This window comes from Myodes glareolus, chromosome 20, assembly GCF_982192425.1.
Source record: "Myodes glareolus chromosome 20, mMyoGla1.1, whole genome shotgun sequence".
NCBI classification, from domain to species: domain Eukaryota; kingdom Metazoa; phylum Chordata; class Mammalia; order Rodentia; family Cricetidae; genus Myodes; species Myodes glareolus.
The window spans coordinates 58,326,527-59,479,959 of NC_142045.1; the positions used below are offsets into that span (position 1 = coordinate 58,326,527).

General features: G+C 36.8%; 1 protein-coding gene across 2 annotated transcripts; it reads left to right on the forward strand.

Moving 5' to 3' along the window:
* The first annotated feature begins 53,053 nt into the window (after positions 1 to 53,053).
* Positions 53,054 to 964,914, forward strand: Naaladl2 (N-acetylated alpha-linked acidic dipeptidase like 2). Of its 2 annotated transcripts, none has more exons than XM_087899634.1 (14): positions 53,054 to 53,111; positions 301,013 to 301,514; positions 415,268 to 415,541; positions 434,318 to 434,437; positions 481,275 to 481,425; positions 604,110 to 604,253; positions 622,428 to 622,520; positions 624,806 to 625,011; positions 628,140 to 628,259; positions 717,870 to 718,016; positions 784,737 to 784,832; positions 887,571 to 887,664; positions 909,707 to 909,905; positions 957,769 to 964,914. In XM_087899634.1, exons 2-14 carry the CDS (start codon positions 301,021 to 301,023, stop codon positions 957,965 to 957,967), a joined length of 2,337 nt encoding a protein of 778 aa, XP_087755760.1. In that variant the 5' UTR covers positions 53,054 to 53,111; positions 301,013 to 301,020; the 3' UTR covers positions 957,968 to 964,914. The 2 variants fall into 2 exon arrangements, with proteins under 2 accessions (XP_087755760.1, XP_087755759.1); XM_087899633.1 differs by lacking the exon at positions 53,054 to 53,111 and adding an exon at positions 109,220 to 109,467.
* The last annotated feature ends 188,519 nt before the right edge of the window (positions 964,915 to 1,153,433 follow it).

The following is a 1,153,433-nucleotide window of genomic DNA, read 5'->3' on the forward strand; positions in this document are numbered from 1 at the left end:
GTAACTTCAATGACTCTTACAGCTAGGGGCGCTTCAAGCTTCCACAACCAAGACCAAAGATATTTAATAGTCTCAATGATCCTTACATGGTCTGCATAGCCAGGGACTCTCCAGAGCTCCCATAGTCAGGACCAGAGGTAGCTAATAGTCCAAAGATCGCTATACTATTTGTATGACAAGTCAGAGCCTTCTCTAGGCCCTGGCGCTAATACAAGTAGCCTATCTCTAGAGCCCATGTTCTTGGAAGAAATGGCATGCACCCTGGGTCAAATCTCGATGTAGTTGTGCTTTCTTGTGTACTGGGGATTGTGTTGCAGCATGAAAACCTTTTTCCTAATTATGCTGTGTTTAAATCTGTTTGCAATGAAACCCCTGCGATCAGATGCTTTCGAAGTCCTGATCCTATTGAATGAAAGCAATCTGAACTGAGTTTTTTTCCCTCTCTAGTCTTCATGCTTCACTTCCCTGCCTGATCCCTCACAGATGCCTCATGTGGCGCCCCTCAGTCAGTAATCTACTTTAGAGAGCACCAGAGGAGCATTAGAGGGAAGATAAGACATGATGGTACTCCATGAGTAAAGAGATAAAATATCTGAAGGAGATTTAACAAAATTCCTGGGGAGTAGAGAAAACCATTGATTTCCACCTTTGTGGATGGTCTTTAAAGGGAGAAGGGCAGTCCATGAGTGACTGAGTCCTTACTGGTAGCATGGTTTGCAGCTTCATGACACAGAAGAATGCAGGTGTATTGACATTTTTATCAGCCACTGGCTCAAGACCACCACAGCTCACAGAAAGGGCCAAATGGATCTTCTCCTGGAGCTAGCCTTATTTTCAAAATACCCTTACTTAAAAAAAGGTAGACAACTTTAAATTTTAAGTCCTTTTTTATTTTAATAATGCTTTCTCTTTCATTGAAACAAATCTTCCCCACAGTGTGATATTTTCTACCTTCTCAATGTGACAGCTTGATTTAGTGAAAGAAAACGCCATCTATTGGCATCCCTATCCTACACTTCCTCATCATTAGTAATTAATCTAAAACACACAGCAATATCATAGGGCAGAGTAGAAGTTCAGTGAGCATTCTCTTTCCCGTCTCTTGTGTTTGCGGGACCAGTCAGCAAACCTGCTGCAGTGGTTGAAGACCGGTGGAGCCAAGACAGCAGTCGAGCAATGCTCAGGTGAAGTTCATGCCTCCCGAAGGGAAGCTTCTGGCTCAGACGACAGATGACCCCTTGGCCAGCTTGTAATCATCCAAGAAGTAGCAGGATGTGTGTTCAGTAGACGCCACTGTTTCTGGTCCAAGTGTAACCACTGAGATGTTCCTGCACTTCTAAACACCTCAGCATCCTGCTACACATGAACGTCCAGTCTGTGTAAAATGGAGCTGGCGATTTAGGCTCAGTCAGAGCCTGATGAAGCACAGCTTCCTTTATCGTAGTTTTAGAGAAGCAAATTTAAAGTTTTCAGTGAGATTCATTATTTGTTTTCTGCTAGGTTTTTTATTTTAATTTTTTTAAATTTCATTTTACATTCCACCCACAATTCTCTGCCCCTCTCCTCCAGCTCCATGCCTCCCTCCAGTCCATCCACCATCCTGTCTTCCCAATGGGTAAGGGCTTCCATGGAAAGTCAACAAAGTCTGGCACATTAAGTTGGGGCAGGACCAAGCCCCCCCCCACCCCACACACACATTAAGTCTGTGCACAGCATCCCACCACAGGGAATGGGCTCCAATAAGCTGGCTCATGCACCAGGGATCGAGCCTGGTCCTATTGCCAGGTGCCTCACAGATAGTCCAAGCTCTATCACCATCTCCTGCATATGGAGGGCCTAGTTCAGTCCCATGGAGGCTCCACAGCTTTCAGCCTGGAGTTCGCGAGATTTACAGGCTTGGTTCAGCTGTCTCTGTAGATTTCTCCATCATGATCTTGACCTCCCTCCTCACTCTCTTCATTTGGATTCTTGGAGTTTGGCCTGGCTCTTGGTTGTGGATCTCTTCATCGAATTGTGTCAGTTACTGGATGAAGACTCCATGGTGGTCGTTAGGGTATTCACCAATTTGATTATAGGAGAAGGACAATTCGGGCTCCCTACGCTGTTGCTAGGAGTCTTAGCTGGGGTCATCCTTGTGGATTCTTGGGAATTTCCCTAGCACCATGTGGGTTTCTCACTAACCCCATAATGGTTCCCTCTGTCAAGATCTCTCTTTCATTGCTCTCCTCTCTGTCCCTCTCCCCACTTGACCATCCTGTTCCCTCATGTTCTCATCTTCCATTCCCTTCTCTTTACCTCCCCTCCTTACCTCCAGTTTACCCAGGGAGATCTCATCTAATTCCCATTACCTGGGTGATCCATGTGTCCGTCTTAGGGTCTTACTTGTTACGTAGCTTTTCTGGAGCTGTGGATTATGGTCTGTTTATCCTTTTCTTTCCATCTAATATCCACTTATGACTGGGTACACACCATGTTTGTCTTTCTGAGTTTGGGTTATCTCACGCAGGATGAATTTTCTAGTTCCATCCATTTACCTGAAAATTTCATGTTGTCATTGTTTTTGCAACTAATATTCCAGTGTATAAATGTACCATACCTTTCTTTTTAATCCATTCTTCAGTTGGGAGGATTCTAGGTTATTTCCTGGTTCTGGTTATTACAAATAATGTTGCTATGAACATTGTTGAGCAAGTGTTCTTGTACTATGATTGAGTATCCTTTGGATATATACACAGGAGTGGTATTGCTGAGTCTTGAGGTAGACTGATTTCCAGTTTTCTGAGAAACAGGCATACTGATTTCCAAAGTAGCTATACAAGTTTGCAATTCCACCAACAGTGGAGGGGTGATCCTGACTCCACATCCTCTCCAATGCATGTTGTCCTCAATACTTTTGTTATTATCCAATCTGACAGGTGTAAGATGTGGTATCTGAGTTATTTTGATCTGAATTTTCCTGATGATTAAGGAGGTTGAGCAATTCTATAAATGTCTTTCAGTCGTTTGAGATTCTTCTACTGAGAATTCTCTAGCTCTATACTCCATTTTTTAAATCGAATTACTTTGTTTTGTGAATTCTAGTTTCTTGAGTTCTTTATATATTTTGGAGATCAGCCCTCTGTCAGACAGGGGATTGGTAAAGATCACCATTCTTTAGACTATTATTTTGTCGTATTTACCTTGTATATTGCCTTACAGAAGCTTCTCAGTTCCAGGAGGTTCCATTAATTGATTGTTGCTCTTGGTGTCTGTGCTACTGGTGCTATATTTAGGAAGTGGTCTCCTGTGCCAAATTCTACAAGGTTTTATCAAGATTGTTTTCTTATTGAGCAAAGACTTTATAAAGGGTCTGAGAAAAAGATGAATGCAAATCTATATGCCAGCGAATCATCCACACAGCTAGGACTGAACTCATATCTTTTCCTTTTGCTAGTATGAAGAACACAATTTGTTTCTCCTGAAATCTAGTATTAACTAGAAAAATCTGTTTTACATTTATGCTATCACAAGTATTGTTCTGCGTGGAAGCTGTTTGCACTCAGTGCTGTGCGGTTAACTTCAATTTCAATGGTTTATCTGGAATGAATTGAGGTTTGTAAGAGGCTGTTCTTAGAGGATGGAAGCTCACATATTCTTCACAGCTCACATGGAAAACCCAGATGCACATTCACTTGCTAGTAGGATACAGAAGTCTCGTTTCATACCCACATGGGTTTAACACAGTATGCCTCCCTGTCAATGTGTAGGAATCATATACGGCTATGTTTGAGTTTTATCTTTTTTTTGACAACTGTATGTTTATTTATTTATTTATTTATTTATTTCTCAAAGTTTATTAAAATACAAAAGTCTCCATTTCCGCCCCTCCTCCCAACACCCTCCCACTCCCCCCACTCCCTCCCCTCCTCCCTCTCCATCCCCGAGAGCAGTCAGGGTCTCCCACTCTGTGGGTAGTTCAAGCTCCTCCCCCCTCCCTCCAGGTCCAGGAAGGTGAGCATTCAAACAGACTGGATTCCAGAAATCCAGTATATGCAGAGGAAACAAGTCCCAGTGTCATTGTCAATGGCTTTTCAGAAAGAATCCGGGCCAGCCACATTCAGAGAATCCGGCCTCATTCAGAGAATCTGGCAGGATCACGTGCTCACTCAGTCCCAGTCACTGGCCTTGGTGAACTCTCATTAGATCAGTCCCCTTGTATCAGAGGGTGATCGCACCCCTCGCGGTCCTGATTTCCTTTTTCATGTTCTTCCTCCCTCTGCTCCCCATTTGGACCTTGGGGGGCTCAGTCCGGTGCTCCAACGTGGGTCTCCGTCTGTATCGCCATCCATCGTCGGATGAAGGTTCCCTCTGATCTTGCCTTCCTTGCTCACGTTCTCTTTCCTTCTGCTTCTCATTTGGACCTAGGGAGTTAAGTCCAGTGTTCCAATGTGGGTCTCCGTCTCCATCTCCATCCATCGCCAGATGAAGGATCTATGGTGATATGCGTAAAATGTTTTAGGGTAGCTCTTAGGGGAAAGGGGAACACAATAGGTAGAAGCAAAATTATGTGTCTCCATACACTTTTGTTGTTTCCTTTATATGTATGTCAAACACATGAGTATAGTATAGATGCCTCTTTTCCTAAAGGTCAAAGGTCAGCACCAGGTTTCTTCCACAGTCACTCTCCACCTTGCTCAATGAGATGGAGAACTGGCCGACTAGCCCCATGCATCCTCGTGTCCCCACCTCACAAATGATACATTTATAAATGCAGGCCATTACTGACTTTTTTACATGGTGCTGAGAGTCAGACTCATGTATTAATGCTTGTACACTTTACTGACTGAATCCTGTTCTTTTTTATTTTTATTTGTAGTATGAGGCGAGCAGGCTGCATCCTGCCACCCAGCTAGCTTAACCTTGAAATATCCACATAAAAATTGTATTAATTAAATTACTTCCTGGCCCATTATTTCTAGCCCCTTATTGGCTAACTCTCGCATCTTGATCTAATCCATTTCTAATAATGTACCACATTCTCTTCATCCATATTTCAGTTGGGGAACATCTAGGTTGTTTGCAGCTATTACAAACAGTGCTGCCATGAACACAGCTGAACAAATGTCCTTGTGGTATGAGTGTGCATCTTTTGGGTGTATACCCAAAAGTGGTATTGCTGGATCTTGAGGTAGATTGATTCCCAATTATTGGAGAAGCTGGAATACTGATCTCCAAAGTGTCTGTAAAGTTTGCACTCCCAACAGCAAAGGAGGAGTGTTCTCCTTACTCTACATCCTCTCCAGCATAAGTGTGTTTTTGATGTAAGTCATTCTAACAGGTGTAGAATGGAATCTCAGAGTCAGATTGACTTTACATTTCCCTGATGGCTAAGCATGTTGATCAATTCCTTAAGTTTCTTTTGGCCAGTTAAGCTTCATCTGTTGAGAATTCTCTGTTTAGGTCTGTAACCCATTTCCCAGGAGAGCCCAATAATCCTGTACAAGAAAGGAATCTCTGGAAGCTTCACCATCCCTGACTTCAAGCTTTACTATAGAGCTATAGTAATGGAAACATCTTGATATTGGCATAAAAATAGACAGATTGATCAGGAGAATCAAATTGAAGACACTGACATTAATCCACATACCTATGAACACCTGATTTTTGTCAAAGAAGCAAAAATTATACAATCGAAAAAAAAGTATTTTCATTAAATGGTGTTGGTATAACTGGATGTTGATGTGTAGAAGAATGCAAATAGACCCATATCTATCTCAATGCACAAAACTCAAGTCCAAATGGATCAAAGACCTCAACATAAAGCCAGCCATACTGAACCTTATAAACGATATAGTGGGAAGTAGCCTTGAACGCATGGGCACAGTAGACCATTTTCTAAATATAAAAACAGTAACAGTTTTTAAATATAAAAACTGAGAGCAACAATTAATAAATGGGGCCTCATAAAAGTGAAAAGCTTTGTAAGGCAAATAACACAGTCAACAAGACAAAATTGCAGCCTACAGGATGGGAACAGTTCTTTACCAACCCCACTTCGGACATAGGACGAATGTCCAAAATATACAAAGAACTCAAGAAACTAGGTATCAAAATACCAAATAATCCAATCTAAATCCTATTTTTTAATAAAAAAATTGTAGTTGCTTAGAAACATTCAGAATGTCAACAAAACAGCTGCAGTTTCTTTTTCAACTACAGAGTGGTATTCAGTTAACAGAACAACAATTATCTTCGTATAAGCTGTATCAGGAACAACTGAAGATAAAAAGAAAGAAAATAAAAAAAACCCTACCATCCACATATATAACTTATTTGTGCTGTGCACCAACAAGAACCTGCTTTCAATTTCCATACCAATTTACAACCACCAGACTGTACCAGGTAAGGGTAGTGGCTATTGAAAATACCAGGACAGGACTATCTAAAGACACGTTTGGTAGTGTGTTAACTATACAAAAAAGACACTGCGCAGTTTAAAAATAAATCTTACTCAGCCTTACATTTCAATTTTTTCTTTAAAAGGGGTGAGTTGTGTACGTGGGAGTTTAAATGCTTTTTTGACAAGGAAAAATCTGCGGTAGAACCAACTTATTCATCATCATCATCTAAATCCTATTCTTAAGTGAGTAAATATCTTTTTCTTATGTTTTTATGTTTTAAATTATATTATAATTACATTATTTCTTTCTTCCTTTCCCTCCCTTTAAGCCCTTTCATGGTCTCTTTATTTCATTAATTGTGTGTTACTTCATTAATTATTAATTTCATTAATAACCTGAGTACATACAAGTAATACTATACAGAATGTTCTCATGACTGTATTTCTCTTTCTGTATAGTGTTATTTCTATGTATCCTTTCAGGACTTATCATATGGGATTGGATAACCAGTTGTTGTACTCTTTTCTGGGGAAGATTGTTTCTCTCCCTCTCAGCACTCAGTACTTGCCTGAAGTTCTTTGTGTAGAGTTGAGGCCTTGTGGGCTCTCCCTGTCCACTTGAGCATGTCTCTTTTTATTGTCCTTGTTTAGGCAGTCGTGTTGCTGAGCCTTTGTGGGTGCAGCTTCTGACACTGCCAGGAGCCCATCTCACAGCAGTGCCCCAGTCCTCTAATTTTTACCAATCTGTCCACCCCCTCTTCCTGTTTTGTAGATATATCCACTGGGATCGGGCTCCACAAGTCTCCATTTTGACTGGTGGTGTTTTTCTCTGATAGTCTCCCTCTCTTGTAAAGATAAGCTTCCTTGCTGCACAACTCTCCCCTCCCCCTTGAGTTTGCCCTTTTCTCTGCGGGGTCCTTAGACCCCCAAGAGTCTTGTTCCTGTGCTGAGGACAACCTTTCAGACTGAACCTTCATCTGGCAATGGATGGAGATATAGACAGAGACCCACATAGGAGCCCTGGACTGAGCTCACAAGGTCCAAATGAGGAGGGAGAACATGAGCAAGGAAGTCAGGACCATGTGTCCACCCACTGAGACGGTGGGACTAATCTAATGGGAGCTCACCAAGGCCAGCTGGACTGGGAGTGATGGAGCATGTGATCAAAATGGACACTCTGAATGTGGCTGGCAGTGAAGGCTGACTGAGAAGCCAAGGACAATGGCACTGGGTTTTGAATCTACTACATGGACTGACTTTGTGGGAGCCTGGTTTGTTTGGATGCTCACCTTTATAGACCTGGATGGAGGGGGCAGGGAACCCTGACTGCTCTTAGGACTAGAGAGGAAGGGGGAGGTGCGAAGGGGGACGGAAAAGGGAGGCGGGGAGGAGGTGGAAATTCTTAATAAATAAAAAAATAAATAAATAAAAAGATAAGCTTCCTTGATCTGTGGATATATAGACAAATATTTTATATGTAGTCAGGAATTGTGCTGGGTGGTTCTAAATTCATCTTTAAGGTCAAGGACTCCACTGACCTTGAGTGGTTGCCTGAGTTTCCAGGATCAGGCATGGTTTGCCCCTAGTGGAACAGGCCCTTACTCCAATTAACTAGATGTTGGTTACTACCAAGTTACAAGTGTACTATTGTTCACTTAGGACTATCATGCCAGTGTGGTCATTGCAGGTACATAAAGAATCATAGCTTGGAGGGTGATAGGTTGCTTTCCCTTTCCTGGAAAATTCTCAAAAACTGAAAAATGAATTTGCTGTATGAGCCAGCTCTGTGATGCATTGGCACAGTCCCCCAAAACGACTCAACATCCTGCTCCACAGATACTCAGGCGTGCTCATTGGTGCTGCAATCATCATTGCTAGGAAATGGAAACAACCTAAATTTCCTTCATCTGATGAATGGGTAGTGAAAGTACAATATACATATTCTTTGTAATTTTATTCATCTATGAAAAAAATGAAAATGAAGCTAGCAGAGATCATATTACTTGAAGTAACTCAGACCAAGAAAGACATATGTCACATATTCTGTCTCATGGGAGGTGCCTAATTCAAATCTGTAAGTAGGGGCAAGGAAGGAGATGAAACATGGAAGAAGAAAAGAGGCTGAAATAACAGGTAGGATGTCTGAAAAGACGACAAAGAATCATACTTTAGCTATCTATCTGAAAACATCTATCATACACATATAGTGGAAATGAAACTTCCTCATCTGGGCTGATAATGTTCCTCCCAAAAGACAAAGGCCATCTAAAGACACCCTTCAGAGCCAAAGTGAGAAGCCATCTTTTGAACTTTGGTTAGGGTTGTCACGAGCATTCAAAAACATTAAAAACTGTTGCTATTGCTCATGGTTGTTCCCCAGTAGATGGAAGACAGTCAGTTTTGCTGAAGACACCATGCACTTCAAATGCAGGACCAGGAGGCCTCTGAGTGGGAACTACCAAGAAGCCATCTTCCTAAGGACTAGCTTTCATGGTACCATAGAAATATTATCTTTAATAAATCTGTCTTCCTAAACAAGTTTAGAGCACTATAAACCAAACAAAGAAGGATATTTCTTATTCTGGGTTATAAAATCCAAATATTTTAAAATAAAAAATAAAATTCATAGTTATAACTTTCTCTAATATTTTGCATTATATAGGACATTATGTATTCATCTCATTTAGCCCTCCTAATCCCCTGTGAAGTACATAAAGCATGTAGTGATTTTTGTCTGCAAGGACCATCCTCTATAGCCCTTACCATCCTCCATAACTCTCACCGTTCTCCATAGGTCTCACCATTCTCTATAGGTCTCACCATCCCCCATAGGTCTCACCATTCTCCATAGGTCTCATCATCCCCCATAGGTCTCACTATCCCCCATAGGTCTCACCATTCTCCATAGGTCTTACCATTCCCCAAAGGTCTCACCATCCCCCATAGGTCTCACCATCCCCCATAGGTCTCACCATTCTCCATAGGTCTTACCATCCCCCATAGTTCTCGCCATCCCCCATAGGTCTCACCATTCTCCATAGGTCTCACCACCCTCCATAGGTCTCACCATCCCCTATAGGTCTCACCACCCTCCATAGGTCTCACCATCCCCCATAGGTCTCACCATCCCCCATAAGTCTCACCATCCCCCATAGGTCTCACCATCCCCCATAGGCCTCACCATCCCCCATAGGTCTCACCATTCTCCATAGGTCTCACCATCCCCCATAGGCCTCACCATCCCCCATAGGTCTTACCATCCCACTTAGGTCTCACCATCCCCCATAGGTCTCACCATTCTCCATAGGTCTCACCACCCTCCATAGGTCTCACCATTCCCCATAGGTTTCACCATTCTGAGCCCCCATCTCTGTGCTGCAGGGTGTGTTTCTGCCACTGGCCATCTCTCATCTGCTTTGTGACGAAGTATTTCCATGAAAAATCTGCAGTACTAATTTGTACTAAATATAAAAATACAGGTGAACTTTTTAAGCCAATGGTGAAGTTTTCAGATAGGCCAATATTGCATATATTGTTGGATTCCTTCACAGAGAGAAAGGATTCACTCATACAGTGGGGTATGTAAGCTCTGACTATGGCTCACACAGATGAGTGAGTCACAGACTGAGTGATATGCTTTCATTTGGTTTTAGCTTTCTTTGTGGTGGAGAATTTAATTCCTCATCTGAAATAGTATTACTCAGAACAGCATGGTTTTGTCAGAAAGACAGCTATCTCTCCACAGCTGGGTGATGCTACCTGGCCTGTGACAGGCATTGCTGTTTTTGTTGCTTCTGCACACATGATTAGGAAGTAACTATCCTGGAATCTGAGTATTGCTGGAGCTGAAGAGGTGTGTACAAGAGCATTCATGGCTGCTTGGAAAGACATGTTCCTCTGTCATGACAAGCAGAACAACACACATTTGTTCTGCATTCTCTTCTGTTGTCCTAGTAATATAGTTTTCTTTTCAACATTTTCTTGTTGGGAATATTCATGTATTTGAATGGCAAGGAAAAGCAAGCCGGCCAATTTTCATCACCTTGGGGAACAGTAAAATCTTATCTTAAAAATAGTGCATTGTATCTACAGGAATATGTCTGCACATTGAAAAAAACAGGGAATACTGTTGAGTTTTTCTATTTATTTATTTAGAAAAAGAAAACAATGTGCCCGAGGAGACAATCATTCTGTACATACACTCTTCTTTACTTGGGGTCTCATCTATAGCGATAATGAGCTAATTTAAATGACTTGGTTTCACTTATTCTGTAAGTGAATGTACTTCTTTCTCACTCAAATAATATCTGACATTCAACATAAAAATTAAAAAATGCACCTTCTATGATAATATTTACAATGAAAATAATAGTGAGGCACATATTCTAATAAAAATAATTTGTAAGTCAGTATTTTATAAATAGAACATTTGTGTGTGTGTGTGTGTGTGTGTGTGTGTGTGTGTGTGTGTAGTGTGGAAAATGGCAGAGAAAGCACTGTTAGAAGGAGAGAGAATCCAATCATGAATGAAATGAGGAAAGACTGGTCCAGGGTATGGTTCAGGAGAAAGACTTTATTATAGATATGAGAGACAGTACACAGCTGAGGCATCTGGAAGGGTCCAGGCTAAACTGGGCCATGAGAAGAGACAGAGGGAGAAAGGGAGAGCGAGAAAAGCAGAGAGAGAGAGGAGGGGGACCAAGACAGCCAACAGAGAATTTATAAGACTCAGAAGTTAGTGGAGGGGAATGAAGCCCTTGAGCTACAAGGGTTTAGGGTAGGAGACCAGCTGAGAAGAACTAAGGGGGAGCCACACTGAATGAGCCTAGAGGCCTGGGTGTGCTTTGGTATGCAAATAGGCAGACATAATTAGCCATTTGTGCTGAGTTTCTTTGGAATTTGACAAATTACATAGTTAAAAAAATAATCTAAAACCCATCATTAGAAGCATTTGAAACAAAATGCTCTGCTGAAAATGCTCAGGTGCTAAAGATCTTTCCTTTGTATTTACCCAGTATTTAAATATTGAGTGTTCATTCTTTGGTGACCAGAGCAATACTGCCTGCTTATAGGGTCATTTTTTCTCATCTTTTTTAATTCAGATTTCTAATTGATTGTCTTTCTGCAATTTCATGCGCACATCATCACCCCCTGCCTTTTTTGGTTAAATGACCCCATGAAATGAAGCTTCCATCTGTGATACTTATAAAAGTGTGGCTTTGGATTTTTAGTTTTCTCCCTTATAAATACCTGGAAACTGAAGAGAAGAAAGTAGACAACCTAGAACCATGTAAATATCTTTACAATACTGCAGATAATATGTCACAAACAACCATGTAGTCATTCTCTATTCACTTATGGTCATTAAGCAAGACCTGATATGATCCCAGTTCAGTTTATCTTTCTTTTGAGCCAAATTTTAATGCTTGGTATGATAAGTACACATGAAATAAACATTGTTAAAACATGCAAATCAGGTAACTGCTCTTATAGCAACCTACCAATTAGTCACTAATAAATGCAATTATCTGGATCTGCAGCTAATTTGTGGTAAGGAAAATATGTTTTTGTTAAAAGTGAAAATAGTCTACAAGTCTGACTTAGTAGTCAGTTTTGCTTAATATAGTGAACCTTAATTCTCAGGCGAACTCTACTTTAGCCATTGCCACAGTTTTGGATTTTGATGGTCAAACACAAACAGGGCCACATGCTCGTCTTCCATACACAGAAGGCTCAGACGTTGGGCTGCGTAGTGGATCTGAGAACACATAAGCTGCTTTGTGCTACCACTATGTCCTAACAGTCTAAACCTTACATTTCCTTATTTGTAACATGAAATCTTAGAGTATTTGTAAAAAAATTATGTAACATAAGTCAAATAACACATGAATCAATTTCGCCATAATATTCTTCCTCTTTACAAACCAATTCACAAACTTTGAGATAGAATTTACTAATTTGTCTAATGTCACACAGTGGTAGTAATGATTCACACTTGAATTTGGTTCAGCATTCTTACAGTATACATGTTACCAATACTGGGATAATCTTAATGGCATTCCTTTAAATATAAGATTATCATGACATTTTAAAATCTTCCTTGATAATCATGCTTCCTCATTAAAATACCGTCTATAAGTTTATATTTAGCATATAGATTGTGTAGTGCTCTGTTCTTGACTCTGCTTCCTTCAGCAAATCCTACCAGCATGCATCACCATAACCAACCAGCAAAGTTTCAGCACGTCTATCTCTGGCAGAGGCTCTATGGTTCTCTCCAACTTTGCCCTTCTTTTAGCCTAGCTTTCTCTGCCTACCTAAGTTCTGCCTTGCTATAGGTACAAAGCAGTTTCTTAATTAATCAATGGTAATCACAGCATACAGAAGAAAATCCCACATCAGGATTGTGACAATGAAGCTTCTTGATCCCCAGACCAACTGTTGAAGACATTGTACAGTGAATCGATAACGACAACTTTGTCCCTGTTTGGATTTCCAATAACTGGAGACATATTTGATGCTATTGTAAAACATCTTGCTAAAATATTAGTCTGATCTATGATATGATGTCATAAAATTAAATGTTCAAAATTATCTACAGATTTGACTGTATCATGAATATGCTGTTGAATTTACATTTCTAATTCTGTTCAGAGGGGTACATGAATATCTTGATTAATGGCATGAAATCTTGGGGTTTTATGCACCAAGGCAAATTATTAAAAGAGAGAACTGTAGAAGTGGCGTTCCTCACAGACCCTTTCCTGACTGCAGCAGAGGAGCGCAGTGCAATGTTCTGGTGTTAATGGGGTAGAAAGTGAAGAATATCCATGAAATGTTGGCCACAATGGTTGTAGGATCAACATAGGCTGAAATTGAATTTGTAAAGGTCTATGCATCAGCTGTTTTTTTTTTCTTGCTTCTGATTGAAAAATAAAACAGAAAATGTTAAAAATCCACAAGAGTTTGAGAAGCATGGTCCTTTAAGATGCTTGGGAACTAAGATTAATTCATCAATGCCCCTTCCCTTGTATCTTACGTGAGGAAACTGAGACTAAAATAGAGGATATGGGTAATGGAGTCTTAGTCGTTTGACCCAGCATGCTCTTGTGTACCATTGTATTTAAGGGGTTCAAAGTCAAGCTGGAGTAATTACTGTGGAATAAGGACTGGTCTGGGCCGCTCTTTCTCCTCTTCCCTAATTCTTATCAAAACCATTCTGAGCCTTCATTGTTTACCCAGTGTTGCGCCTTAGGGAGAATTACAAGACCCAAGACAGTCTGAACCTATGCAGTGCTTGTGTCACTGTGTGCAGCTTCCTTTGGGGAGTCTAGAAGTAAAGCAAAGAAGTCACGTGTTACAGCTGTTAGAAGGTCAAAATGGGAATCTAAGAAAGCCACACTTCAGAAACATTGGTCATTAATAAAATTAGCTGCTAGTGTCCTTTAGATTATGTGGAAATAAGAACTGCGGCTGAAGTAGTGGTTTGAGAAATAGAGGAAAATAATAATACCATTGCTTAAAAGGAAGCAGCAGACTTTAAATGGTATAAATCCCTATCTCTCTTTTCCTCTTCCATCCCCTCCCCCCCTCACACACACACACTCTATAATATATATAATATATTTTTAATATATATATTCATATGTGATAGAGAGATAGGGTCTTTCCATGGAACTGCAGTTGGCCTCACCAGTCTCCTACCTCAGCCTTCCAAGTGGTGGCATTACAGATGTGTACCACCATACCCATCTAGCTAAATTACATCTAAGGACAAAAATGGGAAATTTATTTGTGTGTTGAAGTTTAACCTGATGCAAACAGAGGCCCATTTTTTCATGGAGAACTTGGAAGTTATACATGTACAGATGAATTCTTATTGCCTTTGTTTCTGTTCCTCTCTGTTTATTTCACAGCATGGAAATAATAGAAAAGAGAATTTAATGACCAGGAAAATAAAACCAAACCAAGTCATTTTAATGTGGACTCCGTAAGACACACATACATGCATGGCAGGGGGGCCGGGAGGGGTGATCATTCACATTTATTTCTGAAGCTCCAAAATTTTAGATTCTACGGCAGATGGAATGGTTATTTATGTAGCTAAAATGAGAACAGCATTAATTTTGTGAAGTACTTGAACTCATAGTGTCATCTTAGCCTGGTTAGAAGAAGTTTCATTAACAACAGTGCGGGAAAATGCTGAGTTTTGTACTCTGAGGTGTTGCCGAACCAATCATAGCTCCTCTCTTACTCTGTTGCCCTGTGCACTCTCCGTCTCACCCCTGTTCACCCACACAGTATCAGAAAATAGAGTTCCTGTTGGTATGAAATGCCCAGAAAGTCGCCTGCTTCAATGCAACAATAGAAAGGGAAAGGAAGACAAGAGCAAGTGCCCATTGCCCGTGTCACTTCTCCGGGCTAACTGATGACAAGGCTGCTTAAGTTCACCGTCTTTCAGGGTTATGGTTATTTATTTCTGAATGCAATGTTTAGGACATCTCTGCAGACAGCTTGGGATTTTACCGTCTTCAGCAGCACGCCATCTTGACAAAATGATTACAGAAGATATTTTTTACATTATTTTCCATTACTTGAATTTTCACACCATACAACACCTGCTGCTGGAGAGGAACGTGATATCCTCACCTCATAGTGGTGACAGCGAGGCAGGCAGAGGAAGAGAAAGCCTCCAGCCCGATTGTACACCCAGCTGTAGGATTTACAGCTGGCAGCAATGTTGGTGACCAGACACAAAATCCAGGAAAACAACCTTACTTTCATTATGGGAGTCTTCCTCAGAACCACATGGGATGTACACCTCTCAGCTTTTTGAAAGGTTCTAGAGTTTTCTCAAACTATCAGACTTAGAATGTGTTGAAGGTAAAGACTTAAGGGAGTTTATTCCCCCTTCCCTAAGAACAGTTGTGTGTCACCTTCTTTCTCACTTCAGGCCTATGTTGGTAGTCAGTGTGTAATTCATTTGGGATTTTTCCATCTGTGGACGGATCCAGCTGTATCCAGCCCTAAAGTTGCTGCTGTTCAGGCTTTTTTTACAACTGCAAACATTGTTGATCTCCACCTAGCTCCAGATCTCCTTGAATCATCTCTTTCTCTACTGGTGTTTAAACTCTTATAAAGTGAAAGTCAGAAATGCCACAGAGAGCAGCAAGGAGTGAGGGAGCCATGTGTGCATTTATTGAAAATGAGCAAAGATATGGATTCATCTCTAATTTATTTCTAATTTAACGTGAATAGGCATCTTCTTCCAGGTAGTCTTAATAAGCTATATTCAACTTAGGACACTACTAGTGTGTCTATTATTGTCGTATTTTTTATACTTCAGAAATACTCAATAAGCTGAGTTCTCCTTTACAACCATGTGTTTACTATTTATTAAATATCTGCTTTTCAATAGATTTGGTGTTATGGTTTAAGTAAAACACTGCAAGTCACTGAATGGTGGCCATGGTCAGTGGGTCCCAAAACTGCGGCTAGCTACAAAAGCAGTCTGGTCCCAGACAGGGAGCCCCAAGCGGCCTGCAGGCCAAGAGGGCCAATGGGTCCTAGGCAGGGAGTCACGTGGTGGGTAAGCAACTGAGATGAATAGGCACACCATGCAGAGAGAGATTGGATATTTATTTAGTGGATTATGGAAGAGAAGGCGAGAGGGAGGGTGAAGGGAGAAGAGCAGAGAGAGAAAGGCAGAGGGGGGAGGGGAGAAGTGGGGAGAAGGGAGAGAAGCAGATGCTGCTGCATTGAGAGAAAGACAGAAAGGAAGAGAGCTCAGGCCAGAAGCAGAAGGAAGATCCGCCTGCCTCAGTGGATGGGGGAGGGAGTGGGTAGGGCTTGTCTCTTAAAGGGTCAGTACAGACCACTACATTCCATTTCTTTTTTATAATAAAAACCCTGGAGATTAGGCACAACAGGTTAAAGGAATTGGAGTGGCAGATTCTCAAGACTGCTTCCTGCTTATTTGTGGGTGTCGTCTGGGGGGAACCTGAGAAAGCTGGGTGCTGGTCACATCCTGGGGTAGCTGGGCTCCTTGTTCCTGTCTGGTGTTTGTGGTATGGGAATGTCTGGTTTCTCTTACACCTGTTTAAGGTATTGGCAGAACAGAGGACAAAGTTAAATTTAGAAAAAATGTTTTAGGAACAGGGAATTGAGAGGGGGTATTTCTGACCTGTTTAAGGTGGATCCTTCAATTCAGCTCCCTCTAACTTACAAGAATCTTTTGGCTTTATGAAAACATAAGTTTTAAACAGCAACATATTTATATCAGAATGACTGTGACGTAATTTTTTTGCACAATGAAAAGTATTTTTAAGACTATGAAAGTCAGCATAAGAGAGAAATTTGATAACTTGTTCTCACACCTTTATAACTTACAGGTACACACCTTAATAACTTATATTTGTATTTTGCTGAAATTTGTTTGGTGAGATTATCCTTTTAAACTGATAAAATTTCTCAGTTGTTAAACTGTATCCGAGGTCTTTGAGAAGGATAAAATTTTATTTAAGTTATTGATTTAAAAAAACGAGAGAGAACGTACTTGGTTGGTCCCGAGCAGTGCTCCTCAGGGTCCTCCATGGTTTTTGCCTCTTGCTGTTTAGTTCACGGCCTGCCAGGCTGCAGAAGATCCTGTGGGCTAAGAAATCTGTAGGAAGACAAGCCTACCTTGACCTGAGCAGCTAGGCTGTCGATTCCAGCAATTCTGTCCACTGTTTGGTGATCTTCAATTTAGATGAAAGACAGTTTTGCCCAGTGGTCAGCACTTGGCAGTTGAAGCAAATTGTGGATGGACGTTGTTCTGTGCCCATTTGCCTTCTGTCTTCTTTGGTGGAAATAGATTGCTGCTGCTAGAAGCCAACCTGTCTCATTTTGTTATGAAAAGTTTCTTTTTTTTTTTAATGATTAAGCTTTTAAATGCCATATTCCCCAGATCTCTGAGCAGAAGAAGGCTCAGATAAGTTATAACTACAGAATAAAATCTGCCTGGAGAGCTTAGTCTGAGCTTGACTGTACTGACTCTCAACTTAACAGGTAAGATTTACACTCGTAAAAGGACAGAAGGAAAAACTGCTTGCAATAGAAGGTTAACAGCAGAACTGACAATAGTGGTATATCTTGTAAGAGACTTAAAGGTACATACCAGTTTAACACATGAGATTTATTGTTTTGTAGTTTGGAACGAGATAGACATAGGTGCATTTAAGTTACATGTATGCACACACACACACACACACACACACACACACACACACACACAGAGTGAACAGGAATTGGGGGAAGTGAATGCTCTTGGTGGGCCCAACCAAAGGCATGCCACTGTGCAAAACACACACGTATCAGAGTGAAAACTGGGGAACCAAGCAGGGAATACCTCAGTAAAAATGGTGGGATATGGTCACCTGACCTGACTCTCAGTTAAGATGGCAGAAAAGTCACCTGACCTGGCTCTCAGTTAAAATGGTGGTAAGGTCATCTGACCTCATTCAAAATGGCAGTGGACACATGTTGTATGGAAGGGAGACATAGAGGCATGATCCGCCCTGTTGCCATGCCACAAGCTGCCATGGGGAGCAAAGTTGGAATTGAAAACAGCTGCCTCGTGGATTCGACCAATTTTGTCTGTAGTGGTGACAGGGACAGTTTGAGAAAAAGCAGAGCCAGTGGAACACCAGTGGAGTGAGGGTTTATACCATAGCTGAAAACTTAAAAACCCGTGAAAACAGCGAACAAACATTGCAGGGCCTATAGAAGGATGTTTCCTCTCCACAGGTAGAGTGTTAGAACCTGATTAGCTCTGTCTGTGTGACTCGGAAGCCAGAGAGGCTGGAGGCTGCTCTGAGTGGTCTCTCACAGCAGAGACCACTGACAAGTGGTTCAAAAGAAAAGAAAAGAAAAAGGGAGAAAGAAAAATACTCTTTACACTAGGAACTCTGGGACCCTAGTGAAATACACCACACAGAGTGTGCAGTGCTAGCACGGGAGGACTGATCCCAGGTCATCTGGTGACATTTTCAGCTATGGACAGCAAAGGGATCAACTGTGCCGTGAAGACTGTGGTTGGGGCCTGGAAGGGGAGAACTCACTACCAAAGCTGCTGATGTGCCTAGAGGTCGACATTCAGGCAGATGGAACACATGGTTGTTGTGTAAAACATACCCAGTTCCAGCTCCCGACCCCAGGAGAGGAATGGGAGAGCCTCCCGAGTCTCAGGCACCAAAGTTATGGTTTAAGTAAAATGCTACAGTTCCCTGAGGGGTGCAGGGACAGAAACGCTGCAGGTCCCTGAGTGGTGGCCATGGGCAGCAGGCCATGAGACCATGATAGGCCACAAAGGCAACCTGGTCCCAAGCAGGGATCCCCCAAGAATTCCATGGGCCATGAAGGCCATTGGGCCCTAGTCAGGGAGCAACATGGCAGGTAAGAGACTGAGATGGATAGGTAAACCAAGAAGAGTGAGGTTGGATATTTATTTAGTGGGTTATGGAAGGAAAGCAAAAATAGAGGGAAAGGGAGAAGAGCAGAGAGAGAGAGAGGCAGAGAGAAAGGGGAAGGGGAGAAGTAGGGAGAAGGGAGAGAGGCAGAAGCTGTCTCTTCAAGAGAGAGACAGAAAGGAAGAGAGCTCAGGCTGGAAGCAGAAGGAAGATCTGCCTGCCTTGGTGGACAGGGGAGAGAGTAGGTGCGGCTTGTCTCTTAAAGGGACATGACAGTCCATTACACTTGGTTCTTGGCATGCATCAGGGAATCTGTCTCCCGAAAGTTTATACTCAAGCAGGAGTTACATGTCATTAAATACTACCACAGAACAAGAAGAAATCTTCCCACTGCCTGGGGCTTAGCAGAACATACATCTACAGCTGTATATTATTATGCACTGCACAAATCCTGGAACAGCAAACAGTGAGTCACCTTTGTGTAGTTGTTTTTGGTGCATGCTAGAATGGTGTGCTGGAAACCTCAGCATCATCTGGTATGGGCAAATCAGCATCTTAGTGCTAACAAACTGTACTGTGCTGTGTGCAGTGCCCATTAGTGCTGATGAGATGAACTCTTGACAGTCAGAAGCCACTGTTGCTGCAATGCCCAGGGAAGTGTTGTGCATCTGTGGATGGATGTGGCTAGTCTGTCACAGGTTGGCAATTAAAGCCAGGACAGACTCAGAAGATTCTGAGTCTGAAACACTTCTGGTTCAAAACATTCCTGATAAAAGATATCATAGGATCCAGCCATGACAAGCTCAATAAAAGCCTGGGTCTTCGTAGTTTACCCTGAGGCAATACCTGGTTGCAAAAAAGACCATAAACTTTGACTACCCAGGGACCACACAGGAACAGACCATCCAAAGGAAATTCCTAACGTTTCAACCATTGTAGATAGGATCATCTGCTAGCACACACCCTGGTAATGTAACTTTTCTGTTTTTTTTTTTTTTTCCCCTTAAATAGTGCCCTCTAGAAGGGCCGAGTACCTCCTCTCACTGCTGTGCTGACCTGGGCTCTGTTGGATTGTAACACTCACACAATAAATCTTGCTTTTGCATTTCAGTGAGTCAGTCTCCCTCATGGTCTTTTGGGTTCCCCACGGACTGTACATAACAATACCAACCAGCAAGACCTCTAAATGAGTCAGTGACATTAAATGCTCATGTGTCAATATTAGCAAACAATTCCCCAAACAAGATGGAGGTAGACAAAACTTTTCAGAGTTCACAGAAACAGTTATTGGGAAGTTATATTTTCTTTAGTGGTGAGGTTCTATTGTGCAAGACTGGAGAGATAGCTCTTCAGGGAGAGCACTGGATGCTTTTGCATAGAACCTAAATTTATTTCCTTTTCCCACATGGTGTCTTGTAACCATCTTTAACTCTAGTTCAAGGGCACTTGATGCCCTCTCTTGTCTTTTGGGTACCAAACATGCAGATGGTGCACAGACATATAGACAAAATATTCATAAACATTAACCTATTTTTAAAATAATTTGTTGTGCTTTCTTTGAGTTGTAGGATTATAAACTGCATTGGTGGATGATATATTTGTTGATAGTGATTTTACTTTGAAAAATACATTATTTTAGAAACAAGAATATGATTTTCAGTGCTTTCCAATGTCCTTAGACAGCAGTAGTACAGTTTAATGGTTAAGAGATGGGCTTTCAAGTGAAATAGAGTCCCATTTGAACTTGCACATAGCCATGTAACACTAGTTATTGCTGATGACTTTGACAAGCAGCATTCACCTTGACCTCATTCTTTCAATTTTAAAATAGAAATATTAACCCATAATAGATGAACAGTGCTTGAATTAAGTCATATAAAATTAGAAATTTTCTTCAGAGTATCTTCCAAATACAGTGCTCAATCAATTATTCCTTTACTATTATTTATCTATAGATACAGCAGTGATCTTCAGAACTAATCCTATTCATTCATAAAACAAAATGGGCAGATTATCACATTTTTGTCCATGATATGAGAACAATAAGAATATGGTAAAATGTTTGAAAGAAAATGATAGTTGATCAAAAATAATATGATCCCTTCATTAGGAAGTGATAATTCCTAGCCCTCTATTTCTTTTATTAAAGAAATAATTAATAAAATAATTAATAAAATGCATTTTATATAATATAAATATAAGTTAGAGTCAAGTATTTTATCACATTGATATGAGGCTATGACACTGAAGCTTTAAGTATGTTCTCACTGCATTCAGTGTTAGGTAACAATTTGGTCAGTATGTTTTTCCCAGAGCCTTTTATATTAAAAAATGAGACATATTCTAAATTATTAATATTTCCTTGATTTCATTAAAATTTTCCCAGAAGTTGTCTTATCTTCCTTTTTTTATTGTTGTTAAATCTGAGGTTTAATCGTTGATGTGATTTTGTGCTTATTGTAAAATAAATAAATATAAGTATATGAAATATCTAATGATCACTCTGACTCTTTTGAGTAAGGTTGGGGAAAGAATATTATCACATTACTTCAACATACATAATTTCTTTATGGCTTTGCTTGGTTGTGATAGCTTTAATGTTGATTCTATGATTTCAAATGTGTTTAACCTGCAGCTACAGCACAGCCTTCAGACAGTGCCAAGTGTCAAGTCATCAGGTGCTGATAGGTTGTTTTCTTGTTCATCTCACTGTGTTATAAAGATTCGGACATGTTTTAGTATGGAACAACTGAGAAAAATAGACTTTTTTGTTCTGTTTCCAATTCTTGAATGAGGCTGAGGCTAAATGCATACAGAAGCTATTTTTATAAAATTTTATTATTCGCATAAGTATTATTGCATTTTCTTAACATTCTTCACATTTTTCAGTGGGTAAATGTCTAGATTTATTAAAAATCAATCAGTTGTATTTTAATATAAAATATTTACTAAAATATTTTGCTTTTCCTTCATTATACTTTTACATTCATATTTTATAGCCTAATTTGAATTCTGATATGCACAACTAATAAAGAAAATTACTTGAAAAGACAACTTGTAAATATCTAAACTCTCAGTTTTCTCTACTATTACATTTCTTTTTCCAAAAGGCTTTAAGTAGTCCCCTTTGAGGCTAACTATATTTTCTCTAAATTCTCATCTTTCATTCTTATTTTATTATGTCCTTAAAATTATTTTGAATTTTAGTAGTCTTTATCCAAGATATTCAATTCCTAAGCCCAGTTGTCTATTATCCTTTGGAGACTATTATTTTCAGGTGTGTCACTTTTGTGTATGTGTATTTGTTTAATTCAGTGAAACTGTGTTACTGTGCCTGTCTAAAATACCTCATGGTCCTATTACAGAGATGAATGGCCAATAGTAAGTCAGGAGCCAGGATAGGTGGAGTCAGTAGACAGAGAGTATAAATAGAAGGAGAAATCTGACAAGAAAAAGGAGCAAGATAATGATAAGAGGAGGACATCAGGGGCCAGCCACCCAGCCATTTATGGAGTAAGAAGAATAGAAAGGTATGCAGAAACAAAGCAAGATAAAAAAAAATAAATAAAAAATAAAAAATAAAAAACAAGAAACAAAGGTAGTCCGAATAATTTAAGAAAAGTTGGAATGAAGCAAGCCAAGCTAAGGCCAGGCATTCATAACTAACAATAAATCTCCATGTGTGATTTATTTGGCAACTGGTTAGTGGGTCCCCCAAAATGTCAAAAGAGTAAAATATGCCACAACAATTATCCCTTACTATAGAAGCTAAAACATTTTATTTTTTCCAGTAATTTTGATGTTTTATCACGGTATAAGCTTTTTATAAATTTCCAATATAAAATATTAACTAGAATCTTCAGAAAACATATCAGTGGTTGTCTTCACTGCTGTTTCATATTGAAAATGAGAAGTGAGTTGTTTTATCTTTTGCCTGCATATGTATTTAGCCAAATCAGAGTTCACAGTCACACACAGAAACATAGGACTGTATCTAGAAATTGACAAGTGATGTTCGTCTCTGGGTAATGTTACCACTCTGTCTAAAATAAAGGCGAAGGAAACCTGATAGCAGCCTTTGTCTGCACCCACACTGCTGCCAGTTTGGAATGCGATCCAACAGGTGATGAAGGACGCAGTTGTGGTCCAGACTGCCCACTCAGTGTGCAAGGAGAGGAACATGGGCTGAAAGGCTGGAAAGTGGGAAACCCTGCTTACTGCTTGGCATATTCTGTGGCTTTTCATCAGTGGGTAGGTAGAATCAGTAATATTTTAAAGATTACTTTATTAAATTTGTTAGTAAAACTTCAATTCAAAATGTTTACACAATTCAGCAAGTATTTTATATTAAGGAATGCTTGAGTTATAATATTTAATGAATAGTTTTCATTTCAATTGTTTACAAGTACTTTAAATTGTTTCTCACATAGTTTTGATACTCACTTTGCCAAGGTATATTTAAAATCGTAATCTTTATGTTAAAATGTTATAATATGATTACATTTCTGTCTGAACCTGTCTAACTTAGAATGAATTTATAACTTATGTAGTTTGAATTATTGGATTTCTTCATGTTCAGATAACTTAATGTTTAATCCTGATGTTTTGGTCAATGATAAGCTAAATATATTTGCACATTAATTGCTCTGTGGTCATTAAAGAGATAAAACAGCAAATAAAACCCTTGCTCTCTAGTAGAGGAAATATATGCATATATATATATATATATATATATATATATATATATGCACACATGTACACACAAAAGTTAGAACTTTCCCAATGTGGTAAGAAAACCTTCACTTCTATCTGAAGAGTTAAGAAAGAGCTAAACCTTGAAGTATAGAGCATGGGTTTCTCCTGAGTGAAAATTAATGTTCAGTCTAACATACAGCAAAGTGCTAGGGACATGGTTATTACTGAGTGTATTAGAGAAGAAATTGACGCACGTATGTGTGATGATGTGCAAGATCAAAGCTGGTTTAGAGTGCAGAGAGACACTGTTTCTAATAATGCCCAGGAGGCAGAGGGTAGCTGAGAAAGGGTGATGTAATGCCTAGAGATCAACTGAAAGACATGGATGCTAAACAGATCATAGAATTGTTATGTTTGAAAAAGGTACAGCTCTCTCATTCTGCACAGAACCTAGAAGAGTTACACTTGGTGGTAGAAGAACTATATCACTATCTCACTACTTCTAAAGATACCAACAAGGGTAGTACAAAACAAGAGTGACTGAGGTTGTAAGAAGTTTAGAGAGAATCAATTTGATGGAAGTTCTATGAGAAGTGGAAATTTGCAGAGGTATTTCAAAGGTATAAATATGTTCTCATTCCAACCAAGAGGAATAGACACATAAGGGAAAGATAATTTATGCATGAACACACCCAGATAATGCATATTCATAATTGAAAAAGGTGATCAGGTGTTGCTTTGTTGACAGACACTAAGACAACCCTTTTATACTTCAGAAGTTTGGAGCTTGGAGTTGGTCCCAGCATCTTTTAGTTTTATAATTATGATAAAAGTTTATGCACACTTTTTGAACTATTGGCTATTATCAAGTTTCCAAAACACAGTAATAAATTAGATTAATTCCATTTGCTTGAAATCTTTACTCATTTTTTCTGTATTACTTTCATGTCATTGAGTTTTGTTGCTCTGCTGTTTCTAATTTATCACTTAGAGAATGAAAATATGTATTCATGTTTTTTCAAGAATAATTTATCACTACATTAAAGAAATAGAAATGTATTATCCTCCTGATTTTCATTGCAGTTTTCTTTTGAATATTTGCAGATTCAAATTAAGTAGAGAGCATGTTAATTAGTGTGCAGATTTTTTAAACTGTCTATAATAGGAAGCTAATTGGTGTTTTCCTTAAAGAACAAATTTAGAGAAATGTGATTTGAAAGCTTAGGGCTGTTAATCACACTGATCCAAGTAGAAGAGACCATTGATTGAGTAAATAAGCATTTTGATTGTTTAACTGCCAGCTTTATTCTGAGAGAATGGAATTAACTGGTAGTAATACCTGCAAGACTTAACCCATGAGAATTCTGATCAGATCTGAATTCCTGTGTTTTCCCAATGTAGGTACATGCTGACACAAAGTGGGCTATGCAGTTTAGATTAAACTGGGAACATTGGGGGAAAATGCATGAAAATAACTGTAAACAAATCTTGGAGTAAGTATGATTTAAAATAGAAAAGTGCTAAAAGACATTCTGACAGATGTTTGGGGAAATCAAGGTGTATTCTGTTTATTATGAAAATAACTGTGAAAGGAGTGAAAATAGTTGGAAATAAAAGGAAAGTGTCTGGGCAGAGTTGAATGGTCAGCAGTGTTTTTATTTATGGAGGAACTGATAAGATAGAAATGCTGTAGATGGGTGGGTAGGATAGCTACAGGTTTAAGAGTATGCTTACTAAATGCAGTGTTGAGACCCCAGGGAGGCTTGCGAGCTGCTCATAAATGAATGTGAGTGCAGCAGTGCAAGAAGCTAAGATGGACAGAGATTGATTGGTCCTTGAGGGTCAGCTGACAATAGAGAGTGAGAGACTCTGAAGTAGTCTTAGGGCTGGTTAGAGAAGAAACATACTCTGGGCAGAAAATCTTGTTTGCACACACGGAAGGAGGTTTCCAACTTATACTAGATAATTAGTAAATAGAAACTACATTCAGCATCAGTGAACAAATTTTACCATAGAACGCAACCGAAGTACCTTACTGGGAGTTCTGCAAGAACTAAGTTTGAGATTGCTTCCCATGAATCCAGAGAAAAGTGCTCAGAATACAGCTTCCCCAACTTTTGACTATTTGTGTAGCTGAAAAGGACTCAGACAAACAGTGAGCTTTTCATTGGCGGTCTGAGTGCACACACTAACATAAAACCGTGCTAGGTGTTGTGAATTCTTTCCAACTGCTACTTACAATTTTACTTGTAAGAAGTTGAGCGATTAAATTAGGGCCTATTTCAAATAACTAATATGTCTAGATTTAGGTGTTAAATGTGGGAGAAACTATGGAAGATGGACTAGGACAAAACTTTCTAGTCAATATTTGTAAAGAATTTAGAAGGCCAAATGTTTCAATTGAAAATCAGTTTTTGAAATTCATCTGTGAGCTTGCCCCACATTAAGGAAATGCTTCTAGTGATGGGAACTGAAAGATAATTGGAATGTGTGATGGATACAGATATCTCTTAACAGGGACAATTTGAAATTCTCTTTATCCATTTTCATTGCCCCTGTGCCAACAAATTTTTATGCTTGTTTGATGAATAAAGGCAGTAAAGATAATTTATTTTCTTTTTGGGGTTGAATTTAGCAGATTCTCAAAAGAGCCCTTTTCTCCCTGCCCCCCCCCCCAAATATCACTCACTGTCCCATCTCCTCCATTCCAAACTCTAAATCTAGAGCATGGCATCTTACTGTCACTTTGACCTGCAGCTGGCCTTCCTATATAAAATTACAGGCAGTAGAAACAAAGCCAGGCACAATCCATGACACCAATGTGGACCATTGCCAGTTCTGCATTTATTTTCTTTCAGAATTAGATTGTCCCCCTTGGATCCCCTTTCTTCACTTCTTTGATAAACTTAGAAGCAAGGCTGATAGCTGCCTAAATTGATATCTAACTGGGGAGACAAATATCTGAATCAAAATTTTTAAGGGCAAATCACAATCTGTCAGTATAGTAGTCATATGACAGTTGCGGTTTTCAGGATAAAGCAGCCCTTTTTATGGTAACCACATAATTCTCAGAAAGTTTATGGCTTGAGGAGCCAGATTCTTCATAGAGATTACAGTGGAGGAGGCAGGCCAATCAGTTGTTGCAGGGCCGGCCTTTCCTCCTCTTCAGGCACGTCTGTTCTATTTTCAGTGGCTCCTCTTACTTTGCTTTAAGTATGGGATACACAGCATCTTTGGCTAGCCTATTCTTAAAGGAAGGTCCAGGTAGCATGCTGCTGTATATGCTTACCTATACCCTGACTACCCTAAGGGAGTAGAAACAAGCGATAAGGGAGGAGCATACTCTCAGATTTTCTTGTCTTTTTGCTTCAGCATCCTCTCAAGATAAACCATTTGAGTACCAGTAGAAGCAGTTTGCTTTGTTAATGGGTTGAGAAATGACAGCTTTCAGTGACAGATGGACAGGTGCCTTCCATGTTTAATCTGTTTAATTATTTTAAAACAGCAAAATAGATTTCAAATGCCTTAATAGTTTCACACATGTAAATTTATTAACACAAGATATTCATGCACTGCTTCTGAGTTTTGTTTCCAGTTGTTGTGGATCTAGGAAGGCTACTACCACATCCACTTGTAGAGCATTTTTCTTCCTATTCCATCACAGTCAGTGTTCTAGTGCTGTGAAGAGACACCATCACCATGGCAACTCTTAGTAAAGAAAGCAGTTAACTGGATTAAAGTTCCGAAGGTTTAGTTCATTATCATCATCACAGGAAGTACGGCAGCATATAGGCAGACACAGTGCTGGAGAGAGAGCTGGGAGATCGACATCTGGATTGGCAAGAAGCAGGAAGAGAGAGAGACTCGTCAGGCCTGGCTTGGACATTTGAATCCCTGAAGTCTACCTCCAGTGACATACTTCTTTCAAAGCCACCCCTGGCCCAACAAAGCCACAGCTCCTAACATCAATTCCTAAACATTCAAATAATGAGCCTACAGGAACCACTGTTATTCAAACCACGGAAACCCTCATATCCATTAGCAATCATCATTATTGCTTCTCTCCCCTATTCTCTGGCAGCCATTTCTCTGCTTTCTATCACCAAAGATGCATCTGTTCCAGACATTTCAGAAAATGGACTAACAGTACAATATTTTATTACAAAATATATTTGTTTCACTTGGCACGGGTTAGCAATGTTTAGCTAGAATATAGCATATAGAGTAGTTCATTAGTTTTAATGTTATAAATAATATTATTAATAGATCATAAAAACTATGTGAGATTTTTTTTTCACGAAAAAAAATGCATCTTTTTAAAAGACTGTTGGTAAACTTTTGATAAATACCCAAGAAAAGAAAATGATATAAGTAGGAGATGAGGCCACAGTGCAGTTTCCCAATAGGAATCTTAGAGTAAGGCTGCTCTGTGGCAGGGTAGGCGAGCATCTTGCACAGCTGCCTTCTTTGCCCAGTAGTTGGGAGGGGCTATTCTGAGAGTAAGGGGACTCCTGAGAGGAGTCCTGAGATAGAAAAAGATGTAAGATTTATCTCTCAACCAATCACATTCCTGGGGACCCTGTACTCTTTCTTTAAGAAATGATCCAAATATGTAATTTCTGTAGATAAGTTTCTTGTTAAAATGCCCACCTATTAGAAATGTTTCAGACATTTGCTCATACAATTAAGAGTTCTGAATCTCATGCATATTCATCAGCTGTCTCCTTTCCCTTGGTAGCTTTCGAAGATAGAGCATTCCACTTTTTTCTATTGGGTCAAATATTATCTAATAAGAACCACTGCACACAGGAGAGCTCAGTAGCTGCTGATAACTAACAGACCTAGCTAAGATTTACAAATATTGCTTTTGGGAATTCTGTGTCTCCTCTTCTAGAAACTACTAAGACATTCTTAGTATTGCAAAGATCATAAGGAAATGGCCTAGAGCTACTGGGTGACTTCCCAATGATGTCACAATCAGGGTAGTGACAGCAAAGTGAAAACCACCATTGCCTAACATTGACAGCAGAGTTAAATTCTCTGCGTTAAAAATATGCATGCATTTTATAGCCTAACAAAGGTACAGATGGTGTATTAAAAAACGATTTATAAAATACTTTTCCACTTAGTGTCTTTTTTCTCTGTTCTGACACATAAAGTGACAAAAGTATAAATAAGCCCAGATTTTAAGCTCCTAAACCGACGAGCAAATTGAAACTCACTCAAAGCACATTTCTGAAGGTGCTAGTGGGTCAGTGACTCTGAGCTGTGACATTGGGTAGAGCTGAGCAATGCTGCACATGTAGTGTTGTAGAAAACTGTGGCATTCAATTGAATTATTCCTTATGTCCTGGCGAGAACACATTTTAGTTGGGGTTTCTACTGCTGTGATAAAACACCAAGACCAAAAGCTAGATGGGAAGGGAAGGGTTTATTTGTCCCACACTTCTACATCGTATTCCATTATCGAAGGAGTCAGGACAGGAACTCAAACAGGTTAGGAACCCAAAGCGGATGCAGTGACCATGAACTAGTACTGGTTACTACCATTTTTCCCTCTGGTTTGCTAGGCCTTCTTTCTTATAGCACACAGGACCAGCTAGCTGTCCAGGGATGTCACCACCCAAAATGGACTATACCCTCCCCCATCAATCACTAATTAAGAAAATGCTTCACAGCCTGATCTTCTGAAGTAATCTTCTCAAGATTCCTTTCACATGACTCTGGATTGGGTCAAGTTGATATAAAACTAACTAGCATGGAGGTGTCAGAATGTCACAAATGTCTCTCAAATTTCAGAAAATTGAAGAAATGAAATCATAGAGGAGGGTTCCTCACTGAGGGCATCATCCTCTCTATATAGAACTTTGTAACTCAGCTGTTTCTGCAGTGTTATCTTGTTGACATAGGTTTCTGTCCTGCTTGGTCCTTCAGCCATTCAGTCTCAAGAAACACACAGAGGCTTGCATTAATAATAAACCTGTTGGCCTAGCAGCTCAGACTTCTTATTAACTCTTACATCCTACATTAATCCATAATTCTTGTCTGTGTCAGCCATGTGGCTTGGTATCTTTTATCAGTGGGGCATTCATATCTTGCTTCTTCTGTGTATGGGTGACAACTGCAGACTCAGCCTTTTCTCTTCCCAGAATTCTCTTGCTCTGGTCGCCCTGCCTATACTTCTTGCCTGGCTACTGGCCAATCAGAATTTTATTAAAATATACAAGGGAAAATTTTTACAGAGTACAAAACATGTTCCCACAGCATTAGCTTCTCTTCCTCCTTCCCCAGCCTTCCACTGTTAGCAAGACTTTGCATATGATCCTCATTTTCAGAGTTCAATCTTATTCCATCTATTTTCTTATTCAAAGGTGCCAGATGACTATACAAAAAAAATCAAACCAATTTTAGACAGAAGGCAATTTTTAAATAGTACATCTAGCTAGCTGCTAGTGTTAATGGGGACAAATTCACATAGCTTTGAAAATTATTTGCTACTGATATCTCAAAGCTATAATAATCACACCAACAGAAATCCTAACTGTATTTTTCAGTGTTCACTGAATATACACTGCCATCATTCTAGATATTATACTCTAAGATATTCTATATTCTTTAAGGGCTCAAAGGGAATTTGAATATGGTTTTTGGTGGAAGTCTAAGAAAGATTAAATTAGTTTACCAGAAGACTATGATCTTTCTTAAAAATGGCACTCCTCATTCTGCACTGTATTATAAGGTATATCATATCACTTAGCTATAGGAAGAACCTAGCATTCCATCCTGAGTTATAATGACAGAGAATAGTCACATTTCAGCCATGTCTGAAAAAGGAAGAGCAAGATTATTTTTCCCAACATTAAAAGTTTCAGTTAATTTTACCTGCAATTACTGGGATTAATCTCTTGCATGTTCAGAATGGGATGTGTGAACTTAATAAATAAAATATGCAGTTCTCATCCTTGGACGTGTGAATGTATGTCTGCTAGGGCTAAGGAGAATGCTTTCTTGTATTAGATGGGCATTCAGACCAAACTTCTCAAGTGGTATCTTCAACCTCTGAGTTTCATTGCCCAGCTTTAGTAATAGTTTTTATTGAAAACAGTAAAGATGAGGAATAAGAAAAATTTCCACAGGAGCTATTTCTGCCCTCAGTGTCGGGGTGATTTGAAACAACAAGCTGATGATGAGGATGGAATTTGAGGCAACTTAAAGGATGGGGTAAGATTAAGTCATTATGAAGGAAACAGATGGTGAAGGAGTGGGAAACCGAATTAGCAAACAGGTGAAGAGACAAACACTTGATGTGTTCAGGAGGAATAGCATAGAACACCCAGATGGCAGTCATTGTTGAATATAGTGGGATGGTGGAGACGGGCCTGGCATGTACAATGGAGACCAGTGCGGTGACAGGCTTTAGCAAACAGAGACTGTACAGGTGTGTCTGAGCTGAATGCTTCTCTCATTTATTGCTGGACATTTACTGTATAGCCATGAATTTATCCATTATTTAACACAAGACTGTATATGTCAAAAGGCATACATTAAAACTTGACATTTACGTGAGCCTTAGCTGCCTGTCAGGAAGTCGGGATGTACATATCCATTGTTTCTTTCTTTTCTGTTCAACATGCAAGTGGTTTGCTTTTCTTCAAGCTCCAGCAGCACTAGATCAAAAGCTGGGTTCAAGTAGCAAATGGATGAGCCAGAGAAGAACATTGATCTTCCTGGAGTCCAAATCCAAATTTGAATTAAGCATGCTGTCTGAGAGAAACACAGAGGAGGAATGCATGCAAAAGTCACTTGTCTCTGTGTGTGTGTGTGTGTGTGTGTGTGTGTATGTGTGTGTGTGTGTTTTAATATTTATGATCTAGTTTACTTTGACTATCATGATGACTTTTGCACGCTTGACTGATATATGATAAAATTTTAGTATTTACACTGACACCAAAGGATAGAAAAATAGGTTTGGTGAAATATCTGAATGAAGGCCTATATTTATTGAATAAAGATGTAAGCATTAGGAATATTTTAAATATATATGTAATAGTTTTTAATTTAAGCAATGAGATGAATAGTGTATACTGTGTTGATGATAAGATTTTGCTCCTCTTGGCTCACTTTCTTCTTTTCTTGGATGACATTCACATTTATGTTTTCATATAAAGATGGCCAAACACAGTGTTGTCCCTAGCAGAGAGCTCAGGAAATGCTAGGTACTGGTATTGTTGAATGAATGACTGCTTACTGATTTAGGATTAGCCTTAATCTCATATTATTTCTTTCCAATTTTCTTTACTCTAATTAAGAAATTTTAGAATTGATTGACTGAATGATTTGAAGACAAGCTCTCGTATAACCAAGGAAAGTTTGAAACTTAGTGTGTAGTTGAAGATGACCTTTAACTTTTGGTTCTCCTGCCAGGCTTCTGAATCCTGGGATTACAAGGTAGAGCAGAAATGTACCTGTTTGCGAGATAGGAGGGATTAAACTCAAATTATTATATGCTAGGTAAGTAATTAATAACTGAACAGCATCTCTAGTTCCCAAAAATTTAGAATTGTTTTTAAGTTAGGTTTGAGTCCCCTAAAAAAAGTACCACAGTATTGTTTTAATTATTTAATTATCATCTAATATGAAATGAGTGATTTAAGAGCAATGAACTTCTTTCCTCATTTAATAATTTTAAATCATACTTATAGCAATAGTATTCTATGCCTCATAGAGAAATTGTATTGATTAATGTGAGTTAAGCAATCACAAAACAGTACAAAGCTCCATACCCCCAAGGGAAAACTACATCGCGGAAATGTACACCATTGACATCAGTTATTTTTATTTGAGGATCACAGAAAGCACTATTGAAACTCACCAGGGTGTGACTGGAACTAATTGAGTAATGTTTACACGGCACCAGAAAGTGGGGAAAACTCACTTCCCTTGCTATTTAAAGTGTGTCTCAGAGGTTAAAAGACTGCAGGTGTTTACTGCTTATATCGATTGCTCATATAAACTGCTGCTTTATGATCCTCTTTGTACACCACACACCAGACTACCCTGCCTCTGTGTTTCTCTGTGGTTCTATGCATCCTCGAGCACAGTAGCCTTCTGCTGGACCTTTGCAAAGTGGAAGAATCTGCAAGCTGCATGTGTGTTGGGAACACTAAGGACAGGTCATTATGTAAAATAAGCACAGTAAGTTTTAGTATTGTTTCCAGTTTTCCTTTATCAATATAGTAGGCTTTTTTGTGTTCTTTCTATAGGATTCTCTGTAGAATTATGTTCTATCAGAAGGTCATGGTGCCATGTTGGTCCTGTAAGTCTATCCGCTGAACTGTAAGGGTTGCCAATAAGATGCAGGTTGTGAGAAAATAAAGACTATAGCCATGTTGATTTCCTGGTATAGTTATTTAATTTTTATGGTATTTGAAAGCTTTGCCATGACATCTAAATATTTAAATTTTTTTGAAGGGGTCCAAATGTGAAGTTTTGCTTTAAAACTTATGAGAGTACCCTATTTCTTAGCTCTGTTCCCCCTTCATTATCTCTTTATCACTGTATTTCAAGTGGATCCCAGCAGGACATTATCCTTTTCCTGATTTAATGCATACTACCCAGTTGGTGATTGTGTCCAGCACAGGCATTACATGATCAACTGTGTTATCTTTATTCCTACATCTAGTTAGTTAGCTGGTACCATAAGGCCCCAACCCTGTCCAGAATACTATTCAATTAGCATCATGCTGCTGTCTGATCATTTTTGCATGATACCTCTCGTAGCAAAAAGCTCTGTAAAACAAGAAAATGATACCTTACAGCTACAAGGGAAGGATGAGTATAGATTTGACGTCTCCTATCAGAACTTTCTTCATCCCCTAAAAATAAATAGATTGAGATTGTTTTGTTTACTATGCCATTTAAGAAATACTTTATTTTCCTTTTTTGGGCTATGTTTTGTTGATAATAGCTAAAAATTTAGGAAATGATAAGACTAGGAAAAATCATATATAAAATTGAATCGTAAATTACCAAAGATCTCAGAAAATTAAGTATGATGTATGAGTGCCCGGGGAGGTGTCTCTGACAAGTAAGGGGACCTGAGTTAGTTTCCCAGCACCCACATAAAATGTCAGTCTCACAGACATAACTGTACCACCAACAGTAGGAAGCACTAGAGCAGAGACAGATGGAACTGGAGTTTATTAACCACACATTCTAACAACTTGATAAACTGTTTCCAATGAAAGACCCTCAAAAAGGAAGACACTCAATATCAACATTTTTCCTCCAGATACTTATGCCAGGTATATATCCACTTGTATTCGTGCATTCGCACACATGCAACTGTGTATTATACTACATCCTTAAACCCACAAAAAATTAAAAGGTAGACATGGTTCTGAAGGTTCAATAAAATACCGCTACAATAATAATAACAAGATGAAACTACCAGTGCTTTTCTGCTCCAGTCCACCCATAATAAATGATTTGCATTTTCAGAGTGATCGTCGCATTTGAATTCTTGAGATATGAAGTTTTTAGTTTTGTTATTCCTTCTTCCAAACTGACAAAATATTTCACAAGTGAGGAAAACATTAAAAGTGCAATGAAAACACAGTGCCCAAGATTGCATAAATGCATCTTGTTTTATTTATGTTTCTGGGTGTTTTAAAACCAAATTATTGGGTTTATTTTTTGTTTTGACAGAGGCATGCTAAAGAATGGGACCTAATGATTGTTTCATGGTTCTATTCAATAGAGTTGGCACGGGGAAGCCATGGGCTGGCAGGCAGTGCCAGAACAATGCTGATCATGTGTGTTTTGCCCCCTTGGTCAGACAAGACTTATTCAATCCCTTCTGGAGCCATATTACAGAAACTTGTAAACAGGTGCCCATCCTTTAAAACTAGATGAACTATGGCACATCTGTGTTCTTACCAAAGCAATTTTTTGCCTGATTAGTTTACCATAAACTGATTTATATTCATTTAAACTAGCAAAACTCTTTATAATTTTCTATTTTTAACTCGGATTTTTACTTTATTCCTAATGTGTTTGTGTGTGTAAGTTATGTGGGAGGGACTTAATAGTGCACATAAACATATTTTGTGTGCACGTGGAGGCCAGACGTTGATATCAGACATTGTTTTTACTCATTCTCAACTGCATTTACTGAAGTGGAGACTCTTGCTTAACCTGGAGTACATGAATTTGGCTTGCCAATTTGTCCCTGCAGCTCCTGTGTCTCCATTCAAGTACGTGGTTTACAGGTGGGCCACCATGGTGGGCTAGCATTTTTGTGGGCATTGGAGGTCTAAACTCATGTCAAGCACTTTATCCACTAAACCATATCTCTAACCCAGCTAGGCAGAAATAAGTATACATATGAACAAACATGAAGCTTTTATGTTGTGCTAGCAGAAGGCACAAGAAGATACATTGGTATAACTCAGTTTTTATTTGAGGAGACTGTGTCTGTTTTTATATTTCTCTTTCTCAGGCCACTATCAATGTTTACATAAACATATTTACTCATGATGCAGTAACTATAAACCACATACACCAGTGGTAAACAGAGTTAGAGAGAAGATCATTTTTTATTTGATAAATGAAAGATGTGAATGTGAATCTAGAAATCACAGAAGCCATAGGTAAAGTCAGTAACAAGGAAAAGAAAAAAAGAAATCTAAAATTATCAGGAAATTTGAACAAATGTAGGAGCAGTCATTATACTGAAGGTGTCATATGGAGAATGATATACCAAAGGACATGAATTCCACATGATCAAGTGGAGATGTTTTATTCAAACGAATTATAGGAGGCAGGTAGATCCGTGTGCTCATAGACAGACAATAGTAAACAAGGTTGTCTCTTCAAAGAGAGATTTGTTACCTGTTTTCTGGCCAGAAGGCTGGGAGAAGACGTGGTTAATAGCCTGGTGACCTTTGTGCTGTCTGAGAACCCAGGCCACACCAGATCCTCCCCCAGACATATGTCTTGAAATAAATGGAGAGAGAAATATTAATAAGAAATAGGGGACAAATCATCTAGGCTTCAAAAATCCAGTGATCAGCCTACATGTTGATATATTGTATGGAAATTGCAACTTTATATACTTTATAATAACTTTGATACTTTCTCTAAGTATTTGTCTTCACCAGAATTGAAAACTTGAACAAAGTTGGGTGTGTGCGTGCTGAAGATGCAGCTAAGTCAGCCAGAATCTACTTCAGAGCGGCGGCATCTGACATGTGATAGCAGAGTGGAGAAAAGAAAAGATATTTGTCTTTCTCTCTTAAGACATAAAACGTCCAAAAAAATAAGTTTAGGGTTATTTTACTAATTTCTTGAGAAAGAATTCAGAACAGGTAATGGTTGGTAGAAAGACTCTTCCCTCAACATCTTGTGGAAAGGATATTTCAAATTTCTGAAAGCTTATTCAGAACCATGGGAGTATCAATAGATAAACTCTCTCCAAATATAATGATGCTCTGAGCTCTGAACCTAGTCACTCAAAATGAATTTAGGGAGAACAGTTTCTTCCCCATACAGGAGAGGAACAAGACAAGTGAGTTTGTACAGTTATTTTGTTAGTAATGTGTGTTTGTGATGCCAAACATAGACCTCCAGTCTGTCCAGTAAGGATTTCAACACAGGAGAAAATACCTGAAAAAGTCAATGTAGGGGCTATGTGTTTTGTTTCAGGCCACATTAATGTAGCTTCACTATTTCTGGGTCTGTAGTAAGAAATAAGATCATGGCCAGGAGCAAGGATAGGTATGACCCCATAGTGGCCCCATAGTGACTCCATAGTGGCTTAGAGGCTGAAGGAGAGAGAAATGAGCGTGTAAGAGGGAGGGGTTGCTTCTAGTCATCGAAGTCATTCTTCTGCCTCTCACACTGTGCACCATCTTCTAATAGTGTATTTAGCCATAAATTTTCCCTGGCCTGAGCCACTGACGCAGCTAAAGACCTTGTTCTCAAGACACTTCCCCAGAGTCTGAACTCTGATCATCACTACTTCAGTATCAGGCCTGCATCTCACAAACATTTGGTATATATTTCAGCTTGAAATCATAGCAGACTTCCTCGTCATTTTCAGAGTATTCTGAGGAATATAGGAAGCAAAAATGAGTAGAACAATGATTGAGATTAAATCAACTCTCCAAGCCCACCACAGAAAGGAGTAAGATCTCCTTCAATGGTGTTCATAAAAGCAAGCTTTGCAGGTGAGCTAAGTCTTAAATAGAGAGATTGTAATGGGTCGTTAAAGTGGATATCTGCTTGGAGTGATTGTGTCTTCTGTTGAGAACATCATTGCCATTATAAGATCGGTTTTTATTAATCAACATATGCTCACTTGTAGTATTAACAGTCAGTAATCTATGGACAGAAACCCCAGAATTAAGATCAAAACTGATTCTTTGGAGGAAATCATGTATGACAGATGCACTTCATCAACTGATTTAGTTTCTTGCCTTTGTCTCCACTACATATTTTATGTTTTATAAATATTTTTATTTAAAAGAATTTTTTTTGATTTTACATAACAGCCACAGCTCCCCCTCTCTCCTTTCCTCCTGCTCACCCCTCTACATTACCCTCACCTAACCCGCCATCCACTCCTCAGGAAGGGTGTTCACAGGGAGTCAACAAAGTCTGGCATATCAAGTTGAGGCAGGACAAGTCCCCCCACCTTTCATCAGGGCTGAGCAAGATATCCCTTCATAGGGAATGGTCTCCAAATTGTCAGCTCATGCACTAGGAATACATCCTGGTCCCACTGCCAGTCTGCCCAAGCCACAGAACAATCACACACTAAATGTGCCTAGTTCAATCCTATGCAGGTTCCCTAGCTATCAGACCAGTGTCAGTGAGCTCCCACTAGCTCAGATCAGCTGTCTCTGTGGATTTCCCCATCATGATCTTGACACCTTTGCTTATATAATCTTTCCTCTGTTTCTCCAACTGGACTCTGGGAGCTTGGCCCAGTGTTTAGCTGTAGATCTCTGCATCAGCTTCCATCAATTACTGGAAGAAGGTTCTGTGATGACAATTAAGGTAGTCATCATTATACTTACAGGGTAGGGTCAGTTCAGTATTACTTAGGGTCTTAATTGGGGTCATCCTTGTACATTCCTGGGAATAACTAGTTTCTTGCAAGTTCCATAATGGCTCCCTCTATCAAGATATTTCTTTGTTCTCCCTCTCTGTCCCGCCCCCATCATGTTTCTTCTTGTTCTTCTCCTCTCTCTCTTTAGACTTCCTCTTCCCCTACCTCTCCCCACTCTCCCAATTTACTCAGGAGATGTTATCTATTTCCACTTCCCAGGGAAATCCATGCTTGTCTCTCTTTGGGTCGTCCATGTTTCCTAGCTTCTCAGGAGCCTGGTTTTCCTTTTCTTTATGTCTAATTATCATCTATGAGCGAGTATATACTGTGTTTGTCTTTCTGAGTCTAGGTTACCTCACTCAACATGGTTTGTTCTAGTTCCATCCATTTGCCTGCAAATTTCAAGATATCATTTTTTTTTACCACTAAATAATACTACATTGTGTAAATGTACCACATTTTCTTTATCCATTCTTCAGTTAGGGGTCATTTAGGTTATTTTCAGGTTCTGACTATTATGAATAATGCTGCTATGAACATAGTTGAACAAATATCCTTGTGGTATGAATGTGCATCCTTTGGGTACATGTCCAAAACTCCTAAGGTAGATTGAATCCCAATTTTCTGAGAAACTGTCACACTGATTTTCAATGTGGCTGTAAAAATTTGCATTCCCACCAGCAGTACAAAAGTGTTTCGCTTACTCCACATCCTCTCCAGTGTAAGTGTGTTTTTGATGTTAGCCATTCTGACAGGTGTAAGATGGCATCTCAGAGTTGTTTTGATTTGTATTTCACTGATGGTTAAGAATGTTGAGCATTTACTTAACTGTATTTGGGTCATTTGTGCTTTTTCAGTTAAGAAGTCTCTGTTGAGATCTGTAACCCACTTTTTTTTAATTTTATTTATTTATTTATTTTTATTAAAAACTTCAACCTCTTCCCCGTCTCTCTTTTCCCTCCCCCTTCCCACCTTCCCCTCCCCACCTCCCCCTACTTCTCTAGTCTTAAGAGCAGTCAGGGTTTCCTGCCCCGCGGGTAGTCCTAGGTCCTCCCCCATCCATACAGATCTTTAAAGGTGAACAGCCAAACAAACCAGGCTCCCACAAAGTTAGACCATGCAGCAGAATTAAATCCCAATGCCATTGTCCTCGGCTTCTCAGTCAGCCTTCATTGCCCGCCACGTTCAGAGTGTCCATTTTGATCACATGCTCCATCGCTCCCAGTTCAGCTGGCCTTGGTGAGCTCCCATTAGATCAGTCCCACCAACTCAGTGGGTGGGTGTAACCCTCGTGGTCCTGACTTCCTTGCTCACGTTTTCCCTCCTTCTGCTCCTCATTAGGACCTAGGGAGCTTAGTCCAGTGCTTCAATGTGGGACTCTGTCTCTATCTCCATCCATCGCCAGATGAAGGTTCTATGGTGATATGCAAAATATTCATCAGTATGGTTATGGGATGAGGCCAGTTCATGCACCCTCTCCTCTGCTGCCCAGGGATCAATCTCTCCTTGGACCTGGGACCTCCTCTAGAATCAAGTCTCTTACAAACCCTAAAATGGCTCCCTTCATTGAGATATTTACTTCCCTGCTCCCATAACCATCCTTCCTCCATCCCACCCATCCCATTCCCCCAAACTATCCCGAATCCTCCCTTTCTTACCTTTCTCTACCCAACTCTCCTTACATGCACCCACACCCCCCACGGCCCACCCCCGTGCTCCCAAGTTTGCTGGCAATCTTATCTACTTCCAATATCCAAGGGGATAACTATATGATTTTCTTCAGGTTCACTTTCTTATTTAGCTTCTCTAGGATCACGAATTATAGGCTCAAAGACTTTTAATTATGGCTAGAATTCACTTATGAGTGAATACATATCATATTCCTCTTTTTGGGACTGGGTTACCTCACTCAGTAAAGCGTTTTCTATTTCCATCCATTTGCATGCAAAATTCAAGATGTCATCGTTTTTTACCGCTGAGTAAAACTCTAATGTATATATGTTCCATACCTTCTTTAACCATTCTTCTATTGAGGGGCACCTAGGTTGTTTCCAGGTTCTGGCTATTACAAATAGTGCTGCTATGAACATAGTTGAACAAATGCTTTTGTAGTATGATAGGGCATCTCTTTTTTTTTATGAAGCTACAGTTACCCTGATACCGAAACCACACAAAGACACAACCAAGAAAGAGAATTACAGGCCAATCTCACTCATGAACATCAATGCAAAAATTCTCAGTAAAATCCTGGCAAACCGAATCCAAGAACACATTAGAAAAATTATCCATTATGATCAAGTAAGCTTCAACCCAGAGATGCAGGGCTTGTTCAACATACGCAGATCTATCAATGTAATCCATCATATAAATAAACTGACAGAAAAAAAAACCTTATGATCATTTCATTGGATGCTGAAAAAGCATTTGACAAAATTCAACACCCATTTATGATAAAGGTGTTGGAGCGAATGGGGATACAAGGATCATACCTAACTATAATAAAAGCCATTTACAGCAAGCCGACAGCTAACATCAAATTGAATGGAGAGAAACTCAAAGCCATTCCACAAAACTCAGGAACATGACAAGGCTGTTCACTCTCTCCATACCTCTTCAATATAGCGCGTGAAGTTCTAGCAATAGCAATAAGACAACATAAGGGGATCAAGGGGATTCGAATTGGAAAGGAAGAAGTTAAACTTTCATTATATGTAGATGATATGACAATGTACATAAGCGACTTCAAAAACTCTACCAAAGAACTCTTACAGCTGATAAACACCTTTAGTAATGTGGCAGGATACAAGATAAACTCCAAAAAATCAGTTGCCCTCCTATACACACAGGTTAAAGAAGCAGAGAGGAAAATCAGAGAAACATCACCTTTCATGATAGCCACAAATAGCATAAAATATCTTGTGGTAACTCTAACCAAGGAAGTGAAATACCTATTTTACAAGAACTTTAAGTTATTGAAGAAAGAAATTGAGGAGGATACCAGATAATGGAAAGATCTCCCTTGCTGTTGGATTGGGAGGATCAACATAGTAAAAATGGCAATTCTACCAAAATCAATCTATAGATTCAATGCAATCTCCATCAAAATCCCATCAAATTTCTTCACAGACCTTGAGAGAACGATAATCAACTTTATATGGAAAAACAAAAAACCCAGGATAGTCAAAACAATCTTATACAATAAAGGAACTTCTGGAGGTATTACCATCCCTGACTTCAAACTCTATTACAGAGCTACAGTATTGAAAACAACTTGGTATTGGCATAAGAACAGAGAAGTTGACCTATGGAATTGAATAGAAGACCCAGATATTAACCCACAAACTTATGAACACCTGATTTTTGACAAGGGAGCTAAATGTATACAATGGAAGAAGGAAAGCATCTTTAACAAATGGTGCTGGCATAACTGGATGTCAACCTGTAGAAGAATGAAAGTAGATCCATATCTATTACCATGCACAAAACTCAAGTCCAAATGGATTAAAGACCTCAATATTAATCTGACCACATTGAACCTGATAGAAGAGAAAGTGGGAAGTAGTCTACAAGACATGGGCACAGGAGACCACTTCCTAGGTAGAACCCCAGTAGCACAGACAATAAGAGAAACTATGAATAAATAGGACCTCCTGAAACTGAGAAGCTTTTGTAAAGCAAAGGACACTGTCACTAAGACAAAAAGGCTGCCTTCTGACTGGGAGAAGATCTTCACCAACCCCTCATCAGACAAAGGTCTGATCTCCAAAATATACAAAGAACTCAAGAAACTAGACACTAAAACTCTAATGAACCCAATTAAAAAATGGGGTACTGAACTTAACAGAGAATTCTCAACAGAAGAACTTCAAATGGCCAAAAGACACTTAAGGTCATGCTCAACCTCCTTAGCGATCAGGGAAATGCAAATCAAAACAACTTTCCGATACCATCTTACACCTGTCAGAATAGCTAAAGTCAAAAACACCAATGATAGCCTATGCTGGAGAGGATGTGGAGTGAGGGGAACACTCATCCATTGTTGGTGGGAATGCAAACTTGTGCAGCCACTGTGGAAATCAGTGTGGCGGTTTCTCAGGAAACTGGGAGTCAACCTGTAACCCATTTTTAAATTGGATTATTTGGTATTCTGATGCCTAGTTTCTTGAATTCTTTATATATTTTGGAGATCAGCTCTCTCCCAGATCTGGTGTTGGTAAAGATCTTTTCCATTTCTGTAGGCTGAAGTTTGGTCTTGTTGACCATTTCCTTTGTTATAGAAGCTTCTCAGTTTCAGGAGGTCCCATTTATTAACTGTTGCTCTCAGTGTCTTCATTGCTGGTTGATGCCATTGCATTTAAGGATGCTTCCCTCTTTCTTTTCTTTCAAGTTCAATGTAGCTAGAATTATGTTGAGGTCTTTGATATATTTAGACTTGAGTTTTGTTCATGGTGATAGACATGGATCTATTTGCATTCTTTTACTTGTCAACATCGGTTAAGCCAGCACTGTTTGTTGAAGATGCTCTTTTTCCATTGTACAATTTTGGCTTTCTTGTTAAAAATCATGTGTTCATAGGTGAGTAGGGTTATGTCAGGGTCTTCAACTCTGTTTGATTGATCCACATGTCTATTTTTATGCCAATACCAAGATGTTTTTATTACTATTCCTCTATACTAAAGCTTGAACTCAGGGATGGTGGTGCCTCTGGAAGTTCTTTTATTGGACAGGATTGTTTTGGCTATCCTGATTTGTTTTGTTTTTCCATGTGAAGTTGAGTATTATTCTGTCAAATTCTGTGAATAATTGTGATAGAATTTTGATGAGGACTGCATTGAATTTGTAGATTGCTTTAGGTAAGATTGCAATTTTTACTATGCTGCTCTTACCTATCCAAGAGCATGGGAGATTTTTTCATTTTCTGAAACCTTCCTCAATTTTTTTTCATGAGATTTAAAGTTCTTTTCATACAGGTCATTCATTGTTTGGTTAGTGTTACCCAAAGATATTTTATGGTATTTATGGCTATTGTAAAGAATGATGTTTCTATGATTTCTTTTAAGCTGATTTTTCATTTGTGTATTAGAGGGCACTGATGTTTTGAGTTAATCTTGTATCCCAGCTGAAGGTATTTAATAGTTGTAGAAGTTTGCTGGTAGGAATTTTGGGATCACTTATGGATACTATCCTATCATCTTCAAATAGCAAAAATTTGACTTCTTCATTTCCAATTTTGTGTCCATATGATCTTTTTGTAGTCTTACTGCTCTAGCAAGACATACCATTACTATATTGAATAGATATGGAGAAAGTAGACAGCCTTGTCTTGTTCCTAATTTTAGTGTAATCACTTTGAGTTTCTCTCCATTTAGTTTGATGTTGGCAGTCAGATTGCTGTATATTGCCTTTATTATGTTTAGATATGCTCCTTGTATCCCTGATCTCTCCAAGACCTTTATCATGAAAGGGTGTTTGTTTTTGTCAAAGGTTTTTTTGTGTGTGTGTGTGTGTGTGTGTGTGTGTGTGTGTGTGTGTGTCTAGTAAGGTAATCATGTGATTTTTTTCCCTTTAGTTTGCTTTCATGATGGATTAAATTGACAGATTTTCATGTGTTTACCACCCTTGCTTCTCTGGAGTGAAGGCTACTTGATCATGTTGGATGATTTTTTTTATGTGTCCTTGAATTCAGTTTGCCAGTATTTTATTGAATATTTTTACATCAATATTCTTGAGAAAGATTGGTCTGTAATTCTTCTTCTTTGTTTCATCTTTATGGGATTTGGTAATCAGCGTGACTGTAGCCTCATAAAAAAGGTCTGACAATTTTCTGTCTCTTTCTATTGTGCGGAAAAATTTGAGGAGTATTAGTTAGTAACTCTTCTTTGAAATTTTACTAGAATTCTATGCTGAAGCCAACTGACCCTGGAAATTTTTTCTTTTTTTCTTTTCTTTTTATTTTTCTTTCTTTTATTTTTTATTATTCGAGGGGGTGGGTGGGAGACTTTTGATGACTGTTTCTATTTCCTTTGGAGTTATAGGCTTATTTAAGTTATATGGTCTTGGTTTAATTTCGATAAGTCGTACCTATCCAGAAAATTGTCCATTTCATTTATGTTTTCCAGTTTTATGGAATACAGGTTTTTGAAGCATGTCCTAATGATTCTCTGGATTTCCTCAGTGTCTGTTGTTGTGGCCCCCTTTTCTTTTCTAATTTTGTTAATTTGGATATTCTCTCTCTGGTTTGTTTGGATAAGGGTTTGTCTATCTTAATTGATTTTCTCATAGAACTAAATATTTGTTTTATTAATTCTGAATATTGTTTTCTTTGTTTCTATTTTATTGATTTCATATCAGTTTGATTATTTCCTGACATCTACTCCTCTTGGTTGAGTTTGCTTCTTTTTTTCTCCAGAACTTTCATGTGTGTATTTAAGTTGCTAGTATAAGATTTCTCCGGGAACTTTATGTAGGCACTTAGTGCATTGAACTTTCCTCTTTTTTTTTTTATTTTATTTTTTTTTATTTATTTTTTTTGTTCTTTTTTTTAAAGTAAATTTTATTAAATTATAAAAGTTTCCATTTCTGCCCCTCTTCCCAACACCCTCCCACTCCCCCCACTCCCTCTCCTCCTCCCTCTTCATCCCTTAGGGCAGTCAGGGTTTCCTGCCCTGTGGGAAGTTCAAGTTCCTCCCCCCTTCCTCCAGGTCCAGGAAGGTGAGTATCCAAACAGACTGGATCCCCAAAATCCAGTATATGCAGAGGAAACAAGTCCCAGTGTCATAGTCAATGGTTTTTCAGAAAGACTCTGGGCCAGCCACATTCAGAGAATCCGGCCACATTCAGAGAATCTGGTTAGATCACGTCCTCGTTCAGTCCCAGTCCAACTGGCCTTGGTAAACTCTTATTAGATCCGTTCCCTTGTATCAGTGGGTGATAGCATCCCTTGCAGTCCTGATTTCCTTTTTCATGTTGTTCCTCCTTCTGCTCCTCATTTGGACCTTGGGGGGCTCAGTCTGGTGCTCCAATGTGGGTCTCCGTCTGTATCGCCATCCTTTGCCAGATGAAGGATCTATGGTGATAAGCAAAATATACATCAGTATGGTTATGGGCCACGGCCGGTTCAGGCACCCTCTCCTCTGTCCAGAGAACAATCTGGGGGATCTCTCCTTGGACCTGGGATCCCATATATAATCAAGTCTCCTGTAAACCCTAAAATGACTCCCTTAGTTGAAATATATTCTTCCCTGATCCCATATTCATCCTTCCTCCCTCCCCCCCCATCCCAGGCCACCTAGCTTTCCCCATTCCTCCCCTACTCCCTTCTCTCTATCCCTCTCCCCTTCCATCAACCCTCCCCCCCCCCCCATGCACCCGAGGTTACCTGGGACTCTTGTCTATTTCCTACCTCCTGGCGGATAGCTAAATAATCTTCATCAGGTTCGTCTTCTTATTTAGCTTCTCTAGGATCATGAATAATAGGCTCAAAGACCTTTAATTATGGTTAGAATCCACTTATGAGTGAATACATACCGTGTTCCTCTTTTTGGGTTTGGCTTACCTCACTCAGTAAAGCGTTTTCTGTTTTCATGCATTTGCATGCAAAATTCAAGATGTCATTGTTTTTTACCGCTGAGTAAAACTCTAATGTGTATATGTTCCACACCTTTTTTAACCATTCTTCTATTGAGGGGCACCTAGGTTGTTTCCAGGTTCTGGCTATTACAAATAGTGCTGCTATGAACATAGTAGAACAAATGCTTTTGTAGTATGTTAGGGAATCTCTAGGGTATATTCCCAAGAGTGGAATTGCTGGGTCCTGAGGGAGGTTGACTCCCAGTTTCCTGAGAAACCGCCACACTGATTTCCACAGTGGCTGCACGAGTTTGCATTCCCACCAACAATGGATGAGAGTTCCCCTTACCCCATATCCTCTCCAGCATAGGCTATCGTTGGTGTTTTTGACTTTAGCTATTCTGACAGGTGTAAGATGGTGTCTCAAAGTGGTTTTGATTTGCATTTCCCTGATCGCTAAGGAGGTTGAGCATGACCTTAAGTGTCTTCTGGCCATTCGAAGTTCATCTGTTGTGAATTCTCTGTTAAGTTCAGTACCCTATTTTTTAATTGGGTTAATTAGAGTTTTAGTGTCTAGTTTCTTGAGTTCTTTGTATATTTTGGAGATCAGACCTTTGTCTGATGAGGGGTTGGTGAAGATCTTCTCCCAGTCAGAAGGCAGCCTTTTTGTCTTAGTGACAGTGTCCTTTGCTTTACAAAAGCTTCTCAGTTTCAGTAGATCCCATTTATTCATTGTTCCTCTTATTGTCTGTGCTACTGGGGTCCTACTTAGGAAGAGGCCTCCTGTGCCTATATCTTGTAGACTACTTCCCACTTTCTCTTCTATCAGGTTCAAAGTGGACGGATTAATGTTGATGTCTTTAATCCATTTGGACTTGATTTTTGTGCATGGTGATAGATATGGATCTACTTTCATTTTTTTACAGGTTGACATCCAGTTATGCCAGCACCATTTGTTAAAGATGCTTTCCTTCTTCCATTGTATACATTTAGCTCCCTTGTCGAAAATTAGGTGTTCATAAGTTTGTGGGTTAATATCTGGGTCTTCTATTCGATTCCATAGGTCGACTTCTCTGTTCTTATGCCAATACCAAGCTGTTTTCAATACTGTAGCTCTATAATAGAGTTTGAAGTCAGGGATGGTAATGCCTCCAGAAGTTCTTTTATTGTATAAGATTGTTTTGGCTATCCTGTGTTTTTTGTTTTGCCATATAAACTTGATTATTGTTCTCTCAAGGTCTGTGAAGAAGTTTGATGGGATTTTGATGGAGATTGCATTGAATCTATAGATTGCTTTTGGGAGAATTGCCATTTTTACTATGTTGATTCTCCCAATCCAAGAGCAGGGGAGGTCTTTCCATTTTCTGGTATCCTCCTCAATTTCTTTCTTCAAAGACTTAAAGTTCTTGTGAAATAGGTCTTTCACTTCCTTGGTTAGAGTAACCCCAAGATATTTTATGCTATTTGTAGCTATCATGAAAGGTGATGTTTCTCTGATTTCCCTCTCTGCTTCTTTATCCTTTGTGTATAGGAGTGCCACTGATTTTTTGGAGTTGATCTTGTATCCTGCCACGTTACTAAAGGTGTTTATCAGCTGTAAGAGTTCTTTGGTAGAGTTTTTGGGGTCACTTATGTAAACTATCATGTCGTCAGCAAATAACGAAAGTTTAACTTCATCCTTTCCAATACGAATCCCCTTGATCTCCTTATGTTGTCTTATTGCTATTGCTAGAACTTCAAGCACTATATTGAAGAGGTATGGAGAGAGTGGACAGCCTTGTCGCGTTCCTGATTTTAGTGGAAAGGCTTTGAGTTTCTCTCCATTCAGTTTGATGTTAGCTGTCGGTTTGCTGTATATTTCTTTTATTATATTTAGGTATGATCCTTGTATCCCCAGTCTCTCCAACACCTTTATCATAAATGGGTGTTGAATTTTGTCAAATGCTTTTTCAGCATCTATTGAGATGATCATATGGTTTTTTTTCTTTCAGTTTATTTATATGATGGATTACATTGATAGATTTGCGTATGTTGAACCAGCCCTGAATCTCTGGAATGAAGCCAACTTGATCATAATGGATAATTTTTCTAATGTGTTCTTGGATTCGGTTTGTCAGTATTTTATTGAGAATTTTCGAGTCGATGTTCATGAGTGAGATTGGCCTGTAATTCTCTTTCTTGGTTGTGTCTTTGTGTGGTTTTGGTATTAGGGTAACTGTAGCTTCATAAAAGGAGTTAGGCAATGACTCTTCTGTTTCTATATTGTGGAATACGTTAAGGAGTATAGGTATTAGCTCTTCCTGGAAGTTCTGGTAGAATTCTGCATTGAAACCATCTGGTCCTGGGCTTTTTTTGGTAGGGAGATTTTTGATAACAGCTTCTAATTCTTCGCGACTAATAGGTCTATTTAGATTGTTCACCTGTTCTTGGTTAAACTTTGGTATATGGTACTTATCTAAAAAAATGTCCATTTCTTTTACGTTTTCCAACTTTGTGGCATATAAACTTTCATAGTAAGATATAATGATTCTCTGAATTTCCTCTGTATCTGTGGTTATGTCCCCCTTTTCATTTCTGATCTTATTAATTTGCATGTTCTCTCTCTGCCGTTTGATTAATTTGGATAGGGGTTTGTCAATCTTGTTGATTTTCTCCAAGAACCAGCTTTTTGATTCATTGATTCTTTGGATTGTTTTCTCTGTTTCTATTTTGTTGATTTCAGCCCTCAGTTTGATTATTTCCAGTCTTCTAGACCTCCTGGGTGAATCAGCTTATTTTTTTTTCTAGATCTTTCAAGTGTGCTGTTAAGTCTCCAATGTGTGCTTTCTCCACTTTCTTTAATTGGGCACTTAGTGCTATGAACTTTCCTCTTAGCACTGCTTTCATAGTGTCCCATAGGTTTGAGTATGTTGTGTCTTTGTTTTCATTCAATTCAAGGAAGAGTTTAATTTCTTTCTTTATTTCTTCCTTGACCCAGGGGTGATTTAGTAGTTGACTGTTCAGCTTCCATGAGTTTGTTGGCTTCCTGCGGGAAGTATTGTTGTTGAATTCTAATTTTAGTCCATGGTGATCTGACAAGACACAGGTAGTTACTAATATTTTTTTGTATCTGTGGAAGTTTGCTTTGTTACCAAGTATGTGGTCAATTTTCGAGAAGGTTCCATGAGCTGCAGAGAAAAAGGTATATTCTTTCCTATTTGGGTGGAGTGTTCTATAGATGTCTGTTAAGTCCATTTGGTTCAATACCTCCAATAAATCTCTCAATTCTCTGTTTGGTTTCTGTCTGATTGACCTGTCCATTGGTGAGAGAGGAGTGTTGAAGTCTCCTACTATTAGTGTGTGTGGTTTGATGACTGCCTTGAGTTCTAGAAGAGTTTCTTTTACATATGTGGGTGCCTTTATATTAGGAGCATAGATATTCAGGATTGAGACTTCTTCCTGATGAATTGTTCCAGTTATGAGTATGAAATGTCCATCTCCATTTCTTCTGATTGACTTTAGTTTGAAGTCGATTTTGTTAGATATTAGAATGACCACACCCGCTTGTTTCTTAGGTCCATTTGCTTGGAAAACCTTTTCCCAACCCTTTACTCTGAGTAGGTGTCTGTCTTTGTGGTTGAGGTGTGTTTCTTGTAAACAGCAGAATGTTGGATCCTGTTTTCGTATCCAATCTCTAAGTCTGTGTCTCTTTATAGGTGAATTGAGTCCATTGATATTAAGTGATATTAATGACCAGTGGTTGTTGACTCCGATCATTTTTTTTTTTTTTAGGTAGTAGAGTGTATGTGTTTTTCTTCTTTGATTTGTGCTTGTGAATGATTGCTAGATGTTCGAGTTATTGTAAGCCGTGTTGGGAATGTTGGATTCCTTCAGCAGTGATTTTCCTTCTAATATTCTCTGTAAGGCTGGATTAGTAGCTACGTATTGTTTAAATTTGTTTTTATCCTGGAATATTTTGTTTTCTCCGTTGATAGTGAACAATAGCTTGGCTGGGTATAGAAGTCTGGGTTTACATCCATGGTCTCTTAGTTTCTGCAGTACCTCTATCCAGGATCTTCTGGCTTTCATGGTTCCCATAGAGAAATCTGGTGTAAGCCTGATAGGTTTACCTTTATAAGTTACTTGACCTTTTTCCTTTGCAGCTCTTAAAATTTTTTCTTTAATATGTATGTTTTGTGTTTTGATTATTATATGGCGAGGGGATGTTTTTTTCTGATCCAGTCTATTGGGTGTTCTGTATGCTTCTTGAACCTTCATAGGAATATCGTTCTTTAGGTTGGGAAAGTTTTCTTCTATAATTTTGTTGAATATATTTTCTGGGCCTTTGATCTGCAGTTCTTCTCCTTCTTCAATCCCTATTATTCTTAGATTTGGTTTTTTTATTGTGTCCCAGATTTCCTGAATGTTTTGTGTAGAGAATTTGTTGGATTTGCCATTTTCTTTGACCAGAGCATTTATTTTCTCTATGGTATCTTCAGAATCTGAGATTCGTTCTTCTATCTCTTGTATTCTATTGGTTATGCTTGATTCTGTAGTCTCCGTTCGTTTACCTAGGTTTTCCATATCCAGCCAGTTCTCTGTTTGTGTTTTCTTCATTGCCTCCATTTCAGTTTTCAATTCTTGGACTGTTTCCTTTACTTGTTTGATAGTTTTTTCTTGGTTTCTCAGGGTCTCATTCACGGATTTATTTATTTCTTCAAACTTTTTGTTATATTTCTCATCTAATTCTATACTCATTTCTTCAAACTTTTTGTTATATTTCTCATCCAATTCTTTAAGGGAGTTATTCATATCCTGTTTAAGGGACTCTATTGCTTTCATAATGACACTTTTTTCCACTTCTTCTGGGTTAAGGTGTTCAAATCCTTCTATTGTAGGGTCCTTGGGATCTTGTGTTTTCATGTTGTTTTTCAGATTGTTGGATGAGGTCCTGCCTTGGCGTCTGCCCATCTCTTACTTCAAATGTTCTCTATTGGAACTTCTGTTACCGGGTCAGGTTCCCTTCTTGGGCAGGGTCTTCACTGACAAAATGCCCACCTTTCCTCAGGCAGGCTATTGAAGCACAGGCACTCCCTCTTTCCGGGATGTGCTTACAATGCAGGCCCAGTGTGCAAGGCAGCTGAGCTGGGGAAATTTTATGGCCCCAGGGGGAAGGGAGAAATATAGGAATTCGTACCTGGATGGGAGCTGGGATGGCAGGTGGGAGTGGGTAGCCAGCACTGCAGGGCGACCTGGGTGTCTATGGGGTCGAGGAACGCCCAAGCTCCTCCTCACCGGGACCCTGCCCCGGTCCGAAGGAAACTCACCCCTCAGATGGCCCTCTGCTAGAAGTCAGGGCCCCTGCTGGTCAGGAATGTGGCTGAGCTGGCTCCTGGTCCACCTGTCCTCAGGGAGGCCTTTAAGACCCAGCAGCTGCCTCCAGCCAGGATGCGCCTGCAGCCCAGGCCCAGCTAGCAAGGCAGCTGAGCTGGGGAAATTGTATGGCCCCAGGGAGAAGGGAGAAATATAGGAATACGTGCCTGGATGGGAGCTGGGAAGGCAGGCGGGAGGGGGTAGCCAGCACTGCAGGGCGACCTGGGCTTCTATGGGGTCAGGGAACGCCCAAGCTCCTCCTCACCGGGACCCTGCCCTGGCCTGAAGGAAACTCACCCCTCTGATGGCCCTCTGCTAGAAGTCAGGGCCCCTGCTGGTCAGGAATGTGGCTGAGCTGGCCCCTGGTCCACCTGTCCTCAGGGAGGCCTTTAAGACCCAGCAACTGCCTCCAGCCGGGATGCGCCTGCAGCCCAGGCCCAGCTCCTGAACCTTCCTCTTAAAATTCTTTTCATAATGTCCCATAAGTTTCAATATGTTGTGCCTTCATTTGCATTGAATACTAGGAAATCTTTAATTTTGTTATTTCTTCCTTGACTCAGCAGTGATTCAGTTGAGCGTTTTTCCATGAGATTGTAGGGTTTCTGTATTTTTGTGTTGTTGTTGAGTTCTAACTTTAAGCCGTAAGATACAGGGATTTATTCCAATTTTTTTTTTGTGTCTGTGAAGATTTGCTTTATGATCAAGTATGTGGTCAATTTTAGAGACATTTCCATGAGCTGCTGAGAAGGTATATTCTTTTGTATTTGGGTGGAATGTTTTATAGATGTCTGTTAAACCCATTTGAGTCATAATATCTGTTAATTCCCTTATTTCTCTGATAAGCCTTTGTCTGGCAGACCTGTCCATTGGTGGGTGTGGGATATTGAAGTCTCCCTCTATTAGTGTGTGGAATTCGATATGTACTTTAAGCTTTTGTAATATTTCTGTTACAAATGTGGGTGTCATTGTATTTGCGGCACAAATGTTCAGAATTGAGACTTCATGTTGAAGGATTTGTCCTATGATGAACATGAAATGTCCTTTTCTATCTCTTTTTATTAATTATAGTTTAAAATATATTTTGTTAGGTATTAAGATAGCCACACCAGCTTGTTTCTTAGGTCCATTTGATTGTCAAATATTCTCTCAACACTTTACTATGTGCTAATGTTTATCTTTGAAGTTTAGGTATATTTCTTGTATGCAGAAGAAGGATGAGTTCTGTTTTCATATCCATTCTGATAGCTTGTGTCTTTTCATAGACAACTTGAGTCCATTAATACTAAGGGATATTAATGGCCAGTAATTGTTAATTCCTATTATTTTCTGGTTTTGTTGTTGGTGGTGGTGGTAGTATGTTTGTGTTTCCCTTCTTGGGATTTGCTGGTGTGAGATTATCTATTGTATGTGAGTTTGTGGGTATAGCTACCTTCCTGGGTTGAAGCTTTCCTTTTAGTACTTTCTGTAGGACTATATTTGTGGTTAGGTATTGTTGAAATATGGTTTTATCATGGAATATCTTGTTTTCTCCATCTATGATGCTTTGCTGAGTATAGTAGTCTGTGTCTGCAACACATCTGTTTAGGACTTCTGGCCTTCAGAGTCTCCATTGAGAAATCAGGTGTAATTCTGATAAGCCTGCCTTTATATGTTTCTTTCTCCTTTCCAGCTCTTAGTATTCTTTCTTTATTCTGTAGGTTTAGTGTTTTTATGATTATGATGATTATATGGTGAAGGAACTTCTTTTTATTTTTTGGTCCTGTCTATTTGGTGTTCTGTAAGCTTCTCTTACCTTCATAGACATTGGGAGAGTTTTCCTCTATGATTTTGTTAAATATATATTCTCTGTATCTTTGAGCTATAGTTCTCCTTTTTCTAATCCTCACCATTCTTAGGTTTGCTCTTTTTATGATGTTCTTGATTTACTCAATGTTTTGTGTTAAGAATTTGTTGAATTTGACATTTTCTTTGACTGAGGAATCTATTTCATTTATTGTATGTTCAATACCTGAAATTCTGTCTATCATTTCTTGTATTCTCTTGGTTATACTTGCAGCTGTGGTTCCTGTTCATTTACCCAGATTTTCCATTTCCAGAAATCAATCAGTTTGTGTTTTATTTATTGACTCTAATTCAATTTTCAAGTCTTGAACTGTTTCCTTCACCTGTTTGTTTATTTTTGTTTCTCGCCTTTCCTGACTTTCTTTAAATGATTTATTGAAATCTCCCAATTCTTATTTGTCTTTTCTTAAAAGTTTATTTTTTCATTTCCTCTTTAATGTCTCTTTCATCTTCATAAAGTTATTTCTGAGGTCTCTTTCTTCTGTTTCATGTGTGTTTGGAAGTTCAGGTCTTGTTACTTTAGAACCGGTAGGTTCTGACCGTGCCATATTGTTCTTTCTGCTACTGAATGTATTCTGAACTGCCTTCTTCCAATCTGGGTTTTGGTAATTATAGGTACAGGTATTGATTTTTTTTCTGATTGTTGCAGGTGAAGCCTGTGCCTCCAGGTGACCTCTGATGCCACTGAGACAGGTGGTGGAGTGACCTTACCAAGGTACTCTTGCATGCTGACTGGCAGTTTGGCCTCTTCCTCCAATCAGTGCCGGTTGTGACAGTGCTTCTGGTGGTCTCTGATGTGGTTGGGGATGGTGACTGGGCAGTCTCGTCCTGCTTTTCATGCAGGTGGGGCTGTGCCTCTGGGGTCCTCTGATGCAGCTGGGGATGTTAGTGGAGCAGCCTTGCCACAGGAGACTTGTCTTTTGCCAGGCTGCTGGAACTGGGAAGGGTTGGGGAGGGGCACAGGAAGTGCCTCCAACCCAGGGCCAAGTAAATGCAGCTCTCCAGCCTGGAAAGCCAGCATTCCGCTTTCCCTCCAGTCACTGAATGTGGGGACTCTGCCTCCTGGGGCCTCCGACACAGCTAGGGATGGCAGGAAAGTGGTCGGACCACAAGAGACTTGCCTGCTGATCAGTTGCTGGGGCAATGATGTGTGACAGAGTGAACATGGTAACTCTTATAAAAGAAAATCTTTAATTGGGACTGGATTATAGTTTCAGAGTTTTAAACCATTATCGTCACGGCAGATGGCATGCGGGCTGGCACGGTGCTGGAGAAAGAGCTGAAGGCTGCAGGAAGCAAGGAGAAACTGTGTTGAACCTCTGAGACCTCAGAGCCTATCCCCCCAGTGACCTACTTTCTCAGGAGAGGGAACACCTTCCATGACAAGGCCATGCCTCTCAATAGTGTACTTCCTATGAGCCAAGAATTCAAACAGATAAATTTAAGGGGCCGTACCTATTTAAACCATCACAGTTACTTAATAAACATTTTATATAGTGCTTTAAGTTTTTTCCATAAAAAATTCCCACAGAGTGAAGTAAATACCCTTTCCAGACTTGGGATCCTATAACTCTGCCTTAGGCTGCATTCTCCATTCTTCTCTGCCCTTTACTTCATAACTGCTATGATTTTATAGTTTATGTTCTCCAAGATTCCTATACTGAAACCAATCCCTAATGTGATGCTGTTGGGAAAAGCAGGCTTGGGGACAACCCTGAAAGCTCTAGTGCATGAACTCAGTGATATTATAAATGTGGACCCAGACTTTTCTTTTTACTGAGACTGTAAAGACACAGAAAAAAGGAGCAATCTGTGTGTTAAGAAACTAATCAGACCACACTGGCTCTTCAGGGGCTGTAACCTAGGTCTTCCCAGGCTGTTGAATTTAGGGAAACATTTCTATTTTCTGTAAGTCAACCAATTTCTGTTGTATTAAAAATTCCCAAAGTGTCTTAGACAACAATGTTTGCAACAATCTCCAGAGTTTACCATTATTATAGCATTGCTATGACCAAATACTATAGCTGAATTTAGGCATAAATGTTTTGAATCTATCTTAAATTTCTTTAAATATTATGAATATTTAAAATCTTATGTATCTAATTTATATCCTTTAACAATTAAAAAAACATTGAAGAGTAAGCTTGATTTGCAAACTCCATAGAGAACAAAAATCTTTGTTCTGTTCATTGTAATATCTTGTGCCTTACACACAGAAAGTAATAAATACTTGTTGACTGAATGACATGCAGCGACTTTTTATGTCTGTATTTCTATGGCAGGTCACATAAATTCTTTATTCATTACCCCAGATACTACATTTAAACTAGTTAAGGCCACACAATTTGTTGCCTATCAATCTATTTTGTCATGGTCATTCTCTTGGCCACTGTCTAATGTCAATGCCAAAGGAAAAGAAAAAGACTCTCTACCAATATTCATATGTCTGTTGTTTATAATGGATTTTTGATTTATCACTTTATGTTTCTGCGATATGATTCTTATGTACTCTGCTCAGATAGATGGTTGATTTTCCATCTTATATTGCAATTCTCTTGCCTCATGTTTGACCCATTTTTTGTCACATTGGTATGTGAAGGGAGCACCGCCACTTGTAACCACTGTACTCCTGTCTCATTTAACAATTCCACCTGAACTGTGACTATGAATGCAATATATGTCTGTATATCATTCAACTTTTATCCTTAATAATTCTTCTATTATCTTCTCTTTTTCTCGCTTCTTAATTTTTCATAAAGAAATCTGGGACTAGTGAGACAGCTCAGTTGTTACAGGAGGCTGCTTATTGTCCTGGCTATCTTACACCCAAAATAATCCAAAATAATCATACAGAAATTGTATTAATTAAATCACTGCTGGCCATTAGTTCTAACTTCTTATTGGCTATTTCTCACATCTGGATTTAACCCATTTTTGTTAATCCGTATATTACCATGTGACAGTGGCCTACTGGGAGAGATTTGGCATGTCTGTCTCTGTCAGCTCCATGGCGGCTCTTCTTCTGCCCTTCTTCCCAGCACTCAGTGGGTAATGCTGCTTTACCAAGCTAAACAAGATAACAACCTGAGCTCAACCCCTGAGATCAACATGGAGGAGAGAGCCACTTCCCAGATATTGATCTCTTCCCTCCATGTGAATTTTGTGGAATGTCTGCATGTTCCCTGATACTAAATAAAAATCTATAAAAGCAAGCTGACTTCATCTATTTTGCAATTCTGTTTCTCAATAACTTCTTCCACAGTCTTCCCCAGGACTAGAATGGCATTATGCTATAGATTTATGTGACACCCCAAACCATTTGTTTTTATCTGACCACATTCTTCTTGTTAACAATTTAAACTATGAGAGTTGGAAACCGTCAAGCATGGGGGTGTTGCATGTATATCAACCTACCAATGGAACAGAGACAGGAGGATTGTCACTAGCTTTAAATTCATAGCTGTGAGATGGAAAGCCAGTATTCTTTCATGGGATGACACTGGGTCTATCAATGGCCATGGCAGGAAGGATGAATGCCCAGGAGCAGTTGCCCAACATAAATTGTTCTCCATGTTTTAGAGGCTTTTTGTTTTTGTTTTTGTTTTACAAGAAAGAAGATAAAGTTTGGTAGATAGCGAGGGTCCAGGGTTCTAGGAGGGGTTGGGAGCTGGGAAATAATGCTGAGCGAGGTACCCATCCACACGGCATAGACTCCAAAAAGTCAGTTCATGCACTAGAGATAAATTCTGATCCCACTGCTGGTAGTCCCACAAGTCCCCAACCACACAACTGTTATCCATATTCAGAGGGCCTAGTTCAGTCCTATGCAGTTTCATCCACTGTCAGTCTGGAGTCAGTGAGCTCAGGTCAGTTATTTCTGCAGATTTTCCCATTGTGGTCTTGATTCCTTTGCTCATATCGCTTCTCCCTTTCTTTGACTGGATGCTGGAAGCCAGGCCCAGTAGTTAACTGTGGATCTCTCCACCTGCTTCCATCAGTTACTGGATGAAAGCTCAATGATGACAATTATGCTAGTCATCAATGTGCATACAGGAGAAGGCCTGTTCAGGTCCCTTCTCCATTGTTCCTTAGGGTCTTAGCTGGGGTCATCATTGTGGATTCCTGGGAATTTTCCTACTTCCAGGTTTCTCACTAATGGCTCCCTCTATCAAGATAGCTCCTTTCTTGTTTTCCCTCTTTGTTCTTTTCCCAACTCATCCATCCAGTTTCCTTTAGTTCTCCTCTCCCTCCTTTTCTTCCCTTCACTCTCCCCTCTCAATTTTCTCAGGAGAACTTGTCTATTTCCCCATACTAGTGAAATCCATGTATATTTCTCTTAAGGTACTCATTGTTACCTATCGTCTCTGGGGTTGTGGACTATAGGCTGGTTATCCATTGCTTTATGTCTAATATCCATTTGCGAGTGAGTACATATCATGCTTGTTTTATTGGATTACCTCACTCAGGATGGCTTTTTCTAGTTCCATACATTTGCCTGTAAATTTCAAGATATCACTGTTTTCTACGACTGAGTGGTTAGTAATTCATTGTGTAAATGTACCACATTTTCTTTTTCCATTCTTCAGTTGTGGGCTATTTAGGTTCTTTCCTGGTTCTGCCTATTAAAAATAATGCTTCTATGAGCATAGTTGAACAAATGTCCTTGTGGTATGAGCGTGCATCCTTTAGGTATCTGCCCAAGAGTGGTATTGCTGGGTCTTAGGAAGAATAGTTCCCAGTTTTCTGAGATACTACATGCTGATTTCCAAAGTGACTTTACAAGTTTGCAATCACACCAGCAATACAGAAGTGTTCTCCTTCCTCCATATCCTATCCAGCATAAGCTGTTCTCAGTGTTTTTGATCTTATTCACTCCGACATTTGTAAGATGGTATCTCAGAGTTGTTTGATTTACATTTCACTAAAGATGTTGAGCAAAGTGTCTTTTGGCCATTTGTGTTTCCTCTATTAAGAATTCTCTGTTGAGATCTGTACCCCCCTTTTTTAATTGAGTCATTTGGTAATTTGATGTCGAGTTTCTTGAGTTCTTTATATATTTTGAAGATGATTCCTCTCTCAGATGTGTGGTTGGTGAGGAACTTTCCCCATTCTGTTTTGTGTTGTTTTTACTATCTCCTTTGCCTTACAAAAGCTACTCAGTTTCAGGAAGTCCCATTTATTAATTGTTGCTCTCAGTATATCTGTGCTACTGCTGTTATATTTAGGAAGTAGTCTCCTGTGCCAATGCATTTAAGGCTACTTGCCACTTTCTCTTTTATGAGGTTCAGTGTGGATATTGAGGACTTTGATCCGTTTTGACTTGTGTTTGATGAAGATAGATATGGATCTATTTACATTCTTCTACATGTCAACATCCAGTTATTCTAGCACCATTTGTTGAAGATTCTTTTTTTCCCATTATATAATTTTAGTTTCTTTGTTAAAAGTCAGGCATTTGTAGGTATGCGGATTAATATAAAAGTCTTCAATTTGATTCCCTTGGTCCACCTGTCTGTTTTTATGCCAATACCAAGCTGTTTTCATTACTATAGCTCTATAGTATAGTTTAAAGTCAGGGGTGGTGATGTTTCTGGAAGATTCTTTATTGTTCAGGATTATTGTAGGCTATCCTGGGCTCTTTGTTTTTCCATATGATGCTGAATATTGTTCTTTTGAGGTCTCTGAAGAATTGTGTTGAAATTTTGTTGGGCATTGCATTGAATCTGTAGATTATTTCTCATAAAATTGCAAATATTCCTATGTTAATCCTTCCTATCCAAGAGCATGAGAGATCTTTCAATTTTCTGATATCTTCTTCAATTTCTTCAAAGTGTTAAAGTTATTGTCATACAGGCCTTTCACTTGTTTGATTAGAGTTATTCCAAGATATTTTATGTTGTATGTGACTATTATGAAAGGTGATGTTTCTCTGATTTCTTTCTCAGCACATTTATCATCTGCATAGAGGAGGGTCACTGATTTTTTTTATAGTAAATCTTGTATCCTGCCACATTACTGAAGAAGTGTATCAGTTGTGGGAGTTCCCTGGTAGAATTGTTGGGGTCACTTATGTTATATGACATCAGCAGCAAATAGCAAAGTTTAACTTCTTCCTTTGTAATTTGTATCCCCTTGATCTCCTTTTGTTGTCTTATTGCTCTAGTTAGAACTTAAAGTACCTTATTGAATAGATATGAAGAAAGCCTTGCTTATTTATGATTTTACTTAAATTGCTTTGAGTATCTCTGATTCAGTTTGGTTTTGGCTGTTGGCTTGCTATATATATAGTGTTTATTATATTTAGATATATTTTTTATAACCGTAATCTCCTCAAGACCTTTATCATGAAGTGGTGTTGGATTTTCTTAGGGCTTTTTTGGCATCTAGTGAAATGTTTATGTATTTTTTTCTTTCAGTTTATAGTGGAATACATTGACAGATATTCGTATGTTGAACTATCCATGCATCTCTGAAATGAAGCCTACTTGATTATGGTAGATGATTTTTCTGATGTGTTCTTGGAATACATTTGGAAATATTTTATTGAATACTTTTGCATAAATGTTCATGAGGGAGATTGGTCTGTAATTCTATTTCTTAGTTGGATCTTTGTGTGGTTTGGGTAGCAGGGTAGCAATAGCATCGTATAAAGAGTTTGACAATGTTCTTTCTGTTTCTTTTGTATGGACCAATTTGAGGAGCATTGGCAGTACCTCTTCTTTGAAATTCTGGTAGAATTCTGTACTGAAACCATCTGACCCTGGCTTGGTTTTGGTTTGAAGACTTCTGATGACTGCTTCTATTTACTTAGGGGTTATAGGTCTATTTAAATTGTTTATCTGGTTTTGATTTAATTTGGTATGTGGTACTTATCCAGAAAATTTTCCATTTCCTTTAGATTTTCAAATTTTGTGAAATACAAGTTTTTGCAGTGTGACCTAATGACTCTCTTGATTTCCTCCATGTCTGTTGTTTTGTTATCCTTTTCATTTCTAATTCTGTTCATTTGAATGTTGTCTTTCTACCTTTTGGTTAGTTTGGATAAAGGTTTGGCTATCTTGTTGGTTTTCTTGAATAACAAACTCTCTGTCTCACTGATTCTTTGCATTGTATTCTTTGTTTCTATTTTATTGATTTCAGTCCCAATTTGATTATGTCCTGGTGTCTACTCCTCCTGGGTGAATTTGTTTCTTTTCGTCTTAGAGCTTACAAGTGTGCTGTTAAGTTGCTAGTGTGAGACTTACCAACTTTCTTTATGTAGGCACTGAGTGCTATGAACTTTCCTTTTAGCACTGCTTGCATAGTGTTCCATAAGTTTGGGCATTTTATGCATTCATTTTTATTGAATTCTAGGAAGTCTTTAACTTCTTTCTTTATTTCTTCCTTGACGCATGAGTTATACAGTTGAACATTGTTCAATTTCTATGAATTTGTGGTCTTTCTGCAATTAGTGTTATTGAATTCTAACTTTAGGCCATGGTGATCCCACAAGATAAGGAGGTTATTCTAATATTTTTTATCTGTTGAGGTTTGCTCTGTTACTGAGTATGTGGGCTATTTTAGAGAAGGTTCCATGAGATGCTGAGAAGAAGGTATATTCTTTTGTGTTTGAGTAAAATGTGTTTTATAGATATTTGTTAAGACCATTTGAGTCATAACATCTGTTTGTTCCTTTATTTCTGTTTTAAGTTTCTGTCTGGCAGTCCAGTCCAGTGGTGGGAGTGGGGTGTTGAAGTCTCCCATTATCTATGTGCGGGGTTTGATGTGGGATTTAAGCTTTAATAATGTTTCTGTTACAAATGTGGGTGTCTTTGTATTTGATGCATAGATGCTCAGACTTGAGACTTCATCTTGATGGATTTTTCCTGTGAAGAACATGGAATGTTCTTCTCCCTCTCTTTTGATTAATTTTTGCTTTAAGTCTATTTTGTTAGATATCAAGATACTATATCATATGTTTCTTAAGTCCATTTGATTGGAAAAAATCTTTTCCCAATCCTTTACTTTGAGGTAATATTTTTCTTTGAAGTTGAGGTGTATTTTTTTGTATGCAACAAAAGGGTGAATCCTATTTCCAAATCAATTCTTTAAGCCTTTGTCTTTTCTAGTCAAACTGAGGCCATTGATATCAAGAGATAATAATGACCAGTGATTGTTAGTCCGGTTACATTTTTCTTTTGTTGTTATTGGTAGTACTGTGTGTGTATTTTCCTTAAGATTTTCTGGCATGGGATTATTTATTACCTGTATTTATGTGTGTGTATCTAACTTCCTTGGGTTGGACTTTTTCTTCTAGTAATTTCTGTATGGTTGGATTTGTTGTTAGGCGTTGTTTAAATCTGTTTTTGTCATGAAATATCTTGTTTTCTCCATCTGTGATGATTGAAAGCTTTGCTGGGTATAGTAGTGTGGGCTGATATATGTGGTCTCTTAGTGTATGCCATACATCTGTCCAGGACCTTCTGGTTCTCTGTGTTACTTGGTAATTTTCCTTTACAGCTTCTAGTAGTCTTTCTTTTTTCTGTAGGTTTAGTGTTTTAAATATTATACGGCAAGGAGACTTTTATTCTTGGTCCAGTCTATTTTGTGTTATCTAAGCGTTTGCATTTTCATAAATATGTCCTTCTTTAGGTTAGAAAGTTTTCTTCTATTATTTGGTTAAATACATTTTTTCTGTGTTTGAGCTGGACTTCTCCTTCTTATATCCCTATTTTTCATAGGTTTGGTCTTTTCATGGTGTCCCAGATTTCCTGAATATTTTGTATTAGGAATTTGTTGCATATAACATTCTCTTTGACTGATGAATTTATTTCCTCTATTGTATATTAAACACCCGAGATTCTCTCTTCCATCTCTTGTATTCTGTTGGTTATGCTTGCATTTGTAGTTTCTGATCATTTGCCAAGATTTTCTGCTTCCTGAATCCCCTGTTTGTGTTTTCTTTATTGCCTCTATTTCAATTTTCAATGCTTGGACTGTTTCCTTCACCTGTTTGCTTGCTTTTTTTAAAAAAAAACTTTCTTTAAGGGATTTGTTGATTCCTTCTAATTTTTCGTTTGTCTTTTTCTCCACTTATTAGGAAAGTTTTCATTTCTTTTTACGGGTCTCTACCATCTTCATAAAGTTATTTTTAAGAAGTTTTTATCTGATACACCTGCGTTGGGATGTTCATGTCTTGCTGTTGTAGAACCACTAGTGTCTGGTGTTGCCATATTGTTCTTTCATGTTTTTGAATGTATTCTCATAGTGTTGTCTACCCATCTCCCCCTCCAGTCAGTGTAGGTGGGGCCTGTGCTTCAGCAGCTTTCTCTTCCTCCATTTGGTGCAGATGGGGTCTGTGGTTTAGGTGGCCATTCTTCATACAAGTACAGTTGGGGCCTGTGGCTCTACTGATTGCTCCTCCATGTTCATGAGTCGGGGTGGGGCTTGCAATCTGAAGCCTAGAGAGCAGAGCAGTCAACCCTGCCCTGACCTCCTCAATGTGCAGGTGGAGCCACAGCTCCAGTGGAGGATGATGAAGTGGCAGATGGTTGTGGGTATGGTAATTCTGCTGCAGGTCTCTGGGGTTTCAATGCATGGGGGTGGTGCTCAGAATGTGCCACCTCGGGGCTAGGACCCAGAAAGCAGGTCATTCAGCCAGGAGTCCAAATATTTACCTCCTGTTGATGCAGGCAGGGCCAGGGCTCCTGTGGGGCATCTTTGGGGGATGTGGAGAAGCTGCTGCCAAATCACTGGGACTTCCGTGGTTGGTGCTGGGGCCGGATATTCTATTGGGTTAGGGCCTAGGTAGCAGGACCCCTTTCATCTGGGAACCTAAGCACTCAAGTCCTCCAGGTACAGGCAGGTCTGCAACTCAAGCGGTCTCTGATGTAGTGGGGGATGGTTGGGGGGTTCGGAAGGTTTTGACCAAGTCTCTGGGGCTTCAGTGTTTGGGGCTGGGTCTCAGGTGCCACTGGAGGCTAGGGCCTAGAGAGCTTGGCTGTCCACCTGGGAGCCCAAACACTCTCCTCCTTCAGGTTCAGGCCGGGCCACAGCTCCAGGTGTAGGTGGGAGCACGACTCCATCAAATAAAATATTTTTTTTAATTGAAATATCATATCCTTCCTTTCTCGTCCTCTCTTTCATCCCTCACATCTTGCCTCATTCCTTCTCAAATTCATGGACTCTTTTTAATTATTAGTCTTACACACACACATTTACAGAAAGAGATATATGCATAAACACAATCTGCTAAGTGAATTAAGTGTTGTTTGTTTGTATATTTAAGATTTTAGAGGTGATCATTTGATATTAGATAACAGTTAGGTACTGATTCATGGGCATATTAATTCTCCCTCTCTCAGAAATCTTTAATTATGTATAGATCTTCACCTATAATATACACTGTGGAATTACTCCATTCATGTTAAGATGTCAACTGGTATTGTAATTATCCCAGTCTTATTTAGCAGTCATATGATTTGTCATGAGTCCTATCAGGAGACACAATCTTGTAGTAGATGCATAGGTTTTCTGGTAATCTTTCCACTTCTTTTCTGCAATGTTTCCCAAATTGTAAATATAGGAATTGTACTGTAGATATGTCAGTTTGGGCTGCTTCTGTTTGTCTCCACTTCTAACCACTTACAGTTTTCTGTGGCAGTCTCTCTCCATCTCTGCTTCTTTCATGAGGATGATAGCTATTTATCCACACATTTCACAATGTATTCTTATATTATAGCTGAAAATTCCTTTATATGTATATATATATATATATATATATAATATATTCATTATCTGTTCATCAGCTGAAGGTTACTTAAGTGCTTCCAATTCCTAGCTACTGCAAGCAGAGTGGCAATTGACCTTGATGAGTAATATCAGTATTATGCTTTTGACTAAAGATCTGAGTTACTTTTTATGAGATAAAAATGGTCACGCTCTTCATAATAAACATATCATGAGTTTTTATCAGTAAAACTATTGTACCTCAAGATGTTTACAGATAAATAATATCTTTAAATATGTAAGCATATAATTCATTGTGGTGGGATATGGTTTTAGAAAACTGTTTTTCTGTCTTTGTATGAATTGCCTTCATGAACTAAAACCATGTATTTGGATTGATTTGTAACTTATATTATAAATGCTATATGATTATTCGAGTTATTCAATTAATATTCTTTAATCATATGATTACATATGATATATCATGTGTATATATATGTGTAACTGAAATGGTGTTTGTTTTTTATTAACATGGTTTCCTAAAGACTAAGATATCAGTCATAGTATATAAGCTTAACCTAGAATTGGATTACTTCAGATCACTTGATACTGTCCAATTATGGCATATCCTATTGTTTATTTTGAACCAAAAATAATTATCTTACAAGAGATATTACACAGTAGGCACCATAAATAGTGTGTGGAAAACTTTTTAGATAAAAGATGTCATCATACAATTGGTAGTTCTGGGTACTTTTAATGTGTAAGATATACCTTAAAAGCCTTTGTCTATTTCACAAAATAGTCTTCCTATAAATTTAGCAAATTTTGACATAATTAAAGAAATATTACAAATTATGTTAAATAAATTTTTGCTTTAGTTATTTCACTCATAAAGTAAGCTCTGTGCGAATACCCATGCCATCTAAGAATCTTCAGTTGTTTTAAGAAAAAAGATTTATATTACTTTTCAAAGGATCTTCCCAGTTAAGACACAAGAATATAAACAATCTAAGAAAAGGTTTTTATGTTAGTGTAGATGGGATTTGATTTGTGTGGGCTAGAAGACACTTGAATTCATAATGCTATTGCTTTAATATGCAAAGAAATTATTTTGTTTAAAAAGATTTTCTTTTTAAAAGAAAGAATAAAGCTGAGAAATATTTAATGTCTAACATAAATTACATTATTGCAACTAAAGCTGCTGAACAACCTAAGAAATGGGAAGAGTCCAAGCTCTTAAGAAACAAGACCTCTGCTTCGCAATAGTTGATTCATTTTCTACCTTTCTAAGGACAGTATATAAAAATCTCTGATTTCACAAGACATTTAAATATGTTGAATAGGTTCTTCTCAGGAAGTGACTTCCTTCTGTCCAATGAGAGTTCTCAATCACTTAAAATAACTAACTTTTTGCTTCATTAATTTCTTCCTTTAGAGGTATTGATATTAGGAGTGTTACCTCTAGGAATCCAATCCAGCATTTGATTTCAACCTCACGTTTTAGCATCTGTGATGTGAGATTCCCCTTTATACGTTGTGAACACCATTGGTTAATAAAGAAACTGTCTTGGGCCTGCGTAGGGAATAGAGGTAGACAGATAAAACTGAGCTGAATGCTGCGATAAAGCAGGTAGAGTAAGAGGAAGAAGCCATGGAGCTGCTGCCAGAGACAAACATGCTGAAACTTTGCTGGTAGGTCACAACCTCATGGTGATACACAAATTAAGGGACATGAGTTAAATTAAAATGTAAGAGTTAGCTAATAAGAAGCTAGAGCTAATGGGACAAGCAATAATTTAAATAATACAGTTTCTATCTGATTATTTCAGTTCTGGATGACTGGGAAAAACAAGCCCTCCTTGCAACACATCTGTATTTAATTCTATTAATGAAGGGTGGAGTTGGGAGACAGAGAGTAATTAAAGGATAAAAAATAAAATGAGTGATTTTTACAGACCTGGATGATCATTTTCTAGGGACTAAGAATACCTTTTTTTTTTCTGGAATCATACCCTTGCTACGCTTACCTCAGTTTACCATAGTCTTGGTAGAGACTAAAATATATTAGATATTATCCATTCCTATGGGAGCATACTACAAAAATTATAATTTTACTTTAAAGTATTTTTTCAGTGTGTGTTTGCTTGTGTGTATGTATATAAGATGTGTGTATATTTATGTATATGTGTGGAATCAGTAGCCAGACTATCATAGAAGGTTTCTTGCTCAGTCACTCTCTACTTTATATCTTTATTGAAAATACTTTTTTGTACAATAGTTTCTATCATGGCTTTCCCTTCCCAAGTCTTCGAAGATCCTTCCTACCATCTCCCCACCAATTTAGCTTCATACTTTTCCTTTGATCTCTATTTGAAAAACAAATACAAAAACAAAAATCCAACAAAACAAAGCAAAGAAAAAATAGAAAAAATAATAACAAAGAGCAAGTATAATAAACACACATATAAAGATTGAAAATCATTGTATACCAGAAGACCAGGAAGACAAAAACAGCCCAAACAAAGCAATATGAGACATGAAGTACACAAAAATATCATTGAGTTGTGTGTGTGTTGACCATCTGCGGCTGAGCTTGGGGTCTGCCCTTGTACATGGTTACTATACACAGTGAGACTGCACTGGAGAAAATTAATCTTTCCTTTGTACGTGAATGTCAGTTGAAGATAGCTCCTGGGTTCAAGATGGTCCCTCATGTGTGTGGGAACTTGGGACTCACACACAGCAATAACTTTTACCTACAAATTCATCTTCTGACCATTTCATTATTTATTTTGCACAAAAGTGTAGTGAGTTGTTGAGAAATAAACCATTTTCAATATCTGAATGTCTGTGTACTAAATTTAAATTACTTGTGTTTAAAGCTGTTTTTTTTTTCCTCCATTTGCCATACAAATTTAGAAAACTAAACTTTTGATCTCTGGAAGCCACATTTTTCTTGTTAATTTTTCTTATATCATGGAAAAGTTAACAATGAACTCACAGAAGAAAAATGTGCCATAGTTCTTATATTGTTATGCTGCAGTGATTTTGATTAGAATGGCCTTTATAGACTTACAAATTTAAATACTTCCCCTTGTCTCCCCCATACATATACCAGTGAGTTGATGGAACTGTTTAGGAAGGGTTAAGAGGTGTGGCCTTCGTGAAGGAGGTGTGTCACTAGGAGTGACTGTGGTTTAAGATTCATTTCACTCCGAGTTCCTGCTCTGCCTTTAGCTGTGGGGGAGATGTGAGCTCTCGACCACGCTCAGCACCAGGCCTGTTGCTGTAGTGCTCCTGCCATGATGCTGATGGACTCTAGCCATCTGCTCCCAAATTAAATGCTTTCTTTTATATTTTGCCTTTGTCATAATGTTTTCACAACAATCAAAAAGTAACTGACACAACTATAGCATTTTAAAATGTTATATATTAGTATTTAGCTAACCAAAATATTCGAAGTACACTTTAATGGGTTTTAACAACAGTTTAAGAGGTCACTAAAAGTGTTGCACTTCTGCTTTGACATTTCTAATTTTGCTAATGGGTTGTGATGAGTGTTATAAAATAGACATGCAAATTCCTATATTTGGCACCAGTGAAATATTTCATCTACTGTGGTTAAAAATATTTCAGTTGACATTCCAAAGATGATATCAGGCTTCTCTCAAATTTCTTCTTGTAAATTTTCAGTTTTATGGTTTGAAGTAATACACAGTAAACACATTATATTGTTTTAAAGAAGACTCATGTATTCATTCATTGTATGCAGAGCAGATTCTCAATTTTTCACGTGCCAGCTTTGGTGTAAGTTACCATGATATACACCATTCTCTCTGCCTCCACTCACAGTTAATGAATAATTGTTGCTTCTCCTCTTGGCATAAACCTTTGTCAAGTGTTGAGGATGAAAAGCAAACACAAGCTACATGTCTTCTCCTCATGGTTTTCAGTAGAGTGTAGAGACAAACATTGAATAAGTAGCCTTATCCATGAGGCTTGAGGATAAGAAAAGTTAAAATTAATTAAATGATAAGAAATGCAGGAAAAAAAGGTTAAATTGATTATCATTCATTACTTCTATCAATCTCTAAAATTATCTTTAATTAATATTTATGAGTTCAGAATTACAAATACTTCACAATGGTTTCTCTCTTGTGTGAATTCTATTCATACATGGGTGTGTCTCTCTATGTATGTGTGGGAGTGTAAGAGTAGTATCAGAGAATTATTAAGAGGAATAGGAAGTCCTCCCTCCTTCTGCTCCTCATTTGGACCTAGGGAGCTCAGTCCAGTGCTCCATTGTGGGTCTCTGTCTCTATCTCCATCCATTGTCAGATGAAGGTTCTATGGTGATATGCAAGATATTCATCAGTGTGGCCATAGGACAAGGCCAGTTCAGGCACCCTCTCCTCTGCTGCCCAAGGAACAATCTGGGGACCTCTCCTTGGACACCTGGGAACCCCTCTAGAGTCAAGTCTCTTGCAAACCTTAAAATGGCTCCCTTAATTTAGATATATACTTCCCTGCTCCCACATCCACCCCTCCTTCCTCCCAACTATCCCATTCCCTCAAGCTCTCCCCATCCTCCCCTTCTCCCTTCTCTCTCTCCATCTCCCCTTACCCCCACCTCACCCCACCCTCGTGCTCCAAACCCCTGCCTGGCAATTTTGTCAACTTTCAATATCCAGGAGAATAACTATATATTTTTCTTTAGGTTCACCTTCTTATTTAGCTTCTCTAGGATCACGAATTATAGGCTCAATGTTCTTTATTTATGGCTAGAATCCACTTATGAGTGAGTACATACCATATTCCTCTTTTTGAGTCTAGGTTACCTCACTCAATAAAGTGTTTTCTATTTCCATCCATTTGCATGCAAAATTCAAGATGTCATTGTTTTTTACTGCTGAGTAGAACTCTAAAGTGTCTATGTGCCACATCTTCTTTTTCCATTCTTCTATTGAGGGGCACCTAGTCAGGACCATGAGGGGTGTGTTCACCCACAGAGATGGTGGGACAGATCTAATGGGAGATCACCAAGGCCAGTTGGAATGGGAGAATGTGATCAAACTGGACTCTCTGAATGTGGCTGACAGTGGAGGCTGACTGAGAAGCCAAGGACATTGGCGCTAGGCTTTGATTCTACTGTATGGACAGGCTTTGTGGGAGCCTTGTCTATTTGGATGCTCACCTTTCTGAACCTGGGGGGAGCAGGGAGGACCTTGGACTTCCCATAGCGTAGGGAACCCTGACTGCTATTTGGCCTGGAGAAGGACAGGGAGGCGGGGGGGGAGGAGAGGGAAGGGAAGTGGGAGGAGGGGAGGAGGTGGAAATTTTTAATAAAAATAATTAAAAAATAGAGGAATAGAAAGGAATGGGAAGATGACAGGGATAAGAGTGGAACACAAGGATGTGAATGAGTGAATGTGATCGTATTTCGATTGTCATTGTCTTTAGTGGACACATAAAACTCATTGTCTTTAGTGGACACATAAAATAGGCTCAAGAAGGGTTGAACAGACTGGAGAGATAGATCAGCAGATGAGAGTTCTTGATGCTCTTGCAAAGGTTCTGAGCTCTGTTCCTAGTACCCTTCTTTAGATACTAATACCACCCTGATTCAGTTTCTGGGGGATCACATGTCATCTTCTGTCCTTTACAGGTACCTGCATGCACATGTGCATATACCCAGAAACATACACACAAATACACACACATTCACACTCACACAGACACACACATACACACAAATACACACACATTCACATTCACACAGACACACACATGCAAAGTTTAAAATGTTATTTAAAAGGGATCAAGATGAAAATTTGTTTTATAATTATAATATTTTAAAAATTTAATGTTAAAATGTTTATGATAGTGTGCACAGAGGATTTTTAAATATAATTATTTTCCTGAAATACTTACTTTTATAAAATGTGAATCTCTAAAATATTTATATAATTTAAACCTTAAGATTTTTTTGATCATGTGATTTGACCTGCAATCTAAATTCTCTTAATAGCACAGATTTCGATCCTTCCTGTTTCTCTTTCCTGCCTGAATATTAGAGAATAGACGGCAAACAAATGAGTGCTCCTGTTTTAAGGTTGTGCTGAGCATCAGTCTTTTTTTGCTTCCTTTAAGGACAAAGGTCACAGAAGGCTCGCTGTCATTGGTTGGAATGAAAACATTACTGTTGTCATGAATGAAAACATAAACTCTTTATGTATTCTTCATTTTATAGTATTAAGTTGTGATACCTGTAGAAGTTTTTTTAGTTTAATATTTCAGGGATTGCTATTTATCAGCTTGAGTCTGCTTTTTAAAGTTCCCATGTGCTTAATTTAAATTTGACTCATTAATGTTTCTTAAGAATTTTGTTAAAAAATTGTAATCTGTACTGAAAAACAGATACCACTTCCTAGTTGAGGCTAGTGAAATATCCCATTGAATCGTTCTTTTTTAATTGATAAGTGCTAGAGGTGCTCTGCTCAGCGTTCTGTCCAGAGATGCTGTCTCTGGGCAGCACTCAAAGACAGTGGGTGGGGCAGCGAGTCTTGAGAGATGTGGAAAATGTGCGATGTGAAAATCATGCTTCCCTATCTCACAGAGAGCAAACCTGAGACTCCTCAGCTGTGCAGATCATAATAACTCATGTGAAATTTGAGTAACAGATTACAGGAGACTGAGTTTCCACTGCATTTAATTGACTTTGAAGATCATTCTGTGTTGAATTAATTTTTCTGAAATTTTATTTAATCTTTTGTATGCAAAGATTTTTCCACTGGTTTGGCCATTGTAATTCATGTATTTCTTTTTTTCTGTGTTGTGATTTCTGCATGCATTTTGGTAGGTAGTCTATGATCAGAGCAGATTACTGAGTCTTTATGGTCATCTGGTAAACAAGTCAGAGTAAATTCTCCGTGATGGATTACCAAACACACAGCATGATCAAGAGACTTAACATAATCCCAAAGCAATGTGACAGAACTTGAAGTTGAACACAAGCATTCCAAACCCTGAATGTAAATGCAATCACTTATTAAGCATGGGATTATATATGTTAGTGCTCATCCTTGAAAGAATTTGAAATTTTGTTAGTTCATGTGCTAGCATTTTATGAAGTGGTAGTTTAATTGGTCAAGAATGTATCTCTTACTTCAGCAATTTTCTACTTTACACTTTTTCCAGCACGAATACCAACACACTTAATGCCTGATATATTTATTCAACTTCTGCTTCTATATAAGAGAAGGAAGGAAAAACCACACCAAACAGAACAAAATGCTGCTGACTTCCCTGGCCAGGGCTGCACATGTTAGTAGGTTTCAGTTCATTCACAGTGCACTGAACAGTGTCCAACTGAAGCATATGGATATTAGCCATTCAATTTTATCTGATACAGCATTTACTCAATGCAAAATTTAATTTGCGTTAAAATATTCTTTTTCTATTTGTGCTATTTTCCCTGTACATATTTTTCTTTTGTAATTTGCTTGTTTGACACATAGCCACACTAATAGCTTCAGCAAGACTTTCTCCTAAGAATGTGTAGTTTGCAAGTATATGCAAATTGCTCAAATGCTGGAAGCAGAAATGAACAGAACAGGCTTGAATAATAAATATTTAATTTGTTTCTCATACTGTTTTGCATGTTGCTTTTATAGCAGGCATTGTTTTCATTTCTTTTTCGATGTAATTGTGTTTACTAAGATTTGAAGCATTCACAAAAGGATACATTCTCTTTAACATAGCTACAAACCTATGCAGTCTTAAAAGAAAGCAACACATTCGTTCATTACCTTTACTCTCATTTTGTGTGTGTGCGATTGCACACATCTGCTTGCTCAGTGGCATAAGCTACAGATAACTAGTAACATGCTCAAATGAAGCTACTACTTGGTTTACAATATTTTATCCACTACATATAACTTTTTTTTCAATGCTTATAATGTCACAAATCCAAATAAACACAATATGATATGCATGAAAAATTTGAAGAGTTTGAGAATTTTGTCACTTTGTCAGAGGCAAATTGTTAATTTGATATTTTGAGTATCTTAAGTACTAAGAAAACATACCCACACATTGAAATTCTTACATACCAATATTATTTTTCATGAGCAATTTAATTTTGAAGAGTCAACATTTAGGAAATAGCATAGTGGAAAATAAATTCTTTCTTCATTATGTAAAAATTAGAGTGTAAAAATGCCATTAAGCGAAACCACACACAGGCAATTAAGCACTTACAGTGCCATATACAACAGTTCAGCTTTCGGAGTGGCCTGGGTAAAAGCAGATGACAAAGCAAGGAGGAAAAAGGTGCAAGTGTCATCCTACCTTTAAGTGTAATCTAAAATGCAATCGAAAAGCTGAAGCTAATGACTCACACCTGCAATCCCAGAACACCTGAGGCAAAGGAGGGTATCCGTGAGTTTTAGATCAGACCCTAGCATTCAGTGCGTTTACAGTGGTTCCAGTAAGAACTTTATCCAACAGCTAAGACTGCTGCGATAGTGGAGCGCGTGTCTGAAGGGCCTTCCCCTATAATCAGATTACTGACTACCCCAGTTGTCAGCACAGAACCTGCATCCTGTAAATTATGGAAGCAGAGGCAGCAACCAACGGCCAAGCACTGGGCTAAGCTCTTGGAGTTCAGTTGAAGAGAGGGAGGAGGGGTCACATGAACAAGGGTGTCAAGAGCACGATGGGGAAAACCACACAGACAACTGACCCGAGCTAATGGGAGCTCAGGGACTTTGGACTTAGGGAACCTTCATGGGTCCAAACTAGACCCTCTGAATGTGGGTGACAGCTATGTGGCTTGATGTGTTGGGGGAGGAGGAGGAAGCTCCTATCCCAGGAGCACAAAAGGGGTTTTTGGAGCCCATTCCCTATGATGGAATACCTTACTGAGCCTTGGGGGGTAGGGCGGAGCTTGGTCTTCCCTCAAGTTGGTATGCCATTTCTTGTTGACTCCTTAAAGAAGGCCTTACTCTCTCTGAAAAGTGGATGGGAAATGGGAAGGGGAGGGAGGGGGAACTGGGGTTGGTATGTAAAAAGAAAAGCAAATAGATCCTTCATCTGGCGATGGATGGAGATAGAGACAGAGACCCACACTGGAACACTGGACTGAGCTCCCAAGGTCCAAATGAGGAGCAGAAGGAGGGAGAACATAGGCAAGGAAGTCAGGACCACGAGGGGTGGGTCGTGATCCCCACCCCACCCCACCCACTGAGACGGTGGGACTGATCTAATGGGAGCTCACCAAGGCCAGGTGGACTGGGAGTGATGGAGCATGTGATCAAACTGGACACTCTGAATGTGGCTGGCAATGAAGGCTGACTGAGAAGCCAAGGACAATGGCACTGGGTTTTGATTCTACTGCATGGACTGGCCTTGTGGGAGCCTGGTTTGTCTGGATGCTCACCTATATAGACCTGGATGGAGGGGAAGGACCTTGGACTTCCCGCGGGGCAGGGAACCCTGACTGCTCTTAGTACTAGAGAGGGAGGGGGAGGCGGGGAGGGGGGAGGGAAAAAGGAGGCGGGGAGGAGGTAGAAATCGTTAATAAATAAATTAATAAGTAAATAAATAGAAGAAAAAAATATGAAAAAACCCACAATTTAAATTCCAGAGTCATCCTGCATAGAGAAACATATGACTAATATCATATTGATATTTGTGCATCATGGAACTGATAAAAAAAATGCCAAATAACTTATTAAAATAATTTGCCTATAGTTCAGTGATAAAGCAGTTGTATTTTGTATAACTTCAGGGCAAAGCTGTAATAACATAGTTCCCCGGTTCAGTTTCCAGCATCACACACGTACACATCAGTGGACTTTTTCCTATATTTAATAATCATAGTAACATAAGTATGGTGAAATATCCAGGGGAAATAACATGATCCATATGTCCATGCCTTTATTATTCAAAGTTTTGTTTTCTTAGTAGAATGTTTCCTGAGTGCAGAATTAACTCTGTTTAATTGAAGTTCAAAGGCAGGATTTATTTAGGACAGATCTTTTATGATCAGTATTCTAAACTTGTGTCTATATTTAAATGACAATTGCCATATATGTATAAGTCTCTGTGTTGCTGTAATCCATCCGAATATTGAAATCTTCACCTTGCATGATTCAAAATAGTTTTTGTAAATCATTTTTAAATGAACAATTTTTTGAGCCCCAGATTTCTGTGAAGTTTTCTCATAGATATTACCCATTTATTCAAATTACCTTGATTTATTTGTCTTCTTTGAACATTTACCTAATGGGACTCAGTAATTTTTACTGTCATGATCAACAGTAAATAGGTTTTACATAACTAAGTTACAGAAAGCTGAAATGAAGCAGCTAAGAAGTGAGGGTGGGACACCTTGTTGCAGCACACAGTCAGGACAGGTCTATTAGGGATGTATATACCCAGACTTCATTTACTGGGGAGAAAATCTCAGAGCATGTATTTCTTTTTGGCTTTGGAAATAATGAATTTTGAACTACTGATATGATGGTGAGATGGCTCAGTAGCTCAGGTGCTTTGTTTGTTACTGAGCCTAAGGATCTGTGGCCTTCTGGGGCGGAAGGAGAGAACGCAATGGCCCAAGTTGTTCTCTGGCTTGCATGTGCTTATCACAGCACACTATACACAATAAATCATAAGCAAATAAAAATGCAAAAAAATACTATAGCAATCATTTTTAGTAGGGAGAGCATGTTGCTTCCTGAGAACATAACAGGTGATTGAAGACAATAACTGAGTCCAGTGTATTGAGCTGACAGCAGTGGCGGCAGCATGCGAACCAACTTGTCCGAGTCACCGCCATCACTTCATGTGACTCCAGTGAATATCCACCCTTGCACAGAGGCTGAGTATTTATTTATACAAGGGAGAAGGCATCCAGATGTTTTTATAATAAGTGGTTCTCATCACTTTGGGGGGCAACATTGTGTGTAAGAGGACACATTTATACAAAATATCAAAGAGCTATTGGGGACTGGTTTTAACCTAAAGACTAATAATATTTGAATTAGGTGACATTTGCTGAGTTTGCTTACTTACTGTATAATTTTTTACTTCTCTGAAATAGATGTTAGTCTGACCAAATAACATTAACAGTTTTAGATGTCTTAAATTTTCTCAAAGTCTAATTATAAAAAGCATTCAAAATATCAATCTCTAATTCAGTTTCACGGTTTCATATGTCTCTTTAATGGATAGTCTGGGTTTAACATGTGGAGTTGCTTCACATCCTGACCACATTAGACAAGTGAAACTAGAGACATTTCTAATAAATGTTTAATGATTATGTAGAGGGATTGGATCTGAAGAGCTACCAAGAACTTTGTGACTAGGTTTTCAAGACAGGAAGAATAGGAAGTATATATTGTGATCAGATTTGCCATTGGAATTCTCTGATGTTATTTGCTGTAGGAAACAATAATGAAGCAACCAAAGGGCATATAAAAAGTTCCCCAAACCACAAAAGTATGTATGAGTTTCTCCAAGGGATGCCCAACACTGATTTGAATTTGTGTGTCTTTTCAATCTCTTGGTCCAGTGTAGTTGAATCTCAAGCCCAGAATGAAACTTAACAGGATAATAGTATTTCATCCACTGTTAATCATAGAATGATATGTCTTATGTGTTAAAAATATGCTTTAGATTATCACAAATAATTATTTAAAGTATGCTACTATCACAAAACTTTAAGAGGATGGTTTCAAATACCATATATGTGTGTGTGTATGCTGTGTGTGTATGCTTATGAAATCTATCCACACAGTTTGTCCACAACATTAGAAACTGTATACTTTAATCACCTGTGGAAGAGGCAGAGGAAGGATCATAGGAGCCAAAGGAGTCAAGGACACCATGAGAATACGGTCCACGGAATCAACTAACGGGCTCATAAGGGCTCACAGAGATGAAGCAGCAATCACTAAGCCTGCATGGGTCTGTGCTAGGTCCTCAGCATGCCTGCTGTGATTGCTTAGCTTAGGGTTTTGTGGGACTTCTAACAGTGGAAGTTCAGGCATTTCTGAATCTTTTGCCTGCTTTCTGGACCCTTTATTTCCTCTTGAGTTCTGTCGCCAAACCTTTATATGACGTGTTTGGGACTGATCTTATTGTATCTTGTGCCTTATTTTGATTGATGTCCCTGGCATGCCTATGGTCTACTCATTGTTCTAGGTGGAGAAGGGGTGGCTGTGGGTTGCTGTGTCTGTTCCCATCAGTTGCTGTAGAAAGCCTCTCTAATGACCATTGGACTAGGCATTGATCTATGAGTAAAGCAGAACATCATTAGGAATTGTTTAGAAATTGTTTCATTGACATTTTCCTTTCTTTTGGGCAGTAGTGTTTGGTTCTACCCTTGGTACCTGGACCATCCATTATTTGGATCCTGGCATCCAGACAGTGTCAGACATGGGCTCCTTATCAGTGGCTTGGGCCTCAGATTTGACCAGCCATGAGTTAGCCACTTCCACAAGTTCTGAGACATCATTGTCCCAGCACATCTTGCAGGCAGAACAGGTAGAAGGTTTGTGACTGGATTGGTATCCCAGTCCCACCGCTGGATGCCTTGGCTACAGAAGACAGCAGGTTCAGGCTTTGCATCCTCTTTAGGAGTCCTTGCCAGGGTCACCCTCATAGTTTCCAAGAAGTTTCCATGCACTAGGTTTCCACATTGTTCCCCAAATGCACCCCTCAATTCCACTTATCTCTCCATGTACTCTCTCTTTTTGTCCTTCTCTATCCTACCCAGTCCCTCCTGTCCCTATATCTACATTCCAAAGTCCACTTGCATAATCTATTATATTTCTCCTTTCCATGTGTTCCTCCTAGAGCCCTCCTTGTTGCTTAGCCTCTCTGAGTCTGTGGATTATAGTGTGATTATCCTTAACAACTAATATCCACTTATAAGTGAATACTTATCCTCTTTGTCTTTCTGGGTCTGGATTGCCTCACTCATGATGATTTCTTCTAGTTTCATCCATTTTGCCTGCAAATTATATGATGTCATTCCTAACAGCTGAGTAATACTCCATTGTGTAAATGTATCACATTTTTTTATTCATTCTTAAGTTAAGAAACATTCGGTTTATTTTCAGTTTCTGTCTATTATGAATAAAACCACTCTGAACATAGTTGAGCAAATGTCACTGTGGTATGATGGAGCATCTTTTGGGTGTATGTCCAAGAGTGATATAGCTAGGTCTTGATGTACTTTGATTCCCAATTTTCTGAGTAACCACCATATTGATTTCTGGAGTGGCTGTACAAGTTGGCATGCTCACCAGCAATGGAAAAGTGTTCCCCTTGCCGTGTATGACTGCCAGCATGAGCTGTCACTTGTGTATTGGTCTTAGTATCTGACAGGATACTGTCAGGAGTACCCACGAAACATCAAACCAAAAGCCATAGCGTATTTGAGAGAGCCTAGTACAAACCCTTACAGGCTCCCTGATTGCCACTCCTGTCTCTGTGAGCCCCTATGAGTCCTGCAAAAAGAGAGAGGATGAATAGTGGGAGCCCAAGGCGTCAAGGCCCTTGGAGAGTAAGGCCTGCAGAGGCAACTTACTCTTTAGAGCAGTTTGTTTCTTCTGTGGTGTCCTCGAGAGAAAACTAAGTTTTCATCTGCAAGTGGTTATCTGTTGAAGACGGCATCAGAGTTAGGGATGGGCATGTGTCCATTTTTCCTTTCAGCTCTCAGACCCCATCCGGTGAAGGCCTGTGCAGGCTCTATGCATGTTGCTTCAGTTTCTGAGTTTATATGTTCTTTGATCCTGTTGAGTTAGAGGACCTTGACTTATTGGTATCCTTGTACCCTTCTGACTCTTACACTCTTCCTGCCTACTCTTCTACAAGGCTGCCTGGGCTCTGAATGAAGGAATTTGATGGAGACATCCCATTTATTGCAGAGTGTTCCAAGATCTCTCATTCTTTGCATAACGTCTGGCTGTGCGTCTCTGTATTTGTTACCATCTGTTGTAGAATGAAGCTTCACTGGTGATGGCTGAGCAAGGCACTGATCTATGAGTTTGATTGATTCTGATCTATGAGCAGAATGCCATTAATAGTCATTTAATAGTTACATTTTAAAAAGCAGTATTTGGTTTTACCCCAGGTCCCTTGACTATCTAGTGTCAGGTCACCCAAGCAGTGTTGGGTCTGTGTTCTAGATTGTGGAGTAGGCCTTAAGTAAAATTAAAGCTTTGTCCTGTCTCTCTGTCCACCACATGTGTTCTAGGACTCAAATTCAGCTTGTCAGCCTTCAGCGACACCTTTATCTGTTGAACCTCTTACTGGCTGCATCTTGGAAGCTGTGGAATAAATAGATATAGAGAAAATGTGTATATGTCTTTAAATCTGAATTATTATTGAGAAATTTGAGGCTTAGACTCATCAGAATCATGCAATTCTTGCCAGACTGCCTCGCACACAAATACTAGCCATGGACTAGCCTGTATTAAATTCATGAATATATCCTGTATTGCCTGCTTTCTTAATGGACCTTGCCAATTCTTTGCTTGTTCAAACAACATACTGCTCTCAGCCAGGACTTCAGATATTTTAGAATGAGTCCACAATTAGCAGTGCAGTTACGTGTACCTTAACAACAAGCTGATGGTCTTCACTAACTTAGTACAGATTCTGTGTTGGAACTTTTCCCAAATTTCTCATATCTGAAAAGAAAAGCATCATGAAAAAGAAAAATGTTGTGGCAATATTTTGTTGTGTTTTGTACTATATATTTTTACTGCAGAAAAGTACTAGGAATTAAGAAATCTAACTTCAGCTTCTTTGCTTTGGTTGGAGTGATATGGAGTATTTGAATGTCAATCATGTCTAAAAGGAAGGGGAACAAATTGAGTCACTGGATTACCCACAAGAATAAATCAAATGACAAAATCAGTCACAATGTTAATAATGACTTTGAATTACTAAATTATTTGTTTTTACAAAACAGCTAAAAAAAACCCTTCAAATACTTCACATGAAAATATGGTATGATCTTTGTCAAATACCCTTTAAAGCAGAAATTGAAGGATGTGCTTAATAATAATAATAGTAAATAAATACTTTGCAAAAGAGGATTAAAATAGTTTATCATCCCCTGTAGAGTAATTCATTTAAGGCTAAAGCTTTTAGCCTCTTATACACATACAGTTTACCAGCTTGTCATTTTCTTTCTTTTTGATTATGGACATGTATTTTAATACATTTATAATAAGAAAAATTTTAAAAAATGGGTAGAGTGCACCTGGGACACAAGTAACTCTACCCAGTTAGCAGCCTACTGATGAAAGATCACAACCCAAAAACAATGGCTGCTATTCTTTATTGTGGACTCCACTATTATTTAAAATAATACATGTTGAAGGAGCAATGATTAATATACTACAAGCTCCGAAGGTAAAGTGGACAGTAAGAAACCAAAAATGAGAGCCATAAGGAAAAGCAAATTCTAAATTCAAAACTAAATTCTAAGGATAAAAATCATAAATGAAAAGAGATCTTTATTTATTGTTATTATTTTGTGTATGTTATTTTCTGACTAGCATTTGACAATTCTTTTCTAGCTCTTGAACAAAGCTGATATTTTAAAAACAGAATTACCAGAAAAGATGTTTCTCTTCAGATTGTGCTATGTACATGTTCGTTGCCAATAATGAAAGCACTTCTCTGAATTTCTACACTCACTTTATTCCACAGAAAATTCAAGCTGCGTTTTAGTCTTGGCAAAACAGTGCCATTGGCTTTCTTCATCTAATAGCTGCTTGGGATTAGCCATTGATTTGTCTGCTGTCAGTCCAAGCATGCATGCTCTGAATGAATGCAGCCGATTGACTCAGTCATCCATCTTTATCCAACAATGCCCTTTAAAAGGCCAAGAGCACCGAAGTTGTTTAATAAAACTCTCTTCGATTGATTTTCATTTTTGCAGATAAGAATGGAAGGACAGGTACAATTCCCAGGGGCTGCACTCACTCACTCCTGCAGCAGAGCTAGGAGCCCTTATGCAGGTATTGTCTAGAGGGGAACTGATTAACTTAATACAGGGTTCACTTTTTGCTGCCACAGAGATGAGTGAAATACCTACCCCTTTGTGGGACCTAGCCTTAACTGTCTTACGTTTAGATGAACTGTCTTTGAAGCATGAGGATTTTTAACATTTAGACATTTGGAGTGTGTATGTGTGTGTATGTGTGTGTGTGTGTGAGTGGGGTGGGTGGCTGTGCGTGTATCACATGCATGAGTGTGAAGGTCAGAGAACAGTTTGTGGTAAGAATTTTGCCCTCCCACCATGTGGGTGTATGGGCTAGAACTCAGGTCATTAGGATTGGCAGCAACTGCTTTTTCCCACTGAGCCATGAGCCTGGTCCTGTATATGTTATGTTTAAAAACTCTGTGTTGCATTGCATTTGTTGTTTAATTTATTTCAATATGAAATCATTTGGTTTATATAGAACATCAAGAAGAAACTATTGCACCAGGAAGCTATGTCACCTTTGCCCTGTGGCTTGTGACATTTGCTCACGTGTCCTGCATGTCACCCTGTCTTTGCCCTGCAGTTTCCCTGCCCCATTTAAAGGAGCTCCGGTGAGATTATTCACATGTTTCTGCTTTAAGATTGTCTGACAGGATGAAGGCGGAGATGCAGATATTTACATCAGTAATACAAAATGTAGGGAATGCCTTGGTTCATGGAATAGAACAAAGAGTTCCACAATCCTCTAAGATCTGGCTGAAATCCGTGAGGTCACTTTAGGGTAAATAAAGGCCCTGTATAAGCTCTTGGTTCTCTTTTCCTCACTGCAAACAGGTCAGTTCATTTTCCTCATCTATTTTTTTTCATTTACTATTTCACTTCATCAATATTTAGGCATTTATTTGATAATTATATGTTAAGTTTTTTTAATTGAAAGAAATTTACACCGTTTTCCCCTGACCTTTCTGTTCTCCAACCTTTCCCAACAACCCTCCCTTGAACTTCCTCCAGGCTCCCAACTCTCAAGTTGATAACCTCTTCTTCTTTGATTATAATTATTACATATATATGTATACATGTATATATCTGTACAGATAAATAGGGAGATAGACAGAAAGACAGAAAATCATCAGTCTAATTTTGTTGGTGGTGAGTGTGTGGTTTCAAGGCTGATTTCTCTGTGCTGGACTACCAGTGAGTAGACTCATCCCTGCGCGAGACTAATTCTCCACACAACAGCCAATAACTACCTGTAGTTCTTTGTGTATAGGTGGAAACCCCATTAAATACTCACCCTTCCATGTTAGCATGCCCGTTGATATTATTGTTGCTCTGGTCTTGTTTATGAAACCATTTCTAGAAGAGATTATTCCATAACATAACATTGAACCTATTTGGGCTCTTTTAATCTTTCTGTACTTCTTCTGTGATGTTCCCTGAGCCCTAATCCCCTGACCCGAAAGCCTCTTTTCTGTGATTTAGCTTTCATGGTTCTTGAAAATACCAGGTGCTAAGAGCCGGAATCAACTCAACAGGACTGCCCAGCAGCAATACCTATGGACCACGACAATTACCAGTATGGCAAGATACATGGAAAGGTTGTGGGGTTCAGTCAACAGCAAGGAAACAGGACCTGGTGCAAAATCCTAGATTCCTGGAACTCATGACATCATGGACCTTAGAGCAGAACCGACAAGGGCCACTTTTTTAGTCCAGCATTGTCCCTTACTTCATCCTAACCTTATCTTTAAGTTTGCAAATTGTACATCTTTGTAGCAAGTTTTTTACGAGACAAAGCTACGAAATTCTTTCCCATCCCTTATGCACAAAGCTGTAAACCCCTACGCTATACAGAAGACCGTACGATGAAGATATGATATTATTATGAGATTTATGAAGGTTAATTTGCAACTCTCACGTGAAGAGTCCCAGTTTTCCATTTATTTTTAAAAATAGAAAAAATGACTAGGTATTTGACCTAAATCAGCTAAAACAAGTTTACTCCATCCTAACTTCCCTTTCTATAATTTCCTCCCTTTGGAGTTACCGTAGAGACTGGGCCCACTCTAGTTTTGTGCAATCTCTGGTGGGAGTAAAATTAAATTGGGCTTAATATGTATGTTTATGCCGCTCAGTATCATCTCGTGTATTTTTAAACTATTTAATATATTTTGATATATAGTCATGCCTTCAGAAAATTGTTAGCATTCCTTTTGTGATCATGATATGTGCGCGAGAGACTTGTCCATTATAGGATCACATGCTAAACTGTCTCACCGGAGAAGTGATGGAGATTTTACTGTGTGGAATTAGAAGCTACTTCATTAAAATATGTCAGGTCAGATTATCATATTAAGTGAGATCTTTTCTAGCCAATTTTCTTGTCTCTATAATGAGCCAAGCAGTGGGTCAGATATAACCATAATCACACCACTCATTTGCTTTCATGTTCATTGGAATTGTGCAAACTACAATCCATACATCTGTGCTTGCAAGTGTGTGAAACTGTAACAATAAACAAAATACTGAGCGTGCCTGCAAGTGAAAGAAATAGACTAACTAGAGGTTTTCCTGAATTTTATAATAGTCCCAGCATTATAGATGACATTTCAACTATGAGTTGTGAAAGCAAAAATAAAAACTTTTATGCTATTAATAAAACACAAAGTTCGATTGTGTAGAAAGCTTTAACTTTTTGTGTGGTTTCAGTAGTCAATATTATAAATTCATTGTCATGAAAATTACAAGACGGTACAGAAATGCGCAGCCAGAACTGTGCGGGAAAGGTGAGCTTTAAAGGTGTGCTGTGACGTACCCTTAGGATTGATGGGCTATTAGAGAATTCCTGATTTGTAAAACATCTGGTAGAAGTTGGCCTTTGAAAAACCTGTCATCTATTCTCCTTCCATTGCCTTTCAGGATCAGTTTCTATCTGTAATTTTGCATTGTTTTCAGAGAACTCCTTCTCTCACAACTGAATGACTCTCAGCCATGGGCAGCTCCAGCGCTACAACCTCTGTGGCCCTAGCATTCAGTAACAGTGGCAGTGTCTTTTCTCTTCTCCCTTAGGGAAATCGTTAGGCCGGTACCAGTGGTGGCTCTCCTGACTGTTCTTCTCTAGGTTAAATCCTCAGCAGCTTTCCAGAATGGTTCTGCTACTCAGATTTCCCATCAACCACTAGATTCTGGTGCTCTTCCTCATTAATGAAATTTATTATTTGACAATTTCATGCATGTGTGCAGTCCATTCTGTTTACTCTAATTCAACCCTTTTATGTTTTTTTTTTACCCTTGTCAAACCCCCCTCCACCATTCAGTTCCCGTTCCCATAATTCCTGTATTTTTGTTTTTATTGTGACCTATTGAGTCTTCTTACTAGATCCATGTACATGGCTATGGATGTGGACATACCAACTGGGGCCTGGTGAACTCACAAGTGGGTAACTAATTGAGAACAATGACCCCTTCACACCATCTGTCTGTCTGCCCGTCCATTCATCCATCCGTCCATCCATTTAAACTAGTAGTTCCCACAAGGCGGTGAGGACCAGGGAGTTCCCCTCCCGTCTTTGTCAAGGACATTGGACATTAGCTAAGACTTCTACTCTTATAGACAGGGGCGCATAAAAGTTAGATGTTGGTGAAGTAGAGCAATACCAGTGAATATTGACCTTAAACTAACATAGGTTAGCAACTCAGAATCTTGCTTACTAATCCTATTTGGTAGTATTTTGCACTCAGTTTAGAAGTCAATACCTATCTAAATTCAGATTATAACACCTGGATTGAGCTTCAGTGGTATAATAGGGAAAAAATGCTTAGTACTTGACACGCAGTAATCAATATTATAATAATAGCTATTACTTTTATTTAACAGTGTTTAAAAAGAAACACAATCTTGCTTCTCCACTTTTCAAGGAAACTGGACAAAGTTTAATTACAGCTTTTAAACCCATGAGGTTTCTCCTTTCTCTAAGGATGAAAACATGTTTTTCCCGGATGAGCTGATCAGATTGAGTAGATGAACCTTTAGTTTGAAAGCAAGGTTGGCGAGGCCTGAAGGAGTTAGAGGCAATCACACAGGCATGCCTTACCCCAGGACTTGGAAAGTGTATGGGAGAACTTCTGATGCTTCTCAGAACCTTCTGTGCTAGATCCTGGGCAGAGATACAGTCATCCTGGAGGAAGATAAAAACAGGAGACATTGTGGAGGCACATTTTTTGGTCATGAAATAATTAGTTAGATGGGGAATCATCAAGAGCTTCACTTCTGGCCAGATCTCTTTTAGTCATTTCCTATTTAACAAATTAACAGAGCAGTCAAAGAGAGCATTAGGAAGGATGGCAGGTGTTTAGAGAAGGACTGACAAATGGGATCTTCAATTGGGAACATGAGAAAGTCGTGGTTAAAAATGATACAGTCATAGAGACAAAGGTAATCAAAGGTAATATCAAATGACATTCAAATGACCTGGGAAGTTCCCATTGCCTGGAGGTTTCATAATAAGTAATATACAGGCTAGGATAACAAAAATAGGGGCGTGATTTTACAAATAGAGTGCATATATAGCTATGTATGCACACGCACATGAGAGAGAGAGAGAGAGAGAGAGAGAGAGAGAGAGAGAGAGAGAGAGAGGAAGAGGGAGCAAAAAGAACATATTGAGAGCAAGACTCAAACTGGAGAGACAAAAAGGGCAGTGATCTTGACTAGCTATTAAAAACTCTTGCATTCAAAAATACATTGGTTTTGCCTGGTGAAAATATACTAGCTCAATTCTCTTCTGCAGCATAACTACAAATCTGGGGCTATGGGAAACCTCATATTTTAAAATTTCCAGTTAGTATAAAAAGCACCAAAGCACCACGTTCTGGGTCAGATGTAGAGTTTATGAGCTCATAGGAGAGGCAGATATTTGTAACCTCTCCTAGAAGAGTGTAGCTAAGTCACAGAGGACAGAGGATGACAATGAACAACAGCTCAGAAGAACGACTGTGACTGAGCTGGGTTTGAATGATTTGTCAAATGCTGTGTGTGGTGGTTGGTTTTCTGTGGTGTGTGTAAGTAGGTATCACTCTACTCTATACTGCTGCTCTCTCAGTCAACCGTGCCCTCAGGAGGACTTGATGAAAGCAATTTCTGTTACAGTTGCTAATTGTATGGAAACAGTTAATGTAGGTTTAAATGTGGATGCATAGTTTTGTAAGAATTTACTGCTGTCAAATTCATGTATCTTAAAAGCCAGGTTTGACCTTCCACAGTTTAGATTTACTTTCTATTTTTAAACCCAAAATGCAAATTATTTTACAAAATAAATAAAGAAAAATGAGCTTTTCGTTTCTTTCATTGTGAGACCCTAATTAAAATGTTCCATTTGAAGGATTTTTGTCAGCTCAAATTCTTGTTAAATAAATGTTTTATAGCCTTCACTGGAGCATTCGGCTGCAGTATTCCTAGAGGGTAAATTTGCAAAAGACCACCGATCTCATATATATGGCTGCATATCTTAAAGTACAGATTGCTCCATGAAAATTTTAATGCATGAAAATCCACTCGTCAACAAATTTTATATCTAACACTTTAGGAAAATGAAGTACATTAACACTGGCAGCATATTGGGACTAGAGAGATGGCTCAGTGGTTAAGAACACTAATTGCTTTTCCTAAGGACGCTGGTTCTATTCCCATCATCCTTATGGTGGCTCATAACCATGTGGAACTACGGCCCCAAGAGAGTCAATCCTCTGTTCAGACTTCAGCTACTGCACACATGTGGCACAAGGACGTACAGACAGGCAAAACACTCATGCACTCAAAATTAAAAAGTAAAATTGGGAAAATAATAACAGAAAAAGAATATTAACATCATCCTGAAGCAAGAGACTTCTTCTCTACTGTCCCCCGTACTCACAGAGCCCGATCCTCACAGAGCCCACCTTTGATTTCCTTATTCAAGCTCATGGAAAACTAAGATTAATTTGAGCAATTGCCATAATATGAGCTTAGATTCTGTTTCATTTTTATGAAGCAATCAATTCATAACATAATCGATGAGTTAGGTTAACTCTTCCATTTTTAACCATTTCAGTGATCTTTAGGAACTAGGGTAGCTTGATAGCTGTGATCGTACTAATTTAAATGCATCATCTGAGACAAGTTGTGTTTTACAATGGGATTTATGCCTTATGCAATATTGTGACCATAGTAGCACATAATTTTATTGACTTGTGTCATTTGTGTTTTACATTAAAATTATGATAGAAAAGCAGAGCACAGAATTTAATGATCCAATTTAAATATTAGTCAATAAAAATTATTTTTGAATTTATTTTTAATAATTCACAAAAGAAGACTTTCAGTGCTTATATATGAATCTTAAAGGGTCTTTTACAAAACTTCTGAGAAATATCATTTTACTATCATAAGTTTGCAAAATCTGCAGTAAACATCAACTTTCCAATGTGGGAGAGGGTAGGTGTGGTTATCTCACTGATAACATGTTCTGGACACACACACGCACTTGTGAGTATTTGCAAATCTCCACAGCAGGCATCACAGTCCGGATTTGTACCACACAGGGAAAAGGATGGGGTGAGCTCCGTTTACTTCTCATGCTCTGACACTGACAATGTGTTATACGAATCAGGAATGTGGGTGAACTCACAAAGCAAATGCTGCTAGTAGCCAGGGCTGCTGGGAGATTTGAGCATGAAACCCAAATAGCAGGCATGCAGCCCTGCTCTGTTGTGGTAAGCAAGCTGTTCTCCCGAATGGATAAAGGAAGACATCAGAAATTATTCAGCTTATTTGACACATTTAATTCATTACTAAAGATATGTTGATTAACAATTTCTATTAACTTTGTAATGCAATTTCATTGTTAGCAATACTTAGATAAATGGAACACAAGTTAAAAATCTTATGTTGTCTCAATTCTCATTGTTTAATTTTAATTTAATTGTAACTTTATTCACATTGCCTTTATTTCTATCTCAGGAAAGGTCCAAGTTCATTTCTACCCACAAGTCTTCTTAGTTAATCAGGGTTTTTCAGAGCAATACAACCATGTATATCTATATAGATATGGTGTGTGTATATATAGGGTTATATATGTGTCCGTGTGTGTGTATCCATATACATATATGTGTCCATATATAGATAAGCCTCTCTATAGGTGTCTTTTCCTGGTAAGGCAGCCTCTCCTGCTCCAAGCTTGACTCAGTTGCCTGTAGTATTTTGTGTAGGGTTGAGACTTCAGGCTTTCATCCATTCAGTTCAAAATGTATGTTGGTGTGTGTGTCATCCTCATCCAGCTCACATTTGATAAGTCATATTGTTGAGATTTTGTGGGCAGTTTTATGTTATTTGGAGACACAATCTCATAGAAAACTACCTGACTCCCTGCCTCTTCTCTTTCTGTCTTCTTTTCAGTGTTCTTTGGCTGTAGGTGCCTGAGTGTTTCATAGATGTGTCCACTGGGACGGGACTGCACAAGGCTCCAGTTTGATTTCTCCATCTGTTGTGCAAAGAATTTTCCCTGATGAGGAATGTAGACACATGTGTCAGTGGATATTGGACCAAATGTGTATAGACTGTTAGGGATTGTATTGATTTAGTAAATTAGTGGGTGTAGATTCTCCTCCAAAATCCACGAGGTCACTAATAATTAGCGAGGTTTCCAGTACCAAGCTTGCTCTCTAACCTGTTGGGAGGAACTTAAGTTTATTTGGAGGGCTTTTCTGTCAAGGTATGCATGTCTGTACTGCACCTCTTAGGGTTACTGTGCCATGCTGATCTTTGATGTTTTATGGGAGTCATAGCTGGGTAGGGCTCTTCATTGCCTCCCTCCTTTGCAAGCTTGCATGCCATATTCAGCTACTATGGAAGGGAGTTTTCAAGAATGGTTGGGGCACTCAGGTCAGTTCCAGCTCAGGGTTTTCTAGACCTTGTTTCCGAGAGCATAGTCTCTTTAGCAGTAGAAACTTGCTTCCACTCCACAAGGGTAAGCTCAAAAATCATCAACAGATTGTACTTGGGGAAAGTCTCATAGATATTTCTGGGCAACAACTCAAAATAAGTCCTCTCCTATCTGTTATTGGTGTTTTTGTTAGGCAGCCTTCAGTCCTTAGAGGGAACACCATCAACCAAGATGAGAAAAGTTCATTAAGACTATGTATGTACATTTCTGCATTGAATTAAGTACATTACAGAGGTTTTGTTGTTTTGAGTTAATAGTATGATTCCCTGTGGCTCTTCCAACCACCCACATTATTATGACCAGTACCCCATTTCTTCTCCTATGTTTACTTTCCCTTCCCTTCCCTTCCCTTCCCTTCCCTTCCCTTCCCTTCCCTTCCCTTCCCTTCCCTTCCCTTCCCTTCCCTTCCCTTCCCTTCCCTTGTCATGCCTAAGAAGTCCCCCTTTCCCATTAATTCTATCTGGTCATTTTTACTCTGCAATTCCATTTACTCTCCTCCCACCTTCTTCTGTATTTATCTTTCTATGTCCTCTAAGAAGTCCCCATTTCCCTTTTTCCCAATCAGGCCACTCAAATTCTTTGAACACTTTTGGACACCTTGTTATTCTTCCATGTGTCATCCAGCACTCTTCCTACATATTCCTACTGCCATTAACACTCATGGATTATTGCTTTATTTTCATTGGTTTTCAACGAGAACACCACCTCCAGGAGAGCAGACTGCATATTTATTCAGACTGTACATTCAGCACCTAAGATGGGAATGGTGGAGCTAAATGGTCCAGGTTTACCAAGATCTTGACTGATTGCTTTGACTGCTTGTGCCATCAAGTACAAGACTGCAAAGAAGTCTCCATGTGTTACCTGTAAAATGGCGATGCTGGAACAATGATTGTGTATATTGTACTGCATATAATAAGACTCTTTAAAATGCTAACAAGCTGATAGCATGACATTTAGTGTATAAGTTATCAAAGACATGAATGAATAAATGACAATAGATCATTGGTGTCAGAAAAACTGAGGTTTACATTTCACTTTCACCTTTAAAAATTCCTTAACATTTTGAAACTCATTTTCTCAGTGTATAAAACAATATGTATTTGCAGATTGTTTTATTAAGAAAAAATGGCATGTGTAATATTCTCAAAGAACTAATTTTTAAAAATGTAAAGATACAACAAAAAGAAATGCTGCTGCCTGAAGTAATAGTGAAATGATTTGTTTCAGAATTCCTTTTGTTGGAAAACAGTCCCTGTGGCCTGGACAAAAGTCACAGCTCATTGTTCTCAGAGACCCTTGTAGGGTCACCTGTGTGGACCTACTATTGGGATCACAGCCTTGTCATTACAACCTTTTGCTTTACAAATGACACACGTGATGTAAATCAATTCTGAGTTAAACTAAGCAATTAATGAGAGCATATTTATTAGAACCAGCTGAATGAGCAGGAATTATTCATGGTACGTCTACAAACTAAATTTATTTGCTTTTGCTTTGCCCTTTAAACTGCATGCATTCAGTGTCTCTGGTTGAGAAGTGGGGCACATGTCAGACTTACCTTTCTTGTCCAGGGGAGAGGAGTCTCCTGGTTTCCTAAGTCAGAAGTTAACTTCAGTTAGTCACCTGTGGTGTTGAGCTAAGATCTCCTGCTGGAATGCATTGCCCCAAAATGTGAGCATTCTAACAGTAGGAGTCCACCCCGAGTCCCACTGTGCTGAGGTCCTGATGTCAGCAGCACTGCACTGTGGTCTTTTCCATATGTTCCAGGAGGACCTCTTCTTCTTCTTCTTTTTTTTTAACTTTAGTGACTATTCACTTTGGGTGACTTGTCATGTCTTGTTCTGTCTTCAAAACAAACACCAAGGGATCCAACCTTTTTTCCTACCCTCTGAATCCAGTCTGTTCCTTGATTTCTAGGAATGTGCACTATTAGATCAGCTAAGTAGTATCTGCAAGGTAATCCCCAATTTCCAGGTCATATTCCTAATTACCTGAATTCAATCAGTAAACTGAATTCCCCTTTGTCGTGTACTAGAAATCATCTCACCGCCTTCAGCACATCATACTGTCTCCTGTGTCTGGCTTAACTTTAAAAATTTACTGAGATTTTTCTAAACATTTAACTGTGTCAGGAACAAGCAAAGACTATTTATTTTTGCCTTCCATTGTTTGTAAATGAATTTTTGCATTAAGAAACTTTCATATGCTCCCATTGAAGTCTCTGACCCCTAACTTCAAAGTGCTGGTCAGCTTCTTCAGCAAATGCTCCATGACTTTTATCAAAACTAACCAGGTCTGGCAGGGCAAGTGATCTGGGAATAGCACGTCAGGCCCACCAACCCTTTTCTTAGGAAGGTAATTGTTGCATCACCAAAAAATGTCTCCACTGCGTATGCAAATTTCTAGATATTCTTATACATAAGAATAAGTCAATCATTTATGAAATCCAAAGACTGATGGTAATTTTAATAAGGCATGAATATTCTGAACACATTTTTCTCTTTCTTTCCTTTTTGTTTTCTGTGACATATTCTCATATAATCCAAGGTGGCTTTAAACTCACTGTGTAGTTGAACCAGGTACAAACTCATTATTTTTCCTGTCTTCACTTCACAAGTAAGACTTCTACCTACAAGTCAAGCTCTCTCTTCATTCATTATATCTATCTATTCTTACAAGTTACTTGCATCGAAATAATTACCTTCTAGTCTGTGTTCTTAAGATAAAGACAGATATACCCACAACTTTTGTATTTATGTGTGATATTCTGAGCATTACTTTGGGAACCAAAGTTGATGTTGCATGCATATGAGTCTAATGGAAAATAGTCTATGTACTGACCTATATGGGGGGAAATGTTGGGGATGTATCGCAGTGGTCTAGAGTTTAGTTAACACACACAATGTCCTAAGCTCAGACCTCAGCACTGTCCAACAACATTAATATATATACATGTATTATTTATGTGTGTATATATAGTGATATGTATGTCATGTACTTATGAATGTGTCACACATGTATATGTATGTATATTTCTCCAATATTTAGATTTGTACATAAGGTGAGGGCACTGTGATACAGAAAAACAACTTAATATTCTGTATATCACTATGCTTTCTAATTGGAATAGAACAAAACCAAAGATCATCAAATAGTCTCTATTTCCCAAAATTTTGCCCTGTTCAGACCCTGAACAGCCATGTTAAAGTCTCACTTCAACCATGCAAGGTGATTCAGTAATTATCTCTATCTTAAAGAAAATTAAGATGAGCCAACCTGCGGATGACCACAATGGGAGGAGTAATGGGAAAGAACTGAGATCACATTGCCAGTTGTGAAGCACATAAAATAGTTCTCACAACAAGAATAGCAAAGAAACTTTATGGAGTAAACCAAGCTTCAAAATAAATGCTTTATCTGTGTCTGCTCTCTCCTTCTCTCAATTTCCTCACAGCTCATGTATTGTAATTTCATCCTGGGCATCAGTGAGACTAGCATTATTTGTTGTATGAAGTCTACATTTCTCTGTCGACATTTTTAAACTCCCTTTCACATGAAGATGATATTTGTTTACTCTATCAAGACTGAGAAATGTCAAGTTTATTTTCCTATTCTGCCAGGTCTCTAGAGAGCACCTGCTTTTTCTCCGGTGGCTCCTTCTGCGCTTGCTGCCACTGCTGAAACGCAGGTGTCCTACCACTCTGCCTTTTCAACCCAAATCTGCTAAATCAGCATGCTCAACGGGGGAGTTCTATTATTCTTTGTAAAAATACAGCTTCATGAAAATCATACTGTGGCGTATCTGCTAAATAACATTTATTTATCCTTTTCTTTTACATCCCACTGCAGAACATGAAAGTCTACAGCTTTGTAATTATAGTGCAGTTTCCTTTTATTCAATTCTTCCTAAAATTTGCATCACTTGCTCTTCTTATCGATTGAATTTATGACTTATATATACAAATTTCTCCTTTATTCTAGTTTATTTTCCAATAACAAAACTTAAGAATCCTTTTATAAAGGTTGAAGTCATGAGTCATAAAAATATCACACAAATATCCTTTGATATTTTTCAGAGAATTTTTAAGGATTTGTTGTCTAATTTTTCCAGAGTAATATAAAATAATCAGTAATCATAACTAGTGCAGCTTTTTTCTGAAAACAATAAATAAATATTTCATATAAATTATGAAAATAATGGATAACTTGGAAGTATCAAACACGAGGAGAGATGCAAGGCAGAAACTACATAATCACCAACATCCAACAGTCTGAAAATGTAGAGCGAGCATTTAAATTATTTTTTTATTTTTTTTTTTTTTGTAATTTTATTAAATTATAAAAGTTTCCATTTCCGCCCCTCCTCCCACCACCCTGCCACTTACCCCACTCCCTCTCCTCCTCCCTCTCCATCCCTAAGAGCAGTCAGGGTTTCCTGCCCAGTGGGAAGTTCAAGTTCCTCCCCCCTCCCTCCAGATCCAGGAAGGTGAGTGTCCAGACGGACTGGATCCGCAAAATCCAGTATATGCAGAGGAAACAAGTCCCAGTGCCATTGTCAATGGCTTTTCAGAAAGACTCCAGGCCAGCCACATTCAGAGAATCCGGCCACATTCAGAGAATCTGGTTGGATTGCGTCCTCGTTCAGTCCCAGTCCAACTGGCCTTGGTAAACTCTCATTAGATCCGTCCCCTTGTATCAGTGGGTGATCACATCCCTCACAGTCCTTATTTCCTTTTTCATTTTCTTCCTCCTTCTGCTCCTCATATGGACCTTGGGGGGCTCAGTCCGGTGCTCCAATGTGGGTCTCCATCTGTATCGCCATCCATCGTGGGATGAAGGTTCTCTCTGATCTTGCCGTCTTTGCTCACGTTCTCTTTCCTTCTGCTTCTCGTTTGGACCTAGGGAATTAAGTTCAGTAATACGATGTGGGTCTCTGTCTCTATCTCCAATCATCGCCAGATGAAGGTTCTATGGTGATAAGCAAAATATTCATCAGTATGGTTATGGGCCTAGGACGTTTCAGGCACCCTCTCTTCTGTCCAGAGAACAATCTGGGGATCTCCTTGGACCTGTGATCCCATTTATAATCAAGTCTCCTGTAAACCCTAAGATGACTCCCTTAGTTGAAATATATTCTTCCCTGATCTCATATCCATCCTTCCTCCCTCCCCCCATCCCAGTCCACCTAGCTTTCCCCATTCCTCCCCTACTCCCTTCTCTCTAACCCTCTCCCCTTCCAACAACCATTCCACCCACCCAAACTCTATTACAGAGCAACAGTATTGAAAACAGCTTGGTATTGGCATAACAACAGAGAAGTCGACCTATGGAATCGAATAGAACACCCGGGTATTAACCCACAAACGTATGAACACCTGATATTTGACAAGGGAGCTAAAGGTATACAATGGAAGAAGGAAAGCATCTTTAACAAATGGTGCTGGCATAACTGGATGTCAACCTGTAGAAGAATGAAAATAGATCCATATCTATCACCATGCACAAAACTCAGGTCCAAATGGATTAAAGACATCAACATTAATCCGACCACTTTGAACCTGATAGAAGAGAAAGTGGGAAGTAGTCTACAAGATATAGGCACAGGAGACCAGTTCCTAAATTATTTTTTAATCTAAAATTTTTATTTGTTTGATAATTTCTTCATTACCTTCTTTCCTTTCCACTTACTCCCATTTACCTCACAACTTCATCTCAAATTCGTGATTTCTTCTTCTCTAATTATTAGTTATACAGAGACACATCACCGACATTGTCATCATCATCATCATTATTGTCAACATCATCATTGGAATGTGTTAGCCTTTTTCTTCTAAGTCAATAAATTGTTCTGCATAAACAGGAAGAGATGACACCATTTTGTCAGTACTTTTGTATTTAGACAACACTTGATCTAGATGGCCGCTGGTTCCATTAAACATGTTTTGCAGGTCCTGCTTCTTACAAACTAAAGGCTCCTGGCAAGCTTGTGTCAAACAAGCTCATTGATCCTGTTTTCCTAACATCAAGTGCTTATTTCCTCACTCTAACTCTCCTTTTGTTAATCATCACAGTCTTTAAACTTCTAAATTATTTTAGTTAGTTTTGTTTATTAATCTTTGATGTTGTTATTGCCATTGACTTGAACACCTTGACCTATGATCATGCCACACAGTGAATGTAATCAGTCAATGCTGGTAGAATTCTGAAACATTCCTTTTTCTTCTTCTCCTTAGATATCTTTTCATGGGAGACATGATAATATGGAAATTATATAATTTCATAATTGCTTGTACAAGTTCCACTGACTGTCCACACAGTTCTCACTTTAGGCTCTTGCTTCCTTATCTCCCTTCATGTTTTCCTTTTCTTTTATCCTTCCTGTATCCCTCCCTCCCTTCATTTAATTTCATTTACATTATTTGGTTCAGACTGGCCTTTACCTTATAATCTTTCTATCTTTTAGCTTCATAGATGCTGACATTACAGTTGTGTGGTACCATGTCCAATTTGTGGCTCTTATTTTAAACTAAAAGCTAAACTTGATTCAGCTTTGTGAAGAAGCCATATTGAAAACAGAAATAGGACTGGCACCATGGCCTCTTGAGTCTGATAGTTGACCAGTTAATGAATGCAAAGAAGTATTCTTGAAGGGACATAAAAGTGCTCTTCTAATGATAACACACAAGTTAAGATGAATATAACATATCCTTATTAATGATATTAAGAATTGCTAGCACTCTGGATTAAAATATAAAATCTAGTGATAGCCTCCTCTGTGAAACCAAAGGTTAATCAAAAGGAAACCTATACTTTCTTGAATTTTATAAGGACTGAGAATGATGAGGGAGGAGACTTCAGAAAAATCATATGACACTAGATGTCTCCATGGGAAACCATGTTCAGAAGATGAATGCCAAAATGAAGAGATGAGTTGTTGTAACAGCAGAAGTCCTTCATTCTGCCACGAGGGATTTCCATTCAGAATTATTTTAGTTTTTTGGATTTTCTTTTATAGCATCACTTAAGTTTTAATGAAGCTTTGACTCCATATGTGAATGGTTTTGGGTTTCAGGTTAGTTGGAGCAACTGGTTAGCTCCTGATAGGTGGGACTTTCTGGAGTGGGTAATTCTGGATACCAGGAAAAAAGACATGGGATCTTGGATGGACCTGTGGGACAGAGGCATTTGGGGTCTCTGAATAGAGGAAGGCTAAGAGTTGGAGATCACTCTATGGCTCTCCAGCTTTGTGAGTAATCTTGGGGGCATCATTTCTGACAAGCAACAGGAAGACCTTTGGGAGTTCTGTTGTAGGGAGGACCTGCTTGTTCATCCTGGTGGCCCAGCTAGCTTAGACCCGAAATAACCACACAGAAATTGTATTACTTAAAACACTGCTTGACCCATTAGCTCTAGATTCTTATTGGCTAACTCTTACATAAATTTAGCCCATTTCTATTAATCTGTGTATATTGCCATGAGACAGTGGCTTACCGGCAAGATTCTAATCCGTGTCCATCACAGGCAGAGGATCCATGGCATTTCTCTGACTCTGCTTTCTTCCTCCCAGAATTCAGTTCTGTCATCTCTGATTATCTGGTCAAAGCAGTTTCTTTTTTCATTAACCAATAAAAGCAACACACAAACAGAAGGAACTCCTACACCAGAGTTCTGCCTGAGGCTGAGGGAGAAATTTCATACAGGTGAGACAGATGTAAGTTTCACTTGTAGGCAGTTATTGCAGCATTCAGAAGTTTTTACAATGATGATGTGTGGAGGTGGCTATACTAAATGACTCTTTTGAATGTAGACAAAACAATCTAATCTTTGAAAACAATGTCTTCCAGAATTTTCATAGCTAGAGAACATAAATCAGTTACTTTTAAAAGACTGAAGGGACCTCCAAGGCTCCTATTAAGGGATAAGACAGTTAATGACATTAAGTAGAGACCAGTGCTTATTTATCATTGTGGAAAAATCACAGTGCCACTAAGGATTACTCTAAATCTACTTGACTGTCCTCTAACAATGGAGCAGGGAATCTTACAACATACCTGCTTCCAGCATAGCTTGTAAAGCCTTCCAGTCTTCTGCTGAGAGGGAACTTGTTATAAATTATCACCTGGGTGCTCTGATTAGGACATAAGAAAATATTAATACTCTTTTCACATCTGCTGGCATATTATCAGTTTTGAAACTTGTGGGTCAAGAAACAATGCTTATACTTATGTTTTATTAAGAAAAATATTTAAGGGTTTGGAGGAGATGACTCAGTTAACAGAGCTTTATAAATGTAGGTTTGACACGCTTGAGTTTAGATACCCAATGCCTATATAAGTCAGGCATGATGGCACATATCTAGAACCCTATGGCTAAAGGAGTGGAAACAGAAAGATCTCTGGACCTTCCTGACCACTGTAGTTGAATTCAACAACTACAGTTTCAATCAGAAACAGTATCTCAAAAGTTAAAGTGGTATGAAACTGAGGGAAACATCCATTGTCAATCTCTGATCTCCAGATGTACCTGCACTCAAGTTCACCTTGCATTTATTATCATGTACATGAACACATTTACATAAATCCACATGAACACACACAAAGATCATAATGCACACACACACACATACATAAACACATGATGTTGATGTCCTTCTGTATATGTGTTGCTCTTATTGGTCAATGAAAAAAGTTGTTTGGGACTATGTAGGGCAGAATATAGATAGGCTGGAAAAGATATGTAGAGAGAGTAGGTGTAGTCAAGGAGCTGTCTTCTGGCTGCAGAAGGGGAACTCGTCAGACCCTTAGTCACCTTACTTGTAGGCCACAACCTTGTGGCAATAAATAGATTGATAAAACTAGTTTAATTTAAGATGTAAGAGCAAGCTAGGAATACATGAAAGTCACTGGCCAAACAGTGTTGTAATTAATATAGTTTTCTGTGATTACTTGTGATAGGAAATGAGTGAGCAGTGTCCTACTACTACTACTACTCACACACACACACATGCACAAATGCACAAACATTCACACACACACACATACACATGCACACACACATACATATAGTGGGAAAAGTATATTTCAGTCATATATGGTAGCACATGTGTGTAGTAATAACACTTTGGAAATAAAAGGTGTTCAGAAATTCAAGGGGGTAAGCTTCAGCAACACCATGAGTTTATAGCCAGCCTGTAGTATTGATACTCAATTCATAATTAGAAGCAATTAGTAGGGAACAATGCAGAGGTATGGAAGGAGCAGATATGTACTATAAACTTGCTTTAATAACATGCTAGTTGATGTAACTGCAAACATGGATAGAGTGATGTGGGAATCAGAGGAAGATATCAGAATCAATTCTATATTCATAGCACACTATACACCACAAAAGAGACTGCTAATCAACAAAAACCCAGCATGATAACTCTGTAAATTAAAACAAAAAAGACTAGATATATATATAATATATATAGAATACATATTAGAGCTGTCATGATCCACTCTGTGCACTTATTTACATCATCTATTGTCTATAATATATGTTTTTATGGACCATCACAAGTAAAGAAAAAAGAGGGAAGAAGAGAAAATATTTTAATTTAAAAATGAATAGCAAAAATATATTAAGAATTTGGTGAATATTATAAACATATAGGTCTAAGAAGCTTATCAAACTCCAAGTGTAATGCACTTAAATAAAATATACCAGCTCAAGTCACAATGACATTAGTTAAAACATGTGACACACAAAATAAATAGATACAGAAAGGGGATTTTATTGACTTCCAGAAGATTAAAGATAAGAAATATCAAAAATTATCAGAAAATAATCCAGATGGCAAGAGAACAATATATAAAATAAAGCAGGGGGTTGAGGAAGATGGGAAACTAGGGGAAAGGAAGGAAGAATAGCAAGCAGAATAGAAACTGTTTTGTGCAGGGAAAGGGTCTTTCAACAGTGAGCGCTAAATAAACACTTTTGCAGACAAGCAATGCTGAGAATTCTGTTTCAGCAGGCAGGAACAAGAAGGAATACTCAAGGGCACTTTTGAAGCAGCAGGAAAGCTAAACTTGCATCCACACAAAGGAAGAAGCAGTGGAAAATAATGAACATTCTTTAAATATAAGAAATGTTTCTCTCCATTTGAATGTACTTAAAATATAACCAACTACTTAAAGCAAGAATAATGGCAGCATATTTTGTGGCATTACAGCATATGTTTCAGTAAATGTGTGCTATCGGTATCACGCAGGACAGAAGCAGGGAGAGCTGCACAATTCTCCAAATTAGGTACATGTGAAATTATATGTTATTTGAAGCTACTTCACATTACCTTAATGTTAAATAGTTTAAGCTAGAAGAACTGAAAAAGGGGGAGTGTTGTTGCTTGTTTTTTTATTATTTTTCTTTACTTGTTACTCTTTTGGGTCTTTCGGGGGCCCACCACCCTACTCCCAAATAGACACACGGAGGCTTATTATTACTTATGCATGTCTTACCTTAGCTTAGCTTTTTTCTAGCCAAATTTTCTTAAATAAATTATCCCACCTTTTGTGTCTAGGATTTTACCTTTTATTACTTCTGTATATATTACTTTCACTCTTACTCTGTGGCTGACTGTGTGGCTGTGCCCTTGTTTTCTCCCAATTCTCTTACTCCTTGTTCTTCTTGTTCTCCTCCTTTATATACTCTCTGCATGCCAACCCTGCCTGTCCTTTCTCCTGCCTCACTATTGGCCGTTCAGCTCTTTATTAGGCCATCAGGTGTTTTAGACAAGCAAAGAATCACAGGCTCACAGAGTTAAACAAACGCAGCATAAAAGAATACAACACATCTTCAGATAATTAACAAATATTCCAGAGCATAAAGAAATGTAATGCATCTTAAAGTAATATTCTACAATAGGGCAGAAAATGAAATTAAGAGATTGAGAAACAGAAGCAATGCTGGTTATAAAGAAAAATGTGGAAATAAAATTGAATACTAAAATTAATTTTTAAAATGAGACAATACAATTTTAAAAGGAAAATTGTAACAACATATAGAAATTAAAGTATAGCTAAGTCCAATAAATGATTTTAACTACATTCATGAAGTCCAAACATAAGCAGAAATAAAAAAAAACTTATAGGTAATATTAAGAATAAAGGATTCTGTCCTGTGGCCTATTTAAAGGAAAGGAGATTGAAATATAAAATTAAACTAGACATAAATATTCATCAATTAAAATATTAATATGCTTGGTCAAACAGATACTCACCAGGATATTAAGAAGAGCAAATTGAGCTGGGCACACATAGACTCCAGGCCTCTGAATGCTCTTCTGTCCTCGGATTCATCCACACCTTCTTTTAGACTCCTACCTCCTCCCTGAAGTTTGCTGTTGTAATATTTCTAATTATATATTCATGTATAATTTTCTATAATCTATGTTCTTCCCTATCTTTGACTTGCCTGTAATCCTGCCTATGAGAAAAATATGGTATATTCATATTTATTATCAGTCACATCACTTAGTGTGATAGATGATGATTTACAGTTTCTTTTTCCTGTTAATGAACTCATTTTCTTCTTGCTTACAGCCAAATATACACAACTCGACGTGGATAGATCACATTTTTCTCAGACAGTCACCTAAAGATGGGTGCATTTCTAGTTCCTAACTTGCTTATTGTGACTAGTGTTGTAGTAAGCTAAAAAAGGTGTGCTGACCTTTTTTCCTTTTAGAATAAGCAAAAGAGGACATCCTCACTGATTTCTGTTATATGTTTACATTGTCTCCAGCAGCATGGGACAGATACTCAATATTCACATTCTCACTGTGTTTGTTGTCATTTGGCTTATTTGAAGAAAGTTATCTTGATGATGATGAGATATACCCACAACGTGGTTTTAATTTGGTTTTCTCTGATAGCTAAACATGTTGAACCTTTTCACTTTTCTTATTGATTATTACATTCCCTTTTTAAAATTGTTTGATTTATATTCTCATTTTTTGATTGGATAATTTGAAGATTTTGGCTACCAAAGCCTCACTGGGTGGGATTCACTGGGATATGTTTTCAGATTTCAGAAGAACTGTGCCCACTTCAGTGAGCGACATCCCAGTTAGTTCTGATAGACGGTAGGGTTTCTGTTACAACAGGGAACCAAGTCAACAATGGTATAGGGCACAGAAAGAGGAATAATGAATCACTAGAAAAGCTGGGGAGGATAACGGACTATTATACACAATGTAATGCATTAAAATGGTATTCATCTATAATTTATCTCTAGTAGATGCATGCAGTATAGAGTCCCCAAGTAATCTGAACACTTTTCAAGTCATTCTTGTAACATTTTCATAAAGAAAGGATGGTACCATTGTCTTATTCACTTTGTAGACCCCAACTCTTTATAAAAACAAAACTGAACGTTCATGTGTCAAGTATTGCAATTTCCTGAGCTTTATGATCCTCTCCAGGAAAAAAATGCTAATTTTAATAGCATTAATAGGGAAAAAATATAGTAAGCTTTTATTTAAAATTGTTTCCTTTCATGTTTACAGATATGTATCTCTGTGTAGCCGAAGATTCCTGAATTTAGTTGTTGACATTGTTAAATGGGTCATATTTAGCTAAGATTTGAAACACAAATGTAGCAGTTCTAATGTGCTTGTTTAGTAGTAAATACTTGGTAATGTATTTTGTACGTTTACACTGTGACTGGGATAAAATCTCGAGAGACTTGGTTATTAGAAGTCCAGGCTAGGGAATGTTTTAGTGATAAAGCCTGGGTGAATACACACAGAAGCATCACCTGGTTAACCTTTCCTCAACAGGTATAAAATCCAGATGAAATAGAAAAATTGGGGCAAATTATAACTGTTGTTAGAAGTGCTATGCTAGTATGCTCTATCTCATCGCTTCCCTAGTAAGTTCTCAAAGCAACTGGAAATGAGAGGAAAGCTTGGCTTCTTTATTTCGGGTCAGTCACCTGTGTTGCTTTCCAGGAATGACTAAAATTCCAGGTATCTGGCCTTTGCTCCTTCAAAGCTGAGGGCAAGGGATAAGAACAAGAACACATCTTCTATCAACTTTTGCAAAGTCCAGTTCCACATTCCCAAATGGTGCCCCAAAGTCTCCAATCTTCTCCTAAACCTTCAGTCATCTTGTCTTCCAGTACTTGCAGAGCCTCAGTGGCAGACCACTCTTCCTGAGATGACCTCAGACAGGAGCATTGTTTCACCTGAGCCAGGTCATCTCCTCCAAGTGATAGCACCTTGTCTAGGGTGTATATATATATATATATATATATATATATATTCTTTCTTCTTTATTCATTCATTCATTCATATTTACTTATTTATTTTTTTGTCTAGAGTATCTTCAAAGATTGCAGCGATCAGCTAGGCCACAGTTAGACCAAACCTTGTTAAAGATACCTACCCTGCCCCAGGTTTCTCTCTGACCAAACCCAAAGCTCATGCCCGTACTCCAAAGATTGTCTAAATATTTACTTTGTCTTTGTCTTTGCTTGCTCTGATTTGTGCCGGCTACTGCTGTATTGAGATCCTAAGTCTCACCTCTGGCCAAGGACTCTGGATACACAGTGATAACTGGAATTGACTAACTCATCTAAAATAATTAAGATTTTATATTAAAAGCCAATTTCTATAAAAACAAAAGGTTTAAAAATCTTGTGCAAGGTGTGTGATCTCAAAATTACCATCAATTAGAGAGTAAGAACTTTTTAAAAATAATTTTAGTAACTTAAATTGCCTCCGAGTTCTCAATGCATCTTGCATTTTCATCTTTGATTAAAAAAATAGCTGTTTTATTTAGTGGTGATGTAAGTAATTTAATCTCAGTTAGTTTACTAACACCATCATGAAATTCAAAATATATTATTTTTAAACTGATCACCAATGTTGAGTAATTAGTTTCTGAGGTTTTTTAGAAAATTTAAGGTTGTTAACTGTTCTCTTGAACCAAGGAATTGGTAATATAGAGGACACCATAAAAAGATAAGCTGGAATACTAAAAACATTCTCAATTCAGTATCTCCCATAAATGTATTCTTAATTTCATTATTATGCTTTAATAGGAAGAAAATATGCAGTAAAATTATCACTTATTTACTCATCAACATTTATTAAACAGTTATGACTCTGGAAAATCTAAATCCAGCAGGTAAGAAATGTTCTAACTATATGTTCTAGCCTGAAAACAAGAAAGCTGGACCGTAGGTAGCCAAGACTAATATTTAGAATGATATTTTAAAGTTAATTGATATGTTGAGATATAGGAAAGCTGAAGACTTTAGAAGACAAGGGCTTGATAGAGCCGTTAAATTCAACCTCGAGTTTCTATCTTCATTTCTACATTTATTCATTCTCCAAATTGCTAAGATGCCACTGGCACCTCATTGCCCAAGGTGATGGGGTGCGTTATTTTCAGCATCCTCTTAGGAGTTTGTTTTCCTCTCCCAGGCACCTCCCCATTGAGTCTCCCATCCTGAAAATCCCATCCAGAGTATTGCTCCCTTTATGTCTTTTCTTGCTCTTTCCCCATTTGGTAAATCTGGTCTCTGTAGGAAAAACAGCAGCCATTTCACTTTAAAAGGAAATCTATTTTAAGTAACAGCAGCTTGGGGAAAGTGTGCAGACTTTAATCCTTCCTCCTCTTTTCTTGAACAATGCTAGTTGGCATGCAGTCAGCAGGAAAGTGAACCTGGAGCTTTCAGAGAAACATTCTCAGCAGAAAGTCGTGGCCCATTATGATGGGAACAAAGGCAATTCCCTTGGAATCATTTTCTAGGAAAGCATGTTATAGCACTGTGACTTTATTGCAAAAGAAGGAATGGCAAAAGAAGAAAAATAGAGTGAGGAAAATGAAAAAGGGAATATAAAGTAAAAAGAAAACAACACTCAGATAGATAGGAAATAATAAAGTATTTCTCTGTTTCTCACAATTGAAGTGTTATTTTGACAACCTACTTTTGGTCGCATTTGTTGGTTTGACCACACCATTCAGTGTTTATTTTAACAAGCTATTGCTATTACTGTGTTTCCTTTGGATATGCCCATCTATTTAATATGTTAAGAGGAGAGAAATGCTTCCAGAGCATGAGAAATCTGCTTCTCATTCGGCGTCATTTCCTTAAGGGTTAGCCATCAGTGGTGGTTAAGAAAACCCTCATTTCTGAGCAGCTCTTTAATGGTGTCTTCATTTAGTTAGTGCCATCTGAAATAGCTGTGTCACAGTTGGCAGTCACAGCTGGCTGTCTTCTTGGTGTTTAGCTTCTTGTTTGTTCTGGGTTTTGGTTATATCTTTTTAAAAAGTCACATAGAAAAACTGTCTCCATATTTTGGTGTTGCTGTTGAGCATGTATGTTCGTTGTTGATTTCTATATGTCTTAAAGTTTCCAAATTGATGCCGGTTGTTTAATCTAGCACGTGGGAGGCAGGCAGGTATCTGTGAGTTCAAGGCCAGTCTAACAAGAGTTAGTTTCTAGACAGGCTCCAAAGCTACACAGAAACCCTGTCTCCAAAACAAAGACAAAAACAAAGAAACAAACAAAGTTTCCAAATTGATAACATCATCATCCTAGGTTGTCATTGGGATATTGTATATCCCTTTCCTAATGCTTCTCAGCTTAGTGTTTTGGGAAATGTTTTCTGGTTTTGAATAAGCAGTGTCCACACATAGATGTGTGTGTGTGTGTGTATGTGTGCGTGTGCGTGTGCGTGTGTGTGTGTGTGTGTGTGTGTATACCTTCAATTTCAATTACATTTACTTTCAAAGCATTAAGTAGACATTTACGTTTCACTCTCTTATAAAGCGTCTGTGTAGGGGGAGCAAGGCATAATATAACTTGTCCCTTCCAAACAGTAGTTTTATGTTGCTTGCTCAAATTAAGTTTTCCACTGTCATTATATTTTTAAGGCTGGGACATTTAGCAAGGGGATGTTATTTTGAAAGATATTTAAGTACATATTTCTTGAGATTTTTATACAACTAGTGTATATTACTATGTACTGTGATTATAGGATGTATTTAATGTCTAGTTATTGAGTTCTTCCATTATGTGAATATAGGATGTGATTCCCAGAAGAAAGTCCTAATGCATTGCAGTAGCACACCAAGCTGGCAGTGTTGTGTTTCTATTATTACTAAAGGCTTCCCACGGAAAACGGTCCTGGTGTGTGTGTGTGTGTGTGTCTGTGTGTCTGTGTGTGTGTGTGTAGTTTTCAGCTTCTCATATTTAGCTAATGTATAAAGGATGGATGATGAGAATGACACTATTCTCCATACCATTAATTCTGATGTAATCAGTTTCCTTCGTATGAATGTTCCTACCAATGAGTCCCTATTTCTGTTCATCTTCTTTAGGTCACAGAATACAATGATTGTAGTTGGTTGTTTTGTTTTGTTTATTTGTTTGCTTGTTTTTAATCCTCTTTGGAGGCCAGCCACCCAGCACACAAATAAATAGCCCGAGACCTTTTCTTACTTATGCATGTCTAGCCTTAGTCTGGTTTGTTTCTAACCAGCCTTTCTAAATTAACTTCTTTCTCTTTATATTTTGTATCTGGACTTTTCACCTGTCTCTAGTCGATAAGTCTTTCTTCCCTTCTTACTCTATGGCTGGCTGTGTGGCTAGGTAGTTGGTCACTGGCATCCTCCTCTCCTTCTTTTCTTTCCAGCCTATATTTCTCCTATTTTTTCTCTCTGCCTGGCAGTCTTGCCTATCCCTTTCCTGCCTAGCTATTGGCTGTTCAGCTCTTTATTAGACTAATCAAGTGTTTAAAGCAGCAAGGAAACATCTTTACAGAGTTAAACAAATGCAATATAAAAGAATGCAACATATCTTTGCATCATTAAACAAATGTTCCACAGCATAAACAAATGTAACACATCTTAAGATAATATTCCACAACAAATTACTATATGTAGATCGTGTGGGCAGAGCAAAGGATGAATAAAAAATTTGAGTCTAGGTGACTAGGCACATGGAAACACCCCAATACGCCTTAGTGTGAGGCGATGTTAGGCACTTCTCATCCGCTACTGTCTGTTTGCTAGGCTGTTCATTCACATTTATTCCGGAAGGATTCATATAATTACTTAGCACTTATATAGAACAGACAAAGCAAACTAGCATCTATTTTATGACAGTGGTGTGTGTGTATGTGTGTGCATGTGTGTGTATGTGTACATGTGTGTGAATATCAGATGTAAACTATTCAGGAGTCAGTTTTCTCCTTCTACTGTGAGTTCCAGATATCCAATATGCAAATGACGTCATTAGGCCCAGCTGGAAATTGTGCCATCTTATTGGGCCCCAACATGAAAAAAAAAGATTTTAATTACAAACACCTAACAAAAAGTTCAACTTCCATGAAAAACAAACAAAAAAACTTTATTCAAGAAAGATAGATGATGAAATATTTGGTTTTAAGTGGTGCCCTGACTTCTTTTAAAGTGACAGTAGTGGAATTTATTCTTTGAACATTTCCCACGTGTACATAATCAATTCTGATCCAGTAGCTCCCACCTACTCTCATCTCACCCTCTATGCCATCTCTTGCCATCATACCTTCGAGTATTGTGTTGGGGTTTGCTGGATTTAATCAGTGTTATCGGTGTCACCAAGAGCTGGCACTCAGCCGATGGAGCCTGCTGGGTACACAGCCAAAAATAAAGGCTGCCCCTCCTTTATTATCAGTTAGTAGCTATGATTCAGCAGACGGCTAGAGTCCTAACTGATGAATGACAGTTGAAAGGGCCAGCTTACTTAGACCCATTGCAGGCAGCGAGGGCTGCTTAGGACCATAGCAGCAGCACTGGGGTCATAGTCAGCAGAGGACATACCACAGCCCTATTCCTCATCCTCTGGCTCTTCTGTTCTTTCTGCTCCTTCTTCTACAATCTTTAAATTTCAATATTTTTATACTGTTGATGGATTTATTTTGACAAATAAAGAAAAACAGAAATTAAAGACATTTTAATCCAGATAATTTTTTATATTATTAATTTCCAACATTTGAAAATGTTTGTAACATTTTCGGTAATTGTAAAGACTTTAAGAAACAGCATGAGCCAGGTGGTGGTGGCACACACCTTTAATCCCAGCACTTGAGAGGTAGAGGCAGGTGGATCTCAGCCAGCCTGGTCTACAAGAGCTAATTCCAGAACAGGCACCAAAGCTGCACAGAGAAACCCTGTCTTGAAAAACAAAACAAAACAAAACAAAACAAAAAAGAAGAAACAGCAAGATCTGAAATTAGCCTGTCATCATATTTGACACTTAAATATTAACTCGTGTAATTATTCCAATGGACTGTTCCTCCATCCCTTCATAGGCGACAACAGAGGGAAACAGCTTAAGCAACTGGAGTAGCCCTAGACAGTAGCGTTATCTGTTTGCTTTAATATTTGTGAAACAAATACTTCAGGACATATAACTCGAAGAAGAGCATGCTTCTCAGTCCTTGGATGGACAGCCAACACTTCATCCTCATGACTGAGGGTAGACTCTTCCTGGCTCTTTAGGCGTTTGTCAAATCTGATCTAATCCCTGGATCACATACTTTGTTCTGTTGTAATTTAGGCTCAAAAGATTCTTGATTCAAGGGTTCTAATCATTTTCTCTCCCTTCCTCTCCATAACATTCAAATTTATCTCTTTTATTCTGTATTGATGAAATCATTTATTCTCTATTGACAAAATTGGTAGGTATATTGAATTATCAGGTTCATATAACATTTGACATAGCTGGTGTCTTACATCCCATGACTCACTTGAGAATTTTCACATTCTAACATATGCCTTCCTTCAAAATCAGAGCCAGAAACACAGGTGCTCCCGTATTTGACTTCATGCTAGTTTATCCTGTAACACTGATTTCTCCAGTATGAGTAGTCGGAATGCAACATAAGAGTGATTCTATTCTTTTTTTCCAACTTTTTGGATTTCATTTTGGGATTAAAGGATGTGGTTAGACACTTTCATTTAACTTTGGCATCTAAATTTTACAGTTATGAAACTAACTAAATTTCATAACTAAATTTCTACAGTTATGAAAAATTGTGCAGAGCACATTGATTCAGAGCATTTCAAGAGTAAGAAAATTTTCTTGAAAGTTTTTATAATTGTCAGTTTTCTTTGGCTTCAAACGAAGCTTAGAGGCAATTTCTACAGCGCTTGATGAAGGCATGCTAAGTGTGTGCAGAGCAGGTATGCAATGTTAAAAGTATGTGTGACAATGCAGTGTGACAAGGATGAAAGAGACCCTTAGCATCAGGAAAGGATGTGTAGGGTGTCACAAAGCGGAGACTCCAGAAAAATTTTTGCCAATAAGTTACTCAGGTAAACAGTAGATAAATGCATTTTCTAGGCTTGTAGAAAACATTTTGATTATTCAAAATCAAACCAGGTCCTATTGAGATGACTCAGTATCTGCCATGTGAGCATGAACATCCTAGCCAGATCTCCAGAACCTGCATACAGAGGTGAGCTCTGCCTTCACCTGTAACCCAGCAAGGTGGTGGCAGAGACAGGACAAGCTCTCTGCCCCAATCAGAGTCTCTACTTCAAAAAATATGCCAGAAATTTATTGGACAAGATACTTTCTTGCCTACACACACACAAGAACATGCAAAATATACACGTGTGTCTAGGAACATGTCCACATATATCACTTGCAGCAACAGCAGTCATTTCCCTGATAAAAAGTTTTTCATGATTGTGCAAAGCTGTGAAAGAGATAATGCTTCTCTGTCACTGAACATGTATTTTTGGTATTTTGTAGTGTCAGATATGATTTTTATGCTATTATCTCAGGTCAGTAACAAGAACAGAATGTAGAACTGTATTCTTTCTCTGTAACCCACTTCATGCTGTAAAACACACATAATGGTACTCTGTCCTATTACTGACTCATGGAGCACTAATGTCAATCAATGCATTTCCAACATTGTTAAAAAGACTGAAGATTAGAATTCATGTTGTTCCCATGACCATGAAATCAGACTATGATTAGTGCAGTATTCTCCTGGTAAACATTCAATTTCAGTCTGTTTTGGTAAAGTTTGTAGCGTGGTATATAAGGTAAGACATGCCGCTGTTCTCAGCAGGAATGCTATGCTCAGGAGCACACCCAAGCCTGGATGGCTAGAACCAGAGGCCCTGGCTTTCCCTTATGAGTCATTATATATGGTAAAGTCAATACGGAACATTGAAATATGGGGCTGGAGAGAAGGCCCAGCTGTGTAGACAATCTACTGCTCTGGAAGAGGAGCAGAATTTGGTTTCTAGTGCCCACTACAGATGGCTCACAACAGCCTAAAACTCCAGTTGCAGGGTATCTGAAATGTCTGGTCTATGTAGACACATTCATGTGCTCACACGCAAAAGCACATACATGCATATATACATACATGCATACATACACATAATATCAATGAAATAAATCTTCAAAAAGAAACACTGTGTGAGTTTGAGGCCATTCTGGTCTACAGAGTTATTTCCAGGACAAGTCGGTCTGTTACACAGAGAAAACCTGTTTTTAAAAAGAAAGACTGAATTCTGACAAATATTGTGTTTCTGTTACTTTTTAAAATAAATTTCTCATCACTACTGTTGCTTATATAGACTGGTTATAAACTCAGACTTTGCCTTAAGCTTGTAAACAGTGAACAGATTACTTGTAAATGCAAAAGAGATTTTAAAGGAAGAAACCGAGTCATATGTATCTATATTCTTGTTTTTCTGGTGAAAGCCAACAGCCAAAGAACTCAAGAGGGGTAAATAAATCTTTGTAATTTTATCAAAATTTTTTTCTGTCATTTACAAATTGTAAATTTAAAGATAAAATTCTAGTTTATGGCTCATCTTCGTGCTTATGTTTCCTTGAGGTACACCAGTTACTGTCAGATAATACTATTATTTTTCCCATTATATTTTTGTATTTTTTCCTATGATATATTTTTTTGTGTTTTTCTATTATAAAAATACATGAATATCAGCAATCTATGCAAATAAGAACTGGATCTTTAAGACTAAAAGAACTAGCTTTCTTTTTTCAACATTTGACAATATAACTTTTGATGACCTGGAACTTGCTACATGGACCAGGCTGGCTTTAAACTCACAGAGACCTATCTGCCTCTGCCATCCCAGTGCTGGGATTGAAGGTACAAATCATCATAATTACTCAGTCTGAAATGATTTATTTAAATCTCCCTGTTAAGTTGTGTATAGTGATGCATAGCTGAAATCCCAGAACTTGGGAGAAAGAACAAGAAATGCGCCAAGTTCAGGTTGGTTGGGCTACACAGAGGATAATCACGTCTTCCTTTTTTTTTTTTTTTTTTTTTTTTTTTTTTTTTTTTTGCTTTTTTTAGTTTGTTTGCTGTTTGTTGTTTGTTTGTTTGATTGTTTGGGATAGGGTTTCTCTGTAGCTTTGAAGCCTGTCCTGGAACTCACCCTGTAGACCAGGTTGGTCTCAAACTCACTGATATCCACCTGCCTTTGCCTTTCAGCCCACAGTACAGGAATTAAAGGCTTGCGCCACCACCTGTTGGCTAGTGTAACCATTTCTTAAGTGAATAAAAATAATGAATAAATATTTAGCATAACTGATGTCAGATGGCAGGTAGTGATTCTCTCTACCTAGGAGAGAGAGAGAGAGAGAGAGAGAGAGAGAGAGAGAGAGAGAGAGAGAGAGGAAAAAACCAGGAGAAAGAGGGAAAGAAAGAGGAAAGAGTCCCTCATTTTATTATCCACCATTTTGTATTTACTGGGATCACACATTATTTGTAATCTTGACATTAGCTTCCTGATGTAGATATTACTCGATTTTATGTCCTAACTCAACTGTACAACACAGATTCTGATGCAGTTCTTTCCCCTATTACACAATAGATACTGCTTAAAGTGCTTACATTTTTATTATATGTCTCTAAGAAAAACAGAGAAAGAACACTAAACAGAAATCAAAAAAAAAAAAAAAAAAGACAGAACAGAAACATTGCCTCTGAAACATGCCATGTTGATAATACTGCCAACACTCAGGGAAACAGTCAATATCCAAACTGGAACAAAGCCATGTGTTGTGAAGCAGTTTAGTAACAGGACTTTGGAAGAAAGCATGTGAGCTCACTTCATAGTAAAACAGGTCCTGCAAGGCCAGGTAACTCAGGAAGCCGAATGGTAATTATTCACAGAAGAAAGCCGGTAGTGTACTGTTACAATACTACTGTAGCAAGTCAGAAGGTCACAAGGCTTGCAAGGTAGCTGACACAACCCGAAACTGCTGGGCCCCTGTACAAAGAAAGAATAAAATGGGAGAGAAGGAAGCTGGTTTTTCTAACTTGTCTATGCAAGGTAAGTGCCAACAGCCTTTGAAATGTTCTCAGTCAGAAACTTCAGCAGTGTTAGCTCTGTGCGTGCGTGTTTCCGCGCGCATGTGCTTCCTCGCATGCTGCCACCGCTGAGTTTTGAGGTATTTTCGGGTTGGGGAGAGAGGTGGGAATGTTACTAATGTGGAAGATGGGTATTGTCGTCGCCGCGCTCACTCCTTTAACAATAGTAGAAAGTAGATAATGCCTGATAATCCCTGTGAAGCTGGAGACTTGGTGCATTGGGCTGCAGTGGGTTTTCAGGGGTGCTCTCCCCAGCACTGGCAGAATAGTTACTTTTGTGTGCACACGTGGATGTTTTGTTTGTAATCAGGCACTGTCATCGCTATCACTTAGGTTTACAAGTTAAGTGTCCTTGTAATCAATGTAACTCCACTCTTTAGAAGAAGGAAAGCAGTCTCGGAGGGCCAGCTTATCAGCTGGAGGAGTGGTTTATTTTACAGGTCTTACTTCATCAGATACCTTTGCCCTTTGAAGGGTTTGCTTTATTGACTTTGACTAGAGTAGGCAGCCAGGCTTAATTGTTGGAAACACAGGGTGGCTCACACATTTCCTTATTTGTATGTATGTATGTATGTATGTATGTATCTATCTATCTATGTTTGTATGTATTGTGTGTGTGAAGCTCTTTTCTCAGAAAGTAAATCAATAAATATTCTCCTAGTATGTTTTGCAATGTTTTATTATTCTACTCTGGAAAATTACTTACTAGCTTTATAAAATAAAATTTTCATCAGGAAATATTTTTTAAATGTATTTGATAATTGCTTTTGGTTTATGTTATTCCTCTGAAATTATAAAAAAAACTTTGTCACCAAAAAATTGTAAAATATTGAACTGTTTATTCAAATGAATTCATCAAATGGCCAGGGTGGTGGTGCAGCCTTTAATCCCAGCACTCAGGAGACAGAGGCAGGTGGATCTCTGTGAGTTCGAGGCCAGCCTGGGCTACAGAGAGAGTTCTAGGACAAGGATAGCCAGGGCTATACAGAAAAACCTTGCCTCAGAAAATAAGATAGATGTACATCTGTGAAATATAGCATAGTTGTGAGCAAAAACCAGATGCTTTAGGACAGTTTGGTAACCAAAGTCGATCATCCAATCACAGATGAAGCCTTTGGCTACTTCATCTTCACAATAGTTGCTATAAAATTGCCGAATCTTATTTTTAAATCTCCATTTCTTGTCTAAAATACCTTTTGGAAAACTGTGGGAAATTCTATTATTAAAAAAAATCCTCTTAATTATAATTAATAAAAAATATGTGATGAATCTAATAAAATTAAAAGGCTCATTTGCCAAAAAGTTTCATTTACAATGATTATGTGAATAATTAATTTGAATTAATTTTAACTTTAAGTAGTAGAATGCCTTGGAAAAGTATGAGAGAGGCACCTAGAACATTGTAATTGTAAGAACATTTCATAAATTGATTCTCTGAAGAAAATGTATATATGACTGCTGGCGTCTGATAGTCCCTTGTAGGTTATGCTGGTGCAGGCCACAGTTGAAGATAAATGTAAGAGGAAACAAACCTCTCCCACAGAGTGACCATCTCAGTGTGTGGAGAGAGCATCCTCGTGTCTGCGTCCTAGCATGGGAATGGGGGCTGCTTGCTGCTGTCCCCTTTTTTCTCACGCTTTCATGCTGTGTTTCTGACAGTCTTTCCCCTTCCCCTGTTATACGTATACAGGCTGTTCAGAGGTCACCTTGGCAGGTCTACCCAGTTCAGACCTGCGGTTTTTGGAGTGTTGGCATGCTGTCATTTCAGTCTGTGTCACATTAAAATAAACAGAAACTATTGAGAGATTTGGGGAAACAAAGGAAGTCAGTGGTTTTACACAATTTCTAGATTATTTATAATATAAAGAAAATTAATGTCAGGTCCATGTCTCTTTTTATTTATGTGTATAAAGATAAGGTGTTTTGATAAGTTCGCTTACTACCTAAACAATCAATACAACCCAAAATCTTCCTTTATATAATATACTAATATTGCTGTGTTGTCAATTTCCTACCCAGTCCTATATCTGAAACTGGATTTCAAAAATGATCAAAATGAATGAAATAAAGTATTTTAAAAGATTGATTTTGTCTTTTACTTAACAGCATATATTTTTAAGACTATTCTGAGCTGGTCAGGGTGACTCACATTTGTAACCCTAGCCCTAGGGAGATGAGGTAGGAGGTGTGCCAAGAGTTTACACTAGCCAGTACTACAAAGTGCGTACCGAGATAGCCTAAGTTATGGTGTGACACCCAGTTTCAAAAGAAAGAAAGAGAACAAAAGAAGGAAAAATTAAAACTCTGAAGTTACTTGAAAATGGGTGTTTTTTAAAATTTGAAATACTATGTTCAGATATTGTTCTTCATACATGAACTACTATGTTCAGATATTGTTCTTCATACATGAAATTCTTAGCTGAAGGACAAATGTTTGTCTTTGGGAATCTTATTTACTTATTACTGGAGCCTTTCATGTGCCTTTCAGCAATGATTTTCTAAAGATGTTTATGCAGACATTTGATATGCTGGGCCATCTCTAGGCAGAAATTGGGGGGCATTATGTTATAAATATATGGCCAAAATGTGTTGGTCATAATGTATCTGTGACAGAAGACAGCCCCTGTTGGGAGGTATCAGTGTCATGAGCTTTCTGCTCTCTTGCATAGGTTCATACAGCTCTAGGCAAGGCAGACGTGAACAGTTGCTGTTCTGTTGCCCTTCTACATTCTGCCATGAGAAGATGCAGCAAGAACTTCCCTGGCAGATGCTGACAGATCATGGACTTTCTATTCTTCAGAATTCTGAAAGTAAAATGGCGCTGATTACAAATTCCCAGCCTATCTCATTTTATTAGGGCAGCACAAAGTAGCCTGTGTCAAGGGTTAGCCATAGATATAGCAGAGTCTTCATTTTGCTGGTATTGTGTGTGTATGTGTATATATATAAAATAGTACTGATATATATATATATATATTACTTTATATATATGCACAAAATAGTATATCTATAAAATAATGTGTATATAGTACACATATGTGTGTGCATACATACATATATACCACATGTTCAAATCATATACATACATATATCTATCACATGTAAAATCACATACATACACATTTGACATAGTCAAGCACCTGGTTGTACATGTTCTTCTTACTGAAGCTCAGGCACTATTGATCTCTCGTAGTTCAACAGCATGGAATACTGGACTTTCATATATCAACAGCATGGGAAACTGGTCTTTTATAGTTAAGTTAATCTATTTCTATGTCCAGTTTAATATAAAAGGATTTTAATTATGTTTCCAAAAAGGAAAAGCAATTTCTTTTGAGTCTCCATGTCAGAGTGACTAGACAGAGAATTTAAAATAAGAATTTTTTGATAGAAGTTCATCATATTTCCAGGTTCAAGTGTGACTTGCGTAGGTTAAGACAAAGTACCCACTATGAATAGCATACATAAATAGTGGGTCATAAAGAACAGGCATGTGCTCTCTACGCCTTGCCACTTGCTGAGGAAGGGAAAAACCAATTCTAGCACATTGTGCATAACCCTGTAGGTCTGCCCGTTGCTCTGCAGTGCAGGTAGGAGCCATTTTTCAGGTGACTGGACAAGGTGCAGCTCCCTTCCCGAGTCCCTGAAAGCTGTTGTAGTCCAGGATTCCCTGTTATCTTTTCCTCCATGGGTGACTTAGAATTTCTGCCTCTCCACATATCTTGCTACCAAGAAAACTTCAAGAAAAACTGTGAAGAAGACAAAGGATGTGTGATCACCAAGTTTCTGGGCCTCTCTTGATCACGCCTTCCTCTGAACTCAGCCCTTGTAAACTTCTTTCTTTCCTAAGTTGTTTCTCAGGCTTTATCCTTAGGTAGACGTTTCCAAGTCTCCCTTTAAAGGGCACAGCATGTTAATTCACCCCAGAGATGGCTGAGTAAAACATTGCCTAGTTTTGAGCACACACAATGTCTTCAAGACACATCAAGAGCAATATCTGTGCCCTTCTACAGATACTGATTTCACCAGTTCCTCGCTTCGCAGCAGTGTGGGTCCTGTGGAAGTTTGGGGTACCAGTTCTCCTCCCTGCCTCAGTTCCTTCTTGTTCTGTAGTTCTAGGAAACAATTATTTACAGTCTACAAAAGCATTGGGATCAGCAGGGAAGAAAAGACAAGCCAAAACACTGTTCTGAGTCAGGAGGAATTGGCTAGGCCCTATGGAAGACAGTGCAGCTCTGGCGAGCAGACAGCAGGAGTGGTTGCCAGCACACTAGAGGAGAATTGGCTTGCAGGGGAAAGCCAAAAGTGCTATGGAACTCTAACACTGTCAGGCAAGGGAGAACTGGGAAGACACAGAGTTCCATGTATGTGCTGTGTGGAGTAGGAGACAGAAACCCCATGAAACTGAGAAAAAGTGTCCTTGTTTTCCCAGAAACTTTACCAGAATCACAGTCTCCATTGTATACAACCAGAGCCTGTAATTTTATTGATGAATTCCAGCATTATTTTCTAGAGCTGTTTATTTTCTAAATCCATAATGAAAGCCAATTTTCGGAGTATTTTCAATGGTGACACATTGTAGACTTTGTGTTTATGATCTGGAAAATAATGTATTGGACTCAGGCTATGATGGGACTGGACCTCCCAGTCTTGGCTTTCTGCGAAACCACATGGCATTTAAGCACAGCCACTTCTAAGACCTTGAGTTAAACATCCCTTCCCATGAGAAGTCCTCTGAAAGCCACAGAGAGCTTCTCCTGGAGTGCTCTAAGAAACAAAGCTGTTTCTTTCTGACTAGTAAGAGAAAAACAAAGAAGTCTAGGAAGAGAGATAGGTGCCCCGGTGTCTGCGGCTGGAGGTGCAGCCTCAGGGTAGCAGGGCTGCATTCTCTGACCTGCTGAACTGGTTTGGTGTGCATACTTACTGTGTGTGCTGGGAACTATCTCTGCATTCACCATTGCAGTGAGTGCCTAGAAAGATTTCTAAAGCCACAAAGACTTTCCAGTTGGTTGTTGCAGAATTTGAACAACGGTTTAAGTTAAGACAGGTGCAGAGAACTTACCTTTAACCTACATGACAAGGGCTCCTCCTGCTCTTAAGGATAGATGAAGACAGGGAGATGATACCTACCTTAGTAGGTAACTAATAGGTAGACTTGAACATTGAAAAGTAGACATATTAGGAGTTGGAATGTTTTACTGATTTAGCAGAGTTCTTTGGAGTTGAAATTTTTCTGCAGCATCGTAGACATTCTCCTGACTTGAGAACAGAAACGAACACGTTTGGAGAAAGTGAAAGGACTGAAAATGCCAAGCGTAAAATTCCACAAGTATCTGAGTTAAATAAGCCCGCTCCCAGGCAGGAGCATGTGAGAAAGCACCATCAGGGTATTCTGAGCAACAAGGCATAGATTCCTGGGGAAGGGAAATCAGATTAGGGAATGACATTTGAAGTGTAATACAAGAAATAATGAAATCAGTGCTCCTGAGCTGGGGCGCTGTCTTCACATTCCTTCGTCTTTCTGAGTGGAAATAGAATCTGAACCTTATTTGAAATAGATTGACAAGCAATATGTTAAATGGAACATGAGGTAAAATGGGTTAATAATATGGTACTTAGTTAAAACCTGGTGCTGAGGGAAAAGCCATTTTCTCAAATGCTTTACAATGCATTGTTCCTGGACTTTTAGCTTCTACAAAAAACAGAGTATCCCTTGGACTGAATGATACTTTGTGGCACTAAAAGAGTTTTAAAAGGAAGTATCTTCTTTCCATTAAAGTCACTACAAGAAGAAAATGTGCTGTATACATATACTACACCATCATCATTTAACTATTATTGTCAATAATAATGCAATTAAAGTTTTCATGTGTTCAAAAGGATTTCTCTGTCTTTGAATCCGCTTCCCTTTCTTTCAGGAGTGGAACAAAGAATGCAGTATTAATCTGATGATTATATGTGTATAAGCACCATATAATTATTACATTCTCTTCTATTCTTTGGATTTTGGAAAGAGTTTAAACACATTTAAATAATTGAGTAGGTAAGCCACCCTTCAATTTTTTTTTTCGGTTTTTTTGGAAGGATTATTAACTAAACATGTTGTTGGCTTATTATTAGAAAGTATTACACCTGGTTTACAAGTAAAGGGAAAATGGGCAACTGACAAGTCTGCAAAGGAAAAGTCATTAGGATGAAAACATAGCCGGGCGTTGGACTGCACTTGAACCCCTGAGCTTCTAATCTCTCTTCAGGAAAAGAATGTGTAAACAGTTTTATTTGACAGGGCTATTTGGTTGCTCTGCTGATAGATACGTTTAATCATCCCCACAGCTAAATGCTTTACAAGTTGCTTTCATAAAAGCTTTAGTAATTTATATGGAAAACCAGGGCAGCCCTCCCCTCTGACATGCTGATCTGCGGAGTTCAGGCTCTATTACACCCCTGTACAAATGAGTGTAATTTAAAGAACATGCATAAAATCTTATCTGCTGAAACATTGCAGAAGAAAAATGTAATCAAGAGTGAATGTACCGCAATAGGCATGCAAATGTGAGTGTCCACTTTAAAATAACACAGTCAGCTTTGCTGTGTGAATTGGAATCCGAGAAATGATTAAGCTCTTGACGTTTATCTATGTGGTTTCTTTGTTTTATCAAAATAATAAAAAAGAATTCCTTTGAAAAAAAGAGCATGAGACACTGAAAAGCCTGAGGAGCCACTCTATTTAATTTTCCTCTTGTTTATGTATCAGCAATGCAACCACAGACAAGTTTCTTCTTCCACTAAGTACTGAATGTTGAAAAATTCTTCTTCATATCCACATTTCTTGGGGCCTCTGCAGTGAAGGGTTGCTCTTAGCCATGGAGGTGAAATCTGCCTCCTCTCTTGATGATCCTAGGTATTTCATACCACAAACAGTTATCTAAGAAACTGTAGATCAATATAATGTTTTGATATTGAAATAGCGGTTTTAATTGGCTCCGGAATTTTAAAATTGGAATTAATGGAAAGAAAAAAGTTTGTTTTCTTTTTAAACCGTATCTCCATATGTTTCCTTCTCTCTTTTCCACTTATTGCAAACAAAGAAGATAACACCAACTAATTTTGTCACAGACTACAAGAAAACCTATCTATGCACTGGGGAGGTCGACGATAGGAGAGTCGATACTTGCTGTCACCACAACAGGACTTAAATCTGTATATAAAATGCATGTTAGAACATTTCAGACAACTACTGCTATGGAATGTACCAATGTTTCCAGAGAGCCACAGTTTCTCGGCCAGACAGTAAATGGCAGGATATGGGCCTGACTAAGAGAAGCATTTGTTAGACAACACCGAGCATTTTTCTTCAAATAGCTATCCAGAAACAGGAAAGTACCATGTAACACTTATCAGAATCCTGTGTTCCAAACCACAGTGAATGCTCTTCCCATATATTTATTCAAAAAAATTCAGATAATTTTCAAATACATTCTAAACATGGAAATAAAAAGAAAGTATAACAAGTCAAATGATAAATTGCAAATACAGACTTGGTCTTGGGGTGTGACTCAGAATTTGCCTATTTACCACTCATGAATAAGAACACTGATTTGATTTTAAGCAATGAAGAACAAAATAAGCATTTGGATAACTTAACTCTTTGTATCTCACAGAATTTGAGAAGATAAAAAGCAATCTCTTAGCTATTAGAAGCAGACTAGCGCTTGAGTGGTGCTTTCTGCTGGAGTTCTGGGTTGATTGAAAGTCGTCTGCACACGTGTTGGGGAGGGTGGGTAAAGGGCAGAGAACTTTGGGGGTGGCTTGCAGCGCATTGGCCTATGACCTGCAGATATAGTGAGGTGCCGCTGCCGCCTCAGAGTATTTATTGTCCATATGAAAAATTTTAGCCTGGAATAAAAGAAGAAAATTTGATAGGACTAATGCTGTATTCACTCCCTAAGGATTATATTTTTCTTCTGTTCAGTTTTTTATTTTACCTATACAGATTTCTTTGGGAAAACATCTTTTTTACAGATCAGAATTTTTTACTTTGCATATACAAAAACAAAAATCTTGTTTGTATATGTAAAATTCAGTAGCTAATAAATTGCTTTTATCCAAGTACTGTGATGAGATTTCGTGTCCATCTGTAGTAATACTAAGATATAGGTCACAAAATATTGTAGTTAAAAAATGTTCTTTATATGAAATATGCTTTGGCATAAGAGTATAATCTCATAAAAAGTTGAAAGAACTAGTTTGTGTGCCCCTTAGGACAGAAATTAAATGTGAGTCTCACAACTGTCTTAGCCTTCTCTCATCTTCAAAAGAAAAAAAAAAGCCAACAAGCTGACTAATTCCATGCTGACACCTATTTGTACTGGTTGTGCCGTCAGAAACTTCTGCTTTTCTTATTGCCATTGGGTTCCCAGGTGGTGCTCAGGACACAATGACAAAGAGCCCAAGCTAAAGCTGCCAGCCTCTGTTCCACTGTGTGATATTGTTTCTCTTAATGTTTCACCATGAGACATTTTCTTTTCATGTAAATTTGCTCACTGTATATATTTTTTAACATTAAACTTTTATCCTGTGATGAAAGACCATATCTGGCATGTTTATTGTAGTCTTCTTTTGCCTAGAGCCATCTCCAACACTGTTTTTAACAAAGAACACATCCAATATGCTTAGAGAAAATCCAACATAAAATCCATAGTGTTAGTTCTACGATTTACATTTATTCAAACATGAAAATTAGTTGAGCATAAAGTAGCAGCACTTATCATGATCAATAAAAATGTAAGTCTTAATTAAAATGCCATTGAGAAATAAACACCGTCTTAAAATTGAAAGAGCCTGCTTTCGAAGACGAATATGTGGCGTAGTGTGTTTGATTCCAGGGAATTTGCAGTAGTTATTTGTAATTCAAGGTTGGATAATCTATTCATTCCCTTTGTGTAGTCTTCCTCTACCGTGGTACTGGGTGGGGTTACCAGCATAAGCGGTCACTGTAAGTGGGAAAAACAAGATGAATGAATGACTCTGAGAAGAAAATTTAGTCCATAGACAAACTGATAGAGAATCAAATGTCTTCAAGTGCACAAACAGAAAGCTGAGGTGTTGGTGTTGCCAGTTGGTCATACAACTAAGAGAAGATTTATGAGTTGCCCAGGGTAGGTATGGTTATCTGGAAAAATGTCATAACTTTACCTTTGAATACAGCACATTTCAGGCAACTGTGAGGCATTGAAGCACTAGTCAATATTTGTTATGATCTATTGTACACAATTGGATAGCCAGATACAAAAAAACTGATTCTACTTTTGACAAATCATTAGTTTTCTGGAAAATGTATTTATATAATTATTTATTTGTGTATATCAGCCACATGTTCCTCATTAAGATGAGGATCAATTTGCAGTACTTGACACACGACTGTATTCCTCTGTCATCACGACCAGTCTCACCATCATTATTTTAATTTTAAAATTTGTCTTCAGCATCTCATTGTAATGAAGAGCTGAATCCATGTTACAATCATTGGAATGTAAAGGAAACTGTGCTTGAAAGAAAGCTGAAATCAGATGAAATTTTTGCTTGTATTGAATGCAGAAAGAGGAAAATAGTATAAACTCAAATGTTTCTGTTTTTGACAAAGAGCGTAGTATTTTTAACAGATTCAGAGATGGAGGATGAGAATACAATTTAGAAAAGAGAAACACAAGGTGACCACTTCAAATAAGAGCATTTCATTGATGGGATCTATCCTGGTGCAGATGGTAGGATTTAAATTGTGATGATGGGGCAAGGATGAGGATGGGTTTAAAGTGTTGACTGTTTTGATGGCAGAGATTTCACTATTGGCAGGAGTGAGTCACACTGTGTGATTTCAGAATAAGTAGATGAGAGGATGTGAGATGGCCAGTGTTTGAGCAAAAGTGAGAGGATTTGAGATGGGGTCAGAGGTGAAAGAAAAGATTCGTGTGTCAGAGTTCTTAGGGAAATGCATAGTAGGGGTTTCTATATGAACAGATGAAAATATAAAATTGCAGGTTTGATTTGGTGGGAGATGAGTGGTTCAAGTTTAGAATTAATGCAGGTCATGAGACAGACTATAATGTGAAACTCACTGCAGACTTGCTGCAGAAGGAGACCCATCTGCAGAGGCGAACTTAAGGCACTTAGAAGTCGCATAATAGATCCCTGGAAACTAAGTACAGTCAGAGACTAGGAACAAAGAAGGCAGTTATAGCAACAGGAGACTGCTGGTATGTTATGGGAAAACTGAATTTCAAGGACAACCAGAATCAAAGGGGGTATGCTTTGAAAAACCTCCACTCTTGCAGGAATGTGCTTTTCTTTCTTTCTGAATGCCTCTTTCTCCTGACCTTCATGCTTAAATATCTTTAATGAATTATCTTTAATAACACTCAAATTCTGGTTAGATAATAAACACAAGGGGTATCTCAGAGGCAGAAGAGGACATGACCTGTACAGTAGCATTCCATTGCAATTCTTTTAATGTTTGCTATGGGAGATAAAATTCAGTGATGGAGACAGTACCACCACTGAGTGACATTCCCATCACAACAGTAAGGTAAGGCAGGAGGTGCATGAAATGCAAGTTTTCTCAAATTATAGTGTAGAGTGGGAAGGCGAACAGCCACCGAATGGTCTGTGTCCTCTATCCTAGTAGTCAATGAGTTTCTGCAGCTCAAGAGTCTTGGTGGGATCCACATGGGATGTTGACTCCAAGCAGGATTATTACGAGGATTGTTCAGCTGCAATTGCAATGAAGGATCCAAGAGATAGTCTCTGAATGTGTAAGAGTAATGAGACAAAATTTACACTCTGTTCATACACTCTATGAATCTCTGTTTCATAGAGATGAACATTTGTTTGTGTGTGTGTGTCAGAGATATATGCCTGCTATTGATTTCTCTGCATGTGCACCTACATATTACTATGCTGGAACCTAACTAGAAAAGAAAATGCATTTATACAAATCCATCTGCATTTGTGAAAACATTGGATTCTCTCTTCTTCCCTGGTAATAAATTTTTATAGCAACATGCCATTTGTGAAGCATTGCAATTGCAATCAAATGGACTATCTACTACATACTATTCAGAATGAGATTGACAAATTTTGGAATTTTTAATGCTGAGGGCCACTTCCATTTGACTCTGCCTGAAGGAAAGAAAATAAGGTGGAATCAGTATTGATCTGTTCGCAGGTTTTAAGATTTTTCAGTAAATGTTAGCTAATGTCAGATTGGTGTCTTTCCATTATTTCATCACTAATAATGAAAACATCACACAATAGAACACAATTACACTGCACAGAATGCTGTGTGCTGCCGATAGGACCAGGTAGTGGGGATTTGTAGGCCTGTAGAAGCATTTGCAGAGTCCACCAGTAAAGCCTTGATCAAGATGATCTTTAGGCTTTCACACCTGCACAAAGGCTGGCAAGTAGACTGAACTGTCCATTAGGAGGAAGACCACATCATCCCCATTCCTTTCAGACATGACTGAGATCCAAAGCAAGAAGACGGAATAAGATTCCATACATCATTGTTGATAAGAAATGGTAGCTAGTGGGAGATCTTTCTTCTCTTGTATGAGCCCTGTGTGGGGAGCTCAGCTTTTAGCAAACAGTTCCAGTGCTGCATGTCCTGGATGTTATTCTCTAGTGCCTCAGTCTGACAGGCTTTTAAAGAACCACCAACAGGAACATGTGCCTTGCTTGGTCAGGTGGCCCGATGAATGTGCACACTGAAACCCTCTTAGATTTCACGAGAAGTAGCAGGTGAATGACTAGTGCTGTCATGACCTTTGTTGGCCCCAGCTATTTCATATTGCTGAGGACAGGAATGCAAGAGAGTGGGCCATCTCCTATCCAGAATGGAGGAGAATTTTGATGATGTTCCTTGTGGACATATCACCCCCACTGCTTTGGTCTGGCTCTGATTCTGATGGATTAGGTTTTATGGGGCATGATTGGGTACTTCAGTGATAGGTGTTTCTCTCTGCATACAATTCCAGCACCCTGATTTCCAAACCAGCTGGAACAAAACAGCATGCAGATGGAAAAGATGCGTATAGTGTAGAGAAGCATCTCTCACAGACCGCAGATGGGTTGAGAAAGTAGATGGTGCCGAGGAAGGCGGGTGAGAGGTTCTGGGTTTCAGGGTTGACCAGGAGACTCTATAGAGCACACTTGGTCCTAAGGAGTCCTATTAACAGGAGAGCCTACATATGGAGATGATAGTGGCAGCAGCAGCAATGAGGTCCTTGATAGCTCATTGTCTTGAATTCCACCTCCTGAAGACTGCTTGAGTTTTGAGGTATTTATTTTAGCCTGGCCATAAACTCATTGTGTAACTCAGGCAGCCCTGAAGTATGATTCTCCTGCCTCAGCTTCCAGGATGATTGGAATCACAGGTGTGTACCACTAGGCCTATTAAGGTAACAAATTTTAAACATATTCAGCCTCTGTACTGATGTGTTTTCTGTAGCATCTGCTCTGGGGTGTCTTAGAGTAACCTGAATGACTTACAGTTTTAATCTTAACAGCCACCTTCTAGAAAATCTACTGTGATTATGAAGTCATACCTAGTCACATAATCTGATGTGTAGGAACTTGAGAACTTCCATGACAGAATTTTCTTTTGTCTTCTACCATGCTGCCATTATACTGTATTGGAAAGTGATTCTATACTGCATTGTATTTTTTGCAAGTTTTCTCCTACAATGACAAACAAGAAAGGGGAAGAACTCAGGAAGCTTCCAGGTTTCTGAGTTTGCTATTGCTTAACAAGTTTATCAATCTTGACTTTCCAAGAATAAAATAAGTTTATTCCTAGTTGATGTAGGTGGCAGCAGGAATGCAGCCCGCTGCTCCATCTACACTTAGTGCCCTTCAGCCCCCTACCTCTTTTCTGCAAGTGATATAGTCTTACTTTCTCTAGACACTACCCATGTACTTCCCTCTTCTTTCTGAGGATTACATTTTTGCTTACCTAGTGAGATGAAGACTTCAACAAAGGCAGAATTTGTATGTTTTGAGGAAATGATAAACATAAATTAAATTTTAATATGTAACCTACAAATAAAAATATAAAAAGAAAATTAAAAAAACCAAAACTTTAATTGAATACCACTAATGGAAAAAGCTATAATTCAGTGAAGATGTAGTTTTGTTTGCCTCTTGATCACTATAGTTTCCTGGTGTACTATTAGTATAATTATTAAATGACCCAGTAGAGGAGGAAATCATAACACTCTAGGGAAGTATTACAAATATTTGACAGTTACCCACATGGAAAAATTAACAGCTACTAGATCTTGCTAATAGAAAGAATGTGGTTTTGAACAGTCCATTCTGTAGGTGATACGGCTGCATTCTCAGGGCTCCCTAGAGCAGTCACTGTGCAAACATCCTGATTCCACTTGTCCATCTCCATTCACCACCTTAAGTTATTTCCATCACACAGACATTCTTTGCATTTTCATTAGAGGTGATAAAGCCCTGCAGAAGTAATTTGAAGTGAATGTGTTCCACTAAATTCAAGAATATTTTGACCGTTAGCCTTCACTTTGAATTTTAGGTGACCATATGCAATTATTAAACAGTACAGATTTATCTTTACTAACTATACCTGGAAGAGGTTTTTAGACAATGGAAGTTCTGCTGATGTGAATTTTCTACCTTGTGTTTCTAACTTAATAAATTGCATGTAAAGTACATAAACTTCTTTATATTATCCATAAACATAGTAAAACATGTTCCATCAGATAACATTGACTCAGTCAATAATTCTAGGCTTCGCCTTAGGGTTTGAAGAGAAAAGTATTCCTGCTACACATTTTAATTATGCTATAAACTTTGGGAAATAGCTATTGATCTTCAGCATCTTGTGTCAAAAGTGGTTTTTTGTTGTTGTTGCTGTTGTTCTAGAGCCGGGGAAAATTTGTACATAGGCTCAAAATGAAGAATTCCAAAGGAATCAAAGATAAAGTAGACACAATAAACACTTGGTTGTTGTATTTCAGCAACAGAAATGTTTTTTGACTTAAAAATATCATCTGAACATCTTTCTGCAGACTAGATACACATTTGAGTTAAGAGGTATGTTACCTTGACAGGTTTGGTGGTTCATGCCTGTGATCCCAATTATCCTGGAAAGTGAGACAGGAGAATTATAGCTCAGGAGTTGTCTGAGCTACACAGTGAGTGCAAGGACAGGCTAAAAGACCTAGTGAGACTTTTTATCAAAGCTAAATATTCAGCAAAATCTGGGATATTGCTCAGTGGTACTTGTTTATACAACATAACACAGCCCTGGGGCCAATCCTCAGTTCCATAAGAAACAAAATAAAGCCAAAAGAAACATGCATCTTGTTTTATAAAAAAGTTGTCTAGTTGTATTTTTGATGATCTTTTGATCATCTTTTATTTTAGAAATAAAAAGACTTAAGAAGAAAATAACTTTTAAAATATATTTATGTACTTCTAGTCCTTTTTGGTTCTCTCTCACTCTTTCTGTTCACACCCTTCCTTCTTGTTCTCCTTCTTCCTCTATTAAATGTAGTCCAGGCCGGCATCTAACTCACAACCCAAAAGCTAAGATTTGAAGTGTAACAAACCATGCCCACCTCATGACATAAACATCTCTTAAAACTGTATGAAATACAATGGACTTTTGGACTGTATTTTAGAAGTGAATATTCCATGTTTTTCATCCTCAACGCATTACATTTTTTTGCTATGCTTAAGCAGAAAGTCACCTGCAAAGATAATGATTATGATTATGAATGACAACAAGCATAGCATAGCCAGTACTAGCTGAACTTTTATTAAAGATGGAGATTACTATAAGCAGTAGTATATGGCATGATTTAACAGTTACAACCATTGTGTGAGTAGGACCCTTTTATTCCCCCTTCCACAATAGGCTTTGTTAGGCAATGTAGGCATTAAATGTAGTCAGGCCTTAAACCCACATCTGTCTTTCATACATTCATGTTCTTCATCATTAAGTATAGGATCCTTTTGCTGGCATTTCAGGAAATGGAAACTAAAGTTAGAACATTTCATTAAAGTAGGTTCATATTTAAATTTAATGGTACTAAATGAATTTGATATTGGGTCAGTTAGTGTTTCATTCCTTTGACAGAATATCTGTAATAATCGGTTTATGCTGGTTTATTCCAGTTCGCAGTTGTCTATGTCTCAGCCCATTGTCTGTAGATCTGGGATAAAGGAGTTCTTCCAGGTGGGGATGACTGTGGGAATAAATTGTCACCTGGTGACTATCAGGAAATAAAGAGACAAAGAAGAGAACCAAGTGTACACCTTTTTTCAGGGATGGAGTTTGAGAAAGAATTTTTCTATGCAACGGAGGCTGACTTCAGCCTGTAGTCCTTCTACTTCAGCTTTGTGTGTGTTAGGATTGTAAACATGCTGCATACCCAGCCTTCGACTGTCAATCAGCTTTTGCTGGAACTTTTCCATATATAATAGATGCATTATACAAAAAGATTTTCTTCAGGCATTTTTGCACATTGTAATATATAAATGAAATTTTAAAACTTAAATTTTTGTTTCAGTCTTCAACATCTACATGTTAGCAAAGATTGTCTTCTAACTGTATTGTAACTTTCTCCATTGGTGTGTGTGTGTGTGTGTGTGTGTGTGTGTGTGTGTGTGTGTGTGTTACTTTATAAAACAAAGTGGACCTTTGCCACTTTTATGATTTGAACAGGGAGTAGTCATGGGACCTAAGTATTATATTAAAATGTATACTTTTAAAAGTAGGATAGTCTAGTAAGCATCGGATACTGGTTCTTGGAATTTAACTGACCATTCTAAGTTTTAATATTGTATTTATTTACCCTGTTTGGGAAAAGAAACCTTTAAACAGAGTAAGTAAAATCTGCTTCATCCTCTGACCAAATAAATGGAGAGAATATTCAGGATAAGACTTCCCTTGAGCAAAAATGTATTGATGTAGCCAGAACTTCTGAGGGATGTCAAGTATCAACTCATCATACATTCCCAGTTAACAGTGGACAGAGTAAAGTCTACTTTTCTGAGCAGGCATAAGTCATATTTCCAGACCACTGGTTGCCGTAGACTTGTAATGACAGCTACAGATTTTGTATAAAATAATAGATGGCTAAATGTTGCTTTTATTTAATCTCTATACATATGCACCCATGTAGTCAAGATTATGTGCCCACTCAGCATACTGAACATGGGCACATTTGATAGTTGTTAGCCACACTTTACCAGAAATGGTTCTGGAGAAAGTACCAGGATTCCATAATTGTTTTGCTTCTACATGAAGACTACGCATCAACCCCTCTCTACTCCTCTCTCTACTATTGATACTTCATGTGTCCAGTTAAAATACTTGCATAGTCGGCAGGAAGGTAGCATGGGGTTTCCTGGATCTTCTGCCTGCCAAAATGACAGGTTGCATTGCAGCCGGTGCATAGTAAAGCAACTAAGAATGTTCAGTGGGACAAAACACATGTGATACCAGTACAGGTGTTTTAGAGAATGACATGTTATGGAAAGATTTGGCCTCAAGAGATGGTATTGAGGTTCTGGGTGTAAGGGCAATCTATACATGTGTAAAAGCATTATTAGGGTGAACACTTAAGTTAGAAAAATAACCTTGGCAGACAATGTGCATAAACAAAGGACTTTGCAACACAGTTTTTAAAAATACTTTTAATATTTTACAAGTGTCCTATTTCTATCAGTAGAAGCAAGGAGCAGCTGTCTTGGATGATGTGATCTTTCCTGACAACTGGACATCTTATTCAACTGCCAGGAGGGCAGTAATGACTGACTTGTTGAAATTCACAATTGAGAAAAAAAATTCCAGCATCATCCAGTGTATTTTAAGAACACTTTTAGTCTTTAGGGCCAACCTACTTTCTGTAAAATGCCTAACCTAGAAGGTAACAAAATAAATTCAGTATAAATGCAATGCATTGGTCTGAAACTTTCAGGTTTGTTAATCATCCAATTGAAAGAAGTAAATTATGGTTTCTAAATAAAATATTTGCTTGCTACATATGAATTCTATTATTTGAGTAGAAGTACAGAGAAATATTGGCTTCCAGATACCATTCAGAGAATGAAGACTTGTATATTCATGTATATTTAATTAGAGATAAGGCATATATAATTCATTGTATTTTCAGAGTAATTTATAATCCCAGTATCAATAAGATTATTTCAAAATTTCTTATATTCAAAATTGTATAATTCACAATTTTTGTATGAATTTTAAAGAATTCACAATTCTTTATATATTTTTGTTAATGTTTATTAACATATTTTGCAGAGACACAGGCATATTATTTTATTAAAAATACCTGTATTTCCATTTTTAATAAAAGATTTAAATTTCTTGCTGTAATATTTTACTAAAGACTTTTGAACATTTTTGTCAGCATTTAAAAATAGAATCCAATCAAAGTCATATCTTACTGGTGGGGACTAAATTGTTATTTTCCCATTTTTTACTTACATAGATCATTAATACTGAAAGTGAAAGAGATACCTATATACACATATAGGGAAAAATATTCCTAGGAAAAATAAAAATATTCAGTTTGGGGATGATAGCTTAGTCAGAAAAGTACTTGCCCTGAAAATATGAGGACTTGAGTTGATTCCCCAACACTTTTTAAATTCCTAAGGGGATGCTTGTAATTCCAGGGCTGGGGATGAGAAAACAGAAGGGCCCTGTAGTTCAGTGACCAATAAGCTCTGCCTGTGCTGTGAGGTCCAGGGCAGTGAGAAACAGTCTCCATCAACAGAGTAAACAGACATTGAGAAATGACACTGGAGATTAACTTCTCATCTCACATGTATGCCCATACAGGTGCCCATGCACCATCCTACACACATGCACAAAGGTGCACACAATCACAAATAATACTAATCTGCTTATATAAAATAAATTACATGGATAATTAACCTAAGATTGAACAATAGAGAAATACTGGCTTCCTTGAAGGAAATAAAATGTATATGTTGAGAATTGTGTGAAAATGTAGTATATAAGAAAATTAAATTTAATCATGCAAAATGTATAACACAAACATATTTTAAGTTATTCTCCTCAAAAAATGTTAAATTTTTTTTCTTTCTATGAACTAGGATAAGGCTTCCTCTCCTATTCTGTGGCTCTGTTAGAAAAAGCAATAAAACAATGAGGCAGTAAGAACTTGAAGTTGAAGGTTTAAGGTTGAAGTTAAAGGTTTAATTGGTTTTTGCTCTGTCTCTTGTTTCCTGCACTTCTTTTATTTCCCTACTAACCACTCTCTACCCCCATTTGCTGTTCTTCATTGTAATTCATTGCCACAAATAATGTTAAATTTCTTCTCAGTGAACTAACCTAACATGTGCAATGATGGATTTATAGTACAAATGGGAAGGAATTTTTTTGTGTGTGTGTGAGATCTCACTTGCACTTTCTTCTTTAAAATCACTATATAGAGGCAGCCATCAGGATTCTTGGGTGGCTAAGGTTTTAGTCTTTGATTCCTGTGAGAATATTTCCATTCACCGGGCCTTCTCTGGAACACCGTAGACTGAGAATCAATACACTGGGTTTCTGATACATTGTTATCTTCGGTTATATTGTGTTTTACAAGCAATCTTCTGTGAGAGGAGGGCAATGGAAGATGCTTTGGACAAGAGGCCTCTTAGGAACTGCCTTAGTTAACTTGGGCTACTATATCCAACTCCCATAGTTGGTGCTTTAAGTCATAGGTATCTGTTATTCATAGGTCTGAGAAAACCACCCTCAAGGCACTGGCAGAATAAGATCATGGGGGAGGCTCTGTTTCTGATTTGACAATGGCACCTTGCTGAGTCCTTACAGTGTGGATTAAATTTTTTTTCTACCTTACTCTTCCTATAAGTGTTCCACAATCCTTCATATCAAAACCTAATTACCCACAGAGACTCTCCCTCCAAAGACTGCCAACCTAGCTTAGCCGGTTAACAATGATTCAAGCTTTAAAACAACATTTGATGCACTTGTAGTAGATAGATTTTACTCTTTCTCTGTTATCAGTGCTGGAAGCATCATTCAGAGAAGATCCCTCTGTATCCCAAAAAGCCCTGACAACAATACAAAGACATCATTTTGAGTACATTTATTTTGGACTTCTAGTACAGCTCAGATTTTATTTTTTATGTTTATTAGACTATTATTTTTACTTAGTATTATAAGTACATTGTTTCCAAAATAAGCAATAACTTTTAGAGTTTAAGTATTCAAACATATGTGATACAGATAAAGGAGGAGCCACTAAAGGGGAATATTGTGAAGAAGCTGTTGAGATCTACAGCCGGAAGCTACAAATGGAATTTTAGCTGAGTGTAAACTTTTGCATAATTTAAGAACAGCATGGTTTGTCCTCATAAGAAAAAATGGAAAAGTTTGCTCTTCAAATGAATTTCTTGTGAGTAAATATAGTATAGCACAATTGGAACTACCAATCGTTAGACAAAAGAGGACTCTCATGTATTTAGCTGTATTGCTATTTTATGTAACTTCTGAAACTAGTGCCCAAGTTTTAAATAACAGCTTTATGGACAAACGGATGTCGTGGCCTGACTTTAAGAACCCAGAATGACACACTGGATCCACCAAAGCTGGTCTAGTGTCTAATTTTAAAATGACATTACAACTAAGTCATAAATAACACCCTAACAATATCTTTAAAAATAAATCTATATAAAAGACTTCAAAGTAAAGTTATAATTACATAATTAAATGTCATAAAATTACCACATAGAACATTACTGATTAGAAAGGTATAACTCAGTTGAAAGGTTTGTGTTATTAATGTAATTTTCTTCTTGCAAATACTTTTCTCCATATTTGTAAGTTCTCATAATCTGGATTTGGAAACCCAAAGAATCATTCTTTGAGAATATTTATGTCCTATTTAGATAATTGTACTAAAATTTCTTGAGTTTTAGGATATTACTCTGGAAACCCCCAAACACTACAAAAGCCTCCATTTTAGAGGTTCAGGTTTTATTATTCTTTTCTTACCAAATACTTTTCTTTTGGTAGTCACTTTGTATTTCTTTTGTTAATGTGACTTTGAGATTATGTATAATAAATCTACTTTATTAAAGAGCACCTTGTCTGTAGACAATTCTAATTGCAAAGATAAGGAAACTCCATTTGGTTTGCTCTTAATCTTGTCAAAAACAGGCTCCCGAGGTAATCCCTCTTTTCCCTAGTTCACACAAGCTGTCCTCTAGTCTAAAATCTAAAAGAACCAATTTCTTGTTTCCAATGACCTTGTCTTTTAACACATCCACACTTTAATAGCTATTGGGTTATGATGGCTCTTTTAGTATTCAGTATTTCTTATTCATTTCTTACTCAGGTATATGTATCTTTCATAATTTTGAAATGTGATTTATTTTCTTATCCGTAAGGTTTTTTGAATTTTATTGAATTTCATATAATGTAGTATTATACTTTGTACAAATAATTTCTTCAAGAGAATCATAAAATTTACATTCAGAATTATCTGGGGGTCCCCCACACTCAAACAAAACAAAAAAAACCCAGAGTCCCATTTATCTTACTCCTATCTGTAACAAAACTGCTTGAAAGTATTGTTTTGGCTTAGTTCTTTCTATTCCATCCTAAGTCCATTTTCTTCAGGATTCACTCTGGTCGTTCACCTATATTGTGGTTCTCAGGGATTACAGCTCCATTCACGTACCTAAATTTTCAATGCGGACCCATCCACAGCAGTTGGCAGCGCTGAACAAGCCTTCCTTTTTCCTCCCTTGGCTGGTGGTTCTGAACTTGGTCCTTTTGCCTACACATCGCTGCTCTGTCCTTGTCAAAGTGTTTGTTATTTCAGCTTCTCATGCATACTTTCTAGTGTTACAGCGCCTTAGGGTCAGCTCTTGGTCATGTCTCCTTTCTCCAGCCTCCTCAGTGATCTCTTGGAGGCATTACACTAATTTCCCTCATCATTCCATTTTCATTCCTGATCTACCTTAGGCAAAAGAAGGACTCACGGTCTATATGTAACAATGTCCAAAGTTTGCTATACTTCCTACAACAATTAAATTCTCTGGAGTTCCATATTTCAAACAGACAAATGTTTCCCCCAAGGTTTATATTTACCCAGTGGGGAAATATTCTGCTCCAGCGTCATCCATATTTTGACTTCCTCTCAGCACTTCCACCAAGGTCACCCCTATCACCTCCTTCCTGTTGATGGGCTTCTAGCTGGTTACTCTGTTCCTATTCTTTCCCTTCGAGCTTGTATTCAGTGCATACTGCAGACATTCTAGAAGATCCCTGATGTAATACAAATCTTTCAACTATCTTTTTCAACCAGCTCTTCCTCCCTCTACCTACATTATTCTTTCCACGGGTGTATAACCACTTGGAGGAGCTCCTTTACTTTCTGAAAAATCATGCTTGCGTGCCAAATGTCTTTGTTAGACATATTAATTTTCTTATTACTGTTGTAACAAAAACTACAAATTTGACCTGATTCGAATAACAGACATTTATTCTTTCTCAATTCTGGACCCCAAATTCTGAAATCGAGGATATGATGTGTTTGGGTTCTTAGGAAAGCTGTAAATGAGAATGTATTATACACCTTCTCTACTAGAGTATGGTGACTTCTGGAAATCTCTATTGCATTTAGGCCTAGAACCTTGAATCTTGGTCCTTGTCTTTCCATAGACTTTTCCTCTCCATAGCAGAATCTTATCTCAATTTTGCCTCATCATTTGTGTTCTAAAGATTTCTTTTTAAATAATTTAGTGAAAAGCACCATATTAGGATCTCCCAACTATTCCAAGATCCTTCCCGTTTCTTACACACCCCACTTCATTCTTTTCTTCTTCTTTTCTCTCTCATCAAAAAAGAAAGATACATAAAAAATAATCAAACCATCATTCAAGGTGAAAATCAAACAACCTAAAGAGAGAAAAAAAGGGAGAGAGATAGAATGAAACAAAACAGGTACATCCCTCCTGACCCCCCCTCAAAAAAATAAGGGAATAGAAACAAAGTTGCAAACATGGCATTGGCATCTTATTTGAGCTGGCCAACCACATGCTGGGCATGGAACTTGCCTTGGACTGATACTCCAGTGTAACACTCCTCTGAGAAAAATTCATTTTCCCCTCTGCAGCAGTCACTTGTAAGTAGCTTAGGGACAGGACATCGTGTTCTCTTCCACATCTCTTTTAATAGTATCTTATATTGGATTAAAGTTTCACCTCAAATCCAAGATGAGCTTACTCTTAAGATCCTTAAATGTGAAGATTTGTTATAGGTAGCACATAAATGCACCTTTGGAGGTGGCAGAGCTGTTGAGAATATATTTTGCCTGACACTCACCTTGTGTTTGCCAGGGTAGTCTCCATTGTCCACTAAATGCTAAATCCACCCCCATTTTGTTAAATGATAGAGAGTTTAATCTTTTCACTTGGGAATTTAGAGTATTTTGCATTTTGATAATGATTATATCTCTGAAGATCAGGATATTTTATCAAACCTCAGTGTTTTGGTAAAAGGCTCACACCATAAACAAATCACAGATAAAGAAAGGCATCATTCATATGAAGGTATCAGTATGCCTCCATAATTCGTGCAAAATTTACAAGCAACTTTAAAACACATGTTTTCTTAATTAATCATTTACCTTTTTTGTTGTATCTGTGGCTCACTGTTTTAATAGATGGGGCGCTGTTCAGTTTTGTACCTATGAGGGTAGAGTTGTCATTTTACTAGCTAGCAAACATGTTCAGAGAATCATTTCTGCTTTACAAAATCTATTACTGGTAGCCTCATGAATGTTCTCCAGACATCAAATACAAAGAAGGTAATTTTCAAGAGAGTGCCACACAACATTCAGATTTTCCCTTATGTCTCATTTTAGATTCCTGTGTTGAGGAGAAGATACCCAGTTAATGAGGAATTGTAGAGGAAATAACTGAATTATGTAATGATTTTTATTTATCTTGAATGAGCTGTTTTAGTCATGAAACCCACATCACTTTTTTATTGTTTTTGAAATTAATTTGACCAAGAATCATTTTGCACTGTATTTAACATGATATAGGCCATATAGCAATCTATATAGAAACCATATTATTCTACTTATATTCGAATAAAATATTGGAATTTTTAAACCTCATAGTGTTACCCTAAGTCTCATAATATATAAAGTCTTCCATTTTGTTCATGTGGAAGCTCCGTAATAAAAACAAAACCCTGAAAATATGCGAAGAACTTTATAAAGTGGTGAGGTAACTGACATGGTAGCAACGTAAAGCTTTCAGCACGGTGTCCTTTAAGAATTATTAAAAAGAAAATAATGGCTTACTTTGAGTCTTATGTATCAAAGATCTGTGATGCTGAGAAAAGGAAGGAGAACCGAGGATGATTCTTTTGTTAATGCTGTCTGGTGAAATTACCACTTTCTTCCTCCTCTGGATTGTAAAATTTGATATCCATTAGAAAGCTGCATTTGTTACTTAAATATATATCAGATGGACTGTTTAGAAAAGGAAAAAGTTTCTAAATAATGTTGACAGCAGTCAAAATAAGTGGCAGAAATTTACCCTGTTTTTCCAAATATGAGCTTCAATTGCTCTCCGACCGACCCTGATAGACACCCATGTTCTTTCCTTGTGTTTTGTTAGTTCATTGCTTATTGCCCATTGGCCAGCCCTCTTTCTTTTACATGTATGCCAACAGATAAGTCACCATCTATATAATTAACAGAGCAACACAGAGAGATATTTGAGCCATTCCTCCACTCTCGCTTATCACTTAACATCTTGGTTCTGGTGCTGCAGCCTACATCAGTAGTTCCTGTTCCCTGACATTCTCCCTGAGTTCTCCACAGCATGATTTCCACCTCTACTGTTATTTTGATGATTGCTTGGGAAATGTCACAGATTGAATATTAGACATCTGTTGCAGACAGCCATTTTACTATTTGAATGCTGTGAAACACAGAAGAGTATATGATTAATAAAGCGTGATCGTGAAAATCTTTGAGTTTTGTGATCCAGGGTCATTATCACTTAATTAAATGCTAAGAGGTATCTTTCTCTTTAGAGTCTCCCTCCCTTTCTTCTTCCCTCCCTCTCCTCCTCCTTTTCTGTGTGTGTGTACATGAATCAAATTTATGGTTGAATGTCTAACTGAAGGTCACAATGAGAAAATACAGGTAAAGAACAAGAGGCCATGAGTTTGAAAGAAGGCAAGGGATGAGGTACCTCAGAGGGCTTTGAGGGAGAAAAAGGAAAAGGAAATGATGTAGTGGTATTATAATCTCAAAATATTTTAAATGGAGCACAAAACAAAATAGGAACTTGTTTATTATTAATAATAGAAAGCTGTGAGGTGTCATAGTTAGAAATTATATTGTTGTAAGCCAAAACAACATTGAGAGGACATGGTTTACTGTGGCTTACAAGTCCACATCACGATACATCAGCTGAGGAAGTTAGGCAGGAACTGAAGGTGAATACTTGGGGCCAGGAACTGATGCAAAAGCTATGGAGGAATGCTGCTTATTGGCATGCTTCTTACGGCTTGCTTGACCTTCTTTTACATAGTATCCAGGACCACCGGCTCAAAGTTGGCATTGCTTACAGTGAGCTGGGCTATCCACACATCAGTCATCCATCAAGAAATGCTCCAGAGGCTCGTCCACAGGCCAAGCTGGTGGGACATTTTCTCAACTGAAGTTTACTCTTCCAAAATGGCTCTAGCACATGTCAACTTGACTTAAAACTATCCAGCACACACCCGAGAAGTGGTGGTGCACACCTTTAATACAACACACAGGAGGCAGAGGCAGGTGGATCTCTGTGAGTTTGAGGCCAGCCTGGTCTACAAGAGCTAGTTCCAGGACAGGCCCCAAAGCTACAAAGAAGGCCTGCCCCCCCCAAAAAAAGCCAGCACACAAGTTTATTGGTTAATACAGTGATCCTGAGTTCAAGTTGCAGACTTTTCCTGCACTTAGAGTCTTTTCAACACTTTCAACCCGCATCTTTCAAAGCTGCTCCTCGGCTAATTTTGTTGTAACCAATGCTTCCGTTTCACATACGAGGCATGATGGACTTGCTTCCTTTATAATGTAATCTAATCCTGTTCTCTGAGTATTTGTATTCTGTACTTATGTTGTTCTATTGTCTAGTGGTAACCAGCATAAGTACATAATTATATGCTTTGTTTTGCTGGTAACAGATTTCAAGATGCACTATTATTATGGTGCTGTTTGAATTATATTTATTAAATCAGCATAAACATATAACTTAAGCTGAATTATTTGCCTGGTTTACTGTGATCCACAAGTTATGACAGTCATGTCATCTTGAAAATGTTATGTGATATTAAAACCACTGGATTCTTTCAGCTCAGACTTGACTTCAAAATCCTTATAATTTTTCCCTATGGTTCATTAGGCACTATTCAAGCTAGGTATATCCTTTAGCATCATATGAAACACCTGCATAGCAATTTCAATACAGTTTAGAATTCTCACAGTAGATGGTGGCCCAGTTGATACCTTCTGTTAAATTCCAAACCCCATCCCTCTGTGCATAAGCGGCTATCACTCCAACATAAACTTAATAAAATGTGTCTTTTAAAAAGTTCAGGGTATTTATATTGCAAAGTTAGAATCCATTGCAATGTTCGTTTACTTTGGATTTTCATAGGTAACCCAAACATAGTTTAAAGCATGTTAGTATATTAGGTGAGAAGGTTGTCGCAATCATGTTATTTTATAATCTCTTTTAACTAGGGCTTTCTTTCTTTCTTCTTTGGGGCTGTAAATATAAACAAACCAAAGCATGTGTGAACTAAACCCATATTCCTGTAACCATGGGTTTTGTCCTCTCCCGATGGCCGTCACTCCTGTGATTGCCCAGGTGCAATGTTGTCCTGTGTGGACTCTTGTGTCTCTCCCACTTCTGCCTTGTCTCACTGCTTCTTGTGAATAGAAAGGGTCAAATGAACATCTGTGGGGATTTGTGGGAGTTCTATGATAACAAGAATGGTTAAAATGATTTTTTTTTCTGGGTTAGCAAAACAACTGTGAACGAGTTTTAGAATAGGTGTCCCAGGAGGCTGGGGATGCATATGTCAGCCTGTGATTTTCCACTTAATGCTTCTGAAGAGAAGTAGATCTATATGGAGGTTACTGTAGCATGGATTTCTGCCATGGTTTGTGTTGTAAGTGAGCCTCAGTCATGGTTTGAGATACCATCATTGGGGTCAATCTAGATCCTGCCTATAACCATTATGACAGTGAAATATTATGGGTAGTATGTGTGCTTGCTAAACACATTTTATAAAAACAAACAAAAAAAAAACCTAACTTACTTTCTATTTATTTGAAGCTATGGAACATTTAGAAGTATCTGAAACTGAACAGCTTTGAAATGGAGACTCTAAAAGCCTTCATTTAAAGAGTGGTTGCAAATAACAAGGTGTTTTACATAAAATAAATTGTATCTAAGGAATAAGGAAATGACGATGACACTAATGCTTTGGAAGTGGTCATGATGTAGTGACAAAGTCTTGTCAGTAATGTTAGCATGAAAGATGTTATAAGAAAGCGACACTGTGATGAAAAAGATGAAAAATAAGCATTGTTAATAATACCAGAGCACAGAAAACAAAAAAGAATGTGAGAATGAGCATGCGTGCCTTGAGCGGTGGCTGAAAGGTGCGGAGCAGTTGTCACCAATGCAGAGAATGGGTGTTTGATTCCTAGCACTATATAGGTCAGCCCACAGCAGCTTGTAACTCCAGCTACAGGAAAGAGAGCACCCTCTCTGGTTTTTGCAGGCACCCACAGGAACACACAGGCACACATGACTGAGATTTAAGTAAATCTTTTACCAAATGGAGTTGTGATGGAGTAAAGGTGGAGAAAAGGGAAGAAGGAAGGCAGCGAATGAATGATTGGTTGCCCTTTGGGGCTGAAACTAATGACTGGGGATGGATTAGTCAAGAAAATAGCAAAGCATAGTTGGAAATATTAGCTATCACAGGCCATTGTGAGAATATACACAGTCTTGAGGTAGTATTTGTTCATGTTCTGCTGAGCTGACTGTGTGTGGTTATGCATTAACTAGCTCAATCTTCATCTTGCTTCTGTGAATTATTAAGCAAGCCTGAGATAAGAGATTCACTTACAGCTTGATACCTTCACTTTTTGAAAGTACACAGAAAGCCACGATGTACTTTCTGCCTCAGCAGTAAGAGTGCGTGAGCTCGGTCAGTCCCCAGCTCCACGGGATAGACGGTGACAACTGACCCCTGCGAGCTTTCCTTTGACCCTGGCGCGTGCACAGTGACGTGCGCTGTCACCTACAAAATAAGAAACCAAATGAACAAATAGATAAGTAAAAAGTTTCAGTGGTGTTTTGCAGTCATTGCTTAGTTAATGTTATGTCAATGGAATAAAGAGTTATCAATAAGAAAGTAATTTATTACATTATTATAAGAAAATGCTCCTTTTAAATATTATTTAACTAAAAGAAAAGTACTTTCTAGAAACCAGGGATGTTATGTATTTATGCTAACACCATCAATGATTCTACTCAGAAAAGCAAGGAGAGTTTCCAAACAAGTAATGGGTTAATACTACAGAGTTCCACTAGTTGGGAAAACTTATTGATACTAACATTCTAATGACAAATAATTTTGCCGATTAAATGCAAACTAAGGCTGCAACTAATGTTAAAGCTATAAAGATATACCTTACAAAGGAAAAGATGCAAATTGGGATGCTCATTATTACTATTAATAATAAAAATATTTTAAAGTTTTGTAGAAAGCAGGATATAAAAAAGAATTGAATCAATTGTGCTGGAAAAAAAGGGTTAAAAGTAGGATTATTTTCCATCAAACATATTTTCCCTAGAAAACACATGATCGTGAAAAAAAACTCAAGGAAAAAAGAAAAGAAAATTTAAGCCATTTATATATTCTTGAAATACATATATGCTAAAAAAAACTTTTTAAAACCAAACAGAAGAGCTAGTAACTGAGAAGTAAAGCAGTAAGTTACATGTAAATGTTTTAATACAATTTTATACTCATATTTTTTATTCTATTTTACTCAGGAGGTATTGGTCAGCCCTAGAACAATGTGCACAGGAACAACAAATACACTCAGCAGAGGCTCTTGTTTACAAATGAATTAAAAAAGATGAACAGATTTCAAAGTGGCTTTCCAACTGATATCAAAAACAGTAATTAATGTCACTTGCTAAAGTTGGCCAGCTATTTTCACAAAAAGATCCTAACTTAAATGTGATAGTTTTATTAGTAACATAATTATTTATAAATCAGGGAAATATTTAATGTAATATAAAGGTTACATTTCATGTGTGGTTATATGTGTTGAATATTCTACAAAGAAATCAAAATAAGAACTAATTTTCCATTGGGATGGTTGTGTCTCACACTTTAAATTTCAGCATTCACGAGGCAGAGACAGGCCTGAGTTTGAGGCCAGCCTGATCTACAGAGCTGGCTCCACGACAGCCAGGACTATACAGAGAAATTATGTATCAAACCAACCCAAAAAGCTTTTAAAAATGTAATTTTGCCTTGGGTTACTTATAGTGATAGTGAGGAAATGTTTAATTTTTCATTGTATCTTTTAATGTATTCTGATTTATTTTAACCTTGATTATATCTTATTATGGAAATCATCTAAAGTTAAAATAAATGGACTTTATAAAGTGGAACTGTCTCTGAAGAAGTAGCTTTTATACTTAACTATTGCATGTGTGTGTCCACTCTGTGGTTTCTGAGGGTTGGCAAAGTCATTAGGTTTAGCAGCAGATGACTCTATGTGCTGAACCAGTTTGACAGCCCTTAAAAACTTCCTAAATCCAAAAGTAATGCAAGAAACCATAAACAAATTTGCCCTGGCTCAAAACTGTTTGAATTGTGAGATTTGTAAAACAGACAAAACCTTTTAGTGAATGAGATTAAAAACTTAATATTTAATAGCAGTCAATATTCTACCAAGTAATTCACATTGAGACAGTGACGATGAAGAGATATTTGAGAGAAAGCAGCCCGTTCTCCAGCTGGAACCATGGGGGCCATGCCAGAGAAGAAATACAAGGTTCCTAATTGATGAAGTGCATATAAACGATGTTTGCTCATAAGATCTTTTGAAGGCAAGGGGAAGCTTACCCATGAAAAAAATTAATCTTCATCTAAAGGAACAAAGTCATATGGACAGGACAGAGATCAAATGACTAGCATGCCCTAAACATTGGCAGCTTCTCGTTACTGAAGAACACAAACTGACATTCTAACTGAGAATCAGAGATAGCAGTAGTGTGTGCCCATAGATTTACAAGGTATTTTAATGTCTTCTCTTGTGTCAGATATTCAACTGTGTCTTGGTTAACGTCAACATGGTCTCAACTAGCATGTAGAGGGATGTGGAACTGTACTGCATGGGGCAATCTGTTCAGTTAAAAAGCAGCGAGTACTTGTCATATTGAAATAAACACACACACACACACACACACACACACACCACAGGAGCAGGTAGAGAACACACTGGGAATAGAATACTGCTGTATCTCTTCCCAGATAGCTGTCAAATTAATACAAATTGTGACAGCAAAAAGTGTCACTTTTCATATTTTTAAAGAGATCAAAAATAATAAACTCAAATGCTAGCCAGAAAAGGTAAGTGTGTCTGTAAAATACAGCCAGGACAATCCTTTGCTAGCAATTTGCAAATCCGCTGACATTACACTTTTGTTCTTTTCCACTCAGTGTTCTATTTCTTGGAATTTTACTTCATGTTCCTAAAGTTTGTGAAATGAATATGTGTTCATTGCTTTAGATGAGACTGAGAAATGATTTAATTGATGGCTAAATCAGAAATCGTTCACACTTTACTAACTGGAATATAAATTGGTTATTAAAATGACTAGTCAGTTTCTGGAGAGATAGCCCAGGGTTAAGAGTAATTGCTGCTCTTGCCAAGGGCCAATTTTCAGTTCCCAGCACAATCGTGGCAGCAAACAATCTTCCAGAACGCCAGTGCAGGGTATCTGATGCTCTCTTCTCGATGCTGATGAGGGCTCCAGCTTCACCTTCTGTTTGTAAACACTTCTACACGTAAAATAAACAAATCTTCGAAGTACCAATTAAAGGTAAAATGTCTAGTAAGTAAATAGGTATATGTACACATTCCTATGAACATGAATATACATGTATATGATTGTGTTAAATGAAAACTTATATATTAAAGTAGGATATGTATCTTATACTCACAATACAGAAAATATTTATGATGAAAATGTCTAGTAGAATAAATTAGAAAGTATGCCATTGTGTATTCAAAATATAATTTAGCAATGATTTCTAGTTTTTTATTCTTCCAAAAATATTGTTGGCATATTATTTTCAAACTTTTAAATGAAATTAATATGGAATGAAATACTATACTGTGGTCACATGTGTTTAATTATTAATTCTTGAGTGAATCCAAGTTACCACATTAAGAATTGGTTTAATGAAAGCTGAGAGGCTTAGATGTGGAGGACAATTTAGTTAGAACAACACTGAAGTCAGTCTTTTGATTTGACAAGAGACATGGGAATTACATGCTGTACTTTTGCATGGTGGAGAAATGTCACTCAGCAAACTTTATGTTACCAACTTATTAAGAACCTAAAACAGGTTATTCTTATCAAGATTTAAAAACGTTTTTTATGGTTGCCAGAGATCCAGATTCCTCCATTTATAACATCAAAAAATTGTATGCCTTAATTAGTTTGTCATTCTTGGACCAGACATTATAATCTGTGCAGGTAAGCACCAGGGCATAACTATACTTTGACACCTTCCTAGCAATCCTGGATTATTTAACTAACCATGTGAAGGACCACTAAAGCCAAAGTCAGAAAGAAGGTGCTGTAAATCTAAACCATCTCAGTACACTTTATAGATTGCAAATATTTAAGCGGAGGAGATTATCACACACTTTCTCAACTAAAGACGGGAAGACAGAAGTGTCGCTCTCTTTAAAAATTGATAAGGCTATTTCTATAGCATCTCCCAGCAGGAACTTCCATTGCCTTTAGTGGGGTGTCCCAGACTCCTTACAGCTTGGGGCAATGATTCATTCAGCTTAAAAAGTTACCTCATCACATTCGTTTTTCAATACATTTTCGCTAGATTAGGAATGGTTCACATTTTTTCTTCTGCTGTATGTGAATTAAGAGTAGTTTTGGTATATTTGAATTTTAGTTCTGTCAAAATCTGCACCTGTCCTATGGGACTGCTCTGCGGGAGTCACGCAGCTGTTGTAGTAAGTCCTTCCGCAGCAGCTTCCTATTCCCAATGACCTATTCTTAACTAATCCAGTGGTAATTATTCTCTATTTTCAACAGATATAAACCATAATTGTGGATATTCCAAACTGACTGCACCTTCAGTTCTGATCGTTCTAGAATTCTGTGTTAAATGATTCAAATTATACAGATCTATATCTCTGACAATACCAATACCTTTATAATGACTGTCTATATTCTGTGCTATTTAATTTCATGTCAGAATACTGCTTGATACCATTATAGTCAATTAGTGACATATTACTTTCAGGGAATAATAGTTGTTATGAAGCACTTCTTTTCAGGTTCTTCCTGCTTTAAAAAAGTTAAAAAAAATAACTCACATAAATACTGGTGACAGGAACGTCTATGCAAACCTTCCTATGTAACAAAGTAGATGAATGGGGGTGGGGCCAGCTAGTGGAGTGTTGGGGAGTATGTTCAGAGTGTCTGGTATATTTGTATGAAAATGTCTTTAGTAACACTGTATTATAAAAAGAATATATACGGAGTGTTGTAAGTGAGAATTCCATGCTTTCTGTGATGCATATTTGAAATTAATTGGTCTGTGCATTGTGAAATAGAACCTCACACTAAGGACGAGATTTGTGAGTAAACTTTTTCACAGAAATGAAAAATCCACAGAACTATGACAGACACACCTTTAATATACCAATATGTGAAATTTAAAAGAGTAAAGCTTTTAGTTTTATTTCTGGTTATTTTTTATTACTATGATATTTATTTTTAAGAGCAAATCAACTCAGCCCTATATTTTACATTCTAAGCATCTGCCGCCTGAGACTGATTTGTGGGAGGGCTGTGCTAAATGTAGGAGTGCCTGAGGGAGTGGGGTCAGTTACCCATTTCTCCAAATGCTTGAAGAAGATCGATGCTGAGGCTCCAAATAAGGATACGAGGTTTTCGGATCTGACTAATCAGAAGTATTTAGGATGTTTATTATAATTTTAGTAAAGAAAAACAAGTGCACAATCTTATGCCAGTCACTCAGAGATTTGATATAGTACAACTGAAATGCACCTGAGGAATTACTTCTGAACACACATTGTGTTATAAAGCTTAGAAACACACTGACATACCAGTTTTCATTCTTCTTAATATTTTGTCACATTAATCACCTAGAAAGTAATGTTATGTCTGTGCTCATTCATTCAGATAGCATAACCCTGAATGACACTTTATGAATACTGTATACAATAACTGCTCAGGAAATTGTAAACTATATCTCTTAATGATCTTATATCCAAATACATATGAAAACCATAAAAACATGGATGAATGAATTTCTCACTTTTTCATATGAAGAATAGTTATGCACTTACTGCCATTCAAATTTGACCATAGCATTGTAAAAGGCAACCTGTAAAATTGAATGAACAGTCCCTGTTCTTTATAATATAACTACTCCATTAGCCTAGCCTGAACATGCTAGGTTTCTTCTATGAGAACATAAAGTAAGAAAATGTCACTTCTCTGACGAAGGTATAAAACTGTCTGCCATCTGAGTGTTCTCTGTCTCTTGCCCTACCTGAGGCAGTACCCTGCCAACAACTGCTCTCTGGGGAGGTCTGTCGTCAAAGAAGGGAGAACAGTCTCCTCTGAACAGATAGTGAAGGATGATAGCCTAATTCCAACAAGTGACAAAGCACTGAACGTTGCACAGAACATGTGGTTAGCTGGCAATAGATACACTTAGCCCTGCCTCATGAAAGACCACACTTCTCAGTAATACTCCAGCGACCATCTCATGACAGGTATATGGTAGGAAATCCTGCCTAAGCCTGGCCTCCAGTGTAATATGTAGTCAATGAGTGTTCAAGATATAGAGTCAGTTCTTTATATACCATTGGATAAAATGACAGACACTAATCCAGAAGGAATCACCTAGGCTTAGATTCTAGAACCATAGCTTAGTTTCCATGTGAGCATATCTCTGAAATAATTTTATTTAAATTGTCACTGGTGTTACTATAAACTACTTCATTTTTATGAAATAAGAATATTGCTACTAGTGGGAAAAATTCTCACCCAATACACTTTATGCTTATCGAGACAGCATCAGCCAGGCGGTGGTGGTACATGCCTTAATACCAGCACTTGGGATGCAGAGGAGACAGATCTCTGAGCTCGAGACCAGCTTGGTCTACAAAGCTAGTTCCAGGACAGACTCCAGAGCTGAAGAGAAACTCTATCTCAGAAAAAAAAAGAAGCAATACACTGATAGCTACTAACATTAATCCGAGTCACAATTGCAAACACATTTATAGTTGCTGTGGAACTCATCCCCCTTTCCCTCATTTAAATCAGAATTACCTTCCTAGTCCTTAGCCACCACAGAGCACCAGCACCTGAAGAGATGGGAGTGTTCTAGAGTGCAGCACGTCTGTCTGGTGTCACAGAAAGCTTGGAACTAAAAAGGAGAAGAAACTTAGCTTCAAAGGAACAAACACTTGAACTGAAACGGGGACAGTTTTCTGTGCTTCTTTGAGCATAAACCCACTAAACAGCGAAAGGGATGTAAGAAAGCGTTGAGAGATGGAATGCATCCAGCTTTGGGCTTGAATATTGTTGTGTACACCTGGCAATTACAGAATGTCCATTTGTAATAGTCTTTGAAAAACTTCAAATTTCTCTCTCTATGAATATAACTTACATGTATTACATATAATAAATATATTTGCTTGTATATAAAGAAATGATTCTAAATAATTATACATATAAACATTGAGGTTTTGATACAAACTTATGTAAAAGACAATGTTACCTGGATATTTCTCACTAGTAGACAACCTTTGCTGAGTCTATAGTGTCTAATATTTGTGTTATGCTGCCAGCCTTCAGGAGCAAATCATTAATGCTATTAAAAAACCACAGTGATAGAATTTTATTATGCATGGATTATGCAGATTTGTTTTTAAGTTAATAAAATCGAAAGAAGATTGAAAAAGAGTCAGCACAGTTTCCTGACAAAATACCAAATCTTTAATAGTTGGCTATCTTAAGATGTGGTAAATTGTTTTATATGTCAGTGCTGTTACAAATGAATACTTAATGAAATAATGTGTTTGATATATTTTTTGAAATATCAACCACTTTCCAGCATTAATCAATTTCTATTTTTACATTAGTTATCTTTTTTAAAATGATAGAACTCAGTTGGAAGGGGCTGGCCTGAAACAAGATAATTCCTTCTATTCTTTCCACCATTTCAGCAGTGATCACCTCCCCTGTTGACTTTATGTCAGTGTACAATGGGTTCTGGAGTGTATCGTCACTGTACTTGGTGCCAGTACATAAATCCCAGGGAGCTGGTTATCCCCTCGCTGTGCGCTCTTAGGGGAAGCACTCTCGTCTCTTGTGTGTGTTAAATGTCTTCTCATACCACAAGGATATGAGATACAAGAATAGAATAGGTCCTCCGTGGGAAGTGGCACTCAGGAATCCTGCACAGGACGCAGATTTTAGACTGGCCAGTGTCTTTAACATAACATGTCAGTGCTCCCTGACCTGTCAATCAGTCACAGTGCCACAGAAACTGTGGCTACAAAAAGTAGTATTTTCAAATAAGCCCCGGAGTGCTAGTTGAGAGTGGGTGGACTTTAGGTCATCTTTGCAGATGAACCTAAAGGAGCAAAGGGAATGGGTAGCACTCTTAGTCAGCTCTCGTTAGACAACAGAAAAGAAGTCTCCTTTCCAAGCAGTATGCGAGGCTGACTTGGATGGCGTTTGTCTCCTGTCCTAAGCTGAGTGGAGCTTCCCACTGCTACATTGCTTTCATTCATTCACCTGTTGTCACTCACTGCTTGTTAGAAACAAAATTAGAGAAATGAACAAGAACATGTTTTTTTTTGTTTGTTTTGGTTTGGTTTGGTTTTTTTGTGTGTGTGTTTTCCCCTAACAATCAATTCATGAAGCTGTGGCAGTATCCTCGCTCCTCAAAATATTAATGCAAGTGAAGGTATTGGTGTTTAGATGAAGTCAAGTATCAAAGTGGCTACAGAATGATCTCGAGCAGTGGAGAATCCGCAGGACATTCACGGCGAGCCCGTTTGGTTGAAATAGCGAATGTCTTTATCTTACTCTACAGGGACTCCTGGGCCTCACTGTTCCACTCGTCTGACTGAATTCAGACTAGTCATGCGTGTAGCTATATACGTGTAGCCATATGACATCAGTCATCATTGAAAAAATACTGTTAGTAAAATAGGCCTTCATGGAATGTGAGATCACGTAACAGATGTTGTGATGGGGCGTGTCCCTCCTTTCTTGTTTTCTTGGAGGAATGAATTCAGTCTAGAGACACGGACAATTTGAACAGACATTACTTAGCAAAGCAACAGCAGAAGAACTAATCAAAGAGAGACTGGAGTGAGATGTCCCAGGGTGGAGAACAGCATAGCGGGGCCTGTGTTGTGGATTCCAAATAAATTTTAAGAACATTTATGAAGTGACAAATTCATGAGTTAATGTGACATAATTCCTATCTCAATTCATGGTGGACTGGATACCCTTATGAAGGTATTTCTGCCAGTGATCACCATATAAAGGGGAAATTCTAAAACTCCTGGGCAAATGATATAATGATGCTGAGTCTTTTGAGAATGAATATTGTCCATGACCTTTCTCTTGCCATGACAAAACACTATGGCCAAGAAAATGTAGAAAAGAAAGTATTTACTTTTTACTTGAGATTTCCAGAGTTAGAGTTTATAATCATCTCAGTGGGGATGACAGCATGCAGTCAGGCATGGCATTTAAACAATAGCTGAGAACTTACACCTTGGTCTTCAATCGTGAAGCAGAGAGAGCGGCTTCATGGTGGGCCTAGAAACCTGTCTGTGGTGGCACACCTCTTACACAAAGGCCACACACCCTATATTCCCAAGCAACTCTATCAGCTGAGGACCAAGTGTTCAAATATATGAGTGTAGGGAGCCATTATTATTCACACCGCCAAATGGACCCTTTGTTTGTACATGTGTGTGGTTGAATACACAGATACCTTGGGTTACGGGCATAGTTGGAACAGCCTATCTGCAGCTTCATGGATGTTTAACTGCACAGGGGTTTGACCACTCTCTGAAGATGTAGCTACCAAATTGTAGCCCCATCTTCTCTTTGTTCCTTCGTATCTAGATCTTTGTGCAGGGAAGGTCTGAAGTGGGCTTCCATCAGCATTGGTTGGATCACTTTTAGAAAGTAGTCTTAAGATGTAGCCTCTCGTTTCTGGGAAAAAGGATTTGGCAGCACCTCAGGGGTGCCAACGAGAGCTTGCCGAAAGCTGCTTCCATTTGTTTTTCGTGAAGCTCAGTTGTCTTCTGCTCCACACACCTCCATTTCTCATGTCTGTGCTTAGCTCTACCTCTGTAGCACGCCTTCTCACCCTGACTTTCCTTTCTCCGTAATTATCTGTGGAACATTTAAAAGAGCTTTTGAGATAGATAAATTAAAATGCTGTTCTTATGAAAAATTATTTAAAACAACCCATACAAACATCTTTGTTATTCTTATTTAACAGAAATATTTTTAAAATATTTACTTTTTGACTGTTGGGGGTGTGTGCATGCCACAGGCAAGTGCCACCCGCTGCACCATCTCACAGGCCTGGGGATTTTGAAGATTATGAAATTATGCAGACTTTCTTATGGAGTGGTTTGGAGCAAAGATTATAGTGTACTTTTAGTTGTTATTGTTTTATTTTTCTGAGGAAGGATGTCCTGTAGCTTTAGATATCCTCAAATTCACTGAGAACCTGAATCTGGCCTTAAGGTCTGGGTCATCTAGTCTCCCGTGCAAGTGCTAGGATTATAAACTTCAGCGGCAAGTTTGTTTCAAATACTTGGTCATATTACTTTCGGGTCTCAAGCTTTGAATAAATTTATCTCTCTCAAATTTGAGTTACTCTTTTTTATAAATTGAACCAATAATGGAGTAAATGACGCACATGTTTTGTTTGTCTAGAAAAGAACATAGTTCAAACACAGTAAATAGCATCTTGGTTATTTTAATTTTTAAATTCACTGGCAGAGGACGCGCTATTTTGAAAGTCATATGGTTCATGTCTTTTCACTGAGTAAGTAAAGTTAAAATTTTCCACTGTAAATAGACTGAATTCCAAGTGGGAGTAATGACCACCCACACATGATGCTAACATAGTCACAAAGCACAGTGCGTTATACCACAGCAGAAGTAAAGAGCTAGTATTTTATTTTATTAAATTAATCTGAGATTTTCATCCGGAAGTAAAGGATTGTTTTAAAAGTGGTTTTTAGAAGCTTTATTTTTTTTTACTTTATAAAATCTTCTAATAAAATGTTATTGAAAAAGTCAAAACTGTTGGAAAAAGTTTGCACACTAAAATAAAATCGATTGAAAATTAGTAGCCTAGATTATTTCAAAAGTATCAGCATTTTATCATATTATTCTATTTTGTACATGTGATTTCTTTTCAAATAATTTTTCCTCGCTATGTTATGTGAAGGATTTCCATTCACCATTAATGTTGAGTAATTTCCTCACTACTTGTCATATTTGGTGACATAAGTAAGGGAGATTACTTTGGGCTCCAAGTCTGAAGGATACAGTCCATCCTGGAAGGGAAACTTCGTGGCTTGAGTGGAAAGGGGCTGGGCACAGAGGTGCAAAGAGGAATGTTAGTGTCTATGTTTAGTTTACCCAAAACACACAGACTTGATTTCAGTCCTGAGCCATAGCCCAAAGGCTGTTGGAGCTCACATTCAGGATGGATGATCTTTTCTCCTAAGATAAACCTCTCTGGAGATGTTTCTTGGCCACACTTCAAAGTGTGTCACCAAGGTCATTTAAAAACCAGTCGAGTTGATAATTGAGATTTGCATTACGCCACGGCTTTATGAAGGTAATTTCGGTGGCAATCATGGCACTGAAGGACATCTGAAAAGAGGGCTTTGATCATTCTTACTGCCGGGACTCTGGTGGTCAGTGAAGAAAAGAAAACAGTTGATGAGTTTGATACAGTGATGGGTATGGCCGTTTCTGATTTAGACACAGCAAGCAATGAGTTCCACATATGCAGGTGAGGGTCCCTGTGTAGGCCCACAGTGTGTCTAGGAGAACGCTGCTGTCGGTAGATACCACTGGAGGGTGAGGGTCCTCTCTGTTCAGTTCACATCAGCCACATCGATAGCTTTGAAAGAAACATTGCTCAGCAAAGTCAAGTTTAATGGCCTTTTATACTTTGAAATGTATGACACCCATTTGTTCTTCTTTTTGTTTTGTTGTTTTCGTTTTGTCTAGAAAAGGAGACAATGAATATAAATATTCAGAGCCAAATCTAGTCTAGGTCTTCAGTGTAAAATCCATGGGGTAAGGGCAGTGAATGCTTTCAGAGGATTGACTAGCAGTGTGTCTGGGCACACTGTCCTGGTAGCAGTTGCATCTTGCTCATCTTCCTGTTTTCAAGGCTTTGACATCATCAGGAACAAGCCATGGCTGAGGGTGCTTTATACAGGAAAAAGAAAACAACACACACACACACACACACACACACACACACACACATACACACACAGAGACAGAGACAGAGAGACAGAGAGAGACAGAGAGAGACAGAGAGCCAAGTGTACAGCCATAGTTCTGAAGTCCAGAGACTTGTGAAGCTGAAACAGAATGATCACATTTACTTTGCCTTAAAATTATGAGCTAAAGCCATAGGCAATGGTTTAAAATTGAAAAACTAGAACCAGATGAACCTCCCCTTGGAAACTAATGAAAATTGTATACAGTATTTAAAACAAGGACTAGCAAAACCTTGGGCAGTGGGTGAGAGAGATCTCCTAGATATGGAAACTGAAGAAGAGAGAGGAGCACTCATCTGGTCTTCCCTGGAGAGAGCCTCTGGTCCATGATGAGAGAAGGCTTAGCAGAGCAGAGATGCCCCGACTACTGGGAGACTTTGATGGGATTAACAGAAGCCAAGGTCATCACAGTTTAAACTCTTTTGTTGTTAAACTATTTCAATTTGGGGTTCAGCCATTTTTAGAAGGAAAAGACCTTACTTTTCTCTCTTGTTTTTGTTTTGTTTTGTTTCCTATTCATTTCCCTTATTCCGCATTCCGTTTTAAAGGCAGCCATACTTCAGGTGCTGAAGTCCCATGTGAGTGCCTGACAAGGGCGCTTTATGATGTGGCCCGGAAATGTTGGCTGCAAGTACCTCAGCCTTGAAAGGGATTTTTTCAATTAAATTGTTAAGATGTGTTTTTAACGTAGTACTTTCTGAAAAATCTATTCTCCTGCAGACAGGCTTACAGCTATCTTCCATTAGGGCTGGAAATTGACTTTTTAGCCACTGACACTTGACAGGGTGTTTATTTTCCTGTTACAACAATTGCCAATTGCCCCACCAATCTCTCTTCTCCCGGAAATAATGAAGGTCAGCTGCGATGAACCACACTCTCTGGAGCTTCTCTGACTATTTCTTTGCTTTCATATTTCGAGTTGGCAATTCTCTCATTTTCCTTAACGGGAAAAAAAAAAATTACAGGCACTCAGTGCTTCAGAAGAGCTCCCAAGGTGGGCAGAACAAAGAGAGAGGAGAGAGAGGTCTGCCCGTTGTTCGCAACCTGTCAGGCAAAACCAGCATTTGACCAGGTGGAATTGCAGTCAACACAGGCACACTTCTGTATTTTATTACGATTATTATTTCAAAAAGCTCTTCAGTTTCCAGATAAAATATAACCTTGCAGTTGCTAAGGCAACATTTTTTTCCTTCTTAGGAACAGTGGAAAAAAATTAAGTAAAAACGAACAATCCCCCAAAACTTCCATAAATTATTGATACATATATGTCCTAAGATAATTATAACTAAATATTTTACTAGAATCCATGTACCTGCACAGTTCATGGGCAGGTTCATCGGAAGCACAGCTGCCAGTCCCTTCTCTTTCTTTAGCAATCTAAAGCGAATAAGTGAAATGATATTGACCCCATTTTTTTTTTTTTTAAAAAAAAAAGAAAGTTGCAGCTTTTCTTGCTCTTGTTACTTTTCTGTACCTTGCTGACTATCAGCTTTCCTAATTGTCTTAGATATAGTGAAATACGGAAAGGCCGATTGCGGGTGATGGTCTGCCTCTTGCTTGTACTAGCTTAGAAGCACACATTGATTGCTTTCTGGTGTAGTTGTTCCGTGATGCTTCTTTCCGCTGTGTTTTCATTCATTTCTTGTCACTGTATGGTAGGATTATTCATGAAAGTACTTGGAATTTAGAAATGGTTGGGACAGTCTTTCTATTTTCTTTCAGAATATCCCAATAAAGTCTGATGCAAAAATATGCTAATATCTATGACATGTCATTGTTTCTAAGATGTGGATATCAACATTTTACATATCATTTATTAATTTTCTCACGCTATACAACTCTGGCAGGACTGGTAATAATTATTTCAACTAGGCTGGACACAAATTTGTGGTACTTTTCCTGCCTCAACCTCTTGAGTAGTGAGATCACAGCTATGCCTTGTGAGTCTATAGTGTCCGCTCTCATTCAAATCACCACAGGACAATATCTTGCTCTAAGGGGCTATATTCAGACCATTTTAGTACAATAAAGATAAAAATAAAAATCATATCAACTGCTTAAAAATTAAATTGTATTATACAGTATTTTAGTGAATCAAAGAAAAATATTATCAGAACTTTGGTTCAATCACATTATACTCTTATGACTATTGCCTTTTCTATATGTGACATACTGTAAACATTTTACAACAAATATTTAAATTTGAAAAGCAAAGGGCCTTGTGACTAGAGACCTGACTCAGCAGTAAGAACACTTACTCCTCTTCCACTGGGCCCCTGTCTGGTGCCCAGCAGAGCAGGTGGCCTATAAACACCTGGATTTTGATTTTATTTTTCTGGCCTCTACAGGCACCCACATATACACAGCATTCTCTCACAGAGTCACACAGACAGACACAGAGACAGCCCAGAAGATGCACAGACACACAGAAGCACACTAAAATAAATAAGTAAATTCTAAACAATAAGTGGGTCTTGTGATCAATGACAGGCTAAGAGGCTATATGGAGAGGTTGCTGAGAAAGAAGCAGGGAAGCAAGGAGTGGGAACAGAAGAATGGGGGAGAAGAAATGCAAAATAAATGTATAGTGTCTTATGCATAGCATTTTGTATATTTCTTGGTGTCGAGTTCTATTTAACGTGTTCAGGGTTGTTTCAGGCTCTTGGTTGCCTTGGTCTACCTGTGCTGGGGAAGCCACCCTGGTCCACTTGGGACAGAGAACGGTTTCAGGCAATAGTTTTCATTTGAAACCTTTGTTGTATGGTGAAATCACTTTTAGAATTTAATTATATTTCAGCAATTAATGTAATTCTATAAGGGGAGCAAAGAAGATTGAATTTTTACATAGTCCTCTTCAAAGAAAGTTTATTTCTGTATTCTTCAGATCTTCTTTACTTATAATTCTCTACTTAGTCCTGAATTTCACCAGGAACCTGATGATGAAATAAATTAAAATATCAAAGGCAAAAAAAACCAAGAAAAAAACATTTGCATCATGCTCCCTGTGGCTAAAATACATTATACAATTCATGGAAAAGGGATGAGTAAAATGCTAAGTCACAGGCACAGTTCAGCGAAGCTGAATGAAGACTTGAAAGCACATGAGCACATGGTAAACTACGTCGTTCATATTGTGGAAGATTTCATTTCACTGACATGGTCTAGAGAAAAAAAATCCTCTGGTCTTCTTTTTAGGTACTCCAGAGTACTGTGATCTGTTTAGGTAAAGAAAAGATACAACAGGACCCTGGTTACAGACAGACCATATAATTACCTTCTTACTTCCAATTTTTTGTGACTTGAACTCTTTCCTATATCAAATATGATGAACTATTTGAGACCTATAAATTATGGTGTAATTTTAAAAAAGCAGTTGCATTCAGCCACACTAGCACTTCTTTCAGGTCTAGTACTCTTACAGGGAAGATAAAATGTAAAATAAAGCTGAGTGTGCTAGCTCATTCTTCTAAATCCAGTGCTGTGGATGGCTGAATATAGGGTTAAGGGATAGGGGTGAACCTTGTATGGTAGAAACTCTTCCAAAACATTGTTTGTTTGCTTTTAAAGCATCTACTGCTATCTGAAAATAAGTGTGTTTGTTTCCAACAGTTTTCCAAAATGAAGATTTTTTTTTTTTTACCAGGAACCCCCAAAGATTAAGTGATATCTCATTTTGTGTATTTCAAACCTGAGGAGGGGGCGGAGAGACGGCAGGGCAGTCAAGAGTATGTGTTCCTCTCACAGAAGACCAAGTCCAGTGCGGAGCCCTGATGGCTAGAACTTTAGGTTCAGAGGCTGCAAGGCCTCTACTGCGCAGTCACTAACACTCACTTATGTGAACATATTTAAACACATATACACATACACAAGCGCACACACACAATTAAAAAGGAATCCTTAATGTTTAGTGGAAAACATTAGCATTAAATTCTTATATACGTATTTTATAGTGTAAATTTATATTAAATACTTATAAGGAAGGGATATAGGATATTAAATATTAAGAGCCATATTTTATTAGTTTATTTAAAGAAACAGTCATTTTTAATTTTACATACAAATCCAAGTTCCCTCTCCCTTTCCTCCTCACACTCCCACTCCCCCACACTTTCCTCCCTCCCCATCACCCATTTACTCCTCAGAGAAGGTTAGGCCTCCCATGGGTAGTCAACAAACTCTGTCACATCACTTGGGGCAGGATCAAGGACCTCCCGCTGTATCTAGGCTTAGCAAGGTATCCCCCCCCCCATAGAGAATGGGCTTCAAAAAGGCAGTTCATGCACTAGAGATAAACACTGGCTCCACTGCCAGTGGCCTCGCAAACTGCAGGTTCCCTAGCTGTCAGTCTAGAGTCAGTTGCCCTCCCACTAACTCAGGTCATCTGTTTCTGTGGGTATTCCCATCATGGTCTTCATCCCTTTGCCCAGATTGTTGCTCCTCCCTCTCTTTAACTAGACTTTGGGAGCTCAGCCCAGTGCTTCACTGTGGCTCTCTGTACCTATTTCCATCAGTTGCTGGATGAAGGTTCTAGGATCAACAATTAAGGTTGTCATCAATCTGACTACCGGGCAAGGCCAGTTCAGGCACCCTCTCTACTATTGCTTAGGGTCTTAACTGGGGTTATCGTTGTCGAATCCTGGGAATTTTCATGGTGCCAGGAAAATATAACCAAATATAAGAAATGTTTCTTTAACCAAAACAATGTGTAGGAAGTGATTATGAAAATAGATTGCTCTGCTTTAATTAGATGTAATAATTTTGTAAGTTGAATTAAGGGAAGGATTCAGGCTGCCTAAAGAAGCAAGAATAAGAGCACATTAGACTTGTAAGGTAGGACTTCCTATTAGAAGACAAATGTATGGGATCCAGGATTGGCTACTTTTCCTTATTTTCCCAGGTGCTTAGCTAGTCAAAATAAGAGGATTTCAAATTTGAGTGCAATCTAACAAAATGATTACATAAATATTAAGTCAGGTGAATGTATAATTACAATTCTATGCTTAATTTTGGGAAAAATATGGCATATTTGTTAACTTTTAAGTGCTTCAGTTTCACTTTTCCCCAAATAGAAAATGACAACAAATAATCGCCACAGAGAAGCCCTTGTTGGAAGGCTATTTTAATGTGATAAATCTTAGCCACCCCAAGAGACTGCGCCTATCAGCCCAAGACCAGGGCGTTTACTCTGCATCTGCAGCCGGTAACACAACTCCACTGTTCAGTTTTAGTTGATTCTCCTTAAATAGGATCCGATGTTTCACTAGCTGGTATTAAGTCTGAAGTGATTCATTTTCTCTTAAGAGAGCAATCGTTCTTTTACAAGTGATTACTCACGGTCTCTTAAGAAAGCAAAGATACTCTCTTACATCATTAGTCTTCATTCTCACAAATGGGTTCTCAGAACTGGTGTGATAGCAACTCCGATGTTTTCCTTATTTATCAGATGAAGTCATAAAACTAAGTCAGGTTCAGGAGAGAAGACACAGTACCTGATGGTGGAAAAAGAAAGGGGTAAAGGATCGTGGCAGGTTTTGTAATATGCTAAAACCCTATCTATTAGCTAATGTTGGCTGTATTGGTTCCTTTTTCCAATTCTATGGCAAAATGGCTGTCAGAAACAACTTAAGTTGTTGGTGTACAAAAGAGTTCCACAATAGCCCAAAATGAAGTATAACAAAGGTCTATTTATTTGGGAATAAACTTACAGTAAGGGTAGCAAATCTGCATTTCTCTGCATGTCCTGGGAACTGGAACCAAATCCAGTAGCAAAGAGAGTCTCACACACTTTTTATCTGCATTAGAGTGCATAAGATCACACCCAAAGTAGACTAGTATCTTAAAGGCTATTGGCTGAAGGAGTTCCTACAGCATTAAGGTAAATGAGTTAATTTTGAGTAACTGTACAAAAAAGAGCACAGTGCATCACATCAAGGGAAACATGGTGGCAGGACTGGGTGTCTATTCTTGTGACAGGTTCATCCAGCAAGCATAGATTCGTGAATGCTGATGCTTACAGCACTTCCTGGTTTCTCCCTTTTGTTCAATCTGGCACAAGACCCTGGAGTATAAATGCCCACTTCCAGAACAGATTTACCCTACTCAATAAACAACTCTAGAAAACACCCAGATTGACAAATCCATAGACGTGTTTCCATGGTGATTGCAAATCCCCAGTCAATTTGAGAATGAAGATGAACCACCATCTCTGTCTGCAAGAATATGTGGCAAGAAAATTATGTGTTCATTAAGGCTGATTAGCTTGATTGATTTAAAAGTAAGTTATTTAATTCTTATAAAGTATTCTTATTTTGTATTTTCTTTTCCTGTTACAGAATTTTATATAATTACTCGCTTTACAGTTTAGCAAGGTTTTTAAAAACTACTAAAATTAGCCAGACTAAAATATTTTTTTAAAAAACTGAAATAATAAATGTAGCAGCATTTTATTTTTATAATAAATAATGTAGTCATCTATAAGGAAATGGAATAAGAAAATCATCAGGCCAAGAACAGAAATGTTTGTTCACTGATGGATCTTATACTTAGTATGTATGTGTTTGAAGAGAAGCAGGATTAGAATATTTTCTTTAACTTTTAGAACAAGTACAGTAAATACAAATTTTATTTCTAAGCTCAATTCTAGGACCCAAAGAGATACCTGAATGAATTCTCATATAGAGCCACCCTCTATATGCAAAGTTCACACACAACCCACTTATATTTAATGCCTTTCTACTTCAACAAAGCATGCATATCTAAATACAGCCAAAAGTTATACGGTGGATATGGGGTTAAACAAGAGATTAGAATGAATTTCTATTATCTTCATTACAATTTAAGAGACAGGAACCTGGTTCATAACATGATTTTAGTGACTTTACAATGCTCTTTGGTTTTTCCTTTTGTCAATCTGGCGTCTCCTTGGAATATCTGAACTGTAAAAATCACTACTTTGGTTCCATTTACGAATAAAGCCATGGCTACCTAAATGCAATGTGATTCTTAACTCACAGAGGTATCATGTGGAAAATCTGAACAAAATGGGAAATTCCTGCTCCTAGTGGGCCGTGATCCAGAGCAGTGCAGTGTCAAAATTGTGAATGGTTTTATTTTAGAAATTGTCTATAGATGGCAGTGGACCATGAGTAACCCAATCCAGAGGAAGATAAATTACAGAGAAATATTTCTGGGGATGAAAGGGGGTTAGAAAAATGATGTTCTAAGACCTGCGAGAGTTTCACTTGCCGTATAGTTTCTTACTACATCTAAAAGTGCATCATTTATCCATATCCTCTTCTCAAATAAAGAGATAAAAATCATTCAAACTGTACAGAAATGTTCTTTTAGTCTTTAGCTAAGCTCAGAAATATAGAATAAAAGTACTATATTCTGATGCACATTTTGATATCTTTAAGATTTTGTGAGCGTGGCATTGAAGATATAGAATTTAAAACTTCAGTTTATGCACATTTTCAGAAGTTTGCCAGTGCTGAGTGCCATGCTCTATGTGCCTGCAAGATGATTCTTAGAGAGCATGCTGGCGTGACATTTGTAAATCACAGGGGCTGTGCGTGACATAGAAGTGTGGGCCTTCATTGTGAAAGCAGCAGAAAATGGAGAAACGCACATGAAGTCTCACTTCGGAGTGCTCGGAGGTCTACAACACAGTGTCTGTATTGAGTACAGAGAAATACCCTGAATTATTACATTGGCTAACTACAGCCATCACCTCAGTTTTCTTAATGTATTTTTATAGGTGATTGGATCAAATGCGATGAAAGAATATAAAGTTAGGAAAGGTAAGTGAGGATTTGACAGTGTGAGGCAGAGTATGCTGGGTGTAGGAAGTCGTTCAGCTTGCTGTGCTCTTTGACAGGAAGGAAGATCTCACACAGAGCGTGGGGCATTTTCCGAGCTTGTTATGATCTCATGGCTTGTTGAAGTTTAAATGATCTAATCCTTTTTTGTCTTTCATTATTTGAAGTTTGTCAAATTCCATTAATTAGCTTTGGAAATCTAGGACAATTCCTGCTTCTCATATGTACACAGTATGACAACTATTTCCTTTATGTCGTGATTGACTCTTTACTAAGAATTTTACTTAATAAAGAATGTGCTATTAACAAACATAAATAGCCAAGACCAATGATAATCTCATTGTTATCAACTTTTAATATTTAATATAAAATTATAATATGCAAGTTATAATATTAATTGCTTATTATAAAATATGATTTTAAAAGTGAGAGGTGCGATATGACAGGGTGCAGGTATGCAGCTCAGATCTGTTGTGTAGGTTCTGCCTCCACCTTTATATGACTTATGCCATCACACTCAAGTTGCCAGGTTTCTGAGTTGCACTAAGATTGTTATGGAATATTACTTGAACTATATAAATATATATTGCATTTGTTAATGTTGTGGAGTATTGCTATAACTGTGTACAGATCTGTTGCATTTGTTTCACTTTGCCTGCTAAGGCACCTGTTTGGTATAACAAAAAGCTGAATGACCAATAGCTAGGCAGTAGAGGCATAGGCAGGGCTGGCAGACAGTGAGGATAAGCAGAAGGGAGAATCTAGGTGGAGAGAGAAGACAAGGGGGAAGAGAGAAAGGGGGGGATGCCTAGGGCCACCCAGCCAGGCTGCTCCAGACAGCCAGATATGGAGGAAGCAGAGAAGTAGGGCATACAGAATGAAAGGAAGGAAAAATCCCTGAGGCAAAATGGAGCTGAAGAGAAACAGGTTAAAATAAGTTATAAGTGAGACCAGCCTAAACTAAGGCTGGGCATTCATAATTGATAATATGTCTCCTTGTCATGAGTTGGGGCTGACGGTCAGAGGAAGCCAGCCGCATTCATTGGACCCTGTTTCATTTTATACACAGAGCCCTGGAAGTGTAGAAAACATCTGGTACAAAATGGTATTTTTTTCTTGGAACAGAGTGGAAGATTCTTGCAAGTTTTTATTTAAAGAAAGGGTATGACCAACAGAACAACCAGATCCTCTGTTGTGAAGGGCCACAGACTGAACAGATCTCTAGTTCCTGAAATAAGGGGACTTCTACAGAACGCTGGTTTCTTATGAGCTTTTCTTAGAACTCAGGCAGACCTTTGTGGTTTCAAAATCAGACAATGAGATACTGTCTAAAAGAAGTTTAGACTTCTTCTCTCACATAGAGATGATGGCGTATCTTCAAACAACTCAAATGCGTTTATATTTTTAGTAGATGACCCATTGCTGGCAAATGTTTACTATGGATGGGCTTTTATATTTGTAGGCTTTTAAGCATGTATACTAATATCAGGGCTTCACAATTTATCGGAAAATTTGAGGACGTGCAATTTTGCAATGGCAGCCCCTGATGGAAGCCTGTGTGGAGGCTGAGGGCATCGCTTTCTCCACAGTAGGACATCCCGTTGCTTTCTCCCCAGGAGTTGCAGCATTACCAGTTAGGGTAGACTAGCAGCACATCATTAGCCAGGCACAAAGACACTGCTGAGGCTGAACTGGACGCATTCTCTGTAGGACTGAGCACAGCAGTGTCTTATCATCCCATCATGACAGCAGGGCAGTGGCGCAGAACTGTCTTGGCTAATGCCCTTTATTTGCAAACAGAATATTTATGTTAGTTCATCTTGTCTCATTTCGTCTGTCCAGCAGCAGGTGGTATCAGAAAGATATATGGTGCAGAGGTGATCAAAAGAGAAATTAAATCTATATTGGAATTAGTCACTGGGCTTCTTAGGTATTGATAGTTGGGCTCTCTTTAGATTCGCACCTAGATGTCCCATTGACAGAAAAATGGCATAGAGTTTCTGGTTTACAGTACTTTGTGAATTTTATGTAAACTTTAGCATTACATGAAATTGCTGAGTTTTAACTTTGAGGCAATGACTTACAGTAACATATTTCAAGATCACTGTTATTTTTAAAATTTAATAAGGATGATTTTTCTAATTAATAAAATTATTTCTTTTTGAACTGGGAGTTCCTTGTCTAAGTTAGCTGGATAATCATGCTTTCCTCCCTAGTTAATATAGATATATTTTACCTTTTGAACCGCTGAGAGAAGAAGTGATTTTTTTCCTTTGCTTCTAGATCTAGATACTCTTTGTTAAATGAATCTCAGGTTACTGCTGGGGATACCTTTATGACCTCGGGCACACTCAGTTACTACACTCTTTGGAAATGGTGAACTTTTTCTCTGAATTTTACATGTTGACAAAAATGTACACAGATTTTAAAGAGTTATGTTTGTGTTTTATCTTATGTATGTGTATTCATACATGTTTGGATGTCCATGGAGGTCAGGATGGGCATAGAATACCCTGGAGCTTGACTATTACACAGGATTAAGCTGCAGAACCTGGGCTTTGGGGAAGTCCCTTATGCCCTCCTGAAGAAGTCTTAACTGCTGAGCAGTTTGTCCAGCCCCAGAATTCATAGACTTTAGGTCAGCGGAGGTACCCTTTTCAAAGCTTCCTCAGAAGTTTTTTTCTTTGGATAAATATGATGGTTAAATTTTAGGAAAATAAAATTTAAAACTATAACAGTTTATTTAAAATTTGATTACTGATTTCACCTTTATAGAGGTGTCCTTTCACATGAAATAGAAAAGGTGATGTTGATGCATTAAAAAAAAATCTCTCTCACTTTTAAAGAGAAAGAACATCTACATTCTATGAAGATATTTGCTTTCCGTGGCAGAACAGAGAACAGAAAAACAGAGCATTCATTCTGGTCAGCACATTTAGTGAACAATATTTGAGTTGGAGAACTGGATATAACTGGATACTTACAGCTCTTTGAAGGCTCTCTAGTCTTGTGTGCACATATTTAATATCTTTACATACTGCAGTATGGAACTTTCACAGCTATTCTGAGCTGTGGCTTCCTGATTCTTGAAACTGTGATAAATATACACATCAAAGATCACACAGCAATGGACTAGCTTAGCATCGTTTCTGGCTCTGATTTCCCGTTCACAGCTGTGTATGTAGTCCTAGCCCTACCTCTCTCAACAGTACTGCTGCTACTAACAAGAATCTCTGCCCCACTCTTACTACCTGATGAGATTTATTCACTTTTTCTTATTCCTGTGTGAAAACAATACATTTCAAAGCTAATTGCTTATTATTTTTAATTCATCTATTCATTTAACATTCTGGCCACAGCCTCCCTCACATCCTTCCCTTTCCGCCCTTCCTCCTCTATCTGCCCACCTCCCACTATGGCTCCCACCCTCTAATTCTCTCCTCTTCTTTCTCCATCCAGGAAAGGCTAGGTCTTTCATGAGTACGAATAAAACACGGCACATCAAGTTGCAGTAAGACTAAGCACCTCCTCATGATTAAGGTTGGGTCATGAGACCCAGCATGAGAAGTGGGGTACGAAAAGCCAACAAAAGAGTCACTGACAGCCCCTTTTTCTCTGATAGAATTCCCACAAGAAGACTGCAAGGCTGTCACATTTACGCAAAGGGCTTAGGGAGCCTCCCTATGGTGGCCTAGACCCCTCTGGCTCCTACATTCCTTTCTCCACCTTCTCCTCAAGATTCCTGAACTCTACCTAATGTTTGGGTATGAGGCTCTGCTTCCCCCTTGATCAGTCGCTAAATGAAGCCTCCCTGATAACAGCTGGGCCAGGCACCAATCTGATCCTAGGTGACAGTCAGTTCAGGTTATCCACGATCGCCATGAGTCTAAACTGGGGTCCTCCTGTAGACTCCTGGGAGATTCCCCTGCTCAAGGCTCTCACCCAACTCAGAAATGTGTCCCCAGAAGCCCCCCTCAGCTCTTTCCCCTTCTGTGGTCCCCCAACCTGATAGCTCAGGTCCCCATCTTCCCCTGCCCTCAGTTCACTCACAAAACCTCTTCTATTTTCCCTCCCTATGGAGATTTGAATCTGTCCCTTGCTTTTCCAAATATCCTCGCATATGTAAGATTCTGAGTACAGGATAGCAAGTAGATTTGTTTCTACTCTCTCTCTCTCTCTCTCTCTCTCTCTCTCTCTCTCTCTCTCTCTCTCTCTCTCCATCCCTCCTTTCCTCTTTTCCTTCCTTCTTTCCTTTCATATATATATATATATATATATATATATATATATATATATATATATTATTTTTTTGAGACAAGATTATTTCTCTATATAACGAACTAGGTTGGCCTCGAATCCCCACAGGTCTACCTTCCTCTGACTCCTGAGGGCTGAGATTAAAGGCATATGCTACCACTACTTGGCTGTTTTCAGTTTCTTCTTTAGTAATAATAAATGCCGTGACCATAAATTCTTAAGTATTATTCTGTTGAATTCATGCTATCATAGGTTTAATCCTTAAAAGTACTAAGTACACCCATATGGTACACATCTTAGTTAGGCAGGAGATAGATACTGTTTTATCATAAGCATATCTTCCTTGTCCAGGAAAATATAATGCTATCCAGTAGACAAATTTAAATAATGCAGATTAATTTGGAGAGAATATTTTTATAGAGGAAACAGACGTTATTGTCTATGATTCTGATAATTTTCCCTCCCATTCTTTATAGTGGTGAGTGACGAAATCTCCCTACTGTGTTCTCTATGCACAGTGCAAGAAACAGGTAGTGCTTTAGATGACTGTTGTGAATGCAGTATTCTGCCTAGAATACAAAGAGGTTTTGCTTTTCCATTTCACTCGTTCAACTTCACATATTTCTCAAGCTGAAGAGATCTGCATATTCAAAAGTCCTCCTGTAACATTAACTTGAAGCTGCTGTCTACATGAAGGTCAGAAAATGAGCTGTTCTTTTTCTTGCTTAATGTTGTGGTTGAACAAACTACCTTGCCGTGGCCAGGCTCCAAGTCTGCATTAACGAGGTACTATCATGTAGTTTCCAGAGTGTTCCTCAGAGCTGTTATAAGTCATTGACAGATGCCTCAAACTTTCAAAAGTTCCTAATAAAATTCTGCTTTATGATGTTTTTGACACAACTGTTACCAGTGAAGAAGAAAATAAAAACAGACCTCAGTGACATTCTGAGTCCACACCATCAGTGGCATCATTCATCTCGGGCTCAGCATTCTCTCCTTTTAAGCACCACAGTTGATGAGTGATGGTGGACATGATCGCTGGAAGTAACACTCGGAGAAGTTGCTCTAAAAAAACAACAAACACATCCTGGTCTACAAAGTGAGTCCCAGGATAGCTGGGTCTACGTAGAGAAAACCTGTTTCTAAAAACAAAACAATACAAGGATAAAAAATAACCAACCAACCAGCCAAACAACAACAAAAACAACAACCAAAAATAAAACATTCAAGAGCTTGTTTGGAAGTCCTAGCAGGGGAGTGTGCCTCCTCTTTTATCAAGGACCAGGCCTCCTCTATTCAGCGAAGCTTGTCTGATCAACTGTGCAGCTGAGAGCAATGTACATGGGGGCGGGGTAAGAAGGGGACCCGACCTAGCCAGCCTGATCCGTCAAGTCAACCCTGGAAATCAATGGGATGCCAGCTGGTACAGCCACTTATGTTTTGTTGCTCGCTCTTAGGAACCAGTTCTTTTTGACCGAGGAGAGACAGAAAGGGAGTGGAACTGAATGGCAGGGGAGGCAGGGAGGAATGAGGAGATCCAGAGGGAGGGAAAGCTCAAATCAGGACATATTAGTGTATCAAAAGAAGTCTGTTTTCAATACCTTGATAACTTCATACACATGTCTACTGAAGTTTGGTAATTTAAACTCCTGTATTCTCCACTACTCCTGCAGAAATTTTCTTCCCAAATAGCACCCTTCTGTGTAATGAATGTCCTTTGTAAGGATGATCCACTGAGTCTAAGTTTGTTGGCTTGAACATTGGTGGGGGTGCTTACTAGAATGTGGGTAACTTACTAGTGGCTCCGCTACTAAAGAAAAGTGTCCCTCCACACAGCACACATTAATTCCCATGGGTCCTGACTGAGTGGGGTGACCACATGAGCCATCATCTCCCCTTGCATGATGAAATGGTGACAGGTCCATTCCTGAGGAGACTGCACACTGTGTGTTCTTTCTCATAGGTGAATTCTAGCCCCAAATATTTAGACTTATGTGTCTTGATTAAAACTTTTATAGCTTATATAATATACAGATTCATGTTTGTGACTTCAAAATTTTGGAGTTTTCATATACTGTCAACTTTTAAGTTTATTTAATGAATAACTTTTTTCATATTTTTTTACTGATCTTTGCTTTTTTCTCTGCTCCCCTCCCTTACTCTCCCTTCCTCTTCAACCATACCCAAACACTCCCATGCTCCCAATTTACTCAGGAGATCTTGTCTTTTTCTACTCCCATGTAGATTAGATTTTACAAAGGACATTAGAGAGATGTATTCTCTCTTAGTGTCCTTGTTATTGTCTAAGTTCTCTGGGATTGTGATTTGTAAGCTGATTTTCTTTGTTTTATGTTTAAAATCCACTTATAAGTTAGTACATATGATAACTGTCTTTCTGTGTCTGGGTTACATCACTCAAAATAATGTTTTCTAACTCCACCCATTTTTCTGCATTTCAAAGATGTCTTACTTTTTTCTGCTGTGTAGTACTCCATTGTGTAAATGTACCACATTTTCCTTATCCATTCTTTGGTTGAGGGGCTATTTCATTGATTCCAGATTTTGGCTATGATAAACAATGCTGTTATGAACATAGTTGAGTACATGTCTTTGTGGCATGATTGAAGATACTTTGAATATATACCCAAAAGTGGTATTACTGGGTCTTGAGGAAGATTGTTTCCTAAGTTTCTGAGAAATCACCACACAGACATCCAAAGGAACTGTTTCAGCTTGCATACCCACCAGCAATGCAGAAGTGTTCCCTTTTCCCCACAACCACTCCAGCATAAGTTGTCATCAATGTTTTTTTTTTTAATTTTGACCATTTTTACAGGTGTAAGATGGAATCTCAGAGCTGTTTTGATTTGCATTATCTGATGACTAAGGATGTTGAACATTTCCATAAGTGTCTTTCAGCCATTTTATATTCCTCTGTTGAGAGTTCTGTGTTTAGGTCTGTACTCCATTTTTTTTTTAAATTGGATTTTGTGTTCCTTTCATGACCATTTTCTTGAGTTCTTTGTATATTTTGGAGATCAGACCTTTGATGTGGGGTTAGTGAAGCTCTTTTCCCATTCTGTAGGCAGTCTTTTTGTCTTGTTGATCATGTCCTTTGCTTTACAGAAGCTTTTCAGTTTTAGGAGGTCCCATTTATTAATTGTTTCTCTCAGTGTCTGTGCTGCTGAGGTTATATTTAGGAAGTGGTCTCCTGTGCCAATGTGTACAAGTGTACTTTCCACTTTCTTTTCTATAAGGTTTTGTGTGGCTAGCTTTAATCAGTTTCTTCTAATATGCAAATTAGTTAATGAGATGATAATTTGCAATTTATGTTAGTGATAATATTACACAGGTCTCAAGATTTATTACCACTTCTTATACTTTTCTGTGTCTTTTTTTCTCTTTTATTTATTTTTTGAAATGTATGACTTTTGAGAAGCCCTAGAGATTGGACATAGTCCTTGTTAATAAACAAGCGTGCCACTCTGAGCTGTCCCTCTAGCTCCATGTACTTTCTGTTTTGAAACATGGTTGCATTAAATTCTTTTACGATAGCCATGAAGTTCCTTGTAACTCCTGTGACAGGACTTCTGATCCTTTGGCCATGACCTCTGGAGTAGTTGGAACTAGAGGACCATCTCACTAGCCCCAGAATTCTTATGTGTTTTCTACATAAGATTAACAGGATCTGGAACCATTGATGTGTCTAGCACACTTTACTGAAAGTGCATAGGTATTTGGAATCATTGCCGTGGTATTGTTGCTTTCTGCTTCTGCATTTCTTTCACATAAGGGTGAGAGGAAAGCGATTATTCATTTTGCAAAAACAGCATATAGAAAATCAACATTGCATAACAAATGTTATTATGATGAATGGCTTATTTTGTCAGGAAAGCATCGTTCTCATGGTTAAAAATCTAATTAATACATTGGTAACAGATATCTATTAAATCCATAATGAGTGTTCACCTGTCACAACTTCAGGGGACTGACTGAGAAAGTCAGAGTGAGGCACCCTGTCTACAGGGTTTCCATTGTGTTGGGGTGCTGTAGTGACCCCGACTGTGCTTTTGAATGTCTCTCCACTCCAGGAGGAAAATTTAAAGGGATTTGCTTTGTTATTCTAGATGTGTACTGAAGATTTTTATTCCATAGTGATCATCTGTATGCGAAATGAAGATGTGTGTGTGTGTGCATGTATGTGTGTGCATGTATGTGTGTGTGCATGTGTGTGTGTGTGTGTGTGTGTGTGTGTGTATGTGTGTCTGTGTGTACCAGAAGGCATGAGCTCTACCTCAGACATAATTTCTCGGGAGCTGTACTTACTATCTTTTAAGACATGGTGTCTCCCCAGGACCCAGAACTCACTAATTTTATCTACCTGACTCTAATTCTCCAGGACTAGGTTTCCTACCTAGTCTGAATTCTTGTGCGAGTTCTGGGACCACACTGACTTTATCATACCTTTGTGGAAGGTATTTTGCCAACTTAGCAATAACCTCAAGCCCTGTAAAGTGATCTTGATCTGTTTAGATCTGGCTCTGTTTAGGTCTGTCACTACAAGTGGAATGCTTTCTTAGGAAAGTCTTTGTGTCGTTTCTTTTATTTAATGTCCCTTTGATTCAAATGTAAGTCAAAAAAAATCAATTTGGTAGTGAAATGCCCTTGGTTACTCCAATGCATACTCCTAGATATCAGTTAATGAAGCAGAACCTGAACCACAGTTCTGAGGTAGCATTCCCTCCCAAAGAAAATACAAACTATTATAGTAGTTCATTTTTACTCATGTGGAACTCATTCCATGTCTCATAGTGGGTTCCTGAAAACTTATAACACCAGCCCCAATAAAAAATATGTATTTTCTGAATAGACATACCACATATAATGCTTAACAGACAAATTAAACACAGTTAAAGTATTAGTGACAATTAAAAGTAATAAAGCAGAATAATTATAACTGCATACATTAATAAAATTATAGAAAACTTATAAATTACTTTTTTCAGGAAACTACAAATTGCTTATATTCAGGCCACATTTAATTATGAGTAAATAAAATCATGAACAGCAGAAAGTGACAATGGGGAAGTACCGCTTAGGGGATTGTTCTAACCACACTTTAGTCAAGTTCCATATGATCTTAAACCAAAAGTTCAATAATTTTTGTTTTATACTTTGTTATGATTTTATTTAATATTATTTCCAAAATCATATTAATGATTCTGTGAGACGAGCACTAATGATTAGTGACATGACAAAAGGAAGAGAGGTCTCGCAACTGTGGTCCATGAGCAAGGTCAGTGCTACTTCTAATGTTTGGAAATCATCGTTTATGGAGATGCAGTCATATTCATTGCCATTTAATATCTGTTGGACTGGAGCAAAGTGTTTGCAAAGCAACACAAAGGAAACATATTGGTCCTGATGGAAATATTCTCTACCCTGACATAGCGAAGACACCGTGGGTGTTCATACTATGCACAACCGGTCAAACTATTTATACTCTTTAGATATAGGCAATGTCGTGTGTTTCATGTATTCTACTCCCAACTGAAATTTGATAAAAGATATTGAAATAAACATCATGTCTTGGAGAACTTAGTAATAAAAAGTACGCCCAAACATTTATCATTCGATTGGACAGATGTGCAGTTATTCTGACAAATTGCCATTAAAACGGTGTCACTCATGGACATGACACTTCCAATGTCTTTATCGATGTCAGATCTCAGCACACTGAGAAGCCTTTCAGCAGCCGCATCCCACTCAGCGCTTACTGAGCATCAGTGCCCCAGACAAGCTAAAGGAAAACTAAGGTAGAGCTTTTCTCCTATTGCATAACACAACATGACGAGAGTCAGCTTTCTAAGAGCACAGAAGATAGGGTATGGGAAAGATTCAGCGACAAAGGTCCTGCCAGCAACTAACCCGTGTACATGTACATGTCCACTGTGCGTGGAGGCCTGGTGATCATTCCAGCATTCAGAAAGCAGAGCCAGGGGATCCCTAGAGCAAGTGGCTAGCACAGTTTGCTATTTTGATGAGCTCTGGTTTAAATTGAAGCCCCTACCTCAGTGAATAAGGTAGAGTTGATTGAGAAATCTTTTCTAAGTCTTCCTCAAGCGTCCACATGTAGGTACATATGCAAGTATGTCCACATATATCCATACATATGTGCACATCATACACATGTACATTTAAAAAACTACAAGAATTAAAGGGAGCACATAGAAACTGCTGTGTTTTTTCAATGATAGTAATTTAAGCTTTTCAGTCGTTAGAGGAATTGAGGATAGCAAGGACTTCTCAAAGAATCAGGCTGGTTTTCAAATCCACTCCTTTTATTTGCTTCCTCCAAAAGGTGTATGCAGGTTAGGAAGCTGCAGAAAACTAGGAGTTTAAAAAAAATGATAAAATGATCATTCTCTTCATGCAGCTGTTTGTATCCTTCTCTTAGAAATGTAGCCATTCAATAAATATGTGTGAGCTGAAATAAAGAGTCTAAAAGTCTGAGTTGCAAAGTTGCTAAGCAACTGGCCAGAATATTCGTGACTCTTGCTGCTCTCCTGCTGGCTTATGGTCTGTATGAAGACTGGATTAAAATCACTCACTTATATGAGAACTATTTAATTAAAAAGTGCTAAACTAGTATTCTAGGAGCTATTTCTAATATTCCATAGTAATTTCTCTTTGTATAAATATTGTAATTTTAAAATTATCTCTATACCAAAGACAAGTATTTGCTCTATATAGATATATTCTGTCCCGTATAAAAGAGAAACATGCAAACATCTGTCTCTATATGTATATACATATATATGTATTACATGTGTTCTACATGTCTAACGTATAAACACAGATATATATGCATTTATATATTCATTTAATTTATTCATTCATTATAATATATTTACTGAATAGATATTAATTTCCTTAGTAATAGAGTATAATATAAAGTAAAAGCGTTTTGTAACATTTAGAGTTCTGCAAAGCAGATACCTGGAAAGGTCATTCAATCTAACCACAGTAGGTATTGATATATGTCTCTTTTTCTCCATTTGTAAAATAAGTTAAGGCAGGTTAATGAGAATCCACATTCCAGGCTCTGAATAAAAGCCTTTTCTGCTGTCATTATATTTAATCACTTCTAAAATATCCCAGAGGTTAATGCTGGCCCTTACACTGCACAGGTAATGAAACTGGGATTGTAAAGACCACCTTAACTGGGGGCTTCACAGGTAATGAAGCTGGGATTGTAAAGACCACCTTAACTGGGGGCTTCACAGGTAATGAAACTGGGATTATAAAGACCACCTTAACTGGGACCTTCACAGGTAATGAAACTGGGATTGTAAAGACCACCTTAACTGGGGACTTCACAGGTAATGAAGCTGGGATTGTAAAGACCACCTTAACTGGGGGCTTCACAGGTAATGAAACAGGGATTGTAAAGACCACCTTAACTGGGGCCTTCACAGGTAATGAAACTGGGATTGTAAAGACCACCTTAACTGGGGCCTTCACAGGTAATGTAACTGGGATTGTAAAGACCACCTTAACTGGGGGCTTCACAGGTAATGAAACTGGGATTGTAAAGACCACCTTAACTGGGGCCTTCACAGGTAATGAAACTGGGATTGTAAAGACCACCTTAACTGGGGACTTCACAGGGAATGAAGCTGGGATTGTAAAGACCACCTTAACTGGGGGCTTCACAGGTAATGAAACAGGGATTGTAAAGACCACCTTAACTGGGGCCTTCACAGGTAATGAAGCTGGGATTGTAAAGACCACCTTAACTGGGGCCTTCACAGGTAATGAAACAGGGATTGTAAAGACCACCTTAACTGGGGGCTTCACAGGTAATGAAGCTGGGATTGTAAAGACCACCTTATTGGGCACCTCACTCAGCACTGTCTGTTGCTTCACTGTCATTAATGTTATCTGAGGTTTGATCATCATATAGAATTAGAAACCTGAATCTCCGAAACTTAGAGTTCTAGGCTTTCTCAGTGGTGGAAAATGTCTGTAGCATACAAGAGGTCCTCGAAGCAAATGACTGATAAAGCAAGAGAGAAGAGCATGGAGAAGGAATAAGAGAGAGCAAGAGAGGAAGACCAAGAGAGGCAGAGACAGAGAGGAGCAGGGACCCTAAAAATCAAAAGTCCAAACTGCTAGGATTTATGGATTCTTGTGAGTTATCCAATGAAATCCTTCAGTGAAATTCATAGATGGGAAAGTGGATGTGGCCTGTATCTGCAGGTTATTATTGACAAACCCTGTAGTGAGGAGGCAAGCAGGCCTGCTTTTCGTCCCGCCCGGCTCCCACATGACTAGCTTTACACCGGAAATAACAACACACAAATTGTATCCATTTAAACACTGCCTGGCCCATTAGCTCTAGCCTCTTACTGGCTAACTCTCACATCTTGATTAACCCATTTCTATTAATGTGTGTAGCACCATGAGGTGGTGGCTTACTGAGAAGATTCTAACCTACGTCCATCTTGTGCTGGAGCTCATGGCGTCTGCCTGCCTCTGCTTTCTTTCTCCCACAATTCTGTTCTGTCTTCCCCACCTACCTATGTTCTGACCTATCAGGCCAAGCAGTTTTCTTTATTAATTAACCAATGAAAACAACAGATAGATAGAAGACCCTCCTACATCAAAACCCTGTCTTTTATTCTTCAAATTTGTAGTTAATGGGGATGTAGATTTATATTAACTGGAAGAATGAAGTTAGAAACCTCTAATAGAGGGCTTCCCCTTCCTCTCAAGTTATTTTTCACAGTGAGGTAGAAAACATGAGCATCAGATACATATTTTCTGGCTAAATTCTGTATATGATTTTTCTAATACATCTTCATGCCAAGAATTTGAATTTATTCGTTTTTTTCTGTTTAGTTTGTTTTTTGGAGACAGAGTTTCTCTGTGTAATAGGCCTGGCTCTTCTGGAACTCACTGTATAGACCAAGTTGGTCTCAAACTCACAGAGACCTGCTTGCCCCTCCCTCACTGATTGCTGGGATGAAAGGTGTGCTCTACTGCTCCCACTTTGAATTCTTAAATATTCTTTGGTTAGCATTTTCAATGGAATATTATGTTGTTGTTATTGTTGTTTGTTTGTGTTTTCTAGTTTCTATTAATAGATGTGTGACCTAGCTTAATTAAAATTTGTGGCAAAATTTTAGCAATAAACCCTGTGGAAGCAGATTGTCCTTCCTGGATTTGGATCCTGATTCTCTGTGCCTCTGGGCAAGATGTTATATCAATGCTTCACCTTCCCTTGTCTGTTGAGTAGGGATCACCGGCCTCCTAAGGTGGTTGTTGTGAGGATAAAAACCAGACAGATTTAAAAGACTTAAGGCTGCTCACAGTGCAGTAAGGAATGTTTCTGCTTTTATCACCATTTTTACTGATCTTTGGCAATTTGTAAGTGCAGTTTTGTACCTCTGTTGGACAAACTAAAAAATAGATCATGTGGCTGACTCGGTGTTTAAGAACACTTGTTGCTTTGGCAGAATTCAATTATTTGAACGCACATGACACTTCACAACCATCTATAACTCCAGTCCTAGGGGATCCCTAATGCCATTTACTGACTAGCAGGAGAACCAGGCATACACATACCTACCTACACATACTTACTTGTAAGCAAAATACTTATGTATATGAGTTAAAGTAAATTATTATAAAATAAGAAAAATTGAAGATAGGATTAGACCAGTGCCTCAGTGGGTCCCACCAGGAGTGCTACTCTTCCAGAGGAACAGAATTCAGGTTCCTGCACCCATACCACATAATTATAGCTAATTCCAATTCTAGGGATCCAACCTTCTTTTCTGGCTTCTTTGGAATACATAGCAAAAGACACATGTGTAGATAAATAAAATGAATCTGTAAAAACATACTGAGGGAGAAGGAAGTATACAAGAGCAAGCTAGAGGAAAAGGGAGGAGCTGAGTAGGTAGAAGGTGATTTGGGTGGACCACAAAGCTCCCAGGTGTGTGCAGAGGTCTCTTCCTGCTCTCCTCCACTTGCCATACAGTGAAAACTTAGTTTGCTCTTCCAGTCTTCTACCTGTTCTTATTGAGCATGTGCATGGATATTCCATTTATAAGTATATTTACTACTGCAACTTAGGGACTTAAAAAAGGCCATTTACTTGGAATAATAAAAATAAGCATTCAAAAATTGGTACTCTAGACTCAACTCATCCCTAACCCTAACCTCCATTCAAAGTGATAACAATTTGATAATCTTGATATAAAACTGTGCTTAAATGGGGTAATTGCCTTTTGCTTGGTGAAAGCATTATTATTGTCTAGAGTACATTTGTCTTCAGAAGGGTCAAATGTATAATTTTCCTGCCAAGTGATGCTGATTATTCTATATTGTAGTTATTCTGACCAGGGTATAGGTTAAAAGCAACTTTGAACATTGTCTTCTTTCAATTGCAACACAGGTGCTTTAAAGAAAATCCTTAAAGGCATTTCCATGTTAAGTTAGCTCAGCCTTTGCAAGGGAGAATTTGCAAGGCTTTCTGAAAAGTACAGCCGAAGATTGCTTTTTTATGGTTTCACTTGGAGCAAATTTATGGACATAATCTGAATAGGAACAATTTCTAAGATTAACAATGTCCTCCTTAAATGCTGACCGTGGTTAGGAATGGTCATATTAAAATCTGAATTTTCAAAAATTACTAAGAGCTTCTCTTCCAAGGGCAGATATAAGCAGCGTGTAGTACTCTGATGAGAGTATGATGTTAATGGTCTCTATCTATGCTTATATTAGTCCTGAAAAATGTCCATGGGAATATTGAAAAAGTCTTGTATTTATTTTTTTTGTTCTTTTAGCTGTAAAATGTTTTTGTGGCACTAACATTTTAGAGGAGTAGGGATGATACATATATGTTAATATAGATGTATGCACAAATATGTTATTCACATATACTGTTGATATATGCATATATATATATGTATGTTCTGTAAGTCCTATAGTTATTATTTTAAAGATTTATGCTATCTTATTTTCCAATATCAAAGATATTATATTTTTGGACACTTACTTCTGTTTTAGAAAATAAATTCAGTATATATCAATATAGATGAAAATATATTATAAAATGCCATTTTTCATTTTATTAATTTAGGTATCTACGATACTGATATATAATACTGAAATGCTGTTGGGTTTAGCCACCTAAAGCCTTAACTAAATTTAATTATTTTAAAAACAAGACAACAATTATTGTATAGTACCCAAGGGCTATTTTTGGAGTATGTTTGTACATATACATGTTTGCTCAATCCCATGTTTAATTATAACTTTTCAAATTAAAATTAAATTTGTCAAGCATCACTGGAAACAATATTGCAAAATATTAATATCTTTCTTTATTGAGGTAATTGCAATCACTGCAGTTACACACACACACACACACACACAGTTTTTACTTTAAATGGAGTAAGACGTAGTTTATTCTGAAGCTATTTTGAGTGACCATGACCCGGAAACACAGACATAGGCTACCTAAAATTCCGCGATCAATTGTGGAAATGAAATCTTATGGTCTTATAGAACAAAGAAAGTCATAAATCAACATAATTTTGAAATGCACTGGAACATACATCCAAGAGATGGTTAGAGCTGGAAGGGGGAGACATTCCTATGATCCTAAGATATTATCTAGTAACGATCTTAGCTTTGGGGTTCTGGAAGCTAGTACTTTGCTACGTCTAGAGATTTCAAAATGTTTTTATCTACGAGTAACTGTTAAGTCTGGAGAGTAGCCCCAGCTCCTGGCATACATCCCAGTGATGGCCTGGGAGTTGCATTAGTCTGGACTACAAATCCCAGCTTGGTCAGGACCATTCCCATGGGGTATTTAAGCGGACACATGTGGTTCTGGGTTTGCATGTGCTCCCCACTCTCCTGTCTCCCCGCCATGTGGCTGGCCACCTGAGAGCACCATATTTAATAAAACAATGGGCATTTTAATTTGGTTTGATCTGACCTAATTGGATTTCGATTTTTTTCCTAACAGTAAGAGGATTTTTGTTGTGACACAGAATTGAGCATATGGTGATTAGCCTTGGAACATACAACATTCTAATCTTTTTACTTTACTGAAATTCAAATATTTCAGTCAGTTTTTGCAAACATAGGTTCTTTCTGGTATTCACATAGTTAAGTAATATTCAAGTGGATTGATTATAAGGAACAAAATGATACCATTTTCAGGCATAGTTTCTTTGGATGGTGAAGAGTGGCGATGGCTTTTCTTTCTTTCCTGCCTGATGTCTGGGGTCTCTTTGAAGAGGACCTGGGTTATTTTAAGGCATCCATTCTGGGTGTGCTAGTTGCTGTATTTATCTACCCTTCTTCCTATTAGATGCTGCAACAAAACATTATATCCTGGGCTCATTAGAATTTACTTCCTACAATTCTGGAGAAGAAAAAGTTTAAATCTAAGTCATTCAGTGTCTGCTAAGGGCTCATACTTCAGAAGCAGCTGTTTTACTAAGCTAACCTGCATGAAGCAAGGACAAAAGGGTCTCTTGCAGATGGCCCATTTATACTGTCATTATTACTAGGTACTCTACTCTATGGCCTAATCATCCCAAAAGTCTGGCTTCCTAGTACCTTTACCTTGGGCAAAAGGACTTTGGCCTATGAATAACAATGGTGGGGATCATAAATTTTCAGGTTTGCAGCTCCAGTTGTCCCCAGCGAGCAATCTGGACTTCTCCTTGCCTGTTGTTTAACTAACTTTAAAAGTCATATAATATAAATTCAGCCATATTACAAGCTTCCCAATTTCAAGAGGTAAGGATGGTTATTGTTGGTATCACCTCTTATTAAGTGCAAAGTCACAAGTTGCATTCCAAGATGATGCGAATGAGAAATGTCCATACAAATGGCATAATGAGCAAATATTTCCTCTTAATATATCCTACACTGAGCACGGTTAGCTCCGCCTCTGCTTTAGAGTTTGGACTAAGATCCTACCTAGACTGTAAACAGGTAACAGCATACTGTACCCTTCAGAGTGGACTGTTAGTCAGATCGAAACGGAGGGCGTAGACAAATGATGAGTGTTCCTCCCTTTAGGATTTGGGCTAAAGATAAAATAAATAAATAAAGTCACCCTTAGCAACAGCAGCTGAACATTTCTGAGAACTGTATGTCTTCACTTTTTCTCAGAAATATGAAACAGCAGTACTGATGGAGCTAAGTCCAGCACAGGACTCCTGGGCTCCCTCTTGTCACCTGGTTTTGAGAAGCATTTCCTAAAATGTTAGCCATATATTGTAATATCAGACTTTTGAAAGAAAAGAAGTCTCCAATAAATAGGCAGCAGATTAAACCTAACTTTGGGCTGTTTCATATGGTCTATTTCCAAGAATGTTTAATTTTTTTTAATTTTTAAAGGTTAAAAACATAATACAACACAGGCAAAAACAACAAAATAAAAGTAGCAAAAATATTCTGCAGAGATGAGCTAATATAAAATGTTTGCTGCTTGACACCTTATAGGGGTAATGTGATGAGCCCTTCCATCTCTCATACTTAATCAGATTACAGCCTCAGCTGACACAAGACTTACAGACCTGGATCCAGAAGTGGGAAAGGAGTTGTTGGGATTCTGCCTCTTTATGAAGTTCCCTGAAAGTTGTTACCGTATTTAAAACATCTTGAGAAGCACAAACTTTGATTGTTCCCAGAAAGGTGTGAACTTGCTAGAGTCAGATCATTTAGCCAATGAACTAAATTTCAGTTTTATAAATTGCTATACAAATTGTGTATATGCCTTTTCCACAGTGGGTTTTGTTTCGTTATTATGAAGAAAGACTAGGTAAGAAAGTTAAAGACTGTTCTTCCAAACCAAGATCTAAGTTAAGAGCCTTTCTAAGTTTCAGCCTTAAAGTTTTTGATATTACTTTGGGTTGTTAGTAGTTTTCATACAATCTAAAAAGCCATTTCAAGTTCATAATAATTTTATAAAGTAATTACTTCAAACAGAAGAATGTGTATAACTTTGCTTTTATGTGTCAAACAAAACAAAACCTAAAGCCAAATTATTATGTCACAGAGAGTACATTATATCCAGTTGTTCAAACTCTCCACAGACTTGAATGACTTCCTGTTATTTATTCTTGAATACTCAGTACCGAAGAGCTAGTAAACACCAAGTAAATATTTGTTTCATGAATAAATTGATATCTCCTTCCATGACTCTTATAACATCAAGAATTCTGACCTAATTCACACTCTTCAGGCTGCAACTGAAATCACATATTGTTGTCCTCCATTTGAGACAGGAATTGCATGAGATAGATGTCCCCCTCTCCCCCGTACTATCATAGGAGTAATTGAATGAAGAACAAAGTCAATAATATTTGTTCCTGAGTACTGAGTTCAGAATGAACTCTCACTGCAATGCTTTTACTTGGAAACACCTATCACTAGAGACGAGGGCACAGCCATGATTTCTTGTGGAGAAAGCAGACATGTGTTGTTAATGGAGGGGAGATTTAACTGAAGCACCTTGATATGCTAAACGGGACAATTACAAGTCTCCCAGAGCATTGCATCCCCAATCTACTCAATTTAACAGTCTGAACTGAAACCCTTGCTGTTCCTTTAGCCAAGAGAGCATGATTACTGTTTGCACCAAGGGTTTTTATCTACATATCCATGTGAAGAACTAACTATGCTGGCTTAGGTGATGGATGCAAAAATTGTCACTGCATTATTAGCATAGTCCAAGTTTACACTTGTAATTGAACTGATAATATTCTACCCTTGCACTGCCCTTCTCTTCCACTCTCAATGTATCCTAACCACCATGAGGATGGTAAATTATGCATCATATGAGTGGTGAGCCATCTCCTTAAGGGAGATTAACAATGGGAAGTCATTGGAGTAGGAAGCAATATTCATTGAAGTTGTTAAATACATTTTCATATTTAATTCTTATGATAGCTCTGTGGGAAGCTACTATTATTATAATGATCTCAGTTTTACAGAAGAACATGAAGAAAAAAATCCACAAATGTGTAAAAGTGGGGTGCTTCATAAATAAAAGGGGCAAAATTAATTAAATGGATTCTTGCTTTGAAGCTTACAATGCCAGATTTATGCTACTTTGTCTCCTGAATAAAAACACTGTAGCACAGGTAGAAACATGCAAATTTATAGGTACTTAGAACGCACACCTATATGTGATTTCCGTCCTTCCTCCTATCTGGCATAGTTCCTAGCAGTACATATAACCAATAATGTAGTAGCGTGCTGTGTGATAGTCCTTAGTATTTTGATGGAAATTGATACAAAACAACATGAAGAAGTTTGGCTGGGTGATCAGAGTAGGAAGATGCAGGCATGCATGCATAACATAAACTGATGAAGAGTGTGCATTTCCCAGGGTCTCAACATGAGGGATTTCAACTAGGAAATGGGCCATGTATCTACCGTGTTCTAGGCTGTGTGGTGACTTTGCCTTTGAGCATGCTCTGACAGCCTACTCATGATGCTGCACATGTGCTCAGTGCTCTGCATTTCATCAGAGAGAAGTAGAATCACTCGCTTTCTAATTACTTCTTCATTTTTTCTTTACCAACACCGGTTACACAGAAAAACACACCCAATATCTCTCTGTCTCTCCCTCAGGTGGTGCTAGTGAGGTTTCACGAAATTAAAATATGTAAACTAAATAAATCACAAGCCTTTTACTTGTCTGTGTGTAGAAAAAAAATCTGGATAAATTTTAATGTCAACAGTCTCAAGACTCTTGATGTGGCCTTGGTGTTCTCTGATGAGAAGTTTGACTTCATGACTAACAGTCCCTTTATCTGAGGTGGTCTTCGCAACTCTTTCTTCCCATGCAGTAAAAAGCTTAAGTTTAACGTCCCAGTGAGAAACATGGACTACTGATTGGAGAACAAATAAGAGCGCAGGAGAATGTGGCTTATCCTAAGAGGAAATGTTGAGAACTCAGGATTACTGCTAATTCCAGAACCCTGAATTCAATCCCTGGAACCCAGGAGGAAAAAAAAAGAGAACTAACTTCTATGATTTGTCCTTTGACCTCTACACACTCACATACAGGAATGTAATAATAACTTTTACAAAATTACTATATATCTCTATTTTTCCTTTGAAGCTAGATTGGAGGTTCTATGACAATACGGCCTGAGTAGGAATGTGTGTGGATCCATTGCTAGAGATCCAGCGTGGGGCATGCAGGCTCATGGATACGCTCTTCCCTCCACTGAAATACACTTTATTATACTCAGTAAATAATCCTCTGAGAAAAATTTAAGTATATGAAAATCAGGTCCAAGAGCACAGCTGAAGTATTCTGACGATATGGGCATGGAGAGAAAGGCAGTGTAATGTGAATGGGAAATCCGATGCCCCTAATGACCTGCCATTAGCCTTCTGTCACCACAGCCCCTGTTGGCTGAAGAGACATAACTGGCGAGGTTCATAAAGCCTTATATACATAATTAGAAGTTCCCTTTCGTGAGCGATAGGGTTAGCACCTTCTGGAAAGCTCATAGAATTGGCAGTTTCAAATGTGTTTGGGGAACTCTTCTGAAATTCCTGTATCTATTAAGTAAAATACTTTAGTTGTCTCTTTAAAATTGCTTCTTATAAAAATACTTAATGAATCTAAATGTAATCAAAATTTGTTCCCTTTATGAAATGCACTTGGCAACCCTTTTCACTTGATTAAAAAAATATGGGACCACAGCTGACAAATTACCTTGAGTCTTTATATACTGTACTTTGGATATTTAAATTTTATTTCAATTTTAGTTTTTGAGAATTCTATATGCCAATACACTAGCATTGTCTTTACATCATTTATGTCACTTCCTCTCCCTCACCACCTCCTCCCAAGTACCCTATCTTATGACCTTTTCATGTAGAAATTATTTATGGGTTTATCTGTATATACAGATGTGTGTGTGTATGTGTGTGTGTGTGTGTGTGTGTGTGTGTAAATTTACATGTACATACTATCTACTGATTTACCATATTTGTACATTTTTAGGGCTGAGAAATTGGAATGGGATGATCTATCAGGCAACTCACCCCTGGAGAAAGCAAATTTTCCATTTCTACTTGTGGCTCTCCATCACAGGATTGTGAAATTTTCCCCACCTGTTTTGGAAGGTCAGCTACTATGGTCTTGTGCGGATCGCTTACAGGCAGCCATGTCATGAGAGCTCATGAGTCCAGCTACCCCACTGTGTCCAGCAGACACTAGAAGCTGCCCAGTCCTCTGTCTCTTCGTTCCTACCCTTGATCCTTTCTGCCACCATCCCTGAACTGGACGGGTTTTTAGAGGTGTTTCAGTTGAAGCTGGACACGAAGAGGTCAATTATTCTCTCCATTTTGATCGGTTGTGTACCTCTAGCAGTCTCTGCTGCAGAATGAAGCATCTTTGATGAGGGGAAGAAAGCCATTTATCTATGGCTATAAAAATAATGATTTAGAAGGTAGTTAGATTAAGTTTGAAAAATGATAGTAGTAGGATGGTTCTCCTTTAGTGTTTGGGACTCTCTAGCTATGGATTCTTGGCTAGATTTCAGATATCACACATGGGTGCTCTCTTGTTGAACAGGTTTAAGTCCAATTATACAGCTGTGATAATCCCAAGTTATAAATTCCTAAGGTGTAAGTGCAGCCTATACCTAGGAATAGCTTCTTTGACTGTTGTTTGTTGTGGTTCCGAGACTTCCCATCTCAATCGGACTCTTAATCACTTTTGTTCCTTGGCAGCATGCATATAATCTTCCAACAAAATGGACCTGGACCTTAGGGAATTGCCTTCAACATGAATATAGCTTGATTTCTCCAGGCTCTATGAATGGAGTGTGTGGTATCTTCAGCATTAGGCTCTTCCTCATGTGTTCTGCCAGGCAGCTAACAGCAATGGCAGTGGCTGGAGAGGCTATTTTTTCACTGTCCATGTAACTGCACCTGAAATTATCTAAAACCCAAGAGCTGGGTACACCTGTGAAGAGAAAGATGTGCTATTATTTCATTTCCCAACATCAATAATGCATCAATTTATGCCACAGAAATGATAGTAAAATTGGTGATAAAATGTCCCTTCATGACAATAGTAGTGGGGAGAATAATAAATAATAATAACTAATAAATAGCAGATATCGCTAATAATAAATAATAATAATATTAAATAAATAATAGAAGTAGAGAACGTTGAATCTCATTGATGAGAGGCGAATGATTTAACCCTGAGCACCATTGCATGGCCTCAATGGACAACTTCACCATCTACCTTTGTTTCAAACAGCATCAGATAAAAGAAGGAAAGACCACAAAGAGTGAAGGAATGCAGTCTGTTCTGCTTCTTATTATTGGCCTCCGGGCCTGGGTGTGAGGCAAGGAGTGGACGGGTCGTGCTATTCATGTGAAATTTGGTAAGAACAGGGATTCTGATGCTAAAGGAGGCGACTCATTTTGAAAATTATGTTCAAGGTAGCATTCAGGACTGGAAAAGGAAGGGCACTGGAAAAATTGCAAATGGTGAAGTCATTTTTTGACTATATTTGTGGACTCCATATTCCCAGTGGTCTGTTTATCAGTGTAGTATTTGGTTCTTTGATTTATTTTTAAGTGTTTAAATGAATAATATATTAACTTTTAAGAGGTGACAGATTAGTAAATTTATTTTACTGACTTTGTGGAAGAATAAGGATTTTAAAGACTGAATAAAGCCTGCTTTGAAAATCAGTGCGTCTGCAGTTGATCAAAGTGGGAGAATGAGTCAGACATGATGGCCAGGACTTTGTTTCTGTATAATTAATTCACGTGCTGACTCGCAAACCTGTGCTAACCTTGGCAAGCTTCTGTCTCCCTCCTTTTCCAACGCAGTCTGCTAACAAAGCTTTTCTTAAGGCATTCTCCCCTCTACAGGTACGCCCTGTCCTGTACATCGCCTTTTGCAGGGCATCTTTCCATATAGCACAGCTCACCCTACCCTTACTCCAGCCATAGTACCTGTGCTCTTGCTGCAACCTTGTGTTAAGTCTGGACTCCTTCCAAAGGTTCTTTAATGCTTTATTATAATTGTTTATTCACACTTTGTCTAATCACTTCCTGAACTCCTTGAAGGACCTGAATAATTTTATATTTGTCTTTCTAAAAGTTAATACTGTGCTTAGAATATACGAAATGATTAGTTGACATTTACTAAAAGAAATTAATGAATGTATTCAAACAGCATCTTTTAACCCATGTTGAGAATGAATCACGTAGGTCTCTGAATTATCAGCTGCCACTCAGAGACTACAATACCAATGCTTTGATATTTAAAGACTCTATTACCTTATTAGTTATTTAAATTACAGTGGAGTGCTTTATTTATTGATGCCATGTTTAGATCAAATCTGTTAATACCTCGTTTTACTTTTCCTCAGCAAATCTTTTATTTAGCAATGTTACTAATTTCTCTATTTCTTTTGTCTCTGCTTCCCTTTCTGTTCTTGCATTGTAAGTGGAATGATGCATTTGTTTAATCTAGGATAAATTTTAAACCTTGATGGGTTCTGTCAGTGGGTAGACTACTTACATTCAATCAGTGAGAAGTTGGGAAAGATTATCTTCTACCATCATAGTAAATTTAATTATTTCTGTTGTTGCTTATAGATAATATGATTATTTATATTTGGTTTGTTTTATGAGGTATCTGTAAGCACTTAGCAGTGCAATCAATTGTTTATGCAATAACTATTTTTCAAAAAGTAATTATTTCCAAAGTGCCAGTGTGTGTTCTTGAAATATAACACAGTCTCCTATTGGGGTTTTAATGCTGGGAAAAAAATTAGTCAAATTGAAGAAATAGTGTAATAAACATTGTGGACATCTGTTCTTGAAGAAATTGTGACAATGCTTGCTTAATCATTGTCCCCTGGTCCTGTTCTTAGAGACATTTCAATCCTGAAAACTTCAGTGTGTAGAAACCAGGCCAACAATCCATTGATTTGGCAGTGGCATATGTGTTTGTTGGGCCCTGTTAGGCACTTATCCGGCATGTGATGTTATTGTGAAGCCATCTGATAGTTATTCTCAAGACCGTGTAGCAGTATAAACTACATGAAAATAGATATTGTACAGACATTAAATTTATGTAAGTTCAGATCCTAATCTTTGAGCTCATCATTGTCTAGGCAAAGCAGATTCTTTTGTGCCATCTTACTACCTGATGTATGCAACCTCAGGAGATGCACTACAAATGATTGTTTCAAAGAATTCCATCACAGAGGGACATTCCTGTAGTGATTCCACACACTCTTAACTGATCTCTGAATGTGGTACTGTAGAAGCCCTTCTGCCAGGAGACTCACGAAGGTTGCTTACAAGGGTACCCAAGTGTGCAGTGTGACCACACTAAATGAAAAGCTGAGCAAACAAAGGTTCCAAGAGTCCATCTTCTCTTTGCGGAGGTGTAGCTACTGCATGGAAGTGGTAAGTGATTCTCTGCAGAAAGTGAAGCTACACAAGCACTTAACTGAAATTACATGCTCAGTCATCATTTTCCAGAAGGCGAATCATTAGAAATAAGGGTTTAATTGAATGCAAGTCTGAAGATCACATCCTCTGGTTAGTTCATTTTATTTTGTTGTTGTGATCATTATTGCTGTGTGTGTGTGTGTGCGTGTGTGTGTGTGTGTGTGTGTGTGTGATATAGGAATGTATACCACGGTGTGTGTATGGAGGTCAAAGAACAACTTCATAAACTGAGTTGTCACCTACCCACTTTTCAGGAATGCCGTGGTTTAAAGTCAGGTCACCCATCAGGCTTCCTCTACAATCTACCCATCTGACAGTTATATTAAAATGCAAACTTAAGCTTACTGGAACTGTTCCATGCTACTTTATGACTCAATATTTATTGATTTTTGCTAAAGGCTAATAGTCCCTAAATGTTGCTGCTCATTGTAAGTGATTTACTTAGCCAGTCAGCAGTAGGTGTTAATTCTGTTTATGAAGGTGGGAATCTGAAGCAATACAGACCAGCTCCTGCAGTCAGACTAACTATGTCCTTCATGATTCATTGTAACATAGGTGTGTCTACAAGATGGAAATGCAGTGAGTTGGACACACTCCCATGCTATGATTATATTGTTGACTTTCCATTAACTGCCTCCTTGTTCCAGCTATCAGGTTCCTAATCTAGAAAACCGGAAAAAATTGCGAAAGTCATTTCTATCTCCCTGTAACTGAGGATTCGCAGAAACAGTTCCATCAGTAATTAGTAACTTATTCACGATTTTCTTTCTTTTGTTTTGTATTTTGTTCGAGACAGGTTTTCCCTGTGTAACAGTCCTAGCTGCCCTGGAACTAGTTCCTGTAGACCAGGCCTCGAACTCACAGAGATTCACCTGTCTTTGCTCCCTAGTGCTGGAATTAGTCATGTGCCACCGATTCCCGACTGATTCATGATTTTTTTGAGAAAATTGTTAGACTTTATATTTTATGTATTGAATGTGTCAGTATGAATAAATTTTTGTGAAGGTATCTTAGGTACCATTTAATCAAGAAATTTCAACTTATATTTAATATGACTAACAAGCAATGAGTTTTCAGTGTGTGATTTAATTTATTACCAAAATTTGTGAATAATCATAAAAATATACTAATATGGATTATTGCTTAATATCGAAGAATAGATTTCTGTGCGTATATTCTGATCATGGTTTTTCTTTTCCCAGCTTCTCTAAGATCACCCTACTTCCCCACTTGCAACCCTCATACCCATTTTCCACTCTCCAGAAATCAACCAACCAAGCAGCAGCAACAACAAAACAGGATAAACACACTGTACTTATAGATACATTTATAATATTATATAATTAGTGAATAGATTAAGAAGAGTAATCTTTCACAATGTTAAGAAATCAAAGACTATTTTAGTCTAAAGGTTACTGTTTGAAAATATTGAACAGATTCTTCGTGGTTATCAGTAGTACAAGATGCTGCATATTTCTCCAAAGAACTTGACAGTAAGCCTGCCTTACAAAGGAATCAAATCCTCTGCATCAGCCCACCACTTCATGAGTGTTTAGCTTTATAAGTAAGGATTGCATCTCTTTCAGCGGTGCATCAAGTGTGTTGGCAAAGTATAGAGGGAGATGCAATGTGTAATTAGCTGATAAATCCATTAAAGGTATGAGAACATATTCTCAGTTCCTTAAAGTCACTGGCATCTACAGTGGACCGCTATAGAAGATAGTGAAATCATATGCTAATTAACAAAGAAAAGATAATTTTGAAGACGATAAAAATGAATATACAGGTAAAATGTAGTCATTATGTATGGGCGGGTCCTAACAGATGAGGATAAATCAGTAGTCAAGAGGAATGAGTGAGTTATAATAGAAAATGTAATAGATAATGTAAAATTGCAAGGCCTCTTCATGTGGGGCATTTAACAACCAATTCAGTGTTTTCTAATATTAGGTATTCTATTTCCTTGGACTCCAATTCTAAAACCATCCATCTGAATGACTTGTCTCCATGCATTATCACCTAAGTGATATAGAATCATCAGAGAGGAAGTAGCCTTGATTGAGAAACTATCTCCAAAAGTTCAGGCTATAGGCAAACCTGTAAGACATTTTAATAATTAGTGATTGATGAAGGAGGGGACTGGTAGTTCTGAGTTCTATAAGAAGCTGTGCAAACCATGGTGAGCAAACCCATAAGTAACACCGCTCCATGGCCTCTGCATTAGTTCCTGTCTCCAGGTTACTACCCTGTTTAAATTCCTAGCCTGGCTTCCTTTGATGATGACCTGTGATGTGGAAGCATAAGCCAAATAAACTCTCCCCCAACTTGATTTTTGGCTATGATGTTTCATTACAGTAATAGAAGTCCTAACTAATTCACCTTTCTGTTTCAAAAGAATTTAGTACATATAACTGAAACAAAATTATATCACCTTTTTCCCGCTTTCCTACCTCCCTTGTACCTAGGCCTACTCCCAACTCCCTTGAAGAACTCCAACCCCCCTATCAAATTCTCAAATAGCATTCTTTATCTTTAATAATTATATCTTTGATTATTATATTACATATGTATATGGATATACAAATATATGTAGATACAACTTGTTAAGTCCATTTTATTGTGTATGTATATATACAGTATATATAATTTCAAAACTGATGCTACTGCAGTGGACAATCAACAAAGAAATTTATCCTAGAAGAGCTTTAAAAGTCTCCAGTTTATAGTAAGCTGAAGAAGGTTTACTATTGTGTCTAACTTAAAATTGGGAAGTCTCACAGGGAAGAAGCATGCGGAGTAGAAGAGAACCAAACCTTTGGAACAGAGACGTTAAGAAGAAGTAGGATGCTCTTGCTGAAAAGTTTGAAAACTTTGTTGAGAATGGACCCTCACTTTGCACAGATAGGTGGTTTTAGATGTTAAACCTGAACCTGAAACCTGTTTGCTTGGTTACAGAAAAAGCTGATACTCAATATTCAATGTTTTGATAAAGTGAACATTATATTATAGCTGAGTAAACTAGAAAACTTATTAGCCTTTCTTGAATTAATACATTCTCTCCGTATAATTCTAATGATGCTCATGAAACATATTGGGTTTGAATCAATGAACATATTGGGAATATTTATGCAACTTAAACTTCAGCAGAGAATCCAGGTGGATCATTTTCAAGAATAATCGATGAGTAATCATATTTATAGAGTTAGCATAAAAACTTTAGTAAACTTACACTATATTTGAAAAAGTATATAATTATTTGCATCAAGGGTATTAATATGAAGAACATGTGAAATTTAGAGTCGTATTAGCCTTATTAGAGTAGGAAAAAGAGGGACATTAGAAATACTTGAGAAATTGCAATAGAAGAATTTTTAACTTTGCCGTATTGGTCTTTAAGTAGCTACACCATTTGGGTGAGGTGTACCGTATCTCTGATGTCTCCCTGGACTTCCTTATCATAATTATTTGATTGCCTTGACGCCTCTCCTCCAACACGATGCTTTCAAACTTTATGTGGTGTTATGATAATTAGTTTTGTGTCTGTCTCTGGTATGATCTTGTAAGTAGAAAAAATTAAACCTATTTATCTTAGTATCATAGTATTTAAATAGCTCTTAAGGCACATGAGATATCCAACAAATGTCAGTCAACATAAAAATGTATGTCGAAAGAATCTTTGGAAAAGATAGTAGTCTAAAACCTTGATTAAGATAGTAATGCCATTAGAAGCTAACGAGATTGTTAGATATCTACAAAGACAATAACATTTGGATGTTACTTAATAATATCTCTTAAGTTTTAAGTGAAATATGAAGATAATTTATTGCATTCATAACAGTGCATTGTACTTAAAGGTTAAAGCTATCAAAATATACACAAGTATGGAATAAAGTATCAAAAGTGTTTTTCTTATTTTATATACTATTATATCATTTGAAAAAAAAACAACTTAGATATTTAATGAGACTTAAAATGATTATTTGCATCCTCATTGTATTTCAAATCGTTTGCCTCACTCTTCATAGACATTCATACAAATGTCTAGCATAATTATTATATTTCTGCACTATTTTATACATATAATGATTATAATGTAAAATGTTTTTGCTTATATAACTTACATTTTAGTGGCAGGGCACACATAATGAAAATACTCAGAGAATCGAGAATTTTTGTTCAGTCATGCTAATAGACTAATCAATATTATGCTGATTTTGACAAGAAAGTGTGAGAGATCAGAACTGGATAAAAATATATAGCATATTGAATAATAATTATATATGTACATATATATAAGTATATATATAAGTATGAATTTATACACACACATCCTGGTATTAAATGAGAAAAAAACACTCATTGAGAGTATGTAAACAAAGCAGATAGGACAGCAGAGGCTAGAACCACAGATATGTCAATATTTAAAAATTTAATAGAGACAGATAATTCATGAATGGGATGAGTGAGCGGATGATATCAAGTAGCCTGAATAGAAAGTGCATTTCAATAAGAAGAAAGTCGTTGCTTGCATCTAATGCTATGAGAGATAAGGTTGCAAAGAGGAACAAAACAGAACAAAAGCTTAACAAGGTGACAATGTATATGACTCATACATTCCTCCTGCCAACTCTATGAATAGCTGTAACACAAAGTTTAATTGTAATTGTATACACACTTCTTAGGCCAGACTCTTCCCATGTCTTTCAGTTTCTAAGCAATTAAAACATAAGCAACATCTTATTGGAGCGATGATTGAAACTATCTAATGACTGTCATTAGAAAAGAAAATAGGAGGTGCGCGTTTAGAAAATACCCATGAATGTCAGGATTGGTAGCTCTTTGTTCCTTTATAAACTTGGCTGATGGTAAACTTAAAACACTTTCCAATGCTTGTTTCCTGGCTTGGTTTCACAGCAGCAGCAAGTAAGATGCATTTATTTGGAGGCTTGCGTGTGGGCCTAAAAGATGCTGTTGGCAGGATGCCACGATTTCTTGCACCAATCCCTTTCCACAGTGCCAGTCTGAACAATGCAGACTTTCCATCGAGTAAGAAATTAAGAGCTGATGGGAGAGACTGTAAAACTTTCTATGACCTATTCTCTGAAGGTCAGCTGGCAGATGGTCTGCACTGCATAGTGTTCAGCAAAGAAGTGTCACAAGGGTGTTCCTACAGAAAGCAAGGCTGTATCTTGTGAAGTTCATGCCAAGAAGTGTGTAAATTAACCATATGTTACCATGTCAGTGGACAAAGAGTGATGTTTCTAAGTATATGATTTGGTAATTTTCTTCAGAGAAGAGTCGCAGGAAGTTGAGAAGTTAACCAAAAGATATTTTGTTATGAAGTGATAACATTAAGGCATATTTTAGTGTAATAAGAATGGAAACTTGGCATAAAGGAGAGAAAAGGTCAGCCTCTTCAAAGGCATAAGATAAGTTTGGTCTGGAGAAGGGCCCACTGCAAGGGAAGAGCTGGAAGATGCGGTCACAGAAATCACAAGGCAGAGCACAGTGAGAGGGAGATTTTATGGTGTGAAGATGGGGCAATTGCTCTGAACATAACTTATTTTCCCTGAGACGCATTAGGTGAGGACAGTAATTTAGGATAAAGAGAATAGGGGCTAGCTAAGGATTGGCACTAGGGATTTGAGGAGAGAGGAAACGAAATATAAGCATTAATGTCAAGAGAACAGAAATAAATTTCCTGTAAAATTTATAGTATGATTGTCTGGCTTTTGTGAGTGCCCATTTAAGAGTCTAGATCATTTGATCATAAGCGTAAGTGAGACCACTCAGCACAGTTGCGGGTCATAACTCCCTTCGCCTGGACCATAATTACCAGGTGCCTGGGCTATTACAGTCCTTAGCTAGCTAATTTTTCTTCCCTGGATTTTTCCTGTTAGTGCTGCATCAATGTCCCTTAAAACACTTTTAACATAAATTAAATTTTGGGCCAGAAAATATTTATTGTGTCCTCTTGGTCTCAAAGACCACATCCTTAGATATATGCCCCCAAGCCTGTAATATGACCTTAACTGGTTTCTTCAGTCATGGGGAACAAAGAAATTCTTCCATGAGGCAGTCATATAACCTACTGTATACTTTGTGTTTGAGAATACTCCCCAGGACACTTATTTGTAACCTCATTAAGCAAGGGCGTTGGAAGATTTTGGAGGACTACAGGGAAGCTGGTGTAGAGAAAAGGGATGGCAGTCTCAAAGCTTTCACGGTGCATGAGTCCTAGCAGAGGACCCTGGGAGAGATGAGGAAGATAATCAGAAGGAAGGACAAATTTAGAGAGACAGACTTAAAGTAACAAGCAAGCAATTCCCTTACTTGATATAAGAGTTATGTGAAAAAGAATGAAAAAGAAAAGCAGTAGAGGGAGGCAACAATGCGGTCAAATTCTATGCATGTTAATTTTGAGATGTCCAGGTGAACATGAATAAGTTAATGTCTCACTTTTTCCAAAGTTTATTTATACAAATTGTTTTAGAAAATGAAGATTGATGGCCATTCCTATTCATTTCTATTGAAATAATAAATTGAGATATCATCATAATTTAAAAGAATGTATACAGACATACACACATATAATTTTATATATATCATAATATATGTAAATATATAATTTAAGATATATATATATATATCATAAGAATATTGGGATCAGTAAAAAAGACACCAAGGAAGGTAGGAGGAGAAATAAAGTAGTAATTAGTAAAGTAGTAGCAAAAAGAAATTGCTAAGTTTGATAATATTTATATTATCAAAGACTATGGACAAGAAAAAACAGGCATTCTGGTATTTTCAACTATTAACATTACTGTAAAGGAAGCTCAAGGACCATTTTATTAGATTTTGAAAAAAAACATGACAGTCAAGATGTATATCCCAACAGGTGTTTGAAGGATGGAATTTTAGGCAATGAAGAGAGAAATTGAAGCCCTTTGAGTTGGGGTCTAGGGAACGCGGAAGGCTCAGTAAGGAGATCAGCAAGGCACTGCAGGGGGAAAGTGATGGAAGTTAGAGAAAGCTGAGAAAGTACAGTGTGTCCAGGAAAGCTTTCTTAGGCTTTGGACTGGGATCTGAAGAAGAAACAGAAACAAGGTAAAGAAAGTTGCTTTTGGCTTTAGAACTTAGAAAGCTGGCAAACTCATCTGGGCTCCATGAGGAAAGCTCCTTAAATGGTTGCATGGAGTGGGGTTTCTCATGAGAATAACTGTATTATCTCATTAGGTGATGTGGGGAGTTCTCACGTGGTCGAAATGACAGGATTGCCCTTATAAACTCTTAAAGAAGGAGAGGGTAGTGTATGAGAATGTCAGGTCTCTACCCAGGGGCAGAGAAGATTCCATTATTTTTATCAGAAGCAAGTACTTTTCACTTAGTAGAACTGGAAAAAGCTCAGCCCTGATAGTTCCACCCAAAGTTTACCATGAAGGTCATCTAAGACTATTAATCCCTATAACATTCCCCCTCAATAATTAAGACCCTAAAATTAAATTAGCATTTGGGCAAACGTGGGGCATAAAAGGGAAGGGATCTCCATCATTGCTGACTTTCAGGTCTTGGAAGGTAATCAAGGGGACATATCAATTGCAGCAGGACCATCAGAGTGTGGCGTGACTATTAACAGGAGATAACATCAGGACAGCCATTTAGGCCAATGGTTAATGGTGTGACTACTAAGGTTATAGTAGACATACCCATTTTGACAATGGAAATCCAGTTCTAAGTGTTGGTCATGCCATCAAGTATAGCTTTCTAGGCATGTAATTCTCATTTCTGCAAGAAGACAGATAACAAGAAACCTGAACTTATTCCTGTCCTCAGACCAGAGGAGTACCAAAGACATTTTTTCACTTCTGGGCAAGGATGAGAATTAGAATTGCTTTATTTGGGGTTCCTGACCATTTTATATGAAATAAAATGAATAATATGGAGGAAGATTAAGTTTAATGACAGTAAATCAAATAGCTATGTCATAGATTTCAAAAATAAATAAGGAAGAACTCCATTTTGAGTTTTTCTTAAACGTATGTGTGGTCTTGCAGACTCTAATTACACTGCCACTCTCTCAATATGTACCAGGATTTCACTTCTTCCATAATTTTTCTGGTTCTTTGGCTTGTTTAGACAAAGGGGATAGACAGATAGTATGATATTTCAGAAATTCTAAAGAGCGTTATCAAGATATTAGGAATTTGTTTTGGTTTTCTTGACTTCTATAAAGCACACTCTGAGGAAACCTTGACTTTTTAAGGGAGAGACCATGTTGAGAGCAACCCTTTAGGCAGCCTGTTTAAGACAGTAGAGTAAGGCTCACATGAATGTTATAGCATTAAAGTGATGATTGCTCCATCAGGGACCTCGGGCGAGTCCAGCAGTGCAATCTCCATTCTTAGAAGAGTACAAATAGCTGAGACTTTGTCCTATTGTGTATTACTATGCATAAACTATTTAATTATACCATTCTAGTTTGTTGAGAATTGGTGTGTTTACTCAAACGTGCAAAAGTCAGAAATAATTCATTACTCCTGGAATTACCGTTCTTTGCATTCTCACCACCGCCGAGGACAATAAGAGTTAACCATGTCGAACACAACAATTGTGAGGAACAGTCCCGACTGATTTTCAATATTCCCTCATGTCTTAAAACACTGTGCTCTATCTTCAATTATCTGCTCAGTCTACAGATGAGACTGCCTAGGCCTAGAAGGGTTTATTAACCTATTCAGGGACACACATCCAATAAATTGTTCAAATATGGAACACAGATTGAACTAGCTAAACAGGTGTTTTTTCCAACTAACTTTTGAAGCCCTTTATTTCCAAATTTAATTAACAAGCATGCCATACACTTGAAATTTACAGTTGTGAGTGTTTGATAAAATATATTTGTACCATAACACCTCTTTAAAAAATTATAGCAAGAACATTATTATTGAACACATTTCATTTATTTACTTGTGTGCATATGTGCATGTGGGGTACATGCATAAGCAGGCTCCAGTATGATTATGGAGTGCACATAGAGATGAGAAGAGAACTTCTGCAAGGTTCCACCAGTTGGGTCATAGGGTAGGAACCCAGTCTTGAGCTGTCTTGTTGCCTTCTTTGAAGGTTTTCTTTATGCCAAGCTGTGTTTCTCACATAATCCTTATATGGTAGTTACACCTCTACTTTTATGCATCTAGATAGCAAATAATTTGCCATGGACCTACAATGACAATTTGATAAGACTCAGACTCTAACACAAATCTTTCTATTATGTTACTGCTGGTGATAATTATTAGACTGATATTTAGTTTTAATTTAATTTTTAGTTTCATTTAATTTTTAGATTCCTGACTCTTAATCCCAGGATGAATTGTGGGCAGTTCTCATCTCAAGTGACTTTGTTCCCTACAATCTATTCCTGGCCTCCCACATATTCTTTACATATTACCAAGGTCTGTCTCTATGTCATTCTTCCTTCTTTTCTAACTCCCCTTTTTCCATGTTCTTAACTAAATGTAGGTGATAGGGATGTTGATCTCATGCCATTTTAAAACAATAGCCAACGTGCAAAGATTGTCACAGGACAAACTTTCAGTAAATATTAGTGAGTTAACTTATGATTTCTATGATTCTGGTTGATACGAAGTTACACTTTGAACCTTAGATTTTTCATAACCAAGATCCCGTTGTCTAAACAAGAACACAATAAGTAATGTTTGAGATGTACTCACTCTTTTGGGTCGTAAAAGTTATTATAACATGGGATTATACCTCATAGAAAGTCTTTCTTGGTGCCTAGGGAAATGTCCCTGGTATCTCTTTTATTTGTGTTATCAAAGAGCAAACCTTAAGCCACTGTAATAAAGAATGAAGAACTCAATATAGTGGTTTCCATGTACAGCTATCACTAGCAGAAGATGTAAAATAGATTATAACACGAAAGAGAGCATTTTAATCCCCCACAGTTTGAAGATTGTGCTACATAAAACTGAGGCTTTGGAAAGCAGCTTACACATCTCATATTAAAAAAAGAAACTCTGATATTAAACTAATTAAAATAATCTTAGTATTCTGATACGGGAGAATTGTCTGTATTCTGTCAATCATTTTAATAAAACGCTGATTGGCCAGGCAGGCAATATAGGCGGGAAAGCCAGACAGGAAGTAGGGGTGGAGCAAAGAGACTGGGAGTATTCTGGAAGCAGAGCTCCCTCAGCACTCCTGCACAGACCACCAGAGAAGCAACATGTAACCTGCCCAGCTGAAAAAGGTACCAAGCCATATGGCTAACATAGATCGGAATAATGGGTTAAGATAAGTCATAAGAACTAATAAGTAGCCTGACCTAATGAGCCAATCAGTTTATAATCTTATGGAGTCCTGTGTGTAATTTCTCTTTGGGATTTGCCGGCTGTTGGGGTACCGGGCGGGACGGAAACCCCAACAAGCCGGCCCGTCATGTTACAAATGGCGCCAACGTGTGGACAACTGTATCCACATAAAGCCTGAGACAGTTTGGGAAGTAATTCTAGAACAAAATGACAGCATTGCACGTGGTTTCTTGGTAGCAGCAATTTCTCGGGTCTGCTCTGCTTGCTAGAGGCAAGCAAATGCTCTCATCTAAGAGAGGCTTCCTGACTCGGCTTTAGCTGCAAAACCTTGCAGCTCTTTTAGGAGGTCCTGCCATGAAACACTTAAACGGTGTTGGTGAAAAGCTGAATGCATGCTTCTCAGGGTTTTAGCCGTAACAGGAAAAGAGCTGTGCTGTTTTAAAATGCCGGTTTTCTGGGCTGTCCTGCCAGGGCAAACCTTGACTCTTTTAGGCAGGCAGTCCGACTGAGTGTGGTCTATGAGCAGAATGTTGCAGTTTGCTTGCTGGCAAGGACCTTGAAACGCCATAGAGTTGTGGCAGTGAACAGAGCTCTGGCTGGTACCTCAGCCATGATGCTGGAAAGCTAAATAACGGGCTAGGTCTAACCGTCAAAGCCATGGTTTTAGACTCATGTGGTCAGAAAAAAGAGAGAGAGATACAGTAAAGAGAGGTTCAAAGACGAAGAAAACCTCTAAATGGTTTACTAAGTGTTAAAAATATATGCAGGCTAAAGGTTAAAGTTCTTAGGGTAAAAGAAGAAAGAAAGTAGTTGGGTGTGGTGGTACACACCTTTAATCCCAACACAAGGGAGGCAGAGGTAGATTGACCTCTGTGACCTCTAGGTGTGGTAGTACACGCCTTTAATCCCAATGCCTGGGAGGCAGAGACAGATCTCTGTGAGTTTAAGGTATGGCAGCACTTGCCTTTAATCCCAGCACTTGGGAGGCAGAGACAAGTGGATCTCTGTGAGTTCAAGGACAGCCTGGTCTACAGAGTTATTCCAGGACAAAGATATACAGAGAACCAGTCTCAAAAAGTAAAAGTAAAAATAAAAGAAGTAGAGGTTAAAATAAAGCTACATAAAGATGGAAAATACACAGAGAATCTTGATACTGTATGCTATTATGCTCTCTTTGAATTGTTTGAATGCTGAGGAAGGAGCAACAGCTGCTAAAGGACTGTTGTTTATAGATACTGCTGAACTAACCCAAGATAGGTATTTTGAAAATACCTTGGCTTCAAAAATGAAGTCAAAAGGTTTGTTACTTTGGAGAAGAGATTTTGCTATTGTTTCCACAGAAAATGAGAGGTTGTGGATTCATTCTGAGTTAAGAAAAATCCAGTATGATCAAGGAAGGCCACCTGAGAAATCTCCAACAGGAACAGATGGCCCAGATGTCTGAGTTCTACATCCAGAACAGATTCAAGACTGCTGCCTGAGATGATCAAGACTCACAGGATACTCCAGTCAGGACTTGATGATAATTCTAAATTTTCTTTAGGTCCCCATAAGATTATCAGCGCCCACAACCAGCAGGAAGTAGCCTGAAATACTACGCCCACATTCCCAACAAATGGACTATGGGTATTTTCCTTTGTTTAAAAAAAAAAAAGAGGGAAATGATACGGGAGAATTGTCTGTATTCTGTCAATCATTTTAATAAAACGCTGATTGGCCAGGCAGGCAATATAGGCGGGAAAGCCAGACAGGAAGTAGGGGTGGAGCAAAGAGACTGGGAGTATTCTGGAAGCAGAGCTCCCTCAGCACTCCTGCACAGACCACCAGAGAAGCAACATGTAACCTGCCCAGCTGAAAAAGGTACCAAGCCATATGGCTAACATAGATCGGAATAATGGGTTAAGATAAGTCATAAGAACTAATAAGTAGCCTGACCTAATGAGCCAATCAGTTTATAATCTTATGGAGTCCTGTGTGTAATTTCTCTTTGGGATTTGCCGGCTGTTGGGGTACCGGGCGGGACGGAAACCCCAACAAGCCGGCCCGTCATGTTACAGTATTCTTTTTATTTATTTCATAGCTTGGAAATCTTTCTAAAAATACTATTTAAATAAATAGCAAAGACTTGTGTTTTCAGTTTGTTACTTATAATGATTACAAAGATGAATATTTTTTCTTTGAGAGAGATAACACTTGAGATGACTTAGAACCAGGTAGAGTCAAAATGTGACTGATTTCATTGCTTAGCTTTATGTAGGGACATTAACATACATAAAGCCAATCATAAGGCCACATTTTAATGCACTTAGAAGTAATTATTTCAAATAAATACATAAATGTGAAAATATAATCTATGTAAATCTATGTAAATGGGAGGTTATAGTGAATTAGTATATAGCATTACTGAGTAAATTGCTCAGGGTTTCATTAAATAGAAAAGACTAAAGACTTGGGTTAGCAAGAAAAAGCTCCGTTGCTCTGATTCAGCTGCTTTAGGTTGTTAATCTGGTCCAAGATGATCAATTTCTCGTTCATCATAATAATTAGGAGTAGATTTACTGAGCATTAGTGTAATTTTCAATCATGCTAATAGTTGTGCAATCCTCTCCTCATTAATATAAATGAGGTAAATTAGATCCGTGACATTATAAAGGAGCCAGAGAAACTGCGGGAACTTTCCTGGGTCCTCCCTAATCTCCATTAATTTAATTGTGATATGTTGTTGCTTGATTCTTATTTTCACTCTCTTTATTTTCCATTGCTAATGGTTCCTTATACTTGTTAATGAGTGTACTAACCTCTTAATTTAAGAGACTGCTGTGTTGTAGTCTAAATCATATATACTTAATCTTGTCTCATTGCCTTTAACCCTTTCTCAAATATTCAGTCAATGCCATTTATGGAGCAGTCACCCATGAGATTGAAAATTAGATATCTCAGCACAGTTACCCCCAAACCCAAAAGAAAAGAGAAACGAAAGGCATCCCTTGCCTACCAGTTTGCAGTCCAGAAGCATTGTGAGTCACACTAGTGTAATTAAAGATGTGAGATACTCAAGCAGTTTCAAACTTAACACTGCTTTTTTATGGTATCCTTAAAACTTTTATTTATATCCTCCAGATGTCAAAATAAATTCACTTTTCTATATTTTATAGTTTAGTTTTTTAAAAAAAATGCCTGTCCTGGAAACACTGCCTAAATTATGTCTTCCCTGAACAGCGTTTGTCTAAGTTGTTTCATAGTCCATAACAAACGTTGGTCAACACTGATTTTATGGCTATTTACTTTCTCCACTATAGTTTATAAGAAATGTAAAATGAATCAAAACTGTGTTCACAGATTTTATCTAGTGGGTTACTATGTTAAACTGTCAGATCAATAGATGAACTGTGACCTTTGCCCATGTCTTACACACATATATTTTTTAAAATAATTTCTAAATTTTCTTCCACACACAACATTTTAAAAGTTTACAATAATACTTTTTTATTTTTTGAATCATTAGATAAAAAGAAAAATTCAATATTCCCAAGGGGGGAGGAATAACTGGGATTTTATTAGTATTGCTAACCATCTCAACACTTACAGTGTGTGCTAATTCTTTTCTAGAGTTTAATTAACAACAACTAAAATGAAAATTAAAGACTTTCCAATGTTTTTATACTGGGTGGTGTTTCTCAGTTTTATACTTTCATGTGCATTAAGACAGTTATTATCCATACTTTCTAAATTAGTAAATCCAGATGTGTCACAGGGACATTGGCGTCTGGCTAAATCATCGCTCTGGCATTAGCAGTCATTTACCAATATTTAACACGCCTCAGCCTGCCTAGGCTTCTTCACAGCAACATAAAGATTATGACAGAAGACTGGTGAAAATTACAAAGAAAATACATGATGAGCAACATATTCCAAAATATAGCCAAGCATTAGCACACTCAAAATATGTGGATTAGCAGGAGGTAGCCGCTAGGCCATCAGCTCTGTGACAAACAGCAACCACAGTAACAGCATTCCAAAGAATACTGGGGCTTCCTCAAGATGTCCCTATCCATAAAAAGAAACAGCAATGCAAATTTTCTGTTTCCTCTATGTATTCATTAACCTACATCCCTTGCATTTCTACATCCCATAAATAGCAGCGTCACAGCCCCCCCTCTCCTTGCTCCTTCATCTGTTTTTGTGTGAAGCCTGCATTCCCTCCTTTCTTCTAATAGGTTCTCAAAAGGACACTACCTCTTCACTTTCCAGTTACTGTCTTAACCGCCTTAAGCTGGGTGGCCATTGCCTGCTAGTTTGGTGATTTTTTTTTTTCTTATTGCTGAGATCAAGTATTTCAACAGGAGCAGCTTAAGGGAGAAAAAAAAGTTTTGTTTTTTTTTTTTCTTAAAATTGAGGGGATGTCATCTGGCATGGCAGAGAGGACATGGTGGTCCAACCAGTAGTTTGTACTGTGTCTTAGGCTGGAGGCACAGAGAGGTAAGTGTTTATATCAGCTGGTTTCTTAGTTTTTCTTCTTTTCTTCTGGTTTTGATCCCTGTTTCTGTTGTCTTACCACCTTTGGTAATCTGAATAAGAATCACCCCCCCCCCCCTTAGGCTCATACATTTAAATGCTTGATCAGCAGGGAGTAGCACTTTTTGAAAGGATTTGGAGATGTGGTCTTGTTGAAGGAAGTGTGTCACTGGGGGTGGGCCCAGTTCTCTCTCTTCCTGTGGCCTAAGGATCAGGATGATCTCAACTTCTGCTTCAGTGCCATGCCTATAGTTGTGCTCTCTGCTTTGAAAATCTACTAACCTCTGAAGGCGCAAGCAAACCCCAATACAATGTTTTTTTTTTTTTTGTAAGAATTATCTGTGTAATGAATGGTGTCTCTTCACAGCAATAGAACAGTGACTAAGATGCCACCACCTTCAGAGTGAGTCTTCTGATCTCAGTTAAATCTCTCTGAAAACTCCCCCGCAGATGATGGCCCAAGGTACCTATTATACCATTCTATACTGAGTCTAGGAGACAGTTCCTGAGTGACGGAATGGAAGCTGGCAAATCTACACAGATAAACTGTTCTCAATAATCTAGTCATTTTGGCCAGTTGCTCCAATTCAATATACTGTAGTCCTACACTGTCACATATGCACAATGTACCTCTTTGGCCAACTCAACTTTGGCATCTATTGAATTCTAAGTCTTTGGTTTTCCTTTCCACACGAGAGATATCTTATCACAAATAAAAATACTGTTACAGATCTATATGCATTCCTTTTATTGATCTTTTGTATACCAACTCAATTCTCACACCCAACCAAAAAGCTCAAAAGACAAGGGGAAAAATTTGTCCTCATAAAAAATGAATGAGAAGGCTACTTATTGCAAGTCCAGAGAATAAGTAGTCATAGTCAAGAAGTCCCCTGCTACAGATAGATATCCTATCCAATTGGATGATTTATTTTCACAATGATAAATAGATTTGAACAAATAATATCTTTGAAGATGACTGCATTTGTCAGAATAAAACTTCTAAAGTCAGATCAAAAGAAAGTCAGTTAAACAGAAAGCATAGATTGTAGATTCCATGAACAATCAACTCAGCTCTGTGATTTAATATTTGCATAACCATCATAAACAGCTTTTAAGTTATATTCTTGTGTAGGTTGCCTATCTCTACTACTAAAGCTGAGCTACATCAGCATCTTCATCCTAATGTGAGCTCCTTGGGAGACTGTAGTGCCCCCACTCCACTTTCTCCTGTTTGCAGCTCAGTTTCATTCACAGGTCTCATGTTTGTGATGCTGGATAGAAACAGTCCAGACTAGGAAGCTAAAACTTATTATTTTATGTCTATTAAACCTACCATTATTTTTTTTGAATTAATGTTGAATGGATTTGCTTACTAGCAATGTCGTAAGAAGATGTTTCACACTGGAAGGTTTCAATAGTATTAAAAATAGGAGAGATGGAACAGAGGTTAAAAGTGATTATTGTTCTTTCAGAACTCTGGTCTGGTATGTCATAATTGCCTATCCAGTTCCAGGAAACTGATGCTCTGCTTTGGTCCTGAAATGTACCTCCTCATATACTCAGCACATACACACACACACACACACACACACACAGGAATATATAAATGTATATATATTTAAATTTGTTATGTATATTTCACATATTTATAATACACAATTATGTATTAGATAATTTATGGGTATATATAATATATAATAAACATGTGGTTTATTTATATGTGATATTTATAATATATACCCATTGGAGGTTAGAAGTTTGAGATAACTCAGTTATTATGTTTATTTTTCCTGAGGCCCCTCTCATTCTTTGAGGATTACCCCCATTTCTAGGCCCACAGGCTGGCTCGGCTTAACATTTGCCGCTTTAGTCTCTCTTTATTTTATAGGAAGACACTAGTGTATAGGATGAGGACACGTCTATTATCTTATTTATCTATTTTATAGGAAGACACTAGTGTATAGGATGAGAACACGTCTATTATCTTATTTATCTATTTTATAGGAAGACACTAGTGTATAGGATGAGGACACGTCTATTATCTTATTTAGCTTCAAATCCCATTAAAGTACCTACCTCCAAATGCAATTCATACACAAATGTTCCCTAAATTTTATTGCTTAAATATAGAAATTTAGGTTCTGTTCATAAGGGAAACTTGTTGAATGAATGGTTTGGGCTGTCTTTTCCTGGATACAGCAAACTCTTTAACCTCTATTTCTTTAGCTTTTTTGTAGTTCAGTATTTTGAATATTTGATTTTTTTTTTAAATTAGAAAGTCCTAAATATCTTTAGGGGGACATTATAGCTCCTGTCTCTTTCACAAATAAATTTTAAGTAAGTAATTATTTGATAAAAAAATCTATTTTCATTATTACTTATCATTTCTCTCTATTTTATGTGCATTTCACCATAAAAAGAACAACTGTTTTGTTTTTATTTTAGAATATGTAATAATGGTTAAGATTAAAGTACTGAAGTGGAAACAGTACAGTTTTACCAATCTTACTAAAACTAAGATCATGATTTCATTTCAGTGAGTTTCATGTGTTACATCATTTTTGTAGTGTGTTTTTTAACATTATTATCCTTACTCCAATTGACATTCCTTATTAAGATATAGACTTTAGAACTCTTTTAATTTTATGTCAGTAGCAAAATTGTTGGTTTGTTAAATTAAAATCTCTCTCTTTTTCTTAGTTGAAAACTTTTTTTTTTCTGATTTAAATTGTCACTTTGAACATCAGAAAACAAAAGGTGCATTATATATGGAGAAGAAGCCGACACTCTCTGGAAATTCTCTGCGGTGATTTACTGAGTGACACATTTAGAAAATGATGAAGTTAAGGAGCTATAAGTATTAAGATACATTTGACTTGCCATTTGCCTAATTTGCTAGAGAGATTTTCAGAGATTTCTCAAATTGACTGAGTCACACTGGAAAGAAAACATGTGGGACAGTTTTTTATTGTGGTGGTGGTGGTGGTTTTTATTGCTATTGTATTTTTAAATATAAGCTGTTTGCGTAGCATTACCTTAAGAGAATGCCTAGGGCCACAGTACATCTAGTGGTTTATATTTCCATCACTCATATGTACAAAGATAGGATTATTGCTGAAATAGCTTTACATGGTTGCACACAGCAACTTACTGCTATGTATGTTAGCTTGTAGTAATGGCTACATGAACAGGTTCTAAATGTCTTACCTCTGGCAGTATGGTATTTTTTCATTTTTTACCTGTTAATTTATTCACTGGTTATCACCTGTCTCTCAAAGGACAAATAATGACCCCTCTACTGTGTGTAATCTAGAGTCCTGACCCTTCCAGTGGAGTATTTAGAGGACAACAGCTGCTCTTCCGAACATTAATTTTTCTATATATTACCATTTATTGTTAAAGGAAGATGGGTAGAGATGAAGAAAGAAAGAGAAGGAGAGAAGACAGGAGGAAGGAGAAAGGCAAAAGTTTGAACTGTATTTTTCTAGGATATGTGTAATGTAGCCAAATGCTAACTACTCAGGTTACAGAGATTTTTTTTTCTATTAAAAAAATAAATACTTTGAGCTTCAAAATAAAGTTCATTTTTGAAAGTTTGGTTATTTTGAACATCATAGAAATATCTTGACACTAAGTTTGGTATTAATGAATGAGTTGCCCTTCAAAAGGAATCTATTTGCCAGTTTCTTTCAAAAGTGATAGTAATACGAGGTTACCATCTGTCCTCCATTAATATAGGGATGGTGTCATAGTGCAGAGCCAGCAAGGCAGAGAGCACACCAATATACTGGGTTCTGTTCTCCTTCCTTCTGTGAATGACTCAATAGCTCCATCAAGCTAAGGAGATTTTTCTGCTTCTATCATTTGATTGATCTAACAATGACTGTTGATGAATTATTATGAGGAAAATCAATACCTAAAGATCCCATGGCGAAGTCCTGAAGTCCATGTGTGCTGTATTCCTGGCTACACTGCGAATCAGACTGCTTTACTTCTACTTTTTCCCATTCTGACCTGAATTAAATCCTTCCCTTTTACTCAGAACCCACAGATATGGTGGCATGGATACCACCTCAACTAGGCCATTCTGTATGAAGAATGAAGATGGGCCAAGCAAAGTAACTGTATCATATGGAGAGACATTCCATGTCAGAGAATAGTTTTACTGTCATTCCAAAGGAAAGCTAACTCTGGACAATTTTAAGCCTAATCTTTAAGACTATGCCTAAACTGCAATCTGAAATGTTAAATTCCCCAAGCATCAAAATTTGTGTAAACTGAGATCCCAAAATTATACTCCCAAAGAATTAACATACTAAATGACAAAACTCTGATGTTTCCAAACTGGTGTGGGAGAATTGTCTGTATTCTGTCAATCATATTTTAAATAAATGCTGATTGGTCAGGCAGGAAGTATAGGTGGGAAAACAAGACAAGAAGTAGAAATGATGTAATGAGAACAGGAGAATTCTGGGAAGGAGGAAGTTGATTCCTCCCACTCCTGCCCAGATCACCGAAGCAGCAGGATGTGATCTGCCCCACTGAAAAATGTACTGAGCCACATGGCTAACATAGATCAGAATAATGGGTTAATATAAGCTATAAGAGCTAATAAGCGGCCTGACCTAATGGGCCAATCAGCTTTATAACTTATAGAGATCGTTGTGTGATTTTCTTTGGGGCTTGCCGACTGTGGGGTACCAGGCGGGACAGAAACCCAACAAGCAGACCCCCCTTCATGTTACACCAAACTTTATTTTTTGTTGACAAAAGAGAATATAAATGGGATAGAAAGACAATTCCAATGAATGAGTTTATAGGTTTTTCAGTTATATGAATTCTTATAAAAGAATTAAAGTGGCAGCTGTCAGTCACAAAGGACACTGAGGCATAATCCCACTCACTGAGACCTATTTGAGTGAGAGGACATCAAGGTCATGGTTGGGCACTGATGAAGATAAACGTCTCTGTCTTGCTGGTTCTGCAGCTGTTTAGTCCTAAAGAAACACACAGAGGCTTGTATTTATTGTAAATCACCTGGCCTATTAGCTCAGGCTTATTACTAAGTAGCTCTTACAACTTAAATTAACCCATAATTCTTGTCCATGCTTAGCCACGTGGCTTGGTACATTTTCTCAGTGAAGCATTCTCATATTGCTTTATCTGCATCTGGGAGATGACTGTGTTTCTGCCTTTTCCCCTCCCAGAATTCTCCTAGTGTGGTTGCCCTGCCTATACACCCAGCCTGGCTTCTGGCCAATCAGTGTTTTATTAAACTAATATGAGTGATAAATCTTTTGGAACTTTAAATTGTAGAGACTTTTGAATTTCAACATTCACCATTATACAATTTATTGTAATGTCCAAGTCTAAATCTAATGGCAGTGTGGTGACCGATTGTAGGCAGGTTGTACTTGTTCATCTTAATCCCCACAAAACAGCAAGCACAAAATGAAAGACCTCAACTCTGCCATACATGGAACTGTTAGTGCTAGCCAGTTGAATGACCTCAGAAGAGGATTTGTATATACAAATACCTCATGATGATGAGCACCCTGGTTAGAGCTTTGTGAATCCCTGAGAGACAAGCTGAGCAAAGTCCAGTTGTTTGACCCACGGAAGCTGAGATAATAAGCATGTTCCTTCTTTTTTTTTGAGAATAATAGAGGGTTATTTATTGAGAAGTAGACTCACAGATCACAATCTTCTGCTAGAATGGGGAACAGCAACTAAATACTGCATCCAGAAAAGAGGCTGGTCATGTACTTTACATCAACATAAATAGTATAAGAGGCCACACCCAAGTGGGAGGGGAACTTAAAGGCTACTGGCTGTAGGCATTCCTACAGCATCTCCCCCTCTTGTTTTAAATAAGAGAGTTCTAAGCCTAATACAAAATTATATACAATAAGAGCAAATATATCAAATAAGAAACATGTGTAAAATGTTTCAATGGTTATCCTATCCTAACGAGTTTAAGTTTTGTACTATAAAAAACTTGGCCAAGTCAAGAGAAGAAATTAACTTAAACTATGTAGTCTTCAATTACATCGAAGATCTGAGAAGGGAAATATTATTGAGTAAGCAGGCAGTGTAATCAAACAACTTCCAAAATGTGCAACAAATGACAGAGGCAACTGGATACCTGGGCAATCACCCAGAGACTTATTTTCAATGTTGGAGTAATCAGCTTTGGCTAAGGCCTAGAGTAACTGACAGACCATATTCAGAGGCAAGAAAGTTTTTAAAACTGTCTTACCCTGTCTTGGCAAGATTTGACAGTCTGTTTTCTTGTATCTTGTTGTCCTATCTGGATATCATACATTTTGTTAGTGGTTGATACATGGGCAGTTCCTTGCCCAAAGGCCAGTTTTGTCAAGAAAGGTTACAGTGCACAGTTTGAGCCAGATGAGAGGAGCAAGCTCTGGAGACCTGTCAGGTAGCATCTGGACAGTACACAGTGGTAATGTGTACTGGAAATGACTAAGAGCGTGTTTTACATATCACTACATAAGACTCAGCATGCTGCTTAGCTTTAGTCGACAATTCTTTAAAGTCTATATTGATTCCATGATATATACAATTTTGTCAGCTGAAAACAACTTTTAGAGCAGGAATAATAAAGATATACATAATTGGAGTTTCATTAGGTTCTAGGGAGTACTTTTGAGAAGAAAATCAATTTTAATTTATTGAATTAAAGGTCATCATTAAATTGTGGCCCAAAAGACAAAAGAAAATGCTGTGAATGCCAATTAAGAAGGCCCCATGTCAATTATTTTCAAATTTGGGTCTCAGAACACAACGTAAGATGTTGAGCTGATGGTTGTTCATTAGTCATTCTTCTGGGCTTCACCCTGATGGCATTAGAGAAGCATTTTATTCCTATTTAGCAGGAGTGTAAACAGGGTTTGTCCTTTTGACCCTGAATGTCATTTCCATGTTGTTCCCCTCAGTTCTGTCTGTTTCCCAACCTTCAATGCCTGCAGCTTCCTGTGTTACTTTTCTCTTCAGCATGCAGTTCCGTCCTTCATTTGTAAATAACATAAAGCAAGAGTGGGCAGGGGACACACTGTTTGTCCATTGCAGTTCTAGACCCTGGGCAAGACCTTGCATGTGTGTTCAGGTTGTGGCTACTATTCTTATCTAAGATGTTTTATTGAAAAAAATACTCTGCTCCTGGAACATGGAGCTCGTGTTCTTCACTTTCAGATGAATGATTGATTCCCCCTGTTATTTTAATAGTACTTAAATTTTCATACCTATATAGCCAGGTAGGAAAATAAATATACCATGAGGGCAACAAAACAAACTATGAATCTCTGTGAGAAGTATACTTCTCCAGTGGATTTGGAGAACCTAATATATTCCGGGCACTTTCAACACTGCTTACCTGTCCTTGAGAATATTAACGAGCAAGTTTGAAATATATATATATATATATATTCAGATAGAGATGGGCAATACATTCTGTTTTATTTGTATGTTTGTTATTTATTTTGGTGAGAAGTCAGTAGCCCGGGCTGCTTTAGAATTAGGTAGCTGAGGATGGTCTTAACTCTTGATTCTTCTGCTAGCACAGGAGAAGAGCACTGAGCATACACAGGTTACCTGGGTTGTCTGCCCTTCAGAGTGCAAACCCAAGGATCCGTCCATGCTCTTCCAGCACTCACCAAATGGGCAGCATACATTCTGTTTACATTAATCCAATTGGAATTAAGAGAAAATTTGACTCATTTTCTCAGCACTCTGTAATATTAAGAATTATGGTGGTAAAAACTGATGTATGTGTCACTGTTGACACTACTTGACAAATATGTAATTAAAATTCAAACCTGCTTTTCATAATGAAGGGATCATAGCAGTTTTTACTCATCACGTTTTGCATCAATTCTTCCTGTTCTTCTTCCTTTCTTTTTAATCTATTGCTTTAATTTTTGCTTCTCTGTGTTTTTTAAACTGTTGCTTTGCCCTGTAACTGTAATTGAAAATAAGCTGTGATTAAAGACATCAGCCACAACACTGCCATTAGCTAACTTAATACTGACTCTGACTTATGTTCCAAATAAACGCGTTGTGGGCGTGATCACGTTATTGTTGGGTGTGCACAGATAAGTAGTTCCGGAATGACAACATTCATGGAGTTCCAAAATGGCTCACAAGACATTCATCCTCTCACCAGCCTGAGTTCCTGTCTTCATTTCTCTGATATCATGCTTGAGCAGTTTGAGGAAGGAGTTATTGCTAAGGCTTCTGGTTTGCAGAGATCATCTACCATGGTGCAGAAAGTGTGATGATAGGACCTTGGTACATGCTGCTTCCTTTATCAGAAATCAGAGAAACTTAAATGTTGCTGCTGAGTTAAACCTCTACAGAAACACCGCCCAGACATGCCCAGAATTGCACCCCTTACATGATTCGAAGTCGGTCGAGGTGATTTTCATGGTTCCCCACCAGACCACCTGCGTTTCAAGTGAAAATGCTTTCCTGTTACGGAAGATGAGAAATGAATGCAGTGTGTTATTTTCTCTCCCTACTCTTTCCTCCTTCCTTCCCCTCCACTACATTGTTTCCTCCTGGACTTGGTCTATAACAACGTTGAGAACTATCTTCATCCTAAGAGGACCAAAAGAGTATTATCCTTAAATTCTAATGACACCACCTTCACATAGGTGTATGACCTCAGCTCGGATTCTTCTACAGAATAGAGACCTTAGGGTCTTAAAAGATATCTAAGAAAAGCAAATGAAATAACATGATAAAAATAAAATTGTTTTCCTATGTAAATAAATATATTTGAAATAAATTGATTGATTTATGTTAGATAATATGTATATTTAGGTATTGAGATAGACAGACAGAAAAAAATGTTGTTGTTAGGCTTTGTTGAATAACTTGAGATGCAAGGTAAAGGAACGAGATTTTGGTCAACTATTGAAAAAACTGAATTCTGGTTTAAAAAGAATGTGGCAACATGCCTGGCTTGTTAATGCTTTAAGGACTTGAAGAAATACGTATGTACTAGTGGGTTAATATAAAAAAGCGAATTAATTTGTTCCAAACTTCTTCACAGTTTTTGAAAATAGCAACAACTACTGAGTAATGAACAAATTTTGTACAAAATGTTTTGGCAGAATACCATCTACATTGATATTAAGATTAATTTAAAGTCATACAATTTATTAGTTAAAATCTTTTATTTAACTCCAATATAATAAATAAACAGCTGCTCCATTTTCTTTTATACTGATACCCTCTGTGCCCGGATGAGCCCTAGGCCATAAGAGGTCCACAGTGAATGATGCTGGCTCCTGGTCAACTGGTCCTACTCAGAAGGTGACTGATTAGTGACTGCCAGAACAGGAGCCCTGGTCAGTCGGAATAGCTGTCAGATTAAATGAAGACCTTGTCTCAGAACCGTGAGAGCGATAGTGGTGGAGTCTCGGCTAATGTACAGAATCTTCTTGGCATTGTCTTAATGTTCAAAGGAAAGACTGAAACAGGCACTGAAGAAAAGGGATGAATGTTCTGAATATTATTCAGAAGACATTCCGGTTTCAGCATTGTGTTTGTCGATGTTTCTATTGCTGCAATGAAAGAAAACGGCCCAAGAGCAAGTTGGGGTAGAATGCATTTATTTGGCTTAGGTTTCCACAGTTCATCATTAAAGTCAGGAGAGGAACTCAAGCAGGGCAGGAGCTGAGGCCCAGGCATGGAGGAGCACTGGTTTGCTCAACATGACTTGCTTAGCCTTCTTTCTTGTAGAATCCAGGACTACCAGGCCAGAGATAGCACCACCCACAATGGGCTTGGCGCTCCTAGATCAACCACTACTTAAGAAAATTGTAGGCTTGCCTACAGTCCGATCTTATGGAGACGTTTTCTCAATGGATGCTCCCTCCTCTCAATGACTGTAGCTTGTGTCAAGCTGACATAAAAGAAAAAGACATAAAACTATATAGCACAGCAATGGAAAAGTTAAGCTTCAGATAAAAGATCATACGGCATGCTATCAAAAATTCTAACGAATAGGAGCAGTGAGATGGCTCAGAATAAGGGACTTGCACCAAAGCCTAATGAACTGACTGCGTTCTAGTCCCCAAACTAATGTGGTTGAGAAAACTAATTTCCACAAGTTGGATTTGACTTACTTGAAATTGCATGCATGTGAACACACACGAGTACACACACACATATGTGCACACACACACACACACACACACACACACACACAATTAAAAAAGAAATTCTGAAGAAAGAATATTTTAAAAGTCTTCCATAGCTGTGGTATTCATTGATTTCAGGAACAAGTACCTTCATTTGTAGTGTAAATTTTCCAGAACATAAATTTCATTTCATTTTCAACATAAAGTTGTATTCAAGTCCCTTCTCTATGTATTTACCAGAAAGTTGACTAATAGAATTTGTCAACTTTCAAGAATTAGAGATTTTTCTAGTTCAAGTTCCTTTTGGTTAATCTTGCCTTTCAATAAGGAGCAGAAGCGCGGAAAGAACTGCCGCAGAGCAGTGTGGCCACGAGAGCAAATGGAAAACACTACAGTGGATCTTCAGAGTGTCCTCCCATCCCCAACATATCATTTTCCTAGAAGATCTCGGTCTTTGCAAAATGTCTTTAGAAAAGTACGATATATCAGTGCCTTAAAATTTTAATGCACAGATTTAAGGTTATGTAAATCTAGGCAATGAGCATTTTTAATTGAAAAAAATGATGAAAAATTAGGATTTCTTAAAACTGCAAGTCGTGGAATTATTAAAATGATAGTATGTGTATGGAACTCTGAGATATGGTACAGAGTTGCCTGCTGAACATATTTTCCTTGTTAGACTCTCTTTCTCTCCCTTTCTCCCTTTCTCCCCCTCTCTCCCTTCAGAGACAGATTGGGGTTCTCTGTGAAGTGCTGGCTGTCCTGGACCTTGCTCTAGAGAGCAAGCTGGCTTTGAACTCAAATATCTGCCTTCCTTTGCCTCCCCAGTGCTGGTGTTAAAGGCATGTACTACCATACTCGGCTGATCATCTCTTAATTGAAGAGTGTGGTTAAATATGGCTTGGGGAGTGTTATCTGGAACAGTAAAGAATGACAAGCATTAATGTCTGTGTTCTTTATTTGATTCATCTGTTAAGTGGAAACTATTTAGTTTTTTTGTTTCTTATCACATCTTTTAAAAAGAGAATTGTGCTAGGTATATTGTTGTTGTACCTGTTACCATTTTGTGTTGACTCTTTTACTTACATCCAAATATCTTACATCCAAATATATCCATTATAGAATACATTCTTGGAGAGTGATATTTTGTCTTCTTTTTGAGGCATTCCACATACAGAAATGCAATGCTTTATCTACAAAAGTCCTCCCACCTAATTTCTCTATTTTATTTAGTTATGAATAAGCTAATGATAGCTTAAACAGTATTTATCATTATACAATGGCATTTTAAACAATTTTTAGGCATCACAGACCCAAATTCTATTCCATTCCCACCACTGAACCCTGGGGAAGGTCTTAAAGTATGACATTCCCTAACAATTATGTTGATTAAAACAAATTGTGGTAATGCATTTCTAGTTCAGTCCATACTCACACATATTCCTGATATGACCTAGGAAACAATAAAAAGGAATAGCCAAAATATAAAACAGTAAGTTGGTCATAATCCAGGTAGTATATCTAGCACTTCCTCTGCTTAAACAGAAATCAAAGTGGAGCAAAAACTGTGTTCATGTTTGTAATCAATCTTCCAACTGTATCCAAATTGAGCTTAAGTCTGGCTATTTTGGTCACAAACTGGGCAGTGACTCAGAACCTATGATTCTGTAAACAGTAGCATTGACATAGCCTCAGAACCTGCCAGCAATGCAAATGTACAGGCATCACATCCAAATCCAATGAGGCAGAAATCCTGAGAGCTGGGCGTCACAGTCTGCTGTAGTGATTCCTCAGAGGGTTTCAATGCGTGTCTAGTTTGGAAGGCACTGAAGCAGAGAAAGGGGCTAATATCAAGCCTTTATGGTGAATAATCACAAACAAACTCCAAGCTCCACAGCACCTTCCTGGAAGGAATTTGAGAAATCGGAAGTGTACATGATAAGGCTGAATGTATTTCGTAGAGGGAAAGTGCTTACAATTAAAGAAACAGATAATTTAAAAAGAACATGAAGGTTGGCATGCCTTGTTCCCAACCATTATTCAATCATAAACAATACAATGAAACAGGCAAAAATTTGTGAACATATCTTTAATCAAGGACAATGAATATTTAGGAAATATTTGGAGATGATATTTATTCAAATCAGCTCATTGGTGATACATTAAAAATGTGGAGATGGCAATACCCTCAGCCACTTCCTCAGGTCATGGACTTTGAGGAATGGCGAAGTGTTCTGAGAAATTAATCTCGTCTAACAGCACAGACCCTAAGATCATACTTTTGTATAGTGTGCCATCACTTCTAGCACATTCTCCTGTGCTAGAGAAAAAAGAGAGAGAGAAGAGAGAGAGAAATAGAAATAGAGATATACAGAAAGAAAGAAAGACATAGAGAGAAAGAGGGGAGACACACACACACACACACACACACACACACACACAGAGAGAGACAGAGACAGAGTCAGAGACAGAGACAGAGACAGAGACGGGGGCGTTGGAGAAAATTGCTCGGTGGTTGAGGGCATTGACTGATCTTCTAGAGCACTTGTTCAATTCTGAACATCCAAATGGTAGCTTAGAGCCATTTCTAACTCCACACACAGGAAATCTGATTCCCTCTTCTTACTTCGGTGGGCATCAAGCAAGCACATGGTGCACAGACATACATGCAGACAAGAAACTAATAAAACCAAATAGAAACAAATCATTATTTTATTTTTTAAAAGTTATTTAATGTGGTTTTATTTTTGATAAATTAGTAATGATAAGAAAGGTTTGTGAAAGGAATAGAAGAATTTGTTGGGGAAAATTATGTAAAGATTGAAAAGTCCAGTGAGGGAATTGGCTTTATGCTGTTTGTGCATTTGAGTTTTAGTAAAGCAAGAAGAGGCACAAGAGGACACCAGCTTGTTTTCAAAGAACATCTACCTGATTGCTGTACAAGAATAGGTGAAAAAGAAATTTACTTATGGTGGAAAAAATTTTATAAATTCTAAATAAAGTCCAAATGTGAGACAATGATCCAGAGGAAGGGCAGAATGTGATAGAATACAGTAAGACAAATTGCTTTGGAAATACGTATTTGACAGCTCTGTGCAACAGTTGCTTCTACAAATAAAAGAAGCAGGAATGATGGGGCAGAATGTCTGACAAAGTGAAGCAGCCTACACACACACACATACACACACACACACACACACACACACGCACACTAAAGACTTGTATCTTCCATATTCATTCATTCATTTATTTGTTTGCTTATTTTTAATTTTTTAGACAGAGTTTCTCTATATAGCCCTGGCCATCCTGAATCTCACTCGGTGGACCAGGCTAGCCTCCAACTAAGAGATTTACCTGCCTCTGCCTCCCAAGTGTTGGGATTAAAGGCATGTGCTACCAACACAGGGCAACAGCATTCTTAAGTATTGTTTTAATTATACTTGTAATTTTTCAATTGTTCTAATATGTTAAACTTCTTTGTATCTTCATTTAAGTAACATTGCTTAAATTTTCTCTATGGAAATTATGAAAATAGATTTATGTGTGAAAACATAACTTAGTGTTGTATGTCAGGAAACCAATTTACTAAAGAATTTATCCTTATCATGTTTCTTGTGGTTTGGTCCCAGAATTAAATTTCTGTGAATACAGAATGACATACCTTTCAAAAGCACCTTCTTAGATCTCAATTCCATTTGTCTCTACTAAAGCAAGGATACTGATTTAATGTTTCTTAAAGTCTTGGAAAGAAACGATACTTTCAGTATTTTACCAGCTGCTTATTGTCATATTGCCAATACTGTGATTTCGCTGGCCTCCTTCCATCATAGCTGAAATACTTATTTTATCTGTTATGATCTATAGGAAATAATTTGCATGTTATCCATTTCTATAGGAAGGAAATAAGAAAATGAAGTCTTCAGTATCTCAGGAAAAATATTCTCCAAATCAACCTAGAAAATTTTACTTACAAAAATGATAGATGGATTTGGAGACTCTATTTTCTTTTTATAGAACTTCTATGTAGCAAAGTTTTAGAATGAATCCTTAAATATTTGTTATTTGTTTTAATAATCATAGTTTATTAAAACTTGTATACATGAAAAACTGAAAGGTATCAAGAGTTGATAAATGAGGAAACTAAATTTTATATGCAGAGGGTAAGTTTTATTAACTATACAAAACTAGAGATATTTATATAGGGAAATATACATTTTACTGCTCTATTAGATTAGTGGTTCTTAACCTTATTAAACTATTTGAGCTTTTGAAGCAAGACTAACAGATATTTCTATTCACATGAGATTCTGACTAACTGATTTAAGGGAATGTGGAAGCCAGCAGTTAGTATTGTTTAAACCTGTTGCATGAGACTATTTGGAATCTAAGGTACTGTATAAATGTAGTTATTAACACAGAAAATGTACCATTGAGTCAAAGCAAATCCTTACTCTTTTATAGGTGTCAATATATTACAACAAATGAGCATACAGTCTTTTTTTCTTATGTCTTATATAAGACATAAGAAAGACCCCACACAAACTCCCTTTACTTTAAAGTGAACACAAATATTTGAAAAATAAACAGGGAAAGTAGATTTATAAAACTGATAGATACAAAAATCAATGAATACTTTCACTTTATGTTTGGGTAGAGAAACTGTCTATTATTTACTCAGTGAAAACAGTGAGTTTGTACTGAGCAGCCAGTATTTGTCAGGCTGAAGTCCCTACAGTACAGCTTTAATTACAAGAGACAGGCCGACAACAGGAAGACAACTTCCATAATGGAAGTTACATCTAAGAAGTAGAGTTAAAACTTGACAATCAATAATTTAATATTATTGCTTAATTTTATTTTTATTTATTTACAGGTTACCTATCAATTTCCATCTCCTAGAATTATATAAATTCCATTTTACAATAAACAAATTTAAATAAATCATTTTAAAATCCAAAACAAACTGATGGAGGCAAATCCTCAGTTGCCACAGTTATGAAAATACGACATGAGTGCCAGATAATTGACCACACTCTCAGCACCCACATGTGGTCTCTGAGACAGTTTAGTGGTAAAAAGTTGTCAGAGGACCCAATTGGGAACTCACATGTGTTTATGTAAGTGTATACTTTTAGGGATTTTATTTCTTTTTCTCAGCATATATTTTATATTTCGTATGAGAACATTCGGCATCATTCAGTACAATCGGATATGTCCTGACTCCTATTCTAAAACTCAACACTCCAAAACAACAAAAAGGTAGAAGTCAGATGAAGGAGAAAGATGCCAAAAGAGAATATGCAATTAAAAGATGCATTTGTGCAGACAGAGACCCAAAGGGTTGCTCTTACAATCACATTGACTGGAGACAGTGGAGCAGAAGTGTTATCGTTCGGTTGAGAGAAGAGTCATGTAACAATAATCGTTCTGAGTTGGTATTATGTTAGAAAGAGTAGCTTCCAGATTGTCATCCGAGAGCTTTCTGTGTGTAGCTAAACAGAGCCTAGAGGGAAAACACCTGGGGATGCAGAGCTCCCAGACATCACCGGCAGGCACATCTGACTCTTTCCAAAAAGATCAACATTAAAATTGACCTAAAAATGCAAATCATTAAATGAAACACAATTCACTATTTTATTTTTCTGATTATAATACAGTGGCTTTAATGATATATTTTTTTTCAGAATACGTTGTTGGAAAAGTTAAGTTTAATGACCTGTCAGTGTTTGGTGCAAGACTTAATACATTGTACCGACTATAATAAAAAAAAAAAAGCATAGAATACAAGAAAAATAAATTGAAGTGCAATCAGGACTTAAGATATAGATATAGATATAGATATATCTTTAGACATATAAAGTTTGGCCTATATCTCTTCATAGACAGACCTGAAGATTAGATTTTTTCAATTATTGTATAATAAATGTTGAGAAATAAAGAAAGATTAGTTTTGTGATATAATCTTTGTTGATTGGAAGCAATGCAGTTTCTTAGGTTCACTAACAATGAAGTGGGACCTATCTTCTTGTCTATTTTAAATTATAGTAAATATTCTAAACTCACAAGATAATGAATCTTACTGTTTTGACAGAGATATCATCTATTATTGGGTAAAAAGTATGTTTCATATACTTTTATATTAGGCCTCATTTATACTAACTTGTAGTATGTTTTACACACTTTAACACAGAGAACTTTATTCCAGAGACTTTATGTGCTCATTTTGCTTCTTTTCATTCAGATTATTTTTTAAATTTATGAATACATGTGCCAGTTTTCTGTGACAAAAGAACAATTCTTAAATTCTTAAAAGTTTTGTTGTAAAAATGATATTCAATATATTAAAAATGTGTTATAATTTGCTACATAGAAATTTATCAAATGTACTGATTTGAAACATATTAGTCAACCTCAACATGATAATTAAGGATACGCCACTCATATTCTTTATATATCTAAATATCTCACCCGAAAGACATTTTTTGTGAATTATGATGTGCTTTTAGATGCACATCTAGAAAAGCAGCAAGCAAATCATCCTGCCTTACTTTTTCCAAGCCAGTCTATGATGTCGGATGTCCTTCTGTATATGTGTTGCTTTATTATTTGATAAATAAAGCTATTTTGGCCAATGGCTTAGCAGAGAAAAACTAGGAGGGAAATCTGAACAGAGATATATAGAGATAGTATGCTGGAGTTTAGGAGACAACATATAACTGCTGAAGGAGACAGAAACCAGAACCCTTCCTGGTAGGCCACAGCATTGTGCTGATACACAGATCAATAGAAGTGGATTAATGTAAGATGTAAAAGGTAGCTAGGAATATGCCTAAGCTATAAACCAAGCAGTATTGTAATTAATGTAGTTTCTGTGTGATTATTTGGGTCTAGGTGGCTGAAAAACAAATGAGCAATCCCTGCTAATGAGTCTATTTCCAGCTTATTAAAGATACTTGTAATAAAGAACCAGCATATTTCAGAGCATACAATCATTAACATTGTATAACAACTCTCAAACTCCTTTCTTGTGTTTAATACTAAATCAGAAAATCCAACATGAAATCTAATAATGAAGGGAACAAGAAATTGAGTTTGTAGAGAGCTGGGATGGATCTGGGAGGAATTGGGAGAAGGAGATCAATATGATCAAAGTATGTTGTTTGCAATTCTCAAATAATAAATATTATTTAAAACAAACACAAACAATAAGTTGTATTAGAATTTAGTCCCTGGGAATCAGACAAGAGGGATTAATATAGGTTTGTGCTTAGTCTGAAATAAATAAGGAATTCTGTGTCATCTAAAACCAAGTAGTGGGACCAAGTCTTTATAAGCATAACAAAACAAACAAATTCTGAAACCAGCTACCACCAGTACCAAACACGATGATAACCTCGTGTGATGCTTAAAACATGGAAAGTTTCTTATGAGCATTGACACATCTCATTAGCTTGTTATTTAACATCTGTCCTGATGTGCCGGAAATGCAAATAACAAAACCATTGATTTGAGACTCATGGGTATTAGAAAGAGAATCACTAGAATTTCCAGGAATATACCATCTCAATGATGTTTCTTAAAAGTCCAGATTGCTTGACATATCTGCAAAACCAATTCTGGAAGTATTAGATTCCAACACATCTCTGTTTTTAGGTGTGCTTAGTTTGCACTGATAGTGGAGCGAGAGGAGGACATAAAAATTTGAGTTCAACCTCATCCTAGGCTGTGCTAAGTAACTATCCGATTCAACATCAGTAACCCCTTCTCCTGGGAGGCAGGTGGAGCTCTTAAAACTAGCAGGGAAAGATGCCTTTTCTCATACCAATGTATATTGGGACACACCCTATTAATTACCCATGTTTCTACCTCTACCCCAAACAAGGAAGTGTTGGGTGCCATGTGTTTTAACGTGAAATTGGGTGAATAGGGATGTGGAAGGGATCTGTTAGGAGTAGGAAGGAGGGAAAGAATATGAAAAATATATTGAATGAAAATTTTTAAATTAAAAAATGAATAAAAGCTAGGGAGGAAATAGAAAACAATAATATACCTGACAAGGAGGAGGAGAGGAAGTCGGGGGAGCAGGAGGGTATTGGGAGGAGGGGAGGAAGTGGAAATTTTTATAAATAAATAAATAAATGAAAAAAATCAATTTTCCCTTCTTTGTTAAAACCTAATCAAAATAATATTTCAAATATAGAGTTCCCAGAAGTTCACAGTTATTCAAAACGCACATATTTATCTTAGTGTCTCAGTGCCTTCAGCTTTCTGTTCTGGTATGTTTGGGCATTCCTACTGCCTGGTGCGCTTTTCCTATGTGTGTTGGTATTCCTATTGTCTGATAGGCTTATCTCATTAGTGTTGGTTTCCCTACTCCCTGCTGGGCTTCTCCTGTGTTTGCCTGCACAGGCTTCCACTTTTCTAATTTTGTCTTGGGAACCCTCTATTTTTCATTGGTCTTGACAGTTGTAGTCTGTGGTGTGAGAGAAGCCAACATAGCCCTTTCTTTTGGACACTGCAGCTACAATTTAATATAGTTTCATGACTTGAGAATATAGTACATGCTGGTCCCTTGAGAGACAGACTTAATTTCTGTTCTTTTTAGTATTGTTGCTTTAATCTGTCTCCAGATTCACCTCCTCAGGCTGAGACATAGATCTGCAGATAGAGTAGTTTCCTACAAAGCAAGAAGGCCTAGTGGCTGGATTCCCACTACCCCTTAAAACCAGGTCCAATGGCACATACCTTTAATTCCAGCAGTTAGGCGGTGGCTGCATCTGATAATTACAAGTTCAAGTTGTTTTTTGTAGTAAATGACACTATTTCCTCTCAAATACAACAATATCCCCCAAAAAGATCCAGAAAAGTTTTTCACTCTTGTAGAAGTCAATAATTTAAAAATACAATTAAAGTCAAAACAAAAGTAAATTTACCTCTAGAAAGAAGTGGAAACCCCAAAAGATATGGATTATGACTTTGTAGTACTATCATTAAATTGTGACTGTTAGTCATATTAAATGTTGTCTCCTTCTAGATGTGGTAACAGCATCTTTCAACAGTAGACATGTTGAACTATAGATACCTTAATGTATTTAACATTCATCCTTGTTGAGAAAGACAATCAGGTTATATCCTTGTGAGAGCTGTACAAGATCATTATAACAAAAAACCAAGTAAAAGCAGTCTATAATTGATGCATTAACTATTCATTTTCTAAGATTAAAGAGCAGACCCCATGCTTCCTTTACCTTAGACTTTAAGAAAATAGCATGTATAAAGGCATTAAATCTATTTTCTATGTGAGAATTTAAGATAAATGCAATATGTATTCTGTTTGCGGTCCGCTGATCTGGCGCTGTGAAAGTTTTCCAAAATTAGCCTCATTTTAATGACATTTAAGTGGCTGACCGCAGCCAATAGGGAGAAAATTAGATTCCTAAAAGGTGAACTTTTTTTTTTCAATTTCCTCTCTAAAGATTCATCTTTAGACTTTTCTTTCTCTACTCCAGCTGTGCTTTGCAGGAGTCTTGGTCTGGACATTAATTAGTTACTTGGAATTAGAACTGCAGCTTACTGAAGACACGGTGTGCCCTGTACTGTTTCTTAGATTCAGTGACTCAATTGCTCAGGGATCAAGCCCTTAATCAGAGCCACTGGTCACATTATTTTCATGATAAAATGGAATGGTAACTTTATGCAACTTTATTTGTAACTGATTTGTATTTGTGAACTGTTTAAAGGCACTCAAAAATCAAGTTTATGATTGATAGCATGTGTTCTTAGCATATTGTGATGTAATTAGTTCAGAAGGTACCTGAAACATTTGCTCACCTCTTTCAGCTTCAGACACAGATATCTTTCACTTTTAGCATCAATAAAAGGGCATTATTACTTGATAACATTATGAATTTCTGAAAGGGGTTTCAAGAAATACCTTTTAACCTTAAGTGGAGAATGAATTTAGATTTGGTTCCTTTCGTTGGTTTGTCAGATGTATACATTTGGAAACATAAAAATAACATTAACTTGTAGCTGGAAAGTTGGCTTCATCAGAGGACTCTAAGATCTATTAAAATATAAATTAGTTCTCCATTTTGCCATTCTCCCTGTTCTACAATGTGGGAGTGTACATAGATGTGCATTTATAGCTCAGTTTGATTCAGTGTGTTATAACTGACTACCTTTCACGAATCAAGGTATTTGTTGTGAACTAAAAGGGAAAGATAGATATAAAACATGGTGCCTACCTGTATTAGGAGAGCACTTGTTTGTTCCCGGATGCTCAGCCCTAAGATAATCACACAGAAACCATATTGTTTGCATTACCTTTTGGCCAATAGTTTAAGCGTATCTCTTGCTAACTCATTTCTTAAATTAACCCATCTCCTTCAATGTGTATATTGCCATGAGGTTGTGGTTTAACAGGTAATCTTCCGGTGTCTATCTCCAGCCAAGCTACATGGCTTCTCTCTTATTCCATCTTCTTTTTCCCAGCATTCAGTTTATTTTTCTCCTGCTATAGACTCAAATCAACTTTTTTTATTCATTAATGGTAATCACAGCATACAGAGGAGAATCCCTCATCACCTACCACTTAGGGATGGTAGTTGCATTCAGGAAAGAAAAATGGATGAAGGTATAGTGTTGCGGGAGAATGCTTTTGTACACAGTAAATGTTTGTCACTTGCATTGGTTTAATATAACAGGCAGGAAGTATAGGCAGGGCAAACAGATTATGAGAGTTCTGGGAAGAGGAAAGGCAGGGATGTAGTCACAAGTCAGACACAGAGAAAGCAAGATGAGAATACCACCAAGTGAAAAGAAGGCACCAGGCCATTTGGCTAAACATGGATAAAAATTATGAGTTAATTTAAGTTGTAAGATCTCATTAATAATAATCCTGAACTAATAGGCCAAGCAATTTATAATTAATATAAGCCTATGTATGTTTCTTTGGGACTGAACAGCTGCAGGACCATGAGGGACAGGAACTTCTATATACAGTATAGTATCTGAACAGCCTGGCACACAGCCTGTGTTCAGACTAAGTGAGTTTTTCTGAAGTCATTCCAGAACTATATATATTAAAAATCTATGATAAGGATATAGATATAGGCTTGAAAAAGTTTGATATAGAGAGGGACTGGCTAAAGTTCACCATCTTGAGTTTTCCAGTCCTCTAACCCATCTTCCTCACTGTATCTCAAGACTCACCACTTGTTAACTATAAGGAAATGACCGTGAATAGTCACCCCAATCAGTTTACTTTTTCATCAAAAATGTATAGCTTTTTCTTTGTTCTTGATTTCCTTTCACCCCTTTTATCTCCAGTGATGTACTAAATCAATACTTTATGTTGTGTGAAGGATATAAAGCAGAAATTTTATTTGATTTTTGAGAGTTAAAAAAGTAATAGCTATTATTCTATATTTTCATATTGAGAGCCTATTAATACCATTAAAACTTACTGATGTTTTAAAATTATCTTGTGAAGTAGAATTTATTTCACTGTGCACATAAGGAAAGTAGATCATAGAGATATTGAAAATGGCTTGCAGTAAAATAATCTCTACCTAGCTTGCTTTTCTTGGTTTAAGGAGCTTTTCATTTGCTTCTTTGATTATTCTTCACAAAAGAAACATACTCCACTTGAAAAAAGATTATTAGCAATAATGGGGTCTTTAAGGTCATTTTAAAAGCTTTAAACTGTCTATAATAAATAGTTTGTAAAATTATGATATAATAAATTTCTGTAACGGAGTTTCTCTCCTGTGGTGTCTAGAAAAGATTAATATGGTAATGTGTTTAGAGTGGGTCTTCTCTTTGCTAGGGTACTGCTAGGGTTTAATAAAGAGGTTTTAGGAATTGCACTGTTAAATGCCATTTTTATGCTTAAACTGTGTCTGGCATTGTTCTAATAACTTGACTTCAGGGTATTTACTATCCAAAAAGATCCAATAAGGACAGTGCTATTTTCATCTGTAAGACAGAGAAGAAGACCTTAAGAATTTGTTTTTGGTAAAAACAGATCAGTAAGAATGTTTTGAGACATGATGGTTTGTGATTGTTGACTTTATCTCAACCCCACATGTCTTCTGCTGACGTTGGCCATAAGTCATGTGTACTTGGGCTTACTGTTGCTGGCTGTCTTGTCTGCTTCTGAATATGCATCCTCTTGTGAAGGTGTGTCATGTTTGGTATCCTAGGTGGTATCAAATTCCAGATATCATATTTGGTGATTAGTAAATAGTCATTAATTGAATGAACAAAAAATCTAGATCTGTAATCTAAATAAATAAAGAATACAAGAAGGCAGAAGAGAAGAGAGAGGATTAGTAAACTTGGGAGAACTAGATATCTTAAAACAGTCCCCTGTTAGAAAATGTCCCGAGTAGACACTGCGATGCATTGACATCCACACAGTACCTATCTGTCAAATCCCCTTTCAGACAATTGGAAGTCACCATGATATGAGTACATTGAAATTTGCATTAAAAATAAATATATTATTTGGTTTAATAGAAATTGTTTTATTTCAAGTTTAAAAGATCAAAATATTCATTTTTTTGCTTTGGGTTTGAAGTCTTATTGGTTTATTTGGAAACAATATTGCTATATAAGACATCTTCAGAATGTTTTTGAAATTTTGCTGTTTCAGCAATATTTGACTAAAAGCAGTTGTTCAAGTTTCCAGCAGAATTTAAAATATTTATCATGGTTGTAATGTGGCTTATGCAACGTCAATATCCTTGAGCCCTCTGAGAAGAAAATTGGGCTTCCAGCTTTTCACGCCCTCTGTGTGACTGCCTCCTCACTTCTGTCCCTTTTCTCTCCTTCCAGGGACTCTGTGGTACCCCAAAACTCTCAGAGTCCATCCTGAGGTCCCCATATTGGAGACTTGCATAGACTTCAGTCACTCTACAATGGCATCCACTGTCCCTGACACTTCTGTGATGCCTCATGTGGGGTGTGGTGTCAAGTGATCTTTTCTTACTCCATTGTGCTTTGTTTCAGCCAATTCTTGTTTCCATAGCTATACCAAGCTTTCTTGAATACAAGGATTCAGAAATGAGTATATTTCACAATACAGCAAATGCTTAGTGAAAAATTACTGTGATTTGAACATTATGCAAAATGACCTGCTGTTTCTGAGCTATACAGAATTATGTGTTTTGGGGGATTTTTATGACAATGTTTCAAACTTCGTCTAAACCAGTCATACCTAAGAAAAGAGTTTTTGGTCTTCTATTTTGTTTTACTTTTTATTTTCAGGACATATTCCCCATGAGTGGAAGTCTGTGGTAGAAAGAAATAGGAGAGTGAGAAAGCATCCATCGTCCCGCTAAGTGTACAGGGCCCTTGAGCTGTTAAGAACCACCACAAATCTATTTAACAGATATTTTCATGAAAAGATGGCATGTAATTCGTGAAATACTGAAAAGTTCTTTCATCAAATTGTTATTGTTCTTCATATTTAATGTAACTCAAAGCTCATCTGCCCATGTTTTTAAAGTGTTTTATTTTTAGCTCCCATAAATATCTGACTTTGGCATTCCACTACTATGCAGACTGTGCTGTACTCAGATTCCTGAGAATACTCATTTGAATTTTGGCATCATTTTGTCATTATAAAATTTCTATTTCAACAATCATAACTGTAAATATAATTAACATTATACCTAGAACATTATTGATAGAACACTAGATTTTTAAAATATATGGCAACAAATTATGCATTCTTTAATTCTGAGTTTCCCTCTCAAGTGCCTAGGTTATTGTTGTTGCTGTTGTTTGCTTGTTCATTTGTTTTATGACATTTAAATATTGTTACTCATGAGACCATGAAAAAATAGCAATTTGCATGTACAGTTTTGGTCTATTAATTAATGTATCAGTTTACAAATTAGAAGTAACACATTGAGAGTTTAGGAGACAGGAATAGCTAGGTGAAAACCAGGGACTATGCAGATATAAATACTAGGGTAGCGGAGAGGATTCTTAGCAAAAGCTCTGCAGGAAGAACAGCTACATGACTTGCTCTTGGGCAGCTGAAAAGTGTTGGGAAAATGGGCATCTGGCAAATAGTCATGTGTGTGTGTGCGTGTGTGTGTGTTTGTGTTGTGTATATATGTATGTGTGTACAGGTTCTCCCATATATGTGTACATGTGTGGCTGATTGACATCAGGTGTTCCTTGCTCATTTCACCTTACTTTTCGAGAAAGAGTTTTTAACCAAACCCAGAGCTCACTAGTTGGTGTGAGGATGTCCTAAGATTCCTAGAACCTTCCTGGTTCCTATTTTGGAGACTTCTGCCACCACTGTGCTGTTTCTTTTCTTTTTTCTTTTTCAACCTGGGCACCCACGATCCAAATTCAGGTACCTTCCAACCCATTTCCCCAGATTCCTTGTCTATTTTTAGTAGAGCCAAAAAAATAGCATCTGGATGACCACTAGACAGAAGATCTATGTGGCTACAGATATAGGAAAGCTGGGAAACAACTTGAGAAACTTTATTTAGAAACACTCTTTGATCCATGAAGAGGAAGGAATTAATTCCAGAGACTTCAAGAGAATCCTCTAGGTGAAGTTTGGAACCAAAAAATCAAACAGAAGTTTCTCAAGTTAACTAAAAAGAATAAAGTAAATGGGCAATCTACACCCAGTGTAGTTAAAAAGAGACTCAAGTGTTAGTGACAGCTGTACCCATAGGGGAGCCTGCATTTAAATTGGAGCAAGGATAGTTCCAACCAATGATTGGCTTCCAAGCCACCTAGCTTCTTAGGGCTCAGACACCTCTAAAGCACTGTACCCTTCATGTCTTATAAATAGTCATTAGACAATTAAATGAGAATAAATGAACTAAATATTCCAAGTTCAGTAAGGAAAGGGAAGTGTTAGGTTCCATGCTCTGGATTTGGATGCAGGGCTTACAGTCAAAGAATGCATTTTAAATAAATGCTTGATTTGCTGATATAGCTGTACCAAGATCCGTTCTCTGGAGAGCACTGACTGAGAGAATGGAATAAGACAAGAGAAAGGAGCAAGTTTTGTTGGTGCTTATCAGTATCTCATAATTATAGTAGGTATTTTTTGTGACAACATTGTTGAAAGGAAAAAATTTCTAGATAGAGTGTGTGTGTTGTAACATATCCCAATGAACATGAGCCTGGCTTGTGCAATATCATCATCAATCAGGAAGAACACATGGGCATTATAACACATGCAACTATTTTACATGTCTTAAAGATAAACATTTTATATATTGGAAGAATTTAAAATGATGCCTGCACACTATGTACAAAAGGTTATTAGCTTATATTTACTTCTTTTTTAAAAATATTTTTAAATTTGTTTATCATTATTTTATGTACATGAGTATTTTGCCGGAATGTATGTTTGTATATCACATGAATGCCTGATGCCCTTGGACGTTAAAAGAGAGTGTCAAATTCCCTAGAACTAGATCTAGGGGTGGTTATTAATTACCACGGTGTGTTCTCAACAAAAGAAACCAGTGATCTTCGCCCTGAATGTACTTCTAAGTGATTGGAATCATCAGCAGCATGAGTTAACAGGAAAGTGTTCAACTGTCAAAGAACAGTGACACCATACCTTTCCAGTTATTCAGAAACTTAATGTCAAGAATTCTATGATTAACTAATCAGTTTGCCTAAATATAAAATTTATTTTTATATCCTAAGAGATATTTCTTGAGTTTTGTCTCATGTGAAGTCAACCTAAAAGTCTCATGTTAAAATACTGTACTATAAAGTAGCTAAATGGAAGAAACAGAGAAAATACATGCAGATGAATTTTGCTTAAGAAATTGATTTACTTACTAATGTTTTCAGAAGACCCTTGTCTTTAACCACAAAAAAACAAATTTGTTTAATTGATGGGAATTTATTACTTCTCCATTAAAGGTAAAGGGTGGTATTGACTGTGCTCCGTTTATATTTACAGCTCATTTTTTATCCTTATTAGTAATTAATGTGTGTGTGTGTGTGTGTGTGCACGTGTGTGCATGTAATGTATATTTGTAAGTGCAAACTACCTGAACGCTTTGGTATACGATGAACACCAGGAGACGACTTTTGGTAATTGGTTCTCTCTTTTCTTCTTGGTTGAGACAGGTAGAGTCATTCTTATTTTGACTTTATAGAGGGCCCTTGACTGGCTAGCCTGTAAACTTTGGAATGATTCTCCCACTTCTGTTCTTTATCTCATTGGAAGAGTTCCGGGGTTAAGATTTCTGCTACCATATGCAGCATTTTTACATAAGATCTGGGAATGGAAACCACACCTAGTAAACCAGGCCACAGGTTGAATCTAAATTAACCCTCGATGATATTATTAAGAAGTACTCTCATGTAAATGAGTTTTAGGTTGGTCAATAATGTTGCTTTTAATCATTATTCCCTACTGAAAAGCTGAGAAAATGAAGGTAGGATCTTATTGAGTATTTGTAGCCTAAATGAATTAAACTGAAACAAATAACAACCATATGTCTCTAGTGATTTAGCTTCAATTTTATTTAGTCAAAGTCAAGTATGTTATTTCTCCGAAGGGATTAGTCCACATTAGATGGCCGTTTGTTGTGTGAAAATCACTTTCAGAGAGACTTCCCCACTTCCCACTCACTTGGGCTGGCGTCTTCAGTGTGTTTCTGTATGTAAACTGCTCTGCTCTTCCCATATAACGACTCTGCACATGCCTTCATCGCGTCTGTTCTGGCATCGATCTTCTCATAATGCTGCTTTGGTAAGTGGCTGTGTTTTCCTCTCTGAACTTCAAGAATTCTGAGCATAAAGCCTGAAAGTAGAGAAACACTGAATTTGCGCAGAGCCATCTATTCACCGGCATCAATTAACAATCTTGACCACTGAGAAAATGACAGTCGGGTGCTGCTGAAGGATTCCTGCAGCCTGGGGGCCTCGCAGAGTCCAGTCCTCTGCAGCCTTTGTGCTAGCTGCTTACTGTATCCCAGAAGGGCTCTCTCTCTGTCAGTAGACGAGAATACCCTTTCAGAACAGGGTAGCTCAGATATCTGACTCTGTGAGGTGCTGTGCTTCTGCCAGCTCTTCATGTACAACTTACATACTGTCCTCTTTTAAAACTCTGTAGACTGACATGATTTGGAACATTCCCTAAACTCATTGGTTGGGGTATTTTAAATATAGCTATCTACCTAATCATGTTTGTCTGTCTGTCTGTCTGCCTGTCTGTCTCTCTGTCTTTCTATAGAGAGAAGCATTATTTATAATCACCCTGGTTTTGTTTTATTTGAAACTAAGTCAGACTTTGTACTCCAGGTTGGTTTCAAAATTGTATTTCTGCTGCCTTAGTCTCCTGATAGCTGGACTTACAGGTGTGGGCTACCTCACCAGGCTTTAGGACCTAACTAATTTTGACTTTTAATAAAATGCCCACGTGCTTCGAATTTAGAGTGCCCCATCATTTAGCACATATCCCATCTCTCATTCTCCTGGAAACTTATTTTTTCATCTCATGATCGATGTCATGGGCAACTAAATTTTGAAAGAGTTCCAACTTCTTACATTGTAAAAAAAAAATCTTTCTTCTTGCTTGCAATTGAAATAATTCTAATGTAATCTTACCAACTTAGAAACTGAAGAGAAAGAGAGATTCCCTAGTTCTACAATGGTAAAAAGTGTTTCATTGACCAGGTGGTCAGATGACCACTTCCCATGGTTATGACCAATTTAGTTTTGCTTTGTCTTGTGGGATTATGATACACTGCAGGAGAGGAGCCAAGAGAGTCTTTAGAGATGTAGAAGAATAGATGTGAATTTGATGTCTGGCTGCTCTTGTTTTCTTCTGAAGTATAGTACTATTGTGGATTGCCTTGTTTCTTTATTGAGCTGTCTACTTTGTTGAATGAGATGTTCACTTCTACCAGTTTTCCATTTTGTATCATGAGGTGAGAATTTGCTTGATCTAACATTGAGGTAAGAAAGTTCTAATTGTACATGGGAACAGCAGAAGCCTCAAGTGATATGCATGAAGAGGCATTATTGCCAAGTACTAAAGTAACAGACATTATATTATAATATTATATTAGAATGCTTAAAGGATATGCATTGTGAAGTGCACTTATTAAGGATCATTATTTGATCAATTTTATTCCACAATGTATAATTTATAGTTGCTATGTTCTTGAAACATAGGTTAAAAATGAATAAATTGAAAAAAACTCTTTAGACATAAACAATTTGCAAAACATATTTGAAAACAATTTGAATGTTGATTTAAATTATTACAAATGTATTGAGTGTGTTAAACTCTAAAATAAAACATTTCTAATCTGTAATTTTTTCAAATTCTTAACAAGAGGATTTCATAAAATCATTATTTTTGTCAAATCCAGTTAAAATAATGTGAAGTACTCAAAGTTTTAACATATTTTGTACTGCTTTTTCCAAAAACATTAGAAGATAAGTTGGTTTATTGAATGACTCCACAGACAGTCAAGCTTAATTATACATTACACACATAGAAATAGTTAAGTAAATATTCAAATAATGAGAATCTATTTTGTATTTTTAAACACATCAAGAATATTGAGTTATGTTGCATTCTTTAAAAGCTATGTTGGATCTGCCCATGAATCAGATGTTGTTTGAAAATAGGGTATTATAGGTACAGTTAAGATGAAGTCAGAATAGGTTAGACTAGTATGTAAATGCAGTGATTTAGTTTGTGTAAGGAATCCGCATGATCACTGGAGATTTGGGAGATGCAATGTGATGATGGAGAGGTATTAGAATGCTGCATCTACACATGAAGCAATGCCATGGACTTCTCATGGAATAGTCTGCTCCATAGACCCCAGGAAGAATCAGCTGATGCAGTACAGTCTCCTCCATAGACTCCAGGAAAAATCAGCTTTATCAATATTTTGATTTTAGATGTTTTGTCTTTAGGATCATGAAATAAGAACTGATATTATTTTCAGGCCTCCATTTCATGGTTATTAGTTAAGAAAGTCCTAGCTAAAAAACACTGTGAACCTCTAATAAACAGAATGGAATCTTCATTTAGCCAGCTAAGGAAGAGCTTTGCATTGAAAATTGCATCAGACATAATAAATGTGAGCGTCTTATATCAGGAGATACATTTATAAAATCATTAAGCAATTCTCTTGTTTCTTCAACAAGGAATGTCAGAGATGGACTGAAAGTAGAGGTGCACAGTATGCTTTACAGTCTTTTAATCTAAATGTCCTTCTCATATGAACACCCTTATAAGCCAGCTGTTCGACCTCCAGTGACCATATCTACATTTGTCCCTTGGAAGGAAGGAAAGAAATTTTCCTCATATCTTCTATCATTAAGGATACTAATTAGAGTCACTTATTATAGTTATGCCCTGATTCTGACCTCAGTTTTGCCTGGGTAAACTGGGAATTTTAGATTCTTTCCCAGTCAATCTGAACCTTACTTGACCTGAGGTTCTATTGTGGATAAAAAACAGGAAAGGGAGATAGTGCTGGGCAGTGGTTTTCACACCAAACAAAACCACATGGAAACAAATCCATGTGTAAGCAATCTTTGTATAGTACAAACTTTAAAAATAATTGAGTTACGTCTTGTAAAAGTAGCATGTTATTTTTTCACTAAGTATCATTCTATTTACCAATACAGATTTGGGAGTCACATGTTTGGGTGAATATCTGCTACATCAGAGAAGCTGAGATGCAACCTTCTGACCTATTTTGACCAGAGACCCAGTAGGAGAGAGTCTCTCCCACCCTTGCAAATCAAAGAGAGCACGGATCTCTAAGTCCCTCCCTCCTCCTTCCTGAGCATCTCTCTATCATATTTTTTGCTCCCCCATACTCTCTATGTCTAATTCCTCTCAACTAGTTGCTGGCTTCACCCCCTGAACTAAAGTTGATTTTATTAACACAATTTCAGGTTTTAACAGTACAGTCGGACATCCTGCAACAGTAGCAGTTTAGTTAAATAATCTAAAACGTCAAACATTATCCTCAAGATTCTTCCTAAGGTATGAGCTCCTTATTTTCATTTATCTACTTCCATGTTTCCTCTGTGTTCCAATCATGATGAGTTTCTGTGTTTCTTCCTTTCCTAATAATTGAAGTTGTTTAGTACATTTTTCTTATACCCCCTTTCTTTATAAACTTTACCTTGGCTAGGTGACTATGATTTATATTCCATAAATTCTATCTTAAAATTTATCTTCATTAGTTGATGAGTGAGCTCCCACCCTACTCACTTTCAAATGTCTTTCTCACTCTTATCCAGTGATCATCGGTCTTCTCACTACTGAAGACACTTTCCCATTTTGTTCACTCCATTGCCTTCCTATCTATAAGACAGTCTAGGACACACGGATAGTTATCCCTCATTAATCCTATATTTTAAATAAAATATATCCTTAAATTTAATGAAGAAAATTACTCACAGATGACTATTTAAGACATGTTAATAGATATTTTGTTTACTGATAAGTTCATTATAACCGTATAGCTTCTTCAGGCTTGAGCATGAAAGCTTGACTACAGTAGTCTCTTACGACTATTTTCTTAATGAATAGAATTGTGAAGATATTTTTAACAAGTAAATCACTAACATTTATTTCTCTGGCTGCAAATATGATTCTTGAAGCTTGATATACACTAGGAAATAGTTAGAATCCAATGCTTAAAGATCTTTCATGCTCAAGTAAATTTTTAACAAAGGACATATCATAGTCATATAACAAGGTATTGTGAGTCCCATTAAAACAATTTGTACGGTAGCACTGTTATTGACAAGGAAGCATATTGAGGATGCATGACTGTTTTGCTAAGTAGAAAGAATGTATTTCTGTATAAGAATATATCTGGGAAAATTATAATGACAATGGTCAAGTATGACATTGTTAAGTTATCCCTAAATATAATTATCTCTGAAATTTATTTCTTGGTTGTCTAAAATATGTTTTATTAAAAATCTAGTAAAATATTATATACAATATATTATATACTGTATATATATATAAATATTCAAGAAAATAAGAAAGGGGAGGGCCTTGGTCCTGCCTCAAACAAGATTGATGTGTCAGACTTTGTTGACTCCCCATGGGAGGCCTTATCCTCTCTGAGGGGTGGATGAGGGTAGGGTGGGAAGAAGGTCGGAGAAGCAGGAGGAAGGGAGGGAGGCAGAACTTTAATTGGTATGTAAAATAAAAATACTCTTTAAAAAAGAGAACAAATGAAATAAGAATAAATAAACGTGTTAAAGTTTTTCTAGCATTAATTCACCATGCTTTTCAAAATTAAATTTAGCTGTTGTATATGAACAGTGGAGAAATGAACAGTTATATTTGTCATATTAAGTATCTTTTTGGAAAGTTATAGTATAATTACATAACTCAGAGTGGCAAGATAACAGATTGGATTAATTTAACTGACTTATTCATGTTAATTTACCGAAACACATAAATAATAATACATATCTTACAGAACTGTTTCATTCCATAGTAGTACTGAAAACAATGAAACAACCAGCCACAATGTTCTGGTTGTTGTGTTACAGAAATCAGAATAAACACTCTGTATGGTTTTTTGTGGTCTCTAAGACCATGCTGTGGGGTAGATGCAAGGCATTTGCCCTAAGTTACAAACTCAGTGGCACTCCCAGAATTGGAATTTGTCTAGCAAGTTAGAACTAATTTGTTATCAGAAGTCAGGGAAAGATCTGGACCTTTCTACATGCAAAGCACCCACTCTTCAAACCTGTTACACCGTCATGGTAGGCCCTTTCCTCAAGCCTGTTAGACAGACGTGCTGTGCATGCTGATCTCTCAACTTTCTCCACTGTCCATATGCCTATTTGCATGTTTGCGAATCTGTTTCCTGAGAATTTTCTCAAATTATGATGTGATTACAGGTCTGTAAGAAGACTCCAACTGAAAATAGAAATATGCAATAAGTTTTTTCCTCAGGATAATTTTCTGTTTGTCACATCATGAATTTACACACACACACACAAACACACACACACACACACACCACAAATTTAGGATAATGTCTAATTTCTACCGAATAAAACTTCTCTATCTTTTTATTTTTATGGCACACAAACAACTTTCACAGTATTCCCACCTCATTATGAGTGTGTTGGGCAGGTGTGAATGTAGGTGTGAGCATTGGGTTAGAGTGTTTATGCAGATCGTGATACCCATGCTTTCTCTGGGTCTCGTGGCTTTTCATAGTAAGCTCAGACCTAAAGTCCATTACTGCGGAAATCGGAGTGGCAAGAACATGAGAAGTGGCTATGCAGCACTATCCTGCACTGATTAAGGGTGTCATAAAACCTGTCAAAAACACCATCAGCAGCCAGTGCAGCCCGGCCACCTTTTGGAGAAGAAGCTTCCATGTTTATATTCAAAAATATCAATCATTCTAATACAGACTCAAGCTTGTCTTTCTGTAGCAATATTTCCATTTGCAGTAAAGATGTAAGGGGAGGACTCGTGTGTTCCTGGATCTTATATCAATGTCAAAATTAGTACATAAAGCATCCATCAATTATATACGTAAGGTGAATTGGTCATGCCTTTTACAAAGTGCTATATATTTGAGATTTTACTACATATTTTCAGACACCTCTGGAAGCAGGCAAATTAACAAGTATCTGACTACCATATCTGAGCAATAGTGAAGGGTATGACTTGAGAGTTCCATTATTTTATCAGCCCAGAAATCGGAGCTCTTAATTCTAGAATTATGAATACCAGAAATATTTTCAGTTTTGCTTTCAATCATCACAAATATAGTAGACTGTTCATAGGGAGTTCTGAAACACTTACTGACTGTGGGCCTCTGTGGATTTCTAAGCAGACTTAATTCTGTTTGCCTGAAATTTACTGAGTGAGTATAGAGTTAGAAAAGTATAAAGTCTTTATCAGTTTAGATATAACTTTGTTTTGGTTGGTTATCATTAAAGTTAACACACACTAATCCAGATCCTCACATTTAAGTAAATGTCACTTCAGAGGGGCATGGTTACATTTCCACAGTGCTCTTCCCCAGACAGTGTTCATAACCAGGGACTTGTAAGCATTGCAATCATTAACTTTGTGATTACACAAAAAAGCATCAGCATAAAGGCTGGTTAGCAAAAATTCAGAATCTGGGTGGAGATTTACTCTATTTTGAAAGGTATTCATACCAAAAAATTTAACAGTTTTTATGCCAAGCCTATCTCCTGCTTTCCTTTGCATATTAAGAAATCACGGCTTGATGAGGATGCTATCAGTGGCACTGTTTAGTGCATGGCCTGGTTTGTCCTCAGCTTTAGTCAGCAGCAGTACAATGATTACCACATTTTAATAATTTCCAAGTACAGTAGATCTCCATACTAGTATTCACTAACTGCATTCCATTGTTTCTGGGAGATGTCTATGTAAAGTACTCAGAGGTCATATTTTTCACATGGAGAATTTGACACAGTCTCTAAGACACAAAAGGTGAGAGTTCAATGTGTTCAATTTTCGTAGAAAATAAATTTCTATGAAAGTAAAGTCAATTAGCAAAATTATATTTGAGAATGTAATTCTGTGTACTTCTTTTCTTATATTAATACCAACAATTATCTACCCATTTATCTATTCATGGGGAACTATAAAGTAAAATATTTTTGGATTGAATTATTCCTAAGCTTCCGCTAGTCATGGATTTGAGAAGTTCTCATCAGTAATGTGTCACAGAACATTAAGTATGTGCTTGCCCTGCTCCTATGAGACTAATTGAGTCATTAAGCTATACCCATTAGAAAACTTATCAAACGACACAGACTTAAGTCGAGAGCTTCCTGGTGATCTGACTTCATTCATTAGCATTTTTGGCTCTTTCCCTCCTTCTTTTCCCCATGGATCTATGTGATTCAGTTGTAGAGCATAACCATGTCTTACATATGAAAGCATGATACTCATCTGTGCTCCCTGAATCAACGCATTGAGTAAGAGAGTGTTCCTGCAGCACCAGACACTATTCTATGTGTTCATTGCACCTTTTTCTCATGGCACTTCAAAACTTACATATTGATAAAATTCTTCAATGTATGTCTATTTATAGGTTGATGCTTCCAGAAGATGCCTTTTGGGGAAAACAAGTTTATCACTGTAGTGAAGTATGTGATCTCCACAGCATTGTAAATTAGATCTTTCTCTTTAGAAATATTCATTGGAAGATATATTACAATATGTTCTGTATAATAATTGATCGTTTAATACCTGTAGTCAAATGGACAGCAGCCTGAGCATATTAGTTCACAAACTCTATAGTACAATGCACAGTGTTGCCCTTCCATAGACTCATACCATAGACCAGCCACTCACCTTTCAGATTCCTTTTTTGTTTGTTTGTTTCTTATTTCTTACATTTTTAAATTGATATTTATTGAGCTCTACATTTTTCTCTACTCCCCTCCCTGCTTTTCCCCTCCCCCTTCAATCCTCCCTCAAGGTCCCCATGCTCCCAATTTACTCAGGAGATCTTATCTTTTTCTATTTTCTACTTCCCATGTAGATTATAACTATGTAAGTCTCTCTTAGTGTCTGCGTAATTGTCTAAGTTCTCTGGGATTGTAGTTTGTAGACTGACTTTCTTTGGTTTATGTTTAAGAACCACCTATGAGTGAGTGCATGTGATAATTGTTTTTCTGTGTCTGGGTTACTTCACTCAAAATAATGTTTTCTAGCTCCATCCATTTTCCTTCAAAATTCAAGCTGTCATTATTTTTTTCTGCTGTGTAGTACTCCATTGTGTAAATGTACCACATTTTCCTTATCCATTCTTCAATTGAGGGACATTCAGGTTGTTTCTAGGTTCTGGCTATGACAGACAAAGCTGCTATGAATATAGTTGAGCACATGTCCTTGTGACATAATGAAATTCTTTTGTAAAGCTAAGGACACAGTCAACAAGACAAAACGACAGTCTACAAAATAGGAAAAGATCTTCACTAACCTCACATCAGACAGAGGTCTGATCTTCAAAATACACAAAGAACTCAAGAAATTGGACACCAAAAGATCACCTAATCCAATAAAGACATGGAGTACAGACCTAAACAGAGAACTCTCAACAGAGGAATCTAAAATGGCTGAAAGACACTTAAGTAAATGTTCAACATCCTTAGTCATCAGAGAAATGCAAATCAAAACAACTCTGACACTCCATCTTACACCTGTAAGAATAGCCAAGATCAAAACTCTGATGACAATTTATGCTGGAGAGGTTGTAGGGAAAAGGGAACACTTCTGCATTGTTGGGGGGAATGCTAACTGGTACAACCACTTTGGATGTCAGCGTGGTGATTTCTCAGAAAATTAGGAAACAACCTTCCTCAAGACCCAATAATACCACTTTTGGGTATATACACCTTTCAGATTCTTTAAGCTCTGATTGACTTTTAAAGCATAGTGACTCATGGAGTTTTGTTGGGTTTTTACTCTTTCTGGGTTTGTATAATCAATATAATAATAATAATAATAATAATAATAATAGTTGTAAACAAATACAACCAAAATCCTAAAGAATCTTCTTCTCTGTATTTTAACACTTACTGAAGATATTAAAATTATTGTTGATAGGAAGATTCTTGATGACTTTTCCTAATAAAACCTGCATCACTTCTGTATATTTCAAATAGCTCTTCATTGCTTTAATATTTGGCATACATAGTTGTCTAAATTTACTCATTGTCTCTTAATTCCAAATTGATTCCTGTCCTGGATAGGTGTGATTCTCTCTTTGGAGTCACTCTTCTGGAACTCTAGATTTCTGGTATCTTTTAGACCATCATTGTTAGGTACCTGAATGTACACTGAAGATACACTTTAACTGACCTTCCTTGTTTCCTTTCTCTAATATTGTACATTCTGTTAGAATTGCACTTCAAAGTCTCACTCCAATTCTGGGAGCTATCTGTCAGAAGTCTCTAAAGCATGTCAGTACCTTCACTGGGAATAGCAACAAGACTTGTATTCAGAATCCATCATCATTGGCCTGGTTCTCTTTTATGTATCATATATCACACTCTGTCCATGCCTCATCTGCATTAAGGGTCCCTTTCCAGGGCGGCTTGTCCCCATCAAGGATATTGTAGCTTGGGGTAGTCTAGGTCATAGAAGCATAATTTGATAGTATAATACACTTTGTCTTTGGAGAGAGAAACATTGCCATTTTCAGAATCCTGATTGTTGAGCACTGAAACTTGGCTAGAAGGAACAAACAAAAGAGTAAGAGATGGATGCTTTGCGTTGTGATTATCAGCGAGAGGATGGTATTCAAGAATCCTCAGAAGGTAGAAAAACTTTATTATCAAAAAGTGTAAAAAAGGACTTACAAGTTAAAGTTGTGATTCCAAAGGGCAGGATGCTTTTACTGAATGTGATTAAATCACCCATCAATTCCTGCATCCACTGCTTTTTAGCCACAGGATTTTAAACTGCACAAGGACAAAGGCCAAGCCTCCTTGATTAACCATTGTGTATATAATATCTGACTCCAAAAAGATTCTCAAGAAGTATTTGAATGTGTTGTTTTTCTTGAATGAAAATGGATTCTGACAATTTGCTGCATCCTGGGGAATACAATGATCTAAAAAGAAAAAGAAAAAAAATAGATAAAATTCTGATCTCCAATCACTCCCAAGACATTAGGTGCAGCAGCTTCATGGTTTGAAAACTCACACATCATTTTAAGTGCCATGATGGGCATGTCCACAGAGTGCAATACTCTGTGAAGCCTCCTTACTGCATTTCCTACTTACCTTGTGTACAAAAAATACTGCCACAGAGACTGCATAAAAATTACCTGCAGTTTCAACCTTACAGCCTCTCATTTCCAAAGAAACTACCTTCTATTCCTTGTTGCTTCTATCCCTGCTGTGGGAAAGGAAGAGACAGAGAGAGAGATTTCTATTTCTGGGAGTTAATTTCATAAATTTGAAGTTATATCTAACTATAAGTCAGGATGATTTGTTTAGACTTTTAGGGCATTTGTATGGAAACCTTGTTCAGAAAAAAATGCTTAGTCAACCAATTTTAATTAGTATATTAAATAAAGCAAAGGATACAGATTATAAAATTTTAAGTACCAGACTTGAAGATAGCAATAAATGTTTTGCAACTATTACAGAATATCACTAAACTTGAAGCTATGGGTTCCAATGGAGATGTTTTAGACTTCACTTGAGTTCAGTGAATAGCACCTTGGATAGTTACCAAAGCTGAGACCTAATTTTACCTCGATATGAAAATTTACACCACAGCGTATGTCATATCATCAATATCTGTTCAGATGTACTTTTCAGCCAATTTTATAATATTTGGACATTTAGAACCATATAATTAGAGGTTATGGATGTGGTTGCTTCCTATAGTTTTGGCTGGTATAACTCTACAAGATAGAGCAGTATTAATAAGGACAAGGTCAAGAATTTGAGTGTTTCTTTTATTCAATTACCTCTCATTCTTTCTGTTGCCATTGGCTATACAGCACATGCTGCCCCTCAGCTCCCAAAGGTGTGTTTGACTGAGAGAGACGGACCAGGTCTATAAAGATGAATCAACAGCAACTGATCTTATGAGTGAAAAGTGACTGAAACACTTCTCTCTGTAGCTTCATGTTAACTGACCCCTTTATGACCCATTCTATATTTGTGAAGTGTCCACTGAGGAGTTTATACTCAACTAGACCTCGGAGATATGAACAGTGCTCAATATGAAGACTCAGGAAAGGCCCTCAAGTTGATTTTGTTTAATGTTCTCAGATTTCCTACTGTTGGTTCAGACTGTTAGCATGCTGGGATTTTCTTTCTTTGCTAGGCTGGTCGGTAGATCACTGTATTACATACATTATTTTATCTGCAATTTTTATAATGGGATTTTTTACACAGTTAACATATGTACAGGACCTACAAAAATAAATGTTATTTAATATATTCTATTATGTTTTAAGGTAGAATATGAAGTAATGTGTTTCAATGTGACATTTTCATATGTAGGTAACGTTACACTTTAACAATTTAATCTTCAGAGAAACACTTACTAAGACCTTATCATTTTGACATTTAAAAATAAGACCCATGATACGGTTAATTTTCTTCAATTGATGACTAGCCAGAATATTTTATTACTTGCTCACAAATTAACCTGTTATAAAGGGTGCTAGAAACAGCAGACGATATACTATTCTGAACTCACCTGTATGTAATATAGGAGACTGTACCCAGGGGAAATACATGGCAGTTCTCAAGTACCCCTGTGATAGAAGACCCATGATGGATTGTCTAAACCTGTGAGCCATTGCACCCTGTGCATGCTAAAATTTCATATTTCTATAATCAAAACCCAAAATCAACCTAGAGTGTTGGCCACCGCACTTTTCTGTGAATCCCCAGACCTCGGAACAGGCGCGCGATTTCCCAAACCAAGCCCACGAGAATGGATTAATATCCTAAGGGTTGAAGCACAAAGACAGCAAGAGACCTGCTCATTCACCAAAGAGTAAATGGCAACTTTATTAAACTCAAGTCGGGTATATATATTAGTGGGCAAGGGGGCAAAAAGGCAAAACCCCCTCCCATCAGGAGCAGTGGAAGAGGATGACAGGTGCCCAGCGCCCAAGGCCAGAAGCAGCTGTGGGAGGCAGGCGTGGCAGGCCTATAGGGCCTGCGTCTGGAACCTTGTTTACAGGTGTAATTACCATAACAAAAGAGGGTCAAGTTCTTTCTAAGCTAAACCCTCAGGCCAATGCAATAGCAGAAAAGCCAGGGAGCCAGAGGTCAAACAGCCCTGCAAATCGCCACGAACAAAACGGGGAAAGACCTGTGTACCTACACTAGAGAAATTTCAATAATATATTAACATATTGTGAAAAAGTTGTGTCAATGTGCTCTCAAACATTGTTATTGTAAAATCGATCTTCTTTTGTGATGACGTAAGATGATGTAACATTTTGGGAACTGAGATGGTTCGAATGATGATCGGGCACATAGTGTACAGAGTCTATACCTTGGACAAGGAAAACTTCATATCCAGGAAAAGATATCATGAAAAATTACATGAGATCATCAGCATCCTCAAAAATGGGTAAATTTCAAAACTTGTATTTCTCATTTCTGGATATTTCTATAAGAATGCAAGCTAAGATGGCAGACTAAGGAGGGGATGTTGAAGACTGTGGTATAGTCTATCAACTGAAAGATCCCCAATCATTGCCCTTCTTGGGAAAAGGTATTATATGAGGTGAATTATGTAAACAACATGACTTATAAGAGACTTTCAAACATACTAAAATATTTGTGCCTTTATAATTTATTTATATTTAGTTTTATTGTATGCTTCACTGCTTCTGAAAACTATCTGGTATACAATAGATCACATTATCCCATAAGGATGAATATAAACTAGCAGGAAATGGAAGAAAGAAAAAAATCAAGTGCAAATATAATGTTTTATTCTGCAATAAAGAAACCAATTTCAGTTCATCTTTTCCTTGGCCATGAAAAATATACAGCATATAAGAAATAGTATATAAAGTATAATTATTGTCTTAGTTAGGGATTTATTGTTGTGACAAAAGACCATGACCAAAATGTCATTTGGGAAGGAAAGGGTTTATTAGGCTTACAGTTCAACATTGCTGTTCATCACTGAAGGAAGTCAGGACAGGAAATCAAACAGGGCAGAATCCTGGAGGCAGGAGCAGATACAGAGGACATGGAGGGGAACTGCTTACTGTCTTGCTTCCCTTGATGTGCTCAGCCCACCTTCTTGTAGAACTCAGGACCACCAGTTCAGGGATAGCACCACCCACCATTCACTGGGCCCTCCGCTATTGATCACTAAAGAGAAAATGTCTTACAGCTGGATCTCATTGAGGCATTTCCTCAACTGAGGCTTCTTCTGATGAGTCTAGCTTGTGTCAAGTTAATTCACAAAACCAGTCAGGACAATTATATAAAATATATAATGCATAATAAATATCAACATCTACAAGGATTTCATGAATAGAGATAAAACAAAGATAGATTGTAAGAACCAGGGGATCAAAGAAATTGCTGTGAGATGTGTCTTCTAATAACATCAGAAGCTACATCAATCTGGTTATACCAGCATGACTGCCCACTAATGGGTATGCCAAGGTGGACAGGAAAAAGTCCATGAGGGGTCTCAACCTTATACCAAGAGCTACAGGTGAGTAAGTAAAGCTGGGAACAAGGAGAGGTGGGCTTCCCCAGGAAAGACCACACCAATTGATTGTCTAGGGGCCAATGGTCAGTCTTAAAAATGCACATCCAAGTAGCCTTAAATGATTGATTACATTATTTATAGGAATCTTTATGTATACACATATAGGCATATAATAACAATTAGTGAAAAAAGAGGCCATAGATGTGAAGGGTGATGGAAGCAGGTATGTGGGGTGGGGGAGAAAGGAGAAACATAATTATATTAAAACTCAAAACAAGTCTTGTTTTGGAAAAGTAGTCTAGACTTTTAGATGTAATCTTGTAGAGTCCATCAGTAGCAGTGTAACCTTGCCTGCCATGACAGCCTGAAAACAAAATTCCTACACATCAGCAATAAAGCTAACACTGAAATGCATAGCTATGGATGCTTTCGGCCTTGACTGAGCCATCAGAACCAAATAAGGCTCCCCTGGGTTGACCCTCTAAAGACATGACTGAGATTTTAGAATTATGTGTGGAATCGGGTTCCAATTTCTTGTAGATATGTTTATATTGGTCAGATCCTTGAAAGGGGTTAGCAATATAATGTCAGATGTGTAAGAATTTATTCAATTTCCAGTCTTAACTTTCCTGTGTATATGTGTGTATATATGTATATGTATATGTGTGTGTGTGTGTGTGTGTGTGTGTGTGTGTAAAAGGAGTGGTGGGCCGCTTCCTGCCGCCCGCCTCCCAGCTAGCTTTACCCCTGAAATAATTACACAGAAACTGTATTCTTTTAAACATTGTTTGGCCCACTATCTGTAGCCTCTTATTAGCTAATTCTTACATATTGATCTAACCCATTTCTAATAATCTGTGTAGCACCATGAGGTGGTGGCTTACCAGGAGGATTCTAACCTGCAGTTGTCTCGGAGAGGAGAGTCATGGCAACTGCCTCATTGCCTTCTTTCTCCCAGCATTCTGTTTTGTCTACTCCACTTATCTAAGCTGCTGTCCCATCAAAAGCCAAGGCAGTTTCTTTATTAACCAATGAAAGTAACACATAGACAGTTAACCCTCCTCCATCGTGTGTGTGTGTGTGTGTGTGTGTGTGTGTGTGTGTGTGTGTGTGTGTGTGCATGTGCACGTGAGTACAAGAGCTCTTCAAAGTCCGAGGCACCAGATTGCTTGGATGTTGGAGTTTACACATGGTTACAAGCTGCCAGGCATGGATGCTGGGAACTGAATTCAGATCCTCTATGAAACAGTATGTGCTATCAACCTCCGAACTTTCTCTCAGATTCATAATATGAAACTGATAAAGAAATGTCCCAGAGTTTGAGAGTGTGATAAGGCTTTTGAAATACTCTCTAAGATTTTAAAACACTTCTTATGGATCATTGTCACATAAAATAGCATACCTGTCCACCTTGGGCTTTCATTTCTTTAAAAACCCAAGGCCAATGGTGCCAGTTCACATATGTGAGCTTATGAAACTGAAGTAAACAATACATATTTATGATTTCTATAGAACACATTTAAAATTTTTGCAACAATTTAGTATCTATAATAAATATTTTATATGATATTCTATTATGATAAAAAATCCATCCTTTAATTGTACCCATGTGTTAAAATTTGGACTGTCCAGGGATTCTATAGCTATGATCCATATCTGATTATAAATATGTTTATAATTTGCATATGACTATTGAAAATTTAAATTATTGGAAATAATAACTAATCAGTACTGAATCAGCACTGAAGATGGCAAAAGTACATAAAGTGGGGATTTTTTATATATTAGCCTAAAATAAGAACATCTGTGAGATTAATACAATCCTAAAGATTCAATTTAAAACCACACCTTTTCTTTATCTTGAACAAATTTCCCTTCAATTCCTATAGTGGAGAGTTTTAAAAGTGTTAGTTGCTTAATAAAAACAATATAATATTTTCACTATGCTCATACTGCTTTCATGAATGGCAATGAAAACAGGAGCCTTTTGAAAATCGAAGGCATAGTACGAGTGAAGGAGGAAATTTATTAGCAGGAAAGAGTTCGGGAATAGTCTTGGGTTTCTGCTGCTCTACTTTGTAATAAGTTGAGGACAGAAGGACAAAATTGTACTGTAGGAGATGATAGCAGTTTCAGCTGTTGGACAATCCATGGATTTGCTGACATCACATGGGCTCTTACTGATACAGGAGGGAGGTACTCCACCCACTCCAGGCATACACATAGCGTTTCTCATGTAAACATATTAGTCAGACACAGAAGTCAGAGAATCGACAGTGTCTGAAAGCATCTGTTACCTTTTGGATGATTTAAGTTAGGTGACAAAATTGCTGCATTTGAAAACCTGAGTTTTAATCAAAGTTCCACTTTTCTGCTTTGATTGGCAGTAATGATTGCTTTTGATTCTTGATACTTGAACTGTGATATGGTGATTCTCTTTCAAGATTGTTCTTGAAGAACTCAAATGGTAGATAGTAGAAGCTGTGAACTCAAATCTGTGTTGTAAAAGGATTCTTAAAGGAGGTTTTAGTCATAACTAAAAGGCGTAACAGTGATTGTAAAGACACATTAATGTCCACAGTTGAGCTAAAGGCAAATGAAAACATATATTCATGTATCTTCATGTCATTTGAGGCACTAGCAAGGTTACCTATCAAAAGAGCAGCTAAATGTAGTGGTAATGTATTGGGTGGCTGAGAAGTTTGGTCAAATATACATAATCCTGTTCTGTCATTGCAAACCATATAACCACTGAGTGTAACATGAGGGGAATTGCTTGTTTGTGTTTCTGTCCTTCCCGGCCCCCCAGCTGTTTAGTCCCAAAGAAAATAACACAAAGAAATCTCTATAAGTTATAAAGCTGATTGGCCCATTAGGTCAGGCTTCTTACTGGCTAACTCTCACATCTTGATTAACCCATTTTTCTGATCTATGTTAGCCATGTGGCTCAGTACCTTTTCCAGCTGGCAGATCACATCCTGCTGCTTCGGTGATCTTGGCAGGAGTGGGAGGAATCAACTTCCTCCTTCCTAGAATTCTCCTGCTCTCCTTGCATCATTTCCACTTCCCATCTGGTTTTCCTGCCTACACCTCCTACCTGGCCAATCAGTGTTTATTTAAAACATGATTGACAGAATACAAACAATTCTCCCGCACCAACTGAGCAAGATGAGCTAAGGTTTTTTTCAATCAATGAAAACTACATAATCAAATGTGCCCAGAGGGCCTGTGAATGAAAACCTTTTTCAGAGATCTCTGGTCATCTCAGCAAACTCTCAAAGTTGTGTGGCACTTCATACACTTCAGAGGGAGGCTCCTTCAGATTCCTGAGACCGTTTTATTAAGTAGAAAATACATGACTTCCAGAAAGTTAAATGAAAATGCAAGTGCTTTTTAGAACAGGGAAATATATGTCCAGAAACATCTAGAGAAAAATGTTAGCCTGCGTTTACCAGCCTTCATCTTGATTTTCATCACTGTTTAGCCATTTTAACAAGTGAATTACTAGGGCATCAATCTGCTCTCTACAGAAAGAACTGAATTTCCCTACCAGGAAGTGGTTCTGCCTCAGATAGCCATTTCTTAACAACATCTGCCTAGGTCTGGTGTCTCCAGTCTGCTGGATTCAAATCTACTAGCATCTGATATCGCACTGGCTAATTTCTCGGGACATATCTTTTTATATGTATGCAGATTCTATCATTCCGTCTTCTATGGGATGTCTTTGGAAACCTTCAGTTCACTGACATTCTTGAAATTCTCTAAACATCTTACAGATTTACTTTTTGGCAGTTACATGAGTTTTATAAATATCTATTAAAGTTAACAGATTTTTTTCCCACTTATTTTCTCTCTCATAAACAACTATAGAAGTTTCAGTTTTTCCATCACATTTCCATGTTTTTCTTAAAAACTTTTATTATTTTTTATTACATGACCTGGTTCTTTAATTCAAATTTGTTTCCATTCTATATAAGTTTTTATGTCACATTCCTTATTTACACTAATGTAATTTTTATATTCACTGTTTGCATGGCCTCATATTGAAAAGCAAGCAAATGTAGGTTAGGGGAATTCTCAACCCCATCCTATACTTTTTGTACCTTTTCCTTATGGTAGAAAATGCATGCGGCAGCAGAGAGTGCTCAACAATGCAGTATAGTACCTGGTCATTCCTCACTGACACCTCCTGTCCTCTGTATCACCATGGGATCACAGGATGCTCTCAGGAGAGCTGTTCTGAAGATATAGACACATGGCGGGAGAGGAGGAGAGGGCATCATAGTCCACAGCGAGGGAGACTGACTGTAGGAGGTCTTCTTACAAAATCTTGCCACCATAGCTGAACTCTGGCTCCTTTGCCATGGATGACTACAGCTGGTGTGCTAGAACTGGGTACAGATTTTGTAAAGGTTTCCAAGTTCTGTCAACATCCTTTCGGCTTCTGATCTTGCTCCAGAACTAGATCAATGACAGATGCCAGAAAGTTAGATGAGCTCTGTCTTTCTGTTTGGATCTTGATAAGTTTTATTTTTTTCTTTTTTAGGATTGTATTCAGTTTTATTAATACATGATGATTAGTTACCAAAAAATGCAAAAGAAACCAAACAAGCAATGGAATACTATTTTTCAGAAGGAAAGACAGACTTGATTCTGTACATTTAATAACTTAATAAAGCCCTAGGCAACTTGAGTATGAAAATACACACCTATAGATTTTGCTTGTTTATTTATTTGTTTATATATTCCAGGGTATCTGTGTCTAAATAATCCTCACTTACTATATGCTTCCAGGGTGCTGGAATTATAGATGGTTGTATTTTTACCCTATTTGAGGCATATTTAGATAAATTTTATGGTTTTAGAGGATTCAGAGACCAGTGAAATGGGGAGAAAATAAACATTTGCCACAAGTGGGCAGGAATCCAGAAATTATATCAAGAGAGTTCAAAGTGCTGACTTAGTGGGAACCACACCATACTGTCACAAATGAAAAGACATTTGTGTTTCCTTATAAATAGGAAAATATTGTCTCACAAGAGCCCCAAATATTAGCTCCTTGGGTACATGCCAGTATAAATACAGAACGAAGGATAGTGTTTGGCGCTAGGGGGTGGAGGAGCCTGCAGTGCCCTGGGGAACATACTGCGGAGAGTCAAGTGCAGTGTCATGAAAACATGAATGCTACTAGAAATTTCTTCATGCTTGATTAGAATCGACTTCTCTGTTCCCTCAAGCCCCATGTTCTCTGGACCCTCCGGAACACTTCCTTTCTGTAGTGTTATCTTTGCCGTTTAGTTTATGGATGGACTTTTGTATATTTTTTAAATTCCCCAAGTGCCATTCTTGGCAAAAATGTTAACTTTTCCTTCCACAGTCACTTACAGACATTTCATGTACCCATCTTCTTCAAGAATCCAAAACTTCACTTGCTCAGTTAGTATGCTGATACAGTAATAGAAGGTGTAGATACATGAAGTGTCTACTAACTTGGAAACAGTACCAATGGATGGGAAGTGAAGTTGCTTGCACAGGAGTCAAGCCCAAGGCAGAGAGACAGGAATTAAATCAATCTTGACCCAAAGTCTAATCCCAGACATTGCTCCACATACTTCACAAAAATGAGCATTGTTGTGGAAAAAGAAAACTAACTAATATGTGGCTTTATTGTGTATAAAATCTGTTCAGCTGAAAAGACCTTTGGTACTTAAATCTAAAGGAAAATCTGTTAAGAGTGGTATCATGTGAATTCCGCACAAGAATGACATAGAGGTTAGGCTTGCTTTCCCCCAAGTTCTTTAGAATTACGTTTCTTTTTTCTTTATTTAATCAAGAGAACATAAATATTTTTCAAAAGGTTCTTTTTTAGGTTTAATAGATTGACATAAAAAGAAGATATGAGATTGACCTAAAACACTGGTAAGATACTATTTTCTTTGTTGTTATGCAGAATTTTATGCCCTTGACAATGATCCATGCTATGTCTAATACCATAAATAGCAAATGGTTGTTCTTTAAATTTTTAGGTCAGATTGGTCAGTTATTTTGAATATATAATTAAATAAAAATATCTTAGAATTTGTAACTAAAACTTTGTCATAAAGATCATGAAATTAGAAAACACTATGCACAAAAATTAACCAGACCCAAAATATATATCTGAAGAAATTTCTCTGTATTTAGAGCAGCCATTCTGAAGATGTGGAGATTAACATTAAATTTTACACTTGGACTATGGAATGTACTTTTAAACATTTATGTACTGCCCTAAAATGAAAAATCTTTTTGAAACTTAGAACTAGATAAACAATTAGGTTTATATCCTCAATTTCATATTTTGAGATCATAATTTAATTACATTTTTCCTTTCCCTTTCCTACCCTTTCCCTACTCTCCTGTACAAACCTGCCTGATCTCATCTAAATTCATGATGACTTTTTTCACTATTATTGCATTTTTGCATGAATAGATTATATATAAATATCAGTATAGATGATATAGAGATAGAATGGATAAATAGCCCTAATTTACCTGTTGTGTCTCTATAATGTTACCTTTATGTTTGTTGTCAGGACTGACCATTTGCAACGGACAGTTACTGATATGCTTTTCTCTGGGGAAGATCACTTCGCCTGCTTCTAATGTTCTTTGGTTGCCTTATAGTTCTTGTACAACTGAGTCTTCATGGGCTTTTCCACCCAGTTTAGGGTGTTCATTGCTGTCATCCTTGTTCTGCTCACACTTAGGCAGTCATGTTGTGAGACTCTGATATCACAAGGAGACACAATCCCTCAGCAAACCCCCTGACCCTCCAGATCTTGCGTCTTTCTGTCCCCTTTCCTCATTGTTCCATGTGTCTTAGCTATGGGAGGATTTTGAGAATGTATCTATTGGGACTAGGCTCCTCAGCTCTGCATTTTGGTTGATTTGTTTTTCTGTGGTGATCTCCATCTGTTACTAGGAGAAGTTTCCTTGTTCAGAGATGAAGATTATAATTAGCTAGGGTAAATGGACAAATATTATAGACTATTTTAACAGATTGTACTGGTTTGGTAAGAAAAAATGGTTATAGATTCTTCTTCAAAAAATACGATTCCACTATTGCAGAGTAGTTAACTCTATTTCCAGTACTAGACCTCTCAATTCCAATTAGAGGGATGTTGCAGACTGTCAAGGTATGCATGCCACTCCTACATCCATAGGGCTGTTTGTGTGATGGTGGTCATTGATGTGGTTCCTAATCATCATAGCTGGGTAGTACTGTTGGGTGCCTCTCTACTCTCAAGTATGAATGCCTCATTTTGGCACCAAGAAAGCTAATTCTCAGGGAAGAAGCATTCATATTAGTTCTGACAAAGAGGTTTCTGGGTCCTGTTTCTGAAGTGCATGGTATCTTTAGCAATAAGAATTTACTTTCTACTTCTGGTGGATAACCAAGATCAATAACATTAGAGAGCCTCAGGTCTGGTATTGGAGTTTTTGCTATATGGCCTGTGGCTCTTTATACTTGGAATTACCAGCATTATAAGGTTTTTGTTTGTTTTGTATTTTTAAGTAGAGTTAATAGTGTGATGCCTTGTGGGATTTTCAGCCTTCCATACTGTTCTTTGATATATCTTCCTCCTTCTCTTTCATCCCATTTTCAACAAACCTTCCCTGTCCCATTTCCCTGACCAGACTACTCACACCTTGCTATTCCCCTCTATTGCTTCCTAGCCCCCATTCTGACAATGGTCCGGTTTTACTCTCCTGGTTTCTGTAGTTACTAAAAGTTATGTTCTCACATCTGTTTCCTGAATTCAGTCTTCTCTCATTGTCTCCTTCCTCATCAACTATTGTTTGCTTCTTGTTATTCTATGTTCTACATGTTAAATGTACCTTAAATATACCCAAATATACATTTGTTTGCTTGCATGCATGCTCACACACACACACACACACACACACACACACACACACAAAACTTAGGTCCTTCTATGATGGAGAATATTTTTTTTTCTAAGATTATGTGACTATGCTCAATATTATATATTCTGGATGCATTCACTATTTTTTTTGCAAATTTTACTTTAGAGCTGAAAGTGGCTCATTTTATATACACATACCAAATTTTCTTTATTAATTCATTTCATGATGGAAAACCAGTTTGATTCCATTTCCTTGCTATAGAGAATAAAGTACCAATAAACATAGTTATTTTATAATTTCTCTTTTCAATCATATTTTACCAATTAGAATATGGATATCTTTTAGTTTCCTGTTAAGTATGATTGTTATTTCATGACATAGAGTCTAAATAAGGAATAAAATACCTAACATATCCTTCACAGGGATAGGATTGGAAATATTTGGAGACACTGTCTATAAATAAACAAAGAAAGGAAAGAAAGAAGGACAGAAGGAAGGAAGAAAGGAAGAAAAAACAGAAGAAAGGAAATAAAATAATTACCAGGAATATACAAGAAGAAGATGACTGTTTAGACCTTTATCTCTGAAAATTGAATATTTGAAATTCAAATATGCATGTCATTTTCAGCTGTCACAGCTTTAAAAGTGCCTGTCAATATCCTGTGACTGGCAGTTTTACTCCTCAGAATTTTAAGCTTGGCAATGAAAGAGCTATGTATTTGGTACATGAACTGTGGTTTAAGCATCCTCTGCTACAGTCTGATTATCCCATGTCTTTTGTACAACTCTTTCTCTTTCAAAACCAACCTTAATAATGTTTGTATTGTCCAAAGTTTATAGAAGCACACACTGACAAGTAATAAAATGTCTAAGACAATGAGTGTTGACCACCCAGATCAGAACTTTTCAAATCAAAGCAAAAATAACTGACAGGGAAACAAAACAACATCCAGATATAATGCAGCAGAAAAAAAATTACTTAAAGAAATAACACTGCCCTGTCCAAATTTAAGTATTTAATTGAATATGATCATATGGAAAAATGAAGTTTAAATGTCTCTGCTGTAAAGTGTGACTCTAAGTGAGTAGATAGTACACACTCGGAGGTTATTTCTGCATATGTGTAACTGCCACACAATGACCCCTCACTGTAAAGAAGTGTATCTTTTATCCCATTTGCAATATCCCTAAATATACTGTCTTTTTGTGAATGTGCTAGAAAGTTCTTTAGCATTGGCTATTGGTGCTTTAAACCCTGGTCTTCCATAAAAGCTTCTGTCAGGCCGTGTGTAAATCGGTTTGAAATTAACAGTTCTCTGGTTGTGAAACCTTGACATTGGCTGTAATTGAGGAGCTCAGTGTTGGTGTGTTCTTAAGTATTACCTGTCACCTGAAGTTCGACACTGTGGTAACTACAAGACCTTGGGGATGCCTATGAGTTGGCGCTGCCATCTGACTGCTGCTGCAGAAACTGTCTGGCAATCTTCTGAATGTCTGGACCCGAGATAACTAACCTGGCCCTGCAGGCTCTTCATTGCCCATTTGCATGCTGCTGTTTGCTCATGGCTGCTCTTTCCTTAGACTTTACACCAAGTCTTAGAAAATGGTCCCAATGCTTTCTGTAATAACTGTTTTAACTTCCTAGATACACTTTCATTGCGTTTCTGGAATTAAAATATATTTTCAATTTTGTGCTTTCAATCTTACCCTTGATTCCTGTAAATGCATTTTATAACATTGAGAATGATTTACCTGGAACATAAGCCCTTGGTTTGACAGTCGTATCATGTAGACTGTGTATCATGCAGACAAGCAATGATAAAATGGAAGCCAAAGTTAAAGACCAAATTTAAATCATCAGGTCAGCTCTAATGTTACAAAGGACATAGCCAAGAAATAAAACAGCCAGATTCTGCTTACTCTGAGATAAGAGTTATTGATTTGCTATTAACACTGTGTAGAATTTGCAAAATTAGTTTGTAAATTCTGAGGAAATCTTTGTAAATAAGGCATAACAACCCAGGAGATCTTAGGTATATTGTCAGACCCTTTCACATAGGACGATATAAAATGCAGTTTCCTATTAGCAAGCTGTTGTATTTGATAAATTTTCACATAACTTCTTTGAATAGTTAATGGAATTTGTGGAGCATAGATCTCATTTTATATATTAATATATACTTATGTGTTTACACCACAGGAGAAATTATAATGCGTTTCCTTGCCCATTTTAAGATTTATGGAGGACACCCCTGTCAGAACAGGTTCGCCACAGTTATCTGTTAGATAATGTTGTTTGACACAGGGGTATTCAGAAACACAGGCACCAAACCCAAAGATATGGCACTTTAATTAGGATGAAATTGATAGCCATGTAGAAGCCATGTAGAAGCCTTGTAGAAACTTGAGGAGGGCTGTGTAGGAACATGCTTTAGATGCTTTCTGGTCAGGGCATCTCTGCAGGATGAGTCTCAAGTCCTCCTTCAGGTTAGGTGAGAAATCCACCTATCATCAGTCATCAGAAGGACAGACCAGGGCATCTCATGCTTCTTCTGCGCGACAATACTAATGTTTCTTTTTTTAACAGGTATATAAATGACACAGGCTTGTTGTAGTAAATATGAAAAGTATTAAAATGAATAAAGAAAAAAATGGCTCTAGATTTTCCAAGGTTCTTAGTAGTTTTTCATTCTTTCTCTCTTCACTCTGTATCTTTGCCATAATTTCTCAAAAACATATAGAATATTTTCCTTGTGACTATTCATCAAATATGTGATATTAATATGTTACAAAATTTTATCAAACCAATATTATTTTTTTTAATATTGTTCTTTAAAATATTTTAAACTGTGTGTTAAAAGACTAAATAAAATGACATACAATGTTAATCAATTACAAGCTTGATAAAATGAATAAAATTATCTTTATCTTCAATATATTTATGTAATTTGTATTGTATAAAATTAATGATATTTTATGTAAATTCCAGTGACATCCACACAGTGCAAATCTATTGCATTTTGAGTAGATTTGCTGATCTTAACTTTGACTGTGTTAAGGATCAAAGTCAGGCCTGCCTCCTGCTTGTTAAGTGCTCTACTCCTGAGCTATAGCCCTAGCATAGATTCTTTTAGCTATTATCAAGAATTTCACTATTTATTGCTTATTAACCATGACTGTCTACAATGTACCTAGTCACTCCTATATAATCCTTATTTCCAATTATAATATGAGCTCATTAGCTACCTGGATTCTGTGCATTTAGATTCTGTTGTTGACAATGTCTGATTTAAGTCCTTCTCTCCTGATTTCTCCCCTAGAGATTCCCCTCCTCAGAGACTTCAGACACAGACACACACACACATACACATACACACACGCACACATGCACACACATACATTTAAGTTCTTCTCTCCTGATTTCTCCCCTAGAGATTTCCCTCCTCAGAGACTTCAAATACATACATACACACACACACACACACACACACACACACACACACACAATGTCTGTGCATGTGTCTGTGTGTGTAAGATCTTTCATCCATTGTCCTAGTGCCACCATTTCCTAACCTGTATTTCTGTCATAATTCTCTTCTGAGGAATGTTTTTCAGAAATGCAGTTGTGAAATGCCAACAGTGCAGTCATATTTAGGCCTCTCAATTCCTCTGTGAGCAAATGGAAGGAGTTTTAAGTTCAGCTGTTGTTTTCAACACTAGGCCTTCCTCTGACTGCCTGTTCAGTGTGACCCGATAGCCTCTCCTGTCGCCGCTGCCTTGTTCTCTGTAAGTCAGCTGCTTACCATCAAGTCCACAGCGATCCTCTTTCCTGAAGCACCGACTATGTTAGAATCCTGGATTGCACATTTTTACTGACTTGGATCCTTCCAAACTTAAATGCTGGACCATAACAAAGTGCTTACCTTACACTCCATCCTTCTCTCTTAACACCACCATGCTTTCATTCTGGGAATTTCAACACCATCTGAGGTTTGATGACATCTGCATCTACATTCCAAGACTAATTTCTTTTGCTCAGTCCAGTTCTTGTACAGAGAGCTGTATATCTGGCATCTCTACTTGCATATCTCATAATAGATCTCAGGTAGAACATTCCCTAAGCAGCATATGAAAAACCTTACCACCACACTACATGCAGACAAAGCAGGTCTTCCTGTAGACTTTCAACAGAAAAATGTTATGTTCTTATTGATTCTCAGATAAAAAAAATTGTGGAACATTCTAGATCTTCTTTATTCTAGTCTATAAGCAAATTCTATTGGTGTTTAAGCAAATTCTCTTCACTTGTATTCAGTATATGGTTTCTTTGAATCACCTTCATTACTGTCACTCATTGCATACTGCGTCTCCTGATTCTGCACCTGCCAGCCCATTCTCTCATCTTCACACTCCCACTAGGTCATTCTATTCCAAGCTGAAATCCAGCCACTCATGCTTTGCTACTCTCTACCTGGTCCCACATTGTGCTTCAGAGGCACTTTTGAACACCGTCAACATGCGCACTTGTCTCAAACAGATACGATTATGTTTATCCTTCAGTGTATTGAAATGAAGATTAACTTGTTTGTTCTCCAGTTGAACTGCATTACAGTATAGTAATTAGTCACGATGACAATCAGCCCCTGGCAACTGCACTCAAGCTTCTGTCACTAGATTTACTGTCTCCCACACATTCTTGTGGCAGTCTTCTCTGCATTCTGGTTCTCTTCATGTGTAAACCCCTTAGGGGTGCTTTCTCTCAACACCCACTATCCGTTTCTCTCTGGCCCATGAGTATCATTTTTTTTTTTTTGCTTCATGTTGCACTTCTCCATGTAGATTATTGACAGTGAGAGATACAGGGAGGATTTCACAGAGTGAATGCTTCATCTAGTTTGCTTCGGATCAATCTTCATTTCTCATTGTCTTTTATGTGATTATTTACTCTCTACTCTCATTAGAATATTGGGTACTGACTGTTTATTTATTATATTCTAGATGCCCAGGAACAATGTTGACACAGTGTAAGTAATCAAATGATACTTGTTGAAGAGTTAAATGAATAATAAAAATAACACTATCATAAAATTTAAAAACTTGGTGTGAGTTATAACCTACTCTATAATCTTCATCACGTGGAGGCCAACTGGACCACAAGTTTGCTTAGTTTTTGCTATTTTTTGTCTTTTCTGATCTTTCTCTTAACTTAGAGCACATTCATTCTATCTGATCCATGAGTATCAAAAATAACACTAATCCTGATAAAATTTAGGTGGATGAGAAGTAGGTTAGAGTTGATGATGAAACTATATTCAGTAATCTTTCTAACTCAGTAATTTGGAAACTGTGTATATTCATTTCTGATTGAGATATGAGAACAATGCACTGTGTTGTGTGAATACTAAAGAAAGAACATGTCACTAAATTAGCTTTTAATACTTTCATCATAAAGCAAAACTTATTTATCTATTTCCTGCTTTGTGTATCTTCTGACTATTTCCCCTTTGTACTTACTGTTCCTAATAACAAAAGTCTACCATAATTGCAGGTAGTAGGCAATATCAAGCAATAAAAACACAATGCTGACTCTCATTTGTTTCTTTTTTTTGCAATTCTTGCTTGTAATATATTATTATGAAAATATTTGCGTATCTTGGGTATGGTACTCTTCAGCCTTCAAATGCTGATGCTGTTTTTTCTTGGACTTGGGTCTGGAATTCATTATTAGTAGCCACACCATGTGGAGGATGCTGCTTTCATGTCGTATTTCTTATCTGTAAGGCTCTTAGCTTATTTCTAGTATAATTAATACTTTTTTGGCACTTTTGATCTGTTGGTTTGAAAGACTTATACATTTTATGGGCTGAGATGGTGGAAGCCACTTCAAAGTCCCCTGTTTAGTAGCTGAGATGTTTCTGAAATGTCCTGGAGTTTTGCACAGCAGCCTCTCTCTAAACTGGCTCTGCATAATCACTGAGTACACACAAGGTTTCAGTCAGTTTTCAGATTCCAAGATCAGCAGATGGCAGTATCATAGCCTGAGTTCTACCTGTTGACTAAACAGTCCTGGTAAGCTCTGCCCATGGCTGACAGCCAGGGAGCATCCTAGAAAAATAAAAAGAGGAGCATCCTTACAGAACACATTGGAGCTGAGATTCCTGCTCTGCTGAGTGGATCATGGCTCTGCGAGATACTAAAGGCCCCTGGGTTAGAAAATGCGTCATTGTTCTCTCCAGCTACAGACCGTGTGTGCCACACCAACCCACCAGGAAAGTATGCCTACTGGTGCCATAGTGGCACAACTGGAGAAGGTTAGAATGCTTTGCTACTGAATTTGAGCCTGAACTCCGGGAAAAAAAATGCACACTTGATGCTATAAATTTTGTTCAATAATTGTGGTTAGGAGGCCATGGGCCCAGCAGTGGTATACACAATTATTGTTTAAAAACATGTTTTCCATTAATTTCTTGAGCATATATCACAATGGCACTGTGGCTTTGGTTGAATGACTCCACCTTTCCTTTGGAAACAAACATATGTGTTCTTGTCAGGTTTACAGAGAATAATGCATTTTGACATATGTACAAATTTAGAGATTTATTCCACCATCAAGCTGTTAGCTTCTCTATCACTTCTTACATTTCCCCATTTTTTCCTCTGTGCTGAAATATTTAAGATTAAGTCTTAACAAGTTCCATGTCTACAAAAATTCTTTGAATTCTGACCACTATTAAGTTCTTTAACTTTCCTGAATTTATTCACCTTTCAGTTATAAGTTTGTAGCTTTTGGTCTATCACTCGCCATTTATATAACCCTCTGGGTCTGGCCAATCACCATTTCATTCCTCCACGTTTGTATAAGTTGGGCTTTTAAAGATCCCACATATGTGCAACTATGTAGGGTCCCTCTCTTTGTGTCTGGCTAATTTCACTCTGTACCATGTCTTTTGGATTTATCCATGTTATAAACATCAAATTTTCCTTCCTTTTTAAGGTGATATAATATTCTTTCTTTACGTTATGAGAGGGGCCTATGTAGCTTTGAGTGGTTTATAGCTTTCTATGCAGAGAAGGCTGGCCCTGACCCCTTACAGATCCACTTGAATTTGCATTCTGTGTGCTGGAATCAAGGTGTGCACCACCACACCTACCCTGATTTTTTGAATGACTAACTATACTACAATTCATGCCACCCTTTCCTACTCATCAGTCATATTAGGAGTGCTTTTCCATTTTGTGTATACTGTTGCTGATGCTGCAGTTAGAGTGAAATGTCCGTGTCTCTGATTTCACTTCGATGTGAAGTTAGACTGGCTTTTCTGGATCACAGTATTGCTCCAGTCTCACTTGCTTTCAGATGCCATTTTCCTTCTGAAGAGGTCTCTCACAATGAGTGTGACAAGCTCTCAGCTTACATTCTCCCAACAGTGTATACAGATTTTCTTTTCCCATCATCCTTAGCATGTGTCATCCTTGACATTTCCATAACAACCATATATTTTACATGTGTATCTTGATAAACCACTGTAGGGTTTCCCCCCAATTTTTCTGACGATTACCGGTGTTGAACAGTTTCAATACATCTATTGACTATATGTCTTCTTGGAGGAAAATGATCCTTTGCTTGTTTTTGATAGGGATAGTTTTATCACAGATTTCTATGATTTCCTAATATATTTGGGATGTATAGTTAGAAATGCCCCTCCTCATTTTATGGATTGCTTTTCATATTGTTTGCATTTTAATTTGTTGAATTTCCTAATTTCTTCTATATTGATATTTATTGTGATGCTAGATAAGTGTCCATGTTCATCTTTCTGCATATGCACATCTGTTTTCGAAACATTATTTGCTGAATGCATTTCCTTTTTCACAGTGCATACTATGGGTGCTCCTGTGGAATTTGTTGCTCGCACCTGTACGGATTTATTTCTGGACTCTTCATTCTGTTTTGTTTTTTAAATTATATATCTGTTTTTAAAGTAGCACACTATTTTGACTATTGTAGCTATGTAATAAAATTTGAAATCAGAAAGTATGCTGCCTCCAGACTTATTGTAGATTAAGAATTCTTTATGTGCTGAAATTGTTATTTTCTGCCACTTTCAGGATTTTCTTACCCTGTGTCTAGAAATAGACCGCCTGCTGCACACTTAGGTTTCTGGGTAGTGTGAGCAGGCTGGCAAGAATGATTACTTTTATGCAGGAATATGAATTACTTTTCTATTGATTTGTATATTCTTCAATTTTAATAAATATTTTATATTTTTCCATTATAATCATCTTTCACTCATTAGCTAAATTTATTTTCATATGTTATTTTCCATTGTTTCTGTACATGAACTAGTTTCTGAACTTAGATCATTTGCTGGCGTGTGTAGAAGCCCAGCTGAGTTATATGCTGATGTTATAAGGATTACACTATATCTTGATACCTGCTCAAAACAGTGAATTTTCTACCTATTTTGGGGGATAAATGAAAGACTTTAATCTGGAATTAAATGCTAAAGGTTACAAGGAATGAAATGTTTTTCGTTCTTCATCTCAGTCTCCTCTATGTTTTTTTTTAATATCTATATCACTGCTGTTTTTACTTTGTATTTTGAGATACTCAGATTGTAAATGCAACTATTATCTTTCTTTGTCGTGCTTAACCTTGAAAATTTCATAGAAAATTTGTAATGCAACCTTTTGTATGTTGCGGTAATATGAGAAGGTTGAGCTGCTGAATAAAATCAATTAAAATATTCATGGACAAGCACAGGATTTGAGCCTTGTAAAATGAACTGCATGTTGTCACAGGTAACTTTTATACCATAAAATCTCCACCCTTTAGCATTATAACAGGCTCTGCTTATGGTTTCATATTCAGATGACAGAAAAAAATCCTGATGATTTCAAGTGGACTTTTTCATTGTTTAGCTCTACTTCTCTTTGATCCAGGAATTTGCTAAGATGAAAGTAAATGTGTCTTATTTCTATTATATCATTTTTAATTATACAACTGATAGATTATAATTATTATTTCCCATAAAAAATGCAGGTTGACTGAACTCTGGAGATAATATGACAAGTAAGAGTCTAAAGTCTAACAGATTGCCTTACATTTATTTCTAGTAGCCTCATTTTCAAAGCCTTACTCAGATGTGATTGTTTCTATTGCCTTCTTCATTCTTTTTATTCTATTACTTTCACTTTTACCTGCTTCTTCAGAAATCCTGGTGGTGTAGATTAAAAAAAATAAATTTTCTTATTTTCCTCGCTGGAGGAGTATTTCACTTTCCTTTATAGTAGAACTGAGATGCTTAGATATATCTTTTAGCTTCTTCTTTGTTTGGCACTGAAACTCTGAAGTTACAATCTTTCATTAGAGAAGATAACTGACACATAGTCTAAGAGATGTAGATAGTGATGCACACCCATGATACCAGAATTCTAACGGTTGGGGCATCGGGGTGTGAGTTTGGATGTATTAAATAGCTTGGGATTCTATCAGAAAAAAAAATCTCACCTCTAAGTTGGATGTGCCAACATGTGTGATTCTCCAGATCTCCTTAAATTATTCAAGCAAGAAAGCCTGTCCCGGAACTAAGACCTCCAAACACGGGCATGCAGCAAAACTGTATTGAGATTCAGAAGTTAAACTTCTGTACCATCCAATACTGTCAAGCTTGCTCTTTGCACTGTAAGAAAGTATTGCCATCATTTTCTAAAGCTTCCTACTCTTCAATTGTTCTCACTTCCCCATTTTCAGAAATACAAGGCATTTTCCCAACCATTATCACATTTTCCCTGCACATTTATTTCAGTTGTGACATAATTAGTATCCAGGATTTAATGTTTAATTTCTGCTTGATTAATTCTACAAATCTGCTTTTAGGAGTTTCGTTGTCAGAGGGGTGTACCAGTATCTCTAACATCACAGCTGATTTCTAGCATTTATCTTTTAGTATCATAAAACTTCATGAGCATGTACCACTTCTGGGAAGTGCTTAAATGTAGATTCTGATCTCATGGGTTTAAGATGGGACTTGAAGTGATAATTTCAGATATGTTGCTGAAGATGTGCTGTGATTGGTCTCTGGGTCATTTGAGTATTAGGAACCAAATCTTTCCTGGGGCCCATTCCATTTGTTTACCTTTGTCTAGCTTTTCAGACTTTTAGTTTTCTTTATAAATATAGTTTTATCTATGTTTATGAATAAAATAGTCCATTAGATGAATGCTATTTCTTTTCATAGGCAATCTTCCTGTTAGAACTGACTTTGGAATCCATCTCCAGATAGAAAAACTTCACAGAGGGTATGGATTATATTAGAACATTGAAAAAGAATCTGTTGCTTCAGCTGAGAAGTGAGAGCATGGACAGTAAGGATAAATTCAACATTTTCTAACTCTAAATGCATCTCAAGGCTAGCAACCATCCAAGACTCTGCTGGCTTCAGTTGCATCAGCCAAGACTGTAGCCTTTCTAGCTTGCAGTGTTTCCCTCCCATCTTCTAAATTCTGTGGCACCGTAAGATCCATCATTCCGGAATGCCATAGAGGTAAATGACTTCTAACCTTCATAGGCTGTGCTTCCACGACATGACAGACTGGCATATAAGGGTTTATTCTCAGTTCTGGAAGCTGGGTGTCTAAGATCAAAGCCCTGGGTGAACTAGTGGCTAGTGATGGCCTACTACTTATGTCACAGATGTCCATTCGAGTGTGTGTGTGTGTGTGTGTGTGTGAGTGCAAGTGTGTTCAGTACATAGGTATTCGATGAAATTGAAGCTGTCCATTTGTCATCTTGAGAGTGGGGACATGGGAAGAATTTGAAGGAGGGTTAGTGGGAAAAGTTGGAGGGATGAAAGGAGGTGAGAAAGTGATTAATTGTATTTGAGTTTAAAACACACTAAAATAAAATAAATGACAAAATAGAATTGCAAGTAATTGGTCTATGTATGTAATTCAATGGTACAAAATTATGAAATATCTTTGTCTATAAGTGTAGCAATATTACTATTTAGTCAGGTAATTCAGTAATCAAAAATTCTCTGTTTTGTTCATTTTTAAAAATACTACACCTCAAATATTTATTGAAAGAACACTTAAATGAAAGATATCTTACTATGGAATAAAACAACAACAACAACCAAAAATATTTAAAAAGAAACAGAGTAAAACAAAACCAGCCAAACAACAGAAACAAAATACTCTGGCTTTCTAACAACAGTATGTGTTTTAAAATCCAATTTGTAAAACAAAACAGAATGAAACAATACACGTTTGTTTTGTGTTACATATTTTCTTTTATGTTTGCTTTACTGTGCTACAGATAAAATGAAGAGATTTATGTACATGCTAGACAAGTTCTCTAGCACTGAGCCATAGTCCCTGACTTAAACATAAAACAAATACATACATTCAAAATCCCCTGTAAAAGAATCTGAAATAAAACAAAAATAATGCAAACTGTAAATTTATCAGAATTCATTTTCTAGTTTCATTGAATAGTAAGAAGGATTAAAATTTTCCATTTAACATTTTGATAAAGTGATAGAGATCAAAGAATGTAATTAGCTGACACAATTACATATTACTAAACTATAGGTGGAAAAGTCTGGCATTTTACAAATGTTCTAATCCCACTCTATATCTTCCTTTTGTCTTTTGTATATATATTCACAATTGGAAAACGGATGGTTTTAAATAACACATTTGTGTATGACCTTTTAAGAAAATGGCCAGTGTCTTTGTTTAGAGTGCAGAGGGCATGGGTTCCAAGGAGCATTTCCCGCGAAATGGAGTGTATTACTCCAGCGTCACAGGCACGCTGTCAGGATGTGGCACTTCATTAAGATAATGTGACCTTTAAAATATTCTTCCAGCATTTAATATGTCTTTTGTGGTAGGATGTGGACTTTAAATTCTGCAGCTTTGCAATAGGCTCGGAAAGCAGAGCCGCTGAAAGCGCTGTCCCTACTCCACGAGTGCCATACACAGTGCTATTCGGGTTCTGTGAGGCTCTGACCCTAAAACAGCAGTAAATGTCAAGTAAAGAATTTTTGTTAAAAAAGGGGATTATTTGCCAGAAAAATGTCTTCTAGAATTAAAGTCAAATTGGCAGCTCATGCCTTCAGAGGAAAGGAAGAAAGGAAGCAAATGGCTGTGTAGAAAAAAACAAAATCAAATTTCCTTTTCTGTAACATTCTCAAAAATATGTTGGAAAACGCCCCAAAGCCTGTTTCTTACTCAGTAAAGAGAGGAGACAATATCTATTACAGGGCACTTGCTGTGACATCTTGCAATCATTTGTTTATTCGTCAAGAGTAAAACATTAACTTCTAAAATGATTTTTATGCAAAGACAGACTAGACAAAGTAGTGGAAAGAGAAAAGGACATGCTTTTCCACTGAGGCCTGAGGCAGTATTTCTTGGGAAACATTTACATGTCGGTCTGTTTGTTTATACGTTTACATTTTATGGACAAAATTGAGTCTTTTACTTGGGTGACTTGAAATCTCCCTTTAGGCAAGTAATGTCTTCATTTTGATAATTAGAAGTCAGAATGTGTTCTTCGTAATCACACATCAGAACCAGTCCTGCGAAGTTCTCTTTATGAGATGTTTAAAGTAGAGGATCCACTGAAGCCAGCAAGTGCTCACCTTATGGAAAAGAGCAGAAACGGTTGCTGTAGAGGACAAATAAGGAAGACTTTGTCTGACATGTGACTTTTGAGAAAAGTTCCTGCCCACCAGACTCTATTAACAAAATAGAAGTCAGAATTAGTGACACAATCAGTGGGAAGTAACAGAAACTTGATATTTATGGTTGAAAAGAAATCAGATGCAGCCCCAGGGATTTCATGCTTCTGTTTTCTTATGTATGGTTGTGACAGCTTCATCAGAGAGTTACTACATTTCAAAGTTGTGCCCAAACCAGGCACTAAAGTTTCCACTAAGTTAAACGTGGAACAGCAGGAAATCAGTGTGGGTGTTTTTCTAGCATAATCTAAGTCCTGGATTTGATCCTTAAAACTGTCAAAATACAATACAACTATGAGACACATAGCAACTAATTTCCATTACCATGGGGTTGGTATATTCATATCAATGATGTTTAAAGTCTTCAAAGTGTAAAAATCTTTCCTTTCATAATTGGAACCAGATATGGGCAATTCCTTAATAATAGATTAATCTTCCATTGTTGCATAGTACATTTCCACAAACTTCATGATCTAAGACAATATTCTTCAATCTGTTTCTGTGTGTCAGACTGGGGACATAGGTTAGAGGAGGACTCTGTACCGATTTTCACACAACTGCCATCATGGGCAGCCGGGTGTCTTTCTGGAGGGCATAGCCATTCGAGGTGATTGTTGCAGAAACAAGTGTTTTCTGTTTACAGACCCAAGGCCTTTTGTTCTTGACAATTCCCTGTCCCATGGTGGCTCTCTTTATAGACAGTACAATCCTACCTGCACCTGTAGTTGAGTAGGACAGTTGGCCTCTAGTCAATTAAGAGGGAGGTGTTCACAGTGCCATCTAGTCATAGAAGTGAAACCTTTTGCCACAGGCTGCTATTTAGAAACTGCCAAATTAATGGGGTAGGTTTTATATAAAAAGTAGACACAGGGAAGGGAGAACCTACAGGGTGGTCTCACCACAGATGGTCTTAGAATTGGGTTTTTGAAATACAGTGAAAATAAACTCACCCTGGCTCTCACATATCCAACTGACTTCAACAATTTCTTAGGGATTCACTGACTGTCTAAGAGACATTTAACAAATATCAAAAAATTGTAGATAATGTCTGATGTTCTGAGTTCACCATTCTAAAATAGGGAGGACATGGCTTGAATATCATAGGAGATCGTTTATTATCAAGGCTTTATTATTTAAAGTTAACCCAATTGTCTGATAGCCCCTGTAATATAATAAGTACCAGTTAAACTCTTGGAAGGATTTGGTCTTGGTGTCATTTTTTTTCCTGTTAGTATCAACTTGTCAAGATCACTTAAAATAATAATCCCAACATTCAGTTTGCAATGTAAATCTACTTGAAAAGCCAGAGCAAATTCTCTGTGTGTTCTAACAGCAAGAAGCAAACAGAATGTGCGTTTGCATTCCTTCCCACAGCTTCATCTTCACGTCCAAGGATCTTCAACATGGAGATCTATGGCAGACAGTCCCAGTGATGTAAACGTCTTTCTGTCTTTTTCTTGACTTCCTTCACTACTCTTGCCCTATTGACAATTTATAACCCCTGCACCATCTGGGGAACAGACTGCTGGCTGCCAAGGAGACTCATTAACATTCCCCTCCAGGAATGCTTGCTGGTTAATTAGGCTCCTGGCTGGATTCAGGCAATGAGAGCCTTAGGTGGCTGTGTAACAAATCCCTGACTCCACGCATTCCGAAGTCAAGGTCATTGAGATTCCTGCTTACACTCAATACAGGAAGGGAATCCAGAGCACTGGCTGTTGATGCCTGTAAAGGGGACTTTTCATAGTTAATTGAGACCCTAAATTTTCCCTCATTGAATTCACAGCTGTCATACTCATGGGTTGTATGACAATTTCCTAACCCCTAGGACTATCAGGTTTGGCATTCAAGAAAGCTTCCTTGTCAGAACTAGTCAACAGTGTTTGTAGAGTACTGTCCAGATACCATACTAAAATCACTATATGCTTCATAATTAAGTACATCTGATTAACTAAATTTTCTGAGGACAGACTGCTTACAGTTCTTGAGACATAATTAAGTAGAAAAAAATAGAACAATAGTCTCTATTAAAGCTAATTGCTGAAATTCTATTGTAAAGGCAATGCCTATTAAAAATCTATTAAAAATTTCTGAATATTCAATAATATTTTCTAACTATCACTAGTTTACAAATCATGAAAAATGTGCCAACTCAGACTTTTCCAAGACAGAATCAACAAACTGGAAGGCTTTTTGGCTCAGGAAACAGTTCATGTATTAAATAAATCTTCTTTTCAGTTCTTTTGTTTGTCAAATATGAATTGATCGTTTGTCCATAGTTAAACCAAGTTTTACATGCCTTTCATGTGATTAGTGGCGACTCACAAGAAGTTTGAGTCAGTCTCTAGTGGGGGAAGATTATTATTCTCAGATAGTCATAGAAACAAAATACAGTCACAACAATGGTAAATAGACATACTTCCTTGTGTGAACTTTCATAATAGAGACAGCTGACCTAAGTTGGTGAGGAGTAAAGGCTTACCAAGGGAAGATACTTGAACTGTGTTAGGTTTCAGACCTGGGACAAATGGCTGAGCTGCCTACTTAATATGTCAAAAAAGACACTGGCTGCCAGGTTCTCCTTGCCTCCCTCAGTCCCCACCTGTTACAGGCCCCTCCTGGATGGCACACTCCACTCCCATCTGAAAATTCTTCTTTCTCTCCTCTTGTATGCCTTTCCCTATATAATCTAACTATTTTTGTTTTTGTTTTTGTCGACTTTCTTAGGGTGCTACACCTAATTCTCCTCTCTCTCCTCTCCCTTCCCCTCTGTCATCTCCTTACATGGCACATCTCAGGGTCATGTCTGCTCTGAACTCTCCCAGATGTCTCTTCCTCTGGCTATGTCTCCCCTTTATCTACAATGAACTCTCTCCTCCTTCATACCTAGGAGCCATCTTCTTCTTTCCTATCTTATTTCTTTTTAATCATTGAAATAAAAATAATAGAGCAAAGGTTCCTAGATATCACTTAGGAGAGTGAGACAGGGTCTTAGCAAGAGGAATTGATTGCTCTGGGTCAGGAAAATCAGAGCTCGTTTTGGAAAGCAGCTAATGCTTGCTGGTTTTCAGAGGCACGTGAATGTAACATTGTATATAAACTAAGCAAACTCTTTATCCATTTTCTGAGACTGAAATACCTTTCAAACATTCCAGGTAGAGTACCAACATCTAGAAATATCGTGACCATTAGGACTTGTGGTGTTTCTTCTAGATCTCTAACTTAATCGTGATTTAAGAAGGAGAGCAAGCAATCTTCCTGTTCCTGCCTGGCTGCAGAGAGCTTGGACTTTTACTGTTCAACTTTCTTTGTCTGTATGACCTTTGGCAAAGCAGTTAGTAAAAAGGCAGGCAGACTCTGTTTTGTCTTCACTCTGTCAGTGTTGAATAAGAAAGACTAAGGAAGGTCTGTGATCCTCAAGGAGAATTCCCATGGAGCTGCTTTACCATTCTCTCTTTCTCATGCTACATTAAAGCATCCCATCAAAAAAAAACAATTATTTGGGCTGATCTTTAGTAATATTGATATTACTAATATAATTTATATTAGTAATATAATTGCTAATATATTACTAAATAGTAATATTTTCTTTGAAAAGGAAGTGTTACAAAGTTCTTTGATGTGTTTCTATACGTATCTATTTTTTTCTCTAAATATTGTAAGCCCTCCTTTTCTCCCTTCTGGAAGAAAAGTGTTTTCCTCTTTTTGTTAATTTTTAATGGTTTATTTAACTTTATTTTATGTGTATTGGTGTGAAGGTGTCAGATCCCCTGGAACTGAATTTCCAAACAGTTGTGAGCTGCCGTGTGGTTCTGGGAATTGAACCCAGGTCCTCTGGAGGAGCCGTCAGAGCTCTTAACCTAGGAGCCACCTCTCCAGTCCATTTTTTTCTCTTTTTATGTAACAATTTTGGTTTTGCTTTTCTTTATGTGGTTACAGTTATCAGCAATAGAATTTGAGCCATGTTTTCTGATGTACAGTTAGGATAAAAGGGTTAATCACATGTTACTCCTGGACTCTTTTTTTCAGATTGGAGTTTGAGCCTCACAAACTGAACAGAAAATCACATTCAGGGAAAAATGTGTTGAAGTCCGCTTCCAGCTGAGCATTTTAGTCATAAACAATTGCACGCAGGGTGATGGAAAGTATTTTTTTTTTTTAGTATGAACATGCTTTCATTTCAACGTTGTAGTTTCATTCTTTAAAGAAATTTCTGGGCTATCAGCATCTCCACAGTGGCAAATACCAGACCCTCTCTGCATCCCTCAAGATCATCTTTAAAGCCCAAGTTCTTTTATTGGTGTTAACTTACATATTTTTATACCTTAAGGTATGTATTGTGAAGTCTGTCAGACAAGGTAGAGTCCGGGCTGATTGCAATTCCTGCGAGGAAATTCTTCAGAAAGGCGACTGTTTCTGTAGCTATCTAAACAGCTGCGCAGGTGTCACGAATTTCTGTTCCTTTTATTTTGGAATAATAGGCATTTAAGAGAAGAGTAACCTAGAGGAGTAACACTCATTAAAATTCTAGAAAATATCATAAATGGAAAAAGAATAAACAAATTGAAATTCATCTCTGTGCAGATGAAAATCCTTATGGTTGTTTCATAAGTCAATAATCATTTTAAACAGCAAGAAAAGGGTTTGTTTTTTTTTTTTTTTTTAGCAAGAGTTTCCTTTTCAGCTGATCTGATTATTTACTGAAAACAAAGTATGGGAAAACACATCAAAATTAGAATTTTAAAGAGAGAAGTATCCCTTACAGATACCCACTGTTATCTAAGTGTTGGATGTTTTCTGTGAAGCCTTCATTTACACACACACACACACACACACACACACACCTCCTCTAGGGCTGCTGTGGTGTCAAAGGTTAGAAGAACTGCAATGGCTCAGAGTACAGGAAGAGAATGCGTGGCCGAGGAAAGATGTCAGCAGGGTACTGATTTAAATCCTGTGATATCTTTACATCAGACCTTCTTGGACTCATGCATGTCCAGTGATCTCCCTTGTCTCTCATTTGTTTACAATTAAGAAGAAAGAAAAGACAAATTTAGGTCCATCTGGGGAACAGCACAGAATATATTTAAGCTACAGAGTAACAGATGAGCTGATTCCTGCTTTGTAAACTTCTAAAGCTTTTCATTAGAGGAGTTATATAGACACACTTGGATAAATATAGACATCCCTGCCTCGCTCCGACAGCTGGGATTTAGCACAAGTGTGCTCCTATACCACTGTAGCACGTGGGCTGCAGACAGGAGCAAGAGGAGTCCACAAGCTTTTTGGTAGATTTAAGAGTAAAAGTGTAACAGAATCTTTATTTTCTTCTGTTTAATGTTAAAATGCTTTGTTAAGACGGTAAAGAGGAATGGCGTCTAAGTTGCCTAGGAGTGAAAGGAGGTAGATATGGCTCTGAGTCACTTTACTGTCATCTCCCTGCTGAAGGTGGGTAGCTGATAGCCGTGACTTCATCAAGAACAACTTACAAGAACTTGCTTGGAGGAAAATATATATGTATATATATATATATATATATATATATAGGAGAAGAAGCAAGCAAACAAAACCCCAAACTTTGTACTTAGCTATCCTGACTGACACCATTACTGATAGGGAAAAAACCTTAAGGTCATAAGCCTTGATGATTTTCTCATGCTATGGTAATGGTAATCACATTTGTGAAGATTGTTGACTCAGCTACTTCTTTGCTAAATGCTGAGAAGATAAATCTAAACGTGGGCAGGTGACAGCACTTAACTTGTTACAAGGATTGTTATCCTTGCCTCTCTAGTCTGTTTGAAGGGCAGGAAGTTTGTCTGTGTTGGGCGGCAGGGGTGGGAAGCCAGCTGTGAATGACACTTGAGATGCTCAGGTATTTGTCCCAAAGAAATGGCTAGGAAGCACTGGTATCAGAACTACAAATGCACTTTTATTATTTAGGGCAGGAGAGTGTGATTGAACCATTTGTCTATAGCTGTAATTGAGCTACAATTTTCATTGATTTCATAAGCCTCATCTTAGCCGATGATTTGACAAGATGTATTTAGTTGACTTTGTGGCAAAATTACATTCTTCCTTCGGAGTTGTTTGTTCTGACTTAAGTGTCTTCTGCAGCAGAGCTAGGTCTGGTTTCCATCTGTCAGCACAATTTAGACAGAAAGCATTGAGAAAGGTAAGCTGCAGGGAAGCAAGCGGAAAAAGTCAAGCCTGTTGTACAGAGCAGTTTCCCAAGATTTAAAGATTTAACACATCTCTAAATTGAATCATCTATATTAAGCAATGACACACGAATTTACCCGAGTCAGTGTGTTTCATTTTAAAATATTTTTTCAATGATAAACTATCCAATATTTTGATATTCTTGCATCTGAGTGAGTAGCCTGGGACACTGCAGAAGCTCAGCAGGCACTCAGTAGCCAATTCCTTGGCTGTTAAAACAGCACACCGGTCAGAAATCCCGTGTACCCTGTCCCAGGTTCACCCCAAATGGCTTCTAGCTGAAGGTTTTGATTTTCACATCAGATTTCGCTACAACAAGGAGGGAATCAAGAGCAAGAGTCAAGCAGGCTAGGCTGCAAGGAAAGGACCATTGTTGGGGAAAGGCTGAGATATGACCTGAAGGAAACAGATAAAAGCACAGTAGGTCTGCTCATTAGGAGTTCAGGTCCAGGGAAGGATAGGAGAGCAGGAGGAAAGGAATAAGTGGAAACTTGGATTGGTATGTAAAATGACATAAGATTGTTTCTTTTATCTTTTTTTTGCCCAGTAAGTTGACAGTTCAGATCAACACGCAAACATACTAGGAAAACATCAAGTGACGGTGCTGAACACATTCATTTCTGTAAGGTCTAAGTGCAGACCATGGTTTGTGATTTTCATCCTCTCCATCTTGCAAAAGAGGGACTACTCAGAAGGGGCAAGATGTGGACAAACTTACAGACACTACTTTACGGCAGCAGAGGCTCGGCCACCTGCTAAATTAGAGGGAAAGACAAGGAACAAAATACCTGAAACATGAGGGTTTTTAAAAGTTTTAAGTTTATTCTTTTATTAAAAATTTCATCCTCTCATATAATGTTTTGTCAAGCCCATCTCCCCCTTTTATCTTCAGTTCCTCCACCGTTGCCCATTCCACTCTTCCCTCCCCTATTTATGAGCTCTATTGCTAAACTTCCTGAGCTCCACTCAGGGCTTCCTGCATGTGCAGGGAACTGGTCAATGAATATAGTATCCGAGACCGCGGAGTGCTCAGCCCAGATAGCACATGTCTATCATGCCTCCTACTTCCCAGGCTTGGGGAATTGGCAGGGACACTGTTCGGGCCACAAGTAGTGGATGTCTGAAGAGAAACAGTCCATACCAGAGATGACAAGCCATGGCTTACAAGAGGGAGTGTTTGAGTGTTATTGCTGAGGTTTCGGTGCCCTTCAGCGGTGGGACAAAGCAAATCTGTTGCGACCTGGTAGGGAGAGGCCTGGGAATCAAACACTTGAATAACCTACATTGCATGCACAATGATCTACTTTTGCATCCTATTGGTTAAATCTGTGTCTGAACCACAGAGGAAGCCCATCCTGGCTCAGACCCAGAGGTGGCTTCCTTGTGAGTAAAGCAGGCTGGAGGATATTGGGAATTAATTTGGGTCAGTGACAACTCTCTGCTTGTAAATCCCCTCCATTGTAACTATGTTGTTAAAGCTCCAACCAAACTAGTTAAGATTCAAGTGGAATGAGGCTTTTGTTGCTTTAGAAACATGATATAATAACATACAGCTAGAAAAGTATCTTGATGAATCACTTACTGACTAATGACTTCCATGAAACATTTGAAGATATTAGTAATAAACTCTAAAGTAAGAGATTATAAGAAATTTATCATTATAAAACTGTAATGTTTTAAGAAAGGATGGATGAAGATATTCTGATGTAGTTAGGACACTTAGAAATTCATGTGACTTTTGTCATGCCAATCTGAGACTCCTAGGCCTTGGGGTATCCCTAGGGCCTTAAAGCTCTTGTGTGAAGCATAGCGCATGGATCAGAGTTTGGGTCACCAGAAACCAAATAAATTTGGTGGGCATGGCAGTTCCGCTGTAATTCTGGTCTGAGAACCAGAGGCAGGGGACCCAGAGCAAGCTGGTTAGTGAAACCAGGCATATCCTTGGGTTTTGGATTTGATTAAAGAACCTTGCCTCAGTGAATGAGGGGGACAAGTCACTGAGAAGAATTCTTGGCATGTCCCTCAGACTTTCACATGCACAAACACACACATACACACACAAGCTGTATCTGTCATTTCTTTTGGAAGTTACTCACTTGTACTTCCTGCTTACTTAGGTAGTATTATTTTCCTTTTCAGGACTTTGTGGGGGTTGAAGACTAGATAGTCACAGCTACTTTCCTCTCATAACTTAGTTAATACATTTTAGTATAAGACTTAGACTCCTCAGGATAGGACAGCTATTGAAATAATCTCTGTTATTTCCTAATCCCCTTAGATTAGACATTTAGCATATGTTTCTTACTTGATGTGGTTCATGTTGTTTAGTTCTAATTTTATGTATTTTTTTTGCCTTTTCTTTTTCCTGGATGATACTTGATCTTTGTTATTATTGTATATAGTTTTGTTTTAGGTTTAGAGCCTTATTTAACAAAATGGGGAGGTGTTGTGGGAATTTATTCAGTCAATAGCCCTTTAGAAACCAGACCATTAGGGCATAGTCTGAGGAACTATAAGCACAGACAGGAAGGGTCCTCTGCCCACTTTCTTCCTTTCGTTTGGTTAGTGGTTGGAGTTCTGTTCGCAGCTTCTGTCATTCACAGAGCAGAGGAACACAGTGACTCTCTTATTGTGAGTGTTCCCCAATAAGCATTTTCTATCCTTTATTACGGACTCTCGTGGACCTCCTTTAATTACTCAACACTCATGTTTGAAACAAAGAGTGAGAGAACTCATATCAGAAGACAGTTCTCAGCATTGAAAGGTTTTTTGCTGCAGCCTGATGCATTGCTTGCCAAAGGTCATGGGTGCAAAAGTCTCAGTCTTCAGAGTCACATTCAGAAAACTGCGCTGTTAGAAACTGCATTTGCTGGACCGGAATGACCCTGCCTCTTTTATCAATAATGTGGTGTTTACTGCAGGCTGACTCTGAATTTTCTGTATGTGTATCTCCCTGTACCTGTGAGCAAGAGAGAAACAGAGATTGAATCAAGAAGTTCAATGACCCATTGCACAGCAGTGTATGGTCTGATGATGCCCTAATACCCACACCCACCTACGGCAATCGCAGCAGGGAACAGGGTACCCGAGCACACCGTCAGGTTCAATTGTACTCAGCTCCTTGAGTGTCTTATTTGCTACAGTCCAGAGAACAAGTGGAGTCCCTGAACAGTGGCCATTCTTAATCACAGAAACACTCTCCTCTGTCTTCCTTTTCAGGCCTGTGTGAGAGGAGAGATGCATGGCGGGATACACACATTTCAGAGCAAAACACAGGTTACAGCTGTCACAAAGAAAAAATAATATCGCCGCCAGAATGGGGGAGAAAGTTGCATTACCCGACAGCCTATCTGAAGGACTCTCCTGCCTCTCCAGTCTTGACTGGGCCCCACAAAGGCGAGGCGGTCTCTTCAGGGTTCTGCCCAGCATCCTGCAGTCTTTGCTGCACAGCAGGAAAAGCAGAATTGAAATGCTTGTTCCGGGAAGAGAGGGCCAACTCTTGATGGAAATCAAAGTCTAGACGCTTTATTGTTTTCTTTTGGGGGTGAGCATTGCTTCTTGACGCTAGTGTGAAGCAGACCGACAGTTCTTCTTGGGTTCATGTTGGGACTCCAAGAAGGAGGACTGGGAATAAGGAAATAAACAGTCAAAAAACTGGGGTCGGGAGGGCTGTGAGGACAGACAGCCCAAGCCAGCTCATCAGTATCCCAGCTCCTTCTAGCCCCTCAAACGGGAAACCGGAGTACAAGCTGTTAAGGGGTCTCAGAGCAGCTCGAGCTCCCGTTTCTGCAAGGCACATATTGAAGGCAGTAAGCAAAGCATTTCCTGTCTCAGGGTCTGCAACATTTGACTACAGATTGGCACAGGAACTGACTAAAGTTCCAGGCCTAACAGAGACCTGGATTCAGTTCATTACTGACCTAGTCACACTTGATCCTGGGAGGGAACCAGGAGCTCCTTCTTCCCCTTCACAGAAGCTCAGAGCTCCTTATTCCCGCCCACAGGACCCTGGAGAACCTCTGCCCTGCCCAGTCTCTCACACTAGTGCAGGACTCATTTGAAAAACAGGTTTCTGCAGTTAGAGTCCGTTCTGCTAGAAAGTCTTCCCTAGTTTACTCTTTTTTTTTTTTTTTTTATTTTTGAGACAGGGTTTCTCTGTAGTTTTTGGTGCCTGTCCTGGAACTAGCTCTTGTAGACCAGGCTGGCCTCGAACTCACAGAGATCCACCTGCCTCTGCCTCCCGAGTGCTGGGATTAAAGGCGTGCGCCACCACCGCCCGGCCCTAGTTTACTCTTAATTGTTGAAATGTCAATCAAGGCTATCAGTCCAGGGCTAATAGCAAGTGTGAGCTCTCCAGGGAATACTTATAGGCAGCCTGGCCTTCATGAAAGCAGTGCCAATGACTCTCTTCAGAGCTGCATTGTCATTTAACTAAGAATCAAAGAATTAAAGGGAACTTTGTGAGAATCTTGTCAATTTTCATAAATGTCAAGCATGCCTCACACTGTTTTCTTTGTATTAAGCTTTGATGACCTACCTCCATTCCAACAGAATCCTCAGTTTTTGTACATGATGTTGCAATCAGCTATTTTGCATTGAGAGGGTCTCAGACAAAAACATGCTAGTATTTTCCTTTCATTATTGAAATACATTCTTGTACTTTTTATTGATCAGGCCAATAAATGACTTCAAAGTTTTAGGTAGACACAACATTAAACAACTGCAGAAGTACAAGACTAGTATAAAGAAAGTTTTTATTATTTACCAAAGCCTCGAGAATATCATACACCTGGCAGGAAAGTGTTTTGAAAGTTGTAAGAAACAAGATGATTTTGCCAGCACCATGTTGCCTCTCAATACATTTTTGGAGAGTTTTGGGGTGGAATTCTCTAAAACTGAGAACAAAGTAAGAAATATCCCACTCAATGTTCTCAAGACTTTGTAAAGATTGCTTGAGAAATTCAGTTCCTGTGCTGGAAAGTTCCATGTGACCTTGACACAGCTAGAGTCATCCAGAGGAGGGAATCCTTGTTGAGAAAATGCCTCCAGAAAGCTGTAAGTAGGCAAGTCTAAAGATCATTTTCTTAATTAGTGATTAAGAGGGGAGGATCCATTCCATTGTGGCGGTGCTACCCCTGGGCTGGCAGTCCTGGGTTCTGTTAGAAAGCAGGTTGAGGAAGCCATGAGAGACAAGGCAGCACACAGTACCTCTCTGTGGCTTTGCATCAGCTCTGGTCTCTAGGTTTCTGCCCAATGTTAATTCTTGCCTTATCTTCCCTCAGTGTGGTTCAGGATATGTAAGTCAGGTAAACCCATTCTCCTCCAAGTGCATTGCTTATGTTGTTTCACCATAACAACAGAAACCCTAACTATGACATCTCCAAAGAGGAAAAACTAACATTTGAATTGAAAGTACAAGTGGTGAAGAAAATAGTCCTGGAGACTAATATCTTGGCTTACAAACATTGAACTAATTTTATTTTAGCTTTGTGAACAGCCAATTAGGGGTTGCAGAAAATTTGCAAAGTGACTTTGGAAAATTATGCACTTAGCATTTGCCATGAAAAGCTCTCTTGGAGGCACCAGTCCTCAAACATAGAGCAACCTTTAGGAGAACAGCCAGTGACTCTGTTCTCCAACTTTCTCACTTGCCACTCAGACGTTATTGTTTGAAGTGGGAGAGCTTTCCCAAAACATTATTTTAAAAATCGCATAAGTCTATAAGTTTTCAAAAACATTTTATATCATTTCATCCAAATATGCAAATTTGTATTAATAAACGTTGACCATAAAATTATTAGACTTTTGTGGTTAAGTAAAATAGGGAATTTTAAAGCACTATTAGGTTGACTTTTATTGCGTATAATGAGAATCTCCCAGATGGTGGAGAAATCATTAAAAATTAATTTTATAGGCACTGGCCTTGTCTTCAAGTGTCTTGAACTGATAAGCTTTTTTACTTTTTGAAAATTGCTTCAGTTCATTGATGAAGTAAAGTGGCTGGCTTTTTAAAATTGATAATCCTATTATAATTATTAAAGTGTAGCACATTTAGTTTGGCTAATGTGTTTAAAGTGAATCACTACCCCTCAGAGAAAAATTATGTAATAGTGCAGTGAATTTCACATTTTGAGTATTATTAATACTTCATCCAGACACACCACTGTTATAAACTCATAATATTGTGATGCTTTAAATGTTGGATGGCCGAAAAGGCATTATAAAAAGATCCTATGAGTTATAAGTATTCGCTAACTTAATAGCTTTTTTCACATTTTTGTTTGAAAAGCAGAAGGGCATTATTGCTAACAGTATAATGCATTTTATGTACATTTTTGCAGGTCTCCAGTAACTTAGCTGTCCTGTTAGGGGTCTGTGAAATTTGGTGAGCCATTGATCTAGAGTCTAGTGAAAAATATTGTGAACAAAAGAAGAAGAAAAAACCCTAACAATACTCAATAGCCTGTGTCAAAAATGAATAAAACCCTAACTTGTCTGTGCTGAGTACTTGCTGTATTCTGATATCGCAGGGGATGAGGAAGAAAGCTCAGGTTCCTGGGTGACAGTGCTGTAGAGGGCAAACACATACCCATGTTTTCTTGGCAAACGAGCCTCTAAAGCACATACCCATACCACAGACTGATAAGACAAAAAGCAAGTATGCATTGATTTAACTTTATTTATAATTCTTTTCATTGGGCTGTTTTCTTTTAATCATATATCATTCTGTATTGCTATTTTTTATTTTTAAATTTTGAGCATTTTATTCCTAAGATTATAGTTTAATGATATTTCTTTTCCCCCTTTCTCCCCCCCAAAACCCTCATTCACAGAATTTCTTTGTCTTTTTCAAACTCATTAATTGTTATCACATGCTTTCCTAAATATGACCGACTTGACCTGTATAATGTTTTGCGTGCTTCCAGGTGTGACCATTTGGTATTAAATAACCAATTTGTGTGTTCTTTCTGCTCTCAGCGTTTCTTAGTTGCCTACAGCTATTTGTGTAAGGCTGAGGCCACTTAGGCTTTTAGCAGTCTGCTTTGCTGGGTTTATCGTTGTCACCCTCGTTCAGTTTATATTAGCGACACTCTATAGGTATGGCTTCTGACATTTTACAAAACACAATCTCACAACAAACTTCCTGATCTTGCAGTCTTTCCAACTCTTCTTCCACAATGTTGCCTGAACTTTAAGTGTGGCAGTGTTTTGTAGATACAACCATTGGAACAGGGCTTCACTTCTCTTCAGTTTGTTTGCCTGTGGTTTTTGTAGTGGTCTCTGTATGTCACAAAGAGAAATGTCCTTAATGAGAGGTGGAAACTATACTTACCTGTGAGTATAAGGACAGATTTTCATGACAATGAGACACAGCTGCTCCTGGTAGCATCGATTTACTTCAGATGAGCATTGAAGAAACTCTTTATGGATTTGCTTTCATTATTAGCCACTGGGCAAAGAAACTGTCCTTGCCTTTGACTGATGACAATGCGCTGTGTAGATTGGACATGCAGGACACACAGAATGACTGCTGAACTTTGCCAAGAAAAGGCAGGACAGTACATCAATATTCCTGCTTCACAAAAGACTACCAGACATTCTGCTGGATAGAGAGGAAAGTGACTGACAAGCTACTGATATAGGTGGGCTGATTTTTCAAATTTCCAGCTTCACTGTGAAGTCTGCTAGACACACTAGGCTTGTAGGCTGAATATGGATGTAAGAATGTTGAAAAAAAAAAAAACTTTCAGTGACTGTCCAGGCAGTCAGATGACTCTGTCATTGCTAAAAAGTTTTGGAAGTTGTTTGCAATGCACCTTTTGTTTACTCAAACAATATCCTTCTGGGGTCTTTGATGGAATTGAAGACCAGGTAGCTCTAGTTTTCCTCAGTCACAATTAAGAATAAATTAGGTGTAAAACTTTAAATTCAATAAGAAAGGATAGGTACTAAAGTATTTTCTTTTAATTTGCCAAACAGAATATAATCTTTACTTGCCAATTGTTCTTATTGTGTACAATTTTATGTTAAATCTAAAACCTTTGATTGTTTTTTAGACAAAAAGAGAAAATATTGTGGAATTTTATTTTAAGTTATGTTAGGGCCTAACATCAGGCATTGTCAGAGGTCCTGTTTGTGCCTAGCCAATGAGGGGTAACCACATGATGTCAAAAGATCAGGATGCCTGGGTACTACGAGAATATGTAAGTTTCTCCTGGTTGTTAAATATACAAGGTATCCCTATCTTTTTCACCATACTCCCAGCATCTGTGTTCATCCTGCCTCCTCATGGCCTCCCCAAAGTAAGACATTAAGGCTCAGCAAAAAATATTACAAGCACAGTTGTAATTCTAGGTTTATTATAAATATCAATTTTCAAATAAGCCAAAGAAAATTTAAGGAGCGAAATTGACTGGTGAAGGTTTCAAAAATGTCTAAATTTGAGAAAAGATTGTAAGGTATCCTAAACCTGTAAGGTGCATTATACTTCAAATGATAAGATACAGTGTTATTTTTATTTTAGACTTATGGTAAGAAATCTTGGTCTTAATACATCAAGTTGGTTTTGGTTCTATATCAACCTTGTTTATAAAAAATAAACAGCAACAAAAGATCAGAAAAATAGAAACAAACTGAATCAAGGCTTTCTTAAAAGCACTTCATATTGAGGGGACGAGGCATTTGGATCTTTTGTCTTGGATCCAAGTATCTGTTTTTCACTGATATTGAAATGAAATATGAAAAAATGCACACACCTCAAAATAGAAAATAATATAAAAGTTTTCTGAGTAACAAATGCACAAATATTCTATCTCTATATGTGTATATATATGCATATATATGTATATATACATATATAAAATATGCATATATAAAAAGATGAAAGGCACTGAGAAGAAAGTGTAGGAATTATTTCTGCCAGACCTTGTGTTTGAGGCTTAGGCCTATTTTACTTTATAGTACAAAAAATGGGCATGTAAAAATAGCTCTGGAACAGGTGTGTTGAGTCATCCAGATATACTTAATTTTAGAGGAGCATTCTCATAGGAATGTGATGTAGGAAATCATACTGACTGATGTTAGTATGACTGACAAAAGTGGGCAGTGGAGAGGTTGAATAACAAGTCCACCCAGCATAATGATGAGAGTCAATATCTATCAGATCCAGGTAAATTTACAATTCAACTTTCCAGTATCAAATTTTAAAGTAAATGACTTTTTGATTTGTCTATTTTGATATTTGAGTGCATTAAGTGTTTATTCTAGGGTTTCTCATTTTAGGTAGGTACACAGCCAAGTAACTAGAAATAACTAGAGAAGAATTAATACTATAATACTCAAAATAGTCTTTAGCATACTTAACATGAATGCATATGAAACATTTATCAGTGCCTCAAATTCAAATACTTTAAAATAAAAGTATTGTTTATTGTCTAAGATATTGTCCAGATGTGTATCTGTATTGCCAGGGCTGTGTATGCCATTATGCAATTCCACAGGTGCCAGAGACCAGCTTCAGCCTTGCAGTCCATGCCACACAGGATTTTGTAAAGTCCAATATTGTTGGAATATCGTGCTATCTAAGAGTAGGTAATAACTTTTAGGCTATAATTAAGTACATTGTAATAGGATTTTGTCTTATAATGACCATCAATGGTTTTTGAACAGAGGGTAAATTGTAGGTTCATTAAGCCATGCTCAGAAGTTTAAAAAAAATGTTTTCAAATTGCAGATGTATTTGCAGTGAAATGGATGTTAAGATTGCTCTGTTGATTGGTAACTTTAACACTAACAAGTCAGGCTAAATTTTCTGAAGTATTTTAAGAAATTTAAAAAAGAACATTTATTTTCAACTTATATAACATTTCGAGTTTCAGAGGTATAAGATCATAGAAAAGAGCACAGGGAATTTGGTTCTTACATTAAAATGACCTTTGGTGTGATTTTGCCTGAAACATCTGAAAGAAAGGACAAAGCAGAAAAGGAAGCAATAACATATGTAGGAGAATTTTGGAGAGCATCTGCAGCATGCTGCATTTGTCCATAGACATCCATTAACATTTCTGCTAATAAAAGCCATGCTAAAATACGCATTAAAAACTAAAAGAAGCAAGAAAATAAGATATTATATTCATATTTCTCAAAGTGCCATGATGTAACATGAGGGGCTGGTTTGTTTGTTGGGATTAATGTTCCACCCAATCCCCCAGTCATTTAGTCCCAGAGAAAATCACACAGAGATCTCTGTAAGTTAGAAAGCTGATTGACCCATTAGGTCAGGCTTATTATTAGTTCTTATAACTTATATTAACCCATTATTCTGATCTATTTTAGCCATGTGGCTCAGTACCTTTTTCAGTGGGGCAGCTCACATCCTGCTGCTTCAGTGATCTGGGCAGGAGTGGGAGAAATCAACTTCCTCCTCCCCAGAATTCTCCTGTTCTCTTTGCATCATTTCCACTTTCTGTCTGGTTTTCCCACCTGCACCTCCTACCTGACCAATCAGCGTTTATTTAAAACACGATTGACAGAATACAGACAATTCTCCCGCACCACCATGAGGGCATTTTAAAATATAAAATATAATAAATTTGAGATTTTAATTAGAATTAACTTTTTAAATGATATTATTAAAATCAAGAATAAGGAAAATGTCACATGGAAATGTTTGTAAAAGTAATTCAACTAATTATGATTGTATACTAATAGAAGCAGTTACCCTTTTAAAAACTTAACATTCTGCAAATCAACCACATGCATATAAAAGTATAAGAAGAAAATCAGGGCCATTAGAAATATGTATTAACATGTAATATTAATAGATGATATAATATATAATATTAATATCTTATACAGTAATATTATATTATTGATATATTAGATATTGAATGATATATTATATTATGATTATATAATATGCTAATATATAAATATATTGATAAGGTATCTATTGTATTTTGAACATTGTTGAGTCTATGCTAATCAGGTGATATGGAAACATCCACAGCCCAGGCTGCCCATCTGTCACAGATCATAGTCTTTCTCCAGCATTCATTGTTCATATGTGGTTCATCCTCTTTCTGTTTTGTGCACTGACAATGTGGAATATTTTCTCGAGAGAACACAGTGTAACAATTAAACTTTTAGTAGGACTTCCAAACACTCTGGAGATGACTTGATGACTAAAGAACCACTTCAAAGGGTGGAATTATATGCAAATAATGTTATATGATGTAAGGACTTGCTTGAGTTCCTTCAGTCAATCCTTCCCAGTAGCTGAGGGGACTGATACCTATATGTGGTCTTTTGTAAGGGATTTTTTTCCCCTTTATCCAATGTTACATCGTTTACCATGATGAGCTTTGTATCTTTTCTTCTTCACAAAAGTTCCTGGAGGGGGGCTGGAGACATGGCTCAGAGGTTAAGGGCACTGGCTGCTCTTCCAAAGGTCCTGAGTTCAATTCCCAGCAAACACATGGTGGCTCACAGCCATCTGTAATGGGGTCTGGGGCCCTCTTCTGGCCTGCAGGCATACACACAGACAGAATATTGTATAGTAAATAAATAAAATACTAAAAAAAATGTTCCTGGAGAATTTCACACATGAGAACAGAGAATAAGGCATTTTGGTCATATCTAACTCACCACTCTCCCCAGGTCCTCCTGGTTCCCACCCCATCTTCTTCTCAAATTCATATTGTCTTCCTCTCTTTTGTCTTAATTATGTTAATCTCAACTGGTGTTGCCCTGTGCACATGACTGTATGACTGAATGCTAAATCAGAGATTCTCCCCCAGTGGTTACATCCTCAATAAGAACTGAATTTCCTTCCCTGAATAGCAGCTGACTGCCTGGAGACCTCAAGCGTGGGCCTTGTGAGTGCTTTGTCTATCCCCACTGGCATGTTGCCCAGTTTGCAGTGCCTGTAGACCTCATGCATGGAACTTGGGAGAGCCTGGTTCATCCGTGCTAGGATGTTGCTTGGTTTGGTCTTGTGCAGAAAAATCAAAGCCATTGAGAGTCTTCCGTGTGGCACGCCTGTCATGTTTAATTGATAGTTTTTCCCAAGCTCTTACAGTCTTCATACCCCATTGTTAGTGCATTTGCTGTTGTTGAGAAGAATCTTAATGTGTGGATAGAAATATTTTATATATCATCTTATCAGATTATGAGCATTTGGTTGTTTCTACTTTCTAGCTGCTGGAATGATGGTGTAGAAGGTCCTTCTGTATTTGTGTTATTTTTATTGGTTATTAAAGAAACTGCCTTGGCCTAGTTGATACAGCAGAACTCAGGTAGGCAGGGAAGGCAGAAAAGAATTCTGGGAGAAAGAAAGCAGAGACAGGCAGAAGCCATGGCTCTCCTGTCCAAGAAGGACGCTGGTTAGACTCATGCTGATAAGCCACAGTCAAGTGGTGATACACATTAATGGAGATTGGCTAAACTAATATGTGAGAGTTAGCCAATAAGGGGCTATAGATAATGGGCCAGCAGTATATAAATAAATACAGTTTCTGTGTGGTTATTTAGGGTATAAGCTAGCTGGGTGGGATGGAACAAAGGGGCCGTGCGCTCCCATCAACTGAATAATGCTGCTCCCAAATATTTGTATAAAAGTATTCCTGTACAGATATGCTTTTATCTCTCTAGGGTATCCACTAAGGAATGGAATGGTTGGATTGCATGCATTTTATGATAAACTCTCAGATAATTTTGAAAGCAGCTGCTCGGCTTTATTGTTTTGTTTGCAGCTTGTGAATCCTAACCTTCTTTACATTCTTATTCAACCTTATTTTCTGTTTTTTTTTTACTATGCTGTCATAGTGAGTATCACAAGTTCTTCCCTTTTTGTCTACAACTGTCTCTCTCTGAAGACTAATGGCAACATCTTGCCAGATGCATAACATCTTTAAATCTTCTTTAGAAAAATGTCTGTTTAGAGCCTTCATCCATTTTTGAATTGGATCATTTGTCTTTTTAAAATTCAAGTTGTAAGAGTTCTTTCTATACTCTCAATGCAAGTCCCATATTGAATACAAAATTTGAAAGCATTTCCTCCAATTTTGCAGTTGGCTTTTCATTTTCTTGATGGTATTCTGTGAAGCAAATGTGTTCTTGATGAAGTCTAATTTATTCATTGTTTCCTTTTGTTGCTTGTGCATTTAGCAATAAAGTTGTGCAAGATAGAAAAATTGAAAAATAAAGCAGGCCTTAGTGTATTATTTTATTTTTCTATTAGTTTTCAAATAGTACATCTCCTTATGGCATTTTTAATACTTACTCTGTTTGGTTAACCCCAACTGTATCTATCCTCCATCATTTTGTCTTCCTTATTCACACACATCTATATCAAATATCAGGGATCCAAATAAGAAACATGATGTAGCACTCAACAAATTTATGCTAAATAAAAATGGTTTTGAGTTTTGGGTCTGTGATACCAACTGTGGGATATCTTATATGTCAATATAGGGAGATAAAGTAAAAGAAATACACAAGCTTTTCCAAAATTCTATAGGAAGAATCCCTGATGTCAGGAAGTGTTACAGAAGAAAGGAAAAACAAGTACATGCAAGCGCAATACACTTTCACACATTACTTTGCAGGAGTGCATTTGGGAGTCCAGGGAAAAACAGTAATGTAATCAAAACACAGTATACAAAATTTTCAAAGAATTATTCAAAATTTGAAAAGAAAAATAACAGAATTTTACAATGTTGTTCAGGAAATATATAAATTCTTACTATTGAATGTCTAAAGACATGTAGTTTTCTTTTATGTTAAATAGTTAGAGATGATTCTGTGACTATTATAATTTATGTAGCCCCAATTTTCACCTTCAAAAGTCATTACTGCAAATTATGATATCAATGTAATTTTTCAGGCTTTAAAATTGATCTTAACTCTAAGCTTAATCCTGCAAATGATTAGTGTCTATTTTGTCAACAGGAGAACTAAAGTCAATGTGTTCATGAAGAAGCTCCTGTCATACTGCTACCAACCTTTGCTTATTTTCTCAATAAATCTTATCCTGGAAGAACTGTGACTGACTTCTAAGATGGGATTTCCAAGGAAGGCATCATAATATCAGATATTATTTGTTATAGGATATGAGAAAATATAAGTTATTTTATATATTGGGATAATTTGGTGATTGTTAATTTGTGGGTAGAAAGATCAGATCAAAGTGGAGCTCTGCCCCTTGATGGCCTTCTATTTCCTAATCTCCTTAACTTGATTCAGAGCCTATTAAATATTGTCTATGCATTGCATTCTTTTTTATTTCTGTCATAAGAACTTAAGAAAAACATTAAGAATTTATATATTCTTTACTCTGTATGCCTTGATTAGGTAAGAGTCTGTAACAAGAAGATTCTCTGATAATGATTGAGGGATATTTTAACATATGCTTATTACCATAGGTAGTAGAGGGTTCATTTAGTCTATGTCCATTTAGCAGAATAATAGCACTCTCTAGGACCCATGACTCTTCTTACCACTGACCTTTCATCAAGTAAAGAATCCAGGCTTGGGTTTCATCTTTTGTAGCAATACGTAAATTCAATGAGAAAGTGGAAGGATATTCTCACAATATCCATGCTGCTATTGTACTACAGGATTCACAGTGAGAAAAATTGATATATTTTTTTTCTGGTATCAGGCATATCTCCTCAGTAAGTCAGTTCGGATGAAGCTTCTAGGTTCTGTATCAATTTGATTTTTCCATATTTTGTCACTCAAGTAGTTTTAAGGTAACAGAAGCATTGGCAATGGCTGACTATAGTGTTTGGAGGTCTGTGGGATGTCATTGATCAACAACTTCAAAAGGGTAACTCATTCTTGGCACCGTTCATTTTATTTGTTGTCCTACGGACATTGTCATGACATACAACGTGACTCCATTTTAACTGTACATATATGTCAGTTTCTACAGAATAAAATTTCTATTGACTTTTTTATGATATATCCACTTACAGTTATTCTTTTCTGAACTCCATCCTCTAGACTGTTCTCCCATCCCCCACTTTAACTTAACCCCTTTTATTCAATTAGTTCACTTTAACCATTTATACTACTGCATTGTGTCTATATACTCATGAAAGCCCCAATGATCCCTTAGTAATTCCTCGATCTCTGTGAGTATTCCAAATGAACACTCATCCCTGAAGATTCAAAGCTATTACCCACAAATTAAAGAAAACATGGGATATTTGTCTTTCAGGTCATGGTTTACCTCATTTTAAGTGATTTTAGATTCATCAATTTCCTTACGATTTTCATAATTTCATTTTTAAAAGACAAGTAATATTTAGTTTTATAAATTTGCTAAATTTTTATTATTCATTTATCAGAAGATGTACAACTAGGCTGCTCCAGTTTCCTGGATAATGTAGATAGAACAACAATGAGATACAGTCATTTCGGCACAGCTAGAAGCAGATCAATCACATTGTCTAGCTATGTCATTTTTGTGCATTTACTCAAAGAACTCTGTCCTCCACCACAGAGGTACCCCTTCATCCATGTTATGGGGTATTCCAGAAAGACTATGACATTCAATTTTTGGTTTTAAAGAGATATCTTTGGAGGTGTTGTCTACATTGTTGAATGTTGAGGACAATAGTTAATGTTTGAAACTTTTTCTTATACATTTGATTCTTTATACTGTTTGTTCTTGCATCTGGGATGTCTGCCACCAGCAATGGTATCCACAGTAGGCAAAGCAACTAACTAATCAGTAAAATTTTGGTTGGAGGTACAAGCATAATAATGATTTGCCAGCATCTTATCTCTCAGTCTAATGAGAAAATTCAATATACACATTGTATGTGTGACTGTAGAGCTGAAGAGACTGAATCAAAGTGCATACATGTGTCACAAATTGCTGTGGGATAATGCTCTAGTATACTCTAAAAAATTTGTCACTCATATTGGTTTAATAAAATGCTGATTGGCCAGTATCCAGGCAGGAAATATATTCAGGGTGACCAGATTAGGAGAATTATGGGAAGAGGAAAGGCAGAGACACAGTCACTAGCCAGACACAGAGGAAGCAAGAGGAAAATACCTTACTGAGAAAAAGAAACAAACGTGGTTATTATTAATGTTACAATAAATGTAAATATTGACGAAGAAAAGAGTGACCCAAGGTGTATGTATTGAATATAAGTTTAAATACTTGGGCTGGAAAAGAATGCTTTCTGCTATGGCAGAGGACCAGAATCCAGTCCCAGAACTCACATCAAGCAACTCAATTTTAAATACATTAAAATTTTTTTTAATACAAAAATACATTAAAATACAAACTCATTTTTAAATACAGTTTCAAGGGCATCCATTACTTTATTCTGGTCTATTTTTGCATGTGAACTCACACAGGGCACATATAGAAAAGCAGGCATACCCACATACACATAAATAAAAATAAACAAAATTTTACATAATTTACTTTTGAAAATTAAATATAGTAAAGTTAATAAAGTCATGTAGTCATTTTTACATAAAAGTATGTATCATAAAATGTAAATGCATATGAAGTGTATAATTATAAGTAATTATACATTTCTTTAATTTTTAAATTTTTCATAAAATATATTCTGATATATTTGGCTTAGGAATTTACAATTTCTATGTGTATTAGGTAAATCAGATGTGGTAAATAGTGTTAGTGGTGATCATGCTGGATTTTATGACTATCCTCTCTCACTATAATACTGTCTCTCATACCAGCTCATTCTTGCTCTGTATCATCACTGTGTGAACTCAGAGATCATGATGCCTTGTTGTGGAAGAAACTGTAGTGATTACTTTGTACATAGGTATTCATCTTCTTGTTCCTCTGATCCAAACTATTTCTGTTGAAACCTTGCCCACCATGGAAGATCCCTATGCTGATTCCTTTAGACATACATTCTCAACTTCCTACTTGGACAGGTCTTCGTAACATTTTTAAATTACTTTTTGCAAGCATCTTTTGTTAAGTCAGGTTTTGTTTTCATTGAAAACATCCTTTGAAGGTGAAAGCCCTCTACAATGAAAACTTCAAATTTTTGAAGAACTATACTTTAAAAAGTCACTAAAAATTGAAAGGTGTCCTGTGTTCACAGATCAGAGAATTAATATTGTGAAAATTATCATTCTACAAAAAGCAATTTGCAGATTCAATGCAATCCCAACCAAAATTCCACAACATTCTTAACAAATATAAAAATCCTAAAATTCACATGTAACCAGAAAAGACACAGGCAAACCAAAGCAATCTGTATTTAAAAAGAAGAATATTGGAAGTATTGCTATTCCAGATTTCAAGATATAGTACTTCTATAGTAATAAAAATATATGGTGCTGGCCCAAATCAAGCATATAGACCAATGAAGTAAAATATAAACTTCAAAATATAAACATAGCTATCTGGTACTTGTCAAGGTACAAGTATAAAGTGACAAGGACCCACAAAATGGGAGAGAATTTTCCAGCTGTTAATGTGACAGAGGATTGTGTGTGTGTGTGTGTGTGTGTGTGTGTGTGTGTGTAATAAATACAATCAAAGAAATAGAGGCCCTGGAAAGAGTTTGAGGGATAATGATTGGAGAGGTAGAGGGGCAAAGGACTATGATGTGATATAATTCTCTTTCAGTAATAGTATTAAAATTATTAGAACGTTTTTGATCTGTCCATTCCTAAAGTTTTGGTTTAGACCTCATAGTTTCACTTTCAGTTAAGCTCTAGGTTTCAGTGCATAGAGAGCAGTTTCTATGCCTGTGCATATGACATGCACACACTCACGTGGACACACTTCTATGCCTGTGTGTATGATATGCACACACTCACACTCACACCCTTCTATGCCTGTTCATGTGAAATGCACACACTCACACCGACACCCTTCTAGGCCTGTGCGTATGGCATGGACACACAAACACCCTTCTATGCCTGTGTGTATGACATGCACACACGAACACCCTTCTATGCCCGTGTTTACGACATGCACACATTCACACAAACACCCACACACTGACTTTTATTTAACACTGCTGTGAATTGACCCCAAGACCTTTGACATGGTAGCCAAGAGTTCTTCTGCTTAGATAAACTCCTTGACCTCAAATAAAATTTCTAATACTAGCTCCTTGGCATTTTTGTTTAAATTTTAATAGCTATGATACTGTATGTAGATAGCTAAATATTAAGGGGCTGTGGTGACTAGGAAACATTTGTGGAATATTTTCTATATCTTAAGGGTTATGTTAAGTGATGGAAACTGATCCAAGAAAGTCTCATTGTGTCCAGTAGCTATAATTCTTTACTGTGCTTGAGTACATTTGTATGAGTCAGAAAAAGAGTATAGAAAAATCACTTTACTCACCTAAAGTCAGAGTCAGTGACTGGCAATATAATGATTCATAACCTTTACTGCTAAAAATTCAAATGAACGATAGTTACTGTCTTAAATTTAAAAATATTATTTTTCTACCATTAATGAAAGTTTTAATTCATGAGTTATGGTAGCTTTAAAATGGTTTTATGGATTTAACTACAAAAGGATACGGATTTTAAAACTATATTCCATATTCAAGTTCTTTGTTTTTATTCTGTTGTCTTTCAGAATTACATTGTAACCTGAACTGTCTTTCATAGAATTAGTTGATTTCTGACCATATTTGAATTCAACTTTACCAGTTTACTTGGTTTGAAATTATATACTATAAGTAACAAATAAGACTTGGCTAATAGCGTTACTTACAAAAATTTGCCTCCAGTTTGGAATAACCGGGGAGAAAGTTTTGCTAAGAAGAGGACATTACTAAACCATAATTTTACTGCCTTAAAGGTCAAACTTGATTGGTTTTTCCTCTCTATTAAAAAAATCCTAAAAATATTTTCTTTTCTTTGGAGCATTTTTTCAATCTTTAGGAGCCACTTAATTAAATTATTACCTGCTGGAGCACCATCTGTTTTGTTCTAGAAATAAGAAGCATTGCTTTTTTTTTCACATAGCCTCGGTAAATATGTAGAAAGTGTCAAAAAGCAATAAATATCATCAGCAGATGGACTGAGGCACTTCAGTCTCTCCACAGGCCCTCTTGATTGTTCTGTGGATTGCTAAATAAATTCTTTTCTGGATATATTCGTTTTAAAGTGTATTATGGACGGAAGTTGAATTAATTTTATTTTGTAGATCCCTTTACATTTGCCTTCAAGATATATGACCTGATTTTATATTATCCTGGATATCGCTCCCATCACACACACCAGGCCTGAACTGCACAGGCACTTGCAGCATCACAGTGTTTCAGATGGCCTTGAAGGTCCTGAATTGCAGGGTAGTTTTTCTAGATACCATCTCCCTATTGCATGATTCCATTTTTCTTCTGCTCTTGTGTTCCCCAGACCCTGCCCACAGTGTTTACATTAATCACATTGCCAGACAATCTAGTTTTTCTTCTTCATGCAGACTTGGTTAGAAATAGAGACGACAATTTTATTTCCGGGCCACCCAGATTCAGACCTATCATCCACCCCATCTATGATCTGCTTGAGCACATGAAGGGAGAGACCGAACATGCAGACTCAAAGCTTCAGAATCTCTACAACACAAGGAAACAACAGGATTCAGGAGGAGCCCCAGCAAGGACCCAGCATTGATAGGGTAGTAGAAACTAGAGGCCTTGAACCAGACCAATGATTCTTTGCAATGACCACTTGCAAGGAAAGCTATATAGTCAGAGGGTTCAAGGTGGGACTAATGGTGTCTCACTGCAGCCTCCATGAGGAGATTTTAAAGTGTTTCCATTTTTATTTTATTTTCTCTTAAATTTTGTTTTATTTGGGGGTGTGCAGGGGTGGAGGGCAGACACAAAGGGATGGGGAAATGAATGGGGTTGAGATATATGATACAAAGGACACATATAATAAATGAATTAAAGAAAAGAATTCTAAATTTCTCAGTTTTTCAGCATGAAACAATCCATAGTGCGCATTGTGTGTATGTTTGTGTGTGTGTGTGTGTGTGTGTGTGTGTGTGTGTGTTCTGGGGATTGGACCAGGAGGCATGTACAAGGTAGACAAGTGTCAACATTGGAACTGCATAGACAGTTCCTATGTTATAGGACATTAAACCAAATAATGTAGTCAGATTTGTTTTGGCCAAATATGATACGTGGTATTTAGCTATGAAAAATATACCCACAAAACGCATAGCTTTGACCACCAGCCTTTTTGTCACACCTCATTCTTCACATGGGAACTTCAGAGAAGTTCCTTCCATACCACATGGCATGAACTGTGTCACTCATGGTAACCAGCTGGTGGCTGGTCTAGTCCAGCAAAGTTTCTTACATGTACAACACTTTGTGATGAATACTGAGCTTATCATTCTCCTTTTATGGTCTTTTCTACCTCAAGAAGTTATGGTGAACTCTTGGTCCCTCAGAGAGTTTGAAAAGATAGTTTGAGAAGAAATTTGTGGAGATAAACTACAGAGATATCTTTTAAAGACATAGCTTGTTCCTCACTCATAAGTGGCTTTTCAACATAAAACAAAGAAAAACCAGCCTACAAGTCACATTTCTAGAGAGCCTAGACATTAAGGAGGACCCTAAGAGAAAAATACATGGATATAATCTACATGAGAAGTAGAAAAAGACAAGCTCTCCTTGGTAACATGAGGATCATGGGAAAGGGTAGAAGGGGAGGGGAGAGGAACAGAGGGAAGTAGAGAAAAATGTATAGTTTAATAAAAACAAAAAAAAATTCTTTACCATAGCATGTGCTACTGATTTCAAATTTGCCTTAGAACTTGGTAATATGATATGTTGTGTTAATATACAGATTAGTCTTTTTTTGATAAGTGTGGACAGTTCTACTGGATTAAAGATCTTTGCTTTACACACACACACACACACACACACACACACACACACACACACATAGTTCAGATGTATCAATATTGCCTGATGGTCTTATAGAGGCCACATCCGTGAGAGAGTGGTGGGAGTGAGAATCCTACACCAGTTCCTCTGCGGAAGGCAATGTGAAGAGGCACATTTGTAGATAGAGCTTTAGTTTTGATAGTGTCAGAAACTGCAACTCCAAGGACTGGTTAAGGATAAGTCAAGTCTAACTGTTACTTTGAAGACTCAAGCTTTGGTGTGTGTGAGATAATAGAGAAAATGTCATCTTTCACTCAGTTCTTAATTTAAAACTGGTTCTCCATTGTTTGAATTGTATAATGTGTATTATATCTGAGAAAAATGAAATGAGCTTTACTTAGTCAGGTATCTTATTTCCTGATGGGTTCCTGAGATATCAGTAGTAAAGTCAGGAAGAGTGAAAGGTTGATGGGATGTAAAATGTTTCCATCAAGAGGATTGTGGGAACAAAGTAACGGAGAAAAAAAGCTAAAATTCATGTTGCTTAAATAGTAATGCAGGCATTTTAAAATGGAGATGCTAGGTGAGTTTTTTTTTAAGATTTTCATGCTGTAATATAACAGCATACTTTTCATTGGGGGAAAATTATATAGAAATTCTGTTAAGTGTTTTGTGTTCAATGTCTTTGTGAATATTGTATTTTTGTGCCTTTTCTCTAACATTTAGTTTCATATCACTATTACTAAATGTTTCATTCAAGGCCTTTCATTCTCCCTTCTATAAATAACATGTAAGCAACACATGGTTGATACACATTTTAATAAACAGTTTGATAACTTTAATTTATTCCCAACTCATAGTCTTCATATATATAAATGTATGATGAAAATTAATTTTTCATGTAAACTGTCAATCAGATGTGACAAAGCATGATTATAAAATTTCTCATTTTTTTTAAGTTAAAGCAGACATTTTATGGTAAAGTTTAACAGCTGCTACTTTGTCATATTTGAAGGAAGGTCATTTACAGAAAGAACCTAAGTTTTATAAATTCTAAAATGGACCTAGGGAGTTAAGTCCAGTGTTCCAACGTGGGTCCCTGTCTCTATCTCCATCCATTGCCAGATGAAGGATCTATGATGATAAGCAAAATATTCATCAGTATGGTTATGGGCCAAGGCCAGTTCAGGCACCCTCTCCTCTGTCCAAAGAACAATCTGGGGATCTCTCCTTGGACCTGGGATCCCATTTACAATCAAGTCTCCTGTAAACCCTAAACTGACTTCCATAGTTGAGATATATTCTTCCCTGAACCCATATCTATCCTTCCTCCCTCCCCCCCCCAGTCCCCTGAGCATTCCCCATTTCTCCCCTGCTCCCTTCTCTCTAACCCTCTCCCCTTCCAACTACCCTCCCAACCCCCCCCCCCCATGCACCCGTGGTTACCTGGGACTCTTGTCTATTTCCAATCTCCAGGAGGAAAACTACCTGAATTTTCTTCAAGTTCACCTTCTTATTTAGCTTCTCTAGGATCACGAATAATAGGCTCAAAGACCTTTAATTATGGCTAGAATCCACTTATGAGTGAATACATACCGTATTCCTCTTTTTGGGTCTGGCTTACCTGACTCAGTAAAGCGTTTTCTTTTTCTTTTTCTTTTTTCTTTTTATTTATTTGTTTATTTTTTTATTTAATTTTTACTGGGAACCCCTCCAGAATCAAGTCCTTTGCAAACCCTAGAATGGCTCCCTTAGTTGCGATATAAACTTCCCTGCTCCCATAACCATCCTTCCTCCCTCCCCCCTCCCATTCCCCCAAGTCATCCCCAATTCTCACCCTCTCCCCTCTCCCTAACCATCTTCCCTTACTTCCACCCCCCCACCCCCCATGCACCCGAGTTTGCTTGGCAATCTTGCCTAGTTCTATTATCCAGGAGGATAACTATATAAATTTTCTTCAGGCTCACCTTCTTATTTAGCTTCTCTAGGATCACAAATTATAGAGTCAAAGACCTTTAACTATGGCTAGAATCCACTTATGAGTGAGTAAGAAGGAAGGAGAACGTGAGCAGGGAGGGCAAGATCAGAGGGAACCTTCATCCGGCGATGGATGGCGATGCAGACGGAGACCCACATTGGAGCACCGGACTGAGCCCCCCTAGGTCCAAAGGAGGAGCAGAAGGAGGAAGAACATGAAAAAGGAAATCAGGACCGCAAGGGGAGCGATCACCCACTGATACAAGGGGACTGATCTAATGAGCGTTCACCAAGGCCAGCTAGACTGGGACTGAAGAAGCACGTGATCCAACCAGATTCTCTGAATGTGGCCGGATTCTCTGAATGTGGCTGGCCCGGAGTCTTTCTGAAAAGCCATTGACAATGACTCTGGGACTTGTTTCCTCTGCATATACTGGATTTTGGGGATCCAGTCTGTTTGGATGCTCACCTTCCTGAACCTGGAGGGAGCAGGGAGGAACTTGAACTACCCACAGGGCAGGAAACCCTGACTGCTCTTAGGGATGGAGAGGGAAGAGGAGAGGGAGGAGGGGGAGTGGGAGGGTGTTGGGAGGAGGGGAGAAAATGGAAACTTTCATATTTTAATAAAAAAAAACAAAAAAAAGAGAAAATACTAGCAAACCAAATTCAACAGTCCATTAAAAGGATTACATGCCCAAAAAAATAAAATAAATTCTAAAATGGTAAATTTCTCAGAATTGCATTTCATATCAATAAGAGACCTAGAAGAAAATATTTTTTAAAAATTTTTTTCTTGACTTTAATGTTTGCATGTTTTCTTACATGACAGGATAGAAAGAAATAATTAACAGAGCTCAGCCAGGGAGGTTTGTTTTCTCTTTCATTATATAGATTTTTTTCTATTGTTTAAGTAATGTGTCACATGGATCTCAAGAGGGTCTGAGGACAACTTTGTGTAGTTGATTCTCTCTTTCTAAAATGTAGGACCTGGAAATCAGGTCATCAGATTTGGCAACAATTTATACGCTGGGAAAAAGGTATCCACTCTATCCTGTTTAGACAATTATTAAAAAGCAGTTCAACCTGGATCCTGTCATCAATTGTTAAATGAAAACACGTTTGTGTTTCTCCATAGTGACTGAGGGTCACAAGTCTTTCCTCCCTTCCCGTTCAAGAAAACACGATGAGCCACTCGGTTGTCCCGGCCTCTGCAGTTGTCATGTGAGACACATGCAGGCAGTATTTATTCTATAGCTCACCTCGTCCTTCGCTGCCACTCTTCGGGTTAAATTGCCAGTTTTAATTTCCTTCCCCTTGTGGACCCAGAAGCTGAAAGCCTAATCACAAGCTTTATATTTGGACTTCCTTCTTGTGCTTTGAGAGAAAGAATTGGTTTTCTGAATATTCCCAATTTAGATTTGAGATGGTTCGTATGAATCATTTTGCTCTGTGACATAGTTTTGCGAGAAATAAATACACTGCATAAATGTTTCCCTCTGAGATAGCTTTTTCCAGCAGTTAACCACAGTAAAATTATAGTTAAAACTTTTTCCTAATGAAATCCCAGAGAAGTATGAAAAAGCCATTTTAGTAAGAAAAGCATATAGACTCTGAGAGCCAAAGTTGCCAATCTGGGCTTAAAATTGTGCTTCCATATTATAATTTTGAAAAATACTACAAAACAAATTTCAGAATAATGCATTTCAAGTTTGCGGAAATATATTGATACATTTTTGAAAAAATAAGATATCTAAAAAGTAGGCCAATACATGTTTTGGAAAATATAAAAAGACAGTGCACTTGGTGGTCTCATGAAGATAAAATCTTTGTCTGTCCCTGGAAATCCAAAGCCTCCATCAAAAAGCTACAATTTAAGATCATTCAGGCCAGCTTAAAAAAAAAAGTAAAACATTTTAGAGTATCTATCAAACCAAGGGACTACTTCTGGCAGCTCTCAAGGAGCTAAGTGATGATTGTGTGGATGTACTAACTCTTGACACCCTTAAAGCCCTCTCAAGTCTGTGCAAACCACACATAGTAGGGAAAGGTACAAGAAGCAACAGAAAGGTTTAATAACTGAAAACAGGTCAATAGTAGGCTGAGTGTGAGCTGTGTCTGCCAAGTTCCCAGCAGCATTGTTTTGCTATGTCAGGGAAGCAGGAGGAAAGGGAAGTCTGAAATTGAGCTAAGTAGTGGTCACAACACTGCTCGCGGGAGCAAGGCTCTTTTGCTCACAATCATGGCTGCAGAAAGCTTAGGTGTTGCTGGGTTACAGTGGAGAGCCCGAAAGCCCAAGAGAGAGGTCCCTCGGGTATTAGTCAGGGCAGACATCTAAGAACGAAGCAGGGAATACTATGGTTGAGTGGAGTTGGTCTGCTGTTACAGCGTCATAAGGACTAGAAAAAGACAGTAGATCTCTGGATTTGTAGCCTATTGCTAACTTTCAGAACTCCAAAAAACTCCTGAATGTTGTAACGTCGAAAGAACGCTAGACATCTCTGCTTGCAAAGAGCCCACAGGTGGGTCTCTGCTTGAGAAGACCCACTAGACACCCTCTGCTTGAGAAGACTGACTAAATAGCCCTTCACTCTGCATTAACTCCACTGATGCTGCTGCCTAGCATCCACTTACAGTGGCTTTCTAGAGCAAAGCCTTAGAATTTCCCCTTCACCCTTTTTCATTCAGTGCTTTTGTGGTTATATTTACTTCATATATGTACGTTTCTAGCATAAGTTATGTCAAATACTCTGAAGGAATATATATTCTTTAGATGTAAATAACTCTAGATATCAGGATGTAAATGGCAAGCAAACAAGTAAATAAATATAAAAAGAAGACACTTTAGTACCTCAAAGCTCATGGTGCAGAATCAGCACCGAAGAGATTGGGGAACAGTCCATGGTAGACATTAGAGTCATTTACACAGGCCTCAGCTAGTAGTTTATGATCTTACTGAGTTAAACTGACAGAACAGAAACTATAACTATTACTAATGTTGTAGTTGCTCATTTAAGACCCCATAGAGGGTATTTTATATTTCTTTGGTTCCTTTTAATGAATTCTATTTTTGCCCATTCCTACATTGACTTACAGCCTTCTGATAAGAAAATTTTTTTCTTAGATAAGGGGTAGTGACTTCAATTACACCCTGTTAGGATATGTTGTACCAACTGCAGTGGCACTAATGTCCCAAAAGGAGTGCCCCCCTCAGGAAACTGGCAGATTGTCATACATATGTCAGCAGTTTAGTCCAAATTTGCACTTGCTACCTGGATTACACCAAACAATTTTCTTTTGAATGGTTTTAACTGCATCTTACACTTTATAGCTTGTTCATGTGACATCCTGTAAGCATTCTTCCCCATGCCATTTAGCAAGAACCAGAGTAACTCAAAGTTTTAACTGTATTCATTCCAGTTTAATTATCTAATCTTCTTAAATTTAGTTTATTATTACCCATTTTAGAGTGGGTAATAATAAACATAACATAAAGCAAAGAAAATAATTTCCCTTTACTTTGTACACAATTTATACATTTAGTAAAGCATTTGTTTTATATAGTTGCCATACAGGAGAGCAATTAAATAAGGGCTCAGTACATTTACAGAGATGGTGGCTGTAGTTAAAGCCATTTGACAAAGCCTCAAATGAAAATTAATCTCATTGTAGTGAGAAATTGAACCAGGGAAACATCTTTTGAATTATTGTTCTTACAATTTTGTCTGCCCTGCTTTCAAGTTGAAATCTTTAAGGATTTCAAAAACAAAAATTCACTTCATAAGCACGAGAATTATTTTTGAAAAGTAGGTTAATGCTGATAAATTTGTGTCTGATGATTTCAGCTTGATGGGAGCTCTTAAGGTAAGAGAGGGCAACATACGAATGGCGTGAAGGAATAAAAGAGAAGTTGTTATTTAGGAGTAAAGAGCGGGGCCAGAATGAAGGAGCAAAAGGAAGGGGCAGGGTTAGTGGCGGAAAAAGCTGAAAATGTATGTAAACATACGTGTTTGAGATTGTTATAAGGGAACTCATTACTTTGAATGCTAACTTTAAAAATGAAAGAGAAAATAAGCTATTTCAAAGAGAGATGTTACCTTTAAAACAAATGAACTAGTAGAAAATATTCTCTTATCTTTATTTTTTTCGTTTCTTGAGAATGTCACACACGCATACATTGAAATATGATCATAGTCACCTGCTATTTTCCTTGTTCCAACAATAACCGAATCTCCATCATAGCCTTTTCAAACTTGATGTCCTTTAAAATCATTAGACCAATTAGTGAGTGTTGTGGGTTTGGCGCCTCACAGGTCTGCCTTTCACTGGGGTGGAGGGGGGCTTAGCTGTTTACATCCTTACCAGCTAGGTGCCCTTAAGTATTTAGGCTGTACAGTTACATGTGCCCCTTAAAGGCCTGACCTACCCCTTATCAGCTCTCTCTCTCTCTCTCTCTCTCTCTCTCTCTCTCTCTCTCTCTCTCTCTCTTTCCTTCCCTCTGTCCCCTGGTGTCTGTCCATTGCTATCTCTCTTATGCCCTCACTCCCAGAGGGTGTTTTGCTTCAAACCCAGGGATTAGGTTAGGGTTAGGGTTAGACAACCTCTGTTGCACACCTTGACCTCCTAGGAGTCACCTTGGCAGGGCCCACTAAAGGTACCATATTTGCCACTTTATCACTTCAGTTAGGCCCATAGAACACTATCAGTATTTTCTCATTGTACTTAAAGATTCTATTACAGAACTGTCATAGGAAATTTAGAGTCTGCTTCATGCTTTAAAATTAATCTACTAGAGTCATGTATTTACTCTTCTTGTAAAATGCGTTCACAACAAAGAAAGCTTTGGAATGTCTTTCTAATTTCACTACGACTCACAGCATCTCTTCTACTGAATTACAATACTGTTAGGAACATCTAAGTCAGTGAATCATATCCACATAATCATAAATTTGTAATAATGAACACACTGTATATATAGATAAATATGTAGTGTGTTTATGATTATATATTGCTAACTTCCGAGTCTATTAAAGGGAAATATTTATCATTATAGGAAATCCTTTCCTTTCTATAATTGTTATTTCCATAAACAGACTAAAAATAAACTCATCACTGTAATAAGATTTAGAACTGGTTGTTGAAAATCAGACATGGCAATTTTTATAAAATACTAACCAAAATGTCTCTTACCTATCTGCACCGTGCTATTTATTAACAGGGCGTTTCCCACTCTGGGAGAACTGGAGAACAGGGCTCAAATCCTCATTATATCTAGGTCCTTCTTAATAAGACTTGACACATCTAGTTATGTTTCCTTTTAATTAGAGCTGAATTTTAATGTTGTGTGTAAACAGATTTTTCTTTGGGCCCCCAGCTCACCAAAACAAAAGAAAACAAAACAAAAAACCCTGAAGACTTATTATTAATTACTAATTGGAAAGCTCGACCTTAGCTTAGGCTTGTTCCTTTCTACTTCTTATAAATTTAATTAACCTATATCTTTTAATCTACATTTTTTATGTGGCTTGATTAAATTTACTCTGTACCCCCCATGCTTTCTCTTCATTTGGCTGATGACTGACTTTCTTTTTCCCAGAGTTCCCTATGTCTAGAAGTTCTATCAATACCTCCTGCCAAGTTCTTGACCGTTTAACTTATTAAACCAAACCCAGTGACACATCTTCACATAGCATAAAGGAATATTCTACAACAGATGGGAGGTCCAGATAACTCTCTTTTCTTGGATTTTATGAAATTTTTATATTGAATTTTGTTAATAAATCATTTGCAAAAAGTTTAGAGTGTTTTCAGTGTTGTGAACACATGCATCTCATTTACTTTTTTACTGCAAATCTAATGTATGGCTACTTAGGTTTTAAATATATACAGTTTAGGCATAAAGATATTAAAGAGTTATCCTAAGTTACACAATGCACCTAGAATATAATTGAATTAGTCTTAGAATATAAACTGATAGTCTGAAATGTATAAAGGTGGAACACTGACATAGTAAAGTCCTCCCTGTAGGAGTGGAAGCGTAGATCAAAAGTTAAGATCACTTATTTCAGAAAATGGGAGTCCTGAGTTCCGGTCCTAGCACAACTACCCAGATCCAGGGAGGCCAATCATTCTTTCCTATTCCACGTTTACATGCACATACCCCACAGAACACAGTCAAAAATAAATATTTAAAATCTTAATTTTCTCATTGTGATTATTCAATGAGAACAAATGCTCTGATCATATCCCTAAGTAGAATAAGTAATGTAGATCTTATTGTCTAAATGTTTTAAGACATTTATCTACTTTCTCAGTGTTTTAATAGCCACTATGTCATGATAGATCTGATACTTTCACAGATTATATTCTATACTTAAAAAATTCCAACTTATTACTATACTTTCTTTATGTCTATTTAATTTATTTTTGTTTCAGTCAGTATGAAGTTGATGAAATAATATTTAGAAGATTAGACTTATATTTAAGCATATTATATCTGTATATAAAACTTCCTTATGTTTATATGTTTATGTATGTATGTGATATATGGTCATGTTCACTTAGCTGTTATGCACATATATGTGCACATCCACATATGTACAATCGAGGAAGCCAGAATTAGATGATGGATGTCTCTCTGCATTTTCTTGTCTTCCCCATTATTTTGTCATGTTCTATCTGTTTCAGAACCTGAACTTCTTGGATAGGTTAAGGATGACTGGTTACTGAACTCTAGAGATTCTGTGTCTCAGCATCCCCAGGTTTGGGAGTTACAGGGACCCAAGTCATGTCTGCATCTCAGGATTCCCAGGTTTGGTGTTACAGGGACCCCTTGCAATGCCTCCCTTTGATTTGAGAGTGAACTATCTGAAATCAGATTCTCACACTTCATACTTACATGCAAAGCATCTCCCCAGCTCTGTAAATTTATTTTATTGACCTAAGCTTATTTTAGACTGAAAAACTATTTTTAATTCAACTCATAGCTCCTTTAATTTTTCTTATAGAAGAATAAGTGTATGTGAATGAAAAGTGCTCCAGCATTTGAATTTAAAAATGTTAATATAGAAAGATCTTATCTAAGTAAAGATCTGTTGAAATCAAAAGAATGTATTACACTTTGCATAAAACACATTTTAAAAAGAGGACCAAATGTCATCCTATAAAGAGTATGCATATTGTTCAAGTTTCTGCTAAAAGAAACGTGACAAATCCTACGACTTTATCTATACAACACTGCATTTTTTTCTCAGGGAGACTGATGGAGTGTGCTGGCTATTTACTTTCTTTCTTTTTCTTCATCTTGATATAATCCTGAAGCATCTGCGAAGGGGAAACCTCAACTGAGAAAATACACACTATTGGCCTGTAGAAGTATGTGTAGTGTTTTCCTGATTATTGACAGATGTGGGAGCCTCTCCCAGCCTGTCAGCCCAGCTCCTATTACTAAACTGGTAGTTCTTGGTTCTATGTGAAAGCAGGCCAAGAAAGCCTCTCTATCAGCCCCCACCTCCAGGTTCCTGCTCTATTTGATCCCTTGTCTCAGCTTTACACAATGTGATCACTAGGTATATGTAAACAAATAAACCCTTTTCCTCCCAAGCTGCTATTGGTCATAACATTTAGCATAGCAATAAAACCAAACTAGTATACATGATTAACATAGTTTAAAGTCTCTGTGTTTGTACTACTTTTAAGGCACTGAAGTGATATGATGCCTTAAGTTTAATGGACCAAACATAAAAAGTTTAAGTAGCAATTGTATTACCATAACGTATATCTACAGTTTGTCTTTGTGATATCAAATTCCCATTTCACTCCGGAATTCAGAAATATTAGTTAAAGGAAGGAATCTATGCCACTTACTTGACTGCTAGGGAACAGCTGTTTTATTTTATAGGAAAGTGCTTTCTTTGGGGGAAATGAATCACTTACTTTTCTCAAAATAGCACATATTTTAATAATTTTAGTCATTTGGAGTTTATTTTTCCATTTTGTTTTTATTTGGTTCATTGAGTGTGGTCCATGAAAATAAACTGCTGGAGAAAATACTAGATGTTATATTTTGCAACAAGTCTATAATATTTTCTATAAGAAAAGAAAAATGCTAAATAAACTAGTAAATTTAACGTATGTATGTATGTATATTTGCCATTAAATTTATAGATGCCTGTATGAAATAAATTTAATATGTACATAAATTTAATATACATAAATTGAATTGCTTTTCCAGGTAAAGGATTAAAATCCTTCATTACATACGCTATTATGAACTCATTTTCTTGACCATTTTTCAGAAATTCTTCTGATGTTTATTATGCCAAGTGCCTTCACCATTCTTTGACGCAGGTAGTGCTCCACCAGATGGAAGATTTTGTTGAAAAATTATTAGTGTGTAATGAGTCTGAAAGTGATTTCAGGCAGGCATCCATCACGGTGAAGACCTCATATCTGTATCTGCATTACACCCTAATTGATGGCTCCGCCTGATGCTTGAGAGGCGTTAAATTGCTGATGCACGTGTGATGGAATGCCCATTGTCAGGCTGGAGATGAAAACTTGCTCTCACCCTTGCAGTTCATTTTAAAATGATTTGTAGGGAGATGACTTTGAATGTTTATATTAGAGGTCAGAATTATAATTATCACAATTCTTTTATAGTTCTCATATGCCAAAACTTCATTGGGACAAGCTGCATTTTCTTATAATATCAAAAAATGAGAGAGGTGGAGGGGAAGCACAGAGAGGTTCTTATTTAGTTATACATGAGGAAAGTATAGATAACCCCATTGAGATAATGGCTGGGCAAACTCATCGATTGTATATAACCAAAATTGTAAAGATGATGTGGGAGGTAAAAGGGAGAGGGATGAGAAAGGGAAGGACATGGCATATAAACTGATCAAAGTACATGGTGTACTTCAAAGAAATTGTCCTTATGAAACATAAACTATTTACGGAGAAAATGCACAGATAGGCTTTGAGGGAGAGCAGAGAGATGAAACTGGAAAGGAAAATTGGGGGCTGGAAGTGAGTAAATAAGAACGGGAGACACATTAGAAGACAGAAGAAAGGGGTATCAACAAGACTTCATCTAAAAATCCCATAATGAACTAAGCAGTGAACCAGTGTCATGCCAGGGTATATTAACTAAAGAAAGAATTACTTCCTTTGTGATAAGAAATTTCTTTTTTTTTTTTTCTCTTTTTTTTTCTTTCTCAAAGTTTATTAAAATACAAAAATCTCCATTTCCGCCCCTCCTCCCAACACCCTCCCACTCCCCCCACTCCCTCTCCTCCTCCCTCTCCATCCCCCAGAGCAGTCAGGGTCTCCTGCCCTGCAGGTAGTTCAAGCTCCTCCCCCCTCCCTCCAGGTCCAGGAAGGTGAGCATCCAAACAGACTGGATCCCAAAAATCCAGTATATGCAGAGGAAACAAGTCCCAGTGTCATTGTCAATGGTTTTGCAGAAAGACTCCGGGCCAGCCACATTCAGAGAATCCGGCTTCATTCAGAGAATCTGGCTGGATCACGTGCTCGCTCAGTCCCAGTCAACTGGCCTTGGTGAACTCTCATTAGATCAGTCCCCTTGTATCAATGGGTGATTGCACCCCTCGCGGTCCTGATTTCCTTTTTCATGTTCTTCCTCTTTCTGCTCCTCATTTGAACCTTGGGGGACTCAGTCCGGTGCTCCAATGTGGGTCTCCGTCTGTATCGCCATCCATCGTCGGATGAAGGTTCCCTCTGATCTTTTTATGACACTGGGACCTGTTTCCTCTGCATATGCTGGATTTTGGGGATCCAGTCTGTTTGGACGCTCGCCTTCCTGGACTTGGAGGGAGGGGGAGGGAGCTGGAGCTTCCCACAGGGCAGGAAACCCTGACTGCCCTGGGGGACGGAGGGGAAGGAGGGGGGGGAGTGGGGGGAGTGGGAGGGTGTTGGGAGGGGGGGCGGAAATGGAAACTTTTATAATTTAATAAAATTTACTAAAAAAAAAGAAATTTCATTTTATAAAAAAATATTAAAATAAATTGACTTGTGAGGTTTTAATCATTAGATTATCACTTAATTTGTAGACATAGTTTTACAAAATCTCAGGTGTTTTTTAGGGGATTTGTTTCCAAACACTAGTTTATACTTTCTGATTGAAGAATTCAGAATTGAACTCTAGTTTGTTATATGTAAGGCAGAGTAAGTCTTTCATTTCTTCAGCTATCTTTGGGATTTTCAGACTACATAGTATATTTTGTTAAATGCATCATTTATATAGAGCATTATTGTGAGTCCACCTCTATTTCTTATCAGTCATCACTTAAGCTGTCTGAAATTGAAACCACCCTGAGATGTCATTCGTTTTATCTGCGTATTTTGTTGTGATAAAAACAGAAAGCAAGCACAGAGCCACAAAAGAACCAAATAAAACCAACAATTTTAAGCAAATGCTGGGTTTTCTTAAATTGTTTGGGCAAAATTGTTTTAGAAAAGAGTCAAGAGTGAAGGAGTGAGAGAAAGAAAAATACAATACCAGTAACAACTGCCTGATTATGGCTAATGTGTCACATTTTGTTTGGATAGGCAGACTTTATTAGTTTCTTCTGTCATAACTATGATCAAATACCTGACAAGAAACAACTTAAAGAGCAAATGATTTATTTAGTCCATTGTTCAAGGATATACAATCCATCAAAATGGGGAAATCTGTTCAGGTAAGGTCTCTGTGGAAGTAGGAGATTTGCTGTGTGACTCTTTACGTCTCCGTGGATCTAAAGGAAGAAGTGAGAGCAGTAGTGAGGCAGGACTATAATCTTCAAATGTTCATATCTCCTTGACTGTTTTCTTGGCCAGAGATCCAGAAGGTTCCATGAAATTGCAACCACAAACTGTCTATGGGACACATTTTTCATTCATACCATGGTATGGATTAAATTTAAATTAAAAATACAAAACAAAATATAATATGTCTATATGGCTATTTTATGTTTTTCCCCACCATTCACAATTTCTGACTGAATTACATATTTATGTTACATTATATAATTTATTTTATTTCTTCAATCTTTGGTATTTATTATTTTTGGCCCCTAAATCTTGAAACCTTGCTCCAGATTCTTTTAAGCAAAACTGCAAGTAGTAGATAAGCTTCAGTTTATGTTGCCATGTTTACCCCTAGATGGGAGCCCCAGGTAACAGAGAATCCTTTCCCTTTTCTAAGTTCTCTTTCTTAGCTTTGAGACAGCATCCCTGGCTCGCATCCGTTCTAAGATCTGCAAATGAGCTGTGCTTATGCTTTCTGTTTTGTAATATTTTCCCTGCCTGATTTCCTGGTTCACATTCCTCCCCTTTGGGTAAAACTACCAAAAGCACTATGTTTTCAAGATTTCTTTCTTTCTCTTTTTTCTTTCTTGCTTTTCTTCCTTCCTTTCTTCTTTCCTGACTTTCTTTTCTTCCTCCTTCCCTCCCTCTCCCCCTTCTTTCTCTCTCTCTGTGCCTCCCTCCCTTCCTTCTTCCCTCCCTCCCTCCCTTCCATCTTTCTTTCCTTCCTTCCTCCCTTTCTTTCTTTGTATTTTTTGTGTATGTGTGCTTTTCTGAATGTTTGTACAGGTTTCATGTATGTCTAGTGCCTGTGGATGCCAGAAGAGGTCAGATCCACACAGTAGTTTTGTGTTCTAGGAGCTGAATCTGCCTCCTCTTTAAGGACAGCAAGTACTCAAGTTTTGAGCTTTTCTCCCCAACCCTACAAATAGACATTCTTAAATATTGATTTCCATTGTTCTGTGATCCACATATATGATATCTTCATTAATATGGTGTAACTGTCCAGTTGTAGTGGTTGACCAGGAGTAATGTCAATAATCTGTACTCTCTGGGTTCTGTGGGAAATAATTGGCTAACAACTCGAAGAGAAATAATCCAGGCACTGGGTTTGTATTTGCTAGACTGTATTGGCTACTAGAGGAGCTGTTCCTTTGTTACAAAGTAATTTGGTTTAAATCCTCTCTCTCTCTCTCTCTCTCTCTCTCTCTCTCTCTCTCTCTCTCTCTCTCTCTCGTGTGTGTGTGTATGCATTGAAGCTTCTACAGTAGTAAATTTCCATATGACATTTTCAAAAGGTCTGAAGTGTTCATTACCACATCCTTTACCCTTTCCTCCCACCCCAACTCACATAACCCTTTTAGCTCCATTATGTCTTCCCCCTTTTTACCATCACATTGTATCTCCTCTCCTCCAAAATCCCTTCCCGTGTGATCTCTGACAAATTTCCTGACCTCTACGGATATTCTAAAAGGAACACACATATCTACATATTCAACACAAACATCCACATACAAGACAAAAGCAAGTAAAGTAAGTCTTTGGGGGTCTCAATTTCCTCGGTGAAACCTAGACATAGCAACATGACTGGAGCTAAGAGCCTGTGACTATATGCCACATGCCTGAAGGGCGGGCCTACTACTGTTATTCAAATCAACTGACATTGTATTAAAATGAGTTTAGTCACTTATCATTATCCACATACAGCAGTGCATCTCTCAACCCTCATCAAAGCAGCTTCTTGTTGTAGCAGACGGTGATCAGCAGAAACCCACACACAACTGGTCAAAATACAGAGAATAAAAGATTGGGAGTGTTTAGCACTAATTGGGACTTTGCAGCATATGCTATTCCCCCAAGGCACAGGGATGATGGAGGGAGAGGGAGCATAAAGACTGTAGGAGCTGAGTATGACTGCAATAAAGCAGTGTTCTGGACAGAAGACAGTTGTGTTTATGAACTCACAGCAGTTAGGACAGCATGCAGTAGGACAGCATGCAGAATACTTATACAAGTTCAAGGCAGACAAAATCTCAGCACGGAGTCTTAGAAGGTGGATGTCCTTTTCTGAGGACCCATTTGCAGTTGAAACTGCTTGGAAAGAGTAAATCGGTTTTCTTTAAGGTTCTATGATCCTGCCCTTGGTAGGACCATGATACTCCAGGGTTGACCCTTCACCCAAGAGTAATTGCACTCACTGCGTTTAAATAACCGAATGAAGGACATGAAATGGGATGAATATAGATGTGGGGAAGGATTTAGAAGGATTGGGATAGGCAGGTAAATATGATCAAAATACATTATATGAAATTCTCGAGGAATTAAGAAATGGTATTAAAAATAAGAAAGCTTAAATTCATTGTTTCCATAGATTCTATTAGAACAACTCTGCAGATTTTATCTGTTCTGTTGTGTTTTGTTTGTATTTGTCTCTTAAGAGTTATTGTCTTGTTTCCCTTGTAGGTATAAGGACTCATCCATCTTTACCTTTGTTGCTTCTCCTACTGACTGATATAAATGACATACTCTGTTTGGGCTTAATTCTGAATAAGAATGAATCCTAGTTGACAGAGTAGTATATGGGAATTTTAGAATTATATTTTTGTTGTACATGATTGAATATTAAGTTACGTGTAATATTCCTAAAAATCGAGAGCTTTTCTGTTATTTGGGTCTCCGCTAGTCAACCTGGGAGACGTCAGAATTCGGTGCTGATGCTACCTTCTCTCATGAGGTCCTGGTTTTTAATCTCCTTTGTTAATGTTAATTTGTCAATGACTGTCATTAAGAATTAACTTACCAAATACCACCTGAACTTTGTGCTTTGCTAGTTCTACTGGGAGATACAGAAATATCATAAAGCATGATGAAGGACTCAGCATCCAGCTAAGACGACAGATCCAGTACACATAAAAATTAAGTGGAAACTGTAGACACTGCCATCTGCAGTGATAATGTTCCAGTGGCTTCCAGAACTGTAACTTCCTACGTTAATTAGCAACTTACCCTAAAACCACTCTGCAGGACACAACAGTCATTCAAAACTGTGTGAGAGAACAACTTCCATCAGCCGGCCACTTGCAAGGTTCTGAAGCCAAGACCTCCCACACTGGCAAAGGGTTTGGTCTTTGGACCTGTGCCATGCTGTGCCTCTACTTAAACTTCACTGATCTAGGCTAGTTCACGTCATAGTTCCTGGGAGTACTTTACTCCTCTATGACAGCTTAAAAACTTGCAGCCCCTTTCTTCAGGCACGGCTGTATGAATGTGCCATGTTTTCCTTCATGCAGTCCTACAGAACTGACCCTTGTTGACCGCTTTAGCACTTTAACTTTAGCTTGCAGAAACAACTCCAGTGCACATAATCATCCTAAGGATTTTTATCCTTTTTTCCTCGTAAGAGATCCCATCATTACTTCATTGCATTTGTCCTTACATTGTTTAACGTTGTTTCTAAAGTGGTTAACATTGACTTCATGCTATACTTTTCGTATATTTGTGTGTTCCTGTCACTCTCTACAGATACAGAGATTGGTTGTGTATGTGAAGATTTTAGTGCTTTTTAAATAGGATTTCTGCCAAGTACTTTCAACTTTTATTGTTTAGATCTTATCTATTATATTTAACAGGGAAATAGGATTAAATTGCTGATCACTAAAGGTTGCCTTCTATGGGGAAATTATTACACTTACTAAATGTAGGGGGCATGTGTGCACATGTATGCACATGGTTTGAAGACAGAAGTCAAGGGCAGATGTTCTCACTTTTCTTATAGAGATGGGTCTTGAACATGCACATGTATCTAAGATACCTGTCCAGCAAGCCCCAGGGATTCCATGTTTCTGCCTTCGGGTGCTAGGATTGTAGAAGTTTGTACCATCACAGTCAGCTCTCTTGCCTGAGTATTTGAGTCTAACCATAAACCCTCATGTTTGAGCTACACATGCCTAAGCCATCTGTCCAGACATGAATCATTGAAGTTTTATGCTCCCTCATAGACATCCTTGTTAAATATTTTGTTTTTACTTTTAATTTTAAAAATAAAAAACTTGTTTTAATGTAGTATAATTTTCATTTTCTTTTATTTCCATAGGTAAAAAGATGGCTTATCAGAAGGTCAATGCAGATTTAAGAACCTCAGGAAACTCACCTTACTTAGACAATGATGATATCCAAGCCACTGCCCTTGACTTAGAGTGGGATATGGAGAAAGAACTGGAAGAGCCTGGCTTTGACCAGTTCCAGCAGGATAATGCTGAGACTCAGAACTTGGGGCACTCAGAAACTTTAGACCTCCATCTTGATTCCATTCAACCAGCCGCTTCACCCAAAGGAAGGTTCCAGAGACTGGAAGAAGAACCTGACTATGTTACCCACTACACAAGATCGGCACCAAAGAGCAAACACTGCAACTTTTGCTACCTTGTAAAAATAGTTTGCACAGCCACCATTTTATTTATTTTTGGAATTCTAATAGGTTATTATGCACATATGAATTGCCCTTCTGATGCCACACCATCAGGAACAAAGGACCTTCAGTTATACCAGGATATTCTCAAGACAATCAAAGCAGAAGATATTAAGAAATCTTTCAGGTAAGTGCAGAGAAGTGAATGTTGGGATGCATTTCCCGGGAAGTAAATCTCTAAAGAGAGCTTGCACTGGAGATACAAGCAAGTTGTCATGTGGGTGGATACAACTTACACCAGGAATAGAAACTTATGGAATGGCATGTATTTCAGGTTTACGGCTCTGCAATATAAATTTATGATGTAGTTCTATGAATTGATAATAGTAACCATAACTACAATGGCAACTAAAGACTCTAGCCTCTACATTTTCTCCCTTTGAGAAAGCCTGGTAGGCCATGTTGAGATGCAAAGATGGTTTGAAGCAAAGTAATAAAAACAGGATATTTGTCCTATGCTTACAAACTTGATTGGCACTATAATGTGCTTTATACGATGAAATAACTGTCATTAATTACTCAACGGGGATTGGGGCTGTTGACACCCTGCATTCTTCCCCTTTCAAGCAGGCACTCTCTGTTTAAATACGCCAGATTTCAACCATCAGACAGTCCAAAACGCTACGTTCTCGACTGCTCGTCACTTTGTGGATAGCTATGGGACCAGAATGCATTGATTACTCAATCAAATTATAATAAACCATTCTTATTGAGAACTTAATCTGAGTTGTTAGGAAGAGCACCAATGTCACACATGTGACAATTTGGCAATTGTTTTCGTTATTGACTGGCAGTTTACATGCATAATAAAATGGATGGAGAAGACATACTGGAACATATCTTCCGAGAACTTAGGAGAAACAAGCCTCCCTTTAATCATTTGTACGTAGCTGGAGTCCAGCACTGCTGCATTCCCAGGATGTTTGTTGTGGGTGACAATGATTTACAGCTGCAGAGTTGCTGGCAAGTGAGCATGTCTAGTGATCTTCCTGGGAAAACTTACACGGAAGATGTACGATGTGTAGTAACGCTGATGAATTCTAATACTCTCCCTGAACACATGTCTAAGTGACAGATGGGAATACTGTTCTTATGCACAGCTTGTCTGCTTTTCACTGCTGCTTAAGCATCCATGGAAATGTAATTGGCAGGTGGTAATGCTTTCTATGATATGTCCCAATGTAAACCTTCTGTATTGAATTGAGTTAAAAGTTGTGTTTTATAAAGATCTACTGTGTCAGTTTTAGGTTGACCTATACATCAGGAAATTCCTTAAATATTTCAAGCAACAAGTATTCAGTTATTTTATTTTATTTCATGTGTTGTATAAGGTTTATGTACACATGTATCAAAAGGTCAGAGATCAGTATCAGGGGTTTTCCTTATTTGTTCTCCATCTTCTTTTTGAGATAGTTTCTGTCTCTCTTTGAAGCTGCTATAATATATTCAACCAGTTGACCATGGTTTCTTTCTGTTTTCTTCTTCTCAATACTGAGACTTCAGCTGTTACTCAAAGCCATGCCTGGCTACTACATGGGCAATATGGAATGAAATCACACATTTATGCTTGCATGGCACGTACTTTATTGACCAAGCTACCTCTCTAGCCAGCCCCTGCAGAGTAGATATTCAGTATCAGGCTGTTATTTCATCAGGGGTGAAGACTGTGAAACTTTTCAGAAAATAGGGAGGCAGCCCAGAATGAAGACACCATTAAACCTAGAAAAATAAACTGGTGGAAACTGGACTTTTCCACTTATACAAGTGCAGGCTGGATGCAGCCTCAATTGGAGACAATAGCAGGTCTATAGAAGGTGAGAAGCACAACATCCCTGTATGCTCCTGCCCCTCAGGGTCCTAGAAGATCCTCCAATGACTGACCAGAAGGAGGCTGACTGGAAACTGCTTCTAAATGCGTCAGAGTCTGAAACAGGGACGATCCTCCTAAGCGGAGGCTTCTGGCAAAGGGGTGCAATCTCTCAAATGGAACCAGTTAAGTGGAACCATGGAACCAGTAAAGCAGATCCATGGAACCAGTAAAGTAGAACCTTGGAACCCATAAAGTAGAACCATGGAACCAGTTGAGTAGAACCATGGAACCAGTAAAGTAGAACCATATAAAGCTGGGTTTACTTCACCAAGGCAACCAGGCTTCTGCAAGGGACCTATAGATTAATTTCCTTTTTAACATTAAGGAAAATTTCTTTTTTTCCGCAAGCTACAAGTCAGTTTTCAGTTTATCAGCAAAGTGTAGTTCATGGACTCAAATCTAATTTTTTCTTCACTTTGACTTAGTCAGAGTTAAGTCTGTATGAGGTCATCGAGGATTTCCTGTTTGATTTTATTTACTAACTACATATATATTTTCCTTCTTTGCACCTTATTAATTTTGTTTTTCAGCACTTTGAAAAGCTCACTAATATCCTTATTTCATATAAAAACAAATGATAAAAATCTAAATATATAACTAAGTAAAAGTACTATTTTCCCCTCAATGGAATTTGAAGGTGCGTGGATTTTATTTTCTAACTAAATGAAATAAGATCAACTAAATATGCTATATCTAAAGTTAGCCCCAAAATACACATTTACAAGGAATTAGTCTATAGGAATATCCCATAGTAAGACACATATTTAATTGTGCTCTATAAAATAATCATCGACTTTCTTATTCGTATGTTTTTTAGATAATAGTAATTTTGTCCAAATATGTTTATAATAGCTATCTGAATAATATCCTTTCAGTCAATGACAGCTTTTCCTCAAAAATATTGCTATTCCTTTGATCAACAAGTCTGGTCCTCTGACAGTACCATACTGTTTTAATTACTATAGCTCTATAGTACAATTTAAGATCAGGGGTGTTGATACACACTAGTTATTTGATTATTCAAGATCTTGCTTGCTATCCTGGGTTTTTGTGTTAACATAAGAAGCTGAATATTAACTTTTCAATCTCTGTGAGGAATTGTCTTGGAATATTGATGAAGATTGCATAATACCTACAGATTGCTTTTAGTAGGATGATCATTTAACTACATTAATCCTGAGTGTATATCTTAATTAAATAATTTTCTTGGGTCCTGACAATCCAGATACCATAAAATATAAAATGGAAGAGAAGTATGTACTCCAGATATGTCTTCTACTATTTTCCACTTTTCATAAATATTAGGACAACATATACAAATGATAAAAATTATCAACCAAAAATCACCCGTTCTAGTTCCTTTTTTAAAAAATGCCTCTTTCCTTTACCTATCAATCAAAAAATTGCATTGTACCATAAATATTTTCTTGATAACTACTTTAGATGTATCTTCAGTTAAAAATACTTAGAACAATGTTTCAGGTTAATGAATGTAAGCATATATATATAATCACACTAACATACTGCTTGGTGATAAGTGTGGGTGTAAGGAACTTTCTTAGGCCATTCCTCATAAGAGAACATTTAAGTTCTCCCAAACATTCTTAGAGATAAATGTTTGTATTTTTATTTAATTATTCTTTTCTCCATAAGTGCCTGGAAGCAAATAATCACTTCAGAGAGTTTAATTTAGTTGTTTACTTTGTGATATAAAATTGCCTTGCAAAACCACTAGCCTTCTAGGTCCTTATTACTGTTTGTTTTTGATAGGCCAAAAATAAAATTTTATCATTTTTCATTTGTTAATTGACTTCATTTGTACTTCTTTTTGCTTATATGAACTACTTTTTAAAAAATCCACCTCACCTAGATATACAGGTTCAAAAACAAATATTATAATAGAAAAATAGAATGCAATATATATAGCAATTGTCTGAGTTTATTTTGTAGTTACATTTTTAAATTTTGGTGTTTGTTTCTAATTTCATGCACAGATATTGTATTTAAATTATTTCCACCATTTCTAGCCCTCCTCCACATCCCCCTATCAATGTCATGACCACTTAAATTATTATCATTTTACATACGCACATGCAACACACACACACACACACACACACACACACACACACACACACACACACACACCACCACCACCTATTAATTTCATTTCATGTAGCTCATAAGCTCATGTGTTTTGCGTTGACAACTTGCGACTGGATAACGTAGTAGGATGGTCATTTGGAGTGGAAGACAAATTTTCCCTCTTTTAGCAACTATTAATTGCATATAGATTTTTTTCATGTGGGGGTAGGGTTTTGTGAAATATCCCCCATCGTCAGTAACATGTCACGGGTGTTGTCATTGTGCTTGCCTTGTTTAGTGAACCATATCCTTGACTTTCTGTGCATGCAGTTTGCTTGTCACCTGTCATACTATCTCACAGCAGAGGCCCTGGGCCTCTGCTCTCTTACAATCTTTCTCCTTCCTCTTCTTCAGTGTTCCCTGAATCTTAGGTGTAGAAGGAGTTGTGTTGTTGATATACCAATTTGGATTGGATACCCCACAGTAAATTACTCTCTACATCTTGACCAGCTGTGGATTTCTATAATTATCTGTTTTAAAAAGAAAATAATTTTATGAAGAGTTTAAATCATGCATATCTGTGAGTATACTCCTATACTCACAGTATCTAGAAGGCAGTTAGAATGCAGTTAGGAACTACTACAGCAATTTGGGAACAGGACAATAGTAAGTTCTCAAAGGTTGTTGACTTTATCAGCCATAGGAAGATAGATAGGTTTATAATAATAAACCTTTTTCCTATTGAGTAGGTCCTATGAACTACTGGCCATTTCCTGGATATAAGTGTCACTATCATACACTTGGGATATCTTGCCATGCTGGTCATTGTAGTTTGTTAGCTTTGGCGTAGGGTGGGGAATGGGTAGAGTTTTCTTCCTTGACAGCTTACATAACAAGTCCTGACACTATGAGAGCTAGTCCTCAGGGAAGAGGCGCCCAGGCAAGCCCCACTCAATTCTTCCACGTCTTATTTCACAAGTGTGCAGTGTCTTCAGTAAGCAGTTCTACCCTTCTAGTTCTCAGACGTGACTGAGGGCAGAAAATAACCTACAGTATTTGGGAGTCTTTCGTGCTTCCCTGATCAATAAATTGAAGAGAGAATTTCCATGCCTGGCACTGTTCTGTTGTTGCTGCTGTTGTTTATTTGTTTTATTTTGTTTTAGACAGCCTATGTGTCTTGAAGGAAGCATTACCACCTCAACTACCATAATTTATTTCAAATATATATATGTGTGTGTACATGTGTACATGTATATATGAGAATCTATCTATCTATCTATCTATCTATCTATCTATCTATCTATCTATCGGCATGTATGTATCTGTGTGCATTTACACATATGCTTACATATGTATGCATTTTAGGCAACTATGTTTTCCTTTGACTTTTCGAACATTCTTGATGTTATTTTTCTTCCTCCCTTTCTTTGCCTCTGCATTGCCTCCCTCCTAACTCCCCAGTCAACTCAGCTTTTATCCATTTTGCTCTCCATAGAACCTTGTCTTGCTCTCATTCCTGTATACACATTTTGTTATCAAATGCACTGTAAATTTATCAAATGTAACAACAAGATAAAGCTCTCCAGCAATTTGTCTCATTTAAATATCTTCACTTCACTTCTTGAAGTGTTTTAATTTATCATCTACCTTGATACAGTGAGATAGACATGTGTGAAGCTACACTATGAAGTCATCTTTATGTATGTTAAACATTTTCATCATTAGATGGGTATTAACTGTTTAAAAACCTTCAAAACTATTTTAAGTACTTTCAACATTGTGGTGATGATTGAGAGCCTGCTCAGAAACATAACCAATTGTGGCATTTCATAAGTAGTAATATTCTAGTAATTATTTTATTTAATATAAAAATGGAAGTTGGTTCTCAAATGCCATTTATTTTAAATAATGTAATAATTTTAATATTATTTTAAATACATAAATTTAAATGTATTTTCAAAGATCATCTTCTTCCCTCTCACTTACTCTTCCTTCTTTCTTAAAAGAAGTATTTTGTATATATTCCTATGGGTTTATACCTGGGAGCTCAGTGTTCAGAGGCCACAAGATGACATCAGATCCCCCAGAACAGAAGTTCAGTGGGTAGAGAACCACCTGGCAGGAACTGGGACTAGAGCTTGTATTGTTTTAAATACTGCATGGTCTCTCTACCTTTTATCTTCCTTCTTTGTTCAACTCTTTTCATTCTCTTTTACTTTACTTTAGCAACTAATTTATTTTATTATTATGTGTATGAGATAATACTCTGTACCAGGTAAACCCTATTTAGAACACTTTAGTTAGGTGTCTGTGATTTAAGGACTTTACCAGAGGCATGACAAATGGGCAACATACTTCAATTCCTTTGCTTTTCTCTTTCTCCTGTACTCATGAATCACAGCACTTGGCACCGCTGTTTCTAACTCCTTAGAGTCCTTTTAGTTCCACACATTAGCAGATCTTACTTCATAGTCAGAGGAACAGAAGGGAAGCTCTTCCAGTCTTATTCTAGTGGGATGACTATGCTAGATCACGTGATGAGAATTATCCTAATTGAAATTATCTTTGCCAGAGTACCCATTGCAACACTGACAGGTGACCGTACTCTCAGAAGGCCCCAGTGTTAGAAGCCTGGGTTTTGGTTTGAATTGCCATTTTGTGATCTTTGAAATTTGATCACCTTAAAGGAGGCTGCGTAGGTTCAAGATATCTAGGACAGAATATGGATTCGTTTTACTCCTCTTCTAATTTCTTCCTTCTCTGTCCACAAGGAACAAGAATGTAAATAGCTCTGCTGCCTTGTGGTTCCTCTACTCAGCTCACCTTCCAGCTTCCTTGTTATATAATGTCACTGTTTCTCCTGTGCTCAGTTCCCACACCTGCCATTCATCATTCCCACCCCTTTCTATTCTAAATCTATTCTTTTCTTCAAAAAGAAATGAATCATTGATGTTGCTCCAGAATATTCAAAACTATAATCTTCACCTAAAAATGAAAGCAGAAATGTCCTTCATGAACATCCGTGGGTTAATGTCTGCTTTATCAAAGAGCTAAATAGAGTTTGGTGTTGGTGGCATTTTTGTCCTCTGCCCAACAGAATCTGTCGTGTCTTTTGCGTCTGTTCTCCTGTTTTTTACACCAAGGCCCATTCCTGCTGTTCTTCGCTACTGCCATTCTCAGCCCAGAACCGTCTCTCTCCTTCCTGGTTTTAGTCATTGCATAATTGTTCTGGCTGATTCTTCTTCACCCTTCTCATTCTGTTCCTTTTCTTTTTTTCATTTTACATCTTGCATTAGAGAAGATGATAGCAAGAACACTGGAACAAATGAAGAAAGCATAAAGGCATTGCTATTTTGATTAAAGAAAAATGTGTAAATGTATAACCAGTGTCATAAGTCAAACTATGCAAATGATGACTGAATTTACCAGAAAAAGAAAAGATAGTTTCTTAAGGAAGTAATTAGATATTCTACCATTGAGCTCTTCACATTACAATTATACATTGTCTTAAATTTAATCATAAAAGGAATGCATACAATATGATAATTTAATTATTCAGAGAACCTCATTACTCTGAACTTTAGATAAAGCATTGCTTAACTTAGAATTGTTTAAAGTCATGAAGAAAGACATTACTATTTTTTACTGATTGAATAAGACTCACAGATATATGAAAGTTAAAGTCCTACCTCCTCTTGAGGTAAATGAGGATTGTTGAAAACAGAGGTTTTGCCTGCAATGCCCTCCACTTGCTCAAATACTAGCTGTCTAGAATGTATGGTCCAGGTACCAGCTCCATCATAGCTCTTTGATGTCACATAAGTTGTGTATCTTTTTTCCTCTCTATGCTTCAACTACTTAGGAATGTACTACTTTCCACAGTGGAGGGAAAAAGAATTTGACAAATTGAGTAGTACTACACAGGATTTCAATAAAGCTATCATTGAAGAGCATAGAGCCAGCATGTGGTTGCCCTTGATAAACCTTCCTTTCCTGTGCATTATCCTTTCAATTGCTGGAAAATAACATGACATTCTGAATACTCATGGTTCCTTAGTGATTTTTTCATATATTTCATATTTTCATATATTTTTTCATATATTTCATATATTAATGTACATTTTAACAGATTGTACCCAATATTATTTTTAAGTTGGAAGGTTTTGTTTTTATTACATAAACATAAACATGGATATGAAGTTCTACTACAGTACACCTGAGATTCAGGGGGCTGACCAGTCTTTACTGGCTTTCTGTTTTATCTTGAAGTATCATTTTATTTCTCCCCCCTCTCTTCTTCTTCTTCTTCCTCTTCTTCTTCTTCTTCTTCTTCTTCTTCTTCTTCTTCTTCTTCTTCTTCTTCTTCTTCTTCTTCTTCTTCTTCTTCTTCTTCTTCTTCTTCTTCTTCTTCTTTTCTCCTTCTCCTTCTCCTCCACCTCCTTCTCCTTCTTCTTCTTCTTTTCTTCCCCTTCCCCTTTCTCTCCTTCTCCTTCTTCTTCCTCTTCTACTTATTTTCCTGTATCTCTTTACTTCACTCTACTGAATCCCTCAAGTCTTACTGTACAACACAAAAGAACCTAGAACTTACTGTGTCTCACAGGCTGGTCTCAAACTCGTGATCTTCCTGTCCCTGCAACCTGAGTGTTGGGAATCTATATGTACACAATATTGGTGCTTTACTGACAGTGAAATATTTCTATCTCATTCATCAAGATCTCTAGACTGACTCAGAAGTTTGTCCTGGAATTTGTTTAACTTTAGTATAGTGACATTCCTTTGTTCTTTTTCCTTTTGAATTGATTATAACCTGCTCTTATTTCCATTCACCATCTTATCTTATTCATTTCAAACAGAAGCAAACTGAGTCAGGAGTAATAAAAAGAGATAAAAGAATCATTTCCTCGATGAACATGCATATCGGCTTCTTGCTGGCTTCTAGCACCACCACTGTAAAAGTGTTGGCAATGACAACAGTAACTGGAGTAAGGCGGGGATTCAGCAAGTGGAGGTTGACGATGGCGCATGCATTCTTCTCTTTAACAGTTAAGGAAATCAAGATTCATATGCCAGGCACAGTCGTGTGAAAGTTAAAATTTGAAAGTCCAAAGCTGCAGAAATTGAGGAAGATACTTGAAATTTTCTGCCAAAGACACTAGTTCAATAGTCTCATAAAGATGCTTTACAGGTAACAGAGTAATGCATATTTAAAATAGATTATATAACATTTATCAAAGCAAACTAAATATTTTATCGTATTGACTGAAAATTTCCAACAGGTCTTTCTAGATGGGACAGAAAGTAAATATGGCTGGTAGTTTAAGTCCACAAATAAATGAAGGAAACATCACACACACACACACACACACACACACACACTCACACACACTCACACACATGCACACACATGCACAGATACTCACGCACACACATGCACACACACACCATACACACACTTACAACTCTTGTTGACTTTGTTTCTCTGGAGAACACAGGATAAATGTACACTGATTTATGGAACCTATATAATATTAAATTATACTGTATAATTTTATAATAATTTAAACTATCTCCCATTAGGAATAAACTGATTAATGATGCTGAATATGTTATGCTCAATGAAGAGCAATTCTTCACAAATGTAGTCTAGCTTTTTAGAAAGTGATGAAGAGAAAAGGTGAATTTAAGGCCAGTCTACCAGCACTGGGAGTTCCTATCAAAACTGAAATTTTTAAAAATTAACAAACTCTCGGCTAGCATCATAAAGCCTTATGTTGAATTCTTAGTACTAAAATAAATAATAGTAATTACCTTTATGTCACTAATTAGTGTATTTTTGGAACTTATTTTATTGTAGACCTACTCAAAATGTACAAAGATACAATTTTTAAATTACATTATATTGCATCTACCAAAGTTTTCAATATTTTACGTAAGGCAATCATTTTCTCCAGCATATTCAGTTCATGGCATCAACATGAAGTCAATTGCCCAAGTAAAATTACACTTCCTAAATTTACAAAGTGACATTCTTATCTAAAAAGAAGATTGAAGTTTTCTTCCTTTTCATTATAACTGGACAAATATATTAAATTTTCTATGACTGATTTGGGAAATCAGTTTCTGCCTTCACTAGCTGATTGTGTGCTGTGTCTGGGTCCTTTACAAATGAACTGCAATTCTATTGCTTAAAAACTGCCTTCTTGTGCAACACGATGCAGTAATGAATTAAATCCAAATGAGCCTCATATTCACAGTGCCGTTAGACAGAACTCATCCCTTGCGGAACTTTTTATTATCTAATACAAGGCGAGCTAATGTCTTCCCCTCATGGCTCACTTCTCAGAAGGGTGTGCAGCTCAGCACAAGAAATAAAGAAAACTATGATTTGGGATCAAATTGTCTTTTTATAAACTCTCAAAACCACTGAGAACACTTTAACATGTTCCCAAATATGCAAGTCAAATTTTGCTAGAACAAGAAATGAAGGAAGCTGTTTCATTCTTTGGAGTATATTTCTGTCTGTGATAGAAGGAAACTGAAGTGAGCCATTTTCTTTGAACAGAAATGTGTGCAGGTGGTTTTTACTCTCAATAAAAATAAAATAAGTGTGGGCGTTTTCTCACTTTTTCTTCTCTGGGTTCATCATATTAACTCTATTCTGTGGGGAACAACTTGTTAGATCAGCTTGTACCAATATTGTAGTTCAAGCTGCTGCATAGATCTAAAGCTCTAATTTATTAACTTGATAAGTTTGCTAATTCAATAAAACACCAGCTATTCCCTATAGAATATCTAGATTGTATATTTTAATTTAACTTTGCATTTCAGAATGTATCTTGCCACTGCATATGAGCACATGGTAACAGTGGACAAACATTTCCTGTATTTCACTAGGACAGTCCATATACAGTCTATTGAGTTTTCTGTCATAGGCTATTAATTCGGCTCCCTGGGCTCTTTGTCCCATGCTCATTGAGAAAAGTCCTTTCCAGATTTCTCTGTGCTCTCTCTTGCTCAATGTTATCTTTGTAATTTGGTATAATAAATTATTGGTAAATAATTGTCCAGATCTAACCCTCCCCTCTCTGGTTTTGAACATAGCACCTAAATTCCTATAAAACGTTCAATTTACATAATGTATGAATATAAAATACCATGAATTAAGAAAGGTCAATATGCTTCTCAATATAGCAAACTAGGGCAAAGGTGAAAGCAGTTCAAAACACACCCTTCTGTGAGGAATATTTCTTCTTAATTTAAGCATTGGCATTGTTCTTCTTAAAATTGCTTTGCTTTTACTTTTTGTGTAGGAGTGTTCACCTGCAGGTGTGACTGTGTGCTGCTGTGCACAGTGCCCACAGAGCCAGAGGACAGCACCTTTGACTTAAAGTTCCAGTTGGCTGAAGCTAAAATGCTAGGAACCAAACTTGGGTTCTCTGCAAAAGCAGCAAGACTCTAAGCCATTTTACCTCTAACTCTCTAAGCCTCGTATTCTACCCACTAAGTTATTTCTCCAGACCCAATTGTTTCTAACAAATATTCCTGTTAAAAATAACACCTAGTAGTATACCAACACACGTCTTATTTGGGTTCCTCTTAGCACTGTTTCACTTCTTCCCCTGAGTTGAGTCTCAGGGCCTAAGCAGTGAGTATAGGGAAGATTATTAGTTATCATTGTTTATTTTACTGTTTTTTTGTAAGAAGTCATCCGTCATTCACCATTGAAAGCCTCTCACTGACTGTCATCCTCATCAGCCTCATCTTTATCTCTCTCCCAGCCCAGAGTTCTTTGAAATTTCTCCCTTCTTCTGTTATCCTCTTTTCTGAAATAATATCCTGCTATGTGTAAAATATAGAACACAAAAAGAGTACATCCCATGACATCTTAGATCTTACGAGAATTATTTTTACTTATAAATAATTGCAGTATGAAGCATTGAGCATGGATACTGTAGAGGAGAAGGGTGTGCAAAAAGGTGGGGCTTTTCAGGAGTGTGCCCTGTATTGCCAAAAATGATAGATAAATGAATACGTGGTTGAGTGGTTTGACTTTCAGAAATCATACACACGAGTGTGGAGGGAAGAAGTAGCAAAGAGAAATCAATGAGGCTGGTAAGGATATATTCTTCAGAAACAATACATTTGTAAGAAGATTGAGTCTTCAGGAGTAAATTGAAATAATTTCAAGGATGATCTTGACATGAGGTTGTTAAATTACGCAAAAGCTCATAAAGTGCTGCAAGAAGGAATCCTGAAGTCTAGACATGCACTTTCTGAAGATAACTCAATCATAAACAATCTGGGAAAAGGGACAGATGTCCCCTGTACAGTAGACAAATAGTAAGTATCTGTCAAATATGCAGTCGGTCCCTAAAGTGGTGGAGTATCTGAGAATAAGTGGACGCCTAGCTATTAACCTAAGGACCATAATTCCTATAAATGGCATTAAAATCTCATCAAAACTTCCCACCTGACCTGAAATACACAAGTTTATATGCTTTGAGATCTGGTGTCCCTACTAGTCTTTTGTACAATGATTTGTCAAGATCTGTGAAAGGCCTGAGGTTTTACAATACTGTTAACATAGGTAGCCTGCTTTAGCTGCATGAATATCAACGGAGGACCTGAAACTTGGGGGCGAGACCAACATAGTAGATCCCTGTTTAATAAACTTGGCAGCATTTATGCATGGGGAATTTGATCCCCATTTCATGCAAGGTTATTAAAGCTGGCTTGGTGGCACCCAAAGGCATTCAGGATGGGGCTTTGAGACCAGGGATACCTCTCCCACCCACGCCCACATACCTTTTCTTCCTTCCTTCCTTCCTTTCTTTCTTTTCTGGATTGAAATTATGGCTTTCTGTTCTTCTCAAGGCGATTGATGAATTCATCTGTTCAAGGTGTAAACAGACCTGTTCACTTTTCCTGGAGGAAATGCTGTTATTATCTTCCAAGACTGTCTTCTGCTTGCACATTTTTGAGCATCCTGATCAAGGGCTCTCTGGGTCGTTGTGGTTGGCAGAAAAGGGTGGCAGCGTCTCAGTAAGTCTTTTCTCATCTGCACACACTAGGTGGAACTTCACGTACATAAGCCTTGTTGAGCTAAGAGAGTGTAGCTTTCAGAGGGCCATGGTCTGAATTCTGGTTTCAAGAAACCTAATGAGAGACAGAGAAAACCACAGCCAGAGGTGGTAGCTGAATGCCCAAACTTGAGTAATACACAGTGAGCCCTCATGGGGAAGGCCCGAATCTGAGAGTGTGGCAGTGTAATTTCTCCCTTTGTCTGAAGCATCACAGCAAACATAACTGATGAATCAAAGCTAGCATGTGGAGGGAAAAAAGAATTCAAGGTTATCTCAGGGTCATGGTCTGGGAAACAGGTGGATATGTGGTTTTTACTTAAATCACTGATTTATCATATAAAGTGTGCATTGCTTTTTAAACTTGGTATATATGTTTCTCTGTGTGAGTTATATGCTTACTTTTGTTACTTTTTTTTTACACTGCAAATCAAATAGCTAGTTGTGGCACAAGATACTCCAATGAGGATGAAAAAAGTTTAGGAGAGATAGAAGTTCAAGGAAAAGTTCTAAATCCTAAACCATAGTCATGATGGTCCATCAATACATTGATACTCCACACTACGCAGATCAAAACCTGATGCCTAAAGTTCAAATGGTGTAAGTTTTGTTATTTTAGTAACTTTTTTATTTATTTTACATACCAACCAGTTTCCCCCTCTTCTCACTTCCCAAACCCTCTCCTTTCCCATCTACCCTCCTCCCCATCCACCCCCTCCTCCATCTCCTAGAGCTGGGGTTGGGGAGACAGAGGAATGGAAACTAGAGAATGAGAAACATGGAGGGGGTAGCAAAAGTGATGTCTTGATGTGGGGGCATTTTGGAGTTAGGGAGAAGCCAGAGAAACCCCCAGTATTCCACCAGGATGACCCCAACCAAGGCTCCTAGCACTGATAAAGAGGGTTCCTGAACTGACAGTCTACTGTAAGCAGATTGGTGAGTTCCCTAATTGCCATCAGGAATGCTCTATGCAGTAACTGATGGAAGCAGAGGCAGAGATCCACAGACAAACACTGGCCTGAGCTCAGAGAGTCTTGCAGAAAAAAGGGAGAAGGGATTGTACTTGCACACGGGGATTGAGTGTATGTGTCAGGGGGTGGGTCGGGTAATGATGGGGGAACCCACACAGACAGCTGACCTAAGATCAGAGGAGCTCATGGACCTGAAACCAACAGTCAGGGAGCCTAAATGGGACCCATGTAGGCCCTCTGTATGTGTGTTACAATCTTGTATCCTGGTTTCCCAGTCAGGCTTCTAACAGGAAGATCAGGATCTCTCCCTGACTATTAGCTAGCTTTGGTAACCTGTTTCCCATGCTGGATTACCTGGGTCCTACCTCAACTTGATGTGCCTGGCTTTGCTCAAGCCCAGTGGAGGTCTCCCCTTTCTGAAGGGTATGAGTTTTAAAAAGTGTATATCTATACTTTTCATGGAAGATTTAGATCATAGTATTAGATGCAGAAAAGGAGAAGAGATGGAGGAGTATGGGAAAGGGAACAATAATCAGAATATATTGTATGAGAAAAAATTTACTTTTAATAAGAAACTCCATAAAAAGAAGCCATAAAAAACTGACTAAGTCAACTTACATGTTGGTGATACAATTCACCTTGGCCAACTCAATAATGAAGAGCAGGAGTTTCTTTTTTGTTTGTTTGTTTGTTTGTTTACAGTTTGTTTGGAGAAGTTACATTGATTAGCTAACCTGAATCCAGTCTTTCATCATGAACTAAAATGTATTTTTAAATCATTGGCTATAGAAATGAAGAGTATATAGGGCTCATGTATGTTGGCAGGATTCCTACTAGTGTGTCACAGCCTCTCACTCCAATTACATGCATTTAAACATATTCATAAACTTGATTTTAAGCAAAATCAAGACACTGTGTTTTGTGTTGTTGCCAAACAGTAGCAGTACTCTGAATCCGTTTGCATTAGCTGCGATAGAACCCATTAGTACCTAAATTATGTTTTAGAAACAGCCACCTAGTCTGGTATTGTAGTGTACCAGGTAAGAAGGGGAGTTAAGGTTTGAGGGGAGGGCGGCTGTATGTGCCTGGTCTTACACAAAGAGCACACTGACTCTTGGGTTTTACTTCTTTGTTATTTAATATCTATCTTAAGGAGTTTATACTTGCTTTGTATCATAGACACCAAGAGGTTAATTAGTTCTTTAACAGATTAGTGCCATGATTTTGCGGAGCACATAGTAATATAAACATAGGTTTAATATTAGTTGTTCAAATAAAAAAATTTACAAATCATGAATAAAACTTTAAATATTGGTCAAAGACAGATAGTATGTTTATATGTTTCAATATTTTGAGGCCAAGTGTATAAGTATAATGTTGGACTAAAAGTGGACCCTTTTAGGCAGCAAATCTAAACCGCTTCTGTATTTTGTTGGGCTAAAAATGATCCATTTTGAAGGCATTTTCTGGGTCAATGGATTCGAAGACTCAAGATCTTTACAGCAGGGAGAGGTGAACAAATGTATTTTCTTCTTGCAGAGGCAACTAGCTTATTTTCCTCCTGTCAAGTCCTATTTAAGACCGTCAACATTCTGAGACTTTAGTCTCCTCTTAGGCCTCACAGTGGACAATGATGAACCACAGAGATGAAACAAAACACTTGACTTTTGTGTGTCATTAATAAATATGCTACTAGTGCTTGGATAAATTCAAATAGATAAAGCATAAAGACAAAATAAAATGATCCCATGAACAGTAATGAGTTATTAGTCTCTATCACCAAATGATGTGGTTGACGGGAACAGCATGCAGGGGAAATTGCATTAGAGATTCATTTTCAAAAGCAGTAAGTTGTGAATAAAACACTCATCATGGTACATTCTGGCTACACAGGAGAAAGCAATTGCTCAGTTGAGTGTCTCTTGTTTTTAATACTCTATAATGCCCAAATCAAAGTTTTTAATAAATTTTAAAAATGCAAGTTATCCAAATCTGCAGCCAGGTTCCGGCTCAGTAAGCTCTGTCAGCATGGCTTACAGGCCAGCGCCTTTTCTGCTCTAACGATGCCGTGATGGATGGAGAACGGCACCCGCTGCCCATTTATCTCCCATGATTACTGCTCTGAGCATATTGATTCTTTCTGAGGCTTCTTAGACTCAAGGCTGTCGGGAAGGTAGAGACACCATCAGTTTTATACAGTGTGCTCTTAATATGCTCCAATTTTCACCTCTTTAGACAAGATGTGCTAGTCAATAACTAGCAATAAATTAAATTTTTTACACTTTCTAAGGTAACACCTGAGAATTTTCACCATTACAATACAGTCATGTGCTGCACAATGAGACTGCTGCTAACAATAGACTCTACAGACCATGGTGGTCCCCTGAGTCTGCACTGCTCATTAGTAGTGAAACTATGACAGTATATGTAAGTCTGAGCTGTCATGGTCACATGTCAGTGAAATCACCTAAGGAGGGATTTACCCAGTGGTATGCTGTGATTCAGGATATTCTGTATTCTCAACAAATATACAGAAATATAATTTGTAAAAAGTAACTACTAAATACTCAAAACCCCCTAAATTGTATTCCCCATTTATTTAGTGGCTGTTATTGAAATTGTGCTTGCCATAATACTGGGTAATAGAAAAATTTAAAGGTACAGGGGTGTACCTTTAAATTATTATTTTAAAAATATCTCAAAATATTAGGAAAAATGTGGGAAGATATTTAATTAAATGATAAAAACTGAATATAGTGTGATATGGTCAACAATTAGGAAACACTTAGTAACACTTATTAGGACGATTTGAAATAACAGAGACACACATTCAGGTGAAAAAAACTTGAATGAGATTTGAAGGAGCCTCTCAGAAAAAGAGGTAAAATTGTAAGACATTCAGGTATGTGCTTATTTGGAACAAATAAATGGCCTTTGATTCTGTGAGGCTGGACTGTAGCACCTGAGGAGGAGGACTTTAGGACAAGGTGTGTAGTCAGAGGGACACAGAGACAAAAGAGAAGGGTAGTGGAAGTCCAGGGGGAGAGGGAGCCAAGGAGATACAGACTGAAGTTAGAACATATGTCTTTCTGTGCCATCTTAAAGCATTTGGTTCATTTGTAACCTTAAGACTGAGGAATGCCTAAGGGCGACACATTTTGGAAGAATGGAAAAAGCAGAAGGACGGGTATTATGAGAGAACTCCATCAGGAAGAGCTGTTGTGACGGTTCCATTTCTTTGACTGCTGTGAGAGGAATGAGAGCAAACCACATGGAATGGGAAGCCAGCCTGTGGTTTCAGGAGTCCTTTAGAGAAAGCTCCTATGGTGGGTGCTGCCTCTGCAGAAGTCAAGAACGATCCTTGTCTTCCTGACTGAATTAAACTAAAGATGACAGTAGGTCAAATGATTTTTCTTCTTTCCTAAAATAACCTAACAATTATTTTCTTGTTGCCTATCTTAAGCAAAGCCCACTGTGATACACCATGGTGTGATTAAAACAGTATTTAGCACATTACTTGGGCATTAAACCATTAAAATTGTATTTAAGAATCTTCTAAAAGTATGGATTTTTAAATAGAGTGTGAAGAGGCATGGTCTTGTGCTTTTAGCCCTTTATTCATTTGGGACTTGCAACGAAAGCCAAGGGCTTGGTCTCATAAAGAAGACCGCGTGTTGCCTTCTAAGCCGGTGATCCTGCAGCTCTAACTGAAATGACAAGAGCGAAAGCCATTAAAGAGCAACACTGGAATCGATCAGAGATAATGAAATAGCACTGGCCCAAGTATTAATCAATTTTAATAATTTTGTGTTACAACAGGTTTTGCAGTAAAGGGCTGTTATTTGCAATTCTGCTCACTTACACTCTGATCACATCGTTGTCACACAACTAAAAAGCATAGCTATATTCCACACCTGTGTTATAATCCACTTCATTCATTGACTTTTTCTTTGCAAATTTGTATAAACTCCAAGTTGGCTAATTGGTTATTGAAACCATTTAAATGAACTCTTTCTTTCTTGCTATATAGATATAACCTTTAAAAGCCTGTCTTCAAATAGAGCAAGACTAATTGAGGATAATAAAAAATCAATACTGGAACAAATGGTGTCTTGATTCATCAGCTTTTTACAAAGCTATAAACTGATTCAATAAAATAATCATCAATCAAATCACAGACAGATCTGTGTTCTCTTATAGCTCTGTGCTTTTATACTTTTTCAAATAGTATCTTACACCTTCCTGAAACTTTTAAAGTAACCAACCCCCAGTTTAAGTAAGTTTTTTCTCTTATCCTCCCTGAAAAAGTATAGTAAAAATGAATCTGTCCACACAGTAAAAAGGAACAGGGATTATTCCTTTACTGATGTAGGTTTGTCCACACGACTGAACAGGTCTGAAGACTTATTGTGTATTGGTTAAGTCAAAATGCTAGCTACTTATGTAGGTGGCATCTGATAATTCAGACTCTTTAGCCCCAAATGTTATTGGCATTTAAAGCTCTTCAGTTCATTGAGATTAGGAAAGAAGTCAGTACGAACAGAGTGATCTGATGTAAGAACTGACTAGGACTTTCAACACCACACAGCATTCACTGGAGTGGAACAATCAAAAGACACGGCGAAGGAACTAGTCTGGTCGGAGAAAAATAGGTGGCGAGAGTCAAGAGGAACATCTCATTAATCTTAATCAAAATGCCCATGATATGCATGACAGAGTCAACTGACTAATGGATTGAATGTTCTGTTTCTTTTACCTTAAACTTAAAACTCGATGTGAATTGTTCTCGTTATGCACTGCATAGTGCATTTCCTGTATCATCTGCATTGCATACTGTCCATTTGCCTTCAAGCACCATACATGAGTGGTTAAAATCTCTGAAATAGACAACAGCTCCTGCAGTGGTCATACATATTTGGTCTGTTTTGTGACTGCTACCCACATGCAGCCTAAGTGAAACCACAAACGCCTGTCTGGGATTTTGATCCTGGCTCCCATATAATTGACTTTAAAATGCTTTAAATTTCTTCAGAAAAAGAAATTATACTTCAGTTTATACAAAGTAATATTTACATAAGTTTGTAAATATTTTATTTCAAACTATAAGACATAAAATGTTGCTTACATGTTTTTGAACATAATGAGTTTTGTCCAGAAATTATATTTAAAATCCTTCAACAATTTTAAATTGGTATGGTCATAAGCTACACAATTGTGGTAGAGAGTTAACAAAGAGAATTCTAAAAGAATAACATCATTTTCCACAAGAGGCTTAGGTAAGAAACATTTAACACTCTTGCAAAAGAAATGACAAATCATTGTGTTGTAAAGGTGACTGAGAGCGCGTATTTCCTTATACAGTTAGGGAAAAATCCTTAAGTTTCCTTTGCTAGTATCTCTAAGCTCTTCTCAAGGAATTATACAACCCACAAACACATAAATACAGAATTTCAGGTCAAGGCTGTGTACGTAGCCAACACTGTACTCATGACAGCAGGGATTTTCTACATTGGGCTCATTTATTGTTAGTAACAGAACTTAACAAGTTAAAAAGTAATGAGTCAAAAAGAAAAGTCTATATCTTAAAATGTAAATTTAGTTAACAAGAATCCCATGTACAGAGCCTAGTAACAAGGACAGAGAAGGTTGATGTTGGGTGCTGAGATGATTCAGATACCCAGCTCTCAAGTCAAATCTGGAAACAGTGGTTCATATCTATAATCTGTATTGAGTATGGGTTAGGGTGGCAGGAGACAGACATGAAATCCCTGGAGTCACTGCCCAGCTGATCTTCTCAAGTTGGTGATCTCCAGATTAAGTAAAAAACCTTGTCTCCAAAATAAGATGAGGTACTACTGAAGAAGCACTTGCCTCTAGCTCACATGTGCACACCTGTGTTACATATGTGAACATTACACACATGTACAACACATGTGCTTGGGGAGCAGTTTTAGGAATTTGAGTAAGCATTGGCTCTAGGGAGAAATATTAAGAATGAACCCAGGTAGGGAGATAGAGCAGTGAGTTAATTCTCTCCAGAATAAGGACACGGGAGACTACAGACTTCTGTATATGTGTTGCTTCTATTGGTTGATGAACAAAACTGTTTAAACGGACAGGCAAAATATAGCTAGGCAGGAAGTCCAAACAAGGATACAAGGAGAGAGAAGGTGGAGTTAGGGAGATGCCATGTAGCCACCCAAGAACAAAGATGTCAACAGCAGCCTAAGGAGAAAGGTGCCAGAAGAGAGGTAATGCTATGGCCTTGTGGCAATACATAGATCCGTAGAAATGGGTTAATTTATAGGTAGAGCTAGCCAGTAAGAAGTCTAAGCCGATGGTCAAACCATTATATTTAATATATTAGCCTCTGAGTGATTATTTCATAAGCAGTGGCAGGGACTGGCAGGTGGAGAGAAACTGGTCCAGCAGGACTGTCTGATGGAGAAAAATCTCCATCTACAGTAAACTTCTTGGAGAGACAGAATTCAAGCATAAGGGAGAGTAGAACAGGGCTGATGACAAACAGGTTGGTGGATGATAAGCAGAAGGTTAAGGTGAAACACAGCGGTAGGATCTGCAAAAGGGAGAAGCCTAAGATCTAAAGAGGTCAAAGTAACCCAGCTCCAATCCCAGATAACAGAGAGTCTGAAGAAACACAGGCATTAGAAGTTCAGGGAAGGGACCCACATAGCTGTGGACCTTAGAATTTGACTCCATCATAAGGAAAGCATGGGGTCCCACGGCATCATCTGGTGAGGTTTGGCATCAACATGTCTAGTGTAAACATCTGTGCTCCTATTTAACAAGAAGTTTACAGCTCAACAGTGATGATCTTTGATTTTAGCCATGAAGAATGGATTAAAATTACATTGAAGATGCAGGAGACAGCTGAGGTTCTGGTTGGAAATATGATTAGGCATGTTCAGGAGAGGGACTGAGAGAAAGAACCATGTCAGCTTGTTCCTTTTTAAACATTTTATTACTGACATTATGATGCATGGCTTCATCAATTTTCCTGAAGAGAATAATAGAGTTTCTTTCTGTGTGGTTTTTCCTGAGTAGGCTAAATGAGAATTTCTTTGTAATAAGGCTATTTTTTAAATACAATTAATTTTTAAAAGTCTGTTATCAATTAAAGATCTCACTGATATAGGTCAACAATTGTTAGCAGATCCCTCTTTTTTGAAAAGACCAATGTGACTGCCAGTTCGGGTAGTGAAAGGCCACAATGATGCCGTGATCGCATAAATCAACACTAGAACACAAACAAGATGTTTAGTTACAATGATTCATCACACCAGCTTCATGATATTTAAAGGAATTCTTGAGGGTTGAATATTATTTGTAAAGTAAGATTCATGGTTGGTGAACAAATGTCAATGCTCTCTTACAAAAGTCACTTTGAAAACTGCAACCCAGATTGTGCTAAGAGTAGGAAATGATGAAAATCATTGAAATCTACTTTGTAATATTATAAGACTGCTGAAGATCTCTGTAATAAAGTTTAATCATTCTTTTGGTCTGGAGATATAGTGCAGTTCACTTCTGTAGCACTTATAAGGACCTGAGTTAAATCCCAAATCATCTTGATTTTGTTAAAGTCTTATAAATTTAAGAAAATTAACTTTCATTAGGTAATATTTTGTTCATAAAGGACAAGAGTAAAAATGAATAAATATAAAAAATAAAAGATCACATCAATAGTCCAACTGCAATCACTGTATTGATGTCATACTTATAGTTAGACTAATCAGGTTCTTTAGATACACAGAGATTGTATTCAACATAGATAGGTAATCTTTAACCACTTCAAAGGGCTGTAAAATATGGCATTCAAATAATTTAGGATTCTATTGGCATGAGACATGACTGCTCCTGGCAACACCAATCTATTCCCAAGAGAATGTTGGGCACCGAAGGCACTACACTTGGAGCTTGTTTTTTTTCTTGACAAAACATGCCCTTTGGGCCACACCTCGACCACTGACAAATGCACAGTGTCCTGAATAGATAAGCAGGATACAAGAAAAAATACTGTCAAACCTTTCCAAAACAGGATAAAAGAGTTCTGAAAATTTTCCTGCCTCTGCAAATGGTCAGAATCTTAGCCAGAGTTGGTTGCTCCAAATTTGCAACTTTGGGTGATTGCCCATGTAGTCGGTTATCTCTGTCAATTATTGCACCTTTTGGAAGTAGTTTGATTGTACTTCCTGTTTACTCAAATAATATTATTTGCTTCTTTAGATAATTAATGGGGTTGAAGACTAGAAAGCTGTATTATTTTTCTCTCATAACTTAGCCAAGCCATTTCTAATACAAGACTTAGACTACCTTAGGATAGGATAACGGTTGAAGCATTTAGCATATGTTTCTTGTTCGATATTGCTTATGCTGGTTGTAATTCTAATATTTATACCTGATATTTGTTATTATTGTATATAGTTCTGTATTAGGCTTAGAACTCTCTTATTTAAACAAATAGGGGAGATGCTGTGGGACCTCCTTCAGCCTTTAAGATACTGGCTCACTTTGGGCATGGTCACATGTACTATATGTACAGATGTAAAAGCATGCATGGCTTCTTGGCTGCTGAATTTTGTTCCTGTCCACTACACATGTAGAGGACTTCTTTCTGATCTGTGAGCCTATCCCAAATAAAAAGACCTTTATTATACTCAATTCTGGGCTAGTATGGGACAATTTTATTTTTACCAACAATAATGTCTGTCAGTAGGGAAAAGTTCCATACCTAAGGGTTTAGCTGGTTGTAAATAGTGGAAGAAGTTTCAGGATTCACAAATGAGCAATAAGCAAGTGGCAGAAAAGCAGAGAAAACTGATATACTGAGATGCAGTAAAAAGAGTAATTAGGCATATTGCCATGATATCTATCCTAGAAGACAGGTTACATGTATTTATAGACAAAAGCCACAAGTGAATGCATGCTGAAAAGAGACAATACAGGCCCAGAAAATGTGCTAGAAACGAAGAATCAAAATTTCTGACTCAAAACCTTTGGAATCATATTTGTTTTGAATCCAGACTTTTTATAATTTTAGACAGCCATGTCATGTTGATTTATGACAAAATGCATTTGTGGGCATTAGTTCCAAGTAAGTAACAAAGTAAGTTAATATTTCTTAATCCAGAACATCTCCTTTGATCAAATTAGTAATTCAAAAAATTGAAATATAGTCATGAAACCAGTTTTGTGCCAACTTATAAAAACTCTTTAGTTTTCTTAGTAGTTTTAGATTTTAAAGGTATAAAATTGTGATTATACATTATGTTTACATTTTGTTTCTGTAAGTATTACACAGGATGCGTATCAACTAAAGGCAACTCAGGTTTAGAAGAGATTTTTAAAAGCTTTTTTAAATATGTGATATTCAGTTTTCTTTCTGCTTTCCTATTTTTAATAAACATTTTAAAAGGTTTTATAAGCAGGTATTGGGCAGCATTTAGTTCTGTTGTTCTGCCAGCAAGAGTTTCTTTTACTCTAATTTCTATGTACTTGTGCATTAAAAACAAAAACAAATCTTATAATCAAGGCTATTTGATAAGAACGTTTCTTGGTGGAAACTGGATTTCTCAAAAAATATTTTAAATAAACATTTGTAACTCATAAAGTCTGCAAATAGGAGAATAAAAATTGCACTCAGAGAAATTCATATAATTGAAATCATTGTACCTTTTTCTTGCTTACAATTTATCCCAGTTTTGATAACAGTAAAAAAAAAAATCAAGTTTGATATTGGCTATTTATTTAATTCCTAACAACATGATGCACTGTGAGAAAGAAGCTTAGACTCTTTTCTATTTTATTATGTGTGTTATAAAAATATTTCCCTACCCTTTTATATACTTGAATTGATCATTCATAGAAATGTAAAAGCCTCCATTATCAGATAAAGATGGGAATGTGCAAGCATAAGCCTAGAAGAGGTAATTTATTTCCTACTATGCCTTTGCTATTCAAACAGATAGTTCTCCATCTATATTCCTTCAAATGCTATATAGGTGTGATTAATGTACCTTCCTTTAGCATAATATTATATTCCATTCTTCTTATTCAGAAAGTTTATTTAAATTTTAACCTAACACATTCTTTTTGTAATTTTAATTCATTACCTCTAATCTCATTTTATTTTTTTAAACAGTTGTATTTTATTTTATTTATTTTTTTAAATTTATTTATTTATTTGTTTATAAAAATTTCCACTTCCTCCCCTCTTCCCCAACCCTCCCATTTCCCCCACTCCCCCCACCCCCCACTCACTCTCCTCCTCCCTCTCCAGTCCAAAGAGCAGTCAGGGTTTCCTGCCATGTGGGAAGTTCAAGTTCTTCCCCTCTCCCTCCAGGTCTAGGAAGGTGAGCATCCAACCAGACTAGGATCCCAAAAAGCCAGTACATGCAGACAAAACAAGACCCAGTGCCACTGTCAATGGCTTCTCAGTCAGCCCCCATGTCAGCCACAGAGACACCGGTTTGATCACATGCTCGTTCAGTTCCAGTTCAGCTGGCCTTGATGAGATCTCATTCGATCAGTCTCCTTGTATCAGAGGGTGAACGCACTCCTCGCGGTCCTGATTTCCTTTTTCATGGTCTCCCTCTTTCTGCTCCTCATTTGGACCTTGGGGGGCTCAGTCCAGTGCTCCAATGTGGGTCTCCGTCTCTATCTCCATCTATCGTCAGATGAAGGTTCCCACTGGTCCTGCCTTTCTTGCTCACGTTCTCCTTCCTTCTGCTTCTCATTTGGACCTAGGGAGTTAAGTCCAGTGTTCCAATATGTGTCTCTGTCTCTATCTCCATCCATCGCCAGATGAAGGTTCTATGTTGATATGCAAAATATTCATCAGTATGGTTATGGGCCAAGGCCAGTTCAGGCACCCACTCCTCTGCTGCCCAGGGAGCAATCTGGGGACCTCTCCTTGGGCCTGAGAACCCCTCCAGAATCTAGTCTCTTGAAAACCCTAAAATGGCTCCCTTAGTTGAGATATATACTTCCCTGCTACCATATTCATCCTTCCTCCCTCACCCCCATCTCATTCCCCCAAGCCATCCCCAATCCTCCCTGTCTCCCCTCTCCCTAACCATCTTTCCTTACTTCCACCCCCCACCCCCCGTACACCCAAGTTTGCCTGGCAATCTTGTCTACTTCCAATATCCAGGAGGATAACCATATGATTTTCTTCAGGTTCACCTTCTTATTTAGCTTCTCTAGGATCACAAATTATAGGCTCAAAGACCTTTAATTATGGCTAGAATCCACTTATGAGTGAGTACATACCATATTCCTCTTTTTGGGTCTGGCTTACCTCACTCAGTAAAGCGTTTTCTATGTCCATCCATTTGCATGCAAAATTCAAGATGTCATTGTTTTTTATCGCTGAGTAAAACTCTAATGTGTATATGTTCCACACCTTTTTTAACCATTCTTCTATTGAGGGGCACCTAGGTTGTTTCCATGTTCTGGCTATTACAAATAGTACTGCTATGAACATAGTTGAACAGATGCTTTTATAGTATGATAGGGCATCTCTTGGGTATATTCCCAGGAGTGGAATTGCTGGGTCCTGAGAGAGGTTGACTCCCAGTTTCCTGAGAAACTGCCACACTGATTTCCACAGTGGTTGCACAAGTTTGCATTCCCACCAACAATGGATGAGTGTTACCCTCACTCCACATCCTCTCCAGCATAGGCTATCATTGGTGTTTTTGAGTTTAGCTATTCTGACAGGTGTAAGATGGTATCTCAAAGTTGTTTTAATTTGCATTTCCCTGATTGCTAAGGAGGTTGAGCATGTCCTTAAATGCCTTTTGGCCATTCGATGTTCATCTGTTGTGAATTCTCTGTTCAGTTCAGTACCCCATTTTTTTAATTGGGTTAATTAGAGTTTTAGTGTCTAGTTTCTTGAGTTCTTTGTATATTTTGGAGATCAGACCTTTGTCTGATGAGGGGTTGGTGAAGATTTTCTCCCAGTCGGAAGGTAGTCTTTTTGTCTTAGTGACAGTGTCCTTTGCTTTACAGAAGCTTCTCAGTTTCAGTAGATCCCATTTATTCGTTGATTCTCTTATTGTCTGTGCTACTGGGGTTCTACTTAGGAAGTGGTCTCCGGTGCCTATATCTTGTAGACTACTTCCCACTTTCTCTTCTATCAGGTTCCAAGTGGTCAGATTAATGTTGAGGTCTTTAATCCATTTGGACTTGAGTTTTGTGCATGATGATAGATATGGATCTACTTTCATTGTTCTACAGGTTGACATCCAGTTATGCCATCACCATTTGTTAAAGATGCTTTCCTTCTTCCATTGTATACCTTTAGCTCCCTTGTTGAAAATCAGGTGTTCATAGGTTTGTGGGTTAATATCCGGGTCTTCTATTCGATTCCATAGGTCAACTTCTCTGTTCTTATGCCAATACCAAGCTGTTTTCAATACTGTCGCTCTGTAATAGAGTTTGAAGTCAGGGATGGTAATGCCTCCAGAAGTTCCTTTATTGTATAAGATTGTTTTGGCTATCCTGGGTTTTTTGTTTTGCCATATAAACTTGATTATTGTTTTCTCAAGGTCTGTGAAGAAGTTTGATGGGATTTTGATGGGGATTGCATTGAATCTATAGATTGCTTTTGGTAGAATTGCCATTTTTACTATGTTGATTCTCCCAATCCAAGAGCAGGAGAGGTCTTTCCATTTTCTGGTAACCTCCTCAATTTCTTTCTTCAAAGACTTAATGTTCTTGTCAAATAGGTCTTTCACTTCCTTGGTTAGAGTAACCCCAAGATATTTTATGCTATTTGTGGCTATCGTGAAAGGTGATGTTTCTCTGATTTCCCTCTCTGCTTCTTTATCCTTTGTGTATAGGAGAGTAACCGATTTTTTGGAGTTGATCTTGTATCCTGCCACATTACTAAAGGTGTTTATCAGCTGTAGAAGTTTTCTGGTAGAGTTTTTGGGGTCGCTTATGTACACTATCATATTGTCAGCAAATAACGAAAGTTTAACTTCATCCTTTCCAATTATAATCCCCTTGATCCCCTTATGTTGTCTTATTGCTATTGCTAGAACTTCAAGCACTATATTGAAGAGGTATGGAGAGAGTGGACAGCCTTGTCGTGTTCCTGATTTGAGTGGAATGGCTTTGACTTCAAACTAAAATCTAATCCCATTTTAAGTTGAAACAAAGAATAGTTGCTATCATCAAATTATATCTGTTCTCATAGTTGAAGATTGCATTGGCTTTCAACTTCCATTTCTTTACAATGGGAAACATTTCTTTTAAACATTGTGTATTGCAAATTGCTTTCATGCCCTTTGTAGTTGGGTCAAAAGCAGAATAAAAAATGAAAAAGGTAGTAATAAGAATAAAACTAGTGAAATCAATCATTTAGTGAAATAGTATTTATCTAAGACTGATTGTGTGGTAAGGGAGAGCGTGGTGATGAGCATGCATATGAATAAATTAAATATCATAGATTAGACAGTAGTCTGTAAGGGGGGGAATAACAGAAATTGAATGGATACGCAAGCTGAATTTCATATACCAGGCAGAACTTGTGCTTTTAACCCTCAATAACCATCCCAGCTTTCTATAGAAAATATATTAATGTTAAAATAAAATAATATCACCATGAAAATATAATTAAAAGAAGTTATCTTGTATTCTCCTTAGGCAAAACTAAGAGACTATGTAAGGAAGAACTTTTACTAATCATAAAAGTATGCAATCATTTCAAGGAAAAATAGAATGTGACCTGGGGCTAACTTTTCCTATCATTCTATTTTATTTTCTCTGGATTTTTTGAGAAAACTATAAAGTGGTTTTCTTTTTGAGTGTGTAAATCAGCATACCATGCTCTTACAAGGCAGAAATGATTCTACTTTCTACTTCACACAATTTATACAACTATGTAATGGGAAGAAGAAACAGAAAGAGACAACAGCAGCCTGTAGGTCACTGTTCATTCATTGAAGGTGAAGGAGGAAGCTTTAAAAAGATCCTAATTTGTGACTGACCACACACTAGGAACTGGGTGTTAAGACACAAATCTATCAATGTATGACATGCACTTCCCCCCACAAACATACATGTTCAACTTGGCATAAATATCTCTGTCTACTCACATATAGAAATTATATTTATGTGTATATGTGTATGTGTATTGTGTGTGTGTGTGTGTGTATACGTGTGTGTATGAGGGTGCGTGCATGCCAAGTTGAGTGTGTGTATGTGTTTCTGATTGTGTATGTGATGCAGAATCAACAACAATTCTCTTTACACTGAGAAAGCAGGAAGAGTACACAGGATTCTTTCCCTGCGTGGTCCACAGAGAGCTGCTTCCAGCCCCAGGTGTCCCTATGGTCGGTCGTAAATTTCTCCTGCTCATGGAACAGAGGGAACGTTGTGGTCAGTTAGTTTCATCCATTTCCCCACAGTAACTTTAGAGAATCCCTTAGATTTATTCTCAAGGCTCAGATTTAAGTTTTCTCCATGGTCAGTTTGGACACCAATTGTCTTCAGTGCTGATCTTTAACGTGACTTCTATGTTTTCAGATTTCCTGTAATTTTTAAGATTTTTTTTTTACATCACAGCCTATTGCTTCTTTACAGCATACAATATTACATTTTCAGCAACATAGTTTTTCATTTCCTTACTGGTAAAAATATCTTTGTTTTCAAAAACACCCCCATTTTTATTCACTACTTTCTTCTCTTATTGGATGTATTACTTTATTGTGCACATCAAATTTTGACTAATATTCCTAAACCCAATTTTGTGTTGATTCTTTGGGAATCATACACCCTAACCCCACCCATCTCCCAGTCCCTCCATATCCACCCTCCACCCTTGTAGCATCCGGTCATAAGTAAAATGTAAAATGAAATGATAAAAATAAGATAAAAATGAAAGATAATAAGAAAATTAATGACAAAATAAACAAAAAACCCACTTTGCACCCCCTTCGTTCTCATCTCTACCTTGCCTCTTCCTTCCCCTTTGTGGCACTGGGAGCTGCTGTGTCTCATGCAGTATACCTTAGTGTTCAAACAGCTTTTCTTGCAAATGTTCGTTGTGTGATGTATTGTTGGTCAGGTTCAAGCCCTTGGCTTTTATTACACCATCAAAACTGGACCCTCACCGAATCTCCTTTCAGGCATCCTGCAGTTGCCCCAGTCCTGGATAAATCCTGTTACAGCCAAACAGCCCTTTCATGAACTCCAGAAGTTACAGATGGGGTAGTGTTGGGAGTGCCCACTCTAAGCCCTGGTGTGTACCTGGGTGGTAGATGAGTTGGTCAGTGCTGGCCCCTGGGACTATGCCCTTCAGGTGAGGGTTCAGAGCCAGCTCTCGCAGATCAGTTTCCCCAAATGTGGGGGTGCGAGGCTCAAGGCGGGCAGCAGCTCTCTTATGAGGGGGCAACAATCTCTCTTATGCAGGGGTCATGGGGTCTGTTATCCCAGGGTGGGCAAATGGCGGGGTCAGATCTCTGGTGGAGGCAGGGAGTGAGGGGTGGGGCCAGCTCAACAAGGTTCTGGTTCTTTAACACGTGGTCCAACACACGATTCACTTGGACCCCCGTGGTAACATGGGAGATGGACATTAACACAGATGCCAGCGGTAACAGGACCCAGACATGGCCTTAGACTGAAGCTTGTGCCCAGACAGCTCCATGACCCTGGGAGGCAGTACAGACCGCTTAGATTGGGATGGCTTCTGTGGAGACATAGTCCTCGGGCACTAATGTAGCAGCACAGACCCTGAGCATCCCCACGGCTTTTGGTAACAGAAGCAATGGGCATCAAGCACAGACTGCGGTTGCAGCAGAGCCGTGAACTCAAATATGGCCTTTGGCAGCAGTCCAGGCCCAGAGGTCACCATGGCTCTAGGTAGTAAGCAGGTCATTCCTCACCACCTTCGCCTCTTCAGAGCTGCCTGTCTCCACAAGACATGAATCATTCTCTCTCTCTCTCTCTCCCTCTGTCCCTCCCTCCTTCCCTCCCTCACTCCGTCTTTCTCTCTCTCATTCCCTCCCATACCCAGTCATATATTTGCTCACCATGATAGTGCCCTTACCCAGCACCACAAGATTGTTCTTCACCCACCCAGTACTCATGTTGCAAAGCAGGTCAATTAATTATTTTTTAAAGCGTTGTATATGAGCCCTGTACCTATGACATGCCCACTCCTTTCAAACTCATGCTGTGTTTCCCACTCCTCCAAATTCATGATGGTCTCCTCTTTGTTATTGGTGTACATACATACATACATGTGTGAATCCCACCAAGTTGAATTACTTTGCTTGCTCATTTGTACTTGGGCTCATGGCAAAACACCTGAGATCAAATAACCTGTTGGGGAGCTCTTTTCCCTGGAGGAAACAAAGTCTCCATCTCTCAGCAACCATGACTATTGTTAATTGTTTCATTTTTAAATTTATTTTATTTTATTTTATTTGAGATAGAGTCAAAGTTTACTTGTGAAGCTTTGCCTGTCCTGGAACTCAGATCCAACCTTCTGCCTCCCAACTAAAGATGTGTGCTACCACTCCCTGGCTAACTACTTGTTAATTAATTTTAAAATACGTTTTAATTTTTTTCTTTGAAAAGCAATGTATCTTGATCATATTCAATCTCACTCCAGTGCTGCAGCTTCCCTGGTGGCTTTCCCCCAATAAATCTCCCTCTTCATCATATTGGGGTTTTTGTTGTTGTTGTTGTTGTCAATTTTAAACCTAGTGTCCAGTCAATTAATGGTATTCATATGTCCATGTGTGGCTGTATCCTAGGAATGGACAACCTACCACTGACCACATCACCAGAGAAAGGTGCTCCCTCCCAAGCACTCACCCGCAGTATGCTGTAAATTTATATATCGTTCTCTTTGGAAAGGGTATCCAATAGGCAAAGGATTTTCATTGGGCCCTATCTTCTCCATTGAGTTCTTAGCCTCCTTTTCTTAATCAGTGCACATCATGTTTCAAAGATTCCCATAAATCATCTTCATCTCCAGTACAGCATTTAAGACTAGTTTGGTAATATATGATTTAGCAATCTGAATTTAAATTTCCTTAGATACTTTTTATCTCTCTAATTAGATTAGAGAAGCATCAATTTCCAAGTATTCTTCCATAATAGTAACATTTTTGGTAAATAAAAAGTTACATATTTATGTCAAAAACTTTAAATAAATTCTTGATTAATTATCATTAAAAAATAAAATACCTTGACAAAGTCAACTTACAGCTAGAAAGATTATCTGGGCTTAAGTTTTGGTATTTCTTTCTCGAGTTTCTTGGTTATGCAAATCATGGGCTTGTGGACGAAGAACTTGTTATCTGGGATGCACTTTGAAATGAAGCTGATAGCATCCGGGAAGCAGACAGTGTAAGTGAGAGTGGGTGAGGAAAAGACTTTTCCAGAACATGTCCACAGTGACCTCCTTCTTCTACTTCCAAAAGTTTCTGCCACCTCTCATAGTATTATGTATCCATCAATAAATAAACCAACTGACTAGGATAAAGTCCTCATGATCCAATCAATCACTCCCCATAGGGCTTACATGTGAATGTCAGTGCACTGGAAAGCAAGCCATTAAGAGCATTTCAGATCCTAACCATAGAAGTAGGTTACTTTCTGAACTAACCATTGTAACAGAGTTTGAACTTGGAGAGCAAGAGATAAATGCAATGAACATAGGGTGCATATATGCATGCATTCAGTATCAAAATCATAACTGTAAGGAAAACAGAAGCTAAACTTAGTGATTTGTTCAATTTTTGGTTAATTTGTTGATTACTTTAAAAATCATGTATTACTTTGATATGACATAGTGTTTGGCTTTATTGTTATTATTGTAAAAATCCACACTTCCTACTTATTTTGGATAATTTTTTTCCAGCAGCAGTAGCTAATATTTGCTTTATATCCACAAAACTTAAAGTTTTGCAAGATGTTTTAGAACATTCTTCTGACAAGTTCAAAGGATTTCACACTTTCTGAAGTGAATATTAATGAAAGCTTACTTAAAAATTTCAGACATGTCTTCAGAATCAAACACAAACTGACTGTTGCAGACATGGAAATGGTTTTTACATGTTTTTGTAGCATACAGATTAGAGTAATGTAATTCTGTGTTTTCACCTTATTCAGAATTCTGCTTGTAGAAATGTGACACGGCGTATTCGGTTATAACTAGTATTCATAATCCTTGTAGGATAGTGAGAAATCTTGCCAGGTGAACAATTCCTGCCAACTTAATACTGTAAATTGTGTTGAATTTTGCATTTCATCTGTGTGTATCTGTTGAATCCTAAATAATCATCCTAGAAAAACAAATTAGATTCTACTAAAATTGACTTCAGGACTTGTTAGATTGTGAAGCATCCCTGTGGTCTACTTAGTAACCAAGGAAGAACCTTGAAAACAAAGTTGGATAGGTTGAAGGAAGCAACAGATGCGCCACATCACTCTGCTGCACGGTTTTCATAGGAAAATGAACGAACAATCCAAATTTAGTTTATATGTTTTTGTGTGAGATCTCCCTGCCCCACACTCTAGAGTGGCAGCCAATGTAACTGATCACCTAACACAATGAAGAACAAAGAACTAGGGAAGGTTATGCACAACAGAGGAACTGAGGCTCAGAGGAATTTTTTTTTTAATTCAAGTAGCAGAGTATGCAGCATATATTTGAACAATGTGTCCTGTGTGGAAAAAAATTTCCAGAATGATTGACCTCAAACATTTGAGGCAAATTTAAAAGATGAATGAAAAATACTCAGACTTACCATGTCCCTTCATTATGTATTTTTTTGTGTCTTCTGAATGAGAAACTAGTCATCATCTGATGTGTGCTAAGGATTTCAGTGTGTTTTGTGAGCCGTGTTCCTTTGTTCATGGAATGCTGGTGTCTCTTGAATGAAGTGATGTTATTTCCTTGGGGTTGCTCTTACTGTAGTTGTCCTTTCTTCATTGTTTTGAGGAACCACATTCTTTTATCTAGACCTACTATGCAAGTTGATATCTCTACCCAATACTATATAAAGTTTTTTCTCCATATACTAACCATGGGTTGTTAGATTTTTGTCCTTTTGACAACGGCTTTTCTTACTTATGTGCATTGTGGCTTGATATGTGCCTCTACAATGGTTAGTTACCTTGAGGAATTATAGACCTGTTGGCTATTCTTATGTTCTCATTTAAGAAATGTCTAAGTTGATTGCCCATTTTTTAAACCAAATTATTTTGTTTCTTGTAGTTATTTGACTTCTGAAGTTCCTTGTGTGTTCTGGATATCAACTGTTTGTCAAATGTACAAAGTGAAATGTTTTCTTCCATTTTGTAAGATTTCTGTTTATGGTAGAAGAATTTGTTTTCGTACAGTTCTCTAATTGTTCAGATTTTTACTTTCTTCCTGAGAAAATCCTGTATGCTGTTTTTCTAAAACAACATCTTAATATGTTAAAAAATTTATAATGACGTAAATTTTAAGTTAAAGAAAGGACACTTGTTTATAAATTTTAATGAAACATTTATAATTTATATTTCTTAATTGCTTGGTTGTCAACTTCTAGTTCACTCAAGACAACAGTGCTTTAAGTTGAAGAAATTATCACTGTTTCATTAACCAAAAGTTCCCTTAACACAAAGAATAAAGGACCACATCAAATCTAATAATTTCCCCAAATTACTTTCCCAACATATCTCATTATCAAATTTTTAATGTGTTTGTAATGTACTGTACAATGTTCCTAACATATTTTACCACTTATCCAATAAACTAACTTTGAATTATTTTTTGAAGAAAAGCTATTTTCTTATCTTGTTTATAATTTGGCTTAGTGCATTTGTATCATGATGTCATTTATTTGAGAACAAAACAGTAGTACATTTTACTCCATTTTTAATAGTATCATTAAATGCTAAAATTTGTATTCCTTCCATTTTAAAGATCACCATAAAAGTGTCAACATGAGTGTCTGTCAACACTCAAGTAGTGGCTTGATCCTGAATTACACACAACTCATTACTGGTGAGCAACTTGTAGCTCTGATGGGACAGGATTAATGTGGCGTGATACTTAAAATCATGTACTCCAGAAAGCCACCTACTTCTGCTGAGGCATTAAAAGAAAAAGGGATGCCATCCAGGCTTGCACAATGCTTCAACCAATTGCTTACATGTTTGACAGAAACATCTGGCAGCGCAGATGCTGACTTCTGGGAAGCCATAAGGGTTCTGAAGGAAGGGAGGCATTGCTGCCTGGTTTTTATCACCCACTGCTTCAGGCATCAGAGCACGCTGACCACTGTGCATCCACTGTGCTTCTCTCACAGCACAGGCTTTCTCAGTTTCACAGATGAAATTCCTAGATCATGTGTAACTGTGCGTATGGGGATCATCAAGTGGTTTAAAGCTATCCAAAAGTTCCAAAAGCGCATAGAAGATGTGATGAAAATGTCTTGTTGTTTACAAGTGCCTGTCCAACAAGCCTTAAGCTAGGTGACAAAAATTCATAGTCTAGCCTGTTGCCAGAAAAGTTGATGACAAAACCTCTCTTGATTTCACACGCTGTCCTGGAAACACTCACAAATAAGTCTGTCAGATTTTGTACCAATGAAAGAATTTGGATTTAGCTTTGTTTATCTCAGTTGTTACAAATTCTTCCTTTCCATCATTTTTTTTTCTCTTAGAAATACTATTATTAAAAATGATGTGACAGCTGCCAGTGAATCTATCTTTCTTTGCCTTTGAGAGCAATATTTCATATGCCATGTGCACTCAAAAAATAATGATCTGGAGGTTTTTTGGAAACCTTTTCCTCTAACACTCAGATACTGACATTTATGAATTGGTCTCATAATAACCAGTTAGGTAGTGTGTCTTTACTTGAATACTTTGTGACAATTAACGGGACAGTTTTTAAAGAGATCTAATCATGATCAGGGTGGGCATGTTCACATTTAACTTCCCTTTGCTGCTCACACTGAGAGTCTGAATACAAGACTTTCACGGATTGATTTCTGCATTCTTTGTTTAATCAAATGTTAATGATAGCCTACAATGTTCAGCGTATTCTAATAAGTGCCACAAACACAACAGTGACTGAAAGGGACACAATAGCTGCCTTTCGGTGGTTCACAGGTTGGTCACAGGAGTCAGGTATTCAAATGCCTCCATGACCAAGGAGGTAAAGAGGGTGAGTGCAGCTCTGAATAGAAACACATAATTAGTGGTGGAGGATGTGCCTGAGGGGAAAGCATGTTCGACCAGGTGGAGTCAAAATTCAAAACATCTTCAAACAATGAATCATACTTTTAAAAATAAGATACTCCTACAGTCTGAGCACTTTGGCTCTCCACACTTAGTTTTCGCTTCTGATATAAATTACAGTATGGATACCCAAAGACAGAGAGAATCTCTCTAACCTCAGGTTGCTTGTCTAATTATCATCTGTCTTGAGAGCAACAGCGGTCAAGGCTGGACATTGGAGAGATGAGCTACATACAATGTGCCAAGTTCCTGTCACTGTAGAAGCCGGTGGCCCACCTCTCTATAGTGCACCAGCATAGCTATATATAATCTTTGGTAATTCTGGGAAATATGTTGCTTGCCTCATTAATAGTAGCTTTTTTATGCATTAAGCAACCTGTTTATTATTCTATAAAGTAGAAAAAATGGGGGTGTTTGTCTTGCTTGTTCAATCTCATTTATTTGTTAGAATTTTATTGTTTGAGAGTTTCATAAATACATAAAATGTCCAAAACATACAATTTGTCTCTTCAATTAGACAAAATGTCATATTATTAATAGAATATGATATCAGTCTATTTCAACACTAAAAACCTCCATATATTTTTGACTGAGTGTTATATACAATTCAAATTTAAGAATTAAATATAATGTGAAGAGACACATCTAAAACTTATGCACAGACCATAGTACTATATAGATATCAGAATAACAAAATGCTTAGAAAAATAGATTAGAAAAATAAATTGATTAGAAAAATTAGAAAAATATATTAGAGCAGATGAGTTTCTTACGTAACTTTCCTTACTTTAAACTAGGCTATTCCTATGTCATACAGCAAGGTATGTGAATTAAATAATAGCAATGATAAATAATAAAAGGTAACAACAACAAAATAGAAAACATTAACAATTTTATGTTCTAAACAATTAACATGAGAAAAATAAAACAAAGTTAGTAACAAACAAATTTTCCAAACTTACTTCATTATTAATGAGTATTATTTATATCAAGTCTAGTAATGCTATTTTTCTTAGGAATCAGATCATCTTTATAATACCTAGAGTTATACCCACACATCTATCAATTTGCTTACCTACCTATCCATTCTTTCTCTCTTGTTCTCTGTGCATGTGGTTTGTCTTTGTGTGTCATGTGTGTGTGTGTATGTGTGTGTGTGTGTTTGTGGATTCATTTGTGTGTGTGTGTGTGTGTGTGTGTGTGTGTATTAATATGATACCACTCAAATTTGGAGGTCAAAGGACAACTTTCAGGAATACATTTTCTCTCTCTCTGCTATATGGGGCCTACAGAGCACACTCTTGGCAGAAAGAGATTTGACCTATTTGACCATTTTGCCATTCCCTGGATATTTGTTTATAAAACTTTATGTTAACTGGGTAATATTTTATAAGAGTTTACTTTAATTAAAACTTTCTGCACATGATTAAAATAAATGAAGTTTTCATCAAAATTATGATATAAATAGGGTGATAAAATTTTTAGGTGTCTTTAACACGTATCTTCGACTTCATCAAGATTTCAAAGATCATATAATTAAATTGTCTTTGTCTTTATTAGGACATCCTGCTGAGGTTAGTGAAATCTGCATTTGTTATTTGCTTTGGGCCACAGAAATACTATTAATAGAATGTAGGAATGATTTGGATGGCTGTCTTCTGATAAGGAATGTGAGAATACAGTACAGCATCGCTCCCAACATGATGAAATGTTGAAAAAGAATTTTCAGGAATGACTGAAGAAAACTGATGCACTGAAATTTGGGCTTAGTGATTTTTTAATGATATTTTTCTTTTTATATTTATTTCAACCACAGTTATATTTCCTAACCCTCCTTCCACTCTGATATTTTAAGAAATTCATACAGATAATCATTAATAATTGTAGTGGTATGTATTCAGTGATCCCCTGTGACTTAGTTAAGGTTATTGTTGCCATGATGGAACACCAGAACAAACATGGGGAGGAAAGGGTTTGTTCTGCTCATAGTTCCATCTAACAGTTTATTATCAAAAGCAGTGAGGGCAGGAATCTGGAGGCATGAATGGATCCAAAGTCCTTGGAGGAGTGCTGCTTACTAGTTTACTCCAGTGGATTACTCAGTCTGCTTTCTTGTAGCACCTAAGGACTACCAGCCTAGAGATGGCACCCTCCTCCATCAATCAATAATTATGGAAATGTTATGTAGGCTTTTCTATAACCAAATCTTATGGAGGAATTTTCATAATTAAAATTATTTTCCCTCGGTAGCTTTAGATTATGTCAAGTTAACATAAAACTATTCAGTACCCCTGTCATTGGATTTTATTTTATTTTGAGACAATTTTTCACACTGTAGTTCAGACTGGCCTGGAACTCACTACGGAAAAATTACTTAGATGCCCTGATGTTGTTGCATCTATTGCCAAGTGCTCTCATTACAGGCATGTGCCATGATACTCTATCATGCAATGCTGGGCAGTAATATAAGGCTTTATGAATGTCAAGCAAGCACTCTTTCAACTCATCTTTATCTCTGTTCCATCATTATGTCAAATCAAAATTCTAAATGAGGTAAAGTCTTTTTTTCTTTGAGAAGAAATTCTAGACATTTCCTTGGCAAGTAATGTGATATATATAATTTTGAATTTTCAGGTTATTGTTTAAAAATTGGCACATCTTGGTGACACTTAATAGGGCACGTCTTCTAACCTCTTGAAGATCTCCTTTCTTCCTGAATCACCCCTTTCCTCCAGAGTGTAAATCTGAACTATCTTCCCAGGCTCACCTTTTAGAACCTCCTCCCAGTCAGTAGTCGATTCTTTAAAACAGCTATGTGTAGCACTAGTTCTAATTAGTCTTAATAATAAAAACTCAGAGTCAGATATTAGAGGGTGAAAGCTGAAAGACCAGAGAAGCAGAGCAGCCAAACGCCATGGCTCTTACCTTTATGAAATCCTCAGGTTGAAAAGAAGCTGAGCTCTTGTCTCCTCCCACCTTATATTCCTCTCTACCCAGCGGTATCACTTCCTGTCTCTGTATAGACCTCCAGACCTTTATGGTGAAATAGTGGCTAGCTCAGCCCTCTGATCTTCAGCCAAACTTTATTTCTTGGAGTACAAACAGGATATCACTGCAGTTATGAGCTGCAAATAGGCCACTAAAGGTCAGATTTTTGATCATATCATAGCCCTTGTTCCCGGGCAACACTCCTCTGTCTATCCCTCCCCCTCCATCTCCTCCTCCTTTTCCTTCTCCTCCATCTTCTCTTCTTCATTTTCTCCTTTGTCTTCTTCTTTGACTCAATCTAGCATGATTTTTTAGTTTTATTTGTTTCATACAGTATAATTTGACCATATTCTGTCTCCTTTCTCAACTCCTTCTAGATCCTCCATTGTTTGCTACTCCCCCCACTTCATGCTCTACTTTGTGATCAGCTGAGACATAAGCAACCCATTCTAAGCACCCTGGATGCTGACATGCTTTCCACTTGAAATTATTATTCAGAGTAAACCCTGTTCAAAGTTGTGTCTTTTATATATTTTGATAAGAGGACTAGAACAGTATCCCAGGGAAAGGGTTTTTCCAATTTCAGTGTTCACCTTTTCTACCCACACAGGGAAGAACTGAGAAGACACTCTTTCTGTTTCCTCTTTCAGTGTTGAGGACAGTCCCTCTATTTAATACAGTACTCCCACTCAGGACCATAGAAAGCTTTCTTGCTTAACTCAAGACCACAGGCGCTGTCTCTATCAGTGAGACTGCCCTTTGGGGAGTCCTCAGATACCATGCTCTATATAGGCATGGTAACTCATGAAGCCTTTTTCTGGAATGCCTTTCTGCCACGTGTTCCCTGGTTCACCCATGCAATAACTTTTTAACATCCAATGCCTGAAGTACTGTAACTGCGTTTTAGTTCAGCTATCTTTACCTTTGAATGCTTAGAAACTTGTTTGTTTGCATTCTTTATTGAAATAAGAAATTATTACTTCATTTATTACTTTTATTTTTCAAATTGTTTTAGACTTATTCATTTTTCTGCATGTGCTGGTTGTGTGTCTGTGTGTGTGTCTGTGTGTGTGTATCATATGAATGCCTAGTTTTCAAAGAGATCAGAAGAAAGTGTTGAATCCCCTAAAAATAGAGTTATGGATAGTTGTGAGACATCATGTCTTGGTTCTCTGCAAGTGCACTTGACAGCTGAGTCATCTATCCTGGCCTGTATATCAATCTTTAAAAGTATTTTAAGGAATAAGAATAAAACTATTTCTTCCAGACAGGACAGCATGTGAAGTGCCGTGTGCTGCAGTAGGCCTACTGCTGATTGACACTGTTTACAGGATAACGGTGTCATCGACTGGATGCCGTCAGAGTCTATTCAAGTGACTTTCCTTGACTGGTTAATATTTTAAAACCAGTTATGAAACTACAGAGAACTAAAGTTGCATTTTAGCTTTGCTTCTGTTGCTGTGACGTAACTAAATTGGGAAGCAAGAGTTGATTTCAGCTTGCAAGTTGCAGTTCAAGGTTGCGGGAAGATACAGCGAGGAACTGGAGGTAGAACTGAAGACAAGGCCTTGCAGGAATGTTTCTTACTGGCTTTATTTTGATGAAAGAGTAACTTTACTTCTTTATACTACCCAGGACCTCCTGCTTAACCGTGGGACTAACCATGGGGGGATGTGCCCTCAAACTGCTAGTGTTAAATTTTTTAAGCATATCATATACTTGCCTACATATCAGTCTTATGGAATCATTTTCTTAACTGAGGTTGCCTCTTCCAGATGCCTGTAGCTTATTTAAACTGGCAAAAACATAAAAAAAAAGTAAACAGCACAGGCTTTTCCTGCAATTATGGAGTGGGAAGGCGTCATTAGTTCACATTTCTGCTCCCAACAAGCAGAACTATTTGTTTAATTTATGTTAATGCCTTTGAGGAATTAGCTACGTGCTACCCACAGTTACCCTTTCTTGGATGGAGGCTCTGATGTGTCTTCTTTTTTCCAATGACTAGCTCACAGGCTTTCTCTTCAGGCATACAGTATTTTCCTCTGAGACCTAATGCCTTTCTTTAGTGACTTCAAGATGAGTTCTGGCACTTTTATCAACAGAAAGTTGTATAACCCCCAAATTCTATCTTTGTTGTATCTCTGCATTGATCCATGGACATGTTAGTTATGGGAAAAGTAAGGCATCCCTTGTCTTAGAAAAACTCAGTGTGTCTAGAACAGGAGTTCTCAACCTGTGGGCCACGACCCCTTTGATGTATCATATCAAACATTTTGCATATCAGATATTCACACTGAGGTCTAAAAAAGCAGGAAAATTACAGTTATGAAGTAGCTAGGATAGAATTTTATGACTGGTAGCCACTACATCTTGGGACACTACGTGAAAGGATTACAACATTAGAAAGGTTGAGAAACACTGTTCTAGAGAGAGAGAGAATAAAGTCCTCCTAAAAGCTCAGATTTTCAAATTTTAAGACAGATAATCTACTACTACTAGGTTGATACGTAACCTAGAAGAATTTATTTTGTCTCTCTGTGCCTTTCATTCTTCATCTATACATTAAGTGAAAATGCTATTTTTCACTGGAAGGGTAGAATTACATAAATTATTACTTGTAAAATGTTTAAAGCACTTGTGGTACATAAGTATCACAAAGTCATAGGTTGTTAACTTCGTAGATTTTTAAACCTCTATGTTCCATGGGAGTAATTGGGAAGAAAGGGAAGCTTGGCAGCTGTTGCTGTGTTTGCTGTGGTTTTCTTGCTTCTGAGGACTGATGTTGATGTCTTTTGACACCTAAAATATTAGTATACATGAAATGAAGCTGGACTAGACTAAATAACCCAGGCTGGTCAAAGGCCTGCGTCACTGCCCGTACTAAAAGCTATGGTAAAAGCATGTAAGGAAGAGAAATTGTAGTGTTTCATAGTGCATAGTGAGATACTGAAACTTTAAATTGTTAAAATATGCTTGCAGTGATTAAGATCAAGCTTGGACTTTGTGTAAGGGAGGGCAGGTTATGCAGGTGATACGTGAGCAAGCTCCGGTATCTCAGGGAAGGCAGGGTTGACTAAAAACACACATGACTTCCAAGATTATTCAGCACACCTTAGTCAAGCATCCTCCATTCTAACAGAGGTGACAAACAGTGGATTCCTGAAGTTCATCTCTGGGGATGCAGAGTCCGAGCATCAGCATTCTTTCCAAAGCTCCTCAGAACAGCATAAAGTACACCAAATGCTACAAATCTAAAGTCATCACGGGTCCATTCTGCAACATGGACTGCAGCTGCCACGTTGACACCTTCTCTACTACTTGTCATGATGTGCTCTGTTGCTCTCAGTTTCAGTGACAGGAGTTAACATGGCTTACTGGGGTGAAGCTCCAGGAGGAAGATTGATTACAGTTTCACATTAGAAATGAAGTCATTATGCTCTGCTGCATGGTGAATGCTTTGTGTTTCCATTTCTGTTCATGACATCCTTTTTGCCTTATGATATACCTTGCTAAATTCTACATGTTTCTACTTACGCTGTTTTAACAAATAGTGTTTATTTCCCTAGATAGTAATGAATTGAGTTTGAAACACCTAGGCAGTGTTACCATGGTGCAGTACACTTACTGGAGAAACTTTTAAAGAAGGAGAACATTGTGCCTCACCCAAACACAATGATTGGAGCCACTGGAGATTCAACAAGAACACTGAATTCTTTTTAACAGGCTCTCTAAATAGCAATCTTATGTACTCAATTTTGATACTATTTTAAGAATCATTTTCTTTCCCTTAAACTTTCTTTCTTTCTTCCTTCCTTTCTTCCTTCCTTCTTTTCTTCCTTCTTCCCTCCCTTTCTTCCTTCCTCCCTCCCTCCCTCCCTCCCTCCCTCCCTCCCTCCCTTCCTTCCTTCCTTTCTTTCTTCCTTCCTTTCTTTTTTTCCTTTAATTTCTGGAACAGGGTCTTTGTGTGTACTTCTGACTGTCCTGGACTTCACTTTGTAGACCAGAGAGTCCCAAACTAATAGATAATCTCCTGCCTGTGTCTCCTGAGTGCTAGGATTAAAGGTGTGTACCACGATGCCCGGTAAGAAACATTTTCTCAAGAGGTTCAAATAAAGAATATTAAAACTGGGCTTATACAAGAAAAATTAGGTAAATTAATATTTGTTAAAAGAATTTAAAGAAAAAGTTGAATTCAGATCAGCTCACAGTCAAGGAGTAATAGCATGTGGCTCAGATAGTGTCAGGCTAAGAAATGTTTTCTTTTTTTTTATTTTGTTGGTTGTCAGTCAAAATTACTTCTTCAATGTTTTGAAGATTTTCCAAAACCTAAGTAAAATGTTTTAGTAGATCGTAAATGAAAAATAACACTATAGAGTGAAGACAACTAAAATTATGTAACTGTGTGAAATTGTCAAATAGTAAAAAAATAATAAAAATAGACAAACATCCTTCTGATGCACAATAGATTCCATGTTCCTCTCTTCAGTCTAAACATTAGATAAATATTTCTCCTACATCTATTAAGATAGTATCAATAATTTTCTTCAAGAACAGAGTTCATCATTTGAAGATGGATTGTATTACATATTGAATTACATATGATGTCTGGTGTAATAAATATTTTAATGCTGTCTATACTTTTGGTGGAAGTTTAAATAATACCTAATGATGAAATTTTAAAAAGTGTATCTATCATCTTCTAAATTGCTAGCTAGTGTTCTACGGAACTAGAATCTCCCCAGCATTCAGACCTAGAACTTCTCTTGTGACTTCTGTATCACAACTAAGACACAGGTAGTCTTCCAGAAAGAGATGTAACCGTGTGTTTCACATACTCAGGTACAGCTAGCCTGTAGGAAACAGAAACTATGCCTTTCACACTAAATTTGCTAAGGTGAAAAGTTGAAGATTTTAACTTAAATTTTTAGAACCTGTATATGTGGATTCAATATAAAACAGTTAAGGAGCTCTTTGTGATGGTCATAATAAAATACCTTTATCTAACAGAGCCTCTGTCACTACCCCATTCCTCTCCCTCCTACCCTTACAGATACCTTTTTCCAGTCCCTCTGTTCCCCATCCTCTTCCATGCTTTCTGTCTTTCTCCTTGTTGGAAAAAAAAGTTTTTCTAAAATAATGTGTAAATTTCTGCTTAAATGCTTCCATTACTTAGAAATTTCTCTCTCTCTCTCTCTCTCTTTCTCTCTCTCTCTCTCTCTCTCTCTTTCTCTGTCTCTCTCTGCGGCATATGCTTACACTCTCTCCAGTTTCCACGCACCATCAGTATCGCTATGGATAGATATTAAGAGGTCATCTATACCTAGATGTATTATAAGCTGGAAATGCAATAATGCAGTATTGGCACGTGGTGGAAACTAGATTTGAGTAAATTATTTGTTAAGTTTTGAACTCAAGCTTGTTTGTATCCTGTATATATCTAGAGTGAGCCAAGCATTAGTTTAACCATATGTAAAGAGAAAACAAAGTATCTGTCAGACTTATAGAAAAGCCATGTTTGTAAGCATCCTGACATATTATAGGCATGTGAATAACAAGAGAATTTCATTAATCTTTGATATGTGATCATGTGTAATATCATCAATTTAGTCGCTAAATTCGTCTTCATATCACAAAAGGGAGGTGATTCTCACCTTGATCTAGAAGTCTAGATTTCTTACTCTCTTTCAAGAATGATATTAGAGGACCAGCTGCTGTCATTTAGTATGTGTGCACCCACAGAACCATGACTGAAAATGAAGGGATTCAGGAAATTGTGACCTTCCTAAATTTGTTAATTATTAAAGTGGCTTTATTTCCCATGCATGTAAATGGAAGGTGATATTTATTTCTCGTTTTTTTTAAATTTGGGGCAAATATAATTTGATGCAATTTCAGGATTTGATTAAGATATGTAACTACACCAAGATATTAATTTTGTTTGGCATGTGGATACATTCCATCATAGACTTTCAAAATGCTGCTTGTGTGATTAATCCAAATCTAACTCTTCTAAAAACTAAAATAGGGAATTCAGATTAACACTTTATCTCAAAAACCAAAAAGTTATAGAAATCTATATCACTTTGTAGATTTGTAAAGCAATTTGTGGGAGAAAAAAAATGTTCTCTCTTTGCTCAAATCTCTTGATTTTGAAAAGATTTTCACTGACATTGCAGTCTCTCCTCACTGTTCTCTGCATTGTGTGTCTGTTCTGTGCAGGGAACATTCAGCTTCCAGCTGATTCATCTGCTCTATGTGTCATAGCTGAGTGGTCAGCACAGAACACAAAGGGCCTTGTGGCCAAAGCCAAGTGGTCTTCCTCGGAATGAGAGTATTTTCCATTTCAAGCAGAAAGCAGGAACACTGCTTCATGGTACTCAGTCTAGCACAGATGTCACCCACTACTGATCCAACATACAGGAGGAGGAAACAGTAGCTCAGAGCTCAGTGTCTAGTGCATTCGTCAAAGACGAAGATGTATTGTATTGATTGACTGATGTGGGAATTGCCTCTGGGTGCTGTAATTATCATTCATGAGTAAGAAACTGCCTTGGCCTGTTGATATGGTAGAACTTAGGTAGGCGGGGAAGATGGAACTGAATGCTGGAAAGAAGAAGGCAGAATTTGGGAGACGCCATGGAGCCACAGCTAGAGATAGATGTGCTGAAACTTTGCTAGTAGGCCATGACCTCTTGGTGATGCACAGATTAATGGAGAGGGGTTAAATTAAGATGTAGGAGTTAGCCAATAAAAAGCTAAAACTAATCGGCCAAGCAGTAATTTAAATAATATGGTTACTGTGTGATTATTTCGATTCTGGGTGGCTGGGATGAACAAGCAGCCTCCTTACAACAACTGACAGTTTCTGGATTTCAAGTATAATTCAAAATATTAGAGTAAATACAGTTTGTCTTTAGTAGATATGAGAAGGGGGTAGGGGTAAAGTAAAATTAAGACAGTATATTTGACTATGAAAAGTAGGGATTGGAATTGAAAGAGAAAATCCAGTCCACATTCAAGAGTAACAATATACATTGAAGAGCAGATGCATGTTCAATCTTAGGAACCAGAGGTTCTTGTATATTGATTGCCCTGTAGGTTTTGTAGCAGCTAATTTTAGGAAAATTTATATTTCTTTAGGCCTATTTTGTGTATATAAAATGGAATTTAGAATAGATTATTGCTTCTCAACACATCACTGTCATGGAGTACTACAATATCTGAATCAATTGTGGTGGTGAAGAAGAGGGTCTGTATTTAACTCTTTCAATTGACTCTACTTTGCAGTCAAGTGAGTGAAATCTGAGTCAAATGATTGCAATGTGATGATTATTAGTGTCATTAAATAAAAATCTGGACTCAGATATTAGGGGGTAAAAGATGAAAGGTCAGAGAAGCAGAACAGCCAACCCCTAACGTTCTTTCCACTGTGAAATCCTCAGACCAAAAGGGCTAAGCTCCTGTCCATCCCCTCCTGCCTTATATTCCTTTCTCTGCACATTCATGTCACTTCCTGTCTCCACCTCTCTAGTGCTGGGACCAAAGGCATGAGATCTTAAGTCCTGGGATCAAAGCAGTGTGCCACCACTGCCTGGCCTCTATGGTTTACTAGTGCCTCGGTCCACCCTCACATTTTCAAGCAAGTTTATTTGTTAGAGCAGAAACAAAATATCACCATGGAAGATTCTAAGGTTCTGAGGGCTTGACACTGGGCAAGGGCTGTAAATGCAATGCTATATACTGAACTCAACTATAATCTATTTTCATACTCATGAATGCTCATTTGTTTTGGACACTGTTAGAAGAATTCATTCTAATTTATTATCCAGAAAAAGGATATTATGCATGTTTTTATGATTTCATTGGCGGTGATTTCATTCTTTTCTTATTTCTACTTGCCTCCTATGCAGATTCTTGGCCTACATAAAATTATATGTTTACATATTTATTTGTTTGACTTTTTCTATCTTAACATACATACTGCTCATTTTCCTTGTGAAACTTGCTAATTTGGCTCTATACTCACAAACTAAAGTTAATATGAAATTTATTTTATTACTAATTCTCATAAAAATAAACCACAGTTCTCAAACAGTAGTGGATATGAAGTCCCAACCACTTCCTGTAGTAGTCACTGATACAGAAGTAGAGAAAGTTCTGGCCATGTTAAAGCTTTGTGAGTGTGATCCAAGCACATATTAATAACCTCTTCAGAAAGTCAAAGTACTTAAAAGAATTTTCCTCTTCTGAGTTTTCATATATAATATATAAGCAGCTATAAGTTTATAGTGAGTCTTTTTGTTCAATGAAAAGTAAATGAAGATTTTTATTAAGAAATAAAGATTTTAGTACAAAAATATGAAGACTTAAATGCTGAAAGTATTCCAGGAAGCCCATAGCTGCTACTGTCCTGTACTCTTAACCTTGCAAATACATTAATGACTAGCTATTTTGAACGCGAATATCTTAAACATGTCACAAGCTGTTTTGCCATAGGCTGCAAAATGAACATCTACTAAATTTTCTTTCAATTTTATCTGTATTTTACTTTTGGAGAACATATAAATTATACATATCATGTAAAAATGTTAGCATCTGCCATTTAAATTGTTTTGAGAATTTGGGAGTTAAATTAAGAGAAGAAAAAATTTATATTAATTGAAATGTGCATTTTGGATTTCCCAAAATACTCAGGAACTCCAGCTGAATGTTTCACTTGAAAGGATGGACAGATAAACTACCCAGATGAATCTGGTCTGATTTTATTTGTAGTTACCCAATTATCCATAAAGACAGGAGCCACACCCAGATTTTAAACCTGTAAGATTTTCAGCAAAATATAAGAAGAAACATTAAGGGGAAATTTCCAATTTTCATCAAAATATGAGGCTCCATTTAAGAACTGTTACTAAAATAAACTTGCAGCAAACAGGAAGTCAGTGGGTACCATTTGTGTCTAAGCACCTAACAGTTCCAAGAATGAGAATTACATTTTTAATTATTATTTTAGTTTATTACTTTAAAAAATACCAATTCAAATTCCCACTCTTCCCCTCCTCTCACTCCCCACCCACTCTCTCCACACACCCTCCCACCCCACACCCTCCTATCCTAAGAGAGGGTAATGCACCCTGCCTTGTGGAAAGTCCAAAGCCCTCCCGACGACATCTAGGTTGAGCAAGGCATACATCCAAAAAGAATGGGATCCCAAGAGGCCAGTACATGCAGTAGAGACAAATCTCAGTGCCACTGTCAGTTGCCCCTCAGTCCGCCCCAACTGTCGCACATTTAGTGGGACTAGTTTGATCCCATGCTCATTCACTCCCAGTCCAGTTGGAGTTGATGAGCTCCCATTAGCTCAGGCAAACTGTCTCAGCTATACTTGACTCAGGGTCTTGACTTCCTTGCTCATACTCTCACTCCTTCCACTCTTCAACTGGACCTTAGGAGCTCAGTCCAGTGCTCTGATGTGGGATTCTGCCTCTGTTTCCATCCATTTTTGGATGAAGGCTTATGGTGATATTTAAGATAATCATCAGTCTGACTACAGAGCAAGACCAGTTCAGGCACCCTTTCCTCTATTGCTTAGGGTCTTAGTTGGGGTCATTCTTGTGAATTCGTGGGAATTTTTGTGGAGCCAGGTTTTTTGCTAACCCCATAATGGCTCCCTCACTCAAGATATCTCTTTCCTTGCTCTGATATCTGTCCTTCCTCCATCTCGACTAGCACTGCTGTGCACAGTAACCAAGATTTTCAATAAGGATAGTTGTCTATTCAGCTATTAAGGGCTTTTAAAAGTGGAATGTTGTGGATTTCAGTCCCAGCGGATACATCTACAAAACACTCCAATGCCTAACACTCAGTGAACATTGCAAAAGATGGGAAGGAAAAACTTTAAGAGCCATAGGATAAGGTAGTTTGTTTTGATATTGCATCTTTTATGGATGTCAGAAACTACACTCATAATGTCTCACCAACGTAACAGCTCAAGCATGAGCTGACAAGGATGACACCAATGGACCTGCAGAAGTGGATAGGGAGGTGCCCATGATGGGTCAACCTTACACAAGGAACCATAGGTAACTGTGGAAAGCTGGCAATGGGAGCGGTGCTCTTGTTCAGGGAATAGTACAGCAACTGGTGGTGGAACCTAAACCCATACAAGTAGCATTAAACTTGGCAGGTTATATTTAAGAATGTATGTATGTATGTATGTATGTATGCATGCATGTATGTGTATGTATGCATACTTATTTGACAACAACAACACTCAGTGACAAAAAAAGGAGCTGATAAATTTAAGAGGGGTATATGGACTGTTTTGGATGGAAGAAAGAAAAGAGAGAAATGTACTTCTATTATGAAATCTCAAATATAAAATTGAGAAAAGAAAAAAATTAAAATGATATACAGACACATATGCTCACAAAGATTTACTAAACTACAAAAATAATTATATATCTGAATGGAGAAATGAATGCAAGCTGAGGTCATTACAGACAGTGAAATAAATCAGACACAGAAAGGCAGCAACTGCATGGAGTCTCTTGTGTGGGGGCCTAGACTTAATATAGATTATCTATCATCTGTCTATCTATCTGTCTGTCTGTCTGTCTATCTATCTATCTATCTATCTATCTATCTATCTATCTATCTATCTGTCTATCTATCATCTATCACATATCCCCCCACCATCCAGCATCTCTTTGAAGGAAGAAGGATAGTAGTTGTTGGGGTGGAGAAGGAGAAGTGTATAAGAATGAACATGGTGAAAGCATATAATATTTTTGAAATAATAAACTATCTTTGCGAAAAAATTCTTCATAGTGGTCCAAATCTATGAATAAAAGAAAATTTCAAAGTCTTGAAACTAAATGTCAATGTATTTAAAATAATTTTAAAAAATCAGTATCTCAATTATTTTAGCAACTATTAAAGTAATGGAGGACGTACAGTTCCCATAGGTAAAAAAAGTATAGTGAAATGTTTTATAATATGGTCAGTGGTTACAAATATTAGCTACTCATTTTTAATTCACTTTTAATTTAAATTTACTTTACCAGGTATTAAATCGTGGAGCAATTTTTGGTGAACAGTGATGGCACACATCTTTAATCCCAGCACTCAGGAGGCAGAGGCAGGCAGAGCTCTCTGAGTTTGAGGCAATCATGCTCCCCAAATCTAGTTCCAGAACAGCCAGGACTGTTACACAGAGAAACCCTTTCTCAGAAAAAATTCTTTAAAAAACTAGAGCAATTCTTAAAATTAAAAAAACTCCTCCAAATTTTGAGAGTTTATATATGTAGTCATCCCTTTATATTTTAGGGGAATTGGTTCAAAACCTTTGGGCAGATGTCAAAATAGAAGATGTTCAAGTTTGCCAAGTATTAAGATTTTCATTTTTATTAAACCTGCTTTCTGTATAATCTGAATGACTAAAAGAGCCATATATTTTGTTTTCAAGGCAGTTTATTAAGTATAAAGCAATTAAAATTAAAATAATAAGTAGGATGAAGGAAAAGATAAATAGGTATAAGTGATAGGTAGATAGAAAGATTAGATAGATGGCTAGATGATGCATAGATAGATAGATAGATAGATGATAGATAGATAATAAGATAGATAGATAGATAGATAGATAGATAGATAGATAGATAGATAATTGCTGGATCAAATATTTTCAAACTGTGTGTTGAAAACATCCTGTGGAAATCAAATAATCAAGCTCCTTGAAGATTTAATCTAGAGTTCCTCACAGAGTCTTAGAATACCCAATGTCCCCTCTAATGAGGTTTATCAGGAAAAGAGTACACAACAGGAGAAAGGTGACACCGTCGAATTGGGCACTTCAGCATCCCGCAGAAACTGAGACCTCAGCTGGAGCTCTTCATTGAGTTTGCCTTCATGGCTAAGCTTTTCATCCCTCAACTCTGACTTCTGTTTCCAACTGCAGACATTTTTGTGGCATGGGACAAGCACAGTAACCCCTGTGGGAAATGATTCAGTTTTTCTATCTGTTCTCAAGGACACAGTGTTTGTACTGCTCCACTCCTGTCACAGCCCAGGACCTGGAGAGGGGATCTTGGAGAATGCTTTATACATTTGGGTGAGAAGGGATTGAGGAGCAAGACTTCTTCAAAAGAGGACTTCCCACAGCATTTTATTGTTACAATGGAGATTGCATGAATGCATATCCTTTACATATTTTAACTCTAATTGATTTGGAATACCCAATACTGGGCCACTTATTTATAATCGCTCATGCAATACAACTTAAATGAGATAGAATTTAAATGCTAGATAAATGTAGACTAGACAATATGTTTGGAATAAGCACAAGAAAAATCCTGTTCATCTTTAGATGTTCATCATAGGAGCAATGCTTTAATTATTTTTGGTATTCATTTACTTGACCCCATGGATATATGTGCACAGCGAGGCAATATACAATTTCTTATCACTATGATAATGAATATTTGTAGTGACAAAATTATGATTTTTACTAATCTCTAAGAGTCTCAAGCTGAAAACATATTTTAAAGGAGAGGATACAAGCTAGATCTAATTCATGTTAATTTGAAACTTATGATACTTCTGATACTTCATCAAAGAATAGTTTTTGAAACTAAAACTGATTTTCAACAAGTTCTCTGTCAACAAATTACTTTGTCATTTTGGGAAAATTATTTTAATACTATAAAAACATGTTCAGATGACTATTTCTGTTGGCTACTTACTAAATTAATAAATTTTATCAAATATGAGTACAAACTTCACAAAGATACAAGTAAAAATGCAGAAATTTAGTTTTTGTCACCAACAAAAAAAATAAAGACAAAGAAAGAAAATGAAAAAAAAAAGATCAATGCTATCCAGGATCATTGTGGGTTAGTGATTGACTGATGCGTATTCTCTGTGGCCCATAAAGCCACCATTGGGGTTTATAGGACTGGGAGTGTTCAGATTCCTATGTGTGAGTGGCAGAAAATGGCAGTGGCTAAGTTTAAAGAATAAAAATGTAGGAGAGCTACTGTGCTGTCGCCAGAGTTGGTCTAAACTGGACTAAAGATACTTAAACTTGAATAGAGGAAAGGAAGGTTTGTAAAGAACAGAGTGGGCTTCACTAACCATAGCGTTAGCATAACATTGCTAACTTTGCCTGCAGCCTTGAGGTCTGACAAAAGCAAAAGGAACATGTCCTCCAGGAATTCTAATTCTGAGGGTAGAACAGTAACTCAGTGGGGTAGGAGGAGCAAGGTCATGAAGATGCTTCTTTAGTAGTAGAGGCAGGGTGTGTCTTTCAGCAAAATGACTCATTACACATCAACTTCCCAAATAAAGGTGCTAGTGTGGTGTATGACAGCCATGGCCTCTTAGTTTCTTTTCATTTTCCTGTAATAAAACACCCTGGAAATTTCTGGGGTAAAGGACTAACTTTGGCTACAATTGTCCCAGGTTACATTCTGGTCACAGAAGTCTGAGGGAGCTGGTAGCAGAGCCGTCATAATCAGTGACAGAGAGGGAAGAGTGTTCAACACTTAGTTACATTAGTGTTCAACTTGCTTATTCTGTTGTATACAATTCACAAACCCCTGTGAAAATGCTGCCACCCAAAGTGAGAAGGTCTTCATAGTGTACATGATCACCTACAGGTTTGCACGCTGGCCCTTCTTCTGGGTAACTCTAGACTCTGTTTGTTATCAGTCAAAACTAAGCAGCACACATGACTAATGCACTTTCTGTAGTGAGTCTTCCTTCGTTTAGACGTGCATAGCAACTGCAAGGACCTGATTTGCTATCTTCTCGTCTCTCACCACAGAGCCTGTATTGCTATGGGGATTAGGAAAGTTGAGATGGCTTGGCACACTGTGGCTACCTGAATATCTGTAGTTATTAAAATGCCATGCAGTCTGGCTGCTGCCTTTTCTAAACACCAGCTTCACACAGTGTTCTTTCAGAGTGTCGTGTCTGGAAGCAGATTCCTTTGAGAAGCTGCTTAGTCACAGCAATTGGGATCTCACTGTGTAATTGTCTAAGCTTTTGCAGTTTTCCCTTGCGGTGTGGCTTCTGCTATTGTGTTGAAGTCATTGAACGTCTCATTCTAATTTTAGGGTCTCAGTAAATGTTCACACTGATTTGCTGTAAAATGTAAACTGAACCTGGGATAAAACCCTTCTCATTTCCCTTTCAGACATGATGTTAGATCACCTGTTTCTTTAGATGAAAGGATTTGACTTCTTTTTATTCTAGCGAGAGGCCCATTTTATTTACACTATAGATCTCCTCCTTCGACTCCAGCAAATGGAACAGTTGCACTGCTGTGGTTGCGGACCACACATGAATAGGTAGAGCCACACAGACTTCCTTCTCAAGTCAGACTCTGGGGCTCAAGGAACGCTATAGGCGAAAAAGGCATCTTTTATCATGCTTATGAAGAAATTCTAGTGCATGCTTTCTCTTCACTTCTGACTGACTATGCTTCTGTCTCATACACAGTTAATTCAAATTATTATTAACTCTTGATTCTATATTATGAATTTAAAGCTCACTGTATGCTCATACTGTTTGCAGACTCTTGAAGCAATCATGCCAGGAACAAGCACTAAAGAGAAAATTGATATGCCATGTTCTTTAAGTCACTGAATTCATTTCATTTTCAAAATAAATGCTTTGTCAAAATAATGCTACAAAAGAGGCATATCCTCATTCTTCTGTTCTTGCTCACCTGTATACTAAATGTCTGTATAATTTTTAATATTTTAAATTAAGCCTGGACGTTGCACTCTATATAGCATTGGCCACATAAATACATCAGGTAGGACCCATCAAGCATAAAAGTGAAGATGGCAAATGAAGAAATGACAAAATGAAGTGGCACAGGCCTTTTCCTGCCTCAGAACTTGGACAAGTAAATCTATCACAATTAATTCTGCAACTTGATCATTATCATTTATATTTCTCTGCTGTGTTCCGTACTTAGTTTCATGGCAGGAGAAAACTTGTGTTGTATTTGAATAAAGTTTGATTTAGGATGACAACACCTGGTAAAGAAGGTTAGAATGACTGAAAGAGCATAGAGTTAGGAAGTTGTTCAGAAAGATAATTGCAGACCCTTTTCTCCGTTAAGAACTTTGTTCTCTGTGATATTCCTTCTGCCAAATGGAAAGGAGGGATAAGACTCAAGTCTTTTAGGTACTTGACAGAGCTAAGCAAAATATAGACAGTTACCATGGATTGAAATGCATAGATACAAATAGAAACAAATGCTGAGAGAGGGGAGAAGTGAATAACACTTTGAACCTAATTTATAAATTCTCCCATATGTACACAGTATGTGAAATGCATGGCCTTTCCTATTTGCTTGATTTAGTAACTAATATCCATACCAGACACATGAACACACAACAATGAGACTTATTTATTATTTACTTTCCATTATAGTGTAAATTGATTTAATTTTCCACCCGTCCGATTAGACTCCTGTGAAAGAGCGACATAGCTCTACTTCTGTGCTCCATTGCACCTTTTCGTTGGTACAGTTTTGGTTGAGTAACAGAGGAGCAGCTGCTCACACAGGGGATGGGAATTCAGTGACTCATGAATGCACACAAGAAAGAGCAAAGGCAGTGTTTGTTTGAGAGGAGAGACTCAAGCTTCTGCTCTCGATGATGTGAAAATTTGATGTGAAACAGGTTCTGATCTTGGCATTTTGACAAAAGTCTAGTTTTATTGAAGTCCATAAAGGAAATACAATGCAGGTTCCCATGCTCCCAGGGATGTTAAAATATGATTGCATATCTTATCACTACAGAGGCATTTTCTTTTTAAAATCCAATCTAGTTTAATATTACGTTCAGTTCAAAGACATGTATTGTTTTTTCTGACCGATATATATATATATATATATATATATATATATATATATATATATATAAATGTTCATAGTAGTTAAATCATGTAGTCAAAATGGCTAAAGGAAGTAGAGATAGCAGTCTTGCTACTGTTCCACATTAGTGTATAGATAAATAGCCATGTATGGACAACAACTTCACAAAAATGTTCATGTCATCGTCATAAGACACAAATGCTTCCATTGTGGTTGTGTCTGTGGTGGCAAACCTAACACTGAAGTTTTACTAAACCAATAGGGTCAGTAATAGTGGTCACCCTGGATTGAACAATATGAGATGGGAAGCACTGTTCTTAGGATGTAGAAGCCAGAGTGTACTGTGAACCATAATAATGTGCTGGGATTGTAAGACTCTTTTTAATGACAGTTTTTAGATCTAACAGACTTGGCAGTCGTCCTTGATGGATTTCAGAAACCACACCGTGTAGTTCAACATGATTGACTCTCATACTCTACTAGTGAATAGCTGATTCCCTGAACTATAGCAAATCAAAATGTGTAGAAAAGTCAAATGAAAACACTACTGTTGACTATTCCATATCCTCTGAGGAGGACTCTTCACTGGAATCCTTCTTTGCTAGGTAAGTACTCAACAAGTCAGGTGTGTGTCTCTTTGGAATTCACTGAATGAACGGTGGGAATGACCAAGTCTCTGTCTTCATGAAGCTTACAGTCCACTCCTGATATTATGTGGTACATTCACTGTGCGGCCTTTCCAAGCACCTCTCCCCAAGTGTACACAGGATTTCAAAGGACAATCCATTTATACTCTCATTGTGTACAATGATTTCTCACCTGACTTTTGCACTAGGCTGTGGATTTCTTGACAGGAAATTGGTGAGATCAGTCTCTGAATAGCAGGTACCTTGTAAGACCAGATGGCCCCAAATAAAGTTTTGATATATTAAAAAAATTAATAATAAAACAATAAGTCAATAGACTATTGTTAGCAGAATAAAATAAAAATAAAATTTGACATTATAATATTTGAGGCTTAATGGAATCATTAAAAGTTTATAAAATAGCGAAGATGTACATATATCTATGCATCACTTTTGAGAAAATATAACTATTTCAAAAGTATGACACATATTACCTAATGAAAAGGGATCAAGGGTTATAAGTTTAGTTCAGGGTAAAGATGCTTTTCTAATGAGTTCAAGACTCTGAGTTAGACTTCAAATATAGGTGAACAAGAAAAAGAGGGAAGGAAAATAAAAAAGAAAGATGTAGTTATGATCTCCTTTCCAAACCATGCTCTTATCAATGAATGACCATGGGCTGGAGTGTTGTTGAAGGTTTCTGGTGTAAGGCAGGCGCTGGCCTCACTGGGAGATTCAAGCCCTGTGTTCTCCCCAGCAGGGAATCCGCAGACTCAGGGAGTGTGCTTGGTGTCCTGTGGACCTCTCCAAGGCTTTCGCCATCACCAGGCTTCTCTGAGCTCTCTGGTGGTTTGCTAGCATCTCCATTTCTGTTTATACTCTACCCATTCCTCACCTTCCTCCAGCTGTGCTCTATCTGTGTTCCTCTGATGAAGTAACTACACATGCCATCTCTTCCCTTCCAGACTTTTCAGCAGGACTTATATCACCTTTTTCTTACTAAGGCATTCTGTACCCATTGATAAGTTAACTCCCACACACTTTAAAGATTTTCATTACCATTGACCATTTCTCCTCGGACACTTTGCTGGCTTCATATCTCTTCCGTCAGCTGCTAGAGCCTCCAGTCTCCCTTTCCCTGTGCAATCTCCGTAGTTCCAATGCTTTAGCTGCATCTCTGCTGATACTGGAGTTGTTCTATGAATTAAAGTTCTCTCAGTCAGGGATGGAGAAATAGTGACCAAGATTGCTTACTAATCATGCAACTATGTTAGTGGCTCAGGATCCCTTGTAACTTCAGTTCCAAGGGCTCTGTTGCCTTCTTCTGTACCCCATGGGCAACTGCACTCCAGAACTTAGCAGCCCCATCGCATAAACACACAGAAACACTTGCATACAAATAATTATAAAAATTCTTGAAGTCTTCTTCCTTCACACAAATTAAAGAGAAATTTTGTTTCCTGTTTACAATGTCATAGTTCTCATCTGGTTTTAATTTATATGATCTTGTACCCATCTATTCACCCCTAACTCATATTTCATCACTTGTTAATATTTCAGTTCATTTCCCTATAAATATCTTGAATCCACTTTTTTTGTGCAAATCTCCTATTTTTTTTCTAGGATACTGAAACTCTTTCTTTTACTAAACATTCCCTTCTTACAGCCTTTGAGTCCAGGGGTCGGAAAATTTTGGTCATAAAGAAAATTTTTGTCATAAAGAAAAAGGTTTTAAGTCATGAGCTGTGTGTATGTTAGTATGTTGGAACTACTCAGCTCTCCCATGGCAAGAGAGAAGCCGTCATAATAATATGTGATGAATATTTTACTGAGTAAATAGCTGTCTCCCCAGTTTTGCCTGCCCTGCAAATTTGAGTCCCTAAGCTTAGGAGCCCACCACTTTTATTAAAAACAAAACAAAAGCAGGCAGAGTCATATGTATTTATGTTGGTGGACAGAAACAAGTAGATCCCTAGAGCTTGTGGATCAGTCGCTGTAGCCAAACTATTTAGCTCCAGGCTCAGTTAACAAAATTAGGTAAAAAGTCACTAAGGAAGAGCTCTGACCTCCACACAAAGACACAGACTCAGACACACACACACACACACACACACACCCATGCACGTGTGTGCACACAACTCTATTCACCTCTTTCAAAAGAGATTTGAAACCTGTTTGACTAAATGCAAATATTAACATTCTTCCCTTGCCTCACTTAACTGATCCATTTCTTGGCTATTGTGTAAAATGCTGCAGTCAACATCCAGGTGCTGAAGTATTTTTGGCATATTCATTTTTTTGTTCAGAGCTTTAGTTTTAGTCTGGAGTGTGACTACTGGATTATAGGTTCGTTTCTCTGTTTGTTTTCTATGAAAACCTTCCACACTGTTCTCCTCACTGCGTCTACTAACTGACACTACCATCATCTGCAATCAGGGATTCACTTTTCTCTGTGTCCTCCCCAGCAATTGTTATTCTGCTTGCTGTAGAATAGTTGCTTCCTACTGGGCTGGGGTGAGGCTCAGTATGCTTTCCATTTACATTTCTTCCATTATTGGTGTTGAGCTGGGTTTTGTTGCATTTTCTGCACTGTATGTGTGTGGCAGGGAAAAAAAAAGCCATGTAATCCGCCTCCTTTTTGTTTGTCATTTAATATTGTTACACAAAGGTTTTAAAGATGTGTGCTTTTCTCAGATTTTGTGAGTGTTAAATACAAAGTAAATGTCCACTCGGTTGTGTGCCAGAATTGAGCTCCTTCAATGTCACACAGCAATATACCATAATTATTCATAAAACTTCAGATAGAGTCCAGACGCTAAGATCATGCACTTCTATCTCCTTCTTTGTGACAATGAGCAACTCAACAGCTTCCCTGTAGCTGTGGTTCTTGTAAGGAAGTAAAGAATTTACCAGAAAAAAAGCAATGTAGAGGCTGGGGTGTTTTGAGAATGCCTGTCATGTGAGACAATATTGATTTGTTGGCAATATTAATATTGGTGATAATATTGATACTTGCTTATTAAAATATAAATTAATCACAGTATTAACATGCATAAATGTACATTAATGACAATGGGTCACTGAAACAGTTCTCTTTGTCTCTGCATAATTTATGCTATAAATTTTAATTTTCTATATTAGTCACCACCAAGACATAGACATGATCTCTGAGAACAAAGCTAAACTTCACTCTGAGGGATCACTTGCGGACTAGACTTTACTATATAACTACAAAACTGAAGCTCTGATTCTTTTTATTCTATAAATTTTACACCTACTTGTATTTGATTTCTTTTATGGTGATAGATTTTCCAATAGGACATAGAACAGTGGGAAAAAAGTATTCTGGTTATAGCTCTAATAAAAAAAAGGCAGGCTCTGACTATTGTTATGTTACAAGGTATTGAAATAGTATGTGGTTACATTAGACAGTTTCATGTCATAAGCATGAACAGCTGGTGTTAGTTTTGTTCTGACCTTTTCATTTAAACAAGTATAAATCACCAACTTCCATTATATTCTCAGAGAGTAATTATAGCTCAGCAAATTTCATTTATCTAAACCAGTATAATCTTATACATTCAGTGCATGCTAACTACAAGCTAAATATTTTCCTTTGCTTCTGTTACAGCTACCTTTCTCTGGTTCCTCATCAGCACTTATAAACAAACACCTTATGGCCTGGAAAATGAGCCTCAAAAAGCTGCTATGCACAATCAAAGCAATTGCAGTTATTTAAATGTGCATAAATATGCAATTGCTGCTGTCATCGAATACACTTGCATGCAAACAAAGCCCAGATATATGCATAAGCCACCCCGTGCGACATACTAACTGTCGGAAGCAGGTTTTAAAGGCTCAAGCTACTGTTAATTGTGCTTTTTCCAGAGCTGAACCAGGACAAATCAACCTGAAGCAGCTGCTAAACAGTCTGAGATGGAACAAAATAAACCACTGTAAACATACAGAAAAAAATGTATAATTGTTGGACTTCAGAATCGCTGCAACTCCCTGGGAATCTGGGTAATAGGGACAGCAGCTGAGACTGAGTTCTTTCTGGGCGCACTCCAGATCTATGGAGTCTGCATGGAACTATAAAGTTCTTAAGTCCAGTTTTTCAAACTAAAGGTTCCCAGGCAACGAGAGGACTGGGAGGAAAAATCCAGTACAAAAGGGAGTTTTTGAAATTCTAAGGAACATCAACAGGATTCCTTATGCTACTGTTGCCATACTGAGAAACAAGTGTGTGATGCCATTTCTCCAGAAAATACTTCTCAGTAGTTGTCTCAAAAAAGGAGCCTAAAACCCCCTCTTATATTTGCTTACACCATGCTTATGGTATGTGTAGGATAATACAAGATTTTCTCTCTCATTCTCTCCCCTCTGCCCTCTTTCCATTAGCTCTTCTCTCTGTCTCCTGCTGTATTCCTTCTTTGCATCTCTCCCTGACTCTGAAGACAGAGTCAGTCCTAACAGAATTGTAGGACAGAGTTCGGACTCCTCTGTCTCAGAAGAAAAGCAAGAGGCAAAGAAACAGGGGAAGATAATCCGGGATAACATCTCTGTCAAAATCCTTTACCTAGTCACAATTACAAAATCTCATTTCTTTTAATGTAACATATTCACAACTTCCAGAGAATAGAGGGTTGCTATTTTGGAAAGCCATTATTCTGTTTCCTGGAATCATGTTCCAGAGTCTTCTGTGAGTTTCTGACTTAACTGGAAACCTACCAGTGGAGTCTGAAATATGTCCTGTGATTCTGCTCAGGACTTTCAGCCAACCCTCTGCAAAAATTTATATTGTATGCAGTAGCTCAAATGTTCCTGTTATCACATTATAATTGATTATTGTGCTATTCCATGACGAGATGCAATTCATTAAAATAAAGAGTATATAAGTTTTCTTAATAGCATTTTCTCATGCAGCAAGAAATAAAGAGTTACAGTTCTACGGCCATAGAAGATATATTTACAATCATTTTACCCATAAAAACATAAAACCATTCGGTATGAGATGTGGAGATTCCAATAAATTAGTTCACAACAAAAATGGGCTTTATCAGAATTGTCCCTTATGCCATCAAAATAGAATGTTGTCTTTTCAAAACAATTTCCAGATGAATAACGTATCAGAATGTCTATTTGCTAAGGCATAAATAACTTCTGTAATGTAAAAAGATGACAAGCATAGATAAATTTGAGGATATGTATTACGAATAAAGGAGATATTTGAGGATCTACTACTGCATTTGTTTCTGTGTATATATGACTCTCTGCCAAGTGTGGCATCTGAATGTTAAAATGATAGTTTGTATATATTTAGAAATCAATGTTAGATTGAGTGAGCACATGACAGAAATGTGTTTTGGCTAAAAAAGCAGAGAAGATAATTGAGCTATTGAGCTAAACTAGTCAAATGCCAGATCAGTTATTCTATACTATATGATAAACTCCCCAACAGCAAGAAGGGCTGACATATTATGGATAGAAACCAAATTTTAATTTTTTTTTTCAAGACTAGGTTTCTTTGTAGCTTTGGAGACTGTCCTGGAACTAGCTCTTGTAGACCAGGCTGGCCTTGAACTCACAGAGATCTGCCTACCAAGTGCTTAGATTAAAGGCATGTGCCACCACTGTCTGGCTCAAATGAAAAGTTTTTAAATGTGCTCATTTTTGTGTTATGTGTATGCGTATTTGGCTGCTCTTATGTGTGCCATGTCTTTGCTTGTTGATTTGGATCTAGGAAAGGGAAGCAGACCTCTGAGCACTGGAGCTACAGGTGTCTGTCCTGTTATCCGTGCTGGGAACCAAACCCAGGGCTCTGCACGACCACTGTCCTCCAGCAGTCAAGCTTCTCCAGATTCACACAAAATGAATTTTGAAAGATTTGAAAAACATGAAACTACATGAAATTCACAAAAAGGAAATTGAAAAGTACAGATGATTATGATGTTGTAAGAATAATTTATGCTAGGCCTCCTTAGCCTCCTTATTCCCCAGGGAAAGGTGCTATCTGCCTGTTCTATAGCCCCACAAAGTGATAGGGTGTCGAGTCAAAGCAGGAATTTTGATAGGAATATACCCTAGCTTATATAGCTTATATAGGTTAAGTTACATGGTGTGATGCGGGGGGTACCTCTAGCCAATGAGAGACAGCCAAGCCCTCCTCTGGCTGGAGGGGCATCTACCTCTACCTTGAATTTGCTGTCTCATCCTCACTCGGTTCCCTCAAACTCAAGCCAGGCTATTTTTGTTGTTGTTGTTGTTGTTATTGTTCTACAGGCCTTGAGGTACAGGCCCTGAGATAATTTTGGCTCAACAATTTAAAAGGCAGCGTACTTTGTGCCAAGTAATTGTAACTAAAAGCTAGTTTGGAAATTAGGAAATATGAGAATGTGAGTCAATTAGAAAACAATCTAGTGTCAGAAGTTAGAAGAGTAAGATCTTCATTGGACGCCATTACAAATCTGCTTATTCAAAATGGCTCAGTAGGCAAGAACACTCACTGTACAAACATGAGAACTCAAGTTGATTTCACCAGTACTCACATGAATCAAGCATAGTATGGCCATTTCCGGAGGTCCCAGGAGCTTCTTGACAAGTCATTGTAACTGAAATAGTGAACTTCAGGTCCAGTGAGAAACCTTGTGCAAAGGACTAAGTCAGATAGTGACAGAGAGCTATCTTTCTCTGTCCTGAACACATGCACATAGGTGCTTGTCAACACACACACATATTTACTTTATACTTGTATATTTAGGGTTTTAATTATCAACCACCTTAAGTTTAATCTAGAGAAATTTGAGGGAAAGAATCCTGTTAAAGAAAAAAAAAATGGAACTGTACCTGTGTCTACCAGACTGCCAATAACAATGTCATTTATTTGTGTTTGTATTTTATTTGGATTTTTAATTTTGGTCTTTGTTCCCTTATAGAAGTTTGCTAAAATACTTGATTTATGGTTTTTCCTGAATATTTTCTTCTTTTTTCTACCGCTGTTTTATTATCCAGAGCAGTATGATTTCTTACAAAAGCCATTAATTCTTTATTTGCTCTGGGAGTTTCCTCTACAATGGCAGGAAATTATTGAATCAGATTTGGCCTAGAGGCCTTCAAGAGGCCCCTCATGTTTTCTGATGGCAAAGGATTACCATGAATGCTCCTCGTAAACCTACATCCATTAGTCCAATGCCTGCCTTTGCCATATCTTCTGCATAATCCAGAAGAGAGTGGCATTCTGTATGGATTATGCTTATAAAAAATTGTTTCTAGGAATGTCTTATTTACAGTCCATTTTGTGGTGCCCGTGGCTACCACAATTTAAACACTTGACATTTTGAGTTTTCTTCAAAGCCCTGGAAATCACCTCTCTTATCCAAGTATCATCATCATCATGAGATTCAATATTAATTGTGTCTTGGATCCATTCTTTCAAAGGTGCTAACTTTGCCATTAATGGTCTACTTATTCTTTTGCATTGATAATTAGCATTTTCAAAAGTCAGTTTTTCAATTTGTCTAACTTCTTAATTTGGTATCATTTTTATTTGCTGCTGTCTTCTGAAGAAATCCGTGAAGGTTTCTTCTGGGCCCTGTATGACTTCAGTAATGATTCAATCTTCTTTCCTACTCCTTCAGTTCTTTTTCAAGATTACAAAGCTGCTGTACCTCATAAAGCCAGAATGTGACCATCATGTAGAGATCACCTTTCTTCTCTAGCAAAATCTTTTTCTCCAAGTTGATTGTGGGAGATTTCCAAACCTCTAGCTTTACTCCATTGTTCATAGTCTCAGTCCTTTTGCCAAACCAGGTAGTCCATTGTAATTAAGGAACAGGCCCTAAAACAGCTTTAACCAAATCTATCCCGTCTTAAAGTCTATTATATACTGACCACAATTTAACGTTTGCTTCAAAAAAAAAAAAACCCACTGAATGCATGCCATATGACTACTACTTCTTTGATCTTTGAATCTCCTTAACTTTAACATTGAAACAGAATTCCATTCAGCTCTTAATCTGCCATTTTGCAATTCCTGTATGGTTACTGGATATGTTAAGGTTGGTTGATTGAAAATCCTAGACTGTTCCTCTCTATTCCTATAATATGACACTGAAATTGATTCTCCACTAAATTCCTCTGTGTGGATTTTAATATTTCTGTGATTTACTTATTAAGTTTTTCACTCAGATTAACCAATTGCTTTAGTGATACAACAAAAATGATAATACTGATAATTTATACAATCAACATTACTTAAATTCCATCTAAATTAGTTAACCTCTCATTCAGTCATTCCATTTTCAAACTGTCCAGTGTACTATCATACAGAGACATAAATCCCTCCGATGTAATAGTGTTTCCCATTTTTTTCAGTGTGGGAAAAACTCTCTCTTTTAACTAATTCCTTCTTTTGAGAATTCCCAGTTGTCTTAACCAAATTTACTGTCGATGCAGATAAAGATTTGAGGTTTATCGCTGCTGCTTAGAACAGTAAAAGCCTGACTGGGTTGCAAGACTGCTACCTAGTTTGGCAGCAGCACAAGATAGGGCTCAGGGAGAGCCTGCCAGGAGGAAAGAAAGAAAAACCTAGATTATAAAGAGGAGACTCTGGCATGTGTAGCTCCAGCCTATGCCAGTGGCTGTATAGCCACAGGCAAACAGGCTTTTCATGAATTTGTACCCCAAATGTTGGATACCAGATACACCATGAATAATAAAAACCCACAGACAGAAATAGGGGCTAAAGCTGAAGACCAGAGAAGCAGAGCAGTAAGCCACTAGGAAAACCTCTACCAATGCTCAGACCTAAGAGGTGATTCTTAGTTTGCCTACACTGCACAGTGTCGCCAATAAGCCTCAGACTCCACACCCTAGTGAGCTCCTGTCTCTTCCCCATTATAGCCATCTATCCACCCAGCCATATTGCTTCTATTTGCACCTCTCTAGTGCTGGGATTAAAGACATGTGACTTCCAAACACTGGGATCAGAGGTGTGAGCTACCACCACTGGAATCTGTTTTTGGAACTATCTTGTTAATCTCACAGTGACCCATCTGCATCTGTTTCCTGAATCCTGGGATTAAAGGTTTGTGTGTCACAACTCCCTGTCCTCTGGTGATTTAATTTTGTCATACTCCGATCTTCAGGCAAGCTTTATTTATTAAAAATGTTAATCAAATATCACTCCACTCTCCTATTTCAGAAAATAACCATTTGATAAGAAAGTCAATAAAATTCAAAGTAGAAGTTATTCCCGATGATGGTTGGTGTTGTCAACCTGATAGAATCTGAGACCACCTAAGGGACAAGTCCCCAGGCACATTTGTAAAGGGTTGTTTTACCTCTGAATGTGTCCAAAGGGATAATGTTGATTAGACTAGTGGAGGAAGAAAGACACATTGACCTAGATTCCTGGACTGCATGAGAAAAAGAAAACAACCTGAGCACAAGGACTGATCTCTCTGTTTCTTAGTTTTGAATGAAATGTTACAGACTCAGATGCCTACTCTGAGTATTCACTGCCATAGTGGGCTATAACCGTGTACCATGAGCCAAGTAAAACCTTTCATCTAATAGTGGCTTCTGTCAGGGAAATTGTCACAGCAACAGGGAAAGTAAGTAAGACATTACACAAAGGGTAACAAATACAGCAGGGCTAAATCTCACTAGCTACATTTCCAATGCAGCCTAGTGAGCAGATACCTAATGTTTGAGTGCCAGATACATGATACACTTTTGGATGATTGCACAGTGAATTGTAAGTGGGGTTGTTTACCTGTGAAGGCCACATTTTCCAGGCTCCATGAAACCACTGTTGAAAATACATTTAAAATCTCCTAAAAAAAACATGTTCAAACTAAATGAATGTGGTTATCCATTTTAGTTTAACAAATCTTAAAATTGAAGCTATGAACAAAATATGTTGTCAACAATTTGCATACAGAAGATGATGAAGCTAAAATCACAAGAGAGAGATAAGAGAAACAAGGAAGTGCTGGTTTGATCAGGCACACTAGAGATTTTGTCACTCTAGTTTGCTATGACAGAGAATAAGCGATATGTATTTCCTAAAAGGATGAATATATTTAATAGAGAAATATGTAAATTTCCACATCCTCAGTGCTTCCTTTATTTATTGGCACAACAGAATTTCTTCATATATATTGTATCTGTTCAGAAGATGAAGTACATCTGAGAAATAATAAACGTGCAACTACATTTGGAAGACAGTGAAATAAACTGGAAATCACTCTAAGTTGGCAATCAGGGGATTTAAGGCTATTTTCACATTGTAGGGACTTGAGCATCTCTGTGATTTGCATAGTTAGAGCAGGACATGACAGTCCCTTGGTTGGGGCTCATAGTCACTTCTCTGTTATAGGCAGAATTTTCTGTTCCCTTGATCCTGTGGCTGTTCAGTCCCAAAGAAACAGACAGAGGCTTATCCTAACTATAAACTGTTTGGCCTATTAACTCAGGCTTATTATTAACCAGCTCTTACAATTTAAATTAACTAATACTCCTTATCTGTGTTTAGCCAATGTCTTAGTCCCTTTTCTTAGTGATTCATTCTCATCATGCTTTCTCTGTGGCTGGCTGGTGACTGTGTCTCTCTGCCTTTTCTCTTCCTAGAATTCTTCTAGTCTGGTTGCCTTTCCTATACTTCCTTTCTGGCTACTGGTCAATCAGTATTTCATTAAATCCATATGAAAGACAAATCTTTAGTGTGCAAAGAGAAGTAGCATTATCCTACAGCATTTCCCTTTTTTCTTTTTAAAGCAAGAACTCTGACTCTAATCTCCTTTGTTTATCATTTTCTGTGACCATTATCCATAACAACTTGTAACCAACACAGTAAATAAAGACAATTGGCACTTAAATGTTTGAAAAGAATTTCCACATAAAGCCCAAGAAAGCTTTTTAAAAAAAGGATACTAGACAGATAAGAACAGAGTCAAGGCCAAGTGGTGGTGGCACACGCCTTTAATCCCAGCATTTGGGCAGCAGAGACAGGCAGAGTCTGGGAGTTCAAGGCCAACCTGATCTACAAGAGCTAGTTGCAGGACAAGTCCAAAGCTACAGAGAAACCCTCTTTCTAAACCCCAAGAAAAAAAAAAGAAACAGAGTCAAGTGAAGATTCTTGGTAACCATCTTTCTATGGTAGGCTCTGTTTGCTGACAGTGAGCAGAGGCATTGCTCTGTTGTAAGAGGCCACGTGCTCATTTCCCAGAGACCCAGACTCTTGTTAACCACATAGAAATTGTACTAATTAAATCTCTGCTTGGCCTATTAGCTCTAACTTCTTATTGACTAGCTCTTATATCTTAAGTTAACCCATTTCTATTAATCTATGAATCATCACATGACTGTGGCTTCCTGGCAAGGTTCTGACTCATCTGTTCCCAGTGACAGATATATATGATAAAAGATAAAACAGACATAAATATTGTAACTGTAATTCTTGCTTGATAACTGTCTTATGGAATTTTACTATATTAAAGTTAAAACTTTTCTTTTAATTTAAACAGAAAATGGGAGATAGGATTCCCCTCTATATTCTCTGAATACCATTGGCTAATAACGAAGCTGTTTTGGGTCTGTGATAAGGCAAAGTAGACTCATCAGGGAACACTAAACTGAATGCTGGAAGAAAGAAGGCAGAGTCAGAAAGAAGCCATGTAGCCCTGCTGGAGACAGATGTTGGAACTTTACCCAGTAAGTCATAGCCGTGTGGTGATACACAGATTAACGGAGATGGGTTAGTTTAGGATATAAGAGTTAGGCAGAAATACACTTACACTATTGGTCAAACAATATTTCAAATAATATGGTTTCTGTGTGATTATTACAGGACTGGGCAGGACGGAAACCTCATACAAAATGGCTTCTTTATGCTGACATCAATCTTTATGTGGAAATTCTTTTCAAACATTTGGGTGCCATTTGTGTAGTACAACTAATTAAAACCCAGAGACAGATATTGGGGTTCAACCTGAAGGCTTGAAAAGTAAATAGTCAGCCACTGGCTCTTAATTCTACCTCAGTTCAAAATGGCAATCCTGTCTCCAGGAATCTCAGAATGAGACTGTGCCTGAGAATTGTCTCCTCCCCTCTTATATTCCTCTATAGGGCTGAGATTAAAGCTGTGCACTACCTGGTTTTTATGTCAACTAGTGTGGCTACTGGATTTAAAGGTGTGTGTTATCACTGCCTGGTCTATAAGGCTGGTGAGAAGGCTGTTTTGCTCTCTGATCTTCAGGCAAGCTTTATTTATGAAAATACAAGTGAAATATCACTACATTCTATACTGTCTCCTCATTACCTATATTTGGTTTTCAATCCACACAACTTAGCTATGATGTACTTTTGTTAAATATAAGATCATATGCAAAATAATGTGTAATAGTACCTGACAAAATTCTGAGTAAGCATTATTATCCTCTGGAAAAGGTTCAGGACATTATACCATAAAATAAAGAGAATTTTAAAATTATGATTCTGACTACATATAATATTTTAAATGATGCAATTATCTGAGTATAATATGTTTTACAGAAACTGGCAAAATAAAGAAAAAATGATCATGAAAATATAAGATTACCTACCTTGCCATCCTATTGACAATTTTAATTGTCATAGTACCTTTCAGCTCTTAGGTATATTCACATTTTCAAACTTTAAATTATGATAGTTAAGTAGTTTTAAATCACTACAATTTTATATTAAATTCCAATGTACCACTGAATATATTTTTAATGGAAACCTCATATTAAGGTATGTAAACTAAAATATTTATTTCTTTCCAAATATTTTCTAAATATTAAAAATATCTTCCCAAGATATTTAATTAATAACTTTACCTTTTATAAATAATATTCTAATCATAGTTATATATGAATTGCTCTCTATAAATCAATTATTTCTTTGATGTAGCTTTGTGCAACAGTAGTCATAAAGTCAAATAATTTAAATTAAAATTGAAATGTAGTAGTTACAAGTTTAAAATAATCTTTCTGTTCTAGCAAATCATTTTATATCTGCATTTATTATGTAATTAACATATCTTTTAACTCTAAGTTATAGACAATTTCTGTTGTATAAAGTACTTTAAATGAATTTTATGGATGTGATACAACATTTTATTCTTTGAAACTTTAGCAGAAGATTCCTCTGCAAATAATCAGTGTATTGTTCATGCAGTACAATAGAAACTGAGATAATTAACAATTAAGTGTGGATTTTAATTGTTACTCTATAGTTCCTATTTCTTGACTCTGGAGAAAAGGAGAGGTATAGATCAGGAATTAAGAATTCATTCCATGTATGTGAAAAACACAATTTGTATTTAAGCTATTAACAAAAATGTGACAATTTTTTTGCACGAAACACAAATGGAGTTAAAATTGTCATGAAAACAGTCTTTCCAGAACATTTCCCTTAAGCCAGAGGTTCATTAGACTGCAAAAAAGTTAAACATGTGTGATAAAACATCAAGTACTCATTCATACCACGGGGAAATTTTGAAATATTGTTAACTGCAAAGACTAAAATGATGTTAAGTTGTGTGAGCCACTACCAGCAACTGTAAGTGACACTAGGAATTTAACAGATATGTGTCTCCAGGTATCCATTCCTATGCAACATGCTACAAATCAATGGAATAGCCTTCATCTATAAAACAGCTATCATCAAAGTCTGGTGGAAGCTCCATAATGAAAAACTCCAGGGCATTTCCAAACTGGCAATACAAAAATGACAAGGGATACATCATGGCAGAATGTAAAAAGCAATAAAGAAAAAGCAAGAAGAAATGAAAACTTAGAATTGAGTGGATAAAGATTAAATACAAAATAAGAATGTCTCTTTGAACCAAACACAGTGAAACATTTCAACTGCATTTCTTTCACTTACTAATTTTTTTCTATTTCACATACCAACTACAGTTTCTCCTTCACCATGCCCCTCAATTCCCCATCCACTCCTCAGAAAGGGTAAGGCTTCCCAGGGGAGTCAATAAAGTCTGGCACATCAAGTGAAGCGCAGACCAATCTCCTCCCTTCTGTATCAAGGTTGAGCAAGGTATCACTCCATAGAGAACGGGCTCCAAAAATCTAGGTCACGTACTAGGAATAAATTCTGGTCCCATTTCCAGTGACCCCACAAACTGTCCAAGCCACAGAACTGTCAACCACATTCAGAGCACCTAGGTTGGTCCTATGCAGGTTCCTAGACTGTCAATCCAGAGTTAATAAACTCTACCAGATTGGGGTCAGCTGTCTCTGTGAGTTTCCCTATTACCCCATCATGGTCTTGACCCCTGTGCTGATATAATCTCTTCTCCCTCTCTTTGACTGGGCTCCAGGATCATGGCCCAGTGCTTAACTGTGGATCTCTGCATCTGCTTTCATCAGTTACTGGATGAAGGTTCTATAGAACAATTAGGGTTGTCATCAATATGCTTACAGGGGAAGGCCAGTTCAGGTACCGTTTCTACTGTTGTTTGGTGCCTTAGCTGAGGCCATCCTTGTTTTTCCTTAGCCCCATAATGACTCCATATATCAAGATATAGCACTTTCTTTGTTCTCCCTCTTTGTCCCTCCCTCTACTCAACTATCCTGCTCTCTCATGTTTTATTCCCCATCCCCTTCACCCCTTCTCATGTTCCCAGTTTCCTCAGGAGAGTTATCTGTTTCCCTTTTCCAGGGGCATCCACTAATGTCTCTCTCTTAGGCTCCTCCTTCTTCCTTAGCTTCTCCAGGGTTATGGATTGTAGACTGGTTATCTTTTGCTTTATTTCTAATATCCACTTATGAGTGAGTACAAACACAGTATGTCTTTCCGGGTCTGGGTTACTTCATTTAGGATGTTTTTCTTTTCTACATCCACCCATTTGCCTGAAAATTCCAAGATGTCATTGCTTAATGCTGCTCAGTAACACTCATTGTATAAATGTACCATATTTTCCTTATCCATTCTTTGGTTGAGGGGCATCTAGGTTGTTTCCAAGTTCTGGCTATTATGAATAATAATGTTATAAATATAGCTGAGCAAATTTCCGTGTTATATGAATTTATATCCTTTGGGTATATGTCCAAGAGTGATATTTCTTAAATTATAAACAGTTATTAGGCAAGCTATTATTGTCAAAAATACCAATATTATTTAGAATTATCAGGAATATCTATAGTACATATATATTATAGTTACACGTAAATACCCTTTTAGTCCTGTACCTATAGGCTCTAGTACTGTTCTGTATATCAAACTTATACAAATTTAATTACTGACGTCCACTGATAGTTAATAAACAGTACTAGCAGAACTCAATCATAGCTGTCCTAACACCAGATATACTTATATGATATCATTTATATGCCCCTTTATAAAGCAATGAAAAATATTGACGATTTGAAGAATAGATCATTAGAAAACCTACATTTGAAGAAGCAGACCCCTTTAATTTTCTTTAAATGAGCTTTACATCTAATATCTAGTATTAAATTATTCCAAAAGTAGGCTTCAGTAGCTGATCAAATTTATTCTCTCTGTATGGTCCGGCTGCCCTCAGTCTTCCTCCATGCTCTTGGTGCCTACATTTTAAAACATCCATATAGCTATAAGAATTTATTCATCTCTTTTCGAATAATCTCTGTTTTCCGTAAATATACCAAGTTATTTTATATGTTGTAACAAAGATTTAAGCAATATTTTCTTACATACTAATATTAAAATTGCAGAGACTTTATGTGAATTTAATACTCCTGTGTGTCTGTGTGTGTTTAGGTGTGGGTAGGTAGGTATGTTTGTTTGAATTGTTGTTGAGACAGAATCTAGTGTAGCCCAGAATAGCATCAACCCCACTATATAAATAAGACACACCTTGAATTCTTAACCTTGCTGCCTTCACTTCCAAAGTCTTGTGAGGAAAGGCATGTAACACCATATCTAACTCTCTTAAAACAGTAATACAAAATATCAACAATGTAAGTTCATGTTGGAGAAGAGAAAGATTTTTGCTCTGGTTCACTTGATAGGTCTCCATTTCCTAGTCTTGTGACAACTGAGAGTCAAAAATATTTCTCTCAGCCTCTCCTCATGTGTACATAACCTGTCCCAAGACCATGGTCAAGTCTTTCACAGCAATATCTCACTATCATGGTAACAACTTGTTTGAGTTATGGTTACTCTTGCTGTCATGAAACACCATGACCAAATCAACTTAGGAAAGAAAGGGTTTATTTGACTTTCACTTTCATATCACAGTTCATCAAAGAAAGAAGTTAGAACAGGCCTACAAACAGGTAAAGAACTTGGAGGAAACACCTGATGCAGAGGCCATGGAGGATTGCTGCTTTTTGACTTGCTCCACATGGCTTGTTCAGGCTGCTTTATTCTAGAACTCAGGGCCACCACCCCAAGGATGACACCCTCCCCTCACATACCAACTAGTAATTAAGAAATTGTCTTACAGCTGGGTCTTATGGAGGCTTTTTCTCAATTGAGGTTCCCTCCTTTTGGATAGCTCTAGTTTGTGTCAAGTTGACATACAACTAACCAACACAGACCCCTTTGAATAGCATGGACATTATAGCAGCATTAATTAATCTCATTTAGTTCCACAAGCTCAATTGATTTTTTTTTCTGTTTCCATGTATTTCCTCAATGTATTACTGTTTTCTATGTATAGGTGTTTACTTCATGCTCTTTGTAAATCTTCATCTTAATTTTATTTCAATTTTTAAATTGAGTTATTTTCTTGATTTTTTTCTCAAGTAGTTATTTTTAGAAATGCTAACATCATTTTCTGAGAACTTGAAAAATGAATATTTGTTTGTTTTTTATTTCTTTCCCTTGCTTTGTTGCTCTAACACTTCTTTAGTGTAAGTAGGCGTCCTTGTCTCACTTCATTTCTTGGACTGAATTAGAGGAAATCTTTCAGTTTTTTTCTGGTATATTAACTGTAGTCATGTATGATGTGTGTGTATGAAAGATTTTGAACTTAATCTAATTCTTTTGCTCTGCCTACTGAGATGTTCCTCTTTCATTCTGTTAATGTGATTTACTTTTTATACATTTGCATATGTTAATTCATCTTACGGTGATAGATTCTTCTAATGTGGATTAAATTTACCTTACTGATACTTTGTTGAGAATCTTTGCATCTATGCTCATGCCTTCTGTCCACTGAATTTTGTTTCTTATGAAGAGGAAATCCATTTTGGAAGCCACTTATATTTATCTCTGTACCATCACTGCCTACAACACTTCAGTGCTTTCATTTTGAATGAATTTTGAGTTTCACAATTTCTTAATTTGTTGTTGAACCATGGGGCTTGAAATATATCAAACAATTGTATATCCCCGTTATATCAAAAGAATTCAAATTTGATGTTCTAGCACTAAGGATAGCACCTGCAGCCTTGCATATCAAGCAAATTGTTGGTATGTGGGCTTAATCAACAACACAGGAAGTCAATTTTCAAAGTGTAACTTTGGTGGCAGTACAGCCATTATGAAAATGCGAACACTTTTCTATGCTTTCGTGCTCTGTGGAAATGTGCATCCCAGGATGCTGTGACCTTGCTGCTGACTGCACAGCTGCCTACTGTTGTCACTCCATAGACGGCGACTTGTCCCATGCCTTGTGCTCGCTCTGTTCTGAGGATGCTTTCCAAAATTCTCAGTGAATTACACATATCACCTAACAGAAGAGAATGTGTATGAAAATGTCTTGTTTGATTTATTTCTTTAAAGAGGTTCAGTATTTTTCTTTTTATACTAATATTAAAGAGGTCTTCCAGTGCTGAGCGAGCTGTTGTTATCTTATTACGAGTGAGAGGGATGTCATGGCTTTGCAGTTAAAGTGTCTGATTCATGAGTAAGGGAAATAACTTTGAACAGTAGAGACACACATACACACATGCACATCACATATGTACATGTAAAAAAACAGATCAATATTTAAATTTGCTTTCCTTGTTTGCCTCTATTAGAACTTTTATGTATTATAAATATTTAGTATAATTGATGGTTAATAAAAACATATTTATCCATTTAAGATCTTTTCCAACAAAGTCCTAGCATTACTAAAATCTAAATGCCAAAATTAAGTAACACACAAACTTGGAATTTCTTATAATTATGTTCAAAAGTCTCAAAACATGTAAACTTAGTTAAAGTTAATTTCTTAAATATGATACTTAAGATTCCATGTTGTAGGGGGCCATTTGTTTGTTCCTGGTTGCCCAGAACCAAAATAAGCACTCAGAAACTGTATTAATTGCAGCAATACTGTTTGGACAATAGCTTAAGCATATTTCTGGCTTCCTCATATCTTAAATTAACCCATTTCTATTATTTTATTATGGCCTACCGTCAAGGTTACAGCTAGCAGCTTGAGACATTCTCCTCTGGTGGCTCCATAGTGTCTCCTTGTCTCTGCCTACTCTCTCTCTCTCTCTCTCTCTCTCTCTCTCTCTCTCTCTATATATATATATATATATATATATAATATATATATATATATATATATATATATTATATATATATATATCGTCAAGCCTGGCTATATTCTGTTAAGCCATTAGCCGAAAGCAGCTTGTTTATTTATTAACCAATAAAAGCAACATATATACAGAAGGACTTCTCTCACCAACACAGTTTTTGAATTAAGCTACCAAACACTTCAGAATTTTGACCTCCCACTGACTGCTAGTATGTAGTAGAGAAAGCCTGCCTTGGAAAGTTTATCAATTAGTGTGAATGCTAGCATTCTGTATCTGTGTTACTTCATGTAAGTAGTTAGATTTCTTATTTATTTTCAGATTTTTTTTCTTGAAGAAAGCAAGGATAATAATACCTTCATTGTCAGCATTATTCCAAAATTTAAAAAGATTGTATGCATTAAGTAACTACCACTGTACTTAGCAAACAATTGTGCAATAAATACTAACTTTTCTTTCATTTGGTTACTCTATGACAGTTTATATATTTTGGTTCCTTGTTTGGGACTCTTGCTTCTTTTGACTAAGATTATATTAAGCAAGAAGGATAAGAACATTATGCTTTTGACTCAGGGAAGTTGCTTAAACACACAATTTTTGCACATTATGTGCTAAGAGAAGAAGAAACTTTGATGCAGGACATAACAAGAACACAGAAGCAATTAATACACATACATCTCTCTAAGCAGTGTACTTAGGAGACATGTGTTCCCATTCATCCTAGTAAATAGTGGTAAGTAACTGACACTATTTGTACAGCTGCCGACGTTCATAACTCATTGCTCAGCCATTCTGCTTCTGGTCTTTATCCACCATAGTTATCTACATATGCACGAAGGACTTCCAAAATAATGTTTACCTGTGGTTTACAGAGGGAACGTGTAGATTTCTCTTTCTAGTTAAATGGCCAGGTTGTAGTGTGTTTGCAAAATAACAGAGAAAATACGCTAATATCTTAATGTTAAAAGAGATAAATTTATAAGGTATAAAAATTAATAAAAAAACATCTATGCAGAAATCTTTATATGTTGTAGCATGAGATCATTAATTAAATAAAATAGTACAACACAGACACATAATAAAAATACCTAGTTGTCCATGAGTCATAATGATTGTCACAACTTCCCTACTATGGACCAAAAAATGGCCTGTATATGGCAAGCAAGCACTCTACTACTAAGCTAGTTACCTCCTTAACATAATAAATGACTTTCAGAAAGTGTTGAGTAGCAGTTAATTTTGAATGGAAGTTAAAATTATGATTATAAATTATTAATCTATTTGAAAGCTAGAATTATGATACATATTCTTATTTTTTGTCTGTGTTGAAAAATAGGGTAATGTCATATGTTTCTAAATATACTACAATAAGAAGCCTTTCAAACTTTCCAGTTGTTTCTGTTCACATATCTGCATCACCATATCAACATTTAAAGCCATCTTTAAATACGTTGTTCATTTGATATTATAAATTCTCAAGTTTGAAATAATTATTCAGCAATATTGCTGTGTTGAATTTGGGAAAATATGTCCAATTTTCATACACCAGAAGCTGTCTGTATATTTTCAACTGAATTTCTTAACTGCTGGAGATTTCAGCCAGTAATGTTGAGTGGCACAATGTAGGCATGAGCTTAAATATTTGACCATTTGAGTGATGGCTGACATATTGCAAATGATGAGGAAATGAACAGAGAGTTCTAAAGCGATGGAATTTGCTTTAATTTTCATGTCAGTCTTCATTATAAAGCAATCTTGCCTTTGAGGATATATGTCCCGAGATAATTCTTTTCCTGGTTTTGCTGGGTCATGGAAACCAGATTTTCCTCACATGCCCCAGTCTCCTTCACAACTGGAGACAAAACACAGTATCTCATGTTTTTCTGTCTGTTCTCATAATACAGTAGACAGACATCAAATGTAAGTGATACTTCCCCCACTACATGAAGCTGACGATCTCCAGCACTGAACAATGACTGGGTAGCCACTAATCTAAGTCCATCCTAATCCTATGTATCAGATGATACCATCAGATCATCATGAATGCCCTCATTTCTGATGCCTCTTGCCAACCATTGATAGTCAAGATTTATCCCTCTGCTGGGTATAAATTGTATTTACCTTAGTAGCTAATAGCACTAGGGAAAACATTTATGTTTACCAGTTTATAATCATAGATACTGCCCACAAAACAGATAGAGCAATGCATAGGATGAGATTATGTGAAGAGATGTGGGTCACTCTTCACTTTCTCATTTTAGTGGTTAACCCAGATTACATGCTTGCACCTGAAGATTTGGATCCAGAATTCACAAATAAGAGAAAACACATAGTGCTTGTCTTTCTAGGTCTGAGTTATCTCACGCAGTATAATATTTGCTAATTCCATCAATTTTCCTGCAGATTTCATTATTTCAGTTCTCTTTGTAGCTGAGTATAATTCCGTTGAATATATAGATCACATTTTTATTTGCTATTAACCAGTTGAAGACATTCAGATTGCTTCCACCCCCAAGCTGTTGCAAATTCAGTAATAAGAATATGACTGAGCAGATTTCTGTGGGACGGGATATAGAGTTCTTTGGGCACATAACCAAAAATCAAAAGTGGTATGACTGGTATTGGTAGATCTGATTTTAGCTTTCAAGAATGTTCCAAATTGTTTTCTGGAGTGACTGCCTAGTGTGCAATCCCACCAAAATTGTAGGAATTTTTCCCTTCCCTTCCTCTATGTACTCACCAGCATTTGGTGTCAATTGTTTTCTTGATTTTAACCATTGTGACTGGGGTAATATAAAACCTCAATGTAGTTTTAATTTGCATTCACTAACTGCCATGGATATTTAAAAAAAAATGTTTTGAGTGTATCAAGCAACACTCTTAGGCACTGTTCTATTGCTGTGAAGAAGCACCATGACCACCGAAACTCCTATAAGAGAAAGTATTTTAACTGGGCGCAAGCTTACAGTTTCAACGCTCAGTTCAATATCATCATGGTGAGATGGCCATGGTCACATGCAAGGTATTGGAGCAGTAGATGAGAGCTATGTCCTTCTCCACAGGAAGCAGAGAGAGAGAGAGAGACTGGTCTTGGCAGAGGGTTTTGTAGCCTCAACACCCACCCCAAAGTGACACCTTTCCTTCAGCTAGGTCACAAATGATCTTTCTAATCCATCCAAAGAGTTCCACTCCCTGGGGACTAAACACTAAAATAAATGAGTCTGTGGGACTAGTCTTATTCAACCGCCATAGTAACTGCTAGTGATCCCTTCTATGTTACCCATCAGATGGCTGGGAGGAAAGAAGGATGAGCTGACAAGTAGGCTGCTGTGTGAGCTGTGCCTTTGGTTCTTGCAAGGACCACACTGAGCTCTAAGCAGAACAGGCAGGGTTGAAGTGAAATCAACATAGTGCTTGCCCTCGAGGAGCAAACAGGCGCCATTCCTGTGTGAAGTGTGAAGTGTTTCCATCTCACATGTGCACCACTAACTCATTCCTACCCCTTTTGTTTTCTCAGTATTTTCTTCAGTTAATATGCATTTGACTGTGATGTGAGTGCAAACAGACGCTTTTTGCTAGCATAGGTTAATGCAGCAAACTAAACTGCTGATTCTAGGTCAACAAAAATTAGCACCTCACACATGAAAATTGTTCTTTGTTCTTACACATGCTGCCGAATCTAATGACTCTCATCGTCATTAATTTTAACAGAATAGAGTTCTAGCAGGTTTAACCTACAATATCTGGGGCCAGGAACGTTAGCAATGATGCTCAACCTTCTACTGTGAAACAACAGAAAAAACTGTACACAGGTCTTAACATAGGAAAGCTTAGTAAATGCATCGTGTTGGCTTCTTTTCACAGTCTTCTCAATTCCAGCCAAGGACCAGAATTTTACTCAAAAAATTAATGGAAAGCAATGACTGCTTTCAGAGGGTATGGCTCCTCCTGGACAGAATGTTCTCAAGCATTCTTCTGAGCCAGTGTTGTTTGGCACCAGAGTTGGCCCGGAGAATTGCTCTTCAGAAATTCTGAGCATTGCATGAGTAGCTCAGAGCCAGGTCCCTTGTATTTCACAATATTACACTGGATCCCTTAAATACACAGAATAACCAAGATCACCATGCATATCACATTTACTGAAGAAAATTGAATACAATCAAAGTGTTTAGGGATTGGTGGAAATATTTTACCTTTTTGAAAACGCTTTCAGCCTTTGAGATTGACTGTCTGTGCAATAATATAGTGCTGACTTAAAATATGGTGGTCACCGAAATGCTCTGGTTGTGACAGAATTCTTTGAAATTATGAAGTCCAATTGGCCACAAAAATCAAGGACTCATCATCATGGGAAATCCACATGGATGAATTTAGAATATGTTAGAGCACCATCATCAACCCAAAGTTGACAATTTTTAACAACAGCGCAGTTTCTTGTTTTCATTATTATATTAATTAGTTTGGACTGTAGCTATAGCAAGTATATTATTAAATGCATTTTGTAATTGTAAGAAATTTGAAGAGTAGTCTCTAGCTTCCTGGTAGGCGACAAAATCACCCCGGAATCTCTTTACAGATTGCACATATATCTGGATTTTAAGAAAGAAGCACAACCTACTTAAAGTTTTTTTTAACATTTTTGAGCCAAATGAAATTGGTAAATTGTATACATTTTATCTGCCCTGTTCAGCAGGCCAAAGCAGCAATTGGATTAAAAGGCAGAAGTGTGGGAACTGGCATATCTATCATTTAGTTATATGTCCTTTATCAATGCACGTGTCCCCTCTAAGTCTGACTCTCATGGTAGGAAAGGAGCACAAAACCTCACAGCACCGTCAGGTAACAGATGTAAAAAAAGGATTAGAGGGAAATGCAAGTATTTCTTTACCTGGGCAGTTACGCATTTAAAATGAAGGGAATGGGGGAAAATAGTAACTTCCACATTATCCTTATGGTTAGTCCACCAATGGAAATGTTCCCTCTGAATATCTTACACAGACATTGAATATTATGCACAGTATTACATCTTTCTGCCTCCCATGTACAGGGAAGACAAGATGTAATCCTGTCATCATATTTTTTTCTTTGATACAATTGAAATAATGGGTCTGAAACCTTTCTGCAGGCTCTGCCTATTGCAAGTATAGAGCTCAGTGTTTCAAAAATAAAAAATGAAAACCATCCCTCCACTGGTATCTACTTGGTTAACTCTTTTATCAAAGGTGCTTTGAGCTACGAAGTTGATCTCTTGTTTTTCAAGTCTGTTTTTATTTTTTGCTTACTTAATATGTAAAAGCTCAGAGACATGGAGCAATAATTTATTTAAAAGAACTAAATATTAAAAAGGTTATCTAAAAACATTTAATACTTTAGTCACAATTTCATGGGATTTGATATGGTTAAAGTAATACCACTAGAACTGTTAGAAATTAGAACGTTTGCTTTGTGGAATGCTGTTTGCTCTTCCTTGCAGAAAGATTCTCATGGCCTACATATTCATATAGATGCATGCAATCTGAAGAGCTGAGAATGTTGCTGCAAGAACTTTCTTCAAACATTAAGACTAAGTCTCTCTGAGTTCAAAACCAGCCTCATCTTTATACTGAGAACCAAGACAGCTAGAGCTATGTAGTCTTAAAACAAAACAAAGCAAAAACAAATAAATAAAACATTCAACCTAGCATCCATTCCCTCATGATTTGGAAACAGATATTATTTTTAAAAATGATATCATTTTAAAGCTGAGATTTTTAATTAGGTGATTTTTTTATACCAGAAGCAAAGTTAACAGGTTGAGTGAAATTTTGCTTAAGGCACCTGCTGCCATTTTTAGTAGGTGATTAGTCATTTTCTTCTTACTGAGAGTGTTTGACAGAAATTCAAAAGATGAATCATAGTTTCGGGCTGTTGCTTACCTCATCCCAACCAAAAGAAGAGCCTGGAAATCATCTCACTAAATCCAAAAATTAAATTCTGAAAATGCCTTAAGGAATTTGACAGAAGTGTTTAGCAATCTGAAAATTACAGCTATCTGTCACATCAACTTTTCAAGAAATGTAGGCCGCTGAAATTTACACATACTATTTATAAAGACATATCCAATTTAGAGTATCTCTTTGAATATATGCAAACACGTCTGCCCCTGTAAGAATTGAACTCCACTTGGGCTTAATTTGTATTAAAGACATGAGCTCACCAGTTATCAGAAATATAAGGAGTAGACAAGGTCATTTCCTAGAAGTCATGACATTATATATGGTTCAGTTAATATACCTTATATTTTTGTGCATGTTTGTTCTCAAAAATACAATTATTTATATATAAATTCAATTATATTTATGAATATATGCACACACACATATATATTACAGAATGTAAGCATGGTTTGGTAGTAGAAGTATAGGCCTTCAATCCCAACACTCGGGATGCAGAGGTAGCTTTTAGGCTACCCAGGCCTGTAGAGTGAGATGCTTTCTAAAAGGTAGAAAGAAATAAAAGACAAAGATATTTTTGTTTAAATGATAAATGGTCAGCCAAAAAAACAACCTTAAATAACTGTATATTAAGCATATGAAATTATTTATTAATTAAAATTTTTGGTCAATAATGTTTACTGGCTTCTTTGAGCCTCCTGCCTGTTGCCAGGCTTCTTGAGCCTGTGTATTTCCCTACTTGTTGCTAGGCCTCCTTATTCCCCAGGGAAAGGTGAGTGTGCTATCCACCCATTCCGCAGCCCTACAATGCAGGATGCTCATTCTGCACACCCAAGATGCAGGACAGTCAGACCCGATAGGGAGTCGAGTCTAGCAGGAACTCAGTTTATTGCTGTGAGCATCAGCTTACATAGGTAGCTTAAGTGGCATGGTGTGATATGGGGGTACCTTCATTCAATGAGAGGCAGCCAAACCCACCCTCTGGCTGGAGGGGCATCTACCTAATTTTTGCTGTCTCATCCTCACTCAAACTTGAGCCAGGCGTTTTTCTGTCCTATAGGCCTCAAAGTACAGACCCTGAGATAATTTTGGCCCAACAAATGTTAATTTGAATAAGAACTTTAACTGTTAGAAAACAACCATGTTTAAGTATAAAGTTGGGATGGTCTCACCATTTCTCAATCCTAGTACAGTTTATTTCTTAACAATATGAATGTGTAGAATCAATGCCACAAGATTCACTGATCTGTACTTCTACAGGGAAAGGAGAATGTAGTAATTACTCAAAAGCAGATTAAAAACAAGAGCACAAACAGCTGATGAATCACTTGTGTGCCTTAATAATGACTTCAGAAGTCGGGGTGGAAAGGACTTAAAGGTAGAGCCCAGGAGCCTATTTAAAGGTTCAAGGAATGGGGGGGAAACTGTAAGAAAGACTGAAAATGCCAAACTTTTCTTTTGTCTGTATCTTTGTTTTCAGAATGTGTTTGAGTTTGCCTGTTTTATATTTTAAACAAAGGTGTCCGATTCAAGGACCTGCATATAAGAAGCTTTCCATTTCTGAAATTAATGAACCTTCGTGTGGATATATTAAAAATGAATATATTAAATATATCCATAAATACATATTGTGAATACATCATGTATATATATATATATATATATATATATGTATATATATCTTGAAAATACATTCATGAATAGCCATGTCACTTGGTAAATGTCTTTACTTTTATCTGCGATGCGATATCCTGGTATCATAGTAGGTACTGTGGATAAAATGATGGACAATATTATAGGGTTTCCTCTTCTTCTTTTTTTTAAAGGTTTATTTATTTATTATGCATACAACATTCGTTCTATGTATGCTTGTATGCCAGAAGAGGGCACCAGAGGGCACCAGATCTTATTATAGATGGCCATGAGCCACCATGTGGTTGCTGGGAATCGAACTCAGGACCTCTGTAAGAGCAGTCAGTGCTCTTAACCTCTGAGCCATCTCTCCAGGCCCGGGTTTCCCCTTCTAAAGATGCCTACAGTCCATTCTGGAGAAACAGGTAAGTTCTCTGAGGATTAAGTTCTGAGGTTGCCCTTACACTTCTTCATTTACCTTTGTCCCTATGGCTTTGCCATGACTACTCATAGGTTGTTCTGGAAGCACCCCACTGCCCTTTAATAGCACACAACTTCTTTTGAAAAGGCTTACAGTTTCATTAAAAGAATCCAGATAACATGTTTGTATTCATTTTTGTGCTTCTGTGTGTCTGTGTGTCTGGGCTCATGCCATGGGGTACATGCAGGTGTCAGAGGACACAATTGGAAGGTCAGGCTCTCCTTCCACCATATGGGTTCTGGAAACCATTCTTAGACTTGGTGGCTGGTGGGTGGTTTTATCAACTGAGCCATCTCATCAGCCCCTGTTTATATGTCTCCATAGTTATTTCTGTCCTCCCCATTTTACACTGACTAGAAAAATGGATCTCATTCCTTAAGACTAATAAGAACACATGGCAAATCCTGACTTTGTTTAAAATCAGCAAACCTCTTAATCTGAGAATATATATTCATGTTCTTTGATTTTCTGACATTGGTCATGACATGTCTAAGCTTTCTCGTGTGCAGAGTAAAGATGAAAGAGACTTGCTTAAAGATTTAATGAAAAGGTTCAATGAGATACATTTAGATAACACATTACACAGGCCCTAAGGTGTTGGCAACACCCAAAATGTAAACTCTAGTCAATATTTCTCTGAGTTTGTAATGCTAGTAACTTCTACCAAAAAATGTATCTAAGGTATATTTTAAAATGTACTCTTATCTCTTCACAATGACAGTTATAAATTCATGTTGTTTTTTATATGTACTTATATATTCATCAACAATTAAGTAATGACCATGCATACATATATTTAAACAATATACTCTTCCCTGAACAAGTTATTCTTTCATACTGTACATGATCTGTATACTGGCTTCTCAATCAATTTCTCAAGTTTTCATGTCGGAGAACTGAAATTCCCTTCTTTGTGTCTCCCCATCCCAAACAGCTTCCAGGTTCTCTACTTTGATCCATATCACTCCATCCGAACCCAGTCAACTTAAATATCCAGCTTCTTTGGATTTATAAAACATATTCAATAAATATACTTTGTGAAGGGAACTATGAAAGCTGAGAACTAGGAACTGGGAGATATGTTGATCATTATCAGTTTTGAATAATATTTTGTAGTAAATTTACATACACTTTATACGAATGGTATTATATATACATGTGTGGTGTAGCAATCTGAGGCACAGAGCAGTGAAGTGGTTTATATGAAGTCATTCAGCTTTTAATTATTAAAGAGATTTATTTGTTTATTTTATTATTAAAGTACTACTGTACTCAAGGCATTGATATAGATATCAAATTATAGAAGTAAATCAAAACCACCAAATAAATATCACTCTATGATATCAGTAACAAACACTGAAATAAAAATAAGAATTCATGTGTTTTACTTCAGAGGTGGTCTCAGAAAACTTACAGAAAATGAGGATGTGAGAAAAAAGGCCAGAGAGAGTGTAACGTAAACACCTGTAAAGAAAGATATATCAGGGCTTCTTATTCTGAGGAACTCACAGAAACCATCTCCTACTCTAAAATATAAATGTGGGACTTGTTCTGGGAGATTCTTTACTACTGTTATGTGTGAGTATATGCACACAATTCACAGTATACTCTGTTGTTCTCAAGCTCGGCAACCTGAGACTGCCTAACATATGGGCAGTGTTAGTAACTGATTCAAACTGTGCTCTCAGTGGCAGGATTGCAGGCAGGCGTGTGGAGGCCAGAGAGCAATGTGGGCTGTTTTATTCCACAGCGTTGTTTAATTTACTTTAGAGACAGGCGATCACACTGAAGTTGGTGCTCACTGTGCTCACTAGACTGCCTGACCCCCCTCCTCCTCGCCAGAGATGGGATTACATGGAAGTACCACCCAATTTGTCCTGTGGGTGAAGGAATCTGAGCTCAGGACATGGGCTAGTGTTGATGATGGCGCTCGCCCTCCCCCTCACTCGTTGCTAGGACTGTGTACCAAATGGTACTCAGAGAAATTCTCAATCCTAAGAAACCAATAGCTTTCCTCATTACAGAATCTAACTATTGTTAGAAATAGTGACAGAGGTCTTCACTTTTTCCTTTAAATTATGTTAGTTTTTAAAATTCTTACCTGTGCTTTATACTGACTCATCTGTAGCGGCTATAGAAATCTACTGTATGTATACATGTGTAATATTTCACATACATAACCTGTATTTACAACTGAATTATAAAATGACATATTAATGTGACCAATTAAGTAGTTCATATGTGTTACAAAAAATACAGATATGATCTGAGAAATAAAATTCAATGACAGTGCCTCTCTACAGCTCTTTAGGCTGGAAATCTTTGTTAATGGCAATACTAATACCAATAACATAAAATAGTTCTCAGAACTTTTATTTTTAAAGGGCAAAATCTCCTCAAACTCAGGGAGTTTTTCCATAAAGTAACCATCATTTTTATGTGTAGTAAACAGAATGAGATTCATGGTTAGGTATAAACTGGGCAAACTAATTTATGCACATGAAAAATAAGATGCATTTTTGATTTCCCGGTTCAGAAGAAGTTGAGATACTCAGTTTGTGTGAATAACTGGACTTTAGGGACTTGGGATTAAAAAGGACACTTTCATCAGTCTTAGGTAAAACATCATCCTAGAAGCTATGCAAAGGTCTTTTCTGAGTCCAAAAGACTGTGTTGCCCCACTCCCCACCTCGGAAGCACGGGTATCTGTTTCTACCAGAAGATAAAGTGGAGATGCCTATTGCCAAAGCCTCTACTAAACGGTACTGACATGGAATCGGTCGGCTTAAGTGCAGTTTTCTCTGTGTTTACGCTTCGTCAAGCAGGAGACAACTTGAACTGCAGATATGTTTAAAGGTAGAAAAATAGGCTACAAGCTCAAAATCTCGTTTCGTTTCTGTCTTTAAGAGTGACATATAACCTTCCCGAATGTTCTGGAAGCCTATATTAAATATAAATGTGAGTCAAGTGTTCTGAAAAACAATCAGTCCTTAAAAAAGTAATACTTAAGACAAAAATGACTAACATCTTGACTATTAAAAGAAGTTTGAATATTTTTCGTCAGATTTAATTTTTTCAGGGCCATTGAAAAATGTTTAATTCAAAGTCTAAATTGTTAGTTTATTTTAACAACTACAAAATTCTGTATGTTCATCTATGTTACAAACTGGAATTCACTTTCCCTGAAGACATTTTATCTTTTGTCAATTATTTTCTGATACTATTATCTAAAATGTATTCCTAAATCAGATTATTCGATGTGTAGTTACATTTTCCTACAGATAATTTCCATTTGTTCTTTACCAAATATTTAGAAATTTAAAATAAATCATGAAATGATCACATGGTTCTTCAGCTCAAATTAACAAGATCAAAATGAACATTTCTGAGCATTTCCATATTCACATTTCTCTAATTTGTGAATATGTGTTTAAATGCATTCACACACATGGGTCCAAGACATTTGAACCAAGTTGTTTACACTCTCTATGGCATTGTAACTTTCTTCCATAAGCTCCACTAATTCCTAAATAAGGGATAATGCCATTTATAAAATTATTTTCCTGCCAAACAATACTGTGCTTTTTACTGTAATTAGCATGCCACTACAGACAATCAAAGGTGAACATCTCACAAAATTTTCTGAGGCTCCTACATTAGGGAAGTTTGTTGTTGTTTTTATTGTCTTTCTCAGGGGTTTTGCTGTACTGGGGAGTCACCCCAAAGTTTTCTGCATGCTAAGTAAGTACTCCTCTGCAGAACTACGTTTTCAGCCTGCAAATTTTATTTTATGTGACTTCACAGGAGACATTTTTACCTCCATGTTTCTTTTGCATTTTTGCAAGGAGGGGTATTGCTGTCCCTGTTGGAGACTGGCTTCAACAAGTATACCACTTGCCAGGGTAGGGGCATGAGGATTAGAAAAGTTAGTAAATAGTACGAGGATGCAAATGAAAATAACACAACAAAAGCATAGGATAGTACCAGAAGGAAATTCAAGTGAATACTGAAATTCAACCATGTTTAATTGTCCACATACTTTTATAACTCAATACCACAGGGGAAGAAGACAAAAGACTGCTTTAACATGACACAAAGGACCACTTGCTTCAAGTCTTTGAGCCATCAGGCCTTTAATTTACAAGAAAAGCATTCTGTTGTTTAGGCAGTGAACCCACCCTAGACCAAGTATCCTGAAGGCAGTCACTCCCTTGGTCAAACCTCCTATCAAACCTCCTATTTCAATAGAAGGAGCAAAAAATACTAGAATTCTCTGACCTTTGGTCGTGGTGGAGTGGATCTATCTGTAAGGGTCATCTAAACATCCAAAACACAAAGCAACCACACCTAGGTCAGGGTGTGTAGCCATATTTGCCAGCAACTTTGAACGCACTAAAACTCTCTGACCTTCAGACAAGGTGGAAATAGGTTCACACTTTTGGGCCTCCACAGGCCTCTGTTGTTGATCTTTGATAACATTTCTAAATATTGTTTATTTTGTTGCACGTTCTGTGACCTTTTAACCCTTATGATTATCATCTTTTAGTTGGCTTGCTCTCATGAGGCGTTCTTTTATTTATTAGAATGAAAATTCCTTTACTATCTTCCTTTAGCATGTACTGTTTTTCATGTTTTCCATGTATTTCTCTTAGACTTTCAGTCCAGCACTTTTGGAAGTGTGGACTGCTGTAAATTTATGGTCCCAATGTTAGTTCTGGTACAGTTTTCATCTTGTGCTAGGTTCTATTGCTGTTTTCACAGATAATATGTAAGTAAAATTTGAAACTTACCAAGTAAAGGAAATGGGTACCTACTCATTATGGAAACTCCATCTGCATAGTCACAAATATATTGTAATCATCACTATGTGTGAATTCTGCTGATTGATGAATGAGTAAGGGCTATTTCATCCATACAGAGATACTTCAGATTCATATCTGTGGCTTCTTCCCTAGTCCTTAATAGATTCTCCATTTCTCTGTATCTAGTGTACATTTCTACTTCTTTGACAAACACAACCATATTCTCATCTCTTTAGAACCATAGTTCCTTAAACATGTTTTATATCTGGGGTAAACATTTATTTTTTCTACTTATTCCATGTGAAATTAGATTAGTATTCCCAGGGAACTCTGGGGAAAACTAACACAAATTAACAAGAAAGCAGGTGCATAGGAATGGATGTAAATAAAAATTCAATTGATTGCTTCCTCAAGTGCAGCTCACATGGCTCAGCGGTCCTAGTTCTATGTCCCACACCAGCACGGATGCTCTTTCTAAGCCTCCTGACTCCCTTCACAGCCATTTGCCAGCGCCTAGCTACATGAAACTGTTTGCACATTTGTCATGCTTAGCTTCTTCACTTATTATTCAAAATGACTCACTTGGCTCACCACGTTTGAAATATTTATGATTTTAATGGACCACAACTGTGAACTTGGCTTTAGACTAAGAACATTGATTTTTTTTCAAATTCAATTTCAGAACACGGTCGTTGACAATTCATGAATCCAATAGGATAAAATCCTTTTAAGTAGGTTTTAAAAAAATCTCTTTTTCATGAAGCAATCATATAGAAAATATAATTTAATTAGCATGTTAACATGGAACAAAAGAAATTATTTTGTATAATCTGTTAGTTTGGAAATATATTTTCATAAAATTTTAGCTCACAGTAAAAGAAACCCTAAAACCTATCTCACATTATATCTCTTATGATTTACCCGTATTCGATTTCTGAAACATTACCTTCAGTTCCTTTTACCTCTGTGTCTCCTCTGGTCAAGAGCTGGATGATGGGTTAAAGTGGAAGGGTATAGACAAACTTGACCACACCCATGTGCCATGAATGGCACCAGCAGTCTGTTTTATGGCTTCCCACCATCCTGTCTGCTGCCATTCACCTCTGACACTGCTAAGTCTAAGGCTTTCAGAATTCCTTGTAGGAGCTACTACCAAAGAAGATCTCTTCCCTCCTTAATTTCTCTACACAGTTCATTTCTCTAACACTACCCAAGGCCCTCGTTCCTTAATGGTTCCATTACTTTTTAAAGTTAAATTATATCTGCATCAGCATTATCAGTTTGATTTGATTACTCATCAGATCACCTCCCTAAGATCCACTCAGTCTGTTCAGTGTATGCATTTTGCCCTTTCCCTATGTTCTTTCTCAGTCTATTTTCTATGCGTGCTTTAAAACAGCATGGAAAGCAGAATCCTTCTTCCATGCCTTCTCAAAACCCTCATTTCCTGTCACTCAAAATTATGGATATGCCTCTCATTTCTCATAACATTCAATTATTGTCTCTAGAACACACTGTCCCAATTGCTTTTAGAATGCCAGAGTTCTCTGCAGTATAAACTTCAGTATTGCCATCTCAGTATTCCCTGTGGTGGGACACTGCATCATCAGTCTGTAGGTCTGGTCTCTTCCTGCCACCTGGTGTCAGGTGTGGACTCCTTAACATGTACTAAACACCACTGGCACAGAGAAAATATTCTATGGTTGTTTTAAAAAGTATGTTAGTTTGCTATGCTTATAGATTTACTTTTTTAAGCCTTCCCTACCCATCTGCAGTCAACCCATGTCCCAAATAATTAATTTCTGCACGTTCATCAAGAAGTATTTTTTCCCTTGGGAAATTTTTGTTAAAAGCAAGTGGGTTATTTATTCTGATATCATTCTATTCATTCAGAACATCCTGTGTTTTGTGTTGTCATTAAGCTTTGCAGCATTTGAGTCAACCAATGAAAAAATTAAACCACTATAGCAAAATTTGAAAACTAATCTGCCATCATATCTTCTCTACTATTTCTTTACAAATAGAGCATGCTTTCTCCCTGAATTCTACTTTAAATAACCATCTTCTCTAACTTTGTAGTCCAATTTCCTTTTGTATGCCTCCACCATCTGTTATGTGTTTCTTTCTCATGTAAACAGTTTTCCCTTACAGAGCGAGATATTTAATGAAAACGATTTACCGAAAAGAAGCACTTCTTGGGTGGGAGGGACAGCTAAGTGAATAAAGCCTGTGCTATGCAGCCATAGGGTCAGGATTCAGACCCCGGCACCCATGTGGATGTATGGTTATGCTAACCATCTGGCCATCCCAATGCTCCAAAGGAGGAGGTACAGTATAATCTAGAGACTGGGAATATCAGCTCCGGGTTCAGCTGTGCGACCTTGCATCAATAATTAAAGAGAGCGGTTATCAAGGAACAGTCCTAGGATTATACATAACTGCGGAATTTCATGTATAAAAATAAAGAAGAAAATGAACAGGGTTTTTGAAAATTTTGAAAGGAATGTAAACAAATGTATACACACACACACACACACATTCATCTATTCTTTCTCAAAAATAAAGGAACTGCTTTGGGTACTTATTTCTGACCACTTTATTACAGGCTATTAATGTGTTTAAAGCTACTTACAGTGTTGTCTCATTTAGGTCTCAAGATAGTTCTAATAACATTGGTATTGATATTCTTAACCTCATTTTGATACAAAAATGGAGGTCCAGAAATTTATAAGAGTGAGTGTGTCAGAATTAATGATTTGAGTGCAACAGTTATGGATTCAAATGTGTACTCTTAATTACTGCACTGTGAACTCTTTGGTTATGATTCTCCATAAGGAAGTAGGATTTACAGCTGACCAGTTTCTGCCCTCTCAACAGTGGGGAAGGGATGATGATTTCCAGTCAAGACATCATTTGGGCCTTTTTAAAGATACCGATTTCTTCTATAAGAGTTTTGAATGAGGAAAACCCTGGCAGTCTTTTCCACTAACATTTCTATTTCATAGCTGTCTCCTTTTACATCAAGGACAAAACTGGAGATAGGTGACTGTTTAATGCTGAGCAAGGAACGGGTTCTGGAATGCTTTACATACTTCAATTGAAGATGAGCTGTTCATTTTACACACTGATATTTCTTTCCCAATGATCAGAAGATGCAACATGAGGGCCAGCTTGCTTGTTGGGGTATCTGTCCCTCCCGGTACCCCACAACCGGCAAGCCCAAAGAAAATCACACACAAGACTCCATAAGATTATAAACTGATTGGCCCATTAGGTCAGACTACTTATTAGTCCTTGTAACTTATATTAATCCATTATCATTATCTATGTTAGCCATAATGGCTCAGTACCTTTTTCAGCTGGGCAGCTTACATCTTTCCTCTCCGGTGGTCTGGGCAGAACTGGCAAAGGGAGCTCCCTAGAATACTCCCAGTCTCTTTGCTCCACCCCTACTTCCTGTCTGGCTTTCCTGTCTATAATACCTACCTGGCCAATCAGCATTTTATTAAAATATGATTGACAGAATACAGATAATTCTCCCGCACCATTTCTGTCTTTCTTTCTTTCTTTTTTTTAAACAAAGGAAAATAACCATAGTCCATTTGTTGGGAATGTGGGCATAGTATTTCAGGCTACTTCCTGCTGGTTGGGGGCACTGATGATCTTATGGGGACCTAAAGAAAATTTAGAGTTATAATCAAGTCCTGACTGGAGTATCCTATGAGTCTTGGTCATCTTGGGCAGCAGTCTTGAATCTGTTCTGGATGTAGAACTCAGACATCTAAGCCATCTGTTCCTATCGGAGGTTTCTTGGGTGGTCGTCCTTTTTCGAACCTGATTTTTCTTAACTCATAATGAATCCACAGCCTCTCATTTTTTGTGGAAAAAAAGCAAAATCTCTTCTCCAAAGTAACATACCTTTTGACTTCAGTTTTGAAGCCAAGGTATTTTCAAAATGCCTATCTTGGATTAATTCTGCAGCATTTATAAACAAAAGTCTTTTAGCAGCTGTTGCTCCTTCCTCAGCATTCAAACAATTCAAAGAGAGCATAATAACATACAGTATCAAGATTCGCTGTGTATTTTCCATCTTTATTTTAACCTCTATTTCTTTTATTTTTACTTTTTGAGACAGTTTCTCTGTATATCTTTGTCCTGGAATAACTCTGTAGACCAGGCTGTCCTTGAACTCACAGAAATCCTCCTGTCTCTGCCTCCCCAATGCTGGGATTAAAGGTGTATTCTACCATACCTTGAACTCACAGAGATCTGTCTCTGCCTCCCAGGCATTGGGATTAAAGGCATGTATTACCACACCTTGAGGTCACAGAGGTCAATCTACCTCTGCCCCTTGAAGTCACAGAGGTCAATATGCCTCTGCCTCCCAGGCAGTGGGATTAAAGGTGTGTACCACCACACCCTATTTCTCCCTTTCTTTTTTATTTTTAATGACTTTAACCTTTAGCCTGCATATATTTTTAACACACTGTAAACCATGTAGAGGTTTTCTTCCTCTTTGAATCTCTCTTTACTGTATATCTCTCTTTTTCTGACCACACGAGTCTTCGAGTCTTCAATGGGTAGGACTAAAGCCGTGGCTTTGACAGTTAGATCCAGCCCATTCCTTAGCTTTCCAGCCCCCTGGCTGAGATACCAATCAGAGCTGTGTTCACTGCCACAACTCTATGACGTTTCAAGGTCCTTGCTAGCAAGCAAGCTGAAGCATTCTGCTCACAGACCACACTCAGTCAGACTGCCTACCTGAAAGAGTCTGAGTTTGCCCTGGCAGGACAGCCCAGAAAGCCGGCATTTTAAAACAGTGCAGCTTTTTTCCTGCTACGGCTGAAAACCGAAAAGCATGCATTCAGTTTTTCACCAACACCGTTTAAGTGTTTCGTGGCAGAACCTCTTAATGAGCTACAAAGTTTTGCAGCTAAAGCTGAGTCAGGAAGCCTCTCTTAGATGAGAGCATTTGCTTGCCTCTAGCAAGCAGAGCAGACCTGAGAAATTGCTGCTACTAAGAAAACATGCTTTACTCTATTCTTTTCCAAGCTTTCTCAAGCTTTCTGTGGATTCAGTTATCCACGTGGGCGCCATATGTAACATGAGGGCCAGCTTGCTTGTTGGGGTATCTGTCCCTCCCGGTACCCCACAACCGGCAAGCCCAAAGAAAATCACACACAAGACTCCATAAGATTATAAACTGATTGGCCCATTAGGTCAGACTACTTATTAGTCCTTGTAACTTATATTAATCCATTATCATTATCTATGTTAGCCATAATGGCTCAGTACCTTTTTCAGCTGGGCAGCTTACATCTTTCCTCTCTGGTGGTCTGGGCAGAACTGGCAGAGGGAGCTTCCTAGAATACTCCCAGTCTCTTTGCTCCACCCCTACTTCCTGTCTGGCTTTCCTCCCTATACTCCCTACCTGGCCAATCAGCGTTTTATTAAAATATGATTGACAGAATACAGATAATTTTCCCGCAAGAAGAGAAGTGATTTTTGTGTGCTTGGTTAACTAGACTCACGTCATGAAGACAGCATCCATTTGGGAATGATGTCTGCCATCCTAGGTAGCAGATTAGGGGCAAAGGTAGAATTATAACTTTCCAGATTTGCTAATCTTTTCCGGCTATTTGAGTGGTGGAGTGATTGGCATCAATCATTTCCTTTTTCACAGCCTATGACTCACTTAGCTCCTTAAAGCCTCAGCTCATCAATAGGCAGAAGAAAGAAAAGGAGAAGGAAGAGAAAAAGCATGTGGAAAGGAAAGGAAGACTTGTCAATCCTTAGACTGGAGATAAATAGTCAGGAATACCATTAATTTCAAAGGATATGCTTAGCCCAATTCCAGAGAGGCATTGCTATCACTGTGCTGCAAAAAGAATACATAGAATTGAAGTGCAAAACTAATATTCATTAAATAGATGGGTTAAGAATTAAATTACCTAATTAAATTACATATTTATAATAAGCTGACTATTAATATTGACATTGGTTTTAGAACAAATTAGGTAAATTGTGATGGTTGGATCTGAGGCAGGTAAGTCACACATGGAAGTAAAGTATTAAATAAATCATTTACAATTTTGATTTAAAAATCAAACATGAAAGTTAATAATAAAAATTATAATTTAAGCCAGCATTTGTTTACAAAATATAAATAACACTGCGGTTTGTGGGGGGGTTTCCTCTGTCATGTGCTGCAAAGTTTTCTCATATCTGTTTCTCAAGATTGCACATTCATGAAGCAAATGAGTTTACTAATACATTCCGGGTGCCAACTCAGGTGGCCATGAAGGAGATTGCATGCCTACTTTGGAGTATCTTTCTGTTTACTTCCACTCTCTCAGCATCCACATATTCTACTTACTTTTCCATAGATCATCTCCTGTTTTCTCTTGTTTGAACATTTTGTCATTGATTTCTTTAGTGATGGGAATTGTAGATGTGTGAAACTTATTAAATCTTCCTTTTAATCAGGGGTTTAGATTTAAGTATTGAAAATATTTGAAGAAAAAAAAGTGATATCTTTAAAGTCATGGAGAACTAAATGCACTGACCAAGAGGCATCTATTTTTTAGGTCCTTCATTTGATAAATGAAAGAAATGCACTTGGCTTTAGAACAAAAGGAAGGCAGCCAGAACTCCAAATATGAAAGCATATAATCAATGACTTGAGTTCAGGGATCCATCATGTTCTTCTGGCTTCTTTGTCTTCCCGTACATGTGGAATTTCTCTCTGTCTTTCTGTCTCTGTCTCTGACTCTGTCTGTCTCTCTGTCTCTCTCTCTTTCTCTCTGTCTCTGTCTCTCTCTGTCTCTCTCTCTTTCTCTCTGTCTCTCTCTGTCTCTGTCTCTCTCTGTCTCTCTCTCTCTCTCTCTCTTTCTCTCTCTCTCTCACACACACACACACACACACATTATACAGTGACTGAATCTTTCTCATTGGGCTCTCCTATTCTTCCATATGCCAGGCATCCTATCAATTACTATGTGGTGACTCACATGGGCTTCTCTCTTAACTTTTGTTTGTGTGCATGCTTCACTTCTAGAGCTATACAGGAACAGCCTCTAACAAATGCTTTCTGGTCCTCTCCTTTTGGTAAAGACTACCTATCACACCTGCTAACTGATACTAGCTGGTCAGCTGGTGAGTGTTGGACTAGTTTGTCATGCTATGAGTGGAATGATGGGGCCATTCCCAGTTCAATCCTATGAGAATGTAGATGATTATAACAATTCTAGTTCACCAAAAAAGAAAGTTTATGGGAATGCAGTTTTCCTGGATTAACCCTTCTCAGATACAGAGATGGTATTTGGGATGTAAGAAGTTCATATCATTATAATAAAATAATGTATTAATTCAGAACATACCATGAAAATTATTTGATTAAGAAAAATATGAAAAATTTTTCTACAATTACTTCTTAAAATAAATCAATCTTCAATTGATAAAACAATAAACTATCAATCTTAAGGTCACTGTTTTCATGCTTCAGATGAAGAAATGAAACATAGAATGTAATAGTTAATGACGGTTGTCAGTTCAGTGGGATTTGGTATCATTGAGAAGACATGCTTCTGGGCTTGTCTGTGAGGGATTTTCTCTATGCTAACTGAAAGGGGAAAGTCTTTGCTATGCTTGTGTGGAGAGCTAGACCGAATGACAAGGCAGAGATCCGAGAACCCATATTCATTTCTTTCTGATCCCTGGCTGAGTGCAATGTGAAGAACAACCGAGCTTCCTGCCACCATTCCTTTCTCAGCATTGCAGATTAACATTTCAAATTGTGAGCCCAAATAAACCCTTCCTTCAAAAAAAAAAAAAAAACTATTCTAGTTCCCACCCTAGAAATCAACATTGAATTACTATCTTCCAATAGTGTGTTTTCCACAAGGCACACATAGACTTCATGCTTTTGAGCTTAACATCAATTTAGATAGAGAGAAAATAAATAGTATGGAAAATTTGAACATATATTAAGGCTAATGCAAGTTTAAAGATATCCAAAGAATAGCTATTAGTCACTTTTGCCTCTTGATCTCCATTTTATCATTTAATAATTCATAAAGCACAGTGGGGTGGTAGCGCTCGCCTTTAATCCCAGCTCTTGGGAGATAGAGGCAGGTGGATCTCAGTGAGTTAAAGATCAGCCTAGTCTACAAAGCAAGTTCCAGGACAGCCAGGACTATTACTCAGAGAAATCCCGTCTTGAAAAAAAAAGATAATAAATAATAATAATTGGTAAAATCAGTTCAGCTATTGATTAAACTACTGGCTGAAAAATTTAGTATCTTATCAGTATCTAAGTGACAGATAGCATGTAGTATAATTTTTATTTTATCTTTGAATTTTTTCTTTTACCTTCCAAAACTTTGCTTAATTGAAGAAGGGATTTTTTTTTAATTTTGTTTGGCATCTGACTGGCTTTCTCTGTTTTCAGTGTTTCTTATGAATAAGACAAACTATCAAAAGCAGAATTAAAGAAAACATGTTTATTACAAAATCAAGTTAAAATGAGAAATTTTTATTTTACTTTTTAAGAGAGAATGTATACATCTTCTGCATTTTTCCGAAACTATAAAAGATATTGCTGATGATAAAAATAAAACATAAAGGATTTCAGTTCAATGCATGTTGGGACATGTCTGTGAAGGAAGCTATGTGAGGAGAATTTTGAGAGCTTTTGAAAACTCAAAGTAAAAAGACAACAGTCCTGTAAGCTCTGTGCCTCCATATCATGGGTTGTTTGGGGATTGGGCTTTTGTCACTGCCCAGCTGCAATAGCAGGAGCGGGTTTACGGCAGAGTCCCCATCATCTCTGACTACTGAGATGATGTTTTCATGCACTGGATGCTCTCCTGACTCTACACAGCCTAAACTCATGTGACCTTTGTTCATTTGACCTTGCTTATCCCTCAAAATACCCTCAGATTATAAACCATCTGAATTTCTGAATAAAGTTAGCTGTTGCATGAGACTTTAGTTCATTTCATTTTTAGGCCCTGCTTTCCCAGGTTCATGCTGCCAATTAGAGTGGCAACAAATGAATAATAAAGTCTACAAGCAATGTTATATTCTCAGACCAACTATGGCCAGATGCCTAGAGAAAAGCAGAAGTTCTATATCTGACTCTCACTGTAGGCTTCTCCTTTCAATTCCTGACATCTGTACAATGTATTATTTGTTTTTTTATTATAGGCATTTTAAATAGCATATGGTGTCAATTTATTGTGGTTCTTCTTTACTTTTCCCTGATGGCTAAATATATTTTTTTTTGTCTTGGTTGAAATTGGATTCTGTCTATATGTCCTTTAAATTTTAGTTATTCTTCAAGGAAGTAGGCTTCATTTTGTCAATTGCACACACACACACACACACACACATATGCCAAATATATATATATATATATATATATATATTGTCTTCCTCTCTTTCCACTCACATTGGTTCCACATTCCGTTAATCTTTCTTTTCTCCCTCATACTCCCTTTAAATTTTTTCCTCTTCTCTCATAATCTTCTTTCAAGTTTTATGTCCTATACAAATGTTCAATTAAAATGAATCTTTGGATTTCTGTTCCTTCAATATTCTGGACATTCATACTTTTCCAGTGGTTGGTCCATTTTGAGTTGAATTTGCATGTACTGAGAAGAAGGGGACAGTTTTATCTTGCATATGACAGTCCTGTCTTCTTGATATTGTTTATTGAAGAAGTGTCATTTGTCTACTGTATGTTTTAAAAGTTCATATCCAAATTCAGTTAAGTATTTATTAAAATAGTTCATGACAATCCATAAAACACAAATATAAGACAATATGAATATTTTCTTCAAACTTGGTTTTTATTTTAAGAATAAATGCTGTAATCTAACATAATTTATATATTTATTAGCCATCCTGATCCTGTGATGAATTTCTTTAAATTTCTTTAAATAAGCAATAATTGATTGCATGATGCAATTTTATTATAAGTAGTCACATTCCATTCAAAGTTTTTGCACCATGTGTTCTTCTGTTAAAATTTAAATGGCCTCATCACTTGTCTATTGAGCCCCTTGTGACTGAGAGTTAACTGATGTTTGGTATCTATTCTGTAGGTAATGTCCAAAGAACATGATTCCTTCTTTGCATTCATTTCATCATGTCAGAATTAAGTTTTGGGAGCTGAAATCCTAACAATGGAAACCATAGATGTTTTTAACCTTGTTGTATATTTTGATAAAAATTTGAATATTAGAAATTTTTTTGTAATAATAAATGGATTTAAATTTTAGTGTTGTACAATATTATAAGAAAGGTGTATATTAAAAAGAATTAGAAATCAGTATGCTATGTATCTAATTCAGAAGGCAAAAATCCAAGAATTAAATGAGTAAAGTACAATTTATAGATCAGTCAAGTGGGGTGGCTCACCAGCTTGCGCATATGTCCAACATCCTAAATTAATCTCCAGTCCCACCATGTGGTAGTGAGGAATGTATGTGAGTGTACTTTGGTGTGTGTGGAAGTCAAAGACAACTTCTGGGAGTTGCTTCTCTCCTTTCACTGTGTAAATCCTAGGGATTGAAATCAGGGTTTCAGGTTTGGTGTCAGGAACCTTACATGTGTAAGCGTCTCACTGGTCCTGCAGACTGGTAAAGAAAGGTGGTTCTTCACCTACAAAGAGAGTAGAAAGTTCTTCACTATTCAATACACAGAAAAAATCCTTAAAGTTTACAGTAATATTAATTAGAACAAGAATTTTCTCTGAAAACATGCATCGAAACGTATTATTTTATTTAGAGCAGAGAATTTAAGTTTTCAAATGTTGAAGACACACTTAGGAAAGCCAGTCAGGTACTTAATTACAAGAAGATGATTCTGAATTTTAGAAATTCTTTTAATCAACTTTGCTATCCAACCTTCATGTATGTAACCACCAAATATTGCAAGCAAAAATTTTTAACTTGGATCTCATCAAAAGTATCAATTTGAATATGTTTCCTTCTGAGTGGACACTGAGACTGAAATTGTAGTTTACCTAATTAAACTAAAGGGAACTTTGCAGAAGTTGTGAGATATAGAAAGGGTTTATATGGAGGACAATCACAGACTGAGACTTTCCACAGGAAAGCATCCTGCTCAACACAGTTACAGCTGTCTTAGGTTACACATCTGAAACACAGACTGAGACTTTCCACAGGAAAGCATCCTGCTCAACACAGTTACAGCTGTGTTAGGTTACACATCTGAAACATCAGTCATTGTTTTAGGGAATCTTGGGCAGTAAAGAGCTTGGTCCACAAGCACAAGGTAGACTTGAGTTGGTTTGCAAGAACTCACACAAAAAACGTGGGTGTGGTAGTAGGAATTTATAATTTCAGGGAAGGAAGTGCAGATAAACAGATTCATGAAGCTCATTGTACAACCAGTCTATTCTAATAATTAAGTCCATTTTCCAGAGAGATAGGGAGAGACCACACCACAAAGTCAAGGTAGGAAGCACTAGAGCTATGACAACTTATGTGTTAAGTTCTCATTTCACACATGTCTCACCCCTCTGTCTCCTGCTCTCTCTCTCTTTCTATGGCTCTCTCCTTCTATCTCTCTCTCTCTTTTGCTCCCCATCCATGTTCTCTTCCACACACATGGTTATACTCATATGCATACAAAGTTATCATTTCAAGAACAATGTAATTATAACAGGCCATAAGATACATTAAAAATTTACAGAAAAATACTGGAGAGACAGCTCAGTTTTAAAGAACATGTACTACTCTTACAGAAGACCTCTGTTTGTCCCACAACACCCTTGTAAAACAGCACACAACACCAGTTCCAGAGGAATTAGTGCCTTCATCACAATGAACCGGTACTCATATATGTACACATACACACACACACACACACACACACACACACACGCACACACACACACACAGAGAGAGACAGAGAGAGAGAGAGAGAGAGAGACAGAGAGAGAGACAGAGAATAAAAAATATTTAAAAATTATGCATTGATTTTATGAATACATTACATTGTGCTATCATGTGATGAACATAGAAGAGAAAATAAAAATGTGAATCAGTATTTCTCATGAATTTGTGAGAAATATCTAAGAGGAAAGCCCCACAGAATACAACCTGAACCTTATCAAAAATTTAATCTTACTGTATCAGACAGTGCACTGTCCAGAACCAAGAAAATTAGTGCAATGGTTCATGATTTCAGATGGTTGCAGAAAAAGTCACATCAAAATTCATAGAACAGGCTCTTGATAAAATGTCATAGCCAAGCTTTATAAAATTCCAAGATAAATGAGATGAGAAGGAAATGACTTGAGTACATTACTTTACTCACTAAAAAGGGAAAACTGGAAACTAATTTAAACAACACTCTAAATCAACATAAAAAAGAGTATTAAATTTCAGTTATTTAAAAAAATAACCATTGCAAAGCTTTGGAAGAGTAAAAGCTACTGGCAGTTGGCTGATGATTCTGTGTACTTAGACAACCACGTGATTCTCTGGAATACAAAGAGCGCGATGAAGCAGCTGAATCTAATGAGTTAGGGACAGATTAATACTAACAGCAAATTCATTAAGATTAATGGCTGACAGGGCTGTGAGCGCGAGGCCGGTGTGGGCTCTCTACTGTGACATCTGTCTGTCCTAAAGAAAGCAAACCAAGTCTAAAATCAGTATTTAAATTCCATGCAGCTTTTTAAAAATTATGAATATGAACAATCAGTACTGAGCCCAGGATTCAGACTCAGTATATTTTGCTCAATTCCTGTTTTTTTTCTTAAATAAAACTGCTGGGGGCTGGTGAGAGGGCTGAGAACAGTGAAGAATGCTCGCTATTTGGGATTGGTTTCTGAAACTCACATGGCCTGTCACTACAGTTCCGGGGGAACACTACCCCCACCAGCATCAGCACTACCGTCTTCACCCAGTTTTAAAAATAAATTTTTAACTAACTTAAACTTACAAATGTTTATTTTGCACTTTAGATGCCTTACGAATTACTATATTTTTAAAAGCTGAGCAGGATCTGTCTATCATCTCTCTATCTATCTATCTATCTATCTATCTATCTATCTATCTATCCATCCATCATCTATCTATCATCTACCTAGCTACCTATCTATTATCTATCTAATGTCCTAAATATTTATTTATTGACATTTTCTATAATTACCTTATCTAGCTGGTGTTTTAATAGAATTAATTTTCCATGTTGTAAAGCTTTATTCATAGGATATAAAATCTAATATTTGAAACAAAACTGCCAATTAGTTCTGAGAAATCTTAACCAGTGTAGAAACCCTTTAATTGAACCAAGGGATTAGAATTTTGAAATAGTGCAATTTATTCCAGAAAAACGTTCTGGATTGTGGTGGAGGTAGTAACACACATTTTAATTTAATCTCCCAAAGCTACCTAGAAAAACACCAAATAAGTAAGGAGTTCTAGAGTCTTTCTTTATTATGTTCTGAGCAATGCTCAGAAAAGCCCTCGAGGAACAGGGAGTTAAAAAAAGAAGAATTTGCCCTTCTCAAGGTTAGTTAGAAAGGCGTTTAACCTGCAGTCTCTCTCTCATACTCTCTCCTCTTCTGCCTTCCCTCCAGTTCATCCCACATGCATATTAAAGTGTACACACCGTGTCTCTGCAAGTGCGAGTCCACTCTTGGTGCTTACATCTATAATAATATAGTAAATTATGTTCACTAAGCCCCAACTTTGTTTCAAAAGAGAAAGCTTATAATCCAGTAAGAATATCAACAATTCGGTTTGATCAAGTGCTGATATTAACTGAATCTAGTATATCCTTTTTAGACATCTGTCTGTATACCCTTAAAACGTTATGTTGAATATTAACTTTTCATTATTTTAAACTCCCATAGTTAGAAAATTTGGTTTTTCAGAGTGATGTATTAGCCACTTCTATAGGGTCTATACAGAAATATTTGCATAACTCCAGAATTCTGGATTCTCTTCTGTAGCGTCTACATTCTGGTGCTGAGGGAAAGCTTTTTCACTCACAGAAGGGTGTCTTCATGAACAAGCTGAAAGTGTCTTATTTTTATCAATGTAGTTGACACCGTTTAGTCAACTTTTAGATAGCTGTCACAGAGGTATTTTCCTTTACATTTCTTTTAAATGTAATTTTAGAAGTGTATTACTCTCCTGTGAAAAGTGATCACAGTAAAAGCCGAGGAAACCAAACACATCAGTCTAGATCTCTTGCAGTTTGCTCGTGGTAACCAAAGTCCTGTATAGGGTCCATCCCCACTAAGAAGCAAACGGGTGCAGCTTACTTCTCACAGTCGCAGGGTGTCTGCATACCAGGGAGCTATGTATGTATACAATAGGGAAAATAGTTGATTATTCGGGTCATTAGATAATGAAAGGATGGGCTACATTCTGTTAACCTGCTACATATGAACATAAGAACAAAACCCAAAATGGTATGTTGTTTAAAACATGTTAAATTTGATTAATATGATAAATACACTCCCCTGAACATATTTAGTGAGATGCAGTGAAGAAAATAGTTCATTATTCTGAGTATAAATAATAATATTTGGGCCAATATGTTGGGCCAAAATATAAAATATATATTTTATACATGAATACAATTCTCAATGAGTAAAGAAGGTATATTTTCAAGTGGAGCTATAGACTGGCTGCAGCAAAATATTAATACTAAAATATGTTTCTGATTTTTTTTCTCATAATGAAGGATACTGAAGGCTGATGATTGTAGGGAAGTTTTGGAAAATCTCGCTACATGTCTACAGCTGTGTCTAATATTCTCTACAGATCAGGCTAGATCTCTACAGATCATGTTTATTCAGCTGCCACTTAGACTTCAGGAATCTTTTCATGTATGGAGCAGCAATATCTGCTATTGAATAATTCTATACTACTTTAGGGGGTAGATAGTAAATACCTCATAACCACCACCACCAAAAACCCCACTAGAAAGGAAAGCTTATATTGACTTACCAGGTAGGGCTGCTTTTGAGTCTACTAGGTTAGTAAGTGTAGGACACACGGTAGTGGCACAGAAGGCAGTGTGTGACCTGGTGAACACTAGATGTGATTCAAGTGGGAATCACTGCATCTAAACACAGCAGCTGATACGCATGAAGCTATTGTCTTCATTTTTTCCAGTAAAGTAAAGGAGCTCTCCAGAGTGTCAAAGACCTAAATGAATAAGAAGTTTGGACATAGGTCATCATAATCTCTGGCAGTCTCCATTGGTACTCTGCATCTTTTGTATCCATGTATAAGTGTTTGCATTTATAATGTGTCTGTGTTTGCATTTGAGCATGTATGCACAAGTGTGATGTGCATCTGTATACATGTCCGAAAATGAGTGCTTATTCCATTCACTCTTGAGTCTCTCCTTAAGGACTGAATAGTTTTAGAAAAAATGGAAATCTGAAAGCAGAATGACATTGTATCAATTTGTCCGAACTGTATTATCAGCTTGAATTAGCAGGCTTATTTTGTGACTCTAAATACTTTTTTGAACAGGAATCAAAACATTTTATGGGGACGGTGTTTCCCTGTCCAGAGCTCAAATGTACTATACAGTCAGTTGTTTGTATCTTTATCTAATGAGTGTATTCCAATTATAACACATAAAAATTATGGAAAATTAGACAAACTTTATGGAAACCAGACTTTTGTATTGTGCTGGCTTTCAGGGTAAGCTTGAAATTCTTTGAAAAGAAAGGCTTGCTGCTAGTTATTTGTCTTGTGCCGCCATAAACCTTTGGATTAATTGCATGTTTTGTACAAATGTCAGCTACTGATGAAGTTTTGATCACTCTATTTATGTCCTGTCTCAGCTTTAGGTGAGTTACGATATTGTTTGTCATCAGTCTTTTTTGCTGACCCCTGTAAAATAAAAAAGTCAGATGCCATCAGAAAACTAATTTTTTCCTTATAGATCTTCACTAGATGCAAGACATATTATTCTCTGATAGAACTGTAGAAATAGAAAAGGCAGTAAAAACAATGCTTGAACTAGTTTTGTCAAATTTTACTAACCTGACAACTCTAAAATGTTTAGCTAACGTAAGAAAGTGTATTGATGTGAGCGTGGGGGCTGGAGGGTTGGCTCAGAAGTGTACTTGTTGCTCTTATAAGGAATGAAGTTCATTCCCAGAATCCATGTTAAACAGTTCACAAAAGCCCTCAACTTAATTTCCAGGGTCACTGACTCCCTTCTGGCCTTGGTGCGCACCTGTGTATGTACACCCCCAAAGACACCCACACATAAAAAGTAAAATAAATATTTAAATATTTAAACAGTACGTGACTTTACTTGTGAACACTTCAAATTCTCACTTGAGGTCTGGCTGTGCAGCAGTTTTAAAAATTCTGTAAATTAGTTATATTCTTACACATAAAAACAAGATTTTATCCCCTGTCCCCATGGCTAACTCACTCCTTGCCTGTCCAGAGTATTTTAGAGTTGCAAACTGCTTTTCTATCCATGAATTTATTTAGTATTTCCAACCTACCATGGATCTCTCTTACCTCAACTGAGGCTTCATTATCTGTATGGAGTAGCAGCACTTTTATTTCTAAAATCAATGACTAGTTGAAGTTTTCATGATAGTCACTAATTCAACTTTGCTGAACACCAGTTTCCTCATTTCTAATGTTTTAATATAGCTACTTTTCAGAACTGTGTAAATATTTACAAATCATTTTATTATTGAATCTAGCTCATCAATAAAAGAAGAGATGTTAGCAAAACAAGCCTGATTTTCCCTGTGTTAATAGGACATTTTTAGCATGATGTCATTACTACAGCACAAGTCTTCTGCTTCACTTGTTTCCCAGCCCTGGAAATACACACCTCTTTCCTATACATGCAGCCTGTATACATGGCACAGGAATATAAACCTTGCAGGACCCTACTGTCTGTTTTCTGCATACCTGGCAATTCCCAGCTTGCCTGGAGTTTTACATATTGTTTTATCTTAAAAACAAGCAAACAAACAACAAAAGCCATTTATTTTGTGTGAGAGATGGTATCTTTGTTAGTGTTTCAATTGCTGTAGGAGTCACCATGACTAGAGCAACTTTTATATAGGAAACCATTTAACTGGGGCTAGTTCAAAGTTTCAGAGACTTAGTCTATCATCATCACTGCCTGAAATATGGTGGCATATAGGCAGGTATGGTGTTAGAGAAGTAGCTTTGAATTCTACATCTTGATCAGGAGACAACAGAGAGTGAACTGGGCATAGTTTGAGCATAGGAGACCCCAAAGCGCATTCTCACAGTGACGCACTTCCTCCAACAGTACCACATGCATTCCATCAGGGTCACACCTCCTAATAGTGTTATTCCCCTGGGGAACCATTGTTTTTTTCAAATCACCACAGAGGGTATGTGCCGTGGCATATGTGGCTGATGGAAGAAACTGACTCATGGATGTCAGTTTTCTTCTTCTAACACATAGGTGCTGTAGGCTAAACCCAAGTTGTCAGAGTAGGTGATAAGTTTCTTTAGCTTCCAGCCTAGAAAACCCCACGGTGTCTAGACTTAAGCTTCTTATCACCAGGATCTCTATACATCTTATGTAACAGCTATGCCTTAATGTTTTTTGTGAGCACTTGCTCATGAATTCTGCAAGTCTAAGCCCCTAACATCTGTATCAGAAGTCACTATGGGTGACTTCCTGCCCTTCTGTGGTAGGCATATCACAGTCTCTCCATATGTACTTGGTTTCTTTCGTTGTTGTTGTCCTACAAGACAACGTGCACCAATGTCATTGAACAAAAAGAAGAAACAATCTTTCACTTTTGAGCTTGGCTCTGTTATAATTAAAATCATTGTGTATAGTACTGAAATCAGGACTCTAAGGATTAGTCTAGTCTGATAGAGGGTGGGCGCTAATGAATGTCTTCCTGGAGCACATGCAGGATGAATTAAATTATCTCTAATTGAATGATCACTTTTCTATTAGTTCCTATGGCATGGGGTCATTTTAATAGATACTTAATGAATGAATAATTTGTGTGGCAATTTGTAACCATTCTTCCCAAAGATAACTTAAATACATTTTCTAGGCTGCCAATAATCTGTCACAAACGTACTGCTGAATTCTTATTTGATTTGCAAAATTATTCTTTTGACTTTTAGTGTGACAAGAAATCATATGAATCTAGTCATGGAAAAAGTATGACCAATTTTAGATGTTACAGATCTTGATTCAACATTCTCTCATCTATCCAAAGTGTCTGTATTGTTAATATTAAAAGAAAATTCAATTTTTGTCTCACTGTTTTTTACATAATTGTTATTTCCATCACAGTTTAGAAAATAACTTACATTAATTTAGGTTTAATGGTGCTTTTGATTTTATTAAATGAGCGTCATTTAACAACAGTTATAGATATTTACCAAAATATGGAAAGATTGATAATACCTTCCAATTTCTACCTTTATAAAGTTGGGAGTAAGGTTACTAAGGATCTTGCTAAGGGTAAGTAAGTAGGTATTTTAATGCTAAAAGTATTTTCCAAAGGGCTGATGTGTATATGAAGTTACAGATACTATCGTAGCCCACATAAGACTTACACATTCAAGCCTGACAGAATTGTAGCAAGGAAAAAGGAAGTGGGCAAAAAGTACCGCACAAACCATACTAAAGAAGGTGTTTGTAATTGACACTTGTTGTATCAAAACTGAGGGCAAATTAGTTTTCCTGAACAGAATGATGTGGGTATATCAAATACTCTCTAGTGTAGGCCCCATGCTCAGGAACAATTGATGAATACAAAATGGACTCCATGTTTTGTTGTGTATGCTTCTGTTATGAGTTGGTGTTAAGTCTTTTTTGTTTTGTTTTATTTCTTATTTTTATTTTTATATTTTATGAAAGAGAAAGAATGTGAAGCTGTGTTGGTAGGGAGAAGGGGAGATGAGGATGATCTTGGGGGACTAGGGCAAAAGAAGAGAATATGATAAAAATATATAAAGCATTAAAAATAAAAATTTAATAAGAAGACAAGAGGTATGAGTTTTAATATTTGTGATGGAAGTCTATAGTAAAGTGCAAACCCCATGCCACTACTAGCATAGCCAAATAAGCAGCATTAGACTCTCGGACTTGAAACCATATGAGAAACCTAACGACATCAATAGCTGTCAGGGGCCGTGAAAGATACAGCAGGAAGCAACTAATATCAGATGTCAGTCAGCCAGAGGAATAATTCTCTGATGGAGGTTAGTCCTGTCCAGGTCAGACCTGCAGGACAATGTGCTCTGGAAATTGTGGCTTACATTTGCGAAAGCAGCTTGATATCTCCCTAATAGTGCATAATCTCATGTGATATTTATATATAATCTCATAATTGCTTCTCAATCTTATGGGCACATGTATCTTTGGGCAGTCAGGAAGATGACTTTTCATTTAGTTATATAATTTAGATATATAGAAAACATACTAAGACATGCTTTATCACTAGATCTATGGTCCAATGAGGACTGGAAACACTTAAATGCCCACTTTGTTCCTTTCACTCAGACTGACTTTTACCTCAGAGCAAGTTGAAACTAGACTAAAGGATTTTTGTAAATAGATCATAAGTTTAAAACTTTACAGCTATGCACAGATGTTCAACCTAGGTTGCAACACAAAGCACCCTATGAAAAGCATGCCAACTCTTCACTTGCCAAATTTGCTGACAAAAGACCTATGTATCAAAGTTTGTTACTGGGCACTGTGCCTCCGCAGTCTGGCCACAGTCTTACTCCTGTAACCTTGGAACCTTGTGTTGCCACAGTAAATGGCTCAGCTATTTATTGCTTATCCTAGGGATGTGCTTTTGAACAATGAGAGGCAACTCTTGTAATTTTTTGTTGCTTGAAGACTACTGTAAGAAAGAAAGTTATGAGGCTAAAGGGGAAAAGAGCTAGGTGGAATTAGAATTAGGACAGGAGAATTAGAAAAGAAGCAAAAGAATAGAGAATAGAGAATTGTTTGCAACAGAACAATGTGAGATAATTCATTTCCCCTCATATAACCTAAGCACTTTCGCTTGCTGCAATGTCCAATCTGAACCCTGAGGGGGAACTTGGGGCTGAACTCCAGAGGTCCTCATTACACAACACTAACATAAAAATGAACATATAGACCTTTGAATTCAGATATTGCAATCTATGTGATTTCAGGGGGTTTTAATCCCAGCATGATTTGTTTTCTAGTCTGGAATCAGGTAACATATAAATGTTCTACACTTGTACACTCATTGGACAAACTAATCTATATATGTTGAACTATTCAAATGTAAAAATGAAGTTATTTTAGTAATATACTTCTTCTTGTTCTTCCTTACTCTATCAATTATGGAAATAAGTTTGTCAGAACATTCAACTTTGATACTAGATTTACATTTATTGTACCTTCAATGTGGTCTTCATATGTTTAGAAACCTGTTCCCAAGTCAGAGATCTATTTATCTTCTTTACATCCTTAGCCATTTAAGCTATTAATAGCTAACAGACAATAGGTACACATTGGTTATATTTTGGTAAAATATGGTTGCGTTTAAGATTAGAAACGTTCTTCGAGTTACTAGTACAGAGAGTATCAAGACAACAAATTACTCAAAGCTGTAAACTGAAAAAATTAAGACAGTCCTGCACACTCAGCTAAACATCAAACTTCTCATGCCCTTGAAGGCCTTGAAACATCTGTTTCTTTTCAGGTTTGGCATGTGTTATACTTCATATGTGTTTGAATTACTGTCACTGCTTCCCACTTACATACATACATATTCTCAAGGACACATACAGACAAATCCAAACACTCATACACACACTTGCACATATTCAGGAGAAGTTTGAGCATATGTACAAAGTTTTCAACATTTGTACTTCCATGTTTATTTCTGAATTATTCTTAATAGCCAGGGAGGGGAATAACCATGGGTATTCATCAACAGATGAATGGAAAATAAAAAGGTAGTATGTGTGCATATGTGTGTACACATGTATAGATATTTGAGTAGTCTATCATTTAATCAGAAGCCCCCTGTGAGTCTGTGTACTTTCTGCATTTATACTATTGAATCACACAATGAAGAAGATGAAAGTGAAGACCTGTAATGCCTGATATGAAGATTAATTTGTCCATTATTGTGATGTGCCTTTAGATTGTGATTAGATGAATTAAAATAACTTAATGAGAACAGTGACATGGGGGATAATATGCCTTGAGAAACATCAAGTTCGGAATACAGGCACTATTATTGTTGAGAGCACTGTTCTCAGATAGGGTTGATACAGTCCTTCACACCTCAGCAGTCACACTGATTTTATGTCATTTCTTTACAGTTCCTTTCTAAAATATACTTTAAATGCAGAATCATATGACATTCCATTATGTTTTTCCTTGCAAATGATCAGCTATGAAGTTTCTGTGTTTTTAATGTGGGTAAGGGTATTAGGGTGAGAATTGGATCATTCAAGTTTTTTCGAAAATATGGAATAATGGTTATCTTGACAGGATGTCTTATTTCAATGTGTTCTATTTTCTCAAATCCAGTTTGTTTTTCTATCTTATAGAAGTTGTTTGACATAAATATAAAATTAAACATGTACTTGTTGAGTATCAAACTAGTCCATCAGCCTGCTTTCTAGTACTTGCAAAGCAAATAGATTTATGCAGGGTGCTCCATCAGGAGTAAAGGATCAAGATCCCTCAAAGAGAATCCACTTCTGCACTAATTTTTCATGTAAAATATAATCAGTTTCATTTTTTCTCATTTAGAGCATTCTCAATCTGTCAAAATTGATCTATTGTGCCCTTGAAGTGGTATATTAATTTTCCTGTGTCATTGTCTGACTAGGAGTCTTCTCTAAGATGTCACACCATTTGTCTTATTTTCCAAGCTGATATCATGCCCAGAGCTTTGCGCGCCCTAGGGAAGCACTACTGTGCTATGAAACACCGAGAACTCCATAACTTTGACTGTTGTTCCTTAGGCACTCGTGTTGTCCTTTTCACACTTTGAAGCAATATCCCTCTTTCACCAGGAACTCACCTGTCCACTCACTCCCACTGAGATTTCAGGTATGTTCTACCATAACCCACAGTTAACATGATTTTGGAAAAAAATAAAACTCTAGTTTGTAAAATGAACATTTTACTGTTTGCATTACCTCTGCAACCCAACTTTTGGCGTTTTAATGTATACATAATACCAACTGCACAATATAAATATGAGCATTTGTTCTTCTGTATACACTCATAAGAAAATAATAGTGGGCACTAGTACATATGCTACATTTCCTGCTTTGCAACGTGAATATCACCCCTGAGATATTTTCTCTGTCTGTTCACTTAGAGTGCACTCCTGGCAGTCACCCCGGAACTGTGAATGCTGCATGCACCACTTCCTGCAGTTCTGACATCAGTGTTGCTCGGTGGCTCATCCAGTAGCAGGTGTTGAACATTGATATAAACAGAATTTTGTCTAACAAAGCCAAAATCCTTCCGTATCAAGTCTCTGTTGGCCAACGGAACGTTAACGCCAAAGCTCATTCCAAATTCAGGTCTCAGCCATGACAGTTGATTATGCTACCTGCCAGAATTACTGGCCCGTGAAAACCCTTATTTTAGAAATTAAGTCAGAGTGAAACTTTCTCTCCAATAAATACCTTGTGGTTTGGAGTAACACAATTCTATTTTTTCAGGTTCCTCAGTTAGTAAATTAAGATTGCATAGCAGTTAATTCCTTAATAGCATTTCTGGTTTAATATAGACACCTGCTTAATTATAACAAAAATGCTTCCCGCATCTCGCATACCATTTGCTGCACAGAAAGCTTCTTAAAAAATGAGGAAAGTCACAGTCACAAATAAGTATATATGTTCATGTTCTAGGAAAGTTTAGATCATACAAAGGATTCCTAAAACAAGTAACTCATATCAGTAAGACTTTGACTGTTACTTATTTAAATGAAACCTTTATGAGTACTTATATATTGTAAAATCATTTCATTTAAGTTTACTTGATTTCACAAGGTTTATTTTAGTGAAGTTTTACACAACACAAATATAAAACAAGATTTAGCAATATAAATGTAATGTATTTTATTTTTTTTAATATTTTATTTGGAGATCCTCATACATGAACACTACATCAATATCACTCTCTCCTTCCATCTCTCTCCATATTCCACACCTCCCAATTCTTGATCTCTTCTTAATTATTGTTGTATGCACACAGACACACACAGATACACGCGTGTGTGTATGTGTGTGAAAGCAATGCACACATGTTCACAGAAATATATGCAGCCTACTGAATCAACTTAACTTTGTTCATATATACATGTGCCCATGTCTCCCATGTCTGACCACTCAAGTTTGGACAACCTATGTGGGAGCTCATCCCTGTAGAAAACCAATTCTCCCTCTCAGCAGGGATTGGCTATTGAAAATGTGGAATTTTCCCTGACCAGGTCGGTGTGACAACTGGTGTTATCTTCATGCTGGTCTTATTTAGGCATCCAGTTGCTGAGTATACTTCAGTGCAGCTTGCCTGTAATATATAGAAGACACTGTTTCCTGGTTCTTACAATCCTTCCAACCCATCATCCATGATTTTCCCTGAACTTTGTTTATAGTGGCTGTGATAGTGATACAGACATAATAGTTGGGTTGGACACCCTGCAGTCACTTATTTTATGCATGTTGACCAGTTGAGCATCTCTTTAACAGGCTTTATCTGTTGCATGAAGAAGTTTCTTGATGAAAAGTGAGAGCCACACTTAACTGAGGGCATGATGACAAATATTTAGATGCAGTTACCAATTATATTGGCTTAGGGAAATAGCAGTAATAGGTTCTCCTCTAAAGTCTATGACTCTCCAGCCACAGGAAGCAGAAGAAGTTAAAGTTACCTGGTTTACATGTAAGTTACAGATATCTAACTTACAGGTACTTGGTTAAGTCACCAGACATGTGCTCTCTTCTACAGCCAGGCCAATGAGAGTGCCTGTCTCCAATATAAAGGTACCAATATTGCACCATTGAGGATGTGGTGATGGTCCAGTCACTGTACTAGTTCATGGGCTTGACAGCAGAGTAGGAACTTATTACGTCTGCCCCTTGACAGTTTGAATAGCATCTCCAGAGATTCTGAGACCAGAAATCACTCCAAACAATGGAGGATTCCAGTTCACTAAAAGGTATTATACTGAGAGAGACCATCCAGAACCACAATAACAAGGACTTCATGTTCTCTCTTATATGAAGATCATAAATCCAAATATTTGTGAGTATATACGCTGTAGTAATCACAGAAACAAGAAAAGTAAAAAGGGTGCATGGTATGTATGTTGTAGAGGAGAGATTCTAGAAGGGCAGATATTATGATACAGATATATTTTAGGGGTAGAGGGGAAACTGCTGGGATACTTCATTTGGAGAGAGGATGGAATAAAATGCAGAGGGGGGAAGAAGATGTGTGTGCGTACATATGCAAATAATTTAAATGAAATTGTGCCATGTGAGCTGAAATGGCTCCCAATAGCCACAGATTATTTAACAATAACTGCAATGACAAGCAAAAAGCATAATGTTGCTCAGGGGAGTCTAAGAGATTCCAAAAACAATATAGACTATTGCCATTTCTCTAGATTACCTTCTAGAACTTGAAGGTAAGACCCTGTTTCTGAAATGCCACTCTTTAGACACAGGTCTTTGAGGAATGAAGCTAAATAAAAGTTTGTGTGAATTTAAAATAAAGAAAAAAACAAGGTAGGACAGCTTTAAAAATAAGAAAATCAAACATTAACCATTTAAATATTAGGAATGTTATGAACTATTTATGAATAAATGATGTTAGAGTATCAATTTGTGTGTGTGGGGTGCACCCTTTTGTGCTAGTGCATGTAAATGCCAATGGTCACTGTTTAGTGTTTTCATCTATCTCGTTCCAGATGAATGTTTGAAACAAGGTCTCTCACGGAACCCAAACTAGCCTTTACAGCTAGACAACCAACCAAATAATTATGTGCATCCATAAGCTTTACCAGCATCTTACAGGATGCTTGTTGTATGTTAATGTATTTGTATTGTTTAGGTTGCTCTAAAGATGCTCTTGTGTATTCAAATAAATTCACCATGAAAGCATAATATAGTAGATTTAAAGTGTTTAATCTCTAATGGATAAAATGATGGGCCAAAGAACAGCACTTAAAAGTTCTAAGCAAACATCTGCACTACAGTTTATGAAAAGAATACCCTAAGTCATAACCTTATTATTTTTTCCAGAACTTTTCTTCTTAGATATCGTGGAAAAAATAAAAATTATTGAAAAAGTCATAATTTGATTGCAGGTAGTCAATATTCTGCAGGTTTACTTGATGAAATATTTTCTAAACATTATTATATTTATTCGTGTGTGTGTGTGTGTGTGTGTGCGCGCGCGTGTGTATGTATGTGTACTCATGCCGCCGCCATGGTGCACAGATTAAGGTCAGAAAACAACCTGTAAGCCTACTCTTTCCTTCTATTTCAATCTCAAGTCATTAGGCATGGTGGCAAGGGATAATTCTATTGAACGATCTCATGGGACAGTGTTTTGAAACTGGTATTCTAAAAATACAAATATGTATTCATAAAAATGAGTATTGCAGTGGATTTATTTGAAAAGATTGTTAGGTTAAACTGAGTTGTCAGTGAGAGGAGGTAAGACAGAGAGTGAACTAAGTGAAGGGTATTGTGCCAGCGTTGAGCCTGGAACCTGAAGGTGACGAGCAGGAGGGACAGACAGTGAGGAAAGGCCTGGGGTTCAAAGAGGAAACGAAAACGCATATGGCATTAGAGGGATTGATTAATCAGGTCATAGTTCTTCCATAATAAGACATCAATTACAGACAATTTTTAGTTTGAAGATAATATTCTTCAAATATTCTAATCTTATTTGATCTCTCTCAGAGAACAAATCAAAAGAAAATACTTCTTACCTATGAGGTTTGTATAATTTCTTGCCAAAATTAAACAGAAAATATTCCTGAAATAAACATTACATTGCTTCCAAAATTAGATGTGAATATGTAAAAATTCTAATGCATCTTATTAGTTAATAGAGCTTGATTTTGCATGACAGAATTTATTTTGCTGTACTCTATTATTTTGGATTTCATGAACATATCAGGCTGTATGATAGAGTTCAATACTCTTTCAAAGAACACCTTAGCAATGGAGAACAGAAAAAGCTTTGCGACCTATTTATGAAAACAGCTAGCATTTCTGTTTAAAAATATTATACTAAACATTTTCCAAAGGTCACCTATGAATAGTAATTCAAAAATTAAAGTAAAATTTTAAATTGGTAAGAGAAGAGGTAATAAAATATCCATTTGCTGATTCCATAATTGTTAGCAAAAAGTAAAACTGAAGGGATATTTTATAATTAATGGTGTCTTAGAGGAATTGAGTGGTAGAGAAATTCACTAGCATCAACCTGTGGCAAGCAGCAACTAAGGCCAATAGTTTAAGTAGGTATGTCTTCATAGTTGGCAGTAATTTGATAGTCCTCATAGTCCAGCCACATGGCTTTAACAAAATACCCTAGACTGAGCAATTTACAAACAGCAGAAATTGATTTTTCACAGTTTTTGAGCTGAGAAATCAGAGATCCATGTGTCTATAATCTTTGGGATGGGTCTGCTTCCTCACAGAAGGTTTTTTCTAGCTGTCTTGTGTACTGTGGACAATGTCTAATCCTCCCTCTAGCTACTTAAATGAGAGTGATAATTGCATTAATGAGTAATTTTCACCTGTGATCTAAGCACTTCCTGCCAAATTCCCACCTGAACATTTTGGGACTCAGAATTTCAGAGTACCAATTGAGGGGATTGATTCAGGCATTCAAAACTGAAAATTAATATTAACGCCTAATGTTATTTTATACGAGGATGGTATAACCTCCCAAACCGACCTTTAACTTTATTCAATGCCATTTACAACCTTAATATTGGAATGAAAGGCTTGTTTCAATGCTAATGCATTATTTTTCTATCTCTTCCTGTGATTATATATGGGACAGAAGCAATTCAAAGTAGAAATTAACCTAAGTTCACAATTTCAGAGGAAACTCTTTTACGTCTCTTGATCAATAAAGAAGCAGAGAGCTATGCCATAGATGATGTGGGGTGACCTCTTCAAGGACCATAAGTGGCACCAACCGCCTGAGTTTCTTATTCTCCTGCACCTCTAAGAAACAAGCAATCAAACACAATAGCCTGCCAGGGGCATTTCAGACCCAAACTTAAACATTCAGTGTGGAAGAGGGACAGAACAGAGTTCTGTTTTAGATATCAGTAGGTACAGATTATTCAGTATTCTTATATGGAAATGTATTAACCAGAATGAAACCTATCTTAATAATCATTATAACTGGTATGAGAACTGATTGTACATGGATGTTGTTAATGTTGATAGAAGAATCAGAAGTCATAAAGCAGTAGTTGGCATTCATCATTCCTTGTAGTCCTACTTGAAAAACAAATTCACCATGCTTTGATTTCATAAGATCCCTCCATGCACCTCAGCACCATCACTTTGCAAATCTCTTAAGGTCAGATTTTGTCACATTTCTCTTTCAACATCTCACAAAATCTATTCGTAATGGCTCGCATATAAGTTTAGTCACATGTCTTAATTGTTAAGACTTCTTTTTAAAAAACGTGCTTTTAAAATTTTTCAGAAATTTGGTACAACTCTATAAAAGTGAAGATGAGATGGAAATTCCAAAGAAGATTAAGACTCACTGGGCTGCACTGGGCTTGGAAGATACACAGCTTGTGAACTACTCGGTGTTGCTGGATTTCCCTGGGCCCTCTCCAGGCACCATCACTGTGAGCAGCTCTGGCCAGTGTTTTTATCCTGATGGCCAACCTTGCAGGGAAGAAGCCAGAAAAGGCCATAGCCAAGATCTGCTCTCCTCATATGCAGCCTATTCTGCCAAAGGAACTCTCCAGGTAATTTGACCATTTGTCTCTGTCATTTTCACTGAAATGGAATTAGAAAACAACAGCTTTCATCTAAATTGAACTAACTGGCAAGGTACAGCATACAAAAGTAGCCATTAAATATTTTCCATGTAGCAATGGCAGTGATCAAGGAAGATGGGAAGAACCTGAATCTTTACTTGTCAAATATTGAAGGTGAAAACACGTTAGACAGATTTAATTCAAAAGTGTTGAAGGTGCAACTGAGTTATTCACGTTTTCCTCAGCCCATATATTTCAAGAGAATCTCATTTATGGTTTTGAAGAGGCAAATTTGAATATGTTGATATGTAGAGAGAGAATAGAAATGGCTAGGATTGCATTTGCGATTGTTTATGCACATAAGAAATGAAGAGGAAAATTGATGTGATTATTCACACATTTGGGATTTGAAATGCAGCATGTCTGCATTCATGATGGCAAATGTGTGAAGGGGAGCCAGGTGTGCATTATTCCTCCAGCTTTCAGGGTTAGCTAGCTTCTGTGGTTCTTATGGCATTCTGGTTAGGAGCAGGCTAGGGCCACGTGAGTGGATTAAAGCTCACGCTGTGCTTACCTGCTATTTTTCTACCCTTTATATGATGCTGAGCTTCTTAGCTCTGTGCAAAGCTTCATTTCTGTTCCACCTGTGGACCACTGTGGGAATTAAAATAACTAATCTAAGTAAATCCTGTGTAACAATGCATGACACAGAGCACACACAACATTAAAAGTTAGAATTATTACCATCTTTTTGTAACATGAGGGCCTGCATGTTGGAGTTTCTGTCCTGCCCAGTTCCCACAGCTGGTAAGCCCCAAAGAAATTCATACAGAGGTCTCCATAAGTTCTAAACTGATTGGCCCGTTAGCTCAGACTTCATATTAACTCTTATGACTTATATAGCCCATTATTAGCCCATTATTAGTATCTGTGTTAGCCACATGGCTTAGTACCTTTTCCAGCAGGGCAGCTCACATCTTCTTTCTTCAGTGTCTGGGCAGGACTCCAGAAAGAGCTTCCTCTTTCCAGAATACTCTTGTTCTCATTGACCTGCCTATACTTCTTGCCTGGCTACTGATCAATCAGCATTTATTTAAAATATAATTCACAAAATACAATTGTCCTGCACCATCTTTTGATTTATATAACAGCTGTTTGGACTCATATAAAATATATTTTTATCAGACATGTTTAGTCTTTTTAAAATTGTAAATAGTCTAATTGAATACTGTTGGTATTTTCCTATATTTCTATTTTTATGCATGTCTTTACGATCTTTATAGTAAACTATAAGGAAAACATGGGGCATTTAAACAATTTAAACTTACTATTTGCAATTACTTAAAACTTGGATAACCAAGTTTTGTTATATTGCAACATACATTTTCTTTTCTTTTGGGGTTGCTGAGGAATGTAGTAATGCATGTGAACTAGAAGGCCATAAGACTTTTACTTGGTGTTGTTTCTCATCTTGGCTTTTAGCAGCATTACATATAACAAGCACAAACTATTGATTATATTTAATTTAATGTTAAATATATGCACTATTTTCAGCATAGAACTCATTTGGTTTGATAAACCATACCTTTCTGGCAACAATGGTAACATTTTTTAGCCAATGAAAATACAAGAAAGCAGTCACCATCTTTGCATTGGTTTAGAAGCTGTGAATTTAGGGCAATGTATGAAAAATTAATCTATTTTGTCTTAGATTCCAAACACTGACCAGAATCACACAGTATCTCTGTTCTCTTTATTCTATTTTTCCCTAGTACATGCAAATCATCTCCCTTCCCCACAAAAGAAACCCAAACCCCAAGAACAACAACAACCACTACGAGTTTAGTAATTCTTTGGACTCATTCTTACTTGCCTGGATTTCAGTTTCTCCTAGCAAATATTGATGATTTCTTGATCCTTGAGAAGTCTTGTTCCCTTAACGTGGTCCTCTATGATGATTATCATTAGACCATATATTTCATAGACCTGACTGCAGATATCTCAGAGCTCTGTGCATATTTATCTTATGAGTGATAGGTGGTAGATACTTTTGTTGTTTCTATAATAAACTAAGCTCTCCAGAATATTTATGAAATATTACATAAATAATTTATACACCAAAATTTACTTGTGACCATTTCATCATTTCAATGTATTTAAGTTTCTGATTTTAGTACGGAAGTTTCAAAAATACTAATAAATCAATTATTAAAAAGGATAATTGAAGATTAGATTGTTGTAAAATGTACTGCTTTGACACATTTAACTTTAACTAAAAGGGTGCTTGAAAGACAAATGCAGTTAACACATAAAACAACTCTTTCTATTTAAGATTTTAATTTGTAAAAGTTAGTTGTGTGACTTAGGTGAAGACAATAAGAATAACTATTTTAATATGTATAACACAAAAATATATTACATACAGTACATAAATAGATGCATGAAGAAAGTATATTTCTGATATGATACGTTTTAAACTCAAATGATCTAATGAGGATGCTCAAAAGAAAAACAATTCTCGCTGACTCTTGTCTGTGCACACAGAACATGGGAATACTTTTTTTTACATGTGCATACTTTTTACATCTATAGTCTAGGGGGTTGTTGTTACATTGAAATTCATACAAACAACTCTTAGGAAAATGGTGATTTTGTGTATCTTTGACCATTCCCCAATTTGAGTCAATCTTGGTGGTTGCTGTTGCTGATTCAGACATGATTCTTTTCTTATTTTGAGTATATTCTGTGTTCATGAATTTCTATGAGGCAGGGCCATTAACAAGTTTTTAAATTATTCTATTTTACTGCCAGTGAAGCTCCCCATAATGTTTGCTTGTGACAAGGTTGTTTGCAAAGGAGCAGCTCCCCTTTACTTTGAAGAACTGTCCTGGTCATTCATCATAGGACTGTTTTGTATAAGTTTCCGATTTTTGTTTTCTGGTAACCATCTAAAGAGCATTGTGATATCTGATATCTGCTCTGCAAACCTACTTAGTGCCAGCATGATGAATTGTGTGCCTTGCACATTCTTTGTAATCCATTGTGCATTAGAAAGGTGACATTGTTTACCCCACAATAATGACAGGTAGGTCAGTAAAAGGGTCTTAAGGGGATTGCCTTGTCAGATGCGAAATACATATTAAAATGGATATATAAATATCTTAACATGTGTGTGTTTAGCATTAGGAAATATAAAGATATTTATATTTTACTAAAATAAGAATAGCAACAAAAATATCATCACAGGAATACAGACACTGGACATAAGGTTTCACCATAAGTAATTAATTTTGTATACAGAAACTATGGCTTTTAGCTAATTGTTGCAAAATCATTTCTTTTGTCTTATTTGAAGTCAAACAAAAGAATATAATTAATATTTAATAGTTTTGTCTCTACTATGTTTTGATTTTGGGCAGGGGATTGATTTAGAGACCCATATATTTTAGGGATGTGGGTTGTTTTCCTTCTGTAAAATTTTGATTTTTGCTCAGGAAGCAATTCAAATAATGTAATTTTATGGCGAAGCTTATTTACAACACACATTGACTATGCATAAGATACATTGTTACTGATATATTTATTTGGTCTCTATTCCACAGACAGTAGAACTAAAGAGTCTATACAGTCAACTGCACAAATATGGAATTATTGAGTCTCCTAATCCTTTAAGGCCTTGTTCAAGTCAGGGGGAAAATGCCAGTTACATAAATGGTTATTGTGGGGTAGAAATGCCAAATCATAGTAAGTGTCTGGTAATTGGAAATATTTAATTAAGAATAACACTTATTATTATTTGGAAGAAAGTAGACATATTAAATAAAGATGTTATGGAAACATCAAAATGTTTTTAAGATTTTAAAAATTCAGATTTATTATATTTATCATACTGTGTGAATGTAACCTTCCAAATTTCTGTTTACCATGCCAAATAATAATAATTTGGGAAAATGCTTTGAAATTATGAATAAAGAATAAAACGCATATTAACTGGAAGCTTTAAGTAATGCAGAAATGAAATATTTGATTTGTGAATAAAGAGTTATCCATGGTATCAAGTTGGGCAAGATAAGTATGGTTTGCTGTCATGTGTAACTCTCATGGCACAGTAGTTTAACATGTGAAATCTGAACACATTATCAAATATTTGGCTGGAAAGTCTTAAAGAGAAAAAAATACCACTTTTAAAAATGGCTCCCATAACTCGTATTCTATTTGATTTTTTTCATGGCTGGGGAATGAAAAAAGGCAGAAGTACATATACTTGGTTTTAATTGATGAAAATTGCAGAACTCTGGAGGACAAGAACAGAAATTCATTATTTAAATACTGACTGCATGACCTTGAAGATGAAGTTTTCATGCCACCAACATAGCAACATGGCCTTGGACAGCTCTGCAACGTTGACAAGGGTCCAGCATTTCACTAGACATGTTTATTTTTCTCTTGTTGGTTCCATGTTTTGTTAACCTTTATAAGTCAAAGACAAATGAGTGAGAAGACATTTGCATGCAATTTTTCCTAATTTTAAAAACTGACATGTGATGTTCTCGGCAAATGTGACTTTCTGTCTGTGGTTTCAGATGATATGTTTGCTCCTCAATTGAGCTTTGCAGTAATGTAACAGACAGACTATTTGTGATCTCTTCACAACAACAGGGGGTCCGTAGTTAAGATGTTTGAATATACACATTTTAATTTGACTGCCTTATATTGAAGGATATTTTTTGAGACATGGTCTCATCAGCCTTCCTCTTCTTCCTGCATGTTGGAATTAAAGAGACAAATCACAGTGCCCAGTCCTATTTATAATGATATTAAATAACCATTACTATCATACAATTTAACTGAAATTTTATTCTGTTTTAAAGGTTTGCTTTGATTTAAAGAATATTATTTACAAAGATAATTCTGATTTTCTTGGAAATTTTAACTATATCTTCATTTATAAAAATATGAATGTTCTAACATAATGGTTTATAACAATATCTACCTCATACCAGTTAATCTAAAATTTGATGCTTCCAGAATTTGAGAGTTAGGCAAAAAAACACAGCACTTTTCCTTTTCATTATTCCATACTGTGGAAGTTGCTTTTATTTTTTAGAAAGTAATTTTATTAAATTATAAAAGTTTCCATTTCCACCCCTCCTCCCACCATCCTCCCACTCCCCCCACTCCCTCTCCTCCTCCCTCTCCATCCCTAAGAGCAGTCAGGATTTCCTGCCCTGTGGGAAGTTCAAGTTCCTCCCCCCTCCCTTCAGGTCCAGGAAGGTGAGTATCCAAACAGACTGGATCCGCAAAATACAGTATATGCAGAGGAAACAAGTCCCAGTGTCATTGTCAATGGCTTTTCAGAAAGAGAGCATTTGAAGGAAGAGATGGAAGCTGCTTTTAGAAGGAAAATCCTGATATGTCCATTGCGTGGCATCTCAGAAAAAGTCTTCTGAAAGAATTCTCAAGTCCTTCAATAGCCTTACCTTAATTAACTGAGCATCGTTAATTCAGTAAAGTACCTGTGGCTATTACTATGTTATTCCTTATATTCTAATGTGCTGCTCAAGGAGGGACTTGTCTGGAATTTAGTCACTGGATCTCACTTATATAGTGGGACCTATTTGGATTTCAGCAATACATCCTTAGGCCTCTCATATGGCACTCCACAAAGGTCATAGTAATAATGAAGAAAGCTTAGACCCTGATATGTTCATGAATCTACACAATAGAAAAGCTGCTTTTAGAGAGAAGTGATAAACTACATGAAAGCAATGCTTTGTAAATTATTTGCCTCTGTATCTTCAGAAACTAGACTAGTGTATGCTATGCATTTTTGAAAGAAATTATATCATTTTAACGGTTACTTCCTTCTTTGAACTTCCATAACCAGTCATCTCTTACTTTTTCCTCTTATATTTCATGGTGGTGAAGTCAAAATACTGAGGTCTTGAATCAGCTGGTTATATTGAATCATAAACAGGGAAGAGGGAGATATGAATGGATGCATGCTGGTGCTCAACTCCTTTTCTTAATTTTATGGAGTCCAGAATTTTCCTCCACTGGGAATGACTCTTCCTGTATAAACTAGTGTAACTAAGATAATTTCCTAACAGGCATGACCCATCTCCCCGGTTATTCAAGAGTATTCAAATTGACAGATAGCATCAATCATTACTGGTAGACTGTCAATGAAAACACCTTTCACTTGGTTACTTTTATTGATTGCTTCAGATTTTTCACTTTTAGATACTCACCTTTGTGTGTGTGTGTGTGTGTGTGTGTGTGTTCAAGATGATCTTGCCATCTCTGAATAGGTATGACTAAAACTTGGCAAATTTTTGTGACCCTGATAAAACCTAATTTGGGGAAGTCATCAAAGTATTCAATGCCAATGAGGCTAAGAGAATGAAACAAAAACATCAAATTTCCAAGTTCTTCTTAGTTGAATCAAATACAGAGGTGGAGATTTTATCTTTGCCCTGTCTCTTGCTGCCATTAATTCTATACTTTAATTTCCTTGTGTATAAAATGAGGATAAGGATAGGAATTTGTCCCTTTGAAATCTCACGAAGACTTGAGAAGGTAATAATAATATAATGTTTAGGAGAGTGTGACTATCCAGAATGCTAAAATAGAATTTGCCTTTAGGGAAGAGTTGCAGCAGTGCTAAATTTCTCTGTAACTGAGGAAAAGTTGAGATGATGATTAATCTTTTCCCTTGGTTCATGCTCATAAAAATCTTTTCATTTCATTCCAGATTAGAAATACAAATGTGTCTCCCTTTTCCATATGAGTTGTGATACCTGCTCTTCACCATCTGTTGTGCTGTTCACACACACACACACACACACACACACACACACACACACTCCATTCATGCGTTACCTTGTTTTGTTGAATTTTTGTACTGTGTTCTAAAGAGAATAGGATGATCATGGTCACTGCATGATTGATGAAATCCAAATTACTCTTATGAACACACATGTGTATCAACATATTCATTTCATTACATAACCACACCACCCTGTTTTATTGTTTTTACACCAACAAGAAAGAGTGCCTATCAGAAATCCAACCTTCATTTAAAAGAGCCTATATAGTTTTGTCTTTTTAAAAAAAATTATTTATTTACTTATTTATTTATTATGTACACAAAATTCTGTCTGCATGTATGCTTGCAGGCTACAAGAGGGCACCAGACCTCATTACAGATGGTTGTGAGCCACCATGTGGTTGCTGGGAATTGAACTCAGGACCTTTGGAAGAAGAGGCAATGCTCTTAACTGGTGAACCATCTCTCCAGCCCCTAGTTTTGTCATTTTTAATGGAGTGTAATATAGCCATCTGACAAATAATTCCATCAAAGAGAATTTTAAATTTCTATACCAATTAAATTTGGCATAATGCTAACTCTAATAGGGATTCAATATTTTTTTAACTAGTGTGATTATTGACTTTAAGAGAATAAAGAAGAATAGAAATGATAAAATTAGCTATCCTATTTGGAAATAGTGATCCCTGTTTTCATTTATTTTGTGCATATGTGAGCTGTTTATTTAATATTTGACAGATAAATCTTAAATATTTTGACTGCTCTAATGTTCTTGCTTTAATTACTGAGTTAACTCATTTCACTCTGATATTTATTAATCAGCTACAGATTATTTTTTAAAATTTAAGATTTCTATTAAAATAATCTGTGGAAATTTAATCATAAAACCCACAAGATTATCAATGTCAAATAAATTACTGTAACAGAAATGTATTATTTTATTCTGTTACTTCGGTTAAATTTTTGATTCAAAATATTTTTTTTCTATATTTTGTTTCTAGAAAAGGTATACACTTAACATTTACTCTTGATCTATAAACTGATGTTATTTTATTTTATTTCAATTAACTTATATGACACTTTACCTCAGTTTCAAGCAAAAAGCCTATCAATAATAATATATAGAGTTTTGGGCAAACTAGAGTGCTCAAAGTACAGAGCCAAGCATGACATCCCAAGTTCAATCCTTACCATTCACACTAGTAGAAAAGATAAACCAACTCCTTCAGTAAGTTGTCCTATGACCTCTACATATGCTTCACGACAAATACATGCTCATGTATAGACATACATACACACACACAAAACACATTATCATCTTAATCATCATCATCATCTACATATTAAGAAAAATAAATTAAAATGTTTAAAAAATATATTGCTTTTTCAGTAAAATAAAAACATTCTAGAAGTTATTTTCTTTTATTTTTGTAAATTATTTATTATTTTACCATTCATAAATACTATGTTTGCATCATTTTAACCCCTCCTTCTCCTTCACCCCTTTACCTCTTTCCATGCTCCCCTCAACTCCCATTCAAGTTGACAGCATCTCTCCTATAAATATTATTGCATTGAACACACACACACACACACACACACACACACACACACACACACACAACCTACTGGGTCCTGAAGTGTTACATATATGTACAAATATTTGGAATTAGCTAACATCTTGGATGGAAAAATCTGATTGCTCCTCTCTCAGAAGCATTACTGCTTCTATTTCATCACTGAAGGATAGGATCTTGTGAAATTTTCCTTGTGGCATTAGGAGGTTGACTGGTGTCATTATCCAGGTCTTGTTAGATATGTTTAGATTTCATGAGTGCATCATCTATAAGACACCATACAGCGGCAAGATTCATGGACTTTGGCTCTAAAGATCCTTCTTTTCCATTTTTTTTGATGTTTGTTTCACTTCTGACTTTATTTTCCCCATGGCACACACCTTAAGAGAATGAGCATTTCAGAGCTCATAAGAGATTTCTTCTAGAACTTGGCTATGGATTACATTGTCTGTTTTGAATAAAACATTCACATGTCAAGCCTAGTCTTCAATTTTCAACATTATGGTGGCATTTCACTTGTATTTTAATAAATAAATCTTGCCTGAGGATCAGAAAGTAAAACAGTCACTGTTCAGCATTACAGACCAAGAGTGGCAGTAAACACATTTAATTCCAGTAGCCACACTTGTTGCCATAGAAACTGGGTAGTGAATGTCTTCAATTCCAGTGGTAGACACCTTTAATCCCAGTCCTAGAGAGGATTATAAAACGGAAAAGAAAAGCTATCAATATCAGTCTCATTCTGAGATTCCTGTGGGTCACATTGCCATTTTGGACTGAAGTCAAGGTAAGAGCCAGTGATTGACTGTTTTACTTTTTAGATCTTTAGGAAAGTTTTATTTATTAAAATACAAGTGAAATGCCATTACACGACATGGTTTCTGAAAATATGTTAGGGTTAAGGTAATGTACAAAGATGGGGACCTATTTTAATATAACTAATGTGTTTGTGCAAAGAACTTAAAGGTTTTGTGATATCAAGAATGTGTCCTCTGTCTCTTATATGTAGAGTCAAATAAAGAAATCACTCAACAGAAGCAGAATTTATAAGCATTTTGACTTTTTATTCTCAGCCTGCAAAACAGGCACAATGTAAACCCCTTTAGATTGGAAGGTTGATGCTGTGGAAGTTGATGATGTCAGTGGAACAGACCACACCAGGTTGATTGGTGGAGATTCTGTGTAGATGGTTCTGGTATAGAACACAAAATCTGCAAATCATTTTATTTTGTGAATGTGACTGTGTGTGTGTGGGTGTGTGAGTGTGTGTGTGGGTGTATATGTGTGTGCATGTGTGAGTGTGCATGTGTGTATGTGTATGCAAGTGTGTATATGTGTGTGCATGCGAGTGTGCGTGCATGTCTCAAAACCCAAAAAAGGGGGGGGAATCGTGTTTTATCTATTAGTCCTTGAATAATAGACTATATTTGATGAAGGATTGCTAGATAGGGTTTGCCTGGTTAGTGGACTGCATCTGTAGGACTAAGATTGCAGTTAAGTATATCTGATAAGTCAAATTTATAATCAAGACAATAATTAATAATTTTAGCTATGACAGGTTAGTAGCAACTATCTCAAAGTATACATAGCAAAATTTTCAAATTAGAGAAATTGTCAGAAATACATAAGGAGATTGTCTGTTAGCATTTACATTATAGGATGAGGGGTATAATCTATACAATTAGTAATAAAACATTTTTAAGGGCATTCCTGTCCCTGGGCTATAGAGTTCAGTATGGTAAAAGAAAAGTGACATAGAGTGTAAAGTTCTCTCATGGTTGATTCCTGCTGATATGAGGTGAAGTTGTAGGTCTTGAAGACTTGAACACTAGAAATCCATGGAAGAGCAAGCTGTCTCAGACTCCATGAGATGCCCAGAAAGCTTTGGAGCAGTCTGCATCAGGAGAATGCAATAGGTCCTTCTGCAATGAGATAGGATTATAGGGTACAGAGCTGAAGCAAGGGGTCTGCCATGGTCAGAGGAAGAACAATTTGTGACACTTTAAGTGATGATAAATCTGGTGGAAGACATGAAGTTAAAGGAAGTTAAAAAGTATTAGAGAGGAAACCTTTTCCCCTAAGGTACACATTTGGAATGTTTAAGTGCATGGTTTTGACAGATGAGAAAAAAGGCATTCCAGACCAGGTAGAGAGAGGAAATTTCCCCTCTCTGCCAAACTGTAGACAAGTAATACCTGTCTGAGCTTATTTTTTTACCTGTGATAATGTTGGTGGATCTAGATTGATTTATTGAAGCTCATAAGAATATTCCTTAACAGGCAAAAATGTTCGATATCTCATATTATTATAATTTGTAGTGTGTATGTAAATCCATGTTCTGGAAGAGGCAAGAAGACTCAGTTTTTTAGTCATAATAGAAGTTTGGAAATGTAAAAATAATTTTTTTCCCAAAGTTTATTAAATTATAAAAGTTTCCATTTCCACCCCTCCACCCAACACCCTCCCACTCTCCCTACTCCCTCTCCTCCTCCCTCTCCAGCCCTAAGAGCAGTCAGGGTTTCCTGCCCTGTGGGAAGTTCAAGTTCCTCCCCCCTCCCTCCAGGTCCAGGAAGGTAAGTGTCCAGACAGACTGGATCCCAAAAATCCAGTATCTGCAGAGGAATTAAGTCCCAGTGTCATTGTCAATGGCTTTTCAGAAAGACTCTGGGCCAGCCACTTTCAGAGAATCTGGCCACATTCAGAGAATCTGGTTGGATCACATGCTCGTTCAGTCCAAGTCCAACTGGCCTTGGTGAACTCTCATTAGATCCGACCCCTTGTATCAGTGGGTGATCGCACCCCTCGCGGTCCTAATTTCCTTTTTCATGTTCTTCCTCCTTCTGCTCCTCATCTGGACCTTGGGGGTCTCAGTCCGGTGCCCCAATGTGGGTCTCCGTCTGTATCGCCATCCATCGTCAGATGGAGGTTCCCTCTGGTCTTGCCTTCTTTGCTCACGTTCTCTTTCCTTCTGCTTCTCCTTTGGACCTAGGGAGTTAAGTACGGTGTTCCAATGTGGGTCTCTGTCTCTAACTCCATCCATCGCCAGATGAAGGTTCTATGGTGATAAGCAAAATATTCATAAGTATGGTTATGGGCCAAGGCTAGTTCAGGGACCCTCTCATCTGTCCAAAGAACAATCTGGGGATCTCTCCTTGGACCTGGGATCCCATTTATAATCAAGTCTCTTGTAAACCCTAAAATGACTCCCTTAGTTGAGATATATTCTTCCCTGATCCCATATCCATCCTTCCTCCCTCCCCCACATCCCAGTCCCCCGAGCTTTCCCCATTCCTCCCCTACTCCCTTCTCTCTAACCCTCTCCCCTTCCAACAACCCTCACACCCATCATGCACCCGAGGTTACCTAGGACTCTTGTTTATTTCCAGTCTCCAGGAGGATAACTACATGATTTTCTTCAGGTTCACCTTCTTATTTAGCTTCTCTAGGATCACGAATAATAGGCTCAAAGACATTTAATTATGGCTAGAATCCACTTATGAGTGAATACATACCATACTCTTCTTTTTGGCTCCGGCTTACCTCACACAGTAAAGCGTTTTCTATGTCCATTCATTTGCATGCAAAATTCAAGATGTCATTGTGTTTTACCGCTGAGTAAAGCTCTAATGTATATATGTTCCACACCTTCTTTAACCATTCTTCTATTGAGGGGCACCTAGGTTGTTTCCAGGTTCTGGCTATTACAAACAGTGCTGCTATGAACATAGTTGAACAAATGCTTTTGTGGTATGAGAGGGCATCTCTTGGGTTTATTCTCAAGAGTGGAATTGCTGGATATGGAGGGAGGTTGACTCCCAGTTTCCTGAGAAACCGCCACACTGATTTCCAAAGTGGCTGCACAAGTTTGCATTCCCACCAACAATGGATGAAAGTTCCCCTCTCTCCATATCCTCTCCAGGATAGGCTATCATTGGTGTTTTTGACTTTAGCTAATCTGACCGGTGTAAAATGGTATCTCATAGTTGTTTTGATTTGCATTTCCCTGATTGCTAAGGATGTTGAGCATGACCTTAAGTGTCTTTTGGCCATTCGAAGTTCTTCTGTTGAGAATTCTCTGTTCAGATCAGCACCCCATTTTTTAATTGGGTTAATTAGAGTTTTAGTGTCTAGTTTCTTGAGTTCTTTGTATATTTTGGAGAGCAGGCCTTTATCTGATGAGGGGTTGGTGAAGATCTTCTCCCAGTCAGAAGGTAGCCTTTTTGTTTTACTGACAGTGTCCTTTGCTTTACAGAAGCTTCTCAGTTTCAGGAGGTCCCATTTATTCATTGATTCTCTTATTGTCTGTGCTACTGGGGTTCTACCCAGGAAGTGGTCTCCTGTGCCTATGTCTTGTAGACTACTTCCCACTTTCTTTTCTATCTGGTTCAAAGTGGTCAGATTAATGTTGAGGTCTTTAATCCATTTGAACTTGAGTTTTGTGCATGGTGAGAGATATGGATCTACTTTTATTCTTCTACAGGTTGACATCCAGTTATGCCAGCACCATTTGTTAAAGATGCTTTCCTTCTTCCATTGCATACCTTTAGCCCCCTTGTTGAAAATCAGGTGTTCATAGGTTTGTGGGTTAATATCTGGGTCTTCTATTCGATTCCATAGGTCGACTTCTCTGTTCTTATGCCAGTACCAAGCTGTTTTCAATACTGTAGCTGTGTAATTGAGTTTGAAATCAGGGATGGTTATACCTCCAGAAGTTCCTTTATTATATAAGATTGTTTTGGCTATCCTGGGTTTTTTGTTTTTCCATATAAAATTGATTATTATTCTCTCAAGGTCTGTGAAGAAGTTTGATGGGATTTTGAGGGGATTGCATTGAATCTATAGATTGCTCTTGGTAGAATTGCCATTTTTACTATGTTGATTCTCCCAATCCAAGAGCAAGGGAGATCTTTCCATTTTCTGGTATCCTCCTCAATTTCTTTCTTCAAAGACTTAAAGTCCTTGTCAATTAGGTCTTTCACTTCCTTGGTCAGAGTTATCCCAAGATATTTTATGCTATTTGTGGCTATCGTGAAAGGTGAAGTTTCTCTGATTTCCCTCCCTGATTCTTTATCCTTTGTGTATAGGAGGGCAACTGATTTTTTGGAGTTGATCTTGTATTCTGCCACATTACTAAAGGTGTTTGTCAGCTGTAGGAGTTCTTTGGTAGAGTTTTTGGGGTTGCTCATGTATACTATCATATCGTCTGCAAATAATGAGAGTTTAACTTCTTCCTTTCCAATTCGAATCTCCTTGATCCCCTTATGTTGTTGTATTGCTATTGCTAGAACTTCTAGCACTATATTGAAGAGGTATGGAGAGAGTGGACGGCCTTGTCTTGTTCCTGATTTCAATGGAATGGCTGTGAGTTTCTCTCCATTCAGTTTGATGTTAGCTGTCGGCTTGCTTTAAATAGCTTTTATTATATTTAGGTATGATTCTTGTATCCCCAATCTCTTCAACACCTTTATCATAAAGGGATGTTGGATTTTCTAAAATGCTTTTTCAGCATTTAATGAGATGATCATATGGTTTTTTTTCTTTCAGTTTATTTATATGATGGATTACATTGATAGATTTGCGTATGTTGAACCAGCCCTGCATCCCTGGAATGAAGCCTACTTGATCATAATGGATAATTTTTCTAATGTGTTCTTGGAATCGGTTTGCCAGGATTTTGTTGAGAAATTTTGCGTCAATGTACATGAGTGAGATTGGCCTGTTATTCTCTTTCTTGGTTGTGCCTTTATGTGGTTTTGGTATCAGGGTAACTGTAGCTTCATAAAAAGAGTTTGGCAATGACTTTTCTGTTTCTATATTGTGAAATACCTTAAGGAGTATAGGTATCAGCTCTTCTTGGAAGTTCTGGTAGAATTCTGCATTGAAACCATCTGGCTCTGGGCTTTTTTTCGTCGGGAGGTTTTTGATAACAGCTTCTAATTCTTCGCGACTAACAGTCTATTTAGATTGTTCACCTGGTCTTGATTTAACTTTGGTAAATGGTATTTATCTAAAAACCAATCGATTTCTTGTTCATTTTCCAACTTTGTGGCATATAAACTTTCATAGTAAGATCTAATGATTCTCTGAATTTCCTCTGTGTCTGTTGTTATGTCCCCCTTTTCATTTCTGATCTTATTAATTTGAGTGTTCTCTCTCTGCCTTTTGATAAGTTTGGCTAGGGGTTTGTCAATCTCGTTGATTTTTTCCAAGAACCAACTTTTTGTTTCATTGATTTTTTGGATTGATTTCTGTGTTTCTATTTTGTTGATTTCAGCCCTCAGTTTGATTATTTCCAGTCTTCTACTCCTCCTGGGAGAGTCTGCTTCTTTTTTTTCCAGAGTTTTCCGGTGTGCTGTTAAGTCTCCAATATGTGCTTTCTCTGTTTTCTTTAATTGGGCACTTAGTGCTATGAACTTTCCTCTTAGCACTGCTTTCATTGTGTCCCATAGGTTTGAGTATGTTGTGTCTTTATTTTCATTAAATTAAAGGACGACTTTAATTTCTTTCTTTATTTCTTCCTTGACCCAGGGATGATTCAGTAGTTGACTGTTCAACTTCCATGCGTTTTTAGGCTTTCTAGTGTTCGAATTGTTATTGAATTCTAACTTTATTCCGTGGTGATCCGACAAGACACAGGTGGTTACTAATATTTTTTTGTATCTGTGGAAGTTTGCTTTGTTACCGAGTATGTGGTCAATTTTCGAGAAGGTTCCATGAGCTTCAGAGAAGAAGGTATATTCTTTCCTATTTGGGTGGAATGTTCTATAGATATCTGTTAAGTCCATTTGATTCATTACCTCTAGTAATTCTCTTATTTCTCTGTTGAGTTTCTGTTTGATTGACCTGTCCATGGTGAGAGAGGTGTGTTGAAATCTCCTACTATTAGTGTGTGTGGTTTGATGACTGCCTTGAGTTCTAAAAGTTTTTTTCTTTTACATAAGTGGGTGCTTTTATATTAGGGGCACAGATATTCAGGATTGAGACTTCCTCCTGATGAATTGTTCCTGTTATGAGTATAAAATGTCTGTCTCCATCTCTTCTGATTGATTTTAGTTTGAAGTCAATTTTGTTGGAAATTAGAATGGCCACATCTGCTTGTTTCTTAGGTCTGTTTGCTTGGAAAACCTTTCCCAACCCTTTACTCTGAGTAGATGTCTGTCTTTGTGGTTCAGGTGTTTTCTTGTAAACAGCAGAATGTTGGATCCTGTTTTCGTATCCAATCTCTTAGTCTGTGCCTTTTTATAGGTGAGTTGAGTCCATTAATATTAAGTGATATTAATGACCAGTGGTTGTTGACTCCGGTTATTATTTGTGTGTGTGTGTGTGTGTGTGTGTGTGTGTGTGTGTGTGTGTGTAGTAGAGTTTGTGTGGTTCTTTTCTTTGAGTTGTGGTTGTGAAGGGTCGCTAGATGTCTGGTAGGTAGTGATGGCAATGTTGGATTCCTTGGGTTGCGATTTTCCTTCTATTACTTTCTGTAAGGCTGGATTTGTACCTACGAATTGTTTAAATTTATTTTTATCCTGGAATATTTTGTTTTCTCCGTTGATAGTAAATGATAGCTTGGCTGGGTATAGTAGTCTGGGTTTGCATCCATGGTCTCTTAGTTTCTGCAGTACCTCTATCCATGATCTTCTGGCTTTCATGGTTTCCATAGAGAAGTCCGGTGTAAGCCTGATAGGTTTACCTTTATAAATTACTTGACCTTTTTCCTTTGCAGCTCTTAATATTCTTTCTTTAATCCGTATGTTTTGTGTTTTGATTATCATATGGCGAGGGGATTTTTCTTTTGATCCAATCTATTCAGTGTTCTGTATGCTTCTTGAACCTTCATAGGAATATCGTTCTTTATATTGGGAAGTTTTCTTCTATAATTTTGTTGAATATATTTTCTGGGCCTTTGATCTGCAGTTCTTCTCCTTCTTCAATCCCTATTATTCTTAGATTTGTTTTATTTATTGTGTCCCAGATTTCTTGAATGTTGTGTGAAGAGAATTTGTTGGATTTGCCATTTTCTTTGACCAGAGCGTTTATTTTCTCTATGGTATCTTCAGAATCTGAGATTCGTTCTTCTATCTCTTGTATTCTATTGGTTATGCTTGATTCTGTAGTCTTCGTTCGTTTACCTAGGTTTTCCATATCCAGCCAGTTCTCGGTTTGTGTTTTCTTCATTGCCTCCATTTCAGCTTTCAATTCTTGGACTGTTTCCTTTTTCCTGTTTGATTGTTTTTTCTTGGTTTCTCAGGGTATTATTCACGGATTTACTTATTTCTTCAAACTTTTTTTTATACTTCTTATCCATTTCTTTACTCATTTCTTTGAATTTTTTTTTATACTTCTCATCCAATTCTTTAAGGGAGTTATTCATTTCCTATTTAAGGGACTCTATTGCTTTCATAATGGCACTTTTTTCCACTTTTTCTGGATTAAGGTGTTCAAGTCCTTCTATTGTAGGGTCGTTGGGATCTGGTGTTTTCCTGTTGTTTTTCAGATTGTTGGACGAGGTCTTGCCTTGGCGTCTGCCCATCTCTTCCTTCAAATGCTCTCTATTGGATCTTCTGGTACCGGGTCAGGTTCCCTTGTTGGGCAGGGACTTCACTGACAGAATGCCCACCTGTCCTCAGGCAGGCTTTTAAGGCACAGGAACTGCCTCCTGCCGGGATGCACCTACAGCCCAGGCCCAGCGCGCAAGGCAGCTGAGCTGGGGAAATTTTATGGCCCCAGGGGGAAGGGAGAAATATAGGAATTTGTACCTGGATGGAAGCTGGGATGGCAGGCAGGAGAGCTTAGCAGGGTGGAGCCAGCACTGCTGGGTGACCTGGGAGTCTATGGGGTCGGGGAAAGTCCAAGCTCCTCCTCGCCGGGCCCCTGCCGTGGGCCAGAAGCAAACTCTGTAAAAATAATTTTTGATAAAAGTAGAAATATCCCCTTTCTTGTTTAGAAGGCTATATGCATATAAATTAAAGAGATGTCTTCATCAAGGTCAGGAGAATTTTCAAGTTTTACATTTTAAAAATATATCCAAAGGGAATGTAAAATACTAAGCTTGTGGCTAAACAGTAGGAGCTCTTTAACAGAGGCAGACACAGATTATTTGGAAGTCAAACAAGTATAAGTTCATATGAGTAGCAGTGAAATACAGTTTATCTCATAGGTAACGTATGAAATGAACCTAGATGTGTTAGCAAAGTTTTGAAGATGTTGATAAGTGTGGTAGCTGAAAGTTATGGATAATATTAATGACAAACTTAACAGAATCTAAAACTCCCTAGTGGTTGGATGGACCTTTAGTCATGCCTGTGGGAGACTATATTGACTATAGTAATTGCAGTAAGAAGAAATGCCACCTGAGATTTGCACCATTGCCTGACTTGGATCATAGATTTGTTGTATGAAAAATGGAATGTAGGAGCAGAATGTGTTCATTGATTTCTGCTTCTTGATTGTATATAATACTTATGAGTTCTTAAAACAGAACCTTTGCTAAGAGGGACTGTCTAGTGAGGATGAAATGCTTTAGATGGAGTGAAGAGGGCGGATTTCCCCTCTCCATATCTCTGTCCACTGTCACTCACTCTTTTTATCATCCTGTCTGTGCAAATTGTAACTTGAAAGAATACATTTTGTGTTACATAAGCATTATAACCCACAACAGCAACAACTATTTTAATAACAAAAGTTACAAAAAGCATGGCTGGAAAGAACCATCTTTCCTGGTAGGAATGTCTTTGATGGGTCCTGCAGTTCAGAATTTTGCAATAAGAAAACATCAACATTGACCAGGACTATCGATAGAGACTTCACATATTCATAAATATTTAACCTGAGAAAAGGGGGAACTATTTAAAAAGAACAATATAGAGGTCATGAATTATGGCATAAATAATTATTTGAAAGCATATTTTCAACACCAGGGTGTCATATTTGTGGTGGGGTGACATGACAATTAATCGCCATTGATATCTGGTCATGTGAGCAACTCCAGCAGTTGTGTACAATTATTCATAGATCTTTATATTTGATAATAATAACAAATAATGCCTTGTTGAAATCACAAGCTTGAGATTGGTATGATTATCATAATTCTTATTGATCCTAAAAAGTTATTCCTTTGATGTCTGGAAATTGACTCATAAAACTTGAATCTAGGAAAGCTATGCTGATGATTTTTACCTCACAGAGGAGGAGGAGGCAGAGAAGTGACGACTAAACTTCATCTTCCGATTCAGAGACGATCAGAGACTTAGGGTTACAACTAGATAGGTTGCCTTTGAATATTTGTGCCTCTACAGCCAACTGCGTAACTGATATTATTCTCACTATAAGGTTTTATATTTCTTTATATTTTCTCGTCTTTTCAGGCTGATGTCATTGATGTGAGTTATGGAACTGCAGATGATTTGAAAAGGATTACAAAATTGAAAAATACAACAAATCAAATTGCACTCCTGAAATTAGGAAAATTACCACTACTCTATAAGGTTAGTACAAAGGCTCTTATTTGGTTTAGAGTAAACACATTTTTGTGTGTTGTTTGATGTAGGTGCTTTTGAAATTATGCAGAGAGTGAGAGAGTGTGCATATGTGCATGTATGTGTGAATGTATGAGAGAGATGTCATTTCAAAATTAGAATAAATTAAGATCTTTATGGAAAAGAAGTCAATGTCTGTATTCTTTAAATGAGAAGATGCATTAGTTGGGGATGGGGGAGCCTGTGAACTCCTAATCAAGCTGCATCTCCATTAAGGGTACAACACCTAAAGCATTGACAAAGAGAGCTTTGGTTGCCCTTCTGATAATATATTTGAAAGTTCCAATCTGTGGCCAAAACTGGCTAATTTCAAGGTACATCCATCGTGTTAGATCAGAATCTAGCTACCTTATGCTCTTCTGTGATTAATTTTGTAAACTCTGAAACTTTACAGTTACTGTCTGAACTCAGGAATCCAATTAAAAGGCAATATTTAAGGAGTTGTAGAATTTTCATTTATTCTATTAAAGTTGAAGTTTGTTAACATTTATCCACTAAATGCATCTATAATTAAAGCAATTCAAACTAAAGGACTTAGCACAATGTACAGCAGGGTTGGGGCCTATTATTTCATTTTATGTTTCTGTGTAGAAATAATGGTCATTGTTGCTACGTCACAGGAAACCTTTTGTTCTGAATATAAATTGAACTTTTTCTTATCCAATTTTTAAGGGTTTTGCTAATCTCCAAACATATTTCCTTAAAACTGTTGGGTGGCTTATTATGAAAGCAGAGGGCAGACATGTGGGCACATTACTTTAATCTCAGCAATCAGGAGGAAGAATCAGGTTGACATCTCTGAGTTTTATGCTACTTGATTTATTGCATAACTCCACGCCAGCCAAGTAACACAGTTGGTATGAGTGACTCTAGTGTGTTCATTGTCCCAACTATGAAATGGGACTTAGGTTAGCCTTAGTATTTGATGACATCTCCATGTGGACACCTGCCTGACTCTGCATATTAGAAAATGCTTGTGCATTTTATAAGAGAAAATGCCTTTAAAATTTCAAACTAAGAGTCTGGAGCGGTGATTGGGCTGGTGAAGAGAGAGCACTTGCTGTCTTGCTGAGGACCAGTGATGCACCTCCCTCTCAGGTGTGTGATAGTTTGTATGGGTTACATATGAGGAAATTCCTCTTAATTCTCAAGTCAACCAATTCTCCAGAGTATCTGCACCTCTTTCTTTCTTTCTTTCTTTTTTTAATCTGAAGCTTAGAATATGAACTAACAACCTATTTGGGATGGAATAATTTTTTGATGCCATTGCTTTGACTAGAATTTGCTTTGATTAATCTTCAAGGAGTCAGAATGCTCTGAGTGGCAGGATGTGAAGTTAGACCTTCATAAATTCTGAACTTGCTAAAATGCACTCCGCTATGGAACTTTTTTTAAACAAAAATACTAGACAACATTTTAATTCATATGGTCAATTTCACTAAATGTCGTAATAGATACATAAATACTGTGTTCTCTATAACTTGGAAAATTAAATAAATTACAATAGACTTACAATAGAGTTTACACTAGGTCCTAACACAATAACTCTCACATGGAGGAGAAAATCCTACATGGAGTAAATTATAAGAAAACATGTAATTTAACTAACTATGTAATTTTAGCATAGTAAAACTACACTTAAAATTTACAAATCCTGTTGCTGTTCTTACAAATGGAATAGGGTAGGACATGTTTCTATCACTGTCATAGAGTGAGGTATTAAAATGTTTTATTTTCTTCATATCCATTTTAAGTTTAAAGTGACAATTTTAAAGATTTAAGTATCCTAATGACTTTTTAGATTCCTAAAAATGATATATTTTTATCTATCTGATAAAGCACGTTATGCACTAGGAAAAATGAAAAGCATAATTCTGTACCTCAAAGTCAGTACATTGCTATATGGTTCTTGATCAGTATGTGTTTCATGAAAGACTTCCATTGGGAGATACAACACACATGTCAACTCACCCCAAAGAAACCTGAAACAGCCCAAAATCCTAACTGGAGCCAAGTCACACTTGGCAAATAAATAAAACTGTTGTGACTGACACATAGGCTGCTTGGCAGATGACAGTTATCCTTGGTCTGCAGTTATGTATTTCTCCTAATACCCCTGTGGGAAAGTGTGAGGAATCCTGCAGGCTCAGCATTCCTAGACATATGAAGAGTTTTATCTCAGTCTGATTCTCATGACCCTCTCGTCTCACTCCCAAAAGAAAGATTCTACTCACGTGAAACTGAACACTTTGTATGTCATTGCCACTTAGGCTTAGAGATAGTGCATAAAGGGATAAGTGTCTGGAGAAGATGTCAGAAATAGGAGGGAGAAACAATTTTTAATGTGTTTATTTTATTTGCAGAATGTCTTCTATGCTAATACACACATGTGTTTAAGCAAAACTTCATGTTACTTGAAATTTAAACTGACTCATCCTCAAAATAATTAAATTTTAAACAATTAACTAATGTTCTGTTAAAATATAGAAGATAAATGATGAGAATTACCTACAAATTGCCAGCAGTCTATAACAATAATTGTCAATGAAGTCTATGGCTGTCACATATTCAAGACAAGTGGAAGATCATTAGGAAATGTTCTAATTAGGTATCTAAAAATACTGACAAATACTGCATTTTAAAAATTCATTTCTATGAAGTATGTGTATGCTCTTTGTTACCTTTGTATATTTAACCCATTATTCTGTTCTATGTTAGCCATGTGGCTCAGTACCTTTTTCAGAGGCAAATCATATCCTGCTGCTTTGGTGGTCTGGGCAGGAGTGGGAGGAATCACCTTCCTCCTTCCCAGAATTCTCCTGTTCTCATTGTATCATTTCTACTTCCTGTCTGGTTTTCCCACCTATACTTCCTGCCTGTCAAATCAGCATTTATTTAAAACATGATTGACAGAATACAGACAGTTCTCCCACACCATTTTTTAAAGTCTTAGGTTGTGTGATATGAGACTGCTTTCAAAAGTAAATGAAATATCAACCTTCCCCAGCCCCAAAGCTCTGGGAGCAAGCAGAAGATGGAAGGAAAGTAAGAAACAAAGAGGAGGAGGGATGTTGTGAAACACTAATTTCTCCCATAAAATGACCATTGCACTAAAGAACTCAAAAAAGCACCAGATGTGAAGTGGCCACTTCATGCATTAGATGATCATCAGAAATAGTAGAATTTTTGTTTAATTTCTCATTTTTATTTTCCCAATTGAAAATAAGGCTGTATTTACTTGTTAAGTAGCAAAAATAGGTGGTACATTGGGGAAAGACTAAATAGTAAATCTTATTTCATTTTCTAAGCTTTTTGTAAGTTTAAATTAATTCAGAAAGATTGCAATGGTCAGAAAAATTAGATGACACCAAGAAAACAAGGCCCTCTAAGTCATTATGAACAAAGCTCATATGAACTCACAGAAACTTGAAGCATCGTACTCAGGGCTTTCACGGTTTTCACCAGGTCCTCTGTATATATATTATTGGTTCTCATTTACTGTTTTATTGGAGTAGCATGTGTGTCTTTTTTGGGGGCTTTTTTCCTCCAGTTGGTTTGTCTTGTCCAACTTTTATGTGATAGTTTTGCTTTATTTTAGTTTATTTTGTTATAATTTAAAGAATATATGTAAAGAAATTAATGGAAACCCAACCACTATGGTAAAGGTTCACAACTGACTGTCACTTATACCTGGTGGATCAGGAAATCAGTTTCCTTCAATAAAGTGACACTGGATAAGTGAACCACTTCAGGACAGGCCCCATGTTCAGGTGTAGTAGTTGACCAACGTATAATGGATTTCACAGTTTTCATATGTTCTTTTATTAGGCTAGAGTTTGGAGGTTTTGGGGGAAGATGTATTTTGTTTTTGCATTATGTTTTTGCTTGTTTTTTGAGAAAAAAAATAAACTTGGGTTGGTACAGAGGTGGACAGATATGGAAGGACTTGGGAAACGGGAAGAAAATGATCAAAAAGTTTAAATTTTAAAATTGTTTAAAAAGTATAAAATATAATAATAAAAAGAAAATTGTATGCATATATATTGTATACATATGTATATATACATATATATACATATATACTGTATATATACATATACGATATATATGTATACATATGTATATATATGTATATATATATATATATATATATATATATATATATATATATATATTGCATTCTGGTCAATCCCTCTAAAAATCTCTTATTCTCTCCCTCCATCGACTCTTCCTCTTCACTTCTGATACTTTTCCTAGATTCATGATGTTTGGTTTTATTTTGTGACTCATTTATTCTAACCATAGCCATCTGTGTGGCTACTTTATTTGGAATATCCACAGGAGCCTGGTAAGGCACCAATGTGCCCACCACTGAAAGAAATGGCTCCTTTCCTCAAATTCAGCAAGCAAAATCCTTCAACAGTAATGAGTCAGACTCTCTGGGTTTTTCACTCATCCATTCCTGACTGTGGAACCATTCTTGTCCAGACTAAGTGTAGTCATCTTTAGATGAGGAGAATCCCTGAGTCCTGTGACCATGCATTTCTGGGAAGATGGTATTTCACAGTCGTTTCCTGTATTTTCTAGCTTTCTCCCATTTCTGTGTCCTCTCCCACAATGTCCCTTTAGCTTTAGAAGAGAATGTCTTGTAAGTACTGTCTAGGTATAAGAGCTTACTTCCATGCTGATTTGATGCTATGCCAATTAAACTAAATAACAGAATTAAGTTCCCTAGAGCCTTCCTCCCCTGGAGCTTCTGACTGCATTCACAGTTCTGGGCATGGAGTCCCTCCTGTGTAGTGAAACTGAAATCAATCGGTTATCTTCACAATTTCTTGCCACTATTGTATAAGCATCTACATCTTGCCAGACAAATTAGTAATGTTGGTAAAATTCACAGCTGGTTGAAATCATTGACCATATTTGTCTCCCATCAGCAGTCTTAGCACCTTTTGCCGTGTGAGAGACAGACAGACAAGAGTTTGCTGGATAAATTCCAGCTTGATTTTTCCATTTCATGAACCAGATGTGTGTGGTGCCTTCAGCAATAAAGATCTTATTTAGGTCTGGAGAATAACCAAGAACAATGGCAAGAACTCATATGGTTTTGGTCTCTTTCATCAAATAAATCATTGTTTGGTTCTAAAATCTTTCTAGTAGGTGTTGAGTATGCAGCAGTGAGTCTGCATTTGAAGGCCAACTTGCTTCTGTTGCTCCTTAAAGCGATCTTTACTGGTATTTCATGAAGGAAAATAGGGGGCAAACATTATCTTGCTACTTAGAAAAGATGTGCTTTGTTTACTGCGAAGTCTGATGGGCACCTCACACTGTGTTCTCAGAAGTAATTACAAGAGACCAGTGCCTCCAAAATTTGTAATTATAAGATTACAGAATGATTTCATTTGTTATAGAAAACGTGGCCAATAATAAACACAAAATAAGAACACAGTAGTCTTACTCATGTAAAAGATAAGTAAGCTGCATTTTAGTAGAATTTTTTTCTCATCCACTAACTTAAGCTAATTTTCCAAATTATTCAGACCAATACACTAACTATATCTCCAAAACGTATTTTGACTGAAATATCACTTCAATCATAACTTATAAAAGTATGTTGAACTGTCATTCTACCAGATAGAAATCAGCCTCTAAGAAAGTGAATTTAAATGGGTAGCAAGATGGTCCTGTGAGTAAAGGAGCTAGCCGCCAAGAATAATTACCTAGTTTGCTTCCCAGAACTCACATGCTGGGAAAAGGAAATCAACTCTCACTTGCTATGCTCTGGTCTCCACATGTGCACCATTTCATGCACCTGACACAGAAATACATACACAACATATGCACAACAAGTAAATGTAATTTAAGAACAATTAAAGTGACATGGTTGTCTGTGGACTCTGCCCTGGACTTGGAAGAGGTGATGGGAAACGTCCCAGGGCCTGTGAGACTGAGCGGGAGACAGTGGTTTATATGCTGGGCTGTTTTCTCTGCCCCAGGCCTGAAAGAGAAAACAGGTCAGGTTCCACAAGACCTCAAGTACACAGGCTCTATTAGGGGGAGAAAATTTATAGTGGGGGAAGAAAGAGAGGGAGTGAAGGAGGGAGGGAGGGAGGGAGGGAGGGAGGGAGGGAGGGAGGGAGGGAGGGAGAAAAGGACAGAGGGATGCAGAGACAGAGACAAAGAATGATTCATATCGGGTGATGGAGGCAGCTCCAAAAGTGTTGAGGAATGGACTGAGGTAAGTGGCCTTTTTGACATCTGAGCCCATGGTGATATCCAGGCTTAAGCTGCTACCAAGGCCCAAGTCTGTGCTCTGTGACTCCTGTTACCACGGGAGGCCTGCACAAGGTGGAATCTGCCCCTCACTTGCTACAATGTAAGAGAGAACTGGTCCTACCCACCACCAGCTGCAGCACTGCAAAGAGAAGGCCCCCCACCTTGCCTGGGCATCATGATGGCAGTGACTGTTGGCGAGGGTGCTGCTGAGTTGGCCCTGAGCACATGAGAGTGGGAGAGCCGGGCCTGCTTCTCATCTGCTATACCATAGTGAGAACAAGAGAGAAATCCCATCTTCCTGCCACTCGCCCACTTTGGCAGGTGGGAGGACTGACCCGGAGGTCATGAGAACCGTTGAGCTGGCCCAGCATCTCAGCAGAGGCAGCACTAGGGAAAGCAGAGTCCTTGAAACTCACTTGGGCAGCAAAGTAGTGTTGAGCCTGCTGGCCCATGAGTCAGCCCAAAGGGCATGAGCATGAAAGAGCTAGTTCAAGTACTGGTCTTCCATGCCATGTGGAAGTGTGGGCAGGAAAGAGATGCTACCCCCTTGCTCCTTGTCTGTGGTAGGTGGGAGAGCTGGCCGCTGGAGCGTGGGAGCGGAAGCTGGTCGTGCCCCGCACCAGCTGCAGCACTCAGGAGTGGAGGACCTGCACAACATCTGAGCCCCATGGCAGTGCGGGCCCTGCTGGCAAAGGTGCAGCTGAACTTACCTTACAGTCCCGAGAGTGGGAAATCTGACCCTGCACCCCTCCTCTGCCATTTGTGGTGTGAGAGAGGGAAAGATGCCCTCCCCCTTTCCCATTGGCTCCTGTAGCAGCTGAAACAGCTGGTCCTGGCCCTCACCAGTTCTAGCCTTTGGGAGAGTGAACCCTGAACCTTGCCCTGGTAACACAATAGAGCTTAACCTGTTGAAAGGGGTGCAGGTGAGCTGCTCCAGAGAACATAGCATGAGAGATCTTGACCTGCCCTTCATCTTCCCTGTGGTGGCATTCAATGGAGAACAGCCTCCCCAACCACTCAGGGCCTGTGGCAGGGGAGAGAATTCTCCCTGAGGTCACAAGAGCAGGAGAGCTGGCCCTTACTCTCGCCAGTTGCTGCACGCTGCAGAGTGGTCCCAACACCTCGCCTGGACAGTGCAGTAGAGCTGGCCCTGTGCAAGCCTGTTCAAGGACATGTGAGAAGGAGAACCAGTCCACCTCTTGCTGCTTACTACATTGGGTAAGCTAGCCAGGGCAGTGCTGGAAAGCTCACGCTGATGGTGGGGACAAGGGAGAGCTGTGTACCTGACCATCCCAGCAACCATCCAGACTCAGAACCAGGATGGGGTTGGCCCATCCCATCATCCATCCACTATGTATGGTCTGCTGGAGCACGGAAACGGGCCACTCCTGCTGATCCAAAGTTGCAAGATCTCCATGACACAGAACAACAACAGAATATTCAAGAGGAGCTCTGAGAGCCCTGTATTGAAGGTATAGCAGAAACCAGAGGTCTCAAAGCAGACCGATTACTCATTACAAGTGTCACTTTGTAATTTGAAAGCTATCAAATCATAACCAGTAACATTATGAGTTAGGATTGATTTTGTTTTGATACGTCTAATTGTGAGATCCTGGACCCAAATTATCTCCATGTGTTCATACTCACCTTGCAGCATGAAGGGACTGAGAATTTTATTTCTCTCAATTAAATGTTGGTACACACATTTTTGAAAAAATGAAAAAAAAGAAAGAAGACAAAGAATCAGAAGAAAGTGGAAGGAGGGATGGAGAAGAAATGGAGGGAGAATAGACGGAGGAAGGAGAAAGGGAGAGAGAAAATGTTACGGTGAGGGAGGAGGGAAAGAAAAGAGGAAGGAGAGGAAACAGACATTCTTTCCTAGTTTAGTCCCCAAACCATCACTGTTTCATAAAAATTCTAAAACATTAAAAAATAGCCTAAATATTTGGAATTGTTACCATAGAGAACACATTATGGAAATATTTTCACATTTTAGATTTTCCATTTCTTCTCATATCTGGTTGGCAAAGTTTTAAAATGCTTCAGGGCTTCCCAATATAATTCATCTTTACTATTTACTCTGCGTTCAATAGGGAGTTTGTTAAAAAATGGTAAACTAGAACATTGCAAGATGCAAATGATGACAAACATTGTTCCTATTTCTCACTGGTTATGGTACCATGGAATGCAGTCTAGCTGTCCCCATGTTACAATCTACACCATAATTATACAAATAGTTTCAACTAAGCTTGTGCTAATATTAAACCTTTAAGAAATCACTATTTATATTATTACTATGAAAACAAGATTGTCCACTCTTTCCATACCTATTCAATATAGGACTTGAAGTATTAGCTAGAGCAATGAGACAACTGAAGGAGATTAAAGGGATACAAATTGAAAAGAAAGAAGTCAAAGTATCCCTATGTATAAAAGATATCATGGCATACACAAGTGACCCAAAAAAAAATCCACTAGGAAACTCCTACAGCTGATAAACACTTATAACAAAGTAGTTAGATACAAAACTAACTCCCAAATATCAGTAACCTCCCTATGTACAAATAACACATAGTACAAGAAAAAAATCAGGAAAATAACACCTTTCACAATAGCCTTATAATATAAAATCTCTTGAGATAACTCTTACAAAGAAAGGAAAAGACTTATATGGTAAAAATTTCAAATCGCTGAAGAAAGAAATCAAAGAAATCAGAAGATGGAAAGATCGCTCATGTGCATGGATCAGTAGGATTAACATAATAAAAAATGCCATCCTATCAAAAGCAATCTACAGATTAAATGATATCCCCATCAAAATTTGAAAACAATTCTTCACAGATTATAAAGGGACAATTTTGAGCTTCATATGAAAACACACACACACAAAGAAAGAAAGCAAAGAAAAAGAAAAAAACTGGATAGCTAAAACAATCTTGCATAATGAAACTTCTGGAGGTATCACCAGCCTCAATTTCAAGTATGCTATGAAGATATAGTAATAAAAGAAACAAAGCATTATCACAAAAGCAAACATGTGACTCAGTGAATTCAAATTGAAGACCTACATATAAATCTACTAACCTATGGAAACCTGATATTTGGTAATGAAGTCAGAGAATCACACTGGAGAAAGAAAACATCTTCAACAAATGGTGCTGGTCAAATAGGATGGCCACATATAGTAGGATTCAAAGAGATCCATCATTATTACCCTACACAAAACTCTAAATGGATCATGGATCTCAACATAAAACCAGATGCACTGAAAATGACAGAAGAGAAAGTGGGGAACAGCTCTGAACTCATTGGCACAGGAGAAAACTTTTTAAACAGAACACCATTAGCACAGGCACTAAGATCCACCATTAATAAATGTGAATTCATGAATCTGATAAGCTTTTGCACATTAGAATATGCCATCAAGTGTGCAAAGTAGTAGCCTATAGAATGGAAAAATATTTTTACACATCTGAGAAAGAACTACTATTCAAAATATTGAAAGAACTCAAGAAAATAGACAGCAAGAAAACAAATACCAATTTTTAAAATGGGGTACAGATCTAAACAGAGACAATATAACAGAGGAAGCTCAAATAACTGTGAAACACTTAAGGAAATGTTTAATATCCTCTGCCATCAAGGAAATGCAAATCAAAACTACTTGGAGAGTCCTTCTTACACCTGTTATAATGTCTAAGATCAACAAAACAAGTGACATTGAGAATGTGGAGTAAGGAAATATTCATGCACTGCTTGCATTGCAAGCTTGAACAGTGCAAGCCACTGAGTAATCAGTGTGGTGGTTCCTCAGGAAGCTGGGAATCATTCTACCTCAACATTCATCTATATCACTCTTGAATGTGTAGTCAAAGAATGCTTTATCTTACCCCAGAGACACTTGCTTAATTGTGGTCATTGCTGCTCTAATCATAATAGCCAGGAATGGAAAAAAATCTAGTCTCTCAATGAAAGAACAAATAAAGAAAATGTGGTACATATGCACAATGTAATATTATTCAGCCATTAAACAAAATGCCCATCATGAAATTTGTGGGGAAAAGTAGATATTCCAAATCGAGAGAGACAAATATGATATATATTTACTTATATATTGAATATTAACTGTTAGGTCAATGATAGCCAAGCTACAGTCCATAGAACTACAGATGTTAGCTAAAGAGTAAGGGACTAGAGATAACAGGTCTCATTAGGAAAGGAAAATAAAATAGATTGTTATGAATGATTTGGGATTATAATGGGACAATCAAGGAGGTTATGGAAATATATATGGGGAGAGTCATCTAAAAACAAGGTGCATTTGAGAAATAGTATGAAAACATAATGCAATAGAAATATCCTAAATATATATACATAGGTGAAAGGTGTCCTATTGAAATCACCAAATAATGGGAGAGACGAAGTCCAAGCTGGCCATCCCTTGTCACCGATAGAAGCTTTCAGAAATGGGATTGAGTTAAATCTAATTGATTGTTGTCCAGAAGGCACCCCACAAGAATCCCCATACACCCTAGGTTGTTGTCAAGACTATAGGTTGCTCTCCACAAACTGACAGCAAAGTCCCATTGTTGAAAACAACACCCATACGACTTGTTGAACATGTGGTTGTCAAGCTGGTGTCTGCATAGGACTTTCACCCCTATGGTCCAGCATCTTTCATGCAGGAAAGAACTCTGCATGGTATCAAAAATGAAACATAAATGTACTACATTTTCCTTATCCATTCTTTGGTTGAGGGTCAATTAGATTGTTTCCAAGTTCTGGCTATGACAAACAATGCTGCTATGAACATAGTTGAGCACATGTCCTTGTGGCACGATTGAGCATCCTTTGGATATATACCCAAAAGTGGCATTACTGGGTCTTGAGGAAGGTTGGATCCTCATTTTTTGAGAAATCGCCGCACTGACATCCAAAATGACTGTACCAGATTGCATTCCCACCAGCAATGTAGGAGTGTTCCCTTTTCCCAACAACCTCTCCAACATAAGTTGTCATCAGTGTTTTTGAGCTTGGCCATTCTTACAGGTGTAAGATGGAATCTCAGAGTTGTTTTGATTTGCATTTCTCTGATGACAAAGGATGTTGAACATTTCCTTAAGTGTCTTTCAGCCATTTTAGATTCCTCTGTTGAGAGTTCTTTGTTTAGGTCTGTACTTCATTTTTTATTGGATTATGTGTTCTTTACACAGTGGAGTAATGTACAGCAAAAACATAATGACATCTTGGATTTTTCAGGCAAATGGATGGAGGTAGAAACCATTATTTTGAGTGATGTAACCCAGACACAGAAAGACAATTATCACGTGTATTCACTCGTAGGTGGTTTTTAAACATAAAGCAAAGAAAACCAGCCTACAAACCACAATCCCAGAGAACTTAGACAACAATGTAAACACTAAGAGAGACTTGCATAGATCTTATCTATGTGAGAAGTAGAAAAAGACAAGATCTTTTGAGTAAATTTGGAGCATGGGGTCCTTGGGGAGGGTTGAAGTGGGAGGGAAGAGGCAGGGAGGAAAGCAGTGAAAAGTAGAGCTCATTAAAAATCAATAAAAGAAAAAAAAGTGAAACATAAACACCCAGCCAGCTATAAACCCTTCATCTACAGTATTATACTATTTTGAAGATATGCTAGGGTATTTTTGGCAATAAAAAGTTATGTGAATAAGCAACCAAAAACTGATTGATTTAAGGCTAACTCCACATATGGACCCCATTCCAGGATGACCAAGAACCTAAGACTAGATAGCCTATGACCTAAGGCAATACTAAATAATACTGATCCAAAAAAAGAAGAAAAAGTAGCGATAGAAAAGAAAAAATAGTGATAAAATGACCGTTAATTATATTCTGCTATACTCACAGTTCAATGTCTTGTTCAACTCTTATCACAGAAGCTTCCTACTGCAAAAAATGGTAACAAATACAGAGATTCATAGCCAGACATCACACAAAGAGTGAGAGACCTTAGAACACTCAGTACTCAATAGTATGTCTCCATCAAATCCCTTGCCTCAGAGATCAGGGAACCCTGAAGAAAAGGAGGCAGAAGAATTTAAGACCCAGATGTGATGAAGGAAATCAAGAACAACGACCTCTAAGTCAACCTGAGCAAACTCGTATGAACTCACAGAGACTGAGGCAGCATGCACAGGGCCTGCATCAGTTTGTGTCAGTGCCTCTGCGTTTATATCACGACTTCCAGGTTAGTGTGCTTGTGGAAATCCTGAGTGAATGAGTGAGTGGGTCTCTGAGTCTTGGGCCTTCTCTGGAACTCTTTTCTTTCTGTGAGTTTTTTTTTCCCTAACTTCAATATGATACTTTTGTTTTATCTTATTATATTTTATTTTGTTATAGTTTTAAAAATTGACTGACTAGCTGACTAACCCAGTGAATGAATGAATGAATGAATGAATGAATGAACCTATCTACTAGGGTAAAAGCTAACAACAGGACTGTCATTTATAAGCTGTGAGCTAGTCTTTTCAGTGGAGTGACACTGGCTTATATCAACCAATTCCAGGCATGACTTATGTTTAGGGAATAGTTGAGTAACAAATAAAAATGGTATTTAAATTCAATAATGTTTTAACAATGATAAACATGTAACAAAAGTAAGAACTGCATGGTGTGTTGATCTAAACTTCAGTGCAGTAGCAGTTGAGTTTTTACAATAGGTTACTGCTTAGTGAGACATACAAACGATTAATACAACATAAAACAATGTCCTTGAGCTTTGAAACAATCTCTACTTAATAAAATATTGTTTTAATTAGTGACTGTAAGCATACAACTGAATTTATTGAATGCATACATTTTCATTAACTATTATATAACTAAAATATACATACACTTAGTTTATATAAAATATATACAGAAAGTTATACAACCTGTGCATAATACAGTTAAGAATGCAATCTTTTTGTTTGAATAATAAATATTTTAAAACAGTATTATTAGGGCTAAAAATTTGCATTTCATTTGCTTCATTTCCATTTTTTATTGTCTACACATAAATATTATTTTATGTATTTTCTCTTACATTACATTTTAGATTATATGTAGTAACCTCATCGAATATGTAATTTTTTTCATTTACTTAAATTAATAATTATTTTGAAATTATGATCATCTAACTAAACTTAGAACACAAGAACACTAATGGTTCTGATCATTATTAGAATAATTCCACATTTTAAATAATTTAGCACTGGAAAAATCAAAGAATTAAAGAGTTTCTTTAATCTACAAAACTCGGTTAGATAAATTTAGACTAACATCCATAATTAAAGCAATGATATTAGCAAACTCTTAAAAGAAGATGTCAGATTTTCCATTTTCAGTTATGATCCTCGCTCTCCTCTGATGCTAGATGTCTACAGTTATTTAAGCTATCGACACACCTTTCAGCCTAGAACTTATATATGTAGGCCTATAATTCTAGAAATGAAATGTGTACTCATATGACATTTTGTAATTCTCAGGGATTGATTTTATGAATTGTAGGATAGACTTTCTCATACAAAATCAGTAATTGCATGAAGTTTAATAGAGAAGTCTTCCGGACCGACATACCACACTAATTAACCCAAACAACTGTCCCAGCCCTGTCTGTCTCAGTGCTAGCAGGTCTCTAATGAGTTAATGGCAGAAATAGTTGATGGTATGGTAGTATGGAGACTAAATGTCTGTCACATAATTGAAAAAGTTGCTTCTCTTCTGTTACAAATATAACATTTTTTGTTTGTTTGTTTTTCGAGCCAGGGTTTTTTTGTGGAGCCCTGGCTTTCAGAGAACTAACTCTGTAGACCGTGCAGGCCTCAACCACACAGAGCTCTGCCTGCCTCTGCCTTCAGGTGCTGGGTTTAAAGACTTGTGTCACTTATGTCACGTGGCACAAATAGGCCAACCAAATAGCCTGATTTGCCTGATATTTTTGACGATACCAAACTTCAGACTCAGTGTCATATTTTATCCAAACTCAAAATTTTCTTACATAAATATAGAATTTGTTAAAAATTGCATTGATTTACCAATTAAAATGGAGTTAACCTTTTCAAAGTCAAGCAAGAATTATTATACAACTGCAAATATTTTATTACTGGGAAGTTTTAGAAGACTTTCATAAGTCAACCCCTCAGATATGTAATGCAATGTTTTACATGGAATAGCAAGTTCTATGGGTCAAATGAGCCCTCATTAACTTTCTGTGATGTTTGTAGTCAAAGTTATTCTGCATGCTTTAATAGTAAGGATTCATTGGTTTCAGCATTTCTGGATGGATGGCTATCAGTTCTTACAACCCAAAGATGTAACTACAAGGAAACCTGGATTTTGACAGAATGCAGCCATGCTTTCATAACATTAGGAAAAAAAAATCAAGTGTCTATAAAGATTTCAAAGTATTTTTTATAATACTTAGCATCATCTATTATTACTCATTTTCTGGTAGAAAAACACTTTAGAGTTAAAATCAAAGAGTTTGTGAAGCGTTTTAAGAAGGAAATTTTAATGGAAACAAACTGAAATTTGAATATGCATGTTTTAATTTGAATGTCACTTAACTAAAAGACATATTGTTATTTATGTTTAAAACATTCCTGATGTCTTACTAAATACGTATGTGCATGCTTATTTTGTCTGGTTTCACACTTTCTAAACTCTAATTGATGATAAAAACAGAATAATACAATATATTTTTACTTTTATTTTTTAATTTTTGAGGTTTTAAGATTTTTCTTTTAAACTTGGCAGGGTTTCTCTATTTTCCTCACTCTACTCCTCCCAGTACCTCCTCTGCCTTCCCTCCCATCTGGATTCACTTCCTTTCTGTCTCTCATAAGCAAGCAAATAAGGTTCTAAGGAAGAACGATAACTAATAAAAATATAACAAAATAATATATAATAAGAGAAAACAAACTTATCACATCCAAGTTGACCAAGACAAACAATTAGAAGGAAAACAACCAAACAGATGGCACAAGATGCAGAGACCACTGTTTACACAAGTAGGAATTCCACAAAAGCACTAAGTTGTAGCCATGATGTATATATGATGTCCTTAATAATATATAATGATGGTCCTTAAGGCACTATGAAAACTGCCTCAGTCTCTGGGTTTGCATGAACTTAATAATGTTGACATAGAAGGCCTTGGTTTCTTAGTGTCCTCCATCTCCTCTGGCTCTTACACTCTTTCCACCTCCTCTTGTGTGGAGTTCCCTGAAACTTGAAGGGGGGGATTTGATGGAGACACATCAAGGGCTGAGTGTTCCAAGGTCTCTCGCTGTGCATAGTATCTGGCTGTGAGCCTCTGGCTTTGCTTTCATCCACCGAAGGAGGAGATGGCTGAGCATGGCACTGACCTATGAGTTTAGCAGGATGCCATTAGGAATTATTTTATTGCTACTTTTTAATTTTTAAAACAGTAGTATATTTGCTTTACCTTTTGGTAAAAGATTGAGAATATTATGATAATGATTGATGTTGGTCATGGCTTTTCATGATCATGTTTAGAAATACTTGTTACTTCAGGCTTTTCTTTTATTGGGATATTTTATGTAATTTTTGTAATTATGGTTTTCCTTCCACAAACTTGCCCTCTTAGACAAATCCACACTTTTCTTTCGTTTTCCTTAGGGGAGAAAGAAACAAATGGAAAGAAGGAGGGTATAGATGAGTGAGGGAAGAAATATAGGGAAAAGCAGTTAAAACTAAGGGCTTTTTGAGGGGTTGTGTAGAAATCTCATAAAGGAGAAGCTTCCTAAACTACATACCTATCTGAGGAGGAATAAATAGAATACATGGGGGGGGTGGATACCCCGCTGGACGTCTCTTATCACAAAATCAAGTCTCCAATTATGGGAATGGGTTACATTTAAAGGAATTGTTGGCCAAAAGAATATCATGGGAACTCCCAAACAAGCGAGGCTGTTGCTCTCCACAAACTGAGTGTAAGGCCCTATTGCTGAAGACAACACCTACAACCTACATAACTTACTGAATATACAGAAGTTCAGCTGGTTCCTACCTAGAGCCTTTAACCCTACTGACTAGCTTTCATGGTACTAGAAAAATACTCTTAATGTTACCTAAGGACAAAGGTAAATTGCAACCCAGCTTCAGAGACTTCAGTTACTACTTTTGAAAATTGAAAAGTTCCTGTGTATAGTTGCAGCTTTTTCTAGACACATCATCTCCAATAGACATTCCCTATTTTCTCAAATCCCTACATAGGGATGGTGACTGTTGATCAAGGAATAACTCTCCAGAGTCTGAATGAATGACTGCACTAACACTATTCAATCCATTCTGGAACAGCAGACCCTGCCTTGCAAACCCAGCACACTCAGGTCCTTATAGTTTTGAATTTACCTGTGTTCAAGAACATTTAGATGACTTTTCTGGGACCTTTTCAGTACTCTGATCTCAATCATTGGAACAAATAAGTTTTCATGCTGTTTTCAGCATGAAAGGTTAGGAAACGAGAGAGGAACTAAGAAAACATGTGGAGCTGGGTGAGGAGAATGATGAGTGTGTGGGTGCTCGTCTGTGGTTCTTGTGCTTCTGTTCAATGCTTTACTACCAAATTTTCTAGCTGCAGCAATTGAAGGGAAAATAAAAACAGGATTCTCAACAGGTGTCTGGAAATGGATCCAACTCTCAGCCCCAATTGAGCTGGTCCTACTTCAGTAGAGCTGGTCCTTCTTGCATGGGAGCTGATGAAGTGCTTTCAAGAAAAGCTCTCCATTTGGACACAGCTTCTGATTTGTGTGGAGAGTCTTTCAGTCATCTTTGCTCTTACTCAATCAGGCCTACTAATCAAAGGATTGCACTTTCTAATTTAGCTCTTCAAATTTCAACTTGGCTAATGGATAAAAGAGCATCACTTGATATTCTGCCTGAAAAGTATGGTAAAAAAAAAAAATCAACGAACTGATTGGATGTAGTCATTTCAACTTTAATTACTTTTTCTACAAACTGACTTTTTATCACATTAGTGGCATGCAGGAAGGGATAGCCTAGGCCCCCTGCACAAAAGATGCATGCAGTGATGTGGTTTTGAATCTGCTCTCCATTAAAGAGCCTGCATAAACATGGGGCCTTTGAACTTCTGAGTTCTGAGTTTATTAGGCAGTAGCTCTCACTAAGTTCTTCACCAAGTGTTTTTACTAAATATTAGCCTGGATAAAAATAATCTTCATGAAAATACTTATGAAACATTCATTATATTCATGTTAGGTTGCATGCTCATGTATTGAACAAGCAAAGATGAGTTGATTCATGGAGTGTGGGAATCGTTTGACGAATGCCTATAAAATATTGGCTGTTCTTTTTGGGTTCTTGTGAATATCTTCCAGCATTATGTTTATTTAGCTAGCCACTAAAATCACTGCGTGTAGAAATACTTACATCTTATTAATTTAAAATTATAAGATTACTTTATTGTGCTAAGTAAGTCTTAGACATGTTTGGAATTAAGAGTTGGTAATTTATTTCTTTACTTTTTCTTAAGACATACTTTAAAAATAGAAGTATAAACAAGAAAGATTTTTAATGAATTGATATTCATTTCTCTCCTAGGTTTGAGATTTGGTATAAATGCATTTGCTTCTGGCTTCAATATGTCACAATGCCATGAAAATTTTATCAGATTTCAATTATAGAAGGATGTCAGTGTTTAGGTGGAGTGTACATCACAACTGTGGCCCAATAAGACAACCTCTTTAGAAAAAACAAAAATAGAAAATTACTGAGTTATTCTTAAAAAATACACAGAATTAGCAATCTAGTCTTTTCCACATATACATTATTTATTTGATTTTCAGGTTTGGTTTGATTTTCTGAATTTTAAAATGGATTAATGAAATTGAGGAATGGATAAAAATGTCATACGTGAATATGAAAAAAGTGAGTTAAGTTACTTATTGCTTGTTAAATGAGAATAAAGAAGGCAGAAGAGAATATTAAAAATAATCCCCTGATGCCAAAAGTGTTTTCATGTGTTACAAAATTCAATCCTCTTCCAATATAAAACATAGACCTAACTATATATAAACATATAATTTTATTTTTAAACAATAATTTGTTTATGTATTTATTTTGTTTACCTGCCAATCCTAGTGCCCTCTTTCCTTCTGCTCTCTCTACTTCCCCCATCCATTCCTCAGAGAAGGTGAGGCCTCGCATGGGGAGCGGCAAAGTCTGTCAGATTACTTAGGCAGGACCAATGCCCTCCTCTCTCTATATAGATATATCCTATATTTATGTTCTGCATTATACAAGAGTAATGAAATATAAGTGTCTCAGCCTTTGACCTTCTACAGCATTTAATGTCTAATCTTCCATAGTTAATTCTTTTATGTGTTTGTTTTAATTGTAACATTTGTATTTCTCTAAGTGTAGAAGTATGTTTAGTAGACATTGTAAAATATCATTTATACTTCTTTTTATACCACTTAAGTCACTGGTAATAAATTTGCCATATATCCAAAAATATGAAAGTTCATGTTTTCATGAGAGATGGTGTGTGATCTAAGAGATTAAGGAGTTTACCCCTTGTGTGAATAGGGTCCTTAGCATTGATTAACATATTCAGTTTATTTTAGTGTAATGTAAGAGCAAGTTGGGTTAAACTCTACTTCACACAGTCTATTCGGAGAATTCATCCATTCAAGAAAATATAAAATAAAATTTTATGTATGTTATTCAGAAAACGAGCTTACTCTTTCACTGAGTGTTAATTTTAGTATAAAGTAAAAGTTTTATAGATGGATGAACTGTTTTCATTAGAATTTACATTGTCTCTGCAATAATCCTTATATAATTCCTTTTGGATTGCACTGGTAATATAGGAAGGCCTGTATTTTATCTTCACTGATATAATTTTAACATGTGAGGAATATGGCGACCCTGTCATTGAGCCTTAAGCTTCAACTGCTTTTCTCTGTTTAAAACATGCAGTTCACTTTTCAGTATAGAATTTATTGATTATATTTCCTTTTATGATGACACTTATATTAATTTTTATGATTTAGTATTAAATAGAAACCACCAACCTATGGATTTTTATGTAGATTTCTGAATATATTCTAAGACACAAGATGCAAGTGCAGTTAATTCTGTGACCACAGGCCTGCCTTTTTCATGTTGAACACACAGGAGACATAAAACAAAACGTTTGAAATGCACCACTCCTTCCTTTAGGACACAATTCCAGGCTCAAGGATTGTTTGTGTCACAAAGAAAATTAATTAACCCAGATGAACTGATTACCACAAGCCCTGATTTCTGTTAATAGCCATGTTTATCATCTTAATGTGAAATTGGCTTCTAGCAATTTACACAGTTATGTATGATGCATTCGTTCTGCAGTATTCGACATCGGATAAATATGTAGGGTTGAGAGCAACACATCTGCTCCCATTTGTCAGCCCTGGTTCTTCCTTCTCTTCCACAAAATATAGCTGCCATGTGTTTGTATGTGAATTGATGTGTTGTAAATATGTGTGACTCTGGATGTTCTTATGAATTGAGTAAGTGCGTGTGTGTGTGTGTGTGTGTGTGTGTGTGTGTGTGTGTGTGTTACTGTAGAGATGCCTATGCCCATCTGCCTATATGGAGACCCAAGATTGATGACGATGTGTGTTCTTTATTTTCTCTATCTATTCAGACAGAGTATCCCTCTGAGCCTTGATATGGACAATTTGGTTAGACTATCTAATCAGCTTGTTCTGAGTGGTCCCAATACACAGACTAATGAGTCTCACAGTGATTGATCATTACTAATGGACCTTTCAGCAAATGGCTAAGTTTACACATCAAATGTAGAGAAGTCACATCTAGGGATTCCACCAATATATGAAGGGAATCATGCAAAATATTTACTTATCTATGGTATATCATCTTAACAATCAATCCTCTAGACATAAAAATGTAGACTTGGTTTGCTATATTGATCAACAAGTTTGTATTTCAGATAAAATTGCTGTAATTGTTTTAAAATATCACAGTGTATGTATTCATCATTTCAGAAAAATCAGTTCTTTACATTATATTTGTATCTCATTGACAGAACAAGGGGTTGCAATACATAGTACTTATAAATACCCCTGCAAAATCAGAAGAAAATGGAACCTTCTACTTGGATTTATTAATCCAGAACCCCAGGACAACAAAAGAGATATACTGATATAGTTATCAGTATGATCATTTTTATTAAGGTAGCCTAGCCACAGCAATGGGAAGATAACCCACCCACCGACCAGCAAAAGAATGCACAGCTCATGATAATGTTGGTGGAAGACTAAACCTGTTTAACTGTAGTTTTCATGCTTGCTTTCATTTTAAACTCTTGTGCAGACTGCTGATGCTCCTGATTAAAAATTCACTTTAATTCAAAATATCAGCAGGGTGGTTTTTTTTTTGGTTAAGCCTCTCAATTTGGTTAAACATACAGTAAATCTTTAGCTTGAATGTATTATGACATACAACTATATATTATGTCTCACTTTGATTCCTAGTTCACGCCATCTGTGCATTTTTATAGTAGAAGATATTACATGGCATTTTATTGCTTCCTGAAATTTGGAGAGGGGAGAGTGATGTAGAGTGATAATGTCAGGAAGAGGGATGTAATAAAAGATGGTTCTGCATTTTATACAGATCCTCTGCATATTAGTATATGTAAGAAGTACTAATAAAGATTCATAGCAAAAGCTGCTCACAGACTTCCAGAGCATTTGCTTACAGAATTCATCACAAAGTAGATAGGCATATCCTGGAATGTGAGAATATGAAGCCATTAAAAATTGTGGACACTTTAGAAAATTGTATGGGCAGGATTTTTTTCTTTATTCTTTGTTGAAGCAAAGTTGATGGATAGAGAGCTGTCTTCTCCATTGAAACATAGCGCCAGGTATTATCTGTTTACAGCAGCTTTGGGGAACAACACACATGTTCATCCATTTATTCCTTGAGAAGAACTTGACCCTCACAGAATTAGAAGGATCCTTCTTTTGCCAGTTCTCTAGGCACCTGCTTTCTAGTTCTTCCAGTATTTCATGATTTTTATAACCATTTATTTCCTCCACTTAAATTGTTGATTTAATAAAATAATAAACTACAAATCTTGAGGCAAAGGCAGGTCATTCTTCCACTTAGTATAAAGATAATTCATTCAAATAAAGAGAAAGGCTTGATGTTGTTGGTTTGTGATTAATCTCCTCTGTATATACAGTTATAGTAAGCTGTGCTTGGAAAGTGCTCTAAGCAGGAGGCCGTGAAGGATCAGATCAGGCCACTAGTGCAAATCAGTAAATTCTGGGGTACTCACCACCTAAACAGTGTGTCATTTTCAATTTAATGATGTTATCATTTCCATATAGATGTTGCTAAAACTGAGAATTGAGAGAGGCAAATTTATAATTCCTTATTAATAGGTGTACCACATATATCTCAAACATACACTGTATATCTTTCAGGGCTAGCAGAGTATGTAAGATTTTTTCAGAGTACACATGATTTATCCACAGTAGTTCAATATGTTTCCTATGAGCACCAAGCTTGTCTAGATGGCCCTTGTGTGTTGTGTTGTTTCTGTGTGGGATGCTGAGCTCTGCTGTGTCAGAATAAAGCTGTGAATGCCTCTGATCTCACCCAGAAGCAGAGCTATACGTGTCTCTCAAATATTTCTAATAATTCATTTGCTAAAACAATGGCCTTATGATGGTGGAAAAGACAATAATGACGACCTGGAGGTTTGCTGAAAGTCAGCAGTACAAGATAAGATTGGTTTGAAATGATATAAGCTGTGAAGTTTCTGGAAAATACACCGTGTATATCTCTAAGGGATGACTACATGATGCTTTAGTAAGTTTGACATAATTATTCTAGCTTTTATTTAAAACAGTCTCAAGAAATCTTTAAATTTTAAGGAACAAATATATTCTATTATTTCAAATTAAGATGTCACTTTAATAGTAAATTGAAATAAGAATTGTTTGTAGTTATTGATTTTAAGATTTCTATACAACTACAGCAATAATAAGTTTCTAGTGTTAGATTAAGGACAAAATTATACTTTAGCAGACAGAGTCTAGAAATGAGTAATGGTTAGTATGTTTTTGAACAGGTACAAAAGAAGGAATCTTGAGCCAGAATTAGTAGTATATCCTTAAAATTAATAGAAAATAAAACATACTATATTGCTATCAAATATATTTTAACAAAAAAACATGAAAGATATTTTAGGTAGGGCATACACACAAACACTAAAGAGAAAGTTAGATACTAAACAGCAATAGCATTAAAATTATTTCTTATACAAACGACATAATTACAGTAATGTAAAAGGCTATGTTGGAGGAGCATAGTTTTGGAGCATGAGAAAAGTAAGACATGTTCTGGGACTTAACCCCAGAATTACACACACACACACACACACACACACACACAAACACACACACACACACACACACACACACACACACACACAAAGCTGTGGACTGAGAAAATACCATTGACACAGAAACATAACAAGGGACTTGCACATAGAATATGCTGATAATAGAACAGAAATTAAAAAAAAATCTATGTGAATTAATACTGCACATAACAAGGAAGCCTCTGAAGTATAAAGAATCACCAGAAAGAAAGACAACCACTGAGTAACACCGCAGCTTCATTAGCCTTAAGAACAGAAATTTTAGGCTGCTGAGAAAGCAGGAAATCTTACAAATTTCTAATAGAGCTCGGCAGTTTCTGAAGGTACTTATGTTAGTTAGGGTTCTACTGCTGTGAAGAGACACCATGGCCACAGCAACTCTTAAGAGGGAAAACAGTTAGTGGGAGGATTACAATGCATAGGCTCAGTCCTTGTCATTATGGTGAGACATGGTGGCATGCACACGGACATGATGCTGGGAAGGAGCTGTATTTTGATCCTGCCGGCACTGGAAGTGATTAGAAATATTGGGCATTGCTTAAGCATATATGAGGTGTCATAGCCCACCACCATAGTGACACACTTCCTACACATTTCCCTACAAGACGGTGTCGACTCCAACAAAGCCACACCTCCTAATAATGCCACTCACCATGAGCTTATGGGGGCCAGTTGCATTCAAACCACAATAGAGCCCAATTTTGAGTTTCCAGTTCACACTTAAAAAAAATAAACAAATGAAAATCAAGTGAAAGAACTCATAGACCATGAATTCTTTATATATTTTGGAGATTAGACCTCAGTCTGATGTGGAGTTAGTAAAGATTTTTTCCCATTCTATAGGATGTTGTTTTGTCTTGTTGACTGTGCCCATTGCTTTATAGAAGCTTTTCAGTTTCAGAAGGTTCCATTTATTAATTGTTTCTATCAGTGTCTGTGATGCTTGGTTTATAGTTCGGAAGTGGACTACTGTGCCAATGCGTTCAAGTGTACTTCCCACTTTCTCTTCTATAAGGTTTAGTGTGGCTGACTTTATGGTGAGGTCTTTGATCCATTTGGACTTGAGTTTTATGCATGGTGATAGATATGGCTCTATTTTCATTGTTCTGCATGTTGATATCCAGTTATTCCAGCACGATTTGTAAAATATGCTTTTTTCCCACATGATATATTTTGCTTCTTTGTCAAAAATCTGGTGTTCAAAGGTATATGGATTAATACCCAGGTCTTCGATTCGGTTCCATTGGTCCTCCTCTTGGTTCTTATGCCAATACCACGCTGTTTTCAGTACTGTAGCTCTGTAGTAGAGTTTGAAGTCAGGGATTTTGATGCCTCTGGAAGTTTTTTATTGTACAGGATTGTTGTAGCTGTCCTGGGTTTTTTGCTTTTCCATATGAAGTTGAGTACTGATCTTTCAAGGTCTGTGAAGAGTTTTGCTGGGATTTTGATGGGCACTTCATTGAATCTCTAGATTGCTTTTGGTAAGATTGCCATTTTTACTATGTTAATTCTACCTACCCAATAGCATGGGAGATCTTTCCACTTTCTGGTGTCTTCTCCAATATACACAAAGAAATTCGTCATCAAAAGATCAAAAAATCCAATAAGAAATGGAGTACAGACCTAAACAGAGAACTCTCAAAGGAGGAATCTAAAATGACTGAAAGACACTTAAGGAAATGTTCAACATCCTTCGTCATCAGAGAAATGCAATTCAAAACAACTCTGAGATTACATATTACACCTGTTAGAATGGCCAAGATCAAAAACACTGATGACAACTTATGCTGGAGAGGTTGTGGGGAAAAAGGAACACTTCTGCATTGCTGGTGGGAATGTAAGCTGGTACAGGCCCTTTCGATGTCACTGTGGCTATTTCTCAGAAAATTAGGAAACAACCTTCCTCAAGACACAGTAGTACCCCTTTGGGAAATATATCTAAAGGATGCTCAATCATGCCACCAGGACATGTGTTCAACTATGTTCATAACAGCATTGTTTGTCAAAGCCAGAAACTGGAAAGAACCTAAATACTCCTTGACCAAATAATGGATAGGAAAATGTGGTACATTTATACAATGGAGAAAAAAAATAACAACATATTGAATTTTTCAGGCAAATGGATGGAGCCAGAAAACATCATTTTGAGTGAGGTAACCCAGACACAGAAAGACAATTATCACATGTACTCTCTCATAAGTGGTTTTTAAACATAAAGCAAAGAAAGCCAGCCCACAAATCATAGACCCAAAGAACTTAGACAACAATGAGGACCCTAAGAGACACTTACATAGATCTAATCTACATGGGAAGTAGAAAAAGACAAGATCTCCTGAGTAAATTGAGAGCACTGGGACCTTGAGGGAGGGCTGGAGGGGAGAGTAGAGGTAGGGAGGGAAACAGAAAAATGTAGAGCTCAATAAAAAAAATCAATAAAAAAATTAGACCATGAACATTCAATAGAACTTTTACATGGAAAACCCCAAACTGGTCCCAACCCACAAATCAGTGTGTAAATGACAAAACATAGCTCTTGATAAAATGGATTGTTATTCCTCTTGTAAAAGGACCAAATTACCAGTGTGCTTGACAACAGAATAAATAGGATAAATCTGAAAACACCTGCAGCCCAGGATATAGACCTAGAAAGTGCACTTGCTATGTAGTCTCATTTAGAATGCAGTCATCATTGCTTTCAGGGGAGACTGGCTGATGAACAGTGACTTCACTGGAACCAGGGGCTCAGGGAAGAGGCAAACAGAAGCAGAGGGACAGAAATGGTCCTCATCTCTACACAAGGCACAATATATTTCAACTGATTGATATGTACTCATAAAGACTGAATAATTTACCACAAAAAATTGCATCTTTATCAAATTCGTAATATGCACGAAGGTTTTGTGGACACTATTATAATGGTAAGAAAGGACAATCAATTGTAGAACCACTGTTGTGATTTTTATGTTACACTGTTCTATTAATGGGGGAAAATTTACTTTCAATTTGAATGTAAAAGTTCTTTAGCTGTTTTCATAAGGCAATAATTTATTTGGGAACAGTTAAAATATGAATAAGGGACAGTATTACTAATCTGCTTTTGCACATGACTCAACATATAAGCAGGTATATGTAAGTCCAGCTCCACATCCTACTGTTTCCCTGGAGACGGTTTCCTGCAGACTGATATCCTTTATCTTAGTTCCTTAATGCACGAAACAATCCCACACCAGTTTGGATTCACAGGGGTATTTATTTTAGGGGAAACTTACAGAACATCGGCAGCCAGGAAAGGAGTCTAATCGCTGGAGCACGAGCTGGAACCAACAGAGCGAGCAGAGGACTGCCGCTCTTTTTTAAAGAGAAATAGACAACGCCTCAGTGGGCTGGTATTTCAGTGGCTATTGGCTAAAGGAGCGGAAGGTGCTCCGCAGCAGTTCCCAGTGTGAGTGTCTGTAAACCAGTAATTAAATAGGGAATAATCACCCTGAATTCATCTGGATCCAAAAGCAACAGCTAATTCATATGCTAAGTTGCTTGGCTGACTAATTTTTAATGTATCTTTGAGTATTTCCTGTAATTTCTTTCAAATGAAGTCATATTCCAGCAGTAATCAATATGATCTAAATTAGATTTTTTATCACAATGTTTTATTGCTAATTTGTATATTTCAATAAGAATTAAAATTAGCTTTATCTGACAGTATTGATTTGCTTAAAGATAAACTTTACCAACTAATTAATCACATGTTTAATTTTGTAAGTGAATGTAAAATTTTTAATTGGCTGATTAATTTATTCAAAGTAATATGTACCTAATTATGCCTGAGGTTACATATGTTATTAAGCTGTTAATATTTAAATCAGAACAGAGCTTAAATATTTTACAAAGTAGCATGTCATGTACAGAATATCAGAAACAAAACTTGCCTAGAAACGTGCATGGGAACTCATCAAGAGACAGAATGGTCCTTGAAAACATGCTGGATTACCTGTTGCACACATCCTTAATGTAATGACATGTGTGAATTGATGGAGTGTGGGAAAAGCATCCCAAATCTGGGATCGTGGATGTTTGTCACAGTTCCAACAACTTTAGTCCCAGCATTCAGCAGGCAGAGGCAATAGAGTCTCTGATTTCAGGGCCAAATTTGTGTACTTAATGAGTTTGGGCTAGGCAGGGGTACATAGTGAAGGAGTATCTATGAATAGACAAAAAGATGTTGAGAATACTTATTGCTTATACATGTCTTCTAATACGTCTTAATACAGAGTCATTTACTGACAAACACAGGGAGATACAACTTTTAAATTATCTTCACTGCATTATTCATATACTTTTTATATTATCCTTGTAAGTAATTTCTTTAAAATTATTGTTTTCCATCAGCGTCAAATGTACACATTATTTTAAATTATCAACTATGAAGAATAAAACATTCTGTCTGAATAGATGGCTTAACAGACTGCAGAGATGGTTCAAAAGGGCAATGAGTGCTCGTAACCACGGAGACATCTCTTTAACCTCTTACATGCCATTTTTAGACTTAATAAAAAGAATGTGCCATAGAACTTCTGACCAAAGTCTTCAAGTACGATCCTGATTTATAGCTATAGGTCAGGAACTATACTCTTAAATTTATCTTTGTGGCAGTCTTAAAATATACACTTTGAAAGACGGAAACTTCCTAGATTATTTCTGGGGCAACTGGTGCTTTTGAAATATCATCTAAACAAATTCTGCTACAGTCTATGAAACCCTTAACTCTGTGGTTCACCTATGGATTGCATTTTCACCTATTGATACTCTCCACCACTGACAGGTTAAAAATTGCACCTCTCTAAATGTATGGTCAGTCATATGATTGTGAGTTCAGACAGATATAATTGTTTTTACACTCATTGGAATATGATGTTTGCCAGATTCATTTTGGAAGATCTGATTCATTCATTCTTTCAAGAACTGTTAATTGATCAATAAAATACAAGCTGAGTGTAAGAGCTAGAAGGTCAAAAAAAAAAAAACCCAAAAAGCACTTAGTTGTGGCCATTTTCAAGCCAGCAAAGAAGCAGAATTTTCAAGATCCTAGCCCATTTTACAGAAATAATCTCCACCCCCAGAAGAGGGGGATTGTAGGGGCAAATCTTAATAATGGACAATGGGTCAACATAGAATAAAATTTAGGGTTTCTTTTTTGTTACATATATCATCTATCTATCTATCTATCTATCTATCTATCTATCTATCTATCTATCATCTATCTTTCTATCATCTATCTGTTTGTCTGCCTGCCTGACTGTTTGCCTGTATATGTGAAAGTGCACACCTGTGCTTGTGTGTTTGTGTGGGTCTGGTACTTCTAGTGTCTAAGATGTCCTATGAGCCACTGGAGATGGATGTGTGCTAAGGTCAGAGGACAACTTGTGAGAATTGCCTCACTCCTTGCACTGTGTGGATCCAAGGAAAAGAACTGAGGTTGTTAGGATTATTACATGTGTCTTTACCCATTGAGCCAACTCTCTGGGCCCAAGGTCAGGTTGAGTGCTGACTGATCGCTTGGATTTTGCTGACCAATAGCTCCAAACTTTAGTCATAGCTTCTTAACTGTGTAACACAAGTTATTGAAAAATTTAAGATATTTAAACAATGCAATAATCTTTAAATAACAAATGTCCTGAACATAATGTAGAAAACAGTTCCTAAGTTGATGCACACACAAATAATACTAAATAAACTGAGAAAGTTCTCTCTCTCTCCCTCCTTCCCTCCCTCCTCTCCTCCTTACTTTCTTTTCTCCCTCCTGTGTGTGTGTTTAAAAATATAAAAGGAAAAGAAGCCATGAGTTTGAAAGGGAACAATGAGATGATGTGGGAGGAACTGGAGTGAGAAAAGTGGCTCGGAGAAAATATAATTACATACATTTTCAGTTTTAAAAACTCAAAAATTTAAAAGAAAACGTTAAAAAAATGTTCCTTACAAATTGTATTGTAAGAAATCATACAGAAAAATGTGTTTCTAAACTTTCCTTCACTGAGCCCATATTAAATTTCCAGAAGAGAGTATGCTTTTAATAATATTTGTTATAGGTGGGAATAGTAATGCACATCTTTAATCCTAGCACTAAGGAGGCTAATGTCTGTAAATTCTAGGCCAGCCTGGTTTAGAAAATGAGTTTTAGGACAGGCAGAAAAGACTAAAAATGAAAGAATAGCAGAAAAAAGTAAAGAAATAAAGGAAGGAAAGAAGGGGAAGGGAGAAAATAAATACTTATAAATGCTGTGTACATTTGAATCACTCTCCACACATGCAAAATAACTCACATAAAACATTCTCATATGTCGAAGTTCTGACCCTCCATATGATGTTAGACCAGGATTCAAGGTACCTCCGATACATCAGAACCATGTCCCTCCTGAGACACTAAGTACTAGCACTTTTTCCTGAACTTCCCAGACTCCAGACTGTGATAACCGCATTTCTGTGGTTTATTAGCAACCCAGTTGGTGGCATTTTGCTACAGTTGTCCAAGTCCTATGTCATAATTATCTAATATATTTCCTTAAATTTGGAATTTTAATTTGAGACCTGAAATTTGTAGATATTTGCGCTCTACATCGTGAGACGAAAGGAGGTCATGAAGATATTCTCCTGCAGAAACTGTTTACGACAGGCAGAGTACCTCTTACAGCTGAGTGCAAATGCACTGAGCAAGGAATTTGTAGCAGCTACTAGGCAAGAAGAAAAAAATTCTTGGACATGAAAATATATCCAGAAATTTGGGGAAGGATATGAGAATAGTGCACCATGAAAGTTCCCTCCAGACCTAAGACATAGCCACTAAGGGAGAAGATGCAGCAAGCGCCAGCATATTTCAAAAAAAGAAAATACGGCAGATTGCTTGTTTACCACTGACTTCCAACTTTATGTTTTCTGTCTTTAAGCATTTGAAACCTACCTTTCTTTTCTTAAACTTACTTGAGACAATATGGAATATAAATTTACTTATTAAACTTTTTTTTACTATTGGGATGTTTAGTAAAATAGCTTTGTTCATGGTGCTTCTATGAAGAACACATGAACATGTGAATATCTATAACCAAGTTAACCATATCAGTCAATGTCAACTTAAGCTGTATTTTCAGAATCCAGCATTTAAATAAGAGCTTTTGGAGAAAGTAATAGATTATGTGAAGTCCATCAATGTTTAAGGCGAGCATCAAACACGAGGCTTGTATTGACTTTATAACAAAGTCAGTCAAAAGATGCTTCCCAATACAGTTAAGACCAAAGAGTTCTGGACAGCTCTGCTGAGCCATTAGAAGCAGGCTAACACAGCTCATTGCTATTCTGGCTCCCTTTCCCCTTCTGTATCCATTTGTCTCTGGGAGCAGCCGAGCAACACACCTCTTTACACCAGTTACAAATCAATAGAGTACCCTTGATTCTCCCTCAGTGTTCTCATTCGGAAAATCGCAAAGCTTGCGACTTTTAACACGTCTTTAATCTTCTATGCTATTACTGCTTCTGGAGTACAACTTTCCGTGCCCCTGCTTTTCCTGGATTGACACATACTCTGCGCTGCTGTCAGAGTGTTTCTGAAAACACACACTGACAACGAGCCTTCCATGCTAAATATCAGGAACATAACCAACAAATCTCTAGAAACGTTTTAGAACATTTTGATTAATAATATTTATTCATTTTAATCCATAGATAATCATTTATTCAGTATGGTGTGTATTTTAGTGATGTCTTCATTGACCTAACGAACACCTGGTAAGGAGGAACTTAAGAGATGGAGGTTTCATTTTGGCTTACTGTTCTTGTGGATATGGGTCACCAAGACGGAGAAGGCTTGGAGCAAATGCAAAAGACTTTAATTCACAATGTGTCTACAATCATCAGTCAGATAGTGATATGCATATGTGAATAATATTCAGTAAGCCCCCAACAGTGTTCTGTGTTTCTGTATCTACATGATAGTATACTGTTGAGGTAAATCTAATTTCCATCTCTTTACCATTACTTAATGTTTAGAAACGTTGAGCCCATTTCTTTATTTATACTTAGTGGTATATAATAGATGGTTCAGGAGAGAGGCTACTGTGCAATGAAGAATTGATTTCAGATTCTCAACACCCATATAAAATGCTAAGTATGGGCAAAATCAAGTGAATCCCTGGAGCTCATGGGAGCGCACTCTGGTCACTTGATGAACGACAGTTTAGTAAAGAGACTACATCAAAAAATAAGGCGGAGAGTGAGAAACAATGACAGCCATCTCAACCTCTAACCACATGCATAGGCACACACATAAATACATTCACTTGCACACACTCATTCACACACATAATCACGCACACACACATTATAATAGATTATAATGAATTATACTACCTCCACTTTTCAATAGAAAACTTATTATTTCTATTTATCACACATATTTTTATATGATGCAGAAACACATTTGATACAAATAATATTCCTAAAGGCATCATAAAGATTTCTATATTTTGGACCTATAACCTGTCTAAAATTAACTTTTCTCATTCCTTACCATTTATTGTCATTTAGTGTTCAACTGATAATAACTCTCACGCCAAATCATTATACTTTCTCTGCTATATCCATGCAGTGTTATGTGTTCTGCTTTGAACACACTTCCCTATGGAATAAAAGGTTTCAAACTTACTCTAGATTCAGTTACCACAGGAAAACTCCTTTGGTCTCTTTCTTTCTTTTGAGAATTTTTTTTCCTTATTTGCTCATCTAAACTGTGATCAAATCTTTATGGCTGCTTTCATTATACTGTGAAATCTCTCAGACTCATGTAAACATAAGTCTCTACCTGCAAGTTTATGACAATGTTCTGCCACCAGTGCCTCATTGGAAGCATGTAGGAAATTTTCATACCTCATATGGTTATTTTGTTTTAAATATTAAATGAAATGTTCAGAAGGTGAAATCCCACATCCAATAATGGATGGAAGAATTCCACAAACACAAGCTCTATTGTTCAGAGGTCAGAAAAGTTCTTTGAGTACTTCTATATTAATTCTAGACATCATAAAGGAGTTTAAATACAGGCTTCAACAAACGTGGTTTTGACTCAAGCTTCCTGAACTGGGTTTCTAAGGCTGAGATTGGATTCAGTACACCACTTAATCACTCCACATCAAGCACTCATACTCATTCATGATTTCATGCCATTAATACAACTGCATGGTCCACCTGTCACCCTGGCTGATCAGCTGCATTTAATTTACCTGAGAAACACAGCCCCCATCATTCATCCAGGGTTTAATGGATGCCCCTATAGCTTTTTTTGTGAAGCAGCCCCCAGAACAAAGAGGTACAACAAAGCCAGTATGCCCTCAAAGCCTAGTCCATTTATATTTGAGCCTTTATAGGAAAATGCTCACTGACTCTTTTAAAGGAATGGCTTACAGATAAAAGTCAGTAAACAAGGACGCTTTCAACATGGAGCTCCAATCTGTTTTTACCATGATCTGCTAAACGAGTAACCACCTGAAGTCACCAGAGTAAAATACTGATAAAGAATATGAATTTTTCCTGGAAATAAATGCCTGTTCTAGGAACAGTTCATGAGCTACTTCAAAGCATAACATTTGTAAACCAGTCACTAAAACCTCAGAAAAGATGATTTCTGTTGCAGAACTGTCTTTATGCGTTTGTTGGATAGGACACTTTATTAGGTTATTTCCAATTTTGCTAACTTTCATACTTTTATCACATGACATTACATTACTCACTATCCATTGGTCCTCCGTATTTCCCATCAATGCTGTACTTTATTGTGTTAGTTACCTCACTGCAGTCTGGGGACTTCATGTTGATAATTGACAGCAACATATTCATTTATAGACTTTATTTTGTTGTATTTTTATCTGTGGTTCTTTAGTAATAATGTAGATTTATGTCTGTCAGTTTTTAGATAAGTTATGTATATGCTTTTCACTTTAAAAGAGTATTAATTTATTATTTGTAAAACTCTGACATTACCACACATGATGGAATTAGAAGACTTGATGACTATGAATCTATTTATTATTTCTCTTAGACACTGGCTAGAAATAATTGCTTGTTAATTGATAATTTTTACTTCCCAGTTCTGAGAATATTTTTGATTCAGTTAAGTGTTTATTGAACAACAGTTAAATTAGTGGTAAGTGGATTTTTATTATATCTTTTCTGTATCCATCCACCTATTTGTATGTTTGTCTGCTTTGCAGTCTATCTGTCTACCTAATTATCACAATCTATTTATCATCTATATTTTTATCACCTTTCATATATACATATTTATATTATCTATCTATCCAAATTTATATTATTTACAAATAAGTCTTATGGAAGCAGAACAGAAATGCCTTCTTTGATTCATTTTTATTCACCATTCACTTTAAGTATAATTAATTACCTCTCATTTCTTACTTTTAAATCCTGTGATATCATGCAGACCAAATTTCAATATTTTGAATATTATAGTAGTATATACCATGGGACAATAAACAAATTTATAAAGAATTAAGTATATTATAACTTTTAGTTTTTAATAATTATTCATATTTAAAAGTGAAAAATTATTCTTTTTATTTCTTATTGCTTTCTGTATATCAAAGATCAAGTTTCTGTGCTTTGTCATCTTCCAGTGAATTAAACCCTGCCTCTGACTAGCTGTTGTCCTGGACCCAGACTGTATTTAAATAGCTAATAGTGTTTCAATTAAAAACTAGCTGAGTCTACAGTAGATGTCCCATCTACAGTATTTATTTATACTCTCTCTTTATATATATATATATATAGTATATATAGTATATAGAAGAAGTATATATATATATATATATATATATATATATAGTAGAAGTATATATATCCATATCTAACTGTTCAATTTTACAGTTTCTTCTTAAACTTAGGTTTTATTGGAATTCTTCTTATCAGAACCTTGAGGAGCCATGGGTAGATGGAAATAAAAGCTTGCTACACTCTGGGATATGATAGTTCTAAGCAAACATTTTTACCCCCACCTTTGTTGTCAGATTGCTGGATCTTGGATACAGCTTATTGGGGGGTGAAGATTGCTATGCACAAATAGGATAACATTCAACTGAGAATGGAGGATGAAGATTACTGTGCATGTATATGATAGCATTCAATTGAGAAACTTGTAAAAGTATTTGTAATTTTCTTTAGACTTTGAAGCAACAATGCAACAAAATTTTAAAGAGAAATTATCCATTTTTAATTTTGTATTTTTTATGTCAGTTCTGTCTAATTTCAAACTTAAAGTAATTGAGTATTTCAGTCTTTCAGGTTGTTCAAGTCTTTACAGTCTCTTCTGGAACTCCCTATTTCCCACTGCAGCTTTCCTATTTCTCTTCTGAACTTCTGACTCTCGGGGAAGCTCAGACCCTATCTCTCAATTGTATATTGTGTATTTTTATCTTTGATTTATTTAAATTAGATAATGCCACATCACCTGCACTTAACCATGAAAACAGTTTTAGAATGTGAATGATTAGGTTTTTTTTTAATATGAAAAACATGCTATAGAGGAATAGCTTAAGTCTTAATAACCTAAGTAATTTGTTATTTTTATCTTGGTTAAATTTTTATTTTCTTTAATCTACCACCAGATTATTTATTGGACCATTTTTTTAGTTCAAGTAAAATAAAGAACAATAACATGTATTTACTCTGAGGTATTATCAGTTCAAAGTAATGATACTACTGTGTATGCACCAGCACAGTATATAAGAAAAGTATTTAATATTCTGACACAGATTCCATAAAGTTAGCTTTTCTGTTTTGTATTCTTGAAGTGTGGTTAATTTCATTTCCCTACTACACATTTCTATTTCACTGCATATGAATGTGAATGCTAAGGTACACTCAATTAGCTATTATTTTTCATCTTGTATTGGTGTGATGAGAATGGGTAAACAAAATAAAGAGGAAAATATACTTATTAAATATAGAATTTGGGTAAGGTTGACTATTAATGTAAACCCCAAGACTGTGAATAAGAAAATTCTTCTGGACAAATAATCCTCCTTATGAAGAGATGAAAGCCATCAGCAACGAACTATCATTCAACACTGGACGGTAATTATACATTGCTCTGTTATATTGATGTTCATTCAGTCTGAGTATTGGAAGCCCTTTCTAGGAATCTGAACTGAGATAAAAGCAAAGTTTAAGAAAAAAAGAGAATATTTTCCAAATCTCCTAGAATAGCCATGAAAATGAAATGATGCAAGTCAATTATTTAAACTCCAAATTTAATTAAAAAGTAAAATATTATTAAGAATAGTTCTCCTTTAAAATTATTTCTTTTAGCTTGGAAATTATACTATAATTACATAATTTCTCCCTTCCCTCCCTTCCTTCTCTCCTACACATCCTCTTGTTTTCTTTCAAATCCATGGCTTCCTTCTCTTTTAAAATTTTTATTAAAATATACAGAATGATTAGGTCTGTATGGTACATGCCAAGGTTGAATACATATAGAAATTATTAGTAATAAAAGTATCTGGGTTATCATATTTTCGATTTTGTTGAGATATTTTATTGGAATTTTTTCAGAAATTATTTTGGGATCATATTTCCTTTCCCCCAACCCCACCAATATCTTTCCCAGCTAGTGCCCATCTAACTCCACACCTTCCTTCTCTCCCTTTAGAAAATTGACAAATTAAAAAAAAATAAACAAAAAACTGAGTAAGCAAGGATTTAAAGAAAGAAACAGAAGAATCACCAAAACCCATAAAACACAAATTTGGAAACTATAATATATTAGCAAAGGATCAATAATAAAAATTGTGCCCAAAGGAACTAGGGACAAAATATTGTACGAAACTGGTATTAAATTAGTTTTGTGTTGGCCATCCTCCCTGTGCATGCAGCCTGCTCCTAAGCATGTTCATATCCCATCATATGAGAAGCTGGTGGAGACAGCTACCGTGTGGTTTGCAAGTAACTGTCATGTACAGATAGATTCTTGGTTAAGTGTGGGAACCTGTATCTACTTCCTCCTCTCAGCACTGGGGTATCATAGGACATAAACCTGTGCTGGCCCTGTGTGGGCTGACACTGTCTCTGTGAGTTCTTATGTGTGTCAACTCAGTCCTTCCTGGTTTATCTGGAGGACACTGTTTGATAATCTTGAAACATACATGAAATTTATAACCAACAGTCAACATTTGAACACAAGTAAGTTATAAAACAAGTTTGAAAGGATGTATTTCTTTAATAGTTTAGGTATTTTGTCTTTGTTTATGAGCAATTCAATTATTTTTTTCTTAAATAAATTAACTAAAGCTTATTGAGTCTGATCAACCCTTGTTTCTAGGGAACTGCAATTCAATTTCATTTTTTAATTGGAACTGAACATTGTGAATTTCTTAGCCCTGCTAATCAAGTTCTAGCAATAAAGTGCCCACTTAATTTGTTAAGTTTCTGAAACAGTGGAGAGAATAAGCAGTGGAGTTTATATTTAAACATCTCATAGTGTTCTGTTTCAAAAGTTCCCGTTTATAAACACTGCAATTCTATAACAAATGACTTTCAATTTCAAATAAATCTAGTACCACAACATGAGTTGCCCTTACTTAATTAAAACAAAAATCAATGTAATTCTTATTCGCATTTGATGTACGTGATGGCATTTACAGTGTCTCCAAATGCATAGGAATAGAAGATATGATCTCTTAGCCATTATTTTTCTAAAATATTCTCATTTTAATGCATTTATATGTATTCCTGTGGGATAGATATTTCTACTTAAGACATTATTCTCTTGTCACAGAAGGAGGACCTATTGTGGTTTAGTCACAAGGAAAGAACTGAACCACAAAAGTAGTTGCTCTGTCCATACTTGTCAGCATTTCTTAGCTGGTTCTCGTTGGTTCAACTTTTCTTTAGAAAACGCTATTGAGGATGAATCTATGGTAAAATTTTTTTCACTTCTGTGCACCTAGACACTAATGTGACTGTGTTCTCTATCTAAAATTCTATCTCAATACAGATCTGGAACCAGAGAAATGGTAGGGATAACAGGCTTGTGGTAAAAATCTCAGTTTCTAGGACAGTCTATCGAAATAATAATTAAGATTGTGTCCCTGAACACTTGTGGTGAGAAATCAAGGTCAAATAGACTTTTTATCCCTTAATTCTTAAAGTAACATTTACTATCTGAATGAGAAAAACGTCTATGGAGATGACTGATCCCTTCACTGCGAAGGGAATTAGCTTGCTCTCACAGTTAAAAGCTCTTTTGGGCTAGGAAAGTGGCAAAGCTAACACTAATGTTCAGGAAGCATGTCCTGTTTGCCTGCTTGCCAGTTCCAGTCAGATGGAATGGTAAAGGCAATGAGGGGTGACCTGCAAACAGCAGAGACATGGGGCATAGTCTCTTACTTTTCTCAGCAACTGTTGATCTTTCTAACTAGCAAAGCAGAAAGTGGAATGTGGAGACACGTTGAGCTCTGATTCATTTCCTAACATGAATTTCACTTGGAATTTGAAACCTGTAATAAATTACAGAATGTCCAGAAATAATAGTATTCTTTAACTGTTCACGTCTTCCTCATCCTATATAATTGAATGAACTAATACTAAGAGAAGATAAAAATATTTTTGGTAAACTATGCTTTAAAAATGGAGAAAAATGAAAAAAAATGTAATTAAAATAGTATTTGACTGATTGGCAGAAGAAATATGAGAAATAATTACACTAGTTTTAAAGATATTAACTGATTTTGTAAGTGGAAGAATTGTTAGATTTTTTTTACTTAATATGGTTTAGAAAAATATTCACATAGTTTGGAAGACCTTAGGACTAGTGGTTCTGATTTCTGATTTCACGTGGACTGAGAAGAAAACATTGCCTGGTAGGTGTGGTTCATGGTGGAAAATGAGCTCCCTGTGACCACTGACTTTCAGAAAAATTGCCACACAATTTTGTCACTTTATCTCTAGACAACTTATCTAATAACAAGAATTTTCTTTTCCTTTCCTGGCATAGACTCCTCTATGATTAATTGCAAAAAAATCCATTAATTGTCAATCTCTTTTCCTCTTCTCTATTTATTTATCACCACTAAAATAACTAAAGAGAGAGAAAAAATAAAATTCATGTTTCAGGTAGAATTTTATAGAGTGTAAAATTCTTCGGGCATTTGACTCCCTTTGACTTTATCAGTTATTTTTTGTGACTGGTAGGCAGATACCATGTCTTTTATCTTCATAAGATCTATAATGTTAAAAGCAAGAACGTGAAGACCATATGGCAACAAGGAAGTTGCTTTCCATATAAAAATATTGAGCGTTCTCTTTAGTATTTCAGTTACAGAAGAGTTTTTTTGTAAGCAAAATGAAAGAAAATACTGAATATTTTACTCCCATATGCATCAAAGATATTCAGATGATCATTTATATCAGTAAACATAACCAGAAACAAATTTTTGTCTTACATTTAGGCTTATAGCTTCAAGTCTTCATTTATAACTATGTATCCCCACGTAATTGCAGAAACAAGACAAGGAAAATGGTACCATTTCCAGGATAGATGGTAAGGAACAATAAGGAGAGAAAATAGCAGGATAAAGGTGATCTGATTAGGAAGTGAAGAAGGTAAATACAGAACAGAGGTATTAGCTAGTTAAAGCCCATGAAATTCTCCCCATTCCTCCTGTCTTTAAAGCACACATTTAAGTAAGAACATTGTTAAAATATAATCTGGAGAGCTAAATGTAAATTTTTGCGTACTAAATGAAGAATTCTGTAATTTTCTCTTATTTTTTATTGAGTCAGAAAATTATATAATCTCAGGTGCACACCATCATGGCAGTCTACAAGATTAGCTCCAGTCTCCTATTTCCCGTCTCATCCTCTCTCCCACACAATAACCTAGGCACTAAAGACAGATGCCACTAAATTAAGTGATTAGCTTATGATGCAATCTCTCTATGTAAAGTAGCAATGCTCCTTTCTGTTTCTTCTGAACATGCTTTGCATTACTGACAAACCATGCCATGTCTAGAGATGGAGAAGAACGGCATGCAGCTGCAAATGTGTTGTCCCTCACAGCACCGGCTCTGAGGGATGAAGCACACCAGGGAATTGTGAGAAGCAAGTGCTCTTAGCTTTATCACTCCATTGAGCACTTTCATAATGATGACTGAAAGTAGCATCTATTTTTTAAATGGAATTTATCTGTGCATCAAATGCTGCAAAAGATGTCAAAACTTGTTCTTATTTTTAAATAATAAAATTTGAGATCATATTATTACTTTCTCATTTTCTAGCCGCAATGTGGATACTGAAAGCGAAAGGCACAAAGAGTAAATTTTAGGGAAAATTTCTCCAGTCTGAAATCTGCTACTAATAACAGAGTGATCTTGACCTCGTTATCTTTATGCCGTGTTTGCTTCACTTTTGTGATAGAGTTTTCCAGGTTAAAATGAAGTTAGAATGGAAGAATCTTTTTAATGGGATAATCCCTAGAGTGCCTCCTTGCCCCCTTTTCTTCATCTCGATCATTATTCTTTCCTTCCCTTTCCCCTTTTCTTCAATTGTGATGATACAAACTGAAAACTTTTGTTTCAACCTTTGCAGTAAAATTAACTTTCCAATGACTTGAAGGTTTCTCTGGGAAAGAAGAGAAGTCACTTCTTGTTAATGTCACTGGATTGTTGAAATAACTCTTTATACATCACGTACAGCAATTTGAAATCACAACTTAAGGTATAGAGTGATTTCTAAGAAGAATGGTGTGATCATCCTCGGGTGCACTCTGACTGATTGCAGTAAATTGTCTTACATAATCGTCTTTTTCTATATAACAAAAAAGCAAGTTTATTTCGGAAACATGGCAAAGCAATTAAGGCTCTACAGACCTATTTAGTGTCATCTTTTCAATACAATACACAAGTAAAGGCCCAATGCATGCCCTCCTGCAGGAAGGACAATCACAGGAATTTCTGTAATAAAATGTGAGCCATCAGTTCTTCAGGTAAAGACAGCTGTTTACAAAGTGGCTTATGTTATTTATAACGCTTTTTTAGTTTTCATCTACTAAGCACTATTTAAATTGCATGCATAAAAATTTGTTATGAAATATAAGATTTATAGCATTTTATTTATTTTATATACAAGTTTATTATTTAGTCCTTTCTTATTTTGTTTCATGTTTTGTTTTATTTGAGACAGGAATTCACTACATAGCCCTTGCTGACCTAGAATTCTCTATGTAGACCATGTTTCCCTCAGACTTACAGAGATCTTCTGCTTCTGACTCCTGAGTACTGTGGTTAAAGGCATGCACCACCACATCCATTATTTATTCTTTGGAGACTAGGCCTCATGTAATCCATCCTGAGTTTTTGCTATATTATTGAGGGTGTCCTTCCGTCTCCACCACCAAATGCTGACTGATATTACAAACATGCACCACTGTACACAGGTTAGATTCATGTTTTAAAATATTATGGTCAGGTTACAAAATATTTTAGTATATTCTTTTAACATTTATTAATCCCGACAAAAGAACATTTCTAATAAGACTGTCAGTACTTTGAGAATTGCATGCTTGTTTAGATTGCTCAAATAAACTGCCCAGATTTTATAAAACAGGACACAGCAGGAATCATCGGTGTTTTATAAATGTATCCTCTAGTTAATGCCTGTTTAAATGATGCCTATATTACTGAAACAAAAACATTGTCTTTGCTTGGGTTTCTAAGGCTGTGACAACAAGACCATAATCAACCTGTAGAAGAAAGGTTGTAGGGAAGTCAGGGCAGGAACTTAAGGCAGAAACCTGGGGTCAGGATCTGATACAGAGACCCTAGAAAAATGCTACTTACTGGTTTGTTCTCATGACCTGCTCAGTCTTCTTTCTTCTAGAATACAGGACCAAATGTCTATGGCTATAACCACCCACAGTTAGCTGGGCATTTCCATTCCAGTTAGCAATCAAGAAAATGCCCTGAAAGCTTTCTCATTGGCAAATCAAGTGCATGTATTTTCTCAATTGAGATTCCCTCTTCCCAAATGACTCTAGCTATGTCAGGATGATGAAAAACTAGAAAACAAAGATGTACTGCAGTAGAAAAATGCCAAGATTAAATTGGGGAAACTCCTTTTTAATCCTGAACATTTCCACATGGTAGCTTTGCTCCTCTTGCGAAGCCTTCAATCGTCAGGGTTTTAGCAGCTATATAATGAGATTTCAAATGACTGATATCAATTGATCTGATACCTCTTTACGTGGGTCTGTTCTCCTTTCCTTGCATTGCTATAACAATGTGCCACAGCTTGGGTTATGTAAAGAGTAGAAATTAGTTTTATAATAAATTTGCTAAAAATGGGAGTATGAAAAAAAGAAATTTGTCTACTGACGTAATGACATGGTTTTTGAATTTTTCTGTGCTTTTTCTTCTTAGATTTCGGTTGGCTCCCATTTCCCTGTATTCTCAAGTGTTTCCACTGTCCCTATCTTATCATGATTAGTGTGTGTGTATGTGTGTGTGTGTGTTTATGGTATGTTCATGTGTGTGAAGTTGTGCATGTGTTTCAGACTGTGCACTCTATATGCATATGTTCATGTGCCTTTGCATGCAATTGTCTGTGTGTGTTTGTGTATGTGTGTGGGTTGTTATCCAGGTAGGAGTGGGTACCTGTTGAGGCAAAGAACAATAATGTGTTATTTCTGAGGTGTGCTCCCTTAAGTATTTTAAGGAAGGTATGTATATGGCCTAAGGCTCTCCTTTGAACTAAGTGGCTGGCCATTGAATGCACCCACATCCCTAACACTGGGATTATAAAATATGCTATATGCTACCACTCTCAGCTTTTTCAATTGGGTTAAGGAGATAGGATCCTCAGAACTGTGCAGCAAAGATGTTACTAATAATTTAATCTCTCCCGCTTCTTCTGCTTTGTAAGGAAGTTAGTCCTTTGGGACTAGGGTCCACTCACTTGACTTGTGTGAATATTAATGACCTTTCTCAAGATTCTACCTTTAATAGTTGATGCATTTTAATGTGTGCTGAGTGTGAGGATTTCATTGTATGGGTTTGGAAGGGAACCCTCCTCAGCTTGTAAGAGCTATCTGTTGAACTACAGCCTTTGTATATTACGCTCATATTTTTCATATGAGACCTCAAAAAACTGTGGTAGTACCAAGGCTCTAAAGGTGTTGAAGGATGAAAAACAGAACCACCATCCTTTGATGCTTTAAATGACTCTGGAATTCTGAAAATACGTTGAGTTTTGTGCAAGGCAAATCAAATATACAAGGCTAGCATATTTCAATCTGAAAGGAAGAGTTGACAGTTCAGGAGGATGGCTGAACTCAGCTACTGGATTCGATTGGCACTTTCTTATTTGACACAGGAGTAGTGAGTTATGTAAAGAAAACAACAACTGGACAATAAAAGATACTCAGTTGAGAGAGGGAACAGAAGTATAAGAAATAACAGAAACCAATATAAGCTCCTTTTCTTGTATCCTTTGATTTGAAATTCATTGTCTGATTTTTCCCTGGGTATCTAAAATTATATACTTTCTCAATGTCCAGATTCTACCTGTTCACAGTAATAAATGGAGATATATATTGACTACTATTCTTAACAGTATAATTCCTGGGAAACTTAAAGTCTTTTATTTCCAGCAACCCTTTATCTGACTATGAACTGGTACTGTCGATTGGCATTTGAATACTTTGCAATTGATTGCATACTGCACACAACAAGAAATGTATAACTATGGCCTGTAATATGATGTATAGGATCAGCAACCTTGAAATGGCCAATACATTCATGAACAAGAATAAAAATCACAATGTCAAAGCCTTCTAGGCAAATTACCTCCAGTCTGTCTCTACATTTCAAGAGCAAAACGTAAATCAAATCAAAATAAAACTATTTTTAATAAGTATTTTAAAGAATGATAAAGAGAAAATACAACACATTTAATAAAATGTTTTGATTCCTAAAATTTAAAAATAATCGGGTTTAATACTTATAGTCACACTGTAACAGTATCTGTAAATTCCACAACAAATTATGTTGTATTAGCTTCTCAGTCCTATTGTGTAAACAACAGAACAAAATAACATGTATGTAGAATAATTTCAGTATATACACTATGGATGTGCATGAAACATTCATTCATTCAATCTCTTGTTAATAATAATAGTTAATAAGTGCACTAAAGCACTCATCTGTTCAGCAACAGTAGAAAAGTCATTTTTTGGCACTCACTCCACTAAGTACTAAGTTCTCTCATTTGTTCAACTATGTTCATAGCAGCACTATTTGTAATAGCCAGAACCTGGAAACAACCTAGGTGCCCCTCAATAGAAGAATGGTTAATAAAGGTGTGGAACATATACACATTAGAGTTCTACTCAGCGGTAAAAAACAATGACATCTTGAATTTTGCATGCAAATGGATGGAAATAGAAAACGCTTTACTGAGTAAGGTAAGCCTGACCCAAAAAGGGGAATATGGTATGTATTCACTCATATGTGGATTCTATCCATGATCAAAGGTCTTTGAGCCTATTATTCGTGATCCTAGAGAAGCTAAATAAGAAGGTGAACCTGATGAAAATCATGTAGCTATCTGACTGGAGATTGGAAATAGACAAGAGTCCCAGAACCTTCATCTGGCGATGGATGGAGATAGAGACAGAGACCCACATCGGAACACTGGACTTAACTCCCTAGGTCCAAACGAGAAGCAGAAGGAAAGAGAACGTGAGCAAAGAAGGCAAGATCAGAGAGAACCTTCAGCCCATGATGGATGGCGATACAGACGGAGACCCACATTTTTGTTTTGTTTTTGAGACAGGGTTTCTCTGTAGCTTTGGAGTCTGACCTGAAACTAGCTCTTGTAGACCAGGCTGGCCTTGAACTCACAGAGATTCATCTGCCTCTGCCTCCCTGCTCACTGCCAGCGTACAGAGCCCACTAAGAGAGAAAAAAATTGTGGCTAAACTGTGATTTTTTTTGTGTGTGTGTCTAGAATTCCTTTCCAAGCTCTCTCAGGTATGGCTGCTAGAAGTAAGGGATAATCTCTAGAACGATGCAATGTGCATCCCGTGGCACCGGAGTCCTGGCGCTGTCCGTGACTGTGCCTGGCATGGAGATGACGCTCAGTGAACGAGTCCTGCTGGCTTACTGTGGGCGGTCTCAACCTCACATAATTCTGAGCAGACTCTCTGAAGCGGGACAGGTTTAACTTAGCGAATGAAACCCTGCTTTTTTGCTATTTTCTAATCTTTCCTTTTATTGATTCTTTGTGTCTTTCACATCATGCATCTCAGTCCTATTCATCTCCCGGTCCCTTAGGAGCCACCCTCTGTCCTTGCAACCACTCCTTTCCAAATAAAATAAAATAAAATTAAAAAGAAATATCTCATCATGGAAACTGCAGGGTAACACAGTAAGTCACACAGTATATCATTTATTCCATATATCTTTACTTGCAAGTGTTCATTGCAAAGAGTCATTGGTGTGGTTTGTGGCCTCTGGTTTCTGGTATACCATTGATATTGGGCCCCCATTGTGGTATCTCTTGCATTTTCTGTTATTGCTTTATGTTGTGAAGATCATCTGCCCCTTCACTTGCTCCAACAGATGATAAATGGAGTAGAAGAAGGAGTAGACCACCTCATTACTCTGGTTCTGATTCTGGGTAGTTGCAGGTTTTGTCAATACTCTTGATTGCTTACTAGTATCCCATGATATGTATCATGAACTGGTATGGAGAAGAAGCTTGATCCTGCCCTCAAAGCAGGGTCCAGTAAAGATCACAGTGACTGTCCTTAGTCCATTGCACACTTCAGTAAACAATATGAGCATTAATTGGAAAGTAAACTATGAGTATTAAGTCAAATCTCTGAATCAGTAGTAAAAATATACACTCAATTTAAATGTTAATCTTGCACTGTTTATTGACTTAATGGCCTCTAATTACTTTTATCTCTGATGGAAAACAAATAGAAGCGGCAAATCATGTTTGTTGTTATTCATATCATATTAATTCACACTAAGGTGCGTAATAAACATAAATTGGTTAAGCAAACAAAAAAATAGAACATTGGAAAATATCAAGATCATCATCCCGTTGTAATTATACATGTGCACTTTTAAAAGTGATTACGTCCTTCCATCAGGCATCTTGAAAGAGGTATCCTGGGGCTGTTTTCAAATGCTTCCCTTCAGGATCAGACAGTAAAGGGTTCTTCACAAGCAGGTGTCTCCTCAGTTTGTTTGGAATTCTTTTACAACCTTCTCTCCCAGATGGGACTGAGCACACAACCTGAATAATATCAAGGAGGTTCTTAGAAGGTCCACTGAGGTAGCCTGAAAAGTGTTTTTTCATTTTAAATTGGTTGGACAGGCTTTCCTCTGGAAGATGTAACCTCATCATACTGGGTACTTTCTGCTCTGGAGGACAGAAGAATAGGCAGAATGCATTCATCAAAAGCAGAAGTCTGTGTGGAGGGGAATCCTCAGTTAGACTTGCAAAAGTAACAATTCTTGGACTATTGAAGATAGAGAATGAGAAAGTCTGTAGCAGAGGAAGAAATCAGATATGAACCATATAGAAATGTTGCCTGGGAGATAGAGAGAATCAAGAACTTTGGTGGGACTTACTTTTTAAGCAAGGGACATTTATATCACACCCTGCCTCAGAAAACATCATAGAAAGATTTTAAGAACTGATGGTCAAGGAGGAATTGGGTGTAAAAGTATCTTCTATACATATAGGAACCACTGCATTGGAAACTCAGGGCCGCTGTGGTTGCCCAGTGCTATGGTAGCTGACCTGAAGCTAAGCTCAAGTATGCACAGCACTAACTTGACTCAGTACATGATTGAAAATTAAACCAAAACCAAACAAACAAAAATGAGGACATGAAGTTAGAAGGGTAATTGGCAGGGAATCAAGAAAGAGTTGGAAGAAATGGGGGAATATAATTCAAATGCATGGTATGTATGTTATTCCAACGAATAAGTAGAACTTGCCATATTTAAAATAATAAAACAAGAAAATTCACCCATGTTCTCTCCATGCTGTTTTATGTGCTAATGGTAATGCGTATAGTACATTTTGTTGACTTGACCCAAACCTAGACTTACTTGAATATCAAATTAAAATTGCCTCTGTAAGATTGGCCTATGGGCATATTATTGATGTATTTTCTTAACTGATAATCAGTCAAGGAGGGCCAGTCCCGATGTAGGCATGACCATCCTTGGGCAGGTGGGTCTGGGCTTTCTAAGAAAGGTAGCTGAGCAAGCTAGGGGAAGAGACTCAGCAATCTGTGTCACTCCACAGCCTATCTTCTGTTCCTCCCTCTAGGTCACTGTCTTGAGTTTCTGCTCTGAGATGGTGATGTGTGACTATAAGAGTATCTCTGTTAGAGTTTCTATTTCAGGGAAGAGACGTCATGATCACAGCAACTTTTATAAAGGACAATATTTAATTAAGGTGACAGCTTACAGTTTCAGAGGTTCAGTCCATTATCATCATGGTGGGGAGCAGGCAGACATGCAGGCAGACATGGTGCTTCAGAAGGAGCTAAGAGTTAAAGCATCTTGGGCCTTAGGAAACAGGAAGTGAATAGAGACACTGAGTGTCGCTTGAGCATATATCAGACCGCAAAGCCTGCCTGCCTCCACGGTGACACACTTCCTCCAACAAGGTTATGCCAACTCCAAAATTAGCCACATTGCCTAGTAGCACCACTCACTATGAGTTTTTTGGGACCAATTTCATTCAAACTACCAAAAACTGCTTTAGGATATAATATTTATAGAAATGACAAAAAGCAAAGTAGAATAATAGCACACAGCTCAAATTTTGGAAAAAACAGAGAATTAAAATGACTTTTGAAAAACATTGAAAGAATTATGAATTATTTTATTTGCCCACAATAAGGAAGAAGTGACTTGTGAGCATCCAATGTGTACAATGCTTTCAAATATTTCTCCCCTTATTTAGATTTCGTTACTGGAAAAGGCTGGGTTTGGAGGTGTTCTTCTCTACACTGATCCTTGTGATGTTCCAAAGTCTGAAGATCTTAGCTCTGAGACCTTTATGGTGACGCTAAATCCAGGAGGAGACCCTTCTACACCTGGGTACCCTAGTCTTGGTAAGCTTGTTCTTATAAGCCTCATATAGGCATGATTTGTAAGTGTATGCTAATTTAGTCAATAGATAGTAAAGATACAATTCTTAGTGGTCCATAGGTTTTTCAAAGTGAATACTTTATCTGTTCAAAAGTATATACTACCAATCTGTTGGAATAAAGCATTTCTAGAAATCTATAATAGGTTGCTATTTCAATAATGTATGTAACGACAGACAGCAAGCATATGCTATTACTGAGTAGTTTATAAGATAAATTCAATCTCGGTTGGAGAGATTCTCAGATTGGATACACAAACAAACACCTGGAACTCCTGGTTGTCACTATTGTACTAGATCAGTTGTGATAACAGTGAGTCCAGTGTTTAGGGCTATACAGAGTCTATTAGCAGAACTAATTTAAAACCATTTTCAATGATTAAGAATTCTGTTATAATTTAAGGGTGATTAAGCTCCAAAGAAGTATGACAGAACAACAAGAATCCTTGAAATTATTTTCCTGTGGTTTTATTTATCATGTATACAAATTAAATTGAATAGTCCAGTGACTATTATATTGTCATCTATTGAGCTTTACCAATGGCTGCTCTTCTACTATTCCTTCTTGGTCCGCATATTCCCTAATACCTTTACCCAATTCAATTATTTTCCAAAAACTTTGAATAAAATCAAATGATGATTGAGATGTTAATATGATACAATAGATATTTAGCAAGAACATTTTCATCCCCTCAAATATTCTGATTCAGATCCAGGAAGATAGCATACAGCGTAAAGGAGCTTGCCACAAGATTCTGTCCTCTGATTCCAGTTCCCAGGATCCCCTTGTTGGAGATGAGGGTTGACACCACAAATTGTCCTGTGACCTCCGAATGTACAGCATGCTCCCCATCCCCTACAAAATAGACCACATTCTGCTGAGATGTCAACTGCACTTTTTACATCACTTCAAGTGGGTGTTTTTTAAGTCAGGACTGTGAAAGTATTCCTCCAAAAATTTCAAATGAATTGCTTCAATGAGACACAGGGATCCATGTAAGGATTTGCTACTTCCTAAGCCTCATTGCCCAGCCAAGCTGTTCCTCAGTAGTATTGCATTAGAGCAGGAAGAAATAGCTTCTAACCGGTATGTTCCTGTGTGATTTAGCAAAGAATGTCTTGGAGTCATCACTTCAACAAAGGCAGCATGGTCATTTCGCTGACAGTGGAAAGATTATGCTGCTCCAGTGTGTCTCTCACAAGGTGGTTTCAAGGAAATGGAAAACCTTGAATTCCAAGTCCGACTTAAATGGGAACTCTAAAGGAGGAGCTCTACATCTGTATTCAATCACACTGCTGGTGATTCGGAAGCAGTTCAAGTTTGAGAAGCACTGGACTAGAAAAGCTTTATCGTGCTTCATCTGCCACATCCAAATTGCACCAGTGGGGCCAACGCTCTGAACTATGTGACCCCTTGCTACTCTTCCCTCAGCATCTGAGCCTTTCATATTTGCTCTCTCTATATCAGTCGAGATTCTGACAGGGCATCCTGGATTTGCAGCCCAATTCTTGCTCTCAGCAAGTTACCAATACAAAGTCAATGCTGCTGAGTAAACAGCTTCTTCCTGCAACAAGAGAGATGCCTGGGGTGGTGTTTGTCCCTATGTTTATCTTTAACTATAATCTAATGATGGTTGCTTTAAACAAAGTGAAAGCACATATTCCTGATGTGTTTTTCACAGAATATGCAGCCTTTTCTTTTTATTTGTGGTGAAACTTCTCAAACATCTTATGTCACTCAAAATACATTGCGATTGAAACCAACACTTTAATTTTTTTATATACTAATGAGTACTGTAGTCTATTGTGCTCATTCCTTTGAGCTGTGCGTGGTGGCACATGCATATACCTCCAGGAGTTGGGAGGCTGGGGCAGATGCACAAAGATTCAGTTATCTGAAGCAATAAAGTTAATTTGAGGCCCACCTGGGCTGCACTTTGTGACCTCGTATTAAAATAAAATAAACAATAGCAGCAACAACAAAACCAATGCCAACACCCAGAAAATGGAATTCTAACAAATTTAAAGAGTTAACAGCACATCAAAGTTTTATTTTATTATTTTTTTCTCATAACTTTGTAGGAATGAAATAAGCCCATGGGCTTATCTTGTGCTGTGTTTGGTTTCTAGTTATATTCACAGTAACTAAACAATTTTGATATCAGTGGCTTTTCTATCTGCAGTTGTGATTGGTCTACCATCACTTATTAGCTATTTAAAGCCAAGCAAACAAAAACAAAATAGAAAGCTATGGGATGCACACATACCAGAACAGTAAGAAGCAGAACCCATTTGTTCATTAAATCACAGTAAATGAACTTTTCCCTCTCTCAAAGTATTAAGCTGTCTGAAATTTACATCTGTTATAGTTCCTGGACTCAGAAATGTTTTCTATGCTTGCATTTATTTTACTGATTTGTCTTCTGAATTTAAATCTTTAATTTAATTTTATTGTTGCTTTCAAATAACAGTATATCAAACTTTTTGACTACCAGTTTATTGAAATTCAAGCTGTTTCCGTCATTGCAATTTAGTATTGAATATCCATAAACTGTATTTCCAGAACTCCATCTTGCTTAAAGTTCTTCCCTTGGCCCCTCTGTGCTTGTGACACCCTTTTCTCTTTTTCCCTATGTTGTAAATTCTTGAGGAAGGTCTTTTCAGTGGTTTGACTCAACTGAAATGTGAAACAGGATACAGTTTATTTAATATTCCCAGTGTTCCAATTCAGTGGGTCTGTGTTTTATGCACTGACTGCTCAGCGCCACACTTGCCAGCCAGAGCTTTGCAAAGGCTAAGATGGTCACTGAGTGTGACAAGGCTTCAGCAGATGTCCTTGGTTCAGTTACTTGGACAAATGTCTGAAGACTGACCTGAGTTGGCACTAAATAACCTGAGACAGTGTTGAGCTATTCCCTGACTATAATACCAGAAAATATGAATACCTGCCTAGTTGTCAAAGCAAAGCATTCGATGCTCAGTGTACGGATGTGTTGTCAGCTGGTTGGGAAAGCACAGGAAGTGTCTGCATTTTCACTGCCTCGCTGTCACTGACTGGTGGTTCATGCCCTGACATCATTCTAGCTATATTATCAAACTCCTTTCATAGAACTACTTTAAGGAGAATGATGGGTAAGCATCATTTTTTCTGCAAGTTTAATTGAATAAATCTTAAAACTACATATTATTTAAGTATTTTTTAAAACTACATATTATTTAAACATTATTTTGGAAACAAAATTTTGTTTTGAAAAGTAATTTATGAGCATAAGTTTGTAAGGACCTACATAAAAAGCATTTTATTTATTGCTAAAATATCTAAGTGTACAGCTTACAAAAAATGCCTTTGAGAGGTTATTGTTCTTAAAACCTGCTTGGTATATCTGTCACTCAGAGGGCTCTTCATTGCTCTACTGGGAGTGCTTTATTTTGAACAAGTACTAGACTGATAGAGTCGTTTGTTTTGCTTAAGAGCCAACGTTTCCATAGAAATCTACAGTGAGTTCTCAGGGTGATAAAACCTCTACTGAGAGAAGAGTCAGCATTTATGAGCAGCTGGTATTCTTCTAAAGGACTTGAGTTAGGTTTCCATCCACCTTTGGGGGCTTGAAGCCACCTGTAACCACATTTCCTGGGACTTCAGCATCCTTCTCTGTTCTCCTTGGACACCTGCATACACATTCACAGCGACAATCATATATACCCACGAATAAAAATAAAATAAGATATTTAAATAGTCTATTCTTTAAAACTACATGTTCAAATGCATTTCTACACAATAGACAAAATAAACTATTTAAGTGTTACTTCTTAAACTTTATGGTAATTTTATTTTTACCCCCAGTGGTCTCATTTTTAGTGCACATATATAATATTATTTTAAATTATATGTAATGTGGGGGAGCTACATACATTCCACACAGGTACCCTCAGAGGTCAGAGCTGCGGCATCTCCTGAAGCTGGAGCTACAGTCTGCTTTGAAACCCTGAAGTGGGTCTGAGAACCCTAATCTAGACTTCTGGAAGAGGAGTAAACAGTCATAACAACTGAAAGTTTTTCCAGCTTTTTTAAAGGTCTCGTAAACAGAATACATTTTACTAGTTCCACATTCATAATTGGTAAATTGATCTACATTAAAAGTTACCCAATTAACCTAATAATAATGCCAAGTCACAAACTGTCTAATTTCTAAACTAGAGTTACTCTTCTAACAATATTTTGTATCTGTCATATAACATATATAAAAGTCTGAGTTATTAGCAAACAAAAATTTGAATTCAATGAAGAAAAATTTGGGATTTAATTTACCACTAAGCCCGTCTGAGGGTAATTTAAAGATGAAATATCAATCCCAGTGGGGCTTTGGGAAGCCTTCTAGGTCCACACTGAGTCAGAGTGTCAGCAGTGCTGTGACAAGCCAGCTGAGAATGGAAAGGAAGGACATGTTCACTCACAGGTACTAAAAATTTCAGTCTGTCATGGTAGGGAGGCATTTCTAGGGCTGCCCAGTTAGTTTTGGCAGGAGCTCGTGCCAAGACTCCCCACATAACCTGTGCCAGAACCTGTGAAGGCCATGTTTAGTGTGCTTCTTTTGCCAGTCAGCCTCCTCTTCTCCAAAATTCTCACCAAACAGCCCCACCCACGTGAATGGGATTTCATATCAAACCATACCAGATATGCTAAAATAACACCCAAACTAAAAAGAATGTGCCCTCCCTCCCTCCCTCCCACCGTCCCTTCCTCCCTCCCTTCCTCCCTTCCTCCCACCCTCCCTTCCTCCCACTGTCCCTTCCTCCCTTCCTCCCTCACTTGTTCCCTCCCTTCCTTCCTCCTTTCCTCCCTCTCTCCCTTCCTTTTTCTCTTTCTCTCTCTCTCTCTCTTTCTCTCTGTGTGTGTGTGCGTGTCTGACACACACATATTTCTACAAATAACAAAGGTGAACACCTTTAATGCCAGCACTTAGGAACAGAAGCAGATGGAGACTGATCTCAGTGAGTTCCAGGGCAGCCAGAACTGTTACACAGAGAGGCTTTGTCTGGAAAGAACAAAAAAAAAAAAAAATGCGTTCTATTACAAGAAATAAATAGAACATTTATCAGTCAAAGAATGTAAGAAAAAGCACAGCAATAAAAGTGAATTTGGAAGGTTGATATATAACTCAGTGGTTAAAAGCACTGTCCACTCTTGCAGCAGACATGGATTCAGGTCCCAGCATCAACGTAGTAACACAGTGGCTCACGACTATCTGCTACTCAAGTTCTGGGGAGTCTGAAGCTCTCTACTGTTCTCTAGGCATGGGAAATGCATGTAATACACATACATAATTGCAGGGAAGTCTCTTATACACCTCTAAAATTAAAATAAATTAAATTGTTTTAAAATGTGAGTTTTATTTTTTAACCACAGACATATGTTTACCTTTTTGTTTTGGGTTTTTGTTTTGTTTTGGCTTGGCTGTGGTTTTAGAAGAATATATTCAAAATCTGTCATTTCTCCAATTTCATGAGCTTTCTTCTTATATTTGAACTGTATAAAAGATGCCTCTATCATATTTTTAAAAGTTTTCTCTTTTTTTTTTAGAGGCAAGGTTTCTCTATAGCTTTTGAGCCTGTCCTGGACCTTGCTCTGTAGACCAGACTGGCTTCAAACTCCCAGAGATAAGCCTGCCTCGGCCTCTAGAGTGCTGAGATTAAAGGCGGGAGCCACCACCACCCAACTTTAAAAGTTTTCTTAAAGAATTACTAAACATCATTAGCCATTGGCTTCCTCTAAAAACCAAACATCCGAACTTCCTTGCCCACTTTCCTTGCTCACACTCCTGTCAACATTACCCCGGCCTCTGGCAGTCTTTGAAAGCGTTTTTCTCTGTCAAGGAGTCACTCCTTTATCACACCAGGTCAGTCAATGATTTCTTCAGTGACCAAGGTTTTGGGTGAGGGGATTAGGCACGACCTCTTCTTTCATAATTCAAATTCACAAAAGGCAAAAGTAAGATATTCTTCCAAGGAGAATTCCAGTAGCAGAGAAATTACCCAAGTAGGCAGAGGTGGACAATCCACGGCAAATGCTCCCGATGGCCCAAACTCGCTTGTGAAACAACAACTTCATAGTTTCAACTTGAATTCTTTCCTCCCTGGAATGGAAAAATCATTCAGAAAGCTCAGTTTTATTAGCAGTCATCAGAAAAATATGTCCTACACCATAATTTTGTTTTACACTTAAAAACTCATAACAGTATAAAGCCTGAGAGTCAGCTGTAGTGAAAAGAGTTTATAATTTTCTGTAACACATAAGGGTATATTTTATCTTTCTTTCTTTCCTTCTTTTTTCTTTCCTTTATAAAAATACTTTCTCCCCTTATTGAAAATAGATTTTCTGATATATCCTGGTTACAGCCTCCCTTCCCTCTTCTCCCGCAGTTTTTCCTCCCCTTCCTCCCCCCCAGATCCACTTCCTCTCTGCTTCTCCTTTCAAAGAGGTAACAAAATGCATACCAAAATCAGATATAGTAAGAAACAAAACAAAAATAAAGAAATCACAGGAGAGTTGGACAAGGCAACCCAACAGAAGTAAAAGAACTCAAGAGAAGGCACAAGAGTTGGAGACTCACTTGTTCAATGACTCAGAAGTCCCATAAAAACACTAAACCGAAAACTATGATATACATGCAGCAGACAGAGCACATAGCTGTGTTGATCCTGTGCATGCTGCTCAGTCTCTGTGAGTTCTTGTGGTCTTTGCTGCCCTGTTTCTTTAGAGGGCTTTGTTCTCTTAGTGTCTTTTAAACACTTTTAAATGTGAGTTTTGTTCTTTAACCATAGGCACTTGGTTACTTCTTTGAATGGGTTTGGTTGGCCAGAGCAACCAAAAGCACATGTCTACTAATGGGCCCTGTGATTCCACATTCATTATTATACCTGTATGTGCCCCTGTATGTGTGTGTGAAGGACTGGCATTAGTAGCAGGCTTTTTGTTGTTGTTGCTGTTCAGGAAAACCTTGACTATTATGGGCTATTTGGTCACACTGTGATACTGTGTTAATAAAATCAACCTTGCTTCAAAAGGTGGAGCCAGCAACTAGGTGATAGGAATTAGGCACAGAGAGTATGGAGGACTCAGGAATGCGGATAGAGAGACTCAGAGGAAGAAGTACGTAGGGATTTAGAATTTCACTGCCCTTTTGATTTAGAATAGCTGGGAAGACACTCTCATACTGGGTCTTTGGGCGAAAAGGAAGCTCAGCTGTTTTGTTTTTGGCCTTTCTGAGCTAGCAGGTTTTCACCCCACCATCTAACTCCTGAGTCTTTATTGGCAAGTAGAATGATAGAGACTTAGATAAAAACTACATTTGATGGCAGTGACAGAGTCAGGCCTTGGCCTGAGCAGCCTAACACTGACTGTGAAGCTCTCTGGGGCACAGAAAAGAGGTAAAATATCAGTAGATGAAGGTGTAGCTGCTAAGCCTACAGAAAACAACACCTGACAATCTGAAGAACTGAGAGCCCACGAGGACAGGGTGGCTGCGGCTGACATTCACTGCAGTTGACCAAAGGCTCCCTTGAGAGGACAAGGCAGCAGAATGGCACCTCCAAATAGAACGCCATAGTGTGTACCACAGAAACATGACTGACCTTATCCTTGGCAATGAAAGGACAGACCTATGTTGTCCAATTTCTTAGCCACAAGCTATGTCTGTCTCTTTATTTTACATTAAATCAATTAAAATTAAATGAAATTTAAAATATAGTCATCCAAGCCAAATTTCAAACACTTGGCGGCCAATGTAGCTATGGCAAAGGATTTACATGGATAGGGGAAGTGTTTTTACCCAGGATGTACACAATGTATGGCTATAATTACCACATTGTGTGGAAGTGTCTGCTTCAAGTTATCCAGAGCCTGTTTCTCCACAGTCTTGATAGCCGGTGGTTGTTAATCTCTAATTTTTTCTAATCACTGGCATTATTTGAAAACTGCATTTATGAAGCATACAGTATGAACCACATGTTTAGGCACGCTTCCTGAATCCTCTTATGGCTTAGTGTTGAACTGAAACATAGCTGAGTGCTTCTAAAGTAAACATTTTCCATTTCCAGAATTCTCAGAAGAGTTTTTGCATTTTAAATATGTTAAAATAAATCTTGTGATGTGGTTTTAAAGGGTGGCTGCATTTGCTTCAAACTGCTAGTGCTGTAAATTTCAACTCAACACAATTTCTTCTGAAAGTCTGTCCTGGGCGAGAAAGGGTGCTCTGCTTTTGTTTTGACTATCAATTACCGCTCAGTTTAAAATTTTCATTGAGAATTGGAAGATTAAATCATCCTTGGAAATTTAAAGGATTCATTTTGAGAGACAAGAAGTTGGTGCTCAGAAGCATGAATGTGACCATTTTTTGTCTGTTACTATTTATGTCACATTTTCACATCCTCAGAAACAATGTAGTCTGAAAGATCTAATTTTGAATAAGATGTTAGGTGAGCTATTATTCAATCAATTCCACCTTGGTATTGCTGGTCAGCAAGCATGAATACAAACCTGTCATCACCCGGCTCTAACCACAGAGAAATACATAGTTTACATGACAGGCTTTTCGTGGTCTGTGGTCTAGAGTGTGACAGAAAACATAAGCAGGAAGTATGAAAAGGGTGGCAGGGTGAGGTCACGTGGTTACAGAAGCACGTTCACCTGCACAGTGCACCTGTTTATGAGTCAGCAGGAAGCAAACACTTCACCCTGGAAAGTAATCTGCTTGATTGTTTAACAATTAAAGTTGTAATTAGATTTATAATTGAATTTTTGGTGTAGTCTAATGTCTGGAAAATCTCTGTATTTCTACTAATCCTTCACTCAGCATGATCTGTTTCAGCCCACTGCAAACCATGTTCAAAGATTTGTTTTTTTACAATACAAATTAAAACCAAATCCTTAGCCTCCTCTAGCCACTCCCTTAGATGATTCTTCCTTCCTCTCAGTGACACAATAAAAATTGCAACTGCATTCTGGGAGTGAACAGTAAAGTGATGATCTTAAGGCAATGACTATGTGTATTTTTTTTTGATGAGAAAGTAATTTTATTAAATTATAAAAGTTTCCATTTCCGCCCCTCCTCCCAACACCCTCCCACTTCCACCACTCCATCTCCTCCTCCCTCTCCATCCCTAAGAGCAGTCAGGGCTTCCTGCCCTGTGGGAAGTTCAAGTTCCTCCCCCCTCCCTCCAGGTCCAGGAAGGTGAGCATCCAAACAGACTGGATCCCCAAAATCCAGTATATGCAGAGGAAACAAGTCCCAATGTCATTGTCAATGGCTTTTCAGAAAGACTCCAGGCCAGCCACATTCAGAGAATCCTGCCACATTCAGAGAATCTGGTTGGATCACGTGCTCGTTCAGTCCCAGTCCAACTGGCCTTGGTGAACTCTCATTAGATCAGTCCCCTTGTATCAGTGGGTGATCGCATCCCTCGCAGTCCTGATTTCCTTTTTCATTTTCTTCCTCCTTCTGCTCCTCACTTGGATCTTGGGGGGGCTCAGTCCGGTGCTCCAATGTGGGTCTCCGTCTGTATCGCCATCCATTGTCGGATAGAGGTTCCTTCTGGTCTTGCCTTCTTTGCTCACGTTCTCTTTCCTTCTGCTTCTCGTTTGAACCTAGGGAGTTAAGTCCAGTGTTCCAATGTATACATTTTTGAGAATTAGTCAAAGCACAAAATGTGCTTTAGACAATTATTTCTGGAATTAATATTATGAAAATTTCATTTGTTCACAAGCACACTTAGGTTGTACTCATGGTTATCTGAACTCCAGTCAGATCAATAGTCCAAGTAAGCTATGTAGTTCATAGTAGATCTTACGTAGGTAAGCATAGCCCAAGTTCAGACTCACAAACTGGTATCGGGAGGTTCTTGAAAACTACAGGGAACTAGAACAAAACAAGGAATTGCTTTAGATGTAGTAACAAAATAACAAATCAATCAGGGATGTTATTTAAAGTAAAATATTTAATACCATTTACTGGGTACCATGATGACTCTGTTTGGATTCAAGTGTTGATTTCCCATTGCTGTCCAGAGAGCCTAAGTGACACTAGATGAGAGATGTCCTGGTCAGTGATATATTTCTCTAAAATTCATATTCTGAAGTATGATATCCCAGTATATGGTGTGGGAGAATTGTCTGTGTTCTGTCAATCATGTTTTAAATAAACGCTGATTGGTAAGGCAGGAAGTGTAGGTGGGTCAACCAGACAGGAATTAGAGGTGGGGCAATGAGAACAGGAATATTCTCGGAAGCAGAAAGCTCCCTCCACAGTTCTGCCTAGATCACCAAAGAAGCAGGATGTGACTTGCCCTGCTGAGAAAGGTACCGAGCCATGTGGCTAACATAGATAAGAATAATGGGTTAATATAAGCTACAAGAGCTAATAAGTAGCCTGAGCTTATGGGCCAATCAGTTTTATAACTTATGGATATCTCTGTGTGATTTTCTTTGAGGTTAAACAGCTGGGGGACCTGGCAGGACAGAAACCCCAACAAGCAGGCCCCTTCATGTTATAAGTATATAAGAATTCTATTAGCTTTTCCCTTTTTGAGATTAAAATCACTTCTTTATGAGGACAGAAATGAGTAAATTACAGAGAAGCCTTAGGGCCTGCTCCTATCTTTCACACTCTTTCTCATACTGAATGAATATTAGCACTCTCAAGGTAGAGACAGGAGGATCAGAGGTTCAGGTCCGACCTCAGGCACATAGTGCATCCAATGCCAGCATGTGTATACATATGAGACACTGCCCCTGAAACAAAAAAATGCAGACAAACTTGAAGAGAGGCTCCTGCAACAACAAGGAGAGACATGGCTGCCTTAGAATCCAGAGTGAGACTTTTGAAGAGGCTCACCATGCAGACATCTTGATCCTGTACTCTGACTTGAATAACTACGAGAACAAGGACTGCTGCTCACGGCATTCTTCTGTATTATCCAGTTCTAGCGTCAGAGAAAACTTGAAAATAAGCTTTTCTGATTTTATCACTATTAAAAATGTGAAGGAAAGAGGTGCAGCTTTCTATTTACCCCTATTTACACTGAGTACAAGAGGATCACAAAACAGCAAAACAGTGAATGTAGTTTTTGTGCGAATCATGCACATCTGTTACTAAGATGGTCACTTGTAAGTGACCTGTCTAATGATAATTTGATATTTCATGAGGAAACACATAGAACTAGGGTGGATCCCACCCATGCAGCCAGTTCTCCTGAGACAAGACTCTGTAGCCCAGAATATGTGTCAGAACTCCAAGGAAGAATCTGACTTTTAGAACATCTACAACGGTACGGCATGGCAGTGGAGGTTTTAGAAATGGAAAGCTATGTAGACAATGAGGTTTCGGTGAAGGATCCTAGAATGAAGCAGGAGGAGCCAGAGAAATCTTAAAAGAGAACATGCAGCTATTGCTTAGGTTACCCTAGAGAAGTATGTGTCTTCAGATACCAATCAGAAAATCCTATTTACTGAAGTGTGGTGATGGTCCATAGGTGTAAAGTTTATATGTGAGCCCAAACCTTTACTCAGGTTACTATATGGAAATACACATGTATAGGAGGCTGCATGCTGGAGGATGACCTTGAATGTGTCTCCTCAGGTGCCATTCATCGTGTTCTTTGAGATAGTCTCTCACTGGTCGGAAGTGACCAAATAGGCTATTCTTGCTGTCTAGCAAGTTCCAGTGATCTGGCTGTCTCCACCTCCCTCAGGATTTGGATTACAGCACTTGGATTGAACTCTTTTCAATCAGCAAGGAGCTAGGAGCTGGGCCAACTTGGTCATGGCTTTCGATAGCAGTGCCTGGCTCTGGGCAGGAGCTGGCAAGGACACAAAGGGGACAATGCACACATGGACAGAGGCTCACTTCCAGAACTGCTGTGAAAAGATCCACATTTAACTGCAAATAGAGCTAAAAGACTTAAATATTATTAACATTAGTGGTAACCCCGTAAGGCATCAGGTATTGTGAGGTGGAGATATAATCTTGTCAAGAAAGTGAGTCATCCCCACAGACCTCCCACAAGTTACTGCACAGAGCCATGGTAGGTAGCTTAGTAAACACTCTGGTGTTACACAGAGCTCAAGGGTGATAATTAGAAGCAGGGCCAGCTTGAAAGGGGCTCTGAAGCAGGGCCTCCAGGAAAGCCGCTGGCGGTATAGCAAAGGCCGGAAGAGTGGCGACAGCCAGCTCCTGGAGCTGCAGACTGGCGACAGCTCTAAGGCATTCTTCAGCGGACTCCAGAAGACAGTTAAGTCTCACAACCCACCTGACAAACAATGAGGAGCATTGCAAGCACATCACTGCAATTACTGATCAAAAGACAGGGGACCAGGAAGGGCAGATGGAGGGATCTATTGTCAGTGTCTTCTTGGTGTGCCAGCTCCCTAGGTGCCCAGTAGAAAGGTGCCAGGACCTGCAGAGTCCCCGTGGTTTTCCCTTTTAAACGCCACTGCTGCACTGAAGAAGCGAAGCAGCTGTGGATTCTCTGCACGGGAAGGTATACTGCTGATCACGACTTCTTGCTTCTGCGTCAAAAGTGAAGAAATGGGATAGTTGCTGACTAACGCTTGAGGACAGAGCAATGGCTTTACATTCCTTACAGCATCTCTTTTGGTACTGAGATATACTAGTCCTAAGAGAAACTGAAACTAGAGAGCTCTGTGGGTAAAGCTCAGTGGGTGGAGTGTCCACTCATTGCTGTGCTGGATCCTGTGAATAGCATTCTGGAATTCCCAGAAGGTGGAAGGAAGAAGCCTGAGAATCAGGAGTTCATTGTCATTCTTAATTACATAGTGAGTTTAAGGATAGCCTGGGCTACATGAGACCAAAAAATGAATATAATGTTAACTAACATATGGTAGAGATTTGTGGCCATTACCCAGGGTTTTGACAGCCTTGAGAAATGCATCTTTTCCCAGAAAAGATTCCTATACATTAAAAACAGATTTAGGAACTAGCCAGTAAGACGTCCGAGAACTCACTGATCCTCTAACAAAGCGTCTTTTGAAAAAGCCCTTTAAGTTCTCTGGATAGATGTTATGTAATGTTGCAGTTAATTTCTCTGGGGGAGAAAGCAGGCTTCCATACTCGATATCTGTGTGAGAAAACAGGAGCACCAGGAAGTTGCTTCTGGAAAGAACCATCTCAGTTTCTGAAATGAACGTGGCCTTAACTCATGACTTTTGAAAAGTCTATAATAAAGTTGTGTTGACAATTAATTTTAGTTTTCTGAAGTTTCAGGTGTTTGATGTATATTTACAGTCACAGACAAATTTCTGATCACATTAATTTCTCTTTTTAAGTAAAAACGGAGTATTAGCATTTTGATAAAGAATGTTCAGAAATGTACATTACCATTTAATTTGCAGTAGAATATTGAAGAAGAGTGTGACTGTCTGCCAGCTCCTGAAGAACCACTCTGAGGCTTAATATTAATTCCAAACTGTATGATCCATTAGCTCAGGCTTATTAGTAACTAGTTTTTACAACTTAAATGAACCCATTTCTAGTATTCTATATTTAACCACGAGACTCGCGGCTTGTTAACACATCTTTCTTCTCCGGTGGTCGCCGACATCTCCCTCGGACTCTGCTTTCTTTCTCCCTGTGTCTCTGCTTGGATTTCCCATCTCACTTTATTCTTCCCTGCCATATGCAAAGCAACATTATTTATCAGTCGATAAAAGCAACTCATATTCGTAGCATACAGAAGAGCATCCCACGGAAGAGCTGAGATTTTTTTCTTTTCTCAAAGATAAATACAGCAAACTTAAAAAATATACATGTAAGTGGTATATCATTTGGCCTGCTTTAAAAAAATTATTTAAATAAAATGACAGTAGATGAGGTAATGGCCATGTCCTCTGTCCAAGGCCTCTCCTTTCTTCCTCTTGTTTACAAATATAACTTTAAAATACGTGGTGTTTAAAAATGAAAAAAATAAATTGAAAGAAAAGAGACATGACTGCTTCTAGGTATGATGGAGAAGAAGGCCTATGTAATATATATGAGGGAGAGTGTGAACAGAGGCAGGAACATCTAGGAGAGGCCAGAGTGGACTTGATCCTGGGTCATATGAAGAGAAGGGATGAACAAAAGAGAGGGAAGAGAGAGGAACAAAGTACAGCAACCAGGAGGCCCAAAGGGCCAAGGGATAACAGAAATGTTGATTATATGGGAAGGGCAGCTGGGGAACAGCAGCTCCATCCTTCAGCTGGAGAAGTTTAGAGAGGGGATGGGGTATGCCAGCCAGGGGGTCCTGCATCAGATAGAAACTGAGGGATGCAGGGAGAACCTGGCACCTCAACCTCCTCAAACCTAACAGTTTATGTGTTTGTGCTTTTATTTGCATTATTCATCTGATAATTATGCAATGTGGCCACATCAGCTTCTTTCCTGACTTATCTGAAAATACTGAAACAGTAGGTGTGGCCAGTGTCCCGTGTTTGGGAGAATGGGGAACACAACAAAGGATATGCAAATCTCTCAGAATTGCAACTTTGACTTTTAGTTGTTAATGTTTAAAGAGTTTTGAAAAACATATCTGATTTGCCATTTATTATATACTGGTTGCTTGCATAGATGTTAAAATAAATGTGATTGTTCTTCAGACAGAAACATGCAAGGTAGTTTTTTTTTAATTATATCCATTTTATTGATAATTCCAGCACACCAAACATGTCACCACAAAATGTGGGATTTCCTTTTGTCTTATTTTGTTTTGGTTAGAACAATATGTGCCCATTCACAGAGAGTGGTATCAACAGTTGGGAGTAGCCTTTCACTATTAGCCACTCAAGCAGAGTTCACGCACATTTTATAAAAAGCCAAATTTGTCAAAAATGTGTAATGACTCTGAGGCGCAACGGCAGAAAGTAGAGTGACAGCTTTCCTTTCTCCCAACTATGGTTGAAGTCCCTCAGGGGTAGGACTCTGGAGACCCTGCGGAACCTCCTCATTTCACAGATATGGAAGCCCAGACAAGAAGGGTAAATGACTTGCTTAGGGTTAAAAGGCAAGCTCCATCTTTTTAACAGCATGTTAGAAGTACAATATGTGTTTGCTCTCCTTTAAGTCCACACACGCTCAGCAGGCTAAACTTAACAGACTCTGGGTGTTGAACATAAGAAAAGTTGTATGGGCAATTGAAACTCTTTCCTTAGCAGCTATTAAGCACCAGGAGTGGTACTGAACTTCCGCACATGAGCCTGGTAAGCAAGCATCATACTTAGAGGCGTTAGAGAGGTTTCAAGAATGTTTAAAGAAAAGGAGCTAAGCATCAGGCACATTGTATCCTCATGCCAATTATCTTCTGACTGGACAGCCTGAGTCTGGGCTGGCACACTGGGCTGACCTCAGATGTGTCAGCATCAGAACCCAGAAGCTCAGGGCTCCAAGCTAGCAAAGTAATCTCAGCATGAATTTTCAGTTCTCATCAGATAATGCTGACAGCCCTGCCTTTGGTCTTGCGATGATTTAAGCAAATAGGTCACAGATGTGCAATCTCCTTCCAATTAGATAGGCCAAGATCTACAGCTGGGAAAGCAAGCTAACATTTTGTGTTTTATAAAAGACCTGATGTGGTATGAATTGACTATTGATTGTTCATTTAAAGGAGATATTTAAAACTAAATGTACTGGGTGAACCCCATGTGCCTCCATATTATACACTGAGTGGGGGGGGTCTTTTGTTTTTGTGAATATATACTCCATAATAATGTCACTAAGCTACAGTTAGAAAAAAAGAGAGCAATACCTAACAGCACAATAGGAAATGGTCTCCTCTTCACTGTCGCACAGTGGTGGATGAAGTGAAGAGGGGGACTTTGCTTGAACAGGTCTTCCTGTCAAAGCTTTATTAAGAATTGAAATTGGTTTAGTAAACACGCAGGAGAAGGAACAGTAAGCTTAATGGCTTCTTGGGAGACAAGTTGGGGATCTAAAATATGTTCTATGTTGTGTGTGTGTGTGTGTGTGAGCATACTCACATGTACTCATACATGGTATATGCCATGACTTATTAAAGGACAATGTCCTGGAGTTCGACTCCCACCACCAGGTAGCTTCCAGGGATTGAAATCAGGTCCTTAGATTCAGAAGTGAGTAACTCTACCTGCTGAGCCATCACACTACATTTCTTTACTCCTTGAAGATCTTTATTTAAACTGGAACATTGGCCGCAGATTATCATAAGCTTTTCTATGTGTTTCCTATCCCAAATGATCATACTTTTAATTTCTTAAAATACTAGGTGTATATTCTTTTATACTTTGGCTAGCCATCTCTAAAGTCAAGGTGCTTATAGAGCCTTGTCACTTGAAAACTCTACAGAAGGGCCAGAGCAGGTCTGAGGCAGTGAACTCCAAAAGAGCAGGACTGAGCAAGCAACATGGGCAGGAGTGGGCCTGGGACGGTGAACTTCATGGGAGCAGAAACAGATCCAGACCAGGGTCATTTGCGGAAGCAGCACTGAGTCAGCTACACAGGCTGGAGCAGTCCTGAGACAGTGGATCAGGAAAGGATCCAGACCAGGGACATTTGTGGAGGCAGGGCTGAGCGAGCGACCTGGGCCAGAGCAGACCTGAGACAGTGAAGTCCACAGGAGCAGGTACAGGGAGCAACTGCTGAGCCAGTGGGCCAGAGAAAGAGACTGCTGCTGGTCAGTACGTGAATCCAGGATTTTCAAGGAAGTAGACCTGATCCAGGACTCCTGTGGGTCTGGGCATGAGTCTAGGACCTTTGAGGGAGTAGGCAGGAACCAGAGATCTCTGCGGGTGCAGGAGTGAATCTGTGACCGCTGAGGGAGTAGGGCTGAGCCAGGTTATCTGGAACTGGGAGCACCTGAGTCTGTGACCTCTGAGGATGTAGATCAGAGCCCGAGACGTTTCAGGACCAACCCCAAGCCAGGAATCTCTGCAGGAGATTCTCCACTCTGCAGGAGTGGATGCAGACTAGGGAAACCAAGTATGTACAGAAACAGGTCTGAGCCAACAACCTAGGCCAGAGCAGGTCTGAGACAGTAAACTCAAATGGAGCAGAGCAAAGCCCACGAGCACTAAACGACCTCTAAGAACATGGAGTAACCAATGAGGTAACTAGAACCGTGGCACTCACTGTACCATGAAAAATAGTTGGGTCCTCTTGGAAGAGTCAGAACTAAGCCTTGGATCCACTGGCACCTAAAAAATTAATCACCAGAATCACAGACAACCCCAACCACACCAATTAGAGGAAAGGATGAGTAGACAAGCTGATGGAATTATAGAAACAGAAATCATGAGAAAACTATCAGGAACCACAAATGCATGCATAAAGAGCAGAATACAAGAGCTGGAAGAAAGAATCCCAAGTACTAAAGATACAGTAGGGGAAATAGACTCATCAGTCAAAGAAAACATTAAATCTAACAAAAGATTAACCAGAAATATCCAGGAAATTTGGGACACCATGAAAAGACCAAAACTAATAGGTATAGAAGAAGGCGAAGTTTAACTCAAAAGCACAGAAAATATATTTAACAAAATCATAAACTTAAAAAAAGTTATGCCTATAAAGATACAAGAAGATGTAAGAAATGTACAAAACCCCAAATGAACTGGACCAAAAAAAAAGTCCCCTTGCTACATAGTAATCAAAACACAAGACATACAGAATAAAGAAAGAATATTAAGAGCTGCAGAGGAAAAAGGACAGGTAACATAAAAAGGCAGACCTATCAGAATTACACCTGACTTCTCATTGGAAACAATGAAAGCCAGAAGGTTGTGGTCAAGCATTATGCAGACATTAAAAGATTACACATGCCAGACCAGACTATTATACCCAGCAAAATTTTCAATCTCCATAAAAGGACAAAACAAGATTTCACCAATATCTAGCCACAAACCCATCCCTACATAAAATACTATATGGAAAACTCCAACCCAAGGAATTTGGCTACATCAACAAAAACATAGAGAATTGATGGTCTCATAATAGTAAATCCGAAGAAGGGGAAAACACACAAGTTAGCATCACCACCAACAAAAACTTAATTAACAGGAGACAGAAGCACTGTCATTGATATTCCTTAATATAAATGAACTCGGCTAACCTATAAAAAGACACAGGCTAACAGACTGAATATGAAAATAGAATCCATCCTTCTGCATACAAGAAATGCACCTCAACCTCAAAAACAGACATTGCCTCAGAGTAAAAGGTTGGGGAAAAAATTCCAATCAAATAGACCTAAAACAAGCAGATGCAGCTATCCTAATACCTAACAAAATAGACTTCAAACTAAAATCAGTCAAAAGAGACAAAAAAGGATATTTCATATTAGTCACAGGAAAAATCCATCAAGAGGAAATCTTAGTACTGAACATTTATGCCCAAAATTCAAGGGCACCCTCATATGTAAAAGAAATACTTCTAAAGTTTAAATCGTATATTAAACTGCACACACTAATAGTGGGAGACTTCAACACTTCACTCTTACCACTGGACAGGGCAGTCAGACAAAATATAAACAGAGAAATAAGGGAACTAACAGAAGTTATGAATCAAATGGAATTAACAGACATATTTAGAATATTTCATCCAAACAGAAAAGAATATACCTTCTTTTCAGCAGCCCATGGAATCTTCTCAAAAATTGACCACATACTTGGTAATGAAACAAACGGCAACAAATACAAAAATATTGAAATAACCTCCTGTATCTTACCATATCATTATGGCTTAAAATTAGAATTCAATAGCAATACTAATTCCAGAAAGCCCACAAATGCATGGTATTAAACAATGCTTACCTAAATTATCAATGGGTCAAGGAAGAAATAAAGGAAGAAATTAAAGACTTTCTAAAATTCAAAGAAAATGACCACACAACATACCCAAATTCATGGGACACAACGAAAGCAGTGTTAAGAGAAAAGTTCATAGCACTAAATGCCTACATAAAGAAGCTGGAAAAACCCCACACTAATGAGTTAACAGAACTCCTGATAACTTTAGAACAAAAAGAAGCAAAATCACCCAAGAGAACTAGATGACAAGAAATAATCAAATTGAGAGCTGAAATCAACAAAACAGAAACAAAGAAAACAATACAAAGAATTAATGAAACAAAGAGTTGGTTCTTCGAGAAAATGAATAAAATAGAAAAACTTTCATCCAAACTAACCAAAAGACAGAGAAAGAATATACAAATTAACAAAATCAGAAATGAAAAGGGGGACATAACAACAGACACAAAGGAAATACAGAGAATCAACAGGTCAGATTTCAAATACCTGCATTCCAAAAATTGGAAATCATAAAGGAAATTGACAACTTTCTCTATAAATATCACTTACCTAAATTAAATCAATAGCAGATAAGCAAAGTAAGCAGACATAAAACTGCTCAAGAAATAGAAACAGACATCAAAAGTCTCCCCCCACCAAAAAAAAAATCACAGGACCAAATGGTTTCAGCTGAGAATTCTACAAGATTTTTCAAAGAACGAATACCAATACTCCTCAAATTGCTTCACAGAATAAAAACAGAAGGAACATTGCCAAACTCTTTTATGATGCTACAATTACCCTGATACCCAAACCACATAAATACATTACCATGAAAGAGAATTAAAGGCCAATCTCACTCATAAACATTGATGTAAAAATACTTAATAAAATACTGGCAATTACAACCCAAGAACACATCAGAACTATTGTCCACCATGATCAAGTAGGCTTCATTCCAGAGATGTAGGATTGGTTCAACATATGAAAATCTGTCAACATAATCCATCACATAAACAAACAGAAAAATAAAAACCACATGATCATCTCATTAGATGCCGAAAAAGCTTTCAACAATATACAACATTCTTTCATGTTAAAGGTTTTGAAGAGAACAGGGATGCAAGAGACATGTCTAAACATAACAAAGGCAATATACAACAAGCCAACATCAAACTCACTGGAGAGAAACTCCTGCGATCCCACTGAAATCAGGAACAAGGCAAGGTTGTCCACTCTCTCCATATTTCTTCAATATAGATCGTGAGGTTCTAGCTAGAGCAATAAGACAACAAAAGGAGATCAAGGGATACATATCAGAAAAGAAGCCACACTCTTACTATTTGAAGATGATATAATAGTTTACATAAGCCACCCCAAAAATTCTACCAAGGAACTTCGACAACACTTTCAGTAATGTAGTAGGACACAAGATTAACCTAAAAAAAATCAGTAGCCCTCCTGTACACAGATGATAAATGGGCTGAGAAAGAAATCAGAGAAATATCACCTTTCACAATATCCACAAATAGCATAAAATATCTCAGAGTAACTCTAACCAAACAAGTGGAAGCCTTGTTTGATAAGAACTTTAAATCTTCGAAGAAAGAAATTGAAGAAGAGACCAGAAAGTCTAATGATCTCCCATTCTCTTGGGTAGATAGAATTAACATAGTAAAAATGGCAATCTTATCAAAAGCAAATCTACAGATTCAGCACAATGCCCATTAAAATCCCAGCAAAAATTTTCACAGACCTTTAAAAACAGTACTCAACTACATATGGAAAAGCAAAAAACCCAGGATAGCCTGGGTTTAATAGAAGATCTTCTTGAGGTATCACAACCCCTGATTTCATACTCTATTACAGATCTACAGTACTGAAATGGCCTGGTGTTGGCATCAGAACAGACACTAGGACCAAAAGAACCAAATCAAAGACCCAGATATTAATCCACACTCCTTGGAACACCTGATTTTTGACAAAGAAGCAAAAGATATCAAAAGGAAAAAAAAAGAAATCATATTTAACAAATGATGCTGGCATAATTGGATATCAACATGTAGAAGAATGAATATAGATATATCTATCACCATGCACAAAACTCAAATCCAAATGGATCAAAGACTTCAACATAAAGCCAGCCACACTTATTCCCATAGAAAAGAAAGTGGGAAGTATACTTGAACTCATTGGCACAGGAGACCACGTCCTAAATATAACTCCAGTATCACAGACACTGAGAGAAACAATTAATAGATGGGACCTCCTGAAACTGAAAAGCTTCTGTAAAGCAAAGGACACAGTCAACAAGACAAAATGACAGCTTACAGAATGGAAAAAGATCTTAACTAACCCAATATCAGACAGAGGTCTGATGTCCAAAATATACAAAGAGCTCAAGAAATTGGTCATCAAAAGAACAAACAATCCAATAACAAAATGGAGTACAGATCTAAATAGAGAACTCTCAACAAAGGAATATAAAATGGCTGAAAGGCATTTAAGGAAGTGCTCAACATTCTTAGTCATTAGAAAAATGCAAATCAAAACAATTCTTAGATTCCGTCATACACCTCTAAGAATGGCCAAGATCAAAAACAGTGATGACAATTTATACTGGAGAGACTGTGGGGTAAAGGGAACACTCCTGCATTGCTGGTGGGAGTGCAAGGTGGTACAGTCCTTTTGGATATCAGTGTGACAAATTCTCAGAAAATTAGGAAACAACCTTCCTTAAGACCCAGCAATACCACTTTTGGGTATATATCCAAAGGATGCTCAATCTTGTCACAAGGACATGTGCTCACCTATGTTCATAGCAACATTGTTTGTCATGGCCAGAACCGGGAAACAGCCTAAATGCCCCTTGACTGAAGAAGAGATATGGATACTGTGGTACATTTACACAATGGAAGAGTACTACATAGCAGAAAAAAATAACGACGTCTTGAATTTTGCAGGCAAATGCACAGTGCTAGAGAACATCATTTTGAGTGAGGTAACCCAGACCCAGAAAGGCAATTAGCACGTGTACTCACTAACAAGTGTTTTTTAAACATAAAGCAAAGAAAACCAGCCTACAAACCACAATCCCAGAGAATCTGGAAAATAATGAGGACTCTAAGAGAAACATGCATAGATCTAATCTACATGGAAGTAGAAAAAGACAAGCTCCCCTCAGTAAATTGGGAGCTTGGGAGAGGGTTGAAGGGTAGAGGAGCAAAGAAAAATGTAGAGGTCAATAAAAAAAATCAATAAATTTACGAAGAAAAGAGATGAAGACACCATGTATTTGAGAGAGAGCAGGGAGAGGTATATGGGAGAATTTGGAGAGAGGAAATGAAATATTGTAAGAAAATTATTATCCCCAATAAATAAATATATTAAAGAAAAAAATGTTTATGGAAGAGGTGTCCTTGGATCTTCCTGTCCTGTGGTGACTGTGTATATTCTGCATTGACCTTGGCCTCACTCGTCACTTCATTTTTTGGGGGGCTGTCCATGGCCTTATATCCATTCTCCTTTCACATGTGATTATACATTATGTCTCTTCTTATAAGGACACTGGTGTTAGACTCAGGGGCAGAGTGATGTGCATTCCTTACATCATAATTACATCTGGAATGAATCTTCCCGAGCAAGGTCACATTCACATGGGCTTAAAATGCACAAGTATATTCTTCATTATATCCTTCAATTGTTTTATTGACCTCATGTGAGCTATGGAATGAATGATTATAAAGTTCTTTAAAGTATGAGAACATACCTACCACTCTGAATTTTCCCAATGAGGGTAAATATATAGTTTTCACTGCACACATAAACATTTCCACAGTACGTAATACTATTGTTTTTAGCAGTCCTTTGTCTTAGTTGTGTTGTTGGCAGTATATATACACAGATGTATCAAAGTATCATGACCCCTATCCTCATAGAGTAATAAGGAGAATCATCACCAGGCAAAATATTTCTGATCAAAATCCACAAAAGAAGTGCATAGTATAATCTTAACTGTGGTAGAGACTGGAGGAGGTTATTGAACTCATGTTTAGCAACAGTTATGTGAATAAGAAACACTGATGTCTGCTAATGATCTCAAATTCTCCATGCAGAAATAGCTTCCATTAACTCCTTTCTAAGGAAAAAGACATCACTTGCTTTAACCACCATTTTCTTTGTGATATCAGTGGGTGGGGGTGTGTTTGTATCTGCATGTGGGTAAGGATGTTAACAATTGTGATTTAAAATATGTTAGTGTAGATTGAAGTTCAGTGATTTGAAGATTAGGAACCCCCAAACTCACTCTCTTTGTGCCATGGTAGACATGTTCCCTTTTGTTCAAACTGCCTGGCAAGTCTGGGGTCAGGAATGAATGTGACAATGTATGAACACACCTCTAATCCTTTATGGTTCAGGAGGATCTTCTTATCAGGCCTGATGAGACACTGAAATGGGGAAGTTTCTGGATCTATTTTTAGTATATGGAGAAATCCCTGGTTCTGTTTCACAGGCACAGGAGAACAAGGATGACCAGGGTTGTGTCTCTGTACTTTCAGTGGTTGCCAAAATGCTTATCACATAATCAAAAGTTGAATGGAAAGATATACAATTTTTCTTCTACTTATAGAAAGACCTAGTTAACAGTGCCTGAACTTTTATTATATCTGTGACTTCCCAGGAGATGCTAAAAGTATGTGTTTATTTGCTCCTACTTTCTAGCTAAAATTCAAATTTTAATTGAAAAAAAGAATAATCCTGTGAATCCTTGATAATGTCTTAGAATAAAAAAGAATTAGCTTAAGAAATACCTTTCTCCCTTATTTTATTAGATCGCCTCACCTTGTTTTCTGTCTTTGTTTTCATTTCAATACTCTTTGGCTTTTTTTGGGTTTTGTATGTGCTTACTTAAAAATGTGGTAAAATATAAAATAATAAAATCGATACATGTCTAAAAAAGAAAACCAAAAGACAGAGATGCAAGCTAAATTAAGTCCTTTCATAGATTTTTCCCCTTTCTTCATGGAAAGGCACAGTGGGGAGCAGAGTTTTTTCCTGAAATAGAAAGTTCAGAGGAGTCCCATCCAAAGTAGTCATTTCATGGCCTTAGAAACACAGCAGTGGGTCCTCTTGAAAGACACTATTTTTTTTTTTTTTTTGTAATTTTATTAAATTATAAAAGTTTCCATTTACGCCCCTCTTCCCAACACCCTCCCACTCCCCCCTCCCTCTCCTCCTCCCTCTTAGTCCCTAAAGGCAGTCAGGGTTTCCTGCCCTGTGGGAAGTTCAAGTTCCTCCCCGCTCCCTCCAGGACCAGGAAGGTGAGTATCCCAGCAGACTGGATCCCCAAAATCCAGTATATGCAGAGGAAACATGTCCCAGTGTCATTGCCAATGGCTTTTCAGAAAGACTCCAGGCCAGCCACAATCAGAGAATCCGGCCACATTCAGAGAAACTGGTTGGATCACGTCCTCGTTCAGTCGCAGTCCAGCTGGCCTTGGTAAACTCTCATTAGATCCGTCCCCTTGTATCAGTGGGTGATAGCATCCCTCGCAGACATTATTTCCTTTTTTCATTTTCTTCCTCCTTCTGCTCCTCATTTGGACGTTGGGGGCTGAGTCTGATGCTCCAATGTGGGTCTCCGTCTGTATCGCCATCCATCACCAGGTGAAGGATCTATGGTGATAAGCAAAATATTCATCAGTATGGTTATGGGCCAAGGCCGGTTCAGGCACCCTCTCCTCTGTCCAGAGAACAATCTGGGGATCTCTCCTTGGAACTGGGATCCCATATATAATCAAGTCTCCTGTAAACCCTAAAATGACTCCCTTAGTTGAAATATATTCTTCCCTGGTCCCATATTCAACCTTCCTTCCTCCCCCCCATCCCGGTCAACCGAGCTTTCTCCATTCCTCCCCTCCTCCCTCCTCCCTAACCCTCTCCCCTTCCAGCACCCCTCCCACCCCCCCCCCATGCACCCGAGGTTACCTGGGACTCTTGACTATTTCCTACCTCCCGGCAGATAGCTAAATAATCTTCATCAGGTTCGTCTTCTTATTTAGCTTCTCTAGGATCACGAATAATATGCTCAAAACCTTTAATTATGGTTAGAATCCACTTATGAGTGAATACATACCGTGTTCCTCTTTTTGGGTCTGGCTTACCACACTCAGTAAAGCGTTTTCTATTTCCATCCATTTGCATGCAAAATTCAAGATGTCATTGTTTTTTACCGCTGAGTAAAACTCTAATGTGTATAAATTCCACACCTTTTTTAACCATTCTTCTACTGAGGGGCACCTAGGCTGTTTCCAGGTTCTGGCTATTACAAATAGCGCTGCTATGAACATAGTTGAACAAATGCTTTTGTAGTATGTTCGGGAATCTCTAGGGTATATTCCCAAGAGTGGAATTGCTGGGTCCTGAGGGAGGTTGACTCCCAGTTTCCTGAGAAACCGCCACACTGATTTCCACAGTGGCTGCACAAGTTTGCATTCCCACCAACAATGGATGAGTGTTCCCCTCACCCCACATCCTCTCCAGCATAGGCTATCGTTGGTGTTTTTGACTTTAGCTATTCTGACAGGTGTAAGATGGTATCTCAAAGTGGTTTTGATTTGCATTTCCCTGATCGCTAAGGAGGTTGAGCATGACCTTAAGTGTCTTCTGGCCACTCGAAGTTCATCTGTTGTGAATTCTCTGTTCAGTTCAGTACCCCATTTTTTAATTGGGTTAATTAGAGTTTTAGTGTCTAGTTTCTTGAGTTCTTTGTATATTTTGGAGATCAGACCTTTGTCTGATGAGGGGTTGGTGAAGATTTTCTCCCAGTCAGAAGGCAGCCTTTTTGTCTTACTGACAGTGTCCTTTGCTTTACAGAAGCTTCTCAGTTTCAGTAGATCCCATTTATTCATTGTTTCTCTTATTGTCTGTGCTACTGGGGTCCTACTTAGGAAGAGGCCTCCTGTGCCTATATCTTGTAGACTCCTTCCCACTTTCTCTTCTATCAGGTTCAAAGTGGACGGATTTATGTTGATGTCTTTAATCCATTTGGACCTGATTTTTGTGCATGGTGATAGGTATGGATCTACTTTCATCCTTCTACAGGTTGACATCCAGTTATGCCAGCAACCATTTGTTAAAGATGCTTTCCTTCTTCCATTGTATACCTTTAGCTCCCTTGTCAAAAATTAGGTGCTCATAGGTTTGTGGGTTAATATCCGGGTCTTCTATTCGATTCCAGAGGTCGACTTCTCTGTTCTTATACCAATACCAAGCCGTTTTCAATACTGTAGCTCTGTAATAGAGTTTGAAGTCAGGGATGGTAATGCCTCCTGAAGTTCCTTTATTGTATAAGATTGTTTTGGCTATCCTGGGTTTTTTGTTTTTCCATATAAACTTGATTATTGTTCTCTCAAGGTCTGTGAAGAAGTTTGATGGGATTTTGATGGGGATTGCATTGAATCTATAGATTGCTTTTGGTAGAATTGCCATTTTTACTATGTTGATTCTCCCAATCCAAGAGCAGGGGAGGTCTTTCCATTTTCTGATATCCTCCTCAATTTCTTTCTTCAAAGACTTAAAGTTCTTGTCAAATAGGTCTTTCACTTCCTTGGTTAAAGTTACCCCAAGATATTTTATGCTATTTGTGGCTATCATGAAAGGTGATGTTTCTCTGATTTCCCTCTCAGCTTCTTTATCCTTTGTGTATAGGAGGGCTACCGATTTTTTGGAGTTGATCTTGTATCCTGCCACACTACTAAAGGTGTTTATCAGCTGTAAGAGTTCTTTGGTAGAGCTTTTGGGGTCACTTATGTACACTATCATATCGTCAGCAAATAACGAAAGTTTAACTTCATCCTTTCCAATTCGAATCCCCTTGATCTCCTTATGTTGTCTTATTGCTATTGCTAGAACTTCAAGCACTATATTGAAGAGGTATGGAGAGAGTGGACAGCCTTGTCGCGTTCCTGATTTTAGTGGAAAGGCTTTGAGTTTCTCTCCATTCAATTTGATGTTAGCTGTCGGCTTGCTGTATATTGCTTTTATTATATTTAGGTATGATCCTTGTATCCCCAGTCTCTCCAACACCTTTATCATAAATGGGTGTTGAATTTTGTCAAATGCTTTTTCAGCATCCAATGAAATGATCATATGGTTTTTTTCTTTCAGTTTATTTATATAATGGATTACATTGATAGATTTGCGTATGTTGAACCATCCCTGCATCTCTGGGATGAAGCCTACTTGATCATAATGGATAATTTTTCTAATGTGTTCTTGGATTCGGTTTGCCAGTATTTTATTGAGAATTTTCGCGTCGATGTTCATGAGTGAGATTGGCCTGTAATTCTCTTTCTTGGTTGTGTCTTTGTGTGGTTTTGGTATTAGGGTAACTGTAGCTTCATAAAAGGAGTTTGGCAATGACTCTTCTGTTTCTATATTATGGAATACATTAAGGAGTATAGGTATTAGCTCTTCCTGGAAGTTCTGGTAGAATTCTGCATTGAAACCATCTGGTCCTGGGCTTTTTTTGGTAGGGAGATTTTTGATAACAGCTTCTAATTCTTCGCGACTAACAGGTCTATTTAGATTGTTCACCTGTTCTTGGTTCAACTTTGGTATATGGTACTTATCTAAAAAAATGTCCATTTCTTTTACATTTTCCAGCTTTGTGGCATATAAACTTTCGTAGTAAGATCTAATGATTTTCTGAATTTCCTCTGTGTCTGTGGTTATGTCCCCCTTTTCATTTCTGATCCTATTAATTTGCATGTTCTCTCTCTGCCGTTTGATTAGTTTGGATAGGGGTTTGTCAATCTTGTTGATTTTCTCCAAGAACCAGCTTTTTGATTCATTGATTTTTTGGATTGATTTCTGTGTTTCTATTTTGTTGATTTCAGCCCTCAGTTTGATTATTTCCAGTCTTCTACTCCTCCTGGGTGAATCAGCTTCTTTTTTTTCTAGGGCTTTCAAGTGTGCTGTTAAGTCTCCAATGTGTGCTTTCTCCGTTTTCTTTATTTGGGCACCTATTGCTATGAACTTTCCTCTTAGCACTGCTTTCATAGTGTCCCATAGGTTTGAGTATGTTGTGTCTTTGTTTTCATTAAATTCAAGGAAGTCTTTAATTTCTTTCTTAATTTCGTCCTTGACCCAGGGGAGATTTAGTAGTTGACTGTTCAACTTCCATGAGTTTGTTGACTTCCTGGGGGTAGCATTGTTGTTTAATTCTAATTTTAATCCATGGTGATCTGACAAGACACAGGTGGTTACTAATATTTTTTTGTATCTGTGGAAGTTTGCTTTGTTACCGAGTATGTGGTCAATCTTCGAGAAGGTTCCATGAACTGCAGAGAAGAAGGTATATTCTTTCCTATTTGGGTGGAGTGTTCTATAGATGTCTGTTAAATCCATTTGATTCAATACCTCCAATAAATCTCTTAATTCTCTGTTTGGTTTCTGTCTGATTGACCTGTCCATTGGTGAGAGAGGAGTGTTGAAGTCTCCTACTATCAGTGTGTGTGGTTTGATGACTGCCTTGAGTTCTAGAAGAGTTTCTTTTACATATGTGGGTGCCTTTATATTAGGGGCATAGATATTCAGGATTGAGACTTCTTCCTGATGAGTTGTTCCTGTTATGAGTATGAAATGTCCATCTCCATCTCTTCTGATTGATTTTAGTTTGAAGTCGATTTTGTTAGATATTAGAATGGCCACACCCGCTTGTTTCTTAGGTCCATTTGCTTGGAAAACCTTTTCCCAACCCTTTACTCTGAGTAGGTGTCTGTCTTTGTGGTTGAGGTGTGTTTCTTATAAACAGCAGAATGTTGGATCCTGTTTTCGTATCCAATCTCTAAGTCTGTGCCTCTTTATAGGTGAATTGAGTCCATTGATATTAAGAGATATTAATGACCAGTGGTTGTTGACTCCAGTCATTTTTTTTTTTGGGTAGTAGAGTGTATGTGTTTTCCTTCTTTGAGTTGTGCTAGTGAAGGGTCGCTAGATGTCTGAGTTATTGTAGTCAGTGTTGGCAATGTTGGATTCCTTGGGATGTAATTTTCCTTCTAATATTCTCTGTAAGGCTGGATTAGTAGTTACGTATTGTTTAAATTTGTTTTTATCCTGGAATATTTTGTTTTCTCCGTTGATAGTGAATGAAAGCTTGGCTGGGTATATTAGTCTGGGCTTGCATCCATGGTCCCTTAGTTTCTGCAGTACCTCTATCTAGGACCTTCTGGCTTTCATGGTTTCTATAGAGAAGTCTGGTGTAAGTCTGATAGGTTTACCTTTATAGGTTACTTGACCTTTTTCCTTTGCAGCTCTTAATATCCTTTCTTTAATCTGAATGCTTTGTGTTTTGATTATTATATGGTGAGGGGATTTTTTTTCTGATCCAGTCTATTCGGTGTTCTGTATGCTTCTTGCACCTTCATAGGAATATCACTCTTTAGGATGGGAAAGTTTTCTTCTATAATTTTGTTGAATATATTTTCTGGTCCTTTGATCTGCAGTTCTTCTCCTTCTTCGATCCCTATTATTCTTAGATTTGGTTTTTTTATTGTGTCCCAGATTTCTTGAATGTTTTGTGATGAGAATTTATTGGATTTGCTGATTTCTTTGATAAGAGCATTTATTTTCTCTATGGTATCTTCAGACTCTGAGATTCGTTCTTCCACCTCTTGTATCCTATTGGTTATGCTTGATTCTGTAATCTCTGTTCGTTTACCTAGATTTTCCATATCCAGCCGGCCCTCGTTTTGTGTTTTCTTCATTGACTCCATTTCAGTTTTCAATTCTTGAACTGTTTCCATTACCTGCTTGATTGTTTTTTCTTGGTTTCCCAGTGTATCATTCATTGATTTACTCATTTCTTCGAACTTTTTGTTATATTTCTCATCCATTTCTTTACTCATTTCTTCAATCTTTTTGTTGTACTTCTCATCCAGTTCTTTAATGGAGTTATTCATATCCTGTTTAAGGGACTCTATTGCTTTCATAATGGCATTTTTGTCTGCTTCTTCAGAATTAAGAGGTTCAAGACCTTCTATTGTAGGGTCATTGGTATCTGGTGTTTTCATGTTGTTTTTTAGATTGTTGGAGGAGTTCTTGCCTTGGCGTCTGCCCATCACTTCCTTCAAATGCTCTCTATTGGAACCTCTGGTACCAGGTCAGGTTCCCTTGTTGGGCAGGGACTTCACTGACAGAAGGTCTACCTTTCGGCAGGTAGTCTATTGAAACACAGGCCCTCCCTCCTGCCGAGTTGCACTCACAGCCCCGGCACAGCGCACAAGGGAGCTGCTCTGGGGAGATCTTGTGGCCCCAGAGGGAAGGGGGTGAAGAGAGGAAGGTGTGCCTGGATAAAGACTGGGACAGGATTCGGGAGAGCTCTGCAGGGAGAAGCCTCCTCTGCCTGGTGATGAGAAAGTCGAGGGGGGCGGGGAAAGACTGAATTTCTCCTAGCCAAAGCCCCCGGGACAGGAGAAAACTCACCCCTCCTCCAATGGATGTCTGCTAGAAGATCACTGTCTCTTGCTGGCCAGGATTGTGGCTGAGCTGAGACAGAGCTTACCTGTCCTCAGGCAGGGTCTCAAAGCAAATGAACTGCCCCTGCCAACCTGAGCCCACAGCCCAGGCCCAGCGTGCAAGGGAGCAGCTCTGGGACGATCTTGTGGCCCCAGAGGGGAGGGGAGAAGAGAGGAAGGTGTACCTGGATATAGGCTGGGATAGGATTTGGGAGAGCTCCGCAGGGAGGGCCCGCCTCTGCCTGGTGACCAGAAAGTCGAGGGGGGCGGGGAAAGTCTGAATTCCTCCCAGCCAAAGCCCTCGGGACAGGAGAAAACTCACCCCTCCTCCAAAGGATGTCTGCTAGAAGATTACTGTCTCTTGCTGGCCAGGAGTGTGGTTGAGCTGAGACAGAGCTTACCTGTCCTCATGCAGGGTCTCAAAGCAAAGGAAATGCCCCTACCAGCCTGAGCCCACAGTCCAGGGTCAGCGTGCAAGGGAGCAGCTCTGGAGAGATCTTGTGGCCCCAGAGGGGAGGGGGGAAAGAGAGGAAGGTGTACCTGGATAAAGGCTAGGACAGAATTCAGGAGAGCCGAAAGACACTATTTTCTCCATTTTTCTCATCTTAAATTTCCTAGCTTAATAGAATGTTGGAATTCCTTTAAGGACTCATTTATAGTACCTAAATGGGTGGTAGCAGCCTGGAGGACTGGGGAAGGGTCCTTTAGAAATCACTCTACTATTTGAATATTTATTCTTATAGCTAGGAATCATGGGTCGAGGAATCAAGGGGTAGATATGGAAATGGTGCCAGCAATGCTAGGGACCAACTAGGATGACTTTGCTTCCAGGTACTATGACCTTATGCCCTTCTGGCCTTGATGTTTAGTGCTTATGCAAGGAGGTACAATAAACTCTCTGCTGGAATAGAAACTATGGCTTCCCCTAGCCACTTTGGACTCCTGATACCATTAAGATAAGAGAATCAGAGTTGGGCATTGGTGATGCACGCCTTTAATCCCAGTACTTGGGAGGCCGAAGCAGGCAGATCTCTGTGAGTTCAGGGCTAGCCTGGTGAACAAGAGCTAGTTCTGGGAGAGGTTCCAAAGCTACAGAGCTACAGAGAAACCTTGTCTTGGAAAAAGAAATAGGATCAGAAATGAATGACAGTATCAGACGGTTGATTGATCTAGACTAAAGGAAGGAATCTGGACTGCTTCTCCATAATGAAGATAAAGAATAATGTGTCTGGACTGTATAAGATTCTATAGAATTATTCTCTTCACTATGTCCTAAGATTAAGGATATAGGAAACAAAACAATCTGATCTAAGCCATTCAAAAATGAAATATGAGTTACTTCTAGAGGTAAAAAAACAGGAACATTTTGAGTTTTTGCTAAGGTAGAAGAAATACATAGGTAATATAAGAAGGTAGTTATACACAATCAAGAGCACATGGACATTTATAGAAACAAGGATTGTACTGAAGGATTGCTCTCAGTAGTTCTGGTCTGTTTTGCTAAGAATACAATTTGGTCTGTACACTCATTTATTAAACATATATTTTTATTTTCTTTCATCTATTTTTTATCATGAAGTATAATATTGATGAAGAGAATATCAGAAGTTAAGTATTAAAAGTCTGTATTATTGTATTGGAGTTATGGAATACTATAAGACTAAGTGTTTCTCAGGAGACTTTCATCTATACTACAGGAAAAGTAGTCTATTTATAATTTGGTGTGAGATAGTTATATCATGTTAGCTGAAATTATGCCTTTGTTGTATTTATTTGAAAATTATGCATGACCTAAGGAGATGTACTTGGGCATCAAGTTGACAAGGACTCTACTTGTGAGGATTAGTCTTGATCTGGAACAAACTAAGAAATAAGCTGTGCATACCTGTGAGAGATTTTTCTGGTTTGAGTTGTTTGAAGGAGAAAGATCCACCTCTAAATGTAGGCCACAACACCCTATGGCAGCAAGGTTAAGGGAAGCCACCGAGTACATCTACACTGTTAGCAAGTTCATTTACTCTGTAGCTTCTGCCCTTGTTGCATTCATTCACTGTTATCAAAACTCACATTAGTAAATCTCCCCAGTTGCACTGAAGACAAGCAGTTCTCGAAGAATCCTCCAGGACTTAAGTAGTAGATTATGACACACCTGGCCATGTGGACTATGTTCACAGCATCTCCAGTATGAAGGCTTTTGTAGTTGAACTACCACTACCTAAAGTATATTATGCAGTCCTATCTCATAAATTTCCCTAATAAACTTCCCTTTAATATATATTAAGTCTATCAGTTGTAACCCTCCAGACAACCCTGTTTGACTCATACACATGCAGCACAAGTCTTTCCTGGAAACGCCGGTGTCTTTTAAAGAAATCCTATACGACAAAACGGAATCAGAAAAATAAGTGTTTGCTTTGTTTTGTTTGTTGTTTTGTTTACTAGCTGGGATATAGGTTTGAAAAAAGGGTATCTTCTACGGTTTGAAGTTCACCTATAAAAGAACATATTTCTGAACTAGTTTCTCAGTTTGCTAATACGTGGGGTCATGAAGAAGAGTTGAGACATAAAACAGAAATCAGTGAAATGTCTTAAATAAAATGATACACTTGACGACACAAAGTTACCATAAAGAAAATGTGCAAAGACACCATCTGTCAAATGCAATCCCCAAAATTCTAGTTGATCTCCTTTAGCCAAAAGTTAGGTAAGCTTAAAATAATGCTTTACATTTCTTGTCTTGTTAGTTGAGAACTATCAAATAATTGTATATTTTCCTTGTAGTCAAACATAAAGTATATCTCCCTGAAAGTTTCAGAGTCTTGAGAGATGAACCAAAAAAGTCTTTACAAACAATATCAAAGCAAGGAGCAATTTGACAAAGCAGCAAAGTTCAAATTCATATTTTGGAGTAAGATGGTGCAAACAAATGCAGTCAAAAACATGGAACGAGAAGAACAAAGCCATAATGAAATTCAAGAGGAAGTAATATTTTATTTAGGTCAAAATGTTATTGAATTCTCTCTCTCTCTCTCTCTCTCTCTCTCTCTTTCTCTCTCTCTCTGTATGTGTGTGTGTGTGTGTGTGTGTGTGTATGGTGTGTGCACTTGGCAATGGTTCTATATTATTGTTTCTTGTAAATCCTGATACATTTTAGTTCCAAATAAATAATCTGATGCAATTCTTCTCAATTTTAGAAGTCAAGTAAAACTCTAGTATTGATTCAACAATTATTTAATTCATGCTTTGTGTATTACCTGATGTCCAAATAATTCAAATTTTCCTAAAATTTTGCAGACAAAAGCACTATTTTTCCATATAGACAGAATTTAGGTTGCTATTGCTTTAAAGTATTTCAACATGATAAGACTGAAGTGTGTTGTACCCTGAGATTCGCTAAGACACATGCTGCTGGATGAAAGAGCTGCCTTCTTGTTTTTCCCTTTGTTGTTCTATTATTGAATCTCATAGATAAAGCATTTCCAAGAAAATTTAGGTTTTATTGATCTATGGATAGGCTGGATTGAAAGAGACAGGATTTGAAATCTCAGAACAACTTACTTTGACAAATATATTTTGACAAATATAGTTTAGTGTCTTCAGATCGAGCTTTCAAATAGCAAACTTCCCATTCCCAAGATTTTGTCAAACTTGTTATCATTTAAAAATAACTTCTGTGTTTATGAAGTATACAAGTCAAAGCTAAAAGTACAAAATATGTGTCTCTGTAATAACCAAGAATTATATTGAAACACTGTCATTTAGGATTGCCCAATAACTAAGAGGTTGGTATTAAACATGAGAAAGAAATATTCTCTTTGCATAATTTTAAATTATTTCTACATTAAAACCAGGGTTCTATATCATTCATAATCTTGCATATCACTGCAGTTCTTCCTATACCTATATCCCATGTTCGCATTCCAATCTTTTTCTCTAATTTTGGTAAAGAGCTTCATTTGTTCATTTGTATGCATGTGTATTTATATCCCTGTGTTGGAGCGCAAGTATGCTCATGTCAGTACACACAGGTTGAGGTCAGAGAACAGCACTAGGTGTTAGACCTTTTATTTCTCCTTGTTTGAAAAGGAACCTCTTGTTTGCTGCTGCACAGGTCAGGATGTCTTAGCCATAGTCTCTTGTTTGCTGCTGCACAAGTCAGGATGTCTTACCCAGTCTTCTAGGTCTTTTACCTAGTTCTCCAGGTCTCTCTTACATCTCAGCTAAGAACACTAGCCTCATAGATGTGCTACAATGCCCACATTTAAATGGGTTGCAGATATCCAAACTCAAGCCCTCACTCTCTACCCACTAAGCCCCCTTTCAATCCTAGAATGATGATTTTTTAAAAAAAAATTGTCCAAATAAAAAAGCAATGGAGAATCTTAGCAACACCTGGATAATGAATGACACATTGCATGAGTAAAGGATTCATGGATAGGAAAAGACAATGAAGAAAAACCACAATACAAGTGATAACTATCTTTGCATTAACAATTTGTTCATGTGAGAAACGATGCTAAATGGACTTTAATTATATTGTGTTTTCCATATTTGTAAATTAATATATGTATAAATGTGTATATATAGAGAGAAAGAGATTGAGAGAGAGAGAGAGAGAAATATTTCAAATGACAGAGTGTCTCAGAATGTTAGCTATTTGGTTTGTAAGAAATGTCGGTGCCAGTTGTGACATTGAGAGGAGTATTCTGAGCCAAATAGAGAAGATTGTTTCATTTGTATTAAAGAAAACAGGGAATCATTAACTCTTTCTTCACAGGTTAGTACTGGTATCATGGTAAGAACATGAGGTGAGAGTAAAGAGGAAGTTTTGAAACTGTCACAGTGAAAGTGATTTACATGTGGCTTATGATGAAATTAAATACAGTTGTGAGCTATTACTCAGTTGTGGATTTACAGCCACTGAAATTCTTCTAGTGGATCTTGATCTGTTCACCTATAAGAAAGTCTGAAGTAAATCCCTCCTGCTCCTCTTCCTCCTTTTCTGCTTCATCGTCCTCTTTCCCCTCTTCCTCCTCTGTCACCTCTCCTGCTGCTATTGCTTTTGCTGTTCCTTTCCCATGGAAAAGCATGCATGCTGTTCTCCTATCCCGTGTTCCCTGGAGTCCTTTAGCTTCAGTCATTTTCAAGTCATGCCTCTTTCCCGACCAATCATTTCCCTTTTACTTTCAGTGAGTGATGGAAACTTCTCTTTTAAAGTGAAAAATTTCCCTTTAAACATTTTTATATCCCTTCTGGATATTTTTTTATTTCACTTGGTTTACTTTAATAGACATATTCTATCCACCTGGAACCCATATTCTCCTTACTCTTTGAAAAATGAGAAACGCAGCCTACCCTAAGGAATAGGTCACCAAGATCAATCGAGGGAGAATGACAATCTATGCTGCTGTATTATTTAGGTTCAAGTCACCTTAAATTGGTTTCATTTTCATGAAAACCCACAAAATTATCAAATAAATGTATTTCTTTACAGAAAAACCAGACACACTTTTGCCAACCATCTTACAATAGCACTTTTCTATTTTCTGTCAAGAGAAGGATTAGATTAGTCAGATATTTACTGAAAGGTATAATTAGAAAATACTTCCTAATTGGAAAAAGTGTCCCAAGTTTTTGTCATTTGCACTATTGGATATTGAGTCTTGATGTGCATTCTAAAGATGATACTCCATAGCTAGCTTACAAACGTGCTGTCATTCCTCCTGGTATGTCGGTCATTTACCCCATGTAGAAGGCCACATAATTCTGAGTCACACTTTAGATTCTGTCCATGCAAAACAGTATAAATAAAGAGATACTTTCCATTTTTATATCAAATATTGATAATTCTATGGTTATATAAAAACTACATATTTCATGAAATAATTCTTAGGCAAGGCCTGTGCTACGTATTTTATACAAAGGTACTCAGAAGTGAGCAGATTTAAAAGGGTCCAACACTGAAGACAGTGGGGATATGACAACCTTCTATCATCAGAAACTGTCAGCACCAGAAGTGATGACATAGAATATAGTTCAGTAACCATACAGCACTCAATTAAGGCCAGCTAACTAGCAGCCAGCAGAAGGTCTTAGATTAGACTCATTAAGAACAGTAGGATCTGAAGTGCATTCCAAAATCCCAAGCAAACTAAATTTTTAAAATAACTATTTTAGCAGAATAAAGAATAGTTTTTTCTTTCTGTTATAGGATTCCGGCTTTTCAGCTCACTTTCTGTCGTGAATATGCACACAGCATTATTACTTGTATCTTTTCAGTTGTAGCAAGCAGTAATTTTCTTCTTTATATTTTCTACTTTATTACATTGGTTCAGGACATGAATTTTTGTTCTTACTATAGTATTTTAGAATTTCTTAAGTATTTATGTTTTTTTTCAACTTATTATTATTGGTTTCAGAAATAATTATCACCTTGTGGAATCTAGTTGAATAACTAGATTAAAATGATGTTTTATTCCAATTTACTCTGTGTTTAATACAATAGCCTAATGTGTCATGATAAACTAAAAAAAGTCTGAGTCAGGCCTGGGAGGATTTCTCAGTCAGAAAAGTGCTTCCTTGCTATACACTGTGACCCGAATTTCATCCCAGCACCCATGTAACAGTCTTGTGTTACCTATAATCCCAGTGTTGGGGCTGCAAAGATAGGGAAATTCCTGAGGGTTTCCCCTTGTCATTTTAGAAGAATCCGGGATGTTTGATTTCAGAGAAAGACTGTCTCAAAAATAATGTACAAAGGAACTGAGGAAGATACCAAGTCTGTGAACAGGCACACAGACACACAGACACACGCACATGCATGTGCGTGCAAAGGAAGCATCTAATAGAATTCATATTTGCACCTCTAATTGTTATCTTGTGATTTCGGTAAAATTATTGGTTCTTTCAGTATTAATTAATATTCAACAGTCTTAGAAATATCATTATTTTTTTAAAGTTTTCTTTTTTCCAGTAATCTTTTAAAACTTTACTTTTCATTTTAGATACCAATCCCAGTTTCCCCTCTCTCCGCTTCTCTTGTCTCCTACCTCCCCTGCTTTCCATCACCCATCCTCTCCTCAGAGGGAACACGGCCTTCCTTGGGGAGTCAACAAGGTCTGGGATACCTACTTGAGGTAGGGTAAAACTCCTCTCCCCATATCAAGAGTAAGCATGCAATGTGGATAGGTCTTGGTGCGACTGCCAGTCCTTCCCCAACAGATCAAGCCACATAACTATCACCCACACTCAGAGGGTCTAGTTCAGTTCCATACAGGGTCCCCAGAGGTCAGGTCATCGACCTTGAGCCCCCCTAGCTCAAGTCGGCTGTCTCAGTGGTTTTCCCCATCATGCTCTTGACCCGACCCCCTGCCTTGTTCGTATGACCCCTCCTTCCTCTCTTCAACTGAGCTTCAGGAGCTCAGCCCAGTGCTTTACTGTGGGTCACTATACCTGTTTTCATCATTTACTGAATATAGGTTCTATGCTGACAATTAGGGTAGTCACTAATCCGATTAAAGGGGAAGGCCCTTTCAAACACCCTCTCCACTATTGCTAAGAGTCTTAGCTGAGGTTATCCTTGTGGATTCCTGACAATTTTGCTAACACCAGATTTCTCCCTAATGCCATGATGGTTCCCATTATCAAGATATTTCTTTCGTTGTTCTCCCCCTCCGTCCCTCCCACAACTTGGTCTTCTTGATCACTCATGCTCCCATACCCCATCTCCTCCTGTCTCACCCTCCCAGTTTACCCAAGAAATCTTACCTGTTTTCCTTCCTTGGGAAGGAGGGCCTTCCTTGTGTGTCGAGGGCCTCCTTTTTGCCTAGCTTCTCTGGGATGTAGATTATAGCTTGTTATCCTTGGCTTTATATCTAATATTCACTAATGAGTGAATACATACTGTGTTTGTCTTTCTGGGCCTCGGTCACCTCACTCAGGATGTTTTTATTTCTAGTTCCATTAATTTGTCTGCAAATATTAAGATATCATTGTTTTTAACTGCTGAGTAATACTCCATTGTATAAATGTACCACATTTTCTTTATTTATTTATTTGGTTGATCAGCACTGAAGTTGTTTTCATGTTCTGGCTATTATGAATAATGGTGCTATGAACATAGTTGAGCTAGTTTTCTTGTGGTATGATTGTGCATCCTTTGAGTAGATGCACAAGAGTGATATTGCCGGGTCTTGAGGTAGATTGACTCCCAGTTTTCTGTGAAATCACCATATTGATTCACAAAGTGGTTACAAAAGTGTGCACTCCCTCCAGCAATGAGGGAGTCTTCCTCTTACTTCACATCCTCTCCAGCATAAGCTGTCATCGTTTTTTTATATAAGTTTATAAAACATCAGGATTCATTATGTATTTTTCCTATAAATAGGTTTAAATTTACCCTGTTCCTCATTCCTTCTAACCTATTTCCAGCTGCTCAGCTGTGTTTAAAGCTACAGTATTTGGTGGTGGTATATAAACTGTTGGCTTCCTCTCCTGCAATAGACTTCACGCCAAGGCTAAATCTGGAAGCTATCCTTTGTGTGCTGTGTACCACCTTCCACCTGCGTGTTTAAAAGAATAATGAATGGCATAAGACAAAATGACTCCATCCTCCAAATGTAATAACTGATGAAAGCGTTTTAAGATTGTCCTCTTTTGATAAATGCTCCAGGAAGAGAGTGATGCCCAACTTCAAATAGTAGGAGAGGATGTAAACATCAGCCAAAACGAGCAGAGTGAACACGAAACGATGCCATCCAGACTCTGGAGTGTCCTCACTTGCTGTCTCCGTGCTTGCTTCTGAACTTCGACAGCATTGCTAACATCATGTCTAATCTGTTGTCAATGCAGATTTAATTTCTCTGTGCTAATGCTCTTTGCAAACAGTAAGTAGACATCAAGAGTTCTTGTATAATCTCCTAAGTAGGAACCTCTAAATGCCAGTTAATCTCATTATTCTTAAATAATCAATAATTTACAATATGCAACCATCTATAGTAATTTGTTAATAATTAAGCAATTTTCTGCAATGACCTCTCAGAAAACTAATGACCTCAGAGAGGCATTGCAACCTTTTTGCCAAAGGCAAAATAGCCACTCGAATTAATGATATTTTCCAAGACTGAAAAATATGCCATGACTCTTCATTTTAATTAAGACAACAGCCATGACAATGATGGAGAGCCACTCCATGGTACTAAGCACAGTGGGTGTGGGATGCTAAGTGAGAGTAAACAGAATTTACCTTCAACCCCACATGCATTACCTATCTCATAAAAAGAGAGAACTAACAAAATGGAGACACAATTTGATTTATCTCATGAATTAAATATTTATTTACTCATACTGTATGTCTTTGATATGTTAGTGAAAAGTCTCAACATTGTTTATCTTGGGAATAATAACAAATTTTTTCCATTTTACATAATTTCTATGAAATGAGGAGCTACAGTTCTTACAGAAGAGAATCACACAATTGTACCATATCACTAATCATTGCAAAGTTCTTCACTGTTTAGTTTTAATTCAGTAGCCCTTCATAACTAAGAAATGAATTAAGTCTAGAAATCTTATGACAGGAGTGCAGGGAAAGAAGGAAGGAAGGGGGAGAAAAACAAGATGCAGTGGAGAGGAGGCAGGACACGAGTAAGCAAGTTGTGTCCTAGCTCTCTGAATTACCTAACCTGTGTTCTAAATGGAGCCATTTAAAACTATGTTTATTACTCTAACTTGTGATTTAGCTGTTTTTCTAAATACTATTCTTATGCTGAAATGTTGTGATTTCATTTAAAAAGGAGAAATTTGTCACTCACATCACTAACATTCAATGCCATCCCTCCTCTTCTCCTTCTCTTATCATTTAATCTATTTCTCAAGTTTTAACATCATCAGTATTCAGAAATTTTGGTTTTTTTATGCCATTACTGCATAGTTATAGGCATTGGCCTCAAATTAGCCGTACTGTATAATCTATGTCCATGAATTTCTTTTATTAGTATTGTTCAATTGTAAGCTCTGGCTTAACCCTGCCCAGTCTGAAAAGTCCATTCCTCTCTCTCTCTCTCTCTCTCTCTCTCTCTCGCTCTCGCTCTCGCTCTCGCTCTCTCTTGCTTTCTCTCCCTCTCCAAGCCCTGCCTGCTCCAAATTCTTGTTGACTGTTCTGTCTTCCTCCGCTAATGGCACCAACCACCCAAGTCCCCTCCTCCCAAGTGCTCAGTTTTTGCCCTTACATGGACACCCAGCTTGTGGTGGACACTTCTTCACCTCTCACCTGCAATCTATAAAATCTTCCTGATTTAGTTGGGGTTGGTGACTTCTCTGGACTTGATATCTGAATGGGTCAACCTGCCTGGGAGTTTCTTTGTTCAGTAGATCAGTTGTAATTTTTCAACTGGACTTGATCTGGTTTACCACCTTGGCAGAGGAGCTATTATGGGCGAAGGCAGAAAACCTTTTAAATGTCTTTCCTGCCATTTCCCAACTTTTCAACATTACTGAGAATCACCTATGTAAAGGCGAATAAAAGGTAAGTTGTTCTGTCTCCCCTTCATCATTGAGATGTTTTTTTGAAGATCTTTCCTCTCCTCCTTTCTTTGCCTTTAAGTTTTTCAAATCTATAAACAACTACCACAAACTAGCAATTCATGTAAGTCCCATCTTCTTACCCTTTTGTTGGGCCTCATGCTTTCCTTCTTACCTTTTTAATATTTAACTTTAAATGAATACATTATCTATTAAATTATAAAGAATAGGGAGGAAATACAAATCAATGCATTGTAGTTTTTAAAATATAATTTATTCATGTAATTGGATGGTGTCTATGTGTACAATGTCACTATAAATTGCACAGAGTTTCCTAATGTTTTGACTCCTGGGAGATACTAAGGAAAGGTTCCAAATGTATATGACTCCCAATGCTCATCAATGACTTGTCTTCCTGTCTCTAGTGATATGCATTGCTATGAAGTTTTCAAGCATTTGATGGGTTATTTTCAGCATGGCTTTTCGTTTCTGTTCATTTGAGGGAATTGCTGAAGTTGACAAATCCACTCACAGCAAGTAAATCTGCTGGGTCTGCCAGCTCCCTCTTCCTTGTGCTTTCGCAGTTTGATCATCTGCCTGGACTCATACTCTCTTTCCTACTCTCACCTCAGTTTGATTGCTTGTTTGCATAGCTCTCAATGATTTAGTTGTTGTTTTCATTTCTTTAATTCACAGGAGTTTTGTTTGAGTTCTAACATATGTATTACAATATAAATATATATATACACACACATACATTACAATGACATCATGTATAGTTTAAGGAAAGTGTCACTTTTTATTTATTATTACATGTATCACTTATTTCTACATTGTTATACATATGGGTTCTTCAGGCCCTTATGTAATTTCAAAGACATGTATTTTATGGTCTTTTTTTTTGAAATTTTGTTTGTTTGTTTTTAGACAGAGTCTCACAAAGTAGAGCTGGATAGCCTGGAACACACAGAGATCTTCCTACCTCTGACTCTTGAGTGCTGAGATTAATTGCAAATACCACCATGCCTGGAAGAGCTTCTTGTTGCATAGTTTGCTGTGTCTTTGTCCACTCTGTTTTAGCATTGTGGCTTTTTTTCTAATAATTCATTTATATTTTAGAATAGAATATCATAAATGTAATTAGTTAATACTTGACTATAAGGAAAAGACGCTTCTTGAGTAGTTAACTTTTTGACGACATCAAGTCTTTGCACCTGTGTCTCTGCCCTTCATTTTTCCTCTTATATCTGTTTTCCCCTTTTTATGAAGTTTTATTAGAGTCAACATTACTTTCCAATGCTCAGCTAACAACACATACCAAAGTATGTGTGAATCATAACATGAAATTATTCCATCTTAATTATCTTTGTAATTATTATTTTGATAAGATAATGTAATTCATTTTCTCATGAAATTAACAGTACTTGCCACCATTGTTTATAAAGTTACCACCATTATAAGAACATTAATTTAAAAAGATCTAGCAAACTTTTCATATGCTAACTAGGATATTGCTAGAATTTTATCTTTGGCATTCCCTTGAGCTATATACTCTTTTACATGTACTCACCAAATAAAACTAAGTAAGTAAAACAAGACTTTTTAAGATTATCTATCTATCAAAATCTATAACCCTGTGTTGATGATGCTGTGATGACTAGAGACTTTTGATATCAGTCTGCTCAGTATCAACACAAACTCACTTTTTCCTCATTTGTTTATCACAACTACAGATTTTTGTTTCTAGCTAGGATTCAAAAGTAAAGTTAATGTTTGAGTCTGGTGAAGCTTTACTTAATTACTCTGTGTAACTAGGTTTATTAATTCATAATCTCCCATTCCCTTCTCCCCTTTTCTTCTCCATTGTTAGCCTTCCTAGTTTCTATGTTGTTAAGGTAAGAACACATGTCTTTATTCCATGTGTAAAGCAAAGCAAAAGCATAATCTCCTTTAGAAAGTGTGGTGAAAATCAAAAGCCAAATAAAGGAACTGTTGGGGCAGGTAAAGGGACTACAGATAATGTGTGCAATCTCTGTAGTAGATACTGGGTTCTGAGAAATTTGTACAAAATCTTAAAACATGTTATTATCTTAGATTGCAAACTTGGTGGAGACATCACCAGATCCATAGTCTTTAAATGACTGTTCAGATGACTCAAACACTGTGATACTTTCCTGAGTCAAATTTGACTACAGTGAATGCAAATATTTGTAAGAAAGTTGTCACTGAGTTACAAGCCTGGATCCTCACAACCCACCTACTGTCCTCCTCTAAGTTATTGGTATCTTCTTCCCAATCTAAGAGAGAGAAGAGAACGTAGCATTGTACCAAGTTTAAATAACATGACAGCAGTGTAGTAAGTAGCCGCTTGTTCGTTTCCCAGCCACCCAGACTCCCGATATAATCACAGAGAAACTATATTATTTAAATCACTGCTTGGTTCATTAGCTCCAGCTTCTTATTTACTAATTCTTTTTTTTCCATTAATTTCTTGAACTTTATTTTTTTATTTATTCATTTATTTATAAAAAATTTTCACTTCCTCCCCTCCTCCCAATACCCTCCCATTCCCCCCACTCCCTCTCCTCCTCCCTCTCCAGTCCCAAGAGCAGTCAGGGCTTCCTGCCCCATGGGAAGTCCAAGTTCCTCCCCCCTCCCTCCAGGTCCAGGAAGGTGAGCATACAAACAGACCAGGACCCTAGAAAGCCAGCACATGCAGACGAAACAAGACCCAGCGCCATTGTCAATGGCCTCCCAGACAGCCCCCATGTCAGCCACATTCAGAGAATCCGGCTTGATCACATGCTCGTTCAGTCCCAGTCCAGCTGGCCTTGGTGAGCTCTCATTAGATCAGTCCCCTTGTATCAGTGGGTGAACGCACCCCTCGCGGTCCTGACTTCCTTGTTCATGTTCTCCCTCCTTCTGCTTCTCATTTGGACCTAGGGAGTTAAGTCCAGTGTTCCAATGTGGGTCTTTGTCTCTATCTCCATCCATCACCAGATGAAGGTTCTATGGTGATATGCAAAATATTCATCAGTGTGGTTATGGGCTAAGGCCAGTTCAGTCACCCTCTCCTCCGCTGCCCAGGGAACAATCTGGGAACCTCTCCTTGGACCTGGGAACCCCTCTAGAATCAATTCATATTAGAATATTATACAATAAACAACTGTAAAACAAATGAGGAAAATGACCTCAAAATGTAAGCAATATAGAAGCGTCTTGATCAGAGGTAGAAATGTACATTGCAATATGGTAAATATATCCTAAAATTGTATCAATGTACAAAAATGTTTTAAGCAGGGGTAGAAGCATGCATGCATACAATATGACAAAGTAACTTTGCCTAGGTATACAAGTGTTGTGGATGAAAATAGGAACACATGCAGTAAGCTCTGCTGTGGCAGAGGTTCTACCAAAAACTGCTTAGGTAAAAGCAAGCCAAGCAGGCAGGGTCAGGAGACTTTCTGGGTGTGGACTGGCTAGGCCTTTAGGCTGTCTACCCAGTAGGCATGGAGTCTGAAACCTCATGAACGCCAGATGAGAAAGGATACTTAAAAGAAATGTCACACTAGCTCAGAAATAAGAATAATAGATAGTTATGTATTTAGGGGTATACTCACAAATCACAATCCTGTGCTAAAACAGAGAATAGAAACTGAATCCCGCAGCTGGAAAAGAGGCTGTACGCACGCTTTACATTGACATAAATAGTATAAGAGGCCATGGCCGAGAAGGCAGGTAACTGCTAGCTGCTAGCAGTAGGATTTCCTACAGCATATTTGTTACATATATACATCTAATATATTACACACACACACACACATTTATTATTAGAGGCCCATAGAAACGCTCATGGAGCAGGGTATCTGCATGTATTCACATCAATCTTTGTAGTATGTTCTAGGCTAAAACTGAGCTTCTGAAAATATTGATACTGTACACAGCATCATATTTCCTGATGGGTGTGGTAAATGAAGTCTCATACTTCACAACCTTCAGAGAATCTGAGAGAAAAATTCTGAAGACACTATTAGCAACGTATACCCCGTTCTCTTGAACTCTCCATCTGAGCAGGTGCTAAATTTTAATAAACATTTGCTGACTTTTCTGCTTCTGAGACACCCTACAGGGATACCAATCCCCACTTCCCTGTCTGAAGGACAGTGCAGAATTGTCATAAGCTCCAGGAAATAGTTGGGTCAATCCATCTATCACAGGTGTGAAATTGAAGAGTGCTGTGCTAAGATTGAATTGAATATTGTTACATGTTGTTTGAGCTCTGCTTTGTCTGAACATGTCACTGAAGATACAAGCATGTAAGCACAGGATAAAATGATGGTTATTTAGTCCAGTCCTAGTTCACCACCAAACTCTGAACATAATTGAAAGAATACGTTTTTACCTCATGTATCTCATCTATGTCTCTAGAATGTGTCTGATTGACTATGAAGAAAGCAAATAATGAAGCATATGCCATAATTCTTATCTATCACTTTATACAAAAATTTAATTTAAAAAGGTACTTTAAAAGGTCCTAATGCAACACAAGGAAATAGTGGAAACTTTATTTTACACAACGAATTTTTGCACCATAAAACCCTAGCTGACTACTGGTCAAGAGTGTCACCATCTCTGGTTCTAACCACATTGTGTCTTGGCATCTCCTCTGGCCTCTGAAGTAGATTGGGAGTACTGTACTTAAGAGAGTCTAAACTGTCTTCTAAGTCAAACTGCGATCATGCTGTGACCTTTCTGTCATGGAGAACTTCAGCATATAGGTCTAAACACTGTAATGATTTAGTATACTTACATTATTTCAATAAATATGTACAGTGAAGACAAGCTGATAAGTTCAGAGGGGCTGAGAACATAAAGCAGCAAGGCTGTTGGCTTTTGAAGATGACTTTGCTTACAATTGAAAGCAAGCCTGAACCCTTGTTCCTAAGCACCAGATGTAATAATACTGTTGTGTCCACAGTCGTCAACGTATCTGACAAAATCATCTATTGGACATGAGAGTCCACCTTTGTTGCATTAAACATGTAGGCACAGCTTCTTTAAAATCATAATGCTTTAAGAAAATATTTTTTAAAATTCAAATAATAATAGTTATAGTCATATGCAGTAATCAACTCTTACTTTTTTCTATATTTAACTCTATCTTAAGATTCTTCATTGAATGCTGGGTTAGAATTCCAAAGAAACCGTAAGTCAATATTACAGATTATAGCACTTAGAAGGCAATCTGTTTTCTGCATGTAAATTCTTTTTTTTTAATATTTATTTATTTATTATGTATACAATATTCTGTCTGTGTGTATGTCTGTAGGCCAGAAGAGAGCACCAGACCTCATTACAGATGGTTGTGAGCCACCATGTGGTTGCTGGGAATTGAACTCAGGACCTTTGGAAGAGCAGGCAATGCTCTTAACCACTGAGCCGTCTCTCCAGCCCCCTGCATGTAAATTCTTAAAAACAGTTTCAAAACCACTTAAAATGCTTACCATACATCTTTTAAGATATGTAATACCTGGAAGTTGTCCGTGACCTTTAGCAAAACTTTATCCACATGAAAATTCCTCTAGTTCACTAATAATTTTTAAAAGGAGTATTACCATAGGGTGGTAACATAGTTCTATTTCCCTAGGCCAAATCCTTGGCAGCTCACAAAATAGGCAAATACAGTTAATTAAAAATGAGTTTTGCCACTGTATTTTGGAGTATACAGGAATTACCTTTGGGAATTAGCTTACATAATTTCTTCCCCAGCTTCATAGGCAGATCTCATTTAACATGGCTGACATATGGCCCTGCAGGCTTCACTCTGCCACAATTTCAAAGGTTGCCATATTTTTAGCAAGCCCATTCATATTCTGAAGGCCCCGTCATAAAATTGAGCAGTATATTTGTCAAAACCTATGTAATCCTTAGATTGCTCAAAGAGGGGACCTTCTGAAGTCAAAATAAATATGCTTTCTCATTCTTTACATTTTTATAGTATCTATTTAGATGTGTGTGTGTGTGTGTGTGTGTGTGTGTGTGTGTGTGTGTGATATTCTGCATGTAAAGAAATCAACTAAGTGGAAATTGAGCAGGGTTATTTTTTCTTTTCTAAAAAAAATGAAGGCTTGCCAACCATTGAGTGTCCCAGAAATTAAACCCAAAGTTGGCTTCTTCACTCCTGTGACGGAGACTGAAGTTGCTGTTTTGATTTAGAGAGAAGAAATAGGTTCATGCCCACTCAATGTGATAAATCTTTTAGGCTCTTTCCTTAAATTGCTACCTAACAATTTCTATTTTATGTCTCATTTTGGCTAAAATGGAGTTTCATCAGAAAATTTTTGGACCTGGGCATGTTGCCATACTCAATATATTTTTTTTAAGATAGGGAAAATCAATGTTCAATCAAACAGATTCTGCCATCTTAACCTATACAAGTGTTACAAGTTATAATAAGATCCTGGCTAAATGTTTTCTTTCCTGGGATAAGGCAATCACAGCAGCCACGAGTGTGTATTCTGAGTTTCTAAAGATGAGAATCACAAAATTTCCTAGGAAAAAGGTTTCCCTGAAGTTGTCTCATAGTGGTGAAGGCTGGGAGGAACTTCTTGTCCAGCTGAACAGCAGCAAGTCCCCCTTGCCGGCTACAGTTTCTGCATTTTTGTTTAGGTGCTGTGGTGATACTGAGAACTATCTTTGATAATTTCAAGCTTCAAATTGATGATGTAACCAGACAAAACTATTGAAATATTTCCTCTTGAATCAAGGTAACTTAGGAACACTTTGCCCTGTATTTACTCTCACCAGAATTTTAGAGAGATGTTGGCACATTTGAACACACCATTTTAACACATAATGCTATTGACGCGACAGATGTCACCAACTGTAGAAACACCCCAGAAGCTATGGAACATGTCTGCCATTCCAAAGATTCCATCATGCCCTGACCTCTCAGGCATTGCTACCAAATCATTTACAGAAATTACTAAAGATTTAGTCTTTAGCCCAAAAGTTTTCAGTATTTACCAAGACAAATAAAACACTTATTTTTAAAAGGCAACTGATATGCAGTTTAGATGAATTTAGTTAATAATGGCAGCCTCTAATTGGAAAGAGTTAAAATGTCAGTTAGTAAAAAGAACAGAGTAGACTGGAAAAGCATCACTAGCAAGTAAAATGGAATACCAGCCCCTACCAGGAACATGTGCAAAAATATAAGTGAATTTAAAATGTTGAGAACAAAGACCAGACTGAAGTAAGATGTAAGGTCCCATTCGTGATGTTCCTAAATTGTTCACATTTGTCAAATTCAAAACATTTTCATTTTCATTTTTCATTTAACCTATGACCACACTCCTTTGCTTTTCTACCTTCCCACTGGCCACAATGAGCCTAGCACGTGTACTTCCAGGCTACCTGTGTGTTCCTGCTCAGTATGTTCTTACACCAGATACTCTTAGCAGCTGCAACTGCGGGCACTGTTCTGCATTGAATTTTTAAAACTAACATGCAAATAAAATATTATTTTTTTAAATTTATCTCCGAGGTTTCCTTTCCTCATATTGTTGCCTACATATCACATCAGGGCCTAGGAATATGGTTCAGTAGTAAAAGTACTTGGTGGGAAGCAATAAGACCTGTTGAATTTTCTGTACCCAAATAAAAGCTATGGGAGTGTAGCTATTCTGTCAGGAATACCAACACTTAGGGGCACATACAGGTGAACCCAGAGCTCACTGCCAAGCCAGCCTATCTGAAATGGGGAGTTTCACTCTGAGTAACAGACCCTATCTCACCAAATAAAATAGAGAATGACAAAGAAATATTTCCAGTTTAAACTTCTGGCCTCTCTCTCTCTCGAGTGTGTGTGTGTGTGTGTGTGTGTGTGTGTGTGTGTGTGTGTAAACTACTTCTGGACATGTGTATGTACACATGTGCACACACACAAGCTAACATGTGATATCATGTGGTAAAAAGTCAAAGTTTTTACTCTAGCCACTGTCCAATAACTTGCGAGCTCTCAGCTGAATGTTTCCTTAAGAGAGAAAAGAGAAATTGAAATTCTTTTACAGTAAGCCAAGAATATGCCATGTTGTAAAGTCAATTCTTTCATTCTAGTTGCATAATCCATACAGTTATTGATTTATTGCAGGCTTTAGAGCTTTGAGTGTTTTATGATACCGCTGATGTCATGTCTGTGGCTATGCAATCTACTGTGTCTTGGTGCATTTTCTATTTACAGAGTACAGAAACCGTGTCAGGACACTGAACAGGGTATAATCTAATCAAAGAAATTTTAAATACTATGTGTTAAACTTCTAACATCGTTTTTCTATGTAAGCCATTACTTTCAAAGTATACGTCATGTCTAATATTACAGAAAGTGCTAAGAATTATAACAAACAACCTTAAAATATATTTTATAAATAGTTTGCTAGTATCTTTTACTTCAGATCAGAAAAAAACATATTTTACTATCTATTTTTATAAACATAATTATAGGAGTGAAATAAATTTTTCTTTATATGTTCTTAAATTTATTTCAGGTTAAAGTTATTTTCATAGAGTATAATTTAAAACAATGATGTTTGTAAGTATTTCTGTGCAAAAGTATTCAAATCTGTTTTAAAGTTCAAGACACAGCAAAAATTGCAGGTTTCTTTCTATGTACACAAATTTAATAAGTTTAGCATTTCTTGTTTTTAAAAATGTATTCTTCGCAAGTTCATGTAAATGTGTACATGTGTTTTTATATATGAACATACCCTATATACTTTGATCACATCTACCATTATCCTTTCTTATTTCCTTTCGTCTCTCAATCTCCCTTCTTCCCCCAGTAAGCCCACCTTCATGACTCTGTTGTGCTCATCTAATGTAGTTAAGGTTACCTACACCAACATGAAGTAACGGTGTCTACTTAGCAGTGACTCCACCACTAAGTGAAACAGCTCTTCATCCAACAACCACGACTGCTTACAGCCCTCAGGCAGTGCTGGAGCCTTCTGAGCCTCACTCAACAATGACAAAGGGCTACTGTAGGACTTTTGCAGGTTGCCACTGCTTCTGTGAGTTTAAGGGTCCAATCGCCATGCAATGACCAGAAGACAGTGTTCCCTGCCAGCGCAACCTTCTCTCTTCTGCCTCTTCCATTTCTTTCCATTACCTCTTCATCAGTCTTCCTAAATTCTTGTTTGGGTTGGGACAGATGTCCCATTTTGGGGCTTATCAGTAAACTGTCATTATTGGCCAGCATTTTGACTGTTACACCTTTCTACATAAGCTATTATCCACTGCAAATGTCCACTGCTCTGATAAAGACTGAGAGCAGTGTTGATTTATGGGAGAAAACAGAAATGTTTAGTAAGAATTTTGAAAACATGTTCATTTAGTAATGAAACAGTAGTTGGCTCACCCAGATATATATTTCCTCTGATATAAATTTACTATTAAATGTAGAAATGTCTTTTATTTTCTAAAAGTTTATTTTCCACATCTAATAAATTTCAGCTATGTGAATATTCACAATTTTTTGTCAAATAAAATATTTATTTAAGATGATTAATGATCATCTAAAATGGAATTTACCCTTTTCTAATAACTCATTAAATGTATTTAATTGCTCAAAATAAAAATTCATTTTAATTCCTTACTAGAAGCATTTGCTACATATCAGGGCAAAACCATACAGCTCTAATAAGGACAATTTTTCAACTCTTTTTGTAATATGGGTTTCGAAAACCATCTGCGATCTGATTTAGATGGCTGAGATTTAATAACGTCTAGTATTTGTCCTAGATATTGACTTGTAAATTTGTCTGGATTAGTATTCAGTGAACAACAGAATGTGAGTTTCTCTGAGACAAGAGTCACGTGCATGGCTGGACTGGGAGGGCAGCTGCAGGTGGGGCAGCAAGCCGCTGGTGGCTGAGCTTCGGTGCCACCTGTCACTTTGATGAGCTTGCTGTCTTTTCAGGCGTGCTCTTCTGTGCCCTAGTTTTCTCATTAACCCACTTACCACCGTACTGTCCACTGGCCCTTCTGGACAAACTGCTGTGTCTTGTCCTATCTTTCATACAGAATCTTAAGTATTTCAGAGGAAGCCTTAATATAGGCTATCAGTACCACAGGAGGGGAGCGCCTTGGAGAACTGAGGTTCTGTTATGTTTTTTTCTACCTTCCAGGATAAAAGCATGCTGTTTGGAGAAGCACTGAGCATGGTTCAAGGAAAGAATCCCAGCTAAAAATAGATAAACAAGTGAAGTCAGACATGAAGAAATCTTTTCAAACAGTTCATAAGACAGTAGGGCACTATTTCATACTTCCATAGAAATTGAGGAGTTTGAAGGATAAAACCATGCTGTTGGTCTGAGGCCAAAATATTCACGCCAAATAAACATTTGTAGATAGAAATTGTTCTGGGCTATGTATATATATGTGTATATATATATATACACACACACACACACATATATATGTATATATAGTTTTGTGTATATGTGTATATATAATGTTTTGTGAAAATAGTAGAAATTCTTGAAACCTTTTTTCAGTAAATATAGAAATTAACATTTAATACATAGCCTTGACATATGTTCTTCTCTGAATTCCCCCCAAAATAAATGCTACAGTGAGCAATTCTAAGATTGACAGAATTTTACTTAGGTTAAAAAATATGAATTGAACAATAATTGATTTGCTTTATTCCCCATGTCATTTCTCAAGTAGATAGAAATAAGTACAATGAATAAATATCAGTTAATTTTTAATAAACATATATATTCAAGTTTAACATATACATTTCTTATTTAACGTTAAAATCTTGTTTTTAGTGTCTGAACAGACACTTGAAATCCTGATCCACTTTCTGTTTTTGAAATAAGATCTATTTGGTGCTGGGGTGACAGCCCACCCCATTATGTCCTTGCTGTGCAATCATGAGGACCTAAGTACAGATTGCGAGAACGAAAGTAAAGTCAGACATGGCAACACGTGTCTGTAATCTAGACTCCAATGACAAGAATGGAGCCAAATACAGGCAAATCCTGGATGCTCACCAGCCAGTTAAACAGAAACAGTGTTTAACTTAAAGAGATGCTATGTCAACATGATAGAAGCGAGGACCAACACTCAAGGTTGTCTCCTGCCCAGCACCTGCACTGTGGAATTTATGTACCCACATTTTCAGATCTCTTGCATGCCTGCCCAAATTTATATGCATACACAAAGTTAAAGTGAATTATAGAGAAAATAATCTTTATTTTGTATAATTATATCATTAGATTTAGTATGGCATGTGTCTGTACCATTTTATTTTATTTTAAGACAGGGTCTCATGTTTCCCAAACTGGACTTAAACTTGCTATATAACCGAAGCTGACCTTGAAGTGCTCACCTCTTTGCAGCTCTGTTTTAGGTTCTGAGGTTCTAGGCTTTATGCAGTGCTGGAATAAAATGCAGGGCTTTGTTTCTATAAAGCAAACCTGTTAGCTTGAGCTGGGTTCCCATTTGGCTATTATTTTTTTTTATTGTTTGATGAATGCATTGAGTAGATATGATCAGAATTTTACAACCTACTGTTTGTCCCTTAAAAATGTTTTCTGATTAACATATAAACCAAAATATTTCACATCTACTCAATTCAATGTTTTTATATTCTGAAGAGAGAGTAACTATAATAAAATATTCAAGGTCAATTCTATTTCCTACTGCAGTCTAAAGATGATAACTGCTAACGGGTATGTAAAAAAATTTAGATAAATTAGAAATGAATTCTTAGCTATGTGAAAATTTAGACTTATTTTATTTTTTTCCTTGAGATTCTGTTTAAGGACAAAATGTAACATGAGGGTCGGCTTGTTGGGGTATCTGCCCTGCCCAGTTCCCCACAACCGGCAAAGTCCAAAGATCTCTATAAGTTATAAAACTGAGCTCCAAAGAAAATCACACAGAGATCTCTATAAGTTATCAAACTGATTGGCCCGTTGACTCAGGCTACTTATTAGCTCTTATAACTTATGTTAGACCATTGTTCTTATATATATTAGCCACAGGGCTCAGTACCTTTCACAGCTGGGCAGGTTACATCTTGCTTCTCGGTGGTCTGGTCAGGAATGGGAGGAATCAGCTTCCTTTTTCCCAGAGTTCTCCTGTTCCCATTGCCTCACTTTTACTTCCTGTCTGGTTTTCCCACCTATACTTCATGCCTGGCCAATCAGCCTTTATTTAAAATATAATTGACAGAATACAGACAATTCTCCTGTACCAACAAAATATACCCAAGAACATGTTCAATAAGCTAAGAACTTGCATTTTATTGAACATATTACTTCCTAAATACCTTTAATCTCCTCTTCTATCTAAAAATATTTTAATATTATAGGACAGTGATATTCTCTGAAAAGAGTATCAATACAGTTCTTCTAAGATGTATATATGACAAAACCTGAATACAGAATGGAACTCAAAACAGGGCATAGAACCAGAGGTCAATAGACTTTTTATCTAGATAGATACAAACAAGGGCTAGGCAGATGGCGCCATCAGCATAGAACTCGCAGTGCAAACATGAAGATTGAAGTTTGAACCCTAGCACTATGTGAAAAGCTAGGCATGATAATGAGCTTGTCTTATCTTGGGGACCAGACAGAAAAATTTTGAGAGCTCTATGGCCAGCCAGTCTAGCTGAAGAGAGATCTCGAAGTTTGAATAACTGTGCATCTTGTCGTTAGAAAACATTCATTTCTCAGATTGTACCTCCTGACTTCATTCCAGACAGGAGGTGTCCTTGTGAAATGAAAGCAGAATTTACCATGGGTTTTCATATTTCATTAATTTGTTTAGTGCTGTCATTAATTTTAATAGAATATTTATGAGTTCACAACTACTTCTAGATTATTAAAGCTAAGCAACAGAATGCACACTCTCATTGTTTGTTTTGTTATTTTAAAGGAGGTATAAATTTAATTATGAAGATTAGTAAAGGATTTTATTTTCCCTTCAGGAGAATCACTTTCATTTTAGTGACCTAAATCCTTCCTTGTCTTTTTTTAATTTATTAAATTCTTAATCCTTCCAGTCTTATCTTAAATTGGATTAATTAAAGTTACAAAGATGTTTTGAATATTTCATAATAAAATTAATATAGAAAAAGTGTTAATATGCATATATTGACTAAAATATTTTTAATTTTATTAACTCTTATTTGTAAGTTATATAGATAGAACTTTATATTATATTTTGCTTTAAATGTAACAGTTATTTTGTATATTTTAGATAGTTCAAGTCATTATTACCATTCATTCTTCCTTTAAACAAATGTTTAATGAAAGTTTCTCTAGTAATTTGATAGGCGAGTGACTTATTTTTGTTTACTTCTCTGTCCTTATTTCATGGCATGTAGTAGCAATTCAGAGCAATTTCTTGAATGAATAAAAGATTTGGAAATTAAAATTTCCTATATTAAACTCTAAATGTTACAATATCAACATTAACTTTTTTGGTACTTACTAATAAAATCAGCTACACTTAATAAAAAGAAAGGAAATCTAAAGTCAGTATCACTCATGGACATAGGTATTAAATTTTCAGCACATACTAACTAAACAACACACTGATAGACTCATCCATGTGATCAAGTAGGACCTCTAGTTAGAGGCAAACTTACAGTAAGTACAAGTCAGAAAGTGTGATTCCACACAGTGTGGACATAAGTTATGTGTTATTAAATGGTTTATTTCAGATTTGCCACGACTGTTTCAGCCTTTAGTCATTACATGAAGACTGCATTGTGTTTAAATACAGGAGTCCTGTATTACAAACTGTGGAGAGTTTCGAACTGTCTGTGGGTTTTTCCTTTTATCCCGATAGCAAAATTGAGCATGCTGCAGCTTCACTAACTAGCATGTTATACTGTATCCTTCTCTGAAAGACAAAGTCATTGTTACTCACCACTATAACAACCATAATATTTTTTTCTTTTAAAATTTTTATTCACTTTGCATAATCACAGTTCCCATTCTTTCCCTCCTCCTCCCGATATCCCTCTCACCCACAACTCACTCCCCACCCAATTCTCAAAAGGGTTTACATGTCTGTTTTTATGCCAATACCAAGTTGTTATTATTACTATAGTTCTGAAGTAGAGAGAATTAAAGTTAGGAATGGTGATGCCTCCAGAAGTTCCTTTGTTGTACAGGATTGTTTTAGCTATTCTGGTGGTTTTTGTTTGTTTGTTTCTAATATAAAGTTGAGTGTTACTCTTTCTATGAAGAACTGTGTTGTGATTTTGATGTGGATTGCATTGAATCTGTAGATTGCTTTTGTTAAGATTGCCATTTTTACTATGTAGATCCTACCTATTCAAGAGCATGGAAAATCTTTCCATTTTCTCATATCTTTTTCAATTTCTTTCTTCAAGGGCCTAATGTTCTTGTGATAAAGGTCTTTCACTTGTTTTCACTTTTAGAGTTACCCCCAGATATATATTATTTGTGGCTCTTGTAAAAGTGACAGTTATCTGATTTATTTCTCATCCCTATTATCATTTGAATACCACAGGGCTACTGATGTTTTAGGTTGATTTTGTATCATGCCAAATTACTGAAGGTGTTTCAGCTCTAGGAGTTCCCTGGTATAGTTTTTGGGTTCACTAATATATACTAACATAATGTCTGCAAATAGCAAAAGTTTGACTTCTTGCTTTTCAATCTGTATTCTCTTGATATCCTTTTGTTGTCTTATTATTTTAGTTAGAACTTTGAGTACTATATAGAATAGATATAAAGAGAGTGGACAACCTTGCCTTGCTCCTGATTATGGTGGAATTACTTTGAGTTTCTGTCCATTTAATTTGATGTTGGCTGTTGACTTGCTGTATATTGCCTTTATTGTGTTTATGTATGTTCCTTGTTTCCCGAATCTCTCCAAGACCTTATTGTGAAGGGGAGTTGGATTTTGTCAAATGTGTTTTCAGAACTTAATGAGATGGTCATGTAGTTTTATTTTTTTCTTTCAGTTTGCTTATATGGTAAATTACATTGACATTGTCATATGTTGAAAAATCCTTGCATCTCTGGGATGAAGCCTACTTGATCATGATGGATTTTTTTTATATGTTCTTGGACTCAGTTTGCCAGTATTTTATTATTTTTGCATCAATATTCATGAGGGATATTGGTGTGTAATTCTCTTTCTTTGTTGTATCTTGTGTGGTTTGGTTGTAGCCTCATAAAAGGATTTCCCAATGTTTCTTCTGTTTCCGCTGTGTGGAATAAATAATTTTAGGAGTATTGATATTAGCTTTTCTTTGCTTAAACTATCTGGCTCTGGGCTTTCTTTGATTGGAAGACATTAATTACTGCTTCTATTTCCTTAGGTGTTATAGGTCTACTAAATTATTTAATCTGGCTTTGATTTAATGTTGGTACATGGTCCTATCCAGGAAATTGTCTATTTCCATTAAATTTTCCAATTTTGTGGAGTTTAGGTTTTTGAAGTATGGGCTAATGATTCGTTCTCTAGATTTCCTCAGTACCTGTTTTTATGTCTACCTTTTTATTACGGATTTTGATAATCTGAATTTTTTTTTCTGCCTGTTTGGTTACTTTGCATAAGATTTGTCAATCTTGTTGATTTTCTCAAAGAAATAACTCTTTGTTTTATTGATTATTGGTATTGTCTTTGTTTTTTTTTTTTGCTGATATTCACCCTCAATTTGATTATATCCTTGTATCTACTCTGTCTGGGTGAGTCTGTTTCTTTTAGTTCTAGAGCTTTTAGGTGCTGTTAAGTCGTTAGTGGGAGATTTCTCCAAATTCTTTTTGTAAGCACTTAGTGCTATGAACTTTCCTCTTAGCATTGCTTTTATAGTACCCCATAAGTTTAATGTTGTATATTCATTTTTGTTGAACCTAGAAAGTCCTTAATTTCTTTACTTCTTCCTTGATCCAGTGATGATTCAATTGAGCATTAATCATTTTTCATGAGTTTGTAAGCTTTTTGAAATCTGTGTTATTGGTGAATTCTAACTTTAAGCCATGGTGATCTGGTAAATTACAGGAGTTTATTGTAAATTAGTTTGTATCTGTTGAGATTTGCTTGTGATGAGGTATGTGGTCAGTTTTAGAGAAAGTTTCTTGAGGTGCTGAGAAGAAGGTATATTCTTTTATGTTTGGGTGGAATGCTTTATAGATGTCTGTTAAGCCCATTTGAGTCATAACATCTTTTAGTTCCTTTATTTCTTTGTTAATTTTCTTTCTGACAGACCCATACATTGGCGAGAATGGGTTGTTGAAGTCTCCTAATGTAGTCTGATGTATGGCTTAGCTTAAGTAGTGTTTCATTTACATATGTGGCTGCACTTGTATTTGGAGTATACGTGATCAGAACTTTATCTTGATGGATTTTTCTTGTGATGAATATGAAATGACCTTCGCCACCTTTTTGGATTAATTTTAGTTTGAAGTCTATTTTGTTTTATATTAGGTTAGTTATACCAGTTTGCTTCTTAGGTCCATTTTATTGGAAAGTCTTTTTCCAAATTGTCACTCTAAGGTGACGTCTGCCTTTGAAGTTGAGGTATGGTTTTTATGTGTAGCAAAAGTTGGCTCCTGCTTTAATATCCTTTCTGTTAGTGTGTGTACTTTTTAGAGGCAAATTGAGTCTATTGATATTAAGGATATTAATCACCAGTGTTTGCTAATTCCTTTTTTGGTTTTGTTGGTGGTGGTGGTATTGTTTTCCTTCTTTGGGATTTGTTGGTGTGATATAATCTATTGCCTATGTTTTTGTGGGTACAGCTAACTTCATTAGGTTGGAGTTTTTTTGTTTTTTGTTTTTTCTAGTGCTTATTGCAGGGCTGGGTTTTTAGTTTTGTTGAAATCTTGTTTTGTCATAGAATATCTTGTTTTCTCTGTCTATGGTGATTTAAAGTTTTGCTGAGTATAGTAGTCTGGGCTGGCATCTGCGGTCTCTTAGTGTCTTCTACATAACATCCACTCAGAAACCAACTTTCAGAGTCTCCATTGAGAACTTGGGTATTTATTCATGGATTTGTCCTTGTATCTTACATGCCCTTTCTCTTTTGCAGCTCTTAATTTTTTCTTTGTTCTGTATGTTTAATATTTGATTATTAGGTGGCACTGGGATTTTTTTTTGCTTTGTTATGTTTTGTTTTGCATTTTGGTCCAGTCGTTTTGGTGTTCTGCAAATGCCTAGTAACTTCATAGGCATTTCCTACTTTAGATTCATAAAGTTTCTTCTGTGATTTTGCTAAATATAATGTTTGTGCCTTTGAGTTGGTATTCTTCTCCTTCTTCTTATCCCTATTATTCTTAGGTTTAGTCTTTTTATGGTGTCTCAGATTTCCTGGATGTTTTATATTATGACTTTGTTGGCTTTAATATTTTCTTTGACTGAGGAATCTATTTCCTGTATCTTATCTTCAACACCAGAGATGTTTCTTCCATCTCCTGCATTATGTTGGTTGTGCTTGCATATGTAATTCCTGGTCGTTTATCCAGAATTTTCATTGTCAGAATTCCCCCAGATTATGTTTTCTTTATTTCTTCTACTTCAATTATCAAGTCTTGAACTATTTTCTTCCCCTCTTTGATTGCATTTTTTTGGCTTTCTCTTATGAGATTTATTGATATCTTCCAATTGTTTGTGTGCCTTTTGCTCCATTTCTTTAAGGGAATTTTTCATTTCCTCTTTAAGGGCCTCTATCATCTTCATTAAGTTATTTTTAAAGTTATTTTCTTCTGTTTCTTCTGCATTGGGATGTTCAGGTCTTACTTTTGTCAAACCACTAGGTTCTGTTGGTACTTTGTTGTTCTGTATGTTGCTGAATGGATATTTACCCTGGTGTCTACCCATCTCTTCTGTCCATTGGTGAAGGTGGTGTTTGTGCTTTTTGGGTTTACTCTTCATGTAGTTGGTGCAGGCAGTATCTGTGTCTCTGGGCACTGCTGACACCTTGGAAGGTGTTTGAGTTTGTGAGGCAGATTGGAAAGTGTAGATTACAAGGTCCAATGTGGGGAGGACTGAAGTGGTCTGCTGGCAGGTCTTCCTTGCTTAAAGGCTAGTGGAGCTACAATAGATTGGGGGAGGGGCTTGGGATGTGCCCTAGGCCCTAAAGCCTAGAAGGGGCTGTCCATCTGGCATTCCAGTTACTCACCTCTCCCTGTAATCTGTATAAGTGATGTCTGTGACTCCTCTAATATCATGGAGGATAGTTTGATTTCTGTGACCAGTGACTTCTTATGCCAGGTTTTCAACCACAATGTATTCAAGGTGATGTGAATTAAGACAGGTAATACTAACAGACACAACAGATCCTCTTCTCCAAAGAACCAGAGACAGCATTTCTGTCCCCAGTGACTGTCAACCTATACTCATTCCTGAAAATATTCTTCAAACTGAAAGTAATGTTGTTTCTTAGAAAAGAGAGTGGGCAACGAAGAAACACACACACACACACACACACACACACACACACACAGAGAGAGAGAGAGAGAGAGAGAGAGAGAGAGTTGAATGTTTTTTAGAGTTGAATTAATACTTGATATCATCAGAGAATCCTTTGCATATAGAAAATTATCAATGCCAATTTTCTGACTCACATGATTTGCTATGCTGATGATATCCATACCATGAATTTCTGAAATTCTACAGAAATTTCTGAAATTCTACCTAGGCTACACACTTCATTTTTTACTAGCAATCATAATCTTGCCATGTTTTCCTCTCTGATTCTGGCAAAGAAGAGCTTGGTTATCCTCAGAAAGCAATGTGTAACAGACATGACATAGTTCTTGATATGGCTTACCTTTTTAAATTAATAATACCAGTCAAGTACACTTCTTTGCAGTTCTGTAATCCTGGGAAACAATCTCATCTCTGCCATTAATATAAATAAATCTTTGCATTATTATAAGATAACTGTTATATGCTAGGAGCAGTTTAAGCGAATACACAAAGTGCAAGGTCACATTTCAATCTGGCCTTAGCATCTCCACACAGATCTATAGAGTGACAGGTACTATCATGTGGAGGGATTAGTTTCTTTCACCTGAGTTACTGCCAAAAAATGATTGTAATTGTCTATACTGGAAATTTTGTAGTTTAAATGCAGGATAATTTTAAAAATTCTTATTTTTATGTCTTCAGCCTATTATCTTTCATACCTTGGTGCCTTCCTTCAGTTCATATTTTATTATACTACTTCTGTTGACTCCTTCCATTATGATAATCTTTTAAAGGTATGTTTGTTTAACCATCTTGGAGCATGATCAGGTAAATGTAATCAATATTTAGGAAAACTAAAACAATTCTCTCTTTGGTTCAGTTTTCACATTTGTATCACAACTGTTGTTATCACTGATACTACTAGTGGTGTAAGAGGAATCAGGAAACAAGAAGGGAGGGTTGGAAGGAAGGAGAAAGACTGAAAACAGGAAAGAAAGACTGATGGAAGGAAGCAAAGACTGGCTGTCATCAGACTTTGTACTTGATGGAAATTTGCCTTTGTGCTCTGTCTGCTGCTCCGTGTCCACATACCGTGACTTAACGACTTTTTGTATATTAATAGTAGCATCAGAATTTCCTGAAGCTGTTTTTCTTTTCTAAATTCAAATGTTGATTTGCATGTTATATTCAATATCTATTGTAACGCCTTTCTCCAGAATCATTTCCTAAGGAAGAGTAAGGATTAAATTTGAAGAATCTTTCCATCTAAAAATAATTTATATTTAATAAATTATATAAATTTATATAAATAAATTATAACACAGTAAGATTTAGGGAAATAAAGTCACAGTTTCCACAATGGTGTCTTGAGAGTTAAAGACAGAATATGGGTGTATGTTAGAAATTTCTTTGTACCCTTATATTTTGAATTAATAGTTACTATGCTCATGGATGTACATGAGGCACCCACATGGGAACAAGAGAAGGGTGATCATTTTTAGTACTCTTCATATTGTGTTGGAACCCTCTACCAGAATAGTTAGACAAGATAAAGGAGCAAATGACATTTAAATTATTATGTAGAAAGTTAAATAATCTCTGTTCAAAGATGAGATGATTGTGTGTTTACATAAACACACAAATATTCCACTGATAAACAGTTAAATTAATAAACACAGCCTAAAAAGTTTCATGATGTAAATTCAACATACAAAATATAATATTTAATTTATCAATAATGAATAATTAATACATTGATCAATAAGCCAGGAGAGTAATCCCATCTATAGTACCTATAAAAATAAAAACAAAATATTTAGGAATAGATTTTTATCAAGGATGTAAATGAGGTATACTGTAGGTTGTTCTGGATTGCATATCCTATAGTTCCGAAGTTATTATGGAATGACAAAGGATTCATTCTACTATGAATACTGCCAGACTTTTGCCCCTGAGGTTTAAATATGCATATTTTTCCTACTGTTTACTTTTTCTTATTCTTGTTTCTTGAGCAGAGGTCAAAGGATTATCCCAGACTGGCCTCAAACTTGCGAAGTAGCCCAGGCTCACTTTGAAATGTAGATCCTCCTGCTGTATCTTGAGTGCTGAAAGGACAGATCTGCTTATCTCACCAGCCTCCTCCTATGATTTGTAAGAAACAGTTTTTGTAATATTGAAATTTTTGTTGATTTTGTTTGCTTGCTTGTTTTGTTGCTTTCTGATTGGTTTTCCTTTTCTGGAGTCAAAGACTGATGCTTGACCTGAACCTTGGATCCAAAGTTGCTTTTGTGTTGTACACATTTTTTTTAGTTCCCAGTCTTTTTAGTTTTCAACCTAAGATAACACATGGTAGAAGTTCATTGTCAAAGAAAGTAAGTGGGCTTCATTTAGTTTTCTTGTGTACAAATGCAAACAAAAATATTTTATTTCTGTTTGTTCTCACTCTGAGAATTATCCATGACCTCTGTCACAGAAGAAAGGTCAATTCAAGCCTAGAAAAGAAGTCCACTTGAATTGTTTAGGCAGAAGTTTGAACTCTGATTATGCTAATTAGATAGTATTTTAACTCACTGTTTAATCTACAAAGCTAGAGAAGACAAAGGAGGGGAAGAAGGAATAAGAGGATGGGAGGCAGACAAAGGAAAGCAGGGGGAGAAGGTGTGTCAGAGGACTTTGTTTAATCCCTTCTTGATTACAACACCTCTCTGCCAAGTGTTATATTTACCAGTAACTAGAGAATTTTTAAATGGAATTCTGATGAAACAAATCTACCCCAATAATAATTTGAGTTCAATATTAAAATATTTTATGCAGCCTGTGAAAATTCCAATGATACAACATTCTTAATTTCAGTAATTCATAATTTTATAGTGTCTGTACCATGCTTAAAATGTTGCTACTCTAATTAGCTCATGGTCAACAGGCTCTTTAATTAGAACATTGGTAATCTGTCCCCTGAAGCATTTCATGGAGTGTGTTTATGGTTTTAGGATGGGTATCCTAATGAACATGATGATTAAAAAGTACCATTAAGTAGAAATGAAAGAGAATACCCATCAGGGCTGCATACTTTATTTCATAAAAGAGCAGTTTATGTTTGGAGTTCACTATTAAAATGATCAAGAAATTTAAAGTGTACTTTTAAATTTATGTCAATAGTAAATACAATATAGGGTGACTTTATTTAGAAAGTGACAGAATCAAAAGGACCTGAAATTGACTTTTTAAAAGGCTAATTCATCGTAGTAGTTCTAATGGTAGGCACTGCATCACGAAAACTGCCTAAAGGTCATATGGGGAGTGGAGACGGTTTACGGGAAGAAAAATATGGCTGTGTGTGCTTAGATAATGTGGAATCCCAGAGTGAGGATCTAGCTTTGGAGCAACTGAAATGCTCTTAACTCATACATCACAATGGGTGGTGGATACTTGCAATATTGTGATTTTATTTACATGGGGTGTTTTCAACAGAAAGCTCTATTTTATGAAATATTTTACTCACTTCCTTTATATTATAATACACATAATCTTGTGTGTTTCTTCTATCTCAATCCATATCTTCTGAAATCCAAAGGAAATGAACATGATATACAGCAATGTTTACTATTACTAATTCAGATATTGTGCCAGTAGCCATTTCAACTAAACTAGGATATACATTTGAGATTCTATTATTTTTCATTAGTAATATTTCTCCTAGTGTCTTCCTTATTATTCTTATTAATTTTCAACCATACACGTTGTTTTGAGTAATAATTTGTTTCATCCTAAGAAAACTATATTCAAAAATGAAGTGTCCCCAAGTTTATCATGATACTGAAATTCAAACTCATTGCTGAATTTGTTGGTTGCTACAGACCAAATTCAACAAACTGAACAAAGGTGAATAAACAAAAATAATTATTGAACTTGACTTTCCTAAAAAAAAATGAGCTTCAGAAAGTTTTTTTAATAGATGAATTTTACCTATCATAACAAGTAGAGTGAATGAATAAATTAAATTATTACAATTATATAATCTGATGAAGTGGTAATTTCAGGCAATGAACAACAACTGATTTTCATGAAGAAAGGAAGAAAAGGAAGGAGGGGGACAAGGGAAAAACATTGTGCCTATTGATAAATGCTTCTAATAGAACTAAAATGTTGTCACCGTGTTGAATCTAGTCAATCAGAAGTCTGTATTTAGCTCCTGACTGACAGGAAAGAGAGAGGCTGAGTGAAGGTTTTTGTTTTTGGTTTTTTTTTTTTGTTTTTTTTTGTTTTATTTTTGGTATTTTGAGACAGGGTTTCTCTGTAACTTTGGTTACTGTCTTGGAACTAGTTTTTATACACCAGGCCTTCCTCGAACTCACAAAATCCACCTGCCTCTGCTTTCCGAGTGCTGGGATAAAAGGTGTGCACCAATATATGAGTGAAGATTTTTAATGATGTTCCGAGGAGGGCAACAAAATTGCCATACAAACACAAACTCTACAAAAATGACTCATCATTTTGTTTTAAATGAATCCCAAATAATAACAGGAGGAGGAAGATTGTCTAATATAAGATGATGCAAATGATGAAAGGTCAATCAAAACCTGCATGTCTAATAGTTTAGCAAAACAGTTGATAAGATTAATGAGCTCTGTTAAATTTTCAAAGTATAATACAAACAATCCTTATTTAAAAATACACTCTGGAATATTAAAAACAAAATTATATATGGCATCCCTTTAATGTTATTCGGTTGTATGGGTGCTTAAAATGAAATCCCACAAACAGTTGAGTTTCAAAACTGGGTGATCAGTACCTGAGGTTTACTGTGCTAGTCTGTGTGTTACTTCATTGTGCATTTTTCATAATAAATTTTTATAGAAGTGAAATAGCACTAAATTTCATACCTATCATTGGTTCAATACAGTTTTCTGTGGCATGGCATAATGGAATGTCTTGCATCGTTGTGCATATTTATGTAGAGAGTCCTATTTATATATGAGAATGTCTTACTTTGTATGGTTACCAGAGTTTTCTTACTAATGTATTAATTCAGATTACTATAGTGACTCAGTTAAGACTGAAGCATTTTTGTGCTCTTAAAATATCTATAAAAAACTTTCTCTTTATATAAAAATTTTACAGAAAAATTTAATAATAAGAAATTACCATCATTGTGCATTACTAATACAGATTATTTTATATATTGTATGTCAACATCAGAAGTGACTATAGTCATATATAAGTATGTATATTACTATATGTAGAAATAACCAGGCTAGTTAATGAATAAAATAATTATATTTTTATTCATTACAAAGGGGAAAAACTCACAAACAGGAAATGTGAAGTCCAAGTTCTGCTGTGTCATGTGAGAATCACCCAGAGAGAGAGCCCCTGGGGAGTGCACTTGACCCTGGAAAGCCATGCCTTAACTTAGATTTGCCACTTAAAGATAATTGGCTATCAAGGTTTTCCCCATCATCTCCCTCTTTTGTCTAAACAAGAGCTATCCAACCCCAATACAAAACTATATACAGAAGGAAAAGATATCAATCATAACATTATAAACAACATGAGCAATATTAAGCAAGGAACACATGACAAATGTTTTAATAAACATACTACTCTAAGGAGTCTAAATCTTGCATTAAAAATAAGCTTGGTTAAATCATAAGAGGAAGGTAACTGCAATTACATAATCTTTAGCCCTACTGAAGGCCTGAGAAGGGAAATAATATTACTTAAGTAGACAGGAAGTGAAATGAAGCAGCTTCCAAAATGAGCAGAATATGATGGAGACAAATAGCTACCTGAGCTATCACCCAAAGTCTCATTTGCAATGATGAAACAATCAACTTTGACTAAGGCCTAGCGTAACTGACAGAACATTTTCAGAGGCAGGGAGTTTTTTTTTAAAACCATCTTACCCTGTCTTGGCAAGGTTTGAGTCTTTTTTCTTGTGCCTTGCTTATCCATTTCAGGTCCCATGTACTTTTTCAGTGACTGAGGTATGGGCAGTTTCTTGCCCAAAGGCCAGTTGTGCCAAGAAGAAAGCAAACTCTGAGTAGAGCGTCTTTGGTGCTCAAAATTTTTTTAGAAATAGATTGGTGCTGTTAGGAGCAATCATGTCTCATGTCAACAGAACCCTAAATTATTTAAATTATTTAAATACCATGCTCTGCAGATCCTTGAAGTGGTTAAAGATTACCTTTCTAGGCAGAATACAATATCTATGTATCTAAAGAACCTAATCAATCTGACTATATATATAATAAACATGAACAACTATCAACCTATAATATTTAATATCTGTATTACTCAAGAACTAAGACTTCAAGTCAGAATATTAAATAATCTGAAAACAAATGTGCATCAAATGAGGACAATGACATCAGAAAGTAAACAATGTATAAGTATCTTGATCAGAGGTATGAATAATATATAGTGGAATATAATATATTCTAAAAGTTGTATCAATATACAAAATGTCCTAAACAGAGGCAGAAACATGCATATATACAATCTGACAGAATAACTTTGCATACGTGTACAAATATTGTAAACTGTAACAACAAATATAATTTAAACTTTTATCAATATACAAAAAACTATACCAATGCTAATTATCCATAAATAATAGTTCTCAAGTATTCACTCTATTACCCACTATTATTATCCCTTTTTTAAAAAACAAACACAGTTTCCATCCCAATCCTTTCCCTGATACAAGTATTAATCAATATTCCTTCTGTTCTTGCTTTTCTTTCTGATTTGAATTAAGGCATTGGGCCTCCATGTACATGAAGGTTGTCTATTTGTTATGCATCAGTGTTTTATGTTAATGACTTTAGTTTGAGGGAGTAAAATAGGAGTTTGAAACTTCAGTAACTAATCATCTTAGTACATGATCCATCAAGCACTTGACTCATGGTGCTCTAATGTGAACTGGGGAAGCTCATGGTGCTCTCTATCTAGATACAAGATGCTGTCTTTGGCTATGCTTGCTTGATATAACCTACGTATGTCCCCATAAGTGTGCAAGCCATGGGGTGTTATTTCCTTTCCCATAAATTAAAGACAGTGTAATGCCTTCTGCTATATTTGCTCCAAATTTTGTGTGGAAGATATAGTTGATATTAATAGTAAAATGTTACAGTACCAAAATTTATTATAGACTGTCATAAAGTAATATAAGTACTAATTATTTCTTTTTGAACTGTAGTGTATTCACTGAAAATTTTACTTTTGAAAAGTATAAACATAAAGCATGTGCAAAAGCATAATGCATGCAAATTTATACAAAGGTTTGAAAATCTAGTTTATAATAATAAAATTATTCTATCTTGAAAAATATATACAATACTATCCAGCTAATGAAAAGAAAATGTCTTCTTAAAGTGAAGTTATGCTAAAGTCTTTCAACATGATATCCCAAGAGGATTACTCAGTAGAATACAAAATTCTGCTATAGGTTTAGAATAAAAGTACAGAAATAATTATTTTACTTAGACTTAAAAAATACTAAAATGTGTGAGTTTGATTTATTTAATCCTGCTGGGATTACTGTTCTACACATATACTTCTTGTTTAATTATTGCAGTATAATTAATGCAATCATTTGTGAATAAAGTACAGACATCAGATTTCACCCTAAATAATTAAGAATATATCATATGTAACATTTTAAACATTTTTTGAACAATCATTTTCATTTTACATACTAATCAACATTCTCCTTCCCTCCCCTTCTCCTACTCCTCTACCTTCTCCCCATCATACTTCCCATCTACTCCTCAGAGAGTCCTCCTGTGGGGAGTTAACAAAATCCTTCACAGCCATTTGAGAGAGGACCAAGTCCCTTTCTGCCATTGTGTACCTAGGCTGTGAAAGGTATTCCTGCATAGGGTATGGACTCCAAAAAGTCAGTTTGATTCAGCCTTCAAAGCCTAGGCTCATAACAAAAAAATCGCATGTTCCATAATAATAAGGTCATTTTGTACATTATACATCAATGACCAAAATTGAAAGATTTAATGTTTCTAAAATTTCTTGTTTGCCTATACTCTATACTCAAGACATGACAGTTGTCCATTGTTGCTGTACATCTCTCTTTCTCTCGTAATACTTTTTTCCATGAAAGAGAATATCAGCCTGTGTTGATAAAACTTTTATTTTATCTGAACCTTGATACTATAAGTGCAAGTTAATTTTGTGTTATGCACATGTGCCTTATATAGGTATAGAAATCATTTATATATGGCAGAATATCATTTTTCAAGCTATTTAGAGGATACCTAAGAAGCAGTAGAGAGCAAAAATGTTCTTTGTTCATCCCAAGGAAAAAAGAAATAGTACATTTTCCTTTGAATTGCCTTCTCCCTTCCCTCCTTCCTTTCTTCTTACCTTCTCTCTTTTTCTCTCCTTCAATCCTTTCTTTTTTAATTTCTTTCTTATTATTTCTTCCTTTCCTCCCTTTCTTTCTTCCCCTTTCTTCTCCTTCTTTCCTTCCTTCTTTCCTTTCTTCCTTTTTTCCTTCCTTCCTTCCTATCTTCCTTCCTTCCTTCCTTCCTTCCTCTTTTCCATCAATTCTTCCTGACAAGTTATTCTATCTAGACTTGTAATTTACTCAGTAGTAAAGAATACCTATTAAATGTCTATTTCTTCCTGCCTCTACCTTCAAAGGGGTTTGATTATAACACTATACAAGTTTTATGTAGTGTTGGAAGTCAAACCAGGCACTTTGTGTGCTAGACAAACTCTGTGCTGACTTATACTTTCTTACAACTTTGGCATTTTAACAGACTGAAGGTAATCTAGTTTCTCTGAAGGCTTTAGAATTGTTAACTAAAAAGAAAACCAGTGCTCTGTTGTACCAACTTGACATCAATTGTACTTTGAATATCATATGAAGAAAGAGGAATCAGATTGGGACACAAGTTTATGTGCTATTAGTTGTATGATGTAGCATTTCTGTAGCCTAGAGACCAGGCTGTGCTCTGTTCATCATTGCCATGAATTTCTAATGCTCCGATCATTCCCACAGAATGCCACACTGGAGGCAGATGCAGACATATTTATTGGCAGCTACTTTTCCTCACTTTGAAACACACTTACACAAAAAGAGATTAAGACAAGTTTTCTACTAGAAGTCTCCATATCTTAACAACAGTTCTGAGTCTCTAAAAGACTGAATGCTGCTTATGAGGCAAATGTTTTATATGGATGGGTATAAATTAATGAAGGAAGATCAAGAAGAACTAAAGTGTCCACTTTTGTTTAGTTTTCCTAAGTATAAATTGCTGGTTTCTGTAAAATTTTGCTATATAATAATTTCATCTAAAACATGGCAACAAAATGGACTAAATAATATACTGCATTAACACAGAAAGGAGAACATTTTGAATTATCAGTGCACATTGGCAACATAGCTACTATTATATTGCGGAAGTTTGGTCATAGGTTTAGCCGTTACTTAGTTTTTATGTTTAGATGGACATGTTATAGTTTGGGCTTTCAAATTTTTTGTTTAATTTTCTTGATGAGTTCATATTATTGTTTTTGTTTATCTACTTATCTATTTTTCATGATGGGATCTTGTATAACACAGACAGACTTTGAATTTTATGCAGCTCAGGATGACCTTGATCTGATTCATTTTCCTTCACTTCCATAATGTTAAGATTAAAGGCATGAGCTACCACACCCAATTTCTGCATTGCTAGGGACTGAACTCAGCTTTTATGCAAGCTGTGAAAGTATTCTTCCAATGGAGTTATATTGTGAGCCCCACTTTTCGGAACTTAGATTACGTTGTTTTTATCAGGTGATCATAATGCTGTTGGCAGTCAGGTGGAAGCTCAGGTAGATGTGGTCCTACGTTTTTTTTTTTTTTTCAGAGTTCAGTCGCACTTTCCCGAGTTCATCTGATTTAACAGCTTAACCCATAGCCACTCTTTGTTGATTACAACCAATCCTGTTAACTGATACATAGTTGAGTGACTGTACCAATTTGTAAAACGATTTAAATTTATCTTAGAAAATTCAACCAGTTATGACCTTGGTCTGAATGTCTGCCTTTTCAGTTTAAGACCCAGTAAATCATAAATTGAGTTCCTGCATACATCATCTGCAGAAATATACTCATCAGAACAAAAAGAAAAATAACATTATTACATCTTAAAATTTGATAAAGGATGGCTAAAGAAATGATGACTCACTAGATAAAGTTGCTCACCGAAAATCCAAGTCAATACCTAGGCCCCATGTGGTAGAAGGAGAACCAACTACCTGTGAATTGTAGTACAGACACATACACACACAAACACACACTAAATAAGTTAAAATAAACATTGGCAAATGAAGCTGCATAGTATAGAGTTATAACAGACTTTCATGTTGGACATTAATTTTCGGAGCTCTGGGTAACCAACAATGAATACCTAAATTAAATATACTAAATTTTATTTAAAATATTGGTTTGATATGTGAGTGTCTAGCATATCATAACTTATGGAAGTATTAGAAATGTTGATTTATATGCTGACCAATGTCTGAATTCCTACTTTCTTAATGGATTTCCCTTACATATTTCCATGTTTTTGTAAAATATCGGGTTTCTTATTACTTCTTTTCTTCTCACGTCTATATAAGGAAAATACTGAAAAATTATCTATTTTCTAGTCAGCATCATTCAAGCTTATAAATTTGCAAATTATGGGCACTCTTGATCTTATTGTTTGAGCTTTTGTGTGGCTATTCCTTTCTTTATATGTTCTTAAAATGCGATGAGAGCATATAGAAAAACGTCTTGATTTGAATTTCTGGATCCAATGTGAGTTCTTTCAAGTCCCAACTCCTTGAATGGTCACTGGAAGTCATTTCTGGTGAAATATGATACATAGTAGAGAGGAGTAAGAACATCAGCCAGTGTCTCTGGAGCTACAGAGCCTGAGATCTGGTTCTTTCCAGTTCTCCAGAAATTCATCATGTAATCAGAATTGGGTGATTTCCACTATTTTCCTCAGGGAATGATTCTGGCTTACGAGTTAATATCCCAGTTACCGACACCCCAGATGTAGTCAAAAACACCTAATAGCCACAGCTTTCCAAAGAAGATTAGCTGCAAAAGAATTGTAATTCCTAACAAGATAATCACACTAGAGTAGCGGATCATAGAGAAACAGAGAACACATGTATTGATTGACAGCACGTATCATCTGCTAATGCTGTGTAGTTAGCCGTGCATGTACTGGGCACCACCTGCTAATGCTGCACAGCTAGCCGTGCACAAAGATTAAATTCATACCATGTTGTTTATAATCTTCAACACAGGAAAAATAGCAGGAGATGTTCCAGCTCAAAGAAATGTAGGCTGCAAAATGACTACTCCCTGCTTTTACAAACTTCTGAAAAATGTCTCACATTGAACTTGCAAATGAACTTTACGTAACCTACCTCTGAACCAAGTAGAATGTGGCCTCATATATTCAGGTCCATCTGCATTTTACTACTTTCCATGTGGCAGGATAAATTGCGTTGACAACACACATTTCTGGGAACATCATATGCACGAAGAATAACAATTTATCACTCAAATTTATATTTCAATGAAATGTTTTTCCAGGAAAACATTTTAATTTTATCTCACCTTTTATAATTTCACCTGACAAATTAAATGACTTGAAATAGAAATGGATTTCAAAAAATTATGACTCGTTATTATGATCTATACAACCACATAAATCTTAGATTATCCTGAATCTCTTACTTTTACCATCAGTCATTCATATACAGATTTTGATTCTTTGTAGTTTGTTCAACAGATCCTCATCTGGGAGATAAAGTCATATTCTTTAATGCTGAAAATCCAACTATGATTACTTTTTTCAAATGAGGATAATTTGGGGATTTCTCCTTTGAGTGGTCATTTCTTATTACTGATTTATAATTTTATCTGTATGGTAGTTTATTTTATGAGAAAATTTTACTAATCAGTATAATGAAAACTAAAAAAAATAAGTAATGTTACTCATGAAGATATATAATAAGCTACCGAAAGGAGCTTCATGGACATGGTGGATGGTTATTCCTCATAATCATTGTGAATCAATTGGAAATATGTCTGGAAGGATTTTTCCATTTAGGATTAACTGAGGATGAAAGTCTACCCCAAATGTAGTCATAAATATCCCACATGTCTAGGTTCTGGGCAGAACAAAAGGGTTCCCCTCTCTCTGCTCCTTGATCTGTTGAGACATGAAGAGTCTCAGCCACAGGCATCCATGAACTCTGTCCCCTTGGTGACAAAAGAAACCCTTTCAAACCATAAGCCCAAATCAAACCATGAACCCAAATCAAACATTGTAGTTGCTTCTGGTCAGATGTTTTGTCAGAACAATGAGAAAACTAGCATGCATTACATCAAGGTTATTTCTCCTTTTTTATTTTTTTATTTTTTTTAAAAGAAAATAAACTATTCTTTTCATTATACATATCAATTCACGTTCCCATTCCCACCCCTCCACCCATTCCATTCACCTTTCTCCCACCCCACCCCATCTAAGCCTCAGAGAGAGTAAGGCACTTTGCTTTGAGGAAGGTTCAAGGCCCTCCCTACAGAATTATTGAGAAACTTACAGAAGTTAAATTAATTGTACTTTTCTCTGTAATGAAAAAGAGAAACATGTGTTTTGAATTAAGTGCCAAACTCCTTCTCTACAAGTTTCTTATAATATTGTCATTTATGAATGATTTTTATGTTTTAATTCTGTAAGTAATTACAATCAACCTTTTGAATAAGTCTTCAGTCAAGTAGATTTTGAATAATTCTTGAATCAAGTGACTTTCAGAGATACATTCTTCATAAATGTGCATTTTTTCACATAGATACATGGAGGCTAAATATAAATTCAAATGAAATTCATAACAGACTGTTTGGCTTAGAATGCTTAAGTATTAAGTACTGATACCAGTGCCACTTCTAGCATGGCTCCAGGGTCAGTCCTGACTGGTGCAACAAGGAATTAAAAAAAGGACAAACACATGGACACACAGAAGCTGGGATCAGGTGGAAGGGTTCTCTGATGGAGAATCTTCAGTACCATAGGATTTCAGCATATTTGATATATAGGTTGAACAAGGATGTGGGGCTATTTAATATAGCTTCTAATTATAGGCAGATAAAAAATGAGGCAGTGTTGAAGGTTTACAGCTGAGCAAAGAGGCAGATTCAGCTACTCTCTGTAGGGGAATCTGTGTAAGGGAGCAGTCTTCAGATCATGAATGATGAGGGGAACACAGAGAATGATATGGAGGACATTGCCTGCACTTTCTCTCTGAGGTAGGCTTTTCCATCCCTCTGGATCTCACATCAGTCAGGAAGGCTTTGCCATTTTGCCATGGCTCTGTGGTTGAGGACTTTGACATAGCTATGGCCTTGTCAGTAACACATGTTCATTCGGGACTTCATCATTCCAACCCACAGTTCTCTACTCCCTATAACAAAGATATATTATGCATTCTTTAATCATGAAAAACTTTATTTCTTTGCCTAACAACCTCAACACCTAAAAAAAGAATGAACTATTTCCAAGAGATTAGAAATTTCTTACTTATCATAATTTTAAGTTATAAAAATGTAAATATGCATGAGCTATGGGTGAATTTTAGCCAACTTAATATGAATGCAATTCTTTTTCTTAGTTTTAAGCATAATTTAGTCATGTATAGTGGCACAGAGTCCACTATAACAAAATGAGATTATGCACTTGTTTACTTGTTCTTTATTGGGAAAATGCAAAGTATAACAGCAATACTATTAACAGAAGTTTTGAGTCAGATTCATTTTTCAAAAGGAATTTTCAGAAGTATTGTTAAAAACAAATGTTCATTAGATAGAAGATGCATATATTATTTAAAATTATAAACTACTAAAGAACCAAAAACACATGTGCCTGTGTGTGTGTGTGTGTGTGTGTGTGTGTGTGTGTGTGTGTGTGTGTTTAGTTTAGAAAGTAATAGGAAAAGGTTTTGCACATTCTCGTGTCTTGTCTATCAGATAATCAATTTGTATTTCTTACGTGGGCCATAAGTCATTAAAAGCAATGCCTAACACATTTGGGGGAGGGGAGATATATTTAAAATAGGAGCTTCTGGGAGGAGAATTTGACATGCAAAAGGCTGAACTAATATAGATTGCTTTTTGTTCAAACTCAACCACCCTTTCATTATATGTTATACTTGCTTGTATACGTACAATTTCCGTGAGAATGTTTCTTAAAGACCAAAGATGTCTAAGATTTTGTCCACTGGATACCAGCACAGAGAACTGTGTGGCAGCAAATGGCACAGCAGGAAGGTCACAGAATGTAGAATCTTCTGTCATACTGATTTCTTTTTTATTCAAGAAATGTTTAGGGAGTGTGCACACATGTGCCAGCCACTCTGTTAAAGCTGGAGAAAACATTGCAAGCAAAAATACATATTATCTTTCCTCCTAGAGCTTTCAGTCTAGAAGTCAAAACTGCTAATCAAAAAATTTCTTCAAGTAAATGAAGAATTTTAATATATGGTACACTTTGCCTACAGAGAAGATGCTTCCAGTGTAGGCACAGGCAAAAATCACAGAAGACTTTGTTGAGAAATAATTAGTAGACTTTGAAGAAAACGTTATCTTAGAGAACTTGGAGCACTACAATATGAAAAATATGAGACATGCATTACAATCTTATGAAGAGAAATGTATGCAAAAATCGAAGCAACTAAGGAAGTGCTCTTGATCTACGTCAGACTAAGTCAGTGAAAATTCCAGCATGAGTGGGGGAGGGGCTTACAAGTTCACAGCCCTAAATGAGAAGCTATTGGTAGTTGAGAGTTACTGGGAGAGAATAATCTTGGATATGACCTCTGATATGTTTCCCATGTAAAAGCTGTGTTTCACCCAGATTAATATACACATGTACAGTACTCAGAGGGATATTTTAAAAGCGTTGTGAAATTCGGAGGCTGCAACTTGTTGAAAGTCTAAGAAGGGTTGTAAAAGGAATGTATGTGATAAAAATACATTGTACTCAGGTATAAAATCCTATAATAATGTTTTTTATCCTGTATGGAGAACTTGAAGGAGAGCATGACGATCTTTGAAAGAAAATTGGAGCACCGGACTGAGCCCCCCAAGGTCCAAATGAGGAGCAGAAGGAGGAAGAACATGAAAAAGGAAATCAGGACCGCGAGGGGTGCGATCACCCACTGATACAAGGGGACTGATCTAATGAGAGTCCACCAAGGCCAGTTGGACTGGGACTGAATGAGCACGTGATCCAACTAGATTCTCTGAATTTGGCCGGATTCTCTGAATGTGGCTGGCCTGGAGTCTTTCTGAAAAGCCATTGACAATGACACTGGGACTTGTTTCCTCTGCATATACTGGATTTTTTGGGATCCAGTCTGGATACTCACCTTCCTGGACCTGGAGGGAGGGGGGAGGAACTTGAACTACCAACAGGGCAGGAAACCCTGACTGCTCTTGGGGATGGAGAGGGAGGAGGAGAGGGAGTGGGGGTAGTGGGAGGGTGTTGGGAGGAAGGGCGGAAATGGAAACTTTTATAATTTAATAAACTTTGAAAAAAAAGAAAATAATGGCACAGTAGTCACAGGTCATGTTCAGGGCTCTAGTCTTAAGCATAGCACAATAAGAAACTATTGAAATGTTATAAAGATCACATAGCTCAAAAACGTTATTTTGGTTACAGTTTTGAAGACAGATTAGAAGAGCAGGTAATGAAACAAAGAAAGGTAGTCCAGGAGTGATAGCTTCCTCATGTACAAGGAGTGGTCAAAATTTAAATAAGTAGATGATATCAATAACTAATATCATTTTATCTAGTAAGCTGTACTGAAGAGGTAACCCATACACTGTACCAAGGAGAGACTATGATGAAGTGAGGAACCGCCCGAAATTCTACTCTTCATTTGTTTCATTAAGAGCAGTGTACTAATTTTGAGTATGCAGTAAAAGAGATGGTGTTTTCTGTTGTACAAAGTGTACTAAAGTTTAAAGGGGAAAGAAGATGACAGAGAGTAGATTGACAGAAATGTGTCAGCTCCATTTCTATTCAAAGTGAAGTCTCGGGTCCAGATGAAAAGTTTATCTGGACAAAAGAGGTAAAAATAGAATATGAGAGTAAATGAGGGAATTGGGGACCCTCTAATCTGTAACAAAACAGATGTTGAATAGACAAAGACAAGAGAATGACTCGCCTTGGCAGCGTCATGGCATTATGAAAGAAGTAAGAAAATATGACTATGAAAATCCATTTTATGTTTAAAAAACTGTACAAATTCAGAAAAAGTTTTTATAATACTTTAATTTAGTTATTAAATTATTAAATTTAATAATTATCAAATTATTAAATTTAGTTTTAATAATGAACTATTTCCCAAACAATCATGTTATATCAGAGACTAACTTGTCATATGGCTTGATAGCAGTAATGTTGGTCTTTGGAACCACAGTGATTAACTATGTTTAGCTCCAAGAAGGTATAGGCAAGAAGCCAAGGTTTGGTCTCCAGATACCACAGGTTGAAAGACTGGAGTTAAGTAATGAATTAATATATCAATGAATTAACATATTTCTCTAAATTAAAATGCTAGAATGTTCTACACAGTGATTTCAGGCAGCAGGGTTCTTCAAACACTAGGATATTTGTGTCAAATTCTAATTCCTGTTGTGCCTAGGAATCACATGATTTATTTTTCACTAAAATACATGAACCATGTATTATATGAAAATGGTAGGAATGTAATCAATAACTTAACTGAATTGATCATTTAGAAATTGCTCTAATGCAAACAGTTCCCCAAATCCTGCTACCAGGAAGGCTATCATAGAGGTCTTAGAAAATAGATATTCATAGAGCAAAGTTAATGTCTCAAATAACATTTCAACATGAATTCAAAGCACAATGAAAAGCTGGTGTGAAGAGAAGGGTTACCATACCAGTCCAAGTCACAAAAAGGCCTACATTGTGCCTCCTATCACCTGCCATGGGTTTACGAGTTATGATTGTAAGTTAGGGGACCTACAAGCAAGGATAAAAAGATACTCAATATCATGTGTGTGTTTCATAGTAAAGAATCAAGAGTAACAACCTCATCAGTAGCTATAGCCGACCAGCAAGTCTGTGAACTTATTTGTACGTCTTGGTTAAGAACACAGAGGACCAGAATGCTTCTCAACAATGTGAAACAGATTGAGGCAATATGAATGTTGGCTGATTATGCATTTTACCAAATAAATTCTTAGTTTGTGATGTCTTATATGTATTTTCAACCCTTGTTGATTAGGTATCTCCAATTTTAACACATATATTTTATTAACACATGTATCTGTTCTTGTTAAACACATATATAATTATTAATAACTACTTAATTTTAAATAACTTAATATGCTATGTTTATATTATTGAATAATAAGCTTATTTACCTTTTAAAAATAAAATTACGACTTTAATCCCAGCACTTGAGAGGCATTAGCAGGTAGATCTCTATGAGTTCGAGGCCAGCCTGGTCTACAGGCTGGTCTACAGTTCCAGGACAGGCTCCAAAGCAACAGAGAAACCTTATCTCAAAAATCAAACAAAAAAAATAAAAAAACAAATATTCTCAAATTAATTTCTTTTTCAAAAGTTAAAGGCAAAACTCTTCCCTTTGTTATGACATTAATAAAGCAGGCTACACTTTAGTGTAGTTTTCAAAATTCAAAAATTGATTATGAAATGTACTAAATGTTCTTAAAACTGTGATAAATAAAAAATAAATAAAATAATGATAAATAAGAAAATAATAAATTGTATAAATAATGAAAAAATAGTCATGACCTTGGACATAGTGTAGAACCAAGATCAAACTAGTTAAGTTTTAAAAAGCTGCACGATAAGGAAAGTGCAGGCAGTGCTGATAGTTCCTTTGAAACGTAGGTTGTAAGGAGTGTGAGCAGGCAGAATATTAATCAGCCTTCTTTGGGGACTTAGAGTAGAATCAACTTAGAATAAATGTTAACACTGCTCTGGATCACAGGAAATCATTTTGAAGGAGAAGTTTTCTGATGGGATTAGAGTTATACAACAAACTGCTTGACTTTTCCTCTGGACTTTCCTCTCTATCTTTGTGTAAATGTATGTCTACAAATCCTTGGTTACACACATGCACTTTTGATGGTAATAAAAGGGAAAGAATATAGCATGTCCCACAGTGAACAAAATGAAATATCTCCACCACCATTTTATTTGGAAAATGGAGGGTAAAAATTAACATACCCAGAAAAACAAATACCAGCAAATATCACATATAAATGCTAAACAGCGTAACAGAGATTTCACTGAAAATGTATCAAACCATAGTAAAAACTAAAACATAATGTAATGCAACACTAAAGAGAAAATAACTTCTTTTAAAATGTGTGTGAAAGGTTCCTGGCGAGGACTACACTAATTGGCTATCCTGTACCAAAGGGTGAGGCCTGTAAACATACACATAAGTAACAGTATATGGTTGGAGCGGGATATATTAGGCAATATGCATGCATATGCATGTATATATGTGCTTTCAAAAGCAATTGGTGGAAAATAAGGCCATGGCTTTGAAGAGGAGTGGGGAGAGGGATCTGGGAGGTTTGAGAGAGAGGAAATGGAAGGGAGAAGTGGTATAATTAATTCAGAATCTCAAAATGAAAGTAAATAAAATAAAATTATTTTATTGCATGTTAAAATCATTGTCATTGATTTTATAAAATCATCCCTTCCAGCAAGCCAGATATAAGGCAGGGTGAGGCGAGAGGTATAAAGAAGTTATAAACTCATTGCAATCATCTTAGCTGAAAACATATCAATACGTGTAAAATCTCACTTCAAAGGATCCCCCTGTGGTTTACTAAGAGTCAGAAAAATAGGAACAAAATTAGTCCCTGTACTGGTATTAGGTAAGATGTGAAATATTTATCAAGATTAAAAGCAAATTATGAAATGATTGAAAAAGTGTAAGCACTATTGTTTAAAATTAGATAAAGAAAAAGTGTTTACTATGAGAACATCCTCTGTTCTCTGAAGATTGATATTTCTAATAATTATTCAATAATTCCTCACTTGAAATAGTGATGTGAAAACCTAGTTGTTTGCTTTAAGCAACTTTTGAGTTTTGGTTATTGTCACCAAATGATAATGTCTGTGTAAGAGTTGTGCTAATAAGTTTTCTGACATTAAATAAAAATTAGGCATTTTTCACTTTTGAAATATTTAATATAGGAAATGCTACAAGTGTAATTTGCATAATGATAAAGATGCTTAAATACAAGAACAAATTTTTACTGACACAGAAATGCTAAGTCCAATATAGCAGTTAGTGTTACATCACTCCATGATAATATGACCAATTATACACTTGAGAGAATAAATTAATTGAGTGTTAAAATGTGTCAAAATATGATTGTGATTCTATGATTCATAAAGTCTGTGGATAGTAACGTATAAAAATGAACAGCGATATGAAGCTGGGCCATGGAAATTCTTATGCTAATTATTGCCATATAATATTACCATTGAGACATAAGAAGTTCAAAAACATAATGTCACAGGCTAACCCATTTTTCAATTGGACTTTGAGGAACACTAAATTTTTTAGTATTTCAGGATATATTTACAAGTTTCTTTACACCTGTATTTGAAAGTTTAGGTTGAAAACTAACAGATTACTGCAAAAGGAAAATAAAATAACAAAAGTAGGCTAGCAAGCAACCATAAATCATCAGCTTATGAAATATTCAATACACATTCAATGCTAACTCCTTATGACAAGACCAGCCAATACAAAATAAGATGTGTCTACTCTAATTCATTACTTAGAAATAGCAGAGTAAATAATCATTGAAATAATTCTGAAAGTGAACATAATTAGTACCATCAATCATCAACTATAAATTATTTAATTCAATAATAGTCCTAGAAGAAAAATTAATATTATAGTTATTTTTTCATTGAATACTCATCATCATAATGTTGTCAACAAGAATGTCTGATGCCATCAAATAATTTAGAAATGTTTACATTCAGTTAATACTATTAGGATGCATTAACTTGTACATTATAAGATAATGATTTTAAGGAAAACAATTCAGTACTTATCCCTGATTCAAATTTCTGTAGTATAAAAACAATTAGCCTCCCTATACACCCCACAAACGCTCAGATCATCAACACTATGTTGTAAACATTTTTAATCGAATTCTAAAATCAGTACAAGGAAACATATAAAATGAAATTAAAACCAATTCCTAATAAAGACATTTTATCACTTTGATACAAATAAATGAAATCTTAATATATAAGACGTTTTATTTACTCGTTCTCAAGAATGATAAATACCTATACGTACCGTGGCTTTGAAAACAACTAAATCAAAGCTAACTGTGCCAAAGTATTTGCTGCCGTTGGACTGGTGAGTTTCTCTTGTAGGTCTGCATGAAGTTGTGGCTTAGCCTTAGCATATTCCTTGACGCATGGTGGCAGCAGGGAGAGTTGTGGTAAAGTAACAGAACTCAACAGGGATGAGTGGAGGAGAGGAAGAAAAATACCAAGATCTCTGCACAGGTTGAGTTTGGAGCAAGTTTTAGACCATCTGGAGAGCAAGAGTTGAAATGGAAGGGATAGGTAAAGAGAAAAGGTATCAGGGAAGTCTCTTGAAATAAAGATGAAAATCTTTTCACATTTTGAAAGCCTTTGTGAAAACATTGAAGTTGCTTCTGCCTGCTTAACGTTGGAGTTCAGGCACAGTGCCTCAAGGCATGAAACGCTTTACTGGATAAATTTACATGCATTTGTTTTCTTATTTGAAACATCTGCTGAATTACTCAGCTAAACATAAAACAGGCATATCTTATTTTCATCGTGTTATTTCCAGTGCTTGCTTATTGGATTCAATGTAACTCCTTTTAGAAATAATATGTGTTGGGCTCAAATTTTTATTGTATATTGGATGCTTGTGTCCTTCTCTAATGTTCCATAAGCAGAAATTGTGTGAGATTCAATGGCCAGGACCATTTCCCTGCTCTGAGTATTACAACATATAAAATAAGTATAAATAAAATATAACATTGCCTAACTTGTTCAGTTCCTCAGAACCTGCGGATGATATCCTGCCAGACCTCATTTTGAATGTAAAAGTGATTGGTATATAAAAACTGTGGGGTCAATGACTGTGGTTTTCAAAGTGAAAAGCTCAGATAATTGGAAAGGAAAAGGATAGTGAAATTGGGAGGCTGATTTTCTACTGTAGTGGCTATTACTTTGACAATGTGGAGTTCCTACAAGAGATTAGTTGGGACATTCAAATTTTCTCAATTTTATAGCCTTTGTTGAGACATAAAAATATTTGATTTATACACACACACACACACACACATACAGTTTTTAATTGAGCTCTACATTTTTCCTTTTTTCTTTCTGCTCCCCTCCCTGCCTCTCCTCTCCTCCCTTCAACCCTCCTAGAAGGTACCCATGCTCCCAATTTATTCAGGAGATCTTGTTCTTTTTCTACTTCCCATGTAGATTAGATCTATTGTGGGTCTCTCATAGTGTTCTCATTGTTTTCTAAGTTCTCTGGGATTGTGGTTTGTAGGTTGGTTTTCTTTGCTTTATGTTTAAACACCACTTATGAGTGAGTACATGTGATAATTTTCTTTCTGTGTTTGGGTTGCCTCACTCAAAGTAATGTTTTCTAGCTCCATTCATTTGCCTACAAAATTCAAGATATTATTTTTTTCTGCTTTGTAGTACTCCATTGTGTAAATGTACCACATTTTCCTTATCCTTTCTTCGGTATAGGGGCATTTAGGCTGTTTCCATGTTTTAGCTATGACAAACAAAGCTGCTATGAACATAGTTGAGCACAGGTCCTTGTGGCACAATTGAGCATCCTTTGGATATATACTCAAAAGTGGTATTACTGTGCCTTAAGGAAGGTTGTTTTCTAATTTTCTGAGAAATCACCACACTGACATCCAAAAGGGTTGTACCAACTTGCATTTCCACCAGCAATGTAGAAGTGTTCCCTTTTCCCCACAACCTTTCCAGCATAAGTTGTCATCAGTGTTTTTGATCTTGGCCATTCTTACAGGTGTAAGATGGAATCTCAGAGTTGTTTTGATTTGCATTTCTCTGATGACTAAGGATATTGAATATTTCCTCAAGTGTCTTTCAGCTATTTTAGACACCTTTGTTGAAAGTTCTCTGTTTAGATTTGTATTCCATTTTTTATTGGATTATGTGTTCTTTTGATGACCAATTTTTTGAGTTCTTTATATATTTTGGAGATCAGACTTCTTTCTGATATGGGGTTAGTGAAGAACTTTTCCATTGTGTCAGCTGCCGTTTTGTCTTGTTGACCATGTCCTTGGCTTTCCAGAAGCTTTTCAGTTTCAGAAGATCTCATTTATTAATTGATTCTCTAAGTATCTGTGCTTCTGGAGTTATATTTAGGAAGTGGTCTTCTGTGTGAATACATTCAAGTGTACTTCCCACTTTCTCTTCTATAATGTTCAGTGTGGCTGGCTATATGTTGAGGTCTTTTATCCATTTGGACTTGAGTTTTGTGCATGGCAATAGATATGGGTCTATTTTTATTCTTCTACATGGTGATATCCAGTTATGCCAACACCATTTGTTAAATATGCTTTTTTTTCCATTTGATATCTTTTTGCTTCTTTGTCAAAAATCAAGTGTTCGGAGGTGTGTGGATTAATATCTGGGTCTTCAATTTGGTTCCATTGGTCCTTCTGTCTGTTCTTATTCCAACACCAGGATGTTTTTAGTACTGTAGCTCTGTGGTAGAGTTTGAAGTCAGGGATTGTGATGCCTCCAGAAGTTCCTTTATTGCACAGGATTGTTTTCGCCATCCTGGGTTTTTTACATTTCCATATGAAGTTGAGTACTTTCTTTTGAGATCTGTGAAGAATTTTGCTGAGATTTTTATGGGCATTGCATTGAATCTGTAGATTGCTTTTGGTAAGGTTGCCATTTTTAATATGTTAATTCTGCCTACCCAAGAGCATGAGAGATCTTTCTACTTTCTGGTATCTTCTTCAATTTCTTTCTTCAAAAATTTAAAGTTCCTGTCATATGAGTCTTCCGCTTGTTTGGTTAGAGTCATTCCAAGATATTTTATGCTATTTGTGGCTATTGTGAAAGGTGTTGTTTCTCTGATTTCTTCCCCAGTCCTTTTATCATCTGTGTACAGGAGAGCTACTGATTTTTTTTTTTTGAGTTGATCTTGTATCTTGCTACATTACTGAAGGTGTTTATGAGTTGTAGAAGTTCCTTGGTAGAACTTTCTGAATAAATATCACTTACCAAAATTAAATCAAGATAATAAGCAAATTAAACAGATCTCTAATTGCTGAAGAAATAGAAAAAGTCATGAAAAGTCTCCCAACCAAAAAATGCCCAGATTTCAGCTCAGAATTCTACAAGACTTTCAAAAGCGACTTTTGGGATCACTTATGTAAACTATCATATCATTAGCAAACAGTGAGATTTTGACATCTTCTTTTCTGATTTGTATTTCCTTGATCTTTTGGTGTTTTATTGCTCTAGCTAGGACCTCAAGAACTATATTGAATAGATATGGAGAGAGTGGACAACCTTATCTAATTCCTGATTTTAGTGAAATTGCTGGGAGTTACTTGCCATTTAGTTTGATACTGGCTGTTGGCTTGCTGTCTATTGCCTTTATTATGTTTAGGTATGTTCCTTGTATCCCTGTTTTCTCCAAGACCTTTATCACGAAGGATGTTGTATTTTGTCTAAAGCTTTTTTGGCATCTAATGAGATGATCATGTAGTTTTTATTTCTCAGCTTGTTTATATGGTGGATTTACATTGACAGATTTTCATATGTTGAACCATCCCTGCATCTGTGGGATGAAGCCAAGTTGATCTTTGTAGATGATGGTTCTGGTGTGTTCTTGGATTCGATTTGCCAGTATTTTATTTAGTATTTCTGCATCAATGTTCATGAGTGAGATTGGTCCTTAATTCTCTTTCTGGTAATGTCTTCCTGTGGTTTGGGTATCAAGATAATTGTAGCCTCATAAAAAAGAATTTGGCAATGTTCTTTCTGTTCCTATTGTGTGGAATAATTTGAGGAGTATTGGTGTTAGTTTGTCTTTGAAAGTCTTGTAGAATTCTGAGCTGAAATCTGGGCATTTTTTGGTTGGGAGACTTTTCATGACTTTTTCTACTTCTTCAGCAATTAGAGATCTGTTTAATTTGCTTATTGTCCTGATTTAATTTTGGTAAGTGATATTTATTCAGAAAGTTGTCCATTTCCTCTATGTTTTCCAATTTTGTGAAGTACAGGTTTTTGAAATATGACCTGATGATCCTCTGTACTTTCTCCATATCTGTTGTTATGTCCCCATTTTCATTTCTGATTTTGTTAATTTGGATATTCTCTCTCTGCCTTTTGGTTAGTTTGGATAAAGGTTTGTGTATTTTGTTGATTTTCTCGAAGAACCAACTCTTTTTCTCACTGATTCTTTGTATTGTTTTCTTTGTTTCTATTTTTTATTTCAGCTCCCAATTTGATTATTTTCTGTCATCTAGTTCTCTTAGGTGAGTTTGCTTCTTTTTGTTCTAAGGTTTTAAAATTATCTGTCATTTCACTAGTGTGAGATTTTTCCAGCTTTTTTATGTAGGCATTTAGTGCTATGAACTTTACTTTAACACTGCTTTCACTGTATCCCATAAATTTTGGTATGTTGTGTGGTCATTTTCATTGAATTTTAGGAAGTCTTTAATTTCTCCCTATATTTCTTTTTTGACCCATTGGTGATTCATGTGAGCATTGTTTAATTTCCATGTGTTTGTCGGTTTTCTGGAATTAGTATTGCCACTGACTTCTAGTTTTAAACCATGGTGATCTGATAAGGTACATTGGTTTATTCCATTTTTTTTTAATTTATCGAGGTTTGTTTTGTTACTGAGTATGTGGTCAATTTTTGAGAAGCTTCCATGGGCTGCTGAGAAGAAGGTATAGTCTTTCTGTTTGCATAAAATATTCTAAAGATGTCTGTTAAGTCCATCTGAGTCATAACTTCTGTTAGTTCCCTTATTTCTCTGTTCATTTTTTGTCTGGCTGCCCTGTCCAGTGGTGAGAGGGGAGTGTTGAAGTCTTCCACTATTGGTGTGTGGGGTTTAATGTATGATTTAAGCTTTAGAAGTGTTTCTTTTACATATGAGGGTGTTCTTGTATTTGGGGCATAGATGTTCAGTATTGAGATTTCCTGTTACTAATATTTAATGATCTACTTTGTCTCTTTTGATTTATTTCAGTATGAAGTCTATTTGTTAGATATTAGGATAGCTACACCCACTTATTTCTTAGGTCCATTTGATTGGAATATTTTTCCCAACCCTTTACTCTGTCTTTGAGGTTGAGATGTGTTTTTTGTATGCAGAAGAAGGATGGATTTTGTTTTCATATCCAATCTGTCAGCCTGTGAAATTTATAGGTGAGTGAGGCCAGTTATATTAAGGTATATTAATGACCAGTGATTGGTATTTCCTGTTAATTTAGTTGTCATTGTTGGTGATATTAATTTGTGCATTTTCCCCTTCTTTGGTATTTTCTGCTATGAGACCATCAATTGTCTGTGTTTTTGTTGGTGTAGTCAACTTCCTTGGGTTAGAGTTTACCTTCTACTAATTTTGTGTAGGAATGGATTTGTGGCCATGTATTGGTGAAATCTAGATTTGTCATGGAATATCTTGTATTGTCCTTCTATGATGATTGAAAGTTTTGCTGGGTATAATCGTCTGGGCTGGCATCCATGGTTCCTTAATGTCGGCATAATGCTTGACCATGGCCTTCTGGCTTTCATTGTCTCCAATGAGAAGTCAGATGTAATTCTAATAAGTCTGCCTTTATATGTTACTTGACCTTTTTCCTTTGTAGCTCTTAGTATTCTTTCTTTACTCTGTATGTTTAGTGTTTTGATTATTATGTGGCAAGAGGACTTTTTTTTTGATCCAGTTCTGTAAGCTTATTGTATCTTCCTAGGCATATCTTTCTTTAGGTTTGGGAAGTTTTCTTCTATGATTTTATTAAATATATTTTCTGTGCTTTTGAGTTGAACTCCTCTTCCTCTTCCTCTTATTCCTCCTCCTCCTTCTATACTTATTATTCTTAGATTTGGTCTTTTCATGGTCTCACATATTTCCTGGGTATTTTGGGTTAAGCTTGTGTGAGATTTAATGTTTTCTTTAACTAATGAGTATTTCCTCTATTGTATCTTCAGCACTTGAGATTCTGTCTTACATCTCTTGTATTCTGCTGTTCACGCTTGCATTTGTGGTTCCTGATCATTTTCACATGATGTCTGTTTCTATAATTCCCTCAGCTTGTGTTTTCTTTATCGTCTCTATTTCAATTTTCAGGTCTTGAATAGTTTCTTTCATATGTTTGATTGTTTTTTCTTGATTTTCTTTTAGGGATTTGCTCATGTCTTCCAATTTTTTTGTTTGTCTTTCCCTCAATTTCTTTGAGGGAATTTCTCATTTCCTCTTTAAGAGTTTCAAACATTCTTCTGAAGTTACTTTTTGGATTCTGCTTCGAAATTTGGTTAAGTCTTTCTGTTATAGGGTCTTCAGGTTTTACTGGTGTTCTGTTGTTCTTTGTGGTGTTGCTTGTGTTCTTACCATTTCTACTCATATTTTTCTCTAATAGGTGTAGGTGGGGCTGTCTGAGATTCTGTTGATTAATCTTCTAGGTGCCAGTGAATACAAAACTCAGATGGTTGTTCCTCTTGGTACAGTCAGAGACACAGTTCTAGTTACTTCGTTGGTTACTCCGTGTTCCTGGAGATAGCTCAGGGATCCTGAGGGCTTTGCTCTGCTCCCTTGGAGTTTGTTGTCTCAGGCCTACTTTGGCCTAGGTTAATGGCTTTGTCCTGTTTCTGTAAATCCTGGTCTAAATCCCCTCCTGCAGAAGTCTCTGGCTTGGAGTTAGTCCTGCCAAGGTCTCTGGCTCCAGTCTACTCCCTCGGAGTTCCCAGGCTCAGATGTACCCAAAACTGCAGAGGTCCTTCTGAGGTCCTGGACTCACACTTGGCCCTGCAGAGATCTCTGGTTCCTGTCTACTCCCTTGGAGGTTCCAGATTCATACCCAGACCAGCAGAGGTCCTGGCTCAGGCCTAGTTCTTTGGAGGTCCTAGACTCAAGCCCAGACCTACAGGGATCCTGGCTTTGGTCTACTCCCTTGAACATCCCAGATTCACGTCCAGACCCTCAGTGGTCTTTGGCTCTGGCTCACTTGCTCAGCACTCAGCGGTCATTCCTCTGTACCTGTTCCAATGAAGTTTGAGTCTCCAGTCTGCTCTGGACCAGGTTGCTGACTCAGTTCTGGTCTGCCAGTGTCCCAGGACTGGATTGGCTCCTGGCTCCCGCTCCCATGGAGCCTGTTTCCTCAGGTCCACTCTGTCCTAGGTAGCTGGTTCAGTTCCACTCCTGTGGAATTTGTTGCTTCAAACATGCTCTAGTCCAAGGTAGTACTTGAATTTTTGCATAAACTCTTGAGCAATCTCAGATAATTTAGTTGCCTGACTGCTGATGCTCACCTGTATCAAATGGACTAAACTCTCATGCTTTTAAATGATTATACTGTTTTGTAAAAAAATTGATATGGGAATGAAAAATATATAGAATAACTAAATAATTCACATCTTATTAGTATCAGATATATTTATCAACTAATTATGTTATTTATGATTATAATTAACAACAAATTTACTTTTAGCTGTTGGATATCAGTTCTCACATAGCTGATTAAGTCTATAGCTGAATCCAAGTCAGAGAAACATAGCTTTAAGGAACTTGGAAAGGCTCCCTAGATGAGGAGCCGTGCCTGCTCAACTTTCCGTATTCTGTATGAGCATCTAGTTTTAGCAGATAGATTCACTGCATTAGATTATTTCTGAAAATGTATCAGTTTGGTAAGTTTTTCAATAATTTAATTGTATTTCCTATATTTCTGTTTCTCAAAAGACAAAACATAACAGAAAATTTCTAAAGTCCCTAACCATGTTAATTTAAAAGTGATCTGTGGGCTGGAGAGATGACTCAGCAGTTAAGAGCATTACTGCTGTTGAGGAGCACACCAGCTCAGCTCCTAGCATCCACATAGTGGCTTAAAACTGTCTATAACTTGAGTTACAAAGAATCTGGCACATTCTCCTAGCTTCTGTGGGAATAAGGCACACAGACCATGGATTTGCATATATGCAGGAACAACACTAATACATATAAAATAAAAATAAATAATTTTTGAGAAATTGTATTAAAATGATCCTGCAGAAAGCAACTTAGTTATTCCATATTAGAACACAGCTTAGGCTACTCAGCAAACATATTGTCATTTGCAAAAATTCTTTAGATCTCAGTGTCTGCTGAAGCAGACCCACAAAAAACAGAATACAAAATGATGTAATCTTAGTTTGCTTTTTCTCTCTCACCCTTTATATGAATGCTTTAATTATTGTTTTATCTTTTCTATGGTGTTCTGATTATAAGTATTTTTTTAGAGAAAATGTAATCTGTTTGTGAGTGTGTGTAAAAGTATGAGTCAGTGTTCTATGAAAAAGAAATATTTGGAGCTGAGGTACTTGGACAAAAGGAGAATCCCACCATGTTTCATGGTGGAACCAATTTTCTCCTGCCCAAGAAAAAGACAAAATATTCCAATAGTTCACAGACAGCTGCCACTAAACATCAGACTCCTCTAACGCTGTTGAAAGAGAATAGGTCGGCTGCTGTCCTTTAAAGACTTTTACTAATTTCCTATATGAACAAAAATTCAAGGATAAAGATTGACTAGAGCATGTCAAACAATCATGATGTTTTCCAATAAAAATGTTGACTATCTCAGACTTGCCCAGATTTATTATAACTAAGCATGATGTTAGGTATACATTTAGAACAAAATTTAACTTTGGAAAATACAAGTAATGAATTCTATTTTAAAACTTTTTATAGCCATTGGAATTAAGTTATGAAAAGATTACTGGAGACATTTCTTTAAAAGATAATAGTTGAAAATTGATGTCACCGTAATTTGAGTTCTAAGACCCATACTCGAGAGTGTGATAACGTTGAATATTTTCATTTTCTTGGATAACTCATTGGTGGCTGGACTGCAAGACCTTTTAAAACTATTTTAGGTTTTAATACAGCACAATTATCTCTTTGACAAAAGAATTTGAAAACAGGGACAAAGGGTTAAATCTAATTGGTAGAAAACCTTTGTTAGGATATCAAATATAATAATTATATTCTCGTATATAGCATTTGCTTTCCTTTTGGCATCCATATAAAATGTCAGAGATTTTTGCTAAATTTAATAGTAGAAATATTCTGATCATATCTAAGGTTGTAAGCAGTAAATAATAAATTGTATGAAACATTTCTAAAACAGATATGGAATAAATTTTACTGTTTCATCACTTTGTTGTTATTATAATTTTCTTTGCATAAGTATTTCTATTTCAAAGACTGATTATTGAATTATTTCATTCATACACACATTTAATTGTTTGAATTCATGCACAGCTCAGGCACATGCTTCATTTCCACAAAAGGCGTACCTCTTAGGTAAGCGCCTTAGTTAGGGTTTCTACTGCTGCGACAAAACACCATAACAAAAAGGCGAGTTGGAGAGGAATTTGTCTTACACTTCGGCACAATTGTTCATCGTGGAAGGAAGTCAGGGCAGGAACTCAAATAGGGTAGGAGCCTAGAGGCAGCAGCTGATGCAGAGACTGGCTTGCCTCCTGTGGCTCGCTCAGCCTGATTTTCTTATACAACCCCAGACCCCAACCCAGAGATGACATCACCCACCTTGGTCTTCCCCCACTAATCACTAATTGAGAATATGTCTTACATCTGTGACTCATTGAGGCATTTCCTAAACTGAGGCTCCTTTTTCTCTGATGAGACTCCGGCTTGTGCCAAGTTGACAACAAACCAGCCAGTATAGTAGATAAAGCTGTTTCGACTACTAACTAGTAAGTTACAAACCAGCTAGTATAGTAGATAAAGCTGTGGCGACCACTAACTAGTAAGTTGCATTGCCCTTTCCTTCAAAATGGCCCTCACAGTGTGACTCACAGTGCAGAAGATGCATTGCCAAGGAAAAAGTTCACAACATGAATTGAATCCTGTAACAGATAATCTTTAGTTTCAACTTGGTGTGATTTTAAATCACTGGGATGACACACCCCTGGGAATCTTTGAAAGAACAGTTCTATAATGTCAATGCCCCAAAGCAAGAAATTCAATTACAACTTCCTTCCCCAATTCTAGAAATACATGAAATAAGACTTCAAGTTTGGTATCTGCAAAATTTTCATACTAAATATTTGCTACTGAAATAGAACCCAAAACAACCAAAACTTCTAAGCAGGATTTCAGCATTCAATTTTTACCATTCCTGTAACTGATAAAGCGAAGCACTGAAAACGCTTAGATGGATGGTACATTCCATAAACATAATAGATTGGGCCTAGCCTTAAAACTCATTAGTAGTGAAATTACACAAGCGAAACTCCCTAAGGCAGTGTCAAATCCCTTAAAATTTAATAAAATTTCCAAAAAGAGGGTATCAAGCACATCCAGATAGGTTAAGAGTATGGCAGTTTCTCAAAAAAATTTGGGAATCAATCTACCTGAAGATTCAGCAATACCACTCTTGGTCATATGCCCAAAAAGATGTTCAATCATTCTGTAAGGACACTTCTTCTACTATGTTCTTAGCAGCATTATTTATAATAGCAGAACCTAGAAATAATCTAGATGTCCCTCAACCACAGAGTGGGTAAAGAAAATATACATTTATACAATGGAGTATTACTCAGCAGTAGAAAACAATAATATCATGAAATTAGCAGGCAAATGGATGGCACTAGAAAAACATCATCCTGAGTAAGGTAACCCAGACCCAGAAAAACAAACATGGTATGAAATCACTCATAAGCAGATATTAGATGTAAAACAAAGGATAACCAGGCTATAACCCACAGTCCCAGAGAATCTAAGTAACAAGGAGGACCCTAAGAAGAACTTGCATGGATCTCCCTAGGAAGGGGAAATAGATCAGATCTGCTGGATAAACTGAGAGTGGGGAGGTGTAGAGGAGAATTGGGGTAAGAACTTGAGGGAATAGGATGGTCAAGTTGGGGGAGGAACAGAGAGAGAGGACTATGAAAGAGTTATCTTCATAGAGGGAGCCATTATGGAGTTAGAAAAAAATCTGAGGCTTGGAAGACACCCAGGAATCCATAGGGATGACCCCAACTAAGACTCCTAATAAAAGTTGGTAGGATCTCACCTTCTCCTGTAATCAGACTGGTGAATACCCTAAATATCATCATAGAACCTTCATCCAGTAACTGATGGAAGCATGGGCAGGGATCCATAGTCAAACACTGGAAGAGAGGCGAGAGGGATTATATGAGTAAAGGGGTCAAGTTCATGACAGAGAAACCCACAAAGACAGCTGACCCAAGCTAGTGGCAGCTCATGGACTCTGGACTAACAGCTGGGCAGCCAGCATGGGACTGAGCTAGGCCCTCTGAATGTGGAAGACAGTTCTGAGGCTTGGTCTATTTGTAGGGCCCCAGCAGTAGGACCAGAATTTATCCCTGGTAATTGAACTGGCTTTTTGAAGCCCATTCTCCGTGATTATACCATGTTCAGCCTTGATACACGGGGGAGGAGCTTGGTCCTGCCTCAACTTGAAATGCCAGACATTGTAGACTCCTCATTACCCACTCTGAGAAATGAATGGGCAGTATGGTGGAGAGCAGAGGGAGAAGGAACTGTCGTTGACATGTAAAATGTATAAAAAAATTAAAAAAAATTTAACTGAGGGAGGAAGTCCAACTCTAAATGTGGGCAACACCATTCCATGGTATAATCCCAGACTGAAGATAAAGCAGGAAAAGTAAGGAAGTCAGATGGACTCCATTCTGCTTTCTTTTCTTCTTGGTCCACTAAATTTGTGAGCAAATTCATCCTGTCACAGCTGTGAGCCACCTCGACTGGCACAAATTCCTTGCTATGACAGATTGTGCCTCCTGAGCCATGAATCAAAATAGCATTTCTTCCTCCTTAGATTGCTTCTTGTGAGATATTAGGTAAGGACACTGTGTGCAGTAATTAATTCACAACCTTTCTCCTGATCTGCCAAATGAGGACTTGTGAAGGGTGAGGTGTTTGGTATACTACTTTAATTTTTAATTTAGGTACAAGGCAAGGAAACAGTTTTTCCTGGGTCCAAGGACCCCCAGGAAGACCATTATGGAGGCACACTTCCGAATGCAAAAGCAAGATTTTGTTTATTAAGTATGGGCTAACACAGGTCCTCTGCCTCACAGTCTGACACAGCAGATGGAGGGAAAAGGATCCTGTCTATTTCTGTGATGGGTTTATAAAGACAAAAACCACAAAGCCCTCACAAGGTTACAATCTCAAAATATAAAACTATGTATCCTATATCACAATTGGCTGAAGGGGAGGTAAAGCTCAGCTGTTAGTTTCTGATTGGCTGTTAGTATCTAAGGGGGATAGCAACAGCCCCCCCCCCCCCCCGGTTACATCCTCCAGACATCTGCTGACCCTGTGCTATCTGCAGGGGCTGCTTGAAATATTACCCAGCTGATATCACCCAGTTGATAGGGGAAGTTGGGTGTGGGAACGGGCTGCCATCAGCAACTTTATGTAACTTAGGTTTCTTCATTAGCTACTACTTCCCCTAAAGAGGGGTCCTACAGCCTTCAGCTTATCCTGGGGGCTGGGGTGTAGTTCAAGGTCCCAAAAAGTCCCAGCACAGAAGTGGAATCTTTTCCAGCCTTTCTGAGATCTGAGTTCATATCCCAGAACCCATGTAAAAAGCTGGGTTTGGCTCTGAACACCTGTAACCCAAAGCTAGGGAGTATTAGTGGGTAGAGACAGGAGGAGTACTGGGGATTCCTGGCTAACATCTCAGTTCTAGGATCAGTGAGAGAATCTGTCCTAAGAGACTGAGATCACAGTAATAGAACAGGATAACTGACCTCGTTCTCTGGCGTCTGGACACCGCATGACTACTACATACACACACGTCCATACATAACATACATGCATTCTTTCACACACATACATATGAACATTCTGTCTCTCTCTCTCTGCCTCCCTCCACAACATATACACTTGCAGAATTAAATCTAAGTAAAATATGTCTCCCAAGATGTAAATAAATTATAAAAAAGAATGTCATTTATTAAAAATACAGGGTGGTGGCTCATGACTCTAACCTTGTCACTCAGTATGCAGAGGCAGGTGAATCTTTGTGAGTTCAAGGGCAGCCTGGTCTGCAAAGTGAGATCCATGGCAGGCTCCAAAGCTACAGAGAAATCCTGTCTCAAAAAAGCAAAAAAGTCAAAATATGTATATGTATATATTTATGTGTGTGTGTTGATAAAGTCAACAATTGAAAACTTTTTTTGCAAATACATTAAACAAATATTTTCAAGTCAAAGCAGGGTAGAGAGCAGGAGGGCTGCCATGGTTATAAATTAACAGACAAGCGTTAAAACTGTTCTGTGTCCTAGACATGCAGATGCTTAAACAGAGTCAGAGTACACTTACAGGTAAAACAAAGTCGGAACAGCAGGACTGAACCACAGTGCCTGCCACTCTATATCACATCCCAGTAGCAAAATAACATTACAGAATGCTGCCGCTTGTTACGGAATTATAGCTTAAAAGAGTACTCTCCACCTCTAAATCATTCCCATTACAGACAGAAGAGTGGAAAACTATTATATTTAAGGAATAACCATGCAGGTGAAATATGCAGCACAGCCTGTAAAATAAAGATATGGAGCAAAAAATTAGAAAACACAAGCACCATTTTGGATAGCTGAACCGGTACAACCTAATCACATATCTTGGCTCAAAATCAACAAAACTTGTTCTCATACAGGAGCTCCTAATGACGTTTGTCACCCACACTTTGTCCTGAATTTGCCACCGGTGTTTCCTAATTCCCTTTATCCTTAGGGAAAAATCTTCTGCTCATATCTTCATGACAAGAAGTTTCTTTGCAGTATAGAGCCAGGCACCTGCGGGCATTTGACTTTTAGTTCTTCCACAGGTGCTCAGAGATAGAGGGCAGGGTATTCCACTTTGCATGCGAAATAAAATATTTCCTGCAATCATGAGAAAATATTCTCTTCTTTTCTCGTAAAACTGATGGTAAAATTAAAATATTACAGGCTTTCTGAAGTGAACACTATAAGGAAATGAGAGCCTCTGTTTTGTTTTTTTTTAAATTTATTTACTTTTTTAATTGAAATTTAATTCAAACTGTCACCCTTTCTCTTTCCTCCCTCAAACCCCTCCCAACCCCCCATACCCTTATAAATTGATTGTCTTTTTACTTTGCCTGTTATCATTGCATATAAATGAATAGATACATAAATACAACATGCTGAGTCTGTTTCCTTGCTTGTGTGTGTATGAATTCAGGGATACTGACTTTGTGTTGTATAACCAAGTATGGGTATCATTCCTCAGTAAAGCTAATTCTCCCTCTCACAGAAAGCATTAGTTGCCTATAGCTCTTTGTCTAGGAGTGGGGCTCTGAGATGTTCCCTCTCTCATTAGCATATATATAGCTTCCCAGTTTCTAGGAGATGAATCCTCAGCACTGTCCTCTGACTTTTACAATCATTCCCTCTTTTCTTCCACAATCTTCCCGGATCTATTTATTCTGGAGCTGTGCTGAAGATGGACCCACTTGGTTGAGTTCGCCAAGATCCATTGATTTCTACATTGTGTACAGTGTGTTTTTCTGTGATATTAATTGGCTCTAAAGAGAAATTTAAAGGGTGATAGCTGTACTTATGTATAAGTGTGTGTAATCCATAATTTTGATAAATATAAAATAACTTTAAGTCTTGATGCTTTGCCCCTCATCCCTTCTCCATCTGTATTGACCTATTATCATCGTTCATAATTAGGGATCCCCTTACCATGTTTACCAGATATCCCTTCATATCATCTTTATACGGATTTCCCATTTCTATCAACTTCTCTGTGTTCATTCTTATTTTGATGGTTTCTGCATGCAATAGTCAGGGTTCTCTAGAAGATTAGATCATATAAAATATAAACTTTTATTCTCTCTCTCTCTTTCTCTCTCTCTCTCTCTGTAAGTATCTCAAAGGGGACTATTTAGAATGGCTTATGTACTGTACTCCAGTTAACCCAACAATTGATATCAATGAAAAGTCCAAAAATTCATTCATTGCTCCGTTCACAAGGTGGGATGTCTCAGCTGGCCTTCAGAACATGCCAGAATGCTAAAGAAGTAGACTCTAATGCCAGTGAAGAATGAGGCTAATTAACACCCAGAGTCGGAGCTGGAGCTGTAGCCAGAGCCAGAGACAGAGGCAGAACAAGCAGACAAAGAGAGATTCTTTCTTCCATGTCTTTGATATAGATTATCAGAAGGTGTGGCCCAGATTAAATTTGGATCTTCTCACCTCAAAGACACAGATTAGCGTCAGTCTTCCCACTTCAAAAATATTTAATTCAAAAAATTCCCCACAGATATGCATAGCCATTTAGTTAATTCCAGATATATAGCAAGTAGACAAGCAAGAATAGCCATCAGACTGCATTTATTCCATCTAACTTATTCACGTTTAAGGGCCTGGAGCTAGGAACTACAGACAAAAGAAAACATTCTCCAGCTGTCTTTCCATGTCTGAGTTTCCTCACTCAGTATAATCTCTTATAGTACCATCCATTTTTCTGTAAACTTCATGATTTCATTTTCTTTTTAGCAGAATGGCATGCCTTTTGCTTTGTTTTTTGTTTTGTTTTGTTTTTCAAGACAGAGTTTCTCTGTAGCTTTGGAGTTGGTCCTGGAACTAGCTCCTGTAGACCAGGCTGGTCTCGATCTAGCAGAGATCCACCTGCCTCTGCCTCCGGAGTACTGGGATTAAAAGCATGGGCGACCACTGTTCTACTCAGAATGGTATTTCTATGTGTATATGTTTCATTATTGATTCATCTGCTGAAGGACATTTATGTTGTTCCATTTATTAGCTATTGTGAATAGAGGACCAATGAACATTGCTGAGCAAGCATCTTTCTGAAAAATGCAATTTCAAGCCCATTGAACATATGCCAAGGGATGGTATAGCTAGGTCACATGGTAGACTTTACTTTGAAAGATTCTACATGTAGATAGCCATAGTGACTGCAACAGCTCGCAGCTCACCAACAGTTACTGACTGTCTCCCTTTCATTACCCCCCACCATAATTTCCTATTAGCTGTTTTGCTGATTCTAGACTTTTTAACACTAGTTGAACTGTCCTTTTACTCCCAAGATAATCTTTGTCTTTGTCATTTATTTAAGACTCAAAACTCCTGGTTTTCTTCTTTACTATTTTTAAACAAATGTTAATACTAATATTAAACTTAATAGAGTATTCTGCATTAGTTTAATCCCAGAAGTCATTTGATCTTTGTTATGTTTAATTTGTTCAGTTTGCAACTGAGAAACAGTGTAGAAAATTCTCTAATTGTTCTGAAATATCTAGGTAACTCATCATAGGACAGCATTATCTTTCACACATGAGTTAACGTGAATGCTTGTGGTTTTAAGTACATGTTTAAGGTGATTCTCTATTTTTACAAACAAAACTATAGGTATTATTACTATAAAGATTAACAATCATAGGATTTCTGGACTGTTTCTGACTGTTGTGGGCAGTCAGTCATTAACAGTATAAAGAATTCCAAACTCCCTTCTTATGTCCCAAATCAGAAAGTCACTATAAAGCCACGCAATGAAATCTTTGTATAATGCTCTGAATAGGGAGAATTTAGAATAATAAGTCTTGGCAGCTCAGATAAGTGCATTGTTTAACAACTTCTCATAATCCTGACTTTGAAAAACAAAATTAAATATCAGAATCATTCGTCTGAAGATCCACAGTCGTTTAGAAAAGGACCTGCTGCTCTTTGGAGAAGCAGCATCTTAAGGGTGTCACTGTAAAGTTCAGAACACAAGGCACACTGGCAAATCCAGTTTCAGGTATCAGGCCCAACAGGTCTCTGCTTTCAAGGGAGTTAATCTATGCTAATGGTGGAAGAAGAAGAGAACATAGAAATACATTTTTGTTTTCCTGGGAGATAAACAAAAGTAAAAAAAAAAAAAAGAATTCCATCAGTCTTTAGAAAGTAGGGCTTGATTGTAAAGAATTCAGAAAAAAAATTATGAATCAATGTGTGCATAGACATTTATGACCTGAACAATGAGGATCAAGTAGGTGTCATTTTTTAATAGAAAGATAGACGGTATGAATTTGAAAGACAGCAAAAGCAGATATATAAGAGGTTTTGAGGGAGAAAAGGAAAGAGAAAGGTTGTAATATTGTAATCTCATTTTTTTTAAAAAAGAAAGTTAACTAAACTTCAGTAGAGGTAAACAGATTCAGTGTGGGAACTCCAAAAGTTCAGAATGCTGATATCTTTTCCAAAAACAAACAAGTGAAGTGTGATGATGATCCCCTGCGAGTCCAGTCTGACCACGATGTTCCAGAAAAAGACACTATGGTGTTAACACTACACCTTTGAAACTTCTCGGCAATCCTCACTCGTTACCAACAAGTAATGTTATTCCCTGAGGCTGTAAGGTATGGGAATAAAGGGAAGAGTTCATTGATCATAGTATTATAATCATTTCTATTAAGAGAAAAGAAGGTTAATCAAATAAAAAATGCTTTGTGGGTAATATTGAGAAAATATATGATAATTAATCACATTGGACATTGGACATTAAGAGCTGGTAATCCACAGAGTTGAATACTTAGCGAAATTTTAAAATTAAACCACTTTCTGGTTTTTGGTACCTTTATTGCCAGAGCATTTGGTTGAGAATGATGATAGAGAAGGTGATGACAATGTTAATGAAGAAAGAATATTACAGAAAAATTTCTGTAGGTAAATGCTATCAATTTAGGTGGAAAGAAATCATAAACCCATTGTTAGAAACAGCACCCAACAATTCACATCATGTAAGTAGCATCCCACAGTCTGGCCAGAAAGAGCCATGTCAATGTCTGTCTCAAGTCTGTTTTGCTTTAAGCATTTGGACATCATAGAAAAATTATTTTTAAAAAATTCCCTCTAAATGTGGGTGACAGTTGTATGGCTGTGGTAGACTGTGGAGCCATAGACAGGAAGAGCAGGTTTTATTCCTACTTCTTGTTCTGACTTTTTGGAACCCATTCTCTCCAGAAGGACACCTTGCTCAACCTAGATATGGGGTGGGGACAATTGGTCCTACCTCAAAGCAATGTGCTAGACTGTTTTGACTCTCCATGGGAAGTCTTACCTTCTCTGAGGAGAGGATGGGGGAAGGGATGGGGGCGGGATGGGGATATGGTGCAGGGAGCAGGAAGAAGGGAAAGAGTAGAAAATGGTTTTGGCATGTAAAATGAGAAAAGATGTTTGTGAAAAAATAAATTTAAAAAATATAGAAAAAGTCCATACAAATTAATTCATGAATGTCAGCTTGAAGCCAACTCTAGTCCACAGATATAGACTTCTTAACTTTTTGCCACATTATGTAAAATTTAATTTGCATATTTTAACTGGTTATTTGAAACTAAGATGCCACCAGTCCCAATCCTATTAATGCATCTCCATTCTCCACTACTCTCAGGACTTGGAAAGAACCCAAACTTCAGATCCAACCTTGCTGTTAGCTAGAAAGGATTTTGTCCAAGATTAAAAATGCAAATTAAACCATACTCCTAGATTCTCCAGACTTGTCTCTAGCCTTATACATTACTGAGACATTTTTAAATTTAGCAATTAAGTACCCAGATCCCTAAAGTTTTCAAACAAAAAATAATTCTTAAAAGAATATTTTCTCATTTTCTCTTCTATCAGGTTCAGTGTGCTCAGAATTATATGGAGGTCTTTAATCCATTTTGACTTGAGTTTTGTGCATGGCGGTAGATATTTATCTATTTGCATTCTTCTACATGCTGACATTCAGTTAAGCCATCACCATTTCTTTTTTGCATTGCATAATTTCAGCTTATTTGTCAAAAATCAGGTGTTCATAGGTGTTTGGATTAATATCTTGGTCTTTGGTTCAATATCATTGGTAAACCTGTTTTTTTTTTCTGCCAATACCAAGCAGTTTTCATTACTGTAGCTCTATAACAGAGCTTGATGTCAGGGATGGTGATACCTCTGGAATTTTGTTTAATGTACAGGATTGTTTTGGCTATCTTGCATTTTTTGTTTTACCATATGAAGTTGATAACTGTACTTTCAAGGTCTATGAAGAATTGTGTTGGGAATTTGATGAGGATTGCATTGAATCTATAGATTGCTTTTGGTAGGATTGCCATTTTTATTATTTACCTATCAGAAAGCATGAGAGTAGCCTTCAATACATGAACATAGAAGACCACTTACTAAATATAACACCAATAACACAGACCCTGAGGACCATAATAAATAAATGAGACCTCCTGAAACTGAGAAGCTTCTGTAAAGCAAATGACACAGTCAATAAAACAAAAAGGTAGCCTACAGAATAGGAGAAGATCTTTACCAACCCCACATCAGACAGAGGACTGATCTCCAAACCATATAAGAACTCAATGAAATAGGTATCAAAATTCCAAATAATCCAGTTAAAAAATGGGGCACAGAACTAAACAGAGAATTCTCAACAGAAGAATCTCAAATGGCCAAAAGACACTTAAGGAAATGTTCAACATCCTTAGCCATCAGGGAAACGCAAATCAAAACAACTCTGAGATACCACCTTACACCAGTCAGAAAGGCTAATATCAAAAACAACAATGATAACTTATTTCTAGGCCCCTTTAGCCTTATTCCTCAGGGAAAGGTAGGTATCTGTGCTATCCACCAATTCTGCAGCCCCATGACACAAGGCAATTAGACACGATAGGGAGTCAAGTCAAAGCAAGAACTCGGTTTATTACTGTGAGTGTCAGCTTACATAGACTAGGTGACATCTGTGATGTTGGGGTACCTACAACCAATGAGACAGCCAAGCCTTTCTTCTGATTGTAGGGGGGGCATCTCCCTAGAGTTTCCTGTTTCATCCTCGCTTGATAGCTTTGAGACTATCCTTCAAACTCAAGCCAGGCTTTTCTCTGTCTTACAGAACTTGAGGTACGGGCCCTGAGATGATTTTGACTCAACATCTCCCCGTTTTCCGTTTTCTATCCAACCCCTTACCCCAGTCACCAAGCCAGAATAGCCCACTGGGGAGAGAGTATGGGTCAGGGCCACCCCTGTCTGGATTTTCGGCCTGGATACCCTCAAATTGAGAGTTCATCCATGGGGTCAGATGTATCTAGCCTATCATAATGTACTTGAAGGGCCATGGATGTACCTGTTGTATCTGTTTTTGGAATGGTTGTTTCAGCCTTTGGAGAATACATGGACCAAAACGACAGGTCAATAAAAAAAATAGCCATCTGTCCAATTAGGGGAAGCTGAGTGTGGTAAGCCATGGCAACCAATTAAACCAAGTCTCATTAAGTCATTGATTTAAATGAATCATTATCTTTTTTTTTTTTTAACTCATCTAGGGTTCTTGTAATTATCCCAGATTAGTCCGCATAGAACCAATATTCTTCCCCAAGTACCTTGCAAATTCTTCCCTATTCCATAAACAGCAAGTCCAAGCCTCTTCTATTTTGTAAGTTTACCTTTGCTAAGGAATCCAAGACTTTTGTAAATAACGTGATGCAGTCTCCGTATTTTTTAATAATGTCCAGCCCAGTCTGCTCACATCCCCTGGAAGAACAATAGTAATCAAAAACCACCCCACAATTTCTAATAGCAGAGGCAGTTCAGTTGCTTCCAATCATACATAAAAGGGTGTCTGCAGGAGGGCATGTCTCCTAAGGACATGACAACACCCAGGCTCATTAGGGTAAGATGCTAGGGATAGAGTGCACCCCCGAGAGCCTCCGCTTTCAGGTCTCCGTTCAATCTCCAGAATCCAGTCTCCTATGTCCCAGCTCCCATGTGCCAAGTTGCGGAGGTCAAACATCAGGTCAGGCCACCGTGTTCAGTGTGTCATCATCTGAGAAGTTTTATTTAGGATCCTTCCAGTGCCAGCATTTGACAAAATGCACAGCATAACACCTTCTGTGGTCGGTAGGCACTTACTGCCTGGACCTTGGTCCAAGTGAGAAGAATTAACGTGATTACTGCTGGGAGAGCCATCTGAAATAGATAAACAGGTAACACTTTCCTCAAGGGTCAGTTAACCTTGGGCAGTGGTGATTTTTCTTTGCTTGTGTTTGAATTTAAGGGTTTTCCACCATAATCTTTCTTTCTTTCTTTATTGGTCATCTTGGTCTTACCCATTGTCCTGAGGGGAGGGGAGAAATTTTAGGGTTTATAAGCGGGTAGCCCCATAGGTGTTTCCCCTCTGTTTGGGAAGAAACATCCATATCCTCAGGCCTGTGTCAACAAAGGATCTAGTCCTCTCCATTGGTTAGTGAGAGGATCTTTCCACCTAACCTTTAGGCAGGACTTTGTTGGTAGGGATCCCCAATGTTTCTGAAATGTATTTTGTTCTCATCTGATTTTTGAAAATTTAAAATATTGAAGGTTAATAATGCATACAACTTTTGCAGTTGTAGATGGGGAGACTTCCATCCCTTTTCGTTTTATAAGGACCTCTTTGAGATATTGGGGGTATGTTTCGACAATCACTTGATGCTGAAGGTTGTATGGGATCCCAGTGGTATGTGTTATATTCCATTTCTGAAGATTTATTTTAGAGTTTTACTTATAAAACAAGGGCCGTTGTTGGTCTTGACCGGTTGTGGTAGTTCCAATGTAGCAAAACATTGTAATAAGTGGCTTTTGTCATGTGTTGCCTTTTCCCCTGAGTGGGTGGTAGCCCAGCATGCCTTAGAGTATGTGTCTATGGTCATAAACATATATTTAAATTTACCAAATGGAGAGTAATGTGTTATATCTGTTTGTCAGATGATATTGTGTCCAAAACTCTCTTGGGTTCATCCCCAGCCCCTGTAAAGAAGTGGTGTGGAAAAACTGTTGGTGAGTCTTACATGTATGAAAATTCTCTTTAATTCAGTTGCAGAAATCTGGGGGTATAAGTATTTGAAATAATCTCATAAGGTTGCCTCCCTTTAAGAAGATCATATAACACATCCCAGTCTCTACAGGCAACCAGGACCTTATCCAGTTCATTTCCCACAGTATCTTTTGTAATCTTGATAAAGTGAGAGGCTCATGAAAGATTATTTGGGGTCCATTCACTTTGGCTTGAGTGAGTATTAACTGGGATCCCAATATATGAAATGGGATTACCTTTGGTTTTTGTTTGCGGTTATATTAAAGCCATATTGTTGGAGGATATCAGCAATAGTGGTTATCCAGGGAGCTGGCCCTGATTCCTCCAAATGCCCAATAGTTAAATCATCCATATAAACATATAGGAGGGTATTATCTTTGTCAAAATAAGGAGAGAGGGTACTATACAAATATTGTAGGCAAAATACCAGACTATTGGCCATCCCCTGAGGGAGAATAGCTCATTTGTATCTCTAGTCAGGTTGAAAGGAGTTAACTGTAAGAATAGAAAAGGCAAACTTTTCTAAATATTCCTCTTACATATCACAAACACAGGGCTGTTCCAGAGATTCATTGAGGGCTTTATCCATCCTTCTTTAAGCAGATTTATGGTGATTTCCTTGAGCATCTTAAGTTTAAGTTCAGATAATGACCACTGCTTCACCCATACTGGCTTACCAGGTGCCTGTCTAATGTGGGGGACACTGGCGGCAGTGGCATCTACTTTTGGGGTGAATCCAGGTGTCAGGGATCTGCCCAATGACACCTTGCTCAGTTTTATCATCATAAAAGACTAGGTGGTCAGCAGTAATAATGGCATCCATTTGTAATAACAAATCTTGTCCAAGAAGGTTTGCAAACAACCCTGGGAGGATCAGAGGCCTGAACTTGCCTTTATCTCCTTTAGACCCCACCCAAGTGTATATTTATTTCCTCCTGGCAAGGATGAGCCCCCTTATTTTTCCCCTTCTCTTCTCCCATTTTATCCTTCCAGGGTGCTGGAGGCATAAGGAGGTGGCCACTCCTTGTCACAGGCAATATCTACTCTCCTTTTTGTCTTTCGCTCTACTTGCCTTATTCCTTCCCCCTGGGAATGCTCTTCAGTAAATTGCACCTATTTTTGCTCTTTCTCCTCATATGTCTCTTTTCCTCTTGTTCTTTTGCTTAATTGGTAACTTTTGGATTCTTCATACCTCTCCCTATCTCTGACCTTTTCGTTACCCGCCATTGGGAGAGGCAGGACAGTGGGGTGAAAACATGCCTTAAGAGCTGTAATAGTTGTGTATAATCCCATTGGTGGGAATATATCAAAGTGTTTTCCCCTTTCTCTGGCCAGAGTCTCCATCCAGTTCAACATGTCTCATGAGAAAAGATTCCCAGTGGGTACGCAGGGGGCCAGAGTAATTATATCCTCCCATGCCTGGATTGCATTGTGGTCTGACATTTCCAGGCCTCAGAAGATTAACATATATTTCGTCACCTTAAGTACTGAGTCATTTTTGTGTGAAGTTGTGTTAACCATCTTGGGGTCCCACTCACCTTGACTACCACTTTGCCCTGAGACCAGTAGCCCCACATTGGGTGCCAGTTGTCCGGCCCCTTAGCCTTATTGCCCAAGGAAAGGTGAGCACACTATCCACCTGTTCTGTAGCCCCATGAAGCAGGACAATCATTTCCACAAACCCACAATGCAAGACAATCAAATGTAATAGGGAGTCGAGTCAAAGCAGGATCTCATTTTGTTACTGTGAGCATCAGCTTATATAAGTGACACATTGTGATATAAGGGTACCTCCAGCTAATGAGAGACAGCCAAGCCCTCCCTCTGACTGGAGGGGCATCTACCTAGATTTTGCTCTTTCATCCTCATTTGGTGGTTTTGAGACTATTCTTCAAACTCAAGCCAGGCTTTTTTCCATCCTATAGGTCTTGAGGTACAGGCTCTGAGATAATTTTGGCCCAAGAGCTTATGATGGAGAGGATGTGGCATAAGGGGAACACTCCTCAAATGCTGGTGGGAATGCAAACTTGTACAACCACTTTGGAAATCAGTAAGGCAGTTTCTCAGAAAATTGGGAATCAATCTACCTCAGGATCCAACAATACTACTCATGAGTATATACCCTAAAGATGCTCAATCATACTAGAAGGACATTTGTTCAACTATGTTCATAGCAGCATTGTTTGTAATAGCCAGAACCTGGAAACAACCTAGATGTCTCTCAACCAAAAAATGTGACACATTTACACATTGGAATACTACTCATCAGAAAACAACAACAACAAAAAGAAAAAAAAACAATGACGTCTTGAAATTTGAATGCCAATGGATGGATCTAGAAAAAAAAACTGAGTGAGGTAACCCAGACACAGAAAAATAAACATGGTATGTACTCAATCATAAGTTGATACTAGCTGTAAAACAAAGGATATTGAGCCTATAGTTCATGATCCTAGAGAAGCTAAGTAACAAGGTGAACCCTAAGAAAAACATATATAGAAACACCTGGAAAGGAGAAATAGATAAGGTCACCTACAAAACTGGGAGCATAGAGGTTGGGGGAAAAGGGAGGGTGGAAGGAAAACAGGAGGAGAGAAAAGGAGGGGGAGGAGATCTTGAAAGAACAGGATGGTCCAGATGGAGAGAGGACAAAGATGAGAGCAAGGAAGGGGATATTTTGATTGAGGGAGCCGTTATGGAGCTAACAAGAAATCTGGCACTAGAGAAATTCCCAAGGATCTACAAGAAAGTCCTTAGTTAAGACCATCATAGAGGAGAGGGTGCTTGAACTGGCCTTGCCCTGTAGTCAGATTGATGAATATCTTAAATGTATACATAGAACCTTCATACAGCAACAAATGGAAACAGAGGCAGAGACCTGCAGTTAAGCACTGAGCTGAGCTCCCAAAGCCCAGTTGAAGAGTGGGAAGAGTGAGAATATGAGCCAAGAGGTCAAGACCATGATGGGTACACCCACTGTAACAGTCTACCTGAGATAATGGGAGCTCACCAAATCCACCCAGACAGGGAAGGAACTAGTATAGGTACAAACTATTCCCTCTGAATGTGGGTGACAGTTGTACGACTGGGGTAGACTGTTGGGCCATTGGAAGTGGTCCCAGGATTTATCCCTACTGCTTGTACTGGCTTTTTGTGAATCTGTTCTCCTTGGATGGATACCTTGCTCATCCTAGTTATAGTAGGGAGGGCCTTGGACTTTCCTCAAATCAATGCGCCTTACCCTCTCTGAGGAGTGGATGAGGGGTGGAGTGGGGAAATACGTGGAGGGAATGGGAGTAAGGGAGGAAATGAGAACTGGAATTGGTATGTAAAATGAAAAAAGTTTGTTTTCTTTTAAAAGTATGAAAGAAATTATAAAAAAGAATTTTTTCTCTAATACTCTCTGAAATAAGTATGCATTTTTTAAAACAAATCACTCCTTTTTCCATATTTTCTTGTAACTGCTGGTCTAAGATGTGTACCTCATGTATATTATTAAAATAAGCTCATATATTATATTATACTATATCGTATTATATAATATTTCATTGCATTTATTATAAGTTGACAAATTTCCAGAGTAACACAAATAAGGTTTCCTAAACTAGCAATTGAGAAGATGAGAAGATATTTATGGCTTGAAATAGCTGTTACTGACCTCAAACAACTGGGTATTTTATTGCTTCCATATTTCATGCTCTTAAAAATATTAGGTTTCTACCAGGTAGTGGTGGCAAATGCCTTTAACCCTAATACTTGGGAAACAAAGGAAGGTAGATCTCTGAAGTTTGAGACCAGTCTGGTCTACAAAGACATCACATCCAGAGCTTCTGTTACACAGAGAAACCCTGTTTCAAAAAAACAGTGTGTATACATATATATATATATGTTTGTGTATATATATATATGTATATATACTGAATTTCTTGATTGCCACACAAAGTGACTGGCATTTCCTTAGCCTTTTCCAATGTATCTTATAACTTTGACTCTTTTTTCAGAAAAAAAAAATTAATTCAATTTCCTTTCAATCATATGAAAATGTACTTAGTGTTTATTATGATACCAGATAAATATTCCTTTATTTCATATTCATTTGTGACTTGAAAATTTGAAGTGATTAAACATGAGCGACTGTTAGACATTTTTCATCTGTAATTTCCCTTGTCTTCCATGTTACTAGGAACATTGCTTTTCTGAACCAATTATTTCACATATTGTATTATATTTAGATACTATGTGCATAGTGAAGAATATAAAGGACATAGTTCATAAATGTAAATATATAATATTGAGATAGAAAATGGCAGAAGTGGGTTCTCCTGTCAGGTGTGAGACATTTCCAGCCATGGAGGCTTGGGTAGGTTTGCAAGCCAGCTATGAATTCCCATCATTTATGCAGGCCTTAAGTACAATTAAACAGCTGGTGGTCATCCATAGGATAAAAGTGCCTCTATTGCACTACTGGGCACATCTTCGTGGTCTGGGGAATACAGTGATTCATGGAACTTACAGTCTGGAGGACCACTGTTTGCTTCTCTCCCTTGGTAGCTCACACAGCATCACACACCGTGAAAGTCAGTCTGTGGGAAGGAAGCTTCCAGATCAGCTCCACGTTTATCCTCCAAGTCCTATTTTTGATATGTGACTGGAACTTTTGCATTGTCATGGCGCATAGCATAGATCTTGGAGGAGCCATCATTTCCCCATGTGGATTCTCTGTCTCTGTCTCTTTTCCTCATATATATGTACTGTGTTTATGTGTGTGTGCATATGTATTTAAAAATAATAAAGAACAGACTGGATTTAGGAACTGGAGGCACAGAGGAATTTGTAGTGGAGAGATAGGGGTGAGAGTGAAGTAGATATTTTTCTAATGAGTGAAGCTCTCAGTATGTGCTCACACAGACACATGAATGAACCACACACAAAGGGAGGGAGATTCTGTCCTCACAGCATGTGGCATCTTCAGTAATAGGGTCTTACTTTCTTGTTCTGGAAGGCACCAAGAATTGAAAAAATAATATAATGTTTTGGCATTCTCTTGGATATTCCTGACCAACAACTCGAAGGGGACTTTTAGTACTCAACATTTGTGTTACTGAATCATGAGTATTTGTGGTGTGAATTTTCTTGTTGCTGTAACAACATGCCTTAGGAAATAATTTCAGGCTTATTTTCTCTCAGGATTTGAGAAAATAATCTGTCATGATTAGGTCATTGTGGTGGTGAGAGTTGTTCCAGCTGCTGCAGAAAGAGAAGGTACCAGCTGGTTACATTGCACCCATAGCTAGGCAGCAAAGGATGAATATTCATGTACAGCTAAGTTTTCTCCTTTTCATTCAGTCTGGGACAGCACCATGCACGTTCATGGCAGGCTTTTTGCTGTCCTTGGTTAAACATTTCTGGAAACATTTTCAGAGACATAGCATTCGTGTGTCTCCTAGGTGAATCCAAATTCCATCCAAGTTGACAGTGAAGAATATACATCGCAGCATGGATGCACTAGTATCATGAAATGTCATATCACTGGCAGACATGCAGACTTAAATTGAAACTTGAGGTAATTTTGAAATCTATGAAACTCAATGAATTGTGAAAATCTTCAGAAATTATTTTTCATGTTGAAAATGCATTTGACTCTATCCTAACACAATCAAAAAATATCCTCCTTTCTATATTATTTATATTATCTTTGAAGCTATATTTCTAATGCATACCTCTTTTAGTTCATTTTCTGTCAAAACTGCTTTGATCTCAGACTTTTCTATTATTTGTTTCATTGGTGTTTCTCGGTGAGACACATGTGGGAAATGCCTATTATTTTAGTGACTGGGAGTTCAGAATGAAAAATAAATGATTACACAACATGTTTATGATCTCATGGATCTAGAAAAAGTACTTCTTTCTGTTCTACTGGATAGCATACAGATAATAAATGCCATGCAAGTGGCGTTATTTGTTATTTTGTGAATATTTCTCTGTAGTACTCAAGTCTGTTATTCATGGCTATAAAAGTTTGCTATGAGGAGGCATGTGGCAGCTTTTCCTTTAATTTTATGTTTGGATAAAGTACAGTTCAATGCTTATTACTGTGAAGGCACTGACAGTTAAAGACACTTGTGATGTGTGGACTCTGGCAAGGTAGGGAACACTGAAACCATTTGAAGAAAAATCTTTTGTGTACAGGTGAAATTGCCCAATGAAATTAATACAAAATGTATTTATTTCAATTATACTCACTCCTCATTCTTTCCATCACACCTTCTCATTACATTCCTTTTACTGATGGATTTTTATCTAAGCATTCTACATGATTGAGATCTTAACTGTGTAGGTCATTACCTCATTACCATTCCCTCTTCAGTGTATTGTCAGTTATTGCCAATTTTCTTTGGTAAAGCATGTCTTATAGGTCTTTCTCTAGTTTAGATGCTGAATGTCATTCAAAGACCACGATTTTGCAATGCTTGGTCCATGGAGAATGTGTATGCCGAACACAAAGGTCCCTATTCTGATTTTTCTCTGTTTTATATAACTTTTACAAATTTTTTGTAATCTATTTTCGTAGTGCCACTGTGCCCAGTCAATGTCTTATAAGACTCCTCTTTTACTGAATTGATATTTCCCACACTTCTTACTGCACCATAAAATTCCATCACAACAAGGATACTGCAAGTCAAGATTTAGGCTATAATGTATGTGCTAGCCTGAAGGTGACCCAGACTATGTGTCAGACCCTTTTGCTTCCTTATTTTGTATCAAAGTTCTTTGAATTCATTTTTTTTCTTTTTTGATTTTTCGAGACAGGATTTCCCTCTGTAACAGTCCTAGCTGACCTGGAACTAGCTCTTGTAGACCACGCTGGCCTTGAACTCACAGGGACTCACCTGGCTCTGCCTCCTGAGTGCTGGGATTAAAGGCATGTGCCACCACTGCCTGGCGAATGTGTAGCCCAGGCTGGCCTTGAACTCGTGATTTTCCTGCCTCTGCCTCCTTCAGCAAATCCTAGCAGCATGTGCCACCACAACTATCAGTGAATTCATTTTTAAAGCATCATCTCCTCTCCAATTAATTTACTTTTTTCAGAGTTTGAAATGCAAATCTCTAAAAGCCAGAATCATTCTCTAACAGATGGAGCTAATGAGCAGTGATCTAAGAACTGCTTTGTAGATATCCATTCTCTATTACAAAACCTTCCTTCCCCATGAAGAGACAACAAAAGCTGCTACATGGTACTGTGCTCTGACCAGCAACATTTTACCATCCATGGGACCCTTCTGAGGCACTTCAGCAGTTCCTTTGCCCAGTTTTTATTTTTTGTATAGGTCTGTTCTTACTCTGGAATTAGATGTTGAATTCCTTCACTTATTTAAGGGCCTCATTTATCCCTGCTTCTTCTAAGAATGAGACAGTGTGTTGTCAAAGAGTAAAAAACAGACATTTATGTGTGCATGAGATGGGACATATTTTGAGATGTTATAAAATTATATGAAGAAAGTAAAAAGAAAGTTGAGAGCAATTTAAATTATATTAAATTTGGTTCAAGTTGCATTAGGATCACAAGTTTTTAAAAGATTGTCATGAATGGCTGTTTGAAGTCCTAAACACAGTTGCTACAGATATCTTGGCTACTATTTAACAATACTGTAGCTTATAGTTAGAGTTACTAATACTATAGTGAGCACAATCCTGTCTTATACTGTGTCATTGAAACCTTTATTCTAACTTCATGGAAGATATTTTTAATGAGATTATTTTCAATGCATTGAGAAATATACTTTATTAACAAGATAGACAAAATTATTGTAATTTTTAATGTAGCAAGTCTCATAAAATAATATGTCCCCATTACATTTTACTAATCTCTTTGTCCTATTTTGAATGTCATTACATTGGATAAACTATAGATACTTTTGTAAAAAGATTGTAATATTGATGTATTCAGAAAAATAATAAGTAGTATAATATGACATTTACAGGTGCTTCTTCATGCTCATTTTATAGTTTATTTCCACAGATCTTTACAATGTCATTTTCCTTTGAATGTGTCTTCTCTCATGATAGATATGATCATAGCAAATAGGTCATTATTCTATTTGTGATTAATGGTAAAACATATTTTAGTCATATTGTTATATGAATGATAAAATCTTAGTGAATTCTTTCACATTCTTGCTGTAACTCTGAAACACATATCAATAAGCAAGTAGATGAGACAGTTCCTTTAACGTCAATGTAGGAAATATTTCTGCTAATTTCATTTTAGGAGTCCCATGTACACATTATGAGTTTAAGACCCAGAAAAGATATCACCAAACATCCCCCAGAATCACTTCTGGGTTAAAGTAAATGCCAGATGGCACTCCAGAGCATTAGCTAGTGTTTCCTTTTTAATATTACCATGGCAAAATAGAAAGGGTTGAAGAACCCATGACTATCTAAGAAATACTTTACATACAGTAGTTCATTACTCTAATAGTATCTTTATTGGGGAATCATATTTTGGTTCTTTTATACACTTGTTATTAAGAACCTGTTCCAACTTGTAAATATCAAAATAAATGACTTCCTGACCACTCATATTATCAGGCTCATAAAATAAAATATGCTCAGTGCACTCCGGAATTAAAATTGTTATTGCAAATTAATGGCTGTAAATTTCCACAACTAGAACAAATTAAATAAGTAAAACATACTTTATTTGCTGTCAGTTAAAAATTGCAAAACATATTTTTTCTAAAAGCAGAAAATTTGCAAATCATCTCAGTGTTTATACCCTTCAATTCTGCGATGAGCAGCTTCTCAGGGGAAAGTCTCTATAGAATATTGCTTTACTTTTGGTACACAGAGTGTGCAGATGGCTAATTATTCCAGCATGAATCAAGACTACTCCCCTTGACATAGTGAGCAAACTTGATAACTTATCTCGTCGTTCGTGGTTCTTTTCAAATGTTACTATTTTTTGAATGCTTTAGGGAATCAAGCACTCTTAGAATAAACAAATGATGACTACAGAAACTTTGGTGTTGTATAAAGTTGAGGATAGCTCGAATGTAACCTGTTTTTCCTCTGAAATAGAAATAGGAAAACATCTGTCAGTATCACAATAGTGTCGTTGTTATTACACAACCAAAATTCCACATGAAGCAACAAATTTATAATTTATTCAGTGAGATAAAAAATGCTGTACCGAAGAGAAATTTCTTCAGGAGAAACTATTGAAAGACTTTACAGAAGATATTGCTAATGAAAATACAGGGCTTGGCTTTGTTCAGAAAGGATTATATTAAAGAATTTCAAAGCACTGGATATGTAGGAAAATATAATCTTCTGATTCTGTAAATAATATTCAAATTATAGGAAAAACCACATGTCAATTAAGATTGCAATTAAAAGTATGTACTATGCTAAAATACATAAACTCTAGCTTCACAGCTTGTTTTCCTAGACATTTGTCAAACTTGTTAGTACATCAGTAAAAGCCATGAAAATTCCCTGGCCTAAGTAGTGACAGTTTTGCACATATGTTAGCCTATTTGACTGAATGAAATAGTGGTGATTTATATATTATCTTACTTAGCCCAGAAATAATTTTACTTTCACAAAACAAATGTTGAGTTTACACATATATACATAAAAGAAAATATATTTAATCACAGGAAAAGTTACCTTGTTCTTTTTATGTCTATTTCATACATATGACAAATATTTGTACATGAGTAAGTCAGAAAGGACGATCCTCAATGACTTTTTTCTTCACTTTATTATGTGTATGAGTATTTTTTGCTTGTGTGTGTCTGTGCGTGTGCACCATGTATATTCAATGCCTGTGGAGGACAGAAGACAGTAGATGATGCCAGATACTCTGGAATTGAATGGTAATGAGCTGCTGTGTGTGAGCTGGGAAGTCAAACCCAGGTTATCTAGAAGGGCAGCCAGTGCTGTTAGGCATTGGGCCATATCTCCAACTCCTCCAATCAACTTTGTATGACTTCTCTTTTATATATGTGTTCTCTTCATCAACATGAGGCATCATATTCTGTTACTTTCATCTTTCTTATCTTTGATAGTTCTTGTTATCATTTTTTAATAATTTTATTTCTGAGAGCTTTATACATGAGTACTGTGTCTGTCATCTTTTTTTCCCTCTAATGCCTTCATATTTATTCCCTCCCAAATTCATTCTCCTTTTCAATTATTATTGTCTAAATGTGTGTTTGTGTGTCTGTGGTATGGTGTATCCACATGCACATATACAACCTAATGAGCCAATTTAGTATTACATATGTGTTGTGTCCTAAGCTGAACAGATGAAATTGCACAACCTATACAAGAGATCATTCCTGGAAACAACTGAGTTTTCCTCTCTCAGGAGCCTTGACCTCCTCTATATCTCTTTATCTAGAGTAGACCATATGGAATCTTCCTGGACACATCTAAATAACAATTTATAGTGTTATTATGCTAGTCTTTATACATGCAACCATGAAATTGAGATGCCATGGATGTGTTTTTGCAGTAATGTCTAGGAGACCCTGTCTAGCAGCAGACATCATGGACACCTGACTTTTGGGAAATTTGCGGCTCCTCTTCAGTGATGCTTTCTGAACCATAAAAGCGGGAGTTGTATCAAAGAGGGTTGGGCACTCCAAGTAACTTACTCTTGCATTTTGACTAGTTGTGGATATCTGTAATCATCTCTAAGTGTTGCAAAAAAATAATCTTCTTTGGTGAGGAGTGCTGAATGTAACTTTGTATGTAAGAATAAGTATTAGATTATATTCAGAGATTATATTCATTAGGAAAATGGCAGGAGTAAGTTCTACTTAAGGGTCTGTGACCTTTACAACCTCCCAATAGAACATCACAATAATTGATAAATTTTCATTAACGAATGTGTGTGTTAATTTCTATTCTTTCAGTAACTGCACAACTATAGCTGATTTTACAAACCTTTAATTAAGGATTAGGAACATAATAACAATATGCTTTTGCTTAAAGGATAAATGACCAAATGAAATCATGAAGCCATCTGTGTCTTGTAGCAGAGCTGCTAATTGAGCTTAATAATAAAACCTTGGAGTTAGCTTCATGGGTGAAAACTGAAGGGTCAGAGAAACAGAGTAGCCAGCCACTAGAGAGTGCTTACCTCCACCAATGCTCAGACCAATGGGAAAATCCTATCTCTACGAAACCTCAGACTGCATGCACAGACTAAATCCTCACACTGTATCTGAGCTCCTGTCTCCTCCTGCTTGTTTTCCTCTCGCTGCCCACCCATAGCTCTCCTGTCTCTGCCTTCCTAGTGATGGGATTAAAGTCATGTGATTTGTATGAACTCTGTTTTTCTTTTAGACAGATCCAATCTGTTGTAGCCAAGGGTGGCCTTGAATTCATAGAGATCAGTGAGCCTTTGTCTCCCGAATGCTGGGATTAAAGGTCTGTGCCACCACTGCCTGTCCTCTATGAAAATCTAAGGACTTAGCCTTGCGCTCTGATCTTCAGGCAAGCTTTATTTCTTAGATTACAAACAAACTATCACTACAATGCCTACACTATAACTGTTCGTTCATTTGGACCTCTGTACAACCATTCCTCCAAAAATATCCAGACAGCATCCAAATTTTTCCAAGTCCTGTGTTCATTCTCACATGTGCAGCAGTGAAGAAGCCCCATTCTATACACGGTGGGGTTAGCATAGTCAGTTCAGTATTTTGTGTGATCAAAGGTTTCTGTAAGGGACAGAGAATGAAGACAAATCCTCCTGAAATGAGTGGCTTGTATATTTTCAGTATTCCATTCTCATAGAACTTCCATAATCTAAAATCTATATTGGTCTGAGAGGAAGGAATATCTTGTAAAACTAAAGGAATATGTGAAATATGAATATCAGTAATAAAAGTCACTCATAGTTAAAAATACATCTTTATGTGTACTGTGTTGTGTGAGAGAGACAGAGACAGAGAGAGAAAGAGAGCGAAAGATAGGAAGAGCTCTATAAAAGAACACAAACCATGTTAAGTGTTTTCATTTTTAATAATAATCGAAACAACCCAGTGTTGACTTTGACTGGCTCCAGGACAGTTAGTGATATTTGCAAGTATGGCTTACACAATATTGAGAAAAATGAAGTGTCAGCTATATTCACAAGGACAGCAAAATGACTAGCCAATTTAATGCGCTGGTCAGTTAAAGAAAACTATAAATTTCATGGACTGAAGTAAAAATGAAAACACAGTTATGCTACATGGCTAATGAGTTGACATCAGTCAAGGAGGTAGTTTTCAAAGGAAAAGGCATCAGATATTCTGGGACAGCAGCTGCACAGTGGGTTTTTTTTTTCTGGGACAGCAGCTGCATAGATTTCTGGGACAGCAGCTGCACAGTTTTGGGACAGCAGCTGCATCGATAACTGGGTCACAAGCTGCATAGCCTTCTGGGACAGCAGCTGTGCAACTTCTTGGACAGCGGCCTCATAACCACTTCCTTTATTTGATTACTTGAGTGTTTTTTTTTCATTACAGTGAGGAAAGGAGCAAAATTATGTGTTCACCTTCGTTTCCCCATGTTTTACACTTTTATTGCTGCTAAAATTATGTAAATCATATTGTGAAAAAATATAAAACTGTACAACATCTTAAGCCAGTTCTCGCCTGGTGTGGCACCTGCCACATGAGTGGTTTTATCAGATAATGGATTCTGCATGGTAGGACCTGATGCTCTCCATCGTGACTAGTGACTGGTTCACGTATTCATTGCTTGTTCAGGGTCTGTGAAGCAGAATGAAGAGATATAGGCTTACATTGAATGGCAAAGGAGGACCATGAGAAAGAAGAATAGAGAGGGATGAATTCCAGAGATATAAAGGGGCGTTAGTTGAATTAAATTCAGGAATTACCTATTCCTCTCAACTGCCAAACCCTTTAACCCACATGGGCCCTGTCTTTTGTTTAATCAGTACAGTTTTTTTTTAACCTTAGACTCTCTCAGTGCCTCATGTTGAGACTTCCAGAGTCTGACATTTTTGTTTGAATAATTGACTTTTGTTTTATATGTTTGTATTTGAGTCAGACTTAAGTCTCTCCCCATACTTTCTCTCACTTTCTCTCTCAAACACACATACACACAGAGACATCACACACACACACACACACACACACACACACAGAGAGAGAGAAAGAGAGAGAGAGAGAGAGAGAGAGAGAGAGAGAGAGAGAGAGATCGTGCACTGACACTAATGTTTCCTTTGCATCCATAACCTGATGTAATTGAAGTGGAAGCCAACAGTTTGAGAAGATGTGATACAGTACTGTGTACCAGATATACACAGTTACATTGTGATTTGAACTTCATTTCTCTCCTTCTGTTCTGTAGTCTTCAGGTCTGACTGTTTGAAGTAATGATTTTTTTTTTACTCAACAAGTCAGTATACCCAAAACACTGGTGGTTTAGGAAAAGCAGGTTGAATGGGTTGATGAGTTTTTAATAGATTTATTTTTATTATCCAGTTTAAGATTGTGTTTATGTATGTCTGTTTTGGGATTGTGCATCTGTGAGAGCAACTGCCCACAAAGCCAAAGCGAAGGTCAGATTCTCCAAGAACTCCTTACTGGTGGTTGTGAACTCCTCCATAAGAGTCTTGCAGGGTGTGCTACTTACCACTGAACCATCTCGCTAGCTCCAGAATGATATTATCATAGTGAAATTGTATATTTGCTGCATTCCAACTAATGAGTCAAGACAGAGTGAAACAGTCTTGTCTATACAAATTCTCATATTATATGCATGTGGCATCTGTCACGGGTGGAATTACTAATAAAAGGGATCCATTTCACTTTCTCTTTAGATTACAACATATACACAAAGTAAAGACAGTTAACTATCACTGTACTGCAGGCTGACGGTAGTGGTCATTGAGGACACAGACCTCATACCACAGACAGTACTTAGTACTGTGGCACATATGTTCTTACTTAATGCCCATTGGATCCTGGCATATAACACACTGAATTTTGTATCACTCATAATGGAATCTTATAGTTCATGAGTGTGTTTTAAAATACAAGTAAATGAACTGGTACACACATTTTGTTGTATTCAAAAATTCCTAATATATAAGAAAATGAAATTCTAGGTTTTTAATAAAAACAGATTTTTAAAGTATAGTTTGTGAGTATAATTTAAAATTAGTGTCCTGCAAAATCCTGCTTTTATTATCTGAGGAATGAACTGTTTGTCAGATTTCCATTAAGGTGAAAGTGAAAAATTAATGAACCAATGACTTGGATATTTCAAAACTAATTCAAATTTATTAGTCATGCAGCACAAAAACCATCAAAGACTTTGGAATGCTCAATTTGGGTTTAAGGTTCACTCGTATTTAACTTTTAAATCCATTGTTTCATGTGCTTAATAGAGCATCTCAGAGGAAAATAGAAGTTCAGTATTGATTTTTTTATTAGCTTATAAATATGTTTAAATATGATTTATTTATTGAAATGCTTTGATCTACCAATGATTGTTTTAGAACAGGAAATATCAGGGAGTTAATGGGAGCAAATGAGCTTTGGAAATATATTTAGTGTGGCTGCTGGGCAGGTGATAGCTTGCTAGTAATAAAGCATGACCAAGGTGACAGTGGAGACATGCAAGCTTTTCTTTCTTTGTACCCCTACTCCATTCATGGGGACTCTGAGAATCAGGAAGACAGATTATTTTTAAAACAGTTTTTGATTCATTTGTGTTTCTCAAATAGCTATTTCAAAACTTCCCAACTAGCCACCCAGATGTGGTCTGTGTTTGGCGGCATGAATTATTTTTGCCCAGGGTAGAGTAGAAGATGATTGGTCAGAATTGACTAAAGCAACTTCCTGAAACCTGTATATCACTGACACTTTGACTCAAGAGGCTACATAGTTTCTAACATCATGTCTGTAAACTGTGCATGTCCTGGCTTATGAGCATATGACCTGTGCAGTTTCAGTTTCCTTTTGAAAGGTCTCACACTTGATTTATACTATGCTATTGCCATACCAAATTTCTCCTGCTTTTCCAACTAGCAACCGTACGATGTCACTTTGCTCCAGGCTCTGCAAATTAGGCAACTTGTCATGGCCTTTGACATGAAACAGTCAAGGAGCAATGGAGTACACTGTGGCAAAATTCACTCTTACACGTGGACACAAAGAAGGAACAGAAACCCAAGACCAGCCCTGTGCTTCTCCAGCAAATCCGATCTCAGTTTAAATCTTTATTACTGTTTTCTTGAAACCACAGTTCTATGACAGCCACAGCCTTAAGCAAAATAGCATTTTTCTTTGTCTTGTGGTTTTCTGAAGATGGACGCTAAAAAGTAATCCAACACTAGTTTAGAGCTGAGTATAATAAAATGTTCTTTATTTAGGGGTTGACTCACAGATCACAATCTTCTGCATGAACAGGAAGCAGAAATTGAATCCAGCAGCCCAGAGAAAGCACACAAGCTTTATATCTGCATTTATAGTATAAGAGGCCACACCAAGTGGGCTGCTGTCTTGAAGGCTATTGGCTGGAGGAGTTCACACAGCAGTTTCCACATGATAAGTTTAAAAAGTTACTCACAAACATTTACTCATGTATAATCTGCCTCCTGGAGCCTGGTTAGAAAGATCATGGAGGTTTTCACCCCCTGCAGACAGATCAAATTAAACTCCATGTAAACCTCCAGAAATTATTTTTGTAATAAAAGTTCTGTACATGATACTGCATTCTAAAATTTAGCCATCAGGCTTCCCAGTGGATTTCCTTTTCTGCATCAGTAACAGAGCTTGCCTAAGTGTTTGGCTCTCACGTGAGCGTATTTGCTTTGCTGTCTCCTCCACTCTTCTCTGAATATGGTGTGCACGGTGATTATTATTTTGTCTTATCAGATTTGTTTGACTTTCATTTTATTAAAATTATACATAAATGCAGTTCATTGCTTAACCAAATAGTTCCAAGAGAATTTACTTCCCAAAATTATCTTGTTTCACCCATTCCTATGTCTCCTTCTCTTGATTTCTCTCAAGTGCACGATTAATTGGTTTCAGCATCGTTCCTTGCAACACATGTCTATAGTTTTATTCTTATTCCTCCACAGGTGTTTGAGATACATAACTTATTATTCAATGTTTGTGTGCATGAATAGGTACATGTATATGTGAGGTGAGCTTGTACATGTGCATGTATGCATGGAATCTCAATGACAACCTTCGATTTTGCTTCTTAGGAAATTGCCTTTTCTTTTTAAGAGATGGAGTCTCTCATGGGAGGCCTGGAACTTGTGAACTAGACTAACCTTCCTAGAGGAATTCTTCTGAATCTGACTTTAAATGTATGCCACAATACCAGCTTACCCCCACCCCTCTTTTACATGAGGACTTTGGGGAACAAACTCAGTTTCTTGAACTTGCAAAGCTAATCATCACTGAATTAACAAAGTCAAGGCAACAGAAATGGCTGATGGAAGAAGGCCAACACCTTCTAAGCCATCCTCCCAGCACTACAGTCATTCTGCACCATCAGGATTTACCTTTGTGCCTCAAGTATACCATTCCATGCTTTCTCATTATCTCCATTCTCTTGAAATACAATTTTCTGATTATATTAATTATGATTATATCACTTCTAGTCATACTGTACTATTGCATCTCATTTTTACACATCCTGTTAAAGCTAATCATTGTCTTTGGATAATATTTACTCTCCTGTATGTATGAGAAATCTTTAAATCCTAACTCTAATCTTACTCTATATCATCCCTGGAGTCATTAGCTCACATCAGCCATGCATCCCTATAGGAGAAGAGAGCACTTGTTGGTTCCCTGCCACTTAGCCCCAAAATAATCACACAGAAACTGTATTAATTAAATCACTGCTTGGCCCATTAGCTCTGGCTTCTTATTGGAAAACTCTTTCATCTTAATTTAACTCACCACCATTAATTAAGCCACGTGACAGTGGCTTACCAGGTAAAGTTCTGTCTGGCTCCAGCAAGGCCTCTCTCTGACTCTGTCCTTCTTTCTCCCAGCATTCAGCTTAGTCTTCCCCACCCAGCTCTGTTCTACCCTATCACAGTCTCAAGACAGTTTCTTCATTAATCAATCATATTCACAACACACAGAGAGAAATCCCATATAACTTCCCCTTTTCTGCTTAAATAACAAAACAGATTTCAAGGAAGAATTACAGTTACAATATTTATATCTACTTTATCTTTTATCATAACTAAGGAAAACTATAATTATAACTAACAAATATAATAATATTATTATTATATAATAATTATATAATAGTTATAACTAATTATTCAACTCCATCAAAAACTCCAGAAGGGTATATTAACCCAGTAAACAGGAAGTGCATTGTAAGCAACTTCCAAAACTCTAAAATTGACATCTTGTTACCTGGACAGTCACCCAAAGTTCTTCTGAACCATTGGGGCATCCATCTCCAGCCTACAGGCCCAGACTATCAACAGACTTTTCTATGAAGCAGGAGATTTCAAAGATATTTCCACCTATATTAGCAGTTTGTCAGTCGCTTTCTTCTGTATCCTGCAGAATTTCCAGCAGACTCTTTTATGAAACAGGAACCCTGAAGAACTGTCTCACCTTCTTTAGGCAACTTCAGCAGTCATTTCTCTGTGGGTCCTGGATGTTTAGTTCATCAAGCAGTTCAGGCAAAAGCAGTTTCTTGCCCAAATGGCTAGCCAACTCAATAAAGAGACTCTTCAATGCCCATCATCATCTTGAAGTAACTGCTGCTGCCAGGAGCAGATGTGTCTCATTGTCATGATAAGTCCTAAATTTTTAAAACATTTTACATACCATATTCTGTAGTCTTTGAAAGGTTTGAAGAATGCCTATTCATCTGAAACACATCTCTGTACATTTTGAAAATCTAACTAACATGATACAAGCTTGAGTATTATAGATTATTATCTATTAACCTATATTTCTTAATTATACATTACATTTTTAAATGAACTACACAATCACAATACCTTGATTAAAAGCAGAAATATAAATAGAACAAAGTTGACCATAAGTTTGTATCAATAAACCAAAATCCATACCAAGGCAAATCTCTATAGCATATCCCCCTTTAAATGTAAAAGAACATTTATAAGCAATATTTGGGAATATGGGTGTTGTTATTCTCTAAACTGATTCTTGCTGTTTATTGGGCAAATTAATTTTTTGAGGGGTGTTCAAGACAAACTTTCAGGGGGTCTTGGTCCACCATATTTGTTTAGAAGCAATCTATAAGTCCTCATTCTCTGTGGAAACAAAAGAAGAGCTTCTTTTCCAAAAAAAAAACATATCCTTAGACTCAAATTTTGAATTCAAGATATCTTTGAAATATATATGTTGGCTTAGCTTAGCATTCCTCAGAATCAAATATCTCCCTGCAGTACAAAATATTTAAGGATAACACAATAATATACATAATCCAGACTCTCTGTGAATTTTCCATCTTTACAGTGCTTGTTTTAACTCTATTACTTTCTCTATAAGTTTAATATTTATTTCATTATCTTTACTCCTTTAATCTATGACTGTCTGTACTTCTTTTCATAACTCTCTGTATTCTTTTTCTTTTCTCTCCGAAGTCTACATACATTTATCCAATACTGTGACCCATTTAGAGATCTTTTATGTCTGAATCTTCCCTATTGTATATCTTCTTTATTGTTCAGGAGCACTTGTTAAAATGTTAAGCCCTTCTTATGAACTTAAGCGGCTGCATTACTAGGGCAAATACAGCACTACCTGCTTGCCCTGCCCAGTCCAGCATGGTGGAGCTGTTTGCTGCCTGTGAGAGCCTTGCTCATAGCCTCATTTTTAGGCACATAGCCAGTCTATGTTGCTATTAAGCAAGTTGTAGAAGTCTGCTCACAGACCCCACTCAAATGGTCTGTAGCTGGACCTCCAGACAGTGTCAGAGTTTGTGCTGGCAACATAGCCCAGAAAGCCAGCATTTCAAAACTGCCATTTTTTCCCTCCTACTGAATCAGGTAAACCTATCTTAAAGGAGCCATGCTTCTGCCTGATTCTAGTAAACAAAGCTCAGCCAATTAAATGCCACTACCAAACCATACTTAACTCTGTTCTTTTGTGCCCAGGATTCCCCTTCAAGTCCTCCTAGGTTTTACATGGATTTTAGCTAGCCATGTTGGTCCAATTTGTAGTTTGAGAGAGCCACTTTTTGTTTCCCTGCCACTTAGCCCCAAAATAATCACACAAAACTGTATTAATTAAATTACTGCTTGGCCTATTAGTTCTAACTTCTTATTGGATAACTCTTACATATTATTTTAACTCATCTCCATTATGTATTGCCACAGGGCAGTGGCTTACCGTGTAAAGTTTTGTCTGGTTCCAGCAGGGCTACATGACGTCTCTCAGACTCCACCCTTCTTTCTCCCTGCATATAGCTTAGTCTTCTCCATCCAGCTCTGTTCTATGCTTTTACTGGCTCAAGAGAGTTTCTTTATTAACCAATCATCTTTACAACACACAGAGGGGAATCCCACATCACCTTCCCATTCATTTCCTCAACCTCTTGAACTCTGTTCACAGCTTTAATCTTCTCTGAAGATGCCTTTGACTGAGAGTTCATTCTCAAGAATGGAAAACATGTGTTGAATTCAGTTTTGATTGTGGGTAATATTCAATGACCTTGGACTTAGGTGTGACACTACTTGGACAAGTTGTTTTAATCTCCGACTTTCTGATTTTCATTAGTTTTAGAAGATATTTTCACCTGTCTCCTCATATCTTCTACTGACAAACACTTTATTTTCTGAAGGCATTGGACAGAGCTAGCCATGTAAATTTTCAGACATCGTAACAGTATCCTGTTTAAGAATGGCAACTTCTTCATTATCTGAAGCCTGCCTCCTCTGTGTCTCCCCACTTCCCACTGGCATGATGGAAGGCCAGGCAACCACATTGACTGTGTGTACACGAGGCCTTCCTCATACCGTGTTTCATAGGATCCCCCTTCTTTATCCTGTCAAAAGTAGAAGGATCTGCTGGTGCTTTTGGAATTCTGTGCTACAAGCCACATTATCTCTCAGTTTCCTCACCACAACATCAGTTCCAGTCTCTGGGATCCACTCAGTGTGTTAGATACTAATTAACTGTTTCAGCTCCTCCAGTCCAGCTGCCCTCTGCGGTCTTGGTTCCCATGCATTTCTTTGTCTCCATTCTTTTTTTAAATTTATTTATATACCAATTTCAGTTCCCTCTCCCTTCTGTCCTCTCACCCTCCTCACCTTCTCTCTACCCCACCTACATCCACTCCTTAGAGAGGCTGAGGCCTCCCATCAGGGGTTAACAAAATCTATCACATCATTTGAAGTAGAACCACGGCTCACACACTCCTACCCTGTATCAAGGCAAGTATCCCTCTATAGGGAATGGGCTCCAAAGCACCAATTCATGCAGTAGGGATAAATACTGTTTCCACTGCCTATGGCCCCACAAATTTTAAATTCAATCTTTGTTGGCATCCCAGCTTGTCAATCTGGAGTTAATGAGCTTCCACTAGCTCAAGTCAGTTCTTTCTGTAGGTATCCCCATCATAGTCTTGGCCCTTTTGCTCATGGCATCGCTCCTCCCTCCCTCTCTATAACTGGATTCCAAAAACTCAGCCCAGTGCTTAGCTGTGAATCTCTGCATCTGCTTCTATCAGTTGCTGGATGAAGGCCCTATGATGACAATTAAGGTATCATCAATCTGATTCCAATGGAAAGGGAGTTTGGGTACCCTCTCCACTATTGCTTTGCTCCGTTCTTTTCTTGTTACCTTGGTGAGTCATTGCAATAGAACCAGTAGTAAGTATATGTATATGTTGTTGATGAAGGTATATAATATTATTCAGATTACATGATTTTATAGTGTTTCAAAACACTTTAACAAACAATATAATTGAGTAGTAAATAAATGAACAAATATATATTTTACTATTCAAAATTTACATACTTGATTACAAAGAACTTGTCTATGGTTGTTTTCAATTTCTGTTTGCTAAGGATTTGGTTTTTTCTCTTTTGAATACAGATGGAAGCTTTAGACAGAGCCGACCAAACCTCACCTCCCTGTTAGTGCAGCCCATCTCAGCGTCCTTTGCTAAAAAACTCATTGCTTTGCCGAAACTGAGAATGGATAATGATACCTGTCGCCCTCTAGAGCTTCCATATAATGGTAAGGTAACCTGTGCTTCTTTACATCTGCTGAATACTTTAAGAACATTGGTCATTTTTAATATATCTCTTAAATTGAAAGGTCTATGATTTTCATTTCAGAATTGCAGACTTTTGGTAGGAGAGGGGTCTGTCCCATTCTGTGCTTCAGTAAGGATGAGTTTGAAAGGTATTTGTAATGAAAATCTAAGAGATTCATGAAGCTGGGATATTTTTGCAAGGAGAAAAATGGAAGTTTGGGTTATTCGAAAGAAAAGGAGCTTCACAAATAAAGCACTTGTACATGCATGGAAATCTGCTCAGCACAACTTCAGAGGTTCTGCTCTGGAGGGCTTGCTGCCTGCCAGAGTTCAGCGAATAGCAGTGACTCTCTGGCAGTCTTGATGCCTGCTAAGATGCAGTGAATAGCAGCAGCTATCTGGGGTATGAAATCTTTTAGTATAAGGCATTAAAGCCTAATTCCTGCAATTGACTAAAAAAATCCCTCTGTCTATTCCCATCATTGGGCAGGAGATGTTTTTCGTTCATTGGTAAAATCTGTCAGGCCTTGTTGGACTTTGCAAGATAAAACTGAAGCAGTTATGCTACCTGTGGTGGGATGGAAGCATGGGCTGCATATTTTTTTCTGCCATCAGCTTCAGAATTTAATATCTGAGGAAGAAACAGTTTCTACATGTTGCTACAGCTGCTGTGAACGAAGGTTCCAGGCCTTTGCTTTGTGTGTCCAGATCTGAGGCTCTGTCCACTGCTAGTGTTTTACATCTGTTTTTCTCCTTACAACAAAAGCATTGAAATATGCTTTGAAGAAAACATTTCCAAAGTCAAGTTTGCTGGATGTTAGAGACATAGGAACTCGTCAGTGTGCATGCATGTGTGTGTGTGTCTGCATATGGGAGCATTTGCCTCAGCATATTTGTGGATATGAGAGGACAACCTCTGAGAGTCAGGTCACTCCTTCTAGCAAATGAGTCCTAGCATCAATCTCATCAGCTTGGTGTCAGGGCTTCCTCCTGCTGAGCCATCTCTGCTGCCCTGAATTTGTTAAATCAGTAGAGAGTAGAGCCCTTTCTGCATTTCAGCAACTATCCACCTTTTAGGGTACTGACATTTCCTGTGATAATGTTGTAATCACCCATCTTACTTCTGAGTTAATGCCCTGGGCTTTCGTCTACTGAAACATAGAAAAGCCACACATTTGTGAGAATCAAAGATGAATATCTACCCCAGCTCTTCTGTAAACAACACACTGCTGTGTGTATTAGTGAGCCTCTTATAAATGATGATGCCAATGCCTTCTCTGCAGTAAAGCATCTTCACATGAAATGATGCTCTCTAGCTATGGCCGAACATGAAGTTACAGACAGCAGGTACGGAGTGGGAAAAAAAGTAGAAATTGAGAGTTGGAACTTCCAAGTCTTCTTTGACAACTTCCAGTGTCAAAGAAGCAACATGAAATATCTGCTTTATATAAAGATTTTTAGAAAAATTAAAATAGACTTAAACTTAGAAAAGAAGTTGATGTTTGTGAAGTTTTTATTTTTCAGAAAACAATTTTTTTTTATTTTTTTGAGATGAAATTTCATAATAACTATTGAATCAGTCCTGGACCTCACTCTACAGACCAGGCTGGCTACAAACTCACAGAGATCCGCCTGTCTCTGCCTCATGAGTGCTGGGACTAAAGATGTACACTACTACCGCCCAGCCAGTAAACAGATTCTTACATTTATATTTTTTGGATACATACTGAGAGTTTGTGTGATTTAATTTAAATGTATCTTAAAAGGAGGATAATCACATCAAAGTTCTGCACAGAGATATTTATGACTATTTATGTCACCAAAGACAATTACCTTCTGAGTATGTTATATACTCTTAAAATTGCATTAATTGCTTGATTGATGAGTAAAGATACATCATAAAAATACCAAGAAGGTTCTTTACTTCGAACAAGAGCGTTACTTATAGTTTACAAATTAAAAATAGTGTAAAACCCATTACAGTTGAATTTTGTTCTTTCATTGAGCCTTCTAATCATAGTCTTAGAAAACCTTAGAAACCTTAGAAAACCTTACCTCATCAAGATGTAGAAATAGGTAAATGTATGTGCACATCAAGTAATTACTTATTTTATTTGTTTAACTTATTATTGCAATGGATCAGCATTCTCTAAAATCTAAGGAATGTAGCCAAATTTCTCCATTACAAGTGTTTTATCAACACCTTTATTCTTTACATTTTTGACATTTATCAACATTTTTCAACTATGTAAGTAGATCTGAGTTTTCTCTAAACTCTGTAGATTGGCCTGACTCTCTCAAACCTGTTGGAATAGTCCATCTCATAAAGCCTCTCCACAGCAAAACCAAGATTCATTTTCTAAACTTTATTTGAGCAATGACCCATTTCTTCACTAGAAGAAAATTTAAAAAAACCAGGTAACTCTGGACTCTGCTTCCTTGCTGGGACCATGATAGTTTATAGTGCTGACTAATGGAGCCAGTGGTGAGTAGAGTTAGCTGAGTAAGGGGGAAAGCGAGAGATGGAGACAGAGATGGGGGTTAAGTGTAAATGCTAGAGGTGGCAGAGAGATTACTAACCACTAAGTGAAGCAGTCATAGGTGAAGCTACATTCATTGAGTTGGTCATAAAGGGAAACCAATATATTTTCTTTGGAATGTAATAAATATGTGTTTGCTTTTCAGTTATTTATACCAAAAGCTATCAAAGTGATTCAAATAATAAAAGTTGAGGAAAGAAATGAAATGTCAGCACATGAAATAGGTTTAGGATACGTAAGGAAGAGATGAGGGCATTTTGTGGAGACTTTTTAGAGAAGCAACCATTGAGCCAGAAGAACCACATTTTGCCTGAACAGAAACAGATTGGACTGATTAAATCTTTGGATACCCTGGATTTGCTGGTTTTGGTCTCTCTTTGGAGAGCCTATCTGCCAATTTAGAATGTTCTCAATCATTTTAATTGACGCTCAGCCAGGACTAGAAATCTTGGTGTCAAATATGAATCCGACCTCATGTTTAAGATTTGGGAATACACTGAAATACTGAAGTGACAAATTATAGGTTAATATAATTTAAGTGGAAAACATACATATATCAGGTTTAAAGAAGGAAATTTGATAAACTTGATTCAAATTTAAAGGGAGAATGATTGTTTAATTTTATGCTGTATCGAACTTACCAAGGAAGACAAGTTTGTGCAAAAGTAAACGGTGTAAAACACAAGCTTATCTGCTTAAATAGAAATAGGAAAACTAGTAATGTAGCTCTGATTTCCATACTCATAATTTGATACATTCTCTGGTGAAAAATAGCTCCATTAGAATAATAAAGGAACACTTAACTCATAATATCATTTATGCTTTTTCACAAGTTTCAAATTGTTGTAAATAGTTATCTTTTGAATTTGTTATTATCCACTTGAAAGAATTCATTTACATTTCTTTAGCAGATATTTCACTACATATTTAATGTATTAATGTTACAAATTGTGATTATGCAAAAGTTATCATCAAATAGTTCATTTTAACTATTCAAAACATAGTTATTATTAAGAAATGTTCGTTTACTTGGATCCATAAGTATCATTTTGCTACATCTAAAGCTAATGAAACTGTCTAATAGTATTAGCCTCAAGAATGCCCCCTGAGAGGAAAATCTAGAGTACTCATTCATTAAAATTTGTTGGCAATCATCTACCAACCTGTGATAAAACATATTATGAGACACCATATTATTAGAGATCTGATAGATTGACATGACCTCCAAATAATACTAACATAAAAGTTATTAAATTTTTTGACCTTACAAAGGAAAAGAATATATGTAGGTTATTCTTTCTAAGAAGAAAAATTGTAAATGTGATTTGCATGAACGTTGGTGTGCTAGTCACTTTTCCAACACTGAAACAGAAATATTTGAGATGAAGGAGTATTGCTTGATTTTTATCTAACAGTGATAGGGTTTAGTTCGTGGTCGGTTTGCCTGTTACATGGTCTGTAATGAGAAATCATTGAGGAATCTATCAGCGACAGTGACTAATGAAAGCAGAATGAGGAGAAACATGGGAGGTTGCTCTATCTTTTCCCGAGATGCGTCTCTAGATATCAACTTTGTTGCCACTAGGCACACTTCCTGCAAATTCTATTGTCTTCCAAAAGCATCACAAAGTAGAGACACTCATAGACCATAGGAAACTTTTATCCAGGTGGTAGGTTACTGACATCTAGTCATCAGTGAAAAGAAATAGCCCTCAAAAATATGGGCATAATTTTAGTTTGTGTACACAACTCTATAGAGCAAAGCATATGGGTAAAATCAATGTTCCTGTGTACACAACTGTGTATGACATGCATATGAGTAAAATCAGTGTGCTTGTATATGCAACTTTATACAGCATATGGGTAAAATCAATATTTTTGTATACACAACTCATGCATATGGGTAAAATCAACGTGCTTGTGTACACAGCTCTATATGGCATACATTTGAGTAAAATCAATGAGCTAGATCACATTAGTAAAGACAAATAAGCAGCAATAAAGGCTGCATGTTAGCAGTTGCTGCTGTACCCCTTAGCAGTGACACCCAGTTCTCTAAATTCCAGCAACCAATTGCACAGTGCCCCTAGGGGTCTGGGCTGAAAGCTAAGAACAGAGGAAGTTGTGGAACTAAAGAGCAGCGTTCATGAGTTGCCAGTCTGAAGTCCTTGGATAAAAGGAAAAGGAGTTTCAGAATTCACTTTGAAGGACTGTTCATGAAGGATCTGAAACACAGAACACAGGTGTGAGACCTATTGTCCAAAGTCCACAGACAGTAGACTCAGACCTGTTTCCTGGGGAGTGAAGGTAGGGTTTACCCAGGGTGACAGAACTGTCACTCGCCTTGAACTTCTCAAGTTTCCTGTGTTCTGTTTCATCAGTTAACGCTTAGAAATGATTCAGCACAAATTTTTGTTTGTTAAACACTGAAGGCAATCTGAGATGTATGCTTTCAAGTGAAATCATTTTCACCTATACATCCAATATCTCAGTGTTATTTTGTCATTTTTTGTAGCTTTCTTACATTCTTATCTTTTTGTTTTTAAACATTTAAGCATTTGTCTACTCCAACTAATCTTTGGAGTTTACACATGTAATAAAATCTAATGCAATTTATGTCATCTATTCTGATGATCTGTTTTTCACAATCACAGATGTTGTAATTTACGAAGTTACAACCTACTGGAAATACCTTGCTTTTTCTGTTTTTACATTCTGCAGTTTCACAACATTCTTTGTTATTGTCTTTACACAGCTGTTCAAGTAAATATTGTATAAACATGCTTGAATGTCTAATTTGTGAGGCCCCACAGCTTCTCATCTGTAAGTCTCTGTGCCAACACTGACCCTTCCCTCACAAGTTATTGATACTCCTCTCAGGTTGAAGTGATCTCGCTTACTCCTTCTCTTAGGCTTCAGTGCTTGTATGCTGCTAGACACTAAGAAATCTCTCGGACCAGGAAGAATGATTTAAAGTTCATAAGAAAACACTTGCTTCTATATTTCAACTCGTTGAGGTTTTCCTTATAGGACAGAGTTGGATATATGCTCTACAGGTATCTGAAATGAAGGTGCAACACATAGTTTACAGATAGTGTTAATATATTTAATTTATACTAAATTTCCCTTCTATGTTGTTCAAATATTCTGTATCTCATTAGTCTTTAAAAAAATCACCCACTGTGAATGTGATTTCTCCATCTTGTTGTGTCAACTTTTTATCTTTTGAGTTCACTTCTTGTGTGTTTTTGTTCCGAATACTTGTTACTGATTAGTAGAGCCATTCAAAGAATAAAACAAAGTTTCTAGTAATACATGCCTTCATTGTATTTAGATTGATAATTACTTAGTCTAAGATTTTTTTGTTGTTTTATTTATTTTTGCTATTTTGGTAATGTTTTGCTTTTAATTTTTCTAAGTCTTAATCTCTATTTCCATATATCTCAGTAGAATAAATAATATGCATTACAAATGCAGTGTTTTCTACAAATTAAAGCATTTAATTCAATACAATTATTTTAATTTCTATGTCTTTGCTTTTCTGAGCTTAATTTGGCATTTCTATCTATACCACATTTCCTATTTTTATGGTTAGATAACATATTAGTGTATTAGAACTTGAACTCATTATGTTCTTTTGGAGTTACTGTAATAATTTCTGCCTAAGAATCCTTCATTTCTTTACTACCACATAACTAATTGTTTGTCGTCTCCTGAGTCCAAAAATGCAGCCTCTATAACGTCTGTTTCCTAGAAGAAGAGTCATTATTTTCTTTCATTAAAATGAGCCCTTTATTGGGGAAAAGGAGACCATTTCTTAACTTCATTAATCATCCTTTCACATAACACACTTGCAGCTCGCCAACAAGGAGGAGGTTTCACAATCAGTGCACTCAAAAACGACAAATTATAGTGAGGTGGAGGACACCTGATGACATCAGAATATCAGTCTTTATGATGTCCTGCCTGCAGGGTTCAGAACTGACTGTCCAAAAAATGTGTCTCAGATTCAACAAATTCTCTGAACTTCTAGACAGATCCATTATATAATTTATGTGTGTTAACATTTTAACTTAAATTTTGACCTAGTTATGCCTTAATGTTTGACATTTATCAAAACTGCTAGTGAAATTTATTATTGTAAATTATTTTAACTTGGATAATTTAGACTAGTATCCCAGGCTACCATATTACCTGTAAAAAAACTACTCTCTGTGTGTTCATGTCTTAACAATAAAATCACAAGTTGGTGTTTATACAAAGATTGACTGACGTAAAATATAAGGTGACATTAAAAGTAAGCAAAATACTTAAAATGCGCACTACATGACCATTGAGCAAATGGACCATGTATAAGATATAGTACAAAGCAGAACAGAATAGATACATCAGTGCTGCCACCGCTTAACCTGGGCTAGTAACTACTGCTATTTCTAAATCCATGAAAGAAATGTGAGGACAGACACAGGGAATAGCAAGACCCTGAACTGTGAGAGAGAAGCTGTTACTTTTGGTTAAGCAAGGTGTCTTTGCCAGGGAGCAACCAGGCGAGAAGGGCAATAGAAAATTAACCCTCTAGCCCTTCACATTCACAGCCTACTGATCAATGTTGAAGCCTTCCATTGGCTACACACTACCTGAATCCTGTAACTATGGGTCCAGAATGATGTGGTCCATAGCAGGCATTCTCCTGGAGCACTCACATGGTCAAGGAGTGAACACTGGATTTGATAGACAAATGGGAACTGTGTAGATGAGGCAATTTTCCAGAAGATTAGTTTTCTGATTGATCCTATGATTTGTGGCTTGTAGAGGTTTGGTAGAATGATGTGGAAAATTAATCAATTTTATCAAATTTCACTCTTACAGAAAAAATTTTGCTTCCTTTTCTGATAGTCATATTCATCAAAATATCTCCTTACTTATACAAAAGAAAAAATGTATATTTTTTAAATACACCTCCATCCGTGTTAATGTGTATGTGAATGTGTGTGTGTGTATACTGGAGATAGGGTGAGATACATTCCTTTTTTAAAATATATTAGCTGTACTACCATAGGATACAGCAGCTTTATTTTAAGGATTTTTGTGTAAATAGTTGACATTTTTAAAAGATGTTAAAGATTACAGAACACCAATTATTGAAAACATGAGTTTATAACAGCCTTTGATCCCCATGGAATGGAGAAAAATTGAAAACACACACACTAAAGTGCCATTAGTAGAAGTAATTTTACTTTAATCTCACATACAAAAATTCTCAAGCATAGAGAATAGACAAGATTTCTATTAAAGTTAGACAACGGAGAAAGAACAGTGTCTAGGGAAACAAGAGAAGTTTAATTATTATGATTGGAACACAAAGCTGGAAGTAATCATTTTTCTCTCAGTTTCTGTAGATAGCTTCCAGGTATTTCTGAAATATTTACTAAGGTTGGTTCTACCATAAATAAAAACTTGTTAGTGTTCTGAGACAGAGAGTAAGAATCAGTTGATCTTAACAATGGCAGGAATGCAACAGGTTGTTGTCTCTGGCACACACCTGTAGACACAGACCTGTAGGAATTATTTCTGTGAGCCTGAAGAAATTCAGGAGTGGTGAGAGGCAGTCTTTGTCTCCTGACCCTGATGCCACTTACCATATGTGAATGCAAATACTTCTGAGTGAGTCAAACTTTATTATGTTGAAATCTTTCGAACTTCTGAAGTCATGTTTTAGGACTGTCATTTAGCAACATGTAAAACATGTAAAACATTTAGCAACATGTAAAACAGAAACCATTGGAAATGTAAGGACATCCACATGTGTGTATGCACTATGTATTTAAATAATAAATTGCTGCTGAGTGTTCTCAAAATTTTCCTCATTTCAAATTTCAAGCTATTTTGATCATTTTCAAATAAAATTAATATTAATGAAAGTTTGAAAGTATATCAAAAAATATTTTATCTTAGTTATTCAAAATCAAACTACAGACAGAGTAGCTATCCACGTCTGAACTCTCCCAGAATAAATAACACAACCTTTATAACCACTGACACACTTGTGCTACACACTTCACTGGCACAATTCAACTGAGTCAATCATTTCAATAAAGTCCCAATTGCAGAAGGCTCAAATCAAGCTCACACATTGTTCAAAGCTGTCTTTTTCCTGTCTCCAGTTCTTCATATTGCGCTGTCTGCACCTTTCCAATTAGTACTTTCACATAGGAATTTTGACAATAGGAATGGTGTGACTTTCCCATTGCATCTTCCAGATGATACATGGTACCATTTTGTTCTAGCCCTGGACCTACTACTACACTGGATAGCTCGCTTACATTGCTTTCTTCATTAAAGTCACCTTTTTCAACTTACCTTTTTCAGATCAAGTCTGAGTCAATATATCCATTCTGCCTTCCTTCTTACTGCTTCGACTGTTGTTGGAACTCTTCTACTGTTGCTTCGCTCTTGAATCTTGAAGCTCTGATTCAAGTTCTGATACCACTGTTGAATTGCATGTACCAATTCTACTCTACTGTGAAGATTTTTTAATTTGCTTGCAACTTATATTATTGCAACAATATTATATTGCAACAATATTATTTATAAATATTAATATTGAATTATTATTAAATTAGGATTTGTTTTCCTAACTAATTCAATAAGTTATAATATACTACCACCTTTTCTGTAGGTGGTTTACAAAGTTTATTACAGAAGTTTGCAATCATACACAAGTTCAGAGACACAGTTTAAGTGAAACCATGGACCAATCACAAAGCTTTAGATAGATTTGTTTTAGCTTCTGTTCTGACACATTACCTTTTCCAAAGACAATTTAGAGATTTCAAAGAATGCTTCAGTAGATGTTCTAAAAGAGAAGAGCATAAAAGCTCTATAATTGTGGTAACAGTCATATTAACAAAATTAGTCTGCATTGTGTAGTACTATCTAGTACTTAAGGATCTTGGTTATATAACAAACTGATTTGTTAAATAAGATTTGAGGTGAAACTAACATGAATTTTCCCTTCCAACTTCATGTGTTTTGTTTTATAAAATCTACTGAGTAAATGCATTTTTTTTCTTGGAACCGCAGTTATCAAACATTGTTCAGCAATGCGACCTCAGTCTGGATTCTGTTCTCTCCCAATTTTCATTTTCTTTTCTTTGAATATTTTCTTAGTTTCTGGTACTATAGGATTTTCAAAATTATCTTGTGCTTCTCCAGCTTTTCTTAAAGACCATTCTTTTTAAATAAAAGAAGAAAGAAAAAAACAAAAAACCTAATTTCTTTGAGACCTAAGACTGTTTTCTAGAAAGTATGACCTGCAGGTCGACAATGTTTGTGGCTTTAGAAAAATTCTTCCAAATACCATTCAGAGAATAAGGCTTAGAAAATAGTTATTTTTACTATATTTCAACCCAGATAAATAAAATAAATTAATACACTGATGTATCTGATAATTTGATGCATGTTATCTAATTATCTACCCTATCTACCAGTCATACATCTATCTCCACCAGTCATCTAGTCTCCGTGTTAATAAATCCTTTCTATGGCAGATACCTGCTTCTCATGATACTACATATACTACATATATTAAGCAATAGAATCATGTCATCTGTGTGTACTCAGCTGGTGATGCTCCTCCTGTTTCCAAAGGATCTCCATCTCACCCCACTGTAGTCAGACAAACGACACTGTCTCTTAGGAACGCTTCTTCCTACATCTAATGTTTTCTAATGTTTTCCTGCCCCTACCCCAAGGAAGCTGTTAACATCCTCACTCTACTCAGTGTGCAATTTTAAACCACTGCATGTTGTTAGCTCCTACATCCACCTGTGTTCTCAATGTGCTTCCTTGACTTTGTCCATTGCATTAATCCCTTGACAATTCTTTTCCTTCTCATTCTGTTATCTCTGCCTCCCCTGTGTCTGGGTCTGTCTCTCCTGCCTGCTCCATCCATCATCTCTGTGCGTGTCTCCAGGATGATTTCTTTTTCACTCTAAAAATTCTCAGATTTTTTTCTCTTGTCTAATTTTACAAGAAAATACACCAGTGTTTCCCTTTATTTCTAGAATTTTTTCAATTATTTTTTCCATTTGCCTCCCCCTTTATGTACGTCCTCTGATATTATTTATACAGCTCCCATTTTTATTTTTTGTATCTTTCATTTGTCCTTACATAGTGACTGTTCCTTTAGCTTCTTGTGGTTTTCTGGGAGGATTTCTTAGTGTTAACGTCAAAGCTTTGTAACTACTCTTTACTCAGACCATCCAATGTATTACCTACTCTGTCTTTTTGTGCATTCCTTATAATTATTCTACCTTATTTTGCAATTATTTAATGATTTTGTTGTGTTCCTCATCGCTAACATGTACTGATACCTTTCTGTATTTAGTTACATTGTTTATATTGGCATCATGTATATTCCAATGTGGCTACTTTGTGGGGACCATTAGCCGTTTATTGAGTCTTTATTTAGTTCTGCATGTACACCTCATTTCTGAGTACATGTTGCCTTAGATGCACAATTTCATCCTTTTGTGACTTATGGAGGACACAGCTTATGGTCAAGACTCAGTCTACACCTTCCTGAGTGAATAGGCTGAGAGCCAATTTCTCCAGGAGTTATTAAACTACTCTAAAGCACCTTCATTTTTAGCCATTTCAGTAGGCAGTTCAGTATCAAGGGATTGGCTGTTATTAGATGCTGTTCTAGGAAGAGAAAATATTCTTGGGTTTTAATACAACCATCTCTGGGGATGTGAAAGAGAAAATAAATACCTGAGGGAAAAAAACAAAAAAGTTTGTTGAAATCTCTTTGCAATAGAGCTTCTGCCCTGAAGGCATAGGGAGGTCTGGATAACGTGACCTCTGGACCACTTAAAAATCACTCTTTCCTAGCAGTGTCTGCCCCTGCGGTCAGTGTGTAGCCACTATGTAGCCAATGTGTAGTACATCCGTGTGTCCTGTTTGTGAGCAATGTGCTGTGCTCCTGTTTCTAAATTATCTTTTCACACTTGAACACTCACATACTCACCATTCTTTTCAGCTGTTCCCCACTAAGGGCACCCTTGTTACCTTCTCTAACTCCTACTACAGATGGTGCTGTAGAGAACTAAACTATTCCTTGTCCAAAATACAGGATATCTATTGTCGCTGCTGTGAGCAGGCACTTTGCTTTAACAGTGAATTGTTTGTTTGAGTAATGGCAGCAGTGGTAAATGGAACATTAGAATATCAGTTTATCAAAAACTTCACAGAGAATTGTTACTAAAATTTAAAACATGATCATGATCACAGTACTGTTTGAGTGAAAGAACATAGACTATACATATGTATTCTCGAATATGGACATGGAATATTACATTAGTATGCATCAAGATATACATATAATGAAAACATAAATGAACAGGAGAGATATATCATTTTGCCATATTCTATTTCATTATTTAGTTCAGTTCTTTGCACAGGTGTCTTTCGAGAAGTCATCTGTTAGTGGAAAGACTGTAGTAAAAATAAAACAAGGGCTCTGAGTCTTTGTCCTGACTCTGAGCTAACCAAGTGAACTGGCTGGCCTTCTGGTGGCACATCTTCTGCTTTTGCCATCAAGAAAATGAATTAACAACTTCTTAGGAAGAGCTACTCTTCATAGCTGGAGTAATAGTTGGGAAAGTTCACCAGAGAAAAACAAACCAAAGTCAGCATCAACATATTACCTTAATTCTTAGTTGGGTTGTAAAGGAGCAGTTTTAGAAAAAAAATTATACAGATTTATTTTATAAGAAATGTACAACATTTTGGAGAATGGAGAGATAATTCATCTGGTAAAGATTTGCCACAAAGGCCTTTATATTATATTACTTATAATTACTACACAACAATAGAATATATGCAATTATTTATATTATCATATCATCAGTGAGAAAATAACTCATATTTCAAATTTAACAATGGTAATGTATATAGAAGACTAAAGTCATATTAATATTAATAGTGTATGTGTTGATTTATACTGAATGTTTCTAAAAATTTTTATTCTCTATGAGTCATAATAAGCTATAGGTCACTGAACAAACCTCATTTAAAACCAAAGTATGAGTGGTATATAGATCTTATCTGATATCCATCATTATGTTAGATATGGATATCAACACAATAGTGACTATTAAAAATAATTCCAAGTAATATATATGTATAGGTCATATGTATTGAGAAAAAAGGGTTTCTTTTAGCATTTTTGCATCACAAATATCATTTTTATTTGAATGCACTGCCTTTAACTGGTTTATAGAAACAACCTTCCTCAATTTCATTTGTAAAAGTGACATTCTTTTACCTTTTTCAGAAAATATTCACAAATAATCTCAAAGATATTTTGAACAGTAAAAAAATGTGTAAATTAAGGTTTTAATAGAATGATACCAAGTATCTTCAAAATACTAATATTGTATATATAAACATTAACATATTACAACTGTATCGAAAATCTTTATCCTTTATGCATATATAATGATTAAAGAATAGTGAGCAAAGCATTTCGATGAGGAAATTAGGTTAATGAAAACAGTACATTCAGATAAAATTAGAGAGGAGTCAATCTGTATTAGATAAAATAGTAAGAAAGATAAAGAAAATATTTTATGTTTGAATCCCATCTTTTGTGCAAGTGATATTATGCATTTTTCATAATCTAATAGAATCTGTAAGAGGAAGAAAAGAACCCTAAAATATGTGGGAGTTTGTGTAGTCCACATATCAAAAGTAATCTAGAACAAAGGAAATATAAAGTTATGAAATAAATGTTTTCATGTGTATATGTATATTTTGTGTTTGAAAATATCATAGAGCATGTCTGGTCAGTTCAGTTCATTCCCGATATGCACATATATGTAAACACTGTAAAGGGAAAGCTTCCAACTATCTCTGTAGATGACTCAACCTCTGCTTATGGGAAAACCTCTTAGCAAAATAAGACCAACAGTGAATTTCTTAATTTGATAAAAGGAATTTCCCAGAAACATATATCAAGAATGTTTTAAATTATAAAATATTAAAAAATATTCTACTTAAGTTAATAATAAAAGGTAAAGATCAAAGAAGACTGTTTTTTCCCAGTTTTTGTGCCTGAACTCCAGGACAAAATGATAAATTGCTAGCAGGAAGCAGGGTTAAGCAAATGACTCCATGGGGAATATCTGTGATCTCAGCCTTGGGAGGCAGCCACAGGAGGACCACTTGGTCTTGTTTGCCAGCTTGTCTAGCTAGTTGCTGAACTTGAGGTTAGTGAAAGACCTTCTCTGAAAGAAAAGGGAGGACGGGAAGGTGGCTCAGCAATGAAAGGAGGACTGGAGAGATAGCTCAGTGACCAAACACTTACCATGTAAGTGTGAAGAACGGAGGTTTTATTCCCAGAAGCCAAATAAGAGCATATTGGGAATATCAACTTACCAATTATACCTGGTTTTTGCATGCATAGAGCAAACTGGCTGGTGAAACCAACCATATCATGAAGCTATAGACTCCCTTGAGACCACTTGCCTAAATTAATAAAGTAGACAATGATCAAGAAAGATTCCCGATATCAGCATCAGGCCTCCACATTCAGGTACACACAAGTGTGTTCACATGCATTGACTGACAGACAAAAAGACACAAGCACATACACAAACTCATGCCTCAGACTCATGCATATGAAAATTAATAAATAGAACAACAGAGCAAAATATCAAATGTCAACCAATTATCAATCTCTGCTTTGCATATGTGCACACAAAGAGGTGTGCACATACATGTACACAAGCAGACACTCATACATACACACATAGAAAATTGAAAAGAAGTGTCTTTATGGAAAACTACCAAAACTAAGAGCCCAAGTAATTGAGAGACCATGGGCCCAGCCTGTCCTGGTGATGCGTGGACCAGGCAGAGCGGGTACCACTACAAAAAGCAATTATGTTGTGTGGAGATGGGAGAGACAGAGAAATAGAGCAGTTAAGGTGCTGTGGAGAGTGGTAGAACTGGAAATGTGTCAACAGGGGAGAAACAGACTGATGTGAGAGCATGTACTGCCACCAGAGCCCATGGTGATGCCCAGGCCAGTGCTGCCGCCAAAGAGCTTGTCTGGGTCCATGGTCCTACTGCGTGTGTGTTGATGTTGACCTCCGTGGCCTGAACCATGAGCATGCCTGTAGTTTGGACTGCTACCTGAGGCCACATTGATGTTTAAGAGCTTTACAGGCCTGGTGCTGCCCTCACTGGCCCTGGGAGTACTGGTCCTAACCATTATGGGAGAGTTGGTCCAGTGGCAAGGGCAAGGGAGAGCTGGCTCTGCTTTTCGAGGGGGTGGAGAGAGGCTGTCTTAGTGGAGATCTGGGATTACCAACACAGCTACTATCCAGGTCCACATCCAGGGTTTCCAGTTGACCCATCACAACATCTAACCCATCTATGACTGCTGGAGTGCATGAAAAGATTGGTCTTGCAGAACCATAGTCACAGGATCTTGATGACTAGGGGCAATAGCAGAACAGCCAAGAGGAGTCCAGGATAGATGAAGCCAGAGGCAATAAACATTTGTAAGGAAAGTTGTTTGAACAAAATAGTATGTGACAGGACACACTGAAGCTCCCAAAGCTACTACATTAGAATATGTGATGGGGAAGAAGGAAAGATGACAGAATGAAGTCATTTTTTAGATTTATTTCTTTGAAGGGGCTAAAGGCTATAATGGCAGAGAACAGATGAAGAAGGACTCAAAAATGAGTTGGATTAGAGTGCATTATGTGAAATTCATAAAGAACCAATTAAGTTTGTAGATAAAAAGAACCCTACAGATAAATTAACTGTGACATTTTGAAGATTAACATGAAAATTTATTATAAATCAAAAGTATAAAAATAAATGCCATTCTTATATGCAATATAAATTATTAGAAAATTGATATAAAATAATAAAAATAAATTCAATAATAGTTGTATAAAACTGTTGAAGAGAAAATATAAAACTTTGTTGACAGACATAGGCAAGTGAAATCAGCTAGGAAGTGTACCATGTTTCTGTACTAAAGAGTGAGTATCATTCCCTCAGACAAGGCTATGGCTACTATGGAATATTAATGGAAAAACAAAATTATAAAACCATGAAACTTAAAACTTCAGCATTAAAGTTCATATGGAAATGAAACACAACTGTAAGGCCATAAATAAACAAGTATATATTAGAAATCTGTAGAATAACAGCTGTAATAAGACAAAGTACACATACATTATATAATGATAATTTGTTTTCCACAGTCTGAGACCAGGATCAAAGATATCAACCTGAAAAATAATCCAATTTCATTGTTTCAAGTATTTGAAGAGCGTGTGAATTACCTATAATCAGAATAAGAAAGTTTTTTAACCATTTATAAAAATTTTTATATCCTTATTTTTCATTGGAAGTGGCACATAAGAGTCATGTTACATGCATGAAGGTCATAGAGCCATAGGAGAAGTTTAACTCGTGTCTCTCCTTCGACCATGTGGGTCCCACGTATGGAACTGAGACCATCAGTCTAGAATGAAACTGGCCTGCTGGACCAGTTTGCCAGCCCCAAGGAAATGCTTTCTAAGCTAAACCCAACAAAACAACAATCCCCAAATCACCAAATCCTGCCCCTAGGGATTCAATGCCCTCTTTTGAGGGCACACGAATGAGACACAGAAACACATGCGAGCAAAACATTACTGCAAATAAAATTTTAAAAAATAAGTAGAGAAATTAGTAGGGTTTATTGTATAACCTATGAAAATAGATTGCATTATATGAAAATATGCTTTAGCATTAAATAGGAATAATATTCCATTTTTTATTGGATTATGTGTTCTTTTGGTGACTAATTTCTTGAGTTCTTTGTATATTTTAGAGATAAGACCTCTGTCTGATGTGGGGTTAGTGAAAATCTTTTCCCATTCTGTAGGCTATCGTTTTGTCTTGTTGACTGTGTTGCTTTACAGAAGCTTTTCAGTTTCAGGAGTTCCCATTTATGAATTATTTCTCTGTTTTTGTGCTGCTAGGATTATAGGGAAGTGTTCTAAATTTTGACCTTTTTTAGAGGGGAGGTTGTGGTTTTTTGAGACAGTATTTCTCTGTAGCTTTGGTGCCTGTCCTGGAACTAGCTCTTATAGACCAAGATGGCCTCGAACTCACATAATCCAAGAAAAAAAAAGGAGTAAAGACCTAAACAGAGAACTCTCTACAGAGGAATCTAAAAAAGTGCATGAAAGACACTTAAGGAAATGTTCAACACAACCATGAGATTCCATTCATTCCATTCAACACAACTCTGAGATTCCATCTTACACCTGTAAAAATGGTCAAGATCAAAAACACTGATGACAACTTATGCTGGAGAGGTTGTAGGGTAAAGGGAACACTTCTGCATTGCTGGTGGGAATGCAAGCTGGTACAGTCCCTCAGGATGTCAGTATGGCGATTTCTCAGAAAATTAGGAAACAACCTTCCTCAAGACCCAGTAATACCACTTTTGGGTATATATGCAAAGGATGCTCAATCATGCCACAAGGATATGTGCTCAACTATGTTCATAGCAGCTTTGTTTCTCATAGCCAGAACCTGGAAACAATCTAAATGTCCCTCATTCAAAGAATGGACAAGGAAAATGATGTACATTTACACAATGGAGTACTACACAGCAGAAAAAAATAACAACATCTTGAATTTTGCAGAAAAATGGATGGAACTGGAAAAGATTATTTTGAATGAGGTCACCCAGACACAGAAAAACAATTATCCCATGTACTCACTCATAAGTGGTTTTTAAACATAAAGCAAAGAAAGCCAGCTTACAAACCACAATTCAAGCAAGAGAACTTAGACAACAATGAGGACACTAAGAGAGACTTACATAGATCTAAACTATATGGGAAGTAGAAAAAAGACAAGATCTCCTGAGTAAATTGGGAGTATGGGGACCTTGGAGGAGGGTTGAAGTCGGGAAGTGAGAAGCAGGGAGGGGAATAGAGAAAAATGTAGAGCTCAATAAAAGTCAATAGAAAAATGTAAAAAAAAAGAATGATACTTGTAAAGTATTTTATGTAAAGTTTTCAATGATGATATGATAGTGAATCACACAGAGAAAGTGTGTGTCTTACCCTCCTGTTCTAACATTAAGAAATAATATTAGATTATAATAAAGAATATTAACATTCACAGAATAATTGTATCTACCTTTCTCTCTCTCTCTCTCTCTCTCTCTCTCTCTCTCTCTCTCTCTCTCTTTCTCTCTTTTTAACAAGTTGTAACGTTCTCAATCCCCCAGCAACTTCGTGTGTATTCTTATGTTGGCTCCAGTGCTGGAACAAATGTGAGATTCAGGGTGTCACTTCACAGCTATCATAGCAGGAAGCTGGCAGTTGTGTCGTGGTGACCATAGCAGGACAAATCCCTAAAATAGAGTTAGCATAAAAATAATCTTATTTGGTAACTAAAGTGTAATATTAGCTATTTGAAAAAAGTAATTCATGTGGAGTTATATTTACTACATAAAAAATTGCTAATGATTTAGGGAAACACAATAATATCAATAAGTTTTTTTAATATCTTTTCTTTTAACAGAAAAAAGAACTGTCAGTTTGCAAGTGCAGACAGTCACGGAATTTAAACCAGTGATTAATGTTGTTGGGTGTGTAAGAGGCAGGACGTCACCAGGTAAGTTGGCTTAAATAGTTATAATCTAGTTCCTAATTCACATAAAATGACCAAAGTGTCCTATTTTCCAAGATAATTTTGAAAGGGCGTCCAGTATCCTATTTTATATGTAACTGGAGGTTTAGGTGACTAAAAGAAGATTGATATAAAAGTTTGAAATATGTTTTCCTTTCTTTCTTACACCAGCCATCAGAAATAAGCATTGGCAGGCAGGGTATATGAGAATGTAACATATAGGAGAGTGTAAAGGCCAGGAAAGGAGACAAGAGGGAAGTTTATATTTGGTAAACTGAGATAGAAATCAAAACGCAATACTTTTCTTATTTTCTAACCATGATACTATGGAAAATTTCAGTTCAATGTCAAAATACTTTTTGTTGAAAGCAAATCAAATTCTGGTCTCAAAACAGAAACTTTTAATGTTATTCTCCGCCCCAACCTTAATATATCTTCTACTCATAATTCCTCTCAATGTCTTTGTTCTTTTGCATGTGAAAAGTCGTCCACTCATAGTTTCTCCCAAGGTCTTTTATGGAAATGATTATCTCATTAGGTATTAAATAACTTACACCTTCTTTTGAACTGTTGATTTAATGATCAGTATGAAAATTCAAAATAACGGAATTTGGTACATGACCAGTTAACTGACTAATGCCAGCACACTATGGTTCATGGCACGGCCAGATCCCAGATCACCGAATGACAGCAAAGCGTATACAATTTACTACTGTTTTCATTTTGTTAAATGTTCATTTATTACATACTTGTGTGAGAGAGAAGATGGGCACAGTAGTGCTGTCGTGGGCATCTGAGTGTCAGAGGACAGCTTTCAGGAATTACTCCTCTCCTTCCATCACAGACTCCAGGGACGGACCTCAGATCACTGGAATTGGGCTAAATTCTTTAACTCACTCTGTCCATCTCCCATCCCCAGAGCAGCAGTAAGGTTATTGCACTCAAACCACTTCTGTGGATTTGAGTTGGACACCTACTGATCACTCCTTGGAGAAATATTTTTCTTTATAATACTAAACCTGGTTGCTGACCAAGAGAATTTTGAAATCTAGTTTAATTTCCCCCCTATTACTTGACATCCAACTCTTAAATTTTTCATGCAATGTATTTATTCTCCATGGTTCCATTATTGTACAACCTGTCATTGTTGGTAATAATAAATTTGGCTAATAATAAATTGTTATTTATTATTAACCAAAATCCAGATTTTTATCAAAGTTGGCCTCTTTTCCAAAAACCAAATTGATATCTCTTGTGTCCATTACTAGGGAATGATACCACTAGCAAGATATGGAAGTGAGAGGAAAATTTGCAGGTGTTATGTCTCTCTTTTCACCATGTGGGTCCAGAATCAAACTGAGGTCACAGCACCTATACCCATTGTGCCTTCTTGCTGACACCTGCCTGTATAGGTACATGGAAAAATCATCTAATCAAACAATAATGAGAATGCTTTTTTATAAATTCATAGGGTTACTTGATCAAATAAGGTGAACTCTGTTGACATTGTGAATAACATACATTGACCAAAGCTAAACAAAATAAAACAAAGGACAGCAAAAAAAAAAAAAAAAGAAAAAGAAAAAAAAAACCAAGAGGACTCTCAGGAGCTGTATTCTGATCTTCCTTTAACTATGTGTATAGTCAGTAAACCATGAGTCATGGAAAATTTTCTAAGGAATTGTGTGTGACCGCAAGAAATAAAACATGTGAAAAGTTAAATTATCAGTGGACCTGACTTGATGGTGTTCTATTTTATTTCAGAGAATGGAGAAGGGTTAGAAGGATAAATTAAAACTATAAGTATATCCCTATATACCTATTCTTTTTACGGTCTATACATGACTAGCAAATTTTAATATATATGGCTCCTAAGATACTTCTTTTTCAGATGTGTTAATAGTTCATTGTTATTCACTAAGCACACACACATTGTGGTATACTACCCACCTTGATGCCGGTAAAATGTTAGAAAAGAGTTTCATTGTGGTATATTGCAAACTTAATTAATTAATAATATTCATGTTCCAAAGAACAGTAATATGGACCTAAACTTTGGATTCATAACTGACTTTAGCAGCTGTTTCTGCATTGATATCCCAGACATAGGAATCAAGAAAGGTGGTGGAAAATGCTAACGTGGTATTAATTATCAGAACAATTTGGCTCAATTGGTTCTTACTTGTACAATAGATTTATGTAAATGTCATTAAATTTATTGTTGAGGCTTACATTTTGTTTTAATAATTTCCATTTCATTCTATTTCCAGACCGGTATGTTATAGTTGGCAGTAACCACCATGCTGGATATGGTTATAATGAACAGGAATGGGCCAGCAGTACGGCAGTCATCACAGCGTTTATCCAAGTCTTGATGTTAAGAGTGAATAAAGGATGGAGACCAGAGCGTACCATTGTTTTCTGCTCCTGGGGAGGAACGACTTGGGGCAACATTGGCTCCTATGAATGGGGAGAGGTGAAAAAATTTATTAATTATAATCTTCAATTTTATTTTCATTCCTTCCATTCTTTTATTTTCCAGATGTTTCAGTCTAATATTATTGAAGGCAAATAAATAATAAACTTCTCAAAAGGGCTTCCTATTTGCTAATTTCTGAGAGGAAATTTGAGTTATTCCTTTGTGGATTCTGTAAGATTGAAAACTAATCCTACTCCATTGACTTCTTGCTCTCACATCCACATACATGCATATTACTTCCAGTAATGTTTGCTTGATCATTATACTTCATCATTCTACTTAAGGGGAACACACACACACACACACACACACACACACACACACATGAAATAAAAAATAGTCTTAAAGAAAGTAAAAGAAAGACCCCCTGTACTTTTATAAAGGGAAATAATCTTAAAGCTAAGAAAATGTTTACTGGTATAAGTAAGCTCAACAAGACCTGCAGAGCCCTCTAATGAGATTCTTTTCAAAAAATGTATTTCTAATGAAGACACTCCAATGTTTGAACCTTTCTCAATTCCAGCAGAAAAAAACAGTAGCTTTTGAAACAAAATTTTAAAGTTTATTTCATCACTTCAAGACTAGTAAAACAATTTAAAAGTATCTTTTTGCATGTTTATTGATTTGTACTGTTTTAAATAATTATAAAACAATGAAATTAAGATTCAATTTTCTAATATATGTTAAGAAAACATCTTAAAGAATGTTTTAAAGTACTCTCCATTGTGTCTACAACCTTCACAATTAATTTATATTAATATTTATTCAACAAGTATGTACAAATCACATCCATAAAATACATTTTTTTACATTACTTCCTAAGTTACATAATTTAAACCCAAATTTATAGAGAACTGTACTGCAAAAATTCCTTGGAATTATTTAAATGTCAGTCAACACGATCTAAAAATTAAATAAATACAAATTTGCATGTATTGGGCAATTTTTTCAAACTACTTGAATATTTTGTGCTTCATAAAATATAAGTTTATTTTACGTACATTGTGAATTCATTGTTCCTTTTAACAGCTCTGTAACTTCTCAGCACAGACAAAATACAAAATCTGCTATGGCACATAAGTTCCAAAGTATACAAAACTTGATTGTATACACACAAACAACAAAAACAGACTCAGCGAAGAGTATTTACATATTTGTTCATGCATATGAATGTATATGAATGCAGTGATAATAAAGAAAAATAGGTTAGCAACTTAAATGATTCATTGGTTTCATGAGGGTCTGAAGTAAGTGTACTTAGGAGAGGTATAGAGAGGAACATCCGGATAGAGGGAAAGTAATATAATTCTATTCAATTATATATATTTAATTAAATGTAGGTTGCTCTCATGTTTATGTTTATGTATGTCTCAAACTGAGGAAATTTACAAATCTAGTTACCTTCTAAACTCTTAGGTGAGACAAAAGTAATAAATGATCAAGGATTTTCAGAGTTCAAAATTGATTAATTAAAGTGTATTATAATTTTTATATATGTTACACCACTGTGGCTCATAAAAACATTTAAATGCCATCCATTTGAAGGGAAGTGTAGACCCTTGGTAGCTCATTCCATTTACTCTTATGCAATGGGTGCCTTCTGAGAAGGAAACACTTTTGTTTGTATTAATCCTGAGAGGAAGTGAGCAAGAAAAAAATTTTGGTCATGTCCCATCTTGCCCTCCATGATTTTGCTTGCATAGGAAACCCTGAATACCCAGCTGAAGTTAACAGAATTAGCTGCTAAAGAAACTTTTAAATGGTAATTTTATCCACACAAGTAATAGAGAATTGACTTGGAACTGACGTTGATCCTTGTGAAGAATCATGGCATTTTTTAGAACAGCATCTTTTAAAATACTATTTCTTATGTGAAGAATATTTTTCATATGCTCCTCTGAAAATACTACAAATTTTAAAGTAAGGAAATAGGAGTTCGGATCTTTTCTATTATAGACATGTTATTTTGACAAACTTGACATCTCTGAGATTAGATTCCTCAAGTAAGTATATGACTGTCTCTCTCCTGCGGCGCTCGTGAAAATCACATTATCTGAAAGAGGAAATGTCTTATGCTCATGATTTGCAAGGAAGTGTGTATGTGCTCATGTGTTAAAGGGGGGTATCTGTATCCTCATGTGTTAAGAGAGGGTCTCTGTATCCTCATGCATTAAGAGGGAGTCTCTGTGTTCTCTTGCGTTAAGAGGGGTAATCTTTATCCTCATGTTTTAAAGAAGGGGGTATCTGTAGCCTCAAGTGTTAAGAGGGTGTAGTTTAATCCTCATATGTTAAGAGTGTGTGCTCATGTGTTGCAAGGAAGTGTCTATGTATCCACATGTTATGAGGATTGTTTTCATAAAATTTAAGTAATAATGGACAATTCAATTTTTATCATACTGTATGTAAAATTACTAGAGTTTTAACTACTCATATGTTGATTAAAAAGATGAATTACTTTTAAGTAATTGCTCATTTATCTCAATTTGTAGATGAATTTCCAACATTAAGTAGCGAAATCAAGGATATAAGTCCCTCAGAGCTTTCTCCTCAACTTGGGGTCAGAAATCTTCAGTGCTGCAGGGCAGGGATAACAAACGCAAAGCCAGGCCAGAGTCATTCATGGCACATGGCACTCATGAGGGTTTTTATAAGGAAATATTTTCAGGTTCACAATTCTTTTTTGCCTAATTTTCCTTGAAATAAGAGTTTATTGGTGCAAATTAGTTTACTACTTCACAGGAAAAGTCTGTCAGCCCTAACCAGTGAAGCTCAGCAATTATGTTCTAATTCAATGACTATAGCATTAGACACTATCATTGAAGAAAATTCCTTATCTAACTGTATTCTACAGTTGAACTGAACATTATACTAACCTTTCAACTCCTTTCTCTTAAAATGATTACTTTATATAAGTACTGCTAGCAACAGGCTGATTATGCTTAGCAGAGCAAACCAAGATTGAGGAAGAGTTTTAATAGAGAGGGAGAAGGATTATCCTTAACATATAAGAAAGTATTTTACAGCTTCTTTCTGGTAAGAATCATATTTTAACATCAAAATATTTATTATCCTAAAAGGTAGAATGTGTTATTTTAATTACACCACTTTTAAATCTTTCATTTCAGGATCTTGTGAAGGTTCTACAAAAGAATGCTGTGACTTATGTTAGCCTTCAGAGTCCTGTGCGTGGCAACACCAGTCTGCATCCAGTAGCATCTCCATCGCTGCAGCAGCTGGTTCTAGAGGTAAGATGGACCAAATGTGGGAAGTAATTGCTCAAGATTGCATTCTCCTCTCTAGGTTAATGTTTCTTTCTTTTAAGTATTCATAAAATGATATTTTATGATTCTGAAGAATTGCCTGTCATTGCATCAGTTTGCTTATCTTTTGTCTGCTTGGTTATTTTGGAGGAGTCTCCCCATGTAGCACTGAGAGGCCTAGAATTCATGTGGTAGACCAGGTTAACATATAAATTAAGATACCCTGGCCTCTGCCACCAAGTGCTGAGTTTACAGATGTGGTTTTTTGTTTTTCAATAATGGAATTTGTGAAAAAGGAAAAACTTCTTTTTCAATAAAGTGTTGTGAACTGTAAAGTTTGTGATATCTCATTAATAATCATTTCTCACATAACTCAGGATTTAGAAAATGTTTTTCCTCATTTTTGTTCCCTAATATATTTTTCATAACATTTTCTGAACATGAAGGTGTCTGTGCTATTTCTCCATATGCAGAAAGTCACACTATCACTGGGGAACGGTTTCTGTCCAGCCCCAATCTCTGTTGGCAAACACTGAATATGGCTTTTCCAATGGCCACAGGGCTTCCAGTAAGGATCATCATAACTGAACTAGACAGGGATGAAACATGCCTCGAGTCAACATAATGCTCGACTGAAATGTAATGCAAATGAACACTTTATGACTTTCATAAAATATTTTCTAGTTTGATGATTTTCATTGACATTTTAATATGTCATACAATAAAGGAAGACATTGAAAAAGATCACATGGAAAAATATGTACATTTATTTTCAGCTGTGCCTTAGTGTGCACACTGTGAATTGTATCTGGCTCCTTTACCAGACTCACAAGAAATCCATGGAGGAAACAAGCTGCATGTTTTTTCCTGGGAATTTCAGATACTTCTAAATAAGTGAGTGGCCAGGAAAACAGCCCAGATGCTGAGAAATGGAAAAAGGACTTCACTTGTTGGCTTGTTTTTGTTTTGCATGTATAGAGAATGACACTAAGACACACAGCTCTAGGACTGAATTAGGTAAATATACTTTTCTTTTTATGTTTTAAATTTTATTCATCTGAAACTTTAAAATATAATATTTTATAATTATTTACGAATTTCATGCATGCATGCAATATATTTTGACCATATTTACCACCAACTCATCCCTTTAGCTTCTTCCTGATACATACACCCTATCCTCTCAAATCCCTTCTCTATGCTCTTTGACCTCTTTCTTATTTTATTTTTTCTTAACCTACTGAATGAAACTTGCCCTGCCCATATACCTGGCAGTGTGGAGCTCTCAACTAGAGAGCATGGCTAATCAACCAAGAGGCAACAACCTTAAAGAAAGTTGACTTTCTCTTTTCCATCAGCTGTCTGCTATCAATAGCACTTCAGTTCCCCAGTGTTGACCTAATGCTGATCTTGTGTAGGGAATGACAAATTTTGCAGGTTCACGAGTGAGTTCAGAGACGCTATCATTTCCAAAACATACTTTTACCTTTGGTCCTCCACAATTCCTTCATCTTATTACATTTCCATCCCTTCTTCCACAATGCTCCCTGAGCTTTAGGGGTGGTGGCAGGATTGTGTTGTTGATATTCCTTCCATGGCTGAATACTCCGTAAACCCTCTATGCACTTTGGCCTGTTGTGATTTTCTGCAGTAATATTATTTCCAAGTATATAGTGTGGAAAGAGAACAGACAGAATGTGATGTGCTAAATACATGTGCAAACCTTTCAAAGTGCACTTTTAATTAATAACAACATAAATTAAAATTCTGTTTAAATATTTTCATAAGAGAAACTGTAAAGCATTTAGTATGTACAGCCATTTATATGGGAGGAGGAAAGGAATGTAAATAATAAATGTCTCGTAGCAATACCCACTCTTATATATGCTTAAGAGAGAAACATATTTAGTTCTGTATTGAAAATACTTACACACTAACCTTATATGAAAATGTCCTTGAACTGTACTGGAAGGAAACTTCAGTTTACTTTGATTAATGTGTTTATTAACATTCATAAAACTATTTCATTTTCTGTGTCATAATAATGATAATGACAAATTAATTTCTTTTCCCAGAAAATCTATAGTCTATCAATGACTTACCAATCAAATATGAACCAAAGACAAAAGCTAAAGCTTTTTTTCAGCTATTTTTTCTGATATTTGTGCTCCTATGTTGATTGTGGTTTTTTGGTCCATTTGTGCTTCTAAAGTTTTAACAAATATAAAACTCATCACATCGCTTGAAATTGTTACAAGTTTTAAAGTAGGACAAGTCTATTTAAAAACTCAGAGTATTATTTTTGAGTTCTGAAACTTTTTATTTTAAGAAATTCATATACACATATATATATCTATATATATATTCAAACCATAACTTACCTCCCCCTGTTTTGTGTATTAACTGCTTCAGAGGACCAGATGGAACTAAAGTGAAGTGTATAAGAGAGTATATGCTTAATACACATGAAGAGAGTGTGCAATTATATAAAACTGTTAGCAAAATACACTGGAATATTAAATGTTAACATATTAGTTAAACAAAACTTGAGGAATGGATTTATATCATTGTCTAAAATCTTCAGTTTCTAAAAGATTTAAACAAAATTTCAGGTATGGATTTGGATCATTGTCTATAATCTTCAGTTTCTAAAAGCAAACCTCTCCTGGAGACTTCTGTGTGCTGGCAGAATAAGGACACTCTGTCCACCTGTCTATGTAGAACGAGAATTGCATCACTGCAGGATAGATACACGGTAACTTTAGCAGGTGTACCAGTTAAAGTCCCAACATCAAGGTCTGGATGTTCAAGTGGCTTCATTTCAGGATCAGTGTTTGAGATAACAATATCATCTGCTATTTTCATGTAAGCTTTACCAATGGTTAACACAACTAAACATTTTAAATTTATGAATTTCTTTTTAAAGTGCATTATTGTTTAAGAACTTTATCATATATAACAAAATAAACTTAATTAGCCTACTGATGATATTAAGAATGATTTTCCATTGTATCATTCACAAACATTTAAATATGTACTCTGTGTATCTGTATTTGCGTGTGAATGTGCTTGTGTGCATATATGTGTGAATTCACTTAGTTCTTCTGAATAAATTAGTGTGAAATAAGTTTTTTTACATCTAAATGTACAATAGAAGATAGACAAGTCAGAGAACTTGGTTGATGAAATACATCTGACTTTATACAAAATAACTTACATTATTACTGCTAAGATGGAGACAGAAACATTAGTACATAATACAAACACGCACATACCTCTGTCTCTACATAGTTCTTCTCTTTTAGTTTTGCAATCATTTTTCATAGATCACAGAAAGTATTGATTTTGCCCTAAGAAAAAGGGAAAGAAAAGCTCTTCCAAGTATTAGTCAGTGCTCTGTATGTCTCAAGCAAATAAAGATGAAATTTCTAGGAACTTATTTGGGGAAGACCTGAGGCACTTATACATAAGAAAGTAGTTAATCTTGCCACATTCAACTCACATAATATTTTTAATTACCTGACAGAAACTGGGCAATTTAACAAAAAACTGTGTGACCACCCTAATACTGTGAAATTACAAAGCACAGGCAAAGTGTCACAAAGGCTTCTTTAGAGTTGGCTAAGACAGCTTTCGAGTTTGTAAACTCTTTCAATTTTGTTTTACATTTTCATACATACTAAGGTATGGTGCTTTGAATAAAAATGGCACTTATATTTGAATGTTTGTTTCATGGTTGGTGGAACTATTTGGGAATGATTTGGAGGTGTGACCTTGGAGGAGGTGTGACCTTGTTGGAGGAGATGTGGTCTAAGTGAAGAAGATGTGACTTTGTTGGAGGAGGTGTGGCTTAGCTGGAGAATGTGTATTACTGAGGGTGAGCTTTGAGGTTTCTGAGAACCACACCTATCCATTCATTAACTCTGTCTCTACTTCGTGCTTGTGGATCACATACAAGTTCTCAACTACTTCTCCAGAGTCATGTCTGCCTGCTTTCATCTGGGTTCCCCACCATGATGGTTATGGATTAACCCTCTGAAACTGTAGTCAATCCCTCAATTACATACTTTATTTTATATGTTGCCTCAGTTATCCTATCTCTTCACAGCAAAAGAAAAGTCACTAAAACCTAAGGGTTTCCACCAAAATATGCAGTGCACACATATCAAACCACCCATATTCTCTTCTTCAATGCATTGTGCCTAGAAGTGGGCATGATTACTTCAGAATCCTTCCCCACGGTCTTTTCTAAACCACCTTACAGAATGTGTATTCACAGAGAACTCAAGTTGTGCATGACATTGCTTTAAGGGTTACTGTACAAAATGAGCTAATGAAATGCCCCAGTTTTCCAGGAGCTTAGGACTGTGCCAGAAACATAAAGCATGCAATAACAGCCAGAGGAAAATACCAGTAGGGTATACACTGCAATAGAATTCACAGGAATGAGACAATGGGATTGACTGAATTTTAACACTTGCATTAAAGGACAGTGCATGAAATACAAATGGACTTCAAATCCCACTCAAATTCCAATGAGTCATGTAAATCAATGCTGATGATACCAAGCAACTAATTTCTTTCAACCACTTGTGTTAGTGTTTCTTTTCACTTCTTGGGTCAATCTCAGGGTGCTACTGATAGTCTTCTGTCCATCTGTCTGCTTCTGATAGTCCCCTCCACAGCTTGCTGTGGGTAGATAATGCTCTTCTTACTTGTTTATGCTCTATTTTTCAAGAAGTCAAAACAAATCCGTGAAACATTAGTTCAAATACTCCAGTTAGCAGAAATCTGACTTAAAGACAGTAGAGGCGTTTGTTAGCATTTCTGTCGATTTAATGTACTATTAAATCTTTGGATATGACCTTATATCTAATAAATAGGCATATCCATAATAATCTTTAAAGTTACATGCTAATAAATAGTTAATATCTTGAGGCAGTGTCATGGGAACAAGAATTCTAAATGAGCTATCATCACTTAAATGGTCCTACAGGGGAAATGATGATATATTTCTTTCAATAACAGACACCAAAATTTGGGAACCACATTGAAATCTGACTTCATACTGAGGACATTTATTTCACAACATAAATGTCACCAAATTCAGAACCCAATAAATAGCATGCAGCCATTCTCAGAGTTCTGGTATCTCGTGAATGTATATCTGTCTCTGTTTGTATGCATGACTACGAAATCAGGAATCTCTTAATAAAGAAATTACTGTTTTCTAAATTTTGTTCATTTTATCATTATTTGATATTTTACATGTCCACATGATGCTGTAACAGCTCAATTTTAAATGAATGCTGATTAAACACGGTGATGTTGAATATGCTACCATTCTGAAACATTATAAAAGTCATTTTTTTTTGTAATTGAAAATCTACCAGTTCATTGAGAAATGCCCTGCGTGTTTTATTCCCAGAACATTTGAAATGTGTCTAGTCTAAGTGAATCAAAGTCTTAACCAGAAACCCATGACCTCTGCCTTACATAAGGTTTCTATTGCTATGATAAAACACTGTCACCAAGAGCAACTTGGAGGAGGAAAGTTTTTTTTCACCTTTCATCTTATAAGTTATTCACTGAGGGAACCTGAGAAAAAATTCAAAGCAGGACCTTGAAAAGAGCAGCTTGAAGCAGAAGCCATGGAGGAGCATTTTATACTGATTTTGCTCCTATGACTTACTCAGTTTGCTTTCTTAGGCAATCCAGGATCACCCACCTAGAGGTGGCAGTATCTGTAATGAGTTGGGCACTCCTACATTATCATCAATCCTGAAAATGAAACACAGGCTTGCCTACAGGACAGTTTGATTGGGATATATTCTCAGTTGAAGATCTCTTTTCCCAATCGACTGCAGCTTGTGTAGCAGAGATATACCTAGCCAGCAAGGCCTTATTAAATTTTGTTCCTGTTTTGTTTAACTCCTTCAGTTAAACCATTCATGCTTTTTAATATGTTTGCTGTCTTGTCTTCAAACAAATGCCCTTATTTTATTTGGCTTCACTAACATTATTTTCCATATACATTTTCAAGCAGTCTCTGTCTAAGAACTGTGAACAGCAATAAGTATTAAACATGTGAAGTTGTTCAGTGTTTGGGCAAGTGCCCATGTATATTGATAACGAACAAAACACAGTCACTACACTGTGACTTTGCTTTCATTTTGTATTATTCATTTGTGACAATGCACATGATTTTCATGTCTCACACTTTAACTAATTTAACTTGTGTATATTTTTAATAGGGACAGATATAGGAGGTGTGATGGGAAAACTACCATATAAGCTGTGCTGTTCCTCAGTCTGTTCTTGATAATTATAATTGAAACACTGAAATGAAGCTTGCTTTTTATTATTTTTGCCAAAATAGAGAAAAGTAAATTTGCTTAAAATATACTTCTATTTACTTGACTATCATGACAAATTATATAACTGTGTGTTTTATTTTCTATTTTGTTCATTTATTGATGAGAAAAATTATCTTTACTTTTTTGATACTCATAAATTCTAATACTGTTCAGTGGATTATACTTAATTTATCTTTTTTGTGATGACTTCTACTAGTAGTCAACTGAAATGACCATACAGGCTAATATACTGATTTAAAATCCTCTTTACATTAATTTCCTACTTCAATAAAGTCTTTCATTTAAGATTGTAATTCTATTGACAGGATTATATCTCCTAGGTTTACAAGCCGTCTCTCTGTATTAAGAGTAGGCAGTCTCTCAAGTTTATTACTGTTTTATGATGTTCCCTGTTCAGTGTACACTGACAATATGTAAATCACATTTTGTTTAAATCTAGATACCAAGGGAAGTCTTAGATCTAGTTCAAATCCCAAGATTCACAAAGGCAGCTTACTTAGATGTTTGAGTTATTTAGCCAAAGAGAAACCCAAACAGCTAAAGGTATTAGCTAATTGAGCTTGAATTCATTCACACAGTCATAATTAACGTTCCATTAATAAAAAGGAATGGGATGAACAGTTCTTTGTCTGTGAATTTCTATCACTCTCCCGGATATTAACTTGGCAGGACTTTGAAGAACATCCAGGCGAGGTGTGAGCAAACCAGCATTGTTCAACTACAGAGCCATTAATGCAGCTCAACATGTTTCCTTATTCTTTAATGAAATTTACTTTAAAAATTTGTTGTGGCTTATATTTCCCCATCTGCGTATCAATTATCTCTAGCATGTTAGATGAAAAATCATTGATATCATTTTGCCATTTATCCCACACTTATAACTGATGGTTGTCATTAATAACTTGAATATTTTATACTTTTATGACTAATAAATAAATATGTTTTACACTACAAAAATAAACAAAGAAGAACACCCTTTCTAGGTGTAAATCCTGGAGGACTTTGGTGATTGCTAGCACTTTTCCTTGACTATTTTTGCTTCTCATGTTCAAAGGCTGTTTTGATAAAGAAATTTAGATTTTGAATGGTTAGTTAGATCTTGTTCTTGAATAAAATAATTTGATTACTTAAACTTGAAAAAAATCAATGATAATGTTAAATAAATGATTAAATATTTCAATTTGCAAATGGCCTTGACTAAATCCATCTCCCCATTGTGTTGTGAAAAATGTTACTAAAAGTCCAAAGGCTTGGGGAGCAAATGAAGTGATATAATCTGTTTCGAATCTTCCTCACTGAGGATCATTATCTTTTAGGTCTAGTGGATGAAATTCTTCCAGCAGCTTAGAGGATACTGGTATTTGACACTTTTTGGAAAGAGAGAGTCATTTTTCTTTAATGGTATAACCTATGGGAGATCAGCATCATGTCAGGGCAGCCTCCAGTCCTGAGACTGGTTACACAACACAAAGTGAGACTGGTTACAAAACACAAAGAACAGGAAAAAAAATCTCAAATTAGAGTAGAATGTATGGGAGGATATATATGGGAGAAAATGGAGGAGGGATGAATATATTCAAATATATTTTCATAAATTCTCAAAGAATTAATAAAATATTGTTTAAAAAATAAGTTAAGCTTGAGGAATGGCTTGGTGATGAAGAGCCCTGGCTAGTCTTCCAGAGGTCCTGAGTTCAATTCCCAGCAAACATAAGATAGCTCACAACCATCTGTAATTAAATCTGGTGCCTCTTCTGGCCTCCAGGCACATACAGGCAGAACAATGTATGCATAATAAATAAATCTTAAAAAAATAAGATAAATTACTTCCCCGCAAAATGAATGACCACAGAAAAATCTATTTTAAGTGAACACTGTTGAGCCTGCAGGTAGATTCTGTTCAAAAGTCTAAACAAGGGTTAAATACTTTCACTTTGCTAATAAACTCCCTTAAATGATAAAGTCTATAATCTGCATTTTCAAGCCAATTCACTTCTTGTGAACTCAGAATCTGCTGCTCACACTTTGAGGTGTACTCTCATTCCTTTTCGTCAGAAATATCTCACCTGCCGGACCCCAATCTTGCTTTAGCTACTGTTGTTAGCTAACTCTTTAGTTTGAAATTATAATTTTAAAGTACAGATAATAAAAAATAGTTCTCCTGTAGACCATGATAGCAATATTCTGTGTATCTTTAAGGCACTGAGAAACAATTTCATTGTGGCCTAAGGAAGATTCTCAAATAGGAAGAATTGCACTCAGGCACTCAAACATTGTTGACATATCGGGAAAGAGATAAAACATTTTCATATATGACTTCTTCCACCTATATCTATTTGTATAGCCAATCATGTATAATAAAATCTTAATTTGTTTGTATTTGGTTAGTTAATGCATAAGGGAGCTTGCCATTTTTTTCAGTTCTATTAGTTACAAAATTTTCATGTTTATCATTTGTTTATCTTTAAAATTTTTGGTTATAAGTCTATCAGCCATGTATGATGACAGTTGTTGAAATATAAGATGCTGTGAAAATTTTAAGCACTGTATCAACGTGTATGCTTTCTGAGGCTGTTTGAGCACATAAATATGGTGAATAGCCATTGGTATTTTTTATGATAACTTTTTAAATGGTGATCATGATAAAAATGACAATTTAAATGAAAAATAGATTAATATGTAGATAGGGCTGCAGAAATGCCTCAGTGACTAACCTACTACTAACCTAGTTAGCAGTATCTATTCCTCTTATATTCACTCACATAAGACAGCTCACAATCTCCAGTAAGACTAGTTCTAGGACCTCAGACCCCCTCTCTTGGTCTCTGTAAGTATTGCACCAGCATACTCAAATCAATAAAGAAACACAAGTAGATAAGAAAAAGTAAATGCTCTTTGGGGATGGCAATGGCTGTAACTGAAATGGGCATTGTTTTACTGAGGACTATAAGGAAAACTGTAGCTAAGAATCACAGCACCAAAGGCAGAACCCTGTCCCATAGCACCCATTATCTTTTCAAAAAATAGAATTATTTATTTGAAGATTTGCAATTGCGATTTTTTATCAGATATGGAATAAATAGTATTTTTCTAACTATATACAGTCAGTCTTCAGCAATGTTTAATTAATTCAGTAATCATCTTAAATTTTGAAAATTCTTAGCCATGTGCAATTTCTAACAAAGTAGTATATTGCTATAAAACCAATGAAGATGGTTGGCATTTTCACTTTATAGTATGCATAGGAATTGATACAAAATAACTACGTGTATCATAAATCAGTCCTCTTAAAATTCTCAATATTACCGTATTTTACTTTTAGTTGAGAAATTTTGATCCCTTTACGTGAAAACCCACCCTCTAATTAATCACTGATGGTTTAGTACTCACAGAACTACTTAGATTGGGTCTCCCTGATTTACACATACAGCGTCACTATAGTAGGAGGTCGCTAGTTAGTTCCCAGATGTTCAACCCTGAAATTATCACACAGAAACCATATTATCTGCAATATTTTTTTGGCCAATAGCTTAATCGTATTTCTGGCTAACTCTTATATCCTAAACTAGCCCATCTTCATTAATCTGTGTATTGCCATGTGGCTGTGGCTTACTGGATAAAATTCCATCCCGAGTGTGTGTTTCTGGCAGGACTACATGGCGTCTCACTGACTCTGCCTTCTATCTCCCAACATTCAGTTTCGTTTTCCTTGCCTACCTCTGCTCTGCCCGGCTACAGGTCCAAAGCAGTTTCTTTATTAAATCAATGGAAATCACAGCATATAGAGGGGAATCCCATATCACCTCACTGTTATAAAATGGGAAGAGAGGCATACAGCATTTCCTGGGGATTAGAGCAAACACATTGTGCTACAGTGAAAAGGCTGTAATAAATATGGAACATAGAAATGTATTTAATAGGCCAACAACTATACTGTAGATTTTAATTTTTACAAATAAAAATGTTCCATGCATGATTATCAATTATTTCATTATCTGATATAATGAAATTTCATATAACAAAATTATATATATTATAATCACAATTATCTTATCAATAGATTCTCTTTAAAAACAAATATTTCAAATTTTCATTGTAACATTGTTTCCACAGTGAAAAAATTCTTGTTTTGTTCAACTAGAAATCTTGAGAGTTAAGAAGACCATCTCAAATACTATGACCACATATTCTGTTGTGACCACAAAGCCACAGTCACAGTAACTGAGCTGGGACTCACACTGCCTCTGTGGTGACATACAGAAAAGTCAGAGTCCCCATATTCCAGCTCTTGAGATCCTCTGAGACAAGTAACATTCTTCCACCATCAGCAAATGCATGCATGACAGTCCCATTCTTTATATGACTGCCCTCCTTACACACTTCCAGACCCAAGTGTATACATGTGGCAGATTTGGTATCAGCAAGCTGTGAAGTTGTTTTCATATTGTAAAATATGGATTGATCAATGTTTGATTTCACACTGTACACCTCGAAGAGATTTCTTCCCAAGACCATAATGCTTAAATAAAGGACTTAAGGGACTAAAGCAAAAAAAAAGTCACAGTAAGACAAGGTACAGCAACCACAAAGCAGAATAACCTCCCAATTTATTAAAGTCCAGATGATGAGGCAAATGGATGTCGATATTGTGGAAAGTCAAATTAGATTTAAGCTTTAAGTGGAAAGGTAAATACATTGTTCTCAGGAATAGTTAGCTCCTTCATAGTGACTGAGACCCACTTCATTCTGAAAGACCATTCTTGGTGTTTGTTAGGGGCTTATAACCCAAATGACTGTCACAGCCTGAACTCTTTGCATCCAGAGAAGTGTCTGATAATGTGTTGCTGTCACTGCATGAACAATTGACATGTTCATCAGACTCTTGATTTCTCAGGTATTCTGAAGTCCAGAATTTGAGATCAGTAACTATAGAGGATGGTCTGATAAGGTTCAGACCATTTTTGACAGGTAGAGATTGACTTCAAGTTGTGACATAGTACTGCAGAGGTAACACGCTCTTTAAGGGAGGGCAAATGCATTCAAAACATCAATCTACATAATTATTTGGAAATATGTTATCTATTATACAAAAGATTGTTATCTTTTCAGACTAGTAGGCAGTAGTTTATCTACACATAAATTTGGAATAAATTCCAAGGCATGAAATTTCTGAGTAAAATAATACCAATTTATAATATCACAAAATTCCATTACTACTCTTTCTCCATTATTTGCAAATATGAGATTTTTTAGAATAGTAGATGATCTATCACTTCACTCATTTTTGTATATACCAAGCAATTGAACAATTGAGTAAATAGTAACAGATCGTAGAATGATTATAAGACAGAGATACAAATATCTATTGTCTAATATTCCAACTGAAGCCTTATCCTTCCCTTGCTATCTTTATACAGAGAAAATAAATCCTACAGTCTTAGTGAGAAACTTCTGACCCCAATATTTAAAATCTACAATGTCATCTAGAGAGTTTTATTCATTTTTGTTTTTTAACACCCTGATTACAGCTTCTGCTCCCTCTTCTCCTCCTAGTACCTCTCCGTAGTCCCTCCCATCCAGATCCATCCCCATTCTATCTCATTAGAAAAAAAGACTTCTAAATTACAATAATAAAATAAAATAAAACAAAAACAGAGACATCAGAATAGGGCAAAACAAGCAAACAAAAGAAAAAGACTGTGTTTACATGTATTCATTTAGGAGCTAGGTGGCGGGCCCCCAAAGAGTAAAAGAATAAAAGGAAAAAATTCCCAACAATTTTTGTTCCCATCTGTTGCAGGAGAAAGCTTCTTTGAGGATGGCAAAAAAAAAATCACTTATCTATGAGTATAGCAGAATGTCACTGTAAGTCATTTTGTTGCTATGTTCCTTCAGTAAACATAGTGTGTGGTTTTAACCACCTGTGTTATCTAGTCTCAGGTTCTTGTCACCCGAGTAGCACTGGTATGGGTTCTATCTCATGGAGTGGACCTTCATCAAATCAGATATCGGTTGCTTACTCCCACAAGATTTGTGCCATCCTTGCACTAGTATATCTTGCAGGCAGAACATTATTGAAGATCAAAGGGTTTGTAGCTGGGTTGGTGATTGTTTCTCCATTGAAAGTGTATGGAGCACCTTTCATGGCCAAGAATACTAGGTAGGCACCAGTTCAACTTTTATGTGCTCAGTGACCTGGGTAGGTGTCTGCTGCAAATAAGGCCTTACCATCATCAGTTTTGGGGGAGCAACTTGTATAACTTTGGCAACAGACTGGGTTGTTTAGTGATTCCCACGTAATCCCTTGGGCCAACACCCAAATTAGTGGTAACCCATTCATTTTACTGGAAGCTTTATTTGATTACAAGAGATGTCCAGCTGGGACTCTCCCCATTCCCTCATTATTTGTCAATTTCAATTAGGTTGCCTTTATATATGTGCATGTTTTAGGAAGCTTCTATTTCATTTAATTTCAATACTGCTACACTAATTAACCTTTTAAACATTTTTAAATTAGGAAAGATCATAGTGTCTCACATACAAAATACTATTTTAGTATCTCTTTCCCCCAAAATAAATGGTATTCATCTTGAGATGAGGTTCCTTGGAGGCATTTGTTCATAGCTACCATATACTATGTGGTGGATAAAGTCCCATTAGAAGAAAAGAGCTACTGCATCCTTGGGAGAAGGACAACTAGCAAAGACATGGTTGTCAAACAGAGAGAACAGCTGTGAAAAATTCCCCTGAGGCACTTGAAGTTTTGTTTAGCAATGATGATAAGTTTCTGGATCTGAAAGCCACATAGGTGAGCTAAGAGAAATCTATCCCAGATACTGAGGTGCCAGGCAGTTGTCATTAACATTATGGTAGGACAGTGAGTGAAATATTCAGCTTAGAAAACCAGACAGGATGGGACAGCAAAGTTATTCTAAATGAGAAAATTTAAAAGAAAACAATGCATTTATGCTGCAAATCAAAGAGGGATTTGTTCATAGTTCAGGCAATTAAAAGTAGAACCTAAGGATAGCTCCAGAATTCCATCAGACATCAGATCTCATCAGGACACTGTAGAGAAGTCTGATTGCTGGCATTGCAATCTGGTTGTTCATTCCTATGCCTTTAGGCATACAAAGCATTATTGCCAGGAATGATATTCTAATGGATGACAGTTCTTCTCCTTGAAGCATCATGTAAAGACACACCTTTATGGGAACAGGCAGGCACTGAGTACTCCAATCATATGCCTTATACAGAAATATCAAAAATATTTCCGATATTAAAAAATTGCTATGATAAACAAAAGCACACTAATGTGAATATACTGAGTACTAAATGTTTATTATAAGGAATGCATTTTGTTGAATGTGCATAGTGCTATGCCGCATACATATGCACAGACATATGAACATGCTACCATAGATGATATCCAAAAACTTATCTGCATCCTATAGGTAATGCAACTACAGGATGAAACTTTTATGCTTCCCTCACCCATGTTCTTGTAAAGTGTCCAGTTATTTGAAAAGAATAATTTAACAATTTATCAAGAAGAAAACCATGTGTCATATACATTAAAAAAAAACAGAGTCTCAGTATTCCTCCAAAAGAAATGAGAATATGCCTGTTTCAAGACCTCTAAGATCATGCTTCTGACATATATTCATAGTAGGCCCACCACAAAGGTCAAATCTTCATCAACATGAAAATGAATAAATAATATGTGCTCTAGTCAAAACAGGATGCAAGCCAACTATAGGGAATAATAACCTATTGCCAGGCAGCATAGTAGACAACCCTCCAAATATTTGTGAAAGAAACTGCTCAATAGAAACTCTCTCATCTTATTTCATTTATAAAATTAGTAGAGTTAATTTGAGATAAAAGAGACTAGTATTTCCTTCTATATTGGCATGTGATTAGACTGAAACATAAATTCCTATATATTCAAGATAATTCCTAAAAATATTTTCAAATAATTCCATATCTTGTTTGGAAATATAAATGCTTTTGCTGTAAAAGCATTGAGGTTAAACATAAAATACTAATGGGGAAAATCTTAAAAGTTATTCACTTTCAATAAGAAAAATTTAGAGGAACTAAAATATACTTATCTAAAAGACACATATTAGCCAACATCAAGGAAATCTCAGCAGGAATGTTAAAGCAATCATTAGATTTTGAGTCTTCTAAAATTACTGTAATTTTATATTCAGTGAATTCTTCAGCTTGCAAAAGAGCATATTTGAATCTGAATTTTTCAAGAGGCTGTCTTTCTGCATTATGGTTTCAATCACCAAATATATTTCAAAAGAAAAAAGTCACAAAATTATTAGCTTCCAATGTAACCATGGATGCCAGACACAGAGTTTATTTAGTCAAAAGCTTTTAATGTCACTAAGGAAACATGCAATTGGCAGAGAAGGCCATGGTCTTGAATCCTTCAGTGTCATTGAGAAGCATTTCTTAAAGTTGTTGAATCCAGTTCTCTTGGAGAAAATCTAGACTATTGTGTGAGCTATTACTTGCACATGTTCAGAAATAGTTCAATGAATCTTTTGATCACACTTAAAAGGTATAAACTTTTTTGAAAAGGTACTTGTTCTTACAGACACACTGCCCCATTAAAAAGTAATTTATCTTTGTCTACGTTTTCACTGATCAGTTTGGTTATTTGAGATTAGCAATCATTTTAATTTACAAAATATATGAAAATCAGATTCATGGTTTAATTGTTTTGTTCTGATGTGACATAGGAAATTTTATTAACCAAAAAGAAATGGAGAATTAACATATTCTCAGACTGGCATATGGTGGTGTACTTGTTTTCTGGGGTTTGGGTAGTTTTCTTATTAGGCATAGTAAATAAAGCTTTATTGTATGCTTCTTATAGGCTCCTTTCAGTAACATCTTGCAGATAGGGACATGTAGTCAAATAAATCTATAGTCTTCAGGCACTGTTACTTAAAATTTGTAGGCAGAATTTCAAAAAAATACACAAAATTATTGTTTAATACATGTACCTACAGATTGATTAATATTAGTTGAAACTAATATTTATAAAAACCAGTTTCTCTCTTTCTCTCTCTCTCTCTCTCTTTCTGTGTGTGTGTGTGTGTGTGTGTTGAGTGCCTCAATTGACCAAAACAAAAGAGGGTGCTGGAGTTACAAGCAGTTGAGACCCACCAGACCTAGATGCTGGGACCTGAACTCAGGTCCCGTGGAAGAGTTGAAAGCACTAATAACCACTGACCCATCTCTCTTGTTCCATTTTCTTCCCTGTTTGCTTTTGACTCAAATTCATCCAAACTTATTACTGGTAAATCTGTTGGGTGCAGTTGGAACTCCCAGCATGAAATTTTCATCATATTGAAGTCTTCTTTTTCTAAGAAATAGAAGATAAAGTATTTGTTGAGTGTGCATGAGCCGAGCCCTGACTAAATGTGCCTATCTATTGTTGATAATGTCCTATAGACATGAGAGTTCTCAGATTAAATGCAGTGTTTTGGAAAGGCATGTCTCTCACGAGAGACCAAACATGCAGATAGTAAGTAAGTTTTATTTAGTTCAGCCCACACTTGTCAGCATTGTGAAGGAGGAGTGAAATCACCGTCAGCTAGATCCCAAAGGCAGACAGACCTCTCCAAACCAAAGACTTGATCTAGATGAAGACTGAAAGCAACAGGGGAATGCTAGACAGATAAAAGTATTTTACTGTGAATAATGTGGGCATGTACACAAAGATAACGAGTTTGCTGTCATTTTTGAAGTTCTTTAAGCAGCGAAATCTACTTTGAAGAAAAACATAGTGACTTTTGTAAAATATGCACATTTGTGGAAACAGTTTACACTCTGTTTCAGAAGACTTATATTGTGCTAGTACTTTCAAATCACTGAACACGTGTATTTTTGAAGAATCTCTTAAATGACATAATTATTTTCAAACACTGCAACTTACAAATTTGTTTATAAGATATATTCTAATCATGTTATCAAATTACTGTCATCATAGCCAAAATGCTACTTTCTTGATATTTTGTTTCAAATTAGGGATGCTATGTAGTCAATTATTGTTGATATTTATTTTTAGAAAAGCACATAAGTCAAATTCTTTATTAGTGAAGAAAATAATAGTTTGATGTCAACTCATTTGCAAAACATATAACAAAATTAGATTTCACACTGAGATCAATAAAAGCAAAATGCACAGTGATACAGCCATTTTTCACAGGATACAAATCATATATGCATGTGTTTTCATATGTACATGTGTGTGTGTGCATGTGTGTGTATGCAAGATTGCTTGGATGTTGATTAAGACAGAAGCTGGGAAGTCATTTGTGAGAGAAAGTATAATAGCTATAATTGGCAAATACATTATCAGCAAGTTACATTGTTTGAATTAGCAATATTGCCCAACAACATGAATAGGTAATCATTTTTTTTGTTTTTTGTAAACTTATCATATGGGGACATGGCTGTTGCCTATGTGCTCTCTGAGTGTGCAGAGAAACTCTGTTTAAATCTTACTTGCTATTGACAATGCTTTCTCCTCCAACACCATTGGCTAAGAATGGGAGGTGAACACAGCACCAGGGTGGTCATATTTATGTGTCCTCTCATGCTAGAGATAGTGATGAGACAAGCTTTGGGATACTTCACCAATGTATAATGTCCTTTCAGTTTTGTTAAGCTTTGAAACTGGCATGAGAATACTAATATTTTATGGACTATGTATTCAAATTCCTGAGGTTCAGTCAGCCAGAGAGTGGAGGAGGTGTGGCCTGTGTGAGGGAAGCAGATCAGAGACAGAGAGACTCCTAAAACAGGATGAGAAAAAGAGAACTAAGACTTCTCCCTCTGCCTTTTCTCGTCTCCCTCCTCTAAAGTCTAAGAGGAGACTTTGAGGAGACAACAATCTGTTAGCAGAAAGGCCACGAAAGGCCCAGAAGTCCTGAAGCACTGATCTAGGACTGTCAGCCTCCAGAATAACCGAGAAATAGCTACTGCCAGCTCTACCTACCTGCCTATGGTGTTCTGCTATAGTAACCTAAGCTGATGACACAAATCCCTTCCCACACCAGAACTAGCTTCATTAGTAAGAAAAAATTGATAGTTTTCAAAATCTGCATTTATATATCTGTTCTGATTTTTAAGACTTCTTGACATAATTTTCTTTTTTAACTATTTCTCTTTTGCCTCCCCCTCATTTTTATTAATTCTTGGACAAGTTCATACATAGTATTTGATCATATTTACCACTCATTCCAGACCACTCCTTTTCCATGGCCACCCAACTTCATTTTCTATCTTTTTTATCTAACCCATGAAGTGTATTTTTTGCTGCCCATAGACTTTAGGAAATATAACCTTCACTGAAGTGTTCTACCCACCAGGGGCTGCATCCTTACAGAAAACTGCCTCTCCTCTCAATGCCTATCAACTCCCAGGAGCTCCTTAGCAGGGGTTGGGATGTCACGAGTCTCCTCTTCATGCTGCAATTTTGTGTGGTCTGAGTTTGCACAGACCTTGTGTATGGTATGTCAAATGCTGTGAATTATTTTTCGTCACTGTCTTCCTGTGTCTATAAAACAGTACGTTATAGCCACCCATCTCCCACGGCTGAGTATTCTACTCCCTGTTCTCCCTCGATTCTGAAGCCCTGTGAGGAGGGCATGTTTTAGAGATGTCCCTTTTAGGTTAAGCATCCTGGAGTCTCTAATTCTGTACAGCTGTGGGTCTCAGTTTTAATCCTTATCTGCAAAAAGAAACTTCTCTGATGAAGGTTGGATGATTCACTAATCTAAGGATAATAACCACTGAAAATCCGGTTAGTCGAGCACCCATGTATCAGAATAGTATTTATGAGTAAGAAAAATCTGTTCTCAGAATCTGCATTTATACATCTGTTTTAAAAGTCTTCATGCTATAATTATCTTTTATTTAACTATTTTAAAATATTTCTCTATTGAACCTATGACCTGTCTAGATATAGGTTCTTGACCGTGGGAACAAGAGTTTCAATTGCTGTTCTCTGTCCTCTGGAATATCAGCCTTGTGAGGTCACAGAGTGATAGCAGTCTACTTCCTTCATGGATGCATTCTTGAACCCAACTCAGTGACCAACACAGGAGGTTCCGCAAGCCAAAGTGAGTTTTTGGGGGAAAAAATCTAATTCAAATGCAAAGTATTGTCCATGGAATCAGGGGCAGATTTTGTCTGTATGCCTCCAAGTCCTTCAGTTCTAGCTTCTATTACTTTCCTCAGTATATCCCCAGATCCCTGATATCTCATGAGAGTATGAGAGGCTCCTTATTCAACATGAAAATTAGCCTTGAGAGTCCTAATGATGAATCACCTTCTGCAGTTCAATCCACACATATTGAGTATTTTTAAAACCATTTGTTCAATATCTTCTTATATACATGTAAACTATGCTCGAACAGTCATTTTATGGATGCATTTTGATGAAAAATTACTAGAGAGAAAGTATGTATGAAGCATTCCACAGGTGCACTTTAATAAAAAGTTTATTAGTGGCAATGTATTAGAAGAAAACCTGTCCATTATGATAATAAAAAATAAATCTTGACAAGGCATAGGATTTCTGTCATTCCTAGGAATGTTAGAAATGTATGTTTTAAAATTACTTATTTATTTCATTTATAGTCTGTGGAGTTCTATCAAAGAATCTATATTCTGGGAAAGGCTGGTATCAATTTAAGTAAGAATGTTAGTAGGCCAGACCAAGGCAAACACTGATGAAAAGGAAAGGTCAGGAGAGATAGTATGATAGCAGTGATCCTGGCAAAGTGGAAATATGCATCGTGGTGTATAGCGGCACAAATATCTTAGATTTCACCTGTCTACACTGAAACATTTCAGCTCTTGATTCTACATCAAAAGCATGCCTTTGCTTGTTTGACACAGTCACGGAATTCTTGTCATTCTTTAGAGGCCTGCAAACAGATTGAGGACCAAGAGTGAACTGTACTAAGATCCGAAACATAATCTTACTTGCAGTCTTGTGTGTCTGTGTGTGTGCACGTGCGCGCGTGTGTGTGTGTGTGTGTGTGTGTGTTGCTATTTACACCACATATGTACCTGGTGGGTATCAGATCCCTTGGAGGTGTAGTTATAAATGATGAGAGTCTCTCTATGTAAGGTCGTAGGCACTGAACCCACGTCTTCTGCAGGAGCATATGTTGCTCTTAACCACTGAACATCTCTCCAGGCTTAAAGATTGTGGTATTTGAGTTTGTTCACTTGTGTAAAGCTAAATACTTTTTAGAAAAAGCATAGCTTTAGAGACTCAGATATTTCCCTAACAAAGGAAGAGGCGAATGAATCGGTGCACTTGCTCTCAGTCCATCAGTTGTGATTAACTGTGATGACAGTTTCTTATGGAAAAAAAGAAGAAATTTGCCTCAATGATGCTTATGTAAAGAAATAAACTTATACAAAAGATGAATGAATATTATTTAAATATCATATGTTAGACAAGTAAAATAATATGCTTGTTTTACTTAATAGAAATTTTAAAACCCAGAAATGAGAATAAAAATGCTCTCTGAGTCTAATTTACACATTATTTCTTAATAGAAAGAAACCACTGTGGCTAGATAATAAATATCCCCCCCCCCTTTGTGAAATTAGCACGGTTTCCTCTAAAAAGGTTAACATTCAGCAAGTGGACTTCACTCAGACAGATCTGTGGGAAGACTGAAAACACCAATCACTCTTCCCCCTACCCGCATTGTTGTTGGCTCACCTGTTGTTATCATTGCCATGTTACTTACCCTTTGTAAAACACTGTGTCATGCTCTTTGGTGACTAATAATTCATGTTACAAATGTGACACATTTGAGGAACTGGTCTGTCTTATCAGTTTAGTGTTTCTTTCCTAACTAATCGTCTGTGTATGCACAAATGTGTCAAACATGCTATTATAATCCTTTGAAAACACCTTCTCATGAAAGACTAAGTTGTGTGAAATAATCCTTGGAGAAAACTCTCTATCAATTTATTTCCTCAGATATTAAAGCAATAGGTTTGTAAAATAATTTCCAAAATAGAGTTTTTGATCCTTCTTGTTTTTGAGATACACATCAATCATTAATTAAACAAGTTAACCCTTGACCGATGATTTTTTACCATAATTTGACAAACTGTGTATTTTAATCTACCTAAGTAGATCAAGTCTGTACTATATTAAGAATTATTTTATAACAATTATTATATACAATGCATATATTTGTAATATAAAATCTCTGTGATACATATTTAGGCATCTAGGACAAGGAAAACGTTTGCAGATATGTCCTACGTAAAATAGCCGTATTTACCGGGTCAGAAAGCATTATAGGAGAGGCAGACAGCTTTTAGCTCTGTCAGCCATCATGCCTCTAGAAGTCCTGCTCTCTAATAATAGAGAAGCATCCTTTGACACAAGTAAAGCTAATTAAATTTTAAAAGATATTGTGTCAGATTTGTTTCCTACCTATAATTTGAACTCCTACATCAAATCTGTTTTTTTTTCCTTCTTAGAGTACATATTTACTCAAGAGTAGAAATAGCCCAGAAGTTAACATCAAGTTTCCAATTGAAATATCTGAAACAGAAATCTATCAATCCCCAACTGTGAGAGGGCTGTACTGACATTTCAGTTGATAAAATATAGCCTTTTTGTTTATTGTCATCCAGGACCTCGGAGGGTCTGGAGAAATGAACTGTCTCCTGCTGCTCCTAGACAGCCATTTCTGTCTGAAATTCTGCTACCAATAACGTTAATTTATCTGATACAAAGTTTAGAGTGCTCAGGAGGAAACATTCTACCTTCATCCCATGATGAGGAATCTCTATTCTTTACACTGAAGGAAATAGCACAAGGGTCAGGGAACAAATGCGGCTAATGTGCATAGCAAAGCAGAAAGGCTTAACTTGCAAAGGGAGAGACATTAACTCCTTCACAGTGAAGGTTCATGAAGAAAGGCACTGAGTGTGTGTCAAAGAAATCTAAAGGAATAGCAAAGTTCTTTCCATGTGTCTCTGTAAATGGCCTAATTCTTACTGTTTCCTCAGGCCCTAAAACCATTATACCAAAGTACTTGATATCATTTGGCAAAGTTGGAGTTGAAGAAATGACTTCTACATCAAATCAGATCTGATGATATCTAAAACTCAGAAATTTGCAAAATTTCAGACTGAGAAAAGCAAGTCTCCTACAACTCTGTGCAGTGAGATCATCCAGTTAGAGGTTTAATTTTGCACAATCACTACACAACAACGTGATTTTATTTGTACCCAAATTACCTCCACTGACTGGTGTCCCAGTCCCTCCTTGTACAACATAATTCTATATGAAATTATTGACAGTTTAATAACATGACTAAATGTTGGAAACGTTCTCATTTTTTATATAATACTATGATAGAAAGTATTTGAAAACATTTTAATTAGTCTAAATGCTTTGAAGTAATTACAATGGACATCATTAGAGCTTATCTTACTCCTGAAAATGAGGAAAACTGAGAATAATAAAACCGAACCCAATGATGGAGAAAATGGTTTTCTATATCCTTAAGAGTGAAGTTGTAATTAGCTAGAATTTGGAAGAATGAGAAACTGTGGTAATTTAATTTTCATAATAGTATAAGGTAAACATAAAACTGTTTAATATATACCCATTTTGTGGCAACAGTTCTAAAATGATTAAGTATTATATTGTGCCTTAGTAAGTATAATTTACTGAAAATAATTTAATTTTATGGTTATTGTATAGAATTGCAATACAATAATTTAATTGTATGGTCATTGCATAGAATCATCTTTCTGTTTTCTAAACTCATTTTATTAGAAACTCCTATACTGCGTTCATCTTAATCTGCTTAGCAGAGCACAGAACATTTGATCTGCCAATCTGAATTTTCTGTCTCAAGAAAATGGTGGGTTTTTTTTTTCATTTACTCCATAGTAGCAAAGACAATACCTCATATGTAATACATGCTCAATAAATATTGAATGGGGTCCTTATGAGTTTTAACTGTGAGTGTGATATTGTTGGATTCAGAAAATGTCTCTTCTGTGTGAGAATGGGTCAGAGAAGCCTATGACTGCTAACTAATCAAATCTTTTTTTGTTTTAAATATGATTCTTTTTATCACGCACAAGCAACAAATCCTCAGACACTTAACAACTTTATGTGTCATATCCAAGACACCTGCTTTATATATGTGTCATATAAAAACACCAAAAAAAAAGTGGCTATTTTGTTTTGGCCCAATAAAAAAATTCTAAAGTCTGTGATGAATAGGGCTGCAATGAGCAGTTTGTAAATGCTTTTTATAGCTACAGTTATACTGAAAGTACTGAAAGTGGAGTTTACTTGAAATTTTCACAAACAAGGTGAGTCTTGTGAGTCCTCAGCAGTGACATAGAAAGACAGTTCTCATCGACAGGCGTGAGTCTGCTTCCGTCCTGCGGAACTGTGCTCAAGTAGTGGTGGTGCTTTGACATCCACATCACCAAATAAGTCTTCTCAAAAGTACTGTTACAGTATTTAGCAGTGAGAGATGAGAGGGCATTGGTAGTAACTCATTTCTGGTTTAATATAAGCTAAGAATGTCTTCTAACTATAACTGGGTGCTGGCATCTTGACCAGTTGTGGCAACTGTTGACATGTATAATGTTCAGGTTAGGTTTTAAAAGCTGACCTAGTGGATCTTTGACATTTGGTTAAAAGAAAGCAAAAATAAACCTAATAAAGTGTAGTTATGTACTGCCTAAGAAGAAAGCGATGTCTTTTCCTCTTATATTCTAATAGAATCCTTAGATTTTGAGTTTATTGTTGCTGTTATTGTGTGTGTGTGTGTGTGTGTGTGTGTGTGTGTGTGTGTGTATACATCACTGTGATGTTGCTGTTTTCCTCCCATCATGTGGGTCCCAAGGATTGAACACCAGCAATCAGTCCCACATGCTAAACCATCTTGTTGCCCTGAAAAGCACATATTCAGAATATGCAATAGGAAATGAATAAATAATATCCTAAAGAGCTATGAAAATTTTGGTAAATGATTTTCTGGATTGTTGATTAAGATATCCATGCCTCTTCATCTTTTATTGATATCTTTCTGTAATTATATACTGTTACTTGAAAATGGATAAATTTTTAGCTTTAAAAGTTTTACAAAATTTAAAATTTTAAAAATATAATTATATATAATTATTCTTAATGAGCAAATTAATCCTAAGTAATGATACAAATTTCTGTACTTTCCTCTATAGAAGTTTATAATGTTTTCAAGCATTTTGCAAAGATTAGCGTCAGATGGATAAATTTTACCTCTAATCCAAGCTAATGCTAATTTTTCCTCGAATTTGGGTTTGAACTTGCTAAATCCTGTTAGTTTTTTGTCTTGTGGCTGTGATTAAATAGTATGGCCAAAGTACAATTTAAGAAAAGCGGGGTTTGCAGTAATGGAGAAGTCATGAAGACAAGAGTGTGAGGAACCTGGTTACATAGCAACCAGTGTCAAAACCAGTCCCATCTAGCAATCAGATGGAGTCTTCCCATCCCAGTCAACCTCACCTCTGTTACCTCTGAAGGCTTGTTTGGACAACTGGCTCCTACATTGTTTGGATTCTCTCAGGTTGACAGAAAATAGTAACCATCACACACTAGGGAAATGTGATTTTAAAGCTTCGAATATATCTCTTTTATGCACCTGCTAATTTAATAGCTTTCATAATAATTCTTGTGGAATTTCTACAGAAGAGAAAAATAACATAAAGATAACATTTGTGTTATTTGGTTGTAAAGCAATTTCACCTTTTTATAGTGGTAACCTATATATTGGTCCATGGAGGAAATGTCCCAGAGTTTTATAAGGGGAATTATGTTCCCCAAAGGTAAGTGACTTATGTTATCTCTTGATTAAAACTACAGTGTCTACAGGCATTCTTTTAAAAATTTCTAAGTAACAATGATACGTAGGAGAACTTAAACAGTTGTGTTACTTCCCAGGAGTTGAAGAAATGTGGACTTGAGCCTGGACACTATTGAGCCATAAATAATGAATACATCCTATTGGTCAGTCTTGCATGTGCTATATGTCCCTAAGAATTGTGTACATTTTGATAGCAGCAGACATTTTCTGTTTTATTAGACTTCTAGCACAGTTAGTCCTGCTTTCAAGAGAAGCTGAACAAAAAATAGATCTAAGTATGTGGCTGCTAGGAAGAACAGCTGTCAATTTCCTTTTCTAAAATAAAAGCAAACTTACATTTTCTGAATCAAGAGTTTTTTTTCAGGATGTATAAGAAAGGGAAAAAGAAAATAAACCACAAATAATCCTCTCACACTACAGTTATCATCCCAATATATATGGAGTTATTATTAGTATATTTATACAGCTATGGTATGTTTAATGGCAAGTCTGTATTTTCAAAATAAATAAATTTATATGATCTAGATTCTAGTCATGTATTCAAAAATAGTATTTGATTTGTACTGGGTTTCAAAGTTAACAATTTACTTACTTTGTGGCAACACTAGCTATAATCTAGTTATTTGAGAAAAATCTGAGAAACAGTAAGTCTATTCCTCGTTGTTATATATTAGATACTTAAATTTGTTCATTACACAGACACACTTCTCTATTTAACCATGTAGTTTTATGATCCACATATGGAGATTGTTTCTTCCTTATTTCCTTCACTATAATAGCCTGAGATTCATCTGTGACCTAAGCAGCAGTGGGGCTGACTTTATTTTTTTTTTCATACACTCCATTCTGATCACAGTTTGCCCTCCCTCATCTTCTCCCAGATACTACCCACCTCCTTTACTTTCCAACTTCACATTTTCTTTCATTCTTTCTTTAGAAAACAAACAGACAAAAGAAAGAAAAGAAAAAGCATGAGAAGCACACAGATAGACACACATAGAAACTCACTCTAAAAACACAAAACCTTACTACATAATATACAGACAAAGAACCAGTAAGATTGAAGAAGATTAAACAAAGCAATATGAGACTAAAAAATATCTCAAAATACTATTGAGTTTATTTTGTATTGGTGTTCTACTACTGGGCATACTACCCACCCTTAAGTAGGCTTTGTACATATAGACTTTATTGGAGAAATCTAAGTTTTCCTTTGCAAACAGTTATTACTTGGAGATAGCTCCTTGGTTAGGTGTGGAAGCTTGTGTCCACATTTGCTTCTCAGTGCTGGAACATTGTACAATCTCTGCCGCAATCTCTGTGAATTAATATGTGAATCAGTCCTGCTGCACCAGGAAGACACTATTTCAATGCCCTCTGCTTCTTACATCTGTCTGTCTCCTCTTCCTGGGAGTTCCCTGAGCCCTGCAGGGAGTAGTTGGATGGAGACATCTCATTTAGGAATGAGGGTTCCAAGGTCTCTAATTTTCTGCACATTGTCCCACTTATGAATGTCTGTACCAGCTCTCATCTGCTGCAGGAAGATGCTTCGCTGATGGTAGTTCAGCCAGACACTAATCTATGGGTACAGCAGAATGTCATTAGAAATCATTTCATTGCCATATTTTTTTCAGTAGACAACAATATTTGATTTTCCCTTAGGTCTGTGACCCATCTATTCTTAGGTTCCGTGTCACCTCCAGCAGTGTCCGGCATAGCTTGCACATCATGGAGTGGGCCATAAATCTAATCAGATTGTTGTTGATTACTCCTACAACTTTTGTGCCACTATAGCATCAATAGATCATGAAGGAAGGACACCATTTTCCAGTGAAGATTTTGTGCTGGGTTTGGTATTTCCTTTTCCGTTGGCTGAGTGTAGAGTTCCTGCCAGAACCATGAACACTAGTCAGTAGAGTGAAGACTTAGTTAGAAAGCAGCTGGACTGCATCATGTACAGTGACATATGTAGGTGTTATCTTCAGCAGTAGGGCCTTACCATCATTTCAAGAAGAGCAACTAACTTTGGTCATAGCCTAAGTTGTTTGGGTCTTTTCATGAAGCCCCATTGGGTAACAACTCAATTAGATGCTGCCTCTTCCTGGACCGATGAATTTCACTTGGTGGAGAGAGATGTATAGTTTGTGCTTTTTTCTCCCTTGTTATTTGACTCTTGATTTCTAAAATAAAGGTAATCAGGTGGTATTCTTAAGATACAGTAGTTATTTTTAAAGACATTTCACAGTAGTCCTAGTGATTTGGTTTCATTTTTGTTTTTAATTTGAAAGTCTGTTCTCTTTCCATATTGGCCTGGGGGGTTGAATTTCAGTTATTAGGTTTTGTAGAAAGTCCCATTTCCTATTGAGACATTTTTTCAACTGTATTGCACAGCTCTATAGCTATACAAATAATTAATAAATACTAGACCTATGTAATCTACATTTGTTCATTCATACATGTGTATTTTCACATACATGTTTTAATTAATGTAAGCATCATTGTCATGTCTGAGATTGCTTTAGGCAAATGGTTAACAGGCTTTGTTCAGTACATTCTTTCCTTGCCAGGTATTGGCAGTCTGGCATAAGTACCAGGTACTCATGATCATCATAAATCTGTGCATTTCAGCTCTCTCTTTCAGTGGTATTTAGCATCTTACCTGACAAGCATTTTGTACTCCAAATGTCTTACTACTGTTCATTCTGTGTCAGATGCTGTCGCACAAAGACAGAAAGTGGGAATGCAGATAAAAAAGGATCCTGACCCTCAAAGCTACAAATTCAACTTCAAGGGCTTCATTTTAGCGCTTTGTACAGGTGCCTGATTGACTTCTCCATACACTAAAGAATGAGAGGCAATTGAGGTCAATCATGCTGAACTGAAAGAAGCCATGTGAGGCAAAACTTTTGATGTGAAGTTCACCTGCAAGAGATAAACAGCATTATTCTACATCAAAAGGAAGCATTTTCTCATCTCAAAACCCAAAAGAAAATCTTATCTTGGAGATTATTTTAAAAACACCTTTTTACTTCCGACATTAATCAAATTATGTTAGTCTAATTTTTCATGTTCTTTGGTGAACTATATAACTTTATTCAGAGGTGTAAATATCACCTTTCATTCATAGCTGGCACATTGTTGGGGTTAGCTACATAACCTGGACACCTGGAAAAAATCAAAAAACCATTCCCAGGGCTTATTATAAAATATTCATTGATATATTGTTTTCTCATTTCTCTTTTTATACATTCTTTATTAATGCTTAAAATTAATTTATTTGGTGCTGAGAATGGAATCCACTGCCTCATGCATGTTAATCATATGGCTCACCATGGAGTATCTTCCCCACCCTCATTTATAACTAGCCTGATTCCAACTTCCAATTGTTGACTTCTGACTGTTGTTCACATTGCACCATATAGCATCAAAATCATGTTAATCACTAGTGCAGAAGCTACGTGTTCACACTAGGAGGAGAGTGTGGGCACTGAAAGGAACAGATTCTCGAGGATCACCACCTGTCCTTGTGAAGAACACAACAAGGTGACTGGGCCTCAGAAAGGTCATTTTCCTCTTTCTCTTTCCATTGGGGTTGCTTTAGAGGTTCTTGCTCCTAGTTAATCATACACATGGCTGATAATTCTTCTCATCAGCAAAACAAAGGCCATGTAAATAAAACCATGAAACAAGGGAAAGTGTTGTACAGAACTGCAAGGTTGTTCCTTATGTTAAACTCTTAGAATGCCAAATTGAGCTGAGAAATGGCTCAGGGTTTAAGAGCAAGGACAGTTCTGCCAGATAGAGTTCAACTCTCATGAACCACATGGCAGCTTTTAAACATCACCTTCTCCAGTTTAGAGGAATCCAGTCCCCTCTTCTGGTCTCTTCAGGCACTGCCGGCTATTAGTGCAGAAGTGTATGCATGGAAAAGTTCATGTACGTAAAATCAAAATGAAGGGTCTAGGGAAGGAGTGGAATGCACCTATGAGCAGTGTTAACATCTCCAACAAGAACTGGTCTCCATGTCTTTACACTAATCATGTGTGTTGGTTTCCAATAGGTTTGACACAATTACAAGCGGGACTAAGGGAGTTTATGGACTTATTGGGTGGTTCTGAGGGCACCAAGCAAATATAACAATTGATAAGAACACAAAGAATTTAGAAGGTGGACTGTACTTGCTGTGAACAAATTCATAATCTGTTTGAGATTCTCCAGCAATGTCTAGGAAAGAAACGAGGCCCCACCCAATGTCTTACCCTTTCAGGGATTCACCTAACTCCCTGCTAAATTAACATTAATATACAAAAGTGGAATTACCCCTGTCTTTAAAACCTTCTCAGTACATGTGGCCTGTGCTGGAACTCTGCTTCCATTTGGTGAGAGGCTTCATTCACAGTCTCGGCTGAAGGGTTCTTTGGTCTTCCCGTGTCTCCATAATTTTCTTCCTCCTGTGCCTCACTTCGAGAAGTTTTAAAAAATGTAAATACAAATATGCATATGTGTTTATCAAACATAAATTCTCCTCAATTTTATTCTTATTTTTCCTGAACAATAAAACAGGAATAATTTTGTCTATTAATACAAAATGATATTTCTTTCTCATGGATATATAGTATTACAGAATGTAGGTCTAATATAGATATTTAATTTGTTTCTTACTAGTGGACTTTAAATTCATTTTATTTTTTAATCCCAACTAACAATGTAGCAATAAAGTCCTATAAATGAATCAACACATTCAAGGAGAAGTAGGTTTTTAATTCCAAGAGATGAATTTCTAGGTAAACAAAATTTTGATGAATATGGGGAGATTTCATCAGATGAAGTAGGTAAAGTTGTTCTTTTCATTACTATAAGTATAAATTGAAAATACCTCTGTCCAAGGAGACTTTATTACCTCAAGTGAAAACATTGACAATTGCCAGATGCTGCGAACCTGCAACCCGCACTGAGCCGGCTCTGGTGAGAGGACAGGGAGTTGGAAACTTGCTTGGGTTTCAACCCCGTTCCACACAAAACATTGCCCAGACTGCTACCAATCTAGGTTTCCTTTCGGCCTCACTTTACAATATATGCAATAATCTTTCAGGTTATTTGTATTCACATTAGAAAAAACTGCCAAAGTACATTTTGATTTCAACTCATCTAAAGTTAGTATAAGATTTTGAGATTCCTGCCTGTCTCTAGGAGACTGTTATGAGAATATGTAACTAAACAGAGTTGAACTTTCCCATTTGAAATAATGTATGTAGTTGTATTTTTGCAGTATTTTACTTCTTGGTAGCATTATAAGAGAAGAAACTTATCAATAAATTCATTATATCATTATTAGGGGTTAAATTGTCTACTCAAATTTATATAATAGAAACCTTGCCAATAGTACTTTACAATGTCATTGTATGTGAGGATTTAGTTTTTAAAGAGATAATTATGCTAAAATGAAGTCAGAAGTATGGTCACCTTCACAAATTATTATGGCCCTGGCCAAATGCACTGCAGAGGCTCTGGACATTCTTCATGTTTAATTCTATGTAGGAGTTTCCTTTTCCATAATCATGCACCAAACTTTGCCTTCATAGAAATTTTAAGTTACCTTCTCCTTTCTGTGTGATTTCAGTCAACAGACAACTAGGTAGTAATAACGATATTTCTTTGTAATTTATTGTGAAACCATCTTCAATGTAAACCAGATATCATTGAAAACATATTCTAGCATGGGATAAACTCTCCCAGGGGGCATTGCAAATTCTAAGAATCCTTACTACAGATAGATATCTTATCTCAAATTATTTTGCCATTTCTTAATATTAACAGTTTATTAATTCAATGTGCGTTTATCTAGTGCAATTTCACCAACTGTTTATGATGTACTTACACATTTGAACAATGAAATCCTTAACAGTTTTACCAAAGAGAGTCTCTGAATTAACGTTTTGATAACCCAAAAGTCAAACAAAATTGTCCTTAAAACTGGTCAGAACTTTATTAAAACTCATTTATTAAATTCTTGGAACCAATTCATTTCTAAATTCTGTTCTTTGTCCCATTTCTAATTATTTTTCAAATTTAAATTTTTAATTTTTTATGTGAATTTTTTTAATTTTTTATGTGAATTTCACATCATGCATTGTGATCCCACTCATCTCCCCATTGCTTCCTATTTACCCTCTACCCTTGTAACCTCTCGACCCTAGGATAAAATTTAAAAGAAAAGGAAAAGAAAGAAAAGAAGAATCTCGTTATGGAAACCGTGGTGTGACACAATGAATCACATGAGTCTTTAGCCCATATATTATCACTTGCAAGTATTTATTGCAATGAGTCATTGGTCTGGTTTGAGGTTTCATGTTTGTAATCTTTATTCTATTTTTAACATCTCAGTTCTTTTATCTTCTTGCTAATTTTTTTCTCGCCTAATGAAAAAGCAATCTTTGCAATCTCCTTGTGGAACTGATACAAGGAATCTGGGATTGTGGAGGGAGGAAGTCAGGAATGATATTTTACATCTTTACTGCTAGTCCTCAAGAAGATGAGACAGGAGGAAATTAGAAACCAGCCTCGCTATGTAATAAAATTCTGTCTAAAAAACATAAACAAAAAAAAACACAAATAAAAAAAACTAAAGAGATACTGAAAATTTTGTATATAGAGATTCAAAATGATTGTTTTTATTAGCCTCTGTTTATTTTATATAATAATGATCTTAGTTGTTTTCATACATAGTTATCGTGTTGATTGATCGTAGTCACCCCAGGAGCCTCTCTGGACTCACATTAATACCTTTTCCCTTCTTAATATTATTTTTTTATTTTTTTATTTATTAAAAATTTCCACCTCTTTCCTGCCTCCCTTTTCCCTCCCCCTCCCCAACTCCCTCTCTCTACCTCTCCCTCCCCACTTCCCCCTCCCTCACTAGTCTTAAGAGCAGTCAGGGTTCCCTGCCCCGCGGGAAGTCCAAGGTCCTCCCCAATCCATACAGGTCTTTAAAGGTGAACATCTAAACAAACCAGGCTCCCACAAAGTTAGTCCATGCAGTGGAATAAAATCCCAATGCTATTGTCCTTGGCTTCTCAGTCAGTCTTCATTGCCAGCCACGTTCAGAGTGTACATTTTGACCACATGCTCCATCGCTCCCAGTCCAACTGGCCTTGGTGAGCTCCCATTAGATCAGTACCCCAGTCTCAGTGGGTGGACACACCCCTTGTGATTCTGACTTCCTTGCTCACATTCTCCCTCCTTCTGCTCCTCATTTGGACCTAGGGAGCTAAGTCCAGTGCTCCAATGTGGGATTCTGTCTCTATCTCCATCCGCCAGATGAAGGTTCTATGGTGATATGCAAAATATTCATCAGTATGGTTATGGGACGAGGCCATTTCATGCACCCTCTCCTCTACTGCCCAGGGAACAATCTAGGGATCTCTCCTTGGACCTGGGACCCCCCTCTAGAATCAAGTCTCTTACAAACCCTAAAATGGCTCCCTTAGTTGAGATATTTACTTCCCTGCTCCCATATCCATCCTTCCTCCATCCCATCCATTCCATTCCCCCAAACTATCCTGAATCCCTTCTCTCTACCCATCTCCCCTTACATCCACCCCACAGAGGCCCTCCCCCCCTGTACATCCAAATTTGCCTGGCAATCTTGTCTACTTCCAATATCCAGGAGGATAACTATATGATTTTCTTCAGGTTCACTTTCTTATTTAGCTTCTCAAGGATCACGAATTATAGGCTCAAAGACATTTAATTATGGCTAGAATCTACTTATGAGTGAGTACATACCATATTTCTCTTTTTGGGTCTGGGTTACCTCACTCAGTAAAGCGTTTTCTCTTTCCATCCATTCGCATGCAAAATTCAACATGTCATTGTATTTTACCACTGAGTAAAACTCTAATGTGTATATGTTCCACACCTTCTTTAACCATTCTTCTATTGAGGGGCACCTAGGTTGTTTCCAGGTTCTGACTATTACAAATAGTGCAGCTATGAACATAGTTGAACAAATGCTTTTTTAGTATTATAGGGCATCTCTTGGGTATATTCCCAAGAGTGGAATTGCTGGGTCCTGAGGTAGGTTGACTCCCAGTTTCCTGAGAAATCGCCACACTGATTTCCACAGTGGCTGCACAAGATTGCATTCCCACCAACAATGGATGAGTGTTCCCCTCACTCCACATCCTTTCCAGCATAGGCTATCATTGGAGCTTTTGAGTTTAGCAATTCTGACAGGTGTAAGATGGTATCTCAAAGTTGTTTTGATTTGCATTTCCCTGATCGCTAAGAAGGTTGAGCATGACCTTAAGTGCCTTTTGGCCATTCGAAGTTCATCTGTTGTGAATTCTCTATTCAGTTCAGTACCCCAATTTTTAATTGGGTTAATTAGAGTTTTAGTGTCTAGTTTCTTGAGTTCTCTGTATATTTTGGAGATCAGACCTTTGTCTGATGAGGGGTTGGTGAAGATCTTCTCCCAGTCAGAAGGTGGGCTTTTTGTTCTAGTGACAGTGTCCTTTGCTTTACAGAAGCTTTTCAGTTTCAGGAGGTCCCATTTATTCATTATTTCTCTTATTGTCTGTGCTACTGGGGTTCTACCTAGGATGTGATCTCCTGTGTCCATGTCTTGTAGACTACTTCCCACTTTCTCTTCTATCAGGTTCAATGTGGTCAGGTTAATATTGAGGTCTTTAATCCATTTGGACTTGAGTTTTGTGCATGGTGATAGATATGGATGTACTTTCATTCTTCTACAGGTTGACATCCAGTTTTGCCAGCACCATTTGTTAAAGATGCTTTCCTTCTTTCATTGTATACCTTTAGCTCCCTTGTCAAAAAGCAGGTGTTCATAAGTTTGTGGGTTAATACCCGGGTCTTCTTTTCATTCCATAGGTCACTTCTCTGTTCTTATGACAATACCAAGCTGTTTTCAATATTGTAGCTCTGTAATAGAGTTCAAAGTCAGGGATGGTAATGCCTCCAGAAGTTCCTTTATTGTATAAGATTGTTTTGGCTATCCTGGATTTTTTGTTTTGCCATATAAACTTGATTATTGTTCTCTCAAGGTCTGTGAAGAATTTTGATGGAATTTGATGGGGATTGCATTGAATCTTATAGATTGCTTTTGGTAGAATTACCATTTTTACTATGTTGATCCTCCCAATCCAAGAGCAAGGGAGATCTTTCCATTTTCTGGTATCATCCTCAATTTCTTTCTTCAAAGACTTAAAGTTCTTGTCAAGTAGGTCTTTCACTTCCTTTGTTAGAGTTACCCCAAGATATTTTATGGTATTTGTGGCTATCTTGAAATGTGGTGTTTCTCTGATTTCCCTCTCTGCTTATTTATCCTTTGTGTATAGGAGGGCAACTGATTTTTTGGAGTTTATCTTGTATCCTGCCACATTACTAAAGGTTTTTTATCAGCTGTAGGAGTTCTTTGGTAGAGTTTTTGGTGTCGCCTATGTACACAATCATATCATCTGCAAATAACGAAAGTTTAACTTTTTCTTTCTAATTTGCATCCCCTTGATCCCCTTATGTTGTCTTATTGCTATTGCTAGAACTTCAAGCACTATATTGAAGAGGCATGGAGAGAGTGGACAGCCTTGTCGTGTTCCTGATTTTAGTGGAATGGCTTTGAGTTTCTCTCCATTTAATTTGATGTTAGCTGTCGATTTGCTGTAAATAGCTTTAATGTGTTCTTGGATTCGGTTTGCCAATATTTTATTGAGAATTTTTGTGTCGATGTTCATGAGTGAGATTGGCCTGTAATTTTCTTTTTTGGTTGTGTCTTTGTGTGGTTTTGGTATCAGGATAACTGTAGCTTCATAAAAAGAGTTTGGCTATGACTCTTCTGTTTCTATATTGTGAAATACATTAAGGAGTATAGGTTTTAGTTCTTCCTGGAAGTTCTGTTTTCTTTAATTGGGCATCTATAGAACATTCCACCCAAATAGAAAAGAATATACCTTCTTCTCTGCAGCTCATGGAACCTTCTTGAAAATTGACCACATACTCGGTAACAAAGCAAACTTCCACAGATACAAAAAAATATTAGTAACCACTTGTGTCTTGTCAGGTCACCATGGACTAAAGTTAGAATTCAACAACAATGCTTCCCCCAGGAAGCCAACAAACTCATGGAATCTGAACAGTCAACTACTGAATCACCCCTGGGTCAAGGAAGAAATAAAGAAAGAAATTAAAGTCTTCCTTGAATTTAATGAAAATAAAGACACAACATATTCAATCCTATGAGACACTATGAAAGCAGTGCTAAGAGGAAAGTTCATAGCACTAAGTGCCCAATTAAAGAAAACAGAGAAAGCACACATTGGAGACTTAACAGCACACCTGAAAGCTCCCTTTTCTCTTCTTAAACAAGCCAATGCCTACTTCCATGCCTTGTGTGTATTTTTAGACAGGATAATTTTCCTTGACCCTGTTTCTAGGTGGGTGTGCTCCACTTACTAATCAATGATGCCGACATCATCACTTACTGCCCAAATTACTGTCTCTCTTACATTAATTGCATTTTTTTAATGAAGTTGTTCATTCCTTTGGAAGCATGGATGGCTTGATTGACTTTGATTTCTGGTCACTGCTGCCTTTGCTCCTTTACGTTATCCAGCTGCTGGTCTGAGTGAGCTCTGACTGCTTCAACTATGATATCTGTCAGTGCAGTCCTCTTTAGTCTCTGAAGGTTTCTGGTATAGTAACAATTCTTCATAATACAATTTTAATATCAATGTTATACATTCTGCTTGTTTTCTTCTTGCACTGCCTTATTGTAGCTGTGTGGCAGTCATCTACAGCAACCACAAAATAGATGCAGAATGTGCAAGGGCCTGTATCGTTCTCCAGCTCCTGCAATCCTGATAACTCTGAAAACAGTGCAAAAAAAATGGGGAGACCAGTGGAGAAGATGAGAGAATTTTCTTTTTGTAGAGTGTGGGAATGGATTAATTTTGGCTTGATGACTCTATGCCAGTTACTTCAAGCAGGCTTCATTTAAGTAAATAAAGCATTGAAGTATGGACAGCATTTCATATTTGTGACAGAAATAAGAGTTCTATAAATAAAAAATACAGTATTTTCAGTGGCACAGAAATGAGAATAGTAAAGGGGATCAGAAATAAGCATCCCTCATCCATTCCTTCAAGTAGTGAATCTCAAATGGGGCCTTCTTCCAGCCCAGCCATCAGGACAACACACCTCAAATTAAAACAAGTCCCTGAGCGTTGTTTTATTTGAACTAGCATTTATCACTATCTCCTACTAAATTTATTTTAATTATCATAACAATCTCTTGAGGCAAGTGCTTTTACGATGCTGATTCTGCAGCTGGGAAAATTAGGATAGAAGGAAGAAATGCGGTTATTTATGTGCCTGTGCAATGATGGATTCTGACTTTAAATTTGTAAATCTGGTTCCAGAGTCAGTGGTCTTAATCACTACATCTGGTAAATAAACATTAGTGGGTTGAGAGATGTCTTCACAGCAAATACAGAAAGACAGTGAATGGCTTTGAATGATAGCAAGCAGAGGAGTTTGACAAAATCAAAACTATAATTTAGAAAGATGGTCGTCGCAACAGTGAATATTGATTTTGACGGGGAAATGAAGCTGTGTGAGTGAGTGGCTCTTGCTCTACTGCAGATGACAGATGACGGAGTTTGGAGTTAGGTGGTAGCTGTAATGGTGCACAGAAGAGAGTTTTATATGGGTGGAATCAACAGGGATTGGATCAGAAGACAGCAATCAAATATAACAGCAGAAGCATCAGCCAGGACTCTACAGATCACAAGTGATAGAAAGCCAACTCATACTCACATAACACAATCAAAATGTATTGGTTCATATATTTGAACCAAAGTAATCTTGTCTCTTACAATTTCTGGGATTCACTTTCCTCTCAAAGGTTTCAGCTTCAGACAGGCTCTGTTTGCGTAGCAATGAAGATGTCTCCTGGTACTTCAAAAATTACATTATCTGGGAACTGAAAACTCCTGATAAAAGGGACATCTTTTCCATATGTTTTTTATAATTCAGTAGATAATTGCAATGGTTTATCTTGGCTCAGATGGTCAAATTAAAAGCTCAAGGTTGGGGGAAATCTTGTTTCAATCCCTTGAACTGGTGGTCAGAAAGAATCTTAAAAATATATTCTTAAATTAGAATCTAGAAGACAGACAACAAATATCTGGAGCCTGAGAAGGTCAATAATTGCTGTCTATATGAAGTAAGCATATGAAGGAAACAACAACAGTGAGTTTGGAAGTAAAATTGCTAATCATCCAAAGATATGAAACTTGAAAATCTGGGTAAAAATAATTTCAGACAAGTTTGAAATTTTGAGTTTTTCTGAAAGAAGAATGGCATGTCTAAAAAAAAAATGAAGCCAAGTCTTGAGGTGTACCCCTTTAATTATAGCACTCAGAAGGCAGAGACAATTGAATCTTTATGAGTTCAAAGGCAGCCTGCACTACGAAGTTCCAGGACAGCCAGACCTACACAGTGAGACACTATCTCAAAAAGCATAAATAAATACATAATAGACAAATAAGTGATAAAGAAGTTAAATGTATAGACAGATGGTTTCTGGGACAGTTGACTTCAGTAGTATTAAAAAAAAAAGGTGCAGCTGTTGGTACAAAAAGATACCCACCGGTCAATTATAGTGTTAACACCCAGGGACAAGTATTTCAGGAAGGAAGTGGTTCCTTGGAACAGAAGCCATGTGGAACTCAAGAAGGAGCTAAGGAATAAAATTTGAGGGTGACAAGCAGTAAATCAGGACCAGGGAAATCACTCAGTTAGTAAAGTGTGTGGCAAGAAAACACGAGTTTGATTCCCAGCCCCTAGGAAAAGGACTTGACTTTTGCTGAGGAGACAGAGACAGAAGACTCACAGGCTCACAACCCATCCAATCTATCCTATTCAGTGAGACCAGTTTCAGTGAGACCTTTTGAAAGAAACAAGGTGAATATCTCCTGCAATATGACTCTCAAGGTTGCTTACAGATGTTTTCTTGTGAATACTCTTTCATTCCCATACATGTTAATATGTACACATAAACACATATGTGTACATACACATATAAATTAGTAACAATTTAACAACAATCACAAGTAAAACACAATCATGTGAGAAGGAGTTAAAATACGCAAATGAGAGAAAGGTGGCCATAGATTCCAGGCCAACCTACCAAATATCCTACTCCACAATTACAGTGTTATCTCTGTTTGACTGGGCCAAAACATGCCCAGATACATATATATGTCAGTGGAGGTGTTTCATACAGTCATCAAAGCATGTTGCTCTGTGTAAAGTATATGACTATCCTCGGATCAGCTAAAAATGGCAACCAAGAGGCTGACTTAGCCCCATACAAGACAGAGCACCTCATGCCTTGCTACTTTGACCTAGGATGTTGGTCTATTCCTTTTAAAATTTAGCTTAAACATTGACTTGTCTTGGCTTTTATGGCTGTCAGCTCCTAGAACAAAAGGATTCTGTCAGCTCTTTTGTTTTGCAGACATTCAAACTTGAACTAGGCTTGACAAAGAGCTCCTCAAATGACCTGGTTGCTGGTACCAGATCCCAGGAATTCACAGCCCCCATAATTAATGTTGGAGGGGGGGCCGCTTGTTGGTTCCCGGCTGCCCAGCTAGCTTAGATGGGCAAAATTATGACATGTCTGACTCTGGTGGCAGGTCCATGGCGTCTCTGACTCCGCCCTTCTTTCTCCCAGCGTACAGCCTAGCTTTTTTCTGCCTACCTACTTTCTGCCTTGCTATAGGTCTGAAGCAGTTTCTTTATCCATTAATGGTAATCACAGCACAAAGAGAGGACTCCCACATCAAACTGAAACAGTCAGTTCCTAATAACAGTGTGTGTATGTGTATGTATGTATGTATGTGTGTAAGAGTGTGTGCCCACGTGTATGTGTATTCTCTGATGTTTATGTGTTTATCTCTATGTGTGTATTCTGTTTTCATCCCCCCATCTCTCTGTGTGCATTTTAATCCAGAATAAGGAATCAGAGTGAGGTGAATGCTGTTACCCAGCTGGCTTTATCCTTTTATGAAGTCTAGGAGTCTCGCAGATTTAGTGCCACCGCCTGCACAGTTAAGGCAGCTGTTCCTACTCTTGTTAACCCAATCTAGATAATCCCTCACTGGCATGTCCAGAGAACTCTCTCCTAGGTGACTTTGGCAGCTTGAAGTTTGTGCTAACCATCACAGCATTCAATTCCACAGGGTGCCATCTGTGAGAGAAACATGGATAAGCATAGGAATAGCCTGAATGAGAGCAAAACCGAAGGATTGCATGTGTATACACAGGTCACTTCTCATGACTAGGGCTCAACCACCACTTAAAAACCAAGAACTTAAGAAGCCATGGGTGAAAAATCTCCTTCTGAGCAAAATCAACTCACAAAATCATGAGAGAAGACAATAAATAATATTTAACCCCATGTTGTTGCATGGCAAAGAATTGAAAGAACAGATATCTCTGTAGAGGGTGTTGGAGTGCATAGGGTTTCTAGTTTTCTGTTTTATTTCATTTTAATTTAGGAAGTTGACTTGAAGTTTAAGTGGCCTGTGAATTTGTATTTGAAAAAGAAAACCCTCAAGTAGTAAATGTGTCAAGAACCAGAAGGATAATTACCTCTATCTTTCAGAAGGGGCAGATGGGAAGGCAGGAGGACTAGAAAATCTGTGTGTGGAGTTAAAACTCTGAGAAGTATCTATCTGTGTAAGGGTCTAAAGAATATAGGCTATTAAATTAGAATCAGATTCTGAAGTTTGCATTTTCAAATTGACCAAAGTATCTAGGCTAATTCCTCCTCTCTCTGCTTTCTAGTGGTTGGAATCAGTCAGGGCCACTTGGAAATGCAAAATGTTCAACAGGCCTCATCAGGCTTTGTTTGGGGCCTTTTTAACTGAATACCATTGACTACTGTCAACGCTTTCCTGTCTTATCTCTTGCCTCGGGCACTACAGTTATGAGCTGTTGCACTTAAAGAATCATTTAACACAGTTACCTCATTGCTTTTTGCCCAGGTGAAATGGAAAAAAAAATCACAGATATGATTTTGTCATTGCAGTACCTTGGCGGATCTACCAATTTATCTTCTGCAGTGTGCGCGGTGTAAACACTTCTAGCTTTTATGCTCTGAACACGTATCATCCTTGAATGCTTCATTTTATTGGTATAGAAGTAATTTCTGAAGGTCACTCTATATAATACATGAAACTTGAAGGTTCACGCAATTTATGTTCATTTCAGATAATATCATGCAGCATTTAGGAACTATCAACTTTCATTTTCTAAATGTTTAATCTAATAAATTTAAAGATAAATATGTTATGAGCCTTCTGGGAACACATACCCAATGCTGGCTGTGAAAAATCATATTCAAATATTGATTGAAAAAAAATGTAAGCTCTTTGAGTTCTTTTCTTTAGAAGATTTTAATTCTTCTCAGTCACATTTTACTGGATTTAGGATTGTGACAAAAATATGTTTAGGTGTGTAAAAGGTATAAGGAAAAAAAGACAAAATGTAGAGGGCAATTCTCCCCTTGGCAATTGTTTTAGGTGCAGTTTCTGTTGCTGTGAAGAGACACCATGACCATGACAACTGTTGTAAAGGAAAGCGTGGGGATACTTATATTTTCAGACATTTACTCCATCATCATCCTGGTGTGACATGGTGCTGGAGAAGTAGCTGAGAGTCCAACATCCTGCAGGCAACAGGAAGTGAGCTGAGTTCCTGGGTGGTATCGTGAGCATATATGAGACCTCAAAGCCTGTCTCCACAGTAGCACACTTCTTTCAACAAAACCATACATACTGCAATCATGCCTTATGTCCTAATAGTGTCACTCTCTTTCGGGGCCATTTTGTTTCATACCACCACAGCAGTTCTGATAATTTGAAGCTTGAGCTTGTTAGATATAATCTCAGGCTATTTAAATGAATTTCATTATTATAAACTAACTGCATAAATATTTATGTTATTTAAAATGCCATGATTATGTTATTTATATTTTATGTAATGGTTGAAAAATATTGCCAATCTCTTTGAACCTGACCTTCTTGATATCATATCCAATGTGATCCACTTGCTTTCCTGTGAATATGAGCTCTTCATGAATCTGTGTAGTATGCTTTTTCATGATTATAACACTAACGGCACTATGAGTAACCACACATACCTCTCCCCCATATCATTACTCACCACAGACCTTTCTAGCAGCTGTAAAAAGACATTATTTTTCCATTCACAGGGAAAGGAAAGACATCTCCCAAGAACACCATCAGACAAACTCTTCTTTCAGCAGTGCCTTTCTTAACTATCCACCCTGCTTTACTAGCTCTCCTCCTCTGGGTGCTACAAAATAGATGTCCTAGTGTTCATTTCCTACTCCCATAGTGATTAGCACTTTGTGTCCAGTGTGAAAATCTATAGACAGAGACTGCGTTTTCGTCCTGGACACTAGGATATGAATACTCACACAAAAGCTATATTAATTACAACACTGACCAATAGTTTATGCATATTCCTAGCTAACTATTACATCTTAAATTAACCCATTTTATTAATCTGTGTATCGCCACATGGTCTACCCTTAAGATTCCATCTGACTTTTTCTACTTCAGCAGCTACATGGCGTCTCTCTGACTCTGCCTACTCTCTCTATATATCTCTTTCAGCCTGGCTATATTCTGCTTTGCTATAGGCTGGAACAACTTCTTTATTAACCTATGATAGTAAAACAAATTTACATCATACAGAGGGGAATCCCACATAAAAAATCACTTCCATATCAAAAGGGAAAAAGTGTCAATGGGGACCTTTTAGCTTCTACAAGCTTTTACAGACACAATAGATTTCCACAACCAAGTGTCTTTTTCTGTTCATAAGCGTTCAAACTGAAGAAAATCTTTTTTATTCCTTGTGATATCATTAATTTTCTTCCCTTCTTAACATCAATATCTTGTCTTCTCCTTATTAATGTCTTAAACACTTTTCCTGTTCCTTTGTATCTTCCACAAATGAGTGAATTAATATTAAGATCTCTCCTGTATGTTCTTCATATTCTACCTGCGTGCTCCTATTACTTCCTACAATACTGACTACCTTCAACACCCCAGAAAGCATCTGAACCCCTCTTAGGATCTACCTGCTCACTTGAATATCACAAAGATCTCTATCTTGCATGAAACTAACATCTATCGTTTCTATTAGTCATCAAGACCAAGTCTATCTTCCTGTATTTGACCATCCATTCATTTAACCCAATAGCCATAATTAAAGTTAAACTTTATTGATGCTACTGTGGGAACCAAGAAACGCAGGCCAATGGCTCACCTTTGTCTGGTGATCAGAGAAGTTGAGAGACTAACAGGCACAGTTTGTACCTTCCAACCTGGCTCTTTTGAAGTTAAACAAACTGGGTGCCATCCTGGCAGGTGGTCAGGATATGCCAATATACCTCTGCTCCTTTCATTGTAACTATGAGGTCACCTGGGGGGGAAGGTGTTTTCTGCCTACATGACCAAGTGTTGACCAGCTATACGTGACCTGAGTCATCTGGCTACCTGGGCAAGAGAATATTAATGAAGCCTTTTGATACTCGATTCCCAAGTTTATGTTTCATATAAAAGCTGTGGAAAAATAAACGCAGGTGATTATCAGGATCTGAATAATCCCTGAAACTCCCTCTTGATACTGTCTAGTGGTTTGTGTTTTTATTTTCCTATGCCTCGACCCTGGTGAGAAGTGTTTTTTGTTGAGTCCTCTACATGCCATCCTTGCATATTGGACATATATAAATGGCAATTTTCTCATGTTTCTGCCTACTAACTTTCCTCTCCTACCCCTTCCTTGTCAAGAAAACTACCAACTTTTGTGAACTTTACTTCAAATTTTCTTCAAATTCATACCTCTGTTTTCACCTTGGTTTTCTTTAATTTGAAAAATTCTCTGTTTATCTACATTACTATAAAGAGTCTCTTTTCTCAAGCTAGGAGCAGACCCCTGGGTTGTATGCATGATAGGCAAGCACTTTGCCATGGACTTGCAGCCTCACCCTGCAGCAATGTCTTACTTGGTTCTTTTGGGTCTGTTCTATTACATGTTGATAACTTTCTGCATATGGGCATTATAATGAATAAAAGAACAGATTCTCTGTGAGTTATTGGCTCACATAGTGTAATACTTATTTCTTGTATCATAATGTTCATTCACGTCTTAAACCTGCACACTGTCCTGAGATCAGTATTAGGCATCCCCAGGTCTCCTACCTGCCTCCTTCTGTCCAGGCTTCCTATAATCAATCTTGCATGGGCAAATTGTAATATCCAGAGTTGTCTTTGCCTCTGATAATGTGGGTCATGGCTCTATTGCATATGTCTCTCTCATTCTCTCCAAAACTTTTATCACTTTTTACAAGTGCCAAATGGTTCACGATGTCTTTTCTGATACATTCATTACAAATCAGCCTAATATAAAATGAATGGGTTCTTTCTTGTGGATTCTACTGTAAAAAATTAGAACTTCATATAATTATAGGTCTGTGTCCTGTTAGATCTACTAATACCATGGACAATATTTTAAAATACTGAATTACCTTATTAATTAACATACAGATGAAGGTATGAGTTGTATGTGATTCTTTTGGTGTCTCAGCTTTGTTCATTCCTATATACCTGGAAGATGTCATGAATAGTATAAGGCTAGGCCTAGAGTATTCAGAATAGGTCTGCAAGTAGCTCAAGAAAAGCATCACCATCTGCTGGGGAAGCTGTGCAAAGTCATTTTTTTTAAATTAAAAATTTCCACCTCTTCCCTCTTCTCCCCCTCCGGCTCCCTCTCCAGTCCACGGAGCAGTCAGGGTTCCCTACCCTGTGGGAAGTCCAAGGTCCTCCCCACTCCATCCAGGTCTAGGAAGGTGAGCTTCCAAACAGACTAGGCTCCAGAATGCATAGTGTGTTTTGTAATTTTCAGTTTGTCTCTTTATATATTAAGTGCCTTGATTTGCAGCAACCCTTCATTGAGTAAAATTACTAGAAAGTGTAATGGTTTGGCAGTTCCCGAGGAGTGGCTGCGGGCCAGGAGGAGTGGCAGATCCCATGCTGGGAGTCGTGACGCACAGTGGGTGCACAGTGGCGCACAGCAGGTGATTTAGGGCAGTGGTAGGTGGGAGACCATGGCAGGCCATGAGGGGCAGCAGTTCCCACCACCCAAGGCCCCTGTGTGTCCCAGACAGGTGGGAGGCAGCAGGTGAAAGACCTTGGCGGGTCAGAGGGCAGTCAGTCCCACAAGCAGCAAAGGTGGGTGAGAGATGTATTGGCATGCCATGCAGAGAGGGTGGGTATAGTTTATTTAATGGGTTATGGAAGGGAAGGGGAAAGGGGAAAGGGAAAGAGAAAAAGAAACAGAGAGGGGAGGAGAGAATAAGAGGCAGCAAACACTTCTTCCGAGACTGGACAGAGAGACAGCTCAGGCTGGAAGTAGAAGGAAGATTTTCTTGCCTCAGCATGGAGGAGTGGGCAGGGTTTGTCTCTTAAAGGAACAGGACAGAACATTACATTCCCATCTCTTTATTATAAGGAAAAGGTGGGAAGTTAGACACAACAGGTTAAAGGAATTGGGACAGTGGATTCTCAAGACTGCTTCTTGAAAGCTGAGTGCTGGTTGCCTCCTGGGGTAGCTGGTCTCTTTACTCCTGTCTGGTGTTTGTGGTATGGAAATATCCGGTGTCTCTAAGATCTGCTTAAGGTATTGGCAGAACAGAGGACAAAGTTAAGTTTAGGAAGAAAAAGAAGAGTTTTAGGACCAGGGAATTTGGGAGTGTAATCGTCTGTCCTATCCCTTTAAGAGACAAGCACCTTGCTTTCTGCCAAAGCAAGCAGATCTTCCTTCTGCTTCTACCCTGTGCTCTCTCTCTCTGTCCAGTCTTTCTTCAGAACAGGTGGCTGCTGCTTCTTATCCTCCCCCCCTTCTCTCTCTCCCTCACCCCTTTTCCCTTCCCTTCCATAACCCACTAAATAAACTATACCCATCCTCTCTGCATGGCGTGTTTATCTGTCTCTCACCTGTCAGGCTCCTCCGGACTGCTGCCCCACTGACCTGCTGAGGTTCCTCATCCCCCCACCTCCCACCCACCTGGGAACCACAGAAACCTCCTTTGGTTTGACCGGCTTCCCCTCCTGGCCCACGGTGGTCTCTCACCCACCGCTGCCCTAAGCCACCCACAATGTCCAGCTGTGCACCAAGGCTCCCAGTCTGGCACCCGCTGCCCCTTGTGGCCTGCTGCTGCACTGAACTGCATAGCTATTTGATCTACACTATTACAGAAAGTACAGGAAGTAAAAGAATGTGTTCAAGGACACAGGCATAGAGTGTCAGAGCTAATCAAATTTTAACATGTTGTTCAACTTTGTATATTTTAAGTTTCCATTAATGAGCCCCATCTAGTAATTACTTTAAACAATTTTTTTTAAGTTTGGGAAGATTTTAAAAACAAATTAGACACTTTGTCAAGTGTTAATTATCCTGGGTCAAAGTTCAAGCTTTTATTTAGTTTCAATGTTATCGGCAATTTAATACAAGGGAGAAAAAGGATTTCAGAATAATAATATTTTAGGTACAATTCATTCATGTAGCATTATTAACTTTTTCAAAGGTCTCTTCATTTGTTTCTCTTTGTTTGAGAAAGGAACACCAAGAATTTTCTATGTAGAATAGGCTGGCTTTGAACTCATAGAGTTCAACTCTGTCTCTCAAGTGATACAACTAAAGACATGTGGAACTCTGTTCATTCTCCCAATTAAAGTTTTATAAGAAAAAGACAAAACTCAAAAAAGCAAAATCAATTTAGTACTCTACAAATACAAAGAGAAAAAAACCTCTGTTGATAAGGAATCTGCTTTATTGCAATTATTTTTATAATTGGAAAGGCAGAGCAGAGAAGATCAAGCAAGAATTGATGGTGGTGTCAAAGCACTGAAAAATGTCACTGGAGATGGCTGAACTACTATATAATTGTCTTGAGAGGAACTCAGTCTTCCAAAGGAGATATTATCTGCTGTCATGTCTTTGAAAAATAGAGCACCTGATTCTAATGCTTCTTTTTCGACTAGTCTTCCCAGTAGGGACTGGATGGTGGCCAGAAAAGGCAAACATTTTGCCTTTGTTTCTTTTGTTTGCTTTCTGATGAGCAGTCACTGTTCCTCCATTCTTTCTAATTCAACGTTGAAGTGTTATTGTCTAGACTGTAGATATCATCTAGTGCTCAGACTTCCCAGTTTGCTTCACAGAGTGGGAAAGGTCAGGGTTACACTCAGAAGCAACTCCCCAGTAAGTTACAATAACATATATATGTGTCTTTTACTTGTCGAATCCACTATTATGAGATCAACACACTGTTTTAGTTTCCACACACTTATTATATCAGTTCATTTTCGTGAACATTAAAACTTTAACCAAATAGTGTGCAATTATAATACATTTCCTTATAAATTTAATAAACATTATTATTGGGATATATTCAGTGTGCCACGCACAGTCCTTGAGATATTAAATAAGATAAAATGTGTTGAGAAAAAAACAACAACAAAAACAATAGCCTGTGTCTTGTCTCTCCTTCTCTTCCTACTGCTGGAATCAAAACCTCTGTGTATAAAGTAAGGCCATGACCTGACCACTACAACGTTTGAGAAGACTTTTATCATCGGTATAAGAGAAAGTACAGTCAGAGACATCTGGAAGAGTCCAGAGCAGGGAGCGAAAGTACTGGGCTGAATAAGGCCACTGTACTGAACCAGGCCATGAGCAGAGGAGGCAAGACAATGCAGGAGAGGGAGAGAAAGAGATCAAAGAAGAGAGAGGACCAAGGGAGAAGGGGCCCAAAGGGCAAACAGGGAAGGGGCCAAGAGGATTAAGAGACAACCAAGAAAACCAGAAGAACCCATGGTCGAAATGACAGGGATATATATGAATGAGAAGCTAGGAGACAAGTGTATTTTTTTATTATAAATAAATAAATAAATGCAAAGTGGGTACCTTTCATGCCCTGCTAAGGTATGCTGCTAAGCAAACACACCAAGCACCCCAGAGTTAGTGCTAGAGGTTTATTGAGGGAGAAAAGGAGGGAGAGTTAAAAGGCTGCCTTAGAGTGAGGCCATGAGTGAGGCAGGCAGACTAACAAACAGAGAGACAGAGATCCGGGAAGAGACAAGGGGAAGAGGGGAAAGAGAAACAACAGAAGCCAGAGAGCGAGCTGTGCCTCGCAGACACTTTTACGGGGTGCACATGTCACATAGCTGATGTCATAGAGGCACCTGGCGACAGGTGATGATGTCACTGCTTTGTTGGCAGAGTAAAGGTACTGCTGTGGCAGGAACTAAAGGGAAACCTGTGAGCTGGAGAAGTTTAAGGTAGAGCACACAGTGAGAAGAGCAGAGAGGAGCGAGACCAGCGTGGCCTTTGTAACAGGTACTTGCAATGCTGAGAGAGCCTAGAAGGCAACTTGAGCTTTGGTATGCTAATAGGAACTATGGTGAGCCATTTGGCCTGAGTTTCTTTTGGTGCTGACATGTTGACCAAAAGCTCTTGAGGTAGAAGGGCGCTATTTTACTATACGTTTTATCATGGTGGCAGTAGTTTGAAGGAGGTGATCATATTACATCCAATAACAGAAGAGGAAAGCTGTGGAAACCTATGCTCAGTTTCCTCTCTCCATTCTATGTGTCTTTGGCCCAGGGAATGATTCTGCCTAGAATTAGGTGGGCCATTCCACATTAGTTAAAGCCAGTAAGACAGTCCTCCTCAGCCACTCCCACAAGCCATCATAATCCAGACAAATCCTCTTAAGAGACTTCTTTCCCAGTGAGTCTATCAAGACATAGTTAGCACTAATCGTCATAACACCTGAATTTCTCAACAATACAGCGACTAGTCGTATGATCATTTTAAGGGAGAACTTAAATTAATGAAAATTCAATTCAGTATAAAATTCAATTAGCCATACTATATTTTCAATTGCTCAATAACTCTGTGTCATTAGTTACAGGGAAGATCAGGACATAAAGGTCCTTGATCATTGCTGAAAGTGATTTTCTGGTTGAAAGATTTGTATGTGCTTAAGCTTTGTTTATTTTGGTAAAGCACAGTTTAATTTTATGCATGATGAACAGCACTGTGGTGAAACCTGACTTGTTTTAAACATGTTCGTCAAAAGCATTTGATGTAAGCTTTTTGCATATATTATATATATGTAAAATGAGATGTTATTAATATTGTTTTCTCACCAATGGAAGAGATTTACTGTTAGCATGCACAAGCAATTATGACAGCAAACAGCAAGCTGAGTCCCCAGGGCTTCAGAGAGATGGACATTAGCATTCAACAATTACAGAATTTGTGTTTGAAAAGTCAAGGGGTCACACGTAAGTGTTAGCAGAGAAATCTATACTAGGTGATCATATAGGTGGCAGCATTTCTAAGGGGATAAGAGATCAAAATGCTAATAGAGAAACAGCGTTGTGCTTAAGGAGGAGCTGAGAAGCAAGGATCGAACCCAATCAATATGGATTTCATTGGACAGCAGCTCACTGCATCTTTGAAACATGTTGAGCATGAGACTTTGCAAGTGACCTCATGTCATGCTCTTACAGAAACCAGACGAATCACTTTCGGTTGTGTGGGGTCATGGTAAGATTAATGTGGTAACTGCAGCATGATAATTTAATGCCTCTATGATGCTTGTAATTCAATTAATTTCTTAATAAATGCTTGTAGTTATTTGCTTCTTTCATACACTTCTATTTGCATATATATCTATTCATTACATGAAGATTTAAGTGACGCTGCCCAGTATATGAACATTAACACTAATGCTGAAAAATCAGCATTCATAAGTCATTAACTATAATATCATGAAACAGAATGTATTTTCTCTAAGATGCATAAGTTTCCACATTTTCATATTTTCCTTTTCTATTTGAGAGCAAACTCATTTTAAATTTTACATATTTTTATCTCAGCATTTATTAAACTCCACTGCAACACTCTGCCTGCTCTCATTTTGTGCATCTTTATCTCAGCATTAAACTCTGCAGCAGCAACTGGCAGCTCTCAGGAGGCTGCTGCATTTGGGGCTTCTTTTTCTTGCTCATTTATATACAGCTTGTGTGCATTCCTGTCTTCAGGGAGGAATACATGAAGGGTGGTGATGTGGAGTAAATGAAGAAGAGTAGAGAAGTAGAGTTTGTTTCAAGATATCACAGATGTGTTGTATGTGAGGCATCAAGACTGGAAAAGGCTACACACACACACACACACACACATATATATGTCACTAATGACAATGTCTGTGGCATTTATAGAGAAGCAAGACTTTGGGACAAGGAAAAAGAGTCAAATAAGCAGGAGAGATCCAGTTAGTACCAAAAGAAGTTAAAAATGGTTCAATTTACATAGACATAGTTTAATAGTATTGACTGAAAAAAAAGAAATGAAAAGGAAAGAAGTGTGGTAGAAAACAAAGTTTATTGTAGCTAAGAGGGAGAGCACGCCACAGGTAGAGGCAGGAGCCACAGATAGAGTCCAGAGTGGACTTGCCCAGACTGAACTGGACTATGTGGGAGATCGGGAAGGGGAGGGAAAAAGGACAGAAGGAACCAGGTGCAGCAGCCAGGTGATCAACGGTTAAAAAAAAAAAAAAAAGGAACAGGTAACCAAAATATCTGGATTATATAGGAAAGAGCCTCTGGGTGTAGGTCTGGAGAGCTCAGGGTAGGAAGTGGATTATACCAGTCATACCCTATAATACCCTATAATATATAGGGACTGAGGGATATTGGGGAAACCTGGAGGGCAAGTCCACTTTGATACATTAAATAGGCATCTCCAGAGTTTGAAACTTAACAATTATGATTTTTAATAAGTGATGTTTCTTCCAGGTGTTCCCTGAATTTAATCTATAAAACGGTGATTCTTAGTTGGGCAAAGTAAGTGGCACATTACTGTAATGCCAGCATTCTAGAGGATCGGGAGTTCAAGGTTGTCCTTGGATAAACGAAGAGATCAAAGCAATCAAACAAACAATAATAAGAGTGGTAAAAGCCAGTTAAATTTTACTAAGGTTAAATAGTGAAAGTGTTTGTTATCTTAGTTTCTTTTCCTGTTATTGTGATATCACAGGTCCAGACTGAGGTAGATGTAAGAGTCAGTGGTTGGCTGCTTTGCTTTTCTGATTTTCAGGTTGAACCCCAATTTCTGTCTTTGGGTTTTTATTAGTCATGCTACAATTCACTGTAGACAAGATGGCTGTCCTCACTTCCAGAAAGGGAACTACACATTTTCCTCATAGGTTAAAAAGCAAGACAAATGGAAGATGTGAGAAAAACGTGCTGGTAAATAGGCCAAGAGGAGCTAATTTGTTAATTTACCATCGTGTCAAAAACAAAGGCATGCAAACAAAAGACAAATATTTCAGCAAGAATTCCCAACAGCAAAGAAAAAGGAATTAAATTCTAGTATAAAATGATGTAATTATACCCATTGGCAGTCAGGTGATAGAATATGGGGTCTATCAAAGAAAAGTTAATACTGTTTTCCGTCAGCTCTAGACTACTCTGATTAATTAAGCGCTTGACAAAAAATATTCAACATAACCAGTTTGATAACATTGATATCTCAAATACCTGGAAATAATCTAAGCTACATGCCTTAATATCTAGAAATAATTTCATCTAGAGATGCAGGAACTGGCTTTTTTTTTAGATTGAAGAATTAAAAGACTGAAAATTTAAAGGACATTTTTCTTGGAAATTTTAGAAAAATAATCCCAGAATAGGCAAACTAAATGAAGCAGCTCCCCAGAGTTGGAGAACTAAGAAGGAAAAGGGCTAGCCATTTAAGTTAATCAGGCATGGAGGTCAGACTCTTGGTGTCCAAGCAGCCTCATAATAGGAAGGAGGGCTTTAGAAGAACAGTAGGAAAATCCCAGATACCAGAAAAAGCCTATTCAGGTTCCCATCTGCATCCAGAAGAGACAAAAAGCAAAAAGAACAACATAAAAGAAAAAAAGAGGAATATTTTCAGACTCTAAAAGATGCATAGCGCCAATAAACACAACAGCAGAATAGAATGTGTGGGGTGTATACGAAGAAAAAAATTCAGTTTCTTACTGAAGGGGCAGTTACCTGCCTACCGTTTTAATATGTACTAAAGAAATCTACTGCCCCATTGATTGCCTGTTCCATTTTGATCAAAGCCTCTGGTGTTGGTTGCTTAGAATGTGAAGGCTCCACACATCCCAGAGATTTTATCCACTTGACCAGAAAGAATTGGTTCTCCTTAGGAAGCTATGTTGCTTCTGTGTCTGAAAGATGTATGAAAATAGGACTGAAAATCTTTCACAGTTTGTCTCCAAATTCCTTAGATTTCCATTTTAAGTCATTTTTATTGCTGTGTGAATGTGACATTTTCATAATCTAAATAAAATAAAGGGTTATTTTAATTTGAGTAAAATAGAAATTCCATTGTGCCTTTGAAATAATGCTTTAGTTAATATACTTTTTGCACAATTTTTACTATTTCAAAAAAATGGCTTTCGCTTTTCAGTGTTTACTCGTTTAATTAGTTCTATCTTTCTTTCACTGAGTTCCATGTTTTATTCTGAGTACCAAATGAGTGGTTTCAGCCCATAGAGTACCTGGAGGGACTGTGGGTGGAGCTGTATCCACCAGCAAGACCGCTCCGATCTTAACGTTCAGGAATGGTTCTTCATGTGGAAAGATTTTCTGCAAATGGTGTCAAAACTATATCATTTTGGATTAGAGTGGGCTCTGATCAATTGATTCTTGTTTCCCTGTAAACAGAGAATTGGACACAGAGACAAATAAGGACAAGAGAGATCAAGACCATTGCTATTTTTGCTCAGGCTGAGGAAATCAAAGAACTGTAGGCCTCTCCAGGAGCCAGAAATAGGAAGGAACAATGTTTGTGAAGCTTTCAGAAAGCTGTTCATTAGTCTTCTATCCTCTAGAACTTACTGTGATGGGCCAGTGCTGCTGTAGATTACCTAGCTTCGGAACATTCATAACAACTCTAGGAAAGATATACAGAGAAGAATATAGTTGTCATTAGTTTTCTTAATAAGAAAAATTGCAGGACAGTATTAGTAATAAAATAATAATTTTTTGGCTATTTTTATGCTAGGTATTATTTAATGTCTTTCATAAATTATTCCCTTTAAGAGTCTGATATCAAGGTTTCATTGAGCCTCCATAGGGCCCTTAAAATGGAAATATTAATCAGGTCATTAAAGCTTCTAAGCTAACAGTCAGCAATTTGAAAAGATTGTATTTATATGTCTTAGATTTATTTTCGTCTGACTATTCATTGTAGTAAACAAAAATTTATTCATATTTTTATTTACTATTTAAAATATTTCTTATACTGATATTAGGTTTCTAAGCTGGTACAGTAAGCCAAATTAAGCTGAATTAAAAGTAAAGTACATGTTTATTGGCCAAAGCACTGCTGAACTATCTCTCCTGTCCCGAAAAGAATCAGCAAAAATTACATGGCCGGTCTTGAGGAGGGCTCTTAAATACCTTGTAGGCTTGTTACTTGAGCAATTAGCAACTTCGGCGGAGGAGCCTGACCTTTGGGCAGTCTTTCTGAGGGAGCGGGGTTTGGCATGCCCTGTTCCCCCACCCAAGCTGGAGATTCTATTGGAACACATCAGTTTAAGTTTGTTGATCGCATTTATCCTGGCTGACATTTTGTATATGCTGAAAGATACTTGATGAATATTTTTGATTCAATAACATATATACTATATTGTCATTTCCAGAATTTGGGAGAGTCTCCTCAGCAGCTGTGGTTAGCTTCCTAGGGCTCACTCTGTGCTACACAGCACACTAGATGTGATCTTGAAACTGGACATGGCACGTGGCCAAATGTTCCAAGCAAAGACATAAAGAGGAAGCTTGGTTGTCGGTCCATTTCCAAGGATGAGAGTAAGAGGTGGTACATAGGTTCTCAGAACAAATCTGCCATGGTCTTACTAATATGCTGACAGGTAGCAAGTCCGGTAGAAGCCACAGAGTTACTAAGATTAGCTTTTGCTGAATGAATTCTCCAGTCAGCTGTGGTAACCTGGAAGTGGAAGAGGCATGTCAAGCTTTGTCTGTGTACAGTTTCTCATTAGCACTGGCTCATCTACAAACACGACCACAAGATTTTATTAGTGTACTTTTAATTAATTTTTAATGTATTTTTGGAAAGTTTTATACATATATTTTATTGATTACATCTATCCTTTTCTGCCCCTTTCAGGTATACATAGCACCTGGCTCAACCCATCTCCCTCCTGGCTTGTGTTGTTCTGTTAGTCCTTCCTGTATGGCCATGGGTGTGGGCCCTTCCCCTACAAGATTAAGTAAATATTTTATGTTATTTGGTATAACATCTGATTCCTTTTAGTATCCAATTAGATCATAACCTCATATTTTAATATTTTAAATATGCTTTCGTAAAAAGAATTAAAAATCCACATCATGCTGACCCTTGTCCTAGAGCCGCCTTTGCTGAACCACAGCAGAGTAGTGTCTGCTCTCATGTGGGCACTGTTGATCATCTTATTCCACTTTACCAAAATTCCTGTAGACAAGTGCTGTAGGTATAGATCAGATGCCAGAAGCAGAGAGTCTTGAAGTTTCACTTGAAGACATGCAATCCACTACTGTACCTGAGATACAGAAAATCTTCAGTATAGAGAGACTGTGTGAATCCTGGAACGCATATGTGATATTTTTCATTTCTGTTGCTATGTATATCAGTATTCTTCTGGTTAAAGAACCCTTAAATTTCAAAAGATACTTTGTGTTATTTGTTTACTTTTCTGTATGTAGGTATCTATGATACGTGTTGGTGTTAATTTTGACACTTGGTGCCACAAGGTACACCTAGAGGTTTGAGTCATTTTTACAGTAACATTTTTTTGTTGTTGTTTTCTTTTCAAAGACAACAAAGAGTTTCTCTGTTTAACAGCCCTAACTGTCCTGGAACTTGTTCTGTAGACCAGAGTGGCCTTGAACTCACAGAAATCTACCTGCCTCTGCCTCCCAAGTGCTAGAATTAGTGGTGTGCACCACCACCGTCCAGCAACTGGAGGCATTTTTAATGTAGCATTTTTTTTTTCTTCACACCGTGTGTCTGAGAGATCAAATTCAGGCTTATGCTGTCAGCACTTTTGCCTGCTAAGACACTTTACTGGCTCAGTAAAAACTTTATGTTCCCACCAAATGGTGAAAAAAATATTCTCTAACAGTAGATTTGAACTTCAGAAGGTGAGACTTTGCCTCTAGGTAATCTCTCTCTCTCTCTCTCTGTCTCTCACATCTTCCTCTTTCTTTCTCTCTCTCTCTCTCTCCCTCTCCCTCTTTCCTTCCTCTTCTCTCTCTCCTGCCTCCTTCCCTACCCTGCCCACTGAATGTAACCTGGGAACTTTCAGAACTCAGTCCTCTGCTTCCACCACTTGAGTCCTCGGAATCAAATTCAGGCTTGGCCTGACAGGCAGGCACATTTAATCTTTGAACCCTTTCACTGGCCCCAGATGAGACACTTTAATTAGTATGTTTCTTAGAGATTCCATCTATTATGCTAGGGAGCAGGCCTTGAGTTGTAGGGTTATAATGAAATGTTTTTCTTGTAAACAGGATTTTAGAAAACATAATTTATCCTTATAGTAGAATATTTTTTAAAATTAATATTATAAATTCTTTTGGTAATAAATTGATCATTAATTCTGATTAGTTTTGGAAAACAATCACACTTTAACATTAGAATGTCTTTACAGAAATGTCAAAGCCAACCCAAATCAGCTTTGTCTGGGAGAAGAGACATTAATTCCAAGAACTCTACTAGAGTCGAATATTTATCAAAACTGTGTGGTATAGAATAATAATATCTGGAATAATATATAACTCACAGCTCCTGCCTTGAAAAGGTATATCAACCTTGACTAAAATGACAACACTGTCAGATGCTAATCCTGAGCTATTTGGTACAATAGGAAACAATAGAAAAGTGATCTGTGCGTGTTTTAGTAAGTTCAGTGAATGTCACCCTTACCCATGTGTAATTGTTGCTTCTGTACTTTGTACACCCTTGAGGTGTAGATGATGAGTGATGACTGAAACCAACTTTTATTTTCCTGTTAAATAACTGGGAGGCGGAATTGGTCATCGTTATTCTCTCTCCTTGCTGCTTAAGCACTGAAAACGTTTCACAGAGGAAGAGTACCTTGTGACCAAGGCCAGAGAATGTCGCCGCGAAAAATCCTACTCACAGCAGATATTCTGCGATATTCACAGATCGGTCTTGCTTAGCTACCATTGTAAAGCCTTCTCTCTGCAGCAGATGGAGACAATTACAGAAACTCACAGCCAGACAGACATTATGGAGGGAGAGAGACAGGCAGTCAGACAGAGACAAAGAAAGACAGGGGTAGAGACAGAGAGAGAGAGAGACAGAAGCAGAGAGAGAAACAGGCCAGTGTAGCAGACCATGGCAACAGTGGAAGCCTGTCACATTGGCCTTTAGGGATGGCTTATGGTATGTTAGCATGAGGGTGGGATGAACCTGCTTCTGAGTGATGATAGCCAGGCAACTCAGGTTCAGGTTCCCCCCAAGTACCATGTTTCAATGTGATAACAGTTTCATAAAAATTTCACAGTAACAGAACTAAGAAAAGAACAAATTAAGACATTTTTCAAATACATTGCCTGGAACATCAGATAGGTATGCATATGCTTCAGATATTACCTAATGATATTCTTTGGGCTGGTGCAAGGCACAAGTGTTATGGTAAAATTAAAATGGCGCTCTTCCTGAAAGGGTTCTCAGGCCACAAAGGGCAGTGGGTCCCAGGCAGGGAGCCACATGGTGGGTGAGATACAGAGACAAATAGGCACGTCATGTAGAGAAAGTGGGTATTTATTTAGTGGGTTATGGAGGGGAAAGGGAAAAGGGATAAGGGAAGAAGGGGGAAGAGCAGAGAGGTAAAGAGAGAGAGAGAGAGGGAGGGGAAGGAGTCATGGCAGCAGCCACTTATTCCAAAGAGAGATGGAAAGGAAGGCACTCAGGCTGGAGGCAGAAGGAAGATCCACTTGCCTCAGAGGAGGAAGTGGGCAGGGCGTGTCTCTTAAAGGGACAGGACTGACCATAACAGTCCCATTTTTATATATATATATAATGAAAAGGCAAGAGGTTACGCACAACACATTAAAGGAATTGGGGCATCAGATTCTCAAGACTGCTTCCTGCTTATTTTTGGGTGTCATCTTGGGGTAGGGGAACCTGAGAAAGCTGGGTACTGGTCTTATCCTGGGATAGCTGATCTCCTGTCCAGTGTTTGTTGTATGGAAATGTTTGGTGTTTCTTACACCTGTTTAAGGTATTGGCAGAACAGAGGTCAAAGTTAAGTTTAGAAAAAAAAATTAGGGCCAGGGAATTGAGAGGGGTGAATCTGACCTGTTTAAGGTGGATCCTTAAATTTGTCTCCCTGGAACTCACAAGAAACTCTTGGGTTCATAAAAATATAAGTTTTAAACAGCAGCAGAATGACTGTGAGAGATGTTTGCACAATGAAAAGTATCTTTGAGATTATGAAAGGCAGCAAGAAAGATAATATCTTATTGCAATTTATTTGGTGAGACTGTCCTTTAAAATGATAAAACCTCTCAGCTGTCAAACTGCATCAGAGATCTTTGAGAAGGATACAATTTTACTTGAGTAAAATTGACAGAGAACTTACTTGGTTGGCACCTAGAGTTACTCCTCATGGTTCATCATGGTCACTGACGGTTGTATTTGCCTTTTGCTGTTTAGCACAGGGCCTGCCAGGCTCAAGAAGATACTGTGGGCTAAGAAATGTGTAGAAAGATAAGCCTAACCTGACCTGAGCAGTTAAGCTGTCAAGTTCAATGATTCTGTCAACTGTCTGGTTATCTTCAGTTAGATGAAAGGCAGTTTTGTCCAGTGGTCAGCACTTGGCAGTTGGAGCAAATTGTGGATGGACATTTTGTGCCCATTTGCCTTCTGTCTTCTCTGGAGAAAATACAGTGCTGCTGCTAGGAGCCAACCTGTCTCTCTTTGCTATGAAAAGTTTTTTTTTTAATAATTAAATATTTAAACACCATATTCTTCGGATCTCTGAGCAGTTGAGGAATGTTCATCGGGTATAACTTTTCAGAATAGAAAGCTGGGTCTGAGCTTGACAGTACTGGCTCTCAATTTACCAAGTAAAGCAAGATTGGATTAAGAGACTTAAAATACCAATTTAAAACATGAGACTTATTGTTTTTGTAGTCTGAAATGAAATACAATGAACATACAATTAAAAGATTTAACAGTAAACATAGGTGCATTTAAGTTACACGTATGCACACACACAAACACACAGTGAGCAGGAATTGGGAGACATGAATGCTCTTGGTGGGCTATAACAGAGGCATGCCACTGCACAAAACACACATTTAACGGAGTCAACAAAAGGAATTTAGAGACAAAAACACAAGAAAACTGGGGGACCAGACAGGGTACACCTCAGTAAAAATGGAGGGACTTGGTCACTTGACTTGGCCATCAGTTTTGACGGCGGTAAAGTCAGCTTACCTCAGTCAAAATGACAGAGGTCACATGTTGTATGGAAAAGCCACGTTTTTTTGAGCTGCAGGAGTTTTAAACATAATGACAAGAGAAACCTAGAGACATGCTCTGCCCTGTTGCTGAGTCACCACACCACAACCCTGTAGCAAAGGCTATAATTGAAATCAGCTGCCTTGCAAATCCAACTAATGTTGTTTGTTTCCATGGGAGCAGTGGTAGTGGTGGCAGGGACAGTTTGAGGAACAGCAGAGCTGGTGGGACACTGACAGAGCACTCACAGGTAGGTGGCTGATAGTTTGAGGGTTTATACCATAGCTGAAAACGTGAAAACCCACATAACAGTGATACCACAGGGCCTATAGGAGGACACCTCTTCTCTACAAAGGGTGTTAATGAAACAGTTCACAAGTCTAAATATTAAATAAAATATGATTTCTTCTAATATAAAGAACATTTGTTTCCTTTTCATATAATGTCTATAGTTCAAAATGTGTTTGTGTGTATGTGTTGGGGCTCTAGCTGGATAGAAGGAAATGATCTGGGGTAATGGAAGCAGCATTCTGATTCAGGAACTATGCCATGAAAATCAGCAAGATTATTTTTCTTCTTAAATTACTTCTATTTTATAATTTATATGCATGGGTATTTTGCCTGCATGTTTGTATGTGTATCTACCACTGAAATCAAAAGAGGGTGTGTGATCCCCTGGAGCTGCAGTTAGACTGTGTTGGGAGCTGACATGTTGGGAATTGAACCTGTGTCCTCTGGAAGAGAAACAAGTGCTCATAATTGAGAAGCCATCTTTACAGCCCTTAAAGGAACTTGACTTTCACAATTTGAGTAAAGTTTAGAGTTAACCTACTCTCAGGAGTATTTCAGTAAAAGCCCTACTTTCATTAACATAACAAGGCCCAAGCTCATTAACACCTTCCCAGAGTTTCCTGGTTCTTTTTCTTGTTTGACAAGCCTCCTAAACTGTTTGCTTTTCTCTGAAATGAGAAGTACCAGAAACCTCAAAGGCAGAGAGCCAAAGACTTCTCTTTTATCTGTGCTGGAGGAAGAATCCTAAGGGCTCCACCTAGGAAGAGAAGGAGGTGCTTGAGGTTGAGGAAAAGTCTAACTAGAGTGTGAGAGGGCCTGGACTTGGCAGGCTATTGACCTTCCCAGTTACAAAGCCTCAGTGACTTCAGCTTGTATTCAGATGGCACATCCACTGTCTTTCCTTTATCCAACACTGTGATGGCAGAGTGGCAGATAAATATAAACGTTAAGGTTTGGTTGGTGTATTTGCATAGGTGCTACATGGTTACTCCAAATGCTCTTACCATAAGAGACTAAGTTGTCAGCTAGTCAATCAAACCCTACCCTCCAGGGGAGACAGAACAGTTTTCAGAGTTGGCATAATGAACTCCAAAAGCTGCACTTCAATTGATGACTTGGCACCTAGTGTCTAGACATTCAAATAGCTGATTAAAATATTTATTCTAGAAGTCAGAGTTCAGGTCTTCATATCGTGAACAGACTAGCTTTATGGAGAAATTCATTAATTTTTCTGTGTCATTTTATGTTCTTCATAGACGTGTACCAGGAATTACTGTTACAAGCAAGTGAGACATTTCATAGAAACTATCTTCCTTCCACCCTCTTCTTTAGAGAGTTCACTCTCACTGTTCCCATCTGGTGTTTTGTTTTGAAATGTCTGAACTCCTGTTTCAAGCAAGGTGGTGGAGGAGGGGCCGCTTGTTGGTTCCCAGTTGCTTAGACCCGTAATAATCATACAGAAACTTGGCCCATTAGCTCTAGCTTTTTAATGGCTAACTCTTACATTTTAATTTAACCCATTTTCAGTATTTTATATTTTACCACGAGGTTTGTGGCCTACCAGCAAGGCTACAGCATGTCTATCTCTGGTGGCGGCTTCATGGATTTTCTCTGAATGTGCCTTTCTTTTTCCCAGCATTCAGTTCAGTTTTCCCCGCCTACCTCTATTTCCTGCACAAGCCAAAGACAGTTTCTTTTTTAACCATTAGTATTCACAGCATATAGAAGAAATCTCATACCATAGAGGTTTTCCCTTTCTCTGATCTAGGAAGAAGGTAGCAATAGGGAAAATGCCCACTAAAGTGGGAGACGTAGATTCTCCTCAAAGAACCGCAAACTCCTTAACTCTGGGGTAAATAACTAGGTTTCCAGTATCAGGTATGATTTCCCTCTCTTTTAATGGGCTGTAAGTGCATAGAGACAGCTGATGTCAAGTCTCAATAGCATGATTGCTGAAAGATGACCTGAACACAAAGGACACCAATAATCATGCCTACATGAGAGGGGGAAAGCTCATGAGACCTCAACCTTAGGTGAAGAATTATTTGTAATTATGTCACGCTGAGAGCATAAGAAATAATCTTCCCTAGTCGTGAACCAACCAATTGGTTATCCGGGGTCAAATGGTCAGTTCTGCATAAAAATAACACAATATGGGCAGAACAGGTTGTGTTTATATATTTAGGAGTGCATGTGTGTCTGTGTGTTTGTATAACATCATTAAAGAAAATGACATGAATTTGAAAGAGACAAAGCAAAGAGGGGTGTTCTTACATGCATGGGAGGGGATGGAGGGAGAGTAGAGAAAGAAGGAGAATGATGAAATTATATTTTAATCTAAACAATATATCAATTTTCAAAATGTTCATATGCTTTCACTCATTTGTTTTTCTTTATACTTCAGGGAATAAAACAAAGCTAGTAAAATTAAATGGTTCACATTCAGCACCGTGGAAATACCAAACCTACAGTCCTTCACAAAGTCCAGAATTACATATATGACATAATTGTCAAGAAAAAAAATTGTAAACTATTTGCTTAAAATAGAGATCATAATTAAATGATTTTGAAGAAAAGGAAGTTTCAGCTGCAACTTGTTTATTTGAATTTATTTCTGGAGTACGGAAGCAGAAAATCACTGATTCCTTCTGTATTTTCCCATAAATTTCCATCACATATGACAAAATATAAAATGTAAAACATAAAATTCATCTAAGGATTGTATCTTGCAACATAGTAGGAATTCTAGGGATTATAAATATTAATTTTATTCATTTCAGTTCCTTGTATCTGTGTGTGTCAGTGTGTAGTATGTGCATGTGTGAATGAAGGAGCCTGTGAAGTTAGAATCAGCTGTGTGCTGGCAACAGAACCCTGGCTCTTTGCAGGAGTAGTATGTGTTCCTAACTGCTAAACTGTTTCTCCAGCCCCAGTTGGAGGAAATGTGACAGCTCCCACCTTTGTGCCAATTGCCAAGACCTCATCCTTACTTATATTGGCAAGTTTTGTCATTTTAGTGCTGGTGATTGAGATCAGGACCTTTCCCACCCTGGGCAAGCATTTTAGTTTTGGTTTTCTTCATTGGTTTTGAGACTGGGTACAAGTTTGTATCCCAGTCTGGTCCATCTTCCTCAGAATCCAGAGTTCTGGTGTTACAGACACATGCTACCCTACCTGGTTTTTCAGCTTTGCCTTTTTAGCTTTCTGCAAGTAGCAGAAGGCCCAAGTGAACTTGCTGGTTAAGTGAAGAAGGAGATGTACTGGCTCAGAAGGAGCTAGACCAGGAGACACCTGGAAGCAGTGTTTTCACGATAATGAACTCTCCTGTCTGCTTCTGTGACTGTTGCTTTGTTTTTAGTTATTCTGTTTTTATTTACTGTAGGTTTTCTTGATAGTAATAACACAGTAATTGCAGTAATTTTGAGTTGTGCATTTTTATTCACAAGCTTCAGAAATGAAAATCTGCCAATATTGTATGGACTTTGTCCACATTATAAAAGAACTTTCCAGAAAGTACTTATGAAGAATAAGCTCTCTTGACCAAAGGAAGGTTGTGTCCTGATCCAGGCAATCTGTTTCAGGAAACCAGAAGTATGGTAAGTTAATAGACCAGGCAGGATTCACATCTAGAACCACACGTGTGCAATCTCACCCAGTCATATGACTACTGTGTAATAAAACAGAATAATTAAATCCTGAGAGAGAAACAAAGAATTCACTGTTCCACATTTTTCAAAGTTTTTCTATGTAAATAATTATTTGGCTGTAACAGCAGGTACCTTAAATTAGCTAACCTGATGAAAAGTGTTTAGGCCATGAACTCATTTTTGGGAAAACAACCCATAGTTCAGGAGTTTTCTGTGCCTTTCTTTTGTGTGCAATTTTGTGTCTTGTGTTAACTATGGTTGTCTTTTCTCTCCTTTAGCTCTACATGACAGGGTTTATTTTGAGTCTACTTAACAGAGAGCACATAGTTGACCAAAATGACAAACTCATGTTTATAAGCCTTACATCTGCCGTACCCACACAGGACTAACCACAAACAATATTCCTCCATTTGAAATTCCACCCCTGTCCATTCTCTCCCAGTGGTTGTAAATCCACTAATACTTACCAAGGAGGAATGTTATGTGATAACTCAAATTACCTCTTGGGCAATACTAAAGGGGATCAAGAGGAAAATAGACTCTTATCATATTAAAAGAACATGAACTTTATTTAAAGTTAGAAAGAGAAAGCTCTCTGACTCTTACTTAAATGGGTCACCAGAAATCAGCTGTTATTCTTCTTAATCCTAAGGCTTTACATCTTTCCATAAAATAACATTAAATGCAGTGTGTTGAATACCTATATGTATGTTTCATTTTATTCTCCGAACTTATGAGAAGTGTACTTGTATTTATTTGTGTAGTGCCACTTCATGACCCATTGCAGTTTAATGACACCAGCAGGTGACAAACCCAGTATCCTAACTCAGACCCATTTGGTGACCAAATCCAAACATTTCACATCCTTCACAGTGATAGGTAAACAAGGTTTTGAACAAACTGCACTTACGTTTAAATTCTAGCTATATGATTTGCGAGAAAAAAAGAACAACATGATATTTATAAACAATGAATAGAATAACCAAAAGTAATGAGACAGAAATCTAGCAAATATTATAGCATGCTTTTCAAATTATTTCTTTTATGTTTTAAGATTATAATAGAATTATATTATTTATCTCTTCCCCTTTCTTTCTCCAAACTTGTAACCCTCCTTGCTCTCTATCAAATTCATGGCCCCTTTTTCATTAGTTGTTGTTACATACATGTATATTCCCAAACACAGAAATACAGATTACTCAGTCTGTGTAATGTTATTTCTGTGTATATTTTCATTACTGCTATTGAATAACCAGTTTGTGTGTACTTCCTTGGGGATGGCCATTTCTCCTGCTCTCAACATTCCTTAGTTTATAATAGTTCTCTGTGAAGGGCTGAGGTCTCTAGGGCTTTCCCAGTTCATGTGACCATGTCTGTTACTGTTATCCTTGTTCAACACATGTTTAGGTAATCATGTTGTTGTGATTTACAATTATGATGCAGACTTTTAGCAATTATTTGTTTCATTCTGTTAGTGTAATCAATAAAATAATATTTGGAAAAATACTCTAGAACATGTTGAAGTGGAAAGTTGGTTTGAATCTGGTAATTGCCATTAAGAACTTTACTGACCATAATCACGTTACCGAGTCTATAACTACTTGTCTATGAAAATCCATACTCCTTTAGAGAGGCTCATGAAGATTGTTGCTGATAAGCACACAAAAGCTTGTTTCTAGCACATTGTAAACACATTGCCATAGTTACTCTACAAAAACTAAACTAATATATTTGTTTCATAGACCCATATATGAATATGTAGAGAGACACCCTGAAGGTAGAATATTTTAAATAAAGTGCCTGCTGTTTTCCTCTTATTTTTTTTCAGAAATAAAGTGTTGTATTTATTGGGTGACTCTGAAGATCCAGACACTAGTTGAAGTGATTGGCACTCTTGTTTCTACAAAACTCTCATAAATTGGGCACTCTGTAGTTCTTTCAGTGATGAGGAAACAAGCTCAAAGAGAGTGCATAGCTTGTTCATGTTTACAAGCTTTAATTGCAAACTAAGACCAGTAAGACCAAAGCAAAATTTTTTGCACCCAATAAGACTCTCTGCCAAGGCAATAATACAAATCAGACCAAATCTAACCAAATTAGAAAAAGCCCAGGTTTAATGGATACCAGCACTCCCAGGTGCACTTGTAGCCTCTCTGAGACAGAAGGGAAAGCAAGACCAGAAAACCACGTGTTTGTTCTCTGGGGTGCAGTTCAAACTCCTTGTGGGAGTGGTCCTGAGCATCCCTGGGGAGGGGTCATTGTTTGGAAGGCTTTTTTTGCAGATGGAGTCTGGACTGAGGCAACTCCCAGGGGAGGCGGCTTGGGATGGAACTTCCACTAGAACACAGACTCTTTGGATGTATGGATGCCAGGGACTGTGGTGTGGCTTCTAACCCAACACAAAGTAAGATCTGTCTAATCCCAAACCACATATTACTTTGAATATCACTGCTTCTCAAATATATATTTTACATGTTAAAATGAATCAGTAATTTAGAGAAAACAGTCCTAATTTACCAATTTATTATGTCACCATAGCTATAGAGTTTTAGTTTGGTTTTGATTGTTGCATGTGTATGAGAAGAATAGAAATTGTTTTTATTTTTGACCACAAAAACTGTAGGGCAGTATAAAAATAAATTCATGTTTATAATTACTCTTACAGCTATAATTCAGTACCCGTGTTTACACAAGTGACAACATTATTTAAGACTCAAAGCATGGTAACAATATTAGAAATACCATATATCCAAATATTAAATTAGGAATGAGTTTGGGCTAACTTAAAAGATAGAGAGTCATGAAAAAATAGACTCATTAGAAAACCTGCGCTTCACAAAGTGAAATTCAGATGCCACCAGCCTGACCTATTGGCTTATCTTGACAAGTTTTTGTAAAGAAGTTGCATCATTAATAGTGAGGTTATAAAAGAGTAGGATGGTTAATGATTTTGTCTTTGTTTGATAATTTTAAAAATTTAAAAGAGTATGTTCACATACAGAATTAGAAGAAAATTTTAGTGATAAAGATTAAAGTTTGAAATCTGGTCATTTTGATGTGTCTGTTTATTAACATCTATATTGTTCCTGCATATGTAAATATACATATTAAGGAATTAAAAATAAATTGAAATTGGACAAGATGACTTGTCAGAAAGTTAAGCTGAATAAGTGGTTTTCAGTGACCCATTTATTAGTGAAGTACTTAAAAGCTTAATCATAATGACATCAAGCTTTATTAACTCATCTTGGAAAATAGAAGATGAAATAGATAACAGAAACAGTATTGGTTGAAAATTTCTGAGAAAAAAGAAAGAGAGAAAAAAAGAACTTCATCAAAATGACCTGTTTACTTACTCATGAATGATACCCACAATAGACACTAGATAATACCTGCTTAACTAATAATACCTTCTTAAATTAACATACAAGATGTTAGTTCCAGATTATGTTTTTGACTGTGATTGGTTTGTTAATAATGTACTCTCTGCATTGCAGTATTCTTTAATTTTAACTTTTATATTTCAAGTTTGCATAATAATCCACCAGTGATTCCTTTAATTTTTTTTTATATGTATGTGTATAAGTGTTTAAACATATGTATGTTTCTATACTACATGTGTGCCCACAGAGTCAGATGAGGGAATTGGACCCCTTGAAAGGAGAATAGATAATTATGAGCAGCCGTGTAGCCCTATGAAGGCTGGAAAGGGAACTTGAGTCCATTCTAAGAGAAGACAGTGATCTACTGAGAATGAATTGCTGAGAAGGCTTGACAGTCTCCTGTGGTTCGCCTTTATTCCCTGAGCCTAAAATGAAGTATAGATTATTAACTAACAACTTTGTTCTTCCCCTTTCTTTTATAGTCATGGCAGTGGTTTGGAATAGAGTTGTATTTCTGAGCTGAAGGATGATCCTGGGGAGTGGAGTATAGACTCTGCTGATTACTATAATGTAAGGTGTGGGTGAAGAAGCCTGGGAAGCAATAACACTGAGCTGAGGGATAAATGAATGTCACTGCCATATTGTAAATGGGGGGAACCCTTATAAGAGTAATGCTCAGCTTCAGTATCAAATTTTAATTTAAAGAAAGATGGTGTGTTTAGAAAATGAAATTCACCCCAAAACTTACCACAGAAACAGTAATGATATCATATATCAAAACATGAGACAAAGGAAAGAATTTAATGGCAAATACTAAGAAAGAGCAAGAGAATATCAAAGTTTGAGATTACTGGCGGGCTGCCATGTCTTTAACTGTCAGGAAAGGAATAGTGTTGTAGGGATGGAAAGAGGAACTCAGATCATCCCATTAACCAGGAAGATATCCTGCTGTCTCTTCAATATCAATTTCCAGTGAATTGACAGACAAATTTAAAAAATAATGACAATTCCACTAATAGCCACATCTGCTTTAAGATGACTCTTTCCTCTTTCTAATTTCCAAAGAGGACAATGAAGTCCATGTTGTAGTAGTTAATTGTTTTATGTTTGTTTTTATTCAAAATCCATCCATATGGCCAAGATTTATGCTCATTGATAATCTTTTTGTGAAATCAAAACAAAACAAAAACCAAAAAAGTAACCATCCATGGTTACCATGGTTAACAATCTCTAACTTTTTCTTCTTAAGAAAAGTTTTAGGTCACAACTATGCAAGCGCAGAGTATTCTTAGTATGAATGACTGTCAGCCCAATTGCTTTGAATGAACAGCTTTAGGGACTCATCACCATGTACAAGTGCTCTCTCTTCTGGGTGAGAGGAAGGTTCATTTACAACTCTAAAATTATAACGATAGAAGTGGGCATGTGTTGTATGGACTGACAGATGAATTTATATACTTTTCAGAAAAAGAGCACACACAAAAATAGCTATTATTTATTTCCACATTTACATAGCCAGTGTCTAAAATTAATGAATTCTCTACAAATATGATACAAATATTTTGGCTCTGAAATATTTGTATGTCACTTCAAATTTCTTGTGGTCTCAATATTCCCACAAATGTCTTATTCTACTTGTGAGTTACTAAAAGTCATCAATCTCAGAAATGTGTATAATAGTACTGCAGCATTTAAAAATTCTCATTTTAGTTTCTACCGCCTCTTATTCTCTAGGGTTGCTCAGCCTAGCATCACTTAAAGTCTTCTGTGATATTGCTTTAATCTTCTCCGTTATCTCTACCACCAGAGAATTCCCTGGGTGTGTTAATTTCGTCCTTGTCCCGTGGAATATTTGCCTTCAATACTGAAGTCATTCACACTTTCATACATGTTCTTATAGAGCTGACACATTCTCTCTGCCTTCCCTCTCTTCCTCACTAACTGGAAATAGAATCTCATACTCCTTCCATATGTTTCAGTGCTTGGCCCAGTACTACTGATCTGTAGATAATGCAAACTTACATTTATTAGATTTGATGTAATAAAAGAAATAGACATTTGATATATATTCATATGAATGATATGCATACATTCAAAATGTGAATGTCAGAAGAAGATATTAATATGGTTTAGAGTGTTAAAGACAAATGAACTAGAGCACTAATGAGATGATTTTGTTCAGGCCATGGAAATGGGGAACACTTCATCTCTACAAAATCTTACGGAGGCAAATACTAGGAAGAAATAAAGTGGAAAGCTTTATCTGAATGATACATGCAGCAGACTCGCGGAACACCAAGGGGCAGAGCAGTTCTTTGTGATTCACTTATTCACATTATAAAATATTTGTGCACCTTGGGTAGAGCTGTGTTGTATGGATATGAGCGAGTGTGCCTGGTAAACTGTGGAAAGGAACGTGGGACTCAGAGAATGTCCAACATTGTCTGTATTATGGATTCAAAGGCATTTCTAAAAAGAGATGGTTGCATAGGGTCTTCAGTATAATCTCCACAAGCCTGTTCTTTGTCATAATTAAAAAAATATTTATCTTCATGTGCAATTGTGCAGAGAATGCCTAATACAAAATTAGTATGATTTGTTGGCCTTGATGTCTTTCTATGAATTTTGTTGATTCAATAACATATATCAATATCCTTGAGATGGTGTCAGCTCAAAATCAAGACAGTTATGAAAAATAGATGTGTTTGGACATCCTTCTCGAAGACAACCTTTTAAATAAAATCACTTCTCTTCCCTCTTTCTCCATAGGTAAATCCATTTAAACTTTGTAATTATGGCATGATGGGTTATAACATCCTTTCACTGCAAGTTTCTCACTAGTCTCCAACATTGAATTGAATAGACCAGGCTGGCCTTGAACTCACAGAGATCTACCTGCCTCTGCCTCCCTGGGATTAAAGGTGTTCACCAAAAGTATTAGAATTACTTTTAACATCCTCCTATACAGTAATCTTTCTTTCATGCCCCTTCTCTCTTCACCAGGTTTCCCACGTTTCTTTCTTCTTAACACCCCTAAGTTCTACCACTTTTCACTTATCATATTCAACATCATTTCCTGTAAAATCAGTATTCTTCTTGTTGAATACTTAGGACCCATCTGCTGGTTTGCATGCAGTAAGTGCTTGCCTATACCAGAAATTCTTAACCTATAGTTGAATTCTTTGGGAGGGGGGTTAATGACTATTTCTCAAGCCTCACATGTCTGATACCCTGCATATCCAGTTTTTATATTATAATTCATATCAGTAGCAAAATTACACTAATGGAGTAGCAATGGAATAATTTTATACCTAGAGGTCACTATAACATGAGTAACTGTATTAAAGTGTCACTCATTAGGAAGGTTGAGAAACAGTGGAATATCATTCCCCTGAAATTCATCTATTCTTTACCCATTCAGCCAAGTCATTTCTGGAAATCCTATCTCCAAAGAAATTAATATGGAATTAAAATTATATATCTCTATAAAGATTCTTTTGAAAATCATGGCTTTCTTTTTAAAAATAGTTATTTTATTTTAAATGTATGAGAGTTTTGCCTACATGGATGTATGTTCATCTTATGTGTGCCTGGTGCTCGTCAGGCCAGGAGAGGGCACTGAATTTCCTCACACTGGAGTTAGCTCTGTCTGTGAGTCACCATGTGGATGGCTGGGAAAATAACACAGGTACTCCACAAGAGCAGCAAGTGCTGTTAACTGCTGAGTCATCTCTCCAGCCTGATGACTTTTTTTATAATCATAGCAATAATAGTATTGGTAGCAATAATATCTTGAAGTATTTCTATAGCCACTATTATTAAAAGGTTTCGGTAGCCAAGTGGGTTATTTCAGCTACATTGAAAGAAAGAACAAAGCAAGTATTTTTATGTTCATTCACCAAAAAGAGAAATAGAATCAGAGAATTTATATGGCTTCTATGAAATCACCCGGCGAGAATCCAGTTAATTAGAATGTAAGCAGAAATAATCAAGCATTAAAATACAGATACAATAATGCAAACAGTACTGGACTAGCTAATCATTTATGCTCTGGCAGCCTTTATTAGTCAAGTTAGTTTTAAAGTATGTGAGAGTATGTTAAATTTATGAGCAAGTCTGCCTGTGGTAAAATTCTCAACCAGATACTTATGATAGAAGCACTTTCAGCATTGCCAGGGATTTAATGGTTTCCACACTGTCTGTGTGGACTTGTTCTGTTGCTTCCCTTGTTAAGTTGTTCCACAGTATGGGCAGTGTCTATAGACAAGTATAAACTTGAATAATAACAATATTGTTATTTCTTTGGGTGTTTAATAAGATATAAGTAGCTGGAAGCATTGTACCTGGCATGTAAAACACTTTGCATCAGTATCTGTTAAATATTTATTATCATGTCTTTTTGATGCTGACATGACTCGATTCATAAATTAAATAAAAACGCTACATTCTATGACTTGTTGGTTTAATAAAAGCTGAACCAAACTGATAAAGGCTGAGTTACATGAACAAGAATAATGTTGTTCCAGATCCATTAAAGTCTAAAAGATCTGAGCATAAAATAGTTCACTGTTTGATGTTTCAGCAAAGAATTTAACAAAATTTTACTATGTATTTTTATCAACATCACAAACAAGGGATGCACAAATAAGTAATACAGTCATCAACTCTCGTGTGACTTGGCAAAGCAGACAAAGCACAGATGGGATAAAATGTAATGCACAGAAAGATTTAACTGAAGGTGACAAAGAGAGTGGAGTATGGTATACCAAATCTTAAGAGTTTGTCAGCACAGCATACAGCAGGATGGGTGAGGGAGCGCCTCTCACAGACACTGGAGTAGCTGAGTTTGTGTAATATAAAGAGAGATTCGCTACATATTCCTTATAAGCCTTTCATTTCACCTCAGTATAGATGGTCAGTTGTAGGCCAGTCTGAGTATCACAGGGCGATACTATTTAAAACTAAATAAGCAAAATTTCTCGAGGACACAGTGTTGAATGTAGTGGAATATTAACATGGAGCTTTATGGACTATGGTGGTCTAGTAGAAGTCCAAATCATAGTTTCCTTTCTCCTTTGCTGTTAAAACCATGAAGTTTTTGTGAAAGAATTATGTATCAAATGTTGAATATTACTTTAAATTTTTATTTATTTATTTATTTATTTATGTGTGTGTGTGTGTGTGTGTGTGTGTGTGTGTGTGTGTACATGCATGTGTTGGATGTATTCATGCCTGAGAACATGTATGTGTACTGCATGAGTTACAATGCCTACAGGACCCAGAGGGATGCATGGGATCACCTGACACTGGATTCCAGGTGGATGTGAGCAGTGCTATGTGGGTGCTGGAAACACTACCTGGGTTCTGTGTAAGACCAAAAAGTGATCTTAATTGATGATCCTTCTTTTCAATCCCTTACTTTTTTAATAATTAAAATTGGGGGGGGGGGCACAAAATGTTTTTTGATTTACTTTATGAACTGTTTAATTTGTATCCATTATAACTTTAAAATTGCCAGAGATCTCTATCTGTTATTAATTAGTATGTCTGTTATTAATGAAGTATTGTTATTAATTAATCACATTGCAGTGATTAGGAATGACAGATATTTTACATATTCTGTTCAAATCATAGAACTGACAAATGAAGGAGGCAGATACTTAGTTAAAAGTGTCACTTAAGAATGCCATAAAATCAAATAAAACTAATTATTGTACCAAAATTAAATATGTGGCACTTTCCCCACAGACATTACAGTGAATATTAATAATGTATTATACTAATTAATACAGAGTAAAACTTTTTTTGTAAATTAAAAGGTGTCATTTTTATTTCTATCATAGAAAATGCTTATTTTCAAAGGTAATTCATCTTATTTGAAGAAAACTTTATGATTGAACACAGTTGACTTTTGTCAAGTCTTTGACAAGTGATTAATGTAGAAACCTATGATGGCTAAACTTATCACAGCACTTCCCCCACTTTCCACTTTTATGACAATAATCATGTCTCTTTGTGGCTTCACTTTTTTCTAAATTGGTGGTTTATTAATCAAGTTGGATTAATCAATGAGAAAAGAAAAGAGATTCATTTAATAAAACTGTTTCCCAGGGCTGGAGAGATGGCTCAGCGGTTGAGAGCATTGTTTGCTCTTCCAAAGATCCTGAGTTCAATTCCCAGCAACCACATGGTGGCTCACAACCATCTGTAATGAGGTCTGGTGCCATCTTCTGGCCTGTAGGCACCCATGTAGACAGAATGTTGTATACATAATAAATAAATAAATATTAATATAAATATATAAAGAAAGAATCATGTACTGAATCATTTGCAGAATAAAATTAAAAAAAAACAAAAAAAGCAACAACAAAAAGATAAAACTGTTTCCCACAGGTCACAGCACCTTGTTCCTTGCATGTTTTCAACATCTGTTGTAGAAGGAGTGGTGGGCCGCTTCCCGCCGCCCGCCTCCCAGCTAGCTTTACCCCTGAAATAATTACATGGAAACTGTATTCTTTTAAACACTGGTTGGCCCATTAGTTTCAGCCTCTTATTGGCTAACTTTCACATCTTGACTTACCCATTTCTAATGATCTGTGTAGCACCATGAGGTGGTAGCTTACTGGGAGGATTCTAACCTGCTGCTGTCTCGGAGAGGAGAGTAATGGCAACTGCCTCATTGCCTTTTTCCTCCCAGCATTCTGTTCTGTCTACTCCACCTATCTAAGCTGCTGTCCTATCAAAAGCCAAGGCACTTTCTTTATTAACCAATGAAAGTAACACATAGACAGCTAACCCTCCTCCATCAATCTGTAGTTGAACATTGGTATTTTTTTTTAACTAGAAAAGACATCAGTTTTAGCGGTTTAATCAAATGTATTGCAAATTAATTCCCCCAGTCTTCCTGCTTTCTCTCTCTGAAAAAAAGTCTTAAAATCTCCCTGCTTTCCCACGGTTGCTTAGTGAGTCCTTGTTTCTATTCAGGAGACTGGACATAAACCTCAGCTGAAAGTCGTTGGTCCAGATCCGAGAAACTCTTACAGGTGACTCCAGAAAATACAGTTCCTATTCTTCCTGTTATTTCCATAGAACAGATTTTCAAACAGACAGAATTGCCCCAAAATAATTAAAGTGTCAAGGGTGATATCTGTTCCCATTTTAGGTTATAGGCCTGGAAGCTTATTTCACACTGAAGAACAGTATTTCTGACATTGAATCATCCCCAGACTAGAGCATAAGAGCCCCTTTTAAGCACTTTTAAGTTCATAGAATAATCAGTGTTTTCATTATGCACTAACAATAGGTTCAGAAATAATAGGATTAATAGAAAAACTCTATGTCATATTTCATAGTAGAAAATATTTTGTTGTATAAATTTTGATATTTCCCTTTAAGTATCCTATTTAGTTGTTGTCTACATATAGTAAGGCGTAATTCACTTTATGAGTTTTGGGTTTTAAAACCTTACTTGCTTTTATATATGTATACCTACTCATCTGTAAATGCCCATTGAAAGTGGAAGAGGTCATTGGAATCCCTAGAACTGGAATTATAGGTGGGTGATGGCAATCAAACTGAGCACCTCTTCAAGAACAGCAGGAGGTCTTAATCACTGAGCCATGTTCTCTAGCTGAAATATCGTGAAACGGGATTTAAATCCTAAATTTTGCTTCTGTAAATTCAAATTACAAGCTTCATATTGAAGGAAAGATTAAAAAGTAGTCACTGACATTTTGGATAAGAAAAGATAATATGCGATCTTAAAAATTACTTGACATAGTTTGGATATATAATATAAATATCATTATAGCCTTAGACAATTTCATTGACTCTTCATTGTAGTAGGATTTTGGGGGCAAGAAACCAGCTCACTAATCATGACAGACTTGATATTAGTTATGAATGCTCACCCTTAGCTTCTGCTTGTCCCGCTAGCTTCTATAACTAAAACTAACCTGTTTCTCTTTGTCTATATTTTGCCTTGGGACTTTTTAAATTTCTTTCATTCTGTATGTCCTACCGTGTTCTGGTTGCCTGACCCTGGCATCTCCATCTCTTTCTTTCTTGTTTCTTCTCCCTCTTCTCCGGCACCTAGATTCCTCCTATTTGCCAGCCCTACTTATCTCTCTACCGCCTAGCTATTTATTACGTGTTCAGTTTTTAATTAATTAGACCAATCAGGTGCCTTAGTTAGGCAAGATGAAACAACAACACATCTTTATATAATTAAACAAATGACAGCATACACAAATGTAATACACCTTTACAAAGTTAAAGTAATATTCCACAACACTTCATCTTCAGGATGAAGAGAATTGAGAAAGCAAGATGAGAAAAAGTTTTGCTTCAGCTATAGGATGATTCTAACAACAAAAAAGTAACCTAATAAGGAAAATCAGCAGAAGGAAGATGCTGTATGTTGTTTATGGGCTGTTACAGAGGTGAGAACTCTGGCTAAGATATTTTCAATAGAAAAATAAAAAACAGTTAAGGCTATCAGTTGCCGTTGTGTTCCATATTGTATAGACAGTGTTACAGGTTAGGAGAACCACTTGTATTCTAAATCTGCTTGTGCAGAAATGCTGGAATTCAGTAATCTATTAAAAACAATTAGAGAGAACCAGGACGCATCTTTGCTCATTCTTTGGCTTCTGATCCAGCATTTCTGGTTCAGAAATTAGGGCTTAAAATAAGATGACAAATATTGAAACTTTGCTCATTGGAAGTCTCTAGTACATGCTGCTTGAAGGGGAAGTTCATAAAATTTCTAAAACATTATATTTATGGCATTTTGTTTGGAAGAACTACAGGTAGGAAATTGGTTCAAAGACAACAAAAGCATCAATGCAGAAGAGAGAGAAGAGTAAGATATTATGAGCCACCTCAGAAGGGTCCTTTCTGAGGAAGTGAGACTTGGGACAGTTAGGAGTTTGACATTTGAAAGACCTTCTTAATCAGAATCTAGTTTGTGTACATGTATGTGTGTATGTGTGTACATGTATATACACACACAACAAACCACGGAGTTACCTGGTTTCCATCATGTCTCACTTAGTAAATTAATTTAAATTTAAAGATTTTTTATGATTGTGTTACTGGAATTAAAAAATCAAGAATATTAGTAATGAAATGTGACTGCCTGTCTACATTGTCAGTTTGACTGAATTTAGAACTGAGAAGAGAACATCCCCTGAGTAATTTATGTGAGGAAACATCCAGATTAGGTAAATGAAGGAGAAAGACATACTTGAAGTGTGGTCAGCAGCATTTCATAGGATGGATGATGGGCTGTATAAAAAGAGAAAGAGGATGAAGCACCAGCATTCATCCGTTTGCACTGTCACTGTGGGTGCAATGTGATGAGCAATCTCCCTCTACTGCCAGGCTCTCCCTGTCATGATGCACAAAATCCCCATGAAATCTAAGCTGAAAGCAACCCTTCCTTTCTTAAGTGGTTTGATCATGCATTTGTCACCGCAATAAGGAAATCAACAGCCACGTGAGATTCTTAGGAGGCTGAACTGACACAGAGCCCAGCAGTGAGTCTGCCACTGCTGTGGGAAGAGAATCAAGAGACAGGAGGATAGGCAGACACAGAAATACAGCATTACCCGCCATTGCTAGACAAGATCTCTTGCTTTCGGTCAATTATCTATAAAAAGGGGCAGTTGAATGGAAAAATGACAGCTTTTTCATTTCATTTTAAATTGTATTTACTTAAGTAGCATTCAAAATAATGGTTTTCATTATGACATTTTCATATATATTTGTTTAAAACATTGATTCTTCTCTCTTACTTCCCTCTGCCATCCCTGTTTCTTCTTATTGTTGATCTCATTCACTCCTATTCTGCTTTGAAATTACATATTTATTATTCCATTTTCTCTTCCTCTTCCTTCAAAAAGCTCTCTTATACCTTTCATGATCTACATGAATACATAAAACTTTAAATCTATGGTTGACATATGAATGAAATCATCACCTTTCTCATTCTGAGTCTGGGTCATTTCTCTTAATAATTTCCAGTTATATTCATTTTCCAGAGAATGTCATATTTTCATTTTTCTTTATAACTGAATAAAATCCCACTGTGTATAGACACACTATCTACTGATGGATATTTAGGCTGTTTCTTTTTCCTGGCTACTGTGAGTTGAACAGCAATAAACATTGATATGCAATAATCTTTACTTTGGGTGTGGCTCAGAGTCCTTTAGGTATAAACTGAGGTGTAAAAAGCAGGGCCTATATTACTACTCATTTTTAATACATTCCTAGTTTTAAATCTTCCAACATAAAATGAAGAAGTAAGTCACATAGGATTTAAAATCCTCTTCAAATGACATATTTTCTCTCAAATATATGACTTAATTTGTATAAGACTGAATTTTTCTTATCATGATGATCCTCTTAACATGGATATATTTGATTTTTTGATAGAGTCTCATGTATTCAAGGTTGAACTCAAGCTTGCAATGCAATTTACAATGGATGGCTCCACCACCACAAGTGACCTATGGATATACTATTTGATAGTCATGTATTTTTGTAGTTTTGATTTATATTTCCCCATTTTTCCCTAAAAACTAAGTATCTGGTGGTCTTCACACTTGCATAAAATTTCATTCCATGATTTCAGTTGCCCAAAGTCTACTAAGGCATAAAAATCTGGAAGAGGATATTCTGGAAATAAATGCTGGTATGCTTCACATTTCTGACTGTTCTGAGGAACACTGCAGGATATCGTGCGATACAAACACACTTTCATTTTCTGGAGTAAGACTCATCCTTGCTCTTCCTGGTTTTGTGAGACACCTATGTCATAGTCACCTAATTGCTATCATGGCTTTCAGGGTTCCTACTGCAACACCACAAGATTTAGTTGTTTTCACTATTGCTAAAGTACCAGTTCTTCATTATGGCCCAATGCAAGAGCAGCCGCACTGGCAACATAATATGGAAAGTAAAGCCATGGAGGCTCCTTGTCAGTGAACTCAAAGTCGCAGTGATATTAAGAGAGAACAAAACAGTGAAAAACTAGACCCACTTGTCATAGAGTTTTACAGGATATAAAATTTATATGTTCTGTTTAGTACTTAATATAAATATTATACTAAATCTAATTTATTTAGTACACTTTGTTTTATATATATTTACATAGGAAAACACACACCATGTATCATTTCCTATGGAGAAAGTGTGTCATTGTATGAGTGGCATAGAACATCTCCTCACTAATAATAAATGATGTAAGGCTTCAACCTCATTTAAAACTGTGCATATGTACTATACAATATATACTACAAAAATAATATTTTATGACCAGCCTCTTAACCAGACATTAAAATGATTGCAAAATATTTCTTAGGTTGAGATATGAAGTACAAATGAAATGTGGTGAAATACAATGATGTTATTCCTTTCAAGTTCCCCAAAGACTAATAATTCCCTAAACCACAATGGCGTCACATTTTTGCTTTTCTCCCATTGTCTGTAAAGCCTCTGGTGAAAATAAAATAGAATATTCAATTTTACATGAAAATCTTCAGCAGTTTGCAAATGATAAGAGTCAATTCTGCTTGTTAAATTATCTGTTTCTGCTACTGGTATTTTAATATGTTGAACATGAATTTCATGTTGTAACACACAGCTATACTTTTATATCACAGAGTTTTATTACCAAACTGTGTGCTTCTCAAAACCTGAAATTTTTCACTTTGTTAAGTTTTAAAGGAAATGTTGTATTAACATGTGTGTTCTTTTCATAGGTCTTATAGTGACGTTAGCAGATAAATATTTAACATAAGTACAGAGATGTGGAACGTATTCCACGCAATGTATTAATAGCTCTTCTTTGCTTGTGTTAAATTTTTATATCATCTTATTAGTTTGATAGCAGGTACTGATGAACACATAGATTAGAATATTTGTCATGGAAGTGAAGATCCAAGCATATACTTATGCTATTTTAAAATTTTATAACATCAATTGCTTAATTTGGTTGAGAATAGAGAGGAAGTTCAATATAGTTTCATTTAATTTCAAGTCAAGATACTTTAAGTCATATGGCGGCAAAGGTGTGATCAGTATACACATTTTACATTTTAACAAATGTTTTCTTTTTTCTATCTAAACTATTTTTTATTGATTTTTATTGAACTTTATATTTTTCTCTGCTCCCCTCCCTGCCTCTTCCCCCACTTCAACCCTCTCCCAAGGTCCCCATGCTCCCTATTTACTCAGGAGATCTTTAACAAATGTTTTCAATGTTACCATTCAGCACTTACAGTTTCCTTTTATTTCATGCCTTCTGATATACTCCCTGTGCACAAAGGAATTGTGGTTACTTCACTGAATGTTAACTGTCCCTGTTTAAGTTTGAATAATAATTTTCAGTTTATGCTGTTAGCTAAGTTTGTATTTTCTGAACATTTTAAGAACCAGGAAGTAAACAGAAATAATTCATCTTTCACCCAGATCATTAGTGATTTAATATGGTGACTGCGAAATAGGAGTCTCTGGAAGCTAAGGTCAGTCTAGAAACGCTGGGGGTCTACTGGTCAGTTGTTGTTTGCTTAGTTCTTGGGAAGATCCATAACTAATACATCATCATATTATGTGAGGGTCCAGGACCTTACTGTTCTTACAGGTTTTTATTTTAAACATAAAATTTCATTGTGTCTTTGATAATTTCACATCATGCAGCCCAATCTGACTCATTCCCTTGCCCTTCTGTACCTATCTTCACCCTTGTCGTGTCCCCCCATGGAAATCTTAAAAATAAATCATAAAAATTAAAAATAAAAAAAGGAATATTAAAACAAACCACACAAAACAAAAACAAATAAACAAAAAGTAAAAAATGCAAGCAAACAACAACAAAAACCCCACTTCAATTCTCCGTCTTTCCCATCGCCCCGTTACTTCTTCATTCATCTTAGTGGCATTGGGAGCATGATACATCGTGCAGCAGATCCTTTGGTCCAAACAACTTTACTTCAAATGGTTTTTGTATAGTATGCTGTTGGTCAGGATCAAGATTTGGCTTCTCGTACAACAGCATCACTAGACCTTCACCAAATCTCCTCTAAGATATCCTGCTGTTTCCCCAAATCATGGAGAATCTGAGACTATGGTTCTGTAGGAATAGCCCCTTTACCTGCACCCGTACCCTTTAACCATTCACGGATGGAATGCCAACTCAAAGCTCTGAATGTGTACCTGGGTGATAGCTGACGTGGTCACTCTGGGCAGCTGGGACCCACCACCTAGGTGAGTGGTGAAACAAGCTCTCTTACATAGGTGATAGGGGTGGGGCCAGCTTTCCAAAGTTGTGGAGGAGGTAAGGGGGCAGCTGTTCTATGAGAAGTGAGGTCAACTCTCCTGTGCTGGGATTATGAGAGTTCACTATCCTTGGGATGGTGAGGGGTGGAATCAACTCGTAGGTGAGGGGAGAGAAACTCTCTCAATGCCACTAAAGTTTGGTGCCAGATTAGTATGACCCTTTTACTTCAATCCATGGCTCAGCACATGGTTTAAAACATGGCTCATATGGGCTCCCTTGGTAACATGGACAATGCACATGTGTGCACACCTCAGCTTCCCCAGGAACACAGATCAAGACATGACTAGCAGCAGCTTGAACCTGGCTGTCACCATGGCCCTGTGTGAAGTGAAGGAATCTCAGATCAAACTGGGCCCACCACTAGCCTGGTCCTCTGGCTCCAACATGGCCCCAGGTGGTGATCTAGAACCTGGGCATCCTTGTGGCCTTTGGAGTCAGACCAGGGAAATCAACACAAATGTTGGCCATAGTAGACCATAGACCCAAACATGACCCTAAGCTCAGGCCCAGATGGTCCAGGGTCATAAGATCATTATGGCCCCAGCAGCAGCATGACCCTTGGATACCACCATGGCCACACGTAGCAGCCAAGACACTGTGCATCCTCAGAGACTTTAGTGGTAACAGGAGGAGCTCTACTCTCTTAAAAGACTAACATTTTTAAATGTTTCTCTAAAATAGATTTCATGTTTCTTTGTGATAATGGGATAAACTATAGCTTCTTCAATGTTTCCAAGAATTTCTACATCGATCTCTTCTTTCTATTGGTATCTTCCAGTTACATAAAACAGCTAAAAATTTATGTGGCCATTTGAGGACTGAACACAATTTTGCTATTGTCTTATAAATGCTTTACAACTCTGTTAAATTTATTGACCTTCAGTTTCCTCTTGTAATTGCTGAACTAAATAACGTATAGTCAATATCAATACATTAATTTAAATTTTTGTTAATGTTTGGTGTTGTGGAAACAGATTGCTTATTTTTATAATATGAAGCCTTAGTCATTAAGCTATATAGGTTATTAAGAATTACACGTTATGCTGGGCGGTGGGGGTGCACACCTTTAATCCCAGCACTCGGGAGGCAGAGGCAGGTGGATCTCTGTGAGTTTGAGGCCAGCCTAGTCTACAACAGCTAGTTCCAGGACAGGCTCCAAAGCTACAGAGAAACCCTGTCTCGAAAAACAAAAACAAAACAAAAAACAACAAAAAAAAGAATTACAGGTTAATAGTCACCCATGCTTGTCATACATATAATCATGTTAATTAGGTTTTCTAGATGTATAAAGATGTATTCCATTAATATAGATAATCTTCGAACACTTCAAAGACCTACATATTATGACATTTAAATGTTTTAATAACTTATAATTCTGTTGACATAAGAAATAACTACTCCTGGCAGTACACATCTGCTCCTGAGAGGGACCACTGGAGACACTCCATATGGAGCTTGTTTTTCTTCTGTGGGATAATGCTCCTGTACACTGTAAAGATTTATCACTTGTATTAGTTTAATAAAACTAATAGCCACCCAAATAAATACAAGTAGGACAACGAGATTAGGAGAATTCTGGGAAAAGGAAAAGCAGAGACAGAGTCATCAGCCAGACACAGAGGAAGCAAGATGAGAAAGTCTTACTAAGAAAAGATACTAAGCCGTGTTCTAAACAGAGATAAGAATTATAGGTTAATTCAAGTTGTAAGAACTAGTTAATAATAATCCTGAGTTAATAGGCCAAACAGTTTATAATCAATATAAGTCTCTGTGTGTTTCTTTGAGAATGGTACCAGACAAGACAGAAACTTCTGTCCACAAAAGGCGCCCAAATGTTTGACAAGAATTTCCACATAAAACCTGAGAAGGCTTTAAAAAAAGGGGGGGGGGGGGTTCAAAAGAGATAAGAACAGAGTTAAGCACAACTTCTTGGTAATCATCTTTTCTCTGGTAGGTTCTGTTTGCTGACAGTGAGCAGAGGCTCCTTTATGGTGACATCTAGGTGCTGATTTCTGAGTTTGTCATTGTTGGATGGGTGTTTCTGTTTCCACTCTGGTCTTCTGTCTTTTGTGGTCTCTAGTTCTGGTGGTCAGCATGTTCCCTTATCTAGCAATATATCTTCACTGGAGTTCTGGGTACCAGTGTGGCCTCTGGAATTCTGGGTAAGGACATGGACTCTGACAGAGCAGGGGATTTCCATCGATGTTGCTGGCTGGGATATCGCACTTCCTTTTTGCTAACTTTGCTAGGCTGGTCTAGTTAGTGCACACTGTGATACTTTTGGATCTCTGAAAACAGCTGGAGAAATCCACATTCAGGCATACTTGTGAGGATCAGAGAACGTCTGGTTTTGTATTCAGCACACACAGGGATCCCAGTCACAGCTACAACTACTCGTGGGCACACATGGCAGACCATCCTAAGACATTTGAACTAAGCAGCCACTTTAATCTTGAGAAAAGAAGAGCTTCTGATCAGTTGTTAGTTTTGACATGGTTTTCATAATTTTGAGCTCCTGGATATATAATTTTAAAAAAGTTACCGTCATTTAACTATTTGAGATCTAAATTCAACCAGTTTTAGCAATAGCAAAATTATCCTTAACTTACATTATTTTTGAATTTCCTTTAACTTTTTCCACGTTTGATTTAATTTAGTTTTAATTTTAAATTTAAATTTGTTTGAATTCATTATGTGTACTTTGTATAGTGATCATTTTCACTTCTTTTCTAGCTGCTACTCCTCCCCCTCTTCTCTCCTCATAAATTTCTGTCCTGTTGTCATGCGTATTTGTTTTCTTCTGTGATCCAGCAAGGTTAACCAATGATATCTCTGTGGCTACAGATTTGGAGCTGGTCTTTGAAGGTCGGGTAGCTCAACAGATACCAGAGCCAGTTAGTGGTGTCTCCCTCCACCCCAGACTGTTGGCAGTCCCTCACACCAACCCTGCCTTGACTGACAGCTGAGAAGGATGGACTTCAGTGTGGTCCTAGCCAGGGTAACTACAGCTGTGAGTTAACTATCAAAGTAGGTGCACCATGACTAGGAAATGGTGGTTCATAGCCTTTTACCCTGTCTTTCAACTCCTCTTTCAAAGTGTTTCCTGAGCCATTGAAGGGGTTGGCAACATGTCTTGTGTAAGGCTAAGCCCACACTTGTTATTTATTTTCTGTGGCTTGGGCAGCTGGGTTTTCAAATTTACCACTGTTGATTGTAAAGAGACTCATCATTTTAAAGTGTGGTTGACCAAGGGACTTGAGTGCTATGAGTATTGATACTGATGTCATCATCCATAGGTAACAGCCTACAACATACTTTTCCTTGGCACAAGTCCACATAAAAAATAAACCAATATAAAAGACATGAGGCATAAGAATTGGAGAAAAGAAAAGGAAAGTAAGAAAGCGAGACTAGGGGTCAAATTCTGAAGAAATGGCAGCCAACTGCACTATTCCACTTACTTAAAAGGACTATAAAATATAATATAAGGTTGTATAGACCAAAGTCTCATATAAAGTGTAACACACTTAAAGGATGGGATAATTTACAATAGAAACTACACACTGGAGGGATGGTATTCTAGATATTTTCATGAAACTATTTTGGATGATATGTTTAAAATTCAAATTGTTTCACTGAATGTCAAACAGAGGCCATTTTTTTAAAGGTTTTGAAACTGTATGGTATTACAGGAAACAAACTGTGATAGAAATTTGGCCTCCACAGCCTCATTCACCACAGATGATCTTTACCTCTCTTAGCAGAGACAGTTTTTACACAAAGGTAATTAATTCTTCCCTAAAATGCTATTATAACAGCCTTGTATATTAAAACACCTGGCACATAGCAGATGTGAAAAACATATTTGTTAAATCTCTTTTGTGGCTCCACTGTTGCTGGGGGTTTGTTTTGCTTGGTTTTTAGTTTACAGGCTTTTGGTTTTCCCACAAGTTTTTCTTAGCAGGTTCCTAGCTATATGTTATTAAAACATGTAATTTATATAGGCTGCTTTGCGATTATAAATTTGTTATTACATGGTATCAGAAATTCTTATGTTTTTTTAGGAAAGAAAAACTTAATTAAGGAAATATAATTTTACATAATGAAATAATATATATGTACACTCACATGCACAAATACATGAACTATTTTGATACTGAGTAAAAGTAAGAGAGATTACAGTAACTTCTCAGGTCTGTATAGTTTAGTCTTATATAAGGTGGTATCAAAGAAAAGTTTTTAAAAGCCTAGTCTTATTTTTTTTTGTGACTCAGGAATGAAATGTATGTCACAAAGTTCAATATTTAAAAACTGTTTGTGGTGGTTTAAGAGAAAATGGCTCCCAAAGGGAATGGCACTATTAGGAGTTATGACCTTGTTGGAGTAGGTGTGGCTTGTTTATGGAGGTCTCAGATGTGCTCAAGCCATGCCCAGTGAGAGACCACTTACTGCTGCCTGTGCAAGATGTAGATCTCTCAGCTACCTCTGCAGCACTGTCTGCCTGCATGTTGCCATGTCCCCCCATGATGTCAGTGAACTAAACCTCTGAAAGTGTAAGTTGCTACTTCAATTAAATGTTTTCCTTTACAAGAGTTGCTGAGGTCATGGTGTCTCTTCACAGCAATAGAAACCCTAAGGCTCTGTTCTAGAAAAGTGATGGAAATAAACACTAGATAGAGCTCGGGGAAACCTGGGGGAGAGGCAGAGGAGCAATTGTAGGAACCAGTGGGGACAAGGCCACACAAGAAAACCCATAGAACTTACTAATTACGGAGACAGAACTGATGACCAAGGAGCCTTTGTGGAACTATGTTAGACCCTCTACATATACATTACAGTTGTATAGCTTGGTCTTCTCATGATACTCTTAACAGTGAGAACAGGGGCTGTCTCTGACTCTGTTACCTGCTCATGGGACCCACTCCTCCTACTGGATGGCCTCATCCTGCATTAATAGAAGAGAATATGCCTAGTCTCACCGCAACCTGATATACTATGGCTAGTGATACTCACGGGAGGCCTGCCTGTATCTGAAGCAGGAACAGGAATGGATGGGGGCATTGAAGACGGTGGTAGGGAATAGCTAGGAGGAGAGGAGGAATGAGAAACTTTGGGGGGAATGTAAAAGCAAAAGTAAATATATAAATAAAACAGCAATGGCCAAAACTGCTCTATAGATACCTTTCCTATTTTAAGAATTAGAATTTAAATGGGAAATCTACAATGAAAAGACTTTGCTTTATCAGGATGAACATTCTGTACCTTGGAAGACAGGAAAAAATAATTGTACGAAGAGATTTACTAAAGATGCTGTTTGTGTTGATTTTCAGCAGCAATGCTAATTTGTATTGCTTATATGAGTACTCCACAGGCTATGCATCCAGTGTCAAACGCATGCCTCTCAACTCTCTCAGAAGAAGACATATTCCTCTTAGGTTACAGGATTATTCCCATTTGGTAGCTCAAGGCTATAGGATGTGTGGTAAATGCCACATAAGCATATTCCTAAAAGAAGACACTGATGTTTTCTTTAAAATGCATGTCAGAAAAGATTAAACCTAATTTAAAGTGCAAGCCATCTACCTCATCTGTGTTACTCATAAGGCCACTGGCTTGGCTAGCCTGCTCTTTACCTTTTCCCTCCAACACCAGAGTCTAGCAATATGCCGTGTACACAGTCACTGGTACCCACAGAGTAGCCCATCAAAGATTACGTGGAAACCAATTTCTCTCCAGGAAAAGGAGTTAAGAGAACTCTTTTCAGAATGTTTTATGTATGAATTACACTGGTCAAGCTCAAGCTTCCTGTATCATGTTTGACACAGAGTACCTGTATTTCTCAGTATTTCCTCTGCGGCAAGGATGACATCATATTTACAAGCCTTGGTAGTTATTATTTCATTTTACTTACCCATACAAAAACAATAAGAAAATGGATAAAACAAATTTTCTACCTTCAGAAACATATATGAGAAAAGGAAAAAATACAAATAAAGGATTTGTGCTAATAAATGACATGATGTATGATGTGTTAAAAACACGACAGAAGTACCTGTGTAGGGTGTAATGATACCTGTGCTTTACAGAAGCTTTTCAGTTTCAGGAGGTCCCATTTATAAATTGTTTCTCTCAGTGTCTGTGCTACTGGGGTTATATTTAGGTAGTGGTCTCCTGTGCCAATGTGTTCAAGTATACTTCCCAATTTGTCTTCTATGAGGTTCAGTGTAACTGGATTTGTGATGAGGTCTTTGAACCATTTGGACTTGAATTTTGTGCATGGTGATAGACATGGATCTATTTTCGTTCTTCTCCATGTTGATATCCAGCACATAAAGAAGCTGGAAAAATCTCACACTAGTGAATTAACAGAACATTTGAAAAATATTATAACAAAAATAAGCAAACTCACCCAAGAGAACTAGAAGGCAGGAAATAATCAAATTGAGAGCTCAAATCAACAAAATAGAAACAAAGAAAACAATACAAAGAATCAATGAGACAGAGTTGGTTCTTTGAGAAAATCAACAAAATAGACAAACCTTTATCCAAACTAACCAAAAGGCAGAAAGAGAATATCCAAATTAACAAATTCAGAAATGAAAAGAGGGACATAACAACAGACACAGAGGAAATATAGAAAATTATCAGGTCATAGTTTAAAAACCTATACTCCACAAAATTGGAAAACTTAAAGGAAATGGACAACTTTCTGGATAAATATCACTTATTAAAATTAAGTCAAGACCAAATAAGCAAATTAAAAAGACCTGTAACTGCTAATGTGATGATACCTGAAGGTCTAGAGCTGGCGTTGGGTGGCCTGAGATGAGCACAGTGGGCAGTCCTGGTGTTGGGCGGGGCTGAGATTAGCGTGGGGACAGCTGAGCTCAGTGCTCTTTGAGGGTCCTCTAGATACAGCAGTGACCTACCAGTCTCTGATGGGCACACTCCAGAGAAGCTCTTTCTTTGCTGGCCATTTTTTGTGTGTAGGTCTTTGAAGGTAGGCGACAATGCCTCCATCTCTCAGACGTGGACACATTCCTGCTGATGGTGTTCTTTCCTCTGTCCGATTTATCACGCTCAGCACTTTGCTTGCTTGAAATGGTAATGTGTGGTTCTATGCTGTCCACATCCTTTGCCCTCCTGCTTGCTAAGTGTGCATTTTTTCCTGCCTTTTCTCCCCATGTTCTCCTAAAATTAAATGAATTACCTCTGTGAAATCTTAGAGTACTTATCTGATTTACAGCTGCCCTGCAACTCTGGTCATGTACAGAATAGCAAACTTTCCCCTATACCCTTTGGTACTTCAAAATATATGCAAAACAATTCCAGTTGTTTCATCTTTCTGCCTTAGTCTTCCAAATGTTTATTTTTTAAAGAGAAGTTACTAAATTGTTTCATCTGGAGAGGAATTTTGTTTAAATATTTCATTAAATGTATTTGCAGCCTGAGACAGTTAGTGTTCATTTGAAAACCAGTTAGGTTTTTTAGCTATTTTTTTTAATGCTTGGCAGCTGGTATCTATCACAGAAGTGCTGACACCAAATTATTTAAAATAGCACTGCCTGGGAGGCTGGGGAAGCTATTTAAGACGGAGCTCAAGAAGGCTGGGGAAATAATAGCCAAAGTTATATTTTGTCAGCCAGTTCTTCAGCATGTAACAGCATGTGAGGCCAGACTGGTTATCTTTCACAGAGACATAAAATCTATATCCTGTTCTGGTCATTAGAGATCCCATGGGGACAGTATCCAGGGCAACTGTGCATGAATCTCATGTGTCAGCCAGAGGACAGCATGCGGGTGGGGGGAGGGAGAGGGTGCTGTGAGTTTCCAGTAAAGTCTCACTTTCACTTAGATGAAATCAGAGTGTGGTGCTGAGGAGCTCTGGACTTTGTCTCTCTAGGTTAAGCTTGCAATTCATGAAGAAAGAGTTTAGCACGAGAGTGATGGACACCAAGCCTGATGAGGACATCTCAGAGAAGCAAAGACACTGGCGTAGTTATCGTCCAGTACCACATTTCCAATCATCATTTCCCTTAAACTGAGAGACAGTTTGGTTCCATGGTATTCACATGACACTTGGCATATGACCTGAGGAACTCATTCCTTCTTTTGCGGCTGAATAGAGGACCCGAATATAATCATCAGACTGGCATAGACACTTCAAGATAGTGCAGAGAACCTGAGAGGAACGTCCCTGCTTGCACTTTTATATAAGGAATCCCCAGTGTGGGAAGATTTGAAAGAGGCACCACCATACATGGAGGGAATTGGACCATAAGGGCTGAGCCCTAATGGATGGAATTGACACTCATTAAAAGAACAATAGACATAGACAGAGCCTTTTCTGTTCTCGACCACTTGAAGACCCTGCACTACTCTCTGTACCAATCCACAGCCTCGTTGACTATTGCCTTACCTGGATAACTTTTTCTTTGCCCCCAGATCCACTAAAAGAGAATTTCGTTTGTTTCCGCTATGCAGTATCTGCCATGCCATTGCTGCTGCCAAGACTGATACATACATGGACAAAATTGTGCTCAGGCAAGAGAGTTGCCCCTTCCTCCTGGGAGGACCAGCGCACATACCACATCTAGAGCTTTATTTGGCTGGAGGAGGGCTTGCTTCCTCAGATCTTAATACCATCCAAGACCACTCTCACAGGTGGACTTAACAATGTGCTTTTTATTGAGGCTTTCAGAAGTTGAATGAGGTTGGCACAACGAGTCTGTAGTTAGTGACACAGGCATAGTATTAGTAGTGAGGAATTATTTTCACTACTGTAAGCAACATGACTGCACTGGGAAAATCACTGTGCTATCAGTGGGATGGAGCCACTTAACACAACTGAGGTTAGAAGATATCGCTGAAGTGAAAATAAAGAATTAACTTAATAGTAATAATAAAAGGTAATTCTCACCTTTTAAATGCACTTTGCCTGCACAAGCAGTCATTAGATTTCCTATGACTAGTGAATGAATTCATATTCATGCAGGGAAAAAGAATGTGAAAGAAATAAAACACTTGAGCTGTTAAACAGTATTACATCCCCTAAAAGCATTTAAAACCTGTTTTTGTGTTGACACTGTAATAAGAAGGACGTAGAACTCACCATGTAATCCAGCCTGGCCTCACAACATGGATGATTCTCCTGCCTCACCATCCTAGGCACTGCAATTATAAGTGTGAGCTACCAAAGCAGGATTAAAATGTTTTAGCATATAATACTGAAATAAAAATAAGGTGAAACAGTTCAATTATTCAATACTGATTTATTGATTTATTTAGTGATTTACTGATGTCATAAATCCCAAAACAATCTCACACCAGTTTGGAATTATGATTAATAAAAGGACTATTTATTTAAGGGGAAAACTTACAGATCACTGTCCTAGACAACAGCCCTCTGAGTGAACAGGAACAGAGTTTAGCAGCCAGAAGCGGGAGCCGGAATCAAGAAAGCAAGAGCAGGTCTATTGCTGCTTTTAAAGCAAAAGAGACCACACCCAAGGGGGCTGGTATCTTAAAGGCTATTGACTGAAGGAGTGGAAGGAGCTCTCACAGCAATTTACTTGAAGCATTGCTTGTACTAACTATTTGCCAAGTGACGTAACAGGCTACATGGAACAGAAAGAGAAAGAGAAATTGCTGAAACTATGGGTCATTGCCCTTCAAACCTGCTGACTGCCATATGCTCTTCCGTAAGAGCCTGCATGGTAGCCCTCCCCTCCTTGGGGTTCTAGAGCAGAGAATGAGAAAGCAAACTGCACCTGAGGTGGAAGCTCTTTAGGAACTGTCTTGGCTTAGGTCCACTAGTGACATCTCCTCTCTTCTACGTTCCTTGGTGTTGGGTTGATTATTCCAGAAAGATCCCACAGCAGTACCCATGCCTATCTATATCTGTGTCTAATCTATATTTATCTATATCAGCTACCAGTCTTGCTATCAAGAACATGACGTTGGGTGGGAGATATGAGGGGAAGAACTGGGAATAGTAGGAGATAAGGGATGAGGTATAATAAAATGTACACAAGTATGGAGAAAGAATAGAAAATTACAAATTTAAAAGTATTTAAAAATATCGGTCAGTATGATTTAGCACCACTTCTCAATTACTATAAATGCTAAGCTAATTTGTGTTTATCTCACATATACGCTCGTTTACTGAGGTCTGGCTTTGTGACTTCCGAGAATTGGGGTGTTAATGTCATCTCAGGTCCCCAGCAGACTTGCATGAACAAATGAAACAACTGACAGACACAGTTCTTGCTTGAACTTGCTTATTTTATGAACTGGAATAAAGATGCTTGTTGTCAAACATTAAATCTAGTTCATTTTGAACTCCTTAGATAAAATACTTAATAAGAATTTACTCAGCCTTGTAAATAAATTTAGAAAGTTAATTGACCTGCACAAATTTGCTTGCAACCTTCCATCTCCCACAGTATTTAACTTCTAGGAAAATAAAGCAAACAACACTTAACTCTCCTCTCAGACATTAGTGTTTCTGAGGCTTTAGTCTATTTCAGTCGATTACTTAGTATGGATCAGATGCACTCCACTACAGTACTCTTTGGAAAACTGAACTTAGCAGAAATATTACCTAGTATCTGATATGTGAATCTGACTTTGTTAGGCTTCTTTCCTTTCCTTCTTTCTTTTCTCTTTCTCTCTCTCTATCTCTCTCCCTTCCTCCTGAGTTTGGAGCCAGAGCCTGATGGTTGGAAACATGGAACAATAAACGATCTCGGCCATTCTGGAGCCTTACACCAGTGTCACCAGATCTAAAGGTGACACGCAATATTTGAGCCCGCAGGATCAGGCCTGTGGTCAGCATGCCTGCATTAGTCTTCCAGCTTGCTAGAAGGCATTGTAATAAACTTTAGCACTAAGTTGCTATTCCCCTAGACAGTTCTGTTACTAAAGTAGTCAAGAAAAGACTACTATAGAGAAACTAATGGGTCCAAGCAAATCGGTAGACACAACTCAGGAGAGCTAATCCAGATGACTCATTCAGGGAACCTCAGCATCCTGCTAAGATGAGTGTAAATGGTAGTATTTGGACCAATCACAGTCATTGGTACTTAGTTTGGACCAACTATAATTATTGGGCCAACTACAACAACCATAGTCTTTTGAACCAATCATTGTCTCATTTTATAACCAGTCAGAATCATTCTTGCAACAGGAAATTGATTCGTCTGTGGTCAAGGTGGACACAATTCATGGAAGCTTGTGATTACAAGTCTGTTGTAGACAGTCACTAACAGCCCTGGCTGAGGCTGTGCTTCAGAGCACCAGGACAGTCAACTTCCATCTTTTGCATGGTTAGCTAGAGGCATTGTGTTCTTGGAGCTTTAAACATGACTGGTGCTGGCATAAGGCTAATCCAGCTGACTGTTCGTCTCATAGACATTTTGCTTAATGCATTTCAGAAAAGTTCAATAGCTATTAATTAAGAAGTCAAATGGCTCAATCCACAAGACTTTTGCTTATTTACATGAAGAATAAATGTCGGAGGGCTGACAAATATAAAGTTAAAAATTTTGTTATGAACCCTGGCAATGATTTTAGCAGTTCTCTAACGTGTGTGTGTGTGTGTGTGTGTGTGTGTGTGTGTGTGTGTTGGACCAATGCCTGGGGACAGGAGTCACCTTTATCTGCCTTAATGCTACTCAAAGTACTGTGAGCTTCAGCATCGTAACAGTCCCGTGGAAGGAACACAGTGAAAAGCCTGGTCACGTGCATCCCAACATTAGTTCATTGACAGAGACTAATTTGCTGATCTCGGGGCCAAATTTTGAGTGACACTAACGGGCAAGCTATCTGGAAAGCATGAGGAGTAGATGTTGACAGTATTGAAATTGTGTTTTTCAGATAAACAAGTTCAACTGTACCCGAAAAGCTCAGTGCCCGGGAGCCAACATCAGCTCTGTACAGATACAAGGTGATGCTGACTATTTCATCAACCATCTTGGCATTCCAGCTGTGCAGTTTACTTATGAGGACATCAAAACATTAGAGGTAATTGTCTCCAAACATGGAAAGCACTCACTTGCAATGTAGCAGATATGCATATTTTATTTTAACATAGCTTCATATTCTTCTTTCAGACAAAATAGGTCACTCTAGGAATGGGCTTCATTGCGAAATAATCTTCTTGTTCATAGGCTTTGAAATATCATTTGGAAACATGAGCTTTAAAGAGTACTTGATTCAGTTTAGAAAGCCTTACACTGTTGCTCACATTTTCATAGAGAGCTTCACAGCAAGAAACATCAATTGTTGGATTAACATCAGAGCAATTGCAGTCTTCAGTGTTGACAGAAGCTCATGGCATGAGCAGAAGACTCCCCTTCTGTGCCCAAGGAAAAATACATTTCTTGTGCTCTGTGTTAATGTGAGTCTTGTGGATTAGCTCTCCAAGTTTGTCAACAGTTCGCATTCCTGAAAACCTTTTCCCCAAAGAATAATATGAAAGTGTGATTCATTTTCACTAGCCTTGTTTATCTAGCTTTTGTACCTGAGTCCTTCACTATTTCTGAGAATCAGAAAGCTGCTTCCAGGTGAATCTAAACCTTCTTGATCTCATTGTTCATGTGTCTGTGAGAATTTCTGGAGCACCCAGCTTTAAGACATTATTATCTTGACAACACATTGACTACAAAATGAGTGAAGTATGCTATGGTCCTTAAATGTAGATGTGTCTAGGAAAGACTTTTAAGTTATGTTTATATAGACCCATCTCCAGTTATGTAGTTCCTATATTCTAGTAGACTTGGCAGGACTTGGTGTTATATTATCCATCACTCTGTTCTGCACTCTTATTTCCCTGGAGATAGTGATTATCATCCACTATCTTATGGAGGCAAAAAACTGCAGGAGAATCCTATTGTGGGGAGATTAACTCTATGGTAATGTAGAGTAATACTTTAGATTTACTTATTTAAGTTAAGATTTTCATTCACCATCTTAAAACACATTTTTAAAAAAATATTGTTCTTGTTTGTATGGAGGGTGTTCTTGTCACAGCAGGGATGCAGAATCTGAGGAGAAATTTCAAGGGTTGGTTCACTCCTTTCAAAGTGGAGTCTGGAACTGAGCTCAACTCATCAGGTCTACGCGGCAAGTGCTTTCATTTGCCAGCCGTTGCTCTGGCTTCATTCACCAGACTGAAAAAAAAACTGTATGCACATGCAGACGTGTTGGTTCTTTTGCACAAACTCAATATATGCACATGAGTAAGTCGATGACCTGCACTGTCACCTGAAGCCATGTTGATATCCTTGACCTGTGCTGCCCCTGAGGGCTATGGTGGTGTCCTTGGCCCTTGCAGGATGATGGCTGTGTTGATGTCTGTAGTCTGCATTACTATCTGAGGCCATGCTGAGCTCTTTGCCACATTCTACTGTCTTCAGAGACCATATGTAAGTCCATGATCTGTGCTTCCTTGATTGTAAAAGGCAAGGAAGCTATGTTTGCCATGGTATTGATGACTACAGACTCACAGCTAAGAAAGAGGGACATAGAAGGTTTCTGTGTCAACCTGTACCCCTCCTGCCAAAACACCAAAACTGCTTAGAAAGTCACTGAAGGAAACTCTAAAAACTTTAATAAGAATGTTGAAGAGTAGTTATCCACAGTTGATGGCTTCTGGAAGGGTTATGGGTGGTGAAGGATTCCATTTTCCTTAAGAGGTTTGCCCCTGGGATTTTGAATATGCCCTAGTGAGTATATGGGCAACACGAATTGGACCTTCCTTTTCTTCTTTTTTTTTTTTATGCGGGAGCAGGGGATCATGAGGGTTGTGGAGACAGATTTGGGAGGACTGGCAACTGAGTGTGCTTGGGGTTCATGATGTGAAATTCCCAAATAATCAATAAAAATATGAAAAAGATAAATTAAGAAATAACATCTACATTTTCCTGCACAATACCTTTGAATTTCCCCCATCATCCTCAAGTTCTAGCACACTCGGCTGCCATCTTGCTCTCAAGTTGAATGGTAGCTTCTGTTTTGTGCACCTAACTTATTTTCATTAAGTTTTCAGCCACAAGTGTTCTAGTATAGCTTAGTCTTGAGTAAATACCTACAAGACAGATTCTTTTTATAAAAAAGAAGTCTCTTGGATTTATTTTTTTTTAAACTGATTGGCCCATTAGCTTAGACTTCTTATTAACTCTTATAACTTTTATTAGCCTATTATTTTTATGTATGTTAGCCACATGGCTCGGTACCTTATCCAGTGAGGCAGTCACATCTTGCTTCTTCTGTGGCTCGGTCAGGCCTGTGGAAATGAGTCTTCCTCTTCCCAAAATTCCGGATTTATTTTTTAGATCAAGTGCTTTGGTTTACTCTGGAACACACTTTCTAGACTGTGCTATGGATTAAATGAGATTGTCATGAGCTCTGTGCTCATGCTAAGACTCCATCAACCATCGTGATGAGCACAGTTTCTTGTCAGGGTGTAGCGTCCATAGATTAGTGGAGTGGTGCCTGATAATTGGGAAGCACACTTCAGTGTGCAAGGTAAAAGCTGTTCATGGTTAAGGTAAACAGATGTTGTCTGAGGTTGATCCACTGGAGAATGTGGGGAAGCAGATGAGAGGAAGCAGATGGGAAATGAGGAACAAGGTAGTGCTGTTATCACTGGGAAAGCCAGTGTCTCTCCTATAGAAGGGCCTTACTCTGAAAGGCCCAAACATTGTTACAAAATATACTTAGAATGCCTAACTCCTGTCTTCCAAATAATTTTTCATTGTATTCATTTCTACAAAAGTAATTAGTAGAGTCCTCCATGTTTTAATGACAAATGACCTTACTTATGGTGATTCAGTGGGGAGAAGTTTTAAAAGTAGATTTGTCCCTTGCCAAATAGGATTGGTTATGATGAGATGATTCATGTGTACTCTCTGAGGAACAGATATTAAACTTTACTTTCTGTGTTAGCCTATTATAAATATTTGTACACAGCTATTAAGAGGAATTTTAAATATTGAAAAGCTTCATGTAGGATATTAAAATATTTTACTGTCCCAATTAGTAAGGTAGTCAAGAAAATTAGATCCTGGCTTTCAAAATTTAATTTTCACATGTTGTCTTTAGAGAAGTGTCCCAGAGGGCTAGGAGTCAGAGCACTGTTTCTATAGATCTGTCATTTCTCAAGTCCATGTGTCTCTGTGCCTCTGATGATTTACTGATATCCAATAAACAAAATTGACACAAAATTGCACATTCCATTCTTACCATCTGAATTTGGAAATTTCCCCACAGGCTCATGTTTTTCACAGTTGGTCCCCAGCTTATGACACTAATATGAAGACTATACAGTCCTTAGAAGACCAGGTTTGATTAAACAAGGGCTGGTATGTGTAGCTCTTTCTACCCTCTTTTCTTTGCTTCCTCTCCTGCTGTTGTATAAAGAATCTCTCCTATATATTCCCACCATAAACTGTTTTGTACCTTCCAATTTTTATAACTCGAAATATATGAGAAATAAATAAATAAATCTAAAATAAAGATAAGATCTTAACTAAACACAGATAAAAATCAACAATGAACTATAAACTGGAATAATTATAACAATGTACTATTATAAATATGTTGATGTTGTTACAGTTGCCATCGGGAATTGTTATTAAACAAAATGTATTGGAGTAATAGGATGGAGAAATAGAGAGTCTGACTCCTGATGAGTAAAGCACTACAAGAAGTTGCATGGGAAGCTTGGCTCCACTGGGTAAACAGACATTCACATTTTACACGGGACAGCACACAGCAGTATTCATCAAGCTACAAAGAACAGCAGGCAACTGAAAATTTACTGCTTCTTTCTGAAACTTCCCACTTAGTACTTTGCACCAAAGTTGACTATAGTTAACTGAACTGGTGAAAAAAAAAAAAAAAAACCCTGAACCGCTTGACATTTAGCTAGCATTTGAACCACATGAAAATTAAATTTTAGTAAAATAAGCTATTGCAAAGGTATAATTTGTTACACACATTGGATGTTATTTGTTTGCTTTTAATGAAATCAAACAGTTAAAAATGTGTATGTGAAATTTTGTGCATTACTCAGATTCTCGGGTGAGACTTTTCTTCCTAGTTTCTGTGCATTCAAATGCATAACCTGAAATTGCATAAAGCACAGTTCGTCTTTGTCTCTCCTTTGCATCTTTAGCTTTCCAGTAACTAAAGCTCACAAACCCATAGGAATCAACATATTTGCCAAATGGCATTTGATTCCTTCTTATAAGGTATTGCACTAATAATTGAAGCATACCTGGTTTTCAACTTCATTTAAATAAGTTTTTAAATTTATAAACACTGCTGCACCTGTTAGTAGAAGCATTCTTCACAGTTTAAAGAGAAAATAGAGATTGCCGTAGAGAAAAATGAGCAGACAGATGCTTTCCAATTAAGGGTGTAGTATTTGTGACAAGTGGTGGCCCAAGCACATTGCTTCAGTCACTTACCAACTGTCTGACATAATTTTTGTTCTAGATTTGTGTTTTTATTCTCTGCAAGGCATGTCAGAGGCCCTGTCTTTCCTAGCACATCAGAAGATCTTTATGCTCACGGTTTTATAGCACCAATTCAAGCTCTGGTTCCTCACTCTGCTTAACATTGTATTTCTTGCACTTCTGCTTGAGAAATTCCATTTTAAGCCCAATGCACCTCTATAATCCAGGACTTAATATTTTCATAATAATGAATTTAAAGTGTATTATGGCTTTTAAATAGTAAGAGCCATGTTGTAATTGTTTCAGCATCATTTAGCGAGCATCAAAGGCATAGTGAAATATATTAATTTTCTTTAAAAGCTGAATAAATTCGTGGTGGATTTGAATCTTAGACCAGTATACAGAAAACGGTACATATGTGCAGTTATAAACTTTTAACAAGCAGTAATTCTGTGGGGAAAAGCGGAAAATTCATTTTTACATCAAATGCAGTAGCAAAATGCATGCATATCCAAACAAGGATACGAGTTTACATATATTTTGCTTTATTCTGATCAGAAGAGAAAAGTTTTTTTTAAATATAAATTACTACTTCTATTTTTTGTTCTGAACAAGTCATGGCATTGTTAGGTTAACAAATGATTGCCATTCAAAAGTCAGTTCAAAATTCCAGACTTCAAAAACTAGAATAATTGCATTTATTTCTACATATGCTCTACTAATATTTTGCAATATCTCATAAAAGCAATCCATAAGTGGCATTTTTAAAATTTATTTTAAACGGATTTTCATCTTACATACCAGTCCCAGTTCCCCCTCCCTCCCCTTCTCTGACTCCCTTCTCCTTTATCTAGCCCCCATCTGCTCTTGATGCAGGGGGTGGAGGGGTGAGATAAGGTTTCCCTTGGGGAGTCAACAAAGTCTGGCATACCAGGTTGAGGCAGGGCCAAGCCCTTCCCCACTGTATCAAGACAGAGCAAAATATCCTAACATTGGTAATGGTCTCAAGAAAAGCCAATTCATGCACCCAGGATAAGTCCTGGTACTACTGCTAGGTGCCCCCCTCAACAGTTCAAACCGTATAACTGGCTCCTACGTTCAAGAGGGCTTAGTTCAGTCCCATGCAGGCTCTCCAGCTGTCGGTCCAGAGTCCATGAGTTCCCACTAGCTCAAGTTAAACTTTCCCAATTATGATCTTGCTCCATCCCCTTATTCATGTGAAGCTCCCTCCCTCTCTTCAACTGAACTCCAAGAGCTCAGTCCAGTGCTTGGCTGGTGGATACTGCATCTGCTTCCATCAGTTACTAGATGTAGGTTCTGTGGTGACAATTAGGGTAATCACTAATCTGATTATAGGGGAAGGCCATTTCAGGCATCCTTTCTACTATTGCTAGGAATCTTAGCTGGGGTCATCCTTGTGAATTCCTGGGAATTTCCCTAGCATTAGGTTTCTCCCCACCTCCATAACGGCTCCCTCAATCTCTTTCATTGCTCTTCCTCTCTGTCCTTCTCCCAACTCAGCCATGTTGAGGCCTCATGTTCCCATCTTCCATCCCCTTTCTTCTATTTCCTCTCCCAGTTTATCCAAGAAATCTTAATAAGTGGCATTTTGAAACTTTTCTATTTAAAACGCTGTCATTGGAAACAGAAGAAAGGGTTCTTTAATGTCTAGAACCGTAGTCATAGCTTATTTTAGGAAACTTAATCACCTTATCACCTCAAAATAGATGGTATTGTTATTTTCCCATTTGTTTCATTAAGAGAAGAGTCTCCAACTGTGTCTACATCTACAGGCACTAAGGATTCTCCTCCATTATAAGTTTTGATTTATAAATAATATGATATTAATACTATACTTTAGTTAGAATTGCTATAATATGTATATACCTAAATATAAATATTGCATAATTATTATTAATAAGTAACTTACATATAATATGAATTAATAGAAATAGCTGGAAATTTTGGAAATTAATCAAGTATTGGGGAACAATTTCTTAGGCCTACTGCTTGGTGGCAAGTATTAGGACCTAAGTGATATTCCATAACCAAATTAAAATTTGAGTGTGGTAGTGCCTGCTTTTAATCACAACACTGTAAAGGCAGAGACAAAAATACCCCTGAGGTACCATGATTAAACCCTGCTTAATCCAATGAATCTCCAAGTCCCAATGAGAGATTCTGTTTCATAATAAGGTGAATTATTTCTGAGGGAGACACACAGTGTTGATCCTGTGGCTTCCACCTGTATGTGCATACATATATGTTCATATGTGTTAATATATACAGTCCTGTATACAGACCTGTATAAGTACACAGAAGTAAAAATACAGATGCTGTGGGACAATGGAATTTTATCCTGCCACTTGTATTATTTTTAATAAAATTCAGTGTCCGGGAAGGAAGTATAAGCAGGGCCACCAGGCAAGAAGTAGAGGCAGAGCAAAAAGAATTCTGGGAAGAGGGACATTTCAGTCTGCAGTTGTGATCCAGACATAGAGGAAGCAAGATGTGACTGCCTCGCCGAATAAGCTACTAAACCATGTGGCAAACACAGACAAGAAATATGGGCTAATATTAAGTTGTAAGATTAGTGATTACCCTAATTGTAATAAGAAGCCAGAGATAATAGGTCAATCAGTTTATAACTAATGTAGACCTCTGTGTGATTCTTTGGGACTTAACTGCAGGACTGAGTGAGACAGAAACCTCTGTCAATAAATGGAATAGAAAACCTCAGTCAACATACAGATGTTTAAAAGTAAAACTCATATGATTGGGAAGGGCATTTGCCTTACATTTTTATAAATGTCATTAATATGATTTAATACATAACTGTGTTATTTTCATTAGTTTCTACATGTAATAATTTGTAATATGTTGTCTTGATGCAGATGCATAAAAATTTCAACTAGTACTCATTTTCATTAAAAACATGTTTTCTTCAGTACTACCTTTACGCCTAAAAATCTTAGCTCCCTAGAGATTAATTTCTATGTGGAATCTGAGTTCATGTTAATGAACTTGCCATAGCTTCTGAATAAAATGCAGAGGTGAAAGTAAGAAAAGATATTATGTTCCTGTCAGCTTAAAATAGTTCATATCTCTGGGAGACTTAAAGTCTCTGGACTGGAAGGAAGCACTTTGACGAAGCTTACTTCTGTAAACTGGCCTACTTTGTTTTATATAACGCACGACAAATGTTCAGTTTCACCTCATTCAAGGATATGAGCTGTGATTCGGTATAAAGCTGTGTGTGTGTGTGTGTGTGTGTGTGTGTGTGTGTGTGTGTGTGTGTGTTCTGGTCATTGCTGGGCATTTCCATCCCACTCACCTGACAAACAACATGAAGTAGAGAATATAGTACCATCATATACTAAGGCTCTACAGTCGAGTCTGCTTCATAGAGACATATCTTTAGAAAAGAAGGTTAAACCCAATCAACAAATCAACTTTTGCAGAGCAGACTGGGGAAGTTTTGATTGCACAATATATGAAATGGCTGTCACACAGGGAGTGCTATTAAAGTTGTTCTGTGCTTCCAAGAGCCTGAGGAGTAAACATAAAAAATTGAAATATGAGACAGATGTGAAGAAAAAAAAACAAAAAGTGGAGAAACACTGAAGACTCAAATGGGTAATTCAAAAGTCGTGCTTCAAGTTGCTTAATATTTTGAAATGGCTGCAAGGATGACAATTTTTCCATACTGCTTGTCCTTTCTTGGAATTCTAAATGAGAACATTTATTCTGGATGACTGTCAGCATCAGGTCAAATTATGTATCACAAGCACTATGTTTTAACTCCAGTGCTGTTTTTGTTGAGATGGACAATGACCAGCCCTGTTATGAGGGCATAAGGTCCATGGTGAAGTTTTATAACAATATTAAAAGGGGCTTAAAAGTAGACTATGTAATGGTTTGCCAATATTAAGCTTCAGAATGCATGGCAAGTCTGATATGATTTGTTTAGATATATGTTAATTTAAAATTATGGATTTTTATAATTGGAAACTTTATACATGTTTTATAGCATTGACACTTTGCCAAAAGTTCAAAATATATAAAATATAAACATAGTCTAGATTGGAAATTAGAAATGGAGGCAATCAAATAAATCAAGTACAAAAAAAGTGATTAACTGACAGTTTTGATCCCTTTAAAGCATAATGACCAATGTGCTAAGGTTCTGGACACTCGTTGCCATGGCTCGTGGTAATTCTCAGCTAGGATCACCTAGGAGATGGGTCTCTAGACATGTCCAAGGGATGGTATCTTAATTATGTTTATTGGGTTTAGGAACACCCCCACTTAGCTGTGCAGGGTTATCTCAACAGAGTAAATAGATCAGCAGTATGTGATTAGTGCTCTCTGTTCCTGTTGTGGACGTGATGTGACCAACTGCTTCCAATTCCTGCCACTATGGAATCCTATTATGATAGTTCTGCGAACTGTGAGCTATCTAATCTAATCAAACCCTGTTTCTAGGAACTCTTGGGTATTTTATCACAGTAATAGGAAAAGAAGTTAAGACCTGCCCCATGTAAACTACTGCCTGAGCTTTGGCACATTGAGTTCACTCGGGTGCAGGAGAGAGAATACTTGTCTAATGTCTATACTACATATGCACTTTGGATTAGTTATCCATACTGCATACACACTTCAAACTAGTTATCCATAAGGTATTTTTGCTTAAATTTGCAAAGCGTGAGTCTAAAAACTTCCTCGAGAGACCTCCATTGACATCATTATAGAAGGTGACTGAACAACAATGAAAAGAATAATATGAAAAAGAAGAAGCAACTCTAAAATTGGACAGAAATTCATCGTAATTAAACACATTCTAAGCCATTTGCTCACAGATGTTTTTAAACACCTGAATTCTTTTAAAAAAACACATCAAAATACTGACTATAAGTATACACTCACTGTCTTTTAAAATACAACATTTACACATATGTTTTTCTATTATTTGATTCAGCTTCTAATTAATGAACCCATAAAGAGTGGGGCTAATACTATTGGCTAAGAGGAGGTCCTATGAAGAACTCATTAAGAGAGCCAAAATAGTAACAAGGGAAATTATATTTCTAAAACACTCATTATAAAATTTGTACCAGATATTGTTGTCTTCTAATCCCCTTAAACATGTTATCATATTTGTCTCTTGTATTTATAGCTAACACCTATAAAGGATTTAGTAGCAACCCTACTTTCTTTAAATTTGGCCAAACCTAGCATAGAGTAGTTAAATAACTTATTAGAGATCAAAGGTCAAACCTATGAACACAACATCCAGTCACAAGATCTCCAGATATCAATCACATATCTTGCACTATTTCTTTTTCTTTCTTTCCTTTTTTTTTGTCTTTTCATGACAGGTTTTTTTTTTTTGTAGTCCTAGCTACCCTGACACTCCCTCCATAGAGCATGCTGGCCTCAAACTTGGAGATCTACAGCCTTTGCTTCCCAAGTTCTAAGTTTTAAGGTGTGATTCACCACCACCTGGCCACTTGTACTCTTTCTTAAGGATTTCTAGATAAACTATAAGGTAGTAGTCTCCATTTCTCACTATCTTATACTTCAACATGATAATGTGATGCTTGATTTATAATATTCTATTTACATTTACAAAGGCATTGTAAATGACTCATTTTGGCCATGTCCAAAGGTAAACAGCACTGGATAATATGAAGGTATCATCTTTATTTTGGTATGAATTGTTATTAACATTTTCTTTAATGCTATGTCCCATTATAAAATGAAGTTGGTGACTTAATATTAACTTCCCAAGAATACATTTCCTGTGATTGGTGCAAGTAGTAAAGGAAGACTTTAAATTATCCATATTTGTTGATTATATTATCCTCTACAATAGAGACTTAAAGACAACCAGAGCTAGAAAACACCTTCAGCAAAGTAAGAGAATGCAAAATCAACAAATGAAAATCAGTAGCTTTTCTATATAACAATAACACATGAAGGAAGAAATGAAGAAAACAATTCCCTTCAGAACAGCTTCAAAATTACCTATGAATAAACATATCCAAAAAATTGGAAGACTTCTACAATATAAAGTGTAAAACTCAGTTAAAAAAAAAGAAAAGAAAAGAAAATGAACGGTCCTTAAGTATTGCTGCTGAAAATGTGGGGGAAAGAGAATACTTAAACACTTCCAGTGGGAATAGAAATGGTTCCAGATATGCTAAATCAATAAAAAAGTTCTGAAAATAAACAAAACTAAATGTTGAACTAGATAGGACTCCGTCACATCACTTCTGTGTATGAACCTGAAAGTATCTAAGCCAACACACTGCAAGATAACATTCACGTTATTATAGCATTTTCCACAACAGTTGAGTTATTGATCAGTCTGGATTTTACCAGCAAATGTACGGATAAAGCAAATGTGATTATGGATAACTATATAGATGATAGATGTATAAACAAGTAGATAGCATGTAGATAGATGATTTATCTGCATTCAGTGTAATTTTATTCACAATAAAGATGAATACAATTGTGTTGTTGTAACAAGGATACAACTTAATATCATTATATTAAATGAAATGATTTGGGCATAGAAGGACAAATATCATGATTTTTCTCTTTTGAGCATCTTATATTTACAAATATAAAAGTCCATTTCTATATGTGCATGCAATGTGAAAGCACAAACGAGTTGAGATGGGGGCAGATTAGGGGGAGGGGAAACCAGGAAAGGAAAAAGGGTGGTATGCTAATTCAGTCAAACTCCAGTAAAAGAAAGATGTATCTGCTATCTAAATTTTAAAATAAAGATGTCATAATGGTTCGACTGGTCATCCCATTCCTCAGTGATTGTGCATGCACCCAAGGCTCACAGTGACTGTGCATGCACCCGAGGCTCACAGTGACTGTGCATGCACCCGAGGCTCACAGTGACTGTACATGTACCCGAGGCTCACAGTGACTCTGCATGCATACAAGGTTCACGGTGACTGTGAATGTGCACGAGGCTCACAGTGACTGTGAGGATCACAGCTTTAGATACTGTGATCATTCCTTGCATGTTTCCTAACTTCATTTCTAAATTAATTTCTGTGAAAGGGGAAACGAACATGTTCATCTTGTCTAATTTCTCTATTAATGGCACATTTCCATGGAGTAAATATTTTTAAAACTCAAAACATTTAGACAAACAAATAAGACAATTCTTAAACATCAAACTAAAATCTGAAAAGCTGTTTTATTCTCCATACGTCCCAATAAACCACTTCCAAGGGGAGTCCATATCTGGGCTCAGCAGCTGTTATGACCACAACACGAGTTGGTTGACTTGTCCATCCTGCTTCAACTTTAGCATCGTTTTTTGTTTGTTTTTAATATATATTAAAATATATTTTTATATAAATAAAGTAAAATATATTTTAATATATAAGTAATATATATTTATTGAGACAGGGCTTCTGTGTGTAGCCTTGGCTGTCCTGGAGCTCACTCTGTAGACCAGGCTGGCTTAAACCAAACTTTTAACTATTCTTTAATTGCACATTTTCCAAGTCTATTTCACAGAACTTACAGTTTTGTGACTTTTTACCCTGATAAGCAAATGTTTTTGTAAAAACTACAAAGGAAGTGACATTTAAGAAATCTCGTTAGTGTTCAAAAACATCAGATGGAAGTCAAGGCGGCTTGGTTTATAGAGATTTCTGTAGCTCCCCTGCGGAAGTTCTTACGTCTGTGTCAGTCTCAGGAGGCAGCCAGTTGTCTTTGCACTCCTTGCATGGTGCGTCTGTCTCTGTGATTTTAAATGACTAGAGAGAATTCTGCTGAAAGAGAACAAAGTATTTGTAAAGCATTTTGATTTCTGCAATCTTTTGTCAGTAGCTTTAGACTTGAAATTATTCTGACCCAATTTTCTCTTATCAGTGAAGAGCACTGTAATTCTATAGAGTAGACTGTTTAGGTAGCATCGAGAAGTAGACAAAAAGAGATAAAACATACTTATGTGTTGAAGATCAATTACTTTCCATGTTTAAACATCTTCATAGGTGCTTTATTTTTATTTATTTATAATTCTTATCTGAGGATTATAAATTTTACAATACTTACGATTTTGAGAAAAATTCTAATTATGGGAGATATATTCAAGCCCATCAAAATTGGGACCTGCATTTAAACATTGAACAGTGAATCACAAGTATATTTTAAAGATTTATCTATATCAATGTTTTATATATACATATATCAAAAAGTTATATATATATTTTTCCTCTCAATATTCCTAAGTACAATGCAAAACTGTATACATTTATATTGTATTATGTAACTTAAGTGAGCTAGAAATCACTTAGAGTAAGGTAGAAGACGTGTTTTCAATTCACTAATTTAGTCATTACTATAATGTACTTGGACAGGCAATGCTTTTGCGATCATTATGAACTCTCAGAAGCAAAACCTCCTAGGTACTGTTTTAGGGCTTCTATTGCTATGATAAAATAGAACTATATAAACAACTTGGGGACAAAGTGTTTATTTCATTTTGTAGCTCATAGTCCATCACTGAGGGAAGGCCCAGCAGGAACTAAGCCTGTTTGGAACCTGAAATTAGTAACTGAAGCAGAATCAATGGAGGAATGTTGCTGGCTTGCTTACTCTCCCTTTTTTTAAAAATATTTTTTATGGTTTATTTAATTTTATTTTTTATGCATTAGCATGAAGGTGTCAGATCCCCTGGAACTGGATCTTCAGACAGTTGTGAGCTGCCATGTGGGTGCTGGAAATTGAACCTGGGTCCTCTGGAAGAGTAGTCAGTGCTCTTAACCACTGAGCCATCTCTCCAGCCCCCCTTACTCTCCCTTTTTGAGCACCCAGGACTACCGCCCAGAGTTGGCAAATGATCAAATCAAAAAAATTCACTACAGGCTAATCTGCTGGGGTCATTTTCTCAATTAAGACTCCTTCAGTCTTCTCAAATGACTCTAACTTGTGTCAAGTTATTTATTTATTTAGGTATTCTTTGCAAGACAGGGTTTTTAATGTTGCTTTGGAGCCTGTACTGGAATTAGCTCTTCAAGAGCAGGCTGGCCTCAAACACACAGAGATCCTTCTGCCTCTGCCTCCAGAGTGCTGGGATTAAAGGCTTGTACCAACACTGTAAGGCAAAGAATACATTGGTATTGATGTTGAGAGACATGCTCTGCCAAAATATTGGAGTTAAACTGAAGTTAGTATGTCTCTGTGTAGTAGCCACCTTCCAAGGTCGGGTGGCCGATTGGCTGTCAATGACTTGAAGACTCCTACCCCTTCATGATTTTAGAAAATTCACATGATCAAAGTAAGACCAGAAGCTGTTCTGATATTAACATAATACTGGGTGGTGAGTCCACTTATTTATGTGGCCCAGGTGCTTATGATTGATTAATAGAAAATGACTGATTTATTTCATTTAGGGAGGCATTGATCCCTGAATCCTGAAATTGAGATTTATTATTATTTTATAAAGCAAAAATGTGGCTTGTTATAATTATTAAATTTATTAAATTAGCTGAAGGAATTAATTTTTTTAAAAAAATTATTTATTTATTATGTATACAGTGTTCTGTCTGTATGTATGCTTGCTGACCAGAAGAGGGCACCAGATCTCCTTACAGATGGCTGTGAGCCACCATGTGGTTGCTGTGAATTGAACTCAGGACCTCTGGAAGAGCAGTCAGTGCTCTTAAACTCTGAGCCATCTCTCCAGTCTCAGGAATTAATTTCTAACCCATCTACTGTAGATATATCCATGCATGTATAGTAACCATGAAGTGTACTGGATTATGTGCTTGGTCTTTTAATTTTTTAAAAAAATATTATTTTATATGTATTGGTATTTTGAATATATGTATGTCTGGTTCCCTCAGAGGCAAGAAGTGGGCATTCATTTCCATAACTGGAGTTATAGACAGTTGTGAGACACCATGTGGGCTCGACAAATCAAATCATTTGCTCTTAACCTTAAGAGCACTCAAACCAGTGCTCTTAACCTCCAACCACATTTGCTTGTTTTTGAATATGAAAGAGCATTTATGTCGGGATGAAGAATGGGGTTGATGAGAAAAGAAGGAAGGGGAGGGGACATGATGATGGATGCGTTCGATCAAAACTCATTATATATGTGATGAAGTTCTCAAGGCATAGAAGAGAGTTTATTTTTGTTTTTTTTCTTTTTTAAAAGTTTACCCTGGGTTGGGGAGATGGCTTAGTGTGTAAAGTGCTTGCCTTGCAAGCATCTGGAACAAAATTAATTTTCTAACCAACAATGCAAAAGCTTGCTTGCCAATACAAATCTGTGATCCCAGATCTGGAGATCTGGAGAGCAGAGACAAGTAAAGCACTGGAGGTAAAGCTTGGCTCCCCAAAACCAGAAAATTCCAAGTTCAGTGAGAAACTTTCTCAAAAATAATGTGCAAATGAGTTTGATTTATACCTGAAAATGATCCCTGCCCCTCCAGCCAGGGGTACTCACAGCAGTGTATGCACATGCATCATGGACACACACACACACACACACACCTCACTAAATAAACAAGAATCAAGTGTAAGTCTATTCTGTTGGTGCAAAATTGTAATCCTGGCATTTAGCAGTCTGATTCTTACAAATTCTTGTCAAGACTCCACTAACTAGGGAGATCCTGTCTATAAGTAAGTTAACTAAGTAATAAATTAACAGCATTCTTCTTCTCCCTATTGCCTGCCCAGTATGGATAGCTGTAGCCACTCTGCTATAATCTCATGATTTATGGGTTATAAATTTTCTTTAGTTTCCTTTCTCACTTTTCCTCTCTGACCTCATTAGTTCAATTCCATTTTGTCCTGAATATTTATTCTTAGTATGCCTCTACATTTTTTTCTTTAGTTTTTACATTGCACTGCTTCAATTCTGTTCACCTTTCTGTTTACTTTCTGAAGAAAGCTTGGTCTTGCCACCTTCTTCATAGAAGGCACCATCTTCTGGTAGGAGGAAACATAAATATGGAGGACTATTTGTTAAATGGTTAAGTACTCAATATTTAAATGCACATATCAAACTGAAAAAAAAATATGTTTTTAAAATATTTTTTCCGCCTTGGAAAATATCCATTGAACATAATTCAGGAGATGGCACTGAAATTAGATATTTTCAAATTCCTTCATATCCTATAGCAAGGAATAAGTGACACAAGAGGGGACTCCCTGCCCATGACTCTATTCTTAATCTCTGTCTTTTTTACCCACCCAGACTGTGTCTCGAATGATCCAGGGCACAATATATATCCCACTTTGTACTCTGGCCATAACATATAACCCAACTCCATGTTTCATGGAAATAAGTGATACCTACACCTGGGATTTGAATCATACAGTAGCAGAAAAGACTCTATGTGGAGGGTGGTTATGGAAGAGAGGGCCACATTCTTAGGAATGCTGAAGAACTAAATCACAGGAAAGCTAGATTCTGGTATATAGAAATATTTGACTCTGGAGGACCACATTGTCTGTGCTGATTTAATATCAAAAAGTATGGAAACATGTTTTTTAAAGAGCATATAATTTCCCTCTGGGACTAACCAAATTAGCAATGAACTTTACAGGCACCAGCGGAATGCAGACAGTAGGTGACATACTCTTCCCTAGAGAAGATGATCTAATAATAAATGATCAGTCCACAAAACATATAAACAAATAACATTAAACATACTGAACAGGTATAGTTATGTATTTAGGAAAAGGCAGAATTGGAAAAATACAGAATTGGAAGAATAACAGGGAGTGGAATATGAAAGTTTGATAAAAGGGGTAAATATTGGAACTATATTATGATATCAAAAATGAAAGAAATATTGAAAGCCTAGATTCCAGAGCCTAACATGTCAGCATGTGCAGAGAGATGAATATCAGTGAGTTAAACTTCTTAAATGCCTCGGGTTCCCAGCCAGAGATTTGATACTATGAAATGTAAATACTTGAGCCAATTGATGAGAAGTCTTTTTTTTTCCTTTTTTAGGATTAATTTATATATTTTAAATTTTTCTTGTATTTATTCAGCTTATGTGGTAGTTTATAACATGGATTTTTTTATTCATCTAGACATTTTCTGTATTCAAGTTACTCTCGATTTTCTGACTATCCTTTCCCATTAGTCCTTTTCATCCAAGACAGTTTAACTTTTATTGTTATGTCACATGTACATACATGGTTTTATAAATTTTCACAAAATCTTGGAACAGTAAGTGAGAATGAACATCATATGCTATTTGTCTTTAGAGAATGGCTCAATTTTGCTCAACACAATTATCTCCAGTTGTACGTAACTTCCTATAAATGACAATTTCATTTATCTATTGAATCAGCTGGATATTGACTTTGTCTGCCATTTAAAGATGTGCTCTGGTGATGGTAAGGTTTTAAACTCTTTATTCCAGTACATTATACCTTCAAGAAATTCAAACTTTTTCAAAATATTGAGTTCAGAAATAAATAGTTTCTTTAAAATGAAGAATCTTCAGATAAGGAAACAGTATTTGGAAAGACTGATGGAAAGGAAGGATTCATTTAGCAAAACATGAAACAAAGTCATGAATTAGAAAGGTCTTGACCAGTGAGGCATGTATGAACAGCACAGACATCATGATGGTGTGGATATTTATGATAAATATTTAGAGGCTAAAGAAAGAAATTAAAGAATGCTAGGCAACAACTCCACTTCTGTGAAGTAAAGGGGAGCAGAGGGCTGCGTCCTGCCACCCGGCTCACGGCTAGCTTTATCTGAAATAATTAGACGGAAACTGTATTTTTTTAAACACCGCATGGCCCATTACCTCCAGCCTCTTATTGGCTAACTCTCATATATTGATTCAATCCATTTCTAATAATCTGTATCTCACCATGAGGTCATGGCTTACGTGGAAAAATTCAGCATGTCTGACCTGGCAGCTTCATGGCGGGCAGCTCTCTGCCTCAGCCTAACTCTACTTCTTTCTCCCAGCATTCTGTTCTGTCTACTCTGCCTGTCTAAGCTGATGTCCTATCAAAAGCCAAGACAGTTTCTTTATTAACCAATGAAAGTAACACATGGACAGATGACCCTCCTCCATCACGTCTGTACTTCAGTCTTTTTATATTAGATCCATAGCAACAATATTTTAAGTTATATATAATAAAAAAGATAGATATGTATCACTGTATAAGCAAAATATAACAAAATTTAAGTAATTCTATTTTTGTTCAGTGAATGGATTTGTGAAATTAGTGAACGAATCTCTGTTTTATCCAAAGTTACTATTTATTTACATACTTTGATTTTCCCTTTCATCTCCACGTCCTCCCTTTCTCCTTCATTCCATTCTTCACTTCTCCCACATCTCTTTTCTTTCATCCAACTTTGGTCACATGCATATATTACTCAAAAGTGTTTACTTTTATTTTAAAACATGATAGTTCAATATTTATATGTCTGATTATCTATATCTATCCATCCATAATCTACCTATACATCCATCTATCTGTCTGTCTGTCTGTCTGTCTGTCTATCTGTCTCTCTCTATCTGATCATCCATCCATCCATCCGTCCATCCATTCATCCATCTATCTATCTATCAACCTACTCTCTATAAAACCATACTCAGTATACCTGCTCTCCTGCTGGATACTGGGTTTGCCTGTACTGTTCTATCAATGTGTGACTCAAAGTCACTTACTTAACACTTTGACAAATCTTTGCTAATCTATTTTTTTCACATGATTTTTTATATATTAGCATATTCAATCTCAACTTACTTACTTGAAAGTTTTGTAAGGATATTCTATGTTAAATCTGTTTTCCAAAATGAATCTGTTAGTATTGAATGGTAAGTTTAATAATTCTTCCCATAGCAAAAATATAAATGATATGGTGCAGATTTTGTTTGCAAACCGTAACAAATTATGATCTATAATTAACTTAATAATGACATTGGAAAAGAATCTATAGTAAAGGCATACATCTTTCTGCATACTCACATTTTGAAAGTGAACCACAAGAAGCTTTGAAACATTTGATGTGTTCAAGCAGGAAAATACAAAGTGTGTGACAAGCAGCTTGACAGGTGTCAAGATTGCCTTATGAAAGTTCCACTCTGCTGTTTGAAACTGCTGTGAGGAATATGGGCAGAGATCTCCTTCAACAAGGTCATCCCACTGCCCAGGAGTGTGGGAGAAGAGGGACAATGAAATGAATTGGTGATAAAGTGTATATAAATCAGAGTTAATGATTTCAAGGGCATAATTCTAAAATTACAGTTATTTGCCGTTAAAGCTGAATAAAGGTACATGTTTGTGTATAGGGACAAGTGTGCAGATTGTTAGGAAATAGCAGACATGATTAATGCCTCCATCTATTGGGCCTGCCACCCCTTCAAAACAGCACCTGCCTTTTCCATACTATGATTAACCTGTAAGGCAACAGAAAAATAGACTCACACCACAGTACACTCCATCATTCTCTGAAATTTTTCTTTTTAGGAGGAGAATGCCACTTCCACTTTGGTAGGTTAGTTGATGACTTAATGTGGTGATAGATTCCTAATCCAAATCCTTTCTGTGACATTATGGTTTCATTTGTTTTATTGCTGAATTATATTTGTGTTTTCATATATAAAAGAAATATATCTGAATAGACTCTCAATTTATATTTAATATAATAATTTATGATTGAAATTATATTTACCCTGATGACAGAATGGAAGATAACTTGCTTAGGAAACATTTAAAATTAAGACAACAAGGCATTTGTAAGTCTTTTCATGTTGTGGATTTTCCAGAATGCTGCTTAAGATGCAAAGTATTTCATATGTACATTTTCTTTTAAAAGTTGTTGGTTTTTATGTTTTAGAGTTTTTTCTGAATTGCAAATTGCTTTTTATAATCTAAATTGTATTTTTATTGGGTGCCATGAGACAGTGTTGTTTTTAATATTTTCCAATATTTATCCCTTTCTTATTTAAAATAAAATTAATTCAACATACAACCAAAGTTTTCCCCACCTCATCTTGTCCCAAATCCTACACCTCCCCACCTCCCTATCCTCACTCACAAAGCCTACACCCTTGACGTCTATTTTGATTTTGAAGACAAACAGACCAGGAGAACTAGAGACTCTAGGTAGACACCAGCTCTTCTGTGTGGTCAATGAGATACATCAGTGTTGTCTTCAGTAATTTCTTCATGTTCAGGAAGATATATAAGTGTTGTGTTTAGAAGCATGGATGTGCCATCAGTTTGTAGAGAGTAACTAATAACCTTGGCAGTAACCTAAGTTTTGGGGGGTCTTCGGAGGAATTCTTTTGAAACCAACCCAAATTACTTAACCTAGAAGATAAGTATCAGACTTATAGGCTCAGAGCTTTTCCAGAAACATGAGATAAGTTATATTTGTGGAAAAGTTTCAGAGATGGAAACAATAGAAATGTACCTATGTGCTATGGTACCATGAAAGCAGCTTACTCTTTCTTTGTTTAAAAAATAATAATTACTATTGATTACGGTTAACTGAGTACCTGTGCAAAAGACTGAACTATGATTTTAGAACAGATAAATCCATTATATAATTCACAGAGCTCAAGGAATTATACTCTCATTAAAGTACCAAAGCATTAACATAAACAAATTGCAAAGAGCAAGGCGCTGCTCATTGACAAATAATTTCTCTCCCTTAGAAAATATATATTTACATTTATTTTATCTGTATGTTTTCCTGTATGTATGTACTTTCATGTATTATGTGCATAAAGTGCCTGTGGAAGCAAGAAAAGGGCATCACATCTCCTGAAACTGAATTTCCAGGGGGTTGAGAGCTACCAGGTGGGTACTGGGAACTGAACATGGGTTCTTACAAAAGTTGCTTTTTCAGCTTCAACAAGATCTTTCTATGAACATCGCTAAGAGGATAATTCCAATCTTCATAAAGAATTCTTTATGCTTACTGAGAGTTCAAAAGTTTCCATTTCAATAAAATCTTAGTCATTGTATGTAAAAACTTTTTGAAATCTCATCTTGATTATTTTAACATGATTCACTCCCATCAAATCAAATTATGATATTGGTAGTGAAATCTTCAGTGTCTTTTATGAGACATAACATACAATATCATATGAATAGTTTGTAGGCTCTTATTTGATAATGTTGCTATTATTCCATTCATATAAGCTTGAATGAATAGATCAGTATCATATACAGCATTTATTGCTTCTGAAATACTTTTTCATACTCTTAATATAGATTCACAATACCTGATGTCAAATTTCCAACTTGCTTTTCAATAGATTTACTTTTATTTAATTTAGGAGGCTCTGATACAATATCCAAGCACTGCTAGTTTGTATATTATGCAAGTTTATGTTCTACTTATGCCCCAGTCATCTGGATTCCTTAATCTGGGTGATTGTCTAATCACACTGTTGTATAATATTGCGCTGTGCACATCAACCATAGAAAATAGAATCCCAATTTGCGTGGTTCCAGATGCTGGTTTGCTTATCAGAGTTTATATTTCATCATGGCCATAATAAACTAAATGAAGCTAAATTATACCATCTTGGTGAGAATTTTTATGTAACTTGTAAGTGTAGGCTCTTATGAAGACATTTCTTTATACAGTATAGCGAAAGAATATTGTTTCCATGGCATTATTTGTATATTGCTATTTCTTTAACATATGCATGATTTTAAATTAGCAAACCTTAGTTTTTAAAGCCATTTATCTTTTGAACATGTCCAGAGAGAGCACTGAAAAATGTTGTGGAACATGGCCTCCAGCAACATGACAGGTACATTGAGATGATTATAAACATTATCAATTTGTTTTAGAAAAATGTTATAGTGTACATTAGTATGAAATCTCTCTAGTTTTAAAAATTATTTATTGGCATATATAAATTTACTATGCAGTATTTTATGCTAGCTGTCCAGAACCTAGCTCTGGATGGCTTACAGAACATTTATTTTTACCATCTAAGTCATAAAAGTTGTTTTCCATATCTTCAGTCAGATTTAACTACAGGCAGGAAGGAGTAGAGAAATTACCTGTCACATTTTTCACAGGCTGAATCAAAATACTGTAATACCATGGCCCACTAAGCTAATTTAGGAGAAAAAAATGGAAAGAGGTTTGTAAAAGATGGCATTTATATGTAATATATGTAGAGGAGTTTAGGGTTTTGACAGTTTGAGATTGTATTCTCTTTAGAGAGAATACATAATGACGTATTTCTTCTGAGGTATGCACAACTCCTGGAAGGGAACTTTCAGTTCTTATTAGCTCTCCTCAAAGTAAGTTCTCCATCCCTGTGAAAGAGAAGGGAACAGAAACTTAAATTCAGACGTGCGTTTACTTATCAACAATTCAGCTCTTTGCTCTCTTATTTGAGATTTAAATTTCCTTCATTGGTAGGGAAAATTCTAAAATGGGCATAAATGTTGAGACTTCACCACGTTATCTATTGATTCTTCATACTCAATAGTGAATCTGTCTGATAAGAATTAGAGCCACACAATCTATTGTAAACCTTTAATGAGAAGAATCTGACACACTCAATCTGAGTCCCATCTTGTTTCTTTCTAACTTGAACCCTTTGATAAGGATTCATTAAACTGTGTTTTCCTTATTATAGGGTGAAAGTAGCACTGATGCTGGTCAGAACTATTAATGCTGAGTACTTCCCTGAAGTTTCCTCACTTCAGCATACATTCATTGATGGAGGAGGATCCCCTGAGGCTTCAGAGGATGTTTGGGAGTGTCCCTGGTCTCTGCATGTTAAATGGAGCATGATGACCCTTTTCCTCTTCTTTGTAACCAAAAATGGTGTCACAAATCACTAAATCGAAATTCTCTGGATTACATGAACAACTGTGCTTGCACAAGTTCAGAGACCTGTACAGTTCCTGACACATAAATTATCAGTGAATCTTAGAATTTATTTTATAAAACACATACTTATTTTTTTAAGAATCATAACTATAAGAAACTCAAGCATTATCTTTGGTCTCTCTGTTTAAATACATAGTGCTTCCATGTATGTGTGTGTGTGTGTGTGTGTGTGTGTGTGTGTGTATGCTTTATATTATATGTTTTTCAACATAGTATTATTTAAGGTGATTTAATTAAAAGTAGTGGGGAACATAAAAAACAGCTAAATCTATAGATAATTGTCAAGCTGTGGTAACTATGGTTTTTTGTTACTAAATACTTTAAAAATTACCATTTCGGGACAGTCGATGCTTCATTAGAGAAGCCCTGTCTCAAAACAAACAAATAATTACTGAAATTTTAAAACGTAATTGAACTGAAATCTATTTTTCTCTTATATGACCCTGTAATCTAAACTTATAGACAGAAAATGAGATGCAAAGAAAAGAAGCTAAGCTGTCAGAAGGGGTAGGCTATGGTAAGGAAGGACTTTCCTGTGTTAGGTGAAGGGAAGTGAGGTGAAGGAAGAAGGATGAAGAGGAGGAGAAAGTAGAAGAAGAAGAAGTGAAGAAAATGTTTGGTGGGTAAGGAGGTAAGAGCAGAAAGTGTGGATCTAGAGTACTGGGGGAGAGGTGAATATGATCCAAATGTTTTGTAGGAAATTCTGAACTATTTGTAAATATATCGCTTTAAAAAGAAAAAGACTCTAAGATAGTTACATTTTTCATATGTATCCTGAATTTATAATATGGGATAAGTCATGAGAAAATTTTAAGCTTGGCTTAGAAAAATGTATTTTCTTAATAAAAACAATAGGTCTGTTTCAAGTATCAATTTCAAGATCTGCTTTTAATAATTATATGAAATTCAATATATAGGGTACAAATATCAGGTTAAGGACAGAGAAATTATTGCAGTCTTTTGAATGACAAATCTAGGATGAATGCTATGACTCAGACAATAAAAGTTTCCCTAATTCCCACAGGTCTTTAGTTAAGCACAAAGCCAACAGCAATAGCCAGGTGCTATGCTGAGAGACTTCCCTAACCCCATCCCTCACAGGCTTTCCATACTGTAGTGCTCTTCCTCCCGGACAAAAGTGTCTGGACTCTCCTCAGTGCACTCGAGGTCGTTCCCTCTCAATGGCTCTGCTAACGTGGTTAGTGCATTACTCCACGTGAACTGTCCACTGGACAGCCAATCAGCTGAGCTTCTTACAGAAACCACACTGACACTGTTAAGGTCAATGACCCAATATTCTACAAGGTGGAACACATTTAAGCTAAATTGATTGTTTAGGTTGATTTATTCAACAACATGAAGATTTTTAACACCAAACGTACCTTGACTGCTCAGAGTAATACTGCTCTTATATCCTCTAGTATACTAGAGAGTGGAAAGTGATAATATGGTAGCAAACTAATACGTTTTCACAGAGTTTCTGAAACTCTGCCAATAAAAATTGCACTGGCAAAAATTATTGAACTTGCATTGACATATATTACAATATAAAATATGAAGTAACATTTATGAAGAATCTTTATATACTGTGTTGTATGTTGTATGTGTATTTGAAAGTTTATGAGATAGAAATTTTACTAAATCCACGCTGTCATATTATTGATAGACTTTTAGTCTGTAAAGCAAGATTCCACATATATTGAATAGTCATAATCATCGTAAAAGCCAGTAACACTAACGGAGTGATTATCATATACTTGATATCGTATCAAACAGTTTATTACATATGAATCCATTTATTTCTTGGAAAGTTTAAATATCTTTTGCAAACTGTGTAATTAATATTAAGGAAGACTATGAAGTCATACACCTGATTTCAGAGTGCTTGTCAGAATAGTCCCTCAGCTTAGTCACTACTGTACCTTGACAGAGTTGGACATGATTAACCAAGTCTTCCACATCCTGTTGCCAAATTACGGCTCAGCTCTATGAATGTTCAGTTTCCGATCTCTCACACATGGATGTAATTCTTTTGTTCATTTACCTGCATGACCTGCTCTATGACTTTATGTGTGATTTTCCCTATATTCTGATACCTCCAGAACCTTGTTGCATTCCAAACTAATGGATGTCACTATTCTAAGTTTATTCTTGCCAGGAAAAGCTGACTGTATTTAATTGTATGTTATTGTGCTAATTTTACCAACTAAACTATTTTAAAATACTAATTAGTTAACATGCTCTTCGACCAAGATAAACATTTAAAAATATATGATCTTATCCAAAGAAGCAACTTGTATGTATAGTGGTTTCTATACTACATTAGGTCAGTACTGAACAATTTTGTGAGATGAGAACGTGCAAGCACACAACTAATATGTCATAATACAGGCAATTTTCTTACCTGAAAACTGAGAAAACAAGTCCTTTTACAATCAACTTATCCTAATACGTTATTACTAAATTGTTTTGTTATACTATATTATATGTTATATGATAAATATTACAATAAACATAAAGTAAAAACATCCAAAGATTAAAAATTAGCAAAATAAAAAAGCAATAAAGCATAGTGTCTTAGTTAGGGTTTCTGTTTCTAATAGAACACCACGATCAAAGACAAGTTGTAGAGGAAAGCACCTGTTAGGTTTATATTTCAGCATTGCTGTTCATCACTGAAGCAAGTCAGGACAGGAACTTAAATAGGGCAGGAACTTGGAGGCAAGAGCTGATGCAAAGGCCTTGGAGGGGTGATGCTTACTGACTTCCTCCCTTTTGTTCACTCAGCCTGGTGTCTTATAGAACTCATGACCAGCAGTCACTACCCACCATGTGCTGGGCCCTCCCACAGTGATCGTTAAATGAGAAAATGCCTTAGAGCTGGATCTCATCAAGGCATTTCCTCAACTGAGGCTCCGTCTTCTGATAACTCTAGTCTATATCAAGTTAAGACACAAAACCAGCCAATACACATGACATACATGGAGGTTAAAGCTGAAATCAGAATTCTCAGCAATTAGTAAGGATGATACTACAAACCTGACTTTGCCTATAATGTGTTTGTTGACAATTCAAACTTAGAGCTCTAAGACTAGACAATTTATTAATCAATTTTGAAAATGAGGATATCTATTTCTAAGTCTCAGAAAATTACCTCTACGTATGTTTTCTTAGAAAACTAATTTAAAACGAGAACTAAAACGAAACTGGGAAAATGATTGAAACTGACAAGAAGGTACCTTGTTTTTATCAGGCAGATGCAGAGATCTGACTAGGTGGTGCACCACTGCTCTGTACGTGAGCATTTCTGCGCAACTATATTTTGAATTGAGCACGAAGTTATTGGGAAGGACATATATGATCCTCATAGCCTATTCAGCCTTGTATTGAATAATAATAAAAATCAAAATAGTATGCATATTTTACTTGTTTTCAACTTTAGAATAATTTTATACATAAGATATTAATTCTTTCATAACAGAATATAAGTGATGGTAATCTCATCAATATAAAAAATACTTTGAGATAACAGGACAATAGAGAAGTTAATTTCTCAAGTTTAATGAAAGAAATACTGGATATAATCAGTAGTTGATATAACCTAGCTAGAAAACCTTTTCTAACAATTATTAATATGCACAAATTAAGAAAAGCATTTATAATTAATGTTTGAAGTAAGATTATAAACTTTTTTAATTGATTTTTATTGAGTCCTACATTTTTTTTCTGCTCCCTTCCTGCCTCTCCTCTCCCCACTTCAACCCTTCCCCAAGGTCCCCATGCTCCCAATTTACTCAGAAGATCCTGTCTTTTTCTACTTCCCATATAAATTAGATCTATGTAAGTCTCTCTTGGAGTCCTCCTTGTTGTCTAAGTTCTCTGGAATTGTGTTTTGTAGGCTGGTTTTCTTTGCTTTATGTTTAAAAACCATTTATGAGTGAGTACATGTGATAATTGTCTTTCTGGGTCTGGGTTACCTCACTCAAAATAATGTTTTCTAGCTCCATCGGTTTTCCTACAAAATTCAAGATGTCGTTATCTTTGTCTGCTGTGTAGTACTCCATTCTGTAAATGTACCACATTTTCCTTATCCATTCCTCAGTCAAGGGGCATTTAGGTTGTTTCCAGTTTCTGGCTATGACAAGCAATGCTGTTGTGAACATAGTTGAGCACATGTCCTTGTGGCATAATTTAGCATCCTATGGTTATATACCCAAAAGTGGTATTACTGGGTCTTAAGGAAGGTTATTTTCTAATTTCACCACACTGACATCCAAAGCGGCTGCACCAGCTTGCATTCCCACCAGCAATGCAGAAGTGTTCCCCTTTCCCCACAACCTCTCCAGCATAAGTTGTCATCAGTGTTTTTGATCTTGGCCATTCTTACAAGTGTAATATGGAAGCTCAGAGTTGTTTTGATTTGCGTTTCTCTGATGACACAGAATGTTGAACATTTCCTTAAGTGTCTTTCAGCCATTTCAGATTTTTCTGTTAAGAGTTCTCTGTTTAGGTCTCTACTCCATTTTTTTTTATTGGATTATGTGTTCTTTTAATGATCAATTTGTTGAGTTCTTTGTATATTTTGGAGATCAAACTTCTGTCTGCTGTGGGTTAAGTGAAGATCTTTTCCTGTTCTGTAAGCTGTCATTTTGTCTTGTTGACTGTGTCCTTTGCTTTACAGAGGCTATTCAGTTTCAGGAGGTTTCTTGGCTGGGTGGTGGTGGCACCCACCTTTGATCCCAGCACTCAGGAGGCAGAGACTGGTGGATTTCTGTGAGTACGAGACTAGCTTGGTCTACAGAGCGAGTTCCGGGACAGGCTCCAAAGCTACTGTCTCAAAAAAATCAAAGGAAAAAAAGAAAAGAAATAAAGAGAGAAGGAGAACAAGCTTTTAACTTGTTAATTTTTTATTTAAATTAATTTATTATTTAAATTAACTTGTTATTTTAATTTTTTATTTAAATTTATCCTTGAAGCATATGTACTAGCATTTTATTCAGAAAAATGGTAAAAGTACCTTCAAAGGGCTAAAAAAAGAATAATTGTTGTTTCCATGATGTACATTGAGTATATATCCTGTCATGATGAGAATTTAGATAAAAGAAGGAGGAATGGGTGGGGGAAAGAAAGAGTAAAGAGAGGGAGATGCAGAAGGGGAAGTTGATGTAGTGTTGGGAGTCATGTGGCCTAGTTTTGGATCAGCACATGAATTCTTGTTCAGTGAGTCTCTAAGAGGCAAGACCCATGGAGATGGTCTCTCATCTCAGCAAGAGCCAGTGGACCTCGGGACAGCACCACCTGCACCTCACTTCTCTCTCCTGATGTTGATGATTGTCTCGGCAGTTTCTAGTTTCACTTTGTCAGTCATGCTTGGCATAGATGTAATCATTCCCAGAAACCCCATTTTTCTTTAAAAAAAAAAAAAACTATTTGTGAACCTGATGCTTCTTGGGTTTCTTTTCCGGAAATACCAACTGTTACCCTAGACCCTGGAAACATTTTTGATTCAGTGCTGACAGGCTAGGAGGCAATAAAAGTTAATGGACATATATAAGGAAGCAGCACAGAGGACATTAACAGTGCCTCCCAGTTCCGGGAAAGAGCATTAAGAATGGTGTGGCATGGTGGAAGAAGAGTGCCATATCAAAGTTCCCCATTATAGACAGGCTTTGACATGCAGATTCCCTTTGTGGGTCACGGCAAGGGTTAGAGAAATACAAGCTAATTATATGGAAGCAGCTTATGCTAACTCACTCCTATTTCTATAAATACACTTTGGTAAGTTTTGAGCAATATTGTTATTCTTGAGAAATGTGCCTATTATCACCACCTTTTTAGGTTTGTATGGACAGGATGTCCCTGGCTCTGTATTTAGCTAAACTAGCAGAATAGTGAGGGTTGTTTTGGTTTAATATTGTTTTAATTTAAAAGTTGAAAAAAAAAACATGATTGTTGTTGCCTGAGGTTAATGCTGAGGTGTGGTGGGGTGAGAAAAACATGTTTGTCTTTGAAGTATACATAAGGATGGCTCAATCTATTCAGGGCTGCCACATACGTGAACCTCATCTGGTGGTCAGAATTCCACAGATGGCTCTTCCCTATCTCAGAACCTGAACACAGTTACAGCAGGATTTCCAGCAATATGTCAGTTGAAATAATAGGAAACAGTTTAGTCAAATTTCTCAGTAGGAATTAGGAAGTAGAAAGTAATTAATACAAGTCTCTGCTTTCAGCAAAGTACTCCTCTTGATCTGTTGCTTGCCTGTGTGATTGTCTTTTCCTGGGTTAAGGAAAGTAGGAGCTCTGAGCACCATTGTAAAACACAGGGAGAAAATGCGGAGTTGCAGTTTTTCAATGCTCTAATTTTCTGGTAAACAAGGTAGAGTGTAATTTCACTTTGGACCAGTTTCTGTCGTAATGTAGACAATGTTAAAACACAGTGGTGTTTTTGTTTGTTGGTTGGTTGGTTGTTGCTTTGTTTTTCTTTTTTCTTTTCCTTTCATACAATATCGCCTTTCCCACTTCCCCTCCTCCTAGTCACCGCCACTGACTCTCCCCCCCACATCCACTTTTCCTCTTTCCCCACAGAAAAGAGCAGGTCTCACGGGGATATCAACTGAGCATGGTGTAACAAGTTTCATTGGGACAAGAAATAAACCCTCATAACAAGGCTGGACAAGGGAACTCAGCAGGTGGAAAGGGGTTCAAAAATCAAGCAAAAGAATCAGAGCCATGCACCACTACCACACAGAGGTGTCTTTATGATGATGATGCCACCTATTGAAAAGTTTCTGCACCCTGATAAAGCTCTCCGCTGCTGCAGTAACGCAAACCAGACCAAATCAAATCAAATTAGAAAAAGCCTAGGTTTAATGGGTGCCAATGCTCCTGGTGACTAGTCTCTAGTCCCCTAGAGAATAGACAGGAAAGGAACCGAGAAAACCATGTTTGTTCTCTGTGGTACAATTTAAATACCTTGTGGGAGTGGTCTTGAACATCTCTGGGGAGGAGTCAACTTTTGGCAGTCTTTCTCAGAGGTGGAGTCTGGACTGAAGCAACTCCTAGGGGAGGGAGCTTGAGGTATAACCTCCACACAAACATTCCAGACTTTAAATATATGGATACCAGAGGTGGGGTGACACTTCCCACCAAACATTCCAGATTTTTAGGGTATGGGGCACTGCCTCAAGTCTGGCTACTCCTACAGGCTTTGGGTGACATGGGGGAGGGGAGAGGGGAGTTGGTAGGCTCACACTCAGCCTTGCTAGAGAGACATCCAGTTAACTGTCATCCTGAAGACCTCAGGCATCTCTTCCTTGAGGGAGAAGAGAAGGCAAGTGGCTAGGAGAAAAAACAGATTGTTATTACCAGCCCTGTGAACGGGGCTAGCCATGGGTAGGGTAATTAACTGCCAGAAAGAATGGGACAGAGTAGTGCCCTGGTTAAACGGGAGAGGCATGGGTGAATGAGTGAGATGGGAGCAGATATGCCCTTTAAAACCAGATGTTGCTGGGTAGGTGTCTATTTGAGCCTGGAGAGGTGGTACCCAAAGGTGAAGTTACAGGAAATGGTGCAGGTGCTGGCATAATCTGGAGACCCCTCTGTCTTAGCCCAGACAGCGGGAGTGACCTGTAAAATATGTGTAAAAATGGGTGGGGTCAAAAGAGGCTCTGGAGATAATTGTTATCAGACCAGATTTCTTGATATGGCAGCAGAACTTTTTCCAGGCACCTGTAGGTCTCTGTAAGACAGCTGGAACAGATTTATATCTTTGTGTCATAGCAAAAGACTATTACTTTAGGTTAAAAGGCATGAACATTTAGAAATCAATTAAAGAAAACTGGAAAGTCTGAACCTGTGAAGATATATCTGAAACCAGTTAATTTTGGACTATGAAGCCTGTTAAAGAGGCAACCTGTTTGTATTTTTAGTGGGCATCTTAACAAATGAAGGAATGAGCTACCAGTACCTTAAGTCATCAGATGCTGTTAGCTCTAAGAGGGATAAATGAGCAGAAGTGAGACAGATTGTTTAGCTATGCAGGCAGTCCCAAATCTCTCCATAGTTTTCAGCCAATACTACAAGCTATTGGAGCAGTACGTGCCTTTAAGTGATGAGTCCAGGAAGCCTGAAGATTTTCCTATGGGGGTAAGGTTTAGTCTACCTGTCTTGGCAGGATGAGGCGATTGAACCCCTGGGGTAGTTTCCAGGAAGTTGATATGATGGAAGGCAGCTTTTGCTGTGTTGGTGGCTTTGTATACCCAAAGGCAAGCCTCCAGGCAGAAGGTTTTCTGTAACCATGCATCTTCCTGGAGGAACTATAGGATGCTAAAACTGGCATGTCTCAGTCATAAGAAGCTCTTTTATTAAATGCCATACTTTCAAATCCGTAAAGGTGCTTGGGAATCAGGGTACAATTGCCCTTCAGGTATATGTAAATTAGACTTACAAGTTAAATTTGGACATATAGTTTATAATCAGTTACAGCTTACCAATGTCAGTAGAGGCAAGAAGACTGAAGGAAATATTTCAATAAGCCAAGGTATATTGAAGGCAGAATATCTCCTTGGTAGGGCCAGCACAAGTCATTACTCTTAGCAAAGATGGTGCTGAGGTTTTCACTTTGATTTCAACCAAAAACTGCAACTATGCATGTGCTTACAAATTTTTAGAGCTGTTGTAATCTGAAGTTACAATTTTTTTTTAGATTTTAAAACAAGCACACATGCACACACAGACATAAAACAAGCATACCGTGGCTACATTTTGTGTGTGTGTGTGTGTGTGTGTGTGTGTGTGTGTGTGTGTGTATTAACAGACAGATGAAGAAAACTTTTTTTAGAAAATTGTGCCAGCTGATAGACTTAAAAATTTTGGAATAGGCTGTAAAGGCCAGGCAAGCACACAGGTAGTCCTACTAAGAGTCAGATTAGCAGATTCTGTAAAAGAGAGCAGAAAACTAAAGGCAGAAAACCATTTAGAGTAGGAGTAGGAGGACAGGAGTGGATTCATTGTAGGGAGAGTCCTAGTGTGACCAGATCACAGGGAAGGAACGCAGACAAACAGCAAACAGCAAGGAAAGTGAGGAAGAGGGTGGGAGTACAGCATCCAGAAACCATGGGCATTTGGGGGGTTTGTTTACTTGTTTACACACTGGCAAAAATTTTTAGGCATTATGGATACATGGTTTCAGATAGACCCTATTTAAAAAGGTTTTGTAAAAGTCAGACCAAGGGTGCTAGGAGATTAGGTCTTCAAATTGTAGGTAACCATTTTGCAACTTTTTGCTGGGACCCATAGCCTAGAGCAATGTGTCCATTTTGGTTGACTTTGGATCAGAAAACCAGAGAGGTGTGGGAAATTTCTTAAGAGAACGTCTCCTGAAAACAGAATCCCACAGGGACAAGGCAGGTCCTTGACCCAGTCAGGTTGGGCCCCTGGCACTGCTGCATCTTCCACAGGACAGCCCGAATTTCTCATGAGGCCCTGGGCCACTAAGGCAATGACTTGGCACTCAGAACTAACCCAGACGAAGCTGATCTTAGCCTGGCGGAAAGCAGGTGCAAGGGAGGGTGTTTTCTTACCACATGGTCCTGGGACGGTGAGAAAAACAGCCCATTAGTGGAACCTCCAGATGAAAAGTTTCTGCACCCAGATAAACCTTTCTGCTGATGCAATATTCCAAATCAGACCAAATCAAACTGAATTGGAAAACACACCAGTTTAATAGATAACAACTCTTCTTGATGGCCTTCCAGTACCCAAGAGAGGAGATGGAGAAAGAAGACCTGAAAAAAAAAAGTGTTTGTTTTCTGGGGTACAATTTAAATACCCTGTGGAAGTGGTCTTGAGCATCTCTGAAGAGGGGTCATTGCTTGGTGGGCTTTCTCATTAGTGGAGCCTTAACTGAGGCAACTGCTAGGGGAGGGAGCGTGGAATGGAACTTCTACCCAAACATTCCATACTCTTTGGATATATGGATGCCAGAGGTTGGGGTGAAGCCTGAATCCCAAAATCCCAGACTTTTTGGGTACAAGGATACCAGTGGCTGGGGTAAAGCCTGAACCCAAACATTCCAGACTCTTTGAGTATAGGAATGGCAGGCGCTGGGTGAAGTCTGAACCTAAACATCTATGATATTTAAAATTCAGCATTGTAACAGAATCATCTTGGAGCAGTGGCTTCCAAGTAATGTTGTGTGAATACTGAACTATTTTATTTAATTATTTTGTGAATCCAACTGTTAACCCATGTGAGCTATGTGGAATAATATCATCATATCCTCACTTTTAAACCTGATGAATCAAGACACATACAAGACACATGATATCCAAAAATTGAAAACATAAGCCCAATTGTACATAATTTTAATGACCCCAATACTCATGCCTGTGTTAAATTCTGTAAAAAGTGAGGCTGGAATGATGGCTTAGCACTTGCAGAGAACTTGGGCTTGGTTATAAAATCCACATCAAAGGACTCACAATCACTTGTTACTTAATTTTTAGGGTTTCTAATATGCTCCACTAGCACCTGCACATATATGTGCACATATTTTCATAAAGAAAAATTATATATACATTCTTACTTGTATGTAGTGAAAAATGTGAAGAAATGCGTATGTGTTGTGATTTACAAAACAGCAGCATGCAAGAGACAGATACCAGGCAGTAGAACTTACATGGGTGCGTTTATCAGGGAAAGGGAGTATGAAAAGGAGTAAGACTAAGGGGAGACTGGCGACTGGGGACAGGAGCAGCAGAACAGAAGGGAGAGGTAGGGAAAGAGGGCAAGAAGGGGGAGACAGAGACAGACAGAGAGCAGAGAGAGAGAGAGAGAGAGAGAGAGAGAGAGAGAGAGAGAGAGAGAGAGATGGGAGGTTTGCAGGGCGCTTTTAAAAGGGAACATATTGAATGTACACAGGAGGTGCTCTTGGTGCCTACAGCTGAGGACACATCCTATCAGAACCCCAAGGTCAGGGCAGTACATATGTGTGGATACTCACAATATGTACACACACATATAAAATAATACATCATTACAGTTTTCATGCCACACACATTCAAAACTATGTGTGTTTACATAAATATCTCACATAATATCAAAACTAACTGAATAAAAGTTGTTTTATCTTTTCAATGTAGACATTACAAGTGGCATTGTTAGGCAGGCTTTGGGAGAGATTTGTAAGGCCTTAACATGTTGCCTTTGTAAGCTCATAATGCACTTATTAGCCTGGAGCCTCTACATGTTAGCTTTCGCAAGCTTACGATCCACATGTTAGCCTGGAGCCTCTCTTACCAGGGTTTATTCTTCACTAGCCTTTCATCCCACAAATAAATTTTAGATTTAACCAAATCCGAGCCAATGAGCAGGCTGTGAGCCATTGAATAGTCTGTGACAAATAGACCTTGTTTCATTTCAAAGGATTTGAGCTTGAAATTAGTTTTAACATTTCCAAAGCAAATGTCTCCCCTCCTGTCATCCATTGCCCAATTTAAACTTCCCATCTGCATTTCTAATTATAATACAGAGAAAAAAAATCTGTGTTGAACAAAGGATTGTTTTCATGAATTTTCATTTCAAGGAAGACAAACTTGGTCACACAGCTACATGAAGGACAGACTTTTCATTTTGTGCTAAAATTCTGTCTAATTGTTTAAAAATGATTTTAGACGCCTGTCATTTACTTTAGAGCATACTATCATATTATTACAAAGTTTGTATGTGGCCATTTTCTAAAATTTTAAAAATAAATTGTTTATGAATAGCAGCATTATCTTCAGTATTAATACATTGTACATAATGTACATAATTGTACATTCTAAATACTTGTGCATTTTAAATACTTTGCTAGCATAATGCATTCATCCAGTACTTTCTTTCCCCACAGTTGTTTTCTAATTTTAAGCTCTGTAGTACTGAAATTAATAAGAGAAACTACCGTGTATTGCATCTTTTTCAGGAGCACAGAGTAGCTAGCAATTTAGGGCAAGTTTTGAGTCAACAGAAATATCTAATATAAGTATCAGCTCTGGCATTTTAGATACATTTTTTAATCGTAAATTATTAGTGGATAGATTGGGATAAGTGACTAATGTTATTGCCACAGAGATATTTTCTATTCCAGATAAAATTTGAGGTCAGTTGACTAAACGACTGGCCACCTGTTGTAGGAGGCCTCTTGTTTGTTCCCAGCTACTCAGTCCCAAAATAATCACACATAAGTTTTATTAATTAAATCACTGCTTGATCCATTCGCTCTAGCTTCTTACTGGCTAACACATCTTAATAGCCCATTTCTATTAATTTGTATATCACCATGTGACTGTGGCTTCCTGGGTAAAATTCCATCCAGCATCTGTCTCTGACAGGGCTGTGCTACACGGCTTCTCTCTGCCTCCACCTTCTTTCTCTCAGTATTCAATTTAATTTTCCCTGCCTACTGAAGTTCTGCCTTGCACAGGCCTAACACATTTCTTTTTTATTAACCAATAGTATATACACCATACAGGGGGGAATCCCACATCACCCACCTAGTAAGTGATATACAAATAACCTTCATTTCTTAGTTCATTAATTTCATCCCTTCTAAAACCATCAAACATTTAAACTAAGCATCAAGTACTGAACTTGATAGCTTTATACCTTTTCCCACAAATTATGCCTTAAGTAAATGTCCATGGGCAGAGATAGGTTCTCAGTTGTTACCAGAGTAAATAATGTATAGTACTTTTACTTTAACAAAATTGTATATACTCTTATTAAACTTCCTTTTCAAACTGCCAGCTGCCAAAAAAAGATATGGAGATTTATCATTAATTATTAAAATTTTGCCTTAGCTTAGGCTTGTCCCAAGTTCTTATAACTTGTTAATCAGTTTCTATTAATCTACATTCTGTCACATTTTTTAGCCTCTTTTCAATCCTTTATTCCTGATTTGCTCTTCATCTCACTGCCATTTCCCGTGTACCTAGATTCATAACCCTGAGTTATTCTCTCTGCCTGGAAGTCCTGTCTATCCTCTCCTACCTAGCTGTTGGCCATTCAGCTCTTTATTAAACCAATCAGATGTCTTCAGTAGGCAAGGTAAAACAGTGGCATATCTTTGCACAGTGTGCTGAAATAACCTGAAACATTGTACTCCCTCAAATTTTCCAAATATATCTTAATTTCTATAAGCTTTAAAAGTGATGATAAAAAGTTTTACTTTTTTATTCATTATTTTGTGACTTGAAATAGTTGTATGTTTTTCTCGGGTAGACCTTTTGTTTACTAAATGTATAAGAGAAATCTTTATTTCATCTGTTTTTTTTTGCTCTTAATATTATTAGCATTTTTCAGAAAATACAAATGGAAAAGTTTTATTATCTGTGCCTAGTAAAATATCAAAAAAAGAAAAGTGAAAGAAAGACACACGTATGAAATACTATGCTTAATTTTCTTTGAAGTGTTTTTACTGCCTTACCAAATGGTGACAAAAGGAATACCAGAAAATCTAGCTATCACATTTTAAATAATTTTACAGAGGAATGAGATATATTATAATGTTTGTCTTTAAAAACATTAGTAAAATTCTTTTCAGATGCTTTTCAAATGAGTGTTTCACTAAGCTTAGAATGTATAATTACTTTAGGTATTTTTATTAGTGACTATAGTCCATAAACCTTATCAGAAAAAGTAGTAGAAATTTCTTATCCAACAAAGTATTTCATAATTTTCTCATCAATATTTTACTTTCATACTATACATTTCATATTCTTTTCACATGTTCTAACTTCAAATATTCTTGCTGCCCCTAAAAACGTTTTTTCTTTCATCATGTAAGAGTTTTCTATTATTTTCTTCATGTAATTAGTTTTCTAATTTCTAATTTAGCATTATTCATTATACTTTTCTCTATGGATAAAAGACATTTTTAAACTATTTATATTCATATTCATATTTATGTTGTCAGCATGTTCATATATCACAACAATAAAAGTGACCTCGATTATGCTGGTAAATGTTAGAGCACACAGATGGAGAAGCAGTGTCAGGGAGAACACATTGTTTATTATCATAGCATTCAATGTACATGTATTTCCAAGGTCAAGAAAGCACTGTGTAAAATATAAAACCAAGTAACAATTACCATACATGGCCTCTGGTACTAAACTGGAATATTTTAAAAAATCTATTAGTAATGGTTGTCTTTTAATCACACCTTGATTAGAAAGAAATTGACTCCCTAGTCCATTAGGTTAAAAAAAATCAATAAACAAAAACAACAACAACAACAACAAAAACGCCTTTTGTAGTCAGTCTTAAGTTTCTAACTTTTATATTAGAGATAAGGCCTGGGTATGATCATTTTTCTAGTTCTCATGGAATTTAATGTGTTCTTAGTTGGAAATGCATGGTTAGAAGGTCTGGTGATATATGGAAAAATAAAACACAAAAGACTGTCAAATATAAAATCTGACAAGTTCAGAATTATCACACATCAACTGAAGCTGCAGCTTAATATGTGAAGGATGCTCTCGAGGTCACAGCGAAAGTAAAACAGCCAGCATCCAGATTTTTTCTACTGCTTCCTTTGGCAATCAAAATGTGGTGCTTTTTAGGGTAAGTCCTGCATGTGTGCTGTTTATTTATTTAATAGAAGATACATTCTCCAATTTAAGATTGTAGGATGTGAACTAAATATACAACGCTTCCAGACCAAAGGATCAGGAAACATTGTAGACAAGGAGGTCAGAATAGTATTTGGGTTAGAAGATTGGAGTGTTTGGTGTGAAATTGTGTTTCTCAGTAATATCAGAAACTACACCATTTACTTTCATCAACATTACTGCCTAAATGTAAGTTTAACACAGACAAAACCAATGAACATGCTAAAGTGGATGGGGGAGAGCCCATGGGGGTCCAATACTATACAAAGAGCTATAGATAACTGAGGAAAGCTAGGACTGGGAAAGCTGGTTCTCCCCATGGAAGAGTATCCCAGGTTGTCCAGTGCAAAAAAGTCAGCTCTGACAACATCTATACAAATAACATTTTATATACTGAACTGGTTATAACATACGTATATGAAGGGGTGAGTATATAGGAGGGTTTAGGAGGAGGAAAGGAAAGGGGAAAAATTATTATCTCAACAATAAAGTGTAAAAAAATAATAAAACATTCTGTAGGATAAAGGAGGTATATTAGTAGGTACAATGAGGACGAATTTCAGATCCTTAGAACCAAAGTAATGAGCCAGGCTCAGTGTCAGTGCCTGTAATCCCAGCATGGAGTTAGAAGGTTCCTTAAGACAGATTAGCCAGTTACCTCAGTCAATCAACAAGATCTATGTTCAGTGGGAGTACCTGCCTCAAAAAATAAGATGGAGTATGGTAGAAGAAAGCACACACTTAGCATCTGATCTTCACAGGTATGTATTTATATACATCTGCACACACACAGGTATATACATGCAAGTTTCATACAATCATGGTATATGAGATCATCTTTGTTAAAATATTTTCTTGCCTTTGATCTTTTAAATAAGAAACATTAGTAGTTATTTCTAAATCTATGTTTCTCTATAATAAAATATTTCAAAGATATATTAATTCTTACAAGCAGTTCCTGAGCAAACAGAGTCTCATGCTGAAAGCATTATATGTTGTAAGGAAATGCATTTCTCCAGATTGTGCATCTGCAGAGCAGGCAGAAGTCGGATTTTCCTTCTCCATTTCTTTTTATCTTCTCTTCCAACGTTTCTTTCTCCTTAACGCTTCCAGAGCCTTTGGCATATTACTTGAATGCAAAATGAGACGCCCCTTATATATTTTATAAAAATTGTGTAGAGATGTGAGACTTAACAAAGAATCCTTTAAACATGGGTTAAATTTACAATATTGTAGGTTTTAGAACAGCTAAAGGAAAAGGAAAACAAAAAAAAATGATCTTCATTTCCCCATCATATTTACTGGACAACTGTGCTATGCAAAATATAAATTACTTTTCTAGTGGGCATCCTAATAAAGATAGTTCATAATAGTCTTTGCTTTCCTTATCTTAGTTTGTATTTGCAACATTGACAATTTCATTTCTAAAATATTTACAAAGCAAAATGCAGGCTGAGAGGAGTCATTGCTCGCTACCATTATATTAACATGCACAGCCGTGAGGAGACCTCAACTAATCCAAGACACCACTTCTTTGGCTTAGTAGTAATAGTGATTGCACAAAGTCAGGTTTCTGTGTTGACCTGGATTCTCTTTTGGAGAACTAGAACAAAGCCACACAACAAGGTAAGAAATATTTTCTGAGAAGGGCTCATTAGCTTGAATGAGGACAGGACCCTACCTTAAGAAAGATTGCCACAATTGAGCAGACCTACTCAGAGTAAATGATCAAACAAATGGTAAATGATAGGTAGTAAATCCTGGATACAGTGAAAATATGAAACAAGTAGACTTATAAAAGATTTATAAGCATAATGATCTCTATTAAAATTTTAAAATGAATCCATTAAAGGCAGCATAAGAAAGATTTTGAATGAAAAAACTCTATCCATATCTTTGTACAATCAGCATATAAATATATTGTATATTTAATGCTATCTGCCTATGGCATTAACTCTGCTGGATATAGGACTCCATGCCTATTCATCCTTTTCATCTCCACACTTACATATGCATGACTGTGTGCATGCTTCTTCCAGTTGGAGGATGTAGTCAAAGTACATTCTTAAATCTCATATTTGTTTTATCCTCAGCTTTTCTGTGCTCTGATTAAACTACATAAACTAGGTGGTGGACAAAAAAAAAATCTCAGTTCTGCAGAGAGAACTGAGTGGAAGTTGATGGGAAAAATCTTTTATTCCCCAATCCCTTCCCATCCTGCTAAAATCAGTAGTCATTTTCACGATGTGAATAGCTGCAATTTTGATGAGTTGTTTTGGAAGACAGAAATATGTAAAGATAGTATTGTGATGAGAGGCAGCACTTGTCTCCTAGCAAGGCTTTAAAAATCTTTCACTGGCTATTCCGATAACTAGGATCCTGAGTGGGTAAATTAGTTCTCTTATTTTTCAACATTTGACTTGTAAAAAGAAAGTGTTCCATATTTCCAATACTGTTTTCATCCCTGAAATACTCTTAAGTAAGACAGGGAGCTGAAAAGAGAATATATGTATTAATATGGTATGGGAGGTCCTTCTGTTGACGCATTGGTTTTATTTGTTAATAAATAAAGAAACTGGCTTGTCCTATAGCATGGGAGGAGAAAGGCAGTGTTAGAAAGATGCCATGGAGCACTTTGTTGGTAAGGCACATCCACGTGGCGATACACGTGGCGAATAACAGAAATGGGTTAAATTAATATGTAAGAGTTAGCCAATAAGAAGCTAGAGCTAATGGGCTAAACAGTGATTTAATTAATACAGTTTTTGTGTGATTATTTTGAGGCTAAGCAGTCAAGAACCAACAAGCAGCCTCTCTTCAACCATTAATATGCATTACAAAATGTATTTTATATATGTTAAAATGTGTTCATGAGGTTGTATTTCATGTGATTTTACCAACATCCATTTACTATATAGATGCTTAAATATAAAGTACTGTATTTAATTTAAATATTGAAAAATATAGAGCTATATACTATGTAAACAGAATTTTGGCAGTTCTTTTGATCAATTAAGAAATGAGAACTGTTTTGTGAACAATACACAGTCTGATAGCATATCATTATAGAAGAAGGCTAATTATGTGGATAAAGGCTAAAGTAATCACTGTTCAGCTGGATTATATGTTTTGGACATTACCAAATACAACTGTGTAAACAAAATTTTGTTATTGCAGTCTGGCTAAGAGAACTTTGCTTTCTGGAAAATTCATGTGTGATGACTATGGCTACAAACAGATTTCATGTGCAAATTCTGCTGTTGATGGTTTGCATGGCTGAGCTGTAATGGTGATTTAACTATTTTTAAACCATGTGTGACTCATAATGATTGAAACAGCTTTGTTGTACAAGTATCTTTTCAAGCAAATAGAAGTTTAAATTAACATGTTATCCTGATCTTGCAGACTACAACTATGCTATAAAAGTGATACATATATATGGCTAAGAAATTTGTTATTTTAGTGTAAGTTTATATGCATCTTTCAATATAGTGTTTTAATCATACATAGTACCTGTAAACACAGAGTTGAGTGCCATTGAAACAACCTAATGTGTCTTCTTAGTTTCTTGTTAAAAATCTTAATAGTCTGTCTTAATTATATTACAGTATAGTCCAAATCCCATGGTATTTTAGTTAGAGTCTTTTTGACCTCAATTGCTTTCTGCCCTTGCCATTGCTCAACTTAAATATTTTAGCCAATTAACATCAAAAAAGGAGAATCTAGCTTCAAAGAAAGACAGCCATCTGCCTTCATTTATGCCTCTTTCCCTTTGCTGGCCAAATACTCCTTTCCTGGAATTATAAATCTTCCTAGATTAAGCCTCAAAGTACATCCATTTAAAATATTTTTACTTTTTGAGATCACAATATAATTATATGATATTTTCCATTCTATTTCCTTCCTCCAGTCCCTAATATACCCTCTTGTTGTTTTGCAAAACTGTGACCCCTTTTGCTTTAATTGTTGCAAAGTACTTATCAATTCCCTCTGCTGACACCGCAACTTACTATATGGCTGTTTACTTATGTGTTTCTTTTTACAGAAGATTTATATCTTCACACCTGGACAAACACATGAATACATTCACAGAATTCACATTTTCAGTGTTATAAATACAAATAAAAAATTTTCTTAGTAGAAACAAGTTCATTGTATGCACACATCAGCAGAGACATATATGCTTTAGGTAATGTGTCCTTAAATAAAGAACAACATCTCCCCTCTCACATTTATACATAATTATATATTTTTATATTTTATGTTTCTCTTATAATTTGTATGCTTTACAAAGCCAATGACTGGGTTTTAATTCTTTTGAACATGTACAAGTACTGATTTGTAGCTCAATAATCACTTTTTAAGAAACTATTTGGAGGTTCTCACAGAGGGGCACAAATACTCATACTCCCTTGAGAAAAGTCAGTACTCCTCTACCAAGGAAGGTTGCCCCTTTTGAACAAGAATATAGAGTTTTAAAAGATTTATAAGAAATAGCATGGGAGAGAGAAGATACTCACATAACTAATCTAGCAGTCGTGAGGAGGGTTAGAGATGCTAAGGTCAGATCATGCTTCCATCATAGTAAATACAGAAGGATATAGTAGGGTAGTCACAGAACACTAGAGGTTACTGACTACAGGTCTATTGCTGAATTACTATTGTTTACAATTTCAACAGTTTTAGACCTTAAAAGTTGTAAAGTACTTTTATATCCATGATTTTAATAGTATTTTGAGTAAGGAAAAGCCACTCTTCTCAAGTAGGATTTTTGATTGTATAAAATTTTGATAAAAACTTAATCTACTTAAATAATAGCATAAGTATTGATGTGGTTAATGTCATTAATGGTTAATACATTGGGTTGACAGACTCATGAATACCATAATAGTGAGTATAAGCATTTGTTTAACAGTTACCATTACAAATGTTCTACTTATGCTATTTCTTTATTCAATATAATTTAGTAATGTTGCTGATTTTATTTTAGCACTTAATATAACATGCTATTGATATATAAATATAACATATACCACTATTCTAAAATCTTTGAATCACAGAAACTATGTAAATAACCTGTCTGGTGGTTCTTTCATTGCAAGAAATAGAGTCAGAATTCAAACTGCGGTGAAATTATTATTAACAGTACAGTACCATGCTAATTATATTGAGAAGCTGGTGCGAAGGATAGTCTTTTAGGTTTGATCATTCTATCAAACAATAATAAGACTAATCAGGAATTGTATAATGTGTTAAAGAACTTCAATTAAGACCCTTTTCAAATGCAAATGATATGTAATCTCAGATGAAATTAAATTTGAATACTCCTAAAAATACCTGCCAAATGTGAAATATATTAATAAACACACACACACACACACACACACACACATGCACACACTAATTAAGAGTTAAGTCAGTTGTAAAATGTTGATCACAAGTTAAAAAAGAAAGTTTCCTCCTACCTCTTTTCTACATTATCCCCCAAATTTAGATCTTCCTTCCATTGATTCATAAATCAATTAATTACCACTGAGAGAACTTTGGGCAGCAGGAAATTGGATCCAAATTAAAAAGAAAAAGGGACTAATTTGTTTTAAGCCTGGAAATTTCATGTTCGATGGGAAGTTTAATTAGAAGTGACCCATTGTTTGAAGAGTAGAGCATTGATGTCCTTTTGACTTCACTGTCCCAAAGACTGGAGAAAATTGAGAGAACTGATTCTTAAGTGGAAACTAAGGAAGCAGTGATATCAGAAAACAACTAGATGCACATGGTATGGAATACAAATTCTTTGCATTTTAATTAATGAAGGAAATATTTGGTTCTGCATTTGGATACTCTATGAATCTTGCAAGTAGAGCTAAGTATAGTCTTTAAAGGCAAATGTAATAACTATGGTGGTAGTTCTACTTAATACCTCATTATAATACCTAGTTATTCAATTAGAAGTGACTTTTTGTTTCGTTTTAAACTATTTCAAAATTAATTTTGTGTTTTTATTGATTCACAAGTAAATAATGAAAAGAATGAAATGAATACATTTACCTAAAGGAAACCATTTCCCCAGTTGTAAGACTTTCCAGAAATCATTCTTAGACCTTGAAATTGAATCTATCTTCAGTCCCTAGCCTACATGAAAAAACAGAGAATTTCATCTAGCCTTTAGTAAGTGAGAGATGAAACAGACAAAATTAATATTTTTAGAAATTCCCCATGGTAGCAATTTGAAGTCATTTATATACTAAATAAAATACCAGTGGGCTATACAATAAGACAGATATAGGGATTTGAAGGAGTCCTTTCCACAATTCTCTTTTTGAGTTTTGCCACAACTAATAACCACATTGTATTAGTATTTGATAACAAATTATATGAATTATAAAAAAATCAGAATTACATGCTAAATGGAAACCCTCAGATAGGCCATTGTTGCAAGCTTAATTTCACAGCATATTTTTACCTATGTTATAGAGCAGGAATCAATCCTATCAAGGTAATACCTTCCTATTTCTTGATAAAAATCTCTGAAAGTTGAAAGATGCCTTCCTGGGTTTGAATAACACATTTGTTTCTTCTCAGACTCGTGTTGAGATTCTTTTACCCTTAACTTTAAGACCTTCAAATCCCTTAATTTTTGTACATTTGATTAAGCAAATCCTTGAGGAAAGTACAGAGTGACTATTGAACAGAACGCTTTGTAGGAGACTAACAGGCTCTGACCTCTGAAAATGTTCCATTAACTTGAGGTCTTTCCAGAGAGCATTGTTTTACAAAAGCCATGTCAAAGTTTGGTATCCTCATTATTTAGAAAATATCTTTCCCCTCTGTGATCTGAGACTACTGGATTTTCTTGCAACTCTATTGCAACTAATTTATGTAAGCATAATATCTTAGTGGGAAAAGAAATTCTGTTGCCATGCCATGTGTCAGCCATGCAACTGTGGGTCTTTCTGCTGACCATAGATCATTGAGCCAGATTTGATTAAAGATGTCTCTGGAGTTGATAATCAACTGCACATCTAAGTTCTTTATTGTCCTTGTCTTTGATGAGGCACTGGTTATTACATCATTTTATAGTTGTCTTTTGCTTTTTCTGATGTTTATGAGAGCATTTTTATCCCAGAAGAGAGAATGTATTTAGAAAGCAAAAGTAGAATGCATTTACGACATCAATAGCTAAGGTTATGGAACAGAGATGTAGCTCTGTAGTCTAAGTCAGCAGTTTTAAGAAGGAACCAAAATAGTTCTAACTTTATCCATTCTCTTTTGAAAGCTTTCGATAGAGTAATTTGACATGAGTTACTGAGGTCAGATATCAGATGAAGAGGCAAGTTTCTATCATAAGAAAATTCTTATGCTACAAAAAGTTTTGCATTTTTGCATACTCATGAAGTGAAGGTATTTGATTTTTCTTATTTGCAAGGATTTTTAAGTGTGCACATTAATAATGTATTAGAAATTTTATTCCATGTATTGTAGACAATGTAATATTTTGCTTTTTAAAGTAGGTTTTTAGTTGAAAATATTTTTTCCACAAAATATATTCCAATCATGGATTTCACTCTTTTACCTCCTAAATCCTTCCAATCCTTCTTCACCTCCCCATTCACACAATCCCATGTCTTCTTTCTCTATATATAAATTAGATAGGCAAACAAGCAAATAAAAAACAAACCAGAATATCAAAGACAAAGAAAAAGACAACACAAAAAATCTCATGAAAACAAAACAAAACTAGAGATCATAATATATTATGAATAAACAAGGAAGACCAGAAAATACCTGAACATAGCAATGTGAGACACAAAGTCTACAAAAATACATGAATTAATATTGTGTTGATCAGCTACAATTGCACAGGGGTCCTACCTTTAAGTCTGGTTTATATATTCAGTTGAATTCCATTGGAGAAAGCTGGCCTTTCCTTCTATCCTTCCTTCCTTCCTCCTTCCCTTCCTCCCTCCTTCCCTCCCTCCCTCCCTTCTTTCTTTCTTTCTTTCTTTCTTTGTTTCTCTTCTTTTTGTACTATTAAAGGCATGTAGAAGTATTTATTTCATAAATTGACGCAAGTTTTCTGTTGATCAGTTTGACAACAGGTAGCCTTAAAAATTAACCTTTTCATTCCCAAACTAAAATTTTATTCAGAAAACATTTCTTTAAAAAAGGACCATTTATTTTCATGCACATGTGTGTTTGCCTTCATTTGTATATGCTTATTCTCTGTCCCTGTAGTTTTGAATAGTCCTTAGCCAGCATGTCGCTACTAGCAATCAGTTCCAGGTACACTGGAAGAGCACCCTTCCTCTCAGCCCCATTAAAGTTTTTGTAGCAAAATGAGAAATAGGTTCAGTTAAATGAGTGAAAAAGAGACAGCTCTTTTAAAAAATATGATGATGTTAAAAATTTATATTTAAAGTTGAGTATTGTAGGGCAACACCTGCTCTATGTGCTAAATGCTATGGTACAGTGCATGAGTTGGGCAGGAGCTTGGATATTGAAACACATACACAAAGATACACAGAGACATGGGTGCCAAGAATGCCTCAAGAATGCCCCAAGAATGCTTTCTTTCTTTAAATGTATTTATTCATTTATTAAAAATTTCCACCTCCTCCCCGCCTCCCTTTTCCCTCTCTCTCCCCACCTCCCCATCCCTCTCTAGTCCTAAGAGCAGTCAGGTCTCCATGCCCCGTGGGAAGTCCCAGGTCTTCCCCGCTCCATCTAGGTCTATAAAGGTAAGCATCTAAACAAACCAGGTTCCCACAAAGTCAGTCCATGAAGTAGAATCAAAACCCAGTGCCATTGTCCTTGGCTTCTCAGTAGGCCTTCATTGCCAGCCACATTCAGAGTGTCCAGTTTGATCACATGCTCCATCACTCCCAGTCCAGCTGGCCTAGGTGAGCTCCCATTAGATCAGTCCCACCGTCTGAGTGGGTGGACGCACCCCTCTTGGTCCTGACTTCCTTGCTCATGTTCTCCCTCCTTATGCTCCTCATTTGGACCTTGGAAGCTAAGTCCAGTGCTCTAATATGGGTCTCTGTCTCTATCTCCAACCATCGCCAGATGAAGGTTCTATGGTGATATGCAAGATATTCATCAGTGTGGGTATGGGACAAGGCCAGTTCAGGCCCACTCCTCTGCTGCTCAAGGAACAATCTGGGGACCTCTCCTTGGACCTGGGAACCCCTCTAGAATCAAGTATCTTGCAAACCCTATAATGACTCCCTTAATTAAGATATTTACTTCCCTGCTCCCATATCCACCTTTCCTCCATCCCACCCATCCTATTCCCCCAAGCATTCCCCAATCCTTCCCTTCTCCCCTCTCTCTACCCATCTCCCCTTACATACACCACCCCATCCGTGCACCCAAGTTTTGCCTGGAAACCTTGTCTACTTCCAATATCCAGGAGGATAACTGTATGATTTTCTTTAGGTTCACCTTCTTATTTAGTTTCTGTAGGATCATGAATTATAGGCTCAAAGTCCTTTAATTATGGCTAGAATCCACTTATGAGTGAGTATATACCATATTCCTCTTTTTGGGTCTGGGTTACCTCACTCAGTAAAGCGTTTTCTATTTCCATCCATTTGCATGCAAAATTCAAGATGTCATTGTTTTTTACCGCTGAGTAAAACTCTAATGTATATATGTTCCATACCTTCTTTAACCATTCTTCTATTGTGGGACACCTAGGTTGTTTCTAGGTTCTGGCTATTACAAATAGTGCTGCTATGAGCATAGTTGAACAAATGCTTTTGTAGTATGATAGGGCATCTCTTGGGTATATTCCCAAGAGAGGAATTGCTGGGTCCTGAGAGAGGTTGACTCCCAGTTTCCTGAGAAACCGCCACACTGATTTCCAAAGTGGCTGCACAAGTTTGCATTCCCACCAACAATGGATGAGTGTTCCCCTCTCTCCACATCCTCTCCAGCAAAGGCTATCATTGGTGTTTTTGAGTTTAGCTATTCTGACAGGTGTAAGATGGTATCTCAAAGTTGTTTTGATTTGCATTTCCCTGATCGCTAAGGATGTTGAGCATGACCTTAAGTGTCTTTTGGCCATTCGAAGTTCTTCTGTTGAGAATTCTCTGTTCAGTTCAGTATCCCATTTTTTAAATTGGGTTAATTAGAGTTTTAGTGTCTAGTTTCTTGAGTTCTTTGTATATTTTGGAGATCAGACCTTTGTCTGATGAGGGGTTGGTGAAGATCTTCTCCCAGTCAGAAGGTAGTCTTTTTGTCTTAATGACAGTGTCCTTTGTTTTACAGAAGCTTCTTAGTTTCAGGAGGTCCCATTTATTCATTGTTTCTCTTATTGTCTGTGCTCCTAGGGCTCTACCTAAGAAGTGGTCTCCTGTGCCCATGTGTTGTAGACTACTTCCCACTTTCTCTCTATCAGTTTCAATGTGGTCTGATTAATTGTGAGGTCTTTAATCCATTTGGACTTGAGTTTTGTGCATGGTGATAGATATGGATCTACCTTCATTCTTCTACAGGTTGACATCCAGTTATGCCAGCACCATTTGTTAAAGATGCTTTCTTTCTTCCATTGTATACTTTTATCTCCCTTGTCAAAAATCAGGTGTTCATAGGTTTGTGGATTAATATCTGGTCTTCTATTCAATTCCATAGGTCAACTTCTCTGTTTTTATGCCAGTACCAAGCTGTTTTCAATACTGTAGCTCAATAATAGAATTTGAAGTCAGGGATGATAAGGCTTCCAGAAGTTCCTTTATTGTATAAGATTATTTTGGCTATCCTGGGTTTTTCTGTTTTTTTCATATAAAGTTGATTATTGTTCTCTCAAGGTCTGTGATGAATTTTGATGGGATTTTGATGGGGATGGCATTGAATCTATAGATTGCTTTTGGTAGAATTGCCATTTTTACTATGTTGATCCTCCCAATCCAAGAGCATATACAGCAAGCCAACAGCTAACGTTAAATTAAAAGGAGAGAAACTCAAAGCCATTCCACTAAAATCAGGAACATGACAAGGCTGTCCACCCTCTCCATACCTCTTCAATATAGTGCTTTAAGTTCTAGCAATTGCAATAAGACAACATTCGATTGGAAAGGAAGAAGTTAAACTTTCATTATTTGCAGATGATATGATAGTGTACATTAGTGACCCCAAAAACTCTACCAAAGAACTCCTACAGCTGATAAACAACTTCTTGAATAGAATGGGAAATAATGTCCACTTCCCTTCTAAGTGGCAGGGTTGAAATGTATTTTACAATATTTAAGAATACAGAGTTTTTAGGTTCAGTCTGTAGCTTATTGTTTATATTTAAATTTGTTTTGTCACATTTACCTTTAAATGGGGATAATATTGACTTCATGGGGATTTTTTGAAATTAATTGGACTAACACTTGTGTGTTTTGTAGCACTGAGTGTTACTTATCATTATACAAAAATTTAGTTTTCTCTGTATGTTTTGTGTAGTGATATTTCATTTGTATTTTAATAAATGAGATTGCCTGAAAACTAGAATGCAAAACAGTCAGTGGTGACACACAGTTTTAATCCCAGCAGCCACACTTATTAGCCACAAGGGCTGGGCAGTGAAGGTGCACTCCTTTAATCCCAGCGCTAGAGAGGAACACAAGGCAAGTTGACACAGGAACTTGCTCTCTTTCAGTTTGAAGATTTTATAGAGGAAAGTGGTCTCTAGTGGTTTGGCTGCTTTGCTTTTCTGATTTTCAGGTTGAACCCCAATATCTGTCTCTGGGTTTTTATTATTGTGCTACATACAATAATACACTCAATCTGACATAATCTCATATATATGTGGGAACACATAAGTACAGACACTTTGTCAAATACCTGTGATGTAGAGAAATGTCTTTTTTTTTAACTCCAATGCTTATCAAGGGCTGTGCAATGCACTACATTCTCCCTTAATATTTTATTCGGAGGAAATAGTCATTTTAAGATCTCTAAAAGTAAGTATGTTTAATATTTATTTTTTAAATTAAATTTATTTACTCTTTAATGTCTGTGTGGATGGAATGTTTATGCATAAATGCCACCTGTGGGAGTTGATTCTCTCATTTTGCCACATAGATCCCAGTGATTGAATTCACGTCCACAGGATTGGTGAAAAGGCACTTACTCACTAAGTTATTGGGCTGGCTCTTCATGTTTATTTTTATATGAGACAATGCTTTAAATGTTAAGCACCATGGCTTAAGTAAGAAGACATCTTTATGCAGTTGCATTGTATTTAACTTTTGGGGTGAACTGACCTTCTAAATAGTACTTAGCATATATATTATAAATTATATTGAGTTGTTTACTAACCATTCAGTCTATGTTACCTAAAGATATGGCCATGTAGTTATTGCTTCAGTAGAAAAGGCTGTGTAAAGTTGTTTGCTTATTTTTATAGGTTTTGAAACCATTGAATTTCCTATGAACTTTCTAAGGTTATACTACTCATTCAGTATAGTTACATATTTACTGAGGGTTGTTTAAAACTGTATACATGATTCAGATGACAATGGATGAAACTTTAGCTCTGATATAAGTGTAAGGAATCATGAAGATCTTTAAGAAAGTCATCAAAATTATTGTTTTCATCTCTAGACATTGCATACATGGTCCTGGAGAATTTAATTAGAACTTTTCAGATTTTAATTTTAGGGGCAATTAAATGAATTTAAGAAAAGAAAGCACTGGTTCTGACATACAGTAGTAGATTCAAACATATTCAGGTAGGATGCCTGAAAAAATAGACAAAGAACGAAACTCTAATCTATTCTCAAAATTTGTTAAGATAAAAAATTGATGAACTATCAAAAAAAAAACAGGTGAAATGCTTCAGGTAACAATGCACCTTGATTTATGAAAACTCAGTCTGAGTTGGTGTTTTGTTTTTTCCTCACATATTGTGATGGATCAGATTCCTCCATCGATTGATACTAAGCACAGTAACCCCATAACTAAGAGAGTGAGGAAGGATTGATGACAAGAGGGCTGGGAGGTTGTGGGGAGGTTCAGAGACAAGAGACTGGAGAGGCAGTGTTTTGGTAGTGTGCTTTCAGTTCATGTGACAATTCCTAGATTTAATCAATAGCACTTCCATAAAAAAGCAACATGCCCACGATTAAGAGATGAAGAAAGGCAGTCAAATATAAGAGAGATAATCTTGAAGGAGTCCAAAATATAAAGTGGATTTTTCTATGGAAGTATTTTATCAACCCAGTACATGATACAAAACTCAATCAGTTTCATTGGATTTATTCACGTTTAAAGATCATGTAAAAGTTATTCTTTTTAGGGAAGAAGAGCTAGGCCTGTGCCTCTTCTTTGAAACACAATATTACTTAAGCTGTGTGGTGTTGGTAGTGTGCTGTTAAGTCAGTTTTCAGGACTCTGGAACTTATGCCCCTTTGGAATATAATTACAAATTCGTAGGATAAAAAAAAATCTTCAATTTCTTTCCTTCTATTCATTCCTCAAAAATTTGCTAGGATTATCCTTTAATCAAAGTTACCATAAGATTTTCCCAGAGAATCCTAACCATATGGAAATACAGAAGTTTTTCCTTCTGTATTTCCTTCTGGCCACATAGTCATAGTAGGTAGCAGTACAGAGCTGCTTCAGAGTCACTGTTTATGATTCTCAGTTCACTACATAGCAGCATCTTCACACCACTCTGATTTTCCACTGAGACATTATATATAATTTCATTTGATCTCAAAAAAATTTCAAAAACTTCAAAATGTTTCTTAAGTCTGCACAGACCCATGTGACACACACCAGCTCTCTAGGATTGTGCTGTATGCCTCTGTGAGAACATGTAGTCATTTGAATAGCCTATTTTTTATTTCACATATTTAAGTTGAATTAAAATTCTAATATGATCCCTAGAATTAAATTAGAATACTAAATCTATAGGACTTCACCTATAAAGGTAGGCTGAGTGTTTTCAATTATTCCAGTATTATATATAGAATTCCCTAGAACCTGGAAATATAATTAAAATGGAAAAAACTGAGTGTATTCAGGAAATAATATGCCAATATTGTTCAACATTTGACCCTTAGATGGTTACTCTTTTCTTTAAACTCAGCATTATCTCACGTCTTCTGTATATTGGGGAACAATGAGAACATTATGTTTCAAAAATTATGGCTATAATTACCCTTCCCTCTGTCCAAAGGATAATGACCGTCAGTGTCATTCAAAGGCTATAATGTTATAATTCCATATATTAAATTTTTGTATTGATGTGTATCTTCTTGATTACAGCGAGAATATTGCAATGAAGGAAATGTATGCAGGATTTTTGGATTCAATTTTATTCTTCTGAGGAAGGAGTCTTTGATTATAGCCTTAAAATTGTTTGTAGTGCTTTTTATGGAAGCAGACTAAGGCTGAGTGAGAGGAGAAATGGGACAGAATCTTGGACAGTCATCCTTGTTTGGTGCAAACTTGTCCAGTGCACAGAACCTTGGTTTCTGAGAATCTGTACAGTGGGGAGACAGCATGGTGCTGGAGCAGTGGTGCTGGGATATGGGGACTGCAGCTCTCTTTTCCATTCAAGACCAGGCATTCTAAGCACAGGATAATTGAGAGACATATATGAAATGCTTCTGGTCAGTTCATCTTCAATGAACCTGTGTCCGAAACAATCACAAATAATCCCTTCAGAAAAGTATCATGCAAAATATTTCAGTCTAGAGATGATTTCAAATTCTGTAAACTCATTGTTGGATAGAACCTAAGACAGGATCTTGGAATATTTCCTTCCTCAGAGTAGACATTAACACTATCTTTCACCTTATTTAAATCTTGGACTCTTTTGACACTTCATCTCAATTCTGACTTCTTGGGAAATACTAACTCTGATTTCTTTTATTTTAAGCCTAAGATCTGTTAATTTTATTTTTCATTTAAATAAATCTCTTTGTATTTCGTGGTGGATGAAGAAACATGTGCTACTTTTGTGAGTTTGAATGTCTGAAACAGCCTCAGGTGTTGGTTAGCTGGCCTGTGAACAACTGGGGCTTCGCCTGTCTGTCCCCTAACTCACCATAAGAATGCTGGAATCATAGATATCCACTTCACCATTATAGTATGTTACCCATGTATTCTTTTTCTGCTCACTGCTAAAGTGTTCTTTTTGTTTTATGTCTTAGTGCATCTCCCTTTCGCCCCCTCATAAACACATCAGTATATTTCCTCTTCAAAGAACGCCAGGCCTTTGGTTACAAAGAAAAGTGAGGTTTTAATCAGAGATAATGGTAAATACATCCTTTATCTGAATACCCATTTCTTCCTTGCAGAATATTTTTATATGCTTTCTGTTTGTTAGTTGTTAATATCAATATTCTGATGGGACAAGATGGTCATGTTTTCATCAAAAGCCATAGACATTCACACTTAAACTGAGACGTTCAGTGACTTGCATAAAGATCACTGGCAAGTTTTAGCTACTTTAATGAGAAAACGGTCCCAGGCTTTGAAACCTCACAGTTGAGGAGAAACATTGCTGAAACATTTGATAAATTGGTGAGAATTAAAGAAAAACAATTCCATGAATAGACCAGAAAAGAAAATGGACAAAGAATAGTACAACATGGTGAACACATTGCTGTAGCAGAAGAAGACAATATAAAGAGGTGTGATTGAGTTTTTCTGAATAAAAGAATGGGTTAGAAACTAATGAGGAATGACATTAGGACTTGACTGTGTGACAATGTACAAGTTCCTTTGGATTTTGACATGTCCACAGCCCAGAATGAAAATAAGGTAGCTGAGCTAAGTCAGTGGGTAGGAATTTATAGAGAAATGTCTGAATGTCCAGATTAGATAAAGTTTAGAATAGATATATCAAACAGATGATGATATAAATTAAATAGAGGATTAGATAAATCTTATTATTTCTATAATATTCAAATGTTGTCCTTCAAAATAAAAAGTGAGAGAAGCTTACTTGATGATAGGCTGGAACACAAGAAATATATAAATACATACATATATATACACACAAAAACACAAATACACATACATACATGCACAAGCATACACACATAGAAACACATAAACACAAACATAAAAATATAAACATTAATAAGTGCACACATATATACATACATACACACAAGCACATACACACATATACCTCATATGCACAGACATATATAGACATGTACAGACACACACAGATTATCACATACAAGCACACATATACACACAGATACTCAAACATACATATTTGATTTTTTGAAGACTGTTATACACAATCAGTAAAGATGCATTGCAGACAAATGACAAAACTACATATAATAAGGCTTGGATGCTGTCAGTTTGAACTGCCAGGCAAACACAACCCCAGGAAATCTATGAAAATCACACATTAGGGTCAGCTTATCAAAAATAACACATGTTTACTCAAAAATGAGAAGAAAACCAATAACAGGCATAGAATCATATTTAAATGAAGAATAGGTTAGTCAAGACATGGATTCAATCAAGAGAGCTGAAACAATACCATTAAATGTTCAATGATTAGAGAATACTGGAGAAAAATGAAGTTCTCTCCAGATCTTAGGTTGCTATTCCATATTTGAAACTTTACTGATAGAATCTCCAAATTGCATTGAGTACATTTTTTTCATGCCTTAACCTTCCTAAGGATTAATCTATCCAAGAGTTAGTCTAAACAACAATATATTCTAAATGACTGATAATTCACTTCCCTTCACCTACAGTCGCAAAACGTTATTAAACAAACATACCTATAATGATTGTAAACATAGTTGAAAGTTTAACAAAGTGCTTCATTTACATCTTCTCTATATTTTATGTTAGTTTCTGTAAATACTTGTTTATTTGACATAATTGTTACGTTCAATATAACTTATATTCACATGCAAAATAAAACACGGTGGCTGTCTTATTATTTGGAAAAAAATAATATCTGATTTTACATATCTTCAAATTCTATTAGTTAAATACTGTAGCAATTAAGATTTTGTCCTACACTTAAAGAATAAAATCTGACAAACACTATATATTAAGTAAGCATTTAAAAATGATATAAATTAGTTAGGTGTGGTGGTTCACACCCTCAGTCCTGGTCTTTTAGGGGCAGAGGCAGGTGATTCTTTATGTATTTAAGGCCAGCCTTATATACACACTGAGTTCTAGGAAATCCAGAGATCCATAGACAGAGTCTATTTAAAAGAAATAAGAAAGAAAGAAGGGAGAAAGGGAGAATGGAGGGAGGGAGCAAGGGAAGAAAGAAAGACAGGAAGGGAGGGAGGGAAGGAAGGAAGGAGGGAGTGAGGGAGGAAAGATGGGAGAGAGGGAGAAATGAAAGAAGGAGAAAGGAGAGAAGAAGGGAGGGAGGGAGGAAAGGAGGGAGAGATGGAAGAAAAAAGGAAGGGAGGAAGAAAAGAAGGCAAGAAGAAAGGAGAAAGAAAAAAATGAGAGGGAAGGAGAGAGGAAGGAAAGAAGGGAAGAAAGAAAGAAGGGAGCAGGAAGGATGGGAAAAAACTATATAAGTCAGGAGAGCTAGTGAGATAGCTCAGTCTCCCAACAAAGTTTGTCCTCAGAATTAGGGACATCAATTAGGGGTTGATTATTACTGATATAGGGTTGGAGTTTGGGGTGGCAATTCTTTAGGCTCCGGGATCTCACTTTAAAAATAACTGAATTGGATGATAGGTAGATTAGTGTGAGCTTGCTCACACTAATAATAATAATAATATTGAATAATAAAATATATACTTGTGAGCTATTATTTATAGACAATTTACATTAGTATAGATTCTTATATATTAATACAAATTCAAATTATATTTGTTATATTAAATATGCTCCTATTTCTGTTTACAATATTGATTCAACTATGCACAGTTATTTTGTCACATTGTATGCATGCATGTTTCTACTTCTGTTTGAGACATTTTGTACATTGATACAATTTTGGGATATATTTATCATACTACATTATACATTTCTACTCTTGATTAAGATACTTATACATTGTTTCCATTTTGAGGTCATTGTCCTCATTTGCTGCACAGTTCTTTAAAGACTGTTTAATATTCTAATATAAAGTCTTAGTCTTTAAGTTATGCAGGTATTAAATATATAGGTCAAAAATAATAATAGTCATCCATGCTTGTCATACTTATAATTAGATTAATTAGATTCTTTAGATACATAGATATTGCATTCTGCATAGATAGGTAATCTGCAGCCACTTCAAAAGACTATAAAATATGACATTTAAATAACTTAGGGTTCTGTTGACATGAGACAGGATTGATCCTGGCAATACTGATCTAGTCCCTCCCCAAAATGTTGAGCAGCAAAACACTTCACTTAAAGCTTATTTTCTTCTCGACAAAATTGGTCTTTGGGTAAAAATGTGCCCCTGACAAAATGTACATTGTCCAGACTGGAAAAACAAAATACAAAACCAAACAAACAAATAAAAACCCCTGCCAAACCTTGCCAAGACAGGTAAAATGGTTTTATTTTATTTTTTTAAAACCATTTGCTATTTTATTAGATAATATAAAATTGGAGGTATTTATTTTTTTTATTTTTTTTTGAAAGTAATTTTATTAAATTATAAAGAGTTTCCATTTACGCCCCTCCTCCCAACGCCCTCCCACTCCCCCCCTCCCTCTTCTCCTCCCTCTTTGTCCCCAAGGGCAGTCAGGGTCTCCTGCCCTGTGGGAAGTCCCAAGTTCCTCCCCCCTCCCTCCAGGTCCAGGAAGGTGAGCATCCAAACAGACTGGATCCCAAAAATCCAGTATATGCAGAGGAAACCAGTCCCAGTGTCATTGTCAATGGCTTCTCAGTAAGACTGCAGGCCAGCCACATTCAGAAAATCCGGCCTCATTCAGAGAATCTGGTTGGATCACATGCTCGTTCAGTCACGGTCCATCTGGCCTTGGTAAACTCTCATTAGATCCGACCCCTTGTATCAGTGGGTGATAGTATCCCTCGCAGTCCTTCGTCATTTTCTTCCTTCCATTTGGATCTTGGGGGGCTCAGTTCCGTGCTCCAACGCGGGCCTCCATCTGTATCGTCATCCAACGCCAGATGAGGGATCTATGGTGATAAGCAAAATATTCATCAGTATGGTCACGGGCCAAGGCCGGTTCAGGCACCCCCTCCTCTGTCCAGAGAACAATCTGGGGATCTCTCCTTGGACCTGGGATCCCATATATAATCAAGTTTCCTGAAAACTCTAATATGACTCCCTTAGTTGAAATATATTCTTCCCTGATCCCACATTCATCCTTCCTCCCTTCCCCCCATCCCGGTCAACAGAGCTTTCTCCATTCCTCCCCTACTCCCTTCTCTCTAACCCTCTCCCCTTCCAACAACCCTCCCCCCCCATGCACCCAAGGTTACCTGGGACTCTTGACTATTTCCTACCTCCTGGCGGATAGCTAAAAAATCTTCATCAGGTTCGTCTTCTTATTTAGCTTCTCTAGGATCACGAATAATAGGCTCAAAGACATTTAACTATGGTTAGAATCCACTTATGAGTGAATACATACCATATTCCTCTTTTTGGGTCTGGCTTACCTCACTCAGTAAAGCGTTTTCTATGTCCATCCATTTGCATGCAAAATTCAAGATGTCATTATTTTTTACCGCTGAGTAAAACTCTAATGTGTATATGTTCCACACCTTCTTTAACCATTCTTCTATTGAGGGGCACCTAGGCTGTTTCCAGGTTCTGGCTATTACAAATAGTGCTGCTATGAACATAGTTGAACAAATGCTTTTGTAGTATGTTTGGGCATCTCTAGGGTATATTCCCAAGAGAGGAATTGCTGGGTCCTGAGGGAGGTTGACTCCCAGTTTCCTGAGAAACCGCCACACTGATTTCCAAAGTGGCTGCACAAGTTTGCATTCCCACCAACAATGGATGAGTGTTCCCCTCATTCCACATCCTCTCCAGCATAGGCTATCATTGGTGTTTTTAACTTTAGCTATTCTGACAGGTGTAAGATGGTATCTCAAAGTGGTTTTGATTTGCATTTCCCTGATCGCTAAGGAGGTTGAGCATGACCTTAAGTGTCTTCTGGCCATTCGAAGTTCATCTGTTGTGAATTCTCTGTTCAGATCAGTACCCCATTTTTTAATTGGGTTAATTAGAGTTTTAGTGTCTAGTTTCTTGAGTTCTTTGTATATTCTGGAGATCAGACCTTTGTCTGATGAGGGGTTGGTGAAGATCTTCTCCCAGTCAGAAGGCAGCCTTTTTGTCTTACTGACAGTGTCCTTTGCTTTACAGAAGCTTCTCAGTTTCAGCAGGTCCCATTTATTCATTGTTTCTCTTATTGTCTGTGCTACTGGGGTCCTACTTAGGAAGTGGACTCCTGTGCCTATATCTTGTAGACTACTTCCCACTTTCTCTTCTATCAGGTTCAAAGTGGACAGATTGATGTTGATGTCTTTAATCCATTTGGACTTGAGTTTTGTGCATGGTGATAGATATGGATCTATTTTCATTCTTCTACAGGTTGACATCCAGTTATGCCAGCACCATTTGTTAAAGACGCTTTCCTTCTTCCATTGTATACCTTTAGCTCCCTTGTCAAAAATTAGGTGTTCATAGGTTTGAGGGTTAGTATCTGGGTCTTCTATTCGATTCCATAGGTCGACTTCTCTGTTCTTATGCCAATACCAAACTGTTTTCAATACTGTAGCTCTGTAATAGAGTTTGAAGTCAGGGATAGTAATGCCTCCAGAAGTTCCTTTATTGTATAAGATTGTTTTGGCTATCCTGGGTTTTTTGTTTTTCCATATAAACTTGATTATTGCTCTCTCAAGGTCTGTGAAGAAGTTTGATGGGATTTTGATGGGGATTGCATTGAATCTATAGATTGCTTTTGGTAGAATTGCCATTTTTACTATGTTGATTCTCCCAATCCAAGAGCAGGGGAGGTCTTTCCATTTTCTGGTATCCTCCTCAATTTCTCTTTTCAAAGGCTTAAAGTTCTTGTCAAATAGGTCTTTCATATCCTTGGTTAGAGTAACCCCAAGATATTTTATGGTGTTTGTGGCTATCGTGAAAGGTGATGTTTCTCTGATTTCCCTCTCCATTTCTTTATCCTTTGTGTATAGGAGTGCCACTGATTTTTTGGAGTTGATCTTGTATCCTGCCACGTTACTAAAGGTGTTTATCAGCTGTAGGAGTTCTTTGGTAGAGTTTTTGGGGTCGCTTATGTACACTATCATATCGTCAGCAAATAACGAAAGTTTAACTTCATCCTTTCCAATTCGAATCCCCTTGATCCCCTTATGTTGTCTTATTGCTATTGCTAGAACTTCAAGCACTATATTGAAGAGGTATGGAGAGAGTGGACAGCCTTGTCGTGTTCCTGATTTTAGGGGAAAGGCTTTGAGTTTCTCTCCATTCAATTTGATGTTAGCTGTCGGCTTGCTGTATATTGCTTTTATTATATTTAGGTATGATCCTTGTATCCCCAGTCTCTCCAACACCTTTATCATAAATGGGTGTTGAATTTTGTCAAATGCTTTTTCAGCTTCCAATGAAATGATCATATGATTTTTTTCTTTCCGTTTATTTATATGATGGATTACATTGATAGATTTGCGTATGTTGAACCATCCCTGCATCTCTGGGATGAAGCCTACTTGATCATAATGGATGATTTTTCTAATGTGTTCTTGGATTCGGTTTGCCAGTATTTTATTGAGAATTTTCGCATCGATGTTCATGAGTGAGATTGGCCTGTAATTCTCTTTCTTGGTTGTGTCTTTGTGTGGTTTTGGTATTAGGGTAACTGTAGCTTCATAAAAGGAGTTTGGCAGTGACTTTTCTTTTTCTATATTGTGGAATACATTAAGGAGTATAGGTATTAGCTCTTCCTGGAAGTTCTGGTAGAATTCTGCATTGAAACCATCTGGTCCTGGGCTTTTTTTGGTAGGGAGATTTTTGATAACAGCTTCTAGTTCTTCACGACTAACTGGTCTATTTAGATTGTTCACCTGGTCTTGGTTCAACTTTGGTATATGGTACTTATCTAAAAAAATGTCCATTTCTTTTACATTTTCCAACTTTGTGGCCTATAAACTTTCGTAGTAAGATCTAATGATTCTCTGAATTTCCTCTGTGTCTGTGGTTATGTCCCCCTTTTCATTTCTGATCCTATTAATTTGCAAGTTCTCTCTCTGCCGTTTGATTAGTTTGCATAGGGGTTTGTCAATCTTGTTAATTTTCTCCAAGAACCAGCTTTTTGCTTCATTGATTCTTTGAATTGTTTTCTGTGTTTCTATTTTGTTGATTTCAGCCCTCAGTTTGATTATTTCCAGTCTTCTACTCCTCCTGGGTAAATCAGCTTCTTTTTTTTCTAGAGCTTTCAAGTGTGTTGTTAAGTCTCCATTGTGTGCTTTCTCTGTTTTCTTTAGGTGGGCACTTAGTGCTATGAACTTTCCTCTTAGCACTGCTTTCATAGTGTCCCATAGGTTTGAGTATGTTGTGTCTTTGTTTTCATTATATTCAAGGAAGACTTTAATTTCTTTCTTTATTTCTTCCTTGACCCAGGGGTGATTTAGTAGTTGACTGTTCAACTTCCATGAGTTTGTTGGCTTCCTGGGGGTACCATTGTTGTTGAATTCTAATTTTAATCCATGGTGATCTGACAAGACACAGGTGGTCACTAATATTTTTTTGTATCTGTGGAAGTTTGCTTTGTTACCAAGTATGTGGTCAATTTTCGAGAAGGTTCCATGAGCTGCAGAGAAGAAGGTATACTCTTTCCTATTTGGGCGGAGTGTTCTATAGATGTCTGTTAAGTCCATTTGATTCAGTACCTCCAGTAAATCTCTTATTTCTCTGTTAGGTTTCTGTCTGTTTGACCTGTCCATTGGTGAGAGAGGAGTGTTGAAGTCTCCTACTATTAGTGTGTGTGGTTTGATGACTGCCTTGAGCTCTAGAAGAGTTTCTTTTACATATGTGGGTGCCTTTATATTAGGGGCATAGATATTCAAGATTGAGACTTCTTCCTGATGAATTGTTCCTGTTATGAGTATGAAATGTCCATCTCCATCTCTTCTGATTGATTTTAGTTTGAAGTCGATTTTGTTAGATATTAGAATGGCCACACCCGCTTGTTTCTTAGGTCCATTTGCTTGGAAAACCTTTTCCCAACCCTTTACTCTGAGTAGGTGTCTGTCTTTGTGGTTGAGGTGTGTTTCTTGTAGACAGCAGAATGTTGGATCCTGTTTTCGTATCCAATCTCTAAGTCTGTGCCTCTTTATAGGTGAGTTGAGACCATTGATATTAAGTGATATTAATGACCAGTGATCGATGACTCCAGTCATTTTTTTGGGTAGTAGCGTGTATGTGTTTTCCTTCTTTGAGTTGTGCTTGTGAAGGGTCGCTAGATGTCTGAGTTAATGTAGGCAGTGTTGGGAATGTTGGATTCCTTGGGTTGTGATTTTCCTTCTAGTATTCTCTGTAAGGCTGGATTAGTAGCTACGTATTGTTTAAATTTGTTTTTATCCTGGAATATTTTGTTTTCTCCGTTGATAGTGAACAATAGCTTGGCTGGGTAAAGTAGTCTGGGTTTGCATCCATTGTCTCTTAGTTTCTGCAGTACCTCTATCCAGGACCTTCTGGCTTTCATGGTTTCCATCGAGAAGTCTGGTGTAAGTCTGATAGGTTTACCTTTATAAGTTACTTGACCTTTTTCCTTTGCAGCTCTCAATATCCTTTCTTTAGTCTGAATGCTTTGTGTTTTGATTATTATATGACGAGGGGATGTTTTTTTCTGATCCAGTCTATTCGGTGTTCTGTATGCTTCTTGAACCTTCATAGGAATATCGTTCTTTAGGATGGGAAAGTTTTCTTCTATAATTTTGTTGAGTATATTTTCTGGATCTTTGAAATGCAATTCTTCTCCTTCTTCTACTCCTATTATTCTTAGATTTGGTTTTTTTATTGTGTCCCACAGTTCCTGAATGTTTTGTGATGAGAATTTGTTGGATTTGCTGTTTTCTTTGGACAGAGTGTTTAATTTCTCTATGGTGTCCTCAGAGTCTGAGATTCTCTCTTCTATCTCTTGTATTCTATTGGTTAAGCTTGTTTCTGAAGTCTCTGTTCATTTATCCAGATTTTCCATAGCCAGCCGGCCCTCGGTTTGTGATTTCTTCATTGACTCCATTTCAGTTTTCAAATCTTGAACTGTTTCTATTACCTGTTTGATTGTTTTTTCTTGGTTTCCCAGAATTTCATTTACGGATTTACTCATTTCTTCAAACTTTTTGGTATATTTCTCTTCCATTTCTTTACTCATTTCCTCAATTTTTTTGTTATACTTATCTTCCATTTCTTTACGGCAGATTTTCACCTCCTGTTTAAGTTCCTCTATTATTTTCATAAAGAAGCGCTTAGAGTCGATTTCTTCTATTTCTTCTGGAGTAGGGTGTTCAATTCTTCTAGTTTCGAGCTCCCTGGATTCTGGCGATGTCATGTTGCCTTTCAGGTTGTTGGAGGAATTCTTGCATTGGCGCCTGCCCATCTCCCCCACTCTGGATGAAACTCCTCAGCACTTTCTGGATAGAACTCCTCAGCACTCTCTGGGTAGGACTTCACAGCACTCTCTGGATAGAGCTCCTCAGCCCTCTCTGGGAAGAACTGCTCAGCAGGGCAACAGGGCTAGCTCTAAAATGGTTTTAAAAATTGTTCTGTCTCTAAAAATGGTCTGCAAACATTGCAAATGAGACTTTGGATGATTGCCCAGGTAGCCAATTGTCTCTTTGAAAGCTGCTTGATTGTACTTCCTGCCTACTCAAGTAATATGATCTCCCTTCTCAGGTCCTCAATAGGGTTGAAGACTAGATAATTTATAGTGTTTTCCTCTCATGACTTACCCAAGCCATTTCTAGTAGAATACTTATACTCCTTAGGATAAAATAATCATTAAAACATTTAACATATGTTTTTGCTTAATGTTGTCTATGCTGGTTGTAATCCTAATTTTCCTATTGTATGTAGGCCTATACTGGGATTTAAGCTATTTTATTTAGAGAAAAGATAGAGGTAATGGACAACCTCCTTCAACCAATGATCTTTGAGAGGCTGGACCAGGTTGAGTGAGGCTTTGGTTATCAAAAGGTGTGTGCCCTTCACTCTTTCTTTCTATTTCTGCTCTCACATCTGGATTCTGGATCCTGTTCCTGTTCCCCATTGTGATCTGTTAGTTCTCCCTTAAAAAAAAAAACACTTATTATGCCCTATTCATACCTAGTATGAGATTATTTTATTTTCATTCCCTTTCATCCGGCACATTCCCCTTCACTTTGGTACTCGTAATGGCCAGTATATGGAACTAGTCTACATGCTTACTAAGAATGGATAAAGAATTGGTTATATATACATGACAGAGTTGTATTTGGACATAAATAATGAAATGAAATAATTTGCTGGACAATTAATGGAACTAGAAATCATCACACTAAGTAAAATAAGCCAGGATCACTCGTTCAAAAAGTAAATATTGCATTCACTGTTACATATGAAGGTGTACATGTTTTATATGTATATGCTTGTGAGAGAATGAGAGAGTGGAGAAGGGGGGGCGGGAAGAGAGATATGGGAGGGAGGGAGAATGGCACAGGAAGATAAAGGGAAAAAGTAGAGACAAAGTATTTTATGCTTTAATTTTGGAAAGAAAGAGACACATGAAAACACAAGGGGGATTATTTGGAGAAGAGAGACCAGAAATGAAAAGAGAAAGAAAAATGAATTGTTAAATTGTAATAAATACAGCAAATGAATCATTGTGCTTGCACTAATTTAGTTTCAGGTTTACCTCTATTCTAGTTGCAATAAACATGCCAAGTTTCCAGCTACTATTGGTGGCTTTGCATTAGAGTATATATCCCACCTTTCCCTAGCTTTTCTCTGTATGTCTGTCATTTCTTCATCACCTGTTGCCCCAGTCTAGTCAACTCCAAAGCCATAGAGGCCACAGCGTTCCACCTTCCATATGGGTCCTGAATCTCACTACTGATGTGAGATACCCTTCTATATGCTGTGAAAATGGTTTATTATCATTAATTAATAAAGACGCTGATTTGACCAATACCCTGGCAGGATAGAGCCAGGTGGGCAATCCAAGCATATATAAAAAAAAAAAGTAGGCAGAGTCAGAAGACACAAGCATATGCCAGAGAAGCACGATATGAGGTGACAAGTCATGAGTCTCATGTTAAAATATAGACGATTAGAAATTTAACTTTTAAGAGTTAGTTAACAATAAGCCTGAGCTAATAGGCCAAATATTCTGTAATTAATAAAAGTGGCTGTGGGACCAGGCAAGACAAGAAATACCCAGCTACACATTACTTTTTCTCCTTCTTTCAAGACAAACTGCTTCAATTAACAACAAAAATAGCTACAGAATTTTGGATCATTACTTTTCTACAATCATTGTAAATACACATTTTAAAAATCTCTTTTTAGGGTAATTTGTATTGAGGAGAGAAGCAGGCCTGCTTTTCATCCCGCCTGGCTCCCACACAGCTAGCTTTACACCCAAAATAACAACACACAAATTGTATTCATTTAAACACTGTCTGGCCCATTAGCTCTAGCCTCTTACTGGCTAAGTCTCACATCTTGATGAACCCATTTCTATTAATGTGTGTAGCACCACGAGGTGGTGGCTTACTGGGAAGATTCTAACCTACGTCTGTCTTGGGCCGGAGCTTCATGGCATCTACCTGCCTCTGCTTTCTTTCTCCTACAATTCTGTTCTGTCTTCTCCGCCTACCTTTGTTCTGACCTTTCAGGCCAAGCAGTTTTCTTTATTAATTAACCAATGAAAGCAACAGATAGATAGAAGACCCTCCTATAGCGGTAATTATTAGTCTATTTCTGTACTAAGTCTTTAACTCTCATCTACTTATCTATTTATCTATCTGCCTATCATTCTGTCTGTCTGTCTGTCTGTCTGTCTGTCTACCTGTCTATCTACCTACCAATCTATCTACCTGCATACTTACATAGATTTTGCCCCAATTTTTCTGTTTTCTATAAAATGAATATCCTACTTAGGGTTACTTTTGGTGTAATGAAAAACCATGTCCAAAAGCAACTTGGAAGGAAAAGGGATTATTTGTTCATGGCTTCCATATCACAAAGCAGTAAGGGCAGCAACTCAAGGTAGGAACCTGGAGGCAGGAGCTGAAGATGAGGTCACGGCAGAGTGCTGCTTATTGGCTTGTTCCACATAGGCTTCTCAGCCTGGTTTCTCAAAGATCCCACGACCACCAGCTCAGGAATGGCATTACCCATGGTGAGCTGGGGCATCTCCTTAAATCACTCATTAAGGAAGTACCCACAGGCTTGCTTGCAGCCTGACCTTATGAAGTCATTTTTTTAAAAAAATGTTTTTTTCTCTCAGATGATTTTAGCTTGTTTCAAACTGACATAAAACTATACAGCACAATCCACTCCATGTCAACTTGACACATAACATGTCACTGTTAAGCCACACCTTCTTTCCTTTCTCATTCATCCTCAAGATATCATGTAGAGGCAGATGGATTTCTGTGAATTTGAGGTCAGTTTGGTCTACAGAGCAAGATGCAGGACAGGTAGGACTACACAGAAAAACCCTGTTTAAAAATACCAAAAGATAAAAGAAACACACATTAAAAACATCAAGAACTTTAACAGTCCCATAGTCTTTACTAATTTAAACACATTAAAATTTTAGTCCCTTTAAATTTCCAGTAGTTTTAAAAATTCAAAATAATTTTTAAAATTTAAAATCTCTCAAATGTGTCTTCTTGCAAAAATCAAAATTAGGTTAAATACTTTCTTATTTAATAAGGAAAGAACGGGTGTATAATCACAATCAGGTCAAGGTAAAACCTATGTAAATTACACAATGTCCAAATTCTGGGATCAACTGTTTTCCGTGCTCCTCTCAAGTGTTTGGATCCCCTCTCTAGTTCTTTCCTTTAAAGCACACATATTTTGTCCCATGTTAGTGACATCCACAGAATGCTAGATTCTTCTGCTGCAACTGGCTAGCACTTTCACCCATAACCTCTCTTGCATGTTCTGCATAGTTCCTTGCCTCAACTTCTCTCTACGACTCCTTTAATCCCAGGTGTTCAACTTCTACTGAAGGTGCACCTTCACCAATGGCCTCTTCTGGCCTTTATCAGTGCCAAGCCTCAACTGCTCTCATGACCCCTTGACCCTTACACTATGAAGTACAGATACCAAGATAAAGTGCAACCTTGGCTGACCCTGAAACACAGCTTCTTTACTAGTTCTGTTATCTTGTTAATCTTAGGTGGTTCTTCCACCCCAAGAATCCAGAACCATAGAACCTTAATTCAAAAATAACAAATGACCCCGATAATAACTTTAAACATCTCTCTGAAACTTCAGAAACCAGGCCTCCATCATCAACATTGCTCTCAACATACTTATATTCCAAGTTCCAATAAAACAGCTCACTTTGTTCTAAACACTCAATGCCCAAATTTCTAGAGTTCTTCCACAATACTGCCCCCTGCCAAAGGGGGAAAAAGCATGGTCAGGTCTCTCACAACAATACCCCACTATCCTAGTAACAACTTGTCACTTGTCTTAGGGTTTTTATTGCTGTGATGAAACACCATGACTAAAAGCAACTTGGGAAGTAAAAGGATTATTTTCCTCACAGCTCCATATAACAAAGCAGCAAGGGCAGGGACCAGGAGGCAGGAACTGATACAGAGGCCGAGGGTGGGTGTTGTTTACAATTGCTCTTCTTAGTTGGCTCAGTTAGAATGCAGAACCACAAGCTGAGGGAGGCACCACTCACAATAGGTTGGGTCAGACCCCATCAATCATCAATTAAGAAAATGCCCTGCAGGTTTGTCTCCTGCCTGATTTTATTTGAGGTTCCCTCCTCCCAGAGGACTTACCTTATGACAAACGTTTGTCATAAGTTTACAGCATGATTTAACCTCCAGGTTTCTAAATCAGGATTTTATTGACACTGTAAGAAAAACAACTTTTAAAGAAAATTAGTAACATGTTGATGACACCAACTACACTGATGTAAATAGAAACAGTATCAGTATTCCATGTCTTCCTAAATCCTAAACCTTAGTTAGACTGTAAATAAAAATAAATTTTTGGGTTACTTTTAATTCATTCCATTCACCCAAACACTAGATTTTGATACTATGTTTAATCACTTTTTAGTCAGGCTATAAAGACATATGTGATTTCCACCAATACATTATAGTTTTGATGATACCACAATTTATATTTAAAATACCATAGCACACCTACTTTTTCTATGCTTTTCTAGGTAGTCATGTTTATCAAAAGCACTGTAGTCTCCATCCATAAACACACAGCATGGAAAAATAGAAAGGAGAATTTCAATATCAATTTTATCATCAAAACATCTCCTTAACATTGGAAAATATAAATTATAAATAGTTCAAATATGAAAGAAATATAAAAGTTATCTTTTTGGTGAGAAACACTATTTTGTGAGTACATAAAATGTCAAAAGTCATAGAGTTCTCATTTACATTTACAAACACTGGGGATGGATGCTTAGATCAGTTGCATGGCGCTCAGAATCAACAGAAACCTTACAATGATTTCAAGCTTTGTGCATCTTTAAAGGAAATTCAATGAAAGTCCCAAAAACAAAATCATTAAGAGTTCTTTTTGTTTTCACAGGGTCCAAGTTTTCTCTCTGAAGCCATTTTTCCTAAACATGCAATCAAAATTGAAGAAGTTGATCCATCTTTCAGCTTCCATGAAGCCATTACTAAGGTGAGAATGCCTCTGCATCTTACAAGTAAAGTTCTTGTATGTTGTTGTTGTGTTTCTTCGTTTTAGGGAGGTGTATGATAATGTTTGTTTGGGGGAGGTGAAGAGAGAAAATAATCGGTCAAGAGAATGTTCTTTAAGTAGTAAAGATGATAATAGATAAAAATCTTTCAAAATATAGCTTGTGACTGAGGATTTATAAAAAATATCAATCCTCAATAAAACAATTTGCTTTTGCTTTTAATCTGAAATTGTTTGTCTTTTATTTTAAATGCATGGCTACTTCAGATGATCATAAAAAATAGGTTGTCTAGCTTTTCCATCCAAAGTTTTGTTTTAATATATTTACTTATTAAACTTCTGATTGTTTAATTTGTGTGCGTATGGGTATGTGACATATGAGAATGCACAGGTGTCACTGTGTCCTTTTGGAGAGTAAAATGGTAACTTTTAGTTCTTTCTTGCCGTCTTCCATGTTGTCCTGGATATGAAGCTTGAGCTGTCAGGCTTGGCAATTGATGCCTTTACCCTGAGTCACCTTACTCCAAAGAAGGGTTTGCTCTCTCAGGTGAAGGACCACATTTACAAGGAATATTTCCACTGTGTATTTTTGGCATAATTTCATTATTTGAAGAAAACTAAGTTTTCCAGTGTGGAGAAATAAATTTATGGTTCCTGATATCAAATGGCGTTCTATGAATTTTTACGTTTACAATTATTTATCTAACCTGTCAAAGCCTGCCTCTTCAGGATAGACTTTGCAGGATATATTGATATTTCAGTGCCATTAAAATAATCCATATTTATATATGCTTGCTAGAATAATTTAATCATCTAAATCTTAGCAAAATGTGACAAACTGTTTTTATTCTTCACAAAGTGAACTGTGGTAAACTGACCCAACCCCGGCATCTGACCAAAGAAAAAGCTTAAAATTCAGAGATCTGTCTCCTGAAGTCTAAGAACTATGTACATTTATTTTTGAACCTCCAAAAATAAGTGAAGCTTGAATTACAGTCTGCATAAAATTTTTCTAAGCTCATAATACTTACCATGTTTTCTTTAACAATCAACTCTAGTTAGCTGAATTCAGTTTTACTACTTTCTTTTTATTCCATATTATTATTATTTATATAAACTAGAGAAAAGGTATCACCAAGTACTTCCTCAGCATTTGAAATATTAGCTATATTTCTAACAGTTAGAGATTATATATCTATCTTACACAAAAGGTTATAAATGCATGTACTAATGAAGATAAATGAATCTAAATGGATATTTAGATATATTTTCCTCTTTATATATAAATGTGCATATGATATTTACTTAAAAGTCTGGGTACTTAGTCTGCATTTATTTTTTTAAGTTAAGAATTAGAGGACTGTAAAATGATAAAATAATATTTTTGTATATTTCTTGCCCTCTGCTGATTTTGGAAATCAAGGACATTTGTGAAATAGCAGCTTGAGGCAGCATCGATATCAGATACCCAATAAGATGGCATAACTGATGAAACCTCCAGAGACAAAAGTGCTTGACTTTACTTAAGAACATGAATACATGCTTGTTGTAGGTGACTGTTTGTTCCTGGCTGCTCAGCCATCAAATAATCACGCAGACTATATTATTTAAAGTACTGCTTGGCCTATTAGCTCTAGCTTCTTATTGGCTAGCTCTTATATCTATATTTAACCTATTTCTATTAATCTGTGTATCGCACATAGTTGTGTCTTACCAGCAAGTTTCTGGCTTATCTATTCCTGGTGGTGGCTACAAGGTGTCTCCTTGAATCCACCTTCTTTCTCCCAGCATTCAGTTTAATTTCCCCTGTCTAGCTCTACTCTCTCCCATTATAGGTCAAGGCAGATTCTTTATTCATTAATGGTAATCACAGCATACAGAAAGGACTCCAACATCACATGCTGATTCCAATTAGCTCAGGGCTTCACTGTACAAAAGAAATAGAACTGCTGAATTTCTTTAGGAAGAGATGGGTGAGTAAACAGGGGCCATAAACACAGCCTATATACCTACATATGTTTAGGATTCCTAAATTCACATTGCAAACATCGATGAATGGGAGAAATTATAATTCTGGAGTTCATTCTTAAATAACTAATAGCAGTAATGGGGATCTGTACAGGGAAATATTTACTATTATGTGCCTTGATGCTAAGATCTAGTTCTTCATCATTAACAGCAACAAAAACACTTGTCAAACGTAGATGCATTAAGCATAACACGTAGAAATACAGAGCAAAGGTTGTTATTTTATTAAGCCTAGCCAATCTTAATATTTTAAAAATTAATTTTGTTTTATTATTTACACAAAATGGAAGAAACTCAGTTATCTATTCTCACTAGCAATATGAGGCCAAAAGGAATGATGTTAGCATTTTCTTAACAAATTTGATATGCTTGTGATCAAGTACATATTAATATTAAAATTTAAAGATCTAACTTCTTTAAATAAATTTATTTATCTGTGTTTTCTGAATTGTGATTATATGTAAGGGTAAAAAAATAGTCCTCTATTGTCTTTCTATGTATCTAGTTATCATTTGTAGCTTATACATACAGAAAAATATACAGATATTAAGCATAAATTATGGGTTTTGAAGAATGAAGGTTGTCAATATTGTATCAGTAAGTGGACTGATTACTGTGTGTCATCAATGAAAATTATACATAGCAGTGTGATGGTTAAAAATAACACTTGTCTAAATTAAGAAACAGATATATAAACATATGATTATTTACTAATTATCACAAAATGATAATGAGATAAAAGGGATAGTAGATAAATTACAAGACAAGGTTTTAAATACTATTATGTAACATGAGTAGTGAAAGGGAAATTAGTCATTATTGAAGTATTTTCAAGATATTGAGTGCAAGAGCAGTTTCTAAGATTCATGTCTTAAGTTTTTCTAGTCAGAGTTTATTTTCACACAGTACTGATAAAAGAGTTAATGGTGTGTTAGTACCTGTAAAACAATAATCACCATCTCCCAACAAGCAACTATTTGCATTTTAGATCATTGCTAAAGAACGCAAATGTATTTTATATCAACATAAATTGTCTATGTACTAACAAGTTAGCTGTTTGTGATTGGTGTTTTTCTGCCTCTACCCTATACTTTAAAATAAACCAGTTATCTCCATACATGCTGTATAAATGGAATCTTGAAAGTGTTTTTTTAAGGCTTTATTTTTCAGTGTTTGAATCTTTCTTGACATTTTTCTTTTTGATATAAACCACAAATCCCTAGAAAGTAACGAAGGAGACCCTATACTGATGTCAAAAGGAGTAATTATGGCTTCAGCTATCAAGGGCTAGGTAAAATGGGCAAAGAGAGACACATGCTGCAGTGGGTGGTGAAGAAGCTTTTCCTACTCTCCATTGCCTTTGTCTTACAAATCACATTTCAGTTTTTTAGTTATCATAAAAGCTAAACTAATTTCCTTAAAGACTAAAACATGAACAAGGAGAAATCCTACCTACTTAACCCTTTAGTAAGCACATAAAAATCATCATGTTCCTAACATTTTAAATAATTTTCTTTCTTTCTCCTTCTCCAGTTTTTCCAAATTTTTAACAACTGTAATGGTCTATCCTACCCTTTTAAGAGTCAAGGACCCCTGCTACTTCCCCCATTTTTGTCCATTGCTGAGGCAGGCAGATCTTCCTTCTGCTTCCAGTCTGAGCCCTTCCTTTTTTTGTCTCTCTCCCAAAGAGGTAGCTGCTGCTCTGGCTCCCCCTCCCTTTTCTTTCTTCATCCCCCTTCTTCCCACCTCTCGCCTTCATTTCCATAACTTACTAAATAAATATCCAACCTCACTCTGCATGGCATGCCATACCTATCCATCTTAGTATCTCACTGACCATGTGGCTCCTTGCCTGGGACCTGCTCCTTGACTGGGACTGGCTGGCTTCCTGGCCCACCATGGTCTCAGGGCCCCCTGCCCACTGATGCACTTGAAGATCTGCAGCGTTTTTGTTTTTACCATTACAACAGTTATCTCACAAACTGTTATTAACTACCAGGACATTCCTGTTCATTGGCAATAGTTCATTCAAGGGAATACATAGATCATTTTAATGTTTCATGCCAAAGGAAAGAGTTAATGACTTTCTTTACATTAAGGGTAAAATGTAGTAGATTCAAAAGCAGAAGAAGAAAATCCCATATGAGATGGTTGCTGCACTGCACATTCTCAACACAGGAAAAGAACAGACCAGAATATATAACGAATCATTCACCAAGGAAGGGGCATTCAAGGAATGTAAGGCATTCACCTCCATTATTCTGAGATTCATTGAAGGTGATTTAAATTAGATGTTGGTAACAATCTGTGAAAAGCACTGATACATACCTTAAAAAATAAGGCAAATTTGAGAAACTATCTTAAAAATGAAAATCAGCAAGGACAGCCTGTTCTACAAATAAAGTTCCAGGAAAGCCAGGGAACTGGCTATTGTTAGACAGAAAAACTGTCTCAAAACAAAAATGACCATCAAGTTGTAGGGAATGAGACATAAACAGAGTCTGGATAGTGGGTATTCTACTAGTTTTGCCTAAGCAAAGTGAGACGAGTGATCAGCCATTAGGAAAATACTCTCGTATGGCGCCACAAAACAGTCTGAAGACTAGCTCAAGTTCTGAGCTTACCTAGGAAGATGAAATAATTTGTTCATCAATTAAGAAAACTACATACAACCCCAATCCAGGGACCTCTGCAGGAATAGATCCAGACCAGTATTTATAGAAACAGGCCAAAGCTGACAACTTAGGCTAGAGCAGACCTGAGACAGCAAATTCCAAAGGAGTAGAGCAAAGCCTGGGAGCACTGAGTGACCTCCAGGAACATGGAGTGACCAAAGTGGTAACTAGAACCTTGGCACTAACTGTGCCATGAGGAACAACCATCTGAACCTTGGATTCACTGACACCTAGAAGATTAATCAATAAAATTGACAGCCCCAAATACACCTATGAGAAGAAAAGGTGAGTAGAAATGGTAAGAACACAAGCAACACCACAAAGAGCAACATAACACCAATAAAACATGAAAACCCTACAACAGAAAGACTTGAACAACCAAATATAGATGAGGCAGAAGGAAATGACAAAAAATACCTTCAGGAGAATGTTTGAAACTCTTAAAGAGAAAATGAGAAAATCCCTCAAAGAAATGAAGGAAAAGACAAACAAAAATTGGACAACATCAGCAAATCCCTTAAAGAAAACCAAGAAAAAGAATTCAAGCATATGAAAGAAACTATTCAAAACTTGCAAACTGAAATAAAGACAATAAGGAAAGCACAAGCCAAGGAAATTATAGAAACAGAAATCAAGGGAAAATGATCAGGAATCACAAACACAAGCATGAACAGCAGAATACAAAAGATGGAAGAGAGAATCTCAAGTGCTGAAGATACAATATAGGAAATAGACTCATCAGTCAAAGAAAACATTAAATCTAACAAAAGCTTAATCCAAAATATCCAAGAAATATGGGACATCATGAAAAGGCCAAACTTAAGAATAATTGGTATAGAAGAAGGAGAAGAAGTTTAACTCAAAAGGACAGAAAATATATTTAACAAAATCATAAAAGAAAAATTTCCCAACATAAAAAAAGATATGCCTATGAAAATACAAGAAGCTTACAAAACACCAAATAGGCTGGATCAAAAAAAAATGCCCCTCATCACATAATAATCAAAACACTAAACATACAGAGTAAAGAAAGAATATTAAGAGCTGCAAAGAAAAAAGATCAAGTAACATATAAAGGCAGACATATCCGAATTACATCTAACTTTTCATTGGAGACAATGAAAGCCAGAAGGTCATGGTCAAGCAATATGCAGACATTAAGAGAACATGGATGCCAGCCCAGACTACTATACCCAGTAAAACTTTCAATCACCATAAAAGGACAAAACAAGATATTCCATGACAAAATCAGATTTAACCAATACTTAGCCACAAACCCAGCCCTACACAAAATACTAGAAGAAAAACTCCAACCCAAGAAAGTTGGCTACATCAACAAAAAGACAAACAATTGCTGGTCTCATAGGAGCAAACACCAAAGAAGGGGAAAACACACAAATTAACATCACCTACAACAAAAACTAAATTAACAGGAGATAGAAATCACTGGTCATTAATATCCCTTAATATAAATAAACTCACCTCACTTATAAAAAGACACAGGGTAACAGATTGGATACAAAAACAGAATCCATCCTTCTCCTGCATACAAGAAACACACCTCAACCTCAAAGACAGACATTGTCTCAGGGTAAAAGGTTGAGAAAAAATATTCCAATCAAATGGACCTAAGAAATATGCTGGTGTAGCTATCCTAATATCTAAAAAAAATAGACTTTAAGCTAAAATCAATCAAAAGTGACAAAAAAGGACATTTTATATTAGTCACAGGAAGAATCCATCAAGAGGAAGTCTCATCTATGCCCCAAACACAACGGCACGCTCATATGTAAAAGAAACACTTATAAAGCTTAAATCACACATTAAACCCCACACACTAGTACTGGAAGACTTCAACACTCTCTTCTCACCTCTGGATAGATCAGTCAGACAAAAAAATGAACCAAGAAATAAGGGAAGTAACAGATGTTATGACTCAAATGGATTTAACAGATATCTATAGAATATTCCATCCAAACAAAAAAAGGACATACCTTCTTCTCAGCAGCTCATGGAACTTTCTCAAAAATTGACCACATACTTGGTAACAAAGCAAACCTCAACAAATAAAAAAATGGAATAACTCCATGTATCTTATCAGATCGCCATGGTTTAAAACTAGAAATCAATAGCAATACTAATTCCAGAAAACCCACAAACACATGAAAATTAAACAATGCTCAACTGAATCATCAATGGGTCAAGGGAGAAATAAAGGGAGAAAGTTTAGCTGAATAGCTCAGTCTGACCTGGAATTAACAATTTTTCCTCACCCTCTGAGTTCTGGGGTTACAGCCTTATGTTCTCATGGGTGATTTAATTATTTGTTTAATTTCTGGTTTTTGTTTCATGTTTCAAAGTCATGCTTTTCTCTTGAAGCTAGTAAAGTTTTAGGGGATGTCTTAAAACCAGCACAAAACCTGACCGTCATTCCTAACCTGGATGAGCAAACATCAGCATTTTTAGAGTGCTCTTAAGTGGTGATGGATTGTTTGGATAAAATGTAAGAAGTATTACTTTTAGGAAATAAAGTATGAGGCTATTTATGGTCCCATATATACTTTTACTGCATTTGTACTTCCATGTATACATTGGAAGTCATTATATATCTATGAATTAAAAAGTTTTATATGAAAATCAATTTTCCATGTTGTATGAACTTAGTGGTATTAGATGTAAAATGTCTCTGTGGAGAGCTTCACTCCATGCTTTCATGACATGCACTAAAACAGACACTAGCCCAGGGAAGTATTTTCAGTGCAGAAATTGCATGCTGTAAAGAAAACTGTGGGTTGGAGATACTCAAAGGAAATGGTAGTATATTAAAAAAAACTTTCATGCTTTCAGAACAAAATATTATAGGTATGTTTTCTTCACAAATGTATAATTAAACTCAACATCTTCTTTTAATAAAATTGGAGCTTGCATTGTGGCTATGATTTTTATGTGGAGCGCTTTCGTTTACTGTTTTTCATTGTACCATAAAAAGTTATAGCTTCTAAAGAAATGCCATAGATGATCAGTATTTCTCGTTTTGGTTTTATTACCTAAAAGGTGACTATTATATGAAATGTATTAACATTTAATCTACTTATTAAAAAAGTTAATTATTAACATAGATATTGTGATCAATGCTACAGTGTGTTAAAAGTTATTAGTGCATTATAAGATATGAAAGTAGAAAGACTGTTACTGTTTCAGTGTATATTTTACTCAGTTTTAAATATGATGGCTGGTATTTCAGATCATTTACTGCTTTTTTTTAAGCAGAACTTGAGATTGGTTTCTATCACTCATATTACACATCTCATAACCACCTATAACTTCATTTCTGGAGGATCTAACATCTTCTGGCCCCACAAATCCTCTTACATGCATGTATAAATGTATACACACAAATGCATGAAAGAAAAAACAGAAAGCTTTAAATGAACAGAAAATAAAAATAATGACTTCAACCTTTGTTTAAGTAGCAAAATGCTGACATCTGGGCAAGGTACACTACAGAAGGAAGCAATTTGATGACAAATGTAGATAGAGTTACTATAAATATGTGAAAACTTTGAAGCACAATAAATGTATTTCAGGAAGTTTTTGCATCTAACTCAGGAAGCAATAGCTCATTAAGTACCGTAATATATTTGGTGATAATTTCATTTTGCATGTTGTGTGTGTGTATATATATATATATATGTATATATATGTGTGTGTGTGTGTGTGTGTTTCTTATTTTGAGAATCTGACAAGAAATTGAAAGTAAATTTCTATTTTGTGTTCCACATTTCTCATTCACTCTAAAGTGGATTTTATGTGTTTTCACACCAGTCTTGGACAATGTCATTCTCAAAGTCAGCTAGAAGTGTGCTGACAGAGAGCATTGTAACCAGAGCATAAAAGGTGGACCCAAGAGAATAAGGTCAAATGCCTTTTCAAAAAGTGCTGTTGAAGCAAACTTATATAATAAAGAGATTTAATAGCTCTGGGCACTATCTACTTATTAAGAAAAGAATCCAATATAATGCAACTTATGAGGATGACCTGTGCAGCCTCTTGGAATCTGTAATAATAGACTTTAGTCTTAGCAGTTCAGTAGGCCCCATTGTCCCATAGGTGAGTGAAGTACCAGCTGGCCATCTGTGCAAATGTGCATGCACAGAAGCTCCTGCAGGAAGAAATAACCGGTGGTACAGACGCTCATTGTCACCTCCTCCAGATTTACTCCTTGCAGTCCCCCTCCATATGCCACTAGGGTCTCTAAATTCCATACAGATGTTTTGGGGGTTTTGTTTTGTGAACAGAACTTTATTTCTGTTTATTTGTACATGATCTTGGAATTCTGTGGAAACTGATAAAACTGTAGATTATTGTTAGCTTGGGATATGATCATCATTGAAATACTATATGTCATGAGTTAAAGCCATCAGTATTTTAGTATAGAATGAACTATATTTTATGATAGTACAGGACATTTTTAGAACTGACCAATGTATAATTTGAATAAATCAACCAAAACTGTGCTTACATGTGTATTATCATTGAGAAACAATACTCATTTTGGCCCAGTTGGGAAGTATTAACTAATATATCCATTTTCTTTCAGAAAATTAAGCTGTAGTACTTTACTGATTGAAACTCTATTGGGCTTATATCACTTAATAGAAATTCATATACTAAATTTTATGCCTTTGAAAATAAAATATTGATGAGTCATCATAACTATATACCCAAGTCATTCAGAAGGATTACAACCCTTGTAATTAGTAACTTTTAACAAATAAGGAATATGATAACTTGTTTTAAAGCTGTTTGTTCAATGATCAAAATCTTACATATCAGAATGTTTTTTTCTGCTATTATCTTATTCAGTACATACACACAATCTTATTCAATAGAATATAGAAATTCTGGTAAAATATAAGTGATAAAACTACAATAGACATGTTTCATTAAAGTTTCAAAGACAGAAATTGTATTTGTTATCTGTTATAATTTTATGTCTGTCTTTCTATATGTTGACTGTTGACAAGTTTAATTTCTCTATAAGAAAAGGTGTTTAGTATACATTAAATTCATATCTGTAATGCTATGCCATGCTATTCTCTATCAGTTACACATCCTTATCAAAGCTGGAAAGGGACTCTTTTCAGGTTTCTTTCCCAAAGAACAAGGATATGATTTCTTGGGTAAAAGAAATGATTCAATAGTTAAATACTTGTGTTATGAATACGAGGACGCATTTAATTCTGGGTGAGAGTGGAACACCATCCTAATTCCCACTTGAGGAGGAAGGGAAGAAATATACAGAGAGACCAGAAGTGAGACTAGTTGTTTAGGTGAGATCTGTATTTGGTTGAGAGACACTGCCTAAAAACCATAAAGGTGGAGAAAAATGAGAAAACTAGGCTTGCACAGGCAGGGTTGTCCACATGCACTCCCTTGTCAGTACACACACACACACACACACACACACACACACACAGAGAGAGAGAGAGAGAGAGAGAGAGAAAGAGAGAGAGAGAGAGATGTGTATACATCTTCTAACATACATACATATGAAAACAAATGCTGATATCTAGAAAGCCACAGCAAAAATGACATCCATAATAGTCATTTGAATTGACTTTATACTCTATTTTGTGATAGACAAAGAAATGAACTATGCTGGTTGTTAAAGGGTTGTACATAGATTGCTACTGTAGGGTGAGATTTAGATCACCTTAAGTAATCTTGATTAGAAATGGGTGAGGTTGAAGTCATCTGATTCCAAACATCTGGCTACTGAGAAGTCGCATGAGTTACAGAGCAGCTGCAGTGTTTCAGAAAGCTGTTATTTATTATAAATAAATACGGGGTAAGAACCATTGCTTTAAAAAGTGCTGAACCAGTGCTGTACAATGAAGAAAATTCTGATATGAGGTTGGTGTACACTTTGTATTGTCCTTGGAATGGATTATGGGGTGAATTTTTAAAAGAAAAAAATCTTTCATAAAGTGAGCTAGAAAAGCTGAATTTGATGCAGAGCTTCATTATTCATTATGAAGACTTGTGTGGATTTCAGAAGAACTAGAAAGCACTTTTGTTTACTTTCAAGCAACTACCTTTACCCCCCAACTTGGTGGATGCCAAGCATATTTACCTCAAACTCTGAATCATCGTCAATACATTATTTTTCATGGCTACCTTAAATTGACTGGATGACAGATGAAAAGACCTGACTACTGTATGGGTCTAAAATGCTCATCAGTGAGTGGTGGTGCTTGCAGCTTTGACCAATGATTAATTTAAGAAGTCTCAAGAACGTCAGGCACATGTATTAGCCAAAGGAATTAATAACCATTTTTTGATGATAACTTTCATTCAAAATACTAGACACTGATAAAAATGCAGTGTGTTTTTAAAACACAATATCTTGTTTTAAAAATACTAATGTACTCAAGGCCAGCCTAATCCACAGAGCAAGTTGTAGGATGGCCAGGGCTACCCAGAAAAACCATATCTCAAAAATCAAAAACTAAAAATAGTACATTTATTAGTGTTTCAAATGTGAGAGTATGTTGCCGTGTAAAGCAGGTTTTGTGGTATTTTATTAGATTTATTTTTTCTAGTTGGCATATAAAATAATGAATCTCATGATATCCTTATATTTGTTCATCATTATACTTCATGCTGTTCAGTCTACTCCCCTCTCCATATCTTGCTGGTCCTCTTCCTTAGCACTGATAGTAACTCCTTCTTCCTTGATCTCACACGTATCCCATTGCCTTTTCTTGTTTCTCTCCACGTAACAGTTTCACAGTTCTCTCAACCCACTCTCCAAGAACCCTTTATATTTCATGCCCTACACACCTGCATGCACACACACACACACACACACACACACACACGAGTGTGTGCATACTCATACATAACATAAATTTGGATCCTGCATAGGAGAAAAATGGGATATTTTCATTCTAACTCTTCTAATTTTGATAATTATATTTCCAGATACATCTCTTTTCTTGCAAATTTTATAATTTTATTCTTCATTATACCTGAATAAAATTTCATTCTATATATGGACTTCATTTTCCTTATCTATTTATCTGTTGACACAAATTGAGCCTGCTCTTATGGTTTGTCTACTGTGAATAGTAAACAATAGACAAGGGTAAGCAAGTTTCTCTCTGTTATACAACAGCATACTTAATTATTTAATGCCATAGATTTCCCAGCGACTTTTAGTTGAAAATACTGTCTCATAGATAAGATGGTAAATCATTTTGTGTCAGTCTTTATTCATACTCCAATCTGATTTTTCATGTCCCAGTCTCAGAGATGTTTACATGTGATATATGGCATGACTCTCAGTGATAGGGCTACTTCACAAAAGCTTCAATTCTTTATTGAGCTATAAGAACTTCTGTGTGTTAATCAGTTTTCTGTGACTTTGACAAAATGTCTTAGGTCAGCATGTAAACTTGAAAGGTTTGTTTTGGTTCACACTTTTGAAGCTTTCTGTCAACAGTGCGTTGACATCATTGCTTTTTTTGTTGTTGTTGTTTTGTTTTCTTTTTTGAGACAGGGTTTCCCTGTAGCTTTGGAGCCTGTCCTGGAACTAGGTATTGTAGACCAGGCAGGTCTCAAATGCACAAAGATCCCCTTGTCTCTGCCTCCTGGGTTCTGGGAAAAAAGGCATAAGCCATCACTGCCCAGCTGACATCATTGCTTTTAAGCTGCAGTGCAGCAAAACTAGTTATCTCATGGTCAAAGATGAGAGAGTGAGAGGGAGAAAACAAGAGGGCGAAAGAGCAAGGAAAAGAGAGAGAAAAAGAGATAGAGATAGAGATAGAGATAGAGATAGAGAGAGATACTAGTTATCTCATGGTCAAAGACAATAGAAAGAAAGAGAGACTAGGGTCTTTCAACAAACCTGAGAGCACATCAGTACCCCAAAGATCTGCCATGAGGTTCCACTGTCTAACCAAACTTTCACGACCTATTAGCAGTGTGGGCCAAGACCAAGCCTAATACATGGTCTTTTGAAGTCAGATACAAACAATGACTTTGCATGAAGCCAAACACTTCTTCATAGATAGAATCAATGATAATGTCATTCTGTTAAGCAGTTGAATATGTTTACATTTAGTAAAATATTTGAGATTTATGGATTAAAATGTAAAATGAAAATTTAGCATTGGGGAAATGTTTCATGTATCCTAAGTGCTTACTGTACTAGTTTGAGTGAGTATTGGGGTTCTGATCCCTAGAACCCACATAAATGCCAAGTGGATTGCCAACTGGCCTATAATTCCTGGCTTGGAAGGCAGGCATGTGTTTCTAAGAAAAAGCAGACCTATCAATACTAACTATATCAATGAGCTCTCAGATCGATTGCAAGGTTTTGCATTAAAACATCAGATAAATAGTGACTGAGGATAGCTCCTAACTGAGGTGATTCCAACCTGACACTTCCTCATGTACCCACATACATATATGTGCCTATACATGTAAACATGTGTACATACACATATCTACCACATGCAGAAACTTACCAAAATGCTAATCCATACTAGGATATAAACAATAAACTTAAAAAATAAGTGATAAAAGGAAGGATAGGAGACATGTGTATCATTTGAAATGATGAAGAGCAACATAGAAACACATGGTGGACTTCAATAGCTAATTCCAGGAAGGAATAAAAGATTTTACACTAAAGGTGTAGTTATTCCAAGGAATCATAAGCTGTTTTTTTGTTGTTGTTGTTGTTGCTGTTTGTTTGCTTTTGTTCTTTAATCAAATTACAGTAGGTTAAACTTTAGTCACAACTTCTGGTCATCAGCCAATGCGTGTGCTGTACAGATGTCTTCTGATTGAAGTAAGTGATAAATTTTCAGGACAGTGGGGGAAAATGATCAATTCTATGATTCCTTCCCACCTGGCCTTTCCAACCTGTTGTCTTAGCAAAGAATAACTCTTGTTGTTTACAAAGAAATGAGTAAACATCCGTCAGCTAAGTTCTTCCAGGGAAAATCAAGTGGCAACATTTGAAAGAAACCCCTGATGTAGTTGTATACTTCATAGTGGGAAAGACCTTCCATTTGGTCCCCGGGACCAAGTAACAGCAGGAGCTTTGTAGCAAGTTGCCACTGTTCTAATATGCCTATATTTGAGCTAAAAGCTCACAGTTTCTGGAATGAGATTTCCTATCTATCCTATTAATAACCAGTCTCTCTCAGTGGATTTCATCAGCAAACATTCTGTCCCTCATTCTGCTGCATTACAAAGTGTTGTTTTCTTTCTTTCTTTCTTTCTTCCTTCCTTTCTTTCTTTCTTTCTTTCTTTCTTTCTTTCTTTCTTTCTTTCTATAAAAATTTCTACTTCCTTCCCTCCTTCCAATACCCTCCCACTCCCCCCACTCCCTCTCCCCCTCCCTCTCCAGTCCTAAGAGCAGTCAAAGTTTCCTGCCCTGTGGGAAGTCCAAGGCCCTCCCCGCTCCATCCAGGTCTAGGAAGGTAAGCATTCAAACAGACTAGGATCCCAAAAAGCCAGTACATGCAGACGAAACGAGTCCCAGTGCCATTGTCCTTGGCTTCTCAGTCATCCCCCATGTCAGCCACATTCAGAGAGTCCAGTTTGATCACTGGCTCCATCAGTCCCAGTGCAGCTGACCTTGGTGAGCTCTCATCCCATTGTCTCAGTGGGTGGACGCACCTCTCACAGTCCTCAGCAACAAAGTCTTGTTTTCTTAATGGTCTGCAGGTGTGAGTCATATTAACCAATATCTGTCATGACCTGTGTAAGCCTCCCTAGCAAAGGGATAGACCTGTTGATTCTCTGCTTCACCTGCACAAACTGGCTTCAGCTGGCAGCAATTTTTCTAGTGTTGTTATTTACTGTGATATTTTAAATTTTTGATTTATTAAGATTATAATACAGTTACACCATTTCTCCTTCTTTTCCTTCTTTCTAGCACTCCCACATGACTCTACATTTTAATATGCAGAAAGGGAACATTTTTTTGTGTTTGATGTGCTGAAGTATTTACACATACCATTACTTTTTTCTATGTCTACTTTTTAATATTTTATTCATGGGCTAGTTTAAATGTTTTCTATGAAGACTGTGAAAATACACCACAGCGCCTGAATTTCATGTGGGTGTCTGACAACCCTTTGAGTCAATAGAATGAACTTGGGAAGATCAAACACTCAAATACAGTCACTGTATGCAGTAACTGAATATTCCTGCTAACTCAGATTAGATGTTAGCCAGCAGGAGGACACAGTGCAGACTAGTACAGCAGACAGGACCCACTAGTGAGCTAGAACTGTGGAAGCCTGCAGTAAATCAGGATAGAGTGTTGCTGAGAGTCTAGGGTGAAAGTTATTTCAGAACAGAAGGAAGTGCAATCTTATGTCAGCTAGGTTTAAGAAGTAATAATCGTTGTAAAACAAAAGAAGAATGCTTTTGTTGTTTTTGTTGTTTTCTTTAGCTTTTTAGCAAGACACTGAACCCTGTAGGTCACATTTAATCAATCATTTAATGGTAGGACTAAGTCTTCATGTGGGTTACATGCTGACGACAATAAAGAACAAATGTAATCTAAGAAGTCAGTGAAGGGTCATAGATGTGGAAATGTGTTACAAGCACAAATGACTGCAATTAACAAAGTTTCCTCACACGTGATTTTGAGGAAACAAATTTATAATAATCTTTTCTACCTCATTAAAAATAAAATGTGAAAAGAATTAATATTTATTGCTTATACATGCATTTCCATTTTCTTTTCATATATGCCTATAAAGAAAATTGCATCACAGGTACAAAGTAATAAAAATAAAGACATTCCTAGAGTAAAATTTGACAAGGGACCATGCAAAACCTGATAGGAATTTGGGGTATGAGGGTAAAAGAGTTGATCCTTATTTACAGATAAATTAATAAGAAGAGAAATAGAACTTATCACCCAATGTAAAATGGATCTTTGAAGTGGGTGTATATTGTAGTTTATGACATAATTTTTAAAGAATGATGTAATTTTCAACACATAGTATTTCATATTATTTATATTTTATACTTTTTTACTTTTTATATGTATATGTATTTCTAATTCAATCTTATTTTACATGCCAATGTCAGTTCCCTCTCCTTCCTGTCCTCTTCTCCCCCAGTTTCTCTCTACCCCCATCCTCTTCTCAGAGAGGTGAGACCCCACTTGGGGAGTCAGCAAAGTGTGTCATATCACTTAAGGAAGGTTCAAGGCCCTCTTCCCTGTACCTAGGCTGAGTAAGGTAACCCTTCATAGTGAATAGACACCTAAAACCTAGTTCATGCACTAGGGATAAATACCAGTTCCACTGTTAGTTGCTCTACAAACTGCCCAAACACACAACTATCACTTACATTCAGAGGGCTTAGTTTGATCTATGCAGGTTTCCCAGCTGTCAGTCCAGAGTCAGTGAACTCCCTCAGGCTCAAGTCAGCTGTTTCTGTGGGTTTCCCCATCATGGCCTTGACTCATTTACTCTTAATATTACTCCTCCCTCTCTATGGTTGAACTCAGGAGCTCAGCCCAGTGCTTTACTGTGGAACTTTCCATCTGCTTCCATCAGTTACTGGATGGACATTATATGACGACAATTAAAATAATCATCAATATGATTACAGGGGAAAGGCATTTTAGATACCCCCTCTGCTATTGCTTAGATTCTTAGTTGGAGCCATGCTTGTAGATTCCTGGGAATTTCCCTAGTTCCTACTTTTTTTGCTGACCATATACTGTTTCCCTCTTTCAAGGTATTTTTTTCCTTGCTTTTCCTCTCTGTCTTTCACCCAACTTGACCTTCCAGTTCATTCATATTCCCCTCTCTATCCTTCTTCCCTTCCTACTCCCCTACCATCTTTCCCCATCCCCTCATTTTGCCACTTTACTAAAGAAATATTATCTGCTTCTTCCCGGAGTGGGGGAGCATATCCAAGTATGTCTGTCTTAGGTTTCTCCTTGTTTCCTGTCTTCTCTGGGATTGTGGATTGTAAAATGGTTATCCTTTGTTTTATATCTAATATCTACTTATGAGTGAGTACATACCATGTTTGTCTTTCTGGGTCTGGGTTACCTCACTCAGGATGGTTTTTTTTCTTGTTCCATCCATATGCCTGCAAATTTCAAGATATGATTGTTTATTACTGCTGAGTCGTACTCTGTTGTGTAAATGTACCACATTTTTGTTATCCATTCTTTAGTTGTGGGGCATCTAGGTTGTGTCCAGATTCTGGCTATTGCAAATAATGTTGCTAAGAACATAGTTGAGCAAATATCCTTGTGGTATGGGTCTGCATCCTTTGAATATATGCCCAAGGGTGGTATTTCTGGGACTTGAGGTAGGTTGAGTCCCAATTTTCTTAGAAACTACCATAGTGATTTCCAAAGTAGCTGTACAAGTTTGCACTCCCACCAGCAACGGAGGAATGTTCCCCTTACTCCACATCCTCTCCAGCATAAGCTATCATCTGTGTTTTTGACCTTAGTCATTCTGACTGGTATTATTTCAGAGTTGTTTTGATTTGCATTTCCCTGGCTAAGGATGTTGAACAGTTCTTTAAGTACCTTTTGGTCACTTGAGATTCCTCTGTTGAGAATTCTCTGTTTAGGTCTATACCCCATTTTAATTGGTTTATTTGATATTTTGATATCTAGTTTTTTTTTGAGTTCTTTGTATATTCTTTGTATGCTTTGGAGATCATCCCTCTGTCTGATATGGGATTGGTTAAGATTTTTTTCCCATTTTGTAGGTCGCCCTTTACAAATGAAGGCAGGTTCCTGAGACAGTATGAAAAGATCTCAAAAGAATTAAGAGATTGGTTCTGCAAGTTAATATTCACATTCTTTAGAACAGATAATAATTTCTAGTTGTATTGATTTCCATTAGGGAATAAATAGCACTGGCCAGTAGAGCTGTCAATACTGAGAAGTAATTGCCCCAATGGTTTGACAAAGATTGAAATTTCAAAAATTGGAAGGATATAGAGAAGGAAAATCCCAATCAAGTTGATACTTAATTTTTAAAGTCTTAAATTGAGTCTTGACTTAAAATTAATATATATATATATAAAATGATAAACAAATTGGAAGAATTCCTATTTTCTCCTGCCTTTTTCTTCATTGTTATAGTTTATCTCATACATTTTTTTTAATTGTGTAAAGTATGGTGTTAGAAATATTTTTTAACGCAAGCTGTCTGCCAACACAAAAATCCCATTTAAGCCAAATCAAACAAGGATATCCAGGTTTATTAGGATTTCTACACTCTCGGGTGGCCCTGAGGGGAACTGGGAAGCTGCCAACAAAATCACAAGAGGAAGGGGGAGAAGATCATGAAGGGACTTTCTGGGGAGCAGTTTACATAGACTGGGGAAATGGTCCTGACCTCCTCAGGGGAGGGGCAAAGGTTTGATGGGTTGCCTTGACCCTCCTCCAGGGAGGGGTCAAGGTTTGGCAGGCACAGGGGCAGGGCCTCTAAAGATGGAGGCCAGAGCCCAGGATTTACATTCCAGACTGTTTGTATAAGGGGTAACAGGAAGTTGAGGTGATATCTTGACCAACATTTAGGCTCTCTTTGGAAAAGGGGGCATTGACTCAGTCTGGCTGCTTAATGCAGGCACGGGCGGCATGGGTAAGGGGAAAGCTGGATGTTGGTGGGTCCATGCTCAGTGAGAGGTATGGCTGGAAAAGCATCCTGTTCACTGTCATCCTGGAGAGGCCAGGCATCTGTTTCTTGTGGGAGGTAAAAAGACAGGTGTCTAGGAGAAAAAATATTGCTATTACCCATCTTGTTTGTATCACCAAAGATGAGTGTTCCAGGATGAGGAGCAGATAGGCCCTTCATTGTGGCATCTTGGAAAACTGAGAGTGTGGAAGATCTTGTCTGTTGGACAGACCAAGTGTCCTGAGTCTCCACTTGAACCTGGAGAGATGGTACCAGTATGGGTGTCCCAGGAGCTTGGCAGCCGAGGGGGTGGTGAGGATTACTGTGTGAGGTCCTGTCCATCAAAGTTTGAGAGACCTAGGAGTTAGCTAAGGATATCTCAACCCAGTAAAGGTGCTGGGTGAGCAGGTATCACTAAGAAAGAATGAGAGAAAAATTGTCCTACAAGAATGCAGGGCAGAGGCAAAGTCTTAAGTGGGGAGGAATGGGTACTGAAATTGGTGAGGGGAATGTAAGGCCCAAGTGAGATGTTAGAACAGAATAGGTAGCTCCTGTATCCAAAAGAAAAGTAATGGACTTACCCACTACTTGCAGCTTTACCCTAGGATCAGATAGGGTTACAGGATATCCTAAGTCTGGGCAGCGTCAATCCTCTGCAAAGCTGAGTTCAAAGGCTAACAGTTTCACTTGTCAATGTCGGTGAGGCCAAACTTCCATGGCATGGCATAAAGGACACGCCCTCATGGAGGCATTGTGTTTTCCAGTGTCCAAGTTGCTGGCAGATAAGGCATGGCCTCATAGGAGGGTTAGTAAAATATCGTGCCATATGGCCATTTAGGCCACACTTGTAACAGCTTGCTCGTGAGATTGACTTAGGCTGGGCTCCATCAAAGTAGAGCCTTGTGGTTGGCTTTCCTTGTCCCCGTTCCCATGGCCTTAGGACAGTTGCTAAGGCCTGAGCCATTTTCATCAATTCCTGCATAGAGGTTTGGGGACCCTCCTCAGCCTTTTTAACATTTTTTCTAATATCTGGTGCTGACTGAGAAATAAAATGGGTAGCCAAGACCATGGCTCTTGCTGGGGAGGTTGGATCTAGTGTGGTATATTGGATCATGGTCTCTTGTAACCTATTTTTAAAAAGTGGCCGGATTTTCAAAGCTAACTACCTTTTTCCGAGACCATTTCCATACCCTGAAGGAGGCAACGAACCATAATGTTTCGCCTCTATAATGAAACTCTTTACTATAAGCAGAAGGATTAGTAGAAAAGGAACCCAGCTGCTTTTCTATCTGAAAGAGATCTGAAAGAGAAAAGGGAACATGAATTTTCATAATGCCATCAACTCTGGCCACTTTCCAGAGAGGGCAGAGAAGGACAGTTATGGTGGGTTCGAGTATGGGAGGAAACTGGGGAGAATTGAGAGGGGCTAGCCCAGTGTGCAGAGGGCATCCAAGGGTGAGAATATGAGGTGGGAGAAGGAGAGGAAGGTGGGTATGGTGGAAGTTGACCTTGAACTTTCAGATTGGAAAGGGAGGGGGTAGAAGAGGACAGGACAAGAGAGGAATGTGGAGAATGTTGCTCCATAGGAGGTGGTGGGTAGTGTGGGTTTGAGGGAGTGGAGGAGGGTCCAGTACCTCTGGCTTCATGATCCAGTTAGAATTGTCTGGGTCACAATTCCTAGAAGATGGGAAATTTGGAGGCATTGCGGCATTAGCAACCAAGACCAGTACTGCAAGACACTGGCTACTGAGGGAAGGGCAAGAGCACAGAAATCAAAAACCATAAATATATGTAAGCTCTCTGTATCTGGCTTTCAACTGCAAGTCCGCATTTTAAAGTCTAGCCCAACTGCATGGCCTAAGTCTATTACAGCGCGTCTGCCAAAAATAGCTCTTAGGCCTAAATGGGGCCATGAAAATTGAATGCTAGACATCCCTAAACAAACAAAATTCACCTCAGCTAGGCCAAGCCTAGCTGCTGAGATCAGACTTTTGGCATGGCCTGTGTCTTCCACAAGAGTCTGATAATCGACAAAAGTAAGCACGAATGGGTTCCCCAAATCCCTATAGCATAGACAAGAAAAAGGAACTTACCAAGAGGTAGCCACTGTAGTCAGGGAGCCGGCTGAAAATAAAGCCTGGCATGGAGAGCTCTGGTTGTGGACAAGAGAGCTTTTAACGTGTGGCCGTAGACTGCCAGAAAAGGCTACCCTATCTTGGTGGAACCTCCAGATCTTAGAAATATTTTCTAACATGAGCTCTCTATTGATGCAAAAATCCCATTCAAGCCAATTCACAACAAGCAGAATTAAAGGATATCCAAGGTTAATAGGATTCCTGCATTCTCAGGAAAACGGGAGACCATGAAGGGACTTTCCGGGGAAAGCAGTTTAAATAGACTGGGGGAGTGGTCCTTACCTCCTCTGGGGAGGGGTCAAGGTTTGGCAGTTGCCTTGACCCCTCCTCAGATCTTGCAATATATTGTTATACTTAAATGTATGCCCAATATTAATTACTGTAATTAATACTTAAATAAGAAATATAAATTAAATAGCCAATATTATCTTTCCTCAAAGACTAGCTAATGATTATCTAACACATACAATATATTGACATTTTTTCAGATATCTTGTATGTGGATTTAGTGGCTAATGTATCCACACTCAGATCCAATTTTTGTCTCTGTATTGGATTTAGCTAAGCCTGCTAAGAAGTCTTTCCATCTGTCAATATGTCTGTCTCTCTATCCTATCTCTCTGTCTGTCTGTTATAAATCAGATCTCTTAAAGCAAGCAGAAAAATAATCCTAACATTATTTCACCTTTGGATTTGTGGGTTCATTTGATATGATTCTTTTTATCTCTACAGCACCCTGAAGTTTGTAACCAGTTTTCATCAATATTAAGTGTGTTTTCTCTGTAGTGTTACATAGATAATGTGTAGGTGACATTATATTCTCACAGAGATATGTCTTACCTGGTTGTTATATCATCTATACATCTAAGATTGGGCATTTGATGAGAGCAAACAAACACTGAGTTCTCTCTTAAAGTTATGTTCCTCTTGTTTCCAGAAAATAATACTCATGGCGTTTCTTCGTCATAGTCACATGTTAGACTCCATGCTGTCATAGTCATAAAACAATATGTTTTGCTGCTTTAAAAAGAATTTAAAAAATTCAGTTACTAAAATGACAATAAAGTATTATCACATAAAATTTTGAATTTATATTCCATGTTGAGGAAGTACATCATTAAATCAGTCCTGGAAAAGTGGGAAGTCAAGATGCCAATTAAACTTTTCACCAACTGGAGCTAGTTTTTATATTTGGGGATAATTAATGTATAAACAGAGGTTACTCTCTCATCCACTATTTCCTGAATAACCATGCAGAAACTTAATATTAATAATGATTTTTGGTCAAGCTCAGGCTTATTACTAGCTAACTCTCACATTTAGTTTAACCCATTTCTGTTAATCTATGTATTGCATATGACCATGGAATTACCTCATTTTCTACATGTATTGATTCCTAGGTGCCTGGCTGATGTCTCCCAGACTCACCCTTCTTCACCTGTATCTTTGCTTTGACTTGACACTGGGTTTTATCCTGCCTTGTCATAGGCCAAAGCACCCTTATTTATCAGTCAATGAGAACAACTTGTATTCACAATGTACAGGATCCCACAGCACTAGTGTAAAGTGAAGCTTCCTTTATGGCTCACTGTATGTATTTTAGTAACATTTATAACATTCATTATTATGGATCCTTTTTATCATTGTAATAAATATATTAAAACAATATATTCCATATAACTACTTTTTAGAAACTTTCAATTCCAGAAAGAAAAAGAAAATAAGGAAATTAATATGAATTTATTAAAACAAACTTTTTAAACTCTGAAGCAAGATGCTAAAAAGAGCAGATGTACTATATCGTGTATCTTTAAACAGACTTTTTAAATATACCCAAAATCAAGTAATTTGCATGTCTAGAGCAAAGTCACACAGTGTGATAAGCCTCTGATCTTTGGCCATATGTTTGTGGTATATGAAATAATTTGGTCTTCTTTATTTCCTGTAATGTGTGATTTTGTAGCTTATGAAAGCAATATTTTCTAAAGGAGATAAACCATTTGAAAACAGACAGACATATCCATATGGAATGAATATTAATTACTCCATTTATAATTTATATGAAGTATGAAATATTAACCTTAGTTTTGTTACATCCTTCACTGCAATACATTACATGGTAACTTGCAAATGCCATGTATTTAGTTTTAGAAAGTACTCATTAAAATCTTTAAAATTGTTATGCTGAACTTTTCATTATTATAGACAAAAAAATGGTACTTGTAGTCATTACTTTTACCACTTCTGTTACTAAATATCTGAGAACAGCAACTTCAGAAAAGAGATTATTGTGACTTACAGTTTGAGCACAAACATTCTACCTGGATTGGGACAGCACAGTGTGGGAGCAGGAAGCCAACTGGTCACAGGAAGCAGGGAGCAATGGATGCATTTGCTCACTCTGGAATTATGTTACCCACACTTAAGGTGACTCATCCCACCTTACTAATCTTTAGATGACCCTTTATTGATAAGCTGAAAGGCTAACTTCATCTGCGTACTGACTGCATAGGCATGCTGGAAGCATGTGTCCTCCATGATTCTAGATCCTGTCAAGTTGAGCAGGAATACTAACTACTGCAATATTTACACTTACCTTAACCTCAGAGGTTAGCTTTTCCTAAGACCCATTTAAAGGTAAAAAGGAACCTCCTGTCTTTACAGAATTACCTCAACTGAAAAGCATACCTCCTGTGACATGACACAAGTGTATATCAATGCGGAAAGTTCAGAGTTCTGCTATATCAAATGTAACAAATAAAAACATGTATTGCTTTTCCATCCATCACTAAACTGAGATTCATTCTCTGTCACTTCACCATTTCTATTAGTTTACATTTGTCGCACAAAGGAAAGGGATTTGTTATGACATGACTTCACGTGCCTAGATTGTACTTGGATCACAGTCAGCCCTTTATTACTTTCTTCATATCCTCCTCTTTCATCCCCCTCCATTGCCTTTACAAATCTCCAGCATGATTGAATCCACGTTAAATGCGTGGTTACAATTATTTCTATACTACAAGTTTGAAGAATATTTCTAGAGGTTTTAAGAGGGTGACATGGATACATTTTCACCTTGAGAATAGCAGACAGCACAGTCCTTGGGAGGAAGTGAGTCAGATGATGTTTGTGAAGTTCTTTGCAACTGGAGCCCCGTCTTACTGTGAGAACAGAGTGAGAGAGGTCTAACTCTTGATGGTTACTGTGGCATCATAGCAAAGCAAAACTCTCTAGCCATCAGCTCTCATTTCTTGTGCTTGTTAGCACTCTGTGTTTATTATCTATGGATTTCCCTTCAGGCTGTCGGAGGCAAAGCAATTACTTTGCAAACACTGATTTGGTCTGGATCCGGTGTGGCCCTCCGTGGAGCTTTGTAATAACATTCAACACAAAACAGCTAGCACTGAGGCCATGTTTCCTCTTTCCGTTCTGCTTCATAACTTGTCATATCCCAGTTCACTTAACAAAATGGTGAGTATTCCACTTTAAATGCTTTTCAGAGGAATAGCACAGAAGAATCCTGGAGCAGCTTCAGACGGTCACTTGTGGGTACCAGCAGTAGGTTCTGTGTCATGGTCCTGCTCTTTTGTCACATTTACTGGGCTGGAGGCACAGACTGGGTGTCGCTTCCTCCCTTTGTAATTCTGCCCACTTTTCTCATGTTAAAGAATACTATAGTCATAAAATCTGGAGAAACAGTATTCTTGAGGGGATTTTGGTTAATTAATGAAATGAAATAACATGATATAGACTGTGTAAAGGTCTATAGCAAGATTGTGCCCACAGTATAAAACACTGTTAAAAGCTGAATACAATTCATATTGCAAATATAAAAAGTAAATAATAGTTTCAAGCCAAATTATTCTTGCTGAAAATCACTCAAATGAAGCATTCTAAAACTTAGAGCATTTTCTTTGCTTGCTTCCATATTCCAATTCTTATGGAACTATGAAGGAACTACTTCCAAATGTGCATGTGTGCTCCCCCACACACTTTTATTCTTTGTAATAAAATGTTTCTGAACAGAAACATTTATTTCCACTAGCTTTTAATGAAACTCTCCAATATTAAGCCCAATTCATGTATTCTCCAGAGAACTTTTCTTAGTTCCTAAATGTCTATTGCAGAAACATCATCAGTAAGCCTTGTTGCAACTGATGAAGGCAGCACAAATTGAAAAAAGGAAAAAAATATTTCATTCCTCTTTATAAACTCAACTCCAAAATAATAACTGTAAGCCATTTTGTTTTCTGATGAGAAGAATCAAACACTTTGCCTAAGGTTACTTTTTCTTCTAATTCTTTTCAAATCTCTAGCTGTCCCTATTGCAGACTAGGCACACAAATTTAATTCAGCAATAAAAACTAAGAGTTTTTTGATGCTGGTGAACAGAATTTCCCTGCCAAAGGCAGTTGCTATTGGCTACAGAGCTAACTCTTTTGGCAGCAGCTTAATTCTTATTGTTTACATATAATTAGTTAGTTGGATGCCTGTGAGAACAAGATAATTTATAAAAAAAATGCAGATGGACCACAACTACAGATCTGGCATCAAAAATTTGTTTTTAGTATTTTAACTCCTCACTGTATGCTAGCAGAAAGTCTTCAACCCCATACTGATTATTTTCCTTTACACTAATAACAGTTTAGTGGAAAAAACAATCTGACAAAAAACAAAAAAGTTGTAATTTAGAGGAAGTTTAAGATTCCAGTCCCCACTTGCCAATCAGAACATTGGTAAAAACAGATTTCCTACCCTTTTCTTGTCATTTTGGCATGCTGAAAACTGACTATCTTGTTGGTATATGTGCTACTCTACTTGGATCGCTTCTACAAAGGATTACAGGGTGGATGACTTTAATGCTAGACATTCATTCTATCACAACTCTGCATCCTGCTGGGTCAAGATCAGATGGCAAGAGATACAGCTGCTGGTGAGGACTCTGCCCTGGGCTCCCAGGAGGCCATGTTCTCACAGAATGGCTTCATAGCCTCTGAAGAGTGTATGCATAGAATGGCAGGCTGAAGGGGAGACAGCAGGAGGCTCAGGTGTCCATGCCCATAAAACACTAATCCTATCAAATTAGGAACCAACTGATGACCTCATTTAATCTTAATCACTTTCCTAAAAGTTCCATCTGCTAATGTAGAAACACTGGCAGTAAAGGTATCGACATATGAATTTTGGATGAAAGCAAAGCCTTAATTCATCATAATGCTTGTGACCTAAAGTTTAGAGATGTATACTATATTTACAATTCATAAATTTTATATATTTACCTTCAAACTAAATAGCAAATCTCTTTCAATGGAATTTGGCACAGTTACTTTAGGTACCAGTTTGCCAGCTTCTGTGAAAGCTGGATTTTCCTGTAACTCAGTAAAACTACTCATAAGAATTCACGTAAGAAAAATGAGAATTATGTTCACAGAAGCACGTGAAACCAAATAGTCAAAGCAGCATTATCCAAAATTGGCCTCTATGTCAACCAAACAAGCTTTCTGTCAAAGAAAGCATAACATATTCATACAGCTTAGTACTGAAGAGTAATTGAAAACTATGAAATGTTGATGTATGCCTGAGTATGGATGAACTTCAGAAACTAAGTAAAAAAAAACAGACAAGTAGGTTATTCTTAATTGTATTGATCTGGACAGAAAAGACAGATTTGTAGATACAGAAAGCAAAGGTACCCTGAGCTGGACTTTGAAGCCTGTGAGACATGACTGGAAAACCTCACAAGTGCAGCTAGTGAGATTGAAGAGATGACAGAAATATTCTAAAAGTGAACAGTGGAGATGAGGGTGCTGCTTTATGAATTTATTTAAGGTCATCAAGTTAGCACGGTGGATCAAACATGCAGTTTCAGCTATTGTAAAACTGATGAGTCTAAGCCATTCCTGGGTTTTAGGTTAGTTTAGACTGAAGAGGGAGGCATATCTTAAACACACAGACACACACATACACACAGAAAGACAGACACACACACACACACACACAAATCAATAACGAGCAAATCAGCAAAAGCAAATGAAAAGGTGTAAGCACAGCAGAGTATACTGGTGATGGAGGAAGTTCATGTTGTGTAAACATCTCAAAGGTTTGTTAAAATGAAAGCTTTCTTCTGGTCCCATGAGATGTCTCAGCAGGGAAGGGGTTTGCCCCCAACTCTGAAAACTTGAGTTTGACCCGCAGGCTCACACTGTTGAAGGAGACAACTGAGTCACATAAGTTGTTCTGTGACTTCCCTGACCACAGTAAATACATGGAAAAGTTGATATAGCCATTTTATAAGAGATTTCTGTCCCCAAATCATTTAAGTAAGCAATATTTGGGTAAATTGTTGTCTGTCTTTTCTCTTTTAATTTTCCTCAAATGATTTGTGGCTTCCCTCTACACTTTTCAGAGAAAGAATTCTTTGTCATTACCCCCACCCCTCAACCATACACACTTACATTCCTTAGTATTTCTTACCAAGAAACAGTTCTATCCTTCTAAACACCCTTCCAAGACACGCAGATTGCTCACTGATGCAAAGGGAACTTAATGAGTCAGAGAGTTGGGGTGTGAGGATTCACAACCTTCCCTGGTCTGCTTCATGCTGCTGTGTACAGTTATCTAAGTTAACTAGCTGTTTTGGACTTCTGGTGTTGTCTTCGACTGTAGATGATGGCAGGATTATTAGTCTCCTTTTGCTGTAGTATCTATTTGTTCTATGCTCACTTCCTATTGAATTAGTGAGAATATATGTTTTATTGTTTTAAAGAAGATATCTTGATGCGTTGCTTTTATTTTCATTATACTTCATGTCTATACAAGTCATACATTTCACTAATTTAGTTTCACAGTGTGAGCTTAGTGAGTTTTCTTTCTATGTGTGATGATTGTTAGCTCATTGACTAAGGCTAAGAATAGGGTCATAATAAGGAAGTTCTTATTTGAGTATAAGTATCACAAAATAAATAACTTTTCAAATGCTGTGGGATATTTGTACACTGTATGAAAATTAATTGGTGTAATAAAAAAATTAATGGCCAATACCTGGATGGGAGATATAGGAAGGACTTCCAGGCAGAGAATAAACTCTGGGAAGAAGAAGGCAGAGTCACCAGCCAGGCTTGAAGGAAGCAGCATGGACAGTACGAAGCGATGAAGTGACGAGTCATGCAACCACATGCAGATTAAAATAAATGGGTTATTTTAAATTAGAAGAGCTAGTGAGACAAGCCTAAACTCAAGCCAAGCTTTCATAATTTACCTTGCCATTATTTGGGAGCTGGCTGGAGGGAAAGAGAAAGATTTGTTACATGCAAGAGTTCAAGAGAAGGCAATTCGTGTCTAGTATTTGTGGCAAGCTTTGGGTGTTCTTACTCCAGATTGTGAACCCAAACAAATATACTGTCTTTAATGATTAAATGATACAATCTATAAACATGAGCCATGTGGGGAACTGCCTGGCTGATTTCACTCTAATTCATCCTGGAGAGGCTTCATCACAGTGAATCCAGAGAATAAGGGTTCTGAAGGTTCCAATCATTTATACATAGGGCAGCACAAGTCACTTGGAATTTAGAGAAACTATACATGAGTAGAGATCCAGATAATCACTCTAGGTGTATACAAGTGTTTTCATTGCAACCAGGAGAATTTTAAGGCTTGAATTTGCTTTTCTTCAGTGGAATAGAATAAACTTGACATTATGTATGTATGTATGTATGTATGTATGTATATGTGTGTGTGTTTAGCCCAAGCCAAATATTTTATAAAATATTAAATAGAATCTTTCCAGCAAGATATCACATACATGACTCTGACAGTCAATGCATGACTGCTTTTTACTCAGTGAGTTTTGTATGCCATGCACAAATCAAAGTTAAATAAACAGAATCAAGAGAGAAGCTGGCCTCGAGGGGAAGCAGATTCTGCTGATCTTTGAATGTAGTGTTTTCCATTTAATATCTGCTACTTGATCTATATCATAGTTCATGGTTTGTGATAGACAACACATCTACAATTCAATTAAATGTTAATTTGCTTTGTCTTTGAATAACACTAACAATTCCAGTAACAAATGAAGAAATGATATAACTTCTCTCTAGCACATTTTAAAAGAGTGAGCTATTTTCAATTACTTTTCAGTGGCATGAACAATAAAGGCTTTTTTCTTAATTGTCTCTTGCCATACTAAAGTGAACTTTATATGGAGGAGGCAATGAAGAAAAAAGAAAGTGGTAGAACAAGTGGATATTAGTTTGGCAATGAGCTTAAATTGGTTAGGAAATTTTTAACTGCCTGGTGGTGTTTGTTCAGTCCTCATTGGGAAAGCATAGGTGGTCATTTTGTTCCGCTGTTCCATCAGAGAACTCAGAAAAGTTCTTGCATGAATTGCATTATACTTTTCATTTTACTGTATTTGTTCTTGACTTCCCCTAGCACTAGCCTCAACTTTTCTTTAAAAATGAAAAACTAATAAAAACAAATCTGAGATTTGTTTCAGAGATATTGACAAGCATGTACACAAACCTAGGCTTTTATCTTCCTCACAATCCCAGTGAAGCACAGAGATACCACCTAATTAGATGTTCATATAAATACATATTTTCTTAGAGAATAAATATGCATTATGTATGTAAAATGGAGTGTGCAGCTTCAGCACACCAAAAGCTTGCTCTGTAGGCAGGATTACTCCCCACCCTTCACACTCCAGCATATTTGTCTCAATGTCTCCCAGGGTTCTGTGTCTGGGAATGTGTTGACACCACAGCTCTGTGCCAGTAATTGAGAAAGAACAATGAAACGGCCTCAAATTAAAAATGAATACTTAAGAATAGGTAAAAGGCAAACGTTTCTAACAGATGTTACTAATTTTTAATCCCACAGTATAGAAGTACCTGCATTGGGAATAGAAGCTTGAATTTCAGGCATAGGAAGCTTAAAGGTGGAGAGAAAGCTCAGCTGGGAATTTAAGATGACTGCCTCTAGTGGGTTTCTCATGGAAGTTCTGAGCACCTGATTTAACAGGGCTATTTATATATGTTTCCATTTGCTGTTTTTCCTGGCAGCCTTACCAAAACAGACACTCTGAGTTGCCTGGAACTCCACAGGAAACTCAAACTAACGTCTTTAATTGGCCTTCATCAGTTAACTAATGGTTGTTATAAAACCCAATTTGGTGGTATTTTGCTATATTCACTCTTTCTATATCCCTATCTATCAATCAGTCTGCCTATCTAGAAATTTGTTATTTATTCTTTTACTTAGCTTTCTCTGTGTTTAATAAATGCACTCATTCAAAACCCAAAATAAAACTGTTGTCAAGACAGAATGGAACAGAACAACGACTAAAATCATGCCCTTAGAATACATACATACACTATACTGTGGGAAGAATATATCCTTCTTATCATGTACAGCAAAAGAATTTGGTTTTCAAAATTTGAGCTATAAAAAATTAGGTAAAACTCTAGAGCTTTATAAGTGGTCACTGTTAGCATTGTAAGTTATTATCATTATTTTTTGCTTATTCGAGACAGCTTATAAGATCTATCTGCAGCAGACATGACCTTAATTCCAACACATATTACATGGAGGAGGATAATTGTGTTTTATTGATGAACTGTTATAATAAGTCATAGTTACAATATATAATTTTATCTCTCAATTTGATAGAAGATCAATATTAGATCAAGACTGTGTGTATGATTGTGAAGATATGGCATATTTAACATAAGTTGTTTTTCATGGTATCACATACCTAAAATGTGAATGTTCATTACATAACTGGAATTTCTGTTAGAAAATATTTATAAAAATATTTTGCTTTAAATGTTTGGAGTTGTAGTCTTAGCTCAAAGTCACAGATGAGTGTAGTTTTCCAAAAAAACACTGTAATCATTAATGAAATGCCCACACTGGTGAGGATGCTCATGTTTGAGCATACATAGTTTTAAACATTGGGAAATTGAATAGCTGAGTGAAACTAAGAGGAAAATAGCTATCTACTCCAGTAGATATATTACATATACGTATTATATATATTGAATACATAATATAATAAATATTATATTAATCTATTATTATATTATATTATTTATACATAATATATTATAATATTATATTATTTATACATGATAAAATAAGTATTATATTAATCTATTAATATAACATATAATAATAGATTAATATAATATATATTATTATATCAATATTCATGTTATATATGTGAATAAAATGTCTGTGATAGCTGGGGCTTACCAAGCAATTAAAAAATCATAGCTGTTGTAATGCTTCTGTTTGTTTCCTCATAATCAGTGAAGTGTACACATGTGTTTAAAGTCTTTCATTACATGGTCTGTGCTCAGTCTTAGCCACCGCGCTTCTGTAAATTACTAGATATTCATTTTTGAGAATACTGTAAACCATTCATACCAAGATTTATACCTACCTCAATGATCTGTAGTACTCATAGTTAGATATTAGAAAGCAATGGCTGCTCACTCACACTTCTTAAAAAGTTTCTATGGAATAATTCAAAATAGGATCTCTGTGTGTAGTGATAATTCATTTGTATTTTAATAAATAAAGTGTGGCTGAAGCTCAGAGAGTAAAACAGCACTAATCACATTACAGATCAGGTAGTGGTGACATACACCTTTAATCTCTGTAGCCATTGTAGCTTGCCATAGAAACCAGGCAGTAGTTTTAATCTCAGCATGCCTTTAATCCCAGCACTAGAGAGGAATATAAAATGGGAGGAAACAGCCCTCACATACAGTCTCATTCAGAGATTCCTGGAGGCAGGGTCACCATATCGAACTGTGGTAGAAGTAAGAGACAGTGGCTGACTATTTTTCTTTCTGACCTTGAAGTTGAACCCCAATTCTGTTTCTGGGTTTTTATTAATCATGCTACATTTACTTTACTCTTATTTCACTAAGATTTTTATTTTTAATTATCTATGTATGTATATTTATATGTAGTTCTGTGCACAGAGCCCAATGTGGTCAAAAGAGCTCAGTAGATGCCCTAGAGCTGGACCTACAAGCAGTGATGAGAGACTGAATGTGGTGCCAGTAACCAAACACAGGTCCTTTGCAAGAACAGTACAAATTCTTATCCAATGAGTCGTCTCTGTGTTCCCCACCTTAATACACACTGCCATGATGTTCTCATTTGTTTTTAGAAATTTGTTGACATCACTTGTGGTGGTTTGATTTATTCTCTACTGGTTCTTGTATTTTTAAAGTTTGCTTTCTGGTAGATGAAACTGTTTGTGAAGGATTAGGAGGTGTGGCTTGCTGGAGGTGGGCTTTGAGGTTCAAAAGACAATGACAGGACCTGCTGTCTACCTCAGGCTTGCAGATCAAATATAATACTCCTCCAAAGCCATACCTGCCTTGCTGTTGCCATGCTTCCCACCATTATAGTCTTGGATTCACTTTCTAGAGGTGTAAGCAAACCACAAATTAAATACTTTCTTACAAGTTTTCTTCATCATGGCATCTACTCACAGAAAGATAACAATAACTAAATCACCTCTACAGGAGGTATTAGATGATGAGCCCATAGCAAAAAATAAACAGTCTTTTGTGTCTTAAGTCACTCAGTTGCTGGCATCTGTGTGCCAAGAAAAAAGTCTGAGGAATTGTGTATGGTATCCCTGGTTTTATGGATAGAAATAAGAAAAGTTCCGAATTTTTTAAATGTCTTATCTGGAGACATCTGTGTTATATAACAGTTTCCTCAGAGACTAAAACATGTCATCACGCAAGGAAGATCCTTGAGCAGAAAGGTAAACAACTCAAGATAGCTTCAGGAAGTCCTTGAAACTGACCAGATTCACTAGGCTCCAGCTGACAGATTAAGCAATAAAAGTCTAGAGTCCCTCTCCAACTGAAGAAAGCTGAGCAACAGAAAAGGCTTTTAAAACCAGACCAGCTGCCTGAACGAAGCAGAATACAGCCAAGCTGCCTGAAAGAAGTTTAGATCAGTTGAGACAATGTGAAATAACACCCTCCAACCTAATGAACTGCCTGTAAGATGTGCAGTGTGCTCCAAGTTCTCAGCTTTGAGAGTTGTTTCCCCTACTGGGGTGAACTTTTGTGATACAGCCGTCTGAGTCATTTATGCTCCTGTAAATAACCCCAATAAAATTCACGGTTCACCAACTAGGACTTTGGTGGTCCATACATTGATCTATCATTATCTCCCTGTCTGGGATGAATAGAAGAATGCATTGCATATTACCAGGAAAAGTTCTGTCACATGACAGTCTAGATAAATCCTCAAAACATGTCACTACCATAGCAGAGTCAGCTCTCAGAAAGCTGACTAGTGTACTTTAACTATCCATTATGCTTGCTATATCTTTCCAAGACTAAACAGAACACAAGAATTCTCTATTGTTGTGGGATAATGCTTTTGTACACAGTAAAGATTTGTCACTTATATTGGTTTAATAAAATGCTGATTGGCCAGTAGCAAGGCAGGAAGTATAGACAGGGTGATCAGACTAAGAGAATTCTGGGAAGAGAAAAAGCAGAGATACAGTCACCAACCAAGATACAGAGAAAGCAAGATAAGAATGTCTCACTGATAAAAGCTATGGACTGAGTAGGACAGATACTTCCATCTACAGACACTATCTATGAATGTTTTACAGCCAGACATAGTCACACTGTTCTACAGTATAAGTAAAATTCAGACATCTGCCTTAGGATAGCTTTGTATTCACTTATAAAAAGTGTATAGGTTGTTTTTAAAAATTTCTAACTCCGTATAAACTCATTTCTCAATTGAATTGAATGAACCATTTCTGCCAAGCTAAAATTTCCATTTAATTAAGGTATAATTAATATTTATTTTAAACTTCTGAGACTAAATAGCCCTAAAGATGTATATGTATGTAGACATCACTATGAAGGATATTATCTAATCTTTCAAATATTTAAATGAAACATCAAAAAGTAAATACATTTAGTCTGATAATTTAATTTTATTGAGCATATAGCATAAATCAAAAGTATTTTTAAGTATAAATGTATTTTTGGAGAATTACTAAACTTATACAAAGACTTTTATGCTTTTCCAAAAGAATATGGATGTTCAGGCGTTTAGGAGAAATAGTAGCATATTCACTACCAATCACTCTAAAATTTATCAGTTTGCTCTCAAATTAGCAAATGCTTTGCTGTGACATGATGTCATGCCCCCTTCTGTGTGATAAAAGAGTTAACATTGTAAACAAATGTACTCTTGCCAACATCCTGGAATTCATGCCTACTGAAACCAGCACCATCTGTGTGCAGTACAGTATGCCATGCAGTACACTAGGAGCCATCTTGTTGCATTTCCATGTACCTTCCCCCAGTGCTACTAAAGCACAAATGCTATTTTTTTTTTGGAAGAGGGGGCTGCTTGTTTGTCCCAGGCACTCAGATAGTTTATCCCTGAAATGACCACACAGAAACTGTATTGATTGAAACACTGCTTGGCCCATTAGCTCTAGCTTCTTCTTGGCTAACTCTTACATCTCAGTTTAACCCATTTCTATTAATTTGTGTATCACCACATGACAGTGGCTTACCGGCAAAGATTTGGCATGACTGACTCTGGTGGCTCCATGGTGTCTCTCCCTGACTTTGCCTTTTCTTCTCCTAGCATTCAGTTCCATCTTCCCCACTTACTTAAATTTTGTCCTATCAACAAGCCAAGGCAGTTTCTTTATTCATTAATGCTAATCACAGCACACAGAGGGGTATGAAGTCCCACATCAGATTTTCCATTCTACATATCAAAAATAAAAGTGTACATGAACAAGTAAATGAGTCAACGTCATCTGAATTACTATTTTATTTTGACTTCACAGAATTAGTTTAAGTGTGCTAGTATATAATAGTCTAGAAACCTAACCTTCTTTTACTTATGTTGAAATCCACTATAATTATTAAATTATAAATACTCGTGTAGAACACTGTATATTTGAATGGACAATTTGTATAATTGTTTAGAGGATTAAATGATAATATGTTTCCAAGAAGCTATGTAATTTGAAGGTTAACTCATTAAGTTGTAGATCAAAACACATAATAGATCTCCTAATATAAATATGAGAGAGAATAAATTAAAATATCATTCAAATTTGTAAAATCATGGAACTTTTATCTGTCCATTGTTTATCATATTAATCTAGTTTGTGGGATGAAGATACTAAACAGAATGACAGCAGAGTAAAGGTTCTACTTGATTAAAAGTGAAGTGATGGACAAGAAGAGACACTGACAAGGAGTCAGGAAAGAATATCACTTTCTAGGAACAAAAATGCTACAATTACTTTGCTTATTACCATTGCCAGGTTACAGTCTCAACCAAGGACCTCAATCTAATGGGTGTGTTTGAAGGAAACGTCACTCATTCTCTGAAGGAAAAAGTTTGGATTCCTTAGCAGAAAGTGATAGATCATAAGTATTTCAGCATCATAGATTCTAAAGCTACTTTCTGTAGTTGGACTGCTAAATTGAGTGAAATTAACATATTATTCTGTCATAATAATCTTAAAGATGCATTTTCTTGTATTTATTTCATGTTTGCTGTCGGATTATATAATCTAAGGTCAATGTTTGCTATGGCTCAGGCAGCCTGAATGAAAAGGTCCCTTTTGGGGGGAAAGCATCTCTTATTCTCCCTTAACTAACATTTTTTCATGAGATTGAAGTGAACTGGTATTATTAACCATAAAAAAATTATTAAATAAATATATAAGAAGTTAAAACAGATTAGAAATTGACTAGCATTTCTTCCTTGCAAAATGTGGAACAACATATAGTTAGAAGTTAACAGAATTCAGAAATGCTTTTTGTTGATTTGTATTTGTTAAAAAATATACATTTTCAGTATATATTTAAAAGATATATAACACCAGAGATTATTTTATACTTACAATTAATATTAATGTTGAAAATTCATTGTAATTTGAAAATACATTATTTAAAGTTGCACATTGTCTTCATTTAATATCAAAATTTTCAGAGTAATAAATTTAAACATGACCCATATAATGTTTTTTAAAAAGTCTCATAAAATTGTATTATTGTATGTGACAAATTTTACTGGGTGAGGTTTTGCAGATGTTCATATGTGTACAAATACATACATGCACATGATCATACAGGATGCCCCAATGCATTATACACATGTTTGCTAAATTCTGAATTAACAATGAGAAAGAGAAAGTCTGGATGTTAAACTTCTAAGCATAGATGATCCTGAATCTAAGTCCTGCACAAAATGTCATGTAAAGAAATTTAACATCAAATTGATTCTTGTTTTTATATAAATATATAAATATTAACTACAATTTGTGTTCTTCTGACGATCTTATGTCTCATATATAATAAAACTTTAATCAATATTTATGTTTTACATTTATTATTATTGTCAAAACAGTGATGTCTTCCACTGAGTCTGATTATAAACACAAAGAGTTAATTTAAAATTTCAATAACTGTACATGTAATCATGAAAACTCCTGATTACAGCATGGTTTTTCTAAATAGATAGTAGACACAACATTACAATATAAGAGAAATTTAATTTTCTAGTGTTTTCTCTTCAATAGTTTCATACATACATTTGTATCATTCCCTGCCCTGCCCTCTGCTATGTTTCCCATCCTTACCTTTTGTTCAGAATTTTGAATGTAGATGATCTCATCCACAGGTTTACCCAGCACAATCTGTAAGGGTCTCATGGTTTCTTAGTAATTAGCAGCCCCACTGCAGTTCTTTTGGTGCTTCTTCAAGTGCCTGTGACTCTCCTTGCTTGCTCTTTAGTTATCAAAATGTTGAGTCACTGAAAAGCAAACAGAATGAACATCACCAGTCCTCACTAATAAAATCAATATTTTGCAATATGTAAACACAAACTTTCCACTTTGTACAATTAACTTGATTAAATTCAATATTTTACTATTAAGGTCTTTCTTGGAAGACTCAGTCTTCTTCTAGAAATAAATCAGATAAATCATCATTTTGTAAAGTTTAATTTTATCATAGATTACTACATTATACGCAACTAGCAAGACAGACATGCAGGAGATGTCCTGGTTTGTTGTGTAGGTCTTTTACATTTACATTGCTAGGCTTGATGAAATTGTTCCAGAAACTGAATTCAGATTTCAGCTTGGTACTATGCTGCATGAGAAAACGAAATATCTCAGATGTCAATTGCTTATAGTTCTTGAAGCATGAAAACCAGGATCCAGGCCCAGCAGTTGTGGTGCTTTCTGTTTTGACAGTGGTACCTGATTTTTCCTTTTAATATTTGCTTGTTTGTTTGCTTTTCTGGTAGGAGAGGTAAGCAATCAGCTTTTGACTTCTTGCACAAAAAGACTAGATTCAATTTTGTGGGCTCCATCCTCATGGAGACCTGCTAAATGCTGTACCTATTTACATTATTTTACTTAAAAAGTAGATTTAAGAAGAATTTTGGAGTGTAATTGTTCAGAGACAAATTTAAAGTATGTCCAGTATCTTTATGCATCAACACAACATACAATATTAATCTTTATTGAAAAAGTTATAATATTATGAGAATGTAATTTTCTAAAATATGTCAAAAACATATCTTTATTTCAGTCTGCAATATATGAGGAAAAGGTTAAATTATTCATTATCAGCAATGCAAAAATAGAGTAAAATGTAATAGAAAAGTAACAAGTGTATGTATTTTCTTCTGCTTTTACATCTGTGATCCATTTATTCCTGAGAGAAGGGCAGACTGGACTAATAACTTCAAACACAATACACAATTGTGGTTCACTTTGGTTTAGGCTCAGATCACAGATCAACTACCTTTATAAACATAAACTCTTGTTCATTTTCACTGAACAATTCTCATATCCTCACTTGAGCTCCTTCTTTCATGATTGTCAACATATTTTGTATAAAACTTCATCAATAATTATGTACAGTTATTATTCATTTATGAAAATATCATAGGATTAAAGTAAAATTCACTCATTAAAATATCTGAAATTTGTGAAACATTCAGTAAAGGAAAAATTTCTTATGAATGTAATAAAGTAAATAATAAATAAGTCTATATCTTTTTAAATTACAATTGTCATGTAGTTTGAAACTTTTGATTTATATATACTGAGAGAGCTTAGTATTTGTTTATTTATTCATATTTAAGACCTCTATTGACAGATGCTGGGAATTTGTTGACTGTTTTGAAAAGATTGTTTTAAATTCTTCAATTAGAAATGAAGCTTGCATAATCTCAACTTGAGTGGACATGAAATAGTTTAAAAACCTTTAGAAAAATATTGAGGAAAAGGAATAACAAGTTTCAAAAATTAACAAGAGCCTTTTGAGGTCCAGCCCCAAAGTGATTCAAGGTTCAGAAGGGATGCAGCCGTCAGCAAAAGGATTTAAGATTTCTGAGTATGAATGAATCTCTCACTCATGCTTTTCCAAATCTGTCTCTTTATTCTTCTGCTTCTATTCTATTTTTCATTTCCTACTTTTAACTTCTCCCAGCTTCTTCTCCTCTAGTCTAAAAATTTTTATTCCTATAGGAGCCTTGAAAGGATAAAAAAAAATTACAAGAGTTACTAAGCTCTCATTCATTGGTCAAAAGCACATTCTTATGGTAAACAATTAGGATCTGAGACATTACCATGATAACACAAGGGTCCAAGATCACAAGAGGAAGACTGTGACCAGAGAGATGGGTACAGTGCCCACTGAGATAAGTGCTGAGACACGGGTCTATTGTTAACAGACTTGGCAAGCAAATAACTGGCTCTTTTTCCCTAGGGTGTTTGTTTAGCAACCTGGTTAGACACCTGCAACTCTGACCCTGTGCATAGCTGCAAAGTTCCAAACATATGATTGATTTACAAAAAGTCTTTAGTCTAGTTTGAACTTGTTTTGAGGTGGAAGTGAACCAACTACATTAGTCTGAGCAAAAGGAACAAAGCAAGTGTTTAAGTGTTTACAGTCCTTGTGGGACAAATAAATCTAGTTATGAAGCATGTCCTAGTATGTTTTCTGCATATCAAAACTACATAGCTAAATGAAAAGTCATCTTTCTGACTATTCACAGATATATATACCCATAAGACTGAGATGCATGGGATTACATACACACATCACATGAGATGAGATTACACACTACAATGCAAATATTGGGGATACAAAGCTGCCTTAGCAAAAGTAAGCAACAGCTTCCGGAGTCCTGAAGTCCTTGGCTGAACAGGATTAATCTCCATCAGAGTCTCTCCTCTGGTGAGTTAATATCTGAATTATCAATTGTCATATGTTGTATATATATATATATATATATATATATATATATATATATATATATATATATATATATATCCATGGCTTCTGACAAAAAGCAAGCAAACAAAACCACATATGTCATTACCCAAAATAGACATCTTTAGGTAAAATAAAGCCATATGCTGTATAGATTTGTAGTCTTCAGCTCCAGTCTTTGCTCATTTCATTTCCTCTTTCTGGATGAGAAAATATTCGATAGTAAAGACAGTGAGCCAGCATTTATTTGTGAGCCAGCATTTATTTAGCCCTGCCCTGTTCAGCCTTGGGAGCTCATGAATTCTCAGCCTCTGACCAACTGCTTTAGTCTCTTTCTCCTTTTGTAGGATAGGGTTCTTTAGATATCAAATTCAGTAATAGAAGTTCCAGCACCAGTGGCACTGAGGTGGTGGCTGATCCTGGGTGTCATCTCCTTGATCTTCTTTGTCCTCTTCATTGTGCTCTCCTGGGGACTTTGGAGAGGAGAGACTATGTAGAATTCAGGTCTGTAACACTGGTGCATACCGTGTCTCACTGATCTGCCTTGCTCCCCTATACCCTGGTTGTCAGCACTGTCCATCACTTTTCCCTGCACAGGAGGCTTGGAATACTGTGGCCAATGCCTGCAGGGTCTTGCACACAGTAGAATGGGGAAACTTACCTGCTTCAGGGCCTGTGCTGTTGGGCCAGTCTTTTCCATTCATCATTTTCTTCCCTACACGGGTAACTTTGTGGAGGACCTTGAATAGCATCTCTATGGTTGCATATTGGGTGCCTTGAATTGGGATTCTACCAGGGCCTACCTATAACATTTACGCCTCTGCAAGAGTTTAACATTAACCTCCATTGTGTTTCCATCTGCAGTGTGAAGGTACTTCCTGGTGTTATTGTTATGGTGGTCTGGTGGACAAGCACATTGTTCCTTGTGTTATTCCATTGATGGAATTATATCCATTCCTTACACTGAATCATTTTATTGTTCACACGATTTTCATTGCAATGATCTTGTCTCCAAACGAAGGCAGCACAGTGGGACGGCCTGAGCTGCTACTGGGCTTGGTGTCAGTGTCAGGCGACTACAGGGTGTTGACCTCTCTGCACTGCTCATGGTTGTGAAGGTGGTGATGGCCTTACCAGCAGCTGTGCTTCCCCCTTGCTGGTGACTAGGTCAGCCAGAAGAGGCTTTCAGGAATCTCTACGGTCCACGCTTCCTTCCTGTTGTCTATTAAACTCTGAGGTAGTTTTAAACTCTAAAGTTTGTTCATTTGGGTGAGTGATATTTATAATAAAAAAATTATGCATTTGCCAAAGTATATATGAAAATAGAATTTTGTTTTGTGTCTGAATATTGGAACTTTTGAAAACATATATATATGTAAAAATACATATAAATATAAGTAATATTTATGTGATCTGTTTTCTTTACATTGATTTATTTCAGCTATTACCCATTTGTTAATGCACCATGAAATTGGCCTGTATTTCTGGGAGGGCACATACACACACATAGAGTACAACTGGTGGTGTCAGATCGTTCTTTTTCTTTTCACCATGTAGGCTACAAAGATGATCTTCAAGTTGTCAGCGGCCACTTATTGAGCCATCTCTCTGGCCCATGGAAAATATTTTTGAGAGACCATGGGCTTCCTCTCTAGGCAAGTTTGATCATCAGTATTTATGAATAATGTTTAACTGAGAAAGAGATAGGGAATTTTCTGAGTAAGAACATATCACAAAAGAAAGACCCATTCTTAAGTAATTCAGAGTATTGTCCCACTCTTCAGTCTGTTACCATATCTTATCAGCATTCCAAATTTCTTTTTAAATTCTACATGCTTGTCAGTAGTTTATCTTTGTGACCCTAATGTAACTCACTAGTCCTTACTAGTTTAGGCTAATGAATGAAGGGTGATTCATATTGTTTTAGACTTTTGATAGTACAGTGTTGACTGGAGTTAGTTTGGTACTATATAGGATTTTTGGGAGTCACCAAATATCTTCTTAATTTTTTCTGGTCTGATGAATAGATATTTGTGTGTACATACTTGGCCTTAATTTATGTTTTCATTAATAAACAGAAAATTGCAGACATTTTATAAAAATAATAAAGCGTCATTAAGAAAATCATTTTGAGTCTTGATTTTATCCTTTGTGTATGTAAGGCATGCAGTATTTCTTATCCTTATGTACAAAGGTTTAATCTCCTGTACATTTAAGATATGGAGTATATTTATTCCTGTGAATACAATTTGGACACCTGCTGACAAGATACGATGTAAAATATTCATGTATGTATACACTCTCTTTTCATTTGAATGAGTAGTTAAAATTTATTGATATTAAGTTATAAGCCTTTCTCCTGATTGTTCCACATAAAGCCCTAAAATTATCTTGTTCACTTTCATTTGTATTAAGTAAAACTAATCTAGGATGAAGAGGAGACATATAATTATGTATATTTGATTAAGTGACTTGAACCTTTTTCTCTATAAAATCTATGAAAGGTTTTACCCTATCATATTTCCAGCTTAGGGTGATGGCTTTCACACTAATTTCCTATGACACAATGAATTTCTTCCTCTTCATTTGGATGGTCCCTTAACTTGTATTTTCATCACCTGTGTAATGCAATTGACAAGTGTGTATATGAGCCCTGACACATCTCATCGATATATATTGTAGTCAAGGAGAGTAATTTGCCCAAAGATCATAGCCTGCCCAGTAATTTATCTCACACCTGCCCAAGCAGACACAACAGTCTAGCTCATCCATCAAGTTCATGATGTAAGCCCAATGGAGTTGGAAACCTACAGTACAAAAATGAGATTGGTATGATCGCAATTGCATGCAAGGTGACAGGGCAACTCTTACAAGGCCACGGTTTAAAATGATTGCTTACCAATATCTAAACATTCAAATTAGTATGACAGCATCCAAATAAAGTGAGGGATAAACAGTTAATTCAGAAATAAATATTTTTAAAAGTCAATAGCTTGATAGAATAATATCCTTAGAGGATTTATGTTAAATATATAAAAATATATATTGCAGCTGAAATTTATGTATTTTTCTATTTCTACCACAATTAAATAATAATATAAATTCTGATTTGTTATTATGAAAGCTTTTTAATATTTAAAAAGTACCACATTTGAGCCTGTTTTCAGTCTTCCATGATAAAACAAATGACTCTTAGTATATAATTTCCAAACATTTGCCACCCCTCTATTAGTAGTTGAGATGGGCAGCTGATAATATCCGAGTTTATAGATGAGAAAACAGAAATTTGGGAAATAAAAAAAAATTTTTCACAGAGGTAACACTGGCCATTGAAGCGCCAAGTATATAATACAGGTATCTGTCATATGGGACTTTCTGTGACAATGGAGGATTGCCTGGTGTGGGGCTCACATGTTCTGCATGTCACTGCTCCACAAGATAAACACAGCAGGTAAACTGCAGAATGAAAAAAAGATTTGACAGAGCATCCTGCATTCTCCTGTTTTTTCATGAAAGAAAATGAAATTCCAAAATGGGAAGAGACTAAAATTAGAACTCAGTTTCTGAGATTTATCAATTGGTTATTTTTAAGGGAGCCAATTAATGAAGCTCATTATCACTACCTTATCATCGTTTTAATATTTTCCAAATAAGCTTCTCCTAGTTCCTATAAATATTTTTCTTGAAAAATTCACAATCTGGTTCTGGAGATGTGATTTAGTAGGTAAGAGCTTTTGCTTCTCTTTGAAGACATGAGTTCACTTCCCAGCACATACTTCTGGTGTCTGTAACTTCCACTCTGGTGTGTCAGCTGCCCTTTCCTGACTTCCACAGGTGTTTACACATGCACATATCCACATCTGAGCACATATGGACCCATGACTAAAACAAAAATAAAACTTTAAAAGTCCACATTCTTAAAATTTGGTCATATCCAAATACCAAATTAAGCTGAAAAGGTTTTAGTGTAAACTTTAAATGGAACATGTCATTATAAACCTGTTGAAAGAGTTAATTTTCTTTTCTTCTTGATCTTAGCTTTTCAGAAAGCAGAATTAATCATTGTAATACAGATATATACATTACTGGTGAATGTGATATCTTTAAGTATTAGTTTGATCATACATTTGAAACTTCTAACACTTGACATATGGATTAGTTTTTATAATAACATAGCTAAATGGATGGTTATAAGAACAAGGAAGACATCAACAAACATGCCAAACTGCTTGAGGGAAAATCCACAGGGCTCTGACTTACACAAAGAAATATAGGCAACTGAGTAAAACTGAGAGGGGGAGAAGTATTTCTGCCCAAGGAAGAGCATGCCAATTGGTTGTTCAGTGACAAACCATCATTCCTGAAAACACATAAAAGCCACATCATATGGACTGAACAGGTTATAGTTAGGAACATATAGAAAGTAAAGGTAGACGTGTTATAATTGTATAATAGTCCCCCTTGTTTCTGTGTGGGCTTAGAAAATTGAAGTCTGTTGAGGATGGGCCTCAACAAAATCATCAGGGTAGCGGAGTGTGAATTTAAGAAATATATGTAAAGAATATGAAGACACATAAAGATAATAAGACAGAAGCCATAGAATAATAGCGGGAGGGTATTTCAGTGATGATTGAAATCACTGTGTTTATTTTCCCACAGCTTTTATAGGCAATGTAAACTGGAAAGGTGAGAAGGTAACTAAACGTTTATTAACACGATACAAAGTATAACTCAGACAGTCAATAGTTTTATCACTCTGAGACATCAAATCATTAGCATTCTGTTGTTTAGGTAGCAAAGCTGCTCTAGATCCTGTCTGCTGAAGGCCACCCCTTTGGCAGGTGATCTCATAGATATAAAAGAAACTGCAGAAATACATTTGCTTATCCTAATCACCTGTCAGGATGACATGAACCTACTTGAAGGAGCTATTTTAGTGTTGAATGAATCAAACAATCACATCCTGAGTTGGGACATACAACAATGTGTGTTGATCATTTGAGTCATCTCCAAACTCTCTGACTGACAGACAATATGGGATGAGCCCACATTTCTCAGCCCCCATAGAAGTCTATCTAGAGATAAGTGAGGTAAAACCTTAATGTTCTTTGTGTACATCACTACAAATACTATTTTAACACATTAATATACCTATTTTCCCCACAGCTGTCTTTGGATTTCAGACACATGTAATTAGTATTGGCTATATTTTTGGAAACATCATAGCAAATATGATGGTAAATTACTAATTTTCAATTGTTCAAATCCTTTCTGTATGTAAGAAGATAGTGGACCAACAGTTTATTAACCAGGGAGAGCCAAGGAAAAGAACCAAAAGGGACATATTTCTTACTTGAGATGCTTTAATCCAAGTGTTTCACACCTCAAATATTTTATTACATAAATATTCAAAGAAATATGAATGCTGTGAAATTTTCCACTTTCAGTAAATAAAGAATGTTTAAAGTCTGCATATGAGGAGTCGGAGAAGGGGGCTGGGCTACTGTGATCATAGTGAGCATTATACTCACCAATATGCAGGCATCAGAGGCCACTGAATGGAAAGTGAGGAACTAGACATAGATTTTCCTGAGTTCTTTGGTAGCTTTAGATGCACAAAGCCAAATATCTGTTTGAACTAGATTAGCAAGGATGAAGTTAGATGGAGAATGTGCTTTTCCTCTACCTGTGACCTGCCAGGAAAGGCACTTGAAACATCTTTCCAAATCTTGCTATATTTTCTTGTTGTTTCCTTTTAATGCCATTGAAATTTACTATGATTTCTATCTAGACATAATTTTTAGTAATAAACCTTATTTATTCTTAGACTGATTCATCAGATATCAACTACATGCTGGACCCTTGAGCACACCATATAGAAACTACACGTCTTATTACACAAACCTGAGACAATAACATTACTTTAATGCCACATTCTCCTTTGATGGGCAATATTGTTGTTCCTCTAAATGAATTATTTTCTTGCAAAATAGGTGACCTCTTGTGGAATCTATTACTCCAATAGTCACCAGAGGGATGGAGAAAACACATTAGTTCCATCACTGCTTCACCCATATTCTTTTCAAAAAACTTTCATGGCTGCCCAAGGTACTACAATGTACTAATAATCTTGAAGTTTGGCCTGTGGAGTCATCAGAAGGAAAGCCATTGGGTGTTTGATAAGTTTTCTGCTGTGCCCACACATCTTTTTTATGAGATATTGTTTGCTATATTATTATGGCTTTACAAATAGCATTGTAATGTAACTTCATATTACATTTGGCTTTTACTGTATTTTCAGAGATTTTTCATTTTCAATAACAAAAATGAGACTGCTTAATAATTGCAACCATACCACATGTGAGTGAGCTGGGTCTTGTCTAAGTGAGTTCAGAATAAATAACACCTATGATATAGCACAAGAAAACATTAGGGAAAGAAAAGAAGTGTATTTCAAGTCGTTCTTTTTAGTTTGTATTGTTTCTGTGGCCAAACCCTAATAAGATTTCTATGACTGCTTTCCTCTTTGCAAAATAATTTTTTCTTATTGTGCATTGCTTTAGCAGCAGGAGCAGCTATATTTATATACACACAGAGAGAGACATACATACACACAAACATATTTACCTTTGACAAAACAACAAGGTTGTCTCAATTTTCCATTTGATATAGAGACTACAAGAAGCTTCAGTGAGTTAAGAACACAGTGAAATGCATTTGTGATTTGATACTTTTTTTCTCAGATACACATTTTCTGGCTTTGGGCAATCACCATTTATTAACAACATTTATTACTGACACATTTGCTATGTTTTAGACATTGCATCATATGTTTATTCGTTACTTATTCTGTGACAAAATAAACTGGCAAAAGCAGCTTAAGTCAAAAATGGCTAATTCTGGCTCACAGTTCCAGGGGAAACAGTCCCCAGGGATGATTCTGGCTCACAATTCCAGGGGACTGTCTGCAGAGATGATTCTGGCTCACAATTCCAGGGTACAACCCCTTATGGCAGTAGGAACTTGTGGAAGCAGCTGGTCACACTGTTTTGCAGTTAGAAAGCCGACAGAGATGAATGCTGGTGCTCAGATGGTGCTGGATCAGTCCAGCAGCTAGGGTGTATTTTCCCACTGAGATTGAGCAAATCCAGAAAATCACTCACAGTAATGCCCAGAGATTTGTCTCCAGATTCTAGATCCTGTTCAGACGACAATTCAAACAATAAACACAACATATTTTACAGTCCTTGTTTTTCATTTGGTATTGTCCTTGTTTAGCCAATAAGGAACAGAAGCTCAGCATCTGTAGTTTGTGGTTTAAACAAGATTTTAGTGCATAGCATGTGCCACTGTCCTTTAGCCATCATTAAATCAAAGACGATCTATTGTTATATGTGCTTTTCAGTCATGAGTGTGAGTTAAGAAATAAAAAGTGTGCAACATATTCAAACTAGGAGGTATTTCAGTTTTCAATACTTTTAGGCTTAATTTATAAATATATGTCCCGATGGTTACTGACTGTGGGTTCACATAAGAGTTTAAGTACGACATTATAGTATACAGTCTCCATAGCTGCGTTCTTCACTGGCCCTACCCATCATATGTGTCATACGTGACACCACCCATCACATCATAACTGTGACATGAGATATGCAATGGACACATTTATTTTCTCTTCTTGCAAAATCCCCTTTAAAGCTTCATTTGTCTTCAGAGGAACACCTTGATGTGCATTCACTTTTATTTAAATTATGAATCAGATAAGATTGTAGCCAGAAAATAGTTAAAGTGACACATAATTTAGAATATACTTGGTGGGTTTAATTTAGTTATTATTTTTCTTAACACTGATATGACAATGATAAATCTGATAATTATTAACTAAATGTGAAAAGAATGTGAGGGACCAGCAATAATGAGATAGATCTTTTTTCTTTCTTTCTTTGTGGTTTTTCAAGAAAGGGTTTCTCCTGCAGGTTGGCCTGGAACTCACTCTCTAGACCAGGCTCGCCTTAAATTCTCAGAGATCCACCTGCTTCTGCCTTTAGATTCATGTCACAAACCACCACTGCCTGGCCAGATTTTCTTATTTGTCTTGGGAATGATGCTAAATACTGCTCAACAGAAAAAAATCTAAAATGCCCTTCAGGATGGCAGTATTAATACTTTCCAAAATGAATACTTTCCAAAGTGATTCCACCAAAGACATGATTCATTGCAGTGATTCAGCTCAGTCTGTTGTTTGAAACACCCTGTTCACTGTTTGTAATTGTTTCAATCAATAGTATGACATCTCATAACAACAGCAATCACACAGAGTTTGCAGTTATGTGGGCTCTATTCATTTGATAACAGCATTTTAGTGCTTAAAAATTTATGAGGCAAATAATTTCATTATCACCCTTGTTTTGGAACTGTTTCCACTGACTTCATGCAGATTGTGAAACAAAGCATAGGAACAAAAAAATTAAATTTGAAATTGTTTTTGTCTTCAAGCAACAATTAATAACATTTAAATAGATTTTAGGTATATACATTTTTCCCTACTAACAAATTTTCAGCCCTGTAAGATACACAGATCTTGTCCAAATGACATGGGGAATGAGTTGGCTTTTTTTTCCACTATTGTCAATTGGAAATAGTTTTAGAAATGGACCTGAAAATTGGAATTAGTATTAGTTTGGTTTTAACTTATTTACTTTTTATATGAACATTGTTATTGATGTAGGATACATCTGAAAATATTAGATATAAAATTAAGAGTTTTTCTGTTCTCCAAAAATTAACTCAAAATAAAACAATTTTATATCACTTAGATAAATCTAAATCAATTGTAGAACAATTTTAATATTAAGTGCTTATATAAATTAAAATATTTTGATTTTTCTCAGCAATTCATGGCAGATAGTTGAAAAATATCCAAAGCATTTCTTTTTATTTTATTTATTTCTTATCTATTTATTTTGTGGTACTTAGAGAGTCTTATACTTGAAAAAAAATTAAAATATCTTCTTACAAGTTTTGCTTGATATATCTGAAATTTGAATCCACGAATAAACCTGCATTGCTGAAAAAATGTATGGTTATTCCCAACAATGGCATTTATTTGTATGTATTCGACACAGTGATCTTTCTTTAAGATAGTAACACCTGCTCTTTTTCCTCAATTTGGGAATTATTGATTAGTCAATTGTTGATTAGTCAATGTGACCAAAGGGTATCTGTTGTTATCTACATAGAAAATGGAAGACTTGTTAGTTCAGAGTGCATATTCAGCTGTTTGACTTGGATTCTTGTTTCTCAAAAAAGCTAATGACTGGGCATCCAAAACAAGCCTGAACCCAGAAATCAGTGCCCTGGTTTTACAACCTGTTTCAGAAAGAAAATTTAAAAGGTTATCAATTTTTTAGGAATATATAAAAAAGAACTTTAGTAATTAGAATAAATGATAGCTTGTTGGAGGAAAAGTCTAATTATATATACTTTATTACTACAACACAAAAATATTTAAAAAAAATTTTAATTGAAATCCTCATTTACACAGGAATTAATTTGTGAGCATGTTTTACTATGTGCATGTTCATATCTGTGAATGTTTGTCTGCGTGGCAAGTACATGAGTAAGCATGCATGCAGGCCAAAGGTCAACCTCAGCTATCCTGGATATCGTTCACAGTCATCAAGTAATTCCAGCCTAATATATACATACATATATACATACATACAACATATATAGAAAGACAGCATATAGTCTCTGCAGTATATACATAGTCTCTATCTCTATATATGTGTTATATATATATACTTTCTATATGTATTATGTATACAGCCTATATATAGTATATATAGAAGAGAGAGAGAGAGACTTGGAACTCACTAAATGAGCCAGAGCCAGGCAGGCTGACTGGTGAATCATGAAGATTGTCATGTTTTTGCCTCTTCATCACTGGGATTACAAATGTACTCATTCATATTTATTTTTGACCAGTCTGGGAGGAAAGTGTATTCTTTTTGTTTAGATGAAATGTTCTCTTGATGTCTGTTAGGTCCATTTGGTTCCTAAAGTCTGTTAACTCCATTATTTTCTGTTTAGGGTAACATAAACATTGGTGAAATTGGAGTATTGAGGTCTTTCTCCCACTATCAATGTATGAAGGTCAATGTCTGATTTAAGCTTTAGTAATGTTTCTTTTGCACCCATGGTTGCCCTTGCATTTGGAGCACAGATGCTGAGAACTGAAATGTCATCTTGGTGGATTTTTCCTTTGATGAGTATGCAGTTTCCTTCCCCATCTCTTTTGACTAATTTTGGTTTGAAGTTTATTTTATTAGGTATTAGAATAGCTACACAATTTTGATTTGGGGGAGTATTTGCTTGGAAAATTTTGTTCCAATCTTTTAGTCTGAGGTAATGTCTACCTTCAATGTTGAGGTGTGCTTTTGTACGCAGCAGAAGGGTAGGCCTGTTGTAATATCCATTCTATTAGTCTGTGGGTTTTTTTTTTAAAAAATTGGGAAATTGAATCAACTAATATTCAGAGATATCAATAGCCAATGATAGCTAATTCTTGAAGTTCTTTGTTGTTGGTGGTGGTGGTTGTGGTAGTGTGTGTATGTTGTATGTGTGTGTGTGTGTGTGTGTGTGTGTGTGTATGTGTGTGCACACATACACACATGTGTGTTTTCCATTTTGGGGTTATGTTGATGTGAGATTATTCATTTTCTGCGTTTTTATGGGTATAGTTTGACCACTTTAGATTGGAATTTTCCTTCTAAGACCTGTACAGCTGGATTTGTGGATAGACATTGTTGAAATTTGACTTTATCACAGGATATTTTATTTTCTTTATCTATGGTGATGAAAGTTTTGTTGGACATAGTATTCCAGGCTGGCATCTATGATCTCTTAGAATCTGCAGCATATCTGTCCAGGCACTTTTGATGTTTAGGTTTTCCGTTTAAAAGTAGGGTATAATTCTAATAGGTCTGATTTTATGTGTTAGTTTCTGTTTCCTTTGCAGCTTTTAATATTATTTCTCCATTCTCTCTATTTAATACTTGGCTATTATGTGGCAAGGAGTCATTCCTTGCTGTCCAATCTTTTTGGTGTTCTATAAGCATTTTCTACCTTTGTAGGCATAGCCTTCTCTAGGCTGAAAAGATTTCTTCTATGATTTTGCTAAAAATATTTTTGGCGTTTGAGCTGGGAATCTTATTCTTCTATTCCTAGTATTCTAAATTTTAGTTTTTCCAAAGCATCCCAGATTTTCTGGATGTTTTGTGTTATGAATTTTTTAGATTTAATATTTTTTTGACCTATCTATTTTGTCTTCAATGCCTGAGATTCTCCCTTCCATCTTTTATACTCTGTTGATGGTATGTGCATCCTCAGTTCCTGTTCACTTACCTAGATTTTCCATTTCCACAGGTGTCTCAGTTTATTTTCTTTATTGCGTTTATCTCCATTTTCAGGTGTTACATGCTTTTATTTGTTTCTTTTTATTGTTTTTTGGGGGGGTTGTTTGTTTGTTTTGATTTTTGGCTTTCCTGAATTTCTTCAAGGGATGTATTGATTCTTGGCTAATGTTTTACTGTCTTCTCAATGATTTCTTTAAGGGCTTTATTCACTTCTTCTTTAAGAACTTCTATCATCTTTATAAAATGTAGTTTTAATGTAGTTTTCTTGTTCTTCAGCTGTTTGTAATACTTAGGACTTGATGTAGTGAGATGGCTGGGCTCTCTTGGACGCATCTTGCCCTTCCTGTTGTTGATTGTGTTTTACACAGATAGGCATCTGGACTTGGAGTGATTATAGATCTAGATTTAAATTTCTGAATTTGTCTTTAATAAATGGATATTTTTTCTTTGGTTCCTGTTTTTTTATCTGGTCTTCTGGCCGAGTTACCCTGTAGTTGAGGAGATGGTTTCTGCTTGAGTTGTGGGATGGATTTGTGATGGTCTGAATGGTCTGATCTGGCCAGGGGTCCTCTGGGATTCAGGATGCTGGCCTTGCTTCTGGTGGAGTAGGAGAATTCTGCCAGTGATGTAGGCCAATTTGGTGACAAAGAGAGTAAAAGAGGTTTAGAGTTATGTTGAGCAGGCTTAGGCAGGGAAAGGGTAGATATCTTATCTGGTTTCCAGAAAGATGGCCTGGCAAATGATGGGGTAAGACTCTTCCACCAGAGGTGTGGGCTGGGGTATCAATAATTTTTGATTCTTATTCATACGTATTTATTTGTATGTACTTGTATGAGTGGTTATATATGTGTGTATGAGCACTCATGGCATGTGGAAGTCAGACTTAACTTAGTACCCTCCTCAACTGCTTAATTTTTGAGACAAGGCACCTCATTGAACCTGAAGCTCACTGATTTTCTGGCCTGATTGGCCAGAAAGTCCCAGGGGTCTTGTCTCTACTTTCTTTCTGCTGAAATTATAGAAACACAACCCCTGAGTCATCTTCCCTATGATGAGTTTTAATTATTTTAAATGCATCCTTTCATTTTACTGGAATCAATAATTGAAAAAGAGAAATGGTTGAATAATTTGAGTTTCATTAGATAAATATGTTGTTGCTTTTTCTTAATTTCTTCATTATGCAGTATGTATTCCTTCTAATGTTTTAAAACGAGGGAATAAGTCACAGCAGGAAACGTTTAATCCCTGATTTCTTTTATTGGATTGCTATCAAAAGACATCATTTCCCCACCTTTGTAACAGTAGAGTTCAGTATTTAAACACAGCTTTAATTACAAAAGTCTGTAGAGAAAGTTGCTGAGGGAAGAAAATGCTGCCTAACTGAAACTTGAAGTGGAGTTAAGAGTTAATCATTTCTAGAGATAGTGATGTGTTTTCATCGCTTGGTTGAAATAGCACATTTCCACCTTAACCCCATCAGGGAACAACTGAATCACGAACGCCTGATAATGAACGGTGCACATAAATACTCACTTGGGCTTACTCTGCTGGTTTTCTGTAGCATTTGCTGGCCAGTAAGTGAAAGCTGCCCCTCTCATCCTGAGGGTTGTACTGAGGGAACTAATAAACTTGATAGTGTTGGTGAATAAAAACCCTGCTGATTAAGACTGTGTAGAATTGGCAGCTGTACAAAGGGGAAAGGTGCTAAGTTTGGCTTATCTTTCAGTTTTAGAAGAAGATAGACAAAGTAAATTGTTTAACCTCTCATGGAACTCATTACAAAATCTGAACTTCAGAAGACCCAGCAAATAATAGAAAAAGAAAGAGGCAGTAAAGGTTGATAAAGAAATTTGAAGTAGAACAAGAGAGGAGGGAATACAATCCCAATCAAAATGACATGGATCCCCCAACACCCCTTTGCAATACTGTTATTTTTATCCTTTAGTAGCACAGAAAGGACTTATTAAGTAAAACATGAATAAATTATGGTATAGCAACACGATTGTGACACACCTAGATTTTATAAAAAGTAATGGGAGTCTTATGAAACTAGCATGATGGTTTGGAGCCATCTTTTCTCAGCTATGCAAACTATATTGGTTACACATTTTCTATAGATTTTAGTTTTACTTGTAAGCACCTACCTTCATTGTGATCCCAGTCATTTCTAAGCAATGTTGAGTTTCAGAGGATTAGATGTATTCTTTCACACGGAGTTTATATCCAATCCTGCCAGGTTTTCTCCTTTGTAATACCTCCTCCCTATCTACTTCATGTCCCATTAAGTCTGTTGTATCAATATCATCTCACTTCATTCAACCCTCTGAATCCGATGAGCAGGCAGATTTGTGTACAGTTGCTCTTTCTAAGATTAAGACTTCACTGTTCTCACAAGACAGAAGTATCTTATTTTGTATGTAACAGAATTTCCTGTTAAACAAGGGCAAGTCAGATCATTTAAAATGAAACAGATGGATAAATATATTATTCATTAAAACCATCTTTCCACTCTATTATTAATCATAAGAATGTGTTCTTTAATTGGTTCAAGGCTTTTTGCATGGATAGAACCATGTCTAAATGGAGTGATAGACTTTGAGGGCTAAAATTATAGTTCAAGTTTCAGCTGGATTTAAATTATTAGTGACTTTTATTGTTGAATGAATTAGGCACAATTACTAAGATAATTAATTAACTTGTCTCTTTTTAACGAAAATACAAGATTCCCAGTTTTAATGGTACCAGTGGGAGAGGCATTAGCAGATTCCACATACAAGTTCTTTCATCAAATGGTATCTCCCCGTAGAGACCTGCCTTCCTTAGTTGTCTCGTATCATCTCCTCACAGTTCGCATCAGCACAAAGGTCAAAACTTAATGTAATTAAGTTGCACTCATGCACTCACTTTCACATTATGAAATCCAATTACAAGGAAATGATAATGTTTCAACAAAAATTCTGAAGAATTTTGAGCACTTGCATCATTGTGGCACTACCTGTTTAAATTTTAGGTTTTACCCACCAAGTTCCTGTTTTGTAAGATGTTTAAAATAGTCGCCGGGCAGTGGTAGTGCAGGCATTTGGGTGGGAGAGGCAACACTGTGAGCCCAAGGTCAGTCTGCCCTACAAAACCAGTCCCAGAACAGTTAAGGCCCTTGCTTCACTTCTGAGTGTCTTACATTGAATGATTTAGTTAGCTGGATTTTAACTTTTTTTATTTTGTAATTTTTTGAGGTCACAGCATAATTATATCATATCCCCACCCTTCCTCCTTCCAGTCCCTCTGATATAATCAATCCCCTTTCTCTCTTTCAAATCTATGGACATATTTTCTTTAATTTTACATATATTTGTGTGTGTATGTATATATTATGTATATATGTATACCTAAATTTATGTGCGTATTTATTTGTGTTAGGATGTGTATGTATTTCTAAATACATGACTAAAATCTGCTTAGTCCAAGTAATGTTACTTCTACATTGTGTTCATACCTGACCACTTGATACTGGATAAACAATGTGCTCTTCCTTTGGGAAGACTTGGTTACCCACAATTCCTAGGGTTGATGCCTTCTGACATTTTCCCCTCCTGAGTTAACTTGTCTGTAGGTGCTATGCTTGCTAGTGTTGGACCTTGAAGTCCAATCACTGAGGAGGAGTTGCCCCAAAAGACCACCCTCATACCACAGTTGATGTAAAAGCAAGAGGATTTAATTAATTCTATCACGACAGGGTCTTTTAGCATTTGAGAAGCCAAAAACCCCAAATAGTTAGTACAGGCTACTTTTAAAACAAAAAGTCACAGAAACAAGGGAGGACTCTGGGGGTTATTTTTCATCCTAACTGTATCTGAGGAACTGAGTTGATATCCCCTGACCAAGGCTGAGGAACTGAGTAAACAACTAAGGCTTATCTTGCCACAATTACAATAACTGAGTTCTATCTGGAGAACATCCACAAGGACACAGGTAGATGGAAAATCCCCAATATTTCAGTACATGCCTGTGATGTTGTTAAGTCCTTGGTTCCCAGGGGAGGGAGAAGTACTGCTGCTGAGATAACTCAGAGTTGTCAGAAATGGCTTTAGAGTTTTTATGATTTAAAAAAAAATGCTGCAAGATCCCTGGCGGCAGTAGGCAGCAGAAATGCTGTAGGTCCCAAATGGTGGTAGAAGGCCATGTGGCAGCAGACAGTGGGCCCTGGGAGCAGCCAGTCCTAGGCAGAGACAGCTGCCGGTCCCTGAGTAGTGGCTGGTTCCAGGCAGGGAGACACATGGCAGGTGGGCAGGAGACAGAGACATGGATAGACATGACATGCAGAGTGAGGTTGAATATTTATTCAGGGGGTTATGGAGGGGAAAGGGAGAAGGGGGCAGAAAGGGAGAGAGAGAGAGAGAGAGAGAGAGAGAGAGAGAGAGAGAGAGAGAGGAGAAAGAGACAGAGAAGAGGGAAGTGGAGAAGTGGGGAGAGAGACAGAAGCGAAGCTGCCTCTCTGAGAGGAAGATGGAAAAAAAGAGTGAGCTCAGGCCAGAAGCTGAAGATCAGCCTGCCTCAGAGGATAGGGGAGGGAGTGGGCATGGCTTGTCTCTTAAAGAGACAGAACAACCATTACAAGAGTTATGCTAGAATTTTACATTAGTTTGCTGAGAAATTGTGTTATTTAGAAAAGTTGCAAACTACACTTATGGAGAATCACCAACATTTCATTTTGGTTTTGACAGTTTGTTCATTTTTCTGCTTCAAAATTCAAGCCATTTATAATGTACAGCATATCATATTCATACAATAATTTATAACTTTTACTCAATGTATTATTTATCTAGCATTTCATCAAAAGTCCAAACGTTATTACCCTATCAAATTATTATTATTTTGGTGTCTTTAATGGTGAGATTGGTCAGTGGGTATAGGTACTGGCTGCCAAACTGCATAATCTGAGTTATCCCTTAGAATCAACATGGTAGGAGTAGTGAACCAACTCCTAGAAATAGTTCTTATGTCCTTGTGTGCACTACAGTATGAATGTATCCACATATGCACACAGACATACAAGAAAAAGAAACAAGGAAATGTGAAAAAAAAAATCATTGTGGTTAAAATACTATGTATATACTCTTTTGAAATTAAGTTATGCAACAGAGTATGAAGCAAAGCCATAATATTGTTTAATATTGTAGTACCAAAATTATGAGCCTATTTCCACGTTGACCAAAGGTCAGAGAGTTGGAACCTACCCAATTCCTCCAAGGTTATTGCACTTCAACCTCAAAACAGAGGTCCCACCTAGTTATAAATTAGAGAGTTCTGCTCTCTCAAGGTTATTGTCAGCAGGTGTAACTAATTGCCAGACATTGTGCTCCAGGAATACAGAGTAGATTGTTTCTACCTCAAACGAAGTCTAAGGATCCAACTAAGTTCCAGTTCCTGTGATGGAGATAACTTGGGTTTCCACCCAGGGAGTGGTTTGCCTACAGTGTTTTGCTCTGGGTGAAAGCGTGACTTATTTTGTTCTAGCAACAGAATGTTTAACTACAAATGTAGTCTGTGACTTTTCTAGTATCGTATTAATGCAATTTTTATTCTTACTTTTACCTTTTGGGGACAAGGGTATTTTAAGCAGTCGGAAATTAAGCATGGGTAAATTTTCAGTACTCATGAAAATTTCCTCCCATTCCTATCCTATATGTTTCTGCATTTTATTATTTTCATTCGTGTCTTCATATTCTTTACTATATTTCTAAATCCCCACACCCTTACTCAGGCGAGAGATATTTTTGTCAAGTCTGGTCCCTGAAATTTAACGAATAAGGTAAAATAGCTCATTAAATAGTAATCAAGTAAAGCATAGTTTCTGCACTATTCCTTTTTTTCTGTTTTAGTTTTGATTTCCATTATTATGAAGAGACACCATAACCAGACAGCTCTTGTAAATTAAAACATTTAATGCCACACTTCTTAATAGGTCATTCCCTGTAGGGACCATTTTCTTTCAAACCACCACATCATTTAAGGAATTTTATGTATTTTAACAGATTAAATAGAAGGAATTATGAGTAAGTGCCTCTTTGAATGACTAGAGCTCTACCTAGATATTCTATGGGTATTCATTCATGATGGTCACTGGCTAATTCATAGTTAGGAAAACTTGTATATGCTTTACTTTGTACCTCGTAATATCTGGAACATTCTTTCCTTTAACTCCACTATTGCTATTTTTTATACTTTGTTGAATTTGTAGATTAACAAATGCAAGGTCATTTTTAAAGTATCAATTGCAGGAATTTTCAGGATTATATTGCTCAATTTTGGTTTTTCCCTCACAGAAATCTCTCAGGAAAACAAATAGACACTCTATTACAATTTTCTTTCTTTTTAAGATATAAATGCACCTGTTGTATGTTTGTGATTATAATAAGAATATTTTGGCCTCTCCTGGGACAGCTTGAACCTCAATATTTGACAACTGAAGTGGTATGAGATTTGTTGCTTGCTTGGCTCAATGAAGTAAATAAGCTCAATTCATCACTACATATTACCCTTGCATGTGCTTTGTCTAAGTTAGGAACAAGAGCATGTCTTCCAACTAGAGGGACATGATTCTCTGAGGATTAAGTATTCAATATATGCATTTTATTTCTTCTACTTCTAGATTTCTGGAATCAATATCTGTAATAATTAGAAAAGGAATATTTCTATGTTTGAAATAATTAAAAAATCAGACACATGACCATTGACTCTTATCACTATGAAGACCCATGGCAAGCCATCTGTCTTCTCTAATTTTTATGATGAGGTCATTATATCCTTTAGTTTTGACAAATAAAAAGAGCATTATTTCCCTTCTCAAATAAAATTTCCTCTATTAAAAGATAAGTTATTCTTTTTTTCCTACACCAATCTCTACACTGACACAATGAATAATGTTACGGTTTTTACTCATTCTAGCATACATCATATATTAGACTATGACCGAATATGAGGTCCTTTGCAAGGGTCTTTATGTCTTTTAGCGTAGTTTTGCTCTACCTGAGGGTTAGTCTGACAAACCTAACATGATATAAGATTTTGTGTAGAGTAAAATCACAAGTCCTATATTTTATATTTCATCCAAGATAATGCAGCTTGTGTTCTCTGGTTGATTTTCTTAAATACTAACTATAAATCAATCTTTAGAATGTGGTAATGAATTTGTCCACATCTTTCTTGACCTGCATAATCCATCCCCTAGAGGCATCACCGGAGATGCACGTGGCTCTAAGTGGTGAACTTCATGATATTCAGCATTTCCTTGTTCATCAGATACTGGCTTGGCAGCAGCACATGCATAAAAGTTCATCCATTCTCTAGGAACAGTTGATTGATATGAAAGAGGTAGAGAGAGAATAAAATAAATGTTCTAAGAACAACCTGGGCTACTATAATAGTATCTATTCCATATGGAACAGTGGCTATCCCTGAACTTGAATCACTTTAGTTTCAATATTTATCTATTTTGCAATTATGTCCATACCATTTATAGAGTGCCTGGGTATATGGAAATTCTCAGAAATGACTGCAGATATTTATACCCTCTACCTGGAATTTTATTGCTTCTGTGTGTTCCCAGTTATTGGGTGGAGTCTAATTTAATACACACTTTCTTGGTAATAAAAAGAAAATAGACTGGCAGTAGTGGCACATGCCTTTAATCCCAAGAAGCAGAGGAAGTTGGACCCTTGAGTTCAAGGCCAGCTTGGTCTACAGAGCAAGTTCCATGACCATTACACAGAGAAAACCTGTCTCGAAAAACAAACCCAAAACAAACACACAAAAAAGAAAAGACATATAAGACAATTTTCAATTTTTTTCAAGATTCTCTCTCTCTTTTTTTTTTTTTTTAAGGTAACTCATATAGTCAGAGTTGAGATGCTTCTCAATTTCTCCGTAATTAAGAACTATCAAGTCTAGGGATAGATACATGGCTTGGCTGTTAACTGTATGCACTATTCTTGCAGGGCACCTGAGTTTGATTTCAAACTCCACATCTGATAGCTCATAATTGCATGTAGTTCTATCTCTGAGAACATTCTATTCCTCTGTCCAACATGAGCATTACATTCACTTAAACATATCACATATGCATACACATTGTGGTAGTTTGAATAAAAATGAACCATAGAGGCCCATAGGGAATGTCACAATTAGGAGGTGTGGCTTTGCTGGAGTAGATATGTCCTTGTGGAGAAAGCATGTCTCTATGGGGCTTGTTTGAGATCTCAAATACTCAAGCCAGATCTAGTGTGAGATTCACTTCTTGCTGCATGCTCACTAGGATGTAGAACTCTCAGCTGTTCTCCAGTGTTACGTCTGCCTGCATACTGCCACTCCTCTGGCCATGATGATAATGGATTAAACCTCTGAGACTGTAAGTCAGCTTTAATTCAATGCTTTCATTTAGATAAGCTCCATGGTCATGATGTCTCTTCACGTCCATAAAACCTTAAGATACACATATCTAATTAAAAATTAAAAAATAACTGTTTAGAAGAAACATCAAAAGTAATATCATGACAAAAATCAGTCAGTCAACAAAATAACTTTGGTGTTGAAGGCTTATGGTGAAGAAGAGGTTAAAGAGAATGAAATGTAGAAAGTCTATGGCATTAGTTTTGGTAGTAACACTCTGCAAAGTAGCAACTGTAGACAGAGTTGTCCATCCTACCAGCCAGCTCCCAAATAACCACACAGAGACTTAATATTAATTAGAAACAATTGGCCTAATAGCTTAGGCTTACTTTTTAGCTAGCTTTTATAACTTAACCAATTTCTATTAATCTATGTGCTGCACCAAGGTTCGTTTACCTTGTCTACACACTTCCTATCAGGCGTGCTCTGTGACTCATGGTAAATCCTCAAGATTCCCTCAAGACTCCTCATACTACACCCTTCTTTCCAGGGTTCTTTCTGCCCTAAAATTCTTGCATAGCCATTAGCCAGTCAGCCTTTTATTAGCCAATTAGAGTACTACATATTCACAGTAATACAAAAAGAATTATTCCACAATAAACAACAATTAAATAAACCGTGAAAGATAGAGAAACTAAATTGTTATCATAGATGAAAAAAATCAGGATGTAAAATTGAGGATATACCAGCAACCTTCTGTAGGCCAACCTTATACATGACCACATACACATAGAAACACACATACACATACACACAATTTTATTTAGCAGCCACAAAATATTATATTCAATAATTATGAAAAAGTGATCAGTCCTATAAAATGTAAGTAATGATCTCTTTCACAGATTTAAAGACAAATATATCTAAATATGATTTTTGTAAGAAAATCACATGAAAGAATAAGTTTGAGGAAAGCAAAATAACTTTGTGATTGCTGTTTATTTTCCTATCTTCACTACTTCCTCAAGGGACTTGGGTCTAGTTCTGTGTAATATGTAGTTTTTTTAAGTGTGTAAATTTGTTTTAAAGTAATTTTAATGATTTCAACCACAATAACACTGATAGTTCCAGGTTCTAGGGGCTATGCATGTGCAGAGCAGCCCTCAGGCAGAAGTCTCTAATGGCCCCCGGGGATGTTAAAGGGCCTCGTGTGACCTATTTGCAGCGTGAATTACACCATGACTCAGCTTTCCCTTACGTACATGTGTGGTTGCATCATCCACATATGACTCTGCTAAGCCCTTGCACACATATGTGAGCCCCATCATTTGTGTATGAGGTAGCTATGTCAACTCCCATGCACATGCACTAGGCAGCTTTGAAAAACTGGATGCACCATCTTCCTCTCTCTCTCTTTCTCTGCACACTGGCTTCCGCAGACCTGTACACACCCCCCTCTCATAAACTCCTAAGTGGGTTTGTTGCATGTTCCGTGTTTCCTTCTTTCTTGTGTCAGGTAATTTTAGTAATCAGAGTATTTTGTAAACTGGCAAATATTTTAGATGAATTGTGATTGCATTTTTAAAAGAAACCAGTTTGTTTCTTCACAGGGAAAGGAGAGTAAAGAACAAGTTAATGTATTTAATTTTTATAGGTGGCCAATCTGAATAGTTCAAGCAAACATTATCTCATCCACAGTAGGAAATGTATTTGTTTGAGTCACTCTAATAATTGCCTCAGGACACAACTTTTCCTGAGTAGGCAGTCTTCAGCTATCTGTACATCTTCCTACTTAAATTCGACTTGACTGGAAGACTGAGCCTGCTGGGGCTCTTATGGGGATCTTCTGAGATGTGAAGGGCTAAAGAGAACCTTGAACTGGCCACTAAAGAATTAAATGGCAACATTGTTTCGATTTTTCTCAAGGTATCTGACCCTATCTATAGTCTGTAGGGGCTATGACTTTGTGTGTGAGCATGTGTATGCTTGTGTTTGTGTGTGAACATATGTGTGTCTCCAACAAATATGTACTTCAAAACCGGAAATATTAAGCAGGGCATCTTAAAACAAGATACACTATTTTGCCTCTAGTTGATATTTAACATATTAAAAATGGATTAAAGTGTAAAAAGTTGTTTTGTTATCTATCCTGCTTTCCTGAATGAAGAAGAAAGGCGATTCTTTGCCTAGGACCCCATGATAACATTTAGCAGTAGAAATTAAAGCAGGAGGTATAGACAGAGACTTTCCGAGTCAGCCAGGAAAGAGCGTTGAGGTGCCTTGCTGCTCCATTTGTCTTGTTTTAAAAGGCGTGCCCTTGACAGAACACTATTGCCCTTAGAAAAGCTAGGAGGTAAGGTGGAGCCCTGATGACCCTCAAATCAGTGATTCCAAAAGAAAGACACTATAGTAGTTTTACGTGACTTTTAAGATCTAAAGTGTATTTTATTATCTAGGCTCAGTGAGCATGAATTTGAAATGGTGTGCATGATGCAGTATTGTTTATTAAGAATGAGTATTAAGAACGAGTACACTATTGCTTTCTGCTTATTGAAACTTGAAGTTAAGTCTAAGGCTCTTCTTCTTAATTGAAACACCACATTCCTGAGTGGAAGCAATCTACCTGAAATATAATTTACCCTTCAGCAGCTGCTGTTACTGAGAATGAGAAAAGGCAATCTGTATTCACTAGTGAGTTTCTTACCAAGAAAGGTCCAAAGTTGTAACTTGAGGGGCCACTTGTTGGGGTGTTTCTGTCCCACCCAGTACCCCATAGCCGGAAAGCCCTAAAGAAAATCACACACAGGACTCCATTAGATTATAAACCGATTGGCCCATTAGCTCAGTCTTCTTATTAACTAATTCTTACATCTTATGGTAACCCATAATTCTTGTCTGTGTTAGCCATGTGGCTCAGTACCTTTTCCAGCGGGGCAGATTACATCTTGCTTCTCTGTGGTCTGGGCAGGAATGGAGAAATGGGCTTACTCCTTCCTAGCCTTCTCCTGTTTTCATTGCCCCACCTCTACTTCCTGTCTGGTTGACCCACCTATACTTCCTGCCTGGCCAATCAGCGTTTTATTAAAATACATGATTGACAGGATACAGATAATTCTCCCAGGAGAAGCGGCCTCATTCCCGCCGCCCTGCTCCCAGCTAGTTTACACCCAAAATAATTACACGGAAACTGTATTCTTTTAAACACTGCCTGGCTCGTTATCTGTAGCCTCTTATTGGCTAACTCTTACATATTGATTCAACCCATTTCTAATAATCTATATGTCACCATGAGGTCGTGGCTTACTGGGAGAGATTCAGCATGTCTAACCTGGCAGCTTCACGGCGGGCAGCTCTCCCTGTCTCTGGTTTCTTCCTCCCAGAATTCAGTTCCGTCTTCCCCACCTACCTATGTTCTGACCTATCAGGCCAAGCAGTTCTCTTTATTAATTAACCAACGAAAGCAACAGATAGATAGATAGAAGACTCTCCTACGTCATGAAATCATGTCATGAGTTTAGGAGACTTAGTTTGAGCAGCGTCTTCTCAGTGAAAAGTATAACACATTAAGCAGAAATAGAAACGTTTTCAAACTTGAGAACAGACAAATCAGAAGATATAAATTAAAAGGATGACTTCGCACCCAGTTTGTCATGACTAAAAAAGAAAAGGAAAATAGTAAAGAAAAAAATAATAATTACTTTTGTACAAAATTAACATTACTAGTCTAATCTCTTTAGCTCTTTGAAGAGTGCAGAAGTGTTCCAGGTCTACAGCAATTGCTTAGAGTCAGAGATATTTTAACTCCAACATGACATTTCATAAAGCTCTGCTCTTTTTATAGTTAAGTGTATCTAAATTGCCTTTCATCATTCTGCAAAAAAATGTTCAATTGTGATTTTGACTACATAAGCAGTGTCTACTGGGTTGATGATAAGATTCGTTCCTTGTTGAGAAGTCTAAGGGGATGTTCATGTCCCTTGACTTATTTTGTGCTCTACAAACTGCTGGCTACTGAGGATTCAAATCTCTTTGCTGGAGAAACTCATGGTGTAAGGCAACACTGGTTCTCAAAATTCCTAGTTCTGAGACCCTTTAACACAAGTCCCTCATGCTGTGTTGACCCCCAATCAGAAAATTATTTTATTCCTACTTCATAACTGTGTTCATAACTAGCATGTTCATAACATGCTAGTATTACAAATCATAATGTAAATATCTAATATGCAGGATATCTGATATGTAACCCCCCAAAGGGGTTGCAACCCACAGGTTGAGAGTCACTGGTCTAGCGCAATAGAAAGACATATAGATATTAAAGTTTCTAGAGAAAAGAGAAATAAAAATATATACTATTTTAAAGGAAAGCAAACTCTTTGTTAATATGAGATATAAGTATTATTTAATTGTTGGCCCAGCTCCAGGAACATATGGGTCACAACTCATTACTGTGACAAAAACCTTAATGAAGGTGGGTTTGCTTTAAGTACAGTTCAAGATATAACCCTTCATAGTGACAAAAGCATGAGCTACCTGGTCACACTGCACTTGAAGTTAGGAAGCCAAGAGATGATTGCTGGACTTTAGTCCAGTGAACAGTGCAGCTGACAGTGAAGGTGGGGTTTGCAAGTCAATTAATCTAATCTCCCACGAGCACACCAAAAGCTAAACTGATCTAGATAATACATGTAAATACCCTGAAGGCTTCTTTACATTTGTGTTGCTAGGCACATCCAGTTGAAAGCAATTTTAACCTTGACAAGTGTTTTACAAACTTGGTCTCCTTACTCCTATAGTGAGAAGCCTGCCACATTCATTCTCCTGTTAACTGAAGGTAAAAGTTAATTTACTGTTGAACCTTGGGTGTCAGAAGTGAGAGAGAAAGCCTGGGCCCATTTCCCCATTGCAAACCATGCTTTACATTTTTTCTGTTATAAGAGTTCTGCTTTATTACATCAGAAATATCCAAGCAATGCATTTTATGTAAATACATTTACATTTCAAATTTTATATTTATAATATGTTACAATTTGAAGATAGCATATGCGTAAGATTCTTAGACAGATACCCAATATTTGGAAAATGAGTGCAGAATTATCATCCTGGGTAGTTAAATTCAGATTCTAAAAATCTAAATGCTTTCATATATTCACTGTGGCTCATGTTTTCCATGTTCTTTAGAATATTTCTAAGTATAGCTAAATATTTGGTGCAGTTCAGGCCACTACCACACTTTGCAGTTATTATAATTTACTTAGGATACTTAACATAATAGTGAGTGAATAAGTGAACCACAGTAAAGAATTTTCTTGCCTGAAACCCATGAAGTTTCATTGTATATTTAGGTATAACTGTGTTTTACCATTAACTTAATCCTGAAGAGGTTAATAGCTGAACTGAATTATCTGTTTCCTTAGTGTTGAGCTTTTCCAGGACAGGGATGTAATGTCAAAACGTCACAACTCCCCATTATGGGTATGGCACCCAGCATATTTTGCCTGTTGAACCCAGAAAGGAATTATTGTAAGCAGCATTTACTGAAGAGAACATTAAAAAAGAAAAACAAATCTCTAAATGTGAAGAAATTAATGAGTGAATAAAATGATAAAATAATTTAGAATAGTAGTTGTTTTTAAGAAAACTTGTTATGGAATTTAATAATATGCATTTTTATTCAGGTAAATAGATTAAGCATGCAGATAGGAAAAGAAAGTGCCCATGTGGTAAGATTAAGTATAGTAATCTTTGGCCAGAAAGAGCTACAGACAGAATTTAATGACTTGGATATTAGCGCCGAAGAACTTCACATACAGCATTGAGAAGTAAAGACTTACTATAAAACCCTTTTTGCGTTTGAAACTAGGCTGATGAAATTGCTAGGTGAGTACTTGTTTCCTTGTCATTGTGAGAGCAAGAGGATCTGTGACAGATCCTCACAATCACCCAAGAGTTGTGCAGTGATATGACACACATCTGCAATGGCCATTCTAGGGAAATGCTAGGGGTGAGCCCTGGAGCTCCCTGGTAACGTCAGCCAGCCTTTATGGTTCACAAGTATCTCTAAGGCTAGATAAAGCGTACTTTCATCAGAGTCATGCTATGGTAAATAAATAGCAGTTCTGGAAATAGTAGAAGCATAGTCACAACAGAGCAACATTAAACCAATTTAGTTATTATGTTTATATGTGTTCTTTAATATCAAAGTGTATTATCTATTATCTTAGTAATAACTTTTTCCTTAATTTTAAACTTTTAAATAAAAACAATTTTACTAATTGTAATAAAGACATGGATAAAATGTGCTTGCAGAACAATAAATTTTCCATTGGTCATTAAAATATTCAAATATTTAAAAGGAGAAAATTATTTGAACTTAATAATATGCAAGTAAAGAGAATTTTTAATTTTATATTTTAATGAAACTTCCCTGCTGTGAATGTTAGAGGATGTATATTAAAAGCTATTTAAAGCAAAATATTAAAATCTAACTTTAACTACGTAATGCATTTAAAGGTTTATATTGTTTCTATCATGAAGATTTATGCAACTAGTTTAAGAGGCTATCCTTGTAATATTTACTTTTTTAAATTTTAAAAAATATGCTTTCCCGTGACTATTTGCAAAATATTGTGTTTAAATATGTATTTAGTTGTAGGGTGGTCGATTTCAGAAGGAGGCCAAAATAAAACAGAAGCAGTATAATACAATTATAAATTGCTATGATTCAATTGAATCCACAATGAATAAGTTCCCTTCTGCATTTTCTAGAGGTATTTTCTGACGTTTGACCCCACTTACAGCTGTGATTGCAGTATTTTAGAGTTTTTTTTTGTCACTTGTAAATTCTGGAAGAGTCTTTTGTTCTCTTATAATAAAAGCCTGTATTTGAGAGTCCCTGTAACTGCCAGTCAGGACCTTCCCTGCTCCAGCAACCTTCTTCAATGATCCTGTTTAGCTTAGAATGAAAAATTAATATAAATACTTTGTGTTGGTGCTTTAAAAGTGACACCAGTAACAATTTTCTCCATGTTTATTTTCTTGATATTTTTATATTTCCCAATGTTTTAGAAATCAGTTTGATAAATTATCTCTATATTTTATCTTTAAAAATGAACATGCTATGTATTGAGCATTATTATAGAGCATCCTGACAACATATCCTCAGTATCTCAGAGCAGTGAGGTATAGAGAGCCAGACTGTGAGTGTTTGAAAAGCCGGGAAAGAAAACAGCAAACCCTCAGGGAGTGCCTCACCCTCACAAACTTATTTGCAAGGTCATAAAACTGAAAAAAAGTTTCCTCACCTATTCTCATTTCTCACAGAATCAGTCCAGGTGAGGGTCACACAGATCAGTATAGATGTGGAGTTGTCTGACTGCAGAGAAAGCCAGCACCAGAGGCTTAGGCAGCTTTATAGGTGCTGGAAGAGAGTGGTGGGTAAAGGATTCTGAGTTTGAAAAAACCTGTATTTAGTTAACGACGGAAATATCTTCAAAGTAGTCTCATCATTCCCACCTTTTGAAAAGGATCACTGGCCAGAATCTAAAGAAATATGAATCTATCAAAAGTACTTGGCTAAGAAGACAATTAGACACAGTGTCACCAACCATTGTTCTGAGTCTTTTGCTATAAGCCCCAAGGGATACTGCAGTGTGCGAACTGGACAGTGAACCTGATGAGAAGTGAAGAACATCCTCAGTCACCTGTCATTAGGTGAGGCTTTCGTGATTGTGCCTGGTACAATCCACCCAAGTCTGTCTGCCTCTCAGTTGAAGTTTGATCTCACTATGTAGCCCTGGTTAGCTGGAATTCTCCAAGTTGACCGGGATGACTGAAAACATGAGCATCCTTCCTGTCTTTCCCTCCTAGGTGCTTGGATTATAAGTACATGTGCGTATTCCCACACACATACCCACAAGCACATGGGTACAAACACACACACACACACACACACACACACACACACACACACTTAAGTTTGTAGTGTGTGGTATTGAGGAGCAAATATTGAATGCATGGACTCACAAATGTGAGGCAAGAGCTATAGCTTAGCTACAACTTAGCTACAATCCCAACCTTAATTACATTTTAGATAAACATTTTGAAGTTCTCTTAGGACAGTGGGCAAGTATAAGATAATACTTCAATATACTGAGACTTTTCTTCGGATGAAGTTTAATGTTTGTACAAAATATATGAATATACATTGATAACATTAATATGCATAAAATATTAGAATCTGGAGTCTCTCATGGTACCTGAGGAAATTTTTATTTTGAAATTCTTATTGTGACTCATAAGTCCCTGCATAGGATTTGTGAATGAGGATACGGAATATGTGTCATCAGAGGGCTAAACATCCTTTCAGCACAGCCTCATCATTCTTTGCACTTGAAGAAGGCCAGGCACATTGTCAAAGAGCTGGAAGACAAATAGATCAGCCTCTGAAATTGACCACAGGGGAACTTTAGGATAAAGGTATTGGTCATATAAATATCTTAATGAAAGACCATCCCAAATAGTTCCTGACATTTGATTTTGTCTTATCTCCCATTCTCCAATAATATTGCTTCATGCATGTGACAGAGTCTATAAAGAGGAATAAAGAATGATGAATAATGAATCCAGAAGATATTGAGCCCACAATAATGCAAAACACTGAACCTGTAATGTGGGGAGTGGGCTGACTAGAGGCTGAATCTTGCTGTGAGCCCGTAGAACTTTAGACTATAGATGTCTGAGTACCTCTTTAGAGATTCAGCAAGGGAGGATGATAAATGGAATTAATTACATTAATAATCTGAAGTGTATAAAAATGTCATCTGTGGCATTTTATTGAATAAGTTCTTTTATTGTTTTGGTTTCATGAAAAAAAATACAAAACCATTTTATATGTTTTTTTCATTACCCTGGCACTCAAATTCTGTTTTTTGTTCCTATGAGATCTCAAATGCCTTTATGTCAGTTCCCTTATGTTGGCAATTTCTCAAGCTCCTTCCTCCCATGTTTGTGGAAGTCATTTATTGATTTGAAAAGTGCCTTTTAAATTCACCTTTATGCTTGTGCTTGGATCACGTGGCAAGAATTACATTTATTGAGTCACTGCTATGCATTAGGTCCACTGCATTCATCACTGTATTGAATCTTTAGGACAACTCTGTAGAGAGCATTAATATCTGCATTTAACATAGGAGAAGCTGGGAGGTCACAGGAGTTTTGGTGCCTGATAATATTTTCGTACTTACCATGTTATAACATTAAGATTCAAACCAAACTGAGTCATACCTTGCAGATACCACCCCTTGCTGCAATTCTAAAGAGCTAGAAAAAGGCATTTGCAAAAATAGAATGTTTATTTTGATTGAAATTATTTTGTCTTAAACCTCTACAGCATGAATACCTTTCAGTGAACAAATTCAAAGAATTACTGGCTTTCACTGTGTTCTCCACAGCATGAGGGCACCAATGCCCTTTCCTTGTGGCTATTGTCGGAAATACAGAGGGTGAATTTGGTGGGAAATAATCTGAACAACAAATGTAGGGACTGAATATTTAACTTGCTGAAATGTAAAATTTCCTTGGACATCTAACCCAATTGGTCAATGATACACAACTCAGAAAATAATCATTGTTTTAATCTGAGTTACTGAGTGCCGTTTTACTATTATTCTGTTTTATACAGAACAGTAAAAGGGTCCATTTCCCACCTTCCTAAAAAACAAAATGCTTATGGACAATACTCCTATCATGCTCCACTCTCTCTTTTTAATTTTCTCATTAATCTAAAACGATATCAAATTGAAAAAATAAATAACTACCTTGAAAGAATACTTACTAACAGAGAATATTATTTTGAAGATAATATCTTTACTATTGGTGTTATCAGATTCAGTCTCGTAATAAAATGCTAGCTTATCATTTAATAATCTATTTTTCTGTTGGGGTCCAACCTTGTTGGTTCCTGCATTCCAGGATATGGGTGCATAGATTAGGAATGTTAGGTAAAAAAAAATAGAGATACAAAATAAAAAAGACAGAGATACAGAATTGAGTCAGGAGGACAACCCAGTGAATACTGAATTTTCCCATATTTATTTTCCATATCCTTTATATACTCCAATCAAAAGGTGGATAGAAGGCAAAAGACCTCTTTACCATGATACAAAGAACAAACAGTGTAATTACCTCTTCAATACCTGAAACATTAAGTAACTACATCCTGAATTAAGTATTCTGTTGTATAGGCAGGTCATGCAGTGACCACACTTCAGGGTAAGCATTCTATAGATGGACACAACCTGGTCATGTCACCTGTCATAACCTCAAAGGACCAAGAATAGGCCTCAATTCTCTGAACTTTGGTCAATGTAGAATGAATATGCATCCATGGACTCTGACAATTTTTTTCTTTTTAAAATACTGTGTTTTCCTGGTCATTTTTTAACTTATTTATTTACTTTGTTTTCCATGATAGGATTTATCTGTGTTGCTTTGGCTGCCTAGAACTTGTTTTATAGACCAGGCTGGCCTAGAACTCACAGAGACACACCTACCTCTGCCTGTTAGGTATTGGGATTAAAACTGTGGGCTGATTCCTTTTAACAAGCTTAAAATCTAGCAACATGAATATTAAAACAAAGAGAGTCAGTCTTCTGTCAGTTTTATTGGTATGGAATAAAATTTTGTTGTCAAAATTCTGTTTTTAATCTTACTTTCTGAAAGATGCTGCATCATCATATCTAAGCTTTTAGTTTTATCTTGAAGGTTTTCACATTTAGATATTGCATACTTCTTAGTGAATCTTTCTGTGTATAGACTTTCATTACATTTGTTTCTACAAATGTAGCTATTGTCATAGCTCTTATAATATGTCTCAGTTACCGTTACCATTTTGTAGATTACACATATATATTTAAGATAATTAAAACATATAACATATTCTCTGTAGATATATGGATATAAACACACATTCACAAACACCCCTACATAGACAAACACAAACACATGCAAACACACAAACATGCTTTGTCCTGATTGAGTTTTATGACCTTAGGAAATACTAATTTCACGCATAAAAATAGTACCAAAAATTGTCCTGTTTCTACTATTTTTCAAAACAACAATACATTTATTATCAATTTTATTCATTTTTATCAGTTTAGTATCACAAATTAATATTTCTTTTCTACTTATGCAACTTTTTGACTTTTTTTCCCTTCATCATTGGTCATTCCTGTTATAGTAGGCATTGGTTTTTAATGAAATAGCTTCATTGTCACTCATGAATTAGAGAGAATCCCTTCAAGTTGGAAGCTTATTTAGTTGGAAGCTAAATCGGTGACATGAAAAGACATTTATGTTTATTCAACAGTGTTTCAATATTAAATTTCATGCTGTTTAAAGAAACAAAGAGAGATGAAGATAAGCTTGGTCCTAATGGTTATACAGGAGGGCATGGCCCAGTATCCTGATTTATGCTTCCATTCCCCCCTCACTCACTTAAAATTTCAAACTATACCAGCTACAATAATCTCAATGGGCTGTTCATATTTTAACGAGGAAAGGAACAAGCATTGACTATAATGTGATATTGGTTTGGGAAATAGTTGTTCATCGATAAGTTGTTTGCATTAAATGTTCAGCAATATGTAAAGGATTGTGAAATAGAGCCAATCCCATAGGAAGTGTCCAATTATCCACAGCAGCATCTACAGCATCATACTCTCTGAATTGTTCTAGATTTAATATTCCAAAGCAAACAAAAAACAGCAATTCCAACTTCCCCAAAACAAAAAGGCCTAAAGAAACCCTTTAAAATACCTTTCCACATATGGCTTCAAGACAACAGTTGTGGATTTCAAATTAAACTCTTCCCACATAAAAGACTCATCAGAATGACAAGGTATTGGTAACCTATTACAATGTGGATTAGGAATACATTTTGATATCAAATTAATGGACTACTAATTAATGAATTAATGGTTCTCAGCAGGTTTAGCCACACAGCCATTCTGATTCTTGCTTCAGTAATAACTGCCTTTAAAACCAAACTGGGAATGAATACAAAGCATCAGCTCTCCTTCTGTATGTACTACCTGCCTCTTTCAAAAATGGCTTGAGATATGTTGTTTCAATATCTACAGAGAAAATAATAAAAATCTGCAGAAGTAATATACCTTCAAAATTAAACCAAAAGGAAAGAAACATTTTACATAGAACTCAGGTATTATGTTAGTTTATAGTGTCTGTTGTCATTCCCAAACATGTAGAGAATCCTTGAACTTAAAGATAACTAGGAAAAAAGTGTGTTAAAAAATTTACGTGGCTATGAAAAAGTAATTTTTCACATCTAAATTTTTTGCAAATGGTTTGTTTCTTGTGCTTAACAGAAACAAAAACGCGATTTAAAGTCCATAGTTTTCCACTAAATTATATATATATATATAATTTATTTATATATATATATATCTGCAAAAGTAATATTCAGATTGACTTGTGTACAAAATCATGTATATACAATGTTTGAAACTAATCCCTCTGCCAAGTAACTAAGCTTAATATAAAAGCTTTTGTAGAACACAAATGTTTCCTAAGCTTTTCCTAGCTTTCCCTCTGCAGTCCACATCTATTTAGAATACATGCGTATGTAATTAAAAGTCTAAAATAGCAGTAAAATTAAGCTCATTGTCAAGAAGATGTACACTGAATGTAGTAACCACAGTAATTTTATAAACATACTAAATTATGCATATCCATACAGAAAATGGTATGTATTATTTACTACATTACAATGTTACATATATTGTTTTTTATTTCTAAAGACATTTAAAAAACAATGTTCTGCACATGATGTAAACATTGCGGGAAGCTGTACTTGCACCAACTGGTTAATAACTACATTTAATAAACAATATTCTGTCATAGTCTCCTAGCTTAGAGAAAGTGCCTGATGCTATAAGAACAAATGAATGCAGCACTAGGAACATGTATAAATAATAAAAATACCCCAGAAATATCTATCTTGAGATTCTCTTATTGATTTAAAGAAAATAATTCAAACCTTCCATGAATAATCAATTTTTTATGCCAAAAATTTCCAAATGTTAATTCAAATAAACACAAAAATGTGATACAATATCCACTTGCCTTTATACTGGCTGTGTAATTTGCTTAGTTCTTAAAAGCAATCAGTGACTTGTAAAATAATGAACTGATTTTACTTCTATCATGGAAAGCATGTCTAAAACGTTTTAATCACACAGTACACATGAAGATGGACCACTGAATTAGAGTTCATGCTTAGTGTAAAGAAATCACAGAGTGATATAAGAATATGGTATATTGTTTGGAGTCATATATTTATTTTAGTCAATCTTTTGAAAATTAATTTTAGGGCAACAGTTACTGCCAACAAAAAATGCAGGTTTTCCTGGCCCATACACTTCTCTATGTTTTCTATTTACAGTGCAAAATGGTTTTGTGGAGCTCAGGGAGGAATCAGTGCTGAGATGAGAAGAAAGAGTCCCCAGGACCCATTATGTTATCTTATTAAAATTAGAAAGTAGGAATTTTGGCTTTAGCCAGTCTCTGTTGGTGTCATCTTTGAGTTTGTCTTCCTTACTCCTTTCCTTTTTCAAATAATGACCCTCTTAAATGTTCCACATCACCAATCCTATCTCTAAAAAGATGAAACCAGGAATGGGATATGGAGATGGTTCAGTGAACTCCTCTGCCAGACAAGCATGAGAACCTCCGTTAATAATCTCAGAACACGCGTTAACGTCAGGCTGGTGTGTGCAATCCCAGCCTCTTGTGGTAAAACAAGAAACAGGCAGGATGCTCACAGGGAGTTTGTGATCTAGCCTGCTTTGTGCAGGGCTGACCAACAAAAGGTTGACTTAAGGTAGAAGGTGGGGACTGACACCCAATTTTGTCTGTTTTCTGCCCTCCATGCACACACTGTAGTATTTCTACTCAAACCCATAAACACACAAATAATACAAAACACAAACACACATGGATTAAAATCCAGAACGAAACAAACCAGAACTCCAGGTACGGGAAGTCATTTAATCCACCAATAGGCCGTCCCAGTGGCATGGTGATGAAGTTTTGGAGGTCTTCAACAGTGTAATTGGCAAACATAAAATTAGATTTCATGTTCAATCAACCCTTACTGAGGAGTTTCCGTGTTGCTGCTGCTTGACATTCTTTGGTATCTTGCTATGCTTGCATCACCTAATTTGATGTGCTCTGGTGACATACAGAGATGCCTGAAAAACTCGCTTGGATAATTGGGCATTTTTCTACAACACACACTTGCAATTTTATGTAAAGTGATTTTTTTTCAATTATACATAGACCATGATTTCCAATAACATCTCTTTAGACTTTCAATAGGGACTTTGTTGTTTCCCACTTCTTCCATCAAAACACTCTCAAATTGTAGACTCCATGATGCAGGTTTTGGTTGGAGTCATTTTTCAGTATTTGTTGTATTGATTTTCTCAGGAATACTTAACAGAATACTGGTTGGTGTAAAGCACATGTGCTGAACTGTGTAGAAGAGCTGTCACCCTCTTTGTCTGCATAGGGACAATTAGTATTGTTTTTTCTTTTAGAATCAAAGATGTGAAACCTACATCTTAAATTAGGCAACCTTACTGAACAAATTGTTTAAATAATTTTTTAAATATTTCATTAGAATAGCATAATACTTCTAAAAATAGGCTTAAGTGTCCAGAAGTTATTTTTGGATCTAGTCTTTGAGGAATAAACAATTATGATCTTAGATTTGTAATCATTAAACTTAATAATGTTAGTACCCTTGACTCCGTAGTTGATACTATACTTATTAGTAGCAATTATCCTGGCTGTTCCCACTGAAATTAAAATTAAATTAAAAGGGCAATACAATGCCTAACTTAAAAAATATAAAATAATAAGAAGAAGCAAGTAACTGGTCATCTCCCTGGGGATTCTAAAGAGAAAACAAATGACTTGGTGCCATGCTGACATATTTGATACTCACTTTGCATGCCTGACTGTGAAGGAAGGGTGTGGAAAAGCAACACGTTTTACAGAAACTTGGTGAATATCCAGAGCTTCCCCAACATCCTTGGAAAAATTGCTTGTTTCCTCATCTTTTCAGTAAACAGATATTATCACAAGCACTCCAAAACATGTACCAATGGGCACCTACCATATTGAAAGCCTTCTGTCTCATGCCGTGAGCAGGAAAGGAGCCATAGGGACAGAAGCCCTTGTTAAGCATCTGTGTCCATGAAGAGAGGTGAGAATGCAGAATGCATTCTAATAACGTAGGAAGTGATTTGAGTGTTATTTTCAAATTTGGGGAGAAACTATTCAAAACAGAAAATACTAAAAAAAAATTGTAAAGTTTCTGCACCCCAATAAGCCTCTCTACCAATGTAATAATTCAAATCAGACCAAATAAAACCATATTAGAAAAATCCCAGGTTTAATGGATATCAATGCTAATGAATTCCACCACCCCCACCACCCACACCCCCAGAGAGGAGACAGGGAAGAAAAACCAGAAAACCACATTTGTTCTGTGGGGGCAGTTTAAATACCCTTTGCCAGTGGTCTTGAGTATTTCTGGGGAGGAGTCATCATTTGGCAGGTTTTCTCAGGGGTGGAGTTTGTACTGAGGCAACTCCCAAGAGAGGGAGTTTGGGCTAGAACTTCCAACCAAGCATTCCAGACTCTTTGGATATATTGTTGCCAGGCACTAGAGTGAAGCCTTGACCCAAACATTCCAGACCCTTTGGGTATATGGATACCAGGGGATGGGATATGGTTTAACACAAACATCCCAGATTCTTTTTGTATATAGGAGCCAGTTTAAGTCTGGCTACTTCCTGTGGGCATGGGACAATGTGGAGGAGGGGAGAGCTGGGATTTGGTGGACTCAAGCTCAGCAGGAGGTGTGACTGGAGAGGCATCCAGTTATCTGGCATTCTGGAGACCTCATGCCTCTTTTCCTTAAGGGAGATAAAGCAGGTTGCTAGAAGCAAAAATAGATTGTTATTTTCAGCCCTATGAATAGGGCTAGGCAAGGGAAGGGTGATTAACTGCCAGAAAGAATGGGACTGAGAAGTACCCTGGTTGTACAGGAGAAGCAAAAGGGAATGAGCAAGACATGACAGCAGATTTCAGTTGCTGGGTAAGTGCCCACTTGAGCCCGGAGAGGTTCTACCAATGGTGAATTCCCAGGAGGAGGTGGTGTAGGTATTATCTAGAGGGTCCTCTATAAGTTGGTCTTTCCCAGACAACAGGAGTGATTTGTAAAATAAGTGTAAAAACTGTTGGGGTTAAAATAGGCTCTGGAGACTGTTAGATTTTACCAGACCAGATTTTTTGATACAACAGCAGAACTTTACGCAGGAACCTGCAGGTTTCTGTAAGTCAGCTGGAACAGATTTACATCTTGGTGACATAGCAAAAGGATATGGCTTTAGGTTAGAAGCCACGAACATTTTATAAGACAATTATCTGAAACCTGTTAATCCTGAACTAAAGACTGTGAAAGAGGCACACCTTGCTGTACTTTTAGCAGGCCACTTAACTAATATAGTAATAAGTTACCAGTACCTAAGTCATCAGATGCCATCAGACAGATCTAAGAGTGGTAAATAAATGAGCAGAAGTGAGACAGCTTTTTCCAGCTACCCAGGCTACCTCAAGTCTCTCTGTGGTGTTTGATGAACACCAGATGAGAAACAGTACCTGTCTTTAGCTTCTGAGCCTAGGAGGCCTGACACAGTTTCCTGTGGTGGGTGGGGTTTTGTTTACCTGTCTTGGCAGGATGAGATGATCGATTCCCCAGTGTACAATTGTTCCCTTCAGGTAAGGTCCAGGAAACTGAGGAGGAGAAAGGCAGCTTTTGCTGTGTTAATGGCTTTGCCTTATCCAAGAAGGAAGGTCTTCTGCGATAATCATGCATCTTCTTGGAGAGTTATAGGACGCTGCAGCAGCTGGCATGTCTCACATAAGAAGCTCTTGTTAAATGCTATACTCTCAGATCTGTAAAGGCGCTTGAGAATCAGGGTACCTATATTAGGTATATCTAAATTAGGTATACCTAGTCAGGTATACCTAAATTAGACATATAAGTTAAATTTAGATACATAGTTTACCCAATCAGTTACAGCTTACCAATGTCAGTGGAGACAATAAGATTAGAAGGCATATTTTAGTAAGTCAAGTATATTAGAGGCGGAATTTCTCCTTGGTAGTTTGAGCGTACATGAGTACTCTTACCAAAGATGGCAATGAGGTTTCTGTTTTGACCTCAACCAGAAATTGCAGCTATCCACGTTTGTATTTTTCAAGAACTTTTATAATCTGGAGTTACAAGTTTTACAGATCTTAAAGCAAACACACATGCACACATGGACATAAAACAAGCATATACTGTGGCCACATTATTCACACATATCTATTTACACACAGATGAATAAATCTTTCTCTGGGAAACTGTGTCAGCTGACAAACTTAAAAATCCTGGAGTAGGCTGCAAGAGCCCACAGATGGTCCCATTGAGGTCCAAATCGGTAGATGCTGTAAGGAAGAACAGAAAGGATGGAACTTCTATGAAGCTTAGATTGGGAGGACATGGATCCATTGTAAAGAGAATCTCAGTGTGACCAGATCACATGCCAGGAATGCAGACAAACAGCAAACAAGGAGAGAAATAGGGAAGGGGAAGGGGAAGGGGAAGGGGAGTGGGAGCACTGTATTCAGAAACCATGGGCATATAGGGGGCCTGTTTACTTGTTCCCTTGCTGGCAACAGATTCTAGGAATCAAGGAAGTACAGTGTTAGATAGCCCCAATTTGAAAGGAATTTGGGGAATCTGACTTTGAATAGTAGGTACTTATTTTGCAAGTCTATGCCAGACACTAAGCCTAGTGCAATGCATCCACTGGTGGCAGACTTTGGGTCAAAAAGACAGAGGGGTGTGAGTAATTCCCTTGAACACGATGTGTCCTGGAAAAGGAATTCCACAGACCAAGGCAAGTCCTTGTCCCAATAACAGGGCTGTGTCTTTTGCAGGACACCCCGAAAATCCCCTGAGGTCCTGGGCCTCTAAGACAATAGGTTGGAAAGGCAACTTACCCTGATAATGCCAATCTTAGCCTGACAGAGAGTATGTGCAGGGGGAGAAGGGTGTTTTCCCCAGCATGTGACCCCAGACCAGTGGGAGATGCAGTGCCCTCAGTGGGACTTCCAGATGAAAACTTTCTGTACCCTAATAAGCCACTCTGCCAATGCAATAATCCAAATCAGACCAAATGAAACTGAATTTAAAAAAAAAAAACCAGGTTTAATGGATTTCAATCCTCCTGGGTGGGTTTCCAGCTCCCCACCAGAAAACCATGTGTTTGTTCTCTGGAGTGTGGGATCTTGAGCATCCTGGGGAGAAGTCATTGTTTGGTGGGATTTCTCGGGGTGGAATCTGAACTGAGGCAAGTGCCAGGGAAAAGGACTTGGGAAGGAACTGCAACCCAAAGAAGCATTACATATATCTTTATTCTGGCACAGTTCTTATGTGATTACCACTGTTATTCCTTCATAAAAGGGTGGGTAGCACGGGATCAAGAACGAGGAAAGTATGCATTACTGTTCTCCTTGCTGTGACAAAATGTGTGATGAAAGTAAGTGTAGGAGCTAAGAGTTTGTTTTGGCTCACAGTAAAGAACACAGTATAGCCTGGCATGGTGGTGCACCCTTTAATTCCAGCATTTTGTAAGAAGAGGCAGGCAGATTTCTGTGAGATCAAGGCCAGCCTTGTCTACAAAGTGAGTTCCAGAGCATCCAAGAAAACATAGAGAAACCCTGTCTCAAAAAAAAAAAAAGAAAAGAAAGAAAGAAAGAAAAAAGAAAGAAAGAACACAGTACATGAAACAGGATAATTTTTTAGGCATAAAACTTAGGCAGCTAGTCTAATTGTATCCACAGTTTGGAAGTTCAGTGTTCAATCCCCTTTCTCCCTTTTGTTCTGTCCTGGACTGCAGCCAGTGGAATGGTGCCACTTACAGTTTAAATGTGTCTTGGTAGCTCAGTTAACCTAATCTAGAAAGTTCCTCAAGGACACACACTGACGTTTGTGACCTCTATGATTCTGGATTCTATTAGGCTGACAAGTGACTATCATAAAAACATCAGTTGTTTCCTGGTACATTCCTTTGTCTTGTGTATAACAACATATATCATAAAGACTCAGTTGCTCTTAGCCTGTTGACCTTTCTCCTAGAAAGAGGAAGAATGCCATCTGTTCATTGAAGAATGTGTCAGAGCTTCCTGCTGAGACTATACTCAGTGCCTTGGTAGCTGTATCTCTCTAGCCCTCTACCCTTCCTTTCTTGAAAAGCCAGGAATCCACTGCACTTGAAATTACCTGCCATGAGATTAATTCTCCTCACCACTGGCCTGTGACAGTAAGTTTTATTCTAGTACTTATGATCCAGTCAAGAGTTAAATGCAGGGTTAGTCTATAAGATACACATCTTTGTGTGTGTATGTGTGCGTGTGTGTGTCTGTGTACATGCACATATACACAGAGATAATAACACACATATACATATATATATGATACTGACTACTAAAAATACATTTTCATATACTTTACCATGAATCATCTGATTTTATTCTCAGCTTAGTCAGTATTATATTAGGGACTTGTAAATTATTTATAAATGTCAAATCCTTTAAAACCTACCTTCAAGACATTTTAAGCAGTGCTATACTTGTAATGTTCTAGAATAAGCCACCAAAAGAGTTAACAGGGTGCCTAAGGCACTACTTCTTGCAGTCCACATAAAACACTAGAACAGTGACATTTTGTGATTTCTAGGTTATTTTTTGAGGTCTTGTTTACAAACATATAATTTGTCATAGTAATTGTACCCAAAAAAATTTACTTCCTCTGAATTTGCAATCCCTCTACTGTTGTAGGAAACACATGTGTAGAGAATTTGGCTATAAATAGCACAAGTTGGGATTGCATCTACCCAAATTTAGGTTAGTTTTATATTTAAAAAAAATGGATTTGAAAAAAATGCCAAGTGGTAAGCTTTTCCAGACTAAATGGAGGCAACTAGCTATAATAAATTGAAAAGGGTCAATATTGTCATGAGGATGATGAAAGGAGCAGAAGTATCTCAAATATCTTCCAGGATGAGATATAGGATTACAACGCCTTGCATAATCAGACGAAAAGACAGCTGCAGAAACTGGTAGTAGAAGTCTGTTCTTTAGAAGGAAAAATTCAAAGCTGAGCCACAAAGGTTACAATCTGTTCTGAAACCACTCCTGGAAGGTGCTCATATTAAAGTTCTTTTGAGTCTTTGCAATAAACATGAGATTTTCCATATACATGACATTTGAAAAGTCAGAACTTGTTTGATACAAAATATTTACAAGAGGCTATATAAAGTCTGTTAAGAGAAAGTAAATATCATCAGGTTTTAGGGCTGCCATGAAAAGTGGCTTCTTCTCCTGACTTCCCAAATGAAGACAGGATTGAAGTGTTGAAAAATAGACCCCAAAAACCCCAATCTTTCAGCTTGCTTTCTGAACTTACTCCTATTTCGGGTTCCATATTTAATTGAATTTCAGTTTAATATGATTAAATTCATATAATACAATATGATTTATTATAATACACATAATTTTATTGGCAGAATTAAGTTGATGAATATGTGTATATATGTGTGTGTTTGTGTACATATGTGTGTATGGGCCTCTGGGTATGTATGTAAATGTGTATGTATGTGCATGTGTGTCTTGAGTTGAGTGCTTCAACAAGCAGAGTAGTTCCAAAATAGTTGTCTCTCACTGGAAAGTGATGGTTTAGTCCCCAAGGCTGGCTGTTGTAGTATTCCGAATCCAGTAATTGAAGCCCACTTCCTGGGAAGCAATTGGTGCCTATTTCAGGAAGAAAGCTTAGAAACGCTGACTCTTCCCTCAGGGAATGAATCGGCATCAGCAATAATAGCAGGACAAATCACCTCAGTGGCAAGAGGGATTTTTACGTGCGGAAAGGCCAGATCATCTTCCTCTAGATATGCTTTTTATCTGGGCTGCTTCCTGAAGGTGCTACCATCAGTGGTGTAGATCTTCCCTCACCAATCAGAACAATCATTTACAGAAGGCTCGTTACTGTACCTTAGAAAGTTGACGTCAAAACCAATCGTAATACATGACAAGTGTATGTATCTTGGAAAAGAATATGGGAAAAATGGAGTGTTTATTGGTGTTAGGTCCTGATACACATCTGTTAGTCTAACCATTAGTTAAATACACAAAAGAAAGGCACAGTAAAGTCTTATGATAGTATAATTTGATATAATATTGGTAAAGAACATAGTAAAATAAAGACCAATCTGATAAGAAATAAAGGCTGGCTATCCAGAGCTTGAACTGGGGAGCTGGTCACCATAGCTTACTTTGGTAGAGATTCAAAGACAAATAAAATATTTTAATAGGTTTTTAGGAAAAATAAAAGATATATATATATATATATATATATATATATATATATATATATATGGCCCTAAAGATTTCAGAAAACCATGGGCAAGCCAAGTAGAAGTAGAGTGTCTTAAGTAGATCAGAGAATTTATTTCTTCAGATTGGAACAAGAGCATGGAGATTCAATAAGCTATGAGCTAGTGTTTGAGTCTGTCTACTTTTTCTTGATAGCTGTATATGTCTAGAGTTTACATTGTTGTTGTTGTTCATAAATCAGAGTTCTATGTTTTGTTTTATAAAGTTTTAATTATTTGTATATATCTGTGTGGGGGTATGTGCATGTGGAGCCCAGAGGTGTTGGATGCCCTTGGAGATGGGCATACAGGTAGTTGTGAGCCACCTGACCTGGGTATTGGGAACCCAACTGAGTCCTCTGCAAGAGCAACATACATTTGAAACTGCTGAGTCACATCCCCAGCCCCCAGAGTTTGACTTTAAAATAGGTCTGGTAATTTCCTATTTGTATAGTCTGTCTCTCACTACAGATGCACAACTCTTGCCTGCCCTTATGTGCAGGCAAACCAGAAGCTAACTTCATACACATTTAGCCAGAAATGTCACAGCTTCATTTAAACAAATGCACTCATGGACACAGGATGAAAATGGCACCAAATGGCTAATTGGCTATGATTCCACCATGTTAACTGAGTCAAAGAAAATTAAAACCCATTAGCTGCACACAATTCATTCTATAGGCAGTTGTAGTATGGCCATCATGACTGTGCTTGCAGATAGAAGACAATAAAGTAATTCTTAAGTACAACTTTTCTTGAAACATTTTTATTTGTCTTACTTTTTTTCAAATGTATGCTTAATGGCATTGTATGAGTTACCTTTTCTATTTAAGTAACAGTAGCTATTCATTTTCCTATCGTTTTCTGTAAAACGGAATGAGTTTCACTTGTATTCTGTTTCCACTTTTAGAAACTAGATGAGGACAGCACTAATTTATCCAAATTTTAGCATCCTGAATAATGGACTTAGTCTGCCATGAGAACTAATGGATTCAGCTAAATATTTCAGAATCTCTAAACTCCAATGTTTATTTACGGTTTCCTCAGCAGTTCTTTTCCCTGAGAAAATAAATTATGAACAAGTCAAACATGCCGGTTCTAACATTTAGCCAGATAACAAATGGTCTTATGAAACAACACTAATGAAAAGAAATACAAGGCTAATCTTGCAATCTGTGCTAACGGTCATTTATAGAAGTCTGGAGCTAAGGTTTTGGTGTTCCCGCTGTGCAGATCGTAAACCACTCAGAGGACAGCGTGATTCAAAAATGAGAATCTGCCCATGTATCCTTAAAAGGAATTTTGACCCGAGAGTCTGCAGAGCTCACCTTAGGGTCTCTTTCAAAGTACATTCTCTTAAAAGTGTTGCTTTTACTTGTGTTGTCAAGTCACTTAATCAAAGCATCTTTGAGCTGGCCATGGTAGAGTCACTGTGTTTTGTGGTGAACATGAAAGAGACTAAAACAGAATTGCTTCCCACAAAGTTAGAGAACAACAAAGCATACTTGAATAAAAATGAAAAGATTGTGGTATAATAAAAATACCCAATGAATCTGACCTTTGCATTACAGTCATTGCTCATTGTAAGACATATAATAGAACTTATTTCCGGCCTCTGTGAGATTCTTATATATGCTATCAAAACGTCCCTAATTTTAGAACCAAACCCATTAAGAATCCAGATATTCTCGGTGGTCAGAGGATGAGAAGCAGCAACCTTTCTGTCTGTTTCAGGTGATTATGATCCCCCACCCCCACATCATATACCAGCTATATATGTGTTAGTGAGCCTAATATCATAATAATTCCTCTGGGAGAGGATAGCTTGAGTCGAAGTAGTAAAGCCTCAAAACATGTTTTTAACTCTGAGAAGAAATTCACCTAAGAAAGAAAGCTGAATGGAAAGTGATTGGTCAAATAGTTGATCTATCTCATCACTGGATTGAGGCAGGAAATTCACTGGCATACTTTTAAATTCCTTCTGTTATATAATTAATTTATCTTACCTGCTACTGAATAAATTATTCTAGTTACACTCAATTCCATCAGAAAATAGTCTTTGAAAACATAGGAAAGTTTTCTTCCATTAGAGAGCTTACAAGAGTTTAGTAGCACAGTCAGTATGGACCAACACTCTTGTCATTTCTTTTGCAAATAGTTTTACATAGAAAGCCCTCTTGAACTCTTACATTTCAAGCATTTGAGCAGAGGGAAATCTATTTTGGAGGTAACTCATTAAGCTTTGAGAACAAGCACTGTGATTCTAGAATATTCAGGAGGTCTATCATACTCTGAAGATGTCCCTGATTTGTAGTAGATCTGACAGGTGTCATTTTTCTATTAGTCTGAGGAGGAATTGAATAGTCCCTTATAGATGGGCACTATGATTAATTTTAGAGGGACTGTGCCTTTTATTACTTGTTAAACTAAAATTTAAACTGTGACCTAAATGAATCAACCTACATATTTGGCCGTCTTTTCTCAGCATTGTAGACAAGATACGTTTTTTTAATTATTATTTTTAAGTGAGAACCCTTAAAACATACAGAGTTCATCATAAATTTACACCAGTGTGCTAGTTAGCTGATTTTTATCCATAGAGAATGTAAGTAAGTTGATCTGTTTATCACAAGAAGTATTTTTGCAAGGAAGACCAGGCTCCTTTTAAGCTATATTCTTCACTCACTCGGAGAGTGAAAGATAAGGGAGAGCCTATCTTTTTACAACATTGTATTTATAAAAGAATACTTCCTCGGTCATAGATAAACCTTCCCCTTAAAGATGGCAACAGGCTTAATTAACTCTTTGAAAGATAATTACAAACTATTAGTTCTTTATCTTTTAAAAGGTTTGTTGAATTTAACATTTTATTTCCATCTACACTAGCCTAGCTCATTGAAGAGGGAGTATGGTGCTGTCCCTATGTAAAGCGTGTCTCTACAGCTGCATGGTATTCCAATTTTAGGCTATAATTAAAAGTGGATATTTTGATAATTTCAAGGATTCCCAACCTTGCACACATTTCCTTTGCTTATTTGGACAGAGATTTGTAAGTTAATACAGATATAAACTCTGAATGCATTCTACAATCTGCCCTTCAGGTTAGGTCCTGTGGGGAAAGGCTGGTTTCTGTATGATGAAACATGTGGACGTTCATATCTCTGGTAACATGAGAACAAACAAAACACGAGCAAGCCCATCTCAGAGAGTTAAAGAAAATTCTTCATCATTTCTGATGAAGGATGAGGAATGTTGCTTCTTTTCTGTTAATAGATGTTAACATTTTTATTAGTAATATGCTTACAGCTATTATGAGTAATATATTCATTAATTTTTAAAATATATCAGAAATAAGGATAAAAATAAAACTGTCTAAATAACTTGTCCTAAGTCAGGTGACTAGTGACAAGTTGAACCTGTAATCTAAACTGTGTACCTAGGCCAAAATCACATCACCTCATCCAACTTAACTTCTCATGAATGTGTGCAGTAGGAAGTTGTAAACAAGACCAAACCCTGAACTGAAATATCAGTAAAGGGCAGAATTGTGAATGTACTACAGAAAATAAAGTGACTAGGTACTTTCAGCTTAAATATAAATATTTATATACACGCATCCATACACATATGTCTACCCTCACATATACAAATACATTGTCAAAAAGCTTTTGAACTCTAAATTTACAGAATGAAAAAGCCTAGAGTAATAAATCACATTCTGTCCAACATATAGGATTCAGAGAATGACTAGGAGTATATACATTATGCTGAAAGATAAATATATACTACTTGGTCCTAAAGTTTTTACTTGCTTACTTGAATTATTTTGGGTTACAAGCATATCAAGAAGCCATATTTACTGAAATATTAGTGTTTCTCATTGTCAACTTAGGTCCCAGAATTCCAAGAAAGTATGCATTTTAAAATTAAAATGTTGACTAAAGGAAGTTCTAGAACACTTTTTTATTTTAATACAGGTGTGGTGGTTTGAATAAATCTGACCCCCTTTTGGCTCATAGATTTGAATGCTTGTTCACCAGGGAGTGGCACTATTAGGAAGTGTGGCCTTGTTGGAGGATGTGCGTCACTGGGGATGGCTTTGAGGTTTCAAATGTAAAAACTAGGTTTAGTGACTCTCTCACACTGATGCTTACCCATCTGGATGTTGAACACTCAGCTACCTTACCAGCACCATGTCTGCCTATGTGCACCATGCTTCCTACCGTGATGATAATGGAATAAACCTCTGAATATAAACAAGCTTTAATTAAATTTGTTTTTGTATGAGATATCCCTTGGTCATGGTGTCTCATCAGAGAAAGAGGACATTAATAAAGAAAATATATTATATATTTAATTGCAGTTTCTAGGTTGGAAAACAGCAGTGTTTGAAGGACTGCTCACCAAGAAATGAAGATTTTTCAGTATCTTGCTGAAATGATTCTACTCATATTGGTAAATCTGGAGAAATCAAGACATCAATATTTATTCATCTCTAATAAACATGGGATATTGGAAGATTATTTGTGAGTGAGAGAAAATCAAGACTTGTCTTAAAGCCTTATATTCAAAATCATGTTCAAATTATCAGTTACATTACAGATTGTTTTTGTTGCTGAAATAAGCAGCATTTTTTATTTGACTTTGTATATCACTCTGTAGTTATTGTAAAACACTATGTAGTGACTATGTATAAAGCTATGTAGTGACTATGTATAACAAAATGTAATGACTATGTATAACACTCTGTAGAGACTGCACATAACACTCTGTAGAGACTGCACATAACACTCTGTAGTGACTATGTATAACACTATGTAGTGACTGTATAACACTCTGTAATGTCTACATATAATACTATGTTGTGTCTGTATAACACTATGTAGTGACTATTTATAACACTAGTGATTATGCATAACACCATGCAGAAAAACAAAAATAAACCTCATTATTATATTCATATTGGACAGTGGTGTTGAGATAAGATGTTATAACATGAGTGAAATAAATTTTTTATAGTTTTTATCATTAAAATACTACTAACACTCTAATTTATTGAAAGACTACAAGGCATTGATCTAGACCAGGCCTATATTTTTACTATTTTGTCTTTGTAGACCATGTTTCCTACAATAATCTAACATCATTGGTGCCAAAAAAAAGTTAATAGACAATATATCAGAAAAAAGGATATTACTGTCTTCCAGCAAAAGCTACCAGGTGATAGTCTCACGATTATCACAGTTGGCAGTAAACTTGGAACATGTTCATTAAAGCTGACTAAAGTACTGAAATCAATATCCTTAAAACCCTCTCTTCCGTAGCCATTGAGAGTCAGAAAGCCAAAATAGGCAGTTAGCTTTGAGTACCCTAAAACATGTCTGCTACTCTTTCAACCTCTCCAAATCCATGTGATGACTTAATAAAACAGTAAGATGGGAGAAGCAGTGACTTAGTGTTTATGGCTTATTCATTTCCCAGCCACCTAGACCCGAAAAAATTACACAACAACTATATTAAGTACAGCACTGTTTGACCAACAACTCAGGCTTATTTCTAGCTAGCTCTTATATATTCAATTAACCCACTTCTATTATTTTGTAAGGATGGGGATTACCATTAAGTTTCTATCCATCATCTGTCTGCTTCGGCAGCTACATGTCTTCTCCCTGACTCTGCCTACTCTCTTGCTATTTCCTGCCTGGCTTTACTCTGCTAAGCCATTGACCAAAGCAGCTTTATTCATCAAATACAGAAGGACATCCCATATCACAATGTGGCTTAAATGTGCGCAGGCTGAAATCAAACATTTAATTCTTGATGTAGTTTTCTGAATGTATCAAACTTTCAGTGTCTAGTGAACATTTATTTCAGGTAGTTATATAATCATTTGAACATGAAAAAACGGAATTTGGTTTGGAGTAATGGATCTAATATTTTTTATTTTTATATATTACTTGAAATGACTACTAAAAAGAATAACTTAAGGAAATTGTTCAGAGAAGTATTCCCACCTCAAATTAAATTATTTACAAATGAAGCTGTAAAACAGTGAATAAGTAACAGTTATGGAAACTTAACACATCTTACTAATGGGGATTTGGTTACCCAAGGCCTCCCAAGGGATCATTGGTCTTAGAAAAACACAGGCAATCCCATTCTTGACCAAACTGGTAACAGCATATGATATTGTACTCTTTTGAGGCAAGTCTGGGATATGACGAGAACCATGCCTATAAGTATATTTTCTAGAGGTCGCAGCCTACTGAGGGTATGGATTAGACAAAGGAATCAATTCTGCTCACTATTTTACATAAATATATTGCTTTATTATCCATCATTTGTTTTTGAAATAGGAAGAGGCCTAAATGTGGCCTTGTAGTGATAGTACAGAGAAAGGAAGAAGGCATGTTCAAATTAGGTGTAAGACAGATAACTGAGAGATCTCACTTGCAGATCTGGAAAAAGGAGTCTAGACTGGAGAGACGAGACCTGTTTTCAAGGCATATCATATTTATATTCAGAGGAGGAGGGAAGGAGAATAGGCAGGAATAATATATTTTTTTAAACTCAATATCACAACAATTGTTCTTTGTGGTTAATTTTATTATAAAACAGTTAAAAGTAGATGCAAAGGAGTAAGGCATTCAACAGCAAGACTGTGAAATAGACAGATTGAAGATGGTAATCATGAAATTATACTGGGATGAAACCTGTTTTATCTAAGGTGAGGAGATACTAGCACAAGTACCTGACAAGAATTATTTTATTTTAAATATGTTTTAGCTTATATGACTAGATTTTAATCATACATATCCATATACTATAAAATATACTAAATATGCATATGTGGTCAGATATGTATAGGCACTGGAAGATTAGTAAGTATGCAGAAGGATACTTACACACATGCCCGCACATGATACATATCTCTGTGTGTGTAATTTCAGGAATTTTTTCAGCATATATACATATATTTAAGAGTTTGTATGTATACATGTATGTATGAGTGTTCAAATTAATGTTTTTACAGTTATACACATATGTATATATCTCAGATATATTTTTAAAACTTATTTTTATAGTTGCACTTGCTAAAAAGACTTTACATTATGTACTTGATTAGGTAAGATTCTTAGTTAGTTACTTTTTTATGTTCATTAATAAATGCAAAACAGAATTATTTTCAATGTTTCTGTGAATTCCTTTACAAATTCTACCCTGATGTTGAATTTTAAAGTTTATGTCTAATATATAAAAACAATATTCACCATACTGTGGATAAAGGCTTTAATGTTTTTAAATTGTATTTGCTTGCCTCTAAAACAAAAATGTTCATTCTGTTTAAAACATGATAGAAAGATGAAAATCATTTTACAATATTCAGCAGCAATAATGATATTCAATATTATATGCATTATTTTAAATAGGCATGCTTGAAAATATATATGACTTTCTTGGAATAATAAGCATCTAAAGATGAGATTTGATTAGAAAATGCAATCTCTTCTACAGGTTCAATTAAATCAACTGAATTTCGATAATGGTGACTGATTAAAGAAATATTCATCAGTATCCCACTTTAGAATTTTAGGTGTAGTTTGCATAGTAATAGTTCAAATTTTAAATCAATGTGGGAATTTTAGGAGTGATTAAATTGTGTATTAATCAGTTTGTGATTTAAGGTGGCTGGTGGATTTAAAGAATTTCTGTTTATACTTAATGGAAAACCATTTATGGTAACAAGACATGTAATTAGAGACAAGCTGTAAAAGTCATACTGTATGTAGAGATGAAATACCTCCTGTCATTTGTTGACTTTGACAAACAAAGTATTGCCATTTATCTGGGTTTTCTAATTTGTTTTTCTCTTGTTTATATTGTATCCTGGAAAAAAGTAGGGCAATTTGTTATAAGGAGAAATCAAGGATTATGGGGTAAAATGTTATCTACTTTGCTGTTGTCAAGGACACAAAGCTTTCACACTGTGAAAGCAGAGCATGGTATTTACTTTTAAATCTATCTCCAAGGCAATTCCACTGTGCATTTATTTCTGCTAGCGATGATATATAGTGTAAAACATTACCTAAATGCCTTTCATTCTAGGGAAATGTACATGCACAAAGGTATACCTCTTTAAAAGTTGCACTATTTATTTCCACGTAGAGAAGCTTATGATAAAATCTATTTGGCATGACAATAAAGCCTATAAAATATATTATGCAGACATGATCTGAATTTATGGAGACAGGATAGGCTTTTTGTAGAATAAATATAAAAATGCATTATGCCTACATCAGAGGGTGCATGTAAATAAAAGCCGTTGTTATTTACAATTATCAAATTATAAATATGTAAAAGCTTGGCTGTAGCTATGATTCAGTGATAGGATGCATGTCTAGCATGCTTAAAGCACAGACATCAACCTCAGAACACCAACAAAACACCAAAAAGTATATACACTATTGAAAAGTTTGTCTTAAACTGCATATTTCTTCCATGCCAATTCAATGAAATTGACAATTTTCTATTTGTGTCATTAATCCAGATGAAAGTATAATGCATACTCTTTTCTTTTCTGTAATATTCCCCAACGGGACTGATAAAAGATTAAACTGTAGACTGCACATCTTTCTACTGAGGGAAAATCAGAATTTTGATGAAGGAACCTTAAAACAATGAAGGCAGGCAAATTTACAAAGAACTGTTAGAAAAGTATCCCTTTGGGGCTCCCAGAGAATCAGAATCAACTGGATTTTGAAGCATACAAATGTCCAGTGACAAAAATAAAGAAAATACTCTAATAGTCTTGAATTCAGAAAAAAAATAAGAGGTCAATGATGCTACTTAGTTTACTATCAGTCTTATAAGTAGACACATTTGCTCCTACTATGCTTCCTTACGTACCTAAGTCAATGTTTGCCTATCTTGTATAAAGCTTAGTTCTATAACACTATTTTCAAAGTCACTATGCCAAGTGCTATGTAGACTTCTGAGGAAACCATGAAAAAGTCATGGGTCCATCCATAGTCTCAAACATATACAATAACAATATTATCTTCTGAGGTCATGTTTCAGAAATTTAAATTAAGTTGCAAAAGGAAAAATGACAAAAAATTACCCACTCAAATTATTTTAAGTAAGGTTGTAGTTTTGTGTTAGACCACATTCATAGCTATACTTGACTAAAAGAAGCCCTTGAATTGCCTATTAGACATACTTGGAACAAGAAACATTTCTTTGCCATGATTTAATCAGTTTCCTGTTATTGAAATGGTCAAATTATAAACAATTGAGGTCATTTGGCTCATGGATCGGGAGGGTAGGAAATCTAAGGGCTTGGTTCTGGCATCTGGTAACAGTCTTCATACTCTATGGGTGAAGAGCAATAGAGCACACATGACAAAAGGGAGAAAATCTTAATGAACATGTAGTTTTGAAGAGACTGTTACTGGAATAAACCTCTGCTCTTCAAAGGCCATTTTTTTCAGAGGCCAGGGAAATGAGAAATGAGATTACTTTTTTTTCTTACCTTCTTTCTCTTCCTTCCTTTCTTCCTTCTCTCTTTCTCTCTCTCTCTTTCTCTCTCTCTCTCTTTCTTTCTTTCTTCTTCTTCTTCTTCTTCTTCTTCTTCTTCTTCTTCTTCTTCTTCTTCTTCTTCTTCTTCTTCTTCTTCTTCTTCCTCTCTCTATCTCTCTCTCTCTCTCTCTCTCTCTCTTTCTCTCTTATTCTTCTCTTATATATTACATCCTGAGATGGCTCAACCATTAAAGGCCAGGATCACATTCAAAAATATAAGAGAATACGGTTAAGACAATTGCCTAGACAGCTTCTGAGGAAGAGCAATCACAAGCCAGGCGCAGGTCCTCCAGCCCTTTCTCCTCATACATCATTATAACCAACATTCTGGACTGTAAACTGAATTGCTCTGACTGTTTGTCCCCCATTTAATTGGTTGATGCCTACATACCAATGTGATAGTATTAAGTGTTGAAGCCTCTCAGAAGCCATTAGGTCAGAGAGGGTCAGAGGATCCTAAAAAAAAATCTCCATCTGCAGATAATTAAAACCTGTGAATTCTCATGAAAAAAATCATGTGCAAATTTATGAAAATATGAAAAGTCTTAAAGTGTGGGAAATACAAGTAACTGAGCAACAGTGGCTCTCTGGATTTGAAGGAGAAGTTCCCACTGGCTTTGAGAGTGCTGCTTAGCATTTGAGTACTATGGTAAAGCAAAGTATTAAAAGACATGTGACATGATCTAGTTTATAATTCAAAGAAAGGAAGAACATTGTAGATATTATGTATATAACCTTTCAAGGGGGCTAATGCATTAATGATGGTAGCAGAATCAAGGCATTTTTGCTTCCAGATACCTAGTATGTGCCAGTTGGGTCTGTATTTATATTCATGATGGGAGTTTCTTGTATTACCATCATAAGAAAACTTAAAGTGTGTGGAAAAAACAGAGGCAAGTTGCTTTACAGTCCTGTTAATGAATGTTTCTGAGATTATTTTTTTTTGTTCTTTGCATTTATTGTAACAAATGAATTCATTTTTCATCTGTTTTAAACTCTGACTCGCCATTGAATTTAATAGCCCGCCAGCAACCCAAGCCTCAGAACACCTTGTCACATTGAACCTTACTCCTAAGTCACCCATGTAGGCTCTAATAATTTCATAAACGTCACTCCTATAGTCATCATGTAGGCTGTTATAATATGAACTTCATTCCTAAGTCATCCATGTAGGCTATTATAATTTTGTAAGCTGGCTAACATTAAAAACAAAACAAAACAAAACAGAAATTTGTGTTTCAGTCCTGGAGTCTAAGGAGCCAAGAGATTAGCCTCTAAGAGATTTTATGTCTGATGAGAGATGATCCATGATTCAAACATTCTTTGTTGTTTGGTTGAGGATGGGCTTATGAATAGATGACTTACCTAGTATGCACAAGGCACTGGCATTTCTAGTATCACATGTGTCTTAGGGTTTCTATTGGTGTGAAGAAACAACATGAACACAGAACTCTTATAAAATAAAGCATTTAATTGGTGGTGTCTTACAGTTCAGAGGCTTAGTTCATTATTGTCATAGAATTAATCGTGATGGTACTCAGACAGACATGGTATTGGAGAGAAAAGTGAGAGTTCTATATTCCAATTGGCAGTCAATGGGAAGAAAGAATGACACTGGACCTAACATGAGCTTCTGAACCCTCAAAGCTTGCCCCAGTAACATACTTTCTCCAGCAAGACCACATCTACTCTAACAAGGCCATATCTCCTAATAGTTTCACTTTCCCTCAGTATGTGGGGGTCATTTTCATTCAAACCATTACAACATATTTGCATGCACTCATACACACAGACATAACCCTTTATGCATGGTCTTACTGTATCTCCTCTCATGGTTTGTGTAATTATCTATTTTGACCTTTTGTAGGGATACTAATTTCAATTATGAAGGCTCTGATCTCACATTCTAATACAACCAAAGATTTTACATCCTTATATTTTAATATCATTTATTTGAGGCGTATAGTTTCAATATATGAATTTTAGAAGATCATGATGTAGATAATGCCATTCTATGTTCCTTACCTTTTAAATTTTTATTTGTTTATTTAATATATGTCAAAATTGGTCCTCTGTGGCACAAATAATAAAAACCAAGAGACAGATACTTGGATTAAGCCTGATGATTACAGAAGACAAACAAGTAACCATTAGGGAGAACTGTTACCTCTACCTCTCCCAAATCTTAGACCCAAAGGGTGATCCTGCAATGCTCTCCACCAACCTCAGACCCCAGACTCCATCGAGTTCCTGTCTCTTCCCCCTTATAATCCTCTCTTCGCTCAGCCATATTGCTCCTGTCTCCACCTCCCTAGTCCTGGAATAAAAGGTGTATAATCCCAGGGTATGGGATCACCTTAGTGTGACTTCTGTTACTCTTTAAGACAGATTCAACCTTGTGTCGGCCAGGGTGGTCTTGAACTCACAGAGATCAGTCTTCTGTTTTCCTGTCTGCTGAGTCCTCCTGGGATAAAACATGTGACACTACTCCCTGTCCTGCATGGATGACTGTATGGCTGCTTTGCCCTGTTATCTTCAGGCAAACTTTACTTATTTAAACACAAATTGTATACCGCTATAGTCCACAGCATGCAATTCAAGGTTTAAAGCCAACTTACAGGAATCTCCTATCTCTTCCAATGTCGTGGGCCCTTCTTAGGCTTGGTGGTCAGCACCTTTACCCATGGAGCTATCTTGGTGGCCCATATTCAGTCTTTTTTTTTCTTAGAACCATCCTCATGCAGTTATAGATGCACATAAACACACACAAAACCTATGACAAATATTTGAAATAGATCTACCTATAGAAACATGAATAACATTTGATATGTAGTACCTAGCATCTCAAAAATAAACTGTAAGAGTATTCAGAAATCATTATAGGAAGAGGTAAATATTGGAGACAACAAAAAAATAATAAATCATAATGAGAAAATATTCTAAAAATAATCATGTATCTCTGAAAACAATATAAGCAATGAAAATTAAAATAAATGATTAAAAATTATAGACGTGTCTATATATAATATATAAGTATTTTACAAACATTTATTATAATTATATTTTATATAAGAGACAATATATTATTACACTGTAGATATTATATATAAGTATATAATATAAATTTATATATATAATCATACATACATACATTTATTAAAATATTAAATCTGAAGAAATAATCCAGAAAAAATTATGGCATTTATAAAAATAAAAGCATTAATAAGTGAGAACTGTATTACTTGGGCCATTTCACTTCACTTACCTTAAAAGGGTGAAGATGGGTTCCTACCAGTATCTGAAAATATAAGTGTGTGTGTGTGTGTGTGTGTGTGTGTGTGTGTTAGTGACCACAGAGGACAGAAATCAGCATTGGATGTCCTGGAACTAGAGTTACAGGGAGTGTAGAACAGCAAGATTTGGGTGCTAGATATCAAAATCAGGTCCTCTGTATGAGCAACAAGGGTTCTTAAGTACTGAGCTATTTCTCCAGCTTTCTCAAATTTTATTTTTAATATCAACTAATTCATCTGAGGATCTGAAAATTGCTAAGATGTCAAAGACTACTGAGAAAGTGGAAGTCTGCTCAAAATGTGTGAGCCAGGGTTCACCCACTGGTCCTTGGCTGTGAGAGACAAGTTTCACTTGAACCCTGATGAACTTTCTCATGGACAGGAGACTTTCAGTGAGTGTTCAGGTTGTCTCCAATAAGAGCTGCAGAAGGAACTCATGTGTCAGAGCTCTGTTAGGTCACTAACATTCCTTCAGTTTCTAGAAAGTAGCCATATTCATGAGCTTTTTCGATGACTCAGCGTTAAGCCTCTCAATCCTCATTAATAACCATTATCAATTCCTTATTGATAACCAACCATGAAGTGGAGCCTTCTAAGAGCATTGTGACGACTTGAGATAGTGAAGTCTTAACAAGGCATAGCTGGTGGAGCATTAAATCCACACACTGTAGATCAAAGGCTGTTTGATTTTCCACAGGCTTTATTTGCATATCTTAAACATTGCTGATGGTGTTGATGTAGGTTTGGGATATAGATTTTTAGAAAAGAAAAGTTGGGGCAAAGTATGCCTTTTCTTTCCAAGTGAAGCTTTTCTTTGGAGGCTTGGATAGAATGGTGAAAGCTAGCTTCCTGGTAAGTTGTTACTGACCCTGTAGTGTCCCACTACACAATCTGTCTGCGTTGTCAAGTCATGCAGTGTAGCTGATCCACACTTCTCCCTTGAGATGACTGAGAGTCCTCATCTTCTGCTGAGCTTCTGTAAAGGACTCCTCTGTCTCTCAAAGTGAACTTCTTCAGAGCTTGAATCAGCCTTTGCACTGGTCCAATTCATTTACTAGAATGTTCTCAATCCTCCAGCATCTCCGAGTGTTACTCTTTCAGAAAAGCCCAAAAGACGTAGAATTTCCAGGCAGTTTTGGGATGATTGCTCTCTGTAATAACATTGCTCTCTGTAATAACATTTGTGTCCTGTCAGGTGGCAGTCATTTTTCTATTAGAACAATTTCACCGTAATAACTGCTCTACCGTTTTACATCTAACCCAGAACTTTTGTGTGTAGATGTGAGTGTGTGTGCGTGTGTGTGTGTGTGTGTGTGTGTGTGTGTGTACATCTGTATTTACATGCACCTGTATATGTGGTATGGCAGGGGCATGGGTAGAGTTCGAAGGGCAACTTTGGGAGTTCATACTTGCTTTCCACTTTTTATAAAGCAAGGTCTCATTCTTCTTTTCAAGTGTGCTACAAATCTTTTCTAGCTAATGCAAGAGTTTTCAGGGATGTGTCTACCTCTTGTTTTGCTAAAAGAGCGCTAAGATTTCTGATGTGAACTATTATTGGGCTTTAACTTTAATTCTAAATATTTTGAATTTAGGTGCTGATGTTTATATGGCATATTTTTTTATTCTTATCTCTAGCACTAACCAGAACTCTTGAATACTAGGACTGTTAGAATTGTTTTCTAAGATAAGTTTTGGATATGTATCTGTAAAATAAAGTATTGAAACAAATTTCAGGATTGCCCTGCAATAAATAAATTGTTGAGATGAATTGCCCTATCTCAAGGGTTAACTGGTGAACGATACTAAGACTTCAAATTCTGTAACTGTTCTGTGAACAATAAAGATGTATTTAAAGAAGCACAGTGCTGGATCTGACTGTCTTTCTAAGCAATATAAGTAACATGAAGGAGATCTCCCTATAATGCCTGAGCATGGCAGTGCACTTAGTGTCTGCAGTGCCCTATTTACATGTGTATACTTTAGATTCAACTGAACAATAGCATCTGCTTCCCAGAAAGTTGCTAGAGGAAACTTGTCATGAATATAATCACACATCAAAGATATAAAGCCTGTGCTTTTCTTTCACTATTTTTAAAATGTCAAGTCTCCCTCTGTGGGAAGCAGTCTACAACAACATGTATTGCATTGAATGTCAGAAAGAAAAAATATTGCATTAGCAATGTAATAACATAACTTCCAGGTCACATATATTTTGACCATTATTTAAATCGGAAGTCTTTGTAAGTAAAAGCAGTTGGTTCCAAAGAACAATAATTTTTCTTTATCACTCACATATCATCCTTCCGCTCTAATGCTTCTACTGCTTCTGTGAGGAAAACATCATTATTTAATTATTATAACATTATTTCTAGAACAAAATTTTACCTTGTACTCAAATGACCTTAAAACGTTAGTGGCTTAGTTTTTGGTGGCTCTCATTGAAAATACACAGAAGGAAATAATTTTGTGAGCAACTTATATGATAAAAACAATAAATTCAATGTGATAATATTGACTGTCAATTTGACAGGCTATAGAATCATTAGAGAGACAGGCCTCTGTATATGTCAGTGAATTTCTAGACTAGTGCCAGGAATGCCGGGAGGGATTATCTTGATGAGGTAAATCTGGTTGGGTGGCCTGGAATGAATCAAATGAAGAGTAGGAGAGGAGTACCAGCATCATCTCTCTCTCGGCCTCTTTACTGTGGATGCAATTTGTCCAGCCGCATTTCAAGGTCCTGAAACCTGGACTCCCCCAACAATATGCACTGTACCCTCAATATGTGAAGAGAAATACATTCTTTCTTCCTTAAGTTACTTTTACCAGGTTTTTGTCTCAGCAACATTTACAATATTTAATACAGTAAAGAATTGCCTTTGAAAATGATTAAATTCATTATTGTCAAAATGATATTTGTTTGGTGTCACAAAAACAATACTGTCTTTATTCTTGATTAAAGAATTTTTATTATATTGTTAAAGAACCACACTATTTTGAATGTATTGATACTAGCATTGGTAAGCTATTTGTCTATTTATGGCTTTATCTATTTCCTATTTATGGCTTTGCATAGGAAGTCATTGTCACTTGCATTCCTGCATCTTGAATACTTGGCACATGTTGAGTTAGCATTTAAGAAGTTGATAAGTCGGTCCTCTTTTGCTTCTGACATGGATAACTGTGGAGTGCTTGATGTAATATAGACACAACAGCAGTACCTCACTCCCTCTGTTTGCCAAATCACAGCTCTGCTGATTTGTGCAACTGCAGAGAACTTGACTTCTCTTAGTGGTAGTGGTGAGCATGGACAGCTATTTCTCCTAAACCATGACTTTTCTTTCACATTTTCAAGATATGTATGCTAAATAAAAAATAATTAAAAATTTTTAATATCATAATCCTGTTAAGAAAGTTTGTATGGTGTGGGGACAAATATGCTTCAGCAAGTTTACTGTTTTTTCCCCCTTTATGCCAAGCCTAGAGTGGTGCTTTCCTCACAGAAATCTTTCTACAAGGAAGCTTATCCTGATTCATGTAGTGAGCAAGGACCCCTGTAAAACTTTGCACGGTGCCTTGTGAAGTGCTTTATTTTAAATTATAGTCAATATTTATCTCCTTCCATGAGCAACATTTCAGTAACTCAATGAATTTAACATCGTCCATCATATATTACTGATGCAGAATAAATGTTGACTTAACAATAGAAATATCCTCTAGTAGCATGATTGAGGATGAATGGTAGATTACTTACAGTCATCCACATGGTAGTTATATTACTTAGTAAAACATTTCCCTGGGCCCTTTTCAAAGGTCCTAACTTTTACTCCTCAGGCACTGTCTTCCTTTTTTTTTCTCATTGTTCTCCCAGATTATGTGATTATCTAATAGCTTTGCAATCAACACTATTCCCTTTAATGAAATTGAAGTGAAAACAATCTTTGTTTTTCAGCCTCAAGGGGAACTACTTTACTTCATACATTTCTGCATAGGTTTTGGAGATAAGAAACCAGAATCTACTTACATAAAAATTAGTACTGGCAGCATAAAAATTATACTTCTAATAGAGTAGCTTGCACAGGTTTTTATGTTAAACATTTTTGATGAGTGGACTAAGTTCATGGCTGTTCCTTAGAGTTTTATCTTTTGGTTTCGTGGATACTGTGTCAGTAGTCACTTGTATTCTTGATTTGTTAATATTCTAAAAATGAGAAATAATCTGCCATTGGTGTGATAATTGGAATCTAGCATCTGTAGTCAAAATTCTTTCAGTCAAACCTCAAAATAACTACGTACTAGCTAAGTGGCCTTCAGACAGTTAATTAATTGTGTAATGTCTTAGTTTTCTCTCCTGCAAAATATAATAATACTTTTGTATGGTTTAAATGAATTAACTCATGTAAAGAATTTAGAATATTGACTGACACAATAGAAGAGCTTTAAAATGTCACTTGTTAATATTATTGCTAATATCATGTTGAAGCTAGTTATTAGTTAAACATAAAGATGATATTTAATCATTCATTGGCCAGGCAAAATAGGGGTTGACATTGAAAACAGAAAAGCTTGTGTGTTGGTGTTATTTTTCTAGTGCACCAGAATATACTAACACACTGGGCTCTTCTCCAAGCAACATAATTAACAATGTCAAGCCCAGTTCTGAGCCCTGAATCCATATTCCAAGCACCATACTTACATGGTACAGTAAAAAGTAAAATGTTGTGCTTTATTGGAAACTGAAGAATATTCTTTCTAATATATTGCTGTTAAATTGTTTCTTGTTAAATTTAAAAGTATCATGACCTTTTTCATTGATATATTTTAGTTTTCTTCTACACCCCAAAGAATAGTAAAGATCACATTGGAAAATCAACAGATCTTAGCTCATGTTTTATTTACTTGACCACATGTCACAGCGCCCCTGTGTCTCAGTGTCCCTCAAAGTCTCCGTATAGCTTCCTATACATCTCACCGACCAAAAAAGCAAGTGCTGTCTCACAATGGCAGCTGTTACTCTAAACTTCTACCACATTGTAAATTTGACCAAGGACATAAAATCAACTCCATGAGAGTCTAATTATGCATTCTATATGTGATATGAACTGTGTTCACTTAAATATGGATGTGTAAAATTGAACAAGCCTAGTAATGTTCATTAAATTTCTTTGCCTGAAAACAAAGAAAATTAGCATCATAGATCATGAGTTTGCTCTAGTGAAACTGTGTGTGCCTTGTACAGTCATGTGTTATCTTTAACTACAGAGTCAGATCAAAGCTTGTTTTATACATATGGTCCTGATTGACCAATAGATACAATGATTAGATCGAGAGGAGAAAAAGAAATCTATTTTTTTTTGGTATTAAAAACTTGTGGAGAAAATGCTGTTTTTCTTTTCTTATCTTCTCTTTTCTTTTCTAGACTTGTCTGATAAGCAAAAGAAAGATTTTGGAGAAAGTCAGAAAATATAAATACAATCTTATAGAGTAATATGGGATAGATTTTCCATATAGTAGCTTTAAGAAAAACAAGTATATGAGTTTGTGTGTGTATATATATATATATATGAATATGGAATGTGAGTTCATTAAGTCAGTTATTATAAATTATGACATTTTACAAAGATTATTTACAATTATAGAATTTATACGTATAGTCCCTATATTAACTTTTCTGAAACTACTCCTATAAACCTTTAAATATGACAAAAACAATTTCACGATGAAGACAAACATACTTGTATATGAAATAAATGTGATTTGCTTCTATTTTCCTTACAAGTTGGAAGAGGATGCTTTGTGGTTTTATCTTTAGATGTTGAATATTGACTAAAGACAGCAATTCCAGGATATTAATCAAAAACATCAGTGTTTTAGTAAAGGAGGAAATGTTTTGTTCCATAATGTACAATAACTCATCATTTTACATCTTTAAAATACTCCGAATTCTACATTTAAGTTTTTGATTTTAATTTATTCTTTTTCTTCTAATCAGGGTTAAGTTAGCCTTAAAGAAGGAAAGGGAAGGGTCCTGGGACCATGTGTGGACTTGCCTGTGGGTGCATGTGTACTATGTGTGGGTCTATGTGTGCTATGATATGTATGTGGAGGGCAGAACACAGCTCTCAGAGTTCATTTCTCTGATTCCATCATAGGATCTGGAAATTAAGCTCAGGTTGGATCATCAGTTTGCCTAACAAGTACTTTTACCCCTGAACCATCTTGTGGGTTTGAAGGCAGATTAGATCATGCTCTTCATTCTGTTTTCATTTTAGTTACAGGAGTATGTGTATGCTGGGCTGTGTGTGATGAAAATATGCGCACATGAGTGCAGTGGCCAAGGAAACAAAAGATAGCCTTGAATCTCCCGGGCTGGAGTTGCAGGTGGTTATAAACCACCTTGTTGGGGCTGAGAAAACACCTCAGCCTTGGTGACAGCAGTCCATCTTTTAACCACTGAGTGCCACTACAACATCCCTGTGCCTAGTTGTTCTCTGGATTCTCAAATTTGCCCTCTACTAATGCTGTGTGGGCACTGTCTAGATACAGTTTATGTTGCTAATAGGTTGTCACACTGTGGGAATTTATAAACAGTAGAAGATTTTCAGCTCATGGCTTTGAAGGATGAAAAGTCCAATAGCCAGGGTTCACTGACAGGTGAAGGCCTCCATCCTTGGTGATAACTGGGTGGGCAGGAAGCTTGTGATGAGAGGACACAAAAGCACGTATGCTTCAACACCCTCTTTTCAGTTGTGTATTCCTTTTTTATGCGCCCCCCACAGCACCAAACATAACCTTAATTTCCTCCCAGTAGCCTCTTTGAAAATACATATGAGCTACAGATTTAATTTCCCAAATACACACATGGACGATATTTCAGACAATACCACATTGGGATCTAGGTGTCACTCCTGTCTAAGAGTTGAAGATCTGGCAAGTACCTGCCACTATTACAAGAAACTGATATATTTAAGCAAGAAAGAATATATATGTATTACAAATATGATCATAGGCAGAGAGATTTAATATCTACTTTTAATTCATTAGAAATAATGAAAAGGCCTTTGCAAGACTATTCCATAGATCTCAAGATACAACAAGATGGCATTGACTTTAAAACATTCTTTGTGCTGCTGAAGGAGGCAACTTGTTGGTTCCTGGCAACTAGTGGCTTGGACCCAAAATAATTACACAGAAACCATATTATTTAAATCACTGCTTGAACCATTAGCTCTAGCTTCTTATTTGCTAACTCTTACATCTTAATTTAACCCATTCCATTAATTTGAGCATCACCACGAGGTTGTGGCCTACCAGTAAAGTTTCAACACATCTTTTTCCAGGAGCAGCTCCGTGGCTTCTCTCTGACTCTGTCTACTTTCTCCCAGCATTCAATTTACTTTTCCCCGCCTAGCTCTGTTCTCTATAGCTCTTCTATAGGCTCAAAGCTGTTCTTTTATTAACCAATGGTATTCACGGCATACTGAGGGGAATCCCTCATCACTGTACAGTGATGTGAGAAGTTTGCCTGAACTTTGTGAGATTTGGTTTCGTTTTCTAGTATACAAACATAGAGACACCTGCTCTGCTGAGACATGGTGAGCAGGACGTGGTGTAAACATTTCTGAGCAGCATCTGGTTCCAGAAGTTTCTCGATAAATTTTGATTGTCAGTGTTAGCTCTTACCATTACTTTTAATGCTTTCTCAGTGTGTGTCTTTTCAGTCATAGGAATGGCTATTAATTGCTGCACTGTCAGCTTCTAAAGGTTTCCTTATAATGGAGTATGGTATGCATAATTAAAACCCAAGCCTCACATAAGCATCAGGGAAATTTGCACTCTTCTGTTTGAGGCAGGCTGTCCTCCAGCACAGCTCACCTCCCCTTACATGGCACTTGGCATACAACTCTTTCTCTTGCCTAGGAAGCCACAGAAGAACTTGGTTTAGCATCAATTATGGCCCATGTGCCTTCAAAGTCCAACTCTTTGTTGCCAATTTCTTTTCCAAAGAAGTAGCAGGATGGCTGGCATATATTCCAACTGTTGGTGCTGCCAAATGAGCTCTTTTTACAACAGAATAAAACAATGTTCTCTAACAGCATAGTCACCCTCTCCTCCCCTCTCCTTTCATTTGAATCTTTTGTAAAGTCTAGCTTCCTGACTCCAAAAGTGTCAATGAAGCCTGTCAGTTCTGTACTTCCTATTATCCAGTGCAGATTGGAGAGAGGAACCTTCCCATTTTCTTATAACTTACATTTTTAGTTAAAAAAATTTATTTCCTAATATTGGTGTTGAGTGCATGATTTGGACAGGGCAGCTGGAGGGCAAGGGTAATTCTTAGCAACCTGTTGCAGGCAATTTTTTTCTTCCTATAGCACAATGTAATCAGGCAGACAGCTCCCCAAGGTTACAGCAGATATGCTGGCAATCAAACTCCACAAAGATATTTTGGCCATGGGGCAAAATCCATTGCTATATTTGGGAGTAAAATACCTCAAAGAAATAAGAGAATCTCTACTCTTCATTTCTCCGAAACATGCTTTTGGTTTTTGTTTGTTTCTAAGCCTGGGACAGACAAGATTGAATTGCACTCTTACCACGAAATGAATTGTGTGAACAATAGGAAAATGCAAATTGTTTAAGTTATATAGAAATTGGTGCTTCTTGATTATATAGATCTGGATCTTTAAACTCCTGTCTACCTGGTATGTTGTATCTGAGACACTTTTTGTCCTGACTGAAGTTAAAGCTCTGCTCTCCATGTGTAGGGTTTCTACACTACCTACAACACCTAGAACCTTATAATATAGCACCAACACAGTCTTGTTTCCCTCAGAGCTTGGATTCAGGCTCATAAGAGAATATAGAGATGTAGGCATGGCATTTGCTGGTACTCTTAAGGTTCTGAGACAGCTGTGTCAGTACAGATGACTAGCAGAATGTGACCAGCATGTGCCAGTCTTGTGTGGCACATGGATCAGTTTTCAAATACAGCACTAAGGTGGAGTGAAGGGTATGTGCATAAAAATGTCCCAGCATGCCCTTGGGGATGCCATTTATATTTATTTAACTTTTGAATTCAAATTAAGGTATGTTCTGGAAATACATACATACATATATATTTATACATATATAAGTCGTTGATAAATTTCAGAAGTATTACTAAGAATAACATTAAGCATTAAGAAAGACATACTCAAGGGACAAAAAAATATATCAAATTGGTTATATAGTGAATGAAATACAGAAATGGGTAACTGTGTCTGGAGTTTTTCTTAGTTTAGTAGCCAGAGGTGGTTTTAAGTTATTTTTCTATAATATTTGATCCTTTTTTAATATAAAGAGTTGTCTTAAATGCTAACTTCTTGATATTTTAGCTAATGAAGGAATGAGTCATTGTGTCCTCCTACTAGCCTCTGACATGAGAGAGGGATCTAGAGTTTTTTGTCTTTATAGAAATATAAGCTCAAAAAAAATGGGAGGAAAAGGATTTTTCATAATTAAATTTGTGTCTTTTTATTATTACTCTGGGCATAGAATAAAATGTGAAATAACCAATAAATTAAAAATGACAATCTTAGCTATTGAATACTCCAAATTCTTCTTTTTTTCATTTCAGCTCTCAGGAGAAGTAATTTTACAAATCGCCAATGAACCTGTTCTGCCCTTCAGTGCCCTGGATATCGCCTTAGGAGTTCAAAACAGCCTGAAAGGTGAGTGTTCTTTAAATGCTCATAATTTTGATGAGTGAAAAGTTTTCAAATACTTTCAACAAGGACTGGACAAAGTATCCAGTGTCTTAAAAATTCTAACAATGATTTGGCTGTGTTCCTCTAAGGGGAAAATGAGAGCAGTTGAAAAATGTTTAAGGCAGCCTGCAGACAGAAATGAGACAGACCTTTGTGTGACAGAAGGCAGTGTGTCACACTGGAGGAGTTGGGCTGCTCCCGTTCATCACAGAGATTTGAATCTCAAGTCAGAGGTTCTATAACGATTCACAAATTCACTGTGAATAGCTGCTCAGGAATTTAACTTTTCCCATCATTGGACACAAGCTGAAATCCGAAGTTTCTCCTTTGGGACAGGTTCCTGTGGGATGTGCTTCACATTCCTGGCTCATGTCAAAGGCAGCAGTGAGGCAACCGGAGAATCAGTTCCATAGTTTCCATCTCGATCGTTCACATATAAACATCTGCAACACTCAGACCCTCACCTTCGAATGAAAGTCTTGTCTGGCTTCATTAACTAAAAATAAAGGGGGACACTGTGATTAAGGTTGTCATGATCCTGAGTTACATATTCTGTTAGCACATCTTTAAGGAGTCAGGGATAGAAAACTACTCAGTTGAAAAGAAAACCAGTGTTTTAGCTGCAGTGTTTAAAGTGTCCCTTGACAACAGAGCAACATCCAAATATTTATAGTAACTTGAAACTGAAAATAATTTTTTAAATTGAAGCAATTCTTCCTTAAACAATTATCCAAGTTTATTTATTTATTATATGTTTACTATTATGGTGGATGATAATGGCTTTACCAACTTTTTGACCTCCTCTTGTTTATCTCTGTAGTTCTCCTCTTCCATGCTTCCACAGGCCTCCCTCACTCTGAGGTTGCCATGGCTACTTGGGCCACTCTGGCACCAGTTTACATTTGCTATTTCTAGAATATTTGGAGCTCAGTAACAGGGTAGTGAATCACATGACATTTTACCAAATAACCATAGAGCAGGTACAGAAAATAAGTAGTTCTGTGAATAATAACCTTTTCATATTTTTTTAAAATCTTTTCCATTTGTTCTGGAGGCTGTTTTTCTTTCTTTTTTTTAGCATCTGAAATTTATCCTCTATAAAATTTTGTTGTTCTTGAAGATAGTATTTTAAACTTTCAGAGAACAAAAGAAGAGGCTTTTTACATTATGATATCCTCGAACGTCTGTAAAGTATCATGCATGAGATACTTGAAAATATCAACATTGTCTAATAGGATTATAAGCAATTCTGAGTCAAAATTGTCTGTGATCAAAAAGTAGAATTACATTTTAAAAGATTAAAGAAATTAAGGAAGTAAAAGCATAAGTATTAACAAAATGATTTAAAATCAGGGATATTTGCTGTTTGATTTTTTAAATAACTGAGTTTATTTTAAAATGCCATCAAGTAAGCACAGTAGTTTATTATTATAACAGCTACTAACATTTTTTATAATGCAGAGCACTTCTAGGGCTCAAAAGACCTATTATTCAAAGTGAGAGTTATATTATTAATCCAGTTTGATGGGCAGTTAAAGACCCCTTTCAATTTAAGCCCCATCTTTCTCTCAAGAGAAGTAGCATGTTCCAAATTATTTTTCATGAAACCCTGTTGGACTTCACAGGGTCTCCAAAAATGATTCAATAACTTTGTTAAAAATTCACTGAATATATATGGCATGCTTACCTCAAAAAATAGAGGGAGAATGAAGGGAAGAGATACCAGTTTTGTTATGTGCTCCTCAAGAAAACTGAGGGACAGGCACTAAGTACTAGGTGAAAAATTTAGATGTCAATGTGATCTCCACAAAAGCAGCTTAGAACAATGGTATATGTGCAAACAGCTTAGAACAATGGTGCATGAGAGCAGCTTAGAGCAATGGCGTGTGCAAAAGCATAGTTAGAAGGACTGAAAGGAGAATGGACAGATAGGAACCAACCAAGTACATATGATGGTAGTCAGGTGAGGAAGGTTGGCATATTTTTGTTTTGATGATGATAGTGTTGTGAGCAGGCAAAATTTGATCACAAAGGAAAGAATGAATTACTGGCTTAATTTTCTTGAGAAGGAGATACATTCAGTTTCAGGGATTTGCTATGATAAAGGCAGGTGTTGGCTCATTTGCAACACATTAACAAAAGTTGCAGACTAGAGAAGCAACCAGGATTTATAGCTCATGGTGCAGAGGGACGAGAATCTCAAGATTCAAGCCCAGCATATTCAGTCTCTGCATGCCGGTGCCCAGATGCTGATGGTTTTCTCTAACCTCACAAGATAGGAAAGGATGAGAAGTATTTGGGTCTCTTACATGAGAGTGTTTGTCTCACACCCTAGGCATTTCATAAAGTGCAGACTGACTAAAGCAATTCATCTGGGGGTTAGGACGACAGGATATTAACATCAAGAAAGGAAAGCATCCAAAACAAAGTGGGAGTAGAAAAATTCGTCCCTAAAGTATGAAGAAAGAAAGATATAGCACGTGGTAGATGGTAAGCTTACATGCATGCACAGCTTGTATTTAGCGGTTCTGTTGGACTTCTCCATCTTGGGTTCATGGTCCACGTTGGTGAGGACCACTAACCAGGTCTAAGTGTGGACATGTAATGTCTTCTCAAGTCTCTTTATTAATAAAGAATAAAGTAATTGTTTAGGGATGAGAGTTGAGAGAGATTTGAAAGTGTGACAATCTCTTAGAGACCCTAGAAATAATGTGTAAGTTAATAACTATATATTGTAAATGTGACAATTCAGCATAATTATACAATTTTATACCTTCAGATGGAGACATACTGAATGAGAACAACTGTTGTCCTTTCCCTGGCATGCTGGTAAAGCTCTTAGAGCAAAACTGAGGCAGATACCTTTATTTCATCTAAATAATCTGTACACAGAGCCTTCTGTAATGGTGATTCAGGGAAACGCAGAACAATACATTTTACCAGACGTTTGATAAAGAATAGATATTCTTGACGAAGTATGAAGGTTGGAAAGGTGTGACTTAATCCTAACAACTTTGTGATCTTAGTCAGTCCTGATGCTTCAGTTTGTTCTCTGGGAATCTGCATCCCTAAAGCCTAGGGTGCATCTTTGCTCCCAGCATGTGGGAGATAACACTGAAAAGGTACCCTCACTGCTCTGAGAGGTACCTCAGACAATTCTTAGTTGTCCTCTTTAGGACAGAGGATCAAGAAGATCACAGAGGCCATCTTTTTCTTCCATTTCATTCACTGAGAACTAAATTGTCAAAAATAAGCAAGAATTAATTCAGATTTATTATTGTTCAGATTGGAAAGTGATTTAGAAATCCCTTTTTACTCCCAGACCTAGTCACAGACAAGACATGGCAGACAACATAATCCAGATCATAGCAGGTAGAGAAGCAATTAAATTAGAGCAGTGCCAGAAAACACCTAAGCTTTCTTGCTTTAGATTTTCTACTTAATCAACTTTTATAGCCTAATAATGCATAACTGAAATCTTAAGTTATATACTTTTCCATGCCCCTGGAAAGCAATGCATGAGTGTATGTATTAATATGTACTGAAAACTATTTGTAAGAAAAAAATGTGTTTAATAAGTGAGTAGCCACCATAAATGTTGAACACAACATATGTATATTGTTTGATAATGTTTGTGGTGCTCTGTTTTCTGGATCACTTTCAGTCTGTTGAAGTCAGTGACTTCATCGCTTGTAACTCGGTTAAAGATTGCTGATCAGTACTTTACTCAAGCTGATTCTTTCTGTGCTGTTCAGAAAATGAGAGCCAAGCTCTTTGTTACAGACACACAGACAGATCCAGAAAGAAAGGTATTGACAAGATAGCATTCACACAGGTACAGCTTCATTCTATGACAGCAGACACCAGAAAAAAAAGAAAAACAAACAAACAAACAAACAAGAGAATTGAAATCTGCCCTTTCTCTTGGTTAAATGACATCAAGAAGAAACACTTTATTAATTTTTTTTCTAACTCCAATGCTTACACATTCTTGGCACACTGATGTTCTTATTGATGTGTTTAAGCCAACACAATACTCATATGGTAGAAGAAAGCTGACTCCCACACGTTGTCTTGTGACTTCCATACATGCACCATGGCACATTAGCACACACAAAAAATACAAAAAATAAATGTGTAAAAAAATGAAAACACTCTACATGTGGCCCAAGTTAACAACCTCTCTATTTAGGAACATGCCATGATATCAAGAAAAATCACGACTAAGAGATGAAACGTTGGCTATTCTGTGGGGATTACTTCTATTTGAGATCAAATACTGCTGTCTAAATGCGACCGTTTTCATGTGATCCTAAGTTTTGTGTGGGCTCAGGCAGGAATGCCTGGCTTCTTACTATTTCCTTAGGCTTCCTCTTCTACAGGTGAAGATCTTTGTCTTTCACGCTTAGTGATTTTCACTGTTTTATGTTTCAGGGTAAACTCCTTGGGTACTGTCTTGTTCCTTTAATTCAGAGGTCAGATTTTAGAGTTACCCATATTAAAATCTCAGTGATAGAAAAAGATATAGCAAACATCAGTTTAAAATTCTTTTAATGTTTTGTGTCTAAATATTTGTTCAAAGAGCTGCGGTTTGTTGTCTTCACCATAGGCTTTCTTTTTCCTTTTGGTATTTTAGTCATCCTAACTTAAAATGATGAAATATTCATTGTTTACTAACTTGTATGAACCTGTTCAATTACTATCATGTCGGCTATAGCTGTATTTCCAATACATATTACTTCAAGATGCTAATGTATAAATATGACTATAATGTCAACATTTAAGTAATTGATTTTTTCAACAATACTAAACACTTCACTGTACTAAACAGTTTATGTAGTGTGTTAAATGAAACACACATTTTTACTGCTTAACACAAGCTTCAATTTCTGATTTATTTCTTACTTGGTTATGACAGTCAGCAGTGATTAGTCTCAAGTTCTAAATTATAGTAAAGGAAAAGAAAGGTGACCTTCAAGGCTGAGCGATAAAATACTGTTTCTCTTCACTGCCACAGCATGAGGACTAAGGTCTCTGAAATCCAATTGCATTTTCAGTACTGTAATTTTTACCTCTTGACAATTGGCCATCTTGTGTATTTATGATACTAGTTTATGGTCACAGCCAACCATTCTCCACTATTCTCACAAGCAAGAAAGAGGAATCATTTACTAGTGCATATTTTGATTGAGTTGATTTACTGCATCTTTCTTGAAAGCATGTTTTGATTGAGTGACCTTGGCTCTTAATATTTGGTCAATAACAAAAAAAAGAAAAAAAATGAATATATTTATCCATTGCTTGGGGAAAAGAAGTGGAAATAATGACTGATAAAGTAAATGATATACTTCAGATGTACTTCTGTGTGTTTGAATGCATGTGTATGCTTGCAGGTACCCATGTGCACACATTGAGAGATCAAAAGACAAGACTTGGTGCTCTTCCTTTGTCCTCCAGTGCTATGTGTCTTTTAAGGCAGGGTCTTTCAGAATCCTGGGACTGAGCAAGGAGTTTAAGAAGGATGCCAGTTGGCCCAGGATCTGCCCGCCTCTGACTCCTCAAAGGTGGAATTCGAAGCCTGTGCTAACACCTTTAGCTTTTAATGTAGGTGCTAGGGGTTGACCTCAATTCATCATGCTTCTAAGGCAAGCCCTTTAACAACTTATATATTTCCCTCAGACTCTTTAGATGGACTTTTGATAAAGAAACGTTAAGTCTGAAAGATTCTCCTAGAAAATAATAGCACTAGATTGTTGGAGTAGAGTAGGCATTAAGGAAACAAAAAGTAAAGTAAGCTTTTAGTTGGGGAATCTGCAAACACACTAGAGAATGGGAAACTAATTATCTCACTCAGTTAGTTTCTCATCTTTGCTATATTTTAATACATAAAACACTACTTTACAATAATCAATGACTATAGAGTTGTTATATCTATTTTTTACTTTTCAGAAGTCTGAATATTAATTATTAAAAGTCATTGTAAAAATTGCATGAGCCCAAATAAGCAGAAGTAATTCCTATTTGATCTGGCTATGTACATATTTATTTAGTGTAAACCAGAATTAGTAAGAAATATAATTATGAACACTGTGGCTAGTTGCCACCTTTAGATTGTCTCAATAAATTTAAATACTTGTTGGAAGCTTTCCCCTGTTCTTTGAATAACTGGCAATGCTAATTTGATGGAACCTTTTTTGTTCTTATTAGCTTTGACAGTTTACTGATGTCATTTGCTGCATTTGGAAGGAGGGCAGAATTTTCAAGGTGATGGTGCAAAGGCCAGGATTTAGAGTACTGTTATATTTGTAGCTTAAATTTTTAAATGTCACAAGCAATTGAAACCCATATAATGTGTTAATTTTCTCCCCGAGTAATATAAAATGAATTTCCCAGTTGGCAAAATAAAATTATATACTGAACAAATTGCATGTTTCTTGTTCCAAGCCCATCTATCTCCATCTTTCTTTTAATTACCACCAGTGTCAACTCTGCACTAGCTTATACATGGGGAGCTATCTCCTTGCTCACCTTGTTCTGTGAACTTCCCATGAAGTCCAAGGCCATCTAAATTCCAATGATTCCAATAACAAATTTTACTTTCCTCCCATGCAGTTTGGATAGTGCTAGACCTCCAATTCTGCTCATAATAAGAATGTCTGAAAACACCTTATTTATGTGCTAAATATCTCACAGAACATTCCTTCAGTCTCTTTCAGGAAACCAAAAGGATTGAAAAATATTTCTAAAAGTAGGTTTAGCCTTGATCCTCACCTTATTTACATATTAATTCTAACTAGATGACACGTTAAAGAGTATGGTTTACTTATTGATCAGCACCAAAACCATTGAAATATTTGAGAACGCGTGGATCCAGGAAAGACTCTAATCTATTTTTATGTTGTTGGTATTGGCCTGTCAAGCTAGAGTCTTCTTCCCCACAGTATTTCTTTGAAAGCACTGGTCTGCTTGTTTTTCAAATAATGCTCCTTGGCTGTTATTCTATGTTCATGGTTCTCTTCCTATTATTTGGAATCATGTGTTTACTTTTGTCCATCTCTTATTGCACAATTTACTGTTAGTCACTCATCTCCCTTTGTGATGACCTTTTTCCTCCCCAAGGTCCCACTGAATGTGTGTTTCCTCTGTTTCGGACTGTAGGTCACAATGGACAGTACAGGGACAGCAGTCTGATGCCCACCTCTTGTTTTTCTTACACTTCCCCTACAGTAATTGTATATTACAATATTAAGAAATTGTCAGAATGTATTATTAACAAAAAAATCTCTTTTCTATGAAGTTATAAAATCTCAATATATTACTCTATACATTTCAAATCAATGGTTAGTTTTAATAGTGTTTTAATCATTTTGTTGGTTTAGTTGCTTTGCCTGCCTGTCTTTTCAAGGTTCTGGGTTTGTTTTCCAGCAGCAAAATCATAAATAATTCTTAACTTCACTTGTAATAGAATATAAGGACATACTCTCATGTTCAGTAATTTTACTTAAACCTTGTTTTTTTTCATTTTTTTTAATTAGCCAATGTAAAATTAAACTCACATATACCCTTAAATATACAGCTTCAAATTTTTGCCTGAGGTCAATAATGATAAGAATGTGTCATACATGAATATATATAGTTTGTTTCAGAAAGCTTTGGGAGCTGAAGAGGCACCTCAGTGGTTAAGAGTACTGCAGCTCCTGCAAACTACCCAGATTCAATACCCAGAAGTCACGTGACAGCTCAAAACCGTCTGTATCTCAAGTTCTAGGCGCCATTGGTTCCTGGGACTTCCGTGTTACACATACCTATATGCAAGCAAAATATTCATATTCATAAAAATAAATACATATTTAAAAAAGAACAGAAAGCTTTAGCTCTCTCCACAACAGCTACCAATAGTCAGATCCCCTGCACAGTGGTAGCATCTGTGAGTTACATAAAGAGTTCATGGTTCATTTTCTATACCAGGCAGGCAGGGATTGTGCAGAGCTCACTTCATGTAGTGTTAAGAGATTAGTTACTTTTCTGTTGTGATAAAATATGATCACAAAGGCAAGTTGTAGAAGAAAGAGTTATTTTGGATTTAGGGTCCAGAAGAAGAGAGAAGTCCAGAATGGTGGGGAGGCATGGCAACAAGAAGTCAGAGGACAAATGTGAGAGACACTTCTTCAACAGCAAAAACAAGGCAGAGAGAATGAACTAGATGTGGGCAGAAGGAATTCTCAATGCTCATCCCCACTGATGTACTACCTACAGTGAGACTCCATCTCCTTAAGACTTCACCAACTCAGACAGCACGACCAACTGGGCACCAATCTTTTAAATACATGAACCTATTTGGGGCCATTTCTCATTTAGATCTACGCAAAGCAAAACTCCATGTAAAATCCATGTACTGTTGGGGAAAGAGCATTTCTGTAGCTTTTGGGACATAGACCATTCCATTTACTTGTGGACTCAGAGTACCTTGTATACAGTGGTGTGGGGAGACATCACTCAACATACATTCTATTCAGGAGTCCTAAAGTACTCTTGAATGAAGTTGACCCTGGTTACCTGGACTATTAGATAACTTGTGTATTCAAGAATAAAATGCCAGGGCATGGTTGTACATGCCTTTAATTCCAGCATTTGAGAGGCAGAGACAGGCAGATCTCTGTGAGTTCAAGGCTGGCCTGATCTACAGAGTGAGTTCCAGGACTGGCTTCAAAACTACAGAGAAACTCTGTCTTTAAAAACAAACAAACAAACAAAAATATAATACCAAAGTATTTTTTAAAAAGTAGCCAGAGTCTAATCTTTCCCGAAATATCCTTTTGTAATTTTTCCTAAGAGGATCCTGCTTGCATTCATTTGACCATAGTTACTCATGGTTTTCTTTTTCAATTTTCTTTAAATTTATATATTTTGATATCCACTATAAAATCAAGTCTGGCTTCTCTGAGCATTATTCTTGATTTAGCTCCCACACATCTTTCTTTACCTGAGTTCTGTTTAAGGAACCAGCTGAGATGATATATTTTGGTTCCTACTGAAGAAGACAGCATGAAAAATAAAAAATGTAGTATAATAAAGAACTGTTGCTCCATTGGTTGACATCATATTGGCAATATATTTTCTTCTCTTTAATGGTGATACGATATTTTTAGGGCTGACATTAAGTACCGTATGTCTTCTTCCAAATAGTCTCAGTTATGCTTTCAATCACTGTATTATACCAATCATGTCATCCTTTTTGTGCTGTTTTACATCAGAGAGGTCTAAGCAGTAATTGTGTAACTGTTAGTGCCTTTAAAACTGTGATAAGCTCGTGGATACGGCAGTGGTTTCTGAGAAATGTTAGTAAAAAGGCTGTGATTGTATTATGAAGAAGTGCAATGTTTGAGTACAACTGATATATTTCTTCCATAATTTAAAAGGAAATGGAGTGGAATTTTTAAAACTGCAGTTGCAAAATAGAACCAAATCATAAGTGCAAACAAGTTAATATCTAAAACTTTTTGGACTATGAAATGAAGAAGGACATTAAAAAATAATCCCACACTAGCAGCTCAGAGCTGAGTATAATAGAGGGTTATTTATTTAAGGGTAAACTCACAGATCACAATCCTCTGCATGAACGGGGAACAGGAACTGAATCATGCCACTGGAAGATAGGCTGGAAGCATGGTTTACATCGACCTATATATTATAAGAGGCCATGCCCAAGTGGGCAGGTAACTTAAAGGCTACTGGTGGTAGGAATTCCTATAGTACCTCCCCCTTTTGTTTAAATAAAAGAGTGTTAAGTCCAATACAAAATTATATACAATAGGAACAAATATCAGGTATAAAAATAAGAATTACAAACAGCATAAACAATATCAAGCAAGAAATATGTGATAAATGTCTCAATAATTATCCTACTCTAAGGAGTTTAAGTCTTATATTATGAATAACTTGACCAAGACATGAGAGGAAAGTAACTACAACTATCTAGTCTTCAACATCAATGAAGACCCTAGAAGGGAAATAATGTTACTTGAGTAAGCAGGAAGTACAATCAAGCAACTTCCAAAATTTGCAATAAATGACAGAGACAACTGACTACCTGGGCAATCACCCAGTCTTATTTGCAACATTGGAGCAACCAACTTTGGCTAAGGCCTAGAGTAACTGACAGACCATTTTCAGAGGCACAAAATTTTTCAAAACCATATTAACCTGTATTGGCAAGATTTGACAGTCTTTTTTCTTGTATTCTGCTTATCCTGTCTATACATTGGACATTTTGTCAGTGGTCAATGCATGGGAAGTTCCTTGCCCAAAGGCCAGTTTTACCAAGAAGAAAACAAGCTCCAAGTGGAGTGTCTTCAGTGCTCAACATTCTCTAGAGAATAGATTGGTGCTGCCAGGAACAAATTTGTCTCACTTAAACAGAACCATAAGTTATTTAAATGACATATTCTACTGCTCTTTGAAGTGATTGAAGATTATCTATCTATGCAGAATATGATCTCTTTGTATCTAAATAACCTGATTAGTCTAACTATGAATATGACAAACATGGATGACTATTGACCTATGATTCTTAATATCTATATAACTTAAAGACTAAGACTTCATATTAGAATATTAAACAATCTTTAAACAACAAATGGAATAAATAAAGACAATGACCTCAAAATGTAAACAAAGTATAAGTATCTTGATCAGATGTAGAAATATATAGTACAAAATCATAAAATTGTATCAATATAAAAAATGAATTAGACAGAGGTAGAAGCATGCACACATACAATATGACAAAATAACTTTGCCTAGTATACAATTATAGTAGATGAAAATAAGAACATATTTAATATTGTTTAAGTTTGTATCAAAATACAAGAATCTAAACCAATGTAAATTGCCAGGAAATAATAGCTCACAAGTATTCACTCTATTACTCACTATTATTATTAGTGTGAGTAAGCTCACACTAATCTTTAATCCCATTAAATTTTTCTTTTTTTAAAAGAGATCCATGAGCTTACATAATTTTCCCCCAACTCCCAACCATATACCAATTATAATCAACACCTAAATGATATCCCTAACCTTGAGGACAAACTTTGTTGGGAGTGGGGATGTCATCTTCTAGAATTACCTCCAACAGTAATGGTGGCAATGTTTTTTCTAAGGGATCCTGTGAAAGTAAAATGCTGGTAAAGTTCCAAACATTATTGTCTGGTATAATTGCAAATGGTCTCTGAGTATTCTATAGGGTTTTTCTGAGGTTTCTATTTGTAGTTCTGTCCAGAACACTGTAAAAATTAGTGCACCATTTCAGCTAACCAAGTTGAAGGAACTATCTTGAGTAGCTGATACCCCAAAACAGATTTTATAGTAACACTATCAGCATCATGACATCATATCAACCAGGTAGAGTTGTTGTGAGGGCCCATCTTTTGGGAAACTTCAAAACTTACTGCAGGAAAATTCATTGTTTATTGTGGAAAACTTAAATATTATTTATACAGACATATGTTCAATGAATGATACGATAGAGACAAAATATGTATGAAAAAAGTAAATTGTTTTTCTAAATTCATTCTTCTTTTTATCCCATACCATGACTCCTGACAAGAGACAGAAACTCTGAATTTTTAGTTTAACAACATGCTTTAATGTAGAGAAGGATGGGGCCATTGTCCAACTCCGAAACCAGCACTCTCTCTCTCTCTCTAAAAGTATATGTTTTGATCACTTGTCCTTATAAGTCATATTCTTTTTTTTGATGAGCTTTATTGGATAGTTACTTTTTCTCTGTCAGCATCCAAATATCCAGGGTCTCTTGAATTTTTGAAGATGTGTATTTTGTTGTAAAGAGAAGACCGTAACCCTGCCACAACCCTACATGGTTTCCTTACCACCTGTATTGTTGTAACACCTGTGGATGAGCCATAATTTCTTTTTCTCAAGAAATTTCTCTTTTTAAAACTGAATCTTTATTAATTTTGATGCTATTCATAAATTTTCTTCTCCTGTTGAAACAAGAGCAAATCCCTTTCTCAATGTAACACATCTCCTGGCTTCCATTGTAAAGTCAAATCATCTTTGGAATACACTGGCTGACTTAATTCAGAAGACTTTTCTATTATCCAATGTCTCTCTGTTGCTGTTGTCCCTTCTCATTAGCATTAAGAAAATTCAAGATCATTAAAGCATTATATAATCTTTTATGGGGGATATTTTTTATCCCTTTCTGTTTGTTTAACATATCCTTTATAGTTTGATTTGATCTTTCTATAACTACCTGATCTGTAGCTTTGTGGGGTATACCTACAATATGTTTTTTATTATAATAAGCAAAAAAACATTTCATTTTCTTAGAGACATATGCTGTACCATTATCTGATTTTCATTGTGCAGGTATACCCATGATGGCTATAACTTCTAATAAATGTGTGATTACTAAATCAGCCTTTTCTGAGCTCAAAGCAGTTGTCTGTTGAAAACCTTAATAAGTGTCAATGTTGTAGTGTTCATATTTTAATTTTCCAAATTCTGAAAAGTGGAACGTATCCATCTGCCAGATTCCATTCCTTTGAGTACCCTTTGGCTTACTCCATGCAGATAGCACTGTTTGGTTATAGAAAGAGCAAGTAGGACATTTTTATAATCTCCTTAGCTTGTTGTCATGTAATGAAAACTCTCTCTTTAAACTTTTGTTAATAGCATGATGTTTTTTATGAAATTCTGAGGCTTTCAACACATTTCCTATCAATAATTGATCAATTTCTGCTAGAGAACTTGGCAGACCCATATGGGATTGGATGTGTGTTTTATATATACAGGACAGAGCCTATTCCTGATTATATATTGCACCTGTATAAATAATGAAGTCAATTCTGGATCATCTGGTATAAATTCAGTGGTTTCAATATGAAAGACAACTCTTTCTGCATATTATGAATCAGTAACTATTTTAAGAGCTTCTTTAAAATTCCTTAGTATCACGAGAATAGTATATAATTCTGCCTTTTGGGCAGAATAATAAGGGCTTTGTTCAACCTTAAATCTTCTGATTTGTAACCTGCCTTTCCTGATTTATTTGCATCAGTAAAGAATAAACAGGCTCCAGTCATTGGTGTGTCCTGTACAATGCAGGGAAGGATCCAAGTAGTTGTCTTTATAACGTTAATTCTTTCACTTTTGGAATAATTGCTCTTAGTCTCTCTTAAAATATTAGCACAAGCTCTTTGCCAAGGTTCATTGTCTTCCCATAATATTTTAAGTTCAGCAGAAGTAAAAAGCACTATAATCTCTGCTGGATCTACACCTACTAGTTGAGAAAGTCTCAATTTTTCTTTCTTTTTTTTCTACCTAAGTTTTTAACTTTTTACTTTGTTTATGTGGTGAAAAATATCCATTCTAAGATAATATCTTCCCTTTGCATTAAAATTTCTATAGGAGAAATTTTGGAAGTCAATATGAGTAAAATTCAATTAAGATTTGGATTCGTACTATCCACATGTGCCTCCTGTAATTTTTCTTCAACAACAATCAATTCCTTTTCTGCTTCAGCTGTTAATCCCCTGGGACTACTAAAATCTTAATTACCATCAAAGGTTTTGTTTAAATGAACTGTTAGATCAGATGTTATCCCAAGATTTGGTCATAGACTGGATATGTCTCCTAAAAAACTCTGAAAGTCATTAAGAGTCCGCAATCAATCTCTCTTAATGTGCGTCTTTTGTATTCTAATTTTCTGTCAATCTATTTTATAAGCTGTGTAACTGACAGAATCTCCTCTCTGTATTTTTTCAGGAATAATTTGTAATCACCATTTGGGCAAAACTTTCTTTACTTATCCAAACATTCTTTCTAAAGTATCTGTATATGAATCAGATATCAAAATGTAATGGTATTTTACAGATTTAGGAATTTTTTTACATATTATTTCCTATGACTAGCTTACAAAGCATTGGCATAGCATGGGGCTGTTGAACATTTCCTGTTAAAGGATAGTCCATCGGTATCTCCTAGTAGGTTTAAAATTTTTCTAAGTAGGAGCTATGAAGGCAATGGCAAGTTTTTTCTCTGTTCTTTTCTTGTACAGGTATAGTGAAAAAAACAATCTTTCAAATCAATATCTATAAGAGGCCATCCTTTTGTTAAAAGAGAAGGCAGAGGAATCCCAACTCGTAGTGGGCCCTTACCTTCTTGACAGCTCTTAGAACTGTCACCTCTCTCCATTTACCACATTTCTTTTTAAAAACAAATGCAAGAGAATTCCAAGGGCTGGTTGATTCTTCAATATGTTGAGTATCTAGTTGTTCCTGTACCAGTTGTTCTAAAGCCTGCAGTTTATCTTCTGTTAACTGCCACTGTTAAACCTATATTGGTTTCTCAGTTAACCGTTTTAAAAGTAGGCCCATTGGTACCTCTTTCTAGTTGCTTTGTGTTCTTGTACGGCCTTAATGGCTGATGACATTTGTGTATAGTACTTTTAATATCCTTCCCAGAATTATGAGTTTCTGGGACTTCAGGAAAGTTAATCTGGGTATTCCATTGCTGCAGCAGATTACAATCACATAAATTCATTCACTGTAATATTAGCCGCTTACAGCCTTGGGCTTCCTCTCTGTCCTTCTAGTCCTCTGCATTTAACCCATATCCTCCTTTGTTTCACTTGAGATTGGATTCCAATTCTTAGTAACTGAACGTCTGCCTCATGAAGAGGCCAATTTCAATGCCAAGATTGTGGAGTAATGATACTTAGAGCCCTACCTGTGTCTATCAAACCCACAATTACAATGCCATTTATGCGCACTCTTAGCTTTGGTCTTTGATCATTTATAGAAGTCTACCAAAATATATGTTTCCTATTTGAGTATTTGATTTATCCTCCATGTATATTCCATTATCCAGAACAGTATGGTCTTTTACAGAAGGCTCTGGATTTTTAATTTTCCCGGTGAGACAAGTCCTCCACAGTGACTGGGAATGACTGGACCACTTTTTGCTTGGGGGCTGAAAGAAGCCCCCAAGAAGTTTCTTGATGGTATCGGGTTGCCTTCTCTGTCTTTTGTTGATCTGCATTCATTGGTCCAATGTCAGCATTTGCCACACCTTCTACACATACCTGAAGGCTGAGTCCTCCTATTCCTACCATTCCCAGAGGAAATATTATTCCTAGAAATTCCTTGTCTACAATCCGTTCTCATATGTGCTATTTTACCACAATTAAAACGTTTGGCATTTTGATGTCTTCTCATCCCTTTGGAAATTGCTTCTCCTACCCAACATTCAGTATTATAGTCAAATATCTCAATGATCATTGTATGCAGGATCCATTCATCCATAGGTGCTTATCTAACCTTTAAAGGCCTAAGTATCTTTTTACATTCTAAGTTGGCATTTTCAAAAGTTAGAGATTCAATAAATACTCCTCTAGCATCTGGATTTGCTACTGCTATTTGCCAGAATAAATTACAGAGTAGGAAGCTAAAACCCAGGGTATGTCATCTCTGACAGACACTATTGATGTTAAGTCCTCTTTTTGTACCTTCTTTTGTTGCTCATCAGCTCTAATATTTTCCTCAATTGTTTCAAATCATTTACTGTTGTTTTTTGTAAAGCCTGGATCTTCTGACCTGTATATATTTCTAGTGATTTCACTGAGGCACCTAGTCCTCATTCTGCACATGTGATTCCTAGGTTTGAAGTTTTTCCTTTAAAGATAACACCTCATTCTTGTTCATTATTTGGATAGTGTGCAGATTGCCTTCTTGGATAGATACTCTATCTGCTAACTTATTATAATATTTTAACAAATTTTGATTGTCAAATTAAACAGTATAGATTCTTTCAGATAATTTCTCAGTATCCTTAGACATGGATTCAATTTTGTAGGACAAATTAATGTTACCCTTTTCAATAGTATTAATTTATTCAGGTGACTTTGTTTTTCAATGGTATTAATCCTGTCAGCTACCTGTTCATTTTTAATCTGTAAAGACTGTATCACTTCTAAAAGTGTTTCATTTTTGGCTCTGTTATTAAGCACTTTTCTTAAGGATATAATATGAAGAAAAAAATGAGTTCTAATATCCAATAAAGGGATGTATCACAATAATCATATAAGCCTGACAGAATACAATCCATAGTATTAGCAAAAAAGTTACTAAAAGTTTCAATGGTAATGTTGTTTGCAATTATATAATTTTTCAAGTTTATTGATTTATTAATTACCTGTTATGAGGTCTGATAAATTGTTTTAGGTGTAATAGTCTTTATTGTCCAGCAGGTGCTGTGGTTGCAGAGTTGTGACTAGCATGGTGGCAACAGAGATGGTGCTGAGGAGCTTTAGCTTCCCGCCTTGGTACTAGTTAAATACTGAGATATATGCTTTGCTTGACAAATTAACATACACAGACCATGAAGTCCAGAACTCACTGTCAGGGAGCACAAACCGGAAGCTGTGCAAGTTGCCACGTGGCAATGAACATGGCTGTGGGGGAGGGGATGTTCACAAGCTTTGGAAATTTCTAAGTTGCCTCACGCAGTTAGATCTGCTATGGCGGGGGGTTACATAAAAAGCTTAGGTAAAAGCAAGCCAAGCAGTCCTGTTTGGGAGACTTTCTGGGCTATGGGCTGTTTAGGCCTTCAAGCTGGTCCACCGGGTAGGCGTGGAGTCCAGATCCACAAGGGTGCCCGATGAAGAAAGTTGCTAAAATAAAATCCCACACTAGCTCAGAATTGAGTAGAGTAAAGGGTTATTTATTTAGGGGTAGTCTCACAGATCACAATCCTCTGCACGAATGGGGAACAGGAACCGAATCATTCCACTGGAAGAGAGGCCGGACCTGTGCTTTACATGGGCATATATAGTATAAGAGGCAATGCCCAAGCGGGCAGGTAACTTACAGGCTACTGGCTGTAGGAATTTCTACAGCAATGAAACCCCAAGAAATTACAAAAGTAGAAAAAAAATGATCTTTAAAATAGGACAGTTTATCACTGTTGGTTTGTAAGGCAGATAAAAGCACAGTGGTTTATAAGTATAAAACTAATCAAGCTATGGCATCATTTGGCTGGAGAGTGTCTTGTTCAGACCTAAGCACTGTCATGTTAGAGCAGGTGCAGAAACAGTGTGTGACGCCAGCACTGCAGTCACTGTTGGGTATGGATGGCTTATGTGTATAGGAAATGTATCAGCTACTTGGAGCTTATGGCATACTAGGCAGGGGATTTGGGAAACCCTACATGAAGAATCTTTATGAGGAATAAGCTCTTTGACAAATACCTGGGTAGTCCTGAACTCATTTTACGAAGATGGCTGTATACTTGGTTAAGTTTGCTTCATGCACTGTGTGTAACATGAGTCAAGAGCTGTATTCATGAGCTTCCAGGATTAGATTTAAATTGAAACTGAGGTTAAAAGAAGTTTTATGTCTTGGACAGATAAATGCATTTAATCCCTCATAGATTAGTCTTGCGTTTAGGTTTGCCAGTTCTCAATGCCCCTCTCAGTTCACAATATAACACTGCCTCAAGAGTCACACACTAAGTAGGAAGGATGTTATAGGGTACTAATGGTCCCTGAATGGGGAGAATTTGTGATCTACAGCACAACTGTAGGGAATATATCAATATTGTTGCTGAAGATAGAAGACTTCCCTTAAATGATGTAGAATACTAAAGTGCCAGAATTTCCAATCGTCATTTGGCACAATCTGTTTTAGATAATCCCAAAATATGTCTCAAAATTTTTTCTTCTTGGTTTCTATATAAGATATATTTTTTAAAATTATCTACAAAGGCATCAGTGGCCCTTCCATACAATGATTTCACATGACATTGATACTGCATGCATAAGTATTATATCCGTTTCTAACTAGGTCACACATTATTACAGCTATTAATCTTATTTGTCTTTACCTATTCCTAGCAATGACAGACCAATGCATAAATAATTACTTCTTAAAAACTTCTTAAGTCTATGAATTTTACTTTGAGATACATGAATAATGAGTCTTCCATTCAATTCAAAATGTGGAACTTATAACATCTGGAATACATAATTTTTCTATTCAGTCTTAAATATTAAGTTCTATATCAGACGTAGCTTCCAATATTTAAAACAAACCAGTATTTCCTATAGAGCTCTAAAAATGTATTATTGGTTGGCTTTTCCCCAGAAGCAAAGATATGATCATCATTTTTAAAGGTTGACAATTGCATTCCATTACCCCCACATCAATTTTTTTTTCTTCACAGAGGTTGGTGAGGCTGGCCCTTGGTGTGGACACATGGTTTCAGAATCAGATGTACCAGAACGAACTGTGATTTCTCAAAGTTTAAACAGGGAGTCCTGTGACACTGGGAAGCCTAGATTTAGAAAGTAGTTGGAGAAAAAACTTTTATATTGAATTTAGAGAACTTTGATAACGTTTTTCTCTCTCCCTTTTAAAAATAAGTTGTCGATAGCATATTTAGTTTGCATACTCTAATAAAAGCAATTGATTTATAGTGATCTATAAATTTAGATAGGTAAACAACTGCTTTCCTTAAGGAAGGCGAAGGATAAACATTAAGTAATTTACTCCAGACTATTTTTGTAGTAATTATGATGATAAAAATGTTATTTTTATTGATTTCAAATTATTGGCTTGTAGACCTCATAGAAATATCTTTAAGATAATCTTTACCACCTTTCTGAGAAGTCTCTTGCTTCCAGTTCATAGTTTTTCATCAAATAAAGGTAGCATCCTTTAAATGTGAGCTGATAGCAGCCTCCATCAGTCTTGCATTCTCTGACATTCCAGGCCTTAAGGGAAATCCGAAGTGTTTATAGATCTGTAGGAATATTTTGATTTAACTTCATATAACTTATTATTACTTTAAAATTTCTTCTAGTTTTTAGCTACAATTCATTTAAATCTAGAAAATAAAAGAAAAAGTATTGCAGGGGACTTTTTTACATCAAGTATGTCCCTGAATGATTTTGTAAACACTGTGTAATGCATTAATATATTTCAAAGAAGTAATTATCTTATAACTCAACATTCAATCATTTTTTAACTAAATGTTTATGGTAGAATAGCTATTACCACAGTACCCAAATATATGGATACAAATACATTGTATATTTCTTTATGAGTTTCTTTTCAATTGAGCAACAGAGACACAAGGCAGAGAGAGAAAACTGTTATTGATGTTCGCATGCTATGATAACAGTAGGTAATATGGTGGTTCATTCATTAGTTGACACATCTGGTGAATTTTAGGTACCAGGAAAATGACTGTAACTAAGTAGAAAAAAATGTCTTTCTGTCATACAGCTAACATTCTACTTCATATTCAAAAACCATGAAGGATTACTTCACCTGGAATCAACCAAATTCGAGAGATAGATAGGGGCATTTCTTTTAGGAACTAATTTAAAAGTAATAGCAAGTTCTAATTGACTGACAGGGAGATAACTGTTAGGTTCCTTGAAGCATAATTTACACACTGAAAAGATTGGGTGAGCATTACGTGTAGAGCTGCTTCTCATTCCCTGACCTCTGGAAGGAATGCCTGCTCTGTGTCAGGCAGATTGCCACTCTTTTTCTGGAACTAAGTAGTTCAGATGCTGTCAGTTCTCTGCAGTACCATAAAAGATAAATTCATTTAAAGTTAAATAAGAGAGAATGGTACAGTTTGTCTCACTTGATTTTCTAGTAATGCCTTCAATTCCGCAATGGATGGAAGATCAGAACAGATTTTTCTTCCTTAAGTGGAAGAATCTCAAAGATGTCGAACTTGTTATTTTCTTTGCTCACTCTTTCAGTTTCAGTGAATTCTAATGTGCTTATCCATTTCTCTTCTTCTTTGTGCAAAGATAGTCTGAGTTTTTATGCACTAGCTTTGACAAATCATCACAATTTAAGAAAAGGCATGCCATCCTAAATTTCCACTGTTATTTGGGACTTAATTTTCAAAATGAAGAAAAGTCTATCCTCATGAAATTCTATGAAATCAAATACAAAAATTAATCAGTATGGAATGCACAATAAAACAAAAAGTGTTCAAACACAGTGACTCCTGCAGCTAAATGAACCAAATTATTATTTGTGAACAATGATTTTTAATTTATCTTCAGCTCTCATATATTTTCTATAGAAGCTTAACATATGTAAATATATGATTTTTCAGAGATTTTACACGTGGTGCAGATACTTCTTTTTAAAACAATCTGTAAAAGTTTTTGTACATTGTATACCATTAATTACTGCTGTTTTGTTTTATTTTTTTATTTAGGCCAATGTGATGGCTCTGCAAGTTAGGGCACTTGTTGCTAAGCCTGATGAATTGAGTTGTTGCATCCCCAAGGTGTACATGTAGAAGGAGAGAACTGTTTTCTACAATTTGTCCTCTAGCCTCCTCACTCATCCCTAAACATCAAGTGGAACAAAAATATATCATTTGACCATTCCATATATGTTTATAATTTGATTATATTCAGTCCCATCACCTCTCTTACAGTCTCTCCTCTGTGAGGTAAAAAGACATGAAAATGGGAGGATTTGTTGAATTATCTTTCACATGATTCTAGTTTGTTTTGAACTTTTTATAACCCCCTAATTGAATCTGCTTTGTTCATTTAATAATTATGGAGTGTGTTTCTTCGACTAGACTTTAAAAGTCATGATAGTAGTAGATACTTTTGTGAAAGTCTTTTTAATGAATTAGCTCTGTCACTAACATAGATGTTCATCTTACCACGTTATCTTTATAGTATTCCTTAAATTTTCAAGGGGCAGAACAAGTACATTAGCATATGAAAAAGACAGCTGAACTCTACAATGAGAGAAAACATACAGAGCAGAAAAACTGAGGTTATACAAATACCAGGTGTTCAAGGATCTTGTCCAAGCTGAAGATCTTGGACTTCCTCCACAGTAGAATGTCCTTTGTGATCATGATCATTCACTTCTGACCAAAACTCTCCACAATGAAAACCTTAAAAGAATGCCAACATCTTCCTGCTCCCTTGCCACACTCCTAAGACAGAAACTTAGACTCTATATATCTATGCTTCTGGAATAATTTGACTTGAAGTAATTCTGCACTAACCTGTTGATTTTACTGTATTGATTTGTCTCAAGTTGCCTAAGAATAACAGTAGCTATTGCCCTTCAAAAAGATGATCAAAAAAAAGTCTATCATAAAAGTCTTGCAGACATATTTTTAAATAACATCTACTTATTTGGAGGGATGTGCTTGACATGTATTATTCATTTGATCATCATGAAAAAGCTATGCAGTAAGTAATGTTAATATATTTATTTAACAGTTAAAATTTCAGAGGGTCAGTAGTGCTGTAAATATTACTTCGATACAAGGGGGTAAGAACATGGCACCAGACTAAGCTACACTTGACCAAAGGTCCAAGTCTACTGACACAGTAGACATGCTTTTCTCTTGTACAAAAGACCTGTGAATGCTTTGTTACCACCATTAATAAGCTGTCCAACAAGTGGAAAGTAAACAAAGAATGCTTTCTGAGAAACAAACGAAATAAACATAGCAGTACATATGATGATTTCTGGGATATTTTGAAAGTCAAAAAATATATTTCAAATATGCATTATCAAAAACTACTAATGAAAAAATTAAAGTCTCAAGGTATATCTTATATAACATTATAAGAACGAACAGTCTTTTCATTCCTTCCCTCCTTCCTTCCTTCATTCTTTCTTTCATTTAAATATATTTATTTATATCTTTTGATGGTGGCCTTGGTTGATTATTATTAATGTAATAGAATATACACATAAGTTTGGACAGTATGTTTGTTAAAAAAGATATGTTATCAGTGTTTAATTGAAGCATATAAACCTTTGCTTGGGAAGCAACTGACAGAACTATTGATGACCAGCAATTCTCTCATCATGATTCTATCTGATTTATAAAGTAGAGACAAGATGGTAGTATGTTTGCTTGGCTCCTTTGGTAAAATGTCTCATAACATGGACTCATTTATCTTCACCAGGTGATGAGCCCAGGGTCCCTCACCTCCTTGCCATGGCATCACACCTGAGGGAGAGTGCTGAAATCTTCCAGTCAGATGAGATGCGGCCTGCTAATGATCCAAAGGAAAGAGCTCCCAGCCGTGTCCGAATGCTGAATGACATCCTTCAAGACCTGGAGAAGAACTTTCTGATATCGCAGGTGCCACCAGGATTTTATAGGTAGGAAATAAACTTCCATGTTTATATCTTTTCCTCAAAACCATAACTTCACTTCCTGAATATGTTAAAGATTATAATACTATTTCAAAGAGACTCCACTTTAAGATATTTAAGAAAAGCACACAGAAGTGAGAACAAACATGATATGAATAGAAAAGTGGGGAAAGGATAAGAGTGGCATGAGAGAGAGAGAAGAGGGGATAGATTTCATCCAAAGTATTATAAGCATGTGTAAATAATCAATTTTAAAAACAAAACAATACAATAGTTATAGGTAGACTAGGACAAAACTAAAGTAGTTATAGATAGATTCACCATCCAAAGCAAAGTTCAAATTAATAAATATGGAATTAAGGACACATGACAAAATATCTTTTATTGATATCAGTATGATATCATTATTGGAAAATAAAGTACAGTCTAAACTTCCATGGGTGAAATATGCATTCCTGAGTACCAAGAGATGGGCCAAGCAGCTGTCTTACTAATAAGAAAATGCCTCAAATGTTGACCTTAATATTTTTTGTTATAATTTATGACAGTATTAAATACATTTAATATTCTGGTGCCATGCAACTTCAGAGGATCTTGGAACAACCAAGAGAGCAGGGGCAATTTAGTTGGAGAGTAACAGGAATGCTCCTGAGATCATATAGGCAATGGCTTTTTAGAGACAGTAGTATGGTGTGGGCACAGTGCCTTAACCCAGTGGAATATGGCTTTGTTTAGGATGTAATCAAGGTAGAAAGTAAACAAAGGGAAAATCAATGCTAAACAATTTTTAATATTTAAAATATTTTGTATAATTGATTCATTCTTCTATTGAGGATAAAATATATATTTTCTGTAAGGTAGGCAATAAACACTGTATAAAACAGAGTAAGTATTGGTGTGAGAATGTAAAAGAAAATTCAACATTACTGAATTGCTCAGATAAAAATATACTTCAACCCAGTTATTTTGTCAGTATCTTTCATCATAAAAATCTTCTATGCCCCTTCAAAATAGGAAAATCAGAGGCAACAGTCTGTGCTTATATAATGTATATGGGCATGATAATTTAATATATTCATATGTATGTGTATCTTACATATGCATGTTATATATTTTTGAATTTACAAATGATACTTGTTAAGTGTTAAATTTATGACCCCTTATGTAAACTTCAGTGCTGAACTGAGCTATTGCCTCACTTCCTCATGTCTTTCACTTGTCTACCATCTTGTTCATGACTAGCATTGCTAAATATGCCATGTACAACCATACGCTAAAGGAAGGAATCAATAATTGATACCAAAGCGTAGCTATCTTAGTTACATATGAGAGTTTCTAAAATTGCTCTTCCCCAAAGACTATGACAATCTTTATATTAGTAGACGTCTATCTTTGTCCATATTTAAATATGGTTATGAGTGTGGAGCCTGTAATGGTTAAGTGAAAATGAAATTTGAGTGGTATTTGGTAGTAAACTTAGTTACATGAAAAGAACCTTATTGATCCACATCTTAATTTCTGCATCTATTAAATGAGATAGCACGTGGGAATCTTTTATAATAAAAACATGCTTACACTTTTGGTATTTGATAAGTTTTCTTTGTGAGTCTGAAACTGAAATTCACATGTAGATTAAATTTTCACATAATTTCTTCTAATCATCTAACTCTGGATCATGAAATATTAGAAAAGCTGTATAATATTTATATTTTTTCATTATACATGAAGGCATTATGTATGCTCCCTGAAACTTTTTCTAAGGCCCTGAAACTTAACAGGCACTTCAAGTAAAAATCGTTTCCCCTGATAGCATTCTAGTGCAGGGTTAGAAAGAAGACGGAAGATGAGTTGGTAAAATATAAAGATAGTACATGTAAATATATGCTTAAAAAAATCCAACCACATTATTGACAGAATTATTTAAAATGTCTTTATGAGAGTAGGTAAATCATGTTGGGGACCGATTTAATAAAGCCTGTTTCTATATGAAGAATACATTCCCTTCTTAATATTCTTCCAATGTGTATCTGGCTTACTTACATGGTATGCTTTTTCTTACCCTTTCAGCAGTATTTATCGACTCAACTTACTTCATCCTATATTTTGAGAAGAAAAGCAAGCATTTGTCTGTTATTGACTAATACCAATAAAAGTGACTTTATACTCTTAATAATTATCACAGCAAACCCTATCTAAGTAATGTAAGTCTAAACATTATTACATATTCTAGTTCACATAATAGAATTTAGAAACGAACAGCTAAGGTTCAGTATTTTAGCAGTTACCAAAGGTTGACTACAGTTGTTAATGAAATTCATGTGTAACATACCTTTCGTTGGGATAAATGCTGGGGACATGGCAAAGTTTATTTATAGCTTTGCAAGGAACTGTATTCCAAACCAGGTGTATAATCTTGCATTTCCAACAGTGGATAGCGCGGCACTCCCCTCATCCCTCACCTTACCTACATTTGCTCTTGGTGGCCTGGGAATAAACTCTGCTGAAAGGTGCACATTGATGTTTAGTTTTTGAATTTGCAATCTGATGATGGCGTTTATTGCTCACTGTCCTTTGCTATGATGAATTCTCACCTGTGTTTTCTAAAGTGAGATTTTGGTTCAGCTATTTTGCTCAATTTCAAAACTGAGTTAGAGAAAAATGTACAGCTCAATAAAAATCAATTTATAAAAACAAAAAAATATCTGGGTTATTTTACTTCTGGTTAGAGATTGCATGAGTCTCAGAAGAGACTTTGAACATTGGATTTTAAAACATTGTTGAGACTGTGGTAGACAATGGGACTTTTGAAAATGAACTAAATGCACTTTGCAGTTTGGTATTATTAAAAACTTAGGGGCAAGAAAGTAGAATGTGATAGTTTGAATATAGAGTTCCCCATAAGATCATATGGAATGACACTATTGGGAAGTGTGGCTTTGTTATACTATGTATGGCCTTATTGGACAAAGTGTGGCACTGTATAGGTGGACTTTGAGGTTTCATATATGCTGAAGCTATGCCCAGTACTTCAGACCATTTCCTGTTTCCTGCAAGATCAGGATGTAGTGCCTTCTCCACTCTCAGCTCCGTCTCCAGCACCACATCTGCCTGCTTGCTGCCATGTCCACAATGATGAGAAAGACTAAACCCCTGAACTGTAAGTGACCCAACTAGAGGTTTTTTATTTATAAGAATTGCTATGATCATAGATCTTTACAGTAAAGAAACCATAACTTCGACAACTGGTATCCAAAATATAAAAAAAATTATAAAACTTAGCAGTGTAATACCCTGTTAAATCAAAATCAAAAAGCAGATCACATACTCCCACCATATAATGGCACATGATACCTTTCTAAAATATAGGAAAGAGAGAATAGTGAGGAAATATTGGACAAAAACAAGACTGAAAACCAGCTGGGCAATCTTCATGTCCGATGTCAAACACTCCAGATCTCCATCTCCTTTCAGCTTTGTTGTCTGCAAGACCTTTCTCTTGGGCTGGTTCTACTTATTATGAGCAGATCTTCTCTTCTTGGCAGGTGACTCATGGCTTTGACATTTCCAACACCTTGGAGTCTCCAAGGCAATCCAGGTTTCACCTTCACAGCTTCACACAATGGCTGCTCCAGGCCTCCATTCAGGGACACCCCTGACATATGCCAAATCGCAGTGGCTTTTCTTAGTCACTCCTTGACTTTAAAGCCAGAAACACGTGGCCAAAGCTTCCAAGTTCTGCTGCTTGCTGGCTTCAGAACATGTCCACCTTGTTCAATTACAGTTTCATCAAATTTCTTCTTTGCATTGTTTTCTTCACTGCCTAAGCTTGACTGTCCTGGCATTTGCTCTATAGAACCAGACTAACATCAAATTCAGAAATCTTCCTGCCTCTGTATTCTCATTGCTGGGCTTAAAGACATGCACCATGAAGCCCAGTTTTAATCTTTTCTCTAATTGTTTTTCGTAAATAATAAACTTTGGTGGGTGGGATCTTGCTCTGAGTCACTATTCCCTTTGTTTCATTTCTTAATCTGTTTATCTCATTGGACACAGAATTTAGCTACATTCTACTTCCCCATTCTTCTTTTCTTTTCAAATAGGACATTGTGTAGTTTTTTCCTTTCTCACCTTGCTCCTTTTCATTATAAATCTAACCACACAACAGAATAAATACAAAGCTGTTTTAAAATTTCCTCTGCCAATGGAATTAATCCAAAACCTCTTCACTTAACCTCAGGCAGACTTTTAAAACAAGGGCAAAAAGCAGTCACATTCTTCACCAAAATATCACAAGACTAGTCTCTAGGACAGATACTAACATTCTTCTCTGAGTTCTTTTGATCGAGGATCCCACAATTCAATTCCCACTCAATACTATTGTCTTTTATGTTCCTAGTAGAATAGCCTATTAAGCAGCCCTTAAAGTATTCAAATGTTTTTCCTTATAATCCACAGGACTAAGGTTTATATTCCTTCAAACAAAAGCATCAGATATATCACAGCAATATCTCAGGCCCTGGTACCATTATCAGCCTTAGTTAGGATTTCTATTGCTGTGAAGAGACGGCATAACTAAGGCAGCTCTTGTTAGGGAAACATTTAATTGGAATGGCTTACAGTTCTTGGGATTTAGTCCATTATCACCGTGGTATGGTGGCACGCAACAGACATGGTAATGGAGACGGAGCAGAGTGTAGAAAGGGGCTACATCTTGATCCCACTGGTAACAGGAAGTGACCTGAGATAATAAGTGTGGCTTGAACATACATGAGACCTCAAAGACAACCTCAAAATAACAAACTTCCTCCAACAAAGCCACCCCTCCCAAAGGTGCCATTCCTGCTGAGTTAAACTGCTACATCAGATAATTCTTTGGGAAATATTTTCTCCTAGTGTGTGTTTTATCTTCTCTTCATAACAATAACTTTTGGTGAGCATAAGTTTTAATATTAATAAAATGAGGCTAGCAAATTTATCCAAACAGTGGCACTGTGTGGTTTTCAAAATCTAGTTATGAAAGCCACTGTTATATAGTTTTCTTGATCTTCTTGTATGACACATTCTAAGAATTTTACAGTTCTGTGTTTTAGTCTTGGGTATGCTAGCTACTTTTACATTATATGATAGCTAGTTTACAATTTTCTGAATTTTAAAATGTTGGCACAATAGTTTTAATTACTTCATATTTGCATGAAATATCACTTCTAGCACTGTTTGTTTGAAGTCTATATTTCCCCCATTCAATTGTCTTGGGTACTTTACTGTACAATAGGCATTTAATATAGTATTGTGCTGGTAGAGTATAACTGGTTCAGATAAGATGACTTTCACAACGTGTTGAGAACATTAATGTAGGAGGGAGTGGGCTACGATTGTCAGAAGCAGGAAGGGGTTTGTGTAGGAAGGTTTTCTGTTCTCAGCTTGGATGTCCTGCAGGAAGCTAAGCAGTATTTCTGAATATTAGTTTTGCTTCTCTAAACTAGAAACTCTTCAAGAGATGTTAAAAATAGAAAAGAAAGTTCTCTGAAATGAGGTCAGATTATGATAAATATATGGACTTTATAGTTCTATAATAGTTAAAAATGGAAGTAATATTATACCATTACTCTGTGTCTATTTGTCACTCAAATGGTATTTGCATTTCCTCAACTCTTTTCCCTATAGATATTTTTTTATTATTATTAATATTTTTATTAAGTGACACAAAAAGATATTCCCTCCACCCCAGGATCACTGCTTTGGTATATATCTTTAAATTCTATTTTAAGTAGTTTTTTCTCTTCACAAATATTTAATTTCTTGTCATATAGCTAAAAACTTATCAATCAATTGTCTGAATAGCACTGCCTTGAAAGTATCCACCAGTCACTGCAATGATGCCCAATACCCACAAGTCACTGCAGTGATAAAGATGCCCAATGTGAATGCTTCTAACAATTTTTTTTGTGACTGAAATTTACTATATTGTGAATTTATACTTTCTATATTATTTTAGCAGATATCAGAAGATTCCTTCCTTGTCCCTAGTTATTTTGTTTGTGTTGTTAGGGGTATGTTTTTGTTGCTATGGTGTCTCTATTATTTCTCTTTTTTTTCTCAGCCAACACCAGCCTACATAACCTAAATAATGGAAGACTACTAAGTCTTGCCTTCATTGGATATTAAATGAATGAACTGCACTTCATTGACACATAAATATCTTCAACCTATAAATTTTACAAGTCAAAAATCAGGAGATTTAAAATGTTCTCCATAGATTCCAATAGCAAAGCCTTTCTATCATGGAACAATCCTAGGCATTAAAATAAATTACAGCAGCATGTTTTCAGTTGTTCATTTAGACAGAATATCAGCATAAACTCTTACTGGAGCTTCTCTAAATGTTTAAAGGAATGATAAACTGATAAATCTAAGAATAATTACATTTAATTTCAACTAGACACAGCCTAGAGTTATCTGAGAAGAAAGCCTAGATTGAAGAATGCCTACATAATGTTGGTGTTTGGGCATGTCTCTCATTCTTGATCACTAATTGAAGTAGGATGGTCCATTCCACAATGGATGGTACCTAGTCTAGTGTTCTGGGACTGTTTAAGAAAGGTAGCCAGGCATAAGCCACAGCAGTCCAGATGACAAATAGCATCCTCCAATTTCTGCTGTACTTCTTTGCTGTGAGTTCCCTGGTCAAGGGTAGTGCTTCATGTAATTGTAAGCAGTCTTCCCTTAAGGTCCTGGTTCTGATTTCACCCTGTTATAGTAGACTCTACCCTGGTTGCTTTTATTCAGAGTACCAATGTGACATAAAGAAATCTGGAGCAAAGTGTTCCTGTTATGCTATGATAACATGCAAACACAGACACACACACAGACACACACACACAAACACAGACACACACACACACACACACACAGAGAGAGAGAGAGAGAGAGAGAGAGAGAGAGAGAGAGAGAGAGAGAGAGAGAGAGAGACTGTTCTGCCAAATGTGTTTAAAGGAAATTTCATAAAAGTAGAGTAGACTTACTGTGACTTTGTGAAGGGGAGCTAGAGGGTCAACTACTGTAATTGCATTACTCTAATATCAAGAGTATGGATAATTGAGAAGAACATAAGTATGAGCTTGAATTTAAAATTACCTTCTAGGTAGAAATTCTCAGGGAAAATAAACATCTTCTAAATCTCCTAGATTTAATAAATTATCAGATAATTATCAGATTTTTCTAAAAGAAATCTACGTTTGACGAGGTAGTTAAATGTATTTGCAGCCAAGTCTAATGATCTGAGTCCAATCTTTGGGACCCATGTGATGAAAAGAAGAGAGTTGATTACTGCAAAATATTGTCTGACCTTTACACATGTACCGTATAGTACATGGGCACCCACATAACATACATGAACATGAGCACACATAAATATAACTTAAAATTTTTTAAATAAATCCGATTTTTACATTATCCTATTATTTTCACAAAGTATATGGTACATTCCACTGCATTTGCTTATATAAACTGAAAGGCTATATAGGAACCTACTATAACACACATTAAAAGATAAAATTAAGTATCAAATAATGGCTATATTCAATAGTTTAAAGAATGCAGCCCATTTGTAAATTAAGGGACAGTATATGTTTGTGCATGTGTGTATTATGAGCTTTATGCTCTCATGAGAAATGTTGTCAGAAGTTGAAAAGAAAGGACTTCTTTTGGAGCCAGCCAGAATGGATTTGTGCAAATTCAGAAAACCATTTCAAGCTAAGCCAAGGCAAGATGATTTTCATGTGCATCCTTGAAAGCAGGAAAATAGCAGTGTAAATGTCAAGATGCTTCTGCCTTGAACCAAGAGTAAACAGAGCAAGCAATCCGTTAAAAGTGCTTTTCAAACACACAAGTTCCAAACTTTTCTGTGGAAAATGTTAGCTCTCATTTCTATCTAGGCAAGGACAGAAGGGTATAATCCAGAATGATGTAAAAGCTACTTCCCAGACACCCACACTCATGCCCATGCTGCACACTCATTACAAATACTTGATTTTGAGAATTTCAAGAACATTATAGTGTATAGAAAACAAGTTCCCCCACCATTTATGAATTACCATGATCTCAAGGCATGATGTTTTAATTACAGTCAGTATTGTAAGAAATACTAGAACTCATTGTTTGCTATTTGATTAGGGTAATGACTACTTTGATTTATACTTTTTCTTTCAGTGAGGTGTGTGTGGTCTGAATGGCAATAAAATCCCATCATTGTTTCCCTGGTCATTAATTCTATCTACCCCTGCTTTCTTTAGATTATGAAAAATAGCTATGTATTAAGGATTACATTAATTCTTTTAAAGTATTCTGAACAGTGGCTGCTAGAACTAAAAGATTAATGCATGAATAGAGAGTTAAACAATGGGTCCAATGTAAAATTTCCAAAAGTTGGTGAGCTGACTCATGTACAAAAAAAATTGCATTGTGTATTATTGTATATTTTTTTTACTTTTGAACAGACATATTTATATACTTTATGATGATGTATCTTTTGCATATTTTTATTTTATCTAAGATTAAAAAAAATCTCCTGTATTTTAGGAACAATGAAATTAATATACTGAATTCTAAGCTCATTTTTAATTGTTCTTTTTGTTTCTACTAAAACAATATATCTCAATGGGAGAGAAAACATTCACACACTTTAGGCAAACTTTTACATAGTCTTTTAAAAAATTCGGTTTTCAGTGATTACTTTCTGCAGGCTTTCAGTCTGGTTTCTTTTTTTTTTTGCTGCTGTTCTCAGTATATTTTAATTTCATTGCTACTACAATTACTCCCCTGTGCTACTTACTGAAATACAGCTGTATAAAGGAAACTGAGGCAGAAATTGATAGATGTCATGAGAAAATCAGCTTTTCCCCACCTCACAACAGTCTTCCATAATATTTTATCTAAAATTTGAAAGCATCTCAACTAACAAATGAAATGCTATGTTCTATTCTAGACCAGAACCCATTGTAAACCTATCAAAAATACTTCCCTTATACCATCATCTATGCTGGCTTATTATTATTATTGTGTGACACTCAGTGCTTCAGCCCCATTTCCTAAGTCTAACTCATTTATTGTCTATATGTTCATGTCACCTGGATTAGGGTCTGTTGGGATGCTATAAGATAAAAAAAGGGGATTGTCATAAAAGACACCATCAATCTGTGGCTGGTTCTATGATGAATGAAAATTCTTTCATGTGTATATTATGATTTCTCTGGATTTTAATCTTAATGCATAGTGGATTTGTCACGTGAACATGTTCTCAGTGACTGGTGCTAAACAGTTTATAGGTTCACTGGTGTAGAAAGTTGCTGGACAGAGGGATGCAAACCCTTATGTCCTCACTCATGTCCTCGTCACATAGTGTACGAAGCCACTCTACACTTGACACCACTCCCCTCAACACACTTTAACACTTTTCACATGAGGTTCTACCTAATCTCACTCACCTGTGGAAATAGAATAAATTTGTAGTTAATATGATGAATTCTGGGGTTGGAATATCTAGGTAAAATTTTTATTTCATCAGGTGAAGTTTAAGAAAGATTTTTTTTAGTTTGTTTCCATATATTTAAAAAATTTAAATTTTATTAATTTATTTATTTTACACCCTGACTTAAGCCTCCAGTCCCTCTTCTCCACACATACCTCTTCTTCTTGTGCACCTCAACTCAATATACTCCTGTTCTCTTTCTGTTCAGAAAAGGGCAGACCTCTTATGGTTAGCACCAGAACACACCAAGTTATAGTAAGAATAAGCACCTCCCCTTGTTTTAAGGCTAGGCAAGGGCAATTGAATATGGGAATAGGTTCCCAAGAGCCAGCTCAGACATTAAGAATAAACCCTGCCCTTATTTTTAGGAGCCCCCACAAGTACACTAAGGTCATCATATCTCATAGAATCTGAGACAACAACAATGCATTGGGCCTGCATGGAACTAACCTAGGCTCTCTACATAGATCTGACAATTGTGTAGTTCGGAAAGAGTTTCAACCTCTTTGAGGAACAATTTTATAGGCTAGCAGTTTGTTATCTCTGAGAAATTGCTTTGAGACTTAAAAGCAAAATTTATGATAATAATTTGTGCTTTGGAGTCATGACTGTCATATTGTTTTGTACATTCAATGCAAGTCTACTAACTGGAGCACAATGGAGCTCAGAACCAGTTTTGTCTGAACCTTTTTGTGCTACATTTAAACTACACAGCAAAAACACTATATAAAAAATAATTTATAGCCAGGTGGTTGGAGATCAGTGGTATATGTATGAAGTCCTGGAGTAGATGTTTCCCCAGTGCTTAAAAATAAATGTGTGTGTGTGTGTGTGTGTGTGTGTGTGTGTGTGTGTGTGTGTGTGTGCGCACACACACACCCATGTGTATTTGTGACAGAGAGATCACGCACATTCCTTCTGCATGTGGGGAGAAATAAGCACAATGTTATTCTGTGAAAAGGCTTTTGAGGGGAGACGAGAACAGAAGGAGTACAAATGAATCCATGTCTATCACTGCCAGGAGCTTAATTAGTTAAGAGACTAAATATTTGTATTTGTATATACTCAGTTCCAGCTTTGGAATGAATATTCATTCTCTATCTGAACCCAGATACATTTGTGTGTGCCCTGCTAATTCACTCTCTATATCTATAAAACATGCCCAATGTTTTCTCTAGATGAAAAACAAGCAGGACAACCCTCACTCACTTTTAAAATAGGAACTCTTCTGTTTTAGTGCCAGGAAAACTGAAGTACAAATATGGGGATGATGTGCGATTTTCCTCTGTATGCTGGGAATACCATTGGTTAATAAAAAAACTGTCTTAGGCCTGTGCAGTGTAGAATATAGGTAGTTGTGGAAATCTAAATTGAATGCTGGAAGAAAGAATGCAGAGTCTGGAGAAGCCATGGGGCTGCCAGAGACAGATGCACGTCACCAGCTAGAACACTGCTGATAGGCTACAAGCTTCATGGTAAAATATAAAATAATAGAAATGGGTTAATTTAATAAGTAAGGACTTGCTGGGAATATGCTATAGTGATTGGCCAAGCACTTATGTAATTTAAATAATACAGTTCCTATGTGCTTATTTCGAGAGTCTGGGCAGCTGGGAAATGAGTAAGGAGCCTCCTACAAGAGATTGGTGTACCAATATTGTTGACTAAATCCACATAAAACCTGAGAAAGATTAAAAGTACTTCTAGACACAAAAGAACAGAGTGAAGCACGACTTCTTAGTAGCCAGCATTTTGCTGACAATGTGCCGCAGCTCCTTTAAGAGAGGTCTTACTGATTCGGCAGTAGCAGAAAAAAAGCCACACCGTTTTGAAATATTATCTTCCTGGGCCATGCTGCCAGCATGAACTCTGGATCTTTCTGGAGGTCTAGCCAAGGAGAATTTAAATGGGTTTTGTAAGTAGCATGCTACAACTTGCTTAATGTCAACATAGACCCACTGTGTGCCTAAAAACTGGAGTTTTGAGCATGAATCATGCTAAACCTACCTCTGCCCCACCATGTTGAATTGGACAGAGCCTAAAGGCAAAGCATCCTTGGCCCTAGTCATGCCACTGCTTAGCATTTTTAGAAGTTTTTTAAGTGCTCTTGGACAGAAAATAATTACAGATCCACAATAAAGACAGATTCAGACAGACATATGGTGTGGGAGAATTGTCTGTATTCTGTCAATCATATTTTAATAAAACGCTGACTGTCCAGGCAGGCAGTATAGGTGGGAAAGCAAGACAGGAAGTAGGGATGTAGCAAAGAGAACAGGAATATTCTGGGAAGCAGGACGCTCCCTCTGCGACTCCTGCGCAAACCACCAGAGAAGCAACATGTGAGCTGACAGCTGAAAAAGGTACCAAGCCATATGGCTAATGTAGATAAGGATTATGGGGTAACATATGTCATAAGAGCTAATAAGTAGCCTGACCTAATGGGCCAATCAGTTTATAATCTTATGGAGTCCTGTCTGTGATTTTCTTTGGGATTTGCCGGCTGTGGGGTACTGGGCAGGATAGAAACCCCAACAAGCCGGCCCTCATGTTACAGACATAGATGTCTAAATGGGTTACATTGTTGGATCAATGTATATAAGAATGGGAGAGAGAAGAAAAAAAAGTATAGAGAAGTATAAAAAGAAATTGTCTAAAAAAAATCAAAGTCTTTAAAGAGACAGAATACAGACATTCATAGATTAAAAGGAATAGAAATAGGCACGTAAAGGTGTAAAATACTCAGAGAGTTTCGATTATGTATTCTATTGTGTTTTTTTTTTTTTTTTTGAGTGTTTTGACTGCAGAGAAATATTTGATTCTGGGGGTTGTTAAGATAAACCAACATAAAGGTTTCTTGCTTTCAAAATTTGGGTCTAAGGATATGTCATTTTGGAAAAGAGATTCTTCTTTTGTTTCTACAGAAGATGAGAACCTATGAAATTATTCCACGTTATTGTGCTTTGATGGACCAAGACCCCTGAAGGTTGTCATGAACAACCCCCCAAATTACTTTGCCCAACGAAAAAAGGAAGCAGTTTGGAGGGAACTATGCCTAAATTCCCTAAATGATTGTTTATAAATATTTGCTTACATTTAAAGGGGGATATGCTATAGAGATTTTTATTGGTATGGCTCTTGGTTTGTTGATACAAATTTAAGATAAATTTTGTTATATACTTATATTTCTGCTCTTTATTAAGGTATTGTGTTTGTGCAGCTCATTTATTATTTTTTGTGTTTCAAGCAGTAATATTTATTCAAATGTCTTATACTTGCATTGTTTTTCCAGAATAAATACTGCATGTACATTTACACATTACTCTTATGATATAAGGCAATGAGAATTCCTTCTGAATTGAACCAGCTATCTAAGATGAAACATCAAACATTCCACTAGCTTGTTGCTTTTGTTTGGTTGGTTTTGCATTTTAGATTTTAGTAAGTACATTGTGACATTGATGCTGGCTGTGTACTTTATTATTATTATTATTATTAAAAAATTTCTGCCTCCTCCCTATCTCCTATTTCCTTCCCCCTCCCTCACACCTTATTCTCAAAAGGGCAAGAAGAAATTTCCTAGCAGAATGTTTTCCCAGGAAGATAATGGCCTTCCCCTCTCTCACCCAGGATATTCTGAGCTCAAGGTCACTTAGCTCAGCCCAGCCAGCCACCTGGTACAGGCTGATAAAGATGGCCTAACTCTAGAACAGTGGCCTTGCTCTTAAAACAAGGAAAAAGCTGACTGAACAGAATATGAGGGAGCAAAAGTCCTTGTACCCATGCCAAAGCATCTTCAAAGATTCTCTTTGTAGTTATGCCTTTAAAAGCTTACCCCACAGAGGAGATCCAACTCCTCTCTACCTTGTTGTAATGGGGATGGAGATGAGTTCCGATTAAACCTTGCTTATTACAGTCTGGGCCTCTCTGGTGTTCTCTCTCTGGGGTTCGTGATCTGGGCACAACATATGGTGCATTGGCCGGGAACCCCAGAGATTCCACCAGGATGATGGAAGTCTGGAGGTTTATTAGCATCTACCTGTGAGAGAGCGCTCATTGTCTTTTGTCTCTGTCATTTTGTCTTGTCTGTCTGGCTATGGCTGCTTTGGTTTTGTACCGGTCGACCGATTTTGGGATTTTGGTATTGACACGTGTTCTCTGAAGTGTATGCGCTTGTACAGAGACCCTGGAGATGCAAGGGACGCCTTGTCTTCCATTTTCAGACAGGGATGGGAATTCTCCCACTCCTGAGTCATCTCCAGACAGGGGCATTGCTGACTGCGGGTCATTATGCACTATCCACCCATTCCACAGCCCCACAGCTCCGCAGGACAATCAGACGCAATAGGAAGTCAAGTCAAAACATGAACTCAGTTTATTACTGTGAGTATCAGCTTATATAGGTTAAGTGACATCATGTATGTGGGGGTACCTGCAGACAATGAGACACAGCCAAGCCCTCCCTTTGGCTGGAGGGGCATCTAACTAGATGTTGCTGTTTCATCTTCACTCAGTAGCTTTGAGACTGTCCTTCAAACTCGAGTCAGGCTTTTTTCTGTCCTACAGGCCTTGAAGTACAGACCCTGAGATAATTTTGGCCCAACAAACTCTTACATCTTAAATTAACCTATTTCTATTATTTTGTACTTTACCATGTGTCTCGTAGTTTGTTACTTCTTGCTACTTGTGCAGCTACATGGTGTCAGTCCGACGCTGCCTTCTTTCTCCCTGCATTCAGTTTAGTTTCCTGGCCTACCTATATTCTGCCTTGCCAAACAGATTCTTTATTAACCAATGGCAATAAAATATATTCATAGCGTGCAGAGAGGAACCCCACATCACACTCTGGTTGGATTTATTAAAAACACATCTTTTTAGATTTGTTGTTTCTTTATATTTCAAGTAAGAAAAACAATATTATTGTCAGATTTGCAAATGGAGATAGAGTCATTCTGAGGGTACAACCACTATAATCTCTCGTGTATAGCACATGGTTATTTCTCTAAAAATGCATTAAATTTTAATATGTCTTTATATATTAAATAATATTAAGATTAGTAATAACAACATTTGTGTCAAAGCCAGTGTAACTTGTAGAAGGTACTGTACTAGTAGATTTCCATATATCAACTGTAAACCTTTACTTAATCCAACCCATTTACTTATATTATTTTCTTTATGCTTAGTAAACAACTCATGTGAAATAGAGATGGGCTTGGAACCAGGCTTTTTAAACTAAAAACCACAGTACTTTCTAAAAGACAGTGCTGTGTATATTTGACACAATTTGCCTCTTGTTTGGTTAGAAGTCATGATAATTTTAGCAAGATATTGGTGTTCATATTGTCTAACATTCCTTGAAATTACTTAGATACCTGTGTCCTCAAACAGTAACTATCACAGACACACATCTGCAGGGCTCTAATTCTTTTTCTGGTGTTGGGAAATATATATTCTCTATTGTTCTGAATCTGACAAATCATTTTATCCAAAGTATGGTCTTATTCCTTCACATTTCCATAAATTTTTAAATCAAATTATAAGGGAAGTAGCATTTATTTCCTAGAGACATACAATATAGTATGATTCCTTTTTACAAAAATACCATGTCATCTAAAGATGGTCAAAAAAGCAAGACAAAGAATTGGGCTTAGGTCATAAAGCCTGCGCACTGTCTACCAAGTCATTTAGTGAGCAGTCATTCACCTTCTCTGGCATGTTTTTTAATTTTATCATTTAAGGAAGATAGACTAGAGAGTATCTAAGTTTCAGTAAGTACTTGTAAAAGCATTGACTAGTTTTCTATGTTTAAGATACATGAAAGAGATGACAGTAAAAGGTTTGCTATGTCTCTGTCTTGTTTATTTATCTCCTGTTTCTGTTTCCAGTCAAACACATTTTACATTTTTCATGCTATCTTACTGTCATATGAGAAAAATTAAGAAAAGTGGCCACTTGATAGTCTCTTTATATCTTCTTAGGTACATAATCTCTCTCTCTCTCTCTCTCTCTCTCTCTCTCTCTCTCTCTCTCTCTCTCTCTCTGTGTGTGTGTGTGTGTGTCTCTATCTGTCTATCTGTCTATCTATCTATTTCTTTTTCTCTCTCTCTTTTTGAGTTAAAAATTTGTATATTGAATACTTCTTCTGATCATTAAGTACTTGCAATCACTTAACTCAAAAAGGAAACATGTCTACTGATAACCCAGACATTATAAAGAACTAAGTTAATTAATCTTCACACATATACAAAAAATAGGTAACAAGTATAACATACTGATAAAATAGACAAAGAAAAATATTAGCCAGTAGGCTTGACCCTGCAAAGCATATATTTGTTTCTAAATACATACTCAGTGTACTTCTTAGTTCAGTTGAAAGCTTACATGAGTTACTCTACCTGAGTAAAGAAAACAGATGACCTATTCCTGGCTACCTGAAATATCCATTGAGTTTATCCACTAGTCATAGATATGCTGAATATTTAGTCTGTTTCTAAGAGTCAACATTCCATGGTTATATAATAAAAAGGCAGTCTCTTAAATTGTAATCATGTTGAGTGGACAACAACCTGGGACTTTAGAAGGACAGTAAAGGATGATTAGGGAAATATCTATATCACACTGTATATGATATATACATATAATATACATCTTGACATATAATTAATATAATACTAAAGATTAAATTGTGTGTGGAAGGATGCTAGCATTTTTTCAGTCTATTATATGAAAAGTCACCATATATTTCTGCCAGATCAACTTAAGTACAAATACTGGAAGGCAACCTGTGCTAAATCATTTATGCATATGTTTAAACTAAGTAAATACAAATAAAATCACCTTATTATAAGTATCTCAAATAAAAACATCACATTGATAATTTATAGAAGTCACTCAAACACTTTTCTTATAAGTGGATAAAAATAACAGTGCAAGTGTAAATCCTAGGTGAAGATTCAGAAAGCCATTTTAATTGTAGAGATGCTCAGTGAGATGTACAGAACTAAATGCTTTCTCAGTAGAATTTGTTTGTATATGTATTGCATGTTCTGGATCTATATGGCTATTTCACAGAGTCAGAGGCTACCAGAACTGGAAGGATTCCCCTACACAAACATGTTGTATTCTAGGTGTTTTTGAAAATTTTCATGAATTTTCTTCTGATCCCTGCCCACTACCTGACTAAATGCTGCTGGATAAAATGGTCCCATTTCTTCTTGATCTTCCAAATTATACTGTATATTTTTTAAAGTGCTTGATGAAATCTATGAACTCCATCTTTCTTTATGGTGTTTTCTTCTATCTGCAATGAACTAGAATTTGCCTCATGCTGCATACACACAGAACAGTTTTTATTCAAATTTCTACTGATAATTTTTATTCATATGTCAGTCCCTCATTTAGATCAGTATATACCATTATTAAAAGGATGGCTCTGGGTCAGAAAAAATAAAAATTTCTACAATGATATTAAGGATAATAAATGACAAAGTTCTGTAATAATAAAACTTAACTTTATATCAAATCTATGTTTTATTTGTAGGTAGCATATATATGGAAGTAAGTTAATACTTTTAAATAGTCATATAAGAGAATTAACATATATTTAATATAATATACGTATAACAGATATTTATACTTTGTACTGTCACCTATGCCTTGGGTGACTTTTTTTCTTAAATCATCTTCCAGTTGTCATTTTAACTATATTTTCTTATCTATGAGGTGAAAATCCATGCTTCTGTTTTACAACACTTACGTGTTGATGTAGGAGAGTATGTAAGCTAGCTGAGATCCGGGTGGCGGGAAAGCAGCCCGCCGTTCCTTTTACAACGTGTGTTTGCTACAGATCCCTATTGCAACATGGGCTGAATGTCTGTCATTATCAGACCTGTTCTGTACAGAGACGTATTAGACACACAGAGTTTAAGGCTATCTTTTGTACTTTGTCCTCTAGAAATAAAGAATGAATAGACAGGGATCAAAAGACTATGTCATTACAAGTTTTAAAAATTGTCTTAACTAAAAAAAAGCATTTTTTCTTTCTTTTAAGGTGGTCAAATGGATTTGGTACAGGAATGTAGCACGAAATTAGGAATTAGAAAGTCAATGAGAGGCCCATAAGAAGAAATTAGATGGTATTAGCAATGGTTTGAAAATTTGATTATATTAGAATAATCAGCTACCATTGTATCTATCTATATGTCTCTGACTACTCTGTGATGGAATTATTATACAGGTAATGAAAGAAAAAAAGAGGTTAAAATTTTTATTTTAAACCTAGGGATATCAAGAAAACAAAAATGCAGCTTGGAACAGAGCAAATTCTAGTAAAGTCAGGGCTACACAGAAAAACCCCAATTAAGAAAAAAAAAGCAAAGATCCTGGAAGAGAGCTATACAGACAGACAGAGAGACAGAGATCTATAAAGTAGGTACTTGAAATTTACAATTTTGAGGTCAAAATTCATACTGCAACTTTGTAAATTTAGGATCGATATTCTCTCTCTCTCTCCCCTCCCTTCCTCCTTCTCTCTCTCTCTCTCTTTCTTTCTTTCTTTCTTTCTTCCTTCCCTTCCTTCCTTCCTTCCTTCCTTCCTTCCTTCCTTCCTTCCTTCCTTCCTTCCTTCCTTTCTTTCTTCCTTTCTTTCTTTCTTACTTACTTTCTTTCTTTCTTTCTCTTTCCTCTCTCTCTCTCTCTCTTTCTCTCTCTCTCTCTCTCTCTCTCTCTCTCTCTCTCTCACACACACACACACATTCTCTTTCTTTTTTCTTTCATGATCTCTCTGTTTTTGCACTTATGACACCCTAAATGAGTACCAAGGGAAATTCTCTTCATTTAAGTCAACTGACTGGAGATATAGTTCATCTATATCATGCATTCATAGTAACAAAGAAATGAATGTTTGATCACATGACTAAGATGTATAGATTAACTAACTTAACATATAAAATTAACCATCATAGAGATTATTTTCAGGAAAAGGAAAAAGAAGTTTTTATTAGTTGGAAACCAAATCCACAAAATTAGTGCTGGTTTGGATCACTGGGTGAAAATATGTGATAAATGTAAAGTGAGTGACCAGAACTCTTGAAAGACAGTATATTTTAAGAGGCATACTGTAGACAGTAAGAATCTGTTTGTTAAAGGAGATCTCATTTGAGCTCATATTTTCAGGTTGACTAGGGAAGAACTCTATTGTTAAGGATAGTAAATAGTGTTGGGAAGAAATTTTGTTTGCATTTGTCTGATTGATTTTGGCTAATTCCAATTTGGACAAAAAATTACCGTGCCTTCCAGCGATAGTTAAATGCAAATGGTAATTGATTCCTTGTTCTATCATGTGAAATTGGAGGAACTATGGCCAAACTCTTTTGGAAGGAATAGCCTTCAGATATTCTGGATAAACAGAATCCTTTGTTATTGCTAATCATAGCAGGCCCCCATTTTCTGAACAAAGTTTATGGATGTTTCACCAGGGAGTCTGGAAGAAATGGTAATTCAGTGTAATTTTTTACAGAATTATTCAAAATTATTCAAAATAAAATGTAAGGTAGTTCAATATATTTCCTGTATGATTTCTTGTTTCCCAGTCCTCTCTCCTTTTCTATACTATGCTATTAAATAAAAAATTGACAAAAAGAATAAGTTTTTTTTGTTTTTGTTTCCTTTTATTTATTTTTATAAAAGAAAACAAACTAACATTTTTTGTTATACATACCAATCCAAGTTCCCACTCCTTCCCTTCCTTCCATTTCCTCCACACACCCTCCCACCCCACCCCCATCCAATCCTCAACAAGGGTAAGGCACATTGTTTTGTGAAATGTCCACAGCCCTCCCTACTATATCTAGGCTGAGCAAGGTATCCATCTAAATAGAATAGGATCCCAAAACGTCAGTACATGCAATAGGGATAAATCCTGGTACCACTGCCAGTGGCCCCTTAGTCTGTCCCAACTGTGCAACAGTTGACTACATTCAGAGGGACTAGTTTGTTCCTATGCTTGTTCACAGTTCTGCTGAAGTTTGTGAGCTCCCATTAGCTCAGGTTGACTGCTTCAGTGGGCATACCTATCATGGTTTTGACCTTTTGGCTCTTATTTTCATTTCTTTCACTCTTCAACAAGACTTTGGGAGCTAAGTCCAGTGCTCTGATGCAGGTCTCTGACTCTTTTTCCATCAGTTGCTGGATGAAGGTTCTATGGTGATATTTAAGATATTCATCAGTCTAACTACGGGGCAAGGCCAGTTCACACACCCTCTCCTCTATGGCTTAGGGTCTTAGCTGGGGTCATCCTTATGGATTTCTGGAAATTTCTCTAGAGCCAGGTTTCTTGCTATAATGACTCCCTATAATGACTCCCTCAATCAAGATATCTCTCTCCTTGATCTCATCTCTGTCCTTCCTCTTTCTCAGCTATCCCATTCCCTCAAGTTCTTCTCACCCCTCCCCTTCTCCTTCTACCCTCCCTTCTTCCCCAAATCCCATGCTCCCAGTTTTGTCAGGCAATCTTCTCTGTTTTGGCTCTCCAGGTGGGTCTATATATGTTTTTCTTAGGGTTCACCTTATTACTTAGCTTCTTTAGGATCATGAGCTATAGGTTCAATATCCTTTGCTTATAGGTAGTATCCACTTATGAGTGTGTACATGCAATTCTATAAATCACATCTTAATGACTCTGATTAGAGTCTCCAAACTTAAATCAGTGTAAATTATATATAAATTAGATTAGTTTTGAGTACATTTTATTTATATCAGCTCATTAAAGTACACCTTTGTCCAAAGGTTGACTTTTCAGGACTCATAAATTCTATTAACCCTATTCTGAAAATATTACATAAAGAGCTTCAAAAGTAAAGAACTTACAAGATTTAAATTGCACACCCATACAGTATCATGCTGAAATTTTAAGGCATTTTATTCTGTCCAACAGGATGTAAATTTCTCCCTTGTCTAGTGTTTCCACAAATATAAATGATTCTTCTTAAATAACATGGAAGGCTTCTCAGACATCATGAAACTGTCAGGGCATCAGAGGGTACCAATATTGTGATTACATGCTCTTAGGATAATAGTGCTGACTCATAGCCAGAAAATGTGTTTTGGCAACCTTGTTCAACAATATTATTGTAATTGTTTATTTATTAGAGATGATGATTAATATTTTATTTACTCTGGCTATAATTATGCCTAGAAAAACTAACAATACTTGGTCTTAGGTATCTCCAAGGGGTGATAAATGTCTTGCACTGGGTAAAGTTGGAATATTACAATATTAAGCTATTTTTACAAATGTCTACATAAATTAACTTTCTCTGAATAAGTAAATAAAAAGTTTCACAGAAATTATTGGACTTATGCTATAACAGTTTGTTATAAAATATAGTGTCGTCAAAATTTTATGGATATTATATATGTACATATATATGTATGTATATATATGTGTGTGTGTATGGCATAAACTAAATCTATTCATTTATTATGACTGTCATAACAAATTAACATAAATCCAGCTGCTTAAAACTAGAAAGATGTATTTCCTCACAGCTCTGGAGGGGCAAAGACTGCCATCAGGTGTCACTATGGATTCAAAGGTGAATCCATGCCTGTCACTGCCAGCACACATTGGTGTGGCTCTGCTACACTTGTCTCTACCCACTTCTCCTATTTGATTATTTTTTTCTGTGTCTGTGTAATATCATTCTATATCTACTTTTAAGGGGTTACTAGTCTGGGAGCAATGGTCCCTAGCAAATATGAGGACTTTAGTTTCTATTGCTCCTCTCTTAATTGATGCCATGGTTCCGAGTGTGTATTAACTGCTGGTGTTTGTCTCCATTCTCCCATGTTACTTCACCCTCTTCAGAGACAGTCTGCTGAATTTTGTGAGCATTGTTTTCATTTCTAGTTCCTTGTTTTAGTTTAACTGCTTAGAGTAAGCAGGGATGCTACAATTCATAAATGAACTCATCCCTATCTCAATTAATCCTTGCTGATTCAGGAGAGTGAAATTTTGAGCTTTCTTCTACTGATAGTATATTTGTCACTGGATAATAACCTACAAAAATGTAGGAGACATGCATACTCAGAACTCAAGTTTCTCAAATATACATGTATTACGAGAGCATAACTGAGGAAACTGGGAATAAGTATCATCTGATTATTACTGAGTAAGAAGTCATGTTTTAATTCTCAGTTTCATTGTAGATCAAGGAAGTTGATATTGTGAGGCCAATCTCATAAACATTTCCCTTCCATATAGCACATGTGATGTACTGAGTCCAAACTGTATCTTTTCAAAGACAGTAAATTATTTTACTTATGTATTCTTTATGATCCAAACACACTTGCGCTTGAAGGTCAGAAACCAAATGCTGATTCCTGCCTGTGGATGATAAATGAGGGATGTAGCAGTCCACTTAGTGCTGCTGCAGTTAAAGATCTCTAAACATTTCTAGCACACACTACTATTTCAGGGAAAGAAGGCATGGCCACTTGTCTTCTCCTTCTCTTAAGTTAGGAGATTTTTACATTTATCCACTTATTGTGCCTTTCAGATTATGAAGCATGTTTCCTTCCAAAGTCAGTATCCCATGAGTTTAATTTATACTCCAATTTTGTTTAAGATATGTTCTTCAAAATATCTTCTAAAATATTTAATATGGCTAGAATATCACTTCCAAAGTTCAGAGTGAAATATGTTTTCCCCAATGATTGTGCTTGGATATGATAACTTGTTGATCAGAAAGCATCAGCACAAGCAGGACACTGTCACTCAGAATACACTTGCTTACCTTGGAATAGGTGTATTTTTATTGATTTTCATTGATATTTGACATTGTACTTTACCATATAATAATCAGCTTTTAGTTCAGCTATTGGATTTAGAAAAGGAGACATGAAATTTAGGATTTTTTCTCATTTTTCCTCTTCAAGTAAGTCCTAAAAATAACAAAATTCTGTTTCGTAAATATTTCACATGTAACTTGACCATTATCATATGTTTAATGAGATTGTAAAATCATCCCGTGGACTCCCTCCCACTGTTCTAAGGCTGAGGACATATTCTTCCCCAGGAGCATTTGATCTTTGTATACCCCACAGTTCACTGAATGGTATAAGTTTGAGGATATTGGATTAATGTGTCTGACAGAATATTCACTGAGTGTAGAACATATGTCAAGGTGACATGTACCAGCATGCCTATTTCAAAGAACCCATTAACATTTTTCCTCTCAACTTAGATCTACAGTTCCAAAGGATCTGACTCAGAGGCATATGCATTATTATTATTTTTGGATAAATTAGACATGAGGATTCTAGAAAAAAGACTTCGGATATGTAGAGCTGGCTTAATTAAAAAGTCAATAACAATAAAACCTATAGATGATGGCACATGAATCTTGCAAAATGATTTCTCCCAAATCCCTGCAATATAGTTATTAAGTAAAATACACATACATTAAAATTATTTTTTACCTTAATTTATTTAAGAACAAATTGGGTCATTTCTTAAAAAACACAGAGTCTAGTATGATTAGTAAAGGAAAAATGTAGCAGTTACTCAATTAATTCAGATTTTATTAGCAGAGTAGACAAAGGACATAGTATACAAAATTTAAAAGGGGTTACTTGGATAGTTCCACCTGAATTATGAAAACAAGATAATTACAAATTTCCCCTTCATTTTGTTATTTGCATAATATAATATTTGCATAATAAGCCTGGTTATAACAAAGACAGACTGAACAGTCTTAGTGAAGCAGAATGCTGGAGTCTAGTAAATACTGACCTCTTTACCTCTGGGTAACCAAACAGTGTCTGATTCACATTGTACATTGACTTTTAGTTCTTGACCTTATACCCTGGAACTCAAGGTGAAATTTCATTAAGTTGATAAGGGTAAACACCGTTTGTAAATCCAATACAAACTTAATGAGTAGATGTTCAGATTTTTGAAAGAGCAGTTTAATCTAAGCATTTGCCAAAGATTTTTTTTTTCTCTCACATGAAGGACCTTTCTCTGGGTACCATTTGGGGAAATCAGAGCTCTAGATCTACTAAGTTGTGCAAACTAAAATGGGTGCATTATTATCTGAGGCTTTCTAGTTTCTATTTTTCTCACTCTGACACAAGAAATGGGCACTTAAAGCAATCTAAAAGCATCTCTCTTCTTTGCCTTTTCTACTATCCTCCTCCTTTCTCCAATAATCTTCCCATTCGTCTCTCCAAATATAATTCAGTTATACTCTATGCATGAATTACTCTTTATGAGTCTTTCAAAGCATTTAGGGTCATTTTGATGGGAATCATTTTTTCCTGCAAATTTCTGTGCTACTATTTTTTTTGGGGGGGGTTCAGTACAGGATTTCTCTGTGTAACTTTGGTGCCTTCCCAGAAACTAGCTCTTGTAGACACGGCTGGCTTTGAACCCATAGAGATCTGCGTACCGCTGCCTCCTGAGTGCTAGGGAGTATGCATAAAGTATAAAGGTATGTTCCACCACTGCCCAGCATGCTACTATTTTTAACTGTTAATTAAATCATGTACTTTTATATAATTAACCTTTTCTCTAGGAAAAACTGGCTTGATAACATAACAAGATCTCTTGTGAAATGCAAAACTCATTGAAGGGCCTCGGGAGTATGTAGATGTCATGATATAGTTAAGGCCTGGGGAGTATGCAGATGTCATGATATAGTTAAGGTGCAGAGCATGAAAGTAAAGAGCTGTAGACATGTAAGGCATCGAGAATTCACTGTGTCTAGATCATTTCACCAGACTATTTTACCCTTGTATGTGTGTGCTGTACATGTGTATGTGTATGTGTGTGTGTGTGAGTTAACATGTTTATGGGCACATGTGCTTATGAAGGCCCAAGATTGATGTCCAGAAACTTTCTTAATAGCTATTCACCATATAAAATTAAGTATGGTCTCAGTAAAACCCAGAATGTGCAGATATTGCTAGTCTAGCAAGGTGACATTCTCTGGAAATCCCCTGTCCCAGACATTTGAAGCTAGAATCACATTCAGGGTATCATGCCCATCCAGGATTTACATGAGTCTTTGGGATCTGAACTCAGGTCTTCTAGCTTGTGTGGTAAGAGTTTAACACTAGGCCATCGTCTTAGTCCAATAAGCAATTTGAAGTGTCTCAGGATGTTCTTATACACATTAATGTTAATAGCCTCTTCTAGAATATCATAGAGTACTACTAACAATGAACCAAAGACAGAAAAGTACTGTATATTAGAGGGGTAATATAAAGGATGATTCCCTGAAGAGCTTTATTGAAATATAATGCAGAAGATCTGTGGGTTGCTGTTTTAAGATGATTTTCAAAGTCTAGATTCAGAACTTTCTGATATAAAGGAACTCCTGTGAAATACAGCAGCAAGCATGTTGTGTCTTTCCCCACACAGTGTGAAAAAAAATGTTCAGATACTTCATACCTGCAATAGAACATAGGCATGATGGTTAGTTTTATATCAGTTTGACAAAAGCTGAATTCATTTCAGAAGAGAGAACAATAAATGAAAAAAAAAGCATTTATCATATTTGCTCATGGGCAACTCTTTGGTTGATTGATGATTAATGAGAGAAATTTCAACTCACTATAAACAGTACCAATCCCAGGCTTGCAGTCCTATGTGCTGAAAGAAAGCAGACTGAGCAAGCTGTGCAGAACAAACCATAAGTGCTGCTGTTCCACGGCTTCTATATCAGTTTTTGCCTAAAGATTTCTCTTGGTTACTTTTCTGTTGCTATGACAAAGCACCATGACCAAAGCAACTTTTATTGGAAAGCATCCAGTTATGTTAATAGTTTAAGAGTGCTAGAGTTCATGCTAGTAGAGAAAAGCTATGGCAGCAGGAAAAATTTGTTTGTGGCGGGTGGTGGCAATGGTGGTGGGATTTAGATGAACATTAGGATTGGTGAGAGTTTTTTAAAGCTGTAAAGTAGCCATCAGTGATACACCTTACTCAAAACATCCTTCTGACATATCTTTGTTTACAGGCGAAGTGTTTAAATATGTGAGTTTGTAGGAGTTTTATCCATTCTCATTCTAACCAACATGTGGAATCTTCCCTGACATCTCTATATGACCTACAACAAACTTTGAGAAGAAATAAATTCACTTCCACGACCAATTTCTTTGGTCATGGTGTTTTTAGTTTTAAATCAGTCTAAGACAACAGTCATACGACCTAGGCTCCAATACTCTCGGGCTTGAGATATACATGACTGGAATCACTGTATACAGGTTATGTTTTTCTTTATTCTCTCCTGGCGGGCTCTCCCTGAACTGCCTTCTCAGGGTGCTGCCATACTGTGTAGCTGCCTTGAAATCCAGTCAAGCAATAAATCTCACATTTTTATCAACATCTGTGACAAATTCTTTTTTTTTTAGATGTGACAAATTCTTAAACAGAGGAATTAATTAAAAAAGAAAGATATTTTTCCACAATAAAAACTGGTAAACAGCATTACATTGGAGGGATTTGTATCTCTGTATGATAATATGCTAGACAGTTTAAAAATAGAATGATTGAATATGAGGATAACTAATTTAGATGGGATTTATGTAATATCAACAGTAGGCATTATCAGCATTATTGTTTTTGTTATATCACTAAAAAAGTTGGTTAATCTCAGTACTAAGTTACAGGCCTTAGAAAAACCTAATAAAACATCACAGAGATATTCAAATCCAGACAGGAATTTAATTCAGAACTAATTTCATCATTGCATTATAAGAATAGAGAAGCATACCTTAAAGTTTTCCAATAATCAACCTTAATATATACAGTAATCCTACAGGAATTGTCAAATGATAGAGACTCCATTATAGTGTACTGGACTTCTGTGCCAATGTTAGATTTAAGGAGATTCAAAGCAGCAATAGTCTCATATGGCATACATTCACCTAATGTGAAGCAAATGTTAAACTCATGGTCAGATTATAATAGAATTATACCTAAATTCTATACTGGAAAGAATTGGTTAAAGATGTTTGTTCCACAATTGCAATGGAGTACCTGTTTCAGAGAAGAGGATAAGATTACTGAACAATGGAGTAAAGATAGTGGTATGGAAATCTCCCAAGATTAAATTCTTGAGAAAGAAATTATGCTACTGTAGAAAGGGAAGATGTACATGATGACCACACACTTTGTATTCATGCTGCACAGCAGCTTTGAGTTCTTGAAACAGAAGAAAGAGGAAAGAAAATTAAATCATTTACTAAAGATGTACAGGTCCCAAAAGAAACCTTCATGGATTCCTTACAAAGATTATCATCAGAAATAAATAGAATAATACTAAATTCAGAAACTAAACAAATGCTATTGAACCTCTGGCTCTTGAAAAAGTAATTCTCAAGCAAAAGGATAATTAGGTCATTAAAGGAAAGGCTATCACCTTTGGATGAATAGATCTAAGATAAAATTGATATTGGATGTCATGATCATGGTGTTACTTGGATAGGAGAAGTGATTTCCAGTGGTTTGAAGAAAAACAAAATGTCAGTGTTTCAATTGAGGCAACCAAGTTTACATTAAAAGGGATTGTAAACAGGAAATTCCTATGGACAGTGTTTTTTTTTTTTTTTTCCTCTGAGCATAATCCATTAAGAATGGCCCTCTCTTCAGGACAATGGAGAAGATGTAGCAAAGGCAGGCATTTGACTAAGGATATTCAAAGTAATCCTTTGCCATCAGGAAACTCCATGTGAGGCCTCTTGTAGGTTCGAATGCCAAATCTGGTTCAGTTGTTTCCTGTCATCAAAGAAGAAACTCCTAATGCCTGCCTATTATGAGAAACTATACTGCTCTGGATAATAGAACAATTACAGAGGAAAGAACAAAAATTCAAAAGTACCATAAAGCTAGTATTTTGATGAAGTTCTATAAATGAACAAAGACAAAATTTTAAAATACAAAAAAAGAATGATGTTGTCATTGAAGACCTGGTAGAAACAGGTGAGGATGTATCAAAAATTTTATCAGAAATTTGGTATCCAAATTGGCCTCTCCAGGATGTTCAATTTTCTGGGATCAGAACTTTATCTAAGGTACAGCAGAGTGCAATGTGGCTTGAATGTATCAGGTCAGAAGGATAGAGAGGAATGTTAAAATTGTATGTGGCTAACATAGCAGTGAATTTATAGGGACATGATTTGTTACAATGAAAAACTCATATTAACATTCTCCCAATGTTAGAAACAAACCATTTGATGTATGTTTCCAGAAAAAAATAGTACAAGATTTCATTCACTGATCTTTCAGGTTTCACAAGAAAAGGGTACAGTAGCTGTTGATCTTCTGAAGACACCAATGGCCCTACCTTTAAAATGATTGACAGACAAACCTCTATGGGTTGAGCAATGACCTAGAACAACAGAGAAACTGCAGGCCTTAGAACATCTGGTATAGGGGCAGCTCATGTTCAACATATTAAAGAATCAACCAGTCTTTGGGATTTTCCTGTATTTGTTATTAAAAGAAAATCTGAAAAATGGAGAATAGTAACAGATCTAAGAACTGTTTATAAGGTGATTCAGTCATTGGGCTTTCTACAGTCTGGCATTTCTTTACCTCCACTATTGCCTAAAGGATGGCTGCTCAGAGTTATTGATTTAACAGAGTGTTTCTTCATTATACCTTTGCAAGAAGACGACAGAGAAAAATTTATATTCACAGTGCTTAGTAATAAAATTTCTATCCCTGCTAAAAGATATCAATGAAAGGTTCATCTACAGTGAATATTAAATAACCCCACCTTTTGCCAATATTTTTTACCATATGAGCCAAGTAAAAAATTAAAAACTTATGAAGAAAATGTCTCCAAGTTAATCTTTAAAGGAAAATTGAGACTTTGTCAATTAGCAGGGACCAACCCAGGAGAAACTATAGTACCTTTTAATAATGATGAAATTGACAAATTATGGGAAGAAAGTGAACCCTGGCAAAGAACTTGTAGAATTTTGTATTTGGAAAGATTAACAACAACTATCCCCAAAGCAAGATAATTCAGCTTATAAAGAGAACTAACTGGATTCTTCTTTGCATTGTCTGGGAAATACCAATAATTGGAGCCCATACATTTTATACTGATGCAAAAAAATAAGGAAAGACAGATTACAAATCAGAAAATTTAAGTAAGTGGTTCCAAGACCTTATGATATTGTCCAAAAGTCAGAATTATATGCTATTCTCATGGTACTAAGGGTTTTTAAAATATCTCTCAACATAGTAACTAATTTGCAACATGCAGAAAGAGTTGTTTTGCATAGTGAAACTGCTGAATTTATACCAGATGATACGGAATTGCCTTTTTTATTTAATAAGTTACAAGATATTATCAGAAACAAGAATCATTCCATATGCATAATGTTCATCTGATCCCATATGGGTCTGACAGATCCTCTAACACAAAGTAATGCAAAACTCACTCAATTATTGACTATCAATGTACTAAAGTTATCAGGATTTCATAGAAAATATTAAGTCAAAAGCAAAGGTTTCCCATCACATGGCAACATGCCAAGGATATTATAAGAAAATGTCGTACTTGCTGTTTATATAACCAAGCACTGTTACTTGCAGGAAGTAACCGAAAGGGCACACAAAGGAATAAAAATCTGGCAGATGGATGTATTCCATTTTTTAGAATTTAGAAAACAAAAATATGTCATCACACCATTGGTACCTATTGAAGTTTTCAATGGGAAACTACTATTCTAGCCAGAAATTGAGCTAAGCCCTGCACCTTTCTATTATGAGAAGAATGGACAACAAATGATAAAGCTACTTTCCCCAGAACTTGAAAATTAGCCCAAATTTTTCTTTTCATGATACCCTAAAAATGCCATCACCCCTACACAATAGAAAGTAAATATGAGGCCCTGACACCCACATTCCCAAGAGGTGGAATTAGTGGTTTTTGGTCATTCAATGGGTTATGGATGTAAGCCTTTGTTTCGGGGACTGTTAAAAGTTGTTATTGGTAATGGTAAGGAAAAAGCTAAACAAGGAAAATTAGGTTCAAGGTTCATATTGCTAGCTAGCACTTACAACATCTAGAATTAACCCAACTCCATTATTTTATACTTAACCACAAGGCTCATGACTTACCAGAAAGGTTTCAACATGTCTGTCTCTGGTGGTGTCTCCATGGCTTCTCTCTGATTCCTCCTTCTTCCTCCCAGCGTTCAGCTTAGTTATCCCACATAGCTCTGTTTCCTATAGCTCTTCTATAGGCCCAAAGCAGTTTCTTTACTCATTAACCAATAAAAGCAAAACATAGACAGAAGGACCTCACAGCATTTCCCCTTAACTGTTTAAACAAAAAGGAAGGTTTTAACTTTAACATAGTAAAATTACATATAACAAAACAGGTATCAAGCAAGAATAACTATAAATTCTTCAAATCCATCAAAGAATCCAGAAAGATATAATATTGCCTAAATAAACAGAAAATTCATTGCAAGCAACTTCCAAAACTCTAGAATTGACAGAGACATTTAACTGCCTGGACAGTCACCCAAAGTTCTTCTGTACCATTGGGGCATCCATTTTCAGCCTACAGGCCCATATTATCTAGCAGACATTTTTATGAAGCAGGAAATTTCAAAGACCGTTCCACCTATATTGACATTTGTCAGTCATTTTCTTCTGTGTCCTGCAGAATGTCTAGCAGACTGTTTCATGAAAGAGGAATACCAAAGGCCCATCTAACCTTTAGTCAAGTTCACCAGTCATTTCTCTGTGGGTTCTACATTTCCAGTTTATCAAGTAGTCCAGGCAAGAGCAGTTTCTTGTTCAAATGGCTAATCAACTCCATAAGAAGACTCTTTGGTGCCCATCTTCCTCTTAAAGTAGACTGGTACTGCCAGTATCATATGTGTGTCACTGTGATGAAATATCCTAAGTTCTTAAAACATTTTAAATGACATATTCTGTAGGTTTCTGAAAGATTTAAAGAATACCTATCTAAATGAAATATATCTCTATATATATAAAAAATTTAAAACAGCTGCAAGTTTGACTTATAGATTATCTATTAACCTATATTTTTAATTATACATTACATATTTAAATGAGCTACACAAACACAATACCTTAATCAAGAGCAGAAATATATGTATAACAAAATTGACCTAAAATTTATATCAATAAACCAAGATGTACATCAATGTGAAATATTCATCTCTATATTATATCCTTATTTAAATGTAAAGAAACATTTATAAACAATATTTGGGAATTTGGGCATAGTTCTGTAGACTACTACCTGGTGATTGGGTTTACTGTTAATCAGGTCTTTAATGGTGTATCATCTGTGCTAGGTCCATCTCAGTCAGCAGTTGGGTCAAATAATTTTTTGAGGGGTGTTCAAGGCAATCATTCATGGGGTCTTGGTCCATAAAATCACATTATTCTGGAATGACTCCATAGATTCTCGTCCCCTGTGGAAACAAAAGAAGAACCTCTTTTCCAAAGCAGCATATCCTTAGACCAAAATTTGGAAGTCCAATATCTTCAGAGCATAGATGTTGGCTTAGCTAAGTAGCCCACACAATGAAATATCTCTCTGTACTAGGCTCCTTCACAGTCAAAAATTTCAGAGAAAACACAATAATATATATAATCATACTCTCTGTGAATTTTCTATTTTTATATGGTTTATTTTTCTTTACTCCTTTTAATCTATGACTGTCTATACTGTCTCTTTAAAGACTACCTTTTCTAAATACCATTTATGTCTTTTAATAACTCTCTATATTCTTTTTCTTCTTTCTCCCAGGCCTTCGTACATTTGTTCAACACTGTGACTCATTTAGAGGTCTTTTCTGTCTGAAAGTGTCCTAGTGTGTATCTGCAATTCTTTACTGTCCAGGAGTGCTTCTTAAAATGCTAAGTGCTCCTTAAAAACTTAAGTTGCACCATTACTAGAGTATATACAATACTTTCTGCTTGTTTCACATAGTCCAACATGGTGGAGCTGCATGTGTCTCTGAGAACCATGCACACTGCCCCACTTCCAGGTACACAATCCATTTTGCTATCAAGCAATCCACAGTAAGCTTCTCACAAACCCCATCCAAATGCTCAGTCTTCCAAAAGAGCCAGAGGTCACACTGGCAGCATGGCCCAGAAAGTCTTCATTTCAAAACAGTGTTATTTTTTTCTTGCTACTGCTGAGTCAGAGGAACCTCTCTTAAATGAATTGCTACACACTGCCAGCAATAGCAGGAAGCTGCGTTAAACTCTGTATTTTTGTGTATAAAATTCCTTTTCAAGCCCTCTCAGATTTTTAAGTGGATTCCAGTTGGCCACGTGGGTGTCAATTTGTTGGAAGGAGCCCACCTGGTTCATTCCCAACTGCTGTGCCCTGTAATACTTACACAGAAACTGTATCAATTAAATCACTGCTTGGCCAATTACTTAAGTGTATTGCTAGCTAGCTCGTACATCTAGAATTAACCCATCTCTATTATTTTATATTTTACACAAGGCTTGTGGTCTCCACCAAGGTTTCAGAATGTCACTGGTTGTGGCTCCATAGCCTCTCCCTGACTCCTCCTTCTTTCTCGCAGCATTCTGCTTAGTTGTCCCAACTTAGCTCTGTTCCCCTATAGCTCTCATATAGGACCAAAACAGTTTCTTTATTCATTAACTAATGAAAGCAACACATAGACAGGACATCCCATATCACCTGAGAACTGCTTGCTAAGCTCCAGCCATCACCAGTAAACTGAAACTAAGACCTGCTCCCTGGCATGGGCTGATAGAATCCTGTCTTGGCTCTGGTCTGGTTCCCTGGTGCTCTCTGTGCTCACAGGGTAATCTAATCTATAAACTACTCTATGGGCTTTTCAAAGAGTCATGTCACCTAAAGTTTTAGATCCTGCTAAGTTTGCAGTCAATATTAGCCATTACAGAGGGTGCCAGGTCTTACATATGTGATGGAAATGGTAATATAGAAGGTTACAAATAAGAAAGTAAAGTAGTGACCTTTAGGTTGTAAATCTGCACAGTTGGATGTTAAGATGGAACAAGAATTGCAGAAGTAAAAATGAGAATAAGGATGCATGACTAATGGCATGAGAACAAGAAGAGTGTTCAAAAGCTTCAGCTTCTAGTCTAAGTGTGGAGTTTGAAGAAATGACTAAACATTTTGTCTAACTTCTGTCTCCCCATTTGGATTAATAGAAGATTCTTTGTGTGCAGACACGTGTTTATCTCTGTTGACAATCCAACAAGTTCTGTTATGGAGGGACTCTTCCTTGATCACATTAAGGGCATTCTTTGAGTAAACCACTTTAAAAATGAGGTAGTAAGCTGTCTTGAAAAATCTTGACTATCCCTACATAGACCACAATTGTAGAATATTTTGCATTTAATCCAAAAGAAGCAGGATAATTTTAATCTATCTCCTGGGCTATAATTTAGCAAGATAATCCATTCTTACACTTTGATGGTTTTCTTAGTTGAGACTGTGTAAGACAAACTACCATGCTATGGGTGGATTGGCAACAAGTATTTCTTTTTCACAATTCTAGATAGAGGTTTAGAAGTCCTGGATCAGGTTACCAGCACAGCAAATTTCTAATGGTGATCCATTTATTTTGTACAAGTGACTGCTTTCTTCCCGACCTCCTGGAACAGTAGAGAAAAGCTGCAATGGTCTCTCTTTCTATTGTACAAATCCTCCTCCCACTATGGGGCTCTACTCATGCAAATTCATTTTAAAATATTCACTCCCTCTTGCTAACACATCAGAGAGATTAGGATTTTGGATAGAATCTAAGCTCTCAGTCCATCATGGTATTATCTTTGCTTTCTTGTTTGAAGTAAAACCCTACTTGGCATCATATGAACAGACTTTTAGGAATCAACAAAGATACTAGAGCTTTGTAACATGTACTTCAAAATAAAGATCTTGATTTTCTGACAATCTAAGTTAAATTGGTCATTTAAAGCATTACTAATAAATCTCATCATATTCAATTGGTTTATTAAGAAGAAATAGGAAATGGATTTCTATGTCAACTAAATCTTGCCAAGTCTCACAGGAAAAACAATCCTTAAAAGTCTACCCAAATGACCTCTTGAAAATCACCCCCAAGATTTAGTGTTTTAACAAAATAGTCATTTGTCTCACTTATAATTCCCTCGTGCAGCTATTCAGGCAAGACCCAAGTGTACAGTGCTTGCAAAGCCACACTGGGCAGTGAATGTCTTGGTTTATGAATGTACCCAGTATTCCTGCTGCCCAGCTGTCTGAAACTCACTTCTTACGGAACTCAGATGATAATATCTTTTGTGTCTCAGTGTTCATCACTTTATTGGCCTAACCTAATACTGAGTGCAAGACATTTTGGGAGATAAACAACCTGCTGGAAATGGTGAGATATGGACATGTTATAGGTTCATATTTCATTTGAAAAAAACAAATACTAAAGTTAGACTAGATTTATGAGTTCAAATGGTGAAATGGATCTTACATCTTATGAGATAAATCAGAAATAAATTTTTAAGGGGTGCTACATGCATGGAAAAAATTAATTATAACATTTTGTTTCGCTATATTTTATATTGTTTTACTTTGGTCTTGCTACTGGGGATTGACCCCAAAGTCAGGGATACACTCAGTGCCTACAGTGTCACTAGTCTGGATCCCAGTACAAAATGTACATTTTTTTTACACACATTGACAGTCTAATGAATTATCTCGGGCTGGATAGTATTAATAATTGCTTTAATTATTACCCTGATATAACTAGAAGTTTCTCTCCCACATGCCATTTCCCATTTAACCACTCAGAGGCTAATTATTGATTACAAACTTTTTGAACTTCTAGCTCAATCTTATTATTAACTAGCTCTTACCTGACATCTTGGTTCTCTGGTGGTAGCCGACATCTCTCAGATTCCCCCTTCTTTTTTCCTGTATCTTTGCTTTAATTTCCCACTTGACTCTTTTCTGCTTTGCTATTGGTCAAATCAGCTTCTTTATTAAGCAATGGTAATATAACATATTCACAGCATACAGAAGGACATCCTACATCACCATTGGAATTTTAGGTAACAGCAACTTCAATATATCTTAAATGCTATTTTGGTATATTTTGTGAATTCTTGTAGACATAGTATCCATATGCAATCATCTTTTTGAATGCCAATATAAATACAGTGACCTGGTCTTGATGATGGAGAGCAGTTAGTGTAGTCAGTGAAAGAATTAGAAACCACTGCTCACAGTTGAACTGCACATCCTTTCTGGCTGTAGCATGCACAAGTGACTACTTCTCAAAACATTGTTTAGTGTGATTTAATTTAGAAGTTTGCCAGCACATAGTATAATGAATGTTAATTCAGGTTTATAATGGGTGTCATCCCATGCTTATTTACTTATTTTATACGATAAACTTAAAAAAGAGTCATTATTTTTTATCTTTCCTTCACTAATTTCCTAACTCACACAAGTAGAAATGGTTCATGAAGATTTTAGCTAAACTTTGTTTCTAAATTCATTTTTCCAATGTTTTCATTTTCATAAATTGAATGGGATATATTTATCTGTTGAAATATTCATCTTCTCTACTGATACTGCCAGGAGTTATTAATTATGTTTCAGAATTGCTACAACTCTCTTCTGGTCACCATGATATGCCGTTGATACAGACCCATTTTCATGAGTGATGCATGTTGTAATTTCATTAGTGCCATCAATAATGCATTACATGTTCTTTTTGGAAGTCTCTGTGTGTTTATGGAGGATTTAAGCAGAATCATATAAATTGCATTTATTTTACTTAATTTTTAATTTTGTTTTTATTTTTTGCATCTTTCACATCATGCTTCCTGATCCCACCCTTCCCCCAGAATAAAACAAAGAAACATTTAATAGAAAAAAAATTTAGAAAGGGAAAATCTCACCATGGAAGCTGTAGTGTGACACATTGAGTCATGCAATAAATGCCTTTATCCATATAGTTTTACATGCAGGCATTCATTGCAAAGAATCATTAATCTGGTTCAAGACTTCTGACCTCTGCTAAAACTTTGACTCTGAATCTTCACTGGGTCTCTCCCTGAACATCCTGCATCTCTGGGTCCACAAGAAAGATTGTAACCCTCCCCAGTCCAGCAGATCACTGATGGGGTAGATATTGGGGTGGGCTAACACATAACCGTGTTTCAGGGCCTGAGTATTTGCAGGTCTCATTTATAAGATCTACATTTTAAGAGATGAGGGATGATAGGCTTGGGTGTAGAATTAATGTTTTCTCAATAACAGCGCAAATGATTCCAGTTAAATAATCTTTTACTTATATGTGATGTCTATAATGCCATACTGAGATTCTTGTATTTATGCAAATGGAAGGTGATTGAGTTAGAACAGTATTCACAAGTATTGTTTTTGCAGGGAAACATTTCTAAATTGGCCTAGAGCAAGCATGTCTGTGGTCAGTGTCCATTAGAGAATATAAATCATTGAGATTATAATCCAGACTCTTCCGTGGATACTTTCTGCACAAACATTTTTCATTTTCTTCAACTCTTATTGTCCTCATCATCTATGTGTGACTTTTTAGATAGGCTATTAGTTTATTTTCAGTCCTTCTTAATCTGAAGTGTATTGGTTTATGATTGGAAAAGAAGGACATTTGAGGCATCTGACAGGCTTTTCAAACCTTTAAAATATATTTGAATGAATTTTAGTTTCTGTGAGATTAAGGATTTTTGATTTAGAGATTTCTATCAAAACCATTGAAGTAATTGTGACAGTTCAAAGGCATGAATATTTGCATATGATAGTAATACAATAGTAGTTTTGCTCATCTGAAAAGATCCTGAGGCACACAGGGTTAAAGGAATGGACATGTAAAAAATTCTTCAGGATTAAGAAATGATGAAGATAGAGTAATGAATCTAAACCTAGCCTGGATTTCAGTTTAGCATTAATCAAATATTTAAAGGAAAATTATAATATGCTAACTTTTCAGAAAACAATGCAGATACATAAATTTGTTGTGCAAGTAGGAAGCTAAGTAGTGTTTATACACAAAAACTGGAAACTATAAGCTACTTTTGAAAGTCACTAAGAGAAATAATCTTTAGAATGAAAATATAAGATTGTTTCTTTATTCCCAGTTTGTTCTTCAAGTTAGATAATAAACAAAGTGAATATATATTCTGTTATCAAGGTAGAGATAAACTTCAGCTTACATTAGTACCTACCCAAGTTGAAGGTTTTCCCACAAATTAAGATGAAAGAGTACTTGTCACTTATATTCAGCTGGACTCTCAGCTTCTGGAGTTTTGTTTTGATTTGTATCCAGATTAAGTAGAAATGGATGTGAGCATTTTTCTTATATAATAGCTTGTTACAAGTTTTCTACTTGAATCACATAACGTATGGAAAATGTAGAATTTCATGAACCAAAACAATGATATCTGTTCACATGGCATGTTTACAGTCACTATGAAGGCAGGTGTACATTCTCTAGTTAGGAAAGGCATTCTTCAGATACCATTGCATTGGCCTTGGAAAAATTCATGTACTGTTTTCCAATGTTAATAACTAATGAAAGTACTTGTATTTATGGTGATTTAGACATGGACATTCTTTGTAGAGTATATGTTTATTGTTCTATATTATGTTATATTGCAGCATTTTCTTAGGATAAATCATACAATCTGTAAGAATGGAAAATATTTGTTAAAGGCTTCTGGAAAATGTCTTCTGCACTTTTAGATTCTGGAAATTTGTTTGAATGAGAACATTCATAATTAAAGATGAAGCTGACAGGAGAGAATTGACAGTGGTAAATATTATGCAATATGATTTTTTTATTCGACTAAATTTGTTTTTTTGAAAAGTAGAACAAGTTTAATACAAAGGACTATTGATCATTATTTTTGAAACAAATTCATTTAACTTTGTCTTTTTAATGAATGGATTGTTAAACAGTTCTTATACAACATAAATATGCATATTTTTGTCTGCTGCATTATTGGTTTCATTATGATTTGTGAGTATACTGATGATAAGATTGCACTCCTTTTTTAATGTCCTTTACAAATAACTATGTTATGGTAAAACTGGCAAGTTTTTTGTAGACTCTATCATGTAAAAGATAATACATAAGACTGTCCTAGGAAACTTCATTTCTGTGCTGAATATTTATTCATTGGTCTTGATTTTGCATTATTTGGTTTCCTACCCCTATAAGTGTCAGTTTTAGCTGACAAAATTATTCTTTAAGTAATATCAATTATGCTGCTTCAATAATTCTTATGTTTTTGTTTTAATTTTGCAAACTTTTTAATCACTCCATATTGGGCTTGACTGATGGCTCAGTGGAAACCCAGTGACCTAAGATTAATCTGTAGAACACATATAGAGGAAGAACAACATTGACTCCAACAGGTTGTCCTCTCATCTACTGTTTGTATTGTGACATATGCAATGCCCCCCACAATGTGCCCAAAATTGCACACACACACACACACACACACACACACACACACACACACACACACACCGGGCAGTGTAATTATTTGCTATGTGCATAGAATATTAATCAATCTGCACACATTTAAAACCTCAAACATTTATTAACCTTTTACCAAAATGTGTTCCACCCAATTCTGCAAATCCCTTCCCCTCCAATACAGTCGCACGCCTCCCGTATCGAACCACGAGCTTGGAACAATGTCCTAGGAGTTAAAAACAGAGACACACACACACACAGAGACCTGGATCATTTGCCCAAAAGGTAAATGTCAATTTTATTCAGCGAAATTCCAGGTTTATATACTTAGGGGCCAAAGGAGGAGAACCCCCTCCCAGCCAGAAGTGGGAACAAAATGATGAGATCCTGGCACCTGTGTGACAGGTGCCTCCAGGCAGGGGGTGCCGAGCTAGCTGCAGTGGCAGACAGAGCAGGCACCACTACGAGAACCCTTCTTTGCACATGGAATTACCATGCCAATAGAGGATAAGGCTCTCTATGCTAATTCCCCAGCTGGTGGAGCGAGCAGAGGAGATGTCAGGAAGCTAGACTGGTTGGGTAAACAGTTCTTCATAGCACCTCAAAGGGCTGGGGAAAGCCTGGGACCCAACAATAATGTTTACCATTATAATGGTAAACAAGTTCACAATCTTATTCTGCAGTTTGTTGAAAGGTTTGGTGTGGTTGTTTGAGAGAAAATGGTCCCCATGGAGGTTACACAATTATTAACTGTGGTTTTGTCAGAGATACTATGGCCTTGTTGTAGGAAATATGTTATTATAGGAATAGATTGTGAGGTCTCATATGCTCAATTTACACTCAGTAGGGCACACAGTTGCTTTTGCTGCCTTCAGATCACAATGTAGAACTCTCAGCTCCTGCAGCACCATTTCTGCCTGTATAGCAACATGAAGATGATCAACTAAATCTCTGAATCTGCAAGCCAGCCCCAATTAAATATAATTGCATAGTCATGGTGTCTCTTCACAGCAATGGAAACCCTAAGACAGAACTTGCTACCAGGAACTGCGGTATTTTTGTGATACACCTGATCATGTTTTTGTTCATATGAATTTGGACTAGTGGTACTTTAGGCTAGGAAAGCATTGCAGTGCTAAACATTACTCAATGGGCCATACCAATAGGAACACTGAAGACTGTTGCTGATGGTGATTTGAATTGTGGAGCCTGGCTTGAGAGCTTTCTTAGGAGAAAAAAAATTTGTATGTGGTCTACAGATAATTCTTGTGATATTGTGATGAAGAATGCGACTGCTTTTGCCCTTGTCTGAAAGGTCTCTCTGAGGCTAAAGTGAAGAGCTTTGTTTTAATTCCCTTAACAGAGGAAATCTCAAAACAATCTAGTATAGACTCTTCCATGTGGTTATAGCTCTAATGAAGATTTATAATGAAAAGAACCAAAACAAGCAACTAAAAATATGAAATGCAAAATTTGGAGGGGAAAAAGAACACCAAGAATTGGAATGAAGCTAAGTCTAGTGTTCAAGGAGATAAACAGAAAGAAATGGAATAAAGGAATTGCTGACCTCAGGGAAAGATCTCAACAAACTAAGCTCCTACTTGTGAAAATGAACTAAAGAAAAGCTTAAGTCCGGGCCTGTTGGTGCATGTCTTTAGTCCCAGCACTCAGGAGATAGAAAAGGCAAATCTCTAAGTTTAAGATCTACAGACTGAGTTTCAGGACAGTCAAACTTAGGAAGTGAAGGAAACCACTGAAAACAGAAAGCTGTTAAAAATATAATAAACAACGAGGCCATATTCCTTCCCCAGGAAGCAGCATAACTAGACATCTTTTAGCGACATGATTCTGGCTTTACAGTAGAGGATAGAATAAAGAGGTTATGGAATCTTTCTTTGTAACTAAGAAAAGTCCCCGTTGCCAGACATGTGTCAGGGTTGTCCCTGCATGAAGGCTTTACATAGGCTACTGTGTAAAGCTGTGAAAATGAAATCTGGATTGCCTTGGTGACCACAAAATGTTGGAGATGCAAGAGCCATGGAACATCTACCAAGGAGAACTGTTAGCAGGGAGTAGAAGCAGCCTGAGATAAAGAAGTAGTTTGCAAATAACAAAGCTCAAAAGAGTTGTAGGTCTGTAAAGCACTTAGACATCAGAAATGGAGATGCAGCATTTGGAGTTTCCCTGGATGATTTGGGGTTTGCTTTGGTACAGTATTTCTTCACTATGCTTCCTTTCCTATATTTTGGAAAGGCAATGCATATCCTCTTCCATTATATGTTGGAAGTATGCGATCTAATTTTTCATTTTGATTTTATAGGAGATTAGCATTTAAAGACTGCATGAATCCCAGAAGAAACTTTGAATTTTCACCTTTTAAATAAGCCTAAATTTGAGACTGTTATAGACTTTGGGAATTTTTGAAGTTGTATTGTTTACATTTTTGCATTATCATTTGGCTATAAGTCTTTGGGGCCAGGGAATGGAATGTGGTGGTGGTATGAAAGAAAATGGCCCCCAAAGGGAGGAACACTAGTAGAAGGCATTACCTGGTTGGAGAACATATGGTCTTATTGTGTAACATGAGGGGCCAGGCTTGCTTGTGTTTCTGTCTGGCCCTGTACCCCACAGCTGGCAAGTCCCAAAGAAAATCACACATAGATCTCTATAAGTTATAAAGCTGATTGACCCATTAGGTAGGCTTCTTATTAGTTCTTGTAACTTATATTAACCCATTTTTTCTGATATATTTTAGCCATGTGACTCAATACCTTTCCCAGCTGGCAGATCACATCCTGCTGCTTCAGTGATCTGGGCAGGAGTGGGAAAAAATCAGCTTCCTCCTTCTGAGAATTCTCCTGCTCTACTTGTATCATTTCCACTTCCTGTCTGGTTTCTCCTGTCTGGCCATCAGCGTTTATTTAAAACATGATTGACAGAATACAGACAATTCTTCTGCACAGAAAAAAAAGGAAAATATCCATGGTCCATTTTTTTTTTGGGAATTTTTTGCTACTTCCAGCTGGTTGGGGGCACTGATAATCTTATGGGGACCTAAAGAAAACTTAGAGGTATGATCAAGTCCTGACTGGAATATCCTGTGAGTCTTGATCATCTCAGGTAGCAGTCTTGAACCTGTTCTGGATGAAGAACTCAGACATCTGGGCCATCTGTTCCTACCGGAGATTTCTCAGGTGGTCTCCCTTGGTCAAACTGGATTTTTCTTAACTCAGAATAAATCCAGAGCCTCTCACTTTCTGTGGAAACAAAAGCAAAATCTCTTCTCCAAAGTAACATACCTTTTGATTTCAATTTTGAAGCCAAGGTATTTTCAAAATACCTATCTTGGATTAATTCTGCAGCATTAATAAGCAAATATCTTTTAGCAGCTGTTATTCCTTCCTCAGCATTTAAATAATTCAAAGAGAACATAATAGCATACAGTATCAAGATTCTTTTTGTATTTTCTATCTTTACTTGGCTTTATTTTAACCTCTATTTCTTTTATTTTTACTTTTAACTTTTGGTCTTTTGAGACAGGTTCTCTGCATATCTTTGTCCTGGAACTCCCTCTGTAGACCAGGCTATGCTTGAACTCCCAGAGATCCATTTGTCTCTGCCTCCCCAGTGCTGGGATTAAAGGTGTCTGCCACCACACCTTGAATTTAAAGAAGTATGTCTGCCTCTGCCTCCCAAGTCTTGGTATTAAATGTGTGTACCACCATACCCAACTACTCTCTTTTTTTTATTTTTAAGGACTTTAAACCATTTAGAGGTTTTTTTTTTCTTTGAATTTCTCTTTACTGTATATCTCTCTCTTTATGACCATGGGAGTCTTCAATTTGCTAAATATGGACAAGTTTTTGGACACAACTCTATGGCGTTTTAAGGTCCTTGCCGGGAAGCAAGCTCTAACAGTGCTTTTATAAACAACAATCAAAAGCTCCTATGGATTTTTAAGGCCCTTACCAGGAAACAAGCTGCAGCAGTGTGTCCATAGTCAGGACTGCCTGTTTGAAAGAGTCAGAGTTTTCCCTGGCAGAATGGCCCAGAAAGCTGGCATTTTAAAACAGCGCAGCTTTTTTCCTGCTATGACTGAAAACTTAAATGCTTTACTCTAGTCTTTTCAAGCTTTTTAGGCTTTCTGCGGATGCAGTTATTCACGTGGGCACCATTCTGTAACATGAGGGCCCAGGCTTGTTTGTGTTTCTGTCTGGCCCTGTACCCCACAGCTGGCAAGTACCAACAAAAATCACACATAGATCTCTGCAAGTTATAAAGCTGATTGGCCCATTAGGTTAGGCTTCTTATTAGTTCTTGTAACTTATATTAACCCATTTTTCTGATCTATGTTAGCCATGTGGCTCAGTAATTTTTCCAGCTGGAAGATCATATCCTGCTGCTTTGGTGATCTGGACAGGAATGGGAGGAATCAGCTTCCTCTTCCCAGAATTCTCCTGCTCTGCTTGCATCATTTCCACTTCCTGTCTGGTTTTCCCACCTACACCGCCTGCCTGACCATCAGCATTTATTTAAAACATGATTGACAGAATACACACAATTCTGCGTCATTGTTGGAGCAAGCGTGTCACTGTGGAGGAAGACTTTGAGGTCTCATATATGCTCAAACCATGCCCAGTGAGATAGTTCACTTCCTGTTGCCTGTGCAAAATGTAAACTCCAGTACCATGTGCTCCTGAATGCCACCATGAAAATAAAGTTACTAAACCTTTGAAACTGAAAGTAAGCTCCAATTACATTTGTTTTTCCTTTATAGATGTTGCCATGGTAATAATGTCTCTTCAAAACAATAGAAACCCAAATTAAGAAACCCAATTTCTGTGTCACTGATATAGCTTAGGAATCCTGCTTTCATCAAATTGTAGTTTAGTCCCCATAGAACAATCTCTCCCTGTCCTTTATTATCCCGTTTTCTTGAGCTTTGGGTGGGCTCCATTCTATTCTCAACTTCTATGGAAGGCACTTTTAGTCCACATATTAATGAACATTCCATTTTTCAGAATCATGAAATAACAATTCAATACAGTTAAGGCTGTGCATATATAATTCCTGTGATTGCAGTTCTGTAATTTGATGGTTTATTGTTCTGTTGTTTGTTTTTTTTGTGACAGGGTTTCTCTGTATATCTCTGGTTGTTCTGCAACTCACTCTGTAGAACACGTTGACTCAAAATCACAGAGATCTGCCTGACTGTCTTCCTGAGTGCTGGATTCAAAGGCATGCACCACAATCACCTGTCTGTTTTTTTTTAAATTACCTTAAGTTTGTAAAATACTGTGAGAAAAAAAGGATAAATTTTTATGTAGATGGTTTACTACTTCTAGAGATATATCCATTTCATCTTACACTAAGGGAGTTGATGTGTTTTAAGACTCACAATCATATTTTCTGAACATGACAGCATAACATATATTTCATCTGTAGCAAAGATCTGTAGCTAATGTGAGAAAATATGCATTTCAGGCCACAAGGCTGGGATTTGAGGAAGGGGACATTGTACCAGTAGCAAAGGTAGTTTGTGCAACTCCTCTGTTCTTAGGGGAACTGCAGAGACCCTGTCCTCTAGGTGAGGTCTTTCCAGAACATGTCTCACTGTACATTTCCCACTCTGTAGGATTCATCTAAGTTCATATCTAGGAAATAGTTGGCCCCCCAAAAATGTAGTCTTAAATCCAATTGACTTTTCTACTTAACTAATATTATGTCAAGTTTGTTTCAAAAAGATATAATAACTGAAGGTTTTGACTTTGGGGTTGTTTTCCACTCAAATCATTTTTCTCTTGTCTTTTTAACTGTTGAACTTTGGTTGTAAATAGTGACATAACTCATAAAGACATTTTATTCTAATATCATGTATATTAACTAATTCATCCTCGTATCTTCTCCTTTCCCATTAATCCCTTCAGTTCTCTGAGTTCTATGTATCTACTTTCATGGCCTACACACAAATGGATTGAATACCAAGAAATTAAATAATCAGATTAATGAAAGAAGTAATGAAAAAAAGATAGTTTTCAAAGGATGAAGTACAAATGGAAAAATATTCAAAATACTTCCCCAGCATGGAAACACAAATTAAAACAAGGCTGAGAGTCCACTTCATCAAGCAAGAGTGTCAAAATTGGGAAATGTTTGGTTAATATTAGAGGTTACACATTATTGAATTGAACTACAACAGCAAGAAAAGGGCTCTGAGAATTTTCTAATGAAATTATATTAAATTAAAAATCTTTTTTTTTAAAAATTAAACATCTTTACATAACAAAATTATCTGTCTACTGCTTATAGAATGGGACAAAATATTAACTAAACTTCAGTTAAAGGGTTAATATCTAAGATATATAATGAACTACAAAATACATAGGCATTCATAATGAACAAATGAGTCAATGACCTGCACAGATAGTTCTTACAAGATGAAATAGAGATAGCCAGCAAATATTTTGATAAATACTCAGTGTACATATGCACAAATTAAATTGTGAATTTCAGTGTCATTTTATTTTAAGTAGCCATTGTTTAAGAAAACAAATAGCACATATTCTGGTAAGCATGAGGAGAAAAGGGAAACATTATGTACAAGCAGAAATTTAAACCAGTGAAGTCACTGTGAAGATCAGTGTAAGGTGTCTCAAACAACCAAGCAAACTAAGCAAAACTGCCAGATGGGCCACCTATAAATCAGTTGGATATATGCTCAAAATCTTTACACACTCCTACAGAAGTACTTTAACTTTTGCTTTTTCAATATTCTTTTAAAAATAGCAAGGATACAGAATCAGCCAGGACTCTCATTAAAGGATGAATGAGTAGAAAAAAATTGTGACACATGGGTACAATAGCACATCAGTGAGCAATAGATAGAAAAGAAATCAGGAATTTGTAAGAAAATGGATGAGAATAGAAAATATTGTGTTAAGTGAAGCAATCCAGGCCCAGAACAACAAATACCATATTTGCTATACCACATGCAAACCATAACCTGCAACTGTGAACTAAATTATATGGATCCAGGTGGGGCTAAATATCAGTAAAGACAAGAAGTACATTCATGGTACTGGAAAAAGGGGGCTTTAAAGGAAGTAAGATGGAGGACCTTAGAGTATAATGGAGAAACACAGGGCACAAAGAGGGGCAGTAAAGAAGGGAATGAGTGCTAGGGAAGAAGAAATCATCCCCAAACAAAATATGTATTTCCCAGATGAAAATATTTTTCACTTTGTCAGCTATTTTAAAAATAAAGTAAACAAAAGATACTGAGAAGATGAGGGAGAAAAGAAGGTTTCTTGGCAGTTTTGGGTAATATAAATTAGTCTGGCCACTTTGGAAACCAGTATAGAGATTTCTCAAATCCTGAGGACAGAGCTGTCAAATAATCTGTTTGACAACAGAAATAAGATTTTAATGCAAGGACATTGTGTGCTCATAATCCACTGAACTGTCTCTATAAGTATGCAAAGTTAGTCCCTTAAAGTTTAAAACTAAAAAGAATTGACTGACAGTAGCAGCCTTTGCTCCATAACTAATAAGGATTTAGACAAGTCAAACTACCAAGACTGAAAACATCCTGTTCTCCATAGTTCTTATTTCATTTGACTTAAGTAAGCTCATCTGGAAATAGAGACTGTTAATCAGGAAAAAGGCTTCCATAGGACAGGCCTGTAGGCAATCCTGTCTATTGTATATTTTCTTGGCTGGTTGATATGGAAAGGTCCAGCTAATTGTGGGTGGTGCCACCCCAGTGCTGGTGTTCTTGGATGCTGTTAGAATGCAGGCGGAACAAACCATGGCCATTACATTAGAAAGCAACATTCTTTCCTGGCCTCTGCTTCAGTTTCTATCTCAGGTTACAGACCTGACTTCCTTCAATGATGGACTACATTATAGAAGTTTAAATGAAATAAATCCTTTATTGCCCAAGTTGCTCTTGGTCATGGCATTTTATCACAGCTATGGAAATCCTATCTAAGGCACAGAGTAGCAAAATTCTAACCATGAAGAGTCAGCCCTTGCAGAGTAGCAACATTCTAATAAATCCTTGAAGAATATGTATGACCAAGCAATAGAACAGAAAAAGGAAGATATGGTCAGTAAATAACTGACTAAGCCAGAAAAAGCCAATTTTGGTGTTTTTGGTTTCTATTTTTGTTTGTTTGTTTGTTTTTTGTGTGACATTAGACAGAATTCTGTGCTCAGTATCCACTATAAATACATAGTTGAAAGTTCCAGAAAGTGGAAACAGAACCACGGACAAAGAAGGAAGTAGCAATCTAGAAGTTTATTGTTGTGGACTTAATGACAGGGAAAACTATGAATAAATGCCAAGCAATAGCCGTCTCTCTAATTTCTCAAACTCAACTATTGTCAACATGAGATTTCATCACTTTTCTATCTAAGTGGTCTCTTGTTCTCCAGTGTTGGTTGAAAAATAAAATCTATCCCCATTCTCTTATATTTAGAAACTGGCATTGGCTTCCTCTTGCAAACAACGAGTTCAGTCTAGTTCTCTTGGTATAAAAGGCCTGTAGTTGTAGCTTGCTCTAGTCCCACACCTCTGGTATACAAAATTCCAATGTTAAGCTATGTAAAGCATTATAGATTTCCGACTAAATACCTCTATCTATTAATGAATGAAGGACTGTTAGCCTTACCATACTCAAATTTTTCTTAGACATCTGTCTAGACTATAAGAAAATGTCTAATACACAATCCTAAACTGTAAAAAGATGTTATAGATCAACTTCATATGAAAGGAGAATAGTATAATCCTATCATTCAGGTTCATCAGTTATTTACTAACAGTGAATTTGATTTTTTATGTACTATCTATAACCCCAGTCTCCACTCTCCATTCAAATTATTTCAAAGCAAAATTCACACATAACATTTATTTTCAGTTGGAGTCATTTTTACTCTGTTAGGAATATTATGGGAAAGTCTTAAGATATTTTTTTCCTTAAAAATAAAGGAGTCCTAGTTTCAGTTTGGCTGTTATAATAAAATACCCTCACAAAAAGTAAAACTGGGAAGAAAGGATTCATGTTAGAATTATAGATTAATATCTGTCACTGAGTCATCAAGAAGACAAGAACTTGAAGCCCCTAAATTAGCATATGCTGAGTCCCACAGAAGATTGGGCCTCCCCTCATCAGTACACATAATGGAAGCAATCCTCCCATAAACATGACCAAAATGTAGTGTGAAACAAATAAGTTCTTATTACAACTCTCTTACAAGGTGATTTTACATTGTGGCAAGTTAACTCAAAAAACTAACCATTACCAGAAGGAAGCCACAGATATTTAGTTCCAGATGCCAATGGTACATGGGGCAGATGCTGCAGCAACCGATTGTCTGGTCCAATATGCTGTTAGGCTGAGGTCCAAAAAGTCTCTGATGTAGGTTATTGCTTTACAAATTCTCCTTTTTATTATATAATGTTCTGAATCTTTTTTTCAATAGCCAATAGTGTGCTGAGATACAATGTGGTATCTTTTAATAGTTCTGCCTCATGTATTTTCTGATAATTAACTCTAGAAGCTTTGCAAATGTCTCGCTTAAAATTTTGGAATATCCCTTCATGATATGCGATAGCATTGTGTGCCTCAATCAGGAAGCATACACTTCCTAATGACTTTGGAGTCCACAAATAAACTCCATCTCTGTGCATTCAATTATTATAGGTTGAAAGATAACAATGCTGCCTTTTTATTATTTTTTTCATTATTTTGTAGACATTATTTCTGACAAAGTTTTGATATGGAAATATAGTTGTGCATAAAACATTTACGAATTCCATCTTTCTTTTAGAAACATCCTGTACCATCTTGATGGGAAGACAAGCCAGTTTTCCATCCTCAAGGAGGCTTGGGAGCAGTGCAGTTCGCTGGCCTCAAATGTGACCATTCAGCAGGCCCTGTCCGATGTGCTGAATAGCATCCGTTCAGCTCAGGTTTTCCTCAAAGCAGGACTGGATGTGTTTGAGAGTGTCTTGGCTGAAAAGAACTGAGAAAATATGCAGCATTTTAAAAGTTTGTTTACAAGTGTAAAAACAAAATCTCTAATTTGATCAGGTATTTGTGTGTGTGTGTGTGTGTGTGTGTGTGTGTGAGAGAGAGAGAGAGAGAGAGAGAGAGAGACAGACAGACAGAGAGAGAGAGAGAGAGAGAGGAAAGACTTTACCCCAATTTTAAAGCTATTACACGGCATATTTTTAAATGTACATAAGAAAGAACATTTTGCACATTTTAAATATTTTTATATTCTCATTTTAGTATGTAACAGCAATTATTGAAATAATACCCAAGATTTATCTATTACAAGAGAAATATGCTGTATTTTTGTAAATAAAAAGCTTGTGGGGGGTTAAGATATTCTTGACATTACCATTAGTGTGGACAGAATGTGGAGGAATGCCAGAATTCTCTCGAATAAAATCTCCAGTGACTGAGTTTCTATGTTAGACATGGAGACCTGATAAGTTTCCAGACAAATGTTCAAGTAACTGTTCAATATGAAGAAGTAATGCATTTTGAATGAGGGATTGATGCTCAGAACCACTTTGAATGTTTCTATTTTATAAAATGAAGTTCCTCTTCTTGACACAACTAGATGTAGTAATGCACTGGTTATGAAGTTGAATTTTGCTAAGTACTAATGAAAAAAGAGCCATAAACATTCCACGGGGGAAACTCCCAAGAAACTGGAGAGAGCAATTTAAATGCAAATTCTTCCTAAGGCTGCACGTTTGAAAATCTTCAATTGCCTCAGTTGATGCTGTGCAGACTTCAGCACTGCTGTGCATTGACAAGGGAAAGCACATTCTTTACTGTCCCTTCTGTGAGTTCCAATGGAATGACGGAAGCAGGGAATAGGCTACAGGAGGGCATCTCACACAGCTGTCCCTCCTCACATCTTTCCCACAATCCCTTGCTATAAAGTGATTTTAACAGAAAACTGCATAACAATAATAAAAAAATTTCAGTTTGTCTTTGAAAATCCAAAATATCGTCAAATACATTTGTGATTTTTCGCCAGTAGCAAACTACGGGCAAAAGAAGCCCTACTGTGAAAGAGATGTCTGTTTTTGTCAGTAAATATTCTAAATATAAGAAGAAAATTAATAATTTCCCCCTTTGTTATTCTTCACAGTGGCTAAGATAAAAACAGCAAATAGGCATGCCACTACGTTATCAAAAACTTAAGTGCTTTAGAGTCTTTGTCTCTCGTGTAGGAGACGGACTTTGTATTTGGTCATTGTCAATCAGAAGCTCCAAAGTCCATATCCCTTCAAACAAAAACATTCTACCTTCTGATGAAAAAACAAAGCTCTTACCCTACCTTGCCAACACATTTGTTTAAAAATATCCTTCTCATACTGAGTAATGCAGTTTTCCTTTGAGAGTAGACCATGAGAATATTCTTATGACACTCCCTACACGTTTCAATCCTGAAACAATTGGCATTACACATGGCCAGGAAAATGCTATAACTATCTTTGTGTACCTAGGACTTTACTTCTTTTGGAAGAAGTAAGATGAGTTTAAAAGAAAGCTAGAGTTGAAAGAAAAGAATTAACCATCATCCACTAAGTGATTTATAAGGTGCAGCTCTTCTTACCAATAATAATGTTTGTGTGCTCAGAGCATATAACTGGGACAATATGCTAGATAATTCAGACAGAAACACGTATTAATCTGAAGTGCCTATGTATGAACATTTTATATGAAAAATTAAACTACCTTTTAGTATAGTTAATGTATTTACTTAATGTAATTATGTTGAACATACTTGTTTGAGAATGTTTGCCACACTGCTGAATGTATATAGGAAGGCATCACAAGGGTCTAGGCATTGCTTGCCTGGCCCTGCTTCTTTCCCATAGTCTGCAGAGTGATCAGAAAAAAGGCTGACAGAATGCTTAGACTGCCAGAGAATCAATCCTAGGTCAAGAGTGTTCAACACTGAGTCATGGTAGCGCAGTTATTTGTATGAAGCTGAATTTAAAACAAAGATGACAAAATACCTTTTATTTTGTAGATTGTAATCTTAGATAACCCTAAATTGTTTTAGTACAATAATTCAAAAAAGTATGGAGAACAGAAGATCACTGCTTTCTAGATTTTTATTTAAAGACTTTGTACATAGAAAAAGCTAATCACATATAAGTTCTGTATTACTTCCTGACACATTAATTGTATTAGTCCTTTGAAAACCACAGTTAACTCATTGCTAGCATATTTTATTAGATCATTTAAAAGACCAAATGAAAAGATAAAATTGCATTTAAAATAGATGTTCATGAATTCTAAAGAAGCTGTTCCACATTTTGGTTTTAAGGGAGCCCTGAGCCTTGTGACATAGTAGTACAGCTGTGACACACTTACCTCAAGACTCTTTCAGATGCACAGCATGCTAACTTTCTCCTGAACTCCAAAGTGAATAAAGTACTGAGCAAGGAAATGACAAGTGGGATGTGAGCCAGTAGTATTTTCTAATGGATACTGAGACTTCTAAGTATCAAGTACTTCTCAAAGTACTTCATAAATAATTGGTCCCAGGAGGTAACAAATCAGAGATGTCCCATTTGCCAGGAAAATGTTGAGAATTTGTGCTGTGAATCTGACCAAGCAGGAAATCCAGGGAAATTGTCCCAGTACTCGAGACAAAGGACAGCCTATGTGACAGTCAAGACTAAGGTTGAGCTTATTGTCTCAATTGTAAAGTCACCACGGTCGCTATCAGATGTAGTACCTGAGACAGATGATGGAGAAGCACACACATCAGCATCCATTCAGAGAGTGGCTGAAGCCACTTAGGTTTCATCTTCTTGACTAGTGTGCACTGTCCTGTCTCCCAGAAGAGTTATAGATGGCCTATTCAGTGAATGCTTTGTAACCAGTCCACTATGTCACATGCTACTGTGGACTGGGAACATGATTTTAGTGCTAGGCAAGCTCACATTTTGGTCATACTTGACAAAATATTCCCAGGCAATCTGGCCCAATAACGTGAAGTCTGAGGAGTGACAGCAGAAGTCAGGAAGAGGCTAAGTGAAATGCTATTACAGAGACCTTGTAGCTGGGAACATCGACAGCCTAAATTAGTAGTTTTTGAAATGTGAAATTAGGGGAAGAGTTTTCAGGATATTTATTCTCAGACTCAAAATTATCTATTTTAAAAATTTCTAAACTGTATCAATCCTATATCCTGATAAAATATCTTAAAAGCTTATGAAAATATATATAAAAAAATCACATTGATGAAGGATCCGAAAGATTTTGACAATGCCATCATTAAAACCCCATTAAGCAGCTAGAGAGTTGAGTCAGTGGTAGGAGCACTTGAAACTCAATTGTGAGGACCTGAATTCAGTTTCCAGCTCCTACTTTAGGCAGGTCATAAATGCCTGTAAATTCCAGCATTAAGGGATCCAGTGCCCCCTCCTGACCTGCAGGAGCATTGTGCACATATTCACACATGAACAAAATACCTCCCCCAAATGTAATAATACAAAGGATGACCTGTTTTATCAGTAAAAGAGAAGTCAGATGTAACCAACATCTCTGATACCTATGGCAGGAACTGGTTTAGACATGATTTACATTTGTTTTATTTTTCTACTTGACTATATATAGCAATTCATTTAAGAAGAAAGAACCAAGTTTAATGAGACATATTCAGACTTCTGAGATTAATAGAAATGTTGTGCTGTTTTTTTCTCCTCATGGGGACACTGTATTGTCAATGTGCATGCCTTAGACCAGGCAAAACAGAAAATTCAGCTTTTTTGATTTAAAAACATAGTATGATCTAACATTTTGATGTGACTTTTCCACATATGATTAGCCCCAGGTAGTTAGCCTTGGTAGGATCCACTTCACCATAATTGTAAAATATCTAAAATCAGCATCCATAATGCCCAATGGCTGTAGCCCAACAATGCTGTACCTGTGTAAGTTGAGAAACCATGAAATCTAAGCACATAGTTATATCATACCAGGAAAACAAGGCTTCAAGTTATAATTTTAAACCAGAATGCTCTACTCTCATAATACCTCCTCCAAATGTCCATAGAATTCACCAAGGAAAAACAAAACAATAACAACAACAAAACAGGTGCTTTTATATATGTCTGTGGCCATATATCAGACCTCAAAACCAATGAACTTCTTAAATAACTACATAGCATGTAGAAGTCTCTTATTAGTGGTGAGTCAGCATCCTGACTCAAATGTTTTAAAAAAATTATTATTTTCAGGATAAATTGTTAGACTTAGCTAATAATGTTCTTCTGAGACACTTCATACTATATGTAGTTAATTCCTGCAAGAATTAAGCTTTCTCTGAGGATTATATTTTGTTGTATTATTGGTTTAGTATGTTACTCACATGCACATTTGCTTAATAGAAAGGAGCTATTTCAAACTGCCAATACATGGGCTGAGTTGAAGGGAAAAGGTCTCACATATTTAAACAAATTACTCTCCAACCTGTTTCCGTGCAGGACTGAGAATTCAGCCTAAAAATAGGAAAACAAGCTCATGATATATGCCTCACTACTCAAACAAATTCAGATCTATTCCATGAGTTTAAATAGCTATCTTAAAAATTGCTCATTAGCGTTTGCTGTTCTGAAATCTGAAAAAAGATTGCAGAGTTCAAAGTACTCTATTAAGTGTGACTACCATACAGTTGACTGGATTTGTTTTATTGAATTTTGAATGTGAAGTTACATAAATTTGAAGATTTCAAACTATATTGTAGAATGTTACTGGTCATCACCATGTTCACTCAGAAATAAACTGTGTTTCCTTTCTAGATAAACTCTATAAATTATATAAGACATGGCCTTCCTGGAATAGTGGTTTTAGAATTAATCTATTTAACACAAGTTTTTCTGCTAACCACCAATAGTTTTCATTCTATAATAGCATTCCATTACCCTTCAAAGATGTACACTAACAGTGCCTTTAGCATAGAGAGGTTTGTAAGAATCCTGAGGTGCAGCTTACTGTGAGGTAACTTGTTTCTTAAAGGCATTTATAATCTCATCTTCAAACTGGATCATGATTTTAAGAGCAAAGGAATAAACTAAGTCATATTTAGGACCTGTTGCTGCAGTATTTCTGGTCATATTATATTTTTGGACATACAGTTACAAAGCTTGCAATAAACAAAATGGTGGCACTGAGCTTTTCAGCCAAAATCCACTCTGCAAAGCCAAAGAAACACATGGTTGTTCTGCTTTCTTATTTCTAGGAGTCAGTCAAATATTAAAGCACAAGCCACCTATTGACAGTCTTAGCCCAGGGAATTCTTTAATGACTACACAAAAATCCTAACAGTATTCAAACTTCCTCCTTTGATAGGTTAAGCCAATAAGCCCAGAAGTAGCTTTTCTCAGCAGAAGACAAATTTTATTTTCTCAGGTGTAATTAATATGTCCACGTCAGTCACAAAAAGGCCACACAGGTGTCTTTCTCATGACATATGTCATTGCTGTAGTTCTGCAAACTCAAAAGATTAATATGCAATTATTATTATGAATGATTATGCTGCATTAACGTTGGCAGCTGTCTTCTGGTCTAATTAAAGGGCAGACTTGGCATCTGTATAGAACTTCACTGAAGAAGTTGAGTCAGAGTCTCTATTTTAATGGACTCCAAATATTTTTCAATCAAAATGTACAATTTCAATTACCTATGCTCTTCAATAATTATAACTTTATAGTTCCTTCAAGGAATTGTATTTAATATGGGGCCATACAGGGGTTAATGCCTGAGTTTCACCTTTGAGATTTCTTAGCCATTTAAGAATGTATTTTCTGTACATAGAGTATAATTTTATTAAAATTAATAATAATTATATTATTTGGTTTTATATACCATGAATGGACATTACTCTAAAATTTAGAACAACACATGACTAATTTATAAGGATTATTTTTTTCTTTGTATAGAGAAAGACAAATATATAAACAAACAATATATTTCACTATACCATTTCAGCTTGTCCACAAGAAGCAAAATACCCAGATGGTTAAGTGTGGCGCATATAATTATATTCCAAATATATTATAAATAATTCCATTTAGTGGCTAAGCCAGACTATATTAGGTGATTGAGTGTGTACAATGCTAACAGAAGGGTTTAGTGGTAAATATATTCCACACACTTTAACTTGCTATTTGAAAAAGAATTATGTCCAGATAAGAAAAGCTTCTGAGGGCATTCTAACGTTCTAATTTGTTTTTATAGACACCCAGAAAATTGCATGGCATTTTGATAATATTTTTTATGTGGGCTTTTTTTTAGTTGTGTTTCTAATGAAACAACCTTTAAATGGACAAATTTTTATAAATTTTATATATTTTTCCAGTGCTATAGTATCAAAAGATACAATCATAGAATTGCAAATGAAAATAAGCAGAGAAAAATTTATAGTTTCATGGGACAAAATGTAAAGGCTAATTTTATCAAATAAATGTTATTTAATTTAAAACAATCACCTCTCTGAGTATGCCCATTAATAAATTTTATTGAACTGTATTATTGCTAGCTTATGTTCAAGATAATCTTATTATCGTCTGTGTTTGTTAAACTTCATTGCATAGAGATTGCTAAAGTCATTGTAGTTTTCCTTGATTTTTAATGACATTAGTTTATAGGTGTGTATCTATATTTTCCAATTATTACATATGGTTGAATGTCTACTTTCTCTGTGTGAATGTCCGTACAAAACTGTATGGTTTTTGCATGTTTCCAAATGTGATCTCAATTCAGTATATAACCACTTTGTGTTACTTCAAATGATTCAATATGCAGATTCTGATGTGATTAGAGTGATAGAATGGATTGACGTTCCAAATCCATTAAGAATGAGTGAGCATTTTATATTTCACTGACTTAAATAATGAAAAACTTAGTACTATTAAATAAAAGTATCTTTAAAATAGCATGTTCTGATTCATCAATTCAGCAATGGATATAAATATACAAAGTATCATTTTTAAAGGATCAATTTAAATATATAAATTGCAAGTGAAAATGAATCTGTGTGCTTTTGTTACAAATTACTGAGTATTTTAAATATACTATTGATGAGATATCTTTTCATAATGATTTCTACATCAAAACTGGTATTCCATTGTCCCTTATTTAGGAAAGCCTACTTAGAGTTTTATCATTCTTTGCTTTGGACACTTTGCTTGAACTTTCTGTTCTCATGTAACACCATTTCAGGTTTCCAGTGTGGGTTGTGTTCTAACATCGTGTAACCATGTTTTACCCATTTAAACAGAGATTCATTTTGTTTCCAAAAAAAAAAAAAAATTGTAAAATGTTGCAAGTTATTCACCACCTAGAAAATGGTATCTTTTGCATTTTCTAGCAAGTTTCATCCATTTATTATTTATTCTGTAAACATAAACTAAGGGCCTGTTCTAGCCCAAGTGTTTTAAAAATATCCCACACAGTGTGCCTTCTAGCTCTGTTGTTCAAAAGTCATGTAACAATTTAGTTTCACATTAGTAAGAGTTTTAGAGTTAGTCTTGGTAGAGTAGATTACTGAAAAGTGAACAGAGCCGATGTAGATGGAAGGCAACATGGTGGCCTCACTAACCTTCCATGTGGTTCTTTAGGAAAAATTGTTCTTTACCAAGTGTTCTGTTGTGCAGTGGCTGTTGTTTTCTACAATCTTGCCAGTGTGTAACTCTCTACTTACATAGGATGTTATTAATTGTGCCTTTTAATCTTTAGTGATTAATGCAATAGATGCTATTATTGTATTCCATGCAATAGAGGGCAAAACTGCGAGTTAGCTAGATTACTAACACATAACTGGAAAACATATAGATATTGTATAATATGATAATATAATGTGATATGTGATTATATTCTTCTAAACAAAACATAAAGGGATGTTAGATTTTTATTAATGGCCTATTCTGCATCTAATAGCATAATCATATGATTTTTGTTCTTTATTTTTTTGTGGTGGATTGCAGTTATTGACTTACATACATTGAATCATCCCTCCATCTTTAGGAATAAGCTAAATTACTTAATCATGATATACAACCACATTGATGTGTTTTTAAATTTTGTTTGCAAGTATTTTAATGAGAAATTGTGAGTCTATGTTCATCAACGATAATGATCGACCTATAATTTTATCTTTCCTTGGATATTTGTCTAGTTTTGATATCAGGATGATATCAGTTTTGTAGCAATAATCTGGAAATATTACTTTAATTTCTAATTAACTGAATAATCTAACAAATATTAATATTTTGTCATCTTTGAATTCTTTACTGAATTCATCAGGTCCTTAACTTTTTTCAGTTTTAAATTACTCCATCTATGACATTGAATGTTATGATTCTATTTAAATTATTTATTTAATACTGAGATAGAGTTGGTACAAATAGTAAAGAAGAAGTCAAAGTATCCCTGTCCACAGGTGATATTTTATATAAGTAAATGACCCAAAATCTTCACAGTGAAATTTCTACAGTGTTGGTGGAGGCTGCTTAGCCCTGAAATAATCATATATTATTTAATTCACTGTTTGGCCCATTAGCTTTAACTTCTTATTGGCTCTTACATCTTAATTCAACCCATCTCCATTAAGATGTGCATCACCACCAGGTCATGACCTACCAGCAAAGTTTCAGTACATCGTTCTCCTGCAGTGGCTCCATGGCTTTTCTCTGATTCTGTCCTTCTCTTTCCCAGCATTCACTCTAGCTTTTCCAGCCTAATTCTGTTCTGCGCTTGCCATAGGCTCAAAGCAGTTTTTTATTCATTAACCAATAAAAGCAACACATGGATGAAGGACCTCCCACACCAATACAGTTCACAAACTCATTTACAAAAGTAGAAAGATGCAAAAGTAGAATGCAAAAATCATTAGTTTTATGCTTCTTGCCCACTTTCAACAGTCCCTTTTCAGGAAGATACTAGACTAGTTTTATGCCATCAACTCTATCAACTCCAGAGACCTAAGGACTGTCCCTCCTCAGGAGGCATTAGACATACTCTAGCCCACTTCCATGCTGTACCTAAGAACCATGAGTCCTGAAACTGTCTTTGACCCACCCAGTCTCCCATGCTAGTCTTCTGTAAGAGATCTCAGATATACATTGGTAATTCCCTCAGCACCCATCCATTGTCTGAGGAAAAATTCTGGACACCTCTTTCAGACTTTTTAAGATTGACTATGAGAATTTTCGAACTTTACAAAAGGTCTGCTCTTGGAATTAAAAACACCACTTAGATTCAACTAAGAAAGGATCACTTCTGATACTCCATTCTAACATAAATACTGAGTTACACAAAGACTGAACCCTACATTATATCTCAGTTTATTGATAATACATAAACTAAACACTGTCGAATTTACAACTTTTTTTCATTTTTTACTTTTTTTTAAAAAAGGAATCAAATTATCTTTTTTCATTTTACACACCAATACCAGTTCCTACTCCCTCTCCTCCTCCCACACTTCCTCCTACTGTCCCACCTCACCCCCATCCACTTCTTAGACAGGGTAAGGCACACTGATTTAGGCAAGATCCAAGGCCTTCCCATCTATATCTAGGCTGAGCAAGATATCCATAAAAAATAATAGGTTCCAAAAAAGCTAGTACACATAGTAGGGATAAATTCTTGTGCCACTTCCAGTAGCCCCACAGTATTCCCCAGCCATAGAGCTGTCACCTCCATTCAGAGGAACTAGATTAGACCTATATTGTTTTCTTCCATGTATGGCTAAATTAGGCAAGGTGCCATTTGCTCAGGTAAATTGTTTAAGTTGGTGTACCCATCATGGCCTTGACCTCCTTACTCATATTCTCACTTCTCCCACTCTTCAACTGAAGCTCAGTATTGTGCTCTGATGCACGTCTCCACTTCTGTTTCCATCAGTTGCTGGATGAAGGTCCTATGATAATATTTAAGACATTCATCAGTCTGACTACAGGGCAAAGCCAGTTCAGTCATCTTGTCCTCTATTGCTTAGGGTCTTAGCTGGGGTCATCTTTGTAGATTTCTGGGAATTACTCTAGAGTCAGGTTTCTTGCTAACCTCTCAATGGCTCCTTCAATTAAAATATCTCTTTCCATGTTCTCATCTCTGTCTTTCCTCCATCTTGACTATCCTATTCCCTCAAGTTCTTCTTACACCCCCCTACTCCCCTTGTCTTCCCCTTCTGCCCTGCCTACTCTCCCCACTCACATGCTCCCAATTTTGTTAGGCAATCTTACCTATTTCTCCTTTCCAGGTGGATCTATGCATGCTTTTCTTAGGGTTCACCTTGTTACTTAACTTCTCTAGGATCATGAACTCAGTACCCTTTTCTTTATAGGCAGTATCCACTTATAAGTGAGTATATACCATAATCATCTATCAGGGTCTCATTTACCTCACTCAAGATGTTTTTTCTAGTTCCATTCATTTTCATGTAAATTTCAAGATGTCATTGTTTTTTTAACCTCTTCATAGTACTCTAATATGTAAATATGCCACATTTTCTTTATTCATTCTTCACTTCAGGGGCATCTAGGTTGTTTTCAGATTCTGGCTTTTACAAATAATGCTGTTATGAACATAGTTGAACAAATGTCTTTGTAGTATGATTGAGCATCTTTTGGGTATATGCCCAAAAGTGGTATTGCTTGGTCCTGAGGTAGGTTGATTCCCAATTTTCTGAGAAACTGCCGTACTGATTTCCAAAGTGGTTGAACAAGTTTGCACTGCCACCAGAAATCAAGGAGTGTTCTCCGTACTCCACATTCTCTCCAGCATAAGTTATCATTGGTGTTTTTTATCTTAGCCAATCTGACAGGTGTAAGATGGTATCATGAAATTTTTTGGATTTGTATTTCCCTAATGGCTAAGGATATTGAACATTTCCTTAAGTGTCTAATACCTATACTCTGCAAAGTATTCTACATAATAGAAACAGAAGGAACATTGTCAAACTCTTTTTATGAGGCAACAGTAAACCTGATATGAAAACCATACAAAGACTCAACCAAGAAAAAGAATTACAGACCAATTTCACTCATGAATATAGATGCAAAAATACTCAATAAAATACTGACAAACAGAATCCAAGAACACATCAAAAAATCATCCACCATGATTAAGTTGACTTTATCCCAAAGATGCAGGGCAGGTTCAACATATGAAAATCTATCAATGTAATCTACCATTTAAATAAAATGAAAGAAAAATTGTATAATGTTCTCAATAGATGCAAAAATCATTCAACAAAATCCAATACTCCTTTATGATAAAGACATTGGAGAGATCAGGAATACAAGAAACATATCTAACTATAATAAAATAAATATACAGAAAGACAACAGCCAGCATCAAATTAAATGGAGAGAAACTCAAAGTGATCCCCTAAAATCAGGAACAAGACAAGACTGTCCATTTTCTCCATATCTATTCAACATAGTTCTTGAAGTTCTGACTAGAGCAATAAGACAACAAAAGGAGACCAAAGGGATTCAGATTGGAAAGAGAAAAGTCAAACTTTTGTTATTTGCAGATGATATGATAGTATACATAAGTGACCCCCAACAATCTACTAGGGAACTTCTACAGCTGATAAAAAACCTTCAGTGATGTGACAGGATAACTCAAAAAAATCAATAACTTTCCTATATACAAATGATGAAGAAATCGAGAAAGAAATAATAGAAACATCACCCTTCAAAATACCCATAATCTAAAACTAACCAAAGAAGTGGAAGATGTTTTTGACAAGAACTTTAAGTCTTGAAAAAAGAAACTGAAGACGATACCAGAAAATTGAAAGATCTTCCATGCTCTTGGATAGGTAGGATCAACATAATAAAAATGGCTGTCCTGCCAAAATATAGATTCATTACAATCACCATTGGTCATGCTCAACCTCCTTGGCAATCAGGGAAATGCAAATCAAAACAACTTTTAGATACCATCTTACACCTGTCAGAATAGCTAAACTCAAAAACACCAATGATAGCCTATGCTGGAGAGGATGCGGAGAGAGGGGAACACTCATCCATTGTTGGTGGGAATACAAACTTGTGCAGCCACTGTGGAAATCAGTGTGGTGGTTTCTCAGAAAAATGGGAGTCAACTTACCTCAGGACCCAGCAATTCCACTCTTGGGAATATACCAAAGAGATGCCCTATCATACTACAAAAGCATTTGTTCAACTATATTCATAGCAGCACTATTTGTAATAATCAGAACCTGCAAACAACCATTCCTCAATAGAAGAATGGTTAGAGAAGGTATGGAACATATACACATTAGAGTTTTACTCAGCGGTAAAAAACAATGACATCTTGAATTTTGCATGCAAATGGATGGAAATAGAAAACGCTTTACTGAGTGAGGTAATCTAGTCCCAAAAAGAGGAATATGGTACGGACTCACTCATAAGTGGATTCTAGCCATAATTAAAGGTCTTTGAGCCTATAATTCGTGATCCTAGAGAAGCTAAATAAGAAAGTGAACCTGAAGAAAATCATATAGTTATCCTCCTGAATACTGGAAGTAGACAAGATTGCCAGGCAAAGTAGACAAGATTGCCAGGCAAACTTGGGGACACGGGGGGGGGTTGTGGGGTGGATGTTAGGGGAGTTGGGTAGAGAGAAGGGAGAAGCGGGGGATTTGGGATAGTTTGAGGGAATGGTATGGGTGGGATGGAGGAAGGATGGATATGGGAGCAGAGAAGTAAATATTTCAACTAAGGGAGCCATTTTTGGATTTGTAAGAGACTTGATTCTAGAGGGGGTCCCAGGTGCGAGGAGAGATCCCTAGATTGTTCCCTGGGCAGCAGAGGAGAGGGTGCATGAACTGGCCTTGTCCCATAACCATACTAATGAATATTTTGCATATCACCATAGAACCTTCATCTGGCAATGGATGGAGATAGAGATAGAAACCCACATTGAAGCATTGGACTTAGCTCCCTAGGTCCAAATGAGGAGTAGAAGGAGGGAGATTGTGAGCAAGGAAGTTAGGATCACAAGGGGTGCGTTCACCCAGTGAGATGGTGGAACTGACCTAATGGGAGCTCACCAAGGCCAGCTGGACTGGGAGCGATGGAGCATGCGATCAAATTGGACACTCTGAACGTGGCTGGCAATGAATGCTGACTGAGAAGACAAGGAAAATGGCATTGGGATTTAATTCTACTTCATGGACTAACTTTGTGGGAGCCTGGTTTGTTTGGATGTTCACCTTTAAAGACCTGTATGGATGGGGGAGGACCTTGGACTTCCCACGGGGCAGGGAACCCTGACTGCTCTTAAGACTAGAGAGGGAGGGCGAATTGGGGAGGGGGAGGTGGGAAGGGGGGAGGGAAAAGGGAGGTGGGGAAGAGGTGGAAATTTTTAATAAATAAATAAATAATTAAAAAAAGAAAAAATCCAAATACAGTTCTTCAAAGACTTTGAAAGAATAATAATCAACTTCATATGGAAAAACAAACAAATAAACAAAAAACCCAGAAGAGTCAAAACAGTTCTGTACAATAAAGGAATTTCCAGAGGCATCACCATCCCTGATTTCATGTTCTATTATAGAGCTACAGTAAAGAAAACAGCTTGGTATTGGCATAAAAACAGAGAGGTTGACCAATGGAATCAAGTCAAAGACCCAGATATTAATCCACACACTTATGAACACCTGATTTTTGACAAAGAAGCTAAAATTATACAGTGGAAAAAAGAAAGCATCTTCAACAATGGTGCTGGCATAATTGGATGTCAGCATGTAGAAGAAGAAAAATAGTCCCATATATATATATATATATATATATATAAACAAAAACCTAGTCCGAATGGATTAAAGATCTCAATATAAATCTGAGCACACTGTACCTGATAGAAGAGAAAGTAGGAAGTAGCCTTCAATGCATGGGCACAGGAGACTACTAAGTATAACACCAGTAGCACAGACACTGAGAACAACAATAAATAAATGGGACTTTTTGAAACTGAGAAGTTTCTTAAGCAAAGGACACAACATACCAGCTCTTATAAAGGAAAACATTTAATTGGAGATGGCTCACCGTTCAGAGGTTTAGTCCATCATTATTGTGGGAGGAAGCATGGAAGCATGCAGGTAAACACGGTGCTGGAGTGGTAGCTGAGAGTGCTACATCTGCATCAGCAGGCAGTAGAGAGAGTGACACTGGTTCTGACTGAAGCTTCTGAAACCTCAAAGCCTGACTTCCCAGTGAAAACCTTCTAATAGCGCCACACATACTTCAACAATGCCGCACCTACTCACAGTGCCACTCTCTGTGGGCTTATGGGGCCATTTTCACTAAAACCATCACAGGTCCTATCTCAAACACACAAACTGGAATAACCAAAAAAAAAAAGTCTCTGGCAAAAATTGGTACTTCGATACTTATTTCCACCAAAAAAAGTGACTTGAATGACGCAGATGACAAATTGAAAATAGCAATAATAAACATGACCAAATAACTCAAAAAAGGATATAAATGAAGACTATGAAAATTCTAAACATTGGATAAATTAATGCAAATCATCTATTAAATGAAAACAAAGAAAAAATTAAATAAAACTTGAAATGAGTTTAAAAAATCATAAGAAAGCATCACCAATATATTGAGTCATGGGAAAGTATCAGATATTGAAACCAAGGTAGAGAAATTGGGTCTCTCAGTCAACAAAAACTTCAAATACCACCCCCCGAAAAAAAACCTGAGAAGAAAACATTCTGGTAACTCTGGAACACTATAAAATTTGAAACCTATGAATAATATAAATTTATAACTTGTGTATTGAAGAGACACAAATCAAAGGCAATGGAAGCAGTTTAAAAGAATCTTGCACAACCTGAGAAAAAAGACAACTACAAAGGTTCAAGAACCATACAGAACACCAAAGAGACAAGCTCGGAAGGAAATGCCCATGTAATACTACAGTCAAAACAGAAAGTTTGCAGAATAAAGGATATTGAAAAGAATAGGAGAGAAAATTGAAGTCACACGTAAAGATAGGCCCATCAAAATAATAAGAGAACCTTCATTTATTATTCATTTCATATCTATGAAATCCAGAAGTGATTGAAGAAATATTCAATAAGTTGAAAGATCACTGATGTTAACCTAGACAATTATACTCGGCAAAACTTTCAGGATGAAAAAAGAAATGAAATTTTTCTATGGTAAAAATAGATTTGAAGATTTAAAACTACTAAAATAGCTCTATAGTGTATTATAGAATTAATACTTAGGTATAAAAAATAGGTTAAACATGCCCAAGAATTTACAAGAAACAAATAGCAATAGAACAACAAATCAAAAAATGTTAATAGAATACCACAAAATAAAAATGACAGAAATTAATATACATTTTCAAAAATATCCTTTAGTATTAATGGACCAACTCTATCTATCTAACTGCCAGAATAGTCACCAACAGTTCTTCTGTAACATTCAGTAGTCATATTCAGCCTACAGGCCCATAGTATTTGGCAGACTTTTACATGAAGCAGGAAATTCAAACATTGTTCCACCTATATTGGCAGTTTGTCAGTGACTTTCTTCTTTGTTCTGCAAAATGTCTGGCAGACTCTTTCATGAAGCAGGAACCCTGAAGGATGGTCTCACCTTCTTTAGGCAACATTAGCAGTCATTTTTCTATGTGTCCTGAATGTCCAGTCCATATAGCATAACATCAAATAGTCCAGGCAAGAGCAGTTTCTTGCCCAAAAGGCTAGCAAATACCATAAGGAGACTCTTCTATGCCCATTTTTCTCTTGAAGTAGATTGGTGCTGCCAGGAACAGATGTATCTCATTGTCATAAAAAGTCCTCATTTCTTAAAACATTTTAAAAGTCATATTTTGCAGTCTTTGGAAGATCTGAAGAATACCTAACTGAAATATATCTCTATATATTTAGAAAACCTAACTAGCCTGACTATTATAGATGACTATCTGTTAACCTATATTTCTATATTATACATTACATTTTTAATGAGTTGCAGAAACATAATCTCTTAATCAAGAGCAGAAATATACATATAATAAAATTTACCTTAGATTTGTATCAACAAACAAAAATCAAAAAAATTCAAAGTATTTATCTCTATATCATATCTCCCTTTAAATGAAAACAAACATTTATAAACAATCACTAAGGAAATTTGGGCATTATATTCTAGACTATTTCCTGCTGATATGGGACATTGTTAACCAGGTCTTCCATGTGGTATCCTGTGTGGTAAGTCCATCTCAGCCAGCAGTCCTGAAGCTGTCATAGATGTTGGACCATCTGTGACATTGCTTGAAAGGGTATGGTTTGATCAAAGCATATTAGCCTGGAAGGAATTTATATGTTCTCATCTTCTGTGGAAACAAAAGGTGAACCTCTTTTGCAAAACACATAGTCTTAGATTCAAATTTTGAAGTCAAGATACCTTTGAAATGTACATGTTAGTTTACATAACAGTCTGTACAATGAAATATCTTGAAGGTGTAAGTCACAAACAATCCCACACCAGTTTGGAATTATGATTAATAGAATGGTTATTTATTCAAAGGGGAAAAAAAACTTACAGATTACCGTCCCAGACAACAGCCCCTCTGTTCAAACAGGAAAGGAGTCTAGGAGCCGGAAGTGGAGCCGGAAGCCAGAGAAAGAGTGGAGGACAGCCACTGCTTTTTTAAAGAGAGAGAGACCACGCCTCAATGGGCTTGTATCTCAGTGGCCATTGGCTAAAGGAGCAGAAGGAGCTCCCACAGCATCTCCCCCTTTTGTTTAAGTAAGAGAGTTCCAAGCCTACTACGAAATTATATACAATAAGTACAAACCTACGAAATTATATACAATAAATACAAATATCCTATTCTAACTAGCTTAAGTCTTGTATAACAAATAACTTGGTCAAGTCATGAGAGGAAAGTAGCTACATTTATATAATCTTCAATCCCATTGAAGATCTGAGAAGGGAAATAATGTTACCTAAGAAATTAGGAAGTGCAATCAAACAACTTCCAGAACATGTAACAAATCACAGAGACAACTGGCTACCTGGGCAAACACCCAAAGTCACATTTGCAACGTTGAAGGAACCAACTTTGGCTAAGGCCTGACGTAACTGACATACCATTTTCAAAGGCAAGAAAACTTTTCAAAACTATCTTACCCTGTCTTGGCAGGATATGACAGTCCTGTTTTGTCCATTTACGAATATTCTGTAACTCTGTCAGTAGTTGAGGTATGGGCATTTCTTTACACAAAGGCCAGTTCTGGCAAGAAGAAAGACTCCAGGTGGAGTGTGTTTGGTGATCAACATTCTCTCAGGAATAGATTGGTGTTTCCAGGAGCAATTGTGTCTCACTACCACAGAACTCTAAGTTAGATTAAAGGCCATTTTCTACAGCTCTTTGAAGAGGTTGAAGATTATCTATCTATACTGAATATGATCTCTATGTATCTAAAGAACCTGATTAGTCTAATAATAAATGACAAACTTAGATAACTATTGATCTATATAATTCTCAATACCTATCTAACTTAAACACTGAGACAATAAACAACTGTGCAATAAATGAGGACAATATGACCTCCAAATATAAACAATGTGCAAGTATACATTGCAATATGGTAAATATATATATCAATACATAGACAATATATAAGTATCTTAATCAGAGGTAGAAGTGTACAATGCAATATGGTAAATATACATATATCAATACAATATATATATATATATATATCAATACATAAAAATGTTTTAAACAGAGGTAGAAGCATGCATAAATACAATAATCAACATAATTTAACTTTGTATCAATATATCAGAATCTATACCAATATATTTGTCTAAAAACAATAACTCACAAGTACAAATCTATGATCCCATAATCCAATTATCCTTTTTTTTTTAGATTCCTGCACTTATAAAATTCCTCCTCCAACCCTCAACTGTATACTAATTATAGCCAACCTCTAAATGATGTCCCTAAACCCAAGGACAAACTTTACTGGGAGAGAGGACGTCGTTTTCTAGAATTACTTCCAGCTGTCATGGGGGTGACGTTCTTTTCTGGGGGATCCTGTGAAAGTAAAATGATGGTTAAATTTCAAGATCAATGTCTTTTAAATTTGCAAATAGTCTCTGAGTATTTTGTGGAGGTCTGGCCAGAATGTTTTACAAGATGTGCAGCATTTCAGCTAACCACGTTGGAACCGTCTTGTGCAGCTAGAACCCAAAACAGGTCTTGTAGTAGCGCTATCAGTATCATGACATCATATCAACCGGGTGGAGTTGTTGTTATGGGGCCCCATCTTCTTCCTGGAAACTTCAAATGTCACTGCAGGAAAAACTCATTGTTCATCGTGGAAAACCTTAACAGTAATCACATAGACATACATATATTCAATGGAAGGCATGAGAGATATATTTAATGAAAAGTATGATAGATATGAAGAAAAGTAAAGATGTTTTCTAAACTCATATTTCTTTCTGTCCCATATCATGGCTCTTGAGATGAGACAGAAACTACAAAAACTCTGGGTTTTTCTTTTAACAACAGGCTTGGAATTAGAGAGGGACTGAGCCAGAGTCCAACTCCAAAACCAGCTCTATAAATTTAGAAATATGATTTAGTATATTTTACTTACAGAACCTATTCAGTTTTCTTGATAATCCCTATTGGGCCTTTATTTTCCATCTGCCATTATTCAGATATCCAGGGTCCCTTGAATTTTTCAAAGACGAGTGTTTTCCTGTGGAGATAAGAACAGAACCTTGCCCCCATTCTATATGTTTTTCTTTCCACCTGTATGAATATCATCATTGTAGATGAGCTGTAATTTCTCCTTTCCAAGAGTTTTCTCCTCTTCAAATCAAACCTCTATTAATTTTGATGGTATCCACAATTTTTCTTCTCCTATGGAAGCAAGAGCAAAACCCCTTCCACAACGTAGCACATCTCCTGGCTTCCATTGAGAGGTCAGCACGTCTTTGAAAAAGACTGGTTGATTTAGTTCAGAAGTTTTTTCCATTATCCAATGCCTCTCAGCTGCTGTTGTTCCTTTCTCATTAGCATTAAGAAAATTCAAAGTTAATAAAGCATTATGCAATCTATTTCTGGGGGTATCTTTCGTCCCTGTCTGTTTGTTCAGCATATCCTTTATAGTACGATTTGATCTTTCTATAACTGCCTGACCTATAGGATTATTTGGTATACCTGTAATGTGTTTTATATTATAATAAGCAAAAAAGTGTTTCATTTTCTTAGATACATATGCTGGACCATTGTCTGTCTCTATTTGTGCAGGTATACCCATGATGGCCATAACTTACAATAAATGTGTGATTACCGAATCAGCCTTTTCTGAGCTCAGGGCAGTTGCCCATTGAAAACCTGAATACGTGTCTATGCTGTGGTGTACATATTTTAATTTACCAAATTCCATAAAGTGGAACACATCCATCTTAGATTTCATTCCTTTGAGTACCCTTTGGGTTACTCCCTGGAGGCAATGGTGTTTGATTATAGAAAGAACAAGTAGGACATCTCTTTATAATGTCCTTAGCTCTTTGCCATGTAATGGAAATCTCTTTCTTTAAGTTTTTACTGTTGACGTGATGTTTTTTATGAAATTCTGAGGCCTGCACAACGCTTCCAATCAATAATTGGTCAATTTCAGCATTACCTTGTGCTAGGTTACTTGTATGGGACCGGATGTGTGTTATGTACATTGGACAAAGCCTATTCCTAATTATGTCCTGTACCTAGATAAGCAACGAAGTCAACTCTGTTTCATCTGGTATGAATTCAGCAGTTGCAATATGCAAGATAACTCTGCATATTGTGAATCTGTAACTATATTAAGAGGTTCTTTAAAATCCCTTAGCACCATAAGAATGGCATCTAATTCTACCTTCTGGACAGAATTATAAGGGTTTTGTTTCACCTTATTCAATTCTTCTGATTTATAACCTGCTTTCCCTGATTTATTTGCATTGGTATAAAATGTCTGGGCTCCAGTTATTGGAGCATCACGTACAATGCTGGGAAGAATCCAAGGAGTTCTCTTTATGAGGTTAAATCTATCACTTTTGGGATAGTTGCTGTTAGTTTCTCCCAAAAAATTAGCACAAGCTCTTTGACATGATTCATTATCTTCTCATAACTTTCTTATTTCCTCAGTAGTTAAAGGCACTATAATTTCTGCTGGGTCTATACCTGCTAGTTGACGAAGTATCAGTTTACCTTTTATAATTAATTCAGAGACCTTTTCTACATAAGTTTTTAATTTTTTACTTGGTTTATGAGATATAAATGTTCACTCTAAAATAACATCTTCCCTCTGCATTAAAATCCCTGTAGGAGAGATTCTGTAAGGCAGTATGACTAGGATGGAACTAAGATTTGGGTTCACCCTATCCACATATGCCTCCTGTAATTTTTCCTCAATCATTGTCAGTTCCTTTTCTGCTTCAACTGTCAATTTTCTGGGACTATTCAAATCTTTATCACCATCTAAGGTTTTGTTTAAATGAACTATTAAATCAGGTGTTATCTCAACACCTGGTCATAGACTGGAAATGTCTCCTAACAATCTTTGGAAGTCATTAAGAGTCCGTAACCAGTCTCTCCGAATTTGTGCCTTTTGTGTTCTAATTTTCTCTAACCCTATTCTGTAACCTAGGTAATTAATAGAATCTCCTCTTTGGATCTTTTCAGGGGCAATTTGTAATCCCCACCAAGGCAAGACTTTCTTTACTTCTTCAAACATACTTTCCAAAGTATCTTTATTTGAATCAGATAATAAAATGTCATCCATGTAATGATAAATTATGGACTTGGGAAATTGCTTACAAATTATTTCCAATGGCTTATTAACAAAATATTGTCACACTGTGGGACTATTGAGCATACCCTGTGGGAGAACAGTCCATTAATATCTCCTAGTAGGCTAAGAATTATTATAAGTAGGCACTGTGAAGGTAAATTTTTCTCTATCCTTTTCTTGCAAAGGTATAGTGCAAAAACAATCTTTCAAATCAATAACTATAAGAGGCCATCCTCTTGGTAATAGAGAAGGCAAAGGAATTCCAGATTGTAGCGGACCCATAGGTTGAATTACCTTGTTGACAACTCTTAGGTCTGTCACCATTCTCCATTTACCAGATTTCTTTTTTACAACAAACACAGGAGAATTCCAAGGGCTGGTTGATTCTTCAATATGGTTAGCATCTAGTTGCTCTTGTACCAGCTGTTTCAAAGCCTGTAATTTATCTTCAACTAGAGGCCACTGCTTGATCCATATTGGCTTCTCAGTTAACCATTTTAAAGGTAGGACTGTTGGTACCTCTAAAGGTTCGCTATTGGCTGTATGTTCTTGTACAGCCTGAATGGCTGGTGACCTTTTTCCATAATACCTCATTATATCTTTCCCAGAATTGTGAGTTCCTGAAACTACAGGAATGTCAATCTGGGTATTCCATTGCTGTAGCAGGTCACGGCCCCATAAATTTATTGCAATATTGGCTATATATGGCCTTAGTCTTCCTATTTGCCCTTCAGGTCCTATGCATTCCACCCATCTTGTGCTTTGTTTTACATGAGATAGGGTTCCAATTCCCAGGAACTGAACATCTACCTCTTGAAGAGGCCAATTCGGATGCCAAGATTCTGGAGTAGTGATACTTACATCTGCTCCTGTGTCTAATAAGCCTTCAATAAAAGTGTCATTTATACAGACTCTTAATTTGGTCTTTGATCGTTAATAGAAGTATGCCAAAATATGCATTTACTCTGTCCTACTGAATTTTTTGACTCATTCTCCACATGTAATTAATCATTTAGACCAGTATTACTCTTTACAGCAGACATTGGAGTTTTCAATTTTCTTGGTGAGACACATTTTCCACTGTAACTGGGAATGACTGGGACACTTTTGGCTTGAGGGCCTGCGAGAGGCCCCTCAAGGAGTTTCCCAATGGTATCAGTTTGCCTTGTCTGTCTGTTGTTGACTTACATTCGTTGGACCAATGTCGGCCTTTACCCCATCTCCTACATATACCTGAAGGCTGAGGTCTCCTACTTTTGTCATTCCCAGAGGAGATATTATTCCTAAAATTTCTTTGCCTGCAATCCCTTTTCAGATGTCCTAATTTACCACAATTAAAACAGCTGGTAGTTTGATGTCTCCTCATAGCTTTGGAAATTGCTTCTCCTACCCAGGATTCATCATTATAGCTAAACGTTTCAACATTCATTGTATGCTGTATTCATTCTTCCATAGGTGCTGATCTGGATCTTCAAGGCCCAATTATCTTTTTACAGTCTGTATCTGCATTTTCAAAAGCTAGAGATTCAAGAAGTATTTGTCTAGCTTCTGGGTCTGTTACCCCTATGTCCAGAGCCTTAATTAATCTTTGCACAAAGTCAGTAAAGGGTTCTCTCTTTCCCTGCCTAACCCTGGTATATGATTCGACCCTTTTTGCTGGATCTTGTATTCTATTCAAAGCATTCAAGGCTGCTTTGTGACATAAGGACAGCACTTCTTCGTCATAAAGGGCTTGGACCTGTGGATCAGCATATGCTCCTACACCAAGAATTTGATCTTGAGAAATCTCCACACCTTTTACTCTTCCTTGTTGTTCCATATGTTTGAATTCTTCTCTGAAATAAATTCCAAACATCAAGGAAGGTCCATCATCTAAAACTGCAGACACTAGCTGAGAGAAATCATGGGGGGTAGCTCTGACATTAGAAGCCCAAGTCATTATCATTTCCTTAACAAATGCAGATTGCAAGCCATAATTAATGACAGCTTGCTTAATTTCTTTTAAATCATTCATTGCTATTAGTGTCCATCTAGCTTCTTTAACTCCCTTTGAGCCTTTAGAAGTTGACCCTTTGTCAGAATAAATTACAGAGTATATCGTTAGAACCCTGGGCAAGCCAGTTTTAACAGCTGGTGGTGGCATTGTATCCTGTCCTTGTGCCTTCTTACTCTATTCACCAGCTAAAATAATTTCTTCAATCATTTCTAATCTTTTTATCATTGTCTCTCTTAAATCCTGAATCTCCTGACCTACCAGTGTTTCTAGGAATTTCACTAAGGTATCAGTTTTTTTGGTTCCCATTTTGGCGGTACATTCTATCTGCTACCTTATCAAAACTTTGTGGTAACATCTGAATGTCAAATTCAACAGCCTGAACCCTTTCAGGTAACTTCCTAGTACCCTTGGATATGGAGTCAATTTTGTCTTTCATAGTATCCACTTGTTCAGATAACTCCTGATTTTCAATAATTTTAATCCTTTCAACTAGTTGTTCATCATTAGTCCATAAAAATCATATCTTTTTAATGATAAAATATTGAAATAAAACTGAAACCTAGTAACAAGTAAATTAATGTATCCCCATAGTCATATAAACCTTGCATGACATAATCCATTGTATTAATAAAGAAAACAGTAAAATTGGTGTTGGAAACAAAAACTGCCATATTACCTCTTGTCTAGTAGGCGGCACTGTTGCCATTTCGCGACTAGAACCACTGCAAAGGTAATGAAAACGGGGTCCTGTTTCAGTGTCCGCCTTAGTATTTGTTAAAAACTAGGAAATATAAGTTACTCAACAAAGAAAATGTAATTAAATCAATTCCATACATGGAACCAGAAACCCAGAATCCAGGGGTAGAAAAGAGCAACCCAGAAGCCTCATATGCCTCCACGTGACCGAGTCGCCCCGAGGGGTTGCAGCTTTTGGCAACTGCTTGCTTTCTTGTTCACGCCACTCAAGCGCTGCACTTACAAGGGAAATTTAAAAACAACTCAGAAAAGAGCAAACCAGGCAGGCAGAGACTGTCCCAAGCTCAGGAGGTGTGGGATTTAATTGAACTACTGGCTCCACACACAGGGCACAGGCTGCAGCTGAGGGAGGGCTCGTGACTAGCCGAGATGGCGGAAAACAGTTGAATGGGCTGGAAAGGGGAATTCTACAACCAAACGTGGGGCCCCAGATGAAGGTGTAAGTCACAAACAATCCCACACCAGTTTGGAATTATGATTAATAGAATGGTTATTTATTCAAAGGCGAAAAAAACTTACAGATTACCATCCCAGACAACAGCCCCTCTGCTCAAACAGGAAAGGAGTCTAGGAGCTGGAAGCAGAGCTGGAGGTCAGAGACAGAGTGGCGGACAGTTGCTGCTTTTTTAAAGAGAGACCACGCCCCAATGGGCTGGTATCTCAGCGGCCATTGGCTGAAGGAGCGGAAGGAGCTCCCACAGCAATATCTCTCTGTACTTAGCTCATTCACAGTAAAAAACTTTAATGAAAACACAATAATATACCTAATTTAGAATTTCTGTGTATTTTCTATCTCTATATGGCTTATTTTTCTTTACTCCTTTGGTCTATGACTTTCTATACTCTGTCTCTTTAAAGGTTTTGTTATATCTTCTTAAAATGATTTACTTCTTTTTATATATACTCTTTTTCTACTCTCTCCCAAGTCTACGTACATGTTTTAAACACATTGTGTCTCTTTCAGAGGTCTTTTATGTCTGAATCTGTCCTATTGTGTATCTGAAATCCTTCTCTGAGAAAATACATTTTTAAATGATAAGTAGTGTGGTCACCATGGTCATGGATACTGACTCTGACTCTTTCAGCCTTTTATCATGGTAGAGGTAATTTACCACCAGCTCTGGGACCAAGGGTTGTGGGATAAGCAGTTGGCCCATGTTGCCACCAAGTAACTTGCAGCACACTGCCCCTAAACCCCCCAAGTGCTCAGCTTCCTGAAAGAGCCAGAGTTTTTCCTGCTGGCATGAACAAAGAAACTGGTTGGATCAGTAAACCTTTTCTTAAAGGAGCCATGGTGCCCCAGCTCACCACCAGCAAACAGAGCCTATCTGAAAATAAGTGACTACAAAGAAGCTGTTCTTAACTTAATTCTTCTGTGTCTAGAATTTCTTTCCAAGCTTTCTCAGAGTTTATGTGGATGTAGTTACCCACATTGGTGCCAGTTTGCAGAAAGAGGCTATTCATTTATTTCCAGCTTCCCAGACCTGAAATAACTACATAGAAACTATATTAATTTCATCACTGCTTGGCCTATTAGCTTAGGCTTCTTATTAACTAATTCTTACATCTTAACCCATTTCTATTATTTTATATTTTACCATGAAGCTTATGATTTACTGGTAAGGTTCCCATGGGTCTGTCTCCTTTGACAGCTACATGGCATCTCTCTGGTCCGGCCTACTGTATCTATATATAAGATTTCCCACCTGGCTATATTGTGCCATGCCATAGGCCCAAAAAGCTTCTTTATTAGTCAGTGGCAATAAAACATATTCTCAGCCTACAGAGGGGAACCTCACATCAGAGTACTTCCTGATCTTTGTACATAATCTTTCTTACCTCTACTGAGGAGGAGCAATCCAGTTTCCCATGGCATCAAAATTACTCACTCCTTCTAAGACTGTTGTTATTTGTTTTTTAGTCTGTTGATTTTGGGGCATTAAGCCCAAAGTGACCAGGGGAATTTTGAGGTTTGAGTTCAATGGAAAGTTTCATTTGGCTCATGGAAGGAGCACTCCTACTTCTGGAACGAAAGTAGGCCAGCAGGACTTAATGCCCAGGGAACAGGAAGCAAAAGTTTTCTACTGAGTCATTAGTGGTGATACTGAGTAGAAACATTTTTATTTCCACCTCTTAATTTCTAGATCCATGGATCCTAGCTATGGAAGAGTTCTTGTATGTCCGATTTTAGAAAAACGTTTCTACTAGATTTGAAGACACAGAATAATACTAAACAAATAACAGTGAGTCATTTTTAATACCCTACTGTCATCATTTGACAGGTCATCTAGGCAAGAGTGTGGGAGAAGAGAGAGAGATAAGTAGAGAAAGAGCATCGCAGGTGTGCAAGAGAGAGAGAGAGAGAGAGAGAGAGAGAGAGAGAGAGAGTAAATGACATCATACTTCAAATGTACCTAACAAATATCTACAGAATATTCCATGTGGACACTAAATAATACACATTCTACTCAATAGTACACCTAAGCCTCTTTAAAACATTAAAATAGACCACATCCTGTGATTGAAAACAAATTCTCATAATTTCTGTATACTGGAAAGTTAAAACTTCTCCAATTATTAGGGATTGTTTGAATTAACATCAGAAAAATGACAGGTCTACCAAAAGCAATTTATGGGTTCAATGTAATACTAATCCAAATACTCACAGAAAAAAACACCAAAATTTATATAAAGTCAAAAATAATTCCATATAAGCAAAGAAATCCTGCATAAAAAAAGAAAAAGAAAAGAAAAAAAAACAAACAAAAAAATCACTGAAAGAATAACCATTCCTGATTTCATGATATAATATAGAGGGAGAGTAATAAAATCTTTATGGTACTGGCAAAAAAATGGGCTTGTAGGCCAGTGGTACAAAATGGAAGAATTATACCACATGCCACTATAGCTAACTGATATTTGACAAGGTTTCTCATATTGTGTACTGGAGAAAAGGTGTCATTAACAAACTTTGTTGGAAGAATTGGCTATTCACATGTAGAAGAATCAAATGAGACCCATATCTATCACCCCTCACTAAAAACTAATTCCAAATGAATCAAATATCACCAACTGAAGCCTGAAATGCTAAAATTATAAGATGGAAGCATATGTAGTACTTTACAAAGTTAATAAAATTCTTTCTGCGAAAGACTGACAAGTGGGACCTAATAGAACTAAAAGGATTCTTTAGAAGTAAGAAAAAATATCAGGTTATATGTAACCTCTAGAGTGGGAAGAGAATCTTGTCAGCTATACATCAACAGACAATTAATATTATAAGTGAATACATTCATAGACTTATTCAAAAAAAGCAAAGAGTTCAAAAATACCAGTAAAATTGACTTTGATTCTGAAAAAAAGAGTCTACAATGATGAAATAAAAATGACTAAGAGATATCTCAAAAAGAATTTATTATTCATAGCAATTTGGGCAATAAAAATGAGAATAATTCATATTTTACTGCACCCTAGTCAGATGACTAAGATCTACAAAACAACTTTTAAATGTCTGAATAGAAATTGGAAAAATGAAACCTTTTATTTGCAGTTGATGGGATTTCAAACAGTGTAGCCACTCTGAGAATCAATGTGGAGAATATGGAGAATTCTCAAAAAGCTAAAAATAAATCTACCTACCATCCTTGGTATTTGTCCAAAGGATTTGATATTCTTCTCCATAGATACTTGTTCAACCATGTTCACTGTTCTATTCACAGACTAAAAACAGCAAAGAAAATAAAATGCCTTTCCACTGAAAAAAGGATAATGAAAATGTGGCACATAAGCACAATGAAGTACTATTCATTTGTCCAAAAAAATTGAACTCATAAAATTTTCAGATAAACGGATAAAACTAGAAAATATTATATTGACTGAAGTAATTCAGGTCCCATAAGACAAGATCACGTTTTCTCTTCACTCTGTGATTCCTAGCTCAAAATCTTCACATATGAATATGTAACCTGGAGTAACTACAGAAATCAGGAATGTAAAACTGGAGTAAGTTGGTAAGGGGCAGAAGTTTTGTTTGAAATACTCTATCAACAGGATCCCCTAGAAAGAATGTCTCCCCCTTGACAGCTAGAAGCAATTTTAGAGGACAACATCCTCTCTCCCAGCAAAGTTTGCCTTCAGGCTTAGGGGCATCATTTAGGGGTTGATTATTATTGGTATATGGTTGAAGGATGGGGGAGGAATTTTATAGACTCAGGGATCTAAGAAAAAAAAGGATAATTAATGATGGGATAAAATATTGGAATTTGCAAGTTATTGTTTTTAGACAATTATATTGGGATAGATTCTTATATATTGATACAAAGTTAAATTTATTGAATATTGTACATATATGCTTCTACCTCTGTTTAAAACATTGTTTATATATTGTTTATATATATATATGTTTACCATATCGCAGAATACATTATTACCTCTGATCAAGATTCTTATACATTGTTTACATTTGAAGGTCATTGTCCTCATTTATTGCTCAGTTGTTTATTGTTTTAGTTTTTAAGTTATATAGGTATTGAGAATTATAGATCAATAGTCATCTATGTTTGTCATATTTATAAATAGACTAATCAGGTTCTTTAGATACATAGAGATTATATTCAGTATAGACAGATAATTCAACCTCTTCAAAGTGATATAGAAAATGACATTAATCTAACTTAGAGTTCCATGGTAGTGAGACACAATCGCTCCTGGCAACACCAATCTGTTACTGAGAGAATGTTGAGCACCAAGGACACTCCACCTGGAGCTTTTCTTCTTGGCAGTACTGACCTTTGGGCAAAGAAATGCCCATACCTCAACCACTGACAGAGATACATAGTATCCATAAATGAATGAAACAGAAATATCATATCCTTCCAAGACAGTGTAAGACAGTTTTGAAAAGTTTCTTATGTTTGCAAATGGTATGTCAGTTAGGTTAGGCCTTAGCCAAAGTTGGTTGCTTCAACATTGCAAATGAGACTTTGGGTGATTGCCCAAATAATCAGTTGTCTCTGTCATTTGTTGCATATTTTGGAAGTTTCTCGATTCTACTTCCTGTTCACTCAAGTAACCTTGTTTCCATTCTCAGATCATAGATGGAGTTGAAGATTAGATATTTGTAGTTATTTTCCTCATGATTTAATCAAGCTTAATTTCAATGCAATAGTTAGACTCCTTGAAACAGAATGTTTAGTAAAACTTTTGTTATGCATTCCTTGCTTAATATTGTTTATTATTTGTAGTTTTATGTTTGGTATCTGTTCTTATTGTATATAGTTGTTTTGGGTTTGGAAAGATCTTGTTTAGACAAAAGGGGGAGATGATAGGGAAACTCTATCAATCAACCACATCCAGTTATGGTGTGCCTACCTAGGGCCCAGGTAGAAAAACTGGGAGGACCCAGGTGTGCTCCCTCTCTGCTTGGTGCCCCCCGGACATATAGGAAGTCAAACCTCCCACTCTTTTAGCATGAGTTTTTCCCCTTATACCCATTAAAATACAATTGTTACTCTTGAGCTGGCCTGGTTATTTATCACACCTACCTAATTCACAACAGTGTTTTAGAAGTATATGAAGAAAAAAATTAGAAAAATGATGGAGTGAGGTTACTAACTGAGCAAATAAATGCAGAGGTAAGAAAAGAGATAAATAATAATAATTATTATTCCTAAAAAAAGAATTAGGGATTATTTTAAAATTATCTGAAATTACATATAAGTTTATGTGCATGCATGTGGATAGAGCTCAACTTACCTTATGCTACTTGAGGAGACAAAGCCTCTCAGCAACCCCAAGAGCCACCTTTCATGTTATTGTTCAAAGGCTTCAATGAGAATTCCAGATAATATAAGCTACCACTGTTCCAATATATTATCTTCTAGAACTATAGGTCATCACTATTGCTGAAGATACCACGTGTTTTAGACACCGGACTTGGAGAAATTATGTTGGGTCTGATACTAAAGCCTCTTCCCTGAAGAATAGCTTTGATAGTACTACCTATAAACAATTACCAGTACGAAACAATATCCATAAAGGCACAATGTGGAAATTCTACCTTTTCAGCAATCAACAGTTGTCTTATTAGACTCCACTTAACAGGAGAGAAAATATCATTAATCATAAAGGAAATTATGTATGGTATTGAAAAACTAGTTAGTAATTCATGGCTTTGTAAGTCATAGTTCTCATACAAGAACCTATTATTGCCACATCCTTAAATCAGTATAATTCCTAACTTTCCTTACTACATTTGAAATACTTATCCTTATCCTCAGAGATAAGTGTACCTCTTGCTCATCATTAGAAAATCTTTTTTTCACACGATACAGACACAATCATACAAAGCCATGACTACTAAAAATGAAAAGAACAACTGGCTGTCTGCTACCTAACCCAATGTGATACATATACAATACAAATCTGCAACATATATCTCAGTGAATCTTCTTATGTAAGAGAGGATGGAAAATTGTAAGAGCAGAGAACCTGGTGAAAATTGAGACCTTTAGAAATAAGACAGAAGCCACATGCAAGAAATCTCCAAACTATGACTGTGTAAATAAAGCTTATGCAGTGACAATGCCAGATGACATGCCACTATAGATGGTAAGAAACTTATGGGGACCTACCTCTAGATGAAGAACTACATGCATCTAAAAACAGTGAAGAGCAAGAAAATTAATCTGCTAAGAATCAGTACCCTAACTATATATTTGTAATTATATACAAAACAATAAAAACAAGAGGATATTAATTTGAAAAGGTGAGGAAGAAAATTGAGAAATCTCAAATTAATAATTTGATGATGCATCCAACAACCTTAGAGTACTAGAATAGTCAATATCAAAGATAGTAGGCAGGAAGAAAGAACTAAAATAAGGACTGAAATTAATGCAATAAAGCCAAATTTTTAAAGATTTATTTATTATATATACAATATTCTGCTTGCATGTATCCTTGTGGGCCAGAAGTGGGCACCAGATCTCATTATAGATGGTTGTGAGTCACCATGTGGTTGCTAGGAATTGAACTCAGGACCTCTGGAACAATAGTAAGTGCTCTTATCTTCTGAGCCATCTCTCCAGCCTCCCACTCTAAAAAAATAAAAAAACAAGAAATAATTGGTTCGTTGAAAAGAACAAGATTGATACACCTTCCCCAACCTAAGCAAAAGAAAGAGAAAAAGAGAATTTAATAAAAGTAGAGAACAAATTATAGACATTACAGAGGACACAGAAAAAAAAATCCAAGAAAAAGAATATGCCTTAAAAATCCATTTAAACCAAACTGAAAAGTCTAAAAGAAAGGAAGAGATTTCTAGATATATATGGCACATCAAAGTAAAAATCTCCTGAGTAAATTGAGAGCATGGGAACCTTGGGAGAGGGTTGAAGGGTAGGGGAGGGACAGGAAAAGGATCAGAGAAAAATGTAGAGATCAAAAAAAAAATCAATAAAAAAGGTTAAGTCAACATACAGTAGACAATTTAAACAGACCCAAAGTACACAGTGAAATATAAGCAATAATTACAATTCTCCCAACTGGAAAAATCTCAGTGAGGGAGGAAGATTTAATGCAAAACTCTACTAGACTTTCAAAGAGTAACTAACACCAATCCTCCTCAAACTATTCTATAACATACAAATGAAAATGCCATTCCAGATTCTTTTTACAAAATCAATATCACCTTGATACCAAAACCATACCAAGATCCAACAAAACAAGATGATAAGGCAAATATTTCCAATGAGCATAGACTCATTGAAAACCAAAAAAAAAATCACAATCAAATCTGCTTCATGCTAGAGTTGCAGGAATTACTCAACATATTTAAATCTGTCAATGTGATCCACTATACAAATAGACTAAAGGGCACCTAATTACATTTAGTAAAGTCCTTTAACTAAATATAACACACATTCTTAATATAAGTACTGAAGAGAATAGGGATAAAGGACAAGTATCTGAATATAATAAAGCAATTCATGCTCCAGAAGAAACTAAATATACATTAACATTTCAGGTATTGCAAATTTATTTTTAATGGTTATTTAAAACAGGGCACAAAGGGGTATTGTATTTGATCTGGGAAGGTTTTGGAATTGAAGATGATTAAACACATTGTATAAAAACTTTGACATTCCCAAAGAAGTAATTTAAAAAAATATGAAATAGTTTAAAAAGCAATACACAGGAAGCCAAAAACTGAATTATCATGAATGAGCAAAAACCTCAAGCATTTCTATGTAACATGAAGGGCTGGCTTGTTGGGGTTTCTGTCCCGCCCGGTACCCCACAGCCCGCAAGCCCCAAAGGAAATTACACACAGGACTCCATAAGATTATAAACTGATTGGCCCATTAGGTCAGGCTTCTTATTAGTCCTTGTAACTTATATTAATCCATTATCATTATCTATGTTAGCCACACGGCTCAGTACCTTTCTCAGTGTGACAGCTCACATGTTGCCTCTTCTGTGGTCTGGGCAGGAATGGTGGAGGGAGCTTCCTGCTTTCCAGAATATTCCTGTTCTCATCACCCCGCCTCTACTTCCTGTCTGGTGACCCACTTATACTTCCTGCCTGGCCAATCAGTGTTTTATTAAAATACATGATTGACAGAATACAGACAATTCTCCCGCACCATTTCCCTCTTTTTTTTTAAACAAAGGAAAATACCCATAGTACATTTGTTGGGAATGTGGGCGTAGTATTTCAGGCTACTTCCTGCTGGTTGGGGATGCTGATAATCTTATGGGGACCTAAAGAAAATTTAGAGTTATAATCAAGTCCTGACTGGAGTATCCTGTGAGTCTTTATCATCTCAGGCAGCAGTCTTGAACCTTTTCTGGATGAAGAACTCTGTCATCTGGGCCATCTGTTCCTATCGGAGATTTCTCAGGTGGTCTTCCTGTATCAAACCTTATTTTTCTTAACTCAGAATGAATCCACACCTCTCATTTTCTGTGGAAACAAAAGCAAAATCCCTTTTCCAAAGTAACATACATTTTGACTTCAGTTTTGAAGCCAAGGTATTTTCAAAATATCTATCTTGGGTTAGTTCAGCAGCATTTATAAACAAAAGTCTTTTAGCAGCTTTTGTTCCTTCCTCAGCATTTAAACAATTCAAAGAGAGCATAATAGCATACAGTATCATGATTCTCTGTGTATTTTCCATCTTTATGTGGCTTTTTTTAACCTCTATTTGTTTTATTTTTACTTTTTGAGACAGGTTCTTTGTATATCTTTGTCCTGGAATAACTCTGTAGACCAGGCTGTCCTTGAACTCACAGAGATCTGTCTGTCTCTGCCTCCCCAGTGCTGGGATTAAAGGTGTGTGCTACCACACCTTGAACTCACAGAGATCCTTCTGTCTCTACCTCCCAGGCATTGGATTTAATGGTGTGTGCTACCACATCTTGAAGTCACAGAGGTCAATGTACCTCTGCCTCTTGAAGTCACAGAGGTCAATATGCCTCTGCCTCCCAGGCATTGGGATTAAAGGTTTGTACCACCATACCCAACTACTTCCTTTTCTCTTTTTTACTTCTAAGAACTTTAACCTTTAGCCTGCATATATTTTTAACACATAGTAAACCATTTAGAGGTGTTCTTCATCTTTGAATCTGTCTTTACTGTATATCTTTCTTTTTCTAATCACATGAGTCCTTATGGAGAGAATAAAGTCATGGTTTTGATGGCTAGATCCAGCCCATTCCTTAGCTTTCCAGCCTCATGGCAGAGGTACTGGCTGTAGGCATGTTTATTGCCACAACTCTATTGCATTTCAAGGTCCTTGCCAGCAAGTAAGCTGCAGCATCCTGCTCACAGACCACACTCAGTCGGACTGCCTGCCTGAAAGAGTCAGAGTTTGCCCTGGCAGGATGGCCCAGAAAGCCAGCATTTAAAACAGTGCAGCTTTTTTCCTGTTACAGCTGAAAACCCGAAAAGCATGCATTCAGCTTTCCATCAACACCATTTAAGTGTTTCCCAGCAGGACCTCTTAAAGGAGCTACAAAGTTTTGCAGCTAAAGCTGAGTCAGGAAGCCTCTCTTAAATGAGAGCACTTGCTTGCCTCTAGCAAGCAGAGCAGACCTGAGAAATTGTTGTTACCAAGAAAACATGCTTTACTCTATTCTTTCCCAAACTTTCTCAGGCTTTCTGTGGAGTCAGTTATCCATGTCTGGGCACCATTTTGGAGAGAAATAACTACGTCCATATTCCCAAATATTACTTATAAATGTTCTTTTACATTTAAAGGGGGATATGATATAGATATTAATAATTTGCATTGGTATGGATTTTAAGGTCAATTTTGTTATATGTATATATGTTTCTGATCTTGATTGAGGTATTCTGATTGTATAGTTCATTTAAAAATGCAATGTATAATTAAAAATATAGGTTGTTAATGGATAATCATCAATAATAATCAAGCTTGTAGTCATGTTAGTTAGATTTTCCAGGTATAAAGATATATTTTAGTTAGATAGGCATTCTTCATAGCTTTCAAAGACTACAGATTACGGCATTTTCAATGTTTTAATAACTTAGGACTTTTCATGACAATGAGAAACATCTACTCCTGACAGCACAAATCTACTTCAAGTGGAAGATGGACATTGAAGAGGCTCCTTATGGAGTTGGTTAGCCATTTGAACAAGAAACTGCTTTTGCCTGGACTATTGTATAAACTGGACACAGAGAACCCACAGAGAGAGGACTGCTGAACTTGCCTAAAGGTGAAATGAGTTTTCAGGGTTCCTGATCCATGAAAGAGTCTGCAAGACATTCTGCAGGACACAGCAGATAGTAACAGAACTGCCTTTGAAATTTCCTGCTTGATGGAAATGTCTACTGGATATTATGGGCCTGAAGGTTGAAGATGGATGCCACAACGATACAGAGGAACTTTGGGTGACTGTCCAGGCAGTGAGATGTCTCTGTCATTTCTAGAGTTTTGGAAATTGCTTACTTCTTGTTTACTTAGGTAATACTATATCCTTCTGGAGACTTTGATGGAGTTGAAGGATGGTTAGTTATAGTTTTGTTATATGTAATTTTACTATGTTAAAGTGAAAGCCTTTCTTTTTTGCTTAAATAGAAAAAGGGGAAATAATGTAGGTGGGCCTTCTGTTATGTGTTGTTTTCATTGGTTAATAAAGAGACTGCCTTGGCCATTTGATAGGACAGAAAATTAGGTAGGCGGAGTAAACAGAACAGAATGCTGGGAAGAAGGCAATGAGGCAGATGCCATGGAGCCAGCCACTAGGTCAGACATGCTGAATCTCTCCCGGTAAGCCACCACCTCACGGTGCTACACAGATTATTAGAAACGGGTTAATCAAGATGTGAGAGTTAGCCAGTAACTAACTCTCTAGAGATAATGGGACAGGCAGTGTTTAAAAGAATACAATTTGTGTGTTGTTATTTCTGGGCCTAAGCTAGCCATGCAGGAGCCGGGCGGGAAGAAAAGCAGGCCTGCCTGCAGCTCCTCACTACATTTCTACTAAAATTAGAAATACGAAAATAATATTCACTATCTTCAATCTTCAGAATCTTTCTATCTTGATGTCCTGGTTAGGGCAATGTATTAATTGAAGGAAACAAAGGGAGTGCACATAGAAATAAGGCAGTTAAAGTATCTTTGTTATGTGTGATGTGATTCAACCCTTAAAAGGACCTAAGGAATTCAACAAAAATTTCTACATATGACAAATATAGTCATCAAAGTAGAGGATGCAATGTAAAAACAATAAAAAAATCAGAGATATTCATACACATGGATAACATAGATACTGTGGAGGATATCAAGTGAATGATACCACTAAAACAATCTGAAAAATCATTAAACAAAATCTAACCTTGTAGGTGATAGATGCATAACTGTGAAAACTTAAAGAAACTAAAACCAAAAACCAAAGAAGATACCGCATCCTCCTCCCCTTTTCTTGTATTTTCATTAATACAAGAAATTCATTAATGGAGGACCTAAGGACCTCCATTAGGTCCTGCCCCAAATACTTGTCCCATTTCTCCCTTCTTAGAACCTGTATCTTCCTTTTTCAAGAGCTGTAAAATACATAACAAAGTCCACAGTACCAGTTATAAGAAAATATTGTACTTGTTGATCAGGACTAGCCAAGTGGTTTCCAAGGTAAGATACTTCTGACAAACTGGCCAGAAATTGAAGATAAGTCACCATTGCTGAACACATTGTGCATTTCAGACAGAGCTTGGAGATTTCAAGATGGATGTTTCCTGCAAGTATTTTCCCTGAGGATGAACTTTCATAATACTGGAAGGTGCTTTAAAGTTGCCAAGGAATAAAACAACCAATAGAAATTTCAAGCTCTAATGCTTATGAATCTCTACAATGTCAAACATGGAAGATATCCTTAGAGATACAGTAGAGGCACATTTTTCTTGGAGGTAAAAAGCAGCTGTAGAATTGGACTTAAGGCCTATTCAGTAAAAGGAAATTCATGTCTGGTACTATAAATCTAGCCAAGTCTCTATGGCTAGTGAGCCAGGTCACCTGGAGAAGAACCTACTAGTGCCTCTCTCATAAACCAGAAAAATTTCTGAGCATGTTTACATACTTATCCTTATAACCATAGAGAAGTTTAGCTCTTAGCTCTCATGAATAAAGCAGATGGAGATCATCACAGAAACCCACAACTAGACAAAATGCCCAAATCAACTGCTTGTAGGGTGTCCAAACCCAAGTTATAAATCTAAATGTTACCACTATACCTAGGACTTAGAGGACATTTGTGGAAGTAATAACAGAAAGAGTACAATAGCCAGAATACTAGTACCAGTGCTGTGAGACTGTCTTCTATACATTACAGAGAAGCTGGGCCAATGGGATCTCAACAGTACAATTGCATGAGCAAGACCTAAACAATGACATCAACTGACATTCCACAGTGTATGGGAAAAAAATCACATGTAACCTCATCACCAGTTGAAGAACAACCCAACAGTTAATGACTGCAAAGAGGAAAAACTAGTTTTCCCATGAAATGAGCCCTTAAAAAACTGTCTAGTGGTGAGCTTAAAAGATTTAAACATGTGAAAAAATCTAAGTGGTCTTAGCAGAGAAAAAACAGCCATAGAAGAGAGGGTGAGAGAGGGTGGCAAGAAGGATATAGAAGAAGATGGAGGGAGGAGAGATGATGTAAATACATTTTACATATGCGAAAAAGAAATTAATTAGTTAAAATAAAATATTTGAAACAAAAAAACATGAAAAGGAAGTAGGCAGAAAGGAGCCAGAAAATCTAATGACTTGAAATTATCTCATTTAGCTTAAATATGAAATAGAATAACTGAAATGAAAAATTAATTCTTTGAGTAATAGCGTGTCTACCAGGACTTGGTGGTACACACCTGTAATCCAGATTTTGGAGGTAGAGGTAGAGGATTGAAAGATGAAGGTCACACTCAGCTGCAAAACAAACCTGAGGACAGCTGGGATCATGAGGCTGCCAAGAAATATTACGGAGTGTTCAAAAGCAGTTTAAAGACTAAACCTGGTTTCCCCAAGAGTCTGTGATATTAAAGCATGTTCCTTTATTTACTCCATGGACAGAAGTCCCAGATTTCACATTTCCTCCTAGACTCACAGATAAATGCCAAGGGCATTTCCCATAGACCAAGGGGTCCCTGGGTACCTACAGTATGTTATGTCCATCTGTGTTGTATATGCCATCCCTTGTGCTGCATCACAGAGGTGTGAGAGTGTTGGATACATAATGAGCTATCTGTCTATCTATCTATCTATCTATCTATCTATCTATCTATCTATCTATCTATCTATCTACCTATCTATCTTTCTGGTGTGGGAAATTCTTCTATACATGTGTTCTTTTTATTGGTTGATGAACATATCTGTTTCAGTCACTGGCTTAGCAGAATATTGCAAGGTGGGAATTCTAAACAGATAGAGGAGAAAAGAAGGCAAAATCAGGGAGATGTCATGTAGTTGCCACAGGAGACAAACATACTGGAACCTTGCTGGGAAGCCACAATCATATGGGATACACAGATTAATAAAAATGGATTAATTTAAGATATAAGAGATAACTAAAAAGATGCTTAAGCAGCTGGCTAAACAGTATTGCAAATAATATAGTTTCTATGTGATTATTTAAGTTGTAAACAGCCAGAGAACAAATGAGCAGCCTCTGACAACTATCTATCTGTCTGTCTGTCTGTCTATCTATCTACCTACCTACCTATCTACCTCTCAATCCTCTCTCTCTCTCTCTCTTGTTTTCTCAATCAGACACTAACTCTTTGGCAGTGATCATTACTTCTCAGACTAAAACTTACACAGTTACATAAAATTTGCTCTACACATTTTATGTGATTATTATCTTTTGTATGAGATAAAACTTTAGTTGTGACTTTTAGGGGTAACTGTAACTTCTAATCATGATTGTAGATTTCTTAGAGAGATATTTACTCTCTGCATCAGTGTGGAATTAACATTTTGTTACAGAAGTAAGAACTAGCACTCTATTACTGATGTCAATATCACTCTCAACATTTTTAAATACTGAAAAACTTCCATGCAGTTTGTCACATGAGCATAGTTGAAATGAAAAAGAATATTGTTAGCCATATTAGAAGTCTAGTTTTTCTGAGATAATCCCCCATGCCGTTTCTCCAGATTTTGCTGAGGACTCTCTCACAGATGTTTGTTTCTCCCAACACTTGAAAGGGCTGAGCTGCTCCTTGCCCAAGAAAAGATTTATTTATTGCCCATTATAACAAAGACATTTTCAATCAGTAAAGCAAAAACTCATAGATGTGCTAACAGTCCATTTTAAAGACTGAAGTTTCCCTAAGTTACAAGTCTCCAAGCTGAAGGACCCTCATCTGTAGATTTCCCTCCCTTAGGGAGATTTGGGAACACAAGGTATGTAACATATACTGTAATTAGTAAACACTGATAAAACATTTTAAGGCATAAAACTTTTACTGCTTGTAGTATTTTGAATAATGAGGATGAGGTATGTAATTGTATCATTTCTGTTTACTGGAACAATTTCATGTGATAAGCTAATGGGTATCCTCTGTCATTGTGTAGCAGCTGCTCTGGGTTTTTTGCACTGCTAGATAATTGTGTCATGGGTCTGCATTAATGAGAAATACTAAGAAAGGAAACATTATGGTAACAACTTTGTCATACTGTGTACATGCTGCATAAATCCTAGTTAAGAGTTCAATCTCAAAATGAGCAAGAGGTGGCAGTTGATTTAATTTACATGGACTTATTCCAAAGCTGTTGTTGCTCAATTAGTGTTAAAGTTTGTCAAATGACATCAAACTGTGTTTAAAACTGATTCTTATAAGTAAAATATCAATAGTGTGAAGACAGAGAAGTAGAAAGAAAATGGCAGCTGAAGATGAGCAGGTCCAGGATATCTAATCTAGGGTGACTCTGAGTCACATTCAGACCTCACTCATCTGCAAAACTAAGGGAACAATTTGTCTATATAGACAAGCTGCAGCACTTTAAAATGCACCCAGGACAGATAATCCTAGAACTGAAGAAGGTAAAACAAAATGCAATTGAATTTCAAAAATAAACTCACAGTGTATTTCCTACAAAGGCAGTAATTACACAGGAGCACCACGTTTTTTTTTTTAATTAATTTATTAAAGTTTCCACTTCCGCCCCTCCTCCCAATACCTTCCCACTCCCCCCACTTCCTCTCCTCCTCCCTCTTCAGCCCTAAGAGCAGTCAGGGTTTCCTGCCCTGTGAGAAGTTCAAGTTCCTCCCCCCTCCCTCCAGGTCTAGGAAGGTGAGCATCCAAACAGCCTAGGATCCCAAAAAGCAAGTACATGCAGAGGAAACAAGTCCCAGTGCCATTATCAATGGCTTCTCAGACAGTCCCCTTGCCAGCCACATTCAGAGAATCTGACCACATTGAGAGAATCCGGTTTGATCACATGCTCGTTCAATCCCAGTCCAGCTGGCCTTGGTGAACTCTCATTAGATCAGTCCCCTTGTATCAGTGGGTGATCGCACTCCTCACGGTCTTTTTTTTTTAAATCAATGTAATTCCCCAAGTTTCAAAAAAAAGTGATCTTTTCCCATAATTCTATGACTCATTAACTCATTGTATGCCCTGTGCTACCCTCTGGATTTTTGGTCTCATTTCATTTCTGGTTTGCTGTGCTGTCTCAATGATATTTTCTTCTTTGATAAGCATCCCCATTCCTCCACTATTTTAGTCACTTTTCTATTGCTGTAATAAAAAATACCATAACCAAAGCAACATATATAAGAAAACTTTTAGTTGGCATATAGAATTAGAGTCTCTGATAGCAGAGCAAAATAACAGCCAAAGCTGACATCTTGCTTAATAAGCAAGAGGTAGGAAGAAGAGACACACTGGAAATTGTGTCAAATTTTTGAAGCCTCAAAGCCCACTCCTGGTGACATACTCATTCTAACAAGGCCACACCTCCTAATCTTTACCAAACTGTTTTTCCAGGTGGAGTCCAAGTATTCAAACGTAAGGACCTGGGGGGAGGGCATTCTCACGCACCCTACCTAATGCCTATCATCTGAAGCTTTCCAGTGATCTTCCTCAAACACTGTTTTGTACAGGTGTTCTCAGAGCCACAAGTGCTGTCTTCCCTGTTTTCTCGTTAGTGTCTGCTTATTGCTAGACTTCAGTCAAACTACTTAAATTTTACCAAGACATGACAAACATTTTAGTTATTTATTTATTTATCTATTTATATCAGTTTTCATAGCAACTTGAACTTTTCTATTCAAAAGTATTCCAGTTGTAATTATAGTTTTAACTTTTATGTGTGATTTTATTCTGACTTAGAACATAAGTCTTTCATCTAATCGTTACTTTTTTCCAAATGCCTCATGAATCTAGGCCTAAGTTCAATGGGTATATGGAGAGATTCAAGTAGTAATCTTAGGACAGGTCAAAGCAGTTCCTGGGAACCGTCAATGTGATAGCACAATCTCTTCCTGAAGAAGGAAGAGAAGAAATAGAGTCCCCAGGTTACTTGTGTGCTTAAGACAAGTCAACCAAGCATGGCCACTAAGCATTTAGGGTATTCCTCTTCCTGGTGATGTGCTGAAAGTTACAGAGTGAGAAGGGACTTTTATGTTTCTTTCTTTCTTTCACCAATGTAACTTTTATCCTGGGAACTAGATGCTTCTACACCTATGCCTTGGAGACCACTGCAATCTAATGTAGGATTACAAACCTGATGCATGGTGGTCTGGGCAGTACAGTGAGACCATGTCTTGTTAGAAATGCAGAAAATATTCAAGATGCACTATTCCATCGCCATAAATTTCTATGAATTTCCTTCTATTTTTATCATTTTAATGGACTCACTTAAAGAATAAATTCATGGTACATTTAATCTCTTATCTTTAAAAATATTCCTATGAATAAAATATTGAAATATCAATGTCCCAATTCCTTTGGAAAAAAAAAATAATGATTTCTTCTGAAACTGAGAGCAACTCAAATGCTTATGTTTCCAAATACTTAACACTGTGAAAAAAGTCATGGACAGCAAGTGACTTTGCAAAACAGCTGATGTGCAGACAGTGTAAGATCATAATCCAATATCATAAATAATAGACTAGATAGAAAAAAGACTATTTTTGCATAATCTTAAGAAATAATACCTAAAGCAACATTATGACATCCATTATTATTCGAGAAGATAATCACATCGAAGACACTTGCCTATAGGTCTATCTTATAGAAACATTTTTTAAGTGAGGTTCCTTCTTCCCAGATTTATATAGTTTGTGTTAGCTTGAAAAACCAAAAATGACAACAACAAAAAACTAAATAGCTTAGTGTTCAATGAGTAGACATTGAATGAATAAATAACTGGAATAATTAGTTTTTATATTTTCTAGAGAATTACCTGGAGTAATAAAATATAATTATCTATGTCCATTTGTCTAATTAAAAACACAGTTTGAATACACAACAACAAAAAAATCAGAAGTCCTTAGAAACATTATTATAAATTTGGGGAATACTATCCATGACTAGTATAGTAACAAGCATTGATCAATTGTAAGTTGAATAATAAACCAAATTTAAAAGATCGGTATGGTCAAGTGAATTAAAGTTTTAACTCAACAAGTAAAAGATATAAAATCTCAAGCTTAGCATATCTGCAAAAAATCTATTATGGTTAATTAATTTAATTTCCTTTAGAATAAATATATTAAACTTGTTAAATTGTTCAACGTGTTGATACACTCATACTGCATTCATAGGGGTATAGTGAGGGTAAGAGGGATGATGTTCTAAATATTTTCCTTGAGAGACAAAATAAAATGTTTTGTTCAATATTCGCCCCAATTTCAAAAAAGAACCCCAATAAACCAAACTTTGTCAAAAGTACCATAATATGAAAACTAAAATTCAAGAAATCATGTAGCTTTCCACCCTAATGAACAGATCTAAATATACAATTTACAACTACATTTCCAGTATTAGCAAAATTTTAGTATTGCATTTCCAGTATTATTAAAAATAAAGTAATTAAAGAAAAACAAATAAAAGAAAGTGGAAGTTTCTTGGGTGAAGCAGGGAAAGTCAATAGAAACTACAGGAATCTAAGAATTCACAAATTTGAGCAGAATGGAGACATTATGGAAAAGAACCATGATGAACAGACAGATCAGAGCAAAGAAGTGAATGGAAAATCAACAACAGCAAGTTGTGCAGGTTAACTTCTGCCTCTAAACTTGCACATCTGCCTCCTTAGTTAAGAAGGGACTAAGGACACTTTTGTTATGGAGAATTTTCATGGACATATGGCATATTAGTTATTTTGTTGTCGCTGTAATGAAATATCTCTTCAAAAGCAAGTTCAATAAAGAAATAGTTTATTTTGGCTCACAAGGTTGTGGTGCATCAGGGATGGGAGGTGTGGTGTGAGGACTGGGAAAAAATAATCACATTAAGGCACTGTTAGGAAGCAGACATTGATGAATGCTATTGCTCATTTTCTTAACTCCTTTTTACTCAGTCCAGAGCCCCAATTCAGGGTACAGTATTGCCTGCACATAAGGTCCATCTGTGTACATCAATTTAGACACTCCCTCAAGGCATGCCAGAAACTCACTTAATTTAGACACTCCCTCACAAGCATGTTGAGGCTGACTTACTCTAGAAATTCCCTCAAGGCATTCCCAGAATCTGACCTTATCTAGATACCTCTCACAGGCATACCCAGAGACTGACCTAATCTAGAAACTCCCTCACTGGTATGTTCAGATGCTTGCATTTTGGGTTATTTTAGATTCTGTGAGGTTGACAATCAACATTAACTATCAAACCGTGGAAGTGTTCATAATCCCAAGACCAAAGTCATCTACACTGTGTTAACAAGACCAAGTATTAACATTTTCACAAGCTCTGTTTCTTGACTACAGTTTCCATCAGTTTAAACAGTATCTAGAAGAAAACTCAACTACCAAAAATCACTTTGAGATATGATATCAAATACATTTAAATAATGAGAGATATCTGAGGATCTTTCTCATCATCAAATTCAGAGATGTGGAAATTAATAAATATCAAATGGAGTTGTATTCCTATGTCAGTCGGTAACTGTTTAAAGCAAATAATTCTCCCCACTGTGGGTGAAATCATCCAACCATAGCAAACCATAGCAGAACACAGAAATCTGACTGTAATTTTCCTCTGCCTAACCATCTTTTGGATAGAACACTGATCTCATTGCCTGAGCTCTTGCAGTGGAACTGTGGCTTTCAGCTAGTTTTGGTTTCACTTTGTTGCCTGTAGATTTAGAGGCTTCTCAACTGTCATTATCATGTGTAACAATTCACCAAAATAACACCCCTCTTACTGTTGGTTACTTTATATATGCATATGTGTATATGTGTGTTTGTCTAAGAGCACAGATTCATGAGAAGATGAGACAGTAACTCTTAATAAAAGAATTGACTTATTATCAGTAGGATTTTGATGTAATTAAGAAAACCTGAAAGAGAGAGAGGTTGAGATACAAAGAGAAAAAGACAGAGACAGAGTTAGAGAGAGACAGAATGAAAGTAATAAAAAAGTTGATGATGACACTAATGACCATGGTCATGGAATAAACAGGGAAAGAAGTGATGAGGAGATGAAACGAATGCATTCATTTTCTGAGAAGATCACATTGAATTGATGCTATTCCATCATCATTTGCTCTAGGACAAACTTACTAGAAATAGCATTTAAAATGTGACTCTAGATTCCATCCTTGGAGAAAACTATCAATTCCTTCATCAATCCACAGTCATATGTATATTATTAAATCTTTATATGCAGTAATAGTCAGGCATCCAAACAATCTATCATATTTCATCATGCCATACATAAATCACTCATTCATGATTTACCATTCCTAGCTTGACTCATTGATTTATCTTGAGACAAGACAAGGTCAGTACCAAAAAAAATTATGATTAAGCCTCTTGCCCTTAAGAGAGAACAGCTTAACCAACAAATTCATCTTCACATCTGACCTCATGAATCTTGACACTGGGAATACTGTATGCATAGAAATATCCCTTAAATGAAAATGTCTCTGAAGGAATACAGAGGGTAGAAAGAATAAGTATGAGAGTATCACAGGTGTTTCACAGCTACTGTATGCCTCATAAAAAACTCAACCAATCAAATCCACTACTAGGTCATTACCTGGCCCTGTTATTGGAGGCCGTTTATCTGTAGTAAAAGACTGTTTGTTTGTTCCCTGCAAGACCACAAATTAATTATTCAAAAACTATATTATTTAAATCACTGCTTGGTCAATCATTAAACATATTGCTATCTAGCTCTCACATATTTGGTTAACCTATTTTTATTATGTTATATTTTACAACAAGACTTGTAGCCTACTGGCAAGTTTCCAGCTGGCATCTCTCATCTTTCCCCTCTGGTGGCTACAGGGCGTCTCACTGACTCTATTCTCTTTCTATATACCTCTTCCACCCTAGTTATATTCTGTTAAACCATTGCCAAAAACACCTTATTGATTAACCAATAAAAGCAACACATATACAGAAAGACTTCCCACACCATTTTCACTTTTATGTTTAAATAAAAATAAAGGTTTTAACTGTAACATAGTAAAATTATGTAAAACAAAACAGGTATCAAGCAAGAACTATAGTTACAATATTTATATCTACTTTATCTTTTATTATAACTAATGAAAACTACAATTATATATTCTTCAACACCATCAAAGACTCCAGAAGGATATAATATTGCCTAACTAAAGAGAAAGTGCATTGTAAACAACTTCCAAAACTCTAGATTTGACAGAGACATCTTGCTACCCTGACAGTCACCCAAAGTTCATCTGTAATGTTGTGGGCACTCATCTCAAGCCTACTGGTCCATAGTATGCTGCAGGATGAATTATGAAGCAGGAAATTTCAAAGACATTCTACCTATATTGACAATTTGTCAGTCACTTTATTCTGTGTCCAGTAGGATGTCTAGCAGACACTTTCATGAAGCAAGAACACTGAAAGGAAGGATTATCTCACCTTCTTTAGGCAACTTTAGTTGTCATTTATCTGGGGTCCTGCAAGTCCAGTCAAACAGTCCAGACAAGTGCATTTCTTGTCAAAATGGATAACAAACTTCTTAAGAAGCATCTTTGATGCCTATCATCTCCTGGTTCTGCCAGGAACAGATTTATCTCACTGTCAAGAAAAGTCTTTAGTACTTAAATCATTTTAAATGTCATATTTGTAGGTCTTTGAAAGGTTCAATATATCTAATTGAAATGTATCTTTATATATCTATAAAACATAACTAACATGGCTACATGTTTGACTATGTGAGGTGACTATTAACCTGTATTTCTTAAATATACATTACATTTTTAAATGAACTGCATAATCACAATACCTTAATCAAGAGCAAAAATATATATATAACAAAATTGATCTTAAATTTGTATCAATAGACCAATATCCATACCAATACAAAGTATTGCTCTCTATACCATATTCTCATTTAAATGTAAACAAATAGTTATATATAATCATTTAGGGAATTTGGGTGTAGTTCTCTCCAAACTGTTTCCTACTTTTTATTGGACAAAGTCATTTTGGGGGGTGTTTACAGTGACCTTTTGGGGAGTCATGGTTCATCAAACCACATTGGTCAGGAAGGAATCCACAGGTTCTCATCCTCTGTGGAAACCAAAGCAGAACCTCATTTCTAAAGCAACAAAACCTTAGGCCCAAATTTTGGAATCAAGATACCTTTAAAATATATGTGTTGATTTAGCTTAGCAGCCCATACAATGACATGTTTCTCTGCATTTAGCTCCTTCACAGTCAAAAAATTCAAAGAAAACACAATAATATACATAATTAAGACTCTCTGTGTATATTCCATGTTTATGTGGCTTATTTTTCCTACTCTGTTACTTTTTCTACAAGTTTAGCATTTATTTATTTTATTATCTTACTCCTTTAATCTATGACTATCTATACTCTTTTATATTATATTTACTGTCTCTTTACTTTTTTTCTTTTTCCTCCCAAGCCTATTTTTTAAACACACTAAGTTTCATTTAGAGGTCTTTAATGTCTGAATTTGTCCTATTATATATCTGTAATCTTTTTCTGTCCATGTGCACTTCTGAAAAAGTTAAGAGGAGCAGTATGGCAAGGACCAACATTGCTTTGCATTTGGCTTCACCCAGTCAAACATGATGGAGGCATGTTCACTGCAACTGCAAGCCATGCATACTGTCCTAGATCTAAGTATGCAGCAAGTATATGTCGAGCCAATAAGAAGTTTGTAACACGTTGCTTACAAAGCCCGTTTAAATGCTCTTTAGCCAGACCTGAAAGAGTCAGACCCCTTTGTGTTGCTGAACCATGAAGCCACTGTTTTGAAACCATGCATTTCTTTTTATTTTGCAACTGCTGAATCAGGAAGACCTGTCTTACAGGAGCTTTAGCAATTTATTAGCAAGAAATACCCATTCGAAAAAAAAATCAACTAAACTTTGTTTTTAGTGTCTAGAATTTCTTTCCAAGCCCTCACAGGTTTTTTTTTTTTGTGGATTTAGATGTACTTATTTGATCACCAATTTGTTGATGGAGGCTTCCTGTCTATAGTGGAAGGCTGCTTATTCATTTCCAATTACCCAGACCAAGAAATAATCACTCAGAAACTATATTATTTAAATCACTGCTTGAGCAATCACTTAAGCATAGAGCTGGTGCTCTCTCTATCTCTCTCTATCTCTCTATCTCTCTCTCCCTCTATCTCTATCTATCTATCTATCTATCTATCTATCTATCTATCTATCTATCTATCTCTTCAAGCCTGGCTATATTTTGTTAAGCCATTGGTCAAAAACAGCTTCCTTATTGGTGTAGGAGGGTCATCTGTCTATGTGTTACTTTCATTGTTTAATAAAGAAACTGCCTTGGCTTTTTGATAGGACAGCAGCTTAGATAGGCAGAGTAGACAGAACAGAATTCTGGGAGGAAGAAAGCAGAGTAAGGCAGATGCCATGATTCCCCTTCCCGAGACGGACACTGGCTAGACTCATGCCGGCAAGCCATGACCTCATGGTGACATATAGATTATTAGAAATGGGTTAGTCAAGATGTGAGAGTTTGTAAATAAAAGGCTACAGATAATAGGCCAAGCAGTGTTTAAACGAATACAGTTTCCGTGTAATTATTTCAGGTGCAAACTAGCTGGGTGGCTGGGCACCAGAACAAAGTCCACCACCCCCTTCTACAGCAAGTGGCACCCAATGTGGTAACTAAATCCACTTAAAAACCTGAGAGGGCTTAAAAAAAAAGGAAGGAGAGTTTAACACAGCTTTCTGCTGTTTGCTAGGACGTGCCGTAGAGAGATTTCCTGTTTCAGCAATAGAGGCAGAAAAAAAGTCACGCCAATATAAAACACAGCTTCCTGGGCTGTGCTGCCAGTCCAAACTCCGGCTATAAAGCATTTCAATGGCTTTTATGAGACTGGATGTTCGTGTGGCAGCTCGGAATCAGGAAGAAGTACTCTGAGACCATGCCAATGGCTTAGCCCTCCCCACCTGTATCTGGACAGATGGTGGAATCAGGCTTAAGCAGGCAGGAGAGCATGGTGGATTTCTGCTGCCATACAGAGAGATGCTTCCAGGATGTGCAGTGCTCTGCGTGTCAGATTTGGATGTAACTTGAATGAAAAGAGTTTCTGTGCTGCACGCTTAGTCTCAGAGTTAAACTACTGAGTGTGGCTCCTACCTGGAAACCCCAGAGCTAGCAGAAATGGTACATTCACCATTTTGAAATTGGAGAGAGGTGGAGCCAACATCCAGAACAGCCCACAGCTCTGCAGCTCCAAGGCGTAACTGATTCAGAGTCATAAGTTGCTCCGCCATGTTGGACTGGGCGGGGCAAGTCCACAGTACCTGTTTTGACCTAGGAATGTCATAGCTTAGATTCTTAAGTGCTTAGTGATTTAAAACTACAAAGCAAAAATATTCCTGGATAGTAAAAAATTACAGATTCACAATAGGACAGATTCAGACATAAAATACTTCTAAATGAGTCACACTGTTAGATAAACATAGGCTTAGGAGAGAGAAGAAAAGGGATATAAAGAGTCATAAATAAAATTAATGTTAAAAAGGTAAAGTCTTTAAAGAGACAGAGTATAGATAGTTATAGATTAAAAGAAATAAATAAAAATAAGCCACATAAAAATGGAAAATTCACAGGGAGTTTGGACTTTTTATATTGTATTTTCTTTTAATTTTTTGACTGTGAAGGAGCTAAATATAGAGAGACATTTCATTTTATGGGATGCCAAGCTAAACCAGAATGGATATCATAAAGGTTGTGATTTCAGAATTAGGGTCTAAGGATATGATGCTTTATAAAAGATGCTCTTTTGTTTTCACAGAGGATGAGACCCTGTGAATTGCTTCTATCCCAATATGGTATGACAGACCATGCCCTCCTGAATGGTTGCAGTGTACACCCTCGATAAATTACTTCACTTAACTGCCGACTTAGATGAACCTAGCACACAGGTTATACCATGAAAGACCTGATTAACAGTGCCCCTATACAGCAGGAAGAAGTTTGGAGAGAAATAACTGCGGTCATATTCCCAAATATTGTTTTTAAACGTTCTTTTACATTTAATATGATATAGATATGAATAATTTACATTGGTATAAATTTAACTCTGTTGATATAAATTTAAAGTCAATTTTGTTATATGGATATGTATTTCTGATCTTGATTAAGGTATTGTGATTTTGTCGTTCATTAAAAATTTAATGTTTAATTAGGAAAAATAGGTTGTTAATGGATAATCATCAATAATAGTCAAGCTTGTAATCATGTTAGTTAGATTTTCTAGATATATAGATATATATTTCATTTAGATAGGCATTCTTCATATCTTTCAAAGACTACAGGACATGGCATTTTAAATGTTTTAATAACTTAGGATTTTTCATGACAATGAGACACATCTGCTCCTGGTAGCACCAATCTACTTTAAGAGGAAGATGGGCATCGAAGAGGCTTCTTATGGAGTTGGTAAGCCATTTGGGCAAGAAACTGCTCTTGCCTGGACTGATGCATAAACTGGACACAAAGAACCTGCAGAAACAGGACTACTGAACTTGCCTAAAGGTGAGATGGTCTTTTGGGGTTCCTGATTCATGAAAGAGTCTGCGAAACATTCTGTAGGACACAGCAGATGGTTACTGAACTGCCTTTGAAATTTCCTGCTTCATGGAAATGTCTGCTGGATACTATGGGCCTGAAGGTTGAAGACGGATGCTACAACAGTACAGAGGAACTTTGGGTGACTGTCCAGGAAGCGAAATGTCTCTATCATTTCTAGAGTTTGGAAGTAGCTTATTCATTGTTTACTTAGGTAGTATTATATCCTTCTGGAGTCACTGATGGAGTTGAAAAATGGATAGTTATAGTTTTCCTTAGTTATGATAAAATATAAAATAGATATAAATATTGTAACTGTAATTCTTGTTTGATAACTGTTTTGTTATATGTTATTTCACTATGTTAAAGTTAAAGACTTTCTTTTTTGTTTAATCAGCAAAAGGGGAAATGGTGTAGAAGGGTCATCTATCTATGTGTTACTTTCATTGTTTAATAAAGAAACTGCCATGGCTTTTTAATAGGACAGCAGCTTAGATAGGCAGAGTAGACAGAGCAGAATTCTGGGAGGAAGAAGGCAGAGTCAGGCAGACATCATGATTCCCCTTCCAGAGATGGATACTGGCTAGACTCATGCCGGTAAGCCACGACCTCATGGTGACATACAGGTTATTAGAAATCGGTTAGTGAAAATGTAAGAATTTGTCAATAAGAGGCTACAGATAATGGGACAGACAGTGTTTAAATGAATACAGTTTCCATGTAATTATTTCAGATGTAAACTAGCTGGATGACCGGGCACCAGAATGCGGCCTGCCACCCCCTTTTACAACACCTTATTAACCAATAAGAGCAACACATATATAGAAGGACTTCCCACACCACAACCCTAATTGTATTCATTTTCACTGTTTTTTCATATTAATTTCTGGGTGTAGCAACACTACTGTTTTCCACTTACCTGCCCTCTGATACACTAATATTTTCATACCTATGTCTATATAATTTATGCAATACATTTTGCCATGAATCAAACTGAGAGGTAGGAAAATAGCCATCTGTTTCAAATCCTTCATTATGATGCCATAGATAACTGTAGTAGACTTTATCAACTCTGACATTCTTGGTCAGGAAATTCTTATTTTCATATTTATTCCTCTGATTCCTTGCCTTGATTTTATAATTACTTGAAACACAGAATGAGGTATAAGAAAAAGAAATTGTTCTGATCTCTGATATTTCCATAAGAAATTATCATAGATTGAATGAATTAAACAACAAATACTGGGGTGTTTTCTCTTTGTTTGATTGTTTCAAATTCAAGAGGATGGGAAGTTTATGACAATAATGTTAGAAAATATAGATCCTCTTACTGTTTTTCTTGTGGTAATTCCTGACTATGTTCTTCTAGAGCACAGGAAAAGGATCTGTATTATCTCTCCAGTTAGAGACGGCAATCTTATCATTATATTCTGGAAAAAAGAATTCCTCTAAACATAAGTATCTCCCCAAAGCATCTCACCAAAAGACATCTTCTCAGATGTTATAGATCTAATATATTAATATTAAAAGACAATGTAGTTTGTAGCTTATTCCTATAGTTATAACACACATGTTTTGCATAAAATATAGAAGAGTCCTACAATTGTATCTGGTAGTTCATTTTTTACCAAAAATTATTTTATATAGCTTATTGAGTTTTCATGGAATCTTGGATAATCTCTAGACTTTTCAGGCTAAGAATAGAAGCTATTTCACAATTTCAATTCAGTTTATTTGGTTTCTATATTTCTGCTCTCTTGTTAAAGCTGTCTACTCTGAACTAGTTTTAACCATACAATCCAATAATTTGTTTTTTCTTGTGTTTTTGTACATATGGCTCCATCCACCTGAAATGCCCTCCATCTTTTTGTACTGAGAGAAATACTTACTTATCCTTCAAATTCCAGTCCCACTGATGTCATTCCTGACCTATTCCCCAGAAAAGCTGACAATCCTTCCTCTAATTCCATCCCACACTGATTACCTTCTGGTTCAGCACTCTGCCCCACAGAGCAGCAATGTTGTGCTATGAAAGTATCTCTTATAGTCTCAAAGACAGGAACTTAACACTGGACACCACAGCCAGAATGAAGAAAATACCCATAGGTCATTTAAAGCTTAAGAGGACTACCCTACTTTGTACTCAAACTGTTTGATTAATTTGTTTTTATTTAAGAGAACAATGTAACAACCAAACTTACTTACCTTGAATTTTAAAAGTAATCAACTTTTACAACCTAAGAGAATGCCTAGCTGCAATCTCGAATTATGTATTCTTACATGCCTGTGACCCATAAAAAATTTAGGTGTATAATGCTGAAATCAACAAATACAGAAATTAAAAGCAACTTCTTAAAATCTCCCACAAAAGTTTAAAACAAACATTTGCAGATATTGATTGATAAATAATGATTTTATTATCTGGATCAGTTCTGCCATTGGGAGCCAGTGACTTAGTCCCTTGAAAAATTCTGCAAACTATTTCTATAATATATCTCAATCTTTCCTAATATGCCTTCTGTGTTATTCAGTAAATACAGAGAAACCTTTTGTTAGAGATCAAATCAATGGATAGAGTCATAACCAATCAACAGATGGTCACATCACTCTCATCCAGACAAAAAGACACACAGTCACACAGAGACAAATGCAGGAATGAGGACAGACACAGTCACAGGAACATGAAGATTCACAAGACAGCATTCACCAAGACAATGATTTGGACTCATACAACAGATGGACAGAGGGCAAAAGCACAGGGAGAATGAAGAAGAGAGTTTAAATTTGTACTATTTCTTGCTTAAAAAGGGGAAGTGCTTTTATATCATTCTTTAGTACAGCATGAATGGATTATTTGTGACGCAGTGTTATTCACTAATGAATATAACTTGCATATCAGGACTGGGAACTGAGTATGCTGTGGGTTCATGTTGTGAAATTTCCTAAAGAAAAACCTATAAAAATATTATGGGTAAAATTACCAAGAAAGAAACTTCTGAGCAGACATCGTGGACCCAGGGAATGCACACTACACTGACAACAGCCAGGAGCAATTTCATCTCTTTGGTAGTGCCATTCGCTTTTGATATCAGCCCAGAGAAGATAATAACTCAATTCTACTGAATGCTGGAGGCAGTAAAGCTTTTTCTTTTCTTCTCTAAAACAGACAGTGGATTTAGATTTACTCCTCTGTCTATCATGTTTCTGCCATACTTATAATTTATGGATCCACTAAATGTCTATATATTTCTTAGATGGAGTAAATTTTAACCATCAAAAAAGGCTGTTTTTTTTTTCTCCCTCATGGAAATTTTTGTCTTTTCTTACAGCTTCAAGATTTCTCCTGTTTTATTCTTTATAGACTTCTAGAATTATTGAAAACCACATTGAAGTTCTATGACTGTATAAGTTACTGTTACAACAAACATGGTAATTCTCAGTGAGAGAAAAATACATATTCTTTACTTTCAAAGTCATACCTGTATCTGGAACAAGTGGAAGTGTTTCTTTTCATGATTAAAATGAATGTCCTAAATGACAATACCTTGTTTTACATAGGCCAAACTGACTTTCATTGATTATAGATACAAGAATTGGTAGTAGTCATCTTTGATGCAGGTCCCCACTTACCCATACCCACATATTCCCCTCTTTGGTGTAATTCCTTTCTCTTGAATATGGGCTGGATAGAAGGATTTCATTTTAGTAAATAGAATGTAGTAAATTTATAGAACATCAGTTAACTAAGTTAAATGTAGAACATGGCTTTAGTTTTGCTAATATCTCTTTTTCCATCAATTACTTCAGATAGAGAGCTAGTATCATATTGTGGATATCTCTATTGTGAGGCCCAAATGGAAATGAAATAAAATTGTCATTCCAGCACCATATGAAGAACTGAATTCTGCTACCATAGGAGTTATTGAAAAAGTGCTTTTCTCTGCTAGAGACCCCAAATGAGACTATAGCCAAAAATCCTCATTTAAAGCCTTAGGGAATACCCGAGAAGGAAGACTCAGTTAAAATCTGTCTAAAATCCTGTGACATTTAGGACAATAAATGTTGTTGCTAAGTTCTAGAGTTTTAAATGTCTATTAGTAGACAACTAACAAATTACTCCAAAGAGATGGTGTCATTATATACACAGAAATGATTATTGATTATCATTATGCTGTTTATATTGAATTAATAACTATTTAATTCAGTATAAAGAGAACAGAAAAATTGGTAGTGTTTGGTTCAGATTATATGAAAGACAATTGATCAAAAATACTGTGGTAGTTTGAAAGGAAATTGCTTCATAAAAGCATGGTGTTATTAGGAGGTATAACCTTGTTGAAATAGGTTTGGTGTTGTTGGAGGAAGTGTGTCACTGGGGAGGCAGGCTTCGAAGTCTCTTATATGTTCAAACCAAACCCAGTGAAACAGTTCACTTCCTGTTTTCTGAAAAAAATATAGAACTCTTCGGTAGCGTTTCAGCACCACGTCTGCCTGCAGGACACCACCCATGTACTACCATAATGATAATGGAGTAAACCTTTGAACTGTTAGCCATTAATTAAATGTTTTTCTTTATTAAAGTTGCCATGGTCATTGTGTCTCTTCATATCAATAAAAACCCTAGAAAAGACAAATACCAACACTATAAATCATATGATGTATGATAAATTGTCTTAAATGTGATTTACAGAACATGTGAAATGAAACATTACCATCCAAACCATACGTTCCATCCAAAATCAGCTGCATTCTATGTTTGCATAGATAATACAGCCTTTATTTCCTCCAGTCTGCTGCCATAGATAGATGCTATATTATATTATCCCCCCGTGTGTGTGTGTGTGTGTGTGAGAGAGAGAGAGAGAGAGAGAGAGAGAGAGACAGACAGACAGACAGACAGACAGAGACAGAGAGACAGACAGAGAGAGAGAGAGAGAGAGAGAGAGAGAGAGAGAAAATGTGTGTAAATGCGTGTGTGCACATATATGCATACAAAGGCATGCAGGGGCCAGAAGAGGGCCCCAGATCCCCTGGAACTGGAGTTACACACAGTTTTCAACCATCTTACCTGGGTGACAGGAAAATAATTCTGGTTCCCTATGAAGGCAGTAAGTGATCTTAATTGTTAAGATCCCAGTAGTATTATTTTTGTTTTGTTTTGTTTTTTAACAGAACCCACAGAACCCACCCCTACAACCTGGGTATAAACATGTTGAGATGAAACCAGAAAAAGATTCAAGGAAGAAATAAAACATAACAAATAAACAAATAAAACAGAAACAAGCATGAGATCTATTTCTTTTGTAACAGTATTAGTATGTATAGGACAGATGTCTTGTGCTGTGGTACAGAATTCCATTCTGAAAAACTAGTGTGAGAAAATGTGTGTTATGGATCACGAGCAAGTAAATGAATGAATTACGATGCATTTTTTGATTTTTAACATCCAAATGGATTACTAATTTAATTGAGGGTGCTCTGATTTTGACAATAAAAACTTAATAAAGTAGATGGTCTCTCTTCCAACTCTATAACAGTTGTGCCAGGCTGTGCGGCTTAGGTTCCTTCTGTCAGATATCCTATAATGATCTTAAGTTTTCAAGGTACAGCATGGGCTCAGAGAGGGGCTAAAAACTTCAGTGTCCAAAGAAATACCTATGAAAGTTATTTTAAAGGGAAATTTTGCCCCCTTTCCATTTATCTACGAATTTTGGTTTACCAGTAATTTTGTCAATCTGGTGATTTCTGTAATATGTTAAATGTTAAATTGACCAGTGACAGTACTTCTCTTGTTAATGGGTTCCAATCATTACTCATTAGTTACAATCAAGGTTTATTTGAGAATAATATTCCAGAAGCAGAGATATTGGATAATAATAACAAATAAATAACAAGGCTAGTATAAAAATAACTATGATAAAGGTGACATAAAGAGAAAACTAAAAAATAAGACTAATAAGTGTTATTACGACAAAATGAAACAATTTGTTTTGTAGACTGCTTTTGTTATTTGTTGTTTTTTTGAGACAAGATCTCGTATAACTCAGGCTGGTCTCAAGTTGGTGAGATAACCTAAGATAACTGTGACTTCTTATCATCATTTCTTCTCTCCTCCTGTGCTGAAATTAGAGGAGGGTGCCCCCTATAAAACACACACACACACACACACACACACACACACACACACACACACACACACATGCATTATGTAACCAGCTTGTAATATTCTGAAGTCATCTTAGTAATCATATGAACTTTATACTTCTGATACTTTAAGAAAATGATTGAATATTTTTGTGGTTTCCTTGTAGCAGTCTGGGTGCCCTAAGTGGGATAGACATGATGTTTGACCTTTCTTTAGAATCTAATTCTTTTTCTCTGTAAGAATCCAGAAACACTTCACAAAGAGAATGTTTTCTGCAATGACTGATGTGGCAGGCTGCAATGACAGTTTCCAATAGCAATCTCACTGTGTCCCTTGCAATATAAATGTCCAGAAACTGCTGTCAAGAAGATAATGTGTATTTGTTAACCTGCAGTATGGTTGGACTCGTTTTGCTATGGAAAATGGCATTGTTTTACTTCTAAGCATGGGTCAGGACCCCTTATACGCATCCTGCCTCTGTTTGAGCACTACCACTATCATTTATTAGCCATCTCAACCAAGAAAATAGTAGAATATCTAAAATATTCCCCAGCAATAATCAACCTCAACAAATTTATATGTGACTTCAGTCTAACCCAGTCAATTTAAGTAAAATAAAGTCACCAGTCTGATGAGAGATTTTCCTCTGTATGCTGTGATTACTATTGATAAACAACGGAACTGTTTTGGGCCCATAGCAGAGCTATAGGGAAACAGAGCTAGGTGGGAAATACTAATCTGAATGCTGGAAGAAAGGAGGGAGAGTCAAGAGAAGCCATGGAGACTCCACAGAAGACAGACAGACCGAACTTTACTCGGTTAGCCACAGCCATGTAGCGATACACAGATTAATAGAAATGGATTAAATTTCTATTAAATTACAAATGTAACTTAAATTTAAGTTACAAATGTAACTTAAATTAAGTTACAAATGAAGAATTTGAATTTTGACATTCTGTGTAAAAAATCTAACATTCCAAATATTTACATAAAATTTAAGTAGTCAACAGGCAGTGATGGCACATGACTTTAATTCCATCACCTGTGAGGCAGAGGCAGGTGGATCTCTGTGAGTTCGAGGCCAGCCTGGTCTACAAGAGCTAGTTCCTGGACAGGCACTAAAGCTGCAGAGAAACCATGCCTCGAAAAAACTTAACTGTTTTATATAAGTAAAGTATTTTTATATTTCAAAATCCAAGCCAAATTTTTCATAATATAAATATCCTTTCGTTGGGATAAAAGAATCAATAAAGATATAGTCCATCTAATGTATAACTGTCATTAATTGGCAAATTGTATTGAGCCTATGTTCTTTGTCAGGTTCTATGAGATCTACTTAGTCTTCCTTCCAAATTTAACCTTTGGTGACACACAATCTGTGCTTCCTACAGAAAATGTATACATACTCAGGGTACATTTTAATTAATCATAAAGCCACAGATCCCAGGCTTGTCACACTTCTTCTTAGTCAGTTTGTAGACTGCCAATACAGATTTAACAGTGATAACTTCTGCAACACCTGCAAAACAGAACAAGAAGATTCTAGTGTCAGAATCAGCAGGCAGACTCTTCAACAGGGATGACTGCCAGGAAACTTCAGTGCAAAGCGGCATGGGTCCATCAGAAGGATTTCTACTTTGCTAAATGCTGAGGAGTCAGCTACAGAAAGACACTCAAGGAAACCCATCTTTCTAATTGTGAAGCAGCTTAACTATTACTTAATAAGGTACCAAAGGGGAGTGGCTCTGAGGGAAGCAACTATCACTCATCAGATGGGATGGTCCTCCATGTGTTTTATGTATGTGTGTTTACATATGTGGATATTTGCCTGTATATATGCTTGTGCATCATGTACACGCTGTGGTTGGGGCAACCAAAGATACTAGGTTCCTTGAACTGGAGTTACAGAAGACTGAGAACCATCCTGTGAGTCCAGTGGAAGAACAACAAATGCTCTTAACCTCTGAGCCACCTCTCCAATTCCTAAATGGTATTATCACTAATCTTTAGTATCATCTAGGTACCATATTTAAACATGAATAAACATGAATTTAATTCTTGGAGTTTAAGAGTAAATAGGCCTGTAACTAACCTCAGAAATTTGTATTTTTAGGAAACATTTTTCAGCTTTATGGGAAGGCAAATTTGGTCCAAACTGTTTTAGGTGCTCAGGTGGAAGAGAATCCCAAGTTCTTTTATAGCAGGCAGCAAGGAAACATGTAGCGCAGTTACAAGTTGGCAATACTGACTCAACCTAGCCTCAGGTAAATGCTAGTAAGCAGGGAAGTAGGGCCTGTATGATATAAGGGAAGCAACAAAAACAAGTGAATACTGAGAAGCAACTGATCTCTTATTTCTTAATGTGGTTCAAATTAATGCTTCATTTGGTCATTTTTTTTTGTACTAAATGTATCAGGTCCAGGCATAAGTTTACAAGACTTAAAGAGATTATAAGAAATTATCTCCGTCCTAACATCAATATGGTCCCTGGAGGCAGTATGACTCACAGACATCAATATGGATTCAGTAGGCAGCCCAGATAAAGGGCATTCATGGCCTTCAGCGGTAACACAAGCCACAGACATCAACACAAACCCCAGCTGCAGTAGGGCCATGGACCCAGACAAGGCCTTTGGTGGCAGCATAGGCCTGGATATCACTATGGCCTCAGTTGACAGCAACAGGCCACTCATAGCAATAAGGCCCCCAGGGTCATGAATATCAGCCTTATTTCCAGTTGCTGTAGGACCACAAACACCCACATGAACTTCTGCTTCAACATTGACTGGGGAAGTAGACCACAGATACCAACGTGGCATCCAGGAAGAACATAGACTATAGAGCTTCTCTGAGGAAGTCAACCCAGAAAATGAACTCTTTTTCATCTTGGATATCCTGTCATTGCTTAGAATCAGGGTTATCATGCAACTCGGCAGCATTTTGTGGGGGACAGTGTTGGAGCACAATCTCCTGGCTGGTGCACACTACCTGGTCAGCCCTACTCAGCAAGTTCATGTCCAGCGTGCCCACCCCTCCACCACAGCCCTCTCTCACACCTATTCCCACTGTCACGTCTCCACTTCCACCACTTTCCACCTCTTACTCATTTCTCAGTTCTCCCTTCTTTCCCACCTCTCCATCTCATATTTGTTTGTCATAGTGACAGTGTCACACAGTATTATTTTGTCTAAACAGCTTTACATGCAAATATTTATTGCAATGAGTTGTTTGTCGTGTTCAAGGTTTTTGGTTTCAGATATGCCATAAATAATGGTCTGTTGTTGAGATCCATCTTGGATATCTTCCTGTTGCCCAAAATCAATGTGATCTTGTGGCTAGGCAAGGCATCTAGGGGCAGTTTCCATACAAGCTTCAGGCTGCAGCATACCTCCCTGACCTCTCCATCCACCTCTCTGAGGCTCTCTAGACTGAATCTTTGTGCTTTTAAGCTGCAGGCACTACCACTGTTTTGTGTTCTGTGTCTCCTAGCAGGATGTGTATCCCTGCAGATAGAGCTGCAGCCACAAAGACTCCACATGAGGGCTGATCAGTGAGACTAGAACTGGTCCTATGCAGTAATGGACATCTAATTCTGTAGGATCAGCTCCTTCATTTACTCCAGCAGCTCATGGATAGAGTAGATGTAGTATACTGACCCAAAGTGATGGATCTGGGCCTGAATGACAACTGACTTGTTCAGCTTGACCATGTAGGCCTTTCCCTGGTTACTCTGGCCACTCATTCATGAGTCCAGTAAATAATGCCAATTTAGAGACTCAGGAAAAAGACTCTTTGCCCTCCTAAACAATTTTCTATTTGCTACAGATTATGAACAAAGTTTCTTGAAGCTTTGGAGATATAGTATTTACATCTGATGCTAATGTTCTTGTCCTGGAAGCCTACACTAGCAGTGAAAGCCAATCAACCAGGCTCAGACTTTTATTTTATTTATAGGTAGAGGGGTAAATGGGAAAGGATGAAGGTGAATTTAATCAAAGCCTGATGTGAAATTCTCAAAGAACTAATAAAGTACTTAACGATTTTTATCTTGTAATTATAAGTAAAAATGCATGTCTGTTTAGGAACATGTGCACATAAGTACATTTGCCTGTGCAGGCCAGAAGAAGGTATCAGATTCTCACACCTTTAGTTGGAGGTGGTTGTGAGGTCTTGGACATGGTTGCTATGAACTCTCCATGATCAGCAAATACTCTTAACCATTTAACTATGACTCAAGTCTCTTGATTTTTATTTCCTAAATGCATTTAGGTTTTAGATAATTTATTGTTGGAGGAATAAAAAGCCATTATTGATGTGGGATTCCCCTCTGCATGCTGTGAATATCTTTGGTTAATAAAGGAACTGCTTTGGGCCTATAGCAGAGCTATAAGGGAACAGAGCTAGGCATGGAAATCAAAACTGAATGCAGGGACAAAGGAGGTGGAGTCAGAAAGAAGCCATGGAGCCTCCACCAGAGACAGAGGCATTCAGTTTTGATTTCCATGCCTAGCTCTGTTCCCTTATAGCTCTGCTATAGGCCCAAACCAAGACCTCTTGGTTTTCTATTAATCTGTGCATCACTACTAACTATAGCTAGGTTAATTTAAGATGTAAAAGTTAGCAAATAAGAAGCTAAATGTAATGGGTCAAATAGTGTATTAGATAATATAGTTTTGTGTGATTATTTTGGGGTTGAATGGCTGGAACAATCAAGTGACTCCTCCAACAAAATGGCACCAACATGGTGGATTAAATCCACATAAAACCAAGAGGTCTTGAAAAGGAATTCTGATAATTACAAACAATTTTTTACCCTCATTCCCTCACACTAATGGGATTTGCTTGCAGGTGGCATGCTGCAGTTCCCTTAAGAGAGGTTTCTTGATCCCTTAATATTCAGCGGTAGCAGGAAAAAAAAAACGTAATTTTAAAATCCTGGCTTTCTGGGCTGTGCTGCAGGTAAGACCTCTGGGTCTTCTAGAAGACCAAGCATTTGAATGGGTTTTGTGAGCATTGTGCTATGACTTGCTTGTTGACAACATGAACCAGTTCTGTGCCTAGAGATGGGGCACTGTGCATGGCTCTCAGAGGTGGTGACCAGCTCTGTCATATCAGAATGGGTGGAGCAAACAGGCACTTTTGTATTTCCCATAGCAATGCCATAGCTTAAGTTTTTAGGAAACTTTTAGCATTTTAAGAAGTGCTCCTGGATAGTAAAAAATTACAGATACACAATAGGACAGATTCAGACATAAAAGACTTTTAAATGAGTCACAGTGTACAGTGTTGAATAAATATGTGTAGGCGTGGGAGAGAAAAGAAAGAGTATAAAGAGTTATTAAAGAAAATAAATGGTTTATAAAAAGTTAGAGCAAAGTCTTTAAAGACACAGAGTACAGACAGTCATAAATTAAAAGGACTAAAGAAAAACAAGTCACATAAATATGGAAAATTCACAGATAGTCTAGATTGTGTAAATTATTGTGATTTCTTTGAATTTTTTGATGGTGAAGGAATTAAGTACAGAGAGACATTTCATTGTATGGGCTGCTAAGCTAAACCAGCATGTATAGTACAAAGGTATCTTGACTTCAGAATTTGGGCCTAAGGATATGTTGCTTTGGAAAAGTTCTTTTGTTTCCACAGAGGATGAGAACCTGTAGAATCCTTCCAGAGTGATGTGGTTTGATGGATTCCAAATTCTCCTGAAAGGTTGCCTTGAAAAATTGCTTCACCCAATAAGCAGCAGAAAGAAGTTTAGACAGAACTATGCCCTTATCTCTAAATATTGTCTATAAATGTTTCTTTATATTTAAAAGGGGATATGCTATAGAGATTTGCATTGGTATGGATCTTGGTTTATTGATACAAACTTAAGGTGACGTTTGTTACATGTCTATTTCTGTTCTTGATTAGGGTATTGTGTTTATGCAGCTCATTTAAAAATGCAATGTAATCGTCATCTATAATCATCATATTAATTAGGTTTTTTAAATGTATAGTGATGCATTTCAGATGGATAGGCCTTCAATCTTTCAAAGACTACAGAATATGGCATTTCAAATGCTTAAGAACTTAGGACTTTTATGACAATAAGACACATCTGCTCTTGGCAACACCAATAACTTCAAGAGGACTATGGGCATTGAAGAGGCTCCTTATGGAGTTGGCTAACCATTTGAGCAAAAAACTTCTTTTGCCTGAACTGATTGATGAACTGGACATGCAGATCCCATACAGAAATGACTGTTGAATTTGCCTAAAGGTGAGACCATCCTTCAGGGTTCTTGCTTTAAGAACGAGACTGCAGACATTCTGCAGGACACAGAATACAGTTACTGATAAACTGCATACAGACAGACCTGTTTTTGAAATTTCCTACTTTGTCAAAAAGTCTATTGGATACTATGGGCCTGTAGGATGAAGATGGATGCCCCAGGTGTACAGAAGAACTTTGGGTGACTGTCCAGGCAGTGAGATGCCTCTGTCATTTCTATAGATTTGGAAGTTGCTTACAATGTACTTCCTGTTCCTTTATGTAATATCATAGTCTCTTGGAGTCTTTGATGGAGTTGAAGAATTTATAGTTAAAGTTTTCCTTAGTTATAATAAAAGATAAAGTAGATATGAATATTATACTGTAATTTTTGCTGTATACCTGTTTTGTTATATGTAATTTTACTAAGCTAATGTTAAAAACATTTTTATTTAACAGAAAAGAGAAGGTGACATGGATTCCCCTCTCTATGCTGTGAATATCACTGGTTAATAAAGTATCTGCTTTGGGCCTATAGCAGAGCTATAGAGGAAGAGAACTAGGCAGAAAAAACTAAACTGAATGAGGGGAGAAAGGAAGCAGAGTTCAAGAAAGCCATGGAAACTTGTCCAAAGACAGACATGCTGAAACTTTGATGGTAGGTCACCTCGTGGTTAAACACAGATTAACAGAAATTGTTAAATTAAGATGTAAAAGTTAGCAAATAAGAAGCTAGAGCTAATGTGCCAAACCGTGTTTTAAAAAATATAATTTCTGTGCCAGAATGACCAAGCAGCTGCTCCTTCAACACATTGCTGATAAATTTTTAAGTATCTTCAGCTCATACTATGCTTTCTGTAGGAAAATATGGGCAAAAACAAAGCCCCAAAGTTTTTAAAAATAAATCACTGTAAGAATTGACATTATTCCTTCTCTTTCAGAAGGAGACCAATATCTTAGAGAAATATTTCCAGAAAGAGGTATAATTAAGTTAAGAAAGAAAGGAAGAATTGTCTGCATTAGAGATTTTTTTTCTTAAGATATCCCCACATCAGTTAGGCATAGGTTACCAGCATACACTAAGAGTGTGAATTTATAACTAAAATACAATGATGTCATTCATTCTAAATTTAAACTAGAAGCAAAAATAAAAATAGCATTCACTTTTCTCTGAGTATGTGAAATGGCTTTTCAAAAACTCTTAGTTTTCTTTAGCATCTTTACATTTTGACAGAATTTGATCTCTCCTTGAAGGCCACCTTGAGCCATACACAACATTATATGGCATGAATTTCTTTACTTTCCTGAAAATAATCAAAATAATGAAGATATTTAATGTAGGAATCTGTGCTGATTAGGGTTTTGTGTTTTTCTTGTTGTTATTTTGTATTTGTATTTGTATTTGTTTTGCAACTAGATACTAGCTAATGTCACGAGTGAAGAAAGAATCTCAATTTAAGAAATGCCTTGAACAAATGCTTTTATAGTAAGATAGGGCATCTCTTAGGTATATTTGCAAGAGTGGTATTGCTGGATTCTGGGGTAGATTGATCCCGAGTTTCCTGAGAAACCATCACACTGATTTCCAAAGTGGTTGCACACAAGTTTGCATTCCTACCAACAATGGATGAGTGTTCCCCTTACTCCACATCCTCTCCAGCATAGGCTATCATTGATGTTTTTGATTTTAGCCATTTTGACAGGTGTAAGATGGTATCTCAAAGTAGTTTTGATTTGCATTTCCCTGATTACTAAGTAGGTTGAGAATGACCTTAAATGTCTTTTGGCCATTTGAACTTCCTCTGTTGAGAATTCTCTGTTCAGTTCAGTGCCCCATTTTTTAATTGGGTTAATTAGCATTTTAAAGTTTAGTTTCTTGAGTTCTTTATATATTTTGGAGATCAGACCTTTGTATGTTGCAGGGTTGGTGAAGATCTTCTCCCAATCAGTAGGTTGCCTTTTTGTCTTAATGACAGTGCCCTTTGCTTTACAGAAGCTTCTCAGTTTCAGGAGGTCCCATGTATTCATTGTTGCTCTTATTGTCAGTGCTACAGGGGTTCTACGTAAGAAGTGGTGTGCTAGACTTACTTCACGCTGAAATCCTGTGTATGGAATTATGCACACTTTTACAAGTTTCTCCTGGTCCTGCTAATGTTGGTCAGGGCTAAAAATGTCAGGCATTTTCACTTTAAGTAAAATGAGATTTTGAGAATTATAGGTTCATGATTGGAAATATGAAACAGTATAGGGACATTTCCATATACCCATCACCTAGGTTTTCCAGATAGTCAGTGTTTCTAATCTCAGGGAAGATAGGAACAAGACAGTTGATCTTGAGCTGCTTTTTTGAAGCAGATATGGTAGCTGAGGAACTATAGACATGTGATTGCTTCTGGGAGAGTGAAAGTATATTGTCTTCAATAGTGTGACACACAATATATGGAGTACACTACAAGGCAGGCCTCAAGCCTGGGAGTAGTCAGTCAATACAAGTCAAGAGGGAAGGAGTGATGAGGAGGGAAAGGGGTCAGTTTAGTTTTTATCACTTACCTACATTCTGCCCTATCAACAGGCCAAGATAGTTCCTTTATTAACCAATGGTTTTCACAGCATTCAGAGGGGGATCCCACATCACCTCCCCTTTTCTGTTTAAATAAAAAAGAAGATTTTAACTTTACACTGTAAAATTACATATAACAAAACAGGTATCAAGCAAAAATTATATTTACAATATTTATAACTACTTTATCATTTATTATAACTAAAGAAAACTATATTACTACTATCTATTCTTCAACTCCATCAAAGACTCCAGAAGGATATAATATTACCTAAGTAAACAGAAAGTGCATTGTAAGCAACTCCCAAAAATAAAAATGGGGGAGTGCTGTGGGACAATAGTCTATACCTTGTTATTTATATTTTAAATAAAATGTTGATTGATCAGTATCCAGGCATAAAGTAGAGGCAGGGCAATGAGAATTCTGGGAATAAGAAAGTTTCAGTCTTCAGTAATTACCCAGATGCCAAGGAAATCAGACACAGGGCAAGGAAGATGTGACTGCTTTGTTAAAAAAGATACCAAGCCACGTGGCTAATACAGACAATTATGGACTGATATAAGTTGTAAGAATTAATTAATAAGAAGCCAAATCTAATAGAAAAATCAGTTTATAATTGATATAGATCTCTGTTTATATCTTTGGGACTGAATGACTACAGGACTAGATGGAACAAAAATCTGGGTGAACAAATGGTGCCCACATGGACGACTACATGCACATAAAGCATGAGAGAGCTTGGAATGGAATTATAGACACAAAACAATAGAGTTTAAATATGGCTTATTCATAGCAGCATTTTTCTCACGTGGACTTTGTTTGATAGAAGCAAATGGGTCTCATTTAAGCGAGGCTTCCTGACTCAGCTGTAGTTGCAAAACTTTGCAACACTTTTAGAGGCTTTGCCACAAAACATTTACATGTTGTTTTTGAATTGTCTACAGCATTCTTCTTGGTTGTGGCATGGACTTTGCAATGCCATAATGTTGTGACAATAAGCGTGGCTTTGGCTAGTATCTCTACCATGAGGTTAGACTCTCAGAAAAAAGCCAAGGAATGGGCTGGATCCAACCATTAAAGCCATGGCTTTAATCCTAGCCATATTGCTTAGCAAATTAAAGATTCTTATAGTCAGAAAAAAGAGAGATATACAGTGAACATAGATTCAAAGATAAGAAAACCTCTAAACGGTTTACTGTGTTTTTAAAAATGTATGTAGGCTTGAAAAAAAGGAGAAAGTCCTTAAAAAAAGAGAATAGTTGGGTGTGTGTGGCAGCACACACCTTTAATCCCAACACTTGGGAGGCAGAGGTATGTGGATCATTGTGAGTTAAAGGACAACCTGGTCTACAGAGTGAATTTCAGGACATCCAAAGATACACAGAGAAACCCTGTCTCAAAAAAACAAAAATTAAAAATAAAAATAAAAGAAATAGAGGTTAAAATAAAGCCACATAAAGATAAAAAATACACAGAGAGTCTGGATATGTATGTTATTGTGTTGTATTTAAATTGTTTGGTGGCTGAGGACAGAGCAAAAACTGCTAAAAGACAGTTGATTATAAATACTGCTGAATTCATCCAATATATATATATATTTTGAAAATGCTTTGACTTTAAAATTTAAGTCAAAAGATATGCTACTTTGGAGAAGAGGTTTTGCTTTTATTTTCACAGGAAAGGAGGGACTGTAGATTCATTCTGCATTAAGAAAAATCAGGTTTGATCAAGGAAAACTCCCTGAGAAATCTCTGATAGGAGCAGATGGCCCAGATATCTGAGATCTTCTTCTAGAACAGCCTCATGACTGGTGGTTGAGATGATCAAGCCTCACAGCATATTCCACCCAGCACTTGACAACAGTTGTAAATTTTCTTTAGATCCCTTTAAGATTTTTAGTGCCCTCCATCAGCAGGAATTGGCCTAGAAAACTATGTCCACCTTCCAAACAAATGGATTATTGATGTTTTCATTTCTATAGAATGTTGGTTACAAGTTGTTATGGATAATGGTCAGGAGAAAAGCTAAACAAAATATATTTAATTCAGAATTCTTGTTTTTTTAAAAAAAGGACTTGTATTTCACATAAACTATGATTGTCCAGTAGTCACACAGGAAGTATAGGCAGAGTGATCAGGCAGGAAATTGAGGCAGGGCAATTAGAATTCTGGGAAGAGGAAAGTTTCAGTCTGCAGTTGCCATCCAGACACAAAGGAAACCAGACAAAGAGCAAGAAAGATGTGACTGCCTTGCCAAATAAAGGTACCAAGTCAAGTGGCTAACACAGACAAGAATTATGGGCTGATATAAGTTATAAGAATTAAATAATAAGAAGCCCAGGATACTGAGCCAGTCAATTTATATTTAATATAGACCTCTGTGTGTTTCTTTGGGACTGAATGACTCCAGGACTGGATGGAACAAAACTCAGTCAACATTATTAGACTTTGTTTCCTCCTGTATGTGTCTCCATGTTAGTTACTGATAAGATAGGATTTGGTCATTTTCTCACTTAGCTATTTTATTTCATTTTTATTTTTCTCTAAGTTAACAAAGATGTTAAATTAAATATTATTTAGATGGTAAATCTACATCAATTTTTCTCTTGTTTTTTATTTTTTCTTTTTCTTTTCTTTGTGAGACATGGTTTCTCAGTGTAGTCCTGGCTGTCCTGAAGTTGACTCTGTAGACTAGGCTGGCCTCAAGTCAGTGATCTGCCTGCTCTGGCTTCTGAATGCTGGGATGAAGGCATGTGCCACCACCATACTATCATCCTACATACTACCTCCAAACAATATACTACCTACATTATTTTTAATGTTTTTTTTTTTTTGAGTCAGGATCTCATGTAGCCCAAGCTGGTCTTCAGGTCTTTACATGCTCAAGAATAACCATGATTTTCTGATCCTCCTGTATTTCCCTTTCTGTGCTATGTTATAGGTATTCAGAACCATGTTTAGGTTTATGTGGTGCTGGTGATTAAGTCCAGGGCTTCATGAAAACACTCTATAGACAAGGCTTATTCTTTTCTCTTTTTAATGTGGCATTTTTCTATATTTTATATTTTTATTTATTTTATATTTTTATTTATTTGCTTTGAGTACGTCGTGAGCACCGGCATGGCATGGTGTATGTCACAAAGTCAAAAACAACATGCTGAGGACTGTCCCAGAAGAGAGCACATTCCCCCCCCTCAGCTTCTGCTGGACCCTACCCTGCCCCCACTGTCACCCTTTTGTCTCCTGTGTCCTTGGAATACCAGCTGTCCCTATTTCAGTGCTGAGGAGTTCCAACTAGAGGGCTGAGTTTGGGCTATCCAGGGCAAACTGTCCCAGAAGAGAGCACAGCCTCCCCCCTCAGCTTATGCTGCAGGGTCGTCTGTGTTCCACTCGACCCTACCCTGCCACCAAGGTCGCCCTTCTGTCTCCTGTGTCCTTGGAATACCAACTATCCCTACTTCAGTGCTGAGAAGTTCTATCCAGAGAGGAAGAAATGGGCAGGTGCCAATGCAAGAATTCCTCCAACAACTTGAAAGGCAACATGAGATCACCAGAATCCAGGGATCACAAAACTTGAAGAATTGAACACCCTACTCCAGAAGAAATAGAAGAAATCGACTCTATGCAGAACTATATGAAAATAATAGAAGAACTTAAACAGGAGGTGAAAATCTGCTGTAAAGATATGGAAAAGAAGTATAACAAAAAGATTTAAGAAATGAGCAAAGAAATGGAAGAGAATTATAACAAAAAGTTTGAAGAAATGAGTAAATCCTTAAATGAAACCCTGGAAAACCAAGAAAAAGCAATCAAACAGGAAATGGAAACAGTTCAAGAACTGAAAACTGAAATGGAGGCAATGAAGAAAACACAACCCTAGGGCCGGCTGGCTATGGAAAAGCTAGGTAAACAAACAGAGACTTCAGAAACAAGCATAACCAATAGAATACAAGAGATAGAAGAATGAATCTCAGACTCTGAAGACACCATAAAGAAAATAAACGCTCTGACCAAAGAAAACAGCAAATCCAACAAACTCTCATCACAAAATATTCAAGAAATGTGGGACACAATAAAAAAAACCAAATCTAAGAGTAATAGGGGTAGAAGAAGGAGAAGAATTGCAGATCAGAGGCCCACAAAATATATTCAACAAAATTATAGAAGAAAACTTTCCCAACCTAAAGAATGATATCCCTATGAAGATTCAAGAAGCATATAGAACACCGAATAGACTGAATCAAAAAAAAATAACATCCCTTCTTGAATTTAATGAAAATAAAGACACAACATACTCAAACCTATGGGACACTATGAAAGCAATGCTAAGAGGAAAGTTCATAGCACTAAGTGCCCAATTAAAGAAAACGGAAAAAGCACACATTGGAGACTTAACAGCACACCTGAAAGCTCTAGAAAAAAAGAAGCTAATGAGAAGCTAGAGCTAATGGACCAAGCAGTGATTTAATTAATACTGTTTCTTTGTGATTATTTCAGGGCTTAGTGGCCAGGTACCAACAAGTAGCCCTTTTGCAACACTTATTTAAGGTAGTGTACCTATGCTGCTCATTTAACAATGTAATATAAATTTCTAGTCTCTGAATGTTTTTAATACAATCTGTTTAATATAATTAAGAAATAGAGGTTAATCAATCAAGTTTGTGGCCATGTTTGATATGTTTTTTGGTCAAACTGGGAAATATTTAAATAGTTGGTATTCAAGCACTTCAGAGAGCTACATAATATGGAACTTAAGGTATTTTAATAACATAAGGCTTTTCACGATAGCAAGACACATTTGCTCCTGGAAGCACCACTCTACTTCAAGAATGATGATGTGCATTTAAGAACCTCCATGTGGAGTTTGCTTTCTTTGTGTCAAAGCTTGCCATGTTGGCAAGAATCTGCCCTTGCCTCTACTGCTGACAGTTATGCTGTGAAAATTGGACAAGGAGGACACAAAACAAGGTGACTGCTGAACTTTGCAAAGACAAAATATGACTATAATTTAAAATTATCTGTTCACAAAAAAACCTTTGTCTGATAGTCTAGGCGTGTATGCCAAGATAAATGCCCCTAAGTTGCAGAGGAAACTTGGGTGATTTTCCAGACATCCAGATTTCTCTGTCATTTCTACAGTTTGGAAGTTGCTTGTTCTGTACTTCCTGTTTACTCAGGTAACATTATATTCTTCCTAACTTTTTAATGGGGTTAAAGACTAGATTGTTATAGTTTAGTTTTCTTTATTTCTAAATTCAGAAAAGAAACTCATCAAAAAGTTGTAAAGTATATAAGGTTTAGAGACATAGACGCTAAAATTGTTTACCTAAGAATATATTTTGATGTCTAAAAAGATCATTTTATGTTGGAATACAAATTATTATAGAAAGTAGTTTAGGTATAAAACTTTAGATTAATCAAGATAGGATGCATAATGGAGTATTTTCTCCAAATATTTCAAATACAAGTGGACTGGACAGGTACTTCTTACCTGATAATTGTTCTTATTATATGTAGTTTTACTATGTCACAGTTAAAACATTTCCTTTATAATTAGACATAAAGAGAAAAATATTGTGGGGTATTTGTACATTGTATGAAGATGTATTGCTGAGATTTCTGCAATAAAAAGTTGAGTGGCCAATAACTAGATAGCTAGACAGGGGGTATAAGTGAGACTTCCTGGTAGAAAGAGAAAAACCGGGAGAAATCTGTATGTGTGATTTCACCAACAGACTTAAAGCAACTTGAATATGCTGTAATAAGAGGTAACTGACCCATGTGGCAGAATGTAGATTTAAACATATGGATTAATTAAGTTATGAGAGCTATTTGGTAAAGAGCCTAAGGAAAGGCCAAGCTTTCATAATTAATAATAAATCTCCAGGTCATTATTTGTGGACTGGAGTTCCAAAGGTAATCTTAAAAGTAGCTTACTATAAATGACTGCCAAGGTTCTTCTTGCTTGTACAGCCACACCTGCACCAACACACATACATGCATGCATACACACACTTACACCTGCACCTACACATACATGTACATGCACACACATGCATGCACAAATGCATGTAGGCACACAAGAACACACCATGCTTTTCTTTCACAGGTAACCTATCATCTTTGTAGTTTTCATGCTTTTTCTCCAGTTTCTTCCTTTACCTCATTGAACTTATTGTGCTTCTTAATCTAAAGGTTGATAGGGCTTTTTTTAAAAATCAACTTTGTAAAGTTAAAACTTTAAGTTTTCAAAAGTTCCATTCCTCTCCTTGTAGATGCTGATAAAATAAGGTTTGTGCAGTTTTGTTAAAGAGTCATGTACTGCAACTCTACTGGGATCTGTTTTGCTTTGCTTTCCTTCCTGGTTTATATTGGCTTTATTGTTCTGATTGAGTAACTGTTATTCAGCCTATATGTTTTTTTTTTTATTTTTCTATCATTTTCTTTCTGTTGCTGAGCCAGTGCATTGAGTTTTAATCTCACTTATTGTATTTGTAGTTTTAAAATTTCCCTTAGGCTCTTCGTATCTTATTTATTGGCTGAGATTTTCTGTATTACCACTTGTTTGTATTGAGTTCATAATGGCTCATGAGGCATTTTTATGATAGTTGCTTTAAGATCATTATAATTCTAAAATTTTTGTCACCTCATTGGTCATGTCAAATAATTGCTATTCTCAGTTGAGGTGGAAGCCTTCCTTATTCTTACTATGTTGAGTTATTTTTTACTGAAATGTAGGAATTTCCTAAACTATATAAGACTGAACATTATCTGAGGTATTCCATTATAGCTGTCTTCTTTGTTATACTAAAGTCCACATTCTACAGCAGACTTCCATATGGGACACCACTGCAACTGAGGGGTAGATGGAATCTGTCTTTTCACTACCCTACTTCTGCTACTGATACTTCCCTTGTTTCCGGGATAGAGTTGTCATGTTACAATGCGCTACACAGACTCCTTAGGAAACCAGGTGACATGGTATTCTAGTTGGTGGTGGAAAGGGGTAAACACTGATTTTCTACAAGGTCTCTTATTCCAAAGATGCCTTGAATTAAATGACCCTTGAAGATCTGACTACAGTGTATACAAGATTCAGAAGGAAAAATAATGTCCTCCATCAAAATTTCTACTCTAGTTTCATGATTGATCATTCAGCTACTAATTGGAAGAAAAAAAATTGAAATATTGACCTAGTAAAGGTTCAAGGCAGTGTTCTCAAATATTTATATCTTTCTCCTGTATCAACTTTCTAGTTTTTCTACATGAAACTGAGTGGCTTAACTACAGACTCTTGTTCTTTCATAAAGGTTAGAAGTCTGGGAGAAAGTTGTCAACATGACTTATTTATTTTGAGAACCCCTGTTGGCTTAAGACAGCCTCATCTTTCTTCCACTTAAAAGGTTGGCATGCATGTGTGTCCTAATGCTTTGTTCTTCAGATGAAATCACCAAGACACTTCAACAGAATGCAGATTACTACCGAAGAACACACACAACACATACAAGACGTTTAAAATATAACCAAAACTTACTAATATGATTTTTAACATTATAAATGACTAATATTACATAAAAATACATTTAAAAACAGACATAAGTGATGTAGGTGAGTCTTCTATCTATCTGTTGCTTTCATTGATTAATTAATAAGGAAAACTGCCTGGCCTGGAGGTCAGAACATGGGCAGGTGGGGAAGAGAGAACAGAATTGTGGGAGAAAGAAAGCAGAGGCAGGCAGACACCATGGATCCAGCCACCAGGTCAGACATGTTGAATCCTTCCTGGTAAGCCACCACCTCATGGTGCTACACAGATTATTAGAAATGGGTTAATCAAGATGTGAGAATTAGCCAATAAGTAACTAGAGCTAATGGGACAGGCAGTGTTTAAAAGAATACAGTTTCCGTGTAATTGTTTCGGGTAAAGCAAGCCAGGTGGCCGGGAGCTGGGCAGGATGAAAAGCAGGCCCGCTGCTCCTTTCTACACATAAGAACCAATGCAACTGAATCAAAGACTCAGATATCAATCCACATACCTAGAAACTTGAGTTCTGACAAGCAAAAAGTATAAAATAGAAAGAAGAAAGCATATTCAACAAATGGTGCTGGCATAACTGTATATCAACATATATAAGAATGAAAATAAATCCATATCTATAGTCATGCACAAAACTCAAGTCCAAATGGGTCAAAGACCTTAACATAAAATCAACCACACTGAGCCTCATGGAAGTGAAAGTAGGAAGTACTATTGAATGTATTGGCATAGGAGAACACTTTCCAAATATAATCCCAGTAGCACAGATGTAGAAGTTAGCTTGACTTGGGAAATAACTATGCTAGCTTAAAGATAAAAAAATTATATTTTTAGTTATTATAAGGGAAAACTCATGCCACAAGAATGGAAAGTCCAAGATCCCCTGTGTCCCATGGGAATAACCCAGAGAGAGCCAGTACCTGGTCTGTCCTAGGTTTTTTTTTCCTGGACTCCAGGAAGTCATGCCTTAACTAGGTTCTACTTCTTAAAGATAATTGGTTAACAAAGCTTCCCACATCACCTTCCTGTTTTGTCTAAACAAGATCAATCCAAACCCAATAAAGCTATATACAATAGGAATAGATACTAAGTATAAAATTACAAACAACATAAGCGGTATTAAGCAAGGAACATATGACAAATGTTTTAATAAACATTCTATTTCAAGGAGTCTAAATCTTTCTTGTTTAATTTCTTTTAGATCAGTCATATGTATGGACTCCCATGTATATTCCTTGACAACCTTAGGGTGCTTGGAGCCAGACACTTTCTGATGTTATTACTGGAAAGGCAGGTAGAACTCTGGGGAAGCTATTCCATCAATTTTTATATACCGATGAGGTTAAATTTTGCCCTTCCACCTTCTGTTTCTGGTCATCAAATTCAATAATTTTTAAAATCTTTTTAAATCTGTTTACCACTGCCTTTTGTAATGTCTGGACCTCCTGTCCAGTGTTCTGCTCTAATGCTCTCATTGAGGATTGCAAGGTTTGAAGTCTGTCCAGGAAAGATAGTGTCTCATCCTTGAACATAATCTTCATGGCATGCATACTACCTTCTTGGAGAGACATTTTATTAGTCAATCTGTCATACACCTTTGACAGAGTCCAATTAATACTTTCAACGGTGAGAATTCTCTCAAATAATGTTTGAGCACCCACTGTCATTGATTGGGTTTTATGTGCCAAATCAGCTATTTCCTTCTCCAGAGTGCTGAATGTCCCTTTAAATAAACTACTATCAGTCTGTACCATTTTCAAAAGTATCTCAGTTGACCCAGTCTTGTTAGTTAAATTTTTAGTATCCTCCTTCAGATGTCCAATCTTTTGGAGAAGTGTGTTATCTGTCTGTATCATTTCTAAAAGTACCTCATTTGACTGAATTTTGTTAGTCAAAATGTTTGCATTCTCCTTCAGATGTACAACCCCCTTTTCACGAAGTTTCGTATTAGTCTGTATCATCTCTAAAAGTACCTCAGTTGACTGAATATTGTTAGTTAAGGTGGTCATGTCCTTCTTCAGATTTCCAACTTCTTCTCTAAGAAGCCTGGATTCAGTCTGTAAAGACTGCACCATTTTTAAAAGTGCTTCATTCTTAGTCCTATTGTCATATCATATTTTTTAAGAAAAAAAGTACGAGGACAAGACTAGGTCTCAGAAATAAAAATTGTTATCTAGAAGGGACATCATAAACATCTTGTAAAACCTCACACATGGTGTAAGTGAAGAGGCTATTGAAACCTTGGATGGTTAGGTTGTCTGACATATTGCCCATTTAAATTAGCAACTTATGAGTTACAAATCTCACCTTGGTTTAATTAGCTGGAGTAGGTGCAATAATCGTTACCTGCCAGTAGGTCATGGTGCACTTGGAGCCATGTGCTTGGTTTAAATCTGATTTTAGAGTTAAACGCTGAAAGATATGCTTTGATTAAAAAGTTATTTAGTGTAAATCACAGACTGAGTGCTCCATGAAGGCCCCTAGCTGTTCAAAAGTCACATGAGACAGTCGGCAGAGGTAGGCAGGTGTCTCCTGCTCCAGACAGACAGCGCGTTGCCCACAGCGGCAGTGGCAGAGCTGGGTTGGGTGTGAGCTCCTCAGTCATTGTCCATAGCAGTAGTGGTGGTTGCTGGGCACTAGCTGCTCAGTCTTTTCCTCATCAGCCTCCTGTGTCTCTCAGCCTTCACTGTTCAAGCTTCTACAAGTGCAGAATAAACTGGACCCAGAAGTCAACTGGTAGCAGCTAATCAGGGCTGCTGTGCAAAAATTCTACACTCAAATGAATGCAACTTGCCAGAGCCACCAGAGACTCTAGTGGCCCCACATTGGGCACCAACTGTAGAAGTTAACTCAATTAGGTTAATGACCATGCTAGATTAAAAATAAACAATTATATTTTTACTTATTATAAGGGGAAACTTGCGCCAGAAGAATGAAAAGTCCAAGTTCCTCTGTGTCCTGCAAGAAAAACCCAGGGAGACTGAGCATCTGGTCTGTCCCAGTTTTTGTCCTGGGCTCCAGCAAGTCATGCCTTAATTAGGTTCCACTTCTTAAAGATGATTGGTCAAAAAAGCTTCACCCAACACACAGACAGTGAGAATAACAATCAATAAATGGGACCTTTAAAACCTGAGAATCTTACTAAAGCAAAGGACATGATCAAAAAGACAAAACAACATCCTACAGAATGTGCAAAGATCTTCAACTACCCCACATCAGAAACATGACTGATCTCCAAAATATACAAAGAACTCAAGAAATTGGTCATCAAGATAACAAATAATCCAATAAAAAATGGGGTACAGACTTAAGAAGAGAAATCTCAACAGATGAATCTAAAATGGCTGAAGAACACTTAAAAACATATGCAACATCTTTAGCCATCAGAGAAATGCAAATCAAAACAACTCTGAGATTCCTTCTTACACCTGTAAGAATGACCAAGATAAAAAACACTGATGACAGATTATGCTAGAGAGGATGTGGGGTAAAGGAAACACTCCTCCATAGTAGGAGTATAATCTTGTACAGCTGATTTGGAAATCAATATGATGATTTCTCAGAAAATTAGGAAACATCCTACCTCAAGACCCAACAATACTACTTTGGGGAACATACCCAAAAGATGCTCAATCACACCACAAGTACATGTGTTCATAGCAGCATTATTTGTCATAGCCAGAAGCTAGAAACAACCTAAATGCCCCTCTACTAAAGAATGGTACACTTACACAATGGGGTACTGCACAGCAGACAAAAATAATAACATCTTAAAACTTGCAGGCTAATGGTTGGATCTAGAAAGCATCATATTAAGTGAGGTAAATCAGACACAGAAAGACATATATAATATGCACTTACTCATAAGTGTCCTTTAGACATAAAGCAAAGAAAAACCAGCCTACAATTTATATCCCCAGAAAACCTAGATAACAAAGAAGATCCTAAGAGAGACATACATGGATCTAATCTACATGAGAAATAGAAAAAGACAGTATCTCTTGAGTAAACTGGGAGAGTGGGGATCATGGAAGAGGGTAGAAGGGAGTAGAGAAAATATATAGCTCAATAAACAATAAAAAAGAAAAATGAATATGTAAGTTTCTTTACCAACTTAAAGATAGAGCCCTCAACTCAGTTTGTAGAGTACTATTTTAGGTTGACATCTAAGCTCCAGGGTTCTCAACTCTAAATGGAAACATCAATCATTTCTAGTATATTTTTTATCATTAGATTTATGACTATATGTACAAAAATACATAATTTGTACCAAGTTTAGATTTTTTTTCTTAATTTATGGCTTGGAGCTAAAACAATGCCTCACTGGAGAAGAAACTAAACGAAGAACAAAAAGTTGAGACGTGCAATGTCAGAGTGAGAATTTAGGAATGATATGATGTAAATAAAGTTACTGATGAAAAGATGTTGATAAACTCTTGATATGCATGTTTGAATGTATGTACCCACACATGTTTCTGCTGATGTATGGCGTGGTCATATGTGAAAATTTATTTTATTTAATACCAAAGTCATTTAATGTTAAAGATGTTAAGTTGCAGGGAAATCACTGTTCCTCAGCTAAAGGAAGCTCATTGTCAACCTGTTTAACAGGGCCTTAAGTTGGAAAGTTTAAGATAAGGTAGTCATCTATAATAGATGCTTTATTTCAAAGGAAATACTCATAAATTTTAAAAACAGATATCATTGGAAACTAGTTATATGACCCTGAACTCCTTTACCTTCTACAGCATAGCTGAAAAGAGAAAAGCCAAAGGAGATTTATTTGGAAAGAGCTATCATTATTTCAACCATCCTCCCAGGTCAGGTTCACACTTGACATAGATAAGTTTTTGTGTCTCCAGATCACGGAACTAGATATTAATACATAATGCTATTCTCCCAGCAGATCAAAAGTATTAAATGCAAAGGAAGCTACACAGAACCTGTGGCAGAATTTTCAATTTGCAGCAGTTGCTTGAGTCAGAGTCTTATCTATCTGAGACTGGCCTATAACCTGCTTTGTAACTGAGGTTAACTTTGAATGCTGACCTTGAACTTGTAACCTATCTCCATGGCCTCAATGTTGAAATTACAATGGGAACTGTTACACCTCTCCTGTTATGCACCACAAAGCAGAAAAGAGACAACACTTAATGATTCAAAAGATTTTTTTAAAATCAACACTTAAGAAGGTCACAGATTGACAAGAACTTTAAAATCTTTGTCCTGACAGCCTTTAGTAGGGTCAGAAGTGGAGTTTATAAGCATTGAAGTAATTATAATGTTTATGGAGAACCAAAGATGCATTATGGTTTTGTCTGTGGTTTAGAGAGGAGGTTGATCAGTCACTGAAAAGTTCCCATGCACCCTAGGGCTTGGGAACCCAAACATTATTTCACCCTACAGTTAAATGAAATCTGAGATCAAAATAACAGTATCCAGGCCAAGGTGCTTTTGCATTATCCCGTCATGAACCATCATTTATGCAATGCTGGGAATTATGTTCAGAGTTTGTGCAGCCAAGCAGTGTCCTTCCCAGGAAGTCCACCACCAGCGGAGGATCAGCATGGCTGTCACACTGATGCTGTTTCTTCTCCTACAGGCCAGCGGACTACAGCAGAACCCCAGCATGGAAACTCCTACATTCCAAAGATTAGGTGAATACCTGTTTGGGGAAGTTTGTCATGAGAGGCATGCAAGGGACCTCAAGAGATGATTCAGTCAGAAAAGCCTTGCACAGGAGCAGAAGGACCTGAGATTTATCAGAAGAACACACATTATAAGCCAAGGAGGTGATAGAAATTTGTAGTCTCAACTCTGGACGAGCAAGAGACAGCCAAACTCACAGAGCTGTCTGTCCTGCTAGTCAAGCCTATTTGCTGAGTTTCAGGCCAATGAGTGACTAAGTCATAAAAAAAAATATGGATTCCTCAAGAAGATAAATCAGGGTCATAATATTTTCCAAATTTTTTGTAAATGATATATTTTAAAATTCCATATTAATGGACAAAAGAAAAGTGAAGAGCACATAGATCAGTGGGAAAAGGATCTGTTGCTTAGCCCATTATCCTTTGTTCGGTTATGGTGATCCAAATGGTACAAGGAGAAAACCGACTATGGAGAATTGTCTTTTCCTTCCTAGGGACAGATATTGTCTCTTAGTCCCCAGCTAATAGACCCTAGCAGTCAAGATCTCTCAATAGGCAGGCAAGTTTATATGAAAGTAGGAATTGATGACCATAAATTGTGCATCCCACACCCTTTCCTGCCTCCAGACTGGGTTTCAGATTGTATAACTGCCTGTATGTGCTGTGAACCATCCCTGTCCTTGGACAGATTTAAGAAGAAAACTCTCACTTTTGCTTCGTGGATTCTGATTTCTTCTCCTCAGAACCCAGGTCAACCTATCTCTCTCTGGTCCTGAGGTCTCAATTTTGCTATTTCCTGTTTGTCAATGTAGCTAATTACACTTTTTCATAAATGTCTGACTCCCAACAACAACAACAACAACAAAAGAATACCAGTGAGATATAGAATAGAACCTTAGGATCATTGGCTTAAAAGGTACTTTGTAGAAATTTAAGGCCATGCTCTTTCCATTTAATGAGAGTTATCATCAGAGACTGCATCAGAAAATCCCCAGCCCTTCTACAATTGGTGTTACATGCAATATTTGCTTAAGTTGTTTTTGAGCTGTGGATATTTAATATTGTTTCCCTGCTACATCACAGGAGGGATGACAAGCATTTAAAAATTAGGTAAGGAGAGGCAATGACAGCTGGGCAAAGGAAAAAGATTATAAGCCATCTCCAGCCCAAAGCTAATTCTAGGCATTTATCCAAGTGAGAAACAGACTAATTTTAGATTGCATTTGATTTCTGGTTATTGCAGGTAATAGTGCTTTTTTCCTCAGTCAATTCTGTGAGAGATGTTTGTTAATTGAAGCATATATTTGTGTGTGTGTGTGTGTGTGTGTGAGAGAGAGAGAGAGAGAGTTAACATATATATGTAACTTAACAGATACTTACAAATTTTTGTTTGTATGAATAAAACCATAAGGGTGTGTGTGTGTGTGTGTGTGTGTGTGTGTGTGTGTGTGTGTGTGCATGTGTGTGTGTGTGTACCTTAAGAGTAACAAGAAAAACAAAAGGACTCTAAATTTGTATTCAAGGCCTGGTGAATAGTTCTGCTCACTAAGTACAAATTAAATGAAATAGCATATACAAAGAAATCCTTTGAGTCCTGATTTGTGATTGTATTTTGGACATATAAAAGACTGGGATCAGACCAGGGACGGTTCCAGTGGTTACACAGGCAGGTTAACTCAAAGCTAGTTTCCACAAGAGAATACAACAACACTTTGTGTCTCAGAAATCACAGTTGACCTTCATCTTTCTGCATAGCAAAAGATGGCTTTTAACTAAGTCTCCTGTTTCTGACTTTCAAATATTACGAGAGCAGGCATGTCCCACTATATCTAGCATGTGAAGTACTAGAGATGCATTTCATACATGCAAAAGGGTGTTCTAACAACACAGCTATATCTAGTACCTATTGCATCTCATGTTCAATGTCTTCAGCAGCCATTGTTCTTAGAAAGAGAAACCATCCTCACTGTCATAATGACCTATTCTATTTAGCTTCTGTTCTTTAGCCACCATTCTCTCTGACATATTTCCTCTTCCATTATCTATTAGCTTGTTCATTGCACCTTTGTGGCCAGCAGAAAGCTGTGTCCTGCTTTCCAATGTGGACAATGGTGTCAGATGCTTCATATGATTTGTGGAACTCTTAAACTCATCTAAAGCAAGGACTTGATACGTACCTTGGCCACTATTTAAGGAACCTTTGTGAAAAGAAACTCTTAATGCAAATATTCTCAAATTTTTGGTTTGAAAATATTTTACAGTCTTAAAAATTACTAGTTTGGGAGAGTGGATTTAAAATTTCAAAATTGCCTAAGTGTCTGAGAGCAGTGATCCAAATTTGATTCCCAGTATCTACATGGCAGCTAACTGTAACTCCAGTTCCAAGGGTTCTAATGACCTTTTCCAGTCTCTACAGGCATCAGACATGGAAATGGGCAGAAAAAAAACCCATACACTTAAAATTAAAATAATTTATTAAATGATCAAGATTGCCCAAGATTTTTTTCTATTACTCTTACCATATTGATAATTATTATATAAAATGTAAAAATTGAGAAGTGAAGTACAGATTTTAGAAGTAATATTAACATCTCTTTTATTCAAACATACTTAGTATAGTTACAGAACAATTGCCTGGAAAAATGATTTAAATTGAAAGAGTGACCTTACATTTTCATATTCCCTTAGTTATATTTCATTCTCAGATCTTTTCTATATTTAGAAAATTGTTTCAATTAATAGTTCCATGGATATGAAGTAAGGAGAAGCTGATCTCAAATATGTGATACTAGAAATACAAGGGCATAACTAGCGCATTCAAACTTCCTTAGAGACATTCGGCTCCTGGAGCAGCATTTATCCATTTGTGATTACAGAGGATTTGGGACTGTATTTCAAAGCATGGCAAAATTATGCTGAAGGAAATTTGGATGATTCCTGCTTTCATTATAAGTCCTAGAATTTTATGAATTCTAAAGACATAACACAAATGTATACTGATAATTCAATCTTAAAGATCTCCAAACACCCACTTGTAATGTATAGAATATGAATGTAGTTGCATAGGCCCACATACATTCTACATAAATTTTAAGCATACATAGGTATAAAACATGATCTTTATAGCTATCTTAACATAGTATATTTATATAGTAATTATAGAGATATAATTTCACATGGTTATAACATACCTCTATATTCACAACTTTAAAGATAATTCAGTATTATACAGCTATGAAACCTATTGTCCATGGTCCACTCTACTGTTGCCTATGAGGGCAAGCAGAACAACAGCTTTGGAGACTGGAAATTTAAATTTTTGCTTAAAATATGGAAGTGGCATTGGACATTATGCTTATGATAAAGTATTGTCTTTTGTCTTGTCACTTTAAATCTAGTTCTCAATTTCTTCATTCAAAATACTTCTTAATGTGATATAACTAGAGTATATAATCCCCCAGTTCTCCATCTGTTCCAACCTATAATCATCCTCATAGATAAAAGAAATAAAGCCTGAAACTTTGCAAACTTATGACTGTTTTCAGGTTAAATTAAGAGCTGAATTCTCCTTCAGATTTCAAATCCAGTGATAATGTTCAATAATGAATTAACTCAATACGAGTCTTTTGTTATGACTTATATACACAAAGAGTAACACTCCTCACAATTAAGGAATCATCTGACTCCTAATGCTTGTATGTCCCTTCCTGATTTTCTTTGTCTTCAATTCCGACTCAATATGAGACAGCCCCAGATGTCTGATATTTTATAACTCCTGTGTGGAGGTGTCACCAGCTCAGAACTCTGAGCTTTATTTTCAGGCAGAGATTTCTGGCTAGAAACTCTTGTATTCTGTCTTTACTTGATGGCTTTGCTTCCTTGTGCCATGAGGCCAGTCAGGTGCTTTTTCATTTTCTGTCTTTAGCATGTGACTGAGGCAAAAGAGTTGTCAATCTATACTGAAAGTTTAAGACATTGGATCTGATCCTGTCTGACCTCAGGGATTTTCAGGTAACTGTTGTATTAAGTGCCCTTCCCAAATTCTTTTCAGAAGCTGACAGCCAATAAGAAAAAGCTTGAGGCAAAATGCTGACATTTTGGAAAGAAGCAATTGAAAAGTTGCAAAAGAGAGAACTTGAAAACAGTTCTGAGTGTGACTTTCTGGGAGAGACAACTTTGAAGACACCAGGAGAGCAGACTAGTCTCTTCCACTATTGTGAGACGCACCTGTCACTCAAACAGATCTGATTGCAGGTCAGCACATAAAAAACAACCCTGGAGTATGCTGCTAGGTGTATCTCTACAGAGAAAATGAGAACCAACTACACACTAAGTCCAAATCGACACACCAATGTTGGGGTCAAGAGGTCAAGGGCATCTTTACATCTTTCTTACCTGAAATTCTTTGTTCTGTGATTGGACTGCATGATTACTTTTCACTGCCTAAATTTGCAAACTGCACTTGACACTACCTTCATTGTTCTCTTTCTGACACTGGAGAAAGAATTACTGACAGGATTTAAGCAGTAAAAGTTTTATCCATTGCCCATGTAGATTTCTCTGCTTCATTCTGAGCCTGTGTTGTATAAAAAGCTTTTGACAGAATCCTTGAAAGATCCAGGCTTGCTTCATACTCTGTAGGTCAGTATGACTTATAGACCACAGACAATGCACACCAGGCAAATGTGATCCTTCGGTGTACACAGGAATTTCTCCCCATCTATGATGTCATTTGAGCTGATTTGATTTTGTGAATATCTTGCATATTCTGGGAGATCTCTGTATTTAGAGTCCTAACTAAGAATTGTCTGAATTAGACTGTCTTTTTGACATATTTGTGAAGGATTTTCTTAACTGTGTTAATTGAAAACTGATATGGGAAGAATTACCCTCAATTTGGGTTGAATTATTTCCTGGGATGTGTCCCAGAATGAATAAAAAGAAATTGAATCTAAGCACAGGCATGCAAGCATTCCTTGCTCTCTACTCCCGATGTTGAATGCAATTTGTCCACCTCTCACACACTCCTACTACCTTGTCTTTTCTGCCATGACTTTTCCCTTTAGCTTGTAATTGTGAAGCAGATTAAATCCTTTTTGCCCTAACCTGCCTTTGTAATGGCATTTTCTCATTGAGAATGGAAAGGTAACTAAGACAGTATTCAAAAGGATCCATCTTTTGTGTTGTAGGGTCACACAGCCTATATTAGAAGATATTCTTGTAATTAGTGTACCTCAAATTATAACCTAGTTCACAACTGTATTTCTTAGTATACCCTTTCTTGGATAAGCTTTTCTTTCATGAATTAAACACTAAAACCAACAGCAATTTTGAATTGTAAAATTAAACTTTTGTAAAATCTTAGGATTACAAAGACAAAGAAGTCACATTCATTGCTATGTCTTTACTTTCTGCACACCTATGCTACATTTCATGCACCAAATTAACATTCATAAACACAGGTGTTAAAAGCAAAGATAACAGAATGCAGATAAATGTCATGTATGCACTACTAGTGCATTCATGAATGGCTGCCTTTTAAAATGTCAATCAATTAAAAAAGAGAGAAAGATTAAGTATTAGCATGTGCTAAACAGGCAATATCCTCGCGGGTTCACAAGCCCTCTTGTATCATTCAACATATGTACATCAATAATGGGAAATATTGCATGAGATATGCCTCATTTCAAAGTTCAGATTAAGAAACAAAAGTTAACAAGGGTTAAGATAATAGACCTAGAAAGCAGTTTACTTAGAATAAAGCAATTAAATATGTGTTCCTTTAACAATGAGGAAATTTTCTGTTCAAAGAAGGTACTCAGACATTGTGAAAAGTTTGATATCATTTGTCTTCAATGACTGAAAATGACTTTCAGTACTTAAGTTATAAGAACCATGGAGTAAATAGAAGTATATGAAGTAAAAGGGCACTTACGAAAGTTTCAAAATGTTTTCCACACCCACATACCATCTATAATTAGCACAGTAGGGAGCTTATTGAAATACTTTGAAATCACATAATGAAATCCCAGCACAGTGAAAGATACCCCCACTTTTACATAGAGGTCACAGTGTCTTTCTCTTGCATCTGGGGAGACTGTAAAGTGATCTGGTGTGCAGCTTCCATGAGAAAGCACTCCAGGAGGACCTCTGAACTTAATGAAGTTCTGGGAAAGATTCTACAATAAAACTCTAACAGAAGCCTTCAAAGTGAAGGATCTGCTGGAGAGTATTCTCCAAAGAGTACTAGAACTTTCCCAGAAGAATAAACAGAGCAACTACAAAATAGATGGCTGGTTTCTAGCATCGTATAGCATCAAAACTCTTCCTCTAACAGGAATAACAAATGAGTGTAGAATAATTTTTAACGCAGAATAAAGGAACTGACATTTCAGTCTGCAAATATCTGTAACCCTAACTCACACATATGTACCAGTAAATCTATCTACACAAACACCTCTTTGATGTATAATATGTGTCTATGATCTATCTGTTTCTCTATGTAGTTATAAATTATTATCTATCTGATTATCTACCTGCCTCTTTGTCTTTTTAATATGTATATAGATAAGAAAGGTTCCATAGAAACAAACACAGAAAACTCACCCCTTTGAGAAATTGATTGAGTTATAAAATTGTGAAAATAGTTCTTAATATAGATAAGAAAATCAAGGCTGATAACGATAATGTGGGCCATAGGATCACACTATAAAATAAACACTCAGAAGATATAGGGCTTAAAACAAATGCAGAGAAAACCACATTCACACAGAGTAGCAAGTGATTTAGATGAAGTCGGAATGGACAAAAACAATCAGGTATTAGAGTACTGATACTGATTCATCCTGTGCATTTTTGATTTTTATCACAAATTCTGAAGAACCAAGAGGAAGTGGTGTATGAATGACGAAAATAAGATGCCATGACTGCAATAGAGCAGGAGCAAAGTGGAGCATCTGTAAACCTGGATGGGAGAGTGCCATCAACCTACTTTTTTTTTTCTCTTCTGGCAAATATGAGGACCTGGACTTGAAATACCATATTGTGATGTGAAATAACATTACTCAGTTCTAAGCACAGCCAGGCAACCAGCCAACAGTAACTCAAAAACCCCAAATTGTTAAGAAGCAGAACTTTGAGTTCAGTAGAGACCACACCCATGCTTTCAAGGGTGCCATTCATTTCATCTACCCAAAATCCTGAGTAGTCCTGTCAGAAACAGCTGCATGTCTCCTGTCTAGGACTTAGAAGAATACCATGTCTAAGTGCTTAAATACAGAAAACTTTAAGCCAATAACAGCAGGCATTTTGATAAGTATTCTTTGGGTTTGAATATCTACCTGCCTGTTTACCTGTTAAATATGTACATATTAAACAATATAAGTACATAAAAGAAAAACAAATTACAAGATCATTTTTTTAAAATATCTAATTGTAACTAAGCTGTGTCATGACATGGAATGCCAAAGTATCATTATTCTTGCTTTCCTGTGTTAAAATTTGTGATTCTGGAGGCACATAATGTATATATATATATTTGTGTGTATGTGCATATTTAATAAATATAATGTATATGTGAATATCTTTAAATGTATAAAATATATATGCATATGGGAATGTGTAATATTTACCTGAAATTTTATATTAAATAATTTATATTGCAATTATGTTTGTGCATATGTCTTTTTAAAACAAGGTTTAGTGTAAGTAAAGGTCAGTACCAATTATTTAAATGGGCAACAGCTTATTTTGAAGGCCACAAATATGAGTAATTTTTATTTATAAGTTAATATTTAACATATTTCAACAAAAGTAGAACTTTGTTATAATTAAGTAATTTTTGTATTTATTAATAACATGTTTATATAATTTAATTTAAGAAGTAATTATTTTGGCCATAAAATGGCATATATAATTTTAATTTTCAATGTTTCTATCTATTTAAATTTTGTTAAACAGAAATTTATTTTTCATAGTTAAAATACAACCAATTTTTAATCTTTAATACAATCTTATTTTACATACCAATACTAGTTCTCTCTCCCTCTTGTCTTCCTGTTTCCCCTACCTTCTTACCACCCTACCCCCACCACTCATTTGAGAGAGTGAGGCCTCCCACACAGAGCCAACAAAGTCTGTCACATCACTTGATAGATATACTCAGTCCTTGTATCTAGGCTGAGCAAAATATCTTTCCATAGAGAATAGATTCCAAAAAACCAGTTTATGCTTCGGATAAATGCCGGTTCCACAACTAGTGGCCCTACAAATTACCCAAGTCACACAACTGTCACCCACATTCAGAGTGTCAAGCTCAGTTTTATGTATGATCCCCAGCTATCAGTCTAGAGTCAGTGAGCTCCCACTTGCTCTAGTCAGCTTTTCTTGTGGGTATTCCCCTTCTAGTCTTGGTCCCTTTGCTCATATCACTCCTCCCTCTTCATGATTGGTTTCCAGGAGTTTGGCCTAGTGCTTAGTTATGGATCTCTGAATCTGCTTCCATCAGTTAATGGATGAGGGTTCTAACAATGACTTTGGAAATTGATATGGTGCTTTCTTAGATAATTGACAATCAATCTACCATAAGACCCAGCAATACTATTCTTGGGCATGTATCTGGAGGATGCCTACTCATACTACAAACATATTTGTTCAACTATGTTCATAGCAGCATTATTCATAATAGCCACAACCTGAAAACAACCTAGATGCCCCTCATCTGAAGGATGATTAAGAATATGTGGTATATTTACACACTGGAGTACTACTAAGTGGTAAAAAACAAAAAATACAAAAACAAAAACAATGACATCTTGAAATTTGCAAGCAAACAGACAGAACTTGCAAAGACCATTCTGAGTTAGGTAACCCAGACACAGAAAGACAAACACATTATGTACTCACTGTGTAAGTAGATGTTGGACTTAAAGCAAAGGATAACCAGAGAAGATAGTAAACAAAGAGAACTCTAAGAGGGACATAAATTGATCCCTCCAGGAAGGGGAAGTAGAAAAGGCCTCCTTAGTAAAATGGCAGTGTAGAGGGAGGGAGAGGGTGGTATGGGAGTGGAGAGAGGAGTAAGGAAGTGGGAAGGAGAACATGAGGAACTGGGAAGGTCAAGTTGGATGAAGAACAGAGAGGGAGAGAAAGAAGAAACCTTGAAAGAATGAGACATTATGGGGTTAGAGAGAAACCAGGCAATAGAGAAATTCCCAGAAATACACAAGGATGACTCCAGCTAAGAATCTAAGCAATAGTGAAGAGGGTGTCTTAACTGTGCTTCCCTTTATATTAGATTGATTATCATAGAACTAATCAAACGTTTTTAATTACTAATCACCTACTTACTTCATGCTCTCTTCTTGATAGGTGATTATATATTAAATATTTGATAGCTTTGGAAGCTACATATTGCATTGATTTTATAATTTTTTTCATTTGAATTTTATACTTCTTTAGAAAATATTACAAGCCAGTTTTATCAAGGCTGAAGTAATTCAGTCATGTCCAGCTAACTGTTGCTCTGCCAGGTTCACACACATCTTGATTTGAAAAAAAAATCAATAGTCTTTCTGTAGAAAAGACTGATTTAATGACCCTGCCTCTAAGAGTGTTTTTTTGTTGTTGTTGTTGCTGCTGCTGCTGTGATATAAATGAAAACAACATAAATGAGAACGCATTTATTTTCAATCACAGTTTTAGATATTTTACTCCATAGTCTTTAGCTGCATGGACTCGGGGATATGGGAAGGCAGAGCATGATGGTAGAGAATGCACAAGAAGACCGTCCACGTTATAGGGGACAAGAAGAGGAGAAAAGAAATATGGGAAATGGACATGGCAAGATATTGTCCAGTGACTGCTTTCCTGTAACAGGGATCAACTTCTTGTTTTTTATCCCTTCCCAAATTGTTATACTATTCTGAATCTATTAAGTAATTCATCTCCTTTTTTGATCAGAGTTCATGATCTAATTATTTATAGAAATGCCCTCAGACACACCAAGAAGAAGACTTTACTAAATCCAGTCAAGTTGATAATGAAGATTAACTATCACACTTACTCCTACTTGAAACCCAGACATGAATATAATACAATTGTACCTTTAGTTTTAGTATTGTTATGAGACTCCTGAGTGTCTCTGATTAGGTCTTTTGAACTCTTTTCCTTCTGTTGATCTACCTTGTTCAACTTTGGTGTGATAATTTTTGTTTAAATAAAACATTCAACAAAATATCTTATTTTGTTATGTTTTTAAAAACATTACTTATATCAGAATATTGCTAAATAAAGTCTTTTTGATTGCTCATTCAAAAAATAGGAAATGATAGAAGATAAAACAGCTAATATTCTCAAAAGGAAATTTTTTTTCTAAACCTGATTTCACTGAAGAATGTGTTGCTCTTTGATTTCTTAAAATTATTTAGTTAAACAGGTTATGTTATTATTCAGTACTCTCTGAGAGTATTGATACTAAGTGACCTTTGACTTCGACTGTCAGTGATGGTCCCTATTTAATTTCCAAACTCTAACCCCAAAGTAGAAACAAAGCACATATTGCAATCTGTATTAGTGAATGATACAATTCAACAAATATTAAATTCAGAATAATATTAAATTTAGGCTTAAAGTAGCCCATATATAACATTTGTCTCACATTTACTCTAAATGATATTCTTACTTGTTCTTTGAGGAAAGTTTTAGCAACTTTCAGCTTGTATCGTAGCCCCGAAATAATCACACAGAAACTGTATTCGCTAAATCACTGCTTGGCCCATTAGCTCTAGTATCTTATTGGTTAATTCTTACATCTTAGTTTAACCCATTTCTATTAAGCCGTGTTTGCCACATGGCAATGGCTTACTGGCTAAGTTTCAGCAGCATGTCTTACTCTGGTGGCAGATCCATGGCATCTCCCTGACTCTGCTTTCTTTCTCCCAGAATGCAGTTCTGTCTTCTCTGCCTACCTAAGTACTGCCCTATCAGGCCAAGGCAGTTTCTTTATTCAATAACCAATATAAGAAACACACAGAGGAGACTCCCACATCATACATTTTTAAGATTCAATTTTTAATTTATCTCTACATTTATCTTTGTGCATGGATATGTGTACATGAGTATATGTCCCAAGCAGTGGAGGTGCTGAAATTATAGGCAACTGTGAGCCCCCAGATAGGTGTGCCCTGAAAAGAATTCTGTCCTACTTCAGCCACTCTTGGCCAATGAGACACAGCTAGCCCTCAGACTATTATATTACCTACTCAGTCACTGCCTTCTTGCCTCTCCAAGATAAACACAAATTGTTAAGACTCCTTGTGCCAAATCAAAGTAAGTGACAGTTGGGGTGCTAAATTTCAGATAAGTTCCATCAGTCTCTCATAACTCTTTCCTCACCATTCATCAGTGTACCCTTCAGATGCCCAGAGAGTGGACCTTATCCTTGGTGTAGCGCCAAACATCCCTATGTAAGACCCACATATTTCAAGCACAACAGACTGATGCCTGAAACATGAGGGCTGGCTTGTTAGGGTTAGTGTCCCACCCGGTACCCCACAACCGGCAAGCCCCAAAGAAAATCACACAGAAGTCTCCATAAGTTATAAGCTGATTGGCCCATGAGTTCAGGCTTCTTATTAGCTCTTATGACTTATATTAGCCCACTATTCTGATCTATTTTTGCCATATGGCTCGGTACCTTTTTCAGCTGGCAGGTCACATCCTGCTTCCTTAGTGATTTGCACGGGACTGGGAGGAATCAGCTTCCTCCTTCCCAGAATTCTCCTATTCTCATTGCATCACCTTTACTTCCTGTCTGGTTTCCTGTCTATACTTCCTGCCAGGCCAATCAGCGTTTATTTAAAACATGATTGACAGAATACAGACAATTCTCCTGCACCAGATGCCAAGCCAGTTCCCTGAAATACTCTTTCAGCTATCATTTTTTTCAACTTCTGTTTTTACTAAAAACAACCTGAAGCAGGCAGACCAAAAATGTTTCTTGTTTTCTGATCGCCTTAACACACATTCTGTCTGAAAGTGTGATAAAGTTAGTAATATTCGGGCCCCAGAAAAATGACCATATACATTTATTGAATCTAGGACATGGCACTTTCCATGTTTGTTTAAGTAGCACAGTATCACTATTGGTGATTAAAGTATTGCAGTATATATCTAGTTACTGCAAATTTTCTTAATACTCCTGAAAAATTGTTTAGCTTTTCTAGAAATATAGCAAATGAGATTAAAGAGTCATAGATGTCAAAGTCACCAGTTCCAATGGGCCTAAGGAATGCACACATGCTGTGATTGGAGCAATTTGCCTTTTTTGTTTCTGTAGTCTCAAGGGTACTATAAGTGCTTAAGATCAAATATATAAAATATTCTTATACTCAGTGGCATTCTACTTAATGATGCCAAATAGAAGGGAACTGTTATGTACATACTGTCATACAGGCACAGAACATTTAGGAGGAAGTCTTTAGCTATTTCCTCTACCTGTGTTCACATGTAATTACATATCATGCATAACTTTTAAAATTTTAAACATAGCAATTTACTGCAACATACAAAAAGTGAATTGAAATTGACTTCTTCTTGCTTTAGAAATAATGGCTGTAAGAAAAACTATCATCAAAACTAATTTGGAGTAATGTGACTCTTTGATGCCATAGATATACAAAATACATTACACAGAGAGTCAATTGAAATTTTAAGGACTTCTCACAATACTTAGATCAGATATTTCTCATATTGAACACACAGGAACATCTGAGCTAGAAATTAATTTGGGTGAAGCATAATGATATAGATCTAATAGATTTAAATGATTGTTTTTTATCAAGAGCAAAAATAATTTTGAAAAAGCAAGTACCCAACAAGAATACCTACGTATCCTTTCTACCTGAGTTCTAGAAAGTTTGAAAGACATTTGGACATCCAAGCAAAGAGAACACAAGGAAGTGGATGCTATAGGTGAATTTCTGCAGCCTGAGTTTGTACTTGTGATATTCTTTTACATGGTTCTTTAAATGAGGTCTCACTGTGTAGATCTGGCTAGACTCAAGCTCAAAGAGATTTGCCCATGTCTGCTTTCTTTTTTTTTCTTTTTTTTTGAAAGTAATTTTATTAAATTATAAAAAGTTTCCATTTACGCCCCTCCTCCTAACGCCCTCCCACTCCCCCCCTCCCTCTCCTCCTCCCTCTTTGTCCCCAAGGGCAGTCAGGGTCTCCTGCCCTGTGGGAAGTCCAAGTTCCTCCCCCCTCCCTCCAGGTCCAGGAAGGTGAGTATCCAAACAGACTGGATCCCAAAAATCCAGTATATGCAGAAGAAACCAGTCCCAGTGTCATTGTCAATGGCTTCTCAGAAAGACTGCAGGCCAGCCACATTCAGAAAATCCTGCCACATTCAGAGAATCTGGTTGGATCACATGCTCGTTCAGTCACGGTCCATCTGGCCTTGGTAAACTCTCATTAGATCCGACCCCTTGTATCAGTGGGTGATAGTATCCCTCGCAGTCCTTCGTCATTTTCTTCCTCCTTCTGCTCCTCATTTGGATCTTGGGGGGCTCAGTTCGGTGCTCCAACGCGGGCCTCCATCTGTATCGCCATCCAACGCCAGATGAAGGATCTATGGTGATAAGCAAAATATTCATCAGTATGGTCACGGGCCAAGGCCGGTTCAGGCACCCCCTCCTCTGTCCAGAGAACAATCTGGGGATCTCTCCTTGGACCTGGGATCCCATATATAATCAAGTTTCCTGTAAACTCTAAAATGACTCCCTTAGTTGAAATATATTCTTCCCTGATCCCACATTCATCCTTCCTCCCTTCCCCCCATCTCGGTCAACCGAGCTTTCTCCATTCCTCCCCTACTCCCTTCTCTCTAACCCTCTCCCCTTCCAACAACCCTCCGACCCCCCCACCCCCCATGCACCCAAGGTTACCTGGGACTCTTGACTATTTCCTACCTCCTGGCGGATAGCTAAATAATCTTCATCAGGTTCGTCTTCTTATTTAGCTTCTCTAGGATCACGAATAATAGGCTCAAAGACCTTAAATTATGGTTAGAATCCACTTATGAGTGAATACATACCGTGTTCCTCTTTTTGGGTCTGGCTTACCTCACTCAGTAAAGCGTTTTCTATGTCCATCCATTTGCATGCAAAATTCAAGATGTCATTATTTTTTATCACTGAGTAAAACTCTAATGTGTATATGTTCCACACCTTTTTTAACCATTCTTCTAAGTGTCAGAATTAAAGACATGCACCACCATGTCTGATTTTGTTATCTTTTTAAAATACCTTAACTAAATGTCTTTCCATTTTATTTTGAAATATGTTAAGTTCAATATTAAGAACATCTCTCCCACTGAAAAGAGACATCACAACTAGATTAAACTACAATAGTTACTGGCATGGCAAGTGTCTTGGCAACTGTGATAAGGCACCATGATCAAGGCAACTCAGAAAAAAAGAAATTGTTGCAGGTTTACAGTTATATTATGGTCCATAAGCATGAGACAGACAGCACTAACTGGATTGACATGGTGCTGTGCAAACAAACATGACTCCCAATGACACATTGCCTCCAGTGAAGCCATACCCCTAATCCTTCCCAAACACTTCCACCAAATGGGGACCAAATATTCCAACGTATGAGACTATGAGAGTCATTATCACTCAAACCATAACAGCAAGACATCTCCAAAGATTCATTCGTGATACTAATGTATTGGCACTAACACATAGCTATCTAATTGGACTTCAACCTTACTCAATATGTGGGAAATCACACTTGGTGCCAGAAACATAGTAATCTACTCAGTGCTAGTGAAGTTATGGATCTTAGAGAACTTACTACTATCATTTTCCTAGATCATACTAACTCCTAGTAAATTTTCAAATGCCTGTCCTTATACTCATAGATAAAGGTAGCCCACCCAATATCAAAGAAGCTTCTTTTCACAAAACACATAAACCAATATAGAAAGTCACAACTTCCCCAAATGCAGAGAACAACTAATTGTGGGTGCCCAGTTTGAATGTATGCATTTATAATAAAGCTTCTGTACCCAAGGCTTGGAGAACATAGCAGAAGAAATAGCAGAAAGATGGTACTAACCAGAGGACCAGCAAGTCTACTTGAATACTGTGTCTCCTATGAATTAAAAAAGCCGCATTCATGATATCTCAACAATGCAACTACTTAACTGAGACCAGAACAACAACAACACCAGTAGTCATGCTAACTTGGAAAGAAGACCTCTGATAAGACTCCACTCCTAGATGAAGAGCTACAGACAATTAATAACTGATGAGAAATAAGGAACTTATCTTCCCCAGACACAAGTCCCCTAGTGGTTTATCCAGTAATAACTATCAGTTCTGAAAACAACACTAAAAAAAATCAGCATGCCACATTTACACATTTTTACATTTACATATATATGTAGCAAAATTAATTAAAGATAAAGAGACCATGAATTTGAGAATCAAGAGGGTGAAACATGGCTGGGGTTGGAGATAGTAGAAGTAAGGTTAAAACATTTAATTATATTTCTAAAAAATTATAAATGAATAAATTGACAACCTCTTCTAAAGTTGAGTTCTTCATTCTTAATTCTAATAAGCATATAGCATAAGACTGTAGGTTAGTAGTAGATGAAGAACAGAAGGAACCACTTTAAAAAAAGAGAACAAAATGTGGACAGAAATGAATACTTATTATTTAATTTCAAAACAAAGAAAACAAGTAATGCTTTGACATATCACAAACAGAAAATTAAAATAAAACCAACGAGATTCTCAAATTTGGTAATGGGGAAAATATTCCTACTGGAAATCCCAATAAATTTTAAAAGATTAAGATTTTAGGGAATGTGGAGGGGAGAAGCAAAGCAGGGAGGAAAATATGAGAGATCCAGAAGATCGAATTGGGTAAAGGACAGACAGAGAAAGCAAGGAAAGGGAAACCTTGAAAGAGGGAGCCTTGCTGGGTTAGTGAGAAAACCAGGCACTAGGGAAACTCCCAGCAAATCACAAGGATGATCCCAGCCAAGAATATAAGCGATAGTGGAGAGGGTGCCTGAACTGCCCTTCCCCTGTAATCAGATTGATGACTACCTTAATTGTCCTCAAAGAACCTTCTCCAGTAACTGATGGAAGCAGATGCAGAGAACCACAGCTAAGCACTGGGTCGAACTTCTAGAGTGCAGTAATAGAGAGGGAGGAGTGATATTATGAGCAAAGAACACGGTGGGAAAACCACAGAAACAGCTGACTTGAGCTAGTGGGAGCTCAGTGACCCCAGACTGACAACTGGGGAACCAGCATAAGAGCAAACAAGGCCTTCTGGGTATGGATAACAGTTGTGTGGTTCGGGCAGTTTGTCGGGGGGCATGGGGGGACACTAGCAGTGGAAACAGTATTTATCCATAGTGAATAAATGGAGCCCATTCCCTGTTTGCTCAGCCTGGATACAGGACAAGGACATTGGTCCTGTCTCAAGTGATATGACAGACTTCGTTGACTCCCATGGGAGGCCTCACCTTCTCTTAGGAGTGGATGGGTGTGGGGTGGGGAGAAGGAAAGGGGAGTGGCAGGAGAGGAGGGTTTGGGAATTGGGATTGATTTGTAAAATAAGATTGTTTTAAAAATTAAAAAAAGATAAAAAGAAATAATTATTTTAAAAATGGAAAAAGTGCTGGAGAGATGGCTTAGCATTAAAGGCTAGGCTCACAACCAAAAATATTAAAAAAGGAAAAAAAAAGATTTTTCATGGGAGTAAAAGTTGTCAGAAAGAATTTAAAAGCCTGTTGCACACTCTTCACAAGAATTCTAGAGAAGCTTTAAAGAAAACTGAGTAACAGGAATGAATGGAAAAATAAACAAAACCTAGTATCTGATATAACCAAATTAATACGAGGCTTTGTAGAATCAATGGACAGACCATTAACAGAATGAAGAGAATGATTTCCAAGTGACAATTCTTTGGAGTATTGTGGATGTGGAAATACCTAATTCTTTTCATGAAAAAAAGTTTTTCATGTAAAACAACTATAATGATTGTTCTCTTTAAGAGACAAACCATGCCGACTCCCGTCCTGCTTGCACCCTCAGAGCCCCACTCTCTCTCTTCCTGTCCCCTCTCAGAGAGGCAGCCTCTCTCCCTCTTTCTCTTTCTCTCTCTCTCTCTCTACCCCCTTCTCCCCTTTTTCCTTCCCCTCCATAATCCACGGAATAAATGTCTAACTTTATTCTATATGGTGTGTGTTTCTCGCCCACCAGCTGCAGTAACATGGAGATCTGCCGCGTGGTCTTGTGGGCCGTCCCTGCTTGGGACTGGCTGCTTTCGGGACAAGGCAACTTGCAGGAAACCCATGGGCATTGTGTGTTTACCGTATGTCTGCCCCTTGCCCACCCCTGCCGCCAGGGACACCCAGGGTACCAGCCATCTTTGGAGACCTGCTGCATGGTTTGCCCCGGTCATGCCTGGAACTGGCTGCTCTCGGGACCCGCTGCCCCTTCTGCTCTCGGGACCCATAGCAAATCCATTTCAACAACTTTTGCCAGATCCTCCCTACCTCTGTTTTCACCCAAACTGGCCTCTGTATGGCAATTTAACAAAACTAAAAAGGTAAGCACCAAGAAACCAACCGTTAAGTAATATATAATATAATTATTAAAAATACATGGTATTAAATATACTGATGTACACGCATTTATTTACATTTATATTATATATGCGTTTAACATATATGTGTTGTAGTACATATATATATATTACTTTTTTATTTTAATTAAAACAATTTGCAGTTAATTACTTCCATGTGTATTTGTGTATGTGTGTGTGGGCATGTACCTCTCATGTCACGCATGTGGGGGTCAGAGGACAACTTTTGGGAGTCAGTTTTCCCCTTGTGAGTCTGTATTCAAGGTATCTGACTTGGCAACAAATGTCATTGCCCACTGAGCCATCTCACTGGCCCATGTGGATAGTTTCAAATAAGACAATTCATTTTTTTAAAAAATGTTATTCTTAAATAATCTTGGTCAAAATATAAAAAAGTTAGAATTGAATATCCAAAGAAAAGAACCGGAAAACTTTCATTCTGGGAGGAAAACAGCTTTTTGTGAACATCTGATGAGTCTAAGCATTTTGACTATGAGTAATTAAAATTATAAAATCATTTAGAACTGGACTACTAAAAACAATTACAGTAAAGATTTTTGAAGACTCCAAACTTGTTTCTTTCAGTGACAGCTTGGAGACTCAGGGGTCATTTCTTCCAAGTACATTTGCATCTTACCTATACAATACTTACAATACTTACCTATACAATACTTACCTATACAATACTTACCCTTACCTATACAATACTTACCCTTACAATCTTGTCAAATACAAATTTGAATCCACAAAACACATCCACCTTGCAAAGTGATAGAGAAAATCTGTCACATCTTACATTTTCTGCATAACATTATTTTTATTAAAATTGTATGCAGTATTATTATTTTTGCTGTTATGATGTATTATGGTATGGTATGAACTTGACAGTATATATTACACATAAGGTATTATATATATAAAACTGTTACATATTGAATGCTTTGTGTAATATGCTATATCTTCTCTGTAGAGCTTTGAGTTGTAGCATTTAAACAGTAAAAGTAACCATGTGACTATATGGTTCCAATGATTTTTGAGCACTGTTTGCTTATCTCAGTTGTTAAAATCATAACTGTACAGAAGTGGGCACTCATACTAACCTAAGCTTATAATCAACTAAAATCACAAAGTTTTTCCTTTATAATCTCATACTTCTCTCCTTAGACAGCATTTGCTTTTAAATTACAAATTATAGTTCTTAATATCACAATGTTTGATTAATTTGAAACCTGATATAATCAAAGTATATTATAGTACCTCATTTTGCTCTTCATCTGGAACGTCCATTATCAAAGTCATTATTGGTGTGAAGCTTATGTGCTGAGCAGTTTAGAACTGAGGCACACTATATAATGTGAAAGGGAGTCATGTGTTTGTCACCTGCCTTCAGCATTCTTGACCTCAGAAATAAAATGAAAACACATTTACTTTGTGGCTCACTCACCCGACCATATTATACATGTGCATATCTGGAGATAATTTAATAACTATATTTCTAGATTCCAAAATAAAATTAAGACTAGAAACTAAATTTAAGTGGAAGATGAGAGCTAATCAGATTACTGAAAATTTGGACAAATGACTTAGAAAACAAATGATAAGTTTGATAAAAGTTTTTACCTTGATATCAAGTCAATAATTATGACAGAAGAAAATATTTTTTGCTAAAACATCAATTCTTGTCTATATAAAATATTTACATTTATATAGCACCAAATAGTGTATATGCATATATTATTCAACTAACATTTTTTATAAACCCACCAGTATATCTATAAATTTGTCTTTAAAAAATTAATTGGCTTGGTTGACAAATCTATAAACTGAATTTTATATATTTTATATATTATATTTTGTCTTAATGTACTCAAGGGGAATCTCATGGTTCCTTTGGAACATTAATTTTTTTTTCTACTAAAAGTTACACTAAAACTGACACACGTACAGAAATTACTGTAGAGAATGGTAACACCTATCTCTAATTTAACCAATGGGGGCAGTAGAGGCCGACATCTCTGCTATGCGATAAGCCTGAGCTACAAGCTGCCTCGAAGACTTTCCAGGCTACAAGAACAAGACTTAACTTCAAAACCAAAGACTTATAAAGTGTTTTCCTGAATGCTCTATTTAAATTAAGCTACCAACAGAAAGTACTTAATGATAAACAGTCAGTTCAAGGATGCAGGCTGCTTACCACTCTTTCAGAATCACATTTCTACTATTGCCTCAGGGTCAGAACCATCCTTAATTAGACCTCCCAGGGGTCCAGCACCCACTTCCGATCCCCAGAAGCACCTGCACACAGAGATGTGCACAAGCACAGGAGCATGCACACACACACACACACACACACACACACACACACACACACACACATACACACACACACCAACAAATGAAAGAAAATCTTAATGAAAGTCCTTTGACTAAAATGTGTTTGTGTGTCTCTGTGCTGGATAACTCTCTAGTTTTATTACCCCCTTTGGCTTTACAAAGTCAAAATTGTATTATATTTTCTTTTTTGACTTTGTAATCCATTTTCCACATACGTTTTAGAAATGTATGTTCTGATGTTATATGCAAGGGATTTTAAAAAATACTTTTCCTACATTGGCATTGTCATGATTTCATGAAGCAGAAGCAACTCATGAAGCTAATTGTGACTTTATTAACAGGGCTCCTCCAGATCATCAGCAGTACATTTTAGGTAATTGTTAGTCCATCAGCCTCTACCGAAGGGGAAGATATAACTGCTATGGACTTGTCTAGTTTATCTGTTTCCAAGCGATATGTTCATGTATGTTCAGCCATACATGAACTTCCAGCTCCTTTTCTGCTCCTTCTTTATTCTTTTATTACTTGCAGCCCTTATGACTACAGAAAGTACATCACCACAGAAACCCTTTATGTGTGCTGTAAACTGTTACAACATGGCACATGGGTGAATGCTAGATAAATTTTGTATCCCTAGAATGATTTTTGATCTCATTTAAATAGGGATGAACCCAATAAAGATGTCATCTCTTCCATTTTTGCAGCACTTGTGATTGAATTCTATTTACACTTCAGTTAGCTTGGCAGTGGCTTTTCTTTGTTGCACATATTAACTATTAGAAATGTCAGAACCCCTTAGGATATGTTCCAAGTAATTAAAATAATAAAAATAACTGACAAGAACTGAACATGTCAGTAAGGAAAGCAATCAAGGTAGATTAGTGAGATGACTAGTAACTCTCCTTTGGAAAGAGGGAGTTTCCATCTATGGTAGGGGAAGACAATGTCTACTGAGAACATAACCGAACAAATCAGGTATTGAAGCTGAGTACGAGGAACATTTGCTTTTATCAGATAATGAACTAGCTGAGTGATGCATATAATAATGATTATATTGCTGGCATAAGGAAAATGTAATTAGATTTCAAAATTGGCCCATCAGACAGCTTTCTTCTAGAAGAAAGGATCCATAAATTCTGAAGCAGGATAGTAAAAGCCTAAGAACAGAAAAATAAGTTGAACAACTCACAGTGCCTTCAAAAAAGACTGATATATTGAAGTATGTTATTGCGATCGGATGTGGAGCTGGCATGACTAAGGAATTTCTTCACAATTCTAGATCAGATCAGTTCATCTAATCTCAAATAAAGACATAAATCACAAGGTGTTTTTGGGAAAAGTTGCAAAATGAATCAACTGCTAATATTTTATTATTCAATGCATCTACTAATCATTTGAAAAATTTGTTGGATATGAATCTAATTTCCTTAACTGAGAATTCTTAAATCTTAGATAACATTCTAAGTTGGCATACAATTAAGTGAATGTGTGTTAAATATAAATCACAAATTCAAATAATAGTGTATATCCATAAACATGTTTATAAGTTAAAGTCAAATGTGTGCAGGCATCAGCTAAGGGAATAATTTCCTTCTCTTTTTGAAGTATGTAACTCAAAATACTTCTGCTTCATTTGCAAAAAAAAACTGTGGGCTTGTGGGTGGGGTTATCTGAGTTTTCACATTACTATTTGTTTATTAATAACAACTAACATGAGTAAAAAATGAATGCTTTTCTGCATTTTAAGATGAGCAGTAAAGCATTCAGGCAAAAAAAAAAGATCATATTTTGAAGTTGATATTTTGTGGAGAGTAGACTGGTTTGCAGAGGTCAAAACTAGTCTTTAAGTGGCTGGGAGACACTCTGCAGCAGCTGCCAGCGTCAAAAAAGGAGTCATGCTCCATGGGTTGAGAGAGAGTGGGAACTTGGGCTGTATATGACTTCTCCCCTCTCAACTCAGAGTTCAGACTTAATGGTAAATCTTCTCCTGGACACTGGCAGACCTCTCGTTCAAGGAAGAGAGTGTTCTTAAGGTATTTTTAGCCACCAATAGGAAAGAGAGAAAGTCCAAGATAGCTACCCACCTACATGTTTCTTTTTGAAAGAGATATGGGCACAGGCTTCCAGTCTAAATAACACTCAAAGACTGTAAAGTCCAAAGTAAAAGAGCTAGAGGAGCTATGGAGATACACAAACAGGAAGGTATAAATTGGACCCCTAGTGCATACACACACACACACACACAACTGCATATCTAACTGGCATGCTAATGTGGAGTTTAGAGCTTGCTGGCCAGCTAGCATAGGCAATTGGCAAGTTCACTAAGAGACAATGTTTCAAAAGCTCAAGTAGATGATAGAAGACTTGAGTGTCAGCCTCCGAGCAAAACACATACATACATGCACACACATATACACAGAAATGCTTAACTACCTATCCACACACATATATTAACACACATGCATACATACACAGACACAGACATGCACAAATACTTTAATGTACACTTCTAACAAAGTAATAAAGATGACAATAACAATGAAGAAAAGGCAAAAGCACTGGATAGATGCTTAAATGAAAATATCAAAATTCATATTTCAATCAAGTTAATGTTTCTATAAACCAAGTCACTGATGAACTGACAAGTCAGTGCTGTGGTCAACAAGATGAAATTAAGAAAATCAATCCTTTGAAGAAAAGACAAATATATAAAATGTGAGAAGTTAGAATTCAGAGAATTAGAAATCTGAACCTAAGTCACTCAGTGAACATAGAAAAAGGAAATTAGCAGCAAACAAAGCTTTGTTGTAAAAGTCTTGGGATCCGAGCAAAATGACTGGCAACCAAATTCCCTGAGACCTACAATATCATGGCACGATTGAGCTGGGCATTTAGCTAACAAAATTTACAGGCATACAGGTGCCCATGCTTTTCTAAGATCAGGATGGATTGATTTCTGTAAGTGAAGAAAAAATAACAGGTATAAAAGGTCAGAAATATTTTGTTGTCTTATACATTATTATGTAAATTATTTCTTAATATAGTTTTACTCAGAAATACAGTTAGTAAGTAACATTGTTGACTAAACATTATGAACAAACATGATTTCCATTTTAAGCAAATGGAAGGCAATAAAATTGCTACAAAAATCTTTATTTCATGTTATGACTTAACAGTGGTGAGTTTATTAATCATGGCCTCAAAATGAAGATAACCTGCTGAATCAAAGGGATTAGAAAATTTAAATTAAAATTGTTATCCATTGTTCCTGATATTTAAAGCATGCTGGGCCGCAGAACTGGATGTATTCAACTGCAGGTCAAGATTTGAAAATAAACGAAAATAATAAATAGAAAGCTACTAAGAAACAAACTACTTGCCTTTTTAAGTAAATCACAAATGCCAGTATATCTCTGCAAGACTGATGCAATGTTTACTTTAATTAAGAAATGATTACATTTTCAATGAGAAAATAGATCGTCAAAATAAATCTAACCATGTTGGATCTTTGGTTCTACAGGCACTAACAGAAAAGTGTCTTCAAATCCCTCTGCAGACTTTCTCCCAGGGAGAGGTCTCTCACAGCTCTCAGAAAGAGCCACACATTTTCCACTTCCTACTCTCCAAGAGTTGAGATAGATTGACTAGAGACATTAATTAATCTGCTACATCTACCCAGAACCATTGTGACTCTATTTACATGTCTAAGTCATATTCAGAGAATATAGTAACTAAGCCTGTTTTCTTATAGATGCAAGAATATCTTCTGTTATTTGAAATTTTTATGAGGGGAGACCTCTTCATCCTGCGGTTCTTTGCTTTATTTGTCTTTTGTTTGTTTGTTTGTTTTTGAAATTTATTAAATTGAAAAATACCAAGCCAAGTTCCCAGTTCCTCCCTTCCTCTCATTCCCTCAACACACCCTCCCTCCCAACCCCCATCTAATCCTCAAAAAGGGTAAGGCACATTGCTTTGTAGAAGGTTCAAGGCCCTCACTACTATATCTAGGATGAGCAAGGTATACATCCAAAGAGAATAGGATACCCCAAAGCTACTACATGCAGTAGAGATAAATTCTGGTGACACTGACTTAGCCATGCAACTGTCAACCACATTCAGAGGGACTAGTTTGGGCCTATGCATGTTCCTTCCCACTCCAGATGGAGTTAGTGAGTTCCCATTAGCTCAGGCAGACTGTTTCAGTGGTTAAACCAATTAAATGGTCTTGACCTCTTTGCTCATATTCTCATTTCTTCCACTCTTCAACTGGACTTTGGGAGCTTAGTCCAGTGCTCTGATGTGGTTCTCTGTCTCTCTTTCCATCAGTTGCTAAATGAAGGTTCTATGGTGATATTTAAGATAATCATCAGTCTGGTTACAGGGCAAGGCCAGTTAGGGCACCCTCTTCACTATTGCTTAGGGTCTTAGAAGAGTTTATCCTTGTGGATTCCTGGAAATTTCTCTGGAGCCAGGTTTCTGCTAAACATATAATGGCTCCCTCAATCAAGATATCTCTTTCCTTGCACTCATCTCTGCTCTTCCTCCATCATGACTATCCCATTTCCTTAATTTTTCTTCAACCCTCCTCTTTTCCCCTCCTCTTCCCCTTCTATCCTCCCTTCTCCCCTGATCTTCATGTTCCCAATTTTGTCAAGTGATCTTTTCTGTTTCCAATTTCCATGTGGGTCTATATATGCTTTTTGGAGGGAGGGGGTGTTGACCGTATTACTTAGCTTCTCTAGGATCATAAACTATAGGCTCAATGACCTTTGTTTATAACTAGTATCCACTTAAGAGTGAATATATACCATATTCATCTTTTTGGGTCTGAGTTACCTCAGGATAGTGTTTTCTAATTCCATCCATTTGTAAGTAAAATTCAAGATGTCATTGTTTTTTAATCACTGAGTAGTTCTCTAATGTGTAAATTGCCACATTTTCTTTATCCATTCTTAAGTTGAGGGGCATCTAGGTTGTGTCCAGGTTCTTGCTATTATAAAAATGCTGCTATGAACATATGCAGCATGTTTAACAAATGCTTTGGAGTATGATTGAGCATGTTTTGGGTATATGTCCAAGAGTGTTATTGCTGGATCCTGAAGTAGGTTGATTCCCAATTTTCCGAGAAACCACCATACTGATTTCCAAAGTGGTTCGACAAGTTTAAATTCCCACCCACAAAGGAAGAGTTTTCCCCTTACTCCAAATCCACATAAGTTATCATTCATGTTTTTGATCTTAGCAATTTTTACAGGTGCAAGATAGTATCTCAGAGTTGTTTTGATTTCCATTTCCCTGATAGATAAGGATGTTGAAAATTTCCTTAAGATTCTTCTTGCCATTTGAGATTCTTCTGTTGAGAATTCTCTGTTTAGATCCACACCCCATCTTTTTAAATTGGGTTATTTAAAATTTTAATGTCTAATTTCCTGAATTCTTTATATATTTTGGAGATCAGTCCTTTGTTTGATTATAAGATGTCTGTATTTTTGAGGGTGCAGTTAGCTTCCTTGGATTGGGTTTTCCTTCTAGTACTTTCTGTATGGTTAGGTTTGTGAACATGTATTGTTTAAATCCATTTTTGTCATGGAATATCTTGTTTTCTCCATTGATGGTAAATGTAAGCTTTGCTAGGTATAGTAGTCTTGGCTTGCATCTGTGGTCTCTTAGAGTCTGCAAAACATCTGCCCAGGACCTTCTGGCTTTCATGTTTTCCATTGAGAAGTCAGATGTAATTCTGATAGGTTTTCCTTTATAGGTTACTTGACCTTTTTTCTTTACATCTCTTAATATTCTACTTTTACTCTGTATGTTTTGTGTTTTGATTATTATATGGTGAGGGGATGGGCTTTTTGTTATTGCTGATCCACTCTATTTGGGGCTCTGTAATCTTCTTGTACTTTATAGGAATGTCCTTCTTTAGGTCAGGAAAATTTTCTTCTATGATTTTGTTGAATATAGTTTCTGTGCCTTTGAGTTGAAGTTCTTCTCCCTCTTCTACCCCTATTATTTTTAGGTGTTATAGGTGGAGTGGCAGGCTGCATTCCTGGTGCCAGACTGCCTAGCTAGTTTACACCTGAAATAATTACACAGAAACTATATTCACTTAAACACTGCCTGGCCCATTAGTTCCAGCCTCTTATTGGCTAACTCTCTCTGTTGTAAAAGAAGCGGTGGGGCACTTCCCACTGCCTTGCTCCCAGCTGCCTGGCTAGCCCATACCCCAAAATAACAACACACAAATTGTATTCACTTAAACACTGCCTGGCCCAGTAGTTCTAGCCTCTTATTGGCTAACTCTCACTTCTTGATTCAACCCATTTCTAATAATCTCTATGTCACCATGAGCTTGTGGCTTACTGGGAAAGATTCAGCATGTCTGACCTGGCTGCTTCACGGTGGGTGACTCTCTGTGACCCTGCTTTCTTCCTCCCAGAATTCTGTTCTGTCTACTCGGCCTATCTAAGCTGCTGTCCTATCAAAAGCCCAAGGCAGTCTCTTTATTCAACCAATGAAAACAACACATAGAAAGAAGATCCTCCTACATCAGTTAGATTTGGTCTTTTTATCATGTCCCAAATTTCCTAGATGTTTTATATTAAGAATTTCTTGTCTTTGACCAATGAGTCTATTTTCTCTCTAGTATCTTCAGCAGGAGATTCTTCCTTCTATCTCTTGCATTCTGTTGGTTATACTTGTCTCTGTAGTCTCTGTTCATTTACCCAGATTTTCCATATCCAAAATTACCTTGGTTTATATTTTCTTTATTACCTCTGTTTCAGTCTTCAAGTCTTGAACTGTTTTCTTCACCTGTTTGTTTATTTTTTTTCTTGATTTTTTTTTTGGAGGGGGTGGTTTCTTTGAGGGATTTATTAATTTCTTTCAATTTTTCCTTGTCTTCTCCTCCATTTCCTTAAGAAGTTTTTCCTTTCCTCTTTAAAGGTCTCCATCATTTTCAAAAAGTTATGTTTAAAGTCAATTTCTTTTACTTCTTCTGGGTTAGGATGATCAAGTTTCCTGTTGTGTATCCACTGGGTTCTGGTGTTACCATGTTGCTTTTTAGATTGTTGGAGGAATTTTTGCATTGGTGCCTACTCATCTTTTCCTTCAAATGAGGCTGTAGTATCTTTGTGTTGGACCAATCCTTGCAGTGGCTGTCTGAGACTTTGGGAGTTTTCTTGGTCTGTTCTGTACTGTCAATATCCATCTCAGAAAGTCTCCGAGGTTTCTATATGCTTGGTCTCTTGGTCTTCTCTCCTGGTTGGCTCTCTTGGTACTCTCTCTTAATCCCCTCAGTGTTGTAACAAGCTCTTGGTTGCCTCAGTATTATAGCAAGCTCTGAAATTTTAGGCAGGGTATGACTAGTAGCTTGTGGGGCCCAGTGGATGGGTCTGGGTTTAGGGGTAGTCTAGCCACAGGAAACTCCCTGAATCCTGGCTAGAAAAACCAAGGGAGTTAGGAAAGTGGCCTGAGGTTTTGTCCCACTGTGGAGGTGCTAGAGAGTGGGGCATCCTACCATGTAGCTGCTCACTGACCTCTTAAATACCCTCAGTATTGGAGCAAGCTGTGTTTCAGAGTTCCACCAAAGTTGCAGAAGGATAGATGGGTTTGGGAGCAGGGTTACAGTTCTCTGTTTGCAGATGCCCACTTTATGGCTGTTATTAGAGACTGTGGTGGTTTGAATGAGAACAGTCCTCATAGGCTCAAATATCTGAATGCTGCATCTGGAAACCTATCGTAGGGTTTGGGTGATGGACACTGCATACAGCCATCTGCTGTGTAAACATAAGGAGCTGAAAACAAATTGCTAGCACCAATTTAAAAACTAGCCATGGCCTAAAACTCTAGCATGTGTGGTTGTGGAAAGCAACAGGATAGTTCAAGATCTCTGTGGCAAATATTCTGGATAAAATACTGATGTCTGATGTCAAACAGAAATGCTTCCTGTATTGCTTCAGTGAGAATGTGAGAATCAATCAAGGAAAACACCTAATATCCTCCTCTGGTCCCTGAATATGAGTCCATATATGCACACAGACAGATACATAGCCTGAAATAGAAAATATACATAAAATATTTATAATAAAATTCAATGGACCATACTGCATATTTTTCTAGGTCATGTGATATATAAATGTCAAGGTGACGTTAATGTAATAAATCCATACCTTTTTAAGTAAGAAATAAAACAACAATAGCATGAGATAAAAAGGGTTTTTTTTTTAAAGCACAATTGACATTTTTTTCTAGGCTAATCATGTGGATTCTGTTACTTATACTCTAGGTAGGGAACAAATTTAACATCTGTTTTATTCTTTCTATGTACTTAAAGGCCTGCATGAGGCCCGCCATGAACTAAAAGATGAGAGTCAATTTTAATTTAAGACTCACATATAAGGGAAAAAGGAGAAATTATAATTAAGAAAATGACTTCAAGTCACCATGGGGCCTGTTTTTGATGATAATGTAACCTATGTATCCATTGAATTACCTACTTATACGTCCACATTACTGCAGGATGTCAGGGACATTAAGCAAATCTGCACCTGAATGAAAGTGCTGAGTCAGCTGACTTGTAACAGCATATCTAGTAAATGGAGCAGCTGCCAAATGCTTCAGCTCCTTAGGAAGGGTATAAATATTCATTTTCTTGCATCTTTGTGTATGATCTAAATTGCAGAATTTAGATATTGGTATTTCATTCCAGAATAAAAATAAAAATAGAATTTTCACAGAGGATATTCAGATAATATAGTTAGCATGGAAGGTTTTTCTTTCCAGTTTTCCTGGTATTTATTTATATTTTGAGATAAGGTCAATTTTGCAAGTATCTGTCTACTGTACAAAGTATTTAATGTGAGAATGTTGGCAAAGTGAGATCTACAGGCTCAGGAAAAACCAGAGAATTTCTGTAGCTTGTCTGATTCTCATTTATTTTAAGTGTCTAGGGTAGGACTCATGCTGAAATCACTCATTCTTCAGAAGTAGCAACAAACCACTATATGTATTAGGTATTTTATGTCCTCCAATGGTCCACTTGTCATTTGCTTCTTTTCCATAACTGCATTTAGCAGGAGGTCATTAGAGTTTTGCCAAGTGCTGTGGAATAAATACATTGTTAATGTAATTCTTACCTGTATATATTTGTATATAGTTAATGTGCTTAATGTATATGGTTTTATTATGATGTTAAAGCCTCCATTTTTATTTAGCAGAAATGGAAAAAATGCTGCGGACTATTCCTCTACAATGTGTGAATATATGTCACTGTGATTAATTTGATAAACAAATTGACTGGCCAGTAGCTGAAGAGAGTAAGGTTAGCTGGGAAATTCTAGCTGAAGATGCTGGGAAGTAGAAATGCAGAATCTGGAGCATCTATCCATAGATAAAGGTAGCAGGAGATGAATGTGTTATACTAATACAAGTACTGCCATGTGTCAGAGCTTAAACAAGGAATATGTGTTAACTTAGAATGTAAGAACTAGTTAGTAGTAGACTTGAGCCTACTACTCAGTAGTAGGCTGAGCATTCGTAATTCATGTAAGCCTCAGTGTGTTTATTTGGGAGGCATTGGTGGGAAAGAAATTTCTGACTAAAATGATGGCAAGAATAAACACCAAGAAATCTTTTTTAAGAGGTTCTAAAATGGAACCAAATGTGCCTTTTTAATCTCAATCTCACATGGGTCACAGTACAGAGAAGCATCTCCCAGCCACTGCCTATGGGCTTGAGTAACCAGCATGAGCTGAGCCAACATCTTACATGTGGATATGGGGTTTCACTCATACATAGAGAAAAGGCTATAGATATGCAATAAAGACAGTTCCAGGAAGAAAAATAAAACCTTTAAATGGGTCACCATGTATTTGAAAATATGCACAGACTTGGAAGAGAGGAAAGAAAGGGTATATAAAAATAGTTGAAGAATGATAAAGTCATTTAAAAGGGAATAAAGTAGGGTGAAAGAAAAAAGCCATGCAAAAATGGAAAAGGTACAGAGAGTTTGGATCTTGTATGTTATTGTCTTTAAGTTCTTTGGCTGCTAAGAGACACTATAGTATAAAACTCTTAGATTAAACCAACATATATATATCTTGACTTCAAAATAAAAGTCAAAAGATATCTTGCTTTGGGGAAAATGGTTTATTTTCTTAGGAAAGGGGAGACTTTGGATTTGTTTAGAGTTAAATGGTATAAAATTTCCTTCTGTTTGTGTGTTGCTTTCATTGGTTAATGAATAAAAAACTGCCTTGGCCTAGTTGATACGGCAGAACTTAGGTAGGTGGAGAAAACAGAACTGAATGCTGGGAGGAAGAAGGGCAGAGTCAGAGAAGCCATGGATCTTCTGCATGAGGTGGATATTGGTTAGAATTTCCAGCAAGTCACAGCCACATGGTGATTAATGGAGATGGGTTAAACTAATATGTATGAGTTAGTCAATAAGAAGTTATAGTTAATGGCCAAGAAGTGTTTTACTTAATACAGTTTCTGTGTGATTATTTCAGGTGTAAGCTAGCCAAGTGGCTGGGATGAACAAGCAGCCTCTCCTTGCAACAGTTGAAGATGATCCGGTTTGATCAAGGAAGGTCTCCTGAAGTCCTGCTTACAGACATAAAGAAATAAACTGAAAAGGACTACAAAACACATAATGTATAATTTACTGGCTCAAACATAAAACAAAGGCATCATATTTTTGACTGACTTGTGTACAATGTACAGGCTATATTTGTATTAATGCAGATATGTATGTTACCTTTAAAAGTTTATTTACTTTATGTAGTAGACAGAAATTGGGGTTCAACCTCAAGGTCACTAAAGCAAAACAGCCAGCCAATGACTCTTGCCTATACCTCAGTCCAAAATTGTGATCCGGCCTTCAGGAATCTATGAATGTGACTGCATGTAAAAGCTGTCTCCTTCCATCTTATATTCCTTTCTAGAGCTTGGAAAAAAGGCAAATACCATGATTGCTCAGTCTCTATGGAAAACTAGTAGGACTATTGGGATTAAATGTGTGTGTCACCTCTGCTTGGTCTGTTTTGATGATCAGTGTGACAGTTTTAGCCTCTGAACTTCAGGCAAACTTTATTTATTAAAATATAAATGAAATAGCAAAACAATCTTTAGAGCAAGGGGAACCAGACAATAATGAAAATGGATGGCCCAGATGATCCAGCTTCCAAAACAACTTTCAAGATCACAGAATACTAAAGACTTAACAATTATCCTAAATTTTCTCTGGTCACCCAAAGATTACCAGCAGCCCAAAATAACAGGAAATAGTCAAAAAAAACTAATCTACACTTCCCCTCAAAAATAGGTTTTGAATGTTAATTATCTTCTAAGGGAGGTTGGTTACAGGTTGTTATTGATCATAGTCAAGGGAAAAGCTAAACAAAGGAGTTAAACTCAAAGATCTCTTTGTAAAGGAAAAAAAGGATAGGATATAGAAATAATATGTAAAAGGAGATATTGATTTTGCTTAAATTCAAAAAGCAGCTATTAATTGATGTGGGAGTCCCCTCTGTATGCTGATATTACCATTAATGAATAAATAAACTGCCTTAGCCTGTTGATAGACCTGAACTTAGGTAGGCAGGAAAAACTAAATGGCATGCTGGAAGAAAGAAGGGCAGAGTCAGAGAGAAGCCATGGAGAAGCCAGAGATAGAGGGTGGGAAATTTATTCAGTTATCCAAAGCCATGTGGCAATACACAGATTAATAGAAATGTGTTAAATTCATACGTAAGAGTTAGCCAATAAGAAGCTAGAGCTAATGGGCCAAACAGTGACTTAATTAATATGGTTTCTGTGTGATTATTTCATGTCTAAGCTAGCTGGGTGTCTGGGAACCAACAAACAGGATTCCCCCACTAACTAATATCAGAATAGTTTACATTGTGATGAACTTTCATTTATTGATGTAAATTTAAAATTATTTCTGTTATACTGTATGTATGTTTATACTCTTGTTTGGGGCACTGTGCTTATGCAGCTCATTTAAAAATGTAGTATATAGCTAAGAAATACAGAATAATTGTTATTCATCTCTAATAGCATGTTTATGATCATTTCAGGTATTTTTTCAAGGTAATGTGCAGATATATTTTGATAAATTGATGGTCTTCAAACACTTCAAATACCTAAGGTATATGGCAGTTAATAAGTTTAATAACATAATGCTTTTCATGACAGTGAGGCACATCTGCTTCTGGTAGCACTGAACTACTTCAAAGAAGATAATGGGCATAAAAACAAGCTTGCATGGAATTTATTTTCTTTATGACAAAACTAGACATGTGGACAAAGAAACAGCCTTTGCCTCAATTGCTAACAGATACTGTACAAATGAAACCATAGGATACAAATCAAAATATAAAGTGACTGCCAAGTTTGTCAAGACAAGATAAGACAGTCCTTCATAATTCTCTCCCTCTTAGAGAGGTCTGTCAGATATCAGGAATGTAGGCCATAGTTGGATGCTTCAAAATCACATAAGAATCTATGGTGACTGTCCAGGTAGTTGGATATCCCTATCAATAGAAACCATTTACCCTTCTGGGGTCTTTGATGGAGGTGAAAACTAAGTAGTTATAATTATAGTTTTCCTTAGTTATGATAGAAGGTAAATCAGGTATAAAATTATAAAGGCACAAAGATAAGATAAATAATAGAGTATTTTCTCTAAATTTGTCAAATATGAATGGATTAGATACTTTAACTATAATTCTTATTTAGTAAATTTTTATTGTATATAATTTTAGTATGTTAAAATTAAAACCTTTTTAAATTAGACAAAAAGGGGAAATCTGTGGAATAATCCCTTTGCACACCACGAAGATTTGTCACTGTGAATGGTTTAATAAACCAGTTGACTTTCCAATCACTGAACAGAATAAGTTTAAGTAGAATAGCCTATCTATGAATGCTGGGAAGAAGGGCAGTGTCTGGAATCACCAGTCAGATAAAGAAGGAGCAGTAGATGAATATGCCAACCTAATAAAGGTTCTGCCACATGGTGGAGTGTAAATAAGGGATATGATTTAACTTAAAATGCAAGAGCTAGTAAGTAATAAACTTGAGCTATTGGCTGAGAATTTCTCTTTTTTTTAAAAAAAAAAAGCAAATATCTTTTACCATTTTACATACCAATGCCAGTTCCCACTCCCTCCCCTCTTCCCATTCCTTCCACTCAACTCTTCCACCCCAACCCCATCTACTCCTCAGAGAGAGTAAGGCACTTTGTTTTGGGGAAGGTCCGAGGACGTCCCTACTATATCTAGGCTGAGCAAGATATCCTCCAAAGAGAATGAGTTCCCACAAAGCCAGTGCAAGCAGTAGGGATAAATCCTGGTGCCACTGCCAGTGACTCTGCATTCTGCCCCAGTCATTCAACTGTCACACGTATTCAGAGGTACTGGTTTTGTCCTATGCTGGTTCTTTCTCAGTCCAGCTGGAGTTGGTGAGCTCCTGTTAGCTCAGGTAAACTGTCTCAGTTTGTGTCCCCATGTTGACCTCTTTGCTCATATTCTCACTCTTCAACAGGATTCTGAGAGCTCTTGACTGAGCATTTATTATTAACATAAATCTTGGTGTGTTTATCTGGGAGTCTTTGACAAACCAGAAGTTTCTGCCTACAGCCAAGTGGCCCCTTTAGGGTATCTTAGGTTCTGCTGTCATGATTGCTGGAAACCTGTTCTCTGCCTTGTCTTCTTTTCATTTGATGACTGATGAGATGAGCATTTGTTTCTGCCGTATCTGATACTCCATCACAGTTTCAATGAAATGGGTTCACTGTGTTTAGACAGAAATATCAAAAATTTTGAAACAAAATAAACTACTTTTTTTCTTTGTAAGTAAATTATCTCAGACAATTCATTACAGTGATTAAAAGCTGATTAACATAGTTAATGTCTATCAGTGGAAAAGTCAACTGTAAGTGGATGCAATTTCACCAGGTAAGTAACCAGTTAGAATTTATACTCCTGGTCCTCCTAACCTGTGATATTTTTGATGCATGTGAAAAATACATTCATTTTATGACAGTGTTGTTGTTATCGTTTGTACAGATTAAGTCTTATGAAACCATTTTAATCTTAGATTTTTATATAACTGATTAATTATAGTATATATTCCCTATATTCCTGTTTTACTTAACCATCAGAATAAATTCAATCAGTATTTCCTAGATAAGTAAATTTCAAGAAACTGAGAGATGAAATCATGAGTCAAAGTCTTCTCTGGAGACTCTTTCTGAATCACATATAAAAATGTTCAACCTAATAAAAAATTAGAAACCCTTCAGAGAGCTTACTTCAAATTAGTATGAACTAACCATAAGAAAATTAAGACCAAAATAATGAACTGCATGCACAATGATCAATAAAGAACATATCTGTGGCTTCAGAAATATAGATTCAGGTAGAAGTATTATGACCTCTGCTGTGGAGTGATACAGATACACTGACCCTGATACTTGCTGACATTAATTATATGACATTGCTCAAATTGCTCTGACATCCCAAATATGTTACTAATCTCATCAGTAATGTGGATGAAAACACAAAAGCCACATCAATGCTCTTATAATCATGATAAAACAATGTGGGTAGAGAAATAACATTAAAGCAGATACTAAGGAGAGGTTAGCTGCATTTGGATGGTGGTAAATATTATTAATTGTATTGGTAAGAACATTATGACCAAAGATACTCTGTTCCCAAATGTAAAAAGCAAAGCACAAGCAAAGAACATGACATGTTTATCCTTAAAAGGGTTATAACCAACTTGATCAAATAGAACTTGAAAATAAACATTAATGTAATGTGCCATCGTATAGATGTTTCCTGAAGGTTTCAAAATGATAGAGAGTCTGGTGACCTATACTGTGTTCTATAGAAAAAGTAGTATTGAAATTCAGTGATAGGAAGAGTGAAGGCTTCTCATGTGTTGAGTCATTCTAAATGCTGCCTGGCACTGGGCACACAGTAAGTATGCACTTCATTGCACGAATTGAGGGGGAAGTTACATATATTGCCTGTGGTTAGAGGTAGGATGGGAAGGAGCTGTAGGTGGACCGGCAAGTGAAATCACTGAAATATGACGTTAAGCCAAGTTCTCAGAAATAAAGAATCCATGAAGAAAAATTTTAGAGTCCAATTCTAAAATCTCTATATTTACATAAAAATTGCATTGTAATAAAATACAAAGAGACAGTATTTTCAAAAACCTAGTCAGTACAATCAACATCAGTGTTACCTATTTATTTGTAATCCTACATTATTGGGACTCTAATTATGAAGAATGGAGTTCTTTAAGGACTCTGGGTCTTTGAGAATCAAATTACTAAAATCAATTTTCTGCTCATTAAAAATATGGCAGTAAAATGTTTCTGTCTTACTTAAATGAAGCTTTCTATTTGGATGATATAAAATGGAATTTTATTTGAAGAAACTGGCAAGTTAAAGAATATTATACAAGTTTGATATTGAATATCAACTGCTATTATAAAATTTTGGCCTAAAAGGAGACTTTATATTCAAAGAAAGCTCATCTTATAAATCAAATACACTTCTAAAGTCAAAGGAAATGACACCCAGTGCCATTCCTTAGCAATAGTTTTATCTCAGAATGTTTAAACAGAGCACGTTGGTATCTACAGTGGAATTCAGACTTCAAAAATATCTTTAAAAAACTGAGTAGATGCCATTGTGTCTTGCAAATCTGCTGACTTTCTATTTTTAACAATTTCTGAACTGAGAGACACCTGTGTCCTATACATTTTCCATTAATAAGATCATTTTCAAATAAGATATTTACTTAACAGAAGAAATTTAAATTGGTATTTGGGAATAGAAGAAGCATAACCTTTGTATAGTAACTCTGATTATGTAATTATAGTTAATTATTATTTTATTTATTTAACCAGAATATTTTTATTTATTTTTATTTCTTGCATTTACTTTTAGAAAAAAAACAGGTTAATTGAATTCACTGCAGGGTGCAGCAGGAAGAATATCATTGTTAGAGTCTAAGTTACTACTCATCAGCACACTTTGCTGGGTAAAAAATAAACAAGTCCAAGGTATAACAAAGTGCTCAAGTTCAGATCTGTCACCTTCGAGTGTGATCCCAGCACAGTCAAAGCAAAAAAAAAAAAAAAAAAAAAAAAAAAAGAAAGAAAGAAAGAAAGAAAGAAAGAAAGAAAAAATAGTTAAAATTGTCAAAAAATAACAGTCCTTACTCACTTATGGGGACAGTTTGATGAATGTCAAGATAGCACAGCCTCTCTTGTCTTTCAAGAGACATCTCCAGACAGCTCATTTCTTGTTCCTTTCACATGTGTGCTAATGTTTCACACAGTCACCTGATACTCACATCAAACCCTTTATTTTGGAGAAAAAGTTATTGATTTCCTCAGGCACTGTGTTAAACTTTTATCTATAGTACTGAATCAGAGGATTGTAGTTTCTGGTCAAGTGAGACTTATAATCTACTGTGATATTGTGTAGAAACCAATCTTAACCATCAATAGCTAAAAAATTGAAATGCTATAATAGTATATTTTCTGTGTTTTAAAAAATAGTTTCCCTGCCCATTATAGACCTATATTTTCAAAAGTTTAAAAGGGAACTATCATGGCGATTTTTATTTCTATTTCTCTGTATTATTTACATATTTAATTTTGCTTCAGAAAATTAAGGATTTTTATTTTTTCCTACTCTGAATTCATTTGAAATGAAGTACCTGAAACACGAGATTTCCCAAGCTATAGAGGTACTTACAAAGAGTACTACTTGAATTCAGTCCAGAATTCTTTAGGCTTGTTGCAGTTTATGAGATTCACAAATACATGGTACATTTTCGCAACCAAGAGCAAGAGCTCACAAGTGTCCTCAAAACTCACTGAAGATGTCAATCATGAGCTGCACTGCTTATGTATATACTCGTGCCTATCCTAACAGCATAGGCTCTCAGAAAAACTGAACTTTGGCTTCTTGGAATGTACAATACAATTAGGTTATTCTATTCTAGGCTCTATTATCCTTTATCCCTTTAAGTAAATATATATTTGCTAAGAACTTGTATATAACCCAGGTGTTCAGTATTTCAAAAAAGAACATCTATTTTCTTTTCCAGATATGCTGTTTAGAAGAAATTTTCAAAATTATTATTAGTTGTAGTATTAGTTATAATGTATGGATTCAGATGCCAAGTCATAATTGTGGAAGCCAGAGCCAAGTCCTTGACCCTTGCTTTATTACATGGAAGAAATAGACTTGTTTACTGATGGTTGCCATAACACAGAAACTGTACGAGCATGGATCCAGGGGTAAGATGGCAGCATATGATCAGTCGTAGAATCAATCACTTGGGTCATAAATTATGACGCAAGGAATTATGGAGTTGGCCTGGCCTAGCTGCCTTGAGAGGCGTGTGTCCTGGGTTTTTCAGGTTAAAGCATGTGGTTCCTTGAACATGTGTGCTTTTCAGATGCAGAGAAACTGTGGCAATCCCTCAGTCAGGGAACATTCAGAACACCCACGTTTCTCTGTACTCCCTAAAAGATATGAAGCATATAGAAGTTTTACAGGACAATTAGGCCTGTAATTAATCTACACAACTAATCTCATGTGCCCTGCACAGCTTGAAAATACCACTGTATCCTGGCAACCATCATTATATTGTTTCTGATAAGAGTCTGACTACTTGCAATAAACTTGCCTTAGCTTCAGTTTTGCTGAGACCCCTTCACCCCAGCTTGGTTTAAACTTCTCAAAGGCTGTATCTGCTGACCTTGGCTCAGTTATGTACTGCTGCTTACAAAACCATAACAAGCACTGTGGTGGTTTTAATAAGAATGGCCCCCTAGAGGTTTATCTATTTGAAAGGATTAGGAGGTGTGGCCTTAGGAGAGGAAGTGTGTCAGTGGGGGTAGGCTTTGCTTTTCAAAAGCCTAAGACAGACTCAAGGTCTCTTTTTTTCTGATGCCTGTGGATTCAGTTGTAGAACTCTCAGCTACATTCCCAGTAAGATGCATGTCACCATGCTCCATGCCATGATGATAATGTACTAGACTTCTGAAAGTGTAAGCAAGCCCCAACTAAATGCTTTCCTTTATAAGAGTTACCATGGCCATAGTGTCTCTTCACAGCAATAGAACAATGATTAAGACTGAGAGACAAATTGATACCAGGGAGTTGGGTATTGTTGTGATAATCTTAACTATGTTGCTTGTTGACAGAAGGTGGATCCAGGAATTTTGGATTAAGAAAGCAGTTGAATCCTTTAAACAGGGTTTACAGAGCCATATTATCAGGAGTGTGGAATACAGTGGTACTGAGAGCAATGTAGATTATGACAGTCCAGTTCAAGAGATTTCAAAGAAGAACATTAGTACATGGCCTAGAGACCATTTCGTTTTAGATTAATGGTGTTGGAAGAAGAGATTTTAAGACAGCCTACTGTTTATTGTATTGTATGGTTATTAATTGTCACACTTATGCATATATATTATGAAAAGGAGCAGGCTGAGCAAGAAAAAAAATCCAAAAAGCTTGAAGAAAAGAACACCAAGAAGTATATTGGAGCTAAATCCAGGGCTCAAGGACATAAACAGATTAAAGGAAAGCCTCATGTCAAATGGAATAAAGGGAGTGAATATCTTAAGACAAGACTCAAGCGAGATAAGATTCCAACTCATGAAAAGGAATTCAAGAAAATATTAAGAAATGAAAGAAACCATTGACAACAGAAAGTTGATGCAAATGTAATTGAATAAAGAAGGCATGGTCCTGCACTGGCGAACAGCAGAACTTGGCAGTTTGGGTCACGTGATTCAGGTTTTAAACACAAGAGAAAATGAATGCATTTATCCTTCTATGACTAAAGAAAGCCTATAATGCCAGGTGTATTAGGAGTGTCCCTCCATGACGGTCCTGGTGTTTGGAATCTCCAGCTTTGAGCCCCATTCTAGACCTGGCCTCAGTACTCCCTGCAGCTTCTCCCGTGGAGCTGCCCACTCCAAACCTCACCCTCAGTACACCAATTGGTGGCTCCTCCCTTGGAGATGCCCTCTTCAAAGTCAGCTCTTGACAAAGTCTGCCACAAGACAGCCCATCTGTGGGGCGTTTCAAGACCATACCTATAGCTACGTAGGACCTGATAACCAAATTTGAAATGTGATATCTCTCACACCCTCCTGAGGGTCACTCAGGAATGTTTTGCTCATATTAAACCTGGCTTTATTAACTGGATTTGATTGGCTTATTACATCGACGGTAGCAGACTCCCATTAACCATGGATTTAAAACTTATCACCAGGGAAGTCACTGTGTGAAGTTGTGTTGGTGAATCATAGATTGCCTTGGAGACCCCAAGATGTTGGAAAGTCCAAGCCATCCCCATGGTCTTGGTGCCTGTAGATCCAATGCAAAATTCTCAGCTACTTCTTCAGTATTATGTTTGCTGGCACAGTGCCAGTTCTTTACCATAATAGCAATAGACTAAACCTCGGAAACTGTAAGCAAGCCAAAATTAAATTCTTTCCTTTATAAGAGTTTCTATAGTTATGTTGTCTCTTCACAGCGATAGAACAGGGACCAAGACAACCTACAGGCAGGATTCATCAGCTTTGGGGAAGAAAAAATGTCCCAGGGTGGTGTCTATCCCACAGTTGTCTGGTTGCCTTCCTTTTCTTTCTGCCACCCTGTTAGTCACATTGCAGTCCTGAAATTTAATGACCTTTATCTTTTTCCAATGAAATTATGTGAGGTGAGACTCTAACTCAATTAACCTGCATAAATCAGAGAGCAATTTGTGTGTTTCAGATGTTAAGAACACACTCCCTTTGCACACTGGTTCACAGCTGAGCAATCACCTTATCTTTATGAGAATCCTCCTGAGACCTATTTATCTTTTGTGTTGTATAACCATGCTCAAATTTCGTTCTCATCTAATTAAAATTTAAAACTATAGTCTGTTTACTATTAAAGATTGTTTTTCTATAAAGAAATAGATTTAAACATGTTATACAGTTAATAATATACATATTTATGAATCTTTTTCTATTATTGTGATCATAGAAATCTTAAAAAACATAAATAGAATGAGGAAGAACATTCCATACAAGGAAATGGAAATGAATGGTTTTTAAACACCCTCAAATATAAAGTATTATAATTCCATAGGTGATTTAATAAGGGTAAAATAGTTAGCATATACTTAACATAGAGCTAAAAACATAGAAATGGAAAAAGCTAATTCTGTATAGATTGGATCCCTCAGTTATCAAGTGATATTGAATTGTGCCTACAGTCACTTATTACAAGTCAATCAAACAGATACAGTTTTCAAATCAGTTCATAATTCATATATAATTCTTGGGGCTCATTATGATTTTTATTATGATTTTTGCTCTTATTTATATCTCTCACTATACCCTCAGCAGGCAGAAGTCATGTGTGTGTGTGTGTGTGTGTGTGTGTGTGTGTGTGTATGTGTGTGTATACTCAAATGAAAAAGTCTTAATGCTAAAAATATGTGATTTTTCCCCTTTTTTTGTGTGAACTTCAACGCAAACTTTCAGCATTAAAAATTTACAAATACTTTAAATATATGAGGGAAAATAATATTAGGCATAACAAGAACCATTGTATTGGAATAAAAGCTCATAAATATATAAATGATTGAAACTACTGCATAGCCAAACTTACTTTGTAAAAAAAAAGATGGTAAAAATATAAAGAGACTATCAATATTGTGATGATACAACTCTCCCAAAGCTGATGTAGCATGGTATTGAAAATTTTTACAAAGTAAGTTTATGTTTTTAAATCCCTAGGATGTGTTCCCTAGTTTGTAGAGTTCCACTGCATTTTCATGATCAATTTCTGTGCTATGCAGACATTTCAAAATGTGATGTGGTCTCATGTGTTTGTTTTTAATTGTAGCTTAAGCTTCTTTTTTTTCCTAAAACAAGAGCTTATTGCCAAGGCCAATGTCAAGGAGCTTATTGTGGTGTCCTATCATAGGAGTTTTATTGTTTCAGATCTCAATTTTAAGTCTTTTATTCACTTTGAGCTGGTATTTTTGCTTTGTAAAAAAATAAGGCTCCAATTTTATTCTTTTGATTACAGAAAGACAATTTTCCCTAGTACTGCTTCTTAAAGAAATCATCCTTCCCAGCTGTGTGTGGGTCCTCCATCAGCAATTAGTAGACTTTATATGTTTGGCAAATAGTAATCTAAGAAAAGTTTAATTTTCAAACATTATGACAAACTCATACAATTCACAGTCACAAGGCAACGCCAATCAAAGTCATAATGTCAAGAGATGTCAAAGTGTACTATGAGTTAGTGGAAAGGGGACTTTAGTCACAGTCGGTAGAGATGCAGATTAATGCCACTGTAAGGTCAATCAGTGTGGAATTTCCTTAGAATTTAAGCAGAGAAATTGCCTACAACCAGCAAGCTCTTCTTGAGGTATGCCTGAAAGATATAACATCACCACTTCATGAAGATTTCTACGTGCATACCCAGATTCTTTTACCAGTGTTCTCAAAGGACAAGATGTAATATAAACTATATGTGAATACTACTTAACTGTATAAAAGACAATATAGTCAATAGCAATAATTAAATTTCTAGTTTTTTAGTGGTGGCATAGTCCCTGGTGAAAGCATTAACCATTTTACTTAACAATGCTGGGATAGCTTTATTGTCCATTTTACGTATTATTTTCTTGGAAAGTAAAATCGGTAGGTAACTTAATTTTTAAAAAGGCAAAAAGTACATGGTAGCAATATTTGTTTACACCTTAAAATGATCATATGTAAGCAGAGAAATGAGACAGGGAACATAAGTGTAGGTGCAGGAGTGTTGGAAACAAAACTGGAAGTATGGCTTAATGCTGGAATGTTTGCCAAACATTCAGACAACAGATGGTTCCTGCCTTGGTAGTTCAAAAGTGGAGGCAGGAGGATCAGGAGCCCAAGCTAAGTTTTCAGCTACACAGAGACTTTGAGACCATTCTGGGATACTAGATATCATGTCTTAGAAGGGAATAAACAGCAAAAACATCAAAAAAACTATGGGGACACAAGGGTTATTCAAGGGGGAGAAGTTGGCGTCCTAACATATTAGATTTAATTACCATAAATTTTAACTTACATGAGCCAAATATATCTCTGAATGTATTTACTGTGATACCAAGACAGTAAAAGAAATACAATTTCTCATTTAATTAATTTATTACATCCCATCAGCAGTTCCTTCTACCTCCTCCTCTCTGCACAATCCCTTCCTCATATCCCCTCTGTGCCCACCTCAATCTACTCATCTGTTTCTGTTCAGGAAGGAGCAAGAATCCCACACATAATCAATAAAACATGGCATATCAAGTTGTAGTAAGACTAAGCATCTCCTCTTATATTTAGGCTGGGAAAAGATACCTAGTATGAGAAATAGGGATCCAAAAGCCAGCCAAAGCATTAGAGATATCCCCTTTTCTCACTGTTACAAGTCCCACAAATAGATCAAGCTACTCAACTGTGACATATACAAAGGAAACCTACATAGCTCACATACAGGCTCCCAGGTTGTTGGTTCAGATTTAGAATTCCCATCATTCAAGTTAACGTTTTCTGTGGGTTTTCTTGTGATACCTTTGACCATTCTGGCTCCTACAATTCTTCCTCCCTCCCTTCTCTCCAGTAGAATCCCCTGAGCTCAGCCTAATGTTTGACTGTGGGTGGTCTCTGTATCTGTTTCCATCAGTTACTTGATAAAGGAATACAATTGTAGGACACAAATAAACAACCCCTTCAAATGTATCAATGGTTCTGAAATTGGAACACAGACAAAGGAAAAAACAACAACAACCACAACAAAAAAACCCTTGTAGCTTTGTAGCAATTGTACCACTTGTCAATTGCTTACCTGGGAAAAGAAAAAGGTGCTTATAAACTGATTTCCTTTGCTTAATAAAATACACCCTTCTATCTTGTCAGATTAATAATTTGAAAATTTTAAGACTTATTTTGTTGAAAAATTGTAATTAGCACTAAAGAATTTAATGTCAACTCTCTACGAATTGGTAACATTTGGGAGTGAACTGGGATTGCATTTATCTTCTCACTATTGATAATAAACTGGTATGTGTTACTAAAATTTCTTCCCTGGGGGAGACATAAGAAAATGTCTTCTCCTAACGTCCCAAAGGCAAACCAGCAAAACTCCCAACCCAAGTTCACCTGGGGAACCAATGGGTCTATGAGATTACTTACAGAATGGTGTGTGGGGTAATCTGGGCAGGAGCACAGATGGGTGACCTTCAAGTAGCCACAGTGGAAAGTCCGTACCAAGCTTTTGTAATGGCTTCCTCATGACTGGACTGGGTAGTTGGGTACCATTCCCTTTGTCTCCCCCATCTATATTCTCTAACCCTTCCCCAATACTATTTGCAACTGGAGTAGAATCGCATTCAACTGGATGTTCAAGTGAGTATCCCATAACTCTCCCTATACCTTCATTCTAAGAGGAAAGGCCAATTGACTAAGCTGTGGTAATCTTTTGTGTGATCCTAGAATTCCTCAAGATAATGGGTGTTTAGTAGAGAGGATAGTTCTGTACAATAGGATATAAAATATAGCAAGTTTAGAGTGTTAAAATAGAACATTGGAAATTATACTTATTCCCTTATTTGAATATAGAAACTTCCACCATAGCTCTAAATAGCAGCTTCTCTAACCACAGCCCAAGCCTATCCATGCATATGTCTCAGAACACCACTCATCAAATCAAGAGATGATATTTTTTTCTCTCAAGATACTAAAGGTATCTGCTTATAAAATATAAAGAGCCCTATTTCCCAATAATATCTGTCATTTAATTTCTTTGTGGTAAATACATGTACTGTTTGATTTATATAACTCCCCTATGAAAGATTTGCTTGTAGATAAAATTTAAATGTCAGGCACTTTAAAGGCAAACAACAAACATTCTTTGTTTTAGGCATACAACACAATTTGTTTGCTATCAATACAGTTTTTCTTTAAACCTAATCCAAAAGTAGCTATACAAAGGGCAACAGGAAATTTCCCTGATGGATAAGAATGAGAGTGGAGAATCCAAAGATCTGATAAGTTAAATGTTCTGGGAAGAAAACACATGACAGAAGTTGTCTTGTAGTTCCAAAAGAATCAATAAATATCCATGTAAAAGAACTATGAGATGACACTTGGGGATGTCTATTGTAGCAGATATATTACTTAACCGAGATGTCTTAAGAGTTTCAATATAGAGAGCATTTACGAAAGTATATTTAGAGTATATTGATTATAGTTCTGAGTTTATATACTTCCATGCAGCGAAATTCCTTTTCCAGATAATTTCTTTTCCATGATCTGTTCAAAATGACCATTTTAGATTGCATTTTTCTATGTAGAATGCTAGAAAACTCAACCAAAGCTGATTTATTAGGAGAATTATTCATTTGATTTCCAACATTTAATATTTATGTTCCTTTCCATTCATTTATTCATTTTGCCATTATGCATTTATCAAATATTTATTTTAATGAGTTTTATTATGACCGAAGAAGTGGTAGGATGAAGTTTGCAGTGAACTTATTGCTTACACAAGTTTATTCTTGAAAAATCCTCTGGTCAGACAAAAACTGCTTGACTGAAATTTACATTTCTTTACCTTTTAACAATTTGTCCAATTTGTTCTTGATGGATGATTACCTTGGGCTACATGCATTATTTGAAGTAATTTTAAATAAATTATTAAGTATCTGGTTTATCAAATAATACTTCATACAATAAAGATGTTATATGTTAAATTAGAGACCCTATCTAGCTTTCACAATCAAATTTTGAGAACAGTCAACTCGAAATTTCTTTTCTCATAGTGTTATTCTTATGTCACTAAACCTAAGTTTGCCACATATTTATAAAATGTAAGTGAACTATATTAATATGAAAAGCAGAGCTGGTTTTATTTAAGTATAACTTGAGATCTAGTTTTGCAAGTCTAATGGAACTTGAAGTTCTGTTTCCTCTGAGCTTTAGTTTGACCATAAGGCTCTTCTGTATTTGAAAATGAACACTTTCCTAAATGCACAATGAGAGAGGGATAGAAGGGATAGAGGCACAAATATAACAATTTTGCCTGTTTATATTTTGAACTTGAAATTCATTTGTTAACCCACACTTACTTACATAAATACATTTTTCTTACCTTTCATTCTTTTTATCTGTTCCTGTCTTATCAGCAGGCTTTGAACTCACTAAGCAGTCAAACAAACCCTTGATGTGAGTCCACTGCTTGTGCCTTGAGTTTAGAATTACTGAAGTAGGCCACCACAACCATCAATATTTGCACATTCTTGTTTCAGTTTTAACCTCATGACACCATGGATAAATTTGTTACCCACATTGAACTATTTTCTTAGTAGGACCTTTCTTACTTGAAATAACAACAACAACAAGAAAGCAAACAGGCAAACATTTTTATTTGTTTCCTCATAACCTCATTCCCAACTTCTCATTCTTTTCATATTTCTGTACCATTTCTACTCATTGTGGCTTAGAAAATTTGAATTCTAGCTCACTTTTGGTATTTTAGCACTCCTTTGAAAATACAGTCAGAGTACATCACTGAAAAAACTCTGACCCTATATTTCCTTAAGCTCATATGAGTCGTTCTCTTGATCTTCCTACTTCAGCTTTAAATAATATAATAAATTATGCTCAATCTTGTGTTTAGCTGTGTACATGTGTGTGTATATTTGATGTGGGATTTCTCTCTATATGCTATGATTACCATTAATGAATGAAGAAAATGCTTTGGGTCTATAGCAGGGCAGAACATAGCTAGGTAGAGAAAACTAAACTGAATGCTGTGAGAAAGAAAGGTAGAATCAGAGAGAAGCCATGGAGCCTCCAGAAACAGATACTAGGAACTTTACCCAGTAAGTCACAGCCACGTGGTGATATACAGATTAATAGAAATGGGTTAAATTAATATATGAGTTAGCCAGAAAGAAACCAGAGCTAATGGGCCAAGCAGTGTCATAATTAATACAGTTTCTGTGTGATTATTTTAGGGCTAAACATTCAGGAACAAACTAACAGTCTCCCATTACAAATTGGCACACAACGTAGTCGACTAAATCCATGTAAAACCTGAGAGGACTTGAAAAGAAATTCTAGACACTAAAAAACATAGTTAACCTACATTTATTTTTCAGATGGGCTTTGCTTTAGATGACATGCTGCTGCTCCTTTAAGAGAGGTCTTACTGATTCAGCAGTAGCAGCTGCTTGGTTTCAAAAATGGCATCTTCCTGGCCATGAGTGTGCTGCTAGCACAAACTCTGAGTCTTTCGAGAAACCAAGCATTTGGATAGGGTTTGTGAGCATCATACTGTGGCTTGCTTGGTGGTGAAATGGACTGGCTGTGTGCCTGGAATTGGGGTGGTATGCACATCTCAGAGTTGCATGTGGCTCCACCATACTGAACTAAGTGGGGCAAGCAGATATTACCGTATATACTGTAGTAATAGTGCAGCTTAAGTTTCATAAAGTGCTTAGCATTTTAAAAAGTGGTCTTGGACAGTAAAGAATTTCATATATGCAATGAAGACAAATCCAGAAGAAAAAGAACACTAAATGAGTCACACTATTGGATAAATGTATGTAGACTTGGGAGAGAGAAGAAAATAAATATAAAGGGTTTTTTTAAAAAAAAGAAGTAAATGATTTAAAAAGAGATAAAGTTTTTAAAGAGACAGAGTACAGAAGGAAAAATAAACCACATAACGATGGAAATTTCATAGAGAGCCTGGATTATGTATATTATTGTGTTTTCTTTGAATTTTTTGACTGTGAATGAACTGGTGAGAGGAGTTCTAAAACGTGATGTGGTGTCTACAAACTGCAACAACAGTCAGCACAGCTAGACTCCCAAGAGTATTAATAGTGTCACTTACCTCTTCATGGTGACCAGCTGTCTAACTAGGCTGAAAGATCATTCAGTAGGACGGATTTCATGTTGGTACTGTAAATCTAGCCAACTATCCATGGCTGGTGAACCCATGGAATTTAGGGAAGAACCTACTACTGTCATTTTGTCAAAACTATGTAATCTCTAACTTCATTTGAAGCATGTATCCTTATTACCATGGATGATTGTAGCCCTCATGCCTTACCAAAGAAGCTTCTGCTTTGTAGCAAAGACCATTAAAGAAAGATATAACTACTCAAAATATAAAAGAATACAGAATGTGGCCATGCCTCTACAACTCAAACCATACACATAAGCTCAGAGAACATCTTTGAACATGGGTCAGAAAGAATGCAAGAGCTAGAGAGCCAGGATATCTTCTGGGAGACTGTATTTTCTATAATGACAGGGAGGCTGCAACCAGAAAATTTCAACAACATAGTTGTCTAAGTGAGACAAGAGCATTGCCACCACCAGTTGACAAGCAGTATAGGAAGGGAGAATTTCCATGAACAATGAAAAATTGCAGGCAATTTGCAGCTACTGACAAAGGGAGAATTACTCTTTCCTGGGGGTGATTTCTCCAATTTATTCTTCAGTATTGAGTTGAGAATCATAAAAACAAACATTTTGGTAACACTAAATTGCCTTAGCAGGCTGTATTTACATCCGTGTGTGTGTGTGTGTGTGTGTGTGTGTGTGTGTGTGTGTGTGTGTGTGTGACTATAATTGTTAGAGAAAAAGAGGCCATGAATTTGAGATAGAGTTGGGAGAAGTTCAGCAGAGGATATGAAATGAGGAATACATGAAGTTGTGATTACAATACACGTACATCAAATTTTAACAGTGACTTTTAATAAATTTTGTGAGTTCAGGTGCAAATAAGGAATCAGCAGTTACAGCAGGGATCAGGTTGGGTAAAACACTGTTGGTTTTTCCTACTAGAACTTCACTGGGTTGTCACAGAGAATATCAGAGAGAGTCCTTGAGAGCTGAGACATCCTATTAAGTACTTTGCTCATATTCACCCATATTTTTTTCCTATTGCCTCCATTGCTTCTTTTCTTCTCTTCAGTTTCCTTCTTTAACTTTCATGGTTTTTTTTTTGATGTACATTTTATATTTGCCTTACTGAATCTGGTTAAATTTGTCTAGAATGATGATAACCAGTTGAATTCTTTTCCTACAAATGACATAATTTTATACCTAGCTATGGTTGAGTTAAATTTCTCTGTGAATATAAACTATGTTTTCATTGTCTACTGATTCTTCTGTGTACCTTCAGGATGATTCCATAAGTTATTTTTGTTTTGAGAGCCAAAAATTCTACTTTTTGAGTTGAATGTTACATAGAGGCACAGAGAAATGGTTATATAGATTCATACAATGAATTAAAACAAGGATATCTCACTATAAATTTAAGTTTAGCTTGATATTTAACAAATAGGCACAAATATAAAAACTGATAGTGTTTTGTTAGGGTGGCTTGAATGTGGAATGTTCCAATTGGCCCATGTGTTTGAATACTGGGTCTCTGGCTATTGATACTGTTTTGAGAAGAGTTTGGAGATGAGGACAAGATGTGTTAAGATTCTAACCTAAGTTTGCACCTACATGCCCAGGTGTACTGCTTCCTTGTCTGTTGAAATGTGTGGGGTATGTCCCGTGCTACTGTCTCACCAGCAAGAACGACGTGGCACACTTAGGATCCTTCTGCAGAAAAGTTTTAATGCGTCTTGAGAGAGAGAGTATAAGCTTACAAAGCAGAGACCCAGAATGAGGGGAACCCATCCCTTATATAGGAAACAGTCCTCGCTTCGGACGTGTCACTCTTGGATTGGTCCGCTGCCCATCAACCCAGATGACGCCTCGGGAGTAGGCAGGGACGCAGCAGTGGAAAGTTACCAAGCACATGCGCATTATCTTGTTCACCAGGCGGTGAGGCCGGATGCCAGCGCCATCTTGTAATGGAGAATGTGGTTGTGGCCCTCCACATCTCCCCCTTTTTTACTTCTTTGCAGAAAGGCAACTCCCTCAGAAGGCAAAGATAGAGGTTGCACTTCCCAGAGTGGAAACATTATAATGGGCTTGCACGGACTCTGCCCCTAGGTTCATGACACCTGGAACTTATCTGGCCTTCCCTCTGCCATTTTTCTGGGAAAGGGAATATACGGCAGGAAACCCTTATGCAGGGTGACATATCTCTCAGAGAGAGCCATTCTCTGTGCGATACTCTTCAGCTCGACAACCTTCAGGGCTAGCTAAGCCAAGCACTCCACCCTGTGCAATGTCCTAGGGGTGCAGGAGCTGGTTGGCATAAACCTTACTGCTTCAGCAAAGATAACCACACATCAGTAGAGGCCCCCTGTTCCAGGACAGCCAGCGCTTGTGCAATAACCATTTTGTCCCTACGGCTTTGGGATTTGAGTCAGCAGACCACCCAGAGAAGAAACCCTATTCCACAGCATAGGGCTGCTCCAAACATTCCCACCCCCATCCATTCTTTGAAGTAGGAGATGAAGGACACAATCCAGGACTGGAATCCTTCGGCCAAGCTTATGTCCACTTGCATGGAGTTAATTGTCATGATGGACCGTCTCAAGGAGGACAGCAAATCATCAAAATTTTCGGTCCAATTTCCTGCAAGATACAAAGACAATTCTCGGGACAGGTTAGCTGCTTTTGTGAAGTTCTCATATGGCACACTGGTCACACATAAGAGTGGTGTTTTCCATGGTATGGGCCATGCTGCCCCAGTGGCGCCTCGGAAAAACCCAGGCCCTGTTTGTTGATATTAGGTTTAGGATTTATTGGCTCCCATATTCCTTGCTTGGAGCAACCCAAGCCCTTTCCTGGCCTATGGCCCATTCTTATCATTATATTTTGGGCCTGAGATTCATTAGATAAGGTCAATCCCATACCCTGCATCACGTCTCTTCCCCATAAGTTGACTGGCAGGGGGAGGGCATATAGTGTAAAATATCCTGACTGCCCTTCGTCTGTTTTCCATGTTAATCTGGTGGAGCTAATGGTGAGGTTTGCACTGTAGCCCAAGCCCTGTAGGGCATGAGATGACTCGGTAACGGACCAGGACTGTGGCCACCAGCGTGATGAGATAATACTTTTGTCCGCGCCGGTGTCCAAAATGCCTTCGAAGCATTTACCATTGACCCAAAGGGGCAGTTTGGGTTGATCTTGAAGGCTAACAACCAAGTAGGCCGAATCCTTTCCTGTTGACCCCATTAATTTATTCTCCTGCCTCTGGTGGATGTCTGCTGGGAGAAGCAGTAACTGAGCTATCCTGTCTCCTTTACTGATGGAAAAAAACTCCATTAGGGCAAGAGCATGGGGTTTGTATTTCAGCAGTGTGCTGACTATCAACAAGGCCTGGGTGGACAATCAGTCCCTGTAGGGTAAGCGAGCCACGCCTTAAAAGCAGGCCCACGCTTCCAGGGGGTAGGGGCTCAGGCAGCTGCACAGGGACGGGCTGTACCCCCATTTGGGGCATCAATAGGAAGTCGGTGGAGGCACACAAGTCCATTCTTGTTCTGCCTCCAAGGGTCCCTCGGTCGTTGCCCTGACGAACTTGTTCCCATATTTTGGGGGGCCCTGGGACCGAGGGCCCATCATCCCGTTTTTTGGACCATCAGTCTGTGGGTTTCCTAATGGTGGGAGGATCTTGCCATGGACATCCCTAATGGAGCATCAGAGCTCAGCCCTATGATAACCTTTACCACAGCGCGAGCAAAGGGTAGGAGGCGCTCTCTCCTTTTCTGATGACCTACAATCCTTTTTTAAATGTCCTGGCTTCCCACATTTAAAGCAAACTCTTTTGTCTGGCCCTTTAGAAGGGCATTTTTGTGACTGCATGATGGCTGCAGCCAAACCTGCATTCGTCAGGGGTCCTCCTAGTTCTCTACAGACCCTGAGCAAGTCCTGTAACCCTTTATTTCTCCTAGGGGCTATGGCAGCACGGCAATCCTGCGTGGCTTGCTCAAAAATGAGGTGCTCAATGAGTGGCGTGGCCATATCAGTATCGCCAAAAATGCGTCCTGCTGCCTCAGTCATTCTTGCCACGAAATCTGAAAAAGGCTCCTGAGTCCCTTGTATAATCTTGGTGAGCGGAGTGCTCCCTTCTCCCTTTTTTGACAAGGCTTTCCATGCTCTTATAGCTGTATCAGCTACCTGGCGGTAGGCGCCATAAGGATAGTTTGTCTGGGCAGTGGCAAAGCGCCCTTGCCCGGTCAGGAGGTCAAAGGTCCATTGTTGTTGTTCTGGAGTTAAGGCCTGAGCATTAGCTCTAGCCTGTTCCTGGGCCGCCTCATGTCACAGGGCTTTCCACTCCAAATATTGACCCATGCTGATGATCGACACTTTTGTAACTGTCTCCCAGTCAGCCGGAGACATGGCAGTCAAGGCCAATCTGTCCAATTGGGCTAAGGTAAAATTAGCAGTCATTCCATACTTCCTGACTGACTCTGCTAACTCTTTTATTTGGTTGTACTCCACAGGTGCATGCACCCGCCCGTTCTCCCCTTCATAAACGGGGAAGGCCAGGCGCAACTTTCTCTTGACCTTGTCAGGGATAACTGAAAAAGTCTTTGGCCCAGGGCGTTCCTCATAAGGAGGCGCCGGAGGGGCGGTTGGGGGAGGGCGGGGCGGTTGGGGGAGGGCGCGGCTCATAAGGAGGCGGATGTGCCGTTTGGGATGACCTTCTCATGGCCCTACCGCTGGAAGACCGTGCCCCATTATGGGGATATCTTTCCCTCTCATATTTAGCCGCTTCTTCTTCTAATTCTGCCTCCTCCTCTGTATCTAGTTCTTCTACCTCTTCTTCCGAGCCAGAACTTTCGTTCTCATGCTCACTTTCATGGTCACTTTCAATTTGCAGAGCTTCGAGCTCCTGCAGAGGATATAAACTGCTGTTCTTTCCTTTTTTCTTGTTGTTGGTATCAGAAAGCTTTTGACCTTGTAGGTCAGTCTTCTCCCCTGTTTTTATTTTCTTAGAGCCACCAGGGGGTCCTTCTTTCTTATCTGGGACTGTCCTTTTCTTGCGCGCGCCCAACCTCTCACTGCGCTCAGTTTCTGACATGCTATCCTGGACTTCCTCCAATACACTTCATCCTTCTGCAACAACCGCCTGGCAGGATTCATCTTCTAAGCAATTCCAAAGTGATCCCAAAAGAAAAAATAAGAGAACTGCTAAAAGAAGTACCAAGGCCTCTATGAAACCTTCCCAAGGCGGAGACAAGTCAAGTCAAGCCCAAAATCAAAAAGTCCAGGAATAGTCATACCTCTCTGAGCATACAGACCTGCAGTTCTGAATCCTCCTTGTGTCCAAGGGGTCTCCAGCGGTGCGAGCAGTGGTCAGGGTTTCCCAGCGTCCCAGGTTTCCGACACCAGATATCCCGCGCTACTGTCTCGCCAGCAAGAACGACGTGGCACACTTAGGATCCTTCTGCAGAAAAGCTTTAATGCGTCTTGAGAGAGAGAGTATAAGCTTACAAAGCGGAGACCCAGAATGAGGGGAACCCATCCCTTATATAGGAAACAGTCCTCGCTTCGGACGTGTCACTCTTGGATTGGTCCGCTGCCCATCAACCCAGATGACGCCTCGGGAGTAGGCAGGGACGCAGCAGTGGAAAGTTACCAAGCACATGTGCATTATCTTGTTCACCAGGCGGTGAGGCTAGATGCCAGCGCCATCTTGTAATGGAGAATGTGGTTGCGGTCCTCCACAGTGGTATCCCAGTCCTTAGATTCTGCTGCCACAGAAACAGATCCTTTTGTGAAACACTCCCCAAAACCATAGAGTTTATTCTTGTACACCATGAATCACTTCTGTCAGTCATTTCTGGTACTGATTCCAGTTAATGAGAAAAGTAACTAAACTAGAAATTGATACTAGGAGAAAGTTTTGCTATGATAAACTTGACCAAATTCTGGAATATGTTTGTGAGAAGAATGTAGAAGAATTTGGAGATGCTTATTGCGAAATACTCATCATGATATTGTCAGTGTAAATGCCCCTCAACTGAAGAATGGATAAGGAAAATGGGGCACATTTACACAATGGAATACTACACAGCAGGAAAAAATAATGACATCTTGAAATTTGCAGGTAAATGGATGGAGTTAGAAAATACCATTTTGAGTGAGGTATCTCAGACCCAGAAAGACGATTATCATAGTACTCAATCATAAGTGATTTTTAAACATAAAGCAAAGAAAAACCAGCCTACAAATCACAATCCCAGAGAACCTAGACAACAATGAAGACTCTAAGAGAGCCATACATGCATCTAATCTGTATGGAAAGTAGGAAAAAGACAATGTCTTTAGAGTAAATTTGGAGCTTGGGACCTTGGGAGAGGGTTGAAGGGGAGGGGAATGATAGGGAGGGAAGCAGAAAAAACCGTAGAGCTCAAAAAAATCAAGCAAAAAGAATGCAATAAAAAAGAATCTGTTTGATAAGTGTGGGAGGCCATATTCTGGTAAAAATGCAGAGTGACTATCAGGCTCTTGAGAATGAGGACTGTGTTGGGGATTAAGTCTATTCTTGTTATATCCTGGAAATAAGGATGGTCATGTTCTAACTTTGTTCAAAGTATCTGAGCAAGGCATCACTGCAAACAATGGAATGATTTGTTTAACAGAGGATATTTGAAGACATAAACAACATCTCTGCTCTGACATGGATGCTGCTTGCTGCTTTTAGCAGAAAGTCAAACACATTGGTTAAAAAAAACTGTATAGATTGGAAAGGAAAAGACATTGAACATGATTAAAGTTGGACCACATTCCTGAAATTATTCAACATAAGAGTACTCTTAGAGGGAAACCACTGATAGACTTTCACAAGGACAATGGGGAAAATCTCTTCAAGCAAAATCCCAAACATCCAAGGCACCAGCAGAAAAAAAATGAAAATAGGAAACCTGTAAGGAAGAAGAGTGTCTGAGGAGATAGTGCCTCCATGTGATCCCAGCTCCAACAAAACTGCACTGAGAAATATTTTCCCAGGTTCATCCACACAATTGATCAACAGGTGCTTCAGCCAAAGTAAAGAAAGACAGACTACATGTTGAACTAGAAAGAAAACTTGAAATCATCTTAGTGTGTCTGTTTCTCAGGCATGAAAATCCAAGTGACGTAGGTCTGTGCCTGGACTCCAGAATCCATGAGAACAGGCAATGCGTACAAGGACAGTTACCTGGATGAGATCTCAAAGCAGCTGTGAAGGTGAAGCCTATGTTACAGTAGTTATCTCTATATATTGTAGATGACAGGAACACAGAACTGCTTTATGGCAAGTGGCAGACACCAAGCGATGCTGGCTCATGAAAGCAACCATATATGCAGCAGTTGTCAATGGCAGTGGAGTCACATTTCCTGAATGGACTGAAACTCATATGATGTCATTGAAATTCTTAGTTATTAGACCCATATCTGTAAGATTTACCATTTCCCTATTGATTTTCAGTTATACTTTGCTCTGATTATTCCTTCCTGTTTTCTATGCCTGACTTTTGGAATGAGAATGTTTCAGGTATACTATTGTGTTTGGATTTGGATATATGTTATTTGATTTTGATTTCATAAGGGTTCATTCACAGTGAAGAGACTGCCTAGAATCTCAATAGATATGCTAGACTTATGACCACTGCTGACAGAAAGATTATAGGGACTCTAAAGTTGGGTTGAATTTATTTTATGAATAAGATTGCCATGAGCCTATGGCGGTTGGGGATGTGAAGTGTCCTCCATAGGCTAATGTGTTAAATACTTGATCCCCATGGAGAAACTGTTTTGGAATGCTTGGGACCTTTTGGACATTGGACCTGTTTGACATATTTAGGGCCTTAGGGGATAAAACCTTAGAGTTCTTGATTAGATCTTTTCTGGCCAACTTTTTCTGCATTCTGATCCACTGAGAAGTGAAAAACCCAGTCACCAGTTCCACTACTATAGACAGAAGTTCCTGCTTTTTTGCTTTCCCCACTATGATTCACTTTATCACCTTAAACCATGAGATGAAATTAGCTTCTCCTACCTTACATTTGCTTTTGTCAGATATTTGGACTCATTTCATATCCATATGCAGAGGTGAGTGTTAGATTCTAGACTTGATATGGGAATGTAAAATTGAGGTTCAGTTTTCCTGTAATATTACAAATATCCAAAATGTGGGGGATTTGGCAAAAGAAAACAGGAGCCCACAAAAAGAGTTAAAAATATTCAAAGTTGGAACAATTTATTCAATAGAAATATGTAAATTTTGTTCTATAATCCATTATAAAACAAATACTCTTCAGTTTGAATCAGTAAATTAAGTTAGCCAGATGATGTTTCCTATCCCACAGCACTGTATATTGGTGGCATATAATCATTTGGAAACGTGAATAGATCTTAGTCAAAATTAAGTGAGAACATGTATGTCTTTGGGTTTTCAAAATGGAACACTGATCATGCCCTACAGTTGGACTATAGGATATCTAGGAATATATCTTGAAGTAGAACACATGGCTTTCTTGAGTCCTTGCTGCCAGAATACAAACCCGGCACTTTTTACCTTGGCCAACAACATGATCAAATTCTTCATAATTTCTCTCCTTCTTTCTCTTCTTCTTCTCCCTTCACCCTTCCCTTTCTTTCTCCCTGTCTATTTTCCCTGATCAATGCATATGCTAATTGTAAGAATGTTTCTGTTATCTACAATTTTTTAAATAAATCTAAAATGTTTATTTCTATAATCAATTTAATAGTTGCTCTAATTCTTCCAAATATTGGGATGTAGTTTTAATGAATGTAATATTATTGCATTTCTGGATCAGTGTTAAGCTCAAAGTTAATATCAGTAAATGTGCTTATTTGGTCATTATATCTGGAATGCCTACTTTACTGATTTTCACTAGCAACAGTCCCTGTTATTAAAATTGAGAAAAGCCTATTGTATATAAACTAGTGGGATCAAACTTCCTACTGTTCAGATGATTTCCAGGAGACATTTGCTTCATGTCCTCTTCCAACACAAAAAGTAATTCTGGATATATGCGCACATTCCTTTCCCGAACTTCAGTGATGTTTCATGTCTCCAGGGTGTGTTTCTCAGTTTTTCATTTTCTTGACATCTTTGCTGTTCTACGTTTCCTGTCACCTGTCTCTTTGGTATCTAAGTATATATTGGACTGTCATTTTCCATTGCCAATTTAGTCATTGTATACTTCATATCTTTTTAGGTTTCCCACAAAATACTTCTTGTAGTGTTTCATTTTCAAAAATTGTGTATTATCTCTTAAAAGGAAACTCTTCAGCCTATGCACGATTTTCTGGCTTTTATTTGTCCCATTCCTGACATCATAGCTAAGCAAACCCAGTCTTCTTACCTTTCTTACTCCACTGGTTTCTTTTTTATTCTAATCATTAATTCTTATTAAAAGTCTTCCTTTTAAAATCAGAGTTTGCCCTGAGCTTGGATAATCTTTTCTCTATAACTATTAATTGTTTTGGAAAATAGTTGACTAAAACATGTTCCGTAATAGTGCAGAATCATTTTAAAGGAAAATGAAGAGAAGGACTTTGTAACTCCAGTTGTGAAATCCTGGCATCAAGTAAGAGAGTACTGCCTGTAAGATTTGAGTTCTTCTGTTTTATTGCCTGGATCAGCTACCTGAATTTTCATTTCCCTGGAGTTCCATTTCTGCTTTGAAGATGTTCATCCATCAGATAAAATATAATGAATTAAAACCTGCAGAGCCTTTAGCGTCTTTGAATTATGAGAAGGAATGATTATTTTCACTGACACGTGGAATGAAGATTAAAAGGCTAAGACTTTGCCCCTCCCACTCTGCTAAACAGCAGATCAAAAGACTCTTGCTGGAGACTCTCCAGCAGCACAGGTGGAAAGGCAGAACTCAAAAAAATCCCTGGAGCTCCGTTCTCATAGAAGGGTGCATGGGAGGCTAGGAAGGCACTTAGCGTGTTGAAAGAACCAATTTAGCACTGAAAATTGCTAATGGGAGCTTAAGATGAGTCACAATGTGTAAGCAAACCTGGCAAGAGGTTGAAGGTTTTATAGTCTGAAGAACTGAGGGCCATAAGTCTGTGTCTTAATTTAAGGAGAAATAGCAAAGATGTAAACATCATACCTCCTGTCAAAAAGTTGTGATAGATTTCTTCCTGGTATGTATGTGTGTGTGTGTGTGTGTGTGTGTGTGTGTGTGTGTGTCTTTCTCAGCTATATGATAGAAAAGTTCCAGAGATCTCATGAATATCCTAGACGTGGGTGCTTGCTGGTTTGACTGTCTCAGGGATATGAGCCCTCACGGAGTTACTGGAGTCAACCACTGATGATCCCATTTGGTGATTCGAACTACCAAGAAAATATACCCATACTTCAGTGAGAAAAGCTGAAAACCATATGGAATTCTAAAATGAGATATTTTCGTTTGTTCTCCTTTTGTTTAGGGCATTACAGGAATACTAAATTAGTATCTTTTATTATGGCATGAAGTAAAGAATGATATAAAACATGGTATCAGTTGAGTACTGATTGAGAATTAGGAACCTCTAAAATATTTCATTTATATCAGTCCAGTTATGTCAAAAAGAAAGAATACTATGGCAATTTTGAGTTGCTGTCAGGTGAATGTTTCTGAATTCACGCTCTATCCATTCTGGAGATATGCAACATACAAGCACTGAAGGCCAGACTTGAACACGGATTTCTGCTCCTGTCTTTTACAGTGTTCAGTTAGTTAAGCTCTAAACTCAGTCCTGCTCATGAACTGTGTGGTCTTGGACCTTGAGTATTATATCTTACTACTTTCTCTACAGGAGTTACTCTACCAGATGAGGAGGGAAAGACCTCTCTCTTCCCTCTCTGACTCTCCTGTCCCAGTTGAAATATCCTACACAGCCCTAACCATGGATACAGCTGCTGCCTTTGCCATGCAGCTCTGAGAACTAAGAACTTCAGGCACAGGCATATGTGATGCCTTAGGGGCATGGCAATGTCCTATCAAAAATGCTGCTATGAAAATGTGAGACATATTTGGAGGGAGGAAATTCATGTTTGTTTGCTTTCTTGGCTCTGGACATTTTCTGCGTCAATGCAGTAAAGAATCTGGGCAAGTTAAATATAGTAGTTCCTCTCAAAACCCAAACTTAGCATCATCTCAGTCACCCTCACAAACTCAGTGTGTTTGAGATTCAATGGGATGACCTCACACAGAAACTAAAAGCAAAGGACAGAGTCACTACATTTCCTGTCCTGCCCTCTGAATCCTCTGTTTGTCTCTACCCTTACTGCCTGAAAACCCATCGTCCCAGTATTTTCCTCTTCATCATCTCTCAGTTAAATTTTCTTGGTTTCCCATCTGATATTATAGTAATAAAGAGAGCTTTACTGTCCACTCCAGGAGAAATCCTGGAGAGCAGGAACCCCAAACACTAGACAAATGAAGCAAGGGTGTTGTGGAAAGTTCATCTGCACAAAAATAAAAAGGGATACAGCTTTTGGGCGAACAAAGCAATATAGCATAAAGGTGGAGATGAAAAGTCAATATGCATGGCATGCTTCAGAACAATTCTAATATGGCCAAAAGGAGTCTTGGTGGGGGGTGTATCAAGTAACACGGGATCAGAGCCAGAGTTACAGTTTCAGACATGTGCCGTGAGGCATTATTTAAATTCTGTAGCCCTCATTTTCTCATTAAGTTGCTATGGATTCAAACCCAGCAGAAAAAGACCACAGACTTTGTTCAAATTATAATTAAATGAATTTATCATTAACTGCAAGTCAGGTCACAGCCAAACCGAAGGCATGTCAAGCAGAAGAGGCTAGAGGAAATACATTTAAAGGTCAGCATCACAATTACTTCATTTGTGTGGAATGTGCAGCTCAGAGAGAAACTGCTTTTACTCCCCTTAGCTGTGAAGAGCTGTCTCTCCCCCTGAATATGGCCATGAATGACTGTCTCACTCCTTGGTACACAGTGATACATGTTTTTACGAAAGCCGGTGAAAGCAGTTAATATCTTAGAGCAGTTTTGCGATTTTAGCAAGGAGGGCAAGGAGTCAGAGATGCCAGGAACTATCTTTTAGGAATTTCAAATGGGTACCTAGTGCAAAATGGAGTTCTTCTTAGCCACCGTAGGGTTGGGTACAATAGATGGCTTTGTTGAATAGATGCTTGTAACTGGATGAGACAGCTTTTACTTTACAGGTCACTATTCTCAGTCTCCCCGCTCCCCTGCCTCTCTCCTCTCCACTCCCTCTCCAGTTCTATTCTCCTTTCCCTGTGACACAGAAAATACAAGAAAATGCATTCTCTAAGCTAAAAAGAGGAACCTGACTTTATACAACACTGTAGTGTAAATGTTTGTTGCTTAAACCACTCCCTTTGTGCTATTTTGGTGACACTGCTCACCTGATCAATGAAAGAAATCATCAGTCACCTCAGATTCAAGTAAATATCTAAAGAAATAATCCATATATTTATTGGGATAAAACAACATTATTCCCACCTATCTAATTGTTAATAGATGACCCACTCCAGAGAGTCCATGCATCATCTGTGGATTTTTTTTTCTGTATCCCTATGGTGCCACAGTGAACTTCACCTCAAAAATAAGAGATTTTAGAGGAATTCAGAGTCATGCTTAGAATAAGTTCTAAAGTAGTATACTCTGTGTAAATATATATGAAGGTAGGGGACTTGGACAAGTTCTCAAGGCTGTTCTTTAACTCCATGTAGGCAAGGATGATTTTGAATGCTGCATCCTTTCATCTCTACCTCTATTCACTGCAATTGAAGGCCTGTGTTGTCATGGTTAATATAATTTGGAAAAAAAAATTATTATGCCTAAGTTTAAAGCTATCTCATTGGACACTAACATTATTTCCATTGGAGGGTGTAGAGAACTTATTGATTTTCACATTTAGCTCATCTGCTAAGAAAAAAAAATCACTTCTTTACAAAACCAAGTGCGTTCTTGCACACAGCTTTCCTCTCAGTCAGCATTGCCTTTAAGGAAAAATAGGGAGATGGTCTGGTGACTTGTCTTCACTAAAATACTGAATATTAGGATTCATTTAAGGATTACATTGATCCAACCGGTAACTCTAGCTTTTTACTGTAGGATATTCACATGTAATTTCAAGTATGGATTACAGCTCTATAATTATGACTCTAATTATCTTTTTATACTCTGGGTCAATTCATTAAAAAAGCTACCCAGCGAGCAGCCTTTCATCTCCCATGCATCCATTGTCACAGTCTTTTTTGCTGAATGCTCAGCTTCACATACTAAATTGACGTTTGCTTCCAGTTTGCAATGGGCTCCTTTATACATTTAGACATGTTCTCAGCCTAAGTGCATTTGTCACACTTCGAGAAAGCTTTAAAGACCTTAAGAAAATAATTGAAATGATTACCAGCAATACTAAAGTGCATTACAACATTAAATGTAAATCTTTACTTCCCGGCTTAAAAGCTTGCCTTTTTGCCTAACAAGAAAACTATGTGGTTTGGATTATTTGTCTGTCCTCAAGTAATTTTAAAGGCAAGAAGCATGGTAGGAAAATGTGTATGGTCTTGACATATCCATAAAAGGTAGACCAGGGGAAGGTAGAAATAATAGGATAACAGTAAAATGGTATTGGGAAATGAAATTCTAATTTTATCCACACTGGTTATACTGACTCATACTGTGGCCTTCTAACACCTGAATCCAGTGACTGTGGATTTAACTGGCTAAAGGTCCTTCACTGATAGAATTGAGGGGAGCGTTTTTAAGGTGCAATCTTCATTTACCATTTCAATAAGCTTTAAGGATAAGTGATTACCAGGGATCCGAGAGACAGAAGAGAAAGTCATGTGGAGAGAAAGGATTGCAGCGACAGAATCAAAAGACCAGCAATTTCAAAGGTAACAAGAACAAGGATCTCCTCCAATTATGCAAGAAATCAGCCCTGTTAGCACCTTTATTTCACAATCCAGCCTTCTAAACTACAAGGAAGTTGCTTGCTCCCAGTTGCTTAAAATGTCTAATTTTAGGCTGCAGCAATGATTCAGCTCTTTTTTTCCCAGCTACTTCTTTTATTTTTTTATTAAAAATTTCCACCTCCTTTGCACCTCCCATGTCCCTCTGCCTCCCCAAACTCCTCCTCCCCTTCCCTCTCCAGTCCTAAGAGCAGTCAGGGTTTCCTGCCCTGTTGGAAGTCCAAGGTCCTCCCCACTCCATTCAGGACTGGGAAGGTGAGCATCCAAACAGACTACGCTCCCACAAAGCCAGTCCATGCAGTAGAATCAAAACCCAGTGCCATTGTCCTTGGCTTCTCAGTCAACCCACATTGTCAGCCACGTTCAGAGAGTCTGGTTTGATCACATGCTCCATCAGTCCCAGTCCAGCTGGCCTTGGTGAGCTCCCATCGGACGGTTGGGATGGAGGAAGGGTGGATAGGGGAAGAGGGAAGTATATATTTTAATTAAGGGAGCCATCTTAGAGTTGGCAAGAGACTTGACTCTAGTGAAGTTCCCAGGTGTCCAAGGAGATGTCCCCAGTTTGTTCTTTGGGCAGCTGAGGAGAGGACACCTGAACTGCCCCTATCCTATAGCCACAATGATGAATATCTTGCATATCTCCATAGAACCTCCATCTGGCGATGGATGGAGATAGAGACAGAGACCCACATTGGAGCACTTGGGACTGAGCTCCCAAGGTTCAATTGAGGAGCAGAAGGAGGGAGAACATGAGCAAGGAAGTCCGGTTCGTGAGGGGTGAGTCCACAGACTGAGATGGCGGGGCTGATCTAAGGATTCAGATCTTAAAAAAACACACTACTCAGGGATAGTACCTCAGTTTGACTGCCATCACCCACATCAATATGTTCATAGGTGCCATTTGTGGAGAATCCAATGTCTCTGAATTCTATAAGCATCCACACACACAAAGCATACACTCGAACACATTCACATGATTAAAAACAAAATTCTAAATCTCTGTTTCATTACTACAGAAAGCAAGAATACTAATTGAATAGGGTTTAAACTGTTTTATGTTTTCCTAGTTTTCTGAGACAGGGTCTGATCTGAAGTTCAAAACACTTTTCCTGCCTCAGTCTTCATTCTACTCGGAATACAGGATGCATCACCTTGCCATGCCCAGGGCACTCTTTCTCCTTTTGTTGGGGAGGGACATTTTTAATCCACTTGGGAACATTGAAAGCAATATTTCAATATAAATAGCATTTGACAAACCTTTGAAAGCTAAATGATTAATTTTATATTTTATTTTATCATCCATATATTTCACATTTTTTATCTAAAACATTAAATTGCTTTAGAAAATTGCATTAATGTGTACATGGAAAAGTGCTATAATCCCTGTGTTGTTACAACACTTATTACCTATAAAACATCATTATTCTTAAGGCGGACAGAAAATTGAGACAGAAATGATCTCTTCTACTAACAAGAAACTGATACTTTTTTCATTTGTTGATTACACAGCTATTATATCTTCTACATACTATCTTTCTTTTCAGACACAACAGAGAATATATATAAACATAACTACACATTGTTATTCTTATATATTCAATTGTAGATGGTGAAGGGAACTTTCAATAAATACCACTAACATTGACTACATATTGTGTTCAACAGGGTTGAAAAGCAAGTACTGTGCTGTAATTGTTACAAATTTAAACCTGATGGTCCCTTAACCAGCAAGTACTTGAAAAAGATAGGGAGGGTGTTTTACTGTTGTATTGATGTGAAGAGACACCATGACCATGGCAGTTCTTATAAAATAAAGCAATTAATTGTGGCTTGCACACAGTTCAGAAGTTTAGTCCATTTTGCATCATGGCAAGAAACATGGAAGCACATAGGCAGGTATCATGCAGCAGAGTAAGTGAAAGTTGTATATCCAGATTTGCAAGCAGCAGGAAGAGACAAATGCTCTACCTGGCTTGGGCCCTAGAAACCACAGAACCCATTCCCAATGACACACTTCTTCCAAAATGGCCACACTTCCTAATCCCTTTCAAGTAGTTCCACTCCCTGCTGACCAAGAAATAAAATATGAGCCTGTGAGCACCATTCTCATTCAAATCATAACAGAGGTTCTTGAAGATATATGGGAAGTGTTTTCCAACTTGGAGGAAAGCTTTAAGGTCTAGGCTCATTTACTCAGCAGATATGAAATCTACGAGAACAAATAAGAAGCTTGAGAAAACTGAGGTAAAGAATTAATGTTCTAAGATGTTTACAAATTTATATCACTTGAGAAGTTTTGCTTTTTATTCTGAAAGTGTGAGATAATTAGACCTAATAATAAAAGGAAATTTTCCCTCTGATGTGCAAAAGGAGACAACAGATGTGAAAAAGTAGATTCAGGGCAAGCAGGAGGCTACAAGCATTGTCTAGACTCAGATTCTTACAATAATATGGACTCATATCATAGGCAAAAGAATAAGTTTGGTCACATGCTCAATTGTATTTAGGGTATATAACATAAAAAATTCAACTTTATACTTCCTGAAACAATCCCAGAACAGACTGTGAATTTCTGCCTGTGACCATACATGTCAGTGTAGTTAGGCTGTTTTGTGGAACGCATCCCCATTTTGGTTTTCATTTTACAGGATTTTAGTAATGTTGAACTATAAAAGCAAAGTTCTTTCTTTCACACTTGATGCTTTTCATTTTTCTCTTATACAACTAAAAACATCTACTCAGGTCATTATGTTCTTTCTTGGCTCACTAAAGGCTCAGTTGGAACTGCTTCTTTGTTGCTCCTGTATTTATCATACTTTGTCTCTCCCAGACCTCAGATATTATAATAAAAATAACTAATAAAGCATAATAAATTCAACAATAATAAGAAAGAGGTTTGACACAATTAATTTGAAATGTTCTATAAATGAAATTTCTCTTCCCCATTTACACAGTGTGAGGAGAAAGAAAGGAAGAAGGGGTGCCCTCCCCATCTGTTATTACTGGCTTGATCAGAGATCAAGCAGATAAAGCAAGTTTGGATGTTGGACAGTCTGACTTTCAGATAGCTACTAGACAACAATGTCATGCAGGTAGTTGGGAAGTATAGGCTAAAATTAAGGGAATGGTTCAGAGTAGAAATACATATATACTGATTAAGTTGTGGGTGAAATCTAAAAATATGAAGCTGAATCTCATAATCTCAATGAGATGAGACAGAGAAGAGAAGTGCAGTGTCTCAGTAGTGGAACACCCAAGGATGACTACAGTGCCATAAAAAGAATACATTTCAGAAAAGGGAGAACACCTTGATTTCTCTTAGGTCAAGCGTTATGATAGCTGTGAATTGAGTGTTGGATTTGGCAAGATAAAATTTATGCTGACTTGAAAAGAATAAGTTAGATGAGGTGGTAGAGAAAAACTGTAACTGAAGTAGGTTTATAATGAAACATGGAAAGAGAGTTAAAGAAAGAAATGCTGACTACTTTTCTAAGAGTAAAACAGAGAAATCAAATGGTGATTCAAAAAGTGTGTATGCCAAAATAATTATTAAAAATGCAAATTAGCAGGATAAATCTATTTAGAAATGATCGGAAAGGCAAAAATTTAATGATATAAGAATAAAACCAGGTTGATGTCTTGAATTAGTCAAGAAGGAGTTAACATTGGAAGAAAAGTGAATTGTTTATCATAGGATTGAATGGTAATCACTTCAAACTCCACGTAAGTCATTTATCACTTATTTAACAACAATGACATCACTCTCCACAGTAGAAATGACTTCCTCGGGCCATAAGATAGCAGCTACCAAAATGTGCTGAGAAATTCTTTTCAGTTCTTTTAATTTTCCTAGCAAAATAAAAAGTAAGATCGTCGTTTGAGAATAAGGGTTGGCAAGGTGCTTTAGAGGGCGAAGAAAGATAACAGAAGTGAAGAAGCATATAAAGAAATAAATGAAGAAACATGTGTGATAACGTCAAAGTATTAGATGGTCTCTGGGAGCTCCTGGCCAAAACCTTGTTCAGCTCTTGGCAGCAAGGAGCTGTAAGTTCAGAGATGTTGGCACCACTTCCCACTACAACTTGCATTTGTCATGTCTCCTCTATAACTTGCAATCAGATTCCTTTCCTCAGTTCTTTGTTTTGCTTTGTTTAGTAACTTTGACACTGCTGGGTTTTTATTTTGTAGATCGTCCCTCAATTGCTGTCTGTCTGATGTTTTCTGCGGATAGGATTGAAGCTATGCATCTTTGTCAAGAATGTCACAGATGCAATGTTTTGCTCTCCTAAGTTCATTTTGTCAAGGGCATACAACGGAAGTAAGATTTTTAGCACAATGTTGATTTTGATCTTCTGTTTCAGATAATGTCTTCCAGGTGTCTTTGCTAAAAAGTCATTATTTTCATCTTTATAGCTTGTCACTTGTCATACACTGACAGATTCACCAAGATTCCATTTTTCATGATAATGTTTTAACTAGTTTCAGTATGTTGCTGGTTTTTACTTCTGTTACTGTGATAAAGGAATGATGGTCTTTTTCAGAGTTATTAACTAAAATCCTAACATAAAGAAAATCTGTTCCTCAATGTTTAATTGCTAAATCAATCAACCCTACATAATCATTAACTCACTTATATTATTTTTAAAAATACTGCTATTACATTGCCATCTATATTTCAGTATCTTTGACAATTCTAAAGTTCTTCAGGTTGACCATCTTGTCCTTCTCCCAGAATGACTTTCTGATACTTACTTTCTAAAAGCATGAGAAAGGCAATTATCTTATGGTTTGTTCCCTCCAATCCTAATATCAGCCATTTCTTCAAGAATCCCAGAATCTTATTGATACATTATATTTAGAACCAAAGTATGTTTATTTTTGGAGGCTCTTTTGCCAGACATGACTAGGATTTTCACCCACATTTGTTTCTTCACATATATCTGAAGCTCAGCATCTAAACTATTAACTTTGTTTTTCATTTAATGCTTCAGTGATACTTTTGTCTTTGAATATTTTTCAATTTTGTCTACCAAATATAATTAATTATTTGCTTAATTCACTTAGATTTTCAACTATTGATCCATATTCTTGTGAAGAAGAAACACTTACTACAAGAGCTCTGTGTGAGTTAATATTGGGAGCCCATAGTGAAATGTTTTGGCCAAAGTTGATAGGTTAATTCTTTTATAACCATTTCTTACCTTTTCTTTGTTACTTTTATCAACAACTTTAAAATTCTAACATTTGCATGCCTTTTATGTTTTGTCCTTTAAAATACTGATTTTTAGGTCTCCAAAGTATTTTAATGCCCATAAAATCATAATTGTAGTGATAAACTAATTTGCATTCACTGGAGTTTGGGCCCTTGTTTATCAGTTTTATAATTTTTATCTCTTAGTTCTCCTACCCCAACTCCATTTTCAGATAATCAATATATTAGACACGTGTGATTTGTTCTACTTGTTTCCATTCCCACAAATGAGTAGGTGAGTGTTTATCTTCTTGTATTCATTTTAATACACAAGTGACATAAATGCTACTTTTGGGAGATGAGAATTTTTATTTTTCCTCAAATATGTTTCTATCTCTATGTATGGCAGCAGGCATCTGCCATGCTCTCTTGACTATGCACACCTAGCAGACTCGATCTGGAAGTTGCCCAGGAAGCTGCTGTTGCACTCGCAGCTACTTTCCTACTTTCCTCCTAACTGTGAGTACAAAGGTTATCCTGAAGTAAGTGGCAAGTCATGTTAGACGCATGTTGGGTGCCATTTTGTAAATGGAGACTGTTCCGTTATTTCCCAGCTACTCAGACCTGAATAATCACAAAGAAACTATATTAATTAAAACAGTGTTTGCCCAATAGCTTGTGGATATTTCTAGCTAACTATTACATTTTAAATTAACCAATTTCTAATAATCTGTAAATCACTATGAGACTGTGGCCTACTGGTAAGATTCTGGCTGGTGTCTGGTGTCTTTCTTCTTTGGCACCTACATGGTATCTCTCTGACTCTGCCTACTTTCCCTCTAAATCTCTGTTCGAATTTCCCACCTGGCTTTACTTTACTAAGTCATTGGCTGAAACAGCTTTTTTAATAACCAATGGTAATAAAACATTTCATAGCATACAGAGGGGAAGCTCACATTACCCCAGTCCCCACCCAACTTTCGATATGAAGAGTGTTCCTATGACTTACTTTGCTAGTGACTTGTATGGAGAAATAGAGTAGGTAATTTCCAAATTGCAGAAGCTTAAAGAAACAGCTTTTTTCTCATAATTTTCATCCATCTATCACAAGCTCCACAATACCTATGATGGGTTTTTTTTTCTATGCTAGAATTCTGTAATCAATCTGTGGGTCACTGTTATAGCTATACTCAGTAGTTGTGAAATGTGATTGAAACAAAGCAACAACACCAATGAGATTTGGGAATTTTATGGTAATAAAAAAATTTCGCACAACTTTTTGGAATTGCCTATGATTTAAGGCATGGAAGAGAACCTGTATCTTCTGTGTCTGTCTTTTCAGCCTTCCACAAATACCACAGAATGCATGCCTCAGACATCACATTTTTATTTCTCATGGCTTCAGATGCTCAACATTCAGGATCAAGGTACTAAAAGGAATCACTTTAGATAGACTTTTTACTGGTTTATTGTTTGATCACAAAACCTGTGTTTTCATGTGGCTTTTGTTCCCCTTTGTAAGAAAAGAGAAAATTAGAGGGAAAGAGTGAGGGGAGAGTCAGAAAACTGAAGGTAAAATAAAAGAGAAAGAGGGGAAAGTATAAAACTAAGGGAAGGGTAAGACAGGGGAGAGAAATAGAAGAAGTGAAGAGAATTCAAGAGACAAAGATGGAAGGGAAGAAGAATAAAGAGGAGGAGAGGAGACAGAAACTGGGTAGAATAATTTAACAGAAGGAGAAAAAAGGAGGAGCAGAGAGGGGAGTGAAGGGAAAAGAAAAGAAAGGCAGGGAAGGAAAGAGAAAGGAAGGGCAGGGAAAAGAGGTAGACCTGAGGTTTCATTTACCTCTTATTCATCAGTCCTGTAATATTAAGGCCACAGGTTTTCTTTAGCTTTTTTTTTTAAGTAAATTTTATTAAATTATAAAAGTTTCCATTTCTGCCCCCCCTCCCAACACCCTCCCACTCCCCCCACTCCCCCTCCTCCTCCCTCTTCGTCCCCCAGGGCAGTCAGGGTTTCCTGCCCTGTGGGAAGTTCCAGTACCTTCCCCCTCCCTCCAGGTCCAGGAAGGTGAGTGACCAAACAGACTGGATCCCCAAAATCCAGTATATGTAGAGGAAACAGGTCCCAGTGTCATAGTCAATGGCTTTTCAGAAAGACTTCGGGCCAGCCACAGTCAGAGAATCTGGCCAAATTCCGAGAATCTGGTTAGATCACGTCCTCATTCAGTCCCAGTCCAACTGGCCTTGGTAAACTCTCATCAGATCCGTTCCCTTGTATCAGTGGGTGATAGCATCCCTCGCAGTACTGATTTCGTTTTTCATGTTCTTCCTCCTTCTGCTCCTCATTTGGACCTCGGGGGGCTCAGTCCGGTGCTCCAATGTGGGTCTCCGACTGGATCGCCGTCCTTCACCAGATGAAGGATCTATGGTGATAAGCAAAATATACTTCAGTATGGTCATGGGCCACGGCCGCTTCAGGCACCCTCTCCTCTGTCCAGAGAGCAATCTGGGGGATCTCTCCTTGGACCTGGGATCCCATATATAATCAAGTCTCCTGTAAACCCTAAAATGGCTCCCTTAGTTGAAATATATTCTTCCCTGATCCCATATTCATCCTTCCTCCCTCCCCCCACCCATCCCCGGCCACCAAGCTTTCCCCGTTCCTCCCCTACTCCCTTCTCTCTAACCCTCTCCCCTTCCATCGACCCTCCCACCCCCCCATGCACCCGAGGTTACCTGGGACTCTTGTCTATTTCCTACCTCCTGGTGGATAGCTAAATAATCTTCATCAGGTTCATCTTCTTATTTAGCTTCTCTAGGATCACGAATAATAGGCTCAAAGACCTTTAATTATGGTTAGAATCCACTTATGAGTGAATACATACCGTGTTCCTCTTTTTGGGTCTGGCTTACCTCACTCAGTAAAGCGTTTTCTATTTCCATCCATTTGCATGCAAAATTCAAGATGTCATTGTTTTTTACCGCTGAGTAAAACTCTAATGTGTATATGTTCCACACCTTTTTTAACCATTCTTCTATTGAGGGGCACCTAGGCTGTTTCCAGGTTCTGGCTATTACAAATAGTGCTGCTATGAACATAATAGAACAAATGCTTTTGTAGTATGTTAGGGAATCTTTAGGGTATATTCCCAAGAGTGGAATAGCTGGGTCCTGAGGGAGGTTGACTCCCAGTTTCCTGAGAAACCGCCACACTGATTTCCACAGTGGCTGCATGAGTTTGCATTCCCACCAACAATGGATGAGTGTTCCCCTCACCCCACATCCTCTCCAGCATAGGCTATCGTGGGTGTTTCTGACTTTAGCTATTCTGACAGGTGTAAGATGGTATCTCAAAGTGGTTTTGATTTGCATTTCCCTGATCGCTAAGGAGGTTGAGCATGACCTTAAGTGTCTTCTGGCCATTCGAAGTTCATCTGTTGTGAATTCTCTGTTAAGTTCAGTACCCCATTTTTTAATTGGGTTAATTAGAGTTTTAGTGCTTAGTTTCTTGAGTTCTTTGTATATTTTGGAGATCAGACCTTTGTCTGATGAGGGGTTGGTGAAGATCTTCTCCCAGTCAGAAGGCAGCCTTTTTGTCCTACTGACAGTGTCCTTTGCTTTACAGAAGCTTCTCAGTTTCAGTAGATCCCATTTATTCATTGTTTCTCTTATTGTCTGTGCTGCTGGGGTCCTACTTAGGAAGAGGCCTCCTGTGCCTAAATCTTGTAGACTACTTCCCACTTTCTCTTCTATCAGGTTCAAAGTGGACAGATTGATGTTGATGTCTTTAATTCATTTGGACTTGATTTTTGTGCATGGTGATAGATATGGATCTACTTTCATTTTTTTACAGGTTGACATCCAGTTATGCCAGCACCATTTGTTAAATATGCTTTCCTTCTTCCATTGTATACCTTTAGCTCCCTTGTCGAAAATTAGGTGTTCATAAGTTTGTGGGTTAATATCTGGGTCTTCTATTCGATTCCATAGGTCGACTTCTCTGTTCTTATGCCAATACCAAGCTGTTTTCAATACTGTATCTCTATAATAGAGTTTGAAGTCAGGGATGGTAATGCCTCCAGAAGTTCTTTTATTGTATAAGATTGTTTTGGCTATCCTGGGTTTTGTGTTTTGCCATATAAACTTGATTATTGTTCTCTCAAGGTCTGTGAAGAAGTTTGATGGGATTTTGATGGGGATTGCATTGAATCTATAGATTGCTTTTGGTAGAATTGCCATTTTTACTATGTTGATTCTCCCAATCCAAGAGCAGGGGAGGTCTTTCCATTTTCTGGTATCCTCCTCAATTTCTTTCTTCAAAGACTTAAAGTTTTTGTCAAATAGGTCTTTCACTTCCTTGGTTAGAGTTAGCCCAAGATATTTTATGCTATTTGTGGCTATCATGAAAGGTGATGTTTCTCTGATTTCCCTCTCTGCTTCTTTATCCTTTGTGTATAGGAGGGCCACTGATTTTTTGGAGTTGATCTTGTATCCTGCCATGTTCCTAAAGGTGTTTATCAGCTGTAGGAGTTCTTTGGTAGAGTTTTTGGGGTCACTTATGTAAACTATCATATCGTCAGCAAATAACGAAAGTTTAACTTCATCCTTTCCAATACGAATCCCCTTGATCTCCTTATGTTGTCTTATTGCTATTGCTAGAACTTCAAGCACTATATTGAAGAGGTATGGAGAGAGTGGACAGCATTGTCGCGTTCCTGATTTTAGAGGAAAGGCTTTGAGTTTCTCTCCATTCAGTTTGATGTTAGCTGTCGGCTTGTTGTATATTGATTTTATTATATTTAGGTATGATCCTTGCATCCCCAGTCTCTCCAACACCTTTATCATAAATGGGTGTTGAATTTTGTCAAATGCTTTTTCAGCATCTAGTGAGATGATCATATGGTTTTTTCTTTCAGTTTATTTATATGATGGATTACATTGATCGATTTGCGTATGTTGAACCAGCCCTGCATCTCTGGAATGAAGCCGACTTGATCATAATGGATAATTTTTCTAATGTGCTCTTGGATTCAGTTTGCCAGTATTTTATTGAGAATTTTCGCATCGATGTTCATGAGTGAGATTGGCCTGTAATTCTCTTTCTTGCTTGTGTCTTTGTGTGGTTTTGGTATTAGGGTAACTGTAGCTTCATAAAAGGAGTTAGGCAGTGACTCTTCTGTTTCTATATTGTGGAATACGTTAAGGAGTATAGGTATTAGCTCTTCCTGGAAGTTCTGGTAGAATTCTGCATTGAAACCATCTGGTCCTGGGCTTTTTTTGGTAGGGAGATTTTTGATAACAGCTTCTAATTCTTCGCGACTAACAGGTCTATTTAGATTGTTCACCTGTTCTTGGTTAAACTTTGGTATATGGTACTTATCTAAAAAAATGTCCATTTCTTTTCCATTTTCCAACTTTGTGGCATATAAACTTTCATAGTAAGATCTAATGATTCTCTGAATTTCCTCTGTGTCTGTGGTTATGTCCCCCTTTTCATTTCTGATCTTATTAATTTGCATGTTCTCTCTCTGCCGTTTGATTAACTTGGATAGGGGTTTGTCAATCTTGTTGATTTTCTCCAAGAACCAGCTTTTTGATTCATTGATTCTTTGGATTGTTTTCTCTGTTTCTATTTTGTTGATTTCAGCCCTCAGTTTGATTATTTCCAGTCTTCTAGACCTCCTGGGTGAATCAGCTTCTTTTTTTTCTAGATCTTTCAAGTGTGCTGTTAAGTCTCCAATGTGTGCTTTCTCTGCTTTCTTTAATTGGGCACTTAGTGCTATGAACTTTCCTCTTAGCACTGCTTTCATAGTGTCCCATAGGTTTGAGTATGTTGTGTCTTTGTTTTCATTAAATTCAAGGAAGAGTTTAATTTCTTTCTTTATTTCTTCCTTGACCCAGGGGTGATTTAGTAGTTGACTGTTCAGTTTCCATGAGTTTGTTGGCTTCCTGGGGGGAGCATTGTTGTTGAATTCTAATTTTAGTCCATGGTGATCTGACAAGACACAGGGAGTTACTAATATTTTTTTGTATCTGTGGAAGTTTGCTTTGTTACCGAGTATGTGGTCAATTTTCGAGAAGGTTCCATGAGCTGCAGATAAAAAGGTATATTCTTTCCTATTTGGGTGGAGTGTTCTATAGATGTCTGTTAAGTCCATTTGATTCAATACCTCCAATAGGTCTCTCAATTCTCTGTTTGGTTTCTGTCTGATTGACCTGTCCATTGGTGAGAGAGGAGTGTTGAAGTCTCCTACTATTAGTGTGGGTGGTTTGATGACCGCCTTGAGTTCTAGAAGAGTTTCTTTTACATTTGTGGGTGCCTTTATATTAGGAGCATAGATATTCAGGATTGAGACTTCCTCCTGATGAATTGTTCCAGTTATGAGTATGAAATGTTCATCTCCATTTTTTCTGATTGATTTTAGTTTGAAGTCGATTTTGTTAGATATTAGAATGGCCACGCCTGCTTGTTTCTTAGGTCCATTTGCTTGGAAAACCTTTTCCCAACCCTTTACTCTGAGTAAGTGTCTGTCTTTGTGGTTGAGGTGTGTTTCTTGTAAACAGCAGAATGTTGGATCCTGTTTTCGTATCCAATCTCTAAGTCTGTGCCTCTTTATAGGTGAATTGAGTCCATTGATATTAAGTGATATTAATGACCAGTGGTTGTTGACTCCGGTCATTTTTTTTTTTTTTTTTTTTTTTTAGGTAGTAGAGTGTATGTGTTTTTCTTCTTTGATTTGTACTTGTGAATGGTCGCTAGATGTTCGAGTTATTGTAGGTCGTGTTGGGAATGTTGGATTCCTTCGGTAGTGATTTTCCTTCTAATATTCTCTGTAAGGCTGGATTAGTAGCTACGTATTGTTTAAATTTGTTTTTATCCTGGAATATTTTGTTTTCTCCGTTGATAGTGAACAATAGCTTGGCTGGGTATATTAGTCTGGGTTTGCATCCATGGTCTCTTAGTTTCTGCAGTACCTCTATCCAGGATCTTCTGGCTTTCATGGTTTCCATAGAGAAATCCGGTGTAAGCCTGATAGGTTTACCTTTATAAGTTACTTGACCTTTTTCCTTTGCAGCTCTTAAAATTTTTTCTTTAATATTTGTGTTTTGTGTTTTGATTATTATATGGCACGGGGATGTTTTTTTCTGATCCAATCTATTCGGTGTTCTGTATGCTTCTTGAACCTTCATAGGAATATCGTTCTTTAGGTTGGGAAAGTTTTCTTCTATAATTTTGTTGAATATATTTTCTGGGCCTTTGATCTGCAGTTCTTCTCCTTCTTCAATCCCTATTATTCTTAGATTTGGTTTTTTTATTGTGTCCCAGATTTCCTGAATGTTTTGTGAAGAGAATTTGTTGGATTTGCCGTTTTCTCTGACCAGAGCATTTATTTTCTCTATGGTATCTTCAGAATCTGAGATTCATTCTTCTATCTCTTGTATTCTATTGGTTATGCTTGATTCTGTAGTCTCCGCTCGTTTACCTAGGTTTTCCATATCCAGCCGGTTCTCGTTTTGTGTTTTCTTCATTGCCTCCATTTCAGTTTTCAATTCTTGGACTGTTTCCTTTACTTGTGTGATTGTTTTTTTCTTGGTTTCTCAGGGTATCACTCACGGATTTACTTATTTCTTCAAACTTTTTTGTTATATTTCTCATCCATTTCTATACTCATTTCTTCAAACTTTTTGTTATACTTCTCGACCAGTTCCTTAAGGGAGTTATTCATATCCTGTTTAAGGAACTCTATTGCTTTCATAATGGCACTTTTTTCCACTTCATCTGGGTTAGAGTGTTCAAATCCTTCTGTTGTAGGGTCGTTGGGATCTGATATTTTCATGTTGTTTTTCAGATTGTTGGAGGAGGTCTTGCCTTGGCGTCTGCCCATCTCTTCAATCAAATGCTCTCTATTGGAACTTCTGGTATCGGGTCAGGTTCCCTTGTTGGGCAGGGAGTTCACTGATAGAATGCCTACCTTTCCCCAGGCAGGGTATTGAAGCACAGGCACTCCCTCTTTCCGGGATACCCCTACAGAGCAGGCCCAGTGTGCAAGTCAGCTGAACTGGGGAAATTTTATGGCCTCAGTGGGAGGGGAGAAATATAGAAATTTGTACCTGGATGGAAGCTGGGATGGCAGGCGGGAGAGCCTAGCAGGGTGGAAACAGCACTGCAGGCTGACCTGGGAGTCTATGGGGTCGGGGAAAGTCCTAGCTCCTCCTCGCCGGGCCCCTGCCACGGGCCCGAATCAACTCACCACTCCAAAGGCCCTCTGGATGGAAGCTGGGAAGGCTGGCGGGGAAGCTAGCAGGGTGGAGCCAGCAGAGCAGGCTGACCTGGGAGTCTATGGGGTCAGGGAAAGTCCTAGCTCCTCCTCGCCAGCCCCTGCCGCGGGCCCGAATCAACTCACCACTCCGAAGGCCCTCTGGATGGAAGCTGGGATGGCTGGCGGGGAAGCTAGCAGGGTGGAGCCAGCAGAGCAGGCTGACCTGGGAGTCTATGGGGTCGGGGAAAGTCCTAGCTCCTCCTTGCCGGGCCCCTGCCGCGGCCCGAATCAACTCGCTACTCCGAAGGCCCTCTGAATGGAAGCTGGGATGGCTGGCGGGAAGCTAGCAGGGTGGAGTCAGCAGAGCAGGCTGACCTGGGAGTCTATGGGGTCGGGGCGGTTTTCTTTAGCTTTGTCTATATGCAGACCCTTTCAGTGTGGGAATTAGGAAATTGGGAATTAGGGCTGAACCATGACTTTTTAAAAATTTCATTCTATAGCATCTTGGTAGGAATAAATTTGCATAAGAATTTTAAAATGCACTTTAATGTATGATAAACATGTTCAGTTTCAAATAGTATATGTGTACCTACTATGCAAAAGTTAATCTTAATGCAAAATGGTGCCCATTTGGTCAGAAATTAAATCATATTGATGTTTCCCTGGGATCTTGTCCTTGAATTCTTTTCTTTAGGTTAAGAAATTACCTTTTATGTGCATAACTTTGGGAATTTAATAATACAAAGCCTTACAGTTAAAATCAATGCTTATAAAATCAATTATAAAATTGCATTCATAATAAGTATTTAGTCTCTTCTGAATGAGAGTGAAAATTGGTGTTGGTTTATGCTTTTTAAAACGGTGATTCAAACTTAATAGTAGTTCAGGCATGTGAGCAGTTGGATCATCTTGATCATTGTTCCTAGATGTAAGATGGTGGTGCTGTAATTAACATTATTGCCTGTTGTTCAGATACAGTGACCTGAAGCTTTACTAACTCTGTAGTCATGTATATGTGGTCTATACAACAAGACATACATTATCCCAGTCACAGGACTAATATCCCCAGCCCTCAACTTCCCATATAAATTGACTTATCAATTTAGAGTGATTATTAATAATTAAATTGCTTTGATATGGAAAACTGCAGACATACTTAGATCTTGTGAAGGTTAGTCCTTCAAGTTCTTCATTTAGTAGAGAAAAGTGTGACTTCAAGGAAACATTATGTACCATTCTTTAATCCTGCAGAACTTTTGAGGTAAGAGGAGAAAAGATACATTCAGGTGGCATGGCTCACACAGCATGGTTTCTATGCTAAATAGTGACAGATAGACTGCATGGTTGCCAGCAAGAATAACAGAGAGAAGAAAGAACCAAGGACAAGGTACATTTTCTTAATGCTCTTGGTCAAAGATCCACTCCCTTCAATCAGGATCGACATTTTAAAGTTCTATCGCTGCCCATGAAATTACAAACTCATCAGTTAATTAATTCATTGATGAGAACAGGATCCATATGTTCCATTCCTTCCCCACACTCATTGTTCAATAAAGGAGCCTTTTAGAGGACTTTTCTTATTCAAATCACATGGTAATCACAGTATAATTGCTAAGACACACTCTTATCCTTCTCTTCCAGCATTGATGTCAGTATCAAGGCTATATTATAAAGATTTAACTGTGCTTTGGAACAAGGTTCCAGAAAGCCAACCTACCATTTTGAGAATATTTCTGTTATGGTGTTGGTAAAACATCTTTACCATACAGTATACTATGTTCCTGAATTATTCTAAGAAAATGATTCATTCTATAAGTTCTCATCTAAATTTCAATGACAGAATAACATTGCTTTCTAATACTGGACAAGAAGAATCTATCCAAAGTTCTTTCCTTTTAATTTATGTCTTGTGGGACTGCCCACTTTATCCTCTTCCATACTCAAAAAATCATTTTGGGTTCCTGGAAATATGGACACTTTTATGTGTTTCTGATAACTATATATTGCTTTGTCACCAATGTTACTATTGACAGAATTTTTAATTTGTGAAATCATCTCATCTTTTATCATTTATGTAGTATATGCAGCTTGAATTAAACAAATAAATATATAAATCAAGATCTACTTTTTTTGTCTGTCACTGAGATTCTGTATGACATTCTGACTGAAGATGCAAATCAAAACAACTGGGTAGGTTTCACAAGAAAGAATCTAATAATTGGTTACAAATAAAGGTATATAAATATAGACAGAGTAGAACAGCTATGTATTTTCAAGGGTCAAAAGTGTACCTTGAACTGATGAAATGACTCATCAGATTAAGGGGCTTTCCTCCCAAATCTAATGAACTGACATTGATTCCCCGGAACTCACATAGTATAAGGAAAGAACTGTGTCCTAAAAATTGTCTTTTAACTTCCACACACATACCATACCATGTACGTGTCCCTTTCACATGCAATAAAGAAGTCTAATAGATGAAAATTTTAGTTTGGCCCATGCGGTAAAGCTAGCTTTCTCTCCTCTCTCAGATGCAGTGGAGCTCTTGTGACATATTTTAGTTCATATACTAGTGTGTGAAGTTATTTGTGTAAGCACATAATTTTTTTGAGGTATCAACAGTGCAAACTGCACTGGGTGTTGGAAATTTAAAGGCAATTTTAACTCATATGTGGAGATACAGAGCTATGTTAATGTCAGTTCTTAGAGAAAGCTTCTATTATGAAATTTATTTTAAAATGAGTGTGCTTGCTTCATCTTGTTGGTGTTTTGAGACTGAAGAAAGAGGGTATCTCTTGTATCCCAGGCTAACTTTAAACTCAGGATGTAGCCAAGAAAAACCTTGAACTTTTGGTACTTCTGTATTCACTTTTCCAGTTCCAGGATTATAGGTTTCTTTCTTTCTTTCTTTCTTTCTTTCTTTCTTTCTTTCTTTCTTTCTTTCTTTCTTTCTTTCTTTCTTTCTTTCTTTTTTAAAATCACCATGCCTGGCTGTGTATTTGTTTTTTAATATTAAAACTGATCTGTTTTAACTTTTCTATTTCTAGATTTAAAAGGTTTTTTAATTCATTTGGCTTATTTTAACTCTAGGGTTTTTTTGTTTTGTTTTGTTTTAGTACCCAACATCTTCGGCCATGCTATTGCAATATTTAGTATTAGTGAAAAATTCTATAATCAGTATATAACTGATCTGTAATAAAAAATGTAATGACTTGTAGTCTTGATTCACATTTTGAAATATTTGAGTAAAGCCTATAGTGTCTGAATCATATATTTAATCATTATTTAATCCATGGCTAAGCATTGTATTAATACCATCATTTCAGAACCAGTCTTTGCTGACAAAATACAAAATTAAATTTTTTCAAATTTAAGTTTTATTCCATAATAGACTTGAAGCTTTCTCTTTCTCTGGCAGTTATTGACCTTTTTCACAAGAGATTATTAGAGATAGGTCATAGCCTTTTTATTTTGTTACCTTAAAGCTAAAGAATTTATTATCTCATCCTTAATACTATGGCAGCTCATTTCCTCCATGGACTGTGTAGCACATAAATAATGTAAGATTGAAAGCCTGAGAATTCCTTTATCAGCAGATAGCAGAGCACTTCAAAAATCCTTTTCTGGCTTGAGGTAACAGTCTGAGTTTATGCGGAACCTACTCACAAGGCTTTGTGAGCTGCAGTCAGGTGGGAGATAAGCAGGAGAGAATGGGCAAATCTGAGGACAGATGTGCCACAGACTGAGTCCATCCTGCACAAAATACACTAGCAAGGGACTCGGGATGGCAGCTTGAGTGCTAAGGACACAGTCTGCATGCGTTCATTACCTTTCTTTTTCACTGCTGTTTTTCTGGCATGAATATTTTGACAAGAAAGAAAACTATTAGAAAAGCTGAACTAGAGCTATGTGGGAAATGGGAGAAGATGTAGTTATTTTGCAGTTGCAAACAGGATGGCCACGTTTACTTTTCTTAGTAGAGTTCAAATAACAAAAGTGACAGGAGTGCCCTGACTGACAGAAATATAATGCATCTCTAAACTGCTGCAAATTCTATTATCACCCAGAAGAGTTGAAATAAAAGTCAATATTCTAGTTTTTTTTTAATACATGCACTGGAATACAGCCAAATAATTATGCGGCCAACTTTTTGAGTTACTTTAAGATGGCTATCAACAGAAGGTTCAAAAGATCAGCGGTTTTGCCACTAGACATTCAGAGGTCTAATTAAACATATTTATGCATTCAAAAAATCACTTATATTTTTGAAGTGCTGTTAAGCACTAGCTTATGAATTTTATTCTCAAGTCTCAGTGATCTTGACAATGTTGAAACAAATCTAAGACAGATGAAAAGTGAACATCTTCTAATGACCTGAATCATAATCTGCATTAAATATCATTAGATGCTATTGAATGGTGTCAATAAACAATATACATTTTCAGTGTGGAGTAAGTGTAAGCTAAATATCTCACATATATCTTGAAGCAGTTAGAAATACTCAGATACAAATAAGTTTCTGAATACAATTTAGAGTTCAGTCTTGTTTTCAGGACATATTAGTATAAATCCAAATAACACCATGATACAGATAATGTCTGGCATATTTTTCAGAAACTTTCAGCAAATACTAAAATTATTGAATATTATCTTCCAACCAAAAGCTATATTTCATATCAAAACTTCACTTTTGGATTCTTTTCTGAGTTTTTTTGTATCATAAGGAAGATAGATTCAGCAAAGTTGTGATATAAGGGATGTGTAGTTTCAGTATTTCATCTACTTAAAATAATTCAGCATGCTAGTTTAAAATTAAGTAAAACCAAATCATGTTGCCTTTATATACCTCTTAGCACCTTCAATAAAAAATTTAAGTAGCTTTATATTCTATTCAACAAAGTGTCAGTTGGGTATTGAATAATTTAATATGAGAAAATTAAATTGGTATTATACAGACAAAATGCCACAAAGGCAATTTAATTAATTTATTTGGAATATTTTTAATACCATAAAAGACATGAAATATTTATCTGGCAATTAAATACAGGAAGATGAGACCTAGATGATAAGTAAAACAGTTGCTAAGATAGAGATTCACTAAGACAGAGCACTAAACATTGATAAAATAAGTTATAAATAAGAGATGAAGCTGTTGCTCCATGGCATTATAGCATCTAAGGACAGGTACTACTTGGTGGAGACAGACCAGATAAAATCCAAGTTTTAAACAGTTTTGTGAATTTGATGAGCTGAGGGCTTTAAAGTGTAGGTACACAATAACATCTTATGGTGAAACACACTATGGGGCATAAATAGACAGACACAAAGATTGTCTTCCTGAGTGGTGTCAGGCAAGGGTTCTATCTCATGGTGTGTATCTTTAATCCCATGACATTTGTGACACTACTGCACCAGGGTTTTATGCAGCAAACCACTGTTGTAGAATGAAGGGCTTGTAGCTAGGTTGGTCTTTCCATTTCTCTTCTGATGATGTGTGGAGTGCCTTCCAGTGACATAAAGATAAAACCTCTTTTTAAGGATCAACTCAAATTGTCCATGTTCAATAAAATATGCAAATGTTCTCTTTAGCAACAGGGCCTAGTGATTAATTTGTAGAGACAGCCTGAGTTGTTTGGGGATTTCCATGGGACTCCTCTAACCAATAACTCAGCTAGATTTAAGTACTCATGGTATTGGAGTTTTCACTTGATGGTGAAAGATGTCTAGTTGGGCCACTTTCTCCCTGTTCTTTGATGACTCCATTTAGACTTCTTCCACATTTAGAACACTTCTACATTAGTAGGTTTTCATATGATACCTAAAATAGACATTAGTGTTTGTTGTCCCTCCCATACTCCTTCCCTCATCCTCCTCCTCAGTTCCAATTTAATCCTCTCACTCCAGCTCTCCTGCCCCATTACTCTCCATAACTCAGTATTCTATTTTCCTTCCTTGGGAGAGCTTTCTCTTCCTCCCAACCCTTACTCTATACCTAACTTCTGTGGTAATATGGATTGTAGCATGTCTATTAAAGGCTTAAAAGCTAACATCCACATATAAATAAATACATAAAATATTTGTCTTTGGCAGACTGTATTACTTAACTCAGGATAGCTTTTTCTAGCTCTATTTATTTACCTGCACATTTTATAGCTTTAATTTTAGCAGATGAATAATATTCCACTGTATAATTGTGCCATATTTTATTATCCATATTCAAATCCAGCATTTGTGGTAACACAGAGCTGGGATTATTATATTAAGTGGCAGAAGCCCTGAATAGAAAGATAGCTAATGGGTCAGAACAGAATAGGTATCAATAGGTGTTACAAAGATGGGCTAAAATAAACTAAGGGAGTTTTGATAAATGTCAGTAATGCTGAGTGAATGATAGATTATTAGATGTTATATACAGAGTGAAAATAGAGGAATTCAAAGATTCTTTGCATAAATGAATAATTCCTGTTCCAGGAAACATGATTGTCCCTTTTTTTCTGTTATGATCATCCTACATTGTATAAATATATTAAATTATTACACTTGCAGCCCATAAATAAATCAAATAATACAATTCAAAGTATACAAAAATTTTGACACTTAAAAATGTAACAATAATCTTTTACATCACAACATAAAGAAAAGTTCTGAGTCATTCTGTGAGATAATAAAGTCCCCCATTTTATATGAAACTGGTTTTTATGTAGCTCAGTCTGGCATTAAACCCTGTAGGAAAGGCTGCCATTGAACTCATTGTCCTTCTTTCTGTCTCTCCTGTCCTCTCCATAAACCTTAGTGCTTGGATTATAGGCACAAGAAATCGTCACTACCAGTTCATTTGGTTCATGCTAGGTAAGTACTGTGGCAGCTGATGTACAGACCCATTGCCCTAGTCTGTGAGTTTTGTACTATTATATTTTCTTCTGTTTCCTTGCTTGGACATATTATACTTAAAAAATTTGGCAACAAAAGTCAAGTGCAATGCTTAAAACTAAAGCAAGGTTTAAAATAAAAAGATATGTACTGTGTCAACATGCAAATCACTGTCCTTTTCCTCTCTTTTAGCTTTATTAACCATTAAAAACTTTCTGGCTTATCTTTACTTGCTTTTTTAGGGTGGTTTTGCTATTTTTCACTACAGTATCATTTTTAAACAAGTTTATATTTTTAAAAGTAATCTTAAACTAGTAGTATTCACTATTACTGCAGAATTTTCTTCTCTCTGAAAATGCTGTCTCCCTTAGAGTTCACTTTACTTAACATTACTAGAGCTTTACACTTAAATTTTCATGACTATGGACCAGTATTAACATTTTAATTTGTACTTAAGCTTGTTTTCAGAATTTTTAATATGTTTTTCTATGTGGAGATGTATAAAGCTAGCTTTGTTAATATATTCTCCCAAATAACCTTTGAATTTTAAATTGAGGCACTTAGATTATTATTATTTAAGATAATTGAGGATTTTTTCAGGTTTAACATTATTTTCTCTTTGTACCAAATACACATTATTGCTTTTAGACTCCCTCATTATTTTGGATTAGGATTTTGTATTGGCTACTGGTCTGTTACTGTAAAGAGATCCCATAACCATTACAAGTCCTACAAACAAAGATATTTAATTGAGGCTTACTTACAGTTTCACAGGTTAAGTTCATTATTATCATTTAAGGAGTACAGCAGCATGAAGACAGACATGGTTCTGGAGAAGTAGCTGAGAGTTCTACAACCAGACCCACAAACAGGAGCAATAGAGAGAGCCACTGAACCTGGCTTGGGCTTTTGAGACATCAAAGCCTACCCTCAGTGACATACTTCCTTCAACAAAGTCACCCCCACTCTAACAAGGCCATACCTCCTATTGCTTAGGGAGTAGTGTCACTCCCTAATGCCTAAACCTTAAAATATATGAGCCTATGAGGGTCATTCTTATTCAAACCACCACAGACTTGTTGCAAATAAAAAATAGTCTTTGTTATATTGTTACTACTGCATGCTACAATACCATGATGTAAACCAAAGTGGAGAAGAAAAGATTTGTTTGGCTCATACTTCTACATCACCACTGTTTAAAATTGGAGAAATTTGGGAAGAGAATTCAAACTGAGCAGAAACTGAGATGCAGGAGTTTGTTCTGAGGCCATGATAGGGTACTTCTTACTGCCTTGTTTCTCGTGGATTGTTCAGTCTGGCTTCTTAAGTTGCCCAGGAGGGACCCCACCCACAGTGGGCTGGGCTCTCCAACATCACTAACTAAGAAGATGTCCAACTGGCTGCAGCCTTCCTTTCCAACATCTCTAACTTATGTCAAGTTGACATGAAACTATTCAGCACAAACTGACCAAACAACTAAATGGAGGAAAGGGCTTATAAGGCTTAGAATTTCAGTTTATGGAGTGAATCCAGGACAGGAACTTAAGAAGAATTAGAGGCAGGAACTGCTGAGAAATGCTGTTTACTGGCTTGCTTCCTTGCTTAGCAAGCTTTCTTACACAACCTGGAATGACTTACTGAGGAGTGGCATCATTCACAGTGAGCTATAATAATCACCACCTACATTAATCAGTCATCAAGAAAATGCTCCATATGCCCACCCGAAGACCATAATGGTCAAGAAAATCCTCAGTTGAGGTTCACTCTCATAACTCTGAACTATATTATCAACTGAAACTAACAGAATGTTTTGTGTTCTTTTCTTTCCCTTTTCTTATCTTTTTTGAAATAATATTTTACTTTTTAAATGTAGATATTATAAAATACTATGGAGACTCATTAAACATAAGTTTTATTGTTTTATTGTACATTTCTTTGTCTGTATAGAGACCTTAGAGTACATTATTTTCAATTATTGTACACACTTTTATGAAGGCAATGTATCCTAAGGTATCTGTGTCATCTCTCTGTTATCTATCTATCTATCTATCTATCTATCTATCTATCTATCTATCATCTATCCTTTCTATCTACCATCATATATATCAAGAGAACAATAGATTCTATCATCTTATATATATGTATTTACGTACCTCATATATATTATATACAATATATATATATATATATATATATATATATATATATATATATATATATATATATATATAATCTCTTTCTCTACCCTTCTATCATCTAGTACCATTGAACTTCCAGACACGGTGAGCAGGGTAAGAGCATAGCATCTCCCACATTTTAACTTCTGTCCTTTAAACTCATAAGCATACTAAAGTGTACCTGTCAACTATGGTATTGTAATTGTAACACAGTGTATTCATGGCCAAAGGTCAGTGATACTGAGATAAAGAATGCTGCAACTGGAATATTCAGTTTGGAAGCCAGTGTAAGAATGCCCACATCTACTATGAAGTATGAGAAATAAAAGCAATATGTTCTTACCTCCACAACGGTGTTATGTTTTACACAGGTAAGAAAGTTCCTAAAACATATTAAATTTCTTATATTGTAAATGATTATTTTTCAGGTATTTTAAGTTATCTAAGGTCACTAACTTCTATGGAAAATGAACTCACTTTCTGTTAATCTAAGGTTTACATTCTTGTTTTCTTACGTTATCTTGCAGCATCTTGTAAAGAAAAAAAGAGGTCTGTAAAAATTATTAGTTTATTTTTTCAGAAATAATATCTTTTAATTTTATACTTAGAAATGCTGAATGAAAAAATGCTGAACAAGGCTATTTGAAATACACTATCAAATTAATATTATCTATGGTAGATGTACAAATCAAGAAATACTTCTAAGACTCCCTAGGGACCTATCTTCATATAGAGTAGTTATACTTAATTTGAAAATAAATCTAGGATGTAATGCTCTGGACCCTCATATCTACAACATGATCATATTATACCTAAAATTTCACTAAGGAAGATATCCATAATGAAATTTGGTAATCAATGCTTCTTATATTTAAATAAGACATTCACTATCAAATACTTCTAATTTTTCCACTAGTAACTTATATAACCAAATAACATTTCTCAGAGTGTCCAGTCAAGGAGGATACAAGGAAGAATTAGTCATAGATACTGTAAGAAAACAGATGTCAGGTGAGGCTAATGTCTTGGTAAATGTGAAGAAAAATATTCTAAATTTTATTATGACCCTTAAGTTCAATTTTTGATATTTCAAAAATTATTTGAAATTTTATTACTTATTTTTATTATTTTTTAGAATCTTACTGTCAAATAATTTATTTTATTACATTTTTAAATGTTTTATTAATATATTATACATAATCTTAATACTTTTTAAAATTTAAATATAGTTTGATCATATTTTTCTCCTCCCCAAGCCCTTCCATATCCTCTCCTCTACCCCTCCAACTCAACCTAACTTTAAGTTCTTTCTCAAAAACAAAACTCAAAACCAATAAATTAAAAATAAATCACTACCCCAAATCAAAAATCAAAAACTAAACACTTACCAAATCAAAGCACACACCAAAAAGATGGACTCCATTATATGTTGGTCATCTACTCAAGAATATGAGGCTCATCCTGAAGTGGTGGATGTATGTACTTTATTTCCATTGGGGAAAACTGATTTTCCCTCTCCCAGAGGGTATAATGACAGCTCTACTGTTAACCTTCGCCATACTGACTAGGTCTTCCTTCTTCCCTCCTCCCTTCCCCTCTTCTTTCTCCTTCTTTCCTCCTCCCTCCCTATCTCCCTCCCTTCTTCCCTATCTCCCTCCTTCCCTTTCTTCCTCCCTCCCTCCTTCCTGGCTTTCTTTCTTTCCCTTCCTTCCTTCCTTCCTTCCTTCCTTCCTTCCTTCCTTCCTTCCTTCCTTCCTTCCTTCCTTCCTTTTTCTCAAATGTAGCAAAATAAAATATAATAAAATACAACAAAAACTGCCATATCCAAGTTGAATAAGACAAACCAACAGAAGGAAAAGAGTGAAAAAAAAGACATAAGTATCAGAGATCCACTAGTTCACACACTTAGGAGTTCCATAAAAACACTGATTTGGAAGCCATTCTATAAATACGGAGGCCCTGGTGCAGAGTCCAGGAGGCCCCGTGCATGTTGCTACGGAGGGCCTTTTGTCTTGATGTGCTATATGCCTTCTGGCACTTATACTCTCTACTCTTCTCTTCCATAGATTTTCTGAGTTTTGAGCAAAGGTATTTGATGGAGACATGCCATTTAGTTGTGTGCATTCCAACTTCTTCTTGACTCTTTTACCATAATGTATAGATGTGGGTCTCTATATGTGTTTCCTTTTGCAGCAGGAGGAAGCTTCTTTGATGATGACTGAACAAGGGATTGTCTATAAGTATATCAGAATATCATCAGAAGATTTTTTTTTCCTTTTTTAAAACCTGTTTCATTTGGTTTTACCCTAGGTCCTTGGTCTACCAGTCTCAGGTTCTTGGCAACCCTAGCAATGTTAAGTATGAGTTCTATCTTGTAGAGTGGACTTTAAACCAAATCAATTATTGTTTGATTACTCCCATGGGATTTGTTCCACCACTGCCCTAACATATATTTCAGGTATTACACCATTGTAGATAAAGGGTTTCTGACTGGCCTGGTGTTTACGTTTCTCTGGAAGATGAGGTGAAGACTCTATGCAGACAACAGTTGGACATCACCATGTTCATTAAGTTATGCAGGTGTTGTCTTTAGCAATGGTGCCTTGATGTCAGTTTGTGGAGAGCAAACTACAGTCATGGCAACAGCCTGGGTGGTGTGGGGATCCTCATGGGACCCTTTGGACAAAATCTCAATTATATGTAACCCCCATCTCAGTACTGAAAGTGTTGTTTGGTGACAAGAGATGGCTAATTGGGGATCAGTCTCCTGCATTGTCTGGTTATTTCATTTAGATTGCTTTCATATGTGCATGTATTTTAAGATATTTGTTCTTTATTGGGTTTTACATTACTTTTCAAATGCCCCTGAATTTTAGCTGTCTTTCTCAGTATTTTTTTCAACAACCCTGTTTCTCCTCCCCCTCTCTACTTCATCCCCCCATTCTAGCACCTCTTTCCATTCATGACTATTCTGTTTCCCTTTCCCAGAAAGATTCATCTCTTCCCTCTATAGCTTTTATAGACCCTCTATTTCTAACCTCTGTTGTTTTAGGTTTTGTGTAGCTTGGTTATCATTGACTTAACAGCAAATACCAACATTGAAGCAAATGACATATTAGTCTGTCTGGGTTTGGGATACTTCTCTCAGAATAAGTTTCTTAGTTCTACACTTTTGTCTGCAAATTTCATGATATCACTTTTATAAAGGTTGAATAATATTAATTATGTAAATGCACTACAATTTTTCATCCATTTTTTTTGTTGAGGGACATTAAGTTGCTTTCAATTTCTAGATATTATGAATTGAGCAAAAATCAACATAGTTGAACAAATGTCTCTCTAGTTGGCTGAAGTATCTTTGGGTATATAGCCAAGAGTGGTATGGTTAGATATTGAAGTAGATGGATGCCCTTCTTTCTGAGGAAATGACATGCAGATTTCCACAGTGACTGTGCAAGTGTACCCTCCCATCAGCAAAGTATAAATATATCTCTTTCTCTATAGCCTCTTCAGCATGAGCTGAACTTCTTTTTTTGATCTTTGATATTCTAAGAAGTGTTAGAGAAAATCTCAAAGTAACATTAATTTGCATTTTTCTGATGCCTAAGGATGTTGAACATTTCTTTTTTTGTGTGTTCAACAGTGAAAGCCTTCCCTAATGATCTTTTATTTATTTTTTTAAAGTAATTTTATTAAATTATAAAAGTTTCCATTTCCGCCCCTCCTCCCACCACCCTCCCACTCCTCCCACTCCCTCTCCTCCTCCCTCTCCATCCCTAAGAGCAGTCAGGGTTTCCTGCCCTGTGGGAAGTTCAAGTTCCTCCCCTCCTCCCTCCAGGTCCAGGAAGCTGAGTGTCCAGACAGACTGGACCCGCAAAATCCAGTATACACAGAGGAAACAAGTCCCAGTGTCATTGTCAATGGCTTTTCAGAAAGACTCCAGGCCAGCCACATTCAGAGAATCTGGTTGGATAAGAGAAACAATGTTGAACATTTCTTAAGTGTTTTGCACCTCTTTGAGTTTCCTCTATTGAGAATTCTCTGCTTAAATCTATACACAGGTTTTAGTTGGATTATTTGTCTTGCTTTATATCTATTTTTTGTTATTTATATATTTTGGATTAATCTTCTATAAGATATGGAGTTGGTAGTAAGCATTTTCCATTATTCAGCCTGACACTTTGTCCAAGTGATATTGTCCTTTGCCTTATAGCAGCTGTTCAATTTCATGATACTCCATTTCTTTAAGTGTTGATTTCATCATCTGTACTATCAATGTTCTATTCAAAAGTACTTCAGTGAGAATGAGTTCATGGCTATTTTCCCAGTTCTCTCCTATCAGGTTCAGTATTTCTGATTTTATGTTGATTTCTTATAACCAGTTGGAGCTGATTTTTGTGCAGGGTGATAAGTATAGATCATTATATATTCTTCTATGTGCAGGCATTCAGGTTTGAGCATCATCTTTTGTTGAAGGTGCTTTTATTTATCCAGTATTTATTTCTGTCTTCTTTATCATAAATCAGGTATCCATAGGTATGTGAATTTATGTCTGGGATTTCAACTTGATTCTGTTGATTGATATGTCTATTTTTGTGACAATGTGATGCTATTTTTTATTATTATAGCTTTGTAATGTAGCTTGAAATAGAAGATGATGATACCTCTAGGAATTCTTTAGTCATGATTGTTTAGCTATCCTGTTTCTTTTCTGTTTGTTGTGTGTGTGTGTGTGTGTGTGTGTGTGTGTGTGTGTGCATTTTCATGTGAAACTGAGGACTGTCCTTTTAATATCTATGAAGAATTGTTTTGGAAGTATCATGGGGATTGCTTTAAATATGCAGATAAGATGATGATACCTCTAGGAATTCTTTAGTCATGATTGTTTAGCTATCCTGTTTCTTTTCTGTTTGTTGTGTGTGTGTGTGTGTGTGTGTGTGTGTGTGTGTGTGTGTGCATTTTCATGTGAAACTGAGGACTGTCCTTTTAATATCTATGAAGAATTGTTTTGGAAGTATCATGGGGATTGCTTTAAATATGCAGATAACTTTTGGTAGGATGGCTCTGTTTACTGTATTTATTCTTCCTATCTCTGAGCATGAGAAGTATTTCTGACTTCTGATACCTTCTTCAATTTTTTTCAATGAGTAAAGTTTTTATTACAGAAATATTTTAATTACATGCTTAGAGAACCCCAAGATATTTTGTGTTATTTGAGGTTATTATGGAAGTAGTTGTTTCCCTGATTTCTTTCTGAGACAATTTGCCATTTGTATCTAACAGGTCTACTGATTTTTTGAGTTACTTTTATATCCAACTACTTTACTGAAGGTGTTTATCAGCTGTAGGATTTTTCTGGTGTACATTTTGGGGTATTTATTTATACTATCATATCATCTGCAAATAAATATACTTTGACTTTTTCCTTCTAAATTTGTATCCTGTGATTTCCTTTAGATACCTTATTTCTCCAGCTAAGTACTATATTGAACATGTATGGAGGAAGTGGACTATCTTATCCTGTTTCTGATTTTAGTAAAAGTGCTTTGAGTTTCTCTCCGTTTAAGTTGATGTTGGCTATAGACTTGCTATAAACTCCGCTTATTCTATTGAGTTAGGTCCCTAGTACCTCTAATCTCTCGTGGATTTTTATCATGAAAGGGTATTGGATTTTGTCAAAAGCCCTTTCAGTCTCTGATGTGAAGATGACCATGTGAGTTTTGTCACTTTGTTTGTTAATAGTGGATTACATTTATCAATGTATTATAATGACTCTTCCCTGATTCTTTGGTGAAGCTTACTTGACTGTGGTAGATGATCTTTTGGATGTGTTCTTGGAGACAAAATGGTATTCTTTTGTGTTTGAGTGAAATGTATAGTAAATATCTGTTAATGTTCATTTGGATTATAAATTTAATAAGTTTCAGAATTTCTCTGTTTATTATTTTTTCGGAATGACCTGTTTATTCGTAAGAGTAAGGTATTAAAGTCATCCACTATCCATCTCTGAGGGTCAATTTGAGATTCAAACTATAGCAGTATTTCTTTCACCAATCTTTGTGTCCCTATGTTTGGGGCATAGATGCAAAATACTGAAATGTCCTCTAGCTTGATTTTTTTGATGAGTATGTAGTGTCCTTTCCTATCCTTCCTGAATAGTTTTGGTTTGAAGTTTATTTTGTGAGAGATTCAAATGGCTACATCGTTTGTTTGTGGGGAATATTTCTTTATACTGTATGAACATATTTTGCTATAATTAGTTTAATAAGAAGGCTGACTGGTCAATAGATGAACAGTATAACATTAGATGAATAAGCCAAACTGAGATCGGGAAGAAGAAGGAGGAGTCTGAGGAGTTGCCAGCCAGATGGAGAGGAAGAAGGACATGTAAAAATTGAGTTAACATGCAATGAATCATGTGATAGAACTTAGGTAATAAATATGGTTAATTTATGTTATAAAAGTTAGTTAGTAACAAGTCTAAGCTATTTTTCAGTGATTTATAATTAGTATTAAGCTAATCTGAACATTTGTCTCTAATATCTTTTTCTCACCCTTTGGCCTGAGCTAATATTTACTCTTGAGATCTTGGGTACTGTTTTTATATCAATTCTGTTATTCTGTGTCTTTTTTATTGGGGGTTGAGACAGTTGATGTTGAGAGATATCAATGACCAATGAGATTTCTATTCTTGATGTGTGTGTTTCATTTCTTTTTATTTTGGTGACCTGTGATAACTTATTTCCTGTGTTTCCTTGGATGTGGTTAACATTTTTAAGATGGAGCTTAACTTCCAGCACCTCCTGTGATGTTGTATTTGTAGATAATGCTTAAATTAGGTTTTATCAAGGAATATCTTAATTTCTCCATCTATTGGAATGGAAATTTTACTAAGTATAGTAGTCTGGTCTGGCACTTGAGGTATCTTATAGTGTGTAGAAAATTTATCGTAGACCTTCTGGCTTTTAGATTCTCCTTTGAAGAATCATACATGATTCTAATATGTCTAGTTCTATATGTTATTTGCTTTCTTTCTCCTTGCACCTTTTGATATTCTTTATTCTATAAGTTTACTATTTTGATTATATGCAAAGGAGACTATCTTTTCTGGTTCATTCTACTTGGTTTTCTGTATGCTTATTGCTCTTTAATAACCACTTCCTTCTTTAAGTTGATTAAATGTTCTTCTGTGATTTCGTAAAAAAATATTTTCTGTGCCTTTGATCAGTGTTCTTCATTTTTTTCTTTTCCCTACTCTTATCATTCTTAGGTTTGATCTTTTCCTAGGAAACAAGATTTGCTGGATTTTTTTTCCAGGAGTCTTTAGGTTTAACATTTTCTCTTACCAATGTATCCATCTTTTCTATTGTACCTTAAATGCTGGAGATTCTCTGAAGTATTCTGTTGGGGACAATTGCATCTGTGGTTCCTGTTTAATTTCCTATTTTTTTTCCTTTTCAGATGTCCTTTATTTGTTTTTGGTTTTCTTTATTCATTATATTTCCTCTTTCAATTTTGTAACTGTTCTTTTCATTTCAGCACATTTCATTCCATTGTTTGTGTTTTCATAGATTTTCTTGAGGAATTGATCTCTTTTCTTTTTAAATATGTCTATCATATTCGTAAAGTCTTTTCAATGTCTTTAATTCATGCTTTGGCTATATTGGAATATTTAGGGACTTCTGTGTTCGGGTTGTTAGGCTCCTATGGAGACACATTGTCCTGACTGTTATTGATTTTGTTTTTATACTGGCTTCTAGGTATCTAATATTGGGAAAATTATAATTCTATATTCTGACATCTGGTTTGTTTTTGTTGGGTGGGTATTTTGTTCCTTAGTGGCTGTGTTCTCTTTGATTCTTTTTAAATTAGGGTTTTATTGGTACAAAGAGATACCATGACCATGGCAACTCTTATCAATGAAGAAATTTATTTAAGAAACTTGTTTACAGCTTACGTGGTTCAGTCCATGATCATCATGGTAGGGAGCTGGTGGCATGCCGGCAGACATGGTCCTGGAGCTTAGAATCCTTACATCTTCATAGGTAAGCAACAAGAAGGCAATATTGACACAGTGGATGGTATCCTGAACATAAGAAACCTCAAAACTTGCCTTCACAGTGACACACGTCCCACAACAAGACAATATCCAGTCCAACAAGTCACAACTTCTAAGAGTTCCACTCCCTATGTGATTATGGGGGTTAATTACATTCAATCTACCATAGGTTTTTAGACTTAGTATTGCCTTTTGAAAAATATTCTTGATTCCTGATAGGTTTGGGCATTGGACACTACAGGTAAAATATGTTTCCAGGTATTGACACCTGAGACTTAGGAATGGGGGTGGGATGGTGACAGTGAATAGGTTTCACAAGATGTGGAAAGCAGGGAGTTCCACGGGATGTGCTTAGTTAGTCCTCTGGGAATGGAGTACAGACATAGGATGCAAAGCACTGAAAGTTTCTTAAGAGCTGAGGATGAGGCTAGGTGAAGATCTGCCCTTAGCCTACTGCTTCTCTTGCAGAAGTGACTGTGGGCTCACAGGGAATGCCTGCTAGAATTAGGGAATAAAACAAAGGAATGCATGAGGTAACAGATAGTTAGTAGGGAAAGATCTTCAGGGTTCACTGGAGATTAGGATGGGAGGAGGCTACAGGAAGTGTCCTGTTGCAGAACTAGGGATGAGAGTAGGGATTAGGTTTGGAGGAACAGAAGGTCTGCAATTAGCCTACCTGCTTCCCTGACTGGAGTGGCCTATGGGAGTGCATGCTGGAGTTAGGGTATGGAAAAAAGCAATGAGTAATGGAGAGGATATTAGAAGGTAGATTCTGTGTAGCCTACTGGAGATGGGAGTGATGGGAAAATGGAGGTCTGATGAGAGCTAAAGATGAGAGTGAGTGATTGGGAGGAACTGAAGAAGTGAAGATGTGGGGTTAGCATTCCTCTTGCCCTGTAGAGTGGCCTGTGGGTTCCTAGTAGAGTTGTAGGAGTTGAGACTGGGACAAAGGCATGATTTGGGAAGGAACATTAGACCTGTGTAAACTGCTAAAGATGAAGTATAGAGAGACTGTTACAGGTATTCCCTAGAAGAGATGGGGATTGAACTATGGGATTAGATTTTGAGGAATAGAGGGAGAGGTGAAGATGGACAGGTATCTTGTCTCCTTTCCTGGTCAGAGTGGCTTCTTGATTCCCAGGGAGTTTCTGTTGCTTTTCTAGTTTTTCAGAACACAAATAACCTCCAGTCAATGATGTCTCTTGAGCACATATACTGTTACCTTAGAATTAATTAGTTCAATTAGTAGTTTTTGAGTTATGAAACAGTATCAATGGATATGTTACATAATACTCTAAGGTTTGAAAATTATTTTAGAAATGGTCATATTTCACGAAACAGTAGCAGGACCACATTTAATTTATTTGTGCACTCTGATTCTTGCATTGCCTTTTTAATAATTCTGAACCTTTAGTGCATAGCTGGATCATCCAGAGGCTTGTTAAAACACAGATTGCTAGATTCTGTTTTTTTTTCTGATTGTACAATCCAGGAATAAATAGAAAAACTGTCATTCTAACAAGTTCCCAGAGGACATAAAGGTTACTGGTACAGATGCCACAGTGCAAGTATTTCTGCCCTAAGTTATATTTAGAACACACCTTCTTTGTGAATTCTCTGCAATTGGTCCCAGGATGTTCTCTAATATCTAAGATAACTAGTCTTCCTCAATTACTGTTGCCATCTTGTACTCACCAGATTTATCCATGATATTCGTGGTACTAGAACCTCTCAATAACCCTTTGCCTCCAGGAGTCTCTTGTCTTCTATGATAATTCATTATCATTTGAAGTTGTGAGTGGAACATTACTTGTGGTCCATCATAATTCTGATAATAGTTATTAAGTCATAAATTTAGCTTGAAGGCTCTGACTTCTTTATGGCATGATGAACAAGAAGTTATTCTAGTACATTATGACATTGACATTGAAATGATCTACAAATACTATAGTATTTCTTAATTGGAAGCTCTAAATAGATCATAAATACTCAGTTTTAGGTTTAGAGGTATTCACAGACATCTTCATTCCCACAAACAAAGAGAAAGAACATAAATGTGTAAGGTAGGTATCAACTGAGGCAAAACAGTGTTGTTTCTTATGTTTCTTACAATCTAGACAATTATTCATTTTAGAGCATATATTGTTAATAAAAAACAATAAACATAAATAAAAACGGCTCAGTCATCCAGTCAAATGGAATGAAACATGCAAAAGCTTATGGCTGGCATGTCAGGTGAATTTATCACACACATAGGGACTTTTATCTACCTTCAGAGGAAGGGTGCCATTTGTTGAAGTAATAAATCATGCAGAACTAATACAACCATCAGTTTCATATCCCATTAGTCACAAAAATCTACGTATTAACAAAAGAGGAGACAAACATCCTAAAGTTTTTTTTTCTTGTACTTCAATATTTATTTTCATCTCATTAGCCATTTATATGAATCAGTTTTATCAGCAGGAAGCATAGTTGTTGACAAATATAACAGCTAACATTTTCGTTATTCTTTCATATAAAGCACCTGCTTCATCTTTCTGGTCAGTGAGCATGAAAAAGGCGTATTGTTAGGAATTGCTTGAGAACACTTGTATGCTGTTGCCCATATTAAGGAAGTGTGACTCAGTTTATAACATTTCTCTATGGTCAATGGTTTCATCCTGCTTGGGTTCAAATATGATATATCTCAAATAAGCTCAAACTTTGAGGGTTTAATTGGCAACTGATGAGCTTTTGAAAAATGATTGATTCTTGGGCAATGCAGTATAAGTAACAGCTTCATCAGGATGGCATTTTGATGAAGTGATGGAGATTAGAAGTCAGTTCTAAATGGAAAAATCATTTTACTGAAAGCATTTGCTGGAATTTTGTCATGCCCTGGCCACCTCCTGCACCTTCCTCTTTCAATGCTGAGGTGAGTTGTCCCTGTGTGCTTCATGGCCACCGTATTACCAATGGCTGTGTTCCTTCATGCTTTCCCCACAATGACAGACTGAAACATCTGATACCATGAGCCAATAAACCGTGTCTTCCTGTCAGCTCTGTCTGTCCTGCTTATCACAGCAACCATGAAGTTAAAGTGCATGAGAAGGGTGAACTATTGACTCCTAGAATTCTGGCTGGGTCACTCATAAACACAGTTCATTCTCATGAGAAGTTTGGAAATTGGAATGAATAGAATATAATTATCCTAAATGAGTCTTTCAGAAGAATACTTATTCCTTGATTTTTTTTCCCTTTATCTTAGGATTGTTACTATTATCTTTGGCAGCAGAAAGTACAACACAGAATTCACTAATTCATTAAAAAATAATGAATCTTGCTTTCTTACCTAGCATATAATTTTAAGGTTCCTTCTTAAAATTATTCAATTTTATCCAATAACCTGAAACCTTGGCTCTACTTTGTGGCTTCATTGCTCACTGTTCTCTTTGATCATTCAAAATAAAGTCAAAATCTTTTGATCTTTTTCTCTCTTTAGATTAAGTTTTGTTCGGTCAGTAATAGAACTGAGGTATCATTTGAAGATGCTAGAAAATTTTGCAAAAATATCAGTTTGCTTTGTTGAGTGTTGAGAAGGAAGTCAAAAATCTTTCCAATTGATGTTGCTGGGCACAGAATTACTATACGAGAAGAATCCAGGTCAAGCCATGCACTCTTTTCTTTTATACTTTTTTTATTTAAGTGTAGTATGTGGCCCTTTTTTATTAAAAATTCTCTATTTGAAGCTATAGGCACTTATGGCTGTAATACTGATTATTGAGCACAGTTCACATTCTTAACTTTTATTTAATTACAAAGTCAAATGTGGCTTTGTTTCTAATATTCATGTCTCTAAGATTTCTTTCTCTAATTGTGAACAGCTTAATTGCAGCAATTATTTGGAATCATTAATTAAAATTTTAACTTGATTTTTTTTCTGTACCTAACATAATTAGATGGGTGACAGAGGAGCCTTTTACTATAAATAGTTGGGTTGGATAGAATTCTAGTCTTTTTCCTTGCTGCCCCTGTTATGAGGCAAAGTCACACCAGGCCCACCATCATCAAGGAAGCTCATATTTCTACTGGTTCTGTGCTGAACTTGAGTAATTCCCCACAGCAATCAGCTTGCTTTCCTAATAAAAATTAATTATAAGAACCTTGAAATTCTTCAGAGCCAGGCTTCTGCCAAGTACCAGGTCTGAGTCAATGGTCTTTCCACACCTGTGGTCTCTGTTTGAAGTCTGTAGCTCAAGATGCCACCAGGGGCCACAGATAGGCCTAGAGTCTGGAGAGCTTTCTGTGGCCTTGTTAGTGTCTGAGGACCATGCTACAACTGGCAATATACAGATCTTAGTGGGCTACCATCTGGGACCATGTACCATCTAAGCCAGAGCTGCAGCTGATGGCCTTGTCTGGGCCTGTGGTCCCACTGCAGTATGGGTCTGCATTGCCATGAAAGGTTACATGCAAATCAGGGAGCAGAGCCACAACCTGTGACCTTGTTAGTGTCCAGTAGCTATGCCACAACCAGACACCTGTTGGAGGGAGCTGCTTGTTTGCTCCCGGCCCCTGGCTAGCTTAGACCTGAAATAATCAGAAACTCTATTAATTAAATCACTGCTTGGCTCATTAGCTCTAACTTCTTATTGGCTAACTCTTACATATTAATTTAGCCCATCTCCATTAATCTGTGCATTACCACAGGTCACGGCCTACCAGCAAAGTTTCAGCATGTCTATCTCTGGTGTTAGGTCCATGGCATCTCTCTATCTGCCTCTCTTCTCCCAGCATTCAGTCCTGTTTTCTCCACCTACCTAAGTTCTGCCCTATCAACAGGCCAAGGCAGTTTCTTTATTCATGAACCAATAAAAGCAACACACAGACAGAAGGACCTCCCACAGCAGTCGTCCTGATTTGTGTGCCAATGTTTCCACCTGTAGTCAAGTCATCTGGGCCCAAGCAGCTGCTGCTGAGGGCCCCTCTGGATAGTGTGAGCATAAGGAAGCTGGTCCTGCTCCTTAACAGAGGGCCCTGAGCTTGTTTTCCTATACCTCTTAGCGGCTGTTACTGAAGCAGTTCTATAAGGGAAATTTCAAAAATGAAAAGCTTTAGCAGTGGAAAATAAAGATCCTTGGCAGTAATAATTGTTCCATATAAGGGTATCCTACTTCTCAATCACTCTGTCTCTGACCACTGAGTTATTTGAGCAAAAAGTGGCTCTCTCTGAACCTGAAGGCAGGAGAAAAAAGATTTATTCATCAATGTACATGTAGTGAATTTAGAACTCCTATAACCCATATGTGTGACTTTCTTTTGTTTTGTTTGATTTTTATTTTGAACAGTATCTAACCTAAGATAGTACATGCAAATCTACAAGACCCAATAAATCTTTATAGATTTAAAATTTTAGTGTTGAAAAAACTAATAAAATTTATTCAAACTCTAGTAGTAGCTGGCCATTCTAGAAATAATTTTTCCCTGTTTCTGTAGACTTTATGTGATCATGTATGTATCAAGGCAGGTAAAGTTCATAGAACAGTTGGAATTGATTATCTCTCTTAACTTTATGAGTAGATCCTGGTGATTTATTTCAGTTCAACAGGATCAAGGTGGCTGGCAAATGCTCTTATCTGCTGAACTATCTAATTAGTCCTGAAAGGCTTTTGCAAATGATTAAGATATTTACCTATTCCTAGGAATATGTGGTATAAACTTACCAAACTTATCTGTAGGTATTGTGAATTTTATTTTTTTCAACATATAAAATATTTCTCAAGAATAGTACAAGTGTAACAAACAACATTTTTTGCCATTTTTTTAAATACCACTTTAGCAAATTGGGGATTCCATTGTGTCGTATTTGCTGTTAGCTAACAAAGAGAGTTAATGAGCCATGGTAAAGACAGATCTAGTTCAATTATTTCAAAGATGGTATTCACAAGCCTCCAGGAAGAATCTACTTCTCTGCCTTAGACTTGGTGTTTTATCCTCTCCATCGTGTTCAGGACGATGTGACTTTACTGAAATGTGCTGAATCCTGACTTCTCTCTGGGAAATGTTCTTGTACATGAGACCCATGAGGAGAGCGGCATTACCAATGTCACCATCAGAAGACAAGCTCAGAGCAGCAATGAAAACCTTAAAAAATTCCACAAACATATGAGAAATGAAGAGATGAATAAATGAATGTAAGAAAAACAGCTTAAAGTAACTATAGAGAACTGCACAGATGGAGCTGAGGAGCAGCTCACATTGATGTGTGGTAGCCTGTTCCTTTCCATTTGAAAAGCAAACATTGCACTTGCAAGTTAGTGAATGCTACAAACAAGGAGCAAAGGTGTATCATTAAATAATTACTGCAACCAGATTGTTTAGAAGAGATGAGGAAATAACTTGAGATGTCCTTGAGACAAAGCTACTACTCAGTGAATAAAAAGAAGTAAAGTGAAGTGAAAATATTTTCAATGTTAAGCACGACCCACAGACCCCCTACTAAGGTTTTACAGTTAATTAAAATACTTTTACCAGAAATAAATAGAATTTTATGAAATCAAAATAATTCACTTACAAGGAACAATAAAAAATTCAAATAATTCCCTTCATTTGAAGAAGGTTTGAAAAAAAAGATAGCAGTGTCAAATTTAGTGATTTCTCCTCAAGGGTTAACAGTGTAATTGTTATTACGCCGGTCAGACAGATGATCTTCAAAAGTGTAACTAGGAAATGATAGAGATTACACTCAAGATGGGGAATAAAATGCTTGTTAAAATGTTTTTTCTTTTTCTTAATTGCACTGAAACACATAATAGTATAAAACCTAGGGCCAGAAAAGCCTAGGCTTGTTACTTCTAGCTTTCAAATATTAGGTAGAAACAAAAAGGCTTGGAGTCCAGATGGTGGTTTCTGGTCATAACATTAAAAAAGGAATGGGTGTGAAGAAAGAACAGCTGGTTGCTCGCTTCAAGGACACCAAAGAATGGTATTTTTTAAAATCTTTTTTATTAACCATTATACCAAAAAAAATCACTAAAATCTGCAGAGACAATGTATCTCATAGGTCCAAACATGTGGTACATTTGAGGTCACTAATGTTAGAAACAAAAGTATTCTTAAACATAAAAAAGTGAATGTAATGATTAAAAATGCCAAAGAAATAAATAGGTGTGTATCGAATAAAAATGAAGAAAGAAAAACCAATGGTGCAGGTACTCACTAATAAAAAACTTATATGAAGACTTTCAAAGGATGGAAAATAGAACACCTGGTATAAACAATAAAGGGGTTTAATGAAATGGGAAGGGCTAAATTGGAGTGTAAAAGGGGAGGGCAGGGTAGTGGAATAGATATTGGAATGAGTATATGGCACTAAACATCATTGAACATTTGAACATGCCATATGAATGACTACTAATATAGGAGCCTCCATATACATAGATAGATAGATAGATAGATAGATAGATAGATAGATAGATAGATAGACAGACAGACAGACAGATAGAGAGGGAGGGAAGGAGGGATAGATAGATAAATACATAGATAGATAGATAGATAGATAGATAGATAGATAGATAGATAGAGGCAGTTAAAATGAAGTTACCATATATTGGGATGACAGTGTCCCTTCTAGACAGAACAGGCTAATAAGAAACAATTATAAATGATCTCTTTCAGAATTATTGACCAGTGAGATTCCATAGATCTCCAAAATTTGAAAATGATTCCTGATGCTCTTGATTGCCTTCCAGAACTTGATAGTAAGAACCTATTGTTAGAGATACGACATAACTGAGTCATTCCATATGATGAGACAAGATTGGGCCCTTTCAAGGTAGTGTATTTATAGACTACAGGATGTGATGAAGTCAAAGTGGTACAGACCTGGAAGCTACATCCTTCCTAGCTAGCTTTCCTAATGTTTAGTGCTGGAAAGATCTATGCGTGCTACCAGAGAGCCAAAGGAATAATCAGTCTAACTGCAGATACAATAACAACTGGCCTGGCAAGATATGCCCATTGTTACAATAATAACATTAACATTATAGACATTGTCAACTACATTATGATTGAATTTAAGCCCCATTTCACAGATCAAAGTCATACATGGCATCATTATCAGGCCCCCAAACTCTAGATAGACTGATTCTGAGTTCTAGGAGGGAATCTATTACTATTATTCTGCTAAATGGACTGAGTTTCAAGCTGACTCCTAATAACTCATATACCCACATATATAACATAACATATTATAATAACCTAATAGCTTTTTGCCCATAGATTATGGGTCTCTCAACCCTCATAAGAGAAGCTTTTATTTGCAATAGATGGTGATTAACACAGAAATTGATAATTAGCCATACTTCAGAGGCTGAAACATTTAAATCTAAATGTTACATATATGCTGTACCTTCTTTTCCCACTTCTCAGGAATCAGTGTAAAAAATGGGATGGTAAAAGACTGTAAACATCAGAGGTGGTAGACGACTACACAGCCAGGCAACTACACAGATAAATTTGCAACAGTATGACCACATGCATAAAATCTGGCCAGTTCCTATCTCGACTAACTCTCGGTGCTTAGAGAGGAGTTGGGTGTCAAGTCTAGCCCTACCCAATGAGCTATTGGCAACTCATAACTATTGGGAGTGAAGAATCAGTTTTCTCTAAGACTGCCTGAATGTCAACTATACTCCAGTGAAAGACACACACTAGAATATCCTGGAAACAGAAGTTTGTTTTGATGGGTAAAAAGAAAAATGATACAAACTTGTGTGAGTAGGTAGAGGATGGATCTGGGAAGGGTTTCTGAGAATGAGACAGGATATGATCAAAAATCAAAACGCTTAGTATGAAATTCTAAACTAAGCAATGCAAATAGTCGTTTCTTTATCACCTTTTTTTGTGGATATGCACGCATATACTCACAAACTATTGCCACAGCAGACAAGTAGTGGCCAGAGGATAACTTGTAGGAGTCAGTTCTCTTTCCACTCAGAGGGCCTGCAGATGGATTTCAGGACATTGGATTTAGCAACAAGTGTCTTTATCTCTAAGCAACCTAGTTGGCTCAGAAACTCACATTTCTAGAGGAAAAGGACATGTGTATTTATAAAGCAACTTTCTGTCTTTATATTTCTATTTGAAAAGTTGAGGTTAAGAAGAGTAAGACTAACGTAAAGAGGTATATGTAAGATATGCCATAGATCTAAATTGTTGCAGTGAACCCTAAACCATACTTAGGAATATTCATCCTGATAAAAAAGAGAAGAGTAATGTAGACAGAATCAGAAATTTCTATACCACCCTGTCCCAAAGCCATTCAGTCCCAAAGAAACACACAGAAGCCTATATTAATCATCAACTGTTTGGCCTATTATCTCAGGCTTATTATTAACTATCTCTTACCACTCAAATTAACCCATAATTCTTGTCTTTGTCTAGCCGCTTGGCTTGGTACCTTTTCTCAGTAAGACCGTTTTCATCTTGCTTCCTCTTCATCTGGCTTGTGACTGCATCTCTGTGTTTTCTTTTCCTAAAATTCTCCTAGTCTGCTCACCCCACCTAAGATTCTTGTCTGGCTACTGGCCAAGTTGTGTTTTTTTATGAGTGACAAACCTTTATAGTGTACAAGCACATAATCCCACGGGAGAGTAGATAATCCACAAAGAATACATGTAACCATTTGTCTACTCCTTTAAAAAACTTTGAGAAAACAGATAAAGGCCATGTTATTAAAAATACACTCATCTAACTGATCATCCAAAATGATTTCCTAAGAAGAAAATCAGTTATGATATTGGCAAAGTGTTCAGGTATGCCTGCTAGTCCAGCTTGTATAGGCATTTAGCTGGGAAGCTCAGTGTAATGCTTTTGATTTTTTTCCTCAATAATAATAATAATTGAGTATTTTAGAAACTAGAACTTAACATGAATATCTAACACTATCTTCTACGGGGACAAATTAGAGGAAGGATAGTGAAAGAGAAAGGTGTTTCTCAAGCACTTTATGCCTTCACAATGTACAATTTCCACAAAAGCAAATGCACTCCCCAGTTAAACTGTGATTTCAGGGAAAGAAGAAGAAGTATGATTTTGTGACCTATATCTCTTCAGCTGTGCTTCTCATCAGCAGGCAGATTTATTACCAGAGGATGATTAGTAATGCCTGAATAAACTTCTAGTTGTCATGACTTCAAGATGTACTGAAGCTAGCAGAAAGAGGCCAGGGTTGCTGATAACATTTTGTAATGCATGAAACTAAACCTACAGCAAATAGTTACACAGCATAAAATTTCAAAGAAGGCACATAGATAAAACTGTTCTAGCTAATAACAGAGGTCTTCAGGTGTGACATTTTCAAATTAAACTACACATTATTATAATTTGGTAAAAGGAAAATGGCTAAAGAAGTAGTTATCAGTCATCTTTCATCTCCTTGCTAAATTTGGAAAGCAATGTTTAGAGTTGATAGACTGAAAGACACAAAGACTTGGTATCCAGTTCTATGTCAGCCATACCCTTTCGTAACGCTGAGATGGAAGTCAGTGTGGTATGTAACAGAGAGTTAGAGAATGCTGAGTTGAAGTTGATCCTGGATCTGGCTGCTATTACTGATTGACCATGTAAGCTTATCTTAGGTACTTTTTTAGTATTTATGTTTGTAGGCTAGGAATTAAAGTAGTGTATGTGTCATCATGTTCTCTAGGTATATAATGTCATAGTTAAATTTACTTTAATTCTTTTGTAATGATAAACATCAGACAAATCACTGTTTTTGTTCATTGGTTTGCTTGTCATTTCCTCCTATAAATTAAAGGTACTGAATATGACAATTTTTAAATTAACACATAAAATATGAAAATTTGTTTCTTAAATCCTATAACAAAAAAACCTAAAATTTAAGAGTAGTGGTTGGAGAGATGACTTCGTGGTTAATATCATTTATTTTTGTTGTAGAAAACCCAAGTTTGGTTCTCAGTATGCACCCTGGACAGCTCACAACACCTGTGACTCCAGATCTATGGGATTTGACACCCTTTAAGACTGTGCAGGCACATAAATTCACATGTACTTTTATACATAGACATAAACATATGCATATAGTTGAAGCTTTTGTAAAACTTAAAGTACATAAAAATATACAATATTGTATTAAAATGAAATTTAATATTACAATAATATAAAAAGCACTCGGTATATAATAAAAACCTTAACTTTATTGAATTGTAAAATACGATGTCTCAAATATGATACTTACGTAAACCAAGAAGTAATTCTCAATTTACCAATCCTAAAGTGTGAACAAAAAAATTATTTGCAATTTTAGAAAACAGAAAGAGGAAAGAAAAAAGCAATTTCAATTCTGGTTGTTTCTGAAAAAGCATAATTATAATTGAGTTTATTTAGTTGGAGCAAAATTCTCAATATTTATTTTCCTGATCTAAGTCTGAGAGGGCAGAGCACTGGAAGCTAAGAAGGGAAAAAGAATATTATAATCCCTTGTCTGTTTGTAGTCCTACATGATGAAAAACTTCCAAATTCCATAATTAATATTTCAAAAATATCTAGAAGAAAAATTTCAAAAACCCAAATAAATAACAGCAGAAAAACACTATTTTTATATCTCTAGAAGAGAAAGAAAATAAATTGATTCTAGAAATCATGACAATTTACTAACTGTTAATTCATTACACAGCTACAAAAATTTTCTACAAATTATGGGAAATACTTTAAGGAATTATTTTATTTCTTCTATGCATGGTGACCAAGCAAAGATTAATACTGGTAGAAAAACTGTGATGCTGAAGATTATGATTAATGAAGACAGCACTTCAATATTCTTAAAAGTTCATGAGTTCCAATATTCTCAAGACATCATTTTGTTATTAATTACTAGTATATTTTCATTCATATTTAATTTAGTATATATAGTGTTGGATTAGTGTGTTAGTACATATATGCTATGCTTTACTCTTATTCAGTCCTCTCCCCACCTATTCTCTCCTATTTCCCCTGAGCACTTTTGCTTCTGCTCTACCATCTACCAGTTTCCCTTATGCTTCATGAGTTCAATGTAACATGGGTTCCACTTGACTCCTCCCTTTCCCCACAAGAGCTTGTCTTTACCTCAGAGGCTCTTTTCTACTATACTGATCAGTGTGTGAATTCACACAGACACACATATATATGCATATGCCTCAAACATTTTAAGATTATTTATTTATTACAGACTTTTCCTGGAATTGTCATGGGGGTACCATTCAATCTACAAATTATTTTTGACAGCATAATTATTTTTTACAATAATTCTGGAATCCAAGAACATGGAATGTCTTTTCATATTCTAAAGTTTTCTAATATTTCTATTTTTGGTCTCTTAAAATTTTCATTATAGATATATTTAATCCCCTTGAAAATATTATTTCTAGCATGTTTTTTATGTATAATGAATGGATTTGGTTTACACATTTGACCATTTGCAAGTACATTATTTGTAAATAGAAAGGAAAATTATCTTAGTACTTTTTAAATATCTTGCTGTATATCAGAATATATATCATATACAACAGGTTTTCCATAGGGCATTTTGGATACTTTATGCATAGGATATTGTCTTTTTAAATATTTTTCTAATTATATTCTGTTAATTTATGTCTTTTGTATTATTGCTCAGGTTAAGACTTTGAACACTATACAAAACCAGAACAGTGGATACTTGCCTCATCAATGACTTTAGTAGAAATGTTTTGTTTTTCCTCATTTCATAAAATGTTAGTTATAAATTTGACAAACATAATATTTCTGTGCTTAGATATATTTCTTCTATTGCTAAATTTCTTAGTGATTGATCGTAGAGCCATGTAGTCAAGGTTTAAGAGAAGCTATGTTTTGCAATAAGAATGTAGTGAGATTTTTCTTTATAAGTCAATAGAGTCAATATAGTCTCTCTATAAGTCAATATTTATTGCTTTGCCTATAGTGTTTTGTGCGTGTACATGTGATATTTGTGTGTGCGTGTGTGTGTGTGTGTGTGTGTGTGTGTGTGTGTGTGTTGAGCCAACTTTGCATACTTAAGATGAAAACAATATGGTCATAGAAAATAATTAAAATGTCTTCCCAAGTTTGATTTACAAGCATTTTACAGATAAATTGTTTGTGTATGCTCCCTAGTTGCATTTACTTATTGTTAGTGGATTTTTAAATCTATTTTTAGAATCAAGGGAGTATTGATCTAACAGACAGAGTTTTAAAGTGAAACTTCCTTTCCATTTTCTGCATTGTAAGAATATTATAGTTGTCTCTTCTTTGTTTGGTAGAGTTTGATAATTCATCTTTCTAGACCTTGCATTTTTGTTATTGGAGGATGTTCCATTTCTATCTGTTAGTTATTTACATCTCCTTGATTTAACTTTAGTAGATCATATACATCAGGAATTTCTCTTCTTCTTGATCTTCCAGGATACTAGAATGTAAGTATTCAATATATACCTAACAATCTTCTAAATTTTACTGACATCTATTGTAACCCTCTCTTCTTATTCCCTAATTTTATTTTCTTCTCTTTTTTCTTTTGATTACTTTGTCTCAAGATAAGTCAATATTTTCTTTTTCTCCTAATAATTCTCTGATTCATTCCTCATACTATGTTTCTCAATCATTGTTTCATTATTCCTATTCCAATTTTGCTAATTCTTTCTGACTTTTAAATTTTGATCTGGTTTATTATTGATATTTTAAGAACTTAAGATGTATCATTAGGATTTATAGTAGATTTTTGTGATTTTTAATAAAGCATGTACATGTTTTGACAACTTGTTTTATTGGGATTTTAATTTAGAATGTTTTAAATTCCTCCATAATTTTGGTCAACTGATCATTCAGGATTGTATTTTTCATTCTCCAAGTTTGTATTTATCTCTATCACTTGTATTGATATTGAATTATAGTTTATGAATTGTATTATTCATAAAATAGAAGATACTATTTTAACTATCTTATGGGTCATAGTGTGATCAATTTTATGGAAGATTTAAATGGATTCCTAAGAAGACTATCTAATTACTGGTAGATGAAATACTCTGTTTACATCTGGTAAGCCTATTTGATCTCTGATATTTTCTTATTGATTTCAGTTTGTCAGGTATATCTAGAGATAAGAGTGGTGCATTAAAGCCATCCATACCCTGGATCTATCTGAACTTTTATGCTCACTGTTTATGAAAATGAGGACCCCAAAATTTAATATATAAGTGTTTACCATTAAGTGTTCTTGTTGAATTGTTCCACTTATTAGTATAATCAAGCTTTTATTTATTTACTGTTAATATCTTATGACTAAGTTTGGTTTGAAATCTACATAGCCAGTAGTAGGGTAGGTTGAACATGGGCAGTGTGGAGATTAGTTGAACTAATTTTACATTAGATTTCTTATTGGTCTAACACTTGTTTAACACCAAGATCATAGGGAAAAGATTATTGAGTTACCTAACATCAGAAATGAAATTACAACTATGTCATTCTAATACTCTTTAAGCATGGTCATTTGGGATTTTTTGGAGAAATATTCATATCTGCCAATTTATATATGTATCACTATCCTGTGATTTATCAAATAGCTACAAATAGTTTGAATTAGTAAATTCATTTGCTTGTTTATAATAACATTGACTGACTTTTAAGTCAAGTCTTAATGTTAACCAGAGCATTAGTCAAGAATCCTACATGTGTGCATGTAAGATGTTAAAGTTCATCTTACAACATAAATGTCTGTTTATGATGGATAAAGAAATATTGTCTATTGCTAGGTTAGATTAGCTGGTCTCAAAAGCTCTTTAGAAAGCACTGTTATAATGGAGCAAATTCTTACTTTGCATGGTACAGAATGGTTGAAAATAGCATCATGCTTTCCATTTATTGGTGAAGTTTGTTCACATGGTCTAAATGAGAAATAAATTTTGGCATTCACTTTCTAAATTTATCTAAATTATAGATAACATTATATAAAGATTACCCTGTTAAATTAAGCAAGAGATAAATGTTCCTTTCAGGCCTCAAAACCTCCTGACCATAATCAAGCTGAATGAGTGAAAGATCTATATCCCACATCAGAAATGAAGCCATCCAGCTCACATCAAATACCAAGATGTGCTTATAAAATGAATTAAACATAATCTTTGCAGAGGTATCAATGACACACATTAAATTTTCCATGTTTTTAAAGTTTAATAAATCAGGTAAACAGAAATGCGTGCCAGAAGCTATAAAACGTTACACACTCACTCAGCTAAATGAGGTGTGTTTTCTGTTACTTTAATAAAAATTCATTTAGAAAAAGTTACTTCTAGTGGAGTGTTGTAGTTCTGCCAATAACATAGGTATTTATTTTGAGTTATTGCACCTATTGCTGAAGATTTCTACGTAAATGTTTAAAAATGAATACTATAGCATAAATATTAAAACAAGACAATTTTTAACTATTTTATTTTAATTTCTGTGTATGTTTGGGTGTGTATGAGTGTGAGTTCAGATGACTACAGAAGCCAGAGACTTTGGATCCCCTAGGCCTGGTTTGATAGGTGGTTACAAGTAGTCTGACATAGGTTCTGAGTACCAAACTCAGGTATTATGCAACAGCAGTGCTTATGCCTAACTGCTGAACTTTCTCATCAGCCCAGGAAATAAGGCATTTCTATCTATTTCTAAACCTAAGCTCCATGTGTCGCTCTTTTTTACTATGTGTGGTTAGGTATGATATTTTTTTTTGATATTTCCTCATCAGTAAAATTAGAATTTTAGAAATAGTATACACTGTTTTGGGTTGTTATAGTAACTAGGTATATCAATGAATGTGAAGTGCTTGGGATAGTTCTGTGACTAAGAAAGGATTCAAGAATATATACATGGCTACTACTGCTGCCAGTGGCACCTTTAGCTCTTCCATTTCGTGTGTGTGTGTGTGTGTGTGTGTGTGTGTGTGTGTGTGTGTGTGTTAAACTCTCTTTAGTTTAAAAGGCTAGAGGATGAACCTTTAGACAGAAGTCAGGTGATAGATTGCTTGTCTTGTTTATGTGAAGTGCAGGGTTCCATCCCCAATACTCACACATGAAGTCATAAGATGTATATATGGGTTAAATGTATATATTTGTTAAAAGGACCTATCAATTTAAATTTCTCTGTTCTTATATCTTGAACTCATAGAACACTAGTCTTGTTTATACTCTTCTACCTCCTATTGCTCAAAAATATTAACTATCCAAAAAGCTTAGCATATGTAGTTTAGACTATATGTAAAACTAGCATCAGTTTGTTTAGGTTTTTCGTCTGAGGAAGTAGGCTTCCCACTCTGCTGTATTTCATTATCCTAGTGGATTCATGTGATCTGCTAGGTATATTTGAGTTGTACTTCAACTATAGCTCTTCTCTGTTTATTTCAGGTATTATCATTCTCTTTCTTGTTGCCACAGAAATTTAACTAGTAAAAGTAAATAAGCAAAATTATATGTGGAATCACCAAATAAGATATAAACAAGATGTTTTTCATGTAATGTTCATTATTTTTTTCTTTTTGGTTTTTTTGAGACAGGGTTTTTCTGTAGTTTTTGGACCTGTAGGAGGAGGAGGGCCGCTTGTTTGTCGCCACCTGGCTGGCTTAAACCCAAAATAACCACATGGAAATTGTGTTAATCAAAACACTGCTTGACCCATTAGCTCTGGTTTCTTATTAGCTAATTCTTACATCTTAATTTAACCCATTTCTATTAATCTGTGTATTGTCATATGGCTGTGGCTTACCAGCAAAATTTTAATCAGCATCTATCTGAGGCGGAGAATCCATGGCTTCTCTCTGACTCTTTTTTCTTCCTCCCAAAATTCAGTTCTTTCTTCTCCGCCTACCTAAGTTCCACCCTAACAACTAGGCCAAGGCAGTTTCTTTATTCATTAACCAATGAAAGCAACACATAAACTGAAGGAACTCCTATACCATTTCCCTTTTTCTGTTTAAACAAAAAGGAAGAATTTAACATAGTAAAGTTACTTATAACAAAACAGTTATCAAGCAAGAGGGACCTCTCCTGAAATTCAATCTGTAGACTAAGGTGACCTCAAACTCACAGAGAGCCATCTGCCTCTGCCTTTCAAGTGCTGGTATTAAAGGTGTGTGATGGCACTACCCAATCAATGTTTATTAATTTTATATTTCTATCAACTTTGATTTTTTAAATATAAGTTCTTAAAAGCTATGTTTTATATTAATTTGCATCTTTATTTTTACCAAAATCTCTTTCTTTCTGCTTTACACTATTGTTTCCCCAACATTTATAATCTCAAGATATAAGTAATATGGTCAGATGTGATTTCTGCCACCACAAACCATATATTAAGTCTGGAGAGATAACTCAATTCTCCCAGGGCCCATGTCTGTTCTTTCCTCTGCTAACTTTATAAGATATTCCCATTGAATCTAAGAGATTGTATCACATTCCTCTCATATTGTAAAATCCAGAGATGCACAAGAAAACTCACTTTCAATGATATCACTTGAACTTTGCAACAGGAATATTAAAAAAGTGTCACCTTTCATTAAGATAAAAGTAAGATCAAATACTTACCATGGTTACTGAATATTTCTTCTGGCTTCCATTTTTATTTGCTGAGGCAATTAATCAATAAGTAAGGACAGGGGTGAAAACATACGGTCTTTGATATTTAATAAATGAATCAGTGGAGTCCCTTGCTTAAGCATATAAATTAATAAGCATTAGATCCTTTACTTAATGAAGAATTTCCAAATAAATTATCCAAAAGACCATGGCATAAATTCAAAGGCATTTTCTGACCTTCTTATACTCTGGTCAGCCTGAATTTTTAACAAGATGCTATATCTGGGAGGTCGGCTAGAATGTGCTGATATGAAAACTGAGCTTCAGAAAGGCAAACTATGAATGTAGCTAAGAGGGCAAGATAATGTTTAAAGGAGACTAAATTTGAAGAAAATGTTTATGGCCTCTATGTTTTTATAAGATTTTAGTAAAAGATGATATGGGTTTATAGTTCTATTAATAAGCTTATTTTATATCCCATTTCAAAACGCTGCAGCACAGTAAACAACAGCAATAAATCTGCTAGTATGCTTTAAGGTTACAACAATCATAAATAAAAATAGAGTTTTACATAATCTTGCATTGTATATTATTGCTTTATAAAATGAGGTATGAGAATAAAAATAAGAGCATATGGTAAAAAGTTCACAGAGCTAATTTTCTATAGTAAAAAACTGTCTTTATGTCTTTGACTATTTTATTGATATATAAAATAGATATTAATAGTGAAACACTCAATAGGAAAAAATGGAATGCATAGTATTTTTCCTAAGCTAAATAAAAAATCCAGATAACCCAAAACTAGAGTTAGCATATTTTTCTCATAAAATTCTGCAAATACACAATTTTTAAATTTTAATTAAAATATAGATGAATGTATTTTGATATCTTTTAAATAATATATCAAATATTAAACTTCTGCTTCTTATTCTATACAGAAATGAACTTAAATGATTTCAAGTAAATCTGCTAATATAAAATCTCTCTAGTAATCTTCTCTTAATGACCTACTTTCTTGATTTTCAACCATTATATTTTTTTCTGTTTTTCAGTCTTGCTACTACATTGAATTCTAAAAATGGTGTTTCAGAACATTTTTTAACATTTTTTTTTTCGGAAAAGAAAAGAAAGCATTAATGAGAGGCTTCCCTCACAGTCTCACATTTAAAAATTTTATGTGCTTATGGTATATACTGAAAGTTTTAGTTTTAGATTTTATTAAACAAGAAGGTTTTTGCAAAAGTGAATCACTCCCTTATCTACTCTACTTCTATATCTGCTTTATATTAATTGTTATTTAAAGTCAGGTATCTTTGTACTGAAATTTTCTGGTAAGCCTGAAGAAAAATGTAGAACCCTGAAAACAAAATAACATAAGACTCAAAACTCAGACTTTGCCTAGGGATTTAAGGTCTCGCTCAAGACAGCTCTTTAAAAACGGAAGGTTGTAACTAATAATATTAGAAATCTTTAAATATTTTTTAATTAAATCTCTATTCCAATTGTAAAATGAAATGAATTATATGTATATACATGCACAAAATTTATATAGATATCTAATTTTTATGTATGTGTTTAATTATTCAAGCCTTTTTTTGCCCAAGGTGAGTAGAAAAAGAACATAAAACAAAATACGGGTGGGCATTTAATTTTAGTTAACAAAAAGTGACTGAGAGCAAAAGAGACAATATTCCTATGTGGCTAGGTTTAAGGGACTAGGTTATATATTAATGATTTTTATTGACTTTATTGAGCTATACATTTTTTTCTGCTCCTGCCTTCATCTTTATTGCAATTACCTAAAATATAGTTGCAAAAAGCAGGACATTTTATTTTTCTTGACTTTTTAAAATTGCAGACCATGCTGTCGGTTGATACCAGACATGTAACAACCAGGCCTGCAAATTTTGAAAGTATTGAGAATATCTTTCTGCCTCCCTACAATTGAATGCATAATATTAAAATGAAATTATCTGGACATCCTCCTTAAAAAGAATAGCATTACACTTTTTTGTATTTTATTAGTTCTGTCTTGATTTTCAATCTTTAATTTTTCTTTTGCCTTTGTAGCACAAGTGGGTCTTAAATTCATGAGATCTAAAGATCATCCTGCATCTTCCTAATTAGTGTCATCAGTATTTGTACTGCCCCATGCCAGGTCTTTCTCCTCCATTTTTAATGCTATAAATAGTGGGGTGAAGGCGTTTGCATATCACATTTTCCTTACACTGAAATTCCTCTACCTCTTCCACCTATAGTGCATATCCCACCTATAGTGCTCCCACATGGAGTGCCCAGGGTACTTAAAGAACCAACCTGTATTCATCTTAGACTTAGCCACCTTATAGTGAAGACAAACTAGGTCCATTCTCCTTTATAATTAAACTCTGATTCTTAAGGATGGATCTACAGTCCATTAACTACAAATGTCTCCTTACTTCCTATACAGAAATGACAATCATGTCTTTGTTTCAAAAAGTTGTTTATCAGCATATTGAGACCCTGCCTTTGTTTCAAAAAGTTAATCACCGAAGTCTGCCTTGTTATAACTTCCTATGTTATAACTATCTTATTATGATCATCTTGCAAATATGTCTTTGTTTCAGGAGGTTGTTATAACTACCTTGTTATGACCATCTTACAAATATGTCTTTATTTCAGGAGGTTGTTATGACTAACGTATTATGCTTATGTTCTGCTCCTGTAACCTCACCTATTTTGCCTATCAAACCCACCATTTGGAAACCCCCTACCCTTGAACTTTAAAAGCCTTGACTTTCTCTCATCAAAGGCTAATTTCTTGAACCACACTTTATGGTAAAACAGTTAACGTCCATGAATAAAAGAATTTACTCTAATTGCTTGCCTTAGTTAATTTGGTCATGATGGTTTGAGTCCGTTGGAGAAAAGCCACTTGTTCATTCCCTGCTGCCTAGAACCAAAATAATCACATAGAAACTGTATTATATTAAATCACTGCTTGGCCTATTAGCTCTAGTTTCTTATTGGCTAGGTCCTGCATCTTAAATTAACCTATTTCTACTAGTCTGTGTATTGCCACATGGCTGTGGCTTGCCAGGTAAAGTTCTGAGGAGTCTGTCTCTGGAGGAGGCTTTGTGGCTTTTCACTGACTCCACCTATTTTCTCTATATATATTTCTTTCAGTCTGGCTTTAGTTGGTTAAGCCATTGGCCAAAACAGTTTCTTTATTAAAAAATGAAAATAAAACATATTCACAACACACATCACCTCCTCTTTTCTTTCTAAATAAAAAGGAAGGTTTTAACTTTAGCATAGCAAGATTACACATAGCAAAACAGTTATCAAGCAAGAATTATATTTATAATATATATTTTTCTTCTTAATCTTTCATCATAGCTAAGGAAAACTACAATTATAACTATCTATTCTTCAACCCCATTAAAGACTCCAGAAGGATATAATATTACCTAAGTAAGGAGGAAGTGCATTGTAAGCAACTTCTAAAACTCTAGAATTGACAGAGACATCTCACTTCCTGGACAGTCATCCAAAGTTCTTCTGTAATGTTCAGGCACCCATCTTCAGTCTATAAGCCAATAGTATCCAGCAGACTTTTCCGTGAAGAAGGAAATTTCAAAGACAGGCCCACCTATGTTGGCAGTCACTTTCTTCTGTGTTCTGCAGAATGTCTGGCATACTCTTTCATGGATGAGGAACCCTGAAGGACTGTCTCACCTTCTTTTTTTTTCTCTTTTTTTCTCTCTCTCTTTTTTTTATTAAATTATAAAAGTTTCCATTTCAGCCCCTCCTCCTAACACCCTCCCACTCCCCCCACTCCCTCTCCTCCTCCCTCTCCATCCCCTAGAGCAGTCAGGGTTTCCTGCCTGTGGGAAGTTCAAGTTCCTCCCCCCTCCCTCCAGGTCCAGGGAAGGTGAGTGTCCAAACAGACTGGATCGCCAAAATCCAGTATATGCAGAGGAAGCAAGTCCCAGTGTCATTGTCAATGGCTTTTCAGAAAGGCTCCGGGCCAGCCACATTCAGAGAATCTGGTTGGATCACGTCCTCGTTCAGTCCCAGTCCAACAGGCCTTGGTGAACTCTCGTTAGATCCGTCCCCTCGTATCGGTGGGGGATCAGCTTCAGCAGTCGTTTGTCTGTGGGTCCTGCAAGTCCAGTCAAGCAGTTCAGGCAAGAACCGTTTCTTCCCAAATGTCTAACAAACTCAGTACGGAGCCTCTTTGATTCCCATCTTTCTCTTGAAGTAACTGCTGTTGCTAGAGGCAGATATGTTCCATGTCATAAAAAGTACCAAGGTATTAAAACATTTTATATGCCATATTCTGTTAGCTTTTGAGAGGTTTGAAGAATAACTATCCTTCTGAAATATATTTCTGTGCTTCTAGAAAACCTAACATGATAATAAGCTTGACTATTATAGATAACTATTTATTAACCTATATTTCTTAGTTATAAATTTCCTTTTTAGTTGAGCTGCACAAACACGATACCTTAAACAAGAGAAGAAATATACATATGACAAAAAGTACCTTAAATTTGTATCAATAGACCAAGATCTGTCATAATGCAAAGTCTATAAAATATGCCCCTTTAAAGTTAAATAAACATCATTTACAAACAATATTTTGGAATATGGGCTTAGTTCTCTTCAAACTGCTTCCTACTTTTTGTGGCATGAAGTATTGGCAGGGGTGTTTATAGAGACCTTTCAAGGGGTCTTGGTCCATTAAGCCACATTAATCTGAAGAAATCCACAGGTTCTCATCTTCTGTGGAAACAAAAGAATAATTTTTTTTCCAAAACAACATATCCTTAGAATCAAATTTTGAAGTCAAGATACCTCTATAAATACATGTTGGTTTAACTTTTTATCCTGTACAATGAAGTATCTCTATGTACTTAGTTCAATCACAGTCAAAAAATTAAAAGAAAACACAATAATATACATAATTCAGACTCTCTGTGTATATTCCATCTTTATGTGGCTTATTTTCTTTACTATTTTTAACATATGACTATCTGTACTCTGTCTCTTTAAAGACTTTGTTTTATTTTTTAAAATGATTTACTTCTTTTTATAACTCTCTATACTCTTTTTCTTCTCTCTCCCAAGCTTACATATGTTCATCCAAAACTATGACCCATTTTGAGGTCTTTTTAAAAAAAAAAATCTGAAGCTGTTTTATTGTGTATCTGTAATTATTTTCTGACCAGACGCACCTTTCTTTATGCTATGCAGGTGTGGCTAGGGCCAACAGGCCTTGCCTGCTTTTTATGCCCAGTCCATTGAAAGCATGTTCCCTGCCTCTGAGAGCCATGGACATTGTTCCATATAAGCACATAGTGGGTCTATGCTGCCTTTAGGCATGTTGTAGCACTCTGTCCTTATTTAAATGCTTTGTAACCTCGCAAAAGAGTCAGAGCCATTCCTGTTGGCAAACCATGAAGTCTTTTTATTACTTTATAAATAATACCAATCAAAATTCCCATTTCCTCCCCTCCTCCCACTTCCCTTCCACTCCAGCCCCTTCCAGTCCTAACAGAGGGCAAGGCACCCTGACCTGTGGGAAGTCCAAGGCCCTCCGCCCAACATCCAGGCTTAGGAAGCAGTAGAGATAAATCTCAGTGCTACTATCATTGGCCCCTCAGTCTGCCTCAATTGTCAACCACATTCAAAGGGTCCAGTTTGATCCCATGCTCATACGTTTCCAGTCCAGCTGGAGTTGGTGAGTTCCATGAAGCCTTCTTAAGAGCGCTGCGCAGTTTTTGCTGCTACTGCTGAGTCAGGAAACCCTCTCAGCAACAAGAACAAGAAGCTGCATTAAACTCATCTGTGTGTGTGTGTGTGTGTGTGTGTGTGTGTGTGTGTGTAGGATTTGTTTTGTTTTCAAGCTCTCTCGGACTTTTTATTTTATGTGGATTTAGCTAGCACACGTTGGAACGCCAATGTGTTGGAGAACGCTGCTTCTTTGTTCCTGGCTGCCCAGAACTAAAGTAGTCACACAAAAACTGTATTAACTAAATTACTGCTTGGCCTACTAACTCTAACTTCTTATTGCTAGCTCTTACATCTTAAATTAACCTATTTTTATAAATCTGTGAATCTCCATGTGACTGTGGTTTGCTGGGTAAAGTTCTAATGAGCCTGTCTCTGGTGCTGGCTACCTTACTTCTCATTAACCTCGCCTACTCTCTCTATATATATATCTTTTTCAGCCTTACTTGACTTTTTAAGCCATTGGCCAAAAGTAGCTTCTTTATTAACCAATGTAGTAAAACATATTTAAAGCACACATTGTCTCCTACATCATGAGTCAGTGGTCTTTTTCTTCCCATCTTTTGAACTGACATATTCTCCAGGGTTAACCATTCCTATGTCCCTTCCACATATATGCTATCTGAGGAGCAACTACGTGGAGTCCTCAGAATACTTAACTCCAGTGTAACCATCACCCTACTCTTTCACATGTAAGGATTATTCTGCAAAAACCTGGAGATTTCAGGGTCCTTCCCAGGACTGAGGACAACCAAGTAGAAACATCTATTCTCTCCTATATTTTATTCTCATTTTATTAAGCATATTTCAGGTTTTAGGGCCCCGTTTTAGGATGACATGATTTTCCTTACCAAAAAGGTTAGTCTTTTTTATCAGTCCTGCCTATATATTTTTATTCCCATGAAGATGTAGCTACAAACGAAGCATCCCGCAGCCCCTACATAAATATTTTAGCTTTGATATTCTGTCTGTTGTTTTACTTTTTTTCCTGACCACTAATTCTTACTTTCATTACACATAATATATTTTGTTATTTTAAACAGAATTAATTATATCTTTGGATATTAATAGCATCCTAACAGGGGAAAGGAGACATATAGGCAGCATGATTGCAGCTGCTTTTTCCTTTGTTCACTCACACATTCAGTATTTTTCTGTACATCTTGCAACTACCTTCCATAAGATTATTCTTTTGAGATCTAAGTGAATGACACCATGTGGTTTATGACTCTTTGTGTCTAGCTTGATACTTAGCAGTCTTCACATTATTCCGAATTTTGATTTGACCTGTAAGCCTGTGAGCTTTCTGCCATGGAGCCTTACAATATTGAATTACTGTCATGATAATAAAAGTATTTCATCATATTTTATGAGTACCATTTAAGCTAAAGTATTTGCTTAAAATTAAATTTCTTCATACCACTAAATTATTGTCTTAGAAAAAAAATCTCTTGATGCAAGATTTATTGGCCAACTACTCAAGGAAAAAATTTGAAGATCTAATATTCTTCATGTGTTCAGAAAATAGAAGATCAGCATGAATGAGGAGGTGAAAAACAGGAACATTTGTACATCGTTGATAAAAGTGTAAATGGCTATCATTATCATATAAATATAAGAAAGTTATTTTAAAAATTAAACATAGAATTTTCATCAATCTCTCCTTTTGGGAACTGAAACCATTGTTATTAGCAGATGTGTACTACCGTGTTGATGTCAGTGATACTCATAATAGCCAATAGATAGAATGGGCTGTTACATGTGTCCATCAATAAATGAATGGACAAGAAAATGTGATAGGCACATATATAAAGACATACTTACAATGAAATATTGTTCATCCTTCAAAGGTGTTGTATTCTGTAGTAGTATGCCCGATTATTGGCTTCTTTTATTATACTTCAATTTCTCAGATTCTCAGATATTAATATTAGATCCTGATTAATTTTGTAAAATAAAATTGAATTAGTTCCTTTCAATACCATATGCAATAACAGAAGTACTAGGTTTGATTATAGTTGCAGTTGCTTGCCTTATTTGTAACCCAATTAACAGATTAAAATAGTTATTTAATTTACTAGTACATATTTAATTATGATTTATGTTATTGAGAATTGGCTCTTCAGTCTCAAATGGAATGTCTTAACTCTTTTTCTTATGCCGTTTAATTTTACAAAGATTTGTTTACTTTTTATGTATACATTTATTTTGCTTGCATAAATGCTGTCTAACATGTGTGTGTGTGGTGTTCATGGAAATTGAGAGGGGGAAACAGATCCCTAAGACTGGAGTTCTGGATGTTTGTGAGTCAAAATATGATTCCTGGAAATCAAGCCTGGATCCTCTGCAGGAGCAGCAAGTGTTATTAACCACTAAGATGTCTCACTAGCCCCTCCTTGTAAAATGTTAATTTTATTATAGTTATTAAGATAAGTTTAATATTTCAACATAAACCGAGTACACTGAAGCTGATAGAAAAGAAAGTGTGAGTAGCCTTGCATGCACTGGAATGGGAAACTACTCTCTGAATATAACATCAGTGTCATAGACACTGAGATCAACAATTGATAAGTGGGACCTCCTGAAAATGAAAAGCTTCTTTAAGGTAAAGGACACTGTCAATAAGATAAAATGGCAGCCTACAGAATGGAAAAAAAGTCTTCACCAATCCCACATCTGACAGAGGACTGATCTCCAAAATATATAAACAGAACACAAGAAACTAGGTACCAAAATTTCAAATAATCCAATTAAAACAAGGGGTACAGATCTAAACAGATAATTCTAAACAGTCAAATGACTGAAAGACATTTAAGAAATTGCTCAACATCCTCAGTCATCAGGGAAATATAGATCAAAATGACTCTGAGATTTCGTCTTAAACCTGTCAGAATGGATAAGATCAAAAACACCGATTATAGCATATGCTGAAGAGGATGTGGAGTAAGAAAAACACTCCTCCATTTGCTGGTGGGAGATCAAACTTGTACAGTCTCTTTGGAAATCAGTATGGTATGGTAGTTT

Coding starts and splice junctions, on each gene's coding strand:
- Naaladl2 (XM_087899633.1), top strand. CDS start 109,425: ATGGGAGAGAAGGAAGCTGGTTTTTCTAACTTGTCTATGCAAG. Junction 109,468..301,012: donor TTCTAACTTGTCTATGCAAG/GTAAGTGCCAAC, acceptor TTATTTCCATAG/GTAAAAAGATGGCTTATCAG. Junction 434,438..481,274: donor AATTACCACTACTCTATAAG/GTTAGTACAAAG, acceptor CCCCTTATTTAG/ATTTCGTTACTGGAAAAGGC.